General features: G+C 37.0%; 9 protein-coding genes across 14 annotated transcripts; 6 read left to right on the forward strand and 3 right to left on the reverse strand.

Moving 5' to 3' along the window:
* Nucleotides 1-15,344: 15,344 nt before the first annotated feature.
* On the reverse strand, nt 15,345-42,931 carry Sap30 (SIN3-associated polypeptide 30). Its single transcript, XM_081737724.1, has 4 exons — nt 42,427-42,931; nt 32,951-33,171; nt 25,482-25,697; nt 15,345-22,731 (listed from the first exon to the last, which is right to left on the reverse strand). The coding sequence occupies exons 2-4, from the start codon at nt 33,119-33,121 to the stop codon at nt 22,603-22,605; spliced, it is 516 nt and encodes a 171-aa protein (XP_081593850.1). The 5' UTR covers nt 33,122-33,171; nt 42,427-42,931; the 3' UTR covers nt 15,345-22,602.
* A 23,667-nt stretch (nt 42,932-66,598) lies between these two features.
* Nucleotides 66,599-94,557, forward strand: LOC145669537 (high mobility group protein B2-like). Its single transcript, XM_081737723.1, has 5 exons — nt 66,599-66,957; nt 78,017-78,184; nt 85,141-85,298; nt 88,189-88,363; nt 92,872-94,557. The coding sequence occupies exons 1-5, from the start codon at nt 66,676-66,678 to the stop codon at nt 93,025-93,027; spliced, it is 939 nt and encodes a 312-aa protein (XP_081593849.1). The 5' UTR covers nt 66,599-66,675; the 3' UTR covers nt 93,028-94,557.
* A 24,006-nt stretch (nt 94,558-118,563) lies between these two features.
* On the forward strand, nt 118,564-181,803 carry LOC145669539 (N-acetylglucosamine-6-phosphate deacetylase). The gene is made up of 8 exons (XM_081737725.1): nt 118,564-119,054; nt 126,374-126,513; nt 150,484-150,618; nt 155,864-155,993; nt 164,224-164,312; nt 167,579-167,723; nt 170,235-170,411; nt 172,849-181,803. Exons 1-8 carry the CDS (start codon nt 118,841-118,843, stop codon nt 173,058-173,060), a joined length of 1,242 nt encoding a protein of 413 aa, XP_081593851.1. The 5' UTR covers nt 118,564-118,840; the 3' UTR covers nt 173,061-181,803.
* Nucleotides 181,804-188,466: 6,663 nt separating this feature from the next.
* On the forward strand, nt 188,467-694,332 carry LOC145669542 (uncharacterized). Of its 5 annotated transcripts, XM_081737727.1 has the most exons (22): nt 188,467-188,846; nt 193,136-193,338; nt 244,690-244,816; nt 248,974-249,141; nt 252,917-253,155; nt 270,488-270,665; nt 277,616-277,776; nt 289,069-289,264; nt 297,279-298,312; nt 307,220-307,330; nt 313,683-313,862; nt 320,591-320,686; nt 327,078-327,307; nt 332,303-332,513; nt 335,764-335,879; nt 649,670-649,795; nt 654,538-654,691; nt 666,606-666,803; nt 674,463-674,639; nt 681,763-681,965; nt 687,041-687,430; nt 694,028-694,332. In XM_081737727.1, the coding sequence occupies exons 1-22, from the start codon at nt 188,843-188,845 to the stop codon at nt 694,110-694,112; spliced, it is 4,587 nt and encodes a 1,528-aa protein (XP_081593853.1). In that variant the 5' UTR covers nt 188,467-188,842; the 3' UTR covers nt 694,113-694,332. The 5 variants fall into 5 exon arrangements, with proteins under 5 accessions (XP_081593853.1, XP_081593854.1, XP_081593856.1 ...); XM_081737728.1 differs by lacking the exon at nt 687,041-687,430; XM_081737730.1 differs by lacking the exons at nt 289,069-289,264; nt 297,279-298,312 and having other exon boundaries at nt 188,469-188,846.
* LOC145670567 (uncharacterized) lies at nt 358,633-361,974 on the forward strand. Its single transcript, XM_081739370.1, has 2 exons — nt 358,633-361,745; nt 361,848-361,974. The coding sequence occupies exon 1, from the start codon at nt 358,713-358,715 to the stop codon at nt 361,458-361,460; it is 2,748 nt and encodes a 915-aa protein (XP_081595496.1). The 5' UTR covers nt 358,633-358,712; the 3' UTR covers nt 361,461-361,745; nt 361,848-361,974.
* LOC145669540 (uncharacterized) lies at nt 430,272-604,528 on the reverse strand. Its single transcript, XM_081737726.1, has 3 exons — nt 604,395-604,528; nt 529,393-529,493; nt 430,272-436,115 (listed from the first exon to the last, which is right to left on the reverse strand). Exon 3 carries the CDS (start codon nt 436,089-436,091, stop codon nt 434,550-434,552), a length of 1,542 nt encoding a protein of 513 aa, XP_081593852.1. The 5' UTR covers nt 436,092-436,115; nt 529,393-529,493; nt 604,395-604,528; the 3' UTR covers nt 430,272-434,549.
* Nucleotides 694,333-729,175: 34,843 nt separating the features above from the next.
* LOC145669543 (uncharacterized) lies at nt 729,176-775,539 on the reverse strand. Its single transcript, XM_081737732.1, has 8 exons — nt 775,277-775,539; nt 773,376-773,525; nt 768,305-768,440; nt 762,791-762,945; nt 756,038-758,882; nt 751,905-752,025; nt 739,745-739,824; nt 729,176-737,481 (listed from the first exon to the last, which is right to left on the reverse strand). Exons 1-8 carry the CDS (start codon nt 775,334-775,336, stop codon nt 737,414-737,416), a joined length of 3,615 nt encoding a protein of 1,204 aa, XP_081593858.1. The 5' UTR covers nt 775,337-775,539; the 3' UTR covers nt 729,176-737,413.
* Nucleotides 775,540-777,204: 1,665 nt separating this feature from the next.
* Nucleotides 777,205-1,064,092, forward strand: Etf-QO (electron transfer flavoprotein-ubiquinone oxidoreductase). 2 transcript variants are annotated; one of them, XM_081737734.1, is made up of 11 exons: nt 777,205-777,310; nt 781,928-782,035; nt 783,719-783,871; nt 788,753-788,911; nt 799,260-799,456; nt 818,894-819,106; nt 822,909-823,084; nt 825,495-825,706; nt 831,026-831,208; nt 833,616-833,837; nt 1,059,376-1,064,092. In XM_081737734.1, exons 1-11 carry the CDS (start codon nt 777,274-777,276, stop codon nt 1,059,537-1,059,539), a joined length of 1,824 nt encoding a protein of 607 aa, XP_081593860.1. In that variant the 5' UTR covers nt 777,205-777,273; the 3' UTR covers nt 1,059,540-1,064,092. The 2 variants fall into 2 exon arrangements, with proteins under 2 accessions (XP_081593860.1, XP_081593859.1); XM_081737733.1 differs by having other exon boundaries at nt 777,243-777,325.
* A 43,785-nt stretch (nt 1,064,093-1,107,877) lies between these two features.
* Nucleotides 1,107,878-1,120,942, forward strand: LOC145669741 (uncharacterized). The gene is made up of 3 exons (XM_081738073.1): nt 1,107,878-1,108,096; nt 1,109,499-1,109,729; nt 1,120,635-1,120,942. Exons 2-3 carry the CDS (start codon nt 1,109,648-1,109,650, stop codon nt 1,120,940-1,120,942), a joined length of 390 nt encoding a protein of 129 aa, XP_081594199.1. The 5' UTR covers nt 1,107,878-1,108,096; nt 1,109,499-1,109,647.
* Nucleotides 1,120,943-1,153,433: the final 32,491 nt, after the last annotated feature.

The raw sequence follows: 1,153,433 nt of genomic DNA on the forward strand, positions 1-1,153,433 counted from the left end.
TCGGATGAGTTTAACGCGTTTTAATAAAATTCCTTGTTTTTAGTAGTTCAAACCCAAATTTTCTAGACAATATTTTGAGAACCAAAAGCCCATACTTCGTAATATTAACCATGTGTACTAAACGTCTTAAAGGGTCCCGAGGATAACTACAAATTTAAGTCACGATTAAATTATTTCTGTCGATAATATGCGTTATATCGGCGGAAATCCTTTCGTCATTTAATGGTCAAACCTAATTGATGGTCAATAACTCGGGAATCAAAAGTTTGCTCATCATAATATTATTTTATTTTATTTGTCAAGATCTACCACCATGCCAATTTGGTAAAAATTGGATGAGTCATCTTTCGCGCTTTAATGAAATTTCTTGATTTCACTGATTCCAAATCTAACATTGATGGCTAATAACTCAGGAACAAAAAGTTTGTACACCATATTATTTTATACTGAGCTTCCATGCACACGAAGCTCTTCAATTACCAACTTTCGTCTAGATCGTTTGAGTTTAATCAAATGCGTCTTACTGAAATTTCTTGACATCCGTAAGTTAAAACTCAAATTTGATGAACAATAACTCTGGAACCGAAATTCCACACACCATAATATTTAACGTGCGTACTAAATACATCGCAGTCCATAGCCATACTAATTTTGGTCATGACTGGATGAGTTTCGTCAATAGTAGGCATCAGTGGCGTAGCACACTTTTGCGCCCCCCCCCCCCAAAGTATAGAGAAGGGGCCCTAGTTATAAAGCCGATAGAAGTAAAATTGAAGTTCTACTCCTTTAAATCTTTATTCATAGCAAGACTTCGGGGCCCCCTATACCTCGGGGCTCCCCCGCTCTGCGGGGGTTGCAGGGGCAGCTGCTACGCCACTGGTAGGCATTATACAACATCCTTTCATTAAATCCAAACCCAAGGTAGCACAGTGGTAGAATGCTTACCTCTCGTGCATGGGATGCCCGGCCAAGTAAGTTCGTGTCAGACAACATCGTGTCCATGGGTTTTCTCGGGGTACTCCTGTTTCCTCCCACGTTATCATTCCACCAATTCCGAAAACTTTTTTTTGAAAAACGAAAAATTATTGCAAAACGAAAATTTTTCGAAAAAACGAAAAATGAAATTTCCGAAAATCGTAAAACAGATTTTTAGAGAAAAAAAAATGAAATGAAATTTTGGAGTTTTACGTCCCACAGTTATGCCGGTTAGGCTAAAGGAGACGGTGATGACGAGAGATGAATGAAATGGTGGAATGAAGAAAGTGGGAGGAAACGGGAGAACCCCGAGAAAACCCACGCACACAGTGTTTGTCCACCACAAAGTTCACTTGGCGGGAGCAGGGTTTGAACCCGGAACCCCAAGCACCAGAGGTGAACGCTCTACCACTGAGCTACCACGGCTCCGATTTTTAGAGAAAGGCCATCCCTACACCATGACCGAGAAACGCACGACATATTCGGTCGAATGTGTAGACAACATTGTTACTTTTCATTCTATGAGTATCATGCATCACGAATTTGCTCCTAGGGGTCAGACAGTCGACAATGAATATTGCTAAAGTGTCCTTCAGCGTTTACGCACAAATATGCGGAAGATATGGCCGAGACAAGAATTGGGTCCTCCACTGAGACAGCGTACTGGATCATTGTGTATTCTCGATCACGGAATTTTTGTCCAAATTCCGAATTCCTGTGCTTCCGCACCCCCTTCCCCTCCATGACTGTTATATATCTCCTGCAGACTTGTTTTCTAAATTGAATTCTTTCCTGAATGTGACTAGATTTGATTCCGTTGAAGACATCCACGCAAACGTGAAGAATGTTCTTCAAATCCTTAAAAAAAAGAATTCCTACGAATGCTTCCAAAAATGGAGTCTGTGTGTTCAGCCAAGAGAGTACAACTTCAAAGGAGATTCATCATAATAGGCTATCAGATCTGCCATTTTAATATGAGTCAAATCTTAAAACTTTCCAAGCACGTAGATATAAGAGGGAGTATCGTATAGTAAAGTTTTCTCACCAGGAAGTTATTAAGATATGATTATGAAATTTTGTCGATGTTATGTTTGGCTCTTATGTCCATGATGTTAAGGAAATTAGCTCCTAATGATTGCTTTGTGTGTGTGTGTGCCAAAAATGACCAAAGTGCAAGATGGATAAGATTGAGGCAAGTACTGTGATACAGTACCGGCATCTGAAGGGATGTTGACGCTGTTCGAAGAGGATTTTTCTTCGGGCTTTTAGTAACAGGGACATTCCAAATGAAATCGACCAATTTCCAGGTCAAAGTTTGCTGACAAAATTGATTTTTTTATTTTATTTTATTTTTTTACCCAAGCTTGTACCACATTCAGGGAGTTGTAAACGGATATTCATTTATTTTTTTGGCCACGCAGATTTTTTGTAGTGGCCATTTTGTATACGCGCGTGTGCGTATTTTGCACTTTTCAGAGGATTTCGTTAAACGCTGTAACTTTTTAGGTTTTAAAGATAATGAGTTTAAACCAAAACCATCTGAAAGATAATGGAATGGACAACATTCTTTGTTCTGTGGACATTGAGACGTACTTTAGGACGTCGAGGGAAAAGCTCTGAACATTGATGTTGGAAACCTAAAAATGGCCGTTTTGGAATGTACATTTGGAAACGAAATAAATGAGACTCACCTTATTTTTTTTTTTTTTTTTGTCTACATAGAGACTAGATAATAGACAACGTCCCACTGGAGGATCCACGGGGGGGGGGGGCGACCGCCCCCTCTAAAAGGGCTTGTTTTTTACTTCCAGCATTTATCGTTGGGAAATAGAAATATGGTCTTTTCCTGACCGATCCAATCTGTGTGACAAGTCTGCAGTTTAATCAAAATGTGTGATACTTAATAGTACTTAATACAGACATATTTGAATTGTGAATATTTCAGTCCCTAGTTCCTTGAGGCGGTCACCATAAGCCCCAAAGGAACGAGAATAATTTATTCATTCGTTGGACGAACAGCTATAGCAAAGAGGGTACGACGGCTCACTTTTTGAACTAAAAAAATATATTTTAAAATGGTGTCCTAGAAAAAGGATATGGAAATGAAATTCGGATCCGAAAGTTCAATTACCTTTAACTTGAATAAAGAGAAATATAGAATCTTCATCGCTCCTTACCGAAAAGCGCTCTGAATCGGAGACTTTTCGGTTAATTGATTGATTGATATGTACTTACGTGGTTTGTCAAAAGCTACGGTTTACAGGACGAGAACCAAAGTTTAAGTTGGATCTGAACCACTGTAATGCGTTCGATGTTCACTCATCGGAAATCAAACAACAGAACCTCATGCATTAAAAATCAAAGGTTCGTTCGCTAGCTACTAGATCAACAAAGAAAGCCGTGACTTTTGGGGTTCAACACAAAAGTACGGGGGAGAACCTCCCTCCCCCCCCCAAAAAAACGGGAAATTCGTAACAACTTCTTTATTTCTTAATATTTTTACACCAAATTTTCATCATCTTCGGAGTATTGTCCATGGACCGCAACGCATTTCTGCAAATGATCCTTCCATTGTTCAAAACAGTTTTGAAAATCACTTATCGGGATCTTCTTTATGACAAGCGATTTTTGTTTTACCTCCTCCACAGTGGCAAAACGCTTTCCTTTCATGTCACGTTTGAGTCAGGGGAACAAAAAGAAATCACAGTGGGCTAGATCCGGTGAGTAGGAGGTGCACAATCGGTGTCACGCCGTTTTTGGTCAAAAACTGCTTTACGGAGAGGGCGGTGTGGACCGAAGCGTTGTCATGATGGAAGAACCATTCGCCTGTGCGCCAAAGATCTGCCCTTTTCTTCCGGATACTCTTCCTCAATCTTTTCAAAACCTCCAAGTAGAATGGTTGACAGTTTGACCCGGAAGAACAAACTCCGCGTGCACAACACCTCTGTTATCGAAGAAACAAATTAGCATTGTCTTGATGTGTGACTTCACTTGGCGAGCTTTCTTGGGACGAGGAGAGCCACTTGTCTTCCACTGGCTTGACTGCTGCTTTGATTCGGAGTCGTAGCCATAGCACCACGATTCATCACCAGTAATCACCTTGGTAAAAAAGTCGGGGTCCTCTTTGAGCTGATTTTGAAGTTCAACACATGCCTCAAGTCGACGCTCCAATTGCTCGTCTGTGAGAAAGCGAGGGACAAATTTGGCTGCAACCCTTCTCATGTGCAAATCTTCTGATAAAATCCTCTGAATTTAGCTCCACGATATTTCAGACATCTCAGAGTTGATCAATGGTTCGGAGACGGTCTTCACGAACAAGGGCATTGATTTTTTCGACGTTTTCGTCAGTTCTTGCCGTTGAGGGGCGTCCTGAACGGGGTTGGTCTTCAATTGACATTTCTCCATTTTTAAAACGTGCAAACCACTCGTATACTCTGGCTTTACTTAGAGCAGCATCCCCATAAACAGTCTTCAGCATTACAGTAATTTCTGCGCCGATTTCCCCAACAGGAAACAAAATTTCACAGCCGCCCGTTGCTCTCGATAATCTGCCATCACGTTTTCGCCGAACTGGAAAAAGTTGTTTTACTAAACAAACTCTCAAGAGCGAACCGATGCACTCACAGCGACACAACTTCGCACAGACGCAGATGGCGTGATCGTAACGGACAACTGGTACAACAATGGGTTCCCCCACTGCAGCACATTCCCGTTTTTTGGGTCCCCCCTCGTATTAGGAAGGGACCAGGAACACATTGTGACTTTTAATGGCATTTCATCTTTTCTTGGGAAATAACACAAGCTTGTTATTGTAATTCATATATAAAAGACGAAGTCCTGAGTGAATAACTGATCTTCGCTCAGGCCAAACCGCTTAAGCTAGAAACTTGAAATTCGCACAGTCGATAAAATTTGTGACGTAGGGTATCATTAAGAAAGGATTCATTGGAAATTCAAAGAAAGGAAGGGGCATGAAGGGGAAATTATTTTAATAAGATGGCCATCTCCCCAAATCTCTAAAGGTTAGAGACTTGAAATTTGATATTTGGACATTTGTTACATTGTGCGAGGTCGCATGCTGAGCAAATTTGGGGTCTGGTGGCGAAACCCCACCTAGACGAAGGCTAGTATAATTTTATTGTTGTTGTAAGCATAGCAATAATTATACTATGAAGAGCTTCTTCGTGGCTAAGTAGTTAGCGCATGCGCCTTTGGCGTGGGAGACCGGGGTTCTATTCCCGGTGGGAGCTCACGTGACTCGGATTCCACGTTAATCAGTAGGTCCCGTTTCATATAACCTCGCTGCTGAAAGGGACGTTAAACTCAAAATCAACTTAATAATATTATGTTTCTAAAAGCAGCATTTAAGAAGTTACCTAATAAAGGCAATTTCCAACCTCCTGTTCCTAATCTGGTCTAATGCTTTCTTTCTTTACATATTCAATTATACCACTGCAAAGCGGTGTATTCGGCCAAAATACCCTATTTGGTGCTCATGGTTCCGGTTTCGTTTCCCAGTCGGGGTACATTTGAACGAAAGAAATGGTTCGGATTCCACTATACTTAGTAAGTGCACGTCTCCTTTGGCCGTCATGTCATTACCGTGGAACGTTAAGCTCAAGCAACAAACCAAAATATCCTATACATGCACTTTTATACCAGTGTCCTATATTTGTCTTCTCGCTCTCTCCTGTTTAAGTGAAACATTCCTAACTGTACCAGCAATTGCATTCCTGATACATTCATCTTTAAGTGCATCAATTGAGTGCCGTTAGAAGCTTTTCTTGAGACATGAAAAATTCCATGAACACATAACGTCAAGGTTTATCGGTGACTCCTAACGACTCTAAATCCTGAGTTCTATACAAGTTATAGGAATGTTTTTTTTTTTTTTTAAACCTTTGATACATCAGAAGATTTTGGTACGATTTATGGACCGCAATCCGAACGCACATTTAAAAAAATGTCAACAATGTTGAGAAACTGAAGTCATGGTGAAATATTGAGTTTCGCAAGACGAAACGTAACGGAAATGCAACAACGTTTTGCCCTCAGGAGATGTTCTTCGCATAGCATCATAGATCAAAGATTATGACTCTCTCAGAGAGAGAGACTGAAAAAAATGAAATGGATAGGGGGTCGACAACCAGAGCATACTTTCGCATTCTATTGGATTGTGAAATCGATGGATTTAGGTTAAGCATCATGTTTTCTTGTGATCACTTTAGTGTAAAAAAGATTTCTCAGGTCAGCCATCCTGAAAGAGGTTTTCCTCATTCACACCAGGCAAATTCCGGGGTGGTACCTTACTTGTAGGTCCCAGGCAGCTTCCTTCCTTCCTTCTCCTTCCCCGGATTGTGTGCTCGCCGAGGGACGTCATTCCTCATACGTGACTGACTAAATGGCCTTAGATGCCGAAAGTTCAGAAATCTAATTTCTAATCCTAAGCCTAGTGACGGTCTAACATGGCCTTAGATGCCAAAAGCTCACAAATCTAATTTCTAATCCTAAGCCTAGTGACGGTCTAACATGACCTTAGATGCCGAAAGTCCAGAAATCTATTTTCTAATCCTAATCCTAGTGACGGTCTAACATGGTCTTAGATGCCGAAAGCCTAGAAATTAATTTCTAATCCTAAGCCTAGTGACGGGCTAACATGGCCTTAGATGCCGAAAGCTCAGAAATCTAATTTCTAATCCTAAGCCTAGTGACGGTCTAACATGGCCTTAGATGCCGAAAGCCTAGAAATCTAATTTCTAATCCTAAGCCTAGTGACGGGCTAAATGGCCATAGATGCTGAAAACCCAGAAATCAAAATCCTAAATACCCCCTACCCTACTCAGCCTGTTACATTGTCACCGATAAAATATTTTTTGCGTGGATTGCAACGTTGACATATTTCTAATTCAACCCGTTATATATTAATTTACGGTGGTTCTGTTAATGTTTGTGTTGAAGATGAGCAAAAAATTGAAGAACGTGACTCTAGTGTCATTTTTGGCGAAGTGACCAAGACTGGGGGAGGTAATACAAACACGTGAAAATCCAGTGATCAGAAATTCATACAATTCGAAGAATATTGACACATCAAAACAAGATGTATGTATGTCTTTCAATTCTTTCTAAATACATGCTTTACTTGTCATGCGTTGGCTAAAAAAATAGATTCTAATCAAATCGAAAAAAGTGAGCGCTTTATAGGCTTATACTACTGACCCTCCATGAACCCCTCCTCAAATATCAATATCAACAAAATACGAAGAAAGCTTGTCCCTTTTAGCACGATGCTATATGGGACGTGCATCTACAGTTTGAGGTGGAATCCGAATCACTGTAATGCGCTCAGAGAACAAACGATAATGCCACCAGTAAAAAGTGCCTACTATTGAATACATTTCTAATTGCTTTTTTTATGTATTAATTTGAGGACCCTGAATTCAACTATTTTAAATCATATCTGTTCATGGAGTCACGAGAGCCATTGCCTCAGAATTTGAATAAATAAATATAAATTTCCCAACTTGGAGGTAATTTTTCTCCTCGCCTCTGCACCAGTGTACTGTACAAGGTTTAAATGCAGTGATGATTAGTATTATGTATTAGAAATTGTATCAATTTCATTCTCCTGTACTTAATCTGTCCCCTTGAGTGAACAGGCCACAGGGGTGTAGCCAATGGGGGCCCATCGGGGCCAGGTTCCCCCCAAATGACCAGCTTTTAAAACATCATAGTAAAATTATCTCGCTTCATTCATTTAAAAGTAACAAAGTTTATTGACAATTAATAATTTATGGTAAAATAGTATGGAGAAATATTGTTTTTCCATACCGATCGAAAAATAGTATGGTATATCTTCCTTATACCGATCGAAAAATAGGATACTTTTTTGTGACAGCAGATTACACAATTTACTGCGATTTACATTTGACAGTTTGAAGACAAACATTTCAACAAGGTACTATAAATACAGCTATAAAACAAAGGTACTAAACTGATTTGTAAGTACAGTATATTTTTATATGCTTTAACAAGTGTTTTAAAAGACATAGAGGATGGAAAATTTTTGTGAGAAACAATGTTTTTATTCAATTTGGATTTCATTCGCTCTCTTTTATTTCTACTCAGTGTAATAAAATAATTGTTTTTTTTTTAGTCACGAATAATAAATAAATAAATATTTTTGTCAGGAAACCGTAAAGAAATTAAGTGAAATTTCAAAGAAAATCAATCTTGTGTAGATAGGTTCTGTATACAAGGTCTTAAATTTAAATATAAAGGTAACCAAGAGAAGTTTTGTTGCTTTTTCACCCACCACCTTCGAACATCGATATATCACCTAACCTGGATCAAAAATAGTCCCCATCAGCATCGACGACCTTCTGAAAACGTTCTGGAAGGCCAATTTAATCCATCGCGGTAGAACTTGGTGGGCCGTGAAACGAAGAAGGTATCAGGTGCATTTTGGACTTTTACTAGGTATTTGAACTGGCGTCCTCGAAGGTGATTGTCCAAAGAATGGAACAGGTGATAATCGAACGGTGCAATACCCGGGGAATATAGTGGTTGCAATATTCTTTCCCATCCAAGGCGAAAAATGGTGTCCTGAGTCATCCTAACCACGTGGGACTTAGCGTTGTCCCGTAAACTAGGACCCATTTGCTATTCAGAAGTGATGGCTCCAGAGTTTTGAGTTTTTCTTGAGCACAGCTCAACTGCTGACAGTACACGGTTGCATTGGTGTTCTGACCAGCTGGTAGCAGTTCCCGATGCATGATGCACCAAACACATAGAAGGGCCTTCTTCTGGTTCAGTGCTGGTTTCTGCTGTTTTGGAATCGCTTCATGGGATGCTAACCAATGATGACGGCGCCATGGAGCTTCGTATAGAACCCACTTTTTATCACATGTCAACACCCTGCCCAGAAATGGCTCCGAAATAGTAAATAAACAGGCGACTGCCGCGTTGCCTTCTGGCCCGGAGTCAAAATATGAGAGACCCATCGATCTAACTTGTAGTGCTTCCCAAGTTGATGGATGTGCTGCCAAATGGTTTCTCCATACACTGAATTGTAGTCCCAGTTCCTCTTTGTACATGTGTTGGTCTTCTGGCATGTGGTGTTTTCGGGTGTTTCGTCATCGTCCTTAAACTTGTTAAACCATCACTGCAATGTCCGCGTCGTCACGACACCCTCACCAAAGGCCTGGCATATCTTCTGTCCCGCTACAGCGGCGTTTAACCTCCATTTGAACTCGTTCAGCATACATGCTCTTATGACGCTCTGCGGATGTCCCATGTTCCCTCTGTCTTTACGCAAGTTCACGGTGTATCTGGATTGCCACAACCAGGTAGTATGTTGGATATACCCACACCAACAACTGATCTTCACCGTATCTCCACTCGCATTCAACTCACGGTGTGAGGCCCAATTGAACACATACCTCCACGAAAAGGGACAGAACTTTCTTGGTTACCTTTATAGTTATGCACAAAAGTATAGCGTTTGGTCTCGGACAGTAGTTCTTGATTAAGCATAATAAAAACTACCTTGAATATGATTTATGGAGAAAATAATAATAAGCTAAAATAGTGTTTTTAGTTTTCCAGAAGGAAACCAAAATTTTCCTTTCCTTCAGGCCTCAAAAACACTAACAGCAACACATTTTTTTTTTTTTTTTTTTTGGCTTTGTACATTGTAGCTGCCCCCCCCCCCCCCTACATAAACCTGCTGGCTACACCCCTGACAGGCCAGTTCTTTTAAGGGAAAAACCTAACATTATTATTTCAGGGGAAAGCCACAAAATTCATGTTCGGGCAATCACTACCACGGGGAATAATCACGGAGCCACTAAAACATCCTTGGACTTGTGTGAATATTATATTTTTTCTTTTCAATTTTCAATTTGCTGAATTAAATCCTGATATAAACACAAATGAAAACAATATTTACCCCTATATTTTGGCCCACTTAGAACACTGTGTACCATATACTATTAAACATCACTTTATAATTAATTATTGTGTTATTTTTTTTTAGCTACCAAGAAATATACATAGAAATATTATAAAGTCTTTCGTTATTTGTTGACATTTTGTATTATTCTTTATGTATGTGTACTTTTTTTAAAATCTATTTTTGCGTAGACCGAGCCTGTCTTTTTCCTTCAATAGTTGTCCCGCAGTTGTTATTCAAAATAATAATTACAGCAAATTGCACTACACTCTTTCGTTAACATGAATGCCATCGTCAATGCAGTATTTTCTTTTGTGCAAGTACTGTGCAAGACAGCGCATCTAATATATCGCGGTAAATTTGTGTGAAGTGAATGATGACACCGCCTCGCCTCCGAAACGAAAGTGCGTATTTAATTTAAATCTACAGAAAAAATACACTTTCATTTTTAAAAAAATTACAAATTCCGGTCCATCAAACCTCCCCTTCAGCCCAGGATTCATATGCGTCCCATTCTTGCAAATTTAAATTCTGGTCACCTTGAAGCCACGCTCATCCAGGAAGCGAACCGCCCCCTCCAAACGATCCTTCTGGATCCGCTAGTGCAACGTCCCAAGATTAAGATCTGAGAACCATACACTTGATTTTTTTTGGAAATTTTTAAACATTGCGAATTTTCGAAAATCGTGTATATTCACCATCAAATATCTCAGGAAGAACGCAAGTGAAAAATCCAAATTTGCACAAAATAGACTCTAGTTGTGCATTAACACGTGGTTAAAATTGCACCACTGAGACTTGAGTAGTTTCTGAGTTATAAGTTGTTGCAATGATGTGAAATTCGAAATTTTAACAGCTGAACAGATGTTCAGGTTCGACACTATCTTAGTCATACAATTTATCCATGTAATGTTTCATCGGAAGAAGTGTAGTGTAACAGCAAGAAATTCGAGATATGCTACTTGTAAGAGAATTAACAATACCAGATCATATCATAGATTTATACCTCTGACGCAAACACAAATCACATGTTATGAATTGTCACAACCAGATGAATTTATTTATTGCAGTGCTTCCAGAACACATGTTGCCATTTGCACCTAATGATACCGTAGTCTGTATTTACGACGAGAAATGGTAGTTTGGGAAAATTGAAGACGTCAGTCAGGACGATTTTCTTGTTCTCTTTTTCCATCCCCATGGCCCAAGAACATACCTACGAATGACAAGGTGTGGGTGCCAATCACTAAGGTTCTCCGGAAACTCTCACCCACATAATTCACAATTCCTACAGGTCGTATTTTCAATATCTGTGCCAAACCCTGTACACAAATTAGTCAACTGTTTACCTTACTGATGTCTTAACAGCAGCGTTATAGGCAGAAAAGAACTAACAGACGCGTTTCGTTTTTTGTACAAGATATGATTTATAAATTGTGCACATTTTACCAATTTAACATTACTGTCGTGTTGTTTTGACTTTTGCTATCATGGCGCTTCATGATATTAAGTCCCAGTAAAGAAAAAGCTTATAACTCAAACTACTCAAGTCTCAGTGATGCAATTTTACCCACTTGTTACTACAAAACAATCGTGTATTTTGTGCAAATTTCAGATTTTTCACTTGCGTCCTTCCTGAGATATTTGATGGTAAAAGTCAGGGCCGGCGCTAGCAGTTATGCCGCCCCCTTTAATCAGCAAACTTTATTTGGACAGAAGACGTTCAGGTATCACGAAAAAGTAACATGCCCCATTTAAAAACCTGTTCGAACTGGAAAAGTGTATTAAAAAAAAAAAAAAAAACTATTTCTCTCGAATGCTTACATAATATTTAAACAACTCTACACATGACACAATATTCAGTATGCTCGATTTCGCTGTATACTATCTGTCATGTACAGCAGCGCATACAGAAAATAAAAGAAGTATGCTTTAGTCACGACTAAGAATTTAAATTCTTCAGTTTATTTTATAACAAAAGGTGTTTCCAATAGAGTATGCTGCATGAAGATAATATAGTAAATCAGATATTAAGGCAAAACTAAGTGATTAGCCTAAACCTTATAATGTACTAGAACACAATAGACAGACATAAATTTAACACACCTTAATTGAAAGAAACTTTTCTTGTTTGTTATGAGTAAATTCCTTTTCATATTCGCGTAGTCCAATGTTGCAGCCAATTCATGTACTGTTGATATCATCGCTAGACTACTCAAGCGTGTTTCAGACATGAAAGAACGTGTGTAGTTTTTAATAAGCTTAAGTTTCAAAAAACTTCTTTCTCCACTTGCCACTGTTACCGGTAAGGTTAGCAAAATCATGAGTGCAACACTGGCATTGGGAGCAAAGTCATGTTTCTTAATTAATTTTAAAGTCTCTTTTGATGAATATTTAGGCTTAATTATAGCGGATAACTTCTTTCAGTTCATCTTTCAAATCACTGGGGTTAATATCTTTAGATTATTCGTGTGTTAAAATGCTGGCAACTTTAGTACACTTTTCAGACAAAAGTTCAGGTGGCATATCTTTAAGATTACTTACATCGTAAAGAAAATCGAAATACTCGCTGTTATGTTTAAGTTACTCAAACCTTTCTCTTAAAGCTAACAAAATCACGTCTAGAACTTTGTAATAAAAATCGATCTTGTATCTTGTTTGTGGATCTTCAATAGCTTCATCCTCTGCCTCGTACTGAAACTGTCTCTTTCGACTTCGAGCTTGCATTGTATTACCTATCCGTGGGTCATCCATATCTAATGCTGATGTCAACTCCATCGCATCAACTAAGATTGAAACTTTGCATCATTTCTTCTCATCTCAAAGTACTGAAATACTTTTTCAAGAAACCCGACTGCATCCAACACATGAGGATCAATGCTTTGGAAATTTGTTTACTATGTTTATGTGGAGTAAAAAGACATACGAGATAACGAGTGAGTAAAGGAAAGTAGCCACGCAGCTGGTTGGCTATACACTGCATCGTCGGTGACCATTCTATCTGTTCTATTGCCGTTACTTATTTGAAGTAAGGCATCAGAAACCTCCCATATTTGATATCTAAGTGGAGTCAGAGCATCAATTCGGCTCTCCCACCTTATGGTGCTTAATGGTTTTAAAGTGAGACTGCTAATATGTTCCTAAGTAGTCATAAACTTTTTTAACTATACAAGAAATGAAACTGTGTACTGAGATGCTCTGGCTGCGTCATTGAGACAAGATTTAGTAAACGACTGCCGCAACGAGCATAGAAGGCTCGGGAATTTATTTCTTAAATTCTCTTCTGAATACCTGAATGTTTGCCTTTCATATTGGAAGCATTATCGTATCATTGGCCCCTCATGTCTTCGATAGGAATGTTCATTTCCTTCAAGCTGTTTAATTATTACTTCTATGAGTCCTAGACTAGTGATGTCAGATACCGGTACGAAACCAAAAAAGTGTTCACAATTTTTTTACAATGCATTCTCCATTACTGTATGTAATTTGTTCAAAATGAACGATTGTCATTTGCTCAGTAAATTGGTTAACAACTCGCTGCTAGAACCTAAATATCTCTAGAAGCTGTAGTCCAGAACGGCCTGCCTCAAGTGGGAGTGTACCTTTTGAATACTTGAAGTAGAGCATTAGAACATTGCTGAATAGAAAAAAAGTATAAAAGAAACCTTGATAGTCCTATCCACCATAGCTGAAAATCTTATCTACGCTACTGCAAGGGAAATATTGAACGAGATACCTGTGGCTAGTAGTTTGATAATTGAAAATGAAGGAGAATGCCTACCGTGCATTGTTCCGAATTTCCTAAGTGAATATTGTCTCGAATGTGAGTGAAGTAAGTTCAATTACATTCACAGGTGAAAACAATTTTTTTTTCTCTATGTGGACCTATTACGAAGCATTATATTTTGATAGTACACTTTTCCTTTTCAAATTTTGCCGCCCTGGGCAATGGCACGGCTCGACCCCCCGGCGCCGGCCCTGGTGAAAATGCACGATTTTCGAAAATTCGCAATGTTTAAAAATTTCCAAAAAATCAAGTATATGGTTCTCAGACCTGAAACTTGTTCGGGACGTTGTCTATTATCTAGTTTCTATGTAGACAAAAAAATGAAGGTGTCGTTTATTTCGTTTCAAAATGTACATTCCAAAACGGCAATTTTCAGTTTTCCAACATCAATTTTCAGAGCTTTTTCCCCTGACGTTGTAAAGTACGTCTCAATGCCCACAGAACACAGAATGTTGTCCATTCCATTATCTTTCATATGGTTTTGGTTTGAACTCATTATCTTTAAAACCTAAAAAGTTACAGCGTTTAACGGAATCGTCTGAAAAGTTCAAAATACGATCAGGCGCCTATACAAAATGGCCGGTATGACAAAACCTTCGCGGCTAAAAAATAAATGAATACCCGTTTTCAACTCCCAGAATATGATAAAAACAGGTATTAAAAAAATATATCAAAAACTAAATTTTTGTCAACAACCATCATTGGTCGATTTCATTTGGATTGACCCAACCATTAATGAAACGTGGATATATCAGTATGATCCGGAAACCAAAACCATGAGCATGCAGTAGAAGCATGCCGATTCCCCCCTCCCAAAAGGCAAAGGTCCAAAAGTCATGCTGTCTATTCTTTTAGGAATCTTGTGGGGTAATCCTCACAGAGTACCTTGCAAAAGAACAAACCGTCACTGAGAAGTACTACAGGAATCTCCTGGACAAATTGCGCGATGCCCTCATAATGAAATGCTGCGGCATGCTCTTAAGAGGCGTTTTTCTCCTAGCTGACAATGCATGAGCTCATTCATCAGAAGTTGCTGTCGACAAAGCAAGGACGTGTGGCTTCCAGATATTGCAGCACCCGCCTTATTCTCCCGATCTTGTCGGGACATTAAACTCAAAATCAACTCAACTCTCCCGATCTTGCACCCAGTGACAGTTTTCCCAAATGAAGAATCCGTTGCGCGTTCGCAATTTTGACAACACAGATGACGTCATTCATGAGGTGGAAGAGTGCCTCAAAGCACAATGTGCAGACTTCTACAATGACGGTATTCGTAAAGGAATGCTAGGAGAAATATGTCAATCTGGTAGGTGACTACATATAGAGGGGCAAACAACTATAAACCACAACGATACCACCACCTATGTAATATTGTGCTATATATATCAAGAAAATGGGAGTTCAATTAATAATCTCTCGTGCCACTACGCTCTACTGCAGTACGTTTTTTTTTTTTTTTTTTGTTTTTTTTTGTTTTTTTTTGAAGATCGTGTATCACGGCACATAGCTCTGCGGATCATGCATTGAAGATCCTTGGGTTCTAGAAACTGCAATTTGTTGAATTTGTGACACAGTTTGGAAAATAGTCAAGAGATTTTTCTAATGCAAGGAATTTCATAAATAAAATTACTGTTATCACAAGTATCGCTTGTTCTTTATGGACGCAACACTACATACATCAATTTTTTTCAGGACATGAATATAGCAGAAACAAACATAACGTAACAAAACAATTATGCACTATATACATTACTGACAGAATATATATAACCCATCACCTTTTTGCAATTGATTTAGAAGGCAAAGTATTACAGTAAAATCTGTCAAGTTGACCATATATATCTGTGGAGCAATGTATACAATAATAAATTATTATGACACCATGAGTTGGTCACATTTCGTGGTGGAACCAAAACTAGCCAACTACGACAGATTTGACTGTATTAATCAACCGCAAAAATAAAGACATTAAATCAATCTACTTTTATAATTTGTAGTCACAGCATCATTCATACACGCTTAACAAAAAAATAATTATTTAAATTCTCTACACCTCAAGGTAACATCAGAAACTACGACAATCATTAGTTAATTCCGGAACGCAATTTAATTTTTTGTACTTAAATCTCTGAGACCATAAAATACTCTTCATTAAGAATATATCCTTCTCTCATTTTACCCTTTTAAATCAAGTCAACAAAATTTACATCGTTACCTTCATCACTGTACACTATTAACAACTTTTCATTATTAAAAAAAAAAATCTCTGTACAGAAAATTAACAAACATTTACAACCCCGAACAATCAGTCTCTATAAACGTATTTTAATTACGTTCACTTGGTAATTTGTATAGTTTCTGATACGCGTTAGCTTGAAGAGTATGGTCATACTGTAAATACATGTATCCCCACATCCGTCTTCCATTACTGAATTATACCGAAGAGATCAGTTTCTTTATTAGAACTGGGAAGTCTCAAAATCTGTTACTATTATGCATTAAAATTTAAGTGTATAGGTAAAAACTATACGTAATATTTAATAATTATGAAATACTGAATCGTAGTAATGACAACGAATTAAGAGACTACCAATTTCAATAACATGCGAAGAATTATTTATTTTAATGTATACACACACACTTCATGAACTATTTTGTGGGCTCACTGAATGAACAATTCAGACGAAAGGTATTGACAGTCCTGTCAGGAAATCAAATTAATGCGCGCACACGTATAATCTAACTCATTTTAACGAATCTCGTCTTACGTTCCAAGATTACTGCACATAAATTATTGAAAACCGAACAAGAAACAATCTATGTACAAGCATGATAACAATCCTGCTTCCCAAAAGGCATAGTACAGGAAACATTACTCTACGTGACAACCCGCTTGGAAAATTCGTCTCAAGTGCAAATGAATAGCTATTTCAACATAATTTGTACAAACACGTAAGCAACAGCTTGCAAATTATGCTTTAAAACCGTTTAGCCAAAATCGGATGGGTCGAAAAATGCCTACTTTTAGTTATAAACCGCCAAAAGTGTGAAACACCACGTTTATAAAAGCCCTGACTTAAATTATAGGACTCCTCACAAGAGGTTGAAGGAAATGCACACCAAAATATCAATGTTTCACAATCCCTCAGTACCGGGTAACTAAGTGTAGAAAGTAAGTTGGAGGTCATGAATACATATTTTAAGTAGTAATTTAGTATCCGTTGCATGAATAACGGAGAATTGGAAAAATGGATATTTAGATAGAGCACATAATAGTTGTGTAATCCCTCTAACCTCTTCTGCAAGGTCTCGTAATTTTCAAGGCAGAGCGTTTTAGAATTTAATATTTCGCATTTTCGCCGGTTTGTAACTCTAAAAGCAAGTATTTTCTTTCTTTCTTTCTTTCTTTTTTTTTTCTTTTTTTAAATTTCATTTGCTAAGGAATTACCTCATTTTTGGCAATGAGTTTATCAACACCCTGTACATATTCATTTTTCCACAGCTCTAATATACATTTCTTCACTTTCATCATAATGTTCATTCTAAGAAAAATAAGTTATTTACCCTATACATGTGTATGTGTATACATTTCTCTGGGTTAAAAAAAAAACAGAAAAAATAGCCGGAAGAAAGTGAATTGTACACAAATGATCAACCACAGTAAATCAATTAGGTTTTGCAACCTACTGTACCTTGCGAACGTACAGGCAGATAATTTCGATTGAATATAAACACAATATATTTAAAACTGTAACGCAGTAAATTTAAAACACCTGAGAAGTATACGTATTTACAAATTATCTTTGTACGTTCAGGTTTAAAATTTCTTACTTTATTTTTTTTTATTTAAACAAAAAGATCTGGATCCTAGCAACTAGAAGCCATATTAAGAAAATAAATGTATGCTGATTTACAGCAAACCTAGATAACAATTAAAGTGTAGTATATTGTAAATTCATTTCGTTAAACGAATTATTATTATTATTATTAAAAAAAAAAAATCGTGTCTTTCCTTTTAACTACATCTTTCCATAACGAAAAAAAAAAGTAGTGGACAGTTTCTGGTACACAGGAATTTGACATATATGCGAACCTAATTACTTAGTTTCACCAAGACTTCCAAATCAGGTGTACAGTTTGAATATTTAATATTATATATATATACGAGGGAGGTTCAATAATTTGTCCCCGGGCATATTTAAAATACTTGAGCTGGGATATTGTAACCTAATGCCTTAGATGCCTATATGCTAAATTTCAGAACCATAACTGCTATATTAATATTCTTTTTTGTCGTTTCAGGTGTGAGAGGTGGCACATAGCTTGAAAAATGGAGAAAACCGAACAACGAGCTGTCATCAAATACCTCCAGAAAAAGGAGTTAAGCCCAAAGGAGAATCATGAAGACATGATCAATGTGTTGGGTGATGAGGCTCCTTCCTACCAGGTGGTCAACAACTGGTGCCGCGACTTCCGTTGCGGCAGGGAAAGCTGTCAACAGGCCCCTGGTGCTGGACCTCCAACAACAGCATGCATCCCAGAAAACTGATGCTGTGCATAATACGATTATAGCAGACACACGAATCACGGTGCAACAGTTACCAGACATCACGAAAATCTCTGTAGGCTCAGTGAAAACCATTGTGCATGGTGTCAGACTTGGGACTCAGAAAGGTGTCAGCGCGATGGATAACCAAAATGTTATCTCGTGAAAATCTGAAAGACAGTGTTCGATGTTCAAGGGCTGGTCTGGAGGTTATGGGGGCAGACCTGAAACATTTCTGTGATAAATTTGTGACAGTGGATGAGGTCGTGGCTCCTCCATTATGATCCCGAGTGCAAACAACAGAGCATGGAGTGGGGGTATAGCAGTTCGCCTACCCCACGCAAGTTCAAGGTGCAAGCATCAGCACGCAAGGTTATGGCCACATTTTTTTGGGATGCGAAGGGTACGCTCCTTATTGACTACCTGGAGGTTGGACACACTATCACGGGGGCCTGTTATGCAGCCCTAATCCCTAAGTTACGCGAAGCAATTAAGGAAAAACGGCGCGGGATGTTGCAGTGAACAGTGCTGTTCCACCAAGATAATGCTCCAGCCCACAAAAGCCATCTTACTGGTGCCGCAATCCATGCCGCTGATTCTGATGTGTTGGAACATCCTCTCTACTAACCCGACCTTGCCCCTAGTGATTTTCATTTGTTCCCAAAGTTGAAGAAGCACCTCAAGGGGAAGAAGTTTCACTCAAACGCATCTGTTATTGAAGTTGTGGAGGAATGGTTCACGGCTCAGCAAAAGACTTTCTTTGAAGCTGGCATAGTGGCTTTACGGCATAGGTGAAAGCAGTGCATTACTATGAAAGATTTTTTGGAAAAATAATACTGCTTATAGGTCAGGAACAATAATTATTGAACCGCCCTCGTATATATATATATATATATATATATATATATATATATATATGCACTATTTACAAAAAGTTTCGAAATATGATTAACAAAGCAACCAGTAAAAGCTTTATGGTATCGCCGAAACATATAACCTGCTAATTGCTCTTACGAGTATATTGCATCGTTCACATCAGAAGGTATGATCATAAGCCTATGGCAGAAAATATGTGACTATAGCATTAATCTGCACTGTCTATATAAATTTTCAATCTATACGCGTGGTTCTGAGTTCGATCCCCGAAGAAAGCAGTAGCCTCGGATACAAACCTGAGTAATGTACCAATTTTACTACCGAAGTCCATCTGCATAGCTTGAATGAGGACCTAAAATCGTAGAAGTTATGTAGGATAAAATTGGTAGATGCAAACCTATATATTAAATTCAATTTACAGTGACAAACTGCAGTGGTACACGAAAAAAAAAAAAAAAAAAAAAGGCCTATACGCCTAGAGGATGAAGTCCTGAAGCCAGGACTATGGTCATACTGGAACTACAAGTCAATATTCAGCTTGCAAGAGTTATTCCGAATGATTCACAGTGAAGTTTGACCACACCAAGCGGTGCCCCCCCCCCCCCTCAAAATTTTTGGGACAATCCACTTGTAATTACCCAGTCTCTCCTCCCTAGGGGTGGTGGCAATTTGGCTGTGACAACACCAAAATATCTAGCCTTGTAACCATTTTGTAAATTCAATTTAGCGTTCTTATATCATTATGGTATAATGAAAATTCGACTGCGACATTACCAATGAAAAATTATGTACTTCGAAAAAAAAAAAAAAAAAAAAATGTCACATTAGCTGAAACTGCGCCCTTAAACCCGCCCGTACATACTCCCTACTAGTACTCTAATTCTGTTTTTATTCTCCTGTCTGTACACCAGTCGACGATCCGTCCGAACTTGAAAGTTCTGTCTCTGGTATTTTCAGTGTATCTGAACTTCAAAGAATTATGTAAGCACCTTCCATCCTGATTTTTATGTCTGCAACACCATCTGTTACTTAGCTAGCACTACTTAATATTTCGGACAACCATCGTATAATATTCCAAACTTTTTGTGAATCTTACAACAATTAATTTTACAAATAGCTGCCAAAAACAGATCTTTTCTTAAGATCGAGTTGCAAAGAACTCCAGAGCACTCCATTAAGGATTAAAATAAATAAATACAAAAAAAAACTAGAATATCTTTCCGAAAGAAAAGCAAATACAACCTTTTAACTATCTTTTCTTTAAATACCAATTTAATGCAAGAAAATATTTTATTGTAACTTTTCTATCTTTGTAATTAACTTTACACGTATTATTTTGTACCTTGCAATGCTTTCAGCATAATTTTCTATTCGTAGATTTTTGAATAGTTCTAAATCTTCGTTAATAATGCTATAGTTCGACGTTAGAATAATGTCATGATTATGCAAAGACTTGATATGTAAGAAAAATAGATCCTGAAAACAAATTTACAATCCTATATATATATGTACATACACACAAACTGATCAACATGACCAACAACACTACGAAAAACAAATCTTACACTAAAATAATACTAATACTTCCAATAAGTATATCAAAATTTTGTTAATTACGAAATTCTTACTCGTCAGCACAGACTACAATTGCTCTCATTCTTATTATTAAACAGTATGTGTTGAAGCAACCCCGGAACCAAGTGGCGTGTAATGAGGAACAAAGAAAAATCACAACTACGTAGTGTGTTCAAAAAGTATCGAACCCTTTTTTTTTTCGCGTAAACCAGTGAAGCGCGAGTGACTTTTTTCAGTGTAAATAGAGGGAACACCGATGCACAGTCCAGAATTTGTGCCAAAAGCTTGGCGATATCTCAAACGGAAACCAACCAGATTGGTATATTCAATTTTGAACGAGAATTTAGGCATGACGCGTTCCTGTGTGGCGTGAGACTCCCCACTCATCCAACATGGCTCCGTGTGACTTTTGGTTATTTTCCCAACCTGAAAATACCACTAGAAAGGTATCCGATTTGAGTCAAGAGAAGACAGGACAGCAGAATGCAACGACATGGTTGCTCACCATTCCAAAAACGGCGTTCTAGAATGTTTCCAACAATGGTAGGAGCGCTGGGAGAAGTATGTGCATTACCAAGGAGACGTGTTTCGATTTCCAAACCAATAAATTATTTTTACCAACCAAAGGTTCAATATTTTTTGAACACATCTTGAATATCTTTCGTCCTAACGTTTCCCGTTAAGTTGTATTCCTTACAGATGACAAATAACGAGTGTGGGTTACACTGCTATATTAAAATGTAAATATATCAAGCTACTTTTAACAACATTTGTTATATTAAATACCTTTAATATAGTCGAATATGTTTATTAGTTTCGAATACGTCATATTCAATCATGACAAAATGCTTCAATTATCTGAATCCTAGATTCTTCACAAATAACTCCATTAAATTAGCCTGAATTATTTTCCAGCTCACTTTAAATTTATTGCAGATCTATCGTATGTACTAATTTAACACTGCCGGCAAAGCAGACCATACTTTACCGACGCAACAGAGGAAAATTCCGAAAAATATCCCCAGAAGCTGCCACAAGTGTTTTTGTTATCGTATAAACTCAGATTTGCTAAGTCAGTGGAATTTTTCCTCAATTTCAGTGTATTTTTTAACACACAAAAAAAATGCAACTTTTATATTGCCTATGTTTGGAATTAGCAAATAAAGTATTCTTAAAGGCTTTATAGCTTGAGTAATAAATTTGATTTTATTATTATTTCCGTTTTTGATTTCCGGGATGTCTGCTTACAATCAGTTTCAGCCTATAATTGAATAAATATGGTATTATTGGCGTGTCTGTGCTTTTGAGTCCTAAATTCGTTTTCTCTAAGAGAACTTTTTTTTTAAAATAATAAATTATGCATAAATAATTATCTGCCGACATATATGGTTCTTCCAATATAAATAATTTATATTCATCAAGTATAAATAGTCAAATTTTGTTTGTAGTGATCAACCGCATTTTAAACGACAAAACGTTTCTTAAGTTGTCTATGGGAAAAAGATTCAAATCTCTTCGATAGAAACAGATTCACATGACAACGCTGAAACACGGTTACTTGCAATTAATCTGTGTGAAGAGGCTACAACAGAAGCACTTAAATCACCTATCGTGTGGTCGTAAGGCAGAAAGCTCAGATAGCTGGAAGACATCTACATGGCATAAATAATTCGATTAATAGATATGATCTTTTTTTTTAAGTTGAACTGAAGACGAATACTAGTCACTGGGGACACGACACATAACATGAATCCATTGGTTTCAGACTTAAAATATACAATCACATTCACACTTTACTTACACTGTTCTTGGTGTGGTGCAAATCGGCACTTTTTTTGTAAAATCTTCATTTCACTTTATACAGAATAAAATAAAAAAAATATATATCCGCAGCTACGACGTGTCCGTGTTGACGCCGTTTTTCTGATCTAATTTGTTACTGTTGGACTTGACCATGTAAATAAAAAACGTCAATGCTTCTTTCTCTACCACAGGGATGGTCTTGAAATGCTTCATTAATGTCTGCAAAAGAAATGAAAATGAAATGAAATCTTCGAGTTTTACGTCCCAAGGTTATGCCAGTTAGGCTAAAGGAGACGGTGATTAGTAATGATTGAAATGGTGGAATGAAGAAAGTGGGAGGAAACGGGAGAACCCAGAGGATACCCAAGCACACGGTGTTTGTCCACCACCAAGTTCACTTGGCGGGGGCTGGGATGCAAAAGAAATGGATGGATCTTTCCAAAGAGATTCTCACTTCGACAACAAAACATGCAAGTATGAAAAACAAAAAGCTTAATTTTACATATTCCTGTACGCACTCGTAATTAGTACACAAGACACTTTACAATATTAGTGTTCAACGAGGGGAAATAGTTGTCTAAAGATTATATATATATATATATATATATATATATAGACATTGACTGATCTCATTAACGAGAACAAAATGATATAAGAAATTTTCAACCACTTATTTGGCGAGCACGAATTCCCTGTAAATTGTGGCCTACAGAGATCAAATACCAGTTCTATTTATAACGAAAAAAAAAGCAGCAAACTTGGGGTTCTCCATCTGTTACGCACATACATGTATATAGTGCTTGCATAGGTAAAAAAAAAGTTTTGCATAACAAAATTTATTTTACAAAATATCCTCTCTTAAATAGCCGGGGAAGGCTAATGACTCCATACCTCTTAAATATTCGACTGATCTCGATCAAATTTTCAACATACATGAGGTTCATTTCACTTTGATGGTGCAAGTAACAGCCCGTTTGTCCTTGGTCAGTCAGCTTCTGAACACACCCATCTTTGATCGCTTGCTCACTGATGACGAAAAGTGGGTTTATCTTTGACACTCCAAAACGTACCAGACACCGGTTGTCGCCAGGTGACCCGTTTCTCACATCTGAAGATCACGTTTGCACCCACGAAAGGTTATGCTCTCTGTATGGTGAATTGTTGGCAAGTGGTGCATCACGAGCTGCTTCCACCTTGTCAGTCCATCACTACAGACCTCTACTCTCAATAGTTGCAAAGGGTGTATCGTGAATTGCGGCAGGAGACGCCACTGTTGAATCGCATGGGTGTGCTGTTCTTGCAGTACAACGCCAAGCCTAATGTCGCAAAGAGGACTCGAAAGACCTTTCAGCAAGTTGGCTCAGAGACACTGTGCCATGCACCACATTCACGGGAGCTTGCGGTAACAGATTTTCACCTGTCTCATTCCCTCAACAACAGCCTCCGGGGGAAATCCTTCGCAATTGAGGAAGACCTGCGGAACGTATTCACGGACTTCTTTGCAGCCAAGTTTTATCACCAGGGCATTGTCCAGTTGCAGGAACGTTGGCAAAAGGTGTTGGATACAGACAGAGAGTACTTCGAAACCTACAGGTATGTACCGTTCACTGTATCGCTCTTTGTTTATCCCTTTGGTTAAGCAAAAACATTTTGTGGTTACGTTATAAAAGGGATACATCCCACACTTATACCCTTTATGTTATGGGAGGAAACGGGAGTACCCGCTAAAACCCACGGCCACGATGTTATTCACCACAAACTATCTTGACTGGGAATCGAACCAAGGACTCTATATACCAGAGGTAGGCGCTCTACAACAGACCCACGTGTCCCACTAGACCCCAGTTCGAGGTAGGTACTAACTATATTTAAAAATTTATGTCAATTTGTTCAACCACAATGAGATTACAAACAAGATAACGTTCATTTATATTAGTATATCTATACTAATATATTTACAGGGTGTATCAAAAGTACGGGGCCCTATGCCAATTTTGTTGAGTCAAGACGAAAAATGGAAAGCTAAGGAAGGTATTGGAAGAAGACGATTTTCATTCTAAAATGAATTTTTTTTGAATCGCGCCATACATTTAGGCTCCACACTGTCAAAGCGCCTTATGTTAAATCAGGATGTCTACTAAAATTCCAAAACGAAATTTCATGACCTTTTCTTTATCAAGCCATAAAATTTCGGAACATTCAAAAACTAATAACAGTACCTATATTCTTTAGCACTTGTCTTTATCTTTTCTCTACTTTCAAAGCCTGTTCCCTGAAGTGATAAAAACTTGGTGTCCTTTCACAGTTGAATCAACTGGTTAAAAGCGTACGTGGTTTTCGCGATGCGATTCGTGCTGAAGAACAATCTCAAGAGAGAATTTGGGTGCGAATTGAACCTAATTTTCATGCATACGACAGAAACGCGCTTTTCTTGCGATTGGGTAGCGTCTAAAGCCGACCATAGATATGTTTGGCGGTGAATTTTAACGTTTTATAGAGCGAAATTTTCCACTCTACTTAAATTTGTACAGATTTAAATAAATAAATCGTGACTCGAAAGCTAAATTTCTTGACTTTCATGGCCGTTTTCTAATTTCGTGACCGATGGACAACCTGTAAATAGCACGCAAAAACCGCACGGAAAACGTTGGTGTGAGAACCAACCTACAACACTTTGAATCAGCTACCCAACAATGCTGTATCTATGTGGAAGGCTCAAGGGCACAGCCTGCTGACTTGGCAATGTTGGCTTTTTCTATTTAACATAATGCGCTTTATCAGTGTGGAGCCCAAACGGATAGTACGATTAGAAACATTCCACCATATTAGATTGGAAACTTACCTATTTTCAACAACTTTTCTTCTTTATGTACCTTTTGCTCATAACGAACTTTTGATACACCCGGTTTATAACAGTGAAACTGATAATCTGATTCTCTAAGAAAAGAATATTATTTAAATAAACTTACGTCGGCAAGCTGGGCCTTGTTCAGTCCAGGCCGTGTGGCCACTTTGTAGTGTCTCTTGTATCTCCGAAGTGTGTTAACCTGGAGCTGAAAGAGATCGACTTCTGGGAGATCAGTATCTGTCTCATTGGAATCATCTTCCGAGTCTTTGCGTCTTCGCTTCGTGCGAGCGGATTGAATCACTCCTTTATGGTAGTCACAGATATAAATATGTAAAGCCTGTAAGAAGTAACAATTAACATTAGTATTTGGCAGTACGCTCAGACTGTTACATAAATCAAAATTTCTTACATCATTCTGTAAGAACAGTTTCATATATATCAGGGTGGTCCGTATTTATATGGATTTTTTTTTTTTTTTTAATTATTCTTTTAGACGTAACCCCTAAAACTGTTTCATATCGGACGTAAGGTTTTGAATGCATTTACAGTATATAGTAAATCTGGAACACGCCCTTGTAATTTAGAAACGGCTGGAGAGAATTGAATCATATCTTGGATAGAAGTAATGGAGATACAACAGCACATCATTTTATGTAATACCACCATAGCAGCCATCTTGAAATGGATTTACGAAGAGGGTCATGTGACATCGGTTTGTGGTAGTTTACACCATAAACATAAAAATGACATTACTTTCACGATAAGTTTGATCATGTAAGAGTTATTACGTGTGGAAGGAGAAATGCTTCCATATAAAACTCTTATTTCTAGTTACGGACTGCGGATTTGAAAGAATTTTGAATGCCTTCCCAGGAAAAACTGCTAGAGAAATTTACATCATTGTTTCGCCACAGACTACAAACAAGATTACATAAAGATGATTCCTGTAACTACGTAAGAAACATATCTCACCCGTTGTCAAACAAATCCGCAGAAATGACAATTTCGAAAATTAGATGTTCTTAATTTTAAAAAATCGAGTAAGTTAAAAAACGATAAAAGTTTTAATTTTAAAACCCATCTACTGACTATTTTTATTTATAATATCCTAGTCATCTCAATGAAACATGTGACGCTGGTATCTGTGTCAAAGTAGACTTTTACAAGTTCCTTACTTAATCACAGATTCCCACTAAAACAACTTATGACGTCACTGAAGAAAGAAAGGAAGTATACAAGAACATCAACACACAGAAGCTGCATTTGGAGACTAATCAAGAGTATTTTCTCCAATGTAGATACAGAATGAACTCACCATTATCTTTATCATGGTGCTTTGATTCTGTTTGTACGTTGGAGAAAATATTTTCATTATTTTTAATTCGTCTATAAATACAATAACTTAGTACTTGTTGAAGTACTTAGCATTCTTTTGTTCAGTGACTTTCAGTAATGAAGATATTGAATAAATAACTTAATAATCCATACGCAAAATACATGGAAATTAACTCTATATTATACATTACTGCATATAAAATATGAATACTTCAACGCATTACAGGTAGGTTTAATTTAATTACAAAGATTGAATTCACAACTGAAAAAGTCTTGGATAAGTTCCCATATTGTTAACAAATAATAATCGATATTTCAAGCAAAATTATCGATTACCTTTTATCGGGATGTTTTATACCTTAAATTGTGATACATGTTTGGCTAATCATATACTAGTGTACGTACTGCACTTCAATGGCAAAGAACTAAATGAAAACTCTTCATAGAGAACGCCTTACATAGCCTTTCTAGAACAAACTAATTTATAAATTACTTTAAAAAGCACGGTGTAAGTCAATATTATTTAATAATCTCTATTGATAGGTTAACTTTACAAACTCCTTCAAATAATAAAAACCATGTCCATAAGTTCAGTAAAGTTAAAATATAAATAAAGAATATGAATTATTATTGACTTAAACAGCGCACTTTTAACTTATCTCTAAATTAAATGATACTAGAAGACTGTATACACTCTTTGCAAGAACATGACGGCCTTAGGGTGGGGATACAGAAAATTGACCTATTAGCCTTCTCCGCCCACTACATAGTAGTGAAACAAATACTTTCTCCGAAATCCGATGTTTCCAACTCCATGACAGCTCTCTGCAAGAATAGGAGGGTGTGAGTAAAAGGCTGATTGATCTCTGTAAGGAATGGAATGTCTTAAATGTTACTTTGTTATTTGACACTTTCAGCATAATATCTATCTACTTCTGTTAAGAAGGAGCGAACCATATGTCCAGGCAAGTTGGTCAATGTTTCTTCATTTCCCTCTTCTCTATATAGAAAGAAATAAACAAAAAAGGCAAGAAATACATTTATGACTGTGCATTATTATTATTATTATTACTATTATTAAGATGCATCTATTGAAAAAGAAAGAAAGCACAAGAGATTTTAATCTATATAAAAGTCTCTTCAATTCTAGCCGAATAATAATATCTGAAATGCAAGATGAAAACGGGACTAACTTTCTCATTTACATAACAGATAAGGCAACAAGAGATCAAAAATTTATGAATAATATATTTTAATTATATTTTACATTTTATTAAATTATTTCATTATTCTTAATTATTTTATTACATAATTACACTATATTTTAGATCGATTATTTTTATAAAATTCTCCAGCAGCACATAAGCCGTTGTAATTAATTTTCTTTGACTGATTTTTCCTCATGACACCGAAAGATATTGGTATATTATAGGGATGGGCAAAACCGGTTTCTATAAAAAACCGAAAAATCGACATTTCGGTTTTCTCCAAAACCGGATCGGTTTTCACCGAAACTGGTTTCGGTGAAAACTTTTCGAAAACACACAAAATTATTTCTGTGGAAATGGATTCGGTTTCCGGAGAACAACGAAACACCATTCTGGTCAGAAAAAGGAATAAATTTTCAAAAAAAAGGAAGCGGTTTTCAAGAAAACCGAAACCGGATCAGGTGAAAAACCGAACCGGTTTTGGAGAAAACCGAAAAACCGGTTTTTGTGCCCACCACTAGTATATTATTACTTCTTTCTCTTCGTTATTCGATAAAAATAGAAAAGATGCTTAGTGTTATGTATAGGCCACGGGGTATAGATCAAGTGTACCCAGGATCGAACATGGACAGTTAATAGCAAAACAGTTTCCTTCTTCTTCTAATATTATTATTATTACTATTGCTGTGAGGTATTTATTTAACCGATATCTAGGTATGGTTCTGAATGCATTTTAACATTACAATGAGAAATGAAAGAAAAAAAAAAAAAAAAAAAAAAAAAAAAAAAAAAAAAAAACGACTTGGACAAGTAAGAAGTAAAAGGTAGTATCTTACTATCCGTTTGATGGAAAAATGAAAATCGTGGAGAAAATTCTAATGTGAAATTTAGCATCAGGAAATATAGTTTTACTATTATAGTTATTTTGAATATGCTTTGTTTCGGATTGATTCCCGATCAAGCACACAGAATTTACACAGTTTTTAACCTACCTCTTTAGATAATTGGATTAAGAAACAGGGAACATTGGTTTAGCACAACAAAGAAGTAATGTGACGACCACACATGACAACTGCCTTCGTCAGTTCTTGGTGATACATAACATTAAATTATTATTTTTATTGTCGCTAATCATAAAATTATTTATTAACTGGTTGAAGAACCGGCGTTACGGGAAGGTAGATTTATGGAGAATATTTGAAATGTGTATCATATTTGAACAGTCTTTCCGCATTTAGAACAGGTATTTGAATTGAAATTAAACGAAAAAAGCTTAGGCGACCCAAGTGCAATTTTCAAAAATTGATTTTAAACTGTTTAGCAGCTTTTAAAATATTCTATTTTTGAACCCTTTCTCCCTAGAATAACCTTTAATGAAAATGGCACGAAAGAAATCCGACTGGAGTCAACTGCTACCTACAATACAAAATCCACTTGAAACAATCTATCCATTTTTCTTATAATGATTAGATAAATAACATGATTTTCTACAACAGGTAGTGTTTTTTTCTTTCTTTTTTGCAATTTCCTTAAATATGACTCCTGTGATGTTGGTGATACCTCTTAAACAAATATTCAATTAATAACCCTGATACACGAGGGTGCCATTAGTCACTTATGAAAAAGTTTATGTGGGTGATTTTCTTCGAACGAAATTTCCACAAAACATAACGTTTGTATTTCATGTTTAAGCAATAACTGCAGCATAATATGATATAATTTAAGAAATTGGAGCGAGAAAATTTAGTGGAGTGGCCTGTATCTTTTATTACATATTGAGAAAATAATATTTTTTTTTTCCTTTTAAGCGGAATTTCAGAAAATGATAGAGCAAGTGTTCCCTTACTTATAAAATGAGTTTATAAACTAAGTTTCATCTCCCTAAGGTGAATCACTAGATGTTCTCGCTGCTATGCTAAACGCTGCTTGAATAGTGCGGCGTTGCCAGATAGTGTCGAGTGTTTACTGATGCCAGATAAAGAACGTAATCCTGGAATTCTGCTTGGATACTTACTGGTGAAATTAATTTTCAACCTTATCGCAATTCACAGATAAGTTCCGCTTCTCGAACTGCAACGCTAGAATCCAGGAATTTTTGTATTGTGACAGTAAACGTAAAAATTTGGCAACAACGCATTACGGCGTTTTGCGCATTTTTTTTTCTCAAAATCTATTTTCTTTAAATGTAAATTAATATTTAAATAAAATGTGAAACATAACACGAATAACGGTCAAACAAATTACCTGTTTCGTAATAAGATCATTACTTTAAAATACTTTTCACATACAAATAAAGAATTCATAAAACTGAGCACTTCTAATAACATCTAATAGTAAGTGCCATCTTGTGTGCTCATTGTAAAACGAATCAAATATTTTCTTTTATTTGTTACCTTTCTCGATATCCAACGACCAATTAAATGAATCAGTGCCTTGTGTTGTAGCTGAAACATAACTCCATCTTACATACGGTGTATTTATAATATGTAACGTTTCATTGCGCAATAGTTAAGGGAACAAGCTAAAATATATACTGACTTCCAGGTGGTGATCCACGCTAACATGTCGTGAAATACTTATTTTTGACATACATTTTAAACCCTATTTGTCCACTTTAGCATATGCATTTTGATGACACAACAAGTGAGCATCGTTTCAGTGTAACTAAGACTTCTAAACTATGCGAATTCAAGAAGAACATGTTTTTGGGACACTAAATCAATTGCAGAAAGCCGTTTCTTGTTTTACTCATTCAAAAACAAATATTTTACACGTTGTTGGTGTTTTAAAATAAAAGTCGTGCACGAGTAAATGCTTTTTCCTTTTAGCGATTCTGCTAAACCGGAGATTCGGTTAACGGGACGGTAGTACAGTTTATTTAATATTCTTACTTTTATTAATTATTGAAACAAAGTTGAAACAAGCAAAATAAATAAATAATAGAATTCATTTCCCTTTTTGTTTAAAGTGGTATTTGTATTTTAAAACATACATTTAGGAATAAATTATAATTTATAAAATTTACATTAAATTAGAGTAAATATTACACAGAACAAACAATAAAATATAGTGTACTCTGAAATATTAAAATATTAGTGTGGTAGTGTACATGGATATCTTTTATTTCTATTTCAATTTATTTACTAGCATTAACGCAAAATGGTCTCCCATACCCATAGCAAGGGGGGGAAAAAGAAAGAAAAAAGTAACCTCTCAAACCCACACATCTAAGTCATAAATCAGACTGTATGCTAAGGATACAACTGTTCGAACAGTTCCGATTACCACCCACTAAGGCTTTCTTGATGATGAATGTATGTAAGGAGTTTTCTACAGTTTTAGATATTAATTTGATTACTGGAAGATACAGATTTTAATATTTGATTCTTTACCATTGAACTACAATAGTGTGTGGACAGCTGAATATCTATCACAATTTAAGCTATAAACTGTGTGGTTAGTCAAACATCTATATTATAAAATTGAAAGTGACTATGTGAAACCTCTTGAACCGCCCGACCGATCTCGAACAAATTTTCAATGTAGATGAGGTTCGGGACTGGGGTGATGTTTATCATTTCACTTTTACGGAGCTGCGTAGGGAAGGAGATGGAGGGGGAAATTTACAAAAATCAATAAATATAAAAATAAAAGTGACTATGTTCGTGAATTAATTACTTTTGAACCACCCGATGGATCTCAATCAAATTTTCAACATAAGTTCAAACCTGGGAAGTTTTTTTATAATTTCATTTTGACAGTAGACCTTGGAGGAGGGGAAATATATGAAAATAAATAAAACTTAATAACTCTTGAACCACCCGACTGATCTCGATCAAACTTTCAACATAGATAAGGTTCCGGCCTGGAATGTTTTCTTAATTTCACTTCTACAACGCAACGAAGGGGAGGGAAATATATGTAAAAAGAATTAAAAAAATGCGACCGTCTTCATGATTTCATCACACTTTAACCACAGGACCGATCTTAATCAAATTTTTAATATGAATGAAATTCGGACGGACCTAGGATGGTTTTTATTTCACTTGTGCGGTAGACCGTAGGGGAGGGGGAGGGGACATATATATAAAAATAAATAAAATTTAACTCTTGAACCACCCAACCGATCTCGATCAAATTTTCGACCTAGATTAAGTTCGAACATGAGATTATTTTTGTCATATCACTTTGACGATGTAACTTTAAGAAGGGGAAAGACATTTACAAATGATCGATATTAGTGTCGAATCTATAGTTTCTGAGATTGCTGAGATGAACAATGACACTTCCGATGCCGTGGCCCGCAACATGAGGAGGAGAGGGGATATATAAAATCATAGAAAATAACCAATATCAAGAAGCACTTTAGTAATAATAAAAAGTGACTGACTAACGAAACATACTACTATTCTTTCTTAATTTAACCCAGCGAAGAGGGTAATTCATGCCAGTCTATTATAATTTAAGCTGTAATCTGTGTGGTTAGTCGAATCATCTATCACAATTTAAGCTATAATCTGTGGCTAGTCAAACATTAACCACAATTTAAGTTATTAACTGTGTGGTTAGTCGAACATTATCACAAATGAAATAAACCATCCCGATAAAAGGTAATCGGTAATGTTGCCTGAAATATTAATCAGAATTTGAAGGGAAAATATTGACATCATAGGAACACATCCAGGTCAGTAATATTTTTATATTTGGTGTGTTCTTTACGTTCAATGACTAATCCGAACCATTCAGCATTCACTCAACACCAGTGTATATGATAACTACTGTAGGAACAAATAATTAACATTACTGGTCTGGCAAAAAACCAAATCTAGCTTTAGATGTTGGGTGTTTGCTTTTCCATTGAGATACCTGGAATACTAGTTATGTTCGTTGCTTCTGATTTCCTTCTGACTGACTATTACTTTGCATCGATAGTCTACCACTTTGTGGGAAAATGGATAATCGAAATTCGATCCCCCACCTGATAGCAAAAAAAACTATCTGTGTTTTTCCATTATACAAAATAACATAAAATATCCAATATGCTAACCGAATTATCGAGCTGCAATTTTAACCGCCTCTGCGTCACCGTCTTCTGGATCCGTTTACTGTAGGAAGCATTTCCTGCCGGACGCAAACACCTTTCGCCGTCGTCAATTAGGCAACAGATCTGGTCTGGTGGCCCCCGTGAATCCTCCTCTCCTGTGCTGAAACCATTCATTTTATTACCACTTTCAAAAATCCTGAATCGCCTTCCCTCCGAAATATAACCTGAAAAAAGAAAAAATTGAGATTCAAAATTTATATATATGCATACCACAAAGAATATCAGGAACTGAAACAATTTATCACTGATGCCTAGAGGCACAACTTTTTCGCAATGCGCGATAAAACGAAATGCGGAAGAATTAAGTAATTTTCAGTTTCTTGACGTTTTATGATATTTTATGTGTGCTTTCATTGGTTTCCGTTGCACGATAAAACGCGAAATTTAAAAAAACTAATAAGTTTTCACTACTTTCGAAACGCTAATTTCCGCTGACGGAACGGTAGAACGGTGCATTTTGAGTGATTCGTACACGGCTACAGGGAACATGTTGCGCGTTAGCTATCACCGTCACAGCTGGATGGGGAGTTCCAAAGTGATGATTGATAGAAGTTTGTTGTAAATGCATTTACATGTGTGTGGCTTCTAACAAGCAATGCCAATTGTGAGAATTTTTTTTCTTTCATTTTTTTTTCTTTTAGTATGGACTGGCGATAAGTGACAAACGTACAAAATAAAGGAATAAAATGTGGAAACACACAACATGCTTATGTTTAATTAATGCTTAAGTGTAACTTGTGCCTGTGTGTTTTCAGGAGACAGCAAAACTTTTCAACCCATAGGAAGGTTAGTTACTGATTTTCCCTCGGTTTGATTTAAATATATTATATATATATATATATATATATATATATATATATATATAAAATTTTCTATAACTGAAATCGACAATGCCAAGTGAAATATTCAGTGTACCGGTATTTTGTATTTAGGTAATTAATGGTTTATTTTTATAGTGATCTATGAATAAAAGAAACAATCGTAAAAATGTCAAGGAATTCTTTTCCACAAGAGCTACAAAATGCGAAACTATTTGGAAAATGCGACAAAACACGAAATATGAAAAACGAAACGCGAAATTTTCAAATTCTTAATGAGAAAACTCGTGCCCCTACTCATTTCTTAACCCCAAAGGGAACCCAGTTTCCAGCTAGAAGTGTTTATCTCATCCACCTTCCTTGATTCAACTAGAGTGGTACTTGGAAGTTACGAAAGTCTTCCACTTTTGTTATTTGAACACACCTATAATTATTTCAGAAACAAGAATATTGACTACTTCAAAACTTCTAAATAGAAAACCGTGAGATTGTACCAATGGAAAGGAAAAACTTTGCGGTGAAAGAGAAACTAGCATCTCTTTCTCCTCGTCCCTGTGTTTGGGTCAACTAATAGGTGATTTATTATTACTGTTTTACATTTCAACCTCTTCACATCTCCTAGGGGTGTCTGAATCCAGATTATTTGTAATCATAATTATGTGTGTACGTACTTAATTTCGGAAGCGGATGGCCGGTGTGTACGTAAGCTCGGAACTTTTTTCTTTCAAAGAGTTCCACATATATGCTGAAACATCCACACATTTATAAATATAATTTTGCTATTTTTTAACCACTTCCCTACGCTATATTCAATAGCGTCCTTCCAGACCTCATACATCTTAGTCTCTATCTGAGTACTGCATTTCAGGTAGATCGCTGAATACTTCTTACTGTAGTGAAGTGCAATTGTTACATCTGTTATTATATAAAAAAAATCCTTGCAGTCGAATCAAAAAATACCCTTTACTGACCGAACTACAATAAAAAACCGCCCAGTAAGAGACCCAAGGCGTGCTCCGCCCTTTCTTCTTCAGCCTTTAAATTAAAAATAGTTCCAATGCACAGCTTTGCAACTCGAAAGTATTTTTACTTTCTTCTGCTAAGTTTTATCTATTAATCTGAAAATGTTCTTTGAAGATTTAAGATTTGATTGAATTTACGGCTGAGTACACCTGTAGCACACCCTAATATTAAATCAAAGTATCACGAGAGTAGGATCTCACAAGCCGTAGTTTGTGTTAACATACTAACACAATATTTTACAGAATAATTTTCTTAGAAGTATGCACCCCACAGTGTAAGCTTTCCGACAGAAGAATGGTAACTATTAGTAATTTGCATTTTTATTATTATTATTTATGTACCGCGCATATGCCAAATTAGGGTAGTGGGCAGTTGTAATGCAATGTTATAAGACCGGAATAAATTTTAACGTACTTATTTTATATTATTGTTTATTTCAATTTCTTATTGCACGAATGTTTCCCTACTCCATTACCACCGAATTTAATTTCGGCACTTCAATACAATCAAACTTTGTATTTTCAGGAATCGTCATTGGTGATATAAAACTAATTATAGTATCTCTGTATAGATCCCCTAATGGAGACCCCTTTAAATTCTTAGACAAACTTGAAAATTTATTGAATTATCTTAGCAAGCCTAATTTTAATAACTATAAGATTATTATTGGGGGAGACCTTAATGCAGAGTTTGATGTAACAACTAATAAACAGACAGTCACTGAATTCAAAAATATTTTAAGACAATTTAACTTTTACTACGTAAATAGTAAGCCCACAAGAGGTACTGCATGCCTAGATAACATAATAACAAATATTAATAGAGCTTATGCTACTAGTACAGTTATAGACTTTGCCTTTTCCGATCATAATTTGGTTTTACTTAAGATAGATAAGAAGAATTTCGAAACTCTCAATATTGCAGATGTAAAATATGTTACCACTAGGCCATTAACTGAAGATAAACTGTTAAATTTTAAAACTGCCTTATCTTATGTAAATTGGGTCGATTACCTGGGCGGCTCTAGCAATGTTTATGGAAACACACTATCAGCCAATGAGGTTTTCAAACGTTTTCTTGATGTGTTCCTTCATATTTTCAACTCACAAATTCCAAAAAGGAAATGTAAAGTTATTACTAAAAACAATAAAAAGGGAAACAGAAACAACAAAATGAAATGGTATACTCCAAAATTAGCTAACATGAAATGTAAACTAATGATACTGTATAATCGATATAATAATGTAAAGTCTAAAACAAATAAAGATGCATATACAAGTGCTAAGAAGGAATACAAGCTTGCTATAATTACAGCTAAGAAAACACACATCATGAACAACATTGAAGCATCAAATAATAAATGTAAAGCCGCATGGAAAGTAATAAATTCTGTTGCAAACGAGAATAAGAAAGAAACAATTCCTATAACACCCGATGAATTAAATAATTTTTTTATTGAATCTGTTGACAGAACACGTAGCAATGTAGCATGTTCAACTACACTAGGGTCAAACACCACTATACCAAACCGTGTACAGCATACCAACTATAGATTTAGTTTTGTAAGTGTTACTCCTAATGAAATATATGATATAGTCAACAAAATGAAGTATTCTGAAAGTACTGACATATATGATTTGTCAAGTAATATAATTAAAAAAGTAATAGATCATATATTATTTCCACTCACTTTTTGTATCAATAAATGCTTAATTGAGGGATATTTTCCAAGTGTGCTCAAAGTAAGTAAAGTAGTTCCAATCCATAAAAAAGGTGATAAGAGTGATCCAAGTAGTTACCGGCCAATTTCTCTAGTCCCTATTTTCTCAAAAATAATAGAGGCAGCTATGTATTCTCAGCTAAGTAATTTTTTTAATGAGTATAACTTAATAAGTAAATCTCAATTTGGTTTTAGGGCAGGCCTATCAACAATTAACGCCATTGACGTGCTGGTGAGAGAGGTTACACAAGCTTTTGAAAATAGGTTCTTTGCTCATGCTACATTTTGTGACCTGAGCAAAGCTTTTGACTGCGTAGACCACAGTCTACTCTTGAATAAATTAACTAGTTACGGTATAAATGGCACTGAACTGACCTTAATTCAAACATATTTGGAAGACCGAAAGCAAGTTGTCTTTACAAACGGTATACAGTCTCAAATGAAAAGTCTAAAGTGTGGCGTTCCTCAAGGGTCGGTGCTTGGTCCACTGTTGTTTACCATAATGATCAATGATTTACCAAGTTGTGTACAAGCTCAATCAATATTATATGCTGATGACTCCACTTTTGTGAACATAAACCACGAAGTAGATAACCTTGTACATTTGGCAAATAGCGTTCTAACTGAAGCAAGTAAGTGGTTTGAAGCTAATTGTTTTCATCTCAATAGAAGTAAAACACAACACATGTTATTCAGCTTGAGAGAAGTTCCAAATATTGACATAACAAATAGTGTAAAATTTCTGGGTATTTATGTCGATAGTAGGTTATCATGGGAACCACATATTCAGTATATAGCTAGTAAACTATCTAGAGTTGTCTACCTTTTGAAAAGACTGAAACATTATGTGTCGGATGGTTACGTAAGAACTGCATATTTTGCATTCTTTCAAAGTATTGTCTCATACGGTATACTCTTTTGGGGAAATGCTTCACGTATCAATGATATCCTATTAATACAGAAAAAAGTAATTAGAATTATGACAAATTCACATCAAACAGCGCATTGTAAACCTTTATTTAGAAATTTGAGAATATTAACTGTGATAAATTTGTATATATATACAGCTATTTTGTTCGTGAAAAACAGACTACCTGAATTACAATGCAGATACAACTTGCATTCGTACAATACAAGGTACAATAAACTCATAGATGTACCATATAGGAGACTCAATAAGTCGAAGAACAACTATGATGTAATAGGCATAAAATTGTATAATGGGTTGCCAAGTGAATTATCTTCAAGTCCCATGAATGTGTTTAAGCATAAATTATATAATTGGCTAATAGAAAGACCGTTTTATTCATTAGATGAATACTTTACGCAAATTAAATGTGAAAGTTAACATTGTAATTTTGATGTATATTTTGACGTTGTCTATTGCCATAATTGGTTCAAGGACAATAAAATTATTATTATTATTATTATTATTACAATGTAAGATTTCGATATACCGTAGAGGTAAAAAAGCCTCCCCCACACGCAACCACGTCACACCGGGTATGTAGTAGTTCAAACCTTCGACAGTTAACTCACCCTTAATTTCGTAGCACACATTTTATTCAAAAGTTGACAACCGTACTAAAAACATTTATCGTTACTGATGTACACCCGTCTTAAGCGTAAAATATAAAGGTCACGCAATTTGTTTTGCTAGAGGAAATTTTAAGTTGCTAACTTCAATATTTCAATTATGTGAATTACAATTTACATATTGTCTTACGGAGATGCAGAAACCATGCGGTAAAAAATGTAAGATTCTTCCCTTAAGATCAACACCTCTGAGTACGGTGGCCTGCAGCCATTATTACATTGTTCATTATTATTACATTAAAAAATACAGGAAACAACCAATTTCAAACACACCAAATTCCTCTACAGATGTGAATCCGATGATACACAAAGAGAGAAAAGAAAAAATAATAATAAAAATTTATGACTGGACCAAGACTCAGGAAGCGGACTGGAAAAAATGAAGTGAAATCTAAGTTTTACGTCCCACGTTTATGCCGGTTAGGCTAAAGGAGACTGTGATGATGAGAGATGAGTGAAATGAAGAAAGTGGGAGGAAACGGGAGAACCCCGCGAAAACCCACGAGCACGATGTTTGTCCACCACAAAGTCCACACGGCGCGAACTGGGATTGAACCAGGCACCCCAAGCACCGGAGGTGCACGCTCTACCACTGAGCCACCGTTCCCCCCCCCCAGGAATCGGACTGAGTAGCGTAGTAGTAGTTAACGTATGGGGCACAGTACGCTGAAGATTCCAGTTGTACTCTTCTACTTACTCTTGGTGTATCATACGTTAGTAATTTGCATTATTATTATTATTTATATGCCGCGCATATGGCCTGCAGGATAAAAAGCTTTATCGATCAGTATAACATCCCACGATTATGTCCTTGGGCTAAGGGAGACATGATTAAAGCAAATGAATGCTGATCGAAGAATTGGTGGAATGAGAAAGAGGGAAAACAGCAGTACCCAGAGAAAATCCACACGATGTTGTCCACTACAAACTCACTTGTCCGGGGATCGAACCAGGGGCCCCACGCACAAGAGGTAACCGCTTAGCCAGTGAGCAACCCTCTCCCTCCTTCCCCCTGCAGGATAAAAGAAGACAGATGATTAATAAAAGTGAATTATGATGTAAACATTTGCGGAATGAGGAAGGAAACTAGAGAATGACGCGAAAAAATTTATATCAGTCACAAACTTATAACTAGCCAGCGACCGAACCAAAGGTGTCTCGCATCAGAGGTGAACGGTCTATCCCTGAAAGGAGATAAAATGAGCGATGCGAAAGCCCTATAGTACGAGGACTCATTATATATGAAGAACCCGCGAAATTTAAACCCTGGATCTGGTTCAGAACCTTCGTTAATAAGATGCAGTTCCTTTATATCCTTGGTATTGCAGAAGTACACAAAACAAAAACTCAACTAAACCTATATTACTGAGCGGACGTATCTCATGTTAGGTAACACTAGCCTTAGAAGGAACATGATAGCTTTGTGGTCCAGAGCTTACCTCTGGTGCAAGATGCCCTGGTTTGACCCCTGGGCACATGAGTATGTGGTGGTGAAGACTGATGATCGTGGGTTTTCCAGTTTACCCCCACATTCCTATTTAACAAATTAATTGATTCTTATTAATCAATCTTCTCTTTTAGCCTAAGTAACATAATAGTAGGACGTAAAATTAGAAATTTCACAATTACTCGTACTGCATCTGTTTTATTTGGAAAATGGCGTTCTGCGTTACTTGTTAGTTCGCTTTGGTAAAGTGTGTTATTTAGAGGTGCCATCAAGTACATCCAAAACTGAGAATATCAATGCTTATGTTAATTCTGATATAGATTACAAAAGGTAAACTTGAACGTAGTATTTTGGAACAATTATGAACCAAATCTCGGACATCACAATGCGTCCAATTCAAGTTTTGGCACCACCAGGAATAATTGTTGAAAAATTATAATTCTTGCTCAAATTTCCTTCTAATTGCTAATTAAAGGTTTGCGCTGGGCGACACGATATTACTCAGTTTAATATAGAAGGGGGCCACTAGAAAGAATTGTTGACAAAATACAATGCAAAAAAACAAACCAACCTGTGCTAGGTAACTGCTAAAAGTACGCATGATATCTCACAGAGGCAGGGCAGGGCGAAGCAAGTGTGCCCGCGCGACAGGGAGCGCGTGCATCAATGACTGGATATACGGTGAAGCAAGGATATTGAAAAAATTTGCTTTTGCAATGATACCAGGTTTAATAACACCTGTCACGGTTTCACACTAGTAATGCCTTATTTGGAAACCTAAAATACCGTGGTATTGCCTTGCACTCAATTATGTCTTCTGAAGAAATTTGTTCCTTATGCGAGGTATTCAATTCTACACGTCAATTCTGCAAAATGTGGTGTCAAACCTTGATCAGCACCGGACTTTGTGATTAACATATTGGAACAATAACATGGAGAGAGTGACTGGATGCCAAGAAGTGCTACACAGAATTTCTCAAGATTATTTTCAAATGTGACAGAAATCCTAAGTCTTGTGCATATTGTGTGTGTGTCACAATTTATGCCCTCTCCCTCTCTCTCTCCAAGGGATCGGCCTCAGATAACCATTCTGAACCATGAGTTAATCCAAATGATAAATTTATAATATTTCACAGCTACTCACCTACTAAGTCTAATTTATACGTCCCCGCAAGAAATGAACGCAAGACATGCACAACTTACGTTCGTCCGTATGAAGACACGTGATGCAATCGAAACCCTTTCCGTCAGGGAGCTGTAAAAATCAATTCGCGTTACTCCTCTGATCCCTTACCCCAAGGAAGAAATTCATAAACTTCCTGAACACAACTCACACTTGTCGAGATTTGTCATTATTATTGGAAATAAACATGTGTTGACAACAAATAAATGTTCGAAAAAAAAAAAAAAAAAAAAAAGCCACCACGCTGTAATAGCCCTACCATGAGTAACACCACGGATTAATGAACATTTAGGTGGACTACGGTAGTATGCAGATTAGGTGAACCATTGCAAGGAATACAATTCAAATTAGCCATACGTCACAAGTAAAATAAATTTAAGATATCCGAGGATTGAAGACTATCACCTCAAAGCTGACATTAAAAGTCATTCAAAACCTCACGATAGGAATAACCCTCCCGCGAATTTTCAAATTTTGTGAAATTTTTCTGACCCTGCCACAAAATTAGAGAAATGGCAATACAAAGTTCACTACGGTCACCTATCGCACATGAACTACCACATACCAAACTTTACTTAGAAATTTAAAAATAAATCTTGGATAATGTCAAAAATGCCGGCAAGCAATACACACGTCCGATCATTATACAATGTACGTGTTAAGCAAAAATTTATGGTAAAGTATTTCGCATATGTCTCTTTCTCCGTATCACCCAAGAAACATGTTAAATGCTTCATGTCTGGCGTACTTTTTATAGGATGATCATACGTTTCGGAACCAACGAAAGGTACGATATACTTTATTCATTGAACAAGCACCTACATGTTGCTTCACAGGAGCAATCACAGATGCAACACATTTTGTTGTAATTAACAACACATTCTTGTAAACAAAATATTTTCGATCGGGCGTTTCGTACATCGCCAGCGTAAACAAACTGCTAGTTTCGTACAACTGTGAGATCCCTTATGAGTCTGCTCTTTAAAATTACGCAACTGCAGAGAACGCCATGAAGGACACTGAAGTACGGAAACTGAACAAAGAATGTACGCTACGAAACTAATTTAACTATATCATTACGTACATCCAACCGTGACGTAACATGAATTTCACTTCAAGTTCAACCCTAAAAACAACTTCGGTAGGCGTGGAGAGAAATTTGTTTGTAATGTCACAGAACTTTCACTGTTTTTTTATACGATTTTACTGTTCCTCTCAAAGTATTCAAATCGATTCTACCAATAAAATATATAAATCCACACAAATTAGAGTAACAAAAGAATAATATTCAAATATTAATATTACGTTTACAGCAGATACGAATTATTATGTCCAAATATGTCTTTTCGTACTATATATTGAATGGGGCCCCGGCTTCAGATTGACAAAGAATAACTAATCTACCTAATAATGTAAATTTTCAAGCGTAAGTTAGTTCGTAACTACATGTGAGGAATATATGATAATACACAGAAACAGAACATTTACAAATAAATAAATATAGAAACAGTACGCAGAACATTAAAGTAACAGCTGAGGCGTCTTTCATTGCAGTACTTTTTTGTCATAACTAGAGATTTATGACATGTGTGACATACACTTTTCCTAGCCATGTCAAAATTGTCTGCTTACCTTAAATGCATCTACAGTCTCGTTGGATGAAACGATGAAAGATATATTTAAAGGACTTTCAGCAATTTAATTCAGTCAATCGTTTTGTCACGTCCCACTTCCATAACGCAGAGCTCCTGGCTGAAAGCTACATGGCGAGTGTTGTTGTCAGATGGTTGAGGAGGTCAATACATTGACACATGATTGGTCCATTTCAAAGCAACCGCACAAATACCACGCCTTTTATTTTCGCTACACAATACATATGTTTTTCATAATCATCCATGCGTACATTAGCATTATTATCAACTGTATTCAATCTTTTTAGTTTTAATGAAGTTTCAACACGATTTCCAATATTCATACGTGACGTCTCACGCCTATTTTTAACGAAACCAGTTCTCGTCTGCTTGAACGCCAAACGCACTTACTTCCCGCGCCAATACATTAGGGAATACTTGATTGGCTAGTTCTGCAATCGTGCACAGTTGGAATCTGCTCCTCCATTTGTTGAAATTGTGCGGCCTTTCTGAACTCAGCCAATCACAAAACGCAAAATTTCCCTATGTTACTTCTATGTACCGCATAAGTGGCGTGGGTCGCTAAACTCATAGCTGGGTATCCGTTTACAGTTGAGAAGGAATCAAGGTAAGAAGAATTTTTGTTTTTTCCTTTAGTAGATAATGTCAGAAGTTGAGCTATGAAAATTAAATAGTCCGAATTATATCACGCATGTCGATTAATTTTCTTTTGCTAATTCTTGTTTCATGAAAAAGAAACAAAATTTTTAGATTAGTTATCGTTGTGCTCGCTATATAACTGTCAAGGAAATGGCTGCCATAAGCAAAGCATTGGGAAGAAAACCGAAGTTATGAAATACTCAGTATCTCTGACACTACGTTATGCAGAGTAAAACTGGTACTAGAGTTGTTTTATATGCATTAAAATGGTTTAACTGTAATTTTTTGGTGTAGAAAGAGCTAAAAATAGCTGAGGTACAGCTACGTACGCTTTTCTCCCTTTGTTACAATGGAAGCTTATGGCAGCCAAGGCCGTGTATATGGACTCCATTGGCGTGCTTGAGATAGGGAGCTAACGTTGAAACCTATGGCCCATATAGCGGGCATACATTTGTAATACGGAGATTTTGCATGTATTAATATAATTTGTAGGAGATGATGATACTTCTATATATTAAAGGAAAATGGTTTATTGGTGAAAAAGAAGTAGTGTTTATGTCATGAACTTGAGAATTGCGTTTTCTTTGTCTGAAATTTTCGATGATATGTTTTTCTCATGAATCCCTACACGTCCAATGCTAGCCTTATGGACTAAACGGGATATACAATGGTATGTTAAGAGATTGAGTATGGCTCATGAAACTATACAAGATGATTTTAGGTGTGCAATATGTAGTTGAATATTGGCAAGAAATAGTTTTTTAGCAAAATGGCGATTCGTGTTGATCTATAAAATGGCGGGAAGGAGAAATGAAGGTCATACAAAGGATTTTACTTGAAAATGGCTACTAAATATTGTTAATTAAAGGGATTTGTGTTTTGATATAAAAAATTACATTATTATTAAAAATTAATAAAAATCGATTTATTTAATCGAAATTAATAATTTAAACTGCATTTTTGAAGTAATTAATGGTTTTAAATCTTAATTTAGAGTATTATAATTATTTTCAAGCTTTTTTTCTAAATATTTTTTTGTAATTTGTTGTGATTGTGGAGTTGTCTTCTGCATTGCATTTTTGTTGTATATTTTATGACCTGACTGCTGAATTACGATTCAAGTTAATTTGATAATTCGGTTAAATATCAATCTCGATTATTTCGTAATTATATATATAATATTATTAATTACGTATGATTTAATTATGAGAATTGCTGTATATTTTTCGTGATTACACAATGAGATGGGTGCTTGATTCATAGTAAAGGGGTCCTGGGCTCGATCGTAGAAGACTGATCCTCAAAAAACTTATTCTACTGTTCAGCTATGGATGGGTTTGTTGCTAATGTATAAGACTTTTTTTTTTTATTAAACATTCATTATTAGTATTTTTTTGACTTATAAAATTTATTGCTAGATTTACATTAACATAGAACGGGATAGAGTAGACAATGATTACCAGGGGGGCGATTGCCCCCCCCCCCAGAAGGGCAAGCTTTCTTATTTTTTATATATAAATAAAACCCATTCCAAAGTTTGGAGCCCTTAAAAGTAGCAGTATGAAACCCCACCGCCCCCTCCCCAGAAGTCTGTCCTGGATCCGTCCGTGATGATTACAACCATTCGAATTTATTTATTTATTGAAAGATGTACTATTGTATTCTTAAAATCAAACTTGAATATAACGGATTTTTTTTTTAAACTCAAGTTAACAAAATTGATTCATGTGGTATTTTTTTTAAATATTTATATTAGAAATTCATTTTGGTTTTCTTTATTTTATTTTATTTTTTTTATTTATTTATTTATTTTTTTTTTTTTTGAAATTTACATGTGCTCAGATTTGTCTTAATACGCTCTAAAAGTTTTTTTAAGTTATTACTTAACATGTTCGGTGGAACGATAATTTGTTAGGGCCTAAGCCAGTTAAAACTGTTATTTTTTTTATATATACTACCTTTTGAATGTGCTAATTATTTGATAGTGTCTGCTTCAGTGTTATTTTATTATGTAATGTAAAATTGTTTTATATAAATGTCTCATTCTTTTGGAAATTTAAATTGGGTATTGACATTCGTTCACTATTGGTGCTCGCATTACCGCGTCTTTCGGTTTTTCGTGTTGCTCATTTAATATTTCCCGCGTTTCGTATCGTCCAATCAGTGTTGTTAAAACCAGTGCGTGGGTAAGGGTGTTTCGTGCTTTTTAAATTTTGAATGTGTGTATTTTATATTTGATGCTTGCCGTGCTTTAGCACCTTCCCCTTTAAAGCGTTATAATTTTTTTTTTTAATTATTTTTTTCTTAGTTATTCATAGAACTGATGAATGGTTATCCGTTCATGTTAGTATGTAATGTAGGTACCCTTGTTGTGCTCGGTCAAGTATGTACGAACAGGCAACAACTGGACTATATCCAAAAGTATAGATTATTCAATATTCCTGGTTAAACAGTTCGGAAGTAAGTGTCCAGCGGAATTTGTTGCTTCGTAATTTTAAAAAAAATGTTTATTTTTCGTCCCACTTTTAATACGTTTAGGCTCAAGGGGTAAAATTGAGTCCGTGGAATGAGGATGGGGGAGGAAACGTGAGAGAATTCGTGTAGCCTGACATCGTACGAGAGACCTTCGCACCCGAGGTGAGCGCTTTTCAGTTTCCGTGCCTCACGCTCCGTAATAAGGTTGTGCTGGCCCCTATTGCTAAGTTTTTGTTAAGCCTAATTCCTTAAGCAGTTCAAGCCGCATGGTCCGTCTTGGAAGTTTGTTGACACACTGTTTGAATGCCGAGGCTGAACGACACTCATTTCTAACCACTGTTCGTGCTTTCGTATTTTCCCGCCGGGAATCGAACTCGAGTCCATGCATGCCAAAGGCGCACGCAGTTACCACCAGCAAGTAGAATATCGGGGTGGGCTGCCTTAATTTACCTAGTTCCTTCAGTTAATCTCTCGGATGGTGTCTTAAGTATGGGTCCTTATCCCTTAATTTCCTTTGACTTGTACCCGTTTAGCCCCACTTTGATGGCGACATTACGTTATTGTTTTAGGATAGAGGTCTACAAGGCAGTACCTCCGGTACGGGAGGTCCCTAGCTTGGCTTTTTTTTTTTTTTAACCCTCGTAACGTACCATGATTGTTTCTACTGTAAAGTGAAGATTAAGACTAAATGAAAAGAATGAATCCACATCCACGGGCTTTGTCCACCATGAACCCCAAATGGACCGAGCTGGGTTCAATCTGGGATCTTGAGAACCAGAGATGAGCGGTCACCACGTCCCTCATCCGTTTCCATTTCCATCCGCCAGTCGGTCTGACTTGATTGCGTCAATTTAAGTGCTATGTGAAAGTATATAAGTCGACGTGTAAATTCACTTTTCCCCGTGGGGGCAAGGTGGCTTAGTGGAAACATGTTTACCTCTAATTCGTGGGGACCCTGGTTCGATCTCCGGCAAAGTAAGTAAGTTTATGGTAAACATCATCGTACTCTTAAGTTTTTCCGTGGTACTCCCACTTTCTCATTCCACCAATTCTTCCATTATCATTCGCTTGCCATATTCACCCGACTCCCTTAGCCTAAGGATCATAATTGTGAGACGTTAAATTCAGATTTCATTTTTAGCCTATTGATAGGTAGTTTCGAATCCTATGATCACATCTACAACTGGATATTTCCTTTATCTCGCGTTCAGTATGATGCTGGTTAGGTTAGGTTTTATTTCCTAGCCGGATTTTTCGTATTGGAATTAGAATGACTTTTGAATGACACCGAAAACTCCTCCCGCTGGGCTAATAATTACCGGGCGTAGTGCGAGAGTATTGAAATTTGTATGTGTTATGATGGTTTGCATAGTATTTTCACCTAGGTCCACAGTCTCCATTGAAGCTCATTCCTGAAAAGAGAGGGGTGCTCGGTGGCTCAGTAGTAGAGCGTTCACCTCCTGTGCTTGGGATCCCTGGTTCGATCCCAGCTCGCGCCGTGTGGACTTTATGGTGGACAAACCGTGCTCGTGGATTTTCTCGTTCTCCCGTTTCCTCCCACTTATTTCATTCATGTATCATCGCAGTCTCCTTTAGTCTAACCGACATAACCGTGGGACGTAAAACTTTTTTTTTTCTGAAAATGAACGTTGAATTACGATGCAAGAAAGCTTTCCGGTGCAACGGCGCAAGTCAACCGGGCCTGTGTTTAAGGTACGATTCCAGCCTTCACGTAGAATGCCAAAGAAAAATCTTAACACGTAGTTGTGACTGAAGCGAGAGGTCGATCGGAATTTTATACGCTGTCGATATCTTTTTTTTTTTTCTGCAGAATAATTGTGAAGTAATAAGATTATGTGGAATTAAGAATACACTGTGAAGTATAGTTGAACAGAGAATATGAGAACTGAAAGCCTCTTATATCTGACGTAAGTTGGTTTTGTTATTGTATTCCATATCATTTTTTTTTTTTTCGCCCTTTGATGTTCAATAATTGTGCAAACTAAATGCAAGTTATGGCCTTCGCTCGGATGGGTGAATGACTCGCGGCTGCTTTTATGGATGGGTAACGGTTTGATTCTTGGAGGAGCTTGCGCAATGCAATAATTTCGCGTTGTTTATTCACTGCTCGGACATCGACCCGCTTCCGTGGGTTCTATTAATACAGACGAAATGGTCCAGTCATTTGGAGCGGCTCAGCGCCTTTGAATTCGGAGGGTCTATGTTCAATTCTGGAAGTGTAATATACTGGTTTGTTACTTGTACGTAAACAAATCTAATTGTTTATTGGAATATGCTGACTTTTTTACATAAATAATATAAGATAGTAAGGATACTAATTTTAGGAGAGGGTGAGAAACTGGCTGGTTGGTAAACCGCTCACCTCGAGGGCGAAGGGTTCGATCCTTCTATATAAGCTTGTGGAACATGATCCAACATACTGTCCGTTGGATTTCGCAGGGTTCTCGTGCTTCTTCGTACCTGTTTGATTTTAAGTGGCGGCTCTTAAGGGTAAAGTATAAATATTATCGCTACAAGGTGAAGGAAGAAACTGAGAAGTACCGGTACGAATTTCCTTGTATACACCTCTCTGAGTTTAAATGAAATTTTACTTCTCAAGTGTGGAGCGATAAAATTTATATTTTTCGAATGAGACTGCCACTGCATTTGCTTTAATCATCCGTCTGTTATCCCACAGGGCATAACGTGGGATATAAAAGCAAATTTTCAATTATTGTATATGTATAAATAAAATTTATTGCTTCACCGTAGCCTGGTGGCTATCGCGTGTGTTTTCTGAGTTTGGGGTTGTAGGGTTGGATACCGTATTGGGGTTGTAGTATAGGATGATTTAAACTTCAAAACGGCAACTGCGGGCGATCAAGTAGGCTATATTACATTACACTAAGTGTGAAATCCCCTCAGTTGCAAATAGATGGCACCACTTTTCCTTCTTTCCGGTGTAGTATTTTACGGAACAACGAAGCTGATAATTCAGTCGAATTAGAGAGCTTGCTGTTTTGAAAGTAACTCTACAGCTACTTTAATAAATCTCCAGGAGATTTATCCTTGCACCTTTTTAAAATTTTATAATTTGGCCAGTATTGAATACTTAATTTATATCGCAATAAAACCCATAAAAGTGGGGCCGTGGTTTCTCAACGGTAGAGCATTCACCTCTGGTGCATGGGGTCCCTGGTTCATAGTTCGCGCCAAGTGGGCTTTGTGGTGGACAAACGTGTTCGTGGGTTTTCTCGGGATTCTCCAGTTTCATCCCACTTTCATTCATCACCATTTCCTTTAGCCGGCAGAAGCGAGGAACGTAAAACTCAAAGGTTTCGTTTAATTTCAAATCCCTTAAAAATGAACACAATAAAATATTAATAATTCGTGAGAAACCGATGGAGTACCAAATTTTCAATTATAGATTGTCCCAAGAGCAGGGGGCGGGTAAGTTGGCTCTGTGGTAGGCACTTACCTGTGGTGTGTGGGCCCATGGTTCGATCCCTGTCCAAATAAATTTGTGGTGGACAACAACGTATCCGTGAGTTTTTTCGGGGTGCTTTTGTTTCCTCCCACATTCTAATCCCACCATTCCAACATTCGCTTGTCTTAGCCTATCGGATATAATCTTAAGGACGGTAATCTTGGAGATTTCATATTTCCAACGGGGGAGCTACGCAAATCCACTAAGAGAATTTTATACAATTCAAGGTACTGAATTAGTTATTTCAAATTTCTTAGTCCTTAAGTTTACAGTACTTTCGTACATAATGCACACAAAATAGGATTTATTTAGTTTTCTCTGCAAGAAGTTATAATATTATTTAACTATTTCTACCGCCAGTAATGTCAAACTACGTACTACCTCTTTGGCCAGTGTGGTCAAATTAAATGGCCCAGGTAGTTCCAAAGGCCGGGAGAATGGGGGGGGTGAGGGTTTCTCGGAACTATTACCTCATTTTCTTAGTTTGAGCTATTTTTATATCATGGCAAATTCATTAACCGCAATTGACAAATAACTGAAGAACATATTGTTGGGTTTTAACAATAATTATTTATTGGGTCCGGGGGCTACTCCCCATTGAGATTCCTAGGGTTAATGTCTGACTGTTGACGGTAGGGTCAAAAGCCATGTTCAGTGTTAGGTGTCCAGAAGACAATTTTATGCAAGAAAATGCTGGAGGGTGGTGACCAAAATTTTCATGCAAGTGTGAGCCGTGGATTTCGTTGTCATTTCTTTAATGTCTAGAAAATTTTCAAGATAATATGAAAGGGTTTACCAGAAGGACGGGTATTTTTATTTCGCGGAATTGTTTTGGAGCTTTTAAATTTAAAAGTTGGAGGAAAGGGATGTCGGGGTGCGCCTTAGGTCTTGCACCGGAGTGCTTTTGTTGTAGTGATGCGACATTTTCATAAACTTTCGACCGTGAAATTTAAATATTTGGCTGATAAAGTTGTATATTCGATTTAATGTGAGGGAGGAACGCTGATATCCATGCTTTTAGTGCACGTAGTCGTGATTCCTGTTGCGCAGATGTTTTCTGTGGGTGGACGGCACCGCGGGCTATTTGAATCTGGAGTTTTTGTGAACTGCAATCACTTACAATAATACCGGTATTAAAGAGGCCGTGGCAAGATATACAATGATGGCGTATGAGATACTTGGTGACCATAAAGTGAAAGGCTTAAATGTAATTTTCTCCATCATAAACTTTTATGGTTTGAGATTGAACCGGGAGGTTCGGCTCCTCGAAACAGAGCCGAGCACCGTGCAACTGTTCCGTGTTTCCCGATTCTTGATTAGATTTCAGTTGTAATCCCCGTAATAAGTGTAGACAACTCGCTCGCACTGAATATTGAACCGTTAATATTTCACAAAGAAAAAAATATTTGTCGTAACTGTTTATATATCTGAAACAAGGGCGTACGCAAGGGGTCAGTCGTAACACCTTTTATCCCAAATTAGGCAATTAACATATATTTTGGCTGTGATATGATGAACATTCCTCGTGAATGTTGCAAACAGTTGTTCTATTTATGGACTTGGTGATGGAACAATTTTATCTCAATTCCATTTGAGTGTAAAGTTTCAAATGTAAGCAGGTAGGTTATGTCTTATTAAAGGAAATTTGATGCCCCGGGGATGAAAAGCTGCTGATTTGGAGTAATACAGAGAATCATCTTAACATGTACCTGTATTTGCACTGTTCAATAAAGTAATATATGATGTGTCTTGGTTTTATTTATATAAAATTCCTCATATATGCTCTTTTATTCCATTGTATATTTTCGTTGCTGTCTATTCACAGGTACGGAGACTTGCCAGGTATGGTATAGGTAAATTTGTGTATGTTTAAAGCCCATACTCAGACAGGTAGGTGGTTGGGGGCACCAAGGGCCCTTACCCAAATTAACGATTTTTTGTGGAGATATAATTATCAGATTTTGTTTTTGTAATGTAAAGGTATTTTGTATTTTCGATATGTGCACTAGCTGAAAGCCCGTTCTTCATACGAGATGTTTGAAAGGTATTTGTAAATAACGTTGCTATACACGTATCTTTTTGTTCACATTTCGGGGAACTGTCGTGTCGGTGCATAAGGAATATTTCAAATTTGTAAGGTTTACACCAAATACTTCAGATCTTTCGAACAATAACGACCGGGGATACATTTCTTTCCTTTAGGAGTCACTTACTCTCAAATTCAAGTCTTACGTGCAACCTAGGGTAAAACAATATACATCTAGCTTCGTCTTATTTCGGAGATTGATGATGAATAGTTACTTATGACATGAAATTTCTACTGCGTTAATTTTTATGCCTTTATACTAAATGAATCGGATCGTGAAAGTTTATGAAAATCGTGGAATGAGCGTGTGGGGGGGAAACTCCAGAGCCCACCCACACGTCGTTCTCAGCGCTTGTGGCTGAAGGTCCTACAAGGGACCCCTCGTGTCAGGGATGAGCGATTCACCACCACCGTGCGCCCTAATATATGCACGATAGCAGTTTTAGTCTTGCTCCATACGAAAGCAGCAAAGTTTTAAGAATGCACTTATTCCAGTAAAGAACACGGGGTAAATGTTGGGATCGTAGTATGAAATAGGTCCCGCTTTTACCAGTGTTGCTTTCTTACGAGATCTTTGCATTTTGACCCGTTCATTTCTATGGACATTTAGGCTATTTGCAACTTTTGAAATATAATTTTAATGGCTTAATATTAGTTATTATTACTCGGATCTATTAGGTTCCCTTTGTGTTAAAGGGAAGAGTAAATTTCTCAAATCTTTGGGCTGAAAGAAAGCATGTCATGTTAATGTTCTTGGTGTTACACGCATTTTTCCAGAAAATCTAACCACTCTTATTGCATGAATTGATATTTCTTAATCCCTTTATATAAGCAGCCCTGTTTGTGCCAAATCTGCCTGCCAGTCGACATTTTTTAGTCCATTCTTCTATCGTCGTGCATTTATCGCCTTCCTTACATTGCATAGCATTGCAATGGAAGATAAAGAACACACATGATCGGCCATTGTTAGGGATGTTTGAAGTGAGACCTATAGCGAAGGGTATTCTCGAAACTAACCGTTGTCAGTGGAAGAGCCCTTACCTCTGATACGTGGGGTCCCTTGTTCCGTCCCCGGGAAAGTCAGTTTATGGCGGGCAACGTCGTATCCGTGGGTTTTCTCGGGAGACTTCTTTCCTTACGCATTTTCATTCCACAACTTCCATCACTCGCCTTTATCGTAAGTCTCCTTTAGTCTAAGGGGCATAATTATGGGGCGTGAACTGAAATAAATTAATCTGATCTTTGGAAAAAGAGTGGGGAAGGGTCGAGTGTTCACTTTTGGTACGAAAGGTCGCTGATCAGATTTTTAGACGTGTTGATGTATGGACGTCCTGAGAGATTTTCGTAAGGCCACGTTCTCCTTAATTCGGTCGCTCGTAGTGTGAGACATAAAACTAGAAATCTCATTCTCGTGTTTGGTCGTTTCCATGAACTTTTCCAATTTGTTCCTCACCACTTAGTTGAAGTGGAGCTTATATACAGGGTGGCGAGTTTATTTTGAAACTTTTTTTCTTTTTTGTCAGCTGGAGTTTCCCACCACACAAATAGACATACGAGTATGTTTGACATACCTAGCACCAGATTAAAAATGCAGGGCTCCCAACTGTCCTATTTTTTCCTATATTTTTCAGTGATTGAATTATTAAAAGTGCATGCCAAGAGCAGTTCTAGTGAAGATTTAAATTGCTACATATGAGCAATATGCTCAAATGTGTCTTAGCATAATTTTTCTGAGGGACAGTTACTAATCCTTACTATTTTTTAATGTGTTTTTTTTTTCCTATCCTCCCATGGCCACTTTTTCCCCATCTTTGTTTCCTATGTGCCCATTCTTCCCCAGTGAAGCTTAACTGAGGAACCTTGCCGTGTTCCAGTTTCTTAAAACGCAAGTTGTGTTAGCATTTTCTTTCAGCAGTGTGTACAGCAGTATTGGCTAGGCATTGAGATGTGTTGGTGTTCACCAACATATCCCAACGCCTTCTAATATTGCTGTACATAATACGGGTCCTGAAAATCCTTGAAATAGAAGTGTCGTGGAAACGCTTCGGAAAAGTTATGGAAAATAGACAAATGGTGAAAATCCTGGGAATGCCCTGAAATTTTGTTATATAACAGTTGTTAGGAGTGCATATATAATTTGCAGCGCTATGATGAATGAAATGCTATTGCGTTATTTATTTCAGAGAGAAATACTTTGATCAAAAAATTCAGTGTTTAATTAGATTCAAATTTTATTACAGAGAAATAAGTAATGAATCTTCTTTTTCCATTAGAAAGATATGAAGTAATGAAAAATAAAGTCCATATGTAAATAAAAGACCTAGGATAGTAGGAAGGTAGAGAAATTAATATTTTTGCATGCATTAATTAAATTTACGTTTTCAAAATTATATATAAATAACGGTATCTTAAAAGTGTTAAATGTCATGGTAATCCTATAAATAAGAATTAACTATTCTGAGGTAGTGCGAATATGTTCTGAATTCTAAAGATATTGGAGCTGCATTTTTTTTTATTTATTTATTTTGAATAACAATTAGTTGTCCATTGGGGTGAAGGGTGGCCTTTTCTTACAATACATTTATATTTTTTTTCTGTTCTTCAGAGCATAATATTCCATTGTATAAACCAAACAGTCCCATATTTTCTCAATGTCCTGCTGGGAGGCCTGAAAATGTTCCCTAACCAACATTGGTACGTTGCTACCTCAAGTTAACCACGCTTATTATTCAATGTTACACACTGATGATGCTACAGTGTCTCGTAAATAGAAAAGTAAAAACTTTTGCTCTCTTCTACAACTGTGATCAGATCGAGTAACGCAAATCCAGGATACTTATTATATGACTGGTTTCGAGGAAACAGGAACGAAGTTACATGAAGTTGAAAGTTGTGAGGATTTTATCTGGAAAACTATTCAAATAAGTACAGCATCCGCCCACTTAGGTTATTTTTAATAAACACATAGATTCTTCATTGTTTCATACAGCACGAGGCCATTGGCTAAAACGGAACAACGTATAGATGAAAAAAAAAGTGGTTCAGACGTAAAAATGTTAACTATGTTGTAATCATGTGCTACTCTAAAACAAGGAGCGCTTAACAATTGATAGCCTAGATGTCTCGTAAGTTAACAAATTTAAGGTTGGTTTAAAGGGACAAGTTTTGCCGATAGATGTCACTACATTCTTCGTATCTCTCTCGTGTATTTTTTACTTTTCACAAAAATTCACGATTTCTCTTATAAACTTCAACCTAGAGACTTCAAATTTTTATGGAAGGAACTTCATAACCTATCGAAGGCAATAATCCGTGCCGATTTTTTATTTAGAATTTTCTTCATTGTTGAAATGGATATCTAAGCCTTTAATAATATGACTATTTCAATAATGAACGAAATTCTAAATGAAAAATCGGCACGGATTGTTGTCTTCAATATGTTATGAAGTTTCTTCTGTAAAAATTTGAAGTCTCTAGGTCGAAATTTGTAAGAGAAATCTTGAATTTTCATGGAAGGTAAAAAATACACGAGATACGAAGACTAGTGACATCTACCGGCAAAGCTTGTCCCTTTACACCAACCTTAAAGAGGGAGTTATCCGCGAAGGGACACAAAAGTTAATCTGCGATAATAAGGATTCAGAATAAACTTCACCATTGATTGTATATAGCAGGGGCGGATTCAGGGAGGGAAATGCCCCCCTCCGGAAGTGGGAGCCCATCCCAAAGTTTGGAACTTGTAAAAATAGCTCTAAGTACCAGTATTACAACCAGGGTTGGCAAAAAACAGTTTTTATTTAAAAAACAAAAAAAAAACGGTTATTTAGTTTAAATTTTTAAATTTGCTCTATGTATTTATATTACATAGGCACAGAGGTAAGTTCGTTTCGCCTTGCTGTTATTATTCAACGACGAGGTTGTGCTGGAAGGGGTCTTGTAAGCTTAAAGCGGGATCCAAACAGCTTCCCGGCTTACATCCGAGAGAAATTGTCCTCCATTTAGACTCGAACCCGGGACAAATTGGCCACAAATGCACTGAGTCTCCCGACTCACTCACGAAGGACTCCTGATAAAAATACGTTGTACTGATCTTTACATACTTGTTAATGTAATTGTCAAGAGTTATTTCAGGACAAAAAGATAAGTAGTTGCACAAGTGAAACCATTTTATAGAATTACTGTACATATAAATCGGGAAACTCCCACATTAGCCATTGGGAAAATCCTGTTATTACTTTAAATGCAAAGCAAATCCTGTTATTGCTTTGAATGTAAAATCTAAGGGCAACATATCATAATCAGTACGCTAAAATTCCAATCCAAGCTAATGTTGGAAGCTACGTAGGCAGTCGATAAATTTTGACAATTTCTTATCAATACATTTAGGCAACCTTTGCTTCTTTATAAAGCAACAAACATTCATGCTAGCAAAAACGTACAATTTGGCTTCGGTTCGTATATTTAGGCTTAACATCTTTATGTAATACCGAGGTTATGAAGAAGTTTCGCTTTAAAGTGACATCCAAACCGCTACTTAGTTTACACGTGATGGTTCGACCGAGAATTGAACATAGGACACGTTGGTTAAAAGGCGAAAAGGAGATAAAACTAATGCAGATGGTTTGATATGTGGAAACGTCACCATGAAGTTCACACGATTTAAAGCATTTTTCGTTTTTTTTTTCTTTTTGGTTTAAACCAGTTAGTTTTTTGAAGAAAGAAATAAAAACAGTTGGTTTAAACCAGATAACCCTGATTACATCCCACCCCTCCCAGAAATCAGTCCTGGATCCGCCCGTGGTATATAGGTAAAGTAATTCGGCTGTGTGATGTCATTTATCAGGGGTAAGTTAAGTTCATTAAAGACATCAATTCCCGTCTGGGATAATCACGTGACTTGGGAATCCTAAATCTATGGCAAGAAACGTTTAAAACCGAGTCAGTGCCAGATAGGTTAGTAGGTACAGCCGTATTCTATGCATGTGAACGATGTTCAATGTTCGGTGAAATAAAAGTCGTGTAAAACATCGCAAGTCTAGTCTTGATAGAAACAATTTCAAATCTCTTGTTAACTTCGTATGTATACGAAATACATCTTACCAGCCGCTAAGGTACTTTTGCTGTGTTGCGTTATTACTGTTGTAGAAACCAGTTTCCTTAGCGTCCTTAATTGGATAATCCTGAATAATAAGTGTGGTATTGTAAGTTTAGCTTGTATTATTAAAACATGTAATAACCAGACATTCTGCCATTTGAGAGATAATAAAGAGAAACGGAAAAAAGTTCGATTTGGAGGTGGAATCACGTCATGAGTGATAACCTGTAGTCTGCTTACGACTATTTAACTAGTCTTATAGTAAATGTAAAGATGTTCATGTGTACCTGAGTTTGGTTCTTGGTGGGAGAGTAGTGAATACGGTGAACAGATTCTGACGAACAAGAAGTAGGACACAAGCATAATAGTATATGGTAGCTTAGTGCGTCGGCAATACGAATGTCCTTATTTCATTTAACGGTAACTTTAAAATAATCATTCATTTTCGATTAAAAAGAAAGTTAATAAACAAAAATATTGAAGGAATTCAACAGAACCCCAAATACGTTTATGAATGACAAATAAAAGATTGATAAAACGAAGTAAAAGAAGTCACTTTAATGGAAACAAAAATGCTGTTCATCTTAACGGTTATTTATCCATTACCTTGGGAAACTTTTTCCAAAAAATGTTCACAAATTATTTTCATTACTGTGTGACATCTGTTTACCAACTAAACATCAATACAGTGCTTGGTGACATATTTTTCGTTTGAATCTGAAACTGGTTTGTTGATAGTTCCCATTGCTGACAATCTTTTTAGGAGTATTGAAAAACAGTTTTATCATTCAGAAAAAGAGTACCTGTATTCGAAAATTTTGCAAATAAAGGATGAAATATTAAAGCATGGTAAATAAATTAAATCAGGATATTTCTAGAACATTTTTTTCAGAAAGGACATTTCGCGATTTTCTGGGCGTCTTTGCAACACTCAGGACATCTTTTTGAAAAACAGTGCTGTACCGCGAAAATCAGTACGTTTGGTCACCCTAGGATTGAAAGTTTGTGGTAGTTTTGTTTTCACCTTAAGACTGTATGTCCAAGTCTCAAATAGCCTCACTGCTGGACAGGAACAGTGCTTCAATTGTGAGGGAGATTAAATTGTAACGTTCTGTGCGCTCCTTTCATACGAGAGACCCAGGATCAATTTCTGGATGGTGATTCATGTGGTTTGTAATCTCACGCCAAAAATTTTCTCTACGCCTCTGTGATAAGAGGTCGATTTGGCTTCAGGATCCATCGTTTGGTTTGTATTCTGAAATTACTTTTTCGTATCGTAGAACTTTCGGTCGAACGAATCCTCTAGTGTAGGTGGACGCGCATATATGCTCTTTTGTAAAGTTCAAATCAAGATTGATATGTAGTATTGTGTTGTTTCGACAGATGTCACTAGTTGTACAATTGATAAGAAAACCATGTGATCCTCAGGAGAGCCTATCTGACGTTATCCGGATATGGACTATGACGAAGAGGTGGCGTTGAATTCCTTCCATATTCCCGAAGAGGTGGCGGGAGGGGGACGAAATGTGCAGATTAAAATGTAAAGGAAGGTAATAGTCATTATTGTTCTTCAGTTTAGTTAAATACTTATCGTGGGCACCCAGAGCACTTACATTCGTTTTCACCATTGTTTTGGTAACTGCCGCTCGCATCTTTGATGCAAGGCGTCTCGGGTTCGATTCCTAGTGGGAGAATATTGAAATTACAGTGGTTCAGATTCCACCTTATACTGTAGGTCCTTTTCTCTTGATGCTAAAATAGACCCTGAACTTAAACTATTGAGTTCTTGCTATAGGCGATGGTTGGCGTGCTCACTTTTTACTCGAGAGCCCCGAGTTTTAATCCCTCGTGCATACTAACCCGATTTGGGTCGCGTGATTTGGTGCTATAGGGGATGATAGTCAAATTCGACCATCACTGCTAGTCTGACATCTTTACAAATTAGTAAAAAAAAAAAAAAAAAAAAAGTACTATCCCATTTAGTTGTTTTACGTATATTTATGTATTCACTTAATGCTAAGTTCAGGGTTAGTTTCAATATTAAGGGATTTACATAACGGATAAAAAGCTAAGTTACAAGATTGCCTGAAGGCTCTGCGCCATGCTCTTCTTTACGACTTTCAATGGATACGTCAGACGTTGGATAACACTAAAATTTCAAATCTCAGCGAAATAGTAGCAGTGGCAAATATGTAGGGAAGGGGCGATCAGATATTTTTCTGTCTTGATATAGTCTTAACACAATGAATATAGTAATACAAGTAGATCCAAGTAAACTAGGATCCGCAGCATCTAGACATAATGCGAGTCTTAAATCATTAGTCCATATAATATTTCGCAGGTACTAACTGGCTCATTCTGTAATTATTTTTATTTTAACATCCCGCGTTAAAACAACCTAGTCTAAGAGACTGATGGTGAGATAGGTGGTAATGGTTGAATGATATGGGAGAACTGCCGAGCACGGTGTTCGTCCACCAAAGTTCATTTGGAATCGAACCAGAGGCCTCATGCACCCGAGGTAAGGGCTCTTAACACTGAGCCACCACAACTCCCCGTAAATACTTCAAGTTGCTGTATATTATTTAGTGTAGTTGGGACGAGGTTAGCGAAAAACTTTTAAAATACACGGGGCTTAACAGTTGTGTAGTTCGTCTACAATGACTTGGTTGATTGCAGTGGATCTTTTTCAACGCCGAGGTTGTGTGAAACAAGGGCTTAGTTTAACGTGGGATCCGAACCATGTGAGCTCCACTAGGGATTGAATGCTATTCTCCCGCGCCAAACTGACTTGATGTCTGGGGTTCTATAATTGGAATTTATAAACTAACTCAGTACTGCGTTGGTGTCTGTTGGACAACAGTTCGTGTAGTAGTCAGGTGTTTTGCACCGGCGATTTGTCGCAAGACTGTTATATTCGAGTAGTTTGAGTGATAGGTATGTATTTTATGGCGTATAAACAGTAGTATAAATAGGAAATCCAGGGTTTGAATAGTTTTTAACAGGTGTCTTGCCTGCGTATCGTGTGATCGATTCTCGCTTGCGTGGCTGAGACATAAGCCGTGAATTGCTTAAGAGCGATATGATTCATTCGAATTCTTGATACAGCACAATGCTTTTTGCTGAGAACCGTAGGTGTAGTGAATTACTAACATGTAGTAAATTACTAACATTTTCGCGAAATGTGATGGCTGTGTAACAATTCAAGTTGTTTTATGATCGTCGTTATTAGGGATCACGCAATTATACTATGTACGCCTGTCCGTTACTCCACATAACTTGAACGAAGGCGATTTTTTTTAATTGTCCGTACTTTTTGTAATGAATAACTAGTTACTATTTTGACAGTAGATATTTTCGTGCGGATAAGTTTTTCGAATTCTGTGATTTGTCCGCATTTTCTAAGCTCAATTGTATTGTCAATTCAATTTCGGACATTTTATATGTAAAGATGTTCGGTTATTCGTATTAAAGGAATTGTAAAGAAAAAAAAATACCGAAAAGTATGAATAAGTCAGGTTAACATGGTGCTTTATAATTGTTTTTGTTTCATTATATTTTAAAAACGGACGTGAAAGCAACAAATAGCTTACAGGTCACGAGTACGTTTATATGAGTTGGCCAGATTTAAGTGTCAGCATTTTTAGCTTTAAAATGTATTAACCTTACTCATGTAAGTTTCACATGATCTTTGCTGTCATTATGAGGTTTTTTTGTTTATGCGTGGACCTATTGTTGCTTTAAGAGTAATGTTGATCGTTATTCCTAATTTTGGATCTGTGATCAGAAGATTGTTCATTATGTATAAAATAATCTTTTAATTTTTAGCTGACTATCGAATGTTATACCTGAGTTTTCAGTTTTAACAGAAGAAAATTGTGGAAAGTAAAAAGAAAAAAACACAAATACGTCTTAGAAACATTGAACGAGTAGTTTTTCGCTGTATTTGAATCCCGAAATGTTGATATCCTGATTATATGTATAAAGCCCAGTAGTTTGAAAGGAGGCTGCCTTTTGCATTGTGACTCCTACCTCAAGAGCTAATAAAGGCGTTTCTCTAAGATATAAAGGGACGAATAATATGGTAACATTGTGACAAATCTGTGTATAGGTGAAATTGTACACAGTTTGGTTCTTATGCTACTCAAGGAATATTATTACGTGATCGAACGTGGACTCTATAGGAAATTTTCTGAGTGCAACACTGTGGTGGCAGTGAGGGGGGGGGGGGAATTCATCAAACTATAGAACCGCTAACAATTTTTTCTTCGGAAGACAGGAAAGGCAACTGCAGTGCGAACTAAACATATAATGTTGGTATAGTCCTTATGAAATGTGTGTAAAATTGTAGGTAGGATTGGAAGTGTAATATATATATATAAATTGAAAAGTAATTTCATATGAAAAATGTATCCCATTAATCGGACACTTGTGTTAGATGGTTACGGTAAATCTAAATGCAGTTATTATAAGAGCCATAAAAAATACTCCTTGGCGAAAATTGAGACCGGATTAGAGTAATATACTGAATTTAAGAGTTGCAGGTTTTTACCACAATCTTGAGAGTGTGTGTGTGTATGTATGTGTGAGTGATTTATAGCTCGGAAGGCACTTATTGGTCTTGGTACGCTCATGTCCAAAATTATTGTCGCATGTCCGTAAATGTGTTGTTGTAGGAATATAATTTGATAAATTCGCCCGGTATTTCTTACAATGGTAGTGTATGCATAATCGGCAAAGATTTGTATGTAGCAAATTTCATGTCATAACAACAAAACTTTCTTGGTCATTTTAAAATTTTGTTTTACTCGTAATTTTCGTATTTGTAATTATTTCCCTATAAAATTTACCACAAATATAAATTTCGAGATTATACTCATATCAATATGAAAAGTACCCTGCAAAATCATCAAATCCTTACAAGAAGACAGTTACAGATACGCGAGAATCATTTTGGACATGTGTACGTGAAACCAGTATAATGAGAAGGTAGAATAAAACATTCGGACAATATGTAACATGAGAGTTGGTGAACCGCATCGCCTCAGGGAGAGAGGGCAATGTAATTAGAAAATGACCCCCAAAATATGCTTATTTTATTCTGCGTGCGCATTGCATGATAAATGTATTATTGTTGATATATTGATCATTGGATAACGAAATTTATGTATGCCAGTCGATGATTGTGTGTGTGTGTGTGTGTGGAATGAATGCATTAATCAGTAATAAGCATTCTCTTGCATTGACATTCTTGCTCTCAAGTGACAGTAAATTGTGCAGTACAGATAGAACTAGCATAAAGCAGGGGCGGTCGAGCCGTGCCACCGCCAGGGCAAGTCTGATGGGTGGCAAAATTTGAAAAAAGAATACAAGGGTGCCAAGATTTAAAAAAACAAAGGGGCGGCAAGACTTCTAGCGCCGGCCCTGCATAAAGGCCCGTCCATGGAAGCTTTATGGTGTGTGGTCAATTCAGTATCCTGTAATCTTTACTTCCGCAGACTCCTTCATTCAAGTAGTAATCCACTTGCTTTGATTGTAGTTAATGCAAGAGAAAATGAGATCTCTCGTCGGTACTCATGTAACATTAGTGTTCAGATTTCGTAAAGAAACAAGGGTGAGGTAGGATAGTTGTAATTTCCAATCAAGACTGATCGAATTTGAATGTTTCATCTCTTAGTATGTATGGGGGCGCGGTGGCTCAGTGGTAGAGCGTTCACCTCCGGTGTTTGGAGTCCCTGGTTCGATCCCAGCTCCCGCCTTCTGGGCCTTGTGGTGAACAAACACCGTGCTCGTGGGTTTCTTCCGTTTCCTCCCACTTTCTTCATTCCACCCATTTCGTTCATTTCTCATAATCAGTCTCCTTTAGCCTAACCGGCATAACCATGGGACGTAAAACTGAAAGATTTCATTTCATTTTCTCTTAGTATGTTTGGCAGAACGTAAAGTTGGCGGAGACGAATTAACAGAAGCTTTCTTATGATGTTGCGCGTGCTTTTTTTTCTGTGTTGTGTGGGGCCGAGATATCTTTAGGATGCAAGCCCTACTCGAAGAACTCGTGTGGTTGCATGGATTGGGTCAAATAGTTTTGAGGATTTTGTTTACAAGGTTCATGCTGAGACTTTTCAATGGAACACTAATCTAGCAGGTGAGTATTATCTAATTACATGTACTAATATAAAGTAATTGTACTACGAGCATATGAAGCACAGTTCATAAATTTGGTTAGTTCCAAGTGCATAAGGTTACGTATTTTATGAATATGAAGGATGAAGTCACGAATGCTGGTGGGCGCGGAGTATAAAGGGTAGGGAGTAGTGTTGAAATTCGAGTACCAAAACTGGATTCTTCAAATATTCAAACAATTTTTGTTCGAATACTTCTAACCGCGTTAGCAGGGCATACCTGTGAGGGCTAGACTTAAGGATATTTTATAAAGATTAGTATGCCGACTGTTCATTATTTAAAACTGAGGATGAGGGGCATGTTTAGTGATTAATTGGTAGTGCTGCCCTCTGCTGCAGAGGATTGCTGATTCGTTCCCAGGACGTGGCAGATGAATTTTGTGGTGGATAAATAGTTTTTTTCCTCGGCATTATTTTTGTCAAAGTTGGGGGGCAATGCCCCCCATAGCTGTCATGTAATAATTTTGTCGCCCTTGCCGAGTATAATTGCACGGTATTACTTCAGTTGAGTAGTAACATTCTCTCTCTTAAGAGTCTTCATCCCGGCGAAACTAAAATACCGCTAATTTTACAGTAATTATGTGATATGTTCAAATAGATAAAAGATAATTGAAATATGGAACAAGAGCACCATAGACAATATTATTTTGCGTGAAGTACCGTTATCACAAGTCACCTACCTGGTGGCTTTCCGTTTTCAGCTGTTTAGAAACTCGAAAATAAATGCAGATTTTCAAAATGGCTCGAAATTGAAAGCAAATAACTTAGTCGTGATAACGGTATCTCATGTAAAATAATATTGTCTAGGGCGCTCTTGTTCCACGTTTCGATTATCTTTTTTATCTATTTGAAGATATCACATAATTACTGTAAAATTAGCGGTATTTTAATTTCGCCGGGATGATGACTCTTAATCACAAGTTCTTGGTTTGAGTCTCGTGATCGTTGATAGTGACATTTTCTGTTCTTACAGCAAAGAAAGTGATGGACGGTTACTGGAAAGCTATATCGTTTTTGTGGTTGAAATTCGGAGGTAGTTTCTCCAAAAGGGCCACAGTGACACAGTGGTAGAGCGTTCACCTCTGGTGTATGGGGTTCTTAGTACGATCCCAACTTGCGCTAAGTGTGCTTTGTGGTGGACAAACACCGTATGCGTGGGTTTTCTTGCAGTTTCCTCCCACTTCATTCCACCATTTCATTCTTTTCTCATCACCGTCTCCTTTAGCCTTGCTGGCATAACCGTGAAACTTGTTTCATTTCAAAGATTCCAGAAGAAATTTGTAATTTGATGTGTAATTAAATAAAATAATTGATATGGCTCCACTTGTATTCTTAATTATAGTCATTCTTTCTCACATTTGCTACTCCCGTATTCTACTATACTCTGTTGTTAACCCGTCTCCAAATTTATGTACACTCATGTCCAAAGTCATTGTCGCATATCTATAACTGTCTTCTTGTAAGAAAATAATTTGATAATGAATTTGCAGGGTACCTTTAATACTGATACTATGTGTATAATTGGGAAATGTATATTTGTGGTAAATTTCATAGGAAAAGAATTATAAATACGAATACTAGAATGAGTAAAACAAAATGTTGCTAAATGGACAGGAAAGTTCTATTTTCGTTTTATTCTTATTTACTGCTCTTTTGACATGAAATTTGCCACATACATGTCTTTGCCGAATATACACATACTAACATTGTAAGAAATACCGGGCGAAATCGTTATCGAATTCTATTCCTACAACAACATATTTATAGACATGCGACAGTAATTTTGGACGTAAGTGTACATGCATTGTACGATAGAAGTTCTTGGTCCTATTTTGAGGTTCCGTTTCCATATCTTGAGAATCTGGGAATTTAGTTCAGAATTGCATGAAAAGCACTAATCGTGATAATTGAAAGACATAACTAATTAAGTAGTTGAATATATTAAGCGCTCAGTTCTGTAATAACTTTTTCTTTGACCTTATATTTACACGTAGTTCGGTGAATTTATATCTTTAGGTGCCGTATTTACCGGTTAAGTGGATTTATAGAGCAGGTAGTAGTTTATTAGTGGAAAAGAATCTTCTAAAATGTCTCCTTTTAGAATATGAGAAATCGTTTTGGTTGGCATATGAATTTGTAGCTTTTTTTCGGTTTGCGAAGAAGATACTTAGGTTGATCAGTGTATAGAGCGCTATTGCTGGCCCGACTGTTGATCTACAGTGGGTATACGGCATATCTGCTCCCATCATAGTTCTGGATATTTGTAGATGCTTCTATATATTCAATTGCCTCACGATCCATCCACACCTTGAATTATGTGGCTACACCGGAAATCAACTCGGATCATATGCTATTTAGCTAAGTATGTATTTGGGACAGTTAATTTCTGAATAAGTATTACTTTGTGCGAGTATCTGTAGTCACTTACGTGCTGCACTTGGCTACATTCGATTTTCTGTAAATTTATTGGAGCGTGAAAGTGAAAAATCAATCATTATTTAAAAAAAGATACCGAGCAGTAGGCCTATCACCGAATAGTGCATGAAGACTGTGTATTTGTTGCACATAAGTTTTGTCTGGTGAGACTTTAAATAGTATTGTATTTTACTACCATTACAGGTAGTGCGATGCTTGATAGTCACTTGTCAATTTTTTTTTTAAACATTGCTGTCATTCTGAGTCGTAGTTTGTTGGCGGGATCAGTTGAAGGCATTGAAAATAAAACCATTCGCGGGCGTTTCGAAAGTTGCGTTAAAACACGTTCTTCTGTTGAAACGAACAAAGAAAATCCATATTTCCATTAAATATGGCGTCCATGTTTTCCGTTTGTTATTTAATTGTAATTGTTTCAAGTCGTTAATATTGCAGTATTAGTAATAAGGCAAGTTCCGTGTATTTTGAAACTTTTCTTTATTTGTGTACTTGTAAAAAGTTTTCTGTGCTAGTTGAGTAGTTTTAATCATTTTTCTTTCGTGTTAGCCATATGGCCTTGGGTGAACTCGACCAGATCATGATCAAAATGGCTCCGCGTCCTCACAATGAAAATCGTGTATTATTTCTTTAGCAAAGAATTGTTTTGTTTCGTAATAACTTAATGATTATTTTGTTTTGGTTATGGTTTAATGTAAGAAAAGTTATACATTTTCGAAGTTAGTGGTAAAAGGGATTTTATAATTAGTACAATACATATTTTTTTAAAACAAAAAGAAAAATATGTATTCTTTCTGGACGCCTAATTTTCCCCCCTCGCCCTTCTTCCTTTCTATATGTTGGTTCTGTTTGCAAGCTTGGCAAGCCCTGGTGTTAGCTTGAGTTTGCTCGGTTCGTGTCGGCCGGAAACCCCCAGGATAGTAAGCGCAAACTCAGGTCCCAGAACTCGAGGTCGCGCAGCTCTGCGTCTTATTGACCGAGCCGGGCATATGGAGTTCAACATGATTCGTCACGGTTCGGTTCTCCGTTCGTATCGGCCAAGGCAAAATGAAATGGTTTGCGGGTTTGAGAAAGCAAGGGATTTCGACAATCGTCGCGCGTTGCTGATTCCTGCCCGCTCCGCTGCGTGTTGAGGGCGCTGCACTCCACCACCAGCGTCTAAAACTGTGTTGCCAAGTTATTTTTCTTAAATCGTTTCTTTAAAATAAAATATGCTTGTATAGTCTTCGTTGATCGGACTTTTCATAATAACGTGAAAATCTCGAGTGATTCGGTTTATTTTTTTTCTGTCTTGTAACTGCTTCAGAACCCATTTTCCTAATTCTTTCCATATCTAGAAAGACAAGGAAAAGACTGTAATAAGGAAAGTTGCTACAAAGAGGGTGATTACATTTCTATACATCACACAGTTAGTTTATTCTGTATGTAAATATTCTGTTTATTACCTTTTAAGGTATTTGTTTTGTCCTTTTGTTTTTTTTTTCTTCATTACCTTCGTCAGTCTCAAGGAGTTCCTCGACTTCTTTTCTTCATAATAGCTACACACTGTAATTTCCCACGTTGTATTTCCATTATTTGTGTGTATATACATTATATATATATATAAATGAAATCGTGTTGTATTTTCTCGTTTCTACTGTGAAACAACTTGCGTGAACTGTGTGGCGGGAGGAGAGGAGAGAAAGTTCGTCGTTGCGCGCAGAAGGCGGCGACTTTTTCCTCCTTTGTGTGGAGAGGAGTGAGGGGAGAGGCGACGCGCAAGTGTGGCAACATCGCCTCGCGTCAGGCGCAGACGGAGCCCCTTCTTGGTCCGGAAAGTCTGCTATAAGGAAGCCATGTCGGACCACCGCTGGGGAACCCGGGAGGACGCAGTGTGGTGGCCGAACAACGACCAGAACCGTGAAGATGGACGATCTCAAGCTTTGTTCCAGTACAAGATGCCAAACTTTCAACAAAGTTCGTGTGCCGCCCCAGCGCCTTCGTGTATGCGTAGTTATGAAAACGAATATCGAGGTGTTGTTAGGCCTGATGGATCAGCGGCCGTTGCGGCGGCGGCGACAGGGTGGTGGTATCCAGGGATGCAGGGTGGCATGCAGAACGTCCCCGCCCCTGTTATGGTACGTACCTCTTACTTTTTATCTTTTGTGTTATAATGGAGCAGATGTCAACTTTTGCATCTGCTTGTGTATGGGGATGCCAGGATTTTTCTTTACGTTGTTGTAGTTGCATATGTAACTCTTGTTTTTCCCTCACGTAGATTGTCAAAGTTCGTATTTACTTTTTTTCTGCTTTATACAGTGTTACAAGTTTAGTTTAGGGCAGTATTTCGTAGAAAATCTTGAAATGTCGCGAAGGGATCAATTTCTGACACACTGGCGCTCATTCGTTGCTTCGCAATAAAAATGTTTTGTTTCTGAATCGATTTCTTTCTTCCCCCCCTCCATTCGTAGCTTTTACCCATGCTGCATTGGTATATGTCAGTGTTTTCAGTTTCTGGCAGACATTTTTTTTTTTAATAATGCATAAAGTTATTAATTTTGTTAATTAAAGGGAGACTGTTAAAAGAGTAAAGGATACACTTCTATATGTTAACGTACGTAGCATTCTCACGAAGAAATCTTTTGTTTGGTATTGTGCCTCAGGGCAGAAAAGCTTGATAGTTCAACCCGCGGGTAAAGGTGTGCTTGGATTCAGCTCGGTTTTGTTCGGTGAGAATCGTGTCTATTCGTCGTATGTGAAACGGAATTCAATATGATCATGAAATGGAAGAACGCTGGCGAGGGAGGGGAGAGAGCGGGGGGAAGTACATTCGGGGTAAAACAAAATGTCACCCAATATTTTTTCGTCGTAATTTCTATATTTTAATGTGTTTCTTTTTGCCAACACAACAGTAGAATGCACTGTGAACAGTGTTGTTACAGAAACTTCCGTAGCTTATTATTACTCCGGAGTGAGGATTTTTTTAAAATCTAAAATTATTAGGAATGCGGTCTTGCGAAAATGTTTCAAGCACTGAGAAATGGCTTATAGAAAATTGTGTTCACCAATTGATTTCTCGTATCTCGAAAGACCTAGACGCTTGTGTGTTTAATTTACAAAATTACTAGTTTCACCAGTACTAACTAGAGGATAATATTAATTCCTGCCATATTATGTATCTCAATTATAATTTTATACTTTTTAAGAACCATAGTACGTTAATTTTATTCCATAGATTTGGCTGACTGTTCGATAAACACAAGATGCACGTATCAACGCCATGAGCTTTCACTATGAAATCGTGACAATTACTTAATTCTCTCAAAAAAGCAAATACAAGGATAGGGGGTAAAGAGGGGTTGTATATAGATTCAGCAAATGTGTGGTCAGTACTGCAGGATGTGTTAACTACAGAGATATTATGATTGATATGCTAACATCTCGTAAATTTGAGAGGTGATACCACTAGGAAACCATCTAAAATGAGTAGTTTCTTAATTTTGCAGGTTATTTTTCATTGACATTGTGCATACCTAATTTACATACTTTCCGGTTTTCAAATGAAAATTGTGCGCAGTACATGAACGCTTGTTTTCCTTTCCAACGCTAGGGATCGATAGTGTAGTTCCCTTGACCACACTATGAAGGAAGGGAGAGAATATTGCGTGTTCCTGTGCATTGTTGCGTAGTTAATGTATGACACCCTGAGTTCGATTCCTGGAGTAGCGTAAGCTGTCAGATTGATACAGGAAGCCAGAGAACACTTATGGGATTATTTTGGGATACGAAGTTGTCCGCCTGGGAAGCGGGAAATACGTCTCGCGTCATAGGTTTTAGTGTAGATGTTCCCATTTGTAATTGAAGCAAAGGTTTGGTTAGTAGGTTAACAGTTCTTCACTAGTACTGAGTAATGTCGATAACTAGTTTTTACGTCATGTGTACTTATATGACCAGAAATGAAGGTTCTAGACTGGAACATTTAGGAAATTGAAAATATTAGATTGCAATTTGAAATCTGAGGCCCCCTTTTAACAGTGACATCACTCTTGTTTCTTAAAGTGTGATGCGGATCACACTCGGGGAGGGAACCTGCAGTCGAAAAGCACCCTGTTAGTCATATGCAAGCAAGATCATTGGTGTGATTGGGTGCTGTAACATTAAAATGTAATCTTAAGTTCTCTACACAGGAAGAAATGTTTGTCATGTACGGTTTCAGGTGGTCCAAATATGATTCACTAGTGAACGATGGTAAAAATTTAGTTATAAGAATGGGTTCCCGGCCGGGCTTCATGTGGTTTGGATTTCACTTCATGTCTCATATGGCCTCGCTCCAAAAGTTGTTCTGTAAGTTGCAAAAAATCCTTATATATGACCTACTTCGGGGTATTTTCCTATCATTGACAATATTGACGGTACCTGTATCCTAAGCTTTCAGTTTACGTGTAACAATTATTCAATATTTTCCTGCAGGATGTTAGATCTGCACGATATATATAAGGCTACCAACTTTTCAAACCTGCACGACCGTACATTCACAACATAAGTCCTCCAAATTCAATTTCTTTAGGGCCTTATTTCAGTTAAACACATCCATATGTGTTTCTAAACCTTAATGTTGATCAATATTTGTTAGAGAAACAAAATAAGTTTGGTTTGAAGCTCTTAATTAATTTCTGAACTTCTAATTTTTAGCACTTCTCAATATAGCAGGATTTAAATAAGACTATTTTTTATTTTATTTATTTTGCAAAATAACAATGATCGAATTGTTGCTTTTAACCAATAAAAGGAGACCAGTGTCATTAGTTCACCCATACATTTTGAATAGCAACTCGTACCTGAGTTGTTAAACCCGTACAGTTGGCAGCCATGGAAATGTATTGAACTTCTAATTTCAATGAATATTCAAATTTCGTCTGATAGAAAATCACAACGATAACCTACGTGTCTATTAAAACGCCCTTTCCGGAAGCTCTTTTGGTCCATAGGATCGTTTGGATTAGGTTTTTTGTGAAATCATACTCGCAAGATAAAAACTTCTTTATTATTGTAAATGTCTTACTCGAGTTTGCCAGAAGCGGTGGTATATATTTATATAAATCGTCTCTATTTGCAAGTTTAGTGAAATTCGATTCTGACTCGTATTATTCGGCAAACTTCCAGATCCATACAACAATCTGTAATGGCTTCTAAGGAGCCTTTGGTTTCCAGGCTCTGGATTCTACAGAAAGACTCATGCCGCAAAAACGCGTAGATTAAAGTGTTGTGATAAGCCAACCTGCCGCCTTATATTCCTGGTGTAAGAAAAAAAAATGCAAGTTGTGCTTTTACTGTCAAGTTTCAAAACATAAGAGCCGTATCCCAGAGCACTACGAATAGGGCAACGAATTACGGTGGTTGGTGGATCTTGTCCGATGTCATAGGTGGAAAGGTAAACAAGTGATCAAGACAATGTTAGTACTCTTATAATAAGTAGATTGGAGGAAAAGAGAGCTTTTGCAACTTTTTTTTTTTCTTTAAGCGAGAGTTGCTTATTGTTTCCTTAGATTTATGGTCTGTTGACAAGGGACAGCGGTGTGGATGGTCTGTAAATTTTCAGAAATCGAGGCTTCTAATACCGTTGAAGTTGTATTGGAGATGTTTTGTTTATCGAACGGTATTCAACGAAAGGACTTTTCATTTTGGTGTTTTTGTTTCTGGAGATACTCATCTTCTGTAGGAAGTATTCTGAACCTTCTAAATTTAGCATGAACGGTTCTCTACTTCATTCTTGAGCACACCTGCTGGTTTCTTCGTTTCTGTTGTGTACTCTTCAGCAATAACTCTAGTGAACCTGAACTTGTAATGTGGGATTTAAACTATATGGTTCCATCAGGAATTGTAGGCAGCTTCTTGTCCGAGAGACGTGAAATTTTACCAGTTCGTTATGGAAAATTCTGTATGCTGCAATTAACTTAATGATAGATCACATTGTGTTAGGCATATTTAGTCTCGAAATCCAGATAGTATTAGTGCAGGGTTTTGAAAAGTTATGATGCTGATAGAAGTAGCAAACTAATAATAAAATGGTATGGAATTAGCACTGTCCCGACTACATATCCTCCAAATTAGTGTGATTGTTCGTTTAGGACTTTAGGGCTTAGTTTCAGGTTCTACGTTTAGTTTTGAAGAGATGGTAACTTAACTCCTTTTTAATAAATAAGTTTGGTGTTTTTAAGACTTCTGATGGAGGAGTGTATGTTTTATTTTAGCGCTTCCCTTTTCTTTTGAAATTGTGCAAATGTCTTAGAGTATGAACGTAATTACAATTGGTAAGGGGAGTTATTTAGTTTAATATGGGATGTAATAAATTTTGATTTTCGGTAAATGTATTCGTCTGTTCAAATTAAGTCTTTATAATGCAAAGTGTTCTTGTTGCAGTAATGTCAGTTCATCGATAGGCGAGCATACATCCCGATTTTGTTAAGCCTTTTGCTTTTTTATTTTATTATTTATTTATTTTTATTTTATTTTACTTTTTATCGTCTCAACTTTTCCCACTAAAGTCGAGGTGCAGTAACATTCATTTCACTCTCCGAAAATATGGTAGCCTTAGCTATCTACCTTCGTGTTTACAAAAAAAAAAAAAAAATTCTTTTCGTCTTTCAGTTGACTTTTTAGAAAGGAAAATAGAAAATAGGATCTTGATCAAACTTGGTGGCCCATGTGAAACGTTTTCTTGTGGTTGATCATTGATTAGCAATTTATTTTTCATTAAAACTGAGTCATTTAAGGAACAAACCTGTTACAACGTTGAACACGAGATCGTTGCTTAAGGTTTAAGGAATTTGTATTAGTCAATAATTTGAGCAGATTTCCCAAGTTTCCAATGTACTTCGTGACAAGATTAACACTCATCAGATGAATTTCTCAACGTTTGTGTAAAGGCAAGTTGAGTTCGTAATCAGAAAATAGTCCGTTCACTTTGATATTCGTTTGAGAGCCTGTTTCTGAAGACTGAAATTGGTTACTGTCACCAATGGATAAATCAAAAAGAGTGCACGATTGTCCCAATGTTCACTTTTTCTTTGGATAGTTTGAATATTCATCGTGAGTTTCAGTTAATTAGTTGTTGCTTCTTCCATACGTATTAGAAACTAAGGATGTATTGCCATCATTATGCGTTGTCATAACGTTTGGTGACAAACCACGGAACTCAGCGTAGTAATAATTAAGGCGTGGACACGTTAACTAAAAGTATGAAGAGTTTCCAAACTATAGTTAAGATTTGTTACGTCTGTAAAGGACTTGTCCACAATTGTCGAGTTAACTTATTGAAATATATTTGTAAAAAGCCTTCATGCAGTAGCTAAGTTTGCTTTTAAATTCTTTAATTACCTGTTTTAACGACTGTAATCTGGAACTGAATGTATAATAATGTTAATACAATGTTTTATACAGGATTAAAGGGAAGGGACTTCGTTCCTTCCGCTTTCAAGTATACCTATGGCGTTCCTCCACTTTCTTTAATAAATAAAAAAAAAAAAAAAGTGGGCACGGGAATCGGCGACGTCATACGTCTCTCTACTTTTCCCCGTGATGTTATAAATAATTGCAGCATTTTTATTTTAACGTAGAATTAAACTTCTTGGTAATAAGGAATATTTTCTAGAGAATATTACAATAAATATTCTCTACGTATTCATCTTATCGGATGATTAATCTTACTTCAGAAGTTTTAATTAGTACTAAATGAATTTCTAGTTTTTCAAATAGTACACAGCTGGGTTAGGTCTCTGGATAATTTGGCTGGATAGGTCTCAATGTTATCAAAACTTGTTTTCCTGACATTTTGTGCGTCAAAGACATCCCGATAAAAGTTACTCTATAAAAGCAAGCATTGCTAGCGGCTGAGATAGTAGTAAATCTAAACGTATGGGTCTTCATAACATATTTGTTGGGAAAAGCTAGTGATAAAATGTTTAGTACAATGTTCATTGGTTTATTTTACCCTTCGCACGGGGACAATAGCTTAATGGAAAATATTTGAACCCCTTTCACCTTTTTAAGATGCTAATTTCGATGGAAGTTTGATTTTAAAATAATAAAAGTATCCTACTTTGTTTTTGGCATAATTTTAAACCCTTATATTTCTGATAAATTCCCCTTTAAGCCTGATGGTTAAATATGAATCCCTTGAAGCAAAATGGGGTTTCCAATTGTTCAGCAGTTTTCCTTGGATGTGATCACAGGTAGGAGATCTGCAATTAATATGGCGGAAAGGAAAATTACAGAAAATTATTTCCTTAAAAAGAAGAAATCAGATGTGTTCATTTACTCTTAATCAGGAGTTATACTTTCATTTTCCACTCAGGAGGCTCATAAGATCATTTTTCGGGTCAATTCATCCCCATCATTCATATTTTGATTAAAGTAATATGTAAACCAAATTCGAGATTGAAACTACATCCAAATGTTCATTTCGAGCTGTTTACCCATAAGATCACACGCAGGAGCATTTTATTTTTGATATATTAGTTAATCATTTTTAAAACTGGACTTTTCATTTTTCCCAAGCTAGTAAATTTCATATATTTTGTGAATTAAATCTGAAAGAAAACTTAAACACAGATGGAAGGACAATGTAAAGATCTAGCAGAATAGGAATATGAAATAAACTGGATGCGGTTAACTAAGGATAAGTCCATTGGAAGCTTTAGTGGTATTATACTCTCGGGCTTCAGACATTTTCTTCTTCACACACACACACACACACACGCACGCACATTGAGCAATGTATTACGCAATAATAAATATTTCCTAATAAGTGCAATTTTATAGCTGTAAAGTGTTCTTCCCATTTACTGTAAAGAATCCTACCAACTGTTATGCATTCAGTTTGTTTTACAAACGTTTTGATGGAATATTCGTAATTAACAGAAGATATACCAGTTTTGCAATACGTACGCGTCATAACTGTTGAGTCCCAAGGGATAGAAATTTATCAAGACCCAAAAAGGAGAAAATTGCGTTACTCAATGGTATCAAATTTGTATACATTTTAATAGAATTGAGGGGGAAGGGCGAAATTACGCAGAACTTGTATTTAACTATCTAGTAATTATTAGTTTTCTTGTCAGCCGAATTGTCCACTGGACTGAGAAATCTAAGAAGCAGTCAATTTTAAATTAGTTTTTTCCTACCTCATTATTCTTTTCAAGTTGTGGATTTATTACCTTTCATTTTTGGAATAGAGGAATAATTAAATTAACACTTCTGACCAGGGTATATACACATTTATTAAAATAACATTGTAACAGTTTCAACAACTTAATTATCTTAAGTTTTAATATATACTCTGGTCAGAAGTATTAATTATTCCTTTAGTGAATTGATAGTTACTTGGAATATGTTATCAATAAGAGTGCGCTTGAAATTTATCTATTTATATTATTGGTCTTTTGTGTTGAATTTTTGTTCACGTAACAGTTGACTAGTTTTGATTTTTGTAGGTCCTAGTCTAATTAGTATGTGAAGTAAGCTCTCGCCAATTTTAATGTCTTGAAATAACAATGAATGTAAAAATATTACCTCAAAATTAGTAGAAGAAATGGAATACCTTCAGAAGAAGTTAGTATTTGCGCTTCCTTTTGTATATGGAAAGGAAATTTGCATCAATTTTAGAAGTATGGATTGTTCGACGTTACTGTGGTCTCACTAGCTTTCTGTGAAGTAATATTCGTTCACCGTCGAACCACGGGAGATCGTTTCATAAATTTTGGTGTGGTTTTATCCATGTTCACAAGAGATATCTTAGAAGTAGTACGAATTTTTAATTTTCACTAGTTTTCTGGTAATCATGTTTGATTCTGGTCTTAAACGTTTTTGCCTCTATTTGGTATTTCTAGTGTGCGGTTCTTACGAGTATCTGAAGTTAACCTGTGAAAGTCACACGCAGTTTTACTACATTCATATTTCTTTGATCAAATAATTTATTGAATTGACCAATTAGAATGCAGGTTTTTCTGTCTTGAAATAAACATAAGCACTGTTTTTAAACGTGTCTGTAAAATTTTCAATGTATGGGTAATAAGTCAATTTTAACCTGCGGTGATAGCACTCGGAACGTCTAGTTTCAGTAATGTACACTCATGTCCAAAATGATTGTCGCATATCTATAACTGTCTTCTTGTAAGAATATAATTTAATAATGATTTTGCAGGATGCTTTTAATACTGATACTATGTGTATAATCGGGAAATGTATATTTGTGATAAATTTCATAGGAAAAAGATTATAAATACGAAAATTAGAATGAATGAAACAAAATGATCCCAAATGGAAAGGGAGTTTTATTTTCGTTTTATTCTTATTTACTGCTCTTTTGACATGAAATTTGCCACATACTAGTCTTTGCCTATTATACCAACAGAAGGGATACCGGGCAAATCCATTATCAAATTATATTCCTACGACATGTTTATAGATATGCGACAATAATTTTGGACATGAGTGTACGTAATTAGTAGAGACCGGATGTTAGGCAAAATGCCTATTCTTTAATATTAAAGATATAATCAAAAATAACGTTTCAAAGTTTATGTGGGGGGTTATAGTTTCAATTTAAGCCAATTTTATTTTGCCTATTTCGACCTTTACTGCCTAAATAATTGCTTTAGTGCCTAATGTTGCCTATTTATGCATTTTCTTCAAAATAAGCCTTCATTGGGAAAATATATAATTTATACAACATAAATAAAGACTCATATATACGTATAATAAGTGTTTGTAAATACAAACATGTGCTACGTTACAATGTACATACAGGGTGGGCTTCAAAAATGTGCATATACTTTGGGAGGTGATTAATTACATCAAAAGAGGACAAAAAGTCCTCTTGTATTTTGTCGGATTCTGTGTCGTGTAAAGTGACAGTGGTGCCAACTTGGAATCGAAAATCAAATCTTGACAATTGGAACGGAACAGATAGGTTTGCACATACGTTGAGAGGTGATTCGTGACATGAAAAGAAGACAAAAAGTCCTGTTGCATGTTGTCGAATTCCTCGTCGTGTACGAGTGACAGAGGTGCCAACTTGGAATCGAAAATCGTACATATACTTCGACAGATGATTCGTGACATGTAAAGAAGACAAAAAGTCCTCTTGAATGTCAGGAAAAATCTCCCGAAGTATGTGCACACTTTTATGTCTTGTTCCAATTGTCAGGATTCGATTTTCAATTTTAAGATGGCACAACTGTCACTCGTACACGACGCGGAATTCCACAACATGCAACAGAACTTTTTGCCTTCTTTTGATATGCATCATGCAACAGGTCTTCTTTTGATATCACGAATCACCTTCCGAAGTATGTGCAGATCTTTTAAGTTCACTCAGTATGTATGAATGCATAACAAGCTTCGTTTTAATATGTACAATAAAATAAGATATTAACAAACAGGTATGTTTCTATATTCTTTGAACATTATCTATAACTTGAACCTATTTTTTAATGGTATTGAGTATTTATCTTCATTATTTCACGTTACATTTTAGTGCCTATTTTACTGCCTATTTTCAAAATTTTTAGTGCCTATTTGCCTGCCTATTTTACAGGTTTTTAGTGCCTAAACATCCGGTCTCTAGTAATTAGTGTTTGATTCATTAAATGCTGTTTCTTCAGCTTCACTTAATCGTTATGTAAACTCAAGTGCGATTTTTGAAAGGTTGGGGATTATTTTCTTCTTGAGTCGTAGATATCAAGAATTGATGAAACAGTATGGTCATAGTTACTACTTAATAGCTTTTACTTAGGAAGGGTTGTAAAATCAGCTGAAAATTAATTCATCTTTTATATTGTTTCAATATCTAAAAATAAACTAGTTGGGAATGCTCGAAGAGCGTTGTCAGAACGAACTTACGAAGGATTAATCCGAACTTTTTGGCTAATATCTCGGGAATGGTAGGAGTGACGCGAAAAATTCCATCACTACTTTAGTAATTTTTGATGTTCTATCGAATGGAGGGTTCAAAATTGAATCAACAATATCGTTTCTGACTTACCTTTCCCGAGATGTAGCTCCTTAAATCTCCCGAAATCGGAACTTTTTGGGCCAATATCTCGAACAGTGAGACGCGAAAAATTCCATCAGTTTGTTTTTTTTTATTATTATTTATTTATTTATTCTCCGTTGAATGGGTGGGGGCTCAAAATTGAAAAATTCGCAAATACACAGAGAGAAAATACATATAGAGATTTTTATGGAAGTCTTCGGATATGTGCATGGAGAGTATTTGATAAGTTAACTTAGTTAACCCTTAACTATTCCGGTGGGAAGACCCAATGCCAAGTTATTCTCGTGTGTGCAGTGTGAGCGATTCCTTTGTTTGAAACAGTTTATGTATTTGCCCAGATTGTCCGAAGTAGTACTTTACGTATTTGTAAGATCCATCGTACGTTAATTGACACGTATGTAACTTGTATTCCGACAAAAATTAAACATTTGAATTGGCATGTGATTTTCTTGTGATGGGGTTTCACAGACCCTACCAGACTATTAGTGCAACTTTTTCTCACCGTGGTAGTTAAGGGTTAAATCCCTTTCCATTGTCAACAACGTGACCCGTTAAAAGTGAACGTAACCCAGAATTTTTGGTTGTTATAACGACAGTAACGTAAATTTTACATACTGATACAAAATCGTAGTTTTCGAATAGTAGATTTTTCTTTTCTTCAGACCAAGGGTTCTTCAGTGAATCTTTGGGGCATACAATGTACGCAGACCTGATTATATTCCGAAAGTTAACGTTGTATGCTTCCACAAGGATTGTAACTCAGTTGCGGCTGTTATGTAGTCCATCGTTGAAAATTCAAATTATTCACAAGCTAAAGGAAAAAAGTTTACTTCTTAATTACAGCTTTCTTCCCTTGGCGTCTAGATTTTTTCTTTTCTCAGGTCTCCCATTGGATAATATTTATTTTCAGAAAATTTGTAAATTTACTTAAAAAAGATAGTTCGGCTGGGTCCTGCATAGTTTGCAGACGTGGATTTTTGTTCTGGTTGTTCCCATTCAATCGAATTTGAATTCACCCCAGTCTTACAGCCAACAGTAATGAGCACTTGATACATTTAAAATAATCTTACGGTTTATTCAGTCTCAGAATACTTGCCATTAAATCCTGAAAAATGTATAATTTGTTTTTTGTTTCTTTGTAGCAAAATCGAGGAAGGATGCCCCGTGCTAAGGCAGATGCAAAGCCCAGAGGCCGGATGACGGCGTATGCCTTTTTTGTGCAAACGTGTCGAGAGGAGCACAAGAAAAAACACCCAGATGAAAATGTAGTTTTCGCAGAATTCTCAAAGAAATGTGCCGAAAGGTGGAAGGTAGGTTTCTGAAATTGTTTAAAATATAGTCCATTTTAATATTGAATTGTTTCATACAAAAGGGACCTTAAATCAGTTAGAATAGTGGCAAATTTCTTTTGTTGTAATTATTTTTATTATTATTATTATTGTTCCCATTGTCTTCTGACTTCAAAGTAGGTAACGTGGAGGAAGGTATACGGCATGCTGTATTCATTGCTGCTTTTGTATCGTTCACGTGGCAACATTGCTCGTTGTTCAGAAAACTGGTTTTGAGAGCTTTCTGTTGTACTGGTTGGCGGCTATCGTCCTCTCCCGGATCCATCACCCCCGCTGCTGCTGTTGCGCGCGCGTACTATTCCCCCTCTCTTTCCTATGGACGCTATGCGGGCAACTGGAACTGCCGCTTGGTTTTAAAAATCGATGTGAAAGTTGGCTGAGAGAAGCTTATGTTTGTTCAATTTTCGTGCGATGGATTCCCCTCTTTTTTTCTTTCTTGTTTCTTCAGTAATTATATTGCGAAACTATATTATCGCATTAGCGTTGTCTTTAGGGAATTACTGTATGGCGTTGATTCTTTTCAAGTTTCTGTTCAGAGGGACTTAAAGAAAGAAAAAAAAAAAAGCCGTTAACTTTCAGTTTAAAATATATTTAACAATCGTGCTTTCCTTTGTATTTCTGGAAAGCGATCCAGGTTGGGTGACCATGACAGGTTTCCGGTTAGCTACACCAGATGTTCCTTTCAGCTTGAAAATTGGCGTGTTTTTCTCCCCATTAACGTGGCTTAGAACTAGGTTCAGTCACTAATCATCTGCTGTTTAGCCTCTACAAAATGAAAAAAAAAAGTTGATTGTTCATTGCAGCTTTCATTTTAAATATGGTTTTGAACTTCCATTAAGAGCGTCGTTTGTAACATCATCCAGGACATTTTGTTTTTAATTTCGCATTGTAATTAAAATGCTTCGACTGGTTGCGATCAAATATTGCATAGCATGGGAACAACCAGTAGGTCAAAATCCCGGGCAGCAAGTGAAATACAAGTTGAATAAGGTTTCATAGAAGTCGATGCAGCTTAGCTACACCTAAGTATCATAGTCTAAACCTCCGAGTGCGGTTTTCAGGATTAGTTAGTGTTAACCTCAGTACTCAGCCCTGAAAAACTTGGAAGTATACCTTGAAACTATACATTGCAGAGTGCATTACTCCAAGCACGACTGACGCTAGTTGCCCAGAATACTTTCGACGTCCTTCGACTACCAGAAGACAATGCTGTGGGGAGAAAATGATGGGAATCAAACAACAAATTCTGTTTGTGCTTGATGAAATTCGTTCAAACGGTAATCTAGAAACAAAGGCAATGCGATTACGTTCCCTTTGTTTCGATAGCTCATACTCTATTAGTAGACAAATAATTTTTCTCCGTATCAGTTAAATACAAACTGAAAACTGTTCATTTAAAAAACGAAATCTGATGTAACTTATTTCTCAGCATTACACTTAATTACACGCACGAAAACGAAGGACTTGCATTAGAGATCGGGAAATTTCCGAATTGTTCTAGTCAAGTAATATGACGAATTTTACGATTATCATATATTGCAAAGATCCTTTAATCGCAAAATGTAGTAAGAGAGCAAATAGGCAACTGTAAATAAATTTTTTAAAAAGATCTCAATGTTTCAGTTCTTCGAAAAGATGGATTATTTATTTAAAAAAAAAAAAAAGTTTCTTCAATCATTGAGATAGTATCCCAGTATTTGCCTGTTTTTTCAGGAACATCTTCAGAACGGCTGGCCTAGAATTTAAATTCTAGTTGCAGTAGGGAATTTTACTCCTACTCCATATTATAGAATTACCAACGTTTTTGTTACTGTACAAAATTGCTACTTCTCTCTTTCTAGAAGTGAAATATAACCGAATGCCACTGGTCCTATCTCCCACGAAACGCGGGTGGGTCTTCACGGATTCCCTTTGTGCAATGCGAGTTCTATAATTTTTCTGTAAAAGAGAATTTGAATGCTTATGTAATGTTTTAAGTAGGAATGTAGGTTTAAATTTATTGCAAGGTTTACTGAAATCCAATTTGTCCATTAAAGCTATATACAAAGCTCCTTCTTATTCCTCACAACATCTGTACATGTCCCTTTACAGACACAAGTGAAAGACGTATTGATTAAAAAAAGGCCAAAGGGTATCAAAGGAAAGACTTTTTCGATTTTTTCTCAATATCTCGCACAGTTTGCAAGATTTGAGCCTACTTCCGATTGGAGTTTCTAATTCATGTATGACTAGTGTTTTCTTTCTTGCATGCAGTATATAGTAAGCACATACATTACATACGCAATTAATTATAATGTCGGTTATATATGGTGTTCATTGGGATAAACTCCCCCCCCCCCCAAAAAAAAAAAAGGTTCATAGACTGAAGAAATGGTTATTCTTCCTTTTCCATTATTTGCTCCTGAAACAAACGCCTGCCCTATATACAACAATGTGGTGTTGGAATGTATAATATGTAGGATGTCATGCTTTAGGTTTTTTTCCAACACTTCCAATGTACCCGTAAAAATTTAATAAATAAATAGTGGCCAATTTTTTTTTTTAAATAGTCAATTAGAACTGGACAATCTACATGAATTTTGCAATCGATCGGCGAAAAAGTCATCTTTCTAGAGCCTGTAGTTTCCGAGATCTCATTGTCGAAAGGATTGACCATAAACATATACAGTAAACTTCCACAACATATAGTTTAAAAGAACTCGGAAGATGGCAGCACAATTCACGTGTATTGATTTTAGAGAAGTCTTATTAAAATACAAAGGTTTTCAACAATAATTTTAAAACCTAAACTTTATGAAAACAATGTATTTAACTACTTTAAAGTACACATACTCAAAATGTGGTTTGTTTCTGTTAAACGTGAAATCACACATAACCGTAAAGCTTTGAAAGCCAAAGTTATAAGTTGGAGCTCAGTCGCCTTTATTCTATTGTTTCTCCAATTTTCTGATAATGCACTCTTTTGCTGTCCAGATTTCCCCTTAAAAAGAACTTGGGTTATTCTTCCACGATTTACACCAAAAAATTAAACTTGTAAACTTTTAGGCTTCGCTTACCTGAATTTTTATAGAACGATTTTGATTTACTTTTATAACATTATAACAATACTTTGTGGTAGGTGTGATTGTAAGAAATACAAACTTTCTACCGTTGGGTGGCAAATTTGCTAACCTTGTGCTGTCATAAAGCACTCTGGCCTCTATACTGATGTTTACTTGGTTCAAAATGTCAACGTTTTGTACCCATTGTCACGGTAAATGGCCCGTGTATATATCTGTAGTTTCAAGGCAGAAGTTAGTCACATTTTGCCGGAAATAACTTGGAAAGTATGGTCAGTTCTCATAGTTTGCTCTGTGTAGTTACGTTTTTTTATGTTTCCATAAAAGGAGTCTAATCATTTTATTTCAACATACTAGATTTGACAGCAGTGCGCAAAATGAGAAATGTCCAATTTTGAACAGTGATTTTCTAGAACTGACATCATCTGCCTTGGAAGCACAGATTATCCCGCTTCCCTGAGGTCGCGTTATTTTGTTTACGTTCCCTTCGTACAGTAATTGTTTGAACAATAATATGTAGTTTAGTTTTCCTTAGTTTTTGGTATAAATTTCTTCTACTCAAGGATTAAATCGGTAATCATTTTCATATTGAGATCAGGAGCAACTTGTGATAATTTAAAATAATTTCACTACTCCGGTGATTATTATCTTAATGGCTTCTTTCTATCAGACTGAACCAAAGGTTATACAAGCCTTCCTCGGCGTCTTGCAAGGTAATAGTAATAAACAAGGCTGAAATCGGTGCATAAGTATAGGGAGGAGGGAAGTTATCACTCCGCATTAATAGCATTGGTGTTAACCCTATCGTCCGCTGATACTTCATCGCTAACAGGAGAACCTTTTTCGATGAAGTGTCAAAATTTTAAACTTTCAAATTTTATTTTAGAAATAGTTGTACGAAAAGAATCTAGATGCAAGACAGATGTCGATATACATAAATATTTATATGAATATGGTGTTTGTAGAAACTTGAAAACAAGATAGCATTCTGTCGTGTTTTTGTTTGTATTAATTTATTCCATGGAGTTATTGTCCTCCAAAACTGAATCTATACTGTAGTAGGAATTTCTTTAGTATTGACCAATGTTGGGTCATCAGAGAAATTACATCGGTAAATTTAGTCAGCGTAAAGACTCTATTGTCGCCAATAGTCTGTATCGCCACCTTTACAATTGATTTTATGTGGAAGGAAAACATTCAAAATCAACCCTATTCGAGAGACAAATCTTTGAACTTTGTCCCAAGACAACTTGAATAGTATTCGAGAAGTATAGTAATCTTGTATATTTTATTATTGAAGGTTCTTCAGAAAGAAAGTTTCTTAATGAAATACTAAATATTAGTGAAGCAAGTTGAAGTGAACACTTCGACCACTAAATATATCAGACTTTATTTCTTAGACAACCTGCCTACCTAATTTTGTTCCGATTCCATCAGAAGCTGTCGAGAAGTTATTCCACATGCACACGCACCTGGAGTGAAATTCCCATATGGTTAGGCCGGGAGTTTAACATTCCGGATTATTCCAAGATTTTTTTTTTTTTTGGGGGGGGGGGGAATTCAGATAATAATCTCTTGAATTATGTTAAATATTGCTTCATGCCAATAGGGGAAACTTGTTTCTTTCTCCTGGTTATTAGAGTTCCCTAAGGAGAGCACACTTAACATAATGTGTTAATTCTTGTGTATCAAGATTCAGTACATTAAGTAAACTTAGCCTCCTTTACAAACTGCCACTGAATTGACAATTGATTTACCTTTCATTTGGCTAGGCAGTATGCTGAGATTGGTTTTGTCTGTGTAAGTTTTAAATCAGTCATACGAATGCAGATTCGATCCTCCGTTAGGATAATAAAATAAAAATACTATACTAGTTTCATCATTATATGGGCTTCGTAAATAGATATGTTCACTTGGTATGGTTATTTACGGAAACAAATTCTCTCACAGAATAGTAAATAGTGGTATTTATTATAGTTGCGTTGTGTTTTACAAAAATTCGAGATAGTTTATTTAATGCACTACGTAGATTAAATACTGTATAACTGTAGTGAATTAGTGCAGTTAATTATATTCCATTATTTGACACTAATTTAATGCAGTACTCTTCAGCATCAGTTTCGACTTGTTACGGGCGAAAATTTGTTCTTTACAAAGATATTGTAGCATTCTGTTCAGCGTAGAATTTACTGTATTTACAATCTAATGTTTTGTAATATCTCAAGACTTCAATTTGAATCCTATTAGTATTATTTCTTTCCTTGTTGAACGTTAAGTGTGTAAATCAAATGTTACATTTAGTAATAAAAAACTTGAATTGCTAGTGTATAGTACAGCAACTTCTACTAGAATGTTGTAAAATGTTAACCAGTCTTCATCGGATGCCAGTCTTCGATTTCATTCAGTACAAACTGTTTTTACAGTAACTGTGATGATCGCATGATTTTGGGATCTGGTTGACTGCGCATTCTTCCGTAGCGAATTACTATAAGGTTCAGGATTTTGTCATACCTTACACTTTCTGCCTTTTGAATGAAGGGTAGTTTACATCTGCGTCAGAACGGTTCACAATGTTGCTGATATAGTAATGCATGGAAGCATGTTAAACTTTTTGTAACGTGATCATTGCGTTAGTTACTACAGGTCTGAACATGTCTCCGTCGTAGCAAACTACAGAAAAATGTTGAACTAGAGATTATTCTATTCAGAAGAGCACTTGTACCTATCTTAACGTACAATGTGTTGTCAGAGTGCCACATTTAGAGGGGAAATTAAACGATTTTCTATAGTGCTCGTCGATAGTGGTACAACTGTGTAACAAATAGTGAACATAAATGTGAACTACAATTTTCTGAAATTTTTACGAAGCATTTATTCATTTCTCGAGCATCATTGGCGGAGTTTAGAATTCTCACAATTACAAGCATTTCCCCAACTCAATATAACACACAAGATGCAAGAAAACAACCACATGAGCCTAGAGCTTGTTTTTTGCAATGCTGTTTGACAACTACGCGCATACATACACACACACCGACAAACAGACCTTGAAAGTCAAAGGACGTACAAATTAGTCAAGTGATAACTTTCAAATGTTCCGGAGCTACTGTATCCGTGTTAAATTTCCGTAATATTAAGTGTTCCGGTCCGCCCTGGGACCATGAACACGAACACTCCTATCGCAAGCTGGGAAATATTATTGAGACAGTTTTCGGTCTTCTAATAAAACATCCGAATATTCAGAAAGTACTAACTTTTTCAAAACATTAAAGTCATCGTGTAACACAAGTTTGATCATACATATTAATGTACTGAACAAATGTCGGCATCTTTTATGTCGCATAGATACATATTTAAGTAAATTTTTGTGCACTACAGTTAGCGAAGTGGAAATCTGGTAATATTTGTAACCAGGTTTTTCCAAATTCATTATATACAAAACTTGTGTGTTTCGTGTAAAAATCGTCTAAAGCTCATTACAGGTAATAGTGTCTTCAGTTTTTGATTTGTCTAAAATTTAATTTCTATGGCTGTAGCTTCTGTCGAGCTATGAACAGAAAGAAGTAGGACTTTTCAGCATGATAACAGAGCACACATTATCGTAAACCTGAGACTTATTGTTCCTTTATGTAATGCAGGAGTACCCTGGCATTGTCTCAGTTCTGTGGTAAAATAGCAGCGTTAGAAAATTCTATGTTGTAGCCATTTGTTTTGATAGTTTATGATAATTGTTTTCTCCTAGTGAAGTAAGATCTTCGTTGTATGTAGGAATCTACGAATAAACTTACTTAAAAAAGAAATATTTTGATGATTTATTCTTCGAACTTGTAGTATAATGACTATTAATTTTCATTTTAGACCATGTCCGACAAAGAAAAGAAGAGATTTCATGAAATGGCAGAAAACGACAAGAAACGTTATGAATTAGAAATGCGAGATTACAATCCACCGAAAGGGGAGAAGCGAGGCAAGAAAAGGAAACACATGAAGGATCCCAATGCACCCAAGAGATCATTGTTAGTATTATTTTTCTATTTTCTCTTGTCATGTATGTATTTTGTAGACTAAAGGGCTTCTGTTATAAAATTTGCGCAAGGCTCTTCAGTTTTCCAAGCAATTTTTCACCCATAATTTCCTGGCCTGTAAGGAGCAAACCTGAAAAATGTATTCTTTTGATACTAGATTCTAAGTGATACTATTAATTGTCTGCGCGTTACGCACTCTAAGAAAAAGGTTTGAACAGTAGTAGAGTATTAATAAAATTTTTCTTTTCACAGATAAACTAACGAAATGTTTCTTCATACTTGTCATATTTACTGGAAAAATAGTTTGTATTGAATGAGCTACTTATCTAATCTCAATTTTAGGAAGAAAACTGACTTCGAGGTTTCTTCCTGACATTGACAAGTGCTTAGAGAGACAAATTGCATTTTTCCATAAATACGAGGTACAGCACGAAACAGTTCGAATCTTCGTCATAGTTAAGCAAAATATATTGTGTAAGGCAAAGGTGAATGTGATGGTTTGATTTTGTTTTAAATTTATTTGGTTTGAAAGTTAAGGTAATTTCACTGATAATTTTCTGCTGAACTGCTACATTTTAAAATTAAGCTATTAAAAATATCATTTCAAACTTCCTGGTAAGTAAACCTCCGGATCTTAATACAGTTGTTTTAAGGAAATACTTATACACGGAAAGAGTGGTTGTAATAATTTTCATTTTAAGGACTGTTTGTACTAGTGTGATTTCTTTTTAACATTTATATAGCTCTCATTTTGCAGTTGAAAATGAAATAGTCCGTCATAAATATAGCATAACTATGTAGTGCTTGGCAAGCATTACTGTCAATAACTTTTGACAGTAATTCTATGAATTAAATTTTCGATTTCTTGAGTTCCATTTTGAGTTTTTTGGATTCAGATTGTTTCTGCACTTTATCACGGCTTAGTTTCTTCCAGTGATGTTAAGTTTTAAGTAATAATCCACTTTTTGAAAGCAAGTCCGTATTATATGCGCAGTAGGGAGCTTCTCTAACCTTTGAGTATAATATGGGAAGGTTCTTTTATATACTAGTATGCCTGACCGGAAAGTGGTAAATGTAGTCCTGACTGGATTAGTAGCATATATGTAATACCAGTTGAGCAGCAATCAATAGAAACAACAAACTACAATCAGGGTGTCTACCAGTCACGAAATTTAGCTTTTGGGTCAGGATTTTTTTTTTTTAACTGTACAAATGTGAGTGCAGATTGGAAAATTTCGTTCTATAAAACGTCAAAATTCACCAGCAAAAATGTCTGTGGTCGGCTTTATACGCTACCAAATCGCAAGCAAAGTACATTTCTATCGCATGGACGAAAATTCGGCCTAATTCGCACCCAAATTTGCTCTTGAAAATGTTAGGTAATTTTATGATTTGGTGAAGGTCATGAAATTTCATTTTGGAATTTTAGTAGACACCCTGACAATTGACATACGTTGATCATTCTGAAAGTTCACGTTGTAGCCTTCATCTTATGTAGTACTAGATGGTTTTTGAAACCTCAGTAATCTTAATTTCGTATCTTCTGGGATTTCCAATTTGACGTAGCAAATGTTTCTGAAGGGACATGGAACAGATATTACTGAACATGCGCTTTTCAGATTTTTCCATACTCGTTGTGTAATAACTATTTCGACATCAGAAATACTTCGCATTCTGTTGCTTTCGAGTCAGGTGTCTCAGTTCACAATATTTGATATGTCATGTGTAAAAGGACTAACTCGTAAGTTAAAATCTTACATGTGGAATCAAGCTGTTTATAACGAGGAAGCTAATTCAGTGTGATGTTTTTTCAGGTCAAAAGTATCAGGATGTCGATCGGTCACGAAAATCCCGAACTTTAGCTTTTAGGTCACGATTTTTTTTATCTGTACAATTTTAAGTACTGACTTGAGAATTTTGTTCTGTAGAACAGTGGTATTCAACCAGGGGTACGTAATCCTGAAATGAACATATTTCCAATATTTATTGAATGGTCATAATTAAAATTTTGAGATTTCCCCTCTTTTTTTTTTTTTTTTTTTTTTTTTTTCGGATGTGCAGTTTTAACTCCTTATAAAGTCTTTTGGTTGCCACACTAATTAGTCTTTTTTTATTGGGTCTCTATTTTCCCCCCCTTTTTAATCAACAGAACATGTGTATTAAGGTTAATAAATGCATATCGATTTAATTTCTTTTAAACAGCTTCAGGGTTACACAATTGGATGGCGAACTGTGGCTAGGGGTACGCGAGAAAATAAGGTTGAATAGCATTCTGTAGAACGTCAAAATTCTTCACCAGAAATGCCTATGGTTGGCATTAGACACTACCAAATCACAAGCAAAGCACGCTTCTATCGCATGCATGAAAATTCGCTCTTGAGGATGTTACGAAATTTTATGTTTGGTAAAGAAACGTCACGAAATTTCAATTTGGAGTTTTAGTAGACACCCTGATAGTATGAGTATTGTCTTCTGAATGAAAGCAACGTTTGAATGTATATTCAAAATATCACTTAGTTCTTGAATAGCCTTATTGTCGTGTGCACAGCGTGTTTGAAGGCGAACCGGACATTGGCAATCTTTGCAAAGATAATATTTAATTCCTGTCTACGGAGATAAGAAAGTCGGAGTAGTGAGAAGACTAGAGTGGGTCATTCAAGCGCATTTTTTGTGGCATTAGTCAGCCATTCTCAATTATTTACATTGTTTACAAAGTTTATTGTTCACGTATACTCGGGGCGCTCCTGCAAAGGTCAACAAAGACCAGTGCTTCTTAAAATATTGGGCTCGTGGTCTCGATTCTCATTTGCAAATAAATCTGTAGGTCTTTTGTAAAAGAAATAAGAGTTCCCATAACCCAAACTATTTTTTCTCTCTCTAGGTCAGCGTTCTTCTGGTTCTGTAATGATGAAAGACCAAAAGTGAAAGCGGCTAATCCAGAATTTGGTGTTGGTGATATAGCGAAAGAACTAGGCAAACGGTGGTCAGATGCGGGCCCGGAAATCAAGTCAAAATACGAGGCAATGGCAGAAAAGGATAAAGCCAGATATGATAGAGTGAGTACTAGTAATTAGTTATTTTTAGGATTTTTTTTTTTTTCATTTACAGGTTTAAATACTAGAATATTCTCGATTTTGGAAGTTGACCTTTAGCGAAAAGATCCAAGGCTTAATTATTAACATGTAATTAAAAATGGTATCAGTGATGTGTACTACGGCAGGTATTGACTGTTATATCGTGTAGTTGTTAAATGGGTGAGATACCTAAAGTCTGAATTTATAGTACTGCAATGAAAATATTGGACACAGAAGGGCTGAAAGTATTCTTATGACTAAAGACCTTCAAATTGGAATGTACAAATCAATTTTCTGGTATGATTTTTCGTCTACGACTACATTACTAGAAAGTGAAGGCTACATTAGAAAATTAGTACAATAAGTAGATTATATTTTAAAATTTTACATTAAAAAAATAAATAAAAAATAGTTCTCGTATGCTAGAAATGAATTGCGAAGGATTGCTAGTACGTTTCAGTGGATTTATTCTGCATGTTGGTATAGATAGTGCTCAATTACGCTGTATTTTGTAATGTGACGAATATCATTAGTTACCATGTGTAGATCCGAGAATTTGTTACCGAGTGAACATTTATGTACGGACTATATTCATATGATCCATTTTACATGGAAGAACTTGTTTGGATTTTATTCATTGACATATTAATGATATTTCCATGAATTGTTTAAAGGAATAATACTACTGAGATTTACACTGACCTTTGAAGTTTGCTGCAAAATATGCCACGACTGAAGGAAGTTGTATTTCACGAAGGAGTTAGGAAACTTTGTAGACCACAAGAAATGCGAACATTTCAGTTATAAAAGGCTTACTTTGTTCAGAGTGCCGAGGTGTTAAAGGTATTGCCAGTGTATAAATCGTTTGGTATTAGTGGTTTCATGATTTTAAGTACATGTTTGCCTCTTAAATATTCAAAATAAGAAAGTAAGTTTATACCGTATTTGTACGACTATGAAGATGATTAAGGTCGATTAATATTATTATTTCAAACCATAAAGAGGGGACACGGCGACTCAATGCTAGAATGCTTACCTCTGGTACATGTGGTTTTCATGATGTAATTTTCTAATCCAAACCGTAAGTGTTAGTGTCCTTGGTAAGGGAAATTTATGGAAAGCAATACCAGATTTTCGAAGTGAATTTCTTCATTAGATAATAATATTTTGATGCAGTTCGTGTTGAGTGAGTTCATGTATGAAAGGCTGCACCTGGTATCTATAGTGGAAACCGGAATACCTGTCACGCTGGGTAGTTGATGTTACTGTCAACATTTTGCTTCACATTTGATAATTGGCTTCTATGGACAGAACTCGAGATTAGAACTTCCTTTTGGCATAGACTTATATGTTTAGTCTCCAGTTATTGGTATCCTAAGTCTGTGCTCTTTATACATTATACGTCTGAAAGATGACAGCAGTTTAAGACAACATGGGGATAGTTTCGTGAAACAAGTTACACGCGTCTTCTAATTTAAGCACTGAAATACAAACTAAAAACTTGAGAATAAATCAAAATTCTCTTTTAATGATCATCAGTAGGTCAAGGCTGGCAATGAATCCTATTAATCTCCAATTGTTCGATTCATCTTCTCACAAGAAACGCTTGATGCGATGACACTAACACAAACTGTCAAAGGCTTGGCTTTGGTTCTTCGGAGTCCATGTCAGATTCGTATTTTCAGTGAGTATAGTGACCCAGTGACTGACATGTGGAACATCTTGCTTTGTTAGTAAAGATGCAATGTAATAAAATGAAAATGGCATTGTATTGCCTAATGTATTTTGGTTATGTACGATTACATTTCTTTTAAAATCCTTCTTGTAATAGATTTGCTTGAACTGAATGTGCTCTTTCGCTTCCCTCTTTAACAATGGTGTCAGTATAGAATTAAGCATCCATGCGTTTAACGCACTACTAATTTAATTACAGTACTTTTGTCGTAGGAAAGCAGGATGAAATGCATATTGTGGTTATGTTTAAGGTTTATTTTAATGGGGGTACATTGTGAGAGGGTTTTATATATATATATATATATATAATTGATTTTATTTTATATTTTTGATAGAAGTGTTATGTAATAAGTACAAACATGTACAAGTTTTGCTTCAGTTCGAATTAAGTTTTTAGCATAACATAAGGTTGAACTAGTGACTTTCTGAATCATCCTACATACTTCAGGAAACTTGTTTTGATTAATTTGGAAGTGGTGAAGTAGCAGGACTGGTCTGAGATAGTTTTAAATTTTCCATATCTTACTTTTCCCACAGAGAATACTTATTTCAGCAGGAAATAAAGTATGGTTATTATTAGATTCTTTATCCAAATTTAATATTAGCAAATGTTGTTCTCTTCGAGATTTCGGCATATTTTGAGGGCGCGTGGTGTGTGTTACTACAAAGCTGCATCTCAATATGTGGATCACTTTACACGCTCTATGTTCGTCTGTTTGTGCTTAGCTGAAAGGTGATCCTCCTTTTGCGGCATATAACTGCACGAAATAGATCATTTGATTGGATTTGCTTTCGAAACCCTATAGTCATTATTAGGTGCTACTGTTTCAAATAATTTAGGACTTTTTATCTCCCTTTCAGCGTTGCGTATAAGAATAAGAGATAGGGTAGTGATTGTCTGTTAAATTCATAAAGATGGTACTTCTTTGAGGAATACTCGTTTGAGGGAAGCTTAAATAACTACGTGTTTTTCTTTTTCTTTCTTCCATTAAGTTCATAATTTTTGTCTATGAATTTTATTAAATTTTGCTTAACATTGTTGGCTTATAACATAGAAAGATTTAACTTGAAAGTATTTACCCGTTTGGTATATTTTGTTAATGATTTTAACAATCGTCTATAATGAGCCGTAGGAATTCTAAAAATATGTATTTTTAATTATTTTAGTAGGATTTTCGGGACACAGTGTACATTAGTGTTATGTAAGGTATTTAACATTATAATTGTTTAACGATAGTTGAATTCATAATGATGTGAATACAATATTTTATATCTACGCAGACCTCTACCCATACTCTTGATCGACTTTTCGGCTACCACGGGCTTACATTTCACAATGTAGGATCGTACTTTCAGAAATTATTACGCCATCTTGAGCAATGGTGCTCGATACCAGGTGTATTACTCGTAAAACCTATCAGATGCGCACTATAATTCGGGTTTACATTTAATTATTTCATGAGAATCGAAGTAGTTGCGCTTGTGTTAAACATGTTGTTATAAATCTGCGTCATATATACAGCGGAGTGTTTTTATTTCGTTGTCCTAATAGAACAGGGGGAAAATTATTCAAAATCATGCTTTTTTGGATGCCACCAATTAACATAATAAAACTACTCTACTTAAATATAATAATATACACTAAGCTTCAAGGCAGTACATAAGCATTTGTGTAATGCCATACTGAAAACAAACTGCATTTACTCCGCACATAGATTGTGCCAGGCATTTCATGGAAATCACACTTAAGGGCAATACCCTAAACAAGAGTACACGCATAATTCTGTTCTCACCTCAAGATGTTGATAATCTTATTTTGCTTTAATTCAGGGATGCAAATAAACAACCAAATTTTACTAGCCCACATTCCACAAGAGATTATCATAAGATTGAGTTTTTGTCACTCTTTCCTTCGGTTGCCTCTAGATAACTAAAAACCAGTTAAAACTGAATTCTTCTATTTGCAATCTATCGCACTAAATATCTTGTGCTGTGATTACTTCTAATTTACCCAAAGGACTTCAAAAGTTCAATGTACTCAGTTTTTATGATTGTTTTCAATAGAAATAAGTGTGTTGTTAAGTTTTCGAATTTCAAATTAGCGGGTCCGTTATCAGGGTGTCGACTGATGCTGGAAATACTTGAATTATACTGAAATGTAATTTTTATACTGGAAATACTGAAATTATGCTGGGATTTTGATCCACATACTGGAAAAAATCATGAAACTGGTAATTTGTCAACAATACTTTTTTGTAATTGTTTTAATAGTCGTACAAACAATTTTCTATGCATTGAGATTGTAAATTTTTCCAAAGGAAGAGTTGTATACATTTTGTAATCAGGCATTTAACCCAATTGGTTGAGTGAAGGGCTGTGAGAGGGGAATTGGGAGGCCTTTTAAAAATATTAAAAAATCTTTGTATTTCAAAAAGAATCAAGATTAACTAAATTTATTAAAAATTAAATATTCTTTTGATGGTAAAAGAATTACAAACCTGAAGTCAAGAGTGTGATTATTCCTAAAGGACTTTTAAAAAATCATTGTATTAGGTACAGGAATTTTGTTGATAGTTATACTGAGTATACTGGAATTTTGAAAATGAAACACAGTAGACACCCTGGTTATATATGTAAATTACTATTACACGACTTACTTTTTATTTTAATTTTATTCTTTGAGTGTAGTGTTAATGGTGCCTTTCACCTTCTGGAACGAGGAATTATTAACGAAATACTTTTTTGTTTCATTTCAGGAAATGACAGCATACAAAAAGAAACCGAAAGGTGTACAGGCGATGCCGATGCAGGCTCCCATAATGAAGAAACCGGAAAGCGACGAGGAGGAAGATGATGAAGAACAAGAAGACGGTGAAGAGGAAGATGAAGAGGACGCGGATGATGATGAATAAACTGTGGTGGTGATGAGAACGAGAGAGAGAGTAGTGTGAATGTTTTAAGTGTGTCTGTGAGCGTATGAGATTTTTTTTGTCATGCTGTGAAGAGAGCTGATAATATACACTGTTCATCCCATTCATGCCCATTGTACATAACTTGGGTTTTTTCACTTCGTACGTACTTACCAATGTTGGTTCCCAATGGCTCTATCTCCACATAGAGACAGCAGTTGTTTTTCCTTGCTCACCGTGAGCTATTGAAATATAGTTGCCCTGAATATAGGGGTGATCAGTGATCGTAAATGTTTTTTAACAAAGAAAAGTAAAAGAATCGACAAGCATTTTTTTGTCAGTTTGTAAAATATTATACATAATATATATATATAAATAATATATATACCGGTATCTTTCTTCTGCTGCTCAAAACTTTAAAATGCCAGTTTTCCGTGGATGTGTGCGAAGGGATTAGGTCATGGGTTCCATAAATGAAAATTTTTTCGTAAAAAAACAAAAAAGCAATTGCTGGCTACCACCAAAGCTCTCTTCATTTATATATATATCTATATATAAAATTAAGATAATACCTTCTTCTCCTGTCCAGTTAGTCCCGCCGGTACCCTTTCCCTCCCCCTCTTTTTTTATAGTGTTAAAAAGTCCCTTTTCCGGTCCATGGAAACAAAGAATAATTGCTGGATGTATGAATGTATTGTACCTGCGGCATGCTTTGGTGTTTGCCAGTATCTATTTCATGGTTCATTTTTTTAATTATTCATGTGTACTTCTCATTAGTAAGGTGTTTAAAAAAACAAATTCACTCGAGCCATTGCAGAGCAGGCGTTTTAAGTAAACAAAAATGTATATTTAATTGAAAAAAAAGTGATGCTGCCAGCGTATATAAATAATATTATTATTACAGTGCGAAATAATTGTAAGGTGTTCAAATGAACTGTACACCTTTTAAGAGACTTCGCTAATTGCACATTATTTAAGTCTACTGACGGCGTACCTGTTTGAACACAAAAGAAAACTATATGGACAGGATGTGTGTGTCGGTGACCAAATTTTCGTGCTGTTTCACTGTTATCTGGAGTTTTTTAGTTTAAAGAAAGTCTGGTGTTTTGAATTTTTTCAACATCTTAAATTGCTTTCTTTATGGTTTTTTGTTTTACATTCCTCAAATTTAAAACGTTAAAGAAATTGCAGGGGATTCGGATAATGTTCTTTAAAAAAAATAAATAAAAGGTTTACAAAATCCTCTACATAATTATATACATTGCTGTTTTGGGGAATAAGGTTTAAGAAATTTTTTTTTACAGTGGTAGCATATTTTACTACTGGTTTGAAGTCAGCCTGTTTTTAATTTAGAAAGGCACGATGTTGAGTGCCACTCTTACGAAGCACCATGTAAATTCATGACAGATGCTCTGTTATTTTTAGGACAATGAAACAAAATATTAGAAAAAGGCAGTGTTTGTTTTGTATCTCATAGGGTAAAAAAAAAACTAATAAAACTTTTCAAAAAGAAGTTTTTAGAAAGTGTGGAAATGCTCGTTTTTATTCTCTTGCATTCCTTCATTGCTTGGTTTTTAGTCTGGTGTTAAATATGAAATTTTACCTCATTTGACGACCGCTTTTCATACAAGGTGGTCTGTTTTCTGCTTTAAATATTACCGGTAAATATATATATATATATATATATATATATATATTGTTTGCCTGATAGTTAGCCTACCTTATATCGTCGCTGCGCCTCGAAGAACCGCTATGTGACGTTTTCGTCGAAAATGAGTTATGCCGTGCAAATAAACCTGCAAACTGTCAAGCAAGTGAATATTCAATTGCTTTAGCACAATTATGAAAACAATAATAGATTGAGATTAAATGCTTCAAGTTCTAATCACGTGCGTATTGATCATTATGTACTTATAAAGGCGCAAAAGATAAACCGACATGTGCTATATAAACACTAAAGTAGTAATATTGTTGAAGCAAGCTACTAAAATTCCAAAATGAAATTTCGTGACATTTTCTTTACCAAATCACACAATTTCCTAAGATTCTCAAGAGCGAATTTGGTGCAAATTGGGCCGAATTTTCACCCATGTGATAGAAACGTACTTTGCTAGCGATTTGGTACCGTCTAAAGCCGACCATAGACATTTTTAGTGGTGAATTTTGACGTTTAATAAAACAAAATTTTTCCAATCTGTACTTACATTTGTAGTAAAAAAAAAAAAAAAAAAAACCCAAAAGCTAAATTTCGTGACTTTCATGACCGATAGACACCCTGTACAACAGTATCCAGTGTAATGCGCGCAGAACCAATTTTATATTTTTCAAGTGCTTCCTTGTATTTGGCACAAGTTTTAAGTTTCAAATGTTTTTTGCTTCTGAAAAGTTGTGGTTTTAACACGCAGTTGTTCTTCGAGGCGCAGTGACGATCGGTTTCAACCAGTCCCTTTCCCTGGGTTGTCCTCAGGACACTATCTATTTACATGAGTGAGAGTCTTATCTCGAATGAATTCAGTATTTCAATTATGGGAAGATAGGTGAATTATAACCCTTCCCCCTCCTTGTCGCATGTGCTAGCACATTTTATCTTGAATGCTTGCCATGTATCGTTTCTCAATGATACATAGGATTATACAGTAAAATCTGTCTAGTTGGCCACTTGCTCATCTTGGCCTGGTTCGTCTTGAACCTCCATTTTACCATACGGCATTCGTTACTTATTACTCTGTAAGTTGGCCGTCTTGAAGCAATATTTATCTTATGGTGATAATTTACTTGCGTATCTTGGGCACGCAAAGTACTTTTATTATTTTTTGTTTCATATTCCCATATGAGAGGCGTTTGTGGCTGCAGACAAAGCAAGCGTAGATTCCCCACCATCCTGATAAAGTGGTGGTGAAGAAAGACGTGAATAAGAATTTTAAAAAGCACGTTCTGGAATTCAGGAAATGGTTGTACGTATTTACCATGTCATTTTGGTAAAACCATTAGCTATATCTGTTCCTTTCATAAGTGGGGTGTTTCAGTAATCCCGGAATATTCTCAACGCTATCCATCTCAATTGTCAGCTACTAGCATCTAACGGCGTTTTAAAACATAGCGGAGGTTTCGAAATATAAATTCCCGTGAGATTTTATCAAAACAATCTTTTGCTCCGAGATGTAGCTCATTAACAAGAGGTAGTTAACTACATTAGAATGTGCCAAAACCAATAAAAAATGTCTAGAATGAACCATCATGAATACATTTGTTAATACCAGATTGGTTGTTTTTCGAAAGGTATCTACAGAAATACAGGGTGGCCTTAAAGGACGTATACAGACAAGGGTGCTCGGCCCCCTCTACAGGAAATTATTTCAGATCGAAAACCCAATAATTTTTCTAAAATAGTTACCGCAAAATTTGAGACTACGTTTGAAATGTCGCTTATACTTGTCCTATACATACCAGCATTACTGAAATGACGATTCATTCATATAATGAATTCATTTGCTTTGGTTTGTCCTGAGCTTAAGGTATAAGAAAATAAATTAAGAATAGATTAAGTTAAGTCAATATTTGTATATAAAACAATAACTAAATGATAAAAAATGTCATGACCGATCAGTACGGAACTGTATACTTACTTTAGGGCCACTCTATATATTCATCTATACGAATATTAAACGTACTATATATTTTCGATTACTCTGTACATCATTTAGAAGTAACTGTGGTGCCATTGCTTATTGAACTTTTATTATCAAGTAATACTAGAAATCCTATTCTAAAAATACACCCCACTCATTTTCCGTAAATTGGCCACTTCGGTGGAACCGATGCTGGCCAACTTTGCTTTTGTCAGGTATTATGCAAGTTTAATAATAGAATATAAAAAAAATAAGTACGCTCGAGTCGAATGTTGCAGCTTTGGCTGTTATGAATTTGATTTTCGAATTACGACATCCGAGCAGAGGTAATACTTTAATATAAAGTTTCCAATTAATTAAAATAGAACTAGGTACAGAATATGTTTATATCACACTTGCATGTAAGATTCTATACTGACGACGGGCACAGTAAATAAAGTAGGTGTGTGTGTGTGTGTGTATTTACATACAGGGGTTCGGCAAAAAAATCGAAAAAGTTTGCAAAAGTGTGAAAATCATACCTAGTATGGTGTGGGGCCTCCTTTTGCATTCAAAACAGCTTGGATCCGACGTAGAATAGACGTATACAGCTCCTGAATCGTGGTGTGTGGAATTTTGTACAATCCGCGGCAAAAAACCTGCAACATGAGGATGTAAGTTTATTGCGAAACTACGCCTAACAGCACAGGGAATGAACTTAACTTCTAAGTGGAACGAATCACGCCAGGATAAACCTCGGCCTCCTCCCGTGCACACTTATTTTGGAGCAAAAGACTTCGTTATTTCACAATAAACTTATATGCTCATGTTGCAGGTTTTTTGCCGCGGATTGTACCATTGTTCCCTCAAAACATGCTCCAGTTCCTTAAGGGATGTTGGTAGAGGGTAATGAGACCGAACATGCCTTTCCAATTCAGACCACAATGGCTCAATGATGTTGAGATCTGGTGATTGTGGGACTCAGGGGAGGTGTGATAGCTCCTGGTCATGCTCCTCAAACCATGATTTCACCGTTTTTGCAGCGTGACAGGATGCCAAATCATCTTGGTTGATGCCATCACCTTCAGGGAATAATATTTGGGCCATTGGTAGAACCTGGTCCCCCAAAAAGGCCTCATACGCCTTAGCATTCATTATTCGATGCAGGACTATGATGGGACCTGGAGAAAACCACGATATCACTGCCCATACTGTAACAGAACCACCCCCATGCTTTGCAGTTGGAAGTAGACAGTCTGTTTCGTAGGCCTGCGACGGTGTTCTCCATACGGAAACACGACCGGTTGTTAAAAACAAGGTGGAAGTCTATTCATCGGACCACATTGCGTGTTTCTACTGCTCATGGGTCCACGCCTTGTGGTCCTTACTCCACTGGATACGCCTCTGCGCATTTACTGCTGTGACCAGGGGTCTGGCGATAGCGGCCTTGCCATGCATTTTCATTTTATGAAGTTCCCGTCGCACTGTTTTCGATGAAACCGGATTCTGTAGGCCGGAATTGAGTTCAGACGTACTTTTCATTGCAGTAGTCTTCTTTTTAACTGCTAGGGGGTGCGGTGGCTCACTGGTAGAGCGCTCACCTCCGGTGCTTGGGGTCCCTGGTTCGATCCCAGTTCGCGCCGTGTGAACTTTGTGGTGGACAAACACCGTGTTCGTGGCTTTTCCCGGGTTCTCCCACTTTCTTCATTCCACCATTTCATTCTTATCATCACAGCCTCCTTTAGCCTAACGGCATAAGCGTGGGACGTAAAACTTAAAGATTTCATTTCTTTTTAGCTGCTACAATCAGTTTTAGTGCCCTCCGGTCCCTATTTGACAGGATTGTCTTTCTACCACTGTTGTGCTATGCAGACGCTCGCTCATGAATTGTGTATGCCCTCGTGAGATTGGACACAGTGCCTTTCGGTACCCCCACCATGTTTGCCACTGAAGCTCCAACCAGACGGGTACCAACGATCACGCCTCTTTGGAAGTCTGTCAGGTCGCCCGTTTTACCGCACCACTTTCACACCATGACACTCACAAGTGAACTGGTTACTGCTGACGGAAGAGGAAGGTCCACATGACAAAACAAAAAAACGATCGGCAACCGCAACACATGTTGTACAATGGAGAGCCAAACTTACGTGTCCTGTATGAAGTGTCTTTAGATTATTTTGTCTATTCCCTGTATATTACAGTATGTCTACTGATACTGGAATTTTGTTTCATATACTGGAAAAAATCATGAAACTAGTAATTGTTTTAAGTCTTAGAAACAATTCTGTATCCATTGAGATTGTAAATTTTTTCCAAAGCAAGAGTTGTAAACATTGTCATTAGACATTTGAAGCAATGAAGTGGAGGACTGTGAGGGGAGTTGGGAGGCCCTTTAAAAATGTTTTATTTTTAAAAAAATCAAGGTTAACTAAATTTATTAAAATATCCCTTTGATGGTAAAAATAATTACAAACCTGATATCAAGAATATGATTATTCCTAAAGAACTTCAAAGAAAATCATTGTATTAAGTACAGGTTAGTTATACTGAATATACTGGAATTTTGAAAATGAAACTCAGTAGACACCCTGTATTAAGTCTATGATCGCATAAGCACATGTTGACAAATTTCTGTTTAATACGATTTCCGTAAAATGAAATGATTTTGCTATGATCTAAAGGGGGTTTCTCAATCTCAAGCTGCTATAGGCGATACGTACGGATTACGGTGGTAACATGATATAGTGATACACCAGTGGAAGGGATTTAAGTGTCTCTGTGTGATATTCATCTGCGCAACGATTGACGAGAAGAATTAAAGAGGTTGAATTAGTCTGCGTACAACTTACTGTGCAAAGCATAATAAATCTTTGTGTGTCTGTGACAATGCTGGGTTCGTTTTAATAGGCGTTAGACATAAATATGTATATCTTTGTGTTAATATAATTGAAACAGATTTGATTAACACTAATGAATTTGAGCAGCAAGAAAAGGAAGTGACTTCTGTTTGTCATTTCTAGATGATGCTAAATTGTGTGAAACTATAGCAGTACAGTTACTTGTATTTGCAAGTCTCGATCTTGAGAATTTGCATCAATGCAAAATGTGCTTTTAGTTTGCGATAATCTGTATACGTTTGTTACGGAATGACCCCAGGTCATTAGTGACTGGACGAAAACTAATAACCTGGTCTAGCGTAAAATACATGTTACTGAAATGTAAGCTTAGGACTCCAAATGAACTCTGCATGTTCGTTTTCCTTTTAATAATATGAGATAGATTTTACGTAAAATCCTCCAGTGATTAATTACCGTATACGTGCATTTCAGTGGACGGTTGAAAAAAAAAATCAGTGTTTAAAAGGTGAGGGAAGTGACTGCAATCTACTGTAAGTTGCAGTGATGAATCTGGTTTGGAGTGAATGGAAGATGTGCTCGTTGCCCCCTTTAAAACGCACGATTGTTGTGAATGTTACGTGACACACGGTTTTTAGTTGCCAGGGATAAGGTGTCATTATGTGCGGAAATAAGAAAGATCTGACTGATTGTTGCTTTTTTCTTCGTTTTGGAAAAACTTAACTAAAACAAACTTCAATGACATGGCTATCCAGTAATTTTCACATTTCAATTTAATACTGTTTTAACTGAATAATTTGACGAATCTTTGGTTAATGTCTTCGTGGTGATTTGCCAGTTGCTGAATTTCGTGGTTTCCTGAAGGAAAAGCTCTTGAACGATATGCACATTTTGCAATACAAAGTAAAAATCGTTAATAGCATTTAACCCTTGGAATACTAAAAGATTTGTCATCAAATTTGGTATTTAAAGTTGGTGGGCACAAAACATCGGGTCTAGGTCAAAACTCCCACACAAGAAATGTCAAAACGCCCACACGATCGGTCATAACTCCCACACAAATGGACAAATCTCCCACACTCAAGAAATGTCAAAGCGCCCACACAATCGGCCATAACTCCCACATGCAGAAATTGTCACAACTGCCACACAAATGGACAAAACCCCCACACTCTGAAATGATCATGATTACACGTCTTTGTTGCGGCTCTTTATGACGCCCACTTTAGTGTTTCTGTCATTAGAAAACAGTGCAAGAAGAATAGTTGCAACATCAGTTTAAGTGGAATAAAAGATGTTATTAAAAAGTACAAGGGCAAGACATGCAAACAGGATCATTTCAGAGTGTGGGAGATTTGTCCGATTGTGTGGGAGTTTTGTCCATTTATGTAGGGATTGTGACTGTTGCTATGTGTGGGAGTTATGACCGATTACCAGTGTGGGGGGGTTTTGGCTGTGGGAGTTATGACCGATTGTGTGGGAGTTTTGACTGAGGGGGTTATGGCCGTTCGTGTATTTGGGAGATTTGCCCGTTTGTGGGGGCGTTAAGACAAATTGCATTCAAATTATGCCAAATATTATAAATATACAGATACAATGAAAGGGCCCACATGAACTTTGGTGGGGCCCCCAGGATCGGCGCCCTTGTTAACAGGTGGGCACAAAATAAATAAAATTAGTCAAGTACTGCACTATTGTACTAATAAAGGACGGCGAATAATGTAGTTGTTACAATTCTGAAAGTATTTCTCAGCACATACATTAACGATGATGGACTTTATATCGGGATAATTATACAAAACTGAAAGCATGGTTATTAGAATTAGTGGTAGGCATAAAAAACTGTTTTTGAACATTTTCAAAAAACTGCTTTCGGTTTTTCCCCAAAACTGTTTCCGGCCTTTTCCAAAATTTGTTCTATTTCTGACCAGAAGAGTGTTTCTTTGTTCTCCAGAAGTCGAATCCGTTTCCACAGAAATAGTTTTATGTGTTTTCCAACGGTTTTGGAGAAAACCAAAATGTCGGTTTTTCTAGAAACTGGTTTTGCTCATCCCTAATTAGAATACATGGTAGAGGACTCAGCTAAGACACAAAACCAAGTGTTCTGTTTTGATTAGGCAAATCTGGAAATTTGACAACAAATGCGTATATCTGCAGCGAATGGTTGCCTTTTAATAACTGTCAATGGTTACCCAAAATGTGTTTGTTCCTGCTAGTAGCGTACAGACATATAGTTGGAAGTTTATGCAAGTTGCTCGTAAAAATGACATCGACCAACTTACCAATATAAGCAATTTGACAAGATCATTACAATTGCAATTATGTCTAGTTACTAACCCGTACTGTATATTCCCTTACCAGCCAGTAATGTTCTTTAATAATCGGATATTGGAAACACATTGCAAATTAATTTTGAAGCCACCTTTAAAGCGAATGATCCAGACATGAGGATGTCATACAATCCAACCAACACGGGATAAACTACCTATAATCAACAGCACTAACAAGTTTTCTTTCCATCACGAATTTAATATAATACACTGTTTTTCGATTATGGAGTGCTACGTTCAGTTGAAGATAATGTCAACTATATGACGAACACTCGTATCTCACTTTTTCAGTTATAAAGAAAGAAATAATAATTACATAGACAGGAAAGCGATTGAATATGTAGTAACTCGTCACCTATTTAAAATAATTATGTGAATACATGATCAGTTATTTATTACCAAGGATGTTATAAATAGAGGATCTGCCCATATGTATCTTCATCCTATTAAATCGATGAAGCCAAAAAACAACCGAGCATCGGCACGTCTGATTGGCTACTTTCGTTTCCGTCATGATTGTTGGCTCAAAACATTGCGATCCTATTGGGCGGAGTGGACAGAGAAGGGGTGGCGTAACTGTGACGTATGGCTTCAAGATTTTGTTGTAAGGGCAGATCCTGTATTTTATAAGATCCTTGGTTATTATATATTTAACTTCTTTCTCCTCTATGTAATTATATTTCTTTGAAAAGAGATTTTCAGATACGACCCTTCGTCAAATAGTTGACGAAACGAAGTACCATTTTGAAACCTTTCGAGTGTCATCTTAGGTGGTTGGTGGTGGTGGTTTTAGTTTGTGGCGCAGATGCTAGGCGTTCACCTATCGACTGATGACATAACTAAAGAGGTAAAGTTTGAAATTTTGTGACTTAAGCCCTGCCTCGTCGGGCAGTGGTAGCAAAGGTTTTAGTGTTTCTTGGTATGTCAAATACAAATGGCGTTTTAAAATTTTCTTATTTAGTAAAATTCTTGTATTCTGCATATTTCTGTTGCCTAAGCCGAGTTAGCTTCGATGAAATCCAGTGACTTTGCATCACCTTTAAGCAGTGACGAAATGATTTTATATATATATATATATATATATATATATATATAATATAGCGATACTCTCCAAATGTGTACAAAAATATAGCGTATATCTGCTTTTGTGCCACTATACTTTTCTTAATCATTATACAGTGATCTGGGTGGGTAAATGCAGGAAGCATCGCCTTTCTAATTCATGAACATAGTGGCAACAGCTTAAAAGTATGTATAATATAATCAGACTGGTAACCAGCCCAAAAATGTAGGGGGGGGGGGGCACGGTCCAATTATATTATAGTTCATAATCATATCAGTTCATTTGCAAGCATACCGTGAAAATTTTAGGGGGGCCCGGCCCCATAGTCCTCCCGTGAATACGGGCCTGACTATAACTTCTAAACAATAGGTTGGTCGATGAAGAAACGCTATTACAGTTGTGCCACTGAATTGATATAACACCTTGGAAGTCGGCGCTTACGAACGCATTTTCATTTAGTTAAAGATGGTTGGAGGCTTCAATACTCTTAACGTTAAATTTACATATTTAAAAATTGGAGATACAGTACGTAAATTCGAATTTTAACAATTTCTTTGAACTACTGCCAACCGTTACTTTTCATAAGAATTTAGTTTCAGGAAATCATTGATCACAAAGCATACTGGGAGTCAGCATATATCGACATAATATGTAAATTTAAAGTAAACTTAGGACCATAACAATGTTAGGACGGTATACGTTGTATACTCCCGTGTACATTAGTTACTAAACTAACCACTGGAGGCAAAATGGCGCCACTATCTGATTGCAATCACTAGTGCGCAGTCACCTATATTTGCGTCAATGTGTAACCGAGCTTATTAAATAACGATTCAAATAAGATTTCTAACTACAGGGCGGTCCAAACCGTTTAGGATTGGGATAGAAGGGAAAGTGATAAGAAACGAGGGAGAAAATATTTTAAGACATATGGCACCATCGGCCGCCGTCTTGAATTGGCGAGAACTTTTTAAAATGGGAACCCTATCGTGTAATAAATATTACTGAAATTTTTCCAGGAATCCAGTGGTGGAATGTTTTTGGCTCTACAACCAATCGTTGCAAAGTTTCAATCAATTTTCTGCACTTACCTGGAGATAAAAGTGCGGGCAATGTCTGACCCCACTGACACAATGTTACAGCAATTGTTAAACGTACCGTCACTTCTGAGCAATCGTTAAATGTATTCGGTGCTGCCAGTCATCCATTACCCTGCCCAGCATGTCTTCAGGGATGCCGGCACACGTGTCAATACTCCTGCGTTGAAGGTGGGTAATATTCCTGATCTTGGTAGCATACACAACGGGTTTCACGTTGCCTCAAGGAAAAAATCCAATGGCGTGAGGTCTGGAGAACGCGGTGGCCATTCCACAGGTCCTCCCGGGCCTATCCATCTTTGTGGGAATTGCTCATCGAGGTACAAGCACATAATCCGAAATCAGAGTGTCATCCTCTAATGCGACGGACGGCAGGATCTCCTCCTTAAGTATGTTACGATAGGTAATTTCAGTTAAATTGTCCTCTACGAAGAATGGCCTTACCATACGGGTACTCCATACATCACATCACACCATCACTTTGTCGGAGCCAACTACCCGAGAAACATCGTATCAGTGTGGTTTATTGTTGCACCAATATCGGCGATTTTGCTTGTTCACCTCGCCCAACACACACACAAAAGAAAAAGGCCTCCTCCGAGAACAGCATGTCATATGCTAATCGGGGATTCCGTCTGATTTGTTCCGCGCCCATTCACAGAATTCGACTCACTGGTCTGTATCATCGTCGGTTAGATTTTGGAATAGCTGTATCTTGCATGGGTGCCAGTTATGCACAGATACAATGGACGTAGGGGATATACCACTTTCTTGGGTTAGGTTACGGGTACTGCTGTCGAGAGTTTTCGTGAATGATGACAATACAGCAATGGATGTCGCTTCGTCCGTCGTTGTGTGAGGCCTGTCTGCTTCTGGTTTGTTTTCTACTGACCTGGTTTCCTTAAGTTTTGCTTTAACTTTCTACACTGCACTATATGAAATGGGCTCGCGTCGAAATCATCTGCGATTTGTCTGCTGCTGCGCTCTCCTAATATCAACAGGATCTCTATCTGCTCATCCCTTCTTAGTGCCATTCCGTGTTACTAATCGACTGATGAAATTTAAAAATCATAATTATTATACAATCTTTACGCTAACAGCCATAGAAAATATGCTTTCCGCTGCATAATTGATCCTTCAGAGACTAAAAGACTTTTACAATAAACTCTACATACGTTTGTGTATTGCAAATGTTCACTAATTTAAACAGATAGACGCAGGGTGAAGCTCCTAGATCAAATTTTTCACTTGGATATAGTTTACAATACTTTTAGGGTTAGAATCAAAATTTCATAATTTTTAAACAGTTATTTATTTCTTTTGGCATCGATGCTAAGGGAGACGACGATAATGATGAGATGAACGATAATGGTGAAATGAGTAAAGTGGGAAGAAACGGGAGAACACGAAAAAAACCTATGCACACAGTGTTTGTCCACCACAAAGTTCACTTAGTAAGAGGTAGGATCTAACCAGGGACATCAGCACCAGACATGAACGCCCTAACTTTGTGCCACTGTGACTTCAATATTTCCTCTTTTACCTAAATTAAATGATGCATTTTAAACTTTCATAATTCAGAGCAGCGATGAAGCGTGTAGTTTCTGCAGATACCTTGCTAAAAACTAAAACAAGAAATAGACTGGCAAAAAAGCATTGCGAACTACTACACACGAAGAAACTTCGTGATGGAAACAAATAGTCCCGCTGTTGACGTCCTCCAAGAAACTATATTCAAATTGCACTTGCTACTTGTTTCAATCACAAGTTCAATTAGGTAAAGGTAACAGTTGGCACGTAAGAAAGAGGAAGGAGAAAAGAAGGATCAAACAGGTAGCAGCTCCGATAAAATGAGTGCGAGAGAGATGTAATGGGAATAAATAAAATAATCCATCTGCCTGAATACGTTATTCAAAAACTTTCATTATTCTCTGACAATTAAGACGGGGTGTATGATTCAGAATAAAAGTGGGTACAGTGGATTTAAACACTGTTGAGTGATGCCGAAAGCCCAGAAATCTAATTCCTAATCCCATCCTAGTGACGGTCTAACATGGCCATAGATGCCGAAAGCCCAGAAATCTAATTCCTAATCCTAATCCAAGTGACGGGCTAACATGGCCATAGATGCCGAAAGCCCAAAAATCTAATTCCTAATCCTAATCTTAGTGACGGTCTAATATGGCTATAGATGCCGATAGCCCAGAAGTCTAATTCCTAATCCTAATCCAAATTTTGTTGCTGTTGGTAGCGGAATATACTACTGTGGAAGTGATTTGTAGAGTGACTTGTGATTCTCAGAAAATAGTAGCTCAATTTTTTTCTCTGCTATTTATGAGAAAATAAAAATAATATAATTAACGGAAGAATGTAAATACCTAGTGAGAAACAATTAAGTTCAGAAACGTTCCACATGAAGTGACTGGAAATTTTAAGTTTCTCTATTGTAATATCGTTACGTTCAAAAGAATATGATGCCACAAGACCTGATAGAAATACCATATTTCAGCAACTACCGTAAATGTACTCGTTTTTGTCAACAGTTTCAATTATCTTTTTCAATGTAAAAAAAAAAAAAAAAAAAAAACTGTCCTTTTTCACAAACTACTACTTGATAAATGTAGAAGATCGAAATTTACAAATAATTCACTCATTTTTTTTTTTTTTTTTTTTTTTTAAGGAATATACGAGTATATTTGGAGTACGTGACATACCGTAACTTTATTTTATGTTCATTTTTTTTATAATTTCAATAAATGGGATGAATGTACAGTGCATCTGTGGAGGATCGCTTACCTCTGATGTGTGGGGTCCACGGTTCGATACCCGGCCAAGTAAATTTGTGATGGATAACAATGTATCTGTGGGTTTTCTCAGGATATTTAGTTTTCCTCCGTCATTCTCATTTCACTAGTTTTTCCATTATCATTCTTTTGCCTTAATTGTGCGGTTCCCTTAGCGTACAAGGCATAATCGTAGGACGTACATTTTATTTCATTGCACAATAATATGGGAAATTTAAGAGCAAAAAAGGAGTTTCTGCCCCTCGAAATGACATTTTATAATGGCAGGTTGAATTACAGAGAGAGGGGGGGGGGGTTGGACACGGGGACAAAGAGATTCAAAGTTACTTCTTTGGAATCTGTTTCATAAGCACTCCAGCGAGATATTGTTCATTTCTCTCTGACAAGGGATGTCACTAGGATTGCCAACCTGAGGGTAAACCACAGTTCATCGAAAAGTATACGGGGTGACTACCGTAGGTACGACGCGACGTTCCGAATTTTTATTAATCTTGCTTCGCCTTTCATTTACATATATATATACGAGATATATGATTATTCCCAATATCTGGCGTAAATATGAGATTTTTTTTTTCTTGTGCATGGCAAATAGCAGTGTTGCCAACGTCCCACAAAATTAAAGTATATGATTTTCTTTTATAAGAAAATATACATTGAAAGAAAATATAACAAATTCAATACCTCCCATTCACCCCTCAGAAGCCCAATGGCCATATACGAGGTATCACTAGTTAGTATATTCATTTATCTTTATTGATATTAATCTTTATGCTTGTAGCTTCTTGTGGGGGGAGATTTCCCGCAAATGCTAAGGGAAGAGGGAACTAAAAACAACTAACTTTGACCCCTGCCTCTCTGCTACGGGATTCCCTATATAGATGAAATGCACATCGTTGGAATGTCTCGTTCTTTCTGAAGAGATTGATAACTGAATTATCTCTCTATGTTAATTAGGAGCTGAGCTACTGAGGTTTAAAGTGCTGATTCAGCCATTGAGTTGTTCATTCTGAAAAGGTTAAATTTGACAATGCTAGTGCATGATCATATTGAACTTTATATGTTGCAGCATATGTTGACTTAACCGAAGATCTGGCAAAACGTTTACAGCGCATTTAGAATGCCTGCGTTCCCTTCATATTTAATAAAAAATGCTTCGACCATATCTCCTATTGTTATCAGCAACTAGGATGGTGCAATCTAAACACCCGTCGCCGCATTCATTTCATTCTCTAACACTTTTATATAAAATAATTAATTGTAAAAAAAAAAAAAAATACTTATCTATCCTCTAAATTTAAATTTCTCAACGATACTCACCCACTAAATACCCGGTCTAAAGGAAATACAACACTCGCCGTTCAAACGCACAAATCTAATTTCTTTTCCAAATCTTTCACACTATTTGCCACCAAAGCTTGGAATGACACCCCTGAAAGCATCAGAAACTCTGGTTCAGTGTTGACTTTTAAACGCCGGCCTAAAGAATATCTTTCTAATGAAGGTCTTCAGTAAACAAAACAAAACAAGAAAAAAAAAAAAAGTACGACAGCATGGTAACGCAAGGAATAGTTTCATGTGTAACAGGCGATATATGCAACCCACTGCGCAGTAGTGTCTCGCTGGCTGTCTATACGAACGGCATTTGCATCTTTCTTGAGTAGAGATGCAAAAAAGCCGGCTTTCGGCTTTTTTGAATCGATGTTTTTTTTTCACATAAAAAGCTGGCTTTTTTGGAAAAAAACGAGAATTTTGGAAATTTTGGCTTTTTTCATTTTCATGATTTTTCTATCCAAATAGCTTTCTTATAGTATATTCTATAGTTAGATAAAAATTTCATGACCTAAATGCCATATTTCGCTCTGAAATTCACCATCAAGATGGATGGAGAACATGTTTTACGAATTTAAGATAACATGAAGAATGTAGTATTTGAGGGCAATTTTACAGGCTATTTAACTTTATTTTAACTTTTGAGTTATCGATATTTTTTCTTCTCTAGATCATTTTTGCTTGTCATCCGTGTTTCATTTCTAAGAGCTTAGTACTCTAGCTTCTAGCACAAAAGTTAAATTACATTTTTCTATATCCGACAAAGCGTACGTTTTTCAATATGTTCGTCAAACCGTACTTCCACATTTCTGTTATACTGTAGTAGTGCAATGACTTAGCAATAATTTTCCGGACACAACCTTGAATACCAATTTATACAAATAATCAGTAGCGGCTTTAGAAAAGTACTTTGGGAGAGTTTTCTCTGATTGTTTCGTTTTCTAAAAAGTCCTAATTTTATTTGGGAGGTGCTTGAAGTTTATGAGTACAGGCGTAACTTATATTTCGTTTCGTTTATATGTTTAGCAATAATCTTCCTTATACAACCTTGAAGATCATTTTATACTGAGAATCAGTGGCGAATTTAGAAAAGTATTTTGGGAGGGGAAAAGTATTTTTCTAAACATTCGTAATTTTTATTTGACAGGAACTTAAAGTTTATGAGTAAAGGCATAACTAATAGATATTTCGTTTGTTTTAGACATTCCGTAACTTTGAGGTACAGGCTTCAGTCCGAAAGACCGACCCCCTAACCGTCGCAAAACCGTCACTGCTGGTAATTAGTAACAATAACGATTTGAAAACAATAAGAAAGGAAGTCGGCCAACTCACAGTACACGCACTATTTCTATATTCACAGATGGAATGAAGAAAAGCTTTGTCAGAATGATCGAATGCTGGGTTGAATTCCGGACTTTCCGATAGAAGCGCAAAAGCTCACCACTCAGTCATGTTTGTTGTGCAGTTGTATTTAGCTTAGCTTAAATATATTCCGTAGTCCTTTTTTTTTTTTTTTTTTGAGGCGGGGGGAGGGTTCCGTAATGATATGTTGAATCCCTCTTGCTAAAAATTCAGAAAACTTGAGGATTGGGTAAACCGTGATGGTGGTTATAAAAAACTTAACTGTAGAATTTCAAGAATATGCATAATCAAAAGTTCTAGATGTGCAGCCTTTAAGTGTATCACATAAATCTCTTCTCTTATGTTTATTTTAATATTTTGTTTCAAAAAGAGGGTATGGAACATTTTGAAGTAAAAATACTACATACAATTTTGCTAGTTATTTGTATATTTTTTTTAAAAAAGAAGTGTTTACTTTTAGGGTTGGCTCGTTTACACCAGCTGTTTTTTTTTTTAATTGGTTTAAACCAAAAAATTAAAAAGTACGAAAAATGCGAATCGTGTGAACTTCATGGTGACGTTTTCACATATCAGACCATCTGCATTAGTTTTATTTCCTTTTCACATTTCAATCAAGGTGTCCCATGTTCAATTCTCGGTCGAACCACAACCCTTCTTTGTTGTACCACAACCCTCAGTCGAACTACAACAAAGTAGCGGTTCGGATGTCAGTTTAAGCAAAACTGTTCTCCTTGATAACTTCGGTATTACATAAGGATGTTAAGCCTAAACATACGAAACGAAACCAAATTATATGTTTCTGCATGCCTGAATGCCTGTTGTTTTATAAAGAAGCCAAGGTTGCTTAAATATATTGAGAGAAATTGGCAAAATTTATCGATTGCCTACGTAGCTTCCAACATCAACTTGGATTGGACTTTCAATATCTACATACTAAATTTGTAATTTAATACCTCAGTTTTAGCGTACTGATTATGATACGTTGACCTTTAAATTTCACGTGCAAAGCAATAACAGGATTTTCCCGTTATTGTTTTACATTTAAAGTAATGACGGGATTTTCCCGATGGCTAGGACTGGAGTTTCTCAATTTAAGAAATTTACTGACCGGACTTGTTTAAGCTTATGGGACCTCTTCCAGCATAACTCCGTTGTTGCATAATAACACCAAGGCGAAACAAACTTATTTCTGTGAATATGTAATATAAATACATAAAGCAAAATATCCAAGTCAAAAAAACCTGGTTTAAACAAACAAACAAAAAAAAAAACTGGTTTAAACTCCCCCCCCCAAAAAAAACGGGTTTTTAGCCATTTTCAAAAACAACCCTGTTTCTTGCCAACTCTGCTTACTTTTGTATATAGGAGGTTAAAAAAAAATTTATTATATACATTGGTTAATCCTTTGGAATTCATAATGTAAATATGTTGAAGTAAAATTGTTTGAAATATCTTTTCGAAATTCATGGTTTAATTTCGAGGTTTTATATTATTATCGGCATCAGCCACTAATTAAATGACTTTTTGTGTTATAGAGAAGCGAAACAAAGACTGCTTTATCAATTTAAAGCAGAATTTTGAAAAAAGCCCAAAATTTCCCAAGCAAAAAAGCGAAGCAGAAAAAAAACGAGTTTTTTTTTTTTAAAAAAGCCGTTTTTTTTTCCGAGCCCTTGCATCTCTATACCTGAGTGATATCCCATCTTCGTGTATTGAGATGAATCTGCATCTCTTTCGCATACTAGCGATGTATGAACCCAAAGCAAAAACACTTATTATTTATTTTCGTTTCTTCTTTCTTCCTGCTCATTGCTAACCTCTTCACTCATTTTCGTAACATTGTGACAATGTTGTATACGTGATGGGTCCATTTCCAGATGTTCTCCTTTCTTCGTATGAGTCTGTCCTTGCCTTGCGTCGACTATGGGTAGTATTTTGTACATTTAACTTTTCCGACATCTCTTCTCGTTCTCGCTATATTCCACATAATGTCATTTTGACCCCATTTTTATACCCCTATTTGACCCTTTCAATGCGCTTGTTGGCCGATATAAAAAAAATACGTGTCGCTTCTTTTTCGACGTTTTCTATGTCTGTGCAATCTTATCAAAATTGGTGTGTTACACCGAGGTACCCTGCCTTGTTAGTCTAGCCTTCGCCTCCGTTATAATCCATCTCCATTTCTTCCAGTCTTCCGCATTTGTTTTCCAGTTTCGTATTTCGACATCCTTCGTATCCCCCAATTTCATGTCCCACCATCTTTTCCTCGGTCTTCCCCTTCTCCTTGTACCCTCTATGTTGGCCAAGAAAATCTTCTTTACTACTGTTTCTTCTCCCATTCTGAAATATGCCCTACCCATTGTAAACGGGTAAGCTTTATATGCGTTATGTCTACATCATTGTATCTATCGCATAGTTCGTTGTTGTATCTGATTTGATATATGTTCTCATCTATTTTTACTACTCCATATATCTTCCTTAATATCTTCCGTTCAGAATTTCCTAGTAGTTGTATTTCTTCTTTCCTCATAGTCCAGCATTCAGATCCATATGTAACTATATATGTCTAATTAAGGTTTTGTATATTTTCGTTTTGGTGTTTATGGAGATTAAATTGGATCTTACAAGGAAACCGATTCAAGTGTGACACGAAATTATGGACAAATTTATGCTCAATCGAAACGTTTTGGTGAACAATGAATTCCATTAGAGAGAAAAACCCGCGATCTCAACCGTTCCGGAGATATAGAGGGGTAAAGAAAAAGCTGGTGTTCTGATGTTTTGTGAATTTCCGGCTATGTTGCTAGTGAATATGTTTGAAAATTGCATTTAAACGTTACGAAAGATGCACCAGAGCGAATAAAAGTACTGTTGAAAGTTGAGGTGAGTGACGTAGTTTTTACCCAGCACCGGAAAAAGTAGGTGCTATGAGGAATAACAAACGCCATTGACACGAAGAACAAAATTGTATGATATTCAGTTTCAGTTATCTCCCTGACGGGAGATTTATAAAGGAAGTCCCAGCCTTAGAGCCTTGTGGACTACTTCACTAATGTTGTTTTAAATTAAAATGGTTTGAAATAATATTATGTATTAAGGTGGCTCGTGCCAAAATGGCCGTATTTGCCTGTTTTAAATATAATTGTTTATCACACTGTTAATGTAATACGGAAGGATAAGCAGCACATGAATATATTAAAATTGAAAAACAGTGTATTAAGATTGTAATAAACAATAAAATTGTCCAAAAAAAAAAAATGAATTGTAAATAAAAATTGAAAGCAAAGCTCCCAATACTTAGAGTTTACAGCGCCATCCAATTGTATGATATTGTTTGGAAATATATGATGTCTTTAGTTCGTAGAAAATGAGAAAAGGTGATATGAAAATGTATTAATTATACTGCCAAAGGGACAGAGACGTTATTATTGGAACAAAAATATAAAATATTCTGTGCAGAAACCCTATAGAAAAACAAATCAAATAATATGAAACATAAACACATATTGTTGCAAACTTATTATTATTTTTTTCCATGGATCGTTCCGCTTTTCACCCTCGAGTATTACATAGTAAAGAGCACTTTTGAGCCACTTGTCGTTCCGATCGGTCAAGAATTGTAGAAGTAATAAATGTTTGGAAAATTCGGACGGCCACCTTTTTTTTAAAAAAAAAAAAAAAAAACATTTTTCATTCTATTTGACCTGACGATGATTTTATTCGATTCAGCGTACCAAGAAACCTATTCATAGACACCTTACACGCCTTATTTCAGACAACAATGGAACTCGGTTATTTTCACCTTTACACTCCAAAACATATTTCCCCTTAAAATTTTTATGGACTCTTCAACCTTCATGTGTATGGCGACGTATTGCTAAACTTCGTGGATGAAGGAATTATTCATTTTTAAAAGTCTCTTTTACTTGTACTATCGCTACACATTCAAAAGTTCGCAAAATATCGGAGCACCAGCCTTCCACTTACTCCTCTATATCTCCAAACGGTTGAGATCGAGGGTTTTTCCCTCTAATGGGTTTAATTGTACACAAAAACACTACGTTTGCGCATAAACTTGTTCACAATTTCGTGTCACACTTGAATCGGTTTCCTTGTTAATAAGGGAAGTAGTGAGAAGTAGACTCTGTTTACGGTTATGGCTCTTCTTTTAATTTCTGCATTCTGATCATTGTTTGACGTTGTTGTGGATCATAGGTAGGTATATTCGTTTACTATTTCCAATTTATATGGATCAATGCAAAGGTGTGTTCCGAGTCTTCTCTGGTGTAGTTTGTTTTTAGACACAACCAACAGTTTGTTTTTTCCCTCATTTATTTCCAGCCCTACCTGTTTCGATTCTCTCTCTAATTTCTGGAATACTTCCTTCACACTGCTTTTTATTCCTGCTCGCCGAACCGCTGCTTCTAGCCAGGGCCGTGCCGTGGGAGGGCGAGCGGGGCGACGGCCCCGGGCGCTGAAGTAAAGGGGGCGAAAAATTCGGGAGAAAAAGGAAAAAGATAGCAAAAATTGCTTGAAATATATGTATGGGGCGCCGTCGTATACTCTCGCCCCGGGCGCTGGTTTTCCACGGTACGGCCCTGCTTCTAGCATCAAATTGAATAATATTGGGGCCAGTCCATCTCCCTGTCTGACACCTTTCTGAATTGGGAACTGTCTCCATACATCGTTTCCTAGTTTTACTTGTGCCCTTGAATCTTTTGCTGTGATTTTACATAGTTGCACTAGTTTGTCCGGTATACCTAGTTAAGGCACCTCCCACATTTTCCCCGATGTACCTTATCGTAGGTTTTTTTGTAGTCTATGAATAGATGGTATGTGGTGATATTCTTTTCCCAGAATTTTTCAAGTGTCTGTCGGATTGTGAATAGTTGGTCCGTGGTTGATCGTCCTTTTCTAAAGCCGCCCTTTGCGTATGATGGTTGTCAGGACTTTGTACGATGCTGTGAGTGGTTCTCGTAATACAGCTGATCTCTTTTCTTAGGTATGTTGTTTATTAGTCCTGTTTTCCATTCCTCGGACAAATTATTTGGGTCATTCCATATCTTTTCAATAAGCATGTGCATTATGTTTTCTAATTCTTTACCTTCTTTATTTAAAGGAGTTCTGCGGCGATTGTGTCAACTCCAGGGGCTCTGTTATTTTTTAGCGTTTTGATTGCTTCTTTAACTTCTTGAGCTGTTGGGACTTCTATTGCTCTTGGTTGGTTTTGGGAGTCTGTGATTTCGTTATTATCCTTATTCATCTGTAACGTCTTTTGCTTTTCTTTCCCATTCTGAAAAACTCTCTCATAGTACTTGGCCTATTGGTTCAGTATCTTGTCTTTAGAATTAAGTAGATTGTCTTCTTCGTCCTTAATGGCCGTGCAGTATGGCTTGAACCTTCTTTTGTATTGTTTTACTTCTCTATAGAAGATTCTTGTCTGGCCTCAGTATTCTATATTTTCAATTTCTGATAAGCTGTTCTCAAAACTATGTTTCTCTTTCTCTCGGATTATCTTTTTTCACTTTCTTTCTTGCTTCGTTGCATGCTTCCTGCCTTTCCCTTGTTCTATGTGTAAATATGTTGTTCCTGGTGTAATTCTTTACTTTTTAAAAATTTCAACACTTCCAGCGTACCCCTAAAAAAAATGTAAGAAAGAAATAACGGCCGCGTTTTAAAAATATTTAATTAGAACTGGACAACCTACACAAAATTTGAAATCGACCAGCGAATATGGCACGTTTCTAGCACTTGTGGCCAGTGTTGAATTCAGACATTTTCACCCGGGGGGGAATGTCAACTCCTTGGGGGGGACGGTTGTTTTTCTGTATTTTTGCAAGAAAGCAGCAGCATATTTAACAATTCCATTCACATACACATCTTACCTAATATTGAGACTAATTGCTGATAAATATTCAATGTGAAATTATAATTAAAAAAAAAAAACAATCGTTTGATTTCATCTAAAGCATTAAATAAAGACTGGGAAAAATATTTTAGACTAAACTTTAACTGCTATTTACAGTAGCTATTTTTGTTATTATTTCCTATATTCAGTAGTTATTGTTTGTTACTAATGTAGAAGTTTTTAAAAAGATTTAAATTAACTCAAATATTTTTTGTCCTAAAACAAACACACACAGAAATATGTTAACAAAAAGTCATCATTCCTTCTCACACTTCTGATTCTAAATCAAGCATATTAGCCTTGGTTTCTTCACTGCATACACATCAATAGTTTAGTTTACGAAATCTTCAGTAGGATTAGTGCCGTGTCGTGGAAAATCAGTGCTTGGCGCGAGAGTATACGACGGCACCCCCATATATATGAGTGAGGTCGACAGACCAGCCGAAAAGGTGAGAAAATTTTTAAAAGAAAACCATGCTTTTCCTTGATTTTGAGCACTTTTCATTACTTTTTTTCTTTTACTTTATATAATATGTGCACATGTTTTTTATTCCTCTGTTTTTCTTTCCCTCTTTTCTTTTCTTTTTCCCTCCCGAATTTTGCACCCCTTACTTCGGCGCCCGGGGCCGTCGCCCCGCTTGCCCCTCCCCCACGACACGGCTCTGAGCAGGATCTTCAACAACTTCAATAGCAATCTTTCACTTATATACTACTATCATATTGATAAATTCTATATAAGTCTCTAATCCAGGAGGGATAACTGTTCCTCCCTGATCCCTCTAAATGACGTCCTCTGAATCTCTCCCTTTAACTTAATTATTTTTAATTAAAAAAAGGTGTGTTTAATTTAACAATCGTAAAACACATTTACGTCTGTTACTTCCGATGCGAGAAATGGAATTTAGGTGCCCTATTTCAAATAATGCAAGATCTGTACATTTTCAAGAAATGAAGTCTGCTGACATCAGAGATCATATAGAATGATCGAAAGATCTTCCCTATTTTTCCTTTCCTATCTCAATCTGTGCTAGTGCTACCTACTAATATATAATATAGGGCGAGAGTATAGTACCTACTAAGATACAAACCTTTCTTCAACAGTTGACAATTTTATGTTCTGCCAAACTCGGTCATAGCGTTAAGAAATACAAGTTTTATTGGCTATTTGGTATTTTATCTTAGATGTTACATGTTTAATATTTATATAGAATGGATCTGCGTCATTTATGTGTATATTGAGAGATTGGATTTCGTCTGTACGTGCACGGAAAGAAAGCAAATAATTATCAGAAGTAACTTCTACATTTTGTGACTGAAATTCTTTGAGTTTCTCCGGGGGGGGGGAATGATTCCCCCCCGGGCTACCCCCTGAATTCAACCCTGCTTGTGGCTTTCTAGATTTCATTGTCGAAAGGATTGGAATCAAACATATAAATTTTTCTTTGGAAACAAACATATAAACCTAGTATTTTAATATATAGACTAGCTGAATCTGCGCTGTCTACTCACCGTATCGTTCTGTTATGACCATGAATCTCCTTTCCACTGTGCATGTTTCCTTACTCATACAAGTAAAGGATAAGGGACTCATAAAGGAAGTGAATTGCCATGTATAGATGTTGAAGTGAGTTTGTAGCAAATTTGTAGAAGAAACACGATATCAAGTGGAAATATTTTTTCTAGTAAATCCATATCCGTCCAAATACGCCTCATTGCTTCTCTTGAGGCTATTGAAGTTGCTAGCATGCAAATTACCATTTAGATTTAAGCAAAGCGCCTGCAATGTCCGTCAACCCGCCATACGTAATTTCTCTACTGGTTGCCTAACACAGTAGTTTTCGGCCTGCAACAATGTTAAACTTATGGGCCCAAAATGGCCCCTAAAATGTTGTATAGAACAATAACGATACGGTTTTTGAAAATTTGGAAAACTGGACAATCTACACAAAATTTGGAATCGACCAGCGAACATGGCACGTTTCTAGCACTTGTGAGTTTCAAGATCTGATTATGAAAAGAATTGTGCAAACACATATAAATCTAGCATTTAAATATTCAGGGTGTTTCAAAACAACACTTACGATGTTAGGGAGGTAATTTCTGACACCAAGATAAGACATAAAGAATAGATCAACCTGGGTGCAAAATGCTTCCTTTCGGAGTTATAAGCTGCCATAAATATGAAAAAAAAAAAAAATGAAGTTTAAAGGTCCACAGCTCCAAGACTATGAGACCAACCACAGTCGTCAAGGCTTCACTTAGGAACTAGTATATGCCCTATCCAAATATTTATGTTTCAGAATCCTGTGGTATTTCTGCAACAATTTTTATACAGGTAGTTTGGTGAGTACCGGTATTTAAAATTATATGCCCGTAGCAAAACTCTTTCTATAAAAATTGTTGCGTGAGTGTCTTAGTCTTCTGAAACATGTATATTTGGATAGCGCACATATTAGGAGCTAGTGGACCTATGGACCTGAAAAATTCATTTTTTCATGTTTTTGGCAGAATATAACTTCGAAAGGAAGCATTTGTGCACCCAGGTTCTTCTATGGTTTTTGTCTTATCTTGGTGTCAGGAATCACCTCGCAAACGTTATTGGTGTTGTTTTGAAACACCCTGTATAGATAAATTAAGATCAAATCGTGGAGCAAGATAACATTTACTCCATCCCTTGCTGAAATTGTATCTGTTATTTAAATGAAAACTAATTCGCAATTATTCCCGGACTAGTCGCTGGATGAATTGGCATGGATAGTCAGTCGGAAACATTGATAAGCATTATTATTATTATTATTATTATTATTATTATTATTATTATTATTATTATTATTATTATTATTATTATTATTATTATTATTATTATTATTTCTTGTTTGTACGACGGGTGTTACGGTTAGAATAACATTACATAAAATTATTGCATGGATTTAAACACAGAAGAGCCTATTTACTTTCGTGACAAGTTTTAATACGCACGTGAAACATACAATACGTAATAACTTTGTACTTAAATAAAAGAGACCTTCCAACACCTAATTCGGATTCGCGAATAGATAATAAGTTTGTTAGGTACCGTACTTTAACTCCTTTCTATTTCTTTTTAATCATGTACTATTACTTTCTTTTTAATCATAGACAGAAATCAAATTCTTCTGTGCTCCAAAGATTATTAGCCATCTTGGCCTTGACACAATATCGCTGCCCACTAGGGGATGGAGGCGGGAACTATCGTCCAATAGCAGCTGATAGAGGATGATGTAAATATTTGCTCAAAATTTGAAAGAAGAGTTAAGGGGAAAGGTTCATGTTCGATAATCTTCCAAGTATTACGAAATTGTGCCCGTGATGTCATATTATGGTGTTTCGTTCGTGTATCACCATATAACCTTGCAAGATAGCTGTCGGCCTTGGTTTTCGATTTAATTGCATCTAGTAGTTGGTATTGCTATACGAATTCAAGATGCGCTTACAAGAACGGGAGTCAAAGTTATTGCAATTTAGAAATTGTCGACTTCTGCGTGAACATGATATAGTTGTAGATGATATTTGGGTTCGAAATGGAAAGATAGTAAACCCGGAAAAAGTGTTTTTCGACGAGAAGGAGTATGCCGATCAGTACATTGACTGTAATGGAGCATTGATATCGCCAGGGTTTATTGATCTTCAGATAAATGGTAAGACAATAAATGTGCGTATTATCGTAGGACTTATTATTTTAACAATTCTATGTCTGTGTTAATTGCTCTAAGTGTAAAATTTTGGTGTAAAGGAGACGGTTGCTGTGTCAAAGTATGGCAAAATACGAAGCAACTGTGAATACAGGTGGGTGCAGGTACAGAGTAGTCCGTCAAATAATTATGTGCTGATTTACTTTTGGCACACCACATTTTGAAAAGTTTACAGGTAAAGTTCAATAATTCACATGAAAATACATATTTATTTAAGAACAAATTTCTGAAGGCGATAGAATCAAGGGCTCCCATCAGGGGGGACAAGGTGGGGCGCTCGCCCCCTCCTAGAGGAAATTGTACTTCAGAATATCGAAAACCCAATAGAGTTTTTACATTAGTTACAGCAAAATTTGAAACTATTTTTGAAACGTCGCTTATACTTGCCCCTGGAAACCACTACATGGGCGCCCTTGGATAGAATTAAATACAAAGTAATACGGCTGTATTTTAGATTTACAACTGTATGGTTACTAGTGCAAAATCATGCAAGTCCTTTACAACGGGTAAAACGGGAAGGTTCTAGAACACAGGCCCCTCTGCATAGATTAGTAGCTAGGTTGGTTCCTTTCTGTACCAAAATTTACTCACATAGTATTGCCGAGCGAGCCTTAGCGAGTGAAGGCGGGTTAGAGCCCCGCAGGACACGTTGCTTTCTGTCTTTCTTACAGCTAAATGAGAAGGGGAACCTGTGTTCTAGAACCTTGCCGATAAAACAACTGAATGCATATGAAAGATGACTGTATTAAACATTACTTTCCACCTCCAGTGTATTTCTGCACAGTACAGAAACTATATTTTATGTTTACAAGTTGAGTGCTACTTGTATGAAACCATGAGAAGTGCTATTAAAACTCATTGCCAAAACTCACTTGTTTTCACAACCTTCCTTTACGCGTATACCCACCATCGTTCACGCGCCTGCTTCGAGCACACCAACGCCCTTGCGCGAGTTCACCTTCCTTGCCCTGCCCTTACTTTTAGCATAGCCGACATATACGTCAGACGTAAGATTCAAATATTTCATTTTGATTAAGTACGTATTATTCGTGTTTTTAGTAGACATCTACCACAGGTTAGTCTATGGTTTTTACGCCGTATTGATAGGTACCATAAATTGTAGAAGAATTGTAATTTTTCAGCAATTACTTCTGATGCCCACCTTGAATTTTATCTGTGCCAAATGATGAGATTTTTCCATATAAATCTCACACCATATAAACGACTGGCTAAAAAATAAAACAGCTTATGTTAGGTGGTCACTCAAGGCGAACGTTGGGGCAGTTCGTCTCAGTTATGCTATCTCAGTTAGGGCAGGAGCAAAGCAGAGGCATCGTGCAGGTTTGCGCCCGTAGGGTGCTGGCGGCGCAGCTACAGAGGGTATGTGCATAATTGAGTATAGTTGGATGACACCTTATAACGCATAACATAATGGAAAAGAAACGCACGTGAATAGGCTAGAGCACTTGTTATGGTTTTATACTAATAACTGTACTTGGAAACAAAATACACATTCCCTACGTTGTGCAGAAATACTTCGCGGGCGGAAATAATTGTCACATAGTCATCTTTCATGTACACTCACTCATTTTAACCATAGTGTTTTACTTGTAATGATTTGACACTAGCAACATAATACTTGTAAACATTGGTAAACTATGGTTTTCTACATTGTACAGAAATGCTCCGGCAGTAACTAGTAATATCCTAAACAGGGTTGGCTTTTTTTTTTGTTTGTTTGTTTGTTTAAACCTTTTTGCTCTATGTATTTATATCACATATTGACAGAAATAAGCTTGTTTCGCCTTGGTGTTAGTATGCAACAACCGGGTTATGCTGGAAGGGGTCACATAAGCTTAAAGGGGAATCCAAACCGCATCTCGGCTTCCATCCAAGAGAAATTGCCCTCCATTTGGACTCGAAACCGGGACTAATTGGCCACAAATGCGATACGTCTGTCGACTTACTCATGAAGGATTCCTGATAAAAATACGTTGGACTGATCTTTACATATTTGTTAATATAATCGTCAAAAGTCATTTCAGGACAAAAAGATAAACAATTGCACAAGTGGAAGCATTATACAGAATTACATATGGATAACTTCATAGTACTACAAAGTACAGAAGAATTAATTTAGTCCAAGTCACTTCACTACGACTTTTATTAGTCCAAGTTAAAGAAATATAACGACTTACTTTGCATATCAGTAAGAAAAATGAATAAAGATACGAATTATTTGAGTCCACTTTGGCTCTGACCCATTTATAGATAAATAGTTACGAAAGATTCTTGTGATTTCAATAATTGCCTCTCGTGGGGTTTGTATGACTCCCCTCCCAAAAAAGTACGGCATTTCGATTTATTTTATCAATAGTAAACATTATTAAAACGAAAGAATGTTTAGAATTTTCCTTAGGTTGCATAACAATAATAACAAACTATAAAAAGAAAATCACAAAAGAAACATAAAGTTACATTAAAAAGATTGCTTTTGTAATATAATCTCTTTGAGTAATGAATGGGGAATTTAGGTCTGAATATAGTACGAATAATATATGGGAGTGAAACGTGATAATCCACCAATGTGTGTTCATCAAGATTTTACGAATATTTACACTTTTACAAACATTTTTCGTTTTTTGGTTTAAACCAGCTTTTTTAACAGCTGGTTTAAACCACCTTGGTTTAAATCAGCCAACCCTGATCCTAAAGAATAATTCTCTTTCATATGCAGTCACTCGTTCTAACCATGAAATTATCATTTTCATAACGGACTATTCCGCACCAGTATCTACAGATCCTGGAGTTTCAGTGCAGTTGAACAATCTGGGAAGATTTACGGCTAAATTTTATGATGTTATAAGGGAAGACTAGTATATCAGAGCTTTTTTATGAAGTCGACATACTGTAACCAGAATCATGAAATAGAAACAGATAGATATTGTTTGAAGTCTTGTTAACATGTTCTTCACAAGGTATGCACATTCAATCATTTTTCATGCATTTCGACAAGCTGTTTTAAGTGTCGTCACAGCACATAACGTCTGCTCCTGTGCCTTTGGCTCCCTAACCATATGATACTTATCAATCTCCCCCTCCGCCGCGTTTGACCCCAGTACCGGTATGCACGAAGAGAGTCCTCTCATTTAAGAATAAGGATGGAAAGTCACCACTTTGACAAGAGTTTTAAACAGGATTGGCTGGTTTAAACCAGATGTTAAACTATGGTTTTCGAGCGAAATAGCTCAAGTGGTAGAGCGTTGGCTTCGCATTCGGGAGGTCGTGAGTTCGAATCCCGCTGCCGACCATCCTGACAGGTTTTCCAGGGTTTCCCTCAGTCCTACCAGGCAAATGCCGGGATGGTACCTACTAAACAGGCACTGGCCGATACCTTCCCAAATCCTTTCCATTGTTGGTCCGCGGTGGCTCAGTGGTAGAGCGTTCACCTCTGGTGCTTGGGGTCTCGGGTTCAAACCCTCCTCCCGCCAAGTGAACTTTGTGGTGGACAAACACCGTGTGCGTGGGTTTTTCGGGGTTCTCCCGTTTCTTCCCACTTTCTTCATTCCACCATTTCATTCATCTCTCATCATCACCGTCTCCTTTAGCCTAACCGGCATAACCGTGGGACGTAAAACTCAAAAATTTCATTTCATTTTCCTTTCCATTGTTATTGTTGTTGTTAGATATCCAGTGTAAAATGGTCTCTGAGCTTGATTGTTAAATAAATAAATAAAAGAAAAATAAATAAAATAAACCAACAAATAAAATTTTAAACCAAAATTGTCACAATTCGTGTGAAATAGCGCCGCATCTCAAATCATCTAGAGCAGTGACCTCCAAACCACTGATCTAGATTATGATCCTCTAGACATTAGAAACCCAGGAAACATGAATGCAATTGATTTATTGAAATCAAAACTATTTTCTGGATTTGCAATTATACGTATGAATGGTTCATTGCCAGAGTGAACTCAAATGATTTATATCTTTAAACACTTCTTTTATTAATATTGTATTAAGTCGCTGTATTTCTGACTCAGTGAACTAACTTGGACTAAGTTAGATCTTCTGTACTTCTGTCCAAGGGCGTCTCTGGCAGGGGGACGAGGGGGACGCGTCCCCCCAGTATTTTGAAGTACAAAATATTCAATATTTTATTCTAATTTAATTTATTTAGTAACGACAGAATAACATATAAATAATATTTATTTGAAATATAATATTCAGGCTGTGAGATGATTATAACAGAGTTTTTGTAATACCTTAGGGGGGGGGGTCCGTGAAGGTAAGCAGAAGGGTAACAAATGGAAACGAATGGAATCGGGTAATAAACAGGTTGGGCTAGAAAGCACCATTTAAATCACTTACTTTGATGTCCCCCCTCCAATTTTTACATTCCAGAGACACCAGTGCTTCTGTCTTTAGAATTGTGCAGCTATGTATCTTGATCTTTTGAATTGGCTCGTAAAATGTTTAAGCATGAAAGATCAGTATGATGTATCGGTATTTCTATCAAATGTTCTTTGTGGTTAAGGGCGGTAGACCCGTCGACTTTGTAATCAAGGGGTCCCGAATATAGATGGAGGACAATTCCTCTCTGATGTAAACTGAGTAGCGGTTTGGATCTCACCTTAAGCTCAAGCTTGCCAGAGTTTTCCGTTTACCAGTCTACTCTAGTTGAAGATTATATTTAACACAGTAAACGAAATTACTGACATGTTTAACATCTGAATGCAAAGATACGAAATAAAAATAGTTCATTTGGGATCTATTTAATTGATAAGTAGAGCTCCTTCGTGACCAAGCAGTTAACGTACGCGCCTTTGGCCTGGGAGACCCTGGTTCGATTCCCGGCGGGTGTTTATGTGGTTCGGATTCCTCGTTAATCAGTAGGTTCACGTCTCATAGCCTCGCTGCCGAACGGGACGTTAAACTCAACATCATTTCAACCCAACTTAATTGATAATAAGTATTAGGAGCCAGGGTTGGCTGGTTTAAACCAGCTGAGTTTTTCAAAAAAAACAACTGGTTTAAACCAAAAAACAAAAAAAAAAAAAAATGTTCGTAAAACTGTAAGTGTTTGTAAAATCTTGATGAACACACATTTGTGGGTTATCACGTTTCACTCCCGTATATTATTCGTATTATATTCAGACCTAAATTCCTCATTCATTACTCAAAAAGATTATACATACAAAAGCAACTTTTTTTTTTATAAGTTTATAAATGTTTATTTTGTGATTTTTTGTAGTTGTTATTATTGTTATGTAATTGCAATCGAAGAAAAATTCTAAATATTGTTTCGTTTCAATGTTTACTATTGATAAAATACATCGAAAATGCCGTACTTTTTTTTTTTTTTTGTGTGTGTGTGTGGGGGGGGTCATACAGACCCCACGAGAGGCATTTAGTGAAATACGTATCTTTGGTATCTATTTATGCATAAATGAGTCTGAGCCAAAGTGGATTCAAATAATTCGTATCTTTATTCACTTTTCTTATTGATATGCAGATTAAGTCGGTGTATTTCTTTAATTTGGACCAATAAAAGTCGTTGTTAACTAACTTGAACTAAATTAGTTCTTCTGTACTCCGTAGTACTTTGAAATTGTTCATATGTAATTCTGTGTAATGGTTTCACTTGTGCAACTGTTTATCTTTTTGTGCTTCTGAAATGACTCTTGACAGTTATATTAAGAAGCATGTAAAGATCAGTACAGCGTTTTTTTTTTTTTTTTTTTTTTTTTTTTTATCAGGATTCCTTCGTGAGTGAGTCGGTAGATGTATCGCACTTGTGGCCAATTAGTCCTGGTTCCGAGTTCAAATGGAGGACAATTTCTCTCGGATGTAACTCGAGAAGCGGTTTTTATTACCCTTTAAGCTTATGTGACCCCTTCCAGCATAACCCGATTGTTGCGTAATAACATAAAGGCGAAACAAACTTATTTCTGTCCATATATGATATGAATATATAGAGCAAATTATTTAAACCATAAAAACCTGGTTTAAACAAAAAAAATCCTGGTTTAAACAAAAAACCTGGTTTAAACCAAAAAAACCCGTTTTTTTTGTTTTTTTTTAAATAAAAACCATGGTTTTTGCCAACCCTGTTAGGAGCAAAATTTTCCACACTTTAATAGAAACGCATATATTTGACAGACGGTTTAAAATTCAACAATTCATATTACCTAACAGCAGTACGCATGAAGTTGAAAAATTGATATACTAGGCTTGGGCACGGTTCTAGCACACAGGTCTCCGTCCAAATCCACCATTCAGAGGCCAAGTTAGGTGAATTACAACAAAGTAAGCTATTTCAGACTATTAACTAATCAAAATACCGCTTGCATAAAATAATTCCTTCCAGTAATCTACATTATAAAATAACAGAGGGGGGCGGAGTCTTCTCCCGAAACGTATATGATTTTAGAATATATGTTAGTAGAAGAAATCCTGTCAGTGTAAGTGGAATTGTGACTAATAATTTCAAATAATTTATTTTGTCGTAATTGACCCATCTTTGCCCTAGAAACGAAAATAACCAAGAACATCAATAACGTGAGGTAATGCGAGATATTTGCGAACAAATGAACTTCAAAGAATAGCACACTGTATGTCAGAAAAAAAACATTTTCTAAACTTACAAAATCTACATACATATATAAACACAATTGGATCAGGAAATAGAACTATAAAATGAACATAGAACATACCAGGTATAAAGCATATATTGCAGTGGACCAATCCGTCGACACATTCACACAATACGATCACATACCATGCCAGCCGCCAACGAACAATTCAATATCGACTCCGAAGACGAAAACGAAATTGAACGGAATTTCGAATGGAATAAAAAGCAAACTAAGATAAAATTTATGACCGTAAAATCAAAGAAATAACAAGAAAAGATAATTTATCTAAAATTATATTTAATTAAAACATTATTATTACTTTATGTATAAAACAATACACCTACATATGACTGATATGGTTAAGTAAACAAACATGGTTCAAAAGTTGAAGTTGTTTTCTTAGTTTCGGTAATAATATATTTGAACGATAAAAAACTGAAAAAAAATAATAAGGAACGAAAAGGAACCAAAACAAAGTACATAAAATAGGCTTATATTTCATCAAGTTTTATAAAGACGGAGCTATGTTCTAGAACCTTCTCCTAGACTTGCAAGCAGAGATTTCTGTTGATTGCACTTCTTTATGATGTATAAATTATTTGGGGTATTATTATTATTATCTTACAGGTGCTTTTGGAGTTGATTTCTCATACGATGTAGATACGGTCGAAGAAGGCGTAAGCAAAGTTGCCAAAGGACTCTTGCAACATGGTGTTACAGCATTTTGCCCAACTGTTGTCACCTCACCACCACATGTCTACAAAAAGGTTAGTTACAAAAAAAAAAAAAAAAAAAAAAAAAAAAAAAAAAAAAAAAAAAAAAAAACGTAGCAACGTAGCTAGTAAGCATTGATCGTATGACTCACAAAGTTATTACAAAAGTGGCACAAGTTCAGCTGGATGGTGCATAAATTCGCTGTTATTTCTGGTTTTCTAGAGCAGAGTTTGCTACCCGCTTAACTGGAACTGCCCAGCAATACTGGATCAACAGTAAAATACTGTAACCGTACTGAAAACCCAACCTTGGACCTCACGTGCCAATAATCAGGGACGTACGCAAGGGTTATCCTGGTGGTCCAGATCATCCTCCCTCGCTGAAATCCCGACTTTTGTGTAAACGTAGTATAATGTTAGGGCTGGTTTTACAAATTTAAATATAATTTATTCTTATATTAAGTTTGTACCCCTCCTGAAACATTTTCCTGGGCATGTGCCTGGTAATCATCATCTTTACGGGTGCAAAAATTATGAGAAATATACAAGGATTGAATTTACCCATTATCCTCTCATGCTTCCGAGAGTAAATTTTACATGAGTACTACTGGTTTTGGATTTTTAAAAAATCCATAAGCATACACATTTACTAAAACTCTTATTCTATGTGCAACTGCAAAACTAAAAAATTGAAACCACTCCTCCTACATTCTGGTTATAGTTTATTTTGATTGGTCGCCAAGGCAATTATAATGAGCCTAACGGATTTAAATAATTTATAATAAAGTATTAAAGTTTTAATATGTTAAACGCAATGGACTTCCGAAATTAATTTATTTTCTTTTAGTTACATGACCGTGTCTAGAATGGAGGAATGAGGACGAGTTGTTTTCAATCAAAAAGAATGACATGAAATTACCTTTTCTAAGGTAACTTCATGCTATTGTTAGCTTGTAGTACCAGAAATTCGAAGTTAGCAGTAGTCTGGTATTTGGCCGATTCATATTCAATTATACCAAATAATTGAATATGAATCGGGACCCTTCTTGGTAAACTGAGAATTTATATGGATGTACTAATCATATTTCAGTAGTAAATTCCTAATAAAATAGTACTGTTAAAATTAATTTACCATATTCATTATTTCCTTCTGTAATGATAATGCACCACCTCGTGTTTTATTCATTAGGCTTTCGATGGTAACTCTGTTATATGTTGATATTTATGACGGTTTATTGTTATAACGATCGCAAGAGTGTAAATATATCTCAGGATTCAGTTACACACAGTGAATATGATCTTGCGTGGACTTCCAAGTTTAAAGTAATTGTGTTGAATATTCATATATTACTACAGTGAAACCTGTCAACTTGGCCACCTCTCTAAGTTGGCCACCTGCTTATCTTGGCCTAGTTCGTCTTGAACCTGCATTTTCCCATAAGACATTCGTTTCTTACTACTCTATAAGTTGGCCGCCTGTCTATCTTGGAAGTTGGCCACACTGAAGCAATGTTTACCCTATGATGATAATGATAAATTTACCTGCGTATCTTGGCCACGAAAAATACAGTTTTGTTATTTTTCTTAACTCTTCCGAATTCCCATATGAGAGGCAGATATTCTGTATTTTTGATGGACACAAAGAAGTATAGATTCGCACGATTTGTTCTTGGAGGTCAATGGCCAGAACACTACCCTCATAAAAGGGTGGTGAAGGAAGATGTGAATAAGAAAAAGCACGTACAGGAATTCAGGAAATGGTTGTACATATTTGTTTACCCTGTCTGTTTTGGTAAAACCATTAGCTATATCGGCTCCTTTCATCAGTGGGAAGCTTTAGTAATTCCGGAAAATTCTCAAGGTTAAAGCTCAATTGTCATTTATTGGCACCTGGCTGCATGTCAAAAGGTAGCGGAGGTTTTGAGATATGAATTCCCTCAAGATTTTCTCAAAACATCTTTTGCTCCGAGGGAAACACTTCTAGGTCATTAACAAGAGGTAGTTAACTACAATATTAGAATGTGCATATCTGACAAAAGGAATAAAGCAAATATGTCTAGAATGAACCACCATTCAGTAACAGCTGAAAAGAAGTCGTATTAATTGCATATGAATTTCTCAATTTATAACTTAGCTTTTCTTGTTTTCAATCTGAATAACTCAGTGTGCTATATCAATTTCAATAAACTGCGTACATACACTTCTATTTCACGGTTGTTTGTGTTATTGTGTTTCCAATCCGAATAATCCAATGTACCAGACTAGTTTTCAGGAAGAGAAAGGTATGCATATGTATTAGAGCGCCGATCCTGGAGGGACCGAGGGGGCCCGGGCCCCTCAAAGCTCATGTGGCCCCTATTTTATTTATGAGTTTACAATATTTGGTATGATTTGAGTGCAATTTGTCTTAAAATCTTCATATATATACCTTCTGCATCTGAATGCTCCCCCCCCCCCAAATTTACAGAAAAATCGGCGATCTTGCATACTATAGTAATATTTTCTAGTACTGTATATTTTTATGATTACTCTATATACATTTATAAGTAGTTGTCGTGCCACTGCTTATTAAAATTTTACAATCAAGTAATACTAGAAATCCTATTCTAAAAATACACAAATCACACTTATTTTCTGTAAGTTGGCCACTTTTCGATGGAACCGATGGTGGCCAACATAGACAGGTTTCACTGTAGTATCACACCGAAACTATCTTATTACATATTCTTAAATTATACTAAATACTAAAGTCAAAGGTCAGGTACTACCCACTACTAATACATGTTGAATCAAATAACTCAATTCCACTAAACATTTTAATATAAATGAAATATTCATTTGAAATATAGAAAGAGGTTGGAAGAAAGAAAGAACAAAAAAATATCTGTATAACAGAATATAATAAAGTTCAAAAGTAAGATTTAATTTTCTTCTCATTAAAACATATTTGACTAATGAGTTTCAAGAAAATGGTATTACATTTGAGATTAAGTATCTAACACATCGGTAACCAAATTACTAAAACATAAGTAACATTACTGTGCATACATATATTACACATTTTAGGAAGTTTCATAGCGTTCGAGTATGTGAAGTTTTAATAAGCATGTTCAGAAAACAAAATTTGTTTCTTAGCTCCACCAGTAGTGTGGCATTACGATCTTATACTATACGAAGAATGGTTGATAATAAAGCGTCCAATAGTGAACCACGTTCTTTGAGGTACTTGAAAGAGTTTTAAATTAGCGAAGTAACAAAATAATAATAATAATAAAATAATAAAAAAACAAAATCCTTGAAGATATTGTAATTAATTAGAACTTTGAGTCTCTTCGCTCACATCCAATTAAATCTTAAATAGTTCGATAAGAAAAAAATCTGTATTGAGTCCTATCTCGATTCGATTGTAGTTTAAAATTTCACTTAGAGTACACAGCACACTTTCATAAATATATATATATATATATATATATATATATATATATATCACTGCTTCTGATCAGCACTTCAACTGATCTGCTTAAAGGAACTGTATCGGTTTACTTATTTATACGTATCATAGCTAAAGAAAATTAGATTTCCACACAGAAATCATGTCTCATCCGGGAATAGCATATTTAGTCATTATGAGGAACTTTAAGTGGTCGATTGTAGTCTATGAATTGATAAACATTTCTAGAAAACTACATGGTGATGAGATTTTTTTTTTTTTTTAAATTGATGTTGCTTGTGGAGATATGTATTGATTAATTATAACTTCATGAACTAACATTTTAGTATTTCCACTTAACATAACAATTGCAAAGACTTCTTAGATTAAGATATATATATATATATTTTGGGACAGCTTCTTAACTTTGATTTCACTAAGTTGGAAAGATATAATTTGGTATTCCTGATGCTTGGTTTAGACTTTTACTATATTACTTTCCACCACTGATTTTGAAATCACTATTTCACTGAGAAATTGATGCATAACTATGTCTCTTCATCCAAATTTACAAATTTTTAGCAGTGTTGCATGTTAAGTATACACAAATATTGTACTGTAATTGTATTAAAATGAGCAAATATATATATAAACAAATTCAAACAAAATATGTTTAGCACCCCGAATGGCAATTCGAACAATCTACTGGTAGGTAGGAACTCGACGAAAATCATGTAGAATCGGAAAATACAAGGCTAACTTTACATTTCGTTACTTACTTCAAACATTTCGTAATGATTAGTTACATATGTTTCATCGTAACATTATAATTCCCTGTAATCATATAACATATCACAATTCAGTTTTACTTTTCAACCCTTTTCACACATTACGGTCCCCATTACATACGACATATTTATATAGAATGTTCTTCGGTGCTAGGAAGCTTTATGCTATTATACCTTACAACATGACTTTGGGTGAATAAAATTATTAAAACAAGGCTACTTCAAAAATAGGTAATGGACGAAAAAAAATAGTATTTGTAAGATCAATAATTTTCTTTAAATACATTCAAATGTATCAACATCTGTAACAAATAGGACGAGAGATAACAAAATCAGGAGGTATATTGTGATTCTTCCTATACAGAATGGGTATTTGCACTCAGCTCAACAAGGAAATACGATGTCAGTTAAGTTATGTCGCAAGAAACCGGAAAGAAAAAATTCACATGTCTGCCACTGTTTTACTTTAAAAATAATAAAATAAAATAATAATAATAATGATAAATAAAATAATGAAATATTGTTGTTTGTTTTCTTGTATGATGTTCCCTTTCCTTGAGATTACATGCTATGTTGAATGTATCACTGACTAGTGACACCGAACCTACTGGGCCCGTATGGGCTCGTCATCAGCAGTCACTGATACACTCACCAAGCCAATCATCTACGGAAAATAGAACTCAAATTTTGGCCCGAAATATATAGCTTCCAAACTCTGTTCCATCTCAACCCGCAGCCCGATATCCAGGCCTGCAGTTCATCATTCACATCCCATCCGGAAATAGGTTGTGAACCACGACTACAGACACAGGACACCGACCTCCGAGTGGAGCTGGCACTGAGCACAAAGAAGATCTTGATGTTGTTTGTGAAAGCCCTATCTGAATTTAAAAAAAAAAAAAAAAACCTCTTGAAACAGAATTTTGTAATAAATAAAAAAAGAATCCAAACTGAGATTTTGATAGAAATTGATAAAATGAGAAATTTCTACAGATTCGGTTGTTTTCAACTCGGTCACACTAAGGAAAGTCTCTTCCCTGAATTTCACAGCTATCTCATTTCCCCAGTAAACTTATTTCCGCACATATTGCTCTTATTTCTATCATGCTTCGCATGCATACCAAAACATCGACTACGTATTTCTACTATTTCTTAAAATTACAAGCTAGTTAGATTTCGTATTCAAAAAGAAAGATGCATTCACGGCTAGTAAGTTTTATTTTCTTTCAAAATATTCATGAATGTAACACAAAATATTCGTTAACAGGAAAATATTTACATTGAACTGACATACCCATCAAAATAAAATTTAATAAAATCGATTTCTATACTTTCAAAGCCAAAAACATTATTTACTTTTGTTTATATTCTTGAAATATTATATTCTTTGATATTCATTGAATATTCTTGCCTTCTAGAGCATTTTCATGGTATCGACACGCAAAACAAACAAAAGAATACAATAGTAAATACAAAACACTACCGAAAATAATAAATTCACTGCCTACAGATTGTGGTTAGCTTAATTTGCCTTTTGTTTACATATATTCCTTGGTGCTTACACTCTTCTGTGCATCGAGATCGTGGCCGGCGTAGAGGATTTACGCTCTTCGCGACCTCTTGTCAGCTCGGACCCACATGACAATCTAGCACAGGCAAGACATGCATATAATATATTCACACAACTTAAACCTAAAGCCCTAATCTAACTAAACTAACTTAACCTAAACAAGTATATATATTTAAAAAAAAAAATCACACATACATTTCCTAAAGCACCATACTTAACTTGCATTTATATTTTATTTTCGCTACCACACTTCTACCGAAGACGCAGTGGTTAGTTTTGCATTAGTGTCGTTCTGAATTAATTTCTTAAAAGAAGAAAATTATTTACTAGACATTATCAACATTGTAATTCTAACTTGATGGGTATCAGTTTTCTAAAATAGTACGTAGGTTTAACCTATTGATGAACGTTTTCGGTTATCGGTACGCAAGATGCATGTACCCTTGCACTAGACAAATAGCCGTGATACTGACACTTGTTTACATCTTCAACATTCATAATCATTCTACGTCAAACCAAAGAAAACACGCCAAAATGAATAAAGGTTGAATTTTGAGCAGAATTACCGAAATAAATAATTTCTAGATTTTGGGGAATCTAAAACATCTTTCATCACTGGGGAAAATGTGTGTGTGGTACACACATTTTCTTGAGATTACGACAATCGCTCTGCTGAGATTCTAGCTTTCTTTCCCCCCCATCGAATGAAAACACGATGTCACATTGCCTAAATCTACATGCGTGCGGCGTTGAGGGAAACTTTACGAATTTAGTGCTTCATATTACGAGTATTACACAAACACCAGAAAATATATTCACTCATGATAGTTTGCCAGAACAAGGAAAAATTTGAATCCAAATACCTGAGTTTCACTTTCACTGTTCCTTACTTACTTGACATCCTCTTCTTACACCAAGATTAAACGGATATGTTAAACAACAAAAAAGTCCTGATAACTTCCACCCGAGGTTCCTGGGAAACTCGTGATACGTGGTCTCAAAAATAGGTTTTTGGAAACTCCTTCAGCACCTTTCCAGAAAAGCCATCGAGCGTGGCTTGACTTCTTCTTCCTCGGGTCTGCACCACTACTCAATATTCTTTCTCTCTCTTCCACCGTCTCCTCTTTCTTCTCTTAGGTTCTCTGGTTGACCGAGAACGCAAAATTTGCTAAGGAGCTCATTCCATACCACTGGATAGCTACAGGCTAGTATCCGTTATGTTATGCGAAATTACTTCACAATTGTCTTATTTCCGGATTAACAATTTGTTGAAACACCAAATGTCGTACAGTTATCTCTTCCAATATTCGCCAAAACGAAGAATTTGACACAATTTTCACGTGATTACAAATTATTCCACTTTTTCGCAGACGCTAAACACTGCACGTCTGACTCTTGAAATGGCTGACGCCGTAATACAAAGAGTTACGAGAAGATGATCCCCAATTGGAAGATAATTATGACGTAATCATAGGATGATAGGCTTCTGAGTGAAGATCAAAGAGAACCGAAATCTCAGCCGCAGCTGTGATTGTGGATTAGCCAATCAGATAATTTTACTTCGAAACAAAGAGATGCACCAAGAAGAAATTATGGCTGACTTTATTAATTTGGAATTTTGAAGAAGATTTTACGAAATAAATTTTTAGCTTTCTTGTGAAGATTCCCTATGCCGAAATATGAATAGAAATGAACTGAAAACCATTGAAAAAGTCGAAATACACACTTATTTGTCTAAAATAATAATATATTCATGGATAAATGCGTAAAACATATAAAATATAATTAATAATCATGTAATCTTCATCCAACATATATTGAAAAATTTTGTTTTACAAAATTTACGCAAAATTCTCAACCTACGGTTTGCTCTACTATAAAATAAAAGTTTCTTTTAACATTCTAAATAAATTTTAAAATTTTCTACCAACATACAAGGTGCTCAAAGGCATCGGGCCATGTTACATTATGCTGAGCATAAGGTAACATCCTCCGGGAGCTTCGGAGAAAAAAAAAAAAACCTGAACTTATGAGTTCTTCTTAAGTTGTTTTTTTTTTTTTTTTTTTTTGTTACTACTAAATTACTAGAGACTATACAAGATAAAACATCTTCTTTTTTTTTTTCTTTCAATTCTAATTACAACTATACATTCTAATCAAGCTTAACCTAATCTTAACCTATAACTGGTTTTTTTTCTTTTTTTTTTTTTTCATCCTTCTAATAATTCCTTTCTCTTCTCTTCTGAACAGCGAAACAGTTTCAGATTGTCAAAACTCTGAACTCCTATATTTTCTCCCTTCAGAGTCTGCAATCTCGCTGAATTTCGAGATACAGATACCACTTGGTAAGGTCCGACGTATGTGTGCATAAATTTTGCAAACACCTTTTTGGGTATTGACGATATATGGTGAGTTTTCACCATCACCAAAGAACCTTCCGTGACGATGTCTTGCTGTTTCCGCAGCTTTCTTTCCTTCTTCGGTTCTGCTGCCGGAACAGAAACTACAAATTTCTTGTCTTCATTTACCTGCACCGTCTCTTTGGGCCAAATGAAGTTTTCCTTGAAGCTCTTGGATGCTGAATACGTTAAGAAACGCTCCGCTGGAGTACATCCGAGAGCATCACACCAAGAGTGATTGCACAAATCTTGGGCTGCTTTTAGAAAATTACTCCATTTGGACTGGTTGTCACTGCAATACAGGCGGAGAATGCGATGAAGGTCACGATGTCTGCGTTCGATAATGCCATGTGAAGCCGGATGGTATGGCGTGGTAAGTATATGTTTTATCCGGTGTTTTTGACAAAACTCCTTCCAGAAGCGCGACAAGAACTGCGGACCTTGGTCACTCACCAAATACTTCGGGTATGGTAGCTGATAATAATATCTCTTTTCAAGGACCGCCACAATCTCTCTTGTGTGTGCCGTCCGAAGAGGGAAGAAACACACAAAACGACTGTAGACGTCCAGGATGGACAAGATATATTTATATCCTTGGCTCTTAGGAAGAGGCCCGACCAGGTCGAGGCATTGCTTCTCAAAAGAAGAAGACGCCTCAACATGACAGGGCTCCTTTCTAATCACCCTGTAGGAGTATTTGGTTCGTGCACAAAGAAGGCACTCTTGGATATACTTTGTAAAAGTCTCACGCATACCTCTCCAATGAAACATGGCCTTAGCGAACGACAAACATCGCTTCACTCCAAAATGGCCTTTGTTGTGAATTGCCGAAACAATATTTTTCACTGAGCTGGAAGGAATGACCAGCAACCAAACAGAATTTTGAGAATTTCTGACATAAACTAAATTATTCTCCACACGTACCCGAGTATTGTTTTGACAACCCTTCCAAATGGTATGTAGTTTTCTACAATACGGATCTTTCCGCTGTTCTCGCTTCAGTTCCGTGACATTCAAGAAGTCCGTGTCCTCCGCGGTCAAGAAATTTACAAAATGATCCTCTTCTGCCTGAGGAATCTCTGGAGGATAGCGACTCAACAGGTCTGCGATTTCATTGTCCGTGCCTTTTATGTGAATGAACTGAAGATCAAAGCGTTGCAGTTTAAGCAGAAGACGAGTTGTTCGAGCATCTAGGTTCTTTAAACTGAAAGCATACGTGACTGCAGCATTGTCACAGTGGACCGTAGTCCGTCGACCCAATATGAAGTATGAAAATTTTTCGCAGAGGAAAAGAACTGCAGCTAATTCCAACTGGAACACTGACAACGAGGCCTCATGCGGTTTTATTCGCCGACTCGCATACGCAATAACCTCCGGATCATCCTGTCCCGGGGGATATTGCGCCACATAGCCGGCCAACGACTCCGCAGATGCATCGCTGTACAAATGAAAATCAAGATTGAAGTCCGGTTGAGCAAGTGCGGGAGGACTACTTAAAAGTTCTCTCAACTGATCGAATTTTTCCAGTAACTCCGGAGAGTATTCAATCTTTCGGTCCTTTTTCAGAAGATCATAAAATGGAGCTGTTAACCCCGCAAAGTCAGGAAAATGTCGCTTTCGCCATCCCACGAGACCAAGAAATCTTCGTAAAGCTTTCTTAGTTCGCGGCAGAGGAAAGTGACGGATGGCCTCGTTACTTTTGGGATTAATTTTGACTGAAGATCCTGAAATTATGTGGCCAAGAAAAGGAATTTGTGATTGAAGGAAATTACACTTTTGAAAATTGAGCGAAAGATTTGCCGAACGAAGAGTTTCGAAGACTTTTTCCAAATGCTGAAAGTGTTCGTCAATAGATGATGAAAAACAAAGGACGTCATCGAGGTACACAATAAGAAAGTTTTTGAAAGGTTCTAAGCCGAAAAAAGTATGCATGATTGATTGGAAAACTGCTGGAGATGACTTCAAACCCATGGTTAGACGTGTCATTTGATACTGACGACCTTTGTAAATGAAACTGACGTATTTGTAAGAGTCTGGATGGATCGGGACACTGTGATATGACTGCGTACAGTCCAATGAGGTGAAAATGGTTGCACCACTGACTCGTGCGATTAGATCAGAGATCGGTTCGACTTGAATCTTTGGTGCAATCACACGCTCATTGATACCACGCAAATCGACTACAGGCCTTAGCTCTCCAGACGCCTTACGCACAATATGTACCGGACATCTGTAAGGTGAAGGACCTTCTATGATGATTCCGAGTTTCAACCATTTGTCCAGCACTTGCTCGAATTCTTTCTGGAGGTGAACAGGTACAGGATACAACTTTCCTACCACGGGAACGTCGTCTGAAAGCTGTATTCTATACGGCTCAACCTTCACGACTCTGGGATTCTCTGTAAAAAGACAACGAAACCTGGTCAACAAGGAAAATAACCGATTCCTAGAATCCGAATCCAAATCAGTTCTCTGCGAAACAAAATTTTGAATATCTTCTTTCGAAATAGCTGGTTGGTACAAAGAGTCTTCCTCCTCATCTGATGATACTTCCGCAACTGTGACTCGACAACAATGCTGCTTTTCCATGTTGATGGAGATGGTCTGTCCCGAATCAGTCTCAAGAGAGACTTCTTTCGTCTTACAATTTAGAAGAACATTATAACGAATGAAAAAGGGGAAACCTAGAATGCAATCTGTTTTCAATTTGTGAATCACATATACCGGAACCTCGAAAACGTAATCTTGAATTGTGAAATTTAGAATCTGAAAACCCTTGACTTGAAAAGATTCGTCTCCTGCGAAACCTCGTAATGATATGTTGGATTTTGGACGAAGTTTAGCTGACGGATAAATCTCCTTGATCCTCCTCCAAACGTCTCCAGACAACAAATTCGTATCCGCTCCAGAATCCAGAATGCAAACTAGAATTAAACTTCCAACTGAACAACTTAACGTGGGCGAAGGATAAGTTAAAAGGATACCTTTTCCCGCACTGGAGTCACACTCCTTCTCGTCGATCACGAAACGAATCGAGAACAGAGGCGTGCCCAATTTTGTTTCCCGATTTTCGGAATCTGCCAAAACATTGAATTTCGAATTTAGAAGGTTAGTATCAAAATCGAACGAGGTTGGTACCAAATTGGAATTTTGACTACTCGCTAACCGATCTTGTTCTTTCTGGGGAGTTGAGGAATCCACATCGCAGTCCACACTCTCCCCTAATGAGGGCTGCGATATGCATTTCCCAAACTATTCCCGTTCGTTTCCGGTGGCTGAGCCATCGTCGGTACGAATGACGTGTATTGCGGAGGCCATCCAGTGGACATCGCCATGTTCACTCCTGGGGAAGAAGTGGACGTGGGAGCCGCCACTCCCCCTCCAGGAAGTAAATTCGGCGCGTATCCCGGATAGGCTTGCGCTCCTGCTGAGGTCATCGCGTTCGGCGCGCATGTCTGAGATGTACCCCGAGGATACCCATAACTCATCGCTGCTGGATAGTAGCGTTGGTTGTACCCATACGGAGCATTCCGATTTCCATTACTCTCTCTTACCCAATTCGGTCTTCCTTGATTGGGCCATGGTCTTCGAGACTGGAAGTTCCTTCTTCGACCCCGATTTCCGGAAAATCGGTCATCTCCTTTGCCATTGGAATTTCCTTCCTTCCTCTTGCTTTCGTCTTCCTCCGTCTGAGACGAAGTATCTTTGGTGGATTGTTTCCCTGACTTTTCTGTCTTTTTGACGACTTTCGCCTGACGCACCTGAAAGCGTCTAAACTTCTTGTCCGTGACCGGTTCACTAGGCTCTGGATGTCCCTCTATTTCAGCTATTTTCACCATAAGGTGTTGAATGTTCTTTGGCTCAACAGCTCTTAACAACCTGGCGTCACCAGCTGGTAAGCAATCCAAGACTATCTCTATCAGTTCACTTTCATCCGGGTGTTGAGCCACCGCATAATATTCTGCCACTATTTTCCACGCAAAGTCCGTTAATCGGCTGTACTTTGCTCGATCGTATTTCATTCCCTGAATGAACTTCTTTTGCAACCTTTCCATTCTCGCCGAAAAATAGTGTTCTCGGAACAGACGCACAAAATCCGCGTAACTATTTATGTCTTGACATACAGTCTGGAACCATGTCTTGGCCCCAGCTGTTAAGCAACAAGGTACCAAGGTTAGACGTTCGTGTTCAGACGCCGAAATTACCTTAAAAGTTTGTTCCAAATTTTCTAGAAATGTTCTAGCCAAACCGTATTCACCAGAAAATGTAGGTAAGTGATTTAATTCAGAGAGCCTTAAATTTAGAGTTCGCTTACCAATGCCTTCCTCGCTTCTACTGGGGTTCACGGGAGAATTGTGGCCAACCACGGGGCTCTTTGCACCCAATTGATTTTGACCGAAAATGGAATAGTGTTGGTAATTTTGTCCAGAAATTAAGTTGTCTGGCATTGATACCACCGCGTGACCACATATTCCCTCCTGAACTCCAGCACACGAAGGAGTCATGTCTGCTACACCACCAGAGGACACCACATGGTTCAACCGACAACTAGGATTGGAAAATCCTGACACCTGAGGCGAAACTAACAATGGATTCGACCTCCTGGACAACGCCTGACTACCTATTGTCTCAACACCAGACATATGTGACTTGTTTAAATTCAACGTACGTGAAGATAATTCAAAGGGAAAGACATTTGTGCCGTGAATGTTGGTCGGCTGACAGACAGAGACAGTCACCGTGGGAATAGTACGAGTCTCCCCAACTGAAGAGACCGGTACATCCACTTGGATGTCTGACTCGGTCCCGTCAGACTCGATTCCATCACCGACAACAAAGTCTCGCGCTCGCTTACGACCACACCGTTTATCTTTTCTTTGGTTTGTTTTTCCCTCTAACGTCTGAATCCTGGCTTCAAGTGCCTGACACGACCTTTGGGTACTGAGTTCGAGATGTGAGAACTCCTTTGTCAAGTCGTCACATCGTCGATTCTGCGCTTCAACCGATAACCGGAGACCTTCCTCAACGGCATCGACCCGCGCGTCTATTTTATTCTGATAATTCCCAACAGAGGTATATAAGTCGCGAACTTCCGACCTAACCGCCTCTACGTCTTCGTTCACATGGGCTACTTTTTCATTTATCGTTTGTAACAATTCAAATTTTACATTATCGAATTTCTCGTTCATATCCTGGAATTTACTATCGACCTTTTCGAACTTTTCATTCAGCGTTAATGTTAGAGTTTGACTGAAGCGTTCCATCATGGCCGCGAAGTCCGTTAGTTGCACATTTGAACCGGAAGCTACGTTTCCTCGACTTCCTTCCTCTTTATCAGAATTGTTCGGACTACCACGCGTTCCACGTTCGCCTTCATCACTATCAGTTTCCGAAGATTTCGGCAGTGGCAACACTGTCGCCTGTTTCGCCAGGCAGGGCTTACATAGCCACGGCTCACTACTTTTGTCTAACTCCTGTACTTGTTCCTCGGATAAACCATAACATTGGGCATGTACCCATCTAAAACAGCTGTCACAATAAACACTAAACCCAGCAATTTCGTCTGAACAGCATATATATTCACTCGGATGCCGAGATTCGTTACTTGATCTGCTACCCACAGACATTTCCACTTTCATTGAAGATTGTTTCCCACAACATCACGCACATATAGATTCAGAAGTGACCATGTTTCATTCAATGTAGCGATTGTCGTAATTATCCCCATTACAAATACTCTGCTGTGATTGTTTGCTTTCCTTAGCGCTCGCGTAGGATTGAAACAACAGAAATCCTGGCTGGGTCGCCATTTTTACTTTAAAAATAATAAAATAAAATAATAATAATAATGATAAATAAAATAATGAAATATTGTTGTTTGTTTTCTTGTATGATGTTCCCTTTCCTTGAGATTACATGCTATGTTGAATGTATCACTGACTAGTGACACCGAACCTACTGGGCCCGTATGGGCTCGTCATCAGCAGTCACTGATACACTCACCAAGCCAATCATCTACGGAAAATAGAACTCAAATTTTGGCCCGAAATATATAGCTTCCAAACTCTGTTCCATCTCAACCCGCAGCCCGATATCCAGGCCTGCAGTTCATCATTCACATCCCATCCGGAAATAGGTTGTGAACCACGACTACAGACACAGGACACCGACCTCCGAGTGGAGCTGGCACTGAGCACAAAGAAGATCTTGATGTTGTTTGTGAAAGCCCTATCTGAATTTAAAAAAAAAAAAAAAAACCTCTTGAAACAGAATTTTGTAATAAATAAAAAAAGAATCCAAACTGAGATTTTGATAGAAATTGATAAAATGAGAAATTTCTACAGATTCGGTTGTTTTCAACTCGGTCACACTAAGGAAAGTCTCTTCCCTGAATTTCACAGCTATCTCATTTCCCCAGTAAACTTATTTCCGCACATATTGCTCTTATTTCTATCATGCTTCGCATGCATACCAAAACATCGACTACGTATTTCTACTATTTCTTAAAATTACAAGCTAGTTAGATTTCGTATTCAAAAAGAAAGATGCATTCACGGCTAGTAAGTTTTATTTTCTTTCAAAATATTCATGAATGTAACACAAAATATTCGTTAACAGGAAAATATTTACATTGAACTGACATACCCATCAAAATAAAATTTAATAAAATCGATTTCTATACTTTCAAAGCCAAAAACATTATTTACTTTTGTTTATATTCTTGAAATATTATATTCTTTGATATTCATTGAATATTCTTGCCTTCTAGAGCATTTTCATGGTATCGACACGCAAAACAAACAAAAGAATACAATAGTAAATACAAAACACTACCGAAAATAATAAATTCACTGCCTACAGATTGTGGTTAGCTTAATTTGCCTTTTGTTTACATATATTCCTTGGTGCTTACACTCTTCTGTGCATCGAGATCGTGGCCGGCGTAGAGGATTTACGCTCTTCGCGACCTCTTGTCAGCTCGGACCCACATGACAATCTAGCACAGGCAAGACATGCATATAATATATTCACACAACTTAAACCTAAAGCCCTAATCTAACTAAACTAACTTAACCTAAACAAGTATATATATTTAAAAAAAAAAAATCACACATACATTTCCTAAAGCACCATACTTAACTTGCATTTATATTTTATTTTCGCTACCACACTTCTACCGAAGACGCAGTGGTTAGTTTTGCATTAGTGTCGTTCTGAATTAATTTCTTAAAAGAAGAAAATTATTTACTAGACATTATCAACATTGTAATTCTAACTTGATGGGTATCAGTTTTCTAAAATAGTACGTAGGTTTAACCTATTGATGAACGTTTTCGGTTATCGGTACGCAAGATGCATGTACCCTTGCACTAGACAAATAGCCGTGATACTGACACTTGTTTACATCTTCAACATTCATAATCATTCTACGTCAAACCAAAGAAAACACGCCAAAATGAATAAAGGTTGAATTTTGAGCAGAATTACCGAAATAAATAATTTCTAGATTTTGGGGAATCTAAAACATCTTTCATCACTGGGGAAAATGTGTGTGTGGTACACACATTTTCTTGAGATTACGACAATCGCTCTGCTGAGATTCTAGCTTTCTTTCCCCCCCATCGAATGAAAACACGATGTCACATTGCCTAAATCTACATGCGTGCGGCGTTGAGGGAAACTTTACGAATTTAGTGCTTCATATTACGAGTATTACACAAACACCAGAAAATATATTCACTCATGATAGTTTGCCAGAACAAGGAAAAATTTGAATCCAAATACCTGAGTTTCACTTTCACTGTTCCTTACTTACTTGACATCCTCTTCTTACACCAAGATTAAACGGATATGTTAAACAACAAAAAAGTCCTGATAACTTCCACCCGAGGTTCCTGGGAAACTCGTGATACGTGGTCTCAAAAATAGGTTTTTGGAAACTCCTTCAGCACCTTTCCAGAAAAGCCATCGAGCGTGGCTTGACTTCTTCTTCCTCGGGTCTGCACCACTACTCAATATTCTTTCTCTCTCTTCCACCGTCTCCTCTTTCTTCTCTTAGGTTCTCTGGTTGACCGAGAACGCAAAATTTGCTAAGGAGCTCATTCCATACCACTGGATAGCTACAGGCTAGTATCCGTTATGTTATGCGAAATTACTTCACAATTGTCTTATTTCCGGATTAACAATTTGTTGAAACACCAAATGTCGTACAGTTATCTCTTCCAATATTCGCCAAAACGAAGAATTTGACACAATTTTCACGTGATTACAAATTATTCCACTTTTTCGCAGACGCTAAACACTGCACGTCTGACTCTTGAAATGGCTGACGCCGTAATACAAAGAGTTACGAGAAGATGATCCCCAATTGGAAGATAATTATGACGTAATCATAGGATGATAGGCTTCTGAGTGAAGATCAAAGAGAACCGAAATCTCAGCCGCAGCTGTGATTGTGGATTAGCCAATCAGATAATTTTACTTCGAAACAAAGAGATGCACCAAGAAGAAATTATGGCTGACTTTATTAATTTGGAATTTTGAAGAAGATTTTACGAAATAAATTTTTAGCTTTCTTGTGAAGATTCCCTATGCCGAAATATGAATAGAAATGAACTGAAAACCATTGAAAAAGTCGAAATACACACTTATTTGTCTAAAATAATAATATATTCATGGATAAATGCGTAAAACATATAAAATATAATTAATAATCATGTAATCTTCATCCAACATATATTGAAAAGTTTTGTTTTACAAAATTTACGCAAAATTCTCAACCTACGGTTTGCTCTACTATAAAATAAAAGTTTCTTTTAACATTCTAAATAAATTTTAAAATTTTCTACCAACATACAAGGTGCTCAAAGGCATCGGGCCATGTTACATTATGCTGAGCATAAGGTAACAACTGAATAACCCAACTCGCCACAATCCAGAAATACGACCGAAGAAGGTAGCAGATAGGCCCGAAACGTAATCACTGAGTAGGCCTGTACACTACAAACCAACATACAAGCAGCTAGAAAGACGTTTACGACTACTACGAATTGACACTCAAATTTATATGTCGATATATTAACATGTTTGGAGAAAATGGAGGGGGTGATATTAAAATAAGGAGATAGGCAGAACAAGAAAGAGTAAGGATTCGAATGAAATTCAGGCAAAGTTAGTTAATTGAGAGTAAATTAAAACTGTGAGTCGTTCTTTTTTTTTTTTTTTTTTTTTTTTTTTTTTTTTAAATCTTTGCAACTGGTTTAAATGCCAAATATATTTTTTCTCCTATTCCAAAAATATTGCTAGCATAAATTTAGACAATTTCCCAGCTCGTAGTCCTCGTTAATCCTCAAAAGGTGCATAAGTTTTAGGGTATGAAGAAGAAGTAAGAAATGAACATTGTTAGTTTCCCACGCTAACAAAAACAAGCGTTTAAACATTCGCTGAATATCCAAACTACTTCATAAACTCCGAAAGAATACCTCCCCCAAATATCGGGCTGATTGAAATGTCCCGACATGACCGCTGGAATTGCTGTGTCCTAGCATGGAAAACCAAGAGAAAACGCCCTAGGCGCCACCCTTAGGTTCCCCGCGCCCTAGTCGCTGTAATCTGCCAGAAACGTCCATGTCGGTTACGGCCGATGTACATCAAAGGGGTGGTTTGCGTGCTTAATTTTGAAATATTAAAAAAAAAAAAAAAAAAAATCGTGCTAGTTTTTTAAATGTCCGTAGAAGACTTCAATCCAAGAAATTAACTAATAATAATAATAAATTCAAAATTCCGACATTTTGGGAAAGAAAAACTGCCAAAATCCCAAAATAAGCTCACAAAGACATGCTCGCCACAGACATGCGCCGCGTTTCTAGAACGTAAGAGGAAATATATGTAAAGGGAGCGGCGTGTTATTTTATGCTACTCTCTTTTGCTTGACTCGAGTTAAGCCTGACTCTAATCTTTCAATTTATTCATCATTCATATCCTTAAAATCTTTATAGTTAACCTTTCTTGTATGTTAGTAGTATCTCCTTTCCTGGTTCAGTTATTTCATCATTCATTCCTTTTGTAGTTTTTTATATTTAAGCTTGCTTGTATTTTAATGTTACCTCTTCTCCTGGACGAAGAGATTGACGTTTGTAACATCCTTAAGTTTATTCGCAGTTAGTTTCAGCTGCTTCTGGAAGAGCAAAAACTTTATCATATAAATAGCCATTGCCATCCACCTGGCATGGTGAAAAGCGCCAGGGGTTTGTGTGAACTTTTCTTCAGTCTGTTCGCCCAAGGAGGCAAATGAAACAACCAGAAATTCTGTGTAATCGTCACATGGATGTGCAGTAAAATTCAATTGCATTTTCCAGGAAACTCAATGCATGGGATTTCAGGTCTGCTATGTCTCCTGCTTCGAATAATCTTTCTTCCATAACAGGATCATCGTCGAGTGCAGAGCTCCAATAATCGTGGTCAAGAGAATACCATTGCTCCTTGAACCGAGCAAACAGGGAGATATTCGGCCCTGCCGAAGGACCGTATTCGTACATGAAGACGTTGGACAGAATGACTTCCAAACTGTGATGCCGGCAGGCTATCCAGAGGAGCTTGTTACCCAACATCTGCTGAATATTGATGCAAGTTCCCTGCATAAGGTCGATATTCGATTCTGCTGCGTCGGAGATAAATCACTTAGTCTGATCCTGCAAGCCACATTCTAGGATTGCCGAACAACTGACTTCGGCTTGAACTATACCTGTGCTGTTAGGGATCTGCAGCAGAACCAAGCAGAGGTTCAATGCCGTTTCCAGTTACTACAGGGACGGCACTAAGGGTGGGCGGGGGTGGGCGACCGCCCACCCATCCGCCCACCCCAACAGAAGTAGGATAATGAAGGTGACATCCTGTACTTCAAAAGCAATAGGTATTACTATTGATTGTAATGTAATAGGTTCTAGGACCCTGTTTAATTCTGCAATGAACAATTACTTTATTTACAAACATAATTCCAGATACAGCTGAATGCCAATTTACACTGGAATAAGCAGTCTTCACCCTAAAAGTGAACATTTCCTTTCATTTGAGAAAATTGAACCACTTGTACGTCATTATGGATGTGATGTCGATAGTGTAGAGTTGTGATGAGCGCAAGAGTCTTGGTCTTGCATGCATGCAAGACCAAGACCAAGACCAGGAATCCCGATGCAAGACCAAGACCAAGACCAAGGGGTGCAAGACCAAGATCAAAACCAAGACTATACCTGCAAGACCAAGACCAAGATCAAGACTCTTGCGTAAGAGTCTTGCACAAGTACCGGTACTACTTTATTTTTTTTATAGAATATAAAAAAGAAGGGGAAAATCATTACGTCTTCTACTTGAACTTCTTGGCTTCAGTAAAAATGCTGCTGGAGTGAATGTGTTTCCAGTAGTTTATGCAAGCCGTGTAAGTCGATCTGCCCCTGTAGCATGTATGTCGTTTTCTGGATTGGTTGTTCGCATTTTCTGTAGACATTACTCGTTTTCAAGCGACGCATGTGTCATATTGAGCCATGTGAGCTTTTTTGGTAGACAACACCGTGTGCATTGGGTTTTCTCGCGGTTTTTCTGTTTCCTCCTTTTTTCATTCCACCATTTCAGTTATTTCTCATCATCAGCTATTCTACCATTATTGGCAGGTTACTTGCTGCAACGGAGAAGCTTCGATGTACGATGGTCCTCAGGTAGTCTCTTCGTCTTGACGTAGCAATTTTCTGTTTTAATACCTTCCTTCAACTACAGTCTTCTTCGCTTTCTCCCTCTCTTTCCTTACACCATACCCTCTAGCACGTCCTTCATAATACAGTTCTTCCTCATCCAATATCCCAACCAGTTCCTCTTCCTCCTCTAAACAATATCTAAAATTCTTCTTTCCTTCCCCTACTGCTAATATTTCTAACACCTCATTCGATTTCCGTTCAACCCAGCTAATTCTCTCCTTTTTTCTACATGCCCACGTTTCGAAAGCCTGCAATTTTTTAATCGCTGTGGCGTAATGTCAATGTTTCTGCCCCATAGCATACATATTGGAATCAGTAAAACAAAATCTCGATATTTAAATGAAAGTTTGTTTAATACAAAGATTAGCTAATCGTGGTTGAAAAGAAAAAAATCCGACGCCTTTAGAGTGTAAAAATAATTTTGCAATTCATGGCATTTCAATAATCTGTCTTTCTTGATTTTCTTTCATGCGTCTCAGGGGTAGCGTCTCCAGTTTGGGAACTAGTGGAGTATTAGATTGTTAAAAATATAAAAAGATTACGAAACGTTGTAATTTATCTTATAAGTAGAGAAGCTTGGGGGCCCATTGAAAAAAAAGGTTATCGCCTATGTTGTACACTATCATCATACTTACACGAAGGTAAACTATATTACATTTAGAAACATACATTGTATTTTTGTTACTATTGGCGCATTGTAGAATTTATCCAGAGTAAAATTTACCTATGAAAAGCATACGCTTTCATAAAAGCAAGACTTGCAAGACTCTTGCAGCAAGACCAAGACCAAGACTGGGTGTGCAAGTCCAAGACCAAGACCAAGGGTTCCAGCGCAAGACCAAGACCAAGGCCAAGACTGGATGTGCAAGACCAAGACCAAGACCAAGACGACCCCGGTCTTGGTCTTGGTCTTGCATTTGCTCATCACTAGTGTAGAGGTGGAAATGAAACTTCTTCCGAAACTTTTGAAATGTTATGAGGAGGAAAAGCAATACAAAATTACCTCTGTTTCTCAGTTTACTGAAGTGATGGATCGTTTCAAAATTGCTTTTCATGAAATTCACAAATTAGCCGTAATTGCTGTCACCATTCCTCCATTAAAGTGCAGGTATAAAAGTTTGTTGTAAGCTTGTTCGTACCATGTGATCAGCCCTTCATAGTTTAAAATACATTGTTGTTTCTGTGGATCATGATGAAGTTTTGTTAATTGCTATTTACTTCTTTATCCAATTTATAATTGTTTTATTATTTTTTTCAACTTAAGTTTCAATTTCAAAGATTTCTGTGTAAGGTATGATCAAACAATTATGCTGTCGAATTTCCTTATTCTTTTAGTAACATAGGTCTTTGCTGTTGCATATACGTAGAGATCAAGTCAAAAAATCAAGTGTGCACAAATTAAGAATATACGAGAGAAAATATAAATGGTTTATATTTTTTGTCTCTTGCTTTTTTGTAATAAACCCTTCAAAGATGAACATGTTTGCAATGGCCTATTTTAGCCTTGTTTTACTTTACATACTTATTGTGTATTTTATGATATTAACGAAAGATGGAGTATATCTGTTAGTATGTGTTGTTTGAATCTTCTTTTATTTCTATGCATTCATGTGCATTCTTGGAGGGAGAGAAAATAAAGCTGTTTTGAACTTCATCGACTACACAGTACACACCGTTATTATTCTTTTAAAAAACTGGAAGTAGAGGCAGTGTGTCTGCCACGCGGAATTCGGTAGGTCGATCATATAGCCACGAACTCCCGCAGCCCATCCTAAGTCCTGCATCTCTTCAGACCCACCAGGCGAATGCCGGAATTGTACCTTCTGTAAGGCCAAGACAACTGTTTTCCACATCCTTGTCCCTCCCTTATTTCGGTCTGAGCTTTAGCTAACTAAAGAGTTTAAAGATTGAAAATTATTGTCCAAAAAATGTCTACATTGCCCAGTTCTTATTTTCATTGTCCGCCCACCCAGCAACTGGGTCCGCCTCTTTCCGCCCACCCCATCAAACGTTTCTGGCGCCGTCTTTGAGTTACTACCAAAGCAACCCTGTGAACATTGCTACAATGATGAGGATCAATTGTGGCAGCATCTTTGTATTTCATTAAAGTAGAAGCGGAAAAGCCAGAAGTATGGCAGTACCAGGCATTACAGACAAGGCATTCTTTCCTGTTTTCCTTCGGTGGCGTCGAATGGAACTTGTTGAGAGAGTCTTTCCTTCAATGTTTAGACCTATCGATTTAGCTACAGTTCTAATGGTTACCAGTGCTTTGCGGTCGGATATATTAAAGCGGTCTAGTAATGAAGTTATTTCTGGGATCAAAATGTATGAGGAGAATTGTAAACTTGTCAGTTAATCAATGGGTTTGAGATACCGCATTTCAGACAATAGAAAAACAAGAATATTGTTCAAATATAGACACTATTATATGATTATTGTATCCATGACCACATATTTCATGAAATATACATAATAATTTCAAAGATCTACTAAAGTAAACGTTTTGGGGAGTTTAATTATGCTTAATCCAGTTCATATTTCGCACACAAGTTCTCAGTACTATCAAATGGAAGTAAGACACAACGTGTCTCGTTATGTAGCTGAAACTTAAAAAAATTGATGATGATGAACCACCCTTATATAGACAAAAGTCAGAGGGTACTCATCTTCCTCCTGTGTGTACTATAGTTGAGTTCAAACATGTTAAAGGTGAAGTTTTCACTGCCAGCATTGTTAAAACATAGTTTTTAGTGGGAGTAGGGTGGATGGGAGTTAATTACATTGACGAAGATTAGATTTTATTGGGGATAAAATGAATGGGAATTGATTACATTAAAAAAAAAAAAGATTTTATAGGGTATAGGATAGATGGCAGTTAATTACATTGACAATTAAAAGATTTTAGTGGGGATAGAATGGGTGGAAGTTAATTATATTGACGAAGAAAAAGTTTTAGTGGGGATGTGATGAGTAAAATTTAAATTGATAAACAGTGTTTTAGTGGAGATATGATGGATGGGAATTAATTACATTGTTAGAAAAAGAATTTAGTAAGGATAGGATGGATGGAAATTACAGTGACAAAGGGAAGGTTTTAGTGGGAATAGAATAAATGGGAATTAATTATGCTGATGAAGAAATGGTTTTAGTAAGAATATGATTGATGGAAATTAATTACATTGATAGAAAAAGGTTTTAGTGGGTATAGAATGAATGGCAACTAATTATATTAATAGAGAAAAGATTTTAATGTGGATAAGGTGAATGGGAATTAAATACATTGATAAAGAAGACGTTTTATTGGAGATAGGATGGATGGGAATTGATTACATTGACAATGAAAAGATTTTTAGTGGAGATGGAATGGATGGGCATTAATTACACTAACAATGAAAATGGGCAGAGTGCCCAAATTCAGTTTTTGAAGTAATGTAAACTATCCTCAGAAAACACCTGTTGAGATCCTATTTAAGTTTCTTAATTAGACTGCTAATCTTCTTAACGCTGTAGCTGTGTAGACTTGAAACGATTTGTAACAAAAATATAAATATTGTGTGTTAATTTTGTGTTTTACTTGAGATATTGTTTATATTGTTCCATCTAGAAAGAAGACTAGCAGTTTTATTAAGAGACCTAAATAGGATCTCAACAGGTGTTTTCTGAGGATATTTACATTACTTCAAAAGCTGGATCTGAATAGGTTGCTGTCCTTGGATTTAATCACTTTTGGGTCTGAGTTTTCTTTGGGTAAAGTTCGTTCGTGCTTCACAAGAAAATGTTGCATTAATAACTGCAGCATAACATGATTCAATTTAAGTAATTACAGGGAGAAAATTTTTACAGTGGTTTATTCCTTTTATTAATTTATTGTCAGGGATGTTCATTGAACAGATAGGAGGGGGAAATTCGAAAAAAAGAAAACCCAAAAGGGCTAGCGATATTAGGCACCTAAGCGAGATCGATGTAGATTTATTTTGATAAGAGTCTAGAGTGTTAAACATATCTTTTCTGGAGAATTGATATTTTGCTATTGGGAAATGTTGTGTAATTAAGTCGTAGTTATTGTTGAACAATTTTATTTATGTTGTAGGTTCTGCCACGCATACGTAAGCAGGCGGGCAGCAAAGAAGGTGCTGCAGTGCTGGGAATCCACGTGGAAGGACCTTTTATAAATGTCAACAAGAAGGGAGCGCATCCTGCGCACTGCATCCAGCAACTGGATAAAGTACGGTACAGATAATGTTTTATAAGATTTGATGTCCTCATTCGTGTTTGCATGTTTGTTACATCGTGTGTGTCGTGCATGCGGATTGCATGGGATTTAGTGGAAGAGATGAGTACTGTCCCCTTCAATAAATTCGGTTATGACAAATAAAAAGAAATTTATTGTTTTTCTTTCATTTTATTGCCTCTATTTGTCTGTGAATTGGTGTATTCACTTTTTTTAATTCCTTTCTATTGAGTATTTTTTTATTTGTTCAGTTTCTGGTGCATGGTTGTCTAATGACTGCAGTATTTCGTCAATGTACGAGGCGTGGTCCTGTAATCCAGTATTCTCGGAGTGAGATGGTGTAGTACAGAACGGCCTATTCTGTGAGGGCTGATCTGGCATGTTGGTCTGTGCCAGAGATGGGGCCGCGGTGGCTCAGTAGTAGAGCGTTCAGCTCTGGTGCTTGGGGTTCCGGGTTCGATCCCAGTCCCGCCAAGTGAACTTTGTGGTGGACAAACACCGTGTGCGTGGGTTTTCTCGGGGTTCTCTCGTTTCCTCCCACTTCCTTCATTCCACCATTTCATTGATTACTCATCATCACGGTCTCCTTTAGCCTAATCGGCATAATCGTGGGACGTAAAACCCAAAGATTTCATTTCATTTTTTTCTGTGCCAGAGATGTCCAAACTATCAAATCCAGAACTCGCGTTGAACCGGCCTCGAACTCAATAATTGAGCGCGAGCCCAGTTGAGAAAAGTGAGGCCGAGCTCCAATGAAATAAACGAGCGAGAGGTCGATTGAGAACGGTGAGCCCGAGCGCGAGCCCTATTGAAAGAAGTGAGGCCGATTCCCAATGAAATAAGTAAGCATGAGTTCGATGGAGGAAAGAGAGCCCGAGTCCTGTTGAGATTAGTGAGTGCGAGTCCAATTGAGAGAAATGAGCGCGAGCCCAATTGAGAGAAGTGAGCCCAAGCCCTAATGAAATAAGAGCAATAGTTGATTGAGGAAAGTGAGCCCGAGAGCTAGTCCTATAGAGATTAGTAAACGCGAGTCCAATTGAGAGAAGTGAGCTCAAGCTCCAATGAAATAAGAGGGAGAGCTCGATTGAGGAAAGTGATTGAGCCCTATTGATATGTGAGCGCAAGTCCAATTAAGAGAAGAGAGCCCGAGCACGATTGAGATCATTGAGCCCGAGTGAGCCAATCTATGGTTCATGCACCCACCGGATTTAATCTCCGGACGTGGTTCGGAGCCCACATTAATAATAATTCGTGTTCTTCATATTTTTCGACAAAGTGGATACTTTCAAATATCTAGGATCAACATTATCAGTGTGTTGATGTGATGGACAAATCGCGTATGCGTGGGTTTTCTCGGAGATTTCCCATTTCCTTCTACTTTCTTCATTCCACTATTTCATTCATTTCTCATCATCACAGTCTTCTTTAACCTAGCCGGCATAATCGTGGGACGTAAAACTTAAAAGATTTCAGTTCATTTTTCAACAGTATTAGTTTAACTTCAGTAGCCCTCATGGACCAGGCAAACGAAGCAATATCCCGTTGATTCTGACAGATTATTTGGCCTCAAGAATTTACAAGCATTAAAAAAATGTAATTTTGTTTAAAAGTTCTCTAAAATGTCTGGCGGTACCAGACAAAATATCAGGTGTTCTTATTGCTTTATTTATTTATTATTGAAAGCTTTTAAGTTTTAATTTAATTATTTTTCAGTTTTATGTTATTTAATAAGTTTATTCACACTCTTTACGATATTCTTCACCATTTACTTTTAAATTTTCGTAAATAACGCAAAAACAATGAAGATAATCGTAAGTTTAGAAATTAAGTCATCTGATATCTTTGATTTAGTATTTAGTAGGAAATAACTGCTTGCTCTTGAAAACAGCCATTAGTACATTCATTTATTTATTTAAGGACTGAAATTATATCTTCAAAATAATAAGAATGATAAGTATTCAAGTACTTAATCTGATTACGTCATGAAAAACAAAAATAAAATAAAATAAACCTTATTGTTTTGACAGTTCTTGCTACTGCCTTTTTGAAAGGAATTGGTCGCACATGTACATCTTCTCCATCCATGTGAAGAAATTTTACACTGTTATGTACAAACTGGAATAAAATTAAATAATAATAATAATAATAATAATAATAATAATAATAAAAGAAAATTTCAAAAATTATTCTTTTCGTAGTGTGTTCCATATACGGGGTGTTTGTAAAAGAACTCCCCAGTTTTAAGTATAAATTTAGTTGGGAAATGAATGAAAACTTATATCATTGAATACATATCATGAAAATAATTCCTTCAAGTTTTGTTTAATGTTGGTAGACTTTAACGTGGGATCCATTTGTAGCCCTGCACACGTCGAGACGATATTTCACTTCTCGCCAGGTATTCATCAACATTTCAGGTGTAACTGTCTCAACCAATGACGGATAATTTTTGCTGTAGGTGGTTCACCACCATACTGACGTCTGAAATTACGTTGCACTGTTATAACTGACTCAGTTTTCACAAGCCAAATAACACACTGCGCTTTCTGTTGCGGAGCACACATTGTTGCTGAGTTGCTCTGCACTGCACGCCTGCCTGGACTCAACTGAGGAAACAGGAAAAAAACAGCACTGGTGCCGTCTCAAGATCAAGCAGACCTGCCAACTGCAGGGGAGCTAAACTTGGAGAGTTGATGAATCAAACACCACAAACTAGAATAGTGTATGTCACTTTGTACAGATTCTAGGACACATTAAAACTAGGGAGTTCTTTTTCAAACACACTGTATTTTCTTTATGGAGAACTACAAATGGCAGATTTCTTTCGTAATAAACACTTCATCTTTTGCGCAAACTTCTTATATCAGATAAACTGCAAATCATTGAACAAAGCAGCCTAACTGAACGTATTGGCATCATCAGACACTATCTTGAAGCTAATATGTTCAGCGATTTGTATTAAGTTATTTAAGATAGCAAAGCACGTATGAACTCGTTACTAATGAACTGGCAATGAGTTAGTGTCTCACTTGTTATCAAGTTAAGAAATTGATGGGATACTTGAAAAAATGAATATTTTTGAGGTTATTATATCTGTAATTGGAGCCAAGTTAAAAAAAATTCACTGATCAGAAATGGATTTTAATCGTAGAAAAAGTTGCGTTTATAGTAAGATCGGTTTTCATCTGTTTCTTATTTTGCTAGGTCCTCTGGGTTACCACGTAGAGTTTCTTCTGCAATTTGGCAGCAAGAAACAGAAGAAAAATAATGTTTTAGTTCCTAAACTGTGCTGTCAAGCGTTCATATATTTTACATATTAGAAAGTAATGCGTATTATTTAGTTTCTCCCCCAAATCTCTTGGTAGTGACTCTGGTTCACTTAGCACTTAGTAGTGATTATGGTTCGTTATTTGTAATTGTGATGAGTATGAACAGTATGGACGCATGACATAAAAACTACAGTTCATAAAACACGAACTAACCTGTGCTAGGTGATCACTGAGAAGCACGAATGCTATCTAATCGGGTCAGAGCAGGAGCGCAGCAGGAGTGCCCGAGCGCTAGCTAGGGGGTGCGTTCGTAGGGAGCAGGCGGTCAGCGATGATGGGTATACGCATAAACGAAGTCGTTTACGACTGCTCACTATAAGTTACAGTACCGGCTCCGGAGCCGTCGATGGATTTGGAGAAGATACCATCCGAAAGTAAAGATACTTTAAATGCCATCCGAAAGTAATTTTTTTGTTTCAAAGTGACTAATAACTTTGGAAAGAAAAGAAAAAGTGTCTTTACTTTATTCAAAACCCGGTCATAAATTATAATTAACTAGTAAATGGCAATGATGGATGAGTTAAATAATTCTTAAATCTAGCAAGGAACTTTTTTCACGCAATTTACTGCGTGTTGTCAACATTGATAAATTTTGCGAAATTTTTTGAAGTCCAGTGTTTTATTTATTTAGTTCGAAGTGTTTTATTTAATAACTGGTTAATAATTCATACGAATTCTTTCTTTAGCAATACAGCCAATCGTACTAGGATTTCGTTGAAATTAGAGGTCTTACTTAAAATATTTCTTGAAACCTTAAGGGAGACATAAATCTTCGTTTGGATTGGAATATGTTTTAACAAAGCAGTAGCACATTTGTATGACAGAGATAGAAATTCTGCATAGTATCTTATATGACTGACATTTACCTTCCATATATGATATTCTCTTTTGGCTGTTTTGACTGCTTTTCACATTAAAAAAAAAAAAAAAAAAAAAGTATGTTTACTGTGAAGTAAATTAACGTTTCAAAGAATTGTGCGAGGTGTGATCAAACAATACGGTGAATAATTTTATTAGAAACATAGTAATAAGCTTACATGGAATTTGATTTAATCTTCAAAGTACTGTCCTTGGCCAGCAATGCACTTATCCCAACGTTGAATTCATGACTGGAAGCATTTCTGGAAGGCTTCTTTTGGAAGGGCATTCAGCTGCTCTGTCGTGGCCCTCTCAATTTCAGGAATAGTGTCAAAATGTTTTCCTTTAAGTACGGTTTTAATTTTGGGGAAGAGCCAGAAATCGCATGGTGCTAAATCTGGTGTGTAAGACGGATGTGGATAAGCAGGAATATTTTTCGGCCAAAAACTTGTGGATCAAAAACAATGTGTGGCACGGTGGGTTTTCATGATGAAGGAAGAAGTCGTTTGCTCATTTAATCGGTGGTTAAAATGCTTTTCACGGACCCTTGCGAGATGTCCAGTTCTTCGGAAAGCTCTCATGTAGTCATTCGCCTGTTTGAACATCTTTTGTGCCACTTTTGCACGTTTTCACACTGATTTTGACATTTTGTGAGCTTCTTTGGCACTTCCTTGTAGTTTAAAACAAAACTTAAATGTTGATGCGCGACAGACACTCTTAACATGCTCACTGTTCTGCCTCTAGAAGCCAACTGACACGTCATAATTCATTCAAACTCGAAACTGACTATCCCAAACATTCAGCCTATCGGGCTTTCTTGTTGAAATGGATAAAACGATGATAGGTGGCGCTGTTCAACTACATTCACCGTACGTTTTGATCACACCTTGTATCAGTTTCTACCAACATAAACATAAGTAAATAAAATGACACTTTGCAACTGGTTACTCAGAAGAAGTTTTCTTTCTTTCTTTTTCTTTTTTTTTAATAAGATACATTAAAAGGAGGCAAAAATAAGAAAGAAAAAATGTATTCATATTCTTTTATTTCAGGAGTTTTCTACTTTGGAAGAAGTATATAGCAGTTTAGATAATGTATGTATCGTTACTTTAGCCCCTGAGCTGAAGGGTGCTCTGCCTGTTATCAAGGAACTGACTAGCAGAGGTATCACCGTGTCTGTAGGTAAGTGTTTATATGGGACTGAGCTAACAAATATATTCTTAATTTTTCTGTACACTACGACTTAAACCTGTCACGTATGAGGGATGAAATTTGTAGGCGAGCACACTATCCATGGAAGGAAGGTAGGAAGCGGTCTGGGACCAGGGCTGCCAACTTTTCAAACCTGTTCACACGTACATTCACAGCTTGAGGCCTCCAAATTCAGTTTCATTAAATTAGGACCTTATTTCAATTGAACACATCAATGTATGTCTTATATATATATATATATATATATATATATATATATATATATATATATATATATATATATATATATATATATATATATATATATATATATATATTTAACCATATAACAGAGGAGTAAGTAGGCCGGACGCAGGGAAGTGTTATGCTAGAAATAGCTACCGTGGCGCTAGATAATTCAGCACCGGAAAACAAAATTGCTGGTTGCATGGGAACTAGACAATTACTATCGGGCTTCGGGGTTAGACAAAGTTACCACTCTGTTCGTATCTTACTTTGTGATTCTGATCTCAGTAGAGCTGGCAAATAAGACTAATTTTTATTTTATTTATTTATTTTTCTAAATGATAACAAAAATGATCGAATTGTTGCTTTTAACCAATAAGAGAAAACAAGTGTCAGAATTATTAGTTCACCCGTACGTTTTGAATATCAACCTGTACATCCGTATCTGAGTTGTGAAACACGCACAATTCGGCTAAAACCCGTACAGTTGGCAACCGGGACCTGTGTGTCAGGCACCATCTCGGCATTTGCCTGGTGTAAATGAGGAAAAACCTCCCTCAGGATGACTGGCCTGAAAAAGTTGTCACACCTTTGCGATCGAGTGTCGTCACTTGAATTCGAACCGAGATCGTTAAACTATTGGTGATCACCTATGCTCAGTAGCTAAAAAGTTGTAGATGGAGAGTTATATATTAGGTTAGGTAAATAGTATTGAGCCTTGTAGGTGAAAATTAAGAATACTTTTAATGTTATTTGAAAATTTCATTATTAAACTACATATGCACCATTTTCTCCGAAAGGGCCGTGGTGGCTCAGTGGTAGAGCGTTCACCTTTGGTGTATGGGGTCCGTGGTTCGATCGCAGCTCGCGCCAAGTGAACTTAGTGGTAGACAAACATCGTGTGTGTAGTGAGGGTTTCTCGGAGTTTTCCCGCTTCTTCCCACTTTATTCATTCCACAATTCCGTTCATTTCTTATCACCGTCTCCTTTAACCTAGCCGGCATAAGCGTGGGACGTAAAACTAGAAGATTTCATTTCATTTTACAATTTTCTTCGATGAACATCTGAGATTTCTGGGGGGGGGGGGAAGGTGACACGTGTTATTCATAGGTCTCTTTTGAAACTAACTTAACACAATTCAGGGAGTTCAGCAGAGACCGTAACAAATGATAGTCTGACAGTGCCAGATCCGTCTACGGCATAGCGTGGGATCCAAACTACATGAGCTCCTGCCGGGAAACGAACAAGAGCCTCCCGCGCTGAAAGAGCACACGCTAAGTACATAGCCACGAGGGACCTATATGTGATACTTTCTTAAGAATGCTTGGAAATTTAAATTTATTATTTTCAGCACTCTTTATCATGTTTCTTAACTCTGATGTGTAATGTTTGTTTTTGTCATGCCAGTGTTGGATTCCCAGACTTGTCAGATTAAAAAAGCAGGACACACCATGAAGGTTTATAGCATAGTATAGTCATAGTTAGGGCTCCCGTATCTCTAGCCTAAAATACCGAGACAGGATTGAAAATATACAGGATATGCATAGCTCTTTTTCTTCATTAATTATACCTTTATATTTACTGAATGTGGGTAAACGCCTAATTTGAGCGTTTCGCCAATTCAGCAAATCTTGTTTGTGCTTCGTACTTTTGATGTGATCCACAATATCTGACTTGTCACCGTGATTGAAGCTAAATATTGATCTCCAAATGGTACTCTACATTTTTAGTTAATTCGATCGAACTTCCATACTTGGACACTCTGCTTTTATTTTGGGTGAAAACTTACACTTTCTCTTCGTGTGACGGTACACACTTTACTTCACGGTGAAGGCCACAGCAACATACAAGTTTTAAGTATGATTTCACAACAAGGCTTCACCCACCATTAACTGTAATCGACAGCTGTTAGTCGCGTACCTTAAAAAGACTGTGTTGCTCCGTAACGCTACAAACTGAGTAGATGATTTCTATCAGTTGAGTATCAATGACCTTTACTCTCTCTCTGTCTCTCTCTCTCTCTCTCTCTCTCTCTCTCTCTCTCTCTCTCTCTCACTCACACGAATTATACGAGGGATGATCGAAAACATAAAAAGTTTTATGTTATTCACTGTAACTTAACGAAAATGAAATGAAATCTTTGAGTTTTACGTCCCACGGTAATTCCGGTTAGGCTAAAGGAGACGGTAATGATGAGAAATGAATAAAATGGTGGAATGAAGAAAGTGTGAGGAAAAGGAGGGAACCCCGAGGAAACCCACGAGCACGGTGTTTGTCCACCACAAAGTCCACAGAGCGCGAGCTGGGATCGAACCAGGGACTCCAAGCACCGGAGATGAATGCTCTACCACTGAGTCACCGCGCCCTCTGTAACTTAACGAAAATTTATAGACATCTGTCTTGGTACAGATTTGAAGACTTCGGAGTTTGATCATCTATACCCGAGAAGTAGACATTAAAAATGGTGACTCTTCTGGAAAATTGGTCAGGAATAGAAATCAGGTCAGTGGAGCGGTTCCTGTGAGCCAAAAACACCACCTGCTGACATTCATAGACAGATTTTAGAAGTGTATAGGGAGAGCTAAATTCCAAAGCAACATATAGGGAAGTGGTGTCTTGTCTTTAAAGAAAGACGGATCAATATTGTTAATGACAAACTTGGACACAGCGGTAGACCCAGTACTTCAAGCACTGACGTTACGCTTGGAACGACTAGAGCACCCCTTCTACCACCCTGACATAACCCCGGTGACTTTCACCGTTTCTCAGTTTTAAAGCAGAAAATGCCTGGCCACCATTATCTGGCATGCGATTATGTCAAAACCGCTGCTTCACGGTGTCTACGAGAACTTGACGCAGATTTCTATGCAAATGGTAATGGTATAGAAAACTTTATTTGCTATTGTGATTAGCGGTTGAACATAAACTGTGATCTCATCGAGGACTGTTGTTGAGTACCCTTTATCATCAGGAGTGTTAATCTTCCAGCTATGTCCCACACATAAGCAGGGCCGTGCTGGGATACTAATGAGGGCGGTGGACAAGTCTACTAAAAGGGCGCCTATACAAAGGGAATATATATATATATATATATATATATATATATATATATATATATATATATATATATATATATATATATATATATAGAGAGAGAGAGAGAGAGAGAGAGAGAGAGAAAGAGACTTTGAAAGAAAGTATGGGTGTCATTTTATATCAAAATCATCACCAAATTTGTTTTAGTATTAACGTAAATAGAAATCCTCTTTACTACAGAAAAACTTTTTAGTTCCTGTAATAACATTTCTGTCAAATAAAAAGAAGCTAAATGTATCAGCAACTTAATATAGCACGCCTATGGACGCAGGAGGCTCATTGCCGCGTTTACAAAAGCTCTCCATTGATTTCTGTCCTTAGAAAACTGAACCCAGTTTCTATTTTATATTTCAATCTCTGCGAGAACCATTTTAATAGTGTCCTCCCATCTGCGCCTCGGTCTTCCAAACGGTCATTTTCCTATTTGGATTTCCAGTTACAACTTCGAAAGCGTTTCTAATTTCTTCCATTCTGGGTATATAAAATGACCATTTGAGCCTCCAGACTTGATGGCCCTAACAATGTTTGGTAAACGGTATAAAATTATGCAGTTCCTCCTTATGAAGTTTCCGCCTTTCCTCATTCCTGTTCATTTTGGAGTTCGAATATTGGTTTAAGAATCTTGTTTTCAAATACTTTCAGTCTGCAATTTTCCCTCAGTCAGTTACCATGTTTCGCAACCATACAACACAACAGGCATAATTATCGTTTTATACTTTGAGCTACAAATTCCTCAACAGAATTAGCGATAACAAAAGATTTTTAACTGAATAATAGCTCGAAATCCCTGCTTTCAGTTGACATCAAATTTTTTAGTGATTATGGTTTTGGTCTGTTAATAATGATCTTAGATATCTGAAAGTAGCCAGTTTGTCGAAAGAAAATATTATTTGGTATTTTAGCGGATCAATAAAATGCAGTATTAGGATCCCGACAAACTTCCATTTATTCAGTTTTCTCTGTATTTACTTTTAAGCCTATATCCCTGCAAGCGTTAATTAAGATTTTTGCATTCCTTTCTATTATTCTATCATTACTTATTAAATTTACATCATCAGCATACGCCATAACCTGGTAAATACAATTCAGCTCTAGGACCTGATTGCTGTCTTTGATTCTCCTTATCGTGTTCTCCAGAACAAAGTTAAGTAATAATGACGACAACGAATCTCCTTGTTTCAGGTCATTCTCAACGTGAAAGCTCGTGAACAAGAATTTCTCTACTCGAACCTTACTTTGGGATTCATTTAAACATATCTTTATTAATCTACCTTTTTCGGTATTGCAAATTCTGTAAGTATGTTGTACAATGTTTCCTCCTACTAGAGTCTAAAGTCAATAATTGATGTGACAGGATGTTGTATTCTCTCATTTAGTTTCAAGTATTAGTCAAATGGTAAATATCTGGTCGATAGTTGATCGATTTTACCTAAATCCGTTCTGATAATCTCCAATAATTTCATCTGCGTATGGAGTCAATTTTACTAATACAATGTTTAAGAGGATTTATTGGATGTTGACAGAAGAGAAATGTCTCGATAAGTATTAAATCTGTTTTGTTGCTTTTCTTCTGAACTGGAACAATGATTGATTCTCTTCAATCTTGTGGTAATTCCTCCTTGTTCCAGATAATGAGTTTGTGTATCTTGCTATACAATTTTTCTCCTCCAGCTAAAATTAAGTCAACCAGAATTTCGTCTACACCCGGAGATGTGTATTTATTATGTTTTAAAACAGCGATTTCTATTTCTGTCTGGTTAGGTTTGCTGCATGCATTTCACTTTCTCCACGCGCATTAGTTTTTGGCTATGTGTTAAGCAAATCGTCAAAGAAATCTTTCCATCTATTTAAGATGCTATCTGTATCTGTGAGAACTGTTCCTTTAGGTTTCTTTAATATATAAGCACGAAGTTGATAGCCTTTCTTAACATTGTTGATGCCATTGTTGATGCATTTATACATGTCCAGAATGTTTTTGTTTTCACTATTATCTTCAAGTTGATTAATTTTAACTTTCAAAAGTTGCGTTTCTTTGTTCTAGAAGTTTTAGAAGGTTTAGAAGTCACTGCCAGATGACAATGAAATTTTATGTAGTTATTTCGTTCGGATTTTGTAGCCAACGCAGTTTCTTCTGTTTTCTCTTCTCTGTTACTTTAGTACATTCCTGAACCATGAATGCGTGCTACGTATTTCTGCGTGCTCCAATATTTCTTTTGCTGAAATTTTAATGTTATCTCTAATTTCAACCAAGTATCGTGAACACTAGTGCACTCCGAACCTTCTAAAACCGAGAATCTATTCGACACTTCAATCTGGCTCCCCTCTCACCTGACTCTCCTCTATTTAAAAAAAAAATAAACCGCTTCGTTTTCAGATATTGAATATTTCCTTTATTCAACGATAGTCTCTCTCTTACTATCACAATCAACTCCTCTGAACGACCGAACATCAGTTGTGCTAGACTGTTCTTTTCTGTCTACTAAAACATGATCAGTTTGAATAAGTGTTTTTTCCATCTGATGAAGTCCAAATATATTTCTGAATGTCACGATGTTGGAATTTTGTAATCTTCACGATAAGGTTTCTGGATATTGCACAGTTCACGAGTCTAACGCCATTGCCACAACCTTCCTTATGCAAACATTTATTCCCTATAATCGGTTTGAAAATACCCTCTGGTCCTACCTTCGCATTGAAACCGCCTAACAGAATTTTCATATAGTATTGCAGGAGATAATCAAATTCCCGTTCTATTCTTTCGTAAAAACTGTATTTTATTAAACGCCATCCTTATTTTCTGTTGGGGCATGTGCATTTAAAATAATATTACACCACGACCCTTATGAGAAGTAAAAGAAAATATATAATTAACAAATTCAACCTATGTAATTGCTGATATTACGTATTCGTTTGTGAACGGAAAGCCCTGTTTCTAGTTTGTAATTTTTAATTTGTTCCCCGTAAAAGAACGTAAATTTCCCGACTTGACTCCTCCATTTCCTTCTCATCTAACGTCCTGATATCCCACTAGGTCCAACCTCTATTTCTAAACTCATTTTTTACAAATTTTAACGCGCCTGTCCTATAGAGACTTCTTACATTTTATGTTCCAAATCTCATGTCGATTTTACTTTGCGGAATTCGTGCCAAGTTATCAGTTCTGATCCAAGGACTCTGCGAACTTATCTGAACAATCCCTTTTTTACAGGATGAGGTTGTTAACCTCACACCAAATTCTCAAGCTGGATTATCGCCCCTTGTCTGTCCGCGACTGCTTACTCAGTATATTCGCAGCTAACCTTTATATCCCGGAGGCCTTCTCCTTGATCCACAACCTGAGGACGCGTCGTGCCGTGGTGACAGGAAGACAACATTTTACTGAAATTAATACAGCTATATTTCAGAAATACAACAGGTACTGATTATCCGAACACTGCTTTAAAACTCACAGGAACAATCAATATGCTCGCATATATGGATGCATATTAAGACTGTAAAAGCTTCGATGCCGTAAAAATCGTAAATTAGAGACTAGTGTCAGTATAGTATTACATAAATGCATCATACGTTTGACTATCCGAACTATTCTTGATATATCACATTGTTTCGTTTTATAGCTATATAACTTTATAATAGTTTTGTAAGTGATTATACTCTTTACCTGTTCTTGCCAATAGCAACTGTATGAATTTATAATACAAAACTGAAATACAGAGAATAAAATTTAAAAAAAAAAAAAAGGTGATATTTCGCAGGGCATCCTATGTAAAGGGCGCCTTGTATTCTTCACAGGTTCTGTACTACCAGTCAGTATTTGAATTTATTAAACAAAGCTGGTATACAGGATAACCAAAACCACTTACCTAAAATGTGATGTTTCATAGGGCGCCTTATGTAAAGGGCGCACTGTACCTTTCATGGGTTCTTCGCCAACAGTACTGTGTGTATTTATTGTACAGAACTGTGCTATACAGAAGAGTAAATAAAATCGTTCATCTTTGATGTGGTCTCGGAAAGGCGCCTAATGTAAAGGGCGTACTGCACCTTTCACGGGTTCTTTACCAATAAAACTGTAAGAATTTATTGCTAAAAACTTGTACCATTATTTATACTGTGATATTTCGGAGGGCGCACCGGGACACGGGTATACAGTACAAAAGGATAGATGTGTAAATCCGGGGCTGTCCCGGCTAAACCGGGACTTTTGCGATCCGTATACCAGTGTAAGTTATTGACAACTGCAGCAAGTGTGGTATACTTCAAAAGCTTCACTGAGTAAGAATAGCAGTTTTTGCAGTGTATTTTGCAAGATTTCTCTCTTTGTTCCTCAAAGAATTAAAGCTTTATTGAGATTGTATTGTTTGTACATATTCACTGTGTTGTTTAGAAATTAATCAAATCATTACATCATCGTAAACCTTAAAAAAACTTGATATGGCTTTTATTGTAGAAGAATATGATTGGATTGAATTCGATCTTATTTGTGAGAGCATTGTCAAAACAATAGAAAGGTGACTATAAAAAAACGTAGTAGTAAGGAAAGAATGAAAAAAGCACTGAGATGTGTTCTTGCATATTTGTCTCCACATATCTCCTTGCCTGCTCGGAGCATGAATGTGGATGCGACATTCTTTTTTGCTCCGAGACGGCGGTGAGGGTGTCAACAATGTTAAAACAATGAAATTGTGTTCGTATCTAAACTTAATTTAGCTTGTTCGTTCAGATGTGTAAAATTGTTAAGCATGCATTTCGGTGTTTATGTTATTATTCCTCACCTTTTATTGTTTTCGTAATGCTCTTAGAGCGCACTCACGACAAATATGTGGTTTTGATTTTTGAAAAATTTATTGCCATAAATGATTATGCTTTTTTGTTCTAGGGCATTCAATGGCTGACCTTCGTGAAGGGGAGTTAGCAGTGCAAAATGGAGCTTCATTCATTACTCATCTATTTAATGCGATGTTACCAGTAAGTTCAAAGTTTCTTTACTTTCAGATTGATTGTTAAGGTGATTTCTTGTGAAATTCGACATACTAGAAAGTGTAGAAAGCTGCCTAGAAACTATTTAAGATCCATGTGTTAAAATCAGAATGCACTTGTCGTGAAAATAGCGACATTTTGTTGGTATTATTTGGTTTTACAACCAGAAACTGAAACTTTGCTTGCTTGTATTGCTGTAGTTAAAAAATATTTAAATCTATGGAAAAACTGTACCTGACTTCCTTGATCTTATCATTACGTTATTACTTTATTTTTTTAAGAAGTTTGGTTTACCAAAATCCCTTTTTATATTTTACCCTGTTTATCCAGGTGTCCATTCAAATTCTTTACCCTGTCTTTGCATGTGTCCATCCAAACTCATTTATATATTTACCCTATCTGTCCATATGTCCGTTCAAACTCCTTTATATAATTACCCTGTCTGTCAATGTGTTCATCCAAACTCTTTTATATAATTACCTTGTCTGTCCATGTGTCCGTCCATTCTTCTTTATATATTTACCCTGTGTCCGTGTGTCCGTCCAAACTCCTTTATATATTTACCCTGTCTGTTCATGTGTCCGTCCAAACTCCTTTATATATTTACCCTGACTGTCCATGTATCTGTCCAAACTCCTTTATATATTTACCCTATCTGTCCATATGTCCGTTCAAACTCCTTTATATAATTACCCTGTCTGTCAATGTGTTCATCCAAACTCTTTTATATAATTACTTTGTCTGTCCATGTGTCCGTCCATTCTTCTTTATATATTTACCCTGTGTCCGTGTGTCCGTCCAAACTCCTTTATATATTTACTCTGTCTGTCCATGTGTTACGTCGAAGGTCCGTTAATATTTACCCTATCTGTCCAAACTCATTTATGTATTTACCCTGTTTGTCCATGTGTCCATCCACCCAGTGTCGTGAGAACGAGTGGGGAGTTACTTGAAAGATTAGTGAACTCCGGTCTAGAAAGCCAGCATCGACGGCCGAGGGGAGTTGATGTGTTGTGCACTCTCGTTACTACGATGGCATGAATGTCAGATGGTGGTTAGTAGGCCCTGGTCCCGGCTCCTAAAGTTTTTTGCGCCAGTTTTAGGCAGTATTTTCTCTGCTAAAAGACGTATGAAGCAAGAATGATTCCTGCCGGTTATGAGGATGTTATTAAAATAACGGGGGAGAGGGCTGAGCGTGTCTGTAAAAGGGATGGTTTTATTTTGTGATATCTAGATAATACATATATTTTTGTCGGAGCAATAAAATCTGTCCATATTAGAAAGGTTTCAGTGTAATGTTGAATTAAAAGTAAAAATCTATAAAAAGCATAATTCAATCCGTTGCGTTGTACAGATATAGAAGTTAGTCGCTAACACACAGTAAAGAAAATATTTGATTTAAAAGTAGACGTTCAAACAAATGAATGGAGAAAAGATTGACACCGAACATCATACGGATAATAAGATGAAAGAAACACTGCTCTCGGTGTGGATAGTATTTGGTTTAAAAATAGAACAAACTAGTGAACAGAAAAAAATTATACAATGCCGAACTTAATAACATTTGCTTGTCACCGAATGTCACATGGATGAAGACGATCGAATCATATTAGATGAGAAGAAACTACTCGCAAAGAAAAAAGACTGTTGGATATAGTAGTTAGTTGCTGGAGTAAAATATAGTATGGAGCAGGTACATGCTTTGCCATATGGAGATAGTATACCTAAGTATATTCTGTGGTGACATTTATGTTAATTGGAATAATTTGAGTGCGCGAATAGTGATTGTAGTGTCCACTGTGTGATTGATTTATTCTAATAATCGAAGTTTTAATATCAGTCACATTCTTTTATGTTGAAGTCAGTGTGTAAGTTCCCTGTAATTGAGTTGGAAAGAGAATATAGAGAGTTGTCAGATTTTTGAAGTGTAAGACTATCCGTTACATAACAACATAACAATAACATATGTCTATATTTTCATTTATTGTCGATAGTGTCTGAAGAAGGATATGTTAGATATTCGAAACCGTTACAAATTATAGAATGTAGTTAAAAATTATACTGGATGCAATTAGCTAAGGATAGAAGTCAGTGGAGAGCTTTTGTGAACGCGGCACTGAACCTCCGGGTTCCATAGGCCATAGAGTTAGTTAGTTAGTTAGTTAGTTAGTTAAAAATTATACTTAAGCACAAAGAAAAACGCAGGCGTACTACATTTTATATTGCAATATCCCTTCATAGTTACAAACAACACCACATGCTTCAGCAAAATGACCAGTACGCAGCCGATGAATGTCATATCCGAAGAAATACTGGGAGGACACGAAGAAATCCGAGAAGAACACGAAAAGTCACAAAGAGAACCCCTACAACCCCTCCAAAACTGGACGTCTAGAAGCAGAAGTCATCAGTCTCCAGCTGATCACATTCTCCCTTTCTCTCCAAGTTGCTCTGGGCGAGATATACTCCCTAACCTTACCTTACGCTACTACGGCCAAGAGGTTGCTTACCAATCTTCGCGCTGCACTGGGCAGAAGATACTATCCCACTTCTGTGCTGCTTCAAGCAAGAGATTCCTAATCAACAACCATCCGCGCTGCTCTGGGCAAGAACTCTAACTTAAAGGATTATTAGAGACATTACTTATGTGTAACTCAGCGTACAAAAACTGTATAGAAACATCTAATATAAATAAAATAAAGAGTTTGTTTGTCTTTGCGTCTGTGTGTGTGCGCGGCCTGGTGACCAGACGATTGGACCGAGAGTTACCAAATTTGGGTCACGGATACCTTGGTCCAGGCACCAGACCAAGACGAAGCGTTTTTTTTTTCAAAGTGGGGGGAGGATACCGAGACATGTAAGAATGATCCAAAATAACCGATATTAGTGTCAAATCCATAGTTTTCGCGGTCGCTGAGATCAATTGTGATACTTTAAATTCAGCTACAATTGAATGCGGGCCGAGTTCACCTGCGGGGAGAGGGGTTACCGAGACATGTAAAAATAATCCAATATGACCGATATTAATGTCAAATCCATAGTTTTCGCGGTCGCTGAGATGAATGGCGATACTCCCATAGGCGTTGATTTCCAAATACACCTCGCATGAGAAGAATGGGTATTTCAGCTAGTTTATAATAAATAGATGAGGGAAAACCTATGTACTGCTTCTCTACCATATATTACAGCATTGTAAATTTGTGTATTGCTAGAAAGTTCGTTTGTAAAATAACGTTTCTTTGTTTCAACTGCAGTTTCACCATCGAGATCCAGGATTAGTTGGTCTCCTAAGTAGTGACGCCATACCCCCTGGGAAAACCGTATACTTTGGTATCATTGCTGATGGCATCCATACTCATCCTGCTGCTCTCAGAATAGCACACCGAACTCATCCTGAAGGTATGTTTTTATAATTCGTTTCGTTGAATGTTCAGTTTTCGTGTTCGTTTAATGAAAGTCACTACGTAAATGAGAAGGTATTGTGCCGACGCTAACTTTAGTGTGAAAATCGAATCAGGCTTTCTTTAGTCCATAACCTGTGTGCTTTCCTTCCATGTATCAAATTCCTCCGTCTGAAAAAAAAAAAAAATAATAAAAAAAAATCTTTATTCATAAATATAAACCTGCTTTAAATCTAGATTGGGGCAACCTTGACAAAATGTGGCTACCTACCGTTGATGTATATTTTTTGGTTCTGACAACAGTGACGTAGCATAGACACCATACTCAACTCTCATACTCATATATTCAAACTCAACTCTTTCCTGTCACTGTTCTGTGCTCGTTCCTTTTAGTGCCCATTTTTTACGTTACTTTCATCTCATTTATATTTCTCTTACGAGGGTCACTACGAAAGTTTTGAGATACGCATTGTTGTGGCACAGTATTTGAATTCTAACAATTGCATTCGGTAGTGGTATCCAGAGCGAAGAAGCGAAGCAAATTTCAACTCGCTTGATTTGGTGGAGGCAATTCTCGACGCGTCTCTGACATTGTTACTGGTGATGAAACTTGGATCTATCAATTTGACCCTAAATAAACCCCCGTCTACAGTTTGGATCTTTCCAGACGAAAATACACCCACAAAAGTGAAGCGACCGCAAAGTGTGGAGAAGAAGATGGTCGCAACTTTCTTCTCCAAATCTGGCCATGTTGCAACTGTTCCACTTGAAGAACAAAGGACTGTTACTGCTTAGTGGTACACCACTGTTTGCCTAACAAAAGTATTCCAGAAGTTTCGGGAACGGCGTCCAAGAACTGGATTGCGTGGGATCCTGCTTAATCATGACAACGCGTCCGCACACACGACCAACATCACAATTCAGTTTTTAGAATCTACGGAGGTCAAACTTATGACTCATCCGCCGTATAGCCCTGACCTGGCCCCGTGTGATTTTTTTTCTGTTCCCCAGGATCAAAGATCGCATGCGTCGGAAGAGATTTTGCAGCCCTGAAGAAGCTGTAGTGGCTTACAAGAATGAACTTGAAGAAAAAGACTGGCAACACTGCTTCCAAAAGTGTGATGCAAAAAGTGTGTACAGTGTAATGGTGAATACTTTGAGAAAATGTAAGTGTTAAATTGATTTTAAGTATGTAAGTTATTTCACATCTCAAAACTTTCGTAGTGACCCTCGTATTCGTTTCTATCCTTGTTAGCTACTGCTGAAGAAGGAACTAGCTTGTTGTTTCGATACGCCTGGAGAATATTTAGTTTTCCCACGGGAGGATATATTGATAAGTAACCAATTTTTTGTTAATTGAAATTACCCTCTCATGAGTCTACATACAGAGTGGCCTAAAAGTAGGTATACAGACCTACATATATAAAATATAGAGGACTGTATACCTACTTTTGGGCCAGTCTTTTTTTTTTTTTTTTTTTTTTGAGAGGCGTATTTAAAAATTTATTTATTCATTTAAGAAAATAAAAATTAAATTTAGACAAGGGATGGTTAAGTAATGAATGGGAAGCAATAATTAGAAATTTCGCACAGCAATGACATAGCAACAAAAAGGCCACCATGAGCTGGCAACGTTTCACTAAATAACAAACGAGCAGATAAATCGACTCCGCCATATTGCAACTTGCATCATCACCATTTGACATGTGATCATTGAACTTGGCAAAGTGTGGTCCAGCATCGATCTTCTTTGGTAAGTCCGTTCCATTTTATTCCCTGGTGGTTTTATTTTTTTTTTTTCTTTCTATTCTTATCCTCCGTAACCAAGACTCAACGGGAGAGTCGAAAGCTCAGTACAGCTAATATTCTGGAATGACAGAAATCTGCAAGTAGAAGGACCTGTAAGCAGTTATTATTTGTAGATACTACTTAACTAATTGTTCTATTTTTTAAAAATATTCTTTGTTGCCAAAAATATTCACCATATTCATATATATATATATATATATATTAGTGATGGGCAAAACCGGTTTTTATAAAAACCGAAAACCGGTTTCTATAAAAACCGAAACCCGAAAAACCAACATTTCGATTTTCTCCAAAAACCGGTTCGGTTTTTCACCGAAACCGGTTTCGGTTTTCTCCAAAACCGGTTCGGTTTTCACCGAAACTGTTTTCGGAGAAAACTTTTCGAAAACACATAAAACTATTTCTGTGGAAATGGATTCGGTTTCCGGAGAACAACGAAACACCATTCTGGTCAGAAATAACAAATTTTGGAACAAAACCGGAATCGTTTTGAAGAAAACCGAAACCGGACCAGGTAAAAACCGAACCGGTTTTGAAGAAAACCGAAACCGGTTTTGAAGAAAACCGAAAAACCGGTTTTTGTGCCCACCACTAATATATATATATATATATATATATATATATATATATATATATATATATATATATAATAGAGAGAGAGCTCAGGGATGGCCCTTAAGAATGTAACTTGATTTTTCAGGTCTTGTTTTGGTGACAGATGCTATATCACCGATGGGTCTACAAGAAGGAACACATCATATAGGGCAGATGATGGTGGATATTAAGGAAAACGTAGCAATGATTTCTGGGACAAATACGCTTTGTGGCAGTATTGCTACGATGGATAGTTGTGTGCGGTTCTTTAAAGAAGCTACAGGTATGTGAAAGTATTTGTGAGGAAGGAGGGAGTATAAAGTTTGGAATTAATTTTAATAAGAAATCGTACGCCGCTGATTGGATCGCATGTTTCTCAGAGGCTGAATTGGGAGAATGAGTTAGGTTGACAAGTAAGAATTCTGGAGAGGCCTAATACACGAAGAAATAAATTAAAAAATAAAAAAGTAGATGATCCATATTATCTGTCTCTCTCTCACACCAACAGCAAGAAGTGTCTCACGGATTTTGCATAATTGAATTGATGTTAACTCTGTGTGTAATTTCAATCTAAATAGTTGCATATTATGATTTCATTAACATTTCCTTTTTTTCTCTCTGTGGTTTGGAGGTTTGTTTCTTTCGAAATTTCTCAAGACTTAGTTTATTTTATAATTTTGTTTGAAGTAATAAATTCTCAAATACACTTTTATAGATTTAAGCTAAGTACTGACGAGTCGAAGTTCTCCTACAGACAAAATGCCATTATTCCTGACATTAAGTCACTGGTAATCGTATATGATCTTAAGTTAGCTTTCATTCATATCGCACGTGACAAATCGGTTCGCACACTCACTCCGTGTCACTGGTTGCTTGGCGTTCTAGGTAAAAAGCTTCTACCCATCTTGCGTCAGTTCGATGTGGCAGAGCATTATTCCCTAACGTTTATACAAAGTCTTGTTGACACTAACTCGCATTTCTTCCTCCGGAGAATGGCCATTTTTATTTAGAATTGCTGTTTCACTCTGGTCATTTGAATTTTACACCACGGCTGACTCACAGCTGTTTTCCCAGCAGCCTTTGCTCACAGAGCCATCTATTGGCCAGAGGGTAAAGTACTGGTGTCAGGCTTCCTTCCATAGTCTGCATTTTCCTTCCATATTTGCATATTACTGTGTTGCTATGACCTATTTTGATTGTTTATCTTAATGAGAAAAGTTTTTGTGATATGTGCAATAATACATATCACAGGGCTGCTTGGGTTTTCTTTCATGATTCCTACCAACAAAATATTCATTATGAATGTTCTTTCGGCTGTACAGTGTGATGTTTACTCCATAGGATAGTAAGCCAAGTAGAGCAAACATTGCATTAGAGAGTCATTAATCGAATTTTTCACCCGAGCGTTAACGATGAAACAAGTCACCACAAATTAATAGCTTCTCACACCGCTAACTACGCATAGGCGAAAATTCAAATAACAACCTTAAACTTACGTATAGGACAAAATTTCAGCATCGTTTAACCGAAAAACAACTGATCACAACAATTGCTAACATTAACACGTATTTCGTATCATCAGGCGAGAATATCTGGGTCAGAGTAACGTCAATGATACCCATGAGTAAAGCTTATATTTGATATTAGTACTATACTCACATTGCTTCACAAGGAATGGATAATATTTTGACTATAAATAATGTGGATGTTTACTATTCACGAAAATATAAGTGGATATTCGCAATTCTACATTTTATATTAATTAATCGCCGCAGTGAGTGCGTAGTCCTCCTTCCAGTTGAGTGAGTTGGCGCCAAAAGATGGTTATGTCACGCAGTTTTCTCCTTGTTCCTGTTGTTCACGTTAGTCCCACCTACCAGTGACGTAAGCACAAGTAGAACTGTGATTGGCTGCAGTTGATTGCAAAGGCCACTGGCTGCTTCGTCTGCTCGTTGCTGCTATTCCGTTGCGAGAACGTACAACGATTATTTACAGTATTTGTTTAAAAGTAGCAGTCTTTCAAAATAAAAAGGGATTAGATTGTCTGAGCCGGGAACACCAAAAATAATGCACAAATAAGTTCATTACAACAGAACATGATTAATTCAGCCTTCCATTGTCGAAATATTGCAGGGTTACCATGACTTACTCCCCAACCCTCGTGTATATATCGTATAAGGATTCTCGAAAATTATGTGAAGAAAGGTAGACCACCAAGGAAGTGTGCTTTGAGTAAGGGATGTCCGTATATTCCACAGATGAAAGATGCTTTTTGCGCACTATGCGCTATGCGTATTGCATATCTTTAACAGTACGTAATAGCAGAGGCGGGCGATCGCCCCCCCCCCTCCTCCCCAGAAGAGGAAAATTTTCTTATCTTATATATATAAATAAAACCCATTCCATACTTTGGAGCCCTGCAGTATGACAACCCACCGTCCTTCCCTAGAAGTCGGTCTTGGATCCGCCCCTGCGTAATAGTCTGCAAGGTGGGTGGTGACTTTAAAATATACTACTACAGGATTGTTGCATGCCCAAAGTAATACGATGGCTTAGTAAATTAATGAGTACTTCTAGTGTAAACACGTGCAATATTGGCGTAGCCAGAGGAGATCCTTCTGAGCTTGATTATTGAAACTAAATGTTGGTAAATGTAAAGGCTTTTCTTTGCACTTTCCCGTCAAAAGTACGGACAGTACTTAATCATTTTTGTATTGTAGGTTGCTCTGTTGTTACTGCGTTGGAAGCTGCGACTCTTCATCCTGCCAAAGCCTTGGGAATTGAGAAGACAAAAGGCTCTCTTTGTTTTGGCGCAGACGCTGATTTTGTGTTTTTGGATGACAATTTAGAAGTGATTTCGACGTGGATTGCTGGCGAGTGTGTGTATCAAAATTCTTTGAAGCCAAAGCATCGGATTCATGTCCTAAAATAATTATTCTGTAATTCCATTTATTATAATCATATGTAATTTTCTTGTTGCTGTTATAGTCTTATATAATCTGTTTGTTGTTTAGTTTCAGTTATTATTTTTATTTTAATTTATAGTTGAACAGGTTTCTTAAAAGTTATGAACAAAAAGTGGTAAAAATTATAATTTATTTCGACTTTTACACTATACTATAGTGAAAGGTTTATTCTTTTAATAATAGAACCATAATATACAGGGTGTTTCGAAACAACACCGGCAACGTTTGGGAAGTGATTCCTGACACCAAGATAAGACAAAAAGTATAGACAAATCTGAGTGCAGAAATCTGTCATTTCGGAGTAATAGGCTGCCGAAAGCATAAAACAATTAAATTTAAAGGTCCATAGCTCCAATACTATGGAACCTACCGTAGTCGGGTCAAGATTTCACTTAGGAACTAATATGTGCGGTATCCAAAAATACATATTTCAGAATCCTGCGATACTCACGCAACAATTTTTATAAAAGGAGTTTTCCTACGGGCATATGGTTTGAAATACTCACCAACTCCCTTTATAAAAATTATTGCCGAAGTATCACAGGATTCTGAAACATGGATATTTGGATAGGGCACATATTAGTTCCTAAGTGAAGTCTTGACCCGACTGCGGTAGGTCGCGTAATATTGGATCTATGAGCCTTTAAAGTTCATTTTTTCATGTTCTCGACAGGCTATAATTTCGAATTGATGGATTTCTGCAGCCAGGTTGGTCTATACTTTTTGTCTTATCTTGGTGTCAAGTCATCTCCCAAACGTTGTCGGTGCTTTTTTTTGAAACACCCTGTATATATATACAGGGCGCAAAATTTCAAAGTCAGACGCACTCACCAATCCAAAAAAGATGGTCGCCAGTATCTCTCACGTACAAATTATGAGACCCCCCCCCTCCGGCCTTTGGTTTGATAAAGTAAGAGATTACATCATGGCATAAAATTTCAAAACCAGATCATTAAATTTAGGATAATCAATTTTGAATTGGACAATTATTTTCTCATTCAGTCACAATTATTTTCGTGCGAAACAGAAACTGCGCAGCCCTATGCGCTTACGCAGAAACCATTCCTACTGAATACTGGTCACCAGCTCTAAATTTCTAGTCGCCAATGGCCATCTGGCGACCGGGAAAACTTGTTGTTTGGATTGGAAGGAAATTGATTAAGGATTTAGTATTTTTCCTTTTTAAAACAATAATAAAATTCAGAAAGCGACACTGTAAAACTTAAAAATCCGCTTCATTTTCAATATTGTTTTGAAACTGTTCTGTTATTTATTTTACTATTAGTACTATTATGTAAAATAGAATGGTACATACATAGATTTTTAAAGTCCTGGAACAAAAGAAGGATTTTTTTTTCTTTTGCACTATATGTGAATTTACAAGGTATTGATCGTTACCATATTGTAATCTTACTAGTGTTGAGTGTATTTAGCTATTTTATTTGTGCAAGATTTTGCATGGAAGTTGTTTTAGGGCTAATTGTCTTTTGTATCTTACTTTCTCGCCACATGTTTAAGTTTTTTGTGTTGTAATAATTTATTACTTTCCAAGATTTCCAGAACCTCATAAGATATACAAAATCATTTTAAAAACAACTATTTGTACCATATAATAGTAACAAGCGATGTCAAATTTTAAACTAAAGCCTGTGACAAACATCTTGGCATTTCAGCTAAACGAATAAAACCCAAGCTCTGACGCGATGTTGCCGAATGCTAAGGGGTGTGGTTATGGCTAAGCAGACGAACTACAGCGCGATCAGGTGGCAAAGGATAGACTTGGATGTGTACAAAATAAACATGGCAATACCGCTGACCTTTCATTTGCTAGCAGCATTTAAAGGGAACTTGGAGCGCCGCCTTCAAATGCCAAGATGTTTGTCACGCCGTTTAATTTATTCCCTTGACAGATTTCGGTAACAATAGGGATAATGCTGTAAAACAGATAAAGTGTGGCTTAATTTTGCTAAAACTAACATTTTTTTTTAATACATACTCTGGGATTTTTTTATTGGATGTTACTTTACTGGAATGAATTCGATAGCGAGCCTGTTGTCATCGATTGCCAGATATTAATTGAAAAACGTAAGCTTCACAAAAATAATATATATATATATATATATATATATATATATATATATATATATATTGGATGTTCTAAAGAATGGCACCCACAGACAACAGAGCGTTGTTTTACAGTTCTAAATAAAGCAAAAATGATGTATAGTAATATACCCTTCGAGGCCTTCTTCAGCGCTATGGGAATTCGTCAAAAATTCATTATGTGAGAACATCGTAGAAACTTGTAAACATTAGCATCGCTCTACGAATCCATCAAACAGTTATATCGATTATTACGACAAAAGATGGTGCTAGTGTCAATATCATCGATTTTAACTGCTATCTGGAAAGAATTAATGTAACTGATTGATGGATTGGTAGATATACTCTATGGTTCTTTGTGACGTTGCCACATAGTTCAATGCGCGTCTCCAGATGAAGACTCAAAAAGTGTACAATTATATATGTTTTTACTTTGACTTGTAAAATGGTGCCCTGAAGTCAATGGGAGCCATTTTTAGAACACCTGATCAATTTGAAAGCCTTAAATGTCTGCAGGAACATGGGTTTAGAAATAAATGCAGAGAAAACTAAATACATGGAAGTTCGTCGGGATCGTAATATTGCAAATTTAATATGCGTTAAAATTTCAAATTCGACAAAGTGGATACTTTCAAATGTCTAGATAAATATTAACAGAGTAAAACCATATTCAAGAAGAAATTAAATGACGACTAAAAGCAGGAAATTCGTATTATTATTTAGTTTAAAATATTTTGTAGTCGCGAATTCTATCGAGGAATTTGAAGCTTAAAATGTACAAAATGGTAATTATACCTGTTGTACTGTATGCTTGCGAAACATGGTCACTTACTCTGAGGGAAGAACGTAGACCGAAAGTATTTATGAACAAAATCCTGAGACGAATATTCGGACCCAAGAGGAACGGGAATGGGGAATGACGGAACTTCATAACGAGAAACTACGTAATTTATACCGTTTACCAAACATTGTTAGGGGTCATCAAATCTAGGAGACTCATGTGGGCAAGCCATTTAGCCAGAAAGGAAGAAAGTAGGAACGCTTCCAAAGTTTTAACTGGAAATTAAATCGTAAAACGACCATTAGAAAGACCTAGGCGCAGATGGGAGGACAATATTAAGATGGATGTTGCAGAAATTAAAATACAAAGGAAACTAGATCCAGTTGGCTAAGGATAGAAGTCAATGGAGAGCTTTTGTGAACATGGCATTGAGTCTCCCCTTTTCCATAGGCCATAGAGTTAGTTTTTTTGAATTTGAAATTGTTTGTAAATGGTTGCCTACTATCGTTTTCTTTATGCATAATTATGTTCGGATTATTGATATTAGCATTTCTTGGAAAAGAACTAAGTTAAAGAATATATAATAATTTTTGTGAAAATTAGATTCCTCAGTTAGTGTCTTGTAATTTTTGTGAAAATTAGATTCTTCAGTTAGTGTCTTGAAGTCGATGGTAACATTGATTGTTTTCCGAAATTATTCCAGAAACTATCCAATAAGAATTTCCAGGGATCATAAAAAAAAAGATTGATGGTTGTTAATCTTAATAAGAAGGGTTCTTAAGCTATAAAGAAGACACATCAGACTATGACCACATGTATTTCCGTCCTACATCACGAATAATTGAATTTCACTTCGTTCGCTTCAATTCTTAGTTAAGTAGTACACGATAAAATGCGTTTCATGTTTGTCAGGTTTTATCGATAGAAATCGCTTTGTTATCACTAAAAAGAGTGGCAAAGTTTGAAGAAGAAAATATAGAAATCAGAAGTCTGAAATATGGGGGAAAAAATATTAAATGTGGAGCAAAAACAGGAAAATACATTTTCGTCCTATTTTTCGAATAGTAAAGGTTACTTCGCATGCTTCAATAATTATATGCTTTAATTTACATTTTGTGCCATTTATATATTTTGCTTTTGAATGTATTATTAATACTTCCTCTAAAGTAATTACTGTAACTTAACGAAGTGCCATATATGCAGCTGCGGAATAAGAAAGAAAGAAAAATAAGAACAAAAATCTGCGACGTAGTGAAGAATGAATGATTTAATGTTGAAAATAACTGTTTACGTAAGGCGGGGGAGGAATGTTGTGTCCTACTTCTTTTACTGCGATACTACATATATACGTAATGCAATATGTACGTTGCACATAATCGTTTATGAATATTGTATGATGTGATACTGACTCACCTTTCTTTAGCATGGTAATATAAATTTTATTATGTAAGGCCATATTTGTAATAAAACTGGCAAATGAAAACTTTTATTTGTTTGTAAGCGGTAGTGTCACTATTCTGTATTCTTTCTGTTATCACTATTCTATTTCTGTATTCTTTCGCAGTTCTACCTTTGTTAATTAGCTTCTTGAAGGTTTTTTTTTTTTTTCTCCATGATCGGAATTTTAGTGTTCTATGTGACTCAGTCAATTGAGAACGAATTATTTCATACAACCAGAGCACACGGTAACTATATCGCACAATATTAGCACCGTAATTGGAATTTAGTTTCCTTTCGCTGTAAGTGTTCGTTGTTGGAAAATAGAATTTTGTAAATATCCAAATGTGCGTGTTAATACAAAATTATAAAGAAATTGTTACAAGAAATTCCAAATGAATAAATAGCAACTTGAGAATAAGTGTATTATCAATGTATTAAGAGCGCGATCATGTTTCATTGTTTGTGTGTGTTAGTTCATTTTCACTTTTTATCTTAAAATCTTAACAGTGCTTAAATTCGTAGGTAGAACACAAACTGGCTGTGTCTAGTGTAGTATATAGAAAAGGGATCAAGAAGCAGAAGTGGGGGGGGGGGACATAGTAAGCGACTTCTGCTGATTTAGCGTGGTTCAGGTTGGAGAGGCAGGATCGAAAATGAAGTGGTGGTGGTATGTGATTTTCAATGAATTATATTCAATGTTCGTGTGCAGGTAACAAGCATCAGTTTCCACATATTCCAAATCTTCGTCCAATTCTTCCTGGTTGTTAGATATTTTTTCATGGATTCGGGAAGTACTAGGTAACAAATTTTCTACTTGGTGCAACTCCCCCCCCCCCCCCCGAGCGTCTTTTCGTTGAGTAACATATTGGGCGACAAAGGGTAACAAGTCACATGAAAGGTTAAAAGCATATGCAGATGATCGCGTTCATCTCAATACTAGGAACAGTTAGTGCTTTTTAGAATCAAGAAAACAAACCAGTACCTTCTTTCTTGATGTGTCATCCTATTTGTTCCCCATCTGTACAGAATTTAAGGGTCTCTTGTGATGTTACATGCTCAAATGTAAATTCCTACGATACAAGTAGGTACGAATTCGGGGATGAAACAAAGTAGTTTACATGGATTCTTAGTATATATAATATTCTACAACTTCTTATCTTTTAATCGTTTTCAAAGAGATACATTCACCGTTGAACATAAAAACGATCATTCAAATTTCAATGGGTGGCCGCAATGTAAACTGTATGTCTGCATACCTTCAAATCAGATATCAAGACGTCACCAAATGTTCCTGTAATACTTGGTATAGGAAGCTGTGAGTTATTTACCGGTACTTTGTATGGAGCACTTAAGGTTGGAATTAAGGAAACGAACTGGAGAATGGTTGAATTTCGAAAACATCTGCATAACTTATTTAAAGGTTTGTTCCAGCACGTCGTGCTGAGTACATCTATAAAAGCTTTAAAAAAAAATAAAAATAAAAATAATAATAAAAAAAAAAAATCCAGTGAAGTTCTGTTCTGTGATGGCTTGAAAATAGTATGGTTACTCAGCGATTCATTGACATGTGTTCCTATCTTCTGTTGTATATTCAAGGCGTTTGGAAGAATAGGAAAGTTTCCACCTTTTTGACAGTAGGTAGGTTGTCAGTTTGTCAGGTATGTAGGAAGAATATACAATGCTTATTCCTAAACGTACATTTTTAAAGCACTTGGTTCAGAAAGATAATTTTCTCTTACTGAATTTCAGACTGACGCTTTCCATTTCTTTACAATACTTTATCAGATGTGGTAAACAATATGATCCAAAAGTTAGTTAAATCAGAAGCTTTTAGTTCTTAGAGAAAAATGAAATGAAGTTTTTGTTTTACGTTCCACGATTATGCCGGTTAGGCTAAAGGAGACGTGATGGTGAGAAATAAGTGAAATGAAGAAAGTGGGAGGAAACTGGAGAACTCCAAGAAAAGCCACTAGAACGGTGTTTGTCCACCACAAAGTAGCAACAGTGCGAGCTGGGATCGAACCAGGGACCCCAAGCACCGGAGGAGAGCGCTCTACCACCGAGCCACCGCACCCCGTTTTTAGTTCTTCGAGTTTCTGTATACGAATTAATGTGGAAAATTAAGAATATCATCTTTGTGTGAAAAAACGTTAACATTGTTTTTTGCTAAAATTAGTGCCTTTAAGAAATGTTAATCAATAACAGATTTGGACATTTTGGATTTTTGCCGAAATTGCAGAAAAGATCTATAGAAATTTGTTCTTCAACTTTTCATTAAATTATAAATTGACTAGAGCTCCTTCTTGTTGCGATCTTAATGTTTCTGCAAGATCTGATGTTGGAATGAATCACATGAAGTCTCTTTTAGTTGAAATAGTTGAAAATAATTGGTTAGATGGCAATAGGGCAGAAAGAGTTTTGAGACAGTTCAGTGAGTTTTATTCGAATTCAAATTGTAGTGAGTCAGTATTCTAGAAACTTGTCAGCATTTGGATGACTTTCGGTTAAATACTTCTGTAATTTAAATATTTCAGATTGCAATTATTTAAGAGATGTTAAAATTATCTTGATTTCTCTAATGAAAATTCAAATCTAGAGAGTTTTCAATCAATGCAGAATGTGTAGCAAATTATTTAAATGAACGTAGTTTAGTGGCACCCAGACTTGTGTATGATATAGTAGCTTCTGATGACTTTGAGAAGCTATCCGTAAGGAAATCCATGATTCATTATGCACGAAATGTTCGTATTCGTTTTGTAGAAACAACAACACAAGAGCATGGTAAAAATAAGCTAAATACAGGAAGATAAAGATTATTCTGAATGAGTTTGAAGCTAAGAAGACTAAAATAGTGAAAGATATGTCTAATATTGATGAGGAAATATAGCGTTTAAAAAGGTGAAATGAAATACATAATACTATTGATTATTATTATTATTATTATTATTATTATTATTATTATTATTATTATTATTTATTTTTTTAAGAAAGATATGTCGTTAATATAGAACAGCCAGTTTTATTTACATACATCTATGCTTGTTCGGACTTTTTTCTTTCTTTACATATGTCTTGAAATTTTCATCATATGACTAACATTACAGATTAAAAGTTTCAGGAAAGATTTTTAATTTCTTGCTTTGTAAAGAAATTTTTATTAGGTAACGTTTTCTGTAATTTCATAATAAAATATGTTATATTTGTTTCTATGCAATTCATTGTGAATTGATGAGGGGAAAAAATATATTTTGTATGTATCATTGTTGCTGGCTTTTCCATGAATATGGAAAAGTGTATGTGGCTAATTACATATCAGAGAAAATTTCAAAAAAAAAAAATCCTGGAAAACCGGGAAAAGTCAGGAAATTCTTTCCCATAATTTTTTTTTTCTCTGTTCTGAGTAAGTCTAATTTAGGTAAATCGTTAAGGAAGTATCAAAGAAAGAAAAAAGAGCGATATGAAATAACATAAAATAGCTCATTAATGTACGCAGTGGCGGCTTTAGCGAAAAATTTTGAAAGATATATAAATACTAAAAGATACAATAAAGAGTGAATATATTTTCCACAATTTATATTAATGGTAGATAATCATTTAACAAATAGCACCAAAGTCTACGGTAAAAGTAATTTCCTACTGGCATTAATCAATCAAATGTGTGTATGTATCCATAAGAGAGGGAGCATGCCTACCCAAAATTAAAATCCTAAAGCCGCCTCTGAATGTATGTTTATATATTTTAATAATATAGCCATATTGGTTTAATTGTTCTAATAACATATTCAGGTTCTATAAACTTGATTAATCCAAAAGTGTACAAAAAGGGGGTAAACATTTTTTTTATCTATCTACTTTGAGCGTACTCGTACCTCTAGATAATTTTGAACGCTGTTTCTAGTACTACAAATGAATCAACTATTATTCGTACAGTCTTGTTTAAAAAAATCTTAACCACCTCTTTGTAAAAGGCTGTATTTTGGAACCGGACGTAGAAAATGTAAATAGTTTGTCTTCAAACAGAAATCTCATTTGGCCTTAAAAAAAAAAAAAAAAAAAAAAAAAAAAATCCAAATTTGGGTTGGAGTACAGAGGTTTTGAAAGAGGCAGATGGCCAGGTTTTTAACTTTTTCTTAACAAGACTGTACAATGCTTTATTTGAGTGATAATTACCAATACCAATGTTTGTGCATTTAAAGTTTGCGAAGAATATGTTCCATAAAAATAAAGAATGTTGAAAAATTTACCAGTGTGATAGCTTTAAAATGTAAGTGCCATTTGTTTGATATAGGCCTACAGCTCATTATTGTCTTAATTGCAATGTACCATACAAATTGTATTTTGTTGTAAGAAATAAAATAAAGCTTCCAATTGCAGAATATTATGAATGTGGTTCTTAAGTGACGATCGACAGTATAGAAATTAAGTTATTTCTAGAATTCTTTTCCAGTATTACTTTCTTATTCCGGGTAAAATTGTGCTGAGAACAAGAAAGCCTGGTGTGTCAATAACTGAAAATTTCAGGTATTGGGAATCGTTCTCAAGGTTCGTTTTGTAATATTTATTATTACTGCCTATTATAGGAGTTTATTTGAGTTATAACAGGCTTACAAAAATTAATACTATATCTAGCAATAAACAATAAAAGAAGAAAAATAAGATATAAGAATCTACTAAATCACATACGGCCAAAATATAGAAGATACATTAGTAGTCTATTGTAATGTTTTTATGAGCACAGAACAGTGAGAGACTTCTAAAGTAATTACTTCAGTCTCCTCTGACAACTTCCTCGGTAATACACAAGAAACCTTGCTACAAGAGGCAGATGGCAACAGTAGTTTGACTTCTCTTCGGGTCACGCAAGAGGTTGATCGCCATTCCCTTCCTCTCCCTATCGGTATATAAATATTAATAATAAGAAACAATGTAGTTGGCATATTCTTAAGTACTATGGTAAATATACCGACAGTAGATCATGTATTTGAGCATTAATTTTTCTTTTTAAATAAAGGGTTTAAAATATTAAAATTACTGTAATAAAATGTAAAATATAGGCTAGGACAAAGGCGGCGCCAAAAAGTCACTTTGTCCGGGTAAATTTTGCCTTGGTCCGCCTCCGGAAACATGGAAATACATGTGCGGCTATGCAGTGATGCTAATGGTAACTATTTCGTGTCTCGTCACGCTTCTCGTAAATGTTCGTAATAAATTTCATTACATCATGACTAATAATCTAATATTTATAATCGACCAATCGGAGAGCGAGTGAAATGACCTTGTGGCTACAAACACGTTAAAAAAATAAGATCTAAGGAACTAATCCGATAATTATTTGAATCGTAAACTTTACATATCAAGAGTCTTAAAAACTTAATCACAATTATATTTGTTACTGCATTTCAATAGAATAATAGGCCAGAAAAAAAATGCCAAAATTCGAAAACATTCCAAGCTGGATTTTTGTGATCTTTATTTTGATATCCTCACCACATCCTGAAAAGTATCTTTGATTTGAACCGCAAGTTTTGTTTGTTTGTTTTTAATAGCATGTTCTAGTTTTTTTTTCAACTATCTCCAAAATAGTTGTGAGGAAAATTGTAGTTTACAAAATTCACACGCATGCAAAAATTCTTACTGTTTTTCGTACAATCAGTCGTATCAAAGATATAGATTGAATTATATCGGAACAGAAATAGTGTTTTTTATAACGAGATTGCAAAATATCTTAAAAAAAATAAATAAAAAAAGCATCAGACGAAAAAAAAATGTTCGAAATAAAATTAATATTTTGGAAGAAATTCACCTATAATAAAATTGTCCGTCCCCGCCCCCTGGTACTTGGATGGGGGCAACTTTGAAAACTAAACGGAGACTGCCTACTGTATGCTCCAGATTTGGATTTTACGAGCGAAAATGCAAAATTTGTTCAAAACATTTTTCTAGATTCGTGCTAAATTTTTTAACAACCGTTTCTATATATATACTAGCATTTGGCTAGCTGGGGGCCCGCCCCCAGAACCCCGAGTTTGCTCGGCCTACGGCCTCCCATTTCGTATCAATTAGCCTTTGCATCAACAGTGAATTTCGTGAACTTGCTCTTCATATTTCCTGAATTTGCCCATCCAGGAGCTTCGCCTTCGCACACACTGTCTTTGCTCGGCCTACGGCCTCGCACCTCTTGAGCCCACAATTCTATCGTTTCTTTCTTTTCCTATTTCAACTATCTAAAAGATAAGATTTTGTATCCCAAGAAAAAGTCCATTTAAATAGCATGGGAATTTTTCATCCCCCTTTAGACCCCTAAAAAATTAAAAATATTCACTTTTGGCAATTTTCCTGTTGGTACGAGTTCAAACTTGGATCAAACGCCACTGCAGCGGGGCGGAAGATACCTCAGGCCTTTCGTGAGGATGTCGTGATTACGCAGACAGTGCAAGGGTGGTTTAGCAAGTTTAAGAACGGTGACGAAACACTCACGAAAGACGCACCACACGTGCCGGAAGACCAACACATGTACAAAATGAGGATCTTCAGGTAGCAATTGAACCGAACAGACATGTGAGGAACTGGTGCTAACATTCAATGTTAGTCGAGAAACCATTCGCCAGCACCTCCATCAATTTGGGAAGCACTACAAGTTGGGTCTTTGTGTCCCAGATGATTTGTCTCCGGGCCAGAAGGCTACGCGTGCAGACACCTGTGATTCTTTGCTGTCTCGTCTGAGGAAGGAGCCATTTCTCAACAGGATGTTGACATGTGATGAGAAGTGGGTCCTGTACGAAGCTCCACGACGTCGTCATCATTGGTTAAAATCCCATGAACCGGTTCCAAAACAGCTGAAATCAGCAATGCAGCAGAAAGTCCTCCTGTGTGTTTCGTGGACTGCTCACGATATCGTGCATCGGAAACAGCTACCACAAGGTCAGAGAAGAACATCAATGCAACTGTCTACTGTCAGCAGTTGAGCCGTGTTCAAGAAAAACTCAAAACCTTGGAGTCAACGCTTCTCAATTGCTAAGGGGTTCCCACGTTACGGGACAACGCTATGCCCCACATAGCTAGAATGAGCCAAGACACCATCCTACGCCTTGGATGGGAAACACTATTGCATCCGTCCTACTGTCCGGACACTGTACCGTCCGGTTATCACCTGTTCCTTTCCTTACACACTCACTTCAGAGGACTCCAGTTCAACTACGTAGTAGAGGTGCTAAATGCACTTGATACCTTCTTCGCTTCATGGCAAACCAAGTTCTACCGCGAAGGAATCCATGCCCATTCCCAACGTTGGCAGAAGGTCATTGATACTGACGGGTACTATTTTTGATCTTCCAGGTACGTCTTAAGTGACATATCGATTCTCTAAGTGATAGGTCAAAAAGCGACAGAACTTTCTTCGTTACTTTTATACATATTACATAAAACTACTGTATAAGTTCTAGTATCTCGAGTTCGGGAAGTCGGAATGTCAAAATTCGTTCAGATTATTGCTCATTTTGGTCCAGTTTACAAAATATATAAAAATCAAATGGGGTCCTTTTTGCTTCCTGGTCACTTTATGTTCGAATATCTCGAGTTCTAAAATTCAGAATGTCAAAATTCCTTCAGATTCTTGTTCCTCGTGGTTTAGTTTACAAAATATATAAAAATCAGTTGGGGTCTAGTTTGCTTCAGTGTTCACTTCATGTTCGAATATCTCGAGTTCCGAAATTCGGAATGTCAAAATTCCTTCAGATACGTGTTGCTTGTGGTCTAGTTTACAAAATATATAAAAAACCAGGTGGGGTCCAGTTTGCTTCCATGGTCAATTTATGTTTGAATATCTCGAGTTCCGGCATTCGAAATGTTAAAATTCCTTCAGATTCGTGTTCCTTGTGGTCTAATTTACAACATATATGAAAATCAGGTGGGGTCCAGTTTGCTTCCCTGCAGCCTAAAAGTACATTGGAAGTATCATCAAAGAAATAACTAAAAAAAAAAAAAAAAAAAAAAAGCTAAGGATTGCAGGTCAGTATTTGTAACACAGAAGTTCACATCAATACTGACGGTTTAGAACCCCTCACTTTTCTGATTTTAAAATATGGCAACCCTAATTTAGCTGTGACTTGTACAACCATCGAACTATTCCTTTCGCACTGTGCTGCACATATTACCATAATAGTCTTGGAGCAAATAAAAAAAGTTAAAACACACATATAAATCAATATATTTGTCTCGATCGATAGATGCTTTCACAATTGTTAAAAGGTGTAATTAAAAACAGCAAACATTGTTTCTGCTTTGAAAAGGACAATCCCTTATAAAACCGCAAACACGGTTTTGGGCGGCTTTCGCTTTCGAAAAGAGCTCTTGCGGTTTCAGTTTTGAAAACCGCATTTGCGGTTTCGGTTTTCAGAAAACCGGTTTTCTCAAAAACCGAAAACCGCAAATGTCTCAAAAATTCAACAGCACTAGTCTGAAAGTAAGCCTTGGACGAAGAAGTTAAATCCAGGAAAAGGCTTCAGTTCTTAAAATCAGCTTGAAGAAATATACGGGGTGTGTTCAAAAAGTATAGAACCTTTGGTTGGCAAAGATACATTTATTGATTTGGAAACGCGGAACACTAATCCCTTCAAAGTAGTCTCCTTAGTAAAGCACATACTTCTCCCAGCGCTCAAGCCATTGTTGGAAACACTTCTGGAAAGGTAAGCAGTTTTAGGAATGGTGAGCAACTGTGCTGTTGCATTCCACATGATGCTTTCCTTTGACTCAAATCTGGCCGCTTTTAGTGGCATTTTCAGCTTGGGAAATAACCAAATATCACACAGAGCCATATTGGATGAATAGGGAGCCTGACAACGCACAGGAATGTTAAGTTTGGCGATGAAAGCCTGAATCAAATTTCTTGAACACTCTCCTCATGCCCAAATTCTCGTTCAAAATTGAATGTACCAATCCTACTCGGGGATAACCAGGGGGCGATCGACCCCTCCAGAAGAGGAAACTTTCTTATTTTATATATATAAATAAAACCCATCCCAAAGTTCGGAGCCCTTAAAAGTAGCAGTATGACAACTCACTTCCTCCCCCCCCCCAGAAGTCGGTCCTGGATCCGCCCCTGATCCTACTGAATGGTTTCCGTTTGGGTATTGTCAAGATTTTGGTAAAATATGATGCAATATCACTGCTCAAGTTTTCCTGCCATTTCACAAAAAACAAATTCTACGACTCACTGACAGTGACTTACACTTTCTGGGGCCGGGGACGGGAAAGGATTCGCGACTGTGCACGAGTGTTCCCTCTACATCTGCATTGAAGAAAGTCTGACACGCTGCATTCGTTTAGGCGGGAAAAATAAATGTCGATACTTTTTCAACATATCTCGTATATACGAGTATATATAAAATGAAAGGAAACTTATTTCTGTAATTTCCTACATTAGTCAGGTTTTCCCTTACATCCTTCTATAATTGTCCACTAAATAATCTAGCTCTTTCTTCCAGCACCCTCTCGGGGGAAGAGAACGCCCACGTTCACAACAACTGATATAAATAACGACGGGACGCTGACCCTATCAATTCCCGGACTAGCTTATATGGACGATATTTGCTAAACTTGGACTTAGATATCATCGAGACTGTCACCAAATAGCTTAGCGACTCCGAAGATTATGGATTCGGCACTAATTCAGATCATTTTGAACATTTTGTTTTTCACTCTTCATCTCCGTGCAAGAGAACTGAACTTCTTGAACGACATCGTAAGTGTTTATTCACCTCAGCGATCCAGAAAATTATGGATTCGGCACAATTTTTAGTTGTTCTCGATTGTTTTTACGTTACACACTTCCCGCTCCCTTCGGTGCTAGGGGTGTTTTACCCACTCAGATTTTTTTTTTCAGATTGTAAATCGTAGTGTGTGTACTGTACACTAGTTTTTAAAAATGAGTTTGCAAACTGAGTTTCATCTTCCTGACATGAGAAGTTCGAGAAATACTCTATTTTTGGCATAAATCTTAAACCACCTCTTAACTTTTGAGTCCCCTCTTCTCACACTTAGGATACGCATCAGCAATTGAAATAGCCTACGGTCTCTTTGATGAAGTTTGTTAGAAGTTTCTCAGAAATATGTATACCGGACAAACAAACATTAATTTTATATGTAAGATAAATCTTCTCTTTCCCTTTGAGTATCCGACCTCTTTCGTGGATAAGCGGTTAGCGTACGCGCCTATGGCGTGGGAGACCAGGGTTCGATTCCCGGCGGGAGCTCATGTGGTTCGGATTCCACGTTAATCAGTAGCTTCCGTCTCATGTAGCTTCGCTGCTGAAGGGGACGTTAAACCCAAAATCAACTCAAATCACTTCCCTTTGAGTTTCCCTCCTGTCTCCTTAGCAACACAGAATTGAAAATGAAATCTTGAGTTTTACGTCCCACGATTATGCCGGTTAGGCTAAAGGAAACGGTGATGATTAGAAATGAATGAAATGGTGGAAAGAAGAAAGTGGGAGGAAACGGGGAACCACGAGGAAACCCACGCACACGGTGTTTGTCCACCACAAGGTTCACTTGGCGGGGGCTGGGATCGAACCCAGGACCCAAAGCACCAGAGGTGAACACTTTACCACTGAGCCACCGCGGCCCCGCCAACACTGAATTCTACCGATTACTTTAGGACCCATACTCCATATAGGTCTTCGCAAAATTGGTTCATCGCAATGTGACGCAACGTAAAAAATACAGTAGAAGTTGTAAATACTATCTATATCGATTATTGCAAGCTATAATCAGGGGTAAAAGTGGATCTGGAAAGGTAGGGGTCGCATGATGTCACGCCGTCCCCTGTGCCTATCTTTGTCCATTGTAATTTTTTAGAAAGTGGGAGGACACTACAGATATATTCTGGAAGCGGGAGGACGAAGTTCCCCCGCGTTCCCCTGCACTTTTACTCCTGGTTATAATGTCAATTGCCTTGCGTTGATGCAAACATCTTCAGATTAGTTAGTTGAACAATATTTTCATTACAATAAATTTAACTGGCAACATTGTACAACTTGAATAATGAATATCGTTAGTCGTATTTTTTCAAAACACCTGCGATGGCGGCGTTGTGATTTAAAGTTGTTTACATACGCAGAAGTGTTAGAAGTCCAATTTTTAAATAGTTTTTTACAAGTATTTTATTTTGTCCACACCAAATTCGTGTAATCAATATCTTATTTATATGTTGTATGTGTTGTTTTTATGTGTAACAGCCGACAAGTAAATACAAAATGATGTTAAATGAAACAGATTGGTGTTTGACAGCTAAAGACTTCATATTATGTGATGGACTGTTAATTATCAGTGCTTTAATATGTGCCTTATGAACCGTTTTCTTCTACGTTATATTCTTTCTTGTTAAAATACTTTGCAGCTGGTTCAGTAAATCTTGGGAGAACGACAATGGGTAAGTGAGAATAAATAAATGATTGGATCAATTCTAATGTAACACACGTAATTCCATAGAGTAAACTAATCTATTTAGTGTTGGCAGTGCTTACATCGTATTTTCTTTATGACAAATACTTCCCCCGCCCCACACACTTTTCATTCTGCCTTCATGATCATTACCACCGTCTCCGTTGGGCATTAGATTTTTTTTTTTTTTTTGATGTCCTGGGAAGCTTGTAAGAGATTATTTGGGTGCAGTGCAGTGCAATCCCATTTTAAGGACACACAGATTTAGAAAATTTACGCAAAGACTGTGACATCCCTAATAATGTTAAAAACCGTTGTGCAGGTGTAGTTTTGGCGCACCACTAGAAATAATTGTTGAAAGATTCTAATTCTTTCACTAATTTACTTCTTATTATGTCCTAAAAGATTTGCGCTTTGCGACAGGAAAATATTTCACTTGGCATAGATAAAATTCAAGTGACTACCAGAGATAATTATTGAAAAATTACAATACTTTTTCGATTTGCGTATAAATACGGTTTCCGGATGTACAAAATAAGAACTACAGTGCAGAAGCACAAACCAACCTGTGCTAGGTAGCCACTAAAAAGCACGAATGCTATCTAACCGAGTCAGTGTAGGGCGAAGCTGGTGGTCCCGCGCGGGGTTGCGTCCAGAGGGAGCAGGCGCGTCAACGATTGTGGTTACACGCGTAAGCGAGGACAGTGAGAAAGAAGTGGGTTTTGTCACATGCGAGTTTCAATAGGACTTGTCATGGCTTTACACTAGCAACGTTCCACTTGTAAACATAAAATAGAGCTTCTGTATGCTGTGCAGAAATACATCGCCAGAGAAAAATAACATCTAATTGAGTCATCTTTCATATGCACTCACTTATTTTATCCACCGTATAGCACTTGTAATAACCCGTAATAATAGCACCCGTAATAATAGCACTTGTAATAGCCGTAGTAACCCTGTACTTGTAAACCTGAAATACAGTTGTATTAGTTTGTATAAAAGTTTGTCGCTTGCAGAAATATGTTCCTTATGAATATATTATTTCATACAAAGTATTAAATTTCACCTTCAGTTCTTTCAAGATGTAGTGCGCCAAATCTGCACCAGCAGCAAAACCGTAGTACAAAGTGTATGTTTGTCACCGTGCAAGTTTACTTTTGGCGCACCACTCGAAATAATTGTTGGAAAAATATAATTCTTTCACTAATTTCCCTCTTCTTATCCCCTAAAAGATTTGCGCTGGACGACAAGAAAGTATTTCACTTGGCATGGATGAAATTCAAGGGGTCATCAGAGGTAATTGTTAGAAAATTACAATTCCTTTACCATTTGCATATATATACAGCGTCCGAATGTATGGCATAAAAACTGCAGAGCAAAAAACACAAACCAACCTGTGCTGGGTTTCCACTAGAAAGCACGAATGTCATCTAATTGAATCAGGGGAAGGCAAAGCTTGGGTAATTAAGGGATAGGGAGAGGGTCCTTCCAAAGGGAGCAGGCGCCTCAGCGAAGGTGAGTATACGCGGATTGCGGGGGTAGTGATAACAGGTTTTGGCAATGATACAAGTTGCAATGACACTTCTCATTTTATCGTACTACGAGCGTGCTACTTGTATGCAGCTTCCTGTACACTGGAGGAATATACCGCCGGAGGAAAATAGTATCTTTCATATGCAGCACTCATTTTTCCCGTCGTAAAACACTTGCAATGATTTTACACTAGTAACCTTACACTTGTACACCTAAAATACAGGTGTGTTACTTTGTGTTTAATTCTGTCGCTCGTCTTTTCATGTAAAGTATTGAATATTATCTCTAAATCTTTCAAAAAGTGGTGTGCCAAAATTAAACGAGCACCCAATATTATATAGACTCTTATACACCAATTATACTCAGTTGAAAGAATTAATAACTTTAACAGACTGAAATTAAATATTAGGCTATGAAAAAATAATTAATTCAGTTAAAGATTAATCTCGAAAAAAAGAAGCAGTTACATTTAAAATAATTTTTTAAAAAAATAATCAACTAAAATAAAAATAATGACAATTTTTAGTACTAAGCAATGTTAATTGTCTCGATTTGTTGACGTTAATGTATAATTTAATAGATAAAGCTAAAGACGTTTGGAAAATTAATTGATTATTATGAAAAGTTACTATTTTAAATCCAAAACTAATAGTTGATAAAAATGAAATTAAAATGACAGAAAATTGAAAAACAAATTATCAGGTAACACTAGAAGGACGGGATTGGCCAAATAGGCCCATTACTAATTTTCTAGTAGATTTAAATTGTATTTTTCACGCAATTTCCTTCTCTTGTTTTGATTATATGCATTATTGTTTGGTAAACTTTTTTTTTTTTTTAATTATTATGTTTCGAATGGATCAGACATTCATAATACGCGGTACTTTTGCCACTGCGTAAGGGCATCACCTGAGGAGAAACACAGTAAGACGGATTTCCATTTTTTTTATTTGTAAGAAAAGATATTTTCGCCCTTTCCAAAAAGTGAGTACACAGACAATGTTGACATGTAAATATTCCCAACAAATATAATAGCCTTAGTGTGATATGACCAATACAACGGTTGATTTTATACTTGGCGTCCCATTCAGAATCAAGGCTATTTGAGACGTGAAGCTGTAGGTTAACGTGGAGTTCAAATTGCATGAGCTTCGACTGGAAATCGAACCTAGGTTTCCCCTCGCCAAAGGCGTATATGCTAACTATATAGTCACACGTGAATTAATGGCGTGAAATTATCACCTTCACGTTCATAACTGATCACATAGTGCGTTTTCTGCTCTATTTTTTGTCAAGAGGCAGCTTTCGCGGCACCTATTCACCACGGCAAACCTAGATCCGTAGGTATTTATAGCCTACACTCGCTATTGTGACTTCATAGCAGATTCTGCGAGTGTGTTACACTTGTTCTGTCGAATCAGTTGAACATGATTGCGATGTACACTCATGTCCAAAATTATTGTCGCATGTCTATAAATATGTTGTTGTAGGAATATAATTTGATAATGAATTCGCCCGGTATTTCTTATAATGTTAGTATCTGTATAACCGGCAAAGACATGTATGTGGAAATTTTCATGTCAAAAGAGCAGTAAATAAGAACAATAGAACGAAAATAAAACTTTCTTGTCCATTTAGCAACATTTTGTTTTGCTCATTCTAATTTTCGTATTTATAATTCTTTTCCTATGAAATTTACCACAAATATACATTTCCTGAGTATACATATAGTATCAGTATTAAAATTACCCTGCAAAATCATTATCAAATTATAGTCTTACAAGAAGACAGTTATAGAAATGAGACAATCATTTTGGACATGAGTGTAGTTCATTCGTTGCAGTACATCGTCTTTCATTTCGTTTATTGTTAACCAAGGCGAGGTTCACTTCGGTGGGTTTTTTCGTTTTTTGAACCAGGACGAACAGCCCAACGTCTTATCGTATTGATATATATGCAGTCCTCCCCATAAACAATGCTAATTCTTGATGCATTTCAATAGGAAACATACCTTCTGCTTTGAGAATGTCGATCGCCACATGTTGTTTCTGCTACACCGACGCTCCGCTATGTTTCATGGTATAGCTTTTCGACCCAGTGGTGACCAGTTTAGAAGATGTAATTAATGCAGTGCAGTGATACTCGCAATCAAATATTTGCTTACATCCTAGAAAACAAATAGAAGGCATTATCTTACAGCATAATTACGTATGATTATCATCTATTCTAAGCTATTAACATGAGTAATGCTTTCGATATTAGTTCATAGTACTTGCATAGTTTGGAGTGCTGTTTCCAGTTTTAAATTTTGCTTTTTATGTTAAAGTCTTTCTATTTGATCTGTGCCCCTTCTGGCTCTGCAGTCGATGTGTGCTTTCCCGTACCTCCCTCAAAAGAGGAGGGAGAAGTTGTTGCGGCCAAGATCTTTCAATTGTTAGATGCGGAAGCGTTGCCAAAATGAATTATTTCACGGACTTCGCTGTCCTCTATCTTGTTAGCCATTCTAAGTAGCCTACGATCTTCACTCGTCAAGACCAAACGATTGAATGACAAATTGGCGACACAGATGAGGTCATTCACTTCTTTTCCGTAAGCAAAGGGGGGATTTCCTCCGTCAGAGGGTGGCGGGAGTGGGGCCGAAGTGTAGTTCGCATACTTTTCGAGGGCATAGATGAGATAGACAGGCTCTGGGTATATTGAAAAGAGAAAGAGAATGATTAGTAATAATGTTTTTTCTTGTTTCAGATACAATGGGAATGGTAGAAGTGGGAGATGTTACTTCTGTGGAAAAACGCTTTATGGCTCTTCGACGCCAGTTGGATGAATTAGGTTATCGTCAGCCTTTAGTAATTGATTCCTTACCGTTAGTAGAGAGACTTGTGTCGGATCTTCTTCAGACAACTGAGAGTTTGAAGAACTATAAGGATCTTTCGAAGAAACATTTAGAGGTAAGATAATACCTATGTTCATATTTACTGTTCTCTTCATCTTGTTTTTAATTCCAGTATGTTCCTTTCCCAACCCATCTTTCTGCTCTTTCATACTTTCAGCCTGGGTCTCAATGGTTAAGAATAGAGGTAATAAACGTGGCTAACGAGAGTAAAGAGAATCATGCGAAACATACATGTATGGGATATGTACAGCCACCACTAAAGTCATTGTTACCCATTAAGATGTTAAGGGTATTAACTACATCGAAATTAAACTACTGCTAATTTTAGACTTTTTCTGTAATATCTTCAGAACAAATAAAAATATTCGAAAAGAAGAAACGGAGTGAAGTGGACAATACGATTTTGCATGTGATACCTCATCTATTTGCTTTCGATTTGGAACTGTACATAAATTTAGCATTTTTTGCGGGTTCTGTAAATAGCGGCATACAAAAAGACAGATAGGTGAATTGTGGTAAAGTTATCACATGCAAAACCGTATTGTCTAGTTCACTACGTTTCTGCTTTTCGAATATTTTTATTTGTTGTGAAGATATTACAGAAAAACTCTAAAATTAGCAGTAGTTTAATTTCGCTGTACTGAAGACCCTCAACGGGTTGACTCCACTAACGAAGTCGGTCGAAATAATCGCTCTAAATCTATATTAAAAAGAAAACTTGAACATCCGCTTCAGTTCAAAAAAGCTATCGTGCGGAGTGAGGGACGGATGATGTACTAACACAATCTAATGAGTACCACTGACTGTTCCTAAAACATGTCAAGAGCGCGAGAGACCTAGGTCTTGCCGGTAGGAGATAATACTAGTTGGATCCCGTTAAGCCGTTGGTCTGCTATCTCGATGCAGTCTAAGTAGTCTCGATGCTGAAACGGACGCGAAACTGCAGCCGGGGAACCGTGTTTCGTAATGTTAGAATAGAGTGTTATGTATCGCAACTTAAATTATAATAGACAATGTTATTAAAATATAGAGAAGATGTTGATGCTTAATTAGATGTTTTGTTTCAAGGAATATTTTCCTTACATATAAGTACTGTTCCTGGAGAGAGAAATTATTCAGAAGATACCAAAATAGATATACTAAATTCAGCAGGTTATTGGAATCTCGGTAGTTATTGAAATCCTCCTATTTACACTTGTAATTGCAAATGCTTACATTGAAATAACATAAGATACAAAATTGAATTTAGAAATGGAATAATTTAAGCCTATCAAGGAGGAGACCACTATGCATCATGAACTTCTTGTGTAATACCCGTTCCACATAACTGATAAATAAAGGTTTAAGTTACAGTGCAAGACATGAGGAAATTAGTACCATGTTAACCATAATGACAACTCCGTGTTTCTTGAAATAAAGAACTCGAGCTAGTCTTGATCCCGTATGACTTTGTTTACATTTTTGTCAGTTTATATATTTACTAGTTTCGTCCTTTCACGTATATGTTTATATAATTTTATTTCTATATTTTTGACGTTTTCACTTTCATATCCTGTCTTTCACTTCCTTGAAAGTGAGTTTGTTTATTTTCCTATCATCCAAGCCTGTTGCTTTATTTTTACATACTCTAAAAAAGTTTAGTATATATATTTTTAATATTACATTACAATTCAACTAAACTCACCGAGACAGAGCTGCACTAAATTGTTTTGTGTAATGGAATGTGCCAACATTAATTATCAGAGGTGTTTTGCACTGCTTGCTCCGTGCTCCGGTAAGTTTGTTCCTCTTTATTCCTTGTTTTTTTTTTTCCATGTTATTATTGTAATTATTACTATTACCTCGTATTTCAAGCATGATGAGCAAGGTTCTGAGGGAGAGCCGAAAGCTAGATAGTATTTACATTTTTCTCCACTTACGTTGCATTCCAATATGAATTTTTATTTCGCAAGCCAACAGCTTCCTTGCAATATTGTATTATGTAACATGCAGTGTCGGAGATTTTGAGGTGCAACGTGCTCACACCACGCCATCTATCGACAAATATATTTCTCCGCTTTGATTAGATACAACGCTGCTGTAGTCGAAGTCTCCTTTTCACTTGATCAATCCTTATAGTTTAGATCAGGGCTATACGGGGAATAAAGGAGAGTCTCATTTCTAATTGATTGAGCTTTGTGGCTGTGATCGTAGACATTCAGATGAACTTATCGTGAAGTACGATAGGTCCTTTTCTGTTCACTAATGATGTTTCCGGCTCATGATTCATTATAGTATGACTGTATTGTGATGGTGGATTAAATGTAGTAGGAAACTGTAGCGGACGACACTTCACATAGAGGGAGATATGGCATCTTCGTAGGCAGTTCTTTGGCATCAACCCACAGTGGTGACAGCCTGGAGTCATCATATGAAATACTCTTTTCTCATATGTTACTGTAGGTTGAAAAATGGCTTTGAGACATTTCGGCAGTAGAGCCTTCAGACGATTACTGACTGCCTTAAGGTTGGTTTAAAGGGACAAGTTTTGCCGATAGATGTCACTACAGTCTTCGTATCTCCCTCATGTATTTTTTACCTTTCACGAAAATTCACGATTTCTCTTACAAATTTCAACCTTGAGACTTCAAATTTTTAGAGAAGGAACTTCGTAACCTATCGAAGGCACCAGTCCGTGCCGATTTTTTATTTAGAATTTCCTTCATTGTTGAAATGGATATCCAAACCGTTAACAATATAACTGTTTCAACAATGAAGGAAATTCTAAATAAAAAAAATCAGCACGGACTGTTGTCTTTGATAAGGTATGAAGTTCCTTCTCTAAAAATTTGAAGTCTCTAGGTTGAAATTTGTAGGAGAAATCGTAAATTTTCGTGCAAGGTAAAAAATACATGAGAGAGATACGAAGACTGTAGTGACATCTATTTGCAAAACTTGTCTCTCTACACCAACCTTAATGCAGAGTGAGATGTATATTTCAGTCACATAAAGTTCGTTACACAAGGGATACTTTAAAACTTGGTTCTGTCTTACTCCTTAGTAAGGAGATCAGGTGTGTGATATCGAGTTAAAATCTTGTGGACCCGCGTAGTATAATGCTCTCGGCTTTCATGTGAGCGGTCACGGGTTCGATTCCCGATGCAAACACTCGATCGAAAAAGTGTGAAAGCTTTTACAGGCTAGCCATCCTGAGTAAGGTTTTCTTTCCTTTTCCTCGTTCACACCAGGCAAATGCCGGGATGGTACCATACGTAATGGTTCCAGGCCCCTTCCTTCCTTCCCCAATCCTTTCTTCCTCCCCAATTCCCCGGCAGTGTGATCGCTGACTGACGTCATCCTTCATACGTGACGGGCTAATATGACCATACCCATACATGCTTAAAAATATTGTCAAAAAGCTCCTGTAAGCTAATCATAAATAGTGTAACAAGAAGGTTCTAGGTACCGAAAGGTGTTTTGTAGAATACTGTAATTTCGGACTACTGTTTGCAACTAGTGCAAGGTATGTTTTGTGGAAAAGGTGTGGTTAGTGTTAAATTGACAGAGAGTACAGAAAAAGAAATGGATAATTCTTTCAATGAAAATTCTATATCAAGAAAATATCAACATCGAAACAAAAACATGATTCAAGTTCCAGAGTTTTTAGTTATTACCCCTCAAGTAAATAATATACTGAATGTATTTGAAAATAAAATCCTAAGGCGAATATTCGAACCAAAGACGGACGGGAATGTGGAATGGCGGAAACTTCATAACGAGGAACTGCATAATTTATACGGTTTACTTAACGTTGTTAGGGTCATTAGATTTTTTATAGGTGGGTAGATTATGTAGCCAGTACGGAAGAAAATAAGAACGTTTTCAAAATCTTAACTGAAATCCCAATAGGAAAATGACCATTCGGGAGACCTAGATGCATATGGGAGACAATACTATGATGGATCTCGTAGAAATAGGAATACAAAGTAGAAACTGGATCTAGAAATCAATGGAGAGCTTTTGTGAATGTGGCATTGAACTTTCGGATCCCATAGGCCGTAGAGTTAGGTAGTCAAAACGAATCTTATATTTAGTAGTTGCATTCCAGACGGTTTATACTCGTGTCGTGAATATAGAAAAGTCATTGTTATTTCAAATATTTTCTCATAGATAAAGACATGGTTAGGGGTGGGGAGTTATGAGTTTCTAAATAAGAACATATGTGTCGGCGTGTAAGATGCACTTTTTTTTCTTCGAGAATAAATCCGAAAATGGAATATATTCGAGGTCTATCCAGACGAATGTTTTAAATACAGTATAATGGAACGTAATATTTGTAAAATTTGCGTAGATTTATCTCCTTTAAAAAAAGTTCCGTCAATTGTGCATCGTTCGCAGAGCGTATTTTACTACTGGAACGCCCTTTATTGGAGTAGCCTGGAGATCTCGTAACGATTTTTTTTTAAAAAAAATTCTTCCGTGGATTGGAAACAATGACCTTTCAAGGTGAATTTCAGTTTAGGGAATAGAAAGAACTCTGGAGGTGCTAAATCACATGAGTAGGGTGGATGGGGTCTTATTGTTCTTCATCAAAAACTCCCTAATGAGCGCTGAATGGCTAGGAGTATTGTCGTAGTGCAGCATCTATTTTCCGTTTTTTTGAAGTTTCCAGTCTCTTCCTCCTCACTGCGTCCCTCAACAGCCTCATGATTTCTAAAGAATACTTTTCGTTGATGTTTTCATCATGTGGGACATATTCATAATGTACAACGCCACAAAAATCAAAGGAAACAATAAGTATCACCTTGATGTTTCAGTGACTTTAATTTTTTTTTTTTGGGGGGGGGGTGCGTAGGCAAATATTTTCCTACCGTTTGGAATGACTGCATTTATTTAATATCATAGTTATACAGGTATGCGCGGATACAACAGCATCCGCATCATCTCTATCCGCACCCACAACATCTCGATTCGCATCCGCAGATAGCTGAATACGCGGGAGAATTAGAAACTAAGATTATAAGGCCGATATTTCTGGAGTTTCGTCTGTTATAGAGGAATGAAGAGTGTGCAGTAATTTTAATACATGGGGTTAGTAACTATGCTGAGTTTCTGCCATCCACCACGTACAGCACTAGTCTCGTCAGTATGTCGCAGAATGGTGCCGAAAGTTTCTTTCACGGCAACGCGCGCCCTCATACAGCTCAGAAGACCGGAGCAGTTTCGCTGGAACATTATCGACCATCATCCCTACAGCCCGGACCTCGCTCCAAGCAACTTTCACCTGTTCCTGCATTTGAAGGAGCACCTAGGAGGCCGTTGCTTCGCTTCAGACGAGGAGATGAATCACTTCGTGACAACAGGGCTGAACACGCAAGGACAGATTTTTTATCAGGAGCGAGTCTTCAAACTCATCCCACGATATGGCAAGTACATTAACCGATATGGATACTGTGGTGAAACATAACCTAATGTATGCACTTTCTGTCGGCTGTATTGGTTGTATGAAAATAATATAGGCCTATATACAGATGGTGATCAGAAAAATGGAAACACCTGAACGAAATTGCAACTTACCAGATTAATAAGGTGTCGGGCCACCTTTCGCCTTCAGAACAGCCTTGATGCGAAGTGGGATGGAGGCATAGAGGTCGTGAATGGTAGCAAGTGGAATTTTACACCATTCCTCGTGCAGGGCATCGGCCAGTTCTGTGAAAGAGGATGGAGGTGGAAATCGTCGCCGGAGTCGTGTTTCCAAGACGGACCACAGATGTTCAATTATGTTGAGATCTGGGGATTGGGCGGGCCAGGGGAGGTGTTGAACTTGATCCCGATGTTCCTCAAACCACGCTGCAACAACGCCAGCTGTGTGAATGGGTGCATTATCATCCTTGAAGATGGCGTCATTGTCCGGGAACAACATCCGGACCATAGGATGCAAGTGGTCTCCTAAAATTGCGACATAATCGTTGGCAGTGATTCGTCCGCTAAGTGTGACCACATGACGCAATGACAATCATGATATAGCGGCCCACGCATCACCGAGCCGTCGCCATGTTTCACAGTTGGACGGAGACACTGCAGATCATAAGCTTCTTTGGGCGTTCTCCACACATAAACATGGCCCGTGGTTGGGAATAGGGTGAAGGATGACTCTTCCGACCATATCACACGTTTCCAGTCCTCAACGGTCCAAGTTGCATGGTCGCGGCACCATTTGCGGCGTGCGAAAGCGTTATGGTCCCTAATGAGCGGTTTGGCCCGTGCAACACGACCCCGTAAGTTTATGTCATGTAATTCGCGGCGGACTGTGATTGTCGAAACAGGGTGGGGGAGGTGCTGATTGAGTTCCTCCGTCACTTGCTCCGCAGTGGCACGACGGTTCCGCGTGACAATGCGCTTTAATACCCGGCGTGACCTGTCACTCTTGATTTTCTTCCGCCCACTGTTCCGCTTCCCCGATGTGGTTTTCCCGTGTGTTGTGTAGGCCGTCATCACCTTCGACACTGTCCCACGCGACACACCTAACGCAGTAGCCACTGCCGTCACACTCACTCCACATAACCGCGCACCAACAATTTGCCCTCTTTGAAAATCTGAGAGGTCTCCCATTTTACACTACCTCCGTCTGCTGCAGCCACTGGACACTGCTGTTCCACTGCGCTTGACGTAGTATGGAGACCGATCTAACACACCACCACCAGCGGTCAGGCGCTGCGGGCGCCACACCACTGCCAACCCATAAATCTGACGTGTTGCCAACTACAGGTGTTTCCATTTTTCTGATCACCATCTGTACGTTTCGTGCAAGCTTTACTTTATGATCACCCCCCTCGTAACAAGTATATAAAAGTTATTTGTTCTATAATAACTACATTTTGAAAAATTGTTACTACTATAACAAGTGTAAATATCTCCTTTATAATTGCGTGAAATATCAACAAAATTAAAGCCAAACATTTAATATTGTCTTCTTCTATATTACGTCTACTACACTAATCAAAATATAATAAAATCCATATAAACAGAATTAAGAAATTAATAGAAAACACACCTACTTACTTAAGATCCCCTCAAATACAGATTTACTCACAATACATAAAGGTGTCTGATCAAAACGCAAAACTAGGATGGAGTTAGAAAAAAAAAATCCTGTCCAGGAAAAGTAAATAAGAAGCCATCTTAGATAAACTACCATAAAATGAGATTATCAATTCAAATTTACTATAGGGTGTAAGAGTGGAGAAAAACAAGATAATTAACGTAACTCAGTTTTGTTCTGGCGGTTATTTGTCCCGAAAAAGGCAACCACAATTTCTTATATGCAGTGGTGCCCACCCCCCCTTATGTCAATGACGCACCCCCCCAATTGTCTATCCGTAGGTGTTCTTCCATGAAAAAAATCTTCTTTTCGATTAATTTTACCCCCCCTCATCAAACATATTTATATAGATTTTAACCCCCCCCAAATATTTCAATGACGCAGTTTGCGTCATAGCCCCCCCTTGTGGGCACCCCTGTTATATGATATCAGTAATTAAAAGTGTTAAGGAGTTAACCTCTACCAGGTACCAAGGGCCTCTTCTGAGGGCGGATGAGCGAGTAGATGTCAGGGTACCTTCCTGTCCTTAGGAGGGGAAACGCCTAAAAAGCAAATGAACCATAAGGTTCTCAACGGTTTTGAGATGTGGAAACGAAATAGAAATATAGTAGACTGCCGAGTATCTGGCTCACGACTACCTGGCTTCCGTAGTATCCGGCCTAGTTTTCTTTTACCGTGATTAAATGAGGAAGGCAAGGCGTTGCATTGGCAACATTGCTAAGGCATTGGAAGTGTGCGTCTGCCACGATCCTCCTACGTGTCGTGCACAAAATGCAAGTTGTGACAGGAAAAGAGCAGCGTTCTGCTCCTTGTTCATTGTTTCGTCAGTGTGTAACGGACTTCAATACAGTATGTTTTCCGCTGCTCCTGATTATAATTTTACAGTACGTACAGTACTGTATTCGTAAATTGCTTTTGAGGTATGCTTAATGTTTTTTTTTTTTTTTAAAGTACTACAATGAAGCTTTGAAAATGGGTGATAAACGAAAAAAAGTTGTAATGACTATGGAGGAAACTATTCATAGAACGCCGGCATATCTGAGATTTTTGTTATCTGGCCTGCCCTTCCGCCAAATTAGATCGGATACTCGGGAGTCTGCTGTACTATATTTTTTTCCTCCAGGAAGGACGAAGGAGGAGAATAAACACAATTATGGTTCTTTTTCAGGTAAAATACTCTGGAGATAAAGTCCCCTTTTCGGATCTCTTGTGGGGATACTCCGGAAAAAAAAAAGTATCAAAGGAGAAACTAATAATAGCTTCCACTTCAGCATACGAACCTGGGACATACGAACTTTACGACGTGCGGATGAATTTGAAAATCTAAAAGTGGAAATGGTCGAAAATATGTAAAGAAAGGTTTGGTTTTCAAGAAAGGTGAAATACTGTCGAGTATTTTGTTCAGCTGGCGTTAAATTCGAGAACGGTGTCGCAATAGCAATGAGAACAAAATAGCAAAAGTCGTAACCAAAATGGAATGCTGTAGTGACAACTTGATGTCTCTAAAGCTAAGTGCAAATCCAGTAGATATCGTGATAATTCAAGAATATATGCCAACAGTCGATCTTAATGACAATGAAGTAGAAGAGAAAGAAATACATTATGAAATTTGTAACATATTGCATCAGGAAAGAAGAGGTAAACTTAACGTCATAGTAATATGAGACCTCAATAGGTTGGAAGGAGAAGGAGCTGTAAGTAAGATAGTGGGGTCATTTGAACTAGGCAGAAGAAACGCACGAGGCTAGATGCTTGTCGACTTTCGTAGGCAACATGATATTTTGGTGATGAATACGTGGCTTTAAAAAAAAAAAAAAAAAGAGAGAGAGAGAGAGAGAGAGAGAGAAAAGAAAAGAAAACCTTTGCTGCATACGAGGAAAAGTTCAGGAGACAAGAAATGCTGCCAATCGATTACATTCTAGTCAGGCAACGTTTCAGGAATACTATACGGGATGTTAAGACACTACTAGGCAAAAGCAGCCTGTACATAGCCAGAACCGAGGAAGAACTAAAGGAAATGAACAGAATAGTTAACACTGGAAGACAATATGGGATGGAAATTAACATCGAAAAGTCGAAAGCCATGAGAATATCCCGTGGAGTTGAGTTGATTTTGAGTTTAACGTCCCTTTGAGCAGCGGGGTTATATGAGACGTGGATCTATTGAATAACGTGGAATTCGAACCACATGAGTTCCCGCTGGGAATCGAACCAACATGCCCTTACAAATCAGAGTAAAACCAAGAGAGCTTGAAGAGATCAATCATTTGAGATAATTGCTGCCATGCTATAACTTTGAGCTTCGCCTTAGATGTAGACATGTCGGAAGGTTTGATTCTTGTAGATTCACTAGTTCAAACGCTGTCGAAGCTAAGGTCTGGAGAATATGACTTTCAACGAACAACATTTGAACAAATTTATCAAGAACGTTTGGAGATATGCAAAGAAAATGGTCTTGAAATTCCAGAGCTGGAAACAGATAGGCTGTAGAGGTTCCTCGTGGAAACGAACTAGACATTTACCATCGAAGTATTACAAATTCATTTTGGATGAATCTCTTCCTTCATTGGAAGCAGAAAACGAATTTTCTGAAGATAATAAATTTATACCGACGGCCGGGTGCACAATGTTCGCTTAACTCCTGGTTGAGCGAGTGGGGGGCGCGGTGGCTCAGTGGTAGAGCGTTCACCTCTGGTGCTTGGGGTCCCGGGTTCGATCCCAGCCCCCGCCAAGTGAACCTTGTGGTGGACAAACACCGTGCTCGTGGGTTTTCTCGGGGTTCTCCCGTTTCCTCCCACTTTCTTCATTCCACCATTTCACTCATCTCTCATCATCACCGTCTCCTTTAGCCTAACCGGCATAACCGTGGGACGTAAAACTCAAAGATTTCATTTTCCTGGTTGAGCGAAGCCCAACTTATTCGGAACGGCAGATTCAAGCCGTAGTCTGTTGCGCAATCAGTTTTCAAGTGTGGCTTTGTTAAGTAGGAGTTTCGATGGACCTGGCAATATTTCAACGAATCTTTTGGCGTTTCGATTTTCTTTTTTCAGCGTTTGTGTCCTATGATTGATTCAGGGAATGGTCTCTGGTGTTCGTATGCGGTGGAAGTGAATTGTTCGCAAGAGATCTTGCATGAGTATGGATACTGAAAGTATGAAAGGAACTGCAAACTTTTCTCAGTCTGAAGTACGAGGGCAGACCCAAAAGAAACCGGATTGAAAGAGCGCTGCCGTTCCTAGGCGTAGTAGAAGGTTCTCCTGTTAGGTGGGTCTAGTAGAGACCTTCCCAGATCAGTTGGCCAAGCGGCGTCTGCGTAGGTGGTTAACGTTTGATCGTATTATTGTTTTTCTCAACTGTTCTCGTTTGGCGCCTGCGAAATCGTTATGGCAGATTCAAAGGAACAAGGATTGTGTTTGCTTCCTACTTGGAAAATCGGAAATGAAAACTTACCAAATGCTTCAACAGGCTTTCAAGAAAGATACTATGAACCACACACAATTATTTGAGTGGTTTGGGCGCTTTAAGTGTGGTGAGATGAGTGTTGAAGATCATGCTCGTTCTGGGTGCTCTTCATCATTTCGAAACGACGAAAGCATCGAACAAATCTGCCCCAAAATCAGCGAGGATAGTCGTTTCATGATTGATGATATTTCAAAACAGGCAGGAGAGAGTTGGAGCTCGTGCCAGCGTGAGGTTTTGCAAATGAGACATGTTGCCGCTAGTCACACAGGATCAAATCATTCGTTTGAATTTGAGCCAGGACTTGAAAAATCAGATTGAAAGTGTTCCAAACTTATTGACCAACATGATGACATTTTCCGAGAATTAAGTAAAATCTAAGAGGAAAATGTTTTGATGGTGTAGAGGCTGTAAAAAGAACTTCGCAGAGCGCATTGGACGATATAAAAGTTGCAGAGTTTCAGAGGTGCTTTAAACAGTGGGAAAGAAGATGGGAGAAGTGAATCGCATTTAATAGAGGGTACTTTGAAAGAGACTGAAAGAATTTTGTAAAAAATGTAATAAATTATAATAATTATTTCTTTTAGAACGAAAGTCCGGTTTCTTTTGGGTTCTCCCTTGTAGAACTGCTATCGGCCGGTTGCACAATGTTCGCTTAACTCCTGGTGTCTAATCGTATATTTCTTTCTTTCAAAACCATCAATAGTATAAGTAAGGTGGCATCCCTAATCCTACCCAGCATTCAAGCAGAATTTTCTAAACAACGAAGCATCGAATGCGCAAGAAAATCCCGCTTAAGAAGTTGAGCGGTAGTTCATCTGCCGCCTAGATTTAAGCGTTTTTTTTTAAAGCTCCGCTTTGCATAAAGCCACATTGTGTAACGTAAAATTTACCGTAAGCTGAGCTTAAGCTCTTAAGCCGACATTATGCAACCGGCCGTAAGATAATTTTTTTCTGCCTACTATTGATAAGGCAATCACTGAGATGGAAAACTACTTTGGGTCATGTACCAAAATCATTAGATCAATCACCGCTGTACATCCAAAAAGTGAAAAGTTTCTAAATTACAATATTGTCGAGCCAATGGCCCAGCATTATGGAAATGATCTGGAAACACTCAAATGTGAAGTCAAAATCCTCCCAAACACAATTAAGTTGTACGAAGACAAGAAGAAAACCAAAATTAACTCCTTGGTGAATTACGTTATCTTCTTTGTGTCCACAAAAACTCATTCCTAGAAACCTACAAGTTAGGTATCATTTCTGTAACTATACCAGGTTCTTCTGCTACATGTTAAAGGTTATTCTCATATTTGGAGATGACCCCCTCAAAATTTTCTTGGGCTCTTCATTGACCCCTGATTTTTTTTTTTTTTTAAGCTAAGCTACTGGTAATGAGCAGACCCGGATTGGTCTATCGCCCTGCGGGTGGGTACACATTATCAAAAATAACTCGCACTGCGCTCCCAGCCAGCTCTCAAAATGCTGTAACCCTTTTGCACGAGAATATGATTTTGGGAATTAGTGAAACAGTCATGCATGTAGAGTCAGCCTTGGGCAATTTGTCCAATGACATTACTTGCTGCCCTCTTTCTATATATATATATATATATATATATATAAAACTTAAAAGTCACAATTTTAAGTATGCTATTCCATCATGAACAGCGAAGGGGAGAGAAAAGGCACCCGCACTCAGAAAGGCCTAAGCACTACAAATACAATCTCGTTGTGTCTGTTTTTTTTTTCTTTAAATAATAAACTAGTATGTTAGTGAAAGATAAAGCAAACTCGTACCTAGTAGAGAAAAGATGGTAATCCTTTTTATAGAATTCAATATCAAGGTTCAATCTCAATATATCAGTTTGCAATTCCAGTGGAACTAGCTCTTTTGTATTTATTTCTTGATTTTCCTTCTACATCTGTTAAAAAAAAAAAAAAAAAAAAAAACTTCACCTTTAATGATAAGGAACTTGTTTGTAACAAAGGCAAGACTAGTTTTCTTATCAAAAGTGATAACTAAATGGAACAGGTGTTCGCTACTGTTCGAGAATTCAGTTCTTGTATTTGACAACAATCAAGCAATTCGTGCTGGGATTTGTTTGATAAACTAGTGCGACCTAAACATGATTTATGAATGTAGTATTCAAATAGAAGGACAGCTTAGTAAATTTAATTATAATCATCATGAAGCCTCTTTTCAACAAGAAGTATTTATTTTAAATAATATAGTTATGACAGATTTTGCCGCCCCATACAAATGCATGTGTTGCACATATGGTAGAGCCGGCCCTGCATAAGGTTGATAATGAGAAAATTGATAATATGTATTGAAAATAGGGTTTCGTAAGGATTTGCTTTAAAAATCAATGTACGTTGATTTCTATTCCCGCAATGAGGAAACAGTAGTTTCGCGATCACTGCTCTAGACTGAAAAAGGTATTCTTAATACGGTATTTTGTCGTATAACATGCTCATGCTAATGTCTTTACACTTCCAGGTACTTTGGAACTAAAGATATGAGAATGCGTGCAGCTCTACCTGACACTTTTCAACGGAAGAGAAAGGATTTAAAAATACATATTTGGAACCCAGTACTTTTTTCTTCCCTTAATAATTGGCTGTTCATTTTTTCCCAATAAAGTTTTCTCAGTACGTGTGATGAACTGACAGATTAATTGATCGCCGGAACGTAATTAACGAACCGTGGGAGTACAAAGGACTTCTTTGTATTCCAGAGTTAGGAATATGACAAATGATACGTCAACAGTTAATTAACTCACGAAAGTTACATAATATGCTTATATAGCCTACAACAACAGAGAAAAGGTGCATTTTAACTGAAACTCCTCTAGTAACCTTAGCAACTGTAACACAGAGTTTGTATTTCGATAGTTCGATTATTTGTGGATAACAGTGGCATAGCGAGAATGTGACAAACAGGGCAGTTGCCCGCGTCCTTAAATGCAGGCTGAATGATGAAGAACGTATTGAATTATATCTATATGAGGGTCGGTCAATAAGTTTTTGTCCTCACTATGAAGAGGTTGAGGGAGAAGGGCCTAATGCAGATATATGATTAGTCTTTCTCTACATAATCATTGAACAAAGTAACATATTTTTGCGATCGGTCTTTCAGCTTTCACAATCCCTCTTTGTAGAAAGTGTCATATTGGCTGGAAAACAAGCGCTGCACTGCAGCAATGACCGCTGCATCTAAAGAAAAACATCCTTTAAGAGACTGTTTCAGTTTTGGAAACAAGAAGAAATCTGATGGCGCGAGGTCAGGTGAATGTGGAGGATGGAAGTAATTGGTATCCTAGGCATTGGATAAAATTTGTGGTTTCCTGGGCATTGTGGGCGAGAGTATTGTCAACTAACAGGCGAACACCTTTGGTGAGGGTGCTACATCGCTTTTCCTTTAGGGTATCGCGGTTTTCTTCAGCAGACCTCTGTAACATGTTCCAATCACCCTATGCCCATAAGTTAGATAATCTGTAAGATTAACGCACTTGCAATCCCAGAAATCTGAAAGCATAACATTCTTAGCAGAAGGCTGCACACGGGCTTTTTTTAGGAAGTGGGGAGCTGCTATGTTTCCACTGTTTACTTATCACTTCCGTCTCTGGGTCAAAGCGAGATACCCAACAACCATCCATTGTCACGAGACGATCGAAAAATTCGTTATCATTGAATACACAGAGAGCCAACACTTCCGATGCACAATCAGCGCATTGCTGTTCTTGAAAAGGAGTGAGTAACCTTGGAACTCACCGTGCGGACATTTTGGATAGGTGCAAGTAATCATGCAAGATAGTGGATACTGAGCCATGGGAAATCTTCAACTCATTGACAATAGTATTTATGGTTAGGAATTGCGCTAAATCTGTTGAATAGAGCGAATGTGGACAGACGGGAATATTTTTGGACCAAAAACTCGCGGATCGAAAGCAATGTGTTGCACGCTGCGTTTTCGTGATGGAGGAGGATATCATTTGCCCATTTATTTGGTCGTTAAAATGCTCTTCACGAATCCGTACGAAATGTTTAGTTTTTTTGGAAAGTTCTTGCATAGCCATTCGCTTGTTTGAACGAATCATTTGTTCCACTTTGCACGTTTTCATTTGTTTTTGACGTCGGAAGACGTCCCGATCGTAACTTGTTTTCTACCAACTTCTTACCACTGTTGAATCACTCATACCACTTGTAAACAGTCTTCAATGCCGCCGCTTCATCGCCATACACTGATTTTAACATTTTGCGAGCTTCTTTGCCACTTTTTTTGCAGCTTAAAACAAAACGTAATGTTGACGCGCGACAGACACTCTTAACACGCTCTCACTGTACTGCCTCTAGAAACCGACAGGTCATAATTCATTCAAACTCGAAACTGACTATCCCAAAGGGTCAGGCTATCGGACTTACTTATTAAAATGGGTAAAACGTCGATAGGAGGCGCTGTGCAACTACATTCACCTTATATATACGAGGTATGTTCAAAAAGTATCGAACCTTATTTTTTTCCCGTGTAAACCAAAGAAGCAAGGGAGACCTTTTTCAGTATTAGAAGTAGAGGGGATACTTATGCGCAGTCGTGATTTTTTTCTTGCACGCAGAAGGCTTCAGTCACTGGCAATCGGCCAACGAGTGAAGACGTGTAGTGAGCCGGTGTTGGATTTCAGTTTTTTGTAAAAATGACAGGAAAGCTTGAGTAGCGACAGTGCATCAAATTTCGCCCAAAGCTTGGCGATTTCGAAACGAAAACCATTCAATCGAACCGGTACTTTCAATTTTGAACGATAATTTGCTCATGAGGAGAGTGTCTGCGAAATTTGAGTTACGATTAGACATCATGCGGAATGCGACGGAACGGTTGCTCTCTATTCCGTAAACTGCGTTCCAGAAGTGTCTCGAACAATGGCTCGAGCGCTGGGAGAAGTGTGTGCATTACCAAGGAGATTACTTTGAATGCGATTAGTGTTTCGGATTTCCAAATCAATAAATGTATTTTTGTCAACCAAAGGTTCGATAATTTTTGAACACACCTCGTTTATGTGTGTATGTGGTACTTTATTTCTTTTTAACTACTGGCCAGATCTGAACGAAAATTGGTTGGCAAGTTGGCCCATTGTCTAAGGAATAAGGATTGGTATATTTGATGCCTGAGCTCAACAAGGAACAGGCTTGGCAACAGAGACTGTTTTCTACAGCTTTACGTGCTGGGAGCTTCAGGGTTCGGTTCAGCGATGTTTTTCAAGTTATTGGAAACTTTTCGAAATTTCCGCGTAACTTAAGACTGTATTGATATATCACCCAGTTCTCGTGATATAATGTAGAAGCGAATAGCATCTTTGATAGTGGTAAATTGAGATGCTTGAAATATCAGTTACCAGTGGCGTATTTACGATTTTGTTTCGGGGGGGGGAGGAGGCTTTGCTAACTTTCGGGGAAGGGGCTTTGCCTGAAAATGTGAAAATTCTGCAAGATAATTCATATACTTTACTATAGTAAGTAAGATTTCGGGGGTCTTAAGCCCGGAAGCCCCCCTAAATACGCCACTGCCAGTTACTATGCGAGAAAGCCTTAAGAATAAAAAAAGAAGTATATATTATCTATCTATATAAATAATGGTATCTATATAATTATCTGTGTTTGTGACTTAATAATTCGAACTACGAGACCAATCTTGATCAAACGGGCCGCGGTGGCTCAGTGGTAGAGTGTTCACCTCTGGTTCTTTGGGTCCCGGATTCTATCCCAGCCCCCGCCAAGTGAACTTTGTGGTGGACAAACACCGTGTGCGTGGATTTTCTCGGGGTTCTCCTGTTCCCTCCCACTTTCTTCATTCCACCATTTCATTCATTACTCATCACCGTCTCCTTTTGCCTAACCGGCATAACCGTGGGACGTAAAACAAAGATTTCATTTCATTTTTCAATCTTGATCATATTTTCAACACTTTTCTGAGTTTCGAGCCTGGGATGATTTTGTCATTTCAGTATGACGGTGCAACATAGGGAAGGGGGAGGAGGGAGATATTTAAATATGATCGAAAATTACCGATATTAGTGCCGAATCCAAACTTTTCTAGGTCGCTGAAATGAACAGTGACACTTTCGATGCCGTTTAAATCTAAATTTAGCTTCGCAACTTGGGAGGGGGGGATATATAAAAATGTTCAAAATTGACCGATATTAGTGTCGAATTCATAGTTTTCGGGGTCGCTGAGATGAACAGTGATATTTCCGATGCCGTTTAAGTCCAAATTCATCCCTTATCAAGGGAGCCGATCCTGGGTAGCCGAGGGGGCCCCGGCACCCCAAAGTTCATGTGGCCCCCTTATTGTATTTAAGAATGTACAATATTTGGCATAATTTAAATGCAATTTATCGTAAAATCCTCATATATACCTTCTGCATCTGAATGGGCCCTCCAAATTGACAGAGAAATCGGCGCCCTTGGCCCCCATTAATACTTTATGACCAAAATGAAACTTATTCTTCCCGTGCGAAAAACGGGTATTCTACTAGTTTGTAATAAAGCGTAACTGAAAAAAGTGATTTCTTAAATATGTGCTGACATGTAAGAAAACATTTTTCATTTCACGAAATTAATTTTCCTCACACAACAGACTCGCCTGATTTGTAAAAGTGCTGTATGGACATTGCTAATAATAGCTTTTGTTATGTGAATGAACATCAGTAGTTTCTAGGGGAAATCGATAGGATATATGGACGTATGACAGAGAAGGCTTAACTGACGACAGACAATCGATATTGGTAAATTGGTTCTTTGGTTTTATTGTACGTTACTTGACGTACATAGAAAAAAAAAAGTTTATGGAAACTTAAGCTTTTAAGACGACCCAAAATTAGAAATTCAAATCGATAGTTAGGTGAAGAAAGTATATGTTGGAGCAGGAACCGTGGCACATCCAATAGGCGGCGCGCCGGAGTCGTTTTGCTTTTATTGACTGTGTACTTAAACCGTGTTCGTGGTGGATCAACAGTTTCTAAGCTGACAAGACAAGAGTAGAAAGAAACTTTAGATGTTGATTGTTGTTGTCAGTGGGTAAGATGAAAGCAACACGCAGAAAGTTTGTGACACGGACGGAGTGTTGTGTTTGTACGGAATCAAGAATGGTAAGCACTTTTTTATGTAATATAATACAGTAAAAGCATGTTTTTAATTTTAAAGAGACAAATTCTTAATATTTAAACTAATAATAATAACTAGCTGAACCTGCGCTCTCTACACAGCGCATCATTCGCATATGAGCATAGATCTCCTTCTCATTCCTCACATCTGTACATTTCCCTTTACAGACACAAGTGAAAGATGTCTTGATTTAAAAAAAAAAAAAAGCCAAGGGGTATCATAAAGAATAGACTTTTTCCGATAATTTTTCCTCAATATCTCGCACCGTTTGCAAGATTTGAGCCTACTTCCGTTGGAGATTCTAATTTATGTATGACCAGTATTTTCTTTCTTCTTGCATGCAGTATGTAATAAGCAAATACATTACATACACAATTAATTATAATGTCAGTTATATATGGTATTTATTGGGCAAAACACTCAAAAAATAAAAGTTCCTCTTAGACTGGAGAAATGGTTATCCTTCCTTTTCCATTATTATTATTTGGCCATGAAACAAACGCCTGAGACATGTGCAAACTATATATACAACAATGTGGTGTTGGAATGTATAATGCGTAGGATGTGATGCTTTAGTTTTTTTTTAAATTTCAACACTTCCAATGTGCCCGTAAAAATGTAATAAATAGTGGCCATGTTTTTTTAAAATATTCAATTAGAACTGAACAATCTACACGAAATTTGCAATCGATCATTGAAAACATCATCTTTCTAGAGCCTGTAGTTTCCGAGATCTCATTGTCGAAAGGATTGACCACAAACATATAAAGTCCTCAACATATAGTTTAAAAACTCCAGAGATGGCAGCACAATTCATTTGCATTTATTTCGGAGAAGGCTTATTAAAATGCAAAGGATTTCAACAATAATTTAAAAGGATAAACTTTGTGAAAAAGATTTTTTTCAGTACTTTATTTAAAATACACATTTTTAAAAATATTTGTCTTTGTTATAAACGTGAAATCACAAATAACCGTAAATCAAAGCTTTGAAAGCTAAAGTTATAGGTTGGAGCTCAGTCGCTCTTAATTGCAATTGTAGCATTTTAATAGATAATAATAATAATATAATAATAATAATAATAATAGTGAATATGAAATCTTTGAGTTTAACATCCCACGATTGTGCCCTTTAGGCTAAGGGAAACCGTGATTAAAGCAAGTCAATGATTATGGAGGAAGAATTAGTGGAATTAGAAAGTGGGAGGAAACGGGAGTACCCCGAGAAAACCCAGGGCCATTGTCCATCAAAGACTTACTTTTCGGGGATCGAACCAGATACCTCACGTACAAGAGTTAAACGCTCTACTACTGAGTCACCGAGCTCCCAGTAGTAGTAATATTAATATTATTAATTACTAGCTACATATACCCATTCTTCGCATGGGGGCTGTATTTGGATGTTAACGCCTGTGGGAGTATCACCATTCATTTCAACTACAGCGAAAACTATGGATTTGACACTAATACCGGTCATTTTGGGCTATTTTTACATGTCCGCTTTGATTTACGGTTATTTGTGATTTCACGTTTATAACAAAGACAAATATTTTTAAAAATGTGTATTTTAAATAAAGTACTGAAAAAAATCTTTTTCACAAAGTTTATCCTTTTAAATTATTGTTGAAATTCTTTGCATTTTTACATGTCTCGCTATCTCCTGACCCCCGGCCCGCATACAATGGTAGCTGAATTTGCAAGTCATCGCTAATGGAAGTGTTACAATTGTTCTCAGCGACCGCGAAAACTATGAATTCGACATTAATATCGGTCATTTTCTACTACTTTTACATGTTCCGGTAAACGTCCCCTGAGACCCCCTGGTTCGAATTAAAAAAAAAAAAAACGCTTCGCCTTGGTCTGGAGTCTGTTCCAAGGTACCCGTGACCAAAATTTGGTAACTCTCAGCCCAGACCCCAGGCCGGTGTCGGTAAATGTCCCCCCTAGGGCTCCTGGTTCGAAATTAAAAAAAGAAACGTTTCGTCTTGATCTGGGGCCTGGACCAAGGTACCCGTGACCAAATTTTGGTAACTCCTGGTCTACTCGTCTGGTCCCCAGGCCGCGCACAGACAGACAGACAAACACACAAACTATTTTATTTATATTATATTAGATAGATAATAATAATAATTTTGAAAATGAAATCTTTCGTTTAACGTCTCACAATTATACCCTTTAGGCTAAGGTAGACGATTACTAAATCAAGTGAATGATTATGGAATTGGTGAAATGAGAATGTAGAAGAAACAGTATTACTCCGGGAACACCCACGAGCACGATGTTGTTCACCACAAATTTACTTTTCCAGAATCGAACTAGAGACCCCACGCACCAGATGTAAACGCTCTACCACTGAGCCACCGTTCCCCCAATAGTAGTAGTAGTACACGACAATGGCTAGTGATAGATCGCTCATCTCTAGTGTAAGTGGTCCCTTGTTCAATTTCGCCAAGTGTGCTTTGTAGTGTACAAACACCGCGTGCATGGTGTTAGTATACTTCTTCGCTTTCTTTCCCGCGGGGGCTCAGTGGTAGAGCGTTCACCTCCGGAGCTTGGGGTCCCTGGTTCGATCCCAGCTTGCGCCGTGTGAACTTTGTGGTGGACAAACACCGTGCTCATGGGCTTTCTCCTGGTTCTCCCGTTTTCTTCTGCTTTCTTCATTCCACCATTTTATTCATTTCTCATCATCACCGTTTCCTTTAGCCTAACCGGCATATGCGTGGGACGTAAAACTGAAAGATTTCATTTTTTTTCTTTCCCGCTTTCTTCATGCAACTATTTCGAGTTCATTACCGTCATCACTATCTTTCTTAGCTTAGAAGCATAATTGTAGGATATTAAACAAGTAATAATAATACTTTTCTGATATGATTTAAAATATATTTAAAATATTATATTATAAGAGTAAAGTCATTGGGCGGTCTTCGTAACAATGAGGGCCAAAATTTTCTGGGCATAAATCAAATGGTTCGCGGCAATCCAGCGACTTTAAACTGTGGTTCGCGGACCCGTGTAGTTGTTGAGCGTATAGTCAGGGCTCCGCAAGTCAGACTAAATTTTATTTAGCTTCATTATAAAAACAGAAGTATAATAATCATGGCCTGCAATCCTCTAATCTTTCATTACAATCAAATGGAAGTGGCAACACTTCAACGTCATGTGGGGCGCTGTGGTTTAGCGGTAGAGCGCTCACCTGGGATGCGTGGGGTCCTTGGTTCGTTCCTAACTCCCTCCAAGTAGGCTACATGATGGACAAACTCCGTATGCGTGGTTTACTTGAGGGTCTTTCGTTTCCTCCCACTTTCGTCATTCCACCGTTATAACCGATCTCATCATCGCCGTCTTCCTTAGTGTATAAACGTAGTACGTTAAACTAAAAGAAAAAACTTCACAGTCATGTAAAATATACATACATACGTTGTAAGCAATAAATAGAAGTAATCGAATTCGTTCCGTCGGGTATTGGTTGTCTCAAGTCTACGTCTCAGAGCAATGTTCATGTTCCAAGTACTGTGATTGATGCATGATACAGTGAAACCTCTCCAAAGCGGACAGCCATGGGAAATCAAAAAGTGTCCGCTATAGAGAGGTGTCCGTCTTAAAGAGGTTTCAATATTGACTTACGTAAATTAGTAAACAAGGTAATATAAATTAGAAAAAATATTTTTGCATACATCATGTATTTACGAATACTACCAAAATGTTACTCTACCTGCATTATCCTCCGCCATCCAATACTCTATGTTTGAAGCATAACATGGAAATGAGATGTTATAATTTTCTGCACTTTACATTTATCACTACTTACTACGTTTTCAGTATGTCGCTTTAATTTGTGGGTTAATTGTAGCCCAGCATACCTGCGTGCAAAAAATACCAAACTTGTCTTCTGCTTGGTTAGAGATTCCATTAGACAGCCAGGGGACAGTAGAATTAGAGTTGTTCCGATAATCGAGAAATCGATAACAATTCGATAAAATTTCAAAACCGTTTCATCGATAAAGAATTTTAATTCTATCGAATTATCTCACTTTCGAGACTCCCGAAATGTTTGAGACTCGAAATGTAATAAACATTAGACAACTTCGAGACACTCGAACTGTTGGAGAGTCTCGAATTGTTTGAAAGCAGCAAATACAGAAATATTTCAATATGATCGCATTTGTCGAGTCGCTTGAATATTTTGAAAAGTTCGGGATTATCGGAGTGTTCGGAAGAAACAATGCATTCGAGGTTATCATAGTTGTATATAATATGTATTACATATATGCAGGGTGTTCATATTATAACTTCTCTCCTTAGCAATGAAGTGAAGGAAAAGTTTTCCCCCCATAGATCTGTACAAGGCTTAAGCAGTCTGTCAGAAGAGAGAAAGAGGAAGAGAAAACATGCATCACCCGAATGGAATTGGAATCCAAGACAACATTAGTCTACTAATAGCCACTTTGCCGATTGCGCCAATAACGGGGCAGGCAAAAAAATAATTTTCCATATGATTTCGACAAATACAACTTTGCAATAACTTATCAGATGAAAAAAGTTGTTTGACTAGTTTGGCTGCAAGAAGGAATCATTGGAGAGGTGAAGGAACCGAACTGTTAATCACTACTTTTGATACCCGAAACTTCGATAATACTCGAAATGTCGATAATACCCGAAACTTCGATAATACTCGAACGATTTCGAGTAACCGATAACAACTCGATAAATTTTCTCTCCCGAAGTTCGATAGGTCCTCAGCCTTATCGAACACCCCTAAGTAGAGTAACGTGTCATCACAAACGGCGGGAAACTGTCAATCACTTTTGTCTAAAACAGATTGGGTGGGAATGGAATGCAAGCAAGGGACATGAGATTGTTGTTAAACAGAGACGTTTCATATGGGTTGCTCAGTATTTTTAATAGACAGTTGAGGAGCCAAAATGTTATCACAATGCTTCCTTTGGTGACACATATATGAACTACTAAAACTGCATTTTTAGTGTGCTTTTCGACTTGTTTCTAGAGAAAGTGACCGTAATACGGAGGTAAATAAAAGACAGAAAAGACTGTCCGTGTTCGTACTAGAGAGTGTCCGCTTTAGAGAGGTTTGCCAATATGTTTTTTTCTATTACAATATTTGGGGATTACAAAATACGTCCGTTACGGGAGGTGTCCGTTAGTAGAAGTTTCACTGTATAAGATTATGAATGCATGTAAATTTTTCAGATCTACTAGGGGTAGTCAGAAAACACTGACAAGGGAACATCTTATATTGATGGTATCATTGCCCAATGAAACAATGCGCAATCGATAGAGGAGTGAAGAAAAGTGAGAAATTCAAAGTTTTACTGCCCGGCATCCAGAAACACAGGAAAGAGGGATCTAGAATCATGTGAAGATTGCAGTGCAAAAGATACGCTGACACAGAAAGAACTTCAAAATGATTAAAGTAATCAAAATGACATTTACACAATAGTATAGTAAGCAAACATTGTACCCACAGACATGTTCAATAACATCATATGTAATACATTGTTGCCAACTGAGCACAAAATGAAGTTTTGTTAAATATCACGGAACACAAATTATAACATCTAGCAAATCTAACTGTGAGTAGAACCATACCTGTGAAGTTTTGATGTACAGTGTTGCCAACGTTTGAAGATAGGCCTATATAAATTCCTATATGAAGTTTTGTGTGTTGTGTTTGATACTATTTGATTTTCCACTTGGGCAAAACTGCTTCGACACTGTGCTTCGTCTCTTATTTTTGTACTTCAGTGATTATATTCTTGTTTCTGGTCGGATATTTTGGTTTTAACTAGTTCGAATCGTGTACTGTATGTACTCTTCTACATCCGAGATTCATATAGGAATTCATATAGGCTTGTCTTCAAACGTTGACAACACTGTACATTAGGGTGGAGTGAAAAATTGAAGTTTGCACATCGGTATTCTAATAGTGCGGGATTGTTGCTCCTTAATAAGTATTTTAAAAATCAATATTTGTTTTTGTTGAAATCTAATATCTTTGGGTGCCACCAGCATGGTTAACCCTTTCCTTCCGCAAAATTTTCTGAATTTTAGGTTGGCGAGCAAAGAGGAATGGTTGATATCCTGCGAAATAATTGTCTTATAAACTTGAACTAAAAACAATTTAAATGGAGAGTATGTGTTTTTATTCTGCCAAAGCATTTTACAATACGAAGACTGAAAATATTTCAAATATTCGTTGAAAGTGAAAAAAATTCACTACATTTTCTAAACTGGAATTTCAACAAAGCCAAAAACTAGTTATAGTGCATATAATCAGTTTACTCTGACATAATGAAATGACTGAATATTGTAAAGTTCCACATGTCTTCATATCATGCTATAACCATGTGTGTACTACACGTATTGACAGTAAACAAATAGAACGCAGACGACAGTACCGAAGAGGAGTCGCCCACAATCGCCAGCAGTCGGCAGGACGGAGATCACCGAAGGTAGCCGACACTTTAGGATAAAAGACAGGAGCATGCCTCAACAAACATCAATCTATCCAGGTTGATCGAACCACCTAAAGCCCTAAGGCGCCCGGTCATTGAGTTCCCTTTCTCTCTCACGACGCGCGGTCACCGAGAGAAACACCCAATCACACAAAACTTATCCCATCTCACGACGCCTGGCCATTGGGTTCCTTTCACTTTCTTACCTAAAATTATTAGAGGAACTACTTATTGTAATATATTTTTGTACTCAGAAGATCTTTTATAATAAAAGGTGATGGGAAAGTCCAAATTCCCGTGTACAATAATTGCTCCAGCTTACATAAACTGAGAGAATTTTACCATATTTTCAAAAGAAAGATGTTATAAAGCTTCGAGCTGTAGGATGTGATGGGACTGCTACAAATGGCAGAAAGGATGGAATAATACGACGTTTAGAAGAGTCTGTTGAAAGACCTTTGCAATGGTTGGTTTGATTGCTGTACGTAAATGAGCTCCCTTTAAGACATTTGCTAGAATCAGTTGATGGTAAGACAACAGGCTCTCATGCATTTTCTGGACAGATTGGAAGATAATTATCAAATTGTGAAAACCAACCAGTTGTGAAATATGATGTAATTGAGTCATCTTTCAGATTTCGAGAATTATAATGATCTCAGTGCGGATCAGAAGTATTTGTATGAGATTTGCAGGGCTTTTTCAAATGGACATTTTCCTGATTTTTTGGCAAAACGCTATCTAGCCACGCCAGGTGGTTTACTACAGCAAAGATAATTCTTCGATTGTGTGTAGCTACATCAAACCCTTCAGAAGTATTAAAGTGCTCTCTCAGTATGTTGTTAAAGTGTATGCGCCAGTCTGGTTCAGCATAAAACAGAAACCTTTTTGCACAGATGGATCAAGACATTTCTTCAAAATGATTCAGTTATCGCGCTTCCTTCCTGAAAAGTATAAGGCTGTCATTGATCCTGTACTTCAAAGAAATGGATACTTTGCACATCCTGAAAACATTCTCCTCTCTATGATGATAGATCATCCTCTCTATGATGATAGATCAGAAGAAAAATACCAGAGAACTGGACTTACGACGAGGCCTTAAGGCAAAAACCTCGCAAATACCTGGAATCAGAAATTACGACATTCCATTACCCAATTTGGAAGCTGAAGACTACACAGAACTGATAAACTGGACAGATTTGGCTATAATTTTCCTTCCACTTATTATGGATCTCACTGCGGCGGATATTTATAGTCATTCAAGGTGATACTACAAATATTGATATTCCGAATCTTCCATGCAATACCCAAGGTGTAGAACGATGTGTAAAATTGGTGACAGAAGTATCGACTTCTGTTTGTGGTGTAAGTGCACGATATGAATACATAAGGGCAAGACTCGAGTCCAGAAGCCGTATGCATGTCTTCAATACAAAGCCAGAGTTTCCTACAGTGTAATGTATGTTGCCATGTATCTCCACATATTATTTTGATATGAAGTTTTCCTAACTCATTTTCAAGAATAGAAAGTAATGTGTTTTGTCATGTTTTCACATATTATTTGTATATTAAGATTTCCTAGGTTATTTTCAAACTGAAATCAGAAATATTCATGTCATTACAGGACTTTTCTTATATTTGTAATTAATCTAGAAATTGTGTGTAGATGTCTATTGCAACATACACTACACACAAACCTAAGTCATATGCTTGTACTGAGTGATGTATTTTTGTCATTTTTTTTTTTTTTTTTTTTTTTTTTTTTTTTTTTTTTTACATATCATATTATAAAGCTTTCTTAGTTATATTCAAACATCAACTGATTTTCAAACTAAGATAAGAAACAAAAAAGTTGATGTTATGAAACTTCTCTAATATTTGTAATAATTATAAAGATGCTGTATTCGAATATAGCATATATGTAAGATACTTTAGTTTCATTTTTCCATTCAAGTATAATGTAAAAATGTAAGTACGTTACAACTAACTTTTCGAGCCCTCTATATCTATAGCACTAAAAGGAACTGACTCAGCGGAGTGAGGTTCTGTGATACAACACTGTTGTATAACAACTTTTCCGTGTATATATATATATATATATATATATATATATATATATATATATATATATATATATATATATATATATATATATATATAAAATGCCTCATTTCACAATACTGTTAAGAATACATATTTCAGCCAAACTTCAAGTCCGTATAGCACCCTAAGGAAATGACTCAGGAGACTAATATTTCTGTGGCACAGTACTCTAATGATAAGGCAACTTTTCCGCTCTATTAGAAAAATTAATACAGAAAAAAATAATTTTGTCCCTTTTACCAATACGGTTAAAAATATTGGATTCCAGTCACACTTCAAGTCCCGTGTGGCACCCAAAGGAATTAATTAACGAGACTAATATTTTTGTGACACAGTACTCTAATGGTAAGGCAACTTTTCCGCTCTATTAGAAAAAATAATACCCCCAAAATATTTTTGACGACTAATTCCTCCACCCTACTGTACATCAAGATTTCACAGGTATGGTTCTACTCACAGGTAGATTTGCTAGATGTTATAATTTGTGTTCCATGCCTTTTAACAAAACTTCATTTTGTGCTCCGGAGGCAACACTGCATTACATATGATGTTATTGAGCATGTTTATGCGTACAACGTTTTGTAAATGTCATTTTGATTACTTTAATCATTTTGAAGTTCTTTCTGTGTCAGTGTATATTTTGCATTGCTATCTCGACATGATTCTAGATCCTTTCCTCTGTATCTCCTGTGTTTCTGGGTGTCGGCCCGCAAAACTTTGGATTTCTCACTTTCCCTCACTCCGCTATCGATTGCGCATGCTTTGATTGGGCAATGCTACTATCGATATAAGGTGTTCCCTTGTGAGATTTTTTAAAGTCATGGAATACACTAGACTGGGTCCAGAATAGTGTGATCTTTTTCAAAGTAACTCCATTAAGTTGAGTACACTTCGCACAATGCGGCTACCAGCCCTGAAACACGTGCTGGAAACCAGTAGCGTAGCCAGGATGTGTGTTTGGGGGGGGGGGGGGAATGCTGTTATAGGTACATATAGAAAAATTACAAACAAAAATATATAAACATAAAAATATATAAAAAATTACAAACATCAAAGTGCCAAAGTACATTGTCTGACCTCTTGGGGGGGGGGGTCCCGGCTCCTCTGGGCCCCCTTCCCTTCGCCACTGCTGGAAACCGTCATTTGACGTTACCTTCAAAGCAGCCTTAGTTTTCTTCAAGACGACCTCTGAGGAAACAAAACGGTCCCCTCTTGTCTCCTTTTTTAGGCAGGGGAAGAGAAAAAAAAGTCTCAGGGAGCTGAGTGGGAAAGCGCCAACCAGAAGGATACAGTTCCTTCTTACCGTTTTCCATGGATGTGTTTAGCAAGAACGTCTAAAGCAGACTTGTAATACTCGCCACGAACTGTCGTTTGTGAATGAACTTCATCTTAGTACACCATTCCACGGCAATCGAAAAACGAAACGATCATCACTTTTCCTGCCGACCGAACTATTTCTATTTTTTTGGCGTCGGAGAATCAAGTGATTTCAATTGATTTCAATACTAAGTTAGTCTGTTTGCTTTCTAAGTCGTAGTAGCGAAGCCAAGTCTTATCACCTGTAATGCCAAAAATCAATTAGGTTTCTCAAGAATATATTCCATCTACACTCAAGAATATGTTCCATCTGTACTAAAACCGAAACAATCTAACTCTATGACCAATGGAACCCAGAGGTTCAATGCCTCGTTCACTAAAGCTCTCCACTGACTTCTGCCCTTAGCCATCTGGATCCAGTTTCTACTTTGTATTCCTATTTCTGCGAGATCCATCTTAATATTGTCCTCCCATCTGCGCCGAGGTCTTCGTAATGGTCGTTTCCCGATTGGTCTTTCCGTTAAAACCTTGAAAGCGTTCCTACTTTCTACAGGACCTGGTCACCTGAGCCTCCTAGATTTGATGACTCTAACAGAGTTTGTTAAACCGTATTAATTATGTAGTTCCCCGTTATGAAGATTCCGACATTGTCCATTCCCGTTCCTCTTAGGTCCGAATATTCGTCTCAGGACCTTATTCTCAAATACTTTCAGTCTACGTTCTTTCCTCAGAGTAGGCGACCATTTTTCTCAACCATACAGAATAACAGATATGAGTTTCGTTTTATATATTTTAGGCTTCAAATTCCTGGACGAAATGCGCAACGACAAGAGATGTACTGAATAATAACACGAAAGTGATATAAATCTACTAGCACTTAAGGTTTCAATATTAATTGGGAAAATATCACGGCATTCAAACTAGTGCTGTTGAATTTTTGTGACATTTGCGGTTTTCAGTTTTTGAGAAAACCGGTTTTCTGAAACCCGAAAACCGCAAACACGATTTTCAAAACCTCGAACCGCAAATGCGGTTTTGAAAACCGACATCTCGGTTTTATGAAATTTCACTTTTTTCAAATACCAATTTCGGCAGCACTAATTCAAACCTAACTTCTTCACGTGGTGTAGATGTGACATTGTTACTTGCTTTGCTACGAAATAAGAATTTTCGTGTAACGTTAGAGGTCGATTACACATTAGAAGTGAGGAGACAAGGGATTGAAAGCCCTGACACGTGTGGAATTTGTCAAACGGATCAAAAGCTATCTTTGTTGTTGTTGTTGTTTGATCATTTTGTATTCAGTTGATAAATTTCTTTTTTATATTTCCGCCTTTTTAAGAAATTAATCTTCTGTCGTTTAGTTCTATCAGAGGATTTCTTTCTATCAGGAATATAATACAAAGAAATGGTTTTCAAAGACACATTTAATTTATTTGATTGTTTTTTTTTTAAATAATATTTTTCATACGTATGTAAGCGTGTTCTAAATCTTACATCCATTGTGAAAAGTTAAAGGATATTTATCTTATTCAGTTTTCTTCAAATAATAATAATAATAATAATAATAATAATAATAATAATAATAATAATAATTCGTGTTACAATTTGGTTCAAAATCTCTTGTTGTCGCGAATTCTGCCGAGGAATTCAAAGCTTAAAATACCGGTATATAAAATGATAATCATGTCTGTTGTTCTGTATGGTTGCGAAAGATGGCCACTTACTCTGAGGGAAGAACATAGAGTGAAAGTATTTGAAAACAAGATCCTGAGACGAATATTCGGACCTAAGAGGAACGGAACGGGGAATGGCGGAATCTTCAAAACGAGGAACTACATAATTTATATTGTTTACCAAACATTGTTAGGGTCATCAAATCTAGGAGGCTCAGGTGGGCAGGTCCTGTAGCTAGAATGGAAGTAAATAGTAACGTTTTTAAAGTTTTAACTGGAAGTACAATCGGAAAACGACCATTAGGAAGACCTAGGCGCAGATGGGAAGACAATATTAAGATGGATCTCGCAGAAATAGGAATATAAAGTAGAAACTGGATCCAGTTGGCTAAGAATAGAAGTCAGTGGAGAGCTTTTGTGAACGCGGCTTTGAACCTCCGGGTTCCATAGGACATAGAGTTAGTTTAGTTTAGTTTTAATAGTAATAATTTTGTTTTACAGAACACATATCTATCCATATAAAATGAAATCAACGTTTATGTTGCAATATCACGATTAAACGGCTAAATCGATTAAAATGAATCTTTTGGGGCCGCGGTGGCTCAGTGGTAGAGCGTTCACCTCTGGTGCTTGGGGTCCCGGGTACGATCCCAGCCTACGCCAAGTGGACTTTGTGGTGGACAAACACCGTGTGCGTGGGTTTCCTCGGGGTTCTCCCGTTTCCTCCCACTTTCTTCATTCCACCATTTCATTCATTACTCATCATCACCGTCTCCTTTAGCCTAATCGGCATAACCGTGGGACGTAAAACTCAAAGATTTCATTTCATTTCAAAATGAATCTTGAAACATGATTGGCACTTGCTTCGAGGTGGGTTTTATCATTTCATTTTGATAAAAATGTTCATTTTAACGGGAGATAAGAGGGTGTTAAAATTGGGAAATATAGAATATTGAAACATGAATCTTGAAACATGATCTTGAACATAGATAGAATCTTGAATCTTGAAACATGATCTTGAAAATTGGCAAATATAGAATATTGAAACATGATCTTGAAACATGATGAATCTTGAAACATGATTGGCACCTGGTTCGAGGTGGGTTTTATCATTTCATTTTGATAAAAATGTGCATCTTAACGGGAGATTAGAGGGTGTTAAAATTGGCAAATATAGAATATTGAAACATGAATCTTGAAACATGATCTTGAACATAGATAGAATCTTGAATCTTGAAACATGATCTTGAAACATGATCTTGAAAATTGGCAAATATAGAATATTGAAACATGATCTTGAAACATGATGAATCTTGAAACATGATTGGCACCTGGTTCGAGGTGGGTTTTATCATTTCATTTTGATAAAAATGTGCATCTTAACGGGAGATTAGAGGGTGTTAAAATTGGCAAATATAGAATATTGAAACATGAATCTTGAAACATGATCTTGAACATAGATAGAATCTTGAATCTCGAAACATGATCTTGAAACATGATCTTGAAAATTGGCAAATATAGAATATTGAAACATGATCTTGAAACATGATGAATCTTGAAACATGATTGGCACCTGGTTCGAGGTGGGTTTTATCATTTTATTTTGATAAAAATGTTCATTTTAACGGGAGATAAGAGGGTGTTAAAATTGGCAAATATAGAATATTGAAACATGAATCTTGAAACATGATCTTGAACATAGATAGAATCTTGAATCTTGAAACATGATCTTGAAACATGAATCTTGAAACACGATCTTGAAAATTGGCAAATATAGAATATTGAAACATGATCTTGAAACATGATGAATCTTGAAACATGATTGGCACCTGGTTCGAGGTGGGTTTTATCATTTCATTTTGATAAAAATGTGTATCTTAACGGGAGATTAGAGGGTGTAAAAATTGGCAAATATAGAAATGAAAAATGAAATGAAATCTTTAAGTTTAACGTCCCACGATTATGCCGGTTAGGCTAAAGGAGACGGTGATAATGAGAGATGAGTGAAATGGTGGAATGAAGAAAGTGGGAGGAAACGGGAGAACCCCGAGAAAACCCACGAGCACGGTGTTTGTCCACCATAAAGTTCACTTGGCGGGGGCTGGGATCGAACCCGGGACCCCAAGCACCAGAGGTGAACGCTCTACCACTGAGCCACCGCGCCCCCTTGGCAAATATAGAATATTAAAACATGAATCTTGAAACATGATCTTGAACATAGATAGAATCTTGAATCTTGAAACATCATCTTGAAAATTGGCAAATATAGAATATTAAAACATGATCTTGAAACATGATGAATCTTGAAACATGATTGGCACCTGGTACGAGGTGGGTTTTATCATTTCATTTTGATAAAAATGTGTATCTTAACGGGAGATTAGAGGGTGTAAAAATTGGCAAGTATAGAATATTAAAACATGAATCTTGAAAGATGATCTTGAACATAGATAGAATCTTGAAACATGATCTTGAAAATTGGCAAAAATAGAATATTGAAACATGAATCTTGAAACATGATTTTGAACATAGATAGAATCTTGAAACATGAATCTTGAAACATGATCTTGAAAATCGGCAAATATAGAATACTAAAACATGAATCTTGAAACATGATCTTGAACATAGATAGAATCTTGAATCTTGAAACATGATCTTGAAAATTGGCAAATATAGAATACTGAAACATGATCTTGAAACATGATGAATCTTGAAACATGATTGGCACCTGGTTCGAGGTGGGTTTTATAATTTCATTTTGATAAAAATGTGCATCTTAACGGGAGATTAGAGGGTGTTAAAATTGGCAAATATAGAATATTGAAACATGAATCTTGAAACATGATCTTGAACATAGATAGAATCTTGAATCTTGAAACATGATCTTGAAAATTGGCAAATATAGAATATTGAAACATGATCTTGAAACATGATTGGCACCTGGTTCGAGGTGGGTTTTATCATTTCATTTTGATAAAAATGTGCATCTTAACGGGAGATTAAAGGGTGTTAAAATTGGCAAATATAGAATATTGAAACATGAATCTTGAAACATGATCTTGAACATAGATAGAATCTTGAATCTCGAAACATGATCTTGAAACATGATCTTGAAAATTGGCAAATATAGAATATTGAAACATGATCTTGAAACATGATGAATCTTGAAACATGATTGGCACCTGGTTCGAGGTGGGTTTTATCATTTCATTTTGATAAAAATGTTCATTTTAACGGGAGATAAGAGGGTGTTAAAATTGGCAAATATAGAATATTAAAACATGAATCTTGAAACATGATCTTGAAAATTGGCAAATATAGAATACTGAAACATGATCTTGAAACATGATTGGCACCTGGTTCGAGGTGGGTTTTATCATTTCATTTTGATAAAAATGTGTATCTTAACGGGAGATTAGAGGGTGTTAAAATTGGCAAATATAGAATATTACAACATGAATCTTGAAACATGATCTTGAACATAGATAGAATCTTGAAACATGATCTTGAAAATTGGCAAATATAGAATATTGAAACATGAATCTTGAAACATGATCTTGAACATAGATAGAATCTTGAAACATGATCTTGAAAATTGGCAAATATAGAATATTAAAACATGAATCTTGAAACATGATCTTGAAAATTGGCAAATATAGAATACTGAAACATGGTCTTGAAAATTGGCAAATATAGAATATTGAAACATGATCTTGAAACATGATTGGCACCTGCTTCGAGGTGGGTTTTATCATTTCATTTTGATAAAAATGTTCATTTTAACGGGAGATAAGAGGGTGTTAAAATTGGCAAATATAGAATATGAAAACATGAATCTTGAAACATGATCTTGAACATAGATAGAATCTTGAAACATGATCTTGAAAATTGGCAAATATAGAATATTGAAACATGAATCTTGAAACATGATCTTGAACATAGATAGAATCTTGAAACATGAATCTTGAAACATGATCTTGAAAATGGGCAAATATAGAATATTGAAACATGATCTTGAAACATGATAAATCTTGAAAATGAATCTTGAAACATGATTGGTACCTGGTTCGAGGTGGGTTTTTATCATTTCATTTTGATAAAAATGTGCATCTTAACGGGAGATTAGAGGGTGTTAAAATTGGCAAATATAGAATATTGAAACATGAATCTTGAAACATGATCTTGAACATAGATAGAATCTTGAATCTCGAAACATGATCTTGAAACATGATCTTGAAAATTGGCAAATATAGAATATTGAAACATGATCTTGAAACATGATGAATCTTGAAACATGATTGGCACCTGCTTCGAGGTGGGTTTTATCATTTCATTTTGATAAAAATGTTCATTTTAACGGGAGATAAGAGGGTGTTAAAATTGGCAAATATAGAATATTGAAACATGAATCTTGAAACATGATCTTGAACATAGATAGAATCTTGAATCTTGATCTTGAAACATGAATCTTGAAACACGATCTTGAAAATTGGCAAATATAGAATATTGAAACATGATCTTGAAACATGATGAATCTTGAAACATGATTGGCACCTGGTTCGAGGTGGGTTTTATCATTTCATTTTGATAAAAATGTGTATCTTAACGGGAGATTAGAGGGTGTAAAAATTGGCAAATATAGAATATTAAAACATGAATCTTGAAACATGATCTTGAACATAGATAGAATCTTGAATCTTGAAACATGATCTTGAAAATTGGCAAATATAGAATATTAAAACATGATCTTGAAACATGATGAATCTTGAAACATGATTGGCACCTGGTACGAGGTGGGTTTTATCATTTCATTTTGATAAAAATGTGTATCTTAACGGGAGATTAGAGGGTGTTAAAATTGGCAAGTATAGAATATTAAAACATGAATCTTGAAAGATGATCTTGAACATAGATAGAATCTTAAAACATGATCTTGAAAATTGGCAAAAATAGAATATTGAAACATGAATCTTGAAACATGATCTTGAACATAGATAGAATCTTGAAACATGAATCTTGAAACATGATCTTGAAAATTGGCAAATATAGAATACTAAAACATGAATCTTGAAACATGATCTTGAACATAGATAGAATCTTGAATCTTGAAACATGATCTTGAAACATGATCTTGAAAATTGGCAAATATAGAATACTGAAACATGATCTTGAAACATGATGAATCTTGAAACATGATTGGCACCTGGTTCGAGGTGGGTTTTATCATTTCATTTTGATAAAAATGTGCATCTTAACGGGAGATTAGAGGGTGTTAAAATTGGCAAATATAGAATATTGAAACATGAATCTTGAAACATGATCTTGAACATAGATAGAATCTTGAATCTTGAAACATGATCTTGAAAATTGGCAAATATAGAATATTGAAACATGATCTTGAAACATGATGAATCTTGAAACATGATTGGCACCTGGTTCGAGGTGGGTTTTATCATTTCATTTTGATAAAAATGTGCATCTTAACGGGAGATTAAAGGGTGTTAAAATTGGCAAATATAGAATATTGAAACATGAATCTTGAAACATGATCTTGAACATAGATAGAATCTTGAATCTCGAAACATGATCTTGAAACATGATCTTGAAAATTGGCAAATATAGAATATTGAAACATGATCTTGAAACATGATGAATCTTGAAACATGATTGGCACCTGGTTCGAGGTGGGTTTTATCATTTCATTTTGATAAAAATGTTCATTTTAACGGGAGATAAGAGGGTGTTAAAATTGGCAAATATAGAATATTAAAACATGAATCTTGAAACATGATCTTGAAAATTGGCAAATATAGAATACTGAAACATGATCTTGAAACATGATTGGCACCTGGTTCGAGGTGGGTTTTATCATTTCATTTTGATAAAAATGTGTATCTTAACGGGAGATTAGAGGGTGTTAAAATTGGCAAGTATAGAATATTAAAACATGAATCTTGAAAGATGATCTTGAACATAGATAGAATCTTGAAACATGATCTTGAAAATTGGCAAATATAGAATATTGAAACATGATCTTGAACATAGATAGAATCTTGAAACATGATCTTGAAAATTGGCAAATATAGAATATTAAAACATGAATCTTGAAACATGATCTTGAAAATTGGCAAATATAGAATACTGAAACATGATCTTGAAAATTGGCAAATATAGAATATTGAAACATGATCTTGAAACATGATTGGCACCTGCTTCGAGGTGGGTTTTATCATTTCATTTTGATAAAAATGTTCATTTTAACGGGAGATAAGAGGGTGTTAAAATTGGCAAATATAGAATATTAAAACATGAATCTTGAAACATGATCTTGAACATAGATAGAATCTTGAAACATGATCTTGAAAATTGGCAAATATAGAATATTGAAACATGAATCTTGAAACATGATCTTGAACATAGATAGAATCTTGAAACATGAATCTTGAAACATGATCTTGAAAATTGACAAATATAGAATATTGAAACATGATCTTGAAACATGATTAATCTTGAAAATGAATCTTGAAACATGATTGGTACCTGGTTCGAGGTGGGTTTTTATCATTTCATTTTGATAAAAATGTGCATCATAACGGGAGATTAGAGGGTGTTAAAATTGGCAAATATAGAATATCTTACAATCCCATCAAATTAGGGAGTTGAAACTCCAGGATGTAAATGCACCATCAAAAAGAAGTGAACATCTATTTGAGTATTTTAAAAAATTCAACTTCTAAAGGGCGAAGGGGAAAAGGGGCAATCTATAATATCCAGTGGCGTATTCTGGTTTGATGACTTGCGCTACCACTAATCTTTATAACACTTTCCCTTTTTATTATTATTATTATTATTATTATTATTATTATTATTATTATTATTATTATTATTATTATTATTATTGGAGTTTAGTTTCCACGTTAATATACAGTCTTCAAAATAAGGAAGAAAGCCTTACAACACACTTTCCTTGTTTCAAGTAGATAAATATGATTTTCTCTTTACTAGCAAGACATGTCATCTTATTAGTATTACAGAAAAACGACCTTACATTTCTACCTTCATTTGTTCCATGAAATATCCGTACATTTTGCTTTGGATAGGTGTTAGCCCTACTCATCAGAGTAAATGGAAGCTGTGCGAGTAATAAAGAACGCTGAAATAGGCGATTAGCCAACGCAGGAGCCTCAGTCTGTAAGAGCCTTGGCAATGAAAGGCAAACAAAGAAACAAATATTTATAACTGGTATGCTAACTATCGCAAAACACTATAAAACAAAATTCTTGTTATCTTGACGCAAACCGCTACAGAATGAGGCTCAAGGTGTGTCGGAGACAGTTTCCAGAGACCCTCCAAAATACCTTGTCATTACTCGTAAAATTTCCCTTTACTCTTCATTAACATCCAAGATACCCATGTCTAGAGTAAACTGCTGTTACCTGGCAGCCCGTTCGTACTCTGTGGATGGAGGTGGAGCGAAGGGGAATGCGCTGATACGATTCTTGCTGCAGTAGCTAGAGGGTGGTTTCTGCTGCATTGACATACCAAAAATCTCTAAGTTCGCAGGACACACTGCTTGCAAAGATGTTACTGAATCTTTCTAAATACATACAGTTGTCAGAAACTTGTATTATTGAAAGAAGATGCTAAAGTATAAAGCTATCAATATAATTTAGGTTATATTATAATAACTGTTGGAAGATGAGTTGGGCACAAAGTGTTCATAAATACGTTACTTGCCGTTACCAAGGAAAATGAGCAGTAGCATGTGTAAATAGATTGAGATATGAGATAGCTTGATGTTATATGGATTATAATTAGGATGATCAGAAAGATTATAAAGATATGAAGAAAGAATGTGTCAGATTATGATTTAAGATAAGTATGTGTGTTCATAAAAGAGTATATGTATAATAGAATAATAGGTGATATAGGAAAAGATTAAGAATAAAGAGATATATGAAGATATTGTGTTTGCATGAGTAACAGGAGTTCTGGCTTGGTAGTGGGCACGCACTTTGTGGAATACGATTTTCAATCTAGCTAAGTGGACAGAGATCAAGTTTAAACAATCCAAAAATCTTTTTAAAGTTATTCTCTAACATTGGCGCAGTCGTTTTTGAAAGAATCTACGTGATAAAATGTCGTCATTACCTAGTTTTCCACCTTTCAACAGTGAAACAGATAAGCTACAATCATACTTGGAAAGATTTGAGCATTTGTGTGTTGCTGTACAAATCCCAGAAGAAAGAAAAGTGTCAACTTTATTTACAGTAATTGGTTCTGAGACATACGAACAGATATGCAATATATGTTGGCCAGCTTCACCGGCTGAAAAATCATATGAGGAAATCAAATCTGCGATGAAATCATATTATGCATCCAATGTCAATATTATTTCCGAGAGGTATCAGTTTCACTCAATGAAGCAGAAACAATACCAATCAATCTCAAGCTTTGTCTTGGATCTTAAAAGACAGTCTTCTTATTGTGGTTATACTTGTTGCTTAGATGAAAATCTTCGCGATCAGTTTGTTTTCGGTGTTGCAGATGAGGCAATTAGACGCAAGCTATTAAACACGAAGGAATTGACCTTCCAAAAAGCAACAGAAATAGCCTTGACAATGGAAAGCACGGAACATCAGTTGCGACTATACAAATCTAGTACTGAGGGTGTTTTAAATACGGTGCGTAGTGCAAGGAAGCACTTTTCTAAACGGAATGACAAACAGTTATCTAGTTCTAGCTCCATATCACCGGCATCGTCACCAAAGTCACCTTTTCGATGTAATTATTGCAAGTTGCAACATAGAAAAGGAGCATGTCCTGCTTGGGGCAAGCAATGCTTAAAATGTGGTCGTAAAAATCATTTTGCGTTGGCATGTCAATATGATACGTTTCAACCGCAGGAAAATACCATCACTACATCGGAACAGGAAGATCTCCTAACAATGAAAAACCAACTGCAGTTAGATCATATATTTGGTGAAACTGAACCGGAACCGTCTCGCTCGGAGGAGGAGTCACAGTATGGCATGGCAGATATAATATTTTTCGATCAAGATGAACAAGATGATAATAAGCGCAAGAGAAAAGGGAGAGAAGTGACTAAAGAGTCAAATGAGGAAATGCAGCAATCCTTTATGTCGGTTCATCAGGAAGAAAAACTGAGTAATTACCAGTCATTGGGCTTTGTGGAGAGTAATACTGGAAGCACTTCCAAGCGATTAAAGCAAGTTTGGGCCAAGTGGAGATTTAATCGAAAGGGATCACGAGAACGAAGCAAGGATAATGATGGAAGTAAGTTGAAGTTTGATTCGAGTGAAGCGGCAAGGAACACCCTGGATCAATGGCAAGAGAATGATGACCTTATCGTACGGCTGATGGAGAAGCAGCAGAGAATGCAGGAACAAATAGATTTCTTGATGGCCAAATGGTACGAGAGGCAAAGAAGCAGAATATCTGAGAGATGGCATGGAAACGAAACATCGTCATCAGATACTTAGATTGGGTGTGAAGTATTGCAAAGTTTTGTTTATGTTAGAAAGTCCGAATTTTGTAAAGGGGGGAGAATGTTGGAAGATGAGTTGGGCACAAAGTGTTCATAAATACGTTACTTGCCGTTACCAAGGAAAATGATCAGTAGCATGTGTAAATAGATTGAGATATGAGATAGCTTGATGTTATATGGATTATAATTAGGATGATCAGAAAGATTATAAAGATATGAAGAAAGAATGTGTCAGATTATGATTTAAGATAAGTATGTGTGTTCATAAAAGAGTATATGTATAATAGAATAATAGGTGATATAGGAAAAGATTAAGAATAAAGAGATATATGAAGATATTGTGTTTGCATGAGTAACAGGAGTTCTGGCTTGGTAGTGGGCACGCACTTTGTGGAATACGATTTTCAATCTAGCTAAGTGGACAGAGATCAAGTTTAAACAATCCAAAAATCTTTTTAAAGTTATTCTCTAACAATAACTTTGTATTGTAATATTCTAGGGCTACCGCCGGTAGGCCCGGTAGCCCACAAAATACGCCAATGATAATATCAATGTCGACTCGCGACCCAGCCAGATGGGTGTGAAACACTCATTAATTTTGATCCAATCTTCTCTCTCATACATACACACTCACACTGGCCTCAATACTTTTACAAAGTGTGGCTAAAGATCGGCATTAGAAATTTTTAACTTTTTTTTTTTATTATTATTGTGTTAAATTATGGTGAGCTTGTAATACACAATTTACAATCATAGAAGTATCTTCAAAGTGATCTTCGTAAAAATTAGAATTGATTAGTATCGTTGGAAATTGTGTATTAAGATCTTGAGTTCTGGCTTGAGTTTAGGAAATAAGTAATAGTTTGACGGAGCTAGATCTAGGGAATAAGGAGGATGATTTAAACATTGAAATCCTAGATCATGCAGTGTCAGTTGTGCTGCAGTACACGATGGGCAGGGTCAATGTTCTGAGCAGCATTATTTTAACTCCAAGCATTTCCCTTCTGTGAAACAGTATTAAAAAATATTCAAGGGTAAAATTACTATATTACAAAACAAATTGCAGTGCCAGTGTACAATTTGAGACCATATATTTTTAAAATTTAAAGAAAAAAATATACTATTTTAATAAAGCATTGTGTAAGTAATCATAATATGTAGAGATTCAGATGCGTGATTACGTAGAAATACATGAATACATACACATTCCTCTGTAAAGAAAAAAAAGGTGAAATGAAAAGACAGTGTGTTAACTCAAGACGTGATATAATAGATGTATCCGAGAGATAAGCAGGCAGTATGTTAACTCATGAAGCGCAACGAGAAAAGTGTAATGAAATATATTCTGCACAAATCTGTTTTACCTATTTCCTGTCGTATTTGCTTTTGTTTACATGCATTGTGTACATTGTACAGTGACTAGCAAAATTATTCGGACACTATAGTGTTTGAACAAAAAATGGGATTTATTTCAAAGAAAAAGCAAATGTAAAAAATATGCTATCATTTTCTCTGACATCCAACAAACATAAACAATTTTACACTTCGAAAATAAAATAACGTTCAATGTAAAGTAGTGAGATCAAAACAAACACAATACGAATTCGGGTGTTGCAAAATTATTCGGACACCTGACCAGAAATCACACTTATCGAGAAAAAAATATAAAACTCAACATCTAATAATCAGTCCTTTCTGCTTAAGAACTGCATGTAGTCTATTTGACATACCATTCACAAGTTTGCGAGTGTATGCAACAATAATCTTGACCCATTCTTGACGAAGCACGTCCTTAAGATGCGCCTTCGAGGTTATGCATATTTTTCGAACTTGTTTCTCTAGTTTATCACACATTTCAAACTTGTTTGTCTAGTTTATAACACATGTCGAACTTGTTTCTCTAGTTTATCCCACAAATGTTCAGTGGGGTTCATATCTGGAAACTGGAGAGGGGGATGGAATGTCTTTGGGCAATTGTACAGTAACCACAGATTTACAATATGAGCTGTGTTTCGGGTAGAATTTGAATGTATCTAATATCCCCATTTTTCTGCCTTCTTCTTTAAATTATCTTTGAGAATTTGTAGGTAGAAGTGTTTGTTCATTGACTGTTCAATGAACACCAACTCATCTACTCCAGACGCTGACATGCAGCCCTATACCATTACACTCCCTCCTTTGTATTTTACTGACGGCTGCAAATTTTGTTCCTCCAGCTCGGTATTGTTTCTTCTCCACACCATTACCTTCCCATCAGAACAGAAGATATTGAACTTAATTTCATCAGAAAAAAATCACGTAATTCCATCAGTTGGCACCCATATACTGGTATTATTTCGCAAAACTAGTCTTTTCTTCCTTTTTGTTTTGTTGATATGAGGCGTTCTGCATGCTACGCGGCCATGAAAACTAGTTCTTCTCAGGACTCTTCTAATTGTATCGGGACTCACGTCGATCCCCATTTATTCTCCAACCTCGGCAGCGATTTTTGAAGCTGATTGATTCTCTTTTACTGATCCTTTCGTTGATCCTTTACTTTCCGGACTATTGCGGATTCCCGTCTCTCCGAAAATGTCTTTGGACGTCCCGTGTTAGAGAGGAAATCAACTCTATCTTCAACCTTGTATCGCTTGATAGTATCACATACTGTACTTTTTTCATTTGCTATATCTCTGCAATTTTTCTCAGCTTTTTTTCTTTTTCATAATGAAAAATTACTAATTGCCGCTTTTCAAATGTCTTGTTCTTTCCCCTTTGACCCATTCTTCGTGTTGACAACGAATTGTTGTGTCTTGCTGCCACGATAACGACTGCAGTACTTAACACAACCCTCAACACTAGCGTCTTCTCTCATAGTGCTCACATTATCTCACAGATGTCGTACTGTCCGAATAATTTTGCTGGGGAAAATTTGGGTATGGTTTTCATTGCGATTAATTATATCCGTAGTGTTGACAGCAACTACACGCTTCATTGTGTTTTTCAGGTATGCGTATATAGCTCCTTTTTCTTATGTATTGTTGTGTACAAAATATGTTTTCATTTCGGAGCCATAGCCCGTTATATGTATTTCATTAGATCTGTCCGAATAATTCTGCTAGTCACTGTATGTAGAAATTCTGCAGAAATGTCAGTCAAGAAAGCATAATAAAAAACACCTTCGCGTTCGCCGCGAGTTCTTCGGCGGACGATAGCGAGCAAGGAGCACCATCTACGGCGTTTACCCCTCAGCATTACCTACGGCGTTTTTCACCCAACATCACCTATTTCCACCTGGTGCTTTGGTGCAAGATATGCTGACCGTGCTGTCGCATGTTCTTGAGGTCGAAATACCAATTTTCTTGTAAGAGTACCGAGTACAGGTAAAGTGATTTCGTGGGCAGTCGTAAAGAAAATAACAGTTATTGAAAGAATTGTGACTTTTGCTCAATTATTTCTGTATTTTATACCCATAAGGAACTGTATCTTGAGGTACGTTTTAAAGGATATGGTGGCAGGAAAGAGGGAGGGGGCGAAGAAGACAATTAATGGGCAATATCAAAACAGAAAAATCGAACGTGAAGACGAGTGGAAGATCGTGGAGCATGGAAGCTTCTTAGTTGCGGCAAGTGACCTGTCAATAATGCCAGAATAGGGCCTACCTATAATGATTATACGCATAAGGTTATGCCCTCCTAAAGTTAATCTGCACTCAGGAATACAGTTCTCATAAACAATTGTTAAAGGTACTAAGAATTACATCAAGAAGAAAGTGTGCAGTTTTACTATACGGTTCCACACAAATTCATTAAAAAAAAAAAAGTTTCTTTCTCTCTGGTTTCATTTATTGTACCTAGAGCAATCATTTTCGAGGTGTGTTCTTGCATTCTCCGGTGCAGGTTCACTTTAACAGGTCTTCTGCAAAAGAGCAAACAGCGTGTAGTTTTACTATACAGATCCGTAGTATAAGTAGTAGTAGTAGTAGGAGGAGGAGGTGTAGTAGTAATAAGAGTAGAAGTAGTAGGTGTAGTAGTACTACAAGTAGTAATAGTAGGAGTAGGAGGTAGTAGTAAGAGTAGGAGTAGGTGTAGTAGTAAGAGTAGGAGTAGTAGTAATAGGAGTAAGTAGTAGTAGGAGTAGGAATGGGTAGTAGTTGTAGTAGGAGTAGTAAGAGTAGAAGTAGGAGGTAGTAGTAAGAGTAAGAGTAGTTATAATAGGAATAGTAGTAGGAGTAAGTAGTAGGAGGAGTAGGAACGGGTAGTTAGTAGTAGTAGGAATGGGTTAGAAGCCCCGCAGGGGTTGGTTGGGTTCTGTTCTCGACATGAAATGCGGAAATTACTGAGTTGCCAAAATTTTATCGCAACTTATGGAGGATTACGTGCATTTCAGGTTCGACTTTAATTTCTAGATTTCCACGTAAATAAGCATCTCAGAAGTAAGTTCACACCATATTTCCATTACTTATAGGGCTACACTACTCTATTAAAATATAATTGGAAATTTCTTCTGAAAATTTTATAAATCTATGGATCCGTATAGTAAAACTGCACCGAAGAAAGAAAGAAATATGTAATTAATTTATGTATGATTCCAGATTGTAATTTTGCACCCAAATTAGGTACAACAGTGATATAATTAGATGACTGGGATCTATATCTGCACCTAAAGATATAAAACCTCATTTGAGATTAAGAAAGAAGAAAAGACGAACAAATAAATGAAAATCAATATTTTAAGTCTTCATGGGGTTATGGTTCTTCCATACATTTGGGGTTATTTTTTTATGAGTTTTAGTTTTATAACTTTATTTTGGTAAGCTTGCCATTAATACACAATACATTAATTTTTTCAGAATCACTGAAAAAATTAAAGTAGTTTTATTTACTATATTGTCATTAATTTCTTGTTAATATTGTCTAAATCATACTGATATTCATTATGGAATTAATGTTCGGGAAGAAATCCATTTTAATGGATTGATTGTATCATTATATGACCAACAAATAGTTCAGATTTTGAATACCTGAGCAAAAAGAAACACTTTTTAACGAATTCACCTCTCGTCAGTGTTGCCACAGTGTTAACTCTGGAGCGGGCTGAAAAATAGTACCAAATTGGAACAAAAAGGGCTGAATTCATTATTTTATACCAGTGTAACACATGGCTCTATAACACGAAACTAAAAGAGGTGAACTTCTAGAACACTCCTACCCCCCTCTTCCAAGAATACAAATCAAGAAACTACTCATTTTAAAAATTACTTTTCAAAGACATCCAAAAAATAGGGCCCCGAAAAACCGTGGAAGTAAATGAAGCTTTTCTCACATGTAGGAAATATAACAGAGGCCGCAAATTAAAAGGGAAAACGCAGTGACGGATCTACCTAGGTAGAAGGTAAAAACGGGGACCAGGCAGAACCCAGGCTATGATAAGTAGTTATATCATGAGCTTACTATAATTTTTCACAAATATATGTAATTGCTTAAATTATTTTTGTCGTCTATAAAAGTGCCGGCTAGATCCGCCACTGGGAAAACGGTTATCATCTTCAGTATGTATTGTAAGAAAATCAAACGCGTCTTTATTTCAAAGTGAAATAAACCAAAACAGCATTCTGGCCATATATGAAAATATATATATATATATATATATATATATATATATATATATATATATATATATATATATATATATATATATATATATATAAAACGAGGAACAAATCAATCATCTCTGAGTTCGTGTGTAAACAGTACGTTAATATAAAATAATAAAATATAATTATTCACCTTATTCTCGCTTATTTGAAGACCGAAGGAGGATAATAGACTGTAAGGAGAATATAAGGTAAGTAAACTGACATTTGTAGAAAATGTAAAACCGGTCTAGGGTCCTAGAACCTTCCCTGAAAGACATCACAACACATTATAATAATTTTAAGTCACAATGGTATGAGTAACGTGAGATGTAGGTAAAAGTTTTATTGACACTTTTGAAAATGTGACAAATTGACAAGTATATGTTAAATGGTGCTGAATCGAGTAGAATTGTACCAACTTTTTCACAAAAAGGGCTGAAAATGCCAGCGTGGTACCAACGGGCTGATTAATGACAAAAAGGGCTGAATTTGGTACAATTATACCAAGTGTGGCAACACTGCTTCTCGTTGTACAGGCAATGTTGCCAATTTGGGGGAAAGTCAGTAAATCTATGGGATTCGACTTCAGGATAACGACAAATATATATATATATATATATATATATATATATATATATATATATATATATATATATATATATATACACACGAGGCGCATCCAGAAAGTAAGTTTCCCACGCGTCCCATAGCTAGGAAACCTATTTTGCCCGAAACGACTGTGTGTACGTGAGAGAGTAAAGTCCTAACATGGCGCATGCGCCAGCAGAACTTCCTTAATTCTCTCAGTAGTGTCGTAGCAGTGATTGAAGATTGGCGTTCCTATTCCAGCTCCCGCCGCGTGTGAAGTGCGAGCATTGATAAAGTTTTTGAATGCACAGGGCATAGCACCAATTGAAATCCATCGTCAGCTGTATCGTTGCAAAAATGTCAATGCTGAGCCTGTGAGCCTTGCTTTGTGCTCTAGGGTCAGTTGCTTCAACACAAAACTTCTTGATCAACAGGCACTCCGTGACAGTAGTGTGCCATATAGAGCGGAAAATCTGCAGGAACTGCTTGCTCATTCCGTTAGGTCCATGGACCTGGCACAGCTGACGATGGATTTCGATTGCATTCCATGAAAAATTTTTAGCGACTTTTCAGCCAAAAATTTGAGTCATTTCAACTCTCATTTAGCGACTTTTTGTTTCAACTTGTTGGCAACACTATACAGGTAGGTACAGTGGCAGCGATTGGACGTTAAAAGTGGGGGGGGGAAGACATGAATATTTGTATATCAGTGTTCGTTTCCCTGGTTGTTTCTAACACTTTGTTTAACGAAAGGTTGTATATGTATAACTAATAGGATACTTTATTTTTCAGTTAAAATACCATATATCGTAGGTCATATTTTATTAAGTAAATTGACAAGCGTAATACAAGTAGGTACTAGCCCTTTGTACTCTTAAACAACGAAGGTGTAAGAAAAGATGTGATTCTTTGCTCATGAACATCTTAAAATTCTGAAAGATTGTGTGATTAGATTATTTAATAACAAATTTGCAAAACAAATAAATAGAAAGGATAATATCAATCATAATGAATAATGAGGTTTGTTTTGGAAAAGTTATCTTGAAAAAGGCGATCAATGAACAACTTATATTTTAAATTCCACACATGCTATTAAATGTATGTAATTACTTTTAGAAAGATAGTAAATACTACAAGCATATGCTACGACATTTAAATAAATACTTTTGCAGCCTCCCGAAACATGTTCTTTGCCATTAGGTACAGTTTTCATTTTCTTGGAACACATTAAAACACAACAATATTTAGAATCACTCCACACTCCAGTTACACAAAACAATCCTAAAACCTAGAATTATGTCGAATTCATTAAATTTCATTGTGTATACACTCGTACACCCTTAAACACACCACTTCACTAGTACACTGCAAAACAGTGAAAAAGATGGTTGTTTCAGGGGCGGATCCAGAACGGACTTCTAAGTGGGGGCGGTGGGTTGTAATACTGCTACTTAGAGCTAGTTTTAAGAGCTCCAAACTCTGGGATGAGTTTTATTTATATATAAAATAAGAATGTTTCCTCTTCTAAAGGGGGCAATCGCCCCCCCTGAATCCACCCCTGCTTATTAGTTTCTTCTTAATCAATATTCCTTACTATTAGAAAGAAGAAAAGACATTTGAGGAACTGTCGATTTTTGTGTAATTAAAGAATAACTTGTGAAAGACTTTTTTTTTCGAAATGCTCTCAATTAGTTTCAAAGCGGCTGACTAAACATATCGAGCGCTTGTAAGAAGAAATAAAAGTACGCTGGAATTGTTGTGCTCCAATAGGTTAATTTCTGGACCATTTTCCGGGCCAATAAAACGATATTCCTGTAGCTTTCTTTACTCCACGGGAAGACAATTAATGCGTACTTACGCAACAGCAAATATATGCCACCATTTTTTTTTGTATGAACCAGTAATACATACAAAAACTTTACATTTCCAAATAAAACTATATACATGAATGGATCACTTCAAAAAAGTGGGGGGACTGCCCCCTTTGCCTCCCCTAATTGCCGCCCATGGGTAGGTAGTCATTAACTCATGTCTGATTTATTACCCCCAGACTTATAACCGGTTGTATAGATTAGACTATAGCGCGTCCCACCCTTAGATTGCAGTACAGGAGTAAATGGCAATGCTTTTCCTTATGCCCATTGTTGCCAAACTTAGCCTTAATTTTAGAAATAGTTTATTTTACTAGGTATGAATAAATTATTGTAGAACATTGTATTCTCTATCAAATAATCTGTTTTTCTCACATCGAGAAGAATTTTCAAGTATTGAAATAAATTGAAAGAATGAAATCTTGCTAATGGCAAATTCTAACGTCACGTTAAATATATCACGTCATAAGTTCAGAACTCTAAGAGATACAACGTTGAAACTTATACAGCTATTAACACCATATTTGGTGCCAATGTTGGAAAAGTTTGCATTCAAAAATACTTTTTGAATTTTAAAATAAAAAATAAAATGTAAGAGAAAGTGCATATACTATTCCAATGCAATATCTAAAAAGTTGACTAGTGAGAAACTTTTTTATTTTTCAGATTAGATGGGGGTGCAAAGCGAGAAAAATATTGAGAAAAGATTGAAATTATTTTTAAAACAATTCGCAGGTCAATATCTTTCTTCATTTAGATTTTATGACTTTTAGTGTTAAGCATCAACTTTCCAAAGCGCGCGCATCTGACCAGAAGAAAAGCAGTGATAAATCTCGCCGATGCTATTTTCCTTATAATGTTTGTTTTAAAGTTACTGATGTAGAGTATTGTGCTATACCGATGAGTGTTTACTGTTGATGCTATGCGAGCACGAATCTACTGCTTAACGGAAGCATATTCACAAAATCGAATCCTGGACCTCACCTACGATAAACATTGCGTCAACTCCACTCAATCTTACTTCCACTACTTACTTCGCTTGTTTCCCTTGAGTTGCACGCATGCAAGCACACACACACACACACACATATATATATATATATATATATATATATATATATATATATATATATATATATACATACACACACATACATACATACATACATACATACATACATATTATAGACAAATATCTATTAATAATAAATCTCCTCATTCCTGGCGATAAAAAGTTATTAGTTTTGTAATTGATTCATTTATGGTTCGCATGTAGTCCTTAATGCTGTTTCAGATGCTGACAATTTTGACAATAAAAGTTGGTTTCCTTTGCAATTCCACTTCTCTTATTTACTTTGAATACACAGATGAAAATGACAAAAGCGTTCATAACAAATAACTTTATGAGCTCACAAAGCAGAATGAAAGGCCTCTTTATCCCCCCCCCCCCATGCTTCTTTAGGAAGCAGAGTTTGATAATTCTGTTTGGTTTTGTTTCCTCGCCCAATGATTTGTATCTTGTTGGCTGTCACTATACGTGATTTAGTCACAACTTGCGCGTTTGTTTAGAACAGATATAATGGAGTTTATTTTCATTCTTCCTCTGTTTCCAGACTGATATTGTGTGTCTGAGGTGTCAGAAGTGAGTATAGAAACTAGGGAGGTTCAGTTCCCATTTCACCATTGCATTTGTCATCATCATCATCATCATCATATTTAATTGGCAGACCACTTGCTGCAGCTCAGAAACTTCCATGATCCACGGTCTTCGGTTAACTTTTTCGTCTTCACGCATGATTTTTATATTTTGATATCGTCCAGTAATTGTAGTCTCTTCGTCCCCTCCCTCTTTTCCCTGCCACCATATCCTCTAGCACGTCCTTCATGATACAGTCTTAAACATCGGAAGTGGGGAGAAGCCGCCTTCACAATATACTTTATGATGTAACTTGTTTGACAAACGGAATTGGATTAGCGAATATTTTGCGTACACAGACGAATGAGCGTTCTCGTACGTCACATTTTCTCGTCACTTATCATTATCACCGTACTCCAGTTTTCACTCTTATCCAACTTCAGTATCAGTATCAGTATCCAACTTCAGTAGGAGTATCTTACCCATTGCTATTCCTTAGTTTGCCGCACAATCGGTGCAGGAAATTTGTGTTTAGAACTGTTTAGCCTGCCATTTATTTCAATCATATATTTTCTATTCGTTTCATATGTTCTCTCGATTTCGTATTGCTTTCATCAAAATTTCATTGCAACGATTTATAAACCATCATTAAAAAAAAATCTAACAATTTTTAGACTGTTATTTCGTACCCTCCAATTCGCCGTTCTAAATGAATTTGCGCGATTGGAATGACAAAAGAATTGAAAATATATGAATTTAAGAAGGATTTATTTCAGACTTATCACTCTTTCTTTCTTGTTCTTTCTTCGAAAGAAAACATACGGCGGAAGAAATATGGCAACAGCGCGCTCCATTTACTCTGTACTGCAATCTAAGAGTGGGACGCTCTATAGGTGCTTATATACTATAGACTGAAACCTCTTTATTTTTAATTTTGCTCTTGTGCTATTTGTTTTTCTTGTTTACGTCTTGATACGAAAAACATTTTATAGTCTGTAAATGTGATTTAAAAATGTAAAATTAGTACTAATTTATGTGACTCACGTACATTCTAAGTTCTAATCATGTGCTGACATTATCGCTCATATAATGTTTTTATTTGATTTAAATTTAGCGTCTCATTGAATAGCGAGGCTTTATGAGACGCGGATTTACAGCTTAATGTGGAATACGAACTAGATGAGCTTTCTCCGGGAATCGAACTCGGGTCTTCCGCACCTATCTCTGTAGTCCATGGCGGCCTCGGGGGAAAGGTATTGTAGGTTATCGATCATCACTGGCACTGACAACTTCTTGGTCCCATCTCCCATATTTCGCTTACATAGCCATGCTTTTGGAGGGACGATCTCTGGAGGAGTAATCGGATTTCTTCGTAGCTTTTCGTGTCCTCAGCTTCTTCCTGAAAGGTGTAGTTTCCTCCTGTCGTCTGCACTGTTTGTTTGTTTATAAAAACACGTATTTATAGTGAAAACATGTGGCTTATAGTATGTGAGGATGTGTGGATCATTACAATACAAAAAAAATAATAATAATAATAATAATAAAATAAAATAAAATAAAAAATAAATAAATAAAAATAAATGAAATCTTTGAGTTTTACGTCCCACGGCTATGCCGGTTAGGCTAAAGGAGACGGTGATAATGAGTAATGAATGAAATGGTGGAATGAAGAAAGTGGGAGGAAACGGGAGTACTCCGAGAAAACCCACGCACACGCATTACAATACAGTAAAGGGTATCCCACAAAGAACTCAACCTTTGAAATCCCCGCCATTTCTGTTCTAGTAAGTTGGCAGCACTGAACGTTACACCATTTTCATGTGTTGTTTTTGTAATTCATACACAGCAAAAAATGAGGTATTGAAACAACACAAAATGACTTCCAATTGAGCGTGTTACTTGTGTGTCAATTCAACACCAAGACATTGCCTTCAGAGCATATCAAAAATAACTCGTGACTGGTTGTGAGTATTTGCATCGTTTTTTACTGTTTGGTATAAGTAAAGCTTTGCGAAATACATTTCGCATTTATGGTAAGTGACTAATAACATTCTATATTTTCTGTAACCGGTGACAAAAATATTGTTGTAATCCTGTGAATCATCTGACAACAGTTACACAGATAGCAGTGCTTCCATTTATTTTCTTAATTTGTTATTATTGTGTCTTAGCACGTATGAACAGAAGATGGCAGAACTGTTGCTTATGTAAGTGTTGTCAGACGATTCACATGTTTACAATATTATTGTGATCGATAACAGGAAACAGAACATTATTCGTTACTTGGCACAAGTGCCAAATATATTTCGCAAAGCTTTGCTGATATTAAACGGTAAATACCAATGCAAATTCTCTCAGGTAGTAACGAGTTATTTCTGATATGCTCAGAAGGCGATGTGCTTGATGCTGAATTAACACACAAGTAACACGCTAAAGTGGTAGTCATTTTGTGTTGTTCCAACACCTCATTTTTTTACAGTGTAATCACGGAGCATCAGAATAGCACATAATCGTCATCTGTTTTCTGTACGGCTAAGAATGTACGCGCGTCACGACAGTGTGTTAGTGTAGTGAAAACATTACAAGTGTGATGAATGTGAGAGACGGTTCATAAATTCCGCGGAATGTTTGGTCAGCGTCATCATAGTCAATTTACTCGGTGCGTTATGTTGACTAAGTATTCCACGGGGTTTGCGGAGTCTCTGCAAAATATTCATTACATTTGTAATCATGTAACGTTCAATGCTGCCAACTTACTAGAACAGGAATGGCGGGCGTTTTAAAAGTTGTATTCTTTATGAGACACCGTTTACCTTTCCTTAAGAAATGGTCTACATTTTCAAGATGGTGCCTTAGTCTCATAATTTGATTTTATTACTCTGAAGTTAGTTTTGTAACAATTTTATTTCTCTTTCTCTTCCAGGAACGTTCTACTTTAGATACTTGTTTAGAGCCGTACAAACAGGATAATGCTAGGCTGGTCAAGGAATGTAACGAGTTACATCTTAAGTTGCTTAAGAAAAGGGAAGAATTGGATGAAACACGTAAAGGTATAGCTGTTAACTCATTAATGTTCTTTAAAATCTATTGGATTGGATAGTTCTAGAAATAGTCTCGGACCTCATTTGAGTAAGAGATTTAATATAATATTAAGCTAGAGAGACACACACACATGAAGTATTGTAATATTCGGTAGACTAACGGAAAAAACAAGTTTTTCCCTTACCTTTTTTATTATAAAGATTTATATACAGTTTACACACTAGATTACATATAAGTAAGTCTCTAAAAAGTCCTGTCTTCTATAATTGGATCTCCTGCCCATAACAGCTGTGTCTAAAGGATACCTCTTTCCCGTTGCAGCTCGGAGATAGCTGAGGATACCTCTTTCTCGTTGCAGCTCGAAGATAGCTGAGGATACCTCTTTCCCGTTGCAGCTCGGAGATAGCTGAGGATACCTCTTGCCCGTTGCAGCTCGGAGAGAGCTCAGGATACCTCTTGCCCGTTGCAGCTCGGAGATAGCTCAGGATACCTCTTGCCCGTTGCAGCTCAGAGATTGCTGAGGATACCTCTTTCCCGTTGCAGCTCGGAGATAGCTCAGGATACCCCTTGCACCTCGGAGATAGCTGAGAATACCTCTTGCCCGTTGCAGCTCAGAGATTGCTAAGATACCTCTTTCCTGTTGCAGCTCGGAGATAGCTGAGGATACCTCTTTCCCGTTACAGCTCGGAGATGACTGAGGATACCTCTTGCCCGTTGCATCTTAGAGGGGGGGTTAGAGGAGTCTCTCCCACCCGTTGCAGCTCGGAGATGGCTGAGGAAACACCTTCCCCATTGCAACTGACAGAAGGGTTAGAGGAGTCTCTCTCGCCCGTTGCAGCTTGGAGAGATAGATAGGATATGGCCAGTTAACAACTTTAATGTTTTCTGCCTCGAAGTGTCCGTTTATATAGCCAAGCTTTGGAAGTGAACCCTGCGGAGGGATCCTCTTGGCATCTCTTCGTGTTCCATCAATGTAACGATATCCATCGAGTGCGTGGAGCTGCTTTTGCCGAAGCATGTAGGTTTATTTACTAATATCGGATACTTCCAGTATGAGGGAATATAGCAGTATGTTTAGAAATTCAGTGACTAAACTCCGGGAAGTAATTCCCTATATCAAACGAGAGAAAAAAGTAATAATGAACATACGTTCAGAAAGGCCTTCTTTTGGAGTTACAAGTCGCCGAAAATGCAAAACATCACGTATTAAAACGCCGTGGTTCGAAACAGTGGAACCTATTGTAAGCGATTCAAGAAATCATACAGGAACGAGTATGTGCTCTATCTAAATATGCATGTTTTAGAATCCTCCGGCAACAGCGAAACAAATGGTCAAGTGATACTTAAAAGTGAATACCCGTGCTCTCTCTCTCTCTCTCTCTCTCTCTTTTTTTTTTTTTTTTTTTTTTTTGAATTCGTATCGCCGTTACCGGAGGATTATAAATTATGGCTATTTAGATAAAACGCATACTAGTTTTTTTGTGTAGTTCTTAAACGGCTTGCAACAGGTCCCATAGCCAGAGCGTTTTGAAACGTGATATGTTGCATGTTTATTTGAACTATTTTCTTTTATATTAGGAATCACCGTCCGAGGTTTGGTCATCGAATCTAAACACCCTGTATATTGTGTTTGTCCCTTTACGTAAGTACGACGGAGGTACAGTTCAAAATGATACTTAAAGAAAATTCATTCACATGTATGGTATATAAAACTTTCCGATCTCTAAAGCTGTATTGCCCAACGGGCAGGGGTGCGCCCACGGGGGTTTACCGGGTCCGGACCACCCCCAAAACTTCTTAACTCAACTTATAATTACACTTTCTCATTAAACTGTACTTCTCTAACAGGGATATACTTGATATCGCATAAAATTTGATTTTACATTTCATCTGTATCTTTTATAAAAACAATCTAGTTCTATATATTTTTTTTCTAAAAATATAGGTGGAAGTATTTTACAATTACGTATTTCGGATGCAGAATAATACCCGCTTAATACGACATAGCTTGTGGTATTGGACCCCTCACCCACAAATCTTCGACCTCTCCCAATAAAAAATTCTGGGTGCACGCCTGCCAATGGCTGGACTTTCATTGGTGAGCGGATTGGATACATGTCAGTGAAAATAGGCTTAGTTATGTAAAGTCTGTTTTGAGCAATTTTACAGACGTTGTCGCGTTACTAGACGCGACAAAGTGATATTAGCACGCATGTGTATGGTGGGATACTCTCATCTTATACATTTCTATTTACTGATTTACTGCGTGACGACATTAACCGTTCATATGGTAAGACTATCATTCCGCTGAGTATTCGGTACATTCTTGTAGAATGTCGGGGATACTCAAATCTGCCTATATCTTAAAGGTATAATCAGTCTCTGTTCTTTCAGAATAATATTTTAAGCGTGCAGGCTTACTTTTGACACACCACTCGAAATAATTGTTGAAAAATTATATAATTCTTTCACTAATTACTTTCATATTGTCTCTTTAAATGATTTACGCTGGGCGAATGATAATATCACTGGGCATAGATAAAATTTAACGGGGCTATCAGAAGTAATTGCTGAAAACTTAGTTATTTTAAGATTTGTGTATAAATATGGCGTCCGGATGTATGGCATATAAACTATAGTGTAGAAAACACAAGCCAACCTGTGCTACTGAAAAGCACGAATGCTGTCGAACCGAGTCAGAGCAGAACGAACTGGGGGGGGGGGGGGGGGCGAGCCATAGCGAGGTGGTGTGGCAGAAGGGAGCAGGTGCATCAGCGATGGTGTGTATACACGTAAGCGAGGGTAGTAAAAACAAGTAGGTTTTGGCAATGATACAAGTAGGAATAGTATCTGTCATGGTTTCGTACTAGGAGCGCTCCACTTGTAAACATAAAATACACTGTGCAGAAATATACCGCTGGTGGAAAATAATATCTAATATGGTCATCTTTCATATGCACTCATTTATTTTATCCGTCGTAAAGCACTTGTAATGATTTTACACTAGTAACCATTTACTTGTAAACCTGAAATACTGGTGTATTACTTTATATTTAATTCTATGGCCAACAGAAATTTGTTCTTTATAAATATGTCTTTTAATCCAAAGTATTGAATTTTACTTGTAAATCTTCCAAAATGCGGTGCGCCAAATGTAAATCAGCACCACATCGTTACATGCTACATTCATTTTTGAGACCCGCTCTTTCATGTATGACCAAAAGTGCTCAGTAGGATTGAGGTTTGGAGATTAAGGAGATATTTTCAGTTGTTGAGAAACAGTCCATATTATCCACTGTCTGTATGCCAGCAAAAACACAATTTGGTGGTATATCCGTCTTCTCAGCACTGTGTTTTACATTCTGTTTCAAAATTGTTATATGAATCGTCCAGTTCTAAAACGGCTCTTGTCCATTTACAGAAAATCCCAGAAGTCTTAGAAAAAATGTAGAATCTGCAGGTTTTGTATAACTGTGAATACTTCAGTGTGTTCATGTGAATATTTCCAGTTCTACAAAACACATCGATCCTGCAGTTTTTCAGTCTTCTGGGATTTTTTGTAAATGGACAAGAGCCGTTTTAGAACTGGACAACTCATATAAACTTTAGTCAAAAAGTACGGTAAGTACATGGGTTAATACAACTTTTTTTTTTTTTTAAAAAAAGAGTAAATACTTTGTATATCTGCTAAGTTCATAAGCATAACATAGCTTTGTGTAAATATTGTGAGTTGACGTTAATGATACATAATTTCAAATCCCATAGTGGAATTATATCTAAATTTACTTATAGGTGGTATTTCTTCGTTTCGTATTTAGTGATGTGAAGGGCGCCTCGTAATTTCGAAATTATTTATTTTTAAAAGATAGATCAAAGTGAGTGACACTGGCGTATTTTGGAAGAGTTATGGATAATTTGATGACCGTCTTAGGCATAATTCGGGGGACTGGAAATTGTCCTAAGATTTGGGACAAGTGGGAATCCTAACAACAACAACGATTATTATTATTATTATTATTATTATTATTGTCATTGTCGCCGTAAATCTTACGGTACCACATATCCCTGAAATTATCACTAATAAAGTTTATTGGTAGTGAACTTGAAAGTGCTTTAATGTTGAAATGTTGTTATTACTTTATTGTTATTATTATTTCACTTGTAGATTTCAGAAATCGCATTCGGAAGCTTGAAAGTGATAACTCAGACCTTAAATTTTTAGTGACCCAGTACAGTGCTAGAATTCGAGAACTCCAAAAAGAATCTTCGGAAAAATCTCAAAAGCTTCTTCAGTTGTATGACAAGGATTTGCAGCAAGGGCCTAGTGCGAAAGGTAAATTCTTTAATTTCTTTTTGTCGAGGATGAAGAATTAATATTTGTTTTAGTAATATAGTGTATTTTAAAATGCCTTACTATTGCAATTCATACAAAGTAAATGTTAATTTATGTGTACTTTTTTCAGTGTTTATTGTGTAGTAATATCTATCCATAGGCTAAAAGAGAATAATGCTTTTCACTATATGTATTAATGCCGTTAAAATTCGAATACCTCATTATTCGAATATCCGAATAGCGAATACTTCAGATATTTATTATTCGGGCATTCGAACAAAATTCATTATTCGAACAGGTATTCCAATAACGAATAATTATTCGAACAGTTGTGCAGATAAGAATAATTATTGGAATGATTGTTTAGATAACGAATAATTATTGGAATGATTGTTCAGATAACGAATAATTATTGAAATAATTGTTCAGATAACGAATAATTATTGGAATGATTGTTCAGATAACGAATAATTATTGAAATGATTGTTCGAATAACGAATAATTATTGGAATGATCGTTCAGATAGCGAATAATTATTGGAATGATTGTTCAGATAACGAATTATTATTGGAATGATTGTTCAGATAACGAATAATTATTGGAATGATTGTTCTGATAACGAGTAATTATTGGAATGATCGTTCAGATAGCGAATAATTATTGGAATGATTGTTTAGATAACGAATTATTGAAATGATTGTTTGATAAGGAATAATTATTGGAATAATTGTTCAAATAGTGAATTATTATTGGAATGATTGTTCAGATAGCGAGTAATTATTGGAATGATCGTTCAGATGACGAATAATTATTGGAATGATAGTTCAGATAACGAATAATTAATGGAATGATTGTTCAGATAACGAGTAATTATTGGAATGATCGTTCAGATGACGAATAATTGTTGGAATGATAGTTCAGATAACGAATAATTAATGGAATGATTGTTCTGATAACGAGTAATTATTGGAATGATCGTTCAGATGACGAATAATTATTGGAATAATAGTTCAGATAACGAATAATTAATGGAATGATTGTTCTGATAACGAGTAATTATTGGAATGATCGTTCAGATGACGAATAATTATTGGAATGATAGTTCAGATAACGAATAATTAATGGAATGATTGTTCTGATAACGAGTAATTATTGGAATGATCGTTCAGATGACGAATAATTATTGGAATGATAGTTCAGATAACGAATAATTAATGGAATGATTGTTCTGATAACGAGTAATTATTGGAATGATCGTTCAGATGACGAATAATTATTGGAATGATAGTTCTGATAACGAGTAATTATTGGAATGATTGTTCAGATAACGAGTAATTATTGGAATGATCGTTCAGATAACGAATAATTATTGGAATGATTGTTCATATAACGAGTAATTATTGGAATGATTGTTCTGATAACGAGTAATTATTGGAATGATCGTTCAGATAACGAATAATTATTGGAATGATTGTTCAGATAACGAATAATTATTGGAATGATATTAAAAACAATTATTCGGATATTCGAATAAAAAATGAAAAAAGTGTGAATAATTAATCGAACAAGTTTAACAGCATTAATATGTATCATTATGTTTACGAAGATGAGTATTGTTTAAATATCTCTCCAATTGCAACGCAACTATCTAAAATACTGCAATGAAACTATTATTAAAATAATGGGAAAATGTAATTCAACATGGTAATGTTTTATATCGCTATTCATTTAATGCTAGTGTACACCACAGACATTTGGTGAACCGTTGTAGTTCATTTAATTGATTATTATTAATTCGTTTATGAAGTGCTCGGTAGCATGCTTCATGTCGAAGTATAACAAGAAGAGTTCTCTTGCTATGTTCACAAGTATTATCACTTCATTATTTTTCTTCTGTCTCTAAATGTTTAGTAACTTGTTTGTAATTGTAAGCCTAGTGTTCGTAGTAGTTCCTATGTTTAATGTAATTAATAAAGCTAGAATGTGTGTTACCTACGGAATAATTCCTCGCCCTATCCCTTTAACCATTTGCAGTTCTTGGACCAAAAAAGCACTACTATCTTTTAACGAAAGTGTTCATATCTGCGATGTGAATGGTAGGATAGAGTGAGTTACACTTTCGGGTGAGCGTAACATTTATATCAGGCCTTTACCGATAGTATATGAATCATGTAACAAAACCATACAAATTTGATTTTCTCTGAAAGACCAAGAAGGATTGTGATTTTAAATAGACAAATTTGTAACGTACAATTCGGATTTTTTGTAAGAATATATACGAGGTATATATCTATTTGAATCAATCAGGTGAATTAGCACTTTTACTGGAAGAAAAAAATTTAGGATTTTGTTTGAAAAAACATCTGTTACCAGCAGAACTATTCATGTGTATAAAAGATTAATAAATGCAACAACTATAGATGGAATTAGGAATTGTCTGCTGGGGGGCAATCCTTTTGGTCAGATTTCTTGGCAGATGTTGGTAGGTGGCCATCTTGTAGGTGACATTTTTATTTTTTGTCAAAACATTGGGGGAACATTTCTCCCCCTCCCCCCATAGCTCCGCCCATGACAACAATAGAAATAAAGCTGAATACCATCATTGTGAGTAGGAGGGTCGTGAAAATTGAATGATAATTTAGAATGTTGTTTTCTAGCAAATTTTACATAACACTTGTTTTTTTACATGAACTGTTTCAGCAATTTTAATTCTCGAATTTAAAGTTGAAACAATGTTCTAGTTGTTGTTTATTGGAATTGCAAAGTTGCAGCGGTTGTTTAGTAGTATTTACACTGAAAACAAACCGTAGATCTCCTTTGAAACGTCAGCATTTATATATAACAAATCGAGGAGAGAACTAAAAGTCTTCAATTCTTACATTATAGATTATGAAATGTTTTAGGTTGTTCGATATGAATTCTTGTAGGATACACAAAAGCTTAGTGGTGGCATGTTTATTGATTGTTATACCGTGCGAACTCATCCGGTGGCAATTGACTATTTCCACAATGTTACAGTGTTAAAAAGAGCAAGGGTTGCTAATGTGCTGCTGTCAACTGGTGTTTTGTTGCTGCGTGACAGTGGATGCCTTCATTCTGATGCTCGAACTCAAGAGTTAAATCAGATCTTTTGGATGGGAGGCACAGACCATCCACCGCACAGCCCGGACCTTGCGCCGAGCGATTATCATCTGTTCCTTTTCCTAAAGTAGTTTCTTGCCGGTCGTCAGTTTCACGCCGATGAAGAAGTGAAAACAGCGGTTGAAGATTGGTTTCGATCACAGACGGGTGATTTGGTACGACGTGGGCATACAAAAACTTGTCGAACGCTATGATAAATGTTTAAATAAACATGATAACTATGTAGAAAATAGTTTAATGGGTACAGAGGAAATAATCGAAAATGTATGACACTGTCTTAACTAGTTTTGTTTCTAGTGGTAGCTATGTAGGAAAGTAGCAGAGGGTTTATACGTAAGATTTGTATATAATAAAGGTTCCATATTCATGTCTGGTTCTTCCCCATTCTTTGTCGGAGGTTGAAATAAGAATAGTTCTCGTGTAAATGGGCAAAGAGGACCGTGGTAAAGAGTGCTGTTTCCTTAAAATAATCCTCAGGCTATAATACACACAGCAACCCAACTTCCTTCCGCATTATCCTTTGATCCTATTTCCCGTTCCTTGTCGTTCTGTTTATTCAGACAAGAAGCTGAGTAGTTACTGGTGGTGGGAGTACGGAGCTTTTCTTTTAGATCCTGATCCAAATCCATTACAGGTGGAATAAAGAAATCTCATCCTGTACGAAGAAGAAAGTTCGAGATCTCTCATAATCTTTGTCCCAACACAGTTCGGCAGAAAGAATATCGTGAAGTGAAGCCCCAACCAAGTGATCCGTGCCTTGCCAACCTGCTCCGTTCTACTGAAGACAAACTGTCCTCGTACAAGAATGAAATTGATTCTTTACGAGAAGACGCCAAAAACAAAGACGATGTGATAGCTACTCTCAGGAAACAAGTAAGTCTGAGCTTTCTCTTGAAAGGAGGAGGAACAATTCTTTATGTTGGCGTGCTGTGTACATCCTCTTAATTACCTGTGTTGTTTGTTTATGTAAATAAAGTAATCGCTGTATTTTAAATACTATTTTTAAAATTTTGGTACGGATCTACTTTGTTCATTGTGGCGTTAAGAGTTCTCGTGAAGGGTTTCCAGCCACCTTTTTTAGTAGATAGGTTACTCACATGAAGTTCGAATCACTTTATGAGAACATTTTGCTTTTCACGTACAAGGGTTTTAAAATTAAAAAATGCACAATTGATCTCTTTATAGTGTACACGAGAGAAGGAATGAGTAGAAACTCAGTTTAAAATTGTACAGCTTTCAGTTATCTTTCTTGTTTTTCTGTTAGTCAAGAAGACCCATCTTGTTCTATATGTTTGTACACCTTGTCTCAAAAAGGTTGAGCGCATTCTTTATTGGTGTTTTGAGGCAAAAATTTTCTAAGTCCAGCTTCGGGTATCTTCGGGAAAAAGTAAGCCAGGTTCGAACCTCCAAGCCAGCCTTTGCAATCGGGAAAAAGTTTGCAGATGTGTTTTTCTTCTTTTAAATATAATAAGACTTGTTACCAAGTGTTTAAAAAAGCAACATTGATTGAAATACTTAATGATAAAATATTTCGAAACATTTTATTAATGTGAGCACATGCTTGTTTGTCATTTAGCTTTCTATACGTAATGGAGCATTTAAATACGTTAAAGAATCTTTCCATATGTAAAAGAATGCTCAAAGTTAAGAAATAGAACATAATTATCGCCTGAGTACTAAAATAAAAGTCAAAGTAGAACAGAAACAGCGTTTGTAATGGATATGAATGTCATAATTATCTTGAGATCCGTTATACATCGCTAGAAGCTTAGTTTTAGAAGTCCTTGTGTTAGCTCATTGGTAAGCTGTCGGATTTCAAATCATAAGGTTGTGAGTTCGAATCACATCTGGGTCAGTACTTTTTTTAAAATTATATTTTCCGCAATGCATGAAAAATTATATAAAATAATTACATTAAAATACATAAGTTGTTTATATATAACATAATAATTGCAGAACATAGTAATTATTATGTTTAAAATATAACATCTGAGATAATTTTCACAGTAGGTCGGTATTATATATGAGGATGTAAATACAAGTTAAGAAACTCGTTCAATAGCAATAAATAAATCATGTAGTGTATTTATTTGCAGCTATTTGTCATATAGAGAGTAATTCTCAACATTCATAATATAGAATGTCATTTATGTTCTTGAAAAGTTATTCGATGCATAAACAGAGGGTATAAACAGAGAATCCAAAGACGGAATGCTCGCAAAAAAATTCATGAACCCCAAAGGTCACGTGAGCAGACTGGAATTGTCCTTATGAAGCATGCCACAGCAGAAAGTCTTTACATAGATTTTCAATTCAATTCCTGATATATGCTTTTGCAATGTGGAAGTGGGGATGCCTTGAGTCGCCCTCTCTCGCTCGCTCGCTCGCTCACTCTCTATTTATACAGAATATAAAAGTGGATTTATGTGTGTGTTTCAACATAATTCTGATACATCCAGAGCAATTTTAACTATATTTCTTACAGTCTGGAAAAAGAGTACTGTCGGGATACATATCAAAAATGCTAGAAACGGGTCGATATTATTATTGAATCCATAGTTTCGTGGTCGCTTAGGTGAATAGCTCTACTTTCAATTCAAGTCCAATTAAGCTCCCATTAGCACCCAGGGTGGTTACGTAGCGACATAAAGATATGAAATCAACCGATATTAGAATCGAATCATAAGTTTTCAGCGCCACTAAGAGTGCAGCATTTCCCATTAGTCCACATTAGTCCCATTGCCTAGAGGGCAACATATTTGCAGAGTGCAAATTTTAAAACTTGAATAATATTTTAATTTTTTTCCGTATGAAAAAGTTAAAAATCATGAGCAAATATACTATTTCACGAACAATCCTCTTTTACTATTCTAATATGTTTAATAATAGCGTAAGAAATGTAATAGTAATTCAGAACATGTTTCACAGTTGTTATTTTTTCTTACATAGTTGTAGCTGTAGCATGTAGTGAGTGGAATTTAACTGTAATAAATTCACTAATTAACCATATTCGAATTAAGTTTTATTTTTAAGTTCGGAATGAAGAGGCGGAGAAATATGGAGTTATTGGGGGCACTGAGCTTTTCTACATTTTACTTTCAAGATCTCCATTTTTCTTTTGTCATTTGTTCCTAATAAAAAAAGTTCAGTCACTTTTGGATTGTCATAGGATAGTATGAGTTGGATTTTGGGATGCAGCCTGTGAGATTCTAGAGGAGCTAACTGCTTGAAAAAATATTTTTGAATCATCTGTAACATATGAAATAAGGATATGTATCATAAAAAATTGAAAGTAATTATGTCTGCGTAATCATCACGGTCAAATTGCAAAGTCAAATGAATTGACGTTTGGTATATAATCAGGCTCCAATCCCAACTGGGAAGTTATCATACGCGTGTCACTTTCATTATAATACATATCCTTAGGGGGAGTAGAAGTCCGAATTTTTGCGAAAAATTTAGTATCTCACAAGCCGTTCAACTGAGAGCTGAAATTCAGCATATAACTCTTTATTAAAAATAAAAAGAATATGCCCTGGCATTTTTTAAAGTTGTCTTTTATGAGCGGGGGACGGGGGTGCATTTTCTATATATTGGAAATTGGTAGTGGGTTGATTTGTAAAAATAATCGAAAACGATTGATATTAGTTGAGAAAAAAATTGAGTAATGCAAACTAAAGTTCTTTTTGAATTTTCTACCCACTGCTTTCTATTTATAATTGCTGAAGCTGGTGTTTAATATATGCTTAATTATATAGAAAATTAGTTTCTCTCTCGCTCTCTCTCTCTCTCTCTTTTTTTTTTTTTTTCTACGTTGGTCTACTTTTCCTTGACTCGAAACTTTTAAATTTCACCCTATTTTCTACTGAAATGTGTCTGTAAGGTAACAAAGAAATAATTACATATGATAAATTTAAATTCATTTTAATTCGGAAGATGAGAAACACTTTGCCATTATATATCGTAAAGGTCAGACCCACCAGTATTGTAACAAAGAGGTGCTTGAGCCAATGACGGTAGAAATTCAAACTCCGATAAGTGATAATTTCACAGTCTTGTTTTATTACAAGTTTAATCTCTTTAGTCAATGGAGAGGAGGACGTGGGTCATTGGTCAGAGTTGATGTCGATGGGTTTTGGTGGGTCGGAGTTGGTCGCAATGGTTCAGAGTGGTTCATAGTTGGTGGTGGGTTAGAGTGGATCACGATGGTTGATGGGTCAGAGTGGGCGAATGGGTCATTTGGGTGGTGGGTCATAGTGGGTCATGGTGGGTCGTGGATCAAATTTTCATTGACCCACACCATCTCTGGTTAAAATTGTACTAAAGATAAGAGGCACCGAAGATGCATGTCGGCTATTATGCTCAAATTTTGCGCATGGATAGTACTCCACCAGAAAGCAATAAATCTGAAACGGTTCACGGTATGACCTCCTAGAACTCGAGATGTAGGGGTTTGTCTGATTGGCTAAATTAAGACGTCAATGATTTATCCTTCAACAACCAAGCTTTTTATGATCGTTTCCGTGGGGAAGTCAGAAGAACACGTGCCTAGTAATCGTAATATTGATAGTTCGCGTCCACCCCGGGGTATTTTTTTTTTCACCTAAATATAAACAAATCACACATATAGGCATTTTAACATATTTTGGGAGAGTAATTTTGTGGTTCGTTGGCGTTTCATCGCGTCTCTGCCGCTGGTAGTAAAGTTTTCAAAATGGAACTTGGGCCATCACGGATCGTCGCTGCGGGGCCACCAATTTCTGGCGAGAGGTTAATAGTTGACCATCTGTAGTCCACCGACGCTTACAGCTTAGGGTAATGAACGATGTCCTTGCCTTGTAGACTGCATGACTACCGACATTATTATTATTATTATTATTATTATTATTATTATTATTATTATTATTATTATTATTATTATTATTATTATTATTATTATTATTATTATTATTTGTAGTAACAGTAGTATAATTGATGATAGAATAATTATTGTCTATGTATTGTCTAGGTAGGACTACACACAGGATTTGGCTCGTTTTGGTTCGACTTGACTCTAATCCGAGTCGAGTAGGAAGATATTTTTCGCGCCGAGTCCAAGAGTAGACCTCAAAGATGTCTGTTTCGAGTCGAGTCGAGTTTCAAAGAAAAGTCGTTCGTGCCCATCCCTACTAATGAGAGCTTAATCGGAGTTAAGCGAAATTGAAAGTCTCACTATTTATCTAAGCGACCCCGAAAACTATGAATCTAATATCGATCATTTTCTAGCAACCTTTTATATGTATCCCCCTCTCATTCGCCATAGGTAACCCGACAGCACTCTTTTTGAAACTATAAGAAATGTGGTTAAAATTACTCTAGGCCAGTGGTTCTCAATCTGATTCCTATCACGATCCCCTTTTATCACACGCTCTTGCCAGCGACCCTTTTATAATTTGCTTTATAATAAGCTTGTGTGGGATTTTTAACATACCTATTTCTATAATAGTAGAATCCATTTTTTTTTTGTTTATAGTGAACAGTGCCATGGAAAATCATTGCCCGGGACGAGAGTATAGTACGATGTCACCGTATATATGAGTGACGTCGACAGACTAGCTACGAAGCGCCACCATGGTTGGCACGAAGCTCAATAACATTTTCAAAATAAACCCCACCTTTCCTTAATTTTGAGCACATTTTATTACGTTTTTCCTTCTATTTTACACATGTGCACATGCACTTTCCTAACTTGAGTAACACACTTCCTCCGAAATGTGTGGCCCCTCTTTTCGGCGCCCGGCACTGACAGTGGATACAGTAACTGTAATATCTATATTCCCAACGACGAAGGTGCTGGTTCAAGATGGATGTTAAACTCCTTCATTGAAGAGGCCATTAACGTATCCGATCTAAGCCCACAACTTCTTGACCAAATAATAGAATGATCATGCGACAAGTCTTTGCAACTGGTTTTCTGTAACGAAGACTTGGACAAGTTCTGCCTGATGAGGAGAGAAGAATATCCTGGTCTGGTGATTGCTGCTTTAAAAGTAATAATTCCATTTGCTATATCGTACTTGTGCGAAAGTGTTTTTTTTATGGTAATCATTAAAACAAAGATAAGAAATCGCTTATCACTTGAAAATAGCTTGATAATATTCGTCATGAAGATTGAACCGGGCATACTGCACTAGTGAAATTACACCATGCTTAGGTATCTCATTAGGTTTTAATTTTAATTGTATTTCAATGTGCAGGTTTTGTTTCATGTGTGTTTTTCTAGTATTTCTATATACAGTTCTCATTAGTTTTATATCATACCTCTTTGATTTAAATTCATTTTTAAACAACTCTACTAACTAACTAACTCTATGGCCTATGGAACCCGGAGGTTCAATGCCGCGTTCACAAAATCTCTACACTGACTTCTATCCTTAGCCAATTGGATCCAGTTTCTACTTTGTATTCTTATCTCAGCGAGATCCATCTTAATATTGTCCTCCCATCTGCCCCTAGGTCTTCCTAATGGTCGTTTTCCGTTTGGTCTTCCAGTCAAGACTTTCAAAGCGTTTCTACTTTCTTCCATTCTAGCTACCTGACCTGCCCACCTAAGCCTCCTAGACTTGACGACCCTAACAATGTTGGGTAACCGTATAAATTATTTAGTTCCTCGTTATGAAGTTTCCGCCATTCCCCATTCCCGTTCCTCTTGGGTCCGAATATTCGTCTAAGGATCTTGTTCTCAAATACTTTCAGTCTATGTTCTTCCCTCAGAGTAAGCGACCATGTTTCGCAACCATACAGAACAACAGGCATGATTATCGTTTTGTATATTTTAAGCTTCAAATTCCTCGACAGAATTCGCGACGACAAGAGACTTTGAACCGAATAGTAACACGAATTCTACACCCTTTGAAAATGTTCAGTAGACTTATTTTTTATTGTTCTTTACAGTGTGTATAAAAAATAAGAGTATGCCTATCAGAACAAAATTAAAAATAATATTTAAAAATAATTTCTGGTATTATATTCTAACTATATTTATCTCTCCCGCCTATCTTCGCGATCCCCTAGGGGCCGCGACTCCCAGGTTGAGAAACCCTGCTCTAGGCATACATGAGTTATGATGGAACATACATACATACACTTTTATATGTATAAATGCAGATAAGAGAGAGTTGAGAGAGAGCGATTAAGGAATTACCGCTCTCAATCTCTTCACTTTACTTTTGCGATTCGTGAATTTCTTACGTGACAGTTTGGGGCTAGCTAGTTTTTTTGTCTTGAACCACGATCCGATTTTCGATATGCTCTACCTAAATGCTGTAATGCGAATATTGAGAAGTTATCTGCGATGAAAGTAGCTGCAAATAAATATATTACATAACTTATTTATAGCTATTACACGATTTTTTAAATTTGTATTCAATATTCACACATAACACACCGACGTTCTGTGAATACCTCAGATGTTATATTTTAAAGATAAGAATTACTTATGTCGTGAAATGATATGAATATATATATTCAACTGATATATACAACTGATGATATGAATATATATATTCAGTATATATATTCAACTGATGAACTGTAATGTAACTATTTTACATAATTTTCATGCGTTGAGGAAAGTAGAATATCATAAAGGAATCTCACTTGAACGGGTATCGAACTCACGATTTAAACGCTCGGTGGTGTACCACTGAGCTAACATGACCGCTTTTCGGAAGCTGCTTCTGAAATATAACTGAGCTCATACGTAAATGCTCTTTTCCGTATGGAAATCACAATGACGAAACGAGAGTGTGAATACATAGTCTCGAAATATTGTATCCAGTGGCGTAGCAGCTGCCCCCGCAACCCCCGCAATGCGGGGGGGGGGGCCCGAAGTCTTGCGATGAATAAAGTTTTAAAGAAGTAGAACTTCCACCTTACTTGTGTCGGCTTTACAAGTGGGGCCCCTTCTCTATTCTTTGCGGGGGGGGGGGGGCGCAAAAGTGTGCTACGCCACTGATTGTATCATTAAGTATTTCAATCAATATTACTTTTTCTACACTTAATCCCATTTCAACATGTCTTATTATATTTAACAGAAGGAAAAACATATCTGTACATCTTTTCCCGATTACTAAGGTTGGCTTTGGAGGTTCGAACCAGCAGCTTTAGTTTACTGTTTTCCGAAGACACCCGAAGTTGGACTTCGAAAGTGCTCGTCTCAAAACAGCTATAATCATATCGCTCAATCTGTTTGGTATATGTTTTTATACGTGTAAAGTCAGTATAACAATTCATTCTTTAAACAGCTTTTCGTATGTATTAATATTCCTTTATAAAAACTGTTTTTATTATTATTATTACGGCGCACCATTTTCAGATTTCTTTCGCGAGTCGTTGACCAAGTCGTTCGCCACCAGCGTTGCCAGACTCACAGCTCGGAATTATTCCAAAACCTGATCGAACTTATGCTAGATTCGGTCAAATTATGCTAGATCCTCATAATTACTAATTCAGGAGTTTTAAAAAAAAACAAAGTTGAGATACGATAACGTAACTTAAAATACACAGAGAGCAAGAATGCATGGATAGAACTCAATACTTCACGCACCAAAATTTTAACTCAACTAAATTACTGCAGTCGTTGCCAAACTCAATGGCGTATATATCGTATAAATGAATGCAAAGTTTTTGTTTACATATTTTGAAAGAAAATTACTTCGCAGCATAAGCGGAGTTGGGAATCGTCTGCTGGGGGAGGGGGCAGATTTTTGGTCGGTCTCGGAGCTGTCATTTCAGGAATAAATATGATCATGAAGTCAGAAGTAAAGATGATGAAGTTGTCAAAAAGTTGGGGGGAGATTGGCCCCCATAGCTCCGCCCATGCCTCGGAGTTAAAGGATTAGAAAACCCTGAGTGGAGCCACACACACACACACACAAAAAAAGCCCAAAGCCGTTCCGAACTTACTTAGGAAAATAAGACTGCCTGTATGGTTTACCGAGTGTATGAATCAATGGAAGAGGATACATTTCTGCCGTTCTTTTTCTTCCCACGACCAACTTCTCCAGGTTTTACGGCTTTTTGATAACTTGCTGAAATTGTGCTAGATTTGGGCAGGATGCTGAAAGCAAGATGCTAGGTTCTAGAGACATGCAAATTATGCTAGATCTAGCATCATTATGCTAGATCTGGCAACGCTGTTCCCCACAATAGGCGTGTCGTGCAAGTAACCAATCACACGTCAGGTACTAGCTTTTACCTATTGCTTTCTTCTCACAGCTCAGAACATTGGTAACTATGGATAGACGTACAGCAGTAATTACTTTATGGGAGTTGGAAGGTTATTCTGCAACTGCAGCTAGCAGGCGAGTAGGTGTCCCGGCTTCTACAGGAAGGCAATGGATTCGGAAATATGGTGCTACAGGTCAGACTGGTAATTTACGATCTCCTGGTCGTCCGCATGTGTCAACCGAAACCCAAGATGCGAGATTAGTAAACGAAGCCCGGTTAGACCCACTAAGGACGTCTAGACAGCTAAGGGAAGCTTCTCTCTTTCCTGGTAGTAAGCATACAGCTCTGCGAAGGCTTCGTCATGCTGGGTTACGTGGCCGTGTTGCTGCCGTGAAGGAAAAACTCTCAGATGACCACAAAATTTACCTTCTCGCGTTTGCACAGGCGAATGTGGGTCTCAATTGGGAAAACGTAGTTTTCTCAGATGAATCCATATTCACAACATCAAAGGAAGGACGCCGTTTTGTGTATCGTCCGAGAGGCACCCAATATGACCATGGATATGTGGCTGCTTGCAATCGCAGTGGCCATGTATCTATTTTATGTTGGGGTTGGATTTCCAGACGCGGAGCAGGACAGCTTCATAGAATTGAAGGACATCTGGACAATGCTCAGTACTTAGACATTATGAGTAATATCATGGTGCCATCTGTACGAGTACTTCAGCCTGATGGTGTAATTCAGTTCCAGCAATACCAGTCGCCAATACATAATTCCCGTGTGGTTCAGGAATGGTTCGCAGGGCACCCTGAGATTGATTTAATCGACTGGCCGCCTCGTGGAGCAGACCTCAATCTCATGGAAAATATGTGGGCAGAAGTGAAGCGTACTCTAAGGGAAAGTTGGCCTGAGGCAGATCCACCAAGAACTCAGGATGACCTGTGGCATCTTGTTTCCGAAGCATGGCTGGAGGTAGGGGAAGGAGATAGATTTGTCACCCATGTAATAGATTCCATGCCCAGAAGAATGGAGCGTGTAATAAATTCAGAAGGGTCTTGGACACAATATTAATGTCCCCGCCTTAACTCCCGAAAACCAGCCCTTTTCAGGGCTACCTAAACGCTTCTGAAAATATTTCTAGAAGTAAACCACTCCTTGTATCCGATTTCTGTGCAATCCTACTAACAAAAGAATGATAATTAGCTGTAGGCTTTGAACTCAAGACCTCTTCAGTGGTAAGTCCGTACTCTACCAGTGAGCTAACATGAACACGCAAACCTAACCTGAAGAAACACGACTTTAAATTTCTGGTATTCGATGACAATGATACTCATATACTTTGCTGTTGTTGTATTCAACTTGGGATATCCCGCAACACACACACATACATAAACAAAGCGAAAGAGAGAGAGAGAGAGAGAGAGAGAGATGAATACACAAAAGCATATTCAACGTATTCGAATGAGACTCTAAGTAACGACATTCCGTTCTAAAGAGAATTTGTGTTTCTTCCCGTGACGTTAAGGGGATCGGGAAAAGTTATGTGTCTTGAAGCAGGATACGACTTTGGATACTCTGTTTATACACTTTCTATATCCGTAGGAATATACTGTATTTCACGAATATAAATCACATACTGTAATGAGAATATTGAGAAGTTAAATCTGTATGACAAATAGCTGCAAATAAATACACTACATAACTTATTTATTGCTATTAAACGATTTTCCTAACTTGTATTTAACATTCTCATATATAATAACGACCTACTGTGAAAATTATCTCAGATGTTATATTTTAAACATAATAATTACTATGTTCTGCAATTATTATGTTATATATAAACAACTTATGTATTTTAATGTAATTATTTTATATAATTTTTCATGCATTGCGGAAAATATAATTTTAAAAAAAGTACTGACCCAGATGTGATTCGAACTCACAACCTTATGATTTGAAATCCGACAGCTTACCAATGAGCTAACACAAGGACTTCTAAAACTAAGCTTCTAGCGATGTATAACGGATCTCAAGATAATTATGACATTCATATCCATTACAAACGCTGTTTCTGTTCTACTTTGACTTTTATTTTAGTACTCAGGCGATAATTATGTTCTATTTCTTAACTTTGAGCATTCTTTTACATATGGAAAGATTCTTTAACGTATTTAAATGCTCCATTACGTATAGAAAGCTAAATGACAAACAAGCATGTGCTCACATTAATAAAATGTTTCGAAATATTTTATCATTAAGTATTTCAATCAATGTTGCTTTTTTAAACACTTGGTAACAAGTCTTATTATATTTAAAAGAAGAAAAACACATCTGCAAACTTTTTCCCGATTGCAAAGGCTGGCTTGGAGGTTCGAACCTGGCTTACTTTTTCCCGAAGATACCCGAAGCTGGACTTAGAAAATTTTTGCCTCAAAACACCAATAAAGAATGCGCTCAACCTTTTTGAGACAAGGTGTACCTTATAACCTTTATTCTGAACTTTAACTTAATATACAGGGTGTTTCAAAACTCCTCTGACAGAGTAATTCTGTTATTATCAGAGTTGCAACAAAATGCACGAGGGGAAACCGTCTCCAAATATGATGTTTTGAATGTAAAGTGAAGTTTTTTTTTTTTTTAATTTGACAAACCGTTTGGGCTGTACACTCTTTACGCGCCCAATGTTAAATGAAAATGCAACGTTGCCATTTACCTGGAACCACAACATAAGTAAATGAAGTTCCTTACTTTTACGCTAACGTGTCGATGGCCAGCCCCCATTTCAAACAATAACTCCATTCATTTATGTTGTGGGTCCAGGTAAATAGCAACGTTGCATTTTCATTTAACATTGGGCACATAAAGAGTATACAGCGCAAACGGCCATCCGTTTTTTTTAAAAAAATCCTTCGCTTTAGATTGAAAACATCATATTTGGAGACGATTTCCCCCTCTTATGTTTTGTTGTAACTCTGATAGTAACAGAGTTACTCTATGTCAGGGGACTTTTCTTCCACATGACTGATACTGAATATTATACGCTTTCTCATCTTAAACCGTTTTTCAGAATCATAAAATCGTAATCTTATCTTTTACCAAAAATCTAAACAAATATTTGTATCACCCTTGACAAAATTACAAGATATGATCAAAAAGTAAGGTGACTAGTTGCACAGTGCCATCTAGCGATGTTGTATCAATTTCAAGCCAGATAGTATCTACAAAATGCTATTAAATATAAAGTGAGCCAGATAGTGTCTACAAAATACTATTAAATATAAAGTGAGCCAGATAGTATCTACAAAATACTATTAAATAAGAAAATGAGCCAGATAGTATCTATAAAATTCTATTAAATAAGAAAGTGAGCCACGTAGTATCTACAAAATGGTATTAAATAGGAAGGTGAACGAGATAGTATTTATAAAATGCTGTTAAATAAGAAAATGAACCAGATAGTATATATAAAATGCTATTAAATAAGAAAGTGATCCGGGTAGTATCTACAAAATACTATTAAATAAGAGTGAGCCAGGTAGTATCTACAAAATGCTATTAAATAATAAAGTGAACCAGATAGTATCTACAAAATGCTATTAAATAAACTAATAAAAGACTCCAAACCCTTTCTTATAGACTAGATATTTTGGTGCACAGTATGACGTCGTAATTGTTGGGATCACACTATATTGTAATGTTCCGCATATAGATTTGTTTACTAACAACCAACACGTGCTTATATTTATAAACAACAACAATGTATGTTTCTACTGCGAACTATTACAGAGGCAAACGACAGGAACACCAGCAATATTATTAGTCATGTGACGAAGAAGGACCAGCAGCGCCACATCTAACCTAAGCCTTTAGCTTGCAATGGAGCTCTAAGGCCTCCTTTCCCGCTTAGCTTGCAGTGGAGCATTGATAGATTCCTAGTCACAGAACCATCCACTTGCAGTGAAATTTCGTGGTAATCCTTGCCCGATTAGCTCTCAGTGGAGCTCTTTCGGGACTCAAAACCCTCTCTGCTCGCAGTGGAGCATTGAGTCCTACCCTTCTTATCTTGCTTTGTGAAGAACCCTTCCCCAGGCCATTATACTGTTCGAAACAAAAAAAAATGTAATAAAATTAGTAATGGGAGAAAACAATTCCAGAGCATAATTGCACAACCTTTGCGCTACCTATGCCGAACTTTACAATATTCTACACTATATGAAGAGTCTTGAAAATAATGTTACTTCCTATAATAGCATTTTATAGATACTATCTTCCTTATTTTTTACATTTTTTATTCTGCCATTTATTTTTTCTGACTTTGTCGTTTCGTTATTCATTAAAACTCAAAAAGTGGGAATGCGCTTAGGTTTGAGCCTTAAAGTAAAATTTCATATCGTCTAGTTCTTAGCAGTGTTGTATCACTATTTCTGTTGTCTTTAAATATAGGAAACCCGAGAGCGGTTTTCTTTTTTTAGATAAGGGAAGATCACAAACTAAGGTTACATGGCCGATATTTCTGGAGTTTCGTCTGTTACAGAGAAATGAGGAGTGTGCGCTAATTTTAATACTTCGAGTTGGCAACTGTGTAGAGTTTCAGCTACCTACGGCGCTATATAGCAGGGCCAACAAGAGATGATCTTTGACGTTTCTTACCACGTGCGGAAGGACAATGCAGCTCCTACTTTGGTACTAGTGTTACCAACCACGGTCACTCTGTCTTACACAATTAATTAAATTGTCACTATAGATACACCGAAAAAAAGCCTTGATGCGTGAGTAGTGGCAACGTTACTGCGAGCTGTCAGATACCTTCTCTTGCTGGCTCCTCTACAGTTGTAGGTAAACAAATGGCGACTTGTTTGGAAATATGATCTCGCGAAAAAGTCCGCTCAGTATCCGATTTCTGTTGCAGAAACATGTAACCGCGGCTGAAATTCACCGGCAGCTGATAAGAGGTAGAGACTGTAATGTCTCGTCAGCATATCATAGAATGGTGTCAAAAGTTTGCGGCTGGTAGAGAGAGAACGTCACTGACGAGGAGCGCAGTGAGCGACCCATCAACAAATTTGAACATAGATCCCACCCTTTCTACAGCCGGAACCTCGCTCCAAGCAACTTTCACCTCTTCCCGCACTTGAAGAAGCACCTAGGGGGCCGTTGCATTGCTTCGCTTCAGACGAGGAAGTGAAACACTTCATGACAAGGGTCTGAGCATGCAACAACAGGGTTTTTACCAGGAGAGAATCTTCAAACTCATCCCACGATTCAACAAGTGCCTCAACCAATATGAAGAATATGTCAAAAAATAACAATGTATGTATTGTGTGTTGGCTGTATTGGTTGTATGAAATAATATATACACACCTTTCCGTGTAACGTGGGTTCCTGTCACCACGGCATGGCGCGTCCTCAGGTTGCGGATCGAGGAGAAGGTCTCTAGATATAGAGGTTAGCTGCGAATATACTGAATAAGCAGTCGCGGACAGACGACTAGGAGTGGTCCTCCAGCTTGGGGGTTTGGGTAAGGCTAACACCCTCATCCTGTAAAAAAAGGTACTTGTTCAGAAACATTCACAAAAGCCTCGGACAAGGACTGATAACTTGGCACGACATCAGCAAAAGAAAATGGACATGAGATTTGGAACATGGAATATTAGAAGTCTTTATAGGGCAGGCGCGTTAAAATCTGTAACGAGTGAGTTAGAGAAATACAGGATGGACTTAGTAGGAGTTCAGGAAGTTAGGTGGGAAGGAAATGGATCTGAGAATTCTGGAAATTTTACGTTCTTTTACGGGGAAGGAAATAAAAATCACCAGTTAGGAACAGGGTTTTTCGCTCACAAACGAATATTACCAGCAATTAAACGGGTTGAATTTGTTACTGACAGATTTTCTTTTATTACTCTTAAGGGACGGTGGTGTGATATTATTGTTTTAAATGTACATGCTCCAACCGAAGATAAGGGTGACGATATAAAAGATAGTTTTTACGAAGAAGTGGAACGGATATTTGACCAACTCCCGCGATACCATATGAAGATTCTATTAGGGGATTTCAATGCGAAGGTAGGACGAGAGGATATTTTCAAACCGATTATAGGGAACGAAAGTTTGCATAAGGAAAGTAATGACAACGGTGTTAGACTCGTGAACTTTGCAACATCCCAAAACCTAATCGTGAAGAGTACAAAATTCCCACATCGCGACGTTCATAAATACACTTGGACATCACCAGACGGAAAAACACATAATCAAATTGATCACGTTTTAGTAGATAGAAGAAGACAATCTAGCATAATTGACGTCCGGTCGTTTAGAGGGGCTGATTGTGACACTGATCACTACCTGGTAGCAGCTATAATACGGGAGAGATTATCGTCGAATAAATGTAATACTCAATGTCCGAAAACGGAGAGATTTAATTTAAAGAAATTAGAAGAGAGCCAGGTAAGAGAGGAATACCAGATTGAAGTTTCGAAAAGATTCTCGGTTTTAGAAGACTCGGAGTGCACTAGTGTTGAGGATACTTGGATTGAAATTAGAGATAGCATTAAAAGTTCAGCAATAGAAAAATTGGGACACGCGGAAATACGTAGGAACAAACCATGGTTCGACCAAGAATGCATTAAACTAGTAGAGAAGAGAAAACAGGCAAAATTACGGTGGCTACAAAATCCGAATGAAATAACTACACAAAATTTCGCAGATATCCGGCGGGAAACTTCCAAAACTTTTAGAGCAAAGAAACGGGATTTTTTGAAAGCTAAAATTAATGAACTTGAAGATAATAGTAAAAATAAAATTATTCGGGACATGTATAAGGGGATCAGCGAATTTAAGAAAGGCTATCAACCTCGTGCTTATATATTAAAGAAATCTGACGGAACAGTTCTCACTGATACGGATAGCCTCTTAAATAGATGGAAAGATTTCTTTCACGATTTGCTGAACACGCAGCCAAAAACTAATGTGCGTGGAGAAAAGGAGATACACACCGCAGAACCGTATATTCCAGAACCCAATCGAATAGAAGTGGAAGCCGCGATAAAGAAATTAAAGAAACACAAATCTCCGGGTGTAGATGAAATTCCGGCTGAGTTAATTTTAGCTGGAGGCGAAAAATTGTGGAACAAGATACACAAACTCATTCTCCTTATCTGGAACAAGGAAGAATTGCCACAAGAGTGGAAAGAGTCAATCATTGTTCCAATTCACAAGAAAGGCGACAAAACTGACTGTAATAATTATCGAGGCATTTCTCTTCTGTCAACATCCTATAAAATCCTTTCAAATATTCTGTTAGCAAGATTGACCCCATACGCAGATGAAATTATTGGAAATTATCAGTGCGGATTTAGACGAAATCGATCAACTATCGACCAAATATTTGCCATTCGCCAAATACTCGAAAAGAAGTGGGAATACAATACCCCGGTACATCAACTATTTATTGATTTTAGAAAGGCTTACGACTCGGTTAGGAGAGAAACATTATACAACGTTCTTACAGAGCTTGGAATACCGAGAAAGCTAATTAGATTAATTAAGATATGTTTAAGTGAATCCCAAAGTAAAGTCCGGGTAGGAAAATTTTTGTCCGCGAGCTTCCACGTCGAAAATGGCCTGAAACAAGGAGATGCGTTGTCGCCATTATTATTTAACTTTGTGCTGGAATACGCCATAAGGAAAATCAAAGATAGCAACCAGGGCCTAGAGTTGAACGGCATTCACCAGGTTATGGCATATGCTGATGATGTAAATTTAATAGGGGATGATATGAGAACAGTAGAAATAAATGCCGAGATATTATTAAACGCTTGCAGGGACATGGGTTTAGAAGTAAATGCAGAGAAAACTAAATACATGGAAGTGCGTCGGGACCGTAATACGGCAAATTGTGGAGGCGTTAAAATATTAAATAATACTTTTGATAAAGTGGATACTTTCAAATATTTAGGATCAATATTAACAGACGAAAATCATATTCACGAAGAAATTAAATGTCGACTAAAAGCAGGGAATTCATGTTACTATTCGGTTCAAAATCTCTTGTCGTCGCGAGTTCTGTCGAGGAATTTGAAGCTTAAAATATATAAAACGATAATCATGCCTGTTGTTCTGTATGGTTGCGAAACATGGTCGCTTACTCTGAGGGAAGAACATAGACTGAAAGTATTTGAGAACAGGATCCTGAGAAGAATATTCGGACCCAAGAGGAACGAGAATTGGGAATGGCGGAAACTTCATAACGAGGAACTACATAGTTTATACGGTTTACCCAACATTGTTAGGGTCGTCAAGTCTAGGAGGCTTAGGTGGGCAGGTCATGTAGCTAGAATGGAAGTAAGTAGAAACGCTTTCAAAGTCTTGACTGGTAGACCCATAGGAAAACGACCATTAGGAAGACCTAGGCGCAGATGGGAGGATAATATTAAGATGGATCTCGCAGAGATAGGAATACAAAGTAGAAACTGGATCCAATTAGCTAAGGATAGAAGTCAGTGGAGAGCTTTTGTGAACGCGGCACTGAACCTCCGGGTTCCATAGGCCATAGAGTTAGTTAGTTAGTTAGTTACACCTTTCACTGCAGGCTTTGTAATCTTACTTTCTGATCAGCCCTCGTATTTCACCAAATTTTTAACTTAAGAGGCCTCATCTCTGCGAAATTAAAATACCGCTAATTTTACAGTAATTATGTGATATCTTCAAATAGATAAAAGATAATCAAAATGTAAAACAAGAGCGTTCTAGATAATAACATTTTACATGATATACCGTTATCACGACTCATTTATCTGCTTTCGATTTCGAGCCATTTTGAAAATCGGTATTTATTTTCGCGTTTCTAAACGGCAGGCTTAGTAATCTTACTTTCTGATCATTCCTCGTATGTATATGTTTTTTTTTTTTTTTTTAATTTGAAACAACGGCAATATTTTGACAAGCTATTGGCATTCCTTATGTTCAGTGTACTTTGTATTCTTTCTGTTTACAGGTTGAAGCAAGAGAAAGAGAAATCGAGCGATTGGATAAATTATTGGAAGGAGGTCGACCAACAACTGCTATTCATAGAGAATACGGTGTCAAGGAGATGGAACGACAAATTGCTGAACTGAATTCTAAACTACAGAACTTAGAAATAACCAGACGGGACCTCGAGGTACAGCTTAAAGGTGAATTCAATCTACTGTTCTTTCTACATCCAGTTTATAAAAATATTGTTTTAGTTCTTAGAAAAAATGAGTTCTCGAGCCGCCTGAAGGATTCCACAGTTGTAAGTTATTAGTCGGTATATCGAATATAAAGAACTCGATAGGTTTATATAATTTTATTGTGTAACTCTAGCCAGGTCCGTATTTGTATATTATGTGCCCCTGTGCTCTAAATAAATTGCCGCCTCCCGCACAAAATTTGCTCCGCTCTTCCGAAAACGACCAATATTAAAGTTGAATTCATAGTTTTTGGGGTCGCTGAGATGAATAGTGAGTTTAATCCAGTTCAACTTCAAGGTCATAGTCCACTTCCCAGGGAGGGAGCGAGATTTTAAAAGTAATCGAAAACGATAGATGTAATGTTAAATTCATAATTTTCGAGGTCGCTGAGTTTAACAGTATCAGTTTTCATGATGTTCAAGTTCATCCTCACCCCCGGGGTGGGGGTGGGACAGGAAAATGAAATGAAATCTTTAAGTTTTACGTCCCACGATTATGCCGGTTAGGCTAAAGGAGACGGTGATGATGAGAGATGAGTGAAAATGGTGGAATGAAGAAAGTGGGAGGAAACGGGAGAACCCCGGAAAAACCCACGCACACAGTGTTTGTCCACCACAAAGTTCACTTGGCGGGAGCAGGGTTGTGAGGGTGGAAGAGGATGACTTTTTAAAAATAATCACATATGCTAGCTAATTAGTAATTGTTGTAATTAGAGCGAATTAAACACATTAACATATTTTCTCGTGCTTGCGCGGGACTCTGCAGGTTGCTACTTTTAAATATTACTTTATTGTGAATCTTTTATAAAAATCGAAAATTTTGCCACCCCCTAAATTCTGCCGCCCTGTGCTCGAGCACAGAATAGTACTTACCTAAATACGGGCCTCCCTACAGTCAATTATATTAATTATATTGTTCGTCCTTACTGTTCGACACTATATATACATATATATATATATATATATATATATATATATATATATATATATATATATATATATATATATATATCGGGTGTTCTAAAAATGGCGCCCAAGGACCACAGAGTACTATTCTACGGGCCAAAATAAAGCGAAAATGTTATATGGTATTATGCTCTCCGGGGCCTCCTTCAGTCACTATGAGCAATGTGGCAACGTCGCAGATTACTCTTACTGGAATCATTTGCATTACTCTTCGAATACATAATGTAGTTAAATCGATTGCTACACTAATATGCTACTATCTATCTATATCGACTCTAGTTGTCATCTGGAAAGAATCGATGTAACTATTTGGTAGATTGGTAGATTACTCTATTGTTCTTTATTTGAGACGTTGCCACATAGTGCAAGTCGTGTCTCCAGATGAGTTCCCGAAAGGTATACAAATATATATTGAAAATCGCATAGTACGTTGAAGTTGCTGGACGATCATTGGATGGTTGATTTGACACACAATTTCCGTGTGATACTGGACGCGGAGCAGTAACTTTTTCAGAATCTCATCAAGGGGGAAGGGGAAGGGGTTTCAAGCTAGCAATTGATATCATTTCAAGTGTTTGTGTACATTTGTTAATGAGATAAGCATTATTTTGTATTGAACCGCGCTGGCTCAGTGGAGAGCGTTCACCTTTGGTGCGTGAGGTCCTTGGCTCGATCCCAGCTTGCGCCAAGTGCTCTTTATTGTGGACAAAGAGCATATCAGTGGGTTTTCTCAGTGGTTCTCCCTTTTCCTGCCACTTTCTTTATTCCACCATTTCATTCATTATCATCATTATCGTTTCCTTTAGCCCGCACTGCATACGTAAAACTGAAAGATTTAATTCTTTACCATTTGGTTATTATTGCATAACATTTTACTCAAGGGGAGGGAGGTTAAAATCCGGAACTCTCATTGCGTACGTCACTTGACGTTCAATCAGCCCCAAGCTCAATATAAGCATGAATTCATGTGAACAGGAACTTTTATAATTGGATAGCGAGGCAGCAAACAGGTTCGAGCGGGGAAGTATAAAAATGAATCGTTCATACATCTTTAATTTCGAAATACAGCTAACAGATTAAAATTACCTGAAAAGACAACAAGCAGTGGAATTTGACAATATAGAAACTCTTTACCAGTAACAGGGCTCATAGCGAGTCACTTTTTTAACTAAAAGTTACATTTTTTCAAGTTGGTCACTAAAAGTTACTTTTTTTTTTTTTCAAATTTGTCACTAAAAGTTACTTTTTGGGAGGTAAAGTAACTTTTTCGTGTGATTTATGTTTTGCATTGGTAATTTTCTAAGAAAAATATTATAAAAATAAATGGAAAAAGGCACAAACTTGTAACTTATTACTCTTCGGAAAGCTGCAGTACTTGCTGCCACATGTGAAACAGTCTGCTTTATTCTCACTTCAGCTTTTATTCTTTCAAAAGCACAGTTGGTTGTTGGTGGATGCTTAATCTCTCAAGGTGGAGTTGAGAACCCTTCTGTGTCTATTCTTTCTTCTATTATAATAGTCTTTAAGTTTTCTCTCGTAATAGTTAACGCTCCACTTAACGTTGTGTGTGTGGTTCATCGTGTTCGTCTTTGTGTTATGCTTCTTGTATGTTCTTTTTATGAGTAGGTGATGAATTTGAATATTTCATGGTTTTGAGAACTCTCAATGCTAAGTTAAATATAATATCTGGGATGAAGAAATTCGGAAATAGACCAAAACTGGTTCCACTCACTCAGAAACTTCTTACATCTGCTAAGTCTGCTTACCGTAACTACAAAGCATACTTAGAAAACCTAAGAAAGTAGGAAGCTCGAAAAGAAGAAGTAAAGAAGAAAAGATGAAACAAAACAACAAACAGAGAGAGAGGTGATGGAGAAATTGACAGAAAAAGGGGGGCATGATGAGATTTTGGTCACTTTTCAACTATTTACAAGAGACTAGACCACTATGAGCCTTGCACTAAGCACGTTTTTTTTTTGGGGGGGGGACTTGCATCCCGGGACAGGAATGCTTCAGTTAGTTTCTTTGGGAGGATCAAATTGTAATTGAGAGACATAATCCCCCTCATCCCCGCTGGAAATTCGCACTGTAAATGCAACCAACTAATCAGTGATATTCAGAGAGTGGAACAATGCAAAATTAGAGTGGCTTACACATAAATATGATTAAATATAACAAACAAATATTTAGAGAGGGATGTGATATAGCAATAACGAGCTTGTATTCACAAAGTTCGCTGCTACTTAATTCAGGCAGCTTCCCAACTGTTTTCAGAATATTTGGTCAGTATCGAAATTATGTATCCTAACCAGGAATCGCATGTGAGACCACACTCATCAAAGACAAGCGCTAACCATACAAATCCTATAAAACGGTTATGTCGATACATCCGTCTGTTTGTCTGTCGATAGGTGTCAAGTGCAAGAGAAACCGATTTCTGATGTAAAGTCAACGTCAACGTCCCAAGAATATGTTCCGTCTCCGTCCCTATCTCCCCTTATTACATCCGGAAGTGTCAAAAATCCACTGCTACTTCTGTTTGAGTATTGATAGCCGTGGAGCGAAAACGGTCGAAGTGTGAAAAAACGGTTTCCTGGCTGTTGTATTCTTGTCTAGCATCATCTATTCTAAACTGTGCATAGAATAAAGACAGCACAAACCACTTCTGTTTTCTTTTAGAATAACCACATACTTTTATTATCCTCAAGACTTAGGGACAGCTAACTCGCTCCATATCTGTGTACTGTATCAACCTATCGTGCAACGCTACACGTTACGAGGGGTTGCTGAAAAGTTCCTGGCTTTGCCAAGAGAAACATGTGTCAAAGATCCGAGATTACATATTTATACAACTATTCCCCATTAAGATTAATGCACTTTTGACAGCGTTGTTGAAGCTTTTCTAGCCCATTAAAAAAATGATTATTCCTCAAACCAGCTCTCAGCAGTCTGTGTGACGTTAGAAATGTCCTCAAAACGGTGACCCTTGGGGTGTCTTTTTCAGGTTGGGAAATAGAAGATAGAAGGGATCAGGTTTGGGGAGTAAGGTTGGTGGTGGACCAATTGCAATTCCAAGGTGGCTAATTTGGCATCAACAGTGTTGGACTTGTGTACGGGTGCATTGTCGTGCAACATCATGATCCCTTTTGTGAGCTTCCCACGGCTCTTAATCGCCTTTGTCAGCTGGACTAGAAGATTAGCATAATACTCTTTGGTGATAGAGACATCATTCGGTAGGTAGTCCATTATAATTCCATGTTTGTCCCAGAAAACGGATGCCAGGACTATTTTTTATCGATTTCTGGGTACGAAACTTTTTGGGGGTGGGGGCAGCCATTATGGCGCCATTCCTTTCACTGTTCCTTGGTTTGAGAATCATAAATATGGAGCCAGGTTTCATCCTCTGTCACTAGTCTAGCCAAAAAGTCATTTGTCTTTTCAAAATGGACCAAGATGGCTTGGGATGCTTCAACACGTTCCTTCTTTTGATCCGTACTCAAAAGTTTCGGCACCCATTTCGTTGAAAGCTTGGGCATGTTTAGGATTGTTATGATAATACAACCAACTCGCTCCCTGGAGATGTCCTGTATCTGGGCAAATTTCTTGGCGGATATTCGGCAGTCCTCAAGAATCAGCGCATGAACAGCATTGCATGTTTGTTTGTCTGTTGAGGTTGACGGCCGTTCGCTTCGGGGCTCATCTTCCACCATGAATTGCAAACCTTAAAATGTGACATCCAAATTTTTACACAGATGTTTGAAGAATATTTCTCCCCTAGTGTTTAGCACATCTCCATGTAAATTTCCTTTCCAGACTTTCCCTGGAGCCATAAGAACTTCACAACGGTCTTCAGCTCCGATGACGCGAAACATCCTCGTGCTTCTTCCATCTCACCTTCTGCCTGCAATGACAGATGTTGTACAATTAGGATTCAGTTGATTTTAACACAGTTATATATCAAGATAGGAGGCTTTTATATGTCAGTAATGTTATTTAACTACTTCAATTTAAAGGAAACAAAGCCAGGAACGTTTCAGCCCTCCCTCATATAAACACTTCAAATTCACACTGTCTAGAGTCTCAGGGGGCGCGGTGGCTCAGTGGTAGAGTGTTCACCTCCGTTGCTTGGGGTCCCTAGTTCGATCCCAGCTCGCGCCGTGTAGACTTTGTGGTGGACAAACACCGTGCTCGTGGGTTTTCTCGGGGTTCTCCCGTTTCCTCCCACTTTCTTCATTCCACCATTTCATTCATTTCTCATCATCACCGTCTCCTTTAGCCTAACCGGCATAAACGTGAGACGTAAAACTCAAAGATTTCATTTTTGTCTAGAGTTTCGTACAATATTTAAACAATTAAATTTGTTACAATCTATAGAACTCAAACTAAAGTACACAGATTTCTGCCTTATTTCTTAAGGCTGGGTACAACATTTGAAGGCTTGAGTGCTTTCTGTCCCATACCTACACTGGCATGGATTCATCTGTGAAGAATATCCTTCGTCCTTATCACACGAGTGAAACTGGAAGTGGTCGAAATCAATTCAGCTTCCGATATCAGTGTTGACTGCCATAGAAAAAAAAAGAAAGAAAAAAGTCGGTAATGGAATATTAGGAACTTTTCTGGATAAGGAGCTCCTTCGTGGCTAAGCTATTAGCGTACGCGCCTTTGGCGTGGGAGACTCGGGTTCGATTCCCGGCGGGAGCTCATGTGGTTCGGATTCCACGTTAATCAGTAGGTCCACGTCTCATATAGCTTCACTGCTGAACGGGACGTTAAACTCAAAATCAACTCAACAGTTCTGGATATAAATTCAGTGCCCTAAAAATATGTTCAATCTTGGATATGATTCCTACATTGTAACCGGAAGTAAGAGGAATTAAAAGGAATTAATTACTTTCAGTTTAACGTCCCATGATTATGCCCTTTAGGCTAAAGGAGACGATGATTAAGGTAAGTGAATGATGATGGAAGAATTGGCGGAATGAGAATGTGGCAGAAAACGGAAGTACTCCGAAAAAACCCACGAACATGATGATGTTCACCACAAATTTACTTGGCGGAGGGTCAAACCAAGGATCCTACGCATCAAAGATAAGCGCTCTACCACCACTAAGCCAACCGTGCCCCCTACTTCCAGTTTAAATATTTATTCTTATAGAGCAAAAACAGTGGAGCCATTGTAGCTCAGTGGTAGAGCTGCGTTTTCTGGTGCGTGAGGTCTCTAGTTTGATCCCCGCTCATGTCAAATAAGCTTCGCGGAAGACAAACACCTTGTGCATGAGGTTTCCTCGGGGTAGTTCAGTGGTAGAGCTGCGTTTTCTGGTGCGTGAAGTCTCTAATTCGATCCCCTCTCCTGTCAAGTAAGCTTTGTGGCAGACAAACACCTTGTGCATAAGGTTTTCTAGGGGTGGTTCTGTTTCGTCTCAGTTTCTTCATTCCGTCTATCATACCCACAATCTGTCTTAGCCTTGGAGCATAGTCGCGGGATATGAAACTAAATTAAACTAAGAAAGTAGTAGATTGCGAGAGTCTGTTCTTGCTATATAAATTTAATGCAAAAGACTAGATTCAATTTCGACTCTAATTTCTTAGGGGGGCGCAGTGACTCAGTGATAGAGCGTTCACCTCCGGTGCTTGGGGTCCATGGTTCGATCCCAGCTCGCGCCGTGTGGATTTTGTGGTGGACAAACACCGTGCTCGTGGGTTTTCTCGGAGTTCTTCCGTTTCTTCCTACGTTCTTCATTCCACCATTTCACTCATTTCTCATAATCACCGTCTCCTTTAGCCTAACTGGCATAACCGTGGGACGTAAAACTTAAAGATTTCATTTTTTCTAATTTCTTAGGTCTGGAAATCTATCGTACTTTTATCATGTAAAAACAAATTCACTTGCATATTATTTGTATTATTTCTTAATTCCAATCTTGAATTTCTGTTTTGTTGTAGAGGCTGTGGCTGTCCAACATGAAGCAATGACAAGAGCTGTACGGCTTGCTGATCGAAATCAAGAATTAGAGGCAGCTTTACGAGACCGGGGCAAAATGGGTGGCGCTGGAGAACCTGACTATAATGAAGCTCTCAAACAAAGCAAGGAGCAACTGGCCAATGTAAGTTGAATTTTTATTTTCATATTTTTTTTTTTTTTTTTCTTATCCCAATGCCCTCGAAATCTGCCACTGATGGTGATTTCGAGTAAAAGTTGATAGCGGCTGAGGTACTGATGCTGAATCATTCGAACAAAAAACAGGTAGGGAAAGGTACTCACGTTGAGAAAGAGGGGTATCATGATGCCGCAAAGACCTGCTGTATCGGCTTTAACTTATTTCGGCACTCAAATACTTGGCCCTAATACATACTTTAATATATATTGTAAGGATTTCCACATTACAACAAAAGCACATGTCAACACAATATGTGCTATTAATTATAAACAGCGTAACAAACAAAAAGAAGACACGAAAGACACCAAGGAACGAAAAAAAACCCTCACAAAAGGACCCGAAGAGGACAAATCAGAGCTCGACCACCGAGGGACCCGGCATCAATCAACCAACTAATAAACTAATCAACACCTGCCCTAAGATCGCATTAAACTAGGGATACACCTATCCTTACCCAAGGTCGCATTAAACTAAAAATCCTTACTACAACCAAGCCTCGCGAAGCTGCCTTGGACTGAAAAAGCTATCCTTCAAAACTCACCAAAACCAGCAGGTGCCTTAAAAACTGCCTTGAGAGAAGGGGCATCTATTTTCTCTCATCTGGTCAGTAACAAAATAAACACTATTTTACTCTTTATAATCAAAAACATTTATATTTAACAAATTTTATAATAAGTTAATAAAAAAAAAACTAACACAAACCGTTATTTAGCTTCTACCTATAAAACATTACAATATACAGGCTGTTTGAAAACAACTCCGACAACGTTTGGGAGGTGATTCCTGACACCAAGATAAGACAAAAAGTATAGACCAACCTGGGTGCACAAAAATGCTTCCTTTCGGAGTTATCGGCTGCCGAAAAAATGAAAAATTGAATTTTAAAGTTATATGCCCTTAGCCAAACTCCCTCAGCAAAAATTTCTACGTGAGTACTTTAGGATTCTGAAACAAGAATTTTTGAATAGTGCACATGTTAGTTCCTAAGTGAAGTCTTGACCAGTGATGTGCCGTAAACTATAATTTTACGTCTACGCGATTGTCTACTGTAATCTATACGTAATCTACATTACACCTTTTCCCGTGTAGACTATGTAGACAACCACTATCAAATGTAAGGAACAATTTTGTTGCACGTTTGTTCATATTTCCTCATTCATTTGTTTCACTTCGGTGCAGCGAGCATTTTTGCCGACCCCAAACGTTTCAGCATTCTTGCCAATTTGATGTCGAGAACAGAACCCAAACAACCCCTGCGGGGCTTCTAACCCGTTCCTACTACTACTACAACTACTACATTAGCTGTGGATCTATATAGTACAAGGGCAACGTACTACTACTACATTTGCTGTGGATCTATATAGTACAAAGGCAAACTTATTTTAATGAAAGAAGTTTAATGAAAATTTTTAAAAAATGATCATTAAATCACTCTTTGAATATTATTTTTAATCTTATTTTAACGAAAGAAGTGTTATAAAAATTTTTAAAAGTAGTAAAAAAAAAAAACTGTCCGTAGGTAGGATTTGAACCCACGCCAAGAACATTATCTTTACTAGCATGCTGCGCTAGCCCACTCGGCTACCAGAGCCGACACCATTTACCGTTTACTTTGTGCTATATGTATATCATGTCTTGTGATATTGTATCTGTATCGACCAATCAGACCAGAGGATATCTGAAACGTTTGGGATCCGCAAATATGCGTGCAGCGAAAGATTAGGGAAACGAGTGACACATAAAAAGTAGAGGGAATTATCTAATCTGTATGTTTATTCTGCTCTGCACATACCACTTCCTTAGATTTTCTACTTCAAGCACTGCTTTTATAATGAAATTTACAAAACTAATTCTCACCTGTGAGCTTTCAGTCTTGAATATGCTGAATTTGCCAATTTTTTCTTGCATATTTTACAAAATGCATAATATTTGTAATTTTCCTTCATCAAGACGAAACTAAGTATTCGAAAGTTACTATTCGCTGGTCTAGGCATTTTATTTTGTACGCAATTTCGCAAGGTAACGACAAAATAAAGCTCCTTTATTGTCCACGATGCCATATTAAATTACGTGTTGTTGACATATTCTACATAGTCTACGTTGTTTACATTGTCTACACATAGTTGACACGTAAACGTAAACTATCGTTTTCTATGCGTAGACGCACATCTCTGGTCTTGACACGACTACGATAGGTCCCATAGTTTTGGGGCTATGGACCTTTGAAGTTCAATTTTTCATGTTTTCGGCAGTCTATAACTCCGAAAGGAAGCATTTGTGCACCCAGGTTGGTCTGTACTTTTCGTCTTATCTTGGTGTCAGGAATCACCTTCCAAACGTTGTCGGTGTTGTTTTGAAACACCCTGTATATGTTAAGTAGTTGATGTGAAAAATAAGTAATCTATTTCCATGAGAACAACTTGCGGAGAGCGACACCTGTCAAACCAGGTTTTGCAGAGCAACAAAACTTTATGCACGTGTGTATCAGTATCTGAGTTGTTGTGTATCAAAGTGAAAAAAAAAATGCTTTGGGGAAGAATACGTCGTAGTTCTTTTCCGTACAAACTTTAGCATTCCTCATGTGGTTGAACAATGTCAGAACAATAAGTTTGTGGTAGGACGAGCAACTGCTAGTGTTATAATTAAACGTTACACACAACAGCCTCTTCTATCAGTCACATTACTAACGAAATCGCATCCAAAGGTGGCATCAGTGAAATCCACAAGACCTGTGCTGAAGAATATCCGGGATATGATGGCCTGTAAGAATCCCTTACCCAGCGTGTTGTGGCCAAATGATTAATGTGGCTTAGGCAACGATTCATTAACACAGCGTGTTATGGCCAAACGATTACAAGTGGCCCAGGCAACAATCCATTAACACAGCATGTTATGGCCAAACGATTACATATGTCCCAGGCAACAGTCTATTATCACAGCTTGTTGTGGTCAAACGATTACATGTGTCCCAGGCAAAAATCCATTGTCACAGCGTGTTATGGCCAGACGATTAGATATGGTCCAGGCAACAGTCTATTTTCACTGCCTGTTATGGCCAAACGATTACATGTGTCCCAGGTAACAATCCATTGCCACGGCGTGTTATGGCCAAACGATTATGTATGGCACAGGCGGCAATCCATTACCACAACTTGTTATGGCCAAACGATTACATGTGATCCAGGTAACAATCCATTAATACAACGTGATATTGTCAAACGATTACATGTGGCCCAGGCAACAATCCATTAAAACAGCGTGTTATGGACAAACGATTACATGTGATCCAGGCAACAATCCATTAATACAACGTGATATGGTCAAACGATTACATGTGGCCCAGACAACAATCCATTACCACAGCGTGTTATGGCCAAACTATTACATGTGGCCAAAGGAACAATCCATTTTGGCAGTGTGTTATAGCCAAACAATTACATATGGCCCAGGCAACATCCATTACCACAGTGGTTATGGCCAAACGATTACATGTGTTCCGGCAAAAATCCATTCATACAACGTGTTATGGTCAAACGATTACATGTGGCCCAGCTAACAATCCATTTCGACAGCGTGTTAGGCCAAACGACTACATGTGGCCCAGGCAACAATCTATTACCACAACATGTTATGGCCAAACGATTACATGTTGTCCGGCAAAAATCCATTAATAAAACGTGTTATGGTCAAACTATTACATGTGGCCCAGGCAACAATCCATTATCACATGTTTTGGCCAAATAATTACATACGACCCAGACAACAATCCATTACAGCGTGTTATGGCCAAATGATTACATGTGACGCTGTCAAGAATGAATTGTGCAATTCATCACACACTGATATTGCAAACTACTCGCAAGTACAGCTTTAACACCACGACTTATCGCGGAGCGAAAGAGCAAGGACAGAAGGTCGTGCGAGCGCCACCTAGCTATGTATGCATTCTGATTGTTATTGGCGAAGCTGTCAATGTATGGGCGCTGGACGGATTCCAAGTTCGATTTCCGAGCTTGGATATTTTGTAGATATCTTTTGCCATCCACAGTAATCATAATACGCTCAAGAATTGATTTGATTTGATTTTGAGTTTAAATTCGCTTTCAGTAGCGAGCTATATGAAACGTGAACCTACAGCTTAACGTAGGATCGAACCACATAAACTCCCACCGGAAATCGAACCAGGGTCTTCCACGCCAAAAATGTGTACACCAATCGTTTAGCCACGAGAAACTCAGAAATGTTAACCATCATTTGATTTAACGTGTAATTGTAATTCCTGAAAATACTTTATAGTTTTTATCTTTTGACTCTCCTTTAGGCTAGAGCTTTGTTCACGGAGGATAAAAACAGAAGAAAAAACACCGGGAAAGATAAAAAGGAACAATGCTTTTATTGCTTTTTTTTTTTCCTGTTTTTATCCTGCATGAACAAGGCTCTAGGCTAGGAAGCACAAATTATGTAATACGAGGGTGATTCAGAAAGTAATGCCTCCAAGCTTGGCCAATAGTACTGAAAACATTCTGAACTGTTTATTATTAATGTACTGATGTTTGAGCTATACAATGTCTCTTGATTCACCTTGCTATCTCTTCTCGTTCCAGAGTAATGAAGCAATCCATGGCATTCAGTGGTGACGCCCGATTAAAATGGCGGGCTGTCATTTTATTTCTGACTGCGGACGGTTTGCGCTCAGGAACATTCGTCGCCGGCGACGAGTAGTGGATACACCATTAAGATCCAGAAACGAAGCGTCAGTTGATGGAGTATCGCCACACATTCTCTTCTCCGTTCCCCATCTGCTGGCAAAGTGTTGTTGACATTGTGCCTCATCTGCCTATTGTCGGGATTTGGCTCCCTTCGACTTTTGGCTCTTCCCCAAACTTAAGGATCACCTTAAGAGCCAACGCTACAGTTGTGACGCGGAGGTGGAAACAGCAGTTCGGCAATGGTGTCGCCAACAGCTACGACAATTCTTCATCGACGGCATGAAAAACCTTGTTTCGCGTTGACACAAGTGTATTGCCCGTAATGGAGACTATGTTGAAAAACAATGCCACCATTGAAGGGTAAGGGAAAAAAAGAAGGAATGTCACAAAATTGCATTTTCGAGAAAACGGCGTTTTAATATTGCAAACTGCGTACAAAATGAATAGGGTTAGTTAAATCTTTTGCCCTTTTTAGATGGACATTACTACATCGATGCATGCATAGTGTATACAGTCAAATAGCATCAAGAGTCATCAACAGATAGGACAAAGCACACACATGAACATTCCTTGTTTTTTGCCCTTACCCTTCATTTGTAACTGACATTGCAAGCTTTCCACTGATACCTGTATCGGTGCTAACATAAATAAAGGTATCGCCTTGGAGGCATTATTTTCTGAATCACCCTCGTATTATTTTACTCTTTACAATTTTTTCTTACAGGTTAAAATGTTTCAGTTTTCTTCGCTTCACTTCGCGTAATTTCTTTTCAGTATTTTTTAACTTATAAAAAACTGAGTCAATAAATAGAAATCTTATTGACTGATGGAATGTGTGTAATGCATGCTTAATTGAGTCAAAAGAAAACAAGGCAGCGATTTCACGTTTGTCTAACTAAACATAATGTGGAGGACACAAAAGTTTTACGACTTGCAGTGTCAACAACAATACAAAGAAACGGTTTTGAGACCTATTTTATTAGAATGAGAAAACCAAAACTTAATGCTGAAAATGGGAACCTGTATCAGGAATGGGATAACGTCATTACAAAGTTCAAGAAAAATTAAATATTATATATTTGTACATACTTTCTTTATTTCTCTGAGATTATTATTATTATTATTATTATTATTATTATTATTATTATTATTATTATTATTATTATTATTATTTATTTATTTATTTATTTATTTATTTATTTACAAGATCTCGTCGTAAATATACAGTTTTTATAAAGTAATTTTTTAATATAGGCATATTGCTTCGTAATTTCAGTACACCATAATTTTTTATACTCCGAAATTTCTGTTTACGTATTTTGTATAATTATGTGTGACTCCATAATCACGGACTACTACTAGTTTGATAACTATGAACTGCAATCGAAATCCATATAATGAGAAGACGGAAAGCTGTAAGATTATTGGAAAAAATAGTAATCTTCTGCATAGACCTGGAATAATAATAATAATAATAATAATAATAATAATAAAACAATAGGTAAAGTATGTGGGAGTGCACTCTACACAACATATCAATTTAGAGGAAACCTATTGTTTGGATTATTCTTTACATATAGAGGGAAATCCTGCACGCTAAAAATACGGTACTTAAGAGCCTGACATACTAAAAATAATACATAATTTACCATTTTTCTTTTGCTTGTTTATTCATCAGTGAAAGGAGATTTAAGGGAAATTGGTTTTCTGGCAACACTGTAATTTCTATGGATTGTAACACTGAACATTCTTCAGATTCATATTTTCTGTTGTAGAATAGCATTATCTATGATTGTGGTAACTTGCATTTCATTATCTCCTTTCACTGATGAATAATCAAGCAAAAGAAAATGGTAAATTTCGTATTATTTTTAGTAAGGCAGGCTCTTAATACATAAATTTGAAATGTCCACTGATACTAAAACAATAAACATGTGAAGATCTCAATGTACAACATATATTAAGCCTCATTAATCTTCAGTAATGGTGCATGGGGTCCTTGGTTCGATCCTCGGCCTAGTAAGTTTGTGGTGGACAACATCGTGTCCGTGGGTTTTCTCGAGGTATTCTCGTTTCCTCCCGCATTCTCATTTCACCGGACCCAGAGTATGGATTCGGTGTATTTTGTTACACAGGATCCAAATTTCGAAACCCCAGAAAGATCCAGCGTGTCAACTTTTTGTTATGGACGAAAAACTTTCGCGATTTTGGATAGAGAAGATACATGTAACACATACATAATGTCCCCTTCAGAGAAGAATACCAGTGCGGGGTGAGGAAGCGGGGAACAGAGGGTGTAATTGTTGCCCTCTGTAAACTTCTGCGATGGTTTATTACTCTCCAAAGGCAAACATTTCTTCAAGGTTGCCAGGAATATGGCTAATGCCATGTTTGTGTGGAAATCCAAAGAAACGTTCCCTTCTGATCATTTGGAGGGAGGAGATGCCGTAAATCGAACTTCAGTGACACCTGCTACATTGCTAGCCAGCAGTTAAAGAATAGAGAAATTCCGCTTTGTCTTTAAAATAAAGAGAAAAAAAAGCACACATGGCTTTCCTCAATTTTAAAGAAATTAGCTTATCGAGGTTAAACATGTAAATAGAAACTGAAGAGTGAAAAGTGTAGACTATTAAGGATTAGCTAGTTCATATAAAGGATTCAGTTTATTGTGTTAATTGAAAGTAGGTCTATTTTTTAGCTTTGTTAAATTATGTAATTACGTCATTATATTCTAACCATTTAATATTTATTCCATCACTTGCATCTTTTCTGTTTCCTTGAATTGTGATTTCTAGAAGGAAATTTAGATACAAGACTGGCCACCCTGTAAAAATTCTTCGCAGCCGGGAGTGCGTGGAGAAACTCAGCTGGAAGGGTCGCTAATACCGAATTCCGTAGCCTTGCAATTTTCTCAGATGCGAATTATACATACATGCATACATAAAGCGGATCTCAGAGTATGTTTTCGATGTATTTTGTTACACACAATTCAAATTTCAAAACCTCAGGACGATTAACTGTGTCAGTTTCTTTTATGGACAAAAAATCTGATCGATTTTGGATATGGAGGACACGCGTTTTTCGCCCATAAAACAAAGTTTGGATTCTGTGTAACAAAATATTTAAACCCATATCGTGGAGTCCGCTGCATAGAACTTTTTTTTTCCCTTGTATAGCTGTGTTACATGTATGCTCTCTATTTAAAATCGCTCAATTTTTCGCCCATAAAAAAAAAAAAAAAAAGGCACGGTCAATTACCCTGAGGTTTTGAAATTTTGATTCTATGTAACAAAATACGTCGAATCCATACCATGGGGTCTGCTGCACAGAACTTTTGCTTTTTTTTTTTTTTCTGTTACATGTATCGTTCCTATTCAAAATCCCTCAAGTTTTTCGCCTATATAGAAAAAAATGGCACAGTCAATCGCCCTGGGGTTTCAAAATTTTGATTCTATTTGGTCTAGGAATTAATTCGTGCGGTTTTTAATAAAAATTGAAGATTTATTTCAAAAACAAAGTAAATGAATACGTTAACAAAAATATTGTCCATCGCTAGCCACTACTTTCTCCCATCTTTCAGGCAATTTACGGATTCCGTGTCGAAAGAATTCCTCATCTTTTGACGCAATCTAATCAAAGATCCATTTTTCGATATTTTCTGAAGAAGTGAACCGCTGTCCAATCAAATCGTTATTCATGCAATCGATCAAGTAGTAGTCAGACGGAGCAGTGTCTGGTGAATATCGCGGATGGAGTAACACTTTCCATCCGACATTTTCCAAATAGGTTTTGACCGGTTTTGCGACATGTGGTCGAGCGTTATCATCTTGATAAATAAGTTTATTATGCCTGTTATTCCATTCTGGTCGTTTTCAGGCCAGAGCTTGCTTCAAACGCATTAATTGTTGTCGATAGCGGTGTCCATTAATAGTTTCACCAAGTTTCAGAAGTTCATAGTACACCACACGTTTCAAATCCCACCATATATACAGCATAACCTTTGCACAATGAATATCTCGTTTCGGTTGTGAAGGACCTGGTTCACCTTGCTTCACCCAGGCCTTTTTTCGTTTAGGATTCTCGTAATGAATCCACTTCTCATCACCAGTTACAATTCGATGCAAAAATCCCTTCCTTTTCTGTCTTTGAAGCAGCAATTCGCAAACGGTTTTTCTTCTTTCAACGTCTTTCTTTTCAATTCATGTGAAACCCAATAAGACATCTTTTGAATCATTCCTATGGCTTTGAGACGTTTGGAAACTGTTGTTTTCTCAATTCCAAATGCTTCTGCAAGTTCGTCCTGCGTTTGACACGAATCCTGATCAAGCAATGCTCTCAATTCTTCATCTTCAAATTCTTTTGGCTGTCCAAATTGCTTTTGGTCTTCCAAGCTGAAATCACCACCTTTAAACCGTGCAAACCACTTCTGACACGTTCGCTCAGCTAGAGCATGGTCACCAAACACTTCCACTAAAATATGATGACTTGCGGTAGCACTTTTCTTCATGTTAAAGCAATGAAGAATAACTCCCCGCAAAAACACTTTATCAGGCACAAAATGCGCCATTTTCAGTTGAAGAAAAAATGTTGTTGTTTCCGCTTCAAGCAACTGACATATACTAAACAAGATGCTCAATGACAGTAGTTTTCAACGCATGTTTGGATCAACGAAACTATGGGACAATAAGCTAGTTACGCCATCTTTTGTAAAACCGCACGAATTAATTCCTAGACCAAATATGTAACAAAATACGTCGAATCCATACCATGGGGTCTGCTGCACAGAACTTTTGCTTTTTTTTTCTGTTACATGTATCGTTCCTATTCAAAATTGCTCAAGTTTTTCGCCCATATAGAAAAAAATGGCACGGTCAATCGCCCTGGGGTTTCAAAATTTTGATTCTATTTAACAAAATACGTCGAATCCATACCATGGGGTCTGCTGCACAGAAATTTTGCTTTGTTTTCTGTTACATGTATCGTTCCTATTCAAAATTGCTCAAGTTTTTCGCCCATATAGAAAAAAATTGGCACGGTCAATCGCCCTGGGGTTTCAAAATTTTGATTCTATTTAACAAAATACGTCGAATCCATACCATGGGGTCTGCTGCACAGAAATTTTGCTTTGTTTTCTGTTATATGTATCGTTCCTATTCAAAATCGCTCAAGTTTTTCGACTATAACAAAAAATTGGTACCATCGATCGATTTCGAAATTTCGAAATTTTGATTCTATGTAACAAAATACATCGAATCCATACCCTGGGATCCAGTGCACAGAACTTCTATTTTGTGTGTGTGTGTGTGTGTGGAGGGGGGCTGTGTTATTCCATCATCATTCTCTTGCCTTAATCATCTGTGTTCCTTAGCCTAAAGGGCATAGTCGTGGGCGATAACCTGAAAGATTTGAGTTACAATCCTTGTTAAAGGTTACTCATGTATGAAACAGAAATATTGGAAAGTTTATTCTGCATTAAGGAATAATATTAGGGCGTACTTTAGTTGTATTAACACAAATCTACTTTTATACAAATTGCCCATGTACACTACAGAAGTTTGTATTTTTGAATGAAGCACTTTGTGAATAAATCTCAGTGCTAGTCGAGGTCCCTTTCTTCGAAATTTAACGTTGAGTGCTTTGTTCTTATGTAATATGGTTCGAATGCATTTATTTCTACTGATGACGTTTCCTTAATAACTGAAACTTGCTTTGGTTATACCTAGATTTTTTGATAAACCAGGAACTGCGAAATCCTGAACTTCTGCGTCTTGTTATATCTAGATGTTTTGATAAGCCAGGAACTGCGAAATCCTGAACTTCTGCGTCTGGTTATATCTAGATGTTTTGATAAGCCAGGAACTGCGAAATCTTGAACTTTTGTATCTGGTTACACCTAGCTGTTTTGATAAGCCAGGAACCGCGAAATCCTGAACTTCTGCGTCTTGTTATATCTAGATGTTTTGATAAGCCAGGAACTGCGAAATCTTGAAATTGTGTATCTGGTTACACCTAGCTGTTTTGATAAGCCAGGAACCGCGAAATCCTGAACTTCTGCGTCTGGTTATATCTAGATGTTTTGATAAGCCAGGAACTGCGAAATCCTGAACTCTGCGACTTGTTATATCTAGATGTTTTGATAAGCCAGGAACTACGAAATCCTGAACTTCTGCGTCTGGTTATATCTAGATGTTTTGATAAGCCAGGAACTGCGAAATCCTGAACTTTTGTATCTGTTTACACCTAGCTGTTTTGATAAGCCAGGAACCGTGAAATCCTAAACTTTTGCATCTGGTTATACCTACATTTTTTGATAAGCTAGGAACCGTGAAATCCTGAACTTTTGCGTCTTTTACATATTATTTTATTCTAGTTCCTGTGTTCTTTTTAGTCATCTCAATATTGGAACTATTGCATTGACAAATAATCTGATAGACGCCAGCATTTGTTAATTTAATTAATAAAACAATTAGAATAATTATGTAATGTCCGTATGCTTAGTAATTATACCCTTTTTTCATTGTAAATTTAGGAAATGTTGGGTATTGACAGTTACAAACTTGATGGCAAAGAGGTACATTTAACTTGCCTGTTGCAGAAAATGAAAGAATTTGTATCTGCATCGAAAGAAGCTAAAGTGCATGAAAGTAAACTCAAAATAATACTCGATGCCCAATCAGAAAAACAGAAAATGTTGGAAGATAGAATTAGTCGGCTGACGGCTAATGGTATGGCTGTTTCGTGATACATATAATACTAGAAAATAGCAGTATTATGTTAAGCTGGAGGAAGTTGTAGTGTAAATTCGTTATGCTGTGTACTGAATACATCATTACAGATAATCAGTGCCGTGCCTTGGGGGAAAGGGACGATCAGTGGTAGAGTGTTCACCTCTGGTGCATGGGGTCTCGGATTCAAACCCTGCTCCCGCCAAATGAACTTTGTGGTGGACAAACACCATGTGTGTGGGTTTCCTCGGGGTTCTCCCGTTTCCTCCCACTTTCTTCATTCCATCATTTCATTCGTTTCTCATCATCATCGTCTCCTTTAACCTAGCCGGCATAACCGTGAGACGTAAAACTCAAAGCTTTCATTTCATTTTTTCTTAATTATAAATTAGTAATATAAACATTTAACTTAATGTAACTTATACACATAACAAGGAATATATCGCTATTGACAACTATAATTAGTTATTTTTTCAGTCAAGAAAATTGCCTCCGCGCTTGTTTAGTGGCTAGCTTATTATATCTTTGGTGCACGGGTACCGGGGCTTGATTATTCGTTAGAGAACATTGAAATTTCAACCCGTTACGTTGGTTTGGATTCCACTTTAAATTGTCTCATATAGCCGTGGTGCTGAAGAGAGGTGTTAAAATTTACACAAATAATGACGATTCATCACGAAATTTGTGAATTTAATTTTATTTACACTGATTTAAAGTTAAGTAAACTATATGTTTTGTACCGTGTAGCTCAAGGAAATCTCTCTCAAAATTCGTCAATTACTGTCCGTAAATAAATATCACTGCTAGGAAACTTATCACTGTAATAATTAAACGTAAATTGTTGTTCATATCTTTTTCATTGTAGCGTCATAAGCAATTGTTAGTAAACATAATGATTTTTATTGAAAATCAGTTTATGATTGGAAATAAGTTGAAGATAGTTACAATATGGTAAATAATCCAAGAATATTGTCAGTGCCTTAATATTTGATATTACGTAAAAGTTATAACAACTATAAACAACATTCAAGTGCTCTAGTCTGTTCTGCAAGTTTTGTAGCATATCTATGTTATTTATGTTTATGTTTATGTGTAGAAAGACTAAACCTTATGACGACATTAAATAACACTTATTGCATATGTGTGTAAGTTCTTAATTAGTTCAACGAAATAATCTTTTGTCCTATGTTTATTGGTGAACTCTACTCTGAGAAAGTACAACAGTAGTCTAGTTATTAAGACTACATTTACATTTAGTGAAACCAGTATGGAACATTTGTCTGCTGAAAGCTGGCTTTTTCGTCGGACGTTTGGCAACAACGTGCTACTGACTCATAGGTTGACGCCAGCCTCCAGTTCGGCTGATGTGGGCTATAGCCTATTCCTGCTAGATTTCTACGAATACTCCATTATCAACTACGAGATATTTCCATTTATTGTATATCATTTTTGTCCTTACCTTACCTTACAATCCAACTCTACAGACTTTTTTGGACTTTGCTTCATTCAACACTTGCCATCATTCTTCTTTGTGACTTCCTTTTCTTTCCAGTCATTCTTTATTATTCGCCAATTCTTCACCACAAATTCTTTACTAATACGTTAAGCATTATGTTGGGTTACTTGTTTTAGAAGTAGACATATATCTTTTTTTATTCGAAATATATAATATATATATATATATATATATATATATATATATATATATATATATTATATTTATATATATACAGGGTGTTTGAAAAAGAACTCCCTAGTTTTAAGTATAAATTTAATTGGGAAATGAATGAAAACTTACATCAATGAGTACATATCATAAAAGAGAATTCCTTCAAGTTTTTTTTAATGTTGGTAGATTTCAACGTGGGATCCATTTGTGGCCCTGAACACTTCAAGACGATATTCCACTTCTCGCCACATATTCACCAACATTTCAAGTGTAACTGCCCCAACCGCCGCGACGATTCTTTCCCGTAAATGACGATTAACTGTTCTACTGACATGAAATGTAGCCTCGTCAGAAAAGAGAATCTTTTTTTTTCTTTCTTTCTTTTTTTCTTTTCTTTTTTTTTTTTTTTTAATTGACATCATCATCAATTCTGTGTAGAAAGTCAGCAGCAAACTCATACCTTTCGATTTTATTAGTAGGTTTAATTTCGTGTAACAATTGCGATTTGTAGGCGCGCAACCTAAGTCTTTACGTTCAACATCATACTTAGTACCTTTAGGCACTCCTAATTGTAGACTACGTCTGGCCAATGACTTCTTCGCGCTCCGAACACAAGAAACACGGATCTGTTCAACAACATCTTCAGAAGTTCTTGGGCTACCTGGTGATTTTGCTTTTAAAACACTACCGGTTTCCTTGAAAGACTTTAGCCAATGACGAATAGTTTTTGCTGTAGGTAGTTCACCACCATACTGACGTCTAAAATTACGTTGCACTGTTATAACTGACTCAGTTTTCACAAGCCAAATAACACATTGCGCTTTCTGTTGCGGAGCACACATTGTTGCTGAGTTGCTCTGCACTCCACGCCTGTCTGGACTCAACTAAGGAAACAGGAGAAAAACAGCACTGGTGCCGTCTCAAGGTCAAGCAGGCCTGCTAACTGCAGGGGAGCTGAACTTGGAGAGTTGATGAATCAAACACCACAAACTAGAATAGTGTATGTCACTTTGTACAGATTCTAGGTCACATTGAAACTAGGGAGTTCATTTTCAAACACACTGTATATATATATATATCTGAATAACCTTATAAGTTATTGGGATAGTTAAATTGCTTGGACAATTCTTGTTATACCATCTTCGAAAATAATTCCTCACTGCTATTGTGACTAGATAAGATATTTGTTGATGTCATTAATTAACATTTGTTACAATAGATATTGTCAAAGGTAATGAGCACCCTGGACAAAAAATTAGGAAGTGCGTCCTTTATTGGTCAATAAGGTCTTAAGTCACCATGGGCGCAGATTACAGCTTTGATTTTCTGTGGCATGTTGTCAGTATCGGAGAGGATGCCGTTCAACTTCAGTTTGACCCAGTCCGGAACAATTGATCCCGCAGAGCGGCCAATGTCGAAGTGATGTCTCCTCTTCACGGCCTATTTCAACATGTTCCAAATTTTCTCGATGTTGAGATCAGGCGAATTCGCAAGCCATGTGAGAAGTGGGGTGTCCACCTTATATTCATCTAACCATTCCCGCACAACCCTGGCTCGATGAACGGTACAGTTGTTTTCTTGATACTGGGACTCTGGGATGTGACCATCTCGCAGAAACTGGAAAAATGGCAACACCTCATTATTCAGAATGGACACGTAATCCACAGCCTTCAATGCAGTTGGGCACCTCTATCAAGGGACCCCACACCAGCACTCAAAATACACTGCCATTACATGACACTACCACTCCCATCCTGTACAGCCCTTTTGCACACCTTCAGCTTTGTAGGCTTCTCCGGCCCGCCGCAACATCCTGGAGCGCCCTCAATAGAATAGAGACAGAACCGGGATTCGTCTGACCAGAGGGTATGTTGCCATTGGTCTCTAGACCAGTGACGGTGTTCCCTCGCGTGGACAGGCGATTTTTCTTTTGTATGTTAGCCTGGAATGTACACTGGCAACACGACCGAATGTGCCTACACCATGCAGTTCTCATCGCAGGGTTCACTGAGAGACTTGACGATTGGATCCTGCATTGTTCTCCTGCAACAGTTTCTATCGGGTTTGGAACCGTTTAGAAGTCACTAAAATCCTCAGACGGCTATGGTTGCGTTTGGACATGTTGGATTTCCTGTCACTGTTGCTCCGAGAGGATTGGTTTCTGCCAGACTTCCTCTGCCGTGCATAAACAGTACTGACTGTAGATTCGGATACGCCAACGAACTCACTACCTCCCGCAAGGTATGTCCGTTTTCATGGAGGAAGACAGTGGCTTCCTTTTGCCACTCGGTCACAGCCCTTCTTCGGCTCATGGTTCAGCCAGTAATTAAATTCTAACATTTTATTATTCATAATTTGTACATTATTTACACAATTGGCCGAATTTATAAGAGTTATGTCGTCACATATAGAACACAGCTATTGGGCGGAAAACTTGGTAAATCATTTATATATACAAGAAGAAAAAAGAAAAGGGTCCAATATACTTCTTTGTGGAACTCCACATGTTACATCCATAAAAAGGACTTCCTAGTAGGCGCAATCATTTTTTTTTTAGGAAAAAAATAGTTGATCATCATATTTAATCTAGGATATAATAAATTGACATTTAATAAATCACTTATTATAACTATTATGATTATAACATTTATGTAAATATAAATTTAGTTCAAATTTAATTTATATTTAGTAAATCAGGCATGTTGATATAGTACATTTCTCTGTGTAGTACCAGCATCTTTAAAGCGATCGGACCCAGACGATTATGAGACAATTCTCCTACATATTCCAGAAACGTATTTGTTTCCCTCGGACTGACGGGTGAAGTGCTTTATACAAAATAGATAAACTATATTATTCATGTCGCCGCAATAATTTTCAACTGTCGTCGTAGAATAAATGAGATTTCATGTGAAACCCACATAATCAATAATTTTCTTAAAACATTTATTAGGATCATACAGTCAAACTTACAAGCTTATGTTGGTAGTACGTCCGTTCGTCCGTTAATGCACACGATAACTCTTGAACGGAAGCTAATTTTTGAATTACATTTTCTGCAATAGATAGCTAGAGCGATTATCTCGATAATTTTTTTTTAATGAAATCAGTTCGTTAACACCTTAATGGGTAAGGGTGGCTTTAACTGTGGTTGTCTATAACCCATATTCCATAAATGTAATTTATTTATTTATTTATTTATTTATTTATTTGGTAGATAGCCAGAGCGATTATTCTGATCGAATTCGTTAATGGAGTCAGTTTGTTAACGTTTTACCGAATAACCGTGAATATCTATATCCCATATATGTAAGTTTTAACAGATAACCATGTCTATCTCTATCCTATACATGTAAATTTTAACGGATAACCGTGACTATCCATATCCCATACGTGCAAGTTTTAACGGATAACCGTGGATATCTATATCCCATACATGCAAGTTTTAACGGATAACCGTGATTATCTGCAAGGTAACCAAGAAAGTTCTGTCTCATTTTCACTCACCACTTTCAAACATCGACATGTCACCTAAGACGTATCTAGAAGATCAAAAGTAGTCCACATCAGCGTCGACAACCTTCTGCCAACGTTCTGGAAAGCCATGGATTCCATCACGTTAGAACTTGATGGGTCGTTAAGCGAAGAAGGTATCAAGTGCATTTTGCACCTCTACTAGGGATTAAAACTGGCGTCCTCTAAGGTAATTGTCCAAGGAATGGAACAAGTAATAATCATAGAGTGCGATGTCCGGGATGTATGGCGGATGCAATAATGTTTCCCATCCAAGGCGTAGAATGGTGTCCCGGGTCATCCTAGCCACGTGGGGCTTAGCGTTGTCCTGTAACAGGAGGACCCCATTGCGATTCAAAAGTGCTGGCTCCAGAGTTTTGAGTTTTTCTTGAACTCGGTTCAACTGCTGACAGTACACAGTTGCATTGATGCTGTGACCAACTAGTAGTAGTTCCCGATGCACAATGCTGCGAGCAGTTCACCAAACACACAGGAGGATCTTCTTCTGGTGGTGCAGTGCTGGTTTCGGCTGTTTTGGAACCGGTCCATGGGATGCTAACCAATGATGACGGCGCCGTGGAGCTTCGTATAGGACCCACTTCTTATCATATGTTAACACCGTGTCCAGAAATGGCTCCTTCCTTAGACGAGACAGCAAAGAAACACAGGTATCTGCTCGCTTTGCCTTTTGAGCCGGAGTCAAATCATGTGGAACCCATCGACCCAACTTGTAGTGCTTACCAAGTTGATGGAGGTGCTGCCGAATGATTTCTCCACTCACAGTGAATTGTGGCCCCAGTTCCTCATTTGTCTGGCCACTGTTCACCTCAATTGCTGCCTGAAGATCTTCATTTTGTATGTGTTGGTCTTCCGGTACATGATGCGTCTTCGAATGTTTCGTCACCGTCTTTAACCTTGATAAACTACCACTGCACTGACCACGTAGTCATGCCACCATCACCAAAGGCCTGGCATATCTTCCGCCTCGCTGCAACGGCGTTTGACCCCAGTTTGAACTCATACAGCATACACGCTCTTTGAGGCTCTGTGGAGGACCCATGTTCACTCTGTCCTTACGCAAGTTCACGGTGTAACCGAACTACCACAACCAGATAGTATGTTGGATATACCAACACCAACAACTGACCTTCGCCTTATCTCCATTCGCATTCAACTTACGGTGTGAGGGCCAATTGAACACAGACCTCTACAAAAGCGACAGAACTTTCTTGGTTATCTTTATATACCCCATATACGTAGGTTTTAACGGATGACCATGTCTATCTATATCCCATACATGTAAGTTTTAACGGATAACCATGACTATCTATATCTCATACATGTAAGTTTTTAACGGATAACCGTGACTATATCACATGCACGTAATTTTAACGGATAACTGTGACTATCTATATCCCGTACACGTAAGTTTTAACGGATAACCGTGACTATTTATATCCCATATATATATTTTTAATGAATAACCGTGACTATCTATATCCCATGCACATAAAATTTAACGGATATCCGTGACTATCTATACCCCATACATGTAAGTTTCGCGTGATCCTCTTTTCTGTCGTTACCAGAGTTTATTTAATTAATAAAAATATTTTGTTTGTCATTTTTAAGCTTGTTTTTTAACCTAAATTTTTGTGAAGAACAAAATTCAATTAAAACCTATCGTAATTTACCTTGATTAACACAGTTTTGGATAGTACTGGAGGTTATTGGAATCAGTTAACCCTGTTATGCAGAGTATTCTTGTATACTCAGATTATGAAGTCATCAGTAACTTACAATTATGAATGATACATAAAATCAGAGAGCAACTCAAACAGTTTTGTACGCACGCATGCGGATGCATTGTTTCCTCTATCCGTCGTTAGTAAGCGCTAGTAGCAAAGATGGCGACTAGTGAGCAAAAAGCTTTCTTGTGTTTTACATTTTACAAAGACTAAATCTGTAGTTACAGTGCAACCGTTTGTGTGGAGAATTTTAAGGAGACGCTTACAACTACGTCCTTATCATTTGCAGTTGCTAAAACCTAGAAACTACGGTTTACGTGCCAACTTTGCAAAGGAAATATTGCAAAATGACGATGAAGATTTTCTGAATCATGTCGTCTTCAGTGATTAATCGACATTTCAGCTAAAAAAATGAAATCTTTAAGTTTTACGTCCCACGGGTATGCCGATTAGGCTAAAGGAGACGATGATGATGAGAAATGAATAAAATGGTGGAATGAAGAGAGTGGGCGGAAACGGGAGAACCCCGAGAAAACCCCCGAGCACGGTGTTTGTCCACCACAAAGTCCACACGGCGCGAGCTGGGATCGAACCAGGGACCCCGACATTTCAGCTAAGTAGCGATGTGAACATGTTCGCATCTGGGAGTCAGCAAATCTCTACGAAATGATACGGTTGCAACGAGACTCCCCTAAATTGAATGTATTTTGTGCCATATCCAGACGGAAAGGTTATGGACATTTCTTGCCTATCTACTCGGTGTGTGTCGTGTGACAAATGTTGCTCACATTAAACACTTGTAGCAAAAACTGATTGAATTGTTCTTTCATTTCGAGTACCGTATTATTTATAATTGTACGTTAAATGTAATAAATACTTTAAAACTGGGATATTCATTGCAAAACTCCTATATATATATAGGCGAATTGCCTTATTTATAATTGGTACATATGACCGCTTTAAACAGGTCGGTATTTCTGAGATTAAGTTTAAGTTTTGGTCATACATATTTTTTTACTTTCAATACCTATTTATATCAGTATTAGGAATTCGTATAAAGAAAAAAAAACGTTTTGTTTTACAGAGCGTGATTTGTTGTTGGAAATAGAGCGCTTAAGTAAAAAAGCAAAAGATAAGAGTTCAGAGCGTCCAACAGTCAAGTCCAGGAAGAACAGTGCTCCAAAAGTCCCTTGCTCGCCCGCTGAGAGTTCGTCTGTTTTGTTGATACAAAGAACGAGAAGATTTTCACGACCTGCTGGAACTTCCGATGTAATGGAAAAGCGTTTGAAAGGACCTCGTACACGAAACAGGTCACCAACGAATATTCGACGTCCGGTTGCGCGTAAGAGGAAGACGCCAAATGGTGGGGCAAAAACTGGTAAAACAGACACAAAGGTAAATTTGCAGCCTGTGACAGAAGTGAATTCTGTTGTAGGCACTGGACAAAGTTCTGAGTTAAATGTTACGTCCCCACCGCAAAAGGAAACCCCATCTCATCAGTTAAAACGACCGCTTGTACCAGGAAAAAAAGGGAAGAAAGTTGTGTATAATGTGGATACTTCTAATGTGTTTCCCCCGTCTTCTGGTCCTGATAGTAAAGTTTCCCCACTGTACATCCATAATAATACAGGACCAGAAGAATCTTCCGAATTTGAAGGAAATTTTTTCCCAACGAATGGTCGCCAAAGTACACAACCTCGTGCTTCATCTGGGACTGGAAACAATAACTCACGAAGACCGAGTGCTCGTTTGTCTTCTAGAGGTGAAGCACGTACGTCACCAAGACAAAGCTATAAGAGTACAGTTCAGCATAATTCTTTATGTTCCAACCATTTGCCGTCTCCAAGACAGAGCCTTAGAAGAAGTCCGCGATCGTCTCGAGCTGGAAGTGACGGTCGACGTAGATCGTCTAGTGGCAGTCCTCCAAGTCCAAAGCTATATTTTTCGCCGTCTCAAAGATTAAGGTCAAGCTTGAAAGTAGAGCCTTTACAAAGAGTTTCAGGGTTCTCGAGGGAAGTATTACAATCCAACCGACAAAGGAGATGCGTCTGTGGCGATGAAGATAATTGTTTATGCCGAAAAGGATTTGTGATTTCTAAGTGTGGATCTCAATTTCAGGTATGACATATATATATATATATATATATATATATATATATATATATATATATATATATATATATATATATATATATATATATATATATATATATAGGGTGTTCTAAAATGGCGACCACGAACAACAGAGCACTATTCTTCAATTCAAAACAAAGCGAAACTCCTATATAATGGCATACCCTCTAGGGTCTCCTTTATCCTATAGGATCAGCCACTATAGGGGATCAAAATTTCACTATGTAGCAACGTCGCAGATTAACTTCAAAACAACACCGACAACGTTTGGGAGGTGATTCCTGACACCAAGATAAGACAAAAAGTATAGATCAACCTGGGTGCATAAATGCTTCCTTTCGGAGTTATAGCCTGCCGAAAACATGAAAAAATGAACTTTAAAGATCCATAGTTCTAATACTATGGGACCTACCGTAGTCGGGTCAAGACTTCACTTAGGAACTGGTATGTACCCCATCCAAATATCCAAGTTTTAGAATTCTGTAGTACTTCTACAACATTTTTTATAGAGGTAGTTGGTGAGTACTTCAGATTATATGCCCATAGCAAAACTCCCTATAAAAGTTGTTGTATGAGTACCTTAGGATTCTGAAACATGTATGTTTGGATGGTGCACATGTTAATTCCTAAGTGAAATCTTGACCCGACTACGGTAGATTCCATAGTTTTGGAGCTATGGACGTTTAAAATTCATTTTCTCATGTTTTCGGCAGCCTGTAACTCCAAAACGAAGGATTTGTGAATCCAAGTTGGTCTATGCTTTTCGTCTTATCTTGGTGTCAGGAATCACTTCCCAAACGTTGTCGGTGTTGTTTTGAAACACTATATATATATATATATATATATATATATATATATATATATATATATATCGCTTTATTTTAACTTGTACAATAGTGTTTTGTAGTCCCTGGGCGCCATATATATATAGATAGATATAGATATATAGATAGATAAGTATAAAGTATGCGTAGAAAGTATCTGAGCTTACAGTACAAATATAAAAGTGCCAATGCGGGAACAATAATACCCGTGGGCTCTAAGATTGGGCTTTTGCCACCTTTCACTTTTATTCTAATCATCCTTTCATCTCTTCGGACTTTTTATTTTTTAATTTATTATTATTATTATTATTATTATTATTATTATTATTATTATTATTATTATTATTATTATTATTATTATTATTATCATTATTATTATTATCATTATTATTATTATTATATCTTCATGAGATTTAGTACAGCATTTTTCTAAAATGTTCTTCGTTCAATGCGATTTCCTTACTGTCTTGAATGTAATGCATACGATTTCAGTGCGATTCAAAACCGCTCTTAGTACAACGTCTCTCTTACCAATGCTAATAGTAATTACGTAATGAAACTGGCTAACACTCACGTCTTTGATACAAGTGGTCCTGGATTTAGTTTCCCGTAGGAGAACATTGACATTCTGATGAACGCATTACGATGTTTCAGTTGTAAATAGTAGATCTTGTCTCAGAGTATCGGAGTTGAATAGGAACGTTAAAAGGATCCAATTTTAAGCAGATCTCGTCTCAGAATGTCGGTGTTAAAGTGGATCCAATTTTAAGGAATATATATCGTCTTGGTATTTTAAAAGATCGTTAAAGGATCCAATTTTAAGCAGTAGATCTTGTCTCAGAGTATCGGTGTTAAAAAGGAACATTAAAAGGATCCACTTTTAAGCAGTAAATCTCGTCTCAAGAGTATCAGTGCTGAAAAAAAACGTTAAATTGAATTAACCAATTTGTGTTTGTTGACGGTTGTTTATTCCGTGTACTTACTTACTTTTTTTTTTTTTTTTTTTTTTGAATCTTTTAGTTTATTTGTTCGTCCTTGGTAATTCTGGTCACTTTGCAGTGAAAATTTGGGATTTAGGTATTCAGATCCTACTGGAAGTCGGTGAGGATTACGGGTAAATTATAAATACAACCACTGGTCTACAGGATATGAGCGTTAGCATGTCATAAAGTCAAAGTCAAACATATAGTCATATGTCTAATTCACTGTGGGTATTAATATATATATATATATATATATATATATATATATATATATATATATATATACGAGGAGCAGTCTAAAAAATTCTCGACATTTTATTGTAGCTCTTTATTACTTTAATATAAATACACATTTACTTAATCGCAGTGTTCGAAGTGTAAAAAAAGCAGAGACGATATGTTTTATTACGATTTTGACTCGACATACCGGCTATCTAAATGTTGAAATACAGTGAAGGTATGTTGCCTAAAAAATTGCATTTTTATTTACATAATGACTGAAAACCATTGGAGAGCTCTCTAGTAACGGGCGAGGGGACATTGAAAGACTGAATTCCCGCTAACAATTTTCTGAAAAAAAAAAAGTTAAAAGAGTGTCCTTGTAATGCTCCACCATTTGGTGTACGTATTACAATCCTGCACCGTCATAAATATGTTAATGTTTTGTTCATTGTTCGTTTAATTTTAAAAGTATTTGTTTTGTTATTAGTTATAATAAGTGAGATTAATGTCAATCCATACTATGTGACATTATAACGAGAACTTGAAATTTGGTCCGAATCAATTATAATCAAGTAAAGATAAAGAAGAAGAATATTGTTTGTGACTTCGATATAAGAAAAAGTATGGAATTACTATAAAGTTTAAGTTTTAAAACAAATTATTTGACAACTCACCAAGTGGAACAATAATCTCAGGGATTTCTAAGCATTTTATTTAAAAGGCGAAGTTAAGTATAAATTTTATTGATTAATTTCCTGATTTGGAAGATTTAGGTTTCTGCAGAAATGTTTTCAAAAACCATGAATTTGTAAACGTTAGGCTTAGGAGCTCTGCCCCTTTTCTTCAAAACTCCAGGGACAATGCTAATTATTAAAAATTCATAGAAATATTGTAATTTCATATTATAATCAAAATCAACAGTTAAAACAGATTCTGGAAATAATTCAATCATCTATAGTTGGTAAATTTGCATCTTATTGGCCTGCCGAAGCAAAAGTCGATTTATCATGCGTAGAATCGTTGAGAGTACCAATACAGAAATAATAAAGAATACATGCACGTTATTATGAACGTTTTACTAATAGCTTAATTCATCATTGCCACTAGGAATTCAGTATTGAAATACCAGCTTACGACATTTTGCACCTAAAAGGAAAATAATACTGTATTAATACAATAATATAGGTGATAAGTCATTGCATTTCTACGTAATTGAATAGTATAAGATAATTATTGATATAAAGAAGTTAATACTAATAATATAAAGAAATAAAGTATAATTAAAGTTAATACAATGTGTAATAATAAGTATGAATTTCGAAACTGGCGATGCGACTTATCTTCCTAAGTGTACTAAAAGTGCAATTGATTCTTAATGCAAAGACGATATCTGGTACACTAATGTGATACGTGCTGTGGTAAAGCAAACATAGTGGCTTCTGAAGTTTGATAATATTGCATGTATAAATATTATTGAAATGGATACTTACCTTCTGTGATTCCTACGTTCTGTTAATACGGTTGGTAAAAGGGAACATGTTCATTATAATCTAGTCTTTTTATTCCTGAAAGAAACGTCATTTGCTTAATAAAATTTCGCATTTTCATTGATATTCCAGGTGCTACTACTGTTGATGTATTTGAACAGTAAATAGAACTTTATATTTAAAGGGTCTCAATTATTTAAATTCAAGTAGCATTATAATCTAGTTAATATATTCAATGTTGAAGTATCAGATGATATGATGATCAGGGGCGGACTGGCAACCATAGGGCCCACCCTGCTAAACTGAAATGAGGGCCCACTGTATAAAAATGTAAAAAATGTACTTGGCATTCTTCATATGTATTACATATAGAAGTCCATCTTCGAACCCATAAACAGTATCCCACAAGTTTTCCAACGGAATAAGGGCTTGTAGCCTATTCAGTGCCGGCGGAGAATGAACAACAGATTTTTTAAAATTACAAACTAGTTAACTTTGATATGATTTTACCTATGTCTGCTGGAAATCCGAAAAAATAAAGACTGGTGTTTCAGAAAATGCCATCATATTAAGAAAAAAAAGCAGTAGAGGAGATATAGACATTTGGGAAACGTTAATTCATTTTGAGGCAATTTTTATTGCGTTTTCATGTAAAATAACATATCTGAAACTTTTTTTCTTTAAAAAAATAACCAAACCTGCAACCACCCTACTTAACGTAAATCCGTATTTTGTCATAGCTGATCTGGGGATTCCCTCCCCCTTGATAACGTAAAAAATACCACTTACTTCAGTCGGGAGTCTGCTCGTGAATGTGCCGCAATCTCTTTCTGTACCTGTCTTTTTGGCGAGAAGAAAATGTTGTAACCCACATACACAAACTCGTCTAAATATTGCTGTATAATCTCGAGGAAGTACGCCCTGCTCTTAGCAGACAACTCCCCCCCTCCCCCCCCCCCGAAGCATGTCAGCTGAGACAACAGACATGGCGTCAGTGTTGGAAACTTGAAAAAGCTGTAACTTTGTGGCCTCAATGCAACACAAAGAATGCGATTGGAGGTAAATTTGCGATAGATTTCGAAACGCAAGATTTTCCTTGACATAAGTAAGTCATAATATATCTTCATGTCGCAGAAAGATTAGATATCGTCTATCGTCTAGTGGATTCTTCCCATTCCTCGGCTGGCTCCAACTTCTCTTTTCATATGAATACCTACTTTGCACATCACAAATAATTTTTACATTTTACTACACTTTTATTTTAAATTAACTTTAAATAGCTAAAGGGAAGTTAACATTTACACGATATACACACTGATTTGACTGACAGCATAAGTGTTCAGCACTTTTAGAAGTTACACCAACGCTTATTGAGCCCAGTGCCGGCAGCTAGTGCTCTCAAACGGGTCAGGTCAGGCTTCATCGGGTCAGGGCTCGAGTCGAACCTCCTTGGATCACAGGTCGGGTCAGAGCTGCTCTAGCCACGGGTCGGCTCGGGTCAACTTTCTTATGCGTCGTTTCGGCTAAAACCTATTCGGGTCATGAGTCGGGTCGGGTTGACGTTCAACTCTACCCGACCCTCTCGACCCGACGATTTAGCCGAAACGGCGCATAAGAAAGTTGACCCGAACCGACCCGTGGCTAGATCAGCCCTGACCCTAGCGTAGGTGACCTGACCCGACCCGTGTCTCAAGCAGGCTTGACTTGACCCCTGACCCATGAAAGCCTGATCTGACCCGTTTGAAAGCACTACGCGGCAGCAAACTGTTCAGTTAATTTCTTGTTTGCCTGTTGAAGTTGTGTAATTTCAAGTAAAAATAGCCATAAAAGATAAGCTATAATTGACTGAAATCATCCAAAGACGTGGTGAATACATTATAATTTATAAACACCTTAGACAGAAAAAACAAACAAAAAAAAAAAATATATACCTGTCAACTGTCCTGGAGTACTCGAATGAGTCACATCACGCTCATTAGTTTCTTGGGGCTTCACAGATTCAAATAGCCTACGTTGCTTTGGGTCAGATGCAGCTTTTTGTAAATCACATCTTCGTTTGTGTTCTCGCTTTTTAGCACCACTTTTATATTTTTTCTTTACAGTAACCTTACAATCACTCCTACCATCCATACTGACACAACCACATCTGTCTTCCACGACAAACGACACGTAACTGGTGTTCCAATAATTGACTTGCTGCTGTCGGATTTGCTCTTCGATGTAATATACAAATAATACACGAGCCGAGGGCAGCAACTTCATAGTAATTATTTGAGGTTTGTATAAAACAATCGTTGATAGTGGCGACTAATTTCTTTTCGCTTTACCGCACTAAAAAAATAAAACAACGAAGCCTGATCCGACTTCTTTCTTCGAAGTTTGGTCTGAGGATAATGCAGTTCAAAAGAGTTCCGGCTCCACCTCCACTTTCCATAATAATATCTACGAAACTATTGTTTCTTTAAAACATCGCCACTCGCCGCTTTGTAAAAGGACCGGAGTAGGCAATGGTATCCAAATCCAATAACAGCCTGAAATCTACCTAGGTACTGTGTTTCTTATATTTAAAAAAAGTATTAGTTAACGTGCTCGTTTTTAACAGCTGCTGTATCACAAACACCGCAATGTTTTAGGGCCTGATTGTCTCATAGACGGAACCTTTTCAAGTCGATAAACGTGAAGAAGAATAAGGTCTGTTCATGAAAGTTTAACTTTACGTCTTTTTTTTATGCAAAACGCAAGTTTGCGGGAGTTACCCTGCCATGTTTTTGATGCTGGTAGGTTTAATTGAGCACATCTTTTTAAAATATTTGGAGAGGGCCCACCTGTTTGGGGGGCCCACCCTGCATTTGCAGGGTAGCAGGGTGGGCCAGTCCGCCCCTGATGATGATGTTCATTCGCTCGTACACACGTACAGTGCATTCATGTATTGGAATAATTCCATCCATTACGTCACGGTAATACTCAATTAACCGACCGGGCGTTGTGATTATGTGGTTTCCATCATGCCAGCCTATTATTCAACGGACTTGAAATGCGTTATCTGTTTTGAGGACATACCTCAATGGCGACCATAGGCCTACAGTTCCACGACGCCTGTCATGTCGCCCGTCGCGGGACTGTACCAAAACGAATTTGTTGCGCACTAAGAAAAAAAAAAAAAGAAACCTGTAAGCGCAAGGAGTGTTACATCCTCTAATGGTGTATTATAGAGAATTATACACGAAAGTGTTCTAAAATTGAGTTTTTATATCAACAATTCCCTGCAGGTAAACTCCCAGACCCCACTCGACTGAGGGGTATTTGAAACCCTCGGAAGATCCGCCCCGGACAGCAGACGACCCCATTTATATGCATTAAGGCAAGAAGATATCCGCATACATGAGAAATATTTCAGTATGGCACATCAAGATATAAACTAGATTAACTTCTTTGGAGATACCTCATCTTAAAAAAACAAAAGGTAGAAAAAATATAACAAAAATGTCGGTGTTGTCAACTTAGAAATTATTTCTACATAAGAAATAACATCTTTTTACTTCAAAAGCTGTTCGTCAATTGTATAAAAATAGATTTATTAAAGATATTTAGCATCTACTCTTCAGTGACAGTATGCTTGATCACTGAAAAAACAGAAGTGATATGGCATACCACCGCATACCATCTCACTTCGATCACTGCTTAATCGCCTTCAAAGTTGGCCCCTTGAGAACAGACACACACACACACACACTTGTTTCAGCGATCTTGCGATTAGTGTAAACACCAGCGAAAGGCCTCTTTTGGTATCTTCCGAAGTTCAGCCGTCGCGTTCTTTTGATTTCTTCTATGTTGGCGTTGCATTCTTCTAATTTCTTCTACGTTGGCGTCGCGTTCTTTTGATTTCTTCTATGTTGGCGTTGCATTCTTCTAATTTCTTCTACGTTGGCGTCGCGTTCTTTTGATTTCTTCTATGTTGGCGTCGCGTTTTTTAAATTTCTTCTACGTTGGCGTTGCGTTCTTTTGATTTCTTCTACGTTGGCGTCGCGTTCTTTTGATTTCTTCTATGTTGGCGTCGCGTTTTTTTAAATTTCTTCTACGTTGGCGTTGCGTTCTTTTAATTTCTACGTTGGCGTAGAGTTCTTTTGATTTCTTCTACGTTGGCATCGCGTTCTTTTGATTTCTTCTACGTTGGCGTCGCGTTCTTTTGATTTCTTCTACGTTGACGTAATGGTAAAGGCTAAACATCCGATGGTGCTAAACTGTTTTCAAGCTCATCAGACTCTCTCAATCAGATTTTTCCCTAATTTGCCCATGAACTTGATGTTTACACGTTGCTCGTTCTGTGAAATTGCGCCGACTGATTACCACACACTCCTCTGTTTAGCTACACTACTCGTACACTGCCTATTAAGACATGTTCAAACTTGTTAAATTCAGAATTAGGCAACCTAAGGACTGCACTAAACAAGATTTTTTCTACGTTGGCGACGCGTTCTTTTGATTTCTTCTACGTTGGCGTCGCATTCTTTTGATTTCTTCTACGTTGGCGTCGCGTTCTTTTGATTTCTTCTACGTTGGCGTAATGGAAAAGTCCAAACATCCGATGGTGCTAAACTGTTTTTAAGCTCATCAGACTCTCTCAATCAGATTTTTCCTAATTTGCCCATGAACTTGATGTTTACACGTTGCTCGTTCTGTGAAATTGCGCCGACTGATTACCACACACTCCTCTGTTTAGCTACACTACTCGTACACTGCCTGTTAAGACATGTTCAAACTTGTTAAATTCAAAATTAGGCAACCTAAGGACTGTACAGTACAAGGTTCATTATAATTGTATCACAAATACCTAAAGTACAACATTCCGGAAACTTTTTGACTGCACCTAGTATATATGATATAACGTGTCAGAAAACAAGTCTTAAGGAAATAATTGCTAATAGACCCAGTTGAATATATATATATATATATATATATATATATATATATATATATATATATATATATATAAACTCTTACCTACATTATTCAGAAAGATTAGTTTCATTGCTAAAGTTATTTCATATTATACAGAGATTTATTTTTGTGATAAATTCAAAAATTAAAAGTAGAGTAATATAACATTATATTTATGTTTAATTAGTGTAATCTTTTTCATTCTTCTTATCATGTAATGACAAATTCGTCAACATGCATTTTCTTAAACATTGTTTTCTTTGATGAGAATATTTCACAAATTTATAAACTTAATCAGCCACACTGAAGAAAGGGGGCGAGTATGCCTTGAAACTGTTTGTGAAATTAACCTTTTGACTATCTTAAAAAATAGATTGCTTTTTGCATTTCAAATGCAACATAGATCTGATTCACTAATACTTTTATTTTTTTTTCCAGCAAAATGGATGTATTACATCAGGCATACAGCTATATCCTGAACGATCCTCTAGGTTTCCTATCCTGAAAACCGATCCTTATTTTCCAAGCAGTACACCTAAACTTGATCCAGTAAGTGAATGAGCAAATAGTAGCGGGAAGTTTGTAATGATTATCTTAACGATGTGGAGTACCTACGCCATCCTTTTTTTTTTTCTTTCTTTCTTTGTTAGCTCAGTGATTTGTATAGGAAACTATTTTTCCGTTATCTTGAAGTTGAATTTCAATTATATGATTTTTACCTACTCTCCAAGTTTAGTTACGAGGCGATATCCAAAAGTTCATGCAAATCTACTCTAGAGAATTCTGATACCATGATGTATTAATTCTTCTGTACGCTGTCACCGTGCCTAGCGAAACATTTTGACCAGTGGTTTATTCACCTTCCGTAAGCTTGTTTTGTAAAAATCTGCAGTTTGGCTTTGAAACCACAGTTCAACCTCAAAAATGACGTCATGTCTATCAAAATGGCGTCCTCAGAGTGGACGCTTCCATTCTGAGAAGAGAAAGAAATCACTTTTTGCTAGGTCCGATGAGTGTGTGTCTGCAATGGTCATGTGTTCAGTTTGGAATTTCCGTTTCCACTTGGATACCATCTCAGAGGATGAACTTTCGTCTCCATAGACTTTTTTCATCTTGTCGAGGATCTGCTCTGCTTTGATTTTCCCTGAAGATGGAGGAATTTAATGACGCTCCATGCCTCAAATTTGTCAATCATCGCACCTTTAGTGATTTACCTTAAAAAAAAAAAAAAAAAAAATCTAACGAGTCCAGAATTTGCATGGTTAACATACAAGGATCTAACTATAAACTGCATATCCGAGTGGGTTCGAAGTCTATCACCTTCTAAGTGATTGCACGAACTTTTTGATACACCGTCGTAAATTTTTCGTTTTTAAAGTGAATTTGCTTCTACAATTAAACCTTTTTTAACGAACACCTCTCAATAGCGATATCTCCATAATAAACGGACAAGACTTTTTTGTCCCGTCTAAAATATATGTATTATTATGGAAAAGAACCCTCTTCTCTATAAACACTCCCAGATACAGATAGGGACAGCCTTTTTTTACTATCCCCCTCCCCCCTTCATCGTTTTAGCAAATTGTTCATTATGCTCCCAGTTCGTACTATTTAGCACAGAAAATACTTCCTGCAATTTTAAAGAAAACAATCTTCAGTTAGTCCCTTCGACTGATCTAGCAGTTAAAATCAAAGTTCGAGTAGAAACTATTGCCCACAGGATTACACAGCACATAATTATTGCAACCTGAAAGATGTAAACAAAGTCCAGGAGGTGATTCGTGACATCAAAAGAAAACAGAAAGTCCTCTTGCATACTGTCAAATTTCGCCTTGTGTAAGTGTGATAGGGGTGTCAACTTGGAATCGAAAATCGAATTGTGACAATTGGGACGGAACAAAAAGATGTGCACATATTTCGTGAGGTGATTCGTAACATTAATAGAAGACAAAGAGTCCTCTTGCATGTTGTTGAATTCCGCGTCGTGTACGCTGTGCACATCTTTCTGTTTCACTCCAAATGTCAGGATTCGATTTTCGATTCCAAGTTTGCACCCCTGTCACTCTTACACGACGCGGAATTTGACAATATGTAAGATGACTTTTTATCTTTTTTTGATGTTATGAATCACTTCCCAGAGTTTGTGCACTCCTTCGAAGTTCACCTTATATATATATATATATATATATATATATATATATATATATATATATATATTATCTGTTCGGCCGTACTTCATTTTTCTTTTCATTTGTATCTGGCAACACTGTATTGATTATAATTTTTAGTGCCAGCGTGAAGTGTGCGACTGTATAACGACCTATTTTGTAGCTGCTTGTGCAAAGCAAATTGTGTATTTACTGAAGTGTTTATAAATAGAATAAATAAATAGAAAACTTCCATATTATGCATTTTAAACTTGGTGTTTAAAATAATACAGTTCACGAATGGTTCTAACAGATCAGAATGTATTCTTTTTGTGAGAACTTGTGGCGCAGTACTTTTAGTTCGTATTGCTTTGTCATCGTGTTGTAATAATTCGTACTTGTTCAGAATTATAACACAATGGAGGAACTCGTAGGTAAGGAAATTGTCTTCAAACCTGAAGCAACAAAATTGATAAACAATGTGAATGAAAAATGAAATGAAATCTTTGAGTTTTACGTCCCAAGGTTATGCCGGTTAGGCTAAAGGAGACCGTGATGATGAGTAATGACTGAAATGGTGGAATGAAGAAAGTGGGAGGAAACAGGAGAACCCCGAGAAAACCCCCCCCACACGATGTTTGTCCACCACAAAGTTCACTTGGCAGCGGCTGGGATCGAACCCGGGACCCCTAGCACCAGAAACAATGTGAATGAAAATAAAGTATCAAACTGTATATTGATCGTGCTACACAGAGCTTATTACAAAGTTCATCTTTGTAGGTGTGAAAGTGAGTTTGCTAGGTATGTCTCAGAATTTAATAAAGTGCAAAATAAGTTAGATGATCCCTTAGGAATTTTATACAATATGTATTCACCTAATACTAAACAGGAAAATACATCTAATAAATATTGCACAGATGTAAAGTGGCCAGACTTACAACTTCCTACGTTTTCTGTTCGGAATAATCGGTTAGTGAATGCTCAAAAAGTTGCAATATTTAAAGGCAGCTATACCAGGGGAACTTGCTGTATTTTTGAAGTCCATTTCCATATCTTACAATAATTATAAAGTAGCATGGAAGTTACTTAAATCCAGATATGAAGATGTGAGAAAAGCTCGCAAATCATATTTTGAGCAAGTTGATTTCCCATCCAGCTTTTAAGAATGAGTTATCAGGTAAATTGCAAAGATTGGTCGACAATAGTGTTCAGTGTGTGTGTGTGTGAACTTAAATCCTTAGATTGTGTCGTATTATGTGTAAAAATAACCATTAGCTAAATACGATCTGAGGAACTATAATTGATTTAATGAGCTATTCGCGGTTTCACCTTGTTTTGCTTGCACTGAGACATGCATGGGCTAATCTTTGAGACAAGCATATACAGTTGATAAGGCAGACATTTGAAAGATGCGTCGCCGGTATGGAGACCGTGCAATCAGTCCAAAGTTATTCAGAGTCACCAGGGTTTCGAACGGACTTAGATTTTCGAAAAGTTTCGAACGGATTTTTTTTTTTATTTCACTCAGACCGTTTCAGTGTTCTCGAACACTTTTTTTTTTCGGTTTCATCTAACATATACTATACAGAAAACATAGCTAAGGTTCCTCCCTTGTATTAGAACTTTTCTGTGAGGAAAGCACTCTTCAAACTATAATGAAATTTGCTCCTTTGAAGAACTTATTGCGCAACTAATAAGTAATATCACGAAGGAGATGTTCCGAAAGTGCCCAATTTTCCCATTTGCGTTGCGCGCATGCAATTTAGTGTGGGAAGAGGTCGTGGCTAAAGACCTTTACATATAAATAATGGTTGCCATAGCTCAGCGGAACATGGTCAAAAATGGATCAACAATACAATGGGAATGCCCATAAGGCGCGCATGTTTTTGACATATTTTTCAATGTCGCCCAAAAGAGGGTGCGCGCTCCGTTGAGATTTTATGGAAGTGACACTATACATTGAGCTCTACAAGCACTGTGAATTTCATCGCACTCGAGCCTGCGGAACAGGGAAATAAATTGGGTCAAAGTCAGAGGACGTAGAGCTCTGACTGGCTTGATTTGAGGCAAACACCTTACCTTGTTCGTGCACATATATATTCAAGGCATAGTAATTGATTAAAGTACTGCACTTTCGTTTTATACGATCCTGCTCGGGAAGAGGACGATGACATTATACGATATTTTTGTCATTGTGCAAATAGAGCACGGACAGTTGGATGTTGTTATTTGGTACTTAGGAATGGGCAAAGAACTTACACTAAGTCAGAAGACATCGGTATTCTTTGATGATTTATTTTATTCACAAGAAGACAAATCTAGTTTCTTGAGCGATAACGATGAACCATTTCAGTCAGAGGATGAGGAAATCGACAATTGAACCCTTTTTGCATGCTTATGTCTAACGCATTGCATTGTACATAATAACCACCTCAACTGCCTGAGCGGTACTGGGAGTAAGGGAAGCCTTGTAGTTCAGTTCAGGTAACACATCAATCATTTTATACCTTTCAATAGCACATGTTACGCTAGTGCAATGATCATTTTTTTTTTTTCGAACATCTCTGTTCTTTTTATATGGTGCACAATGTGCAAAATCCTAACTTCCATTCAATTCCACTTTTTTCATCTATATCAACTCCACTCAGGGGAAATACAACACGTGGTTACGGCATTCGCTTCGGAGAGGTTTGCCTCATATGAAGCCAGTCTGAGCATCGGAGATGGTACGTCCCCTGACTTTGACCCGATTTATTTCCCTGTTGCGCAGGCTTGACTGCGATGAAACTCATAATGCTTGTAGAGTTCAATGTGTAGTCTCACTTCGATAAAACCTCAACGGAGCGCGCCCCCTCTTTTGAGCGATATTCAAAAAATATGTGAAAAACATGCGCGCCTTATGGGCATTTCCATTGTATTGTTGACCCATTTTTGACCATGTTCCCGCTGAGCTATGGCAACCATTATTTATATGTGAAGGTCTTGGGCAACGACCTCTTCCCACACCAAATTGTATGCGCACGATACAAACGGGAAAATTGGGCACTTACTTTTATATGTCACTGAAGAAAAGTCACTGAACACTGTGAATCTATATGAGTGAATTATAAAAATTCGTGATGCAGTGGTGCAAAATTCATGATTCTTGTTCGTATTTCTAATTCAGTCGCAGTATGCTGCAAGTGGTGCTTTCTTCCGGCAAAGTTCCCATTTTATTCAAATAGAGGGGTGCTAGCTACCACAGTTAAGAGCTGACTTGTTATCACTCCTTATCCTAATTACAGTGAATAGTTACAGTAACGAAGATATACTTCATTCAAAAGTTATATATATATGTGTTAAATGGAAGTTTACTCACCTGAAATTACCAGGCAAGGATTTGGTTACAGGGTTTCAATTTGGCACCCATCCCGCTCAATGCACTTATGGAGTCTGCTCATTGTTGATTGTATGGTCATTTGGGCAGGGATAGCAGCGATGACCTGAGTGCTTGGTCGCCTAGGTGACACAGTTGTGGTTGTTCACACGACCGCTGATGTGAAATGTTGCTTCGTCAGAAAACATAAACAAAATGTCCGGCTCCATGCGCATCATTTGCAAGATAATTTGTGCAGCATTCACACGTGCTTGCTTGTCTGCGTTTTGTGAGATGGTGCACAATCTGTAAGTGGTATGCCTTCATTCCAAAATCACAGCGTAAAATTCTAACCACTGATCTTTGAGAAATGTCAGTCTCTAGAGAAAGTTTGCACGAGGACTTGTTAAGCTGGCTACAATCGCTCTCTGGACGAGGATGATATTCTCTTCAGTTCGGACAGATCTCTTTCTACCTGTTTCCCTTGCAGTCGTCTTGAACGGACCCCGTCCTTACAAACTTCTCGTAGATCCTACCAATTGTCAGACACGAAGGTGCATGCCGTCCGATCTCGGCTATGAATTTTTCTTGTATATTCTGGTGACTGGAAAACCGCCATCCAGGCAGCTATTTTCCTTCGTTTCTCAATGGAATATTGGCACTCCATGTTTAATCTGCAAAACAAAAACAAAAGGAACACACATTTAATGTTAAGATATTTTTGCTTATACATATATATACAGGGTGGTAGATAACTCCACCGACACTTTGGAAGGCGATTCCTTATACGAAATGAAAGAAAAAAGTTCTAATAAACATGGGTCGAAAAATGCCTCCTTTCAGAGTTATGATGCATTGAAAATTCGAAAAATCATTTTTCAAAACTCCCTAACTTAGAAACTATAGGACCTATCCGAAGCGGTTTAAGGAATTACACAGGAACTAGTATGTTCTCTATCTAAATATCCATGTTTTACCATCTTCCGTTATCGGTGAAAGGAACTGTGAAAAGGAAGTTGAAGTATAGGGATACTCCTTTAAGTACTAATGGTGCGTTCGTTTTGCTGGTATCGGTGAATTCTGAAACATGGATATTTAGATAGAGCGTATACCAGTTTGTCGATGGAGTTACCTACCACCCTGTGTATATATATATAAGCTCCTGTTTATATAGACAGAGAGAGAGAGAGGAGAAAATCAGGAGTTTTACTTGTTATTAATATTCGAAGAGTAATATGTTGTTATGGATATATGTGGATCTTTCTTTAAAAATGAATAAAATGGCCACAGTTTATAATAATAATAATAATAATAATAATAATAATAATAATAATAATAATAATAATAATAATAATAATAAATACAATATTGATTACAATTATTACTACTTTTGTTACAGAGCAAGTATGCAATGAATGACTTACGTCGTAAGCTGAATGACAAGGAGCAGGAATTGATGAAGCTTCAAAAAGTGAATAAAGGCTTGCTGAATGAAAGAGAAACATTACGGAATAGGCTACAGAACTTCCTGGAGAAAGATACAGTACTCGCTGACACACCAGCGAGTTTGTCTATGCAGGTAACGTTAATATTATGAAATAACTATGGAACTTTATCGAATCGTTAACAGAAATTTATCATTAATATGAGTCCACGAATCCATGTAAAAAAAAAAAAAAAAAAAAAAAAAAAAAGTCCCGTACGAGTAAAAGCCTGACATACTAAAACTAATACAAAATTTACCATTTTTTCTTTTGCTTGTTTTTCCTAAGTGAAAGGAAATAATGAAATGCAACTTACCACAATCATAGATAATGTTATTCTACAAAGAACATATGAACTTTAAGAATTTTCATTGTTACCATCCATAGAAATTACAGTGTTGCCACAACATTTTCCCCAAAATCTGAGTTAAGACAGCGACTAGAGGAACGAACTCAACTGCACTTGATTATGTATCATGTTGTCTTGGAATTGCATGAACTATTTTTTAAATAATAGTTGAATTTAGTTTGTAATAAACAAAATAGTTTTAACATAGAGTTATTAAAATTAAATAATAGTGTTATTTAAAAAGTAGTTCACAGGATACCAAAACAACATGATACGTAATCAAGTGCAGTTGAGTTCGTTCCTCTAGTCGCTGTCTTAACTTAGATTTTGGAGGAATTATTATTATGGGAACACTGTAATATCTATGGATGACAATACTGAAGATTCTTCTTGTTCATATTTTCTATTGCAAAATAACATTATCTGCGATTGTGGTAAGTTGCATTTCATTATCTCCTTTCACTTGCGAATAAATAAGTAAAAGAAAAATGGTAAATTTTGTATCATTTTTAATGTGTCAGGTTCTTAATTGATACGTACCGACAATGACTGCAAGTATTCATTGAAACATGTACCAATAAATTAATAAATACGAGTGTTTAATGAGTTCAAGGTTACATTCAATAATATGTTTCATTAATTAATATGCATCCTGCCTGTTCATTCAATAATACCCTATTATTTTGTAACATTGGGTCATTGCCTGTCTTGCACAGTTATACAAAGTGATTCATGTAAAACCAATACATTTCCTCATTTACCAATTCATTAAGGAGTGCATGGCAGTGGCTAGTTTAGTTTTAAATTAAACGTTAGTCCTGTGAGTTTGATCACGTGTCAAGAGATGGCGCGTGCGCTCATTGGATGTGGCAGTTGTTCTCGCCAGTTGTGTTAGATGTTGTGAAGATGTAGTACACACTGAAGCAACTGGTCTTCCTTGTGATGAATGGGCATTTTCTTTCGGACTTAATAAGTTTTAATTGAATGACTCCATTGAGTAGGATTTGCCTTCAATATAGCATGTACTAAAAATTTCTGCGTAATATTTTCTACTTACAGAAAAAAAATAGTCAAGTACGTTGCAGAAAATGGCTGTCTACGTCACGAAGAAAAAAGCGACTTATTATTGGGTGGTTCGTGGGATTGTTTAAAGTTTAGCGATCCGTTTTAGCACTGAGGCTATATGACATGTGAACCTACAGCTTAACGCACGATGCGAACTACAGGAGCCCACCAACGATCAAACCTTGGTCTGACTTGTTAATGTGACGTCACAGGTTATGTTTACATTTTTACAGGGATCTGCTGATCGTATAAACAACATTATGTATAGATTTAAAGTGCAGTTTTTTCCATAAAATATGAAGAAATCTAGTCCATTTGTGAAATAAAATTTTTGGAGTAAATACTGTACTACATATAAAAAGCGTATATTAATTATAATAAGGCCTTATTTTTCTAATTGTATTTTATAAGTCATTCATACGTTCTGTCGTTGGAAGTATTTCTAGATATCAAGAGCATTGTTTTGTTATTTTATTAGACTAGAAAAAATAGTGCTCAGGTCATTGTATTACTTCAAATTATAAGGAAATAAATTGTATTTGTGTGCATGCAAATAAACGAATGTGTTTGTTAATAGTTAAGAATATATATGAACCGAAGCCAGATGAAAACTTAGGATGGCACTGTGGCTTATTGGTAGAGACTCATCTTTGGTGTGACGAATTCCTGGTTCGATCCCAGGTTATGTGAGGTGGTGGACAACATCATGTACGAGGTGCTATCCGGAATTTTCGGGACTGGTGCTGCCATCTGGAAAGTAGTAATAATAGAGTTTTGCACCGTTAGGTGACAAGACTAACATATCTGATGAGTGAGAGTGCACAGTTTCATGTAGCTGGGTTGATGTGTTGACTTTCCACAGTGCTTTTCATGATACTCTGTGTGTGACGATTTTACGATGGATCCGAGAATAGAACAGCGCGTGTGTATCAAATTCTGTGCGAATCTCGGGAAAAGTGCTACGGAGACCTTTGCAATGATTCAACAAGTGTTAGGGAAACACAGCATGAGCCGTACGCGTGTGTTTGAGTGGCATGCTCGGTTCAGGGTCGGCCGTACAGACATCGAAGACGATGTCCACACTGGAAGACCCGTTAGCCGCACAACGCCAGACATTGTTGCCAAACTTCAACAACTAGTTCGTGAGGATCGACGTCGAACCATTCACGACCTTGCTGATGAAGTGGGAATTGGTTACGGGACATGCCAACGAATTTTGACTGTTGCATTGGGCATGCATCGTGTCGGCCGGCCCTGAACCGAGATTGCCACTCAAACACACGCGTACGGCTCACGCTGTGTTCCCCAAACACTTGTTGAATCATTGCAAAGGTCTCCGTAGCACTTTTCCCGAGATTTGTACCGAATTTGATACACACGCGCTGTTCTATTCTCGGATCCATCGTAAAATCGCCACACACAGAGTATCATGAAAAGCACTGTGGAAAGTCAACACATGAATTCAGCTGCATGAAACTGTGCACTCTCACTCATCAGATATGCTAGTCTTGCCACAAATCGGTGCAAAGCTCTACTACTACTACTTTCCAGATGGCAGCACCAGTCCTGAAAATTCTGGATAGCACCTCGTACGTGGTTTTTCCTGGGGTTCTCCCTCCCCTCATTCGTATTCCACCAGTTCTTCCATAATTATTCGCTTTCATTTAATCACCCGCTTCCTGTAACCTACTGGACATAACCGTAGGATGTAAAAGGATCACGGTTAACACAATGTAAAGCGCTCCCCTGTGGTGCTTCGGGTATCTGTTCGAGTCCACCTCGGGCCAACTGGACTTTGGGGTGGACAAACATCGTGACAATTGGTTTTCTCGGGATATGTCGTTTCCTCCCACTTTCTTCGTTCCACTTTATCATTATCACCGTCATCTTCAGCTTTGAAACATAATCGTGGGACGTCAAACTAGAAATTTTATTTTAGATGAAAAGTTGGAATAGTGATGATTGTAGAAGTTGTTACTTTATGCACGATGTAAATAGTTGTTCGTTCGTGTATGTGGGGAGCATACAAGTTTTTATGGTAGTGTCCTTCATTGACGCATGTGTTTAGAATTTTTTTGACCAAGGCTGTATGAGATGTGGACCTATAGTTTAAGGTGAAACCCGAACCACTGAAATGCGTTCAATTCCCTGCCACCGAGAATCTAACCCCGAGCCACGTGCATGAAAAGCGTGCGCCCTAGCTGTTAGACTACCAGAGAGAGCTGAAAGTTAGAATAATATTAAAAAAAAAAAAAAAAAAAAAACTTAACATCGCACGATTATGCTTTTAAGGCTAAGGGAGACGGATGATTAAGTCAAGTGAATGATAAGTATTTGAGAATAAAATCCTGAGACGAATATTCGGACCCAACAAGAAAGGAAATGGGGAATGGCGGAAACTTTATAACGAGGAATTGCATAATGTATACCGTTTACCCTACATTGGTAGGGTCATCCATTCTAGGAGGTTCAGGTGGGCAGGTCATGTAGCCAGAATGGAAGAAAGTAGGAACGTTTTGAAAGCTTTAACTGGAAATCCAATCGGAAAACGACCATTAGGAAGACCTAGATGCAGATGGGAGGGCAATATTAAAATGGATCTTGCAGAAATAGGAATACAAAGTAGAACCTGGATCCACTTGGCTAAGGACAGAAGTCAATGGAGAGCTATTATGAACACAGCATTGAGCCTCCGGGCTTCATAGGCCATAGAGTAAGCTAGTTAGAATCAGTGGCGTAACAATGGCTTTTGGCGCCTCTAGGCAAAATTCCCAGTGGCGCCCCCTCATCCATCGAATAGGGCACCCATGCATAATCATCTATAACTTATGCACACTTGCAGAAGTGGCCATGAACCGAAAATTATCAGTGGGAGGGTATTGATCGTTTTTTTTTCTTTTTATATCGTTGTGGTATATCTTTTAAAAGTGCGAAGGAAGGTTAACGGAGACGTCAGCATCGAGGCTATATGTCAATCTTTTGAAAGTAAACTGGACTGGGTGCAATGTTCACTACATGCATTCTAAGATTGCAATCAGAACTTTAAAAGATCAGCGAATTGTTACTCTTCAATAACGTTCAGATTAGAGCCAAAGTAAGTCAGTATCTTCCTCATCCATTTAACATTACATCTTAGTCAGTATCAGGAGAGGACAAAGGTAAAATTTTCACCCGGCCAAAGTAATCTTTTTGACGACCTCCCCCCACAGCTAGTCCTAGCCTATATTTTACATTTTATTACAGTGATATCAGAAAATAGTTCGAAAATTTAATTTGGGGGTGCTCATTTGAGCGCCCCCTGACGTTGGTGCCCCGACTAGTTACCCAGTTTACCCGACCCTTAGTGCTTGTGCTTGGTCTGTGTAGCCGCAGTACGTGGTAATTGTACTGTGCCTCATAATCATGGCTAGACTTTGTAACTCGTTTTAATTCAAATCTTATAGGACATATAATCTGTCATTATTGTTGAAAGCCTGTTGTGCAGGGGAATTTTAATTAAAGTTAGTAAGCTAATAAGTTAGTGTAATATTGGACAGATATCCTATTCATAAGGAGGATTAACTTCTTAATCATACAATGTTGTAACCTCGACGAGTTTACAGTAATGCCAAGAATTTGATACGCAAATGTAATAAACTGGGAGCGAAGTGAGCAGGGATTTTTATTCTTGCCATGTTCGAAAATGAAGACCGCGAAAACTTGGGACTTCATTTCTATAATTTACTTCTCTTTTATTAAAAAACTTGGGGCGCCTCCTAATATACCGAAACGCTCTGCGCCCGTAGGCAATGTCTACCCTGCCTACCCTACTGCTACGCCACTGGTTAGAATGATGATGGAAGAATTCGTGGAATGAGACTGTAGGAGTAAACGGGAGTGCCCTGAGAAAACGAAAGTACCCGGGAAGACAGTGTCCATCATAAAGAATAGTATTTGGTAGTAGGGGTTCAGTACTGGAGCGAATAATGGATGGAAAATCATTTGATTTTTTGAAGTATGATGGGGGAATGAAGAGAAAAGAAACCTCTAGTTTTATGTTCTACGATTATGCTCTGTAGGCTAGAGGAGGCTTATGTAAACGGATAATTATAAAATATATTATGTAATGCGGGAGGCAATGGGATAACCATCGGACACGATGTTGTCCACCGCAAACTCCCATGGGCTAGGGTCGAACCAAGGACATCTCGCACAAGGGGTGAACCCTTTACCACCAATACACCGTATGGTGGGAGAACCTGGATATGAGGTTAGAAATAGTAATCGAGAAGTAATGTAGATGCGTTTGGCAGAGCTACCAGTACTGCAAACAGCGTGTCTTTGTGGGTTGCTCTATTAATTAAGATACAAAGGTAGGAGCAGGGGCACCATTTAGGGCTCTGCTTCGCCTAAAGAATTGTATACATTTTAATTAATTTATTTATTGAACATATTCCCAGATACAGCATAATCTTGCCATTTTACACAGGGAAATGTTAACAACAATAACACCAGTATGAACAAGGAGTGCAAAAGTAATTATTATTTGCCAACACGTTTAATTACTCTTTCAGACGCCGTGTAGCTCGAAAAATGGTCATATCAGTTGTTAGACAATTATAATAATTCTGTATTCTGAGAAAAAGAGACCTCTGTACAATTGCCAACCTGAGGCGGACAAGATGGAATAGATGGGTATTCCAGGTTTTGCGGAAAGGGACACGTAAGGATAGTTCTTGAAGTAGGGTTTCCGATCTTAAGTTCCCATTAACTATCTTATGAAGAAATTTCAGGTTATTTCTGCGTACTCCCGGCGTCTGGATTTTAAGATACCGCAAGAGTTCTTCCTTAGGTAATATTCGAAATGTGGGAACACGAAAGCGTACTCTAGCAATAAAGAAATTAAGAATAAAATCAAGTTTAGACAGAGATGTGTAGGTGCGGCTATGGCCCATATAGGAGAGCAGTATTCGATCTTGGGCGCTATTAATGTTTTATAGAATGTTGTTAATGATGTCACAGTGCGTAGTTCAGCAAATCGGTAAAGAAGCCCCAACATACGCATCGATTTCTTAACTATTGAGGAGATGTGGTCAGAGAATGTGAGTTTCGATTCAAAGATGACGCCAAGATCATTATGACTAGCAGAATGTGTTGTAGGGGAACCGTTAATATGGTATTCGGAGGAAACTGGAGTAATCTATAAGATAATAGTAATATACCTACGAAAAACCAGAAAATCTGACATCTAGGGTTCACTCCCCCACACCCACCCCCCAGCAAAATCTAAAACGACGCTGCTGGCTAGAAGATAGAATTAGTAGCTTTTGGAGTAAGATGCAATAATTAATGGAGAAAAGTGGAATGTAATATACCGGTAATTTATTTTCGAAGCTTCCGTTGTGATCTTAAAACTTTGATTTTTCTCAGGCAGTAATAAGACGTGTGGAGAAGGAGAGAGACGATGCCAAAGCGGACAATGATAGACTGGAAGCTGAATGCAGTGCGCTTCGTGATAGGTTGAAGGTAAGTTTTAATCTAGTGTATTACTTTGTAGAATAATATTCAAAATAATGGAACATCTATTCTTTCTTAAAGTTTCCTCTGTATTCACAGATAGTACGGAATTTTCTTCGTGGACGCTCTAAGGTGTATACTTAAATAAACACATTGTGAAGATAAATCCGTTGATAAGGGCAACTAACTTCCAATGTTTCGTAATTTTTACACTTATTTTTCAATCCACTGCTGGATGAAAGACTCTCCAATTCTTCTCCACAACCATCTGTCTTAGACAATTCTTTTCCACGTTACTCCGCAGTGGTTCTTGATTTTGTCACATCATCTTGCATGGTGACGTTTCCTATGTCGTTTTTTTCAAATATTAATATATACAAAATTCTCTACATATGTAATGTGCGTTCTCACTTGGAATATGGTACGATAATTTGGAACAATGAAGCCAAATATTTTGTAAATACTGTTGAGTCTGTTCAGAATGACTTCCTAGCCTGGTTGCGATGGAGGTTCAAAGATGTCAAAGATGTGAGTTTGTCTAGTGTATCCAAAGAACTGCATCTTTTGTCTTTAGCTGATATGCGATATATTTTCGATCTTACTTGTTTTCGTAATATTCTTCATGGAGATTACCTCATTAATGGTTTTGTTTCCATAAGAACTCCTTACTGTAATACTAGAAATGTTGTTCTTTTTGTTTCTAATGCTTCTACTCGGAAAGCATGTATTTATAAAACTATTGATCTTCCAAATAAATTCTATTCTATTCTAGACATTTTCCTAACTATATTTGTTAGGATACAGAGTGAAACAGTGGCTGACTGAACTGAGACTCGAACCTGGGATCTCCGGCATACCATGCCGATGCGTTAACCACTACGCCACCCAGTCCAATTCCCAGAACAGCCACTCACTCTGTCACTCTCGAGGTCGGTGCTCATTACTAAGTCACTACCTGAATGGATAACAAGAAAATTATATAAAATGTCATGAGCCGGCAGTACGGGACTGTATACCTACTTTTAGGCCACTCTATATTGAGCACCTATGACGGTTGTGATTTCATATATAGGTAGATATTAATAAAAGAGGAAACAACCGATTTTTTCCGGCCCAGTCAGACACTTTTTCATTCTTTGTACGTTATTGAATTCACATCTATAGAGGCTTTGGTGTGTTAAAAAATCGCTTGTTTCCTCTTTCATTAATATCTATACATTTGTTGAAGTTCATTTAAAATTTATTTAGTTACTACAGGATATTTTAATGTTACTTATGTAATTTAGCGTGCTGCCATTTGAGAATTTTTTCTTTGTAAAGGTTCTTAATTTTGTTTTATTTTGTTTATTTATTTTTTGTATGATCGGATACTGTATGATCTCATTTCATCTTAGTTAATATGAGTTTTATTTATGATATGTCATATTTTATCTTAGAATGTAATCATTTCTCAATTTCTTGTATGTTGATTTTTATGATTTCTACTGTACGTGCAGCTTATGTATTGCAAGTATATTTTGCCTGCTGTCAGATGTATATATTCTGTGATATCGTTGTATGGGTTGGTTGCATGTGTCATGTACACTCATGTCCAAAATTATTGTCGCATATCTATAAATTTGTTGTTGTAGTAATATAATTTGATAACGAATTCGCCCGGTATTTCTTACAATGTTAGTATGTATATAATCGGCAAAGACATGTATGTCGCAAATTTCATGTCAAGAAAGCAATAAATAATAACAATGAAACGAAAATAAAACTTTCTTGTCCATTTAGCAACATTTTGTTTTACTCATTCTAATTATTGTATTTGTAATTCTTTTCCTATGAAATTTATCACAAATATACACTTCCCGATTATACACATAGTATCAGTCTTAAAAGTAGCCTGCAAAATCATTATCAAATTATATTCTTACAAGAAGACAGTTATAGATATGCGACAATCATTTTGGACATGAGTGTACCTACTGCCCGGGCGCACCTGTGGCTGTGTATGCTATTTGCTGCCTAATAAATAAATAAACATTATTAAGAGAGGCATTCAACTCAATCCGGGATTTATGAAAAAAGTAGAAAACATACAATGAGTAGAAACTGCATTTATTTTTCCATATAACTCCCTGGTACATTATAAATTTATCTCAGTGTTTAACTAATGCCTGGAAGGCTTCGGCAGAAAGATTATTCTGTACGTCTGAACCATTCCAAAACAGCCTACAATAAACTTTATTTCGCCATCACTATAGAAATGTTGACCGCAGAGGAATCCTTTTAGAAGTCCAAATAGATGGAAATCACGTGTCTGTCTTTCAGTTCAGTACAGACCTCAACTCTTCTTTGGCGATCAAAATCGGAAAGCTGTTTTAGAGTCCGGTCTATACACACTTTTCGGAACATCAAATAGTCATGAATTACTGTATTTACTGTTCCTAACGAAAAATTACACACCTTTGCAATTTCACGACAGGTTATGCGATGATTTTCAATTGTAAGATGTTCCAAGCAATGATCCCCCACGACCAGGATTATCAGTGACAGACTTAGACCATATTGGAAGCGCTTGTACCATTCAAATGTCTTACTGTTGCTCAGTGTTTTTCCACCATATTGTGACTGAAGTCTTCTGCAAATTCAAATTGGTTTGATGCCTTCTTTCACTAAAAACTTCATCACCACACGCTGTTCCGTGTGGACGTTCAGATTGTTCTCCGCCATCTTGAATAATGGTCTCTGCACTGGCGCGCAAAATGAATACCGCATACTAGTAACAGGACACAGTTGCCAGTACCTACTGTATACACTACCTGCACTCTGGAATTCGATTTTAAACCTGTAAAAAAAGAATCTTATTAAGTTGGACGCTCCTTGTATTATTTTGATAACGGAAGTAGTGGAAATTGATTAACTTCACAAATTATATATATATATACAGGGCCGGATTTGTGCACCCCCCTTCGTTGTAAATATACACTATCTAAAAGGAGAAGCTAGGAGTGAAAAAATAGCAACACTTTCCGAAACTTTCTGCCATTAATTTTCCGCTTGGCGCTTAAGAGAAAGCAGAGCTTTGCAAAAGCAATATGTTAAGTCAATTTTCTTAACGTTGAAGGAAAAGGATTCACCAAGCAAAACAGTATAGCATTTCTCAAATAGGGAAAAAAAAAAAAAAAAAAAAACAGAAGCCAGGAGGAGAGAAGAACATTTTTTCCTGCATATTACTTGCGACCCTCTTTAAAATACTACCTCCCCCCTCCTATGTATCAACGTTGTTAGGGATGATCAATATCGTTGCATGTCACTTTGAAGAGTTTCAGTGTGATAGATTATTTTGGCAGTTATTGGTGCACCCCCCTCAGAAAATCCTGTATCTGGTCCTATATATATATATATATATATATATATATAATCACCTTCAAAATAGGTTCCTTTAAACACACACGCTTGTTCCACCGCTTGTGCCATTGCTGAAAATAACGCTGTTAAGTCCTGTTGTGGTATGTTCCAAAGTTCAGTCGTTGTCTTGGTTTGGATGTCTTCTACGGTGGCAAAACGGCTACCCTCGAGGTCCTTTTTGGTCCCGGGGAAGAGCCAGAAATCCACTGGTGCTAAATCCAATGAGTAGGAAGGCTGGTAGAGGAGGGGAATATTCTTTTCAACGAGCCGTTTTGTCACCGTAGAAGACATCCAAACCAACACTACGGCTGAACTTCGGAACATACCAAAACAGGACTTCCAGCGTTATTTCCAGCAATGGCTGGAGCGGTGGAACAAGCATGTGTTTTTTCAAAGAGCCTATTTTGAAGGCAATTAAGTGAATATGTATCTATTAGGGTGGGTCGAAAAAAGCGTTTTCTTTCAAATCGAATTCTAATAGTGCGGAAAAGTTGGACCATCTATCGAAACGTGTAAGTGTAATTGTTTTTTGAAATCGCGTAATATCTTCAGTTCGCGCATCCAGGTTAAAGTTTTACCAAATTGTCAAAAATCGTACTTTTTAAAGAACACCCTGTATAGAAGACAGGTTGCTTCTGATAGTTGTAATAGAGCGCTAATTCTCAAGTAGGCATGTAACAATACACAGAAGAAAAGAAAATCAACATCGGATAATATCTTCAGTTCTTGCTCTAAGGTCAAAATCTCATGAAATTGTAAAAAATCGTACTTTTTTGGAACACCCTGTATAAAATAGTTTATGTTGTTATAGCCCTAATAGGGCTGTGATTTTCTTCAAGCATGTAGCAACAGGCACACAAAAAAAGAAATCGAATACATTCTTCACGAAAAATAGAAATTCCACAGTGTTTCATATTCCCATTTGTAAAATGTATATTTTTTTCTTCAGAAATCAGTTCATTGGCCATATAACGCCTAGAACTGGATCTGCAAAGGATATATCTGAGAGTATACTTTCTTATTTAAGTGCCAAAGACGTGGACATAAATGATCTTGTTGCTATCGGCTGTGATGGGACAGTGGTTAATACTGGATGGAAAAGTGGGATTATTCATAATATTGAGGTCAAACTTGGAAGACCACTCTAGTGGTTCATTTGTTTATTACATTTTAATGAGTTACCTTTTAGACATCTTTTCGAGTGCGTAGATGGTGACACTTCAGGCCCAAATCATTTTCTGGAACTATCTTCAAACAATTGAAACACTGTGAGCAGCTTCCTGTTGTTGGTTATGAGAATATTCAGACCGAAGATATCTCCGTAAAAGAAAATGACCTGAGCAAATACCAAAAATATTTTCTTGATATTGTTAGAGATATAAACAGCAGCGAGTGTCCAAGTGATCTTGCAGTAAAGGATCCTGGCCCATTCGACAAGAAGATCCTTCATTTGAGCTGAAGACATTAGCGACTTACATTGTAAAAACATATGCACCAACTTGATTTGTATTAAACTAAAATCCGTCTGTAAAAGATGGTGCAAAACATGTGTTTAAATTGATTCAGACATCACGATATCTACCGGAAAGTTCACTAGAAATTACCAATCCTGTAATACAGCGAATTTTTTTTTTTTTTTTTTTTTTTCACCCTGAAAACCTTATTTTGGACATGGCGATGGATGAACGGAAACACACAAGAGAATTAGCTTTTAGAAGATTGTGGAAATCGAGGAATCAACCACCATCAGATAAAAGTGTAAGAAATTTTTACCACCTGATCTCAATTTTGAAGCAAGTGACTATACCGAATTGATAGATTGGTCAAAGTGTAAACTTTCATCACCACCAATAATGGCCCATGTAACAACAGTATTTTGTCGTTTCTAAACACAAAAGAACTACCAGAGTTTGACTACCTAAAATTTCCATGTCACACACAGTCCGTAGAAAGATGTGTTAAACTTGTAACAGAGGCTGCTACAAAAGTGTGTGGCTCCCTAAACAGAGATGTTTTATTCGGACCACACTTTTGTCACGCTCTATAATGCCAGATTTTAATAAGAAGTCTGATTTTAAAGTTATACCCGAAATACAAAAGAAATAAACTTGAAACTTCTACAATGGTAGGGTGGTTGGGAAGGGTGTGGGTGAAAAGCAGCCACCTCCTCGTGGTGAGTTCTGGGTCATTTCTAAGATCAGAAATAAGCGAAGAGCTGCACGATCAGATCGGAAACATAGAAAGTGATTCCTTTCGTAAAATCTTCGATTTTTAAGTTCCAATACACGAACTGAAGATACTATCCAATTTCTATTTTCTTTTTTCTGAATATTCCCACATGGTTGGAAAAAATATAACCGCCATATTAAAACTATAACAACATTAATTATTTTCTACAGGGTGTTCCAAAAAAGTGCGATTTTTTACAATTTCACGAGGTTTTGACCTTAGAGCAAGAACTGAAGATATTATCCGATGTTGATTTTCTTTTCTTCTGTGTATTGTTACATGCCTACTTGAAAATTAGCGCTCTATTACAACTATCAGAAGCAACCTGTCTTCTATATAGGGTGTTCCAAAAAAAGTATAATTTTTGACAATTTGGTAAAACTTTAACCTGGATGCGCAAACTGAAGATATTACGCGATTTCAAAAAAAAAAAAAAAAAAAAATAATAATAATAATAATAAAATAAATAAATAAATAAAAATTGATAGATGGTCCAACTTTTCCGCACTATTAGAATTCGATTTGAAAGAAATCGGTTTTTTCGACCCACCCTAGTATCTATACTGTGGTAATAAATAGTTAAAACGAAATTCCGGAAACATTTTGACTGCTCCTCGTATATTCCCACATTTTCATATTACTCGTTGCGAAACCTGACAGAGAAGCATACTGACGTCTTAATTAATGTATAATTACCAATCACTGTTAAGTGTTAAGTAAATTCCTAACATTTCAGTGATGTTTTCTTTATTTTAATTTTAATTTATTTCAGTTAGCTACAGAAACCCAGATTTCTGAGCATAGTCGTTTCGAAGGCCAGTTGAAACAGCTCGAAGATAACTGTAGTTATTTGGAAGTGGAACGTAGAAAACTTGTCAGCGAGCAGGCCAAGTATAAAGCGACTATCAGCAATTTGGAGGACCAATTAGAAAATCTTCAAAGCCGTACGCAGCGATTACAGAACGAATTAAGCGAGCAAAGAACAATCTATAATCAACTTCAGTAAGTTTCTTTTTATATATACTTTGTTTTATCTTCGTAGCTTTCTCTTTGTTGAGTTGAGTTGATTTTGAGTTTAAAGTCTTGTTCAGCAGCGAGGCTGTATGAGACGTGGACCTACTGATTAACGTGGAATACGAACCATATGAGCTTCCACCGGTAATCGAACCTGGGTCTCCCACGCCAAAGGCGCGTACGCTAACCACTTAGCCACAAAGGAGCTCTCTCTTTGTTGAATAATAGAAATCACACCTGTAGTGAATCAACCTACATTCAATTTGATAATGACACAAACAAGGGTGTATAATTATCTTTTATACAAATTCTTAACTTTTCCTATTGTTTGACATTTTACAGCTGAAAGGGATCCTAAACTTAAATCCAACTTACTAAATATATTTTACAAATCTTTGTTGCTTTGTAATTGTATTTTAATTAAGATTTTTCGTTTCTTAACGGGCCCACATCATTTATATATATATATATATATATATATATATATATATATATATATATATATATATATATATATATATATATATATATATATATTCGTTCAAAAGAAATCCTTGCAGAATATATCGAATTCACAACCATTTGGAGTTCCGATTCCATTAGTTCACAGTAGCTTTTCTTTCTGATATCAGTAGATCACGATCAATCGAAAATAGCGAGATGGTGTAGATGGTGCTGACAGACGAAGGTTAACTAACTAACTAACCCATAGGTTCAATACCGCGTTCACAAAAGCTCTTCACTGACTTCTATCCTTAGCCAATTTAATCCAGTTTCTACTTTGTATTCCAGTCTCTACAAGATACATCTTAATATTATCCTCCCATCTGCGCCTAGGTCTTCCTAATGTTCGTTTTCCGATTGGTCTTCCACTCAAGACTTTGAAAGCGTTTCTACTTTCTTCCATTCTGACTACATGACCTGCCCACCTAAGCCTCTTAGACTTGACGACCCTAACAATGTTGGGTAAACCGTATAAATTATGTAGTTCCTCGTTATGAAGTTTCCACCATTCCCCATTCCCGTTCCTCTTGGGTCCGAATATTTGTCTCAGGATCTTGTTCTCAAATACTTACAAACAGAAGGTCATGATGCTGAAAACTGCGAGGTAGTCTAGATGGTGTTGACAGATGAAGGTTAAGATGCTAAAACTAAGTTGTTGTTATACATAAAGTTAGGGTGCCGATCAGATAGGAGATTAAAAAAGCAACGTTTTACATTCTATATTTGAATACTAAGATACATGGTTGGGTTGGGTTGTTAACAGTGTGTGTGGCAACCCAAGTGGTAAGATCTGGTAATCCTAGTTTCATTGTAATAGACAACGTGGCCACCGTACATACTGAATTTTTAAGTTTACAAACAAAATCGTTTTTCTATATGCTCTGAAAAAACTACACATGAAAATTTACATTCGTTCATGTAATTTTGTTCAGCTTAATGAGATATATCAAAATTATATTCCCATCTTTGGACAATTCTTTGTCCGTTAAACACTAATTATACGAAGTTAGCCTAAATGGTTCATCGGGTTTCAAAGCACTGTTTATTTACAAGTATATGACATACAAAGATGGGTGATATATGAAAAAAAATATATACACTCACCGAGTTTCTGGTACATTCTACAAATGTTCAATGTGTGCGCCATTGGCCATCCGGGACACATCGAAATGGTAATCTAGTTCCGTCCATACGTTCAGTGGCATGGTTCTGTCAACGTCCGTGGCAGAAGCAGTGATGCCTTCCTGGAGTTCTTGTAGCGTTGTTAGCATTGGGGATATATACACTTTGTCCTTAATCTAACCCCATAGGAAGAAATCACATGGCATGAGATTTGGCGAATCTGGGGGGCACAAAGCTCTGTCTCATGCGCTTCACAATTTCCTCTGAGACACGCAGTCGCCCCGTGGTTTTTCCTTTTCACAGACAACCAGTATCACGAAACTGGTGAAACCAGCTCTGATGACCAGGTGCAGGTTTTCCGTATTTGCGTACGAGTGCACGCTGAACGCTCGTAAACGACGAACGATTCGCATATCCTAACACACAAAAACTCTTCTCTTGCATTGCGGCCATCTTGTAGAATGCCGTCACAAGTATGTCATCTAGCGTGCACGTGAGCCACGAGGCGGGCTTTTTAAACGTGGTGAGTGTATCTGTCTTTTCGTGTATCTCCTGTCTTTGCATGTCATATACTTGTAAATAAATAGTGCTTTGAAACCCGATGAATCATTTAGGCTAACCCTGTTTATATAATTATATTTTAAAAACTGATATATATTTTATTTTCTTTTGTTAATACCTATATAAACTTAAGGAAATTTTGATTAATAGTATTTTTAAAATATATGAGGGTAATCCTAAAAGTAACGTTTTTTTTTAAGACATACAAAGACACATTTATTTTCAATAGTGTGTATATCACTTTAAAGCTTGTACATTTATTTTTTTTTTTTTTCTACATAATCACCATTTCGGCCGATGCATTTTTGTAGGCACTATGGCAGTTTCTGTATGTTAATGTCATGCCAGCTCGCCGCCATGTGTTCAAGGAAGCTTTAAACCTCTCATTTTTCACTTTGCCATTGTTGCTGAAGCGCGCTCCGGCCAAATGTCATTTCAACTTAGGAAACAGGTGCTAGTCACTGGTTTACTCAACCTTCGCAACTATCTTGTCGGTCTCCCGCTCCTTTCTTCGTCGTGAATTTCAGTGCGACCAGCTACAAACTCATTACACCACTTGCCAACGTTTTATCATCATTACTGCGGATGGCAAAACAAACAATCGTAACAACCAAGTTCGGGAATCGAAGTTCGAATCCATCCAGCACTGTGCGTCGACAGCTTCGCTAAGGGCAACCAGAATGCATATAAAACTATCCGCACACAAATGCTGTTTCAACGCAAATTGTGATGCGATCCAAACAAAACGAAGTTGTGTTTCAACCTCATCACAAACAACCACAATATTAAGAGTTATATTAAAAGCAATAAGGGTCATTCCACGTCAATTCAACCAGGGGCTCCAGCTCATAGCCTCAGTTTTGGCTGAAATTTAGTACACTAATGCTACCATGTCTGGAACACCCATATACAAACTATTAGGTTCCCCTGATTATGAGTTCCAGAATTGTAGTGTACGAAAGAAGGTGGTGCGACCCGGAAAATGCAACGTGCATTTGGAGATCAATCTTCAGAGCCAACTTCAGGGCTTAACTTCGGAACTATTCCTCACAGTCGAATGAAATTTTTACCACCTAGAAACTTCCACGTAGGGAACACACTTAATGTATCAAAACACCAACAACATGTCTCTGAGGGAAAATAAAAAATGTCAAAATGTGGTGAAAAAAATGTGTTAAAAGATACGTATTGTAGGTCCCCACCATGCCAAATATAATTCTCTCAGGAAGGGGATAATAGTTTTTCTAGTAAGCCTGATGTGGGCTTAACACACACATAACACATCATGTCCACATCTTTCATACATACTGAGTTACATACAGATGAAAATACAAAAAATTGGAAAATCAACGCCCACTTCCGGACCACCCTGTAGTTGATGATAAATTTAAACGAACAATTTGTAAGGCATTAGAGCATAATGTGATCTCAAAAAATTGAAAAACCCTGAATTGACGTGGAATGAGCCGTAACTTCAGCATTTTGATTTCACTGTGAAGAACACAATATAAAATGTAGTGTGGGCAGGCTATGTAGATAACGAGCACCAAGAAAAAATCCTTAATTAAATACACATACGGATTAATTACTGTATTTTCTCTATTTACTAAGCAAATTTTCACATACTTACATTATGTTACATGGAAGTTAAAAAATAGTAGAAGAAAAAGTATTCACTGTTCAATAATTGACTACAGTTCTACGCAAGTTTTACTATTTCGCGGCTATCGTCTGCAATGACGTGTCGCTTTTCCCTCTTTTCCGACTAAGCATCGCCCATGGGTCTAGAACCCAGGCGTAAAAAGTAATTTCGAAACTCTCATTTCATTCAAATTTTTTATTCATTTCGTCTGCACATGCACTCTCATTGGCTGGAACATTACGTGATGTATAAGCAGAATCTATGAGAGTATGTTATCCCTCCTGTTCCTACTGATGAGGTTCAAACGTGAATAAAGAGTCCATTGTAACGTAAAATAAAAGAAAATGCAAAGGTAAAACTAAATAACTTCTTTAAGTCTATTGCACAAAATAAATTAACGTTCTAAAAATAGTGTTTGACATCCGTTCACGACTCGCCATACATTTTCCATCAATTAACGATGAATTTCAATCGGTTTCACATCTTTTGCGTTGAAACAACGAATAACTGCGCGAACTTCACACTTGGTAGCAGCGCCAAGCGGGAGCTCCATTACAAACAGCTGCTGTGTTAAGACTGAGCGTCCCAATGAGGTGCTCGCAGGCTTGTGTGTGTGTGTGGGGGGGGAACAACAAATACAATAGTGTTGCCAACATCCGCATTAACAGTTTTCTTGCGTCCCCAGCGCTTTGGAGACCTTACTTCTGGGATTACCCTCGTAAGCAGGCTATACTAGTATAATGGTACAATCCGCGGCAAAAAACCTGCAACATGAGCATATAAGTTTATTGTGAAATGACGAAGTCTTTTGCTTCAAAATAAGTGTGCACGGGAGGAAGCCGATGTTTATCCTGGCGAGATTCGTTCCACTTAGACGTTATGTTCATTCCCTGTGCTGTTATGCGTAGTTTCACAATAAACTTACATCCTCATGTTGCAGGTTTTTTGCCGCAGATTGTACATGCTTAAAAAAAAAAATGTTTTTGAAGAGAACGAGAATAGAACTATCCGCAGACCATTCTGACTAATAAAACTGGTGTATCTGCACTTGAAGAATGTTTACAAAACGCTGACCTAGCGTAATAAATATAATGCTAAATATCTATACAATTATTATCTAATTAATGCAAGTGTTGTCTTTGCGTCTTTTTTAGAGTGTTACATAATGAGACTGATCGTGCCTTAGCTGAATCTAATGGAAAACTTGTCCAACTTTCTGGCCAATTGGAACACGCACAAAATAGGATTCGAGATTTAGAGAGAGATCGTTCGGATCTTGAGGACAGTTTGAAAGCTGGCAGCAAAGAACTAACCAAGTTAAAGGGCAGTTTAAGACAAATTGATCAGACCAAAGATTCTCTGTTGGTAAGTAATTGGTCAAGGGTTATTTTTACTTATATGAAACCAATGATTCCTGAAAATACCGTGCAATTTTAATGTTCGATTTTCTCCTGGAGTCTTGTTCACGAAGAATATAAAGAAGGGGAAAAGTCATGAAAACATAAAGGAAATACAACGGAACGGGGTAAAGGAGTGCCACCATTTCATTTGTGACTAGCAACAATCAACACGGCATTTTTCGCACTGCTCTACTTTGTTTATTTTTATATCCTTTATATTTTTTTTATCACTCCCTCCTCTGTTTTTATCCATTGTAAACAAGACTTCAGGGGAGAATTGAAAGCTTAAAATTGCTAGGTATTTTCAGAAATCAGAATGTCAGGTAATAAAATGAGTGTTAGAATTCTTGAGTGTGTTACTATATTGTCTGAATATCAAGGCTTTGTTACTGTATTTATCCTTCTCTGCTTACCCCATATTTAACAAGAGAGACGAAACTGCCGCTTTAAATGTGTGGTTTATACCCGTAAAGGAAATATCCACATTGTCAGGGCCGGATTTAAAACAGTACATGGATATCCCCGTACAGGATGCGAACTGGGCAATATGCGTAAATCACAAGATATTTGTGCTTATTTTCAATGGATTTCTGTTCAGTGTTACGTTATTGTTCACAACAGTGAAATTTATCGAAATATACAGGGTGGTCCGGAAGTGGGCGTACCTTCTCTTTAGTTTCAAGAGTATAGTGTTAATTATGGTAGAATGTCTGTACACAGTTACCTTGAAGTCTTAAGAGTCATAAACATCGGTATGGTCACCATCCATGTCGTAACACAGCTGAATTTGCGCCAAGTTGTTGCAGAAGTCACGAGAGTGAAGGCGTGTTCCACAGCTGCTCGTAATTCCTGCGTTGTGAGATATCTAGTGTTTCTTACTTGTTGTTTTATGAAACCCCAGAGAACATTATCTGGTGTCGTCAGATCGGGACTTCTTGGAGGCCAGGCAAAGGGAACTGGTGGAGATGCACAACCTCTTCCAATTCAGTGGCCAGGAAACGTCTAATTTCAGGTAATAGCGCACGTGAATCGCGAAGTGCGCTGGTGCTCCATCCTGCTGTATCACAACAGTGTCTTTGATACAATTTTCTTTCAGTTGAGGCACCAACCACTCATTAAGCATCTTCAGGTAAGAAAACCATCAGAAAGCACAAATTAGAAATACGCAAACTTCCGGACCACCCAGTAGTTCATAAATTTAAGCGAACAATTTGTAATGCATTACAGCATATTGTGATAAAAAGAAAAAAGATCCTGTATGATAACCACATCACCAAGTAAGATCAGATTGCTACTGAAGTATATATTAATCAAGTATTTCATTATGACACTAAATGAACGAAAGCATACAGTATGGTTAATGAGATATGAACAACCAATCGTCCGTATCATCATCATAGGCATTAGCAGGTCACTTGCCGCAACTGAGAAATTTCCAGCCTCCACGGTCTTCAGCTAACCTCTTCGCCTTCATGTATGATTTTTTCTGTTTTGATAGCGTCCATCAATTGTAGCCTTCGGCCCTTCCCTGTCTTTACTGCTACCATTCCCTCTATCACGTCGTTCATGATACAGTTCCTTCTTAGTCAATGGCCTCACCAGTTTCTCTTCTTCTTTCAATAATATCTAAAGTTGTTCTCTTCTCCCCGCTATTTGTAACACACTCATTCGTTTTCTTGACCCAGCTAATTCTCTTCATTGTTTTTCACCCACATTTCGAAAGCTTTTCAGTTGTTTTTCATTTTTGCGTAATGTCCATGTTTCTGCCCCTACAGTACAACACTCCACACGAAGTATTTTATGAGTCCTTTCCTCAACTCTGTATTCAAGGTCCCACAAAATAGACTTTCTTCCTCCTAAAGATTTCTTTCGCCATTCCTTTCCTTGCTTTTCTTTCACGTTCGCACTTCATACCATCACTAATAATAATAATATCACCCAAATATCGAAAACTAGTCATCTTTTCTATTTTCTCCCCTCCTACTTCTATATTTGACACCGACTGCTTCGTCCCAATCTCCATGGCTTTGCTCTTTTAACATTTATTTTCAGTCCATATTGTTCACAAATCTTCTGTAATTTTTCTAACATTTTATTATTTTTTTTTCAGCTTCCACAACAAGTGCATATCATCTGCAAACCGTATACACCTAATCATTGTACTTCCTACTGAAATGCCGTCTTCATTATGTAGGCTCACTATCTCATCTAGATAAATAACAAATAATGTTGGCGAGAAACAGCACCCCTATCGAACGCCCCTTCTAATTACACTCTTCTCTCTAATTTCCTCCCCCTATTCTAATAGTTACTTGTTGGTTCATATATAAGTTTCGTGTGAATCTTCGATCTTTCTATTTCAATCCAACCTTCTTTAGAACTTCCAACAATAAGTCCCTTTTTCCACAAACCTTTCAGTGATTACCCTTAATAATTTAGTTGCATCTCTTGTGCCCTTACCTCTCCTGAACCTGAACTGTTCCTCCTAAACTTTTTCAGTTGTTCTTCCATGTGATCGTCTTCAGGAAATCTTAAGGAATATAGACCAAAATGATGATTAATTCCTAAACTTTAATTTTTGATCAACGGTAATATTGTCCAAATATAAGATATATATAAATCGGTGCATGACATGAAGATGAACAGAATGACGTGTTTGGGGAAGGAGGAGTAAATTATCATGCGTAGTTTTCGAGAAATACGAATTTTTGTGGCGTTAGAAAGTATGTAGTTTCTTTCCAATCTGATGCAGTTGATAATTTGTATTCTGATGGAACAGATTATTTATTTATATACTGTATATAAAAAATTACTATCAGTTCTTTTTCTTTCCAATATTCCTTAAGAAGTGTGATAAGTAGCCAGTGCCCTTTTTGTATGGAGACCCGATTCGAATTTTCTAACTACATAAACCGTATATGTGTCAGCACCTATCGGTCTACATACATTCATCTGCTGCTTGAAGGCCAAGGCCAGTGACGTTACCTTGACAATCAAACCTACAACTTCATACAGAGATCTCAAAATCCACCAACTGGATTTTTTTTTCGGACAATTAAATAAAATCGCGCAACAGGCCCTAAAGGTAGAGTTAGTTATTATAACTCGTTGTTGTCATTATTTACCTTTGTTGATCTTGAGAAATTTAAACTTATATGTTATAGATTATAAACCTTTTCGATTGTTCTACATAAGATTTTTTTTTCTATTCTTAGGAAAATGTAGACTCTAAAACAGAGAGGATTGCTACGCTTGAGACCAAGTTACACGAAAAGGATAAGATGATCCACACGCTACAAACGAATGTTGACGATTTGAAGAAGAAGTTAAGGTAAGTGAATATTTTGAATCCCCCCCCCCCCCCGAAAATGTTCATTGTTGCGAAACGTAGTTGGCAGGATCTTTATATGTTGTGACACTAAATCACAAGAAGTACAAAATGACGAAAGTCAGATTGTTTTATTGATAAAACACTATGTAAGAGTAAAATGGGGTAGCAAATTAAATTACTAGACGTTGTTGGCTTTATACAATTGTAAAGCAATCCGAGTCCAAGTGAGAATATTAACGACATCTTTTTCCTGTTGAAGTACTTGTTGGTTCATTTCCCCTCTATTTATCATGTATAATTCAACCGTCAAAAGTGTTTTATAATATTGTAAAGTTGTATTTGTGTAGGAGTAGATAGAGCATTAGTAGATCAAATTACAGTCCAGAATCGTTTCCCACTACCGTGTTTTTATTATAGAATGCTCTATGAACAGTATTTTACAGAAATACCACTATAATGTAAATTCTCTAATATAAGGTAGAGAAAGGTGACTCAAGGCCCGAGCAGCCTAAAGCAGAATCTCCACAGAGCTCCAAGCAAGCTAGGTGGAGTGGATTAGGAACCCCCAATGCTCCGAAGCAAGCTAAGCGACTGCGGTTAGGAATGCCGACAGAGCTTCGAAGCAAGCTAATCGGGAAGAAGCAAAGCCTAGAAGCTAAATAGAGACTTTCGGTTAGGTACCTCTTGAAACTTCAGAGCAAGATAAAGGAGGAGTGACCAATTGAAACTGGTAGTTGTCGAAATCCTGTCGGTTATATAAGCGCTCCAGGTGAGGCGGTGGTGCTGCTGTTCCCTCGTCGTCATGTAACTGGTGGTGTGGCTGTTGTCTCCGTCGTCTGCAGCGCGTATTTTTTTCACGCGCTACTCTAGCCAACTGTTACCAATTTGTCATTCAGTCATTTGGTCTTGTCGAGTGAAGATCGTAGGTTACTTAGAATAGCTAACAAGACAGTGCACAGTGAAGTCTGTTAGTTTGGCAACCCTGCCCACATCCAACTATTGAAGGATTTCGGCCAAAGCAACTTGTCCCTCCTCTTTCGAGGGAGGTACGGGAAAATATACATCGACAGCAGCGCTAGCAGGGGGCACAGTTGAAATAGAAAGGCTCTACTATATAATCTTTCAGGCAACATTTATTAATCTGTTTACGAGGGAGGACCCAAAAGAAACAGGACTTTCATTCTAAAAAAAATAATTTATTACATTTTTTACAAAATTCTTTCAGTCTCCTACAAAGTACTCTCCATTAAATGCGATTCATTTCTCCCATCTTCTTTCCCACTGTTTGAAGCATTTCTGGAACTCTGGAACTTTTATATCGTCCAATGTGCTCTGCGAAGTTCTTTTTACAGCCACTACACCATTAAAACATTTTCCTTTTAGATTTTGTTTAATTCTCGGAAAATGTCATCATGTTGGTCAAAAAGTTTGGATCACTTTCAATTTGATTTTTTTCAAGTCCTGGCTCAAATTCAGACGAATGAATCGATCCTGTGTAAGCAGGCAAGAAACAAACTTAGCGGCAACATGTCTCATTTGCAAAACCTCACGCTGGCACGAGCTCCAACTCACTCCTGCCTCTTTCGAAATATCATCGATCTTCGCAGTTTGCGGCAGATTTGTTCGATGTTTTCGTCGTTTTGAAATGATGAAGAGCACCCAGAACGAGCATGATCTTAACACTCATCTTACCATACTTAAAGCGCCCAAACCACTCAAAAAATTGTGTGCGGTTCATAGTATCCTTCTTGAAAGCCTGTTGAAGCATTTGGTAAGTTTTCGTTTCCGATTGTCCAAGTAGGAAGCACAGAGACTCCTTGTTCCTTTGAATCTGCCATAACGATTTCGCAGGCGGCAAACGAGAACAGTTGAGAAAAACAATAATACGATCAAACGTTAACCTCCTACGCAGACGCCGCTTGGCCAACTGCTCTGGGAAGGTCTCTACTAGACCCACCTAGCAGGAGAACTCTCTACTACGCCTAGGAACGGCAGCGCTCTTTCAGTCCGGTTTCTTTTGGGTCCTCCCTCGTATTTAAACTGTTATTGCACATGATTAGAAACATATACTGTAACGCACATTATTTCGATGTACCGAACCTCTAACAAAGTAAACTGAATGAAGTTTGACATAATCTAAAGATTACATACCAAACATTATCACTGTATTTTTCATTCAAATGAAATCTTTAAGTTTAACGTCCCACGAATATGCCCTTTAGGCTAACGGAGGCAGATGATTAAAGCAAGTGAATGATGATGGAATAATTAGTGGAATGAAAATATGGGAGAAAACGGGAGTACCCCGAGAAAACCCACAGACACGATATTGTCCACCACAAACTTCCTTTGCCAGGGATCGAACCAGGGTTCGCATGCGCCAGAGGTAAGCTGTCTACCACTGAGCCACCATGCTCTCCTCTATTGAAATATTAATTCTAATAGTATTATTTCCATCGACCAACGATATACCTGGAACCAGTAGCGTACACAGGAATTTATTTCGGGGGGTGTCCAAACTTAATATGAGAGTATTTTCTATTAAAATTCCTAAAAATGTCCTTGAAATTAGGCTAAATTTACACAAAAGTCAAAATTTCGGGAGGGGCTCCGGACCCCCAGGACCCACCCCCTGCATACGTCTCTGCCTGGAACAGTTACTTGTATTACAGTTCACAATGCAACACCGTACCGCTAAATCTCAACGTCGCTGTGTCGTTCCACGTGTAGGAAAATAATTTTATGTGGCTCAAACTGCCAAGAGTGACAAAGAAGACATTGTCTATGATTTCTAGGTAATTGTTTGTGTCCTATTAAAAAAGAAAAAAGTGTGATTCAGTATTTGGCGAGATTATCCTTTATTGGTTGATACATGTGAAATACACCGTCCGACAATTAAGTAATGAGACCGATTTTATTGTGACCAAACAAACAAAGATAATGCAATAATACCTGTTTATTATTCAAAGTACATCCATTCTGCGTCAATGCAGCGAGTAGCACAATCACACAACAAGTACAACGATCTCTACAACTCAGTTTGGGGTATGTTTCATAATGGCGTTGTCAGAGCTGCTTGGATGGCTTCAACGTTGTCAGAAAGTCGCCCTTTTAATGGTAACTTCAGTTTAGGGGACAGAAAATAGTCTCAGGGGGGATATATCTGACAGTAGAGGGAGTGCTGCAGCACTCAAAACTTTTTTTCCCAAGTATTTCTGAACAAGTACTGCACGGTGAGCAGGTGCATTGTCATGGATAAGGAACCGGCCACCTGGAGTTGAGTATTCAGGCCGACTAAGACGAATTTTCTTCATGAAACGCTCCAAAACACTTAAATAAAACTGGGCATTTACTGTGTGACCTTCTGGTACACGTTCGCGGACCTTTGCAATAAGTTCTTCGTTACGAACAGACATTGGACGACCCAACCAAAGTTCATCTTCAATCGATTCCACACCACGTTTAAAACGTTCACATCATCTAAAGATCTGTGCACGAGACATACACGTATCCCCCACACACTCTCTGCATCAAATCAAGAGTCTCTGTGGCACTTTTATCGTTGAACACAGAATTTGATATTCGCTCTATGCTCCATACTGCTAGCGTGACGACGGCCTCTCAGTGACTGCTGGTAATTGCGTCGTATTTCCCGTCATGCTTCGAGTGCAATAATGCAGTGTTGCCAGATTTTAGAGGAGGGATTAGTGTTTAGAACGCACATATTGGTTTACGGATTGCATTCACTGTTTCGTCATAATAAAATCAGTCTTATTACTTCATTGTAGGACGGTGCATGATGTTGCTATTGCATCCGACTGGGTTTAACCATCCCATGCGAACACTTCTGCCATGCACAACTTTATCAGGACTAGTTTGCATTATTATTTAGACATCATCATCTTCATTTCGCAGTACAGTTCGCTTTGCTAGATTACAGTAGACTGTTGTAGCGCTACATTTTTATTTTATCAGGTTTTTCTATTTTATTTTTTTCTCATTCCTTCTAAATACCCACAGTTCTTTGATGGATTGTTGTCACAAATTTCTTAAAAGTGATGAAAGTTACTTAACCGAACCAGGTTGGAAGATAACTGGGGATAAAAGTGAAAAATCTGTTGTCAATGGCGAATAATCACTTAGACCAGTGGTTGGTCGTAAGACTATACGTTAATAACTTGCATCTTGTTCGTTGTAATTCAACGCCGTTTAATGATCTTTTATGTGCTGTATTTATAGTTATCATGTGTTCTTGCAAGAATTGCAGCAACTCAACGATATGTTGTAATAGCCTGAGTGAATGTGAATTTACTCTTGTGTTGTTAAGTTTGTATTATTCAGTGGATAAGAGTAATTTTTTTTTGTAAGTAAGCTTATTGATTTAGCTTACTAATAATATGATAACGAAGCGTAATAAGTTCTTTGTTAATTTTATGGCATATATGCTTTTATGCCGTAATCATATGCCATATACAGGGTGTACAGAAGTATTGACTCGCCTTTACAGTGATCCGTACATTTTTATTATAAACAAGAATAGCATGAAACAAAATTGTAGATGCAGAGGAATGATATAAAAATGAAGTGCTTTGCAGTAACCAGGGCCGTGCCGTGGAAAATCAGCGCCCGGGGCGAGAGTATACGACGGCGCCCCCATACATATATTCCAAGTATTTTTTCCTTTCTTTTGCCCCTTTTTCTCCCGATTTTTTTCGCCTCCTTGCTTCGGCGCCCGGGGCCGTCACTCCGCTCGCCCCTCCCCCCCACGGCACGGCCCTGGCAGTAACTAATACTTATTCTCCATTTGGAGTTTCACCTGGCAGCCACTAACACCGATGCGTGTCTGCATCCGAAGACGCACATTTTTGCACGCATTTTGGCACATCTGAACGGGAATGTTGTTGAATTCCTCGGTGATTCGTGCCGTCAATTCCCCAACACTGTTTATGGGTCTTGCATATACCTTGTTATTGTCTTCTGCTGTAGCACGAGATCACCGTATACAGCTCCTTCATTCGTCGCTGGACTTCCGTGACGCTGTGTGTCTCAGAAAATAGGTGAACGCATTGGACACGTTTCTCAAGCGTCAGGCGAGACGCCATCTTGTAGTGACCACAACACAAACAAAACAAGAAACAAACAAACAACGTCAATCATACAGCATAACCTACCACACCTAATAACAGTTAGTCAGTACTTCTGGGACCCCCGGTATATATCGTTAATATGCTTGTTTTCCATTATCAGGGTCCGGAATCAAATTCAGAAGTCACTCTTATCTGACGGCAGTTCCATTTTCATAATCAGCATTGTTATAGAACGGGAAATTCATTTTATTTTATTATAAAATTTATAAATTTATAAAATTTATTTTATTTTATTCGGAAAAGGTACGAAATTGATTTTGGCTGGAAGGACAATTGGTATTGATGTGTCAAATCGGTATTTTTTTCTGCGGAATGTAAGAATTTGATTTTTTGTAAGAACCAGGGAATTAGTTGGAGATGTAAACAAATTTTAAAAAAAAACCGCTCGCATATATAAAACTCAAATTCCAGTGTTTAACTGAAAATTGTAAGCATAAAAGAAAAAAAAAAAAGTGTTCTAAATTAATTCCCAGCTGAACTTACTGAATGATGGATGAAGTTAGTCATATGATAGAACATGGAATTCCTATACGATGTCCGATGTCATTTTTATAAATCGCTGAATTTATATATATTTTTTTACGTTAGGAGTGGAACAATAAATAAGCAAGCAGTATTAATTTCGAATATCGTGCACTCTTGTAATAAAAACACATACGTTTCTTCCTGATCCCTAAAGTCAGAACGAAAGTCATAGTATAGAGGAAGTAATATGATCAGTCAGGCGAGGACAGTGCCTCTTATTTGCTTCTCTGTGACCATGGGGTAGGCGAATAAGAACGAAAAGCTTTGAAATATTTAGACTGAGAACTTTCCAGTACAAGTAATTCTTTGCTGCAAAGAAAGTATTTTTACCTTATTACTATTTAATCTATTCATTCTTATATTAGTAATTTAATAATACTAATATTTTGTAAACGCAAAGTTATCTTCGATTTAATCAACATTTATTTCGTAACTGATATTGATGTATTTTATTTATTTCTTCAACTCATTATTTCTTTTATTGTTTTTTCTTTTTTCTTGTTTTTTACAATGAAAAATGACGCATTGTACTTTTATATATGCTGAATCATTTCGATCTTTTTTTAAGTCTATGTAAACATCTTTTGTTTGTATTGTGTGTATGTTAAATCACGATTGTAATATAATTTTTTGTAACTTATCTATGTTAAATTAGGCTTGTTACATTATTTCTGTATTTTTTCAAAGAGTTTATAATTTTTTTACTTCTGTTTTTTTTAAGTTTTTGAATATTATTTTTTATAAAGTTTTATCTGTTTATTGGAGAAATATTTATTTTTTATTGCATTCAATTAAATAACTCACTTCAAATAAAATATAACTTTATTTTTGTATATATTTTGATACGTGTCGGTTTTGTTGAACGTTAAAAAAAAATCTGCATGTTCATTATATTTAGTATATTTGTTGAGGGATTTTGTGCTAAAAGATCTCTCATGTTCTACTCTATTCCAAGAACGTTCCGTCACATACAGAAGAAGACATGATTTAAAAGTGAAATAAGTATACTATTCATGACACAAGCTGGTTTAAATTGCTTCCAGTGTTTAATTCATTATGTTTATTTAGGGTTCATAGCGAGTCACTTTTTTTTTTATAACTAAAAGTTACTTTTTTCAAGTTGGTCACTAAAAGCTACTTTTTTTTTTCAAATTTGTCACTAAAAATTACTTTTTTGGGAGGTAAAGTGACCTTTTCGTGTGTTTTATGTTTTTAATTGGCAATTTTCTAAGAAAAATATTATAAAAATAAATGGAAAAAGGCAGAAACTTGTTACTGATTGCTCTTCTGAAAGCTTCAGTACTTGCTGCCACATGTGAAACAGTCAGCTTTATTATCACTTCAGCTTTATTCTCACTTCAGCTTTTATTCTTTCTAAAGCACAGTGGATGATTGGTGGATGATTAAGCTCTCAAGGTGGGGTTGAGAACCCTTCTGTGTCTATTTTTTCTTCTATCATAATAGTCTTTTAGTTTTCTCTAGTAATAGTTAACGCTCCGCTCAACGTTGTGTGTGTGTGTTTGTGTGGTTCATCATGTTCGTCTTGTGTTATGCTTCTTGTATGTTCTTCGTACGAGTAGGTGATGAATTTGAATATTTCATGGCTTTGAGAACTCTCAGTGCTAAGTTAAATATAATGTCTGGGATGAAGAAATTCGGAAATAGGCCAGAACTGGTTCCACTTACTCAGAAGCTTCTTACATCATCTAAGTCTGCTTACCGTAACTACAAAGCATACTTAGAAAACCTAAGAAAGGAGGAAGCTCAAAAAGAAGAACTAAAGAAGAAAAGATGAAACAAAACAACAAACAAAGAGAGGGGTGATGGAGAAATTGACTAAGAAAAAAGGGGCATGATGAGTTTTTGGTCACTTTTTCGTGTGCTTTTGGTCACTTTTCAACTATTTACAAGAGACCAGACCACTATGAGCCCTGTTTATCGAATTTATATCTTTCTTTGAAGTTATATAAATTTTCTGAAACTAGGGTTTTTTTTTAATTTTTTTTTTTTATTTCTGTGAACTTGCTTGAGTCTATTTGATCTCAGAAAAAATAGATGATATCGTGATGTTGCTCATAAGGTCAAACTTCAACTTGACCCTCATTTCGGAAATGCTGCAAACCTAAAAATGAGTGGGATTCAAGGATCATGAGGTGACCTGAAGTTGAGAATATCGGAACTGCTGCATGGTTGAGTGAGGTTCAGAGGTCATCAGTTGGTGTAAACATGAGAATGTTAGATATGTTGCGGGAGGAACATATATTGGTTTGATTTTAGCTTTTGCATCTTTTTCAGCAACGAGGCTATATGAGACATGCACCTACAGCTTAAACAGGGTGTCTATCGTTCACGAAAGTCACGAAATGAGAAAACGATCATGAAAGTCAAGAAAAAGTCACGAAATTTAGCTTTTGGGTCACGATTTTTTTTATCTGTACAAATATACGTACAGATTGGAAAATTTTGTTCTACAAAACATCAAAATTCACCGCCAAAGATGTCTATGGTCGGCTTTAGACGCTACAAAATCGCTACCAAATCGCATGCATAAAAATTCGGCCTAATTCGCATCTCTTGAGAATGTTCCGAAATTTTATGGTTTGATAAAGAAAAGGTCACGAAAAAGTCACGAAATTTCATTTTGGAATTTTAGTAGACACCCTGTTACATTTAGTCCAATCTAATTCTCACCCTTTTTAACCAAATTTTGTTTTCAAAATTAGAGAGTACATTATAATCTATAGTACGTTAGGTTCGACTATTAAGATTATATAATATATAAAGAAAAGTAACGAACCCCTTGATCCTTTTTCTAAAACAAAGTGTTTTCTCGTTGCAACTCAAAACGAATAGACCGCTTGTCATTGTTGAAGATAAATTTGCATTAAATAAATGTTGCATATGTGCAGTGAATTCGTCAGCAAATACTTTTCTAAAAATGAAGCGTAGTTTTTATCGTTCCAAGATTATGATCTTTAGGCTAAAAAAAAGACGGATGATTAATGAGAATGAATTATTATAAAATAATTTTGGGAATAAGAATGTGGGAGGAAACGGGAGAACCCCGAGAAAACCCACGAACACGATGTGTCCTCCTCACTCACATACCCTCGCACCAGAGGTATACGGTCTACCAGGGTGTCTATCGGTCACGAAAAAGTCACGAAATCAGAAAATGGTCATGAAAGTCACGAAAAAGTCACGAAATTTAGCTTTTGGGTCACGATTTTTTAAACTGTTCAAATGTAAGTACAGATTGTAAAATTTTGTTCTATGAAACGTCAAAGTTAACCACCAAAAATGTCTATGATCAGCTTTAGACGCTACCAAATCGCAATCAAAGTACGTTTCTATCGCATGGATGAAAATTCGGCCTAATTCGCACCCAAATTCGCTCTTGAAAATATTAGGAAATTTTATGATTTGGTAAAGAAAAGGTCACGAAAAAGTCACGAAATTTCATTTTGGGATTTTAGTAGTCGCCCTGTCTACGACTGAGCTAACGTGTCCCCAATACTTTTTTCAAGTTCCATGATGTTGACAATATATAATTTATTTTTATATCCCTCAAAAGCAACCTGATCACACTTTCCAAAAACTAAGACAACTTCCTCGGCAGTTAGTATCAGTATAGGTGTCCTTATCGTTTCATAAAAAAAGAAAATTAATAAAACAAAATAAATAAATAAATAAATAAAAATATTAAAAGTGTTGACAGTTTAAACTGGAAGTAGAGGTTGTGGGTGCGACTTTGTGCTGGCGAATCGTGCATTCCGCTCTTTTCTTTCGCATCAATTCCTCGTATACAAGTAAAATTTGAACGTAGGGCATCACTGAAAACACATTTTCTTTTCTGTTTTCTCACTACGCCCATAATAAAATAAATAAAAGAATATCAAGTATAGAATTACAAAGCTCGCGATAACACCAACACTACCTAACATGGAAGCAGTATTGAGAAAAAGGGGCCTTCAGAAAATAGTAAGTGACTTACAAAATCTACCTAAAATTGGCAAAACCCTTCTAAATTTATTGCTAACAGAATTTAACAATAAAATGTAAATGAAATGAAGTATTTGTTTAATGTCCCACGATTATATCCTTTAGGCTAAGGGAGACGGATGATTAAGGCAAGTGAATGATGATGGAAGAACTGGCGGAATGAGAAAGTGGGAGGAAACGGGAGTACCCTGAGAGAACCCCCGGACACAATGTTGTCCACCACAAACTTACTTGGCCGGAAATCGAACTAGAAACCCCATGCACCAGAGGTAAGCGCTTTACCACTTAAGCCACCGTGCCCTCCCCCCTTTAACAATAAAATAAGCAAAATATTTTTTAGGTTTACTGTATACGTTAAACGTATTGTAATATTCTTCCTGTTATTTTGCAATAAAGTACTTTCGTACTTCAAATATTTACAGTACACTTTGTTTCATCATTGACGAGATGTTATATATCTCTTGAATTCCTTCCTTCTTCCTCAATTTCTGCGGTTATATGTTTGCTTTATATAGGTGGCACTGTTGATGCAGGATAAGACTAGAAATACATTTACATTGAACATACAAAATTCTCGTCCATAAATTATTTACAAACAGGCATTTCCAGAATCAGGATTTGTTTAGACCATGCTAAGAGCTTAAGAGCTAAATATGACAGATTGTGGTGATATATATAGGGTGTTTCAAAACAACACCGACAACGTTTGGAATGTGATTCCTTACCAAAATAAGACAAAAAGTAGAGACCAACCTGGGTGCACATATGCTTCCTTTCGACATTACAGGCTGACGAAAACTTGAAAAAATGAACTTTGAAGGTCCATAGCTCGAAAACTATGGGACGTATCGTAGTCGGGTCAAGACTTCACTTAGGAACTAGTATGTGCGCTATCCAAAAATGTATGTTTTAGAATCCTAAGGTACTTCTGCAACAAGTTTTATAGAGGTAGTTTGGCTACGGGCATATAATTTGAAGTACTCATCAACTACTTCTATAAAAATTGTTTCGGAAGTGCTGCAGGATTCTGAAACATGGATATTTGGATAGGGAACATACTAGTTCCTAAGTGGTCTTGACCCGATTACAGTAGGTCCCATAGTATTGGAGCTATGGATCTTTAAAGTTCATTTTTTCAAGTCTTCGGCAGCCTATAACTCCGAAAGGAAGCATTTATGCACCCAGGTTGGTCTATACTTTTTGTCTTATCTTGGTGTCAGGAATCACCTCCCAAACGTTGTCGGTGTTGTTTTGAAACGCCTATATATATATATATATATATATATATATATATATATATATATATATATATATATATATATATATATATATATATATATATATATATATATATATATATATATATATATATATAATATGTGTGTGTGTTATTGCATATATTACATATATATTAGCGGCAGTTGAATACCTTTTCCAATCAGAATTCTAAAATTATCAATATTTATTTTAATAAAATATGTTTCGCTATATATATCAAATAGCAAAATATATTTTATTACAATAAATATTGATAATTTTAGAACTTTGATGAGAGAAGGTATTCAACTGCCGCTAACCAGAAATGGCTAGAACAGCGTTTCTCAACCGCTGTATCTCGAGATTTTTAATGTCCTCTAATATCTCATTAGTTTTAACTTTGATGTCTTCTCATATTTTTGATGGTAATATTTCTTTATCATATTCCTCCTTAAAAGTCATTAAGTTTCTTTTATGTTAATATGTTTCTATTCAAGAGTCTTACGTAATTTGCTTCTGAGATTTGTATCTCGTAGTCGTTCCATAATTTTGTTTTTTAAAAAATGTATTGTATGTATTTTTATGTGATTGCTTTTTTGCATCTAGGAAAAATAATTACATGCAGTGTTGTCGCGAAAGTTTAAAATGAACTTAAATGCGCCCCAGAGGAAAAAAGGTTGAGAAACGCTGGGCTAGAAGTTGACAATTTTGAAAGGAGATTTGTCCAAAACTATTGGACTCGTACCTAATTTTGTTTAGCCAGTACTTCATTTTTACTGGCTAAACACCATGTAAAAATTGCTAGGTTTTATAGCTAAATTGGTAATACTGCGGGAAGATACACGGGAAAACTGTATACCAAAAACGAAACTAAAATTAATCTAGTTTCATATTGCTACCGATAGAAAGCGCTAGTATTATTACTAGCACTATCTATAGAAGCTTAATACTAAAAACAAATTTAAACATTAAAGTTTTCAAGCAAAGTAACCGTTAGAAAAAAAAAAAGTGCTCCGAAAAATGTCCTCGGGACACTTGTAATCCAGGCTCTGTCCATAAGAGCTGTAGAAAAGTCGGGGATGACAGCAGATCTCTTCAGAACCTGTTAGAAGGTGATCAAGTAATGAAAAAAATCGAAGGTAACACTTCCGCAACCGGGGCCTTCATTGTGAAATTCAATATTCAAAATGGCGCCCGCGCGCAAGTACCAAATTATATTTGAACTGAAATATCTTCTCACAGAAACAAGTTAGAAACTTTGTTTTTGTACCAAATTAAAGATAATTGATAACAGAAGTAAGAAAACTGGATATATTGTTTACATGTTGCCATCATATTTAAAAATAACGGTTTTTTGGGCCAAAAATTAGTTTTTCTCGTTTCTCTTTTTTCATTTCATGACAAATAACTATGAAGTTATTAAAAATATGAAAACACAGTTCAAACTAATTAAAGGAGCATAATCTTAGCTTTCTATCGTTACCAATATCTTTAGTAGATCTTGAAAAGTGACGGAGCTCTTTAAGTTTAAGTGGAGCAGGGTTTAGCGTTTTTTGAACTGTTTAATAAGTTACCGGAAAAACACTCACTACGCGCAAAACTTTCAAAGCTATTACTTTTCAGCAAATTAAAATAGTCCATTCATTTATCGATAACTTAAGGTAATAGGTTGTGTGTCGTAGGAAGTGAAATAATAACGCTATTGCATTTGTGAAATATTATTATTAACATGTTTGTTCATATAATATGTAGCTAATGTAATTATTATATTGTTTTATTTTACAGACTTTGATGTCATGAAAATTTACTTTAATTTGATGATAATGTCATGTGTGCTTGTGAGAGCTAGTAATATTTAACAAAGGTTTTCTACAGTTTCAAAATTTTTACCAATATATGACTAGCTCTGGTGTAGAGAATATTTACATATTTCTTTTCAGAGCATAATGGAAAATTACTGACATCCAACATGAAACACTCATGTAATTTTTGGAATAATTGAAGAAGCAGTGACAGATATAACAGGAGTATCACCATTTTCAAGCAGTAATTCACTCAGATACATTTCAAAGACGATAAACTTTGCTTTTGTGCAGAGGTAGTCTTTTAAGACATCTTGAATTTCAATTTTGTTTTCCGAGAAAGACCAAAATCTCTCCATTTGCTCCGGTAGGAATATGTACATGACAGATTAGTTAGTAGTATATGTGAGACGGTTACCCTTTGCTGTCTTTCCACATTTTTGACCGAGGTGATTAGATAGTCACATAAAATCCCTGCGGATGCGTGTTTAAACATTGCTGCAGCTCCTAAAGAATACATCAAACAGACCAGCAAATCAGCTAAACATTTCACTCGAGTTTTACGAAGTTGGTTCATAACAGCAGTAATAATTGCTGTATTCATTGATGAATGTCCTTCGAAAACGTACTCAGACGGTCCCAACAACTTTTGCTAAGTAGACAAAGTAGACTACTTTATTTGCTTGACGAAACAGTGGAAGTTTTCGTCTGCGAATGGTCTTCGACAACGGAGTCGTTTTGTACAAAAATCGCTCGTTTCGGAATGCTACATAAGCTTCATGGCTACGTGAAAGGTAATTCAGGATTTCTTCTGCATTAGAATCTGGTACAACTTAATGCGACATGAAATGGTACAACTTCACAGGACTGTGAACTTTGTACGGGATTTCACTGCGCTCCATAAAATTCTACCATTCTGTTAACAGAGTTACGAACTTCATCAAGTACATTACTAAGGAACTCATGGCCTGTTTGTGATATACCAAGAATCTGACTGAAGATTTGGCATGTCGAAAGAACTTCGTGGTAGGACAGTTCCCACTCCGTAATATAATTTTTTCTGCGCGTCTGACCCATAATTCCTTCCGATGATTTCTTAGATCTATTTATAATCTGTTCAAGTACCATATCAGCACCAACTGCGCTAAATACATTGTTCGTTCTTCTGACTACGAAGTGACCCTTCATGAACTGAGCATTTATTTCCTAGTGTTGAGACTCCAAATTTCTAGTTTGTTCAGGATAGAGGGACGCGCACCAAAGGAAATTAATTCGATTGAATGCCATGAATACCAGAAGCACTGCTGTACAATATAAAGATGCAGCGGCCAGTATTCTTCTTGGTCAGCTGTTATTATTCTTTTCAGCAGAAATAAAAGATCTAAAAACTGTTCAAGGCAGTGGCACTGCTCTTGAGATTGAGCTGAATTTCTCTGAAAAGTTCTGCAAAGCTTCGATATTTCATCTGAATTACTGACCAACTCTGTGAAATGATAAGAGAACGTTAAGCTTGTCTTTCTATCATAATAGTCATAGTGTCAACGAACTGCTGGATGACAGACGTATAATATTCACCTTCTTCTTCCAGGAAAACCTTCCCTTTAGCATAAACACATCTGCAATCATAAACACACCTCTCACTGCCCTAACGTAGATAGTTCCCTTTAGAATATTCTCGGTTACTTTGGACCCAAAAATTTTCTATGAAAAGAAGCTCCAAACCACTACCAGAAATGTACTTTGCTGTTCAGACAAGAAGGTCATGCGGAATGATCCTAGCATGAGGACAATGTTTGAAAATTCATTGCTCCTAAGTTGAATTTCGGCAGTAATGTGATACATCCTTTCGTCACATACTACAGACATTGAAGATTGGTTTAAGTGTATAAGTAGTCTCTGGAAGTTTTTTTTTTTTTTTTTTTTTTCATTGCTGTGTATACACTATTATATTCCGTTACTGAATATGGCAGTACTGGAAAAAAGCCAACTTGTTTCTTGGAAACATCTGAATCCGTTATTATCGCATTCACAGTACCCCGCGTTAGAATGGATTCTTTAGTTTCTAGCTCGTATGCAGCATGCATTATGTCTTGAGTAAACTCCTTCTGACGCAGATTATCGATGTCCAAATCATACAGTTCGGGAGAAATTGTCAGCGTGTTTTGAATCGATATAGGTTGTACATTCCTTTCTTATTTCTTCAATTGCTGAGATTGAAGCAAGGATCGAAGATGACTGGAGGTCTTGCTAATATCGACTTCGACAATTTCGGTTTCGATTTGACTTTTGTTGGAACTTCCTGGAAAAGCACCATGACTATATCGTGGCTATCACGGATTCCTGACAGAGTAGCCTCTTCACGGTCGAAATTGTCGATAGCTCCTACTGTGAAACTGTCACTCTGAAAGTGGCTTGAAAAGAACAAGGTGGAGGAACAGGTCTTTAGTGTATATTGTGCAAGGTTGCTTCGTGCCTGCATGATATCTTTATAGTCAACTGACACACCTAATTTATTCATAGTTGAGATCAGTTGTCTGATTTTGCATTTCTCATGAATTGTATGTGCCACCACCAAATGCATGGGGGTTGCTTTCCTACTACGATATATATATTGTAGAATAAAGTCTGGAAGATTGACTTCAATAGATTCTGAAAATTTAGATTTTGTTCGTCGGAAAATTCTTCAAGATCATTTTCACGGTCTTCGTCAGTGATATGTAGATCTTTGCTTGTGTCCCAGATATGAGGTTCAGCTTGACCACTTGTAGCACTTCTGCTAGGAAATCCAGAAGAGGTTGATTAATTCCAGTTGTTGGCCAGGACTTACGAAGTTGCTGACTGTCCCCAAATTTTCCTTCAATACCGAAATTTGTGTGAAGGAGAGCCGTTAGTACTTATTTCGCTGCACTCGTAAGTACGTTAATCGATCTCAATTTGTCAGCTACTTCTTCGGAACTAAATAATGAGTTGAAACCTAGAATCGGTTTATTTCTTTTCGAAGGCTTCGAAAACCTTACTTTTTCTCCAAAGTTTAACTTCGTTGTTATTAAAAGTCAGTTCACTGTTTCCATTAATGAAGTCTCGAATTTCCGACAATGTCAATCCACACCCTCATCCAATAGTTTCTCGATAATTGGCACCACTTTATTAAGCACTGCACTTTTATTAGTTTTCTTAGACTCGGTAGTTGTGCTATCTGATTTCTGTGAATATTTATTGAACTTCAGAAGATAGTGCTCAAGACAGGCCTTATGATAATAGAGATCTGCCCCGAAAACAGGTAATCCATCCTCTAAGTCACAAGTTCCCGTAAATCCGCCATCTTTAAAGAACAAGTTTGCGGATAAAAATGTAGTTGCACTATTTGATTCACATATTCTGTACTTTTGTTTAATTCCGTTGTGTTTCTCTTTCCCACATACTACCCATAAAACATTTCTTGCTTTCTTGTTTGAAGATGGCGATTGTCAAACTGGAATATCTACTCTCATTTTTTCTTTGTCATTGGCTCAGATTGAGATTTTATTGAACGTTGATCCAGCTCCTCAGTGTCACTACGTTCTCTTTCTTCCGTAACAACACATTCTTGTTTGAATATAACGTATAGAATGCGTCCTTAACAATGATACACATAAGTAGTAGTCCCCGACGTATATCTAGTCGAGTCAGCAAAAATTCCTCGATTCTGATTGGCTGAGAGAGGTCACGTGACGTTAGGCCCCGCCCACGCGGGAAATTCAAATTTTCAGGTCACGTGGTATGACGTCATGAGTCACCCCGCGGGGAAATCCCTCACTAATTTGTTCCCTTTTACGGGTAAGATGAGTGTTTATGATTGGTTGATAGCTGTCACGTGATTTTACACCCTACGATATTTGAAATTCGTTCCCTTTTACGGGTAAGATGAGTGTTTATGATTGGCTGACAGAGGTCACGTGATCTTAGGCCCTGGGATTTTTAAAATTCGTTCCCTTTTATGGGTAAGATGAGTGGTTTGGTACCTTGAATTTGATTGGTTGATAGCGGTCACATGATCTTAGACCCTGGGTTTTGAAATTTGGGTATCCTCTTTGATGAGTGCTTTGGTACCTCGATTCTGATTGGCCGACAGAGGTTACATGATCTTAGACCCGCCACACGGTGAACAGGTCACATGGTATGACGTCATGTTTTACCCTTGCGAGGAAATCCATCACTAATTCGTTTCCTTTTACGTGTAAGATAAGTGCTTTGGTACCTTGATTCTGATTGGATGATAGAGATCACGTGATTTTAGGTCCAAGGATTTTTGAAATTAGGGTGTCCTTTCTGATGTATACTTTGGTACCTCGATTCTGATTGGTCGACAGAGGTCACATGATCTTAGACCCGCCACACGGTGAACAGATTACATGGGAAAACCCCTCACTTATTTGTTTTATTTTATGTGTAAGATGCGTGTTTTGGTACCGCGATGTTGATTGGTGGATAGAAGTCACATGATCTTAGCCCCCACCCCCAATGCTAGACATTCAGAGTGCTATGACGGCGATCCATCCTAGACCGGGATTTTTTTTTTTAATGGTTATGCGTAAAGTTCCCATGAAGGGTTCAACCTCCTCCTTAAATAACCCTTTTTTGGTATCATGATATTGTACTGAAGTTTACATTAAATATTATCGTTCTCTTTGGCAGATAAGATGATTCTTACCTTGATGGAGATCCTGTCCTTGAATTAGTAGCCTATGTCTCTGGAAGTAACAATGGTGAAAGAGGGTTGTCGCTTGTAGATTTCTTATAACACATTGTTGTGAGTTTAAGCGATTTTTTAAACGCTCAGTAAGCGCTTCAATTATGGAAACAGTGTTGCCAGATTTTTTTTTTTTTTTTACCGAAACTGCTCCGATTCTTTTCGAAACGGTTCCGCAGAGTGCAAGAAATTTTAAACTAAAAATTTTTTCGAACTAAAAAAAATTGTAACTAAATTTTCAAACAAAAAATTTTCGAACTAAAAATTTTGAAACAAAAAAGTTTCAAACAAAAAATTTTCGAACCCAAAAAAAATTTCGAACTAAAAAAATTGAAACAAAATTTTGTAGAACTAAAACATTTTTTAAAACAAAAGTTTCGAACTAAAGATGTAAATCACATCTAAAAATTTTCAAATCAAACTTTTTATCGAACTAAACTTTTAAAATTTTCGAACTAGAAATTTAAACCAAGTTTTAGAAAAATCCTAAGAAATGTTTCTCCAGGAATCGAACTCAGGTCTTTCAAACCAAAGATGTGTATGCTAACCGCTTAAATGAATTCGGTTTTAATCGATCTTGGTGGGTTTCGAACCATGGTCCTTGAAAAGGATACACATATACTTTAAGAAAATAAATCTGACAGTGTAACGCTTCTCAAATCAAACTTTTTATCGAACTAAACTTTTAAAATTTTCGAACTAGAAATTTAAACCAAGTTTTAGAAAAATCCTAAGAAATGTTTCTCCAGGAATCGAACTCAGGTCTTTCAAGCCAAAGATGTGTATGCTAACCGCTTAAATGAATTCGGTTTTAATCGATCTTGGTGGGTTTCGAACCATGGTCCTTGAAAAGGATACACATATACTTTAAGAAAATAAATCTGACAGTGTAACGCTTCTCAAATCAAACTTTTTATCGAACTAAACTTTTAAAATTTTCGAACTAGAAATTTAAACCAAGTTTTAGAAAAATCCTAAGAAATGTTTCTCCAGGAATCGAACTCAGGTCTTTCAAACCAAAGATGTGTATGCTAACCGCTTAAATGAATTCGGTTTTAATCGATCTTGGTGGGTTTCGAACCATGGTCCTTGAAAAGGATACACATATACTTTAAGAAAATAAATCTGACAGTGTAACGCTTCTCAAATCAAACTTTTTATCGAACTAAACTTTTAAAATTTTCGAACTAGAAATTTAAACCAAGTTTTAGAAAAATCCTAAGAAATGTTTCTCCAGGAATCGAACTCAGGTCTTTCAAACCAAAGATGTGTATCCTAACCGCTTAAATGAATTCGGATTTAATCATGCTTGGTGGGTTTCGAACCATGGTCCTTGAAAAGGATACACATAAACTTTAAGAAAATAAATCTGACAGTGTAACGCTTCTCAAATCAAACTTTTTATCGAACTAAACTTTTAAAATTTTCGAACTAGAAATTGAAACCAAGTTTAGAAAAATCCTAAGAAATGTTTCTCCAGGAATCGAACTCAGGTCTTTCAAACCAAAGATGTGTATCCTAACCGCTTAGCTATGAATGAATTCGGATTTAATTATGCTTGGTGGGTTTCGAACCATGGTCCTTGAAAAGGATACACATACACTTTAAGAAAATAAATCTGACAGTGTAACGCTTCCGTTCGTGGATTAAAATAAAATGCTGATAGACTTCTTTGTGTGACGACATAGAAGCACATATGATTGAAAAAATGCAAACGTCAGCGGATCGCATTACTTTTTGTTTTACTACGAACGTGTCAGCATGATTCATGGAAAAAAAGCAAACATTGACATTCTCGTATGGAATATGAGGAAAATGAAATGTCGTCACAGTTACGACAAGTAGTGACATGATCCTGGCAGAAGGGAATTGGCATCGGAATTGCGATACTAGATGTTGTAACTATTGAGAAACGTGAATGACGTCACGATCGATTGTTACACATCGTTTTGGTTCGTGATTCATGACAAAAGCAGCGAGCGTTTTGATTGGTTCGTTGTGATGTCATTTTATAAATTTCCTCGTTTCTGATTGGCTGACGGTGACCGTTTTCACAACGACCTAAATAAAAATCTAAATTTCATTTTTCAAATCCTACATCGCTCTCAACTGTGAAGTGAAGAAGATCTGCTTTTTTAGAAGTGTCTTCATTTAAGCTTTACTGCACCGACTTTGTGTTCATTGAATTTGAGGTAAGTTCAGTGAGATTTTATTTTTCACACAAGATTCGAAAATCATTTTTATTTTATATTTGTGGGGGTGGATCACTCATACACTGTTTTACTTTTAGTACGAAATATTTAGACTATGAAGAAATTAGTGGAATGGGAAAGTGGGAGTACGAATCAGGAACCTCCACACATTAGAAGTAAGCACGATAATGATATGGTTTAGCGTCCCTTCAGCGAGCACCCGTCGGGAATTGAACCATGGCCAGAAAAATGTGTGCGCTTAGTTTTGAAAAGAATGCATTACAGAATATTAAAAACTATGTCTGAGAATAATATGGTTCGATTCCCTTTAAAAGCATTAGCGGCCCCTTCAACTTAACGTGATATTCGAGCAACCGCCCGGGATTGAACCAAGGCCAGAGGCGTGTACGTCAACCATTTAGCTTAGTTTTGAAAAGAATGTATGATAACGCATGAGAATATTAAATTTCAGAAAAGACTTGACAGCGATCCGATGTGGAAAGCAAACCCACCGAGGATTGAACCAGGACCTTCCACGTTAGAAGCATGTACGCTAACCGCTTAAGTAAAAAAGAGAGCATGAATATTTGGTTAAAAGATTTACGCTATACAGATTTTGTTTTGACAATTACGTATGTATAACGTTAATGGTTGGTGAATCTCTTCAACTTGCAAACGCATCATTTAAAGGTCGTTGTGAGTAGAAAAAATGCTTACGCGTACTTTGTCACATCTCAGTACTGTTGAAACATTCATTCATACATTCTTTTTTTTATCACTATAGAATGGTAGGTCAGTTACATGCTGATGTAATGCTCTCGAGTTTGACAGCAATAAAACACACATTTCAGTAACATAATTATTTTTTAAAAAACTTTGATTTTTAGTACACGTGCTTTCATAATGAGATTCTGAACGTCACCGCCAGGAACCAAACTCAGGACCTTTACATGAATTGCTTAGTTAAGAATTTATCATGAATGTTATGATTTCCTGGGCTAAGCGGTTAGCATACGTACCTTTGGCGTGGGAGACCAGGGTTCGATTCCCGGCGGGGAGCTCATGTGGTTCGGATTCCACGTTAATCAGTAGGTCCACGTCTCATATAGCCTCGCTACTGAAAGGGACGCTAAACTAAAAAATCAAAAAATCAACTCAAATTCACGCTGCTCAATTCCTTTTTTCCCATTACATATTTGTTTTACCGTACCTGTTTGTTTGTTTTCATTTTTTAATCATGGTCCAATCGGGTTTTACTGTTCGCAATGAAATCACTCGTCATTATAGACGATTTATGTACGTTTATGTATTATGAGGTGTGCACGTCAACCATTTAGCTTAGTTTTGAAAAGAATATATGATAACGCGTGAGAATATTAAATTACAGAAAAGGCTTGACATGCCCCGACGTGGAAAGCAAACCCACCGAGGCTTGAACCAGGACCTTCCACGTCCGAACCATGTACGCTAACCGCTTAGTCACAATAATAATAAAAAAAATACGCTATACAGATTTTGTTTCGACAATTACGTATGTGTATCGTTAATGTTCGATGAGTCTCTTCAACTTGCAAACGCATCATTTAAAGGTCGTTGTGAGTAGAAAAAATGCTTACGCGTACTTTATCACATCTCAGCACTGATGAAACATTCATTCATGCATTCTTTTTATCACTATAGAATGGTAGGTCAGTTACATGCTGATGTAATGCTCTCGAGTTTGACAGCAATAAAACACTCATTTCAGTAACATAATTATTTAAAAAAAAAACTTTGATTTCTAGTACACGTGCTTTCATAATGAGATTCTGAACGTCACCGACAGGGAATCAAACTCAGGACCTTTACATGAATTGCTTAGTTAAGAATTTATCATGAACGTTATGATTTCCTGTTTATCAGGTGATTAAGATTTTTCTTTCTTCTTTTCTTTTGTAGTAAATTCACGCTGCATAATTCCTTTTTTCCCCACATTACATATTTGTTTTACCGTACCTGTTTGTTTGTTTTCTCCTTTTATTAACATGGCCGAATCGGGTTTTACTGTTCGCAATGAAATCACTCGCCATTATAGACGATTTAACATTGAAGGTAGAATGCTCGAAATTCAATTCAACGCACCACCCGTAGGAACCGATATCATACAGTATGTACACAACAGTTTCCAAGCAATGCTGGACCATTTGTTAGCCAATGTCGACGATGAGGCGATGGTTGGTTTATCAGTAATATCGCCACGGAATACGAATAAACCGTTTTGGGTGAGTTTTCGCCAAGCACGAAACTTGACACTGGAAACGATGTGGGCCTCATTCGAAAGAGTGTTACAAAGTAACAATGCGTTTCTCCTGCACGAGCCATTCACCGTGCATTTTCATCGTGTCGATATTCCACGTGGCTATGGCGGTTTGCGGCAAGGAGTACTTCAAAATGAAGAATTATTACGTTGCAAGCGAGGGATTGTACGTGTAAAAAATCAAGATTCAAGGTGCCTGGCGTACGCCCTTGTTATTGCTATTGGCCTGAAAAAATACAAGAATGTAGATATGAAACGACATAAGCAGTATCAATATCAAACAAAATGTATTGTGGACCAAGAAGTGGATGCGTTATGTTCAAATGCAGGAGTGAATTTGGATCATGGTGCCAGTGTAAATGAAATTCGACAATTCCAGGCATACCTCAAAGAATATAAAATTACAGTGTATACCAGTTTCACAGGCCATGACATCATGTACGAGGGGCCCAACGACGAAAATCGCACTCCCATAAATTTAATTTGTTTGGCTGGCCATTTTGACATCATCCAATCCTTAACTGCTTGTTTTGCAACCAATTTCTACTGTGAGGCGTGCCATAAAAAGTATAGTAAACGCAATGAACATGTGAAAAATTGTCCTGTAACGTGCTCCAAATGTCTACAGAGACCCCTATGCGACAAGAACCAAACGCTGATATTATGCAAAGACTGCAATCGTCAATTTTACGGCGAACAATGTTTTAACAATCATCGTAATATTGTATATCATCAAGGGGAACCTGTATGCAAAATGGTGAAGCAATGTACTAGATGTTACAGAGTTTATTCTTTTGTGCATACAGGACAACGACATCATGATTGTAATGAGATCTTTTGCAATGTTTGTAAGAAGATTGTTCCGGGATCACATCAATGTTTTATGCTTCCCGATCGACAATGCTTGAAACCTGGTGTTCCTTCACTCATGCACGCAAAGAAAGCCTTGTTGATATTCTATGATATAGAATCTATGCAGGACACGAATATTGGCGATAATACGTATGTACACATTCCAAATTTATTGGTTGCACAACAAGTATGTTATGCATGTGTTGAAAACAATAATATCCAGCAGTCTTGCAGTACGTGTGGTCAGCGCCAGCATATTTTCCAAGGAGAGGATCCAGTTTATAATTTTCTCCAGTACTTGCGGGAACGGCGTCCCAATATAAATAGGATTTTCTGTGTCGCGCACAATGCTAAGGGATACGATGGACATTTTATTTTAAAGGCTATGGTAGAACAATGTCAATGGAGACCTGACGTCATATTAAATGGGACCAAGATACTGAGTTTAACCTTGAATAATCTGACGTTCATTGACTCGTTGAACTTCCTACCTATGGCATTAAGTAAATTGTCAAAAGCGTTCAATTTACCCGCAACCAAAGGCTACTTCCCGCATTTCTTCAACACCAAGGAGAATCAATCGTATATTGGACCACTTCCAGAAACGAAGTATTATGGTGCAGATGAAATGGCCGTCGAAGACAGGAACAAGTTCATGCAGTGGTACAACGATCATCGTAATGACACGTTTGATTTCCAGAAAGAAATTCTCAAGTATTGTATTCAAGATGTCAATGTACTGCGACAAGCATGCGTTTCGTTTATGACGTCATTTGAAACAGAAACCAAAGTGAATCCCTTCTTGGAGACGATCACGATTGCCAGTGCTTCCAATTTAGTATTCCGCCGGAATTTCCTTAAACCCAACACCATAGGAATTCTACCGGCACATGGCTATCGATGGAGAAGTACCCAATCGATCGCTGCAATGCAATGGCTGGCCTACATTGAAAAAACCGAAGAAAAACAAATCTTACATGCGGCCCGACAAAAAGAAGTGTTTATTGCGGGATTCCATGTTGATGGTTACTACCAAGATCCTGAGACGTTAGAGGAGCACGTCTACGAGCATGCCGGCTGCTTTTACCACGGGTGTAAAGTATGTTTTACTACAGGCCGTAATCAGCCCATCTACAGCAATCCAGAAGACACCATGGAATTCCGTTATGAACGAACACAACGCAAAAATGCAAGACTGCGTGAATTGGGGTACATTGTACATGAAATGTGGGAGTGCGAATTTAATCAGTTCTTAAAACAAAATCCTGCAATGGCGACGTATCTGAAGAATCACCCGTACATGAACCGCAGACCATTAAATCCAAGAGATAGCTTTTTTGGAGGAAGGACCAATTGCGTGAAATTGTACCACCAAGTCGACGAAAAAGCGGGGGAAGTAATAAAATATTTCGATATTGTCTCGCTTTATCCTTATGTAAATAAGTGTGCTAAATACCCTGTAGGCCATCCACGAATTTATCTACAGGGTGATGAAAATATACCACCAATAAATAAAGTCAATGGTCTAATCAAAATGACGATATTACCAAGTCGCCATCTTTATCATGGTCTCCTGCCTTACCGATGTAACAAGAAACTACTCTTTCCACTGTGTGCTGCGTGTGCCGAAGAAATGAACCCAGACCCTACAGCAACGTGTACGCACAACGATCAGGAGCGATGCCTCACTGGAACATGGGTATCATATGAAATCCAGAAAGCAATAGAATTGGGATATCAACCAGTGGAAATTTTTGAAATTTGGGATTATGACATTGAACAATATGATCCCATCACGAAAACAGGTGGCTTGTTCACGGAATATATCAATACATTTTTAAAATCAAAAATGGAAGCGTCTGGCTGGCCCAGTTCCTGTGTGACCGAAGAAGACAAATCAAAATTCATACAAACCGTCCTGGAGCGTGAAGGTATTGCATTGGATCCGTCCAAAATTGAAAATAATCCTACACGAAGAAGTTTATCTAAGCTTTGTCTTAATGCTCTTTGGGGAAAACTTTCGGAAAGATCAAACTTTAGCCAGACCACAATTATTGATCGGCCGGAAGAATTTTATGAAAAACTCACTTCCCCCGACATTAAACTCCATCAAATTGTACCCATCAATGATACGATGTTGTATGCGTTCTGGGAGTACAATGAACATGTGCCTGTTCAAAACCGAAACACCAATGTCGTGTTAGGTGCATTTACAACATGTCAGGCACGTCTGGAACTGTACAAGTACCTGGAAATGTTGCAGGAACGTGTTTTATATTTCGACACGGATTCTGTAATATTTACGGAGAAGCCCGGGGAGCCAACCATTGAACCTTCAACGTACTTGGGATGCTTATCGGACGAGATGGAGTCTTACGGACCACGAGCATACATCAAGACATTTGTCAGTGGAGGACCAAAAAATTACAGCCTAGAAATATACAATCCGGATACCAACGTCACCAGTTACATATGCAAAATTAGAGGATTTACATTAAATTACAATGCAGGACAACAATTAAATTTCAATACGCTAAAAGAAATGATTACAAATCAATGCCGTGGACAAGTCACCATCACTATCCCCCATAAGATATGCAGGACCAAAGACCATACCATCGTCACACGCAAAGAAGAAAAAATGTACAGTATCCAGTACACAAAACGTCGATTTAAAGAATTCAATTCTTATGATACGGTTCCGTACGGGTACGTTAAAAAACAGAAGATGGAACTGGAAAAAGAAGATGAAGAAGAAAAAACTGTAAATACCCAATAAGGCCGCCATTTCTTTTTTTCCTTTTCCTTTTTTCCACTCCTTAACCACAAAGCAGCAACACCAAGAAGAAAATGAAGTACCCACAAGAGTTCATAAACCATCAACACAACCATCAGTGGAAGAAATGTAGTCATCTCGTACCGAAGGAGGAACCTTGACCATAAAGGAGCAACACCAAGAAAAATGCAGTACCCAGAAGAGTTCATAAACATCCATCGGTGAAAAAAATGCAGTGATCCTGTACCCGAGGAGGAAGATGAACCTAAACAGATCCATCATTTACGAGTAAGTTTTATTTCTCTCTTATCAATATTGACTCATTTTTATTGTTTCAGAAAAAAAAGAAATTCTTAAATTAATCCGTCGTTTCTTCTTTTTTCTTTACAGGATACGGCTACAAGATTCGAAGATGATGACGCGTCCAATATATTCATTAACTAGATCCTGTATTTATTATGTTAATAAACATGTATAGGAAGACCACATACCTTTCGTTAAATACAACAAGTTGAAAAAAAAATATGTTTTATTATTTCTTGAAACCCTAAACACTTGTTTTCAAATCATGGTAATCTTGAAAATTTAAGGTGAAAAATATATTCAAGATTTGGTTTACACGATTTTGTTCGAAAAAATAATTAAAGAATTTTTTTAGTGTCCAAAATTTGATTTTTAATTTAGTTCGAAAAATTTTTAATTTGAAAATTTTCAAATGTGGTTTACATCTTTAGTTCGAAACTTGTTTTTAAAATTGGTTCGAAATTTTTTTAAAATTTTTAGTTCGAAAAATTTTGATTTTAAAATTTAGTTCGAAAGTTTTCAGTTTAAAATATTTTTCGAAAAATTTTTAATTTTTTTAGTTCGATTTTTTTTGGGTTCGAAAATTTTTAAATTCCTTTTAGTTCGAAAATTTTTTGATTTGAAAATTTAGTTCGAAAGTTTTTAGTTTAAATTTTTTAGTTCGAATTTTTTTGAAATTTTTGTTTCAAATTTTTTAGTTCGAAAATTTTTTGTTTGAAAATTTTTGTTTAAAATTTTTTTTAGTTACAAAAATTTTTTTAGTTCGAAAAATTTTTTAGTTTAAAATTTCTTGTACTCTGCGGAACCGTTTCGAAAAGAATCGGAGCAGTTTAGGTAGAAAAAAATCTGGCAACACTGTTTCCATTAATGAAGCGCTTACTGAGCGTTTAAAAAATCGCTTAAACTCACAACAATGTGTTATAAGAAATCTACAAGCGACACCTCTCTTTCACCATTGTTACTTCCAGAGACATAGGCTACTAATTCAAGGACATGATCTCCACCAAGGTAAAAAAGCTGGTAATCATCTTATCTGTCAAAGAGAACGATAATATTTAATGTAAACTTCAGTACAATATCATGATACCAAAAAAGGGTTATTTAAGGAGGAGGTTGAACCCTTCATGGGAACTTTAAGGATAACCATAAAAGGGAACAAAATTCTAAAATCCAGGATCACCGACATATCGCTCTATATTTCACTCATGGGGTGTGTGGCGGATCTAAGATCACGTGACCTCTGTCGGCCAATCAGCATCGAGGTACCAAAGGACTCATCTTACCCATAAAAAGGGAACGAATTTTAAAAATCCCAGGGCTTAAGATCACGTGACCTCTAGCATCGTGGTACCAAAGAATTCATCTTACCCGTAAAAGGGAACGAATTTTCAAATATCGCAGGGTCTAAGATCATGTGACATTTGTCAACCAATCAGAATCACACATCTTACCCGTAAAAGGGAACAAATTTCAAAAATCCCGGTCATAAAAGAGAATGAGGGATTTCCCCGCAGGGTGACTCATGACGTCATACCACGTGACCTGAAAATTTGAATTTCCCGCGTGGGCGGGGCCTAACGTCACGTGACCTCTCTCAGCCAATCAGAATCGAGGAATTTTTGCTGACTCGACTAGATATACGTCGGGGACTACTACTACATATTCTGCACCTCGCTGAAGATCCTTAAGTCTATTCAGAACAATATCCTTGCGAATTTCAGCCGCAGCTATAACATTTTCTCTCCCTTTTATTAGTTTTATTAGACTCGGTAGTTGTGCTATCTGATTTCTGTGAATATTTATTGAACTTCAGAAGATAGTGCTCAAGACAGGCCTTATGATAATAGAGATCTGCCCCGAAAACAGGTAATCCATCCTCTAAGTCACAAGTTCCCGTAAATCCGCTATCTTTAAAGAACAAGTTTGCGGATAAAAATGTAGTTGCACTATTTGATTCACATATTCTGTACTTTTGTTTAATTCCGTTGTGTTTCTCTTTCCCACATACTACCCATAAAACATTTCTTGCTTTCTTGTTTGAAGATGGCGATTGTCGAACTGGAATATCTACTCTCATTTTTTCTTTGTCATTGGCTCAGATTGAGATTTTATTGAACGTTGATCCAGCTCCTCAGTGTCACTACGTTCTCTTTCTTCCGTAACAACACATTCTTGTTTGAATATAACGTATAGAATGCGTCCTTAACAATGATACACATATTCTGCACCTCGCTGAAGATCCTTAAGTCTATTCAGAACAATATCCTTGCGAATTTCAGCCGCAGCTATAACATTTCCTCTCCCTCGGAAAGACGACATTGTTTTACCTGAAGATTTGTCACGATTCTGGCAAATGATTCAAGCATTTACGTCTAATACGGATGCAGAGGAAGAGATGTCTCGGGATAGGGAGATGCCAAAAAGGTTTTCTATAGTCATTGTCTAGGATATTGGTGTCAACTATGGATTTTTATTATTCCATTGTCCACATTAGAGTCTGCAACATTAGCTACATATTATATGAACAAACATGTTAATAATAATATTTGACAAATGAAATAACATTATTATTTCATTTCTTACGACACATCAGCCTATTACCTGTAAGTTATCGATAAATGAATAGACTATTTTAATTTGTTGAAAAGTAATAGCTTTGAAAGTTTTGCGCGTAGTGAGTGTTTTTCCGGTAATTTATTAAACAGCTCAAAAAACGCTAAACCCTGCTCCACTTAAATTTAAATAGCTCCGTCACTTTTTAAGATCTACTAAAGATATTGGTAACGATGGAAAGCTAAGATTATGCTCCTTTAATTAGTTTGAATTGTGTTTTCATATTTTTAATAACTTCATAGTTTTTTGTCATGAAATGAAAAAAGAGAAACGAGAAAAACTAATTTTTGGCCTAAAAAAGCGCTATTTTTAAATATGGTGGCAACATGTAAACAATATATCCAGTTTTCGTACTTCTGTTATCAATTATCTTTAATTTGGTACAAAAACGAAGTTTCTAACTTGTTTCTGTGAGAAGATATTTCAGTTCAAATATAATTTGGTACTTGCGCGCGGGCGCCATTTTGAATATTGAATTTCACAATGAAGGCCCCGGTTGCGGAAGTGTTACCTTCGACTTTTTTCATTACTTGATCACCCTCTAACAGGTTCTGAAGAGATCTGCTGTCATCCCCGAATTTTCTACAGCTCTTATGGACAGAGCCTAGACTACTGGACAGCTAGCGAAAAATTGGGAGTGTCACGGTAAATCCGGGCTGACTGATCAGTCTGCTCAAAAGAGTTCACCTAATTTTCTGTATCCTTATTTATTCCTATAGTTATAACTTCTATTCCTTCTCCCAAAATAATCCTTTCTCCTCTTTGATTCTTTTCTTTTGTTTAGAGGCTCCGAAGCTGGATTATCCAGATCTTCACGTGGTGAAGCGGGGAAAGAAAATGAGTGAGTAAATTATTAGCAGTTTGACTCATGATAAGTATTTACACTAAAGAAAAGTAACCGTATACTGGACTTTAAAAAAGAAGAGCTTTGGACGGCTATAAGGATGGTGGAAGCCGATTAAAAGATTTTTTCCCCTCTAAATCTAACGAAAAATGATAGTGTCACGTATTAGAGAAAAGTTACTTACGCAATCACGAAAAAACAGGGAAATCGGTACCAGAATTTCAGAGCGAACTCGGAAGTGGGCTCATTCAAGCAAATTTACTTGAGTTCATCTACGTAGTTTATTCACATTACTGTAATTTTACAAGTACAGTTATGTTATAAATAAATAAATGAAAATTATATGTACTGTAACAGTCAGAATATGACTTTGGATATAAGAAAAACAATCATTGAAATAAAAATTGAATTAATTAAATGATTGCCAATTGGAATGACAGTGAATTTGAATCATTGTACTTATTCTTGGATATAAGAAAAAATAATTGAATTGCGTGATTGTCAATTGGAAAAAAAATTTGGTTCATTGTACTTATTTTTGGATATAAGAAAAAAATCATTGAAAGAAACATTGAATTATATGATTGCCAATTGGATAACAACAAATGTGGATCAAAAATCATTGAAAGAAACATTGAATTAAATGATTGTCAATTGGAGTAACAATAAATTTGAATGATTGTATTTATTTTTGGATATAAAAGAAATCATTGAAAGGAAAGTTGAATTACATGATTGCCAATTAGATAACAACGAATTTGGGTCAAAGATCATTGAAAGAAATATTGAATTAATTGAATGATTGCCAATAATTGGAATAACAATAAATTTGGATCATTGTACTTGTTTTTGAATATAACAAATCATTAAAAAAAACAGTGGATTGCTTAATTAGATGATTGCCAATTGGAATAAATTTGAATCATTGCAGTTATTTTTGGATATAAGAAAAAACATTGAAAAAAAATTGAATTATATGATTGCCAATTAGATAACAACGAATATGGATCAAAAATCATTGAAAGAAACATTGAATTAAATGACTGCCAATTGGAGTAAAAATAAATTTGAATGATTGTACTTATTTTTGGATATAAGAAAAAAATCATTGAAAGAAACATTGAATTATATGATTGCCAATTGGATAACAACAAATTTGGATCAAAAATCATTGAAAGAAACATTGAATTAATTAAATGATAATCAATTGAATAATCATAAATCTGGATCATTGTACCAATTTTTGGACATAAGAAAAATCATTGAAAGATATATTTAATCTGTTAAATGGTTGCCAATTGGAATAACAATGAATGTACCTAGGTACATAGGAAAAGAGCTCATCGAAAAAAAACTTGCAATACATTATTCCTTCTAATTCCTATCCTTGCTCCTAGTAACTACCTTAATATAATCTCACCTTTTCTAAACCAAATATCATATTTCCTACTTGATATTTTTCCTTGTAGACGAAGGCCTGGAAGTAGTGGTGGATTGTTTAATGTTGGTCAGCCTATTGTAGCTATGGCGAATGCGTGAGTACTATACTGTTACTTGCAGTGTTTTGTAATTTAGTATAGTTCTAAATTATGTATGTATGTAGTTAATATGAAACAACACTAGTTCCATGAAAGCAATTACCATAAAACAGTCACAGCATTGTCATAATAATATGCTCAGATTTATTATTAGCATATAGTATTTTTAAACAGATCACAAATACATGTTACACGTTCTACACACGTATGTAGTTTGATAGGAACTGTTATTCCTTGTATAGCTAATCACCAGTAGCGTACTCAGGAATTTATTTCGGGGGTTCAAACTCAATATGAGTGTATTTTATATTAAAATTCCTAAAATTACCCTTAAAATTAGGCTAAATTTATACAAAAGTAAAAATTTCTGGGGGTCTGGACCCTCAGGACCCACCCCCTGCGTACGTCCCTGCTAACCACAGATAAACAAATCAACATAAACTTGTCTCACGCTTTCTTGAATATTTTCCACCCACATACAAGTTACTGGTGTTAAGTAATAACTTGAAGTAAACTAAACTAAATACCATCCAAACAATAATATGAAAAATGTTCCAAGTTCCTGCAATAAAATTGTTAGACATTAAAAGTTCGTCTTTCGTCTACGAAACGAAGTGTAGAGTTAACCATGGTTAGAGTAATTTTGCGCACGGGTAATACGAGAAAGTTCCTACCCTCTCATCATGATAGAGCTGTAATACTAATATAAAAATTTACAGCAATAATAGGTTGACATCTCGCTAATGTGTGTACTAATTTTTGTCTTTATAAATCCTGTTGAATTGATGTCACAGCTAGAAAACTAGGCGGCGGCAGCATGTTGGACAAAATTGAATACCGAGCTATGATTAAGTTCCTCAGCCTTTAAGGAAATTCGGCACAATCGATACGTGATGAGGTGAGAGCTGTATTGAGTCAGGAGTACCCATTTTATGATAGTGAAACAGTGGAAGAGAGAATTTAAATACAGTTACACAAATCTGAAGGATGATCCAAGAGAAGGTCGTCCCTCAGCGCCTACGGTCCGATTCGTGGTGGCTAAAGTTGAGAAGCTAGTACTTGTAAAGTTCATTCAACGAACCTTCTGATCCTGATGTAAACATTGCAGAATTGTATTACTCCGCCAGTCATCCGATGATTGGCTATCGGTCAGCGCTTCTTTCGAGAAGCACGTGCTGGTACCCTGTCGATGTTTTACTTATTCCCCGCATGTGGCCATATTGTTAACTGTAATTCGCGCTAAAGTTGGGTCAAAACCACTTTCAATGCATGCGTATTCTCTTTAATTGCATTAATTCAATTTAGTTCTTAGATAAAGTGTTGTTTCTGTTGTCTAATTCTAAGGAATTCTGGTAATGAGTCTTATAAGCAAGGACTATTTTCTTCTGCCGCATGGGTGTTCTAAGGCTCTCTAACCAATAAAATCAAACAATCACCACGTGTATTTGTTTACATGAGGTACTGAACGTTCCTTGAATAAACTTTAGGTATACGTGTGACTATTAATTGTCTAGCAAAGGAAGTGAACATCAATAGGGGATCCGTTTACACCATATTAGATGGCATTGTGTATATGAGCAAGGTGGGGTTCTCTGGTTGTTTAGCATCTTTTCAAAAACAATAACGTGTACAAGGTGCAGAAAGCATTTTGTAACTGTGTTTTTGGTAAATGTATCTGTGACTGTGGATGAATGCTTATGCTTTTGTGTTTTCATTTGACTCTAAACTTAAAGAAATGAGAAAAACCTGAAAACATACCTAGTCTCCTACCCCTAAAAGGCTAAAATGCAGCATTCATCCAGCAAAGTCGTGATGTTCTTGTTTGATATTATAAAGAGTTTTTGGGTTCCCTGTCATACGGCTAGGACAGTCTGAACATGTTTTGTGGAGAGTGACCAAGAACTTTCCATATCTCCTTGGTTCCACAATTCCCGGATCTCAACATTATCGAGCAGTGCCGTGCTGTGGAAAGTCAGCGCCCGGGGCGAGAATATGCGACGGCGCCTCCGTACATATCAAAGAAGTCGACAGTCCAGCCACCATGGTTGGCGCCAAGCGTAAGAAAATTTTCAAAAATAAACCCTGATTTTCCTTGATTTTGAGCACTTTTTATTACTTTTTTCCTTCCATTTTAGACTTCCTATATATGTGCACATGCATTTTCCTAACATGAGTAACATTATAGGACGACTTCATAAAGCAGGAACAGGGTTTAAATAAATACTATTAATAGTAATATTCCAAGTACTTTCTCCTCTCTCTTTTTCTATCTTTCTTTCCTTCTTTTCTTTTTTCCTTCCGAATTTTGCGTCCCCTTACTTCGGCGCCCGGGGCCGTCGCGCCGCTCGCTCCCTCCCACGGCATGGCATTGTTATCGATCCATTGTGGTTTGATCTAGAAAACTGTGTACGGTCACATTTTCATCTACCATCTACGAAGAAACTGGAGTGTGTTTTGTAGGAATAATAGTACAATATCATACAAATCAGGCATCATCACATGTATTAGTCCATTTCTTGTCGGGTCGTGTCGAGTCCTTTGAGAGATGTTTGCCTGAAAACGAGTCAACTAACGTAAGTTTTTCGTTAACGCCCTTTCACAAAAGAACGTAGATCCTACTTCGTTATAATAGGAAAGAAAGAAAAATAAATTTCATAGCTTCGTTCCTGCAAAGCGAGCAACTTGCAAGAAGCACGTTCTTTCTGAACATTGATTATTACGAAGTGAGTTGTGAAAATAAAAGAAAACAGGAGGTATTAATTTTCTTAGTCTTTCTAACACCTTAGTGAAATTGATTCACACGAATAGAATCAACTTATTTTATAACTTCATTGCTGTTAACTTTGCTCGAAGCAGCGCCAGAAGGTGTCTAGCTTAGAACGGATGTTTTTCATTCCCTCATCTCTCGATATTATACGTCTGAAGAGAACGGTTAATTAATGACTTAATAGATGTTAGGGTTGCCAACTCTGTAAAATAATATTACCGGCAATCCCCTCAACATTCCCTATGATATAGGCCTAAATGTAAAGTATCTCTTTTCGGACCCATGCATGGAAAGGAAATGTACTATCGTGGATAAAAGTTCATTAGCACCTGTATTCAGCAAATCCTTAGTACAGGAGGTGGCTGATAAGCTTAATAGATACATTGTGCTGAAAATGAGATTCTGGAGTCCGTATTGATCATTTTATTGTACTTACCAGCAACCAAGGGCGCCGATTTCTCTGTAAATTTGGGGGGGGGGGGGCATTCAGATGCAGAAGGTATATATATGAGGATTTTAAGACAAATTGCATTCAAATTATGTCAAATGTTGTATATTCATAAATACAATAGGGGGCCCACATGAGCTTTGGGGGCCCGGGCCCCCCAGGATCGGCGCCCTTGCCAGTAACTGCCATTTCTTTAAAATTGTCGAAACAAATGAACAAAAGTATGTTAATCCTTACGTGACAATTTTGGAATTACAAAATGAAATTTACTCTTTAAACTTAATACTGCAACTACAGGAAATTTGCTTTAAGAAGACCTAAGGAAGGAAGCTAGAAGTTTAAAGAAATTTGACATATGCAGCAGCCAGGGATGTGAAACTAAACAATGCAATGAACTTTGTACTAACAAAATGCGTAACAGTTATTTGCCAACAATTTAAATTTATCGCTATATTTATGCCGCACAATTCTGACAAATTATACACTTCTGTCTCTGTTGTTGACAACGTTACACAAGAAATTCTTAATTGTTATCAAATTTCTTATGTTAACCCACCGTATAGAACGTGCCGCGGAGCCACACACCGCATATACTCCGCGGATAGAGGAATTTTAGTTTTCTTAGAACTGTTAAAGGACTTTGTGCTGCAAAATATACGTGGGCAATTGTCAAAAACATTGCAAAGAAAATACTAAATAATTTAATATCGGTTCAAAACAAAATCCACATTAAAATAAGATTAATAAATATTGCGGAGTGAGACTCCGCGCGCGTGCCTTGATGTTACAATTGACCACGAGGGCTATGGAGGGTTAAATAAATGAAAAAAATGGCATAGATTTAGGAAAAAAAAATATATTGCTTAATGTATAATACAAGGGAAATTTTTAGTTTGGTTTGATTTAGTTTAACGCCCACGGTTATGCCTTCTAGGCTAAAGGGAGACGTGGACCTACTAATTATAGTGGAATCCGAACCAATTTGGTCGTCCAACTAAACCCCCTACCGGGAATCAAACCCGGGACCACGCGAACCGAAATCAAGCGTGCTAGCCACTAGACCAAGCGGGAGTTCTAAGGGAAATTTATATTTGTACAGGCACTGTTGAATTTCGATGTTCAATGTTTTATTCTGTATTACAAATTTCAAAGTACCGGTCACAAAGAGGCTGGTAGGAAATTTGTAGCGGTGACCGACCTTAATTAAAATAACAGCAATATTTCCGGCCAGGTCGGTGAAGTGCTGGCCAGTTGGCAACTCTTAATACAAATATATTCATGTTCATTTGTTTCAACGCAGACTAGTATTTGCAGTTGATTTTAGGGGATTGGTTTATTATGAATTTGTTTTAATTGCAGGGTTTGTTCTTGATATTCCTTTTATTTTCTCTTTTTTTCTTCTATGGTTTCTCACAGATGTAAAAGGAAAGCTAACAAGGAAATGCTTCCATTTGTTTGTTTGTTTTCTTGCTCTTCACATTGTAGAAGTAAGATTGTATATTAAGAAGCAATTCAGAAAGAAGTACACTTAATTTCTCAGCAATTAGTTACAATTAGGTTTGATGCAACGTTAATAATAGCTTTACAGCTAATGTCTATGCACGTGTGTAGGAAGTTATTCTTACAATGCTAAAACTCTTTGTATACGTATTCAAGAGAGCTACATTTTCATGCACGGGCAAAGACGTCTAACCCTTACGAGGGAATATCGTTAAGTTTTAATTATCATCCCCTCTCTATGTAGTCACCACCCAGATTTACACATTTCTCGCAGCGTTCCTTTACTTTACCAATACCGCCCTTATAGAAGTCTGCACATTGTGCTTTAAACCACTTATTTACCTTGTGAATGACGTCATCTGTGTTGTCAAAATGGCGACCGCGCAACGGATTCTTCATTTGGGGAAACAAGAAAAAGTCACTGGGTGCGAGGTCGGAAGAATAAGGCGGATACAACAGTACCTGGAAGTCACACGCCCTTGCTTTGTCGACAGCAGCTTGAAATGAATGAGCTGGTGCTTTCGAAAAAGGTGTTAGCAAACGAGGAACCCAGGATGTGAAGTTCGTCATGGATAATTTTCCTCACACTACCATAAACCAGTCCCATTCATAATCGTTTGAATGGTTACACGTCTGTCTTCGAGGATTAAACATTCCACTTTCTTCATAGTGGCCTCATCGTCCTTCAGGGATAACCTTCGAGGGTCGTCTATGAGGGACAGATGACCAGTTTAGAATTTCCTTTTCCATTTTACAATGGTGTCATAAAATGGACAATCATCGCCATACACAGCTTTCGTCTCGTCATGAATTTGTCTGGCATTATTACCCTTCAAATATAGGAACTTTATCACACTGCGAGTCTCAATCTTATCCATCTTGCACTTTGGTCACTTTTGACACACCCTGCAAAAAAAAAAAAAAAAAAAAAAGCATGAGAAGCTAATTTCCTTAACATCATGCACATAAAAATCAAACATAACACACAAAATTTCATAATCATATTTTAATAACTTTCTGGTAATAATTAAAACTTTACGATATCCCCTCGTATTTTCGTTCGCTTGTTTTGAAAAAGGTACCGTGAGAGGCACTAAAATGTATAGGTTGTTATCAAAATAATGGAAATACTTTAAGAAAATGCAATGTAGTATTGGGCTAAAATTGTAATTAAAATTATTACTGTCTTACGTTATTGTATAGACAGGGCAGCTCAAGTACTACCTCCAAAAGAGATAAACGAAACAATCTGGATCAAAACTGTTTTACTTTATTCTGTAACTGTTACATACCAGATTTCATAAAGGGATCTGTAACTACTCAGGTGATTGCTTTCCACGCCTGCTCGCAATCATGCAATGGTTATATAAATCTCGACGCTGCTTCCTCAGTCTATTTCTATATTAAAAGTGTACAAAGTCAGGCTTGTATAAAAATGTTCAGTGAGAACTAAGCTACGTCGCACAGTGGTCGGACACTTGGGAAAAGCGGACAAAAATAGTTTATTACGAAGCAGTGGAAGTTGACGGGCGTCTGCCTATCGTTCTATACGTATTTGTCCTTTATAAATCGATTGCAACCACTGCGAAAGTGATTCGAAGAACCTCTGCTGCGATACGTGCAGTTATGTATACAGGGTGGTCCAAAAGTGTGGAATCCTCTCGCATGAATGTCAAATACTGCAAAATATAACCAAATGAACAATGTAGGGGAGTAATAATGGTGAAGGGAAATTGGGAAGGATACAGAACAATGAAAGCCGCCATTTTGAAATCCACCATCGTGAATCATATATACAGTTTATAAATTGAAAACATAACATTTTGACGCCTTACGTGAATTGGACATCGCTAGCCAGTACGAAGTTATGACAGATGTTAATATGCATCCAAGAAGCGGTTACAGGTTCAATGTGCTTTCCCTCTAATTGTACGTGCAGCTAATAAAAAGACGGTGTAAAACAAATGTGTGTTTGGCCTTAGGATACAAAATTAAAGTTCGCGGTTTTGCACTCGCACCATCTTCGAAGAAACACTAATACTTACTGGAATGTAATTTAGTTAAGGATTACGTTGTTTCGGTAAAATTAAAAGATTCAGTATAGAATCTTCTTATATACTACTGCACTGACGTGTAATATACTGCAGCTCCACATGACTCGTAGTTTATCACTGCAATATGTATGATGCTTTCACCACAACTTTAATTTTGGAACGAAGGACAATCCAAATTACGTACAAGACAATATGCCTTTTCCCTTTGTAAAGCTCAGATAGCAGATCTCGATCGCGATCACAACAACATTACTCATCACGCATTTCCATTTAGATAAACCTTATTTTGCAGATAAGCAAGGATAAGCTTAGACTGCAGAGCTACTAACATCAGCGTATATGTAACTTTTCGGTAACACTAACAAAGCTATCATATACATGATATGATGATGGATAACAAATAAAACTTTTTACTTAACACATAGTATTTGAGTCTACCACTGAACTACCATGCCCCCCCCCCCACGTTCTGTTGAAACCGAGTGTGGAAATTGCTTTCTGGTTTCAAGTTTGATGGAAATACTTTCTCCTAAAACATTGACGTGAACTTACATAAATTTGTGTGGTATTTAGTTGGTTGAATGGCTCTCCGGAAATCCAAACTTGAACCCTGTGAGTCTTCTTGGTGGATTCACTTGGAGCCCATGCTGTACATTAGAAATGGAGTGGTCTACCACAACGTATTTCACATGACACAATGCCATGCTGCAGCTGATCGGTCTACTTTGAAGACTGAAACCGTTGAAACATCTAGTCCGTTGTTTCTCGATATACGGATCCCAGTTGTCCACGTGCATTAAGTGCATCTTCAAAGTGTGTCCTTCGACCTTGGTACGCTTTTAAGCGTGTGACCCCTGTTTCCCAGGGAGTGGGATACTACCACTGTGCGACCAGACCGAAGTCCTGAGTAACTACCAGTTATCCTACTGTTCAAGGCGGTCCTGCTAGCGAGTCAGGTCCTTTCATGCTCTGCAGGCATGTCGGAGCGTTAAGGCAAGAGCAAACCCACCTTCCGCAAGTGCAGGTAGTTGCTACCGCAACCCACTACCAGGCAGAACACAACCCCAGGCGGGACTTGATCATTCCCGGCCCTTCCTACTTCTATCGTTGAATGGCAATCGCCTTCCGTGTAGGGGTACCGCAAAATGTTGAGATACTCCCGTATCTCATCCCAGATCCAATGGTACGTGTTAAGTCACCATTTGAGTTTGATGCCATTCCATATCTCCGAGAGATCCCTTTTATTCACTGGCATCTGCACCTTTTGCCCAGTCACCATCAGGTCCTCCTCGAGGCAATAGGCTGACATGTACTTCCTGGTAGAATCATACATGCAATACGGGACTTCCTCTAACTAAGGTAGAGCTACACAGTATATTACTAGAGCCAATGTAGATCTCTGTTAACAGTCGTGTTCATTTGGGAATGGTAACTTCCCCTGGCAGGCTCATCCAATGTTAAGGGCCACCACATTTTCCCTCGGTAGAGATGTTCAAGCAATACGGAGCTTCCTTTAAATTACGATAGAAGTACACCGTGCATTACCTGATCCAGTAGTTGAAGTAGACTGCGTCCCTTTAAAGACAATGGCCATTTGTGACCGGCGGCTTCTCTGATAGGTCGTGGATTGTGCATCCAGTAAACACTAAAAACCTTGGGACGAAGAATTGTTTCCACTACCTCTCTTACTCATGAAGTACTAGAGTGCGTTAGGATTCAAGTATTCCATTCCGGACCCAAGAGTGCGCACTAAACGGTCATTGAGGGCTGTACGTCATCATTCTTTTGGTAGAGGGTGGACCAACCCTCTGGGTACAAAACTACCCCTTCTTATCTCCCGGACCCAGGGGCCCGACCTAGTTGCCCGTTTCGTGTGGTTTTGCGTAAAGAACTCAATTTTCGCCCATGGAAACTCATGGGGGCAGGAATTCAAGAGGTTATTGCCAACACCCCAATTGATTTCCCTCAGGAAAGTATCAATTGTATACCTGGCCGTTTGAGGAAGCTGATTAACAACACAGGTGCTTATTTTGAGATTCTTTTCTTTCCTTATCTAACAAAGGACATGTACACTCATGTCCAAAATGATTGTCGCATATCTATAACTGTCTTCTTGTAAGAATATAATTTGATAATATGATTTTGCAGGGTACTTTTAATACTGATGCTATGTATATAATCGGGAAATGTATATTTGTGGTAAATTTCATAGGAAAAGAATTATAAATACGAAAATTAGAATGAGTAAAACAAAATGTTGCTAAATGTACAAGAAAGTTTTATTTTCGTTTTATTGTTCTTATTTACTGCTCTTTTGACACGAAATTTGCCACATACATGTCTTTACCGATTATACACATACTAACATTATAAGAAATACCGGGCGAATTCGTTATCAAATTATATTCCTACAATAACATTTTTATAGATATGCGACAATAATTTTGGACATGAGTCTACATTTTTTTTTAATAAATAAAAATCAACATTACAGAATTTATAACAGTTTTTAATACCCAGTTACTTTTCACTTATCCTGTACATTGTGTATGTTGTCTGTGGACTTTTTTCTCTCTCCTTAAAGTGTAACACGTGTAAGTATTGTAGAATTGCATAGATAATTGTTTACATAATACGAACTTGGTAATATTCAACGAACTTAAAAAGGTTCGTTACTGAATTCTCTATTTCTGTCTGTGTGTGTGTGTTATTTGCGAAGTTTTCAATTTTGAGCCCTCTATTCGATAGAGCTTCAAAAACTATCTCTAAGAAGTGAGGAATTTATCGCGTTACTCTTACCGTTCCCGAAATGTTAGCCAAAAAAGTCCAGATTTTTTGAGAGATTTAAGAAACTATATCTCGGGTACTGTAAGTCATAAAGAGATGATATTGGTGTTGATCAATACCTAACAGGATGATGAACTTGTTGGTACCAAATAGTAACCGGTAGCCACTGGCCAACTGGCCACCGTTTCCCAGATATTGGCCAAAAAATATCTATCCATATGATTTCGGGATATTTAAGGAATCATATCTCGGGAACCGTAGGTAATAGAAATGACATTTTGCGAATTTTTCGATTTTGAGCATGTGTCCGTAAAACAACATATTGTAGAACGTTTTAACAGAACTCTTAAAAAACATGTTGGAAAAAATTAGCACTCAAGGATAGATGGATAGATATATTACAATATATGGATAGATATATCACAAGAATTGTTTAATGAGTATAATAATAAAGTACATAGAACAGTTGGTATATGAAATGAAATCTTTAAGTTGTACGTCCCACGATTATGCCGGCTAGGCTAAAGGAGACGGTGATGATGAGTAGTTAGGGGTGGTTACTTCTGGCGCATTTCCACCCTCTTAATATTTTTGACCAGCGCAGAAGGAACCAGCTAATTATACAAAGCTACAGAGCGCAAAGTATTCCCCTAACTACAATGTTAAAGTGAGATTGAATATGCTTTTATGGCATTTAAAATCATAAAAACTTATATCTAAAACTTACAACTTATAGAGCTATCTTTGATTGAAAAAATGGTTTTTGTTTGATCGAAATCGGTTCAGAAATAGCTGAATTATAAGAAGATAAAGTTTAGTATGTCGCATAGGCTTTTATGACATTTAAAATCATAAATAAATTTTCAAAGTAAAAAGCAGCAAAACCTGTGCACAGGTGGACCTGAGAGGACTTACGCCTTTCTCTTATTTGTTTGTTTGGTTTGCTTTTGGCTGCCTCTCAGGCTCCTTTTTCTGTTTGTTTCTCTTTCTGCTGCTTCTGCTGCTGCTGCTTCTGCTGTGCCTCCGTTTCTCTTTCTGCTGCTGCTTCTCTTGTGCCTTCGTTTTCTTTTCCCGATAGTCTCCATTCACGTCAACTCACTCTGATTTGCTTGGCTTATAGATGAGAGAGTGAAAATCCTTCTTCTGGCTTGGAGGCGACTCGAACCTGCGACGTCCACGCCGATAACTACTTACAGCTGGCCAGACTGCAAGCGAGCGAGCTCGGCTAACACTACGCTCAAGAAATCAAGTGAAAATTAGTCCTTATATATGAACAAATACTTCTACAAGCAACGCCATCTATTAGCAAAGTGATAAACTACATGATATACAGCACTATCTACTGAGTAACTGAGTAACTTCTTAGAATGTCCACCTAGCTAGCTAAAGCATCAATGTTCAAAAAAAGAAAAAAAATGTCAGTGTTGCCAACTCACTTGCCCAATATTATAGTGTTTACCCAAAATATTTTTAATAGGGTAGTCTTACGTCCCCATAGTTATAATGTGCTAACTCATCAAATAAAAAAGTTGGCAAATTTCTGACAAAAAATTATGAGTTGGTATACACTGCAAAAAATAAAATTCATAAATTTGAAAAATAAAAAATACTAGCATAATCTACATAAAATTCTAAGACTTTTTTAAAGAATAACATTTTTCTGAAAACTCAAAAATAAACCCGTAAAAAATTCCCGAAATTTTGATTTTTTCTAAAATTCTCTGTAACTTCACCGAATATTAACCGATTTTCAAAATTCAAACGACATTCGACAGAGAAATAAATTTGCCATCTTTTGAATGTATTGTGGGTTGCATACCTCTAAGGATACTATTCCAAATTTGTTATATCTCCGTTGTTTATTAACCGATTTTCAAAATTCAAACGGCAATCAATAGACAAATAAATTTCCTATCTATCGCATGTCTTATAAATTGCATAACTCTGAGGATATAATTACAAAAAACTCAAATAAATCTCTTATTTATGTATGGATATTTAAAATTCGAATGACATTCAAAAGTACTGCTTCTCCTTATGCATTGTGTATATCCAAAGATCTCAGTTTTATGGCTTTATTACCATAAAACACTTAGAACATACTTAAAATTACAAGTTCGGATATTGATAATGGAATCTTCTGTTAATCTCGTTCTCTATAGGAAACAATGACTTCTTAAACTCTGTCCACTGATCGTAATTCAAGCTGAATAGACAACCGTTAATATCAAAAACAACTTGAACTTCGGTTTGCACATTTTTCACAATTACATTGAAATTGTTAGTCAGTATAAACTTCTTTTGAGGATCCATTCTAATCACACCATTTTTTGGTTCTGACAACATATTTTTGTTCATTTTCATTCATTTTTGGATTTACATACAGAACTCAACAGTTGGATAGTTTTCTTTTAGACCAGTGTATTTGATTTTTATTCCATCTTTAACGATCTCATCAATCATTTTATCTGTTAAGTGTTTTGTAAATCTAGGTGGAAGAAATATCTTAAACTCTTCACATTCAACTAAAATGCTCTTCCCAAACTTAGTTTTAATCTTTTCTATTTTCACAATCTTATATTCTGTATTTAATTCTAATCTCTTAATCCAATAACTTGTTTTTGCTCAAGACTTCCAAGCTTGTTTAAAAGTTCAATGTGACTCGCCATCGTATTTATTATATAGAAAATCAAAAATATTTAATCATTTTCGTCAATTTCGTTTGATGGAAAAACTTCCATAAAACAATCGTTAATGAAAACAGTTTGAGGGTATCTTTTCGATACCCTTATGCCCGTTGATATTTTGCTAACTAACTAAAACTCTTCTACTACTTTCTCATTCTTAGGATCATATGTAAAGTTCTTTCGCCCAATTAAAATCGCATAACAAATAGTATTAGCAGCCACAACTTCAGCAAAGTCTACAACAATCTTAATGTTTGTTCTTTCATTTACTGATACATTCTTCCTCTTACTACAATTAATCACATACATTGGTCTGTTGTCTATAAACTCTTTAGGGTCATAGTACATTTCAGTGTTGCCACACGTTATTCTCTTAAACGCAGTATAATCTTCGTACATCTTAAAGTAATCCTTGTTAGCAATATTTAAGTTTCTTGATTCTTTTGGAAATACCTCATTCCTCCCATTCTTAAGATAGATATTCTTCACCTTACAATGATCAAACTTACTTGCATCTGCTGTTTGTTTGCCACATCTATCAGTTTGGAACATTACAACTACGAAATCAGGCATATCAAATTGTCTAGAATTAAATTGAGTAGTAACATCAAACTCCAAGAAAGAACCTACAACAGTCTTCTGAACACATTGATAAGTATGGAATGAAAACATGATTTTGGGTTCTTTAAGAATATTCAATTTTAACTTGTTTTCGTAATTAGACTCATATTCAACAATAGGCATTCTTATCTCCATACTTTTTATTGTTATTTTTCCATCGTGAGGAGCTGCTCCCGATCCAGTCCATTTGTACAAGACATCGTTATTGTTGTTAGCTTTTGTAAATGTTATTCTCAATCCGCCTTTCCACATAACCTCTTTATAATCACTTAAGAAGCCTGGAATTAATCTCAATGGATACAAAACACTAAAGTTCTTTCTTAGACCAAGTTTATCATCTGTTTCAAATCCTGCTTGTTTTAAATATTCAACTTCTGGCTTGGAAATCTTTAATGTTCCGACAGCTGTAGATGTAATTCCAGGTAGCTCGATTTTATCTATAACAACTCCATGCTTTCTAACCTCAATTTGAGAAAAGAAGAATGGGAAGAAGTTATCTACAAGTTTTATAGTATCGTTTGCACCAAATGTTCCTCCAGCTGATGCACCAACAACTTCAAAAGTCATATGACAATCTGCTTTGTGTGGGTGTATAAAACCATCCCCCACGTTGAAATCGAACTCAATATCTTTGTTAGCTTCATTCAAATTATTAAATGTTCTTGTGTTAGCTTTAAAACTCTGTAACTCATAACTCTCAATATCCATTTATTATAAAGAAAATCTTGAAACAGCGCTTTATGGTAAACACCATCAAGCTATATAAATATTAGCATTGTCGTAAAGTCGACCGAGGAAAAATTTTCTGAAACTTATAACCCCCATCCCAACTTAACCTTAGCATTCATAGCAGTACCAACCCCAAAAGCAGCTAATCGTTCACCAATTGGCGCATCACTACTAAATGCTCTTTTCCATGCTTTAGTTTCCAGTTCCTTATCTGCAATATGTCTCGACTCTGTATCTTTATTGTCTCTGTAGTATATATCGTGTTCTTTACAGGCCTCATCTAATGGGTTAATACCTTCATCACCTCTTTCTAACCTTTCTTGAAGCTTCGTAAAAGGCCCACAAAATCTGAAGCCAGGTATATGTAACTCTGGTATCCCCTTCATGTTTAAGATCTTATTCATTAGTCCTTTTCCAAGCTTCTCATCATTCCAGAATCGTGGTGGTAACGTATTTAAGATCTTAATCAAATAACCTATACCTTTTGGATCATTAGGAATAAACTGTGAAAGCTTATTATTAATCATACTCACTATACCTACTTTCTCATTGTAAAAGTTGATTACCAGCCCTTTCTTCTCCATCTATAACTATTAACCGATCAATTAACTTTCTCACATCATCCATCCATACATATTCTTTAGGTATCTCTGTATATTGTTTAATTCCTTCACCACTCCTTTTAGGCGTCGTGTTCTTTTTAGGAGTTGGGGGTAAAGTTGGTTTAATATAATTATCCCAAATAGGCTTGATAATATTAATGTACTTTGAACCTCTACTAGATGCTACCTTTTTATCTCGATTATATTTTTGGAAGGCGGCATCTGAGTCTATTATTATTTCCTTGTACTGTTCAAAATCATCATCATCATAATCTTCAATGGTTTTATTAGTATTCGTCGTTAACAATTCCCATAGACCTTCTGTTCCTTTATAAGTTTTACCATTAATTATCAAATCATCACCATTCACTTTAACTTCCAAATTTCCTATCTTATTTATTATTTTTCCATCTTCTTCTACAGTTCTTATTCCAAACACAGTATCATTTCTTTTACTATAATATTTCGTTGCAATCTTACCAAATGACTGTGCTGTTGTTAAAGGTTCTACTCCTTCCACTTTGTCTTTAATTTGTTTTCTCATTTGTTTTATTTCTCCCGTTATAGGTGTATCACTACTGCTTGGAGAACTATCATAAGGTATCTTTTTAGGTGTTTCTAGTAGACTAGGATCTATTGAAGCCGTCTTATGTACAACTGGAACAAGTTCAGTTATTAGATTTTTATTTTGTTCTGCTACTTCTTTGATCTCACTTCCCAAGTTTTGAATAGCATCAATTACAGGCTGTTCTTGTGTCTTAAATTTATCGTATATACCTGCTCTTTCTTTCTTCCAAGATTTGAAGCCCTTTATCAAGAACTCCTTCAGCTTAATATTCTTATCAATTTCTTTCTCATCCATTTATTGTATAGCAAACGAACAAACGTCAATGAACGTCAAAGAACGTCAATAAACGTCAAAGAACGTCAAACGTTAAAACGTAAAACGTCAATAAACATCAAACGTTTAAGAAGTGTTTTATCTTGTTCCTATACTTACCATTGTTTACCTTCCTTGTCATATCAATTACTATGAAACCATAATCTTCTTGCCAACATTTTGAACATATCTCTTTAAATTTATCATAAGACATATCTCCCCCAACAAACTCATTATACACATGTTTAAGATTAGTATCATCTTGTCTGAATATGCATAGGAAGTTGACGTTATCTCTTATAAGCTGTTTAGGTACTTTTGAATATGTTTGTGCAAGATAGAAACAGTCTAAATGTCTATGCCTACCTCTTGTAAAGTAATTTCTAACAGTATCTTGATTCTCCAAAATGTAATCGTCAAACACAACAACAGAGTATTTTTCACATTCATCAATAGGTACAATAGAATCATTACCGCTTAAGAACGTTGCTATTTGCTTCTTAAACTTTAGTTCTGCCTTTTCAAATCGATCTTTTAACTGCTCATACTTTGGCTGATTCATGCTTTTAGAATATATGTAGAAGTAATTATTGTTTAACCAACCTGGCTGTAATAAGAAGTTAAATAGCAAAAACGTTTTACCAGACGCCGACGGACCCACGATAAGACAACGAACATCATCAGGTATAAGCTCTCCATTTCTTTTCTTAGCTGTTGTTTCTTTTATCATCTCTTTTACATCCCAATTAATAGTTTTCTTACTCATTTATTATAGAGAAAATCAGGGGGCCACCAGCACTGGCCCCCTTTCAAACAGTTTGAGGATGAACTGTAGGGTGAGCGTTTTGCTCACCCTTTAAGAACATTTTGGACCTCCGAATACAGCGGGGCAAATCTTATGATCTTATATCTTTAAGTTGTTCTCTAATCTTAAGCAACGTATCTTTTATATATTCACCATCCATTTCACCATTCAATGTTATTATCATCTCTAACTGTTCTTTAAATGAGTTAATACAAGTGACAATGGTTTTATATTCGTCTTTTCTTTTGCTTATGTTTAACTTCGAAGACAAACCTGTTATTATAGCACTTCCAGTTGCAAGAGATGTTGTTAATATTGAGTAAATTGTTACAGGTATAAAAATATTAATAAACCCAGTTGTTGCAGAAAGAATAACCGACAACGTGATCAAAGTGTAGTATGCATATTTAACAATTCGTAGTTTTCTCTTTTTCTTCTTTAAACTGCATTCTAACTTTCGAATGACATCTTCTATTAACTTGATTACTTTCTCTCTTGGAATATCTCTAGGTAAATCAAACTCATTCATTTATTATATAATAAATGGCTAAGGTATTTAAGCTAACGAGTGATACTTCTGTTTTAAAGAAGAAACTCCATTACGAATTAGACAACAAGAGCAACTATTTAAGTATAGGACTAGTTGGGTTTTACAGTACATATCTAACTCCAAACATAACAACAGAAAAAAACAGTTTCTCATATGGTGATAGACAAGTTTTTATACCAGAAGGGCAATACAGCTTAAACAGTCTTAATGAATATTTAAAATCTCAATCCATCAACATAACATTATCAGAAGATCATTTAAGAAATAGAGTCAAAATTGAAACTGATAGTAATGATGTTACAATTGGGAGTATAGGCACTGTCCTCGGGTTTAATGTTTTTGAAGTTTTAGAAAAGAACAAAACACATATTGGAAGTAAGTTGCCAAAGTTTCATCCGTTTGATACTATAAATGTTCACTGTAATATAGCAGATGGCATGTTTGTTAAAGATACAGAATACACACATAGAGAAACAGGAATTATAGCATCATTCAAAACAGATGCTGAGTTCAAACATAGTATTATTTACGAGCCCACTTATCCATTATTTTTCCCTATATCCAAAGACAAGGTTGACAATTTTGAGATAAGGATAACAGATGAGAATGATTCCTTAATTGATTTTGGTGGAGCTACAACAACTGTACTTTTACAAACCAAGATTTTCTCTTAGATAAATAGGAAGATGTGTTCTATTAAAGGTTGTATGTTTAGTGTTCCTTATAACGAGCTAAAGGATCTAAATATTGATCATGTATTAACAAAGAAACAACTTAACGATAAAGCTAAGAAAATTAAAGAAGGTAAAGGAATGGATTTAACTTTAACTACTGCACAAATGAAAAAGATTAAGAAAGAGCATATTGGCGGTTTTATCTTTACAATTCCAGCCATTCTAGCAGCTTTAGGAGCAGTTGGCTCATTAGCAGGTGGTGCAGCAGCGATTACTAAAACTGTACTGGATGCTAAGAAGAATAAACAAGAACTTGAAGAACAAAAGAGACACAATATGGCCATGGAAGAAAAGCAGGGGGCAGGTAAACCAAAGAAGTCAAAAAACTAAAACCATTGACCAACTTCGATATAGAGAGGTTGGCTAAAGAACTAAAGATAAAACGATTTAGAGGTGTATTTATGAGTGATGAACTTCCACAAAAACCCCATGTACATGAGTGTGGCGTAGTTAACCTTGATAAATCAGAAAACATTGGTACTCATTGGATATGCTATTGGAAAGATAACAACATAAAGTACGTGTTCGATTCTTATGGTGGTGTTCCTCCTAAACAACTGGTACAATATCTTGGTACCGAAAACTTCTTTTACAATGACGAACGAATACAAGACTTTAACTCAGTTACATGTGGTCATCTTTGTGTTAAGGTTTTAAATCTTTTAAATCAAGGGTATTCTTTTAGCGACGTTATGTATATGATTAAAAATGAATAAGTGCTTTTATGGTTTGTATCCATAAAAGTTTTGTTTTGAGATAAATATGGAAGCTATACACAATAGATTTTTAGATTATTTTGAGAAGCATGAGGATGAACTAGATCCACTAGTTAGTTATAATTTTTATCAGTATTTTGAGCAAGTTAGTGAGATAGACTTAAAAGATAAAAACAACGTATATAATGTTATTCATCTATGGAAAATGCTAATACCAAAATTTTTGTACACGGAAGAAGAGTTGGAAAAGTTACGTTCAATAATTACGTTAAAGGACTTGTTGTCGAATTATAGCTCTAGACCATTAGAGTGCAGTAATTGTGGTAGTAAGTCATTAACAAAAGGTATGAGTAGTTACATTTGTGGCGATTGTTCTGTAGAGAGTGGCTGGGTTTACAGTACTTGTGAAGAAACGAAAGCTGCTTGCATACGAAAACCATGGTATGATACTATAAAAAGATTTAAGTTACAGTTATCTCGTTTGCAAGGTTTACAGGATAGAATTTTTCCCGAAGAGGTGTTCAAGGTGTTAAATGATGAATTTGGAGATATGCCAAAACATTTAATATCAACAAAAGATGTTCTAGAAGTACTAAAGAAAAACAAATACACAAAATATTATGATGATGTCTATTTAATACACTATCACCTTACCGATCAAAAACCATTAAAATTACAACATATGGAAGAAACACTTATAAACGACTTCGAAAACTTACACGAGGTCTTTAGGGAGCTGTATCCGGAAAGAGCATTGTTTATTAACCTAAAATGCGTATTGTACCATCTGTTGAAAAAGCATGATGTTCATGTTGATATTGATTTTAAACACTCGCCTAGACAAATAGAGATGTTAGAGAAATGTTTTGAAAAACTAGGATGGGCATTTTCTATATAATAAATGAGAATGGATATATTTGGTAATGTTAAAGATAGAAAAGGTGATGTTGATATTAGTGAGGAAAAATTAAAATTGTTGGAGAATTTAAATGATATTGTTAGCGTAAGTCAACTTAGGTCAATAGAAGCCCAATTAGAGAACGATAGAAAACGATTTGAAGATGCATTAGAAACGTTACAAGACACATACATCAAGAAAGAAGATTTTCAAAAGGTTAAGATGGATACTACTAAATTGATTATGCAGAAAGAAACCATACCTCTATTATGTCGATTGAGAGCTAAAAACGTTAAGGAGCCAATCTTTAGAATATTTAATCTCTCTAATGGTTACAAATTTCTCTATAATGGGAAAATAATGCACATGGAGTTAAGTTTGGATAAATACTTTCTAGAGATATATTTGGGTGATACTTTGATTGAAAATTTACCTTTTAACTTTAACAAGAGTGATATAATTACAATTAAACCAACTAAAAATTCAGCTATGGAAGAAGGGCAATTATTGTTTGTTGTAATGTACATAGAAGATTTCCTAAGGACGTTTGCTATATAATAAATATGGATATCTTTGGTAATGTTAAAATGACATCAGAGTTAGATAATACAGTTGTGAGAAAAGATATTGCTATGTTGAAAGAAGAGCTTAACTTTATCAAACGGAGTCATGTTATAGAGCTTCATAGTCGATTGATATCAGAAAATGTTGAAACTCCGTTCTTTTTAATACATAATCTATCTATCACATACAAATTTCTTTATAAAGGTAGGATAATGCATATGGAGTCATCTTACAATACGTATTATATAGATATCTATTTAAATGGTTCTCTAGTTGAAAGTTTTCCCCAACACTTTAATACAAATGATAATCTAGCAGTTAGGCCATCCAAAGGTTCTGATCTGAAACATGGCAAATTACTATTGCTTCTTATGCATGTAGAAAGAGAAGACGAAGATAGTGATGATGATGGTGAGAATGTTGATAGCATAATATTAAACAGCGATAGTTATTGATTTTCTATATAATAAACAGGATGTATTGTGTTAAGTGCAAGAAATCGACAGATACGAAGAAAGATACTATTAGAATTGAACAAACAAAGAATGGAAGATATCTAAAGAAAGGTATTTGTTCTGTATGTGGTGTTACTAAAACCCAATTCGTTAAAAAGCCTGATTGACTAGAAGAAGGTAAAGGTGTTAGAGAAGACATTATAGAAGAAATTCACAAACCATCTAGAAAAAACTTTGAGAGATTAAGTGTGGTTATAAAAGGTATCGATGATCTTTGGCAAGCTGATCTTGTAGAAATGGATAGCGGAGTATTAAAAGGTGTTTCCAAAATCAATAAAGGTTATAAGTATTTGCTAACGATTATAGATGTGTTCTCGAAATATGCGTTTGCTGTTCCTGTTAAAGATAAGAGTGGTAAGAATGTTACAGAAGCATTCGAATCCATATTAAGAACGAGAAAACCTAGTAACTTACAAACAGATCAAGGTAAAGAGTTTTACAATAAAGAGTTTAAGAAGTTAATGGAGGAAAATCAGATTAATCATTACTCAACCTATAGTGGTAAGAAAGCTTCTGTGGTTGAAAGATTCAATAGAACGCTTAAGCAGAACATGTGGAAAAGGTTCACAACACAAGGGAACTACAAATGGATAGAGATATTACCAACACTAGTTAAAGAGTATAATCATCAAATTCATAGAACAATTGGTTTAAAACCTATAGAAGTTAACAAGAAGAATGAGCGAACAATATTGGAGAAAGTGTATCAAAAAGAATATAAACGTGTTAAGCCCAAATACAAGTTAGGTGATCATGTTCGTATAAGTAAGTCGAAAGGGTTATTTGAGAAAGGATATACACCTAATTGGTCAACAGAAGTATTTGTTATCAGTGAAGTTATTCCATCTAATCCGCCTACATATAGAATTAAAGATTTAGAAGAAGAGGATGTGCAAGGTAGATTTTACGAACCAGAACTATTAAAGACGAGGCATAAAGATGAATACTTGGTAGAAAAGGTGTTGAGAAAGAAAGGTGATAAAGTATATGTTAAATGGCTAGGGTTTGATGATTCGCATAATAGTTGGATAGATAAGAGTAATGTTGTTGTGTAAATATAAATGTTTGTCTTTTATGGTTATTATGCCATAAAAGGGTAGTTTGAACGAAATAAGGGTATCGAATACCCTCATAGCATATATTTCCAGGGTCTCTTACATAAATCAAAGCCGGTGCGGGATATCTGGCGCCGGCTAGCTGGTAACGAAAATGAAGTTAAAAATCAACATTTTCTATATAATAAATATGAGTACTATGGATAGTTCTAGTTTAAACGATATTTGCTACGAACAGATTAAAGACAATTATTGGTATGGTATCTTCGGTGATTTCAAGTTGATTATAGATAAGAGTACAGGATACTTTAACGCTACTAAGCTGTGTCAGAGTGGTGGTAAGAGGTTTGATCATTGGTTAGAAAACAAACACTCTAAGGAGCTTATTGAGTATTACAACAAACTTCGAAGTTCCCGGGGTTCTGGGGACTTCAGAAACTCATTTTACACAATAAAACTAGCTGGTAACGAAATAAACAATCTAGTCTCAGGAACGTATATGTATAAAAAGATATTTCTCGCTATTGCTTTATGGGTATCACAAGACTTCTATGACAAGTGCTATGATATTATCCAAGACTATTTCGTTTCTAATTTTAAACAGATTCAAGAAGATCAAGAAGAGTTGCAAATAAGAGTAGAAGAGATAGAACAACAAATGAACGATTTAAGAATAGAAAACACAAAACTTAGAGATATAGCAGCAGAACACACAGAAGACCCAGGGAAAGTACACAAGTTAATTATCGTTAAAAAGAACCTCACAGCTGGTCAGCTTCAAGACATAGTAGACAAGTACGACATAGACAAACATGATCAGGTTAGGCGTTACGAGTCATACAAATATTGGGTTGGAAGGGTTCAGCAGCAAAACATCAAAGCAAGACTCCAATGTCTCAAAAAAAAGTACCCAAGAATGTCAGTGCTATCAGAAACCAAAGATCCAAACTCGGTCAACCTCCTAAACAAAGTCAAAGAAAAATACAGCTGTGTTGTTTCGTATGGTTGCCATGTGGATATTGAAGAAGAAGACGACGAGTTTGTTGTTGATTTGTTTTTGAGTATAAGAGATTCCTAAAGGTAAGGGGTATGAGTTTTGGACACCCCTATCAGAAGAAGAATTGATTAACAGTATAGATTGCTTGTATGATAGGTTACGACTTTTATGGTTTAATCCATCAAAGTACAATTTCAAGCGTTAAACAAACCATCTGTTATAACATCGAATGCTAAATTCAACATACTACCTAAATCAGGATTATTATGATATTTTCTTATTATGGCTCTCCAATCTACGTAATGTCTAAATATATATATAAAATCTACAGAGAGGTCTTGATAAGTTGAAATGTTATACCAATGAACTCTGTCTTTGAACTCTGCAATAAATTCTTCTGTTAAATTTTGAGACATTGAAATCATTTCCCAATCTACTTTGTCAGCGTAATCTCTTATAAGGTTTTCTGATAATTGACGAGTTCCAGATATGTACCACCAATTAACTCTGTCTGCATGTTCTCGTATAAAGGCTTCAGAGAGTTCGTTTTTGTAAGATATAGCATCAAAATCAACTTTATCTATAAACTCATTAATAAATTCTTCAGATAGCTTTTGATGATACGATACTTCTTTCCAATCAACTCTATCTACAAATTCTCTTATAAAGTCTTCTGATAAGTCTTGGCTTCCTGAAATAATCTCCCAATCAACTTTATCAGTGAATTCTCTTATAAACTCTTCCGATAACTCTTTCCATAAACATATTTCACTCAAATTAACTTTCGACAGATATTTGCGTATGAAATCTTCTGTAATGTGATCATAGTTATATTCCTCCTCATAATCATCATAGCCTATAGATAACCATTGTTCATCAGTCAGTGAATCTAACATCTCTTCGGACAAGTTCATAACGTTTGCATAGAGAATGTTTTGTGTAAGAAATGAGTTGTTTTCTTTAGTGGCCTTCTTGAACAAATGATCTAACATACCTATTGAGATGCTAAAATTTATTTTGTCTTTGTCATTATAACTACCAATATCTAAATATTTACATACACAATCAAATACAGGTTTGTAAGACAATATTTCCTTAGCACTAGTCATGTTTGTTTTTATTCTTAGATTTTTTAAATTGATTCATTTTTGCTGGTTTTCTATATAACAAATATGGAAGCGCATTTTGATTTATTACATGATAGACTTGAACTAATTCATCATGATCTTAAACTCTTAGCAACACTACTAGAGAAGCAAATACTGTTAAAGGAGAAAGAGTTATTAGTAATGCAACGAAAAACATCTGATTTGAGTAGTGATGATGAATATAAATATGGTAGTGATGATTATGATGATGATGATGATGATGAGTAAGCTTACAAAAATGATTCAGTTTTAAATGTGTATATGTGACTTTGATGGGTTAATCCCATGAAAGCCGTGTTCTAATACAACGCTTAATATGTAGACAATGGCAGGGGTGTACAATGTTAAGCGTTGTACTAGGACAAATGAAAATGAACTGAAATAACCCGGTGAAGATAAAAATTGAAGAGTAGAAAGATTTTCTATATAATAAATAAGATGAATAATTATAATAGATTTACTGTAGTAGAGTTAAGGCGACAATGTAAAGAGAGGGGAATCAGAAGATATTCCCGATTAAGAAAAGCAGAACTGATAGACCTTCTTAAACAACATGATGATGAACAAAGCAGGAGACAGATTAGAAATATATTCCCATTTAAACAAGAAGTAATTGAAGAACCAAGAATCAAAGTTGAATCACAACCAATCGATGTAAAACGGCAGAACATTGCATTAAAATCAAGATTAGAAACATGGAGATTTACAACAGATTACAAACCACAAGATCCACTTGAACAATATATTACTGCAACATCTAAAGCTATATCAAACAGATTACAAATTAGCTTAAGTAAACATAGTTCATTGAAAGCTAATCTTTATATAAGTTGTACATATAAGAAAGGTGAAGAAACTGAAAACTTCTATTTTAACACTGAAAACCAGGAAATATATCGATCAAGTAATCTAAAGGAAGAAATAACTAAGATGAAACAAAGATTAAGAACAAGAATGGATGAGTTCCAAGCTAGAGGTTCTGGCTGGGCTCTTATAAACATTAACTTTTTACAACTAGCAATCGTCAAATATACACCATATAGAGGATCAACATACATAGAATTACCTAAACAAATTCAAAACAAAAAGGCAGTAATTAATGTAAAGAATGAAGATGAAAAATGTTTCTTATATTCAATTTGTTCTGCACTATACCCAGTTAATAAAGATCCACAACGACCTTCCAAGTACAAGCAAGCTGTCAAATACTTAACGGAAAAATTAAAAAATATTCATTTCCCTGTAAAACTAAGCGATATTCCAAGAGCTGAAAAATTACTTAATATTTCTATAAATGTTTATGCATATGATAAAGACTATTCAATCTATATACTACATCACACACAAAACAAGCAAGAAAATCATGTCAATTTATTATATGTAAAAGAACAAAATGAAGACCAAGTTAAAACACACTATTGTTGGATTAAGGATTTAAGCAGACTAGTATGTACACAATTAACTAAAAAGAGAGCTCGAAAATATTTATGTGACAGATGTTTGTTATACTTTTACTCACAAAACGCTTTAAATAAACATGAGCAAGATTGTTCGTTAAATGAGCCAGTAAAAATAATAATGCCTGAAGAAGGTAAATGCGTTGAATTTAAAAACTACCAATACATAATGAAAATGCCATTTGTGATTTATGCTGATTTTGAATGTTTGTTACATAAAGTTATGGGTTGTGAAGAATGTTATCCAGATAGTGAGCCATATACCAAAAAATATCAACAACATAAACCATCTGGATTTTGTTATTATGTAGTAAAGAGTGATGGAAGTAAAACCAATCTTGTTGTGTATAGAGGTAAAGATGCAGCTAAGAAGTTCATAAGACTGTTAACAAAAGAAGCCAAACACATATCGAACATATACAAACAAAATAACGAATTACCATTAACAAAAAGTCAGAGAAAAGAGTTCAACCAATCCGAATCCTATTCTTACTGTAAAGTAAAATATACACCAGAAAACCACAAAGTTAAACATCATGATCATATAACAGGAGAGTTTGTAGCACCTCTATGTAATAACTGCAATTTAAAAGTTAAAGTACCAAAGTTTGTACCAGTGATCATACATAACTTGACAGGATATGACTCTCACCTGTTTATAAAAGAGCTTGGATGTAATAAAGAAGAAATAGATCTAATACCCAATAACGAGGAAAGATACATATCATTCAGTAAAAAGGTTGGAGCTATTAAATTGAAATTTGTAGATTCATTTAGATTTATGGCTTGCAGTTTAGACAAATTGTCATCGAACTTGAAACCTGAGCAAATGATACATACCCAACACTTTTATCCTAATCAAGAACAGTTTCAACTTGTGATAAGAAAAGGTGTTTACCCATATGATTATGTTAACAATTGGGATAGGTTTAAAGAAAGAAAATTACCACCAAAAGAAGCATTCTACAACAAGCTTAACAACACACATATAAGCGATGAGGATTATAAGCATGCAAAGAAAGTGTGGGGAACATTTGACATTAAAAATCTCGGACAATACCATGATTTATATTTGAAAACAGATGTATTATTGTTAGCAGATGTGTTTGAGAACTTTAGAGAAACATGTCTTAAAGCTTATGATCTTGATCCAGCTTGGTATATGACAGCACCAGGTTTAGCTTGGGATGCTATGTTAAAGATGACAAATATAAAATTAGAGCTGTTATGGGATTATGATATGGTATTAATGGTAGAGAAAGGTATAAGAGGTGGGATTAGCCAATGTTCAAAAAGATATGTGAAAGCAAACAATAAGTATATGGAAGATTACGATAAGGATAAAGAAGATTCTTACTTAATGTATCTAGACGCCAATAACTTGTATGGGTGGGCAATGAGTCAATATTTACCGTATAAGGGATTTAGATGGTTAAGCGAGGATGAGATTGAAGAAATAGATTTCACAAATATACCTGATGATTCTGATACTGGTTACATATTAGAAGTTGATCTTGAATATCCTAAAAAATTGCATGACTATCACAAAGACTACCCATTAGCACCTCAAAACATATGTCCACCTGGTTCAAAACAATCAAAACTCTTAACAACCCTATATGACAAAGAAAAATATGTAATTCACTATCGAAACCTAAAACAATGTCTTTCACTTGGATTAAAACTTAACAAGATACATCGAGTAATAGAGTTCGAACAATCAGATTGGTTAAAGAAATATATTGATTTAAACACGCAGATGAGAACTAGAGCAACAAATGACTTTGAAAAAGACTTTTATAAGCTCATGAACAATTCAGTTTTTGGAAAGACTATGGAAAATATTAGAAAAAGAGTTAATATCAAACTTGTAAGTGATGAGAAAAAATACGAGAAGCTTGTAGCAAAACCGAATTATAAGAGTACCACAGTTTTTACGGAAAATTTAGTAGCAGTTCACATGAACAAGGTTAAAGTGCAATTTAACAAACCGATTTATGTTGGTATGTCAATTCTAGATTTGTCAAAATATTTAATGTACGACTTCCATTATAATGTGATGAAGCCAAAATACCAAGACAAAATAGAAGTATGTTATACAGATACTGATAGCTATATATACCATATTCAAACAGAAGATGTGTACGAGGACATGAAAAATTACATTGATTACTTCGACACGAGTGATTACCCTAAAGATAATAAATATAAGATACCACAAATCAATAAGAAAATACTTGGTAAGATGAAGGATGAGATTAAAGGCACAATCATAGAAGAGTTTGTAGGTTTAAGAAGTAAGATGTACAGTATAAAAGCACCTCAAATAGATTTAACAGATAAAGACTTTAAAGGTAAGTTCGATAAAGAAAAGTGTTGTAAGAAGGCTAAAGGTGTTAAGAAGAGTGTTGTGTATAAAGAACTTTCATTTAACGAATATAAGGACTGTTTGATTAGCCAAAAAGAATATTATAAGAAGATGAACTTGATTAGAAGTTATAAGCACGATTTGTACAGTATAGAAGTAAATAAGTTAGCTTTAAGTTGTGTAGATGATAAGAGATGTGTTTTAAAGGATGGGATCAATACCCTACCATGGGGACATTATAAGTTAGAAGAGTTGTAGTTTTAGATTTAAGTTTTTAGATGTAAGTTTAGATGTAAGTTTTTATGATTTTAAATGTCATAAAAGCATATTCAGTCTCACTTGGGGTATCCTTCTGTGTTAAAGTTCAATGGTCAGTGGCGGCTTCATAATTTTTGGTAGTTAGGAGTGGGAGGGGGAAATGCGCCAGAAGTAACCACCCCTAACTACTATGATGAGAAATGAATAAAGAAAATGGGAGGAAACGGGAGAACCCCGAGAAAACCCATGCACATTGTGTTTGTCTACCACAAAGTCCACTTGGCGCAAACTGGGATCGAATCAGGGACCCAGCGCATCAGAGGTGAACACTCTACCACTGAGCCACCGCGGTCCAAAGAACAATTGAAGGATAAGGGAAAAAAAGAAGGAATGTCACAAAAATGCATTTTCGAGAAAACGGCGTTTTAATATTGAAAGCGGCGTAAAAAAAAAGAATAGAATTAGTCATATCTTTTGCCTTGTTTACATGGACATTTCTACATCTACGCATACATGGCATATACAGTCAAATAGTACCAAGAGTCACCAACAAATAGGACAAAGCTCCCGATAAAGCATACACATGGACATTCCTTGTTTTTTCCCTTACCCTTCAATTGGTATAAAGTCTGTAGAAGTTATAAGAAAAGATAATTCTTTTAAAATTTGTTCTGGCAATGCTCTTGGAACATTCTCAGCTCGTTCTCTTTGCCACTGAAAATCAGCATTGAAGTCATAATCGTGCTGATCTGTCTGTTTTATCTAACAATACTTGATAATTGAGTACACACCGGACAGTAATACCGGTTAGTCTCGTAGTCTTATCCGGCTTTTGTGTCATAAGTGATTGCATAACCGGTCAAGAAATGTTTAATCGTGATTTTCATTTAAAGAAAAAAATCAATGACCTCGAAGGTCGAAGTGTTTTCTTCAGACCACCTGTTAAAGTGAGAAAAGAAAGAAAGAAAAAAAAGCAATATTTCTGAAGGTAACCCTGAGGGGAAACTTTCTTGAACGTGAAAGTTAAATATTGGAGAAGGCAATTGCTTGAGCATAATGGGAGGATCCTCATCAGTAGCTGTGCTTGTAGTATATAATTTTAGTTTTTTTCTCCATGTTTTTTTCTGACTGTTGGAAGAAGCGGCATTCGTGAATTATGTTAGAAATGCCGTTAATATACACAAAAGTGTGTATAAATCACGATTCCAAGCGGAAATTCCTTTGTCCATAAGGTTATTTTTGTTGGTGGATACTTAAGGAATAATAGTTTCATCCAGTATTTTATTGAATTGTTTCTGGTCTATTTTGATGTATGAATATAGTTTTCCAATGTTGTTTAACAATCAGTGTCATCACAAGTAATTAAAACATCTTAGCCTGTAGCTGTTTGAAGTAACTCTTTGAATGGCTATGATTATGTTAGGTACAGTACGTGGGTGATTTATAATCACAAGAATTCAACACATACTTATACGTGGGTGATTTATACCAACACATACTTATACCAATGGATACTGTATGTTTCTGGGATCTGTCGTGGGTATATGGTTATCACACGCGCTTTTTCGATTCGTGTGGTTTGGATCCCATATTAAACTGTTCACATGACAAATAGTCTCGGTGTTGAAAGGAACGGTAACCTTTTAGAAACGGGCCGTAGCATATAAACACACAACTGATCGTTCCGTTGATTACGGATGTGGTGTATAAACATTTAGGCAGAGAGGACAGTTGTGGTTTATAAGCTTTAATTTGTCAAATATAGTAATGGAACGGGTCCAAGAAGTTCGTCACCTGTGACCCGGAAAAGGACAGACCTATGACCTTGAGATGACGAAACATCATCATCTTATTTAAGATTTGTCACACTGGTAATCAATTAAATGAATGTTTATTGATTACCATCTGATGATTAATGAATGTTTATTGATGAATGAAAGGTCCATAGTTCCACTACTGTAGGACATATCGTAATCAGGTCAAGACATCACTGAGGAACTATAGATGTACCACATTGACTTGACACCTAATCTTCCGTTCCGAGCGCTGCTATCGGCTGAAGGAATTCCAATCCGTTTCGCTGAGGCTCTCTCGCTTAGCAACAGCTGAACCACAATCAATTAAATAGAGCTGAACGAGCTCTATAAGTGAATATCATTTAACTAACTGTAAAATTCTGCAGTAAATGCTGCAGAGCTGATGATATTGTGTCTGCTTTTGTGTCACCGAGTCTGGGTCCCCGGGCCAAACCGGTTCTGAAAAGCAACTGATCCAGTGACCCATTCAATCACTGGTCAAATAAACCATTCAATACTCAATCCAATATGCTTGGGTGGGTTTAGTGCGTCCATTATTTTTGAGCCGTCCATAAAGGGTTTAACTCCATGCCAGAGAGAAGATTCTAGCCCATTTTGTTTAACGTAAGTAAAGGGCCAGAAAAAAAGAAAGAAAACGGAGCGAGCAATCGATTCAGTTTGACTACCGTTGAAAGGACTATAGGAAAAAACTGAAAATTAAACGACTGGCAAGAAGAAATGGATTTGGTATTAGAGGTAGGGATACTACATATACAGAAACTGAGTAAATATTTGACTTAATTACAGTTATTTACTTGAGCACGTCATGTAATATTCCTCTAATTTAACCCTTTATTTGTCACTGTTGCTCTCACAAGCAACGTTGCATTCTGTTGCGTTATCCGCACGAATTATACTGTATCTTCAATGATAATTTAATTGGCATTATTGCTTTCATACAATACTAGCTGAACCTGCGCTCTCTACACAGCGCATCATTCGCATATGAGCATAAATCGCCTTCTCATTCCTCACACATCTGTACATGTCCCTTTACAGACACAAGTGAAAGACGTATTGATTAAAAAATAAAAAAAAAGCCAAGGTGTATCATAAAGGGGAGACTTTTTTCGATTTTTTTTTTCAATATCTCGCACCGTTTGCAAGATTTGAGCCTACTTCTGGTTGGAGTTTCTAATTCATGTATGTCCAGTGTTTTCTTTCTTTTTGCATGCAGTATGTAATAATCAAATACATTACATACACAGTTCATTATAATGTCAGTTATATATGGTGTTCATTGGGCAAAACACTCCAAAAATAAAGGTTCATGTTAGACTGGGGAAATAGTTATCCTATCCTTCTTTTCCATTATTATTTGGCCATGAAACAAACGCCTGAGACATGTACAACCCCTATATACAACAGTGTAGTGTTGGAATGTATAATGCGTAGGATGTGCTTTAGTTTTTTTTTTAAATTTCAACACTTCCAATGTACCCGTAAAAATATAATAAAGAAATAGTGGCCATGTTTTTTTTTTTTTTAAAAAAAAATATTCGATTAGAACTGGAGAATCTACACGAAATTTGCAATCGATCAGTGAAAACGTCATCTTTCTAGAGCCTTTAGTTTCCGAGATCTCATTGTCGAAAGGATTGACCACAAACATATAAACGTTCACAACATATAGTTTAAAAGAACTCGGATAATGGCAGCACAATTCACATGCATTGATTTTAGAGAAGGCTTGTTAAAATATAAAGGCTTTGAACAATAATTTTAAAACATAAACTTTATGAAAATGATGTATTTAACTAATTTATTTAAAGTACACATACTCAAAATGTTATGTTTGTCTCTGTTCAACGTGAAATCACACATAACCGTAAATGAAAGATTTGAAAGCCAAAGTTATAGGTTGGAGCTCAGCCGCTTTTAATTGCTATTGTAGCATTTTAATAGATAGATTCATATACATGATTTGGGGGTCGCTTGTTTAGATGTTTCTAATCTGCGTCAACAGCGGACAGACAAACTTAATATTGTAGAAGCTTTATCTCCTACATTCCGTGAAAGTTTTTTTTTTTTATTTGTGGTTTCTTGCTCTGTAGGAAGATATTTCAACGAAACTGCTGCTAATTGCTAAAATTATTCTTATGATATTTGACCATATTAGGGTAATGTTGCTCAGTAACAACACATAAGACCTATTTTATGGCAATATTGCTTTGAAATAAACATCCTGTGTTTTGTTACCAAAAGTACAAAAAACACTTTAAAAATTCCGAAATTATGATCAGGAAGACATGGTTCAACGATAAAAGCAAACTAAATATTTTAATGGTAATGCTATCAATGCTTGCCAATTAGAGGGTTAAACACTTTGATTTCGTGTAGTGTTAGGAGTACAGGGTATTTCAAAAATTTGCCACAATATATTCCTCACATCAAAATAAGAATAAGGTTCATATGGACCTGTAATCGGAAATGTATATTTTCGTAGTTATAAAGTGTCGAAAACGTGAAAAAAAAAATGAACTTAAAAGGTCCATAGTTCCACTACTGTAGGACATATCGTAATCAGGTCAAGACATCACTGAGGAACTATAAATGTACCACATTGACTTGACACCTAATCTTCTGTTCCGAGCGCTGCTATTGGCTGAAGGAATTCCAATCCGTTTCGCTGAGGCTCTCTCGCTTAGCAACAGCTGAACCCTTATTGGCTCAACGCGTGGGTGTATCGAGGATGAGCTTTAGTTTGCATTTTTGCCACGGCTCAAGACATTTTGGCAGCACTTTAGTATGCGAACTATCCAAATATTCATCTGTCAGAAACTCCGGTACTTGCACAATTGTTTTTTGAGAGGCTGTTTGGGAGTACTTGATCACTTTCCACCTACCTCTCTAAAAATTGGTGTGCAAGTACTGGAGCAGTCTTAAATATGGATATTTGAACAGTTTACATAGCAGTTCCTCAGTGATGTCTTGACTGGACTAGGAAATGAAATGAAATCTTATCTTTAAGTTTTAACGTCCCACGGTTATGCCGGTTAGGCTAAAGGAGGCGGTGATAATGAGAAATGAGTGAAATGGTGGAATGAAGAAAGTGGGAGGAAACGGGAGAACCCCGAGAAAACCCACGAGCACGGTGTTTGTCCATCACAAAGTTCACACGGTGCGAGCTGGGATCGAACCAGGAACCCAAGCACCGGAGGTGAACGCTCTACCACTGAACCACCGCCCCCCTTGACTGGACTAGGATAGGTCCTTATTAGTGGAGCTACCTGTATGAACTTTTAAAGTTCATTTGTTTCACGTTTTCGGCACCTTATAACTCCAAAACCATCCACTTATGAGCACAGGTCCATATTTTTTTTTAAATTTTGATGTAAGAAATTGTTCCCAAAATATTGTGACTTTTTTGTAACACCCTGTATATTTAATCTGAATTAATATTGAAAGAATTAGGAATTAACATTTAAACCGGTAAGTTGTAGCGGTTTTTACTATTTGCAATTAAGTATTAGAAGAATTAAAGCTCACATGTCAGAAGGAATATAATGTCTTATGATCCTGAATTCGTGTCAAAAATCGTTTGTCGCCTCCTATTATAGTTTTCGCTCTGTGAAAGCCAGGCGCGTACTCAGAAGTGTTTGCTGCGAGGGGTCCAAAGTATTTTGGGGGAGGCGTCAAGTACGTCTATGTAATATTAAACCTATCTTGTTCTGTACCCGAAAAGACGATTAGAAAAAATGATAGAACTATAGATATACCACATTGACTTGATCCTTAGTCTTCCGTTGCAAGCGCTGCTATCGGTTGAAGGAATTCCACTCGCTTTCTCTCGCTTAGCAACAGCTGAACCCTTATTGGCTCAACGCGTGGGTGTGTGAGTGTGTGAGCTTTAGTTCGCATTTTTGTCACGGCTCAAGACATTTTGGCAGCACAATAGATGATTTTTATAAGAAAAGGAAAATTATAGATGAGGCATACAATCAAAATTAATCATTTCTCTGTTAAACAAGTATAGTTCTGTTAAGATTTGTACAAATGTTAGTTGAGTGGCGATTTTTTCTGGGGGGGGGGGTGCTTCCTTGGTGGAAATCAATATTGAAACCGGATGTGGTAGTAGATTTGTATCATTTTCGGTTGCAGTAGACAAATAAAGTAGGAGAGCTCCTTCATATTTAAGCGGTTAGCATACGCGCCTTTGAAGTGGGAGATCCGGGTTCGATTCCCGGCGAAAGAGCATGTTACGATTCCACGTTAAGCACATGACGGGATAGACGGGAACAACCTTTCCGGGACGGCAACAACCGTTCGATAGACGGGAACAACTGTTCTATAAGAGACCCAGTACTTATTCATACCAGAGATGGCCATTTTCCACTGGGCTCGCTCGGGCTCGCGCTCACCTGTCTCAACTGGGCTCGCACTCACTCGCGCTCGCGCTCACTTCCCTCAACTGAGCTTGCACTCACTCGAGCTTATCTCACTGGACTGGGCTTGCACTCACTCGGGCTCGCGCTTGCCAGTCTCAACTGGACTCGCGATCACTTCTGTTAACTGGGCTCGCACTCACTTCTCTCGACTGGGTTCGCGCTCACTGGGGCTCGCGCTCACTAATCTCACGCGGGCTCGCGCTCACTTATTTCATTTGGGCTCGGGCTCGCGCTCATTTATTGAGCCCGTGCCCGGTTGAGCGTAAGTGCCGAGCTCACGAGCGTCGGACTCGCGAATTTGGATACCTATGATGCATACCACTGTTTGCAAGTTTAAACGAGTAAGTTTTGGTTCACAGTGTGAAAGGTAGACTTCCAAAGTATACAATACCGAAACAGCAAGTATACATCTATTATATTCTGACTGTAATACGGAATAGTTTGAGATCAAAGATAGAACCATTTCGTTCGACGCTGAATCCATACCAAAAAGTCAATACTCGTTATCTATTACTGTTTTTTGTTGTATGCAGATGAATGTTGAAACTGCAAGTAGTACTGTAGTAAGTTTATATCACTTCCGGTTTTTAGTAGAGATTGGCCTACAGTTGAAGATAGTATCTTTCGTTTAGAGACTGAATCGATTCGAAAGAAACTGCTTATCGCTGTCTATTAACTGTATTTGCTCTACGTACGGCGACCAATGTTGACAGCAGAAATTACTAATTTCTACCTGTTCCGACTTGAATAGAAGGTTAATCAAGGGAATGAAACCTATTCTTGCAACACTAAATCGATTCCAAAAGACAGCTTTCCAGCTATCTCTTACTTACTGGTTTTACTCTGTAGCGTCAACGTTGGAACAGGAAATTATTAAATTCTACCACTTCCGGTTTGAGTAAATGATGAACGGAGTAGATTCAATCTGTTGTTGGGAGGCTGTATTGATAAAAAAAAGTTCTGCCGTGATCTCTTACCATTTTTGCCCCATAATAACCAATAATGGAACCGAAAATAGTACATTCCTACTACTTCCGGTTTTAGTAAAAAGATGCAGGTAAAGATCCTCTGTTTTGTTCAGTGCTGAATCGATTAGCAAACAAGATTTTGCTATCTTGCCGGTGTTGTTCCATGGCGATGAACGTTGAAACCATACTGGCGTTCCGTGGTTAAATTCTACCACTTAGTATTTGAATATATGATTAATGGAGTAGATTGAACCTATTGTTGGGAGGCTGTAATAATCCCCTCCCCCCAAAAAATTATCATCTCTCACCATTTTTGTTCCATGAGGACCAGTAATAAAATAGGAAATAGTAAAAATCTGCCATTTCCGGTTTTAGTAAAGATATGCGGGTGAAGATGATATATTTTATTCAGACACAATCTTTTTTTTTTTTTTTTAATTAAGAAATGCTATCTTGCGGTTTTTGTTCGATGGCGATCGACGTTGATATCGAAAACTGGGTCATTTCTGCCACTTCCGGATGTTCAATTCTGGACGTTGAATTGGTTCCAAGAAACTGCTTCTCGCAATCTGTTACCCGTTTTTGCTATGATACCTTCGACAAACAAACAGACATAACCGTTCTGTAAGAGCTGTTCTTCCATGCTTATACATAACAGTAGCATAGTATAAAAATAAAGAAGTCAGTTTAGAACCTTATTGCCAAGGTGACCAGAACTTTTACTTTCAAAAACAGGACGCATACGAATCTGCGACGGGGGGGGGCTTCCACATTGCATTTTGGGACTCAGCAGTGTTTTCAATTTACAAAATACACAAGTAAGAATGATAACACAGCGTTTCTAACTTAAGTACTACCCAAAACTACTTTTAACTACTTCAACACTCAGAATCCCCACTCAATTCCCACTTGAACCACAGAACACTCAATTCTCATTTGAACATTCAGAAGTTCTAGGCACGGCTGAACCTTCCCAATGAGTGTTGGTACGGTAGAGTGTAGAATTAGCATTGACCATTTATATTTTCAATAATAATTACGGGGCACCTGGGTCATGTTTGCTTAAAAACGGGACATTTAGGCGTCCCGTTTGAGAATCAGAAAAAAACGGGACAATGGTTGAAAATGAGGGACTGTCCTGGCTAAAACGGGATGTCTGGTCACCTTGCTTATTGCAATTAAAATCTTCTAATAAGAACTCCATACGTGGTATGAAATATGCTTGTTGGATAGAGAGACCTGTTTCCATCTATAATAAGCATGTGTTCGTGATACAACGTGTAGGAAGACAAATCCATTTGAATGTAAGTAAAAGACAAACTTGGAGGAGGTCAAGTGTCTCTTTTATTAGAGACAAGAACTCTTCACGATTTTGCGAGGGAAGACAACAATAACAACAAAGAATTAAAGTGAAAGCGACGACGAAAAGAAAAGGGAAAGTTAATACGTAAATACAACAATATAGAGGAAACCTGTTCTCGTGATCTTTTACATGGATCTGTTGACCCAGCTAATGTGTCGCAATGTTTATTTCTTCCATTATTTGTGTTCCTTGTCATCTGGCATGATCGATTTGACTTCTTGCCTTGTCGTTGGCTAAATCCTCGAGAGAAGAAATTCTTATTATGTAGAAAACTACAAGGGTTTGGTTCAACAATAGTAACAGCCATTAGGCCTAGTTCTTAGTCCACGTTCGCATCAGCTTCCTGATTTAAGTTTCTCATTATGTAACCTCAGTGGCGTATTTAGAATTTTATTTCGGGGGAGGCTATGCACAGCACGGGGAACCAGGAGAGCAATTGCCCATGAGTTTCAGAATTAAATATACAGGGTGTCTCAAAAGTCACCTGACAGGGTAACTGTTATTATCAGAGGGGAGCGCGGTGGCTCAGTGGTAGAGCGTTCACCTCCGGTGCTTGGAGTCCCGGTTTCGATCCCAGCTCGCGCCGTGTGGACTTTGTGGTGGGCAAACACCGTGCTCGTGGGTTTTCTCGGGGTTCTCCCGTTTCCTCCCACTTTCTTCATTTCACCATTTCACTCATCTCTCATCATCACCGTCTCCTTTAACCTAATCGGCGTAACCGTGGGACGTAAAACTTAAAGATGTTTTCTGTTATTATCAGAGTTACAATGTACCAGGTGTGTTAGTTGAAATTTGCCGGTTTTTTCGAGACAGAAAACACTGAATATTCAGGGAATCTCACAATTTCTTTATTCAAAATAATGACCATTGGATTCTACACACTTTGCCCATCTTTTAGGCAAATTATGGATACCATCCCAAAAAACTTTTTCTCTTTCGAGCCAAACCATTCGGCGAGCCATTTTTCGACGTCTTCAAAATTAGCGAAGCGCTGCTCTGCAAGTGAATGTCCCACCATGCGAAAAGGTGATAGTCCGACGGGGCGAGGTCTGGAGAGTACGGCGGGTGCGGTAATATTTCCCAATTAAGTGTTTTTAATGTGTCCTGCACCAGTTTAGCGGTATGAGACAGCGCGTTGTCATGTTGCATGATAACCTTGCCATGTGTTCGGGCCTATTCCGGCCGTTTTTCGATCAACGTATGATTCAAATCAATAATTTGTTGTCTGTAGCGATCTGTATTCACTGTTTCACCAGGTCTTAATAACTCGTAGTACACCACACCACATTGGTCCAACCAAACACAGAGCATTGTCTTACTGCCAAAGCGATTTGGCCTTGCCGTCGATGGGCCGGCTTCACCAGGTGCAAGCCATGATTCTTTTCGCTTCGGGTTCTCAAAATAAATTTATTTTTCGTCCTCAGTGACAATTCGATGCAAAAATGATTTCCTTTCGAACCGTTGAAGCAGGATTTAACACACGGTTTTTCGCTTTTCCATTTGTCTATCCGTCAGTTGGTGTGGCACCCATTTTCCATACTTCTGGATCTTTCTCATGGCTTTTAAACGTTGGGAAATTGCTCCTCGAGTCACATTTAGTGTTTGTACTAATGTTGCTTGCGATTGGGTTGGGTCTTCATCTAATAACGCCTGCAATCGCTCGTCTTTGAACTTTTTCGCTGCACCGGGATGTTCCTTGTCTGTCAAATCGAAATCTCCACTTTTAAATTGACGAAACCATGTCTCGCATGTTCTAATCACTGGAGCATGTTCACCGTAGGTTTCTACCAGCAACCGATGAGCTTCAGCTGCTTTTTTCTTTTGATGAAATAAGAACAGCAATGCATGCCGCAAATGCGATTTACTTGGAACGAAACTCGCCATAGTCACTGAGGTAAACAACTTTGACGCTATTGTGTTGGCCGAATGTGACTTGTGTATTTTTGAAGGTTAATGTTTACAGAAACAAATGACGTACATGCCGCATCATAGAAATGTATACATATTGCTAGAGACATCTAACGGTAAAACCGGCAAACCTCAACTAACACACCTGGTACAAACCAAATTCCGTTAATAATAATAATAATTTCATCAATAAACATCGAAATCGGAACATTTTTAAGTCTCGACAGAGCTACGTCAGGACGCAGGACATTTTTTTTCAAAAATCAGGTGTCCAGAGCAGGCGCGCATCCAGATCTTTTTGTTGGGGGTGTCCAATATTACAAGCCACTATGTCTATGTAGTATTGAACGGGTATTATTCTGTACCCGAAAAGACGATAGATAATTAGTTGTAAAATTCTTGCACCTATATTTTCAGGAAAAGAATGATAGAATTGGAGCGTTTTTATAAGAGAAAGAGTACAGATACAGTTTAAGTTCAAATGTTCATGCTACGTTCATGCTATATCAATCGTTTCTCTGTTAAATAAGTATAGTTTTATTGAAAAAGTGTACAAATGTATGTTAAGAAGTTTTTTGGGGGGGAGGGGGAGTTCGGACTCAATGGACCCTCTGTGGAAGTTTTTTGGGGGGTTCAGACTCAATGGACCCTCTGTGGAAGTTTTTTGGGGGGAGTTCGGACTCAATGGACCCTCTGAAAGTTTTTTGGGGGGGAGTTCGGACTCAATGGACCCTCTGTGGAAGTTTTTTGGGGGTTCAGACTCAATGGACCCTCTGGGGAAGTTTTTTTTGGGGGGGCTCAGACTCAATGGACCCTCTGTGGAAGTTTTTTTGGGGGAAGTTCGGACTCAATGGACCCTTTGTGGAAGTTTTTTTGGGGGTTCAGACTCAACGGACCCTCTGTGGAAGTTTTTGGGGTGAGTTCGGACTCAATGGACCCTCTGTGGAAGTTTTTTTGGGGGGTTCAGACTCAATGGACCCTCTGTGGAAGTTTTTTTGGGGGGAGTTCGGACTCAAGGGACCCTCTGTGGAATTTTTTTGGGGCGGTTCACTCAATGGACCCTCTGTGGAAGTTTTTTTTGGGGGGTTCAGACTCAATGGACCCTCTGTGGAAGTTTTTTTGGGGGGCTCAGACTCAATGGACCCTCTGTGGAAGTTTTTTTTGGGGGGTTCAGACTCAATGGACCCTCTGTGGGTGCGCCCCTGGTCCAAAGAAAATCAAAACAGGTAGTAACCCTATTTCTCAACCTCAAAGGAAAGAATTTACACAAGCCTTTGGTACACTTGCTCCTGAATACGATTCCCGGTAGCAGAGGCTTGACATTTTAACGCATTCCATCTCAAGCTGTAGGTTTATATCTCATAGAACCATTGTGCTGGATAGGGATGCGCACGAGTCGAGACAGGATTTTCCTGACAAAATTTGAGTCGAGACATGGCTCTTCCAATAGAGAGAGAGAGATACATTTTTCGAGTCGAGACATCACTTTTACAGCACATTTTCGAGACGAGACAGCCACAAATCTTGTCTCGTGCGCATTCCTAGTGCTGGAAACGAACGCTTCACACCAATACAACCTAGGGGGCACGGCGGCACAGTGGTAGAGCGCATGCTTCTGGTGTAAACCCTATGGGATCCCTAGTTCGATCCCCAACTAAGTAAGTTTGTGGTAAACAGCATCGTGTCTGTGGATTTTCTCGGGGTTCTCCCGTTTCCTCCCTCACTCTTATTCCACCTATTCTTCCATCATCATTTATTTGCCCTAACGATCTTCTTCTTTAGCCCGCAAGAGCATAATCGTGGCACGTCAAACTGAAATATTTCATTTCATTTCATTTTCAAACTTCTTTCATAATAAACTTCTTTCATTTTCGGTTTTTGCTTTCTGAAAACCGAAAACCGCAAATGCGGTTTTCAAAAGCGAAACCGCAAAAGCGATTTTCAAAACCGAAACCGCAAATGAGGCTTTCAAAACCGAAACCGCAAATGAGGCTCTCAAAACCGAAACCGCAAATGAGGCTCTCAAAACCGAAACCGCAAAAGCGGTTTTCAAAACCGAAACCGCAAAAGCGGTTTTCAAAACCGACATTTCGGTTTTATAAAATTTCACTTTTTTCAAAAACCGATTTCGACAGCACTAGTAGGTAGCAGTCTCCAGGGTAGAAAGCCTAAATCAATAGCATATAGAGACGGTGTGCTGACCACATATCATCAACCTTGTCGAGATTATTTTTAGTAAAATGGTGAAGGCTATACTTTACATAATCCTTAACATTCATACTAATTCCATCAAGATAAAACTTAGGTTCGTTGTACTAATTTATTCCTTTTTGTGTGTAAAGTGAAACTACTCTGTTGTTACGCTAAATGATGAATAGCGAAAGACTTTTTTGAAACTGGTGTGCTTGTAACAAAATAAAAAAAAAAAAGAGTTTGTGAGTTGCATTGAACATAAATTTTACTGCAAGAGATGCAGCTTAAGTGGCGTCTGTACAAGTATAAATTACGTTTTTGCATTCATCAGCCACTGAAAGGAATTTGGGCTCTGTATTAAATAGTAAAGAAATATCTACGTTTATTATGAACATTAAGTACTCTGACAGCAGACAATTAGTAAAGAAGTATTAAAAACTGGTTGCTACATATTTTCGTCTGGAGTAATTGTCTGCTTATTGTTTCGTTGCTTCGTAAGTTAGCACTGATTTCGTGCTTATGAAGTCTCAAGAAGACATGCCGTAATAAATAACAGGAACTTCATTTCTTCGTTGTGTGAACGAGTTCGCATTAGTGACAGAAGAAAAGTACTTGTTGATTAATGGTCTGCTTGATAGTGCTTTTGCAGTAAATACGTTTGCATCGTTGTTATAGTCAGGATACTATAGAATAACGTTAAGATTTAAGCAATATCATCATTTTGTTCAAATTTGACAACTTTTGCAGACCCTTGTGAAACTCATTGTGTATTTCACTTTCTTGTTGTCAATGTACTAATTTGTGACATCTCCATTTACTTCCCCATGGTAGATCCATGCATTTACAAAAAATCCTTTACGAAAAATTCACTTTCTTATTGTGAGTGTATTCATTTGTGACATCTCCATTTACTTCTCCATGGTAGATCCATGCATTTACAAAAAAATCCTTTACGAAAAATTCACTTTCTTATTGTCAGTGTATTCGTTTGTGACATCTCCATTTACTTCTCCATGGTCGATCCATGTATTTACAAAAATCCTTTACGAAAAATTCACTTTCTTATTGTCAGTGTACTCATTTGTGACATCTCGATTTACTTCCCCATGGTAGATCCATGCATTTACAAAAAATCCTTTACAAAAAATTCACTTTCTTATTGTGAGTGTATTCATTTGTGACATCTCCATTTACTTCTCCATGGTAGATCCTATGCATTTACAAAAAAAAATCCTTTACGAAAAATTCACTTTCTTATTGTCAGTGTACTCATTTGTGACATCTCGATTTACTTCTCCATGGTAGATCCATATATTTACAAAAAATCCTTTACGAAAAATTAACTTTCTTATTGTCAGTGTACTCATTTGTGACATCTCGATTTACTTCCCCATGGTAGATCCATGCATTTACAAAAAATCCTTTACGAAAAATTCACTTTCTTATTGTGAGTGTATTCATTTGTGACATCTCCATTTACTTCTCCATGGTAGATCCATGCATTTACAAAAAAATCCTTTACGAAAAATTAACTTTCTTATTGTCAGTGTACTCATTTGTGACATCTCGATTTACTTCTCCATGGTAGATCCATGCATTTACAAAAAATCCTGTACGAAAAATTCACTTTCTTATAGTCAGTGTACTCATTTGTGACATCTCGATTTACTTCTCCATGGTAGATCCATGCATTTACAAAAAATCCTTTACGAAAAATTAACTTTCTTATTGTCAGTGTACTCATTTGTGACATCTCGATTTACTTCTCCATGGTAGATCCATGCATTTACAAAAAATCCTGTACGAAAAATTCACTTTCTTATAGTCAGTGTACTCATTTGTGACATCTCGATTTACTTCTCCATGGTAGATCCATGCATTTACAAAAAATCCTTTACGAAAAATTCACTTTCTTATTGTCAGTGTACTCATTTGTGATATCTCGATTTACTTCTCCATGGTAGATCCATGCATTTACAAACAATCCTTTACGAAAAATTCACTTTCTTATTGTCAGTGTACTCATTTGTGACATCTCGATTTACTTCTCCATGGTAGATCCATGCATTTACAAAAAATCCTTTACGAAAAATTCACTTTCTTATTGTCAGTGTACTCATTTGTGATATCTCGATTTACTTCTCCATGGTAGATCCATGCATTTACAAACAATCCTTTACGAAAAGTTCCATTTCAGCATAAGTTACAAAATTTCTATTTCGGCGTGATAGACCCATGCTTTTATTAACATCTCCATTTCGTTATGATATACCCATGCTTGCGTATACAAACATTTCCATTTAGGCATGATAGACAAATACATTTATAATAAGTTCCATTTCAAAATGACAGACCCCATGCATTTACATACATTTCCATTTCATCATGATAGACTCATGCGTTTATAAACATTACCATTGCAGCATGATAGACCTTTGCGTTTACAAACATCTATTTCGACATGATAATATGTTTACAGACATTTCCATTTTGGCATGATAGACCCATGCATTTACAATTTAAAAAAATCAATGTCAGCATGACAAACCCTATGCGTTTGCGTTTATAGACAATTCTATTTCGCCATGAGAGGGGCATGGTTACTCAGTGGTAGAGCGCTTACCTCTGGTGTGTGGGGTCCCTGGTTCGATTCTCCAAATATGTTTGTGGTGGACATCATTGTGTTCGTGGGTTTTGTCAGAGTACTCTCGTTTCCTCCCACATTCTCATTCCATGAATTCTATCATTCTTTTACCTTAATCATCATTCATTAGCATAATAGGCATAATCGTGGGACATTAAAAATTGACAGATTTAATTTCGTCATGATAGACCCATTTGTTTACATTTCCATTTCGGCATAATAGACCCATTTGTTTACAACATTTCCATTTCGGCATAATAGACCCATTTGTTTACATTTCCATTTCGGCATAATAGACCCATTTGTTTACAACATTTCCGTTCCGACATAATAGACCCATTTGTTTACAACATTTCCATGTCGGCATAATAGACCCATTTGTTTACAACATTTTCATTTCGGCATAATAAACCCATTTGTTTACATTTCCATTTCGGCATGATATACCCATTTGTTTACAACATTTCCATTTCGGCATAATAGATTCATTTGTTTACAACATTTCCATTTCGTCATAATAGACCCATTTGTTTACAACATTTCCGTTTAGGCATAGTAGACCCATTTGTTTACAACATTTCCATTTCGGCATAATAGACCCATTTGTTTACATTTCCATTTAGGCATAACATATCAATTTGTTTACAATTCCATTTCGGCATAATACACCCATTTGTTTACAACATTTTAATTTCTGCATAATACACCCAATTTTTTTTTTTTTTTTTTACAACATTTCTATTTCGGCATGATAGTCCCATACAATTGTGAATGCAAGTTCAGAGACAGGTTACAGAATTGAGTTAAGTATGTTCATTGTACAAACGAGGGGCTAACTTAAATGATAATAGTGTAAAAGTATTTGAATCATACTACATGTATAGATAACTATGATGGTATCGTATCTAAGACAGATTTCCTGCAAGAAGTTAGAGGGAGCGAGAAATGTTTGAAAACTATTATTTAAAAAAACGTTTGTTCAAAATCCTCCTTTTTTTAAAAAAATGAAAATATGGTAACGCTATTCTACCCAGATCCTTTCCTGTTTTTAGTTCAGTAACACCCATTTGTTCATAAGTTTATATATATATATATATATATAACATAAAATTCCGGATGCAGTATTGCTCTCTTTTCGTTCATGAGGGCGACATTATATGACCGACCATGTTATCCAAAAATGTGGTTGTGACATGAGAAAAAACTGGTCGAGTGAACTCTTTATTCCTTTTTCCGCTGTAAAAGAAAAGAAGATTTGTAGAGGAGAACTATGCAAATTGTTTCTTGTGAAGGGAAAAAAAAATCATGTCTGCGTGTTTACTGATTAGGAACCTTGGTCAAGTTAACTCCTATTCATACATCCTGTGAAATGCCCGTTTTACGACAGTGTCAATTGGTCATTCTGAAGCGTAAACTTGAATTAAAAAAAGAAATAAACGAGACAAGTGTGTATTTTTATCCTGTTACGTTTAACACATAGGTGCTGTTTCCGAATAAAGCATTTGTCAATATGGTGAAGACAAGTGAGTGGTTTCCATTTAAGAAATTGCAAGGCTGCAGTTAATACGTGACAATTAGGCATTTAACTGCGCGAAATTACATATCGGTAACACAATTCGCAAGAAGATGCGCTTTAAAACAGTATATGCAAAGCAAATATATATTCGCTATTGGCGCCGACTTCCATTTTTTTTTTTAAATTGCGTGCTCACGCTTCGTTGCTTACGTAGTTATTTCGTAAATACTGACAGAGGTTTGGAAATGAAACACAGTGTTGACGATATATTAATATTCTTTTTTCAAGATGATACCTGGAAGTGTGAAGCATGAAGAACACCAGTGAGTTTTCAAAATGTACGAACAGTATCGATGGGGAGGTGGTGAGCTGTGTTCACCAGGGCCGCTTCAGGGAGCCCATATTAGGGTGTCTTTTCTTGCAGGTTATTGATTGAAGCATTGACCACAATTTGTAGTCGAGCGGGTTCAGATCCGGGCTGCTAGAGGGCCAGTCTGATGTGAAGATGAAATCTAGGACTTTGGTCCGTAGCCATTCTTGTGTTCTCCTCTTGCGTGAGGAGAATCCTATTGAAAGGTCTACTGTTGGTTGGGGAATATGGTCGTACTGAGTCGTTTTGCTGTGGTTTGGTACACGGTAGCCGTTGTTTTCACTCCTTGTTCACAAAAATAGAGCCGTGTTGTTCCGTTGAAGCTTATACCTCACCACACTATGGCTAATGCTGGGTGATGGGACCTCTGCATCCTGGAAACACGTTTAGCAGCTTGCACTCACTATGATGCGTACATACGGTCCGTTAGAGCATTAAAAATTCCTAATCGGAAAACAGAATTGTTCTGTGACCATTTCCTGCGTAATGCTTGAGGATAGGTTTGGCTTTCACCACTCTTTGCTGGTGTAACGCATCAGTTAGGAACTGACCTGTACGTTATTGGTAGACTCTGAGTCCCAGGTCCTGATTGAGCACTTGTTATATAGTTGATCTCGAAATGGACATCTCTCGTGTCATCACTTATTGAGTTCTGACGGGATTTTGCCGAATACGTGCAGATACGGCTTTAACTGCCTGTGGTGTCCTCACTGTGCGCGGACTGACATCATTCACAGGCTGCCGACCATTCACACACTCTGTTTCGATGTGCCAGTTCTAAGGTATTCGGTGTATCATGTACATACATTTTAGGTTAAATGTTCTCCGTTAATAAACAAAGCCTTTTGGGGAGAGGCTTAAAAGATCACTTTATTTTTCAAGAAGTATAGTTTTACCAAAAACTGTCCGCGTGTCCGTCCAGGAGACACAAAATCTCATAAACTATGTGATGGATCACTATCAAATTTTGACCAGGATGTTGAGGGTCAAAAGTTAGAATTCGACTTCATGGATAGAGATGATCCATCCACCACCCTACTTTTCGAAGGTCTTGTTTGATACTATCTTCTAGACGGACCTTACTTTTCGAAGGTCTTGTTTGATACTATCTTCTAGACGGACCTTACTTTTCGAAGGTCTTGTTTGATGCTATCTTCTAGACGGACCCCTTACTTTTCGAAGGTCTTGTTTGATACTATCTTCTAGACGAACCTTACTTTTCGAAGGTCTTGTTTGATACTATCTTCTAGACGGACCTTACTTTTCGAAGGTCTTGTTTGATACTATCTTCTAGACGGACCTTACTTTTCGAAGGTCTTTTTTGATACTATCTTCTAGACGCACCATACTTTCCGCAGGTCTAGTTTCATATTATGTTCCTCATCATCTTCTAGTACTACCCAACGTTTTTCCAATTAGTTTTTGTATACTAGGAATGGGGAAAACAGTTTTTTTTTTTTTTGTAAAAACCGGGAACTTTTTTCTAGAAATACCGAAAATCAACATTTCGGTTTTGATAAGAGCCGGTTTGGTTTCATTTACTTTAACCTCCCATGGTTATGCTTGCTAGGGTAGAGAAGACGTGGACCTACTGATTGTAGTGGAAAAATAAAATCATTGAGTTTAACGTCCCACGGTTATGCCGGTTAGGCTAAAGGAGACGGTGATAATGAGAAATGAGTGAAATGGTGGAATGAAAAAAGTGGGAGGAAACGGGAGAACCCCGAGGAAACCCACACACATGGTGTTTGTCCACCACAAAGTCCACACGGCGCGAGCTGGGATCGAACCAGGGACCCCAAGCACCGGAGGTGAACGCTCTACCACTGAGCCACCGCGCCCCCTTACTGATTGTAGTAGAATCCGAACTACTTCAGTCGTTCAACTGTATTCCCACCGGGAATCGAATCCGGAACCACGCGAACCGAAGTCAAGCGTGCTAGCCACTAGACCAAGTGGGGATTTAAGAGCCGATTTGGTTTGTCATCAAAACCGTTTCCCGTTTTCTCCAAAAGAGTTTCAGGCTTTCACTGAAACCTGTGAGATTTTCGCCGAAACCAACATCTGATCTTGTTATTGTACTGCAGTGTTGGGTAAGTTACTTGTAAAAATATAACGCGTTACAAGTTACTTTACTTTCCCTTAAAATGTAACGCATTACTTACCCCCAAAAAGTAACTGTTACTTTTAGGTCCGAAACTTTAAAAATGTGAAAAAAATTATGACTTCAATTTTCCGTACTACTATTACTACCGCTATTATTATTATTATTATTATTATTATTATTATTATTATTATTATTATTATTATTATTATTATTATTGTTGTTGCACGTTCTGAATCGCTTTATGTAAATGCAAGGACAAATTTTTACTTGATATATGAACATTTTCATGTAAAGTAACATTGATAAAATGCCATACTGCGTTACTCGTAGGGATGGACACGAGCAAGTTCGAGCGAGTTTTCTTGGACACTCGATTCGACTAGAAACAGACATCTTTGAGCTCAACCCGAGCACTGGACTTTAAAAATTTCCTCCAACTCGACTCGAGTCAAATCCGATGTGTAGTTTCGAGTACATTTTTCAAGTATATTACATAGACAGTATAATTATTATCAATGACACTACTACTACTACAACTTTTATTATTATTATTATTATTAATTATAACAACACTGTATATAAAAAGAAAGATAGGCGGTTTGTATTTGAATACTAAAAAACTAGTTGATTGCCAACCTCGGTAGTCGTGAAGTCTAGGAGTCAAGGACATTGTTCACGAGCTTCTGAATTTAGGTTGAGGGTCTAGGTTGAGTATTCGGGCTCGAGCAAAACACGGTTAAAAGTTAGAGGGTACTGGCCAAATATCTTCAAAACTGCTCGGCCCGGGTTTAGAATTGTCAATGACTCGAGCAGCTCGACTCACAGCTCATTCACTATCGATCCAAACCGAGAAGTGAGCCGAGCCAACAGCTCACCCAACCGACTCGGCTAGAGCTCTCGGCTTAGTTGAGCCGAACCGAGCAAATGGCTCATCCCTACCAAGCCAGAGGGCGCGGTGGCTCAGTGGTAGAGCGTTCACCTCTGGTGTTGGGGTTCCGGGTTCGATCCCAGCTCCCGCCAAGTGAACTTTGTGGTAGACAAAACCGTGCTCGTGGGTTTTCTCGGGGTTCTCCCGTTTCCTCCCACTTTCTTCATTGAACCATTTCATTCATTACTCATCATCACCGTCTCCTTTAGCCTAACCGGCATAACCGTGGGACGTAAAACTAAAGATTTCATTTCATTTCATTTTCCCTACCAAGCCAGCTCCATGCGCGATGGTTCACCCCAAGTGAGCCGGCTCGAGCCATCTTCTCAGTTGAGCCAAGCCGAGCTGAGCTTGTTACAAAAAATCTCTTGTGGTCTCGTTATCGAGACGAGACGAGATGCGAGCCGTGTCCCCTCTCGTGAGCAACACTAAAAGTATTCCATGGCTTTCGTTTTCCAGTGTAATCGGGCCATGAAAACGAAGGAGCAATTTATCAAACTCGACTGGACTCGAAACTCGACGCGAAAAACTGAATCGGCTCGGAACTCGAGTCGAGGATATTACCCTTGACTTGACTCGAAACTCGACTTGAATTCGAGTCGAATCGAATTTTAGCTTGACTCGTGTTCATCCCTATGCGTTAGAAAAAATGGTTGCTTATTATTATTCTGCTAAACTAATTATATAATAATAACAATGTTGTTATGTAAAATTAAAAATAAAGAATATAGAGAAACATTACACTACTCTATAATCAACGGGACTCTAGGATAAGCAAACTGATCTGAAATAACTCCAATATTACATACCATCAGCAAACTATTTTCTAGTAATAAACCAGGCCTGCTCATCAAAACACAGTTTATTCATATTAACCCCTTACTGTAAATCGTTAATTATGGCACCCTAGTTATTGATAAATATTTTCTGCTGGGGCACTTTAGACACTTTACTTGTAAATTCTGTCCACCATCATCCTCAGCTCTTAAGAAAAAAGTATTTTTTCAAATGTTCGAACGGTAAAATATTTTCGTTTTTCATCTTTATAAAAACAACACCAATCAAAGTAAAATAGACTAGCGGTATCATTGCACTCCTAGTTCACTCACTAAATGTATTGATTTGGAGCTGTCAAAATGTACGACAAAATTTTCCAGGTGCTTGCAATCAGTACACGTGATTTCCCTAAGGCTGTCCTCATCTTCAAAAAACAGCAAGTGGCACTACGAACTTATCTGTTTCTGTGTGTGTCTGTGACTCTCAGTCACTGACATACGTAGTTCATGCTCGATTGTTTCATTCTGAGAAATTCACTTACAGGAAAGAAACATTTGTTTCAAAAAAAAAAATATATATATATATACATATATTGTAGTTACTCATCCGAAATGTAACGCGAAAAAAGTAACGCAAACTAGGTAAATTACTTAAAAATTTGTAACGCGTTACCGTTACAGTTACTTTGGAAAAAATGTAACGCGTTACTAGGAAACGTTACTTAAAAAGTAACGCGTTACAAGTAACGCGTTACTTGCGTTACGTTACTTCCCAACACTGTTGTACTGGTACACATTTCCAAACAACTTGAGGATTAAGGAAACAGTTTTGGTAGAAAACTGAACCAGTTTTAAAACCGAAACCAGTTTTGATAGGAAAGAAAAGTTTGGCTTTGTGAGAGTTTCGTTCTTTTTCTAAAAACCGAAAATCGGGCCTTATGCCCACCACTACTCGATATACCTGCACGAGTTTGTCAAACTAGCGAATGTTCCGCCTATCTTAGTCATCTTAAACTAACAAGTCTTGTAATATCCTCCGATAACACATATGTGTTATACTTACGGGGAGGGGGAGCGGTGGTTCACTGGTAGAGCGCTTACCTCTTGTGCGTAGGATTCCAGGTTCGATCTCCGAAAGGTAAATTTATGGTGGACAGCATCGTGTCCGTGGGTTTTCTCTGGTTACTCCCGTTTCCTTCCACTTTTCATTTCACGCATTCTTGTATCATCATTCATTTGCTTTACTTATGATATCGCTTAGCCGAAAGAGCATAATCGTGCAACGTTACACTGAAATATTTCATAATGTACTATATATATTATCGATATGGAAATCTGGATAACATAAGTTTTACACTGTTTATATAAGTAACGTGTATCATGAACAAGATAGCGCCATCTGTCGCTGACCTTGCTTTAAGTTCACCGTTTATATCTGTTAGCTTCCAGTAGGAAAGGAAGTAATCATTGGGAAAAAAAAAAAAAACAACAACTTATTTTACACGTGCAACAAAAGTAATTGAATTTTGTTGTGTTTTGGCTGGGAAATCGTTGCTATTAAGGCGAAAGCATAATTACGTTTTCTTTTGAGAAATAATTGTGTAAGATTTTCCCGTTGTTTGAAATAAGTCCAGCGGCAGAACATGACATTTTAACCACAGTGGTATGAGTTCATTTCTAAGCATACACAGTGACTCAGATGATTTGTTCATTTGATAAATGTTCGGCTTATTTCTGTTCAAGGTTGTCTTAGTCTCCTCTTGCGAAACGTGGAAATACACTTACTCATCCAAGGTGTCTTTGGATCACAGGATGGTTGATAGCATGGTAGATCCTGGAATGAAGGGTGACAAGATCACAGGATGGTTGATAGCATGGTAGATCCTGTAATGAAGGGTGACAAATCACAGGATGGTTGATAACATGGTAGATTCTGGAATGAAAGGTGACAAGTTCACTCTCTGGTCATGTAATTCTAGAGCCTTTTTCTATTTCAACTGTGCCCCTTATGGCGTTGCTGTTGATGTGTATTTTCCCTTACCTCCCTCTAAAGAGGAGAGACAAGTTTGCTGTGGCCGAGATCCTTCAGTAGTTCGATGCAAACAGGTTTCTTTCCTTAAAGCAAAGAAAAGGTTTCTTCCATAGGAAAGTGACGGAGGTGGGGCTGAAGTGTGTTTTTCATATTTTCCGGGGGCACACTTGAAAGGTTCTAGTAAGTTTACGGAGATTTAATGGTTAGAGCGCTCATATCTGGAGTGTGGGATCCCTAGTTCGATTCCAGCTCACGTCAAATGAGCTTGGTGGTGGACAAACACCGTGTGCTTGAGTTTTCTCGAGGTTCTTATGTTTCTGTCCACTTTCTTTATTTTATCACTTCATTCATTCTCATCACCACTGTTTCCCTTGGTCTCGATGCATAATCGCGAAACGTTAAACTAAAAGTTTCATGGGGGCACAGTGGCTCAGTGGTAGAGTGTTCACCTCTGGTGCGTAGGGTCCCTGGTTCGATCCCAGCTTGCGCTAGGTGAGCTTTGTGGTGAACAAACACCGTGTTCGTGGGTTTCCTCGGGGTTCTCACGTTTCCTTCCATTTTATTCATTCCACCATTGCATTCATTTCTTATTACCGCCTCCCTTAATCTAGCCGGCATAATAGTGGGACGTAAAACTGAAATATTTAAATTTAATTTAATTTAGAAATTTCATTTCATGTACCTAATAAGCATGCCCTTCCGTTTTTCAGGGTTTTTCTATTTCCTCTTAGACCACTGAACGGTTAACATACTCATCTTTCTTGCAAATGACTCGTATTCTATCGCAATATGTCTTCTTCTTGTTCACCTCAACCATAGGTTGGTGGGCAACATGGAAATTTTAATACTTTTCTCTCGATTAGGAGAACTGTTTCACACTTTGATAAGGTATCTTCTTCGTAACTTCATCTAGAATTTCTATCCTTAGTCTTCCTCTTCCTGGTTTTCCTTCTGCCTTTCCCTCTATCAACACGGTAATCCAGTCGGAGTGTCGAATAAGGTGGCCAAGCATGCTGTTTCTTCTTTTTCCTATTATCTTCATGATTTGTCGTCCTTCATTAGCTTCCTTTAGTACGTCTTCATTCCTTTTCCTTTCGGTCCATGATATGCGCAGCATCTGCGCCAATACCACATTTCAGCTTGGATATTTCAGCTTTTCTCAATGTCCACATCTCTGATCGGTAAAGCGCCACGTTCCATACCAGGGTCTTAATAAATCGTTTTCGAACGTCCAACGACACACTTCTTGATGTTAGCAGTCCTCTTTTCCTATTGAATGCTTGTTTAGCCAGCGCTATTCTGGAACTTACGTTCTTTTTCACTTCGTCTGTCTGAGGATATTAAACTTCCTAAGTAGGAGAACGTCTTAATGTCTTCAATGAGTACATGAAAATGAAATCTTTCAGTTTTACGTCCCACAGATATACAATGTAAGTGAAAAAGATCAATAATTAATGAAAATAATTGAATGTTACTAGCTGAACCTGCGCTCTCTACAAAGCGCATCATTCAGATATGAGCATGAATCTCCTTGTCATTTCTCAAAACATACGTGCATGTCCCTTTACAGGCACAAGTGAAAGACGTCTTTTTATATATATATATATATATATATATATATATATATATATATATATATATATATATATAGTGGCGGATCCAGGATATGATCAAGGGAGGGGCTAAACCATAATTTGTCGTTTTATCCAGTGTAAAGCAGAACTGAAACCCATTTTATCCAGTGTAAACCTGAGCGTCAAGGGTTGACTATAGCCCCTTAGCCACCCTTGGATCCGCCCTTGTGTATATATTCGCAAAGAGTACCATAAAGAGGAGTTTTTTCGATTTTTTCAATATCTCGCACCTTTTACAAGATTGAGCCTACTTTCGGTTGGACTTTCTAATTCATGTATGATCAGTGTTTTCTTTCTTCTTGCATGTAGTATGTAATAAGCAAATACATTACATATACAATTAACTATAATGTCAGTGATATATGGTGTTCATTGGACAAAACACTCCAAACAATAAAGATTCATCTTAACCGGGAGAAATGGTTATCCTTCGTTTTTCATTATCATTTGGCCATAAAACAAACACCTGAGAGATATAAAACCCTAGTATACAACTGTATTGTGTTGGAATATATAACTCATAGGATATGATGATTTTTTTTTTAATTCAACACTTCCAGTGCACCCCTAAAAAAGTAATAAAGACATAATGACCATGTTCTCTAAATATTTAATTAGAACTGGACAATCTATAGAAAATTTGGAATCGACCAGTGAAAACAGCACGTTTCTAGCTCTTGTGGTTTTCGAGGTCTCATTGTCGAAATGATTGGAGATAACATATAAATTTTTCTTTAGAGACAAACATACAAACCTAGCATTTTAATGTAGCCTACTAGCTTAACCTGCGCTCTTTACACAGCGCATCATTCGCATATGAGCATAAATATCCTTCTCATTCCTCACAACATCTGTACATGTCCCTTTATAGACACAAGTGAAAGAAGTCTTGAAAAAAATCGGCAAGGCGTATCATAAAGGGGAGATTTTTTTCGATTATTTTTTTTTTCTCAATATCTCGCACCGTTTGCAAGATTTGATCCTACTTCCGGTTGGAGTTTCTAATTTATGCATGACCAGTGTTTTCTTTCTTCTTGCATGCAGTATGTAATAAGCAAATACATTACATACACAATTAATTATAATGACACTTATATATGGTGTTCATTGGTCAAAACACTCCAAAAATAAAGATTCATCTTACTGATTAGACTGGAGAAATGGTTATCCTTTCCTTTTCATTATTATTTGGCCATGAAACAAACGCCTGAGACATATGCAACATCTATATACAACAATGTGGTGTGTTGGAATGTATAATGTGTAGGATGTGATGCTTTAGTTTTTTTTTTTAATTTCAACACTTCCAATGTACCCGTAAAAATGTAATAAAGAATTAGTGTCCATGTTTTTTTTTTTTTTTTAAATATTCAATTAGAACTGGACAATCTACACGAAATTTGCAATCGATCAGTGAAAACGTCATCTTTCTAGAGCCTGTAGTTTCCGAGATCTCATTGTCGAAAGGATTGGCCACAAACATATAAACGCAGTTTAAAAGAGCTCCAAAGATGGCAGCACAATTCATTTGCATCTATTTCGGAGAAGGCTTATTAAAGGCAAAGGCATTTGAACAATAATTTAAAAGGATAAAAATTTTCTGAAAAATATTTCTTTAGGTAATTTATTTAAAGTACACTCTTTTAAAAATATTTGTTTTTGTTATAAACGTGAAATCACAAATAACCGTAAATCAAAGGTTTGAAAGCTAAAGTTATAGGTTAGAGCTCGGTCGCTCTTAATTGGTACTGTAGCATTTTAATAGATAGATAGATAGATAGATTAGTATTGCCCACGAGACGTGAAGTATCTTTGCAAATTCAAGACGAGACACATATCAATTCTCGTTTCGAGACAAGACAGACATTTCACAAGTCTAATGGGTATGATAAAGTAATTGAACGTATACAGTGAAGAACATTTATTTAAAGGTGATCAAGTCATTTCACAATATTTAGTGATTTAAATGATTTTTTTTTTTTAGTTTTTTAGTTTTCGAAAATGCCCCACCGATAAAGGAGACAGTGATGATGAACTTTGAGATTTGTTCCCAAATACAGTACGAAGTCGAAAATCCGAACTAATAGGGATCACAGGTAGTTCGGATTTTCAAATTATTCGGATTTTCGAAAATGACCAAGAAAATGACATTTAGGCTTACATATACTGTACGGTATGCTCTTTTATCGATACAGTGGTTATACAGTACATACAGTAACTACAATACCGTACGTAAGGCTACTTACATTTAATGTTTCTGAAGAACCTGCTCGTACACTGTATTACACTGTTCTTGTAACTCACCACTTAAAACTTAACTTTTATAGCCCTAAGGGGAAAATAAAAATAAACATATGTCTGACAAACAATTACATATGAATGAGCTTGTTTGGAAACACTTACTTCATACAACGTGGACCGACAACCCTATTGTTTGTTTGTCGCTAGTGCTAAGACAAAATGTAAAAAAAGCTTCTAGGGATCGCGTTCGGATTTTTGACATTCTGATTATCGATGTCCTACTGTATCTGAATATTGTCAAATGATTCTGCTGGTCAGTATATTAAAGGAAATATAATTCATGTGAAATATCAACGAAAATCCCATTTGTTTCTTTCCTTTCTGTTCATGTTTCTTTCTTCTCGTACCTGCGAAGTTTTATTTTATTTTTTCAAGTATGATCGTTATTACTAATCCTTCATTTCTTTTTAATGATCTTTCGTACTGTTTTAGCCATGATAAATGGTTCTATTGGTATCCTATGCATATAATTTTAATCATGTAAAATTTATGTACAGTCCAATTACATCTTGCACAGTCCAATTACATCTGGCACAAAAATTTCCTTAATTTTCTCATACGTATCTACTTGATTTGACTTTTATCTGATGTTGGGTTTAGCGCCCCTTTCAGCAGTAAGGCTATATGAAACGCGAACGTACAGCTTAATATGTAATTTCAACCACATTAGCTCCCGCCGGGAATCGAACCCGGATCTCCCACATTAAAGGTGCGTACCCTAACCGCTTAGCCTCGAGGGAGCTCACATACGCATTCACAACTGTGACGAAATGAGTGATTCACAGTGAAAAACCATGCACAACTCACACTGGCAAGTTGGTTGCATTTCGGTAATGTCAGTGAATACGATTTTAGGAAAGAAGATTATTTAAAATTTGAGTAACCGTTGGGAATTAATTTTGGAAAGTTAAGAAAATCAAATAAATTATCATTCGTAAAAGTGACCTTTAAATGAAGTGGGTAGTCGCTTGACCAACCAGAATTAGTATTTTCCTCTTTTGGTTAATCGAAAACCAGCCTTTGTTGACACATTTAACAACACATTTCCTCTACGGTGTCTTCTAGCAATTATTGAGTATGATATCATTAGTAATAAACCGTGTCAAATTCTACTAATTACAAAACAAAACCAAATCACTTAGTGTGACAGGCCTTTGTGGGCCTGAGGTGCTTCAACACCATCTGTTAGCGACCGGCTGAACTACGTCAAGCATAGCAACTTACACGTTGTCAGCGTCCCTTCCAGAAGAGGAAACTTTTTATATTTTATATATAAATAAAACCCATCCTCGAGTTTGACACTCTAAGAAGTAACTCTAAGTACCAGTATTACAATCCATCGCCCCCCCCAGAAATCCGTCCTGGATCCGCCCCTGGTCAGCGCGCTGCGTCGCTCTATCTCTATCATGCATATCAGGAGCTTTCTAGGCCTAGTGACCGTAATGTTTTTTATTCAATGACTCCCCAGTATGCCTCACGACATTTGAGGGCGCTAAAGAAGTGGAAAGAACCAGCCGGGAATTGAACCCGGGACTACGCGGACGTGAGTCCAACGCTGTAGCTACTAGCCGCTAGCCAATTTGTCCAAACCTTTTGCAAAAAAAAAAAAAAAAAATCAAGGCTCTGGCTATTTAGCACTGTCCTTACATTCCGCTTTACTTCTTCATCTCACCGTTGACAGGAAGACTGGACTCTTCTTCAGAGAAACGCAATTCGACAAAAACGACCTGTTCTCTTCTTCTTGATGATAACATGCACTCTCACTCAGCACCTAAACAAGACATAACATTGAAGAAATAGAGTGGAAATCAAGGATGTTATAAAATAGAGGATCTGCCCATACAACAAAATCGTGAAGCCATACGTCACAGCTTCGCCACACCTACTCTGCCCACTCCGCACCAATAAGATCGCAATGTTTCGAGCCAACAATCTGGCGGAAATGAGAGTAGCCAATCAAACGTGCCAGCTCAGACGATGCTCGGTTGTTTACTGACTTCATTAAGTTCATATGATAAAGATACGTATGGGCAGATCCTCTGTTTTATAACATCCTTAATGGAAACAGTTGCCCCACTCTCTACACAACCTCAATTTAGCGCCGAGGTACTTCCGTCTTTTTCCGTTGTTCAAGTCTGTATTGAAAGGTGAACGTTTCGAAATAGACGAAAAGGAGAAGTGGGATATGAAGAAAGTGCTCCAGAGCCCTGATTTTTTGCAAAAAGTTTGGAAAAATTGGTGCAACGGTGAGAAAAATGCTTGAATCTTAATGAGGATTGTGTGGAGAGGTGAAGAAGGACCCACCAACACATGTATGAATAGTTACAAATGTATCTTAAAAAAATAAATATTTTTACAGCTTAGGGAGATTTAGGTATTGAACGACTCAAGTAATATTGTAGAACGTTCATCCGCTATTCTTCGTAATTTTTTCTCAGTTATCCAACATTAAATTTTGTTTCAGATTCCGAAATAAGAACCATATACTAGAGACCTGCACGAGCCGGGCTTGGGCGTGCCGACTCTGTTATTTCTTTGGGCGGGCCGACACTGATTTCTCTTCAGGTCGGGCCGGGCTGGGGCCGATTAATTTTTTGACTTTCATTAAACCATAATTAGAATAAAGGCAAACGTTAACGTGAAAAATGTTACAAAATGAAACTTTTAAAATTTATCGGGCCCGGGCCGGGCTTGGGCCAAGCATTTTAAAAAACTTATCGGGCCGGGCCGGGAACGGGCCGAAAATCTTCAAAACTTTTCGGGCCCGGGCTGGGTCGGGCCTAGGTACATTCGGGCTGGATTGGGCTCGGGCCAAAAAAATTCGGCCAGTGCAGATCTCTACCATACACCTGCAAATCATATACATTGGATGCTTCTGCCTTTTACGAAGATATTGTTTGTTCTGTGTAGACCTTACTTCATTGTTTCTTGTAGATATATATTAAGTAACGTCGTCGTATGAGGCAACATTCGTGTGGAAAACCCCTTTCCTCGCAAAATAATCGGCAACATAGCATCAAGATTGAAAATGTGCTGTTTACATGCGTTCAATCAATTAGATAAAGTAGCAGTTTTAAAGATTTGTTTTTTTCTTTCACGTTTCGTGTGAGACAAACTTGTTTCCTAAAATGAGTAACTGTTATTATCGTGGGGTCCATCAAACAATGTATTTATCAGTTCGCTTGTGCGGTCCCACATCCAAATAATACACTACAAAAATTACTAGACGCTTCTTGTTTAACTTGTATAACCAGATTTCTTCATTGTTTAGTTTGGTTTAGTTTGGAGTTGGACCTCAACACGCCTGGAGGGTCTTCCGTTGAGAGAAGTGTTTTTTTCTCTCTCTCTCTCTGTTGTTTGTAGCAGATGGACAACAATCATTGGCTTTTTATTAGGCTGAACAGCTTGTATTAACAGGCAAGAGGAAATTCAAAACGACATTTAGAAATAAAAAAGTCTAATTTATGATTCTGAATAGGCGTAGAATATCTTACTAGCTTGCAGACATATTGATATTCCCGAATCGTTCTTTTCATCAGAATTCTCCAATACTTGTATGCGAAGCTATAAGGATACACACGAGACAAGAGATGGCGCTGTCTCGCCTCAAAAAATGTGTAATTTTATTGAAAGAGGTCTATCTTCTCTCGAAAAATGTATCCCTATTGAAAGAACTCTGTCTTGTCTCGAAAAAAAAAAATGTTTCTATTGAAAGAGTTCTGTCTGGTCGATAAATATATCGGTTTCCTTTCAAAGATCTCTGTCCGTTTTTGTGCGTTTTCTCGGGATTCTTCCGTTCCCTCCCAGGCCGGTAGCCAGCCCAAGATTGTAGGGGGGGGGGGCGAAAGAAGTTAGGGGGCCCGATCCAACCATATTATAGTTCATCACTATATTATAGTTAATTTGCAACGCTACCGTGAAAAGTTTAGGGGACAAGCAAAAATTTAGGGGGGCGGCACCCCTAGACCCCCTTGGATACGGGCCTGTTCCCTCCCACTTTCTTCATTCCAGCATTTCATTTATTTCTCGTCATCACCGTTTTCTTTAGCCTCGCAGGCATAACCATGTGACGTAAAACTCAAAGATTTCCCTTTTTCAAAAAGCTGTACGTCGTTTCGAAAAATTTATATTTTTGTATTGTAAGCGTTCAGTCTCTCAAAAAGTGTATTTGTTCCTATTAGAAGAGCTCTGTCTCGTCTCGAAGAATGTGTTTCTATTGAAATAGCTCAGTCTTGCCTCGTAAAATATATAAGTTTCTATTGAAAGAACTCTGTCTCGTTTCAATATATATATATATATATATATATATATATATATATATATATATATATATGTTCTAATATAAGTGTTCAGTTGGTGTCGAAAAATGTATCTGTTAGAGAAACTCAGTTTCATCTCAAAAAATATACATGTTTCTTTTTGAAAGAGCTCTGCGTCAGCTCGACAGGTGTATGTGTTTCATTGTAGGCTGTGGTCTTGTTTCGCAAAATGATGTTTCTTATTATTAGGTATTGGAAGACAGGGACGGCGCTAAGGGTGGGCGGGGGTGGGCAACCGCCCACCCGATGGATGGCCTCGCCCACCCATCCGCCCACCCCAACAGAACAGGGGTGTCATTATGGGGGGACAGGAGGGGGCAATTGCCCCCCGGAAGATTTTGAGGAATACATATACTTTATCGATTGTCTACTAATATACTAGTGCAAACTGTGAAAGTCTTATGTTTTTGGTGTTCTTGCCCCCTCAAGCGAAGTCTGAAATGACACCCCTGCAACAGAAGTAGAATAATGAAGGTGACCAATGCCGGATTTAGGTTTGATGGGGCCCTAAGCTATTGAAGATAATGGAGCCAATTTATTTCTAGCATTCTTTTTCAACGACAAAATTTCGCCTTTTCTGTTTGAATATATGCTATATGGTAATTTATGGACCTAATACGTATCTATTAAGTAAATACGTTTTCGTGTATATTTCGTTAACTTACTGTTTTGAATACATTACAGAAAAACTGTAAAATTTGTAAAATTAGCGGTAGTTTAATTTGGTACCAATAAAGTCCCTTGCCGATCTTTTTGCACCAACTATGATCAACGCTCCACGCCATCTTCTACAATATGTGGAGACCGCAGCATTTCTCATTTCAAGTTGTTTCTATTCAGTTGGGTAAAGTTTGAAACGTTTCCAGGGATCCGTGTAAGTAAATACAGTCTAAATATCATCCAGGGTTGGTAATTACTGCCTGAAGCTCAGCTAACCGTGTGAGCTTTTTCCAGGTCAGGTTACTGGAGTAACTCAAAATGGAATGCAACCCTCGAAGATTACACAAGGTGTAATACGACACAAATTCGCTGGAACCACTGGCGAACTTAGAAGGTTAAAATTGGAGAAGGGGCAACTAAAACCCAGATTATGATAGATATATCGTGAGTTTACTCTAAACTTTCAAAAATATGTAAGTAATGGCTTCAATTATTTTTGTCATTCAAAAAACTGGATGCTTGGACCTCTCCGGCCTCTGGCTAGATACGTCTCTGGCTGAAAATCATAAAAACATCGTTAAAAAACCTAACTGTTGCACTAAAATTATTATAAGACCTATAAATGTAGGTAGCATCTTTTTACTGCGACGTGAAAAGATGTTGGTACCTTGCCTTGCTATGTAGTAACCAGTGGCGTATTTAGGGGGGGTAGCCCCGAAATCACTTAGTATAGTAAAGTAAATGAAATATCTTGCAAAATGTTCACATTTCCAGGCAAAGCCCCCCCCCCCCGAAAGTTAGCAAAGCCCCTCCCGAAACAAAATCGTAAATACGCCACTGGTAGTAACTAGTGCCGATAACCTAATGGATTCAGCCTGTTGCATACTAACTTACACAAGGTAAATTCGGGCTGTTCTGAACGTAACAATACATAAAATACTGTTAATATATACAAACGAACGACTCATATGCCTAGAACGAATGGATGAAATCACTACGATTCGTGCTCCTATTCTTTCCTTTAGTCAGGGGCGGATGCATTCTGAATGTTTAGGGGGGGCAGTCGTTAGAAGTCAATAGGTTTTATTTTACGTTTATAATACAAAGGTGAAAATTCTTAGGATAGGTTTTATTTTTAAAATAAACACATATTCAATTCTGGGGGGGCGATCGCCCCCTGGATCCGCCCCTGCCTTTAGTCATCCATTATTGCACTCTATAGATCACTATATGAGCTCCTCCGTGGCTAAGCGGTTAGCGTACGCACCTTTGGCGTGGGAGACCCGGGTTCGATTCCCGGTGGGAGCTCATGTGGTTCGGATTCTACGTTAATCAGTAGGTCCCGTCTCATGTAGCCTCGCTGCTGAAAGGGACGTTAAACTCAAAATCAACTCAACTCTATAGATCACTATGAAAATCAGTGCCAAGTTCTGAAAGTTATGAAAATACTTCTGCAAACTATTTTTCATACTTACGTACAGCGAAATAAAATAGCTATAATTTCGCGATGTAAAGATTATTGCCGCTTAGGGCTGTAATTCCTTTATATTTTACTATTATTTCGCGAGCTTGTCGTTTCATGCCTTCTTCTTAAGCACCCACTGTTACCAGACTCAATTTCTTGTCGAATTCCAAATAGTACAAGAAAGGGTAGCACTTGAGTTCTATCCGCATACAAGATACTGTATCACTTATGCTGTGAAGTCTTATTAAAGTAGCTAAGTGTAATGGCTGGAAAACAGGGTCCCGATTACAAATGGCGCTCTGAAACAAAATCCCCATTACAAGCGGAGCTGGGAAACGAGGGTTCCATTACAAGCGGGGCTGGGCAACAGAAACCCCATTGCAGGCGGGTTGGAAAACAGGGCCCTATTATTTGCTTCATGAGAGCTTAATACATAACAGTACAGAACACCGTTGTTGTATGTGCGTTTTATCTTATTTGCTTTTTCTTATTATTTGGAAATGACATTACAGCCACTTTTTCTTTAAAATTAGCCTGTTTAGTTTATACGCAAATCCGGCACTGAAAGTGACATCCTGTACTTCACAAACAATAGGTATTACTTTCGATTGTAATGTAATAGGCTCTATGACTCTGTTTAACTCTGCAATGGACAATGATTTTAAGACAGATACTTGTAGTAATATAATGATGCCAAAAGTCGTGATTAATGAATTGAAGTTTAACACACACGCACAATCGTGCTATTGAAACGCCAGTGTTTGTATGTGCTGCACTGAAAAAAAAAGTGCTTTTTAAAAAGCCAACTAAATAATGGTCAGAGCTGGCCAGTATTATCTATTATCTCATTTTGAGAAAGAGAGGGAGGAGAGTAGTGCTTTGTATCAAGGGCGCCGATCCTGGGGGCCCAAGGGGGCCCGGGCTCCCCCAAAGCCCATGTGCGCCCCCGCATTTTATTTATGAATATACAATATTTGGCATAATGTGAATTCAATTTGTCTTAAAATCCTCATGCGTGCCTTCTGCATCTGAATGCCCCCCCCCCCCAAATTTACAGAGAAATCGGCGCCCTTGCTTTGTGTTGGCGCGATAGCTTCTTATAAGAGGGTTCCAACTTGCAATTGTTTACAGCAATGTGCCACATGTCTTACCCGTGTGGCATTAAACAGATTTGTAAAAACCCTTATTATAGCATTGTTGAGTTGATCTCTGTTGCGTTCAGAAGTCTTGGCGGTCGGTGCTTGTTCAGCTAATATGTCAAAAAAATTTAGCGATTTCTTCTCAGGCTCGGTGTCTTTTTCGTGTTCAAAGAAGCGCGATTTTCAATCCGTTGATGTTAGTGATAATCCTTCTTCTTCAATGGGGAAAAAGACAAAAAATACAAATACATGTGACAACCAGGATTCGTAATTTGAAGTGTTCGATTTCGAGGAAAGTGAAAATGAACTAGATGTTGGAGAGAGCGAAGACGACAGCATTGCTTCTGAAGTACTCATTTATATTTTTTGTCTCTTGCTTTCTTGTAATAAATACTTCGAAGATAAAAATGTTTGCAGCAGCCTATTTTATCCTTGTTTTACTTTACCTACTTATTGTGTATTTTATGTTATTAACGAAAAGTAGAGTATTATCTGTTAGTCTGCGTTGTTTGAACCTTCTTTTATTTCTATGCATTCATGTGCATTCTCGGAGGGAGAGGAGGTAAAGCAGTCTTCAACTTCTTCGACTACACAGAACACACCGTTATTATTGTTTAAAAAGCTGAAAGTAGAGGCACTAACTCCCGCAGCCCATCCTAAGTCCTGCATTTCTTCAGTCTTACCAGGTGAATGCTGGAATAGCACCTTCTATAAGACCAACACAGCTGTTTTCCACATCCTTGTTTCTCCCCTATTTCGGTCTGAGCCTTAGCTAACTAAAGAACATAAAAATTGAAATTTAATTATTGTCAAAAAATGTCTACATTGCCCAGTTCTCATTTTCGTTGTCCGCCCACCCAGCAACTAGGTCCGCCTCTTTCCGCCCACCCCATCAAGCGTTCCTGGCGCCGTCCCTGTTGGAAGAGCTCTGTCTCGCCTCGTAACATTTATCAGTTTCTATTAAAATAGCTCTGTCTCGTCTCAAAATACGTGTTTCTATTGAAATAGCTGTCTTGTCTCGAAAAATGTACGTTTCTATTTAAGAGTTTAATCTCGACTCGAAAACGTATTAGTTTCTATTCAAGGAGCTCTGTCTCGTCTCAAAGAACGTATTTTTGTATTCTAAGCGTCCAGTCTCGTCTCCAAAAATATATCAGACTGTCCTGCCGATTCTGCAGAAACAGCTCCAAAGCCGTCCTCACAACACCTCACGATTCCGTTTCTAATCGACCGTAAGCAATCGTAGCAACCATCTAACAGATAGCTTTCTTGTTGATTAATTGATTGATTGATTGATTTTTAGTTTAACGCTCCTACCATCTAACAGATAGCTTTCTTGTTGATTGATTGATTGATTGATTGATTGATTTTTAGTTTAACGCTCCTTTCAGCAGCGAGGCTATATGAGACGAGACCCAGAAGCGCGCGCGCTAACCGCTTAGCCACGAAGGAGCTCGATAGTTTTCTTGTGTTTAAGTGTTCAAGGAAAATATAATATAGTTTACTTGAAATACCTATCGCAGTAGCAATTTTACGACCCTTTACCTTTCTCTCATCCATTTTCATATAATGGATTTTGTCCATGTTTCCTGGAGTGGTGTCCTCAATAGGTTGTACAGCACTTTCCGCGTCACTTGTGTTCATATGACCATTTTACAAATTTTGCAACCACTTTTACACTGTTCTAATCTTCAGTGCAGATTGGTTGTCGAATCTCTCTTTGGTTTCTTTAGGCGATTTGCCTTTCAAAAAATAATATTATCACAGGAAATTTCCTTTCACCCATTGTCTTGGAAATCACACACTTCATTCACTTCAAATGTACGCCATGCACACAACACTAGACCAATTTGACTGTAACTCCAAACTCTTAGTAGTACTATGCACCAGTGCTGCAGTCTATCTAAGTTTGCATTTATTAAACTGCTCTCGTATTACTCATTGTCATTATCAAAATTTCAGTGTCAGCTCTTGAGGGCAGTCATATCGCTTAAAGTTTTATTGCCACATGCTAAGAAAATTGGTACACTCTTCATCACTACAAACTGTATACAACAATTATTTCAAGTTACCTTCCCTCAAGAGCCGCCTCTGAAGAATACATAAATCATGAAGATGGAGGAACTAAATTTATTATACTATTGTGCTGCCAAAATGTCTTGAGCCGTGGCAAAAATGAGAACTAAAGCTCACACCCTCACCCACCCACGCGTTGAGCCAATAAGGATTCAGCTGTTGCTAAGCGAGAGAAAGCGAGTGGAATTCCTTCAGCCGATAGCAGCGCTTGCAACGAAAGACTAGGGATCAAGTCAATGTGGTATATTTTTAAGAAAAAAATCACATTAAAATGACTTTCTTTGGGTATTATATTGTACTTTGTAATATATGCTGTACATTGTTCGGACACAAAATAAATAAATACAACTAGGAGATAGAAAAGCTTCAGAAATAGTAGAATTAAAAAAGGCATAAAGTTTGAACGCGTTGGTAACTTCTAAAAGATATCTACCAGGTTGTTCGAGTCATGAGGTCACATCTCTTCTGTTGCGATAAATTGTTATGCATTTTTTCAAAGTAATAAAATAAAAATCTGAAACCTTGAGCATCGGAGATTTAAAAGTTTTATACTATTCAAGTACCGCATCTGACGGGCGAACGCTAAATAGGGGGATGGAGGGTAAATTCTTAGTATATAAACGTTATTATGAAATGAACTGTTTTTCTTAACAGCCCGATTTACAATTTTTCTTTTGCTTGTTTTTCATAAGTGAAAGGAGATAATGATATGCAACTTACCACAATCATAGATAAGGTTATTCTACAACAGAAAATATGAAGCTAAAGAATTTTCAGTGTTGCCATCCATAGAAATTACAGTGTTTCCATAATAATTTCTCTAAAATCTAAATTAAGGCAGCAACTAGAGGAACGAACTCAACTTCATTTGATTATATCATGTTGTTTTGGTTTTCTCTGAACTACTTTTTAAATAATAGTTGTATTTAGTTTGTAATAAACAAAATAGTTTTAACATACAGTTATTAAAACTAAATAATAATGTTATTTAAAAAAATAGTTCACAGCAAACCAAAACAACTCAATACGTAACCAAGTGCAGTTGAGATCGTTCCTCTAGTAGCTAACTGCCTTAACTTAGATTTTAGGGAAATTGTTATTCTGACAACACTGTAATTTCTATGGATAGTAACACTGAAAATTCTTTAGGTTCATATTTTTTGTTGTAGAATAACATTATCTATGATTGTGATAAGCTGCATTTCATTATCTCCTTTCACTTATGAATAAACAAGCAAAAGAAAAATGGTATATTTTGTATTATTTTTAGTAAGGCAGGCTCTTAAAGAGCTATGTGCACTAGATCAGGGGTTCTCAACCTTTTTTGACTGACGACACACTTTGTCCAGGACATCGTGACGCATTTGTTTGATGTTTTTATTATAAATCTAGACCACGGTTGTAAAAGATAACAACCCACATATCACAAAGATTTTAGTTCAATGAATGAACAAGGCGACAAGCTTCTTCTCCATCTGTTCAAGGTGAAACATTTTTTATTTTCATATATAGATGGCAGGGAAGGGCACGGTGACATGCCACTCTGGCGAATTTTACGCACGTATATGATGAGAACGTGTAGTTCATTCATAGAACAAAAATTTTTCCTGATACGTAGGTTATCACCTTCTACACCCGAGGTCTAGAATGATAATAATATCTATTATAATAGTGAAACCAATTAGTTTTTATAATGAATTTATATAACTCTGAGCATTATTGTCACCGCTAGGGATGTTGACCGGTACAGTCTGTCTCGATTTTAACTAATTATTATTAAATTCTTCATGATCGTTAAATTGTAAAATTTCGTGACACTCTAGGGGACTAGTTGACACACCAGTGTATCGCGTCACAACGGTTGAGAACCACTGCGCTAGATACAAAAAAGTTTCAAATACCTTGAAAAAATATAATTGGACGCGATTTTAACAGCTTAATAAAACTGAAAATTAATTACAAAATTGATAGTAATTCCATCAATTGAATATATAGTACATATAGAGCCGCAGTAGTTCAGTTGTAGTGTGTTCCCTTCTGGTGCAAGTGGTCCCTGGTTCGTGTCCTGATGCCAAGTGAACTTTGTGGTAGACAAATAGCGTGCGCGTGGGTTTTCTCGGGGTTCTCCCTTTTCGTCATTCCACCGTTATCACCCATTTTATCATTATATCTTTTAGTCTCGGTGCATAATCGTGGGACGTTAAACGAAAAAAAGAAGTATAGTATGTCTGCTTGCAGTACATCGGGAACTTTCACGAAACGAAAGAAAAAGTAGAAAATCTGGAGCAGCCAGATTAGCACAGTAAATAAAAACGTGCTTCCGACAACATACGAGGGACGGTCAAAAAGTTCCAGAAATATTGTTTTAGTTTTGGCATTTGCAATGCAGTCACAATGAATATTGTACAGTACAGTTCTTAGATTGTCTAATTATGAAATTGACAAGTGTGAACAGATCATAACAGGCAGTGTACGAGTAGTAGAGTAACTGAACGCAAGAGTGTGTAGTGATCAGTAGGCGCAATTTCACAGATCGAGCAACGTGCAAACATCAAGTTCATGTGCAAATTGGGGAAAATCTGATTGAGAGAGTCTGATGGGCTAAAAAACAGTTTAGCACCATCGGATATTTGGCCTTTTCCATTACGCCAACGTAGAAAAAATCAAAGAACGCGACGCCAAAGTAGAAGAAATCAAAAGAACGCGACGCCAACGTAGAAGAAATCAAAAGAAAGCGACGCCAACGTAGAAGAAATCAAAAGAACGCGATGTCAACGTAGAAGAAATCAAAAGAACGCGACGCCAACGTAGAAGAAATCAAAAGAACGCGACGCCAACGTAGAAGAAATCAAAAGAACGCGACACCAACGTAGAAGAAATCAAAAGAACGCGACACCAACGTAGAAGAAATCAAAAGAACGCGACGCCAACGTACAAGAAATCAAAAGTACGCGACGCCAACGTAGAAGGAATCAAAGAAACGCGACGCTAACGTAGAAGAGACGTGACGGCTGAACTTCGGAAGATATCAAAAAAAGGCCTTTCGTCGGTGTTTCCACCACTCGCAGAAGCGATGGAACAAGTATGTGTATGTGTTCCGATGTCAACTTTGAAAATGATTAAGTAAATGTGTACTTATAATGTGATAATAACGAGCTATAACAGAATTGCGGGAACTTTTTGACTGCTTCACGTATTTGAATTTCTGAAAACAAAAGAAAATTACTAAATTAATTCCTCTTTAAGCAATGCAAGGAATCGTTGTCCAATCAATAAGCACAGAAACTTCATGATAATAAAGGAGTCAGAATATTAAAATAATAATAATAATAATAATAATAATAATAATAATAATAATAAAAATAAAATTTCAAACAAATGTGTTGCGATGTCCTGAACGTTCAGTAAAATATGCCGTCATTCAGAAAAGGTTGGGAATCACTGTGCTAGGCTAAGGGAGACGAATGAATTAAGCAAACGAATGATGATGAAATAGTTGGTGGGATGAAAATGTAGGAGAAAACGGGTACCAATAGAAATCCCACGGACACACGATATTGTCCACCACAAATTTCCTAGGCCAGGGATCGAACCAGGGACCGTGCACATTAAAGGTAAATGCTTTACCATGAGCCACTGAGCCCCCACAAACTCGTTAGAGAAAGAAACGTGTTCGTATGAAAAATGTAAAACAAATGGGCGGCCCATGCTGTGGTGATATAGCAATAAAATTGTTTGGAATCATAGATTCACTACGTGGAAATGTGCAGCTCTGCCAACACTGCAAGTTATGCAGTTTTACCGTTTGGGTACCATTTGCAGTGCGCACAACAACCTAAAATTCCTTGCAAGTCTTTTGAAATATTTCTGACCTATATTATGACAACAGAACAGATGTGACACACGACTTCATTAACCCACATCTACTACTAATTTCGAATCACATTATCAGCTTGAGAGTATCATTACATTATTATAATACATGGCAGTGGGATCTTTTCATTCAGCATATCAGCCTGTTGCTGCCGATAAAAGTCTTTGCTGAGCAAGCTCCGCTAAGAATTGCACTAGCGTCACTGAGGGAGGCAAACATGTCCTCATAACTGGTTCAAATTTAAACCCAGGTTTACAGTCACACTTCACACTGTCTTTATCAGGTACCAGCCACTCATTCCAGGTACAAGGACCACGCGTGTACAGGTGGTAGCACTTATCTCGCCACTCGACAAGTCCAGTACTTCTGTCACATGCGCACTCGGCTCTAGCCTTATGTTTATCGTAAACGAAAACCCTGTCCCCACTGCATGGACCACGGGTTCCTAGTTCATAACAGCGTCCTGTGGCCCTCCAGTAGTGATGGGCAAAGTCTGGACTACATCCACAGCGACCACGATATGACACTCCACGATATGCCTCGTACACTACTAGTTCACCCAGTGGACAAGGACCTTGGGTGGCAACACGATGACACGGAGGATCTTCATCAGGAAAATATAGATGGCTTCGTCGACAAGGGTTACGTGTGCATTGTGCAGGGGCAGATTCTGATTTACTCAGATTAGACGTTAAAAAGTAACCTGGTGGGCAGGGACCACGGGTGTAGAGTCTGTAACAAGCACCGTCCTCTGGCCACAATGCATGCTCTGGTTTACAACGACACTGTGCTATTCTTTTGATTGGGTCATAGACGAACCAGTGACCTGGTTGACAAGGATCGTCGGTGCCTAATGGAAAACAGAGACCAGTAGCTGAATGATAATTAGGCAGTCGTTTGTGACAGGTACATTGACTTTTATTGGTTTTGGAGTTTGGGAGAAAAAGCGCTCCCTTCTCACAAGGACCACGAGTAAAATGTTCGTAGCAAGAACGTGTTGTTGGCCAATAGTACCTCCCCAACTCTTTTCCCTCATCACATGCACATCGTGCTTCTCCGCTTACCGGATCTGAGGTCAAGAGGTCGCCTTTCGGACAAGGACCTCGCGTAAGTCGTAAGTAACAACGACCGTCTCGCGGCCAAAATACATGATCAAAGGGACACTCTTCAATTTCTCTGCATGTTCCCCAGGGGCCACGACTTATCGCAGGGAGGGGAAAGAGCACTTCAAAGCTGCGTCCTTTGTCTTCGCGAGTTTTGTTTTTTGTTTCTTCCACAGCACCAGAACCTTCTTCTTTCACTTCCTCTTCTTCTTCTTTTAAGTTGCTTCTTCGTATCCTGTTTCGTACTGGCACTGGAGCAAAGTAATTACTGGAAGGACAGGGCCCACGAGAGAACAGGGGGTAACACTTTCCATCCCTAGCCCACTGCGCCGCTCCTGGAGGACACCGACAAAGGGGACCTGCAGATCCTCGGTTGAATGCCAGCTCCATGGTATCTGGACAGGGGCCCCTCTCAAATATTCTGTAGCATAATCCATCAGCTGGCCAATGGAGTAGTTGCCAACTTCTGGATGCGCAGGGATTCCTTACGGGATCAGCCCATGGTGGAGGGATCACTGCTGGATTGGCTGTCACCATCAACAGAAATTTTGCCAGTAGCCATTGCCGAAGCCACATCACGCTCCTCGCTTCTACAAGGAGCTGAAACAAAATAAGAAATGATAATACGTATTAGTGAAGATTATATGCAACAAAGAAATCGATCTCAAAATTAATTTAGGTAAGAATAAACACATAATGACAAATTGATATCGTGCTCATAAATACAATGGCAAAGAAAGATTATTCATTTCAGGCCATGTGAATTTATGGTGGACAGCTTCGTGTGTGATTTTTTTTTTTTTTTTTTTTTTTAGAAGAAAGTGTTCTCCTCCCCTTCACCACTTCCATTACACCAGCTTATTTGTTAACAAATCTCAGATATAGTTTGCATTCCAAAGCCACATACTGGAAAAAATGAAATGAAATCTTTGAGTTTTACGTCCCACGACTATACTGGGTGGGCTAAAGGAGATGGTAATGATGAGAAATGAATGAAATTGGGGAATGAAGAAAGTGGGAGGAGACGGTAGAATCCCGAAAAATCCACGCACACGGTGTTTGTCCACCATAAAATTCACTTGGGGCAAGCTGGAATCGAACCAGGGACCCCATGCACCAGAGGTGAACGCTCTACCAATTAGTCACTGCGGCCCCAGTCACATACTGGAATAAAAAAAAAAACAGTAGAGTTAAAAACGGCCTGTTTTAAAGGTATAATCCTGATATTCATCCGGTAAAACTTAGGAAAAATTTCTCTGGATATCAGGTTACAGGATTCGAGCCCGAAATCTCACGATTGCAAAATAAGAACATTAACCACAAGCTCTCCCATGCTCAGAGATGACCATTTTGCATAGGGCTTGCGATTACTAATTTCAATGGGATTGTCTTTTACTTATCTCAATGGTTCTTCCGCTCTCGCAATAATCTCAGTGGGGTTTGCATTCAGTAATCTCAATGGGGGTTTGTGTTCAGTAATGCCAATGAAATTTGCACTAACTTGAATGGGGTTTATGCTCACTTATCTCAATGGGCCTTGCGTTCACTAATTTGAATGGGCTAAACTCATATTGACACTCGTTCGAGTACGAGTACGGGCTCCGTATCTTCAATTAAAAATTGCGCTAGTTCGATCTCGCGGTCATTAACTTCATTGGAGCTCACATTCACTAAGGACTAAGGCTTTCTGTCATTACGTACCCCGGACTCGCTATTCATTTATGTAGCTCACACGGTCTTGCTCATTTATTGACTCGAGTCCGATTGTGCGGTGGCTCAGTGGTAGTGTGTTCACATCTGATGCATTGAATCTTTGGTTCGATCCCAGTTTGCGCCAAGTGAGCTTTGTAGTGGACAAATACCGTGTGGGTATGTTTTCTCGGGGTTCTGCCGTTTCCTCCCACTTTATTCATTCCACCATTTAATTCATTTCTCATCATCACCGGCTCCTTTAGCCTAGCCAGTATAACGGTGGGACGTAGAACTTAATGGTTCCACTTCAATTTTCGAGTCCGATTAACACAAAGAGTTGGGTTGGGTCATTTGTGCTATGCAATAAAAAGAAATGATTTTTTATTTTATTGTCCCCGATCGTTCCCTTTAGGCTAAAGAAGGCAGATAATTAATGAAGGTGATGCTGATAACAGTGAAATAATTAGTGGAATGATAATGTAGGAGAAAACGGGAGAACCACGAGAAAACCCACGTAGACGATGTTTGTTCAGCACAGAGTTTACTTGGCGTGGGCTGGAATCGAACCAATAATCCCACACACCAGAGGCGAGCGCTCTGCCACTGAACCACTGTGGTCCAAAAAGATGAAAGGTGTGTGTCACTGTCATGGGTTATAATAATTATAATTGAATTGGCTTGGTGCATAGAGTAATTGAGTCCATTTCATCTTCTGTGTCGTTTTACTTTCGGTTTTTCCTAAACCACTAAGTTAGGTTATATCAATTACTAAAGCTAACATGCAATAAATGACATCATTGAATCATTAAAAAACACATTCACCAACACTTTCCATTGAATGAAAATTGTTTCCGCTTAATAAAAAAAGATAACATAGATTTTTTATTACCATCTCCATTCCAAATGCAACAGTTGCGTGTGAATGATACAATAAAATGCAAAGTAAGAGATATCTTCAAACTTTTTCCAGCTTGTTCAGTGTGAAAAAAAAGTCATCTTTATTGTATATTGTAAAAGTTATGAAGTACATGTACGGTAATTATACATACAAAACTAATATATCATCTTAATTGCAGTTTGTTTCAACTCATTTTTGCACGAATTGTAGTTCCAGTTAATGTTAAACAAATTACAAGGACCGTTAGTTTGTGTTGCTATTCTCGAGAGATTTGGGATTCAATTACTGATAATGGTCTAGTAAATTGGGATTAATTATATGAGTGAAATGTAGTGCATTAGCCGTTTATATTCAGCATGGCTTCCCAATTTGTTTGCTTAAAAATTTGTTTCTGGTTTTCTTTAAAGTTAGTCTGTGCGCCTAAGGGTCTCCATTACGCTTTACGCTATATCTTTTAGCTGTTTGTTAACGCCTTGAACATAATAATGATAAATAATACCTCTAAAAACTACGACTTTACAAAATGCAATCAAAGGAAATTTTTTTATGTGGGAAATTGAAGAAATGGGACTGAGATTCAAAGAATCGGTCGCTATTTAATATTCTATCCATCGAACATGCAGCCCTAAACCTTAAGAAGCACCCTAATGTCTTTTTATGTAGTCTGTCCCATTTCTTTATTTTATAGTCAGTAATGCCCAATGCTTTTAACTAGGGATGGCCAAAATTTTCCGGAATCCGGATTCCGGAAATTTTGTTTTCCGGAATCGGAAAATTTACTTTCCGGATTTCGGAAAAAATCCGGATTTCGGAAAAAATCCGGATTTCGGAAAAAATCCGGATTTCGGAAAAATTCCGGAATTTGGAAAAAATCCGGAATTCGGAAAAATTCCGGAATTCAGAAAAATTCCGGATTTCGGAAAAAATCCGGAATTCAGTAAAATTCCGGAATTCAGAAAAAATCCGGAATTCGGAAAAATTCCGGATTTCGGAAAAATTCCGACATTCGGAAAAAATCCGGAATTTAGAAAAAATTGGAATTTTTCCGAGATCCGGAATTTTTCCGATTTTACTTTCCGGATTCCGGAAAGTAAAAATTCTGGAATTATCCATCCTTAGCTAATAGCTGTTAAAAGAGAAACACAATAATGAATAGGCTATATATACTGTATTAATTTCTTGTAGTTGGATATGTCTTTATCATTTACGTAGACAATTGCTACTGCAGTTATTTACTACTTTATGAGAAAGGTCTTATTTTCACACACAAAAAAGTCGCCGGTATGTCTCAAACATTATCGCGTTCTCACCTGCAGCTGCTCCAAAGCACTGCAAACTACTTTTTAACCAGGCGAAAGGCAGTGAAGGAAAATAAATCTCAACAAATATTCTAATAACATTCGCTTATTGTCAACATACCTACAGTGAGCGCAGAAAGTGTTCGTACACCGTGCATACTTTATATTGAAAACCGCTAGCATGAGAACGGGAGGTGGAATATATATATATAACCAGAATTAAGACTACACATTCATACATTTTATTTCTATATACAAGAGAAAGGCCAAACAAACCAATCACTGTTTTGTTCAGAAGAAAAGTGAGAATTCCTTTTTTGTAAACGCAAAAAGTCACCGTACACTTATGCTTGAATTAATGCTTATAAAGTATATTACGTTATTTAATATTTTGTGGGATTACCCTGTACGTTAATGATTGTCTGTAGTCTTCGTGGCATTGATTTCACCTGTAGTAGTTCGTAGTTCTGTAGCTTGGGACTGATTATGTCCCATTCTTCTTGAATAGCTTTTCTTAGGCCTTTTTTAGTAGACAAGCTGTGCCTTCTGATTCTTGTCTCCAGAACAGATCATAGATGTTCTATGGGGTTCATGTCTGGGGATTGGGGAGGTGTGCGAAGCTGTTTCAAGGTATTATAGAGTCAGGGGCGGATCCAGAGGGGGGCGATCGCCCCCCCCCCCACAAGAGGAAGCTCTTATTTTATATATAAATAAACCCATCCATAACAAGTTTGGAGCTCTTAAAAGTAGCAGTATTACCGCCGACCGCCCCCCCCCCCAGAAGTCCGTCCTGGATCCGCCCCTGGCAAACCTTGCAGACAGGCCTCGTTCAACAGTACAAACAATAATTGCGATGTATAATGTTTCTATCACTGTGCGAAACCATAAAAAATAATAATAATAAAAAAATAATAATAATAAAAAGAACTGGAAGACCAAGGGTGTTGAGTGAACAAGTTAAACGTTACATTATTAGGGAAAGAAAAAAGGTTCCAAAAAGTAGTGTTGTGCAATTGGCAACGGATCTGGAAACACGCGGTGTTAAAGTATCAGCCAGTACAGTGCGGAATATTTGCAGGGTATCATGGTCGGATAGCCAGGAAAATGTTCTGGGTGAACAAGACAAATCGTATAAAGAGACTAAAGTTTGAAAAAGAGTATAAAGATAAGGGATCAGGCTTCTTTCTGGAATAGGGTCATATTTTCGGACGAAAGTAAATTTAATTTTATCGAGTCCAATGGGAGGCGTATGGTATGGCGCAAGGTGAATACAGAGATGAATCCTCAAAATCTCGTCCCTAAAGTAAGACACGGAGGAGGGTCCGTGCTCGTCTGGGGTTGTATGAGTGCCTCAGGAGTGGGTCGTCTCCACCTTATCGATGGAGTGATGATCCACAAAGTGTATATTAACATATTAAAGGAATATCTCCATACTAGTGCGCAGAAGATGGTTCTTGAAAACAATTTATTGTTCAGCAAGACAACGACTCCAAACATACAGCGGAAAATACTCGATTGTGGCTACTCTATACAGGGGCGGATCCAGGACGGACTTCTGGGGAAGGGGCGGTCGGCAGTAATACTGCTACTTTTAAGAGCTCCAAACCTGTTATGGATGGGTTTATTTATATATAAAATAAGAAAGTTTCCTCTTGTGGGGGGGGGGAGCGGTGGCCCCGATCGCCCCCCTCTGGATCTGCCCCTGAGGTTTGCTATCTTTCTCAAAGACTTACCCTTCTTATGCACTTTAATAATTACTTTTCTTGTCTCCTCATTTGTTTCTGTTCGGTTGCTTCCCATTTCGACAGCCCACCGTGCAGTTTTTTCACTCCTATTCACAACTAAACTCATTCTGTTACTCGTCATGCTATACAGAGGTGTATACTCAGGTGAATACTAGTGAACCCCAGTTGTGGTATCTTTGTTTCGTATTCGTACGTCAGGTGTACGATCACTTTTTGCGTCTACTCTATACATTTTCTACGGAATTTATTTATGGGGCGTTTACACTTAGTCGATTTGCGTTCGATTCAGTTGAATTGACGTCACTTTCAACTTAATCGACCGTGTAAACGGGACTTCAACTTAATCGCTTGTTGATCGAAGGCGACTAATCGACTGACAACTGAATTGAAAGACGTTCTATTTTCTGTGGTTGAAATAATTGAACACATCCATCGATCTGATTCGGCCTAGTTGCTTCGATTTAGTGGCAAATACAGCGAGTCGATTTACTCGTGCGACTAAATCGACCAAGTGTAAACGCCCCATTACTTTCTGACCATTAAACTTGTCTTTGTGGTTCTTTATTGATATATTCATAAAGCTTAGTTTTCATTATTCATATTGTGTGTGTTATTACACTTCTTAAATTTTCTGTTTCTTTTTCGCAGGCATTCTCGTTTCAATAGCATAGGTGTACGAACACTTTCTGCGCTCACTGTATGTACAGTAAATACAAATTTATAATTTTTGACTTTACGAAGTATACAATGTAATTGTTCAATAATTAACATAAGCAGGCATTCATTAATTTATATTAATATAATAATTAACAAAACTAATAAGCGGGTGATTGAGTTGAGTTGAGTTGATTTTGAGTTTAACGTCCCTTTTCAGCATCGAGGCTATATGAGACGTGGACCTACTGATTAACGTGGAATCCGAACCACATGAGCTCCCGCCGGGAATCGAACCCGGGTCTCCCACGCCAAAGGTAGCGGGTGATTGATGACTCAGTGGTAGAGTTTTCATCTATGGTATTCTAACCCAGGACATGTGGGTTTTCGATGGCTAATTTTGTGTTCGAAAATTTTCCCGGTGGTACTCTTGGTTCCCTTTCTTATATTTGTTCCATCATCACTCATTAACGAATTTAGTTTATCAAAACTCTATAGCCATATATTCATTCTGTCCGTCAGTGAAACAAACAGTCTCAAGAACTATCTGATGGATTACCAATCAATTTTGGCCATGATGTACAGAGTCAATAGTTAAGAATCGAGTTCCCTGATGAATGTAATATTCAAACCGGAAGCGGTACAAATCAACCATTTCCGGTTTTAACGTTAATCATTATATAGTAAATATGGTAATAGATAGCGAGAAGCGGTTTCCAGTAATCGACATATATAACATTCATGTAGATAGAATGTTACCCAGTTTGTGCATCTGCTGAAAATAATGAGCTTAGGTATTTAGAGAGCATTTTCCGCTTTAGAAAATGTGTGCTTGGTAAAGAATGTAGAGAATTATCTCAGTCAGGCACGTAGCTAGAATATGGTAATAGGAAGTGGGGGGGGGGTCTGTCACGAAATACTGTGGTTATTTATCAGGGGCTCAATCATTCTAAACTATTTTACTGGCAACATATATTGGTTCGTTTAGCCAAGATTTCTAATGGGGGCATGATATGAAATACTGTGGTTACACACCAGAGGCTCGATCAATCTAAATATTTTACTGACAACATACCCATATTGATTGGTTAGGACAATAAAATGAGGATATATTAGTAAGTATTTTAATAAGAAGCTATGAAGAAATCTCGAGTAAAAGAATATAAAAAAAGTATTGAAAAAGATATCGTCTTCCGAGGTCATTCGAACGGTGTCGAGAATTTTGCGTCTGGGAAATTTGCGCCCTACCTCAAGAACAGGGAAAATTGCGCCTGCGATGTACCTCCACCGGGAAGTTTGAGCCCTGCGAAATAAAAGAACCTACTGGAGCTTACGCATTTCCTCGGAGGGGCTGCCATTACAGCATAAACAATCCTCCCCCCACAACCATGCCATTTGTGATTTATTTTCATTGTGGCTATATAAGGGGAGAATAAACTTCAATATAAGCCAAAAGAACACAACGGATCAACGCAATCACTGCTTCTTCCAGAGATGATTTTGGGGGAACACTGGCCTCCCCAGAGCTCTCAGAGTGCCCCCTCGGAGGAGACCAAAATAATACGTCTATAATATAATAATAAATAGAATAGTACCAGCAGTGACCCCCCTCCGGAATACTAAATGTGCCCCCCGGAACATTTTTCCTGAAAGAACGACTGAACGCAATTGTGTGTTTGAAGTGTAATTCCAGCAAGTAAACACACTGTACATAGTTTTCTTGATAATATTACTGAACTGATTTTACATTCACTTTACATTTTCTTTTCTATATTTTGTGTCCTGAAAAGCCAAACAACTCGCAAGGATTGTGAACAGAGATATCTGGGTAGAGCCAAACAGCCTTTTGTAGATTAAATTATACTCTTTGATTATATTAATAAATAATTATATATCAGTTATTTATACTTTTATTGTAAATTTTGTAGTATAATGAAAAATTGTATTTGTATGGATTGCCCTTTAGTGAACTAAAATTGTATTTTTTTCATTTGTTCGGAATATTATAACGGATGGAGTAACTCACTGAGACGATGAGAGGCAAGCCTAGTTCAAGTGCGAGTGGAAGTTACTTTACACAATACAATAATAAGTTGAATTGTAGGGCGCTAACATCCCAGTGCAAATATATAGCCGGCGCATTTTCCCCTCTTTTTGGGGTAGGGCGCAAACATCCCAGTGCAAATATATTGCGAGCGCATTTTTTCCTATTTTTGTGGTAGGGCGCAAATTTCCCGGGTGCAAAATTCTCGCATTCAAGGAAAATATAATGTCCGTGAAGTTGACAAGTCACTTATGTCAGACTCCAATTTTGACTTTAAACGTCGCTAGTGCTATGTTAGTGTTCGATAGTGACGCAAATCGTTAGTACTCCACAGATAACGTGTGCTTTTTAAATAATGGATATGTCTTCTAACTGCATGCCAACACGCCCAGAGGTTAACCGTTAGAGCAAGTAAGTGCTCATTAGTGCCATTAACATTAGCGTTAATGTCTCCATCGTACGGCCCTTTGAGTAATAATAACACCACGTTTTTTGCTAGTCTCAATGCGTCCCTATATTCTCGCGAACATTCTGACGTGCCCAAGTTAGTTACTTTTTTGGGGGGGATTATTGTTTATCTGTTATTGTTTATTGTTTATTGCTAGTCTGCAGAGTAGTCCTTACATTAATATGCCATTGTCCTTGATAATCATTGCGTATTTACAAGCAATTTGTTATTACTGTTAGAAGATATCAAAAAAACAACAGATAAAATCGACTACTTAACGGTTCATATTTTTCTTTTACAATACATAAATGATTAATAATAATAATAATAACAAGACTATTCCAGCATAAAAGTTATCAATTGCATCACACTGGCAACAAGCGACGCATATTTTAACTTCATAAAAAATCGTTTCTCACGATTTTCTGGAAAACTACGTATGATAACATCTTCATTATGTCAAGTTGTTTATCTCAGTGTGATATATGTCTTACCTCTGAACAATATCACAGTAAAACAAAAATTAAATATTAGGAGTACATCGTACTTTTGGACTACATCTCATTAACCATGGGAAGATTGAGTAGTGTATACTTTAGGATGTAAGTTTCAGCTTAACTTGCATCATACATTCTTAGGATTACAAAAAGGAAATTTGTTCGTTTGCATTTGAACAAAATTCTTAGGATTACAAAAAGAAAAAATATTTTTTCCGAAATCCGGATTTTTTCCGAAATCCGGATATTTTCCGAAATCCGGATTTTTTCCGAATTCCGGATTTTTTCCGAATTCCCGATTTTTTCCGAAATCCGGATTTTTTCCGAATTCCGGAATTTTCCGATTTTACTTTCCGGATTCCGGAAAGTAAAAATTCCGGAATTGGCCATCCCTACTTTTAACCTTAGTCCCACTTTTCATTTTATAGTCAGTAGTGCCCAATGCTTTTAGTTTTAGTCCTATTTCTTCATTTGGTAGTCAATAGCACCCAATGTTTTTAATCTTACTCTCATTTCTTCTTTTATAGTCAATAGTACCCAATACTTTTAATCTTAGTCCGATATCTTCATTTTATGTTCAATAGCGCCCAATGCTTTTAGTCTTAGTTCCATTTCTTCATTTTATATTCAATAGTGCCCAATGTTTTTTGTCTTAACCTCATTTCTTCATTTTATTGTAAATAGTACCCAATGTTTTCAGTCTTACTTCCATTTATTCATACTATAGTCAATTGTGCCCAATACTATTAGTTTTAATCCCATTTCTTCATTTTATATTCAATAGCGCCCAATGCTTTTAGTCCTACTCTCATTTCTTCATTTCATCCTCCTCCAAACTCTTTTTTAGTGTATTTTATAAAAGTTTATATATATATACTAGCTGAACCTGCGCTCTCTACACAGCGCATCATTCCAATATGAGCATAAATATCCTTCTCATTTCTCATATCTGTACATGTCCCTTTACAGACATAAGTGAAAGAAGTCTAGAAAAAAAATCGACAAGGCGTATCATAAAGGGGAGATTTTATCGATTTTTTTTTTCAATATCTCGCACCGATTGCAAGATTTGAGCCTGCTTCCGGTTGGAGATTCTAATTCATGCATGATCAATGTTTACTTTCTTCTTGCATGCAGTATGCAATAAGCAAATACATTACATATACAATTAATTATAATGGCAGTTATATATGGTGTTCATTGGACAAAACACTCCAAAAATAAAGATTCATCTTACTGCTTAGACTGAAGAAATGGTTATCGTTCCTTTTTCATTATTTGGCTATGAAACAAACGCCTGAGACATATGCAACCCCTATATACAACAATATGATGTTGGAATGTATAACACGTAGGATATGATGCTTTAGTTTTTTTTAAATTCCAATGCTTCCAGTGTACCCTAAAAAATGTAATAAAGAAATAATGACCATGTTTTTTAATATTCAATTAGAACTGGACAATCTACGCAAAATTTCCAATCGATCAGTGAAAACGTCATCTTTCTAGAGCCTGTAGTTTCCGAGATCTCGTTGTCGAAAGTATTGACCACAAACATATAAACGTCCACAATATATAGTTTAAAAGAACTCTGAAGATGGAAGCACAGTTCACGTGCATTGATTTTAGAGAAGGCTTATTAAAATACAAAGGCTTTGAACAATAATTTTAAAACATAAACTTTTTGAAAATGATGTATTTAACTAATTTATTTAAAGTACACATACTCAAAATGTTATGTTTGTCTCTGTTAAACGTGAAATCACACATAACCGTAAATGAAAGATTTTAAATCCAAAGTTATAGGTTGGAGCTCGGGCGCTTTTAATTGCTATTGTAGCATTTTAATAATATATATAACAATATTTATCTTTTAGTTTTTATTCAGTATCCTGCAATTCTTACTCCTAACTTAACTTAAAAACACTTCACGATTTCAATGTGAGAGCGTGCATATTTTATTTCCTAAGAACATTTTACAAAACTTAATTTAAACTTTTATGTTAAGAGCCTGGCATACTAAAAATAATACAAAAGTTACCTTTTTCTTTTGCTTGTTTGTCATAAGTGAAAGGAAATTATGAAATGACACTTGACCACAGTCATAGACAATGTTGTGCCAGAATAACATTTGCCCCAAAATCTAAGTTAAAGCAGCGACCGGAGGAACGAACTCAAGTGCATTTGATTACGTATAGTTTTGTTTTGGTATTCTGTGAGCTACTTTTTAAATAATATTATTATTTAATTTTAATAACTGTATGTTAAAACTATTTTGTTTATTATATACTAAATACAACTATTATTTAAAAAGTAGTTCATAGGATACCAAAACAACATGATGCGTAATCAAATGCAATTGAAAAAAATGAAATCCTTGAGTTTTACGTCCCACGGTTATGCCGGTTAGGCTAAAGGAGACGGTGATTATGAGAAATGAATGAAATGGTGGAATGAAGAAAGTGGGAGGAAACGGGAGAACCCCGAGAAAACCCACGCACACGGTGTTTGTCCACCACAAAGTTCACTTGGCGGGAGCAGGGTTTGAACCCGGAACCCCATATACCAGAGGTAAACGCTCTACCACTGAGCCACCGCGGCCCCTAAATGCAATTGAGCTCGTTCCTCTAGTCGCTACCTTAAATTAGTTTTGGGAGAAATGTTATTCTGGCAACACTGTAATTTCTATGGATGACAGTACTTAAAATTCTTCTTGTTCATATTTTCTGTTGTAGCATAACATTATCTATGATTGTAGTAAGTTGCATTTCATTATCTCCTTTCACTTATGAAAAACAAGCAAAAGAAAAATGGTAAATTTTGTATTATTTTTAGTATGTCAGGCTCTTAAGGACGCGACATAAAGATGTTAAACCAGTCTTCAAACACTCGACCATCAATTGAAAGAATACTTAATTAACAAACGTTAACTACGCATTTACACAGTCTGAATACATTTTGGTAAAATGATTAGTTATAGTGAAAAGTATATGAAAATATTTTATTGTCACAGGGTTTACATGCTTGTGCAAAATATGAGCGTTCTACTTAGTGTAGAAGTGCGTGAAGTTGAAGTTGCAAAGTTTGAAAGTAACAAACAAACAAAAGTAAACTAGAATAAAATATTGTAATAAAATAGGATATCAAAAATTTAGATATAGTGAAACTGAAACCAGATAAGATTGTTCAGTGGTGTACGCGATGAAGGTTTCCGTGTTTTAATTCTCCCTTGAGCAAGATATTATGGGCAAATAATAATAATAATAATAATAATAATAATAATAAAAAAACAGTAACACATCAGATAGCGTTGTAAGTTACTTTTCTAGTCCCTCATCGAATTCGGCAGTGTGAAATGAGTTTCTTATTGACTTTATGTCGATGTAATTGTTCTCTCGAATGCTTTTGCGATGTGTGCATTGATTTCGAATATACACGGGCTCTAAAACGGACCATTCTGTCGACTAGCAGTTTAACCCTCTAGAGACGGTTGTCAGTTTTCAGGAAAAGAAAAGACCTAAAAGCCATCGAAGCTTATGATTGGGTATTGATTGACTTATTTGGGCAAACCACACCCGTCGTCTCCGTCGAGGTGTGTTTATATACCACAGCCGTGTTATTATTCAGTTCAAAATCTTTTGTCGTCGCGAATTCTGTCGAGGAATCTGAAGCTTAAAATATATAAAACGATAATCATGTCTGTTCTGTATGGTTGCGAAACATGGCCGCTTACTTTGAGGGAAGAATGTAGACTGAAAGTATTTAAGAACAAGATCCTGAGACGAATTTCTGATCCAAGAGGAACAACAATGAAGAATGGCGGAAACTTCATAACGAGGAACTACATAATTTATATCGTTTACCAGGGTCATCAAATCTAGAAGGTTTAGTAGGCAGGTCATGAAAAAAGTATTAACGCTTTGAAAGTTTTAACTGGAAATCCGATCGAAAAACGACCATTAGGAAGACCTAGGCGCAGATGGGAGGACAATATTAAGATGGATCTCGCAGAAATAGGAATACAAAGTAGAAATTGGATCCAGTTGGCTAAGGATAAAAATCAATGGGGAGCTTTTGTGAACGCGGTATTGAACCTGCGGGTTTCAAAGACCATAGAGTTAGTTGATAGTTATACTTAATACGAGCGTAATGTTGTAGATTTTATTAGATTTTTTAAAGTAGTAATAAATGGCCTAATTTCCGAACTTTTTATACTGTTTACCATTCATGAGTTATTTTAAAATATTACTCCTACTGCTAATAGTATTATGAATTCATAATATGCATAAAGAGTGTAAAAATAAGAAAAGTTTTTTTATGCGTACATTTGCATCAGAGATACGTACTTTTCCAAGCATACGATTCGTAAACTTGGTATCTTGGTAAATTGGTATATTGATCTTTTAGTTTTTATTCAGTATCCTGCAATTCTTACTCCTATTGTCCTTAACTTAACAACACTTCAAGATTTCAATGTGAGAGCTTATATATTTTATTTTGTAAGAACATTTTACAAAACTTAATTCAAATCTTTGGAAGAAAAGGAATTGATTACCATCTGTCTTTCTCGATGACGCTGAGACTATTAAAAATCGATGCAAAAGAAGAAAAATAGCTTCAGATACTTTTGGCTAAGGTATTATTTTGTGTTTCCTTTCCAAACGAGTATAAAACAGAGGCAGGCATTCTTGCTTTGCAGTCGAGAGTTCTGAGATTCGAATCTGTTGGGCGACAATCCTAAGAGGTTTATCCTCAGTTCTATGAAGTAAATACGGATATCGTATATTTTAACATAGACCGTAGTCGGCTTCTGTTTTTTCCCCTCTCTAGTTGTTGACTGTTAATAAAGAGTTAGGTTTAATTATCATTGCACAGACGATATTTCTAAGTTCTTAAAATAAATAATATCGTATCTTATAATCCTTCGTTTCTCATATACGAATACAAAGTTACTAATTCTATGAGCCTATTAATCGTGTTATTTTCTTCTCTCAACCAATGAAGTCATTATAGTGTCTTCGAGCTAGTAATAATATTTCACTGATGGTGAGTCATTGGTGTAGGTAGTTCTGCTTTTTAGAGAATGACTCATTTATGTTTCGTGATATTTCATTTGAATCGTGACTAAAATATTATTTTAGGTAGGGCTTAACCTTCCACTTCTATGTACAGAGTTATTTCTTGTGTACTTTATATACACAGAATACAAGTGTTAAATTTATACATGAAGCACTGTATAATACTATTTATATAAGTATACATGTGCTTCACATAGTGCAATGCAGTATAATTAAAAATTGTTAAGTATGAATATGAGCCCACATGATGCTGTTATTTCGTATAAAGGTCATATAAAGTATAATTTATGTATAAATATACGTTATATCAAAAGATGCTTTATATAATTTGTTTATAAACATACATGTTTAATGGTATTAATTGTCAGGTGTCACGTGCTCTTTTTGATTACGTATCATACCAAATTCCCTTCATCTTTTAATAATGTTTGTATATAAGACTCCTGTTCATATGTACGTATGCCTCTTTTATTCTTGTTAATATATAAATATTCACCTTAGTGCTATTGATACATGTGTTCGTCTTAGTGTATTAATATGTGTATTCATTTTAGTTATGGCGATTCATGTGTGCATCTTTCAATAATGATATATAAGTACGCATCTTTTAGTGATGTTGATACACAAGCGTGTATCTTTTAGTGCTGTTGTTGATACAGAACTTTGCATCTTTTAGTACTGTTGATACCCAAATGTACATCTTTTAGTGCTGTTGATACATAAGTGTGCATCTTTAAGTGCTATTGATATACAAGTTTGCATCTTTTAGTGCTGTTGATACACAAGTGTGCATCTTTAAGTGCTATTGATATACAAGTGTGCATCTTTTAGTGCTCTTGATACACAAGTGTGCATCTTTTAGCGCTGTTGATAAACAAGTGTGCATCTTTTAAGTCCTCTTGATACACAAGTGTGCATCTTTCAGTGCTCTTGATAAACAAGTGTGCATCTTTTAGTGCTGTTAATACACAAGTGTGCATCGTTTAGTAGTGTCGATATAGAAGTGTGCATTTCTTCGTACTGTTAACAAGTGTGAATTTAGTGCTGTTGATATATAAATTGACATATTTTAGTGTTGGTTATATATAAGTGGACATCTTTTATTCGTGTTAATATAGGCCCTATAAATAGGCATGTTTTAGTGCTGTTGTTATATGGCTTCTACTTTTAGTGCTGTTGATATATTCCTGCTACTGTTAGTGTTGTCGATATATAAATGTGTTGCTTTGAAGGTTTTACATTCTTCTTTCGTTTTTACTCATTTGTCATCCAGTCAAACCAAGAGTTCATGTTGCAAAAGAAATGACACTATGAGTATTATAATACGAACGGCAATTCAAGGTGTGGGGCATATGAACTTGTTTTCCTCTGTTAATTGTACTTTTGCCATTACGTTCTATGATGGGTAATTAGTGCATTGGTCGTAAAATTCCCTTGGGACTCACATGATGTTAGTTTTCAAGACTAATTACTATTAAAGAAGAAAGGATTTTTAAACTTTTATACCGCACTAATATTATTACTTTTTTTTTATTTCGTGCAATTATTAGTATATTATCTTCACCGCAAAAACTCGTTATGCTTTGACCTGTTTCTGACCTTTTCGGCAACCAGTACAATTTAGAGGTCTGTTTTTTAGCAAGAGTGTTTTAGTCTGAAGAGTAGTTACGGTTTAGCATAGTCCACTCGCGGCATAATTAAAGCATTTATACATATAGTAGGTATTTATTCTTCATTAGTTAAGTCCAGTAAGCAGTTGTTTTCAACCGTTTGATATTTACGAACCAGAAAAAAAGCAAACCACCAAATTCACTTGTGATAAATGTTCTGGTTTGTATATTTTGAAAGAAAAAGACATGAAGACACCCCATGTACATATATATAAGCAAATATATACTTCCTTACATCCTAGTTTTTTTACCTAGCGTACTTTTCATAATATTTATGAGTGAAATACTAAGGAAATGTAAAAATAAACAACCAAGAACAAAAATTGGGAATTGGAATTTACAACTAATCTCCATACAGTTCCTCGTCTTTGCCCACGATATAGTTTTGATAGCTGAAACCAGAGTGGAAAAAATCATGATTAAAAAATTTTTTTTGTTAATTTTTAAATTTAATTAAAATAATCGCCAGAAGAATGCACATGGGTATATGTCCCACCAGTTCTGAAGTAAAATCTTGGCTTTTTACTCAGTATTTTCATTTCCGCACTTAGCACTGAATTTATAGTCAGTCTACAACTAAGGGACTTATTATTATTATTTTTTTTAATTCTCTTCTTGTTTTTAGGTTGGAAAGTAATTCTGCGTGTGAACGGTTAATATAAGAAAACTCATATTAGTTTTTTTTTTTTTTTTTTAGTAACTATCAAGAATTTCTTATAATAATACATCTATAAAAGTTATTAGCATTTATATAATATTTATCTTATTAACAGGTTGACTGCCAAGATGATTTGAGGGTACTGCTCCCAGGAGGCCATAAATTTCTTCTTATCTTTGGCTCAATTATGAATAGTTATGTCACATTTTTGTCGCGATATTTTGCTTCTCCCGAAAATGTACCAATGGGAGCCGAGGACCATATGTCATGCTCATGGTCTCACAGTAATTTGTGACAATAAGCATCATATATGATGCTCAAAAACCTGAATAGGTTAGTAATTTGTGATATCAAGCATGAGCATCATATATGGTGCTCATGGCAGTCAACCTGTTAAATTGTGTATTATATATACCTGTTTTGAGATTCTCAACTAGAATGTGTAATAACACAATTCACTTCGATTTTGTTTTTTCTGTATTTTTCGGATTAATGTTCTATCTAAGAGCACTACAAGGAGAAATCTTAAAGACCATTTGTAGTCTACGGCCATAGATGGCCATTTTGTACTGGGATCACTCGGGCTCGCGCTCACTTTTTTCACTCACTCGCGATCACAATCACTTCTGCCAACTGGGCTCGCATTCACTCGGACTCGCGCTCACTTCTCTCGACTAGGTTCGCAATCACTCAGGCTCATTTCTGTCAGTTGGACTTGCACTTACTCGCACTTGGACTCAGTTCCCGCAATTGGGCTCGCGAGCGTCGGACTTGCGAGTTTGGATACCTATGGTCTGTGGACTATAGCTTGTGTAAGCTGCACTAGGGTTACAAATACTTTTTTTTTTTTTTTAATGTTGTTTGGGTTGGTCCTACTTTTAACTAGATATCTCCGTTCTTTCATTAAGCATTTCTTGTAATAAATAATAATAAAAAAACCGGTAATGTTGATATTTACATAAGAAAATACAAAATTTATGATCGTGAGAATATTGTGGCTTCTTATTGCACATTCCTTTTTTGTGACATCTACTTATTTTGCTTCATAATCAAGTAATTATAATCATTACGCGTTCAATGATGTAGAACAATTATTTACAGTTTGCAGTCACAAAGTATCTATACAAGAAGTATCGTAAAAGAAATTTAATAATAATAATAAGTTTCCGTTCTGTCATAATTCAGTAAAGAGAAAGTTGACAGATAAATACAAATTATTCTCCAATAAATGCAAAAAGAGCTTTGAACTGTAACACATTATAAGTTCCTGCTAATCATGCGTACATTTCTAATGCAGTAAGTGTCACTGATATTATTAGTGCAGTTTTTGTTCAACTAATTACTGGAAGGAAGTAACTAGAAAAACAAGGAGTAGGCCTTTATTTATTTATTACATATTATGACTTTAGTGATACTATTATCTGTGTGGGAACTGGGTCTAATGAGGAGATTGATACTCCCTAATGCCTATAAACACTATCTAAGCGATCATTAGAGTAAAGATTCTTTTGTTTTGTATGGTTCAACGCCTTGGGAAATCGCTTTGTACGAAAAAACATCAGGAGATGAAGGGAGGAGAAGGTGTCGGTTATGTAATGTAACGGTACAGTGCATTAGTATCACAGGAGATTCTTCAATCGCTGTTTCATAATTTCTTATTGTGTGTTACTTTTTATACGGGATTTTTTTTTAGTTCGTTCATCAAAGTAGCAATTTCCTATTCGCCTGCTCATTAGTCGGGTAAATAGTTTTTATATCTGCTGTAAAAAAAAAAAAAAAAAAAAAGGAAATATATAATATTGTCTTCTTGATAGAATTATGCATAATGTATTATTGTTCAACATTACCGAGGGTGTGAGATTCATCCTTTATAGATATACAGTATGTGGTTCATGGGAACTACATGTCTATCATGTCATCTTCAACAGGTTTTGCTTCTTTGAAAAACGAACCGATTTGGTGAAGCTAATTTGCAAGTAGAACAGCGTCTGCCCAAAAAGTATCGGGACTGCATTCAAGAAGGAATATATATATATATATATATATATATATATATATATATATATATATATATATATATATATATATATATATATATATAGTGGCTTAAAATTCTTGAAAATAAGATAATTTTTCGTCAATATATCGAGGCAGCAATTCTGCCGCGTTTGGTTCGCTCTTCGCTTCCTGGAATTCCACAACCGGAACATCCTTTAGGATTGTGTCGAAGCTACTTGTACTCTTTCTATCATTCCATAATGATGTCCTTTCAGGCTCCGTTTTATCGAAAAGAAGAGAAAGTAGCCGAGCGGGGCTAGGTCTGAACTGTATGGAGGGTGATACAGCATTTCCAGAATTGTGCTTCGCCAGAAACTCGTTACCGGATATCTTATTGTTCAAAATATTCGGATCGAGCTCAGCGTGTTTAAGTCGTCGCTGCGCTTCGAAGAATCGCTGTGTGTTAAAACCACAACTTTTCAGGAGAAGCAAAAAACATTCCGAACTCGTAAAATTTTGCCAAATGTACACGGAAACACTTGAAAACTTTAATAAAATTGGTTATGCGTTTATTATGCACTGGACATGGTTGTAACTTGCTTCAACAATATTATATTACTATTTCTGTGTTTACTTAGTACCTTTTGCTCCTTTATAAGCACATAGAGGATTTGTAAACTTTAATCAATATGTTCGTGATGAGAATCTTAAGCCATAATTTCAATCTGTAATTTTTCATTGTTGTGGCGAAACAATTGAATATTAACTTACCACATTATAAGGGACGCTGCCCGACAGCTTTCAGTTTAATTTGCACGATATAACTCATGAAAAACTTCGACAAAAATGTCACATAGCGGTCCTTCCAAACGCAACGACAAAGTGCTAATTTTGATTAAAAATGCACTTCAAGTAGTTCACCAGTTTTCCCCTGAGACTGATAATCGCGAATTTATTTTTATTTATTCAGAAAAAAAAAAAAAGAAATTGCCGACCTTCGCTCGTTAAAAGCGGAATAAGAAACGCTGTGGCACATACCCCCTTGTTTTGAATAAGGATTTTATATATCAAGTTTCATATGCCTATGTCTAACATGTTTCTAATCTTAAGCGATTTCGAGGTATGACCATCTTATTATAACAATTGCAATCTCCACCCTTTTTGTATCCCGCGTTTTTTTCTTTTCTTCAGCGACTGGAATCTTTCGAAATGTGGATGTGGAGAAGAATGTAGAGCATTAGCTGGGTCGAGCGGAAAACGAGAGAAAGGGTGTTAGAAATGTTGGGGGAGAAAAGCAGGCCCGTATCCACGGGGGATCTAGGGGGCCGCTCCTCCTTAAATTTTTACTGTCCCCCTAAAATTGTCATGTTAGACTTGCAAATGAACTATAATATGGTTGGACACTGCCCCCTCCCCCCTACATTTTTAGGGCTGGCTACCGGCCGGGAGAAAAGGACAATTTTAGATATTATTAAGAAGAGGAAGAGAAACTGGTTGAGACATTGGCTAAGAAGGAACTGTATCATGAGGGACGTGCTAGAGGGTGTGGTAACACAAAAGAGAGAGAGGGGCGAAGGACACTACAATTTATGGACGATATGTAAACAGAAAAATCGTACGTGAAGGCGAAGAGGTTAGCGGAAGGCCATGGAGAATGGAAGCTTCTCAGTTGCGGCAAGCGACTTGCAAGCAATGGCAGAATACCCCTGATGGTGGTAATGATGGTTTTCTTCTAGCGGAAATATCGAAAAGACGGTGAAACACGTGTTTGATTGTTTTAAATGCGAAGTCCATATACCAAATTTCATGTTTCTACCCTTCACACATATGAACGTTTTACTATAATAATTGTTACGTCTATTTCTCCTTTCTCTGTCGAATTTTCAAAAATCGTTCCTTAGTGTTCTTACGTCACAAATCAAGCTTAAGCTGTATGGCTTGGTCGTTGATCAGTCACAGTCAGTCAGTCACTCAACTCAGGACATCTTTATGAAGCTCTGGAGGACGGTTGATCAATTTGCATTGTTAGGGATTTCTGAACTTTCGACATCTATAATCATGTTAACCCGTCACGTATGAGGGATGATTATCCTCGCCGATCACACTATCCGGGGAAAGGAAAGGGAGAAGGGATTGGAGAAAGAAGGAAACGGCCTGGAACCTATATGTTAAGAATAATGCTGTCAAAATCGGTTTTTGAAACAACCGAAAACCGCAAATGTCACAAAAATTCGACAGCACTAGTCAGGAACCATCCCGGTATTTGCCTGGTGTGAATGAGGAAGACCTCACTCAGGATCAGGCCGGTAGCCAGCCCAAAAATGCAGGGGGGGGGGCGATCGAACCGTGTTATATTTCACCACCATATTATAGTTCATTTGCATGCCTAGCGTGAAAATTTTAGGGGGACCGGCCCCCCTAGACTTCCCTTGGATACGGGCCTGCTCAGGATGGCTGGCTTGAAAAAACTGTTTTACACTTTTTCGACCGAGTGTCCCCAACGGAAATTAAAGCCGAAACCGCTCGCACTATTTGTTGATTGATTGAAAGTACCGGTACGCCTGAAAGAAATACTGTAGTGTATACCAATAATGTTCTTTTAAAACATGCTATCTGTGAAAGGCGTATTTCTTCCTTGGTTGGAGATCATACGTCCATGTGGAAGCGAAAGTTTAAGTTACCAGTTGGAGAAGATACATATTTCACGAGTCATTGTTGTCACATGAGGGGAGAAACTCTTATATATATATATATATATATATAAGGATTTGCAAATTCATTCTGATTTTGTTATTCAAATCTTTTAATTAATTTACCTCTTTTCTATTATACGAAGTCATTGCACGACACTTGACTTCTGCCAGGATACAAAAGATTCTTTTGTGTGTTCTGGATAAGAAATTTTTACACTTTCTCTCATCACGTTTAAGACTTTTATAACCGTGATTATGCAGTGGTTTGTTCTTTTTTTTTTTATATATGATATGATTACTTTTTAAAAGAAGTGCTTAGTGAAATTTATTATTAAGTCTAATGGGCAAATGCGCTTTGTGACCAATTCGTGCTCAAACTATTAGCTTCTCGCACTTCTCATTGCATTAAGGAATTCTGTTTACCAGCTGTCTAGAATTGTGTAACATAATAGGCGTTTCTCGGTTGACGGTTCATTCCCTCAAGTTTTTCTTATACATTTGTGAAAATGAGATGAAATCTTTGTTTTACGTCCTACGATTATGCCGGCTAGGCTTTAAAAAAAAAGAGGGCGATGATGAGAAAGGAATGAAATAGTGGAATGAAGAAAGTGGGAGGAAACGGGAGAACCCCAAGAAAACCCACGCTCCCGGCGTTTGTCCACCACAAACTCACTTGGCGCGAGCTGGGATTGCACTCAGGACCCCATGAACCAGAGGTGAACGCTCTACCACTGAGCTACCGTATCCCTTTATACATTTGTGAATTATATCGCTACGTTAATGGTATTTGACATCAGCGCCATCTTAGTTTTAGCCTTTTTTTTTAGTTTAACGTTCCACGATTATGTTCCGATGCTAAGGTTAATGGTGATAGTGTTGCCCTCGATACGAGAAATTTCTCTTCTCGTCGTGGAAAACAACCAAGAGTCGAGACAAGAAATTCTTTTTTTTCTTTCTTTCTTTCTTTAAGTTCGAAACGATACTATGAATATGACAATACTCGTCTCGTTTTCAAAATGAAACAAGAAATTTCTCTTTCGTGGGCACGTCAGCGAAAAGTGCCAGCCATAACTTTTCCGCAGGCTTGTCTAAACACATTAGGCGTAGGGATGGGCAAGAGCAAGTTTTGTTTTAAACTCGACTCGATTCGAAACAGACATCTTTGAGTTAACTCGAGAACTCGACTCGAATTCGAGTCGAGTTTCGAGTGGAGTCGAGCCAAATCCTCTGTGTAGTTTCCAGTATTCTCTTCAAGTATCCTACATAGACAACATAATTGTTATCAATGATACTACTATTACTACAAAAAGTCCAACTGCGCGAAATTTCAAGCTTCTAACTATGTTGATTTTTAATATATTCACGAGGTAAAGAAAGTTTTTTTTTTGTACTAATCTGAGTTGAGTTGATGTTGAGTTTAACGTCCCTTTTCAGCAGCAAGGCTATATGAGACGTTTGTACTAACTTGAAATGGCGGATTTCGCCTAACAAAGATTTTGTCTATATTTGTGAAAAAGGTATCGATATTCATCTCCAGTTAAAGGATATTTTGGAGGATAATATCCTCGCTTACTGTATTTATGCGGGAATTTACATAGGAGGGAGGGAGTCAAGTTAAGTTTTGCCGAATTAGTCCCAGAAGCGACAGTCCTATTAGCGACAGGAACTGTTATCTGTCCTATGAGCGACCGATTCATTTACATTGAGATGATGAAAGATGATATGATCCCCTCTCGTGAAATATGTTTGCCTCTGGCGTTATCAGCGCCCGAACAACCTTGCTAAGAAAAATGTACGTGCCAGTAATACAGTTCATCAAATATATTTTCCCTCTACAGTGAGTACAAATAAAACTTATTTTAATTTTGAGTTAAATTTGACATAAAACATATCAAATAACTTAGCGAGACAACAGGGACATTTCCATGAAAAGTATATTCCTATGTAATTGTTGAAAATCCAGTTGTAATATCCCCTTTCTTCAAAAGCTCTGATTTCTGTACTTAATTTGATTCAAATCTAATTACTCACTAAGCACAACAATATATTTTATTTTGAAAAACTTAAACGTGTATCAGTTTCATCAACTATCTACTTTTTAGACTTCCTAAGACTATGAATAAAATTTTAAAAAAATGTCAATGATAAAAGATAGCCTTTGAGATCCCTTACATCTGATTGGCTATTCTCAACCAATCCCACCAATTACAATACAGTTCACTCTAAACAATCCAAAAGGTAAACAAACTCTTTAAAATACCTTCCTCCCTATTGTAAGCTACTAAAACGTAAACTAATTGCTTAATTTGCCTTTCTTCCTTGTTTTGACTTATACATAAAAGCTTGTATAGCAATCTGAAATAATCCCTTATAACTAGACGAACTGTTAAGTCCTGCGAGAGATTTATAACTTCTGTAATAATTTCTTCAAATACACCGTGTTTTCAGATTTCTTTGATATCCTCAAGTGGTGAACACTCTCTTTCCATGGGAAGGCAGGGATCACCCCCCTGGCTCACGGAAATGTATACCTAATATAGCAAACCACGTATATTAAATACCAGATATACCAGACATGGTACAGCAACCATGATGATGACCCTCCCTAGAAAATTTTCTTCGGGCGCCCCTACCTCTTTCTGATTTATTTCTTATGCCATAAACATATTCAATCTAAACTTATGCTCCGCATCATTTTAACATGAAATTTTAAATTATATTAGAATCATAGACAAAAGCGTAGCTACTCTAACTATTTAGTTAGTTTTCCCCTTGATATAGTCAGTGTATTCATAGAAATTAATTCAAAAAATTAATATAAGGAAAAGCGTATAAAATATTGTTAGTGTAATGAGAGTAGTCTCTCTTATTAAATTCAGGTAGAGCGAAATTTTTCATAGTATATTTTGTTAGATTCTAAATCGCATTAGCATGAAACAAGTTAAAGAAGAGAGAACCTTATCTTCTTCCATTATCTTAGTGTGAACGAATCGGTGACTCATAGAGCAGTTAACAGATCGAATCGGTCGCTCATAGGACAGTTCCTGTCGCTAATAGGAATGTCGCAAGTGGGACGACACCAGTTTTGCCAAGGTCCGGAACTTCAAAAAGCATTCCTGTGAAGGATATCTGTAACCTTACAGGATTCTCACCTTGCGTCATTTAAAAAGATTTTGAGAGATCATTTAAAAAAAATCATCAAAGTCGTTTCACGTTAAATCCCTCGACAGCTGGATGAAAAGTAGATGCTCTCCCGGATAGAAAGAAGGCTTTGTATAGGATTATAACATCGAAATGTTCATTGCGAGGCAGACATTTTCAGACCAAAAGTACCCTCGGAAGTGGCATTTTCCAGTGTCTAAAACATAGCTGATAGAAAGAGTTCTCGGACGCTTGTAATAATAAGATGCAAAGATTCCAATAGTATGTGGAGGTGGACGGAGATTACGGAGAAAGTGACGTAGAAATTTCACCCAAATGTTGAACATGAGCGGAGTTATATGTAAACGGCACGTACTTTTGGTGTAATTACCTCGTATAGCGCAGTGTAAAAAGTTTTTATCCAAATTTTCCTGTTTCTTTCCTACCATTATGGCACTTTCTGTATGGTATCAAAGCATTTATATTTTATTATCACATACAAGTAGATAAATCTGTTATCGTACCCATATTTAGACACCAGACTTAAAATTGTATTTGTGTTTGATTTCGAGCTATATACAACGATAGAGCAATGGACACAAAACAACATAAGAGAGAACGGTCCTAAAATAATTGCATTATTTAAAAGAGATGCTGAAGCACTTGTTTCCCGTCTAACAACAAAAGATTTCCGCGGAAAAACGTGAGAAAGTTAATTTCTTTCTTTAGAATTGACTTTTGATTTCGTGTATCATCAAAATAACTGCATTTCGCTGGCAGGTTGTAAATTTCGTGAAACTCAGCTGTAATATTCCATGTCATTTAACTATGTGCTTACAGCTGAATAACGTTATAAATCACACTTTGTATCCTAACATTAGATATGGAATTTGCCCTGTTCTAGCGTGGCTGATAATTGTCTCATTTAAGATTATCATTGTTATTATTGGTGAATGAAACGTTACAGGAATATCATTCGACATCTTACTTCCGGATTTTTACAAGGAATTTGCATTCAGAGGTTCAGTATGTGTTGCTGTTTCCTGCTGTGTTTCTTAATTGTGTTACAGATAATGTTGCTCAGGAGACGTCACGAAAACTAAGGTTATCTTGTCTCGTAAATTGTGTAGAAGTTTTGCTTTGTCTTGATTCCCGAAGAAATCAGTCTGTCTCGTCTCGATTCTCGAAACGTTTTTCCTCGTCTCGTCTGGTGATTTTTTAAAATTTCTTTTTGTAAATTTATGTATAAAATTTATGCCTTAAATTTTTCTTAATTTCATCTAGAAGTTATCGGGGTCCTTCGTCACGAGAGGTTTGAACTATATTTATTATTGGAGTATATTGTATAATTACTTGCGTATAGAGACTAGGGATGGGCAAAACCTTTTTTTATAAAACCGAAAACCGGTCTCTATAAAAACCGAAACCCAAAAAACCGACATATCGGTTTTCTCCAAAAGTGGTTCGGTTTTCACCGAAACTGGTTTCGGTGAAAACTTTTCGAAAACACATAAAGCTATTTCTGTGGAAATGGATTCGGTTTCCGGAGAACAACGAAACACCATTCTGGTCAGAAATAGAACAAATTTTGAAAAAAAAAACGGAATAGGTTTAGAAGAAAACCGAAACCGGATCAGGTGAAAAACCGAACCGGTTTCGGAGAAAACTGATAACCGGTTTCGGAGAAAACTGAACCGATTTTGAAGAAAACCGAAACCGGTTTCGGTGAAAACCGAAAACCGAAAAACCGGTTTTGTGCCCACCACTAATAGAGACCGGATGTTTGGGCATTAAAAACTTGGAAAATAGGCACTTCAAATTTAAAGAAATAGGCACTAAAATGTAACTCGAAATAATGAAGATAAATACCCAATACAATTAAAAAATAAATTTAAGTCACGGATAACATTCAAAGAATATAGAAACATACCTGTTTGTTAATATTTTCTTTTACTATATATAAACGAAGCTTGACTTGTATTCTATGTATATTTGGTAAACACTTTCTCTACAGCACTTTATCACTACACATAACAGTCCAAATTTTATTCACTTTATCACTACACACAGAAGTCCAGTTTTATACCACTTTATCAGCATACTTAGTAGTCTAAAGTTTACGACATTTTATCACTACAAACAGCACTTACATTTCTCGGAAGAGACAGAACCATTTCTTGAAATACTAAATTATATATATTTTCCCTAATAAAGTCTTATTTTGAAGAAAATGCATAGAATAGGCAATATTAGGCACTAAAAGCAATTATTTAGGCAGGAACGTGCGAAATAGGTAAAATAGGCAAAATAAAATTGGCTTAAATTGAAACTATTAAAACGTTATTTTTGATCATATCTTTAATATTAAAGAATAGGCATTTAGCCTAACATTCGGGCTCTACTTGTATACCTTTAAACGTTGATAAATCTTCTTCATTATGTTCGTACGATCACTTTCTAATGTATAGTGTTTTATATTATGAATCATATTACACTAAAACGGGTTTGAAGTAGTATTGGTCACGCAGGCGCGTACCCAGAAATTTTTGTTGGGAGCGGTGCAAAGCGTGCGAGGAGAGAAAATGAAATCTTTGAGTTTTACGTCCCACGGTTATGCCGGTTAGGCTAAAGGAGACGGTGATGATGAGTAATGAATGAAATGGTGGAATGAAGAAAGTGGGAGGAAACGGGAGAATCCCGAGAAAACCCACGCACACGGTGTTTGTCCACCACAACGGTCACTTGGCGGGGCTGGGATCGAACCCGGGACCCCAAGCACCAGAGGTGAACGCTCCACCACTGAGTCACCGTGGCCCCCGTGGGAGGAGAAAATACGATACTATAAGTATTTGCTAAGTATTGTCACCTACATTCTTGAAAAAAATTAGATTGTTTTTAGTACTATATATAAAAAGGGAAAGTAGAAATGAAGTGGAAGATCAACATTTTAGGCTTCGAAGTTACAGCTACCATTTCATTGCTAAATGAGTATAGTTTTATAAAGAAAGTGTACTAATATATCGTCGCATGAGAACCAGGCCCATATCCAGGGGGGTCGAGCCCCTCTAAATTTTTGATGGCCCCCCTTAACTTTTCACGGTAGGCTTGCAAATGAACTATAATATGGTGATGAACTATAATATTTTGGATCGAGCCCTCCCTAACTTCAGCCAGGCCCCTCCTACATTTTTGGGCTGGCTACCGGCCTGATGACAACCAGAGGAACGTAACTGCAAAAATGCGGTTTTTGTTTTCTTCATGTTTAGACACAATTTTGAAAGCCCCACTTGGTGTAAATGGAACGTAACGCCATCTGTTCTGCTTGTCGATCATCTATGTAGCTCAATTACCATATTATTAAAAAAAAAAAAAACTCATCTTTCTCAAAAAATAGTATTTTTGTCTTCTCGTCTGTAAACCTACAAAAATGGAGTTAGGTTCCTCTGGTTTTTCGTGCGACGATATATCGAGTTCTGAAGTTTTAAGGTGTTCGGAATCAGTGAGTCCCCGCGTAGGTGCGCCCCTGTGGCCGCGAGACTTGTGAAATTTGTTGTCTCGTCTCGAATTTGAAAATGTACTTCCCTTCTCGTGGGCAGCACCATTCGTGTTCAGAGCTCCAACGTGTGTCCTGTCGTGTTTCTTAAATTGTGTCACAGCACATTTTTTTTTTCTGAAGGTAAGATAAACGGAAAAAAAGTTTCATAATGATCATACAACAGGCAGCTACGCAATGCGTAATAGAAAAGGGAGGAGAGCGGTTCGAATTACTGTGGAATTTCAAATTAGTGAATTCCAAAATATTAACCCATTAGTGCCCGGAAACATTTTTAAAAACATATTGCTGTAATATGCTAATATAATATATGTTTCATGGGGCCGCGGTGGCTCAGTGGTAGAGCATTCACCCCTGGTGTTTGGGGCTCCGGGTTTGATCCCAGCCCCCGCCAAGTGAACTTTGTGGTGGACAAACACCGTGTGCGTGGGTTTTCTCGGGGTTCTTCCGTTTTCTCCCACTTTCTTCATTCCACCATTTCATTCATTACACATCATCACCGTCTCCTTTAGCCTAACCGGCATAAGCGTGGGACGTAAAACTCAAAGATTTCATTTCATTTCATAATATATGTTTCACGTAGTACAAATACACTACAAAATCGTGATTTTATTGCAATTACTTAACCGTGACACCATCATGGGCTGCCCACAAATGTGGTCAATGAGCACCAATAGGTAAATGTTTACCCGCCAACAAATGTGGGCAATGAGCTCTTGGGGTTGTGGATTTCGTGTACGTTCTTCCGTATCCTCTTGTACTTATTCATAGCAGAATGGCTAACGCGTATGCTTCCTATGTACGTAGTTCCTGGTTCGATTTCCAATGCGGATATTTTCTTTGGATAGTAGAGTAGATCTAATTTTGAACAGTAGGTCGGTCCGGTCTTACACAACTTCGGTGTCAAAAAAAAAAGTTAAATTCAACCTTAGTTCTAACAGAGTGAAGGAACCAGGTCACTGATCTTTCTTGCTCCAATTTCTTAAATTGGAAATCATGTTATGTTGCGGTCAGTGGCGTATTTAAGAGGAAGCTTCTGGGCTTAAGTCCCCCCCTGAAAGTTTATTTACTGTATTAAAGTAAATGAAATATCTTACAGAATTTTCACCTTTCCAGGAATAAGGTTAGCAAAGCCCCTTCCCCCCGAAACAAAATCGTAAATACGCCACTGGTTGCGGTTATTACCAAAACATTTATTTATGAATAGAAATAAAATTATGTTTAAGCTTTGTTCGAAGAAAACTCGACTCATAAAGTAAACTATCCTTTGTGAGTTTGTTCATGTGAAATGACTCCAACCCGTATTGTAAGGTTTTGATGAGAGATTTATTTGTTAAATATGAACAAAATTGTCTGAGTCGTTTATGAGAAAATCGTCCGGAAAAGCTCAGCTACAAAATTAAACTATCTCTTGTGTATTTGTTCTGAACTAATAATCTATAGCATATTATCAGGTTATGAATGAAACATTAATGGAATATGAGCAAACATCTGAATCGTTTTTGAGAAATCGTCTGAGAAAACTAAGTCCAGAGTAAACTACCTTTTATGGATTTTTCAGGACAAATGAAATAAAATGAAATCTATAAGTTTTACGTCCCACAGTTTTGCGGACTAGGCTAAAGGAGGCAGTGATGATGAGAAATGAATGAAGTGCTGGAATGAAGGTGGAAGGAAACAGGAGATGCCCGAGAAAACCCACGCACGCGGTGTTTGTCCACCACAAAGCTCACTTGACGCGAGCTGGGATCGAACCGAGGACCCCATGCACCAAAGGTGAACATTGTACCACTGAGCCACCGCGGCTCTTCAGGACAAATGAGTTATGAACCGAAGATTAAAAGTTATAAATTAGATTATTAATCGAATATTTATTTATGAAATAGGAACAAAATCACCAGCCTCGTTTTTGACAAAAAGGCCAAGAAAGAACTAATCCCCAAAAGTAAACTATCCCTTCTGGATTTTTCTAGAAAAAAAAAAAAAAAAACGAATTGTACCATATTGTAGGGTTGCTAATTAAACATTGATTTATGAAATAAGAAATAATCGTTAAGCCGTTTTTGAGGTAATCTTATTGTTTTATTTTCATCCTTCAGCAAACCACTTATATTTTGGAGTAGGAAACAATTCAAAAAAACTCTTCGAGAAAATCTTAACTTCAACATTTAGTCTCAATACGTTGAATGGTATAGCCTCTAGGGGAGTGAATGAACATACATACAACGAGACAAACGGACAGACAGAAACCAAAAATCCGTTTATCGGCATGTGGGCACCATAAAATGTGTAAATCCTTTAAACCGTCGAATTATATAGAACCAGGAAATCTCTGCTATCACCGCTCGAAAGTTTACAAAAAAAAAAAAAAAATAATCTACAGCTCTACTATAGATTCCATAAATAATAAATAAATAAATATCTTGGTGGCGTTCCGTCATGCCTGTTATTACCCCCACAATGTTAATTTCTATCCCCTCTAAGAAATGGGGCTGTGTACGGGCCTACCAGACAATAATAAGACTAGTTATGGGTCAAGAGAGTTCTAGAAGGCAGAAGTGAGTGATCGACAGTAAAATTACTTTTGAGGTTGTAGAGCAATTCTTGACTGTGGAACGAATGTAGCAAGAGTACATGTGCACAGGCCTGTAGCCAGCCCAAAAATGTAGGGGGAGGGGGCGATGCAACCATATTATAGTTCATCACCATATTATAATTCATTTGCCAATCTACCGCGAAAATTTTAGGGGGACCCGGCCCCCCTAGACTCCCCTGGATACGGGCCTGCATGTGCAAAGTATGTCTCTTGCAGATATTTTCTTATTCTTGATCTTGCACTCCTAGGTCTTGGTTTAGATGTAGACTGAAAGCATGAAATTCGTATTATTATTCACTTCAAAATCTCTTGTCCTCGCGAAATCTATCCAGGAATGTGAAGCTTAAAATATTAAAAATGATAATCATACCTGTTGTTTTGTATGGTTGCGAAACATGATCGCTTGCTGTGAGGGAAGAACGTAAACTGAAAGTATTTGAGAACAAGATCCTGAGACGAATATTCGGTCCCAAGAGGAACTTGAATGGGGAATGACCGAAACGTCATAACGAGGAACTACATAATTTATACCGTTTTCCAAACATTGTTAAGATAATCAGTTCTAGGAGGCTCAGGTGGGCAGGTCATGTAGCCAGAATGGAAGAAAGTAGGAACGCTTTCGAAGCCTTAACTGGAAGGCCAATCGGAAAACAACCATTCGAAACACCTAATCGCTGATGGGAGGACAATATGAAGATGGATCTCGTAGAAATAGGAACACAAAGAAGAAGCTGGATCCAGTTAGCTAAGGATAGAAATCAGTGGAGAACTTGTGTAAACCCGCATTGAACCTTCGGGTTCCATTGGCCATAGAATTAGTAGTAGTTAGGTCTTGATTTTGCATTGAGGTCCTTAGTCTTGGGCTTGGTCTCGGTCTTGTATGCAAGACCAAGACCAAAACTCTTGGTTGCTGACTAGTAGAAGTGAGTGAATCTTGTTCTATTTAAGTGAACCTTCTTATTCCATCTAAATAAATTTGGTTTGGAATGTGGCTTATTCCATGTAGTTTGGAATGTGGCAACTGTGAACTTTAGAGCGTTTAGTTAGTTTTGTATGAACACTAAAACTCTTAGTGACACTTACCATGGATGGTGTCCTGGTGCTGGTAATGTGACGCGCACAACTAATGAATAATCCTGGCTTGCACTTGACTAAATTCTATAAAACAGCAGCAATATAGAAGACCGAAAGGAAATGCTGAAGCTTATCGCAGTTCTCATCCTTGCAGCTGAAACCAGTGAACTGAAGTGAGATCGTTGAAAACAGCGAAGGATAATATTGTTTTAAAAAAAATAACAAAACTTGGCGAACACATTAATTTCCCACTCCTCTCAACTGACTTCTTTTCATAAGAGCACATTTCTTTGTTTGTTTCATGCGATTATTTAATGGGAAAAAAAGAAGCTCTTTTGCCCGAAATGAACTTAAAAGTAAAGTTCGAAGATTTTTCTTTGACATATGTTATCGCCTTATACAATAGTGCAGCATGCATTGTTTTATGGAGTTGCAAGATAGAGTTGCATTCAGGAAATGCGACAAACAATATTTTTTTTTTTTAAAAAAAAAAGAGTTCATATAATTCTTTTGTGATAAATGGGGTTACTGGAATATTGGTTTGAGTCTCCCATGTTCACTTGTTTAACACCAAGCTTCATCAAAAGAAAACTGGATTCTATTATGAATGAAACAGTCATGAAGAGTTGTAGGAGGAAGTTCTCTGTACATGGATGGGATTTTTGTCATGTAAGGTCAGGACTAACTTTGAGAAGGAGCCACGTATAGTATAAAGCAAAGGTTTGATATCCACAATGATAACAAGAGATCAAAGGGGGGAGAACAATGCAAGAACAACCGTTGATAGTTTGCTTGCTTGCTTCTCTTGTTTCATTTTCCATGATATATATTTCGTTTTCGTGTGGCGTTTTATCTGATAAAATTCACTTTAAAGAATTTCCCCCCGCCTTTTTCTTTCCAAGGCAGAGGAGAATGCCGTAAATAATAAGATTCACTTATTTCATGCGAAAATTTCCATTTTCTTGTGTATGATTGCCGTAGATCTAGAAAGTTACCGATAAATTGCACGTATTCTGGAACTTACGATTTTTTTTTTTTTTTTGATCAAAAGATCCAATAGGCTATATTTCAGGCAAAACTTATCTTGTAGGCCTTCTGTTTGAAGAACCATATATAACGTAACTGAACTCAACCTATCACATAACTCAGTATGGTGTGCTTATTTCGGGGGGGGGGATACGAAAACTACATTTAGAGGCCGTTCAAAAATTTTGTGACCCCTGATCCAAAAATGCATTTAAAAAAATCAATATATTACAATATTTTTTTATCTTGTACACCTTAAGAAGTACATACAGTGTAGCCAAACTCAAAGTATCACTTAACTCAGTATGATATGCTTATTACCCAGAAAATATGAAAAATCGATTTAGGGGCCGTTCAAAAATGTGACCCTGATCAAAAAAATAATTATTTGCCAAGATGGCAATCTTTTGATGCATTTGTTTTTTTTTTCAACATTTCTAAAATTCGTGTTTTTTTTCTTTATCTTCCCTTCAGTCAACCTACCTTTCTTCACTCTATTACGTGTAGAAGTAAGATTGATAGGTTTACCTTTACTTCTGCTAAGGAACTGGCTACTTGACGCGATTAGAAGAGTGATTGAATTATCTTCCATGATAAGAAAGAAACTGGTTTCTTGTCAACTTGACGCGATTAGAAGAGTGATTGGATTATCTTCCATGATAAGAAACTGGTTTCTTGCCAACTTGACGCGATTAGAAGAGTGATTGAATTATCTTCCATGATAAGAAACTGGTTTGTTGCCAACTTGACGCGATTAGAAGAGTGATTGAATTATCTTCCATGATAAGAAAGTGGTTTCTTGCCAACTTGACGCGATTAGAAGAGTGATTGAATTATCTTCCATGATAAGAAACTGGTTTCTTGCCAACTTGACGCGATTAGAAGAGTGATTGAATTATCTTCCATGATAAGAAACTGGTTTGTTGCCAACTTGACGCGATTAGAAGGAATACGCGACAAAACGTACTAGCGACAAAACGTACCACCGACAAAACGTACCATTTACCCTGAGGGATGCTTGTGAAGGGTTTTCTAAAAACACTTTAAATAATGACAAGCGACAAAACGTACCACTTGACTGGAGGGCTACTTGCGAAGAGTCTTCCAATCAGCCATCAAATAATGACAGGCGACAAAACGTACCACTTGATAGGACAGCATATAAGTATATATATATCGGCCAAAATAAGGTTAAAAGTTGAACAGATTGGTGGTGAGAAAAGTACCGATGCAAGACCAAGACTACGACTAAGGCTAAGACTAAGACCATGCCTGCAAGATTCTCGCAACACCAAGACCATACATGCAAGATTCTCGCCAGACCAGCAAGAATCTTGCATATGCAATATTTGAATATTTGCTGATTTCCATCACACTTTATCCAGTCTTTGAACCAGGAACGGATAGGTATTATTAGAGGGGCGCGGGCGCTTTCTCCCACAAGGGCCACCAGCATCTCAATGTCACAAATCAAGTTGCACAGTTTTCTTTCTACAGTAAGTCAATAGTATTAACAATTGACAATTAAAACCTGATATTCTTTCATCAGTATATTATTCTGAATTGTTCAAAATATTATATGAAGTTCAAGGAGAACGTATACTAGATTTAAAAAAAAAAATAGCAGATGTTTTAGTGTACTAGTTTTTGATGCTACTGTATCTATCACTTTTGCATTCGAAATATTTTTTAATAAATTTTTTCAATAGACATCAACATAAATGTTTTCAAATGTTCCTGAGACACGGTACTCGTTAGCCTATTTTTAATGTATTTCATTTTATTTAAGTTTTGAAAAATTTATTTTACATGTTACCTGAGTTACGGGCGAAGTCAATAAAAATTTGTATGCTGGAAACCTGGATAAGTATTACTGCAAAATTTACAATTCTGCAAAATTAAAAAGCAGCACATTGAACAATTTTGCAACACGTTTTGCATTCGCTTTCCTTGTAAACAAATGTATTTTCTCTTAATTCTGAATCAGGACAGTCATTTTTTCTCGGTTATGCTCGTCATCAAGACTGACTTTCAAGGATATCCACGTCCTTCAAAAGTCCAAGAGAATACATTTATAATATCCTTCGAAACTTCTTTACTGAAGTTTTTCAGAAAATATGTAAGTTCATCGAAAGGCACGTCTGGAAGTTCTGTTCCTTGGTTGAAGTGTCTAGGGTCCAAATAATCCATAAAGTACATTGCTTCTTGAATCTTGAAGAAATACTCGAAACTACCATGTCCAATATTGTGTTGAATGCTTCGATGCAGTACCTGGTCATTGGATAGAAGCAGCTTCATATTCATATTCACAGGAAAATCTTTGTCCATCTCTGAAGGCGAATTGTCGACAGGTCAATAGGAAAAAAAAAAGAAAAAGAAATCACGTTCTAAGTCTTCAAATTTGTTATTGGCCCATTCTGCAAAGCTTAATGCTGCATTCTTAACGGATTCAAAATCATCTCTCTACTCTTTCACTTGGAACAGAGTAGTCTGCACCATCCGATAAGACTACACTAGCAGCACCCTCTATTTGGAGATAGTTTGGCAGAGAGGTCGTCACTTGAAATATTTTAAGGAACATTTGTGCTGTCCGAGTTGTTTTGAACTTGAGAAGATCTTTTATATATCCTTTCGCTTTACACCTAGCTTTTGGTTTGATATTTTCTGTAGAAGCAATTTTCTTAATTATTATGGTCAACTCTATATACAAAGCACTTTCTGGGTTCGAAAAATGACCAAACGTTTGCTGAAAAACAGTGTGTTTTCTACCATCTTGTTTCCGCAATAACTGTAAGACGCCTTTGTTAACATTTGATTTTCCAAATGTCCATTCGCTGATAAGACTCACGCATAAATATCGTACAGTCATTCAGCAGAACAATGACACAGAATCAATGCAATTTTTTGTCAGATCACATATGACATGATTGAGTATATGAGCGTAACACCACACGTGTAACTGAGTTTCTTAGTGGTTAAGCGGTTAGCGTATGCGCCTTTGCGTGGGAGACCTAGGTTCGATTCCGGCCGGGAGCTCATGTGCTTCGGATTTCCCGTAAATCAGTATGTCCCGTCTCATATAGCCTCGCTGCTAAAAGGGCCGTTAAACTCAAAATAAACTGAATCACAGTGTAACTGATCATAGGTGAATTGAAAAAATCCGAATATTGTCCTTGCATGTTATTTGAGCCATCGGTTGAATTTTCAATACATTTCTTAATATCAAGGTTCAACTTCTGCAGAATTTCCAGCAGTAAACCGCAAGGACACTGGCCTGTGGTAGATATGCATTTTACAATGACAACAATACTTTGTTTAACAACCATTTTAACAACATACCGTAAAACAACAGAGCACTGGCCTGAAACTACTATATCTTGAGTAGTGTCTAATAGAACAGAAAATATTGAAGCTTGAGAGACTTCTTTCGAAATATCTCCTCTGATAAGTGTGCTGATAGTATTGAAAACAAAATTCACCGTGTTTAGTAAAAGTTATGCGACCACTATCCAGGCACGTAGCCAGGATTTCGTAATAGGGGGGGTTCGAGACATGAAGTACTGTGGTTATCACACCAGAGTTCGATTATTCTATACTATTTTACTGGTAACATATATTGATTCGTTTAGTCAGGATTTCGTAATGAGGGGGAAGGGAGTTTGACATGAACTATTTTTGTTATCACATCAGGGGCTTGATCGATTTAAACTATTTTACTAGCAACCAGTGGCGTATTTACGATTTTGTTTCGGGAGGGGCTTTGCTAACTTTCGGGGGGGGGGCTTTGCCTGAAAATGTGAAAATTCTACAAGATATTCCATATACTTTACTATAGTAAGTAAGATTTCGGGGGGGGGGGCTTAAGCCCGGAAGCCACCCCCCTAAATACGCCACTGCTAGCAACATATATGTTTGTTAAGACTTTAAAATTAGGATATGTTAGTAAGTATTTTAGTAACAAACTATGAAGAAATCTCGAATAAAAGAATATTTTAAAAAAGATTTGAAATGAAAATGAAATGAAATCTTTAAGTTTTACGTCCCACGATTATGCCGGTTAGGCTAAAGGAGACGGTGATGATGAGAGATGAGTGAAAAGGTGGAATGAAGAAAGTGGGAGGAAACGGAAAAACCCCGAGAAAACCCACCAGCACGGTGTTTGTCCACCACAAAGTCCACACGGCGCGAGCTAGTATCGAACCAGGGAACCCAAGCACCGGAGGTGAACTCTCTACCACTGAACCACTGTGCCCAAAAAAAGAGAGATTTAGAAAAAGATTTTACAATATCTACGTTCCTTCTGTTCATCCAAATACAACAATTTTCCTTTCATTATGACCTCAACTTTTATAAAAACTACTTATTCAATAATGTTTTGTAAAATATTTTACAATATCTGCATTTCTTTCTTTGTTGAATTAAATGTTAACAGAACTTGCTTCCTACATTTTTTTTCATTATTCCGCCAACTACTGTCTGTTCCAAATGACAACTTAAAGGATCAGTGGAAAACTGTTTCCGAAATAACATGTTTGATACTGCTGAGAAGCGATGATGAAAAATTATTTTTATTTTTAGCTTTTTTTTATTATTAACGCTGATTCTTCCTATTTCTTGTTTCTTTTTGTTTCATCCTTCCTTAATTTTTTTCTGGTCTTGAAGGGGGGGTCCGGACCCCCCGGACCCACCCCTTGGCTACGTGCCTGCACTATCCTACTTACTTCCTCGTATATGACTCTTCTCGGTGACCTTATCTAAATTACTTTTAAGCGGAAGATCAAATTTGCTTAAGAAAGGAATAATACCTAAAAAGTTTCCATGATCTATAGCTGTGTCTTTCAGTTTATAGGCTGCTACATTTCCTCTGTAAATGAGCCCTCTTTTACCAATGAGTTTCTGCACTTTGACAACTCGATACATTACCTGTCTGTTCTTCTCAACCTTATACTGCCGTTTTTTTACCTGTTCATGAGGAAGTAGTTTCTTAACATTATGTTCTCTTTTGTTAGATATGTAAGCACCCACATTGGTCTAATGTATTTTGGAAAACTCGTGTTCTCTTACTCGCTGATAAACGTGTTTAATGTTACGTTTGTCACGTACAGAACCTTTAAGAGAAGTTTGTTCGATCTGGAGAATACCACTGTTCAACAACGAAAATGTAAATTGAACAAAATCAGCTAATTCTTATTGATTTTGTGGTGCTGATCACGAATTTGAAAGTTATTTTCGAATATTAGCTCTACTTTTCGTTTTACAGGCATGTCTAATAATAACGCTTTAAAAATAAATATATTCGCTTCGTTTGGGGTAAAATGTTACACTGATCCGGCAACACTGGAGAAACTATATGAACGCTTGGTTTCATTGTGTTCCTTATCTCAGTAGTGTTCTGCTATTGTTAGAAAAGACAGGTTTAGTGCAGTTATCAGCGTTTTGGGTTTGACGTTTGTGTAGTGCAGGACATAAAAATACAACTATAAGTACGCAAAAATACTGGTATTTCGAATGTATATTTTTAAATAGTTGTCGGAACTATTTCAAGTGACATTTTGAGGATTTCAATAAACAAAAATGCCGCGAAATTGTGTAAACACTGCGGATAGCTTCTGCTACGTGTGTGGGGAAGTGACATTTTCCTCACAAAAGCAGACTATAACACCACTAATAAGAAAAGCCTATCAATATTACTTTGGTTGTAAAATTGGAGACCAAGATAAATCTTGGGCACCCCACATTGTGTGTAACACTCGTGCCAGCAAACTAAGAAATTGGATTAATGGGAAGGGGCGCTCAATGCCTTTTGCAGTGCCCATGATTTGGAGGGAGCCAAGTGACCACATCAGAGACTGTTATTTTTGTATGGTTCCTTCCGTCAAGAAGGGAATTTCCACGAAGAAGAAGCGGGCCTTGATCTATCCTAACATTCCTTCTGCAATGCGCCCTGTTCCACATGGAGAAGGACTACCTGTTCCTGACCCACCTAAAGAATACGATCTTTTTTCTGATGATGATCAAGGAGTTGAAGCTCCTGAATCAAGTACTTCGAAGGACCCTACGTTTGTTGTAGAAGAACCTCCATGTGAACCACATAGACTTAGTCAAGAGGAACTAAGTGATCTAATCAGAGACTTGGACCTCTCGAAAAGCAAAGCCGAAATTTTAGCGTCACGCTTAAAGCAATGGAATTTATTGCAGGAAAAAGTAAATATTTCAGTGTATCGGAGTAGGGAGAAGATGTTCACTTCATTTTTTACTATGGAAGACACACTTGTGGCATGTACAGATGTAAATGGTCTCATGAGGTCACTTAAAATTAATTACGGACCTACGGAGTGGAGGCTCTTTATAGATTCGTCCAAGGTGAGTTTAAAGGCAGCGCTTTTACATATTGGAAATGAACTTCCTTCAATTCCTGTAGGTTACGCAGTTCATATGAAGGAATCTTATGAAAACTTGAAACGTTTACTTCAAGCCATTAAATATTACGATTTTCAGTGGCTCATTTGTGGTGATCTTAAAGTAATAGCACTGTTGCTAGGTATGCAGTTAGGGTATACAAAGTATTGTTGCTTTATATGTGAATGGGACAGTAGAGATCATAGATCTCATTACCTCAAAAGTGATTGGAGTACCAGAGAAACTCTTCAGCCGGGAGTGAAAAATGTGCAGCATGAACCACTGGTAGATCGTAACCGAATTTTGCTTCCCCCTCTACTTATTAAATTAGGTCTTATGAAAAGTTTTGTTAAGAGCATGAACCAAGAGGATGAGGCCTATAAGTACCTAAGAGGACAATTCCCTCGATTAAGTGATGCCAAAGATAAAGAGGGTGTTTTCATAGGGCCACAGATTAGGCAACTATTCAAAGATCACAAGTTCGACGAAATTCTCCAAGGTGAGGAGAAAGCTGCGTGGGAAAGCTTGAAGAGTGTTTGTTCACAGTTCTTGGGAAGACACCGAGCAACAAATTACAAACAACTGGTAGCAAAGTTGTTATTGTGCTACGAAAATCTTGGTTGCAATATGTTTCTGAAACTCCGCTTTCTTCATTCACATCTAGACTTCTTTCCCGAAGATTGTGGAGCAGTAAGTGACGAACATGGTGAGCGTTTCCATCAAGATATTGCAGCCATGGAGAAGAGATATGAGGGAAAGTGGAGTTCTAACATATTGGCCGACTACTGTTGGACTATTGCAAGGGATGCTCCAGATGTAACCTACAAAAGGCGAGCCAAGCGAAGACGCTCAAAATAAAATAAACATAATCCTGTACAAGGGATCACTTGAAACTTTTGTCTACATTGCAGTGTAGTTCTTGCACAAAAAAGGTATTTGTACATATTTTTCATGTTTTGATGTTAATACTGATTTTTATTACGGAATTGTTAATGTTTAACTTGACCACTGTTACTTTATTTTCTGTACCGCTGTGAAACTGGTATTTGCGCAATTTTGAAAAAGGAAGTACAAAGGTATAGAAAGCTATAGGTTAGGGTACTTCTTAACTTCCCAGCTTATCACATCACAGTGAAATAGATAAAAAAAAAAGTGAAATGTAGGTTTTTACAAGGATTTTGCTTAAATGTTCTATAAATATTAATACATTTGTATATATACAGCTACTGTTGTACAAGGGCGTTTTTTTCACAACCTGAGCTAAGAAAATTCTTCTATTATCATTTCCTTTCATATTATGCTTAAATGAATGTGTAAAATTGCAATTTCAAAGAATTTGCATACTTTCGATCAAAATTTGTTGAACATTGTAATCTGTGAACACGCTGCAAAAAAAAAAAAGCTTGAAGTGGTACGTTTTGTCGCGGATTAAATATCCGAAATGTTTTAATTAGTCCAAGACAGGTTGTAATTTATATAAGTGGTACGTTTTGTCGTGGAATAAATATCAGAAATGCTTTAATTAATCCATGACAGGTTGTCATTTATGACAGGTCGTCAAAAGTGGTACGTTTTGTCGCAAAAATTCAAGTGGTACGTTTTGTCGGGACACCGATTAGAAGAGTGATTGAATTATCTTCCATGATAAGAAACTGGTTTCTCGCCAACTTGACGCGATTAGAAGAGTGATTGAATTATCTTCCATGATAAGAAACTGGTTTCTTGCCAACTTGACGCGATTAGAAGAGTGATTGAATTATCTTCCATGGTAAGAAACTGGTTTCTTGTCAACTTGACGCGATTAGAAGAGTAATTGAATTATCTTCCATGATAAGAAACTAGTTTCTTGGCACTATTAGAAGTAAGAGTTAGTGGATTGTCTCCCCTTTTGAAGGAGCTAGCTGGATGCCTTTAGAAGTAAAAATGTGAGGATCTCCTGTATTAAGAATCTTACTTTGCGCTATTTAAGTAACAGTAATAGAATTATCTTCCCTGCCTTCTTGACGCCTTTAGAAATAAGATTGGTAGGAACTTCACCCTTTGACGCTTTTACAAGTAAGATTGATAAGATTATTTTTCCTTTACGAAAGTAAATAATAATAAACATATCACCAGTGCTAACTGTTCCTGTAAATATATAACGATTACTTCGTTCATTTTTCTAATATTTTAGATTAAACTTATCTAAAATGAGTAATTTTACAAAATTAAAATCAAGAGATTAGGGTTGAAAACTTATCTGGTTCGGCTTCGCCCGACCTGGGTATATGTTTCTTATAGCCTTGATGCAGAAATTGGACGCTAAACTTTAAGAAACCTTATATTTTCAACGGTTCCTGGGTGTTTTTTTTTTTAAAGAGCTTTGATTTTTTTTTTTTTTTTTGTGTGTGTGTGTGTGAATATGCCTGAATGTAGTAACCATTTTCTTCCGGTCTCGCCGTCACGTGAATACCAATCCCAGCTCATTCAATCCTCAATATTAATATTAGGGGGGGTCAGTATCTCCTTCTTTAAGGTTAAGTGGCACCGGAATGTTTTTCTTTGTAACAAGCAGCATGTTAAAGGATGGATCAAATACGAGATTGAAAAAAAAAATGGGAATTGCAGAATGGTTGACTGACTGTTGACTCCTTCACACGCTAGCACGTTTTATTGCAATGCTTTTTTTTTTTCCCTGCCGTTCGGTGTGCGATGGGACATTGAACTTCTCCAAGCATCACTTTTCAATATAAGGGACAACCAACGAACCTTTCGGAAGATTGCACTTTACAGCATAAAGATTTCGACATCCCTGTTAAAAAGAAACATTTTTTTGCAGCAAGTGGTTAATGAAACTGTGTCTTCGTTTAAGCAACAACAATACCTCGAAATATGAAATAGCAGAACAAGTTTGTGATTTTTGTTTTTTGTCAGTTTTTTTTTAAGCGTCTTTACCTAATTCTTCTTCATTCCAACCTTTTCTATCTTTTGTTTGTGGGAGATACGGTGTTTCAGCGATGATAATTACCAGACGTTTTCTTTTCCTCGGACATGTCTGTGAATATCTGGGCCGAAAAAATGATCTGAACGAGTTATTTTTTTTAAAGGAAAATAGAGAATGTACTCTTTTGGTAGGGTTATCAAATGACAGATTTTGGTAAAAAAAATTTTATATATATATATATATATATATATATATATATATATATATATACAATAAACAACTTTTGAAAAATCAGCAAAAGGCAGAAAGTAATAAAAGGCCTAAAACGCAATAATAATAATAATAATAATAATAATAATAATAATAATAATAATATTTGGTCTAGGAATTAATTCGTGCGGTTGGTACGCACACATTGAAGCTGTAGTACAAACACAAAATACATAAATACCTTAAGAAAAATATTGTCCATCGCTAGCCACCACTTTCGCCCATCTGTCAGGCAATGTACGGATTCCGTGACGAAAGAAGTCCTCATCCTTGGAAGCGATCCAGTCAGAGACCCATGTTTCGATATCTTCTGAAGAAGTAAACCGCTGTCCAATCAAATCGTTGTTCATGCAATCGAACAAGTAGTAGTCCGAAGGAGCAACGTCTGGTGAATACGGCGGGTGGGGTAAAACTTCCCATCCGACATTTTCTAAATAGGTTTTGCGACATATGGGCGAGCGTTATCATGTTGAACAATAAGTTTATCATGTCTGTTCTCCCATTCTGGTCGTGTTCTGGCCAGAGCTTGCTTCAAACGCATTAATTGTCGTCGATAACGTTCTCCATTCATAGTTTCACCCGGTTGCAGCAGCTCATAGTACACCGCACCTTTCATATCCCACCATATGCACAGCATAACCTTTGCACAGTGAATATCTCGTTTTGGTTGTGATGGACCTGGTTCACCTGGTTTCACCCAGGCCTTTTTTCGTTTAGGGTTCTCGTAATGGATCCACTTCTCATCACCCGTAATAATTCGATGCAGAAACCCCTTTCTGCTCTGTCGTTGAAGCAGCAATTCGCAAATGGTTTTTCATCTTTCAACGTCTCTGTCTTTCAATTCATGTGGAACCCAATGCGACATCTTTTGAATCATTCCCATGGCTTTCAAGCGTTTGGAGACTGTTGTTTGATCAACGCCTAATGCTGCTGCAAGTTGTTCCTGCGTTTGACACGAATCCTGCTCGAGCAATGCTGTCAATTCTTCGTCTTGAAATTTTTTTGGCTGTCCAGCTCGCTCTTGGTCTGCCAAGCCGAAATCACCACTTCTAAACCGTGCAAACCACTTCTGACACGTTCGCTCAGCTAGAGCATGGTCACCATACACTTCCACCAAAATACGATGACTTTCAGTCGCACTTTTGTGCATGTTAAAGTAATGCAGCAGGACACCCCGCAAAAACACTTTATCAGGCACAAATTGCGCCATGTTCACTTAACTACAAACTGGTGTTGTTGACGCTTTAATCCACTGCCCTATACTACGAACGATACGCGATGACAGGGGTTTGCAACACATGTGTGGATACACGGAACTGTGGGACGCTCCGTTCGTTGCGCCATCTCTTGTCCACCCGCACGAATTAATTCCTAGACCAAATATATCAGTATTTTAAAAGTTATCAAACCTAATCAATTTAATGCTTCATAAAATTAACATCCAGATAATTTTGTATTAGACATATTGGCTTTGCACGAAGCGGTCGGTGTCAAATATAGAAGTAGGACGGAAGAAAATAGAACAGGTGTCTAATTTTCGATACCTGGGTAGTATTATTAGTAATGATATGAAGTGTGAACGTGAAATAAAAGCAAGAATAGGAATGGTGAAAGAAGCATTTAGGAGGAAGAAAATACTATTTTATGGGACCTTGAATAAAGAGTTAAGAAAAAGACTCATTAAATGCTTCGTGTGGAGTGTTATACTGTGCGAGTCAGAAACATGGACATTGCGAAAAAAAAAATGGAAGGTTTCGGAATGGTGGTATGGAGACGAATAGAGAGAATTAGCTGGGTCGAGCGGAAAACGAATGAGAGGGTGTTAGAAATGGTGGAGGAGAAAAGAACAACTTAAGATATTTGTCACAAGAGGAAGAAAAAATTGTTCGGATATTGGATAAGAAGGAACTGTATCATGAGGGACGTGCTAAAAGGTGTGGTGGTAGAAAGAGGGAGATGCGAAGGAGACCACAGTGAATGAACGACATCAGAATAGAAAAAAAAATCATACATGAAGACTAAGAGACGGCGTGGAAGCGGAAGATCGTGGAGCATGGAATCTTCTCAGTGGCAGCAAGTGACCTGCCAATAATGGCAGAATACCTATGCTATTGCTGCTGATGACATGAGAAGGATAAGGCTTTTGAAAGTTTAAATAACAGAATTTCCGAAAACTGTGGACACGTATCCCATTATTTTTAATATACCGAATTTAGTCTTTCTAACTCGTAGGAGTTCTGAGATACTCTATTTTCGCCCTAAGTTTTGAACCCCCGTCCATTTTAGAGGACACATTTTAGTCAAAGTGAGTGATAAATACCTTGTGTACGAACGTTCCAAAATTCTTGAACTGATTCATCGGTGTACATTTGTATAGCTGACAAGTATGCATTCAACTTTATGTATCAGATTATTACGAATCTTGAACAGATTTTCCTAAAACCCACCTGGGCTATTTTAGGTCCAATAAACAGGACATGCTCGAGTAATAGAGGATTATTTCAATATATCGATCAAGTTTCGATATTTTATTTTTATCGATTTTCGTTATCCAGTTCAGAGTATCGCATCGCCTTAGTAATGTTCGCGTTAAAAATAAATAAATAAATAAAATTGTAAGAAAAGAAACACTGACCAAAGCTTAAAACCCATTGTATTTTAAATTATAATAAGTAATGGAATTAATTGGGATAAGACGGAAGTATTGGAGATGAAGAAGAGAATGATAATAAGGAAGTGGAAAGAAGCAGATTGGATAAAGAAGGTAGGAAGAGATAAACTGATGAACTGGACAGGAGGCCTACCTAATAATGAATTATGGCAAGGAAGTTTGGATAGCGTAGACAACAAGAAAATAAAAAAAAAAGGTCCTTATAAGAACCAAAAATGGTGGAACGTGATTAGTTGGAAAGTGAACAAGGAGACTTACGGGATTGGCTGAAGGCCTCAGCAAATAAAATAAAAATTTATAACACTGACTATATATATATATATATATATATATATATATATATATATATATATATGTGTGTGTGTGTGTGTGTGTGTGTGTGTGTGTGTGTCTGTGTCTGTGTGTGTCTGTTAAAAGAATTTAAAATTTGCCATAACAATACTACATATATGTTTGTTTTTCATTTATGTTTGATAGTGTCTGAAGAAGGATATGTTAGATAGCCGAAACCGTTACTTATTATAATTTAAAATACAGTGGGTTTTAAGCTTTGGTCAGTGTTTCTTTTGTTAAAATAATCAATTCAAAGCCATGAATAGTCTTGCTAAATAAAATTGATTTTCATAGCAGAATTGTAGTACTGTTATTTATGTAGTAACGTTTACTGATATTTCCTGAATATTTTTTGTTCTGAGATTGTTATACATTAAGCGTCAGTTTGGCTTTAGAGTTACATACTGAGTTTTTTTTGCGATTTTTTTTTACGACTTCTCATTTCCCCAGTCGAGTGTCATTGCGCATGTTAATTATCGGATAATTCTTCATAATGGTGTGATATTTATTTTTATTTTCTCTTTCTGTCTTACCACGGCATGACATGTAGATTTATGGTCATGTCACTTTCGTGTGCAGTCTGGCGTGTACAGAGAGACAGAGAAAGAAAAAGATAGTATGACGTGTTGTGGTTGGTGAACACCACCGTTTGGCGGGCGCACTTGTACAGTACACTGACACTGACATTGCTAGTGACAACTGACATTGTTTCGGCTTCTTACTGACATTGTACGATACGAATGGGAAGTCTGTCTCTTGCCTTACAAGTACTACACGATGTGTACTCCGTTAACCATAAAACATGGATTTTATAATAATAAAAATACATATATTGTTGCACTTCTTGGTTATTCTCCGTGTTTTATAACAAGGAAGTATGTTTTTCTTATTTGTTCAACAACGATATGGTTGTTTTAATAGTTTTCACTAGTAATTAGTGCAATTACCTTTTGTGCACTTCGTTCCTGGTTCAGTTCCCAGCCAGAGTGTGTAGATCGCGGTGTTAGTTCGATATTTTGAAGCTATAGGCAGGGGTGCCGATTTCTCTGTAAGTTTTGGGGGGGCCCATTCAGATGCAGAAAGCATATATGAAGGGTAAGGGGAAAAAATAAGGAATGTCCATGTGCGTGCTTTATCGGGCGCCTTGTCCTATCTGTTGGTGACTCTTGGCACTATTTGACTGTTTATGCCATGCATGCGTAGATGTAGTAATGTCCATGTAAAAAGGGGCGAAAGATTTAATATCCCTCTTCTTTTTACGCGGTTTTCAATATTAAAACGCCGTTTTCTCGAAAATGCAGTTTTGTGACGTTCTTTCTTTCTCTTGCCTTTCATATGAGGATTTTAAGACAAATTGCATTCAAATTATGCCAAATATTGTAAATTTATAAATACAATGAAGGCCCCACATGAGCTTTTGGAAGGGCCGGTCCCCCTTGGCCCTCCAGGATTGGCGCCCGTGGCTTTAGGGACGCTACTTAAGTCAAGAGATTATGAGTTCGGATCTAAGATGGCTTTAATAATAATAATAACTTTATTTTAAGTACTATGAACAGCTCATAGGCAAAAATACAGCACTATGTTAAAACTATTATATAATAATTTTAAACAGACCAGACAATTTACAGTTTAGAATAACTATTAGAGCGGTTTAAGGTCTTTGTCAGGGATAGGTGCTGACTGCCACAGCCAATTATTGGTGCTGACTGCCACGACTGTCGCTGATTGCAAATATGTAGGTGCTGACTGCCACGACGGCGTGCTGACTGCCACGAGCCTAGGAGAAACTGTATTTCGAAAGAGAGGAATTAATCCCTCATACTAAATTTATGATTATTAATTAATTTAGTAGGGATTAATCTAGTAATCATCACAGCAAATCTTTGTCGCATCCTATAAGTTACAAAGTTGCTCACTAAGTGGAACGACATACACTTGGATGTTTATAAAGGGATTGTCTTTTCTGTTATATGTACAATTTGCACATTTCATTGTTTATATTAATTGTTTTATTGTATTATTTAATGGATATGATGGTCTGAAGCCAGCTGAGAAGGGAAGTTTGGGAGAAGCACTCGCCTGCAGAGAAATAAGCATGTCATTTGAAGGACCAATTCATGCTGATTACAACAGATAATAAAACTCCTGTACGTTGAAAACTGTTCGGGATATTCAGCTTGGAAATTTATATGAAAAAAATGAATGGATGCACGTTTCAATGCGTTAAGTATTCTCACCCATGGCGAAGCCTGATGGTTTGAACTTGCTATTGCTTGATCACTGGGGTCCATTCACAGACAAATTGTCCATTACAAGTTGCATGACGGATGGCAAAGACCTAATGGTTGAGAAGATACCAAAGAATTGCACACGATTTGTGCAACCATTTGATGTGTTTTGATTCCGATCAATCAAAGATTATGACAGGAGATTTGTACATAGTATGAATCTTCTTCATCTGGATGCTATAATGTACCAACGAAACAATCAAATAAAGTTCGTGTCCATACGAATCACTTTCGATCACCGCGATACATTGGATTGTTTCAGTTTGCGTTTTGCAAGGCAGGTTACGAACAAATTATAGGCCTATAACTTTTGAATCACTTGTCGAATTTGCTTTTTGCTTTGGTTCTGCGAACAGTTCTCTTGACGGATGCAACACAATTGCACATATAAAATGTTCATGGTGCAAGGGAGTATTTTGCCTACGTCATTTCTTCATAAAACAGAAGAACAACAGTGATCAATTTTCATCTCTAACCTATGATTATTGTGAACAATGTAATGACTAATTGTATCTAACAAACCCGTTAGTATTGCGAAACACTTTTTTTCTGTTACTTCCGATAGCTTTCAATTCGTATGTCAATGTTCGTTACTAATTATGTTGTACTTAACGCGTATAAATGCGTATATTCTCATTTTCTCATATAAACTTCCTACTTAACGCGTATAAATGCGTATATTCTCATTTTCTCATATAAACTTCCAAGTTGAATATCTCGAACCGTTCTCAACCGTACAGGAATTTTATTAGCTTGTTATAATCAGCATGAATTGGGACTTCAAAAGGCATGCTTAGTTTCTCTGCAGGCAAGTGCTTTCTCCTGAACTTCCCTTGTGAGGTACAGCCAGCAGTGCTTTTTTGATGGAACTTTCAAGAGCTGCTCGAAACAATTTGCGCAGCTGTACACAGATCATGCTGAAATAGGGAGTTCAAGTGAGAACACATAAATCGTACCAATTTTGTACGCACCGCTCCCTGACAAAACTGAAAGTACACTCATGTCCAAAATTATTGTCGCATATCTATAACTGTCTTCTTGTAAGAATATAATTTGATAATTTTGCAGAGTACTTTTAATACTTATATTATGTGTATAATCAGGAAATTTATATTTGTGATAAATTTCATAGGAAAAGAATTATAAATACGAAAATCATAATGAGTAAAATAAAATGGAACTAAATGGACAAGAAAATTTTATTTTCGTTTTATTGTTCTTATTTACTGCTCTTTTGACATGAAATTTACCACATACTTGTCTTTGCCGATTATACACATACTAACATTATAAGAAATACCGGGCGAATTCGTTATCAAATTATATTACTAGAACAACATATTTATAATCATGTGTCAATAATTTTGGACATGAGTGTACATACAGAGACCTGTTTACCTTTGTTAGGTGTTGGTCTGAACAACATGATCCTAAGGATCATCTAGTTTCTTTCATGCTTCTTGGCGTCCGGTAATATTACGTCTAGCAACTTTCTCTCAGGCTCGTGGCAGTCAGCACGCCATCGTGGCAGTCAGCACCTTGCTATTGGCAATCAGCGCCAGTCGTGGCAATCAGCACCAATAATTGGCTGTGGCAGTCAGCACCCACGGTTAATATATTCAAATTATAAGGTTCAAACTGATATATAAAACAAAAATTAAAAAAAAAAACAGTCAATTTCATAATATTAAATGAACTATGCAAATTAAAGTATTATTTAACCAGGGCCGTGCCGTGGAAAATCAGCGCCCGGGGCGAGAGTATACGACGGCGCCCCCATACATATTCCAAGCAGTTTTTCCTTTTTTCTTCCGAATTTTTCGCCCCATTACTTCGGCGCCCGGGGTCGTCACCCCGCTCGCCCCCCCACGGCACGGCCCTGTATTTAACTACCATTTAAAAGAATGAAACAACCTTACTACCAACATGCAAAAATCTTAGTCACTTATTGTCATACGTATTTCAACATAAACGACTGGTTCTATGAATAAAAGATTATAACATTAAAATGCACTTAAAATACACAACAAAATAAAGATAAGCAGCTAGAACTCTTGTCATAAAGATGAAACAGTTTAATTTTTATAAGAAAAGCTCTGATATTTATCCTAACATATGTTCATTTTAAATTGTTAGACATTGCCATCCTTCTTAGCATTTCACGTTTTGAATTTAATGCAGGGTCGTGCCGTGGAAAATCAGCGCCTAGGGCGAGAGTATACGACGGCGCCCCCATACATGTATTCCAAGCAATTTTGCCATCTTTTTTCCTTTTTTCTCCCGAATATTTCGCCCCCTTACTTCGGCGTCCGGGGCCGTCGCCCCGCTAGCCCTCCCCCCGCCCATGGCACGGCCCTGATTTAATGCAACCAATGTCGATCGATTCCTAACACTATAAGTTGGCACTCTTATTCCTATATTTTCTAAGCAATATTCGCTACTATATTTGTTATCCAACACCATTTGAATAAATAATTTATCAATAACTTTCCTCCTTTCCAATAGGGCTTGAAGTTCCCAAAATGTTAGCCAATATCCATACTCATGTGTATAATAATGCTTTTTTCATTTTATAACATAGTAGCCTTATAAAGCATTTCCGTACAGCTTCGATTTTGTTAACGAGTGTATTGGATAGACTGTTCCAGACAACTGAACTTTGGATCTAACAAGTGTCTTATATAGGTACACATAAGAACTACCATTTACAAAATCAGGCCATTGATAAAATATAAAATCTATTGTTTTTCTTGTTGATTGTAGCGGTTAGCGTACGCACCTTTGGCGTGGGAGGCCCGGGTTCGATTCCCGGCGGGAGCTCATGTGGTTCGGATTCCACGTTAATCAGTAGGTCCACGTCTTATATAGCTTCGCTGCTGAAAAGGGACATTAAACTCAAAATCAACTCAACTCTTGTTGATTGTATTATGTCATTTATGTGATCAACAAATTTTAATTGTCTCTCATACAAAATACCGAGATATTTAATTTGTTCAACTTTGTCTATCGTTACGATAATAATAATAATAATAATAATAATAATAATAATATTAATAATAATAATAATAATAATAATAATAATAATAATAATAATAATAATAATAATAATAATAATAATGGCATTAGGAACTAATGCGGAACCTGCGCATCACTCAGATGCTTCTGCAAAGTTGAGCATTGACAACGCTGATAAGCAGGGCCCGGATCTTGTTGACGGTATCGGGTCAGATGCTCAAGTGTGTTTTGCCCAACCATTAAAATCTGCGACATTTGCTCAAGTGTCTTATCTTGCTATTGATCATGAACTGGAAATCCATGACAGGCGCAAAAATCTTGGCTAATGGACAACACGGGGCGTTGAGATTTTCATATATGATAAAATATACGCAGGGTTGCCACAAGTTAGATAAAATTTTACTATGATTTTTTATTAATAAAATTGAATGTTTTTCATGAATCATTTATGTTATAGAAAATCTGAATATTCCTGAAGTATGTGCATTCGCTTGTAATTTAGGACTCAGTCCTAGCAGTTATTACATTTTCAGTGTCATATTTTCCATATTGCAAAGACAAAACACTATCTGAGCAATTCAAAATACTAACTGGATTTCTTTCATTGTTTAAAAGACTTAAGAAAAAAAAAGAATAATTAATTACAGACGATATTATATTTAAAACGAACTGTCCTTTTACACCATATGTACGAATTCTTCATCACATTAATTTCTTAGGTTACGTACAGTATAATTCAAATGAGCTGTATTGAAGGAAATTATATTAAATTTCCTATTGTTTGAAACAAAATGTTTTATGCGTAGAATATAATAAAGATTAAGAATAGTGTTAGCCAAGACGAGATTTAAGTCTGTTTCGTCTTGAAAAGGAGATGTGAAACTGTTGTCTTTAAAAACGTGTTTATTGGAAGAGTTCGGTGTCATCTCGAAAATTCTCCCTCGACATTATGTTGGGTAACACTAATACCATTATCTATATAGTACTATTATATAAAAGAGTGGAAGTGATTCGCTCATCATCGCCTAGACCATACTTCTTTAGGTAAAAATAAACGTGAAATTTGGACTGAATATCCCTTGGGTGTACTCCACTTGCCACAAAGAAATGAAAGAAGGTGCTTATGGTATTGCGAACACACAATATTCGATGCTGCGTTGTCATGTTTGGATTTGTTTTACAAATTTTATATTTTTTCTGTTACATAGAGAGGCCAATATCAAGAAATATAATGGACGTTTATTATAACACGATTAATTGCCATATTTTGATTTTTGAAAAATATGGGAAGATGTTTTTTTATGAAAAGGTAAATAGCAAAAAATATATACATAATATTATTATATAGTAAATTTTATATCCACGATCTGTCTTTAATTGACATAGACCCAATTTTAGTTCGCACACACACACACACACACACACACACACACACACACACACACATATATATATATATATATATATATATATATATATATATATATATATATATATATATATAAGAAGAAAAAGTGAGTATCACCGGCTACTACCACAGTATAAGTACAGCTAAATTTGTAACTTCCGTCAAGGGAAAGATTTAAGTTGTTTGTGTACTAGTTTAAAAACAATTTAAAACAGAATTCTTGAATTTCATTTATGCACAATTATCCTTGCTGTTTACTTTGAAAATTATTACCTTATGTTAATAGAGAATAGTAATTTACTTTTTAAGTATATGCTGAAAATATGAAAGTATAAAGACATGACACGTAATATGTTGACCTATCTCCAAATTCTGTTTTCTTCTTCAGAGCGAAATAAATTAACTAATATTGTTGAAAGTGATAATGCAATATTTCTTTCGAGAGTGGAACATGATGATTTTGAAAAAAAAAAATCACTATTGCCAAAAACTGTTTGACACAATGGAGTATCATCGCATCATATTTTGTGCATTTGAGGTTTGTTATTTATGTCATGATCGCACATAGAGCCTTGTTTGTGTGTTCCCAGCCTACGGCCTATTCCTTTTATCACAGAGGCAAGAGATAAGAAAGGATTTTTTTGGAGCATGTATTTCAAGGAAATTAAATAGGTTTTTAAAGTGTTTTTTTTTTTTTTTAAATTAAGTATCTCACACATTCATAAAATTAGAAAGATGAAACTCAGCATACTCTTCTTTAAAATAAGGGAATACGTATTTCAACACTTTCAAAAATGACACTTCTAAGGGAGACATTTCTATAATATTCGAAATTCTCTTTCTTTCTTCAGAGACTGTCGAATGTGAAGATTTTCTTAAGTTGGAGGGGTGGAATTCGATACATTAAAAATTAGATAACATGTGTTTCAAGAGCAGAAAGGTCATATTTATTATATTCAAATTTCCCTTTATTTATACATAAAGTGCCGAGTGTGACAATTTTAATTTCCGGTTTTATATTTATTACACCTTATATTCCTGTGAGGAGAACGTGAACTTCTGCTACTGTATGTATAATCAGAATATGATAAAATATGTATTTAATAACTAGCCTTTGGTTATCTGTGGATTTCGCCCAGAAACCGCCGTGTTTTCTCGGCCTACGGCCTCACATCTCACACCTGCAGGTATACCGGTACCGAATTACAGTTCAAAATACAGTTATCCTGAAAACTGTAGAATGCCCACTTCTAAGACGAATGGTTCCTAAAAGGAAATTGTTGATCTCATTATAATCTATCACGTGTTCAAAAAATGAAATTAAATTTAAATAAACAATTATTATGGTACTTATTTTAGGGGATGAGACAGCTGTAAGTTCTCCATCCTTTTATACCTATACATGGGAATGATAAGAATAATTGTACATAAAGAGGTTTTAAGAATTCACAGAAGCTTATTTCTTTATTTTCAAAGTATCAGATGCAGCAGAAATCATTATTTCATTATGTAAGCTTAACATGTAAACTGAAAATTTGTTAGAAAGGGGGCCAAGAAATTAGCATCTAGAAACTATATTGAAAGTACCCCTGTCATTCACCTACTAAACCCCTGTCCAACCATTGAAAAAACTGTGCTGGATGCAGGGGCGGATACAGGATGGAGTCCTGGAGGGGGCACATAGACTCCAAGGGGGGCGGTCAGAGTTGATGGAGGTGAAATATTCGTCTAATGATGGATGACCTAACAAGGATGTACACACGGAAAAGAAAGTATTCTTCAGTTGACAAATTTTCTTTTTCCCAATAACTCGGGAACAAATGAATTAATCTGGATCTTTTTGTCGTTATCCTTAGAATAGTTATAATTTGATAACTTGCCAAAAACGGTACTCTAATAGATTACTTTATTCTTGAGTTATTGGGAAAAGAAATTTTGTCAAGTGAAGAATACTTTCTTTCATGACTGTACGGATTCGGGATTTGAACTCGGATCTTACGATTAGTAAGTGCAGCGTAAACTATGTACCATATTCTATTTTAATGTTGTCTTTTCTTCTTAATTAAGATTGAAGGAGCTTTTGATAGAACTACTAGTAAGAATTATGTGTAGTACGTAGGATAATACAAAAGGTTTGGCCAACGAACCTAACTTTAAATTAAAATTGAACATCTTTTTCGAAACAATAATAATAATAATAATAATAATAATAATAATAATAATAATAATAATAATAATAATAATAATAATAATAATAATAATAATCTGATTTATTCAGCATCTATTTGAAAACTTGGTCCTAACGGCGTCAAACCTCTGGTTCGTGCGGTCCCTCGTTCGATTCCAGTCCGAGTAAAGTAGGCTTTGTTGTAAACACCGTGTCCGTGAGTTTTCTCGGATCCTACTGTTTTCTCCAACTTCCTTTACTCCAGCATTGTGATCCGTCTCATCCTTGTATCCTTTAGCCTCGGTGTGTAATCATGAGATATCAGGCTAAAAAATAAAATAATGACGTCAATAGAAACTCGATGCTTAATCAATATAACTTCTTGTTTTCGCTTCGTTTTGAACTCGATGTAATTTAGTAATTACTTTAAGGTTGTCATTTCTTTTTAAAGAAAAGTTTAGTGAATTTATTGTAAAACAGGCATTTTATATTGTAAAGTCTTAGTTTATGCTTCTTTTTCAGTTCAATCAGTTCAACTATGCTTAGTTTACCATATTTCTAAAAACAACACAATTTTATCTGACACCCTGCAATCCTGTTTATCGGAGACATTTCATAATAGCCTGCAGCGAAAGCACCCATCCCCTTTCTGGTATTCGCTAAGAATGCAGCAGGTGTCCCTTCTGTTTCGGTTGATGATCATCAGATTAAGAAAAAAGATAACCACTGTAGGAAATGACTCTGATTTAGAGACTTGAGGAAATAGACACTTGGGCAAATGACCCTATTTCCTTGTTGACAAGTCAACTTTTTTCTGTTACGCATAGGACAAGGCAAGTTCAAATAAAAACGTTATCCATCAACTCTAGGTTCTAAAAATACAGTTTTTTAGGTTCAACTTTTGGTCACTTTTTGCTGTTTTGAAATTTCAGGTCATTTTTTAATATTTTAAGGTAACTTTTAGGTCATTTATGGTCTTTTCTTTTTTTCTACATAAGGAAATCTTTAAATGAACATGGTTTACGGGTGTGGAAAAGACGAAGTTGAATAATCTCTTTTCTTACCCCCTGACTATTGGAGTGGAAAAACTGCATTGTTAACAAATGAAAACTAAACTGTAGCTGGTTAACGAAAGGTGGGGGTTGGTAGGTGGCCAAACAGATAGTTTTGGGTTATTGACCACAAAGAATGTGATCACGTGAATACTAAAAATGCATTAGAAGGTTTTTATCTATTATTTTCATGTAATCTAAACTTGCTAAGTTTTATTGTTTAAGAGTGCTTCCTAGTTTCAACTCGGGAGTGAATTGACGCTTTCAACACTTACAATGCCGTACAATGGATTGATCAATAGGAATAAATTATCAATGGACTGCAACTAAGTGAAACAATACTTTTTGAATATGAGTGAGAAATGTTAATTAAAAATCCAATGGATATTAAAAACTGTCAATATTTAATGAAATAAAAGTTTGAGAAAACGTAAGTTTTAAGGTCACTTTTTAAAAAAATTTAGGTCAACAAGATCCGGGCCCTGCTGATAAGGGTGTAGAAGCAGTGTATAATTACTCATAAGGCGATAAATAAGGTTTTCCTGTTTCGATTCTTAAAGAATTCTGTCTCGTCTCGATTATATAAAAAAAAGCTTGTCTCGTCTCTTTTTGTAAATTTGTGCACAAAATTTGTGCTCTGTTCTTTTTTCTTAATTTTATTTAGAAGTTATCAAAATATTTCTGTATCACGAGAGGTACACGAAGGGTGTGATATAACAATATTTAAATCATATTTATTATTGGAATATACAGGGTGGCCCAAAAGTAGGTATACACCCCCTGCATTGATTCTAGTTTATGGGTTTATTTGCTTCGGCTCTTCCGAGCTTAAGATGTAAGTAAAACAGGTTAAAAACAAATAATAAAGAAACTAAGTCTACCTGATCTATAACAATAAAATGCAATGAGCTGATCAGCACGGTGCTGTATATACCTACTTTTGGGCCACCCTGTATTATGTAATGATTTGTGTATCTTCAAACTTTGATTTTTTAAAAAATCTTCATTACGTTCGCAGAACCACTTCATCAATTTACAGTCTTCATACTATGAATTCAGTAAACTTTACAGTTAATGCAAATTTGTATTTGTTTGGTATATGCATTCCTTAAAATATTTCCAGAAACATCATTGCAGTATATACTTGTTTTATTTCGTGTTCATTGTGCTCATATTACAGTGTTTCATCTAAGAATTGCAGGATGACTCATAGCGTGGAAATTCCAGGTTTGATCCGCGAGGCATGTCATGGTATTCAAGTTTTTTTTTTTTTTTTTCACTAACTAAAACGTCGATTCGTACTTTTACCATTAACCGGATCGGAGGCAATTTTCTTTGTAATGGATATCAATAACGGCGTGTCTTTTCTTTAACTGCCACGAGTAACACGATAAATAGTGTTTATTTCAATGTTTTAAGATCAGCATTGGAGTAAATGAGAGAGGATCAATTGCTAACTTGTGCAAGTAATTTCAGAGGAAGAATGAGCTGTTTTCAGGTACAAACAGGCGTCAACATTACCGATGTTTACATCCGTGGCTTGGAGGGATTTTGTGTACACCACTTATGTTACTGACAAACACAGCTTGCCGTTATGATTCAAGTTGCAATCTTTTGGTACTGAAAAATTCGAAGTTATTACATTTCTTAGACCACGTTTCTACTTTACATTAATCTTGTAGCTGTCATAAAAAAAGACCTTGGTACCCGATCTTTCTATCTACTGTTTAGATTTTACAACTTTTTGTAAGCAAGAAAGGTATCACCACCCATGCAGCACTGCAGTCTAGTGGACAAACAATTAACCTCCTCATTATAAATGTGTGTTTTAGCGCACTCCCCCTCCCTGTCCAAAAGAATCCGTTGTTTCGGAAGCGGCGAAACTGGTTTTTCCTTTATGTCAGCGGGAGGGCGATAGCAGGTAGCAAGCAAGACGTCCCAGAAAGTTGGACACTGTTCGACTCCTTGCAAGATGGAAAAAATGTTTTATGACCCTTTCAAGACTATATGGTAGGGTTTCAAGATTTTTTTTTCTATGACAGCTCTTTAAACTCCATGACACGATGACCTGAATAGCGATTTTATGTTGCGGATAATGATAAATATTAGATTGGTGCGAATGAAATATCCTCATTGACGTCTGGTGGGAAGTCCAACTCAGCAACACAACACAAAGATGAACTAAGGTAACGTGTCTGATGTCACAAATTCTGTGTACATCCAGCAAATGGGCTGGGGGTATCCAGATAATCAGGAGGGAGTGGAATGTTGAACAGGGTCGTATAAAAGTGTACCAATACAGTCAGGAGACAGTGCGTTGTTGAACAGGATCGCATAAAAGTACCAAGACAGTCAGTAGCCAATGTGTTGTTGAACGGGGTCATATGAAAGTACTGTATACAAAGACAGTCACGATACAGTGCGTTGTTGAACAGGGTCGTATGAATGTGTACCAATACGGCCGGGAGACAGTGCGTTGTTGAACAGGGTCGTGTGTAAGTGCACAAAGACAGTCAGGAGACAGTGTATTGTTGAACAGGGTCGTATGAAAGTGTACCAAGACAGTCAGGAGACAGTACGTTGTTGAACAGGGTGATATGAAAGTGTACCCAGCCAAACAGGAGATAGTACGTTGTTGAACAGGGTCGTATGAAAGTGTACCAAGACAGTCAGGAGACAGTGTGTTGTTGAACAGGGTGATATGAAAGTGTATCCAGCCAGTCAGAAGACAGTACGTTGTTGAACAGGGTCGTATAAAAGTGTACCAAGTCAGTCAGGAGACAGTGTGTTGTTGAAAACGGTCGTGTAAAAGTGCATCAACCAAGAACACACAGTTGTGAGTGAGTTTTCTTTAACGATTCAAACCAAAACGTTCTGCAGAGCAAGATGCGGCGGCTAACCTCAACTGTGGTTTTGGGCCAGGAGTGGCGAGTGGGTACCATCCGCCGTTGGTTTGTAAAATTTCGTGCCAGTGACAACACTGTGATTGAAAACTGAGGTCCACGGCTGCCGACCAATGGCATGTTCTGATGAATTCCTCAGGAACAATGGAAACGGACCCCAGAAAAATATTTGTACAATTGCAGATGACTTAGGGATACACCCGTCATTGTGCTTCAGCGGCTTCGTACAATTCTTAAGCTGTAAAAGTTGGACTCAACGGTGCGAAAGAGGATGTTTACGCACAAAACAGAAAATCTTTGATGAATTGAAGGAACGAATTTGGCATAGTTCCTGCAAAAGTACCGATGGAGTATCTGCAGAAATCAGTCGCAGACATCCCCAACCGTTTACGAAAACTGGTGGATAATGGGCATGTTTATGTGGAATTTTAGCGACACATAACAATTCTACCATTGTAAGAAATGAAATGTATATATATATATATATATATATATATATATATATATATATATATTGCATGAAAATTGGTTAAGTATTAAAAGGGCTTGAAACATTTGTCAATAGGGAGTTAATTTCCGCTCACCCTGAATATTGTGCTTTACAGGCCATACATTACTTACATAGAACAGGATGTCTATCGATCATGAAAGTCATGAAAAGTCAGGAAATCAGAAAATGGTCATGAAAGTCAAGAAAAGGAAAAGTCACGAAATTTAGCTTTTGGGTCACGATTTTTTTTATCTGTACAAATATAAGTACACACTGGAAAATTTTATTCTATAAAACGTCAAAATTTACCACCAAAAATGTCTATGGTCGGCTTTAGACACTACCAAGTCACAAGCTTCTATCGAAAATCCGGTCTAATTCGCATCCAAATTCGCAGTTGAGAATGTTACGAAATTTTATGGTTTGGTAAAGAAAAGGTCACGAAAAAGTGACGAAATTTCATCTTTGAATTTTAGTAGACACCCTGTAGAAGCATGCATTCACAATGCTCAGTAACTTCACGGATATTCTGTATTATAACTTAAAATTTCAAGGATAAGATGGGAAGAGCTAATTAAGTATTAACGGTGAGATGTTGTCCTACATGGCAAAATGGAGTCTTGGTTTTGTCGGGAAAGACCCAGCTTCGATGCCCAGTGGAAATACGTGCGGTTTCAGTTCCATATTAAACTGTAGTCCATATAATCCGGTGCAAAAATAAAATGTTAAACTCTAAACAAACAAAATAAGGGAAATTTCGATGTCCAAAACTGTACAGACGATCTTTTCGTGTATCTCTGAATGATCGTGTCAAATTTGTTGCGGATAGCAACGCTGATTGTGTATGAAAAGAGTCCCTATCAAGTTATGATCGCTGTTTTTAGATTTGAGACCAAACTGGTTGCAAGTCTTGTAATAAGATCTTGATAATGTATTGTGGAATTGGGAGTAATTTCCATTACGAACAAAGAAAGAAATTATGCATAATAATTGATTGCTTTTATTGCATTATTACAGATGCATGTTCTAAATAACTGTAAGAAGTTGTTTTCTTCCGTGTATCTGCCGGTGTGTGTTACCAAGTATGCTTTTAATGTATGAGGTAATACGATAGTATAGCAGAATTTTATACCATCTACAACCGTTTGTAATTGAACACGTGTAAAGATGTTTTTCTGTTGGGTGTAATAGATATTTATTTATTTATTTACAAAGTTTCATACAGCACTAAGCTAATTAGCTGAATCGGTACAGCATAAAAAGGAAAATAATAGAATAATTTTAGAAATGATCAAAAGATTGCGATCTTGGCCAATAATTAGTTTTGGATCAGCAGCCATAAACCTTTTTAACAGCTTCTAAATCTAGTTTTCGTATTTTCTACGAAGTAAGCACATCATAGTGCGTTAAGTGATAGTTTGGGTGTGGCTACAACTGTATGTAGTTCTGCAGATATAAGGCGTACAAGAAAATTTTTGATTTAAATATATTGGATCTTGGATCAGGAGCCACAAATTTTTTCAGTGGCCCCTAAATCGAGTTTTGGTGTTTTCTATGGAATAAGCACATCAACTAACTAACTAACTCTATGGCTTATGGAACCCGGAGGTTCAATGCCGCGTTCACAAAAGCTCTCCACTGACTTCTATCCTTAGCTAACTGCACCCAGTTTCTACTTTGTATTCCAATCTCTGCGAGATCCACCTTAATATTGTCCTCCCATCTGCGCCTAGGTCTTCCTAATGGTTGTTTTCCGATTGGTCTTCCAGTCAACACTTTGAAAGCGTTTCTACTTTCTTCCATTCTAGCTACATTACCTGCCCATCTAAGCCTCCTAGACTTGACGACCCTAACAATGTTGGGTAAACCATATAAATTATGTAGTTCCTCGTTATGAAGTTTCCGCCGTTCTCCATTCCCGTTCCTCTTGGGTCCGAATATTCGTCTCAGGATCTTGTTCTCAAATACTTTCAGTCTGTGCTTTTCCTTCAGAGTAAGTGACCATGTTTCGCAGCCATACAAAACAACAGGCATGATTATCGTCGTTTTGTATATTTTAAGCTTCAAATTCCTTGACAGAATTCGCGACGACAAGAAATTTTGAACCGAATAGTAACACGAATTCCCTGCTTTTAGTCGACATTTAATTTCTTCGTGGATATGATTTTCCTCTGTTAATATTGATCCTAGATATTTGAAACTATCCACATCATACTGAGTTAAGTAATAGTTAGGGTTTGGCTACACTGCATGTAGTTCTGCAGATAGAAAGCGTACAAGAAAATTTTTGATTGAAATATAGTGAATCAGGGGCCACAAACTTTTTGAACCGCCCCTAAATCTAGTTTTCGTATTTTCTACGAAATAAGCACATCATACTGAGTTAAATGATAGTTTGGGTTCGGCTACATTACATATAGTTCTCCAGATATATTGTCCACAAGAAAATTTTTGATTGGCATATATTGGATCTTTTGACCCCCCTTCCCAAAAAAAAGCTCGTCGCTCAATATACAAGGTTTTCATCAACTGAGTTGTAAAGTTTCTCTCAGAGATAAAAACGTTACATCCTGTTGACAATGTATTCTAATCATGCGCTAGTCTGTAAAACAAAGAGTGCTCTAGAATTGATAACCTAGGTGTCTCATAAGTTAGGAAATTAAAAGAACGAGTTCGCCTGCGAGGAACATCAAAGGTAATCTGCGATAGTAAAACTTCAGAATCAATTTTGCTGTTGGTGATCTTTCTGTACATAGATAAAGTAAATCAGCTCCGCGGCGTCGTTTGTCAAGGGAACATAAGTTCATTAACAGGGGGTCTATCGGTCACGAATGTCACGAAAAAGTCACGAAATCAGAAAACGGTCATGAAAATCACGAAAAAGTCACGAAATTTAGCTTTTGGGTCATGATTTTTTTTAAACTGTGCAAATGTAAGTACAGATTGGAAAATTTTGTTTTATAAAACATCAACGTTCAACACCAAAAATGTGTATGGTCGGCTTTAGGCGCTACCAAATCGCAAGCAAAGTATGTTTTAATCGCATAGATGAAAACTCGGCCTAATTCGCACCCAAATTCGCTCTTGAAAATATTAGGAAATTTTATGATTTGGTAAAGAAAAGGTCACGAAAAAGTCACGAAATTTCATTTTGGAATTTTAGTAGACATCCTGATTAAAGACATTAGTTCTTGTTTCGAGTTATGACGGGTTACTCCGGAATTCTAAATCTAATTATGGCAAGAAAGACGTTTAATGCTGTACAGAGTCAATGCTGGCTAGATTAGTAGGCACTGCCATGTTCCATACAGGTGAACAATATTCAATACTCGGATAAATAAAAGCATTATGAAACATCGTAAGGGCAGAGAGACTTTGTATTTCAGGAAATCTAAAGAGTAGATCAAATAATTTCATAGCTCTGGATGAGATCCAACTGATATAATCCGCAAAGAAGAGTTTAATATGAATAAATGTCGTATTCTAAGTCTTATATGTGTGCAGTTTGTTTTTCGTACAACTTCATACTTATGAAAAAAAAAAAAAAAAAAACCATGGAGAAGTATTGAACTCCCATCAATCAAGATGAACTATGATTTCGTAGTTTCAATACTTCGTGAAGTAATTTGATACGTAGCCATGCAATGAATACGTAATAAGTTGCAAGTAATGAATAATAATTGCAAAGAGAGTATGAGAAAGTATGACTTAAAGAAAATGATAGATGGTCTATGTGCATGAACAAGACTTTTTAAAAAGAATGTCTACAAGTAGTGAACCCGCCTCCATTTTTCGAGCATAGGAAGCGGTAGGTGTTAGATTATAGTAGTGCTATTCAACCGGGGATACGCGAAGATGTTTCTGGGGGGTACGTAATGCTGCTTCTGGGAACTGCTGGAAATGTCTGTTGACAGTTCACTGCAAATGAAATTCGATAACTTGTTAATGTGTGACTTTTGGATTTATGCTCGAAAAGAGTAAAATTAAATTAGTGACGGTGTTATTTCACAACTTCTTCCATTTCCATCAATATATTTGTGTGAACAGGGTTTCTGTGCATTAACATCAATAAAAACGAAGCATGAATTGCTTGAATCCAGAATCAGCTCTGATTCTTGCACTCTCGAAGATTCGACCAAGAATCGAGGAGTTGACGTCCCGGAAACAAGCTCAGTCATGTTATTAATTTCCAAAGTTACTTTCAATTTTGGAATTTTTACATTATCCTCAGTGTACGAATTATCAGGGAGGATGAGGGGAAAATCCTTCTCAGTAGAACTGGATGTCTCCTATATGTTTTGAAAATTCCTATGTTAATTTCTTTGGATGTGCACTTTTTCTCCCTGTAAATAGTCTTTTGATTGGCATACTGATTGTCCTTTTGTTGGGTCTGTATTTGCACCTTTTTTAATCAAGAAAACATGTGTACTAAGTTTAATAAGTTCATTTCGATTTAGTTTCTTTTAAACAGCTTCAGGGGTACACAATTGGATGGCAAATGGTGTCTAGGGGTACACAATTGGATGGCGAACTGTGTCTAGGGGTACACAATTGGATGGCGAACTGTGTCTAGAGGTACACAATTGGATGGCGAACTGTGTCTAGGGGTACACAATTGGATGGCGAACTGTGTCTAGGGGTACACAATTGGATGGCGAACTGTGTCTAGGGGTACACAATTGGATGGCGAACTGTGTCTAGGGGTACACAATTGGATGGCGAACTGTGTCTAGGGGTACACAATTGGATGGCGAACTGTGTCTAGGGGTACACAATTGGATGGCGAACTGTGTCTAGGGGTACACAATTGGATGGCGAACTGTGTCTAGGGGTACACAATTGGATGGCGAACTGTGTCTAGGGGTACACAATTGGATGGCGAACTGTGTCTAGGGGTACACAATTGGATGGCGAACTTTGTCTAGGGGTACACAATTGGATGGCGAACTGTGTCTAGGGGTACACAATTGGATGGCGAACTGTGTCTAGGGGTACACAATTGGATGGCGAACTGTGTCTAGGGGTACACAATTGGATGGCGAACTGTGTCTAGGGGTACACAATTGGATGGCGAACTGTGTCTAGGGGTACACAATTGGATGGCGAACTGTGTCTAGGGGTACACAATTGGATGGCGAACTTTGTCTAGGGGTACACAATTGGATGGCGAACTGTGTCTAGGGATACGCGAAAAAAAAAGTTTGAATTGCACTGGTTTATAGTACTTCGAGTGAGTGAGAGCACGGTGGCTCAGTAGTGGACCACTACCTGTGGTGTGTAAGGTCCCTGAGTCCATCCCCAGCCAAGTAACCTTGTGGTGGACATCGTGTCCGTTGGTGTTTTTCGGAGTACTCCCCTCTCCTTCCATTTTCTCATCCCACCAATTCTTCAATCATGCACTTGGTTAGTCTAAAAAGGCATAAACGTGGGACGTTAAACTGAAAGATTTCATCTTTTATTTCGAGTGAGTGAGTGAGATTTAAATTTAACGTCCCTTTCCACGACCTACAGCTTAACGTGAGATCCGAATCACTTGAGCTTCCGCCGGAAATTGAACCCGAGTCTGTCACGCCAAAGCTGCGTACGCTATCCTAGAGAACTGCACGGGCCGAATTTTTCGGCCCGAGCCCAATCCAGCCCAAATGTACCTAGACCCGGCCCAGTCCGGGCCCGAAAAGTTTTGGAGATTTTTGGCCCGAACCCGGCCCGGCCCGGCCCGATAAGGTTTTTGTAAATTCTTGGCCCAAGCCCGGCCCGGGCCCGGGCCCGATAAAGTTTAAAAGTTTCATTTTGTAACATTTTTCAGGGGGCACACTTCTTCAACGTTTGCCTTTATTCTAATTATCGTTTAACGAAAGTCAATAATTATTAAAGAATTGCAATGAATCGGCCCAAGCCCGGCCCGGCCCGGCCCAAAGAAATAACAGAGTCAGCCCGCGGGCCGGGCCGGGCCTCTACACTATCCACATAGCCAATAAGAAGCTCACCTGCTATTTCCAGAATAAAGAAGGTAACGATTAGTGGAGAATAGTGGCAGAAGTGAAAGGCTGTGTGCGGTCACTGGTTCGATCCGAGCTCGCACCAAGTGGGCTTTGTGTTGGGCAAACACTGTGTGTGTGAGAGTTTTCTCGGGGTTCTCCCGTTTCCTTTCACTTTCTTTATTCTCCCATTTCATTTATTATTACCATTACCGTTTTCCCTAGCCTCGGAGCATAAACATGGAACATTTAACTAAAAAAAAAAAAAGAAAAAGTGAATGGCACCACGTCAATCATTCGAGAATAAGGAGGGGGTAATTGTTAGTTGATAAAAAATAATGTGAACATTGAGTGGTATTCTCAAGACATAACCACACAAGACCATGAGTATAAAATAGACTCTCAAGACAGTAAAGAGAATCACGAGACCGGATTCGTGTATGAAATATAGATAGTAATTGATTCCATTAACAACCTCGGCAGGATAATCATACTAGCTATCTATTGGAAAAAGAAAAAGAAACGTATTTAAAGGATTCGCTTAAATGTATACGATATAGAAAGCCACCGTTAAAATCGCCGATAATCATTAAGATCTTAACGGAGTTTATCATTAACAAACTTGCTCGAGGTAATCACTAGGAATGCGCACGAGTCGAGTCGAGTCGAGATTTAAATTTGTCTCGACTCGTCTCGAGAAAATGTTGTCTCGACTTGAAAATATTTCTGTCTCGGCTTGACTCGAATTCGAGAGTATTATGACTACGTACCTAATTGTCAGTATGTCCATCTTCGGCACGAATAACAACGGCGACGCGTCTTGAGATGGACACAATGATCCTTGGTAGGTTGCTGGAGAGAGTTGGCACCAAATATGCACACACAAGTCACGTAATTTCCGTAAATTCCGGGGAGGGGTGGATACGCTCTGACGTCACGTTCAATCACATCCCAGATGTTCTATTGGGTTCAGATCCGGCAAGTTGGGAGGCCAACACATCACTTAGAACTCGTCCCTGTGTTCCTCGAACCACTTCATCACACTCCTGACCTTAGTGTTACAGCTAGTGATTTCAAGGCCTGAAATAACCGGAAAATTTTGGTTTCCGTCCGGAAAACTAAAACCACTTGTTTTCTCATAGCATTTTTCTTTCTTTTTCGGCATGGATTACTGAAAAACCGCTGTTGCCAAACAACAGAAGTTTTTCAGTGTCAAAGGGATTTGATACATCTCTGTTTTAAAGGCAACTTCAGTGGTCAGGTTTCCGTCACGACATTAATTATTAGTTTTAATTAACTGAATTTAGCTGACAATTAAATCTTGATCTTAAAAGATTAACTATTAAGTTCATGCGTTCTGTGCCTTACTAAAGTAATAAATGCTGGAATTGGTTTCAAGGCTGTTTCTGAGTGAATACTTTCTTCAGAATAATATTGAAAATTATAGAAATATTTTCGAGACATTTGAGTCAAGTCGAAATTTTTACGAGCAGTCTCGACTTGAATTTTCGAGTCGAGAAATAAGTTTGTCTCGGCTCGTCTCAAATTTTACAAAGTGTCTCGAGTCGAATTCGAGACATGTCTCGACTCGTGCGCATCCCTACTAATCATTCTAGCTTCTATTGCAAAAAAAAAAAAAAAAAAAAAAAAAAGCTTTCGTTGAAGAGTTATCGTTGGGAGTAACGGGCGGACAGACGTACTAACAGCAAGCCCTACTCAGTAATCAGTGGCAGATATAGCCCGGGGCCGGAAGGGCTTAGGACCCCATGTTTTGAGTGACAAATTAATTAAAGTTATTATTTATATATTTTTTGAAACTTTATAGTAAACTCATGATAAACCTACCACAATCTGGGTTTTGGCTGCCCCTCTCCTTTAGTTTTTATCTTCTTGATCCACCGCTGTCCGTGATCGTCATAAAAAGCGAACATTTTAATGAGAAAAATACACATGAGTGAAATTATTCGGTATGACTTTGAATGATAGTTTAATTTACTGAGCAATTACATGGGCGTGTGCAGTATGCATTACATACTGCACACTTAAACTAACAAATAAGGGAAATAAAAATGAAAAATATGATCTGTGGCACGAATATATCTTTTCCTGACAGCCCGAGGGACTCAACAAATAATCAAGCCATTAACTATAGCAAACCAACGATCAGACACTTCCGTCATGAACAGAGTAATCTTCAGCAGCACAACAGCTTATCACTGGTCTCAACAAACGATATTACATGCGCCAGGATTTGTTTTGAATTTGTAATGGGGAGATGATGAGAAACGGGTACTATATGTGACAATGCACGTGTATGTATTGAAAGGTTTCTGGAACACTTCGTCACTTCCGTTCTAACTGGTTTCAGAAGAAAACTGAATTATACAAAAAAAGCAAAAATCAATTCATTCAAAATGGTTCTTGTCATCGTTTTATATTGAAGTTATGCTGACTCAATATTTATAAAAGTATAAATGCATAGAGCAAGAACTGTTATATTCAATATAATAGTCAATGCTTTTTCTTTTTTCTTTCTTTTCTTTTCTTTTCTTTTTTCTTTTTCTTTTTTTTTTTTTTTTTACATAGCTTTTATTGATTTCAGCCTGTACAACTTCAATTAAATCTTAAACCGTCGTCCAGAAAACTAAGTAGCATATTTCATCTCCACATTGTATGTACAGTCCGAAGCAAGAAAAACCTGCAACATGAACATGTAAGTTTATTGTGAAACAACGAAGTCTTTTGTTCTAAAAAAAATAAATGTGCAGGGGAGGACGCCGAGGTTTCTTCTGGCATGATTCGTGCCACTTAGACGTTATGTTGAATCCCTGCGCTCTTAGGCGTAGTTTCACAATAAACTTACATGCTCATGTTGCAGGTTTTTTGCTGCGGAATGTACAATATAGGAAAGGGAACAGGTCAAAATTCCCACAGCCAAAACCCCCACACTCAAGAAATGTCAAAACGCCCACACAAACGGTCATAACCCCCACACAAATGGACAAATCTCCCAAACACACAAACGGTCATAACTCCCACAGCCAAAACCCCCACACTGGTAATCGGTCATAACCTCCAACGGTCATAACTCCCACACATAGCAACGGTCACAATCCCCACATAAATGGACAAAACCCCCACACAAATGGACAAAACTCCCACACCCTGAAATGATCCAGGTTGCATGTCTTGCCCTTGTACTTTTTATGTTGCAACTATTCTTCTTGCACTGTTTACTAATGACAGAAACACTAAAGTGGGCGTCATAAAGGGCCGCAACAAAGACGTGCAATCACGATCATTTCAGAGTGTAGGGGGATTTATCCGATTGTGTGGGGGTTTTGTCCATTTGTGTGGCAGTTCTGACAATTTCAGCATGTGGGAGTTTTGACCATTTGTGTGGGAGTTTTGTCCATTTATGTGGGGATTATGACCGTTGCTATGTGTGGCTGTTTTGTCCATTTGTGCGGGAGTTATGACCGATTGTGTGGGCGTTTTGACATTTCTTGAGTGTGGGAGTTTTGGCTGTGGGGGTTTTGACCGTTCGTGCGTTTGGGAGATTTGTCCATTTGTGTGGGAGTTATGACCGATCGTGTGGGCGTTTTGACATTTCTTGAGCTGTGGGGGTTTTGACCTAGACCCATAGGAAACAGAGTAATCACTTTTGGCACAAGTTGTCCCGGCTTCGATCCCAGATCATGTAAGTTTGCGATGGATAACATTATGTCCATAGATTTTCTCCGAGTTATCCCATTTTCTCTTGAAATTCTCATTACACCAATTTTTCGATAAACGTTTTATTTTCATTCGTCATCCGTGTCGTTACGAAAATTTTGTGTCTTATCTCATAGACAATTCGAGTCGAGGTATTGGAGGCACGGTGGCTCAGTGGTAGAGCGCTTACCACCTCTGGTTTGTGGGATCCTGCCTTGGTTCGATCCCCGGCCAAGTAAATTTGTGGTGGACAACATGACGTCCGTGGGCTTTCTCGGGGTACTCCCGTTTCCTCCCATTGTTTCATTCCACCAAGGAATTAAACTTCTGAGCTATTGGCATATGTGGCCATGTTAGCCCGTCACGTATGGTGGGATACGTCCCTCGGCGATCACACTGTCCGAAGAAAGGGAACGAAGGAAGCGTACTGGGACTTATATGTTAGGTACCATCCCGGTATTTGTCTGGTGTGAATGAGGGAAACCTAAGAAGACCTCACTCAGGGTGGCTGGCCCGAAAACGGTTTTACACTTTTTTGACCGCGTGTCCGCACCGGAAATCGAACTCACGATCACTTGCACCAAAGACCAGAGCGTTGGCGACTACACTATATGGGACCAATCGAGGTATGGAAGTACGAAGACTTACCTCCACAGCAGCAGTCCATTTGTTTTGTTACTTTACTGAATAGTCTACACTGCTGTCTCTACTAGTGTTGTTAAATTTATTCGAATATTTTTTTTTCCTTTGTTATTCGAATTCTAATAGCGCCAGTCTAGCGGTCAAGGAAATTTGAATGATGAGGGAAAATGCCAAGGAATTTCATTATGCGTCGGGACAAATGTTTACCCAGAACTTTAACAGTAGGAATTTTTTTTTTTTTTTATTAACAGATCCTATCATCCAGTGCCCTTTTATCTTCTAGACCACGATTACTCGAACCGTGGTATGTCTGCCACTTGCGGTACATAATCCGCTGCTTGTGGTAAATAAGACTTACGGTGATATTAGTAATTAATATGCTTTGCTGGTTCGCCGATGGAAAAAGTTGAGAACCCCCTAATCCTAGACATCCTGGAAAAGTGTTGGTTAGATCATAGGGATCAAGTTCTTTAAAATTATGGTTTGAATATTGTTTCTGTTTGATTTTTGCAGTCTATTGTGAGTGGTGGTGTGACTTTACTGCTATGCCTAAAGTCTTGTCTATGCCCAAAGACCACTATACACACACACAGACAGCAGATTATTATTATTATTATTATTATTATTATTATTATTATTATTATTATTATTATTATTATTATTATTATTATTATTAAAATATGAGTACTGTTCTCTTAACTTATAGCACGTTATGTGGTGGTTGTTAGGTCTACTTCAGGTTCGGGTTTTTATTCATCAAGAAATCAACTACATTTCTTAAACGTACGTACAAGTTGTGTATACAGTTTTTGTACTTAAACCGCGGAAGAACATTGTAATTGCAGTGCACTCTATTATAGGTTTTAAAATACAAAATGTTAATTTACTTTCTTGATTAACATTATATACAACATTTGTTTTTATGTGTTAATGATTATCATTAGTGACCACAATATCAAAATTAATTTTCTGAAACTTCCATTTTGACAGTCGAAGGCTAGTGCCGGAAAATTCTATGAAGTTAATTACAGCTTGTTATGCGATGTTTTCTGTTAGTTAAATACTTATTTAAGCAACAATTCAAGATGAATAAAACAAATGTATTGGTACGTATAGTGGGATAACGTGTGCTTTTTGTAGTACAACATTTACGCCAGTCAGCGTATTGTGACATGTTAATTAAGTTGGTGCCTTGCTTTTAAAGAGCAATTAATTTTCTTATAGTTCAGTCTTTGTATCCTTTGTATTGTACTTAATTGTCAGATGTGAGACAGCGATAGTTGTATACAGTAACCATTTCTTGTATTCCAGTAAGAATCTTTTTAAAACAAGTTTTCGTTCTTTTCTTTTTTTTAACGTTTTGTGAGTACATTAATTCTTGTAATGCAGATTGCAATACAGATTTAATAACTTGTTATGAGTAATTCATTTATACATATACTAGCAGAATACCCGTTCTTCGCACGGGGAGAATGAGTTTCATTTTGGGTATAAATGGGTGAATTTGGATTTAAACGGCATTGGAAGTGTCATTGTTCGTCTTAGTGACCCCGAAAACTATGGATTCGACACTAATATCGGTCATTTTCGATCATTTTTAGACATTTCCCTCCACAGGCGTGCGCAACGTGGGTGCCATGGGTGCCTTGGCACCCCCATCAGACAAACTTTTTTTTATGTAGAATTATTACATACTGAGAAGAGAATGATTTACATTCTGCTTTAGAAAAACACATTTAATTTCCGCGTGCCAAATATGACATGTTAATTTTATAATAGTTAACAGTACAATTATTTTTTGTGAATTAAGAAAGATAAACAGTGTGCGCGCTATGTTCGTAAGGTGTAACGATTGAATGTCAGATACCATTGAATGCCAGAAGAAGAGGCGTTTACAAAATAATTACATGTAAATTATTTCCCGTCTGCATGTGTGCTGTGCGTCGCCGACGCAGCATCGGGTGCAATGACGCTATCTTTTCTTAGGGGCAAAAAAGGGGGGGGGGGGCGGACGACATTCCATATGGTGGTACTTTAGATGTGGCACCCACACTCCCAATGTTCTAAGCACGCTAATGTCTCCCTCTTTCCCTCTCTAAGTTGCACAGTCAGTATGGAATTATAGAAACTATCAGAGACCCGAACCTAATCTATGTTCAAAATTTGATTAATATCGATCGGATGGTTCAAGAGTTATTAAATAACAAACATAGTCACTTTCCCTGTATATAGATTGATTTTTATGTATCTCCCCATCTTCCCGTCCCCTAAGTTCTATCGTGAAAGTGAATAGATAAAAAAAAAAAAAAAAAAAAAATCCCAGGTCTGAACCTCATCTATGTTGAAAATTTGATTGAGATTGGTCGGGTGGCTCAAGAGATATGAAGTCACGTACATAGTCATTTTAATTTATAACATGCTAGCTGAAATGTTCGTTCTTCGCACGGGAAGAATAAGTGTATGGGAAATATTTCAAAGATATATTTGAACTCCCTTTTCAGCTTCTTAGTATACGTATGTTAACGGAAATGAAATGAAAAATCCCAACTCGACTCAAGTGCTAATTAGTATTGCCCACGAGACAAAATTTTGAAGCAGTCTCGTCTCGAAAAATGTACGTGTTTCTATTGCAAGATCTGTCTCGTGTCGAACCTGGTCACGATAATTGTCTCGTTTCGTCTGCTAACAACACTACGGGTTAACAGTGTTCAAAAATTCATTTCAAAGGATGTAATCGTTATTCTTTGCGAAATAAATTGAAACCCTCTTCCTCCTTCGATACGAATATGAATTTCGATCAAATTGTAATTACTAAAAAAGTCAAACCCAGTGCTAACAATGTTCAAAAATTCATTTTAAACGGTTCTATCTCACACTCATATTTTAAACGGTTCTATCTCACACACATGTTTTAAACGGTTCTATCAGTTCTTCGTTTCCACCAATTTGTGAATACGAAGTTCGAAATTAAAATATATATATAAATTGCCTCTTTCCGTTAAAAACGGAATTTTGGACAACACTGAGACCAGTGTAAACTTATTTTTAATTAGTTTATATTCTAATTTTCATCTTTACTTGAGAAGCTTGGGAGGTACTCTATTTTTGGCCGAAAATTTAGCCACCTTTCTCATCCTTAGTACACTGTACATTTGAATTTCATTGACATGATGAAAATTCACTTTGTGGTAGGTACTAACTTGCTCTAAAATTCATCTCAAACGGTTCTGCCGTTTCCCTGTGATGGGATCACAAATAATACAACTTTCATTTTTATATCGTCCCTGTACTTCAGGACACATGTTGCTAACGTTACTCGTGTCAGCATTATGCGATTTTCGTGGAAAAGTAATCCATTATTCCTGATATCCCCCATATTCTCCGCACTTTGCATTGTTAGAGAACGATCCGCGGGATCGACGAGGTGACCCATAAACCGGATAACTTTTTCGATCGATATTCCGCTCGAATAGTCCCATGATCCTTCCGAGCGTTGGTGAGACGTTATTGTTGCTGATGGGGGAGTATTTATGATGTTTCAGGTAATGTCACTAGTTCGTAGGGTCAGAAATGGACTTCGGTACGCGACTTGGGTATCTAGAGAAAGCAACTAGACTTCGATTCTGTCAAACTGAAAGTTTCAGAAAATTCATTTTGATATTATGGTCAGTAATGACAGTCATTAACACACAAAAGCAAATGTTCTATATAATGTTAATCAGTAAAGTAAATTAACATTCTGTATTTTAAAACCTATAATAAAGTGCACTGCAATTACAGTGTTCTTGTGCGGTAAGTACAAAAACTGCATATTAGATGGATCAGGGGTAAAAGTGCGGAGGAACGCGGTTGGATGCCGTCCACCCACTTCCAGAAAATATCTGTGGCGTCCCCTCACTTTCTAAAAAAATACAATGGGTAAAGATAGGCACGGGAGACGGCGTGACGTCATGCATCCCCCTACCTTTTCAGATCCACTTTTACCTTTGAGATGAATAAGAAATACAGTGCTTTCTTAGTGATAATTTATTGTAGATACCCACAGGAAATTGGTACCATTAAGAAGGGTAGAATACGACAAGAGAACGAAACGATCTAGATGTCATCCGATAGAGCTCTGTATGGCCTACCCAGAGCCAAAGGTGTCAGAACTCATGAGGTCGGCGCTCGCAACTTTGAAACTCAGGATCACCCGACCTCAACATCACGAAGCGAGCGTGATGTCGAGGTGATATAAGTATGAGGTCGTGATTTTGAGTTTGAAGTGTGAGGTCGAGTGAGCGTGATGTTGAAATGATGTGATCGTGAGGTTCAATAAGTGTGATGTCAAAATTGTATTGTAATTGTAAAGTTGAGTGGATGTAATGTCAGACTAGTGAGTTTAAGTCAAAGTGGGTACCTTTACTCAGAAGTACTTTCTGTTTTACTCCGTTCGTTTCCATTCCAAAGTGATATTACATCTTCTGATTTGTTTTAGTTTCTATATTTGTTCTAAACTTGTAAAGGATTTTTAGCAATACCAATTACTGGGCGATATATCGGAAAAGCTGTGTCATTTTTTGATGCATAAAACAAACCAAAAACAGTTGTATATATGCTAGGAAAAATTAAATGAAATCTTTAAGATTTTGGTCCCACGATTATGCCGAGTAGGCTAAAGGAGATGGTGATGATTTGGAAATGAATGAAAATGGTGGAATGAAGAAAGTGGGAGGAAACGGTAGAACCCCGAGAAAGCCCACGCACGCAGTGTTTGCCACCACAAAACTTACCTGGAGCATCTGGGATCGAACCAAGGACCCCATGCACCAGAGGTGAGAGCTCTGCCACTGAGCCACCGCGGCCCCGGATATAAATAAGAATTTAGCATTATTGATAGACACTATTATTTCTGGCAATAAGTGAAAAGTGAATCAATGTTGATCATAAATGACACACTAGGTCTGAAAAATAATAAAATCCCTATTTGAGTTAGGGCTCCATTTTTGTACTGTCTACTACATTAATGTAATTTTAATAAAGGACTAATTTTATCATTAGTTATCAAAAGTAAAAATAATCAGGCGTTTTCAGTATTAATATTCCTGAATAAAGTTGTTAACTTAATAATTTGTGTACCTTTTTTTTTTTTTTTTTTTTTAATCTTTCGTGCTTAGTTTTACAGACTTAAGGTTGATTGTGCATTACATTTTGACCTATGTTTGCATTTCGGTAGTCCGGAGACAGATCTGTTTCAGATGTTTAAACTTAATACTAATTGAAAATAACAGATGCAAATATTTTAAACTTTAATGACAAGAATGGTTCGTACTAATGCAGTGCGTGTGTTTCTGATAATACAAGTACTAATTGTCATATTGCAAATATAATGAAGAACAACGGAAATGCGTGCTTGAGGCGAAGTAATTAAGCTGCAGCCTGAATTGTTTGATGGTTGAGAATATACATTTTGATGATTATCGTCTAATTTGAATAATGTTTCCAGCGTGTAATCAAATATGCAATTACTTGCATGTTAGGAAGACCAAACGGATTACATTTATCAATGTCAGTCAAACATCATCGCGGAATGCAATCTCGTAGTTATCGTCTTAGGTCATGTTTTCAGTTTGTAATATTTAGAGCGAAGGTTTCCTAACTATCCTTACATGACAGTCGTATCTATACGTTGTAGATCGCTTATATTTTAGATTAAAAAAAAAAAAAAACTGTTTATAGGCGTAACGTGAGGGGGCAAGGCGGACAGGATCATCCCTAAAACAGCTCTGAACCCCTCGACTTTTTAAATACAGGCTGGTCCATAATTTTATATATATAGTGTTTCAAAGACTGCGGTAAGGAAACTAGTAACATATTTTGAACCTAAAATTGAGCATGAACACATTACTCTCGTACATGACTCCATCAATGCATCATTCAAATCGATATATTTTTGGAGACGAAGAGCAACGTTGTCACAAGCTGCTTGTGACACTGGTATCCTGTGGAACTCTTCTATGATAGCTTCCCGTAGTTCAGCCAAATTGCGTATGCGATTTGATACATTTTGTCCTTTAAAACACCCCATAAGAAAAAGTCAATTGGTTCAGATTGGGAGATTGAGCTGGCCACTCCACAGACCCACATCGACCGGTCCAACGGTTCGAAAATGTTTCGTTCAGCCAGTCTCGGACTGGTATGACATGGACGGTACTAAGTCCAGTGACCCTTATTCCCACTCTCAGGCTACGCATTGTTGCCATATCGAACTTTTTTGTCCAGAATTAGAAATCATATACATAATTATGGTGCACCATATATTATTATTACTGAATGACAATAGTGTGTTTATCGAAGTTTACGCAAAAACGTTTTCTGTTGACTCTCTTTTTGTATATCTAATACAGACTCTACTTTGTCCCCTCCCTAGCCGCCTTTCTTTTGTTTTCTGTATATTTCTTTGAAACCTGGATGTCATAAATTTGCTGTTACATTGTAATAGTGATAGGTGTGGAGTCTCAAATCTCGACATGAAACTTAATATAGGGAACAGAGATGGAGTGGGTCAGTGGGTCGTGAATCAAGATTTGTGAGTAGATTGTGGGTCAACAGGACGTGCGTAATCCAATGCGACCCACTTTGACACACTACGACCCACCGATTTCCTCTGCTCAGTGCATTGTAGACAGTATCTTCTGAGCACTGGTGAATTTGTCTACGTTTTACTTTCAAGGCCTCCATTTTTTTTTTTTTTTTTGCTTTTTCATTTTTTTCTATTTACTTACCTGGAATGAGTATATCTAAGTAAAAAAAATCAGACTTTTGGATATTGATATTTGTAATTGTAATAATAACAATAGGGCTTATTACTTGGCTTTCGAAGTACAGTCGAATTTTACAATTTTTACTCCTTTATATTATCTTGATATGAGACACTTATTTCATCCCATTTTCCACAGAAACATATCTGTAATTCAACAAGAATATAATTAAATTGAACTTCATTGTAATATGGCCCATAACAAACACTTCATCATATTTTATATCGTAAAGGTAAGATCCACCGATATTGTAACAGAGCGGTGCTTGAGCGATTGACCGTAATAATTCAAACTTCGATTACTAATAATTTCACAGTATTGTTATATTACAAGTCTAAACTCTTTAGTCAGTAGCGAGGAGGGCGTGGATCACGAGTCAGAGTGGGTCGTGGTGGGTCATGGTGGAGCATGAGTCACTGTAGGTAGTAGGTCAGTGGATCGTGGGTCAAGTTTTCATTGCTGATAGGGAAGAAGCGACTGTCGTTAAGGTGACAGAGTGCAAAGGCAATGACGGACTTTTCTGGACAAAACAAGAGAGGAGACAAACCTCTTCGAATACGAGGGTAAGTCAACTGAAAACTATAAAAGTAGAAATAAAAATCAGCATATGGCGCCAGTGAGCTGTAAGTTGGCATGCTTGTTTACGATAGTATGCCGGATGTCTCCTAGGTGGCAGCAGCCGGCAGATGCACAAACACCGGCGCAACAACAGTTCCAAAATGGCAGCCCCACTAGCCACATGCACCAGCGAGAAGCAGCGTTCTGTGATTCGGTTTTTGCGAAGTGAAGGTGTGAAACCGATTGACATTTTTAGGCGAATGAAGGTTCAGTATGGAGATGCGTGTTTGTCACAGCCACAAATCTATGAATGGTGCCGGAAATTTGCAAATGGTGTTACGTCTGTGGCCGATGCTCCACGCCCCGGCCAGGCTCGGCGCGTAGTGACTCCAGAGACCGTTGCAGCCGTTGAAGCCATCGTTTTGGAAAACCGCCGTGTGACAGTAGACGAAATTGCAGCATGTGTACACATGAGTCATGGATGAAGAGGTACGCAACGCGGTGCACGAGTGGTTGCGCCGTCGCCCAAAAGACTTTTTTTTCTGCAGGTATTCAGGCTCTTCCGAAGCGCTGGCGGACTTGCATTGAACGAGGAGGGGACTATGTTGAAAAGTGATTTACTTCTGTACCCTGTGTGACCAATTTTAAAAAAAATAATTATGGTTTTCATTTGACTCCCCCTCGTACAAACACCAGGTACACTTTTTGACACAAGGCAGTAGTTTCCTGATGAGAGAGCCTTAAATCCCTTCAAGTGAGCAACACTCCACAATATACAAGTACCTAACAACGAGAGTGTTGTTTGTTTCTAAAGGTTTAGCGTGCCTTTTTCAGCACCGAGACTATATCAAACTTGGATCTGTATATAGTGTATAACTGATATTTTTGAGCTCCCTCGTGACAAAACGCTTAGCGTACTTGTCTTTCGATTCTCGGCGGGTGCTCATATTGGTCGGATCCCACTTTAAGCTGTAGGTCCACGTCTCATATTAACTTCGATGCCGAAAGGGACAATAAACTCAAAATCAAATCAAATGACCGGTATTTTAATGTTTATTAGAAACTATCAAATAAAAATTAAAATATTGATAGCAAGATATCGAAAGAAAATTTACTTTAAAACTTTCGTTCCTGATACCGAATTTAAATAGAATACATTATACATTTCTTCATTTTAATTTGAGGGCCGGATAAAACAAATTCGCGGGCCATCAGTAAGCCATCACTGTTCAGCCAAATTAGCTGACTCCTGTTGTGTTTGACCTTTTCATTAGTTTTGTAATTTTTCGTTAATTAGCTGACAATATCGTTTCGGGACAGAATATGTCTTCATATTTGTGTTTCGTAATTTCAAAAAGAAAAATCCACTTTTAAAAGTGTACTTTAAAAAAAAAATCCAGTAGTAAGTAGTGTAAAGAAAGCAGAAAAAGCATGGAAATCGTGTAAAATTAACATACTTTACGAGACCGGATGTACTTAATAAAGATGTTACTCGTTCTTAAAAAGATCCAAGCGGAGAAACTTGAGGTGTTACATCATATAGGTTAGTGAGGCTTCTGTCTGCATTATTGAAGACGAATAAGCCAAGCAAAGGAAAGAAAAGCAGCCATGGTTAACGTAATCTCTGTAATTGTTTGTTAATGCATTTCCTTTCATGGTGTATACTTTGAATTCTTTATCTGTTGGGTCTTAATCGTTATATCACGATTACCAAACGCTAATTTCAGTCGAGGTTCGTTGCGTTTTTGTAAAAAAGAACAATTACTCTCACTTAATGTGTTTGGGTTTCTCATTAGAACACATTCGGTAAGATCCGCGAAGTTTTCTTGAATGCTTTGCTGTAGTTATTGTGTTGCGAAAAGACTTTTCTTTTAACACTTGCGTTTTGTTTTTACGCAGACCGATTCGTTCTTGCTTCCCTTTATTCCTATTTCGCCTAAAGCCCTCCAGGAAAGTAGAACACCGCAGTTTCAAAACTGTTGCAGAATTTTGTATGTATGTACACTCATATTCAAGATGATTGTCACATATCTATAACTGTCTTCTTGTAAGAATATAATTTGATAATGATTTTGCAGGGTACTTTTAATACTGATACTATGTGTATAATCTGAATTGTATGTGTGGTAAATTTCATAGGAAAAGAACTAAAATATAAATACGAAAATTAGAATGAGTAAAACAAAATGTTGCTAAATGGACAAGAACGTTTTATTTTCGTTCTATTATTCTTATTTACTGTTCTTTTGGCATGAAATTTCCCACATACATATCTTTTCCGATTATACACATACTAACATGCCTAAGAAATGGCGGGCGAATTCGTTATCAAATTATATTTATAGACATGCCACAGTCATTTTGGGCAAGAGTGTACAATAAGGTTCGAGGATTTATTTTCTTCTTTTTGACTTCCAAATACTCTTGCAGTATATTTATGATTTCTTCTTTGAGTTTAGCTAATTGTCCCTAATGTCGTGAAAATCAAATTTTGTGGTACATAATTGTAATACAGGATTTGCTTAAATGACTCATCGGGTTTCAAAGCATCGTTTATTTACAAGTATACGACCAGGGCCGGCTCTATCATAAGGGCAATACGTGCATTTGCAGAGGGCGGCAAAATCTGACATAACTACAGTATACAGGGTGGTCCAAAAGTAGGTATACACGCATGCCTTGATCAAGTATAACATACTAGTTTATGGGTTTGTTTGCTTCGGCTGTTGGGAGCTTAAGATATAAGTAAAAAGACATTAAGAACAAATAATACAGAAATTAAGTCTACCTGATGGACAACAATAAGAAATGATATAAAAAGCAATGAGTTGATCAGTACAGGACTGTATACCTACTATTGGGCAACCCTGTATTATGTAAAAAAATATTTCTTGTTGTAAACAGTTGTTAGAAACAGGCTTCATGATGATGATAGTTATATTTACTAAGTTGACCTTCTAGTTGAATACTACATTCATAAATCATGTTTAGGTCGCATTAGGTTAAGATCACACGGACAATGCTAAAGTAAATGGTCAGTCAAATCCCAGTATGAATTGCTTGGTTGTTATTAAATACAAGAAGTCAATTCTGGAATAGTAGCGAACACCTGTTCCACTTAATTGTCATAGTTTTGATATGAAAACTAGTCTTTTCTTTATCACAAACAAATTCCTTATCATTAAAGGTAGAAACAAGTTTTTTTTTTTTTCTGTTTGAAATGGGGGACTGGCCATCGACATGTTAGCGTAAAAGATAGTAACTTGATTCACTTATGTTATGGGTCTAGGTAAATGGCAACGTTGCATTTTTATTTAACATTGGGCGCGTAAAGAGTGTATAGCCCAAACGGCTCATCCGATTTAAAAAAATTCTTCACTTTAGATTGAAAACATCATAGTTGGAAACGGTTTCCCCTCTTATATTTTATTGTAACTCTGATCATAACAGTTTCAATCTCCGGCGAGAGCTCATGTGGTTCGGATTCCACGTTAATCAGTTGATCCTCTCTCATATAGCTTCGCTGCTGAAAGGGGCGTTAAACTCAAAATCAACTTTGATAATAACAGAGTTACCATATGTCGGGATTTTTGAGTTGAGTTGATTTTGAGCTTTAACGTCCCGTTCAGCAGCGAGGCTATATGAGACGAGGATCTACTGATTAAAGTGGAATCCGGACCACATGAGCTCCTGCCGGGAATCGAACCCGGGTCTGTCGGGATTTTTGAGACACCCTATATATATATATATATATATATATATATATATATATATATATATATATATATATATATATATATATATATATATATATATATATATATATATACAGGGTGGTAAGAAACAATTTGAACAAACTTCGAGAGCTGATTCCTGACACCGAAACAAACAAAAAATTCCTCTGGAACTTTGGTCAGTTAGGGATAGTTTCGTCGATATAAGGTGCCGAAAGCGTGATTACGTACCAGGTTATAACGGATCCCTATGTTCCTTTGGGGAATCCCTCACACACATCTTGCAGATGTTTGAAACATACCTTTTTCAATCGAGTAGGTATGACTTCGAGTGTCATGTTCTAAACCGCACTCTCTACTGTCGTTGTTTTAGAATTACAGCCCTCTGAAGTTCATTTTCCCACACTTTCGGCACCTTATATCGCCGTAACTATTCTTCACTGACCAAAGTTCCAGAGGACATTTTTTGCTTGTTTCGGTGTCAGAAATTAGCTCCCGAAGTTTGTTCTATAATTTCTTACCACCCTGTATATATATATATAAGGGAACAGTACATACAAATTTCGTAATGAAACATTCGGAAAGAAAGCAACACATTTTTATATATAGAAGTTCGCAAATTTATGATGAGATCGAGGAATGGAATTCTAAAAGTGATGACTGTGTCTTGTGAAATAATACGATTTATTCGTATCCTATCAGAAACATCTTACTGTCAGATATAAATTAATTTATTACAGACTTTCGTTGCTTCCCATAAATTACTTATTTTAAAATGATTTTTCTCAGGAGAAAATACATGCCAAGTCATTATTTCTACTAATTATGCTCTGGTAGATTGAACATTAATTTTTATTTCATTTATACTTTCATGGATGTCGTCGTTCCTGGAAGATTTGACGTGTGAATGAAAGTTTTTTTTTTTTTTTGTATAAATCTGCCGAAGTGCATAAAATCCTCTTTGCTTCAATAAAATAATGTGTCCGTGCACTATAGGAGGAGAGAGTGCGTTGTGCCTTTTAAGTTGGTTCTTGAATTTTCAGTGCGTTATCCTTGAGCGATTTGAACCCGAATAACGGAGATAATTCTAAAATCTGAAAGAAAAGTGAAATGACATCTTTTAAAAAATGAAATGAAATCTTTAAGTTTAAGGTCCCACAGTTGTGCCGGTTAGGCTAAAGGAGACGGTGATAATGAGGGATGAGTGAAATGGTGGAATGAAGAAAGTGGGAGGAAACGGGAGAACCCCGAGAAAACCCACGAGCACGGTGTTTGTCCACCACAAAGTGCACACGGCGCGAGTTGGTATCGAACCAAGGACGCCAAGCACTGGAGGTGAACGCTCTACCACTGAGCCTCCGCACCCCCTGAAATCTTTTAAGTTTTACGTCCCACGTTTATGCCGGTTAGGCTAAAGGAGACGGTGATGGGAGATGAATGAAATGGTGGAATGAAGAAAGTGGGAGGAAACGGGAGAACCCCGGGAAAACTTACAAGCACGGTATTTGTCCACCACAAAGTTGACACGGCGCGAGTTGGTATCGAACCAAGGACCCCAAGCACTGGAGGTGAACGCTCTAACACTGAGCCACCGCGCCCCCTAAAATCTGAAAGAAATCGTACTACATGTGCCATGATTTTTAAAAAAAACGAAAGTTAAGGTTGAGCTTTAATGTGAGACATTGTATTGCCTATGAAACGGAAAATAAGTCTTTTTTTAAGTCTAGTTTTGTAAATTTTTGTACAGAATTTATGTGCTGAATTTCTTTCCTAATTTCGTAGAGAAATCAATAGAATCATTCCGCGTTGCAAGAGATCCACAAAGGCTGTAATATAACAATATTTAAACCATATTTATAATTTGAGTATAGTACTTAATGCCTTGTGTGTCTTTAAATGTTGATAAACGCTCTCAGTTGTGTTCGTACAAACACGTTATCAATTTAGTTTTTATACTGTGAATTATGGTAACACTAAAATAGTGTTTTTGAGAATTAAGATGATGGTGAACTAATTTTGCCCTCAACTCGTGAAATTTTTCGTCTCGTCTCAAAATCGAGTTGTAATGTTTCTCATGTCGTCTCGAGTTTAAAAATTTACTTTTTGTCTCGTTTTCAAGACGAGAAAGTGGCACGGTTAATTTAACTTCTGTCTCCAGCCATCCCTGCTGGTCTAGTGGCTTGGGCGTGCGTCTTTGGAGCACCTGGTCGTGGTTCGATTCCTGGGGGATAAGCCTTGAAATTTGAACGCATTATGTGGTTCGGATTCCACCTTAAACGATAGGCCCACTTCTCATATAGCATCGATGTTCAAAAGGAAGGCAAAACTCTGAGTTCCCAACCTTCAATTTCATCAATAATCAACAGTGACAATTGCTAAACCTCGAAGAAACCACACTGTGTTCCATGAAACTCGGACTTCTTTTAAAGCCTGAACTGGTATCGTGGTTCTGTTCATTTACTTCTCTTGAAGACGACGTAGTGTGATAGAAACGTGCTACATCTACTGTGACGCTTGTTGTCTTTGAGACGACGGGATGTGATAGGAACGTGGTGTGAGGCGACGTAGAATGATGAGAAGTATTATACTGTGAGGCTTAATGATGCATCATGATCGATGTACCCATCAGCGTTACCGAATTCAAGCTCCGGTTGCAGTAGTTCTTAGTCCACGTAGACTCTTAGCTAGGAGGATGCCATTGGGGCCCATACGTGTCAGCTTCCCCAGCGACAACTTCAGACCCCTGAAACTTTTAAAATGAAAATATGTCAGTTAATGTCCGTCGATTATGTCCTTTATGCTAAGGAAGAAGTAATTAAGCAAGTAAATGATGTTCGAATGGGAGTGGAAGAAACGGGAGTACCCCGAGAAAACCCACCGTTATAATGTTGTCCATCACAAACTTATTTGGCCGGAGATCGAACCAGGGGCCTCCGTACACCAGAAGTAAGCACTCTTATCATTGGGTCACTATGCCTCCACTGAAACTTCCAGGTTTTCGTTGATATGCATATATAAATGTAACATAAACGCAAGTTAGCCTTTCTCCAATAGATCTCGGTTCCTTGTCTTATGTTAGTGCTCTGGTTAATATTGACTACTGTGTTTCATGACCTCGGTAGTCACAGAAACAAACGAAACCTGGATAGTCAGGGTGCAAAACACACAAACTATGTTTTTAAACCTGAGGTACGATGGATTAAAAGGATACAGACGTACTTACAGTTGAATGTTTGTCCTATAGACACATATCCATTCGTACGAGTTGAACTGGCATGGTCCGTTTCAATTAAGTGGATCCCCTTTTATATATTTTTAAAAATAGATTTATTTTCATTCGTGGCTAAATGGCGTTGTGCGCATGAAAATTGGTTTGATCTCAAGTGGGATACTTGTCCCGAATTTAAAAAGCGGGAAAATAATGTTGACTATGAAATAAAAAAAAAATCTTCCCTCGGCATGAAGACGAGATGAGAGCCGAGAGAATCACATTTTGAATTCGAGACGAGATGAGAAATGGCAATTCTATTCTTGTTATCGAGTTGAGAGAAGCGACGAGAAATTTCGAGAGTCTCGTAAGAAACACTAGTTCACCCACGTCTCAGATGTCCAATACTGTCATAGTATGGCCTATTACATGATTCCTAGTATAGAAACTGTAAATTGATATAGTAGCTGTACCAATACAATGAAGAGTATTTTCAGCGTTTAAAGATTCGAAAGTAATTAAACAATACAGTATATTTCAATAATTAATATGGTTTAAATATTGTTGTATGACACCACTGGTGGACCTCTCGGGGCGCAGATGGATTCTAATACAGTGGAACCTGGATAATTCGAACTTCTGTAATTCGAAAACTTCTTTATTTCGAATTTTCCTCTTGGTCCCTAGAATTTTATATACAAACAATGCTTTAAAAAAATCATGGTTAATTCGAATTATAATCTGGATAATTCGAAGTTTTGCCTTGTAAATCTAAAAGGAAGTCAAGTCATCGGGTCGGATTTTCCAATAAACGGATGAAGATACGTACTGTAGCAGGCTTTCCGAACATTGAAAAATGTTGATTTTTTGAGTCTTATGACAGTTATTTGTCTATTAATACAGTAATATTCTTTTCTGTTTTTTTTTTTTTATTTTTTCAATGTTCATGCATAATACAGTGCTAGTGTATGTACGTACGTATTACAGTACAGTATTTTACTTCATATTGTATTAACTTATGTTTTTTCTAGTTTTACAATGAGTGTATGGTACTTAAAACACTTATTATTAGCTCCAATAATGGTCTTTATGTTAAAACCTGAAGTTTGATTGTTTATTTCAACCATTTACAAAAACTTTTCTAATTCGAATTTTTCTACTGGTCCCTTGAGGTTCGAATTATCCAGATTCCACTGTACCATCTAGATGAAGTTAAGAAAAAAAATAGGCCATAAATTTTGTATGATATGTAAATTTACAAATAACACGAGAAATATTTCGAAACGAGACGAGACGGTAGTCCCTTTTCTCTCGTCTCGTCTGGTCTCGTGGTTAATACTACGAGCAGTGTTTCGGATTCTGTCGCATGTAGCCTTGGTGGTGAATTTGATGTTAAACTTAAAATCAGTCGAATTAACTTTGAGGAAGTGTGGTCTTATCTTCTTCCTTCCTAAATATGAGCAGTGCTCTACAGATCAAAACCTCACCGGCCGCCACTTATTTTTAAGTAGTACCATCTGAAATTGTTAATGAGATGGAGAAACCAGACGTGAGCCTGTGTTTAAATGAGTACTTGTAACGGCCTGTAGAATTAAATGGGGAATTTATTATAGAGCTATAGGTGTCACATGTTCTCGCTTTGTGTATAATTATAACGCTGGAGGAGGGAAAGTGGCACGTTCGCTAATTAGTAGGTGGCCGTGTCGGAATTTATAATGCAACAACTTGCATTTATGTGCACCGTACAGGACGTGTTAAGATCACGTATTCAATTTCTAATGCCTGTAATTTATTCCGTCCTGTTGATTTAAAAGAAATGTTAAAAATGCAGTTTAATAAAGGTACTTGGCTCATATATTAAAGATATCTTTCGCACTTAAGTTATAATTCATGATAAACATTTTTAAAAACTGAGTTCATTAAAAAAAAATGAAAGAACAGCACGCGACTCTGTCTCGTTTCGTGAATTTTGTAGAAGTCTCGTCTCGATTCGCGGATAGCTTTTCTCGTCTCGTCGCGAAAATTTTCTCGGTAGGGATGCGCACGAGACAAGATTTGAGGCTGTCTCGTCTCGAAAATGTGCTGTAAAAGTGATGTCTCGACTCGAAAAACGTATATTTTTCTATTGGAAGAGGTGTGTCTCGACTCGAATTTTCTCAGGAAAATTCTGTCTCGACTCGACTCGTGCGCATCCCTATTTCTCGGCTCATTTTGTAAATTCATAGACAAAGTTTATTTCCTGATTTAAAAAAAAAATCATATGAAAATAATCAGAATCCTTCCGCGTCACAAGTAGCCTATGGGGAATAAGATATAACAACATTTAAACCATATTTATAATTGGAATAAATTCTGTAATAAGTTGCGTATCTTTAAACGTTGATAAATGCTCTTCATTGTGTTCGGACAATCAAGTTATCAATTTATCGTTTTTATATTATGAATCATATAACAATGTTTGAGATAATAAGACTGTGTGAACTGATGCAGTCCACAAGACTTAAAAAAAATGTATCGTCTCAATTTTTTAAAATCACTTTTTGTGTCATGTGCAACACTAATTACAAACGAGATATTGTCAAATCGTTAATAGGTAGGGTTGCCAACTGGCCGGATTTTCACCAGCATGGCCGGAAACATTACTGTTATTTTGATTAAAGCCGGTGCCCGGTACAAACTTCTTACCAGCCCTTTTATGACCTTTTTTTTTCTTTTTTTCAAATTCGTATCTAGTTCGAAGCAATTTCATCTAGTTCCAAATATAGATTTAAAAAAGTAACTTTCATTTTGTAAATCCAAAACCGTCACCTTTCAGCACCTATCACCGATTAATATGTTTTGTTCATTTGTTTCAATAATTTTAAAGAGATAACAAGGATTGTATCAGGAAAAACTTAAAAATTTACTTGTAAGGAATTTTATATATTTATTGAGAGTGAAAAAGGACTTCTTAAAACACTTTCTTGTAGTTGAAGTATAAATTTAGAGAATAAATTTCATTTTCCAAATCTAAAATTGCCACGTAAAGATTAATATACTTTTGTTCATCTGTTTCGATAATTTTAAAGCAATAGCAGTTACTGGTAAATACAATAAAATGATCAATGTCCATTTCAGTTTCTCATTTATAGCACAATGTATAGCGAATGCACTTAGGATATTCAGAATACAAGTGTTAATGGACGTTTTTTCACGATAGTACATTTCCTTCCCATGAATGGGTCCGAACAGAGATACTTCACACTTACACCTACCCTATATCGTAGGGAATTTTGAGGGGGTGCCGGTTTTCTTACTTTCCAGACTTGGCAACCCTATTAATAGGTCAATTTTCATAATCACAACTATAAGGTTTTGTTACTGCTAATGGATTCGAAAATGTTTTGGTTCATGTTCCGGAATTTAGTAAAATACCAGTGTAATTAAGTGTGCTTCTGGAAGAGAACCGAAGCAGTTTCCACGTATCGATTCTTTCACGGAATCGAAACAGGAATTTGGCGTGTCCTAGTAGAAGAACCGAAATTCATTCGGGTGCGATTAGGTTGGTTCTGGTAACAAAACCGAAAATCATATTTTTTTGGAGTGGAGTGCTTGGAGAAGAGAACCAAGATAATTTTTGACATTATTTTGCAAGCATCGTTCCCTCCAGATCCTTTCAAACTGGAAACGATTATGAGCGATTATAAATGATAACTGAAGGAAAACACCTATAGCGGTTTTGTTGCAAAACAAATTTGTAATTTTGCTTTCATTTTGATGTCGGTTTTGATTCTAAAACGAGAACCGAGTTTATCAGAAAATCAATTCGGATACCGCCGAGGAACCAATTTTCGCTGGGTGTCATGACTCGTATCACGTCGCAATAATTCTGTCTCGTCACGTTTTCTGGTGAATTCTAATCGCAACGAATTAATTATAAAAATCGCACTAATTTTGCGAGAAAATAGTATTTCACTTTAGAAAGTAACACTTTTTTCCTATATTTTATAAGTAATTTGGAGGCTCAGTGGTAGAACTCTCTCCCACCCCTGGTGCGAGAAGTGCATAGTTTGATCCCAGGACAGATGAGTTTGTAGTAAACAATATTGTCGGTAGGTTTTCTCGGAGTTCTTCCGTTTCCTTCCCACTCTCTCATTCTACCAATTCTTTCATAACCCATTAACTTACATTAGTCATCCATATCCATTAGCCTAAAAAAACATATCCGTGGAACGTTGAATTAGGGATTTCATTTCATTTCGAGAGCTGTGGGAATATAACGAAAAACGGCTTGAATGTGTAAAATATTCCATAGTTTACAAATCCACATTTCCACATTTTGAAATTTATATATAAATATGTATATGTTAGGTAATTTATTTAATACAAGGTCAAAAGGGGGGAGTGGTTATTCAGTAGTGGAGCTCACTTCCGATGCATCGGGTCCTCGGTCGGTTTCAGCTTTCACCAAATTGGTTTTGTGGTAGACAAACACCGTGTGCGTTGGTTTTCTCTGGGTTATCCCGTTTCCTCAGCCATTCAGCCATTTTGTTCCTTATTATAATCAGTGTCTCCCTTTAGTCTCGAAGCATAATTATGGGACGTTAAACTTTTTTTTTAAGTAGGAGAAGAACATTTAAAATGTAAAAGAAGTTGTAAATAAGTGAGATTTTTTCGGGTGTGGGTGCCTCGGGGCTCAATACCCATTGGATTTTTCTTTCTTTCTTAATCCAACACTGCGAAACACATTTGCAATAGAAAAACAAAAATTTCAATGTTAGACTTTTGTTCAATACAAAGTTGAGGTGATCGTGGTTTAAAAAAAATAAATAAATAAAAATAAAAAAATAAATAAGTAAGTACGTAAATATAACACAAAATTCTCACGCTTTTCATTTCATTACAGTAGGCTATGCTCCCCTGATGGTTGTTCATGCCAATCAGAACCCCTCCCCCTTAATTTGAAAACCGGTGGTCTGTTGGATATGTTAAAAATAAACAAAATACGAAACTCGAGATGTGATTTATCTTAAAAGTACCGAAACGTAGGCACCCATTAATTAAAAAAAAAAAAAAAAAATGGGCGTCTGTGGTCTCGAGGAGGAAGGGTGAACCTTAAGAATTATATATATATATATATATATATATATATATATATATATATATATATATATATATATATATATTTACGAATCTTGAATATTAATAATGACTGGTTGTTCTCCGTAGGCCTTTGGCTCGTCAGCAAATTGCCTGTATTACCTGACCAGCGAATGAGTGCGGACGGCCGGTTTTGGAACTAAAATGCAAGCAGCAGTGTTTCTAACTGGATTACTTGTAATCAGTCTATCACATTTTTTTTTTTTTTGTCCTGTTCGTAATAAACCACTTCACGCATATGCTCAAGTCAGGGGCAGATTCACGTGGGAGGGGCGATCAGGGCGATTGCCCCCCAGAATAGCATATTGTTTTATTTTAAAAATAAAACCTACGAATTTTCACCTTTGTATTATAAATGTAAAATGAAACCTAAAATAGGTAGGTCTTACTTTTTTTTTTTTTTTGTTTTACGTTGCAGAAGTCAAATAATAATTTGCAAGAAATTACTTACATTGGTGTTGTTGCTCACAAAAATGTCCACCTTCGAAATCGCAGGTGGCCATTTCTATTCTAGAAATTGCAGACAATAGCTACTTCTCCTTTTCTAAAGTTGTTTTACTTTTTTTTCTTTTTTTGCAATGCACTCTTACCTTGATTTGACTTCGAACGACCACCCCCCAAACATTCAGCCTATATCCGCCCTTGGCTCAAGTTAAGACAAACAGTTTCAAATGTTATTGAAGTTATTTGCAGAACATCTTAAGTAACGAGCAAAAAACATCAAGAACAAAAAATATAACTCCATATTAACTAGCGAGAGCAGCGTTTCACAGGTTGCTCCTGATTTATAATGACATCGAATAAAACGTAATCAATTTTTATACAATCTTTTTAATACATAGTAGTAGCTCACTGAATTGTCAATTGTGCTATGTTGTTCTTAAATTGGTAATTGCCAGTCATATATCACTATTCACAATACATCTGCATTACTGCAGGAATGGTTCACTACAATCACATAACTTACGGCGTTCTTTATTAAGCGGAAAGAGATTAGGCTATGCATAAAATCTAAACTGCAACTTTTAAAAACTGTTGGATACACTGCAGAGTAAAACTCCCCGCTCCCCTCTCTCACCGTGCTTGCCAAGAAACTGATGTAAACACAACAGCAGCGCCATCCTCCCAAAACCGCACAGCTATCCTGGTTAGGTAATACATGCTAGCGACAACTCTTGGCGTCATTGGAGACAGCGCAGCTAGTAACAATTGTTAGTCTCATTGTGAAGTATTAAGAGCATGACTGACAATACTGAAACGACTGGATTTTATAGTAAGGAATTATATTTTATTTGGTTGTTAAAGAACCTTCTGTCCTTTCTTTATATAAAAAAATTTTAGAAAATGAGTTACAGAATATTTACAAAATGCTGTTTAGAGACCTTTTCTTACAGGTCAGAAACCTGGATTGCCAGTTTGCATCATTCTCAGGAAGTCGAAAGTTTATACTACACGAGAGGTAGTGAAAATAACCTAAAGTACATTTAATAGCATACTTCAAATATTGTCTACTTTTTTTTCTTTCCTTTCTTAAAAAAAAGTTTTAATTGTCTTTAAGATATCTACAGAAATTCAAATAAGTAAGTGGGAATGTAGAAAGACCCTTAGCAACACTTTTCGGTAGATGTTACATGAGACACGGTATTGTATAACCTACTGTGTATCATACATGTAATTGAATCACGTGATCTTAAATTCGAGTGATACGCACACAGGACTTCAGAAAGAGTTCCTTGCTGGATATATGAGTAGCATACGTACATTGGGCACAGGAGACCTGGGTTCGATTCCCAATGGGAACTCATGTAGTTACGACCCGACATTAAACTGCAGGTCTCCATCTCATATTAATTTGGATGTTAAATTACAGTCAATCAAAACAGAACTTTCGGTGTTGACCAAGGGCGCCGATCCTGGGCGGTCGGGGGGCCCAGGTCCCCAAAGCTCATGTGGGCCCCCTATTGTATTTATGAACATACAATATTTGGCATAATTTGAATGCAATTAAAATCCTCATATATATATACCTTCTGCATCTGGATGCCCCCCCCCCCCAAATTTACAGAGAAATCGGCGCCCTCGGTGTTGACACAGTACTACTACTAGGATTCCTAACCATCTGGTACTGTACCGGACGTTAAATATCCGGTAATTTTTTCTCTTACTAGTGCTGTTCTCTTGAAACGTGACGGGAATTATGTTCAAATTATTTTGGACTGATGAAAGAAATCGTTTTTTGATGAACATGGTTAAAGCAGAGCTTATATAATTCTCTTTGATATCGACCTGTCGTGCGGGAAATTTGCTGAAGAGTTGAAGACAGGAAAATTTATTGAACTGATCAAAACTGCTAAAGGTCAACAAAAGTACATCTGTACTGCTTCATCCTCAGCTACATCTTCCAATTAAAGAATGCATCCAGATCTAGTAAAAAAAACTACGTAGGCATTATGAGACATTACCAGCCCCAGCAATGCTGGTAAGACTTAGTTTTCAAGTATATTTAGTGCATGCCATAATTTTATTGACAATTATATTTGTTTTTCTGTTTCAAATACGATATATTATTGGTGATAGACTACAAAAGTCACATGTGCCGACAGCCAAAACTGGAATAACTAAGTTTAATAAATGGTTCAAAAGTAACTGAAGTTATTAAATTCGAACTCCGAAGTGCTCAATTTTATGTGAAATAACCACTTTCAAGTTGTTCACATTTTTGACGAGTGATAGTGCCACAATCTTAAGAGGATAGTACTCCAGGAGGGTATCTGATATTTACATTTTCAAAAGTTGGCAACCCTTAGTGCAACCCAATTAAGGAGGTACACTCAAGTCCAAAATGATTGTCGCATATCTGTCTTCTTGTAAGAATATAATTCGACAATGACTTTGCAGTGTATTTTTAATACTGATACTGTGTGTAATAATCGGGAAATGTATATTTGTGGTAAATTTCATAGGAAAAGAATTATTAATATGAAAATTAGAATGAGTAAAACAAAATGTTGCTAAACGGACAAGAAAGTTTTTATTTTCGTTTTATTGTTCTTATTTACTGCTCTTTTAACATGAAATTTGCGACATACATGTCTTTGCCTATTATACACATGCTAATATTATAAGAAATACCTGGAGAATTCGTTATTAAATTATATCCCTACAACAACATATTTATAGACATGCGACAATAATTTTGGACATGAGTGTACTTGTACAGAAAGGTAGCGAACTCGGGTCTAAACTGCCAGTAACAGCAAAAACCGATGTACCAGCTCAGGGGCGTCATTTCAGAGCGCCTGAGGAGAGGAGGCAAGAGCACCACAGACATACGACTTTCATGTTTTGTACTAGTATATTAGTAGACAATCGATTAAAGTATATGTATTCCTCAAAATCTTGGGGGGGGGGAACAATTTCCCCCTCCTGCCCCCTAACGCCCCTGTACCAACTACATATCACAAGGCTTACAAGCTAAGTCAGTCAGCGTCCTTTGAGGAGTAACACAGTGGAACTCATTTTCTCATTAGAGTTGTAATTTGGTCTTCTACTCAAGCGAAATCAAAGAAACAACCCGACCTCTGGGAATATTTTGAAGTGTACATAACATGCTTTAGTTTATGTGCGTTTAGCCTTGACTATGCCATTAACAATGTCAATTTAATGATATGTAGTCCAAAAGATGTAGGTGGGTTGGCATATTGTTCGGTGGGATACACTCTCTACGCAAAACGTAATTATAAGCTCCGCAATTGACGTATCCGTTAGACTTTTATATTTTTACTATATAAAAAAAAATATATATATACATTTTCTTTCTCTTGTTTCGAGGTCAGAGTGGATAATAACAAGCGACAACGTTAGAAAATTATGAACGTTTAGGATAAGCTAATGATCTTAGCAGTTATTGTTTGAAGTTCTGTGAATTTATGTACACATGTAGGTGGAATTACCGTTGAAATGTTCTCCACGTGTTAATTTCGACTAAATCTTTAGCGTTCTCACCTTTTAGAGCAGGAGATCCAAGTTCAGTTTCCAGTGAAACTATATACGTTTCGGATCCCACATCATACATTAAACACATGTAAAATTGGCTTAGCCAACAAAATTAAGGTTGGTTTAAAGGGACAAGTTTTGCCGATAGATGGCACTACAGTCTTCGTATCTCTTCCACGTATTTTTTATCTTTCACGAAAATTCACTATTTCTCTTACAAATTTCAACTTACAGACTTCAAATTTTTAGAAAAAGAACTTCATAATCTATCGAAGGCAATAATCCGAGCCGATTTTTTTTATTTAGAATTTTCCTCATTGTTGAAATGACTTGATTGTTCAAATGGATGTCCAAATCTTTAACAATGAAACTGTTTCAACAATGAAGAAAATTCTAAATAAAAAATCGGCACGAATTGTTCTCTTTAATAGGTTATGAAGTTCCTTCTCTAAAAATTTGAAGTCTCTAGGTTGAAATTTATAAAAAAAAATGTAAATTTTCGTGAAAGGTAAAAAAATACATGGGAGAGATAGGAAGACTGTAGTGACATCTATCGGAAAACTTGTCCCTTTACACTAACCTTAAGACAAAACTTGTTTGTCGGCCCAGCAAAAATATAGGGGTTTTGGAAACTGTCAATTTCCTGTATAACATTAAATTAAATTATATCTTTCAGTTTTACGTCCAACGGTTATGCCGTCTAGGCTAAAGGAGACGGCGATGATGTGAAATGAAGGAAATGGTGGAATGAGGAAAGAGGGACGAAACGGGAGAACCCCGAGGAATACGGTGTTTGTCTACCACAAATTCCACTTGGCGCAAGCTGAGATCGAACCAGGGACCCCACGCACCAGAAGTGAACGCTCTACCACTGAGCCACCGAACTCTCTTTAAATTAAACTAGTTCCTGATATCTATTTACAAAATGGAGTGGCCCCGCTTAGCGTAGTCACTAATGCTCTCGCCTTCGGTGCGAGCAGTCCCGGGTTTGATTCCCGGTAAGGGCACTCCGCCAAAAAAGTGTGAAAAGCTTTTCCAGGTTAGTCACCCTGAATAAGCTTTTTCTCATTCACATCAAGCAAATGCCGGGATGGTACCTAATATATAGGTCCAAGGCCGCTTCCTTCCTTCTCTTTCCTCGGATAATGTGCTCACCGTTGAACGTCATCCGTGTCGTGTCTCGACATCTCTGATAGTACCTAGCAACAGTGGAAGCTGCTGTATACTTTAATCTTGAAAAAAAAAAAAAACTGGATTTTCATCTCTGTTATTTACTCCTTGTATTTTGAGTCGATTTCTTGTATCTGTTGCGTGTCAGACGTAATAAATATTCAGTTTGGTATCTGGAGTGAAAGTCGGAAGTCCTATCGTTACGTGTCTACTTAATAGCTATAGCAAGATTAACAGCTGAAGATAAAGATCATACCTTCGATTGTTGATTCGAAAGAGGCCACTTTTCGTCATCCTTCTATCCTCTCTGATCATTGGGAGAAAATATCTTTCTCTTCGCTCTCTGGTGACTCACGACTGAAACAAAAAAATAATATGTTGTATTATTTTCTGACATTCGTTTTCGTGGTAAATATAGATATAGGAACCAATATTTTTCCCTATTATTATTATTATTATTATTATTATTATTATTATTATTAGTAGTAGTAGTAGTAGTAGTAGTAGTAGTAGTAGTAGTAGTAGTAGTAGTAGTAGTAGTAGTAGTAGTAGTAGTAGTAGTAGTAGTAGTAGTAGTAGTAGTAGTAGTAGTAGTAGTAGTAGTAGTAGTAGTAGTAGTAGTAGTAGTAGTAGTAGTAGTAGTAGTAGTAGTAGTAGTAGTAGTAGTAGTAGTAGTAGTAGTAGTAGTAGTAGTAGTAGTAGTAGTAGTAGTAGTAGTAGTAGTAGTAGTAGTAGTAGTAGTAGTAGAAGAAGAAGAAGAAGAATTAGAATTTCTAAAACGGAAAATTAAGGAGCATGATGGCTCAGTGGTACAGCGTTCACCTCTGATGCGTAGAGTCCGTGGTTTGATCCCAGCTGTCGCCAAATCGGCTTTGTGACGGACTCCCGTTTTTTTCCTGCTTTATTCATTCCACCATTTCATTCATTTTTCTTTATCACCGTCTCCTTTAGCCTAGCCGGCATAAGCATGGGACATAAACAAAGATTTCATTTCATTTTTCGTAAAGTCATTGCTTTAAATAAATAAGTGTAGTTGAATTGTATTCTGCATTTTAGCGCATTATTATTATTATTATGAGTTTCAAGGTCTACCTTCAAAGTCTATCATTAGATCCTAATGAAATTTATTTGAAACTACTGAGAAACATATTATCTTTCAACAACAACAACAACAACAACAACAACAATAATAATAATAATAATAATAATAATAATAATAATAATAATAATAATAATAATATGTACACGTTATGGATATATATATATATATATATATATATATATATATATATATATATATATATATATATATATATATATATATATATATATATATATATATCGTACATATGAAGTCGTTAATATACAGTAAAACCACGATTATCCGCGACTGCTCAATTAGTTTTCATAAGTAGTCGCTGCGGACTGATACACGGCATGCAAACAAGTACTGTTTCTTCTAAAACAGAAGTAAAATGCTTTGTAACAATCAAGATTTCCAACAATAGTACACGTTTCGAAGTGCAGCTCTACTCTGATAAGCAGAAGCCGATTGTTCTAAGGTACGAAAAACAGGAATCGGAAAAAGTGATTTGCGTACATTCATTGTTCACTGCAGAGTGAGAGTCTGCGGGCGACCTCTGGAGGGTTAATTAAAAACCTTTTTTAAAAAAATTCCGATCCAACAACCGGGAAAATACAATAGGCCCTACAGTGCAAAGGTCGAAAATTACTGACAGGTTTATTATGCATAGGGTTGCCATATGTCCGTATTTTGTACGGACTCTTTGTATTTTTGGGCCTGTCCGTGTCCGTATCGTACAAAGCATGAAAAAGAAAAATGTCCGTATTTGACAGGTTTTGGAGCTGCTCGACAATTTCCGAGTCGGGAATCGCTAAAATCTCGGACGAAAAGAATTGTGTCTTTATCATATAACTTATACTTTAGTTACTATTAATAAAGTAGGCTATGTTTTTTTTTTAAAAAAGTCTCTCATTTTCCAATTCCAAGATTCTTTCGGTTAGATTTAATATGCGTAATTTAATGGCGTGATTTATTATGTTTGTGTTAATGAAAAAAAATATAAAATATGTTACTTTCCAATAATTTTAAGTATTACAGTAAACAATTGTGTGATAACCGAAAAAGTTGATTTTTAGGTAAGAAATTTGAAAATATTTGTTTTGTGTTTGGGCACTGTATCTTTGATAGGTCGTCATTTTAAGGTCTGTCCGTATTGTGGATCAAAAAAATATTGCAACCCTAATTATGCATCGTAATCCTATAGGCCGTCTTGGAATTTGTGTTTTAGTGACATGCTCTTGCTTTTTTGTTTTGGTCATGGCTTTCACATGCTCTGATCACTGACCTTGACAACCCGAGCAATACAAACAATAAAGCATAGTTTTTCTGCTGATATATTGTACTTTTTTTTTGTTGTTACCACCTCATTTTTAGTATTTTTTTTCGGGTTATCCGCGATTTTCGCTGGTGCTTTTGCCACCCGATTCTGCGGAAAATCGGTGTTTTACTGTATAAACAAATTGAATTGAAAACAACCTTTATTTTTAAGTCAGTTTAAAAAGTGTGCCTGGTGCCCTTTTTTTTATTCCTACTTAGCGTAAAATTAGCCCTGATTAAAAGAACGAAAATAGCATGTAAATTTTTTTGTTTTCATATCAATATACGATGAATTTCGGGCGCACGGTGGCTCAGTGGTAGAGCGTTCACTTCTGGTGTGTAGGATTTCTGGTTCGATCTCAGCTCGCGCCAGGTGGGCTTTGTTAGTGGACAAACACCGTGTTCGTGTGTTTTCTCGAGGTTCTCTCGTTTCCTCCCACTTTCTTTATTCATTTCTCATCATCACCGTCTCCTTTAGCCGAGCAGTCATAATCGTAGGATGTAAAAGTCAAAGATTTCATTTCATTTCATTTGAAGATGAATGTCATGGATTGAATGAAATCTTTGTAGTTCACATCACCATTACGTAACATAAAAGCATATAGAACCGTTTATAACATGTTCATTACAAACCCACATATACACCCCCTTTCCAGACACACATACGTGTAAAAGTACATGGCATTGTTTTCATTTTGACACGAGATACGATGAAAAGAACGGAAGAGAGGCCTATGATTACTGGCTCAATCCTTGTGGCCTTCACTTAACACCAGTTTTAGCTTAAATTTAACGTTGTTACGTCCTGAGCGAATCTTTTTCCCAGTGTATAACGGTGCGTATGGATATGTGTATAATGTTTGCCAAACCCTAGTTTCCATGTCATATGTAATTAGACATGTTAAATGTCCATGTATTCGGGCAAAAATGAATCTTCATTGTTTTTCCTACGCACGCGAATAAAAAAAACACAAGGAAAAAAAAACTAATAACGCCATTTTTCAATGCTTGCTTCAGGTTCACTTCCTTTTGGGATTCTTATCACGATAGAATGTGTGTTAGCAGTCACTCTACCCACAACCATTTTTCACCTCTTCAACCAGTTTTCGTGTACAAAAATGATGGCTAATTATAGTCATAAAAAGTTTTTTTGTAAATTGTGATAGGTAATGTTTTTCGCACCGCACCGCACCGCACAGCGTTGTGTCCAAGAAGTTGTTGTATTATTTCTTGTGGACTTTGATTTATGCAAGACAACTAAGCAGTTTACATGGTGCGGAACAAATAGTTTTTAATTTTTTTTTAAAGCCAATACTTATTATAACCACTCCATGTCTCTGTTTATAAAGTAAGTCCTTAGTGAGTGAATAAGTGCGTGACTGGCTGATCAACGATGACCAGGCCAGCCCACTTAAGATAAAAACTTGAAATTATGATATTCCATAGGATTTATGAGGTAAGATAACATAAGGGAGGACTTTTGGAAATTTCGCAAGGAAGAGGGATAGGGGTGGCAGTTATTACAGTTAAATGCCCATTTCTCCGAATCTGTAAACGAAAAAAAAATGAAATCTTTAAGTTTTACGTCTCACGTTTATGCCGACTATGCTAACGGAGACGGTGATGATGAGAAATGAAGTAAGTGGTGAAATGAAGAAACTGTGAGAAACGGAAGAACCCTGAGAAAACCGCCCACACGGTGTTTGTCCACCACAAAGTTCACTTGGCGCAAGCTGGAATCGAACCAAGGACCCCATCCACCAGAGGTGAACGCTCTAGTACTGAGCCACCACGGCCTCCAAAGGCTAAAACACGAGGTGTGAGGGTCTGGGGGCGAAGTCCCCGGCTAGCCGAAGGCTAGTTGGTAATGCATCAAATTCACCGTTTCATTATTTCCTTTCTTATGCTTTAGATTAATGTTTAATATGTTTCATGTATTTCTGTTCTAAGTAGGATATATGTACCTAGGGTGTTTCAAAACAACACTGACAACGTTTGGGAGGTGATTCCTCACACCAAAATAAGACAAAAAGTATAGACCAACTTGGGTGCACAAATGCTTCCTTTCGGAGTTATAGGCTGCCGAAAACATTTTTTAAAAAAAATCAACTTTAAATGTCCGTAGCTCCAAAACTATGGGACCTACCATAGTCGGATCAAGACCTCACTTTGGAACTAATATGTGTCCTATCCAAAAATCCATGTTTCAGAATCCTAAGGTACTCACGGAACAATTTTTATAGAGGGAGTTTGGCTACGGGCATACAATTTGAAGTATTCACCAACTACCTTTATAAAAATTGTTGAGGAAATGCCGCAGTATTCTGAAACATGGATAGTTGGATAGGGCACATATTATTTCCTAAGTAAAGTCTTGACTCGACTGCGGTAGGTCCCATAGTTTTGGAGCTATAGACCTTTAAAGTTCATTTTTTCATATTTTCGGCAGCCTATAACTCCGAAAGAAAGCATTTGTGCATCCAGGTTGGTATGTACTTTTCGTCTTAACTTGGTGTCAGGAATCACCTCCTAAACGTTGTTGGTGTTGTTTTGAAACACCCTGCATATATAAATACGCGGCTCCGGTTCGAATAAACTAGAAAAGAAAATCCAATCTTCCCATGCAATACAATGCAATGACACATCCAAACTAGCTTCTCCTACAATCTACAGGTACACTCTGGAAATTAAACTACCTATATACTGTTCTGTAGTTCGATGCCGACCCATTCCACCTGACCATTCGATGTCACCGAAAGTGGCGCTTAGCATTATGTGCCCCGAGCCGCTCAGATATATAATGTTTAGAAATTCAGTGACTAAACCTTGGGGAATGAGAGAGAAACTCTCCTCAGTAAAGAACGAAAAGTATAACTGGGGTTATGTGTTTATGTGGGTGTGTATTGCAAAATACAGGGTGGCCCAAAAGTAGGTATACAGTACCGTACTTCATTTTTCATCATTTGTTATTGTTATCCATAAGGTAGACTTAGTTTCTTTATTATTTGTTCCTAATGTGTTTTTATTTACATCTTAAGCTCGGAAGAGCCGAAGTAAATGAACCCATAAACTAGAATTTTATACTTGATCAATGCAGGGGTGTATACCTTGGTACAGTATGCTCCACGTGTATTAATTTTCTCCCAAAGTACGTATGAGACATTGCGTATAGTAAGGGTGAACTTAACAGTCTTCTTTCCTGAAAATATACTCTGAACAGTTAAAATATGTCTGACCTCCATGAACTCACCGGGAATCGAAGGCAGGTCGTCAACACCAAAGGCGCGTATGCTAATCATATAGACGAAGGGATCTCAATAGATTCCATCTTGCATAACTAGATAAAATGTTTGTTGGATTCTAGACAGCAAGGTAGGCACCTAAAAATAGGCGCATTAAGATCCTATGATAGATATTAAACAAGAATGTTAGAAATGATCCAAAAAAATGCATCAAAAGATTGCGATCTCGGCCAAGAATTTTAGGAATGATCCAAAAAATGCATCAAAAGATTGCGATCTCAGCCAAGAATTTTAGGAATGATAAAAAAATGCATCAAAAGATTGCGATCTCAGCCAAGAATTTTATGAATGATCAAAAAAAATGCATCAAAAGTTTGCGATCCTGGCCAAGAATTTTAGGAATGATCCAAAAAATGCATCAAAAGATTGCGATCTCGGCCAAGAATTTTAGGAATGATCCAAAAATGCATCAAAAGATTGCGTTCTCGGCCAAGAATTTTAGGAATGATCCAAAAATGCATCAAAAGATTGCGATCTCGGCCAAGAATTTTAGGAATGATCCAAAAAAAATGCATCAAAAGATTGCGATATTGACCGATAATTAGCTTTCGGTTGTTACAAAATTTTTGGACAGCCCCTAAATCGAGTTTTTTTTTTTTTTTTTTTTTTTAACGGAATAAGCACACCATACTGAATTAGGTGGTAGTTTGGGTTTAGCTATACTGTATGTATTTCTCGAGATATAAGGCGTACAAGAAAATTTTTGATTAAAATATATTGGATCTTTTGATGCATTTTTGGATCAGGGGCCATGGAATTTCTGAACGGTCCCTAAATCGAGTTTTCGTATTTCTCTTCCGGAATAAGTAATGTCCAAAATAATTGTCGCATGTCTATAAATATATTTTTGTAGGAATATAATTTGATAACGAATTCGCCCGGTATTTCTTACAATGTTAGTATGTGTATAATCGGCAAAGACATGTATGTGCCAAATTTCATGTCAAAAGAGCAGTAAATAAGAACAATAAAACGAAAATAAAACTTTCTTCTCCATTTAGCAACATTTTGTTTTACTCATTCTAATTTTCGTGTTTATACTGTAATTCTCTTCCTATGAAATTTACCACAAATATATATTTCCCGATTATACACATAATATCAGTATTAAAAGTACCCTGCAAAATCATTATCAAATTATATTCTTATAAGAAGACAGTTATAGATATGCGACAAACATTTTGGGCATGAGTGTACATCATACTGAGTTAAGTGGTAGTTTGGGTTTGGCTAAATTTTTGACTGAAATAATTATAATGGATCTTTTGATCCAAAAAGATAAAAAATAATAAGCTGAGATAATTGGTACTGTTTTTCTGTACACCTGAAATTCTTGTCTATACAGCATGTTATGTACGATAGATTTTTGGGTTTTAGCCAAATTTTAGCCCTCGATCACTGTACTGAAGAGGCTTTTTATGTTTGAAAGCTAGTAGCAGTAAATACAGTTTACTTCAAAAGTTTCCGTTGTTGTGTGTGACACCTTGCTTTGGATCGTAATCCTGTCGAATGGATGGTTAACTTTTTCAATCGGTTGCGGTTCTCTTTTGCACTTGCACTGCATGTTAACGACTTTCCTCCATTGCCCAGAGGCCTTGTATGTAATTTCCCGTAAAGTTTATTACCATTTGAAATGTACTTGCAAATGTACGTGCGTTTGTTGTACAGTAATAAACTGGGAAATTTGCAGGAGAGTAGACATATATTTTCTCGCTTCTGATTTTCATGTCGACCTGTAACAATCAATTTATGTCTAAAGATAGAGTGTGTTTATATACACAGCCAGTGACTGTTTTAGAGCTGATTTATCTGAGAGAGTTTTTTTTTTTTTTTTTTTTTTTTTTTAGTTAGAACCGTAAACCCCTTTCGTAAATTTAGCACAGGGTTTAGTTATTTTTTTCTAGATGTGAACGGCTGGAGGACAAAGGATACAGTTAGAACCATTTGATTCTATAATCCAGTCATTTTTAGTGCCTGGTGTATGATGTAGGAGCCTTTACAATAGGAGAAACGTCAGAGAGAAACAGATGGAGCAAAGAAGAGAAGACAGAGAGTGTGTTGGCACTTGGCAGTGGACAAAATTAAGTGAAATATTTCAGTTCACGATTAAGCTTCTTTAGGCTAAGGGAGACGATTATTTAGGGAAGTGAATGTTGATGTAAGAATTGGTGGAATGAGACAGTGGGAGGAAACGGAAGTACGCCGAGAAAACCCACAAACACAATGTTGTCCAGCACAAACTTACTTGGTTAGGTATCGAATCAGGAACCCCACGCACAAAGGATAAGTGCTCCAAAGCTGAGCCATCGTGTCCCCATGGTAGTGGACAAATAGTCGTAAATCCATCGGCAAAACCATCGATGTTCTTGTTTGCGTGCCACCATTGACTTTATCAACGCAATGTTTCTTGTCTTCACCTTGTTCTATCCGTTTAGTTTACAGAGAATGGGAGCAGAAACCTGTTAAGTCACAAAGCATCCAGTTTGGAAATGACTATTGTAGCCTCTATCATTGTACTCAAAAGGACTATACAAGCAAGCATAACATTACGAATATTTACACGTTGCTATTCACACCTGTTTTCTTGTGCTATGACTCAGGGAGAACTCTCAAGCACAGCTGGTGGACTGGTTCCATGAAAACGATAGTGATACAGATGGTCGTCGTTATTTCGATGTGTTATCCTTAAGTATTTTCCCCTCATCTATTTTCCCCAACCACATTGTTACTTTGGTTATATTTTGAAGCGTTTACCACTTACTAGGGTTTTTCCACATTTTTGGACTACCTTGTAGAGTAAAAACGTTAAGAGAAAGTAAGAAACGGTTTTCTGCTATCAGTTAAGCATTCCAAGAATGTATTTTTTCTGCACTGTAATCTCTCTACTGAAACCGGAAGTGGTTGTACCGAAAGTGGAAGAAATCTACTACCATTTCCGGTTTCAATATTGAGAAAATATGTATCACGTCAAACCAAACTCCTTTGCGTGGTGTACACGTGACACTGCTACTAGTTTTTTTTTCTAATAGACTTTTAAAAAAGCACAGAATAGCTCTATCTTCTTCCTAAGAGCCTCTTTTGCCCTTCTTCTCTCACTTTGGTATTCAATATTAAACACAAAAGCTTACATTAAAAATACGAAGATGTTGCATGCTCATTATATCATACTCTTTCCCAGCGTGATCTTAATTGCTATTTAGAACACATAAAGTTGTGTGATATACGTAATACTGCCTTATTATGTGTAGAAATAAAGCTATATACTTGTTAATAGCCTGTGAACAAGCAGTTTTAATTTCAACGATAACTTTATCAGTTTTTGTCTCGGTATTCACGATATTATATCACATAAGTAGTAAAATTTTTATCTGGCAGAGTTGCAGCGTGTACTCTGCCAGTTTCATACTGCGAATGAATTAAAGAGAGAGCAAAATACTTATCAAGATACATATAATATCACGGAATAATATTACCATATAGGTAAGTATTATAGTAAAGAATACTACAGGAAAAAACATGAGTTTGAAACATGGAAAAATACATAAAACGAATCTTAAAATGAAATTTAATTTAATTCTTATTATTCTGTATCCATGTTTTTCTTATCTCTTGGTTTATGATCGCTACGTCTTTTCAAAATGCGGGAAGTGGTGGTTCACCTCTGACGCGAAGAATCCCCGGTTCGATTCCAGCTCCCGCCAAGTGTGGACTTTATGATACCAAAGGCATAGTATTATCTATTAGACCAGAGGAGTATACATATACATACATACATACATATATATATATATATATATATATATATATATATATATATATATATATATATATATATATATATATATATATATATATATATATATATATCATGTATGTTCAAAAAGTACTGAATCTTTGGTTGGCAAAATTACATTTTTTGATTTGGAAAATCGAAATACTAGTCTCCTTGGTAAGCACACACTTCTCGCAGCGCTCCCGCCATTGTTGGACACACTTCTGAAACGCACTTTTTGGAATGGTGAGCAGCCATGCCGTCCCATTCCGCATGATGTCTTCTCTTAACTCAAATCGGGTCCCTTTTAGTGAAATTTTTAGTTTAGAAAATAACCAGAAGTCACACGGAGCCATGTCGGATGAGTAGGGAGCCTGACGACACACAGGAATGTTGTGTTTGGCGATGAAAGTTTGAATCAAATTTTGCGGACACCCTCCTCATGCCCAAATTCTCGTTCAAAATGCAATGTACCGATCCGATTGAATGTTTCCGCTTGGATATCGCCAAGCTTTTGGCAAAAATTTGATGCAATATCGCTGCTCAAGTTTTTCTGTCATTTTACAAAAAACTGAAATCCCACGGCCGCACATTGCACGTCTTCATTCGTTGGCCGACTACCAACGACTGACGCGTTCTGCAGGCGGGAAAAAAAATTCATGACTGCACATGAGTGTCTCCTCTACATCTACACTGAAGGAAGTCTCCCTCGCTTCATTGGTGTACGCCTGTAAAAATAAGGTTCGATACTTTTTGAACATACCTCGTATATACGAAATGAAAGGAAAAAAAAGTTCTAATAAACATGGGCCGAAAAATGCCTCCTTTTAGAGTTATGATCCATTGAAAATTCAATATATATATATATATATATATATATATATATATATATATATATATATATATATATATATATATATATATATATATTTCAAAACTCCCTAACTTAGAAACTATAGGACCTATACCAAGCGGTTTAAGGAATTAGAGAGGAACTAGATATCTAAATATCCAATCTCTATCTAAATATCCATGTTTTACCATCTTCCGTTATCGGTGAAAGGAACTGTGAAAAGGAAATTGAAGTATAGGAATACTCCTTTTTAGTACTAATGGTGCGTTCGTTTCGCTGGTATCGGTGAATTCTGAAACATGGATATTTAGATAGAGCGTATATCAGTTCCTGTGTAATTCCTTAAACCGCTTGGGATATGCCCTATAGTTTCTAAGTTAGGGAGTTTTGAAAAATGATTTTTCGAATTTTCAATGGATCATAACTCTGAAAGGAGGCATTTTTTCGGCCCATGTTTATTAGAACTTTTTTTTTCTTTCATTTCGTATAAGGAATCGCCTCCCAAAGTTTGTCGGTGGAGTTACCTACCACCCTGTATATATATGTATAGAGAGAGAGAGAGAGAGAGAGAGAGAGAGAGAGAGAGAGAGAGAGAAAGAGAGGTATGTATATATAATGTGTGTGTGTGTTTTATATATATATATATATATATATATATATATATATATTGGAAAATGGGGCTATATTCTCTATATGTATCGTGCAAAAGTAATTTCAGTGTTTTAAGTTAAAACAAGTGAAGAAATCTTCATGGTTTAGATTAAAGTTGTTAATAATTGTTCCAATTGCATTGAATTACATTCTAATATACCATTGCGTGCTCCCAACGTCTGGAATTAGATTGAATATGAAGGCATGAATCACATTCTGTGGAGAATAATGTTCTTACAATAACACGAATTAAAAGTTCCATACACTGCCATACTCGTATTTTGAATTACCATATAGATACTCACAGAACTGCACGTACATCTTTGTATCGTAGTGTTATATAATCATGATTTTGCACTCAACTTCATGACAATTGATAATATCTGTTACGATTAAGAAATATGGTACTTGACTAGTATCAACTTTCTGTAGGTTTTACTTATCCCTAAAGATACTTTTCCATTCCAGCATATGTATTCCCAGATCTAAGCTATCTCTAATTCAAATTATAAGTAACTATATCAAGAAATAAATTATAATATTTATTAATTACTAGCGTCAATTACCCGTTTCGATAGGTTAAATTAAGAAAAAAAATAGTAATATGTTTCGTTAGTCAGTCACTTCTTACTATTACTACAGCGCGCTCTGAAATCGGTCATTTACGATTATTTTTGTATTTCTCTCCGCTCCTCTTCCCCCCATGTTGTGTGGCTGAATTTAGATTTAAACGACATCAGAAGTGTCACTGTTCATCACAGCGACCGCGAAAACTATAGATTCGACGCTAACATAGGTCATTTTCAATGATTATATATATATATATATATATATATATATATATATATATATATATATATATATAGATAGATATATATAGATATATATACATACCCGTTCGCCTTCCCGTGTTGCGCGGCACGGCATCGGAAGTGTCACTTGTCATCTCAGTGACCCCGAAAACCGTAGATTCGACAATGATGATGATCATTTTCGATCAATTTTATATATCTTCTTATTCCCTCTCCCCTAACTTGCGGTGCTGAATTTGGATTTAAACAGGATCGGAAGTGTCACTGTTCAAATCAGCGACCCCGAAAACTATGGATTCGACACTAATATTCGTCATATTCGATCATTTTTATGTCTCCCCCTCCTCTCCCCCAAACTGTTAGGCTATTTTGGATTTAAACAACATCGGAAATGTGTCTGTTCATCTCAGTGACCCCGAAAACTATAAATTCTAGACACTAATACCGGTCATTTTCGATCATTTTTAAATGTCTCTCTTCCTCTATCTCTCCTAAGTTGCACCGTCAAAGTAAAATTACAAAAACATCCCAGGCCCGAACCCTGCCTATGTTGAAAATTTGATCGAGATCGGTCCGGTGGTTCAGGAGTTGTGAAATTTTATTTATTGTTATATATTTCTTCAATATGGTAGCAATAGTTTGTGTGTGTGTCTGTTCAAAGTAGCATAATTTACACGCATTGTTAACTGGGTGTAAAAAAAATTGAAAAAAGTAAGAGGTAGAAGCAAAAAGTAAATTAATAAAATATATGTGATTGGCGCTTCCTTTAATATGTAGCTCATCACGTAATCTTATCAGGTAACTTCTGCCATAGGAATTGGACACTCAACGAACTAGGGAAAATTTGATAAGTAAAGAGAAGATTTTGTGACAGTCGTGGGAAATTTTGTTGAAATTCTCGTCCAACAACACTATAACTTCGCGTAATATTCTCCGTATAGTGCGAGAGATGGCATTGGCAACATTTGATGGATGAGGGTTGACGACTGGAACACATCCGCGCGTTTTATTGGTTGCTGAAATTGGTAGATCTAGGTCAAGCTTCACAACTCTTTGCAACAACTATAGTCCACTAAACTTAACAAGGGGAATACAATGTTTTAATGGCTCTGATAGGACATCGTTGGATGATTGTGGTAGTTATTTCTATTTGTTTATTAAATTTCAGTGTCCTGTCATTTTTAGCACCGAGGCCATATGAAACGTGGACCTTTATTTTAAGGTCGAAGAATGCTTTTATTCTTTTCCCACCGGGAATGGAACTCGGGAACCCGTGCATAGAGATAAAAAGCAAATGGAAATTTTATTATTATTATTATTATTATTATTATTATTATTATTATTATTATTATTATTATTATTATTATTATTATTATTATTAATTTTTACTTTTTATGATTTTCTTAGTCAAGGAACATCTTTATTTTCCAGCACTGGGCTTTAGAATTGAAAAAGTTATCTTTACAACGTTCATTACTTGTGAGTCTTGTGTTCAGTTTGGGGCTGGCTACCTTTATTCGTCTCAAAAGTAGCATGTCATTAGCGGCCAACAACTGTAAGTTATGCAATCCACATATCACGAAGACCATATTGGCTGCCTAACCACTTAATACAGTTGTTGCAAGCTATAAATCGTGTCATTGTGTCGTACGGCTTGCCTAAATTCAAATTGAGAGACAAAAAGTAAAAATATTGAGCCGGCCCACAAGCGCTCATGGTCATACTTTTTCGCGTAAAGATATTGAGCCAAGCGCTCATGTGCAGACTCGTTTGCATAAAGATATTAGTCACGCTTACGAGCGCTCATGGTAACACTTGTTCGCGTAAAGGTACTGAGCCGAGCTCATAAGCGCTTATGCTTATCTTGTTCACGTAAAGGTATTGAGCGGGGCTCATGAGTGGTCATGCTCATACTTCTTCACGTAAAGGTATTGAGCCGGGTTCACGATTTTTGATATTGCGAAATGGGGACAGTACATTGGTAAGCGCTTGCATGGGAGCTTTGGGGTAAGACTAATGACGATGATAATGCAGCGTCCATCCAGCTTCGTAACGCCAATTGCAAAAACTAGTCGAGTGAAACAAGTAGCAGAATCTGGTCGAAAATCAGGAACAGCGGCAGAGAGATTCGTAATGTGTTGATCACATATCCCTACTAAGAAAAAGTGTTGGCTAGTCAGATTAAAAACCCTTTCGGAAAGAATAACTCTGGTGTAAGGTGGTTTACCACATTATCGTGTTTTCCGTCATATATTCGTTGATATGTATTTATGTCCTCTGTTAGCAGCAAGGTTATATAGGCAGGATCTGAACCATTAGCTCTCCTCGGTGGTTTAGTGCTAGCACGCTCGTCTTTGGAGGGCAGAATCCCGCGTTTGATTCTTTATTGAACAAGCTTGAAATTTGTATCCATTACGATCGTACAGATTCCACTTCTCTTGCTGACGAGGACGCTAAATTTCAATCAAACCAAAACTAAACGGCGTGACAAACATCTTGGCATTTGAAGGCGGCGCTCCAAGTTCCCTTTAAATGCTGCTAGCAAATGAGAGGCCAGCGGTATTTCCACGTTTATTTTGTACACATCCGCGTCTATCCCCTGTGACCTGATCGCGCTGTAGTTTGTCAGCTTAACCATAGCCACACCCCTTTACCACTTGACAACGTCGCGCCAGAGCTTGCGTTTTATTCGTTTAGCTGAAATGCCAAGATGTTCGTCACAGGCTTTAGTCTATTGGGCGTTCAATGCCCTCCCACCAAGAGTGGAACCCAAGAGTCTCGTGAAAAAAAAAAAAAAAAACGCTAGCTATACGCGGAGAACCTTCAAGATTTTGTATCAGGTAATTAGATCTACCATCTAAAAATCAAGCCATTGTGATCGGATTGTATGTAGAAAACACGAGACATCGAAATCTTGATATTATCAAGTTTTTCCCTCTGCATTTATGAAGATTCTCTTCAATCAGAAAGTCGCATGAAAGCTACGAGAAAGGAATAGCAGTTTGTATTTTGTGTGTGTGTGTGTGTTTTTGAGACATGGGATTATCTTTAGAGGCTTGACTTTTTTTTTCTTTCTTTAATCTAGCGAAGATTTTCTTTGGAAAGTGAAAGTCCGTTTAAGAGCTGTGCAGCGAGATGAAAGGACCTCAGAAAACTTTCACAATTACATAAATTAACGGAATATTATATTTGTAATTAATAAATAATTCTAGACACATGTGTTAAGATTATTCATATTAAAGAAGATTCTTTCTTTAAAGGGAAAGATTTACGGCTTAAAAAATCTTCCTAATGTAAAACAAGAGGAAGTCTGTAAAATGTCTGTTCACGCGTGTCTTTTTGTGTTTGTGTGTGTGTGTTGGAACAGTTGCGTGAGAAAACAAGTTGTGTGTCGTTTAACTTGGTTTTCATTACTGTCAATCTCGCGTGGAGTGAGCGGTAAACTATTATTGCATTTAAATCTTCTTCTAAAATCATTGCGCGTGTGTGCGTTTGAAGTTTTTTTCTTTCTTTCTTTTATGTGTATACCTAGCGTCTTGTCCCGCCCGCCCTTTTCTCCGCTCCTTGATCGTCTCTTGTTTACGGAACTTGAAAAGAAAGACAAGCAAAATGGCAGTTGTTTTGATATGCTTTACTTTCATTTCAATGAATATCTAAACGTGCAATGACGAATGTCTTGTTTCACCGTCCCTCTTTTCTACTTTCCCCCGTTATTTCCCAGCTGAAATCTCATTTGGTTACCTGTTTTCAATGACCATGCCTTTTTTTCTTATTATTGTTGTTCGGGCAGACTTTAAATTACATAAAAATGCATTTTTGTGGTATCCAATGAACGGGACAAGCGCTATGATGTCGGAATACTTATGACTGTCCATTTGAAACGAGAGTCTTCCAGTAGATTTATTTCACAAATATATTATCTACTTGTGACCACCTTGTACTTGTTCTTCAAGTTCGCTTAGAATATTCTGTTTTGAAGGTATCTGTCAGTTTGCCATGGCTTCTGTTTGTACATTCTCCGTTTTTATGGAAGACAGCTTTAAGAACGTTCCTGAGTGGAATTCACACCACCATCTTTATTTATTTATTTATTTATTTGCCAAAGTTCCAAATACAGCAAGGCAGCCATTTTACACTGAAACTATATAACATAGAATATAAAATTAATAATAACAAGTGTAAACAAAAAGCTATATAAAAGTCCATAAGTGTAGCAATAACAAATTGAAATAAAACTAAGGTTCTATAAGTGTAGCAATAATTTCCCGTCGGAATACATTCTCAGATTTAAAAATATCCACGTCAGAAGCAATGGAGTTAAATTCAGAAGCCAGTCTATGGAACAAAGAACGCTGAATAATTGATAATCGAGGCGTGTTGCAATGAAGTAGTTCACTATTTCTAGTTCTTCTTGCAGGTACCCGAATATTAAATTTAGAGATTAGTTCTTCAGTTCTAAGTTTCCCATTTAATTTAGAATTCTATGAAAAAACATCATATCAAATAGCATGTGACCAGGGGCGTCATTTAGGAGGGGCAGGAGGGGGCAATTGGCCCCCTCCCAAGAGTTTGAAGAATGCATATACTTTAATCGATTGTCTAATAATATACTACTACAAAACGTGAAAATCTTATGTCGGAAGTGCTCTTCCCCCCCCCCAAGCGAAGTCTGAAATGACGCCCCTGCATGCGACGAGATGAAGGTGTACGGATGCCAGGTAAACAGTCAACAATTCAGGTTTACTTAAACAGTGTACAGAAGGTATTCATTTCCTGACAATGGCAAGAAAGAAATTTAAAACTGAGTCAATGCGAGAGAGATTCGATACTCTTTAACATTTTTCAAACCAACTGGAAAACAAAGTGAAATAATAATTCAAAGCAATCTAACTACTATGATCAGGTAGTAACAATATCAAAATTTGACTATCGTCTGCGGAAAACTGAAGAAAAATTAAGAAAGAAAAAAAAAACTATGATCGTTTAGAAATGGTTATATTTTGCGCCTATATTAAGTGATTGATTTGTATTTACTCCTTTAGTAGCAACGATGTTACATAGGACAATGCAGTTAGCTACTAGAACTATACTAATGAGGAACAGCGTTGCCAGCCCAAGGTCCAAAATATCAGTATCATGCGTTCGAAAATTTTAGTAGATATAGTAAAACCTGTCACACCCTCCCACTTCCCACTAGATGTACTAATGGGATCTTACCCTCACAGCACTCTTTTCTAGACTGAGAAATATTGAGTACCGTGATCGGTTAAAATTGCTGCAGGCGTTCTATTGTAATGCTGGTACATTCATTCACCCATACATACATTTATACCTAGGTACATAGATATACCGGTAGATTGTTATAAAAGAAAATTGTTTATCAGAATTAATCTTGTTTAATCCATGTTAAAATTTAGGTTAAGCACTTGAAGTGTACATCAGTGACAAGCAGCATTTCGCTGTTTTTTTTTTTTTTTTTTTATAAGTATATTCAATACTTTGGAATGAATGTACGTAGTTGTATCCATTCTGCGCGTTCACTTAAGGTCTATTCATGACCCAGGACTTGTTTCCTGTTATATTACAATGCCACGACCTATTCAGCAACATACAGCATCTTTTATTTTGACAAAACAATCTTAAGTTTTTGTTTTTGTATCCTTATTGAACACCAAGGTTATGATGAACAAAAAGCTACTATTAGCATAGATCTTGAACCACGACAGGTACACAAACCATTGTGCAACTTCAGTCCTCACACTACAATCCGTTCCCCACCACGATATTTTGCTTCCAAAACAACTGGATTACGTCATGGTCGCAGAAGAATAAAATTCCGGTCGCAACGTTACGCCATCCTTCTTACTCACCAAATTTGTCTCACACAGACCAATTTTACACAACTCATGAGATCCAATGCGCTATAAAGTTGAAAACGTGTACCAACTGTTTGACTTTAAAACTTGCTTTTATTGCCATACTTACTCAAGATGTTTCGTTTAGGCTGTTTGTTGATACGGAGAGCGTGAAGAAGGACTGAGAATTCGGTTCGAGAATCTTGTTCACAGGGACGTCCCACGGTTATGTTCCACGGTTATAGCGGCTGGGCTAAAGGAGACGGTGATGATAAGAAATGAATCCAATGGTGGAGTGAAGAAAGTGGGAGGAAACGGGAGAACCCCGAGAAACCCCTGCACACGGTGTTTGTTCACCACAAAGCTCACTTGGCAGGATCTGGAATCAAACCAAGGGTCCAATGCATCAGAAGTTAACTTTCTGCCACTGAGTTACCGCGGTTCTCGGAAAGGGGAAAAGCGATATACGTACAAGTACAGTCGCCAATAAACACAGACACTTTAATACATATGTGCACATAATATATGGTATATCATAATATATATATCATATATATATACAGTATATCATATAAAACAATTATTTACGAATTTGAATATATTCTTATTAACTGCAACAAATATTTTTGTACTAAAGTAATATAGTATTTAATATAAATAAATATATTAAGTACTATAGTATATAAGTAAATTATTATCTCTTGACGTGCATGTTGAAAAACTGAACATTCTTCAAAAATGCCCTTTACTACGGGCGGCCATGCGTGTCCATATTGAAATCCTAATTGTACTAATTGTTCAGTAGAAGCAATTGGAAATTGATTGATTTTATTATTATTTTTTTTTAAATAGCAACGCATGGTAACATACAATTAGTCAAGAGCCATAATGTGTCTTTAACCGATAGAAAATTAGATTATATTGACATTTGGTTGTGATTTGTCAGCGGATCGACATGTTGCCTGCCTACGCAAGAAGCGACGATCCATCCATCAATACGTTTTTATCATACTTACACATCTAGATCACGTACGCTGCTGAAGTGTTAATATAATTGAGAGCTCTCTCTCTATATATAATACATAATACGTTTGTGATAGATAGATATTGCTTGTAAGCTGTTCCTGTGAGACAGAAAGCCTTCTTTATGATTTTTGGTTTCTTATACAAGAATGACAATTAAGTATTCGCAAGAGAAGATTGAAATTTATTTTCTATGAGAAGGTGTGGTTAGTGTCTCTTTCTGATTGCTTAATTTGTGAAGTAATCTATTCAGGTTCATTTTCATCAGCTGATTTTTTTTTTTTTTTTTTCAAAGGCAACTAACAGATCGTGTTCATGAACCGTGACGAAACGTTGCAGCATCGTTAAAGAGATGTCAGGCATTACGGAGTCACAGAATTGAGAACTTAACTCAGAGAGCTTGGCTTTTTCTCCTAACGTTATTGTTCTGATGTTGTTTTTGGTTGCAGTTGGAAAGTTATTTCCAGAGGAGAACTTTCCCTGTATCCTTTTTCTTTCTTTTTCTTTCTTTCTTCATCAAAAAATAATTTTATTCGACTTGATGATCACTGAATTGCTTTGTATGTATACGCCAAGATTATTTCTTCTGTGAAATTACCAAGATTTCATTTTCATTTCTTAAAAATGTTATTCTCATTTTTTTTAAAGAGTGAAACTTAGATTTCTCAGTGTTTCAAATATGTAAAGATTTTGTTTTATTTTCAGCTTAACGTTTCTTTCAGCAACGAAGCTTTTTGAGACGTGGACCTACACTTAAGTAGAATTCGAACCACATGAGCTCTGGCCAGGAATCAAATCCTGGTCTCCCACGACAAAGTCGTGCACGCTATCCGCTTAGCCACGAGAAAGCTCTCAAATATTTAAGGAAAGATACGTAGGATGGAATACTGATTTCTGTTGTCTACTTTTAACATTAATTACATAGTAATTTGAACAAAATGGAAACTTTTTTGGTTCTTGCAGTCTATCTCGCGTTAACTTCATCTTTTTCACCTTTAACAATTGTCGTTTCTAGTTCCGTCAAGTAATCATAAACGCCTTCTTGTCCCTCATTATCCTACCCTTCTGCAATACGTTTTATTACATCTACTATAGAATCAAATAAGCATTCCATAAGCGTGGGACGTAAAATTGAAATATTCAATCTCATTTTTAATGTTAAATCCACTGCAAACTATATTTACATTATTTTACTGTTAAGAGTTAAGTAAATACCGCTAATTTTACAGTAATTATGTGATATCTTCAAATACATAAAAGATAATCGAAATATGGAACAAGAGCGCCCTAGACAATATTATTTTACATGAGAAACCGTTATCACGACTCACTTATCTGCTTTCGATTTTGAGCCATTTTGAAAATCGGCATTTATTTTCGCGTTTCTAAACAGCTGAAAACGGAAAGCCACTAGGTGACTTGTGGTAACGGTACCTCACGCAAAATAATATTGTCTAGGGCGCTCTTGTTCCATATTTCAATTATCTTTTATCTATTTGAAGATATCACATAATTAATGTAAAATTAGCGGTATTTTAATTTCGCCGGGATGAAGACTCTTAATAGAACAGACTTGAGTAATGCAGAAAAGGTGAATGTTTGTGGTATACTACTACTATTAGAACAAACTAGATCAATGCGAAGAGGTCAGTGTTTGACCTCGTGCCCTCAACTTTGCAGCGCCATTTCATAACCAGTGGATACTTTTGTCATCCGTCATAAAAATTGGCGTCAAGTCTTTTTTTTCTTTCTTTCTTTGCAAAATATTTGTGTATGCTTCCTTCTCGAGCTGTGTGACAATGCCATCATTGTCATTTGTAAACAATAAGAGGTAGATTGGAGTTTTTACCTGTTGACGTCTTATTATGACATTTAGGCTTCCTTCAGTGAAAATGACACGCAAAGAACGACAGGTAACAATGTGACCAACTTAATCGAGCAAAAGTTCAAGTAGACTATGTTCAAGAAATCAAAGTCAAGTGCTGGGAATTTTTTTAGTGCTATTCGAATGATATATCACTAAAATCTACTTCGTAAATTTGACGCTTTTGCTATCTTAGACAGAGCATTAGCTGTTTAATTTATTTTTATCATGCATATCGTAGACAATTTCTTGTCATTAAATTTATTTTTGGATCAAAAGATCCAATATATTTCAATGAAATATTTTCTTGTACGCCTTATATCTGGAGAACTACATATTGTAAGCCAAACTCAAACTATCATTTAACTCAGTATAATGTGCTTATTCCGTAGAAAATACGAAAACTCTATTAAGGGGCCGTTCATAAATTTTGTAGCCCTTGATCCGAAAACTAATTATTGTCCAAGATCGCAATCTTTTGATGATCGCAAAATTTTGATCCATTTTTTTTTTTATCATTCCTAAAATTCTTGTTGTCTTGCATACCACAGACAATTTAATATAGTTTTAATTTATTTTTGTGCTGCGTACTGTAGAAATCTTGCTTGAGTATTTTCGTCCTGCGTACCACAGAATCTCTCGTGTGTATTTTAGTTTTGCGTACTATAGAAATCTCTCCTGCGTACCATACAAATTTGATTTGTGCATTTTTATTCTGTGTACCATAAAAATCTCTGTTGTGTATTTTTCGAGCTCCTTCGTGGCTAAGCGGTTGGCGTCGGTACCTTTGGTGTGGGAGACTCGGATTCGATTCCCGGCGGGAACTCATGTGGTTCAGATCCCATGTTAAGCTGTACGTCCACGTCTCATATAGCCTCGCGGGGCCGCGGTGGCTCAGTGGTAGAGCGTTCACCTCTGGTGCGTGGGGTCTCTGGTTCGCACCCAGCTCGCGCCAAGTGAACTTTGTGGTAAACAAACACCGTCTGCGTGAATTTTCTAGGGGTTCTCTCGTTTCCTCCCACTTTCTTCATTCCACCATTTCATTCATTTCTCATAATCACCGTCTCCTTTAGCCTAGCCGGCATAAACGTGGGACGTAAAACTCAAAGATTTCATATGGCCTCGCTATTAAAGGGTTGCTAAACTCAAATAAAATCAGATCAGATATTATATCTTTCGTCCTGCGTATCATAGAACCTTTGTTGTCTATTTTTGTCCTGTATACCAGCCTTAATTGTTCCGTTCGTCCTACTGTATACCATAATTTAATTTAAATTTGTCATAATTGATGTATGGTTGTGAAACATGTTCACTTACTCTGAGGAAAGAACGTAGAATGAAAGTATTTGAGAACAAGATCCTGAGACGAATATTCGGACCCAAGTGGAACGGAAATGGGGAATGGCGGAAACTTCATAACGAGGAACTACATAATTTATACGTTTACCAAACATTATGAGGGTAATTAAGTCTAGGAGGCTCAGGTGGGCGGGTCATGTAGCCAAAATGGAAGAAAGTTGGAACGCTTTCAGTCTTAATTGGAAGTCCAATCGGAAAATAACCATTAGGAAGACTTAGGCGCAGGTGGGTGGACAATATTAAGATGGATCTCGCAGAAATATGAATACAAAGTGGAAACTGGATCCAGTTGATTAAAGATAGAAGTCAGTGGAGAGCTTTATGAACGCGGCATTGAACGTGCGGGTTCCATAGGCCGTAGAGTGAGTGAGTTAGTTAAATGATGAATAGCAATCCCTTTGTATAATATAAAATACATTTTCTGCTGCCACTTAGAGGCAATTGGAATGCACTTGATTGAAGAAGTAGCACATTCTGGTATAGAAGGCCAGAAACAAGGGTGATAAGGTACTGGATACTTATCACTGAGATAAACATGATCTCCCTCCTGGCGAAACTGTTAGCGTTTTCGCCTTTAGAACGAGAGGTTTGGATTCAATTCCTAGTAGAAGCTCATGTACAGGGTGACCCAAAAGTAGGTATACATCCCTGCATTGATCAATTATAATATTTTAGTTTATGGATTTATTTGCTTTGGCTCTTCCGAGCTTAAGGTATAAGAAAAAAGTCATTAAGAACAAATAATAAAGAAACTAAATCTACCTGATGGATAACAATAAGAAATGATAGCTGATCAGTACGGTACTGCATACCTATTTTTGGACCACCCTGTATATATAACACATCCTAGTCCACGTGTATAGTTTTGGTTTCGGAAAGAAACGTTGAAGTTGAGAAAAACGAATCCAGTTTAATTGTGCATAATTAGACCATCGTCCCTACGTAAACTGTACTGCCAGGAAGTTGAGTTTAATTTTAGTTTTTGTGCGAGAGTATTTCTCTTGGAACAGGGACTCAATTTTAAGAACTTTATTTAAAACGAAAGATTAAATTCAGAAGTTGTTTATGGCAAAGTTAATCGTGTGAACCACCATTTAACAACCGCTATATAAATGTCAACTCTCGCCCACATGTAGGCTGTATTTCTTTGAGAATTCATTACTTTTGTAAACGGTGGTGTATATCATCAAGGGAAATGCATGCAGTGTTATTGAATTTAATTGAAACGTAACGGAACGTGGAAGGAAAGATGTGAATTTCTTGCATGTGTGACAGCTGGAAATGAAGAAAAGAAGAAAGTGCTATAATATTAAAATATTTATTTAATAATTCACATATATCCAGATGTAGTGAACGTAGTTGGCAAAGTGGCCCTCTACTTAGAGGACAACCCGGGTTCGATCAGAGCTGGAGGCGAGATTTATTTTTTTGTGCTACCCCCTCCAAGTGTAACTCAAGAATTTATTCACTTACGATTAAGTGAGTACATGGAGAAATATGAGGGAAACGATTACCTGAACGCAGCGCTGTACTGGCCAGGCGGGAAACCAGGAAATTTCCCGGTGGGCCCTGGACGGTAAAATTATTAATGGGCCCTGCGCCTCGTATCGTAAGTAGCGGTACATGCACAAAAAGGCACACGCCACGCACTCCTTGCATATGGGAGTAACGGAACGGAGGACGATTACCGGCAATACAATCAGTTAATCCCAGACCAGCGTTGCAGCCCATGATATTGCGAAACCAGCCTTTCACATTTTTCGTAATCAAGCCCTTGAAAGATTTCTGATTTCCCACTCTGCTTTATAATTTTTGCTAATATTGAAGTATTCAGCTAAATTGAATTCCAAAATGATGCCATAACTTAAAACTAAATAATAATTTACACCTTACAGCATTATAATTATCTTTCGTATACAAAATATACAGGACCGGATTATAACCATTGGAGGACCTGGAGCGGGAAAATACAAGGGGGTCCATCATAAACTTTTATGATGGTCTCTCTCTCAACATGTTCAAAAAGTCCATAAATTATATAGGAGTGATTCATGTAATGTTTTTTTAAACGTTGATGGTGAAAATCTTTTCAGCAATTTTTAAAATTTTGGGTCCCCCTGGTCACGGAGTCTTGGAGCAAAAAAGTATCTTCCTGGTGGGCCCACTGGGTTGCAGTACGATCCTGCTACTTGTAACCAGTGTTCCTTACAAGTATACTTCAGGGACAGCTTTGCTCCCTGGAGTTAGCCAACTACCCCTCCCCCTTCAGGAGATAAATTGCAATTACGTTCGTTTTCATTCGTGCTTTAGCAAATAGTGTCCCAGTGCAACCCTCAACGTTATAATTTTGCCTTCGTCCCTCTGCCCAAACAAAATTTTCTGGAAGAAAGCCTGATAATCTCTTCTGTGTTCGAAATCATGGAAGTGAGCCTTACCGTTAACAGCTCTTAAACTACATTGGCCTGACTCGGCTTCTCACACGGACCGAGACGTAGACACATACTTTTGTCTATCAGATGGACGGACACGCAGATAGAGATGTTTTTCTTCCGGACGGATGGGCACGTGGACAGAGATTGCTTTGTCTCCTGGACGGGTGGAATGCGGATAGACATAATTTTGTATCCAGGACAGATGGATCCGCGGACGGACATGCTTTTTGTGCCGGACGGACGGACAAGCGGACATACATAATTTTTCTCCCGCATGATTGGACACATGGACAGAAATTTTGTCTCCAGGACGGACAGACATGTTTTTGTCTTTCGTCAAACGGACATGCGGACAGACATGATTTTGTCTCTCGGGCGAGCGGACATGCAGACAGACATGTTTTTTTTTGTCCCGGACGAGCGGACAGATATGATTTTGTATCTCGGATGGACGGACACGTGGACAGACATTGTTTTATTTCCAGGATGGATTGACATGCTTTTGTCTCCCGGGCGAACGGACACGCGGACATGGTTTTGTCTCTCGGGCAAGCGGACATGCAGACAGACATGTTTTTTGTGCCGGACGAGCGGACAGATATGATTTTGTATCTCAGATGGACGGACACGTGGACAGACATTGTTTTATCTCCAGGATAGATGGACATGCTTTTGTCTCCCGGGCGGACGGAGACGTGGACATGGTTTTGTCTTTCGGGCGGATAGACATGCAGACAGATGTTTTTTTGTCTCTGTTCGACGGACACGCGGACAGGAACAAACACGCAGACAGACATGGTTTTATCTCCCGGTTGGACGGACACGTAGACAGCGTAGACAGACATGGTTTTGTCTCCTAGACAGAGGGTCACGTGAACAGACATGGTTTTGCCTCCCGGATGGAGGGATACACGGACTGACATGATAAATATATAAAGGAGTTTTGGTAAACTAAATTCCTGAAAAACTGGCAGTACGTGTACACAAAACGCTGTTTTTCTAGTTACCTGGTGCATATTTGTCTCAGTGAAGCGCGTGTATGTTACGCAGTGTTCGAAATTGTATTAATAACTGTAGTGTGCCAAACTGGTAAATCACGTATATTCCAAAAGATATGTCTTCATGTAAATGTAAGTATTTTCGTGGAATATATTTGCAAGTTTATTACATCCACTTCCTTGAAAATAACTGACAGTAATGGTTTCTGACCGTAGGAGTACTTGATGATAATCATTATTTTTCTTGCATGTTGCAAAACGTACGCGAAAATATTTCTTTTTGTGTGACATATTCTTCAGTAAAATGAAATATTAAATCATTGTGAAGCTACTGTTAAATGTAAGCATATTTTGCATAATACAAGCCATCTTTGAAATTGCAAAATGGCCTCCATTGGATCATTTAGGACAAATATAATGTATCGTAGGGTTACAAATAGAAGTCTGCACGGATATGGAATATCGTATCCGCAGCATATCTATGCACATCCACAGATAATGAAATAGCAAATATATACAACTTGTGTGTTCTATAACAATTATTATTTCAAAAATAATTTCTAACGTAATCATTATAAATATTTTCTGTATAGTTTTGTGGTTATACGAGTATAAGGTCCATTCAATAAATAAAAAGTTGTATAAAAAATACAAAACTTTCACAAAGTTTGTGTTTCTTTTGTTATCTTTTTGGTGGTGTCCTAGAACTATTATCAGATAGGCCTGGCTGGCACGCCTGCCTCGCAAACGGGATGCTGGCAGTGTTCGTAGTTTGAGGGAAATATCCCTCATCGAGGGAAATTTCGTAGATAAATTTAACAAAAAGGGAAAAGGGGATTTTTTTCGATAAACTTGTGAAAATCCAGGGAAATTTTTGCACTGACTGACTGTTTAATATAAATGCTTAAAATTGTCTTTGTTCTTCAGAAGTAAACCAATGCAATAGCAATAGATTGTTGTTGAGTTGAGTTTAACGTATCGTTCAGCTGCGAGGCTACATGAGACGTGGACCTTCCGATTAACATAGAATCTGAACATGACCTCCCGCTGGGAATCGAACCTGGGTCTCCCACGCTCACCGCGTAAGCACGGAGATGCGCAGCAATAGATTATGTGTGTGTTTGTCTCTTCAGAGTAACACAATTTGTACCCATTGCTGGTACGATGTATTTGTATCTTTTTGTAAAAGAAATGGAGGAAACAATAAAAAATAGAAATGAAAGCAAATGAATGAAACAAATTTGGTTGTCAATTCCTTTAATACAGTTAATCTTATGACATTACTTCTGCCTTAGGAATTCGGCACTCAACAAACCAAGGGAAATTTGATAAGAAAAGGGAAAATTTTGAGTCTCTTGAGGGAAATTTTCTTAAGGTGGATCACCACCCGGAAGTCTACATATTTTAGCTCATTCCCTTAACTACTGCGCAATGAAATGTTACATATTATAAACATTGTACTATAAGATAGAGTTATGTTTCAGCTACAACATAAGACACTGATTCATTTAATTGTGTCTTCTGATATCGAAAAAGGTAACAAGTAAAAGAAAATATTTAATTCCTTTTACAATAAGCACACAAGATGGCACTTGTTGTTAGATCGTACTAGAAGTGCTCAGTTTTATGAAATGTTTATTTGTATTTACAAAGTATTTTAAAGTAACGACCTTATTACGAAATAGAAATATTGTCTGACCATTTTTCGTGTTATGTTTCAAATTTAATTTAAATATTAATTTACATTTAAAAAAATAGATTTTGAGAAGAAACTTGCGCAGAACGCCATAATGCGTTGTTGCCAAATTTGTACGTTTACTGCATACGTACAAATTTGTACGTTTAAGAACATTCCTGTATCCTAGCGTTGTGGTTCGAGAAGTGGAACTTAGCTGTGAATTGCGGTAAGGGACGAAAATTAATTTCTCGATTAAGTATCCCAGCAGAAATTCATGATTACTCCCTTTATTATCTGACATTAATAAAAATTGTGCACGATCTGGCAACGCTGTACTATTTAACATAGCACCGAAAACATCTAGTGATCCACCTTAAGGAAACCTACAAACACTGGATGCTGGGAGTCAGTGAAACAAAATGGCGGCACTCTTGCAGTTTTGTATCAACGTGGAGCAGCGGAGCGCTGTTAGATTTCTGTTAGCTAAAGGGTTGAAGCAAATCGAAATTTATTGTCGGATGGCAGTGCAATATGGTGAAGGTAATACGAAACATCAATAATAGTGTTGCTTAGGAAACGAGACAAAAAATAAGGTTTTCTCGTCTCGTCTCGCAAATTTTGTAAAAAAAAAAAAAAAAAAAAAGTCCGTCTCGATAATCGAACAGTTCTGAAAATCTTTTGTAAATCTCTGTACTTTCACATCTTTTGTAAATTTCTGTACAAAATTTATACTATGATTTTTTTTTTTAAATTTCATTTAGAAGTTATCAGAAACCTTCCACGTTATAATAGGTCCAAGAAGAGTGTGTGATATATTAACATTTAAACCAAGTTAATTGTTGGTGTGTATTGTGTAATGTGGGGTAGTATTATTAGTGATGATGTGAACTGTGAACGTGAAATAAAAGCAAGAATTGGAATGGTGAAAAAAAGCCTTTAGAAGGAGGAAAATATTATTCTGCGGGACCTTGAATAAAGCGTTGAGAAAATGACTCATAAAATGCCTCGTGTGAAGTATTGCACTATATAGGTCAGAAACAAGGACATTACGCAAAAGCGATGAAAAACTGACTGAAAACTTTCGAAATGTAGGTGTGGAGAAGAATGGAAAGAATTAGCCTGGGTCGAGCGGAAAACGAACGAGAGGGTGTTCGAAATGGTGAGGGAGAAAATAACAATTTTAGATACTATTAAGAAGAGGAAGAGAAACTGGTTGGAACATTGGCTAAGAAAGAACTGTATCATGAGGGATGTGCTAGAGGGTATGGTGGCAGAAAAGAGAGGGAGGGGGAGAAGGAGACTACAATTAACGGATGATATCAAAACAGAAAAATCGTACGTGAAGATGAAGACGTTAGCGGAAGACCGTGGAGCATGGAAGCTTTTCAGTTGCAGCAAATGACCTGCCAATAATGGTGGAATACCTATGATGACTGTCTCATCACTTGCATATTTTTGAACGTTGATAAACTCTCATTTTATTCTCACAATCACTTTATTATTTTATACTATGCATTCAGGAAGGATTGAGATGACCTCTAGATGAAAATAATGGGGGGAAAAATCGGGTCATAAATGTTGTACCTTAATTTACAAAGCGAGGGAGGAAACCTTACTTCTCGTCTCGTCTCGTTTCGTCTCATGGGCAGTACTAGCTACTATGAAGATCAGTGGCGCATCCATGGAGGAGGTCCACCAGGTCCGGGCCCACTTCCCATAAAAAAGTTTGTAACTCGAGTAACATTTGTGAACTTGTAGTAACATTTGTAACTAAAGATTTGATTTTCGCCTCAATTGTATTTTTTCTTATAAAAATAATCTAGTGGCATCATTAAAAATATAAAAATATAGGTGGCCAGGGCCGGATTTAGGGGGAGCAACGGTGCATGTGCACCCCCCTCCTTCTTCGTTGTTAAGTATATCTGAAATCAGAAGCAAGCAGTAAAAATGAGTAATGCTTTCCGAAATTTCTGCTGTCATGTTACCGTTTGGAGCTTAAAAGAAAACGTAATTTTGCAAAAGTAATAATAGTTTCCCTAGCAGCAAGAAAGTTTCGGCCAGTTGGCGCGTGCTTGGCTTTTGGCTTTCTACGCTTGCACTTGAAACGCATGCTTTCACACAATCTGCCTTTTGTTGTACTTGCAAGTGATTCTTGAGACCCTTCGCAGAGCGTCGTAGCATCACTGGCCGTTCATTGGCTATTGATTTGACGACTTGTAAAACGCTTGTGTCAACCTTGAATGGAACACTGAATGCAAGGTTGCTCCCATGTAACTTCGCAACTGGAATCCAGCTTGAGGCATGCTTGCACGTTTTCCAATCAAACTGAGTGCAAGCTTGGCCGACTTGCGATTCAAGTTTACTGCAAGTGGTTTGCAAGTTGTCTGTGCTACTAGGGTTAAGTCGATTTTCTGTAGGTTGCAGGAAATAGATTCAACAAGCAAAACAATTACGTATATCATTTCTGAAGTCAAGTAGGGAAGAAAACAGAAACCAGGATGAGAGAAGATCCCGAGACCAGACACTGAGCATTTCCAGGACAATTCCTCACTTACCGACAGATGCCTAAAGCCTTTTAAAAACTTCAAATGTAATTGAGATGTGCTGGTAGTTATTGGTGCATCCCCGGTCAGAAAATCCTGGATCCGGCCCTGTAGCTGGCAGTAATTAGCAATTACTTATCGTCTTTTCGAGTACACAATAAGACAGATTCAATATTAAATAGACGTATTGAACCCTCCTCCCAGCAATCATTCCTGGGAGATGGAGATGTATCTATTTCCTCATACTAAATACACGACTTCCACTAATGACTCTGTGAAAAATAAAGAAAGGCCAAAATTAAGCGATTTCTTCCTCTCTCCCACCTCTCTCTCTCTCTCTCTCTCTCTCTCTCTCTCTCTCTCTCTCTCTGTGTGTTGAGGAATGATACATTTTCGCTATTAAAAGAGGCAAAAGGCTTAACAAAAAAACCGTAGTGTTCACAAGAAATTGGAATCCATTGTGAAAACCCGTGTGCGTGCTACACGAAACCTCTGAAATTATTCACGCATCCATTGAAAGGTGGGCAAATGTGTGACCTGAGCGTATTACGTTTGATAGAAACATTATTATGACGTTCATAAGAGTACGTGCATACTACTAAAATAATATCAAACGCTTTCCTCGCAAAAAACCGCTCTGGGAAAATAAAACCCTTTTTTTCTAGTTGAATAAAATGTGGAAAATCTCATTTCTATATATAGTTATATGTAATTACCCACTGTTCTCAAACGGTTTTGAAGGAAACAGGAGCGACTGATGTTCTTCTGTTTAGGTACCGTTACCCTTCGCGGTTTGAAAATTATACAGTGAGAACAACCTAATATTTCTGTTATGATGTTCAAATTTTGAAATAATTGATTTACAATCTTGTGCAGCTGAACGTAATTGCAGTGACATTATGCACTATTAGCTTGAAGGTGCAGGTGATAGTAGTTGGTAGAAGTGATACACTGTAGATTTTCATTCATTTTTGTCCATAAACGCACGAGTCTTCACCATTTCTGTACCTCACCTTGTTTTTACGGTAGACTGCTGACAACTATTTTGCGGTAACTTGGTTGATATACTCCAATATAATACGACGGACGTCTACGACAGAGTGTTCCACCCCAAGACAAATTCTGGACCTACATTTCTTAATTTTTTTAAGTGCTTCATGCTCTCACCGGGAATTGAAGTCTCATACACTAAAGGCACATGTACTATTCACTAGACTAACAAAAATGGTGTGAGTGGTCAAATATCCATCTCCAATGCGAAGGGCCATAGGTTCGATACCAGTTCATGGGAATATGTGGTGTACAATATCGTCTCTATGGATTTCGGCTTTCTCAGACCTCCAAGTTCATTTCACGAATTCACTTCATCTTTCTTTTTTTTTTTTTTTTTTTTTTTTTTTTTGTATACGTCAAAGTCATACCGCAGGATGTTAATTTAAACATTCTTTCTATCTCATCCCATATATTTTCTTTATAATGTGTTTTCTCGTTAATGATTTTCATTATAATTCATTCACCAGATTATAATTCATTTCATTCACCAGATTTTGCTTCATTTGTGGACTGATTCATTGAGTTAATTTTTTATTCGATTATTTAAAGGTTTGTAACATCGAAAATGAACCCATCACCAAATTTAGCACACTGACAGTGGTCACTCAGAGATTAGTTTGAACGCAATTCCCCAATCTTGCCATTCTTTCCTTCAAACTTTACCATTGTTCCTCTCAAAATTACCATTCTTCCCCCAAATTTTCCATTCTGCCTCCCAAAATTGTCATTCTTTCTCAAATTTACCATTTTCTTCCCAAAATTATCATTACTTTCTTAAATTTACCATTTCCCCCCAAATTTACCGTTCTTCCCCCAAAATTATTATTCTTTCTGCCAAATTTACCATTCTACCCCGAAAATTACCATTTATCCCAAAATTATAATTCTTCCCAAAAATTTACCATTCTTCCAAATTTTTTACTACTCTTCCTCCCAAAATGATCATTCTTCCCCCAAATTTACCGTTCTTCCTCCTAAACTTACCATTCTTACCCCAGGTTTACCATTTTGCCTCCCAAAATTATCACTCTTCTCCAAATTTACCATTCTTCCCCTCAAAATTATCGTTCTTCCTCCCAAATTTACCATTCTTTAGTTTGGTTGTACAACTTTCAATGAAAAATTATATTTCTAAATAATTTTATGGGCTCAACGCGCCTGAGGCCACGTATGATCTTTCTGTTTTTATATCATCCATTAATAGTAGTTTCCTTCGGCCCCTCCCTCTCTTTCCCGCCACCATACCCTCTAGGACGTCCCTCATGATACAATTTCTTCTTAGGCAATGTCCCAACCAGTTTCTCTTCCTCTTCTTAACAATATCTAAAATTGTTATTTTCTCCCTCACCATTTCTAACACTTTCTCATTCGTTTTCCGCTCGACCCAACTAATTCTTTCCATTCTTCTCCACACCCACATTTCGAAGGCTTCCAGTCGTTTTTCATCACTTTTATGTAATGTCCACGTTTCCGCTCCATACAGTACAACACTCCACACGAAGCATTTTATAAGTCTTTTTCTCAATTCTATTCAAGGTCCCACAAAACAAACTTTTCTTCCTCCTAAAGGCTTCTTTCGCCATTCCTATTCTTGCTTTTATTTCACGTTCGCACTTCATGTCATACTACCCAGATATCGAAAACTATTCACTTGTTCTATTTTCTCCTCCCCCACTTTTATATTTGACACGGACCGCTTCGTTACAGTCACCATGGCTTTTGTCTTTCTAACATTTATTTTCATCCCATATTCTTCAAAGCCCTTTATCATTTTTTTAAAACATTTTATTGATTTTCTTTTCAGATTCTGCAACAAGCGCCATATCGTCTGCAAATCTTATACATCGAATCATTCTACGTCCTTATCGAATAAAATATCAAAATATATTGAATACCAAAATTTCAAATAGTGTCGTGTATCAAAATAGCGGAAAATATCGAGTATCAAAATATCGAAAAGTTTTGAAATATGCATATCGATGAGTAATATTTTTAATACCGATATTTAAAAATATCGATCGAAATATGGCAGCTTTCAGTAATGACAAAAATGAAATTAAATCCGTTAGTTTTACGTCCCACAGTTATACCGGCTAGGATAAACGATGAGAAATGAAGGAAATTGTGTGATGAAGAAAATGGGAGGAAACGGAAGAACCCCGAGAAACACGCACACGATGCTTGTCCATTACAAAGTTGATTTCGCGCGAGCTGGGATCGAACCAAGGACCCCATACCAGAAATGGACGTTCTATCACTAAGCCACCGCGGCCACAGTAATGAAAAATAGCCATAATGATGGTAGTGAGTAAAGTTTGGTCTTTTGGATATGTTTTCATGAAATAAAACTAATGGCAAAGGTTTACCACGATAAGGAATTTTATTTTAAGAAGGAGTGTTCAGTAATGTACTGAAAGAGTTAAAAACAACTCTTTCAATCAATGTATTTGTAAGGGTAATTTTTGTGTCGGCATTTTACTTTTATTAGGACCAATAAATTTGTAGTCGTGCATTGATGTAGGCGACAGAACATATATGGAAGGTTGTTTTTAAGAGTAAATATTATACCGTTCAAATGCAATAACAAATCTACCTGTGAATGAACACAAGGTTTGTAAATAAATCGAACAAAAAGTATCATAGAAATATTTCGTACGGGAGGATGAAAGAGGAACCGCTTAGTATATTGGAACATACATATAAATATTGATAATTTTCCCATTGACTAAAAAGAACCTTGAGTTGATTTTGCATAGACCGAAGTTCATTTATCAACATGCGTGTTTTGGCGTGAATTTTAATTTTATTTCGTTGTGAATTCTACAAAAGGAATAACCACAAATGTCACGTTCGTTTATTTATTTGATAACTTGGAACGACTTTTTTTTTCTTTCTATTTGACCTGTATGTGACGATTTAAAACCTGGAAGACACCTGTGAAAAATATGTCTTCAATATTAGACTTCCAAATTATGTTATAAGTAAGAATGGGAAGTTATATAGAACGTCTATCTCTGTTCGTTCGTCAATCGAAAGGTATCAGAAAAAAAACTGTAAGATATAAAGAAGTGTTTTATGAAGTGCATTCAGTGTCCAATGTATAGGTTCTCTACTGTATGTCGCTTCCATTAACACTTTTAAATTTTTGATCTTTTAAAAGTAAATTATAGACTTTCAGTCAAACAGCTACAGTATCATCCCTATTTATCCTAGGATCAAGGTTCGTACCTCATTCTCTTTAGAATAGAACAGCCTTTTCAAATGGTACCATTCACAATTCTTCGTCATGTATCTGAGGCCGGAAAATCGCGGAAAACGGATTTTTGTTAAAAACTATCTTTTTTTTTTAACTTTTTGCCCCTCTAGACCACCCTGTATTAACGCAGAGATCTGAAACAAATCTGAAAAATACTAAGGAGTGCGCTGAATGTGTGCGGGAAATTTCAGTGTTCTAGGTGCAAAAGTAAGCCCGCCAATCAGTGATAAAAATAGGCCTAACAAAAAATATTTTTCGATTTATGACGTCATCGTCCCCTATGTCTCGACGCACAAAGGCGTGAAACCATGTGTTCTCCAATGACTCCAGGCTATAAAAAGAAGAAGAAGAAGAAGTTAAAAACTTTATTGGTATTTTTTAAATTGAATAATGAAATAACTAGCCTATCGTGTAAAATCTATAAGGGTCAATGCTCTATTCAAGCCGGAAGTGGTAAAACAAAATCAGCGATTTCCGATTTCAAAGTTGATAATAATCGAGTGAAAATTGCTATAGTTTGTTTTAAATATTGATTCAGTATCCGGAGAATAAATTCCATCTCCACTGTCATTTTCCTAGTAAAACCGGAAGTGGCATTCATTTACTACTATTTCCGGTTTCAGGTAATTTCCATAGAGTAAAAGCAGTAAGAGAGAGCAAGAAATTGCTTTTGTATTGTATTTAGTGTGTTAAGAATAAGTTTATTCTAGATTTTAATCTCTCTATTCGAACCGGAAGTGAAAAAATGCGATTTCCGGTTTTATTACTGGTTGCCTTAATGAGAAAACGGTAACTATTCTATCAGGCCTTTGTACTAAAACACAATAACACACTGAGCAAGGTTATGTGATAATATGTTTTTATATATTCCTCACAGCCTTACTCTGTGTGTTATTGTGTTTTAGAAAACGATAATAGATGACGAGAAGAATTTTTTATATGGATTCTATACCGCAAGAACATGTTCCATCTTCAACTTTATTCCTGTATGCATGAGTCCAAATAACTTCGCGTGTTTAATCCGTATCATCACTGGCGTGTACTTAATTTTCTTCGTCTCCGCCTCTTCCCATGTTTATGTGGGGTCGGCGTTCCTACTTTAATTCTTTCCATTATTCTCCTCTATCCTGGACGTTCCCTAATCTCTGTCCCTTCTCTCTCAAAAAAATTTTGATATCTTATTCTTCCATCTCATCTTGGGTCTTCCCCTTTTCCGTTTACTTGGTGCTTACAGCTTTCCCGTTCTCTTTCCAGCATAGTCATATTTTCTTCTTTTTGCATATCCTAGACATCTCAGCCTACATTTTTGAACCTTGTTACTCAAGGGTCCCACCTTCACCGTGCTACTTATATAGTATAAAGGTAACCAAGAAAGTTCTGTCGATTTTTCACCCACCACCTTCGAACATCGATATGTCACCTAACACGTACTTGGAAGATCAAAAATAGTCCCCATCAGCATCGACGACCTTCTCCCAACGTTTTGGAACGCTATGGATTCCATCGTGCTAGACGTGGTGGAACGTGAAGCGAAGAAGGTATCAAGTGCATTTTGCACCTCTACTAGGGATTTGAACTGGCGTCCTCTGAGATGATTGTCCAAGGAATGAAACAGGTGATAACCAGAAGGTGCAATGTCCGGGGAGTATGGCGGATGCAATAGTTTCCCATCCAAGGCGTAGAATGGTGTCCCAGGTCATCCTAGTCACGTGGGCCTAGCGTTATCCTGTAGCAGCAGGACCCCTTTGTGATTCAGAAATGCTGGCTCCAGAGTTTTGAGGTTTTCTTGAACACGGCTCAACTGGTGACAGTACACAGTTGCATTGTTGCTCTGACCAGCTGACAGCAGTTCCCGATGCGCGATTCCGCGAGCAGTACACCAAACACACAGGACGACCTTCTAATGCAGTGCTGGTTTCTGCTATTTTGGAACCAGTTCATGGGATGCTGACCAATAATGACGTCGCCACGGAGCTTCGTACAGGACCCACTTCTCATCACATGTCAACATCCTGTCCAGAAATGGCTCCTTCCTCAGACGAGACAGCAAAGAAACACAGGTGTCTGCTCACGTTGCCTTCTGGCCCGGAGTCAAATCATGTAAGACCCATCGACCCAACTCGTAGTGCATCTCAAGTTGATGGAGGTGCTGCCGAATGGTTTCTCCACTCACAGTGAATTGTAGTCCCAGTTTCACACATGTCTAGCCACTGTTCACCTCAATTGCTGCCTGAAGATCTTCATTTTATACATGTGTTGGTCTTCCGACAGGTGGTGCGTTTTCGAGTGTTTCGTTACCGTCCTTAAACTTGTTAAACTACTGCTGCACTGTCCGCGTATTCATTACACCCTCCCCAAAGGCGCGGGATATCTTCCGCCCCGCCGCAGCGGCGTTGGACCCCAGTTTAAACTCATACAGTATAAACGCCCTTATGACGCTTTGTGGAGGTTATGTTCACTCTGTCCTTACGCACGTTCACGGTGTTACTGAACTGCCACAACTAGGTAGTATGTTGGATAAATCCATACGAACAACTGACCTTCGCCTTATCTTCATTCACATTCACCTCACGGTATGAGAGTCAATTGAGCTCAGACCTCCACAAAAAGCGACAGAACTTTTTTGTTTACCTTTATAGTTCTTTATTCTATCCCTCCTCGTCGCAGCACATACTCATCTTCACATTCTCATCAGTGCCGTTTCGATAATCATTTCCTGAGCCCTTATGATTCGCCTGGTTTCACTACTGTACATCATTGCCTACCTTAATACCGTTTTACATATACATGGCCTTTTAACCTACCACTTACTTTCTTTCATCCTTCTGCAGTTTAACCAGCCGATTTGCATTCTGTGTTAAATTTCTGTATTTAATACAATTTCCTGGTCGAGATACGATCCAAAATTATTACATTTCGAGGTACTTAGTAGTGTCCTTGTGGCCATAGGAAACTCCCGTCTTCTATTTCAGTGTCATGTAGAATATTCTGTCTTTGTCCTGCTTATCCTCGTGTATCTCTGTTCCAAACTTTATCCATTCTTCCAATTTCATTTCTGCCTTACCTTTGGGTGTTTTGCATTCTACGCCATCGTCTGCAAACCGCATACCCCATAGAGCTCTTATATTTTACCTTTTGAGAAGGACCTCCATATGGTTTTCATCGACCTATAGAAAATATATGATAGAGTGCCACGGAATCTTATTTCGTGGGCACTGAAGAAAAGGTATGTTCTGAACACATACATCTGTATACTTCAAGACATGTATGAATTAGGTAGGACAGGATTGGGGAGCTCGTGTGGAATAACAGAATAATTTACAATTAAAGTGGGACATCATCAGGAATTTAGCCTTATCCCATACCTTTTTTAGCTGTGATGGACAAGTTTACAAAAGATATCCAAGTGTTATCATCTTGAAATATACTATTTGCGGACAACATCGTGGTAGTGAGTGAGACCAAGGCAGCACAGCAAGAGAAATTAGATACCTAGAGAGGAGCGTTGGAGAGCAAACGGCTTAGAATTAGTAAAATCAAGAATGTTATACATTGTCCAGTCGGCAAAAATGTAATCGAAAACACAAGAATACGACTGGATGAAGAAGAGGTGATAATGACGAAAAAATTCAAGTATTTGGTATCAAAACTGCAGGAAAATGCAGGAAAGAAGATGTATCAGCAGTTGGACAAAATGGAGGGGACCTGCAGGAGTATTGTCTGACTGTAGAGTATCGATATGTTTTAAAGGAAACGTATATCAAACAGTAGTGAGCCCTGCCATAATATACGGAGGGGAATGTTGGACGACGAAGAAGTGAGAGAAGAACAGAAGTTGCATGTTGCAGAGATGAAAGTGCTGCGGTGGATGTGTGGAGTGACACGGAAGGACAAAAATTAAGAATGAAGTGATACGGAGAACAGTGAAATTGAGACTGGCAGTAGAAAAGTCACAAGAAAGTATATTGAAATGGTTTGGGCATGTAAGAAGATCATCTTCGGAATACGTAACTCACCTAATGGACACTACAGAACTGAATGTGAAACAAGTGCGAGCCGGCCAAAGAAGAAGTGGGTATGGTACAGAAGTGGGTATGGTACAGTGAAGAATGATATGGTACAGTGTGGTTTCACAGTGGATATTAGGGATGGCCACAAAGATCCGGTTCCACGAGGAACCGGTTCTCGGAGATTCGGTTTTCAGAACCGGTTCTGGAACCGGTTTCGGACCTGGATCCGAAAATCCGGTTCCAGAACTGGATCTTGGGAACCGGTTCCAGAACCGGATCCGAAGAACCGGTTCCGGAACTGGATCCGAAGAACCGGTTCCAGACTTGGATCCGAAGAACCGGTTCCAGACTTGGATCCGAAAAAACGGTTCCAGACTTGGATCCGAAAAAACGGTTCCAGACCTGGATCCGAAAAACCGGTTCCGGAACAGGATCTCCTAGAACCGGATCCGTTCAGACCCGAAAACCGGTTCCACCAGAAACCGGTTCTGGCCATCCCTAGTGGATATGACATAAGATAGAAACAAGTGGAGAACAGTGATCCGAAAAGCCGACCCCAGCTAACTGCGGAAAAAGGCTTAGAAGAACAAGAAGATTCCAAATCCAAAACACCAAAACTTTTCGAATAAGTTATTCAAATAATTAAAGTACTAATTAGCGCGTTTATATTGGAGTACCAGATAATTCATTTTGTGGCACCCTGCTTTTGAGAAAAATAAACCCTATTAAAGACAGTCTAGAAGACTACAGGATTCCGTGTATGAGATATGGATATGCCACTTTTATGCTTGAAGATATGAACGGATTGAGACCATTACTTGCATTAAAGAAAGTTACCTGTTCTGTCTAAAGTTTTTGTTGTAGGTAAACAATATTTCTTTACTACTGTGCGGGTTACATAGAAGCAAGGAATGTTACGGATTTTATGAGATATATAGATAGCCACTTTTCTACATACCCTTTTATTATAGGCAACCAACATACCTTTGCTACTGTGCAGGTTGCATAGAAGTTAAGGGATTCTATAAATTTTAAATATGATTTGGATAGCCACTTTCCTGCATATCCTTTTACTATAGGCAACCAACATTCCCTTGCGGCGGTGCAGGTTACATAGAAAGCCAGGGGATGTTAAGATGTTAAAAAGCATATGGATAGCCACCGTTTATGACACCTTTGTCCGTGAAGATGTTAACGGATTGTCTCCATTAACAAACTCGGCCGAAATAATCGCCCTAGCTATCTATTGCAATGAACAGAATTCGAAAATTTGCTTTCGTTCAAGAATTATCGTTTGGAGTATCAACCATATGAAGGTACTAGCATATCCTAGAAAAAGGCCCTATCCGGTTTGTCATAAGGACCAGATTATGTCACGTGATCAGGTCAATAGTCACGTTGCGTGCTAAATCGAGTCTGGAGATACCAATTCCAGATGCGAGATATTTCAAGCACGTAACCTCCCCATGGGGCGCCCTGGATAGTTCAAAGAAGATACATGTACTTTATTATTGATTTTACTCAAATAAATACTCAAATGACATGTTCTATCCATATTTACCTTAGGTGCTATACATCGTTTTTAACCTCTTCATTACGTCTTTGCAATAGGCATTCAATTAGCCATCTCATTGTCATAGTTTTTGAGGTATGTGGACGAATTCATTTTTTTAAAATGGTTTTCCATTGACTTTAATGTTCATGTTTCGTGAGTTTTTTATTATGTTCCATCCATTTTAGCCCAATTTCTTTTTTGAATGTAGAATCTACATAGTCTCTTTTACATCTCCCTCTTTTGGTTTTTGAGATAAATGGAGGAATTATTTGTTTTTCATTGATTTTCCATTGACATTAATGTTAAATGTTTCGTGCTTTTTCTGACTATGTTCCATCCATTTTAAAACAATTTGCTTTTGAAATATAGACTCTACATAGCCTCTTCTACATTTGAGCTGAATTTCAACCATCTTCCTCAACATCATTACAACCGGATAGGCCAATCACAAAACAAATTTTCACAGTTTGGGATGAGGTGGTTTGGATAATTTTTTTTCAACGTACAGAACTTGATGTTTAGTCAGATCTCACCAACCAGGATAAGAAGAATACTTGAGATTTTGTTAGCTGAAAACTTTCCATCTTCATTGTACTTCTAATTGTAGATCATAATCTCTAAGTAAACAGACGCTTCTTCTACGCTAAAGTGGAGTGTTATCAACTTGTCATTTTTATAACACTTATAATTTCTTTAAAACATTTGTATATGATGTGTGTAAAGTAAGTTAGTAAATTCCAACATGCAAACACATCGCATCGAAAGAGAAAGCATGGCTGCGGAAAGTGTTTTATGTATACACACACACTTTTAAAAGTGCATTTAACGACGCTACTGTGCTTAGTCACTATGGTATTAGCGTATTCTGTGCACATGCAAACAAGTTTCTTATTCTTGAATACGCGTTTTTGTTCTTCATTTACCGTTTGTATATTTGTGTGTGTATATGTAAAAGAAATACACCTGTCTTGGCGATTAATTGCCCTGCAATTCTTCAGCGAATGGCAAATCAACCGCCTGAAAAGAATTAATGAACTTAACGTAAGGTATTAAACGTCACGACATTGAAATACTTGTGTGGCTTTCATAGTAAGATCTCTTATTTAGATATTAAAATGTTTATGTGTGCTTTGTAGACGCCTATTTTGTAATATAAGAAAGGAATTCTGTCTTTTTCTGGTGATTCTAAATAGTTATTTTTGAATGATGATATAAAGAGTTGATTTAGAGACAAAAGGTCGTGTAATAAATTTTAAATTTTACGGGATTGTTTTTGTGTTACCGGTACGTCTTACAGATTATATTCTGTAATTTTATATCCTGATACTTCACATAGTCATCTAAATGGCTAATATAATCTGTATATATGACACAAAAGCAAAAGGGGACACGGTATTTCAGTGCCGTGAAGCTTACCTCTAGTGCAAGGGTCCTTGGTTCGATCACGAATATGTGAGTTTGTAGTGTGCCATTGCATTTTCTCGGAGTTCTTCCGTTTCTCCCTACATGCTTACTTCCCCAGTTCTTTCATAATCATTCACAGTAATTAATTATCCGTCTTTAGTCTAGAGGGCATAACCATTGAAGTTAATAAATAAAATCAGTTGCTTATTTCAAAAAGTCTCTTGTTCACTTTACAAAACTGTCTAGATTTTTTTTTTACCATCTTAATTTCTGCTCCTGAAAATAAACAAAATATGTTTTCCAAAATGTAAATTAAATACCCGAACACATTAAATGAGATAAATTGGCCGAAATTAGGTATTAACAAATCATAAATAATGAGAAAAGTGCATTCTTTTAAAAAAAATGGACAAGAGACTTTTTTTTTTTTTTAACTGAGGGACTCAAATAATAAGTTTGAGACGCAACAATCTCTCTATTGTTCGGGATTAAAATCAATCAGTAGCAGAGAATTGATTCATACGTATATTGATTCATTCCCAAAATAGCTCCAATATCGAATGGCATAATTACTCGAACAACAAAACAGCTGTGCAAATTCGAATAACGATCAATTGTTCAAATAGTTATTTAAATAACAAGCAACTGTGCGAGTAATTATTGGAATAAATAAAAGACTGCAGGAATATTTATTCTAATAATGATTGATGGTTCAGATATTTATTAGAATAACGAACAATGTGCCTATGATTGTAGGAATAATGGTCAAATGTGCGAATAATCCTTGAAGTAATGATTAACGAACAACTGTGCGCATGCTTAATCGAATAACGATCGTTGGTGCGAATAATAGTTCGAATAACTAACAGTTGTGCAAATATTCTGAATAACGTTGAATTACACAAATAATAATTCCAATAAATAACAACAGTGATAATTATTCGAATAACGGTTAATTATGTTAATAATTACTTGAATAAGTGATAACTGTGCGAATAATTGTTCGAATAATGATCAATTATTCAAGTAATTGTTTGAATAAAGAGCAACTGTGCGAATAATTTATTGTACGAATAACAATCAAGTGTGTGAATACTTAATCGAATAACGATCGATTGTTCCAATAATGGTTTGAATAACAAAGAGTTGTGCAAATCTATTGAATAACGCGAATAATTTGAACAGCACTTGTCTATACCAGAAATTATCTTTTGTTTTAGTATGATAGAACTGTTACATGATTGACCTAGCTTCTACATTGTTTGCTATTTACTTTATACATTAAAAAAAGTTTAAAAAAAATCAAGGACGAGAAATATTAAGAGAGAGAGAATGTAAGCGAGGTCATACTTTTTTGTTTAGAGTGAATTAGACTTTCTTTGTAGCTTCCCACCATAAATTATAATAATGTGACGTTTGAATGTGCAATGATCTGTATCTAAGGACAGGACAGTAAAAGGTAAATAAAAGTGTATTTTGTTTCCAGTAGAATGAATGTATCATCGAAACCTTTCGTTTTCACTTGCTTTATTTTAGCTCTCCTTCTGATCGTTGTGTCTTAATGAAATCAAAATTAAATCTTTCAGTTTAACCAGGCCTGTATTTATATATTGTGCGCCCCTGTGCTCTAAATAATTCCCCACCCCCACCTCCACCGCTCTGAAAACGACCAATATTAGAGTTGAATTCATAGTTTTTGGGGTCGCTGAGATGAGTAGTGACGGTTTTAATCTAATTCAACTTCAAGGTCATATTCCACTCCGAAAGGAGGGGGCGAGATTTTAAAAGTAATCGAAAACGACAGACATTACTGTTGAATTAATAGTTTTTGAGCATTCTGAATTTAACGGTATCAGTTTTCATTATGATCAAGTTCATCCTCACCCCTTGGAGTGGGGTGGGAGAGGACGACATTTTAAAAATAATCAGATAAGCTAGCTAATTAGTAACTACTGTAATTAAAGCGAATTAAACGCATTTACATATTTTTTCGCGCTTGCGCTGGACTCTGTGGGTTGCTAGTTTTAAATATTACTTTATTGCGAATCTTTAAAAAAAAATCTAAAATTTTACCGCCCCCTAAATTCTGCCGCCTTGTGTTAGAGCACAGAATAACACTTACCTAAATACGGGCCTGAGTTTAACGCCCTTTAAGCTAAGAGAAATGGCTGATTAAGGCAAGTGAATAATGATGGAAAAATTGGTGGAATGAGAATGTGGGATGAAACGGGGATATCCCTAGAAAAAGCAACGGACACGATGTTGTGTACCATAAACTTACCAGGGATCAAACCAGGGACACCACGGATCAGAAGTAAGTATTCTACCACTGAGCTACCGTGTCTCCAAAGACGCTTATGAATAGATTTCAAATCTATGGTATTCTATGCTTAAGAGTCTTCATCCCGGCGAAATTAAAATACCGCTAATTTTACAGTAATTATGTGATATCTTCAAATAGATAAAAGATAATTGAAATATGGAACAAGAGCGCCCTAGACAATATTATTTTGCGTGAGGTACCGTTATCACAAGTCACCTAGTGGCTTTACATTTTCAGCTGTTTAGAAACGCGAAAATAAATGCCGATTTTCAAAATGGCTCGAAATCGAAAGCAGATAAGTGAGTTGTGATAACGGTTTGTCATGTAAAGTAATATTGTCTAGGGCGCTCTTGTTCCACATTTCAATTATCTTTTATCTATTTGAAGATATCACAAAATCACTGTAAAATTAGCGGTATTTTAATTTCGCCGGGATGAAGACTCTTAAGTATGGGAAATCTTTTATAACTCCTATGTCTGTCTATCTGTTGACAGGTATCAAAGTAGAAACAGTAATGACAAATGTTTTTTTTATTTGGATTCTGTGCGCCAAGAATAAATTCCGTCCCCGGAAACTCTGCTCAAAACGGAAGTTGTGGAAATTACCATTTCGGTTCTAACATTGATCGTGGCTACAACATACGCGCGTATCGCTGTACTAAAACAGGAAGTAATAGAAATATGGCATCACTTACGGCTTTAATATTGTTAACCATAATGAAAAATTCGGTAATAGGTAGCGAGATTAACTTTTTTCGATAGGTATTCAGAATAAACCTGCAACCAGACATTTTTGTTGTGTGTCAGAGGTCCACAGTCGAAAGACTGTAGAAAGTCTAAACCTGGTGGACTAGTCGCGAGTGCGCAGACAATCACAGCTATATTATTTGAAAGAGTTACGAAGTTTTAGGGAGTCCAGACCTGGTGGAAACCTCATGGATGTATCTCTGATTCAGAACCTTAAAAATAGATTCCATCTCGCTTCCCAAGGATATCCAGCCATTCCGACCAGAACAGGACAGATTGCAACTGCCTGGGTTCAAATCTACTTTTTGTCCATTCTTTCCGTGTATATCCTGCCATTGCGACCAGGGCAGGACAGATAGCAACTGTCTGGGTCTAGCTCGAGCTTCCTGAGATTTCGAGTTCGGGCGAGTTAGGGTTGTAGATAAATAATGTTCATCGCATTTTGATATTTTGTATTTAATTTTCCCATTTTTTTTTAAAGTGTAAAATTTAAATAAACTATAAAGTAAAGGGTGCCCCATAAAAAACGCAACTTTTGAAATGTCCGTTATTTCTGTTCTAGTAAGTTGGCAATAGTGAACGTCAGACGATTTTTTTCATTTGTTGTGTTTGTGGTGAGTGGTCACGGAGCGCCGAATAGCGCATGTTCGGCATGTGTTTTCTGTACGGGTAGGAGTGCTTCATGACATTTGTAATAAGTTTTCCTTGTGACAGCACACTTGTTCCGTCCTAAAGCGCTCGATTCTTACCCGTACAGATAACAGATGACGATCATGCGCTATTCGGCGCTGTATGACTATCACAAACACAACAGACGCAAATCGCGTTAACGCGCAGGGCTGCCAAGTTAATAGAACAGAAATGGCAGACATTTCAAAAGTTGTGTTCTTTACGGGGCCACCCTGTACAGTTTTTCATTTCGCAAAACATTGATTCAAGATAAATTTGCCATCTTTCCAAAGCGAAATGTAGGGACAATAAATATATCGAGCTATTGAAAGGGGGGGGGGATATGTACCAACGGTACTTTTGTCGTAATAATGTATTATAAGTGTTCGTAATGAATAGCGAATCATATTTATCTAATTAATAAACGGTAAGTGAGACAAATCACAAAAATTAAACTGATCTTGTGGATGATTGAATCACGGCAAAGTAGGAATGCGCATGAGACGAGACAGTCTCAAATCTTGTCTGAGTCGACAGCCAGCTCTTGCAATAGAGAAATATATTTTTCGAGACGAGACATCACTCTTACAGCACATTTTCGAGACGAGACATCCTCAAATCTTATCTGAGTCGAGAGCCATCTCTTGCAATAGAGAAATATATTTTTCGAGACGAGATATCCTCAAGTCTTGTCTGATTCGAGAGCCAGCTCTTACAATAGAGAAATACATTTTTCGAGACGAGACATCACTTTTACAGCACATTTTCGAGACGAGACATCCTCAAATCTTGTCTGATTCGAGAGCCAGCTCTTACAATAGAGAAATACATTTTTCGAGACGAGACATCACTTTTACAGCACATTTTCGAGACGAGACATCCTCAAATCTTGTCTGATTCGAGAGCCAGCTCTTACAATAGAGAAATATATTTTTCGAGACGAGACATAACTTTTACGGGAGCAGGAAAATTCGGTGTAGGAAATTTCGGTGTAGGAAAATTCGGTGTAAGAAAACTCGGTGTAGGAAAATTCGGTGTACAGAAAATTCGGTGTACGGAAAACTCGGTGTGGGGAATGTTCGGTGTAAAGAAAGATTCGTTGTAGTAGACAGTAGTATTTATTAAAAACTTAACTTTGAGCATAAATGAGCGTATTAGTTTTAAGTTCAAACTTTGTGTAGAACGTACTTTTACTGTCTGCTATACCAAATTTTGAAAAATTGTGATCGTGAAATAATTTGAATTCTAGATTTCGACGGATTTTAGCATTTCATGGCCCTTACATGACGAGAAATTTGTTTATTGATGTCCGTTTGTGTGATTTAGCGAAGCGATCATCGATACCAATCGACATTTCATTTAAAACTTAAGTTTTTATGCTGTTTTGGAGGATGTCTCCTAAAATTTTATATTTCAAAAAAAAAAAAAAAAAAAGTAGGTTACTAGACGGGTAAAGTTGAAAATTGTAGATTTTTCAAAAATGTTCTGACAATTTTATGTATATTTTATAAATAAATATTTAAATTTAACTTCTTCAAAAACGACATAGTTTATTTATGTTACTCAAAGGTGTAAAAATAAATGCCTCAACTAAAGTATCTACGCCTGATTGGAGGAGAAGTCAATAAGGAGTCAATAAGGTTGCAGTACTTGTTTACCTTAACTTAAGGCAAACAAACTAAAGTGTCTGATTGGAGGAGAATTAAACTATTTGTACAAATATTATATGATAAAACCATCCTGCTTTATATTGCCCTTTCCACTAAGACTTTTTTGATCAATATATTTTTGCATCTTACATATGTATATGCAGAGTGATACTCCCGGATTCATTGGGCTCTAGAATTTCCAACTAAAGTCCGGTTTTCATGCGGTTTGTTGCAAATTATCAAGGGAGAATGGGAGGTTTATGGGACTATGTTTACTGGTTTAAATTCATCCGGGGTAATATCGAGCAGGCCGCAAGAAAAACAGCAAATATTCGCCATTGTACGTTACAGTTCGAATGAGATATTGGATATTTGAAGCGAAATTGAAGAATACAAATTAAGTGTTAGTGAGAATACAAATTAAGTGTTAGTGAAATGAAATGAAATCTTTAAGTTTTATGTCCAACAACATCCGCCAGCGGTGTCCGATGCTTCCCTGCCTTACTCAGAAGAGATCCTGTTTCCTGCAATTTATTCACTAGCGACCATATTATGTTCCTGTTTGGGGCAGAACGTGGGGCAAAGTTGCGTGTAGCTGCCCTTTGCGTAGCAACAACAGATCCCGGCCTCTAAAATCTTTTTAACGATAAAATCACGTTACTCCAAAGAGTACATTATTGTAACTGCATCCTGATCATATTGGTACAGTAGCACAGCATAATTCTCAATACGAAGGAACAGTTTCCTGTTTCTTATTGACCGTCGCGAGGTTACCATCTAACGAAGAAACTCAGATCCCCATACCGCACCTCACCTAATTCCAATTCGGTACAGTGGCGAATATTTGCTGCTTTTCTAGAGGCGCGGCCTATATTACCCCAAATGAATGTAAACCAGTAAGCATAGTTCCATAAATCTTCCAACGTTCCTTGATCATTTGCCACAAACCGCATGAAAATCGGACTTCAGTTAGAAAATCTAGACCCCCAAATGAAATCCGTGCGTTTTAAAAGAATCACCTTGTATATGTTCTATGATGTACTATATAGGAAAGGTGTTTTTAGTTGTTCCTATAACTATTCTCTGAACTTATAGTTGTAATTGTTTTATTTCTGACAAAAAGTGTCAGCTTCATTGTGTGATGAAAAGTAGTTTATAGTAATACCCCGCAAAAGACATGCAAGAGGTATTGGACTCAAGGCAGAAAAATAAATTTGCTTTTCTTGAAATAGGTAATAACATTTTATTCGTTACATTATATGGTTTTCGTTTTCACAATATGAAATGTCGTAAATTATTGTAAGTAGTAATATTCAATATGTATTACACCGAATCTACCGTACACCAAAATTTCCCCACACCGAGTTTTCCGTACACCGAATTTTCTGTACACCGAATTTTCCTACACCGAGTTTTCTTACACCGAATTTTCTTACACCGAATTTTCCTACACCGAATTTTCCTAGACCCAACTTTTACAGCACATTTTCGAGACGAGACATCCTCAAATCTTGTCTTATGCACATCCCTATGGGAAAGCGGCTGAACTGTCTGAAATGAATTTTGAAACATAGTGATTATCATATACTTGAAATGAAATGTTTATAATGCCAATCTGATTAAAATACGCATCCTAAGGGAAGAACGGGGCGCATAATTTATGCAAAAAAAGAAATCATTTCATGAGCCTATCAAGTTAGAAAGATGAAATTCAGCACATAACGAGTCCAGAATTTGCATGATTAACATACAAGGAGGTAAGTATAAAATGCATGTCCCAGAGGGTTCGTAGTTCCGTTACCTTCTAGGTAATTGCAGGAACATTTTGTACCTCCCTCGTAAGAGTCTAAATTGATTTCTTCAGCAGTGATTCTACGTGAAGAAAAATGTACTGCTGCTTGCTTGTTAGATAGTTTGCGATCTAAACTTTCTTTTCTCTCTTGTTACGTACCCGCCAGGAAGAACGAACGATTTTTTTTTATTCTTAAATGTTAAAAATATTTTAAAATAGTAAAATAACTAACAACAAACCAAAAGCAGTAGGCAACTGAATAAAACCTGACCCCACATGCTAACACTCAACCTTTAAATAAATAACCATTAAAGTGGTTTTTAATTGCTAAACAAAAGGTAAAAACAAAGATAAACTTCCAAATAGAAAAGCTGGGTAGGAGCAGCAGGGTCATCTCTCTTTTTCATCGCCGCTCTTCTCATCTGGTCACTTCACTCCAAAGCAATCAAAAATCAAACCTTTTCTGGAGCATGGAACTGGAGACAATAGTGTAAATCATTTTCCCTTTTCTCCAATCTCTGAGCTGTGGATTGAGTAGCTAAATCGGTATCCTGTGAGGGGATCATACTTGTGTCCACTATACTATTTGTTAATTTTCCCCCCTGCGTAGCGTAGTCGCTAACGCTCTCGCCTTCGGTGCGAGCGGTCCCGGGTTCGATTTTTCAGGCCAGTCACCCTGAATGAGGTTTTCTGGGTTTCCCTCATTCACACCAGGAAAATGCCGGGGTGGTACCTAATTTATAGGTCCCAGGCCGCTTCCTTCCTTGCCCCATCCTTTCTTCCTTCCCTTTCCCCGGATTGTGTGCTCGCCGAGGGACGTCATCCCTCAAAACGTGAAGGGCTAAATGGCCTTAGGTGCCGAAAGCCCTAAATCCTAAATCCTATTTGTTAATTTTGTAACTGCAACCACCAATAAATCAAATTTCATTTAAATTAAATTTATTATTCAACAACTATATATAAAGTCAATCCAATTTTCAAAGATCGAAACACTCTGTTGAGAGGGTACGTGATGTAGGTTTCACGTTGAGTTATCACTGTATGTCTAATACAAACTTAGAGTATGAGAAGGGGCGTTCTACTTCAATTAATAAAGAAACATCCTCATCCTTCAAGAATATAAACAAAATAGTTTTCGGGGTAGTAAATACATGCTGTAATACGTTTTTATTATTATAATTTAATATTGCATTATTAGATATGCATTGCATGTAAGTATATGTTGAAATTACTTCCGCTTCGTTTCATAATAATAATAAAATGATAGTAAAGCTGTTTATAACTTATTGTTTCATACGAAGAAAAACAAGAATTTGTTTCAAAAACTTGTTTTATTTGTGTAAATGTACTGAAACTAAGGCAGTATAATATCTTTATTTATTTATGTTGCTGCTGTACGATTTATTAACAAAACAATATAACTCTGTACCAGGCTATGCACTCTATAACAGTGGTCGCCAAACTTACGAAGCTTCTAAGCCACCGTATCATTTGTAAATACTACTATGAGCTACCAATTGAGCTCCCTCGTGGCTAAGTGGTTATCGTACGCGTCTTTGGCGTAGGAAACCCGAGTTCGATTCCCGGTGGGAGCTCATGTGGTTCGGATTCCAAGTTAATCAGTAGGTCCCGTCTCATATAGCCTTGCTGCTGAAAAGGACGTTGAACTCAAAATCAACTCAACTGTGAGCTACCAACCAAAAGAACTTTCAGCTTAAAAAATCTTACATTTGTTTATTGTCTGTAAACTTACATCTCTAGTAAATATGAAATCGAACAATCCAAGTTAGCACACGTCTAATATACACACGAAAAGCGCGCTCGTATACAATCAACTGTGAGATGAGGCTGGCAATGAAGTTTCGCGGGAGAAGCAAACAGTTGTTGTCGTCAGCGCCCCCTTTCGTTGATTGATTGATTGATTTTTAGTTTAGCGTCCCTTTCAGCAGCGAGGCTATATGAGACGTGGACCTACTGATTAACGTGGAATCCGAACCACATGAGCTCCCGCCGGGAATCGAACCCGGGTCTCCCACGCCAAAGGCGCGTACGCTAACCGCTTAGCCACGGAGGAGCTCACCCCCTTTCGTTAGCGTCAGTTCAGTGTAGCAATCGAGGTTAGCCAATTGGAGCGTTAACGTGATCTACCGAAAATGTCCTCGCGATCGACGGTTTGGCGATCACTGCTCTATAAATATTTTTATTGTTGTTATTGTTGTTCGTTAGTGTTGAACGTCCCTTTTCACACCTAGGACACATACAAGGGTGCCGTTGTTGTGGTTTCCAAGGAGGGACAAGTATAAGCGACGTCTCAAATATAGTTTCAAATTTTGCTGTAACTAATGTAAAAATCCTATTGGGTTTTCAATATTCCCAAGTACAATTTCCTCTTAGGGGGTCGAGCGCCCCACCTTGCCCTCCTGATGGGCGCCCTTGGACACATACTGTTTAATACGGGATCCAAACCATATGGACTACCATCAAGAGTGAAACCGGGATTTCTGGGACGAAAGACAAAGTGTTGCCCATTTAGTCTAAAGGGAGCAAACTCATAACATCTCACATTTTATACCCAAAAGCAAGGGTAAAAGTGAGAGGGAACGCGGGGGAAGCCGTCCCCCACTTCCAAGAGATATGTACCTATGGCGTCCCCCAGTTCCTAAAAAAATTACAATGGACATAGGTAGACAGGGAGACGTCGTGATGTTATGACGTTACCTACCGTCCCCTTACCTTTTCAGATCCTCTTTTACCCCTACCCAAAACCTCATTCTTTTGAACAAGTAGTAGTGCAATGTGTGTTGGAGTTTGGTTTCGATAGTGTGATGTTATATTATTGAAACCGGAAGTTGTAGTAGATTTCTACCAGTTTCAGTAGAGAGATTAGAGTGAAGATAGAATGCATTCTTCGAATTGGTCACAAAAAACAGTTTCTCGCTATGTTACCGTTTTTATTTTATAGCGATCAACGTTAACACCGGAAGTGATTTATGTCTGCCACTTTTGCTGTGGATTGATCCACTGTGTATCAATCCGTTAACATCTTAACGGGTAACACCATCCGTTATCCCACATAATAACTCTTGAACGAAAGCGAAATTGTAAATTCAGTTTTTTCATTAAGAAGGTAGAGCTATTATCTCGATTGAGTTCCTTAATAAAGTCAATCCGTTAACGTCTTAACGGGTAACGCCATCCGTTATTCCATATGATAACTTTTAAACGAAAGCAACTTTTTCAAATTTTGGTTTTTGCACTAGATATCTGGAGCAATTATCTCGGCCAGGTTCGTTAATGGTATCAATCCGTTAACTTTTTAACAGATAACGTGGCCCGTTACTCCATATGACAAATTTCGAACGAAAGCGAATTTTTCAATTTCTGGTTTTAGCACTAGATAGCTAGAGCAATAATCTTGACCGACTTCATTAATGGTATCAATCCGTTAACATCTTAACGGCTGACGCTGACTTTAACGTGGCTATCCATATCCCATAAGATTACATGGATAGCGTGATCCTATTTATTGTCTTCAGCAGAGCTTATTTATAATAGGTCAAATGTTACGGTCAATAAAGAGCGTTTCTACTTCAGAAGTGTTTGAACTCACGAAGAAGATGATTGGAAAAATGAAATCACTTGTACTAATATGACATTGGATTCCTTCTCTGATTGTACACCCAACGTTGTTAAATTAGGAACATGGCATCCCTGCTGTTTTAATACGTTGTGGTTATCACATAAAATAGTATAAACGCAATAGAAATTAACAGTTAATGGTAAATTTCGACGCGCATCATATTACGGGAAAGAAGTTTTACATTGGCGGAGAATGAAAGTTACCAATAACAAAGGCGCCGCTTGAAAAGAATAAAGCTCTTTAATAGTCCAGACGAAACGGGTTTACGAGGTTCCATTTGGCCATTAGTTTGGTAATAACACGGTGACTCTTACGACAAATGCGTTTTTCGCAATGTCCTTGAGAAAGAAATGTTCAATTGTACTCTAATGATGCTATTACACTTCTATATTGAATACTCGAGTACTTAACGCCCTCTGTCTTGACGTGTGAGAAATGTTTCAGGAGATGACGTCGACTTTTCGGAAGCGATAATAAAAGCTTATGAGGAAAAAAAAATAGCTTCTGTTGAAGAGATTCTTCTAGTGCTACACCAGTAAGTTCAGAATAATCCCTTCTGGGCAATGAATTCATAAGAGTTAGAAGCATTTTGAGGAAACTTAATTAAAAAGGAGTTTAATCTGTTATGCAAGAGTATTTTCATAGTTACGAGGTATGATCAAAAAATATGGTGAATAATTTTATTAGAAACAGAGTAATAACCTTACAAGGAATTTGATTTAATATATTTCAAAGTACTGTCCTTGGCTAAGAATGTATTTATTCCAACATTGAATTCATGACTGGATTTTTTTTTTTTTTTTTGAAGGTCGTTTAGCTGCTCTGTTGCGACCGTCTCATATCAGGAATGATGACAGAACGTTTCCCTTTAAGAGTCTTCATCCCGGCGCAATTAAAATACCGCTAATTTTACAGTAATTATGTGATATCTTCAAATAGATAAAAAGATAATTGAAATATGGAACAAGAGCGCCCTAGACAATATTATTTTGCGTGAGGTATCGTTATCACTAGTCACCTAGTGGCTTTCCGTTTTCAGCTGTTTAGAAACGCGAAAATAAATGCCGATTTTCAAAATGGCTCGAAATCGAAAGCAGATAACTTAGTCGTGATAACGGTCGGTATCTCATGTAAAATAATATTGTCTAGGGCGCTCTTGTTCCACATTTCGATTATCTTTTTATCTATTTGAAGATATCACATAATTACTGTAAAATTAGCGGTATTTTAATTTCGCCGGGATGAGGCCTCTTAACCATGGTTTTAATATTTGGGAAGAGCCGGAAGTCGCGTGGTGCTATGTTTGGAGAGCACAGCGAATGTGGACAGACTAGAGACCTGCACGGACCTGGGCTTGGGCGGGCCGACACTGATTTCTTTTCAGGTCGGGCCGAGCTGGGACCGATTAATTGCAATAATTATTGTCTTTCATTAAACGATAATTAGAATAAAGACAAACGTTGAAGAAGTGTGCCCGTGAAAAATGTTAGAAAATAAAATTTTTAAAATTTATTGGACCCGGGTCGGGCTTGGGCCAAGAATTTTAAAAACTTATCGGGCCGGGCCGGGCTCGGGCCGAAAATCTTCTAAACTTTTCGGGCCCGGGCTGGGCCGGGCCTAGGCACATTCGGGCTGGATTGGGCTCGGGCCGAAAAATTCGGCCCGTGCAGGTCTCTAGGACAGACAAAAACTTGTAGATCAAACGCAAGATGTGGCACGGCGCGTTTTCGTGGTGAAGAAGGAAGCCATTTGGCCATTTAATCGGCGGTTCAATGCTTCTCGTGGACCCATACGAAATGTTCTTCGGAAAGCTCTCGATGTTTGAACAAATCATTTTGCCACTTTTTGGACTTTTTCCATCTGTTTCTGACGTCGAAGGACGTCTCGATCGTTGATCGTTTTCAACCGATTCCTTGCCTCTTCTGAATTGTTCATACTACTTGTAAACAATCTTCAATGCTACCGCTTGATCGCCATACAATGGTTTTGACATTTCGTAAGCTTCTTGAGCACTTTTTTGCAGCATAGACACTCTTAACACGATCTCACTCTTCTGCCTCTGGAGGCCAACTATGTCACAACTCGTTCAAACTCGACTCTGAGTGTACCAAAGGTTGAGGCTACGGGGCTTACTAGTTGAAATGGGTACAACATCGATAGATGGCACTGTGTAACTACATTCACCGTATTTTTTGATCACATCATGTAACTCAAGGATGTTATAAAATCGAGGATCTGCCCATACAAGAAAATCGTGAAGCCATACGTCACAGCTTCGCCACACCTACTCTGCCCACTCCGCGCCACTAAGATAGCGATGTTTCGAGCGTACAATCATGGCGGAAAGGAGAATAGCCAATCACACGATGCTCGGTTTTTTTTTTTTTTTTTGGCTTCATTGAGTTCATATGATGAAGATACGTATGGGCAGATCCTCTATTTTATAACATCCTTGATGTAACTCGTACGATTCGATACCAATGGTCGATCAAAGGTGTTTTTAGTTACCTGATGTATGGTCAGATAATGGGCTTTCGTCATCGTTAATACTGATTTGCCGTCCCTTCCCGCTGGTCTAGTGATTAGCGTGTCCATTTTCTGCACAGGGTTCCGGGTTATATTCTCAGTGATAGAATCAAAGCTTAAAGGCATTATTGTTATTCAAATTCCACCTTAAGCTGTAGGTCAGTGTCTTGTATAGCCTAGGTACTAAACTCCAACCCAACCTACCAGCTTGTTGCTTGCCAGTGTTGAGATCCCTTATCCTGTTAATCAAGTATCGTCACAATACCCTAGCTTGGTGAACACAAAATCTTCCAGTTTATCATCCCACAATTATGTCCTTTAAGCTAAGGGAAACTGATAATTAAGGCAAATAAATGATTATGGAAGAATTAGTGGAATGAGAGTGTGGGAGGAAACGGGAGTAGCCTAGCTTGAGAAACCCACGGACACGATGTTGTCCATCACAAACTTAATTGAACTGGGATCGAACCAAAGACACCAAGCACCAGAGGTAAGCACCCTGCCACTGATCCACCGTGCTCCCTGCTGAACACTTTAAAATTGTCCCCTCACTGGGAATCAAATCTGAGAAAACCTATAACTTATTTGACTGTATACGGAAATTGTATAACATGTTAGAAATATTTATTTCTAATAAAAAAACGGTTTCGAACTCGAGAAAATCAGTTCCGAATGCGGAACCGAAAGTAATGTTCTGAGAAAATATGTTCTCGTTCTGGAACTAAACAGATATTTAAATGCAAACGACATTACAGCCAAAAAAGAAATAAGTTTCGCAACAAAACCGCTGCAAGTGGTTCCCTTAACGGGATGATCTACCTTTTCTCGGCACAAAAATTTTTATATTGGACCTTATGGGGAGAACATGGCTACCGAATTTCCTCAGTTTCTAAGGAACTAGGTATCTCTAATGGGAAAGAAAAATTTTGCAGCATTCTACAGAAGTTTATTAACGGGTTGAAATACTTAAATTGTATATTTGTCTGCTAGTTTAGCAGAAATAAATTATTAAAAAATAAATAAATTAGTTTCTTTTTATACAAATTATAATATGTCTAACTTTGGAACCAATTATGGTAGAAAGATCAACTTTTTTTTGTTTTATTCCTTGAGAAGAAACGACTCTAATAGTTTCAATCACAACCATATCTGATACGCCAATTAAAAAATAGTATTTTAATATAAGTATTAAAGTCCACCTGTCAAGAAGTTTGACGAGGGTAAGGCATCCGCGCCCACCCTTTTCTTTTGTTTTCGTCCCGAGAGATATGAAGGGACCGTTTTCACAGCAGGTGTCAATGCGAATGTAAACATCCTGTCCTCACGTTCAATAGCCCAAGTTCGGCCACTTTCTCTCTCTTTTTTTTCTCTCTCTCTCTTTCGAGGAGGTGTTTCTACCCTGTAAGAAAATTATAGATATGTAGAGAAAATGGTGATCAATTATTTCTGATAGCCAGATGATAGATAAGCATTCTAAAATGCCTTCGAATTCAAAAAATGTATCGACCATAACTTTACCATCTGGTTATTTTCAGGAGGCAAAAGTTATTATTATTATTATTATTATTATTATTATTATTATTATTATTATTATTATTATTATTATTATTATTATTATTATTATTATTATTATTATTATTATTATCTCAAGAACAGCAACAGGATAATATTCCAAAAAGATGTCTCAAAAGTATCAAAGTTCTGAACAATTTTTACAGCTGTAGTGGAGAAATGAAGTTATTTAGGACATTTATTATTTCGTTTATTTCTAACGACAACTAAAATGTTTATGTACATTGTGCAAAATTATTTTAACTTGCAAAAGAATCTTTTGTAATGAAATTTAACGAGTTAGTTCTTGTGTGATCTGATGAGACTTCAATTGCTCGCTCCCCTGTATCACTTCGTTTGACATTTCAAAGAAAATATTTTTCATTACTGTTTGTTTTTATGTCATCTCAGGAAATATTTCTAGTTCTGCCTCAGAAAATATGTTGTATGTAAAGAAAGGATGAATATTTTCGAGAGTACATTAGTAAATCAAAGAGTTAAAAAAAAAATTGGCACAGGGCAACAAGAGACAGCTTTCCTTGAAAAATTGAAACGGCTGTCGTTTGTACTTTTTTCTGGATCATGCTGGCGTTCACATTGAAGTAAGGCAATTTTGAACCAAATTTGGTTTCATTTCTGACTTTTTGTGTGTGTGTGTGTGTGTCATACGTATTGGGACAGTTTTGAATGAAGAGTGCGGGACACATTTTAAGCAAGTTTAAATTGGTTAAATCGGTGTCTATAAGATGAACTGAATCAAAATTAGCGAACGGAATGCTATTTGGTCTATTTATTGAGATTTGAGGGTCCTTCAGACCGAGTCCAGAACATTAACTTCAGGCAGTTTCCGGGCAAACCAAACTAAAAATCGAATTCTAATAATTCAGACTTGATAGCATATTGTTTTCAACCACATTGAGTGATATATATTAGCAATTAGTTCTCTACCGTAAAAAGTAGCTCTCTGAAGCGGACCACCATAATTATCCTTTGGCTCATATTATTGTTTGTTCAAACCTTCCCTACCCTTGTTTAAATCTACCTCCCAAGGGAGTATATTTGAACGATATCCCTTATGGGCTTACGTCTCATCGAAAATTTGAAAAAGTTCTCCATTCTCTGGTCACATTGGTATATCATATTCAGCACATTGTTGCACTTGTATAAGAAAATTTACTGAGTGTGAAGGAGAAAATAAGAATTTCGGGAAATTTATTGTTCAAATGCCCTCCGCCCTCTACTCTAAATGTATTACTTATGGTATGTGGCCATAGGGTAGCTAGAAGTTATGCCATTCAACTTACATAAGGACCACTATAGTTGCATGCCTCCCAGGCTTGATAAACTAAAATAAACATTGATTATGGACTAACACTCTTTTAGCTCGTTCACAAGAAAAAATCATATTTGATAGATGGGGGCGTGAGTGCACAAGGAATTCAAATCCCACATTTTTATTTTTTTGATACAAGTGTCATGAAAAAGCATTGAAATATGTCCCTTTTTAATACGAAGATAGTGCAAACTCTCTGCCGGTGGTTAACCCAGCCGGTGATGTAGGGGAAAAGCGGCCGCCTGCTACGCCGCACTGAGTAGGTTGAGTGTGGGTTCAAATCCCGCTTATGCCTATCATCCTGGCTGAGGTTTTCCTCAATTTCACCAGGCGAATGCCGGGGCGGTACCTTCTCTAAAACGGTCAGGACCACGACCACTTCCTTTTCAAAGGGCCGATGTGACCTCGAAATTGGAGGCCCGACCCCTTCCTAGTGTCCTTCTCGTTCACAAATAAATAAGAAGTAAATAAATTGAATCCCTTGTACACTGAAGGCCCCATGTTAACATTTATCAAACATCTGATTTTCAACTCTTTAGGATAAATCGAGACTAACTGACAGTGCGTAGTCTTAGCGGGGTAAGCGCGGAAAACGAAAAAGTCAAAGAAAACAGGGCTTTGCTCCCTTGTCCCCATATAACAATGCACAGTATGGACACCGTTCCAAATGGGTCTTATAGGAGTTATCATGGCAACATTTTTGTATAAGACAATTGGTGTGTGTCGTCTGCATGGTTGTCTGGGGACAAAAAAGGGCAAACATGTTTTTCAATAAATAAATAAATAAATAAATAAAAGAAAACGTGCAGTTTTCAATTCCCATATCCTCGTCCTAAGAAGGCGCTTAGCGCAACGAGCCTAAACTTTAAATGCTTTGAAAGTTTGTTCTTTTTTGCGTATCCTGCTTCTTGTTTCAATTCCCTAGGACAGTGATGATTTCAGGGGTGATTCTGGGGGGGGGGGGGAATTCTCCCAAGAGCTACGAAATTCACCCTCGGGTGCTTGAGGTCTTCGCAGAAATTTCTGTGGAGCACGCAATTTTTAGTCGCTTTCCCCCTGTGCGTGGTGCCTCCGGAGGAAATGATCTGAAATAAACACTGCTATAGGATAATTGGAGATTGGCTTACACGACGGCGAAGTAAGCACGAGAAACCAGAAATATCACAAAAAACAGGGCTTTTGCTCCGCTGTTCCCCGGTGAAATTGCACGGTTTACACACAATACATGTTGGATCTAACAGGGCTATTTAGAGAACGTCTTATAGAGCATTTGGTGTGCAGTGTTGTCTGCGGACAAGGAGGCAAAACCGTGTTTTTCATTAAAAAATGGAGTATTTTAAATTTCCCTCGCCCCCTCAGGAGACGCTTCTTCAATGAGACCATATGATGCCTCTTTTTCCCATTCTCTAGGCTCTAGGCCAATTAGGACTGACAGGCATTTGAATAAGTCCATTACTTGGTTGCCTAGTAATTAGCCATCATATTGGCTGCCATATTGGATTTAGACAATGTTCTCTAGTGTTACGATGTAAAATATGTCTTGTCGTGATGAAAGCTACCAGAAAAAGTAGGTTTCGTTTACTCCTAAGAAAGTACGCTACATCCTAAAGTAATGCGTGCATATACGCATTTGTAACTTTGTACAGTTAATCGTTAGACAACAGTGTTGCCAGGTTGTAAGGTTTCTAAGTCGCAATAAACAATGCCATATTTAAATTCATCGGCCTCAGAAACCTATAGTTTGACACCAAAATTATCTTTCTAAGTGCCTTGGTTCACGATCTCTCTCTTTATATATATATATATATATATATATATATATATATATATAGGGAGAGAGAGAGAGAGAGAGAGAGAGATTTGCGTAGGGCGGCGGCCATATTGGAAAATGACGGCTACCAGGAAAACACCTCAAATTTGAAATATATTCCCAAGACATTATTTTAAAAAGAACTTAGGGGACATTTTTTTACGGACACCTATATATGGGGGCCAGGACTTTACATTGTCAGAATCCTGTGGGGGAACCCCTCTGCTATATACTGTTCTTCCCGCGCACTCTAGAATGCATCTTGATGAACTTCAGAGGTAACGGGAAAAAGAGGATACTTCACACCACATCGTCCAGTCTCTTAGTATGGAACCATTGAGGGAGACCAACTCTATAAAGCTAACAGTATTTGGCAGCTGACAGGTAATCTCAGAAACTGGTCGAGAACCTGTTTCATTCAGACATCCATCCCCTTCCCCCTCCATTTCACCAACCCCCGCCCTTTCCGCGGCCAAGCTTAGAGTGGGGCGTGACTTACCCTCGTCAAACTTTGACAGGTGGACTTTAATACTTATATTAAAATACTATTTTTTAATTGGCGTATCAGAAATGGTTGTGATTAAAACTATTAGAGTAGTTTCTTCTCAAGGAATAAAACAAAAAAAAAGTTGGTCTTTCTACCATAATTGGTTCCAAAGTTAGACATATTATAATTTGTATAAAAAGAAACTAATTTATTTATTTTTTAATAATTTATTTCTGCTAAACTAGCAGACAAATATACAATTTAAGTATTTCAACCCGTTAATAAACTTCTGTAGAATGCTGCAAAATTTTTCTTTCCCATTAGAGATACCTAGTTCCTTAGAAACTGAGGAAATTCGGTAGCCATGTTCTCCCCATAAGGTCCAATATAAAAATTTTTGTTCCGAGAAAAGGTAGATCATCCCGTTAAGTTAACATTTTTTATGGCTCACCATCGTCTGCAGCTTGTAGGTAATGATTTTGAGTTGTTGATGATCCCAGATGATTATGCCAAAATGTATTTCGATTCTCTTGTCGAAACACCGATTTTCGGTACTGGTGGGCACAGTAACCGGTTTTCAAAACACCTAATAATGCTTTCGGTAGTGGTGGGTACAAAAACCGGTTTTCAAAAACTCATAAAACTAACCGGTTTTCTCTTTTTTTCTTTTCCGTTAACTTGTTTGGAAATGAATACCACTGTACAACAAGAAGAAAGGATATCGGCTGCGACAAAAATCACACTGCTTTCAATAGAAACCCAAAACTATTGGACAAAAGTGAAACCGAATTCGGGGCAAAGTTGATCCGGTTTTTGAAGAGTAGTGAAACCAGTTTCGGTGCAAAACCGAACCAGTTTTGCGTGAAACCGAAGTGTACCGAAATTGCTTTGGTACTGAAACGGTTTTCCGCTTTTATAGAAACCGGTTTCCGGATTTTTACAAAAAGCTGTTTTGCTTATCCATCGTTTTCGGTTTTTGTGAACAGAACCTGCTTCTTTTTCCGAAGTACATCGAATCTAAAAAGTTTGTTTAATTTCCGGGACACTTTCTGTTCCGTCACCGTTAATAACCCTAATTGAAACTGTACTTTCATAATCAGAAACTTTGGGGCCTCAGAGGCTCAGTGGTAGAGCCTTCACGTCTGGTTCTTGGGGTCGTTGGTTCGATCCCAGCTCACACGAAGTGAACTTTGTGGTAAACAAACACCGTGTGCGTGGGTTTTTCGGGGTTCTCCCGTTTCCTTCCACTTCCTTCATTTCACCATTTCATTCATCATAATCACTGTCTCCTTTAGCTTAGCAGGCATAAACGTGGGACGTAAACCTGATAAAGATTTAATTTAATTTCATTTTCATAATCAGAAACAACTCTCAGTTGTTTCAAGTAGTTAATGAAGAGTACCTATTATTTTGTAGTAATGAGAAAGTATTTTAAAATTCCTTTATTTTTAGCCAAATATTTATAATCCTTTGTGTGTTGCTTTCTATTTACAGTATACAAATCCTGAGCTACGTGAAACAGTGTGAGAAAGTATTAACAGTTCGCACTTTTTTGTATATTATATATTTTATGTTATGTGATGTGTGAACGGGAAAGAAATGTATGAATAATAATAATAAAAAAAGCATTTGAAGAGGAAAGTTGAAAGGAATATTTTGTGCTTCTTCTCCCACACGTTGCATTTTGTAACAGACTACTAATAAGTGAATGAATAATCACTCATCTGTGCACAGTGGAGCAAGTGAATGGGAAATTACTTAGCACCGTAATCGTAACAGTACAAAAAGCGATAGTAGATATTTTTTTATGTATACATTAAAATACTCATAGTTTTTTTTTAATGAACTTGAAGGTTTAGAATAATAGAAACAAAATGTTGCAGACTATCGTATTCGGTGCTGCTTGTGAGAAGCTTTAGGATTTAGATTTCTGGGCTTTCGGCATCTAAGGCCGTGTTAACCCGTCACTTTCGAGGGATGACGTCGCTTGGCGAGCACACTATCCGGGGAAAGGGAAGCAACCTGGGACCTATACGTTACGTACCACCCCGGCATTTGCCTGGTGTGGATGAGGAAGACCCGGGAAAACCTCATTCAGAGGTGGCTGGCTTGAAAAGTCGTTTTAAACTTTTTCGACCGAGTGCCCCTACCGGAAATCGAACCCGGGACCGCTCGCATCGAAGGCGAGAGCGTGAGGGACTACGCTTTGCGGGGTCACTTGCTTGTGACAAGAGTTTTGCATATATTTCTACTATATTATGTATTGAATTATATTTCACGGTTTCTTTGTGGCCTACCCAAAGATGTTTTCGTCTTGTCTTAATTACAATTTGTGTCTGTCATGTAAGTCCCTCGCCCATATGGGTGTTGGTATGGTTAATTCCGAAGAGGGCGATTTATTGCCGATAAAAACCGCCTACCCCCAGGAATGAAGTTTAATAGTTCAAAAAAAAAAAAAAAACGAAATCTTTCAGTTAAACGTCCATTGTTATGCTCGTTAAGCTAAGGGAGACGGATAGGGATGCGCACGAGACAAGTCGAGACAGGATTTTCCTGAGAAAATTCGAGTCGAGACACGTCTCTTCCAATAGAGAAATATACATTTTTCAAGTTGAGACATCACTTTTACAGCACATTTTCGAGACGAGACAGCCACAAATCTTGTCTCGTGCGCATCCCTAGAGACGGATGATTAAGGCAAGTAAATGATGACAGAATAATTGGTGGAATGAGAAAGTGGGAGGAAATGGGAGTATTCCGAAAAAAACACCATGGACACTATGTTCTCCACCACAAACTTGCTTCGCCGGTGATCGAACCAGGGACCTCACACACTAAAGATAAGCGCTCTACTACTGAGCCATTGTGCATCCGTGGAGAGGAAAAAAAAGGGGCATTGTACCATCCCGACATTTCCTGGTATGAATGAGGAAAATCCAGGAAATACCTCCAGGATGGCTGGTCTCTTGGAAAGGCTTTTACACTTTTCCGACCGAGGGTCATCACCAGGAATCGATCCCAGAACTACTCATAACAAAAGCAAAAACGTTAACTACTACGCCACACGAGCCCACCAAAACGTTATTAAATCAATTATTAGTTGTATGCTTGAGCTCTCATACGATACATAAATCTGAGCTTGATACAATTGTGGCCTTAGTGTCTGTCTCCACAAATTTCTAATCTATAAGGAAGTCGATCTAAAAACGGTTATTAATTGCATTCACAGTGTTTTGAAAATTATAAAACGATGGTTGAGAACCCGGGAGCACGCCTCTTTCGGATAAGGGGGCGTGAAAAGCGAGCAATGGGGCGCAAACTACTTACAGAAATAAAACTGCGAAATTTTGAATAAAGCACGCACATGTAAATGATCTTTTCCAATTCAGCTTTACCAAACTTCACAGCTACATGTATGATATTTAGTCTTTATTATGGGAAGAAATGGAGCGTGAAGTATGCAGGATTTACAAAAGTGGTGCCAGTAAACAAGGTTGGGGACCCTTTGCTTTATATAGGGGTTACATTCTAAGGTTTTGATACTATTTGGTAATCTTAAAAAGGCAACACTGTTAAAAATTATTCTAATATTCGTTCCTCGACTTAATTACTCGAACAATTGTAGACTGTAGGCGGCGCGGTGGCTCAGTGGTAGAGCGTTCACCTCCGGTGCTAGGGGTCCCTAGTTCGATCCCAGCTCGCGCCGTGTGGACTTTGTGGTGAACAAAGACCGTGCTCGTGGGTTTTCTCGGGGTTCTCCCGTTTCCTCTCACTTTCTTCATTCCACCATTTCACTCATTTCTCATAATCACTGTCTCCTTTAGCCTGACCGGCATAACCGTGGGACGTAAAACTCGAAGATTTCATTTCATTTTTTCAATTGTAGACTGAAAATGAAATCCGGGCTAGGTGCCAAAAATAGAAAAGTTTGGTGTAATGTCAAAGTGTGGGCTATATACGTAACACTGCTCAGTTAAAATCGAACTGTCTAGTATTCACTGTGGAAGTAGTTCACATAATCGTCAGAAGAATGCGTGTGGCCCTATGTCCCATCAGTTCTGAAGTAAAATCTGGGCTTTTTACTCAACGTTTTCATTTTGTCACTTAGCACGGATCTTATAGTGAGTCTACAATTCTGTAATTTTCGAACAATCATCGAATAATTGTTCATTATCCGATAATTGATCGAATTCGGTGTTTGTTATCCGAATAAATGTCTGAAATTAGTATTTATCATCCGAGTAATTTTCCGAATTTCTTAATTGTTAGCCGAATAATTGTTTTAATTATTATTTGTTACCAGAATAATTTTGTGAATTACCGTATTTACTCAGATATACACTCCCTCCTCAAAATTTAATGTGTATTTTGAGAATCCATTTAATGTGGGAATATAAGCACCTCTGTACGACTCCAGAGATAGAGTTAGGTAGTACCTCTGTCTCACTCTTCATATTTACAATACCTAATTGAGTGAGAAAACAAATTTCCTGTAATTGTTCGGTAGTAATACAATAATTAATTTTTATAATAGTGTAGCATATAGCTCATTGCATAACCAACGGAAAATACAGGGTGACCCAAAAGTTGATTTATTTGCTTCGGTTCTTCCGAACTTAAGATGTGAGCAAAAACACATTAAGAACAAATAATAATGAAAATAAGTCTACCTGATGGACAACAATAAGAAATGACATAAAATGCAATGAACTGATCAGTACGGTGCTGTATACCTACTTTTGGGTCACTCTGTACATGTCTAATTATTTATAATGAGAAGTCTATATACCAAATCTCATGTCTCTATACTTCCAAGATTTGGAAATATGGGCATCCTCTTCATTATATGTGAAGGAAGTCCTCAGCGAGTGACTGATCAACGCCTAGGCTAAACCGCTTAAGCTAGAAAATGGAAATTTTGACAGTGAATAGGATTTTCGACGTAAGGTACCTATAAGGAAAGGTATTTTTGAATTCGATGGGGAAGGAAAGGAAAATGGAGTGGCAGTTATTATAGTAAAATGTCTATATTTCCGACTTTCTAAAGGGTACAGACTAGTGCTGTTGAATTTTTGTGACATTTGCGGTTTTCGGTTTTTGAGAAAACCGGTTTTCTGAAAACCGAAAACCGCAAATGCGGTTTTCAAAACCGAAACCGCAAATGCGGTTTTCAAAACCGAAACCGCAAAAACGGTTTTCAAAACCGAAACCGCAAAAACGGTTTTCAAAACCGAAACCGCAAAAGCGGTTTTCAAAACCGAAACCGCAAATGCGGTTTTCAAAACCGAAACCGCAAAAGCGGTTTTCAAAACCGAAACCGCAAAAGCGGTTTTCAAAACCGAAACCGCAAATGCGGTTTTTAAAACCGAAACCAATGTTTTTAATTACACCTTTTAACAATTGTGAAAGCATCTATCGATCGAGACAATTGTATTGATTTATGTTTGTGTTTCAACTTTTTTTTATTTGCTCCCGTTTCCTCCCACTTTCTTACGGTTTAGAACTCCGTAAGTACTGATGTAAACTTGTGTGTTACAAATACTGACCTGGGATCATTTGCACTTTTTTTTTTTTAGTTACTTCTTTGATGACACTTCCAAGGTACTTTTCGGTTGCAGGGAAGCAAACTGGACCCCACCTGATTTTTATATATTTTGTAAAGTAGAGCACGAGGAACACGAATCTTAAGGAATTTTGACATTCCGACTTCACGAACTCGAGATACTAGAACTTATACAGTAGTTTTACATAGTATGTATAAAATTAACGAAGAAAGTTCTGTCGCTTTTTGACCTATCACCTTAGAACATCGATATGTCACCTAAGACCAGGGGTGTAGCCAGCAGGTTTCTGTAGGAGGGGCCCGTCGTTTTTGAAGGGGGGCAGCTACAATCTTTAAAAAATGTGTTACAGCTAGTGTTTTTGAAGCCTGAAAAAAACTGGAAAATTTTGGTTTCCTTCCGGAAAACTAAAAACACTGTTTTAGCTTATTATTATTATTATTATTATTATTATTATTATTATTATTATTATTATTATTAATAATAATAATAATAATAATAATAATAATAATAATAATAATAATAATAGTAATTTCATAAATTATATTACAGATAGTTTGTATTATGTTTAACCAAGAAGTACTGCCCCCGACCAACATTATACCTTTGTGCATAACTATTTCACTACACAGAACCGATCTATATAGGTAAACAAGAAAGTTCTATCGCTTTCTCACTCACCACCTCCGGACATTCATATGTCACCTAACACGTATCTGGAAGATCAAGAATAGATCGACAACCTTCTGCAAACGTTCTGGAAGGCCATTTATTCCATCGCGGTAGAGGTTGGTATTCCGTGAAGTGAAGAAGTTATCAAGTGCATTTTGCACCTCTACTTGGGATTTGAGCTGGCATCCTTTAAAGTGATTGTCCAAGGAAGGGAACAGATGATAATCGGACGGTGCAATGTCCAGGGAGTATGGCGGATGCAATAGTGTTTCCTATCCAAGGCGTAAAATGGTGTCCCGGGTCATCCTAGCCACGAGGGGCTTAGCGTTGTCCTGTAACATAAGGACCCCATTGGGAGTTTTGAGTTTCTCTTGAACACGGCTCAACTGCTGACAGTACACAGTTGGATTGATGCGATGACCAGCTGGTAGCAGTTCCCGATGCACGATGCCACGAGCAGTTCATCAACACACAGGAGGACTTTCTTCTGGTGTAGTACTGGTTTCGGCTGTCTTGGAACCGTTCATGGGATGCTAACCAATTATGACGGCGCCGTGGAACTTCGTACAGGACCCATTTCTCATCACATGACAACACCTTGTCCAGAAATGGCTCCTTCCTCAGACGAGACAGCAAAGAAACACAGGTGTCTGCTTGCGTTGCCTTTTGACCCGGAATCAAGTTATGTGGGACCCATCGACTCAATTTCTAGTGTTTCCTCAGTTGAAGGTGCTGCTGAATGGTTTCGCCACTCACACTGAATTGTCCCCATGCCGTAAGCGTCGGTGGACCACAAATGGGCAATTAGCGACATCACGCCAAACATTGGCGGAGCCGCGACGATCCCCGGTGGCCCCTCTACCGTTTTGAAAATTATGCCACCAGCGGCAGAGATGCGACAAAACGCCAATGAACCACAAAATTACTCCCCCAAAATGTTAAATCGGCTATATGTGTGATTTAGTTACATTAAGGTGAGTCTAAAAAACACTTTTAAAAAGTACCAAAAAATTACCCCGAAGGGGACTCAAACCACCAACCTTATGATTACTAGGCAAGTGTTCTTCCTACTTCGCTACGATGGCGATGAAGGAAACGTTGCTTGTAAAGGGATAAATCGTTAAGATCTTTTTAATTTGGTCAATCACAGTGCTCCTTTAACCGTGTATATTCGACGATAACTGTTTGGAATTAGATAAAATGTGTTCGCCATGTAATTTTGTAACAAAATGACGCGTGTCTATTTACTTTATTTCATAGTTCTCGCATACTCACTTTCTAATGATCGACGACAGTTGTCATCTAAATTCATACAATTATCGCACTTATCTCAAGATTTTTCACGTCATGATGTTGAGGCAGAGGTTATTCTTGACCCTCGGAGCTCACTTTAGGAACAATTCGTCAGCAAAAAAACCGCATGCACATGACTGGCGACAGTTCGTGTTGGTCCCTTCACGATTCTCCGCGAAGAATCTGAGAAGTGCGGACCAAGACGAAGTTCTCGCTGGTCGCTGCTATGCGGTGGTACTTCAACACCCCGACGCGAGATTATTGTTTCGACTCGACGAAACCCGGCCGCCAGTTAGGGCCAACTATCATAGACCTACGCAAAGAGCGACAGAACTTTCTTGGTTACTTTTATACATAAGACTGATTTTCTTTGAAATTGCACTTAATTTACTTTAAGATTTTCTGAAAAAATGTTTATTTATTATTCGTGACTAAAAAGATATAATTATTTTAACAGCTATATCTCACTTCCTGTTTTACACGAAATAGCATTTTAAAAAGCGAATGAAATCCAAACTGAAAAACTGAATAAAAACGTTGCTTTTCACAAAATTTTCCATCTGATAAAAAGTTTTCTTGAAACACTAATTACAGCATATAAATAATATAATGTACTTACGATTTAGTATAGTACCATTGTTTTATGATAGAATTTATAGTGGGGGGCGCGGTGGCTCAGTGGTAGAGCGTTCACCTCCGGTGCTTGGGGTCCCTGGTTCGATCCCAGCTCGCGCCGTGTGGACTTTGTGGTGGACAAACAACCGTGCTCATGGGTTTTCTCGGGGTTCCGTTTCCTTCCACTTTCTTCATTCCACCATTTCATTCATTTCTCATAATCACCGTCTCCTTTGGCCTAACCGGCATAGGCGTGGGACGTTAAACTCAAAGATTTCATTTCATTTCATAGAATTTATAGTACCTTGTCAAAACGTTTGTCTTCAAACTGTCAAATACAAATCGCCGTTAATTGTGTAATCTACTGCCACAAAAAGTATACCATACTATTTACGGATCGCTATAAGGAAGAAATGCCATACTATTTTGTGATCGGTATGGTAAAATACTATTTTTCCATACTATTTTACCGTAAATTATTAATTATATGTAAACTTTGTTATTTTTAAATGACTGAAGCGAAGTAATCTCACGATGATGTTTTAACATCTGGTCATTAGGGGGGCCAGGAAATCATTTGGGGAGCCTGGCCCCGTGGCTACACCCCTGCCTAAGACGTACCTGGAAGATCAAAAATAGTACCCATCAGTATCAACGGACCTTCTGAAAACGTTCGGGATGGGCATTTATTCCTTCGCGGTAGAACTTGGTTTGCCGTGAAGGAAAGAAGGTATCAAGTGCATTTTGCACCTTTACTACGGAGTTGGACTTTAGTTCTCTAATGTGAGTATCCAAGAAATGGTTCAGGGATAATTGGACGGTGCATTGTCCAGGGAGTATGGCGGTTGCAATAGTGTTTCCCATTTAAGGCGTAGGATGGTGTCCCGGGTCACTCTAATCATATGGGGCTTAGCGTTGTCCCGTAACGGTAGAACCCCTTAGCGATTGAGAAGTGCTGGCTCCAGGGTTTTGAGTTTTTCTTGAACATGGCTCAGCTGCTGTCAGTAGACAGTTGCATTAATGTTCTGCTCTGACCAGCCGGTTGCAGTTCCCGATTTTTCTCCAATCCCAAAAAGCGGGTGGTTTTTCGTGATTAAGATAGCGAGGGACGAATATAGAACCTGACAATCGGGTGGTACCTGCAAAAATCGGGTAATATGACAACACTAAGCTAAATAGAAAATAAGGTATATCCCTATTTAAGATCACTACACCTGCAACCCATGAAATCCAATTTGAAATCTCATCCACTCAGACTGAAAATGAAATGAAATCTTTAAGTTTTACGTCCCACGGTTATGCCGGTTAGGCTAAAGGAGACGGTGATGATGAAAGATGAGTGAAATGGTGGAATGAAGAAAGTGGGAGGAAACGGGAGAACCCCGAGAAAACCCACGAGCACGGTGTTTGTCCACCACAAAGTCCACACGGCGCGAGCTGGGATCGAACCAGGGACCCCAAGCACCGGAGGTGAACGCTCTACCACTGAGCCACCGTGCCCCCCTACCACTTAGACTGAGATCTTTTATATTATCATTACTCTTTCACTTTGTTTCTAAATAGTACTGCCACTCTTTCTTTTGTTAACAAAAAAACACCACCTCCCTTTCTTAAAAAAAAGAAAAGAAAAAAATTTAGATCGCAATACACAATTTTATTGTTGATTTGTTGCCACTCCGATAAATGTGAATGTTGTGGTTTTGCATGTGTTGACTGGTTTCTTATCGCAAGTCCCAGACACCTGCAATAGTTTATACGTGAAGGGAACACAGATTATATTTTATTCTATATCTTTTTACTTCCCAATAACGATAGCCGTGCCTCTTTGTGAGAAACTGCAACTTTTTTTTTTATTATTCTGCCAATTGTAAAAGAATACTAAACAAGAATTTCCCTACACGTTAAGACATTTTATGAAAAAATATCTTCTTTCACCTCTGCAAATTTTGAGCATTTTTTCCCTACGCTAAAGGAGACGGTGGAAATTTCCCTCCATCTGGCAACTGTGAGCCGAAGATGGGAAAGATTCTTTGCTGTTTCCTCGTCGTTACTTGATAATAGTGCTCTCGAATTTTTGTGACTTCTGCAGTTTTCGGTTTTTGAGAAAATCGGTTTTCAAAACCGAAACCGCAGATGCGGTTTTCAAAACCGAAACCGCAAAAGCGGTTTTCAAAACCGAAACCGCAAAAGCGGTTTTCAAAACCGAAACCGCAAAAGCGGTTTTCAAAACCGAAACCGCAAATGCGGTTTTCAAAACCGAAACCGCAAAAGCGGTTTTCAAAACCGAAACCGCAAAAGCGGTTTTCAAAACCGAAACCGCAAAAGCGGTTTTCAAAACCGAAACCGCAAATGCGGTTTTGAAAACCGAAACCGCAAATGCGGTTTTCAAAACCGACATTTCGGTTTTATGAAATTTCACTTTTTTCAAAAACCGGTTTTCGGTTTTTTCAAAAACCGATTTCGACAGCACTAGTACAGACCTAAAATTCAATTATATCGAGTTCCCATTTTAAATAATTAGACATGTGTTTCATCACCGTTTATATATATATATATATATCCTCTAGTAGGGAAGAAAAAGATGCGGGAAGAAAAAAAAGGTGGGTTTACAATTGTTATAACAGGATATCTTGAAATCCTTTAAAGTTTACGACATTAAATTTGCTGTTTAGACTTTTCACTTAAAATTAATTAAATACGTGTTTCAGTGCTTTCAGATATTTTCCCTGCAAGGAAATTATAAAGGCAGGTAGAAGGGCCAAATGTTAAAATAAGATTTTCTTATCTCGAAAACCATTAATCTTAGAGATTGAATTTCGGTATTTACACATTTCAAGGACTGAAATAACAGATACGGGGTTTGGATCGAAGTCCCCAACTAGTCGAAGGCTACTCTAATAATAATAATAATAATAATAATAATAATAATAATAATAATAATAATAATAATAATAATAATAATAATAATAATAATAATAATAAATGTGACTAGACAGAACTTCACATAGAAAGGTGTCGCGTAGAACCAATAAATTTTGTACACAGGCCAGATTTTTACCGGATTTAATTGCGTACGAAGCCGTTTTTCGATTTTTGCCTCGGGGGCGATTTACCGGAGGTAAAAATGTATCCACATTTTTGGAGCTTTTCTCAGAACGCCTAACATGTATGCAACCAACATGACTTCCGAATTTGCGGGCTTACCTAACAACATAGGATATATGCCCGGTTCTTGTTCCTTTTTTTTCATCCAGGTTCTGAATTAAAACCGTGCAACGGCGGTTGCTTACAGCTATTTAATAATAAATTATATTAAAATTTAATAAAGTTTAGAATTAATTTTTGATATAGCTACGTATAATTTGAATTAAGGGTAGCTTAAATCTGATGGTGTACTCTTGAATAGAGAAGTATTTTCAGAGGTACACAGAAGAAACTTTCAATAGCACTGGTCTATCCACACATGGAAAAATCAGACGAATGTAGAGTGATAATCCGTAGCCCGTAGTCAGCAGATAAGAACAAAAAATAAAGCCACAGTGGTTCACTGCTAGAATGCGCTCACCCTCTAGTACGTGAGGTCTCTGGTTTGATGACAGCTCGCACCAAGTGGACATTGTGGTGGTCCCGAGTTCTTGCGTGAGTTCTCGTGTTTCTTTCCCCTTTATTCATTCCACTATTTCGTTCATTACCATCACATCACCATCTTCACCTCGGAGCATAATTGTGGGCCATTAGAACAAAGGTATTAAACGCGTGACAAACATCTTGGCATTTGAAGGCGGCGCTCCAAATTCCCTTTAAATGCTGCTAGCAAATGAGAGGCCAGCGGTATTGCCACGTTTATTTTGTACACATCCACGTCTATCATGTGTCACCTGATCGCGCTATAGTTTGTCTTCATAGCGATAGCAACACCCCTTTACCACTTGGCAACGTCGCGCTAGAGCTTGCGTTTTATTCGTGTAGCTGAAATGCCAAGATGTTTGTCACAGGCTTTAGATTTCACACAGTATGTAGAAAGTGTGATGGAGAAAAAATGTCTGCTGGACCTTATATTTACAGAGTATAAATAGTAATACCTCGAAGTACTGGGAAGGACAGGTGTCCTCTCGCCGTTTCCTTGCATTTGTCATTCAGCTTCGTAGTAAATACTATAAAAGAAATACCGATATATCAAGATGTCTCAAACAGGCATACAAATGAAGCAGGAGCTTCATTTCAGGCTTGACTTGAAGAGACAAGATTCTTCACCGACATGAAATGAAATTAAATCTTTAAGTATTAAAGTATATCCCACGGTTATACCGTTTAGGTTAAAGGAAATGGTGATGATGATGAGATTGAAATGGTGGGAGGAAACGGAAGTACCCCGAAAAAATCCATGCACACACTGTTTGTCCACCACAAAGCTTACTTAGCCGGAGCTGGGATTGAACCAAGGTCCTCACGCAACGTAGGCGAACGCTCTACCATTGAACAACTGCGGCCCCTTTACCTTTATAAATAGAACTCCATGTCTTTCATTACCGTGTTACTTTTTTTCTTATTATTGTTTTGAGGGAGAGGTTGATGATCCTGTTGACCTAAATGGTTGAATGAAAATGTGATAGCAATCCCACGCATATGGTGTTTGCTCACCACAAAGCCCACTTGGTTCATGTTGGGATTGAACCAAGAATCTCACGCACCAAAGGTGAGCGGCCTACCCTAAGCCACCGCTTCCCCTAGACAAATTAATATATATTAATCACTCTAGAACCATGGTGGCTATGTTAGACCCCATAAACTGAAGCATTGAAATCCTAGATAGATTGCTACAAAAATCATTTTTAATAAAAGGCATTTTAACTTTAATCAAATTTAATTTAATTCCTTTATGAATTACTGTATATTTTTTTTCCCTTACTACTCCCATCCATGTTTTGCTGTGGCGGATCTAGAAGATAAAAATTGGAGGGGGGGGCTGCCAAAACCCAGACTATGGTAAGGTATATCATGAGTTTACTATAAATTTTCGAAAAATTTATAAATAATGGCTTAATTTATTTTTGTCACTCAAAGAACTGGGGGGCTAGCCCTCTAGTCCCGGGCTAGGTCATACAGTGTTGCTCTGGCAAGTTTCCTCCTCCCTATATGGTTAACGTACTCATCTTTGGCGCGGGAGAGCAGGGTTGGATACACAGTTGAAGCTCATATGATTCGAATCCCACGTTAAGCTTTAGACAGAGCCGCCCTAGGAAATTTGCCGCCCCTTACAGTGACATCATTTGCCGCCCCTTTTCCAGAAAGAACAAATCTAAAAGCTACAATTTTAAGTATGCTATCCCGTCATAAACAACGAAGGAGAAAGGAAGTGCACTCGCATTCAGAAAGGCCTAAACACTACAAATACAATCTCATTCTGTCTGTTCTTTCCCTTTAAATAATAATCTATTATGTTAGTGAAAGATGTAACAAACCTGCAGAGGGAAAATGGTAATACTTTTTATATAATTCAATATCGAGCTTCAGTTTCAATATATCAGTTTGCAATAGCCAGTGCAACAAGCTCTTTTTTTGTTTTTTCTTGATTTTTCTTCTACATTTGTTATTTTTTTAAACTTGTTTCTACCTTCAATGATGAGGAACTTGTTTCTGACAAAGACATGCGTAATTTTTATATCAAAACTGTGACAACTAAGTACTCCTAAATGGAACAGATGTTTGCAACTGTTCGAGAATTGAGTTCCTGTATTTGATAACAATCAAGCAATTTATGCTGGGATTTGTTTGACTGTTTTCTTTAGCACTGTCCATGTGACCCTAAACTAATGCGGCCTAAACATGGTTTACAAATGTAATATTCACATAGAAGGTCAGCTTAGTAAATGTAACTACCACCATCATGAAGTCTGTTTCCAACAAAAAATATAAATTTTAAATAATATGACAGATTTTTGCCGCCCTTTGAAACTTGTCGCCCCGTACAAATGCGCATGTTGCATATACGATAGAGCCGACCCTGGTTGTAGATTCACGTCTCATATGCAGGCCCGTATTTATATATTGTGCGCCCCTGTGCTCTAAATAATTTGCCGCACTCGCACAAAACCTTCTTTCACCCTCCCCCAGAAAACGACCAATATCAGAGTTGAATTCATAGCTTTTGGGGTTGCTGCGATGAATAGTGACAGTTCTAATCCAATTCAACTTCAAGGTCATACTCCGCTCCCCAGGGATGGGGCGAGATTTTAAAAGTAATCGAAAACGACAAATATTAGTATTGAATTCATAGTTTTCGAGGTCGCTGAGTTTAACGGTATCGGTTTTCATGATGTTCAAGTTCATCCTCACACCTTTTTGGTGGGGTTGGGAGAGGATGACTTTTTAAAATTAACCAGATAAGTTAGCCAATTAGTAACTACTGGAACTAGAGCGAATTAAGCACATTAACGTATTTTCTCGCACTTGCGTGGGACTCTGAGGGTTGCTAGTTTTCCATGTTACTTTATTGTGATTTTTTTAAAAAATCCTGAGGGCAGCGATGGGTCAGAGGTAGAGCGTTCAACTCTGGTGCATAGGGTGCTTGGTTCCATCTCAGCTGGTGCCACGTGATATTTGTAGTGGACAAACACCATGTACGTGAGTTTTTTCGGGGTTCTTCCGTTTCATCCCACTTTCTTCATTTTCATTATCACCGTCTCCTTTAGCCTCTCCGGCATAATCGTGGGACGTAAAACTCAAAGATTTCATTTAATTTCATTTTTTAAAAAATCCAAAATTTTGCTGCCCCTTAAATTCTGCCGCCCTGTGCTCGAGCACAGATTAGCACTTACCTAAATACGGGCCAGCTCATGGCTTCAGAGCTGTACGAGACGCTCGCTAAATTCCCCAACCGACCAATCAATTCTCGTAGCATAGTGGCTAAAGTCCACGAGGTCCCAGGTTCGAGTCTCCGGGAGAGCATCACACGCACTACAACGATTCAGATCCTACTTTAAAGGTCAGGTTATTACAAATGATTTAACCAATTAATCAATATTTACTTTAATCTCGAAAGGTAGCGCAATTTAATCTTGGGCGCAGGGCATATGTGTATGTCCCAAATCATGTGGTAAATAATTGTCATTTACCGAGGAATAATTTTTATTAATTATATCCTTATATACCAGCGCCGTAACTTAGATTTTTTCTGGGGGGAGCAAACATTAATATTTGAGCCACCTAGAAAAGGTTGTTTTAGGCCCTCCCGCAAAGTTTGAAAATAAGCCCCTTCTTTCAATTTTTCTCTTACTTCTTGTGGGCCCTGCCGCACTCTTCTGGGCCCGTTTCATACATGCCAAATTAATTAACGGTACAATATTGGCAAATCTCAAAGCCATGCGAATAAATATTATTTTTAGGGCTCTTAATAGTAGAGATTTTTTTACTGAAATGGTCCCACGACTCATTTTTGTTTTATTTACCTTTTGTGTGCTGTTTTGTTTATATAATATAGTGAACCTGTTTGATGCTTTATTTATAATTGCATGTTCGTATAGTATATGGAGTAAGAAAATTTTGTCTTAAAGTGGATCCCCCTCGAATAGCGGGAAACTTCCCTGGGGGGGAGGGACAGTTGCTCCCTTCTCCCCCACAAGTTACGGTCCTGTTATATACCAAAATCTTCATTAGTCAGTTGAAAGTAGAGAAAGTTCACCAGTGGAAAGGGTATGTCGTCTATATGTGTATTAACAATGTAAAAAGTAAAAATGAAAGATATTGCATGCTGCTGTGGAATAACTCACCTACGTTACGGTAGCCCATGAGCCTTGTCACACTGTTTCTCTCTTTCGTAATGTGTATAACTTTCACTCTGCGCACTTTGAACGTCTAGCCATGACGAGGGCTGGCTTAGCACTGAAACCTCTGTACTGCTTGGCTCGGCAGCAGGTGATGGCGAGAAGAAACTGGGAGGAAAGCGCTCGTTGTGGGATGAGATTCGACCTTTTTTCTGTTTTTCTTATTCTTTCGATTCTCTCAAGGACGTACGGCGGTGGTTCCTTCTAATTTCTTTTCTTTATGTTCTGATTGAATCATATCGATCAGATCATCCATTGTGAAGGCTGTCATTTCTGGATTTAGGGCAAAGCAGAGGTAATATTAACTTACAAATATGTAGCTACAGCCTTGAAAAAAAAAAAAAAAAAGCAACCCAACCTAAGCTCACCCCATTATTTTGTTTTCAACGAACTTTAAAAAGTTCCTTACTGAATTCTCTATGCCTCTCTCTGTGTATGTGTCTTACTTGCGATTTTTTCAATTTTGAGTCTTCCATTCGACAGAGCATCAAAAACTATCTGGAAGAAGTGATGAAATTTTTCGCGTGACTCTTACTGTTCCCGAGATATAGGCCAAAAATTATTGGGATATTTAAGGAGCGAACTAAATCTCGGGAACTGTAAGTCATAGAAAGATGATACTGGTGTTGATCAATACCTAAGAGGGTGGTTAACATTTTGGTACCCAATAGTAACTGGTGTCCATGGCCAACTGGCCACCGTTCCCCAGATTTTGGCCACAAAAGTCCGATTTCGTCAGATTTAAAGAGCAATATCTCGGGAACCGAAAATCATAGAGAGATGATACTTTGCGAACTTTTCAATTTTGAGCTCTCCATTTTAAGCATGTGTCTTCGTAAAACAACATATCGTAGAACGTTTTAACGGAACTCTTAAACTAAATATGTGTAGAAAATTTATTACCCAAAGAAATTATAAATGGATAGATACAAGGGCGCCCATGTTGTGGTTTCCAAGGAGGGAAAAGTATAAGCAACGTTTCAAATATAGTTTCAAATTTTGCTGTAACTAATGTAAAAATTCTATTAGGTTTTCGATATTCTCAAGTACAATTTCCTCTTAGGGGGGGGGGGGCGAACGCCCCACCTTGGCCCCCCTGATGGGCGCCCTTGGATAGATATACAAAAATTGTTTAATGAGCTTAATAATAAAGTACATAGAACAATTGATATAAAGTCTGTAGAAGTTAATAAGAAAAATTAATTATTTTTTAAAGTTCGTTCTGGTAACGCTCCTGAAGCATTTTCAACTGTTTTTATTTTTATTTTAGGGAATATATTTAAGAAAATGAAAAGTGTAAAATATACCGAAAGTGCACCAGAGAATATTTATAAAATGCTTTTAAATAAATTAAATATTTCGGAATCTTTTGTTATAGACCAGAAATTTGGGTGCGCCGTTTGTGACGTCAGAATTGTTTCACACCCAGATTTACTGTATACACTATACGAAAGATCTTGAAGACAATTATTAGTTCGTATAATATCGTCTTGCATACTATTCGACGATATTCGAAATGAGACAGTCCGGGTTCGATTCCCTCCGCGAGCTCATATGGTTCGGATTCCACGTTAATCAGTAAGTCCCATCTGATATAGCCTCGCTGCTAAATGGGACGTTAAAATCAACTCAACTTGAAATGAGACAGAGCTCTTGCAATTGAAACATTATTTTTCGAAAAAAAAAAAAGCACAGCTTTCCCAATGGGAACATACAGTTTTGAGACGAGACAGAGGTTTTCCAGTAGAAGTTATATATCCAGACAAGACAGCTTTCCAAACAGAACTATATACATTTTTCGAGACGAGACAGAGCCCTTCCAACAAGGGTAACAATTTCTCTGTAAATTTGGAGTGGGGGGGCATTCAGATGCAGAAGATATGTATGTGAAGATTTCAAGACAAATTGCACTCAAATTATGCCAAAATTGTATATTCAAAAATACAATAACGGGGCCCACATGAGCTTCGGAGGCCCGGGCCCCTTTGCCCCTCAGGATCGGCGCCCTTGTCTTCCAGCAGAAACATACATTTCTCGAAGCGAGACAGAGGTTTCCTAATAGAAATGTATATTTTTGCGACGAGACAAAAGTCGTCCGATAGAAACACATTTTTGAGACGAGACAGAACTTTTTAAATGGAAACAATATTTTTCGAGACTAGACAGCTCTTTGACTAGAAATATATATTTTTCGATACGAGACAAAACTCTTCCAATAGAAGCTATATTTTTCGAGACTAGGCAACTCTTCCAATAGAAATTATCTATTTTTTTTTTTCAGAAGATCATTTTCATGACATGTTCGAGACAGCTTCAACTATTGTCTCGAGCACGTCTCTATTTGTAAAGCTTCTATGTATCAGCTAAGCGGTCTGGCTTCGAATTGATTCCCAATGATATTGGGGTAGTTTTCCATTTTAGGTTCTGTTACGGCTCAGAGAGTCTTCGAATCTTCTGTAAAATGGGTATCTTAGGAAATTTGGTAACGACGGCGGCAGAAGCATAGAGCTTATTACTTCACGTCCTGTATGTGCCGAAATCTAGAAACTGTGGACTCTACCTCCACTCAGCCCTTGGGCCTCCTATGGTCTGTTCCGATTGGGGCATCCTTTAAGTTAAAAAAAAAAAAAAAAAAAAAAGAACACCGAGAGAAAAAAGAAAAAAGCCGTGATTGTAAAAAAAAAAAAAATTGAATTCGAGGTTTCAGACTTATTTATGTGCTTCATGGTCTCTATATGGCAAAAAAAAAATATATTAATGTCTGTCTGTCTCTATTCATTCGTCTCGATGTGAACATGTACACTTGCCTAGAAGCTATACGGTTCAACGTATCCGCACCAAATTTTAACCTTAAGTTTTTCATTATACTCTCTAGGTACCCCTTCCTATAAAAATAAGGATAGTTTACTGAGGAGGTAAAAATAAAAATTTTCAATTTTCTCGAAATATTTCTTATTTATATTAAATAGTACATCAATATTTCATTAAACACTGTACAAGGTGTTTCAAAACAACACGGACAACGTTTGGGAGGTGATTCCTGATACCAAGATAAGACAAAAAGTATAGACCAACCTGGGTGCACAAATGCTTCCTTTCAAAGTTTTAGGCTGCCGAAAACATGAAAAAATGAACTTTAAAGGTCTATAGCTCCAAAATTATGGGGCCTACTGTAGTTGGGTCAAGACTTCACTTAGGAACTAGTATGAGCCCTATCTAAATATACAAGTTTCACAGTCCTGCGGTACTTTTTATAGATGTAGTTGGTGAGTACTTCAAATTATATGCCCGTAGCCAAACTCTCTCTATAAAAAAATTGTTGCGTGAGCACCTTAGGATTCTGAAACATGGATTTTTGGATAGCGCACACGCACACGTGAAGTCTTGACCCGACTACGGTAGGTCTCGTAGTTTTGGAGCTATGGACATTTAAAGTTGTTTTTCATGTTTTCGGAAGCTTATATCTCCGAAAGGAAGCATTTGTGCATCCAGGTTTGTCTATATATATATATATATATATATATATATATATATATATATATATATATATATATATATATGTCTTATCTTGGTCACCTCCGAAACGTTGTCGGTGTTGTTTTGAAACACCCTGTACTGTGCTGTAAGTCACGTGTCGGGAAAAATCTCTGAGTATTAGTTTAATCTTGAGGTTGGATTGGTTTTGGACAATATAGACAATTCAGGCACTTTTGTTCATATTTCGTAAATAAATATTTCTTTAATAACTCTATACTGGTTGGTGAATTTGTACTTTTTTTTTACAAGAATATCCACAATTTGTAGTTTACTTTTGAACGTGAATTTCTTTTCACACGAGGGAGCCATGGTGGCTCAGTGGTAGAGCGTTCACTTCTGGTGCATAGGTTGCCTGGTTCGAACTCAGCTCGTGCCAAGTGGACTTCGTGGTGGACAAACACCGTGTGCGTTGGTTTTCACGGGGTTTTCCCGTTTCCTTGCACTTCATTCATTCCACCATCACATTCATTTCTCATGATCACAGTCTCCTTTAGCCTAGCCGGCATAAACTTGGGACGTAAAACTCAAAGATTTCACTTTCTTTTGACACAATTTTGTGGAAAACGAGCGAAGCGATTTTATTCATTTTCCATAAATAAATATTTCATTAATAATTCTATAATGATGCGTAAGTCACTTCCATTATAAAATCCAGAAAAGTTAGCTTAGTCTTTGGAAGAGAAAGGGCGAATCCTGAAATCGTGGTGTTGGGAAATCAAACAGAAAGATTTGCGGGTACATTAAGATAGCATGGGCGAATCTTTGTTTATCTTGAAACTGTGAGAATACTAAGGGCCAGGGTGCGAATTGGCGGGGGGGATGCCAGGGATTTCCCCCCCTGACAAAAATCTTTCCCACCCTGGAGAAGAAAAATTTTATCCCTGGCAGGGATAACTTTTTCCCCCTCTGGAGTATTTTTAAATGGACATAAAGATAAGATAGAAAAAGGGAACAATTCTTACTTTGCGTAGCTAACCTAAATATTACTTGAGTGAAAATTTATGAATTTATGAGATCTCACATCTCAACTGTTTTGTACTTGTTAGTATATATATATATATATATATATATATGTGTGTGTGTGTGTGTGTGTGTGTTAAAGGACTGGGTGCGCATATGGGTGAAATTCATCCCCCCCTGGGAAAATTTTTCAATTCGCACACTGCAAGGGCGAACCAGGGTAAAACGCAGTATCTATGTGTTGTCCAGACCTGTCTGATAAATTGGAAAAAAATCGATTTTTCAAGTTCGCCTTTTCTCTTCCAAGGTCCTGATATGCCATAAGTCATTTCTTATTTAAAAGATCCACACAAAGGTGTAGTTTACTTTTGGTGGCGTTTTTTCCTGACAAAGTTTTCCGAAAACCCCTTATAATTTTGTTCGTATTTCTTAAGAAAATGTGTTTTTAAGAATTGCAAAATAACATGATTTAGTTTGAAGAATTCGAGCGGGAAATTTTTGCTGCAATATCCCGTACTTTTGATTTCCGTCCGCAGCCGTTATTAGTTCTTCCTATTGCCTTTCTATTATCGTAACGACACCTGGGTGACAATTATATTATTTGAAGTCTGTACCTAGCTGTTCAAACGGTCATTCTTTATCTGAGTTATTTCTGCCTGTTTCCTTCTGATTGACGCAAATATTTTATGGCTGTTCATTTTTTTACCTCCCGTACTCCGCTACAATTCTGCGTAAAAGTTTTTACTTTTTTTTCTTTCTTTCTTATGATTTAGCATTTCTTTAATTTTCTGTCCAAAGTGTTCAGGTTCCGTAATTACTATGTGAGTTCAAAGTAAGAAATAGGCTTAATAATCTTACAAAAACCACACTTACAAGAAAATGGTTGCCGAAAGTTGATTACGGAAGGCATCATCTTCGTTAAAATTCTTGGGAATTGCCACAGTAATTGATATTTTTTAAGGGTTTCTGTTTCTTCTGAATAGACTGATGAAATAATAATCAATGCGGTTAACCCAAAAGTTTTAAGTTATTTTCTGCGTATTTTGACTGGGATGGGATTGCGAACCGTTGTACGTATATAAAAAAGGATTCTATATTCTCAATTGCTTTAATTTTCTCCCCAATATTACTTTACAATGTAAGTATTACCTTTCCCACGATATTAAAACTGTGGTTTTGATGTGTGCGAATATTCATCATCCTTATAAAGTATATATAATTTAACAACTACTTTCGTTCGAATTTCAACATTATTCCGGGTTCATTTGCACGAACAGTTCTTTCTGCACTATACTAAAAGACCATTGGAGCCGCGGTGGCTCAGTGGCAGAGCGTCCACCTCTGGTGCATGGTTCGATCCCGGATCTCGCCAAACGAGCTTTGTAGTGGACAAACACCGTGTACGTGGGTTTTCTCGGGATTCTCCCATTTCCTCCCACTTTCTTCATTTCACCATTTGATTCATTTCTCATCATCACCGTCTCCTTTAGCGTATCCTGCATAACTGGGACGTAAAACTTAGAGATTTCAAAGATTTTAAAGGACCACTCTTATAAATGAAAGCGAATTTACTATTTAAAAATGCTGTTTCTTCGCACTGGATGGGTAAATTTATGGAAAATATTTAAATATCTTCTCCTTGATAGGGATTTCAATAAAAGTGTGGTGACAAAAGTCCATAATCTCGCCCTCCATACTGATGGGGGCTAAATTTACACATAAACAGTATTGGGAGTGGCACTTACGTAGCTCAACGACCCCGACAACTATGAATTGGACTCAATACCACTCGTTTCCGATTACTTTTACGTCATCCTCTGTCTGTCCCCCTATCCCTCACACATATGCTGGTACGGGATGAATTTAGGCTTAAGCGGCATCGGGTTTGTCATTATTCATCTCAGCGCACCCGAAAATTATGGATTGGAAACTATAAAGGTAACGAAGAAAGTTCTGTCGCTTTTTGTGGAGGTCTGTACTCAATTGACCCTTACACCGTAAGTTGAATGCAAATGGAGATAAGGTGAAGGTCCGGTGTTTTTTCTAGGTATAACCAACATACTACCTACTTGTGGCAGTTCAGTTACACTCTGAATTTGCGTAAGGACAGAGGGAACATGGAACCTCCACAGACCGTCATGGGACAGTAGAATTTCTCAACCTTTTCCAGTACCATAGAGCAGGGCTTCTCAACCTTTTTCAGTACAGTAGAGCAGAACATGTAAAAGTTTTACAATGCTATAGAGCAGGACTTCTGAACTTTCCACTAGTTTACCAGCAAATCATATTAATGATTAATACCACCGTAAGTTTACATACCACCAACAGCAGTTCGCGTACCACAAGTTGAGAAAACATTATCCTAGAGCTAGTTAGTCATACTTCCAAAATTAGGGAATTCTTAATGAGGTTTCAACAGACCAGACCAAAGTATTTTAAAAAGATTCAGACCAAAGTATTTTAAAAAGCGAGAGTGATTTTGAAAGAGAACATTGCAGGTGCAATTTACATGTCAATTTTTATAATGACGTGATTGAGCGAATGAATTAGCAGCACGCAAATAGTAAACAACTCTTATTGGAGTCGATAATTGTAGAAACAGATTAGCAACTCATAAAGGTTTAGTGTTTATTTTTGTTCGTGGTTCAATTAAATTCTTGCCGTTATAAACATTTTCAGTCATTAAATTGTTTTAACAACTGATTCTACGTGATAATCGATTTTATTACCGTGTAAAACTGAATCCAGTATCTTCATTTCAATGAAAAAAAAATGAAGGAAAGTAATTACTTAGCTGTTCTGGCAGAATATCAAAATGTAATTAATAGCTTCGACAAGATTTACTCACATGCTTCTTGTCGTAGAAACGATATGATGAGAATTTTTAAAAATGTATATTCATTCTTACACATAATATTCTTGTGTTGCCAGATTTTTCACAAAGAAGAAAATGAAGATTTTACTAATTTTAGGGAAAGAAAAAAGATTTCACGATTTTTAGGAAAAGGAAAACGACGATTTTACGATTTTTAGTGAAAGAAAAAGAAAGATTATACGATTTTTAGAGAAAGAAAAAGGAAGATTTTAGATTTTTAGAGAAAGAAAAATTAAGATTTTACAATCTTTAGAGAAAGAAAAATTAAGATTTTACGATTGTTAGAGAAAAAAAGGAAGATTATGCGATTTTTAAGGGAAGAAAAAGAAAGATTTTTTAAATGACTTTTAGGGAAAGAAAAATGAAGATTTTACGATTTTTAGAGAAAGAAAAGAAAAAAATCGATTTTTAAGGAAGGAAATAGAAGGGTTTTACGATTTTTAGGGAAAAAAGTAGGAAGAATTTACGATATTTAGGAAAAAAGGGAAGTTTTACAATTTTTAGGGAAAAAGATAAAGATATGTGATTTTTTTTTAAATGTACATATAACAAACGCATATGTAGTTTCAAATTGCAACCTGGAATAATTTTAATTGAAAATTGCGACAATTTCATTATAAATAATTGCAACACACAAAACACAAAAATGTATATTACAATACTTGTTAAGGGCTCATGTGGTTCGGATCTCACATTAAGCTGTAGATTCTCGTTTCATACAGCCTCGGTGCTGAAAGGGATCGTAAACTTGAATCCAACCAATCAAGTATATTACATAAATTTTTGTTGCCTTTTAATTGTATTTTAATTAAGACTGTAATCTCTTTAAAGGTTAATTTACACATAGTGTGCCGTCCCCACGCCATTCCCCTGCCATGCTCTGTCTATGCCGTGCCATGTCGCTACTGCTTTCTATACCATTTTCCGTGGTTCTGGTCAACTTCGTGTCGCTTCGTGTGCTCGGAAGAAAGCAGAAGGATTACAGTCGAGAGTCACGACCGAGCTGGTTTCTCTTAAAGGCGGCCTGTCGGGGCACGGTCTGGAAGTCGCACAAACACGGCACTTCATGTGCGAATTAAAAAAGACAACCCAACAAATTTTCAATGTCAAAGTCTGAAATGAAACTTCGTGGACACGGCATTTCATGTGCGAATTAAAAAAGACAACCCAACAAATTTCCAATGTCAAGATCTGAAAAGAAACTTCGTGGACACGGCACGAATAAGGCACAGTATGGGAATGGCACAGACACGGCACTTCATGTGTGAATTTAAAAAAAAGACAACCCAATTAATTTTCATTGTCAAAGTCTGAAAAGATACTTTGTGGACACGGCACCCTATGTGTAAATTAACCTTGCGAGTCCCATATCTTTTTTGTACTTTTTTTTTTTTTAAATCATGGATGATAGCCTATATTGAAATTCAGAACCACTTAAAGTTCTGTTTTTATTAGTTCACAGCAGCTTCTGTTCCTGGCATCAGTATATCATGATCAATTGAAAGTGAGATATCACGAGGAATTCGAATTGGAATTAGAAACCATTGTTCCAATTGTGTCCAACAATATCCTTCGAGTGTGATTCTAGGATTTCGGCAGCTTTCAAACACTTCTTAGGAGCTGCTAGTTAGCCATGGCCCATATGTTGAGAACCGCTCTGTCCTAATAATAAATGGGAAACGTTTCAGTCATTATGCGTCACGCTAAGCCTATTAATCAAAGTTACGCTAATAGATGTCGCTTGCACTATGACGTCAGTAGCGGATCTAGTCCGGGACGGGAAGCGTAGACTTTTCTTTCTTTTTTCTTTTTTTTTTTTTTTGCGTGACAAAAATATTTTAAGCTATTATTTATATATTTTTGAAAGTGTGTAGTAAACTCATGATTTACCTATCATAGGCTGGATTCTAGCTGCCCCCCTTCCAGTTTTCACCTTCTAGATCCGCCACTGTATGACATGATTATATATTGAAGTTAAGAGTCTTCATCCCGGCGAAATTAAAATACCGCTAATTTTACAGTAATTATGTGATATCTTCAAATAGATAAAAGATAATTGAAATATGGAACAAGAGCGCCCTAGACAATATTATTTTGCATGAGGTACCGTTATCACAAGTCACCTAGTGGCTTTCCGTTTTCAGCTGTTTAGAAACGCGAAAATAAATGCCGATTTTCAAAATGGCTGGAAATCGAAAGCAGATAAGTGAGTCGTGATAACGGTATCTCATTTAAAATAATATTGTCTAGGGCGTTCTTGTTCCACATTTCGATTATCTTTTATCTATTTGAAGATATCACATAATTACTGTAAAATTAGCGGTATTTTAACTTCGCCGGGATGAAGACTCTTAAGGTTTATTTCTGGTGGTTGGCGGCCAAACTAAAAAAAAATGCTAAATGCTAAACAATTAGATTTTTTTTTTAAATAATAATAATAACTTACAGTGTAGAGCGAGCCAAAGGCTCAGGGAACAAGAATCAAAAACATTAAAACAAGATAATATCAAAATAAGTGTGATACAAAAATCCTTGCAAGCAATACAGTAATTCTTTGATACTTCATGTATTACACTAATTAATCTTTCTGTTAAGTGTCACCAACTGTATAGTGTCTGTGAAGAATATGTCAAGGACAATCCTTTCCCTCCTCCCCTCCCCTTAAACTATAATGTAAATTTAAAACAATAGTGCACACCGAATCATCATGAATCTTATTTCAATTGGAAGCCATTAGCGGTGCATCCACCATGCGAGTACATTGTTCGCAGTAGGTCAGTATCCATTAAATGAAACTTAAACGTTTTTTAAAACAATAGACACGTTTCCGTAAAAAAAAAAAAATGTTTTCATTTAAACAAATACATTTTCAAAAGCTTTGAACGTGCAGGAGATCAAGGTCCATAGCATGACACTCTTGTAAGCATGGAAGAACGGGACTAGAGAAGTACACGGCATGTAACATGTCTTTAACTGTAATTTACTATAGGAGTGGAATACTCCAAGACACTGAGTGCCCCGTCGTGGCAAAGTTGGTAACATGGATGCTTGCTATGAATATGGTCTTCAGTTCGATTGTCTCAGTAAAAAAAAAAAAAAAGAAAAGAAAAGAAAAGAAAAAGAAAAAAAGAAAGAAAAAAGAAAGCACATTAAACTACAATAACTCATTCTGTTAAATATTATATACTAATCAAATGTTTAACTACTAGTATATTCTAGGGATGGCCACAAAGATCCGGTTCCGCGAGGAACCGGTTCCGCGAGGAACCGGTTTTCGGAGATCCGGTTTTCAGAACCGGTTCCAGACCTGGATCCGAAAACCCGGTTCCAGAACTGGATCCGAAGAACCGGTTCCAGACCTGGATCCGAAAAACCGGTTCCACCAGGAGCCGGTTCTGGCCATCCCTAGTATATTCTAAATTTATCTTCCACTGTGTTGAGACCTTGAGACTCATAACGTTGATAAAAAGACTCACAAAATGCTTCGTATGAATTATTGTACTGTATGGAGCAGAAACATGGGCATTACGCAAAAGTGATTAAAAAACACGTGGAAGCTTTCGAAATGTGGATGTGGAGAAGAATGGAGAGGGAATTAGCTGGGTCGAGCGGAAAACGAATGAAAGGGTGTTAGAAATGGTGGGGAAGAAAAGAACAATTTTAGATGTCATTAAGAAGAGGAAGAGAAACTGGTTGGGACATTGGCTAAGAAGGAACTGTATCATGAGGGACGTGCTAGAGGGTATGGTGGGAGAAAAAAGAGAGAGAGGGAAATGAAATTAAATCTTTGAGTTTTACGTCCTACGGTTATGCCGGTTAGGCTAAAGGAGACGGCGATAATGAGAGATGAATGAAATGGTGGAATGAAGAAAGTGGGATGAGACGGGAGAACCCCGAGGAAACCCACGCATACGGTGTATGTCCACGACAAAGTTCACTTGGCGGGAGCAGAGTTTGAACCTGAGACCCCATGCACCAGAGGTGAATGCGAAGGAGACTACAAATAATGGACGATATAAAAATAAAAATCGTACGTGAAGACGAAAATGTTAGCGGAAGACCATGCAGCATGGAAGCGTCTCAGTTGCACTAAGTGACCTGCCAATAATGGCAAAATACCTATGATGATGATATGATAATGATGTGTGAAATGTATAGTTAGAAAATTATTTGATGTACCTTTCATTAATACTAATTCAGTATCTACAGAATTCATCCCGTCTTGTGCAAGCCTGACATGGAGATAGATCTTCACTTGGTTAGTGCGCATGTGAAATATTGATCTCGCCACATGAAATATTGGTTTCGTCAACTTATTACGCGTGTGAAATATTTATCTCGTCAACTTATTACACATGTGAAGTATTGATCTCGCCAAGTTAGTACGCATTGATCTCGCAATGTGAAATATTGACCTGAAGTCTGCGTGTGAAATATTTTTGTATGGAGATTTAAAGTTTCCGACGTTTGAACTATCAAAGTTGGGGCTTGGACTTCATCAAATTATATCAAATATTAAGGAGAAAATACATTGAACAAGCTTGTTAAACGTTAATATAAAGTCGTTAAACGTTAAATGATTCAGTATATACTTACAATTAAAGATTTGATTATGGTTGTATTTTTCCGCAGTTGGAGAACTCATTACGCTTCAGTACTATCCTTCTTTCGGAAATTTTTGAAAATTAATAATAATCCTGATAAATTTCATAAGTTGATTCCTAGTGCTGGTAGTTACCTCGGATACAAACTTGGGTTCAGGTCCCATTTTAAGAGGTAACCTTCAGGGTTGAAAAGGGACCTAAATACAAGGTCTGTCCAAAAAATGTTGGGTCTACATTAACGGAAGAAAAAGTATTGCAGATATATGTACAAGCGAGTTAAAATTCTTCACATAAACATCCCTTTGCGTCAGTACACCATTACTATCGTTTCTATCACACTTGGTATACGCCTTGGAAATCTACAGCCGGAATATCCTGCAGGTAATGTATCGAGACTACTTGCATTCTTTCCACGGCCCCATAGTGGTATTCTTTCAGGCTCCATTTCATCCGAGGGAAGAGAAGGTAGTCGGGCGAATCAAGTTCTGGATAGTATCGAGGCTCAATCAGCTGTTACGTTGTGCCTAACCAGAAACTCACTACCGGTTATCCTTATGTAAAGAAGTAGGCTCAAACTTCACATTTTCCAACACTTTGTGATAAATCGTCCGATGTCTGGAACCATCTGTTGTCTGGAACCAATTTGGAATACATTTCCCTTACTACAAATGCTATGGCACCTTGTTTCCTGACAGGGGGCGCGGTAGCTCAGCGGTAGAGCGTTCACCTCCGGTGCTTGGGGTTCCTGGTTCGATCCCAGCACGCGCCGTGTGGATTTTGTGGTGAGCTAACACCGTGTTCGTGGGTTTCCTCGAGGTTCTCCCGTTTCCTCCCACTTTCTTCATTCCACCATTTCACTCATTTCTAATAATCACCGTCTCCTTTAGCCTAACCGGTATAACAGTGGGACGTCAAACTCAAAAGATTTAATTTAATTTTTGTTTCCTGACATCACTACTGTAATGATTCTGTCTTTAGGACACCCCACAGCAGAGGTAAGCGCTCTACCAGTGAGCCACCGTATCCCCAATGAAGAAAGTGAGAGGAAACGACAGAACCCACACACGGTCAACCATAAAGCAACGAGCTAGGATCGAAGAGAGATCCCACGCCACAGAATTATTGAAAAGAGAGCTTCGTCATGGCTATATGGTCAGCGTCCGGGCTTTCAACTCCTGGTGGGAGTTCATGTGGCCTGCATCCCAACCGGTAGATCTACGCCTTATATGGCCTTGGTTTTTAGATTAACATTAAATTCCATCCTAAGCAGTCTTTCTTGAAAGGCCCCGAATATATATCTTCCCCGTCGGTTGAGATTTTAAAGGAAACCTGTACTAAACACTAGTTGTATGCACAGTAAACACACGAATACCTAACGGGTAAATGATTTTAACTCCAAGCCAAGTGAGAAGTAAATGGATATTAGGTGCATAATGTATGTTGTCATCGCATCTGACGCAAAAGTCATGTCATCGCTTCGCAAGGAAGAAGAGAAAGTGTATGATCACTTCAAGGCCTCTTACGTGAGAGAGGGAAAAGTGTGGAAAGAAGGGAGAGGGAAACGAATGGAACTTTCTCCTGAAAAAAGAAAAAGAAAGAAAGAAATGGTTCCTCATACAGGCAAACAATTTTCTTATTAGTTTGTGTTTTTGTTCACCTGTAAGTGCATAATGTTGTAGACTAATTTTGTAGATTTTCTTATTAAGAGGCCTAATTTTACAGTAATTATGTGATATCTTCAAATAGATAAACGATAATCGAAATGTGGAACAAGAGCGCACTAAACAATATTATTTTGCATGAGGTACCGTTATCACAAGTCACCTAGTAGCTTTCCGTTTGCAGCCATTTATAAAGGCCGAAAATAAATGCCGATTTTCTAAATGACTGGAAATCGAAAGCAGATAAGTGAATCGTGATAACGATATCTCATGCAAAATAATATTCTTTAGTGCGCTCTTGTTCCACGTTTCGATTATCTTTGATCTATTTGAAGATATCAGATACTTAATGTAAAATTGGAGGTATTTTAATTTCGCCGTGATGGGGTCTTTTAAGGAGTTTGGTTTACTTGAACGCCTTATATGTTTGTTAATTTACCCTATTTGTCCGTGTATGTGTATGTCCTAGGGATGCACACTAGACAAGATTTGTGACTCTCTCGTCTCGAAAAGTGATGTCTCGACTCGAAAAATGTATATTTCTGTATTGGAAGAGCCGTGTCTCGACTCGAATTTTTATGGAAAATCCTGTCTCGACTCGTCTCGTGCGCATCCCTAGTCCGCCTGACCGGGAGACAAAAAGTCTTAAAAACTATTTTGGTGAATCACCATCAATTTTGGCCAAGGTGTTAAGAGTCTAAAGTTCAGAATCAAACTTATTGATAGAGGTTATTTTCAAACAGGAAGTGATACAAATCGATCATTTCCACTTTTAACTTGATCACTGTAAAACAGAAACGATAATTGATAACGAGACTAGTTTCCTGCGATCAATTAAGCTTGCAAAAGATACACTCAATCTTTAAGTTTCCATTGAAACCGGAAGTGACAACTGAATCGTTTCCAGTTTTAACTTTGATCATAATAGAACGGAAAGATAATATAACGAGCAGCGGTTTCTAGCAATTGGTTAAGCTTGCCAAGGGTATATTTTATCTTATTCTTTAAGTTTCTATTAAAATCGGAAGTGATACAACTCGATCATTTCCAGTTTTAACCTTGATTACTATGGTGCAGAAACGATAATTCATAACGAGAAGCGCATTTCTACGATCGATTAAGCTTGCCAAGGATACATTTAATCTTAATTTTTAAATTTCCATTAAAACCGGAAGTGACACATCGATCGTTTCCACTTTTAACGTTGATCACTATAAAACGGAAACGGTAACGAGACCGCGGTTTCCTGCGATCGATTAAGCTTGCAAAAGATACATTTAATCTTAATCTTTAAGTTTCCATTAAAATCGGAAGTGATACAAATCGATCATTTCCACTTTTATCTTGATCACTATAAAACAGAAACGATAATTGATAACGAGATGAGTTTCCTGCGATCAATTAAGCTTGCAAAAGATACACTCAATCTTAAAGTTTCCATTGAAACCGGAAGTGATACAACTCAATCATATCCACTTTTAACTTTGATCACAATAGAGCGGAAACGATAATATAACGAGGAACGGTTTCTAGCAATTGGTTAAGCTTGCCAGAGATATATTTTATCTTATTCTTGAAGTTTTTATTAAAATCGGAAGTGATAGAACTCGATTATTTCCAGTTTTAACCTTGATTACTATGGAGCAGAAACGATAATTCATAAAGAGAAGCTCATTTCTGCGATCGATTAAGCTTGCCAAGATTACATTTAATCTTAATTTTTAAGTTTCCATTAAAACTGGAAATAATACAACTCGATAATTTCCAGTTTTAAATTCGATCACTATAGAACAGAAACGATAATTGATAATGAGAAACGGTTTCCTGCGATCAATTGAGCTTGCCAAGGATATATTTAATCTTAATCTCTAAGTTTCCATTAAAACCGGAAGTGATACAAATCGATTATTTCCAGTTTTAACTTGATCACTGTTAAACAGAAACGATAATTGATAACGAGACCGCGGTTTCCTGCGATCGATTAAGTTTGTAAAAGATACATTTAATCTTAATCTTTAAGTTTCTATTAAAACCGGAAGTGATACAAATAGATCGTTTCCACTTTTAACGTTGATCACTATAAAACAGAAACATAATTGATAACGAGACGGGTTTCCTGCGATCGATTAAGCTTGCAAAAGATACACTTAATCTTAAAGTTTCCATTGAAACCGGAAATCTTAAAGTTTCTACTAAAACCGGAAGTGATACAAATCGATCATTTCCTCTTCTAACGTTGATCACTATAAAACAGAAACGATTATTGATAACGAGACGGGCTTCCTGCGTTCGATTAAGCTTGCAAAATATACACTTAATCTTACAGTTTCCATTGAAACCAGAAATCTTAATCTTTAAGTTTCCATTAAAACCGGAAGTGATAGAAATCCACTACACCTTCCCGTTTTCAATATTGATTTATATAGAGCAAAAATGATGAGATAACGATAAGCAGATTTTTTGGGAAATAGTTTTAGCGCTCTAACGATAGGAGCCGCCATCTCTGTTATCCCTCTATTCATATCGAATGTGACAGAATTAAGAGTCTTCATCCCGGCGAAATTAAAATACCGCTAATTTTACAGTAATTATGTGATATCTTCAAATAGATAAAAGATAATTTAAATATGGAACAAGAGCGCTCTAGACAATATTATTTTGCGTGAGGTACCGTTATCACAAGTCACCTAGTGGCTTTATGTTTTCAGCTTTTTAGAAACGCGAAAATAAATGCCGATTTTCAAAATGGCTCGAAATCGAAAGCAGATAAGTGAGTCGTGATAACGGTATCTCATGTAAAATGATATTGTCTAGGGCGCTCTTGTTCCACATTTCGATTATCTTTTATCTATTTGAAGATATCACATAATTACTGTAAAATTAGCGGTATTTTAATTTCGCCGGGATGAAGACTCTTAAACTACCTCCGGTTCTAACATTGATCACTTTAGAGTGAAAATGAAAATAGATAAGTTTTTTTTTTTTTGGCAAGCAATTAAGCGTCCCAAGAACATATTTCATCTCCATTCTAATGTCTCTACTCAAACTGGAAGCAGGCCCATATCCAAGGGGGGCCTAGGGGGCCACCCCCCTAAATTTTTACTGCCCCCCTCAAAATTTTCACGGTAGGCTTGCAAATGAACTATAATGTGGTGATGAAATATAATATGGTTGGATCGGGCCCCCCTAACTTGTACCGGACTCCGCCCCTAAATTTTTGGGCTGGCTACCGGCCTGACTGTAAGTAGTCGAAATTACTACTTCCGGTTTAAATATTAATTGAGAAAATATCAATCTATCCAAACCAAACACCTTGATGCGATGTACACGTGACACGCCTACTTTTTTTTTTAATTGCATAGGTTATATCGTTCTTCTGTGTGGTGAAGTGGTTACGCATACCTGTGTGCTTGTTCCTGGTTCGATTCCAGAAATACCCAAATTTTGATGTTGATTCAGCATCATGAGACATTGAGGAGCCAGTTTGAATTTAAGAGATAGCAAAATCCACAAATAACGGCGATTGGAATAGAACTTGCGATATTTCAAAATATCGATCAGTGGATGAATTTTTTTAAAAAAATTACTGTTAGATTTATAGAAAAATATCGTTTTGTCTGATATGTCTTTTGAAGGAAGTGGTCCTATATTGGCGGAGATTAACACATATTAGAAATGTGAAATGAAATGAAATCTTCCAGTTTAACGTTCTACGTTTATGCCTTTAGGCTAAAGGAGACGATTATGTCAAGTGAATAATGGAAGAAATAGTGGAATGAGGATGTTGGAGGAAACTAAAGCACTCGAAAAAACCCACAATACGATGTTGTCCACCACAACAGATTACAAATAATAAGCGTTTGGTTTGTTCAGATGTTAACTATTGTTTAAACTAGAATAAGCAGCATATTGACTTATCGACATATTGATCAAATTTCAATATTTTGTTGATATCAATTTCAGTTTTCCAAATCTGGATACCATACAGCCCTAGATCGGAGGCGATGAATCTGACCACGTATAGGCCTATTACCAAGTAGGAAACAGCGCTTTGTGCTCTTCAGTTTCTTGGAATTTTAGTAAGCAATAGCAGATTGCCCGTTCCTCGCACGGGGAGAATACGTTTTATTTCGGACATAAAGGACAATAGAGGATAATTTTGTATTTAAACGGGATAGGAATTGTCCCTGTTCATCCCCGCGACCCTGAAAACGGTAGATTCGCCACTGATATCGGTCATTTTTGATCCCCGATATATATATCTCCCTTCTCTCCCCCTCCCCCAAGTTCTGAGTCTGAATTTAGATTTAAACAGGATCAGAAGTGTCATTGTTCAACCCAGCGACCCCGAAAACTACAGATTCGACACTAATATCGGTCTTTTCGATCATTTTCAAATACTTCTCTACTCCCATCTCTTATGTTGCATTGTCAAAATCTACCTCATCTATATTGAAAATTTGATAGAGATCGGTCGGGTAATTCAAGAGTTAGGAAGTCACATAGTCACTTTTATTTTTATATATTAGGTTAGGAATAATTTTATTTCAATTATTGTAATAGTTAAAGAGGAAAAGGGCTCTTTTATATTAAAATAAGTAGTTTTTTAAAGTTTCTTTAAAGTTGCTCTATTTCTTCATGAAGTGACTGGTAGAGAACGTGTTACTTCTAGTGTTACGCGCGAGACAGGACGATAGCCAGCCCAAAAATGTAGAGGAGGGGGGGCGGTAGAACTTACGGGACCGATCCAACCATATTATAGTTCATTTGCAAGCCTACCGTGAAAAGTTTAAGGGGGCCTGACCCTCCTAGAACCCCTGTGGATACGGGCCTGCCGCGAGAGAAGAAATTTCACGAGTCTGGGGAGCAACACTAATTCACACAGGGGCGGATCCAGGGGAGGGCGATCGGGGCAATCGCCCCCCCCCCAGAAGAGGAAACTTTCTTTATATATATATAAAACCAATCCCAGAGTTTGAAGCTCTATAAAAAGTAGCTCTAAGTAACAGTATCACAACCACCGTCCCCCCCCCCCAGAAGTCGGTCCTGGATCCGCCCCTGAATTCACATAAGTGTTAGAGATTTCAAACGTTGTTTTAGTGTTGTATGATTCATAGTATAGAAACTAGGAATAGATAAAGTGATTGTTCGAACACAACGAAGAGTATTTTTCAACGTTGTAAACATAGTCAAGTCATTATACAATGTACTACAATAATACTCGTAAATATGATTTTAATGTTTAATATATCATATGCTGCGTCACTTCTTTTGCTGTGCAAAGATTTTGATAACTTCTAGATGAATTGTTTTTCTTTAAAAAAAATATATATTTAGGATATAAATATAGGAACTCAAAAGCTAACTATGTAGTTTTAAAAGTTTAGTAACTCTACGGCCTATGCAACTCGGAGGCTAAATGTCGCATTCAGTTCAGTTCTGGTTTCTATCCTTAGCCAACTGAATCTAGTTTATGCTTTGTGTTGCTATCAGAGCCGTAGCTAGAGACTTGAGCGCCCGGGGCGAAGTAGAATTCGACGCCCCCTTAAGTTTTTTTTTTTTAAACACGTATAAGAGAAGCAGCTTTTGTCGTTACGTTACGCTGAATGTTTATTAACATGCTTGATCAGACAATCACAACACCAAAAGTGATGATTATACAAATAAGAGTTGTTTTCAAGAGGATTATTTTGGGCTTTTTGTTAAACTTGACAAAACTATCTTTGGTTGTATACAAATCCACTTGGAGAACAGTTTGGAAACTTACAACTATTTATAACATTTCGTATTATCGATAAGAAATGAAATTTCAATACATTAGAAACTCTGCGCTTTTAAAATGTTCGAAATTCATTGGGTTGAGTTCTGACCGATTAAGCCCCTGTTCTACAACTGCTTGAAGTTCGAAAATGTTATTGTTCCCCTTGTTTACCTTCATTTTTAATAAACAGCAGCTTGCTTGTGTCTCTTCACTGCTCTCATTTTCATACCTTCATTCTCACCGTCGTGATTAATCCGATTGGGTAGAAAATGGAATTAATTAATTGCACTCATTACCATCAGAACGCCGAACCCATATTTCAGACCTTGATCATTTTTGATTTTTAAAACGCTCCTGTATCCACTATAAGTCATTACGCGGCCCTTCTGTATCACATCGTCATTAACAAATCATATATAATAGTTTTCTCTAAGTAAGAGTAAAATTTGTTGTAACTCTTATTGAAATGTTTGAGGTGCGAGCGCAGCGAGCAAGAAAATTTTTAACAAATTATTTCTGTGCAAACTGACAACAATATTTATTTAATAGGGCGTCAATACTTTCTCGGGGCGATCAGTCGTTTACCCATTTCCAACACTTTTCCTTTCTTCTTACTCATTCGGTGCCCTCTTGCTATCAACGCCCTTTGCCACCGCTCGGCTCTGTTTGCTATATCTGTGAAATCTATCTTAATATTATCTTCCCCTCTACGCCTAGGTCTTCCTAATAGTCGCTTCCTGAATGCTTAGTTTTAAAAGCAACCACAATTAATCGTTTTGTAGTAACTTTTGTTGTAATGTGAGTCAAGGTGGTTTATTCATTCATTCCTTACAATTTGTAATAATAGTAGTAAAATAGCGATAGTCAGTGATTACAGGAGTGTAATAAAAAAAAAAAAAATCTGCGCATGCACTTTTGTTCATGATATGTTTTACTCAAGGACATCGGCTGCTACAATCGTTTGTAGTACAAGGTTGTAAATTAAGTGTGTAAAATACCTGTTACTTTCGTAGTGTGTGAAGATTGATAATCGGCTAAAAGTGCAAACGTTATACAGAAGATTCTTTGGTTCAATCTAAACAGAAATCTGGTATTCCTTATTTATTATTTTTATTTAGTACACTACAGTTACTTTTTTCAAGGTGGAGGTCCAATGTATCAGTTACAACTATTTCTCTGATTCTCGAAAACCGGTTTCTATAAAAACCGAAACCCAAAAAACCGACATTTCGGTTTTCTCCAAAACCGGTTCGGTTTTTCACCGAAACCGTTTTCGGTGAAAACTTTTCGAAAACACATAAAACTATTTCTGTGGAAATGGATTCGGTTTCCGGAGAACAACGAAACACCATTCTGGTCAGAAATAGAACAAATTTTCAAAAAAAAAAAAAAAACGGAATCGGTTTTGAAGAAAACCGAAACCGGACCAGGTAAAAAACCGAACCGGTTTTGAAGAAAACCGATAACCGGTTTCGGTGAAAAACCGAACCGGGTTTGAAGAAAACCGAAACCGGTTTAGGTGAAAAACCGGTTTTTGTGGCCAACACTAGTTACAACCAGTGTTCCTTCCAGACGTTTTTTTGGGGAGCAGTGCCCCCCCGAGCTCTGAAAGTGCCCCCTGGAGGAGACGAAAATAATACTTTATAATAAAAAAATAAATAATATACCAGCAGTGCCCCCCCCCCGGAATACTAACTGTACCCCCCGGAACACTTTTCTGAAAGAACGTCTGGTTACAAGGAGTAAGATGATAATTATTTTAACTCTTAAATTAAACTCAGAATGTGTAAATATTTATTAACGCCGAAATTTGAAATGGGAACCCTCACCTTAGTCAGCGCTCTGTTCATTAATATAAACATTTTGTAATATCCCGGACGTGATTCTATTTACAACCAATCAACGTGTGCTTTTATTTATAAACAACGTAGCATTTGTCCTACTGCAAACTACTACAGAGACAGACGACAGGAACAGCAGCGCCCCCATTGGAGGTCATGAGATGAAGGAAGAGTACAAGCGCCACCGCTACAATCGAGCAGCTATAACACCAAGAGAAACACCGCTTCGAATATTAGTTTATGGCTGGTGGTCATCTTGGTTTTCTCCTAACTTGCTCCATTCTCTTTGCTTGCCTGGAGTTCTAAACAAATCCTAACCCAATCCAAGCCTTCTAGCTTGCCTGGAGCTCTAAAAAATCCTAACCCAATCCAAGTCTTCTAGCTTGCCTGGAGCCCTAAAAAAATCCTAACCGAATTCAAGCCTTCTAGCTTGCCTGGAGTTCTAAAAAAATCCTAACCCAAGCCAAGCCTTCTAGCTTGCCCGGAGCTCTAAAAAAAATCCTAACCCAATCCAAGCCTTCTAGCTTGCCCGGAGCTCTAAAAAAATCCTAACCCAATCCAAGACTTCTAGCTTGCCTGGAGTTCTAAAAGAAATCCTAATCCAAGCCAAGCCTTCTAGCTTGCCTGGAGTTCTAAAAAAAATCCTAATCCAAGCAAAGCCTTCTAGCTTGCCTGGAGCTCTAAAAAAATCCCAACCCAATCCAAGCCTTCTAGCTTGCCTGAAGTTCTAAAAAAATCCTAACCCAATCCAAGCCTTCTAGCTTGCCTGAAGTTCTAAAAAAAATCCTAACCCAATCCAAGCCTTCTAGCTTGCCTGAAGTTCTAAAAAAAATCCTAACCCAATCCAAGCCTTCTAGCTTGTCTGAAGTTCTAAACAAATCCTAACCCAATCCAAGCCTTCTAGCTTGCCTGAAGTTCTTAAAAAAATCCTAACCCAATCCAAGCCTTCTAGCTTGCCTGAAGCTCTAAAAAAATCCTAACCCAATCCAAGCCTTCTAGCTTGCCTGGAGCTCTAAAAAAATCCTAACCCAATCCAAGCCTTCTAGCTTGTCTGAAGTTCTAAAAAAATCCTAACCCAATCCAAGCCTTCTAGCTTGCCTGAAGTTCTAAAAAAAATCCTAACCCAATCCAAGCCTTCTAGCTTGCCTGGAGCTCTAAAAAAATCCTAACCCAATCCAAGCCTTCTAGCTTGCCTGGAGCTCTAAAAAAAATCCTAATCCAATCCAAGCCTTCTAGCTTGCCTGGAGCTCTAAAAAAATCCTAACCCAATCCAAGCCTTCTAGCTTGCCTGGAGCTCTAAAAAAAATCCTAATCCAATCCAGGCCTTCTAGCTTGCCTGGAGCTCTAAAAAATCCTAACCCAATCCAAGCCTTCTAGCTTGCCTGAAGTTCTAAAAAAATCCTAATCCAATCCAAGCCTTCTAGCTTGCCTGGAGCTCTAAAAAAAATCCTAACCCAATCCAAGCCTTCTAGCTTGCCTGAAGTTCTAAAAAAATCCTAACCCAATCCAAGCCTTCTAGCTTGCCTGAAGTTCTAAAAAAAATCCTAACCCAATCCAAGCCTTCTAGCTTGCCTGAGGCTCTAAAAAAATCCTAACCCAATCCAAGCCTTCTAGCTTGCTTGAAGTTCTAAAAAAATCCTAACCCAATCCAAGCCTTCTAGCTTGCCTGAAGTTTTAAAAAAATCCTAACCCAATCCAAGCCTTCTAGCTTGCCTGAAGTTCTAAAAAAATCCTAACCCAATGCAAATCTTCTAGCTTGCCTGGAGCTCTGAGACCTAAATTCACCCACCTATTTTGCCTAGAACTGTTTGAAACTTGTAACCGCAACTACGTGGAGTTCTGTGGTTTTCTCAGCTCTCTGTACTTGCTTTGAGCATTAAAATTTCTAATCCATCTCATTTAGTTTGCGTGGATCCTTCCCTAGGCTGTATGGGCCTTGGGACACTTATTATCCCAGTTATCAAAGAATTTTATGCTTTTATAAAAAGAATATCTATACTATTTTATATCTGGAAACTTTTATAATAAAACTAGTAGTAAAAGAAACCAATTCCCGTATGTGATTGATCTACCTTCTACCGTCTTAGTAGAAAAATATAAGCAATTTAATGGTGTTTGAGTCACATTTTGTGGCTTCCATATAATGAAAAAAAAAACTCTGATAAAGACAGAAAATAGGATCACGCAACCACAAACGCTAATGAACTGTTTACATTAATAAAATATAGATATCATCATAGGCAGCCAACAATGCTTTGCTGCTGCACAAGTTGCATAACAAGTAGGGAATCTCATGGATTTTAAACGTTTTAAAGTGACCGTTGTCCTTGAAGATGTCAATGACTTGACTCCATTAACGAAGTAGGCCGAGATAATTGCTCTAGCCACTATTGCAAGAAAACATGTTATCGTAGAAAGTAACGGATGTACGGACGGACGTACTAATACGACAATTTCAAGAGGCTCACTTAGCCTGATACTAATAATTTCAGTATATTTAGACAGGAAATGTCGTGGGTCAATGAAAAGTTGACCCACGACCTACCGTGACCCACTTTGACTCACGACCCACCATAAGCCACTCCGGATTGTGTCTCGAATGTACAGGTTATGTCTTGTTTGCCAAGTAGTAAGTCCTATTGCTATTATTACAATTACAAATATCAATATCCAAAAGTGCCTGAAGTGCTTTTTCCGCTTATGTTATACTCATCTCAGGTAAGTAAATAGAAACAAATAAAAAAAAAGGAAGAAAAATGGATGCTTTCAAAGTAAAACGTAAACAAATTCATCAGTGTTCAGAAGATGTTGTCTACAATGCAGTGAACAGAGTGGGTCACGGTGGGTGATAAATCGCAGTGGGTCACATCCTGTTGACCCACGACCCATTGACCTACTCACAAATTTTGAAACACGACCCACTAACCTACTCCATCTCTGATTTAGACCAATCCTGAGTTTAATTTATTTGTTTAATAATAATTAACCCTTAACGAGTTTTCGTTACCATTTGGCTACACATTTTTTTATCTTGCCTATTGTATTTGAAGAGTATTATTTTCACGTATTGTTCGTTATGGTTATTTGTGTACATACCGGTACTCTCCGCGATGGCAGAATAGTTTACAAAATAAAAAAAATAATCGCACGGGGCCAGATCTGGTGAATAGGTAGGGTCGGACAACACAGTTCCCTTTTTCGGACAAGAAGTCTTGCACAGTTACAGCTGGAGCAGGCACTACGGAACATCAGCCCGATACCCCACAGAAAGCATTTTATGATTCTTTTCTCAACTCTTTATTCAATGTCCCAACCCCAATGGCAGAACTTTCTTTGTCTTTCTGCGATTAGCTTTTGTAAGTCAAAACTTTTCTGCAGGAATTCTTCAATAGTTTTCTGCAGGAATTCTGCAAAAGAAACACCTGTGATTTTTAAAAATACGCTTTACGTGACGTAAAAAACAGTTCAAACTATATTTATGCGAGTCGTCCGTGCATTCCACATAGCAGGCATGTTTTTACACTTTTCTCTTGGCTGTATATTTTTTCCTCTGGCAATTTTCTCTGCACAGGCGCGGCAAATTTTCTGCGATCACATCGCAGTTCGCGGCATGTTCTGCTATGGGGGTCCCAACTAAATATAGTATAGAATAGTCATTTGCAAGCAGTGTTCCCTATGACCAGGTCTGTAGTTACGGGAGTTGTGACGGGTGCGTATACCATCCTGTGACCAACTTCTGCTACCATGAAACTTGCAGTTTTTTTTTATTATTAGTATGTATATATGTATATGAATGTAAGGTGAACTGTTCTCCAGAAATTATCTCGGTTTCCTCCTGTCTTTAGTGTTCTGTACACGGGCCTGCTTGAGCTGGGATAAAGTTAGAACATTAAAACTAAAATATATGCTTTATGGAGAAGTTTATTATTTATATCTTTCAAAACGGCAATAACAAATATTTTTTCGTTATTTAATAGACAGACAGCTGAAATTCTACACCGAGTGTTTCTTTATAATCACCCTCGTAGGTAAACGGTTAGCGTATGCGCCTTGTGACGTGGGAGACCCGGCTTTGATTCCCGGCGGGAACTCATGTGGTTCGGATCCCACGTTAACCTGTAGGTCCACGTCTCATATAGCCTCGCTGGTAAAAGGGTCATTCAACTCAAAATCACAATCACTCACAAAGTAATTTGACATTAGCTATAAACAGATTGCTATTGTTTTATAGATATGCCATAGGGTTTTAAATTATACAATTAGTATACCAAAAACTAAATAAATAAATAAAATAAAATAAACATTGAAAAACGTTGATTTAGAGAGGGTAACTCTGTTTTCACTTCTTTTCAGTTGCCATTTCTCAAGTATCTTGTAATGTGCTAGGTTCAGGTTCAGTTTAGTGGTGCATTAGAGAAACACTTAACGATATTAATATAAACAGCATATGTATGTTAAATGAAGATTCTGTCGTCTTCGACAGTTTGTCCTTGTGCTATAATTAACCTTTTCTTTTTAGGAAGTAAAAGCTATGTCTTTCTTTGAAAAAAATAAATCGGCAAATGGTTACTTTTAACATGGTTCCAAATTTAACAAGCAGAGTCATTTCGATGATGCAAGTGCAATTATACTGACAAACTGAATAACTCGGTGTCATTTGAGAGGTGCATCGTTGTAATTACGTTATTTTGTAGGTATTTCATTCTCTGTAGTTTATATTGCTTTAAAAAAAACACTAAATAAGTAATTCTCTGTAATGCTAAAGTTTTTTGTCTTTTGTAACTAAAAGGTGGTCTTTAAAAATATGGTCGTCTTATGTTTTTTTATCTACAGAATCTTAAAACCAGAAAAGAAAATTGTACGTCTGTTCACAAAACTAAAGTTCAGGAAGCGGATATAAACATAACATAACAACAACATGACTTTCTTACATGGAGTTCAAGGTTTGGAATTCGTGTGTTACTTTCATAAACATTTCAAATTGGTGAAGTCTTGTTGTAAAAATCCATTGTATATGGCATAAACTGTAGGAAGAAAACAAATTCCAAGTCTAAAAATCAGTTGCTTCGTTGTGAGATAATATCTGGAAATTTTTCAGAGTAACAGAGACCACCGGGCGAAGAACTCTGGTATTATTTCTTTTTTCTCTCTCTGTTTTTTTTTTTCTTTCTTTTAAATTAACGAAATCGTCTAATTAATAATAAAATATGAAGAAGGTGAATAAATATACAATCTACGATGTAATTGAAATAAGAGTAAAATTGAGAGTATATACAGGGCTACTCAGGGGCGGATCCAGGACGGACTTCTGGGGGGGCGGTGGGTTGTAATACTGCTACTTAGAGCTACTTTTAAGAGCGTCAAAAATAAACTAGGCATATATATTTTATTTATATATAAAATAAAAAAGTTTCCTCTTCTGGGGAGGGGCGATCGCCCCGATCGCTTCCCCTGGGGCTACTATAAATGTTGCAGGGGACCTGCGATGTATCAGTGGTAGAGCGTTCACCTATGGTGCATGAGGTCCTTGGTTCGATCCCAGCTCGCACCAAGTGAGCTTTGTGGTAGACATACACTTTGTGCGTGGGTTTTCTCGGGTTCTTCCGTTTCCTCCTACTTCTTCATTCCACCATTTCCTTCATTGCTCATCATCACCGCCTCCTTTAGCCTAGCTGGCATAACCGTGGGACGTAAAACTTAAAGAATTCAATTCAAAAGATTTATAAATATTGCATTTGTTATCAAAACGCCTTATTTTCAAAAGTATTGCATGTACGAACGTAAGAGATATATGAAAATAACCACAAACTTACCAACGTTTTCTGCACCCTCTACAAATGTTTTATATGTGCTCCTTTGGCCACACGACACACGCCCAGACAATAGTCGACCTCGTTCCACATATTTTGTATCGTCGTCCTGTCAATGGTCTGCACTGCAACATTCGACTAATGATTGTGGTAGTTGGGGGGGAGGGGGTACGTGAGGATACAAAGTTGATTATTTTGCTGTTATTTTCATATATCTCTCTCATGTTTGTACGTGTGTAATAGTTTTGAAAATATAGCTTTTTTATTAATTAATCATTTATAGTAGCCCTGTATACAGTAGGTGAAAATGTAATATAAACACACAGAAGAAAATGAGATAAAACAATGTATTAGCGTGGACTGCTAGTAGAAAATTGTGCCTGCGATTTAGAGGTCTGCACGGGCCGGAATTTTTAGCCCGGGCCCGGCCCGACCCGTGAATTTACAATGTGACGCTCGACCTGAGTCCGAAATATGTTTTAGCATTTAGGCCCGCGCCCGGCTCGAGCTCGTGTGATAATCAAATAAGCCCGAATTACAGAAACTTAATGATTAACGCAAAATTGTATTTTTATTTACAGCAATTAGAGGTTTAGTTTTGCAGCTGTAGTTTAAAAGTTCTCCAGAAAGAACGGTGCAATATACCTAGGTATATCGTTGTACAGTATTTACAAAGTTAGGCCCGAAAAGGCCCGAGAAATAGGGTTGTATATTTTAAAAAAAATCACGGCCCGAGCCCGAAGTGATATATGTTTTGTAGGCCCCGAGCCCGTGCAGACCTCTACTGCGATTATCTACAAAGCCGCGCTGTGTTGTGTGGACACAACAGCAAGCGATTACTGGGTGTAGAAAATTCGAGCTCGTAGCAGTAGGTGGTGGTGTATCAGAGAAATAGTTGATCTTTTAAGTCTGCTCACGAGACAGAACTTTGCAATCGACTGACGAGTAGGGATGCGCACGAGACAAGATTTGTGGCTGTCTCGTCTCGAAAATGTGATGTAAAAGTGATGTCTCGACTCGAAAAATGTATATTTCTCTATTGGAAGAATTTTGTCAGGAAAATCCTGTCTCGACTCGTCTCGTGCGCATCCCTACTGACAAGACGACCTCAGTTCTCGTCTCTTGAGTATGTCTCGTGACTAAGTGTTTTCCACACCATACTGTGTTTCAAATAATTGTAAATATTGGGGAAATGCCAGGACGGCGTAAGGTCTTGCAGCTAACGGGCGTATCATTTGCCTACGAGAAACTATATGAACGTTCTGCAGCATTGCGAACACGTTTCGATGTGCTTCAATGTTGACACTGAAGAAGGTGCAAGTTTACACACATGTCAACCCCGCTTCAGACTACAGCGGCGTAGAGATGTACCCTTGAACACCCGCATGAGACGAGCTGCCATTGCATATTGCACAACCTCATCGCAGATTAGGGCAATGTCGCAACCCCGAGAAGTAAGCTAGGTTCATCTGCAACAATTTCCGTTTACTATACGCATAAGTATTATCCGGGTGCTGCTCACTAAACATTCCTTCACACCTCGCCATCTTGCAAACTGCCTCCGATTATGTTGCGATAGCAGCATTTGATGGACGAATGACACGTTCTGATGTTCAGTAACAGAGCTACTTCTGTCTCGACGCAAGTGATGTTCGTTTGCAGGTGTGGCACGTACCTAATGACCGGTATTTCTCGCGCTGTATACGACAATGACATATTAGCAGTGCCAGGCATGATGTGTGTGTGGGTACATTCATTTTAGTTTGGGCACTGAAACAACCAATCGCCTATTTTTCTGGATGATTTGAAATACTTTTATGATGGATCGTTCATGCTAATAAGCAGTAAACCATTAATGCTGTGTTCCCCCTTTGATGATCTCAAATTTTTCTTTACTTGCTCATAAAAATCACGACTACTTGCAGGCAAAAGTTAAGAAAAAGCAGGCGTCATACTCGTACTTCCACGTTTTTCGAGCGCCTGACGTTTTTCGAGGGTGTTATCGAATTATACCAACAAACTTAGAGCATTGATTCCTTACACCGACATAAGAAAAAGTACATGCAAGTATGTGCGGAAAGGTACATAATTTTGGAGCCAGGGCCGTCCACAAATGTGAAAAAATCGCGCATCACGCGTTATTCCGAGCAGAACAGGAACTGCAGAACTCTTCCGACGACTCTTAACACTTTGACCTGCTGCCGACACAGTCCGTGCTCACTGTTGTTAAGGCTTACATTTGCGTACTTTGTCATTAAATCGTGTGCATCTGGGAATTCTGTTGTCTGAGAATTATGTCTTTAGGAAATCCCTTGCGCTTCCATTATACAGGGTGGCCCAAATTATCTATATGATGTTTGACTGACTAGTATTTCTAATTCTGGACAAAAAGATTAGATATGGCAACACTGTGTAGCCTGAAAGTGGAGATAACGATCACTGAACTTAGAAGATGAAGATCCGCCGTTTATGCTATACCAGTGCAAGAGTGACTGAACAAAACATTCCCAAACCGCTGGATCTGTGGAGTGGCCAGCTCGGTCTCTCGATTTGTTACCATCTGTGCTTTTATTATAAGGTGTTTTAAAGGACAAAGTGTATCAACATCACATACGCAATTTGGCTGAACTACGGAAAGCTATCATAGAAGAGTTCCACAGGATACCAGTGTCACAAGCAGCTTGTGACAACGTTGCTCTTCGTCTCCAAAAATATATCGATTTGAATGATGCATGGGTGGAACACGCCATGGAGAACAGATTAAAATTCTTGGAAGGAAAGGTATGAGAGTTATATGTTTATGTCCAAATTATGTTTCTAGTTCCTTTATCGTAGTCTGAAACATCATATACAATACTTATGTGCACACTGTACATCGCTGAAATGTGCATTTTTGGATGGTGTATATGTGAATTTTCTTACACCGATATGGACTGTCACTCCACGATTCTTTGCGTTCGAAATAACGCGTATTGCAGTTTATTTATTTATTCATTTATTCACGGTTCTAGCCGGCCCTAGCTCTGTAACTGTACACTTTCCTCTGTAACTGTGACATAAAATAAAAGAGTACTTCCGGTTGACGTGGAAAGGCGAAATTTAGCATGTTTTCTTATTTTGGAAATTCCTTTTACAGTTTGTCGGTATAGTTGACTTACACTCTGTATATTGATTCAGCATCCTGAGAATAGGTTCACCTCTCCCTTTATCTGCTGTTGAAACCGGAATTGATAAATAAATCTATCCCTTTTGTTACAATAGTAGGAGAGCCGGCTCTACAGTATGTGCAACACTTGTATTTGCACGGTGTGGCAAGTTTCGAGGAGCGGCGAAATCTGTCTTAACAATATTATTTAAAATAAATAGCTATTTCTTGTTGGAAACTGACTTCATGATGATGGTAATTAAATTTATTAAGCTGACCTTCTGTGTGAATACCACATTCATAAATCATGTTTAGGTCGCAATAGTTTAAGGTCATATGGACAATGCTAAAGCAAATGGTCAAACAAATCCCAGGATGAATTGCTTGATTGTTGTTAAATACAACAACTCAATTCTCGAACAGTAGCGAACACCTTTTGATATGAAAACTAGTCTTTTTTATATCACAAACAAGTTCCTTATCATTGAAGGTGAAAACAATTAAAAAATAACAAATGTAGAAGGGAAATCAAGAAATAAAAGAGCTAGTTGCAATGGTATTGCAAGCTGATATATTGAGATTGAAGCTCGATATTGAATTCTATAAAAAGGATTAGCATCTTTCTTTTGCAGGTGTGCGTGCTTTATCTTTTACTAACATAATAGATTATTATTTAAAGAAAAAACGGACTCAACGAGATTGTATTTGTAGTGTTTAGGTCTTTCTGAGTGTGAGAGCTCTTTCCCTCCCTTTCGTTGTTTATGATGGGGTAGCATATTTAAAATTGTCTCTTCATCCCTGCGAAATTAAAATACCGCTAATTTTACAGTAATTATGTGATATCTTCAAATTGATAAAAGATAATCGAAATGTGGAACAAGAGCGCCCGAGATAATATTATTTTACATGAGAAACCATTATCACGACTCACTTATCTGCTTTCGATTTCGAGCCATTTTGAAAATCGGCATTTATTTTCGCGTTTCTAAACAGCTGAAAACGGAAAGCCACTAGGTGATTTGTGATAACGGTACCTCACGCAAAATAATATTGTCTAGGGCGCTCTTGTTCCATATTTCAATTATCTTTTATCTATTTGAATATATCACATAATTACTGTAAAATTAGCGGTATTTTAATTTCGCCGGGATGAAGACTCTTAAGGTTTGTTCTTTCTGAAGAAAGGGCGGGAGACAAATGATATCATTGCACGAGGAGGCAAATGGTTTGAATATTAGACCCCTGTATTTATCAAGTCTACGTAATTTCAGAATGTGAAACGCAGATCGCTTGATTTTATTGTTTTATCGTTTTTTTCTCTCAAATGAGGCTCTTTTTTTAATACTTGAAACTTATTTGATATCTTTGATTTCATAAATTAGAAAAAAAATGCACTAATGCATTGGAGACGGGCGTGAGAATAACTGGTATCATCCAAGAATATCTCCACGGTCTACTGACTCAATGCTTGTACAGGAATCATTCATTACAGTTCTTCCCCCTCTTTTTTTATAATAATAATAATAAAAAAAACTGATTACGCGAACCGTGTCATCATATCACAGGTATTGCTATCCTTAGATTGAAACTGGAAGCAATAAAATAAAAGAAGAAAATATAGAGAAATAGTTTATTATGAAAACCTTTGAGAAACTTTCTCATCGTTTTTGACTTTTTATTTTTGTAAAAATTTCTTTCTGCCTGAGGCTTTAACGATAAAAAAAAATAAAACGAACTAGCAATTAAAAAACAACACAACAGAAAAAATCTTGGACGTAAAAACTCTTCTTGATATATATATTGTTATACATTGTGTTTTTTCCGTAACTGCTGCATCTGGTTCTGTCGTTAACATGGTTGAACCAAGGTTAGAAGTGGGAAAAAAAGTGAATCTTTTTCTGTAATCTTGTGTCTGTCGATTGTTCAATCTTCAATAGAAGGCAGTTTCTTGAAATCCTTAATAATACGTTAGAGTCATCAATCTTCTTATCCAGTTGCCCTGTGGAAAAAGTGGCAAAATATGGGAGATTTTTCAGAAAGATTGTATTGGTGACATTTTTTTTTTAAGAGTTCTTGGTAAAGACGCAGTGGCGTACGCAAGGAGAGTTCTAGTTTTTAAGAGCCTGCCTTACTAAAAATAAATTTACCATTTTCTTTTGCTTTGATTATTCATCAGTGAAAGGAGATAATGAAATGCAAGTTACCACAGTCATAGATAATGTTATTCTATAACAGAAAATATGAAGCTGAAGAATGTTCAGTGTTGCCATCCATAGAAATTACAGTGTTGCCAAAAAAACAATTTCCCTAAAATCTAAGTTAAGACAGCGAGTAGATGAATGAACTCAACTGCATTTGATTACGTATCATGTTGTTTTGGTTTCTTGTGAACTACTTTTTAATTAACATTATTATTTAGTTTTAATAACTTTATGTTCAAACTATTTTGTTTATTACAAACTAAATACAACTATTATTTAAAAGGTAGTTCACAGGAAACCAAAACAATATGATACGTAACCAAATGCAGTTGAGTCTGTTCCTCTAGCCGCTGCCTTAACTTAGATTTTAGGGAAATTGTTTTCTGGCAACACTGTAATTTATATGGATGGCAACACTGAACATTCTTCAGGTTCATATTTTATGTTATTGAATAGCGTTATCTATGATTTTGGTGACTTGCATTTCATTATCTCCTTTCACTGATGAATAAACAAGCAAAAGGAAAATGGTAAATTTTGCATTATTTTTTAGTAAGGCAGGCTCTTAATGCCTTTTCTTGAACAAGATATCATGCAAAAATTAAACATGACGATATTCAGAAATGTGTACAAATACCTGAAATGATATGAATTTGGGAGCGTCCCCTTGTTGAGGTATTCTTCGTACGCTAGTGGTACACAGATGGAGGGAGTGCCAGTCAAAAAAAGAGGTCTTTATTATTTTGTTACGCATCTCTACTAGGGATCCGCAACTTTTTTTTATAGAGGTGAATACTTCAAATTATATACCCGTAGCCAAACTCCCTCTATAAAAATTGTTCCGTAACTTAGGATTCTGAAACTTGGATATTTGGGTAGGACACATATTAGTTCCTGAGTGAAATCTTGAGCCGACTACGGTAGGTTCCCTAGTTATGGTCCTTTAAACTTCATTTTCTCATGTTTTCAGCAGCCTATAACTCCGAAAGGAAGCATTTGTGCACCCAGGTTGGTCTATACTTTTTGTCTTATCTTGGTGTCAGGAATCATCTCCCAAACGTTGTTTTGAAACCGGCATATATATATAAACGCACGGATCCAAGGGGAGAGCTAACCCCTCCCCCTTGGCGCCCAGGTATACACTGTATAAAATGGACTTTAATCCTACTTTCTTTACACTATATGGAGCGGCAAACTATGGTTTAGTCCCTCCCTTGATTATATCCTGGATCCGCGGCTGTAATATATATATATATATATATATATATATATATATATATATATATATATATATATATATATATATATATATATATATATATATATATATATATATATAGTGGCGGATCCAGGATATGATCAAGGGAGGGGCTAAACCATAATATGGCCGGACCCAAAATTTTCTGACGAGGATGTACCAATAACTGCCAATAGATTTGAATTCAATTTGTATTTTGTTAAATGTGTTTAGACATCCATGGAGTGAATGAGGAATTATCCAGGAAATGCTGAATATCTTCTCTCGGGAATCGAACCTACGACTTTCCGCATGCGAAGCCAACGCTTTATCAACTGAGCCACGGCCGCTTTCTATTGATATAATTTTTCAGTATATCATTAACTTGGTGCTATAGATCAGGAATTTCTTTAATCATCGATATTTAGAATGTGATGGATACAGTACTTATATCGTGCAGAATCCTCATACAAGTGCTATTTTCACTGCCAGCTTCTCATTTTAGGTAAAGGAGACGGCGATAATGAGATGGATGCTAATGGTGGAATGAAGGAAGTGGGAGGAAAGGGAAAACCCCGTGAAAACATATGCACACAGTGTTTGTCCACATGAAAACACACCTGGGATCGAACCACGGACCCTGCACACCAGAAGTGAGCGTTCTTACTACTGAATACATGTTCAAAAATAAATAAGGCAGGATTATTTGTAGAGACTCAAAATGGGGAAAATTTGTAAACAAAAATAGTCGTACATAGAGAAACTTTTTTTTTTCAGTGTTTTAACAACTTCATCTGATTTATAAAAGTTGTTTTTAATTCAGTAAATGTTTGTATTCTTTTCTTTTCTTTTCTTTGTTTATCATATCTGTACTTTTAATGTTAAGAATAGCCTGTCATCGTGCAGACAGTGGTTATGTACAGAATGACTTATTGCCAGCTCAGGGAAGGTGAAAGTGAAGTCTGTTAGAGAAGACCTTGAAATTCCAACCGAGCGTCCACGGCTTCTGGGTCAATAGGACTATTTGAGGGTTATAAAGGTTTGTGATTCGTGAGCTTCACAGCAACAACATCACTAGAAAGTAATGTAGATGATGATAATGAATATCAAAGCACAATAAGTTTTCTTTTCTTAAAAAAGGCTTCCAAACTATGAAACTGTGCTATGCATAAATAATGGAAGTCTTGGATAGAAGGGTTGCTGCCCCTCCGCCAGTCTGTCTGTTAGGAATCAGATCAAAAACAAGACGAACTCTACCAGGAGGGCACGGTGGCTTTGTGGTAAAGCGCTTATCTCTGCTGCGTAGGGTCTTTCGTCAATCCCCGACGAAAAAGTTTGTGATGGACAACTTCGTGTCCGTATTTTTGTTTGGGGGCACGCACCCCCCTTTTCTTTCAATCTTGTTCCACCGATTCTTCCATTATCATTAATCATCCGTACCCATTTGATTTCATTTTGATTCTGATTTCCGTTTTTCTCCTTCCAACCGAGTGAATTCTGGGATGGTTCTTGTAAATATGTATTGCTTGCGTGCAACTGGTGCTGTCAGTGCTTGCGAATGTCTTGCGTGCAATTGGTGCTATCAGTGCTTGCGACACAAATGGCCATTTTGAAATCAGGGCTCTCTCTATATCGCGTTGGTTCAGTTTCACTGTTCTCAATGGGTGACCGTACGGGGAAGGGAAGCTTGCAGTAAGTACGCCAGAAATTTTTACTTGGGGGGGTGTTCAAAATAAAAAGGGGGTGCTCTCAGAATAGTAATATACATTTTTAAACAAACTCAAATAAAACAGTATATTTTGTTACGCAACTATTGCAATACTACTACTACTACTTATAATAATAATAATAATAATAATAATAATAATAATAATAATAATAATAATAATTATTATTATTATTATTATTATTATTATTATTATTATTATTATTATTATTATTATATCAGCTCTTCGTAGTGGTAGGTTCAATAAAGTAAGTTCACACATTTGAGCATTTATTATTATTATTATTGAGCTCAGTAATACACTGAAACCTCTCAAAACGAACATCAGTGGAACCGATTATTTGTCCGTAAATGAGAGATGTCCATAAAAGGAAAGGTTCTCTCTCATAACACTACACCACACATATTTATGGCATGGAAGAATAAGAAATTTTGTCCTCTTATGAAGGTGTCCACTATTAAGAGATGGCCGTTAAGAGAAGTTTTACTGTATTAGGAATTAACTTCCACTATTTTAGCCAGTAATTACATTTGAATTGATTACATACGAATTATTGTAATTATTTTGCAAAATTCTTCTATTATTTCAATTTATTCACCCCCAGCAAGTTTTAGTGGGTGATTTTTTCCAAAATATTAATTGGAAAAAATTCCCTTGTCCCATGCTGAAATCACATTCGTTTAGTAATTAATACTGTACATAGTTCCAATTTCATTACTTTAATATTCTATCCCTGTTGTTAACGTTAATTGTTGTAATATTATTTGATCTCTTTATCTCCGTTCCTGCCCCTTCTTGGCTACGTTATTGGCTCTGAATATCTTTTATAAGAAAATTATTCATTGAAGTTGTTTTCCAGAAATCCAGTTTTTTAATTTACAAATATTTTGTATCTTTCTGTTTTGTGTTTTTTAATGTACCTTAATTTTAATAGTCCCAGGGCTCATAGTGGTCTGTTCTCTTGTAAATAGTTGTAAAGTTACCAAAAATGACCCAAAGCACACGAAAAAGTGACCAAAATCTCATCATGCCCCTTTTTTCTTTGTCAATTTATCCACCTCTCTCTTTGTTTGTTGTTTTGTTTCTTCTTTACTTCTTTCTGAGCTTCCTCCTTTCTTAGGTTTTCTAAGTATGCTTTGTAGTTACGGTAAGCAGACGTAAAAAGCTTCTGAGTAAGTGGAACCAGTTCTGGCCTATTTCCGAATTTCTACATCCTAGACATTACATTAAGTTAGCATTAAGAGTTCTCAAAAACGTGAAATATTCAAATTCATCACCTACTCCTAAGAAGAACACACAAGAAGCATAACACAAGACGAACATGATGAACCACACAAACACACACACACACACACACAACATTCAGCGGAGCGTTAACTATTACGAGAGAAAACTAAAATATTATTATGATAGAAGAAAGAATAGACACAGAAGGGTTCTCAACCCCACCTTGAGAGCTTAAGCATCTACCAACCGTCCACTGTGCTTTAGAAAGTATAAAAGCTGAAGTGAGAATAAAGCTGACTGTTTCACATGTGGCAGCAAGTACTGAAGCTTTCAGAAGAGTAATGAGTAACAAGTTTCTGCCTTTTTCCATTTGTTTTTATACTTTTCTTAGAAAACTGTCAATCCAAAACATAAATAACACGAAAAAAAAAGTGACTCGCTATGAGCCCTGTTCCGCTCAATAAATTTACATGAATAAAAATATACTTTACAAAAAAGCTAGCGCCAAATGCATTCCCGCATAACACTAGACTCAGTCTAAAAAATAAATAATTCTTACTTCGATTGATCTCTTCATTTCTTAAAACGTTTTGACTACTCCCTTCTAACGTCCGTCCGTTGATACACCACTCGCAGAACAGGCTCGAAACTAGCCACAGAGCTTTGAGGGGCCATGAATATGTTAGAGGGGGCCAATTCATTACAAATTCTCTTACAAATATCTAAATTTTGCATTTTTTATTAAGGTCTGGAGGGGACATGAAAAATTTACGGAGGGCCAGGCGCTCCCTAGCCCCCCTCTGGTTGCGAGCCTGTTGCAGAGTAGCAGTTACCAACTGAATCTGGTATAGACTAATTACTACATTGTCACATTTTTTCTTTATTGAGGAGGAGGTAGGTTAATGACCGCTCAAGACGTTGCCAATTTCAGTCATCTGCATCTGTCCATCAATCTCTTTTCTCGGAAACGACCGCCGAGCCCAGGAGGGTAGGTATGAGCGGTCTGTTTTGTCAATTGTTTCGATCGAAACACTGCCCGAAACAATGAGGTCATGTGGTTCTCGAAGTCGTACATGAAAACGAGGTCGCTTCGTATTTTGAAGTGAAATAAAGAAATAAGAGTAGAGCCTTCTTTCCTCAACGCTAAACCTTTTTTAACGTGATGTAATAAATAACCTATATGATACCAATTGGTACAATTGGATTTGGGGAAGTATTCCTTTTCCATCAATGGGTGTGTGTAAAGAAATTTGGAGGAGTGTTAGGGGGTGTAGATTACTCCCTGGAAGCTTGGCCCTTTTTTTCAAATGGACGAGTAACATGTGCCATTTGATCCGGGAGTGTACTATATGTAATACCTGAGCACAGTGTTGAATATGTGTAAGGGGACTGAGCTAGTATTTAGCTCCCTCCCCTCCTCCTTTATATTCCCAGTACTCGGTTGGACTCTGGCAAGTTAGGGTCATACAGTGGGATTCGGTTCCTTGCAGTGCCTTCGGATGCTACAATGGGAGAGGTGAGCTTGCCTTACAGTTCGGGCGCCGACATAGCAGGTGCCAGGAGACTTGCACTCGGTAGGGAAGTTCCTTCCATCAGTAGCAGGAATGGAGATGAAAATAGAGGATTAAGGAGATGGTCATTAATAGCTATAATATTGATTGGACTACGTCCGAAAACACAAGCCCGAGGGGGTAGGAGCACAAGCAAACTTTCGTGGATAACCGACGAGGAAGGCGCGCTCACTAAGGGCTTGGGCTGGGACTATAGTCCAGAAGGGTATAACGTCGTTGGCTTCCCGCGCTTGGATCTGCTTGTCTCTGGGGGTGTGGTAAAAGGGTAACCAATCACCACCAACCGTCTACTTTGCTCAGTGAGCCACGTGTAACCAAGCTAGCCACTCCCCATAAACGTCACTACAACTTTTCGCGGGAAGCCAACGACGTTATACCTTCCGTACTATAGTACTAATACGGGCTCGCGAGTTCGGACATCTCAGCAGTGTTGCGAGTGTAGCCATTTTATGGCTAAATCTAGCTATTTTAACATGCTGTATAACCAATGTAAGAGACACTGTAGCCTAGTGGTTAGAGCGTTGGATTCAATTTTCGGGCGCTTCCCAATTTGCGACGTCCACCCAGCGTCGTGATACAAACTGGGAAGTCACGTGAATAAAAGATGTGACTCCCGCCACTAGGCCTAAAAAAATCTTCTGATACGCCTGTTAGGGCAACGCAGCGTGCTGTCGTCGCTAGACTGGACGTAGTTCAGCTATTGGTTAACAGATGGCGTTGGAGCAGCTCAGGCTCACAAAAAGGTCTATTACGCGAAGTGGTTTGGTTTGGTATAGGCAGTAGTTATAATTTTGGTCAATTTTACACTCGTAATTGCTTATTTCTAGCCATTTTTATTTCTCGGTAATTAAAAGTTTTGTAAACCAAACAGTCTTTAATGTTCAAATAAATTGTAAATGTGCATTAGATAATTACAAAACACACATACGCACACATTGAGGATTTTAACTCTCATTCCCGCTAAAATTACTCAATAACAATTTGAAAATTGGCAAATGGCAAGCCTGAACCCATTTCTTAAATTTAATTAGGTTTCCGAGGGGATTGAAATATTGTTGTTCAGAGTAGTATTAATAAGATTTTTAAAAAATGATGAGGACCAGTGACGCCGATTTGGAGTTCGAAACTGTTGATTACTAGATCAGTTTATTCAGTGGCGTAACTAAAGGCTTGGGGGTCTCCTCGCAAACAGCATGGAGTGGGGCGCCTTCTCTACGTCCCACTTCATGATTTGGGGCCCCCTGATGACTTGAGCCCCCCGCAATGCAGGGTCTGCGGGGCCCTTATTTACGCCCCTGAGTTTATTATACAGGGTGTCCCAGGAGGAAGGGGCAATTTTCGGAAAAGGGTAGTATGCATGGTAGGAAAATAGTGATTCTAAACAAAGAAAGAAAGTCGTATGAACTTAAGTTCTAATCTCAACGGTTTGAGAGCTACAGGTTGTGAAACGTTTTTAGCTTCATGCTACGTATTATTCACCCTGTAATTATTCTACAGAGATGGGATGTAGTCAGGCCGGTAGCCAGTCCAAAAATGTAAGGGGGGCCCGCTGAAGTTAGGGGGGGCCGAACCAACCATATTATAGTTCATTTGCAAGCCTACCGTGAAAATTTTAGAGGGGCCCGCAAAAATTTAGGGGGAGCCCCCCTAGACCCCCTCTGGATACAGGCCTGGATGTAGTGGATTTGAAAGGTGATAGAATGACCTTTCAACGGTATGCAATATGTGGCAGTGGTGTCTTTGTAAAGGGGGTTATTGAAGGAAAGTTAAGATTATGTAAGGGAATTGGATGGCAACAGTGATTCCCAAATTTCCCTCAATAACTTTCTTTCCAAAGAAGCTGCTGTCACATGTTACATACCGTTGGAAAGACTATTCCAGCACCTTTCAAATCCACTATGCATCATCTCTGTAGAATAAATACAGGGTGAATAATAATCAACAGAAAGTCAAAAATCGTTCACAACCTGTAGTTCTCAAACCGTTGAGGTTAGGACCTATGTTCACATGAACTTTTTTTTTTTACGTAGAAACACCCATACTACCATTTTCCGAAGTATTGCCCCTTCCTCCTGGGACACCCTGTATATTATTCCTGTTATTACTAGGGTCAGTCCATTTCAAATCATCCAGCTAAAATATCAAATGAAACCCATAGTCTCAGAATGGCATGAAGATTTTTCTGTTTACTCTACTTGCCATCCTTACTGATCACACCAAATTTTAATTTGATATCTTATATACTTTTTTAGTTAATTTTTTTTTAGTTTGGTAAAATATACGTTTTTGTTGTTGCCGAGGGTTAAAGAGATTACGACATTGATATACTAAAAAGATCATAACTTTGTTAATTCTCGTCATATCACAATGATTTTTTCACTAAAATGATCACATTAAGATACAGAATAAGGTAAAAATACATTCAGCTACTTGTACTTGAATTTTTGTAGTACATATTACCTCAAACCTGGATATTACGATTTTTTAAAAGAAAAAACATAAAATTTTAAAATACAGTAAAAACTTAAAGGCACTACATAAACCAAAGTATTTTATATGTATTTATAAGCCTAAAGGCATGAGCTAATGTGTTCTGAAAGAAAAACTGTGGGTTTTTAACTGCAAATATTTTTAAACCATTTATCTTTAGAGTACGGCCAGGTATTTCAAGAAAATCGCAGACCTTCACGTTGGCAGCCCTGGCGTTGTCCCTAATTGTCACAGGGACATGAACCATATCTCGTTACAAAGCTTATGGAACACAGATTCCAACAAGTTAACTTCTGTGCACCCTTGTTTCCAACCCACAGAAGAAGAAGAAGAAAAGCTTTTTTCAAAAAAAAAATTGTCGGACTCTGGCAACACTGTTCATTGTCATACAAAGGAAAAAAATTCTCGCATACACACCAGACATTGGGTGGAATCATATAAAAAATAAAGGGCCTAGGTGCACTGGCGTCTCTGGTATGTAAAATTTGGGGGGTGGGGGGGACATCAAAGAAGTTGATTTAAATGGTACTTCCTAGTCCAATCTGTTTATTATCTTCGATTCTATTTTTATCCTTCTGCTTACCTTCACGAATCCCCTGAGATATATCAAGAACTCTGTTATAATCATTTCGCAGCCTGAATATTATATTCCAAATAAAAAAAATTATTATTTATATGTTATTCTATCGTTAGTAAATAAATGAATTAGAATAAAATATTGAATATTTTGTACTTCAAAATATTGGGGGGGACGTGTCCCCCTCGTCCCCCCGCCAGAGACGCCCATGCCTAGGTGCAATAGCTTGCGAGATAAAAATTTGAAACCTCGTATATACTATGGTCAACCTGTATATATTTTACGATGGAACTGTGGTCTACCCTCAGGTTGGCAACCCTGGCGACTTCCCTAATTGTCACAGAGACGCGAATGATACCTCGTTGCAAAGCTTACGGAACACTGGTTCCAATGAGGTAACTTTTGTGGGACTTTGGCAACACTGTTCTTTGTCATAAAAGAAAAATCACTTTCTCCTACGGATTCGGCATGGGGAGGGACAGTCTAGATTCATTAGGAGCCGAGCAACAGAGGTTTGAAGTACTGGCGCTAAGAGAAAGGGATGAGCCAGGCATCTTCTAAGGGTTAAACTGGTGCATATTTTACTTTCTGAAAAACTCATTGAATGATTTACATGTAAGGCGTAATGAAATTATGACATTTTAATCAAGCTGAAGATGTTAAATTATTTAAGCTGCAGTAAATTTATCAATGTTCTAGAACTAATACAACTGCGCATAAGCTTTTACAGTAAACTTTAAAATCAAATAACCAATATAATTTTATTATTTTTACTCATAAGCGCTTTCGATAACTGTCTTAGTTTTTAATAAATTAAAAATATATTTAATGTATTTAGAAAGTAATATTGTTTCACAAAGTATTTCAGAAATCAAAACAGTTCGTTGGAATCTTATATCAGTTTAGGTAGCAATTTCGTTCGGTATCTTGAGGAGTGCGAATCCAACAGCCCTCAGGTTCATGAAAAAGAGTTGAGTTGAGTTGATTTCAGTTTAGCGTCCCTTTCAGCAGCGAGGCTATATGAGACGTGGACCTACTGATTAACGTGGAATCTGAACCACATGAGTTCATGAAAAAGACTTTGGATTAAAAGCTACATGGTGTTTTTTTGCCACCAGCCATGGGAAGTCTCCTTGTGACGGTATAGGTGGCACTGTCAAGCGCATCGTGACAAAAGCAAGTCTCCAACGTGGTCCTGGCAGTGCTATTGATAATTCCGAATTTTTTATTATTATTATTATTTTTATTTTTTTTTTTATTTTATTTTTGAAAATATAAAGTTCACAATGATTAGAAAAGAAACATTGATAGAGGCACGAAAAAACTTAGAAGGGCGTTTCACTCAAGCCAGGACAGTACCTGGAACACGTAGTCTTCATCACTTTGAGTCCAAACCTGAAGACTCCACTGGAACAAATCGAGTAAGTTTAGATGACAACTTTTGCACAATATTCAACTTTTCTGGAGAAAATCATTCGGTGAAAATGCTTGTTGTGGGTGTGCACAATTACATTGCATGCCTTTATGATGACCGAGGGTATTTTGGATTAGTTTTGTCAAAACATGAAGATAAAGGAGACGTTAAAATTAAATTTATGCATCCCCATGGGCCTGCTCCATCTTTTCACTGGCCCCCAAAAGAAGATGTTTGCTGGATTCTTATGAGTAACATAATTTCATGTGTAACCCCCCCTCCCAGTCACAAAAGCATCCGGAAGAATGTATTATTTTTCCGAAAAGGAAATAGGTTCAATCAATCTTCAGTGCAACAAGATGTTGAAACAAATGCAAGCTCAGAAATAAAATGTTGCTAGTGTTTTATTTAAACATTTTCTGTAATTCCACTTCAGGACCTCTATGGTGTAAATAGTAAATGAACCACTTCAGGACTTTAAGATGACTTGGTAAATTCTTTTTTCGTTCACCGATTATATTCAATATGTTGTATGTGATGAATATGTATAATTCATTAAACTCATAGTGAATAGCTATTTTCTTCTTCTTTTGTGGGTTGGGAACCAGGAGGGGGGGGGGGCACAAAAGTTACCTCATTGGAACCAGTGTTCCTTAAGCTTTGCAACGAGGTATCATTCGCGTCTCTGTGACAATTAGGGAAGTCGCCAGGGTTGCCAACCTGAGGGTAGACCACAGTTCCTTCGTAAAATATATACAGGTTGACCATAGTATATACGAGGTTTCGAATTTTTATCTCGCAAGCTATTGCACCTAGGCCCTTTATTTTTTATATGATTCCACCCAATGTGTGATGTGTATGCGAGAATTTTTTTCCTGCGTATGAGAATGAACAGTGTTGCCAGAGTCCGACAAAATATTTTTTTGAAAAAAGCAATTTTTCTTCTTCTTCTTCTTCTGTGGGTTGGAAACAAGGGGGCACAGAAGTTAACTTGTTGGAATCTGTGTTCCATAAGCTTTGTAACGAGATATGGTTCATGTCCCTGTGACAATTAGGGACAACGCCAGGGCTGCCAACGTGAAGGTCTGCGATTTTCTTGAAATACCTGGCCGTACTCTAAAAATAAATGGTTTAAAAATATTTGCAGTTAAAAACCCACAGTTTTTCTTTCAGAACACATTAGCTCATGCCTTTAGGCTTATAAATACATATAAAATACTTTGGTTTATGTAGTGCCTTTAAGTTTTTACTGTATTTTAAAATTTTATGTTTTTTTCTTTTAAAAAATCGTAATATCCAGGTTTGAGGTAATATGTACTACAAAAATTCAAGTACAAGTAGCTGAATGTATTTTTACCTTATTCTGTATCTTATTGTGATCATTTTAGTGAAAAAAATCATTGTGATATGATGAGAATTAACAAAGTTATGATCTTTTTAGTATATCAATGTCGTAATCTCTTTAACCCTCGGCAACAACAAAAACGTATATTTTACCAAACTAAAAAAAATTTAACTAAAAAAGTATATAAGATATCAAATTAAAATTTGATGTGATCAATAAGGATGGCAAGTAGAGTAAACAGAAAAATCCTCATGCCATTCTGAGACTATGGGTTTCATGACCTGGATGAATTGACATGGACTGACCCACTAGTATTATACTTATATCTACAATTGTCACACGCATAACGACTATACGATAATTTTAAAGACGAAATTCGATAATTCTGTTAGCTGAATTTGGCAACTCTGGTAATGTACCTTATGGATCTTACTTGTATCACTTTCTCTTACATGACATGGTGTAACGGCCAACCGTGATTTCGGATTTAGGGTGGCCCAAAAATAGGTATACAGTCCCATACCGATAAATTCATTGTTTTTTTTTTTTTTTTTTTTTTTTTAAATATATAATTTCTTATTCTTACCCATCAGGTATACTTAATGTCTTTATTATTTGTTGTTGTCAAGTCTTTTTACGTATATCTTTAGCTCGGAACTGCCGAAGCAAATAAACCTATAAGCTAGAATGCTATACTTGATCAATGCAGGGGTGTATACCTACTTTTGGGCCAACCTGTATATATATATATATAGTGGCGGATCCAGGATATGATTAAGGGAGGGGCTAAACCATAGTTTGCCGCTTTATCCAGTGTAAAGCAGGATTGAAGCCCATTTTATCCAGTGTATAATTGAGCGTCAAGGAGAGGGGGCTATAGCCCCCCTTGGATCCGCGTCTGTATATATTCAATAAGTAATTTTGACGCGTTATATAGGAAGTATTTCTGGCTAAGGCAGTGTTGTGCTAGATCAAAAGTATACCCAATATTACGGAAGAATTGGAAACAGAGGAAAGAATTCAAGGGATCTTTAGTATGCCCGGTCAGTGATGCGAGCGAAGTATTCTAAAACTATTTTAAATGTAAATTAAGTGTAGTAAAAGTGTTTTGATTTCAGGAAGTCAGGAACAATACAGTTACGTTCAGTAAAATTATGAAATATTATTAGCTCGTAAATGATAGAGCACTATAACGTTAATAGTGTATGAATGTTTTTATTTTTCTTTTTTACTTCCAGCGTGTCCCTGGACGAGACTTTGAGACGAGAACAAGAAGAACGCAAGTTTGAACGAGAAGCGGACAAATTACGAAAGGAATTGGACAAAACTGTTCAAGAGAAAAACGCTGCCATTTGGGAAAATAGGTATTATTTATTTTTATTATGTGTTGAATTACATATTGACCTTACATTTATGATTTTATACAAATACGTATTAAATCCACCCACAACATAGGTCAATGAAGTTACTGTTTGAAATGGGGGCTGCCATCGAGATGTTACGTAACTTACGTTGCCATCGAGAGGGGCGTAAAAGACAGTAACTTAATTCACTTATATTGTGGGTCCATGTTAATGGGAACGTTGCATTTTCATTTAACATTGGGCGCATGTAGAATATAAGACCAAACGGCTCGTCCGATTTAAAAACAAAAAATCCTTCACTTGAGATTGAAAACATCATATTTGGAAACGGTTTGCCCTCTTACATTTTGTTGTAACTCTGATAATAAATGAGTTTCCTTATGTCAGGGGACTTTTGAGACACCCTGTATACTGACAAGGGAATACATGACTTATAAAATATATAGCTACTTGAAGGTTTCGATACTGAATTAGTACCTTCATCAGACACATGTGTGTTGTGATACCGGATCTCAAATCTAACACAAACAATTTGTGTCGTGTAAAGATACTGATACAGTATCGAAACCTTTACTTATCTTTTTAGTTCCTTTTTTTTAACTGGCATATTAGAGGAGAAAATTTTCAATTTCATACATATATACAGGGTGGACCATTTATCTTGAAACACTCGTGTATAGTTTATTTATTCAATAGATGTGCAGTTTGTATATAAAGGATGCCATCTTCTACGTGTGGTGGCTAGTGAAAAACACCCCCGATAACTAAATGGCCAACCAGAACCCTCATTTCCAGCATTTAATAGCCTCTTGTCAAGTCCACGTGGACACTTAGTTGCCACAATTCCAAACGCTGTCCTTTCAGTCATTGATTAGAAGATTACTGTTCAGCATATACAAGGTGTTTCAAAACAACATTGACAACGTTTGGGAGATGATTCCTCACACTAAGATAAGACGAAAAGTATAGACCAACCTTGGAGTACAAATGCTTCCTTTCAGACTTATAGGCTGCCGAAAGCATGAAAAAATGAACTTTAAAGGTCCATAGCTGCAATACTATAGGACCTACCGTAGTCGGGTCAAGATTTCACTTAGGAACTACTATGTGCCCTATCCAAATATCCATGCTTCAGAATCGTGGGGTTCTTCCGCAACAGTTTTTATGGTGAGTACTTCGAATTATGTAGTGTAGCCAAACTCCCTCTATAAAAATTGTTGTGTGAGTATCACAGGATTCTGAAACACGTGTTTTTGGATAGCGCAGATACTAGTTCCTACGTAAAGTCTTGACCCGATTACGGTAGGTCCCATAGTATTGGAGCTATGGACATTTAAACTTCATTCTTCTTCTTCTTTTTTTTTAATGTTTTCGGCAGCCTATAACTCCAAAAGGAAGCATTTGTGCACCCACGTAAGTCTATACTTTTTGTCTTATCTTAGTGTCAGGAATCACCTCCCACACGTTGTCGGTGTTGTTTTAAAACGCCCTGTATAGTTTTCTTACATATAATACTCGATTGCAATGAAATGTGGGGGCCTGACATCTGTTTCACATTAGCGATAGTATTGGGGGAAAGAGAGAGAGACAGATACATTGGGTGTTGAGATATTGCAACCCCGCAAATGCGGTCAAAAGAAGGTTGGGGGAGGAAGGGATACTGTTGTCAAATCCAGCACAGAAAGTTCAAACAATTTGACATACTGCATATCTATTGAGGAAATGAACCATGACTTTTAAACTAATAGACAATGTCGATGAAAATTTGTAAGATGGAAATATCGACAAGGGGACATTGTTTGACATATTCTTCAATACCACAGGAACAACTGTGATGCGAACTTATCATAAAGTTTTATTGTCTTAAAATGATACTACGTCAGGTTAATGCATATTTCATATTCACACCTTAAAACGAAAACTCACAATACCGGGCACCACATTTAGTAGTCAGTGTTACTAACTAAGGACCTGCAGTATGACACTCATGAAAGATACAAATTTTAGAGACCTGTACAAAAGTAATAAGGCAACTAGTGATCGGGTCATTCAAACTTTAATATTGCGCAGGTGCGATAGCTTGGAGTGGGTTACGGGCAGGGGCGGATCCAGGACGGACTTCTGGGGGGGTTGTGATACTACCACTTAAAGCTACTTTTAAGAGTTCCAAACTCTGGGAATGGTTTTGTTATATATATATATATATATATATATATATATATATATATATATATATATATATATATATATATATATATACAAGAAAAAGTTTCTTCTTCTGGGGGGAATCGCCCCCCCCCCCGCATTCGCCCCTAGTTGCGGGTGGGAGATTGGAAGAAAATAGGATGCTATTTGGGATGAGAATGGGTATAATGTGCGTTCGCCTTTGGGACAGTTCAAAGAAGGCAGAATGTCGTATGAGAACAAACCAAGAAATCTCGGTCTTACCCGAGCCGGTCTAACGATTTGATCGAAGGAGTGAAAAAAGTTGTTTTGGAGGATTCCCGAATGAGTGTGGAACACATCGCCTCCCAACTTGGTATTTACATGGGATCTGTGCACACTGTTGTAAGACCGGCTTGTGTGAGGCCGAGATTGCCTTGGTTTGTTGTCACACAACGTTCTGCCTTCTTTGAACTGTCGCACTCACGAACACACATTAGACACATCCATGACAGCATCCCCACATGTCTCACTGAACTGGCGATGAATTTCGAGCGGTGTCACACCACGCAAATAGAGAAAACGAATTATTATTCGCTGTTCTACGTCGCCATGTTACGAGTATCGTAAGTATCAAAAACAGTCATCACTCTCACTGCTGGCACCTGGCACTGTAGTTCTTTGTCCCGTATGGTGTTGCCATCTTTGTCACGCATTGACAACGAATGATCGCGTATTTTAAAACAAACACCACGTTTCTATCTGTTACCAGTCTGAGAAAGAATTGGGAGGTGTTGTAACTTGAAAGCACCTCGTATAATATACAAATAATATTAAATTCTCCATGCAATTAAGCGCACGTTACAAACTTTATGCCCCGTTTCCTCACAACTTCGGTAAATGGACTTGATTCCCTTGTACTCTCAGTGCTCTCAAATGACTCCCATATCATCTGAAGAATAAAATAAGTAGTAAGAAAAATGTTTGGCCTATATTTTTTTAAAAAATAATTTAATTATTTTGAGGAAATAAAGTCCAATATAGGCAAAAAAAGACGAAGTTTTCATTCGTTAATTCGTTTAAATGTAATGTTTTAACATACATTAAATAGGGAAAAGGGAAGAAGCTCAAAAGAATACGAGGGGGTTAGATAAGTTTCTGGCCTCGGATGGAAACATGACGCCAGATACATAGTGATAGTATTTTATTCAACGTAGTTGCCTTGTAGGTTGACACACGTGATGCAACGGTCCTGAAGCAATTCTACACCATAATAATAAAACATGGTTTGTTTTGTGCTGCAAACTATTCCTCATCAGTTGCTATAACGCCATTAGTGTCCCTAAATTCAGTTCCGTTCAGGTGCATCTTAAGTTTTGGGAAAAGATATTCGTCTGAGGGGCCCAGATCTGGAGAATAGAGGGGATGTGGGAAATAACACTCACTGAATAACAGCGCAACGCACTCTGTGCACAGCCTCGTCTTGTCCGATTCTGATCAGCTGTAAGAAATTTGGGCACTCATTTTGCCGACAATTTTTTCATACCAAGTTCTTCATGCACGATGTAATGCACACGCTCCACACTGATTCTAGGGTCTCTGCAATACGTGACAGACCAGTTCCCTTGTCTGCTGGGGGGAGGGCGATCGGGGCAATCACCCCCCCCTCCAGAAGAGGAAACTTTCTTATTTTTTATATATAAATAAAACCAATCCCAGAGTTCGGACCTCTTAAAAGTAGCAGTATTCCAACCCACCTACCCTTCCTCAAAAGTCCGTCCTGGATCCGCCCCTGATGCACAGTTGCACATGATTCACAGTTTCCGCGGTCACCACTGGTGCGGGTCTTCCACACCTCTCCTCAACTTCGGTGCTTCTTCTGCCCATCCTGAACTGTGCTACCCACGATTTTACTGAGCTGTATGGACAGTCATTGACCATTTTCTGTGTCAATTCATCAAAAATTTTCTTCACTTTCATATTCTTTGAGAAGAAGTATTTGATGACTACTCTCTTCTGACATTTTGTAAAGTCACAATGTGCTCCGCCATGGTTACTTCAAACCTGCACCAAAAAAGAAGTATTTGAAACACATTTACGATTTTTTGCAAAACGTCCTCCAAAATATCAGGGGGTATAGAAGCAAAACCTGCTAAATCCAGTGTTGAGTTTTGTCACGAGACGAAACAAAAGTGACTCCCTTATGTTTCAGAGTTGTTGAACAACTGTTTTTCTTTAGTGGTAGATTTCACTCATCTGCATTAAGTAGTGAAGAAAAACAATTGTTCAACAATTCTGAAACGTAAGAGAGTCACGTTTGTTTCGTTTCCTGACAAAATTGAAAAATGGTTTTTTAAGCAGGTTTTGCTTCTATATCCCTGATATAGTTACATAACATACTATAAGTATTTTGAAATATGAGTTTATTTACTAGGTTTGTCTAGAAACTTATTTAACATCCCTCAAATCACAATTGTAAACGTTTCGTTATACTGGCGTGCATTACAGCGACATTTTACTGTATTCTAGAGAAGCTGTGATAATTTCTGTCTTCCATTTTGTATTTTGTTCCTTTCCAGCCGCCTTCAAGATGACTTGGCTGCATCCCATAATGAGTGTCGCTCAGCACGTAGGGAGCTGGAGAAAGCGAGAGAAGATGTGGAGGACCTGAAACGTCAACTAAAAGGCTACGTCAGTGAAGTCAGTAAAGCCGAAACTCTGCTCTCAGACAAGGTAAACCAAACAATAATGAAGATATAGCATTAAAAATTTCAGCTCAGGGAAGAGAATGAAATAAAACAAATAACATTTTCCAAGGAAATTACATATTCAATTTGGTATATTTCAAGCAAACCTCAATGTTCAGTTTTTAAAGAGAGAGGAATACACAAGTCAAAGTTACACTAATGCTGCATAATAGAAACGAGGGAAGTTTTTTACGATACGTGCTTTTGTTTAAATTACAATGGTTCAACCGTGTCTTCAAATTTTGGAAGCTTTATTCAACTCATTTCTTGGCGTCATACAAAGACGAAATGTTACACAGTGACGTAAATCGGATGACTCAGTTTCTCCATTGTTACTTTTATATACACAGTCGTATCATAAATTCTGTTACAAACTTCAGACTAGGGATGGCCATTTCCGGAAAAAGAGTTTTCCGGTTTCCAGAAATCACATTTTCCGTCTTCCATTTTCCGGAATTTTTTTTGTTTCCGTTTTTTGGAAATTTTTCCGTCTTCCGCTTTTCCGGAAAATCTTCCGTTTCCGTTTTTCCGAAAAAAATTCGTCCGCTTTTCCGGAAAATTTTCCGTTTCCGTTTTTCCGGAATATTTTTCGTCTTCCGTTTTTCCGAAAAATTTTCGTTTCCGTATTTTCGGTAAATTTTTCGTCTTCCGCTTTTCCGGAAAATTTTCCGTCCCGTTTTTCCGGAAAGTTTTCCGTCATCCGTTTTCAATTTTCCGGTTTCCGGAAAAAATATTTTTCATTTTCCGTTTTTCCGGAAAATGTGGCCATCCCTAGTTCAGACACATCCCTAGTTCATTTAACACTGCTTCAAGAGATAACTTTGTAATGTTTTAACAAACAATAACCACTATTATTGTGTGTGTTGCTGTGATAGCGGAAAGGTAAAGTTTGCTGCCAGTCAAATGGAGAGGGGTGCTTTCGAGAATCGTGTAACAGTAATCGCGCTGCACAAAGTTGTCAAATCATAATCGGACATCTTCAAAACCCTGAAAAAAAATTGAAGATCAGCAGGATGTTCGTGCATCGGACCATAAAGAGATACTGTGATATAGGGACAATTGAGGACCGCCCTAGGAAGGGTAGACTCGCAGCGTAAGGAGCTAAAAGCTCATAAAAGCAGTGGTGGCGCGGATTCGACGAAATCCTGTGAGGAAACAAACAGTAAACGTTCCGAAAATTTCTGTGTCGTGTGTGCTTAGAAGTGACTTAGGTCTCAGAGCTTATCGGAGAAAAACTGGTCATTTCCTCACTCCCCAATCTAAGGTCCAGAGGGAGCAAAAATCGAAACGTTCCTTCAGCGTTACGCAAATGGTGGCCACAGGAGGATTGTTTTCACGGACGAAAAAAATTCTTCACGATTGAAGAGACTTTACAATCGACAAAACGACAGTGTTTACGCCTCAACATCCCAGGAAACTCGTGAGCACACGCCGCGGATCCTCAGAGACCATCACCCCGCTCCAGTTGGACCTCTGAGGATCCGTGGGTATCGTACGATGACACAACTAACCTTCATTTCTGTGAAAGTGGTGTAAAAGCGTTTCCTAGAGTGTACAAAACGACAGTATTGGAGCCACTTGTGAAGCTGTTGAGCCGTACCATGTTCGAAAATGAGCCATGGAGCTTTCAACAGGATTCGGCACCGGTCCAAAAAGCAAATAACACGCATGAGGGGTTTCAGAAGAATGTGTCTGATTTCATCACCTCATTAGATTGACCCTCCAGTAGCCCCGACCTGAACTCATTGGTCAACAAGTTGCAGTCTCTTTTGGAGAGTATCGTCTGCAGGAAGAGGCATCGAAATATTAAGAGTCTTAAGCGTTCTATTATAAAAGCAGTGGCGGATTTTCCCCTCGAGACGGTGCGTGCCGCGATCGATGACTGGCCCCAAGGATTTCAGGCCTGTGTGAAGGAAAGGGCCGGCCATTTTGAACAGTGATAGGTGCCCTGTATTTGCAAGATCGGTGCTTCTGTAACGACCAAGTAATAATACATTTGCTTAAAAACTGTGCCTGTAGTCTGGTGTTTACTTTCTAACAGAATTTATGATACGACTAGGTATTTGCTTAATTAATTAAATTATTAATATTGCTCTCTACTAAGTATACAGGGTGCGCAATGAAAAAGTGCAGGTATTTTGGGAGATGCTAGGGGACCATAATAAGCCAAAACATTTATAAGAGCATAAACTATATATGCGCGGTGTGGGCGGTATCATTCCCCGTGGTTATCGAGATAAGGGAGGTACCTTTTCAGCACCTGAAAGCTGCTGACTTTCAGTTAATTGCGTATAGCACACCATGTAGTTGTTGTAAAGACGAAAATTATATATCATTCGAAAAGTAATGAAGGAAGCTTTCCGATGGCGTACAGATTATTACAAGTATGCTTAAAGAAGGAAAGTAACATAGGGAAAGCTTTAAACTATGTCTCTATATTTTTTTTTTATTTGTTTTAGAATTATCTCCTGTTATTAACTGGAAACATTATCACTAGAGCAACAGAAGAACTGGGTGGATACCACACTCTATGCTGAGGATGTTCTTAAAGATTCACGTTGTTGTCCTGTCAAAGGCATTTGACAAAATTGATCACAATATTATGCTAAATAAATTGTCTCAATATGGCATACGTGGCGTAGCAAACCACTGGTTTTCATCCTACCTAACAAATAGATGCCAAACTGTTCAAATTACAAAAGTTGAATCAAATCGATCCCGCACTTTCTTCTCAAAACTAACAAAAATTACCAGAGGTGTCCCTCAGGGCTCTATTTTGGGCCCTACTCTATTCATAGTTTACATAAAGATGTGATAAAAACTTTACACCCCACAAAATGCATCTTATATGCTGATGATATAAATATAGTTATTACTGAAGAAGACCCAAATTCAGTATTGGTAAAGGCAGAAAAGGTTATAAGCAAAATAGTTACTTGGTTGAATGCAAATAACCTTCTCCTAAATACAGATAAAACAGTCGCAATAAACTTTCGTTTTCCAGGAAATAATCCATCCTTCCCTTCGCTAAACATTAATGGAAAAGAAATTGAGTATTCTAATGCAACAAAATTACTTGGTGTTTACATCGATGATGATTTGTCTTGGCAAACCCATGTTAAAACATTAAATAAAAAATTAACTACTTTATGTTTTGCGTTCTTTAGGTTACGTGATACAGTTTCACGAAATAATTTATTATCGATATACTATGCAAAAGTTCAGTCACTCCTCAGTTTTGGAATTATTTTTTGGGGATCAGCCGCATGCAGTCAGGAAACATTTCGGATACAAAAGAAAATACTACGAATAATATTCAAACTAAATAAAGGAACATCCTGTAAACAAATATTTAGATCACAAAAAAATTTAACCCTTCCAAGCGTATACATATATAAATCTATACACTTCGTGAAACAAAACAAACAGATGTTTATACAAACAAGAGAGATTTATGCATACAACACGCGGCAATTAAACGACATTTACGTAGTACAACAAAATTACTCGAAATACCATTAAAATGTTTATTTAAATTGTACGAGACTATAATATATTACCATTACATTATAAAGAGGTAAATTTTAATACCCAAAACAAAATTCGTACTCTGTTCTTTCTAAAGCATATTATTCAGTTCAGGAATTTGCAAATGATAACGATGTATGAATATGATGTAATGATGTAACAAATTTAACATGTGATGTTTGTTTATAATTGTGTACTGTACAAATGGTGTAATAAGTTGTAATTATAATTTGCATTTATATACATATGGCAACTGTAGAACGTATAAGAGATACTCTCAATACTCAATATTGTAAGTCAAAACAGGTAAAATAAATAAATAAATAAATAAAATGTTATAATAATATTCATCCTCATCATAGATATTCTACCATTATTGGCAGGCTATTCGGAATTAACTGAAACTCAGCAGCAAGTTTCAGTGGCTGAAAAGATACTCCCCTTCTTCTATCTCGGAAACCAATGGGAGTAGGCCATATGTTGGCGTATAAACTGTTGGCTGAATATGAGCTCTCTTAACACCTCTCAAAGTATCTGCACTTCTTTACCGGACACCCTGTATATCCTGTTCCATTATACAACCGAAAATACTCTAGAGGTGGCATGTAACATAACATCTAGGAGATCCTTGTAAATTACGTTTCAGGTTTTGAAGGCAAAATAGATTTCAAGAACTGATCGATTGTGAAAATACAACAAAAGGAGGAAAAAATATAATCAATTATTTTACGAAATGCACAAGAAACGAGACCCGTTTATGAGTGAAACGAAGAAATGGATATAAGACTATAAAAGCATTGGTCGCGATTGATTATAATCGATTATATCGTACACTTTAATAGTGCTTGTCCCGTTACTTCAATTTAACCCTCAACAAAATTCTACAACGACAGAAAATGTATTTGAGTATGACTAAAATGTAAATAGTAAAATCAAATTTAAAATATTTTTTAAAACATACTTTCTTTATTCAAAACTAACTAACAAATTGTACTAAAAAGTTTTAAAATATTAATCCGATTTTCATAAAAATTACTTTTGAAAAAAATACGCATATTTGTACATAACTAGAAAGAAAAGCATAGGGAGTGCTCTTATATATACTAATCACTTTTTAAATTCTTGAATTATTGTGTAATATTATATGTAAATATATCGGATGGCGCACGAAAAGCCAGCCCGCCACAGACAGGCAGCCTGGGCATTATCATTATTATTATAGCGTTTTTTTTTTCCTTCCTGTTGCGACAACGTTTGTGTAGTGTGTTCACAGTTTTCAGTAACAAACCTTCGCGCTTTATGTATGCTTTTGTATATGCTCGTGGCGTGCCGACCCGGTTTTTCGTGCGCCACCCGATACAATAAGTAGCATACACAGGGTGTTTCAAAACAACACCGACAACGTTTGGGAGGTGATTCCTGACACCAAGATAAGACAAAAAGTATAGATCAATCTGGGTGCACAAACGCTTTCTTTCGGAGTTATAGGCTGCCAAAAACATGAAAAAAGGAACTTTAAAGATCTATAGCTCCTGAACTATGAGACCTATCGTAGTCGGGTCAAGACTTCATTTAGGAACTAATATGTGCCCTATCCAAACATTCATCTTTCATAACCATAGAGTACTCACGGAAAAATTTTTATGGAGGGAATTTGGCTACGGGCATATAAGTTGAAGTACTCACGAACTACCTCTATAAAAATTGTTGCGGAAGTACCGCAGGATTCTAAAACATGCATATTTGAATAGGGGGCATACTAGTTCCTAAGTGGTCTTGGCCCGACTACGGTAGGTACCATAGTTTTGGAGCTATGAACCTTTAAAGTTCATTTTTTCATGTTTTTGGCAGCCTATAACTCGGAAAGGAAGCATTTGTGCACCCAGGTTGGTCTATACTTTTTGTCTTATCTTGGTGTCAGGAATCACCTCCCAAACGTCGGTGTTGTTTTGAAACACCCTGTATATATATATATATATATCCCTACGTGTTTTCACGGACAATGTTTTTCATCTCTTTATCTTTCTGCGTTCTATTTGTCTTCGTCTTCACTATTGAATGCAAGTGAATAACACAAACACAAACTATTACAGGGTTCCTATTAGTCAAGGAAATCAGGAAGTCAGGGAAAACTTAAGAAAAATGGTGTAGGTCAGGGAAAAAGAGTGGAAATCAGGAAAATTTTATAAAATATACTTTTTCTGACTAATTGTACACCAATTTCAGCTTAGCCAACCATTAATGATCACAGTATGGGACGTTGCTCAGATTTTTATGGGTGGTGAGTGGAATGTACGTATGAACAATTGATTATTATTTGTCTCTGTAGAATAGATGTTCTCATATATAAATATTCACCATTATTTATTCCTTATTTGTATGTCAACATTATCCGACACTCGTCAAGAAAGTCAGGGAATTTCCTGCCAAAGATCAGGGAAGGTCAGGGAGAAGTAAGGGAAATAGATTTCTCCAGATCAGTAGGAACCCTGTATTAAGCTCCCCTATTCCTCCTAAGAATATGTAATTCCTGAAACTTAATTTTATTTTCAGCCTAGGATGCAAGGAGAATATTTACATAATATTTTAAGGTTCTAAGTTTCGAAGATCTGGTGATCGAAAAAAAAAAAAAAAAAATTAGCCTCCATCTCCCCTTAGGATATGCAATTACAAAAACCTCGCACCTTTTTTGCAGCCTAGAGTGTTGAATATGGATTGGTAAAATAGAATTTTGAAGTAGCATGTGACGATTGGCGTTTAGTCCACAGTCCTTTTATATTTTTGTTACGAAATCCTAATATACATGGCGATGGAAATGGATTCTGTTAAGAATTATAGTTCTTGCAATGTAGATTCTGTGTATGTCTTCTTTTTTTAACATCAGGCTATATGAAATGTGGATTCAGAAATTAACGTGGGATTCGAATTATATGTAATTACACTAGCAATAAGGTTTTAAAATTAAGATCATTAAAGATGATCATGCACTCTTTATAATCGAAATGAAAGACTCCACCGTAGCCATGGGGCTAATGCGATCATTTTTACTGTGCGTTCACGTGTGTGGAAGTTCAGCTCCTCGAAAAGAAACTCGATAGTATTTTGTATTCCACTTTAATAGTACAAGGATTAATCAAAAAGTAAGGTGAAATTGCCTGTCAAACCCATAGTATTGTGTGTAGCTAATTAATTCTTTTCCATGTTACAGGTAATCTGGTAATAGAAGTGTGACGGATTGTACAACATTCTATGTCCACCCGTCTGGTGCTGAGAGCAACTCAAAGATGGCGCAACGACTGGAACATTACGCCAAGGAGGAAGTGCGCAGTGTCATTCGTTTTTTCTGGGCCAAGGGAACAAAACCATGTGACATTCATCGAGAATTGGTGCAGGTCTACGGAGATAGTGTTATGTCGCTGAAACAAGTGTTCGTGTGGTGTAATGCATTTGCAAGTGGTAGGAGTACTGTCACAGATGATGGCAGAAGTGGCAGACCATCAACGTCCATCACCGACACGAATGTGGCTGTCGTCGGTGCCATGTTTCGTGACGACAGAATAGTGCGGTTGCAGGACATCGCCAATGAATTGAATATCTCTTATGGTTCCGTAAGCGGTATCATCCATGATCAACTGGGCTCCTTGGAGTAATGTTCCAGTCGTTGCGCCATCTTTGAGTTGCTCTCAGCACCATACGGGTGGACATAGAATGTTGTACAAGCGGTCACACTTCTATTACCAGATTACCTGTAACATGGAAAAGAATTCATTAGCTACACACAATACTATGGGTTTGACAGGCAATTTCACCTTACTTTTTGATTTATCCTTGTACTTATAAATTCCGTTGTACATAACCTTTGCACAATCAAACATCATATAAAATGAGAAGGCGCAGCCAATAGTCGAAGTGAGACGGTATGCGGTGATATACCATATCGCCTCTTGTTTTTTCAGTGATCAAGACATACTGTCACTGGGTGCTAAATACCTTTAATAAATCCATTTTTATACACCGTAATTGACGAATAGCTTTGCATGTCGAAGATTTGATTTCTTATGTAGAAATAACTTCTAAGTTGACAACACGGACATTTTTGTTATATTTTTCCTAACTTTTGTTTTCAAAAATGAGGTGTCTTCAAAGAAGTTCATCTAGTTTATATTTTTGATGTCCCATATTGAATTATTTCTTTCTTTTCTATGTGTATGTCTTCTTGCTTCAATGCATATAAATGGCGTGTTTTTGAGCGTGGCCAGATTTAAGGGTTGTCTTCTGTGGAGACGGGTCTTCCAGGAGTTGGAAATACTCCTCAGTCGAGTAGAAGGTCCAGGAGTTTCTTCGCAGTAAATTGTTAATAAAAAACACGGGTTTTGAGGATTTTCATGTATAATTCTCTATAAAACATCAGGGAATATTTTTTTAAATTTTATCTTTATTTTTATTTTTATTTTTATTTTTATTTATTTATTTTTTTTTTCAAAAAGTGGTTGCCGGGGAATCAAGGTGTTTCCATGTCCCCTCCCTGTAACTAAAGAGAAGCTCTCCAATGATTTTCAGTCAATATGTAAATAGAAATTTAATCTTTTAGGCAACATACCCTCACTATATTTCAACATTTAGATAGCCGGTATGTCGAGTTAAAATCGTAATAAAACATACCACCTCTGCTTTTTTCCCACTTCAAACACTGGGCGTAGCTATGATTAAACAATCAAAATGCGTCATGAATTTTAGTTTGTTTGTTGGTTGGAGGCGGAGGGCATTCTTGGCTTCATTGCTCTCCAGGAAACCAATGATAGGGAAATGAATTCATGCTTCAATGTGTCAAAATGGTCACGTTATTGCATTTTATATGGGAGACTAAAATTCGAATTCTGATAAGATTTCCGTATGGTTCGAATATCACATTAAGCTTTTCGAAATTAGTGTCTTTTTTTAAGGTAAGAACGGTCTTGTTTTCAAACAATCAAAATCAAATTTTGTCTTGCATTTGATTAAGTTGAATTATATACTTATTAATTGATAATTTAATTTAAGGACATGTGTTGCAAAGTCATCGTTTCTTTCCTGAAATAAACCAAGAAGATTCTTCTTCTAAAAAATACATTGGACGAGTATTTTTCTCACGAATAAGTTTCAGGTAATAAATATGTTTGTGTGTCTGTGGTCCCTCGTCGACCTAACGTAATGTGTGTGGTGTGTTTGTTGAGGGCAATTAGGAGGATTAGATGAAATGGAGTAGCTCTGTGTTAAATGATTTTCAGTTTTTGTTTTCTCGTGTTCAGGATTAAATAGTTGTGGTTTTATTATTGAAATTGTTTAATAATGTACATATGTGTTCCGTTTTGAAAACTTACTGCTAATTTCGGCAACTTACATCTTGCCGTCTTCATTGGGGTATGTGGAAGGGTTAAACAGTGTCTTTTGGTTAAATATGGCTTAAATAAGGGAATATTTACTTTACCCGTCGTCAGAACAAGTAGCACTGCCACAGTGTATACTCCGTCAAGAAGTTTGGTTTGGTAGACTCCCTAACAAGTTAAACTTTACTAAGCCCTAGGGTTAAATATAGCGTTGTACCGCAATATTTGAAAATATAAAATACTTAAGTTTTTAGGAGTAGTTCTATTTTAGCATTGTATCTCACGGGTAGATTAGTATTTTGTATCCTGATCATTATACTAACCTGCTAATCTCAGCAGCTCTCCAGTTAGCCTATGAAGCACGTATGATATCGAACTATTTTTTAATTGTTCATATGGGATCAACTAGATGTATCACGTTCGTTAACGAACTTGATTCTTAATTTTTGACCTTCCTACATTCTGATTGAAATTGATGGTGATTCATCAGATAGTTCTTAAGATTGTCTCCCGGACGGACACACAGACAGGTACGAGTTTTTGGATAAATAGAACTCCTTTAAAATATAGCCATTAAGGTAATTCTTTGATAGTATTCTCCACAACTACGAAGTGAGAATATGGGAGGATACCTTTATAATCACTTAGAAATGAGCGGGTAAAGGTTTTCATTGGATCCAGGAGGCGGAGGTAGTGCATACGTGGTTCCTCAGCACGAAATCTGAGTTAGGTAGGGTCGGGAATTATCAGGATCCCGATCTAAGTTAGTCTCTGCCGAACTGTGGTCAAATCGTAGGATTCGAGAACTTGGGAGTCTTGTCTCCAAGTAGAAGGTGAGTTGCCTTACAACGATCGGGCACTAACAATGTAGATGCTGGAAGATACTACTCGCTAGAGGAGTCCCTTTAATCAGCAGATATAACTGGTAAACACTCAGGTGTCCTAGGGATCTGATAGAAGACTGAGGTTGGTCGAGCTTGGTGGGATAAACCAATTACCTTCTTGAGAGTTCTGAATATTGCTTGGACAATTGGAAGGAAGAAACATTTACCGTCAAATCCTTGCAAACACGGACTTGCCATTAATTGTCTTTCAAGGTACGCTCCAGCGAGTGACGTAGATTCAGATATTATATTCCATTGTAAATTTGAAATTGAAATGAAATCCCACTTTTACTTCCCACGATTATGCCGCCTTGGCTACAGGAGAGATCATGAGAAATGAATACAATGGTGGAATGAAAAAAGTGGGAGAAAACGGGAGAACCCGAGAAAACCTACGAACACGGTGTTTGTCCACCATAAAACCCACTTAGCGCGAGCTGGATCGAACCAGGGACCCCACGCAGGGGCGTCATTTAGGGGGCCAGGGAGGGGCAATTGCCTGAGTTTGAGATTTATATAGATTTTATCAAAAGAATAGTAGTAAATCAGTGAAAAACGAGAACTTTGACTTAAATCAAGGGGTCGTGCCCCCCCAAGCAAAATCTGAAATGACGCTCCTGACCCCACGCACTAGAGCTGAACGTTCTACTACGGAGCCATCGCTCCCCCATTGTAAATTTGAATTTTATTGAATGGAAAAAGTTTTTTTTTTTTTAATAGCGTAAATAAAGTACATTTAAAGTGGCCATTTTATCACAAACATTATTACATAATATATATCAACTATATATCTTACATCATAAAACTGTGTGTCACGGAAAAAAAAGAAACATAATTAAGCGCTAAGTAGAATTTTAAGAAATATGAATAAGAATATGTAATAATAAAAGTACATATAAAACTACATAAGATCTTTAATGAAAACTAAAAACTAAATACTAAAATATATCCACTTTTCATATAGTCTCAATTAGAAAGGGCGTTGAATTCTTAAAACAACAATGATTTTATAGTAGTATGTGTCAGTATGGTCGTGATAGATCGTAGTCGTTATTTTAAATGGATATCTGTCCTGAAAAGTTAGCTATGTTTGGAAAGTCGTAATATATCGAACGCACGCATGATACTTCATTCACTCGTTTTGTCTCATAAAATGTAATGTTTCCACTATTTTTCTCGATAAGAATGGGTCATGCGTCTGTAGTTCAATTTGTAGTAGGTGTAAAGTTTTCTTGTGTGTCTTTGTGAAATTTTTGTGATATCAGTAGTTTTCGGAGGGTAGAATTTGTAACCAGTATATGATATTGATATAATAGTTGTTGTAAATAGAATAATTAGTAGTGGGTACTTGGTTTCAATATATGGATTTCTTGAAACTTTTTATCTAATTATTTCATCATTATTCTGAGAAAATTATAGAGAAACACGTACTTTAACAAACCTGTGCTTAATGGACAACTTTGCCGATCTGTATTTTTCATACTACTTCCATATAATTAAACCTGGTAAATATTAAAGGTGAAATCCTTTCTGATTTCGAATAATGAAAAATATTTTGTGTATTCACAATACAGTATATATATAAATTTTATATCTTCAATTGGTTTCAAGGCAATAAAACTAAAGACTGAAGAACATCTGAAAGTGAACATTGGAATGTCATTAAATATTTTGCCTAAATATTTTATGGATTTATTTTTATATCCTTCTATTAAAGTTTATTTTTTCTGGAATCAGCTACATACCATTATGAATTTCTTGAATATAATGTGGCCCTCTCATACGACTTTATCAAGTTACTGATGAAAACTTGTTTTTAATTCATTCAATATGCCTTGAACTTTTCAATAACTTCTTGTTCTGCATTAGCTGTTAACCGCGGTTGAAAATTTGAAATTGATTCCCTGCCTTGTTTTCTACAATTTATACGAAGATGAGATAAATCATATCTTTAAATATGGATTGTGCTTTCTGTTTTTATGAGAGGACTCCATTGATAGTTCAAGATGATCCTTAATTCTCAGTGATATAACTCTACATTAATTTCATTGTTAGATTTTGTAGTTCCAAATTATCACCGTACTTGTTTTCAAATATACGTACATTTTGTTAATTGTTACAGGACCGAGAGAGGGAGGAACTTCTTCATGAATTGTTAAACATCAGTGAAGAGGCAGGCCATTTAGGAAAACACAACCAAACTCTACAATCAGCTTCTGAAGAGATGAGGCAAGAACTTCAACGAGCAAACAATCGCATTGCTGATTTACAAATAGAAATGGACAGTAAGAAAGCTCTTATCAGCGGATTAGAGAGACAGGTAAAGTATCAGCTGAAATTTTTTGATCTTTTTCTTAGCTAACTAATATTCTGTCACAAAGACATTTTTTATGCATATTTCTGTTCTGGTATATACAGTGATCAGGACTGGCCCTAGGCATTTTTGCCGCCCACTCTTTCTCCAGAAAGAACAAATCTTCAAAGCCACAATTTTAAGTATGATATCTTATCATGAACAACGAAGAGAGGGGAAACTGCATTCGCACTCAGAAAGGCCTACACATTACAAATAAATCTCGTTGTGCCTGTTTTTCTCTTTAAATAAAAATCTATTACGTTACTGAAAGATGAAGTAAACACACCTGCAGAGGGAAGATAGTAATACTTTTTAGAGAATTCAATATTAAGCTTCTATCTCAATATATCAGTTTGCAATTCCAGTGCAACTAACTCTTTTACGTTTATTTCTTGATTTTTCTTACACATCTGTTAAATTTAAAAAAAAAAAAAGACCTTGTTTCCACCTTTAATGATAAGGAACATGTTTGTTACAAAAACAAGACTAGTTTTTGTATCAAAAATGTGATAACTAACTAAATGGAACAGGCGTGTGTTACTGTTCGAGAATTGAGTTCTTGTATTTGACAACAACCAAGCAATTCATTCTGGAATTTGTTTGATCATTTGCTTTAGTACTGTCCATTTGACCTTAAACTAAGCGACTTAAATATGATTTACTGTATGAATGTAATATTCAAATAAAAGGTCAGTTTAGTAAATTTAAGTACCATCATCATAAAGTCTGTTTCTAACAAGAAATATTTATTTTAAATAATATAGTTATGACAGATTTTGCCGCCTCTCGAAATTTGCCATCGCGTACAAATGCATGTCTTGCACATATGGTAGAGCCGGTTCAGCCGTGACAGTGATATCATTCAGCTGGTTCGCATGAAATTTGTTAAAATTCTCTCTCCACCTCTAGATCCAATACTTTCGAAAAGAAAGAAAGTGTAGTACTATTTTTTGAGAATTAGTATATAATTTTTTCTTTCCAGCTTTTAAAAAGAATTAAAAACATGCTACAGTTGGGGCATGACTTTTTTTTTTTTTTTTTTTTTTTTTTTACAAAAAATTTTAAAGCGTCTCAGCAATGAAAATGTGATTCTGCCGATGCACAAATGCAGTTTTGCTTTTGTAACACGTGTTTAGAATCCTGTCAAAAAAACAGATTTTGCGTTTTGCTGACGCAAACCGATATGAAATGCGGCTCCTGATGTTTTCACACTCACACAGATGACACTATTATGTTTCAATGGCCAAAAGAAATATTATTTTAGTTGGTAGGAAATTTTTCAATTGGGAAAATTGGGGGAAATACATGGCTTCGAAAGGCAGATTTGCTGTTGCGAAACTTTCAGTACTGTGTTAGAGTTATGTCTTATCATATACGAACAGTTTCTGCCAATAAAGGGTCAATATAAAAAGCGTGCTGCATAGTTTAATCCTAGTCACTGTTATAGCACCATTGTGATCATAATCATAATAATTCAATATGTCTAAGGACACAAACGGTCAGTAACCACAAATGTGCTGAAGGAATGCAAAAAATATGACAAATTGAGTACAATGGCAAAAGTAATAAAACGTAAATAATACAAATAATGATAAATTGATTATAGGGTCAAAAATAGTACAAATCAAATAATACAAATAATGATAAATTGATTAGAATGCCCAAAGTAATACAAATCAAGTGATACAAATAATGATATATTGATTACAATGGCAAAAGTAATACAAATCAAATAATACAAATAATGATAAATTGATTACAATGGCAAAAGTAATACAAATCAAATAATACAAATAATGATAAATTGATTACAATGGCAAAAGTAATACAAATCAAATAATACAAATAATGATAAATTGATTACAATGGCAAAAGTAATACAAATCAAATAATACAAATAATGATAAATTGATTACAACGGCAAAAGTATTGTAAATCAAATAATACAAATAATGATAAATTGATTACAATGGCAAAAGTAATACAAATCAAATAATACAAATAATGATAAATTGATTACAATGGCAAAAGTAATACAAATCAAATAATACAAATAATGATAAATTAATTACAATGGCAAAATACAAATTAAATAATACAAATAATGATGAGTTGATTACAATGACCAAGATAATACAAATCAAGTGATACAAATAATGATAAATTGATTACAATGGCAAAAGTAATACAAATCAAGTGCTACAAATAATGATAAATTGATTACAATGGCAAAAGTAATACAAATAATGAAAAATTGATTACAATAACCAAGGTAATACAAATCAGATAAAATGACCAAGTAAAGTAAAAAAGAAAGATACGAGCGTACAATAATCACTAATAGTGATGAACAATGAAAATAGATTTGAAAGAAGAAGAAAATAGTAAAAAAATAAACAAAACATGCTAGTAACAAAGAACATAGTGTAAAGTAGTATAGTAAAAAAAATATAAAAATCTTGTCAATATAATAATAATAATAATAATAATAATAATAATAATAAACAAATAAATACAAATAAAGAAGAAAGCCTAAAATACAAAAGTTGTCAATGCATCGAAGAATATATAAACCACGACAAATAATATGTTGAAAAGGCAATTATTATTATTATTATTATTATTATTATTATTATTATTATTATTATTATTATTATTATTATTATTATTATTATTATTATTATTATTATTGCTCGGATTTCTATCGTAGTGATATTTTTTATTATCCTGTCATATTTTTACATGTATAATTAAATATAAACATTTCTGACTTCAGTGAGCATGAAAATATATAAAACGATATAAAAGCATACTTTTGTCATAATTTAGGCGAGTTTCACTTGTAGACTGAAATACTGTGATGTCACATCCGTCTCGTTTCCATGGTGATCGTAGTTTTATTTTCTAAACAACATGGCCTAAGAACCTAAGTATAAAGCGAAAACAGTGATGTGTTAACTTCCGGATTGCAAACATTAGAGTAAAAGAAATATTTATATATGTTCAAAAATTATTCTAATGAATCAAACTACGAAAACATATAAAAAGCAAGCAATTACGTAAATAATATGTTAAAATAGGTCAAGTGTTGAAAGTGAAATGTTTCCTCTGATATCGTAGATTTTATGATTTGTACACTTGGAGGTTACGTTAAGCGTCAAAATACAGTGTATATTTAACTTAGTTATTATCGGATATTAAATTTAAATAATTCTGGGAAAATTTTATTTAGTACTGCTGGGAAACTTTTATTTAGTACTATCAGTATCACACATTACATTCAAAACGTGTAGGTCTACAGAAACAGTGTTTAAAACTAATGCTGAAACACTCATAATTGGATGTTTTCTTGTTATACTGTCAGTATATATTTTTAAGATAAGTAGGAAATATAAGGAAAGATCCGATGCATGTCAACCGATCAGAAATTGATCCAGAGTGAAAATTCTCAGAACGCATATTGTTACAGGCTTGCTTTTTTGTTTCTGTGTTTTGATTGATTGATTGTTTCTTTATTTTGTAGCCACTGTAATTATGCACTCATATTTTAAAGGGTGGGTGTAAAATATCTAAATGCACCAATATAATTAAAAGTATTTTCAAAATAGACAATTATTTTTCCTTGTAGACAAATCGTCTATTTGTTCCATTTTCATTGTGACGACAGCTCATCAGGTTGTACCTTAGAGCTTTTACATTGTGTATAGTTGCATTTGTTCATTGTGCATTACGTGGTAATGGCACTGGCATTACTTATGCAATTTCTATCTTATCAGATTGCCTAGAGATGTGACCTCTGCACAAAAAGTTCCTTATATGTTACTTCGTTAATTAGATTTCACTCGTAAATTTTTTAAATATAGTGGACCCATATTCTTAATCTGTATATTTTCCTGTCAACTATACTTTTTCCGCAAAATGTTCTAAAATTATTATTAACTGTGTGTTCTTATTAACAGTATACTTCGTAGCATTCCTATCGCTTCATACATTTGTTTAGAAAAAAAACATGGCGATCACCATAGTAACGAAGAGGAAATAACGACATCACTATTTCAGTCTTGCCACTATTTGCAACGAAAAACTAACCATTCGGCTTTTCTGTTTTTTGAGTTTAGCAATGTGCTGTGATCGACACTTCAAAACTTAAAGATATTTTGTTCGGTAGAAAATAACTTGGTAAACTTCTAATTTGCTGCTCTTAGGATTTGTTGTTAAGTAATTATTTTGTTTTCGTGAGTCGCTCTGTCATATTATGTCATATTTTCCCATTCTTAGTACATGAATGCATTGATTTTTTTTAGATCAAAGAAATCCGAGTTCTAATAATATATATAAATGCTTAGTAACATAATCATATAGTAATAATATTAGTACTAAGCAGGGTTGGCTGGTTTAAACCAAGGTGGTTTAAACCATGATTTAAACCAAGGTTTAAACCAGCTGGTTTTTTCAAAAAAACCAACTGGTTTAAACCAAAAAACAAAAAATGTTCGTAAAAGTGTAAGTGTTTGTAAAATCTTGATGAACACACATTTGTGGGTTATCACGTTTCACTCCCGTATATTATTCGTATTATATTCAGACCTATATTCTCCATTCATTACTCAAAAAGATTATACTACAAAAGCAACTTTTTTTTATAAGTTTATAAATGTTTATTTTGTGATTTTTTGTAGTTATTATTGTTATGTAATTGCAATCGAAGAAAAATTCTAAATATTGTTTCGTTTCAATGTTTACTATTGATAAAATACATCGAAAATGCCGTACTTTGTGTGTGTGTGTGGGGGGGGGGGAAGGGTCATACAGACCTCACGAGAGGCCTTTAGTGAAATAAGTATCTTTGGTATCTATTTATGTATAAATGAGTCTGAGCAAAAGTGGACTCAAATAATTCGTATCTTTATTCTCTTTTCTTATTGATATGCCGATTAAGTCGGTGTATTTCTTTAATTTGAACCAACAAAAGTCGTTGTTAACTAACTTGAACTAAATTAGTTCTTCTGTACTCCGTAGTACTTTGAAATTGTTCATGTAATTCTGTGTAATGGTTTCACTTGTGCAACTGTTTATCTTTTTGTCCTTCTGAAATGACTCTTGACAGTTATATTAAGAAGCATGTAAAGATCAGTACAACGATTTCTATCAGGATTCCTTCGTGAGTGAGTCGGCAGACGTATCGCATTTGTGGCCAATTAGTCCTGGTTCTGAGTTCAAATGGAGGACAATTTCTCTCGGATGTAACTCAAGAAGCGGTTTTTATTCCGCTTTAAGCTTATGTGACCACTTCCAGCATAACTCGGTTGTCGCATAATAACATCAAGGCGAAACAAACTTATTTCTGTCCATATATGATATGAATATATAGAGCAAATTATTTAAACCATAAAAACCTGGTTTAAACCAAAAAAACCTGGTTTAAACCAAAAAAACCGGTTTATTTGGTTTTTTAAATAAAAACCATGGTTTTTGCCAACCCTGGTACTAAGTCAAGTTACTATACTAACCATATGACCAAAGGGGGCACGGTGGCTTAGTGGTAGAGCGTTTATACTTCTGGTGCGTGGGGTTCCCTGCTTCAATCCCCGGCCAAGTAAGTTTGTGTGGACAACGTCGTACCCGTGTGTTTTCTGCGGGTACTCCCGTTTCCTCCCACTTTCTCATTCTACTAATTATTCTGTTATCATTAACTTGCTCTAAGCAACGTCTCCTTTAGCCTAAAGGGCATGATTGTGGGACGTTAAACTCAAAGATTTCATTTTATTTTATTTAATCATAGAACCGGTTGTTATATAATTTGAATGACAGCATTGAGTATAGATATAACTGCAAAAGTTTCTGCATACTTTTCTTTACTTATAGATGCAGTAAGGTAGATATTAATTAAACGAATAGAATTTCTTACCTTTAGAACCCGGTTCAACGAGTTATTATTAAATCATTTCAACATAATCTGATGGCTTAAGTAATTAATAATCTAGTTACACACCAGACTCCTAGGATAGTCCATATACAATTAGAATCCATTACAGTTAGAAGAAACTAAAATCCACTACAATTAGAAGAAATTAAAAACCATTACAATTACAAAAAAATAAATAAATAAATAAAATCCACTACATTTAGAAGAAATTAAAATCCAGCATAATTAGAAGAAATTCCACTGACTTGGCAACACTGAGTCTACACGATGTGGTGGCTTTGGGGGAAATTTTTCGGAACATTTTCTCATTGCGTAGATAAAGGGTGTCATCTCCTGTACCGGCTGTGTTCATGATACAGATTGTAAACCGAGGGAAATTTTCTGAACTAAGAAAAAATGTCATCATACAGTTGGGTAAATATGTTAACCTTATAGAGTAAAGAGTAGCCAGTTTATTTCTTCTTGAGATTTAAAAGCTGCATACAGGGTGTTTCAAACTGTGTCAATATTTTAGGAAATAAAAAAAAAAAAAGTTCTTATCAACCTGTGCTCAAAAGTGGGTAGTTTCAGAGTTACAGGGTGCCGAAAACATGAGACAACTGAACTTGTTTAAGAATTCTCCAGTACTTGCACACCAATTTTTACAGAGGTAGGTGGAGAGTAATCAGGTACTTCCAAACAGCTTGTCTAAAATAATTGTGCAAGTACCGGAGGTTCTGAAAGATGAATATTTGGAAGTTCACGTACTGCTTCCTCAGTGATTATCTTGACCTGACTACGATCGGTCCTATACTAGTGGAACTATGGACCTGTAAGGTTCATTTTTTCACGTTTTCGGCACCCTATAACTAAGAAACTATGCACTTCCGACCACAGATCTATATAAACATTTTTTTTTTCTTATATTGATGTGAGGAATATATTTCCAAAATATTGTGATAGATTTTTGTAACACCCTGTATAAAATCATAAAAGAACTTTCTGTCAGAAAAATAATTGACGTGTTACAAAGCAAATAAATTGACCCTGTATCCAGACATTTTAAAAACGCCTCGATATTCGTATGTAGCATGTTTGACTGAGAAGAAAAAGAAGGAGGGATATTAGAATAAATTTTAGTGTAAGAAAAATCTAACTTTATGTAAACTTCTTCTGGATTTCCGAGTTAACTCATCATCTGAAGAGATAATAAAATAAGTTCTAATGTTATCAAAATCTAAAGTTCTAGATTTCCGAGTTAACTCATCATCTGAAGAGATAATAAAATAAGTTCTAATGTTATCAAAATCTAAAGTTCTAGATTTCCGAGTTAACTCATCATCTGAAGAGATAATAAGTGTTAATGTAATCAAAATCTAACTTTATATAAAGTTCTTCTAGATTTCCGAGTTAACTCATCATTTGAAGAGATAATAAGTGTTAACGTAATCAAAATCTAACTTTATATAAACTTCTTTTAGATTTCTGAGTTAACTCATCATCTGAAGAGATAATAAGTGTTAATGTAATCAAAATCTAACTTTATATAAAGTTCTTCTAGATTTCCGAGTTAACTCATCATCTGAAGAGATAATAAAATAAGTTCTAATGTTATCAAAATCTAAAGTTCTAGATTTCCGAATTAACTCATCATGTGAAGAGATAATAAAAAAAAGTTTTAATGTAAGAAAATCTAACTTTAGATAAACTTCTTCTAGATTTCCGAGTTAACTCATCAAGTGTCATCACTAGAGGTACAACTAAAAGACCAAAGTGAACAAAGACGAAGATTGCAGAATGAATTGTCAGCAGCGCAAACATTGTGTATGCAACTAGATAAAGAAAAGGACAAATTACTACAGGAAGTGGCAGATTTTGAAACTAAGAGGAAGCAAGTAAGTAGAATTTTACCATTCAAACACTTACAATACACCCAGAAAAAAAGTTTAATATAAAATTTCCAGATGTTCTGATGTCCGACGAAACCCGTTCGAGATATGTTTCTTGATGTTATTTTATATATATATATATATATATATATATATATATATATTAACGTACGAGAGCTGATCAATAACATAATTACTTGTACTAATCCTCCAAATGTTGATGGTCTTTTTCAAAATAGTACCCATTATATGCAATACACTTGTCCCAACGATTTTGCCAGTCATCAAAGACATACTGGAAGCCATTTTTGGACAGATCCTTCAAAATCGCCTCCGTGACACGTGACGTATGCAGTTTGTCTGTGAGTAGCCTATGAGCGGAACCAATGAAATGTCCATTGTTTGCTCTAGTTCTCTTACCGTGATTCGACGATCTTCTCTCACTATCACAGCATCGGTGTTGACGTTAACGTCCGTCAGAGCGATTACTCTAGCGCCGGGTCCACCTTCCATTGAAGTTGATTGTCTCCCATCTTTAAACATTTTGAACCATCTTCGTGCTGTGCTATAAGGAAGAACAGACTCTTCAATACGCCTCCTGTAACATCGCATATGCTTCAGCTGCTGTTTTCTTCAAGCGAAAACAGAATTTGAATACACTGTACTGTTTTTCGCGTGTCACTTCCATGTTGCCTTATGCGAAACTGAAACTACGTGTACTTGAACGATTGCCAAGGTCACATTCCTGACGTCATGGCCTTCAAACTTGTCGAACTGTTCGTCACTTCTCCCACCACACAGACGTGTTTCGTTTTCTGTCCCTTGTTGTTCTAGCCACCTCATAAACACTGATGATCGGTCTTTATTGATCAACCTACGTATAACTACGTTATAATACTTATAAAAGTAAAGTACTGATACGTAGCGAAGTGTTATCTCATTAACCTTACGTACACCAAGGAGTTACGCGTAACACCGCACACCAAAGGAGGGTTAAAATACGTTCACCACATAAATCGTTATTTTCTGTCCCAGAACATGTAATTTTTCTTCTTTCTTTTGTAGTAAATATAAACTAAGACAACTGAATGTACAAAATAGAGAAGAATATAACATTTTCTGGGACAGAAAATAATGATTTTAACACTCCCTTGATATGCGGTGTTATGTGTAACCCCTTGGTATACGTAGGGTTTTCACTTTTAATATCATCACTTTGAAACCAGCAGGTTTATTTCCGTTTGTGTGTACGACGCTTTGCGTCAGCCGTACACGTAGTGACACCTAGTGTCAGAATCTTTAACTCTAACTGGAAATAATGTTATGCGCATTATGATAACACATTACACAGAGGAAGTTACTTTCAGTCCATCACGAAAACTTTTTTTTTTTTAATTTTGGGTTATTTTATAGAGGTTAAAAATATTGAATAGCAGAAAATAAAATTCAGATTATTTGTGACACAAAACCTGACTTATGACATGATACTAAAGAAATATCTATAAATATTCTTATCCTAATAAAAGTGTGGACAGTTTTTAACCTACTTTGGTGTACATAAGGTTAATAAACAAAAATGCTTTCTTGCAGTGAATTTTCTCCTTGCATGTATTTGCTTTATTTAACTACAGTTTTGGAATTGTTTCTTAAATAAAATATCCGGGATGACTTGAGTTGTCTTAACTACACAGTGCAGCAATTAGGAAACCTGATTTTTTTCTTTCTTCTGCAAAGTTGCTTTTGGCACGGAAATTTTTCATAATGGTGAATCTTGCATGTCACCTTAGGAACGCGTACAAAAAATTCTATCTCGTCCGGCTGGCAGTATAGAACATGATACAGCTAAACTAGTATTATGATACCTCGTCACCGTTTTAACAATGAAACTGAATGAACATAAAGTTGTGTGCGTGCTTAGAGAAAATTTCAAGAGATACATTCGAGTTAATAAGAAAAAAAGTTTATGGGGACAATTGCCTTCCATGTTCCTATGGGGACAATTGCCTTCCATGTTCCCGTGTCTTGCAATGGCATGAGTGTTGACAGAGAGTCTGTGAAAGATAACGAGCGCAGAGGTCTATCAGAACAACTGAAATGATTACAAAATACGAAATATTTATTTATTTTATTTTATTTATGACTTCTTTTACGTGGCGAAGTTAAGGCTCTGCAGCCTTCTCCGAGCACTTAACCACGTGCATACATTAGATATATTAAAAAAAAAAAAAAACAATATATAGAAAATATTAACAATTACAAAAGAAGAGTATTGAACCACATAAAAAAATATACTACTTAAGTAAAAAACAAAAATTGAAAAATAATATACAATAGAGGAAACAAAAATAACATGGAGAAACCTAAAATTGCATATTGCATATAGCGGTACTAGAAGTATGAACATATAAGATGTACAAATTAACATAGGTTACCTATTGGTTGTGTGTTCATATGTGGGTTATTAATAATCTGGTAAAACGAAGATGCCTCATGTGCTACCAGTATCCTTATCTTTACTTAAGAGAAGGGAATTTACAGATTTTTTAAATTTGGCAACTGTGGAAACGTTGTGTATTAATTGAGGTAAACTGTTCCAGAAGCGCGTAGTACTTACTGTGAAGGATTTTGAGTATGAATCAAATTGTGACTGGGTATGAAGAGCAAGAAATTATCTTGTGATCTTGTGCTTCTAGTATGAAAGTCTGATAAATATAAAAATCTACGGGCTAGATACGATGGTTCTGACGTAGTAAGTATTTTGTACAATAGGGTAAGATTATGTAAATTTCTTCTTCCAACTAACGTCAGCCATGACAGTTTTTTATAAAAAGATGTGAGATGTTCCCTGTAAGTTATATTGAAAATAAATCTAACGCATGCATTTTGCACTCTTTGCAAGCGCTTTGATTGATTTTCTGTTAGATCAGAATAGACTGAGTCGCAATAGTCAAGATGTGGTAACACCAGTACCTTGACAAGTTTGATCTTCAAAGATATTGGTAAAAATTTTCTTAGTCGATTTAACGTATGTAGGGCACCAAATGCTCTCTTACAAACTCCATTTATTTGATCTGACCAGGAGAGATTTTGATTTATTATGACTCCCAAATTTTTGACAGTTGTAGAGAATGGAATAACAGTATTGGACAATTTTATATTTGGGAGCTGGTGGATATTAATAGAAGAAAGAATTCTTGGGGAGCCAATTAAAATGCACTGCGATTTTGTTGCATTTAATTTTAATCCATGAGCCGTAGACCAGTCGCTGATTTTGTTTAACTCAGTATTTATTTTCTCAATCGCATTATTAATATCTTGTTGGGGAAAAGAAGCATATAACTGAAAATCATCAGCGTAAATATGGTATTTACAATATGTGAGAATTTTAGGGAGATAATTAATGTAAAGGGCAAAGAGAAGGGGACCTAGTACGCTACCCTGCGGCACTCCACTGTCGATACAATGCCATGTCGATATGTGATCCTGATTGATCACTACTCTTTGTTTACGTTCGTGAAGGTAAGAATGAAACCATTTAACCACTGATTCAGAAAAATTAAACAATAATGATAATTTCTGAAGTAGTATGTCAAAATCAATTGTTTGAAATGCCTTACTATAGTCAAGAAGAGTAAGGAGCGTCAGTTTTCTGTTATCAATAGCCCATCTTATATCCTCCGTTACGTTTACTAGTGCAGTGCATGTGCTATGATTTCTTCGAAAACCAGATTGAAATGTATCCAATAAATTATTTGTTGTTAAGTATTCCCGAATTTGATCATTTACAATATATTCAAAAACTTTTGAAAGCACGGGAAGGACACTGATAGGACGATAGTCTGCAATATTATCAGCGTTGTTCTTTTTTGGAAGTGGGCGGACCTTAGCGAGTTTCCATACTGTGGGAAAAGTACCTGTGGCAAGAGAGTAATTAAAAATGTCAGTGATAGGATTAAGTACATGCGGTAGGATTTTCCTGATCATGGTTATTGAAATATCATCTGTACCAGTGGCTTTAGATTTAATTCTTTGGATCGCTTTTAATACATGTGCAGGCTGTACGTGAGAAAACGAGAACAGAGAGTTAATTTCCGAAGCTACAATACTATTCATTGTTTGCAGTTTCATGGAGGCTGGTATCATATGGCTTTGACAGAAAAATTGTTCAATTCGTCTGGCGTATAGTTAACTGCGTTCTTGACTATGTTTCTCCCAACACCTAATACTTTTAGCCGTTTCCAAAGAACTGCTCCATTATTTTCGAATTCAAGTATTTCATAGTCAAAGCGCCGTTTTGCCTTCCTTACTTCTTGAGTGCAACGGTTTCTTAATATCCTATAGTTTTCGAATTTTGTATTGGAATTTATTGTGCTATCACTGGAAGGATCACTATTTTTAACATGTCTCCTGTATGCTCTATAAGCTTTATCTCTCCGCGCCATTAACGAACGTAATTCATCGGTTAACCAGGGTGATGGGGGTCGCGAAACTCGTTTCTTAACTACAGGGGCGTGTCTATCATACAAATTTATTATTAAAGAGAATTTAGAGTATTTACCTGCTCGTCAACTGTAGGGAGGCAGTTTATTGAGTGCCACGGCAAGTAGGCAGCGTCGATGTTCAGATCTACTTCATTCATGTACCGAAAGTCTCTATATGATGTGAATTTAGCTTTATATTGCGGAACTCGAAGTTTATAGGATATATATAGCATATCATGGTACGAGATGCCCGGTGTGTGGATTTGACCGTGGCTAATTACATGTTCTTCCTTGGATACCAGTATCACATCTATCCATGATGCTGAGTTCCTTATGTGATGGGTTGGACCAAGAGGACAGATAGCAAGGTTAAGGCCCGAGATCGTATCCCGATATTGCAAGACTTCGTCTTTCGTTGTTAAAAGATCCCAATTTGTATCACCCATTATTATGGAATGCTGGTAATTGGGTAAATGTTTTGCAATATCGTCAACAAAGTTTATGAAAGATGTACGGGGGGGACGATACACAACACTCAAAAGCAATGTCTGGTGACCTACAGTGACTTCGAATATAATATATTCTGAACTACTGTTATATACACCAGCTGACTGAGACAGAAGTTTGACCTGGAAGTTGTCTCGTAAGTATATTGCCACACCCCCGCCGCGTTTACCCTGTCTATTGTTTGTAAAGAGATGGAAACCTGATAAATGAACGAGGTTGTTTGAGAGGGAATCCTTTATCCAAGACTCAGAAATAAGTACTGCATGCACATGTTTAAAAGAGGATACAATGCTTTCAATTTCCACGAAATTTGAAAGAAGGCTTTGCGCGTTGAAATGAATAGCGTTGAAGTTCCCTTCGGCAAAATCTGGTTTCTGGTCATGGGAGGTAGTTTCCAAAGGGGAGGGAGGAAGGTCATTGTCACTTTCTATGAGGGTGGAAGTGTCAAGCCCACTGAAACAGTTAGAAATCAAGGTTGCCATATTTAAATCTGCGAATGTGTCATTCATTGTTCTATGCTGAGAAGATAATCAGATGCAATGCCATGCAATATACTTGAAATGTTTACAAGAATCCCTTCTCTATACACACGTACAAAAAAATCGGTAGTTCTACTTACCAGAATATTCATCAAAAACAAAAACAAGACGAAACACCGACATAACAGCAAAATAATAGCATGAACACACACATAGAGAACAAAACGTATCCTGCCGAATATTCAAAATATCATTTTGAATTACCGTAATGCAAGTCTCAGGGTAATATCAGACCTTTGGAGGGAAGGGGGAAGTAAATATGAAATGAAATGAAATCTTTGTTTTACGTCCCACGTTTATGCCGGCTTAAGGAGACGGTGATGATGAGAAATGAAGGAAGTGGGAGGAAACGGGAGAACCCGAGAAATCCCACGCATATGGTGTTTGTTCACCACAAAGTTCACTTAGCGTGAGCTGGGATCGAACCTAAGACCCCATGCACTAGAAGTGAACACTCTATCACAGCCACCGCGGCCCCCTGTGTGTGTGTGTGTAAATAGAAGACTATTCGCCAAATAATAACGGAACATTTAAAGAAATGAAAACTGGGTGGTCGTTTGTTACCTCATTCGCAGCACACAACACAGTGTGACTGTTCATGAGTCCCTCCCCCACCAAAAAAGTTTGTGCTGCTTGACCCCATGCACTAGAAGTGAACACACTATCACAGAACCACCGCGGCCCCCTGTGTATGTGTGTGTGTGTATATATATAGAAGACCATTTGCCAAATAATAACGGAGCATTTAAAGAAATGAAAACTGGGTGCTCGTTTGTTGCATCATTCGCAACACACAACCCAGTGTGACTGTTCATGAGCTTTTACCCCCCACCCTCCACCACCACCATCAAAAATGTTTGTGCTGCTTACTTCCTAGACCTGTTCCACTGTGATTGCTGTCTTTTCCCCAAATTAATAGCTTTTAATAAAAGTAAAATGTTGTTTTTTTTAATATGCATAACGATATTTCCAGCATCCAGAAAACAGTGACGAGAATTTTGAACACCATTACAATCCTGGACGTCCAGAAATCATTCATTCCATGTCTTACTGGATTGTGCAAAGCTGAGTATTGATAAATGAGGTTCCTACGGAGATAAATTGATTCAATTTCCTAATTGTATCTCGTTTTCTAATTGACGCACTGTGTAGGTGTGAAATAGGGATGTTTTACTTTTTTTTTTTTTTTTTTTTTTTTTTTTTTTTTTTTTTTAAGGGCGTAGTTCACAGTGCAATTAAACAAGAAAACATGAAGTTGAGTTCAGTCGTGCTTGTATGGTTAGAATATACGAGTGTCCGATATATAAAAACCACGCGTAGCCTTAAAGGATATCAAATTGAGTACTTGAACCTTCTCCCTTTTGATGAAATTCTGCTTACGCAGTCTCGTAGTGGATTTTAATTAAAGTGGTACCCGCTTGAAAAAAAGTTTAAGTTTTGATCACTCAGTGGATATAATACTATCTAAATAATAGCTTGGGAGTCTCGAGGTTGAGGAAAGTAGTTGACTGCTTGCAATTTCGCATTTATTTTTGTTCTTCAAGTTAAATGACAACTAATCCTTGGTATTTTTATATTTGATTGCATTTATGTTTGTTATAGGTGAGCAGTGATCATGGCCGTCTAAAGGATCGAATCGAAGAGCTGGAGAAGCAGTTGGATGAAGAAAAGTCCAAAGTTCATTCTCTGGAAGAAATGGTGCAAGAAAACCACACTGACGCTATGAACGAAAAGAAAGCGAACAAAGATCTACAAGTGACTATACAATCCTTGAATGAAAAATTGAGAGATCTAGAAAAGTCTCTGTAAGTACCAGGGGTGCCCACAAGGGGGGGCTATGACGCAAACTGCGTCATTGAAATATTTGGGGGGGTTAAAAATCTATATAAATATGTTTGATGGGGGGGTAAAATTAATCGAAAAGAAGATTTTTTCATGGAAGAACACCTACGGATAGACAGTTGGGGGGGGGGTGCGTCATGGACATAAGGGGGGGTGGGCACCACTGGTAAGTACAAATACTTATATATAGATTGGTTCCTATATATAAGAACAAACCTTTTGAGAAACGTAAAATAAAATAAAAGCTTTCTAATAAACACTGATCGAGAAGATGGTCTTGTGTAACATTGTGTAACAGTAGTTATAATTCATTTATTTCATACACGTGAGCCTGTTTAATTCTTAGTAAATGGACAGAATTTTTCACTTTTTTATCCAACATCGTGAGATAATTGGGAAGCAGGAAACTCCGATCTAGATTGATGAGTAGGAAGCTCCAATCTGGATTGGAGAGTGAGGAACTCCGGTCTAGATTGAGAAGTGGGAAAGTCCAGTCTGGATTGGAGAGTGAAAAACTCTGGTCTAGATTGGGAAGTGGGAAAGTCCAGTTTGGATTGACGAGTGAGGAACTCCGGTCTAGATTGAGAAGTGGGAAAGTCCAGTCTGGATTGGAGAGTGAGGAACTCCGGTCTAGATTGGGAAGTGGGAAAGTCCAGTCTGGATTGGAGAGTGAGGATCTCCGGTCTAGATTGGGAAGTGGGAAAGTCCAGTCTGGATTGGAGAGTGAGGAACTCCGGTCTAGATTGGGAAGTGGGAAAGTCCAGTCTGGATTGGAGAGTGAGGATCTCCGGTCTAGATTGAGAAGTGGGAAACTCCAATCTGGATTGGAGAGTGAGGAACTCCGGTCTAGATTGGGAAGTGGGAAAGTCTGGTCTGGATTGGGAAGTGGGAAAGTCGGATCTAAATTGGGTTTGAGGAACTCCGGTTCAGTTTGGGGAGTAGGAAGCTCCGGTCTAGAAACTGCGATCTAGAAAGCCAAAAATAACGGCGATGTAAGTCGACGTGGACACCATTTACCAACAAACCGTCTGATGAGCCATAGCTTTCCATAGAATGTTCTATCAGGGCTAGTTTAGTTATGGGGTGAGAAATGCGTCCTTTCAATCATAAATTTCCAAAAGCATGAACAATTAAATCCTTCGTAAGATGGATGTCAGGAAAATTTTCATTCACAAGAAAGATTAACATAAAGTTTTGAATTTCTCCGAAATGTTGTAACAAACTAGAATACAATGTTTTCGCAGTTTAGAATTATCTTTAGCAGGAACGCACCCACGGGGGAGTCCAGCGGATCCGGACTCCCCAAAACTTCCTATCTCAACATACATTTGTACACTTTCTCAATAAGAATACACTTCTTTAACGGAAATGATTGATGTAGTGTTAAAATTTGATCTTAAATTTCATCTGTACTCTTTCTCTTTATATATATGTAAAAAACAATCTAGTTCTATCATTTTTCTGTGAAAATATAATTTGGAAGTACTTGACGGTTACTTATAGTCTTTTTGTATGCAAAATAAAATCCGTTGAATGCTACATAGCTGTAGTGGCTTGTAATATTGGACTCCCCGTCCCCAAAGCTTGGATCCCTCCAAACAAAAAAATCTTTGCGCGCGTTTGATCTTCAGCAATCGTCATTTACTTTAGATGTGACTCGTAGATGAACAAAATCTTGCTGAAAACTTTTCTGTAGTTGATAGTAGTCAAGAGGTTTAAAGCATTAAGCTAGCAACTGCAAGACTTGACTGTCGTGAGTTCGAATCCTAATCAGATATTTGATATAAGAATTGAAGCTTTCTTGGCGGCGAATATAGAGATATTCTCGGGATATTAGCCAGGTGAAGTCTGACGATAGAGCCGACGTTTCAAGAACTGACATCGTTCTCATCTTCAGGGCGATTATGCTGAGATCAGTTCGTGTTGTACTACATATAGGAGAGGTAAGAAGGGGGTATTCACTTCACACTTCAAATTTTATCATTTCATATGTGAGGATATAAAGTCATAGCTTTCAAAAGCTGAGAGTTGCAGTTATTTAAAACGTGGCAGCATAGCGTTATTTAATCGTTACATAGAATCACTAACTTACCTGGGTAATTTTCCAAATAAACAAAGAATTGAAACTTCCGAATAGCTGTGGCATATCAAAGTACTTTCCTTCGTGGTCTATGCAATTTTGATTTGCAACTTCTCGCCGGTTCGCTTTAACAGCCTCTTTTGTTCTGTCAAATCATCTCTCTCTCTCTCTCTCTCTCTCGTACATTTTCTTTCACTCTTGGAAATAAAAAGAAATTACATGGTACTAGGTCTGGAGTTTAGAAAAGATGAGGAACAATTGGATATGTGACTTCTCCAGAAATTCGATTGTCTGCAACGCAGTGTGTGTGCAGGAACAATGCGGAAAATTTCGGAGACCCGTCATTTGTCGCCACGCATAGATTTTTAAGAAACTTCTGGCATGCAAACTGTCACATACTAATAGACATTATCTTGTCAATATGCCCTTCAGAGGCCACATGTCTGCGTTTCTGGAAGAAAGTGGCTACCATTCTTCAGCCACAAATAGGAACTGTCGATTTGTATGTGATTCATCTTTGGACAATTGTTTTTACCTTTTAAACGTTGATAATATTGTAAAATTTGCGTTCTTATGTACATTTCGCTCAGCTATTTTCTGCGAGCGTCAGTACAGGAACGAATTTTTGGGTAAAATCTTGAGCTTTCTCTTTTCCTGTGTGTTAGTGCTTGTTCTTCTATATACACAGGTAAACGACGTGCATGAGAGAAAAAGGAATCTTAAGATTTAAGTCTGCTATACAGCTATAACTTTTACTATTAAAAATAATTACGGTACTCTTTATTTACGGACACGGGTACATGCACACAAACCTCAAAAGTAATTTTTATCCCCATGGTACTAAATAATATTCTTCAAGTACTTCTAACAAGCCCACTTGCATACTCCAACTTCATTCTTGCTCCCACTAACTCCTTGACTCATGCCAAAGCCGGACATCCTCGTGCCCATCACAGCAGTCTCACACTCTTCACAGACTATTTGCTATACCACATTCTCCACAGATTATTCACTATTTAATTCTTTCACATTCTTCACAGATTATTCACTATTACACTCTTCCACATTCTTCACATATTATTGACTATTGACTATTACAAAGTCCAACAATTTCATTCCTTTCGTAATGATAAACACAAGGAAACAAATAAAACGGCATGCAATGGAAAATCATATAGAAACAATTATTTATAAGTAAGAAGTTTCGCACTCATTGCAGATCAAATGTTCATGTAAGAAGCACTTTCGGAAGTTACTATTTCCATCCTCAACTTAACAGTTCAAAAACGAAGGGAATTTAAAAATGGACAAGAAACATGGATGGCTAAAAAAAAATCAGGCTAAAAGAAATGAAAAAAATATGAACTAAATCACTTCTACAACTTACAAAGAGTGAAAAAGTGATTTGACTGAAACGAGACTCGAACCCGGGATCTCGGGCATACCGTACCGATGCATTAACCACTACCACACCCAGTCCGCTTTCCAGAACAGCCATACACACTCCTACTCCTGAAGTCGGTGCTCTCTACTCAGATCACACGGGGGCCGCGGTGGCTCAGTAGTAGAGCGTTCACTTATGGTGCTTGGGGTCCCTAGTTCGATCCCAGCCCAAACCAAGTGAACTTTGTGGTGGACAAACGCCGTGTGCGTGGATTTTCTCGGGGTTCTCCCGTTTCCTCTCACTTTCTTCATTCCACCATTTCATTCATTACTCATCATCACCGTCTCCTTTAGCCTAACCGGCATAATCGTGGGACGTAAAACTCAAAGATTTCACTTCATTTCAGATCATGGCTTGTACCACAGCTTAGCTGCTGTGCTTGGACAATCCAATGTCCATATATTGAGAACACCTTTGGGCGGTTGTGATTTCATATATTAGTGACAGGAGAAAACAACCAGTTTAAACTTAACTATTTCAGTCTTTGTAAGTTGAATTCGCACTACAGGGGATCGTGGTGTGTAAATAAGTTTAAATCGGTTGTTTCCTCCTTTCATTAATATATGAATCACTTCTAGTTTAGTGAGTTGTGGATAAACATATGTACAACTTTCTTCTGGCGAGAAGTGGTTTACTCCATATATTTTTTAAAATTTCTTTTAACCTGAATTGTTTTTACCCATCCATGTTTCTTTCCCATTTTTAAATTTTCTTTTTTTCGAACTGCTAAGCTGAGGATCGAAATAGTAATTTCCGAAAGTATTTCTTAGATGAACATTTGGTCTGCGGTGAGTACAATGTATTTTTTATTTGAAGGGTACAAGGGAAAAACACGCTAAATCCAAATTGCATGATTTTGAGATATTTGTCCCTTCAGACAGTTAAAGATGGCATCTTACCACTAGTATAACAACACCGCGAAAGTAAAAGCTTGATCCCATTTTGTAAACGCTTAAAGAAATATCATATAAGGAATATTTTCCATAAGTAGAAGCTTTGCTTTGTATATACTTAAACACAAACAAACTATTTGCTGAGCAAAACAATATATTCACATAAAAAACTACATACGTGTTACAGTTTCGCCAACTAACATTTTGGCTTCATCAGACACTATCTCTGAGATAGTGTCTGATGAAGCCAAAATGTTAGTTGGCGAAACTGTAACACGTATGTAGTTTTTTATGTGAATATATTGTTTTGCACAGCAAATAGTTTGTTTGTGTTTAAACATATAAGGAAGAACCCGCTTAGTCCATGCTTTAAAACCGCTCTCCTGAAAAATTTACGAAAGTGATTTAGCGTGTTTTTCTCCTCTACCCTTCATTTATAATTGTTTCTAAATATAACCACCGCTCGTAATACGTAGTGATATATAAAAAAAAGCAAATACATAGATGAGTGAGATGCAATCTGTAACACTTTATATGTACGTAAATTAAAACGTTGTCAATAGTGTATACTGTTCCGTTGTAACAATTATATATTTTCTGAATGTTTTATTTTGTTTCAAGGTCAGAAGAAAAATTAGAATCAGCTCGTTTACAAGCCTTGACATCGCAGTACGCTCGTCAGATAGAAGATCTGCAAAGGAAATTGACGAACGAAAGATTTGTGAGAGCCAAGGAATCCGTAGCTGGAAAATCCTCTTCCCCGTCTCCAGTTCCTGTTCATTATACATCCAGTGTTAGAAGTGAGATGGAGAGACCGTCGTTGTCGGAGGAAGGGAGAAGTAGAAGCAGAAGCCGAAGTCCTGAGAGGCCAAAACCGTTGGAAAGATCCCGTACTTTTACTCGGGATGATTCTAAAACTCCTGAGAATTTCGGACAACAAAGAGTAGGCTCAAGGGATTCCGTGAGAGAGGCACCAAGCAGGCAGAGATCCATTTCCCCTGATGACGAAAGGTACGTCCTCAATTCAGAACCCGGTGTTGGACACACTCATGTGTCCAGGCGTGATTGGCAACTGGTTAGACAGGGAGGCTCTATACCTGGCGATTCAATGATCCCTTACACGTCGGAAAAATCAGATTCTAATGCGAGATGCGTCGCTGGTCAACATATATGCTCAAAATCCTGCAAAGGTTGTCATGGTACGGGCGTGAACTGTACATGCAAGCATTATATGAATCGATACATGCGAAGGTCGAGTAGAGAAAGAAGTCCCTCCACTGGTTCAGGTAAAGAGTCTTTTGCGTATTCACATTTGCCAACAGGAAGCCAAAAGTTTCAGGTATATACTGAAGAACAACAAGGTGTTGAGTCTGCACTATCACCTCTCAATTTCACGGATGAAAGTTATCAGCGAGGATCTCATATCCGCGGACAAGGCTCGATTTCGTCAGAAAAAAGTGTGCATTGGCCATTCCCATCTGATATTGAGACTAGTACTCCACAAAGATCAAATATGCCAGACAACGAGAATTCAATGCATTCTCAGAGACACAGTTGTGCTTCGTCTCAAAGATGCTCGAGGAATCCTAATGCTCCCGACGGTTCAGGTTCATTTGACGCATCCAACCAATTGCGAGAATCAATCAGATCTAATTTATCACATGCATCAGCCCTTGCTGCCAAAGGTTTCGCACGGGGAAGTGATTATGGTTCCGTTCTTCGAAGACATTGTTCTCCTAAATGTCACACTTCTAGTAAAGATCGAGAAGCGGCTGAGAACGCGTCGGCGCAATTTGTAGAGAATGGGATGTCACAGTCACCGAGGCGCTGTATGCGTTCACAGTCAGCGCCACGATACACCTGCAACCATATGACTCGTCGTCCTGTAAATAATGATAATCAAAACTCTGCATTTGTACAATATTCAGTCACTGCTCCTACTAATAAAGACATGTGTCCAGCTGCTATTCAGAAACCTCGCTGGAACCCAAATATAAGTCGTCCACAGCGTTCAATCCTACCACGTTCAATTGATACTCAAAATGGTATGCATTCTGGGAAGTCTTGTTGGAGTGAGAACGTACCTGAAGTCCAATTTCAAAGTGTTTTTCCCAGTGGCAGGTCAGTGCTGTAACAGAGAGTAGGCTAGAGTCATAACGTCGCTTTCAACGAGTGAATACGTTTGTTAAGCTGAGTAGGCTAAAGCTTAATTGCACTACAAGAACGACATCTGAGAGTAGATAGTTGAACTATAATAGTTTTTTCTCTTTTCTCCCAATACAGAAAATATATATCTGTTAAATACATTATTACACTAGGATGTATCTACGGCGCTATTGCGGCAGTAGAGTAAAAGATGCGGCTCTTCAAAAACTTAAAAGTAGTGCTGGCTTGCCGTAGTTTGGAGCATTATATTCGAATTTAGTGTAATACTAGACACAGTATGTAATGACGTATCATTTAAATTTAGCTAGAAGGACATTAATACCTTTTAGATTTCTCAGTAGCGAGCATTGCAGCTATAAAACTTCGATGCTTATATAATTGTGGAGTTAAGAATATTTATTGAGAGTACATTTGACCTATGTACTACATTACTAGTATTCTAAACTGTTCATTTTCCTTTTGAGCGCTCTCTCTGATTGGAATTTAGCGTGCCGTACAACACCAAAGATGTTTGAGGCTTGGACCTACAGCTAAACGTGGGATCCGAAGCACATGAGCTTTTACCGACAATCGAACCCGGGTCTTACGCCCCGAAGGCACATATGCTAACCACGTAACCACGAGGGAGTTTTTGAGCTCTTGTAGCTAAATACGAGGCGCATCCAGAAAGTAACTTTTCCACCGTCTCAATAACTAGGAAGCCGTATGTGGCGCGAAGCGACTGCGTACACGTGAGAGAGTAAGGTCCTGGCATGACGCACGCGCCAGCGGAACTTTTCTACTCCTCTCAGTAGCGTCATGACAGTGGTTGAAGATGGGCGTTCCTATTCCAGCTCCCGCCGCATATGAAGTGCGAGCAGTGATAGTTTTTGAATGCACAGGGCATTTTGCTGATTGAAATCCATCGTCAGCTGTGCCAGGTCTATGGACCTAACATCATGAGCAAGCAGATGATGCGTTGCTGGTGTAGACAGTTTGCAGCAGGACGCTAAAGTGTGCATGATGAGTTTTGTAAGCAACCCACGTTTCATCCCCTGTAATGATCCGGTCTAGAAACTCTTCTCCCTCATCGTGGTATCGTTGCAAAATGTCAATGCAGACCTCATGCGCCTGGCTTTGTGTTCTGGAGTCAGTTGCTTCGGCACCCATTTGGCACACAACTTCTTGAACAACAGGCGCGACGGGAGCTGGAATAGCAACGTCCGTCTTCAACCACTGCCACAACGCTACTGAGAGCACTAGGAAAGTTCCGATGGCGCATGCGCTATGCTAAAACCTTACTCTCTCACGTGCACGCAGTTGCTTCGCGCAACATACGGTTTCCTAGCTATTGGGACGCGTGGGAGTGTTACAATCTGGATGCGCCTTGTAATTAAGATGGGAGCCCGGATTCAATTTCTGGCAAGAACTCGTTGTAGATTGGATCCCACGTTAACCTGTAGGTCCGTGTCTCACTTAACCTCGGCGCTGAAAGGGAACGTTAAACTAAAAATAAACCAACCAAACGTTATCTTTTTTACTTTTTCTATAGAATATTTCCTTCATTTCATAAAACAAATTAAATTAGTTCCTATCAAAAGCTCTTTCTCTGATGTTTCATCAGACAAGAGGGGTGGAAGTAAAAACAGAAATAAAAGAAATATAATTTCGTATTGGTTTTACAAACACGTGATGGTGTGAGTAGGTTAAAAGTGAAATTTAGTAAAACAATTCAAACTACTTTTGAGGTGAAGTTGTTTGGCTAGAGAGCGAGGAAATAATAAGTCAAGATAAAAAGTAGTATCTTATAGGAGACAAAGGCTTAAAAAACAAAAATAAATAAATTAGTAAAGAAGTTAATAACTGTGTTAATTGTTTTTAGTGAAAACTGAAGACCAAGAAGGACACGCGCGAAATCTTCGATCCTTCCATTCTCACCTTTTCCTGTGGTGCGTCCCTGGTATATACATAATTCTTACGTACACACAGTCAATCACATTTAAGTATGTCAGTGACAGTTTTAGTTTTTCTCTAAACTTTGAATATTTTTTCATTCTCTTTTAAACATTTGTTGAGGTTTTCATCCGCATTTTGTGTAAACAGTCACTGCACTGTGACGCGTTATTAAATTTCGAGCTACAATAGCAGTGTGCTTTTCTCTGCCAAAATCAGAGATGACCGTTCTCCAATGGAAGCTTACTCGTCGTCACTAACAAATATGGTTCCCGCTCACTGCTCTCATTGACTCCCATGTCATCAGATCCATACTCGCTTCAGTTTATTATTGTCCCAGATATTCGTATACTCGCTTCAGTTTTTTATTGTACCAGATATTCGTATACTCGCTTCAGTTTTTTATTGTCCCAGATATTCGTATACTCGCTTCAGTTTTTTATTGTCCCAGATATTCGTATACTCGCTTCAGTTTTTTATTGTCCCAGATATTCGTATACTCGCTTCAGTTTATTATTGTCCCAGATATTCGTATACTCGCTTCAGTTTATTATTGTCCCAGATATTCGTATACTCGCTTCAGTTTATTATTGTCCCAGATATTCGTATATTCGCTTCAGTTTTTTATTGTCCCAGATATTCGTATACTCGCCTAAGTTTATCATTGTCCCAGATATTCGTATACTAGCTTCAGTTTATTATTGTCCCAGATATTCGTATACTCGCTTCAGTTTATTATTGTCCCAGATATTCGTATACTCGCTTCAGTTTATTATTGTCCCAGATATTTGTATACTCGCTTCAGTTTTTTATTGTCCCAGATATTTGTATACTCGCTTCAGTTTTTTATTGTCCCAGATATTCGTATACTCGCTTCAGTTTATTATTGTCCCAGATATTCGTATACTCGCTTCAGTTTATTATTGTCCCAGATATTCGTATACTCGCTTCAGTTTATTATTGTCCCAGATATTCGTATACTCGCTTCAGTTTATTATTGTCCCAGATATTCGTATACTCGCTTCAGTTTATTATCCTAGATTTGTATACTCGCTTCAGTTCAGGCTCGCTATATTCAATGGGGTCACGGCCACTAAGGGTTCGGGCTCATTTATTTAAACTCGAGGTCGATTGAGTCTGAAAACCAGGCTCGCGACTTTGTATATCTCTGGCTGAAATACTATCAGTTGCAACGCCACAAACGCGGTTTACAAAGAGCATTTATTTATTTATTTATTTATTTAATCTCTCATCTATAACAGAGGTGTTGCTCCTTTTACAATAGGTATTACAATATATAAGGATGAAATTAAAATTGCATAATACATACAAAATGATACGTATCTATAATAATAATAATAATAATAATAATAATAATAATAATAATAATAATAATAATAATAATAATAATAATAATAATAATAATGCAAACTAAAATGCACAGCAAGGAAATCTGGAAAATGAAAATGAGGAAAAAATAAAAAGGGAAACGTAATATTATATAGTATATATACATAGTTAGCAAATCAATTAGAAAACATAGTTAGCAGAAAAATCAAAGATAGCAACCAGGGCCTAGAGTTGAACGGTATTCACCAGGTTATGGCATATGCTGATGATGTAAATTTAATAGGGGCTGATAGGAGAACAATAGAAAGAAATGCTGAGATCTTATTAAACGCTTGCAGGGACATGGGTTTAGAAGTAAATGCAGAGAAAACTAAATATATGGAAGTGCGTCGGGACCGTAATACGGCAAATTATGGATGCGTTAAAATATTAAATAATACTTTTGATAAAGTGGATAGTTTCAAATATCTAGGATCAGTGTTAACATACGAAAATCATATTCACGAAGGAATTAAATGTCGACTGAAAGCAGGGAATTTGTGTTACTATTCGGTTCAAAATCTCTTGTCGTCCGCGAATTCTGTCGAGGAATTTGAAGCTTAAAATATACAAAACGATAATCATGCCTGTTGTTCTGTATGGTTGCGAAACATTGTCGCTTACTCTGAGGAAAGAACATAGACTGAAAGTATTTGAGAACAAGATCCTGAGACGAATATTCGGACCCAAGAGAAACGGGAATGGGGAATAGCGGAAACTTCATAACGAGGAACTACATAATTTATACGATTTATCCAACGTTGTTAGGGTCGTCAAGTCTAGAAGGCTTAGATGGGCAGGTCATGTAGCTAGGATGGAAGAAAGTAGAAACGCTTTCAACATCTTGACTGTAAGACCAATCGGAAAACGACCATTATGAAGACCTAGGCGCAGATGAGAGGACAATATTAAGATGGATCTCGCAGAGAGAGGAATACAAAGTAGAAACTGAATGCACTTAGCTAAGGATAGAAGTCAGTGGAGAGCTTTTGTGAAGGCGGCATTGAACGCGGCCGGGTTCTATAGGCCATAGAGTTAGTTATATATACATAGTTAGTACGTATATCAGTAGATAAGAGAATAAAATACAAAATTGTGAGAAGTTCTTTTTCGTGCTGATTACTTATCTTTATAAAGACATTTTTTTATTTGAGATATGAATTACATAGAAACATAGACATAACATAGTAAAATCAGTACTTGAATTATCTTTATTTAAAATATTATATTGTCTTGTAATTCTCACGAGTGGTGAGTTTTGATGTAATATTGTATTAACTTTTTTACAATAGAATGTTTATCTCGTTCTAAATTATTATTATTATTGATATTAGAGTATAATTGCTGTAAAAGCTCTTGGTTATTAAATACTGTATGCTATTAACTAATTTATACAGGTGTTTCAAAAGCACACCGATAACGTTTGGGAGGTGATTCCTGACACCAAGATAAGACGGAAAATATAGACCAACTTGGATGCACAAATACTTCCTTTCGGAATTATAGGCTACCGAAAACATGAAAAATGAACTTTAAAGGTTCATAGCTCCAAAAGTATGGGACCTACCGTAGTCGGGTCAGGACTTCACTTAGGAAGTACTATGTTCCCTATCCAAATATATAAGTTTCAGAATCCTGTGGTATTTCCGCAACAATATGTATAGAGGTAGTAGGAGAGTACTTCAAATTATATGCCCGTAACCAAACTCGCTCTATAAAACTTGCTTCGTGAGTACGTTAGGATTCTGAAACATATATTTTTGAATAGCGCACATATTAATTTCTACGACACTTAACCCGAGTACGGTAGGTCCCGTAGTTTTTGGGGCAATAGATCTTTAAAATTAATTTTTTCGGCAGCAGCCTGTAACTCCGAAAGGAAGCATTTGTGCACCCCGATTGGTCTATACTTTTTGTCTTATCTTGGTTTCAGGAATCATCTCCCAGACGTTGTCGGTATTGTTTTGAAACACCCTGTATATGCAATATTTTCTTTATATGAGGATTTCTTATATTTCTTAAGGTATAGATATAGGAAAAACTTATTCTGTGTTCTATGATCTATATTTTTTTTCGTAGTTCTATACAATTTTAAAATATTTTTTTCTCTTTCTTTTCCAGCTCTTTAACTTTAAGACTGCACGAGGGCAGTGGTTCCTGCTCTCCCACTTCTTCTCCACCATTACGTTCTTCGTCACCAAGATAATGCTTTAAAAAAAAGAAAGAAAAAAAGGAAAAGGAAAATAATATAATTATGTTTATCTTGTTTTTAGATGTATAAAAAGAACTATTGTAATATTTTAGATATTTTTTTGTGCTTTTAAATGTATGTCGAGGAGCTTGTTACAGACCATTTGTGATATAATTTTATAATGAAGAAATGAAATTATGTTTTGTACAGGCATGTAATAAAAAAATGCATTTTAGTAGTTTGTTTTTCTTTTGTTTCTTACATAAGAAGTCTGTTAAATAGTGTAGGAATATATAGGCGAATATATAGGAATAGGCTATTTTATTTTATTTTGTTTTGTTTTATTATTATTATTATTATTATTATTATTATTATTATTATTATTATTATTATTATTATTGATGATGATGATGATGGTGGTGGTGGTGGTGGTGGTGGTGGTGGTGGTGGTGGTGGTGGTGGTGGTGGTGGTGGTGGTGGTGGTGGTGGTGGTGGTGGTGGTGGTGGTGGTGGTGGTGGTGATGATGATGATGATGATGATGATGATGATGATGATGATGATGATGATGATGATGATGATGATGATGATGATGATGATGATGATGATGATGATGATGATGATGATGATGATGATGATGATGATGATGATGATGATGATGATGATGATGATGATGATGATGATGATGATGATGATGATGATGATGATGATGATGATGATGATGATGATGATGATGATGATGATGATGATGATGATGATGATGATGATGATGATGATGATGATGATGATGTTGTTGTTGTTGTTGTTGTTGTTGTTGTTGTTGTTGTTAATAATAATAATAATAACGTATGTAAGCAGAAATTACACACTTATTAATCAACTCAAAAAGTTCTTTCTACCTTATTACAAATGTTCAATATGCGATCTACGAATTACACGACACACATCTAGTCTTTAATCAAGTTCCTTCCAAACTCTTTGTAGCATGCCAGGGCCGACATCGGCCACAGATGCAGTGATGCGCTCACACAATTCAACCAACGTTATAACAAGTGGCGGCACAAATATCCTAAATTTTCCACAGAAATGCCATTTAACTTGCACAGCGGACTTAGTTGCGTGAAAATCAAGCACACACAAGGCTTTGTAGCCTGTAGAAGTAATATTGCTCATTTCAACTAAACTGCCTCCTGGTGGACGTGCAAGAGAGAAAGAGGAAAAAAAAAGTTTTTTGAGATTATATTCAAGAAAAAAAAACATATTGGCAAGAAAAGCTTGTTACTGTTCGAATAATAAATTAATGAATTCGGGAACATCATTATGACTCACCCGGTATATATACAGGATGGTCCAAAAGTAGGTATACATTCACGTACTGATTAACTCATTGCTTTTTATATCATTTTTTATTGTTACTCATCAGGTAGACTTAGTTTCTTTATCATTTGATCTTAATGTTTTTTTTTTTTTTAACTTATATCTTAAGTTCGGAACAGCCGAAGCAAATAAACGTATAAGCTAGAATGTTACACTTAATCAATGCAGGGGTGCATACCTATTTTTGGGCCACCCTGTATATATGAGTCGTCTAGTTCCAAAATGATTCTTGTCCATTTACAGAAAATCCCACAAAACTTAGAAAAAATGTAGCTGCGTATTTTGTAGAACTGGGAATACTTTAGAGTGTGTATGTGAAAAACTTGAAATCCTCAAATATTTCCACTTCTGTAAAGGCAATCAAGAAAGTTCTGTTTCTTTTCGTGGATGTCTGTATTCAATTGGCTCTCACACCGTAAGTTGAATGCGAATGGAGTTCAGGTGAAGGTCTGTTGTTGATGTGGGTATATCCAACGTATCATATTACCTGCTTGTGGCAGTTCAGTTACACCGGGAACTTGCGTAAGGACAGAGTGAATATAGGAGCTCTACATAGCGACATTAGGGCGTGTATGCTCTACGAGTTCAAACTGGGGTCAAACGCCGTCGCAGCGGGGCGGAAGATGAGGATGTCGTGAATGTTAGGTATGTTTATTTTTGGTACCTTCAGGGAAACAAAGTATTACTTTAATTAACTTTCCTATCTTACTAATAATTTCTAATGAAAAAGCGTTCACCGGGATATACATCTTCATCAGACTTTACGTCTAAGTTCTGTGGAAGTTGTTTGCATAGACATGCTAAAGAAAAATGTCCTGCTGTTGGAAAAAGGTGTTTTAAATGTTTACACTACTTTGTTAATGCCTGTGTTGTGCAGTCTAAAGAAGGAGAAATTAAAGAACTCCAATTTAATGATTCTGATGCTGCTGATGTTCAAGTTGTTCACAGCAATGTAAAGTTAACACAGGACGATGTAAAAAGTACCGCAATATTAGAACGAAATAATGTACAAGATTTGTTTCAAGTGTTACCTTTGGATACGTTACATTATCAACATCCTAATACTGATGATATGCTGTCTACAGGAGTTGTTGAGATTTATACAGAGTTCATTTCAAATTAAACCGGTAACCTCTGCTCGATTATCTAGTAATTAAGATGCAGATAGAGTTATTAAAATGGAGGAGTACACAAAAAGAAAAACATTTACTAGACACAATTCTAAACAGAAAGACCATAAAATGAAATTGAAAGCAAACAAAAGTTATTATAATCTTATAGCTGATCAGGTAAAGGAACCTTTGATCGATTCCAAGCAAAATAGTGATAGTATTATTCTCAGATCGGAAGAAGAAGAAAGTGATAGCAGGAGAAAAAGAAGTGTGTACAGGGAACACTACTAAAAATAAACAAGTAAAAGCATCAGGAATTTAAGTTAATGGAAGACCAGATCTTAGGTTTGAAGGAGGAGGTTTTCCAATATGTGTTCAAAGAACTAGTATCTTGGATGAATAAGAGAATAATCATAATGGAGCAACAGTTAAAGGGCACAAAGAAGAGACATGAATTCAGAAGAAAGAAGAGATAAAAGGATTTTTTTGGAAGCCCCGGGAGGTTGTTAGGAGTAGGAAATATAGGTGTTTATAGGAATAGGTTATAAACGTTGAGAAAATAATAAAGCACTACCCAAAAAAGCAGAAAAGAGATGTTTATGTTGCTAGAGACACTTTTAGGTCGTTGATTTGTAAAATGGAGTAAAGTTAGGTTTGATTCAAGAACGGATCTATTGATATTCAAGTTTGATAGTTAAGAAATGTTGTTAATTTTAAAGTATGATGGTAAGGGAGAATTTTAAGTGCCGTAATTGCGGGCTACTTGGACCCTTAAGGGGCTACTTGGACCCATACCAAAAACTCGTTTAAAGTCCCATATACAATGCAATAATGAGTGAGTTCAGAGTTAGATCCGTTAGATGGGATCATAATGCAGACGTACACACATTGAAACTAGTTCTGTGGTAGGCTACGATTGAGCAGCATTGGTGAGAAAGGTCGTTGACGAAAAGAGTGTATTTATTGACCGCCAAACTTTTATGTGTGGACGCTATTTGCAAGGAAGTGGAACCAATGCTAAGTAAACACATAAGTAGTTATATAGGCTAATGAAGCTGACATGATAAACTTTGTCATATACAATAAGATGTGTGCGTAATTGCATTATTTATGAAGTGTGTACATATGACCTGGAAAACATGGACATTTTCTCCCACCACATCTTTTGTTATCTTTATCCCACTCCATCCTTTGTTATCTTTATCAATGAAAAATAAAGGTCTGTTGTCACGTGTCACACAAGTAAGGACTTTTCATTGTTTTCTTAAGGATACCGGTACAAAATGGTACATCAATATAAAAGATTGCCTGCAGGTCGAAAATATGCTGATTTTTCATAACAGCTTGAAGAATGTTTACCAGCAATTCAGTCGGGGAAAATGTCGCAAAAAGAAACAGAAGCTCACTTCAAGATAAGTCGTTCCACCATAGAAAGAAGATTAAAGAACAGTTCAAGGCAGAAACCGGACCATCTGAAAGTGTTCACTGAAGAAGAAGAATTAGCCTTCGCTAGTCATCTTAATAAAGTTTGTGATTTCGGATTCCTCGTTAATTAACTTGATTTCAGATTTATTGTGAAGTCCTATTTAGCCATGCATGGGAGAACTGTCATTGCTTTCTAAGACAATCTTCCCCGAAAAGATTTGGTTAAATTATTTTAGAAACTGCACCTCCAGTCAACGACTAGATTCGCTGCTAATATAGATATGGCTCGTGCAGCTGTAGAAGAAAACGTAATCAGCTATTACAGTCATTATATTTGATAGTACCTCTTAACATGTTCTCTTTGTGGTTTGCAGTAAATAAAAAGTGTTGTTCTTGGAACACCTACGTCCTACTTAGTCTCAAAGCAGATTTCAATGGTTTTCTGTAGGAAAATATGGGGTGGGTTCAAGTAGCCCGAACACGAGTATTACTTGGACCCATTTTTTTTTTTACAATAATCGCCTGTGCTTTGTTTTCAATATATGTAACTAAAACTGTACTCGATATGTACAATAAAGCCTGTAGTTCAACTTAATATGGGTTATGACAATAACTTTCGAGTTTTCGTGGATGAAAACAGGCCGAAAGAACGAATATATTGCAAAATTGGGTCCAAGTAGCCCGCATCTACGGTATATCAGTTGAGAAATAATAAAAGAGTAACAGAAATTTATAGGTATGTTGGATCAGTTGTTAGTAACTTACGTGTTAGAATTTTTGAAGATCAACCTAAAATAGTATTGAAAGTGAACACAATCTAACCTAACAGATTTAGGGAATAGAACTTAAACCAACAGGTTGAATTAAACCTGGAAATTTTATACCAACAGTGACTACGCTGACAGTGCAGTGGTGGTTTAACAAGTTTAAAGACGGTGACGAAACACTCGAAGACACACCACGTGCCGGAAGACCAACACGTGTACAAAATTAAGATCTTCATGCAGTAATTGAGATGAACAGTGGTAAGACATGGAAGGAACTGGGATTACAATTCACTGTGAGTGGAGAAAGCATTCGGCAGCACCTCCACCAACTTGGGAAGCACTACAAGTTGGGTCGATGGGTCCCACATGATTTGACTCTGGGCCTGAAGGCAACGCGAGCAGACACCTGTGTTTCTTTGCTCTCTTGTCTGAGGAAGGAGCCATTTCTGGACAGAGTGTTGACATGTGATGAGAAGTGGGTCCTGTATGAAGCTTCACGGCACAGTCATCATTGGTTAGCATCCCAAGAACCGGTTTCAAAACAGCCGAAACCAGCACTGCACCAGAAGAAGGTCCTCCTGTGTGATTGATAGAATGCTCGCTGCATCGTGCATCGGGAACTGCTACCAACTGGTCAGAGCATGCAACTGTATACTGTCAGCAGTTCAGGCATGTTCAAGAAAAACTCAAAACTCTGGAACCAGCACTTCCGAATCGCAAAGGGACCCTCCTGTTACAGGACAACGCTAAGCTCCACGTGGCTAGGATGACCCCGAACACTATTCTGTGCTTTGGATGGGAAACACCATTGAATCCGCCATACTCCTCGGATATTGCACCGTCCGATTATCACCTGTTCCATTCCTTGGACAATCACCTTAGAGGACGCCAGTTCAGATCGCTAGTAGAGGTGCAAAATTTACTTCATACCTTCTTCGCTTCACGACCTACTAAGTTCTAGCGCGATGGAATCTATGGCATTACAGAACGTTGGCAGCAAGTCGTCGATGCTGATGGGGACTGTTTTTGATCTTATAGGTATGTCTTAGGTGACATATTGATGTTCGAAGGTGATGGGTGAAAAAGCGACAGAATTTCCTTGGTTACCTTTATATAAAACGCATCAATCCTACAGTTTTTCTGGGATTTTCTGTAAATGGAGAAGACCGTATTTACCGGCGTATCCAATTTTGAGAAAAAATATATTTTCAAGGCATATTATAGTTTTTCTTTCTTTAAATGTAAAGATATATTTTATTGAGAGATATGGAGTTACCAATGTTTACCTAAAATGCAGAATCTCACACGCGTCTAAGAATGTCTATAGCGCATGCCTGTCTAGAGAAAAGCACTCATATTGTGAAACGTTGAGTAGAGTTATTGTATCCAAACTACATTTACTGAGTATCTGAGCTGTGCGCAAGTAGAATTCTGTTGTACACCGTAAAGAAGTAAGGAAGACATTGAACAACCGAGAATCGGTAAAACTTAACAACAACAACAACAACAAAAAACTATCAAAATTTCTGTATCGGCGTGTAGGATGCACGCTTTTTCTTTTTTGGACTTATTCTGAAAGGGAGAAAAGTGCTTCTTATATGGTGGCAAATGTAATATTTTGTCAGTGATGTGAAAACTTGAACGAATTTGAGGTGTAAAATTCAGAAGGTTGCAGAACCGGCTGGATTAAGGCTCTGCACTAGAAAGGAGGTTCTTTTTTAACATTGATTGTATAGTCCTTTGCAAAATTATGTACCCAATCCAAGTACTATAACTTTGCGTTCCAAACAAGAGGAAGAAGTGGCTAATTTGCATATGAATTTTGCCTACGCAAAAATACCGGAAAATGGTAAGATGTTCTTAATGCAAGAATTTTTAGAATAATCGAAAAAAATGGATCAAACGATTGCGATCTTGGTCTTTGAATCAAGGGCCACAAAATTTATGAAATGCCACTAAATCGAGTTTTTGTATTTTTTTTTTTTTTACAGAATAAGCACATCATACTGAGTTAAGTGATGGTTTCGCTTTGGCTACACTGTAGTTCTCCAGATATAAGGCGTAGACGAAAATATTTGATTGAATGAAATATACTGGATTTTCTGGATCAGGGACCACAAAAATTTTTGAACGGCCCTTAAATCGAGTTTTCGTATTTTCTGCAGAATAAGGACATCATACTGAGTTAAGTGATAGTTTGGGTTTGACTACACTATATGTAATTCTCCAGAATATAAAGCCTACAAGAAAACTTTTGCCTGAAAATTCTTTTGATCCAAATAAAAATAATTTCGTAAAAAATATAATCGTATTGTAATTGTAACGTAGCCCTGTACACTTGAAAGAAACTTATTTCATGTCACACAGGACTGTACCATCTGTATCACTCTCTCGTTACCAGATTGTGTCGCTGCTTCCTTTCGTCAAGGTCCGTCGTACATAGCAAATAGCTAGTGTAAGGTGACGAGACGTACTGATTTTCGCAATTCAATACTGTTTTTCACAGAGCTGCCCTGCGTGTTGCAAAGATGCCAAGAAAACCGAGAAATCTTGTTCTTTTTTTAAAATGTCCTGCGAAATGTCTTGAGAATTATTACCAATATTTTTAAGGTTTCATTCTTTGTTCATAACATTTTGAAATACAAACACTCATTTGCTTAATGATGAACTGCTGTGTTTTTTTAACACTCCTGAAAAGATTAGGGAAGTAGAACAATCAAAAAATATTGTTTTGCAATATATTGTTTTTACTGAGAAGACTTGTTGACATGTCGGTAAAGTATAACAAAGATTTCTATTTCAAATTACAACAGTGATGCTAACCAAGTCAGTAGAAGTTCCCTTGAGCAGGTTGAAATTTTCCCTCATTTCTTAAAATAATCCCATGCTCCAAAAAATCGATAAGAAAAAACTGTTTAGCCCTACAAGAAGTTTCACTGTACGTTCATAAAAATAAACCACTTCTATCATTCATCAAAGCATTTTGAGTTGTGTTAAATTCCTTCAATACTTGTGTTCGCTTTAAAAAAAATGAATGATTAACTTTAGGTTAAGGTTAAAGGAAATAAGGACATGCATACTGCCGACGCAGTAAATTATTATATTTGTGTCCTACTTTTCTCTTGTCAGAATCTGGTCACCCTAAGCTAGTGATGATGCGTCATGTAATGATTCCATGATTGACACCTAATATTTGTTATTGTTCACTATGCTTCCACGACATATTCAAATCGATCTAATTATCCTTGCTGTAACTACCAGGAGAAGGTGCAATAAAGACTGGAATTTAAATCTTAAAAAGGAGCTTTAAATTAGTAAGTTTTCCATTATGTATAATATTCTAGTTCTACTGGAATCATTAGATAATTCCCAGCTTTATATAATACCCATCATCTCTACCAGTGGCGGATCCAAGAGAGACTATAGCTCCCCCTTGACGCTCAGGTATACACTGGATAAAATGGGCTTCAGTCCTGCTTTACACTGGATAAAACGGCAAACTATGGTTTAGCCCCTCCCTTGATTATATCCTGGATCCGCCACTGATCTCTACCATCTAGCTGTACTGGAAATTGGAGGGTGGGCTCTAAAATTAGCTTTCACAAAGTGCTAAGCTCAGAGAATGTGGGATGGTGCTCAACATTGCAAGAGAGTTCAATCTAGGATCAGACTAGTACAGCAATCAAATAAACGAGGTTCGGTTTGCAATTCATGAGAGACGTCAAATCATTAATAGAAAAGCGTCAAGAGACGCAAATAACAATGTAAAGGAAGAGTCCTACTCTACCTTAGCTGTGATAGAATATAGAATCGTTTTATAAGGCGAGACAATTCTACCACGGTGTCAATGGTAATCACGTGTTAATTGGTGTCCAATCTCACAGGGGCTCGAATCTGGGCTTTTAGGATAAGCGTCGTGACTTCTCTTTCCTTCACTGGAACATAAAGAAGTTAGGCTTTTTCAGGATAAAAGATGGTGGGGATTCCTTGGCAGTATGACACCTCTTTGTGCAGTTGATGGTAAGGCTATAGCTGGCCTCAAGTATTCGATGAAGGAACTTCTGGAATCCGCTTCGTGTTGCACCCCTGATCCTCTATCGTATTTGTGTCTAGAGCAGTGGTTCTCAACCTTTTGTGACTGACCACACAATGTACTGAACGTCTAGAACATCGTGACACAATTATTATTATAAATAATATATATATATATATATATATATATATATATATATATATATATATATATATATATATATATATATATATATATATATATATATATATATATAATATTATAATAGAGAAACCAATTAGTGCAGTAAATGAAGCTCAAATTTTAATGAAGAAAGGAACAATTAGTAACAAGCTGAAAATTGGTACAGATATTGGGAATGATGTTCTAAACAACATAAAAAAAAGTCCTCTGAAATCCCGCGTGACCTTCGCCGCCATATTGGAAAATGGCCGCTGGAAGTGTCAAATGAACAATACCCAGATAAAAATAGCAATATCTTCGCTATGGTTGAACATAAAGAGATAAACTTAGTGTCATTTTATAGAATACAGATAACATAAACTTAGTGTCATTTTATAGAACACAGATATCATAATATTATTATAGAGAAACAATTTTTCATAAAACGCATACTTTTAGAAATATTTAGCTCTGAATTCTAAAATTCCGAAAACTACCGTCAAACTGATTTAAATTTTTATTGAACTTAGGAAGTAATTATTATAAATTAAAATTTGACATAGATGTTGGTAAATAATTATTTAAATTATTTACTAAAATCCCACAACTTCTTCGTTCGTCATATTGGAAAATGTCCAAATGTCCGAAGTAATGGAAAGATAATACTTTTTTAAAGTGAAATACAGAATCTGGACCGGGCTAAATATTTGAGAAATTCTAAATGCAGTCAATCTGAAGTCAATTGCGATCAATATTGGTGGGATGAAAGAAACATTATGACGTGTTTACGGTTGTAGTCCGTTATCTTGGTGGCCACCATCTTGGAATCAACTTATTTATTTTAAATGTGTGTGGTGTGCATAGTCGTGTGCATGGGCGGCGATTGGAGGGGCAAAGGGGGACAGTTGCCCCCTCACTTTTTTGAAGTAACCCATTCATGTATATAATTTTATTTGAAAATGAAAAGTTTTTGTATGTATTACTGTTTCATAGAAAAAATGGTGCCATATAATATTTGCCGTTGCGTGAGTAGGTATTGGTTGTCTTCCTGTGAAGTTAAGAAAGCTACAGGAATTGCGTTTTAATCGCCACGGAAAATAACCCAAAAATTAACCTATTGGAGCACAACAATTCCTTATTCTTTCAATTCAGAGGTATAGAAGCAAAACCTGATAAATGAATTTTCCAATTTTGTCGGGAAATCAAGAACAAGTGACGCCCTTTTGCTTCAAAACTGTTGCACAATTTTTGGTTTAGTGGTCACTACTTAATACAAATGAGTGAAATGAACCACTAAACAAAAAAAAAAAAGTTGTTCAACAATCCTGAAAACATGAGGGTGTCACTTTTTCTTCGTTCCCAGACAAAATTCAAAAATAGACTTTGCAAGTTTTGCTTCTATACCCCCTTCTTACAAGAGCGCGATATGTTATTCAGCCGTTTTGAAACTAATTGAGAGAACATTTCGCAAAAAAAAAAAAATAAAATAAAATAAAATAAAATAAAATAAAATAAAATAAAAAAAAATAAAATAAAATAAAATAAAATAAAATAAAAAAAATGCACAAGGTATTTTTTAATTGCACAAAAATTGACAGTTCCTAAAATATATTTTCTTCTTTCTAAAGTAAGGAATATTGATTAAAAAGAGAGTAATAAGAAACAACTTCCACCTTTTCCATTGTTTTGTAGTGTAATATACGAGTGAAGTAGTGTGTTTAGGGACTGGAGTGTGGAGTGATTCTAAGTATTGTGTTTTGACGTGTTCCAAGAAAGTGAAAACTGCACCTAATGGCTACAAACATGTTTCGGGAAGTTGTAAAAGCAAATATTGCTTTAAATGTCATAGCATATGCTTGTAGTTTTTACTGTCTTTCATTTTCTGAGAGTAATAATATACATTTAATAGCATGTGAGGGAATTAAAAATTAAGTTGTTCATTAATCCCCAGTTTCAATATAACTTCTACAAAACCAGACTCGTTTTTCATTACTATGTTTAATATTATTCTTTCTGTTTATTTGTTCTGCAAATTTGTTATTAAATAATCTGATGGCACAATTTTCCAGACATAATTTTAAGATATTCATGAGCAAGGAATCAAATCTCTTCTTACACTTTCGTTATTTAAGAGTACAAAGGGCTAGTACCTACTTGCGTTGCTCTTGTCAATTTACTTAATAAAATATGAAATACAATGTACGGTATTTTAAACGAAAAAGATAGTATCCTGTTAGTTATACAAACCTTTCGTCAAAAAAAGTGTTAGAAAGAATCGGGGAAACTAAGATTGATATACAAATATTCAGATCATGTCCTGCTCCCTCCCCCCCACTTTCAACGTCCAATCTTATTCGATTTCTGTGGGCGAAACATGTAACCGCGGCTGTAATTCACCGGCAGCAGGTAGAGATTTAAGGAGAGACTGTAATTTCTCGTCAGCATTCGCACAGTAGTGTTGAAAGTTTGCGTCTGGTAGAGAAAACGTCACCGACGAGGAGCGCTGTTGAAGTATTTTCACTGGATCGCCACCAGGGGCGTCATTTAGGGGGGGCAGGGAGGGGCATTTGCCCCCCCCCTGAGTTTGATATATATATATATATATATATATATATATATATATAGCTTTTATCAATAGAATAGTAGTAAATCAGTGAAAAACGCAAAATTTTACTTATATGAAGGGGTCTTGCCCCCCCAAGCAAAATCTGAAATGACGCTCCTAATCACCACCCTCTCTACAGCCCGGACCTCGGTCCAAGCGACTTTCACCGGTTCCCACATTTGAAGGAACACCTAGAAGGCCGTCACTTTACTTCAGACGAGGAGTTGAAACAATTCGTGACAACGTGGCTGAACACGCAAAGAAATGATTGTTTTTGTACCAGGAGGGAATTTTCAAACTCATCCCACGATGCGACAAGTGCCTCAACCGATACGGAGACTATGTCAAAAAATAACCTAATGTATGTACTTCCTGTTCGCTGTATTGGTTGTATGAAATAATGTATACATATTTCACTGCAGGTTTTGTAAGCTTACTTTCTGATCACTCTTCGTATCTTTATTCATAACGGAGTTGGTCTATGGCCCTGAACTTTTGATACACCCGGTATTCAGGCTAATACGGTAATTATACTATTGATATTGACTTGACACCTAGTCTTCCGTCCCGAGCGCTGCTATCGGCTGAAGGAATTCCACTCCCTTTGGCTAAGGCTGTCTCGCTTAGCAACAGCTGAACCCTTATTGGCTCAACCGTGGGTGGGTCGAGGGTGTGAGCTTTAGTTCGCATATTTGCCACGGCTCAAGACATTTTGGCAGCACTATAGTGCTGCTATCTAAAGTCAGAAGATCGTATCTACTGAAAGACTGGTTTTGAGAGAATCGCGATTTTGTTCAGCCAAAAGCCACGGACTTAACGGAGAAGACAGGGTTTATATCTATGATAAAGTCGCCATATCTTATAGATATGGTTTTCAATGTTTATCAGTTAATGGATGAATATATATGCTGACCGTCAAGGTGAATAATACATCCCCTTTAGATTTCAATCTAAATTTTAAATATATATGTATGACAATATAATTTGCCTCGTGTAGGGATGCGCACGAGTCGAGACATGTCTCGAATCTCGACTCGACTCGACTCGCATTCGAGTCGAGACACACTTTGTAAAATTCGAGACGAGTCGAGACAAACGTATTTCTCGACTCGAATTTTCGAGTCGAGTCGAGACAGCTGGTAAAAATCTCGACTCGACTCGAATGTCTCGAAAATTTTTATATAATTTTTAATATTATTTTAAAGAAAGTGCTCGCTCAGAAACACTCGGCACGAGAATTTCGGAAACTGCAGGACTTGTCAGGTGTTCGAGGAGTGCTCTGGTGATTGTCTTCAGCAAGTGGCGAAAGCAAAGGGAAAAGACGTCCAAATGTCGAGGGGTTGGGTGCCCCCACCTCATTACAGATGTCGAACGTCGTAGGCTGGGCAGACTGGTAAAACAGAACAGGCGGCGAACTGCGTCGGAACTAAGATCAGACTTTAATACTGGACAAAGTACAAGTCTGTCTGAACAAGTGTCAAATTTCCGGAAATTTTGAACCTCTTATTCAAGAAAAAACTTTTTTTTTTCGATTTTCCGGAAAATTTGAAAAAAATAAATATGTTTGTATTAGGTTAATTTTACTAGTAATGATATCTCTTTTTTTTCAAACACGCGAAAAACGTAAGTTCAAAAATTTCAATATTGCGAATATTAAAAAATAGCACTCGAAAATAAAACTATTCCAATTATTATCTATATACTAAAATACTAGATTTACGCGTATATGTTTCTCCTCACAGAAAAGTTTATATATTTGAATCCAATCATTTCAACAATGAGATCTCGAACCCACAAGTGCTAGAAACGTGCCGTTTTCAATTCGTCGATTCCAAATTTTATGTAAATTGTCCAGTTCTAATTGAATATTTTAATAAAAGAAACATGGCCATTAGTTCTTTATTACATTTATAGGGGTACACAAGAAGTACTATGGGGGCTCAGTGGTAGGGCGTTCACCTCCGGTGCTTGGAGTCCCTGGTTCGATCCCAGATCGCGCCGTGTGGACTTTGTGGTGGACAAACACCATGCTCGTGGGTTCTCTCGGGGTTCTCCCGTTTCCTCCTACTTTCTTCATTCCACCATTTCATTCATTTCTCATCATCACCGTCTCCTTTAGCCTAACCGGCATAAACGTGGAACGTAAAACTAAAGATTTCATTTCACTAGAAGTACTGAAATTTTTGAAAAAGTAAAGCATCATACCCTACGAGTTATATATTCCAACATCACATAGTTGTATATAGGGGTTGTATATCTGTCAGGCGTTTGTTTCATGGCCAAATGATAATGAAAACGAAGGATAACCATTTCTCCAGCCTAAGATTAATCTTCATTGTTTGGAGAGTTTTTTTTAAGCAATAAACACTGTATATCACTGACATAATTATTTGTGTGTGTAATTTATTTACTTATTAAATAATGCACGCAAATGCATGCATACACGATATGGGCAATCAGTAAATGGATACTTGAATATTTGAATTCAATTATATATACAAGCCTGCTACGCGTCTTTTGTTTTGGCTGGCCACGGGTGCAGTCCAAACTGCTCTTTGGGATGAGCTTCTTACCGGATGTGTAGCCTACCGAAGGACCACATAGATGTTATCGAAACTATTGTGCTATTGTTTCTTTGTATGCTTTGGCAGAAAGTTCTGTAGATATCGAAGTCCGCCAGTGAAGCCATATCTAGCATCTTGGTGCTAGATCTAGCATAATTCACTCCCATTTAGCATCTAGCATCTTGGCTTTAGCAGCTTGGCAAAATCTCATTCTTTGCTCTGGAGAACAGAAAAAGAACGAAAATTTAGATGGCTCACTGACCGTTGGGAATTATCCCTTACTTGAAGCGATGGTTGGAGTAATAAAACCAGTTAGTATTTCCGCTGTTGTATTGTTGAATTCACAGAAATGTTCAAAAATAAGCAAAACGTGACTCTGTACAAGATGTTTACTTACCAATAGTTTTATTATTGTCAACTGAACCCTGAGTATGAGGTTATCTGGGATGTTTCTGTCCCTTCTCACTTTACAACTTGAGAGGGGGGGGTATGACCGCTAAAAGAAATGCTTCAGTGCTGCGTCGGAAGCGGCATGTTTTGTATATATTTCTTAAAATGTTATCCATTCATAAAGTATAAATTCCCCCTTCCTCCCCTGATTCTCTTTCCAATACAGAGAACCGACTCTTTAAATGAAGAAAGAACCCTGAACCCTCCCAAAATGCAAAAATGAATTATGCGTACAAATAACAAATCTGTGGATGAATCAAATAATGCAGATACATGAGATGATGACGAAGATAACAGTGCTTGATGCAGCGCAGTCCACCACATGTAAATAGATTTGAAGTGTTCATATTTGTGTATGTGTATGTGTGTATGTGCTTGTTTCTGAGTATTTATATGCGCGTGTGTCTTGTAATTGTTATATTAATATCCACTGGATTAAGTGAAAGTATAAAATGGTTTTGCTGACACATCAGTATTGTTGCCTTGCCTGTTTGTCAAAAGTTCGAGAGGTGCACACATAACCGTCTTGTGTCATGAGCCATGTGAACAAGGTTTTACGTGCCCCAACACCAGTATGTGCCCCATTTTTGTAGTGTATCTTAAAGCATTCCTTTTTGTATGATATATATGAGTAAAACACAAGCTTATTCATACACTATCTTAAGGTCTTGTGTGATATTTCAGCTGAACCCCTAATTTTTTGAGCATTATATACAGTATATATATACATGATCGATACAATGCATACTCGCTGAGATGAACAGAAGATGCCGTTTAAATCCACAAATTCAGCCCCATTAGTACTCTAAGGAGGATGGTGACATGTAAAGAAAATTGAAAATTAGCTATATTAATATCAAATTCATAGTTTTGGGGCTCCACAAGTTCATTGGTGACAGTTTTGGTGCCCTTTGTGTTCGAAATGAAACGTATTCTCCCCGTGCGAAGAACGGATATTCTGCTAGTCTGTAATAATAATTAACGGAAGTTTCACTTAATATATTTTTCGCTGCTCAAATTTACTCACTTGTGCGGTATATGTGTGTAAAGTAGAATTAAAACCTGCTGCTTTTAGTATTTTTTCGTTAGCAAAATACATTGTATATACAGTAGGACGTCGATAATCCTAACGTCAAAAATCCGAACGCGGTTCCTAAAAGGTTTTGACATTTTGTCTTAACGCTAGCGATAAACAAACAATAGCGTGTCCATCGACGTTATGTGAAGTCAGTGGTTTTACAAAAGTTTATTTATATGTAATTGTTTGTCATGTATTTTTATTTTTATTTTTTCTTAGGCCTATAAGTTTTAAGTGTGACTTACAAGAACAGTGTTATTTAGAGTACAAGCAAGTTCTTAAGAAACATTAAATGTAAGTAGCCTTACGTACGGTATTGCAATTACTGTATGTACTGAATAACCACTGTATCGATAGAAGAACATATCATACAGTATATGTAAGCCTAAATGGCATTTTCTTGATCATTTTCGAAAATCCAAATACCTGTGGTCCCGCTTAGTTTGGATTTTCGACTTCCCACTGTATATTTTGCAGACATGTTACAGCAAGTAAGATTACTAGCATCAGGCCAACAAATAGTTTTTAAACTATATTTTCCTATTTTTGCCGATATTTCCGAACAAATGATTTTTTCTAATGGTTTCAAAATTTCCGGAATTTTACACAGAACAATGAAGATATCTCTATGAAATATATGTTTGATTTAACATGTTAACTAAAATGATTCTGTGATTAACAAAAATGATGATTCTGATAATACACAAATTTTCCGTTTATCCCCAGCTCGGGAAAACAGTAAAAAAACAGTTTTTTTTAAACCCAAAATTTCCGTTTTTTTTTTACAGGCTTTCACAACACTAATTTGAACACACAGTGCACCGAACACTCCTAACGATGGCGAATGTTAACACCACGACATCGGCAACCATAACTGAAATGAACACGTGACCATCGCCACTAGACCTTGGCACAATGGCAGAGCGTTGCATTGTCTGATGAATCCCGATATCTTCTTCACCATGATGATGTGAGGGTGCGAATCCGTCGTTTTCAAAGGGAACAGCTCCTTGACATCTGTACTGTGGGACGGAGAAAAACTGGCTGCGGCTTAATTATTATCTGGGGAACATTCAGGTGAGCATCCATGTGTCTAGTGGAGCTCGAGCAAGGCACCATGACGACCGAGACGTCGCACGCTGCTTGCAGACTACGTACACCCCTTAATGACGGCCATGTTTCCCATCGGTAGTGGCATTTTTTGACAAGATAATGCACCATGTCACAAGACCAGGAGTGTGATGGAGTGGTTCGAGGAACACAGGTGCGAGTTCCAAGTGATGTGCTGGCCCCCAAACTCTCCGGATCTGTTCCCAATCGATCACATCTGGGATGTGATTGAACGTGACGTGAGGGCGCATCACCCCCTCCCCGGAATTTACGGGAATTAGATGACTTGTGTGTGCATATGTGGTGCTAACTCTCTCCAGCGACCCACCGAGGAACATTGCGACCATGCCAAGACGCGTTGATTTGTTATTCGTGCCAAAAGGTGGACATACTAACAATTAGGTAGGTAGTCATAACGATTTGGCTGATGTGTGTGTATATTTTAACTTGTATATTTTGTCTCGACTCGAATTTCGAGACGTCTCGACTCGAATTCGAGTCGAGTCGAGACAGAGACTGTCGAGTCGAGACAGCAACATATTTTCGAGTCGAGACAACATTTTCTCGAGACGAGTCGAGACAGGCTTAAATCTCGACTCGACTCGACTCGTGCGCATCCGTGTCAACAGCTCAATTTCTGCGAAATCTGCAGATACGATCCTTGTTTCATTTGGCTTTGGCAGAGTGGCACCGTACACTGTAGAAGCAAGCGAAATATTTTATTTAAAGTTAGAGGTTTTCAACACTATTCTATTACGTTAGATTGAAGATCGTAAGCATTGCAGTGAGAAAGTTTCGCTTGACACTTTAAAGCTACAGTAGACTTGCACACTGTGCAAAACCAATGCTGAAACTGGTCGTAGTAGATCTATAACTTCCAATTGTGAGAATGGAATAAGGTCAGAGCTGCACTTTGTTCTTGGGACGCTGAAGCCATATCAAAAAGCCATTTCTTGCTATGTCTTACAGTTTTGGTATACGAAGAGTAATATTCAAACCGGAAGTGGTAGTAACTTCTAAAACTTCCGGTTGCACCAGACAGGAATAAAGTCTGTTCACTGCTTTGAGAAACATATTATTATTATTATTATTATTATTATTATTATTATTATTATTATTATTATTATTATTATAGTATTCTTCATCAACTGTGATTGTTTTTCAAGTTTGAAATTTCCGCCATATTGCTTGCGGTGCACCGTCATACGTACGGCCATCTTTGCCAGCGATACTTTTCCACAGAAGCTGTTTTTAAATTTAACGGCAAATTTTTAAAATTCAACCAATGGAAAATAAAAAAGAAAAATAAATAAATAAAAAAATACTTCGTAACACTTGTTATTTGTAGACCCTATTTGTTTGTTTTTTTCATAGAAACTGATTTGAAAACAGTAGTACGACCGTTGATGGGAAGTTCGGAAGTGTCAACATCGTTTTAGTGTGGTGCTGCAAAGAGAAAGGGGGATAAGTGGAAATTTTACCCTTCACACCACACACTCGTCTTTTTTTTCGCCACAAGACTGCGGGACCAGATACCAGCAAATGCTAGCACCTTTTATTCCTTTGTGGTGTTGTCAGTCCTACACCACTGCTAATATTTACACTAGGTAGTAGTACTCCAAAGGAAGCAGAACATCGAAAGATAGTGAGAAGTCAACTGTTTTTTTAAGCCTTCTAGTAACGGTCACGCTTAAGGTAAGTTGTTTTAGTTTCTGGCGCATATCAAATAGGTCATAACAAAATCTGACGTGTTAAAGATCTTTTTATGTAATTGGAGGACTAATAGATCAGATTAAACAAAAAATTGTAGGTTCTTGAAAGTTAAACCAAGTTTTCAGGGGGATGTCAATTATTGGTCATAGGTTACCTGCAATGACCAGTAATTGACACCCCTCCCCAACTACTGGTGATTCGCCTAAGCTCAATAAATATCAGTAGAAATTTCTATACCGTGTATTTCAGTGAAGTTAAGTTGATTGGTAAAGTTAAAAACATTGGGCCTTATGCAGATTCGTTTTGAGGTCTGATTAAAGTCATACTACGGGTTTGACTAACGGATGGTTATCAAAATTGTATTCAGAGTCTCTGATTTGGACGTAGTACTTGACGAAGTTAATCACATATGACTAATTAATCTAAAGCAGAGGCTAATCTTATACCCACGGATTAGCGTGCGACACATTTCGTATTTCATGTGTTTTCATTTTTAGGCTAGTTTTAGACGGAAGCATTTATCGTAGCAAAAATCGTATCATCGATATCCTACCATGTAAAGCAGCAAATGCTATAGCATTTCCCATGCCATGACATATCCTATGGCATTTCTTGTCGATAGAATCTGCTCTATTTCGTAGCATTTTCGCCAGCATTTCTGGTCCGATTGCAGCGCCGTCGTGTGTTAAAAAAGCGAAAGACTTTGTGCCAAATATCCATGCTCTTTGTTTTGTGTGGGAAATTGAATTGTAGTAAAGAAAAATGAGTTGGATTAGGGATGCTTTTTGCCCACATACTTCTTTGTGATTTTCGTTCTTTAATATGACCAGCGAGAACTATTGTTACAATTACTATAACTTTAGCTGCCTCACGCTTAATTTCGGAGCCATAATTGCGCTCTTCTCCAGTGATTTGTTTGCTACGTCACGACAGATGCTTATCAAAATGCTACAGTTTAAAAGCAGCATATACTTTTGATGTCATAGATTATATGAAATTTGTGGCAGCACATTTGCTACGAGAAATGCTACAATAAATGCTTCCGTCTAAAACTAACCTTACAGACTATTGATGCGCTGATCTACTTTTCCGTAGTTGCCACATTTATTTTTCTCACCCGATGCATTGGGGTTATATAAGTTAGTCATACACAAATCAACTTTTTAGTTGTACTCAAAGTAGACTCTGAATACCAAAAAGTGCATCTTCCTTAGTAAAGACTTAGTATGCTACTAACTAGACTGTGACTAACACTCGATTTACGAATTCTCTCTGAATACCGCCCATTATTTCTTATAAAATTCCAGTAGTTGACAGGGGCTGTCAATTACTAGATCAAGGAGTGTCAATCACACCTTTGTGATTAACAGAGAATCGACCATGCTTTTTGTTTTTTTTTTCTTGAAGTATCTCCTTGGTACGGGGTTAAGTGGATATAGGCCTTTTCTCCTTATTTGTCTGTCTTTTTAAGCGTTTAGTGTGACTTTAAACAAACGTCCCCCTTGATCTACAATACTCTTACTTGGCACGTTGCCAGGGTATAATCTACAATAGCCGATTAGTTAAAAAAAAAAAGCAATAGCATATATTTATGGACACTGTGAATGTTTTACACTGATGAAACTAAGGAAAGTTTCTACTTTGTTTCTTTACAAGCGAAATCACATCTATGGAACAAAGTGAAACCACATCTAATAGGTCTAACGTCAACTCAGAGTAGATTTTCAGGTAGTGATAGACCAGAAGAAAATGAGAAAACAGAAGTGGCCCAAGTGTTAAAGATACCGTCCGTGCCATCAAATTTATGCCTTCAGATTCCATCAGGTGATCAAAACACCAACTCTTCTGTGGAATCACCCTTGAAAAATGCGTTGTTCTGGCCTGAAAGATCGCCTGTAGTACGACAGCAGAAAAACCGCAAAAGCACCGTCAGTTGTGACATCAGACATCTGAAAGAGATATTATCAAAAGAAACACGAACAAAAACTTGCAAAGCAAAGAGGTATAGAAGAAAGGAAATTGATCCGGGAGCAGAAAACAGAAATTTGAAGAGGCAAAAGCACGAAATCACAAAAATTTCTAAAGAGCAAGAAAGTAATAAGTAAATCTGAAAGTGAACAAAGTACGTCGTCTGAAGAATCAGGCATTAAGTTGCAAGATTCTTCTGATGAAAATCTGGGAATGGACAGTGACACTATCAACGTAAGACTGAAAAAGGGAAATACTATGCTATTTATTATGATGAACAGTTTTATATCGGTTGCATTACTGCTATTGATAAGGACAGGGTTCATGTCAAATTTGTTAGATTACGGAAAAGACATTTGTGTGGCTTAAAGTCGCAGATATTGATAAGGTGGACATAAAATTCATATTTCACGAACCGATTACTCTAATTGGCAATGGTCCCTTCATTGTGTACAATGTAGTTATAAGCACGATCAAAATCTTATACCGACAGATGAATATGCTATGAATATTTGTATTATTTTAGTATTAACACCCATTGTATGCAAAAATAATACTGTAAAAACTGTTATAAATCAGTTTTGTAAGCTGGTAGAAAATCATATAGTTCATTCCTAGTAAGATATTGAAATATCAATTACTGCGTCACGATATGTCAATTACTGGTGATTCTCTTAAATCTTCATAGGATCAATTTCTGGTACACTCCGCATCAAAAAAATTGAGACAGGTAACGCCGTCCAGTTAGGCCACCCAATATACACCTTATCAGATAATCTGTCAGGTAAAGAGGCCCACTCTCTCTCTCTCTCCTCCTTTCTTCTCTCCCATACTAAAATTAGCTAACAACATGATCGCAATTCTAATTTCAAACTACACATGTATTAGTTTCAATAAAATTAAATAATAAAACCGAAACGACACAAGATTCATAAGTTGATCTAGGGATAAACTGAAACACACACAATGAAAAATTGAAACCAATGGATGTCTATTACACAGAGATTCAGAAGTGAGGCAGAGAGAGAGAGAGAGAGAGAGAAGGGGGAAAGAGAGAGAGAAGGAAACGAAAAGGGAGAACGTAGAAAGGTGGAATTCAGATGTAATAAGAAAAGAACTTAACATTATAAAGTTCCTTTTCCAGAAATCCAACAGTAATATAGAAATAACGTTTGTTTCTATATATTTTTTTCAGAACTATTCGAATATATAGGGATGCTTTAAACATTCATTAAGTCACTTTCATAAAGGATAGCATACTCATTTTCCAGTAGAACTGTAGATCTTCGAGACACACGCGCTTTGCTTCCGTGTGGTTCGATTGCAAGTTCGTTAGTGTTCGTTGAACGAACTGATCCAAAATACATTCTAATAAACCCAGTAGATAGCGTAGGTCTATCCTCCATTTCAGACTACTAATGCAAACTGCACAAGAAAACAACAAAAAGAAAAGAAAGAAAGAGAATATTGAATGAATGCCATATTACTGCTAAATTTCTATCAGAAATATCCTATATTAAAAGTCCAAATTGTATCGTAATGAAAAGTTACAAATGTTTAAAAGGAAAATTGGATGTTCCTTATACATGTAGCATGCTTCAGATTTCAACATGAATAGGATGGAAACAAATTTTGTGTGAATTAGTATAAATAAAATTTTGTTTTCAAATAACAAAAGAGGTTACCATTTCCTAGTCTTTTCCGAAGATTTATCTGTTCCGAACATCCAGCATCAATTTCCTTCCCTGCGGATATAACGTAATTCGCACAGATAGAATGAAGACTAGAGCTCAAACGGGTCATTGTGTCAGTCGAATGATGTTGGTTAGGTAATAGACCACCACTATGTCGATTCGAACCCGTAGTGACCCGGTAATTCGACAGAGTCGGTAACCCAGAGAATAAAAAGAGAATTTACTTATTCCCTTGCGTTTAAACAGTATTTCTGTCAGAGATGACCAGGACTGGAGATGTGATCCCCATAGCACGAAAAGCACGACGCCGAAGTTCGCAGTTAATTAGATTTTCTTGCTCCGTTTTAACTTTGGAACACACACGCACATGAAGTGCGTGTGTGTGTGAGATGGGGAGAAGTAAAAGATACAAAGACAGGATAATGAAACGTCAAGAGAGAGAGACAGAGAGAGAGAGGGGAGATGAATATAAATATGAAACATACTTATCATTACAGTGTATGACATAGAATGCATACATGGTTTACTCGAATTATCGCCAGTGTTGCCTTGTAAGTTCTCCAACAGAAGATGAATCTCTGATTGCAGCCATTATTTTATGAGAAAAATCATACTACATGATGGGGAATCGAACCGACATTTTCCATTTGGAAGTCTAGCACTTTATCACTACACCACCGATTGCTTTACCGAAACTTCATTTAGCAAATGGTGTAGGGTTTCTGAGAACGATAACACGTTAAGTGTATACTGCACATCAATGATGTGTTTGGAATGCCCTGGTAATTCCCTTGCCCTTTCCCAACCAACATTCGTAAATCGTCTCTATCATGATACAGGTGTTTGCTTTCAAATTCTTACGTATTGCTTGTCCGGTATGATAAGTCGACTCTTTTTTCACATTCACTTTATAAAAAATAGACTTCGGCGTGAACAGGATTTGAACCTATGATAGATAGCTGTATTTTCCATAAGGCCATTACGTTACTCCTACACTATCATGACACCTGAAATTACAACCCAAATATTACTTACTTTAGCCATGATCTTTGGAACGAACCGCTTCCTGTAAGGTTATTTGCACCAAATTGTACAACGAAAATTCATTTATTCGACGGCCTAGAGAGAAATTAGTGCCCACTAATAAAAGAAAAACTACAGAAAACATTTTGCAGTAATTTCGCCGTGCAGGTTCAAAAGTACGCGAATAATAATAATAATAATAATAATAATAATAATAACCTGTATTATAAAATTGAAAGTAACTATGTTCGTGCCTCTTAATCTCTTGAAAACCAGACCGATCTCAATCAAACTTTCAACATAGATAAGGGTCAGATCTGGGAAGACTTTTATAGTTTGTTTGACGGTGCAAGGTAGGGGCCGGAGAGAGGGTTACACATGTAAAACTGAAAATAAAAGTAACTGTCTTTGTGATTTCATCAATCTTGAACCACCCGACCGATTTCAATCAAATTTTCAACCTAGATGAAGATCGAACCTGAGATGGTTTCTGTCATATCGCTTTGACGATGTAACTTAAGAGATGGGGAGGAGGAGCGACATTTAAAAAAAGAAAAATGACCGGTATTAGTGGCGAATCTACAATATTTTGAGTCGCTGAGATTAACAGTGACACATCTGATGCTGTTTAAATCCAAATTCAGCCCCGCAACATGGAGGAGCAGGAGACATGTAAAAATGATCTAAATAACCAATATGTTTCAAATTCATAGTTTTCCGGCTCGCTGAGATGAACAATGACACTGCAGATGCCGTGCCCCACAACATAGGATGGGTAGGGGATATAAAAAAACTCGTCGAAAATGACCGATATCAAAGAGCGGTTTAGTAATAGTAAAAACTGACTGAGTAACGGAACATATTATTTTTTTCTCAATTTAACCCAGCGAAGAGGGTAATTGATGCTAATAATAATATTAATAATAATAATTGACAACTATACTGTGAATGTGAACATTTATATTATTATTGTTATTTGCGTACTTTTGAACTTACACGGCGAAATTACTGCAAAGTATGTTTTATTTCTGTAATTTTTCCTGGATTGTTTTTCCTTTATTAGTGGGTACTAATTTCTCTCTAGGCCATTGAGTAAATGAATTTCATTGTACAATTTGGTGCAAATAACCTTACAGGAAGCCGGTTCGTTCCAAAGATCGTGGCTAAAGTAATATTTGGATTGTAAATTCAGGTGTCATGATAGTGTAGGAGTAACGTAATGGCCTTATGGAAAATACAGCTATCTATCATAGGTTCAAATCCTGTTCACGCCGAAGTCTATTTTTTATAAAGTGAATGTGAAAAAAGAGTCGACTTATCATACCGGACAAGCAATACGTAAGAATTTGAAAGCAAACACCTGTATCATGATAGAGACGATTTACGAATGTTGGTTGGGAAAGGGCAAGGGAATTACCAGGGCATTCCAAACACATCATTGATGTGCAGTATACACTTAACGTGTTATCGTTCTCAGAAACCCTACACCATTTGCTAAATGTAGTTTCGGTAAAGCAATCGGTGGTGTAGTGATAAAGTGCTAGACTTCCAAATGGAAAATGTCGGTTCGATTCCCCATCATGTAGTATGATTTTTCTCATAAAATAATGGCTGCAAACAGATTCATCTTCTGTTGGAGAACTTACAAGGCAACACTGGCGATAATTCGAGTTAACAGGGTATGCGTTCTGTCATACCGTGTAATGATAAGTATGTTTCATATTTATATTTATCTCCCCTCTCTCTCTTTCTTGACGTTTCCCTTTTCTGTTTTTGTATCTTTCACTTCTACCTGTGCGAATTACGTTATATCCGCAAGAGGATAAATCGATACTGGATGTTTGGAACAGATAAATCTTCGGAAAAGACTAGAAAATGATAAATTCTTTTATTATTTGAAAACAAAATTTTATTTATACTAATTCGACACAAAATTTGTTTCCATCCTATAATTCAACGTGTTTTATTCACGTTGAAATTTGAAACATGCTACATCTATAAGGAACATCCAATTTTCCTTTTAAACATTTGTAACTTTTCATTACGATACAATTTGGACTTTTAATATAGGATTTTTGATAGAAATTTAGCAGTAAAATAGCACTCATCCAATTTTCTTTCTCTCTCTCTCTCTCTCTTTTTTTTTTTTTGTTCAGTTTGCATTAGTAGTCTGAGATGGAGGATATGACCAACGCTACGTACTGGGTTTATTAGAATGTATTTTGGATCAGTACGTCCAATGAACACTAAAGAATTTGCAATCGGATCACGCGGAAACAAAGCATGTATGTTAAACGTTTGACATTATTCTAGATGTGTCTCGAAGATTTAGAGTTCTAATGGAAAATGAGTATGCTATCCTTTATGAAAGTGACTCAATGAATGTTTAAAGCACCCTCTATATATTCGAATAGTTCTGAAAAACTATGTAAAAACAAACGTTATTTCTATATTATTGTTGGATTTCTGGAAACGAAATTTTATAATGTTAAGTTCTTTTGTTACTACATTTCAATTCCACATTTTTTATCTGTTCTTCCCTTTCTTTTCTCCACTTCTCCCTCTCTCTCTCTCTCTCTGCCTCATTTCTGAATCTGTGTAATAGAGATCCATTGGTTTCAATTTTTCATTGTGTGTGTTTTAGTTTCCTCCTACGTCAACTTATGAATTTGGTTTCGTTATTTCATTTTATCGATACTAATACATGCGTAGTTTGAAATTATAATTGCACTCATGTTGTTAGCTAAATTTAGTATGGGAGAGAAGAAAGGAGGAGAGGGGGTTTCTTTACCAGACACGATTATGGGATAAGAAAGTGTATTGAAAGACCTAGCTGCTGGGCGTTAGCTGTCGCAATTTTTTTTATGCGGAGTATACAATAAACAACTTTTCGCGTATACATACAGAGGGTTGATTAATTCGTGTGTCAATTTCATTTGTTCACTGTGCAAAAGTGGTAGGAGGTAAAGCCGTGCAATTTGGTGTAACTTTAGACGAAGGACATAAGTTTTGTTTCGTTATAGAAGCATGTCACTTGTACTAAAGATTGAAGATATATAGGGTCAAAGCTCAAATTTCGATTTTTTTCCTTATGGAACTGCAATGGTAAATTCTGAAAGAGCATGAAGAAGTGATAACAAAGAAAAAGCTGTATGGTGTGACTCTACGTTGCAAGCTGACAAAATATGCGTCAATCAAGTGTCAAGGTCAGAGGTTACAGTCAGATCAAGGTCACAGGCCACCTTGAGAACCCATTTGAATACATTGAAAACAACGCAATGTTCGTATCAAATCATGTTAAACATCAAAATGTATGTAGTTAATAGTAGTATGTTAATAGTAGTATGAGGTCAACTGCTGTTTTCCCAGCAACAATTTGATTTTTGTTGTTGATCTTTGACCTTTTGTTTGCCTGTGATCTTTGACCTCATACTACTATTAAGTGTTCCTTGCTTGTTCCACTGCTTCATTTTGATGTTTAACATGATGTGATACGGACATTGCGTTGTCTTCAGTGTATTCAAATGGGTTCGCAAGGTGACATCTGACCTTGTTCTGACCGTGACCTCTGACCTTGACACTTGATTGACGCATATTTTGTGGGCTTGCGACGTAGAATAATACCATACAGCTTTTTCTTTGTTATCACTTCGATTTACGTTTTTTTCATGCTCTTTCAGAATTTACCATTGCAGTCCCATAAAGAAAAAAAAATCGAAATTTGAACTTTGACCCTATATCTCTTCAATCTTTAGTACAAGTGACATGCTTCTATGGCGAAACAAAACTTATGTCCTTCGTCTAAAGTTACACCAAATTGCACGGCTTTACCTCCTACCACTTTTGCACAGTGAACAAATGAAATTGACACACGAATTAATCAACCCTCTGTATATATATATATATATATATATATATATATATATATATATATATATATATATATATATATATATATATATATTAAATAATCAGTCTATAATTTTTCTGATGTGTATGGATAAAGAATATCTTTGTACCTATAGGAGAGGTAAGTCAGGGTCATTTGAAGGGTGAAGAAGAACGCAATTTGTCAAATACTGCTTTTATACTGTCAATTATTGGGACAATACCCTACACACATCCAAAAATATGTTACACTCTTTCCTATTACTAACTTCTCAATTTTCCCTAATTTTTCTGCCCCGTCAATTTGGGCAACTGCCATTCTTTTACTGCTGGAACTCCTTCCCCGAATTTTTAAATTTGTACATTCCCAATTTTTACCATTTGTATCTTTCTTGACCTCGACATTAATTATATCCATTTTTTTTAAATCAATTATACAAATTAACAATTCAGCAATTCAACATTATGGTTGACCACTAAATGCAAATGGCGGCGTTTCGCTTTTTGTGATATTCTTACAATTTTTCAAGTACATAATTAAATTTTCTTAAATTCTTAGCACATTGGGACATAATGTCTGGTGTAACAAAACACAAATGTGTATCTACGGCACAATGCACCGCAAGAAGTAGCGAACACCACATATATACGAGGGTAAGTCAAAATGTTCCCAAATTCTGTTGTAGCTCTTTGTTACTACAATATAAGCAGACATTTACTTAATCGCCTTCAAAGTTGGTACCCTTCTGAACCCCCCTTCCCCTCACACACATTTGTTTTACCGCTCCTGTGATTGGTGGAAACACCGAGAAAAGTCCTCTTCTGTTATCTTCCAAAGTTTAGGCGTCGCAATGGCTCTGATCTCGTCTGCGTTGACGAAACGGAAAAGACCCATTTTTAGCTTTGGGAAGAGTAAACATCCGATCGTACTAAACTATTTTTGGGGATATCAATGTATCAAAGCAAATTTTCCTCAATTTGTAATGAATTTGATGCTTGCGTGTTGCTCGATTTGTGAAATTGCATCGAAACTGATCACTACACATTCCTTTGTTTAGCTACATTACTCGTACACTCCTGTTATGACGTGTTAATAATTGTCAAATTCGTAATTAGTCAAGCTAAGGACTATACCGCACAAGATTCATTGTGATTGCAACATCTCGGGAACTTTTTGGCTGCTCTTCGTATATTGCAGGAAATGACGTCACCATTGTCTGCTTGATTAAGTCAGCAGGAGCCATGATGGATAATATTTTGCTCAAGACGAGAACAACACGTGAGCAAAATAGGGGAAAGAAACAACAATCAGAATGTACAATTTTTAATACAATATATGATTACAAATTCTCTTTACAGGAATATATTGTATTTGTTCTGAATGACAAAATATCCAAGAAAAAAAAATCACCATTACACTAACACATTTTTTCTTAGTTCAATTGTCCATAATCTATGGAACTGCAAGCCTTAAGAAATATGTTAAACATAGTTGTACAGTATTAAATGCTTGTTCCATGCACTCCTGGCGAGACATAAAACCAAAGAAAAAACTGCAAAAATAACCGACTCAAATATAGTGTGTTTTGAGATGTATTCAACAAAGTTTGGAAACGAAATTAAATCTCATATGAGTGCTGAGAACAAACACACAGTCTAGTTTGCATACTTAACGTCACTAACAAACAAGTAGGGACAGTCCAGTAATATTAGGGTGGTCACGTCTTTTACATATGGAAGCCCAGAGTGAAACGATAAATTCAAAATGATTATGGATATCACATACTCAAGAATTGAGTATGACTTCATTGCATTATTAAGTACATGAGACCACCATTAACATGTACAGATAGTAACAAAAGTTCTTTCTGTCTGGTAAAATTTATTTGGGGAATAACGGTGGTATCGCTCGAACGTACAGAAAATTATTCTTTTCAGAAGTTATTTACGAAACTAATTTCCACAAACGGAAAGAACTTTTGTCGATGAGTGTACAAGTCAATACATGTGCACACTCTTCCAATAACTTATACTGGAAAGAAATCATATTTTCGATGGAAACATTATCTTAGGACAATCTGAGAAAAATCATATACAAAGCCTGCTACATATGATCATTTGCTATATCTAAGATTTCTTATGAAAAAAATAATCTGAGGTGACATGTTCGATGAAACACTTATATCCAACTATTCGATGTGTGACGTAGGAGCGCATGTTTACAATCAGAAAAAAGCACGGGGAAGGGAATACAGAACTTGGCAGTGTACGCGTAATCACTGATACACGAATGCCTACAAGACCATTGACCACAATATTGATAATGTTCTCTGCTTATCTCCACTCATTCCTTTTTCTCTTTTACCTACCAGCTCCTTTCCGTCTCAGTGTGATTTAATGAGAATAGGAACCGTTAATTGTTGTGTCACAGAACATTCTCGTGAAAATGACTTATCTATAGATCAAATGTTGAAGATAAAGATAGTTACTTCATATTTCTTCACTTGATTGTTTACAGACTCCCTTGTTTATCTCTGCAACGTACCAAAGTAAATCTTATGAAATTTTGATGCAGAGGAATTACGTCCATTAGTATGCATTCCAAACTCTTAAGTCCCTTGAAATCGATTTCACGAAAATGCCGTGGAAACTTGTATACTTCACTGAGTTTAAACACAGAGAAAAATCTTCACAAGGTGAAAATAAGCATGCTAATAATTGAATTGTACATCAATAGGCATGGAAGTGGTGACAGTGAATACTTTAATCCAAAAGTGATTATGAAGAAATTAATGTTTCTCTTTCCTTTGAATCTGTAATTCATAGAAATGCATTACATCAAAGTGTATAAAACAACAAAACTGCATACTGCTCGGCATCGTACATTTTCAATCTTTACCTCGATGGAATGTTTGATACAATATATAAGGGAAAATACAATGGTTTCTTTTCGCTCGAGACCGAGAACGTAGCGCACTATCAGACAACGCTGTACGAGTTGGTTTAAGGAGCAGGCTCCTTGAGGTTAACAAAAAATTAAAAACTGAAATGGAAGGTCTTCCGGAAAGTAATATCATTATATATTTTAAAGCAACTGTACGTTGCACCGCGCTCTATCCACCGGGGATTGATGGTAGTGTAAGTCAACTACCGAGGGAGCGCTTGCTAAGTTGTTTCCGAACTTTCGAAGGTGAAGGACGGGCGGTTTCGTAAACCTGTTGTTTCGTCTCATGTACAAGTCGCGATCGAATTTTGTGTAAAACTCGACAAGTCTGCAGCGGAAACTCCCAATGGTTCAACAGGCCTTCGGGAATGAGTGTTTACCACAAAGGCAAGTCTACAGATGGCACAAGGCGTTTTTAGAAGGCCGTGGAGAGGTTGAAGAAGCCAGCGCTGGACGCCCGTCAATCTCTTCAAACGACGAAAATGTGACTTATGTGAAAGAACTTTTGCAAACACAACATCGAATGAGCGTTCGTTTAATGGCTGACATGTTAAATATTCCAAAAACTATCGTACACAAGAGTGTGACAAAGGATTTGCATATTAGAAGTGTCCGCGAAACTTGTCCCAAGAATGTTGACACCGAAGACCAAAAATATCGCCGAGTGGAAATTTGTCAAGACGTTTTGGAAATGTTCGAAAATGATCTTCACTTTTTGGACAATGTTACCACGGGGATAAAACGTGGATTTTCCAGTACGACCCAGAAACAAAGAGGCAAAGTGAAAAGTGGCACATTTCGGCGTCCCATCGCTGCAACAAGACTTGAATGATCAAATCAGAGATCAAGACCAAGTTCATTGTGTTTTTCGACATCAAAGGAATCGTAAGTTTGTACCTCTCGGGACAACCGTTACCTCTAAATTTTACGTCGACACGTCAGACCAGACATCAATGGCTATGTGAAACTTCAACATGACAACGCGCCACCCCTCACTGTCTTCATCGTGACCAGATACCTGGCCAAATCGCAGCGGCGATTGGAAACCAAACACTGCCCCAGCCATCCTACAATCCCGACTTGGATCTCCCAGACTTCTCTTTGTTAATCGCTTTTAAATGTACTTCCTGAACAGGTCTTCCAGGATGCCTTCGCAGATTGTAAATCACGTTGACAAAGATGTACCGACGCAGGATTATTTGAAAAAATCTTGACGTACTCGTAGAATTGGTGACATTACTTACACAGACCTTGTACATAAAATGTCTTACGTAATTAAAGGTAATGAATTAATAAATATTAACCTTTTTTCAACAGAAAGCTGTTTCGATTTTAATATTTTTTCTTTATTATTCAATTGAAATAATCACTTAAGAATTATAAATGGATGATGTGATAATACTGATTGCTGACAACTCAACAATGAGATGCATGCATTTGAAAAATTCTGAAAATAAGATCCCGAGTATACTCGAACTGGCAATCGCACCAATATTATCTTAGGAACTTGTGAAAATAAGCAAGAAAAGATATGAGAGTTATCAAAATAAACACAGAACAATACTGAAATACCAATTAATGCACTTGGACAATTGTTTGTAAATGGTTAGCCCCAGCCAGACGAAAACAAACTGGAATATTGAATGGATGGGACTACAGTTACATGTACCGGAAAGACAAATGAACAACTTCAACAGCACTATCTGGCGGGAAACGAATATAATTGTACTCTTAAAACATGTATGGATAAACAGAAACTACCACGAATATACTCGGGATTTTATATTTTCAATAAAATTAAATATCTGAGTATTTTCGGGTTTGGGAGTTAAGATGTTAATAGTTTTTCATTTTTCTATTCTATTGGCAGTTAATTTATACACTGAACAATGCCTGCACTGAAATTATATTCAGAATTAATACACATAATGCAACTGTATTTGGCAGAAGAGTAACATTTGAATTATTGAGAAACTTATATCTCTCACTGACACTACGTGCTTCGATCAGGAACTGTGAATATATCTTTTATCGCTCTACTATGTGTTAAGTGCAGCATGTGTTGATAATTATGGATAGCTCCTCTCGGCTAATAGCGAGAAAATAAATTTGATTTTCATTCAATTTTAATTATAAAGAATTTCAAATACTGTACATAAATAATAATATTTTATTTAAAATTATTATACAGGGTAAGACAAAAAGATGAGTTAGGTTGATTTTGAGTTTAATGTTCTGCTCAGCAGCGAGACTATATGAGACGTGGACCTACTGATTAACGTGAGATCAGAACCACAGGAGCTCCCGCCAGGAATCGAACCCGGATCTTCCACGCCAAAGGCGCGTACGCTAACCGCTTAGCCATGAAGGACCTCTAAGGCAAAAAGATGTTAACATTAAACGGCTATTCTTTTTGTTTTGCAGATTAAACCATGGCGTGCCGATAATCCACTGAGGAACGAAGGAAAATATCAGCTTGGAAGGAGGTTTTTCAGTCCTCAAGTATGGTACAAGAAAAAAATCACGGCGTGGACCGGACGGGATGCACCTTCGCGCTCGACAATTGGTAGGATCTACGAGAAATTAGTGGGGACGGGGTCCGTTCAAGACGATTGCAAGGGAAACAGTGGTAGAAAGAGATCTGTCCGAATTGAAGAAAATACCATACTTGTCCAGGGAGCGATTGTAGTCAACCCAATCAAGTCCTCGCGCAGACTTTTTCTAGAGACTATCATTTCTCAAAGGTCAGTGGTTAGAATTTTGCACCGTGATTTAGGAATGAAGCCATACAGCGCCCCTACCCATTACAGCCACATAGTTCGGGGTTACTTCAACGACACGTTGGATTGGTAGAGGTGGTCCTCTCCCATGGCCAGCACGTTCCCCCGACCTGACGCCATGTGATTTTTAGTTGTGGGGCATGGTCAAGGATCGTGTGTATACCAGCAAACCTAGCAACTTGGACGTCCTGAAGCACCGCATCACCCAGGTCATTGCTGCTATCCCTGCCCAAATGGCCCAGAGGATCATACAATCAACCATGGACAGATTCTATAAGGGCATTGAGCGGGATGGGTGCCAAATTGAAACCCTGTAACCAAATCCTTGCCTTGTAATTTCTAAACCCCCATTTAATTTAACATCTTTTTGCCTCACCCTGTATATTCTAGTTGCAGTTCCAAGGTGGAATATTATCTAAAAATGTTATTAGTTAAGGAAAACAGGCATGATAAACCCCTTTCACAGACGGTTAATTTCGCACTCGCGATTTTGGACTTTTTGAAGTTTCTCCCATATGAAATTTTCTGAATACATTATTTAGGACCTCAGGAACACATTGTGATCAAATAGGAACCGACAAACCGGGAGCCCTTTTATCCACATACCTACCGATAAACCCTACTTACTTTATTGTACTACCTACCTGCTTACGGAAACAAACTGGGCTGGCGGTCAACTAGTGCATCTCTTACCGATGGTTTTGCGCCGCGCTCTCGGCTTCAAGCGGAAAGAAAACGCTGTGTCAGATCATGTCAAAACGGCATTATGCAATGTTTTATGTAAAGTTATTTATGGTGTTCTAAAATGAATTTTGCCTACAAATTTTATTGTTAGGATTAACTACAGGATTAGCATTATTGATCCAGTTCGGTTGGCACTGTCAGCTGGTTGAAACAAATGGATGGGCTATAATCAAAGATTATGAATACAATCCATTATTATTATTATTATTATTATTATTATTATTATTATTTGTGTAATCTGTATCTGATGCGACAGAAGATAATATATATTACAAATAAAATTGGAATATAGTTTCCAACTTTACAAAAGACAAATAATTGAAGAATTAACGCATTGAAACGTCTATTACCAATGAGAAAAAAAAAAAAAAAAACAGTTTTCAGTTTTTAAAAATTTATCTTCGCTTCGTTATGTAACTCTCCACTACCGTTTCTCAGTCATCCAATTTGAGAAGCTAATTCAAATCTTTACCTACAGATGTCACTTGGATCTAATAAATCAGTATTGCCAGCTAATAGTATAATTGCAAGTACTTTGATATTTTGCAATCCAATCGGAGATTGATTTCAAACCAAAGACAAAAATGGAATGTATTGCGTATGTGCATTACTTATAAGGTATTTCTAAGAGATGTCGCCACTAGTCCTATATCGCATCGGGGCATAATGTTACTAACTTCATGCCAAAACAACAACACATTACGTTAGCGTCTGGAGTCTGCATTTGTACATAGAAATTTAATCTCTCTTTCGTTCCTTGTGATTTTTTTTTTCTTTTTTTTGTTTTGTTTTAAGTGAGTCACCTGAATAACAAAGTCACTTTTGACAAATCAATGGACGAAACAAATGAAAAATGGCGCTTTACTTTCGGTAGCCATGTTAGGGCATAATTGGACATTAACATAATTTGTCTGCTTCATCCTTCTTCACAGGTCAAATCTAGTAGAATGGCCTTTCAGTGGCGGTTCTTTAGAGGAGTCGCATCGGTAAAATTTAAATTTTATCTTTTATCTTTACAAGCTGTAAGTTAGTTAGTTTCATAAAGCTGTACAAAAATTAGTATAGAGCTCCCTCGTGACTAAGACGTTAGCGTACACGCCATTGGCATGGGAGACCCGGGCTCCATTTCCGGTTGAAGCTAATGTTCGGATCCCACGTTAAGTTGTAGATCCATGTCTCATACAGCCTCACTGCTGAAAACAGCGCTAAACTCTCATCAAATCAAAGAATCAGTACATTGATAAATTTTTTTCCCTTACATAAAAATAGGACTTTCCAAGCCACTATGGTAATACATATTAATTCCATTTATGCTGGCTATAACTGTTAACAGCGCTACCAAAAGTGGCTGTAGAAAATGAAGGAAGCGAATTGTTATCCATACAGATGTTAACTGTTAATTTCACTCTTCAATTCGCCACAGATATTAAATTTGATATCTTTAAGGTAGAAACGGAGTAAAGGTGTATGGTTTTGAAGATTACGAATCTCTCACACACACACACAAAAAGCCCAACACAATTTAGCGAGTATTATTTTAAAATAAATATGTTAATTCTTTGTTACTATACTCAACACAAGACAAAATACTAATTGTTTGATTCATCCATTTTGAAGTACAATCGCGTAAAAAGAAAGAAAAATACTTTTAGAAACTCAGTACAGAGTGTTTACCAAATTCAAAAATTAATTTTCATTACATTTTCTTTTGGTCTGTGTATATATACATATTGGAGACTTAACCCAATAACGACCCTTTTTTTTCTGATTGTCTAACTTATATACAAACTTAAAAACTGGCTATCTGCTAAGCATTCAATCTACTTAATTTTTATTGACACTAATCTATTTGGAAAATAATGACTATTACTCGTTCTTTTACTAAAATAACTGATCTCTTACTCAACTACACTTAACATTTGGAGCTAAATTCACTCCACTGGTCTTCTATACGGATGATAAATATCCCGTATTTTTATCCATAAATACAAATGCAGTGTATATCGACTATTTTGAGCCTTTCTTGCAAACCCGTGTAGAAATATGCTACGTGGAATGCGTGTGGACAACTTTGAGCACCTTTTTTTTTTCTTTCTTTTTAATTATAACTGAAAGAAATCTAACCTAAGTTACACTTGGTTCCATAGTTCAGCTGCCCCATTTACGAAAGTGATTACATAGAAGCAGTGTATTTATATGGTTACAGTCATGCATTCCAATTTGGAGATGCACAACATACAGGTTTAAACTGCATTTGTTCAAGCACAAGATTACCAATGGCACATAGGTATCATTTAACATTTTATACAGGGTGATTCGCTAAGGTATGTCCAAATTTCAATAAGGAACTCCTCTCACTACAGGCAACAAAGAAAATCCAATTATTACATATATTTTATATAGCAACGTTACTGAGATATACAGGGTGATCCAGAAAACACGGCACACGCAATAGGGTATGAAAGTAGCTCGAAACATTTATCAGCATATCGTATTTTTAAAGGGTGTCCGGAAAGGCGCGCAACCCAAACTTTGGAGCACCAGAATTTTCGAACCATAAAGTAAATGAAATGAAAGTGCCACTCGTCAAACCCCCATACAATGGTTTAGATCTCAAAAATGTCTACACAGACTAGGCTTTGCACAGGTAGTAATGTCTTTTCAATTTGTACTTACGGTTCAAAAGTTATGATGCTCAAAGTTCGGGTTGCGCGACTTTTCGGACATTCTGTAGCTAACGAGGGCAAGTGGAATGACGACAACGCCCATTAAGAGCAACATTTAATTACTGCAACCTTGGAAATGACATATGCGTATCGGAAGGGGGCAGAAACAAGGTCCCACAACGTTATTATGCCCACACTGGGCACAACGTTAGTAGAAGTGGTATTTAAAATGACCACCAACTGCGCAATAACCATTATGTCCTGGACGATGGGCGTCCTGTTATCTAGTGAGCATATTATTGAACACACTGCATATCTCAGGACGGTACGATGTGACGTATATACAGAATTTTCATACAGATTTTCTTGTTGCCTGCTCTTACAAGATTCGCCTGTCTAAGTTTGAAACCACCCTGTATATACATAAAATAAGCACACAATTAAGAACAAATAAACCTTATTTTTATACGGAGCAATATTTACATACTCTTTACAATCTATTAATATAACTGAGATAGATATACTTATATAACAATCATAATATGTGAAAATAATTAACATCAGGCGGAAAGTTTCACCAAAGTACTGACCATCAGAAATTTCTAGTAAATGACCAACTGCGTGTACAAATATTAGATTCGGACTAAACATGTACCAACATAGAAGAAGCACTTCTTAAATACAATTTGAAGCATTCACACCGCATATTCTTTCTTAGATACTCAATATTTTCTTTTATTATTATTATTTTGATACGTTTCAAGTATCTAACAGTTAAACTATGACAAGTACAACAAACAATGTTGAAAAATTGTATAAAGCATACAAGAAAAAAAATATAATCACAAATCACCAACAATAATATATATATAACAATAACAATAAATTTTATGCACAATCTTGTTTTAAGAAAGCTCTGTTCTCACAGAATCATGTAATAGAAATTCTCCACAACAGGGGCTCACTACTTAATTTTCATCCAATTTTAGTTGACACAAATTGAGAAAACCAAATAAATAAAGTTAAGTTTTATCAACAAAATTTATTTTACAGCACACGTACTATCTTGTTACTCGAGATACAATGTATCTGCATTCAAAGAAAATGTACTTCAAGTTTTTTTTTCTTTCTTGGGCATTATGTAAATCATGAGACTGAAGCTTTTGTAAATAGAGTTACAACAGAATACATCTATACAAAAACATAATTTCTTCAAACAAATGCGTCGTAAACGTAATGCTTTCAAGAATCATTTCAAACGCTAACCCGAATTCATCTATTATACGTCGGCTGATCAATAAAGACGGATCAAGTGTTTATTATTTGAATAGAACAGCAAGGTACAGAAAATGAAACAGATCTGTGTAATGGGAGAAGTGACGAGGATCGAACAAATTTGAAGGCCATGACGTAAGGAATGTGACCTTGGCAGTCGTTCAAGCACACGTAGTTTCAGTTTCGCACAAGGCAACATGGAAGTGACACGCGAAGAACAGTACAAAAATTCTATTGGCTATCGTTCCGTGTATACCCCATCTTCCATATAGCCCTGATTTAGCCCTTTGTGATTTCTTTATTTTTCTAACTTTGAAGAAACACCTCCAGGGATGGCATTTCGCATCTTCAGGGACAATAGTGGTGAAAGCTGCGGTGATTTTGGAAGGATTTGTCCAAAAATGGCATCCAGCATGTCTGATGACTGGCAAAAACGCTGGGACAAGTGCATTGCATGTAATGGGGACTATTTTGAAAAAAGACCGCCAATATTTGGAGAATTAGTACAGATAATTACGTTTTATTCATTTATGATCAGCCCTCGTAATATTTCATCCTTAACACGATCTGATTAGGACAAGCGTCTAACTCCAATAAAGAAAATCTTACGTTGCACCCAGTGAACTGGAGATTAATTTAAACCGTTTTGGTATTAGCTGATACCTTTTTCAGACTTATGTGGACTGATAAAATGTGTGATATGTGTGTAGGTTCTTGCTTTTTGAGAGGGTCATTCAGAAAGTAATGCCTACAAGCTCACTACTTGGCCAATAGTACTGCAAATATTCTGAACTGGTTGTCATTAATGCCTTGATGTTTGAGCTATAGAATGTCATTTGTTTCACCTTCCTATCTCTTCTTGTTCCAGAGTAATGGAACAATCCATGGCATTCAGTAGTGATGGAACAGCGGGTTGTCATTGAACTTCTAACTGAGGAAGGTTGTGTGCACAGAAACATTCACCACTGGTGACGAGTCGTGCACACACCATTACGACCCGGAAACGAAGTGTCAGTCGATGGAGTATCGTCACACGTCCTCTCCTCCGCCAAAAAATTCAAACTTGTCCCATCTGCTGGCAAAGTGTTGTTGACATTCTGCTTCATCCTGCTTATAGTCCGGATCTTGCGCCCGGCGACTTTTTGACTTTTCCCCAAACTTAAAGCCCAACGCTACAGTTGTGACGCAGAGGTGGTAGCAGCAGTTCGGCACCCACCACAATTCTTCGCCGACGGCAAAGAAAAAACTTGTTTCGCGTTGGCATAGTAATGAGTACTATGTTGAAAAATGATGCTACTATTTGTAGCTGACATTGTAAGCTTTCCACTAATACCTGTATCGGTGCTGCAATCTGTCAAACACAAATAAAGGTTTTCTGATTCACCCTCGTAGTACGAAGATTGTTATATATTCTTCCAGTTTTTCCTTCTTGAATTCACTTTCTATCTACTGACGAGCAATTGATGAATTTAAATACATAAAATCAAACCTAACTCTAAAAAGGCTATTTCCAAGTCAACTATAACAAAAATACCCAGTATCTGTGTAACGGATATTTTCAAGGATCCAAGTCCAACACAGTTATGAGATCTGAAGATTTCATTTACTTCTCACTCTTTGAAGGGTTCTAATAGAAGGTAGGAATCCACACACACATCACCGATTCAATCAGCAGATATCATTGACAAAGATACAGTGAATACTGAAACAATTAATCTTCATTCACTAAAAGCAAGATAAGATTTTATTTTAATAATTCAATATGCATCCTAAACCATCTATGGACAAGGATTGCTACTCACTGTTAGTTATGTTTTTAACCTAATATCAAGATTTTTTGAAAGACAGCACAATCGCACGCTATGTTGTTATCTCTTTCTTGATTTTTTCAGGTCACGATTTACAAATTTCTAGGTCTATATATAATGATTCTATAAGCAACTATGTTTTTCGTGACCACCGGGTTCCTCATTTACTGTGCATGTTCAAGTATAGAGTGAGTGTGTAGCTGCAGACGTTTTGCTAAACAAACTATCTTATTTTGTACAAATATCCCGTGCTAAACAGCCGGGTGAGGCAAACAGAGAAATGAATTCTGAGAAGTGAAAATCTGTACTTAACTTTCTTGAATTTTCAGAACGGTCGGAACTCTAATAAAAAATACTGGAAGCTGAACTGCCGCCGTTCATCTGGGTTCTACGTAGTAACGTCAAAGCCTTAAATATTCAAAAGTCTGAAATATTTGGCATTTTTATTAGCTAGCTTAGCAACTGTCTAGAAGCAGTTTAAAGGAACAATATTTCTGTTACTAAAATAGTGTTCAGGAATGTGTTCAAGGATGTGCTCTTTGGAACTCGTTCAGCTTTTCATTTTTGGATCGATTTAGCGTTCTAAGAAAACGTACCATCTTTTCTTTTAATTATTTAAACCGGAAGTGGCAGAAATCAACCGCTTCCGGCTTTAATGTTGATCACTATAAAGACTGTCATAGATACTAACAAACGATTTTTTAAAATCTTGAAATTAAGCGTTCCAAGAAAATAGTCCATCTCCTATCTACCACGTCTGGTTTCTATATTAACTGAGAAAATGTCACAAACCAAACTCCTAGCTGTGGTGTACACTTGATACTACTACCTTCATAAATAACCATCAACCATAAGGTTTCAAGTATTACTGTTTTACAAGCGGTGGCAATAATTACATACGCGCCATTCAGGAAAAAAATGTATAATGATTTAGTGTTTTGACTCACAGATGGATAATCTGTCGACGCTTATTTATTTAAGGTCTAGATAATGGTATTAGGAAGAAAATTTCTTTACCAATAGCCATTATTTCTATTAGGAAGATAATTTGTCGTAAAAAATCTTCGACCAACGTAGATTTCTCAAAGCGCATTGGTCATGACAACTTCATTACTAATTCTTGCCTAGAAACTGGTTTTTACTTGGATGTTTCAGATGAGTGTTGGACTTCAGATGAGGCTTGGACTAGTCGTTAGCCTACACCCGCTAGGCAAACGAAACCATTGAACGCGAGCTTGTATTTTCTAATTCATATTCTAAAGAAACGAACGTCAACGAAAAAGTTGCTTTGTTTTGCAGTTTGCAAAGTAAAAATATAAATTATTGGAAGATATATCAAGATATCGAGGAAAAAAAAAACATTTTATAACAGACATTCTTGTGTCAATACACTACCACCTCACATATTTTATATCAAAATTACAATACTTTTGCATATTTTTATATTAATTGCTGCAGTTGGACACTTGTAAAACTTCATGTCCAATTGGTTCGGAGAGAATCTCAGAAAGAGGAGGACCATCTTTTGTCTCTAGCACTGGCGAAATCTTTTGATGAAATATCAACATACCTTTTATGTGTCATTTTCGCGGGAATTCGCACCTTAGCGAGGCAGACGTATTTCAACTCGGGTACCTACACAGTAGATAAGCAAGTTGGGGATGGAAAGAGGGTATTCCTATCTCTCCAATCGCCCAGGGAATAACTTGACCACTAATGTCAATTCATCTAACCAGAGCAAACTATTTTCTAGGAGGTAAAGAGCATTGTGGCATAATCAGCGTCACTCACCGTAAAATACTAGTCTGTAATAGCAATCAACGCTTACACCAGTCGGCTTAACTTAGGCAAGCAAATGTGGTTTTCCAAGTGCCCAACACGTAAATACTCTGAAAATACGCAAAATTCTATGATATTGATGTGTGACATGTGAACTTAATAGTGTATTTTATACAAAAATAATAAGTGTTATAAAATGGCATTCCTTTGTATATATATTTCTACACTTTTCCTGTGATTACCTGCTTCACCACAATTACTTACAAACAAGCAGACATTTACGCTCTTTCTGCTCTAATAACCTGATTAATTGAATAAACATTACAATCACACTAATCCCATATACGCGATAACACGTTTTGACACACTCCACATACAGATTCCTTACATCAAAATAAGAAAGAAAGAAAAAAAAGTTCATACGGATCTGTGTTCAAAAGTGGATGGTTTTGGAGTTATAAGGTGCCGAAAACGTTAAACAAGGGAACTTTAAAAGTTCATAGCTCGACTACTATGAGACCTAACGTAGTCGGGCCAAGTCATCACTAAGGAACTGGAATGTGAAGTATCTAAATATCCATGTTTAAAAATGCTCCAGTACTTGCACACTATTTTCAGAGAGGTAGATGAAGAATGATCAAGTACTCCCAAACAGCCTCTCTAAAAATGATTGCGCAAGTACTGGAGGTTCTGAAAGATGGTTATTTATAGAGTTCACATACAAGTTCATCGTTATGTCTTAAGCCAACTACGATCGGCCCTATAGTACTGGAACTATGGACCTTTAAAGTTCATTATTTTCACGTTTTCGGCACCCTATAACTAAAAAAAACTATGCACTTTCGACCACAGATCCATACCAACTTTTTTTTCTTATTTTGATGTCAGGAATTTATTCGCAAACTATTGTGACAATTTTTTTTAACACCCTGTATAGGTAGCATTTCACAAACTATAAACGTCTTATATTCTTAGTCTTTTAAAGATTTTTCTTACAAATCGATACATCATAATAACACTATGCGAAAAGCTTGCAAACGAAAGGTACATTATTTTTTTTTTTAAAAAAAACACGACTTTACAAAGTAGACCAAAACTAAAATACTGGAAGTGCTTGCAGTTTATAGTATCAAATTCATTTTAAGTTAATAAAATATGTAAATTTTCTGTACACACAATGGATTTTTTTTTTTTTTAACTAGCAGGAAAACGAAAAACCACCGACGTAAAATTACTGTCGGCAAACCAATTATTTTTTTTTCTGCTTAACGAGAACAAAACAAAATTGTTACATGTTCACATTTCAACAAAATTAACAGTTCATATCCACACACTCATAAAATTAAGGATTTACATAATTAGAAAAGAAAATTACATACATATATATATATGTAGTTATAAAGCAATAAAAACAATAGTAATAATAATAATAATAATAAAAAGTACTTGTAAGAACCACGTCTTTTAGACGACTTAATTTGGCCCTAAGAAAAGAAGCACAGGGTGTCTCGAAAGTCCCCTGACATAGGGTAACTCTTATTATCAGAGTTACAACAAAATGTAAGAGGGGAAACCGTCTCCAAATATGTTTTCAATCTAAAATCAAGGATTTTTTTTTTTAATCGGACGAGTGATTTTGGCTGTACACTCTTTAACGCGCCCAATGTTAAATGAAAATACAACGTTGCCATTTACCGGAGATGGATGAATTTTGTAAGAGTATGGTGAATGGAGGCATGTTTGAAAAAGGACTGTCCATCGACAAGTTAGTGTACAAGACAGTAACTTCATTCACTTATATTGTGGGTCCAAATAAGTGGCAACGTTGCATTTTCAATTAACCTTGGGCGCATAAAGAGCGTACAGCCCAAACGGCTCGTTCGATTTAAAAAATTCGTTCACTAGATTGAAAACATAATATTTGGAGACGGTTTTCCCTCTTACATTTTGTTGTAACTCTGATAGTAACAGAGTTACCCTATGACAGGGGACTTTTGAGACACCCTGGATGTATGTATGTATGTAGGAATACATAGACTTATAACTAAAGATATGCTTAATGAAAGAACATACGCACGACCACCTCAGCTGGAAAAACTATTTTTTCTTTTAAAAAAAAATCCACTTTCGGCCCTCATTGATTCTTTGTTATGCTATGCTCCTTATTTATCTAGAGATATCTACCTATTTTACAGGTCAAACAAACTGGCAACAACCTAGTAAGTGTTATTTTTTTAAAATATACATTTCTTTCCTTTTTTGTTACAAAACATACAAAATATGTACACATTAACATACACACACTCACGCACGTAATTTGTATGCATCTTAAGCAATACCTGAGGACCATTCATTATCTCTTCTTCTTTTTCAATTTCTGGAGTTGTTCTCTCCTAATATCTTCGAGATCTTCTAAGATACCTGAAAAAACAAACAATACATAAATAAATAAATAAATAAATAATGTACGAGGTGTGATCAAAAAGTAAACTAAATAATTTTATTAGAAACAAAGTAATAAGTTTACATGGAATTTGATTTAATCTCCTTCAAAATCTACGACTGCACTCCTCATCGGTGAAGTTTTCTCTACCAGTCGCAAAATTTCGACACCATTCTGTGACATGCGGACGAGACATTACAGTCTCTCCATAAACCTGTACCAGCTGTCGATGAATTTTAGCTGCGGTTCCATGTTTCACCCCTTAGAAACCGAATAACTGAGCGGTCTCTTTCGGGAGACAGTTTTCGAAACGAACCGCCGTTTGTGTTTACATACAACTAATGTCGTAGGTGGCGGGTGGCTGAAACTCTACACAGTTGCTAACTCCATGTATTACAATTACTGCACACTCCTCATTCCCTTATAATAGACGAAACTCCAGAAATACCGGCCTTGTAACCTTAATTTTTGATCCTCCCTCGTAGTTAAAAAAGGCTCGAGGTAAAAATGTTCTGCTGTAACTACTTATTGACATCAACGACACTGATATTACTAACACTTTTGGTCACAGGATTAGGGCATTTTTAACGAGACATGCTGTAATTCTAATCCCAAGATAGTTGTGACGTAAAGCCAAAAATAATGAATCGTTTTACGTTGAAGTACAAACGGATGAAATCCCACCTTATTATTATATTACCCAAGGCTAGTTTATATATTTACTAGTGAATTTTTACTGAAAAGTGATTAAATTATTAAACAAAATTATCTGATGGAATTACCTTAATTTTCTGGATAGTGGACTGACACAATAGAAATCTTACAGTGTTAAAACTATGAAGTACTATTTTTTTCGCAATGCTGGGGACCCCTTATCTTTTACAGGACAAGAAAACACTATAGGATGGCAAATTAGAGTTTTTCTCAGCTAGCAGGAAAGAGCTTGCGTCCAAGACCTCCGAGCGAGGGTTGAAATATCTAGGAAAACGAACTAAAAATATCAGTTTAACGTTCCACGATTATTTATTTATTTATTTAACAATCACCAGATACAGCTCAGAGGCCATTTTATACTGGATATCTAACAACATTAACAATGGAAAGGATTTGGGAAGGTATCGGCCAGGGCCTATTTAGTAGGTCCCATCCCGGCATTTGCCTGGTAGGACTGAGGGAAACAATGGAAAACCCGTCAGGATGGTCGGCAGCGGGAATCGAACCCACGACCTCCCGAATGCGAAGCCAACGCTCTACCACTTGAGCTACTTCGCTCGGTAAGGTATGTCTGTTAGGCTAAGTGAAAACAATGCTTAAAGCAAGTGAATAACGATGTAAGAATTGGTGGAATGAGAAAGTGGAAGGAAGTGGGAGTACCCCGAGAAAATCCACGGACACGATGCTGTCCACCGCAAACTTGCTTGGGCGGGGATCGAACCAGTGACCCCACGTACCAGAACAAAGTGCCCCTTCACCCCTTAAGGAATATAAAGGTATGTGCGTCCTAGAATAAATCTGTACCTGAGAGCATGAACTGCGTAAGTCCAATTTTGGAGTTAAAACCAGTTTTGTTTATCTTTCGGAGGTTTGCAACGAATGATTGGTTGTGTTTTGTTCTATACGAGCTGATGTATTCAATGTACACTCATGTCCAAAATTATTGTCGCATGTCTATAAATGTGTTGTAGGAATATAATTTGATAACGAATTCGCCCGGTATTTCTTATAACGTTAGAATGTGTGTATAATCGGCAAAGACATGTATGTGGCAAATTTCATGTCAAGAGAGTAGTAAATAAGAACAATGAAACGAAAATAAAACTTCCTTGTCCAGTTAGCAACATTTTGTTTTACTCATTCTAATTTTCGTATTTATAATTCCTTACCTATAAAATTTACCACAAATATACATTTCCTGATTATACACATAGTATCAGTGTTAAAAGTACTCTGCAAAATCATTACCAAATTATATCCTTACAAGAAGACAATTATATATATGCGACAATATATATGAGTGTACATATATTGAATTTGAGTGTACATATATATTTAGTGCTTAAGTAAGTATTTTTGTTGTTTTTTGAAAAACAAGGATTTGTGACTTACGCACTTCATGCTCTCAGGTACAGAAATTGTGTTGTTATTTATGGGTACACTGCCACTATTTTCTTTCCACTTTGAATGTAGTCTTAAAAAACGACACATGTAATGTATATTTGATTATTATTTGAGTGTATTTACCTGCTTTCGTACTAATAAATTCCTCCTTTAATTGCCTGGAGAACGATGACTCTTCACATTCTTCATCGAAGTCCCTGTATCTGTAAAACAAAATAATAATATTAATAAACTACTTACTCCACATCGGTTTAAGGAAATAATACTTGCAAATACTTGACTTACGTTAACTGCAATTATTTCTTTATGAAATTTGCTGAGCATTTCCATTGAAGAGAAAACTTTACTGTTTACTATAAGCTACCGCTTTGTTCATTTAAGCAGTGAATATTACTGATGAGAAACTCCACAACATCTATACTGTAAACACGGTGCTTATTAAATTTGTGTTATCAATTTTCAAGTTTCTTCCAAGATTTTTCATGTACTTATTTCCATGTAACGTGGGTTCCTGTCACCACGGCATGGCGCGTCCTCAGACTGCGGATCGAGGAGGCGTTTTCTAGCAACTTCTAGCCTCAAGGCGAAAAATATTGAATATGTAGCCGCGGACAGACGACAAGGCTGGTCCTCCAGCTAGGATTTTGGCATGAGTTTAACAGCCTCATTCTGTAAAAAAGATACTTGTTCAGAAACATTCACAGAAGCCTCGGACCAGGACTGATAACTTGTCACGACCTCAGCAAAGTAAAATGGGAGTGAGATTTGGAACAGGGAATAACAAGTCTGTATGGGGAAGAGGCATTAAAATCTGTAACGAGTGAGTTAGAAAGATAGAGGATGACCTGATACGAGTTTAGGAAGTTAAATGGGAAGGAAACGAAGCCGTGCAAACCTGATTTTTTTTTTTAATGGGGAAGGAAATAAAAATCAACTAGGAACACGGTTTTTCGTTCACAAACGAATATTATCAGCAATTGAATGTGTTGAATTTGTTAATGGTAGACTTTTTTTTTTTTTTTTTTTTTTTTAATCACTCTTAAGGGTTGCTGGTACGATATTATTTAGGTATTTAGGATTTAGATTTCTGAGCTTTCGGCATCTGTGGCCATGTTAGCCCGTCACGTTTAAGGGATTACGTCCCTCGGCGAGCATAATATCCGGGAAAAGGTAAGGAAGGAAGCGGCCTGGGACCTATATGTCAGATATCACCCCGGCATTTTTTTTTTTTTTTTTTTTTTTGTTGAATGAAGAAACCCCAGGAAAACCTTATTTAGGATGGCTGGCGTGAAAAGCTTTTACACTTTTTCGACCGAGAGTCGAACCCCGGACCTCTCGCACCGGAGACGAGAGCGTTAGCGATCACGCTACGCGCGATATTATGATATTATTGTTCTAAATGTACGTGCCCTAGAAGATCAGAACAAACATATAAAGGATAGTTTTTACGAAAAAGTAGAACATATATTTGACCAACTCCCGCGATATCAAAAGAAAATTCTATTAGAGGATTTCAATGCGACGGTAGGACGAAAAAACTATCAAATTGATTAAAAGAAACGAAAGTCTACATAAGGAAAGTAATGACAACGGTGTTAGATTGTGAACTCTGTACCATCCAAAAACCTTATCGTGAAGAGTACAAAATCCCCACATCGCGACATTCACAAATATACTTGGATATCTCCAGATGCAAAAACACACAATCAAATTGATCACATTTTAGTAGGTAGAAGACAGTCTAGCATAACTAATATTCGATCATTTAGAAAAGCTGACTGACATTGACCACTACCTAGTAGCAGCGATAATGTGAGATAAACAAAAAAAAGGCAATATTTAGCATCTGAAAACGGAGAGGTTTAATTTAAAGAAATTAGAGGAGGGACAAGGCGAGAGGGGAATACCAGATTCAAGTGTCGGTTTTAGTAGTAATTGCCTTAATAGTAATAATTGAAGATAATAGTAAAAACAAAAACACTTGGAGTATATATAAGGACATCAATGAATTTAAGAAAGGTTATCAAGTTCGCGCTTATATAATAAAGGAAGCGGACAGAACAGTTCTCACGGATGGAAATATTCCTTTGATAATTTGCTTAACACGCAGCCAAAAAATAATGTTCGTGAAGAAAGTGAGTTGCATACAAAAGAACCGTATATTCTAGAGCCTAGCTGAATTAATTTTAACTAGGGGGAAAATTTTGTGAAATGATATACACAAACTAACTCTCCTCGCCTGGTACAAGGAGGAATTGTCACAAGAGCGGAAAGAATCAATCATTGTTTTAATTCACAAGAAAGGTGACAAAATTGATTGTAATAGTTCTCGAAGGATTTCTCTTTTGTCAACATTTTATAAAATCCATTCACACATTCTGTGAACAAGATTGGCTCCATATGCAGGTAAAATTATTGGAGATTATCAATGAAGATTTAGGCGAATCGATCAACTACCGACCACATATTTACAATTCGTCAAACACTCGAAAAGAAATGAAAAACACAATACCCTAGAACATCAATTTTTCTTTGTTTTTAGAAAGACCGACTCTGTTACGAGGGAAACCTTGTACAACATTCTTACGGAATTTGGTACACCGAAAAAGCTACTTCAGATTAAGATGTGTTTAAATAAATCACAAGGTCTTAGTGGGAAAATACTTGTTCACGAGTTTTCAGGTCGAGAATGGCCTGAAACAAGAAGATGCGTTGTCTCCATTATTATTCAATTTTGTTCTGGAATACGCTACAAGGAAAATCAAAGATAACAACCAGGACCTAGAGCTAAATGGCTCTCACTAGGTTATGGTTTATGCTGATGATATAAATCTGATAGGGGATGATGTGAGGACAATAGAAATGCAGAAGTTTTTCTAAACGCATGCAGGCACATAGGTTTAGAAGTTAATACAGACAAAACTAAATACATGGAAATTCGCCGTGAACATTATACTACAAATGATGAATACATTACAGTATTAAATAATACTTTCGACAAAGTGAAGTTAAATAATACTTTCAAATATCTAGGATCAATATTAACAGAAAAATATGTTCATGAAGAAAATTAAATGAAATCTTTCAATTTTACGTCTCACGGTTATACCGACTAGGTCAAACGAGACAGTGATGATGAGGAATAAATTAAATAATGGCGGAATGAAGAAAGTGGGGAGGAAACGGAAGAACCAAAGAAAAACCGCGCACACAACATTTATCCACCACAAAGCTTACTTGGCACGAGCTGGGATCGAACGAAGGACCCCATGCACTTATCGTCCACGATTATGCCGGATAGGATAAAGGAGATGGTGGTAATGAGAAATGAATGTAATGGTGAAATGAATAAAGTGAGAGGAAACGGGAGAGTCCCGAGAAAACCCACGAACATTTACGAAGAAATTCAATGTGAACTATTCGTTTTATTATTCAGTCCAAACTCTTTTGTCTTCGCGAATTCTGTTGAAGAATTTAAAGTTTGAAGTATTTAAAACGATAATTATGTTTGTTGTGCTGTATGGTTACAAAATATTGGTGGTCATTTTGAGGGAAGAACGTAAACAGAAAGTACTTGAGAATAAAATCGTGAGACGAATATTCGGACCTAAGGGGGACGAGAATGGGAAATCGCTGAAACTTCGTAACGAAGAACTGGATATTTTATACATACTATAATCCACACAATCACATGAGTTTGTGACATATTCTGATGGGTTTGTGACATATTTTCACCATAACTTCATTTTTCCAACATTCAAATTGGCTATGCTGCTCTGGCCAATCTAATATATAACAATGAAACTGATCTTTTATGTGATTAACTCACGGAAAAAAAAGGCTAAACCGTTTGAAATAAATTCACCAACATCGAACTGGAACTTTATTATGTTACTTTGGTTATAATATATATCTCCTATGAGGGGTATGAGGGTAAAATCAAATTTATGCGAAAAAAAAAATTGTATCTCACGACCTTGTCAAGTTAGAAGATGAAACTCAGTACATAAACTATTTATTAAAAATAAATGGAAACAAGGCCAGATCCAGGATTCTCTGAAGGAGGAAGGTGCACAAATAACAACCAGTAATTTGAATTAAATTTGAGTTTTTTAAATGCCTTTAGGCATGTATGATGTGAATGAGGAATTCCTATGAAAATACTAAGTGTCTCCTCTCGATGAATTCTTCTCTCTCAACCTTCAAAAAATTGACTTAAACTATTGATTTTGCAAAACTCACTGCTAGTTTCTCACTTTAGTTAGTGTATATTTGTAACGAAGGGGGGGGGGGGGTGCACGTGCATCACCCCTAAATCCGGCCCTGAATGGAAATCTGTTCAGTCCTTCCTGAAAATTTCCTTTTTTAGCCCAGTCAATAAAGGTTTTTGCAAGGAAAAAATTTGGGTAAAGCTGATTTTCTCCCAAGTGATAGACCACTATGAGAGGAACATTTTCCCAAAAGTCCCCGCCCCTCCCCCTGGAGCTTCTCCCCCCACGCCCCCTCAAAGTTAAAAAATGGGCGTTTTAGAAAAAAGGCCATATCTTCAAAACTAATGGACATATTGACATGCTTCTTTTTTTCTCGTAATCTGTGAAATGTGCTCTACAATTTCGTATTCCTTAAAGTTTTTCATAAACCTAATGGTTTCTTGACAATGTTAACCTAAAGAGTAAAAAATGAAAAAAATCGCCCGCGCCATTTTTTTTTCCTCTTATATTTCCTTAGTGAGTTGTGATATGGAAAAATGTTTCAAATAAATCTTAAAGAGCATAAAATTATCTTTCCAACGGTGTATATATTGTGGGGGTTACTCTTAAAATTAGCCATGTAGCGAGGTAAGTTTGAAGACGAGCGGGCTCAATTTTTTGCCTCAAATATCAGTCACTATGTTTCATTTCAAAAAAAGACAAAGCTTTTTGTTTTTCAAATAATAAACCACTGCATTGTTAGAAAAGCATTTTTGTTTAGTCCTGCCTCCCCTGTGAAGCTTTAACCCTTACTCAATCCCCATTACCATTTCAAATTTAAAAATAAGCGTTTCTGACAAAAGCTATTATCTCCAAAACTATTCAACACACTGATAATTTTCACATTCTGTTTTATTCTTAAAAAGTGATAAAATTATTTTATTTTATTTTCTATTTTTTTTATAAATCTAATAATTTCCAGATAAACAAATAAACTATAAAAATTTGAAATATTTTGTTTGCTCTTCCTTTCCCTATTTTTTGCCTTGGATCTCCTCAGTCAATTAGCGTATGAAAATATATCTATAACATTTTTTATTATGTTTACAACTTAATTTTGAACATGTCCGCTATGCTTACTGCAGTATTTTCAACTTAATATTCCGTAGCTATACAGTATACTATTTAATTTTCGGATGATGATTCTACAAGTTCTTCCTCGGAATAGAAATGTGAATTTAGGCAAGACAGCCCATACAGTGCTCACACATTGCAGAGCAATTTATTTTAGTTATTTTGCATTTACAGTATTGCCTACATCCTTGCTTACACGAACATGATATTATGTACAGAAGCTCGTCTGGTGCAAATGGCTTGGATGTGGGAATAGGTTTCAATGTCTTTTTGGAGCGTCCGTTTTCTTTAATTAATTCTATCCTCCAACCCCATTCTGTGTCAGGAAGTTTATTTCCTAACCTTTTCTGTACTTGCAAAAATACTCTGAGCGAATGTTCATTACACGCTTCAGAAGTTGGAGGTATTTTGGCCAGGTCAAAGTTGGATCTTAGTGAACTTTTCTTTGTGAAAGACAAAAATCTGTGGTATCGGGTTTCATTCAAATTTGAGTATTTTCCCAAATCATACAAAGCCAAAACTAATTTTTCACCTGTAGATAATATTTCTCCTTTAGATTTTGAAATATCTATAAAAAAAAAAAAAAAAAAAAAAAAAAAAAAAAAAAAAAAAAAAAAAAAAACCACTCTGGCCCAGTTTTGAAATTCCGGTGATTTGAGCATATCTATTACTTTTAATTTGCCCATACCATAAAAACACGATGTCGTGTCACATCCTGTAAACGCATGACAGAACAAAAGTAGTTGCCGGCAATCTCCAAACTTTTCAATCAATGTTTCAATCCTGAAGTACCGTGTGTTCGGAGTCACACCACCTTTCTCTTTACAGAAGTAAACAGAAGCACTTTCTTTCTCAGGAGACAAAGCAGTAAGTAAGACTACCAGGTCAGTATCAGATCCTACAACAATAACTTTTGAAGCAGTTTTCAACTGTTGAATGGCCTTCATTACAATGTCAACATCTGCGTCTTCCTCTGCTGTAATTACAGTCAATCCCCGTTTCACGAGTTCAGACCCCAGAGCCAACGATAATCTCTTCTTATTGTTTCTATTACCTAAGAACTCGTCTTTTCCCGTGGCACAGACTGTGTTTTGACAAAAAAATATGTCTTGTGAAGATTTTTTCGCCGCTCTCCTGTTTTGTTCTTCATTTTTCGTGGTAGGCTCACTAGGGTAACCATCAAAAACAACGATAGATTTTTGACCATATTTATTAAGAACATGTGTACAATAGTTCTCTAAGACAGCTCCAAAGGTACACTTTTTTGGCCATGGCAGATGGTGAAGAAGAAACCCTCCGTCTACAATATATGTTGCATCCTTTACATCTAGGATGCAACTTTCATCCTTTCAAAAACTTTCATCAAGGATGATTTTGTACCTTTTCGAAGAGAAACTTCGTCAAACAGAGCTGGTGGGCGTACTGCCAATTCATATTCGAAATATGTCTTTAATTTGCTGGCGCTATCACAGGCACACAATATCCGATTAAAAAGCTGTTGAGAATTGATATTGACCTCTTTGGACTCTTGCTGACTTCTGTGCTGCCTGTGTCTTCACCTTTTCTGTGCAGTTTGAGTTCTTGGAAATTTTTACCTTTAATTTTGTTCATGGTAGACAAACCGATATCGTATGCTTGATCACAGTTTATTGAATAATCATAAACAAACCCAGTGGCTAAAGAGACCAGTTCACCAGACAACTTTGTAAAAGGATTGTGTTCTTGTAACCAAGCTGTAAACTTCTGTAAGTCTGACAAGACTTTCTTCTTTCTGGATTCTCGTAGTTACACGTGCTGTTCGCTAAACTGCCTTGCTGTTCCGAAAAAATCTTCTACAGCCTCATGAACTCTGAGAAAGAATGGTGTTCCAAGTACGCATTTTGAAAGAGTATTGTCAGTAATGCCACGGCCATGTGTCAGTCCTCCAACAGATTTCATGGGTCGCATCAAATCTTGTTCTATGCACATATCAGACCACGTTCCTGACCAGCACTTGCCTTTCCGCCTAATAGTGAAGAATCCTTTCTCCTTAAAAAGAACTAGTTCTTAATTTGTGAGTTTTGATTCAAGTTTGCACATCTCTTGTGCATACAAGTGGGCGGATTTAGCATAGGGGAGATGTCCGGCAGCATGAAAATATGGGAGCATTTGAATTGTTGTATTCATATGTAAATCCCAGTTTCCTGATCTTTCTGCAAAGGTAAACAGCATTATAAGGTCAATGCACGTAAGGAGATTAACCCACAGCTTAATTGTTCTGCTTAAAGTTCTAATTTCCTGCAAGAAATCGTTAAATTTGCTCAAACCTTCTTAAACAGCTGGTTCTTCTAGAACATCTTGTTCATTAAAACTCTTTTCAAGAAGATCTTTAGAAATATTTTCCAAATATGCAAGAGAGCCATTTATTTCAGGAAAACTGCTCTTCATCACTTTAACAATCGCACAAGCAGTAAGGCTATATGCTCGGACAGCTCTTGCGTACGCGTGACCATTCAAATGTGGTTCACAGTCAGTTTACCGTAAACTGTAGCCCATAGGTCTTCCAAACCACTCCCCTCCATTATCTTTCCAATAGCACCCATAAAAGACATTAATAGACGGAATCCTCCTAACCTCAGAATAATTTTTGACACTTCACTGTTGGGATTTGCTGACGCTACAATTTCAGCCGCCTTTGAAAACAATGGTTGATCGAACGTAACAATACAGGCACGGCGTTGCTTCTGACATTGTTCTGCAGCATAACTGAGAGCAGAGAAAATTGTTGATGGATTGCTAGGATCCATGTTTATAAAGGGAATTCTCAATATATATGTATCCTCACAATCTTCTCTTCTACTCATTACGGAGGTCATGAATCTATTCCACCCAGGCTGCATATCTGCGCCTGCAATCCACAAAACATTCATTGGAAATATGGGGTGTACCGTTCGACATTCAATTCCTCTGGTAACTTTCAAGTCATTAAAATCTTCCACAAAAATATTGGAGAGCCCACTACGGTGACTTTTTTTGGCATACGAAAGAATACGAATGGTTTCAGGATTAAATGTTCCCAACGGAGTTCGCTTCACCTCCACTTCTGTTTTAACACATTTACTTAGTGTTATGCATTTTATCCCTCCATGATATTTGAGGCGAAAATTTGAGCCCGCTCGTCTTCAAACTTACCTCGCTACATGGCTAATTTTAAGAGTAACCCCCACAATATATACACCGTTGGAAAGATAATTTTATGCTCTTTAAGATTTATTTGAAACATTTTTCCATATCACAACTCACTAAGGAAATATAAGAGGAAAAACAAAATGGCGCGGGCGATTTTTTTCATTTTTTACTCTTTAGGTTAACATTGCCAAGAAACCATTAGGTTTATGAAAAACTTTAAGGAATACGAAATTGTAGAGCACATTTCACAGATTACGAGAAAAAAAGAAGCATGTCAATATGTCCATTAGTTTTGAAGATATGGCTTTTTTACTAAAACGCCCATTTTTTAACTTTGAGGGGGCGTGGGGGGAGAAGCTCCAGGGGGAGGGGCGGGGACTTTTGGGAAAATGTTCCTCTCATAGTGGTCTATCACTTGAGAGAAAATCAGCTTTACCCAAATTTTTTCCGAACTTTGATGTTTTTTGACCTTCATTGACTGGGCTATTTAGGGTAGTAAGGAGAGAAAGGATTTTCGGTTTTTCACCAGATTGAAAGCAACATTGTCCGTTGTTTGTGGCAATACGGGAAAACGGCCAAACAGTTTGAAATGAGATTTTTGAACATAGTAACCACTCTGAACTCGGTTTTTGTCATATCAGTTTCATTAAACGGAGTATTCTAAGGGTGTGAGGGCGAGGGGGAAGAGAAAGGAAGAGTTGAAAATTTATGCGAGTTGAAAAATGTAGCATATCACGAGCACGTTAAGCCAGGAAGATGAAACCTGGTATAAAACTTCTCATTACAGTTAAGTGGACACGTATCCCAACGTTTTTCAGAATTAATTTTAAGGGTGAGGGGGGGTGGGGGTTATTACTATTTTTTGCAATATCGATATGGATGTGAAACCGACTGACCTGTTTGAAATAAAATTTAGAACGTGGGTAGTACCACCTCAAGATGGGATTTAATCATTGTACCTTAATTAATGAGCGTATCTTAAGAAGGGTAGTATAACGATATCGTTATAACTCTTTGAAGAACCCTCATATACGGAAGAGGATTTCTTAGAATTAGTGCGCACCAAGACAACATTCTTAGAATTGTAATGCTGCGAAGTTTCTCGCTCACAACTTTCTATGTGTGTGTGTGTGTGCGGCTGCCCACCTACCTCTCTCTTCGTATGGCCATATATGAACGAAGAATTCAACTCAGCTTAATTTCCTTCTCCCTACCTTCGGAAGCTGAATTGCAGGGCTAAAAGGTAGCAGCGGACTATATGCAAAAATGTGCATATTTTGTATTACTGACCAATTATTAATATTATCATCTGTTTAAATGTGGTTAATGTGCTTTCAATAATCTAATATGTGTATTTAATTATCTCTTATTAGTGAAGAAGTTACCTAAAAACTAAATGTTTTGTGGGAACTATCTTTCATTCCCATAATGTATCCATGCGCCTTCATTGCGAGAGAAGTGGATAGCAATGACTGGACGCGGAGAGTGAAAAATGGACCACGAAAGAGAATACGGTTTTCTCCACTCCAGTTTTCTTCATCTAATAATTATTTTAAAATGAAAACTCTCAACATAACTCTTCGTTACTAATTCTGCAACTGAGATAATAATTAAGAAGATGATTTTAAATGTTAAAATACATCAGTTTCACTTATTTACAAAATCTACAAAATGATGTAATGGAGTAGCCAGTGTTAGCAAGAATGGAACCAGCATGCAAGAGGAGTGAACCTTCAAATAAACAGTGCTAAAAATCCTCATCTTCAGTGAACAGTGTTCATGCTTACGTTTTCAATTATTCGACTTTCGTTGCCGTAAATACGTGCCCGAAAATATCGATATTCGGTCGTCGCATAATACGGGGCCACATTATTACAATTTGAAAATTATTTTAGTGCTTGTAAAATATGAAGTGCCACAATAATTAAATAGTTTGAAATATACGTATCAAATATATGTTTTGTGTGTGTTAATTGATATGCAAGTGACGTAAAAGTGTGCATGCTATATAATAATATTTTGTGTTAGAGCATAAATATAGTGCATGTATTTGTTTTATTATGATTACAATTTCAGCAGTGCAACAGGTTGGTATTGTTATTCGTGGAGTACATGGAAAAGAAATACATGTCGCACCCAACGTTCCCCGAACACTGACCGTACACTGAGTAACCATGAATGGAACAATCAGCTGATCCAGCTGAGGTGGAAGCAGGAGTAATCACGAACACGATATATATCAAATGTCCATGGTTCTAATCCTGAGTTTCATCAGTTTTGTTCTCAATTGGTTAATGTATACTTGTGGGTTGGTATCACTTAGTCCAAGAGTCTGTTTCCTTTCATGAATCAGTACAAGGACGTTCAGGGATCAAACCCGATACCATTAAATCTGTTCATACAAACAGTAGCCCACAGGAAACGAACCCAAATACTCTCTTATAGTAGTAAAGTTCAATATATATATGTTTAAAATCAGAAGATCTGCATCTTTGACGCACACACACACACACATATATATATATATTGTTGAGGAAGTAACGTTAAATGGTTTTATTTTTAAATTTTTAATAATTGGATTAAATAAAGATAAAATAAATGAGAGAAAATTAAAAGGCAAAATTAAAAGATAAAATTAAAGTCAAGAAATTACAACAACGCAGAATTAGGTTAAGAAAATAGATTTCAAAATTATGTTATCCAAGTATTGTTTTCGTTATGTCAGTTGTAAATACAGACATGTAAATGTGCAATGTTTTGATTACAAAGAATAATAAAAAAAGTAATGCAGTGTCAGGAATATTGTGACAGTCGTTGTAATGTTTTTGTTATTATTTGTCAATTGTTAACATCGATACAAATTTTAGGATGTGACAAAATTGTCAGATTACGGAGATAGATGTCTGGAGATTTTGTCTATTTGATGATCATTGCAGAAATGTGAACTTCGGCAATGACATAGCAAACACGTGGAGCAACGTGAAGCAAGGTGGCAGTTTGGAAATTGACAGGTTGGAAATAAATACTCTACCAAGATGAGATGGTGAGGATTCGTTGATCATTCGTTGAGGTTTCGTGGAGCATTCGACGGAGAGAGCATTCGTTGATCAGTCGATGGAGAAGAGACTCTCAGTTCATTCATTTTTAAGTTTGACAATTCAACGAGATTTACTTTGAGAATATTTACTAGCTATGGCGAACTAGTCTACAATATAAGTTCTACAACCAGTTTACGTTTGAGCATCTTGGTAGCAGTATCTCCAGTGGTTGGAGTTAGCTCTGCTGCACCTTAGCTTCCTCAGAATCAACATCAACATCAACCCTGAAGGTATGTGTTTGCTATTCACTTATCGTCATCAAATAGAGAAAATAGTCAGACTCCGTAGGTTGTGATCTGGTAACGTTTGTTCATTCTCTACACAACACAATACACTTTAATACCACAATTTTTATTGAAAATACAATGACTATTAACGAAACTTGGAATGTGTTTTCTTTCTTAGTAGTAACTGAATTTTCCCGGACATTATAGAAAATGTTCGGAGGACAATCTCCCTGCGTCTTCGAGCTACGCACTTGCTATTAAAGGCAACACAGGGGGGTTGACAATATATATCAAAGATGCAGTATCTTCTGATTTTAATCATCACACTTTCACTGAAATGCGTATCCTAAAATGAGAATGGGGTTCAAATATTTCCTACACATCTATTCTTTCCGTGCGAAGAACGTGCACTGGTAGCTAGTCGAAGTAATAATAATAATAATAATAATAATGTATCGAAACTTACCTTGATTTATCGTAACCAAATATTTCTTTAATATATTTAGAGTAATCTTCTGTTTCCTCTGGTCCATCATCAATAAAATCATCCAACTCTGAATCATATTCGTCATCACTTTCAATACGACCTACAGAAAAAAAAAAAATCATAGTGTTAACGAAACAGCTGTGAAAGAGCTCTTATTATCTAAACCCAGAAAGACACTACCATCTGTCTTACAAAATAATCCTCCAATACACAAAAAATAAACACAATGTACTACTTTACAAACTTGCTTCTCGATTTACTATTTATGGATTCTGGATAATAAAAAGTTTCGATATGACAATACTGTGCAGACTCAGAGTGGGGAAACGGTCACTGGACTTAGAACCGTTACTATATGCCAGCCAGGAGACTAGCGGAACGAAACATTCTCGAACCGCTGGATCGCTCGACATGGGTCTGGGAGTAGCAAAGATCGATCTCCCAGTTTGACACTACCTGACTTTTTCTTATGGGGTGTTTTAAAGGACAAAGTGTATCAATATCATATACGCAATTTGGCCGAACTACGGGAAGCTATCACAGAAGAGTTCCACAGGATACCAGTACGGGTCTGTCAAACTGCTTGTAACAACGTTGCGCTTCGTCTCCAGGCAGGTATCGATTTGGAGGGTGTACTCATGAACTGTGGCATGGAGAACTGAGATTAAAATTCTTGTAAGGTAAGGTGTGAGTGTAATGTGTTTATGTTCAAGTTTTGTTGCTAGTTTCTTTACCGTAGTTTTTGAAACATTAATATACATAATTATGGGTCACCCTGTATATTATATACAATACTTACATACACATTACTGTTACGAACAATATTTGAAAACCTCGAAGTAATTCTAAGCCTAAGCCCTGAAGATAAGTGTCCCGGTGAGCGAAATGTCAGTTATAAAACACATGAAAAGAATATTATTTAGGTGAGTTAGTAATTATTATTATAATATGTTCCATACCCTCAATAACCATTTAGTAATTATCATAATAATGTGTTCCATACGCTCAATAACCAATTATACGAAGACCGTCCAGAAAGTAGAGAACGATTGTGCATCGCGCGCGGCGTCGACCCCCCCCACCACTGCAATCGCGTGCGCGACAATTAGCTCTCCTTCCTTGACCTCAGTGTAAGCCGAGTTTCAATGCTGTGTGGCCACGCTAGTTGCTTTTGCATCGATTCAAAATGGCGGCGTCAATCGTAGATCCGTCAAATGTGAAGTACGGAGTGTTCCTTGTTTTCTGAACGCGCAAAAGTTGAGTCTATTAATATTTATAGGCAAATAAATACTGTCTATGGTGATAATGCAATGAATGAGTGAGCAGCGAGGAAATGCTGCATTATGTTTAATCAAGGAAGGACAAGCCTGCATGATGATCAGAATGGGAGGCTGTCACTTGTTACGGAAGAACTGAAAGAAAAAGTTGAAAACATACAGAAAAACCGACGAGGATGTTACACGAATCTTTTCCACAAATTTCACGATCGCTCCTACATGAAGTAGTGATTGTACACCTTGGTCACTCAAGCAAGCAGTAACAGCCTGGTCAAATCTTTGGCAGGAGATGAGTATGACACAGGCAATGATAAGCTGGTCTCGTGTTATAACAAGTGTCTTGACAATTATGGCGAATACATGGAAAAGTGGAGTAAGATCCTGTGGCTTTGTAAATAGTTTGATGATGATATCTTTTGTTTTTATTTAACCATTCCAAAACGTTCTTTACTTTACTTTCTGGACGACCCTCGTACTTCCTACATAACTTTTCCAGTATCGGTCCGAACTACCGGAATTGTGTATGTTTATTTTTCTGGTGTTTCCATTCTTCTGTTCAAATCACACCTTCAACAGTCATATGTGACTCAGAAGTAGGTATACACACTTGCATTGATCAAGTATAATATTCTAGTTTATTGGTTTATTTACTTCTGCTTTTCCGAGCTTAAGATTTAAGTAAAAATACATTAAGAACAAATAAAGAAATTAAGTCTGTAACGCCTCACTTTCATGGGTTACGTTTGTTTATCGGTATGAATATGAAATATGTTGTACTATTATTATTATTATTATTATTATTATTATTATTGTTTGGGTCGCCATGTTGCTTCACAACAACAATTCCTTAATAATTTGTTTTTAAAATAATCCTTCAACTACGTAATATAGGAGCAGAACGCTTCTAACGCATCTCACACATATCAGGTATCCAGATTCTTGTACAGTTGGTGCAGATAAAGTAAACATATTATACTAATATGATATCTCAGCAGTTTCAAACGTAAAATATCAAGCAAAATAATTATTAATTAAAGAAATAGATAAAGATTTTAATATTTCAGGAGAGCAAATTTTATAACAACTTGTATATATTCTATTTTAGGCGAGATGATACCATCAGTAGTTTCAGCGGCGAATCTACAACAACATATCTAAAACATTCATATCTTCATATGTATATTTAGCTCATTGTAGAAACAAATTACTAAATTATAACAGAACACAACAGAGTGCAATTGTCAACAAATCGGGTACTTTTTCATTCTTCATAATCCTCATAAAACAATTATCGTAGACAATACATAAATTTATTTTATACATTATCTTTTATCATTTATTTATAGTCGTACTAATTATAATTTTCCCCTGTTGATGATACGACTCTGATATACGATATTCTGTCGAAACTCTTACTATTCTAACATTTGCTTTACGAATATTTAATTATCAGATTGCTGCTACAAATAAGCCTAACTAGAGAAACAAGTTTTCAGTTTTGGTACTTTAATGCTTCTGATATTTTATTTTATTTAAATAATAGAGGTATCGAACTAAATTTGCTTGATGTAGTCTTATAAATTGTGGACTTAACTTGGGTAACTTAAATTTTAGGCATACAGCTTAGGGACATATAGGGATTAGGGACAAAAGCTACTTAGAACGACATTTCTATTAATCGCAGCTACTCAATTTATATTAAAACCTTATTCTTTCGTAACACAATTCACTAAAATTAGGTCTAGTACTTTCCTATATTTAACTGCAGATTATCTAGTCTTGACATAACAAATACATTTTTTAGATTGATAGTGTCACAATTTACTTTTCATTCCGAACTAACAAGTTTTCGTTCTTTTTCTTCAAGACTTCAGTACTTAGAAACTAGAGAATGGCATTCACGGAGATAACAAAGCTTCTGTACAAAGCACCTAGTACTAACTTACAACTTGCAAACATTCTGTAACTGTACCAAATAGTAAATAATGTAATAGTAATAATAAAATGGAACATTATAACACATAGCACATAGACTGGTATAATTGGTTGCTCAAATTCAACAATAACAATATTTCATAACACTTTAAATAGGTTAATATAAAGAATAAGGACACAGACAAGACCACATAATTTCTGTAATGGATCAAAGTGGTCTATTACAAGTATACCTGATGGATAACAATAAGAAATAATATAAAATGCAATGAGCTGATCAGTACGGTACTGTATATCTAATTTTGGGCCATTCTGTATAATAACAAAGTGAGAAATGAATTATGTCTACTGACTTTTGTTGCTCTTATATTCTGCAATCTTGTAAAATAATGTGGAAAACAACACATCTTTCCCCTCTCAACACCCAATTACATTACATAAACACAACAGCAGCGACTCTCTAAAGCAAACGCAATAACTCAACAGATACGTAGTATTTCAGTAGGATCCTATATCTACTGGTATTAATGTTCGGCCGCATTTCATTATTCTTTTGTTTTGTATTTGGCAACACTGGGATGATTGATAGTGCTTTATAAGTGTCAATGTGGCGTGTGTGACTGCATAGTGTGTAGTTGCTTATGCATAGCAATTATTGTATTTAGTTGTACAATATACTATTTAGTTGTACAATATACTATTTATTATATTGTAAACACACAACTAAATACAATAATTGCTATGCATAAGCAACTACACACTATGCAGTCACACACGCCACATTGACACTTATAAAGCACTATCAATCATCCCAGTGTTGCCAAATACAAAACAAAAGAATAATGAAATGCGGCCGAACAATTAAGTACAAATAAAATAGTATTTATATGCAAAACTTACGTTTGTTGGGCCTGGCCTTGTTAGGTGGCGGTCTTCTACGGACATCTGGCGGAGGAAATTGACGAGGTTTCATATCTTTTGGTGGAAATTGTCTTGGTCGCACATCTTTCGGAGGAAATTCTCGAGGTTTTACATCTTTCGGAGGAAATTCTCTTGGCTTCCCATCTTTTGGAGGCATTGGTTTCGGTTTTAGATCTTTGGGAGGGAATTCTTTACGTGGTTCCTTTGAATTTAACACCCGATTTTTGTCCAAAGCCTTTGAGCTCTCTGGTTGCTTCACAGATTTTGAGGGACCTTCTGAAGGTCTGTTGGGTTTATTTGATGAATCTTGATACTTAGCCATTTTTGCAGGCGGTTCTTTTGTGTCCCTATCAGGCGGTCTCTGTGGTTTTAACGATTTTTCTGGTATTCGGCTATTATTACTTTTGTTAACTGAAGAACCGTCCCTATTCTTCTCGCCTTTGAAGAGATCAGGTCGTTTCTCGGGGTTATTTTTGCTGCTTGAAGGCATGTCTTTCTTGGTAACAGGACCCCCTTTATCAACCTTAGGTGGAAGACGTTCTCTCTCCTTATCTCTATTCACAAATTTATCACTTGATGCATTTTTACTGGGAACAGGTTTTCTGACCTCCTTGCAACTCAACTCCGGTTTGGAACTTTTAACCCTAACATCTCGATCTTCATTATCGCTATCCCTACTTTTACTGAACTTGGAGGATGTCTCCGGTCGAACTTTTGAGTTCTTTTCGCGGGATACAAAATCCTCGTCACTAGAGCGATTTTTATTCAGTTTCGCTGATGGCACTTTAAATTTATTTGACTCACTATCACTATCACAACGGGATTTCACACTTGAGTTATTTTTATTATAACCACGATTATCTTCATTATCACTATCACTTTGTTGGTCCCTGGAAGATCTAGATGAGAAAAGTTTTCGACACCTATAGTCTTTTTCTAGTTCTCTCTCTTCTTCTAAATCATCATCTTTATTAGTCCTATAAAATTTAGACGACTGGGCACTAGATTTCACACTTTTACTTCGATATTCGTCCGGTTCATCATCATAGTTCTTCCGGTTTCTCGGCGGTGACTCGTCATCACGACGTTTTGGCGGTATTTTGAAATTATTTCGATTCACATTTCTATCCCTATAATCATAATCATCATCATCATCATATTCTTTACGATTTCTTGCCGGTGGCGGGGAGCTATCTTCACGGCGTTTCGGCGGCACTTTCGAGCGGTTTACATTTCTGTCCCTATCATCATAATCATCTTCATATTCTCTACGATTTCTTGACGGTGCTGGAGAGCTTTCCTCACGACGTTTTGGCGGCATTTTCGAGCGGTTCACGTTTCTGTCTCTATCATCATAATCATCTTCATCGGCATATTCTTTACGATTCCTTGACGGTGGTGAATTCTCCTCACGACGTTTTGGCGGCATTTTGGAGCGGTTCACGTTTCTGTCCCTATCATCATAATCATCTTCATATTCTCTGCGATTTCTTGGCGGTGGTGGAGAGCTTTCCTCACGGCGTTTCGGCGGCACCTTGGAGCGGTTCACGTTTCTGTCCCTATCATCATAATCATCTTCATCGGCATATTCTTTACGATTTCTTGACGGAGGTGAATTTTCCTCACGGCGTTTTGGCGGCATTTTGGAGCGGTTCACGTTTCTGTCCCTATCATCATAATCATCTTCATATTCTCTGCGATTTCTTGGCGGTGGTGGAGTGCTTTCCTCACGGCGTTTTGGCGGGATTTTGAAATTATTACGGTTTACATTTCTATTCCTATAACCATCGTCTTCATCTTCTTCATCCGCATATTCTCTACGATTTCTTGGCGGCGAAGAGTCTTCCTCACGGCGTTTTGGTGGCATTTTGGACCGGTTCACGTTCCTATCTCTATAATCATCTTCATCGTCGTATTCTTTGCGATTCCTTGGTGGTGGTGGAGAGCTTTCCTCACGACGTTTAGGCGGAGCTTTAGAGTTATTTCGGTTCACGTTTCTATCCCTATAATCATCATCATCGGCGTATTCTCTACGGTTTCTCGCGGGCGATGAAGGACTTTCTTCCCGGCGTTTTGACGGAATTTTAAAATTATTTCGGTTCACGTTCCTATCCCTTCCATCATCTTCTTCATCGTCATAGTCCCTTCGATATCTCGGTGGTGACTCGTCGTTACGTTGTTTCTGTGGAATCTTAAAACCACCTTTATTCGTATTTCTATCTCTGTCATCGCGCTCTTGCCTACTTGGAGCTTCCTGATTGGGCTTTCGAAAACTTTTCTCTTCTCGATCCCTCCCAGACACTGAGGAATCTCTCTCTCTTTGCGGCTGAGGACGAGAATCAGCACCACTACCACTCCCAGGCGGCCTTTTTCCTGCTCTCGCCGCTTTCATTGCTTCTATACGACGGCGTTCTCTTTCCTGGCGACCATCTCTCTCCCGCAGAAATTCTTCTCTTTGTTTCTTGGTCATTAAACGCAGTGGCTCTTCCTCTTTTGACGTTCGCTCCGCAGAAACTGGCTGAAACTGTTTTTCCTGGGCCATTCGCAGAAGCTCAAAATAATCCATTGGAGGTGGTGCTGCGCTGGATTTCTTTGCAGGTTTTTTCTTCTCTCTGTCCTTTTCTTTATCCGATCGGCCGTCTTTCTTCGATGAACGAGAGTCCTCTTCATCTTCCTCCTGATCCAGCTCTCGTCTATCTGGCATATATTCCTTCGTTTGATCACCGTCATCTTCGTCCTTCTTTGGATCTTTTGATTTTCTCTTTCGATGTCTACCCAAAGATTCCTCTTCCTCCTGTTTTATTAAAGCCATTCGAACGCGATCCTGAAATAAACAAAAGAAAATCTGTGATCAATTGTTTCATTACTCGTTATATATAGTTTAGACCAGTGATCGCCGAACCGTCGATCGCGAGCTACTAGTAGCTCGCGGAGACATTTTCAGTAGATCGCGTTAACGTTCCGGCTGGATAACCTTGATTCCTCTATAAACAAACGTAAGATTAAAAAAAATAGTAGTTCTTTTGGTTGGTAGCTCACAGCAGGATTTAAAAACGGATTTAGGATTTAGATTTCTGGGTTTTCGGCATCTATGACTATGTTAACCCGTCACTAGGATTAGGATTAGGATTTAGATTTTTGGGTTTTCGTCATCTATGGCCATGGTAACCCGTCACGTTTGAGGGATGACGTCCTTCGGCGAGCACACGATCCGAGGAAAGTGAAGGAAGGAAGCGCCCTGGAACCTATATGTAAGGTGCCACCCCAGCATTTGCCTGGTATGAATGACGAAAACCCAGAAAAAAAAAAACTCAATCAGGATGACTGGTCTGAAAAAGCTATTTACACTTTTTAGACCGAATGTTCCCACCGGAAATCGATTTAGAAACGGAACGGTAGGTCAGAACTTTAATAAGTTTGGCGACTACTGATTTAGACAAATAATATGACATACAGTATAATTCCGATTTTACGTTCCTGCATTTAATGAAAGATTAACTTGACTCCGAAAAAGAACGAACGCTATACACATACATAATCCATTTAAATCCGCATTTAAGGAAAACCATAAATTTGCGGCAATTAATGAACGAAAGACACATCATTAGAGCTTTTCTATTTCAAGTGTGCCCTCAGAAAATATGAGAAGCACTTCCGACCAACCTACCCCACCCTATTACGGAGGGAACCCTCCCTTTGCTTAGGGGAGAAAACTGAATGACCTCGGCTGTGTTACCAATCTGTCATTCTGTCGTTTGTTTTTGACGAGTAAAGATCGTAGTCTACCTAGAATGGCTGACAAGACAATTTACAGCGAAGTCCGTAAAATAATTCATTATGGTAACGCTTCCGCATCCAACAATTGAAAGATCTCGGCTGCAGCAACTTGTCCCTTCTCTTTCGAGGGAGACACGGGAAAACAAACATCGACTGGAGCGGCATACTTGAATTAGGAAGGCTCAAGTAATGCAAAAAGTATTCATGTATATACGTAAGGGGGTGCCTCATTACGAACCGATCAAGTCTTGCACTAGAATCGATACGTCCACTTGTATATGTGTATTTCGATAAATCATCGTAGGATTTATGTTCCTAGGATTCTCTACATGCAGTGGCAAAGATATTCATGTTTGTACTATTCTTCTGAGCTCAAAAATGTTGATGTTACCAAATCAATCTCCAGGTGTTTGTTTTTATTTTGATGTTTGATCATATCTGCTCTGGGTTTCAGTATGGAGTTTTTCAGGTTTGGGAAAGTAAAAACTCTGATACTGTACATATTTTTAAGAATAGTACGTTAGATTTAGTGGCTTGCCATTTAATAAAGGATCTGAGGTAAGGTTTTACTTACGTTTATTAAATATGCTAATTTTGTGTTCGTTTTAAATGAACAATCCTTAAAAAATGCCAACAAAAATCATTCAGATTTACTGTTTAAAAAACATACAAAGCTTGTTCAAATAGTAAAATTTCAAACCATACGTTTTAGTAAAACTCATTTTATATGATGAGCACTTCTTTTACATCGAACTCCTATTCAGTGAAAACTCTCAAAATAAATAACTAAATAATCTTTTAAAAAAATCAAAAGCAATTCGTTAAATAAAGGTCATGTTATAGTTAATAACTTGCATAAAGACGAAACCGTTGCCAACACTGCATGTAGGAAATATTCTGAGAAAGTAAGTAGGGTAGAAGGGAAAAACTGGGCAGAAAACTTTTTTAAAATTTACATTTTGCATTTCAGTATATTTTTATGGAATTTAATTACACCTAAATTTTGGGTGGGTAGGTATTTATCATAAGAAAAGCTCAGATGAATTTTGAGATGGTGTAACAATGACAAAAGAAACCAAAAACTGATTTGATTGAGAAGTAATATATTTGAAACCGAGTTTAAGGTCTGTGTGTGTTTTGGTTTGAGTCACAATAAATCGCGCATCTGTTAATGTGTCTTGAAACTGATTTTTGACTGCTGCTTAAATCATCATATGGATGCTGCCGTGAAGAGCAGCAATCTTGAATCCTCACTGTGAGGCAGTTAAAATTTTGTTAAACTTTGTACCTCCCAATTACCCTCAGAGGGTAACTGGGCGCATGATGCGGGGGTAAATGGGTGGAATGTCTTAAGTGAACATTTTTTGCTTAGAATTCATTTAAATCTTGTGCTCCCTTTGTCTTTCGTGGTGTACACTTTTGCTTCATAGTGCATTGTGCTTATTAAGCTCTTGTATTCAACTTAGGCCTCCAGTGGCCGTTGTGTATGCCAATAGCGCTAATGCTGTAAATAGGACCTGTTTATCAATCCAGAGTTCAAACATATGTTCTATTGTAATAGTTTATAGTTATTTAGCGTTATTCTTATTACCTTCTTCTATGTTTGTTTGAAAAACAGGGCCTGTCATATATTTTTTTTGTTTATTTTTTTTTTTATCCCATTTTCGGCCAAAGTTTTGATCGCTTATAGTTTTCTTTCGTATGTGATACATTTTGGATTAAGTTCACAGGGCAATATACTATGCGATAAACAATAACTGGAAGGCTTGAAAAAGCATCCAAATATCTCTGAGATTTAGAACTAAGTTACTCCTTATTTTGCATAAATAAAGGTATAATATTTTTCTAGGCCACATAAAATTATTAGTTTTTAAGTGGAATACAAGTAATATACAGCAAATGAAAACTTTAGTTTTCTTCATTTACACCCAATCACCTTCACGGGTTCATGTGCAACGGCAATGGTTTTAATCATTTTGCACCAACAACTAAATCAGACTAACAACTAAAAAATGTTGCAAGCATCAAAAATAAAGGTGCTGAAAGCTTACCACTACCACAGTAGGTGCAGAAGAACCTGCAACATACAATCACTTGTCACAACTAGATAAACACCTATAACGTGTGAGGAAAAAAAGGTTGAAAAGAACATACCTTCCAATTTCCCCCTTCTACCCTACAAGATAAAGATTTTACAGATAGTGCTCGTATTTTGTGTCTATGTAGTGAGATAATAATAAGACAGTATTGTGCAAAAAAGACTCACGATTATGCACCAAGGCTAAGGGAGACATTGATGATAAAATGAATCAAACGGTGGAATGAAGAAAGTGAGAGAAAACGAGAGAACCCTGAGTAAACCCCCACACACGATCTTTGTCTAGCACAAAGCTCACTTGGCGCGAGCTGGGATCGAATCAGGTGCACCAGAGGTGAACCTTCTACCACTGAGTAACAGTGGCCCCCCGACAGTAATTTTTTCCTCTTTTTTCTTGCATCAAAAAATTCCACTCGGCTTGAATCGGTATCGTTAACACACCAGGTGAAGTAGACGATAACCTTTATCGATGCAACCGCCCGAACCTGACACAAGTTAAGTTCCTGCCATCGTCTAGACTCAGTGTTGGCAAGTCAGTGAATTTTAATTTTTACCAAGAAAGAAATGTAAATTTTATACTGTTCATTTTTGGATTTAGCAGATATTTTCAGTATTCACAGTATGAAACACTTCTTTACACAAAAACATATTAATCTAACAAAATTAAGCGTCTCTTTAGGGTTGAGGAAATAAATTTATTCATTATGCTTTGTAGCTTAATAGAAAAACTTAGGTTTATTATTATTTTGTTTTTAATTTCTGGTGGGTCGACTTATGATCAAATAAATACGGTATTCACAAATACACTTTATCTTAATATAAGACACACACATACACACATATTAGAAAAACAATACCTTTGTGCTTTTCAGATCTTTCACAGTCTTCACAATTTTAGTATATTTGGGTTCCTCAGGCGGCATATTGTTGTACTTTTCCATCATCTTTTCGTAGAATGCTGAGGCTTCCTGAGAAACGTATCCGTAGTCATCCTCATCTGGTTGGTAACTTCCTGAAAAACGAAAACGGAATAAATCACTTCCATTGCTTACGTTGTAACATAAAAATTTCAGATTTTGGTTATCACACAGAAAAATCGATACTTTAGTATAGGCAGCGATTTTCTTTCCTTTCTTTTTTTTTTATTTCCAGTTTTGGCACATTATATAAAATTTATGACAAACTTAAAACTTCTTTTTTCACGTGTAATGGTAAGTTACTTTGTATTTTTGATCATAAAGATACATTACAGTACGATACTGCAATTACCTATTAAATAACAAAAAACAGTTATTGTTACAGTTTTGAAATATATAAGTAATAAATTTTCCAATAAAATGTAACTTTCGCTCGGCGCAGCGTTTGAACATGGCTGCCACAGTATAAAAAACTCCAATTTACTGTTTTATTCATTATATATAGTGATAATTATACATTAAAAATAGAGAAAATTAAGGGAATGATGCATTACAAAAACAGTTGAGAATACTCCAAGAGCATTCTCAGAACGAACTTAAAAAGAATTAATTTTTCTTAGTAACTTCTACAGGCTCTATAAAAATTGTACTATGTACACTCATGTCCAAAATTACTGTCGCATATCTATAACTGTCTTCTTGTAAGAATATAATTTGATAATGACTTTGCAGGGTACTTTTTAATACTGATACTATGTGTATAATCGGGAAATGTATATCTGTGGTAAATTTCATAGGAAAAGAATTATAAATACGAAAATTAGAACGAGTAAAACAAAATGTTGCTAAATGAACAAGAAAGTTTTATTTTCGTTTTATTGTTCTTATTTACTGCTCTTTTGACATGAAATTTGCCACATACATGTCTTTGCCGATTATACACATACTAACATTGTAAGAAATACCGGGCGAATTCGTTATCAAATTATATTCCTACAACAACATATTTATAGACATGCGACAATAATTTTGGACATGAGTGTACTTTATAAACAATTCTTGTAATATATATATATCCATTTATAATTTCCTTGCGTATCAGATTTTTTCCACATGTTTTGTTTCACAGTTCTGTTAAAACGTTCTACGATATGTTGTTTTACGAAGACACATGCTCAAAATGGAGGGCTCAAAATTAAAAAATTCGCAAAATATCTCTCTATGACTTACGGTTCCCGAGATATGACTCCTAAAATTTCCCGAAATCGGAACTTTTTTGACCAATATCTTGGGAAAGGTAAGAGTAATGCGAAAAATTCCATCACTTTCTTAGATAGTTTTTGATGCTCTATTGAATGGAGGACTCAAAATCGAAAAATTTGCAAATAACAGACATGAGAGAGAGAGAGAGAGAGAGAGAGAGAGAGAGAGAGAGAGAGAGAGAGAGACATCAGTAACGAACTTTTTAAATTCGTTGAAGATAGCTAAAATGGACTGTGGGGAGAAATAGTGTAGATAAATCAATATTTCCATATCTTCACATTTCTGTACGTTCACAAAAGCAATCAATATTTCTATACCAAATCTTCTCTTGTGTCAAATTTAAATATTAAGAGTGAAAGTATGAGATTGAGCGGGAATCAAGTATGTTCATTAAAATTCTCCCTAGTACTTTCCCACACATACGAAAGCACACGCTTTATACCCTTGAGACCGGTGTGTTCGTGGCATTAGAAGAAATTGCATTCTGAGGGATTTATAGATGATAGATACTGTTTATCTAAAGAACAAAATGAGAAGAAAGGTTTCAATTTTAATTGATATAACGATATTAAAAAGAAAAAGTTCTCTTAACGTTATTACGTTAAAAGAGCTCTAAGAGTGAGAGCAGGGGAGAATCACTGTGCATGGCAACTTCAAAATTTATACAGGGTTCCAATGGATCTGGGTATATATATTTCTCTGAGTTTCCCTGACCTTTGGCAGGAAATTCCCCGACTTTCATGACAGGTGTCGGATGACGTTGACATATAAATAAGGAATAAATAACGGTGAATATCCATATATGAGAACATTTATTCTATAGAGACAAATAGTAATCAATTGCTCATATGTATATTCTACTTTTGACCTGACCTGACCTAACCTAACCAACGTGCCATACTGTGATCATTAATACCTACCCACAAACGTCTGACAAGCAATCAATCTTAAGATATTATACTTCTTATATATTTATTTAATAAAAATGACAAGGCTCTTTTAAAAGATCCATATTCAGTTTCAATAAAGTTTTGTTACTTATCCAATACTCCAATTATCATATTACTTACGAACATCTGACACTGAAACATAAGAGACATCTTACATTCATTAACAGTGACAAGACTACATCAAAATATCTACATTTTGTTTCAATTAAGACCTGTGACTTACACTCTTCTTGTTTTTATTAAATAAAAGGAACTAACCATACAATTTTTCATTCAGGCCACCATTTTGTCATCACTGCTATGGAGGGAATTAATGAACCCATGTTTCATCACAGACCACGACAGTCTCTCCATTCTTTTCACATCGGTACAGACTGCGTTACTGCTACTAAATATTTCTTTGTATTCAGACCTCAAAAGGCAAACCCACTCAGCACTCACTGTGCTAAATTTAAGATAAATCATTCACATTATTGTTCCTATACTCTCGACAATTATTTGCAGTTCTCCAACAATTCATCTAACAGTATTCTCTGACCTTTTCTTAAATAAGTGCTTCATATCTACTCGTCTTTACTGGTAACGTTACGGTGCTTCATTTTCAAGGCTACTCCGACCTTCTCTCAAATATGCATCAATCATATATTCAAGACTAACACTCACTCACCTCGAGACAGCTTTTCAAGTCTCTATAAATCTTTAATTGGATCAACACCTTCATCTGTCACAAAAAATAATTCGCTGCTCACCACTACTGTGTACCCCTTGCTCCTACATAATGATTGCAACTGATTTAAAAAATTAAAAAATAGTGTTACGTAGCGAGTCCATCACATGAGGTTCCTATGTCATCTTTTTCGAGATACGGAATCGTCCAAAGAAAGGATGATCTTTAATAATTTGTTTTAAAAAGTAAAGAAATATTGTAAAAATTACCGAGGAGGCTTGAGATTGTAAGATATAGAATTGTTATTATCAGGGTGGAAAAAATCATTTTTTTTAAAAAAAAATAATTTTTGTTGATTTTTTAAATTTAAATCGATTTTTTTGATTTAAATCAAATCTTTCTCCTCGTATAATACAAGTCGCGAACTGAAGAAAAAACATTAGGAATTAGTATTAAATGTTAATTATGCCATTTAAGTGAAAGTATTGGAGTTGAATTTTGAATTAATCCCCAATCGTTAACCTATTTCAATCCCAAACATTGTTTCTTCAGCACTAAGGACATTTATCAACATGACACTTTTCTTTTCACGAAAGTTACTGATATTTCGGAGGGGCATATTAAAAAAAAATCGGAACTAGCTAGCGGCACGAAATACATATAAAGTACATAAATTTCGCCTAAAATTAAGTAGCTAACTCTATGGCCTATGGAACCCAGAGCTCCAATGCCACGTTTACAAAAGCTCTCCATTGACTTCTATCCTTAGCCAATTGGATCCAGTCTCTACTTTGTATTTCCATTTCTGCGAGATGCATCTTAACATTGTCCTCCCATCTGCGCCTAGGTCTTCCTAATGATCTTTTTGCGATTGGTTTTCCAGTTAAGACTTTGGAGGCGTTCCTACTCTCTTTCATCTTGGCTACATGACCTGCCCAGCTAAGTCTCCTAGATTTGATGACCTTGACAATGTTTGGTAAACCGTATAAATTATGTAGTTCCTCGTTATGAAGTTCCCGCCATTCCCCATTCCCGTTCCTCTTGGGTCCGAATATTCGACTCAGGATCTTGTTCTCAAATATTTTCAGTCTATGCTCTTCCCTCATTGTAAGCGACCATGTTTCGCAACCATACAGAGCAACAGGCATGATTATTATTTTATATATTTTAAGCTTCAAATTTCTCGACAAAAGATTTTGAACTGATTAATAACAAGAATTTCCTGCTTTTAGTCGACATTTAAGTTCTTCGTGAATATGGTTTAGATCTGTTAATATTGATCCTAGATATCTGAAAGCATCCACTTTCTAAAAAGTATTATTCGATATTTTAACGCATCCAAAATTTGCCGTATTATGATTCCGAAGAACTTCTATGTATTTAGTACATAAATTTCTAAATGCGCTCCTATTATCTGGAAACAAACAAATAGACGTGGACACAAGAGAATTTTTGCCTTAAATGTCCATGGTGATTTCCCCGTTGGAATAGTTAACGATTTAAAAACCGTATATTACGAAGAGAAGAAAGCAGGATTCACCCGTTACCCGTTCAAAACGGGACTTTCCCTAATCATCCTTTGCATGATACTCGTTTTTATACTGTGCTTACATACATTTAAGTCTCAGTGTATTATGATTATTATCTTCCATAATCAAAATAACAGAAACGGGATTTTACTTATTTTCACTTTAAATTAATTTATTGCGGATTTTGATTTAAATCAGACTGATTTAAGTCAATCCACCCTTGTTATTATGAAAGGAGTATGGCATTATTCTTAGAGATAATGAAAAAGTTCAAAATCTTAGTCCTTTTAACGAAATTGTTATTGGAGTTTTTTCTGTTTTTTTAATTGAGTGAGAGAACTGGCAACATTGCTTTCAGTCTACGTGGTGGAGTCCGTCTCTAGCCACGACGATTTGATAAATCAAGAGAACGAAAAACGATCAAAATTAAAATAATAAGCTCAATTATCCCGGGTTCTACCCCAAAATCCCACCGCAGTCCCTTCTGCGGGAAGGAGGGTTCTCGGCAGGATTATTTTAATTTTGTTTAATTGGCATTCGTTTACTTGGGCTCCTGGCGGATGCGGGCTTTAGAGTTATTAGCGTTAAACATTGTGTATGTATTCCATGAGCCATGTCTACCAGCACAACTTTATAAGAGCAAATTATTTATTATTTATTAAACACATTCCCAGATACAGCATAATTTTGCCATTTTACACAGGGAAATGTTAACAAGCAGGAAAAGAAAAAAAGAAAAAGGACAAAAACAATAAAAATAAATAACAATAATATCAACAAAGAGTCCACAAGTAATATTATTTGGCCAGTATGCGTTCTATTGCTCTTTCAAACAAATCACGAAACTTTCTGCTCATTCTAATACCTAAAGCAATTAACTATTATTACTAATTGCCTTAATTCTTTATTTTTATTTGTTGCAGAATATACAACAGCAATTTCGAATATGTAAGAAATTGTTTATTTTTCTTACGGAATTTTAGCACCAATTTACAATTACTTCTATTTATTAACTGAACAATTTCAGAAGAAAGCATATACTTACCTTGTATTGTGACAGCTGTGTTAACATTATCCCTTGCATCATCTATTGCAGCTTTATTGGCGGCTTTTGTCCGATGTAACATAGCCTGCACTCTCCTGTTAGCCTTTTTATCTTTCGCGCGAAGAGCAAGCAATTCCTGAAAGAAATGAAAATGAAATGAAATATTACCGTTTTATGTCCCACGATTATGCCAAAGGTGACAGTGATGATGAGAAATGAATGCAATGGTGGAATGAATAGTGGGAGGAAATGAGAGAACCTCGAGAAAACCCACCAATACGGTGTCTGTCCACCACCCCGATGGCAGAACTTTCTTTCTTTGTCTTTCTGCGATGAGCGTTTGTAAGTGAAATTTTTTTTGTGCAGAAAAAACACTTGTGATTGTTAAAAATACGCTTTTACGCGAGGCGTAATAAACAGTTCAAACTATATGCGAGTCGTCCATGGATTTAAGACATCTACACATAATAGGCATCTTTTTACACTTTTCTGTTGGCTATATTATTTTTTCTCTCGCAATTTTTCTGCAATCACATCGTAGATCGCGGCATGTTTTGCTATGGGATCCACCATAAGGCCCATTTGGCGCGAGCTGGAATTGAATCAGGAACCTCGCACACCAGAGGTGAACACTCTACCACTGAGTAATTCCTGAAAAATATATTTGAATTAGTCTTACCCCCTCTACCTCCCCTCTAAGTCCCATATCACCAGCGTTCCTTTGTATACACCGGTGTTTGTCCGCACGTTAAATCCGAGCGACGTATATGTATGTTCTTCCTTTTACTTGTTCAAGTGGTGCTGAGTAGCGGTGATCTTGAAAGTCAGCAGGCTGCCCATAGACTTCTAGGCAGGGCTGGCGAAAAGCATGTTTTTTTGTTGTTTTTTTTTTCCGAAAAAATCTGCTTTTTTGGTTTAAACCCGTACTTTTTGGTTTAAACAATTTTTTTTTTCTTTATATGATTTGATCTATGTATTTATATTACATATGGACAGAAATAAGTTTGTTTCGCCTTGGTGTTATTATTCAACAAAGGGATTATGCTGGAAGGAGTCGCATAAGCTTAAAGCGGAGTCCAAACTGCTTCTCGAGCTCGGCTTATATCCGAGAGAAATTGTTCTCTATTTGGACTCGACACCGGGACTAATTGACCACAAATACGATGAGTCTGCCGACTCATGAAGCACTCCTGATAAAAAAAAACGTTGTACTGATCTTTACATACTTGTAATATAATCGTCAAGTCATTTCAGAAGGGCAAAAAGATAAACAGTTGCACAAGTGAAACTATTATATATAAATCGGGAAACTCCCACCTTAGTCATTGGAAAAATCCCGTTATTGCTTTGCTTGTAAAATTTTAAGGAAACATCATAATCAGTACGTTAAAACTAAGGGATTAAACTACAAATTTTGTATGTAGATATCATTCAATAAAATTAAAACGAAGTCCAGTCCAGGCTAATATTGGAAGCTACGTAGGTAGTCGATAAATTTTGCCAATTTCTATCAACATATTTAGGATTTCTTTATAAAATAACAGACATTCATTGAAGCAGAAATATGCAATTAGGTGTTTCGTATGTTTAGGCTTAACATCCTTATGTAATACAAAGGTTTTCAAGGAGAAAGCTTTCGCTTAATGTGACACCCAAACCGCTACTTGGTGTACACTTGAAAGAAAGGGTTGGTTCGGCCAAGAATTAAACATGGCACGTCTTGACTAAAAGGTAATAAAATTATGCAGATGGTTTGATATGTGCAAAAGTCACCATTCACACGATTTAAAGCATTTTTCGTTCTTTTGAATATATATATATATGATACAATTCAAGAGATGAAACAACGAAGATTGTCTTTGTAAAACTGACTAAGCTTCTTTTCATCAGCATCTTCCTTCATCTTTGTGGCACTGTCAAGCATTACTTGTGCTACATCGGCTCCAAGATCTTTGTTCTTAATGGCCTCTCTCAACCGTTTACTTGGTTCCTTTCAGCAACCTATCAGATGTTTGTCTCCTCTTTCCTTCTTCATCCCTTAGACGTTTTAAAGTACATTCTTTTTCTTCAGTTGTTCTTTTCTCAACTAAAAGTATATTTTTCTCTTTTTCTTCAGCTGCCCGTTATTTTTCCTTTGCTTCTGTTGCTTGTTGTTGTTCCTTCAATTTTCTCTACTGCTTGCATAATTTTCTACACCTCTTTGTAAGCAATATGTGCTAGATCTAAAAGCTCTTTATATATACGAGATGTGTCTTTCCATCATATATCTCATGTAGAGTTCCCTTAATGTAAGAGCTCTCTTAAACGAAATCTTTGTTTAACCTCCCAAAGAGCCTAAAATACTACTTGTTTAAAAAATACTGACTTTTACTGATTTTACTGACCAGTTTGCACCCCTATATACATGGGCGGCGATTAGGGGGGCAGTTGCCCCCCCACTTTTTGAAGTAACCCATTAATGTATATAGTTTCATTTGGAAATGTGAAGTTTTTGTATGTATTACTGGTTCATAGAAAAAAATGGTGCCATATAATATTCGCCATTGCGTGAGTACGTGATGGTTGTCCTTCCGTGGAGTTAAGAAAGCTGCAGAAATTGCGTTTATTTGCCACCATCTCAAATAACCCAAAAGTCAACCTATTGGAACACAACAATTCCAGCATACTTTCACTACTTACAAGGATTCAATATATTAATCAGCCGCTTTGAATTTTAAGATGTTTATGAGCAAGCAATCAAATCTCTGTTTAAGGGTACAAAGGGCTAGTACCTACTTGCGTTGGCCTTGTCAATTTACTTAATAAAATATGAAATACGATATACGGTATTTTAACCAGAAAATATCGTATCCTATTAGTTATACAACCTTCCGTCAAGTCTTGCCCCCCCACTTTTAACGTCCATTTGCCGCCACTGCCTATATATATATATATATATATATATATATATATATATATTCTTCCTTAACCTTCTACTCAAACCGCAAGTTGATCAACCATTTCCGGTTTTAACATCGATCACTACAGAACAAAAGCAGTAATAGCGAAAAGTAAGGAAGTTTTTGAAATGGATCCAGCGTCCCAAAGATGAAACCCATCTCCACAATTATTCCTGAAATAAAACCGGAAGTTGTAGAAATACATTACCACTTCCGGTCTCAATATTGACTTCTCTAGAGCAAAAATGGATAGGGGAAATGAACAATGATGTTTCGATTCCAATATTAGGTTTTGTCTTCAACCTTATCGTTTTATCGGGGGCATGGTAGCTCAGTGCTATAGCGCTGCTGTGCTGGTTCCCTGGTTCAACGTTAAACTGGAAAGATTTACTTATCGGTCTATCAAACTGGAAGTAGCAGAAATTTTAGGCGATTTCCAGTTTCAACAGTAATAGGCACAAAGAAAAGAAAACGGCAACAGATAGCGAGAATATGCTGTATCTTTGCACTTATCTTTCTGGAAAAAGCGTACGCAGGGTGTCTACTCAAATTCCAAAATGAAATTTCGTGATTTTTTCGTGACCTTTTCTTAACCAAACCATAAAATTTCCAAACATTTTGAAGAGTGAATTTAAGTGCAAAGTAGCCCGAAATTTCATGCATGCGATAGAAGAATGCTTTGCTTGCGATTTAGTAGCGTCTAAAGCCGAGTATAGACATTTTTGGTGGTGAATTTTGACGTTTTAAAGAATACAATTTTCCAGTCTGTGCTTATATTTGTACAGATAAAAAAAATTCGTGACCCAAAAGCTAAATTTCTTGACTTTCATGACCATTTTCTGATTTCGTGACCGACAGACACCCTGGTACGCTGTAAAAAATCTGATACAGCGAACCTTAATAAATAGCAGGCTTTCCAATACTAATAAAAAAAAAAAAAGGAGGTTTCGTGAAGCTGTGAAAAGGGAACACTTCAATTATCCAATAGGCAGCAATTAAAACAAATCACATGGAAATTACACAAATTGTTATATGAACATACATTCTACTCTAAATATAACTAAATGGGTAATTATCTCGTTGCAAAATTTTATACGAGTTTCTTAGTGTTTTCGTACGTAGCTCAGCAGTACTACGCAACGATCATAAGTAAAGTGTAAAAAGGATCTGCATTAGAAAATCAGTGTTTGTAAGTATACGTCTCCAAGATGTGAACAATTACATCACTTTCAAGATCCTATCATTTCTAAGTTAGAGTTGGCTTGTTAAGTATCTAAACACACAATTGCACACAGAACTTAGTGCATGTAAGAAAATATATACAACAGTAAAAGTATCAGTTACACTTTCATCTTCTGCAGTATATTGTTTGTATACAGCGCTACTGTATATTGTTTGGTATAATTATCTTTAGACAATGAGCAGGAAAGGACGAAACACAGAAGAGTCTCCCTTCAACTACCCTACTGTGGAGACAAAAGGCCCTCCAATCACCTACACCTTATTTCCTTATATTATTTTCACAAGTGGAAGTAGGAACGCCACAAAAATTTAGGAGGTTTCGTTAAAATATAGGAGCATTGGAAAGCCTGAAATAGCGAGAAATTGTTTATTTATATGGATTGATCGTCTCAAGAACAGGTTCCAAATCTGTACTTATCCTTCTGTTGCAATTGGAAGTGGTAGATCAGGGATGCAAATAAGCAACAAAATTTTACTAGCCGAAGAAAAAAGCTGCTAGCCCACATTCCACATTAGAAACCATTTACTTACTTCGATATGATATTAACTACTCGCCCGCACCGATGAACTACTCGTCCCTGGCGAGTGGTTATTTGCATCCCTATTGAATATCGAGAGCTTGTACATTTACCACAGTATCACAATGTGAAACGCGTCTGCTTTTTTCTGCTGACTGTACGCACAGAATTGTTTGACTAATAATGGCATTTCTAATATTCTTCGCCAAATCAAAATCGAATCCAGAACTTTTGTTAGCAAGACTTTAATTATTTTCGCTTGGGAAAGAAATATAGCGCCTTACATAAGTATGCAAATTCCCTAAAATTCGATGCTCTTGCTTTTATTTATTTGTTTTTTATTTTTTGCTTTATGTTAGAATTTTTTCTTACCTCTTTCTTCTTCACAGCTTCTTCCTGTTTCTTCTTTTCTTCCTCTTCCTTTTTAGCCAGAAACTTTTGAACGTTGACTGACAGAGAGGCTTTGTTCTTTTGTTCCTTCTTTGGAGGAGCAAAGCTTGAACGGTAGCATCGTATTGGCTCCTACGAAATCAAAGAGGACATGCGTTAACCATCGAAGAAAAATGAAACAATTTTGCAATTACAGTTGAATACATAGAGAAACCGTGAACATTATGAGTTGTACAAACAATATCAGTTTAAGGAAAAGCTGATTATATGTATAAGTACTATCCTTATTGGAAGTGGAAAAAGTAAGGTCCGTAATTATATTTGAGATTCATAATTGTTGAATAATATATTGCCCAAGAGGAAGAATACGAGACAAGCCTATTGTTGAGAAATTATAATACTTACATTGTTTTTTTTTTCTTAGTATCCTCCAAAACAAATGCGCAGGCGACATGACAAAATACCTCACAATAATAGATGAAATTTAAAGGGCCACCACACGTAATTACAATTCTTTCACGATTTGCGTATATATTTAACGTTCAGACATATGCTAAAAAAAAAGGTGCAAAAGGCACAAACCAACTTGTGCTAGGTAGTCACTACAAAGCATATATGTGATCAGGCCAGGGTAAGACTGAGCGGCCTGCGCGACAGCACTTCCCAATGGAGCAGTCGCGCCAGCGATAATGGATAGACTATTCGCGTAAGCAAACGTTGTAAAAAGATGTGGTTTTTCGCAATCATACTTGTTGATATAGCACTGTAATGATTTCACACTACTAACGCTACGCTTGCGAACATAGAATACAACTTTGGAAACTGTGCAGAAATACTTCGCTGGCGGAAAATGACAAAATACACTCATCTTTCATATGCATTCATTTATCTCAACTGTCGTAAAGCACTTGTGTTGTGTTGATTTTACGTACACTACACTTCTAAATATAAAATATAGCTGTATTACTTATTAATTATGCTGCCTGTAGAAATATGTTCATGAACATGTTTTTGCATGCAGAATATTGGCTTTACCTGCAAATCTTGCTAAATATGGTGGGCCTAAACTTGATCAGCACCTATATATAACGTACATTTGTATCATTTCGTGGCAATCAGTTAGTAAATTTGCGTACAAAAACTATTTGCAAGCATAATATGGCCAAGATTGTATGATTTTAAGCATGTAGTAGTCAATAAAGGAGTCATGATGAGGTTAATTTCTGTCAATATAGTATGTTAAGTCATGATCCATAATGACAAAACTGTCCGACACGTTAAAATACTTAGTAACACGATAGCCAGTATTCCCACCATCCTTGTTCACGCACATACCCATCATCGTTGACCTGTCTCCTATGGACGAGGGCCCACCAGTTTCGCCCTACCCTGGCGTGGGTTTGACTTTTTTTTTTGTCTTCCTGGCACAGCTAGGTTAGTGTTTTTTGCACTGTCAATTTATGATACGTTATGCTCTCCTAAAATAAAACTACATCAAGCAATGCAATTACGTGCATTAAAACAAGATAACTAAATGATACTAGTGCACAATTTCGGAAAGATATAAGTCCGTAATTCCTGTGGATACCTTAAATAGAAAGCACATGTTTATTACCTGCTTATAACTTTTAGAAGTCTATACAGAAGTAATTATGTGGACTGATATCACATAACGGGAGTTCTTCAGAAACTTTATTTTTAACAGTATTTACGATGACCTACATTACTTTATTTTATGTATAATCATATGTTGAATCCTACATAAAATGAACGCAGGACTTAAAAAAACGACTTTAATATGTAGGGATATTTTCAATTCAGATCGAATTTCACATGATGAGTTTATGCTGGAAATTTCCATACGCTTGATATGTTGATCTTACCTCAGCTTTCTTTTGCTTGTCATTCTTGTATGCTTCGTATAAAAGGCTACCAAAATCCATATTTACAAGAAAGTAAAATAAATATTATAACTGTAAGTACAAGCGTCCTGTCATTTGGACAAAAATAATTCTTTCTTTGGTCAAAAAATTTTGTCCACGACAGCACACAGGTTGCAACAGCAGCAACATAACCTTCCTTTTTCTTTTTGGGGCGCAGAAGCAGAACAATATAGGATCCGTTTTATGGCCCACTTCTTCTTTTTCTAATGAGTGTTGCCAGCTATGTAAAGCCAGTGCTACTAATTTCGAAATGTAGTAGTAATGTTGAGTTAATGTAAAAACCGAATATGTATCATTTAACACGCATTTGTCTTGTCATTTAATAGTATACATTATCTTCAAATAAAATTTTCACGTTTTATTCATATTAATATTTCTGATTTTAGAAAAGTAGTAAGTGAAAATTTCTTTTCGTTTCATGCTAACAAAAATTCTGGCACACTACATTCTCTAAATTCCTTACAGTTACTGAAATAAGGATTCCCACTAGTTTTTTTTTTTTTTTTTTACGTTGACTGCAGGAACCTATGGCATGGGCCAATTATGTTTCTTATTATTATTATTATTATTATTATTATTATTATTATTATTATTATTATTATTATTATTATTATTATTATTATTATTATTATTATTATTATTATTATTATTATTATTATTATTAATTCGGAGGATATTTCTTCCTTTGATATCTCCTAACATTTGAGGAAATATTTTAAGGCACATTTTATATCAATATTTAATTAGTATTTTAATGGAAATCCTCGCAATGTAAAACAAAAGAGGGATTTTGCCTTTCGCTTCCGTTGATGCTAAAACCTGCTCAGTGTGACCACCCAGCAAAAATATCTTGTACTAAACTATGCAGAAGAAAGTACTAGATCTAGGGAAAAAATATTAAAATTTTATCTGCTCCTCTTTCACCATATTTATGACATTTAACAATATTAATATCTTATTAGGATTCCGGCAGCTACCCTCCACTGTGGGTGGGGGAGTGACTCCAACATTCTTAAAAGGACACTAACTTTAAATAAATGAAATGAAATCTTTGAGTTTTACGTCCCACGATTATGCCGATTACGCTAAAGGAGACGGTGATGATGAGTAATGAATGAAATGGTGGAATAAAGAAAGTGGGAGGAAACGGGAGAACCCCGAGAAAATCCACGAACACGGAGTTTGTCCACCACAAAGTTCACTTGGCGGGGGCTGGGATCGAACCCGGGACCCCAAGCACCAAAGGTGAACGCTCTACCACTGAGCCACCGTGGCCTCCAACACAAACTTTAAATTTTTACAGTCAAAATTCGATATAAACCATGCAAACTACCTACACCCTCGCAATTTTGACTTTACACTCCCCAACTAAGAATTCTGGCGGAATCCCTACTTAACTCTCTTATTAGAACTCACTGTAAAACCACTAAAGTAACACATGTATGACAAATATAGAGGATGTAGGAGGAAAACAAGAAATATTAAATGGGCTTATTGAGAAAGTCGAGTTTTAATTCCTTAATAGCCTACTGTTTAAACGGATCACCAAATATCTAATATTGTTTACTGTGGTCACTTATTTGTTATAGGAGGCGACCGGACGACAGGTATGTCCCACTTCTGATCTTGTAAAGACCACTGTTGAAAAATAACAGTCAGGAGAAGTTACCAGAAAAGTGAAATTTATGTACATTGCCAAAGTTTCATGAGATTCCTTTCTCTCATATGTATTTATGAGAAAATAAAGGGAGAAGAAAGATACTAGATTATTGGATTTAGTTGGTGAACGTACTAAAACACTAAAATAATATAAAAGGTACTAGATTTAGTATGAAAGTACTAGCAGTGGACACACTGAACCTGCTGTTTCAGAAATATGTCCTTGCACTGTGGTTCCATTTCCGCACCTGGCAATACTGTGAGTGTGATCATTAAAAATGGCGGCGGCCGTGGGACTTCGACAGTCGAGAAACTGTAAGGGCATAAATTGTAAGAAGTCAGAATGAATTTGCACATAATGCTTCCATTAATGAATATGTTAATACTGTACAGATAAATATTGTATGTACAAACTTCTATGCCATTAAAAGAACGGGAACTTCTAGTTGCCATTTATAATAATATAGTTCAAAAAATGCAAAGTTAACAGAGGGTCAAGGAGTCATATTTTAGTTTTCTTTTATTGTGATTTAGTTCTCCGAAGCATAATGTTTTAATGCTTTAACACTAAAAGCCATCTTTCACATGATACTTCTCAAATCTACAATGGTAGTTCCAAATGGCAGTGTTATGTAATCTGCCTTGTACTGTACATAATATCGAAGAGCAAGGTAGAGTACAGGGTACATATAGAAGGCAAAAAGTAGCAATATTAAACAAAATCTATGACCTTCGTGCTTCAGAGTAGACCCAGAATTTTTAGACTTAGAAACTTAATTCTGTCATTTATCAGGAAATTCACTATTTCTGCCTTAGAATGTGTTTCTCTAAGAATTTCTTGGTTTACATTCACTTTAAGAGATCATTACCGTTTTGCGTGTAAATAATGCGTTCGGAAATATATCATTAAATCTACGGTGTAAAAGCTACAAACCAACCTGTGCTAGGTGATCACTATAAGCAAGAATGCTGTCTAACCGAGTCATGGTAGGAGTGTTGAAGGGGGTCCAAGTAACAGCTTTCTACGGGGGATGCATCCGAAGAAAGCAGGTGCATCAGTGATGATGGGTATGCGCGTTAACGAGTATGTCGCTAAAAGCACTGTGTTACGTTATGTTCCTCTCTTAACACGTAAGCGTTCATAAAGCTATGGACAACTGACTCATTTGTAGTAAAGGACTTGAAAAAGTATTTTGATAAATAAAGTTCTATGTACTATTTTCTTTTTTCTTTTCTTTTCTTTTTTTCTTTTTTACACTATGAACATAATGTTCACATTTGAATATTTAACCGTTCCTCCATCTTTCTATTTCCAATGTCTTTCTACATTTGCCACACTTTCTGTTCAATTTCAATAATTCATGCTTATCACGAAACATAATAACTTCGTCTTTGCCAATATACGTTCTTATAAAACTCTAATGTCAGTGTCACATGGAACTGCCATCTTGTTTGAATACGGGAAACTAATTTCCTCATTACACCCTAATGTCTAATGTGAGCATACCTCCACTCAAAATGGAATCAACAACACGCAGCTTCTGACGTTTCAAAATTCCACATTAAAACAGGTTGACTGCCATGGGGGTAAAGTGGTTTCCTTAGCTTGGGGTCACGCCGCGAAATTTTAAAATTGCCACTATTTCTGTGATTTTTGTTTACTTCTATATCTGCAACTTTCTGAGGTCAAACGAATATTTCAATCCATATTATTAAGTACGAGGTGAGGTATTGATAAAGACCTCAAGGCCTGAAGCAGTTGTAGTGAAACCTGAAAACAGGTCTCATGGCCTAACTAACTAACTAACTAACTCTATGGCCTATGGAACCCGGAGGTTCAGTGCCGCGTTCACAAAAGCTCTCCACTGACTTCTATCCTTAGCTAATTGCATCCAGTTTCTACTTTGTATTCCTATCTCTGCGAGATCCATCTTAATATTATCCTCCCATCTGCGCCTAGGTCTTCCTAATGGTCGTTTTCCTATGGGTCTACCAGTCAAGACTTTGAAAGCGTTTCTACTTTCTTCCATTCTAGCTACATGACCTGCCCACCTAAGCCTCCTAGACTTGACGACTCTAACAATGTTGGGTGAACCGTATAAACTATGTAGTTCCTCGTTATGAAGCTTCCGCCATTCCCCATTCTCGTTCCTCTTGGGTCCGAATATTCTTCTCAGGATCCTGTTCTCTAATACTTTCAGTCTATGTTCTTCCCTCAGAGTAAGCGACCATGTTTCGCAACCATACAGAACAACAGGCATGATTATCGTTTTATATATTTTAACCTTCAAATTCCTCGACAGAATTCGCGACGACAAAAGATTTTGAACCGAATAGTAACACGAATTCCCTGCTTTTAGTCGACATTTAATTTCTTCGTGAATATGATTTTCGTCTGTTAATATTGATCCTACACAAAATGGCCTACACAAAATATGTATGTGAGATCAGAATTCGTGTCTCATGGCAGTCAACCTGTTAAACTTTTTTAGTTACCGTAGAGTGAGCTTCATGAAAAATAGCCAATTTACCATTTCTTTCCAGTAAAGTTTACATATTTTTCACATTTCTGGCCCAAATCTGCGGCATTTAACCCAAATCTTTTTACCGAATGCGGTGCAGATTACATTTAGGTCTATCAGTAGCAAATTATTACATCCTGTCGCTTAGATAGAATTCTTTTAGCCTTGAAAATTGTATTTAGTAACTACATAGCTGGTGAAGGTTTGGCTTAGGAGAATACACCTTTCCTGGTTCAACTAAACTGTCTATCATAAGATTTCCAGTTTTTAAAATGTTGGTTGCATAAGAGAATTTGTTTGCCAGCGAAGGTAGGCTAACAGCACAAAAGAAATTAGGACACCGATGATATTGGGGTGAGTGCTGTGTACAGTCAATTTAAAACGCACTAGTTTAACCTTTTATTGTGTTTTGCTAGTACTGTACTTGCTTTCGAACCTTTTTTTTAAAATGTACCGAACCTATTGAACTTGATTTCACGTGATTTCCAACAACCACATTAAAGGATCTATCTCTTCGTTTCTTGTAAGGTCGGTAGGTAATACGTTCGTTACAGCTATCACATTTCGGACGGTTTGTCAATACTGATTGGACGTTGGAAGGTTAATTATAGTTCCGAATAGAGAGAAGTACCTAGGTAAAATATTTCCATCGTCGACAGCATACAAATGTTTTTGTTATGGACTAGTTTAGGACATAATGCCTGGTGATTGGTGTTCTCTGAAGTTCTTTGCTATTAAGGTTAGTGTAGAGGGACAAGTTTTGCCGATACATGTCATATAGTCTTCGTATCTCTCCCATATGTTTTTTACCTTTCACAAAAATTTACAATTTCTCTTACAAATTTCAACCTAGAGACTTCAAATTTTTAGAGAAGGAACTTCATAACCTATTAAAGGGAACAATCCGTGCCGATTTTTTATTTAGAATTTTCTGCATTGTTGAAACAGTTCCATTGTTAAAGGTTTTGATATCCTTTCAACAATCAAACCATTTCAACAATGAAGAAATATCTGAATAAAGAATCGGCACGGATTATTGCCTTCGATAGATTATGAAGTTCCTTTTCTAAAAATTTGAAGTATGTAGGTTGATATTTGTAAGAGAAATCGTAAATTTTCGTGAAAGATAACAAATACATGGGAGAGATACGAAGACTGTACTGCTATCTATCGGCAAAACTTGTTCCTTTAAAGCAACCTTAAATGCACAGGGCTTGAAAAATCTTACTTGCAAGTACTAGCCAGCCAAAAATCTACTAGCCAAACCATTTTGCAGTCACGGTGTTTATAAACAAAAATCACTTTGCGATACAGTAAACGTATCAATACATTTTTATTTTGTTTATTGGCATGTCTCTTACAAATAAAGAGTGACATCTATTTATTACTGAATTTCTTGTGGATATGTGTAGCTGTATGGCGGAGTTTACTCGCCACTGGCGAGCAGGCGAGTGGATTTTTCAAGCCCTGCGTATGCATAATTTATATTAGTCTTTCATTCTTATAGAACACATATTTCCTCTAAATTTTCTAAATATTGGTACATCGTATTACTCATAAGTCTTTCAATAATAATAATAATAATAATAATAATAATAATAATAATAATAATAATAATAATAATAATAATAATAATAATAATAATAATAGTAGTAGTAGTAGTGTTCCAGTTCCCTATGTATCGATTCATTGAATGAAATGACCATATTAAAGCTTGCCCCACTGTAGAAATAAATATAAAGATTTCGATAAAAATTTAAGTCCGTAATATCAATTTCACTTCGATTCAATGAATCTTTCTCTATTTCATGGTTCAACACAACAGATAATGGTAAAATATGGAAACATAATCTTATAAAATGGGTAATTTGTTTCGTATTCTTTAGTGCCCTATGAAATTCATAGCTAGCAAAATATTCATGCTAAAGTTTGTGGCTTCTGAAGTAAAGAGGTTATGAATGTTAGAAACTACATGTTTCGAAAGTAAAGACATTTAATTTTTATAAGAATAATAAATAAACTCAATTAGCTGACAGTTAAAAAGAACTTACCTATAAGTATCTTATAATAATGTAGACAGCGACAAAATGTTTCAACAGAGTACCGTCGCCTTCGTCAGTGTAACTTCAAAAGAAAAGTTTTAAGTGGGTGAATACGTCAAATTATGAAACTACCTTCAGTTCGCAGCTAATGGAAAGCTACGTACGTAAAGAATAAATGTGTTCACACTTATAACTGAGAAGGTATTATACACTACTTAGGCCTATAGATGAATTCTGTAATCTGTAAATATTCGAACCTCTGCGTACGGCACTCCCATCAATCAACCCTAGTAATAAATGCATATATAAGGTGTCTTAATTCGTCATTTATTTATTTATTTATTTATTTATTTATTTTATGATTGCAGTTCCAGAAGTATTAAAAATTGTTAAAAGATGCTACGCCGACAAATCTTTTCCAAAAATCACGACTCACTATACAATCGTGCCACGAGAAACAGATCCACGATGGAAAGGTAGGTATTCTTTTATAGAAATAACTCGTTGTGTCTATCTTTGAATGCACTAAGGCTAGAAATATAAACATCAAGTAGGCATTATTTTCTAAACTTTACAAACATAAAATGTTAATTATGTGTTCAAGTTAACATACATACTGGGATAGGTAGACAAAACTACAAGTATAGATAACTATATAGGAGGATAGTGGTTAGAACGTTCAACTGCTTAAAAGGGTATTTTGCAAGAGACATGTGACAGCTGTGAGTGCACTTTGGAAAGTTGTGAAAGATGAATGGAAAAAATCAGGGTGTGCAAAAACCATGGTTTTTATTGAAAAAACCAAAAAACAGTTTTTTTTGTTTAAACCCGGTTTTTTTGGTTTAAACCAGGTTTTTTTGGTTTAAATAATTTGTCCTATATTTATATCACACATGGACAAAAATAAGCTTGTTTCGCCTTGGTGTTAGTATGCAACAACCGGGTTATGCTGGAAGGGGTCACATAAGCTTAAAGCGGAATCCAAACCGCTTCTCGGCTTACATCCAAGAGAAATTGTCCTCCATTTCAACTCGAAACCGGGACTAATTGGCCACAAATGCGATACGTCTGCCGACTCATTCACGAAGGACTCCTGATAAAAATACGTTGACTGATCTTCACATATTTGTTAATATAATTGTCAAGAGTCATTAGGACAGAAGGACAAAAAGATCAATTGCACAAGTGGAACTATTATACAGAATTACATATGGACAATTTCAAAGTAATACAGAGTACAGAAAAACTAATTTAGTCCAAGTCAGTTCACTACGACTTTCATTAGTCCAAGTTAAAGAAATATAGCGACTTACTTTGCATATCAGTAAAGAAAGTGAATAAAGATACGAATTATTTGAGCCCACTTTGGCTCTGACCGATTTATAAATAAATGGCTACCAAAGATTCTTATTTCAATAATTGCCTCTCGTGGGGTTTATATGACCCCCGTCCCCAAAAAAGTACGGCATTTCGATGTATTTTATCAATAGTAAACATTATTAAAACGAAGGAATGTTTAGAATTTTCCTTTGGTTGCATAACAATAATAACAAACTATATTTAAAAAATCACAAAAGAAACATCCAGAAAGTTACATAAAAAAAGTTGCTTTTGTAATATAATCTTTTTGAGTAAAGAGTGGGGAATTTAAGTCTGAATTTAGTACGAATAATATATGGGAATGAAACGTGATAACCCACAAATGTATGTAAATCAAGATTTTACGAATAGTTACACTTTTACGAACATTTTTCGTTTTTTGGTTTAAACCATTTTTTTTTTTTTAAAAAAAACAGCTAGTTTAAACCAAGATTTAAACCACCTTGGTTTAAACAAGCCAACCCTGGAAAAAATATCCGTCTCTCGTAGTTGTCCAATGAAAACTACGTTGCTAGGCCATCGTTCGGAACCATGAGAGACACATCGAGCACTACTGCATCTAGCGCTATTAATTTTCGTAACTACTTGGTAAGTACAGTTTGGTCTCATATACGCGGAATAGCCTCTGTATGCTTTTATAAAATTAGTTGCATCTAGATTCTTAGATAACTAAAATCATGTTGAGTATCATCCTTACATGTCTAAAGTGTTGTTATGCTTTTTATGTTTTGAGGTTGCTTTACACATCACATATACGTATATTCTTTATTTATTTCCAGATGTGAATATGGAGCGGTTTGTAGATGAGACAGATGTAGTTATCGTTGGAGGCGGTCCAGCTGGAATGTCGGCAGCTATTCGATTAAAACAACTGGCACAACAACAAGGGAAGGAGATTCGAGTATGTCTTGTGGAGAAAGCTGCTGAAATTGGTTAGTTTTACTGTTTATTGTTAGCTACGCTAGACTGTATAGCAGTAGTAGACCTGTTACGGATTCGTGTAGCAAATATACGATAGTAGTAGGGTTGGGTGCCCCATACTGAGGTATTATTACGGGATTCGCACTGATCTTGAAAGTTGGGGAAAGTCATGGAAAAGTAAGGAGAACTAAAGTGGGATCAGGAAAGTCCGTGAAATGCTTTAAAATATGCCAACAGTCCTTGAAATTTCTATATGTAACAAAAGAGTCAGGGAAAATACAATTAGATTTCACAAAAGTATTCATAGTGTTCCTATTACTCAAATAATGTTAACAATCATTACAGCAGCTCACAGAAGATGTGAAGAATACCCAAAGAATTAATGCAAACCACTGAAAAAATAAGATAGGTTTGTTGGTTGTAGGTATTCAAAGAGAGAGAGGCCAAATTATAATATATGTTTACTTGTTTATGCTTATGGGTATATTCAGATCGTCAAGATATTACGTTAATGGATACATATTGTTTGGTACTAGTGTTTTGTTGCATTCCAAATACCGAAAGTTTTATTCATAATAAGTATTTACAGCAATAAAGTAAGCTTATACTGTATTTACTTGTAAAAGAAATAAAAAGAAGATCGTTGGATGGCTATGGGAATTGTGAGAATTTTTTTTTTAAACTTCACCAGAAATATTATTGTTGCGGGTCAGGGAAAATTTACTTACGTAGTCATGGAAATTCAGGGAGAGTCAGATAAAATTTACTTACTTAGTCATGGAAGTTCAGAGAGTGGGAAAATTTACTTACTTAGTCATGGAAATTCAGGAAGAGTGGAAAAATTTACTTACTTAGTCATGGAAATTCAGGGAGAGTCAGGGAAAATTTACTTACTTAGTCATGGAAATTCAGGAAGAGTGGAAAAATTTACTTACTTAGTCTTGGAAATTCAGAGAAAGCCAGGGAATATTGACCTACTTAGTTATGGAAATTCAGGGAGAGTCAGGAAAAATTTACTTACTTAGACATGGAATTTCAGGAAGAGTGAGAAATTTACTTACTTAGTCGTGGAAATTCAGTGAGAGTCAGGAAAAATTTGCTTACGTAGTCATGGAAATTCAGGGAGAGCCAGGGAAACTTTACTTACTTAGTCATGGAAATTCAGGGAGAGTCAGGGAAAATTTACCTACTTAGTTATGGACATTGAAGGAAATCGATGTCATAATTTCAGTGTGAATTAATAATTATGAAGCTAAGTAAGATTGAATTGCTGTCTCGGGTATGCAATACCGAAGTTGTTATCATTAAATTTGATCTTCAATTCACAGTTATTTAGCAATATGTATTTCCCACAAATACAATGTGAAGCAAATTCACTTCAAAGCACACTCCTTAATAGCGAAATAAGTTATTCAAAATTAGTAGTAACATATTAACCCATTTTACATACTGTTTCTTCTGACGACATTTTATTAGATATCGTGCTCCCGTACTATAGGTAGATTTCATGGCTTCTGTCGTGGTCAGCGATGACCTTAATAAGAAGCTATGAAAATCTTATCAGTGGGCAATATCATTTAAGACGACAAATGTTGAAATATCCAAAAGTTCAAATAGCAAACGTTTATAATTTTTCTTGTTTTAAAGAAATAAATCTGCTAGTTTTCTAGAGGACTTAAATCAAACAATAGCTAATGGATTAATTTTTAAAAGTAACCTGTATACACAGTATATGTGGGGTGTTTCAGACAAAACATCCAGTGTGTATAAACCACAAACAGTTGGAGATAAAAGTATGAAACGAAAAGTGAGATGGGAAAATGTCTGAGGGGGATCGAATGGAACCCTCTACTTGCCCGACATGACTCCTTATCATGAGTCCTGACATATGCGAACATTTTGAATAGCAAGATATAATTGTTTATATGGTAGAGCGTTCACTTCTGGTGCATGGGGTCCTTGGTTCGATCTCAGCTCGCGCTAAATGAGCTTTTGTGGTATACAAACACCGTGTTCGTGGGTTTTCTCGTGGTTCTCTCGTTTCCTCCTCCCACTTTCTTCATTCCATCATTTCATTCATTTTTCACCATCACCGTCTTATTTAGCCTAACTGATATTACCATGGAACGTAAAGCTTAAATATTTCACTTTATTTCATTTTTTTTTTTTACATCATTGGGAACATCACGGGAAACAAAACTACTTTTGTAAGAAAAAGTATTTAGTGTGGGGGACCGTTTCCGAAATGACCACTATTAGTGTTAGTTCTCGCACATTCAGATAAAATGTCATATACAACTGACTGAAAAAAAAAATATATATATATATATGACTAAAAAGGAAGATATTTCTTGTTTACGTTGTACACATATGCCATTTGGACTAAAGGAGACGGATGATTAGTGGAAGCGAATAACAGTTTAAAAAAAAAAAAAACATATATATATATATATATATATATATATATATATATATATATATATATGAAAGAATGATAATGTGGGAGAAAACAGGAGAATCCCGAGAAAACCTGCATACACAGAGTTGTCCACCACACATTCATTTGGCCTCGGATCGAACCATGGACCACTAGCACCAGAGGGGAGAGCTCTTCCATTGAGCCACCGTGCCTTCTACAAACAACTAGTGATAATAAAAAATGAAATGAAATCTTTAAGTTTCACGTCCCACAATTATGCCGGCTGGACTAAAGGAGACGGTGATGATGAGAAATGAATGAAATGTTGGAATGAAGAAAGTGGGAGTAAACGGGAGAACCCTGAGAAAACCCACGCACACGGTGTTTGTCCACCACAAAGGTAATTTAGCGTGAGCTGGGATCGAACCCAGGACCCCATACACCAGAGGTTGACGCTCTACCACTCAAGTCACCACGGCCAAGGGCGCCGATCCTGGGGGGGAACTCATGTGGGGCCCCCCTATTGTATTCATGAATATACAATAATGGCGTAATTTGAATGCAATTTGTCTTAAAATCCTCATGTATATACCTTCTGCATCTGAGTGCCCCCCCCCCAAATTTATAGAGAAATCGGTGCCCTTGACCGCGACCCCTACTAGGAATAATAAGATAAAACAACAAGTGATGCAGAAAACATGTCAGAAGTTGCATCAATGGAGTGTTCTCCTCATTCCATAGGGCCCGTTTATCACGGAGCCCCGCAGGAGCATCTTATACTTTTAAATGTAAGATATGTAAAGGTAAGATACGTTGTTGAAAGGATCATGGGAAATCAAATCACTTTTGTAGGAAAAAGTTTTTCGTTTATAGAAGCTGTTTACAAAATAGCGATCATTTCGTTGTGAATTCTTGCGTTGTCAGATAAAACTGATAGTTATTATATATATAATGTAACAATGAAAGATCATACGTTACAACTTGATATGACTTAATTGAAGAGTACAGTGTGACGTAGTCGGTAAATAATGTCTACAAACCGGGTTGACTGGCCGAACATCGTCCTCGTGGGTTTTCTCAGGGTACTTCCGAGTCCTCCTCCTTTTTCATTCCACCAATTCTTCTATCCTCATTCACTTGCATTAATCATCGTCTTCCTTAGCCTAAAGGAAATAATCGTGGGACATTAAACTTTAAGATTTCATTTCACTTTTCATTTTTGTTCACACGTTACTATTTAATTCCATGTTATTTTTGAGATTTCTTAGATGCGTAAAACTATTAAAACGTACTTAACACACACACACACACATACATACATACATATATATATATATATATATATATATATATATATATATATATATATATATATATATATACAGGATGGTAAGAAACTATTTGAACAAATTTCCGGAGCTGATTCCCGACACCGAAACCAGCAAAAAAGTCCTGTGGAATTTTGGTCAGTGAGGGATAGTTTGATTAATATAAGGTGCCGAAAGCGTGGTAGAGTGAACTTGAGGGGACTGTAATTCAAAAATAACGCAAGGTAGAGAGTGCGGTTTAGAATATGACACTCGAAGTGATACCTCCTCGATTGAAAAATATGTTTCAAACCTCCTCAAGATGTATGCGAGGAATTTCCCAAATTAACGTAGGAATTACTTACCAGGCTATAGGGAATATCTACGTTCCTTTGAGGAATCCCTTGTATATGGTTGTTGTTCTCTTTTACCAGTGAGGCTATATGAGACGTGAATCTATAGCTTAATGTGTGATCCGAACCGGTACTCCAGTGCGGTTAGGACATTGGCTTATATATATATATATATATATATATATATATATATATATATATATATATATATATATGCAGTGGCGGATCCAGGATATGATTATGGGAGGGGCTAAACCATAGTTTGCCGCTTTATCCAGTGTAAAACAGGATTGAAGTCCATTTTATCCAGTGTATACCTGAGGGTCAAGGGGGGTATAGCCCTATAGCCCCTCCTTTTATCCGCCCTTATGTATATATATATAAGCTAATTTGGTGTAACTAAGTCAATAAAATTCACATAAAGTTTTTCGTTATTAACAGTTTTAACACAAACATATTTCTTTTTAAGATACACGTAACAGCTCATCACTTTTAACACTGTTAAGTTAGTTACATCAAATTATCTTCTAGGGTATAAACATATTTATATACTTTAGAGTACATAAATTTACATATCTAAGGGTTCTCAAAAGTAACATGGAATAAATATGAACATGTGGAGAAAGTAACAACCTCCACTGTTAATTACGTTAAGCCCAAATAGTTTTCGGATATTACAGAAGTTACGTACACCTAACTTTAAGGACTATGGAAATGAGTTTAATTTCCATTTTTTCAATTTAATTCTATTGATGATGAAGCTTGAAGAAACTTTATATATATATAACAATAATATGTGTTTTTCTTTAACAGGAGGCCATATATTATCAGGAGCATGCATAGAAACAAGAACGCTGAACGAGCTAATACCAGATTGGAAGGAAAAAGGAGCTCCTCTGAATACACCTGTGAATGCAGACAAATTCGCATTGTTGACTGAAAAATCTAGAATTTCTATTCCTATTCTGCCAGGTAATTTAAATCTAATCAGTGTTGGATCTTAAATTCCTCCTCTATCCTCTTCTTTCGGAGAATGCTTCTCAGGATCCTAAGAAAAATGTTTTCAGGATCCTATATGAGACAAGTCATGGTACGTTAAAACGAAGAAATTCAAAATTAGATCGTAAATAACAAAATGTGAGGTTGCGCCACTGAATCTAGTGTTTGTACGAAGTGTGTAAAAAAAAATGAATTGTCAAATATTTTAGCGAGTGCTTGTAAACTACGTAATGACAGTTGCGATGCAAAATGGAGTCGCGTAAGCATAAGAGATATCTGTTCATAATCCAGCAGCCTCATTTCAGATTTCGTTTGAGCAGGGGCAAAATTCTTCACCGACATAAACGTTTCACGTTTCCGTATTAGTATACTTGTATACCAATTATTAGCCCTTTTAATTTATGGCTTTTAGTGAAGCGGCTACAGCATCATCCCTATTTATCCTAGGATCATGGTTTGTACCTCATTCTCTTCAGAATAAAACAGTCTTTCAAACAGTACCATTCACATTTCCCTATCATGTCCCTGAGGCAGGAAAGTTTGAGAGAAATCGGGAATTTTCATTTTTTTTTTTTTTTTTTTAATTTTGAGCTCCACTGGACCCTCCTGTGTTAAGGCACAGATCTCAAAATCAACTGAAAAATACTAAAGGGTGTACTAAATGTGTGTACAAAATTTCATGCTTCTATCTTGAATAGTAAGGGGGGAAAATGTTTACCAGTGGGTCCCACAATGCCCCAGATTACCACAAAAGACCCGGAACTCAGGTAAAAAGAGGTCCTGAGAGACCACTTTATCCTAGGGCCATGCTTTTACCTCATTCTCTTCGCAATAGAATAGCCTTCACAATAGGAGACGGTACCATTCACATGTCTTCATCATATATTTCAGGCGGGAAAATTCCGAAAAAAGGGATTTTTAAAAAAAAAAAAATCTTTTTGCCCCTCTAAACTCCTTCTGTTTTAATGCAGAGATCTGTAAACTCTGAAAAATACTTAGGAGTGCACTGAATGTTTGTGCAAAATTTCAATCTTCTAGGTGCAAAAGTAAACCGGCCAAAATGTAATAAAAATAGGCCTAACATTTTTTTTTTCTAAGTTATGATGTCATCAATCCATATGTCTCGACGCAGAAAGGCTTGAAACCATACGTAATGTGAAATACAATGCCTTTATGCTTCTAAAACAAAACAGAAAAACGAACTAAAAAGCTTTATTGGTACTTTTTAAATCGAATAATGAAAACACTACTTTCGTACCTAAAAATAGATGCTATAACTTAAAATGGTTAGAAAATATGTATTTTTTAAACTCAGTGGGAAAGATAGCTGGCTTCTCCAAATGATGACCCTATCTCAATTTGTCAAAGTAATTCGAAATTTTGTAGATATTTGACTTGAAGAAGTTTTGACTCTGTAAAGCGAGACTTTCTGCGTTTCCCCTACCCCTTAAGTCGTCCTAAGTTTAATTAGAGATAGTACACATGAACATATTTTAAGAATGAGAAATACTTACTTGTAAAAATGTATTTTTCTTTGCCAAATTGCGAAATTTTTCGGATTCTAGAATCTGGACAAGGTTGCATTAACTGTTGAGCAAAGTGCTTAGGGCATTAAGGAAAGGGAGCACCACAGTAATTTTGCATAGCTAAATTTACCATAGTTTATGGGTCATATAATGTAATGCTGCAAATGGTGCAGCTTAGCCAAAATCTGCAAATGGGACCCAAGAGTAAACGAAAAAAAAAAAAAAAAAACGTATAGATATGAGAGGGAGTTCGAAATAAGTTTCCCCAGGCGACTGTAGACAGAGGTGGGGGTGCAAGACCAAGATAGCATGTGGCATTCAAGATCAAACATACCTTTATTTTTCCACATAAGTACCACGTACATTGAGACATTTGTCATACCGGTCTATAAGTTTCAAAAACCCATGCAGGAAAAATTCAGGGCTCTGCATACGGAAGAAGCCTCGAACAGCTTCTGTGACTTCGGCATTGCTTCCAAAGCGTCTTCTTCAAAGCCGGAAACAGATGGGAGTCACTGGGTGCGATATCAGAACTGTATGACGGATGGGCAAGGCTCTCACACCGAAGAGTTGCACTATGATTTTGCGTTGCCGTTGTTGATTGTTGTCTCGCATTGTCATCCAACAATAGAATACCAGATGTGAGTAGGCCAGGCCGTTTGTTCCAAATCGCTTCCTTCAGTTTCGACATGCACAACTGCTCGAACTTCCTTCTTTAATCATTACGTCAACACACGCCTTCTTTCCATAGTTATCAGATTCAGATTGAGAGACTGTCTTCGCTTTGTGCAGGCGCTACGACGGCGCCATCTGCAGGATCGCGGGCGAACGGTATCCACGTATAACTGTGTATGTTGCGCGTGCAACCGCTGTCTTGTTTTCCCCATTGGTGTTATATTTCCTGGGGAAAACTAGAGGAGAAGCTTATTTTCGGACTCCCCTCGTATATACAGTGCAATAATAAAAAGAGCACTCAGGGAGTGCAAACCTTTTCCAAGGGTCACCAATCGAAGGGGGGAATATGCTCCTTTCCTCTTATAAAGGCTAAATAAAAGCAGGGGAAATTGTATGGAGTCTATGAAATTTGTATACTTTTTGTACAACATCAGTGGAAAATACACACAAACACCCACACACTACATGAAAAATATAATCTCCTTGGCGAAAGTGAAAATAATAATAGTAATGATAGAGGTAATGATTGATAATAGTAATGGTAAAAACAATGGTTGATAATGGTAATGATAGAGGTAATGATTGATAATAGTAACGGTAGAGGTAATGATTGCTAATAGTAATGACAGAGGTAATGATTGATAATAGTAATGATAATGATTGATAATAGTAACGGTAGAGGTAATGATAATAATAATGGTAGAGGTAATGATTGATAATAGTAATGATAGAAGGTAATGATTGATATTATTAATGATAATGATTGGTAATAGTAATGGTAGAGGTAAGATTGGTAATAGTAATGATAGAGATAATGGTTCATAATAGTAGTGATAGAGGTAATGATTGCTGTAATTTGATAGATAATAGTAATAATAGAGGTAATGATTGAAAAAATAATGATAGATGTAATGATTGACAATAGTAATGATAGAGATAATGATCGACAATGTTAATAATAGAGGTAATGATTGATAATAGTAATGGTAGAGGTAATGATTGTTAATAGTAATAATAGCTGTAATGGTTGACATAGAAATGATAGAAATAATGATTGACAATGCTAATAATATTGGTAATGATTGATAATAGTAATGGTAGATGTAATGATTGATAATAGTAATGATAGCGGTAATGGTTGACATAGTAATGATAGAAATAATGATTGACAATGTTAATGATAGAGGTAATGATTGATAATAGTAATGGTAGAGGTAAATTGATAATAGTAATAATAGAGGTAATGACTGACAATAGTAATGATAGATATAATGATTGACAATGATATAATAGAGGTAACGATTGGTAATAGCATATAACGAACTTACCAAAAGGTAGTCGTCAACCTGGTTCGATTGATGATATCAAGAACTTGAGTGGTAGTAACTGTTTTCATGTAAAAAAATATCTCTAGTAATTATATATCATATTATTCTCACCTTCTATATCAGAATTATAAAGTTGATGAACGGTTTTAAATGGTTTATTCGTTGATACACTTTTAATGTACTTTTTCTTTACACTGTCGTACACACATACATACGATTAGGTATCCATAAACAATTACCTAGCAACGAACTATAGCAACGAACTATATAATAATCTCTATATCTTACCGATATTAAAAACCTTCTTCTTTTGTTATTATTAAATTGACATTCTATAAGGTATAGTGCTTATGTATGAGCACTTTCTACCCAAGGTACAGGTAATTATTAACCTATCCAATATTTCGTTATATAAAATGTCGCCCGACGATGGGACTGAAGATAAAAGTCATAAACGAACTTGGCTTTTATCTTCAAGAATCACTGGTCCGTTTACAATAGTGATCTTACATTACATATGTCCTTTACATTTTGATTGCCCCTCGTATATCTTCATTACATTTCATATATATATATATATATATATTTATAACAAATCTTTCATTTCATTATTACTTATATTTTATTACATTAATTATATTCATTTCATTATCATTTATTACATTATTACATTTTATTATTAAACGTCGTCGCTTATTATATAATTTTTGAAGGGTACGAAGTCAAAATCGTAAGAATCAATTACGTTTTAATACATGTGTCATCGTGATTCAGGGCGCATTATATATTAATTATTTTAGATGATATTTCAAAATAAACATTGGATTTATAAGACATCAGAATAATGAAGAATCTTATTCAAGACATTCATTGAATAATTAGTTTAAAAGAATGAATCTTATACTTAACATAATCTTTGACGATTAAGTTTCCAACACAAGTCAATCTAATATAAATAATCTTTGCTTTTAATCAATTATGAACCGAATTATAATTCCTCATATTGTCTGTATACCGAAGTTATAAGAATTGTTTTCATTATTGATATTAACACATAAACTTAAAAATAAAAATTCACAAGAATATATAACTGATATGAGTTTAACCCTAACTTCATTAACTAGAGTCAGTTTAAATTGGTATTAGCATAGGATTCTAATAAGGTACATTGTACGGCACAATCTTGATTAGGTTCCACTATATGTTGTACATGTATTGCATCATGATTCTGATTTTGATACGAAGTGCCATCTCTTGAACAGCGATTAGGTCTATCCACATAATTTGTCATATTCCTGGGATTTCGCCATATCTTTCGATTGTTTTTATGTCTACTTCGATTGGGTGATTTGACATAATTATTGTTGTGATTGGTTAGGTTAGGTTGATTTCCTACATAGCTTTGTCTATTTTGCTCGTTTGGATTGCTAGAATTTACTCGGCTTCGGTTGTATTCCATATCGTTCATACTACGGATATCTAGATTCCTAACAGGTACAAAATGATCTGAATTATTCTTATTTTTACTCACACCTGCTTGTGGATTCAAAGCATAGTATTGAGTTTCATAACATTGAACGAGCATTAACAAATGATTGAAACTCATACATTGTGTAGAAAATAAGATCTGTTGTAACTTAAATGGGAGCAAATTTCGAATGGATGCTATTATTCTAGATTCTGACTGCAATGGATTAACAACTTTTAATTCGTTGTAGGTATTTACAACAAACTCGACAACAGATTTGTGTAAACGGGGATTGAAATGTTGATTTCTAATCGTGGCATCTCTATTTGCAAGCAAAAAATCATTTTCATAATTCGCGATCAATGCTGCCTTGAATTCCTCATATGTATTGATGTGATCACGTATTGCCTTAAACCATAAGGAACATGGTGGGAGTAATAAATGAGGGATTAGCTTCATATATTGTGATCTATCTATACACATTATATTGCATTCGTCTTGAAACTTTTCCAGGAAAGAAGTAGCATTCTCATTACATTTACCACTGAATTTACTCATGGCCCGTATTTCACTCATCTTAACGCTTAACTTTACCTTCCTTTTATCATTCCGTGTACTTCTTGGGTGACAATTCCTATCCATAACATGATGTGTTGTTGCACCGTCTCTTATCCGCCCATCTGTACTTTTCGGATGTATTTCTTCCAAAATAATGTCTTCATCAGAAGTGGGTGGAGGCGAGGTCATCTCTTGTGAATGGGAAAACTCTAAACGATCACTAACCGTATTATTGTGGTGTGCGTTGTCGTTGACCTGTAGCTTCCTCATTTCCTCCTGTAGAGTAGCTATCAGTTGCGTATTTGCGCGTATGTTGTTTGAATTATTGGTGACCTGAACCTTCTGCTGACGAACAGAAGATTCCCTTACTTCTAAATCCTTCTTTACACCACTGATTTCTTGTATAATGTGGTCGTGATTATCCTGACAATCCTCAGATATTCTTTTTAACTTTCCCTCGAACTGCGAGGTGATGTCGTCCATCGCCTGGATAATTGATTGTTTCGTTTCATCTGACTTCTGTTCCATTCGTTTACTTAATTCTTCATATCGCTTGTTGGATTCTTCAGACTTCTGTTCTAACGTCTGCTTCAATTCGTTGGACATATGAATCAAATTTTGTTCCAATCGCTTCATGGCTTCAGAATCGTCTTTACGACATTGTTCTTGCCGCTGTAAGGCTAACAAGATTCGGTCTTCCAGTGTCATTCCTGTTGCTACACTATGTTCACCGTTGTCACTATCATTGGGTTCATTCTCCATAGCGTTACCGTTCATTTTTCTTATTATTATTCTACCACTTCTCAGTCTTGTGAAATTTATATTCATTAACTTTATCACAAAAGTAAATTCACCCTTACTTTGCTTCGGGTAGTGAATTTACAAGATGGTCCCGGGTTCCGGCAAACCAAAATTTTTATAACGAACTTACCAAAAGGTAGTCGTCAACCTGGTTCGATTGATGATATCAAGAACTTGAGTGGTAGTAACTGTTTTCATGTAAAAAAATATCTCTAGTAATTATATATCATATTATTCTCACCTTCTATATCAGAATTATAAAGTTGATGAACGGTTTTAAATGGTTTATTCGTTGATACACTTTTAATGTACTTTTTCTTTACACTGTCGTACACACATACATACGATTAGGTATCCATAAACAATTACCTAGCAACGAACTATATAATAATCTCTATATCTTACCGATATTAAAAACCTTCTTCTTTTGTTATTATTAAATTGACATTCTATAAGGTATAGTGCTTATGTATGAGCACTTTCTACCCAAGGTACAGGTAATTATTAACCTATCCAATATTTCGTTATAAGCAATGAATGAAGGTTTGATCGTAGACTTTTCAATTAAAAAAAAAGAAACATAAGATAAAACTTTTTAGATATAAATAAATTGTAAGTATAGCAAAATTAAAAGAATAAAAACATTATTTTCCCTTTTGCTGTGAGTTTGGTTTAATTTCTATAATTAAAATTCTAAGGTTTATTATTGTTTATATTTTGAGTTTTATATACAGGGTGCTTCAAAACAACACTGACAACGTTTGGGAGGTGATTCCTGACGCCAATATAAGACAAAAAGTATAGATCAACCTGGGTGCAGAAACGCTTCCTTTCGGAGTTATAGGCTGCCGAAAATGTGAAAAAATGAACTTTAAAGGTCCATAGCTTCAATACTATGAGACCTACCATAGTCGGGTCAAAACTTTATTTAGGAACTAGTATGTGTGCTCTATCCAAATATCCATGTTTCAGAATCCTGCGGTACTTCCGCAACAATTTTTATAGAGTGGTTGGTGAGTACTTCAAATTATATGTCTGTAGTCAAACAGCCTCTATAAAAATTGTTGCGTGAGTACCTTAGGATTCTGAAACATGTATTTTTGAATAGCTCAAATATTAATTCTTAAGTGAAGTCTTGAGCCGGGTACGGTAGGTCTCATAGATTGGAGCTATGGAGTTTTTAAAGTTCTTTCCTTTTCCATGTTTTCGGCAGCCTATAACTCCGAAAGGAAATATTTGTGCACCCAGATTGGTCTATAATTTTTGTCTTATCTTAGTGTCAGGATTCATTTTCCAAACGTTGTCGGCGTTGTTTTGAAACACCCTGTACCTATGGTAACACCAAAATCCTTCAAATGTCCAGGGCTTCCGAGGGTCTTATTAATCCAGCCCTGCTTCTGGACAATTGAAGCTCCGAGCACTTCCATCTGCTTTCGTTGCGTTAATAACTAAAGCTTTTGACCACTATAGAAGAATTTAGGAATGTTGTAAAAGTGTAGAGACACTACTTTTGTCTCTATGTCAACATTGCGTTGCTCACAGTTTCAATGACTTTTACCTGATACATTGGTCAGAGTATTTAGATAAATGATGTAGGAAATTTTAGGCGATACAGAAGGTAAAATAATAAGAAATGAAAGTTATTCCTACGTTATGGCCTTACTGTTCTGTACAATTTGTGCTTATAAATTATTATTATAAAAGAAGTTGTATGATCGCTTTCTTTTCTCAGTTTTTATCACAGTATTGTCAAAACATAACTGACAAATAAGTGATATCGTTAGTAGTAACCGGCCAGGCGTCGATAGACTGGCAACATATTGTACTTGGGAATTATTAATAATAACATAATAGTGTTAACATAACCAGCAGGAACCGGAATGGGAAATGGCGGAAACTTCATAACGAGGAACTACATAATTTATACCGTTTACGAAATATTATTAGGGTTATCAAGTCTAGGAGGATCAGGTGGACAGGTCAATTGTTCAGAATGGAAGAAAGCAGGAACGCTTTCATAGTTTTAACTGGAAATCCAATCGGAAAATGTCCATTAAGAAGACCTAGGCACAGATGGGAGGACAATATTAAGATGGATCTCACAGAAATAGGAATACAAACCAGAAACTGGGTCCAGTTGGCTATGGATAGAAGTTAGTGAAGAGTTCTTCTGAACGCGGCATTAAACCTCCGGTTCCATAAGCCATAGAATTAGTTAGTTTAGTTTTATTTGCTGTTTCATTTGCTCCATTGAAAAATAAGTTAAGATCAAGCACTTAAGCCTCACGTATATAAGAACTAAACATACTCCTTACTCTATACATTCAAATTAAATTGATTCTGATATTTCCAGAATCGTTAAAGGATGCTTAATAGAAAAAAGTACCTTTGTTGTGTCTATAATTTATTTTACATCACGTTTGAATCTTTGATGGAAAGTCACGATTCGACCTAATTTGATTTCAATGTAATGAATGGACCAATTTTTTATACTTATATAGAAAAGCCTCAGCGCAATGTTGACATAATGTGTTTCATGTACTTTGTTCATATACGAGGGACAGTCGAAAAATTCCCGGAATTCTGTTGTAGCTCTTTATTACCACAATATAAATACACATTTACTTAATCGCCTTTAAAGTTGGCTCCTTGAGAATACACACACACACACACACACACACACACTTGTTTCAGCGATCTTGCAATTGGTGTAAACACCGGCGAAAGGCCTCTTTTGGTATCTTCCGAAGTTCAGCCGTCGCGTTTCTTCTACGTTGGCGTCGCGTTCATTTGATTTCTTCTACGTTGGCGTCACGTTCATTTGATTTCTTCTACGTTGGCATCGCGTTCTTTTAATTTCTTCTATGTTGGCGTCGCGTTCTTTTAATTTCTTCTACGTTGGCGTCGCGTTCTTTTGATTTCTTCTACGTTGGCATCGCGTTCTTTTGATTTCTTCTACGTTGGCATCGCGTTCTTTTGATTTCTTCTATGTTAACGTCGCGTTCTTTTGATTTCTTCTACGTTGGCGTCGCGTTCTTTTGATTTCTTCTACGTTGGCGTCGCGTTCTTTTGATTTCTTCTACGTTGGCGTTGCGTTCTTTTGATTTCTTCTACGTTGGCGTCGCGTTCTTTTGATTTCTTCTACATTGGCGTAATGGAAAAGGCCAAACATCCGATGGTGCTAAACTGTTTTCAAGCCCATCAAACTCTCTCAGTCAGATTTTTCCCTAATTTGCACATCAACTTGATGTTTACGCGTTGCTCGATCTGTGAAATTGCGCCGACTGATTACCACACACTTTTCTGTTTAGCAACACTACTCGTACACTGTCTATTAAGACATGTTCAAACTTGTTAAATTCAGAATTAGGCAACCTAGGGACTGTATTGCTCAAGATTCATTGTGATTGTATCTCAAATACCAGAACTACAGCAACATTCCGGGAAGTTTTTGACTGCACCTCGTATATCATTATTCATAGTGTTATTTCCATTGTTTTAACTATTTGTTCCTTTCGATTAACGTTTAAAGATTTGAAATAGCCACTCAATAAACTTGCGTTTTCTCCTTTGGGTTTTGAAATGTGATAATCTTGTTTAACTCCAAAAGAGACAAAACCACGTTCAAAATACCATGAAGTAAAGATGAACTAAATGGCGTAGCAGCTGCCCCCGCAACTCCCGCAGTGCGGGGGGGCCCCCGATGTATAGGGGCCCCGAAGTCTTGCGATGAATAAAGTTTTAAAGAAGTAGAACTTCCACCTTACTTGTGTCGGCTTTACAAGTGGGGCCCCTTCTCTATACTTTGCCTATACTTTGCGGGGGGGCCCGCAAAAGTGTGCTACGCCACTGACTAAATATTAATGTAAGGTCACGTTGTTAGGCTGTATAAAATCCAATCTGTGACTTCTAATATTTATCCTTATGAATGAATTTTAATTTAGTAATTTTCTTTCTGTTAACAGGAATGCCAATGTATAATCACGGGAATTACATAGTACGACTAGGACATCTTGTAAAGTGGCTAGGTTTACAAGCTGAGGAGCTAGGTGTAGAAATTTATCCCGGCTATAGTGGTGCTGAAATTTTATATCACCCAGATGGCAGTGTTAAAGGTGTGGCCACAAATGATGTAGGGATTGCAAAAGATGGCTCACCAAAAGTAAGTTGTCTTGTAACTTATATACGATAAATAACCATTTTTTTTTTTTTTTTTTTGGTATTGCATCAATTTTTTAACAGCTGTGAATTCAGTGCTAATGTAAAGAGTGAAACATTCTCTTATTCTTTGTATATTTTAGGTGTGATATTATTGTTGAATATCTGTATGACAACCTGGAAAGTGATACGAAATCTTTAGTTTAATGTCTGACGGGAGTAAATATCGATCTGCTTCAAGTTTAATGCGTGAAAAAAATATAAGATCGTTTAAATATTGTCCATAATGGTAACAGTTTAAAATATACATTTTGATCTTGTAAAATTCTCCCTGTAAACGGGTAGGTAGAGCTTAATAGAGTAAAATTATATGTCCGGAATCTTTTCCTACTACCGATTTTATTATAAAATCTAGTATAAATAGTATTCTACAAGAATAGTACAACCATGTAATTTCTTTAATGCAAGATAGAGGAAGGTGACCCAAGGACCGAGCAGCCTAGAGCAGGATCCCTACAGAGCTCAGCAGCAAAGTTAGATTAAATGGATTAGGAATCCCCAAAGCTCCGAAGCAAGCATAGAGGTGGTTTGAAATTATATGTCCGGAATCTTTTCCCACTACCGCTTTTATTATAAAATCCAGTATAAACAGTATTCTATAAGAATAGTACAACCATGTAATTTCTTTAATGCAAGATAGAGAAAGGTGACCCAAGGACCGAGCAGCCTAGAGCAGGATCCCTACAGAGCTCAGCAGCAAGTTAGATTAAATGGATTAGGAATCCCCAAAGCTCCAAAGCAAGCATAGAGGTGGTTTGAAATTATATGTCCGGAATCTTTTCCCACTGGATAAGCTTGCATATGTGCATTATTTTTATTCATATTAGTTTCATTTTTTGTATATAGTTTAATGGTTTTAGTGAATTCCTTGTGATTCTTTTAGTGATTTTTCTGGTGAGTTTTAGTGAGTTGTGTTTGCATTGGCTGGCAACAGTGCCTTCAGTGTGCTATTCAAGGTGTGTCTGTGCATTCGACAACGTATTGTGAAGTGCAACTAGGCAAACATATTCATTCATAGTTTCAGAAAGGCATATTTATTCATAGGCTTTAGAGAAACTCATGTTCATTAATATACAAGATTTACATGTTCTTAACAGTGTTTTAGAATGTTACTCAGTTTATGTGTGATCGAAGACAAAGTATGATGGTTAGCAAGCAACATGTGGTTTAGCTAGCAGCAAGCAACGATTACTGCAGAAAGATGTTAAGATAAGTAATTCATTGTACTAATATTTAAGTATTATATCAGTATATTAACATATGAACAAAGCATGTTATATTTATTGTATTAACACATGTACCTTTAAATAAGAATTGAAGCAAGTAACATCTCAAATATTCGTCAAGTCTTATTTCTCGTTCCTTCATGATATCTGGGTGAATCAGTAATATGGGTTTAATCATACAGTTCATTAGCTTTGGATGTGATATGTGTGATTTGTAAATAAAATACATAAACATATCACCCCTTCACACATCATCATTTTTTTGGTCCTCCGTCCACCGGATGTCAGAACGAGAAACGTGACTGCATTCTTCGTTCTCGTGTGTGTTTGTGTGCGTGCTGCTGTCATAAGCAGGACAGAACTGTTCATATCAGTACAGTGGTGTGTGTGCATTCAACCCAGCTGAATTCAAGGTTACACGTTTGTAGGTCACTCAGAAGTAAAAAAAAGAAAAATATATTGTCAGCGGTTTGAGTAGTTAAAAAAAAAAGACTGAAACAATGGCAGAAGTGCAGTTGGGTCAATTAATTAAGAAACGTGCTTCGGTCAAAGGTCAGGCAACAAGAATACAGACATTTCTTCAAAAACTACAGAATGAAAATAAACCTAGCATACAAGAAGCAAGAACAAGGCTAGTTGCACTTGAAGGGGTTTTTATTAAGTTTGATGAGATACAGTCAGAAATAGAGCTCTTGGATGAGACGGGTGAACAAGAAACGCACAGAATTACATTCGAGGAACTGTATTATGATTCAAAGGTTAAGTTACAAGAATTTATTGATAGTTTTGAACAAAAAACGGATTCAGGGACAGCAAATAACAAAGCTACAAATTCTAGCAATTCAGTACAGTTGCCTAAAATTTCTTTGCCCATATTTTCCGGGAAATACGAGGAGTGGTCGCCCTTTAAGGACATTTTCATTTCCCTTATTCACAATAATGAATCATTAAGTACAATTTGCAAATTTCAATATTTGCGCACATCACTCAAGGGAGAAGCGTTTACATTAATAGCAAATCTGCCAACGATAGAAGTAAATTACGAAATCGCATGGAAGCTTCTTGTTGAACGCTACGAAAACAAACGGTTGATAGCTTCGACATATGTACGAGGGTTGCTCAATATCAAGCCAGTAACGAAAGAAAACGCTAAAGACATTAGACAATTTGTAAATACTGCTCGCAGTAATTTTCAAGCCCTTGAAGCATTGAATTTGGACAAACCTTTGCATGACGTACTACTAACACAGCATTTAGTAGAAAAACTTGATTCGGCAAGCAAAAGGGAATGGGAAACTGAGCAAAGTAGTGACTCCTTTCCATCGTTATCGGAATTATTTTCATTTTTAGAAGGTCGTTGTCAAATGTTAGAAAACATTCGTCCTACTCAATCTGAAAGTACTTATGACAACAAAAGTGTAGATTCCAAAGCAAAAAGAAAGAATAACAGTCAAGTGAATGCGTTTGTTACTGTGCTTCCAAATGCATGTAATATTTGCCGTAGTAAAGAAACGCATGCTGTTTTTCGTTGCCCAGAATTTCTGAGTGCCAACATTAATCAAAGAAAGGAGCTCGTGAAGCAAAATAAACTATGTTTTAATTGCTTAGGTAATAAACATCAAGTAAAGGCATGCAAATCAAGTACATGTAAGAAATGTAATTTTAAGCATAATACACTGTTGCATGAAGATACTACTCAGGAGGCTACTAACAAAGACAGTTCAAGCAAAACAAATAACAATACTACTAACGTACCTAAAGTTAAGGAACAGAATCAGGTTCAAGTTCAACCACAGGACTCTTATTGCTCATTTAAGATTAATTATGGTCAGCAAGTCTTATTAGCAACAGCGTTAGTTAACGTAACAGACACTAAAGGTCGTTTTCAACAATGCAGAGTGTTATTAGATGCAGCGTCTCAATCGAATTTTGTAAGCGAAGCTTTAGTTCATAGATTAGGTCTCAAGAAAACGAAAAATCGTGTTCCCATTAGAGGTATCAATTCTGTAACCTCCGAAGCTCAGTACAGTGTTAAAGTTCATATTTATTCAAGAACATGTGATTTTAATGCAGTGGTCGATTGTTTAGTATTGCCAAACATTACAGGTTGCATACCTTCTAAGGATATTGATTACAGTAATTGGAACTTGCCAAAAGATATCTGTTTAGCCGATCCAAATTTTAATCGCTCGTCGTCAGTGGACATGCTTATAGGTGCGGGGTTATTCTACAGTCTCCTCGAGCCAGGCCAGAAGACTAGAAAAGGAAATTATCCAGTTTTGCAGGAAACGAAGCTAGGATACGTTGTCGTCGGAAATATGCCTTCAATACCCGAAGAAGCCAACCAGTCGGTAATTTCATGTTTTGCTCAGATGGAGACAGACTTGAATACACAATTGAGAAAATTCTGGGAACTCGAAGATCTTCAGACTAAGATTTACACGCCGGAAGAAGAAAATTGTGAGAAGCATTTTTTAAAGAATACAACCAGAAATGGAGATGGAAGATTTATTGTCAAATTACCAAAGAAGGAAGAGAATGCAGCTTTAGGAGAGTCTTACAACATGGCACTACAAAGATTTAAGCAGCTTGAAAGAAGATTGCTACAAAATCCTGAGTTTCATGAACAATATGCCGCCTTCATGGATGAGTATTTAAGTTTGGGTCACATGCGAAAGGTTACAGAAGAAGACGTGAACAGCAGCAGCAGTTGTTATCTTCCACATCATCCTGTATTCAAGATGGACAGTACAACAACTAAATTAAGAGTGGTTTTTGATGCAAGTGCAAAAACGTCTAATGGCAAATCATTGAATGACATTCTTCAAGTTGGGCCAATTGTTCAAGATGACTTGTACTCCATTATTTTAAGGTTTCGGTTGTATCCAGTTGCATTTACAGCAGACTTAGAGAAAATGTACCGCCAAATATTAATTCATGATGAGGACAAGTGTTTACAACGCATCCTTTGGAGAAATTCAGTAGAAGAACCGACCCAGTCGTATGAGTTACAAACAGTGACGTACGGGACTTCGTCAGCATCCTTCTTGGCAACAAGATGTCTGAAGCAAATAGCGGAGGAAAATTCCAAGGAATTTCCAGAAGCAGCAGAAGTAATAAAACACAATTTCTACATTGATGATGTGTTAAAATCAGTACCAAACGTGTCAAAGGCCTTAGAACTACAGAAGGATCTTATTAATATTTTAAGCAGAGCAGGTTTCAAGCTTTGTAAATGGAGTTCTAACAAAGAAGAAGTACTTCAAGGAGTTCCTGAAGACTTCAGGGAAAAACAACAGCCAATCATACTTGGTCAGCAAGACGGTGTTAAGACTTTAGGAATAGCATGGATTCCATTAACAGACAAACTTATAATTTCGAACAAAATTTGTAAACACGGAACTGCAGTAGAAAGTAATGTTGCAATGACAAAAAGACAAGTCGTCAGTATACTGTCATCTATCTTCGATCCATTAGGTCTAATCGCTCCAATTGTCATCAAATACAAGAATTTCTTACAGAAGTTGTGGAAGACAGGGATGGATTGGAATGACCCATTAGACACAGTCCTACAAGTTGAGTGGAATCAATTAATGTCTTGGTTACCTGCGATGGCGAAGATACAAATTACAAGAAACGTAATGTCTTCGGAGAACGTTAAGGAAATTCAATTACATGGTTTTTGCGATGCAAGTGAAGAAAATTTTGGAGCAGTAGTGTACATCAGGGCTACAGACGAACAAGGAAACATTGAAGTCAATTTACTTTGTTCAAAGTCGAAGGTTGCACCATTGAAGAAGCAAACCTTGCCTAGATTGGAATTATGTGGAGCACTGTTACTTTCGAAGCTAATAGACAAAACACTATCCATATTGAATATAGAGGTCAGTGGTATACACCTGTGGACAGACTCGACGATAGTTTTGTCATGGATCAAATCACCTCCCAATCGTTGGAAGACATTTGTATCCAACAGGGTGGCTCAAATTCAGAGAATCACATCAATCAATCAATGGCACCACGTGCCTAGTAAAGAAAATGCGGCAGACATAGTTAGTCGAGGAGCGGATCCCAATACTCTTATTCAGTCTCGAGAATGGTGGCATGGTCCAGAGTTTCTTCACACAGCAGAATGGCCATGTCAAGAACAAAATGAGCCGGCTAATATTCCAGAAGAGAAGAAAGTCATGATAAGTTTGGTGGCAGTTTATGAAACAAGCTTTATGAAAAGGTATTCATCGTTAAACAAAATGTTGAGAGTAGTAGCATATTGTTTGCGATTCAAACATAATTGTCTTTCCAAGAAATTAGAAAGAAAAACCGATAGTCTTGACGCTTCGGAACTTCGTTTAGCGTTACACAGATGTATCAAGATAGTACAACATACTACCTATCATCAAGAAATATTGAACTTGCAGCAACAAATGGAAGTTTCAACAAAGAGCCCAATCAAGGATCTTTTTCCATTTCTGGACACGGAAGGAATGCTAAGAGTAGGAGGAAGATTGGAACATTCAAACTTGGAGTACGACAACAAGCACCAATTCATCCTACCTGCAGGTCATCATTTCACCCACCTGATAGTCAAAGAAGAACGTAAAAGGTTGCTTCATGCAGGACCACAGCTTCTTATTGCATCTTTGCGTACCAGATATTGGATTCCAAGAGCTAAGAAGATGGTCAAGGCAATAGTACACAATTGTTTGGTTTGTTTCAAGTGGAGATCAACAAGTTCATCACAGTTAATGGGACACTTACCCAAGGAGAGAGTAAATGAAGCAAGACCATTTGTACACGTGGGAGTGGACTACGCAGGATTCTTTAATGTCAAGCCCACGATTCGCAGCAAAATTCAAATGAAAGTCTATGCAGCGTTGTTCATCTGTTTAGCCACTAGAGCAGTTCACATAGAAATAGTTTCAGACTTAAGTTCTCAAGCCTTCATCGCAGCATTGAAGAGATTTATTGCTAGGCGAGGAAAATGCTTATCTATCTGTAGCGACAATGGTTCAAACTTTGTTGGCGCCAATCGAGAATTGCAACAATTTTTTGAATCCAAGACTAACAGAAAGGACATCCTGGAATACTCAGCTCAAGAAGGTTTAGAATGGAAATTCATTCCTGCCAGATCTCCTCACATGGGGTCATGGGAAAGTTCAATAAAATCCATGAAGTACCACCTACGGCGTGTAGCAGGAACAGCAAGTCTGACATACGAAGAGTTGAACACGTTACTTATTCAAATTGAAGCCATTCTAAATTCAAGACCATTGACAGCCATTTCCAACGATCCTACAGATCCAATGTATCTCAGTCCAGGACATTTTTTAATGGGAGCTACACTTCTCAGCCTTCCGGAACCAGATCTACTAGACGTGCCTATCAACAGACTAGGAAGATGGCAACGGATTCAACAAATGAAGCAGCATATTTGGAAACGTTGGTCCAGAGATTACCTCAACCAGTTACAACAAAGAAGAAAATGGAAGTCAGCTCAACCTAATTTACAACCGGGCATGGTCGTATTGTTAAAAGAAGACAATGTTCCTCCTCAAGTGTGGAAGTTAGGTGTGATTGAAGAAGTTCATCCGGGCAGTGATAATTTAGTGCGAGTGGCAACTGTGAAGTGTAAAAGTGGCATTTTTCGGCGCAGTGTTGCTAAATTAATTCCTTTGCCCCTAGAGCGTTAATTGATTGTGTTCAATCAAGGAGGGGGAGGATGGATAAGCTTGCATATGTGCATTATTTTTATTCATATTAGTTTCATTTTTTGTATATAGTTTAATGGTTTTAGTGAATTCCTTGTGATTCTTTTAGTGATTTTTCTGGTGAGTTTTAGTGAGTTGTGTTTGCATTGGCTGGCAACAGTGCCTTCAGTGTGCTATTCAAGGTGTGTCTGTGCATTCGACAACGTATTGTGAAGTGCAACTAGGCAAACATATTCATTCATAGTTTCAGAAAGGCATATTTATTCATAGGCTTTAGAGAAACTCATGTTCATTAATATACAAGATTTACATGTTCTTAACAGTGTTTTAGAATGTTACTCAGTTTATGTGTGATCGAAGACAAAGTATGATGGTTAGCAAGCAACATGTGGTTTAGCTAGCAGCAAGCAACGATTACTGCAGAAAGATGTTAAGATAAGTAATTCATTGTACTAATATTTAAGTATTATATCAGTATATTAACATATGAACAAAGCATGTTATATTTATTGTATTAACACATGTACCTTTAAATAAGAATTGAAGCAAGTAACATCTCAAATATTCGTCAAGTCTTATTTCTCGTTCCTTCATGATATCTGGGTGAATCAGTAATATGGGTTTAATCATACAGTTCATTAGCTTTGGATGTGATATGTGTGATTTGTAAATAAAATACATAAACATATCACCCCTTCATACATCATCACCCACTACCGCTTTTATTATAAAATCTAGTATAAACAGTATTCTACAAGAATAGTACAAACCATGTAATTTCTTTAATGCAAGATAGAGAAAGGTGACCCAAGGACCGAGCAGCCTAGAGCAGGATCCCTACAGAGCTCAGCAGCAAGTTAGATGAAATGAATTAGGAATCCCCAAAGCTCCGAAGCAAGCATAGAGGTGGTTTGAAATTATATGTCCGGAATCTTTTCCCACTACCGCTTTTATTATAAAATCCAGTATAAACAGTATTCTACAAGAATAGTACAACCATGTAATTTCTTTAATGCAAGATAGAGAAAGGTGACTCAAGGACCGAGCAGCCTGGAGCAGGATCCCTACAGAGCTCAGCAGCAAGTTAGATTAAATGGATTAGGAATCCCCAAAGCTCCGAAGCAAGCATAGAGAGGGTTTGAAATTATATGTCCGGAATCTTTTCCCACTACCGCTTTTATTATAAAATCTAGTATAAACAGTATTCTACAAGAATAGTACAAACCAGGTAATTTCTTTAATGCAAGATAGAGAAAGGTGACCCAAGGACCGAGCAGCCTAGAGCAGGATCCCTACAGAGCTCAGCAGCAAGTTAGATTAAATGGATTAGGAATCCCCAAAGCTCCGAAGCAAGCATAGAGGTGGTTTGAAATCTAGTATAAATAGTATTCTACAAGAATAGTACATCTATATATTCTTTAATGCAAGATAGAGAAAGGTGACCCAAGGACCGAGCAGCCTAGAGCAGGATTCCTACAGAGCTCAGCAGCAAGTTAGATGAAATGGATTAGGAATCCCCAAAGCTCCGAAGCAAGCATAGAGGTGGTTTGAAATCTAGTATAAGTAGTATTCTACAAGAATAGTACAACCATGTAATTTCTTTAATGCAAGATAGAGAAAGGTGACCCAAGGACCGAGCAGCCTAGAGCAGGATCCCTACAGAGCTCAGCAGCAAGTTAGATTAAATGGATTAGGAATCCCCAAAGCTCCGAAGCAAGCATAGAGGTGGTTTGAAATTATATGTCCGGAATCTTTTCCCACTACCGCTTTTATTATAAAATCCAGTATAAACAGTATTCTACAAGAATAGTACAAACCATGTAATTTCTTTAATGCAAGATAGAGGAAGGTGACCCAAGGACCGAGCAGCCTAGAGCAGGATCCCTACAGAGCTCAGCAGCAAGTTAGATTAAATGGATTAGGAATCCCCAAAGCTCCGAAGCAAGCATAGAGGTGGTTTGAAATTATATGTCCGGAATCTTTTCCCACTACCGCTTTTATTATAAAATCCAGTATAAACAGTATTCTATAAGAATAGTACAACCATGTAATTTCTTTAATGCAAGATAGAGAAAGGTGACTCAAGGACCGAGCAGCCTAGAGCAGGATCCCTACAGAGCTCAGCAGTAAGTTAGATGAAATGGATTAGGAATCCCCAAAGCTCCGAAGCAAGCATAGAGGTGGTTTGAAATCTAGTATAAGTAGTAGTCTACAAGAATAGTACAACCATGTAATTTCTTTAATGCAAGATAGAGAAAGGTGACCCAAGGACCGAGCAGCCTAGAGCAGGATCCCTACAGGGCTCAGCAGCAAGTTAGATTAAATGGATTAGGAATCCCCAAAGCTCCGAAGCAAGCATAGAGGTGGTTTGAAATTATATGTCCGGAATCTTTTCCCACTACCGCTTTTATTATAAAATCTAGTATAAACAGTATTCTACAAGAATAGTACAACCATGTAATTTCTTTAATGCAAGATAGAGAAAGGTGACCCAAGGACCGAGCAGCCTAGAGCAGGATCCCTACAGAGCTCAGCAGCAAGTTAGATGAAATGAATTAGGAATCCCCAAAGCTCCGAAGCAAGCATAGAGAGGGTTTGAAATTATATGTCCGGAATCTTTTCCCACTACCGCTTTTATTATAAAATCCAGTATAAACAGTATTCTACAAGAATAGTACAACCATGTAATTTCTTTAATGCAAGATAGAGGAAGGTGACCCAAGGACCGAGCAGCCTAGAGCAGGATCCCTACAGAGCTCAACAGCAAGTTAGATGAAATGGATTAGGAATCCCCAAAGCTCCGAAGCAAGCATAGAGGTGGTTTGAAATTATATGTCCGGAATCTTTTCCCACTACCGCTTTTATTATAAAATCCAGTATAAACAGTATTCTACAAGAATAGTACAAACCATGTAATTTCTTTAATGCAAGATAGAGGAAGGTGACCCAAGGACCGAGCAGCCTAGAGCAGGATCCCTACAGAGCTCAGCAGCAAGTTAGATTAAATGGATTAGGAATCCCCAAAGCTCCGAAGCAAGCATAGAGGTGGTTTGAAATTATATGTCCGGAATCTTTTCCCACTACCGCTTTTATTATAAAATCCAGTATAAACAGTATTCTATAAGAATAGTACAACCATGTAATTTCTTTAATGCAAGATAGAGAAAGGTGACTCAAGGACCGAGCAGCCTAGAGCAGGATCCCTACTGAGCTCAGCAGTAAGTTAGATGAAATGGATTAGGAATCCCCAAAGCTCCGAAGCAAGCATAGAGGTGGTTTGAAATCTAGTATAAGTAGTAGTCTACAAGAATAGTACAACCATGTAATTTCTTTAATGCAAGATAGAGAAAGGTGACCCAAGGACCGAGCAGCCTAGAGCAGGATCCCTACAGAGCTCAGCAGCAAGTTAGATTAAATGGATTAGGAATCCCCAAAGCTCCGAAGCAAGCATAGAGGTGGTTTGAAATTATATGTCCGGAATCTTTTCCCACTACCGCTTTTATTATAAAATCTAGTATAAACAGTATTCTACAAGAAAAGTACAACCATGTAATTTCTTTAATGCAAGATAGAGAAAGGTGACCCAAGGACCGAGCAGCCTAGAGCAGGATCCCTACAGAGCTCAGCAGCAAGTTAGATGAAATGAATTAGGAATCCTCAAAGCTCCGAAGCAAGCATAGAGAGGGTTTGAAATTATATGTCCGGAATCTTTTCCCACTACCGCTTTTATTATAAAATCCAGTATAAACAGTATTCTACAAGAATAGTATAACCATGTAATTTCTTTAATGCAAGATAGAGAAAGGTGACCCAAGGACCGAGCAGCCTAGAGCAGGATCCCTACAGAGCTCAGCAGCAAGTTAGATTAAATGGTTTAGGAATCCCCAAAGCTCCGAAGCAAGCATAGAGGTTTTTTGAAATTATATGTCCGGAATCTTTTCCCACTACCGCTTTTATTATAAAATCCAGTATAAACAGTATTCTACAAGAATAGTACAAACCATGTAATTTCTTTAATGCAAGATAGAGGAAGGTGATCCAAGGACCGAGCAGCCTAGAGCAGGATCCCTACAGAGCTCAGCAGCAAGTTAGATTAAATGGATTAGGAATCCCCAAAGCTCCGAAGCAAGCATAGAGGTGGTTTGAAATTATATGTCCGGAATCTTTTCCCACTACCGCTTTTATTATAAAATCTAGTGTAAACAGTATTCTACAAGAATAGTACAAACCATGTAATTTCTTTAATGCAAGATAGAGAAAGGTGACCCAAGGACCGAGCAGCCTAGAGCAGGATCCCTACAGAGCTCAGCAGCAAGTTAGATTAAATGGATTAGGAATCCCCAAAGCTCCGAAGCAAGCATAGAGGTGGTTTGAAATTATATGTCCGGAATCTTTTCCCACTACCGCTTTTATTATAAAATCCAGTATAAACAGTATTCTACAAGAATAGTACAAACCATGTAATTTCTTTAATGCAAGATAGAGGAAGGTGACCCAAGGACCGAGCAGCCTAGAGCAGGATCCCTACAGAGCTCAGCAGCAAGTTAGATTAAATGGATTAGGAATCCCCAAAGCTCCGAAGCAAGCATAGAGGTGGTTTGAAATTATATGTCCGGAATCTTTTCCCACTACCGCTTTTATTATAAAATCTAGTGTAAACAGTATTCTACAAGAATAGTACAAACCATGTAATTTCTTTAATGCAAGATAGAGAAAGGTGACCCAAGGACCGAGCAGCCTAGAGCAGGATCCCTACAGAGCTCAGCAGCAAGTTAGATTAAATGGATTAGGAATCCCCAAAGCTCCGAAGCAAGCATAGAGGTGGTTTGAAATCTAGTATAAGTAGTAGTCTACAAGAATAGTACAACCATGTAATTTCTTTAATGCAAGATAGAGAAAGGTGACCCAAGGACCGAGCAGCCTAGAGCAGGATCCCTACAGAGCTCAGCAGCAAGTTAGATGAAATGGATTAGGAATCCCCAAAGCTCCGAAGCAAGCATAGAAGTGGTTTGAAATCTAGTATAAGTAGTATTCTACAAGAATAGTACAACCATGTAATTCTTTAATGCAAGATAGAGAAAGGTGACCCAAGGACCGAGCAGCCTAGAACAGGATCCCTACAGAGCTCAGCAGCAAGTTAGATGAAATGGATTAGGAATCCCCAAAGCTCCGAAGCAAGCATAGAGGTGGTTTGAAATCTAGTATAAGTAGTAGTCTACAAGAATAGTACAACCATGTAATTTCTTTAATGCAAGATAGAGAAAGGTGACCCAAGGACCGAGCAGCCTAGAGCAGGATCCCTACAGAGCTCAGCAGCAAGTTAGATGAAATGAATTAGGAATCCCCAAAGCTCCGAAGCAAGCATAGAGGTGGTTTGAAATTATATGTCCGGAATCTTTTCCCACTACCGCTTTTATTATAAAATCCAGTATAAACAGTATTCTATAAGAATAGTACAACCATGTAATTTCTTTAATGCAAGATAGAGAAAGGTGACCCAAGGACCGAGCAGCCTAGAACAGGATCCCTACAGAGCTCAGCAGCAAGTTAGATGAAATGAATTAGGAATCCCCAAAGCTCCGAAGCAAGCATAGAGGTGGTTTGAAATCTAGTATAAATAGTATTCTACAAGAATAGTACATCTATATATTCTTTAATGCAAGATAGAGAAAGGTGACCCAAGGACCGAGCAGCCTAGAGCAGGATTCCTACAGAGCTCAGCAGCAAGTTAGATGAAATGGATTAGGAATCCCCAAAGCTCCGAAGCAAGCATAGAGGTGGTTTGAAATCTAGTATAAGTAGTATTCTACAAGAATAGTACAACCATGTAATTTCTTTAATGCAAGATAGAGAAAGGTGACCCAAGGACCGAGCAGCCTAGAGCAGGATCCCTACAGAGCTCAGCAGCAAGTTAGATTAAATGGATTAGGAATCCCCAAAGCTCCGAAGCAAGCATAGATGTGGTTTGAAATTATATATCCGGAATCTTTTCCCACTACCGCTTTTATTATAAAATCCAGTATAAACATTATTCTACAAGAATAGTACAAACCATGTAATTTCTTTAATGCAAGATAGAGAAAGGTGACCCAAGGACCGAGCAGCCTAGAGCAGGATCCCTACAGAGCTCAGCAGCAAGTTAGATTAAATGGATTAGGAATCCCCAAAGCTCCGAAGCAAGTATAGAGGTGGTTTGAAATTATATGTCCGGAATCTTTTCCCACTACCGCTTTTATTATAAAATCCAGTATAAACAGTATTCTACAAGAATAGTACAAACCATGTAATTTCTTTAATGCAAGATAGAGAAAGGTGACTCAAGGACCGAGCAGCCTAGAGCAGGATCCCTACAGAGCTCAGCAGCAAGTTAGATGAAATGGATTAGGAATCCCCAAAGCTCCGAAGCAAGCATAGAGGTGGTTTGAAATTCACATAAATCCGAAACAAGTTAAGTGACTGAGGTTGGGAATCCCGACAGATCTTCGCAGCAAGCTAAGCGGAAGGAAAGGAAAAGCCTAGAGTTCGAAAGCAAACTAGACAGTTGGGGTTGGGTATCACCTAGAGCTCCGAGCAAGCTAAAGGAAGGGTGACCAATCGCAGACTGATAACTGTCCATGGAATCCTCTCCGTTATATAGGCGCTCCAAGAGGCGGTGGCGCTGCTGCTCCCTTGTTGCGGGAGGAAAGGAAAAGCCTAGAGTTAGGAAGCAAACAAGAGAATTTGGGTTGGGTATCTCCTAGAGCTCCAAGCAAGCTAAAGGAGGGGTGACCAATCGCAGACTGATAACTGTCCATGGAATCCTCTCCGTTATATAGGCGCTCCAAGAGGCGGTGGCGCTGCTGCTCCCTTGTTGCGGGAGGAAAGGAAAAGCCTAGAGTTCGGAAGCAAACTAGAGAATTTGGGTTGGGTATCTCCTAGAGCTCCAAGCAAGCTAAAGGAGGGGTGACCAATCGCAGACTGATAACTGTCCATGGAATCCTCTCCGTTATATAGGCGCTCCAAGAGGCGGTGGCGCTGCTGCTCCCTTGTTGCGGGAGGAAAGGAAAAGCCTAGAGTTCGGAAGCAAACTAGAGAATTTGGGTTGGGTACCAAATAGAGCTCCAAGCAAGCTAAAGGAGGGGTGACCAATCGCAGACTGATAACTGTCCATGGAATCCCCTCCGTTATATAGGCGCTCCAAGAGGCGGTGGCGCTGCTGCTCCCTTGTTGCGGGAGGAAAGGAAAAGCCTAGAGTTCGGAAGCAAACTAGAGAATTTGGGTTGGGTATCTCCTAGAGCTCCAAGCAAGCTAAAGGAGGGGTGACCAATCGCAGACTGATAACTGTCCATGGAATCCCCTCCGTTATATAGGCGCTCCAAGAGGCGGTGGCGCTGCTGCTCCCTTGTTGCGGGAGGAAAGGAAAAGCCTAGAGTTCGGAAGCAAACTAGAGAATTTGGGTTGGGTATCTCCTAAAGCTCCAAGCAAGCTAAAGGAGGGGTGACCAATCGCAGACTGATAACTGTCCATGGAGTCCTCTCCGTTATATAGGCGCTCCAAGAGGCGGTGGCGCTGCTTCTCCCTTGTTGCGGGAGGAAAGGAAAAGCCTAGAGTTCGGAAGCAAACTAGAGAATTTGGGTTGGGTACCAAATAGAGCTCCAAGCAAGCTAAAGGAGGGGTGACCAATCGCAGACTGATAACTGTCCATGGAATCCTCTCCGTTATATAGGCGCTCCAAGAGGCGGTGGCGCTGCTGCTCCCTTGTTGCGGGAGGAAAGGAAAAGCCTAGAGTTCGGAAGCAAACTAGAGAATTTGGGTTGGGTATCACCTAGAGCTCCGAGCAAGCTAAAGGAAGGGTGACCAATCGCAGACTGATAACTGTCCATGGAATTTTCTCCGTTATATAGGCGCTCCAAGAGGCGGTGGCGTTGCTGCTCCCTTGTTGCGGGAGGAAAGGAAAAGCCTAGAGTTCGGAAGCAAACTAGAGAATTTGGGTTGGGTATCTCGTAGAGCTCCAAGCAAGCTAAAGGAGGGGTGACCAATCGCAGACTGATAACTGTCCATGGAGTCCTCTCCGTTATATAGGCGCTCCAAGAGGCGGTGGCGCTGCTGCTCCCTTGTTGCGGGAGGAAAGGAAAAGCCTAGAGTTCGGAAGCAAACTAGAGAATTTGGGTTGGGTATCTCCTAGAGCTCCAAGCAAGCTAAAGGAGGGATGACCAATCGCAGACTGATAACTGTCCATGGAATCATCTCCGGTATATAGGCGCTCCATGAGGCGGTGGCGCTGCTGCTCCCTTGTTGCGGGAGGAAAGGAAAAGCCTAGAGTTCGGAAGCAAACTAGAGAATTTGGGTTGGGTACCAAATAGAGCTCCAAGCAAGCTAAAGGAGGGGTGACCAATCGCAGACTGATAACTGTCCATGGAATCCTCTCCGTTATATAGGCGCTCCAAGAGGCGGTGGCGCTGCTTCTCCCTTGTTGCGGGAGGAAAGGAAAAGCCTAGAGTTCGGAAGCAAACTAGAGAATTTGGGTTGGGTATCTCCTAGAGCTCCAAGCAAGCTAAAGGAGGGATGACCAATCGCAGACTGATAACTGTCCATGGAATCATCTCCGGTATATAGGCGCTCCATGAGGCGGTGGCGCTGCTGCTCCCTTGTTGCGGGAGGAAAGGAAAAGCCTAGAGTTCGGAAGCAAACTAGAGAATTTGGGTTGGGTATCTCCTAGAGCTCCAAGCAAGCTAAAGGAGGGATGACCAATCGCAGACTGATAACTGTCCATGGAATCATCTTCGGTATATAGGCGCTCCATGAGGCGGTGGCGCTGCTGCTCCCTTGTTGCGGGAGGAAAGGAAAAGCCTAGAGTTCGGAAGCAAACTAGAGAATTTCTGTTGGGTATCTCCTAGAGCTCCAAGCAAGCTAAAGGAGGGATGACCAATCGCAGACTGATAACTGTCCATGGAATCATCTCCGGTATATAGGCGCTCCATGAGGCGGTGGCGCTGCTGCTCCCTTGTTGCGGGAGGAAAGGAAAAGCCTAGAGTTCGGAAGCAAACTAGAGAATTTGGGTTGGGTATCTCCTAGAGCTCCAAGCAAGCTAAAGGAGGGATGACCAATCGCAGACTGATAACTGTCCATGGAATCATCTCCGGTATATAGGCGCTCCATGAGGCGGTGGCGCTGCTGCTCCCTTGTTGCGGGAGGAAAGGAAAAGCCTAGAGTTCGGAAGCAAACTAGAGAATTTGGGTTGGGTATCTCCTAGAGCTCCAAACAAGCTAAAGGAGGGGTGACCAATCGCAGACTGATAACTGTCCATGGAATCATCTCCGGTATATAGGCGCTCCATGAGGCGGTGGCGCTGCTGCTCCCTTGTTGCGGGAGGAAAGGAAAAGCCTAGAGTTCGGAAGCAAACTAGAGAATTTGGGTTGGGTATCTCCTAGAGCTCCAAGCAAGCTAAAGGAGGGATGACCAATCGCAGACTGATAACTGTCCATGGAATCATCTCCGGTATATAGGCGCTCCATGAGGCGGTGGCGCTGCTTCTCCCTTGTTGCGGGAGGAAAGGAAAAGCCTAGAGTTCGGAAGCAAACTAGAGAATTTGGGTTGGGTATCTCCTAGAGCTCCAAGCAAGCTAAAGGAGGGATGACCAATCGCAGACTGATAACTGTCCATGGAATCATCTCCGGTATATAGGCGCTCCATGAGGCGGTGGCGCTGCTGCTCCCTTGTTGCGGGAGGAAAGGAAAAGCCTAGAGTTCGGAAGCAAACTAGAGAATTTGGGTTGGGTATCTCCTAGAGCTCCAAGCAAGCTAAAGGAGGGATGACCAATCGCAGACTGATAACTGTCCATGGAATCATCTCCGGTATATAGGCGCTCCATGAGGCGGTGGCGCTGCTGCTCCCTTGTTGCGGGAGGAAAGGAAAAGCCTAGAGTTCGGAAGCAAACTAGAGAATTTGGGTTGGGTATCTCCTAGAGCTCCAAGCAAGCTAAAGGAGGGATGACCAATCGCAGACTGATAACTGTCCATGGAATCATCTCCGGTATATAGGCGCTCCATGAGGCGGTGGCGCTGCTGCTCGCTTGTCGTTTTGTGATTGTAGGTGTCGCTGATATGTCGTCTGCAATATGTAGTATTTCAACGTAAGGCGTAGTAGTCCAACGTAAAGTGCACGTCGTTGTTGTTTATAAATAGGAGCACGTACAGAATGTTTTGTAATCACATGTTGGGCGTTTATAAACACAAACACGTGGTACATTACAACATTGAACTTATTAATAAGTTATTCATATTGATAATTGTTAACGTAATTGTGGTGGAACCTTCTTTAAATCAATAATTTATAACGTATAGATAGTAAACCAAAATTTCAGTGAGTATTCACATACGATTTATTTCAAGTTATTTTGTTTTATTAAACACGGGAGAATAATAGAATGCAATTCATGTTGCGTATGATTATTCTACAACAGCTTGTCAAATCATAAGCGCCTCCACAATGTAAAAGTTCTTCCCTTTGAAGGGTAAGTAGAGCCAGCTTGAGTACCGGTAAATCAAGAGTCCGGAATCGACCCTCAATACCGGTTTATTATAAAATCCTTTAATATATTGCATCAATATTTACAGAAATACTACAGTACATCTTCTCTATTGCGAGGTAGAAAAATGTAGTCCAATACCTTGGAGCCTTGATGCAGGATCTTTACGGAGCTCCAGGCAAGCTAGGTAGAGTGGTGTAAGAAACCCCAATGCTCCGAAGCAAGTAGTGAGGGGGTTAAGAGTCACAGAGTCCCGAAGCAGGCTAAGCAACAGGTTGGGATCCCGGCAGAGCTCCGAGCAAGCCTAGAATTCCGCAGCTAACTAGAGACTTTGAAGTTGGGTTTCTCCTATAGCTCCATGCAAGCTAGAAGAGGGGGAGACTAATCGCAGACTGGTGACTATCCGTTGAAAGGCACTCCCGGTGGCGGTGGCGCTGCTGCTCCTTTGTCGGTGATAGTGCTGGTCCGTCGTCTGTTTCTTGTAATAATCCAACGTGAGGTTTAGTACTCCATTCTAAAATACATGTGATTGTTGTTTACAAACAGAAGCACGTTTGTTTAGAAACACAAGCACGTGGTACATTACACGACACTGTGTATTCATAGTGTCTGATGAAGCCAAGTAGATAGTTGGCGAAACTGTTAACACGCTAATAATTTTTACAATAAACGTACTGTTTTGCTGAACGAGTAGTTTAATCAAATTTAAGTCTATTAAAAGCAAACTTGTACAAGTGAAATATATTGTATCCTAGTCAATTTTTCTTTTTGTATATATATATATATATATATATATATATATATTAACAGTAGAAAGGTTATTTTCTACGTATCTCATTCCTCACATGTCACCTTCTTGTTTTGCAGTCTAATTATTAACATTACAGTGATAATCATAACCTGCATTATAACAAAAAAACGTGCATTAACCTGCATCATTCACACCGAAAAGCATAACTATATTAAACTGGAGATTGAACACTCCAAACTATGCGTACTGTACTCACTGGAATCAAATCCACAATCAAACACATAAACGGTATGCGCATTAGCTATTAAGCTATACGAAGCACAACTAGCCATGCTACTCCCAACACTTTCAATATAAATTGACGTGAGCTTTTCACTTCCACAGGGTGTCTATCGGTCACGAAAGTCATGAAAATGTCATGAAAGTCAAGAAAAAGTCACGAAATTTAGCTTTTGGGTTACGATTTTTTTTTTTTTAACCATTACAATATGAGTACAGACTGGAAGATTTTGTTCTATAAAACGTTAAAATTCACCACCAAAAATGTCTATGATCGGCTTTAGACGCTACCAAATCGCAAGCAAAGCACGCTTCTATCATATGCATGAAAATCCGGCCTAATTCGCACCCAAATTCGCTCGTGAGAATGTTATAAAATTTCGTGGTATGGTAAAGAAAAGGTCACGAAATTTCATTTTGGAATTTTAATAGTCACCCTGTTCCATAAAAGTAACGCATACACGAACTTCCTGTTTCTATAAAAAGACTAATAGTTTGGGTACGCCTTTACCGAGCGAAGTAGCTCAAGTGGTAGAGCGTTGGTTCGGGAGGTCGTGGGTTCGAATCCCGCTGCCGACCATCCTGACTGAGGTTTTCCAGGGTTTCCCTCAGTCCTACCAGGCAAATGCCGGGATGGTACCTACTAAACAGGCCCTGGTCGATACCTTCCCAAATCCTTTCCATTGTTATTGTTGTTGTTGGATATCCAGTGTAAAATGGCCTCGGAGGCTGTATCTGGTGATTGTTAAATAAATAAATAAATAAATACGTGTTTGACGCTATCTAGTATTTCCTGTATGTTTGGGAAATTTATTAGAAAATTTTATACTTGTGTACATGTTTGGTTTGGTAATTTGAAATGTGTTTTGTTTTCTCGTGTGAAACATTGATAAGTTTCGTGTTTTTACAGGATAACTTCGAACGAGGGATGGAGTTGCACGCGAAGTGCACGATATTCGCCGAAGGATGCCACGGCCACCTAGCCAAGCAGTTGTATCAGAAGTTTAATCTACGAGAGAAATGCGAGCCACAGACGTACGGAATTGGTCTCAAAGAACTCTGGGAAATAGAACCCTCAAAACATAAACCTGGCACCGTGGAGCACACAGTTGGATGGCCTTTGGTATAATATTTGATTCTTTTTATTTCATTTTATTTATTTGTTTATTTTTAGCCTTTCAAACTATAGTATACATAAGTGTCGGAAATCTTATAGAACGTCTTTGACCGTCCGTCCATCGACAGTATCAGAGCAAAAATTGTAAGAGATATCGAGATGCGAATTTTTGCCATCGATTCAGCGTCCCAAAAATAGGTTCCATCTTCTCCGTTAACTCTCTATTCAAACCGGAAATGCTTCAAATTACTCATTTCCGGTTTCAACGTTTATCGCCAATAGAACGAAAACGGTAAGATGTAGCGAGAAGCGCTTTGTTTTTTTTTCAAACAATTCAGCATCTCAAGGCAACGTAGCTGGACTATTCCCCAACACACTATCAAAACCGGAAGTGGTTTACATTTAGTATTTTGGGTTCAATACTGATTTGGAGAAAACAAACATGGTAAGAGGTATCGAGGTGTTGTTTTCTTGCAATCAATTCATTGTCCCAATAATAGGAGCAGTAGGTTCTATCTTTTTCATTAACACTCTATTTAGATCGGAAGTGCTTCAAATTACTCATTTCTGATTTCAGCACTTATCGCAATGGAACAAAAGTGGTAATAGATAAGTGCAAGTGGTTTTCTGCAATTGATACAGGGTTCAAGAGAGCATATCATCACAGCCCACAACAACTACAAAACTGGAAGTAGTGTTGACATTTACTGCTAGTTCCGGTTTCGATACTGAATTTTACAGAGCAAAAACGGCAAGAAAGATCGAGATGCATATTTTTTTTTTTTTTTTTTTTTTTTTTTTTTTTTTTTTTGCTGTCGATTCAACCTTTCAAGAGTATATTCTACAACATTCTTACAAAACCGGAAGTGGTTAACATTTATTACTACTTCCGGTTTCAATATTGATGTCCCAGCGTTCCTTAGTGTGACGTGAGAATCCACTGTCTCAAAGGACAATACGAAAGGCAATGCAGCGTTCTACCTTGACTAAATTGCATAATTGCGCAAGATCTATATTTGGTAAAAAACATAAAGTTTAAATTCATATAATCCGTTCGTCACATATGAAGAGGAAGATGAACAGACGAAAGCTGTATAGTATGTACGATTGTCGTCTCGCAGGAAACATATGGGAACTTGTAGTGACTCTGGACAAAGCATGGGTGTATCTGTTGGAATGTGATAAAAAGAGGGACATCTTGGATTGTCCCTGTGATTTCAGAGGTTTAGACTGGGTACGGGAATGTACAGAAAGTTTTCCACGCTGCTTTATGGTTGTTTGGTGGTTACTGTATTAGTAGGAAACTTACGCTACGCGGACTAGACAAAAAGACTAAAATCAATGCAAATTATTACAAGATGAGCGTTTTGATTAGCTCCTTTATCGTCATGATATCACATACCTGTACGATTACAACATATCTCGCGTTGTTATTCAGTAGGGCGCCTAGCCAATGATGACGTACACAGAGCAGGTGGCACATGGAACAGGTGAAATCCGCTGATTCATCCTATATAGATTTTTGTGGGCTCCCGTTGTTGAAATGAGCATTCAGCCGTCGACTGCCGCACATACCCAACGGACTTTGAAAAGCATATCAAACCGTGTTTAAGCACAGTCTCTTTGAGTGCAAACTGAAACGCAGGCCGAGGCCCCGCGTAGCGTAGTCGTTCGTTAACGCTTTGGCCTTTGGTGCGAGCGGTACCGGATTCTATTCCTGGTGGGGACACTCGGTCGAAAAAGTGTAAAAAGCTTTCTCAGGCCAGCCATCCTGAATGAGGTTTTCCTGGGTTTTCCGTATTCACACCAGGCAAGTGCCGGGGTGGTACCTAACATATAGGCCCCAGGCCACTTCTTTCCTCCCCTTTTCCCGGATAGTGTGATCGCCGAGGAACGTCATCTCTCATACGAGACGGGCTAAATGACGCCATAGCTACCGAAAGCCCAGAAATCTAAATCCTAAATCGTGAAACGCAGGTCGATAGCTAATAGACAGGACTTGAACAATGAGCTGAATCGCTGGTTTTCCTGGCATTAAGCAAATGAGAGTGATGAATTCGTTATCATCAATTTGAAACGACCTTTTGTGTATATATTATTGAGGATAATACTATATGGATGTAGAGGTTATTTGCACAGAGTTGCAACACATTAATAATGAGAGGGCTATGCAAAAATAGAAAATAAAAGGAAACGAATCTAATGCTATTCGAAAATAGGAGTTAAGTATATTCTGTGATGACACTAGACTACTCGTAAAAATTAAAAGAATCTACCCATCCATGTCTGATTTTAAGTTACAACAGGGGCGTCATTTAGGGAGGCAAGAGGGGCAATTGCCCCTTCCCCCTCCTAACCTTTACACACACATACACACCTGTTAGAAAGATAACATATGGAGAAACATGGTTGTAACTGAATAGAGATGGATGTTAATTGTTAATTTTTTTGTTCTTTAAATGACTGATTTTAAGATATTGCAAAAAAAATTATCAATAATATATAACTACTATTGAAGTATTTAAAATATAGGCATACACTTCTGTGCTTTTCCATTTGTGCTCCACAATATGAAACGTAGGTGATATAATATACTTTAATGAATTTATAGCTAACACACGGATATAAACTTTGAAATGCTTTGAAAATGCACAGCGCCAAAAGATCATAGCGATTTTTAAGATGAACGAGATTAAGATGAACGATTTTTTTCATTTTTCAACAAATATTAAAAAAAAGAGAGGAAGTTTACAGTCACATGAATGGTGTAAGTGTTTTCTTTATATATTTACTGTATCTAAATATTAGGTTAGATAATGCACAGAGTATATATAAAGGTTATAGGCACAAACGATCTAACCATTGTAGTATGTTCAATGTTTCCCTATTGGGGATCTAACCGGAACCTTGGCACCGCTAAGGCACACATTAGACCAGCGTTTCCCAACCTTTTTCAACTTGCGGCACACTATAGGTGTAACTTGAATTCTCGCGGCACACACATATAGATATTATTATTATTATTATTATTATTTGTAAATATGAAATATAGTGGTATTTTTTTCTTTGATTACTGATCTCACAGAGAGGAAAGCTCGATTACTGATTTCCGCCCGTGGTAAATCATTATGCTTATTTTTTTTCATTCTAATTTAAAAATAGAAAACAACTGCAATGAGATATGGGACCAAGGCTTTTAAAAATACACTTTTTCTTGAAAACTGTATCCAACATCTCACTAAGAAGAAAGATCACTAAATAACGAATGAACAAACTCATCTCTTTTACTTTTAAAACACAAATATAGGTAATTTGTATGCATGTTTGATTTGTCGAAAGGACTGAATGTATTTTAAAATTTCAAGTTACGAAACAGTCTGCAACAATAAAGAAGCAATAATGGTCATAACAATGATAACAAATACTATTTTCAACATTAAAAATGCACAGAAAAGTAACAGTGTGAAACTCAAAATTGTAGATACATAGTAGAGGTTCACGTTAATGTTAAATACAAATATACATTTTCCCCTATGTCTTGCAATTTAACTGCTATAGAATTAATAATTTGTTTCGATTTCCTCGCGGCACACCAGCGGCCCGTTCACGGCACACCGGTTGGGAAACGCTGCATTAGACTAATGGAGATGTACATGTATTTATCCCCCTTCTCTCTCTCGCTATATATATATATCTATGAAGGATCCGGCCCCCTTCAAGCAAAACCTGAAATGAATTGTATTAGCATTTAACTTTACTGTCAGATTCTTACATTTCTCTATGTGATAATTCATTATTATTTTTTCAGGACCGTCACACGTATGGAGGCTCCTTTTTGTATCATTTGAATGAACCGACACCGTTAGTAGCTGTAGGATTTGTAGTTGGATTGGATTATGCAAATCCTTACGTTAGTCCGTATTTAGAATTCCAAAGATTCAAACATCATCCGTCCGTGAAAGGAGTGTTCGAAGGAGGGAAAAGGTATGAATTTTAAACTTTTTACATTTTTTAAATTTTAACTCATACCATATATATATCAGCGTTTTATTTAAGCGGTACCGCATCGCAGTTTGCTAAACAAAATCCTAGAAATGCGATGCAAACGAAAAATTGTATCGCAAAATGCGATGCATCTATAATCATAATTTATTACCGAAGTGGGCTATTTTTACAACAGAAAACAGTTTATCATCTTTCCTTTAAGACAGAATGGTTCTCTTTTGATCTTACATATAGTTAAAGCTCAGTGAGTAGTCTTCTTGGAAACTCAACGTTTATCTTTAGGTGTCTTCTTGTCTCTCAAGAACACAATCTACTACTGACTACAAGCCACATTGGAAACAGACCCTAAAATTAATGACAGAGACCATAATATCTTCTTCGACATTTTGCTCTATATGTAAAGAAAGCGGCTCAATCGACTCTTCAAATCCAAGACTCCAGCTTACCTTCCAGAAACTAGATTACTAGCTCAAATACGGGACCTCAGCAGTACTCTTCTGAGATCTATTTTTTATATCTGTTTCATAGTATTGGCTAGAAATATATATCTGTTTTGGTATACCTACTTATTTTACATTTGAAGTTACGGGGAAAAAATAGTGTTCGATTTAAAACGTTTAAAATATGGGTAAAAAATTGGATCCAAGTAGAAGTTGGCTACAATTTGAAACTGGACTTTGTGTGAAGTAAGATATTTTGTTTTATCGTAAAAAGTGAAGTTGATTTCGTAGTGCGTAATTTCAATTACCCATTTCTTCAAGTCATTACGGATTCGAAACTTAATTCTTTTTAAAAAATGACACATTTAAAAACAGCTAGTAGCTTAAACAATCTGTAGAATATCAAAGTTAAAATTTTTTAAAATTATAATTGCTGCTACTTTTTCCTTCCTTTGCTTTTCATTATCATATTTGTTTGTGATACATAGAAAATGTTTACTATTTCACTGTATGAAATAATAATAATAATAATAATAATAATAATAATAATAATAATAATAATAATAATAATAATAATAATAATATTTTCCTTGGCTGCCGTGAGTACGATACAAAACTTTTAATTTGCGATCAAATTTAAACTTATTTCGCATTTTGATACGCAAAAAAAAAAAAAAAAAAAAAAAAAAAAACTGATATATATTTATCTGACGTTGGAATCCAAATATAAAGCAGTTCTGTTGAAATGTATAATACTGTATTGCAGTTGCTTAACAAGAATTTCAAGTAATTAATTGGTAAGTTAAAAAGTGTGTAATCTTTAAGTTAAATGATTATTGCAGGAATCTTACAAGAGCTTTTTTCAACGATTCACACAGTTCTATAAACTTAATTCTACATTTCATTTATCGGTACAAAAGAGGTAGTACAAATTAGCAATTGAAAAAAAAAAAAAAAAAAAAAAAAAAAGTTGAAAAGAGAACTTGCACAAGTACAGGGGATTTGCATTCCAAGCGTTTTAACCTCATTAATCCCAATTGTTCAATTGGGCTCAAACAATTAGTGCCAGATGGTTTTCAGAGGAGACAAGAATTACATATGAATTACTCTGAGCCACAGATAAGAATACAAAGAGACAAGCATCTTTCTATAAACGTTTTTGTTCGTCTGCACGGCGAAAGAACCAATCAACGTTCGATTTCGTCGTAAGTAGGTAAGGCCTCCAATCGAACTTCGTACAGACGTCATGGGTTGTAACGTTAAGCAACATATGTTTATCTGCTTCGCTTACAATGGTTTACTTACCTGTGAGAGATAGATTCTGTGCGGAAAGATCATTTTGAAAATTAACCCTAGTTCATACGTGTCTCCTGCACATTACGCTATCATACTTGTTAGTATTTTAAATAAAAAGCAATCATGTATTCATTTCAGTTTCTTGGACTATGAATTTCCTGCCTATTTTCAAGTTTGTGCAATAGGGGCATGGTGGCTCAGTTGTGGAGCGCTTACCTGTGATATTACAGAAAAACTCTAAAATTAACGGTAGTTTAATTTCGCTGTAGTGAAGACCTTTAATGAAGGGAATTTAACACGTCTTTCGCCCTATATTAAAGGGATTGTGAAATATTTCCGTTTAAGACAAGTTTCTGTTCAATAAAGGTTCCGTTGAAGGCCGGATTTACTGTATATTCATCAAAAGGAGGAAACAACCGGATTTTTTACACTCTAAATCCTTTGTACAAAAAGTGAAAAAGTGGATGGCTGGACCGAGATTCGAAGCTGGGATCTTCAGTCTAATCATCCACTTTTTTTTTCACTCTTTGCATATCATTAAAATTTGCACCTACAAAAAAAGGATTTAGTGTGTAAAAAATCCGTTTTTTTCCTCCTTTCATGAATATACATATATAATAGTAATTATATGTTGTGTAAATGTATATTTCTAGGATTGCATACGGAGCACGAGCTTTAAATGAAGGCGGCTTCCAGTCGGTACCTAAGCTAACCTTTCCTGGAGGCTGTGTGATTGGTTGTGATGCTGGTTTCCTTAATGTCCCTAAGATTAAAGGAGTTCATTTGGCAATGAAAAGTGGTATGTTGGCAGCTGAAGGTGTTTTCGACGCCATTACGAATGAAAACACACAGTCTGCAACAGCGGGTAAGTTTTTAGCTACGACCAGTCTTATCTATTTTCTATGCTATAATATAAAAGTGATTTACTCATCAATGGCTAGGCCAAGCTACTAATTTGGACTAGAAACTCATTTTGTCACGAAACCAAGAGATAATTTTTTTTTTTATTTTTGAAATAACTATCCTAAGTGGGGGAAAGGAGGTTGTTTCCAAGGTTTTTTTTTTTTTTTTTTTTTTTTCGAGAACAGAGTTATCATGAATTCTTTAAGTTAAAGAGATGAAACTCGGTATATGAACTTCTCATTGAAAATAACTGAACACCTATTTCAGTATTTTTGAAAATTCCATTATTAAGGGAGGGGGGGGGACAATTTCTGTAATATTAAAATTTCCGGCTATTCAGAAAATGCCCTGTATGAATGTGAAATTCGGTTTGTAAACACTCAATTAAAAACTACGAAATACCTGTTCCAGAGTTTTCAAAAATTTCATTTGTAAAGAGAATACGTATTCTACAAATGTAAGCATAAGTGAGTCATATAGCCTATTTTTTTCTTATACCCTTTCTTAATATCTTTCGTACGTATCACTATGATACTTAATATGTAAATCTGAATCTTTATGTGTCTTGATTTTGCTTTTTCTACAAATATACAAGTACAATCCAATTAAATCCTGAAATCACAATGTATATGCTGTTTGCACAGACAATCTCTGTTAAGGGTATATACAGGGTTGTAGTGACAAATTCATCTATGCTGGAGCGCTTGGTGGGACATAAGATAACTAAAAACAAAGTTTTTTAAGTATAAACACAAAACTGAAATCAAATTATGATTGGATATTAATGATTATTTATAAATAAATAAACACTTTAAACGTAACTTTGAACACTTCTGATGTAAATTAAAGTCCATTTTTAAATTTTTTTACTTCGTTTTACCTGAAATAAAAAAAGCATTGTTTCCTGACTTTGTCTCAGAGCGTCGCTCTTCTCTCAAAAGCTACAACTCTGGGTATATGTGAGATTTTGTAACACTTTGTGCCCAACTCAACACTCTTCTCCCCCCCCCTTTTTTTTTTTAGCAAGATTTAGTAAAAGCAATAACCATATTCAAACTAATAATTAAAAATCTTTAATTTCCCTCTGTTTTTAAGTTTCCTTACTGGAGTCCTGCTATGACAACCTACATGGTTCAATCGAAGTCCATCGCTCAAAAGCCAAAATTTTTATCCCTTTTGTTTTCTGCAAAAAGGCCAATAGATATATACATCGAATTAGTTGTCAGAGAAAGTGAAAAGAATACCATACAATATTTAAGAAAGTGCATCAAAAGCGCCTTCGCTAAATGCTTCGTCAGATAGGGATGAGAAGAAATAGAAGGAAAACAGAATAGAAATTAAACAAAAGTAAAAGTAGCCCTAAAGCGTCCAAGTGGACGTCATGTGTGATAGTAATTTTACTGTTTTCTGATAAGTAATTCATTTTTCATGTTCGCTTTCATACATATATATATATATATATATATGATCTGAAATTGTGAAATTGTAGTACTGCATGGGCACATCTCATGTATTGGCATTACATACTGGGCATGACAACCTCCACTTTTGCAGGCATACTTGTGATCAGGCAACGAAACGGTTTTGGCGTCCCATTCTTGGCGGAGAACAGCAATGAGGGTATTATCGATGTGGGTCTTTGCAGTGTGGCGCGAAATCCGCGTTCCAAAACCTCATAAATACGCACTTGGATTCAAATGAGAACGTTGAACAGACTAGTTCATTACCGGTATGTTGGTGGCGTGAAACCACTCCTTCACAGACGGTGCAGTATGAGCTGGTGGTCGGTCTATCATGTTGATACACACAATGCTCATTCCGGAACTAGTTTTCGATGGTAAGCTATTAGAATGTTCTCCCGTGACGTTGACACGTAGAACAAGAATTACAAGCCTTTTCTACGAAGTGCAGGACCACGCTGTAATGCACATCTTCCAAATTTCACTGTGTGCGCTGCACAGGCCGGTAAATGCCGTTCACCAGCATTCTCTAAACCCACACTCTTCCATAGGAACGTCACATGATATAGCATGATTTGTCACTGCAAAGAACGTCTTTTCGATTTTTCGAAGTCTAGTGTTGTCATTCCGGATACCACCTGAGGGGGAGCGTATCATTTCTTGGTGTGATAGGTGGCATACGAACAACTGCTCAGCCAGTGTTGCCGGATCTGAAGATTAATAAGTAGCGAGGTTGTGGTTCAAAAGTAGCGGATTTGAACTATTTGTACCCCAAACATAAACATGTCAGATATCAGATGTCTGGGTTGGCAATGGCCGGGCGGCGACCGCAAATTGGAACTGTTGGTAGTGGTGTTAAGGTAAACTACATACTACCTCAGCTGGACTAGAACTGCACTATTCAATGAACTGCATGTGGGCAGACAGTGATAGCTGATATTATAAAATGGGCGACTTTCCTGATTTTCAAGGAGACATGTTTGCTTATTTTATTTCGAAGATTTATTGTAACTATACTTACGTATTATGTTAATATGGACAATACAGTAACACAATTATATTTGCTATATTTATATTGGACCCAAGCATTAACTGAGACAGCAACACGGTCAGTGATGATACTACAACAGCGCAGATTTAACAATCTAGTGTTGTCAGATCTGAGATTAAAAAGTGCTAAAACAAGAATCTGAACTAGTATCGAACATCTTAGTTTACTAAAACTATAAATCATTGTGAATAGAATACTCAACAAACAAAACTTTTATTGTATTGTATACAACTAATTCGTAATTTTCATACATTAAAAAAAAAAAAAAAAAAAAAAAAATAGCTTTTTTTAAGAATTATAACCTGCACATAATTAAAAGTAGCCCAGAAAGTAGCGTGTCGCCCAATTTAAAATTTTGGTAGCGAGGGCACCTACAAAATCACTCATTCCGCTACTTATAGCCCAATCTACCAACACTGTGCTCAGCTATGAAAATCAAGTCTTCGCATCTCGCGTTAAGCAATCATAGTACTAAGAGTAGAACCTTATGTGTTATATCATTTATCGTTAACAGTGGCGATGAATGATTACTAGTTTCTGAGGATTGACTCTCTTCAACGATCGACAGTCATTGAGGTCAAAATATAAGGTCGCTTTCGGGTTAAGAATATTTAGGATTAAAATCTCTCGCACCGACTTGTTACATCTGTTGAACACAATCGCGTAACCTTTCTGGCAGGATCTCATGTAGTTCGGTTCCCGTATTAAGATATAGATTCACGTCTTATATAGCCTCGCTGCTGAAATAGATGTAAAACTCAAATCCAATCCAATCTAGTCTCCTAACCATGTTGGAAGATCATGAGTTCTACAGAACTGCCCATTATGTTCTCTCGCACTATCTTGTTACGACTGCGGACGTATTTCGCGTGATCCACGCGATAGGTAACGTTACTATGTCTAGTGTCTACAACACCACCAACAGACCTCGGGTAGTGTCCGAATATTTGTGATCTCATTGAATTCATTTTTAAATAAAATATATTGTAATCAGTTGACTACTATTCAGGCAATAATTACACTCTGGTCTTGAAGAATTTTTTAATAAATAATTGTTTTCACGTTAAAAAAAATTAAGTTCACCGCCTACAACTTCAAGACAAAACTCATAACTCACTTCGCGCTTCTAAGCTGCCACTATTCTATTTGCCGTAAATTTATCATTACAAAGGCGCTTTCGTATGTTAGTATTCTTAGTTGTAAAAACCATACTGTCTGGTTTCAGTTTTCAGTTTGATGAAAGTTGATTGTTGAGTAGAGAAAATGATTTCGAAGCATTTGAAAAGTCAAGAAAAATAAGAAAAATGTATTCACAAGTTTAAAAGTAGAATATTATTCAAGTTGTGGTACCTTATAGTTACTTTAACCTTTCCCGGGCTTAAGTCGGATCTCGTCCGACATTTTGGCTTTCCTGTTCCGCTCCGACATCGGAAGATGTCCGACACATATTCTTACGCGTTTGTCACCCGCTTTGCTGTTGCAGCGTGTCCAATTCTATCCAACAGATAGCGTAGGTAGTACTGTTTGTTGTTTCTCGGCAGGCCGTTTGTTTTGATGTACAACAATTTATCGGGATTGTATTCGCGAGTTCGTAGATGTAAAAAATAAATAAGGAAATAAATAAGGTACGTAACTAACAGTGATATTACAACTCGGATATGGTAAAATTATAAACAAAAATCTTTAACTACGAGGCACGCCCAAAAAGTAAGTGTACTAAAGCCCTCGTGGGCAGAGGGAATTTGTTATTGCTATGTTGGTCACACTGCCTTGTAGTTTAGTTCCTACCCTTCCTAGTGAGCCCTATCACACGGCAAAACTGTGGCCACAGTAACATCTCCCGTGAAAGATGTCGATAAAATTGCCGCCAAGTGCGAGATTCACAGCGTTATCCGTTATATCGTTGTGAAGGGAAAATCTTCATCTGAAGTCTTTAAGGAGATCAAATAAGTTTATAGCGAGGAAATTAAGAATCATACCAGTGTGTTTAAATGGTGTCGTGAGTTTAAAAACAGTCGTAGTGATGTGCATGATGAGCAAAGGAGTTAAAAGACATTCTCTTGACTTGGCACCTTCAGACTATCATCTGTTCACCTTCCTGAAGATGCACATGGGTGGGGAAAAAAGTTTCAACTGACTAGGAAGTGAAGATGGAGGTGAAGAATTGGGCAAAAGACTTCTTTGACCAAGGCATAAAAAAAAAAAAAAAAAAAAAAAAAAATCCTCGCCTCAGTAATGTATCGAGAGGGATGCCGACCACATTGAAAAATAGTTCACATAGATACTGTAAGCATGTAGAAGTTTTGTTTTAAATAAATTTTTTGAAACCTACAAAAATCTAGTATACTTATTTTCTGTACGTGCTTCGTATTTTGTGCAAACTAAAGTTGAGGTGAGTTGAGTTGAATTGATTTTGAATTTAACGTTCCGTTCAGCAGCGAGGCTATATGAGACGTGGATCTACTGATTAACGTGGAATCCGAACCACATGAGCTCCCGCCGGGAATCGAACCCGGGTCTCCCACGCCAAAGGCGCGTACGCTAACCGCTTAGCCACGGGGGAGCTCTTGTGCAAACCAAAATATACAATTACAATAAAAAGATACGTCCATATTTATATTTTATTTTTCTTTCTTTTGAAACTCTAGGGCAATGACAGCTAACCACCAACCTTTTTCCTGTCCAACATAAATTAAAGCTGGGAATGTAGGTGGCAGGAAAATTTGGTTAGAAGAACTTATTTATTTATGATTTATTTTTTATTTTGCAGGTATTGAGCCTAAGACTTATGAAGAAAAACTGAAGCAAAGTTGGCTATGGTCTGAATTGAAGAGTGTGCGTAACGTAAGACCTTCATTTCACACTAGTTTAGGACTTTATGGCGGACTCATGTACACGGGTATTTTCTACTTACTTGGAAGAGGAAAGGAACCATGGACATTGAGTCATGGAGGTACTTTTTATTTCTTTGTTTTTTATAATACATAAAATTTTAAAGATGATGTATTTATGTGAGGTTTGGATAGTGTAGTTTAAATATATTCATATAACCCGAAAACTACTGAGCTAATTTCAGTGTTATTTGCTTGTTTCTTAAAATCTTCACCAAGAACCAAACTGCAGTCTCAGAGCGGTTACAGAGTGTTATGATTAGATTTATTAAAATTACCAATACCTGGGGTTACCATTCTCCCGTCTTATATAGAAGCTTCTATATTTGGCTCTATTGTTAAGGAATTTATCAAAACTCCTTTACATCTTTACCCTGTATGTCTATATCTTCTTCCAAACTCCTTTATAGATTTACTCTGTCGTCCATTTGTCCGTCCAAACTCTTTTATATTTTTACCCTGTCTGTCCATGTGTCCATCCAAACTCCTTTATATATTTACCCTATCTGTCATTGTGTCCTTCCAAACTCATATATTTACCTTATCTGTTTATGTGTTCTTCCAAACTCCTTTATATACTTACCCTGTATGTTTGTGTCACTCAAATCCCCTGTATATATTTACCGTTTGTCCAAGTATCCGTCCATACTCCTTTATATATTTACCCTGTATGTCCACGTGTCCGTCCAAACTCCTTTATATATTTACCCTGTGTCCATATGTCCGTCCAAACTCCTTTATATATTTACCCTATATGCCCATGTGTTCGTCCAAACTCCTTTATATATTTACCCTCTCTGTCTATGTGTCCGTCCAAACTCCTTTATATATTTAGCTCTGTCAAATGTGTCCGTCCAAACTCCTTTATATATTTACCCTGCCTGTCCATATGTCCGCCCAAACTCCTTTATACATATACTCTGTCTGTCAATGTGTCCGTCCATACTCCTTTATATATTTACCGTGTCTGTCATCTGTCTGTCCAAAACTCTGCAGTATCACCAGATTATCAGGACCATTCCAACATAAAATTGTATTTATTTTTTTCAAACGGCACTAATGTCAAATTATTACGTATTTCTAATGTACGTGTTAAATATAAACATACAATACATTTAGTATTCTGCATTAGAAACACTTGTGGTCCGTGCATTTCAGAAATGTCCCAGTTTCCTAGACTTCTGCAACAGTTATTAGGCGTCGAGTTTTTAAATTCTAAAACATCCAAAAAGGATTTTAAAAAGTGCATTTTAGGATTTTATAAATTTTCAAAGTTGTTGTTTAGTATTTTATGTTTACATTACAGAATAGGATATTTTAGTACATTTGATTATATTTTAACACTTTGTTAGTTATTATACATTTCAACACTTGTCTTTTAATACTATTTCTGTAAAGTTTAATCTATTCTTGTACGGAATAAAAATATTAACAAAATATCCATTAGTAGCTGGAATTCTTACTGATAGTTGAAATCTTGTACAGCATAAACATAGCCTATATAGAACTACAATGAATTCCCAGTCCCTCACCCACCACAAATTACAAAGAACTACAATGAACACCCACCCACCACAAATTACAAAGAACTACAATGATTTCTCATCCACCACAAATTACAAAGAACTACAATGAACTCTCACCCACCATAAATTACAAAGAACTGCAATGCATCCTCACCCACCACAAATTACAAAGAACTACAATGAACCCCCACCCAGCACAAATTACAAAGAAGTACAATGAACCCCACCCACCACAAATTACAAAGAACTACAATGAACCTCCACCAATCAGAAATTACAAAGAACTACAATGAACCCCCACCCACCACAAATTACAAAGAACTGCAGTGAGCCCCACCCGTCACAAATTACAAAGAAACATACCGCGTAGAGGAAGCCTGGTTATTGTATTGTTGAAAACCAGTTGACAATGAAACGCTTCGATTGATATTTCGTGCGTTAAAAAAATTAAAAGTCCATATTAAAAGTTAAAAATAACTATAAAAGGCAATAACTATTCAAGAGTCTTACATAGTTTGCTTGTAAGATTTGTATCTCATAGTCGTTCCGTAACAAAAAAAAAAAAAAAAAAAAAAAGTATTGTATGTATTTGTATATATTTGCTTTTTTCATCTAGGAAAAAAATCACATACAGAGGTGTTGCGAAAGTTTCAAACGAACTTTTGTGTCTCAAAGGAAAAACAACGTTGAGAAACGCTGTTCTAGCCAGTCCTTAATACGTTTCCGTTGCTAGGTTAATAACAAATTTCTGTACTTCCGGGAACCAAACTCGGCAAAGACACAGCCATTAATATTATCTACTATTTACAGTAGCACTAGATATGTTTTAAAATTATATAAAAAAATGTAAGATTCATAAACAAACATTCGTTCATAAAATTCTAACATTCAGTAAACTAACAATCGTTCTTAACTGTGATTAAAATAACTTTTTTTTTTCCAGGACCTGATTACAAAAGACTAAAGCCAGCATCTCAATGTAAACCTATAACTTACCCAAAGCCTGATGGCGTTATCAGCTTCGATCTTCTTACCTCTGTGGCCCTCACTGGTACAAACCACGAAGAGAATCAGCCACCTCATTTGACGCTCAAAGACGACACAGTACCTGTTAAGCAGAACCTAGGAGTGTATGATGGACCAGAGGGAAGATTTTGTCCTGCCGGTAAGTACTGGAAATTATTATTTATCTTCTCAATTATGATTACTTCTTGTTTCTGTTGTACAGCAGATAGTCGTCGATAATTACGGTCCTTATAAAGAAAATTCTGCAGCAGAGTCTATGTTAACTTTTTCCCCCAAACTTATAATTAGAGATAAGATATTTAGGTGCGCACTTTTTTCTTTTAGAACAAAAGCGGGCCCTGTGAAAGTATCCAAGTGCTAAATTTTAGTTCCAATAATATTGTGTCCAGTTGGGAATAGAGAAAATTTTCAACCATTTTCCCCATAGAGTTACTAAACTACCCACTAGAGGCACAATTTAGCGCTGCAAACGCGTTGCGCTTTCAACCGCACTAGTGTATGGCGAAAGCGCGCTAGTATAGCATTGTATGCTATGAGTGTCGTTTGTTTGCAGGAAGAAAATCTTTATTCTTGGGTGGCTTATCGCTGTACAGTGGCGTATTTTATGGGCTACCGGGCCTACCGCCGATACCCGTAGAATATTACAAAATAAAGTTATTATAATAAAAACTAATTTATATTGATAATTTTATACTTTAGTATCTTCCTTCAGTGATAATAAGTTTCCGAGAACTGTGTGTATTTAGAAACATCCACTGGATTCTTTGCACGGAGTTTGTCTCGCTTCTATTCCGTAAGAGATCTTCGATTTGACAGCGCAGCAGAAACCACTTCTCTGTTACTTACTGCAACAAGAATCGTGTACTTATCAGCGTATTCTCCTTTGCTCCACCTCCAATCACGACCTACGAACGGGCTACCAGGTAGCACCAGTTGCCTATAGAGTAATCGGTTCCTTGGGCATGCGCAGGGTGGAGAGAAGTTATACGAGTAGTGACAGCCCATTTTGGGGCTCGCTGGGAATTGTCTCGGACATCTTGAGCCTCGTTCCTTAGCGGGTTTACGTCAACGCAATGTAAATTTTGTTTTATAGTGTTTGCGATAGTTGGCATAGCTGTTATAAATACTTATTTCATTATTTTCGTTTCGTTGCGAAGGCTCCTTCGTTGGTTAATCTTCTATTTCAACATTCTTTATTACCCGCTCAACTTCCATTTACTCTGGCGAGTAGAGTTGCCAGCTATCCCGAGCAAAATGTAGGGACAATTCATCCAACAAATGAAGGTAGAAATGCACGAACGTCTTTCCGTAACACTAATAAGATTAGTGAAGAACAAATCATACTTATCTACCTGATAAAAGGAAAGTGTTTTAAGTTTTTCTCTTATTTTGAAGACTGTATGTTAACGTGGAAACTAAACCACAATAATAATAATAATAATAATAATAATAATTATATATATATATATATATATATATATATACAGTAGGGCATTGCATTAAAGTATGGGAAAATTGAAAGTTTAAAAATTGTATGGTGCCCCCCTCCTATGTTGTTTCAACTGGCAAAATCTGAATGCATACCAAATTTTAGGTCATTTCGTGATGTTTTGACCCCCGCCCAACAACGATTAACTATTTACTTAACTTATACATATATCCTTATGAACTTTAAATATCTTGAAATTATAGATTTTCATTTTTTCTTTAGATTCCATTTTCAAATGAAAAGATTTTTACGATAGGAGGATTTTTGCTAAAATTTTCATAATTTTGTTTTTGCAATGATACTTTTAGTGATTGATTTTAAAATATTGTCTTTCTACATAAATTAAAAATACAGCATTTTACTTGTATTGTATAAGACTTGTTTTTATACACAGAAGGCCAACTACATATAGAAACAACTTTTGTAACAGAGTACTACATAATACACAGAATCACATCAAATGACTTGGTTTAATGTTTTGTGGAGGAGAATGTCAATTTCTTCAATTTCGCTTTTCGAAAATTAGGGATTTGTTTGTGTTGATATTCGACCACGTGCAATAAAAACATTTTTGTGTTTCATCATTGGTAACACTTGTTGAGAAGTCTTGGATTAGTTTCACAGCCCGTTCCGACAGATCATTCACCACTTCGATATACCGCACATATATCTCAGCTTCTTGCTAATCGGGAACATTGTGCCACTCACTAACAGGTTTTCCTAGCCAGTCGGCGTCAATTCCCATGCTGTGAAACAAAAACCAGGATTTAGGTCCAATAAGGAATGATAGCTTTGAGCTTTGTCTAAGAATAGGAAAAATAATAGGAAAAAAAGTGGCGAACAGTGTGGGGGTATCGAAAGGCACTGTGTCCAATGTCACGAGGGCATACACAATTCATAGGCAAACGACGTCTGCAAAACATAACAATGGTCGAAAGACAATCCTGTCATATAGGGAGCGGAGGGCATTAAAACGGATTGTAGCAGCTAAAAAGAAGACCACTGCAATGAGAGTTGCGTCTGAACTCAATTCCGGCCTACAGAACCCGGTTTGATCGAAAACAGTGCGACGGAACTTCATAAAATGAAAATTCATGGCAGGGCCGCTATCGCCAAATCCCTGGTCACAGCAGTAAATGCGAAGAGGCGTATCCAGTGGTGCAAGGACCACAAGGCGTGGACTCATGAGCAGTGGAAACACGTAATGTGGTCCGATGAATCGACCTTCACCTTGTTTCCAACAACCGGTCGTGCTTCCGTATGGAGAACACCATCGCAGGCCTATGATACAGACTGTCTGTTCCCAAATATAAAGCATGGGGGTGGTTCTGTTACAGTATGGGCAGTGATATCGTGGTTTTCCGCAGGTCCCATCATAACCCTGCATGGAATGATGAATGCTAAGGCGTATGAGGCCATTTTGGGGGACCAGGTTCAACCCATGACCCAAATATTGTTCCCTGATGATGATGGCATCTACCAAGATGATTAGGCACCCGGTCACGCTGCAGAAACGGTGAAATTATTTTTTGAGAAGCATGACCAGGAGCTATCACACCTCCACTGGGTCCCACAATCACCAGATCTGATCATAATTGAGCTATTGTGGTCTGAGTTAGAAAGGCGTGTCCGGTCTCATTACCCTCTACCAGCATCGCTTACGGAACGGGAGCATGTTTTGGAGGAACAATGGTACAAAATTCCACACACCATGATTCAGGAGCTGTATACGTCCATTCCACGAATATATATATATATATATATATATATATATATATATATATATATATATATATATATATATATATATATATATTGAAAGAGAGAGAGAGATTTGTGGTTTTTTGATATTGTGTACTAATATTGTTTGGTACTGAAGAGCAAACTTTTTTTTAAAAATCCAAACACTACTGTAAAACTTCGAACACATTTTCTGATGTTAAAACAAGTTGCAGTGTCACGTGTACACGACGTAAAGGAGTTTGGCTTGTATGGCATGATATTTTCTCAATATCACGCCGCCGGTTTTAATAAATTAAAGTGGGGATGGAATAAATTCTTTGAATGCTTAATTGATTGTAGAAAATCGCTTTTCCCTATTGATTGCCATTTTTACTGTATAGCAATCAACGTTAAAACCAGAAGTGGGCGATTTCTACCACTTCCGGTTTGAATAGAGGGTTATGGAGGAAAAGATGGTACCTATTCTTACAACGCTTAATCGATTTAAAGAAACCGCTTCTTGCTGTGTCTTTGCTCTGTAAGATCAAGATTGAAACCGGAAGTGGATTTCTATCACTTCCGGTTTCAGTAGATAGTGAAGAATGGAGGTCGAAGTATACCGTTGTAACGGTTAATCGATTGCAGAAAACAGCTTCTCGCCATTTATTACCGTTTTTACTCTGTAGCGGTTAACATTGAAGTTAGAAATGACGGATTGGTACCACTTCCGGTTTGAATATCAACTTCATCTTCGAACTTGATTTCTAATTTTTGACCCTCTGCCTCTCTACATTGTGGCAGAAATTGACAGACACATGGACAGAGGAAATATATAAAGGAGTTTGGTGAACCAAACTCCTTCAAGTGCAGCCGCCCCTGACATAAGGTAGATGTAAAGAGGAAAAGAGTCTACTGTGATCTTTTTATGCTATGTCTGGTTGTGGATCTCGTCCTAATTACTTTTTATCAGGAAGCAAGGGTCAATGGGCTGGAACTTGGCGTTTATTCTGCATGAGGACAGTTCATTATCTCAATCTTTATTGCCATAGTCTTCCTCCGCGGTGCACTTTGGTTTTGCAGGTAGACTTGCATCTCTCAGTAGCATCTGGTTTGCTTCTTCTTGTAGCAAATGTTCGACTGTCTACTAACAGTCTTCTGACCCAATTCTCCAGAATATTTATATAAAGCGAAATGCTGGTGTAATCCATAAGTTATGTCATGGAAGACCCGGAACTTCCTTGTAGTTCTGTTGACACACAGCAGGTTCAGACACGTGCGAGGCTCTCAAGAAGTCATTACGTAAGATGACGTAATTTGGAAAGAAGGAAGATTCTGTCGCTTTCATTACATGAATAAATGTGAACAAAACAAACAATTTTTTAGAGCTTCTGTCTGTCTCATAGCTAAGTAAATAGTTGCGTATATTTAAGCTTTGAAGATTTCCTTCTGTCGAGAAAATAAAGTACAATTTCCATAAATTCTTTTACAGTAGTTAACTCATCGGCATGATCAACTGGATTAATTCGAACCCCGACCCAGTCGCACATTTTCAGTGTATTGTTCAGCTGCAATTCATTCATGCAGGGGTGCCCACAAAAGGGGGCTATGACGCAAACTGCGTCATTGAAATATTTAGGGGGGTTAAAAACCTATATAAACATGTTTGAGGGGGTGTAAAAATTAATCGAAAAGATTTTTTTTTCATGGAAGAACACCTACGGATAGAGAATTGAGGGGGATGCGTCATGGATATGAGGAGGGGTGGGCACCACCGCATTCATGTAATAATTAGTGGTGGGCACAAAAACCGGTTTTTCGGTTTTAGGAAAACCGAAACCGGTTTTCTTCAAAACCGGTTACGTTTTTTCCAAAATTGGTTCTATTTCTGACCAGAATAGTTTTTCGTTGTTCTGGAAACCGATTCCGTTTCCACAGAAATAGTTCTGTGTGTTTTCCAAAAGTTTTCACCGAAACCGGTTTTGGAGAAATCCGAAACCAGTTTCGGTGAAAAAACCGAACCGGTTTTTGGAGAAACCAAAATGTCGGTTTTCGGATTTCGTTTTTTTGAAACCGATTTCCGGTTTTTATAAAAACAGATTTTGCCCATCCCTAATAATAATATTTTATTAATGAGTGGAAACGACCATATACGTTGAAATGCGCCTGTTACTTTTAAACTAGTAGATTTTTAAATGAAAATTTTGAACGATGAAAATACAGGTTGTTTCAAAATAAATGTCAGGATTTAAGGCTTATCACAATTATATATAATACATCAAATGAAAGAGCTACTCAAACAGTATTGTACGCACGCATGCGGATGGACTGTTTCCTCTGTCTGTCGTTAGAAAGTGCTAATAGCAAAGATGGTGACTAGTTCCTGCATAACGACGAAGATTTTCTGCATCGTGTCGCTTTCAGTGAATGAATCGACATTTCCCCTAAGTGGCGATGTGAACACTCATAATGTTCGCATCTGAGGGCCAGCAAATCCCCACGAAGGGGTACAGTTGTAAATGAGACTTCCCTAAATTGAATATGTTTTGTGTCATATTGCGGCGGAAAGTTTATGGGCCTTGTTTCACATGACCGCCACGTTTATCAGATCTGACGCCATGCGATTTTTACCTTTTTAGAGTCATAAAGAATCGTGTGTATGTTAGGCCTGTATCCAGGGGGGTTCTAGGGGGGCCGGGCCCCCCTAAATTTTTACTGGCCCGCTCTAAAATTTTCACAGTAGGCTTGCAAATGAACTATAATATGGTGATGAACTATAATATTTTTTGATCGTGCCCCCCTAACTTTTACCGCCCCCCCCTACATTTTCGGGCTGGCTACGGGCATGGTGTATGTGTCTCCGCTACCAGCTGACCTACCCGACTTAAGAAAGAGGATTGAAGAAATTATTAGAGCAATTACTTCAAATATGATACGTTATTTTGAGTAGTACAGAAATTGATTCCGTTATATTGAGCCAAATTCAATGTGTAACTGTACCCCGCATATGCGCAACCATCGCCATGAGATTGTCATAAACCAAGCAACGATATTTTGTTAGTCACGTAGTACAGCAGTGTAGTCGAGCTAATTTGATGATGCCGAAACTGAAATATTCTGGGAGGGGTTTATTGTGGCCCTTTTCGACACTAAGGTCACGGGCACGCTAGGAATGGGCACGGGCAAGTTCGAGCGAGTTTTCTTTGAAACTCGGCTCGACTCGAAACAGACATCTTTGAATTCGACTTGAGAACTCGGCTCGAAAAATTTGCTCCAACTCGACTCGAAATTCGATTTGAGTCGAGCCAATTCGAGCCAAACCCTGTGTGTACTTCCAAGTACTTTCTTCAAGTATCCTACATAGACAATAAAATTATCAATGATACTATTATTACTACTACTAAAACTTTATTATTATTATTATTATTATTATTATTATTATTATTATTATTATTATTATTATTATTATTATTATTATTATTTCAGGATAATAATCATCATCTGAAATTGAATATACAGGGAAACCATCAAAAGCCTGTATGAAAACTTCGGATGATTAGACAGCGTCGCATTCTGTTTCTACTGTTCTTGTGGACAACATTTGTCCATGAGTTTTCTCGGGGTACTCCCGTTTCCTCCCACATATTCATTCAACCAGTTCTCCCATCATCATCATCATTATTCACTTGCCTTAAGGGGTCTAATGACTGCAAAATTAAAATACCGCTAATTTTACAGTAATATCTTCAAATAGATAAAAGATAATCGAAATGTGGAACAAGAGCGCCCTAGACTGTAATATTTTGCATGAGGTACCGTTATCACGAATCACCTAGTAAGCTTTCCGTTTGCTGTCATTTAGAAACGCGAAAATAAAAGCCGATTTTCTAAATGGCTGGAAATCGCAAGCAGGTAAGTGAGTCGTGATAATGGTATCTCATGTAAAATAATATTGTCTAGTGAGCTCTTGTTCCACTTTTCGATTATCTTTTATCTATTTGAAGATATCACATAATTACTGTAAAATTAGCGGTATTTTAATTTGGCTGTGATGGGGCCTCTTACTTAGCCATCTCCCGTAGCCTAGCGGGCATAATAACTGAAATATTTCATTTCATTTTTCACTACTGTTCTTACTCTTTGAGTATTTGTAATCACCTACAATGCAAACTAGGAATGAAATGAATTTAATTTTTAGCGTCAAAGGGAACGCAACTTTTGGTGCTATAAATTCTGTTTCATTTTTCCTAGTGATATCAGTATAGTACAGCAACGTGGAAAGCATAAAACTCTGTAAATCTCAGGAGGTGACGATTGGTGTTTTCTCTTTTACACATGCAAGCATACATAACATTTCTCATTGGAAGGAAAAACGTGCTGCAAACGCGACATAAAAAGCTATACGAAATTAAGGAAGCAGGGGAAAACGTAATAAAGGTTCGTGTTAAAAGTAATACAGTCCTCATAGAACACACAGAGTAATATACCTGAGCAGTTTTTTCCCGCTCTCTTCCTTCTTTTGTTAGAGTTATGAAACAGGTTGTAAAAAAAAAAAAAAAAAAAAAAAAAGTTTAGATTTTTGGTCAACGCTTTCCGGTTCTCGTATGACGACAATCTCCAGCGTGTAATAACATTTTCCGCGTACATCAGTTTCCCTTGGGAGTGCTTCCATCTGTTGAGCTCCGAATGTAACTAACATTAACAGCAACGCTGGGAGGGAGAAAGACTTGGTTTTAATAAGGGTGCCCCGGCTGAGATGTTATTTGTCATGTCAAGACTCTGTAACAAGATTTGAATTTTCTGTACCAAAGTCTCCTTTTGCAGTGTTATTTAAGCAAACAAGAGATTAAGCGTGAGAATAATGGCGAAAGGGGTGGTGTAATAATAATAATAATGTTGAAAGAAGCCATCTTCTAGTGTTTCTCGTCTTGCCTTGCTTTTGTTTTTGTCTTAAAATACGATACCTGCGCGTCGCGTCGCGTCGCTTGCTTTGAATTGCTGTGATTTTCATGCTGTGGGGCTTCCCGGTTTGAAGGGTTCTGTTTAAACAATGTTTTGCAAGTGGAGTTCTCTTAAGACACTACATTTAACGTGTAGAGATATCTCCTTTTCTCCACTTACTCGTATTTTTTAGAGAGAGAAAACATATTTGTCTCTAGGCGTTAACATCTTGCCACTATGATAGTGTTTACAATCAGGATTCTGTTTCGTGTTGTATCCAGTTTCCTTTGTCTGATTCACATTTGCGTGTATTTATTTATTTTTAAGAAACTCCATTGTTTAACACTATTCAGCGGGATTCACTAGTAGGGCATCCTCTCTGGTGCTAGAAGCTCCTAGTTCGATCCTGAGGGGCACGGTGGCTCAGTGTTAGCGCGCTTACCTCTGGTGCATGTGATCCTTGGCAGTGCCGTGCCGTGGAAAATCAGCGCCCGGGGCGTAAGTATACGAAGGCCCCCCGCCATACATTTGAGTGAGGTCGACAAACCAACCGCGAAGCGCAACCATGGTTGACGCGAAGCGTAAGAAAATTTACAAAAATAAACCCTGCTTTTCTTTGATTTTGAGCACTTATTAGTTTCTTCCTTCCATTTTATATAATGTGCATTTTCCTAACATGAGTATAGGACCACTTCCTAAAGCTGGAAGAGAATTTAAGTGCATACTAGTTTGTACTGATATGTTGACAAAACTAGTTTTCCTCCCGAACTTTGCGCCCCTTACTTCGGCGCCCGGGTCCGCCGCCCCCTCACGGTACGGCACTGGTTCTTGGTTCGAACCCCAGCTGAGTAAGTTGGTGTTTTAAATTCTTTTAGGGAACTCCCTTTTTCTCCTTCATTCTCATTCCACCATCTCTTCCATCATCATTCGCTTGCCTTCGTCTCCCTTAGCCGAAATAGCATAATCGTGAGACGTTAAACTGGAAGACTTGAAAGATAGTTCGATCCCAAATCTTGTGAATTAGTGGTGGACAACATAGTGTACGTGGATATTCAATAGGTTGTCCCGTTTCCTTCTGTTCAAACCCTGATCCCGCCAAGTGAACTTTGCGGTGGACAAGCACCGTGTGCGTGGATTTCCTCAGGGTTCTCCCGTTTCCTCCCACTTTTTTCATTCCACCATTTCATTCATTTCTCATCATCACCGTATCCTTTAGCCTAGCTGGCATAATCGTGGGACATAAAACTCAAAATTTCATTTCATTTTCCGTTTTCCTTCGATATTATCATTCCATCAATAACAAGTAGCATGTACGCACTGTAGGATCGGATTTTAGCTTAGCGTCCCTTTCGTCGGTGAGACTAGATGAAACGTGAACTTATAACTTAACGCGGAATGCGAACCACATGAACTCCCTCCGGGAATCGAACCCAGGTATCCCGTGCCGAAGACGCGTACGCCGACTATATAATCACTGTCACGAGTATATATATGTGTGTTACTATTAGAATAGGGTGACCAATGTCCCATTTTTAACGGAATTGTTCCTTTTTGCAGAAAGTCATCCCATATTACGAAAAAAAAAAAAAATGAAACGGAACACAAAATGACCATTAAAAAATGTAAAATTCCCAAATAGCAGAGACAGACAGACAGACAGACAGACACACACACACACACACACAGACAGACAGACATAGAGAATTCAGTAAAGAAGTTAGTTAAAAATACAGAGAAATGTCCATTAAAATAATAAAATTACTATCACACAAGGGAAAATATCTATAAAATATGTAACTGTAATAGTGTGTGGTGGATGATGAAGTGCCTATGTTGTTTGCTGCTTCCGAGAATGCATTAACTCAGAACAAACTTAAAGGAGAAATAAATTAAGATTGGTTGTTTTGCCATTTACAGAGCCCTTTTTTTTCTGTTACATCGTGTGGTTCTCTGAAAGTGCCTTGGAAAGTCTCTTTCCTCCATCTTTAGCTGCCTCATGATCGATTAATTCTTCTATCCCTTTTAGGATTTCCACTTTTTGAGGTAAATTTTAAGCTTTCAGTCAAAGAGCTACTGTTTCCTTACTATTAATCGTAAAATTAAGGTTCATACCCTGATTTTTTTTTTTTTTTCAGAATAGAGCATTCTTTCCAACGGTAACACTCGCTTGTCCTTATTACACACCAGAAACGGGAAAATCGGGGTAAACCGGAAGTTTCTTTTTAAAATTTTTGTTTTCAAAATTTTTGCGCCCCTCTTGCCCGGGCTTGGGTTCACGTAGTGATCTGAAATGAAAAATACATAGTTATGTTCACAATGCATGTGCAAAATTTCAATCTTCTACCTTGAAAGCAAAGGACGAAAGCGTCATTACTATTAAGCCTATGGTCATGGTTCAAAGGCCATTTTCTTCAGTATAACGCGCTCTTTCCAACGATACCACTCATATGTCCGTATCATACACCTGAACCGGGAAATCGAAAATTTTTCTTTAAAAAAAAAAAAATCACCCCTCGGAATATTTGCGCCCCTCGGACCCGGGTTCACGTAGGGATCTCAAAAAAATTGAGAAATACTAAATTGCCAGAGGTGCACACAATCAGTATTTAAAATTTCAATATGCTATTTTGAAAACTAAGGGCGTGAAAAATTTTTGAAATTTGCTTTAAGAGAAAGAAAAAAAAAAAAAAAGAACAATGTCACGGCTCTCCGGCATAGGCGTGCGCAACGTGGGTGCCATGGGTGCCTTGGCACCCCCATTAGACAAACTTTTTTTTTTTATGTATTTGGTCTAGGAATTAATTCGTGCGAGTGGACAAGAGATGGCGCAACGAACGGAGCGTCCCACAGTTCCGTGTATCCACACATGTGTTGCAAACCCCTGTCATCGCGTATCGTTCGTAGTATAGGGCAGTGGATTAAAGCGTCAACAACACCAGTTTGTAGTTAAGTGAACATGGCGCAATTTGTGCCTGATAAAGTGTTTTTGCGGGGTGTCCTGCTGCATTACTTTAACATGCAGAAAAGTGCGACTGAAAGTCATCGTATTTTGGTGGAAGTGTATGGTGACCATGCTCTAGCTGAGCGAACGTGTCAGAAGTGGTTTGCACGGTTTAGAAGTGGTGATTTCGGCTTGGCAGACCAAGAGCGAGCTGGACAGCCAAAAAAATTTCAAGACGAAGAATTGACAGCATTGCTCGAGCAGGATTCGTGTCAAACGCAGGAACAACTTGCAGCAGCATTAGGCGTTGATCAAACAACAGTCTCCAAACGCTTGAAAGCCATGGGAATGATTCAAAAGACGTCACATTGGGTTCCACATGAATTGAAAGACAGAGACGTTGAAAGACGAAAAACCATTTGCGAATTGCTGCTTCAACGACAGAGCAGAAAGGGGTTTCTGCATCGAATTATTACGGGTGATGAGAAGTGGATCCATTACGAGAACCCTAAACGAAAAAAGGCCTGGGTGAAACCAGGTGAACCAGGTCCATCACAACCAAAACGAGATATTCACTGTGCAAAGGTTATGCTGTTATTATGCTGTTATGGTGGGATATGAAAGGTGTGGTGTACTATGAGCTGCTGCATCCGGGTGAAACTATGAATGGAGAACGTTATCGACGACAATTAATGCGTTTGAAGCAAGCTCTGGCCAGAACACGACCAGAATGGGAGAACAGACATGATAAACTTATTGTTCAACATGATAACGCTCGCCCACATGTCGCAAAACCGGTCAAAACCTATTTAGAAAATGTCGGATGGGAAGTTTTACCCCACCCGCCGTATTCACCAGACGTTGCTCCTTCGGACTACTACTTGTTCGATTGCATGAACAACGATTTGATTGGACAGCGGTTTACTTCTTCAGAAGATATCGAAACATGGGTCTCTGACTGGATCGCTTCCAAGGATGAGGACTTCTTTCGCCACGGAATCCGTACATTGCCTGACAGATGGGCGAAAGTGGTGGCTAGCGATGGACAGTATTTTTCTTAAGGTATTTATGTATTTTGTGTTTGTACTACAGCTTCAATGTGTGCGTACCAACCGCACGAATTAATTCCTAGACCAAATAGAATTATTACAAACTGAGAAGAGATTACGTGTAAATTATTTCCCGTCTGCATGTGTGCCGTGCATCGCCGACGCAGCGTCGGGTGCAATGACGCTATCTTTTCTTAGGAGTAAGGGGAAGGGGGGAGACGACACTCCATATGGTGGTACTTTAGATCTGGCACCCACATTCTCAATGTCCTGCGCACGCTAGTGCTCTCCGGCCCCACTTGGCGCCGCCAAGTTGACCATCCGTTTCCAAAAACGCATCTCGGGTGTTCTTTGGTCCGTGCTTGACTTGACCAATAATAATAATAATAATAATAATAATAATAATAATAATAATAATAATAATAATAATAATAATAATAATAATAATAATATCTGCTTAAATGTCTGTTATAGGACCTAAATAAGCGGTCAAAGACAACACCACAAAAGTTACCATAAATCATAAAAGGGTATGGCGTCATCGTGTGACCAATATGCGCCCAATCTTCAATATCAGTGCTTGTATCTTCATGATACTAGAATGTTTGCCGTATTGCATTTATCCAATGATAAAATTGAATTTATTGAAGAGAAGTTTAACATAAGGGCGTTTTGGTTTAAGCGGATGGTGGTAAAAATTTCAACTTTGATATTTGACTGTGAACGAAGTTTCGAATTTCAAAAAAATTGTTCGAAAAATGTAGATAAAAGATAATCGAAACGTAGAACAAGAGCGCCCTAGACAATATTATTTTACATGAGATACCGTTATCACGACTCACTTATCTGATTTCGATTTCCAGCCATTTTTCGGCATTTATTTTCGCGTTTCTAAATGGCTGCAAACGGAAAGCTTACTAGGTGATTTGTGATAACGGTATCTCATTTAAAATAATATTGTCTAGCGCGGTCTTGTTCCACATTTCGATTATCTTTTATCTATTTGAAGATATCACATAATTACTGTAAAATTAGCAGTATTTTAGTTTCGCAGTGACTAGGCCTCTTAGACTACAAGGCTTAACTGTGCAAATTTTCAAGATTCTAGAGGATAGAACAGACGACAAATGGAAGATACATAAAGAAAGATGTGGTATTACACATATGTGAAGAAGAAGGATTGAGTAGTGGAAAAACACTGGGGAATTGAAATGTCCTCTATATGTTAATCCTGAAAATGCACGCTTATTTTTGGTACATAGGATAAACACTAGGGAATTTAGGTGTTCTGTATATATTAACTCTCCAATTTTTTTTTTTTTTACTTCGGATCCGTTTTTTTTTTACATTTCTTTTATATATTTTCAAATAAAATAGTAGAATACGTGAAACACTTTAAAATGAATAAGAAATGAAACAATATAATACGGAAACTAAAGTGGTGTAGGGTTCGCCGATAAACAGTTTTTTTTCCCTCTGACAAACGTAGTTATTGGGGGCTTCGGTGGGTCAGTAGTTGTAGAGCAGTCTCCTCTGGTGCCACGTGTATGGGGCTCCTGGTTCAATCCCAGCCCGCACGAAGTGAACGTCGCATGGTGGACAAACATCGTGTGCGTGGGTTTTCTCGGGATTCTCCCACTTTATTCATTCTACCATTTTATTAATTTCTCGTCCTCACGTTGGTGCATAAACGTGGGACGTACAACACAAAGATTTCATTTCATTTCATTTCAAACGCAATTATTAAGGTCAAACATTTTATTCTTGTAATATGTTAGGGAAAATATCATAGCCGATTATCGGAAAAGGAAGTCTGAAAAAAAAAGAGCACAATGTTGTTCAACAATGTCTTTGCGAAAATATATAAAAACTGGAGAAGAAAATGTATGTACGCATACGTACTAACACATTACGTAAATCTAAAACAAATTTTTTTTCCATCTCACATATACTGCTAAGTCATGTTTAGCAGAAAAATCGAACAGTATGACCTCTAGGTAAGTGTAAGCCTACATGTGTGCATCGGGGACACACAGACATCTAAAAATTCCGTTTTATGCGTTGTTGGATGGCATTTGTGGGCTTCCTTTACGCTAAAATGTACCGCCACTCCATTAATTCTCTAATTCGAAATAGCGTGTTGAAATGTTCAGGTTTTCCATCATTTTGGACACAGCTCTGAAGCGATGCACTTTTATCCCGCAGGTCCTTTTTCTCTTATTTTGATGTGAGGAATCATCTTTTTTAAGTTTGTCGACGTAGTTCATTGACACCCTGTATATCAGTTATTTCCAACTGGCCGATATCTGACGTAGGAGTGTGGTATTACATTCCCAGGGCGGTACAGGGTGGCCCAAAAGTAGGTATACACTCCTGCATTGATCAAGTACAACATTCTAGTTTATGGGTTTATTTACTTTGGCTCATCTGAGCTTAAGATGTAAGGAAAAACACATTAAGAACAAATAATAAAGAAACTAAGTCTACTTGATGGATAACAATAAAATGCAATGAGCTGATCAGTACGGTACTGTATACCTACTTTTGGCCCACCCTGTAGGGAGAAATACAGTGAGGAAAGAAGGGAAGGGGTGCATCCAGTATGCACGAGGGGGAGGAGATAGGAAAAACAAGTGTTGTCAGTGTGCGCGATCAAGAGAAGAAAGGAAAAACTAGTTTCAGTATGCGTGAGGGGGAGGAGATAGGAAAACGATTGTTGTTAGTATGTACGAGGGAAGAGATAAGAAAAACATGTGTTGTCAGTATGCGCGAGGGTAGAAGGTAGGGAAACAAGTGTTGTCAGTATGCGCGAGAAAGAAGCGATAGGAAAAACGAGTGTTGTCAATATGCGCGAGAAGGAGGAGATAGGAAAACAAGTGTTGTCAGTATGTGCGAGGGGGAGGAGATAGGAAAAGCGAGTGTTGTCAGTATGCGTGAGGGAAAGGAGATACGAAAAACAAGTGCTGTCAGTATGCGCGAAGAGGAGAAAATAGGAAAAACAAGTGTCAATATGCACGCGATCGTGGATTCACAAGTAAGTATGCCAGAAAAACCATTGACTACGCTATCAGTGTTCTTATTTGCCTGTCAGCGCTCTTTTATCAACATTAACTTAACCTGCCGGGTTCTTCAACATTAAGTTAACCTTCAGAGTGGTTTACACTGTGGCGTCATAGAACATTCTGTTGAAAATGACTGATCTACCTAGGTATATATGAGGTGGTATCAAAAAGTTTCGGGATTAGTTCTGTAACACGCCAACAGATGGCAGTACAAGGCTGCACGCAGAAGCATAGGGAGCATCGACCTTCATAAGTCAGTGTGCCAAGAGACATTGTCTTGCATACATTGGGAACTGTGCAGCTGGTTTTATTTTGGCCACATGCGTTACCACGTGTACGAATTCATCATTGACAACAAGTTAGAACAACGAGTGAATGTAAAATTCTGTATGAAACCGGGGCCACAGAGAACTTAGCATGATTCGGCAAGTGTACGTTCAAAACTCGGACAGAGAGAATACGTTGAGGAAAAAGGGGAGGAAATGAGATAGGGAATAAAACAAGTGATCGATTTGTCATGAATCTACGACTAATGAATGTACCAAGCCATCGACTATGCATACCACCGTCCTCTATCAACGATAGATTTGCTTCCTTCTCCTTGCTCTCTGTGAGTAGTTTACTGGCAATCAGAGCAGAAAACTATGACGTCACACAGCATCCATTCGGGAATTACTGTGCAAAGGTATATCTTACGCCTAGTTAACGACTAAAAGAAGTTGTAAAAGACAACAATTTTCCAGCGTGTATCATCGTTACAACCATCTAAATTTTACCTATTGTTTTGTGTTAATTCACCTTTTATTTAATGCTACCAGAATACCCGTTTTTCACACGGGAAGAATACGTTTCATTTTAGACATAAAGGCCTGAATTTGGATTTAAACGGCATCGGAAGTGTCACTAATGGTCTCAGCGACCCCAAAAGCTATGGATTCGACACTAATGTTGGTCACTTTTCTCAGTTTATATATATATATATATATATATATATATATATATATATATATATATATATATATATATATATCCTCCCTTAAGTTGCACATTAAAGTGAAATGATAAAAAGTATCCTAGGCACAAACGTCATCTATGTGGCAAATTTGATCGAAATCGGTCAGATCCCTTCTCCTCCTCCTCTACGTTCTACCGTCACAGTGAAATGATAAAAGCTATCCCATGCTCGAACCTCATCTGTGTTGAAAATTTGAACGAGATCAGTTGGGTGCAAGAGGTACAAAGTCACGAGAATTATGACTTAGATTCGAACAAGAATTTAGAGCGCATTCGAAGATTTAATAGTGCAATTAGTTGCGTTTCTAACAAGAGGAAGACTGCAGCACTAAATATCTTGCTTTATTTAAATAAAATTGTAATTGTAGTGCTTCCTACCAGGAGACAGGAATTTCATTCAGATTTTCTGTTTTCTTCCAGGAATGAGCACCTGTCCTTTCATATTTAAAACAACCCTTTATTTTATTTTGGAAACCAACTCACAGAACATTTATAAAGGAAACCTTGTCGTCCTCATTATTATGTCATACGAATGCTGGCAAAGAGTTGGTCTTTTCTTCCGCCCAGCCAGTGACGACAGGTGGTTCAGATTGGACTATGCAAATTTTCCCTAAAGATAAGACCTTGTGGTCGAAAATCTGACAGTCAAGAACCGCAACCGTGTGTTAAAAAAAGAACAATGGGAACTCTTCTTCTTCTTTTTTAAAAAAATAAAACCCCAATGGGATTGCTGCTTGAACTCGAAGACAAAAACAGCTTACCCTCACAGCTGTGAGAAGACAAGAATATTCGCGTTACAATTTGTGTGATGACATGGTTGTGTCGGACGAATTCTCCCTTAAAACGAGGCGCAAGCGGCCACAGAAACATGGACCTCGTAATCATGACCCTCTTTTTACTCCCTCCGCCTCATCACCACCCCATGGCTCTATAACAGAAGGTTTCGCTCGCTAAATCAGCCCGAGAGAGAAAGCAGGGGAATAGACTAGAAAATGCTAGTCTCATTACCACACCGCAACGCCAGGAAAACTCGTATACGTCTGATGAGTACGAGTAAAATATATATCAAAAGTTTTTTTTTTTTAATACACACAGCCAAAGTAAAAAATCGCGTTATTGCTGCAGCTAAGAGAATTGCGCTACACTTCCGCCTTTACACACAGACTCTCAACAATGTTGCCACTACATTCCGAATTAACACAAGAAATTTCTTTAAGTTTTGGAAGTGAATACCGGTTTCATTTAGAAACCTATTTACCGAGGCAAAAAAATAAGGAATAGACCGTGACTTCATGTATTTTATGATAATGTAGAATGTAAATCACAAGAGATGCAACTTCAAAGTGTGAGTACTCATTTAAATTCATGTAGCTTGTCACAATATCGAATAAGAACACATTGAAAATTATATACCTTTCGGATCCTCATCTGGATAAGCGAATTGTACTGTGTAGCAACGTCACAGATAAAGAACAATACAGAAGACCTACCAGTCTATCAAGTAGTTACATCGATTCTTTCCAGATGGACGTTAAAGTCGATATAGGCCTACTTGACACTAGCACAACAATCGATGAAATTGCTTGATGGATTCGTAGACTAATACTAATAATTCCAAGTTAATTTGCGACGTTGGGAAATTTTGATTTCGTATAGCGGCTGAAAGAGACCCTGGAGGGTATGCCATTATATAGGATTTTTTATTTATTTTGACCTAAAGAATAGCGCATTTTTAGACCATCCTATATATATATATATATATATATATATATATATATATATATATATATATATATTACTGAAAAAATGGATCGTGAATATCGTGCCCCGTGGAGTGGATGACATAGTAATCCGGACGGAACCATGATTCAGTCTGATCAGGTTCAGATCTGTGACCCAAGCTGACCCGGACAGATCTGGTCATTAGGGGAGTAAGTATGAGACTGCTAGAGTAAATCTAACACACGCAATTCTTTTTTCTCCCTTTCTTTCTGTCTTCGCACGAAATATATAATTTTTTGTATATTTTGTGCATTCTTTAGAGTCAAAATATTGCACTGAAAGATAACTACAGATTTAAACACGATTCTGCCCTCTTTCTGTCTTCTCAACAAATATAATTTTCTTTCTATATTGTTCGTCCTTGCAGGTCAAAATATTGCACTGAGAGATATCTACAAGATTTAAACACAGTTCTCTCCTCTCTCTTTCTGTCTTTTCACCGAAAATATTTTCTTTCTATATTGTTCTGTATATACTTGCGGGTCAAAATATTGTACTGAAAGATAACTACAAGATTTAGCCACTTACAAACGCGTCAGAATCAGATAAGCTTTATGTTTTTTTTTTTTTTTGCCAAGAGGCGTCAAAGTTTAATCGAGTGAACCTGTAAAACTTGTTGTTTAGAATATAAAAGATCATTGAGTGTTTTGTTATATCTTTTTGTATAGTCTGTTCAGATAGCATTGTATTATTATTCAGTATGGGAAGACGAATAAACGTGGAATTATATCTGAGATAGTCAAGACGTAATACCTTGCTTAAGAAATGTTACATCGGGAATCAAACAAATAAATGTTTGATCTCGAGTATTGAATATCATTATTGAACTATAAAATTCTGCAGTAATCCTGCCACGGTCGCCAAATGTGTTCGAGTCACCGGGTTAGAAGCAAAACCCAGATCCGGATATATATGACGTGAAATGGAGTCATAGAGGTCGTGAATGGTAGTTAGTGGAATATTACACCACTACACGTGCACTGCGTCGCTCAGTTCCGTGAGAGAGAATATGACGGCGAAAATTTGCGCCGAATTCGTGTTTCAAAAACAGACCACATATGTTAAATGAGATTTAGGGCCGAGCTTTGGGCCGGCCAGAGAAACAGTTCAGATTCATCACGACGTTCCTGAAAGAACATGAGGTGAATTTTACTACATTTTTAGCCCCTTGTTATTTATTAATTGCAACTCCAAACAACAGAGTTATTTCGTATCAAATTTCATTAAAATCGAGGAAGTTTTGCAAGTTATCATGAGACAGACGGACACACACAAATGTCAGTCGAGTCGAATAGTAAAAAGCTTTCGCTACGCTCGCTTCTACAAAAAACAAAATGAAATCTTTCAGTTTAACGTCCCATGATTATACCCTTTAGGCTAAGGGGGACGATAATTAAGGCAAGTAAATGATGATGGAAGAATTGATGGAATGAGAATGTGGGAGGAAACGGGCGTACCCCGCGAATACCCATGAACATGATGATTACCAGAAAGTTACTTAGCCGGGTATCGAACCAAGGATCCCACGCACCTGAGGTAAGCGCTCTATTACTGAACCACCCACTTACTTCTACAGTGCTTGGCACTACCCATATGTTGAAAACCAAGCAATCAAGTCGCGAGTGCTCGTTTGAAATTTCTCGGAACATCCGTTGAGAAACGCTGCTCTACACTTGCTAGCGATTTTACTATCATTTAGAAGAAAGTTGTTGGCAACACTGAATGCTACGTTAAAAAAAAAAGCGACTGTGCTACACTTCCTTGTTCACACACAGAGAGACACAAACAGTCTACTCTCTGGAAATTTTCCAAGGTTTCTCTCTCTCTCTCTCTCTCTCTCTCTCTCTCTTTCTCTTTTTTCAGGTTGTCTGTTCCACAGGGCTCTCTCACTTGAGTTCACTATGGACAACGCGTGCTTGAATTGAATTTGTTTAGAAACAGGTCCGTGTTTTCACCCGAGCTTTTATATTTACTCTTTCATACGCAACAATCCAGTAATTAGCTTATATGCTCTATTCTATGCTTTGTCCTTCTCTTTTACCTTTATACAACGCACTTTCCTTTCCCTGTTTATGTTATTGAAATAAGATGAAAAGTGCACAGAGGAGAAATTGTAACAAGGAAGCCATTTAAAACACCTAGGAAACAAGAGTCTTAACTAAAACCACTTTTTTTTTTTTTCCTTTTTGGGCTCAAATTTCTATTCTTCTTTTCCTCCTCCTTTTCTAGAGTTGTGTGTGGTGCAAAACGAGATGGGCAAGTGGGTGAATTTAAGAAGTTAACACAATGCGGAACTTTTCAATACAGGGTGTTCTAAAAGTTCTGCATCTATAAGGTTCTTAAAAATTGATGAATTAAGTAAGACGTGCACTCATTATCATTTATCAGCTTCTTCAGGTAAATTTAAAGCGGGGTTCGTGTATCAAAACTAATCTTATATATTACTAGCAGTTCTTCGCACGGGGAGAATACGTTTCATTTTGGATATAAAAGGCTGAATTTGGATATAACGGCATCGGAAGTGTCACTGTTCATCTCAGCTACCACGAAAACTACGGATTCGACACCAATATTGGTCGTTTTTCATTGTTTTTATGCGTCACCTCTCTTCGCAAGCTTCACTGGTGCTAGGGGTGTCTTACCCCCACAATAATTGTTTCCAGATTGTTAAGTCATGTGTACTAAGTTTGAGAAATTGCTCCAGGTATTCAAAGTTATGCTGGAACATACATAGGTACATTTATGCGTATATAATACAGGGTGGAGCAGAGAAAGCTCTTGTTTTTTTAAACCGCTAGTACTCGGCGACGAGTAGGAGTATTGGTTTTAAGCGACCGTTGACAGACAGCTCAGATAGTGCAGTTTCAGTGAGTATGGAGTGTGAGCGATCGAACAGTTCTTTAGAAACAATGATTCTATAGTCACGGTTCAACTGTTTTTTCCGTCAAAAGTTTAATGTCGTACGTCGAGGTACAGTCCCAAATCGAAACATTATACTCCGATAGGTTGCATCGTTCAGAAATACTGGATCTGTGATGGAAAATAAACCGCCTGGTCTTCCCCGTTCAGTTCGAACTCCGGAAAACGTAGACAGAGTGAAAAGGTAATTCTTGCTAGTCCGAAACAGTCCACTAAGCTTAGGCTGTATCGCTGGGTATGTCATGTCGTTCGTTTTATCGCATCTTACATGATGATCTCAGATTTTCTTCTCATCACAGATCCAGTACTTCTGAACGTTGCAATCCATCGGAGAATAGTGTTTCGATCTAAGACTGTATCTCGACGTTCGACATTTAAGATTTTGACGGGAAAGACGTTGAACCGTAACCACAGAATCATTGTTTCTAAAGAACTTCTCGAACACACGATGCTCTACGCTCCAACGCTCCATAGCGACTGAAACTGCATTGTTTGAGCTGTCTACCAACGGTCGCTCAAACTCAATACCCCTACTCGTCGCCGAACTGTTTAAAAAACGCGTTTCCTTTGCTCCACCCTGTATATATATGAAATACTTATATGTTCTACCACTACCTAAAACAAAAGAATCGAAAAATGATGGGACGCATTTCTGTTCATTTTTCAGTGAGGAATTTATATACCGAGTTTCATGTTTCTAGGGTGAAAGGTTTGTGAGACTAAATTTTTCGCATAAATTATTATCCCCGCTCCTCCTTTAGGATGTAGACTCTACATTTTAATCAACATAACATGGTAAAATTTCAATTCTAAGTGGTTGATAACAATATTAAAAAATCATTGCAATCAGTGAAGTCTTTTTCCTTGAGTCGATGACAAACAAAAAATCATTTCAATCGGTTTAGCCGTTTTCCTTGAGTCGATCACAAACAAAAATCATTTCAATCGGTTTAACCGATTTTCGTAAGTCGATGACAAAAAAAAAAAGGAAAAAATGATTTCAATCGATTTAGCTGCTTTTCTTGAGTCGATGACAAACAAAAAACATTTTAAACGGTTTAGCCTATTTTCTTAAGTCAATGACAAAAAAAAAAAAAAAAAAAAAAAAAAAAAAAAAAAATCGTTTTAGCAGTTTTCCTTCACTCGATGACAAACAAGATCAGTTTCACTTTTATAAAGTTTGCCTTGCCCTTCTACTACAAATTTACAAACCCAGCAAGGTTGTATAACATTTCAGGTTAACGTGACACAAATTGGCAGTTTTGCTTTATACAGGGTGTTTTAAAACAACACCGACAACGTTTAGAAGGTGATTCCTGACACTAAGATAAGACAAAATGTATAGATCATCCTGGGTACACAAATCCTTCCTTCCGGAGTTATAGGCTGACGAAAAGAAAATTAAAAAAAAAAAAATTGAACTTTAAAGGTCCATAGCTCCAAAACTATTGGATCTACCGTAGACAGATCAAGACTTCACTTAGGAACTAATATGTACCCTATCCAAAAATACATATTTCAGAATCCTAAGGTACTCACGAAGCAATTTTTGTAGAGGAAGTTTGGCTAAGGGCATATAATTTGAAGTACTCTCCAACGCCCTCTAAATTGTTGTGGAAGTACCGCAGGATTCTGAACATGGATATTTTGTTAGGGCACATACTAGTTCCTAAGTAAAGTCTTTACCCGACTACGGTAGATCCTATTGTTTTGGAGCTACGTACCTTTAAAGTTCATTTTTTTAAATTTTGTTTTCGTCAGCCTATAACTCCGAAAGGAAGTATTTCTGCACCCACGATGCTCTATACTTTTTGTCTTATTTTGATGTCAATCACCTTCCAAACGTTGTCGGTATTGTTTTGAAACACCCTGTATAACTAGGATACCGGCTAATTGTTGAAGCAGTTCTTAGACTTTAGAAGGTTGCGAATCACTTCTGTAAACTATTATGATTGCACAGTGTCTTCTTAATCTTCGTTGTTTAACTGGTAAAAGTGCTGACTTGACAGAAATTTTCGTTCTAAACCGCATACTTGGCACGCGCTGCTGGGTTGTGATGAAGAATACTTGAATTCAGAATGGTTCACCACTGTCTAGACACGTTATTTATCATCAGCTTCTGTTCCCAGTGCAAGAAGGTAATGAACCAGCTGCTTAATTACAGGTTGAATGAATTGGAGCGCAATTCTCTCTTCTGCAAGCACAAATTAACACGGTACGTAATTCAAATAAAGGTAATAGATATTGTCTTCTACACTGCACTGGTGGTCCTAACAAGAGCCGGTATTTAATAATTAACTCTGTAGCTGAAGACAAGAATGAGGGTTCATCACCGCAGAACAAAAGTTGGATCTTGTTCCCGACTATTTCTGTGCAGTCAGATTTGCTGCGGCTCACGTTCCGTAAGGACCTGCACTTTCCCACTGCCTTCTACCCGAAAATCAATTCTCTTCAAGTTTTTAAAACTGTATAAGTGTTAAAATTACTCGAATATTAGAATTATTTGCGATTATATTAGACACTTGTATTACTTTTTGGTATTGATTAATAGCCCTTAAAAAGTTTATCGTATATTTTTATATGATAGGGTAGTATCTTCATTATTCGATTAAAAAGGTACTAATAAAGCTTTTTACTTCGTTTTTTTTCAAGCGTGGAGGCATTGTTGAGCACGTTACGTATTTTTTTTTCGTGCCTTTCTGCGTCGAGAGATGGAGTGTGATGATGTAATATCGTCAAACGAATTATTTGTTCGGCTTTTTTTAAAAATTATTTTTTTTGGCTGGCGTTACGTACTTCTGCACCTAGAAGATTGAAATTTTGCACACACATTCAGTGCATTCCTTAGTATTTTTCAGATTTATTTCAGATCTCGGCGTTAACACAGGGAGAAGGGGGTCCAGAAGGGTAAAAAGGTAGAAAAAAGGCAGATACATGATGGCGACTTATGAATGGTACTGTTTGAAAGGCTGTTCTTTCGGAGAGAATGAGGTACAAAATATGACCTCAGGATATCTCAGGAAATTTTTATATTACATCCGAGTCTTTTGGGGTCATCTGGGGTATTGTGGGGGTGTTCTTAGCTCATTGGTAAATATTTTTTTTCCGCCCTTACTATTCAAGATATAAGCTTGAAATTTTGTACACACATTTCGTATTCCCCTTAGTATTTTTCAGTTGATTTTGAGGTCTGTACGTTAACGCAGAGGGGGCCCAGAGGGAACTAAACTTAAAGAAAGGAGATTTTTTACAAAAAAATCCTATTTTCCCCTCAAAATTTCCCGCCTCAGGGACAGGGAAATGTGAATGATACTGTTTGAAAGGCTGTTCTATTCTGAAGAGGATGATGTACGAACCATGATTTTAGGGTAAATAGGGATGATGCTGTAGCTACTTGCCTGAAAGACTATAATTACGTAGAAAAAGAAAAAGCTAAAATTTAAAAGGGATAGAGGTCAGTAGTAGAATTTGCAACACTGTTTATTGCAATTTGTATGGAACGTTTGAAGTGACTGTGGCTTTCGTTTGCACCTACATATAACATTACAGCGATAGTATTTGATAGTTATAATTACAATAATTTTAAGCAGTGTTGCAAACCTTACATATGTTCATCACATCTCCGGAACGGTTTGAAGTATCAAATTACTTTAAATGGCATTATGATATTTTTGTCTGTTGGAAGGTATCTAACTCCTTAGATATAATACTAATCGCTACTACTTATTGCCATACGAGTCATAACGAAACAACGAGTGTTAGGGTGTGGAGTAAAGAAGATGCAGTGAAACCTCCCTTAACGGACACCTCTCAATAAAGGACCCTTCTATAATACGGACAGACTTTTTGTCCTGGCATAAACATATGTTCTCTTACGGAACAAAATCTTCCCTTTTACGGACGCGGACAGTCCTTCCCTCCCAAACATTTCAATAACCTCTTCAAAACGGACAGAAATTATTCTCGGTTCTGCGATACACAAACACATGTTTCTTCTGCAACCGTACTAAGGATTCTCAGTAGACACTTGCGAATTAGTTTTATTACCCTTGTAGAAGAAAAAAAGCATGTATTTTTCTCTAAACAAAAAAGTTTAGCCGGTTAGTTGGTTCCTAACGCATCTTTTGAGAAGGTTCTGAGAATTTGAAATAAATGGAAAATGCTTACAGTGCGATGATATGTACTAAAGAAAATTACTATACACGCATTATCTTTTGCAGTATACGAATATATTAACACATCCCCCAGCAATAATATCATTTAACAGAAATGAATTTCTCTTTCATCCCTCCCAGTAACTCAAATACGTACTAAATAGAATATTTTCATATTGAATTTTACGTATTTACGCTCATACATAATGTACTTTGTGTATATTACTGCATACAATTACCATTGTGAGAAATTATATTTCTGTAACCTCTCTGTAACGGACACCTCTCAGCAACGGACAAAAATTCATGTCCCATTGGTGTTCATTATTCAGAGGTTTCACTGTATTTGTTCTGTGATCTGATATGAATGGGCATATAGCCTTGCTCCTATTGACCAGTGTTCGTTTGTTCTGTGATGTGATATGAATGGGCATATAGCCTTGCTCCTATTGACCAGTGTTCGTATGTTCTGTGATGTGATATGAATGGGCATATAGCCTTGCTCCTATTGACCAGTGTTCGTTTGTTCTGTGATGTGATATGAATGGGTATATGGCCTTGCTCCTATTGACCAGTGTTCGTTTGTTCTGTGATGTGATATGAATGGGCATATGGCGTTGCTCCTATTGACCAGTGTTCGTTTGTTTTGTGATCTGATATGAATGGGCATATGGCCTTGCTCCTATTGACCAGTGTTCGTTTGTTCTGTGATGTGATATGAATGGGCATATAGCCTTGCTCCTATTGACCAGTGTTCGTTTGTTCTGTGATCTGATATGAATGGGTATATGGCCTTGCTCCTATTGACCAGTGTTCGTTTCTTCTGTGATGTGCTATGAATGGGCATATGGCCTTGCTCCTATTGACCAGTGTTCGTATGTTCTGTGATCTGATATGAATGGGTATATGGCCTTGCTCCTATTGACCAGTGTTCGTTTGTTCTGTGATCTGATATGAATGGGCATATGGCCTTGATCCTATTGACCAGTGTTCGTTTGTTCTATGATCTGATATGAATGGGTATATGGCCTTGCTCCTATTGACCAGTGTTCGTTTGTTCTGTGATGTGATATGAATGGGCATATAGCCTTGCTCCTATTGACCAGTGTTCGTTTGTTCTGTGATGTGATATGAATGGGCATATAGCCTTGCTCCTATTGACCCGTGTTCGTTTGTTCTGTGATGTGATATGAATGGGCATATAGCCTTGCTCCTATTGACCAGTGTTCGTTTGTTCTGTGATCTGATATGAATGGGCATATGGCCTTGCTCCTATTGACCAGTGTTCGTTTGTTCTATGATCTGATATGAATGGGTATATGGCCTTGCTCCTATTGACCAGTGTTCGTTTGTTCTGTGATGTGATATGAATGGGCATATGGCCTTGCTCCTATTGACCAGTGTTCGTATGTTCTGTGATCTGATATGAATGGGTATATGGCCTTGCTCCTATTGACCAGTGTTCGTTTGTTCTGTGATCTGATATGAATGGGCATATGGCCTTGATCCTATTGACCAGTGTTCGTTTGTTCTATGATCTGATATGAATGGGTATATGGCCTTGCTCCTATTGACCAGTGTTCGTTTGTTCTGTGATGTGATATGAATGGGCATATAGCCTTGCTCCTATTGACCAGTGTTCGTTTGTTCTGTGATGTGATATGAATGGGCATATAGCCTTGCTCCTATTGACCCGTGTTCGTTTGTTCTGTGATCTGATATGAATGGGTATATGGCCTTGCTCCTATTGACCAGTGTTCGTTTGTTCTGTGATGTGATATGAATGGGCATATAGCCTTGCTCCTATTGACCAGTGTTCGTTTGTTCTGTGATCTGATATGAATGGGCATATGGCCTTGCTCCTATTGACCAGTGTTCGTTTGTTCTATGATCTGATATGAATGGGTATATGGCCTTGCTCCTATTGACCAGTGTTCGTTTGTTCTGTGATCTGATATGAATGGGCATATGGCCTTGCTCCTATTGACCAGTGTTCGTTTGTTCTGTGATCTGATATGAATGGGCATATAGCCTTTCTCCCAGTGGCGGCGGTTGGACGTTAAAAGTGAGGGGGCAAGACATGATCTGAATATTTGTATATAAATGTTAGTTTTCCTGGTTGTTTCTAACATATTGTTTGACAAAAGGTTGTATAACTAATAGGATACTATATTTTCAGTTAAAATACCGTATATCGTATATAATAGTTTATTAAGTAAATTGAGAAGAACAACGCAAGTAGATACTAGCCCTTTGTATTCTAAAACAACGAAAGTGTAAGAAGAGATTTGATTCCTTGCTCATGAACATCTTAAAATTCTGTCTGGAAAATTGTGTGATCAGATTATTTAATAAATTTGTGAAACAAATAAATAGAAAGGATAATATTAATCATAGTAATGAATAATGATGCTTGTTTTGCAAAAGTTATATTGAAACTGAGGATTAATGAAGAACTTAATATTTAATTCCACACATGCTATTAAATGTATGTTATTACTCTTAGAAAATGAAAGGCAGTAAATACTACAAGCATATGCTACGACATTTAAAGAAATATTTGCTTTTGCAACTTCTTGAAATATGTTCGTTGCTATTAGGTGCAGTTTTCACTTTCTTGGAACACATCAAAACACAATAATACTTAGAATCAATCCACACTTCAGTTATACAAAATAAACTTAAAACCTAGAATTATGTTCAATTTACTAAATTTTATTGTATACACACTCGTACATCCTTAAACACAACACTTCACTCGTATATTACACTACAAAACAATGGAAAAGGTAGAAGTTGTTTCTTATCACGCTCTTTTTAATCGATATTCCTTACTTTAGAAAGAAGAAAAGACATTTTAGGAACTGTCAATTTTTGTGCAATAAAAGAATAACTTGGGAAATAGGCTCTACTTTCTTGCATAATGTTCTTTCGATTAGCTTCAAAGCGGCTCACTAACATATTGAGCCCTTGTAAGAAGAAATGAAAGTATGCTGAAATTGTGCTCCAATAGGTTATTTTTTGGGGTTATTTTCTGTGGCGATTAAAACGCAATTACTGTAGCTTTCTTTACTCCACGGGAAAACAACCAATACGTATTCACGCAACAGCAAATATTATATGGCAGCATTTTTTCCTATTAATCAGTAACACATACAAAATCGTTACATTTCCAAATGAAACTATATACATTAATTGGTTACTTCTAAAAAGTGCGGGGGCAACTGCCCCCCTTTGCCCCCCCTAATCGCCGCCCATGCTTTCTCCTATTGACCAGTGTTCTTAAGTTTCCTTAACAAAATTTCCCTCGACTAACACAAATTTTCCCGTTTTCTTATCAAATTTCCCCTAGTTTGTAAATTGTTCAATTCCTGTTGAGAGAAGTTACGTGATAAGATTTAGCTATATTAAAGGAAGTGCCAACCATATTGTTTTTTTCGTTTGGTTTTTGCTTCTAATTTTTGCTTTTTGCTTCACTTACTTTTAACAAGAGACATGGCGGATCAGTGGTAGAGTGTTCACCTCTGGTACGTGGGGTCCCTGGTTCGATCCCAGCATGTGCAAAGTCGGTTTCATGGTAGACAAACAGTATTCGTGGTTTTTCCAGGCTTCTTCCGTTTCCTCCCACTTTATTCATTCCACCATTGCATTCATTTCTCATCGTCACTGTCTCCTTTAGCCTAGCCGGCATAACCGGGATATTTGGCCGTAAAACTTAAAAGATATTTACTTGTAACAAAAAACAAAACACACATACACCCGTATACAAAATGCATATATACACATACACATGTAAATAATCGGTGCAAATTATGCTGCTTTGAACGCACACACACACACAAACAATATTGCTATTGTGTTGGTTTATTTCTGAAGAACAAAGAAAAATTTAAGCATTTATATTGGTCAATCAGCGAAAAAAATCCCTTAATTTTTCTCTTATCAAAAAATTTCCTTTTTCTCGTTTTGCTAAATTTCCCTAGATTAGGGAAATTTCCCAGAAACTACTTACACTGATATTGACATCCCAGGGAGCTGGTAACGTATTTACAAATTTCTCACTGCGTAACTCATACTAATCACGCATCGCGTATGCGCGATAGCCCACACTAACATTGAATTATGTGGTAAATGTAGAGGAAAGACGAAAAAAAAAAAAAAAACGCATTGCTACTTTTATGTCAATTACTCGTACTTTCTCAAAAAAGGAAAACTTTTTCTTAAACGATCCACGTATATACAAATACACACAGGGGCGGATCCAGGACGGATTTCTGGGGGAGGGGCGGTGGGTTTTAATACTGCTACTTAGAGCTACTTTTAAAAGTTCCAAACTCTGGGATAGGTTTTATTTATATATAAAATAAGAAAGTTTCCTCTTCTGGGGGAGGGGAACTGATCCGCCCCTGAATCCCCCCTGGATCCGCCCTTGAATACACAAAAACCAAGTTTGTCCTAAGAGGATATGAGATTAAGTGCTTTAACTCCTCCCTTTGATGAAATTCTGCGGACGCATATAAGAACTATGCGTATCCGTCTGTCTTGTCATTAGATACCAGAGGAAAAAGGGTACAGATAACGAGATATGTTCGTTTTTAAATATGAATTATGCCTCTATTCAAGCCGGAAGTGGTACACATCTACAATTTCCGGTTTCAACACTGACTGCCACAGAGCTAAAACGGTGATACATAGCGAGGTGCGTTATTTTAAAGGAACTTGTTTTACGAAAACTTGCTTATGTATTTACTCTGTGCGCGTGTCGATTTATCCTTGTGCGAGACGGAAATTTCCAATATGTACTTGATAGAACTCCATCAGTTTTGGGTGTGATGTAGAGAGCCGGAAGTTTGGATTTAAGTTCGTTGATGGAGGTGATCCTTCCACCGGAAGTGCTATAAATGTGTAATTTCCGGTTTCATTATTGACTGCCATAGGGTAAAAAACGGTAGTAGATAGCGAAAAGCGGTTCCCTCCAATCGATTAACAGTCCCAAGTATACACTTCATTTTTATCCTTAACTTTTTACTGAAACCGGAACTGAACAGTGGTAGAAATCCACTGCAACTTCCGGTTTCAGTATTGATCTTTATACAGCAAAGAACGATAAGAGAGCGAGAATTTTTTTGAACCGATTTAGTGTTCTTAAGGATAGGTACCATTTTCTGTATTAACCGTCTGTTTAGACCGGAAGTAGCAGAAATCAAGCACTTTCGGTTTTAACGTTGATCGCTATAGAGTAAAAACTGTCTTCATTCTAATCTTTTCTAAAATTAGAAGTGGTATAAATCTTCTACCATTTCCGGTTTCAATATTGAGAAAATATCACCCTGTATAAACCAAATTCATCCAGGTGGTGTACAGTGACAGTATCTCAAGTATAGGATCATCCTACGTCTTATTGTTCTATTGAAACCGAAAAAGGGTAGAAATCTACTACATTTGCGGTTTTATTACTGATATTTATAGAGCAGAATATGTAAGAAAAGGCGAAAAATTGCTTTTGGATATAGATTCAGGGTTACCACCTGTTTAACGGAATGCGTTATCATCGTGCAGTGTTGCCACGTTTACCAATTCCTGTTCTGCAGAAGTGTCGTAGTGGCTAAATGTCGACGAATAATTCACCTCAATTACTTCCTGTTTTGCAGAATTCGTTATCAGTGTGAAGCGTTGCCAAGCTTACCGATTCCTTCTGCAGAAGTATCGTAGCGGTTAAATGTCGACGAGTAATTCACCTCAATTACTTCCTGTTTTGTAGAATTCGTTATCAGTGTGTAGCGTTGCCAAGTTTACTGATTCCTGTTCTGCAGAACTGTCGTAGCGGTTAAATGTCGACGAGTAATTCACCTCAATTACTTCCTGTTTTGCAGAATTCGTTATCAGTGTGTAGCGTTGCCAAATTTACCGATTTCTGTTCTGCAGAAGTATCGTAGCGGTTAAATGTCGACGAGTAATTCACCTCGATTACTTCCTGTTTTGCAGAATCCCATGAAGAACGTTGGTAGTACCTCAATATTGGAAATATTTTGACCAAAGGAAAATGAAAGAACAACATAAATCTAAGAAACAGGTGCAGCTTTTAATAGAGCCTTGTCACACATGTTTAATCTCGATATACTGTAACGAGAACAACAACAACAGCACACACACACACACACACACACACACACACACATATATATATATATATATATATATATATATATATATATATATATATATATATATATGGGAAGGCGTTGTACCTGTGAACACTTTGAGTTTTCGAAATTTTGGTGCTAATATTCAGCACTTTTTCCCCAATTTTTGTCGTACATTTGATGTGTCATCTCTTTGCTATCAGATAGGATGATTTTTAAACATGTTACATAATTACAATAGCTTTTATAAGATAAAATAAGAACAAATTCGTTTTGTTCACAGGTACATTCTGGTCGTGTACCTTTAAACAGTGATAATTATAACGTTTCTGCGGCAATAATATAAAAAGAAACCACAAATATTAACAGTTAAAAATTGCAATAAAAGGTTTAGCTATAAAAAGCTCCCCAGAATTAAAGTTTTATCAATTAAAAATTGAAGAGAAGTTCTAACAAAAACTTGTGAACAATAAAGTTGAGCATATACAACTCTTAACATTATGTTATATAATAAGCAAATATATAGAAACTACTTAAAATTATAATGAATAACTTTATATCCTAACCTAACCTATATAAAATATATCAATTGTTTTAACTACTTACATTGTGTAGCTTTAAACAGTATTATTTATCGTTCAAAGGTACACGATGCATTAATGTTCATAGGTATAAGAGAGTCACCATTACGAAAAAAATTTCTCCACTAGCTTAAATATTGAACAGAAGTTAAAACTAAAAATATTACTGTATTCACCAAGGATTCTACCCCAAGTTTGGACAAATAAATATCACAAGTTGCGAAAACCGAAAAGCACAAAACTCAAAAGGTAACTACAAAAAAAATCTTCGTTTTGGGGGTGAAAAAATTAAAAGGAGCATTACTCGACACAACACTCAGCAAACAACAGCCAAACGCGTTTGTAGTGCTTTTTTTTTTCATTTAATCTTTCAAATGAATTTTAATCACTGCACCTAGATAGCTCTGAATTCGAGAAAAGGCCAGGCGTTCAAAGGTACATTGTTTCAAAGGTACAACGCCTTCCCCTATATATATAATAATAATTTGCATTGAACAATAATGTCATTAACGTTAATAAATGTAGATAGGGATGCGCACGAGACGAGTCGAGACAGAATTTTCCTGACAAAATTCGAGTCGAGACACAGCTCTTCCAATAGACAAATATACATTTTTCGAGTCGAGACATCACTTTTACAGCACATTTTCGAGACGAGATAGTCTCAAATCTTGTCTCGTGTGCATCCCTAAATGTAGAGACAGACTTGACTCTGAATATCGCCATCTCAATAGATTATATTTTCAATTGTCCAAGTGAATGTAATTCGATACTGCAGTAAAGTACGGAATAAGGCCTACCTCACCAGACCTAAACTTGCTCTTAAGGGTCTTCACTACAGTGAAATTAAACTACCGCTAATTTTAGAGTTTTTCTGTACTATCTTCAAAACAAATAAAATATTCGAAAAGCAGAAACGTAGTGAACTAGACAATACGATTTTGCATGTGACACCGTTATAACAACTCACCTATCTGCTTTCGATTTGCAACTGTAGATAGATTTCGCATTTTTTTGCGGGTTCTGTAAATAGCGGCAAAAGCAGAAAAAGGTGAATTGTGTAAGGGTATCACAAGCAAAATCGTAATGTCTAGTTCATTACGTTTCTGCTTTTCGAATATTTTTATTTGTTTTGAATATATTACAGAAAAACTCTAAAATTAGCGGTAGTTTAATTTCGCTGTAGTGAAGACCCTTAAGGGCCCAAATACGACTGTCTAAATATCTCCACAATCTTCTCCGCAAAATTAAATTGCCTGCTCCCAGCAGCCACATTGGTAATAGTTATATCAAAATTAATTTAAGTAGATAGATGCGTTGGTTACTGCTTCTTATATGCGTTGGTTACTGCTGTTTTAACGTGCTGCTGAACGGGACGTTAAAATCAAAATCAACTCAATTCAACGTTTGGCTAACCAACGGAGAGTAAAAACAGCTTTCTGATTGTCTCCGTCACAACCGGCAGAACCGAATAGTACCAAAAATAACATCATTTTGCGAAATTCCACTTCCCTCTCTGTTAATTCCTTTTCACTTTACGATGTGCTGGTATTCCAGCCATCTTTACTTTCTCAATAATTTATGAATTAATGCGTTTGTTACTTGCAATTTGTATATGTGATTACGGCGAAATCAATTTCTCAACATGTAATACAAAAATCGGCATGCTGCCGGTGCAGTACAGATTTTCCACCAACCTATGTGAAGAATAAAATTTATCATTTTGCAAAACAGGAACACACGCAGTGGATTACTTTTCTGTTCTTAGAAACATGTCAACGCTGGGCTTGAAAAAACAGTTTTGAACACCTTTCTGCGAAACAGAAACACACGAGATTCAACATGAGCTGCTTCGTGGCTAAGCAGTTAGCGGGAGACCCGGGTTTGATTCCCGGCGGGAGCTCAAATGGTTCAGATTCCACGTTAATCAGTAGGTCCACGTCTCATATAGCCTCGCTGCTGAAAGGAACGTTAAACTCAAAATCAACTCAACGAGACTCAACATCATTATTGCAACCGGAACAAGTATTTCTCGTTTTAATTTTTAACTTACATAGATTGGAAGTCTATCGTATAATACTAGTTAAATACTTCTCAGATAAATGTTTCTTCAAAGACACAAACCTGAAAAGAATAGTGTTGCTACCAGACGAGACATTTGAAGTGTCTCGCCTCGTAAACGAAACGAGACAAGAACCCTTCGGGAAGAGTACACAGTATTGCCACAAGACGAGACAGAACTCTTCGAGACGAGACGAGACAGAGATAAGACATGCTTTGCATGAGACGAGACAGTCTAAAGTCTCGTCTCGTCTCGTGGCAACACCAGATAAGAAAAAAGGAAGAAAAAATGTAACTTTAATCCTCATGTGAATAATAATTCAGGGATGATTTTTTTTTCCTTTTTGTAACACGACAAGACTGAAGAAAGCATTATTATCATACAATTTTTGCGCTAAATGTTGACCCCTGATATTCAAATCCTTTTTTTTTCTTTCTTTCATGTACGTTCTTTTTTTCCCCTGTGTGTTAGATAGTGTACATAGCGAATCCAAATTTCCCAAGAGAAGATGAACACAGCAGTCGCTACGTAACGTGCTATCATAAACTGCAAACTGCACTATGCTTTTAGGAATATTACCCTGAGAACATAACTGGAGGGAGGGAAAAAAGACGAGTTTGGTTGGTTAGACCATTGCCGAGAGCTTTATCTTTTGCGCTGAAAATTGTTTCCTTTGAAAGAAAGACTTTCCCCCAAAAAATATATTAGAAAAAGAAAAAAACTGCTAAAGACCAGCCCTGAAAAGCAGCCTGCAATGAAAGAACTAAAGGTAACACGCTATTACTGAGGTTTCACATGTGTGTGTGTTTTCCTTTCTATGGGTCTACTTTGATGACCCCCCAAGTTCTCGTGTAGCGAACACTAATGGCATATTTAAAAGAATAAAAAAAAAGTTCTCTGATAAAAAAAAAAATACTACGTATACCAACGCGGGAGAGCCAATTTATTATATGTCCTTATTACAGATTCTTTGATGAAAGCCAAATTAAAAAACCTACCTTTTTCCTAGAAAAAGAGTTTGTTTTAAAATGCAAATTAACACAAAAGGAGAAAGAATGGATTTTTTTGGTTCTCCTAATAACTTTGTCAATTTAAAAAGTGTGACCCCAAACAGTGGGAAGCAATATTAATGAGTGTATGGTTAAACATTGTACCTGCTAGATCTCATGAAATTTAGAATAACATACAATTGCGAATGCTATGTGATATAAAGGTAACCAAGAAAGTTCTGTTGCATTTTCACCCACCACCTTCGAACATCTAAGACGTACTTAGAAGGTCAAAAATAGTCCCCATCAGCATCGACGAAATTCTCCTAATGTTCTGTAAGATCATGGATTCTATAACGGTAGAACTTAGTAGGCCGTGAAGCAAAGAAGGTATCAAATGTATTTAGCACCTCTACTAGGGATTTGAACTGACATCCTCGAAGGTGATTCTCCAAGGAATGGAACAGGTGATAATCGGACGGTGCAATGTCCGGGGAGAATATCGGATGCAATATTGTTTTCCATCCAAGGCGTAGAATGGTGTCCCGGGTCATCCTAGCCACATGAGGCTTAGCGTTGTTCCGTAACAGGAGGACCCCTTTGCGATTCAGAAGTACTGGCTCCATAGTTTTGAGTTTTTTCTTGAATCCGGCTCAACTGCTGACAATACACAGTTGCATTCATGCCTTGACCAGCTGGTAGCAGTTCCGAATGCACGATGCCGCGAGCTGTCTACCACACACACAGGAGGTCTTCTGGTGCAGTGCTGGTTTCTTCTGCTTTGGAACCGGTTCATGGGATTCTAACCAATGATGACGGCGCCGCACAGTGGGACCAAAGCACTGAATTCTTCACAAAAAGTAGGAATGCGCAATATGAAACAGAAAATTGTAAGAAACCAATTAATTCGGTGTGTGCAGTGGCTACAATAATGTATTCAATGTGTAGAACAGCGTTTCCCAACCTTTTTCAACTTGCGGCACACTACGGGTGTAACTTGAATTCTCGCGGCACACTCATAGATATTATTATTTGTAAATATAAAATACCGAGGTATTTTTTTTTTTCTGTGATTAATGATTTTTCTCACAGAGAAGAAAGCTCGATCACTGGTTTTACTGGTGGTTAATCATTATGCTTACTTTTCATTCTAATTTAAAAATAGAAAACAATTCAATGAAATATTGGACTCAGGTTTGCAACACTACGCTTTCTTTTTCGAAACCTGTATCCAAGCTTTCACTAAGAAGATAGATCACTAAATAACGAACGGACAAACAAATCTCTTTTACTCTTAAAACACAAATGTAGGTAATTTGTATGCATGTTTGCTTTGTCGAAAGTATTGAATGATATTTTAAAATTTCAGGTTACGAAATAGTCTGCAACAATAAAGGAGCAACAATGGTTATAACAATGATAACAAATACTTTTTTCAACATTAAAATTGTCCACAAGAGTAACATGGTATGAAACTTAAAATTGTAGATTCATAGTAGAGGTTCATAGTAATGTGAAATACAAATATACATTTTCCCTTATGTCTTCCAATTTGATTGCCATAGAATTAATAATTTTGTTTCGATTTTCCCGTGGCACACCAGGGGCCCATTCACGGCACACCAGTGTGCCGCGGCACACCGGTTGGGAAACGCTGGTGTAGAAGAAAGATATGGACATAAAATAAATTTACAACCAAAAAAAAAAAAAAAAACAGTTTTTAGGTGGCACGCACCAATATGCACTATATGAACGTGTTTTTGAAAGTGTAAAAGAAGATCCGTGGTCTGAAATGTTCATGTTATTTTGACGTTATTTCATCAAAAGTGTAGAGTTTTACACCACAAAAGGAAATATTCCTTATATTCGCGCCTAAATTATATAACACATTATATGACTGGCATAAACACGCGCGTGCTTTGATTTGGCAATTTACAATTGGCTTACATTCTTGCACATGAGAGGAAAAAGTGTAATTATACAGTTCACAATTGAAGAATAATAAAATTAAAGAAAAGTTCTTGCTTCTCAAAATTATTTCAAAGTTGTGGAGGATTCGTTGTGACAGTAAAAATGCAAGGGCGCTTTAATACATAAAAATTATCTCATCACAAGTTCTCGATATGAATATTAAATATATTATGATTTACACGCATCGGTAACCTGTTCAGGTTGTTTCATATATTGCATGTTGCAATACGTGGGCTCATTTCAGGGCTTTGATTGGACCAGTCTAAGCTGGAGCGAGCGGAGGCTCATTACAGTTGATTCCAATGACACTTCTGTGCACGCATCACAAAAAACAAAACACTAAATTGATTAACACCATTTTTAATATGGTGCTACCTTATGGTCCGTAGATCGTTAGCAAACATTGGCGTTTTAAAATGTCGCCACCATTAATCAAATATGGTGGACTAGAGTTTAGTTCTATTGGTGAATGCCGGGATCAAGATGTGACCTGGAGGCGAAGCCGCCAACGAGTTCTGGGAGCAAAATTCCGCAAATCGACTTATATTCAACTTTGTCAGTACGTCATGGGGATCACACGTCTAATAACCTAACACTTGCTCTCACATTCATCCCAACTCAATTCAAAAGCAGCACTATATCCAGAATGCGTTTTTCCTAAAACATTTTCATGTGCTATATTTCCCAAAAGTGCAAATATGTGCAGGTTTTCTTTTTGCATACAGTAAAAACAATGTTTTCGCTACAACATATTAAAAAATCACAGACATATTATGCCATATTTTCTACTAAAATGCTGTCCATCGTTTAACCATAGTTTATATGCTTTCAGTATCACAGCATTTTCCAAATATGATATTAAGTAGTACTACTATACATCACATCAACATTCTAAATATACAAAACGATACATACGTGTAGGTCGTGTCACCATGTTTCCCAACCACTAAATATATATACGCAATGTATGGATAGTCGCATTCAAAGTCAACTTCCTATCTTCTGTCACTAAGCAGCACCTCTCCGACTTCGGCGGATAACCAAGTTTACACGTGCCATGAGCTCATGTAAGCTGCTATCACTTCCTTTCCTGTACAATATCTTATGTGTACACTATTAAGATTTCATTATAACAAATTATATCGAGTCAATCTTTTACTTCATTTTTCGAGTTTTTGCTAAGAATTGCCTGGTTTGGTACCACCGTGCGCCGCGCCGTGGAGCTTCGTACAGGACCCACTTCTCATCACATGTCAACACCCTGTTTAGATATGGCTCCTTCCTCAGACGAGACAACAAAGAAACATGCATTGCCTTCTGGCCCGGAGTCAAATCATGTGGCACTCATCGACCCAACTTGTAGTGCTTCTCAAGTTGATGGAAGTGCTGCCGAATAGTTTCTTCACTCACACTAAATTGTAGTTCCAGTTCCTCATATATTTGGCCACTGTTCGCCTTAATTGCTGCCTGAAAATCTTCATTTAGTACATGTGTTGGTCTTCCGGCACGTGGTGCGTCTTCGAGTGTTTTGTCACCGTCCTTGTTAAACCACCGCTGCACTGTTCCTGTAATCACAACACCTTTACCAAAGGCCCGGCATATCTTCCGCCCTGCTGCACCGGCGTTTGACCCCAGTTTGAATTCGTACAGTGTACGCTCCCTTATGACGCTCTGTGAAGATCCCATGTTCACTCTGTCCTTAACGCAAGTTCACGGTGTAACTGAAGTGGCACAACCAGGTAGTATGTTGGATATATCCACATCAACAACTGACCTTCGCCTTATTTCCATTCACATTCAACTCACGGTGTGAGGGCCAATTGAACACGGACCTCCACAAAAAGCAACAGAACTTCCTTGGTTATCTTTATATATTTATTGAACACAAAGGAGAGGTACTGGAGGTATTCGATCTGGAGCTTGAATGCCAGATCGAATAAGTCTACAGGTTATGGAAACTATAGTATGTCATTAATATTGTAACTTCTGGGTGAAAGAAAACTTGAACATGAGATTAAACTTATTGTTCTATGTTCAATGAGCATAAATAAGAAATCCAATAAGTGTGAATGTTAGATCGGATAAGCCTGAAGAATATGAGACGAGATGTATCCTCATCTATCTCCGAGCTGCAACGGGCAGCAGATAGCCATCCTATCTCCGAGCTGCAACGGGCAGGAGATAGCCATCACATCTCCGAGCTGCACTGGGCAGGAGATAACCATCATATATCTAAACTGCAATGGGCAAGATGTATTTTTACCCATCTTTAAGCTGCAACGGGCAAGAGGTCCAATTATGTATATATATAACTTGTAGAGACTTACTTGTTTGTAATCTTGTGTACAAACTATATAAATGTCTTGTGTAATAAATAAAAAGTGAGGGAAAACCTATATACCGTTACCCTAACAAATATTACAATATACATATACTTATTTGAGTTAATCTGCTGCTATTTGAAAAACCACCAAAGTAATTAAAACTTACGGGGTAAGGAGTGTATATCTAACCTTTCAACAACGGAAGACATTCTTTGTTTTTAGCTGATAGCACTGTGCAACAAATTTAAACTTTTTCCCTCTCCTTTAAATGAAATTATGTGATTTTAACTAAATTACAGGTGCTGAATTCATTGGTGAAAACCAAAATGTTCCATCATGTCACGTTTCTGTTGGGCAGACCACAAGACACTGTACGAAATTTATATATTTACTATCGAAAGTAGGCTAGGAAAGCGTATTATACTAATATTAAGTTTTTTTTTATTTACCTTTTAAAATACTTTCTTTGGTCGCTTATGCTTCTAGACATCTTTTGGAATCTTTCTGATGATAGACCAGCAATAGTCAGCAAGCATACTTTCAGTCCATTTTCTAGTGTAACGGTTTTCAAATGTGACAAGTCCTGATGAAACCGCTCTCCGTGTTCATCAGTTATTGCGCCAAAGTTTTGAAGGGAAAAGTCAAGATATGAGTACAAAAAGTGTAATTCCAATGCCATGTTACATCCGGTGAGTTGAAAACTGCGCATTATGTCACTAACAATAGCTCCATAATCTTGAACTTTTACATTTCTAGCAAAACCTCAATAAGGTTGGGAATTTCTCCTTATGGTACGTGAAAGCAATACCTTCTCTATCTAGTGATTTAAATATTTTCATCAGCCCAAGCTTGGTATGTAATAGTGGCAGAAATACATCTTGAGGGTTCACAATTGGTTTATGAGACATGTTCATGATGCCAGGAATGAAATCTTGTCTTTAAGGCTAGTATACATAGAAAACAACAATACTTTGTGTATCCTTGTTGCATTCCTGTAAGAATACCAGTAACTTACAATTCCTTACCCACACGTGCCATTTAATTTTTTTACATTCAATGAAGTCCAATATCGCATTTATAACTTCATACATCTCGTTTGTATGAGCCGCATATGCTACAGGAACATGAATATGTGAACATTTCGAATATGGAGAATCACTGCTTTCAACTTCAGACTTAGTTTCGAGCTGTTAATAAACAAACTGCACTCGGTGGTATTATGTTTGTGTCCCAAAGACTGAAATAAGCCATCTACATCTTTGCAATAAACAGTGCCTCATTTTCAAGAAAATTGTTCTTAAAATGACTTTGTCGCTTCCTAAACAAACTTATTTTAACACTTCAATGTAAGAGATTCCAACCTTAAAGCCTGGAGCTCAACAATTCCGCTTTGTCTTTTACGAAGATTTAAGTCTGGTACAAAATCGTTAAGCTCTTCTTATGTGATTAAATAAAGTGACGTAGACTGGGGTGTGGATGACTGAAAGTCTACATCTTCGCTGCTGCTTGAAAAGTCTGAGGTATCTTCTTCTGAATGAATAGTGTAATGTTCTGGAGCCTCAGGTACTGGAAGATCTTTACTGTGGGAAACTTGTCGAATATCGGACTTTTAAGTTAGGGTCTTGAATCTGAAGTTTAGATTTAAAGGAAAAATCATTTACATCTTTCAAGCAAACGTAACAGTCAGTTACATTATCTATTTGTTCTCACCAAATCATAGGAACAGGAAATTTCATAGAACTACATATTCCTTGTGGCCAGTTTCTTAAATTCCTGGAACATGTACTGCAATATGTGTGTGGGGCCCAAGGCTTATTCTAGTCTCCAACCCTACAGCCAAAATAAATCTCATAAGCCTTTTTAAAAAAAGGTGTAAGGCTACTTTATAAGTTTTAAAGATAAGTTCACACACATAACAAAGTGAGTCAGGATTATTTTTACACTCCACTGCACGGGATATTGCACTCCACTGCACGTAGCTAAATTCAGCACTTTCTTGAAACCTAGATGCACAGCACTTACTACCACGAAAAGACACAACCAGGCAGATCCGACCACTCCTAAAGAAACACCATCTCGGCAAATAATAACAAGATCGAACCAGAACTTACTAAAATGCTAGAACATATGACATCAGTTAGGCAACACAAATCTGAACTCGCTTACCATTAAATGTTAATGAATTGCTACCTGAAATGAATACAAAGACTGAGGAGAAATACGAGAAACTACTGTTCCCTGTTATAACGCAGAAAAAGACTTACGCAGTAGGAGAAAATTGGGGGGATGAGGAGAACTCCTCTTTAAACAGCGTGCTCCTCCTGTAACGAAGAAAAATTGTTTCTTGGATTATGTTTAAATGAGCATATATTGTAAGGTATATTACATAGGCAACAATTTTTCTCTTAAACACATTTCTACCCTGCCCGCTGGTCTAAAGGTAGCACGCGCGCCTTCGGTGCGAGGGGTCTCGGGTTCGATTCCCGGTAGAACATTGACAGTAGCTTGGATTCCGCCTTAAACTGTAGGCCACATCGAATATAGACTCGCTGCCAAAACCTTACGCTAAATTTTAATAACCAAACCAAACAATAATATTTCATCTCCACCCGTAAAAATCTGGTATTTCACAGTACAAAATTTCAAACATTCACATTTCATTTTTTCACAAAATTGGTATGTGATACATAAAAAGTAATTACAGATTTGAGTTTCTCATGCAAAAATACATAAGAAAAACATATTTTCATGTAAAGGACAGATTTCCTGTTGCACAGTGTAATCATTGCTCTGTGTTAGTTATGCTAGAGACAACCCGTGAGATCCTATAAGTGTCTGTGTGTAGATGTCACTGAATGTCAAAGGTTAACAAGATGTTGTGGCTGGCTATCCTGTATTAGTTCCCCCTCCTTCACGTTTCATACACTTCGCTGACCTGTGTCTAACACAAGTGACGAACACTTGATAAATTCAATTGAAGGTGTTGTCATAAAAGGCTCAATATCACCTCCATATGGAGAGAGAGAGAGCCTGAATAGCTGATTAGTAGATGCTTTTACCAAAGGAAAGGGAGTTTATCTAAAATGAAGTTTGGTTGCGGGAAAGTTCCTCGTGTCAACTTCAATACTTTTCTTTTTCCGTATATTGTTCGATAGCGCATCCACCTAATTGTACATGTGGTTCAGTCTACCAGCTGCGTCTCCTAGACATGTTTTGTTGGGATGGTTTCCCACACGCTGTTGCCAGGAATACTAATAAATAGAAGTTCGTGTTTGGTACGGCAAAATATTAGGTTCTCTTCTGGATAGTTTGGAAGTTTCTAAAGACCACAGGTTCCTCCAACAATAAAGTGTTCTTTCCCTCTTTCTGCTCTACATTACACACACACACACACATTATATATATACGAGGGTAAGTCAAAAGTTATCCGCAATTTTGACATAACTCTTCTTACAGTGTTCGTACTGCCCTCTGCCCTCTTTCTCTTCTTACATTGTTCATACTGCCCTCTGCCCTCTTTCTCTTACATTGTTCATACTGCTCTCTTTCTCTTCTTACATTGTTCATACTGCCCTCTGCCCTCTTTCTCTTCTTACATTGTTCATACTGCCCTCTTTCTCTTCTTACATTGTTCGTACTGCCCTCTGCCCTATTTCTCTTCTTACATTGTTCATACTGCCCTCTGCCCTATTTCTCTTCTTACATTGTTCATACTGTCCTCTGCCCTCTTTCTCTTCTTACATTGTTCATACTGCCCTCTTTCTCTTCTTACATTGTTCATACTGCCCTCTGCCCTATATCTCTTCTTACATTGTGCATACTGACCTTTTTCTCTTCTTACATGGTTCATACTGCCCTCTGCCCTCTTTCTCTTCTTACATGGTTCATACTGCCCTCTGCCCTCTTTCTCTTCTTACATTGTGCATACTGCCCTCTGCCTCTTCTTACATTGTTCATACTGCCCTCTGCCCTCTTTATTTTATCGTTATGCTGTTTATTTAAGTGATTTCTGTATTACACCATTTGTAATAAGAACAATTTTATAATAAAATTCGGTAGTGAGAAAAAACGTTTGCATGTAAAATTTGTTCTGTGTGTCCTCTACATATTCCTGCATAAGCAGAACTTTTAAATATAGAATTATAACAATTGTAACACCATCCCTTTTTCTTCCCTTCTAGGGTAAATATTTTTTAAAACGCTGAAAACACATCTAATTATTTTAAGTGAGAAGTTCAACTACCGAATCTCGTGTCTCTAACGTTAAGAGATTTCGAGATACGTGCATCTTATTAGAATAATTGAAATTCCCATTCCTTTTTACTTCTCACCCCATTCATTCTCCTCTAGATCAAATATCAAAAACGCTGAAAGACGTGTTTAATTCTTTTAAATGAGAAGTTCATATACCAAATGTCATGTCTCTAACCTACCCGTTCTCGCATACCCTGTGGTATATGACACATGCTGAATTTACTCTTATTTCTGCAACTGTTTTTTATCGCTGTTTGATGCGCACACAAATATATTCTGTAAGTTCTTTTGGATTAAAAGATCCAATATATTTCAGGCAAAAATTTTCTTGTAGGCCTTATATCTGGAGAACTACATATAGTGTGACCAAACTCAAACTATCACTTAATTCAGTATGATGTGTTTATTCCATAGAAAATATGAAAACTCGATTTAGGAGCCGTTCAAAAATTTTGTGACTCCTGATCCAAAAACTAATTTTTGGTCGTCAAAAGTTTTCTTGTAGGCCTTAGATCTGGAGAACTACATATAGTGTAGCCAATCCCAAAGTATCACTTAACTCAGTATGATGTGCTTATTCCGTAGAATATACAAAAACTTGATTTAGGGGCCGTTCAAAAATGTTGTGGGCCATGATCCAAAAACTAATTATTGGTCAAGATCGCAATCTTTTGATACATTCTTGGTTGTCCTAAAATTCTTGTTTATATACAGGGTTCCTACTGGTCATGGAAGTCAGGGAAAACTCGGGAAAAATGGTCCAAGTCAGGGAAACTCAGGGAAAAAGACTGGAAATCAGGGAAATAGAGGTATATTTTATAAAATATATTTTTTCTAACATTAATTGTACACCAATTTCAGCTTCCAACCATTAGTGATCATAGTATGGGACATTGCTCAGATTTTTATGGGTGGTAACTGAAATGTACATATGAGCAATTGATTATTTGTCTCTATAAAATAAATGCTCTCATATACAAATATTCACCGTTATTAACTTCTTATTTATATGTCAACTTCGTCCGACACCTGTCATGAAAGTCAGGGAATTTCCAGCCAAAGGTCAGGGAAGGTTAAGGAAAAGTCAGGGAAATAGATTTCTCCAGATCAGTAAGAACCCTGATATATATTTTGTGAGTTGCATGCTAGATTAATGCTTACCTCACTACTACGGAAAGGTAGTCGTTAATGCCTCGTGTAATATCTATGACACCAAATTAATTTGCCGTAAATTAAGTCAGATTTGAAAATTTCGGATTTTGAATGATTTTTGATAATCTTGTCTCTAACCATAAGAGACTCCGAGATAAGGGCATCTTATAAAAAATATAATTCTCGCCTTTTTTCTTTCTTACGCATTTTCTTCCCCTCTAGGTTTAATATCAGAAAACGGCTGGAATACCTGTCTAATTATTTTAAGTGAGAAGTCCATATACCAAATGTCATGTCTTTGACCTTCACAGTTACGAGATACGGACATTTTAAGATACTAATTGCCACCCTTCTTTCCCCATTTTCTTGTCGAATTTTCAAAAAAAATCCTTCCTTAGTGGCATCTTACATCAGAAATCCTATACTCAGTTAAAATTTCAAGTGTTTAGTTTTAGCTATTTGGCCTGGACGCAGGGGTAAAAGTGGATCTGAAAAGGTAGGGGAACGCATGACGTTACGCCGTCCTACGTGCCTATCTTTGCCCATTGTAATTTTTTTTTAGGAAGTGGGAGACGTCATAATTTTTTTTGGAAGTGGGGTAATGACGTGCCCTGCGTTCCTCCTTACTTTTACCCCTGCCTGGACGTTGATCAACGAGTCTGTTACTCATTCACTCATAGAGCTTCCCTTATACAGAGAGATTACCGCTCCCAAACCCCTCAAATTTGCTTGGCCCACGACGTCGCCCTTTTTTTATACCTAATATTTCTAATCTTAAAAGTTTTCGAGATACGGTCATCTTATTATAACAATTGTAACCCCCATTCTTTTTCCTTCGCTTCTAAGGAAAAGATCAAGAACATCTGAAACACGTCTTTAATCAATATGTCTTCGTTGTTAAAAATTCCGAAATATGACTATGTTATTTTAACATTTGCAACCTCACCTTTTTTCTTATTTTCTACGGGAAAGAAAAAAAAATCACTGAAACACGTCTTTAATTATTTTAAATTAAAAGCCTAAATGCCAATTCCATGTCTTTAATCTTAACGGATTTTGAGATATGACCATCTTGGTTTAACAATTCTAAACCCATTTTCTCTCTATCCACCTATTTCTTCCTTTCTAGGAGAAATATTTTTTAAAAAGTATACAGAAACACGTCTTTAATTATTTTAAATGAAATATCTAATTACCAAATATCATGTTTCTAATCGTCACGAATTTTGAGATATGGCTGTCCGAGTATAACAATTGTAACCTCGCTCTTTTTCTTTCCGCCTTTTTTCTTCTTTTCTGGGGTAAATATTAAAAAAAAAATTGTGAAACATGTGCCTAATCATTTTAAATGAGAAGTCTAAATGCCGGATTTCATGTCTTTAACTTTAAGAGATTACGAGATATGAACATCTTATTAAAATGTAATTCTCTTCTTCTTCTCACCCCATTTTCTTCCCTTCTAGGTCAAATATTAAAAAAAAAAAAAAAAAAAAAAAAAAAAACGCTGAAAACCGTGTCTAATTATTTTGAATGACAAGTCCATATACCAAATTTCATGTCTCTACCATTCAGAGATTCCGAGATGAGAACATTTAAAGATAATAATTACCACCCCTCTTTTATCCCATTCCCCGTTAAATCTTTCGTTAGTGGAACCTTACGTTACAAATCCTATGCCCTACCCAAATTCCAAGTTTCCAGTTTAAGCGGTTTGGCCTCAGCGTTGATTAATCAGTCAGCCAGACAGATTATATATATATATATATATATATATATATATATATATATATATATATATATATATATAGAGAGAGAGAGAGAGAGAGAGAGAGAGAGAGATTAGATATTTCTTTAATTGTGTGATACACTGTTTATAGCCGTATTTGTGTTGCCAAATTGAAACTAATCAGGGCCTCAAGTAGTATGAGGGCCAGCTGATCGCATTTTTTGCCCACTGGATTTCGGCGCCCAGGCCAATGATCAAGGGGTGGACCACCCCTCTATATTTTGGCAGGGGTACCTTGGCCCACTTCGTAAATTTTGGCAGTGGTACGTAGGATCACCCCCTTCAGTTTTGGAAATTTCTAAATTTAAAAATTAAGTATGGTAGTACAGGACCAAGTGTGTACGTCTGTGTTTTAAGGGGTCCACCTCGTTCCTTTTGATGGGTAAAAAAATTGTCAAAATTTCAAATTTCGGAGGATTTACACCCAGTTTATCCCCTTTGATAAGGTCTTATTACCTTATATGGTTATATGGGCACGCACAAGGGTTCATTCTCTTTCATAACACATATATTCTCTTTCGGAGGGGAACAAGGCTCACCCCTTAAAATTTTGAAATTATCGAATTTAAAAATTTGGTATAGTAGTATAGGACCGTAATAGATGCCACTATAATTTTGAATGATCCATCTCGTTCCCTTTCATGGGTAAAAAAAAATGCCAAAAGATCAAATTTCGGAAGTTATTTACCCCAATTATACCCTTTGATGAAGTATCATTACCTTATATGCTTATATGAGTGTGTACAGGGATATATTCTCTGTTATAAGACATGGGTATATTGATACATCCCTTCAAAAATTTAGGAGGGGTACTTAGGGCCACCCCTTTAATTTGGAAATGATCAAAAACAATAATTGATAAATATTCTTTGGGACCCAAATATACCTTTGCTCTTGATTATCCCCGCTTATAGGTTAAAAAAATACCAAAATATAAACGTAAACAATACGTTGCACCACGTGGAAGGTGTTCGATTCATGTGTTATTGACCTTGGTGAGGTTTAACACGTTATATGAATATATGTACAGGGATTCTTTTCCTTTAATGCTTCCTTTTCAGATTTTGTTATGGTACATAGGACCACTCTTTAAACTTGGGAGCTGCCAAATGGTACGTTTCTAGACCTCAGGTAGTTCTGCTTATTTCGTTCTAAGGGTAAACAATTGCCAAAAATTCACAATAGAAGATTATTGACATGATTTAACTTCTTAGATATGACCTAATTACAACATATGATTATACAGGGTATTTCAAAACAACACCGACAACGTTTGGGAAGTGATTTCTGACATGAAGATAAGGCAAAAAGTATAGACCAACCTGGGTGCACAAATGCTTCCTTTCGGAGTTATAGGCTGCCGAAAAAATAAACTTTAAAGGTCCATAGCTCCAATACTATGAGATCTAGCGGAGTCCGGTCAATACTTTATTTAGGAACTAGTATGTGGCCTATCCAAATATTCGTGTGTCAGAATAATGCGGTACTTTCGCAACAATTTTTATCGAAGTAGTTGGTGAGTACTTCAGATTATATGCCCGTAGCCAAACTGCCTTCATAAAAATTGTTCCGTAAGTACCTTAGGATTCTGAAACATTTATTTTTGTATAGAACACATATTAGTTCCTAAGTAAAGTCTTGACCCGGTTGCGGTAGGTCCCATAGTTTTGGAGCTATGGATCTTTGAACTTCATTTTTTCATGTTTTCGGCAGCCTATAACTCCGAAAGGAAGCATTTGTGCACCCAGGTTGGTCTATACTTTTTGTATTATCTTTCTGTCCGGAATCACCTCCCAAATGTTATCGGTGTTGTTTTGAAATACCCTGTATAATTAAGTATATAGTTAATTCTGAGGTTGGCATATACATACATACATACATACATACATATATATATATATATATATATATATATATATATATATATATATATAAAGCCAAAATACGGACAAGCCTTAAAATGACGCCCATCAAAGATACGGTGCCCAAACATTGGATAAATATATGTGAAATTTCTTACTTAAAAATCACCTTTTTTGGTTATCAAACAATTGCTTACTATAATACTTAAAACACTATTCGAAACTTACATGTTTTATATTTTTTCATTAACACAAACATAATAAATTATGCTATTAAATTACGTATATTAAATTTAACCTAAAGAACCCTGGAATGGGAAAAATTAGCAACTGTTTAAAAACATAACCTACTTTATTAATAGTAACTAAAATATAAGTGACATGATGAAAACACAATTCTTTTCGCCCGAAAGTTTAGCATCCCAATTCCCAACTCGGAAATTTTCGGACAGCTCCAAGAATTGTCAAATACGGACATTTTCCTATTTCATGATTTGTACGATACGGACGCGGACACGGGTCCAAAAATACAAACAGTCCGTACAAAATACAGACATATAGCAACCCTAGTTAATTCTAAGACTTACGTATTAATACGAGGGTCATTACGAAAGTTTTGAGATACGCATTGTTGTGGCACAGTATTTGAATTCCAACAATTGCGTTCGGTAGTGGTATCCAGAGCGAAGAAGCGAAGCAAGTTTCAACTCGCCTCGCTTAACGGCGTGGCCGTATCGCCTTCACTTGTTTGTTGATGTGAGCAGTATTCAGCTGTCTAGAGTGAAGCTCGAAAGGGAACATTTTCGGGCAATGATCCTTTACGATTTCAAAACTGGTTTGAACGAGACACAAAACCTTGACCCTTTACAGGGGGCATTTGGGGACTTGCTCCTTCCCGTGCTACAATTTTTCGGTGGTTTGGTGAATTCAGAAGAGGCCGGACATCGCTTAAAGATGAAAAGAGAGCTGGACGTCCGGCAACAGCTGTGTCAGATGAAAACATTGCCACCGTGGAACAGATGATTCGAGAAAATCCTCGAACAACTTTCAAGGACATTGAATCTACAGTGAACATTGGATCGCCAGCAGTAACAAAAATTCTTCATGATCATCTTCGGCTCAGGAAGGTTTCATCTCTTTGGGTGCCTCACACTTTGACTAAACAGCAGAAGCGCATGTGTGTAGAATGGTGTGAAGAAATGCTTGCAAGATTTGATGGAGGCAATTCTTGACGCGTCTCTGACATTGTTACTGGTGATGAGACTTGGATCTATCAATTTGACCCTGAAAATAAACGCCAGTCTACAGTTTGGATCTTTCCAGACGAAAATCCACCCACGAAAGTGAAGCGACCGCGAAGTGTGGGGAAGAAGATGGTCGCAACTTTCTTCTCCAAATGTGGCCATGTTGCAACTGTTCCACTTTAAGAACAAAGGACTGTTACTGCTCAGTGGTACACCACTGTTTGCCTAACAAAAGTGTTCCAGAAGCTTCGGGAACGGCGTCCAAGAACTGGATTGCGTGGGATCCTGCTTCATCATGACAACGCGTCCGCACACACGGCCAACATCACAATTCAGTTTTTAGAATCTAGAGGTCAAACATATGACTCATTCGCCGTATAGCCCTGACCTGGCCCCGTGTTTTTTTTTCTGTTCCCCAGGATCAAAGATCGCATGCGTGGGAAGAGATTTTGCAGCCCTGAAGAAGCTGTAGTGGCTTACGAAAATGAACTTTCAATACTTGAAGAAAAAGACTGGCAACACTGCTTCCAAAAGTGGTTTTCCAGGATGCAAAAATGTGTACAGTGTATTAAGTGTTAAATTGATTTTAAGTATGTAAGTTATTTCACATCTCAAAACTTTCGTAGTGACCCTCGTACACTTTTCTTTAAAATTTTTAGGAGAGGTACCTCCTTCAAATTTGGGAATTGTGATAAACTAAATTTGGTAAACATTCTAGTATGAGGCGCTAAGTTCGAATGTTGTGCTTAACGTTCAATAAGACATATTGTAAACATAATCAAAATTGTGTATGATGACGTAACATCTTAACAAGTTGAAACTTAGCAACAACTCATAGTCATAGTCTAATGTTTTAGAACTTGGATACTGATAGGCAACGATTGATATGAAACAATACTTTGAAGTTTAATCACAACTCATAGTGTAAGATTATTGGTGGAAAATTATCTTTAGTGAAATCTGATTGGTTGATTTCTACCTCGAGCTTTAATTTATGGGCTTAAAATCTAATAGGTAGAGACTAAATGTTTAGGGATTAAAAATCTGGAAAATAGGCAGGCAGTCACTTAAAATTTTAAAAAAAGGCACTAAAATGTAACTCGAAATAATGAACATAAATACTCAATACAATTTAAAAAAAAATAGTGATAGATAATGTTCAAAGAATATAGAAACATACCTATTTGTTAATATCTTCTTTTACTGTATGTATAAAAACGAAGCTTGACATGTATTTGATGTATATTTTGGTAAATACATTCTATACAGCAGTTTATCACTACACATAACAGTCCAGATTTTATACACTTTATCAGTACATACAGTAGTGCAGTTTTACAACACATTATCATATATATATAGCAGTCCAAGGATTTACAACATCTTATCACTACAAATGGCACTTATAATTTGTCAGAAGAGGCAGAATCCTTTCTTAAAATACTAAATTATACGAATATTTTCCCAATAAAGTCGTATTTTGAAGAAAATGCATAGAATAGGCAACATTAATAGGCACTAAAGCAATTATTTAGGCAGGAAGGGGCGAAATAGGCAAAATAGGCCAAATAAAATTGACTTAAATTGAAACTATAACCCGTCCCATATAAACTTTGAAATGTTATTTTTGATCATATCTTTAATATTAAAGAATAGGCATTTTGGCTAACATCCGGTCTGTACTAATACGTAACCTTAACAATTTCACACTTGAAATCTTGGAATTGTAGTTATGACCCATAGTCTAAGGTCAAAGAATTAACACGTAATACCCGGTAAATCGATTGATATGCAACAACACTTTGAACCTTAGTCACAACTCACTGTCTTAAGGTGGTGCATACTACTACGTACTCACGGATCCCGTGTCCGGATCCACTTTGTACTCAACATTCATTTCTATACTTTCTCAATAAAATTGTACTTGTTATGAAATGATTGATGTTGCATGAGAATTTGATTTTACACTTCATCTGTACTCTTTATCTTATAAAAACAATCTCGTTCTATCTTTTTTGAAAATATAGGTGGAAGTATTTTACAATTACGTATCATCTTTTCGGGTGTAGAATAATACCCGTTCAATACTATATAGATGTAGTGGCTTCAGGGGGCGTAATTTAGGGGGATAGGAGCAAGGTGACCAGACGTTCCGTTTTAGCCGGGACAGTCCCTTTTTTCCAACCGTTGTCCCGTTTTTTCTGATTCTCGAACGGGACGCCTAAATGTCCCGTTTTTAAGTAAAAATGACCTAGGGTGTCCCGTAATTATTATTCAAAATATAAATCGTCAATGCAAATTCTCCCTTCCGTACCAACACTCGTTGCCAAGGTTTAGCCGTGTCTAGAACTTCTGAATTTTCAAATGGGAATTGAGTGTTCGTGGTTCAAGTGAGAATTGAGTGGGAATTGTGAGTGTTCAACTAGTTAAAAGAATCGTTGAGTAGAACTTGCAATCGGGAACCATTATTTGTTGTGTGGTACACGCAAAATTATTAATAGTGTGTTATCACTCTTACTTGTGTATTTTGTAAATTGAGAACACTGCTGAGTACCAAAATGCAATCTGGAAGTCAGATATCCCCCCCAGTAGCCGATTCGTATGCGTCCCGTTTTCGCAAGTGAAAATTCTGGTCACCTTGGACACGAGGGGGCAATTGCATTCTCCCCCAAGAGTTTGAGGAATACATATACTTTAATCGATTGTCTACTAATATACTAGTACAAAACGTGAAAGTCTTATGTCAGTGGTGCTCTTGCTCCCCTCAAGTGAAGTCTGAAATGACGCCCCTGAGTGTCTTGAAGTATTGAATACCTCCACAAGGCTTAGATCTCTCCTAACAAAAATTTCTGTGTACGCGCCTAAAGCTAGTCTGTAGAAATAAGTGTAATGTCGGCGTGTTCATTTTTTTTTCGAAAAGTAGATAGATAATTAATGAAAAGAAAAATCAACAATTGTTTCTAATGGTATTCATAATCGGCATTGTTATTTTAACACAAAACTATTTGCCTTATTGTATTTTGTTATTTTGCTTTTATTAAATGTTATTGTTACACATTCCAGTGTAAATTGTCCTCTTGCTGTTTCTGGAATTTTGGCGGTAACTAGATAAATAAATGAAACGATGGGATAGAAGAGAGCAGGGGGAGAGAAATGCAGTTGTTTGGCTGGGGTGATACCAATATGGCGGTGGATTCGGTGGCGTGACAGCGCAGCATTCGCTCAAGTTCAAGGTCAGGCGAGGTCGATGCTCTCACGCATTGGAGCTCGCTGCCTGGTCTTGACCCAACTTGCTCGGCTGCTTGCTAGTGCCGCCGTGTGCAAATATTGAACGGGGAATTCATGGCGGGGGGAACTTTTTTTTCTTTTATGATTATTCCCCTCGACTTGGCACGATTCCAGCAACTGCGCACAAGTCTACTTTCGTATAAGTACTCAAGGAAAGCGTTTGAATAGTTTAGCTGTTGGAGCCACAAGATAGATATGTATGCATCGTAGAAAAACGTTTTTCCTCACGTTTTCATCCAGATAGTTGAAAACCAACAAGGGTTGGACGAAATTGGAAACTGTCGAGAGGTTGCTCCAGCTAAAATATGATGAATATTCGTTGGACCGGTCACGTCGTTAGGGCTTTATGTTTGTGGTTTAACTTTGTAAAATCCCCGACAAACTTTTGCTTTCCCCTTTTTTTTCCCTCTTATTTTTATTTTTTGTTTTCAGAAGACAAAGTTTCTTTTCGTAGAAGTTTTGTTCAAGGAAAGGATGGGGTTATTCACTCGCTTCATGATGTCTTATTTCAACCGTTTCGTATCTTTTACTTCCGCAAATTTAATTAAGGCTTGTGTGATAGCGTCTTAACTCATTTTATCTTAGTCTCCGGGCTCTGAAAAGATGTTAAGTAAATTCGAACTCAGAACCCTTTTCTCTGCAGTCATTTTTATTGTTGGAAGAAATTGATTATCGACGTCACTGAACAGTTAGTTCTTCGCAGGCTCGTAGTAGCAACTACGAGTCCTTTTACAAGAAATACAATTCTTGTATTACTAGTATATAACTTGTAAATAAGTTTTTTTTTTTTTTTTAAGAAACTAGTGGAGATTTTATATTTCAAGTGTGCCCCTTCTGGCGCTGCTGTCGATGTGTGTTTTTCCGTACCTCCCTGGAAAGAGGAGGGGCAAATTGCTGCGGCTGAGGTCTTTCAATTGTTGGATGCAGAAGCGTTGCCGCAATGAATTATTGCACGGACTTCGCTGTGCTCTGTCTTGTTAGCCATTCTAAGTGGCCTACGATCCTCACTCGTCAAGACCAAACGACTGAATGACAAATTGGCAACACAACTGAGGTCATTCACTTCTTTTCCCTAAGCAAAGGGAGGGTTTCCTCCATTAGAGGGCGGCTTCGCTGTGCTCTGTCTTATTAGCCATTCTAAGTAGCCTATGATCTTCACTCGTCAAGATCAAACGACAGAATGACAAATTGGCAACACAGCTGAGGTCATTCACTTCTTTTCCCTAAGCAAAGGGAGGGTTTCCTCCATTAGAGGGCGGCTTCGCTGTGGTCTGTCTTATTAGCCATTCTAAGTAGCCTATGATCTTCACTCGTCAAGATCAAACGACAGAATGACAAATTGGCAACACAGCTGAGGTCATTCACTTCTTTTCCCTAAGCAAAGGGAGGGTTTCCTCCATTAGAGGGCGGCTTCGCTGTGGTCTGTCTTATTAGCCATTCTAAGTAGCCTATGATCTTCACTCGTCAAGACCAAACGACTGAATGACTAATTGGCAACGCAGCTGAGGTCATTCACTTCTTTTCCCTAAGCAAAGGGAGGGTTTCCTCCATTAGAGGGCGGCTTCGCTGTGGTCTGTCTTATTAGCCATTCTAAGTAGCCTATGATCTTCACTCGTTAAGATCAAACGACAGAATGACAAATTGGCAACACAGCTGAGGTCATTCACTTCTTTTCCCTAAGCAAAGGGAGGGTTTCATATGTCAGAGGATGGCGGGGGTGGGGTCGAATTATGTTTCGCATGTTTTCCGAAGGCACACCTGAAGTAGATATGCTCTAGTTGTTCCCTCCAATGGGGGCGCGGTGGCTCAGTGGTAAAGCGTTCACCTACGGTGCTTGGGGTTCCTGGTTCGATCCCAGCTCGCTCCGTGTGGACCTTTTGGAGGACAAACACCGTGCTCGCGGGTTTTCTCGGGGTTCTCCCGTTTCCTCCCACTTTCTTCATTCCACCATTTCATTCATTCCTCATCATCACCGTCTCCTTTAGCCTAACCGGCATAACTGTGGGACTTAAAACTAAAGATTTCATTTCATTTTTTTGTTCCCTTCAAGCAGTGTCGTAGGTTTCCTTAAAAGAATTTCCCTCGTCTGGCACAAAATGTTCCCGTTTCTTATCAAATTTTCCCCTAGTTTGTTGAGTGTCCAATTTCTGTGATAGAAGTTACGTGATAACATCAATTTAGCTGTATTAAAGAAAGTGTACGTTAACGGAAGACCGTAGAGCATGGAAGCTTTTCAGCTGCGGTAATTGACCTGCCAATAATGGCAGAATATGGTTATGATGAAAGGAAGTGTCAACCACATTTATTTTGTTTTCTATTTTTTGCTTTTCCGTCAGTTTTCTTCTTAATAAAAATACACACAAATACATCCAACCAACGATGGGTGCAAATTATGCTACTTTGAATACATATACACACACTAATGCTTTTGTATTTGGTTTACTTCTGAAGAACAAGAAAAGATTTAAGGATTTATACTGGTCAGTCATTCAGCGTGAGAATTTCCCTGACTTTTCACATTTTATCGAAAAATCCCTTTTCCCCCATTTAACTACAAAATTTCCCTAGATTAGGGAAATTTCATTCAAACTACGATCGCTGCTCGTCTGCAAATTCCGTGCACACTATAGTGGAGCCAGCAAGAGAAGGTCTCTGACAGCTCGCAGTGACGTTGCCACTGCTCACGTGTCAGGGCTTTTTTCGGTGCATTTAATTAATGGTGTAAGACATAGTGACCGTTGTTGGTAACACTAGTAGGAAAGTAGGGACTGCATTGTCCCTCTGCATATGATAAGAAACTTCGGAGATCATCTCTTGTTGGTCCTGCTATAGCGATATCTTTTGATATCAAGTAGTAAACAGCACAACTAGCGACAACTATTAGCCTTACTGTGAACTAGTGTAAATAAGCATAAACGACAGACCAATGCGTTCAGTAATAATTTTAGGTATTCTCCGGGGGAGATTTCAATACACTGGGACTGTACTGCTCTCAAACGGGTCGGGTTGTCCGGTCGGGTAGTCGGGTCAGGCTACTCGGGTCGGATTCTCGGGTCAAGTCAGTCGGATCAGCTCGGGTCGGGTCAATCGGGTCGGTTTGTCGGGTCGGGTCAGTCAATTCGGGTCGGTCTTCAACCCGATCCGACCCGACCCGTTGAGAGCACTAACTGGAAGTGAAAAGTAGTATTACTAAAATATTGGAAATTCAGATTGAGTAGAAATGAAATCTTTGAGTTTAACGCCCCACGATTATGCTTGTTAGGCTTAAGGGAGACGATGCTTAAAACAAGTGAATGATGATGGAAGAATTGATGGAATGGGAAAGTGGGAGAAATCGGTAGTACCCCGAGAAAACCCACGGATACGATGTTGTCCACCACTAACATACTTTGCCGGGAATCGAACCAGGCACCTCATACACCACAGGTAAGTGCTCTACTACTAAGATAAATTGTTAATTTGAACCACTTCCGGATTGAATAGACGGTTAAGAGTCTTCATCCCGGCGAAATTAAAATACAGCTAATTTTACAGTAATTATGTGATATCTTCAAATAGATAAAAGATAATCGAAATGTGGAACAAGAGCGCCCTAGACAATATTATTTTACATGAGAAACCGTTATCACGACTCACTTATCTGCTTTTGATTTCGAGCCATTTTAATAATCGGCATTTATTTTCGCGTTTCTAAACAGCTGAAAACGGAAAGCCACTAGGTGACTTGTGATAACGGTACCTCATGCAAAATAATATTGTCTAGGGCGCTCTTGTTCCATATTTCAATTATCTTTTTATCTATTTGAAGATATCACATAATTACTGTAAAATTAGCGGTATTTTAATTTCGCCGGGATGAAGACTCTTAAGGAAAGACAGAGAACCTAATCTTGGAAAGCTGAATCGATTGAAAAAAAAAAAAAAGCATTTCGATGTCTCTTACCGTATTTGCGCTACGGAATTCAATATTAAAACCGGAAGTAGTAAATTTCAACCACTTCTGGTTTTGGTAGAGGTTGCGCGTTGTAATGGTATGTTCTCTTGAGACCCTGAATCGTTTGCACTTGATACTTGTCGCTATGTAATACCATTTTTGTTCTAAGACGATAAATATTGTAAGCGGATATGGTTAATTTGAACCACTTCCGGTTTGAATAGAGGGCTAACGGAGGAGATAGAACCTTTTCTTAGGACGCTGAATGAATTTTTGAAAAACTGCATCTCGTGCATAAATTTACAAAATGAGACGAGAAGTATTTTGTGAGAATCGAAACAGACGAGACTTGTACAGAATGTCCGAGACGAGCAAACCTTATATTTGTCTCGTCTCAATTCGTCTCGTAAGCAACATTCGACGTGATATATTATTGCTCCTATTCTCAGTAAAACACACGGAAAGAACAAGGAGTAGACAGGAAAAAACTTGGCATTATAAAAGGACAGTAGTAGCAGGGAAAGAATAGTATCGATGGTTTTGTAGATCCACATCTCCTGGACGCATGACAAGTTTTACACTTCCAACACGTGTTTATTCCATTTCCCTATCTGTTTTTGTCCTTTCTTTTGCTCTGTCTATTTCTCTTTGTCTTTTCTCCGATCATAAAAGCAAATTTCTACGTCATTAGAACAGCAAGTTGGAAACGACTGATCTATATTGATCATATGTTGTCCTTTTTTTTATGACATGAAAGAAACATGTGTAAAGGCATTAAGAAAGAAGATCGTTTGACAAATTGTTGTGGGTAACCGTGAGCTTCGTACTTGACGGATGACTGTGGCTTCTACAAGTGAACACGCATGCAAGCAAAAGAGACAGAGAAAGAGAGAGATATGCAAGCAAGAGAGAGAGATAGAGAGAAAGAATGCGTGTGTGCTTCCCGTGTCATTAGTTACAATGGAAAAACAAAAACAACACCTGAAGCTTCAACACGACAGCCGATAAGTGGTTCAATGTGCAATTATGTTGTTGTTGTTTTCAATATATTGACATGGGGATCGTGTAAGACATAATTATCACCCATATTAATCGTATTTTTAATGGCCAAAATCGAACAGATACTTTTTTTTTTTTTTTTTAACAGGGATGAATGATGCCATATTTGTTTAATTATTGTATACGTGGTATTCCTGATCCTGATTCTTCATCGATCTCTGCCTCTTGGCTGTATAATCAGCATGCCACGCGAGGGGTCTTTCTATTTAATATATTCTTGCTCTTAGATGTAAACGAAAGTGGTATTCTTGTTTCGCCTACAGTCCTGCTGGTAATTGATATCATTATCTAATTTTAGATGTGAACGCGAGATGAATTTTTGATTGGCCTATTTTTGTTTCACCTACAATCCTGTGGGTAATTTATGTCATTATCTAATCTTAGATGTGAACGAGAGAGGAATTCCTGATTGGCTTATTCTTCTTTCACCTTCAACCCTGTGGGTAATTTATATCAATATCTAATCTTAGTTGTAAACGCGAGAGTAATTCCTGATTGGCCTATTCTTGTTTCACCTTCAATCCTGTGGGTAATTTATGTCATTACCTAATCTTAGATGTGAACGCAGATGAATTCCTGATTGGCCTGTTCTTGTTTCACCTACAACCCTGTAGGTAATTTATATCATTATCTAATCTTAGATGTGAACGATAGAGGAATTTTTTATTTTCCTATTCCTGATTCACCTACAACTCTGTGGATAATTTATATCAGTACCTCATTTTAAATGTGAGCGAAAGAGGAATTCGTTTTCTCTATTCCTGTTTCACCCCAACTCTGCAGGTAATTTATATCATTATCTCGATCTTCTTCTTATTACGTATTCTGCCTTTCGGCAGTCCTGGGGCTAATGATTTTTTTTTTCAATTTTAGATTTGGGTCTGGAAATGTTTTTTCTACGTTTCTCGATCAGCTTTCTCTTTTTAACTCCCAATATTTTCTTCTATTTTTTCAAATCATCGATCGGTTATGTTCTTCTTCCTATTCCTCACTTTCCTTCCACCGTTCCTTATATATAGGGAAAGGGTGGCGGTGCCTGCAAGGATGCCGCCATCTTGTTTCACTGATTCTCAGTATCCCGTTTAGGAGGCAGGCGTACCAGGGCCCTCTGATAATAGTTCTAGGACACTTACCAAAAATAACAAAGAAGCACAGATTTTGTTGAATTTTTAATACAAAATTTCCCGTTTTTTATTGAATAGACCTTGTATATATGAATATATTTTTCCTGTTTCGTATCATATATGGAATATACTATTGATATAACAAATAATATGTATATTAATAATACATTCTATGTAAATGACACTTCGATCGTTTCCTTGTTGTGAATGACGTCACAGGTATTAGTCCCGAGTGTGAGACAGGAAGTTCATTATATCCCTCTGCATCGCTCTTAATGATGAACATTTTAAGTACTTCTTCATTGATTGACGTCACATGCTATTATTAAGTGCTTGAGTATTTATTCCTTGGATATTAAAAGTAAAGAAAGGAAAAAAAAAACTTCGTTGCTAACATAAACTGCTATAAAAACGGCCGGATGTCTATTTTATGTGAAGAGTCCTTTATCAAAATATTACCATTGAAGTACGCAGTCTATAAAGAGTGTAATTGTTGAAGAATGTTGTTTTCCCATTGACGTCATACGGGATTTAATATATTGACGGAGCGTTTCCATTATATTTCCAAAGAGTAAAATATCAACCTAGTTTTTATCTAAATAAATCTTTATGCAATCAGAGGTTAGCGTGCATAATTGTGGTGTGTGTGATGGTAATTATTAAGCTTCCAGATTAAGCTATGCACATTGTGAGAAGTTTTTGATGAAAAGAATGCGGCTATGCCCATCTGTTTCACAGGTGTCACAGCCAAACGGTTTGAGAAAGCGAAGTATAGTCTTCTGAAATGAAATCGAATATTTCAGTTTTACGTCCCACGTGTATGCCGGCTAGGCTAAAGGAGACGATGATGATGAGAAATGAATGCAATTGTGGAATGAATAAAGTGGGAAGAAACGGAAGAATTTCGAGAAAACCCCTGAACACGGTGTTTGTCTACCACAAAGCTCACTTATTACGTCTCTCAATTATGTCGTATACACTAAAGGATACGGTAATGAATAAAATGGTGGAATGAGGAATGTGAGAGGAAAAGGGGAGAACCCCGAGAAAACCTACGTACACGGTGTTTGTCCACCACAACTCCACTTCGCGCACCAGAGCTGAATGCTCTGCCACCAAAGCCCCGCATAGTTTTCTGGTAATGATTCTATGGTAATGGTAATGATCTGGTAATAGGGTTCAAGAATAGGTTCCATTGTTTACTTTATCATTGTATTGAAACCGGAAGTGGCTTCAATGTTGATCACCATAGAACGGAAACGGAACAAATAGTGAAAAATGCTTTATTGATATGGATTCAATGACTCTAGAACATATTGCGTCTCTGCCATTATATCTGTTCTGAAACCAGTGGTCCCGTGTAGCGTAGTCGCTAACGCTCTAGTCTTTGGTGCGAGCGGTCCCGGGTTCGATTCCCGGTAGGAACACTCGGTCGAGAAAGTGTAAAAGTTTTACAGGTAGCCATCGGGAGTGAGGTTTTTCTGGGTTTTCCTCATTTACACCAGTCAAATGCCGGGATGGTACCTAACACAGGTCGCTCCCTTCCTTCCCTTTCCTCGGATAGTTTGATCGCCGAGGGTTGTCATCCCTCATACATGACGGTCTAACATGGACATAGATGCCGAAAGCCCAGAAATCTAATTCCTAATCCTAATCCTAGTGACGGTCTAACATGGCCATGGATGCCGAAAGACCAGAAATCTAATTCCTAATTCTAATCCTAGTGACGGGCTAACATGGCTGTAGATGCCGAAAGCCCAGAAATCTAATTCCTAATCCTAATCCTAGTGACGGGCTAACATGGCTGTAGATGCCGAAAGCCCAGAAATCTAATTCCTAATCCTAATCCTAGTGACGAGCTAACATGGCCTTAGATGCCGAAAGCCAAGAAATCTAATTTCTAATCCTAATCCTAGTGGCGGGCTAACATGGCCTTAGATGCCGAAAGCCCAGAAATCTAATTTCTAATCCTAATCCTAGTGACGGGCTAACATGGCCGTAGATGCCGAAAGCCCAGAAATCTAATTCGTAATCCTAATCCTAGTGACGAGCTAACATGGCCATAGATGCCGAAAGCCCAGAAATCTGATTTCTAATCCTAATCCTAGTGACGGGCTAACATGGCCTTAGATGCCGAAAGCCCAGAAATATAATTTCTAATCCTAATCCTAGTGACGGGCTAACATGGCCATAGATGCCGAAAGCCCAGAAATCTAATTCCGAGCCGAAAGCCCAGAAATCTAATTCCGAATCCTAATCCTAGTGACGGACTAACATGGCCATGGATGCCGAAAGCCCAGAAATCTAATTCCTAATCCTAATCCTAGTGAGGGGCTAACATGGCCGTTGATGCCGAAAGCCCAGAAATCTAATTCCTAATGCAGCGCCGTAACTTATATTTTTTTTCTGGGGGATAAGCAATAATATTTGAGCCCCTAGAAAAAGTTGTTTTGAGTCCATCTACAGAATTCGAAAATAGGTCCCTTCTTTCGATTTTTCTCTTACTCTTTGTGGGCCCCCGGCGCCTGTAGGCTCTCCCGCACGCTCATTCCATACATGGCACATTAATTAGGGGACAATATTGACAAATCTCAAAGTCATACGAATAAATATTATTTCTAGGGCCCCTAGTAGTAGACATCTTTTTACTGAAATGGGCTCCGGCTCATTTTTATTTTATTTACCTTTTGTGTGCTGTTTTGTTTATGTAATGTAGTGAACCTGTTTGATGCTTCATTTATAATTTCATGTTCGTATCGTATATGGAGTAAGAAAATTTTGTCTCCCTCTCGAATGACAGGGAGCTTCTCTGGGGGGCAGTTGCCCCTGCCTCCCCACAAGATACGGCCCTGTGCTAATACTAATCCTAAGAGACCACCGCTTATCGTTGTCTCTAACCGTTTTCGCTCTAGTATCCGTCAACAGTCAGACAGACGGACATAGCCGTACTATAAGAGTTCTCATACTTTCACATAGTTTGGGAGTCAAAAGAAATCAATTTGAGTAACCATATTTCCAGGAAAAGAGAAACTAAAAATTCCAGAACCAGGTTATTTATAATTCAGAGAGAATGAAGATGTGAAAGTAATTAGGCTCATTTACGTTGAACGTGTTTGAATGTCTTCCTAATCATTATGACATCTTTTGTCGGAATGTGACACCAGTTAGCAACGAGCCTCGTTCATAATTAATAGAGAAGCCAATAGCAATGCGGCGATGAATTATTAATCGTTTAACCCAGATGATTAAACACTATAATACTTAGAAGCATCCTAGGTCGAAGTGACGTGCCAGTTCACCAAAATAGCTTAGTATGATATTATCTCTGTCGTTATGCACTACAATACAGGGTGGCCAGTGTAGGATATGGGAATAGGGCACAAAGTGTTTAAAAATAAAACACAGACCGTTATGGTAGTTAAGTAATTTAGCATGTGAAAATGGAGTTCCGCGGTGAGTGTGAAAGCATAAACATCGCCTACAGAGATCTGCCGAAGAGGAAGTGGTTAAAGTGGAAAATTATCATCGTTCACCATTTACACACTTTATACATACTCATGAAAACATTTACATACATTCACAATTACTCTACACGTACTCATTTCATTTATTTTTCACTTTATCCAACATTTTCACCCTGAACATCTGGCTAACTGGCCCTCTTCTTCCCGCTGGAACTCCTCGATTTTGAATATTTTCACACCTGATTATTGACTATACATCTTTTACCTGGATTCGACTAATTGTTCTTTCTATACTTTAATTTACATAACTAACAATTTATATTTAAATACATACTTCTTACTATATACAACAGGTAATACGACTAGAAAGCCGACCCAAAAAAAAAAAATGCAAATGGCGACTTCCGCCATTTGTAAAATTCGTTACAAACAGTACAAGTAATCCAATTTATCCACATTTTTAGCATACTAGGCTTAAAGCTGATGCTCCTTTAAATAACACCGATAACGGTGAAGAAGACAAGAAAAGACAAAACATGTGAAAATAGTTAGATTATGATGGAAGTTAAAATATGATAGGAGTCAGATTATAACTGTAGTGATTATGAGATATAGTTTATGAAGAGATAGATAGATAGATTATGAGATTGATGTGTAACAAGATGAGTGTACTTGTGGAGTATCATTGAGATAGATAGATGCAGACCCGTTTCCAGGGGGGTCTAGGGGGGCCGGGCACCCCTAAATTTTTGCTGCTCCCCTAAAATTTTCACGGTAGGCTTGCAAATGAACTATAATATGATGATGAATTATAATATGGTAGGATCGGGCCCCCCTAACTTCAGCCGCCCCCCCTACATTTGTGGACTGGCTACCAACCTGGATAGATGTATTATAGAAGGCACAGATTAAGAGTAAAGATATAGAAGAATTTAAGTGTGTATCTTTTAGAGATTTTACTTAACGTTAACATGTGTAGATTAGTGGTAGAGCGCGGTGGCTCAGTGGTAGAGCGTTCACCTCTGGTGCTTGGGGTCCCGGGTTCGATCCCAGCCCCCGCCAAGTGAACTTTGTGGTGGACAAACACCGTGTGCGTGGGTTTTCTCGGGGTTCTCCAGTTTCCTCCCACTTTCTTCATTCCACCATTTCATTCATTACTCATCATCACCGTCTCCTTTAGCCTAACCGGCATAATCGTGGGACGTAAAACTCAAAGATTTCATTTCATTTTTTCACAAACTTACTTGACCGGGGCTCGAACCAGGGATCTCACGCATCAGAAGTAAGCGCTCTACTCGTATCCTTAACCCACCGTCCCTCCCTAGTTATTGGTTATGAAATCTAAGATTATCAGGTGTACCACTTAGCAATACTTGCTGTGTTTTATTCATACAAAATCAACACAATGGAAACTGAAGTCAAACTGATGGCTTTCTTCTCTTCAAATTAGTGCTCAATTATACTAAGCCACATGATATTCCTTCATTAAAGGGAAAAAAGTAATTTATTTGAATGTATTCACAGCAAAAGTGCCTACATTAAATTAACTTCTTCTTACCAACTTAAGAAACAGGTGTGGATGCCTAGTAGTTAAATTATCCGTTCTTTATTACCCGCTCTCTGTTTCTAATGCATATGTATATTGTGGTAAAATAGCAGGCAATATAATGTTACTGCTACAATACGCTAGGAGCGAGAAATTTCTGCATTTGCTCTCTGCCTGCCGAGACTGGTGGTTTTTTGCATAAATTTCAAAGTTTTGTCAACTTAACAACTATACAGGTGATCTATTTTCTTTTGTGGCGAACAGTAGATTTCGCTAGACAAGTTTGTAACTTCTAACTTCAAGTTTGGTCTTACTATAAAGGAAATAATGAATGAATGAAAAATTAACTAAGAATTTGATGAGAAGTTATCGGATGATAAGCAAAAATAAAAAAAATAAATAAAAATAATATGCTTCAGTAGTTCAACAGTCATCAACAAACATAAGGGATATCAGTATGATGTTTGAGAGAGAGCCATACTGTATCTTTTGGATCATTGTTAGTAATACAAGGTGTCTCCCAAAAGCAACGAAATATATATATATATATATATATATATATATATATATATATATATATATATATATATATATATATATATATATATACTAGCAGCGTTCACCCCGCTTCGCTGCGGTCACCCCGGAACGCAATAAACTTTGTTACTTAGATAATTTTTACTTTTTCGCTTTCAAGTGATATGATAAAAACCATAGAAGATTGCAGTAAATCTTAACATTATATCGCCTGTCATTTATGTTAACCCGCCCCGCTTCGCTGCGGTCATCCCGGTGCTGGCATATTGTAAAAGTGTCTGTAAAAATAAGCAAATCAATTAAAAAATTTTAAACAGAAGATTCAAGCTATTTTCCGCTGTATATCGCCTGTCATTTATGTTAACCCGCCGAGTGACACGGTCATGCGGGTTGCATATAAATACGTTTATTTTTACCTATGATGAACTAATAACAAAGGATTTGTACGTTATGGACACTTGAATGGTCAATTATCTCAAGACACTGGTAATTAAAAATTAAAGTGATATGATAAAAACCATCTAGGGTCCAAATCCTAATAACCCCCCAAAAATGAAAGAAATTGGTTCAGCCGTATTAGCGTGATGAGCGGACAAAATTTTGTACGTTCTCTTTTATATATATATATATATATATATATATATATATATATATATATATATATATATATATATATATATATATATATATATATATATCGTTGCTTACTGCGTCGTTAAAATATATATATATTTTAAATGGTTTATTAACAAGATCTGTACAAAGGATTATATTCTTCAAAGTACTGTCCATTAGAATGTACAAATTTTTTCGACCGACCGTCCCATCTCCGGTATGCTCTCTCGAAGGCCTCGACGGGAATTTCCTCTAAAGCTATTGTCACATCCGCTTGAATAGTCCCAATGCTGTCAAAACGGCGTCCTTTGAGTGCTTTCTTGATCTTGGGGAACAAAAAGAAGTTGACTGGAGCGAGGTCGGGACTATAGGGTGGCTATGGCAGCGGTAGGTTGCGTTATGCTTCGCCAGGAAGTCACAGACGCGAAGAGACGTGTGGTTGGGTGCATTGTCGTGATGTAGCAGCCAGATACCAGCGATATTTTGTCGCACGAAGATGACCCTTTTCCGCAATCTTTTCAGAATACCCACGTAGTAGCGGTAACGTCTGTCCTTGAGGTACAAACTTTATGAACCACACTCATTGCTTCTGAGCAGATTGACTTATAGGGTGCGCTGCAAACATGAGGGTTCTGCCCCCCTAATTCAACGCGCCCGAACGTGCTGCGACCTGTCAAGGCGCGGCAAGAAATATATATTTCATACCTTTTGGGACACATCTGCTAATTTATAAGAACAGGGAAAAGTTTTGTATGGCCACATCTTTAGCCCAAGTGTGACATTCTTAAATGTTGTTCACTATAGATGATATGTTAATTATTACTCGTTATGCATGCTGAAACATAAATGTGATTTTGAAAACATGTTCGACAAACAATGGAGTATCTTTTCAGATAATTTCGTCTGTCTCAACAACAGCGTTTCCACGTCAGAACTGAAACAGATTAAAAAGAGGGAAATTTGGAAGGGATTTTTTTTTTAATAAATTTTCTCCGTTACTTGCCTGTCATAGAGAATACTCTAACGCACTGCATATCCACCGAAAACCCATTTCGTCCCATTTTATTGTAGTATAATTATAAGCAGTAGAAATAAATGCAGAGATCTTATTAAACGCTTGCAGGGACATGGGTTTAGAAGTAAATGCAGAGAAAACTAAATACATGGAAGTGCGTCGGGATCGTAATACGGCAAATTGTGGAGGCGTTAAAATATTAAATAATGGTTTTGATAAAGTGGATACTTTCAAATATTTAGGATCAATATTAACAGACGAAAATCATATTCACAAAGAAATTAAATGTCGACTAAAAGCAGGGAATTCGTGTTACTATTCGGTTCAAAATCTCTTGTCGTCGCGAATTCTGTCGAGGAATTTGAAGCTTAAAATATATAAAACGATAATCATGCCTGTTGTTCTGTATGGTTGCGAAACATGGTCGCTTACTCTGAGGGAAGAACATAGACTGAAAGTATTTGAGAACAGGATCCTGAGAAGAATATTCGGACCCAAGAGGAACGAGAATGGGGAATGGCGGAAGCTTCATAACGAGGAACTACATAGTTTATACGGTTTACCCAACATTGTTAGGGTCGTTAAGTCTAGGAGGCTTAGGTGGGCAGGTCATGTAGCTAGAATGGAAGAAAGTAGAAACGCTTTCAAAGTCTTGACTGGTAGACCCATAGGAAAACGACCATTAGGAAGACCTAGGCGCAGATGGGAGGACAATATTAAGATGGATCTCGCAGAGATAGGAATACAAAATAGAAACTGGATGCAATTAGCTAAGGATAGAAGTCGGTGGAGAGCTTTTGTGAACGCGGCACTGAACCTCCGGGTTCCATAGGCCATAGAGTTAGTTAGTTAGTTATAATTATAAGCAACGCCACATGAAAAAGTTTGGCTTGTATGACGTGTTTTCTCGATATTGAATCCCAAGTCGGTTTTAGTAGAAAGAGTAGAGTGGATACAAAATATGTTGTTGGGACGGTTAATTGATTGCTGAAAACCGCCTCTTGCTATCTATTACCGCTATACTCTATAATGATCAACATTTGGTCGGAACGCGCTTCAGCAATGATGACGAGGTAAAAGATGAGAGCTTCAACGCTTCCTCAAACACATGGCGACGAGCTGGTATGGCATTGGCATACAAAAGCTGCCAGAAAATCTACAAAAAAAAAAAAAAAAAAAACAAAAAAAAAAAACGCATGGACCGAAATGGTCATTATGTACAAAAATATATAAATGTAGAAGATTTAAAACGATAAAAACATTATTTCAAATAACCATTTCTTTATATTTCTTTTTAAAAAAATTGAAATCTTACTTTTAGGACTATCCTTGTACTTGAAATCATATATAATTTAAGTAATATAAGTTTATAAAGAAGTGGAACATAGCTTCTATTGTCAGGCTACTTAGCCATCAAATGTCGTTCACATCCGGTCAGTAGTTACTGAGAAATAAAGTACCACATACAGTACTGTACCTGACCGGCACGCCCATCAAATATAAGATGTTTATTCTTAGGTAATGGGCTACTTGCCCAGTAATTTTGATTTGGATCCGACCAGTAGTTACTAAGAAATTAAGTACCACATACAAGGTGAGCCGAGCCAAGCTTGTCCCTGGCTGATGGGCTACTTGCTGATGGGATGGGATGGCAATAATATAGCGATCTTTATTGCTTAGACGATGGGCTACTTGCTCACCAAATTTTGTTAGAATTTGGCCAGTAGTTACCAGAAATAAGGTATCAATACCGTGTCGAACAATGCCTTTTATTGGCCAAGTTCGGCCATCAATTGTAACCGTCTTTTTTCCTTAGGCGATGACCTACTTGCCTAAATTTTGATTTAAATTAGCCAGTAGTGACCGAGAAATGAAGTGGCATATACGAGGAAGGATCAGGAACTAATGTTACAAGGCCCGTATTTCTGGAGTTTCGTCTCTTATGGGGGGAATGAAGAATGTGCGGTAATTGTAATACATGGAGTTGGCAACTGTGCAGAGTTTCAGCCACCCGATACCTAGGGCGCTAGCTGTAAGTAAACACAAATGGCAACTCGTTTGGAAAACTGGTTCTCGCGAAGAAGTCCGCTCAGTTATTCGATTTCTGTGGACGAAACCGGCTGAAATTAACCGGCAGCTGGTAGAGGTTTCAAGAGAGTCTGTAATGTCTCACCAGTAGGTCGCAGAATGGTGTCGAAAGTTGGCGGCTGATAGAGAAAATGTCACCAACGAGGAGCGCAGTGACTGATCTAGCACGTTATCAACATATTTGAACACAGCTTGCATCGAGGAACTGATTCAGAACAGCAGGAGCATCACGTTACGGTATCTGATGGCAGAATTGGGAATATCATTCGGAAGCACCTAGGAGGCCATCGCTTCCCTTCAACGTGACTGAACATGCAAGGAAAGGATTTTTATTAAGAGTAAATCTTCAAAACGCATCCCACGATGCGACAAGTGCTTCAACCGATCTGGGGATTATGTCGAAAAATGTATGTACTATCTGTTGGCTGTATTGGTTGTATGAAATAATATATACACGTTTCACTGCAGGGTTGTAACCTTACTTTCTGATCACTCCTCGTAGCTGGAGTGAAAATACAAGCTTCCCTATGTTTACGTCGCTAGCGAATAGTGCAAATTCATTTTGAAAAAGAAAGAGGGATTTAAATAGATTAGAAGGAATCAGTAAAATTAAACAACTAAAATTCTAGCTCATTTCAAGGAAAACTAAAAAAAAAATCCTCATGTAACTGAAAAAATGAAATGAAATCATTAAGTTTTACCTCCCATGGTTATGCCGGTTAGGCTAAAGGAGACTGTGATGATGAGTAATGAATGAAATGGTGGAATGAAGAAAGTGGGAGAAAACGGGAGAACCCCGAGAAAACCCTCGCACACCACAAAATTCACTTGGCGGAGGCTGGGATCGAGCCCGGGACTCCAAGCACCAGAGATGAACGCTCTACCACTGAGCCACCGCGGCCCCCTCATGTAACTGAGTAGGTTAAAAGATAAAAATGGCGCAGGTATTCGACATCGTTAACGATCACTTGGTGTTCAAAATTTCTGAGTTTTTTTTAAAAAAAAAAAAACGCGTGCAATGCATTGGCAGAAGAACAATTCCCTATAAGTTCAGCTATTGTTTAGTAATCGAGACTGTAATTTAATTATTTCATTACGGAAGATGGACACTATTAATTAACGTACTCGGTTTGGAACTAGTGCTTCAAACTGTGGATTGTTCCGAGAACTTTCAAAATATCTCTCATAGCATTTGTATGCTATAGTTAATCGTATTTATCCATGATTTTTTTTTTTTTTTTTTTTTTTTGTCACTTTGTTGCATGCAGCTTTAGATTTTGCGTGCTTATTTCCCCAAGTGCGTGTTGTGGTTTTGTGACAAAGAGTGTTAATCTCGAAGGCCGATTATGACGTTTAGAGTTTTGCAATGCATGTTTATTAAAATAATCATTCAATTTTACATGCTAAGTAGTTTATCTCATCTTTTGGTTGAATGATGCTTGTTTAGCTTTTAATTTCATTAAATATGAAATTTAAAAAAAGTGATAATTTCGTTGCTATGACAATTACGTATTCTCCGTTTCATGACATTTCAAGGACAGTCAGAAGATTATTTTGTTATGTGTAATAATTTGATTTTCGTAATAAATGCGGAAATTTCACAAGTATACGTTTCCCAATTGCGGAAAAACAGTACTTTATTTTATTTATTTACAGGGTGAGTCATGTCTCCAATGATGATATCTTGTATGGAAACTTACTACTTGGAATATGAAAAATAAACATTAGTCATCTTGCATGTAGACTTACTACCTGGAAAATAAAAAATAAACATTAATCATCTTGTATGGAGACTTATGACTCACCCTATATTTATTTATTTAGTTATTTGAAAAAAAAAAAAAAACAAATCCTTTGTTATAATTGTTTCAAGAAACTTTCAAACCGCAGATTTGATGACTCATGATTTGTGAACCAAAAGCCTGCACGCAGAACCGTAATGTGCAGGGGCAGCTTTAGGATTTTAATTTTGGATAGACACGCTCCCTCGCTTATGGAAATGAAAATGAAATGAAATCTTTCAGTTTTACATCCACGGCTATGCCGGTTAGGCTAAAGGAGACGGTGATGATAGGAAATGAATGAAATGGTGAAAGTGGATGGAAACGAGAGAACCCCGAGAAAATCCACGACCACGGTATTTGTCCACGCGGCGTGAGCTGGGATCGAAGCAGGGACCCCAAGCATCGGAGGTGAACGCTATACCACTGAGCCACCGCGCCCCCTCGCTTATGGTTACCTATACACACACACATATGATTGATTAATGACAGTAGGAAATTACAGTTACAGTAGTGGTTGATGCTATTTGCTAAATAATTATCTACCATTAATATAAATAGTGGAAAATAGGCCTATATTTACTCTTTATTGTACCTTTTAGTGTTTTTATATTTTCCAAAATTTTTGGGTAGGCCAGTGCCTACCCGGACTACCCGCTACAGCCGCCACTAGTAATGTGGAACTTTTCCTGGAGGAAAAAATGAAATGAAATATTTCAGTTTAACATCCCACAATTATGCCCCTTAGGCTAAGGGAGACAGATGATTAAGGCAAGTCAATGATGATGCAAGAATTGGTGGAATGAGAATCTAGGAGGAAATGGAAATACCCCGACAGAACCCACAGACGCGTTATTGATTTTCCTAGAGGAGCAAGCATTAATATTTGCCCATCTCCCCAGAAAAATATTAAGTTGGGTCCGTTATTAAAATATGGGCTAGAAATCACACACAAACAAATTCACCAACTTCACTTACGGTCTGTGTGACCATGTGAACACCCAAACAATAGTCCATTCTTCCATCCCAATGCTTTCTGGGCTTTGCCCATCTTGACACACTTTTGCTGTGCTGGACACTGTTTTTCTCAATGGACGTCATTGCTCTGGTCACACTTAACAATGCCAGTCCTCTCCAACCCTTCTACTTGTAGGACATCACAGCACCTGAACCATGGTAACGTTGTAACCACCCGGGTGTCAAGTCGCTGTTCGGGCGGACATTTACTTATAACCAGTTCATTGTTCGGGTCGCTGTTCGTGGTTCGTTGTCCTACCAATACGTATTCTCCTGAGACCTGAACTTACCTGGATAGGACGATGAAGGACCCCTCCAAGAAGGGGTTACAAATTGTTTTTAAATCGCTTGTCGGTGTCAATGATGAGGCGAGCATTAGGCGCCGAGAGGTTCGGATGTCTCGTCTCGAAAACCTCATGGACGATCAGACGGTCATTCAGACCATAACGCACACAAACATCATTCACACAAACAACGAAAACGCACTGGATTAAATAACACTATACTTATTTATTAGAATGCTATTGTGTAAAAAAAATAATAACGAAGAGAAATAAACACAACACTTAACACACAATACGTATAATAATTTTCATCACTAAAATCACACTTTGCCCTTTTAATGCACTGTAGCCCTTTATATATATATGAGATTGTCTGAAATTTCACTATAAATGCTTCTCTCACACCATTGACGCACTTGGGGGATTAGCACTGGGGGAAAAGTTGCCGGGATAATCCCACGTAGAAATCCAGTTGCTGCGCCGAAAAATCCTGAAGCGTTAAGATGAGTCTTCAGTAAACTAAAAAAGAAAATCTCCAAAGTAGAATACTAATGTTGGAGGGCGTGTTTGTAACTGACAGGTACGCACAAGGTATTTGAACCTGGGACTTCACTAGTTGGGGCTAGCCGTAAGAAAACGTCCTTCACCGGCTAATAGCTTGTGCCCCTTAACACAAAGTCAGACTTAATTCCCGACGTAACGTGCGTGGTGGCTGCACACAATTCCGGAGTCAAACTCCCCGAGCTCAAAAGTTTAAGATACGAGCTGCAATGGTTGACTGAAGAATGTTGGCAGTTCATTCTAAAATTCACTCAGTTAACTCACCTGTATGCACATACAAACAGAATACGAAAAATAATTTTAGTCTACTGGCCACGACGCACGAGACATTGCGATAACTCGGGAGTGTGAAAGTACAGAGAAGGAACTGCAAAAGCAATGTGACTGGCGTCACTCTGGTCACTTGAAAATCTGGTCAGGTAGTATCTCCATAAATGATTAAAGAAAGCACTTAATTCAGTTTCAAATAACTGCAGAATATACCATACTGTGCATAATAATAAGTCAGGGAGAAACACTGAAAAGGTTCGTAGCTCACTGAAATGTTCACACATTCTACGTACGAATTTAGGACCTCAATACAAGAAGAAAGTGTATTGCATCTTTGATCGGCAACGCCTAATTATGGAGATGGGAGCTATTTAAGATAATTAGATGTATTAGTCGTAGGGATGGGTACACTGAATAAAATAACTGACATACTTCTCATACGTGTTCAGGACCTTAATTCAAGAGAACGGTTTATCTGCGACTTGGTCGGAAACACCTAATTTCGAGATGCCAATTTAAGGTAATTAGTGGCATTAATCGTTGAGTGGCTACACTGAATAAAACAACCGACAACTCGCATATATGTACACTCATGTCCAAAATGATTGTCGCATATCTATAACAGTCTTCTTGTAAGAATATAATATGATAATGATTTTGCAGGGTACTTTTAATACTGATACTATGTGTATAATCGGGAAATGTATATTTGTGGTAAATTTTATAGGAAAAGAATTATAAATACGAAAATTAGAATGAGTAAAACAAAATGTTGCTAAATAGACAAGAAAGTTTTATTTTCGTTTTATTGTTCTTACTTACTGGTCTTTTGACATAAAATTTCTCACATACATGTCTTTGCCGATTATACACATACTAACATTATAAGAAATACCGGGCGAATTCGTTATCAAACATCCGCTATCGTTATATTCCTACAACAACATATTTATATACATGCGACAATAATTTTCGACATGAGTGTACATGAACCACAAGAAGAAATTTATGTGCGACTTTGGTTGAAAACGCTTAATTACGAAGATGGGGCCAATTTAAGGTCACCACCCTATAAAATCAATTTCACTAATTATCTTAAGTATGCCCCGTATTCATAACTAGGTGTTTCCGACGAATGTCACAGATAATTATTTTCTTATGCTCATACCCTGATCACATATGACAAGTTTTTCGGTTTATTCCCGGAACACTTTGTGGGTAAAAATTTTTGTTGTAAGATAGTCGATTACTTTTTTTTTTTTTTTTTTAACTAAAACGACTTATTTAGACATTAATTTAGCCAAGCGTAAGTAGTATTCTCCGCAATTAGAATTAAAACGATAAGTCAAGCGACCAAGAGGCAATGCATTTTATTCTATCCCCTCGGTGCCTCATTTGAAGAGGGCTAAGTGGGGATCATTTGGGGGTCAATTACCCCTCTCCTGTGTTTGAAAAACATATTTTAATAAATTGTATACTAATATACGAGGGGAAAATCAAAAAGTAAAGGGACTTAAAAAAAACTCGTATTCTCATGACAGAAAACTGAAACATAGGACTACATTATTTTTCAACATAATCTCCCTGCACTTTAACGTACTGATTCTGTCTAAAAAAAAGTTTTTCGATTGCACCTGTAACCAATTTTGCGTCGCATCAATGACTAGCTGATGGTGGACGTTTAAATTTCTTAACGTCCGGTGATGATGGATGTTTCCAAATCATGCTCTCAGCCTTACTTTCCAGTTTGTGATGATGTACCCAAGTTTCATCTACAATAACGATTTGCTGTGAAAATCCATCTCCCTCGCGACGATAACGAGCCAAATGTTTACCTTCGTGACTTATGCTTCACGATAAACAGCTGTCACCATACTGCGCTTGCATTCGACGAATAATTTCCACAGGTTTAACACTTTCCACGAACAAAAAGCGAATCACTGCCCTCATTTCCTCCTTGGTACAGATTGACAATGGAGCTGCCATGTTTAACGGTCTGCTGAACCTCCAACGACTACCGCGGGAATAAGAGAGGACTAGCTCAGGAGAGTAATGCTCCCGGAAGTAGGAACGAAAAACACAGTTCTGATTGTTTGGCGTTATCCATTTCTTGCCACGTTGCATTCAAATAGCAGAAATCAAACGATTGTTGTTGTCGGTTTTCGTGGCCGAGTGGGTTAGCATTTTATGTTAGTAACGAGAAACTCTTTTGGCGTGAGTTCAAACCCGGTCCGAGATTTTTTTTTTTACATTTTTATAACACTTTTTAAATTAAAATATGAAAATAATACTCAAAAAGTGATTTATTTACTTTTGTGCAGATAAGTAGTAGTAGGAACGGGTTAGAAGCCCCGCAGGGCTCGTTTTGTTCCCCTTGTACTCCATGATATAAATTTTGTGACTAACTTAAAATAACTGGCTAGGATAGCGCGTAAAACAGCTGGCTAGAGTAGCGCGCGAAAAAACGTACTTCCGTGAGCATTACTCTCCCGAGCGGGCCGTGAATAAGAGTGACACGTTGCACAGAAGTGTTGCAGACGACACTAATTCAGCGCTGGATACTAGCAGTGTTACCAAACCCTAGTGCGAGAAATTGCAAGTCCATTTACTTTCTGACTTCTCCTCGTACTAAGAAAAAAGTGCAACTCATGTTGGTGGATAATCTTGCCCCCCCATGTGCAAAATCTAAAATGGCGCTTCTGTTCTCTCTGCAAGCATAAAACCCGAAATCCCATGTAATAAGAGCACACACTCTTCCCACTGAAGTAAGGTAAGGAGGGGGCGATTTATTTATGGAAACACACACACACACAAGTGTATAACACATTGTCGATATTTGTCCTTGCGGTTTATTAGATTGAAACAAACATGATTATATACTTTACCTTCAAATTATAAACCAAAATCAACATAAATTAGCACTTCGCATTGTGATTACAAAATAGAACGTTACACAAAGCAATGCACATAACCAACAAATAAAATCCTTCCAGTTATGGGATTTGCATGCGTTTATTGCATTATGTAGGTAGATAAATAGAAGGGTGTTGATTGACAACTTTTTGTGTGTATTTCTAAGCTGAACTAACGCCTGATGATGTTATTTATCATGAACACAGAAGGGGGAAAAACGGTTGTTATATTTATCTATTGAAATCTTGTTTTATTCCTACAATTCACAACATTAATTAAAATGGCTTCGCAAATAGAATGTCACCAAACGAAAAGGTCAAAACTACATATAAATGTATTAATACAATTTGAGGTTGTGGACGAATCAGTTCTATTTATTCAGTTCTTGTTTATGATGAAACCTTGCAATACTGTGTTAGGAGTTATCATGTAATTAAAAAAAAAAAAAAAAAAAAAAAAAGAATTTTGAGCAGAGACCGTTGTGGTTTCATGCTGTTGGTCAGTATGTAAGGAGGGTGAAGGCATGTGAGATTAAATCTTTTTTTTTTTCATTGTTGAGAAGTTGAAACTAGCAATTTCATAGAGCGTTCATGGGCACACTACGACCCACGGCCCAGATGCAACTCCCTGAAATTTCTATCTGCCCAGCGAAAATATTCTTGTTCTAAGAATGAAAAGAAATAAAATCTTTCAGTTTTACGTCCCACGATTATGCCAGCTAGGCTAAAGGAGACGATGATGATTTAGAAATGAATGAAATGGTGGAATGAAGAAAGTGGGAGGAAACGGGAGAATTCCGAGAAAACTCACGCATACGGTGTTCGTCCACCAGAAAGTTCACTTGATGCGAGCTGGGAACGAACCAAGAACCCCATACACCAGAGGTGAACGCTCTACCACTGAGCCATCGCGGCCCCCAGAAATGAAATGTAATCTTTCAGTTGGTAATATTCCACAATTATGTCCTTTAGGCTAAGGGAGACGATGATTGGGGCAAGTGAATGATGACGATTAAGAGGAGGTGGTGGAATGAGAATGTGGGAGGAAACGGGAGTACCCTGAAAAACCTACGGACACAATGTTGTTTACCACAAAATTACTTATCCGGGGATCGAACCAGAGACACTACGTACCAGAGATAATCGTTCTACCACTGAGCCAGCGTTGCCCTCTACGAATGTAGATAAGAATAGGGCTACTACGAGAGAGTTTCATTAGAAACATATTGAGATATGAATATTTAACTTAATTTCTGAGAATCAGCGCATCCCAGTTCGAACCAGATTATTAGGAGCACTTAGTATTACAAGAGTTTTGTAAAATGTACCGTTGTTTTCTTTCTTTTATAAGTTACATTGACCCGCCAGAAGTTTTTCTTTTTAATTGACCCTCTGCTAAAAAAAAAAAAAAAAAAAAAAAAGTTGCCTACAACTGATGTAGACAACCATGGTTTTTCAACCTTGTGTACGCGTACCACTGATAGTACGCACGGTTTCTGTGAAGTTGTGCAAATATATTCTCTTGCTTGAGACAGAAAGTGTGACCTAGTGGAAGACCCAGCCTAAAAACTTTCTTGGCATTCCCTTTCTGGTGAAAACAAATATTGCTCTGTAATATTTTCTTTTTCTTTCTTTCTTTCTTTCTTTCTTTTTTTTTTTCGAAACCGTCAGAGCGGATCGTTCCTGTGCTGAATTTCATGAAATACACTGGAGCTTGCTCACAAGCATCCAGAAATATTAAAAATTCATGCTGTCCTCGTGTTGTATGACAAAGTACGCGAAAATATCGCTCAAACTAGATGTTGCAGAGTTTCCATGAGATGCAGTATGAAACCTTTCCTTCTATACTGTATTCACGTGACGTCTGTCCCACTGACTAGCAGCTCCTCCGGCATTTATAGGACTTCTTGGGACGAAAGACATTTGCATTTCTTGGGACGAAATACCTTTGCACTTGTTCAGAAGAAAGATCTTTCCACTTCTTAGGAGAAAGGATCTTTTCACGTGCTGGGAGGAACGACCTTTGTACTTGTTGAGAGGAAAAGTGTTTCCTCCTTTGCACTTTTCGGGAGTAAAGAACTTTGCACTTCTTGGGAGGAAATACCTTTACACTTCTTGGGAGGAAAGACCTTTGTACTTGTTGAAAGACCTTTGCACTTCTTAGGAGAAAATATCTTTTTACTTGTTGGGAGGAACGACCTTTGTACTTGTTGAGAGGAAAGACCTTCTCATTTCTTGGTAGTAAAGAACTTTTGCACTTCTTGGGAGTAAAGAACTTTTGCACTTCTTGGGAGTAAAGAACTTTGCACTTCTTGGAAGGAAAGACTTTTGCATTTCTTGGGAGGAAAGGCCTTTGCACTTGTTAAGAGGAAAGACCTTTGCACTTCTTAGGAGGAACGATCTTTTCACTTGTTGGGAGGAACGATCTTTGCAAAAGACCTTTGTACTTCTTGAGAGTAAAGACCTTTGTACTTCTTGAGAGTAAAGACCTTTGGAATTCTTGAGAGTAAAGACCTTTGCACTTCGTGAGAGGAAAGACCTTTGCCTTTCTTTAGAGGAAAGACCTTTGCCTTTTTTTTTTTTTTTTTTTGGAGGAAAGACTTTAGCCCTTCTTCAAACTAAAGACCTTTGCATTTCTTGGGAGGAAAGTTCTTTGCTGAAGGGTTTTGTAGAGTAATACAGCTGGTGTTATTGGTGATATAGTGATTAGGGATGTTATCAAAACCAGTTTTTGAAACTGGTTTAATAAATAACTGATCGATTATTTTCTGTTCCGACATAAACATAATATAAAAATATTAATTTTGAAATGTCTGCTAAAAGTATTGAGGCACTTACGTAGAACTGAATTAACGAACTTCGTTATCTGAAATTAGAATAAAATTAGAGATAATATATTTTCTTATTTTGTTATTTCTATTAAAATCAAATCTTCCTAAATGCTTCTACCTTATTGGTTACACCTACCACTGATATAAAATACTGTACCATTTCTCCGAAATTAATTCTTGAAAACATCTAATCAAAAGTATAAATTATTTTCGTAAATCTTATACATAGAATTCTTTCTACGATTTTTTAAAATTGCATTACTCCGTGCTCTAGTTGCTTTAATGTGATATGCTTCTACTAGGTAGATAGAATTATTTCCTATTCTTTGACGGTATTTCAGTTTAAAATACAGTATTTATTATCAAATAGTTATCAAAGTCATTTAGTAAACAACTTTGCTAGCTATTTAGCATGCATACAATTAAACAATGAAGGTAACCAAGAAAGTTCTGTCGCATTTTGTAGAGGTCTGCGTTCCTTTGGCCCTCACGCCGTGAGTTGAATGCCAATGGAGATAAGGCGAAGGTCAGTTGTTGGTGCCCAACATACAGCCTGGTTGTAGCAATTCAGTTACACCGTGAACTTGTGGAAGGACAGAGTGAGCATAGGACCTCCACAGAGCGTCATAAGGCTGTGTATGCTCTACGAGTTCAAACTGGATTCAAACGCCACTGCATCGGGTCGGAAGATACGCCAGGCCTTTGGTGAGAGTGTGGTGATTACACGCACAGCACGTAGTGCAGTGGTGGTTTAACACGTTTAAGGACAGTGACGAAATACTTGAAGACGCACCACGTGCCGGAAGACCAATACATGTACAAAATGAAGATCTTCAGACAGCAACTGAGGCGAACAGTGGCCAGACATGTAAGGATCTGATATTTCAATTCAGTGTGAGTGGAGAAATCATTCGGGAGCACTTTCATCAACTTGGGAAGCACTACAAGTTGAGTCGATGAATTCCACATGATTTGACTCCGGGCCAGAAGGCAACGCGAGCAAACACCTGTGTTTCTTTGCTGTCTCGTCTGATGAAGGAGCCATTTCTGGACAGAGTGTTGACATGTGATGAGAAGTGAGTCCTGTACGAAGCTCCACGGCGCCGTCATCATTAGTTAGCATCTCGTAAACCGGTTTCAAAACAGCTGAAAACAGCACTGCACCAGAAGAAGGTCTTCCTGTGTATTTGGTGGACTGTTTGCGGCATCGTGTATCGGGAATTGCTACCAGCTGGTCAGAGCATCAATGCAACTGTATAGTGTCAGCAGGTGAGTCGTGTTCAAGAAAAAATCAAAACTCTGGAGCCAGCACTTCTGAATCGCAAAGAGGTCCTCTTTTACAGGACAACGCTAAGTATCACGTGACTAGGATGATCCGGGATACCATTCTCCGCCTTGGATGCGAAACAATATTTCATTCGTCACACTCCCCGGATATTGCACCGTCCGATCATCACCTATTTCATTCCTTGGACAATCACCTTAGAGGACGCAAGTTCAAATCCTTAGTAGAGGTGCAAAATGAATTTGATACCTTCTTCGCTTCACGGCCCACTAAGTTCTATCGCGATGGAATGCATGACCTTCCAGAACGTTGACAGAAGGTGGTCGATGCTAATGGTGACTATGTTTGATTTTCCAGTTACGTCTTAAGTGACATATTGATGTTCTAAGGTGGTGGGTGAAAAAGCGACATAACTTTCTTGGTTATCTCTATATTAATATAATTATCGTTCTTTGTTATTAATTGTGTTTGTTTTGTTTCTTTCTAGGTAAGTGCTTCTTATATTAATAATATGTATCTTATACTCGACCAGACGCTAACGTGAGTATTTGTTGTTATTTATTACTTAATTTATATTTATTAATTAGTTTTACAATTTTAAATTTGTTACGATACTTGCAATTTAGTTAGTACTATAACAAATCCTAACATAAGTGGTAGAGTGAAGATAAATTGTATCTTGGAAATCTTCCAGAGTTGTTATAGTCGAATTTATTTCACTGAATCTTGTGAAATTTTGTTAACGGTGTGCGTATATACTTATATATTTAGAAATGAAAGAGACTATGTTTGTGTCTTAATAACTCTTGAACCATCCGACCGGTCTCGATCAAATTTCCAACGTAGATTAGGTTCAGGCCTGGGATGATATTCATCATTTTCACTTTTGTGGTTCAACTTAGGGGAGAGGGAGATATTTATAAATGATCGAAAATGACCGATATTAGTGTGGAATCCACAGTTTTTGGGGTCACTGAGATGAACAGTGACGCTTCTGATACGATTTAAATCCGAATTCAGCCTTGCAACTTGGGTTGAATGGGGAGATATATATAAAATTTGATCGACAATGACCGATATCAAAAACACTTCAGTAAAAATAAAATGTGGGTGACTAACGGAATGTATTACTAATTTTTTTCTTGTTTTAACTTAGCAAAGCAGGTAATTGAGGCTAGCTAGTAATTTGTTAAATTCAAATGATTTTCTGTTCGATTTCTAATTAATTTGACCATATTATTTTCGACTTTGAGTACAGTACAATGTTAGTAGGAAGAACAATATTTTCGAAAATTTAAGTTTTCGAATTCTTTGCATGGGAGAATATAAGATCTATTTTTTTCCTACTTCTATTTTTGTAGAGTGTGTATGCACAGTTATGTCCAAAATTATTGTCGCACCTTATCATCCACTTCAATAGTCAGATACCCTGGAATATTCGATGAATATATTCCTGCATCAATGTATTTTTGAACATTTTTCCTGTACAATTTTCGGCTTGTGAAACATAACTTTCCAATGACTGACAAAACACTAAATTATTTAAACACTAATGTAAGTTGATGGTTATAGCCGTAAAGAAATGATTTCCATTCGCTGCTACCTTGTTTTAAGCGCTATGAGATTTATTTTCTTATAAATATACCGTTTGTGCCAAATCACGTGAATATCATAAAATCCTAAAGTTCTAGCTTCAAACATTCTTAATACACTGGATGGATAAATGGTTGGAGTTTTTGATAATAATTCTTATCATTCTTATCGAACCGACTCGAATCATTCTTAAATCCAATTGGTGACATGGTGGTTTCTTGGTATAGCGCTTATCTCTTATACGTGGGGGGTCCGTGGTTTGATCCCTGTCCAAGTAAGTTTGGGGTGAACAACATCGTATTCGTGGATTTTCTCGGAGTACTCGTGTTTCCTTCCACATCATCATTCCACCAAATACTTCTGTCATCATTCACTGGTCATAATCATCCGTTTCTTTCTTTTAGCCTAAAGGGTATAATCGTGGGACGTTGAGATTTCATTTCGTTTCGTTTGAATCTAATTAAACAGATACTAAAAACTTCATAAAATGAAAATAAAATCATTATTATACAGTGTTGTCTTAAACATATCATAATCATTCTTAAATCTTTTGGCCGCGTCATTATTCAAAATATGGAATAGGAATTGATTTTGCATTTATATTTCAAAATGTTTCTGGTATATGCTGCTGCATTGTATGTATCAGGAATTTCGATAATTACTTTTGTTGAGTAGATTGAATCCTACAGAAAACGTATTCTAGCAGTACTGTGGAGGCCGCGGTGGCCCAGTGGTAGAGCGTTCACCTCTGGTATATGGGGTCCTGGGTTCGATCCCAGCTCGCGCCTAGTAAATTTTGTGGTAGCCAAACACCGTGTCTGTGAGTTTTCTCGGGGTTCTCCCGTTTCCTCTCACTTTCTTTATTTCACCCTTTCATTCATTTCTCATCCTCAACGTCTACTTTATCCTAGCCAGCAACGGCGCCGATCCGCCCCCTCCAAAGCTCATGTGGGCCCCCATGTATTTTTATTAATATATATTTTTATATGTATTTTTTATTGTTATATCTATTGTTACATGTATTTTTTTTATGAATTGGCCCCCCAAAGTTACAGGGAAATCGACACCGCTTAATCGTGGGACGTAAAACTTAAAAGATTTCATTTCATTTTTTTTCTAGGAGTATTGTATAATTCGATAATACATGTTTGACTGTTACAACCACAGTAGCAGCATTTGTTTGCGTCAGATGGGCAAGCGATAGCTCAGGTGACGGATTGAAACCTTCGTCACTTATAAATAGGATTATGTACAGTTTTTTTATCCATAGTTAAATTTCAAATCTTGAATTTCATGTGTAATTATTTCACCGTGTTTTTTTTTTTTTTCAATGGATTTACTGATGTGTTATTTTCAGTTCAGAGTCTTTTGTCGTCTCGAATCTTGTCGAGGAATTTGGAGCTTAAAACATATAAAACGATAATAATACCTGTTGTCCTGTATGACTACAAAACGTGGTCACATCCTCTGAAAGTATTTGAAAATAAATCTTGAGACGAATATTCAGACCCAAGAGCAATGGGGATGGCGGAAACTTCGTAACTTCATTTATACCATTTACCAAAAGTTGTTAGGGCCATCAAGTTAAGGAGGCTCAGATGGACAAGTCAGAATTAAAGAAAGTAGGAACGCTTTCAAAGTCTTAACTGGAAGGCCAATCAAAAAACGACCATAAGGAAGACCTAGGCGCAGATGGGAGGACAATATTTAGATGGATCTCGCAGAAAGAGGAATACCAAGTAGAAACTGGATCCAGTTGGAAAAGTGTAACACGCTTTTTCAGGCCAGCCACCCTGAATGAGGTTTTCCTGGGTTTTCCTTATTCACTCCAGGCAAATGTCGGGGTGGTACCTAACTTATAGGTCCCAGGCTGCTTCCTTCCTTCCCCAATCATTTCTTTCTTCCCTTTCCCCGGATTGTATGCTCACCGAGGTACGTCATCCCTCAAATCGTGAAGGGCTAAATGGCCTTAGATGTCGAAAGTCCAGAAATACTAATCCTGGATCCAGTTGCCTAAGGATAGAAGTCAATGGAGAGCGTTTGTGAATGCGGCTTTGAACCTCCGGGTTCCATAGGCCATGGAGTTACTTAGTTAGTTACTGATTGAAATATCGTTGAATTAAATTATACGTTTATAATCCAATAAATAATTCTATCATGTTAGTAAGTACGAAAGTATTAATATTTTTGACCTGGAATCGGCCACACGACGTAATAAAATGTTTTGAAAACTGTAGAATGCACATGGAATCGCGTTGTTAATTTGTTCTTGGAACAAGATGATCAGATAGAGATAATGATGTAAATTGCTAGCATAGGCGAAATAGAAATTAGGCAAACCAGGTGATATTTAATGTTCAGCTTCAGCACCGAATTTATATAAGACTAGGATCTACTGCTTAACATAGAACCCATACTACATGAGCTCCCATCGGGATTTGAACTCCCCCCCACACACACACACATGCAGAAGGCGAGATCATTTTCTTTTGGCCAGAAGTCATCCTCCCTACTCTAGTGGCTAAAGCGTAGGTTTTTCGGTGCAAAAGTGAAAATGAAGAATCAGACTGTGGTATATTTGGTGCAGTTCCTTCCATATAGCCTAATCATAGTGCTTTCTCCCCAGCATAATTGACAACTGAGTTGCTTGGCTTTATGCTTAGTGTTCACGGCTTTGAGGAGGGAGGGAGGGTCGGGCTTGATTTCCATGAGATCATGTTAAGTTGTAGACCCAGGTCTCACATAGCCTCGAATGCTTTAAGGCACCCTAAACTAATCAAAATTGACAACTAAAGCTTAAATGTAAAAAAAAAAAAAAAAAAAAAAAAAAAAAAAAAAAAGTCAATCACGTTTTTCTAGAAATGGTTTGTTATTTATGTTTCATACCAAGGCAACGTTTCATGCAACGTAAAGACCAAGGCATATCGATTAAAATTTTATTTTAACTCCCAGGCACTTCAAAGTTCTGTAGCTAGTCAGACGTAATATACAGTATTTTTTTTTTTCTGACTGGAAGATGTGATCCGAACGTGCTTATTCTGGAAGCTCCGCAACCCAGATGTATTTCGAGGTATTGTTGGTTGCGTCACTTACAGGGGTTAAACGAATTCCAAAATTAGTGTTTTTCAGTCATTCTTACGGCGTACCGTATCCAAGACAACACTCCATTTTTTTAAAGCAAAGAATTACAAGAAAAAAAACATCTACTGCACATACAGGGTGTATTTTCAGAACTTACTGTAAAGCAACACTAAAAATCAAATTAGATACAGACCTCATTGCCTTCTTTACTGGAAGAGAACACTAAATCTCTAAACGTTCAAGGTTAAAGAGATAGGCGAGAAAGAGGGTAAAGTTAAAGCTTAATGGAAGCCTCTGAATTTGTTCAGTAAAGAAATACTTCACTGTGTATGTTACAACAGCAAGACGACCTCATATGTTTGGACACCAAATTGCTGTTAAAAAAAAAAAAAACTCTGTTTCAGAAATATACACGACAGTTCCCACATTTCAGACAATTTTTTTTAGACTTTTTTGTGAAGCACCTACAATGTTTCCGTCTTTATTTCGTAAATATACGTACGGTGCATTAAGGATATAGTAAAATACATAGTACAGTGTTGGGCCAATGGAACCGAGCGGGTCGGCGGATAATAATGAAATTTAAAATGTATTATTTTAAAAAAAAAACTCTATGTACAACATGAAGAGTGTATCTGGTCATCGAGATATACCTGAATCGAAATTTGAGGGGAAGGGACGGGAGAATTTCGAATTTCCAGCCAACAGCGTAAATAAGGATAATTTACTGAAAGATGAAATTCAAGTTTTTGTTGATTTGAGTTTAGCGTCCCTTTCAGCAGCGAGGCTATATAAGACATGGACATACTGATTAACAGTGAATCCGAACCACATGAGCTCCCGCCGGGAATTGAACTCGGGTCTACCACCCGCCAAAGACCCGTACACTGACCGCTTAGTCACTAGGGAGTTCTAAGGCAAAATTCTAAAGTTGCTGTTTTCTCCAACACGGTTCTAAATATTTTATTAACAACCCTACAATATAATTAAATGGTATGGTGGCAAGGAAGAGAGGGAGGGGACGGAGACTACAATTAATGGATGATATCAAAATGGTACGAGAAAACGAAGAGGTTGGAGGAAGACCGTGGAGCATGGAAGCTTCCCAGTTGGGGCAAGTGACTTCCAATACTGGAAGAATACCTATGATGATGATGACAATATAACAGTTTTTGTCATAAATTTCAGAAAAGATGTTTTACTAGAATGAATGTAGACTGAATGAAATGAACATTAAAATTTAGTTTTATGACCCACGTTTACACTCTTTAGTGTAAAGGAGACGGATAGTTAATGGAAGTTAATGGCCCTGAAATAATTGGTGGAATGAAAATGTGGAATAACCCTAAGGAAACCCACACTAAAAATTTTACAGTCACATCTACAGACCGATTACCGTCAATTCTGGCTGCTAACTGATTACTCTTAAGATTTACGGTATTACTGTAAAATTTATGGTTTTGGGCCATTAAAAGGCCGTGTTTATGCCCTATTACCGTAACTTTAACACTAATACCGTAAATTTTAGGGTAATCGGTTGGCAGCCAGAAATTGACGGTAATCGGTTAGTAAATATGACCGTAATTGTTTACAGTGCACTAACCTGATGATATCTACCGCACAAACTCGCATGGACGGAGATCGAAGCAGGGATCCACGTCACATCAGCGGTAAGCGCTTCACCTCTGAGTCACCCTGCATCCTCATTCGGTTGTGTTTTGTTCTGTTTCTCAAAAAATGGTTCTGAAATTATTTTCTTGGGGTATTTCGTTAACAGTCTTCATCCCGGCGAAATTAAAATACCGCTAATTTTACAGTAATTGTGTGATATCTTCAAATAGATAAAAGATAATTGAAATATGGAACAAGAGCGCCCTAGACAATATTATTTTGCGTGAGGTACCGTTACCACAAGTCACCTAGTGGCTTTCCGTTTTCAGCTGTTTAGAAACGCGAAAATAAATGCCGATTTTCAAAATGGCTCGAAATCGAAAGCAGATAAGTGAGTCGTGATAACGGTATATCATGTAAAATAATATTGTCTAGGGCGCTCTTGTTCCACATTTCCATTATCTTTTATCTATTTGAAGATATCACATAATTACTGTAAAATTAGCGGTATTTTAATTTCGCCGGGATGAAGACTCTTAATAAAAATTGGTATTTCTGATTGGTATAAGTATAAAGTATAAAAATTGGTATAAAGTATTTCTGAAAAAGCAAAGAGTAGTTTGGTCCCTGGTTCGATCCCAGCTCACGCCAAGTGTACTTTGTGATGGACAAACACTGTATGCGTGGGTCGTCTCGGAGTTCTCCCGTTTCTGCCCACTTTTTTTTTCATTCCACCATTTCATTCGTTTCTCATCATCACCGTCTCCTTTAGCGTTTGTGTCCTCAAGCAAAGTTTTCTGGAAATGTCTATTATAATTATTTCGTAAGTAAATATTTCATTAGTAACTCCCCATTATTACATGATTTATGATTTAATTTGAGAATTGGAATTGCTAGCGAGAAAGTTTAATGTGATGACTCGTATCTTTTATTTAATTATTATCGTTGTGATGGGTGTGTGCTGAAAAGTAGGCAAGCGAAAAAGAAAAGATCGGTTGTTAAATAGCTCTTGCTCTCTCATTTCCGGAAATATAACGAGAGCATTAAATATCTTGGAAGTGCTCAGTAACGCGTGTTTTCTCGTTAATACACGTAGATCGAATATCAGTCCGATCACGTGCTTCCAGCTCGTCTAATTCTGTTTACTACGTAATTGTGTCAATACAGGGGGGTTATCAAAGCATTAGAGCAAGTAGTTACATTGGTAGTTGCCATTGTTTACGACGTAAGCTTTCAATTAATTGACGAAACTGTAATTCCGCTTTAAGTATCGTTGCATGTTAAAGTGAAACCTCGGTGCTAATAGCTGTACATTTCCGATGGATATATTGACTTATACATCTCGTATGGTTCTGGATATGCACATACAGTATTTCTGGCTTACATACTCTTCTATAATTAATCATCGTTTATATGCTTAATATGAATTCTGCGAAAAAAAAAATATTCAATGATAAGGCATATGGTAATTCACAGAACTTGTTCAGCTGAACAAAAAGATACAGACTTGTATAGATCGTCATGCGTAGATTTTGATAAACAAATTCTTTTGTAAATTTAGAAGTTGATAGGGTATAGTAATCTTGGCTCCTATTACTGGTAAAAATCCTGTCCTTGTGTGTTCAAGCACGTTGTCACGAAGTGTTTCTCCTTCTCCTCTGAAGCGAAGCGACAGTCTCCTAGCTGCTCCTTCAAGTGCGGAACAGGTGAAAGTCTCTTGGAGCGAGATCTGGGCTGTACGGATGGTGGCTCAGTGGTAGAGCGCTTACCTTTGTTGCGTTTGGACCCTTGGTTCTATCCCCGGTCAAGTAAGTTTGTGGTGAACATCGAGTCCGTGGGGTTTCTCGGGGTACTCCCTTTTTCTCCTCATTTCTCTCTTTTCCATCGTCATTTACTTGCTTTAATCATCGTCTCCTTTAGCTGATTTGATTTGATTTTATCGTCCCTTTCAGCAGCGAGGCTATATGAGATGTGGACCTACTTCGTAACATGGAATCCGAACCCCATGAGCTCCCGCCGGGAATCGAACTCATGTCTCCTACGCCAAAGATGCGTACGCTAACCATTTAGCCACGAAGGAGCTATCGTCTTCCTTAGTCAAGGATTATACCACTGAACTATTGTAAGTTTCCTGTGTGTAGGAAGGTTGGGAATCAGTACTTCATACCATCCGTAGACATACAGTAGTTAATGGTTGAAATAGGTCGCTGTGAACTAAATCAGAACATAGCATAAGCTTCAATACACTGTGTAGAAAGATTACACAAGATGACAGTGATTTAGCTCATGAGTGTGATTGATTTCTGCTACAGAGATAATTGAAGAATTGAGAGGCGGATCCAGGATGGACTTCTGGGAGGGCGGTGAGTTGTAATACTGCTACTTAGAGCTACTTTTAAGAGCTCCAAAGTCTGGGATGGGCTTTATTTATATATAAAATAAGAAAGTTTCCACTTCTGGGGTTGATGATCGCCCCCTTCCCCCGGGGTCCGCCCCTAGAAGAATTGATTTCTGCTAGAAAGAAATGAAAGAGGGGACAAACAAAGAAGGAGGGCACGAAATCAACTTACGGTTTATTGTCGATTTGTCGTCTTCTTTTCTTCTCCTGCTTTTGCCTCTAGCCCTCTACAAATAGACTATAACATAGCCGTGCATGGTTAGTCTCCAGAGGAACACATTTCCAGTCCGACTGAAATTTCATTACTTCTGCATTGTCACACTCATTTCTTACAGGAGATAGCATGTTACGTACATGACGTTGCAATTATCTTATAGCAGTTGTTTGAAGAGTGCAATTATTACTTAAAAAAAAAAAAAAAAAAAAAAAACTTTCCAAATCAGAAAGGATAGGCGTTTAGAACAGTGTTGCCAGCATTATTATTTTTCAGCTTAATATCAATAAATTTTACTTTCGAATTCCGTCGCATAATTTTGCAGATGGACAAAGATAAGCGCGCAGTGACAATCAGGACAACCTGTTTTCTCTAAATCAGCGTTTCACAACTGTAGTCCGCGGAGCACAATGTGGTTGTCAATTGGTTAGTACTTAGCGTTTTTTTTTCTTAGCACCGACAGTATATGAGACGGAGACGTATTTTAAAGTGGAATCCGTACTAGCATAATGGGTTCAAATTTCGAAGTTCTCCCACAGGGAAACGATTTTAGCATCCCGTGCGTCAAAGGCTTTTTTTTTTTTTTTTTTTTTTTTTTTTTTTTTTTTTTTACAATTAACTTATCGTCTTTTCGGGTACAGAATAATATCCGTTTATACTACATAAACGTAGTGTTTTGTGCTATTGGAGGAGTCGTGGTGGCTCAGTGGTAGAGCGTTCACCTTTAGTGTATGAGGTCCATGGGTCGATCCCAGCTCGCGCCAAGTGAATTTTGTGGTGGATAAACCGTGTGCGTGGGTTTTCTCGGGGTTCTCCCGTTTCCTCCCACTTTCTTCATTCCACCATTTCATTACTTTCTCATCATCACTGTCTCCTTTAGCCTAGCCGACATAACCGTGGGAAGTAAGACTTAAGGATGGTTTAAAGGGACAAGTTTTGACGATAGATGTCATCACAGTCTTCGTCTCTCTCTCTCATGCATTTTTTACTTTCCACGAAAATACACGATTTCTCTTACAGATTTCAACCTAGAGACCCCAAATTTTTAGAGAAGGAACTTCATAACCTATCGAAGGCAACAATCCGTGCCGATTTTTTATTTAGCATTTTCTTCATTGTTGAAATGGCTTTATTGTTGAAATGGACATTCACACCTTTAACAATATAACTGTTTCAAGAATGAAGAAAATTCTAAATAAAAAATCGACACGGATTGTTGCCTTCAATAGGTTATGAAGTTCCTTCTCTAAAAATTTGGGGTCTCTAGGTTGAAATCTGTAAGAGAAATCGTGAATTTTCGTGGAAGGTAAAAAATACATGAGAGAGATGCGAAGACTGTGATGACATCTATCGGCAAAACTTGTCCCTTTACATTATCCTTAAAGATTTTATTTTATTTTGTAGTATTGGACTCTATCTTAAGCTTGGAACCTCTCAACAAAAATTTGTAGATTCGCGCTTGCGAAGAACTCCTTGATGTTATACCCGAAATGCCAACTACAGAACATTTTTGGTTGCTTACTGCAGTAGAGTATCTGATAGAGAACATTTAATTAATTAACTTTACAGTAAGTTTACATTAAGCTGCAGTGTAATTATGTGAAAATATTGTTGTATCATCGTGTTTACGTGCTCGAAAATAGAGTTGGAAGATTTCAATCTAAACAAACGATCAAGCAAGCAGCTAAGTCTTTAAGGATTTATAGTAATTTATGTTACCATAGCGTAGTGTTGTCTATGACTGCTTATTTAGGTCCTATAACAGGCATTTAAGCATCCTTGTGTAGTGGTCAAGTCAAGAATGGACCAAAGAACACTCCAGATGCGTTTTGGAACCGAATGGTCAACTAGGCAGCGCCAAATGAGGGTGGAGGGTTGTAACTTTGTTTTGTGTTTCTCTTTAAGGCAATTTTCAATTTTTTTCAATTTTTCTCTCTTAAGGCAAATTTCAATTTTTGTCAATTTTTTCTCTTAAGGCAAATTTCAATTTTTTTCAAAGACGCACACAATTCGTATGCAAAATTTCAATTTCAATAGTTTTCAAGATATCAGATTGAAATTTTGCATACGAATTGTGTGCATCTTTGAATATTTCTCAGTTTTTATGAGATCCCCACGTGAACGCGGGCCCGGAGGCGCAGATATTCCGAGGGGGTAATTTTTTCAGAAAAATTTGCGATTTTTCCTGAATTTCCCGTTTCATGTGTATGACACGGGCATGGTAGTGGTACTTTTGGAAAGAATGCTTTATTCTGAAAAAGAGAAAAAAGGAATTAACCATGATCCTACGATAAATTGTAAGGAAACAGTAACACCTTTCCTGAAAAAGTGGAAATCCTTAAAGGGCTGATGGAATTATTTAATAAAGACGTTCAGAGTCAATGTGCTGACAATATAACACACTGAGTTCATTTTACAGACACGAAAGACCATTCGCATTATTGTTATTGTAAAACATGAAAACAGCGATGACTTATTGGAATAAATATCTTCATCTTTCGTTGATTTTTATTTTGAAAATATTATTGTCGTTTATGTAATGCTATTGTCTTGTAGAAGCAGGTAATAACAGAAGATCTCGGCAGGAGGATTCTGTGTTGCTTTATTATGTAACAGAGTCTCTTATTTCATTGTATAAGAAAGTAGCTGACACCTTTTGATACAATAGCAGATTTAAGGAGAAAACTGGAACATCAGGAAGTGTAGAAGAATGCTCATTTCTGTCCGATTTCATTTTTTTTTTTTCAAAATCACCAGATAAAATCAAGCAAAACTCTTGAACTTCTGTCGGGAATTAGATAATAACAAGTGAGCTTCGTTTCACATTGAGAAAATACAGTAGACTTCCAAACTATGGGAATTCAAATACTCAAACTTGAACAGGGTGTCTATCGGTCACGAAAGTCACGAATGTCACGAAAAAGTCACGAAATCAGAAAACGGTCATGAAAGTCACGAAAAAGTCACGAAATTTAACTTTTGGGTCACGATTTTTTTTAAACTGTACAAATGTAAGTACAAATTGGAAAAATTTTGTTCTATAAAACGCCAAAATTCACCACCAAAAATGTCTGTGGTCGGCTTTAGACGATACCAAATCGCAAGCAAAGTACGTTTCTATCGCATGGATGAAAATTCGGCCTAATTCGCACTCAAATTCGTTCTTGGGAATGTTAGGAAATTGTTTATGATTTGGTAAAGAAAGGTCACGAAAAAGTCACGAAATTCCAGTTTGGAATTTTAGTAGACACCCTGTTGAAGTAGTACATTTAATACTACTGGTTACAATATATTAATAAGGCCAAAGATAGGACCTATTCCTCGGACACTAAATCCAGATCAAAAAAGTAATTACTTCCTATGCTTTACTCTTTTTTTGTTCTAGGACGGTAAAGGTTGAAACCAGAAAACGTTAATTTGAACCAGTTCAGTAGATAGTTAACGGAGGAGATGCAACCAGGGCTGGATCCAGGATTTTCTGAGGGGGGGGAGGGTGCATCAAGTAACTGCCAGTACATTTGAATTAAATTTGAGGTTTTTAAATGCCTTTAGGCATCTGTAGTATAAATGAGCAATTGTCCTGGTCTGCTCTCGATGAATCCTTTTCCTTCAACCTTCAGCAAATTGACTGATACTATTGAGTTTGCAAAACACACTGCTAACTTCTCACTTTAGGTAGTGTATATTTACAACGAAGGGGGGTGCACGTGCACCTTTGCACCCCCTCCCTAAATCCGGCCCTGGATGCAACCTACTCTTGGAAAGCGGAATCGATTGCAAAAAAAAAAAAAAAGTATCTTTATGGAAATCAATATGAAACCGGAAATGGTAGAAAATTTCAACTACTTTCAGTTTTCGTAGAATGTTTTGGGTTGTGATGGTAGGTATTCTTTAGACCCTGAATCGATTGCAGAAAGCCGTTTGTCGCTATCTATTTACCATTTTTGTTCTATGATAATAAATTTTAAAAACCAGAAATTGCTAATTTGAACCACTTCCGGCTTGAATTTATGGTTAAAAAAGAAGATGAAACATACTCTTGGGAAGCTGAATCGATTGCAGAAAAATGTATCTCGATATCACCTATCCTATTTGCTTTGTAGAAATCGGTATTGAAGCCAGAAGTAATGTTAAGTTTCAACTACTTCCGGTTTTGGTAGAGTGTTCAGGATAGTTTTGGTTTCTTTGCCTTGAAACGCTGAATCGTTCAAAAAGAAAAACGGTTCTCGCTGTCTGTTACCGTTTTGTTGTATGGCGACAAACGTTGAAACCGAAAATGACTAAATTGAACCACTTCCAATTTGAGAAGAAACTTTACGGACGATATGGAACGTGTTCTTTGGACTTTGAATCGATTGCAAAAGAAAGAGTTTTCCTGTTTGGGACACTAAAATGTCGGTCCTGCCCACGTCGTAGCTCCCGCTAGACAGCAACTTTTCGCGAACAAAGGCTTCCAATGCTTAACTGGCCGACGACTCATGGTAGACTAAGTGGCAGACATTTGTAATGTAGACGACATGGCAACTAGTGCCACCATGCGTTTCAGTTTGGCAGTGTTGCCATTTTCAAGTGTCCTATTTAGGTGGCTCACCCTGTATACAGATACACTGAGAAAAAAAAGGACTAGGATTACCGTGTGGATACACCAGGTGCGCTTCTTAAGTAATGTAATTTCATGTATAAAAATACAGCAGGTGGGAACACCATGCCAAGTCTGGAGTTCGGCGTCGAACTAGACTCGCTGTGATTGGATAATTTTATTCACATGACTGATTTCGTGTTAAAAACTATTGCTCTCGTAAGGTAGGGAGTCACAGATTTAGAAAGAACCAAGAGGGGACAGTCGTAGGAAGGTGGTAACAACATTATATAAGTAAGTTACCACCGCCGGAATGGGTATGGTGTTAATTCTAGATTTGAAATGGTGGTCCCACAATACAAAATTTTCGCTGGACGGTGGTGTAGATCGTACTACGGATGAAACAACATTACTTAATGTGGTGACGCGCGTAACCTGGTAAAAACAGCATTTACATGCCGACTGGATTATGCATTTTTCTCCGTGTACGCATTTTAAGGTATTCAATTATAGTGGGAAGTTGATAGTTTTTTTTTTTTTTTTAAGAAATTTGATAGGAAAAGAGTATGAATGTTGATTTATGGATTGATTGATTGATTACCTGTATTTACCTGTCTTTTGTCAGCAACGAGGCTATATGAGACAAGTCTTACAGTTTAAAATGTGAGCTAACTCACTTTAATGCGTTCTAAGCTGTTCCACAAGGAATTAAACCTGGCTCCCTTGCACCAAGGTACACTCATGTCCGAAATGGTTGTCGCATATCTATAACTGTCTTCTTGTAAGAATATAATTTGATAATGATTTTGCAGGCTACTTTTAATTCTGATACTATGTGTATAATTGAGAAATGTATATTTGTGATAAATTTCATAGGAAAAGAATTATAAATACGAAAATTAGAATGAGTAAAACAAAATGTTGCTACATGGACAAGAAAGTTTTATTTTCGTTTTATTGTTCTTATTTACTGTTCTTTTGACATGAAATTTGCCAGATACATGTCTTTGCCGATTATACACATACTAACATTGCAAAAAAATACCGGGCGAATTCGTTATCAAATTATTATTCCTACAACAACATATTTATAGACATGCGACAATAATTTTGGACATGAGTGTATCTATTAGACCGACGAAGAGACATTGTGAATATTGGTATTTGATTTCCAGTTTTGCGTCCCTTTCAGCCGCAAGGATATATGAGACGTTGTGGTGTACAGCTTTATGTGGAATCCGAAGTACATGAGCTCCCACCGGGAATCGAACGCAACTCTTCCACGCCAAAGTCGCGTACACTAACCACTTAGTTACGAAGGAGCTCAATATTGGTATTGTGGCGTTGATGTTGTGGTGTGGATACGGTGAATATTGGTATTGGTGGGTAACAACAAAAGTCTCACGGTACGTGCCGAACAGTGAAATTTTAAAATAGAATACTGTTAAGTGATAAGAATGTTTTGGTCGAGAGAGGAATAAATATTGGAAGTTAATGAGACAATCTTTTTCTAAGCCTGAGTCACTTTTGATGAATATCTCCAGCACAACGCCAGGCACATGCATGCGCATATTCCTCCGTCAAAGTAACGAACCATTACAAGCAAAAGCAAGTGTTCCTGTAGCACATCCCTCTTTCTCTCTCGAATAGCGAAGCTGCAATTAGAACAGCGTCAGAAATCCAATCAACGAACGCGGTAAATAAAGGAGCTTTTTTTATAATAAAGAAAAAGAGTAATAATGTAGCTTCATTTTTATTTCGTTCAAGTTTTGACGATGACGTTAATTCCACTAAAGAACAAAATTGGATTATTTAGTTTTTATGTTTTCCTTTTTTTTTTTTTTTTTACATAAAAAGTTTTTGTAAGCAACTAGAATACACGCATGAAATAGATGTTCGAAGTTTTCACTGTAGTGACAAGTAAATCCAATATCATACCATATTTATAAAGATTGGAATCGATAATAATTTATTTTATGTGCTGACAATAGCTAAAATACAGCTAAAAGACAGCACTTTGTCTTGAAATGAAATGAAATGCAATCTTTAAGTTAGACTAAAGGAGACGGCGATGATGAGAAATGAATGAAATAGTGGAATGAAGACCCGGGAAAACCCACGTACACAGTGTTTGTCCACCACAAAATTCACTTGGCACGAGCTGGTATGAGTACCACATTAATTTAGCACTATAGTGTAGTACAAGTGATAAATTAGATTACATCTATAACATAAATTATTAATAATTAAAGCACTGACAGTGTAGTCTTATGTCAATTACCAAAAACAATGAGGTGTTAAAAATTAAAAGTGAAAATAAAAACTAAGTTATATTAAAAATTCTAAAATAAAGTCATATTTTAGGATATGCATTCATTATAGCTTGTTAAAATCCTAGAAATTAAAATATGTTTCTTATTATGTGGTTGTAGTAAAATGTTTACTCTTGTGCCATATGTTGGAACTTTAAAATCCACATTAAAAAAAAAATATATATATATATAGTCCGAGGTACATTGGTTGTCAAGTATCTTTTTTACATATACAGGGTCCATCAATTTTCTCCTGTCAGCCAGTCGTTCCAATTTAAAGTATGTTATCCAATATTCATACGTGCTAGAGTAATAGTTCCTCTCGATTTTCTTGGGGACCGCGGTGGCTTAGTGGTAGAACGTTCACCTCTGGTGCTTGGGGTCCCGGGTTCAATCCCAGCCCCCGCCAAGTTAACTTTGTGGTGGACAAACACCGTGTGCGTGGGTTTTCTCGGGGTTCCCCCGTTTCCTCCCACTTTCTTCATTCCACCATTTCATTTATCACCCATCATCACCGTCCCCTTTAGCCTAACCGGCATAACTGTGGGACGTAAAACTCAAAGATTTCATCATTTCATTTTCATTTCTCGAAAACAACGCATAAAAATAAACTCTGAAGCATCTCATTTTATTCAGCGTGATGAGATCTATCAGGTTGACATTTGCTTTATATTTCGAAACTGTTATACGCATAGAGATTAAAATTTAAGAATTCATCACAATGTTGATGTGAACCTCATTAACTCTTTCGCTGCGAAAAATCGACTTTAGTCGATCTGAGAATTTTCGCCTTTCGCTCTGGAAATCGACTTTAGTCCACGTCTATTTTTGTTTATACTTCGCTGCGATAGTCGATTTCAGCCGCTCATTGTATACGGAACACGTGATAGTGATAATGCGTTGCACTGTGCTGCCAACTGGCGGCGATTTCTTGAACTCTGCAAGTTAAGCTCAAATGAATACGAAAGCTTTGGGTCATTCTGTTGTGGTATGTTTGCGGGCTTGAGGTATGCGAATAGAGGTCTGCACGGGCTTGAATTTTTAGCCCGAGCCCGGCCCGGTCCGTAAACTTACAATGTGACGCCCGACCCGAGTCCGAAATATGTTTTACCCTTCAGGCCCGAGCCCGACCCGAGCCTGTGTGATAATCAAATGAGCCCGAATTACAGAGACTTGATAATTAACGCAAAATTGTATTTTTATTTACAGCAATTAGAGGTTTAATTTTGCAGTTGTGTTTAAAAGTTCTCCAGAAAGAACAGTCCCATAAATATCATTGGCCAGTATATTTATAAAGTTAAGCCCGAAAAGGCCCGAGAAATATGGCTGTATATTTAAAAATTCACGGCCCGAGCCCGGCCCGGGCCCGGGCCCGAAGTGATATATGCTTTGTTGGCCCGATCCCATGCAGACCTCTATTAGCTAAGTACAGCAGGAAACAATACCGGACAACAGTAAAACAATCAGCGAAAGTCGGGTAGCTGCATAGCCATTTAACACTAGTGACTCACAGTATTCTATAATTTTGAATTTTGTTTATTTCAAACATTCACAACATGTTATTTTGCTGTATATGTATGTATACAGAGTGTCTCAAAAGTCCCCTGATATAGGGTACCTGTTATTATTAGAGTTACAGCGAAATGTAAGAGGGGAAATCAGCTCCAAAGATGATGTTTACAATCAAGAGCGCCGATTTCTCGGTAAATTTGGGGGGCATTCAGATGCTGAAGGTATATATATATATATATATATATATATATATATATATATATATATATATATATATATATATATATGAGGATTTTATGACAAATTGCATTCAAATTATGCCAAATATTGTATATTCATAAATACAATAGGGAGCCCAAATGAGCTTTGGGGGTCCCGGGCTCCCCGGCCCCCAGGATCGGCGCCCTTGTTTACAATCTAAAGTGAAGGATTTTTTTTTTTTAAATCGGACGTGCCGTTTGAGATGTACACTCTTTATGCGCCCAATGTTAAATGAAAATGCAACGTTGCTATTTACCCGGACCCACAACATAAGTAAATGAAATTACTGTCTTTTACGCTAACGTGCCGATAGCCAACCCCCATTTCAAACATCCCTTCATTCATCATACTTTTACAAAATTTATCCACCTCCTGGTAAATGGTAACATTGCATTTAACATTGGGCACATAAAGAGCACAGCCCAAACGGATCGTCCGATTTGAAAGAAAATTCTTCACTTTAGTTTGAATACATCATATTTGGAGACAGTTTCCCCTCTTACATTTCATTGTAACTCTGGTGAAAACAGAGTTACCTTCTGTCAGGAGACTTTCGAGACAGCCTGTATATGTCATGCGTTATTTATTGGAAAATACAATGATTGAATTTTACATGTTCAGCCGTTTATACAATTATTTATGTATTTCTAATAGATATTTTGGTGTGTTTAAACCATATTTCACGGAAATATGAAAATTTAATTTTTTTGGCTGCTTAATTGTCCCTTTTCTAGGAACTACCCAAAAATTTAATTCCGCAGCGAAAGGGTTAATCATGCTATTTCTTGCCGTTTTGCTAATATCATGATGAATAATTTTATTGTGCTGTATACTTCAGTATGTTTGACCATAATGGGTGGTTTCTTTATCGTAAAGCATAATTTCTTTTTAGGTGTACTAAAATTGTTTTTTTTTTTTCTCGAAAACTACGCATGAAAGTAAGCACTAAACTATATAATACTTTTAAGCTCGATTAAATCTGTCGATTAGTGCGTATATGCCTCATATTTGGACATTTTTCTTTCGTTAAACACTAATAACATTGTAACAATTTTAATTGAGTTAATTAATTTGTTTGCAGCATAAAGCTTTAATTATTTTTTCTTTGTGACAAGTCGTGGTAAGTGGGAAATGGTCATTTAGCTAAGCGTGGTTTTCTTTGTTTAAGATAGATTTACATTAAGTAACTTAGCAGACGTCTGTGGGAGAGTTACGCGAAGGGTAGTTAGACCACGCGATGATAAATAGTGGGTATAAATCATTCCAGCTTTGAGGACGGTTTTTCTTTGCGTTGTACGCTCTAACTAACGAAGATACGAACCACTAGCGTCCTGTACAGTGTACTTGCTTCCATAAGCAAATTGTACTCTGTGTGATTAATGTGCATCTTGTAAATTATGCGACACATTTTATTCGAAATTTAGTACGTATATCAGTTAATTTATATATTCTTGAAATGAAATTAATTTATTCTACAATATTGTTACTGCTAAAAGTCAGTCTCGGGTTTATATTTATTATTTTTTTAAAAGGAGTTTCGTCTATCAAAATTCCTTTATATACAAGGGTAAGTCAGAAGTCTTGTAATATTTCCACAACCCAAACAGCAGTTGCATATACAGGGTGGTAGGTAACTCCACCGACAAACTTTGGGAGGCGATTCCTTATACGAAATGAAAGAAAAAAAGTTCTAATAAACATGGGCCGAAAAACGTCTCCTTTGAGAGTTATGATCCATTGAAAATTCGAAAAATCATTTTTCAAAACTCCCTAACTTAGAAAATATAGGACCTATTCCAAGCGGTTTAAGGAATTACACAGGAACTAGTATGTTCTCTATCTAAATATCCATGTTTTACCATCCTCCGTTATCAGTAAAAGGAAATGTAAAAAGGAAGTTGAAGTATAATTATACTCCTTTAAGTACTAGTAATGCGTTCGTTTCGCTGGTGACTTCTGAAACATCAATATTTAGATAGAGCGTATACCAGTTCCTGTGTAAATCCTTAAACCGCTTGGAATAGGTCCTATAGTTGCTAAGTTAGGGATTTTGAAAAATGATTTTTCGAATTTTCAATGGAGTATAACTCTGAAAGGAGGCATTTTTCGGCCCATGTTTATTAGAACTGTTTTCTTTCATTTGGTATAAGGAATCTCCTCCCAAAGTTTGTCGGTGGAGTTACCTACTACCCTGTATATGCTGTAATGGTATAAAGTCAAACTTGTCCAACAGGTAGTGTGGCAACCGGACTAGGCCACCATTCCCTCAGCATTTTCAGTTGCTTATTGGCAGCGATGATGAATGTTCAACAGGTGCGTACCCAGCAATTTTTGTTAGGAGGGGTCCAAATCTTTCGGCGGAGAGCACTACGTCTGTGTAGTATCGAACTCCGAAAAGACGATAAGTAATTGTAAAATACTTCCACTTATATTTTAAGAAAACTATGATAGAACTAGATTTTTTTTATATAAGAGAAGGAGTACAGATGAAGCGTACGATCAATTTTTCATGTTACATCAATCATTTCCCTCTTAAAGAAGTATAATTTTATTGAGAATGTGTGCAAATGTAGGTTGAACTAAGAAATTTTGAATGGGGACCTGGACCTGGTCAACCCCTGATGGGTGTGCCCGTGGTGCTCAAGAATGTCTGACAAACTGTTACTGTGTGAGTTCGAACTCAAGCATAATTATGCGGCAACAACCCAAAGACATACGAAAGGAAAAGGTGCAATAGAACAGGCAGAGTCTATTTCTGTTTCCTGTATCAAATTGCTATTTGTCACTGTCAGCCTTAGACATGTACCATCTAAGACATACTGAAAGCTCAGCGTCAGATTGGAATAGCAGCTTATCAAATAGTCAGTTTTATTTTTTAAGACTCATATCTTGTATAACAGTGAAAATCAATATTAGCTCTCTTAAAGCTCCTAAATGTGTTGGGTGTACAGTGCTCTGAATATAAAGATTTATTAACCTAAAACCGCGCTACGCACTGACTATAATCCAATGTTAATTACGTTTAACAAAAAAAAATGATATATACGAGGAAGGATTAGAAACTAAGGTTACAAAACCCGATATTTCTGAAGTTTCGTCTGTTATAGACGGAATGAGAAGTGTGCAATAATTTTAATACATGGAGTTGGCAACTGCAGACGCTAGTTGTAGGTAAACGCAAATGGCGACTCCTTGTGGCCTCACGTAGCGCAGTCGCTAACGCTCTCGCCTTCGGTACGACCGGTCCCGAGTTCGATTCCCAGTGGGGGCACTCGGTCGAAAAAGTATAAAAAGCTTTTTAGGCCAGGCACCCTGAATGAAGTTTTCCTGGGTTTACTCCATTCATACCAGATAAATGCCGGGGTGGTACCTTACTTATAGGTCCTACTTCCTTCCTTCCCTTTACCGGATAGTGTGCTCGTCGAGAAAGGTAATCACTTATACGTGACAGCCTAAATGACCTTAGATGCCGAAAGCCCAGAAATCTTAGTCCTAAAATCAAATGGCGACTTGTTCGGAGAACTGGTCTCGCGAAGAAGTCCGCTCAGTTATTTGATTTCTGTGGACGAAACACGTAACTGTGGTTGAAATTCACCGGCAGCTGGTAGAGGTTTATGCAGAGACTGTGATGTTTCGTCAGCATGTCGCAGAATGGTGTCAAGAGTTTGTGGCTGGTAGACGAAACATCACCGACAAGGAGCGCAGTGACCGACGCAGCAAGGCATCAACAAATCTGAACACTGCTCGTGTGTAGGAACTGGTTTAGGATAACAGGAGGATCACGTTACGGCATCTGATGGCAGAATAATTGAGAATGTTCTTCGGAAGCATTCGTCACATTGTGCACGATATTCTGCAGTACCGAAAAGTTTGTGCCCGATGATGAACAAGCAAGGACAGAATTTTTACCAGGAGGAAATTTTCAAACTCATCCCACAATGCAACAAGTGCATCAACCGATATGGAGACTATGTCGAAAAATAATTATAATGTATGTAGTGACTGTTGGTTGTAATGGTTATATGAAATAATACAGGGTGGGGTAAATAAAAGTGACCCGGACGAGTGGATACGATTGGACTTGAATGTGTGCATGAAACCACACCACATGAGTAAAATTTCTTTAGTTTTTGTATCTCTGATCCGCATTGGAACGAGGATAGCACGAGTAAAATTTCTTTAGTTTTTGTACGAATCTCTGATCCGCATTGGAATGAGGATAGCACGAGTAAAATTTCTTTAGTTTTTGAACGAATCTCTGATCCGCATTGGAACGAGGATAACATGAGTAAAATTTCTTTAGTTTTTGAACAAATCTGATCCGCATTGGAACGAGGATAACATGAGTAAAATTTCTTTAGTTTTTGAACAAATCTCTGATCCGCATTGGAACGAGGATAACATGAGTAAAATTTCTTTAGTTTTTGAACGAATCTCTGATCCGCATTGGAACGAGGATAACACGAGTAAAATTTCTTTAGTTTTTGAACGAATCTCTGATCCGCATTGGAACGAGGATAACATGAGTAAAATTTCTTTAGTTTTTGAACGAATCTCTGATCCGCATTGGAACGTGGATAACATGAGTAAAATTTCTTTAGTTTTTGAACGAATCTCTGATCCGCATTGGAACGAGGATAACATGAGTAAAATTTCTTTAGTTTTTGAACGAATCTCTGATCCGCATTGGAACGTGGATAACATGAGTAAAATTTCTTTAATTTTTGAACGAATCTCTGATCCGCATTGGAACGAGGATAACATGAGTAAAATTTCTTTAATTTTGGAACGAATCTCTGATCCGCATTGGAACGAGGATAACACGAGTAAAATTTCTTTAGGTTTTTGTACGTGTCTGTGATCCGCATTGGAACGAGGATAACATGAGTAAAATTTCTCTACTTTTTGAACGAATCTCTGATCCGCATTGGAACGAGGATAACATGAGTAAAATTTCTTTAGTTTTTGAACGAATCTCTTTCCGCATTGGAACGAAGATAGCATGAGTAAAATTTCTTTAGTTTTTGAACGAATCTCTGATCCGCATTGGAACGAGGATAACACGAGTAAAATTTCTTTAGTTTTTGAACGAATCTCTGATCCGCATTGGAACGAGGATAACATGAGTAAAATTTCTTTAGTTTTTGAACGAATCTCTGATCCGCATTGGAACGAAGATAACATGAGTAAAATTTCTTTAATTTTTGAACAAATCTCTAATCCGCATTGGAACGAGGATAACATGAATAAAATTTCTTTAATTTTTGAACAAATCTCTGATCCGCATTGGAACGAGGATAACATGAGTAAAATTTCTTTAGTTTTCGAACAAATCTCTGATCCGCATTGGAACGAGGATAACATGAGTAAAATTTCTTTAGTTTTTGAACGAATCTCTGATCCGCATTGGAACGAGGATAACACGAGTAAAATTTCTTTAGTTTTTGAACGAATCTCTGATCCGCATTGGAACGAGGATAACACGAGTAAAATTTCTCTAGTTTTTGAACGAATCTCTGATCCGCATTGGAACGAGGATAACATGAGTAAAATTTCTTTAGTTTTTGAACGAATCTCTGATCCACATTGGAACGAGGATAACATGAGTAAAATTTCTTTAGTTTTTGAACGAATCTCTGATCCGCATTGGAACGAGGATAACACGAGTAAAATTTCTTTAGTTTTTGAACGAATCTCTGATCCGCATTGGAACGAGGATAACATGAATAAAATTTCTTTAGTTTTTGAACGAATCTCTGATCCGCATTGGAACGAGGATAACATGAGTAAAATTTCTTTAATTTTTGAACAAATCTCTGATCCGCATTGGAACGAGGATAACATGAGTAAAATTTCTTTAATTTTTGAACGAATCTCTGATCCGCATTGGAACGAGGATAACACGAGTAAAATTTCTTTAGTTTTTGAACGAATCTCTGATCCGCATTGGAACGAGGATAACACGAGTAAAATTTCTTTAGTTTTTGAACGAATCTCTGATCCGCATTGGAACGAGGATAACACGAGTAAAATTTCTTTAGTTTTTGAACGAATCTCTGATCCGCATTGGAACGAGGATAACACGAGTAAAATTTCTCTAGTTTTTGAACGAATCTCTGATCCGCATTGGAACGAGGATAACATGAGTAAAAGTTCTTTAGTTTTTGAACGAATCTCTGATCCGCATTGGAACGAGGATAACATGAGTAAAATTTCTTTAGTTTTTGAACGAATCTCTGACCCGCATTGGAACGAGGATAAAATGAGTAAAATTTCTTTAATTTTTGAACGAATCTCTGATCCGCATTGGAACGAGGATAACACGAGTAAAATTTCTTTAGTTTTTGAACGAATCTCTGATCCGCATTGGAACGAGGATAACATGAGTAAAATTTCTTTAATTTTTGAACGAATCTCTGATCCGCATTGGAACGAGGATAACACGAGTAAAATTTCTTTAGTTTTTGAACGAATCTCTGATCCGCATTGGAACGAGGATAACATGAGTAAAATTTCTTTAGTTTTTGAACGAATCTCTGATCCGCATTGGAACGAGGATAACACGAGTAAAATTTCTTTAGTTTTTGAACGAATCTCTGATCCGCATTGGAACGAGGATAACATGAATAAAATTTCTTTAGTTTTTGAACGAATCTCTGATCCGCATTGGAACGAGGATAACATGAGTAAAATTTCTTTAATTTTTGAACAAATCTCTGATCCGCATTGGAACGAGGATAACACGAGTAAAATTTCTTTAGTTTTTGAACGAATCTCTGATCCGCATTGGAACGAGGATAACACGAGTAAAATTTCTCTAGTTTTTGAACGAATCTCTGATCCGCATTGGAACGAGGATAACATGAGTAAAAGTTCTTTAGTTTTTGAACGAATCTCTGATCCGCATTGGAACGAGGATAACATGAGTAAAATTTCTTTAGTTTTTGAACGAATCTCTGACCCGCATTGGAACGAGGATAAAATGAGTAAAATTTCTTTAATTTTTGAACGAATCTCTGATCCGCATTGGAACGAGGATAACACGAGTAAAATTTCTTTAGTTTTTGAACGAATCTCTGATCCGCATTGGAACGAGGATAACATGAGTAAAATTTCTTTAATTTTTGAACGAATCTCTGATCCGCATTGGAACGAGGATAACACGAGTAAAATTTCTTTAGTTTTTGAACGAATCTCTGATCCGCATTGGAACGAGGATAACACGAGTAAAATTTCTTTAGTTTTTGAACGAATCTCTGATCCGCATTGGAACGAGGATAACACGAGTAAAATTTCTTTAGTTTTTGAACGAATCTCTGATCCGCATTGGAACGAGGATAACATGAGTAAAATTTCTTTAATTTTTGAACAAATCTCTGATCCGCATTGGAACGAGGATAACATGAGTAAAATTTCTTTAATTTTTGAACGAATCTCTGATCCGCATTGGAACGAGGATAACATGAGTAAAATTTCTTTAGTTTTTGAACGAATCTCTGATCCGCATTGGAACGAGGATAACACGAGTAAAATTTCTTTAGTTTTTGAACGAATCTCTGATCCGCATTGGAACGAGGATAACATGAGTAAAATTTCTTTAGTTTTTGAACGAATCTCTGATCCGCATTGGAACGAGGATAACATGAGTAAAATTTCTTTAATTTTTGAACGAATCTCTGATCCGCATTGGAACGAGGATAACATGAGTAAAATTTCTTTAGTTTTTGAACAAATCTCTGATCCGCATTGGAACGAGGATAACATGAGTAAAATTTCTTTAGTTTTTGAACGAATCTCTGATCCGCATTGGAACGAGGATAACACGAGTAAAATTTCTTTAATTTTTGAACAAATCTCTGATCCGCATTGGAACGAGGATAACATGAGTAAAATATCTTTAGTTTTTGAACGAATCTCTGATCCGCATTGGAACGAGGATAAAATAAGTAAAATTTCTTTAATTTTTGAACGAATCTCTGATCCGCATTGGAACGAGGATAACACGAGTAAAATTTCTTTAGTTTTTGAACGAATCTCTCATCCGCATTGGAACGAGGACAACACGAGTAAAATTTCTTTAATTTTTGAACGAATCTCTGATCCGCATTGGAACGAGGATAACACGAGTAAAATTTCTCTAGTTTTTGAACGAATCTCTGGTCCGCATTGGAACGAGGATAACATGAGTAAAATTTCTTTAGTTTTTGAACGAATCTCTGATCCGCATTGGAACGAGGATAACATGAGTAAAATTTCTTTAATTTTTGAACGAATCTCTGATCCGCATTGGAACGAGGATAACATAAGTAAAATTTCTCTACTTTTTGTACGAATCTCGGATCCGCATTGGAACGAGGATAACATGAGTAAAATTTCTTTAGTTTTTGAACGAATCTCTGATCCGCATTGGAACGAAGATAGCACGAGTAAAATTTCTCTAGTTTTTGAACGAATCTCTGATCCGCATTGGAACGAGGATAACATGAGTAAAATTTCTTTAGTTTTTGTACATATCTCTGATCCGCATTGGAACGAGGATAACACGAGTAAAATTTCTTTAGTTTTTGAACGAATCTCTGATCCGCATTGGAACCAGGATAACATGAGTAAAATTTCTTTAGTTTTTGAACGAATCTCTGATCCGCATTGGAACGAAGATAGCATGAGTAAAATTTCTTTAGTTTTTGAACGAATCTCTGATCCGCATTGGAACGAAGATAGCATGAGTAAAATTTCTTTAGTTTTTGAACGAATCTCTGATCCGCATTGGAACGAGGATAACACGAGTAAAATTTCTTTAGTTTTTGAACGAATCTCTGATCCGCATTGGAATGAGGATAGCACGAGTAAAATTTATCTAGTTTTTGAAAGAACCTCTGATCCGCATTGGAACGAGGATAACACGAGTAAAATTTCTTTAGTTTTTGAACAAATCTCTGATCCGCATTGGAACGAGGATAACATGAGTAAAATTTCTTTAGTTTTTGAACAAATCTCTGATCCGCATTAGAACGAGGATAACATGAGTAAAATTTCTTTAGTTTTTGAACGAATCTCTGATCCGCATTGGAACGAGGATAACATGAGTAAAATTTCTTTAATTTTTGAACAAATCTCTGATCCGCATTGGAACGAGGATAACATGAGTAAAATTTCTCTAGTTTTTGAACAAATCTCTGATCCGCATTGGAACGAGGATAACATGAGTAAAATTTCTCTAGTTTTTGAACAAATCTCTGATCCGCATTGGAACGAGGATAACATGAGTAAAATTTCTTTAGTTTTTGAACGAATCTCTGATCCGCATTGCAACGAGGATAACATGAGTAAAATTTCTTTAATTTTTGAACAAATCTCTGATCCGCATTGGAACGAGGATAACATGAGTAAAATTTCTTTAATTTTTGAACGAATCTCTGATCCACATTGGAACGAAGATAACATGAGTAAAATTTCTTTAGTTTTTGAACGAATCTCTGATCCGCATTGGAACGAAAATAGCACGAGTAAAATTTCTTTAGGTTTTTGTACGTGTCTGTGATCCGCATTGGAACGAGGATAGCACGAGTAAAATTTCTTTAGTTTTTGAACGAATCTCTGATCCGCATTGGAACGAAGATAGCACGAGTAAAATTTCTTTAGGTTTCTGTACGTGTCTGTGATCCGCATTGGAACGAGGATAACACGAGTAAAATTTCTTTAATTTTTGAACAAATCTCTGATCCGCATTGGAACGAGGATAACATGAGTAAAATTTCTCTAGTTTTTGAACGAATCTCTGATCCGCATTGGAACGAAGATAACATGAGTAAAATTTCTTTAGTTTTTGAACGAATCTCTGATCCGCATTGGAACGAAGATAGCACGAGTAAAATTTCTTTAGGTTTTTGTACGTGTCTGTGATCCGCATTGGAACGAGGATAGCACGAGTAAAATTTCTTTAGTTTTTGAACGAATCTCTGATCCGCATTGGAACGAGGATAACACGAGTAAAATTTCTTTAGTTTTTGTACATATCTCTGATCCGCATTGGAAGAGTGAAATTTCAAGGCTGCACCGGGGATTGAACGGAGACCACCTAATTCGTTGTTAGTTGCCTTACCGACGAGGCCACCACTACTTAAAATCGCCATAATACTTAAGGAACAAAGAGACGTAAACCTTTTATCCATCCTGTTGTGTAGAACATTTCCTTGGTAAGTTTCGTGATTGGATCCTTCGTTTTGCTAGAACGCGTATGGACGAGAGGTATCACATGGTGAATATAGAAGGGGTTTTAATGTAGGCTTCGTTTATACGGTTGTTAATGCCGATCTGATTAGCGAGTAAATCCTGTTAAACAATATTGTCGTAGATGTTGTGCGTATAATAACGGTAGCAATGTTTTACGGCCCCTTAGAGACAAGAGAATGCTATTGCGTTGGAGGTGGAGTAATGGGTAGTAAATACCGTGGGATCAATACACAAAGCATGTTGAAACTGGAGCTGCTAGTTTTTCGGTAGGATGCTTATAACGGGTTATTTTCTGTCTTGGAGCTGAGAATATTAAAAGTGTGTTTTTAAAAATTTTCCTTTTACGAGTCTTCATTTAAAAAGAAAATAAAAATCTTTTATTATTTTTAAATATGTGTAAGGACCAGCCTGGTTTTACCGCCATTGCAAACATCTCCCGGCACTTCAAAAGAAATAAGATATAAATAAGCTTAGTTGGAAAATATTTTCTAGTCGATTAAGCCCAGGCTATAATATTGAATGATTGAAATTAAATATAACATATGACTAACTAAGACAGACCAGTAACATAAATCAGTGCTGCTTGGAACTGGGACGCACCTCTTAAAGGGCGCAAAGATGTCTCCTGTAAAACTATTGCAGAATTCATTTCTTTAGTAGAGCGTTATCACATTAGCTGGAAGAAATCCGGGTTCAGTTTCAAGTGTCAACATATATGGTGTGTTAATACTGTCAACATGAAGACAAACAATTGTGATGTGTGAGCCACAAATAATTCCTTTATAGTCTTTTTCTAAAAATGGAATTTAGGAAATACTCACTAAGACTTAAATTCACTTTTATTTTAGAAATCCTGTTAAAAGATTATTAGAAACAGGAAAAAATGAAAAAAGATTTAATTAAAACCACAGAAAAGATGACCGACCTGCGCTACACTTACCCTGCGAACAGGAAAGTTGCAGTGATTTACCGGCGGTACACGTAATTGCAAATAAAAAACTTGAAGTGGCCTACTGAGGATACTCAAACAAGAAATTTATAGAGACCCATTGGCGATAGCAAAACAGGAAGGGTATAGTAATCTCCCACTGATAGAATAGCCTCAGAATAGGAACGCTGTAATGTTTTATCGATGATAAACGTGGCGTCAAAACAAGAAAGTTGAAGTAGTCCACAGCACGTAGCGTCAAAATAGATAGGCACAGTAACCTACCAGTGATAGGAATAGCCTCAGAATAGGAAAGTTGTAATGTTTTATCGATGATAAACATGGCATCAAAACAAGAAAGTTGTAGCATTGGCATCAAAACAAGAAAGTTGTAGCATTTTATCGATGATAAACGTGGCGTCAAAACAAGAAAGTTACTGTTACTCACCAGTGGTACTTGTGGCGACAAAACAGAAAAGTTACTGTTACTCACCAGTGGTACTTGTGGCGACAAAACAGAAAAGTTACTGTTACTCACCAGTGGTACTCATGGTGACAAAACAGAAAAGTTATTGTTACTCACCAGTGGTACTCGTAGCGACAAAACAGAACAGTTACTGTTACCCACCAGTGGTACTCGTGGCGACAAAACAGAAAAGTTACTGTTACTCACCAGTGGTACTTGTGGCGACAAAACAGAAAAGTTACTGTTACTCACCAGTGGTACTTGTGGCGACAAAACAGAAAAGTTACTGTTACTCACCAGTGGTACTTGTGGCGACAAAACAGAAAAGTTACTGTTACCCACCAGTGGTACTCGTGGCGACAAAACAGAAAAGTTACTGTTACTCACCAGTGGTACTCGTGGCGACAAAACAGAAAAGTTACTGTTACCCACCAGTGGTACTCGTGTCAACAAAAGAGGAAAGTTACATTGACCCACCAGTGATACTCGTGTCTACAAAAGAGGAAAGTTACAATTTCCCACCACTGGTACAGCGGGGGACACTTCTATATGGTACAGCCATATGGAGATTTACGGCTCAGGTGTACCATTTAGAAGTGTCCCCCGCTGTACATGTGACTTAAAATCAGGGAAGTTAAGGGTGCCCATTGTTATGTCACGAAACTCTATGAAGAACACTAACATTGATCACCGATGTGTCAAGTTATTATCGACGTGATAATATGGAATAGCGTGTCATGTAGTTTTGATGACGTTGTAATCAACGTGATAATATAGAATAGCGTGTCATATAGTTTTGATACTGAAATAACCTACAAAGTTCTTCCCCTGGTGGGTAGTGATCCCAACCAACACGTATTGTGTGTTGCCTATGAATCAGGCATTTTTCCCCTTCAGTACACGTTATTTTACAAGATCTGAAAATATTAATTCAAAAATGTCTAAAGATTAGGCTTTAAAAGTTAAAGATAATTTTACATTATTATATCTCACTAGCAGCGTTCACCCCGCTTCGCTGCGGTCACCCCGGAACGCAATAAACTTTGTTACTTAGATAATTTTTACTTTTTCGCTTTCAAGTGATATGATAAAAACCATAGAAGATTGCAGTAAATGTTAACATTATATCGCCTGTCATTTATGTTAACCCGCCCCGCTTCGCTGCGGTCACCCCGGAACGCAATAAACTTTGTTACTTAGATAATTTTTACTTTTTCGCTTTCAAGTGATATGATAAAAACCATAGTAGATTGCACTAATGTTAACATTATATCGCCTGTCATTTATGTTAACCCGCCGAGTGACACGGTCATGCGGGTTGCATATAAATACGTTTATTTTTACCTATGATGAACTAACAAAGGATTTGTACGTTATGGACACTTGAATGGTCAATTATCTCAAGACACTGGTAATTAAAAATTAAAGTGATATGATAAAAACCATCTAGGGTCCAAATCCTAATAACCCCCCAAAAATGAAAGAAATTGGTTCAGCCGTATTAGCGTGATGAGGGAACAAAGGATTTGTACGTTCTCTTTTATATATAAGATAGCACTGCCATCTTCCTAATGTCAGAATGACAAGCTTGATGGATCGTATTTTAGTATGAGATTCACTTTAATGGTAGGCAGTTTTGAGTTTGTTATTGTTGGCCATCATTGAAGCATCTTTTTAGCGCCGTAAAACTAGTTTCTTTCCATTTTCTCAAAAATTATGCATGAGGATTTACTCTCACTGATGTCATTTTGTTCAGGTTCTGAAATATCGATTTATATATGTCTCACTTTGGACAGCTTTTTTCTATAAGCTAAAGTAGGAGAATGGACGATATCTATATCTATATATCATATATATATATATATATATATATATATATATATATATATCAATACAGCTCATCCGTGGCTAAGCGATTAGCGTACGCGCCTTTGGCGTGGGAGGCCTGGGTTTGATTCCCGACGGGAGCTCATGTTGTTCGGATTCCACGTCAATCAGTAGGTCCATGTCTCATATAGCCTCGCTGCTGAAAAGGGACGTTAAACTATATATATATATATATATATATATATATATATATATATATATATATATATATATCCAGTATGGCGCTAAATTCGTTGTACAAAAGCAGAGAAGTGATTCCTGGGAGTAAAACAAAAAAGTTCCTATAAACATAGGGCGAAAACCCCATCGTTTACGTGTTATAGGCTGCCGAAATCATGAAAAAATGAATTCTAAAGGTCCATAGCTCCAAAACTATGGAATCTACTGTAAAAATACATGTTTTAGAATCCTAAGGTACTCACGCAACAATTTTTATGGAGGTAGTTGGAGAGTACTGTATATCATAGGCCCGTAGTCAAACTCCCTCTATAAGAATTGTTGTGAAAGCACCTCAGGATTCTGAAACACGCATTTTTAGATAGAGCACATACTAGTTCCTAAGTGAAGTCTTGCCCCGACCAAGGTAGGTCTCATAGTTTTGGAGCTATGAACCTTTAATTTTTTTTTTTTTTTTTTTTTTTTTTTTTTTGTGATTTCGGCAGCCTATAACACATAAACGATGGGGTTTACTCCCTATGTTTATTGTAACTTTTTTGTTTGTTTTACTCTCAGAAATTACTTCCCTACTTTTGTACAAAGAATTTAGCGCCATACTGTATATGATTATGAGTAATTTTTGTTGTCATTTCAATGTGTGTCTTTTCAATTTTTATTTTATAAATACTTGACATTATCATATTACTCCTGATGTTTGCATGGTCAAATGGGAAGCAAGGTATGATTAGCCTTAACTTCGCCATGTAAAGTAAGACTTTTATTTATTTATTTTTTTCATTCGCTCAGCCGCGTAATTCTCAGCTGGTGCCTTGAGCATTCAAAACCGGCGAGATATCATCATTGCAATTGTTTCTTTATTTTTTTTAAATTTTCGTATTCTTTGTTAAGTAAATTGAAAAAGAGATGGGGTAAAGGAAAAGGAAGGGTATTTCACGGACAACACACACCAGGGATTGACAAACAAAAACAAAACAGAAAACCAACCAAACAAAAAAAAAACAAAACAACTAATACTTAACGATGTCTTAACTCTAGTTTTAGGGTGTTACTATGTACTATATTGTATTATGTGTGTTTTGTATTTTGTTATTCTGTGTGTGTTTATGTGGTTTTACCTTTGGTCATCTTCTTTTCTTTTGTCTTCGTTTTTCACTCTGTATGACTGTTAGGTTTCTCTCCGTTTATCTCCCCTGTGTGTTTTTCTATTTGTTGTTTCACCTCGTTCACTTTATTGCTTCATTCACTTGGTTATTCGCCTGTAGTCACTAACCATAACACTTATTTACTAACACTGTCACTTATTCACTAGCACTAGCACTTCTTCATGTTTCTCTCCTGTGTATTATTCCTATCCCATATTTCATTTCGTCCACTTGGTTTTTATCTATGATTTAAATCTCAAACACTCCACTTACTCCATGCATCATTAATTTCCTGTAATCTTACTAGGGTTTGTTCCTTGATTGTTTTATGGTGATCCTGATGGTTTGGGTTCGGGGCCCACTCGAAGCACTTAGTGTGGACCCCAGTCCGTTGTACCCCATTCCATCATTACCAGCCCTTCATGCAGCGGATACTGGAACAATCCTTCTACGAAGGACCCCTACTAATTCGAGCATTCACTTCTCTCATGGTGCAGAGTCGCTTTTGTGCTGATAGCGACTCTAGTAAAGTAAGACAAAATAAACAAATAAATAAATTAGAACAATCGTACATCAAATCGAAGAGGTTAACGGGAAACGTAGAGCATGGAAACTTGTCAGTTGCGCCAAATGACCTGCCAATAATGGCAGAATACTCCGATGATGATGATAATGATGATTATCAAATTACAATTCGTTGATCATTTTTTTTTAAATTGTGATTGTCCAGAATTTTGTAATTCGGAAGAAAGAAGGGTAGTGGTAACTTGGTGATTTACTGGTTTGTTAGTTTCGCGTCGTCGTCGTCGTTTTTTTAAAGCGTCATAGCAAGATTAGACGTAGGTCTACAGCTTAACGTTGAATTATCTTAGACTCGAACCCTGGTCTCTCGACTTAAAAACGTGTGTACGCTAATCATATCGTTACGAGGATAGAAGTACATAGTCGAATAACACTCCATCCCATGATCAGGGCTGGATTAACCCATTTCGAGGCCCGGTGCTAGGAAAAATATATGGTCCCTGCTGACTTCACCTAATATATTTCTGTGAAAGTGTAGTAGGGAAGTTTAGGGAATTTTTTGGTCATATTTAATTTTATGATGATGATTATGTCATGATTCTTTTTAGATAGCTTCTTGAGATTTTCATCAGAGTGGAGGACCCTGTTCACCTAAAAGCTCGGGGCTATAGCCTCCCTGAGCCCCCTTAATCCGGCCCTGGGGGGTGTTTTCCGTTAAAGGTAATTCGAAGATACTTTGGAAAGGGAGGGCTCCAGGTTGAAAATTACTGGTTTATATTAGGGATGGCCACAAAGTTCCGGTTCGGCGGAACCGGTCCCGAGAGGAACCGGTTCCAAACCTGGATCCGAAAACCCGGTTCCAGAACCGGATCTCAGGAACCGGTTCCAGACCTGGATCCGAAAGCCCCCAAAGACCCGTAAAGGAGGCACTAAGTTCACCTTCAAAAATAATGCAAAGAAGACCATGCGCTTGTGCCTTCCCCGCCCAGACCCGCTTGTGCGCCCAGAAAAAAAATTTTGGTCCACCAGTGGGTGTTTAGCCAAATGAGTTGGCCAGTTTGCCTGTTTAGCTAATGAGTTTCCCAGTTATCCAGTTTATTTAGCCAAATGAGACAAGCTGCCGCCGCCTGGGCGCCTGCCTGTCGCTTCCACCATTTCATCTAGCATACTGTTCACAGCTTGCCAGCAGCTCGGGTTTAGCGTAGGGATGGTCACAAAGTTTCGGTTCCAGCGGAACCGGTTCCAGACCTGGATCCGAAGAACCGGTTCCAGACCTGGATCCGAAAAACCTGTTCCGGAACCGGATCTTCTAGAACTGGTTCTGGCCATCCCTAGTTTATATTTGTACTTGTATCTATTCCTATATTCTGTTTCACTTCGTGCTTTTCACCCAGAAAAGAAGAAAAAAGAAAACATGAAATAATCTTTCATTTGGGATTTTATGGAGAAACCGCTATCCTCGGAAATATTCTCGATTGAAGGTTCTGTGTTTACATTTGATATGAAAAATATATGAAAACGCGAAATGAGAATCTTCCTCGATATGCAGTGAAGTGAGGAAACTATATGGAAAATGTCAGTTGTGTATATGCAGAGCAGCATAGTTGAAAGAGATTAGCTTGAAACGATTCTGATACTCCGCCTATTTTTATTTTTTTATTATTCAATGTTATACGTATTGAGAGAGAGAGTGAAATACGACAGTTAGCGAGCTAGGCGGAAAGCGTAATAAAATCATGTTTCGTGCTGAGGACATTGATGCAATTTCAATGTTATTAGCGATTTCAAATGATTGAAATTGTCGGTTTTAATCTGCTTCATGTAATAACCTTGTAAATGAAACATGCACGGAAGAGAGTAAAGTTATAGCGTAGCGGTGAAATGTATTTTATTTTCTGTTTCTCTTCTCCCTCCTCTATATATATATATATATATATATATATATATATATATATATATATATATATATATATATATATATATATATATATATATAATATCTTGTTGCCAAACGAATTTTAAATCCACGATGACGTTAATCAGGCTTCATCATCAAAACTCGGCGAGGGGTATCAAATTAAAGAGGAAATTCAACTTTTAAATAAGTATCCCTTCCTTCTTTCCTTCTTTTTTTTTTTTTCTCATTTTATGCTCTCGCATGAAGGTACTTTTATGGTGAAATTATTTCCGACTCGACGTGATGTAATAGATAACAGTGTCATTTCTTATCGTAATGGTAATAGTAATAGTGACAGTGTGTCGGCAAATGCTTTCGATTACCGTAAGTTTTCTTTAGTTCTACTCAAGGAGAACGTTGGCTCAACGGTGGAGTGCTCATCTCTAGTGCGAGTGGTTCTTGGTTTGATCTCAGGCTGGGTTTATACTAATACAATATCCTGTATTTGTATTTTCTGTTCACTCCACTGTATTTCTTGTAGGTTTTTCCTGTTTCCTCCACTGTTAGGTTTTCCTGTTTCCTCCACTGTTAGGTTTTTCCTGTTCCCTCCACTGTATTTTCTGTGTTTTTCCTGTTTCCTCTACTGTTAGGTTTTTCCTGTTCTCTCCATTGTATTTTCTGTAGGTTCTCATTCCACTGTATTTCTTGTAGGTTTTTCCTGTTCCCTCCACTGTATTGTCTGTAGGTTTTTCTTGTTCATTCCACTGTATTTCTTGTAGGTTTTTCCTGTTCACTCCACTGTATTTCTTGTAGGTTTTTCCTGTTCCCTCCATTGTAATTTCTGTAGGTTTCTCCTGCTCCCTCCACGAGCTCACTCCACTGTATTTTCTGTAGTTTTTTCCTGCTCCCTCCACGAGCTCACTCCACTGTATTTTCTGTAGGTTTTTCCTGTTCCCTTCACTGTATTTTCTTTAGGTTTTTCCTGTTCCCTTCACTGTATTTTCTGTAGGTTTTTCCAGTTCCCTCCACCGTATTTTCTGTAGGTTTTTCCTGTTCACTTCACTGTATTGTCTGTAGGTTTTTCTTGTTCACTCCACTGTATTTTCTGTGTTTTTCCTGTTTCCTCTACTGTTAGGTTTTTCCTGTTCTCTCCATTGTATTTTCTGTAGGTTCTCATTCCACTGTATTTCTTGTAGGTTTTTCCTGTTCCCTCCACTGTATTGTCTGTATGTTTTTCTTGTTCATTGCACTGTATTTCTTGTAGGTTTTTCCTGTTCACTCCACTGTATTTCTTGTAGGTTTTTCCTGTTCCCTCCATTGTAATTTCTGTAGGTTTCTCCTGCTCCCTCCACGAGCTCACTCCACTGTATTTTCTGTAGGTTTTTCCTGCTCCCTCCACGAGCTCACTCCACTGTATTTTCTGTAGGTTTTTCCTGTTCCCTTCACTGTATTTTCTGTAGGTTTTTCCAGTTCCCTCCACCGTATTTTCTGTAGGTTTTTCCTGTTCACTCCACTGTATTGTCTGTAGATTTTTCTTGTTCACTCCACTGTATTTTCTGTAGGTTTTTCCTGTTCCCTTCACTGTATTTTCTGTAGGTTTTTCCTGTTCCCTTCACTGTATTTTCTGTAGGTTTTTCCAGTTCCGTCCTCCGTATTTTCTGTAGTTTTTTCTGTTCTCTCCACTGTATTGTCTGTAGGTTTTTCTTGTTCACTCCACTGTATTGTCTGTAGGTTTTTCCTGTTCCCTTCACTGTATTTTCTGTAGGTTTTTCCTGTTCCCTTCACTGTATTTTCTGTAGGTTTTTCCAGTTCCCTCCACCGTATTTTCTGTAGTTTTTCCTGTTCCCTCCACGAGCTTAGTCCACTGTTATTGCTTCAGTATTAATATGCGAAGGTGGTATTAATGAAAAGTGTATTTGATTTTTATGACTCTTCTACTTGCGTTCATCATCTGTCTTTAGAATAGGGCTCCCTGATTCGAAAATGGAATGCAATGAAATGAGATCTTTACGTCCCACGTTATGCCGGCTAGGCTAAAGGAGACGGTGATGAGAAATGAAGAAAGTGGGAGAAAACGGGAAAACCCACGCACACGGTGCTTGTCCACCACAAAGCTCATTTGGCGCGAGCTGGAATCGAACCAAAGACCATATGCAGCAGAAGTGAACGCTCTATACCACTGAGCAACCGCTGTTCCACGGTTGAATCCCAGGCTATCAAAGTTGGTGGTGGACAACACCATGTCCATGTTTTCCTTTTTTTCATATTCCTGTTACTAACTAACAAACTTAATGGAAGTCCAATGCCGCGTTCGCAAAAGCTCTTCCTTAACTTCTGTCCTTAACCAACTGGATCCAGTTTCTAGTTTGTAATCCTATTTCTGTGAGATTTATCTTAGTGTTTTCCGCTTATCAGCGCCTTGGTCTTCCTAGTGGTCGTTTTCCGATTGGATTTCCGGTAAAAGAAAATGAAAGCGCTCCTACTTTCTTCCATTCAAGCTACATGACCTGTCCACTTGAGCCTGTTAGTCTCGGTTCAGACGTGCAGAAAAGTCTGTTGCGGGCCCGCAACAGAAAACTCTGTTGCGGACCCGCGCGAGCCAAAAATACATTGGTTCTTATCATTCATGCCACACGTGCAGACTTTCCCGCACGACTCTGCTGCGGGCCCGCAGCGGGCGAAAATTGAGTTGCGGGGACTGCTGGCTCGCAGCGAGTCCGCACAGATGTTGCGGGTCGGAAAACTATTGCTGGCAATGAGGCAAGCCACACGTGCAGACTTTCCCGCGCCCGCAGAAATGGAAAGCGAAGAACTGAATGAAGAACTATTCATTAACGAAATACAAAAATATCACGAGATATGGAATTTAAAGTGTGAAATGTATAGAGATAGAAATAAAAAACGGGATGCATGGAATAAGGTGTGTGAAACCTTATGTGAGAAATTAAATAAAAAAAAAGAAGAGGAAAAAAAACAGCATTGGTATGCATTATTATTACTTTTCAATGTAAAAATCTATTATTCATGTAGTGTTTACATTTGATTTTCGTTTAGCGTACCTTTCCAGCAGAGAGGCTGTGAATACTTTTTTGTGATAACAATAGACAACAAATACGCTTGGAGAAAAAGCCTTTGTTGTTAATGCAGTTTCTTTGATGAGATTTCTTGTCACTCACTCCGGAATGAACCGACTATTTATAACGTACGTTGCATTATACTTTAGGTCGAGGCAAGGGTGCCCATCAGGGGGGCAAGGTGGGGGTTCGCCCCCCCCCTAAGAGGAAATTGTACTTGGGAATATCGAAATCCCAATAGAATTTTTACATTAGTTGCAGCAAAAAATGAAACTATATTTGAAAAGTCGCTTATATTTGCCCCCCCCCTCCCTTGAAAACCACAACATGGATGCTCTTGGGTCGAGGTCACGTATTATATAGCTTCTGTGCTCAAAAGGGACGCTGAAGTCCAAAACAACTACCAACATAATAGCAGCACAGAAAAGAAAGAAAAAACATCGTTTTTCGGCTGACAATTGTCTTTATTTGTTAATGTACTAATTTTTTTTTTTAAAAAATAGAGTTAACACGAAAATTGTTGAACATCAGGGTACTCATGTGATTAAAAAATAAAAAAACATGCTCGAGATGTAACAGAAATATTTTTGTTTCTCGTGCAATTGATAATATTGTGCACGTCGTTGCTATTCTAGAGATAACAACTGAATGTTTTCTTACATAAAGAACAACTTAAACAAAGTTATCTTGCCATAGAACTCTACCTATGTCGCTTACAAAATAATCAGCCCATCTGTTTCTGCTTCCGTTTGCTGCGTTGCCTCCTTTTGGTGTGCTACACGTATTGGGGATTTTCTCAAAACCTTCTATCGTTAAATGCCACAATTATAAAAATGTTTCCTTTTTCTCACCTTAGAAATGGATTATTCGGAAACACTAAATCCATTATTTTTATTTAAGAGTTTACGTTAAGAATTTCACATCTCCAATCTAAGCGAGTCCAATATATAACGGGAAATGTCACTACTATAGGAATGAAATGAAATCCTTGAGTTTTACGTCGCACGATTATACCGAGTAGGCTAAAGGAAATAATGATGATGATGATAAATGAATGAAATGGTGGAACCTGTGCTCCATTATTTTTAATATGAGTTTACATGCCGAATTTTACATCTCTAACTGAAGCAAATCCTCACATTTGGTAATTTGTAAATAAATAAAGGGAAATTTTATTATTATTGAAACGCCCCCTCTTGAGCGGGATATTCTGGAAGTCTAAAAAAATGTCTAATTTTTAATTTAAAGCCACCATGTCAAAAAATCGAAATTAATCACGCGATTGTTAAACTACGCCAGTGGCCGCTAATAACGTCTGAAATTGTCTATGAATAGGTCCCCGAATGTTTAACTTTCTGTGCTCTTACAAACGATAATTAGTTAACATAATTAACTTACTTTAATGTACAGCCAGAGTTCCTCCGTGGCTAAGCGGTTAGTGTACCCGCCTTTGGCGTGGGAGGCGCGGGTTCGATTCTCGCCGGGAGCTCATGTGGTTCGGATTCCACGTTAATCAGTAGGTCCATGTCTCATATAGCCCCGCTGCTGAACGTGACGTTAAACTCAAAATCAACTCATTAATGTAACAGCCAACATTTCAATTGGTGGTATCGCAAGTCTCATGAAAGTATCTTCTGCTTTAATTTTATCACTTATTTTCGATAAGAGTTCTTTCATGAAATGAAGTGATGCTCATGCGAAAATTATTAAAGGTCTTTTCTTCGTCATTGCGCAAATCAATAAACATGGAAGAAAATTCACCTTTAAGCAGTCGTGAGCTTACGTACGGATGAACCCAGTATCGTCTCTGTTTCTTCCTTAGGATTTTACTGGCTAAGCATACAAAAACAGCGTTTTCTTTTTTCAATTTCCATCTTCATTCAACTGCAGCTGAAAATAAAATGAGCTGTTTTCTATGTTTATGTGAAGTGGTTGGGCTGAGATGCCCGCACGAGTCTGCTGCGGGCCCGCAGCAGACTTTTCTGCACGTCTGAACTGGTTGATCTTTGACGCCCGCACGAGTCTGCTGCGAGTCTGTTGCGGGCCCGCAACAGACTTTTCTGCACGTCTGAACCGAGCCTTAGAGTTGATGAGGGGCCGGGGTGGCTCAGTGATAAGCGTTCACCTCTGGTGCTTGTAGTCCCGGGTTCGCTCCCAGCCCCCGCCAAGTGTACTTTGTGGTGGACAAACACCGTGTGCGTGGGTTTTCTCGGAGTTCTTCCGTTTTCTCTCACTTTCTTCATTCCACCATTTCATTCATTACTCATCATCACCGTCTCCTTTAGCCTAACCGGCATATCCGTGGGATGTAAAACTCAAAGATTTCATTTCATTTTTTGTTAGAGTTGATGACCCTAACAATGTTTGGTAAACGGTATAAATTATGCAGTTTCTCGTTATGAAGTTTCTGCCATTTCCCATTTCTGTCCCTCTTAGATTCGAACATTCGTCTCAGGATCTTGTTCTCAAATACTTTCAGTCTACGTTTTTCCTTCACAGTAAGCCACCATATTTCACAATCATACCACAACAGGCATTATTATTGTTTTATATATTTTAAGCTTCAAATTCCTCGACAGAATTCGCGACAAGAGATTTTGAACTGAATAATAACACGAATCCCCTGCTTTCAGTCGACATTTGATTGTTTCGTGAATATGGTTTTGGTCTGTTAATATTGATCATAGGTATCTGAAAGTATTCTCTTTGTCGAAAGTATTATCTGATATTTCGACGCTTCCGTAATTTGCAGTATTCCAACACTCGACGAATTTCCATGTATTTAGTTTTCTCTGCAGTTACCTATATTCATATTACACCAATTGTATCATAATAGTTCACTTCCGTTAATCATGTGTCTCCTCTAAGATAAGAGTGGGACGTAAAACTAGAAATGTTGTTCCATTTAATTTCATTTAGATTTGGGTCCAGGTTGCCAGGTTGTTGAGAGCTTACCTCTGGTATGAGAGGTCCCGGATTCGATCTCAGGTCATCTGAGTTTATGGTCGACTCATCCAAGAGTTTTTTTCTAAGTTTCTTCCTTCCACATTCTCATTGCAGTATCCCGATCTCGACGATCAACAGTCAGTTTCGTTAATCGTCCGTAGCGTGTGCCCTAACGCTCTAGCCTTTGGTGCGAGCGGTCCTGAGTTCGATTCCGGTGGGGACAATCGGTCGCAAAAGTGTAAAAGCTTTTTCAGACCATTTTTCTGGGATTTTCCCATTCACACTAGGCAAATGCCGGGATGTTAATTAACATAGAAGTTCACGATCGCTTCCTTCCTTCTCTTTCCCTGGATAGTGTGATCGTCGAGGGACGTTATCTCTCATACGTGACGGGCTAACATAGCCATAGATACCGAAGTTCCCCAGTCATCGTTAATCTTCCGTCTCTTCTGGCCTAAGTAAAATAATTGTGGACGTTAAATATTTCATTTCTTTATCAATGCTACTACGACTATTACTACTACTACCGCCACCGTGGTGGCTCAGTGGTAGAGCGTTCCCATGTGGTGTATGGGGTCCTTGGTTCGATCCTGGCTCGCGTCAAGTGAACTTTGTGGTGGACAAATACCTTGTGCGTGGATTCTCCGGTTTCCTTCCACTTCATTCCACCATTTCTTTCGTTTCTCATCATCAGCGTCTGCTTTAGCGTAGTCGGCGTAAGTGTGGGACGTAAAACTTAAAGATTTCATTTCATTTTTACTACTACTACTACTATACTACGACGACGACAAATCTGAAAAGCTGTACTATTCTAACAAGGTTTTTGTGTCATTATTGAATTGCAATTAGCAAGTAGAGTTTTTTGCTTTTGGGGCGAGACGTTACTGGCAGTACTCTATGCTATATGAGTTTGTGGTAGTCCCTGAGTCTTCTCGAGGTTCTCTCGTTTTCTCCAGTATTTTTGCTGTACCAAAATACGAGGCGTGTTTTTTAAGTAAGGTCCGTTTTGTTGTAGACACTAGTAGTTCGCGCGCATACCGCAACGAGCGTGTGCGTCGTGTACCGGCATGCCTCGGAAACAACTGTGCTCAGTTTGAGCTCTGTGGCTGACCTCTACGGTTGTGTTCTGTGCTTTCACAATGTTTAAGACTATCAAGTCGCCCGCCGCATGCGAGGTTCGCTCAGTGATACGGCTTTTGTCAGCAAGTAACCTGTCTGCTGCAGAAATTCATCGACAGGTTTGCGAAGTGTACGGTGATACTGTTATGCGTGCAAGCAAAGTGCGTAAGTGGGTACGAGAATTCAAAAATGGCCGTGACAACGTCCATGATGATGACCGCTCCGGTCGCCCTTCTTCGATTACAGACGATTTGGTGGCTTCAGTTCAAACGAGGGTTCGTGAAAACAGGCGCTTCACAATAACAGGTCTCTCAAACGAATTTCCTGACGTGACGAGTTCAGTGCTTTACAAAATTGTTTCTGAGCACCTAAAGTTTAGGAAACTGTGCTACCGTTGGGTCCCGAAACGATGTGAAAACGGCAGTGAACTCTTGGTTATCGAAGCAGGCGGCAAGTTTTTATGAAGGGGGTATTTTGAAATTGGTTGAGAGGTATGATAAGTGTTTGAACGAATATGGCAACTATGTCGAAAAATAAAGTATGTACTTTCTGAAAATACATCTACATTTTTGAAATAACCTTTCGTTGTGTACTTATGTTCAAACGGACCTTACTTAAAAAACACGCCTCGTATAACCTAATTATTCATTTTTATTAATTATCCATCTTCTTTAGCCTAAAGAGCATAAACGCGAGACATTAAATGTCTCATTTATTTATTTATTTATTTATTTTTCGTTAGCCTACAGGGCTTAATTCTTGGACATTAAAAAAAGATTAATTTAGTATCACTTTTTGAGTCGCACCCAACAGAGTACCTGTATAAAAAGTCACCTATGGTAACGTAAACTATTTCAGTAACCAAATGTTTGACGATAGCTTCCAAATCCAGCACGCGGTGTAGATAATAAAACACAATTTATAATCAATACTGTTTTAATTTCATTTTCTGAAATGAAAATTAAATGAAATCTTTAAGTTTTACGTCCCACGTTTATGCCGGTTAGGCTAAAGGAGACGGTGAGGATGAGAAATTATTGAAATGGTGGAATGGAGAAAGTGGAAGGAAACGGGAGAACCCCGAGAAAACCCACGAGCACGATGTATGTCCAGCACAAAATCCACACGGGGCGAGCTGGGATCGAACCAGGGACCCCAAGCACCGGAGGTGAACGCTCTACCACTGAGCCATCGCACCCTTTTTCATCTTCTGAGAAGTGCATGGTTTGAAGATAGATTTCCAACGGAAGCAAAGTTTTTATTACCGTACCTAACATAATCGTCGAACATAAGATAGTAAAGAAAAAGGGCATTGTAATTATTATCTTCGTGATATAGAATATATCCTTTTGTTTTTCTTGGACACAAACATGTATCTCTCTGCCTTTCTTGGGGACATAGTATATGTCCCTTTGTTGACTGGCCACATAGTATGTATGGTTTTGTGTTTCATGGCCACATAGCATGTATCCCTTTGTGTTTGCTGCCCAAATAGCATTTATCCGTTTGTGTTTGCTGTCCAAATATCATTTATCAGTTAGTGTTTCTCATTCAAATAGCATTTATCCCTTCGTATTTTCTGGTCATACAGCAGGTCTGGTCTATTCTTTTGTGTTTCTTGGCTTGAAGCGAACGTGCCACTTAAACACCTCGTACGACTCTTTGCTGTAAACTTGCTTCATCAAGCGCAGTGTCTCGGTAGCAGATTTGCCGATTTCGTATAAAATTTTACGTTCACTCTTTGTGGAAGCTTTCTCTTCATGTTGGAATCCCAAAAGTGATAACATCCGTTGTCACAATAGCACGACCTAGCGAATGATACATACAATACAATGTCTTTTGGGACACTAACCTATGAAGGTCCTTGTGATTGTGAGTGTGGCCATGTGTTATCGTCTGTTGCGTGCTACGGTATTAGTCTCAAAATTTTGTGACACTACCACGTATTTACTTTGTCCGTGTGTCTCTACGTCCGGGGGACACTAAATCTCAAGAAATAGTGGATGGATGACCATAAATTTTGTCAGAATGTAGAGGGTAAACAATTGTACCGTGTTATGCAAAAGTGAACTAAGCGACAAACTTTGAAAATCCACGTAAATGCGACGATTGGTTCCTGATAAGCATTAGAACGTTTTGCACAATCGAAAAGAGAGGAAAACCAACACCTTTCCAGAAAAAGAAACATAATTTCACTTTTGATTACGGCTACATTAATGCTGGACATCAACCTTTAAACGTACTTTTCTTAAAAGTATAAAAGTGGCGCTTAGTTCGTTTTCGCAGGACACGGTACAATTAGGAATCGATTTCACTGATGAGATGTGAATAATATTTTTCTGACCAGAATATAGCCTATACTTCTTTATTCAAATTAAATTAATTCGTAACAGTTTCTATAACGTAACGTTATCGTCTTCAGACGTTACGTTATGAAAACTGTTACAAATTAATTTAATTTGAATAAAGAAGTACATACTGTGGTCAGAAAAAAAACATTAATTATTTAAGTAATAATTCCAGAGTCAACATGGAAGGAGTTACAAGACGCATCCAAAAAGTAAGTTTCCCACGCGTCCCATAGATAGGAAATGGTATGTTGCGTGAAGCAACTACGTGTACGTGAGAGAGTAAGGTCCTAGCATTGCACATGCACTAGCGAAACTTCCCCAGTGCTCTCAGTAGCGTCATCGCAGTGGTGGAACATGGACGTTTCTATTCCAGCTCCCGCCGCGTGTGAAACTGCTCGCACTTCACACGCGGCGGGAGCTGGAATAGGAACACCAATCTTCAATAACAGCCACGACGCTACTGAGAGAATTAGGGAAGTTCTGCTGGCACATGCGCCATGTTAAGGCCTTACTCTCTCACATACACGGAGTCGCTTCGCGCAACATACGGTTTCTTAGCTATAGGACGCGTGGGAAACTTACTTTCTGGATGCGCTTCGTACATGGAGGTGTTATCTAAACCGGAAGCAATGTAAATCAGCCATTACAGGTTTTAATGTTGATCACCATAGAGCAGAAACGGTAATAGATAGCGGGAAGCGGTTTCCTGTAATCAGTTGAGCGTCCCAGAAGTATATTTCATTTGTATCTGTGACTCTCTAAGTCCAGAAGTGACTGAAATCCACTGCAACTTCTGGTTTCAGGATCAATCGACCTACTTAGAGCAAAGACGATAAGACATAGCGAGAAGCCAATTTTTGGATTCTAAAAGTAGGTTCCACTTCTCGTAACTTTCCATTCAAACAGAAAGTCTCAGAAATCAATCACAGTAGGTTTTTAACATTGGTCAACATAAGGTAATTACTGTATAGATAGACAGAAACACCTTTCTGTAATGAATTAATCGTTCCAATAGCCAGAAACAGGTTTCTGCAATAAATTAACCGTTCCAATAGCCAGAAACAGATTTCTGCAATGAATTAACCGTCCCAATAACCAGAAACAGGTTTCTGTAATGAATTAATCGTTCCAATAGCCAGAAACAGATTTCTGCAATGAATTAACCGTCCCAATAGCCAGAAACAGGTTTCTGCAATAAATTAACCGTTCCAATATCCAGAAACAGGTTTCTGCAATGAATTAACCGTTCCAATAGCCAGAAACAGATTTCTGCAATGCATTAACCGTTCCAATATCCAGAAACAGGTTTCTGTAATGAATTAACCGTTCCAATAACCAGAAACAGATTTCTGCAATGAATTAACCGTTCGAATAGTCACAAACAGGTTTCTGCAATGAATTAACCGTTCCAGAAACCAGAAGCAGTTTTAAAAAACAATGAATTAATCGTTCCAATAGCCAGAAATAGATTTCTGCAATGAATTAACCGTTCCAATAGCCAGAAACAGGTTTCTGCAATAAATTAACCGTTCCAATAGCCAGAAACAGATTTTTGCAATGAATTAACAGTTCCAATAGCCAGAAACAGATTTCTGCAATGTATTAACCGTTCCAATAGCCAGAAACAGGTTACTGTAATGAATTAACCGTTCCAATAGCCAGAAACAGATTTCTGCAATGAATTAACCGTTTCAATAGCCAGAAACAGGTTTCTGCAATGAATTAACCGTTCCAATAGCCAGAAACAGATTTCTGCAATGAATTAACCGTTCCAATAGCCAGAAACAGGTTTCCGCAATGAATTAACCGTTCCAATAGCCAGAAACAGATTTCTGCAATGAATTAACCGTTCCAATAGCCAGAAACAGGTTTCTGCAATGAATTAACCGTTCCAATAGCCAGAAACAGATTTATGCAATAAATTAACCGTTCCAGGAACCAGAAGCAGTTTTAAAAAAAAAAACAATGAATTAATCGTTCCAATATCCAGAAACAGGTTTCTGTAATAAATCAACCGTTCGGATAGCCAGAAACAGATTCTGCAATGAATTAACCGTTCCAATAGCCAGAAACAGGTTTCTGCAATGAATTAACAGTTCCAATAGCCAGAAACAGATTTCTGCAATGAATTAACCGTTCCAATAGCCAGAAACAGGTTTCCGCAATGAATTAACCGTTCCAATAGCCAGAAACAGATTTCTGCAATAAATTAACCGTTCGAACAGCCAGAAACAGGTTTCTGCAATGAATTAACCGTTCCAATAGCCAGAAACAGATTTCTGCAATGAATTAACCGTTCGAATAGCCAGAAACAGGTTTCTGCAATGAATTAACCGTTCCAATAGCCAGAAACAGATTTCTGCAATGAATTAACCGTTCCAGGAACCAGAAGCAGTTTTAAAAAACAATGAATTAACCGTTCCAATAGCCAGAAACAGGTTTCTGCAATGAATTAACCGTCCCAATAGCCAGAAACAGATTTCTGCAATGAATTAACCGTTCTAATAGCCAGAAACAGGTTTCTGCAATGAATTAACCGTTCTAATACCCAGAAACAGGTTTCTGTAATGAATTAACCGTTCCAATAGCCAGAAACAGATTTCTGCAATGAATTAACCGTTCCAATAGCCAGAAACAGATTTCTGCAATGAATTAACCGTTCCAATAGCCAGAAACAGGTTTTTGCAATGAATTAACCGTTCCAATAGCCAGAAACAGATTTCTGCAATAAATTAACCGTTCCAGGAACCAGAAGCAGTTTAAAAAAACAATGAATTAACCGTTCCAATAGCCAGAAACAGGTCTCTGCAATGAATTAACCGTCCCAATAGCCAGAAACAGATTTCTGCAATGAATTAACCGTTCCAATAGCCAGAAACAGGTTTCTGCAATGAATTAACCGTTCCAATATCCAGAAACAGGTTTCTGTAATGAATTAACCGTTCCAATAGCCAGAAACAGATTTCTGCAATGAATTAACCGTTCCAATAGCCAGAAACAGGTTTCTGCAATGAATTAACCGTTCCAATAGCCAGAAACAGATTTCTGCAATAAATTAACCGTTCCAGGAACCAGAAGCAGTTTTAAAAAAACAATGAATTAACCGTTCCAATAGCCAGAAACAGGTTTCTGCAATGAATTAACCGTCCCAATAGCCAGAAACAGATTTCTGCAATGAATTAACCGTTCCAATAGCCAGAAACAGGTTTCTGCAATGAATTAACCGTTCCAATATCCAGAAACAGGTTTCTGTAATGAATTAACCGTTCCAATAGCCAGAAACAGATTTCTGCAATGAATTAACCGTTCCAATAGCCAGAAACAGGTTTCTGCAATGAATTAACCGTTCCAATAGCCAGAAACAGATTTCTGCAATGAATTAACCGTTCCAGGAACCAGAAGCAGTTAAAAAAAAAAAACAATAAATTGACCGTTCCAATAGGCAGAAACGGGTTTGTGTAATGATATTGTGCAGTTTATTAAAAAGAAGAAAAAACTAGTTAAATTAAAAATACAGTTTAACATTTTGGGATCGTATGTTACCTTGGAACTTGTTTTCTCTTTACTACAACTTTATTTTTTCCAACTAATGAAATATTTACCAAATAAAAATAAAAAAAGAATAAGAAGGGACGAAACATGGCTTCCCGGTGGGGAATCGAACTCCGGTCTCCCGCGTGACAGGTGGGGATACTAACCGCTGTACTCCATATCTACTCTAATCCCTAGGTGGTAGAAATCTACTTTCACTTTCGGTTTGAATATTGAAATGAAATATTTCACTTTAACGTCCTAGGATTATGCCCTATAGGCAAGGGTGTCGTTCCGGGGGGGCTCCCCCAAAGCACATCTGCCCCCCTGTATTTTTATGAATATGTATTTTTATATGTATTTTTCTTGTTATATGTATTTTTTATGAATGCCGGCGCTCTTGCCTATAAGCTACGGGAGACAATGGTTACGTCAAGTGAATGATGATGGAAGAATTTGCGAAATGAGAATGTGTGGGAGGAAACGGGAGTATCCGGAGAAAAACCCTCAGATATGATGTCCATCACAAAATTACTTGGCCGAGTATCGAACAAGGCACTCCACACATCAGAGATAAGCGCTCTGCCACTAAGCCACCGTGTCCCCCTGCCCGACTTCATTATAAATTGAGATAATATCAAGTTATACAAACCAAATTCCTTTACATTGTGGATGCGGTGGTACGTGATACCGCTACTTCTTAAAAATTAATTTCAAAGTTACTACAATTTCTTGAATATTCAACCACAATAAAATATCTGTACTTTTAAGAGCTCCCATTAATCTGTAATGAATATTTCTCTCAATCTTTGGTTTTCAATAACTTTTTATGTATACTATATCTTAATCATATTTCGGAGGAAACATTCTGTGATAGATGCATTGTTTGGGTTAAATTAATTTACGTAATGTTGTACATCAAACGGACTAATAACATTTTAAGAATGATGTCTTTTGTGTAAGGAAATGTTAAGCAATGAAAACGAAGCTCATAAAAAATTGTTTGTTTCGTCGACTGAAATATTTAAGTATTATTTTCTATTATTTGATGAAATGGCTGTAGATTTTATAAGCGCTGGATATCCCTCATTACAACAGGAAAGAAAAATATTTCTCTATACTGCTTTTCTTTCTACTTTTGGTGTCAGGGTTTCCAAACCATCAATTTCTAATCTTCATGGCAAATTAAAATACTCTTATAGTGCTGTAACATAGAAAAAAAATGTTGGAGCTTATACAGGGCAACACGAAATAATGGGCCCGATTTCAGAAATTTATTCTGGGAAATCTAATACACATATATTATTGTGAGACACGTGCTAAGAAAGGTAAATAAAGAGCCGGAGTCCCAGTCCTGTCTACGTCGTGTTATGACTGAGTTAGCACATGCATTACCGAACAAAAGATACATACAATCAGTGATAATTTTAGGGGTGGCGCGGGGAAATTTCCCTCCGGAGCTCTGAAATCCCCCCGGAAGAAATCGTTTAAAAACATCACTGCATATAATCCACCCATTTCAGAGTGACACGAAACTTCTTGGTCGATATTGTAAATTGTGTGAACCAGTCATAATATTCCGGATTATTCAAGTACGAGGATGATTCAAAAAGTAATGCTTCCAAAGGTGATACCTTTATTTGTGTTTGGTAGATAACACCGATACAGGCATCAGTGGAAAGCTTGCAATGTCAGCTACAAATTGCAGCATCAATTTTCAGCATAGTCCCCATTACGGGCAACACACTTGGCGCCAAAGCGAAACAAGGTTTTTCGTGCTGTCGGCGAAGAATTGTGGCGACACCATTGCCGAACTGCGGCTCCCACCTCCGCGTCACAACTGTAGCGTTGGTTCTTAAGGTGAACCTTAAGTTTGGGAAGAGCCAAAAGTCTCAGGGCGCAAGATCCAGACCATAGGCAGGATGATGCAGAATGAGACAACACTTTGCCAGCATATTGGACAACTTTGATTTTTTTTTTTTGGCGGAAGAGAGGACGTGTGGCGGTATTCCATTGACTGACGCTTCGTTTCCAGGTCGTAATGGTGTATCCACGACCATCGCCGCTGTTGAATGTTCATGGGTGCACAACTTCCACAGTCAAAATTCAATGACAGCCCGTTGTTTCAATCGGACGTTACCATACAATTGGATGTCATGGATTGCTCCATTACTCTGGAACGAGAAAAGATAGGAAGATGAAACAAGTGACATTCTATAGCTTAAACATAAGCACATCAATGATAAACAGTTCAGAATGTTTGCAATACTATTGACCAAGTAATGGGTTTGGAGGCATTAATTTCCGAATCACCCTCGTACATTCTTCGAATAAAGCTAATTCGTGAATTGTGTTTAACTGTGCGCAATGATAAAGTAAATTTCCATTGCTGATTTTTATATTTCTGTAGTGTGGAACTTGTATCACAAACAGGGTCCGTGGTGGTTCAGCGGTAGAGCGTTCACCTTTGGTACATGGGGTCTTTGGTTCGATCCCAGCTCACGCCAGTGTGAGCTTTGTGGTAGACGTACACCATGTTTATGAGTTTTTCGGGGTTCTGTCGCTTCCTCCCACTTTATTTCATCATTTCATACATTTCTCATCATCACCGTCTTCTTTTAGCGTAGCCGGCATAATCGTGGAACGTAAACCTTAAAGATTTCATTTCATTTTTTTTGTATCAGAAACCCTGCATTTAAGGAAAACAATGTTCCTTCTTAGCATTTGAAAGGCTAAGGATTCTCTCTGATACAACAGACCATATCTACCGCGCCGTTGAAGTTCCCGACAATGGATGCAGCCATATTCTTCCGCGCTCCTGAAAAATCAACCAAATCCTCAAAAATATTCGTAGATGTTTGATAATTCTCATAGATGTGGCAACACTTGAAGTGATTGCATCGTTTCCTGATCTTCCGAAAGTGAATGGACCTCTTCTGCTATCATCAGACGTGTCACTAAACTCGCTCGAGAAAAGGAAGAAGAACAATTTTTAGCGGTGGTGCTTCAATTTCAATATGCAAAGCTCCAATGGAAATTCTTCTCAACTTTGGCATTAAATTTTAAACTATCGTTCCTAAGTACTCGCCGATCTCATCAAAATTCTCCGGTTCTTTTTTTTATTATTATTATTATTTATTTTCTTTGGTTATCAGAAGAAATGGCGACAAGCAATATTACCCCAAACACAACACGAAACAGTAAACCTCGGGTCGTTAAGGAGATGATTTTATGTCATTCGCGTATCGAAAGTGTCTTCAAGAGTTGTTTTGGCTCAAATAAAAATATGTATGAGAAATATTTCAAACGACTGGTTTCTTTTTCGCCTTCTTTTTTTTTTTCAATGAAATATTGATTTTATCAGCGACACCAACATAAATATATATTTCTTGTAAAAATCAGACACATGTGGGCATGTACACACTTTTATTCTATGTATTTCGCATTGATTGTATATTGAAAATGTGTTTATTGATCGTGAAAGTTAGTTTGCATATAAAATTCTGTCCAGAACTGTTAAGGCAAACGCAATATATATTTTGTAAAAATGGGTTTCTATTTTTTTTTATATATATACCCATGATAGTATCCAGCCTGGTAATAAACTATTTCCAACTTTAGGGCAGAACAAATGTACAGGGTGATCCAAAAATCTAGAGCAGATGCTGTAACTAGATGGCGGATGCGTAACTCAACCGGACAAATGCGGAATTGTCGTTATGGATGGAGACAAACATTTTTGGCTACATAACCTAATTGGTCACCATCTTAGAATTTTTTTTTTTTTTTTTACAGCAAGGTTCGCATGATATATATAAATTTTCTCTAGCAAAAGCTCAGACAAAAGACCAGACACTTGTTACATAATCTGTTCCAAAGTTTTGGAACATACTGTATTTTACGAAGATGATCTTCAAACGATCAGTAATTATGTAGTATCTTTTTAGCAGTCAGGTATGATCATTGTGAATGGTAGTTTAATATTACAACATTTTTTGGTACTTCAGCTGAATAAGCCAATCCAGTGTCGTGCTGTAGGAAAAGTTACAAGTAGCAAATAGAAATATTGCATAACATAAAGTTGAGTCGTACTGTAGAAAAAGTTACAAGTAGCAAATAGAAATATTGTGTAACATCAAAGTTTAGTCGTGCTGTAGAAAAAGTTACAAGTAGCAAATATAAATATTGTGTAACATTAAAATTGAGTCGTGCTGTAGGAAAAGTTACAAGTAGCAAATAGAAATATTGTGTAACATCAAAGTTTAGTCGTGCTGTAAGAAAAGTTACAAGTAGCAAATAGAAATATTATATAACATTAAAATTGAGCCGTGCCGTAGAAAAAGTTACAAGTAGCAAATAGAAATATTGGGTAACATTAAAATTGAGTCGTGCTGTAGAAAATGTTACAAGTGGTAAATAGAAATATTGTGTAGCATTAAAGTTGAGTCGTGCTGTAGGAAATGTTACAAGTGGTAAATACAAATATTGTGTAACATTAAAGTTGAGTTCATTTTATAATTAGTGGCCCTGCGTTGCATCGTCGCTAATGCTTTTGCCTTTGGTGCGAGCAATCCCGGGGTCGATTGCCGGTAAAAACACTTGGTCGACAGATTGTAAAGGGGCTGTCCACATATTACGTACTGTGCCAAAGGGGTTCGGCCTTGCGATATGAAGTGCGACAAGGGGGGTAGGAGGGCGTTTACGTTTTCGTTACGTATCGCACTTTATGCTATTATTTTTCTTCTCAGGTTTATATGCAATCTTTTAAACAAATAATTTCATTCAGTTCTTTTTTTTATAAATAAATAAATATTTCTATTGTTTTTGGACATTGAGAACATATAGTCTATATAAATTGAATCATGCAGAAGGGATTCGAAGACGCTACTAGACACCAGCATGACCGGTGACGAACCCTGCGTATATTACAATACAATAAAACTCCACCCCGTTTTGTGGCTATCGCAGCCTCGCATTTACGGCACACGCTTTTCTGGAGTTAGTTGTTAGCGATCGTAACCACTACTTGAAAATGTACTCGTCTTTACATTCGTATCGCCATTTCTAAAAATATTATTCAAAACTTTTGATTTGAATCATTACCCACTCTATTCTTTTAAGCGGTTTTGCATATGAAACAGAAGAAACTTTTTTCGTGAAGTAATATTTACCGCGAGGGAAGGATCCACGATTTGCAAAGCAAAATAAGATATTAAAAGCCTAATTCATCTCGTACTGATCTTTAAAAATTATTTTTGGATTTGAATATTTGTACAGAAGTCGAGTTTATTCGCATTCGCGGACTGATTTAGAACAAGAATATTTTAAAAAGGGGTAAACTGAAGTCCAAAGTCCAAAGACGATGCTCGAAAACTTATTCACAAACGAGATGTTCCCTGCTTCTTCACTTGTGTGTCTACGAACAAGAGAACTTGTTTTCATCGTCGACACTGGTGAACTTCAAATACACGAATCATCCTAAATCCCGGGAAAAAAGGTCGGTTTTTAAGATCTTGTTTCACTTGCATCTTCCGGCAAGATTTCCCCCTTCCAATCATCAATGTCCTAAAAAGATGGGTGCGATCTTCTTTGGAAAACGAAAGCATGTAATTTCGAAGAATTAAAACTGGTTAATTAAACAAACCCTATGGGGTTAAAATATTATTACGGTACTACCATTTTTTAATACTTTGATTTGTTGGCGAAAGAACACTACAAATATATTTAGAATACAAGCATTTTGTAGTAAAACGTTCTACTATTAAAAATAACTCCCAAAATAAGCAAAATTGGCGAAAAACAAAAATCAAAAAGTTGTTACGTAACGAAGGGGGAGGGTTCGGCCTTGCGACAAGGGGGAGGGAGGGGGTAAAAATTGGACAAAAATAGCGTTACGTAATATGTGGACGACCCCAAAAATGTTTTCACAGCCATTCTGAGTGCAGGTTTCCTCATTCTCACCAGGCAAATGCCGGTATAGCACCTAACATATGGTCCCGAGCCACTCCATCCTCATTCCTGTCCCAGGGCCGCGGTGGTTCAGTGGTAGGGTGTTCACCTCTGGTGCATGGGGTCCTTGGTTCGATCCATCTTGCATCAAGTGAGCTTTGTGACGGATAAACACCGTGTGCGTAGGTTTTCTCCAGGTTCTCTCGTTTCCTCCTACTTTATTCGTTCCACCATTTCCTTCATTTCTCATCATCACCGTCTCCTTTAGCCTAGCCGGCATAAACGTTGGACGCAAAACAAATATTTCATTTCCTGTCTTTTCCTCCAATTCCCTGGGTAATGTGATCGTTGAGGGATATCATCCAACATATGCGACGGATATAGATGCCTGTAGATGCCGAAAATCCAGAAGTCTAATTTCTAATCCTAATCATCTTAAAATTGAAAAAAAAAAAAAATTACGCGTTGAATTCATATATTAGCGTAATAGACTGTAGGCGGAAACAAAATATCATGTTTTACATGGTTCGTTTTCCGGACCAGTTCGGAACTGAAAACACTATTTAGAAGCGACCTTTCAATAAGGTAGTTGATATTTAAAACATAATATCAAATATCATTTCCGAGAACTTTTTTTTTTTTGTGACATGCAATTTGGCGTTGTTATGTCTTTAATACAATTTTTCCTCGTTGGATCTGTTTACCAGGAAAATCCTTTTACGTGTTGTGTAATCATTTTCCGTGTATAACGGACGACAGATAGTGGATTATGAGCTAACTCATCGAGTAATTAAGGTAATCCATCTATTAATTATGCTTCCATACATATCAATATTTGTTTCCTTTTAAAAATTAATTTAAAAAAAATGAATTGTAAATTCCAAATCGATAAATTGTGTGGAATCATAATTTTTGAAAATTACTTTAAAAAAACTACAAAATACAGACGCTTAGGTTTTTTTTTTTTTAAAAAAAACATACATTCGAGTCAGATAACAAACTAACATTTCCGAGTCACGTCCATAAACCCATGTTTTTCTATGTATATAAGCTCATTACTTGGTATTCTTATAAACTCTTCATTGTCTGTGACGACATGTAATGGATAAATTGACAGAAAAATATCCTAGTTATCCCGTTTCCTCTATATAACCAACTGCTTTTGTTAATCCGATCTCAGAATTTTTCCTCGTTATAAAAATAAATCAAATTTCACTCTCAGAAAATTAATTTCCGTTATAATGCTCCATTTTGAGAATTTCGAGGCAATCGTTCAGTGACTCGAAATTCAAAATACTGTATAAGGTTAAAAATTCTAAAAGAATTGAATCAAAAGCTTTCTAAAATGTGAAGAAAATGTTCGTTTGTAGGGTAATTATCTCATTATCTAATAGAAATATGACGAACATCGACAGGTAGTGAACACTAAACTGAAACACTTAGTAGAAAGCCATAATTTGTGTTTAATAAGATATTGAGGCGGCCAGTACGGCAGCAACACGACTTGGGTAGGGTTGATAGAGGTCCCTCACCGTTTACAGAGGGATTTTCAGCCATTCCTCTTGAAGCGCAGAATAGTAGTAAGTTCAGCACGTGCACGTGGTGGAGGAAAACGTTTCTGTTCTCGATCCTCTAACAAACACCCATACAGGCTCAAATAATGTTGAAATCCTGCGATTGAGCAGGCCATGGCAGATGTTCAACCCTTATTGTCGTGCTTATAGAATCATTCTGTGACAAGTATAGCTGTGTGAATGGGGCAGTTATCATCTTGGAACACTGCATTACCGTCCGGAAATATGTTCGAACCAAGGGTGAAAATGGTGTTGTAGTCCTTGGCAGTGACACGACTCTCTAGAACAATTAGAGAGTCCAAATTCTGGCACGACATTGAACCCCAAACAATCATGAATCCGCCTTGTTTCACTGTTGGTACCAAACTATCTGGGTTATATGCATCAGATGGACTTCTTCTGATGAACACTCTTCCTGTTGTTTGGAAAACAGTGTACCTGGACTCATCCGAGAATATGACACGTTTTAGGTCATCCAACGTCCAAGTTTTCTGTTCCTGGCATCACTGAATCCGCTTTTCGGCATTTGTACTGCTCATGAAAGGCTTCGGTATCGCAACACTACCATGGATGTTAGCCTTATGAAGGAATCGACGGACTGTTTTCATGCACACAGGTTCTGTGAGGTGTGTGTTCACTTCTGCGGTGATTGTAGATGGGGTGGTTTTCCGTTTTCGTGCAACAATCCTCGTCAAAATCCTGACGTACCTATCAGACAACTTCCGTTTTCCCCCGCAGTTGCTCCTCCTAGATGTGGTTCGTCCTTCCTGTTCATATGCACTAGAGACCTGCAAGGGCCGAATTTTTCGACCCGAGCCCAATCCAGCCCGAATGTACCTAGGCCCGACCCAGCCCGGGCCCGAGACGTTTTGGAGATTTTCGGCCCGAGCCCGGCCCGGCCCGATAAGTTTTTAAAATTCTTGGCCCAAGCCAGGCCCGGGCCCGAAAAATTTTTAGTCTCATTTTGTAACATTTTTCACGGGCACACTTCTTCAACGTTTCCCTTCATTCTAATTATTGTTTAACGAAAGTCAATAATTATTAAAGAATTGCAATTAATCGGCCCTAGCCCGGCCCGACTTGAAGAGAAAAATCAGTGTCCTCCCGCTCAAGCCCGACCCGGCCCAAAGAAATAACAGAGTCGGCCCGCCCAAGCCCGGTCCGCGGGCCGATCCGGGCTTCGGGCCTTGGGCTGAGCCCAGCCCGTACAGGTCTCTAATATGCACGAGTCACCCTGGATACTGTAGCTCATGAGACGTCACAGAGTGTTGCAGTTTTGGGCACAGATACACCTGCTAGATACACCTCCTCTACGATCTGCCCTCTTTTGAAATCGGATATGTCCCACATTATACCGCTCTACACGCACGATTTGCCGTTCAGTGACGTATCTATTCTACTTGAGTGACTACCAAGGATCCGCGAATGTGACTTATTGTCCAAAAGAACGATATAAACTACGAGATGGTTCTGGTGAGTCCCATGAACATCCTGTACTATTTACGCATGTGTATCAGTTTCAGTGTCCACTACTTACAGGTGTCTGTTGAAATATTTTGTTGAAAATATTTACTTTTTCTTTATCAATAAAAATAAGTGAATTTCGTTTCATATTCTGAAACTACGATAAGCCTTCCAAATTATACTTATTCAATACTGGAACCGGAATAGTCATTTTATCAACACTTCCGGGTTGAATAGAGGGATTCGTACTGTTTTATTGCACGGATATCAAGTAGATTTCTACCACTTTCAGCTTTAGTAGATAACAGCAGAGTACCCGTTCTTTGCACGGGGAGAATACGTTTCATTTTGGACATAAAGGGATAAATTTGGATATACACGGCTTCGGAGGTGTCACGGTTCATCTCAGCGATCGCAAAAACTATGGATTCGACACTGATATCGGTCATTTTCGATCATATTCAAATATCCCCCCCCCCCTGAGTTGTACCGTCAAAGCGAAATGATAAAAACCATCCCAGGCCCAAACTTCATGTATGTAGGAATTTAATCGAGATCGGTTGGGTTCATTTTTATATATATAGATACAAGAACGGAGATGGAGTCTAATGTTAGAGTACTGAAACGACTCCACGAAACCTCTTATCGTTTTTGCTTTCTTGATTATTAACGTTGAAACCAGAATTGGTTTATTTCTACTACTTCCGGCGGTCCGAATAGGAGATAGAACATATCTTGGGGACGCCGACTCAATTAGTGAATTATTCATTGCAGCTTTGGGAAATTCAAGATTACTAATAAAACTTCAACTGACCAAAGCAGTATATCAGGGATGCAAATAACCACTCGCCCGGAGCGAGTGGTTCATCGGTGCGGGCGAGTATTTAATATAATACCGAAGGTAAGTAAATGATTTCTGTTGTGTGATGTGGGCTAGTTGTCTTTTTCTTGGGCGATTAAAATTTTGTTCCTTATTTGCATCCCTGTAGTGTATATATATATATATATATATATATATATATATATATATATATATATATATATATATATATATATATATATATTTGGTCTAGGAATTAATTCGTGCGGGTGGACAAGAGATGGCGCAACGAACGGAGCGTCCCACAGTTCCGTGTATCCACACATGTGTTGGAAACCCCTGTCATCGCGTATCGTTCGTAGTATAGGGCAGTGGATTAAAGCGTCAACAACACCAATTTGTAGTTAAGTGAACATGGCGCAATTTGTGCCTGATAAAGTGTTTTTGCGGGGTGTCCTGCTGCATTACTTTAACATGCAGAAAAGTGCGACTGAAAGTCATCGTATTTTGGTGGAAGTGTATGGTGACCATGCTCTAGCTGAGCGAACGTGTCAGAAGTGGTTTGCACGGTTTAGAAGTGGTGATTTCGGCTTGGCAGACCAAGAGCGAGCTGGGCAGCCAAAAAAATTTCAAGACGAAGAATTGACAGCATTGCTCGAGCAGGATTCGTGTCAAACGCAGGAACAACTTGCAGCAGCATTAGGCGTTGATCAAACAACAGTCTCCAAACGCTTGAAAGCCATGGGAATGATTCAAAAGATGTCACATTGGGTTCCACATGAATTGAAAGACAGAGACGTTGAAAGACGAAAAACCATTTGCGAATTGCTGCTTCAACGACAGAGCAGAAAGGGGTTTCTGCATCGAATTATTACGGGTGATGAGAAGTGGATCCATTACGAGAACCCTAAACGAAAAAAGGCCTGGGTGAAACCAGGTGAACCAGGTCCATCACAACCAAAACGAGATATTCACTGTGCAAAGGTTATGCTGTGCATATGGTGGGATATGAAAGGTGTGGTGTACTATGAGCTGCTGCAACCGGGTGAAACTATGAATGGAGAACGTTATCGACGACAATTAATGCGTTTGAAGCAAGCTCTGGCCAGAACACGACCAGAATGGGAGAACAGACATGATAAACTTATTGTTCAACATGATAACGCTCGCCCACATGTCGCAAAACCGGTCAAAACCTATTTAGAAAATGTCGGATGGGAAGTTTTACCCCACCCGCCGTATTCACCAGACGTTGCTCCTTCGGACTACTACTTGTTCGATTGCATGAACAACGATTTGATTGGACAGTGGTTTACTTCTTCAGAAGATATCGAAACATGGGTCTCTGACTGGATCGCTTCCAAGGATGAGGACTTCTTTCGCCACGGAATCCGTACATTGCCTGACAGATGGGCGAAAGTGGTGGCTAGCGATGGACAATATTTTTCTTAAGGTATTTATGTATTTTGTGTTTGTACTACAGCTTCAATGTGTGCGTACCAACCGCACGAATTAATTCCTAGACCAAATATAATCTTAAAAAATATATATACTGCTTTGGTCAGTTGAAGTTTTATTAGGAAATCTTGAATCAATTAAAGAAATACTTCCTGCTATCTCTAACTTTTTTGTCTGATACTTGTCGACAAATGGTTGAACGGACATGGCCATTCTGTAAAACTTGCAATACTTCTGCGTAGCATAGTTTGAGAATCAATCTATTTTAATAGTAACTAAACATTGTCTGCTGTAGTTCTCTGCGAAATATTCCAAGAACAGGCTGGTGCAGTAGCCCGAATATAAACTGTTAAAGTTAGATGCTTTTAAGGTTAATTCGCAAAATGTCGTATTAGTTTACGTATTTCCTGGTTTAGCGTCTCTGGAAACTTGTATTTTAAAGTTCTATTACCCCCCATCGTTCTCCATTTCAGAGAGAATAAAAATGTTTTGTAATTGCACGTCGAGTATGGAGTTATCATCTGAGACTTTGTGGAGTATATGGTCTTCTGCATTTCTATTTTCCGTGTGAGCTAAGGCTATTATTAACAGAGCCCTTCAGATTAGATTGGTTTTCGGAGCTTCAGACTCGTTTCTGCGTGGGAAGCATTGATCCGTGAAATTTGATGCAGTCATGTAAAGGAAAGCGTCACTTTGTGATCTTATTATGTTTTTTTTTCTGTCTCTTTTACTTCTCCAATCTCTCTCTCTCTCTCTCTTTCTCTGAAACGTCATCCCAGATGAATTGTTGGAGATTAAGGGGATGAGACACATCTCGACACGAACACGTGTCCGCGGAGATTTAATTCGAGAGAAGAAAAACGAGATAGGGACAAGGTGCACCTGTACAGCCAGTGTAGCCAGCTGTAACCTCGTGAGATGAATTGAACTGTGTTGGGCAACGCAGATGGACAGCTCCAGAAGTACAGGGTGAGTGGAAAGGAATAGATTGGCGTTGCTGGGCTAAACTAAATTAGTCGCTTCAAGAAGGAAATCTTTTCCCAGAAACAAAAGGATGGGCGTAGGTAAACATTGAGCGACTGCTATCTATTGCGAGAAAACAGAATTTAATAGTTGTCTTGAATTAAAGAGTTATTGTGTGGAGTAACGGACGAACATTACATTTTTATAAGCTCTACTGGCGTGGACCTAATAATAAATAGCAAATATCTCTGTTTGTGCGTCATGCTAATTCTAATAATTGTCACCCTAATACGTTACCCAACCTGCGCTACCAGTTGCCTGCCTGATGCTGATAGATGTCGCGATCGTGCAATTCCGTGTATCGAATATTTTTAATTGCATTTTGCAGTAAGGAAAGTTATATATCCTTTCATTATCGACAACCAACATCTTTTTGCTGCTGTGCAGGTTGCGAAAAAGTTAGGGAATTCTATAGATTTTAAACGTGATATGAATAGCCGCTTTCCTATATATCCTTTTATCGTAGGCAACCAACATTTCTTTGCTACTGTGCAGGTTGCATAGAAGCTAGGAAATTCTATAGATTTTAAACGTGATATGAATAGCCGCTTTCCTACATATCCTTTTATCATAGGCAACCAACATGTCTTTGCTACTGTGCAAGTTGCATAGAAGCCAGGAAATTGTATAGATTTAAAACGTAATATGAATAGCAGCTTTCCTACATATCCTTTTATCATAGGCAACCAACATTTCTTTGCTACTGTGCAGGTTGCATATAAGCTAGGAAATTCTATAGATTTTAAACGTGATATGAATAGCCGCTTTCCTACATATCCTTTTATCATAGGTAACGAACATTTCTTTGCTACTGTGCAGGTTGCATAGAAGCTAGGAAATTTTATAGATTTAAAACGTGATATGAATAGCCGCTTTCCTACATATCCTTTTATCATAGGTAACGAACATTTCTTTGCTATTGTGCAGGTTGCATAGAAGCTACAGAATGATATATTGTAAACGGCATATGAGTAAGCACGGTTACTCGTTAAGATACTAACGAATTGATTCCATTGAAGTCGGCCGAGAAAATAGTTCTAGCTCTCTGTTTCAAAAAATAAATAAATAAATAAAAGCATTGATATTGAATTTTGCTATTTTGCAGTTGGTGTATTTTTGACTATGAGCTGTTCGCCTGCAAACAAAATGGTTATAATTGTTGCAGCACTCACTTTATGATAACTGAGCAAAAAGAACTAGATACGAAACATTTAGAATGACTTCTTCAAGGCTTCGAACCCAGGATCCAATCTGCTTTCATTATCTCTGAATCATCATTCTGCTCTTACTCTTATAAAATAGAGTACCAAATGAAGTTCTTTTATTTTTTTCATGTTTTAGGGATGTAATTAATTTGACATAACGGTAAGAATGATTTAAAAATTAGAATGCGTGTGTGTTATGTGTATGAATGGTCGCCAATGGTGGCGAACAATGAATGTGTAAAGTGGGTCCAATATTGTGTGTATGGAGTAGAGCGGTTACGTCATCGCTTCCTTTCTTCTTTTGTCTACACATGTACAGTATTAAGTGTAGAGGAGATTATATGTGAGTGCTTTGCAGAACTATGAACACGGCTAATCTTGTTATTACGCCAGAAGAGTCGTGCAACCATGCGTATACACTTGCTTCGTAGCAACTATCCTATTTCTTTTTTTATTAAAAAAAAATGGGAGACTTCCTACGGCTACAACTAGACCCCCTTCGTTTAATGAATTCTGTGTTCTTTCTTTGCACTGTCAGTTTATATTCTGTGTTCCTTCCTCTTGTAATATGATTGATTACCTTGATGCGTGGCTGTGATGGGGCTTGAAGTCGTGCTTTTGATATGCAAATTTTTGGCCCGTGTGGTCCAGGGGGATGGTGTTCACGGTGATGTCATCTCCCACACACATACTTTTCTCTCTTACTCTCTCAAGGGACCGAGATCCAATCTCTTCTTCTCTTTTTTTCCTTTTTCCTCGATCTGCTCAATCTGACACGTTCATCCCATCCTCCTTCCCGTCTATCTATATATATACGGTTCTTTTTCTTTCTTTCCCTTATGTGGGGCCCTAACAGTTCCAGTCTGGAGAGCTGTTCACACACAATAAGCTAAGTGCTCAATAGGCCTCACTTTCTTTCTTTCTTTCTTTCTTTCTTTCTTTCTTTCTTTTTCTTTTTTTTTTTTTTGCTCTTCATTTCGTTTCCTGTCTGTTTTCCAAGCTAGAATTTCCTTTTGTTCACCTTTCTAACAGAGTAGACACTTTTTTCCATTTGTTTTTTTTACAAATAACACCCATGGTCTTTGTATAAAGGTCTACACGGGCCGGCCCGTGAATTTATAATATGAGGCCCGACACTAGCTCATGTGATAATCAGATGAGCCCAAAATAAGCCCAAACTACAGAAATTTAATAATTAACGCAAAATTGTATTTCTGTTTACAATGATTAGAAGTTTCAGTTTGCATTTTAAAAGCTTACATGATTCACAGAGAATAACGAAATTTTAAAGGTTATCCTTTACACACACTAACTACTATATGAATTTTCTAAAGAAAATGGTCATTTACAAAAATACCATTTTCCTTAGCCTCGATGCGTAATTCTGGGACGTTAAAACAAATATTTCATTCATTTACATACGTAAATTCTCATGAAAAGGAAACATGAACACTTCCAGTGCAAATTTCTTATGCCAATGAATGTGTACTGGACTCACTCAAATAGTCCTCAAAGCAATTATTGCTGTGAAGAAAAAGAATGAAATCAACACTCTGCTGCTCAAACTCTCACTATTAGATAAGCTAAGCATATTTATTTCTGTTACTTTTAATTTTTCTCTCCACTACACAGTTAGCTTTACTCTCAGTTGCACAATGATCAGATTTTTAGTGTGGATGTCTCAAGTTACGAATTTAGATGTGTTTTAAAGGTTCTCCAGAAAGAATGATCCGATAAATATCGTTGTACAGTAGGTGTATTTACAAAGCTAAGCCTGAAAAAATATGGTTGTATATTTAAAAATTTAGAGCCCGAAGCGATCTATGCTTTCTTGGCTCGAGCCCGTACAGACCTCTATTTTTGTAGAGTTTTGTTATCTATATTACGTATGTTATTAGATCCAATAAGAATGGAATATACGTTGTGGAATTAGATAGAATCTTTACCTGAGTGTTTTGTTCAAAGCGAAGTTCTAGCTCACTTGCCTACTAGAACTAGACAGGGCCACTAGACAAATAGAGCGTCGTTGTATCAGTTCCTTTTTCCCTGTAGCATAAGAAGCTAAATAAACAGCTGAAATTTAGGAGCCCGCAATTAAAGAATAGTTTGAGGAATAGAATTAGGCTTGGTATGCACACAAAACTGAATAATTATGACTTCATTAGACAGGTATTAACTTTCGCACGTCAATTAATAATTTTCAATAGATGCTATTCTATATTTTAGGAACCGAATACTTGATGGAGACAAAATCGTTTAGTGAAAACTGTTGAGTGTTACTTAAAGTAGAGGAATATATTGAGGGATAGCCTGAATAAATATTTGTGGCTTCAATACACATCTATTAATGTTCCTTCAATACAAAGCACTTTGTTCCTTCAATAGAGTTTGGACACACACATGGAAAAATAAGGTAAATATATAAAAGAGCTTGGACGGAACATGGACACACAGGGTAATATATAAAGGAGTTTGGACGGACACATGAACAGACAGGGTAATATATAAAGGAGTTTGGACGGACATATGGACAAACAGGGTAAATATATAAAAGAGTTTGGACGAACACATGTACAGACAGGTAAATACATAAAGGACTTTAGACGGTAACAGGCAGGTTAATTATATAAAGAAGTTTGGTCTGAAACTTGGGCAGACACGGTAAATATATAATAGAGTTTGAATGGAAACATGAACATACGAAGTAAATTTATAGCCTATGCAGTTTGGACAGACATATGGAGAAACAAGGTAAATATATAAAGGAATTTGAACGGACACATGGCAAACAGGGTAAATAATGAAAGAGCTTGGATGGACACATGAACAGACAGGGTAAATACATAAAGGACTTTAGACGGGGACAGGCAGGTTAATTATATAAAGAAGTTTGGTCTGAAACTTCGGCAGACACGGTAAATATATAATAGAGTTTGAATGGAAACATGGACATACGAAGTAAATTTATAGCCTAAGCAGTTTGGACAGACATATGGAGAAACAAGGTAAATATATAAAGGAATTTGAACGGACACATGGCAAACAGGGTAAATATATGAAAGAGCTTGGATGGACACATGAACAGACAGGGTAAATACATAAAGGACTTTAGACGGTAACAGGCAGGGTAATTATTTAAAGAAGTTTAGACTGACACTTGGAGTTTGTATAAACACATGGTGGACAGGGTAAATATATAAAAGAGTTTGGACGGATAGGGTAAATATACAAGGTCTGTATGATAAGTAATGAGACTCGCCGCGCCGCGGCGCGCGTGTCGCTGGAGCGGGTTTGTCGGTGATGGAGGATGTAGGGGGGGGGGGTCCGAGCAAAGCAACGCACCGCGCGTCAGTTGGCTCCGAGCCTTAGTGGAGCGCGGACAAGCCTTGGACAAAGCCCTTGTGAACATTCTTGTCACGGCGGAAAATCAACAAACATGGAGGGTTCCATCGAACAGCGTTATGCGATCAAATTTTGCGTTCGCCTGGGGAAAACGGCTACTCAGACGCTTTCTCTCATCACGGAGGCCTACAAAGAGGAAGCCCTATCCAAAGCCCAGGTGTTTCGTTGGCACAGTGCGTTCCGGAACGGCCGGGAAAGCGTTGAGGATCTGGAGAGGGCTGGACGCCCGACAACAGTGACTACGGACGAAACTGTGGCAAAAGTGAGGGATCTCCTGAACTCAGACCGTCGATTATCGTTGAGATTGATTGCTGATGAACTCGATATGAACCACACAACAGTGCACAAGATTGTGACGGAACAATTGGGAATGAGAAAAATCTGTGCGAAACTGGTGCCGCGAGTGTTGACTGACGAACAAAAGCAACGACGTGTTGATTGTTGTCAGGAACTGTTGAACCTCATGAACAGTGACCCTAACTTTGAAGATGACGTCATAACAGGTGACGAGTCGTGGGTGTTCCAGTACGACCCTGAAACAAAACGTCAAAGCGCGGAGTGGCACACTCCTGCGTCCCCGCGCCCCAAGAAGGCCAGAATGTCGAAGTCAAAGGTGAAAACAATGTTGATTGTTTTTTTTGACAATGTGGGGGTGGTCCACAAGGAGTTTGTACCCCAAGGACAAGCCGTCAACGCCGCCTTCTACAAACAAGTCCTTGAGAGACTGCACAGGAGCGTCAAGCGGAAAAGACCGGCGATCGCTAGCCGGTGGAAGTTGCATCACGACAATGCCCCTGCCCACACCGCCTTCTTAGTGACCTCCTTTTTGACCCGGATTGGGGTGGAAGTCCTTCCACAACCACCCTACAGCCCAGATGTGAGCCCGGCCGACTTCTTCCTCTTCCCGAAGCTGAAGCCACGCTTGAAAGGAACCCGTTTTGCAGACGTCACAGCCATCCAAGCAGCCGTGACCACATTTCTAAAGGACATGCCGGCTGCTGACTTCCAGGGGGCGTTTGCAGCGTGGAAACATCGATTGCAGAAGTGCATCGACGCAAGAGGAGAGTACTTCGAAAGCTTTTAAGTCCCTGTACAGATCAGATCAATAAAACAATGTTTCCAGACCTGGTCTCATTACTTATCATACAAACCCTGTATAAAATAATTTGCATGGACACTTTGTGGACAGGGTAAATATATAAAAGAATTTGGACGTACAGGGTAAATATATAAAAAAGCTTTTATGGACACATGGTGGACAGGGTAAATATATAAAAGAGTTCGGATGGACAGGGTAAATATATAAAAGAGTTTGGGTAAACAGGGTAAATATACAGGGTGTTAATACAGGTTGAACTATACTGACAAACTTTAAGAAGTGATTTCTCAAATCAAAATAAGAGAAAAAGTTCATATGGACCTATAGCGAAAAGTGAATTGTTTCAGGGTTAGGGCTGTCGAAAATCGCGAAAAAGCCAAATTTCAAGAAGCCCTATTTCGAATTCGAGAGACAGTGGATGGTGCTCCTTATCAGCGTAAAGGAAGCCAGGCGTACACAATTGAAAAGCGCATTTTTCACAATTGTCAATAGGTGTAATGATTATTCCCTACAAGGTGTAATTCTCAGATATGTTTTTAATAGAATTTTCAGATATACCCTGATTTCAAGAAGAGTCCAAAGTAGGCAGAGGGTAAACCTTGACAACAATGGACATTCAATGCTTCAGAGGGAAGGTAGAAGTGTTAGGAACCGCCAGCTCCATGTTTCTTTGTGTTCAAAATAACCTGTGATGATATGTATTTCGTCACGGTATATTTAATGTTTTCTTCACTTATAAGCGTGAAAGAAAACATCATACCATGCGTTTTCCCGACTACGAGAGACCTTGCAGCTAACGATCCTTAACACTTTCGACATCACGCTAAAGAATTCCGTGTTCATTGCTATCAATACTTATCGTTTGCCTACTTTGGGCCAATCATAAAGTCAGAACATATCTCAAAATTCGTTGATGGCATGTCTGGGAATTTCACCTACAGGGAATAATCAGTACACCCAATTAACATAAGTGAAATATGTATTTTTGGATTGCGTATGCGTGACTTCCTTTACGCTGAAATTTGTTTTTTTCGCGATTTTGGACAGCCCTAGCTCTGAAACTATGCACTTTTCGCCATAGGTCCATGTGAACTTTTTCTCTTATTTTGATATGAGGAATTACCTCTTAAAGTTTGTCGGTATAGTTCATTAACACTCTGTATAAAAGAATTTGTATGGACACATGGTGGAGAGGGTAAATATACAAAACAGTTCGGACGGACAGGGTAAATGTATAAAAGATTTGTATGGACACATGGTTTGACAGGGTAAATATATAAAGAGGTTTTGATTGGTAAAACAAACTCCTTAAAAGACGAGGTAGAGGAAAACTTGCTGTGTACAAAAGCAAGGTATTTCTGTTTTCTTTAAGGCCCCCCAATCGTAACTCTACTTAGGATTGAAATCGCTCAAGAATGAGAAGATGAATTTGACTCCTACACTGATAAAAATAATTTCTTAAATTTGAGAAACCCCTTCTTCTCTGTGCACCGAGACAATATTTTCTTAGAAATGAGAATAGGCAACTCTTATTTCTAATGAAAGTAACAGTACAGTATATTTTCTTGTTCCTGCAGACGGTGTTTGTTCACCACAAAGTTCACTTGTCGCGAGCAGGGATCGAACCAGGGACCCCATGTACCAGAGGTGAACGCTGTACCACTGAGCCACCGCAGCCTCCCTGAATATTTGAGGTTAACAAACAAACGCTTATACCTTGTTCTAAGAATTTCTAGAAACAAAGTTAGTTAAACTAAAATTCACTGTTTCTGGGTATTACTGGGTAAAATTTACTGTTATGTCTAGTTATAACAAACGATTCTCCGAACTGAAAATATTTTAACAACCGATTCTAGGAAGCGGGTGAATAGCACCACTAGCAATTGTGTTTTAGCTTTGAAACACGGGTGGGGTGAACTAACGTTTCTCACGAGATTCGAGAAATTTCTCTTCTCGTACGAAACGAATATGTATCTAGTCTCGCCTCGAATTAAAAATAAATTATCCGTCTCGTTTTCGAGACGAGAATCGAGACATGACCAGAAATTTTTCGTCTTGTGAGTAACACTGTTTAAAGCCGGATGAGCGACAATAAGAAAACACAGATCGATTTTGTATTGTACTTAACCCTGTTAAACAGACCGCTTGTAGTAATGAATGGAAGTCGCCGTTGGTGAATATTGGAAAAAGAGGTTCTGTTCTTTAGTAGGAGGTAACAAAACATCTTCTTTAAAGCCTCCTTTTTATCTGCCCCTCAGCTACGCTCCTCCCCTCACAAGATCTTCCATGGGACCTATACTAAGCATAGCCCGTTAAGTAGTATACGTGTCAGGATTTTTAATGCTTCCATCGTTCCGGTCTTTCTTGTCTAAAACTTGCCACTTATCACTTAAGAAGGATTCTTCCCTGAACGTAGCTAAATTTAATGAAGAAATTTGGAAACCAAAACTCGTAAAATCCTCTTTCTCTCTCTTTCTCTCTCTCTCTCTCTCTCTCTCGCTTTCTTTCTTTCTTTCTCTTCCACACACTCTCTGCTTCTTTTCTTTATTAGAACAGATTGAAAGCGAGGATTTAATGGCAAGATTGCATTTTGTTTGTAGAAGAATTAAAACAAAAGAAAATAAACCATCCTTATTAACCTTTAAAAGTGCAGGTAATATTCCTTTCAGGAAAGTATTTGTGATGTTTCTGAGGCATTGCTAACGTTTAACAGCTACAATAATGTTTTGACAGTCCAATACAGGGTCCACTGACTTCCTCGGGAGAAGTGCACTAGTGAGGATGAACACATCTTTTCCATAATTAAAAGAAGTGTGTTTCTCAGTGATCGGAATATGTGTATTAATGTTAGAATACAAAGAGCAATACATGCAGATGTCCCACGTAACAGATGTACGTCACGTTTTTCACATATGCGTATACGAGGGTGAGTCAATTAGTAACTGCAATATTTCTCTGTTTCAGATTGGCTCTACGGCATTGTGTGGTAACCAGACGCTAGATGTCATTGCCTCGCCTATGGTAGGTTTCAACGTTATCACATTAAAAAGTTTGCTTTGCGCTGTTAAGAAGTGAAGATGAGTGTGAACCAAAGAAGAACAGCGTTCTTGTCATTTTTTGTGTGTGTCTGAAGGTGTACTCGGAGCGGAAATTCATATAAGAGTTTCAACACAATACGGGAACAATGTGTTGCCACAACAAAGTGTTTCCCAGTTGATTGAAGAGCTCAAAACTGGTTGAACGAGCGTAAAGGATGAGAAAAGAGTAGGGCGTCCAGCTGCAGCAACAATGATGACATTATTGAACGAGTCCGTGGCTTGATTGACGAGTGACTGTTAATGAAGTAGCAAGATTAGTCATAGTTCTGCATATGATGTGATGTATAACAGGTTCAACTTTCACAAGTTCTGTGCGAGGTGGGTTCAAAAAATCTCGATGAAGAGCACAAGCGAAACCGTGTGAGAATCTGTCAGCATCTACTGAACCGTTATCCTGACGAAGATGAAGCTTTCTTAGGCGAATCATCACTGGAGATGAAACGTGAATTCATCACGTTGAACCAGATAGCAAACACCAGAGCTTGGAATGGAAGCACCCAGAATCTCCCGTCAAGAAGAAATTCAAAAGGGAAAGTGATGCTTACAGTGTTTTGGGACTCACAAGAACCAATCCTGGAACATTACTTGGAAAAGAGGTTAACAATAAACAGTAAAAGATACAGTAATATGCTGGTAAGCAAGTTGAAGCCTGCAATTCGTACTAAACGCATAGATCAATTGTCAGAAGGCACTCTTGTGTTGCATGACAATGCATGTCCACATACCGCCTCCCACGCCGTTCAAGTTCTTCAGGCGCTGCATTTCGAGGTGTTGGAACATCCTGCAGAGTCTCGATCTCACTCTGCCGGATTACCATATGTTTGGTCCATATAAAGTTGCTCTCAGAGGACGTCGATTCAGCTCCGATCAACAGGTGAAGGAAGCGATGTATTCATGCCTTGCTACGCAACCATAAACCTGTTTTTCGGAGGGTATCGGAAAGCTTGTGCAGCAGTGGGCCAGGTGCATTGAAATGCACGGTACGTTGAAAAAATATATGAATAAAAACATTGTACTCTTGTGATAATAAATGATAAAAATAGATTGTAGTTACTTATTAACTTACCCTCGCACAGTTGGACATCGATAACTCGAACTCTGTGATAACTCGAAAATTTTCACGTTCCCTTGAACTCTTCATAAACACTCAATATTAAAATAACCTGTGTACATTGAATGTTTAAAACTTACAACCTTGGTAACTCGAACTTTGTATCTACGAAGCTCGACGAGTCGAAGTTTACCTCTATAAGTCGAATTTCTATTGATGTGATCTCGATAACTCCAAGCTATAGTTCTATGCTTTTGATGGAACTGATAGTGCTTCGATTAGATGAAAATTCAATTGAACTAGAATCAGGGCCGGATCTACGAAATATTGCGCCCGGGGCAAAGACGTATATCTGCCCCCTTTCCTCCCAATTTTGTATCGAAATGGCGCCCCCTACATACTCTCAATCAGCTGCGCCCCGGGGCAAATGCCCCGAATTGACCCCTCCCCCCCTAGATCCGGCCCTGACTAGAATTAAGGTATATACTGTATATTCTGGCCGGCCACTTATCGGTTTATCTGCAATTTCTGCTTCTGCGTTTCTAAACTTCTTCACCCAATGCAGCACATTGATGATGTCTGTTACAGGGTTCCCAATAAACAATTCCATGTATACACAGGAGTGCATATTTGACATATTGTCAGGGTGAAAAGACGTTATTGGAAAGATATGATTCCTTTAAAACTGAACATTGCCTAAGACGTAGGACAAACAATAAAGCCTAACTTGTGGGAAAACTTTTTTCTTATTTCTTTTTTTCTTTTTTTCTTTTTCTTTCTTTCTTTCTTTTTTTTTAGCAATTCAGTTAACCTGAAAATTCGGTTTTACGGGATTGTAGTGTACGCAGGGGTAAAAGTGGATCTGAAAAGGTAGGGAGACGCATGACGTCACGCAGTCCCCTGTGCCTACCTTTGCCCATTGTAACTTTTTAGGAAATGGTAGGACGCCATAGGATATTTCTGGAAGTGGAGAACTGCGTCCCCCTGCTTTTCCCCACACTTTTACTCCTGATTGTACGTAAATATATAAGGGACGAAGAAGTGTAGTGAAGATACTTAAAGTATATATATGTACTAATATGTGCGTTGAGGGAAGCGTAGTGCTAAATTTGTGCAGGGGATTAGCTACTTAAACAGACATATTACCAAAATAGCGTGCGGGAAGTGTAGTGAAGTTACTTAAAATGCACATGCATATTGCGTTGAGAAAAGCATAGATGATTCACTTAGGTGTGATGGGTGAATCGTGGTGATGATACTTAAAATCCGTACAGCCATTTTACCAACATATACGTTTATTTCAATCAGTATTTGTTATGAAAGCGTAGATAAACATATTCTATTATCATTAAAGAAAATTGTGCTCTATTCATTCCGGGGCTGTTTAAAAAAACGAAGAAAAAGAGGAAGAGATTATGAAGTGAGATGGTTTCTATTTGCTGATGACTGTAACTATTGTCAGAAGTTGCACGTGCATAGCACAGTCAACTGTTTTTTGTTTTTTGTTTTTTTTTTAACAAGAAGATAGAAAAAGCTGTTTAGTGAGTTTTGATATTTCAGAATTGATTGAATCTTTCTGTTTTGTTCAAATTCCTTGTCATGAGACTATTATGTTTATATGTTAACCACACGCGTACGCATTCGGAAGGCGCTAGCAGCAGTCACTTTTTCCCTTTTATTTTTTTTCTCGCTTTTTTTTAAACCTCATTGTACATGTTTACGTTCCACATCAATAAATCTTTTGTGCCGTCATATGTGGTGCCAGTATGGAAGGGAAAAATTCCTGGTGTTTTTAGCTCGTATGTCATTTTGTTTTAGCCAAGCAGTAAACGTTTTGTTTCAAGCTTTGTGCACTCATAGCACTAAACTCTGAAAAATACATTTTATTTCGTTTCTGTATTCACTTTTACAAATTTCTTTAAAAGAGATAACACTGTTTAATTTAATATTTATAGCCATGAAGAAATTAAATGTCGACTAAAAGCAGGAACTTTGTATTGTTATTCAGTTCAAAATCTTTTGTATTCGCGAATTCTGTCGAGGAATTTGAAGCTCAAAATATGTAAAACGATATTCATGCCTGTTGTACTGTGTAATTGCGAAATATGATCGGTTAATCTGAGGAAAGAATGCAAACCAAGTATATGAGAATGAGATCCTGAGACGAATATTCTGACTCAAGAGGCACGGGAATGGGGAATGACCGATACTTCATAATGAGCAACTGCATAATTTACAAAACACTGTTATGGTCATCAAACTTAGAAGGCTGAGGTGGACAGGTCATATACCCAGAATGGAAGAAAGTAGAAACGCTTTCAAAATTTTAACTCTAAATCAAATCGGAAAACGACCATTAGGAAGACCAAGGCGTAGATGGGAGAATAATATTAATTGTCTTCACTACAGCGAAATTAAACTACCGCTAATTTTAGAGGGTTTTTTTGTAACCTCCAAAACAAATAAAAATATTCAAAAAGCAGAAACGTAGTGAACTCGACAATACGACCTTTACCACAATTCACCTATCTGCTTTTGGTATGCCGTTATTCACAGAACCCGCAAAAATTGCTAAATCTATCTAAAGTTGCAAATCAAAAGCAGATAGATGAATTATGATTACGGTATCGCATGCAAAATCGTATTGTCTAGTTCACTACGTTTCTGCTTTTCGAATATTTTTGTTTTCAAGATATTACTGAAAAACTCTAAAATTAGCGGTAGTTTAATTTCGCTGTAGTGAAGACCCTTAAGATGGATCTCACAGAAATAGGAATCAAAGCAGAAACTGAATCTAGTTGGCAAAGGAACCAAGTTCAAAAATGTTGAACTCCAACAAAGAAAGAAAGCACCTAACATGCACGGTTATCGAAACATCTGTAAAATATCTTTCAGTTCTGTTGATTCCAAAGGAACCCCTTAGCAAACCCGTTTTGTTTATTTGTAGCTTTTGTTTTATTTTTGATCGAAAAGCGTGTGTGTTTTCTTTAACTACATCGAAGTTTTCTCCATTTGCTAACGTATTGTTTTGTTTTGAAAATAACGTTACATTAGGTAACAACGTAGAAGGTTAACATTGCAAACAGCAAACAGTGAGATTTGTTGGGAATACTTTACTGTTCGGACTCTCCTTCCATCGAATGCACTGTTGCCAAACTTCCTGTTTTAAGTGACTTAGAAAAGTTCAGGCACGCAAATATTTTGGAGAGGTGTACATGCTTTAGGGGATGATATTACATAATAATCCGGGCTATAGTGATTGCATACAGATAACTGAAATATTTCTGTAGTTGCGGACAGAAATTATTAACAGGCAAGAAAGGAATCACTTTAGGGGGCCGCGGTGGCTCAGTGGTAGAGCGTTCACTTCTGATGCTTGGGGTCCCGGGTTCGATCCCAGCCCCCGCCAAATGAACTTTGTGGTGGACAAACACCGTGTGCGTGGGTTGTTTTCTCGGGGTTCTCCCGTTTCCTCCCACTTTTTTCATTCCACCATTTCATTCATTACTCATCATCACCGTCTCCTTTAGCCTAACCGGCATAACCGTTGGACGTAACACTCAAAAGATTTTAATTTCATTTTCAAGTAATCACTTTAGATTCAAGATAACGTATTACAGGAGCTGAAAAACTTTCCGCAATATAAAGAAACAAAATTTGTCAGAGAAGCCCAGCAAGTCTAGAATAGGATTCTGAATTGTCTTGAAAAAAAGATATGACTGTAGTGAAGATTCAGTTTTCAAGTTGACTTCTCAGTAAAATTTTGAAAAGTCCTTTAATATGGAGATTGAAACTTGTCGACTATTTTAAAATAAGTCTTGTAAAAACTCTGTCCCATATAGGATGTAGGTAGAACAAGGTAATAAAATGAGTGTCCGGAATCGACTCCCACTGCCGACTTTTATTATGAAGTTTCACTAAATAACAGTATTTTACAGAAATACTACAAAGATATTCTTCTCTATACTTGTGAGGTTAGAGACAGGTAGTCCTTGACCGAGAGGCCGCAGACAGGATCTCCACAAAGCCCCGTAGCAGGCTAGGCAGAGTGGCGAAGGATTCCCCAAAGCTCCGTAGCAAGCAGTGAGGAGGTTAGTGGTCACAGAGGCGCGTAGCAGGCTAAGTAACTGGATGTAGGATTCCCAACAGAACCCCGAAGTAGGCTAAGCCAGGAGAAAGGAAAAGCCAAGAGTGCCGTAGCAGACTAGAGGCTTGGGGTTAGGTTACTCCTAATGTTCCGAAGCACACAGTAGGAGGGACACCAGAGAACTGGTACTGGTCTGAAACAGAAACAGGAAGGTTAAAAATAAGGACGCCACTCAGGAAAGCCCGCATCCTGACAGAGAGTAAGGCTTCAACCACCTATCTACATGCCTCTCCTCACATGCAATTAGTACACTAAAGCATCTGTCGGGTGTAGGTGTGATTTGATTTGACTTTGTGTTCAACAGCAGGACTATATGAGACGTGGACCTACAGTTTAACGTGAGATCCGAACCACCTGAGCTCCCACCAAGAATAGAACCCGAGTCTCCCAAGCCAAAAAACACGTATGCTAACCGCTTAGCCACGAGGGAGCTCGGAATAATGAATGAAACAGACTGAAGGTGGAAATAGTGAAAGCTAAACTATTTGAGCGTTTTAACTACCATATGACATGTGCTGAATTTGCTAAATTTCTCAGATCTGACAGTGGGAAGGAACTTACTAAAGCTGTGAAGTCAGAAAATAAATAAAACTGTAAACTGTTGTAGCAATCAAATTAGCAGCTTGCAGCAAGAAAAGAAATATAACTTTAAATTGCAGTAGCTAATGAACTAGCGGCTTACAACAAGAAAAGAAATATACGAGGGCTATCCAGAAAGTAGATTACGTTTTCGTCTGTGTCCGCTAGGGGCGGGGCTAGCGCGGCCATCTTGGGGTCAGAGCGTTGCGCAGCTCAGTCGGCATCTAGCCGTGCTAGTGAGAGGTTCGTTCTGTGCTCCGTTAAGATACTGTGACGGTTTGAAATGTCTGCGTTAATTGAAAATCCCGCGAGCTGCGAGGTGCGTGCAGTAATAAGGTTTCTGACAGCAAAAAACTGTAAACCGATAGAAATCTATCGGCAGCTGTGTGAAGTGTATGGGGACAACATTATCACTGAAGGTGGAGTGCGACAGTGGGTCATAAGATTTAAAAATGGCCGAACCAATGTTCACGACGAAGATCGAAGTGGGAGACCCAGCAAAGTGACTGCCGAACTTGTCGAAAAAGTCGATGTTAAAGTCCGTGAAAATCGAAAGTTCACAATAACGGAACTTTCTTTGAGTTTTCCACAAATTTCGCGAAGTTTGTTGCACGAAATCATCAGCGAAAAGCTTGGTTACCACAAGTTTTGTGCAAGATGGATTCCAAAAATCTTGACAGAGGACCACAAAAATCAGCGAATGGCTGCAGCGTTGCACTTTTTGGACGCCTACAATAAGGATGGTGACTCTTTACTCGATCGCATCGTTACTGGTGACGAAACATGGGTGAAACACGTGAACTGTGAAACGAAATTGCAATCAATGCAGTGGGGGCACACAGGTTCTCCCCAAAAACCCAAGAAATGCATGCAAACAATGTCGGCAAGGAAGATGATGGCGACTGTTTTTTGGGACAGAAAAGGTGTGATTTTGGTGGACTTCCTGGAAAGAGGCACTACAATAAACGCTCAAAGGTATTGCCAAACTCTGCAAAACCTCAGAAGAGCAATTCAAAACAAGCGCAGAGGAATGTTGAGCTCTAAGATCTTGTTGATTCACGACAACGCCCGGCCTCACATGGCAAATGTCACGCGTGAAGTTCTTGAATCTTTTCAGTGGGAGTTGTTTCCTCATCCGCCGTACAGTCCCGACCTGGCACCGAGCGACTTCCACCTATTCCCAGCAATGAAGAAGTGGCTGGCTATGCAGCGTTTTGATGACGACGAACAGCTGCAAGAAGAGGTAACGAAGTGGTTGAAGTCGCAGGCGGCCGAATTTTTCGACGAAGGAATTTCCAAGCTCGTACATCGCTACGATAAATGCCTTAATTTGAATGTTGACTATGTCGAAAAGTAGTATTTGTGTGTGGCTTTCATCTGTATATAATAAAATTTGTTTCCTATACTTTGTTGATTTTTTATTCCAAAACGTAATCTACTTTCTGGATAGCCCTCGTAACTTCAAAGTGTAGTAGAAAACGAATTAGCGACTTTACAGCAAACAAACTAACGGCTTATAGAAAAAAAGAAACGAAAAGAAAGAAAAAGGAATATAATTGCAAACTTCAATAGCAAACATAGTGGCTTTCAGCAAAAAAAGAAATATTTCTTCAAATTGCAGTAGCTAATAAACTAGCGGCTTACAACAAGAAAAGGAATATAACTTCGAATTTTAGTAGCAAACGAATTAGCGACTTTACAGCAAACAAACTAGTGGCTTACAGAAAAAAAGAAACGAAAAGAAAGAAAAAGAAATATAATTTCAAACTTCAATAGCAAACATAGTGACTCAGCAAAAAAAGAAATATTTCTTCAAATTGCAGTAGCTAATAAACTAGCGGCTTACAACAAGAAAAGGAATATAACTTCGAATTTTAGTAGCAAACGAATTAGCGACTTTACAGCAAACAAACTAGTGGCTTACAGAAAAAAAGAAACGAAAAGAAAGAAAAAGAAATATAATTTCAAACTTCAATAGCAAACATAGTGGCTTTCAGCAAGAAAAGAAATATTTCTTCAAATTGCAGTAGCTAATAAACTAGAGGCTTACAACAAGAAAAGGAATATAACTTCGAATTTTAGTAGCAAACGAATTAGCGACTTTACAGCAAACAAACTAGTGGCTTACAGAAAAAAAGAAACGAAAAGAAAGAAAAAGAAATATAATTTCAAACTTCAATAGCAAACATAGTGGCTTTCAGCAAAAAAAGAAATATTTCTTCAAATTGCAGTAGCTAATAAACTAGAGGCTTACAACAAGAAAAGGAATATAACTTCGAATTTTAGTAGCAAACGAATTAGCGACTTTACAGCAAACAAACTAGTGGCTTACAGAAAAAAAGAAACGAAAAGAAAGAAAAAGAAATATAATTTCAAACTTCAATAGCAAACATAGTGGCTTTCAGCAAGAAAAGAAATATTTCTTCAAATTGCAGTAGCTAATAAACTAGAGGCTTACAACAAGAAAAGGAATATAACTTCGAATTTTAGTAGCAAACGAATTAGCGACTTTACAGCAAACAAACTAGTGGCTTACAGAAAAAAAGAAACGAAAAGAAAGAAAAAGAAATATAATTTCAAACTTCAATAGCAAACATAGTGGCTTTCAGCAAGAAAAGAAATATTTCTTCAAATTGCAGTAGCTAATAAACTAGAGGCTTACAACAAGAAAAGGAATATAACTTCGAATTTTAGTAGCAAACGAATTAGCGACTTTGCAGCAAACAAACTAGTGGCTTACAGAAAAAAAGAAACGAAAAGAAAGAAAAAGAAATATAATTTCAAACTTCAATAGCAAACATAGTGGCTTTCAGCAAAAAAAGAAATATTTCTTCAAATTGCAGTAGCTAATAAACTAGAGGCTTACAACAAGAAAAGGAATATAACTTCGAATTTTAGTAGCAAACGAATTAGCGACTTTGCAGCAAGAAAATAAATATAACATCAAACTCCAGTAGCAAACAAACTAATGGCTTGCAGCAGTGACTGCATTCGCTTTATGAACGGTGAGTTTTGTGTGAAATAAATGCTTACTGCCTATAGTAAATATCATGTATGTATTGTATGTGTAATGTGTTGCGAATAATAATAGAATCGTAAATTGTAGAAATAACGTAAGTGACATTTTTAGAGAATCCATTTTATTAACGAGTCTGGAAGGTTGGATATAAAATATAACAAAAGGGTCTTTCCTCGTAAGATAGTGAAATCGGCCCTTGATCCAAATGGGGTCGCTATTGGCCAAAAAGGTTACCCTTGACCTAAAACTGCCTCAAAAAAAAGTTTTGACCCCGTACCCCCTCCCATTACCGAATTATCGTATCATACATGCTCAAGATTGAATATTTTTTAATTTTGGTTGGGGGTGGTCTAAAAATTTTGAAAGTTTCACAAATTGTAGATAGTATCTAGATGCAAATGTGCAATATTTTCAAAACTATCGATGCGCATTTTCTTTATTTTTTGCGTGTTGAAAATTTCAAAAAAAAAAAAAGAAAAAAAAAGTAGAAAAAATTGAGGGGGACACGTTCCTGATTTTCTGGAAATGGTTGTACGTATATATTTGTTTACCCAGTCAGTTTAGTTAACACCATTAGCTATATCGGCTCCTTTCATCAGTGGATAGCTTTTGTAATTCCTTGAAATTCTCAAGGTTAAAGCTAACCATCTCTATTGTCAACTATTGGCACATGACGGCTTGTCATGTGATTCGGATTCCACGTTAATCAGTAAGTCCACGTCTCATATAGCCTCGCTGTTGAACGGGACGTTGAATTCAAAATCAATCAATTCAGTGTACCAGGCTAGTTTTCAGATTAAACATACTGTGGTAATTTTTTTCTAGTACTATATGTTGTTATTATTACTCTATATAGATTATTTAAAAGTAGATGTCGTATCATTGCTTATTAAAATTTTACAATCAAGTAATACTAGAAATCCTATTCTAAAAATACACCAATCACACTTATTTTCTGTAAGTTGGTCACCTGTTTAAGTCGGTCACTTTTCAATAGAACCGATAGTGGCTAATGTAGACAGGTTTCACTGTATTTAATAATAATAACACTTTTAGAAGTGTTTGGTTTTGGCCCAGTTAAAGGTGTAACTCTAGTCATTCCGGGTCACCGGGTCGGGTGAATGATGATTCTTATTGCCTTTGGATATTTCGGATCATGAACTTTATGACTCACTCCTTCACTGTTATACGCTGCTGGTAAAAGCAATGGCCGCAAACTCATTTTTCTAGTATCTATTAACTTATATTAAGGCAGTGCATTACGTCAGAAAACATTTCATTTATCTATATAAAAATGGAAGTGACTATGTTTGTGATTTAATAACTCTTAAACCACCCGACCGATCTCGATCAATTTTTCAACATAGATGAGGTTCACTTTGACAGTGCAACGTAAGGGAGGGGGAAGATATTTAAAAATGATCGAAAATGACTGATATTAATGTCAAATCCATAGTTTCTGGGGTCGCTGAGATGAACAGTGACACTTTCGATGCTGTTTAAATCCAAATCTCGCCCAGCAACACCAATATTAGTACCCAATCCATAGTTTTCGGAGTTGCTGAGATAAACAATGACTCTTCCGATCCGTTTAAATCCAAATTCAGCCACGCAAATTGGGGAGGGACATATATATATAAAGGAGTTGTGCAATTGAAAGTTTTTATTTGAACCCAACGAAGCGGGTAAACAGCGCTAGATCAATATAAAATCACCTTTAAATTACTCAATATTAGTCGTATGAGTCAATCCGTTCTGTGATCAAGCATGTGGCGCTCGACCATCTTCAAAAACAATATTTTTTTAAAATGAATTTTTATCCTATATAAAAGTACTTCAAAACCACAAATAATTATTTTTTTTACATCGCATGGCGACGCAGCGGCTGGCGCCATTTTGCGTTTTCTCAGTTTCAGGCGTTTACGTTGTTTTGAATATCTTAGCATGTATTTGTCCTAGAAAATTGAAAATTGCTGGACGTATCCAATTTGTGCAGAGCTAAAACTTTGATCTCTTAACATTTTTTCCTAAAACCACTTGAAAGGGGTGAAATCAGGGCCTACAGTAGCAACATTTTTGGACATTGAAGACATGTTTGGGAAGAGGAAGCAACTGACGTAGAGGTCTGAATTCGTGTGTGCATGTTGTCCGGAATCATGAGTTTATACTAAAAAATTTGTACAGCGGTAGCTGCTCCCAAAGGCTCGTAAAGTTGGGGAATTATGCCAATTTGGTATATTTCAGTGTCCAATATCTCCAATGGGCCTGGATAAAAAAAATGTGAAATTTTGGGAATAATTAGTCTTTTAGTATACCATAACACACAACGAAGCGCGTTTTTTGTTTTTGAGCAGAAAGGAGTCAAAGTATTAAGGAATGACGCCATCCTCTAGGAGGTGTTTTGTTCACGAATTCAACTGAAAATTTGTTCTTGTGAAGTAAAATAAAGTAGGATGAATGGCTAGTCCAGTCAAGGTTCTCAAGCACGTTTCTTTCCTCTAGTTGTGACCCACTGTTTTATCACACCCACAGCAGCACTAGTGAAGAATGCTGCTATCAGCAGAAGGCGAGAAAAGTCAAAATGCACACTTGACATAAAGTCCGTAAGTACTCATTGCTCTTGCTGCTTGCTATACCAATGATATTCAATCATGTTTATTCTTGTTTTAACTGTCAACTCATGCAGAAGACTGTTGTCCTTTCGTCTGATCTACATTCTGCAGTCAGTGTTTACAGCGAGTGAGTGTTCAAACTGTTGCTACTATAGGACCTGATTTCACCCCTTTCAAGTGGTTTTAGGAAAAAAATGTTAAGAGATCAAAGTTTTAGTTCTGCACAAGTTTGATAAGTCCATCAATTTTCAATTTGCTAGGACAAATACATGCTGAGATATTCAAAACAACGTAAACGCCTGACACCGAGAAAACACAAAATGGCAGCAGCCCCTTTGTCGCCATACGATGTTGTAAAAAAATAATAAATTGTGCTTTTGAAGTACCCTGATATAGGATAAAGATTTCTGATTTTTTTTTTTTTTTTTTTTTTTTTAAAGGCCGAGCGGCAATTTTCCTTTTTTCGTCGATCACTTAGCATGGATTGACCCGTATACTTTACCGAGAAACCTAACCACATCATAATTATAATCTCTCTCTCACTTATGTAATTATCCATTAATAATCGCCCAATTGCATTATAGTATTACATTGTATATTGTTGATCTGATTCCAGGTGCGTTATTTCCACCGTGTATTGGGTTTAATATATTTTAATAGGATCATATCGAGTTACGTATACCGTATCGTGTTTCACAGAGAAAGCAAAAAACATACATTCGTTATGTAATCAAGTGAAAGCTATGATGTGATCGAATTACTTTCGTTGAATAAATCTATAAATATCGCAATTAAAAAATATGCAATTAGAAATAACTAAAATTATGTAATCGTAATTACGTACAGTGTGTTAAAATACTAAGTAGGTCAAAGAGAAAAAAGTGAATGTTGATAATTTTGGAAAATATGGGAAATGAAACTCTCATCAAGATAGAACCGTGATTTTAAACCTAATTCGTATCACGATCCCCATTTTATCACATCTTGTTGCCAGCGACCCCCTTATAATTTCTGATTTGTAATAAGCTTGTGTGATACTTTTAATATACCTATTGTGGAGATTTCACAATACCCATATATTTTTATAATAGTAGAATCTAAGGGCGCCCATCAGGGAGGGCAAGGTGGGACTTTCCCCCCCCCTAGAGGAAATTGTACTTCAGAATATGGAAAATCAAATAGAATTTTTACATTAGTTACAGCAAAATCTGAAACTATTTTTGAAACGTCGCTTATACTTGCCCCCTCTGGAAACCACAACATGGGCGCCCTTGGTAGAATCCATTTCTTGTATATAGTGGATATAGTAACTTTCCTAAAAGAGAATGGATTGAAACTAAATTTGGTCAGTTCATTCATATTACAAATATCGAATCCGATCTATCGTACCTTTTCAAAATGGAAGCCGTTTGAAAATTTTAAAACTTCATAACTCCCTTAACTTTGGATCATATGATAAAAAAAAAAAGATTTCTAATTTTGATTTTAAAACTTGGACGATTGTTAAAAAAAAAAAGTTATTGAGTATTTGAAATGACTTGATAATGTGCACCATGAAGATTAAACCGGACATTACCGCACTACTGAAATCTCACCATGCTCAGGTATCTCATTAGCTTTCAGTGCAACCATATTGAAATACAATTATTGTATTTCAATATGCATGGTTTGTTGCGTTTGTATTTTGGTGGTATTTCAATATGCAGTTCTCATTAGTTTCGTATCGTGCCTCTTTCATTTAAATTGTTTTTTAAACAACTCTACACTTGTTGAAAATGTTTAGTAGACCTAATTTTTGTTGTTCTTAACAGTATGTATAAAAATACAAATATGCTTATTAGAATAAAATTCAAAATAATATTTAAAAAATATTTTCGGGGTATTAGATTCAAATTATATTTCTCTCTTCCGCTTATCTTCACGACCACCAGGTTGAGAACCCTAAGATAGGGGAATGTAGTAAGAGGAACTGAAAAAAATTTACCTCCGGTAAATGCCGTTCTGCATGTTTTTTATTATAAAGGGTGTCGCGTAAAGAACGCAACTTTTGAAATGTCCGCCATTTCTGTTCTAAGTTGGCAGCACTGAATGTTACACGATTTTCATCTGTTGCCTTTGTGGTACGACCCGCTCGGAAGAGTATCCTAGCCTGCTGTTTTAAGTTGGTCACAAAATTTATATCATGGGGGTCAAGGTAGAACAAAACGATCCCTATATCATGGAGTACAAGGGGAACAAAACGAGCCTTGCGGGGCTTCTAACCCGTTCCTACTGCTACTTATTTGCACAAAAGTAAGTAAATCACTTTTTTGAGTATTATTTTCATATTATTTTAATATAAAAAGTGTTATAAAAATGTAAACAAAAACTCCTAGGGCCGGGTTTGAACTCACGCCAAAAGAGATATCCGCTACTAGCATATATCGCTAACCCACTCGGCCACGAAGACCGACAACAGCAATTGTTTGATTTCTGTTATTTGAATGCAATGTGGCAAGAAATGGATAACGCCAACCAATCAGAACTGTGTTTTTCGTTCCTACTTCCGGGAACATTACTCTTCTCTGAGCTAGTCCTTTTGTGGTTGCTAGTCACGGAACGTCGAATAGTGCACGATCGTCACCTGTTCCCTGTACGAGTAGGAATAGAGTATTTCAAGACGGAACAACATTTTGTCATAGAGAAAACCTTATTACAAATGTGATAAAATGTTGTGCAGAAACTGTTCACAAACTCCGTAGAATGTTTGGTCAACGTAATGTACCGTACTGTGACGTATTATTATGTATCTTCAGTGTATGTTTACGTTAAAATCTTTTATTCAAAGAACCAATCTTTTACGTTGAAATAAGTGACCAAGATGCATGCCGGATATGCAGTTTTAAGCAAGGTTGACTCATTGATTTAAATGGTAGTTGAATGAAACTTTAATTTGCTTAGTTCTGTTACTGGTATAAAGTATAATGAAAGGGACAATTTGTTTTATTTTATTCTCGTTTTACAAATCAGTTTGAACCTTCTATTTTGAATGTATTGACCTTCTGACAACGGTCTTAACCTACTCTAGTGTTCTTTCTATATTTTTTTTTCAGTAAGGACACTCGGTCAAAAAAGTGTAAAAAGCTTTTTCAGGCCAGCCATCCTGAAGGAGGTTTTCCTCATTTACACCAGGCAAATGCCGGGGTGGTACATAATTTATAGGTCCCAAGCCGCTTCCTTCCTTCCCTTTCCCTGGATAGTGTGCTCGCCCAGGGACGTCATCCCTCATAAGTGACGGGCTAACATGGCCATAGATAGATGTCAAAAGCCCAGAAATCTAATTCCTAATCCTAAGCCTAGTGACGGTCTAACATGGCCTTAGATGCCGAAAGTCCAGAAATCTAATTTCTAATCCTAAGCCTAGTGACGGTCTAACATGGCCTTAGATGACGAAAGTCCAGAAATCTAATTTCTAATCCTAAGCCTAGTGACGGTCTAACATGGCCTTAGATGACGAAAGTCCAGAAATCTAATTTCTAATCCTAAGCCTAGTGACGGTCTAACATGGCCTTAGATGACGAAAGTCCATAAATCTAATTTCTAATCCTAAGCCTAGTGACGGTCTAACATGGCCTTAGATGCCGAAAGCTCAGAAATCTAATTTCTAATCCTAAACCTAGTGACGGTCTAACATGGCCTTAGATGCCGAAAGTCCAGAAATCTAATTTCTAATCCTAAGCCTAGTGACGATCTAACATGGCCTTAGATGCCGAAAGCTCAGAAATCTAAATTCTAAACATCTATACTTTAAATTTTCTGTTTCTTTTTTAACATAGCTGGGGGGTTACTACTATGGCGTGAAACGCGAGACTTCCAAGGGGGCCCAAGTTACCTAATAGGTCGAACCAACATGCTTTTTAGTTTTGTATTGGTCAGCAATGTTCTTCCACCGTCCCCTTTTTTCGGCTATATCTGAAGAAAGAAGCAATTAAGACATCATTTAGATGTCTTAAAAAAAAAGTTGAGTGTGAGAAAAGTGGATGTTCAGACATCATTTCGATGCAAACGATTCAAAAAGATCAAACGATATTTTGATGAGTTGTGTGAAGATAGTCGTCTCAGGTGACAGTGAATCAAACTTTAAAATTAGCATCTATATTAAACTATTTGACATACTAAATTCATAGTTTTACATTTATACGTGATACAGTATTTAAATTTCCCTTTTTGTTTCCTACCAATATAATTCATCTCACTGATGATGAAATTCTAAGAAGGGCACAGATACTTTAAACAACTTACAGTTGTGATATTGGCTCTTCGTTTCCGATTGAAGTAATTTGCTTTATGAAACAGTTGAAATTTGAAATAAGTGTTTAGGATTCTGTATTTGACTTAACAAGGTTTTTAATTGTGAAATATAAGTCATTGGCGTCTAGCTTTTCAGAAATTATTTCCGCGTATTTGTTGTTTTTGATGCTAGCTGTCTCTGTCAGTTTTGCGGAGAGGTCGTTCTCAAAATTGAAATGAATAATAATAATAATAATAATAATAATAATAATAATAATAATAATAATAATAATAATAATAATAATAATAATAATAATAACTATGTGAGAAGCATAATGGATAAAATAGATTAAGCAATCTAGCACTGCTCTCAATAAATGCGAATGCAGCTGAAAAAATGGATGTACGGGAATTAGTAAAGGATTTTGCTGACAGGAAAGCAAGAAGGAAACCATTCAATTATTTCCTGCTACTTTTCATGAAGTCTGACGTCACTGACTGCAAAAAGTGCATCGTCCATCTTCCATTCTGAAGCTTATTGAATAAATTATATGCATAACTTAGTGGTTTCCATTTATGAATATTTATGCCTAGTAGTTACATAGATTTAACTCATTACTCACAGATACAGGGAAGCATGGTTATTGTTACCTATCATTCCACATTAAAATGTTGTTAAAGCGGGGTCCCTGATTATTCTCTTGCGGGGGGGGGGCATAAAACGTAGTTACGCCACTGTAACATAGTGCTGTATTTTTGTATATGAAGTGTTCATAGTACTTAAAGTAAAGTTAATAATAATTTTCATTAAGTAAAGCATGTGTTTTCCCTGAAGATAAATAATTAGTCGTTCGAGAAACCAAAGATAGCGTTGAATTGTTTCATCAAGGATAATATATCATACAACTTCCGTGAAACTCTGTTCAAACAACTTCGAATGATAACTCCTTTCGGAAAGATATTTTGCTTCTTTAGTGTTGCTTGGGGAAGAAGCTGCCTCGTCTGGTATGTGAACAGTAAATCTTGGAATTCCACACCTACGTGGTGCGTGCTTCCCGGAAGCAAACTTGTGATCGATCACTTGAAAACAAAATTACACGTAGGTGGGTTGGAAGACAAATTGCAGAGGGCAAGGAATTTCCCTGGTGATTGCTAAAACAGTAAAACCATTTGAGGTCACAGAATTAGTTTTCTTTGTTGTTATTGTTTATTCTTTGCGAAACATTTTTTTTAAAAGTCTATTTTTGTTTTTTTTTTTAAAGAACGAACACAAGCTTGTTTTGCTCCTTGGTTGGTCTAACGGCTTTCGCGCGTGCCTTCCAGGTTCGATTCTCGGTGGATATCATCGAACACACCACACTTACCTACCTATCAACGTCACTATGTAACTTAATAAGTCCTGGACCACCAGACCGATCTCTATCAAATTTGCCACCTAAATAGTTTTGGCCCTGAGATGGTTCTCATTATTTCACTTGGACGTTCCAACTTAGGGTAAGGGGAGGGATATATATAATGATAGAAAATGACCGATGTGAGTGTCGAATCCATAGCTTTTGGAGACGCTGAGACGAACAGTGGCACTTCAAATGCTGTTTAAATCCAAATCCAGCTCTTTATGTCCAAAATGAAACGTAATCTTCCCGTGCGAAGTACGGGTATTCAGCTTGGCCTTACTAATGTAGGAAATAATACATGTCTGTCGTCAGATTTTCGCATACAGAGGAAACATTTAGAGCTATCAGACTTTGCATATAAGTCCATTGTTCATTAGATCTAATCGCGTACGAAGCCATTTTTCTATTTTTGAATCGAGTGGAATTTGGGGTGTATATACAAAAAATTACAGAACCACATTACCCTGTGATATGCAACCCACCTGGTTTTGGTGTTGTCCAGGTTGCATACATTCCAGATATTTGCTTTGCATTAACCTTATTCTTCGTGTGCGAAGAACAGTATTGTCAGTTGTCTCGTGTTGCTCATCATATATTCATGCATCTCGTTACTTACAAAGATTTTGCATAAATGTTACTCTTTTCGTACGAAGAAGGTATTTTAGCTAGTAAGGGTATACATTTTCTCTCGCACTCCCTATAATATACATTGCAAAGATAAGGGGCACATCGTTTCATCTATTACTTGAATATTCAATATCTTAAATGTGATTGAATCATATTAAATATTGCCACTTCTTACAAAATACATTGGGAAAATAAGATACACATGATTCCTTCTATTAGTTGGATATTCATATCTTTAATTTGATTGAATAATACTAAATATTGTAACTCCCTATAAAATACATTGGAAAGATAAGGGGCACATGCTTCCACATAGTACTTGAATATTCATATCTTGAAATTGATTGAATCATATTGAATATTGTCACTCCTTGTAAAATACATTGGAAATATAAGGAACACATGGTTCCGTTTATTGGTTGAATATTAATTTCTTGAATTTGATTGAATAATACTAAATATTGTAATTCCCTATAAAATACATTGGAAAGATAAGGGGCACATGCTTCCACATATTACTTGAATATTCATATCTTGAAATTGATTGAATCATATTGAATATTGTCACTCCTTGTAAAATACATTGGAAATATAAGGAACACATGGTTCCATTTATTGGTTGAATATTCATTTCTTGAATTTGATTGAATAATACTAAATATTGTAATTCCCTATAAAATACATTGGAAAGATAAAGGGCATATGTTTCCACACATTACTTGAATATTCGTATCTTGAAATTGATTGAATCATATTGAATATTGTCACTCCTTGTAAAATACATTGGAAATATAAGGAACACATGGTTCCATTTATTGGTTGAATATTCATGTCTTGAATTTGATTGAATAATACTAAATATTGTAATTCCCTATAAAATACATTGGAAAGATAAAGGGCATATGTTTCCACACATTACTTGAATATTCATATCTTGAAATTGATTGAATCATATTGAATATTGTCACTCCTTGTAAAATACATTGGAAATATAAGGAACACATGGTTCCATTTATTGGTTGAATATTCATATCTTGAATTTGATTGAATAATACTAAATATTGTAACTCCCTATAAAATACATTGGAAAGATAAGGGGCACATGTTTCCACATAGTACTTGAATATTCATATCTTGAAATTGATTGAATCATATTGAATATTGTCACTCCTTGTAAAATACATTGGAAATATAAGGAACACATGGTTCCATGGTTGAATATTCATTTCTTGAATTTGATTGGATAATACTAAATATTGTAATTCCCTATAAAATACATTGGAAAGATAAAGGGCATATGTTTCCACACATTACTTGAATATTCGTATCTTGAAATTGATTGAATCATATTGAATATTGTCACTCCTTGTAAAATACATTGGAAATATAAGGAACACATGGTTCCATTTATTGGTTGAATATTCATTTCTTGAATTTGATTGAATAATACTAAATATTGTAATTCCCTATAAAATACATTGGAAAGATAAAGGGCATATGTTTCCACACATTACTTGAATATTCATATCTTGAAATTGATTGAATCATATTGAATATTGTCACTCCTTGTAAAATACATTGGAAATATAAGGAACACATGGTTCCATGGTTGAATATTCATTTCTTGAATTTGATTGAATAATACTAAATATTGTAATTCCCTATAAAATACATTGGAAAGATAAAGGGCATATGTTTCCACACATTACTTGAATATTCGTATCTTGAAATTGATTGAATCATATTGAATATTGTCACTCCTTGTAAAATACATTGGAAATATAAGGAACACATGGTTCCATTTATTGGTTGAATGTTCATGTCTTGAATTTGATTGAATAATACTAAATATTGTAATTCCGTATAAAATACATTGGAAAGATAAAGGGCATATGTTTCCACACATTACTTGAATATTCATATCTTGAAATTGATTGAATCATATTGAATATTATCACTCCTTGTAAAATACATTGGAAATATAAGGAACACATGGTTCCATTTATTGGTTGAATATTCATATCTTGAATTTGATTGAATAATACTAAATATTGTAACTCCCTATAAAATACATTGGAAAGATAAGGGGCACATGTTTCCACATAGTACTTGAATATTCATATCTTGAAATTGATTGAATCATATTGAATATTGTCACTCCTTGTAAAATACATTGGAAATATAAGGAACACATGGTTCCATGGTTGAATATTCATTTCTTGAATTTGATTGAATAATACTAAATATTGTAATTCCCTATAAAATACATTGGAAAGATAAAGGGCATATGTTTCCACACATTACTTGAATATTCGTATCTTGAAATTGATTGAATCATATTGAATATTGTCACTCCTTGTAAAATACATTGGAAATATAAGGAACACATGGTTCCATTTATTGGTTGAATATTCATTTCTTGAATTTGATTGAATAATACTAAATATTGTAATTCCCTATAAAATACATTGGAAAGATAAAGGGCATATGTTTCCACACATTACTTGAATATTCATATCTTGAAATTGATTGAATCATATTGAATATTGTCACTCCTTGTAAAATACATTGGAAATATAAGGAACACATGGTTCCATGGTTGAATATTCATTTCTTGAATTTGATTGAATAATACTAAATATTGTAATTCCCTATAAAATACATTGGAAAGATAAAGGGCATATGTTTCCACACATTACTTGAATATTCGTATCTTGAAATTGATTGAATCATATTGAATATTGTCACTCCTTGTAAAATACATTGGAAATATAAGGAACACATGGTTCCATTTATTGGTTGAATATTCATTTCTTGAATTTGATTGAATAATACTAAATATTGTAACTCCCTATAAAATACATTGGAAAGATAAGGGACACATGCTTCCACACATTACTTGAATATTCATATCTTGAAATTGATTGAATCATATTGAATATGGTCACTCATTGTAAAATACATTGGAAATATAAGGAACACATGGTTCCATGGTTGAATATTCATTTCTTGAATTTGATTGGATAATACTAAATATTGCAATTCCCTATAAAATACATTGGAAAGATAAAGGGCATATGTTTCCACACATTACTTGAATATTCATATCTTGAAATTGATTGAATCATATTGAATATTGTCACTCCTTGTAAAATACATTGGGAATATAAGGAACACATGGTTCCATTTATTGGTTGAATATTCATTTCTTGAATTTGATTGAATAATACTAAATATTGTAATTCCCTATAAAATACATTGGAAAGATAAAGGGCATATGTTTCCACACATTACTTGAATATTCATATCTTGAAATTGATTGAATCATATTGAATATTGTCACTCCTTGTAAAATACATTGGAAATATAAGGGACACATGGTTCCATTTATTGGTTGAATATTCATTTCTTGAATTTGATTGAATAATACTAAATATTGTAACTCTCTATAAAATACATTGGAAAGATAAGGGGCACATGTTTCCACATATTACTTGAATATTTATATCTTGAAATTGATTGAATCATATTGAATATTGTCACTCCGTGCAAAATACATTGGAAATATAAGGAACACATGGTTCCATTTATTGGTTGAATATTCATTTCTTGAATTTGATTGAATAATACTAAATATTGTCACTCCTTGCAAAAAAAAAAAAAAAAAAAAAAAAGTAAAACTAAGAGCACTTGATTCCATCTGTTGGTTGGATATTCATATCTTGAGTTCTATTGAATCATATTGAATGTTGTCACTCCCTACAAAATGCAATGGATAGGTAAGGATCATACTGTTCCATTTATTCTTCATAGTTTACGAAAACGAAATCTTTTTTTTGACACCCTAAGATTTTGCCCTACAGATGAAGGAACACGGATAACTAATGCAAATGGACGGATAATATGAGAGAAAACCTACTGAGATCGTGGTATCCATCAGCAACCAACATCGCCTGTTATTGTCCCTGTAAAGCAGATAGTCTTGTGTAATTTGTATATGACCTTTCAGCACTCATATCTTTTCTGTAGAGAAACAGTTTACAGTAGTCTTCGCTTCGTCTCTGAGACTTCCAGACAAAGGACTGAAAGACATGTGCAAGCTACGGAACGGATTTGTCACTAAATCCTGAATTGTAGGTACTCTGCCCTACAGTGTGTGTGTGCGGGTTGCATAGTGAGTGGTAGCTCTAGGGACAGAAACATTTAAATTTTTATTCATATATTTTTTCCCCTTTTTTCTCGTACTTCAAGGACATTTACTGTGTGATGAATACTTTATGACGACGCTGAATTTGTGGAATACCTTTTATGGTTGTTGCTATGACAACTAAACAACTACATTTCCATCCATATCCTTGCTATTTCCACTGGTGTGTCTCTCTGTGTGTGTGTGTGTGCATTATTGACGTCTAAAAAATAAAACATACAATACAAGAAAGAAACTAAAAGATATGAAAACAGATTTCACTTTGTCTTTTGGTAGGAAATATTTCAATACAAAAAAAGAGCCTGAATTTTGTATTGGTATCCTAGGAGCTTTGGCGTCCATTACGCAGAGAGAAATAAACATCACTAGGGAAAATGCAAACAATAGTTGTTGTAGTTTATAGACTTCCCCTTGACGCTATTACAGGAATTGGTCGTTTTTCAGATTGCAACCCTCTGTTGGTGTTGTTGTTTTTGGAATCCGTACAACCTGCTCGCCGTCTTACGGGAAAAAGGGATGTTGGTCGCCATGGTAACCGCAGAAAGAACCCCTCTGTTATACGAAAGTTTTTAAGAGGTTTCCCCCCTCCCCCCAAAAAAACCTTCCTTCCTCGTAGATAGGTAAGAAGATAGGAAACGAAAAATGAAACAAAAGAAGAACGGATTTTTTTTCTTAACGGAAGAGAGACACTATACGTTTGAGCAAACAATCAGCTGTAAGAGAGGGGAGAGGAAGTAAAGTATCGTATAAGGAAACTCTGGTTTGCCATTTCTAGTATTACAACATAATATAATGATTGTCTGATGTTTCAGTTGAACAATCGCAGTAGTGATAGACGGGCATTTTGTCGTTAAATTTATCGATTTTCGACCTTTTAAGAATAGGTCTACTCCTTTTCGATGTTTAGGTGGCATTATTAGTAGAGAAATATGGGTGTGGAGAAGAATGGAGAGCATTAGCTGGGTCAAGCAGGAAACGAAAGAGAGGGTGTTAGAAGTGGTCAGCGATAAAAGAAAATTTTGGATATTACTAAGAAGAGGAAGAGAACTGATTGTGACATTGGCTAAGAAGGAATTTATCGTGAAAGACGTGCTAGATAATATGGTGGCAGTAAAGAGAGGGAGGGGGGGAAGGGGACTACAATTGGTAGACGATATCAAAACAGAAAAAATCTTACGTGAAGATGAAGAGATTAGCGGAAGACCGTGGAGCATAGAAGCTTCCCAGTTGCAGCAAGTGATCTGCTAATAATGACAGAATACCTATGGTGATGATGATGATTAGTGGAGACATCTATTTTAGCAACTGTTTTTCAGCACAAAAGGGGGCACGGTGGTAGAGCGCTTATCTCTGGTGCGCGAGGACCCTGGTTCGATCTAGTAAGTTTGCTGGACAACATCGGTCCGTTGGCGTGGGAGACCCGGGTTCGATTCCCGGCGGGAGCTCATGTGGTTCGGATTTCACGTTAATCAGAAGGTCCACGTCTCATATAGCCTCGCTGCTGAAAGGGACGCTAAACTAAAATCAACTTAACATCGGTCCGTGGGTTTTCTCGGGGTAATCCCGTTTCCTTCTACATTCTCATCCCACCATTTCTACCATAATCATTCACTACCTTTAATCATCATCTCCCTTAGCCTAGCGAGCATAACCATAGGGCGTTAAATTGAAAGATTTCGTATAGTGGAGAAATTCGGAATGCCGAACAATCATAACTTTATAATTAACACAAGCAGCTTTTTAAAACTAGTTTAGAATCCTAAGCTGTCACGTGTAAGTAAACAAGCTTCATCAAGTATCTAGAAATGTATTCGCGGAAGGGACTGATTGTGTGAGAGAGAAGTTATTCTATTCAATCTCTTTTATTGACCTCTTCTGGCTGCCGGGTTCATAAACCTCACGGGTTTCATAAACAGTGTAGCAAACGATAGCAAAATTCTCGAACCATAATAGTTATTATTGATAACGGAGCTTTCCCAATAGAAACAAATATACTCATATATTTCGAGACGAGCAAACACTTTTATTACATTTTTTCGAGACAAGACAACTCCATATCTAGTCTCCTGGTTATCATAAGTCATTGGACACCGCCGTATGTTGTTGGTTTTGTAGTAAGTGCTAGGTCTCAAAGATCACAAAGAATAGGAAGAGTTGCTCAATTAAAGCCAATGAGTCCGTTCGATGCATAAGGGGCTTTTCAGTAGATGACGCTGTCGATGAAAGGTTGCACCCTAAACCCTCGTTTGCTTATTGTGCATCCCTTGATACTCATAGCTTGTATTATGTATGCATTTTGTGTGATCATGCATCGGTACGGTTGCATTGTATACATCTGTACAGAAACACGTGCACAAATGATCTCATCACACACACATACGAGTATATACACATGCAAACTATGCGTGAGTCAGTGTTTCTAGAATAGAGTTGAATAAATCACTCTTGCTAGTAAGATTACCTCGAATCAGTCAATGCCAAACATGTAGATAATAAGTCTGTTGTAAATTTTGAGCACATTAAATCTATATCAGAAAACCTTTAATCGTTTTTTTTTCGTACCGGTATTCTTGTATGGGGCATTATGTTAAATTAACAAAATCACACCGTTCCTGTAAGGACTCGAAAGTGATTTTTCTGCTGCTGAGTTAGTTTTTGAACGGAAGCTTTTCATAGTGGGGAATCTTGCGTGGGGCCTTGAGAACAGTTGCAGAAATTTCCAGCTCGGCTAGCCGGCAATGTATTGTGTGAAGCGGCATACCTCGCCACTATTTCAACAATGGAGCAAAGAATGAATATCAGATCTGTTCACGCTTAAGGAAAGCTCCAACCCAAATATTTAAAATTTTGAAAAATAGTTTATGGGAATAATTACCTTTCTCATTGCCGTGCTTTTAAAGACATTACAAGTTCAGTTATAAAAGGGAGTCTGGGGAATGCAGGGATGGAAAAAGAACCGGTTCTGACCCGCTTTTGAACCGGTTCAGTCACCAAGAACCCATGCTAAAGATAAGAACCTCTCCGGAGCGTTTTCACAATAACCGGTTCATTTTCCATCCCTGGTGGAATGTAACGAGGTTGGGTTGCAGTTGTTATTTAATAAGTTGGCCATATCTTGGAATCCATTAAGATCAGAAACGTGTTAGGAACAGGAAATATGGTATATAAACGCCTTTTTCAAAAACAAGTAACCGTATGCCAAAGGGTTTTTCAAAAATTCCGTTTTTATCGAAAGAGGGCGCGATTTGTATTTTTTTAAATATATAAATATGACTTTGAGATTGTCTCTCTTATCCTGACGGGAAAACGCGTGAACCATTTCAAAGAAATTTTTGAACATAGCACTTGGACCGAACATAAGTTCTGATACTTTCACTTTGTTTGAAATATCTATTCTAAGGGGGGTAATTTAAATTCTTCGCTAAGAATAATCATATAAATGTATTTTTGTCATGCGAGGACCTGAAGTAAAGGCTGAAATATCGGGTACGAGGCCGTAGACCGAGCAATGTGGAAGTCTGGGGGAGCGAAGACCCCAGCTGGTCCAAGGCTATTACATCTATACAGACTATTAAACTGTGTAAAATCAGTAACTTGTATACCTGTGCGAGATTCTCAATGTGTGTGATATACAATTCATTTTTTTGTGTGTGTGTGATTTCTTTTTAGACTAATGTTGAATTTAAACGGACCACATGGTCAGATATCGAGGAGCACTTGTGGTCCACAGATCAACGTTTGGGAAACACTGTAAAAGAAAGAAAAAATGAAATGAAATCGATCAGTTTAACGTTCCATGATTATGCCCTTTAGGCCAAGGGATGAGATGGTTAAAGCAAATGAGTGATGATGGAAGAATTGGTGGAATGAGAAAGTGGGCGGAAACGGGAGAACCCCGAAAAAAACCCCACGGATACGATGTTGTCCACCATAAACTTACTTGGTTGCGGATTGAACCAGGGACCCCTTGAACTAGAGGTAAGTGCTATACTACTGACCCACCGTACCCCTGACACTGTAATAAAGGAATAAGAAGAGACATGGGATGTATTTCTAGGACATTGGATTCGTATTTAAGAGTCTTCATCCCGGCGAAATTAAAATACCGCTAAATTTACAGTAATTATGTGATATCTTCAATTAGATAAAAGATAATCGCAATGTGGAACAAGAGCGCCCTAGACAATATTATTTTACATGAGAAACCGTTATCACGACTCACTTATCTGCTTTTGATTTCGAGCTATTTCGAAAATCGGCATTTATTTTCGCCTTTCTAAACAGCTGAAAACGGAAAGCCACTAGGTAACTTGTGATAACGGTACCTCACGCAAAATAATATTGTCTAGGGCGCTCTTGTTCCATATTTCAATTATCTTTTATCTATTTGAAGATATCACATAATTACTGTAAAATTAGCGGTATTTTAATTTCGCCGGGATAAAGACTCATAATCAAAACCTCTCTCTCTGTCGCTTCCCGTTTTTGCCATTATTAGGGATATGCTCGAGACGAGTCGAGACAAGATTTTCCTGACAAAATTCGGGTCGAAACACGGCTCTTCCAATAGAAAAATATACAATTTTCGAGTCGAGACATCACTTTTACAGCATATTTTCGAGACGAGACAGCCGCAAATCTTGTATCGTGCGTATCCCTAACCATTATACATTCTGACAGAAAGACAGGCGAACAGAGATATACTCGTATATATCTAATTTTTTTTTTTTTTTTTTTTTTTTTTTTTTTGTATATAAGTCTTTCTTTATTTATGCTCACGGGTCAGTTTGACCCATGTCGTGCACTTTAGGGTTTAAGTTACTCTGTATGTGAAATACTGTTAAGGCTTTAATAAACGGAGGAGATAAAAGCAGCTGTTTCTGTGGAAAATGACCCAACGAAAGTGATTATGCGCTGTTGCGAGCAAAAACCCTGGCGATCACCTGTCAATGCTGTTTTCAATCATTTATTCATTAATACGGTTTAGCAAGCAATTCGGAGCTACGACCATAATCCAAAAGTGCGATTAACGAATTTAATTACGATGATTTATGCTTGGGAAAGTTTTATAGTTCATAAAACTGAAAGAGAACCTACAAATGTGTATACACTTAAATTATTTAAACCGCGTTTGAAATTATTTATTAATTTATGCATACAAAATAGCATGTGTTCATTAAGATAGCTACTTCATTTGCTAGGTTATGTATTAGTGGATGATAACAATTAATTGTAGAAGTGTTTTATGGCTATTAGATAAACTTTTTTTAAAAAAAAGATATGAGGGCTGTGGTATCTGTTTCCTCGTGTTCCTTTTGTCTCTGGTTATATATGGCCACGGGGCGAAATCTGATCGATAAGGGAGAGAATATATATATTTTTCACGTTGTTGCGATGCAAAAGTAAATGACTGTGGTTTCTGTGATTTGTATGACCTATTATTGAATCATGGTTATTCTGTGAAATTACTGTTAGAACTTATCTGCGATTCGGCAAACTAGCCATGAATTTGTTATTGATCAATATTCTCCGTAGTTACAGCTTTACTAGAAACATTCAAAACTTTTAGACGTTTTCTAAATTCGTATTTATTCGCTCTGTAATTCTTACTACGGACCGTTTTCACTTAAACGCAATTTCAGTGATGATATACAGATTGTTACAAAAAGTAGAGGAAAGAACTGAAAAATAATGAAACTAGCATTCAAATGATACTAGCAATCTGTCATTCGGCTTTGTTGTGAGAGCTCTTTTTTTTTTTTTTTTTTTTTGACTGTATTGTGCGAGATTCAAAATGACTGACCTGAAAGAGCAAAGAATCTACCTGAAATTTCGTTTCAAGCTGGAGAAAACTGCTTCTGAAGTAGGGATGCACACGAGACAAGATTTGTGGCTGCCTCGTCTCGAAAATGTGCTGTAAAAGTGATGTCTCGACTCGAAAAATGTATATTTTTCTATTGGAAGAGCCGTGTCTCGACTCCAATTTTGCCAGGAAAATCCTGTCTCGACTCGTCTGGTGCGCATCCCTATTCTGAAGCTTTTGACGAACAAGCTTTTAAACAAACTAAGAATACTTGAGTGACTTAAGTGTTTCAACGATGGATGGGAATCTATGTAGCATGGCAGATATTCAGGTCGACCATGAGATAATCGGGGTCCATCTCAATCAGTCCATCATGTTCGTAATATAGTTGGATTGTCAGTACTACGGACATACGAACACATTCTAGCGGATGAATAGCAGCGAGTTTTGTTCCTCATTTTCTGAATGGCGATCAACAAGACCAACGAGTTCAGTTCAAATAAAACAAGATATTCACTGTTCCCCTCTCATCCACCGACTTAGTCACATGCGATTTCTACCTTTCGCTTTAAAATAAAACTTCAGTTTAATGGGTGACATATTAACTCTGTTGGAAAGATCAAAACGGAATAGCAACAGTTCTTGAAAAAGCTAGAGCCAGCGGACTTCTAGAAGTTCTTCCGACAACGGAAAAGTGAAAATATGTAAAAACCAATCCAAGGGTAGTGTCTCGCACATATTAGTACCGAATATATCAAAGTTATTACGGTATGCTTAGGAGGGTATTTCCAAAAGTTTCCGGACTGACCCAAAAATATAGTGCCATCTATGGGAGAAATAATGTACCATGTTCAACTGTCTAGCTGCATCAGTTCGTTGGTGACAGTCATTTGAATTTGTCGCTGTGCATTGAGCTCGCCTACTGCATGACAATACTCCAGTCCACATGACTGTTGTTGCCAAGTCTGCAGTGAAAGGCTGTGTGTGGCTTCGGGTACGATCTCAATGTAAAATGACTAATTCAAATGCCACCTCCAACGAACTGACGCAGCTAAACAGTTCAAACTGATGTCTTATTTCTTCCATAGATGACACTATATCGTAATATCCTGCACGTGGTTTATATTTGTAAGCATCAACATGTGCTTTTTATTTATAAATAAACCCATGGGCTCTTCTACGATAAGCTACTACATGAAGCAGACGACAGGCATAATCGTCACCATTTGCTTATGTAATAGAAGAACACCAACGCCGCTTTTGGTTAGAAGAAAGTATAAATCTCCACGTATCGGCACAATCGACATAACTTTCGACTGGGCAATTCCGCTCTCTTAGCTTGCCTGAAGTTTCGAGAGATCTAGCCTAACCTTCTTCGCTTTCCTGGAGCTCTCAGGCATCCTGCCCACCCAGCTTGCCTGAAACTTTGTGGGAACTTATCTTCTCTCTTAGCTTGTGTGGATCTATGAGAAAATCCTAACTGTAACCACTTAGCTTGCGTGGAGCTTTATAGTTTTCCTACCCGCTTAGCATGCCTGGAGTTCTGCGGGACACCAACCTCTGTTTGTTTGTCTGGAGCATTGAGAATTCCTAAACCACTTAGCTTGTCTGGAGCTCTGAGAGATTCCTAACCGCAACCACTTAGCTTGTTTGAAGCTTCATGATTTTCCTTCCCACCTAGCTTGCTTGGAGCTTTGCGTGACTGCAACCTCGCTTTGCTTGCCTGGAGTTTTTCGGTGATCTTTCATTTGGTTGCCTGAGCCTTGAGACCACCCACTACTTTTATAATAAAATATTATGGGAAAAATCGATTCACGTGTGTCAATTGCTCTGCCTTCTACTTTACCAATTTAAATTTAAAATATGCTGTGAACGACTTATTACTAGTGGTGTAATATTTGATTGTCAGGCCAAAGCTTTTAGAAATACCCTCACATATAAATATAAACATGTATATATTTGTAATATAAATAAATATATATATTTCGGAATTGAACACTTTCTTTTATATATTACAGTTGGCTTAAGATTAATATTTAATAATTCCGCAGTAAAGTCCAGAAATCACACAATACAGTGCGCATCTCCGTGGTATGTTGTTTGATATTGCAAAAACGAAACTAACACATACTTGGAATGTTCTATAATTATTAGTCCCCCCCCCCCATGAGGGTATCTTATTGATTTTTTTATTCAATGTTTGTTCTTTGGATGACGTCATCTTTCAGGTAGTTTGTCGGAAAAAGTTTGGAGCCAGAGTTATTTCTTAAAAGAAAAAAAAAGAAAAGAAAATTTTAATATTCGTAAAAAGTTAGTTTCCTTTAGCTTTGAGAACTAACTGTTGGGTTTTCCAGTATGGATCGCTCATTCAAGAGAGAAGTTGTTCAAGGAAACAACTAATCCTTATCCTGGTCAGAAACTATTGAGAAACTGGTCGTAAAGCTTGTTTACTCTCTTTTATTCTGGCCGCAAAAGAAACTTCTCCAAAGTTCCTCTTTCTGAATAATATTTGAGTCGTTAAAAAAGAAAAAAGAAAACTTTCCCTCACGAAGACTGTAGGTTTTTTTTTAAAATTTTATTTTTAGATTTCCAAACTATGCTGTGCATAAGTATCGGAAACAGCTTTGACCGTTCGTATGTTTGTTGACATGTATCAGAACAAGACCGCTGTTTTCTTGCTACGAATTCAGTGTCTCAAAAAATAGGTTTCATCTATTTCTTTTACCATGTATTCAAACATCTTAACCATCTATTTGTTTCTACTGTTTATTTTGGTTTCTGGTGAAAGGGGATTGGCTGTAGTAGCCTATAGTAGCCAGTCAGAAATCAAGAATTTTTTTTCGCTTTCTTTTATATTAAACATGTCATTACCTGTGCAGTGTTGCTAGATTGGGCTACAAATAGCGGATTCGGCAACGTTTTAACTGCCAAAATATAAAATTGGGCGACAACGCTACTTTTGGGCTACTTTTAAAGCCTGTGACAAACATTTTGGCATTTCAGCTAAACGAATAAAACGCAAGCTCTGAAGCGACGTTGCCGAGTGAGAAAGGGGTGTGGCTATGACTTGGCTAAGCAGCCGAACTACAGCGCAATCAGGTGGCAGGGGACGAATGTATACAAAATAAACGCGGCAATACCGCAGCCCTCTCATTTGCTAGCAGCATTTAAAGGGAACTTGGAGCGCCGCCTTCAAATGCCAAGATGTTTGTCATGCCCAGAGGTGACCACTTTGATCTAACCTCACTCAACCTCACACTCACAAACTCATTTCGACCTCACGCTCACTCAACCTCATGCTCACCTCACCGGTCTGACCTCACGCTCACCTCACCGGTCTGACTTCATGCTCACAAACTCATATCGTCCTCAGGCTCACTCAATCTCACGCTCACAAACTCATTTCGACCTCACGCTCACTTCGTGAGGTTGAGGTCGAGTGAGCGTGAGTTTCGAACTCGTGAGCGCCGATTTCGTGAGTTTGGGCACAGCTCTTCCCGCTAGCCTATTGGCTAGCACGCGCACATTTGGTGCACAGGTTCGTGGGTAGGACTTGCGATATTTCGATGTATCGATCGATAGTTTGAAATGTCGGGATTTTTTTGATAGTTTTCGATGTTTTCTTGTTTTCAATATCAAGGTATACCGATACCATTTTCTCAACATAACGAAAACTATTAATAGAACACGACCTAGACTTTCAATACTTCAAAGTTCTCTGTTCCATAGAATTGCTATCTAATACAACCAAATATGACATACACACGTCGATTTATCAGGATCATCCAAGTGGGATTTACAATATTGTAATATTAGTTCGTACGCCTGTACGACTTCTGCTTCACACGCGAACTACTAAATGCAAGTGAATTATTGAATTCCGTCTCCTGGGATCAATAGCTAAAATAATTATTTCGAAAAGTTCGTCAATGAAGATGATTTACCCATGGGTAAAGGTAGAAATTAGCCATTTTCGATTTAACATTCATTACTATAGAGCAAAGACAGTAACATATAGCGAGACATGGTTTCTTGCAATTGATCTAGCGTCCCAAGAAGACCTTTCATCTCCATCTTTAACAATGTACTAAAATCGGAAGTAATATAAATTTACTACAACTTCCAGTCTCAGTATTGATCTACATAGATCAAAAAATATATATAAAAAAAGATAGTGAGTTTTTTTTAAAGAATCGATTTAGTTTTCTAAGAAAAGTTCTCACATTCACTCTTACCCTTCTATTCAAACTGAAAATGGCAGAAATCAACCATGTCCGGTTCTAACGTTGATCACTATAATGTAAAAACTGTAATAGAGATAAGCGTTTTTTTTTTTCAATTAATTAAACATCCCAAGAATACCTTTAATTTCCATCCTTATCTTTCCACCGAAATCGCAAATGATAGAAGTACATTACAACTTGCGGATTCAATACTTATTGCAAAAAAGCTAAGAACTAGCGAGAAGTAGGTTTGGAATCTGGTTAGGCATCTAAGAATAATTGCCATCTCTCGTAACCCTTCATTCTAAATGAAATCTTTGAGTTTAAAGTCCCATGGTTACGCCGGTTAGGCCAAAGGAGACGGTTATGATGAAATAATGGATGTTATAGTGGGAGCAAACGGGAGAACCCCGAGAAAACCCACGCACACGATGTTTGTCCACCACGTAGCGGGGGCTGGGATCGAACCCGGGACCCTACGCACCAGAGGTGAACACTCTAGCACTGAGCCACCGCGGACAACCCTTTTGTGATGAATAACTTTTATTACAACCCATTGTAAATAGACCTGGAACAACGCGATTTTGTGTAGCGCGGATGTATTTTGGAACAAATTGATCGCATTACGGAACGTATTCCTATAGTGTGTGATGTGTTCTGAGTTTAGCGTTCTTTTTCAGCAGCGAGGCTACATGAGACCTTAATTTACTGCGTAACGTAGGATCCGAACCATATGAGTTCCCGCCGTGAATCAAATCCGGATCTCCCGTTCTAGAGGCGCTTACTCTATCCACATAACCACAGGAAGCTTGCCTAGTATTGTTGCTTGCATGATTATGCGGTGTATGACGTAGTTTTTACCTTTAATTATTGTTTTTAAAGGGTAAGCACTTCATTTAACTATGTTGCTGTAGTAATATTACTCGTGAAACTTGGGTCAGAGAGGGTAGGAATTGAGTTGGTCTGGAAATCCGTTCGATGATTTGCCAACACTGCACACTGTAGTAGAGCAAAATAAAAAAAATCCTACGCTACCTACCCCAAACGAATAGCAAAGCAACCACCCTGGCTGAAGTTTTCCCGGGGAAGTTCGATCAATAAAGTAAGGGATGCTGACTGCCGCTTGCTTGCGGGGGGATTGGAGGGGAGAGGGTAAAAATTGCGTCGTAGTATTATTCGTCGGTCTAGTAGCAGAATAGAATAAGAGGCGACTGCTTTGGCGACGAGTGCTTGGGGTGTGAAGGACAAAGGAACAATACTTTTGTGCACCCCTCTTCTTATCCTGTGTTCTTTTGTACAGGGTTACGAATGATAATCTTCCGCAAATATGGCAGAGAATTCTCGTGCTTTCTTCACTGCTCTTTGTTACGTTGCAAAGTCGTAAAAATGTATTATTATTATTATTTAAAGATTTAAATATACATACATACATATAATAGTAGAAATAAAGCCAGTATCTCCTTTTTATTAATATTATTGTTATTTTATCTCCCTCTTTCCTCTTGCCCTACGTAATATTTTCCGTATTCTTCTTTGTCACTGTCCGTTCGCATTTGAAAGTCAAATTGTTGAGGCTTTACTGTTTGCATAAGGCCTTTCTTTTCTCCACGACAGGAAGAACAAAAGTACTCTTAGTTTAAACATACAGCGTTTTTTCTCTTTTCATATATACACTTTTTTTAAAGTTTTCTCATATATTTGAACATTTTTTTTAAGGAAAGCTTATTTTAGTGTAATGTATAAACAAAAAGTGTCATTAAAATTTTCTCTCTTCTCGATTTCTACACACAAACGCATTGTGCAAGGGATAATGCTTATTGAGTAAGTTCTTACTGCACATGTAAATGTGCATCTAGAGTTAAAAATTTCTTTCTTATTAGTTTCTACACATAAACGCATTGTGTAAGACGTAATGGTTATTGGAACAAGTTCTTACTATACATATAAATGTGCATCTAGAGTTAAATTTTTCTTTCTTCTTTTCTACACATAAATACATTGTGCAAGGCATAATGCTTATTGGAACAAGTTCTTACTACACATGTAAATGTGCATCTAGAGTTAAATTTTTATTCTTTTCTACACATAAACGCATTGTGTAAGACGTAATGGTTATTGGAATAAGTTCTTACTATACATATAAATGTGCATCTTGAGTTCAATTTTTCTTTCTTCTTTTCTACACATAAATACATTGTGCAAGGCATAATGGTAATTGGAACAAGTTCTTACTACACATATAAATGTGAAACTAGAGTTCAAACATATAAATCTGGGTCTAGAGCAAAAACTTTTCTTTCTTCTTAGTTTTAACACACAAATGCATTTTACAAGGCGTAATGCTTATTTTTACAAGTTCTTATTACAAATATAAATATAGATTTCGAGTTAAAACTTCTCTCTTGTTTTAATTTCTACACACAAACGCATTGTGCAGGTCGTAATGCTTGTTGGAACAAGTTTACACTAACACTTGTGAATGCATATCTAGAGTTAAAAGATTTGCGCAAACCGGAAATTTTGGCGATTGTTTTGCCAGGAAGGAAGTGCCTTATTGTATGGAAGCAGTGGTAATCTACAAAGGTTCTAAGTCAAGACTGCACGCTGAATGTAGTAACAGTTCAACACCTTCAAAGTTACGGATTTTTTCTTGAGTGACACGAGATCTATGACAGGGTAAATTATCCTTCTTCACCAACAGATCTTGTCGGTTGATTTAGTGTGGGTATTTTATTGTGAAATAGCTTGATAATTTTGTTACAGTTGTTCACAATACAGCTCAGCGTTCACAACACGACCAGCAATGAGGAACAGGTTTCTAAGATCTTTTTCACCTCAACCATAGGTTGGTGGGCAGCATGTAAATTTTAAAACTTTTCTCTCCTTTGGGAGAGTGTTTTATTCTTTGATAAGAGCTTTTCTTTGTAACTGCATCTAGATATTCTATCCTTGGTCTTCCTCTTCCTGGTTTTCCTTCTGCTGCCTTTCCCTCTATCAACACTGTGATCCAGTCGGAGGGGCGAATAAGATGACCAAGCATGCTGTTTCTTCTTTTTCCTATTATCTTCATGATCTGTCAACCTTCATTAGCTTGCTTTAATACGTCTTCTTTTTTTCCCCTTTCGGTCCATGATATGCTCAGTATTCTGCGCCAACACCACATTCAAATGTTTCCAGCTTGGATATTTCAGCTTTACTCAATGTCCACATCTCTGATCCGTAAAGCGCCACGCTCCATACCAAGGTCTTAATACATCATTTTCGAACGTCCAACGACACATTTCTCGATGTTAGCAGTGCTCTTTTCCTATTGAATGCTTGTTTAGCCTGCGCTATTCTGGAACCTACGTGTTCTTCACTTCGTCCGTCCGAGGATATTAGACTTCCTAAATAGGGGAACGTCTTAATGTCTTCTATTTTCTGTCTCTCTAGACATACGTTTGCCCCTTTAGTAGCCTCAAAGTATTGACTAGTCCTTTAAAATTGCATCCAGTGCCCTGAATTTCTTATGGAAATTGAAGCCAGTTGCAAAACAGGGGCGTCATTTCAGACTTCACTTGAGGGGGGCAAAAGCACCACCGACATGAGACTTTTATGTTTTGTACTAGTATATTAATAGACAATCGATTAAAGTATATGTATTCCTCAAACTTTGGGGGGGGGGCAATTGCCCCCTCCTGTCCCTCCTAAATGACGCCCCTGTTGCAAAAATCAACATTATTGAGTGATATCCTATAAATCAGAGCTGTCCAAATGGCGGCCCGCCAAACCATTTTCTGCGGCCCACAAAGCTCTCACGATTTACGATTGTTATTACTGATAATATTTTCATTTATATTTATTCATTCTTTTTATGTTTGCACTTTTCTTTCTAAATAAGGCATTCATTTAGCGCTTCTGTCTGTACAACAAAAAGGCGCGGGAATCCACAGCAACACTACAGTCGGTAATGTAACTACAGGCAAAATATCGTTGCTGAAAGGGACGATTTCTTCAATAACCAATACATCTGGTCTAGCTTTAAAAAGGAACCCAGTCTTCCTCGAACTCTGCCTAGAAGCCATAAGGCGCAAGAAATACACCACTTCCTGTCACAAACACAATAATAATAATAGTAATAATAATAATAATAATAATAATAATAATAATAATAATAATAATAATAATAATAATAATAATAATAATAGTTGCGGCCCTCCACCTTACTAGTAAAGAAGGCTATGGCCCTTAGGCTCATTATAATTGGACAGAACTGCTATAAATCAATCGACGGCGGTTTCGATTCTTGGGTTTTCTCGGGGGTTCCTTTCACCTTTTTATTGCACTAATTCTTTCATAATTAATTCAATTTCGTCAATTATCCGTCTCCTTGTTAAACCGCGTATTCGTGAGACGATAAATTAAGTGTGTCATTTCATATTCATTTTTACTGGTCGTCATATCACGCAAATAGGTTATTCGTTAATGTATCCCCAGATTAAAAAAAAAAAAAAAAGTCACACGAAATTGAGCTAGCTGACCTAGGAGATAAATACCTATGTAGAATATGTCCTGGGGTTCGTTGCGACCAAACCAAATGGCGAGGGAGAATTTTGTAAATGAAATGCCACTCACCAGTAGCGATCCATAAATTGTTGCAAACTGCAAAGCTCCGATGCATATCTAGATAGGAAGGTGCGTGCTTTAATGAAAAGCAACGGGCCATAGATCTTCTACTCGAGAAATGACATAGAAAACATTCACTTTAGATGAGTCACTAAGACAGAGTTGCCAGATTTTTCTGAGAGGAATAAAGATGATTTTTAAGGAACAAAGATAATTCCTTTTATTATTTAATTAAAAATATTTTCTCGTCGAGGATTCTGAAGCTTAAAATATATAAAACGATAATCATGTCTATTGTGTTATATAGTTGCGAAACATGATCGCTTATTCTCAGAGAAGAATGCCGACTGGAAGTATTTAAGAATAAAAATCGTGAGACAGATATTCGGACCCAAGAGAAACGAGAATGGAGTCTAGGAATTTTAGGTAGGCAGGTCATGTAATCAGAATGGAAGAAAGTAGGAACGCTTTCAAAATGTTAACGGGAAATCCAACCGGAAAGTACCATTAGGAAGACCTAAATGTAGATGGCAGAACAATATTAAAATGGATCTCGCAGAAATAGGAATACAAAGTAGAAACTGGATCCAGTTGGCTAAAGACAGAAGTCAGTGGAGAGCTTTTGTGAACGCGGCATTGAATCTCCGGGTCCCATAGGCCATAGAGTTAGTTAAGGAATAAAGGTAAGATATGTGACATTCAGAATTTACACAACAAATACAATATATGATTTCACATAGTAGCGGGGAATAGTTTTAATTAGAAACTGCGTCAGTTTCATTAAACTGATGAAATACAAGAACTATATTACGATTCCCGGTATGAATTCACGTGGTTCGAATTCCACCTTAAGTTGCAGGCCCTCGTCTCATATAGTCTTGGTGCTAAAAGTGACGCTAAAATCCAATCCTTCCAACCAACCAAGTATATTACAAAATATTTGTACTTTAATTTTATTTTAGTTAAGACTTTGCATCTCTTAAAATAGTCCCACATCCTTTTTTATACGTTCAAAATTCTTCACAGGAGATATCGAAGTTCAGAACCACTTGGAGTTCTGCTTTTATTAGTTCACAGTAGTTCTGTCCCTGACATTAGTATATTCTGCTTTTATTAGTTCATAGTAGCTTCTGTCCCTGACATTAGTATATTCTGCTTTTATTAGTTCACAGTAGTTCTGTTCCTGACATCAGTATATTCCGTTTTTATCAGTGCACAGTAGTTTCTGCTCCTGGCATCAATGTATCACAGTCGATGGAAACCCTGATATACTTAAGACTGTGCTGAAAAAAAGGAACTTCCTCATGACAAAGCGGTTAGCGTACGCGCCCTTATCGTGGGAGACCCGGATTAGATTCCCGGCAGGTCTCATGCGGTTCCGATTCCACGTTAAGCTTGCGGTTCATGCCTCATATAACTTCGCTGCCAGGGACGCACCCACGGAAGAGTCCCCCAGGTCCGAACCCACTCCCCAAATTTCCTAACTCAACATACACTGAGTGCTCACTGAATTGCGACCACCCTCCACATAAGGAAGCGTAGCCAGCAGCCGAGCTGATTTCATGACCATTGTGACTGGTAGTGTTGCAGAAAAAGAACATACTCGAGGCTATATGTTGGCAGACAGCACAGTGTAATAGTGGGAAGTGGGCAGGATTTATCCACATTTTAATAGGGAGTGATTAAGGGTACCCGAGCAATAGGTGCGTCAGTAACCCAGACAGCAATACTTGTCAAAGACACCTTCCTATATAGTGAAGGTGTACAAGGAGTGGGAAGAAAATGGGGTAACGGACTACAGTGGCGTACAGAAGTTCGAAACATGGGGTGAGCGTCATGTCAAACAGCCCATGACAGCCAAACGAACCATCTGTGTCCGGGAATTATGTGACCAATACAATGGTGGATGCGTAATACCCATATTCCACGCAACTATACGACGTACATTGGCACGCGGGAAGTTCCACAGCAGACGACCCACTCCTTATGACTTGTCACCGCCGACTTCGAGGTGACGCACAGGGACACACTAATTGGGCGATGGATAATTAGGAAAGGGTGTTGAGTAGTGTTGAATTCAGACTTTTGTACATGGAAGGAGGACAATAAAAATTTAAGGGTTGCCTGAAAAGAACACTTCCAGATTTGGTCCAGCGAGGCCATTCTAACAAAAAAAATTCCACAGAATTTTCCTTAGTCCCACCAGGCGAATGCCGGAATACATAAAAAGTACAAAAGACAGAAAACTTTCTTTAAAAAATGGCGTGGACAACCCTCACATTACACCTTCATGTGAAAGACACTATTTTTCGACTTTTTGCCTTTGCTCCTTGCTCCCAACAAGGCAAGGGGGGGATTCCAGATGGTTGAATATGTCACTATGTACTAAACAAATATTTGCTGCGGTTAGCTAACCCGCTTTGTACTAGATTGCAATAGAGCAGCAGGAATCTGTCGCAACAAAACTAGCTACTTGTTATCGTCTGGTCGGTTACAATAACCAACATATTGCCATTTTTTTCCTAACTAACGTTGTAAAGCGTTTGTGTGTCTTGTACCTAATTTCCAAGTTTTTCAAAGTTTTTATTTAACTTCGACTTTATACGAAAACTAGGTTTGTTAATTAGAACAATTAGGTTGGGCAAAAGAAGAAACTAATTTTCTTTAAAAAAGAAAAATCTTTACTTTTAAGACTTGTATTTCCGAAAAAAAAATTAAACAGAAGAAAGGAAATATTTCAATGCATGCGTATAGATATTCTGGGGGGGGGGGGGCTCAGCTCTCTCTTGAACATACCTGAATTCAACACTGGTGTTGGAGTACTGTAGAGTGATGCCTTTCTTCTCATTAGAATGTTGAGGTTCTGTGGAATTTGTGGGAACACATTGTAAAATACCTGCATAGTGAAGTACCCGTAATACTCTTTTATATTTTGTTTTTGATGCAGGGGTGCCCACAAGGGGGGGGCTATGACGCAAAGTGCGTCATTGAAATATTTGGGGGGGGGTAAAAATCTGTATAAATATGTTTGAGGGAGTGTAAAAATTAATCAAAAAGAAGATTTTTTCATGGAAGAACACCTACGGGTAGACAATTGGGGGGGAGTGCGTCATGGACATAAGGGGGGGGGGCACCACTGTTTGATGTATAAAGCAGCAGGTTTTGACAAATACGTGAACATTATACCAATGGTTTGAAGCTTAACACAAGCCCTTGCAACTAGACTAAAGTTGTACATTTAATATACTTTCATTACAATTAAATAATGAAGACATGACTATAGAAGTTTATAGCGCCTCGCAATTGATCTTTTCCCTTTTAATTGCAGTACTCCCACAACCGTAACAGAAAATCTCCATGTTATAATGTTATGCCCTGTCTTCATTGAAAAAGTTTCAACCATCACTATAAGAAACCAACAAAAAACAGCAGATTCACGTGCATTGTTTATTTCTTTAGTTCCATCTTTAAAAAGAATGGTTTCTGATGAAACAAAAATGCTATAAAGTGAGCAAAGCCAGTTTTTTTTTTTTTTTTTTTTTCGTTTAAGAAGAACCAAAGAATGATGATGAGTTCTCTCACAAGGAGGCGGCACATGGAGTTCCTCTTGAGCTTACAGAAAGAAAAATAAGGAAAGTTGATCAGGGTGTCTGTTGGTCACGAAAGTCAAGAAAGTCATGAAAAAGTCACGAAATCAGAAAACGGCCATGAAAGTCAAGAAAAAGTCACGAAATTTAGCTTTTGGGTCACAATTTTTTTTTTTATCTGTACAAATATAAGTGCCAACCGGAAAATTTTGTTCTATAAAACGTCAAAATTCACCACCAAAAATGTCTATGGTCGGCTTTAGACGCTGTCAAATCGCAACCAAAGTATGCTTCTGTCGCATGTATGAATTGGCTTAATTCGCACCCAAAATTCGTACTTTAGAATGTTACGAAATTTTATGGTTTGGTAGAGTAAAGGTCACGAAATTTCATTTTGAAATTTTAATAGACACCCTGTTGATAATCTCTGGGCAAACGTAATAATTCAACATCATGCAAATTACTGAACTACCTCACATTTTCAAGGGTCATTCAATAAAAAAAGACGGATTTTTTAAAAGAATCTATTACGAGAACGGGATACATTATTTATTTCTAACGAAATCCCCCTCAAGTTCTATGCAATTATGCTAGCGCTGAACAAGCTTCTCAATACCACGTGCAAAGAATTCCTGGGCAAGTGTGCATAACCAGTTCTGCACTGCTGCCGTCTCTCATTTCTGATGTCAGATGTTTTGAAACCCACCTCGCAAACATTTTCTTGAACATCAGTACGTCATGAAACAGTATGGTGGACTGATCCGACACTAATATTCATCTTTGCTGCAATATCATGCACTGTAGCCCACTCGTACACGTTTGTTCGACTTAAAACAACTTTAATCATATTGCACTGCCATTTGACAGTGAATTACGATTGGTTTCAACCCTTTAGCTAACATAAATCTAATCACATTCCGCAGCTCCACGTTGATGCAAAGCAACAAGGATGCCGCCATCTTGTTTCACTGATTCCCAGCATCCCGTTCGCGAGGCAGGCGTGCCAGGTTCATCTGACAATAGTTCTAGGACACCACCAAAAAATAACAAAGAAGCACAAACTTTGTTGATGTTTTGTATTTTTTTAAATAGAACTTTTCCTGTTATTTATTTACTGGAACTTGTATTAAAGGAAGAAAAAGAGTTCAGATATGTAAGCATATGTAGAAAGAATGTATACTAGTAATCCCACTTACTCCTACTTTTTTTACCAAAAAATGCGAGATTTTTCGTAATTAAAAGTCACTTGAATCTCTGCGATAAGCTCATTCGAAATCTAATTAATTATTAGTTTGAAAGACAGCGTATATCATAAATTATTATAGATATCAGGCTTTCATTTGGATCACTATGTAATCTATGTTGAGTATAACCTACCATTTGTAGTAAGACTTGTTGGAACTCTTACTCTGTCGTATCTAAACTGAGAGTTATCCACGTAAAATACAGCGCTGAAGATTGAATCTGCATAAATCAGGCCAAGTCGCAAAAGACAGACGAACAGCAAAGTGTTTCTCAGAAAGTATAAAATTAAGAGCTTCTCCTGCCCCCTCCCCCTCCCAAGAGGATTTGCATTTCAATAAAAGCTTGAAGAATGACACTTGGCAAATGGATGAGCAGCAAGAAAAGTCACCAAGCAAAACTGTAGATGAAAAACCATTCGCGATGAATAATTCATTTTGGCGTGGGACTTTTAAAAATTTCATCCTCCGTGGCCCTGAGCTACCTATTGCTCCGACGACGGCACCTGTTGAAGACGTTTTGCTATTAAATCGTAACATTCACCGAATGCCAATTTTGAGAGCGCTGTCCTCGTCGCTTTTCCTACGAAAAAGACAGTTCAGCTGAAAATTGGTATCACAAGGGTCTTTTATGCAGCGTTCAACTCGAAGACATTTCTTCTAAGGATTTTCCACTGTAAATATGAAGAAGGCAAGAACTTGCGTTTGTTGAAAAAACGCCTTCTTTACTCCTCACCCCCCCCCCTCGCCGCCACTGCTTCTGTCGTGAGAAAAGGAAATATACTAGCTTGAAATTCAAGACATGTAAACGATGTAGTACTACTAGTAATAGTATCGTTTATTCACAAAAGAAAACATCGAAAGCGACCTCGTAAATTATTAATCATTTAGAGAAAAGTTACGGCAAATCATTGACATATTTAAGGGAACATAGTGAATGAAGAATTAGAATTGTATATTGACTACACCGCGATCTTTAGTATTATTTTTGAATTTTATTTTGTTTGGTTGTTTTGATGTTTGGAGTCCTTTCATCAGCGCCAAGACTGTATGAGACTTACAAGGGAACATCTTATATTGATAGTAGCATTGCCCAATGAAACAATGCGCAATCGATAGAGGAGTGAAGAAAAATGAGAAATCCAAAGTTTTACGGGCCAACACCCAGAAATTTTAAGACATAATTTGTCATAGGAAATAGACATTCAACAAAAATAGGGAAAATTTGATAAAAAAGAGAAAATTTTGTCAGTCAAGGAAAATTTTCTTAAGGATGCCTACGAACACTGGCTCGCCAACCCGTGGGAAAAAATCCCATATTGTGGGATTTTTAATAATGAGTTCTCGATATTGGATAAGGGGAATTTTCGTAAAAATTTACAGGTTTTATGGGAGGAGTTTTTAAAATATATGTGTTCCATTGGCGCCAACAAAATTGTCTATGAGCGAATAGAGAAATAAGTCCTCAATAAATGTTAAATTAGTGTTAATTGTCAAATGTTGTTAGTATAAAATGTAAAAGCTAAACCACATGGCGTAACGGCCCATTTGTAAGCCTAAGCCTACTCCAGCGCCATCTGGTAGCAATCGGTTGAACTACGCCCAGCCTAGAGGCGAGTAGGGATGGCCAGAACCGGTTCCTGGTAGAACCGGTTTTCGGGTATGAACGGATTCGGTTCCGGAACCGGTTTTTCGGATCCAGTACAGGAATCAGTTTTTCGGATACAAGTCTGGAACCGGTTCTTCTACTTCTACAATACTTTTTATAGAGGTAGTTGATGAGTACTCCAAATTATATGCCCGTAGCCAAACTGCCTCTCAAAAAATTGTTGCGTGAGTACCGCAGGATTCTGAAACATGGATTTTTGGATAGTGTACATATTAGTTCCTAAGTGTAGTCTTGGCCCGATTACGGTAGGTCCCATATTTTTGAAGCTATGGACTTTTAAAGTTCTTTTCTTTTTCATGTTTTCGGCAGCCTATAACTCCGAAAGGAAGCATTTGTGCACCCAGGTTGGTCTATATATTTTTTGCCTTGGTGTCAGGAATCACTTCCGAGACGTTGTCGGTGTTGTTTTGAAACACCCTGTATAAACTAATAGTACAAATAACTCAGGAAGCGCTGTTACTCAGCAGTATAAGTCGTTTATTGTTCATGTAAGAGGTCATTGGTCTATCCCAAGTTATTGTAAGTTTGAGATGTGCTTTTGCTTTATAAGGATTGTCTATATCCTCTGTGTGCAAATAATATACACTATCCCCATTTTTGTTCCTAAGTCAAATGATAGACGAGGGGCTTTATCTCGTAATATCAATTACGTTCTAAGCGGATATATTATTGGTTGTATAATAGTATATGAAGTATTTTTATCCCAAGTCTTTTTTCCAGAGATTGTGAGATAATCCTAATAAGAGAACCCTCTTTCTAGAAGCAACGAAGGGAATTGTAGTGAATTTTCCTCGTTGCCCCGTTATTTTTGGTCATAGAATTTGTGTGAATGACTTTTTTCTTTCTCTCTCTCTCTCTTTCTGAATCGAGACACTAGTTCTTTTCTTTCTTTCTTTCCCTCCCCTTTCCAATCCTCGTTCCAAACCAAAACCTCTTGTCTACTCGCCATGAGTCCTAAATTCCGGCTGATGAGTTTCCCACGACAAGCGATGTTAAGTCATCGTTGTCATAGCAACGTATGTAAGTGTTTTCACGGGGTCACAAGTGTGTGAACATGAGCGGAATGGGAGAGAATTACCGCCTCGAGGAAGGGGCTGGTATGGACACGAAGGATGTAAGAAAACGAGGTGGGTAGAGAGAGTTAGAGAACGTTTTTTTTTAACGGAAAATGAGATATGGAGAGAGGGAAAGAAAGAAAAAGGTAACAAAGTATAAATAGAGGTGGTTTTTCTTCGTCTCGCACTTTCGTGCTGTGATTCTGTGAAAAAAGACAAACTCTATCAACTTTATCTATCTATCTATCTATCTATCTATCTATCTATCTATATATATATATATATATATATATATATATATATATATATATATATATATACAGTGGCGGATCCAAGGGGGGGCTATAGGGGCTATAGCCCCCCCCCTTGACGCTCAGGTATACACTGGATAAAATGGACTTCAATCCTGGTTTACACTGGATAAAACGGTAAAATATGGTTTAGCCCCTCCCTTGATCATATCTTGGATCCGCCCCTGTATATATATATATATATATATATATATATATATATATAGTAGGGGCATTCTCTCTTTTGAAATTACAACTTTTTAAAAAGAAATACTTAAATTTTCGTAAAACAAAAAGCATTTTGTTCCTTACAATTGTACTTAGTACGCACTGCTAAAATTCCACATAAGCACCTCCTTATCCTCCAGTTTCTGTAAACGGTTGGAGATGCTTGCGACAAACTTCTGCAGATACTCCAGTGGTACGTTTCCAAGAACTTGACGAATTCGCTCCTCCAATTCATCAAGAGTTTTTCGTTTTGTGTGATAAATTTCTTCTTTGGCCCTTTCCCAGAGAAAAAATGCGCAGGATGTTAGGTCAGGACTTCTTCTGACCAGTCAAGAAGGGGACCACAACGTCCCAACCAGCGTCCTGGAAAATGAATGTCGAGTCGCACACGGACAGGACGTGCGAAATGAGGCAGGCCTCATCTTGCATAAAGGTTAAGTGGTTGTAATTGGCCCACGTGGATACGATACTGTGAACATTATCTTCAAACATACCAAGGTACCGTTCTGCATTCATTGTCCCAAATGACCTGTGAACCCATAACTTTCATAGATGTCATGCCGCATTACACTGTGATTGTAATCGATGTTGGCTTTTTCAACAACCACCCTCGGATCTTCTTCTACCCTATTGTAACAATTGTGCCGGTTAACAACCCCCCGGCAACATGAAACACGGCTTCATCTGACCACATGGTATTACCGAAGAGATTGAACCAGTCTTTATACCAAGTATGAATCATCTCCCCATACGCCAACCGCTGATCACAATCTTTGTAGTAATGTGGTTTCTATGGACGAGATTGTGTGTCGGATAAAGCCACTTTCGTGAGATGACTGTCTTTGTGATTTCTGAGGACTTCAAGTGAACAGTTCCTGAACCACTTGCACATTTTCCTCCATCCTGGATGTTGGAAGGCGATTGCGTCTCCTAATATCTGCTACATAATCTGTGTCCATTAGTTTCGAATGGCAATTCCTTATGGTCTTTGCATCTACAGAGGCATGAGGTCCTTTCACACCATCATCTCTATGTTTGTACCACGGACTGCCATAATTCTTACCGGGATGGCAGCAAAGCCCGCTCACGCAAGGTTAGACGCCGCATCATGGTCCGGTACTGATACTTGCAGTGACATAAATGAAATATCATGTAATAAATTTTACTATTGTTAAGTCACAAAATTCTTTTGATTTCTTGAAAATTGATTAAATATTTTAAAAACATGAATAATTTTCAATTAGCGGATTGTCCTCATCCACCATCTATCTATCTATCTATCTATCTATCTATCTATCTATATATATATATATATATATATATATATATATATATATATATATATATATATATATATATATATATATATATATATAAGGTGTTAATGAACTATACCGACAAACTGTAAGAGGTGATTTCTCACAACAAAACAAAAGTTCATATGGACCTATGGCGCAAAGTGCATAGTTTCAGAGATAGGGCTATCCAAAATCGCGTAAAAGCCAAATTTCAAGAGGTTCTATTTCGAATTCGAAAGACTGTGGATGGCGGTCCTTCTCAGCGTAAAGGAAGTCACGCATACTCAACCCAAAAATGCATATTTCATTAATGTTCAGTGGGTGTATATGTTATTCCCTGGAGGGTGAAATTCCCAGATATGCCATCAACCGAATTTTGAGATATACTCTGATTTTATGATTGGTCTAAAGCAGGCAAACGATAAGCCTTGATAGCAGTGAACACGGAATCCTTTGGCGCGATGTTGGAAGTGTTAAGGATAGTCAGCAGCACGGTCTCTCGTACTCGGGAAAACGCATCATGCGATGTTTTCTTTCACGCTTATAAGTGAAGAAAACGTGAAATATACAGTGACGAAATACATAACATCACACGTTATTCCGAACACAAACAAACATGGAGCTACTGTTCTTAACACTTCTGCCTTCCCTCCGAAACATTGGATGTCCATTGTTGTCAAGGTTTACCTCCTGCCTACTTTGGACCCTTCTTGAAATCAGGGTATATCTGAAAACTCTATATATATTATTTTTCTACTTTTTTTGTCTAGCCATTTAAAATGGTTCCATATCAAATCAAAGTCACCTATGAGTAAAATTAGCTCAATTGAATTATTAAATGGTGCCCCAAGCGACCTAAGGTTTTGAATACATTTACAGAGTACAATATGAGGCAAAGGTAACTTTGTATGTTTGGAGCAGCTAGAGGCAATGATACCATATCTTGGGTAGCGGTACTGTAGGTAAAACTACATCTGTTGCTGACTGTGTAGTACCATTATTGCGGCCACCTTGAAGTTTGACATCTTGGATTCAGATGCGAATTTTTTAACAGGAAAAGGGTTACATGACATATAGTTTCGGGGTAGTTCTTCACCACAATTCAACCTCTTTTTTTTTGCCTTTAAATCAGTTAATAGTTATTCACCTTCATCATAACTGTTTATTAACTTACACTTGGCTTTTCAATCTTAAAAGTTAACCTTAGCCTCCTGTTGTATATCTGCTATAAATGCATTAAAAACTTGAGGTCCCCTGTAGCACAATTGAATATTCAGTTAAACTTTTTTGTGTTAAGCTTTAGTCTCATATTGAAACATTTTAAGCGACAAAGCTAGAAAAGAAACTCAGAAGTCGAAAAATAAGGACCCTAATATAAATGACAGAAAAATTGCTAATGCACATAGCAGCCAACATTACCAAAACCAGTACTCAACAACACTTCTCCATTCAGGGTACAACACTTACGTATTTCCACCCAAACATTTTCTTCATGTGTCGATTTGTATACTCGTAATCTGAGAACGCATCCCACAAATACGAACGGCTTTTACATTCTAAAATAACTTTTCTATGTCTAACTCTTCCATGCCTACTTCAATTCAGCACCAACTCTTAAGGTGGATCACTAGGTGTTCTCGGTGCTATGCTAAACATTGCTTGAATAATGCGGCGTTGCCAGATAGTGTTGAGTGTTTACCGATGCCAGATAATAAAGGAAGTAATCATGGAAATCTGCTTGGATACGTACTAGAGAAATTAGTTTTCGATCCTTATCGCAATTCACAGCTAAGTTCCACTTCTCGAACTGCAACGCTAGAATCCAATAATTTTCTTATTGTAACTACTACAGTAAACGTACAAATTTGGCAACGACGCATTATGGCGTTCTGCGCAAGTTCCTTTTCAAAATCTATTTCCTTAAATATGGATTAATATTCAAATAAAATGTGAAACATAACACGAAAAACGGTTAAACAATATACCTGTTTCATAATGAGATTGTTATTTTAAAATATTTTACACATACAAATAAACATTTCATAAAACTGAGCACTTCTAGTAAGATTTAACAGCAACTGACATCTTGTGTGCTAATTGTAAAACGAATCAAATATTTTCTTTTATTTTACCTTTTTCGATATTACAATACACAACCAAATAAATCAGTGTCTTATGTTGTAGCTGAAACGTAACTCTATCTTATAGTTCAATATTTGTAATATGTAACGTTTCATTGCACAGTAGTTAAGGGAATGAGCTAAAATATGTACTGACTTCCGGGTGGTGATCCATCTTAATTAATGTGAACAATCCTGACACTCCATACTTCACGAAGCAGTTTCCTTGAGTGTTCCTTAGTGATAAAGTTCTTGCTATAAATGTACGTCGAATATATCCCATTGATAAATTACCAATAGTTGTGCAGCTGCCGGCTAGATTATAAATGTAAAAAGTTTTGATTCTAGTTGGTCTACTGAGTGTGAGCGTTCACTGATAAGAATCAACGCGAGGCTTTTCTTTGATAATCTCTGTAAAATGTGTTTTTACCAAGGATGTTATAAAATAGAGGATCTGCCCATACGTATCTTCATCATGTGAACTCAGGGAAGCCAAAAAACAACTCAGCATCGTCTGAGCCGGAACGTCTGATTGGCTACTCTCGTCTCCGCCATGATTGTTGGCTCGAAATATTGCGATCTTAGTGGCGTGGAGTGGGCAGAGTAGGTGTGGCGAAGCTGTGACGTATGGCTTCACGATTTTGTTGTATGGGCAGATCCTCTTGGTTTGTACAGTGATGCTTATCAACGCGACAGGAGCGCTCTAAGCGATCAGAAACTTACAACTGGAGATACAGGAAGGAGCCATATGGTGTATTTACGAGTGACAAAACCACCTCTTCAGTTGTCCGTATTTAATACAAAGCCAGAGAACATCCTTCACTAACGTGACTGTCGCAGTGGGTAAATAAGGCCTTACCGTGTTTGCTCTTATACCTGTCGACAGACAGAAGGATGAACGTAGTCATTCTGTAAAACTTCTTATAGTTGTGCACAGCACACTGGAAGTTTTATAAAAAGTGTGATGAAGTTGTATATATCGGGTGTAGTGAAAATCCGGGGCCATAGGCCAACCCTGTTAATAGTAGAGACACGAGAAAGTGGAAAGGGAATAAAGTTGGTGAAAATAAGTGCCTTCGAAACAAATTACGAGCCATGCAATGAAGCTCTGGGAAAGAGTGATAGAAGCAAGATTGAGAGAAGAGACCGAAATTATAGACATCCTTTAGTTTCATGCCAGGGCGATGGACAACGGGTGCAATATTTGCACTTAGGATCCTAATTGAAAAAGTACAGAGAATACCAGAAGGACCTTCATTTGGTTTTCATCAATCTAGAAAAAGTGGCACGGGATCTTATTTGGTGGGCACTGAAGAAATGTGTTCCGAACATATACATCTGTATAATTCAAGATATGCATAATGGATGTAGGACAGGAGTGAAGAGCTCGTGTGGAATAACAGAAGAGTTCATAGTTAAAGTGGGACTTCATCACCTATCTAGTCCTAGCCCATACCTTTTTCCAATTGTGATAAACGAACTCACAAAAGATATCCAAGAGTTAGCGCCTTGGAATATGCTATTTGCGAATGACATCGTGGTGGTAAGACGAAGGCAGCTCTGTAAGAGAAATTAGATGTCTGGGGAGGAGCATTGGAGAGTAAAGGGCTTAGAATTACTAAAACCAAGACAGAATATTTACGTTGTCCTTTCAGGAAAAATTTAACCGAGAATACAAGAATGCTATTGGACGAAGAACAGGTAGTAATGACGAGGAAATTCAAGTACTTGGGATCAATACTGCAGGAAAAAAAATGCAAGAATAGAGGAAGATGTAGACAGAAGAATTATCTGCGGTTGGACAAAATAAAGAGAAGCGGCAAGAGTATTTTGTGACCGTAGGGTAACTAATACGCCTTAGAGGAAAAGCTTTAAAAATAGTAGTGAGAACTTTCATGTTATACGGAGCGGGATGTTGGACCACGAAGAAGTGAGAAGAACAGAAGTTGCTTGTTGAGGAGACGAGGATGCTGCGGTGAATATATGGAGTGATGCGGAAGGATAAAATTGAGATTCAAGTGATCCGGAAACAGTAAAACTGCAAGGTAGTGGAAGATGATAATTTGGACATGTAAGAAGAATACCTTTGGAATACATAGGTCACCGAGTAGATGCCACAGAACTGCGTAGGAAACGAGCCCGACGCCAGCCAAGGAAGAAGTGGGTGATTGTTTTAAGAACAATATGGTGCAATGTGTTGTCACAATGGGCATAACACAAGATAGAAACAAGTGGGGGACAGCGATCCGAAAAGCCAACCCCAGCTAACTGGGAGAAAGGCTTAGAAGAAGAAGCTTAAATTTGTAACATCCCATTCAACCATTTGAGCTCTACACTGGCAATGTGCCTTAAAGGGTTGTCAGGTTAGAAGAACTTGTAGCTGTCATTAAAAAAAAAAAAAGTCTTCAAACCCTATCATATTTCACCGTGTACACATAGTCTTGAAAGGGTCATAAAACATTTTTTTTCCATCTTGCAAGCAGTTGAACGATGCGCAACTTTCTGGGATGTCTTGCTTGCTACCTGCTATCGCCCTCCCGCTGACATAAAAGAAAAGCCAGTTTCGCTGCTTCTGAAACAACGGATTCTTTTAGACAGGGAGGGGAAGTGCGCCAAAATACAAGTTTTTAATGAGGAGGTTCACTGTTTGTCCACTAGAGTGCAGTGCTGCATGTGTGGAGAAACCTTTCTTGCTTTCAAGAAGTTGTAATATGTAAAGAGTAAATAGAAAGATCGGGTTGGAAGTTTTTTTTAAATTTTTTTATGACAGCTACAAGATTCATTTAACGTAGCAATGTGGCTTTACGTTAATTAAAAAAGCAACGTTGCCTCTTCAGCCCTTTGGTGCTTACCATACCAATAGTACAACATTGTTGAGAAATGAATTTCCCTCACACGACAATATGCACGTTCTTGTGTTATTTTGCGTGTCTTTATGTTCCACAACGAATAGCCTGCTGAACTGGCAATGTTGCCTTTTCATTTAACATACGGTGCCTTACCATTGCGGAGACCAAGTGACTAATTTGGAAAACTTCCACCATTTCGGATTGGAAACTACGATGGGTGAGCGGAAAAGGGTTACAAAGCCTATATTATAGCTTATCGGTGAAACACGGCTGGAAGATGAACACACCTAATGATAAAGAGCGCTCAACACTAGACTGGTACTGTATGTAATCACAATTTTTGTGTAGCAAAAGTTTTCCATACCATTTGCATAGATATCCGTGCCAAGTTCTCGTAGCCAACGTGAAGTAGCGGTTTTGACATAATCAAATGCCAGATAATGGAGACCAGTCATTTTTTGCTGTAGAATAGGGAAAATATGAAGGTCACTGGTGGGATATACAAGGAGGGCTCTAGTCGTTCCAAGCGTAAATATCAGCGTCTGAAGTACTGGATCTACCGCTGTGTCCAAGAGTAATTACTAACAATATTGGTCCGTTTTTCTTTGGAGGCAATACACCACTTCCTTACATATTGCTTTGAAGTTTAGCTCTCCCAATAGATCTCTACAATCTGACTATGAATGTCAGCAGATGTAGTGTTTTTGACCCTCAGGAACCGCATTACTACTCTTAACCAATTTTCCAGACGAGTCATCCTTTTTAATGTCCGGTTTACATAATCAGAATCCGAAGTCTTGCATCAAAGCAGACATGTTGTTAATCTATAAATAAATTTTCGTTACGTTACAGTGAATAACAAAAGTTTTATGCTTTGTACCTTTCGATCATCCCTCGTATCTATTTCCAGCAGCTTCCCTCTCGATTCTTTTCGTATCTTTACATATCCCTGACTTTTGATACACCCTGTATATCCTCACCTCTCCATTTTTTCCCTGTCTTTTTAAAAACCATCTGTTGACATTACTATGTTATTTTCATGCTATATAGACTAGTGCTCTGTGCCTCTTGATTCCTGGGCATTGTACGATTTATATTTTTGTACGTGTCCGCGTGGTTGCAAATACAAATAAAATTATCAACATAAAAGAAGTACTAGCGCAGGCTGTGAATTTTCGTTTTGTGTGTGTGCAAAAAAAGGGGCGAATTCACTCTGTACGGAATATGACACTATATAAGGCCAGCTGACCTCTGTATATGTTGACATTTTCTGATAATGACAGTCACAAAATATAACCAGCTCTTGTTTTGTTACCTGGTGGATCTCATATTGGAAGGAGGAAAAAAGAAAGGAAATATTTGTTTTGTTTTTCCCTGTTTATTTTTGCTGCTTTGACTGTGTTGTTTATTTGTCGAGTGTAGAGTTGTATATTGCCATCTATTTTGTTACTCGTTGTTGAGTGGAATTGTTCGTTTCCCGCCATATATCCTGTTTTCCATGTCGATTAGTGTGATTTATAGGCGTTATGTGTGCGGTACACAGAATTCAGGATCGTAGATTGTTATCAAGCAGAGAAGCATTAAGGGCTAAACTTTTCATTTATTCATAACGAAAGCCGATTGCGAAGGTTCTTCACTCTCTCTCTCTCTCTCTCTCTCTCTCTCTCTTTCTCCAGTGTAGGGTACGATATCACACGTGTTAAATACAGGGTGTTTCGGAATTCTTCCCGGTGAAATTAAAATACCGCTAATTTTACAGTAATTATGTGATATCTTCAAATAGATAAAAGATAATTGAAATATGGAACAAGAGCGCCCTAGACAATATTATTTTACATGATATACCGTTATCACGACTCACTTATCTACTTTCGATTTTGAGCCTTTTTAAAAATCGGCATTTATTTTCGCGTTTCTAAACAGCTGACAACGGAAAGCCGCTAGATGACTTGTGATAACGGTACCTCACGCAAAATAGTATTGTCTAGGCCGCCCTTGTTCCATATTTCAATTATCTTTTATCTATTTGAAGATATCACATAATTACTGTAAAATTAGCGGTATTTTAATTTCGCCAGGATGAAAACTCTTAAGGAGTTTAGTTTATGAGAACTCCTTAATGTATATCGCTGGCGTCAATTACACGCTTCGCTGGGTTAAAGTAATAATAATAATAATAATAATAATAATAATAATAATAATAATAATAAAAATAAAAATAAAAATAGTAATATGTTCCGTTAGTCAGTCACTTTTTACCATTACTGAAACGCTGATATCAGTCATTTTCGATCATTTTTACATATATTTGTCCCTTCCACAAGTTGCGGAGCTCAATTTGGATTTTAACAACATCGGAAGTGTTACTGTACGTATCAGCGACCTGGAAAACTATGGATTTTCTTACTAATATCGGTCATTTTCGATCATATATCTATATTTATATGTTTCTGTCTGTCTGTCTGTCTCTCTCTCTCTCTCTCTCTCTCTCTCTCTCTATATATATATATATATATATATATATATATATATATATATATATATATATAGTAGAGCGTCGATTATCCGAAGTAATTGGGGGACATGGGTGTTCGGAAAACTGGTTTTTTCTGATAATCGAACTGTACATGTTTATTTGCCATGCGCGGAGCGGCACGCCTCAACTCTAAGCTGGCGCAGCTGTTGCTGTGAACAGATTTGATACTGCCGCTACTTCTACAGCCAGTGCCAAACCGACAGAAGTGTGCTGATTGTTGAAACACAGCGACTGGCGGCTTGGCCGGTCAGCAGCGCCTTATGAAGGCCCCATTAGAAGCAATGTTCTGCCAGCGGTGGCTCAGTGCGGCGACTACTGTGGAAAACTTGGTTTGGGAGTGAGGGGGATGATGGACGGTAGGGTGGGAGAGTAACAGGTGCGAGCGAGTACACAGTTCGGTTAAGCGGTCGTTCGGTTGACCGACGTTCGGATAATCGACGCTCTACTGTATATATATGTATGTATGTATGTATGTATGTATGTATGTATGTATGTATATCCCCTCCCCCAAGTTGTGGGGCTGAATTTGGTTTTAAAGTGCATCGGAAATGTCACTGTTCATCTTAGCGACCCGGAAAACTATGGATTCGACACTAATATCGGTCATTTTTGATCATATATATATACATATGTATATCCTCTCTCCCCTTCCCCTAAATTGCATCATCAAAGTGAAATGATAGATAAAAACGATCCCAAGTCCGAACCTAATCTATGTTGAAAATTTGATGAGATCGGTCGGATGGTTCACGAGGTACAAAGTCACAAACGTAGTGACTTTCATTTATATAGCCTACTAGCAGCGTTCACCCCGCTTCGCTGCGGTCACCCCGGAACGCAATAAACGTTGTTACTTAGATAATTTTTACTTTTTCGCTTTCAAGTGATATGATAAAAACCATAGAAGATTGCATTAAATGTTAACATTATATCGCCTGTCATTTATGTTAACCCGCCCCGCTTCGCTGCGGTCACCCCGGAACGCAATAAACTTTGTTACTTAGATAATTTTTACTTTTTCGCTTTCAAGTGATTGCAGTAAATGTTAACATTATAGCGCCTGTCATTTATGTTAACCCGCCGAGTGACACGGTCATGCGGGTTGCATATAAATACGTTTATTTTTACCTATGATGATCTAACAAAGGATTTGTACGTTATGGACACTTGAATGGTCAATTATCTCAAGACACTGGTAATTAAAAATTAAAGTGATATGATAAAAACCATCTAGGGTCCAAATCCTAATAACCCCCCAAAAATAAAAGAAATTGGTTCAGCCGTATTAGCGTGATGAGGGAACAAAGGATTTGTACGTTCTCTTTTATATATAAGATATATGGTTAGTCTGTATGTCCATCGGAAGACGAAAAATCTCAGGAACTACCTGCCGGGTGAAAATATCGGAATACAGGTAGGGGACAGCATCCTGTTAGTTACAACGCTACAAGTTTTTTTTTTTTTTATTTCAGAAAGAAGCTTTCATTGGACAGGTACTTCCTATTAAATTGTGGGCATCTTTCCTTAAAAGTTTGCGTCAACGCAACGCAAAATCTACGCTTAAGTTTGCAATAATGCCGTAAAGTTTTGCTTATGTATTTGTAGGTAGAGCATAGGTAGAGCTAAATTATACTCAGGAATGGTTTTCTTCCCACTAGGAAGTTTTATTACAGAATCCTCTTTCATATATATATAATGTATAATGTATATATGTTCAAAAAATAAAAAATAACAGCTCAACTAAAAATCCAAGTACGTATTACAATTATTAAATGTAATTACTTTCATTCATCTATGAAAGTGTGCCTTTTATTTCAACACGAAATAAGGAGAAAACCTTCCTGGGGGATTTCTCGGTACTGGGAATCTGTCATAATATAACGAACATAATGAGAAAACCAACTAGAGTAATCTGTATCACTTGTTTTCTATAGAAAAATAAAACGGAACACTGACACAAAGTCATACTCGTACTTAAATGAAAATCAATTATTGTGAACACTGTGAAGACTATAAAATACATATTTCCTCTGCTGCTATTCGATGGATCAAGATGACATTTTCAGTTTAACTTGAACATAAAATAGGACACACAAATACATTTTATTGTTCACCTAGTTTGCAGTGTTGCCACATAATAACTAAAAGAATCGCGAGAATGGACATTTTTAAGGGAAATTTTCTTAAATATCCTTCAATTAGTTTTTCCTTGTACATAGAAATGTCCCTTCATTACGTAAACTGAAAGCTTACAATCTTACAAGTCGATCGAGGTATATCTTGTTCCATTGTTGCACTAACGGTCTGATCTACCGTCATTTAAAGAAATCTCATCGATGTGTGTAAATATACACGGGTGCTAAAGGGTTAAGGGCAACAGAACCCAGGTGTTGCACTTATATGTTGACCAACAACTATTTTTTGATTCTAAGGACCTTAAGGAACATTTCTAATGTAGTGGCAAAAGTTCCCTAGGGGGGAGTTATCACCCCCTTTGGTCCTTAATCTAATATATTGTAATGTACCACGTGCTTGTGTTTACCAACACTCTACATGTGCTTTTGTTTACAGACATTCTACATATGTTCCTATTTATAAACAACAACCAAATGCACCTTACTATGGAAACGACGGAAACAACAGTGACACCACCAGTCCCATGACGACGAGGGAATAGCAGCGCCATCATCTCACCTTGAGTACCTATATAACCGACAGGATTCCGTGGACAGCTATCAGTCTCAGCAGGTCAATCCTTCCTTTAGCTTTCCCGGAGTTACCTAATCCAAAGCGTCTAGTTTGCTTCGAACTCTAGGCTTTTCTTCCTCCCGCTTAGCTTGCTCGGAGCTCTGTGACTCTTAATCCTCTCTTTGCTTGCTTCGGAGCATTGGGGATTCCTAATCCACTCGACTTAGCTTGTTTCGGAGCACTATGGAGATCCTGTCCTAGACTACTCGGACCTTGTTCGCCTTTCTCTACCTAATTTATATCAAAGAAATTGCATCATTTTAGTATTTCTGTAAAATACTGTTTATAGAGGATTTTTAAATAATAAAAGCCGTTAGTGGGAGACTATTCCGAACTATAATTTACTCCACCAAGCTCTAGCTACCCCTACACAGGGAGAACTTTACATATGTATAGTAGTATATGGGTAGGATTGCCATATGTCCGTATTTTTGGGTTCGTGTCAGTATCGTACAAAGCATGAAATAAGAAAATGTCCGTATTTCACAGTTTTTGGAGCTGCCCGAAAAATTTCCTTGTCGGGAATCGATAATATCTCGGGCGAAAAGAACTGTGTTTTTATGATATATACGGTAATTTATATTTTAGTTATTATTAATAAAGTAGGTTATGTTTTTAGAAAGTATCTTATTTTTCCATTCCAGTTTTCTTTTGGTTAGATTTAATATACCTAATTTAATTGCATGATTTATTATATTTGTGTCAATGAAAAAAATATAAAACATGTTAGTTTCCAATAATGTTTTAAGTATTACAGTAAACAATTGTGTGATAACCGAAAAAGGTGATATTTAGGTAAAAAAAAATCAAAATATTTATTCTGATTTAGGCACCGTATCTTTGATGAGTAGCCATTTTAAGGCTTGTCCGTATTTTGGACCAAAAAAATATGGCAACCCTATATATGGTGCTAAGTACAAATTGACATTCCATGTGTTCGTTCGTTTTCCTTTCATTGTTGTTGATCATAATTTAAATATGGCATACATTTTTTTTCTTAGTAAATACAGTGCGATTAGAAATCGCTCAAGTTGACACTTTTGAAAAGGAACAAAGTTTTCTGAATATGCCCTCCCTCAATGCTAACCAGGGGCGGATCCAGGGGGGGGCGATCGCCCCCCCAGAAGACGGAACTTTCTTATTTTATATATATAAATAAAACCCATCCCAAAGTTTGGAGCCCTTAAAACTAGCAGTATGACAACCCATCGCCCCCCCCCCAGAAGTCGGTCCTGGATCCGCCCCTGATGCTAACCACTGGTAAGACAATCAGTCGGAGCTCGCACGCTTGCAAGTTGACTTTAAGGTTAGTATAAAGGGACACGTTTTGCCGATAGATGTCACTACAGTCTTCTTATCTCTCCCATGTTTTTTTTTTTATCTTTCACGAAAATTTACAATTTTCTTTATAAATTTAAACCTAGAGACTTCAAATTTTTAGAGAAAAAACTTCATAACCTATTAAAGGGAACAATCCATGTCGATTTTTTATTTAGAATTTTCTCCATTGTTGAAACAGTTTCATTCTTAAAGATTTGGATATCCATTTGAACAATCAAGCCATTTCAACAATGAAGAAAATTCTAAATAAAAAATCGGCACTGATTATTCCCTTCGATAGATTATGAAGTTCCTTTTCTAAAAATTTGAAGTCTGTAAGTTGAAATTTGTAAGAGAAATCGTGAATTTTCCTGAAAGATACATGGGAGAGATACGAAGACTGTAGTGCCATCTATCGGCAAAACTTGTCCCTTTAAGCCAACCTTAAAATCCTAACTATCCGAATAATTTTGTGATTCACTGTATATGAATACGCCTGGGATATTTCGATCGCTTTGAAATAAAAGCTATGCTTTTTACATGACGATTGGAGATAACTGGTGCAGAAGACACAACTCGAGACGTTTGTCCTCCTTTCTTGTGTCCTATGTAATAGAAATTCCACTGCTGAATGGTTTTTTGTAAAGTGTCTGCAAGTGCTCCAAAGGATTTTTCCTTCTTTCCTTTTGTCACTCAGACATGATAAATGAAGTTGCATATGGACATATTTAAAGCTGTCACTTAGCATTTGCTTGTTTTTTTTTTTTCTAACAGTAGTGTTGTCAAGTAAACTGCATGAGAGAAACAGAAACGAAAAAAAAAATGTAACATTACGACATGCTTCTTTTCTTGTTAGAATGAGGACGAAAATTATTCATGAGGTTGTACCCGAAAAGAATGGTAGTGCAAAAATGTTTAGGACTTTTTGACATACAACTCGGTTTTTCACCGAATGTTAAAGATCTACCATTTTCAAGAAGTTTCTGGAAATATACGAGGGTCACTCAATTAAGTTTCAGGACTTTTGTTTTACCTTTTTTTTTTTACCACAATATAGGTACACATTAACTTAATCGCTTTCAAAATAGGCTCCTTGAGAACACATTCACTTAATCGCTTTCAAAATAGGCTCCTTGAGAACACATTCACTTAATCGCCTTCAAAATAGGCTCCTTGAGAACACATTCACTTAATCGCCTTTAAAATAGGCTCCTTGAGAACACATTCACTTAATCGCCTTCAAAATAGGCTCCTTGAGAACACATTCACTTAATCGCCTTCAAAACAGGCTCCTTGAGAACACATTCACTTAATCGCCTTCAAAATAGGCTCCTTGAGAACATATTCACTTAATCGCCCTCAAAATAGGCTCCTTGAGAACACATGCACGTAATCGCCTTCAAAATAGGCTCCTTGAGAACACATTCACTTAATCGCCTTCAAAATAGGCTCTTTGAGAACACACACATTTGTTTCACCGTTCCTGCCATTGCTGGAAACAACGTTGAAAGTCCTGTTTTGGTATGTTCCGAAATTCAACCGTCGCGTTGGTTTAGATGTCTTGTACGGTGGCAAAACGTCCCGCAGAAACGAATATTTCCCTCCTCAACCAACCTCTTTACTCACCGGATTTATCACCAGCTGATTTCTGGCTCTTCCCCAAGATCCAAAAAGGTATCAAAGGTAACCGTTTTGTCATCGTAGATATATATACACTGGCGGATTCAGGATATGATCAAGGAACGGCCTAAATCATAGTTTGCAGCTTTATCAGGATTGAAGTCCATTTTATCCAGTGTATCCCTGAGGGTCAAGAAGGGGGCTATAGCCTCTCTTGGATCCGCCCTTATATATATATATATATATATATATATATATATATATAAACTTCTTTTCTGGGTCGGGGAATAAAAATTAACGAACTCATGTTATCAAATGGTGCGTGTGGAGTACGCCGTGTATTTGAGGAGGCGTACGCGAAGAATTTTTTGTTGTTAAGTGTCCAAAGTTTGTCGGGGTCGGGGGTTCAGTACTACAAAATACTACGTTGATGTAGTATTGAACCGGTGTTATTTTAAACCCAAAAAGACGATAAATAATTTTTAAGTGTTGCGACCTACAGTATATTCTCAGGAAAAATTACAGAACTAAATTATTTTTAAAAGAAAAGAATGAGTTGAGATGAAGTGATCAATTGTTTAGGCTAGATTAACCATTTCTTTGCTGAACATCATCATCACCATCATTATTGGTATTCTGCCATTATTGGCAGGTCACTTGCCGCAACTGAGAAGCTTCCATGCTCCACAGTCTTCTGCTAACCTCTTCGTCTCCTGTTTTGATATCGTCTACCAATTGTAATCTCCTTCTCTTTACTGCCACCATATTCTCTAGCACGTATTTGACGATATTGTTCCTTCTTAGTCAATGTCACAACCAATTTCTCTTCCTTTTCTTAGTAATATCTAAAATTGATCTTTTGTTTCCGACCATTTCTAACACTCTTTCATTCGTTTTCCGCTCGACCCAGCTAATTCTCTCCGTTCTTCTCCACATACACATATCGAGAGCTTCCAGTCGTTTGTCATCATTTTTGTGTAATGTCCTTGTTTTTGACTCATACAATACAATACTCCCCACGAAGCATATTATGAGTCTTTCTCAACACTATTCAGGGTTCCACAAAATAGTATTTTCTTCTTTCTAGAGGCTTCTTTCGTTATTCCTATCCTTGCTTTTATTTCACGTTCACATTTCATATCGTCGCTAATAATACTGCCTAGGTATCGAAAACTAGTCACTTGTTCTATTTTCTTCCCTTCTATATTTGACATTGATCCCTTTGTTCCAATCAATGACTTTCTGTTTTTAACAATTATTTTCATCCCATATTCTTCACAACCCTTCCTCAAGTTTTCTAGCATCTTGTTAATTTTGTCTCCAGTTTCTGTAACAAGCGCCATATCATCAGCAAGCCGTATACACCTAATCATTCCAACTTCTACTGAAATGCCATCGTCATTATTAGAGCAACCCATATTATGCTTTATTTTTTTGTTTAATTATGCTTAGTTTTTTTTTTTTCAAATTATGCTTTATTGTTAATTTCAATCATTGTTTTACATTAATCATGTATAATGTATAATATTTACTATATATTAAATATTCTAAATATCTTGATCTATTTATTAATATTTTATGCAACCAGTTTCTTTCATATTTAATGAACTTTCTACCTAATGCACTGTAAAGAGATATCTGTTCGAGTCAGTTTTCCTTATCACTTGTGTGCACCTTAGAGGTGCGCATATACAGAAAGGGAAATTAAAAGATCCCGCCAAAAAGTACAGAAAGTGCTCAAGTTCAAGAGGTACACATAACAATACAGTGTGGAGTTCTTGTATACTATTCATTTTTGGCGGAAAGTCTTATTCTTTTACTTTTTTTTCTCCACATCAAAGAATTACACCGAAAAGAAGTTTTACAGGAGTAAAAATAAGCTTTCCATTGTTGCATTGTTATGTTCTCAATGATTTTGCGTTGTAAATATTGGTTTTAAAAAATATTAATACAGTATGTTAAACTTGCAGTTAAGCAGAATTTTTTCAAGAATTGTGCTATATATATTTTAAGTTGTGCTTTATTTTCTAAAATTATGCTTTATTATGCTTTTAAAATTAGTTTCTTCTGAACCCTTAGACAACCACAACCATGTTTGAAAGTACCAACCATATGTGTAAATTGCTATTATGCTTTTTATGCTTTTGGGTTGCTCTAGTAATTATGTAGGTTGTTAAACAAGTATCCCTGTATTAGAAAAGTCCACAAATATATGTCAAATTACGAAGTTTTTTTTTGGGGGGGGGGAGATCCAGACCCGGTGCTCCACTTGCGTAGGCGCGCCCTTGCTCTTATGTCAATTTACACAAGAATCGCTAAGAATCAACAATTACGTTGGGACATGAAGTGAAAGAATGTCGACCAGAGATATTGTTACCCACGAGGCGTGAAGTAAGGTTTGTCTCGTTTTCGGAAATTTTGTAAGAAGTTCCGTTACGTTACGATTCTCAAATCATTATTTCTACTCTGTTCTCGATTCGAAAAACTTCGCTCGCCTCGTCTCGTCTCGAGATTTTTTCATCTAAACATTCCCGTAATATAACTGGTGTGGTACGGTACGTAGTTTGAGTACATTTTTAAAACAGTCAGCCTGTGTCAGTTGCAAACGTCACTCATAATTCTGCTGTCCCGAGAGACACATCACTAAAATCAGAACGTTCGTCCATAATAAATGTATATATGCATATTCCGTTCCTAATCTACAGCTTAGTTAAATGCCTATAATTTTGTGAAATTGTGTGTGTGTGTGTATAGAATAGACGTTACTTCTCCTTACGGCACCAGTATACAATATTTCCACTCCCTTTTTCCAATAATTAATTTTGCTGAAGCGTAGGCAATTTTATAGGTCGCGCGGAACACATGAACTGAATAAATATGTTTTCTTTATTATTTGAACTGCGTTGTACCGTGTTCCAAAATCTGCAAATTATTCGTTGATGTTCTCTGGTTCTCTCTCGCGCGCAAAGGGAACCAAATGGAAGCTCTATAAATGTGTGTCAGTGTTGCCAACGCATAAGCACGTTTCCCCACCAGATCAAAGACTTTAAAACGTGGCCTCACATAGTGTTGAGCGGTCCGGTGGAGCCACTGTCAAAAAAAGTGTATAAACTTTTTCAGGCCAGCCATCTTAAGTAAGGTTTTCCGAGGGTTCTCTCATTGACACGGCAAATGCCGGGATGTTGCCTATCATATAGATCCCAGACCGTTTCCTTCCTTCCCTTTCCTTAGATAGTGTGATCACCGGACTTACTCCCTCATACGTGACGGGCTAACATGCCTATAGGTGCCGAAAGCCCAGAAATCTAATTCCTAATCCTAATCCTACTGACGGTCTAACATGGCCATAGATGCCGAAAGCCCAGAAATCTAATTCCTAATCATAATCCTAGTGACGGTCTAACATGGCCATAGATGCCGAAAGCCCAGAAATCTAATTTCTAATCCTAATCCTAGTGACGGTCTAACATGGCCATAGATGCCGAAAGCCCAGAAATTAATTCCTAATCATAATCCTAGTGACGGTCGGTCTAACATGGCCATAGATGCCGAAAGCCCAGAAATCTAATTCCTAATCCTAATCCTAATGACGGTCTAACATGGCCATAGATGCCGAAAGCCCAGAAATTAATTCCTAATCATAATCCTAGTGACGGTCGGTCTAACATGGCCATAGATGCCGAAAGCCCAGAAATCTAATTTCTAACCCTAATCCTAGTGACGGTCTAACATGTCTTTAGATGCCGAAAGCCCAGAAATCTAATTCCTAATCATAATCTTAGTGACGGTCTAACATGGCCATAGATGCCGAAAGCCCAGAAATCTAATTCCTAATCCTAATCCTCAAAGACTTAAAAGCACTACAATAACACTAAAATGTCTTAAAAGCCGCTAGAAACATTGGCATATGTAAGTTTTTTGCTGGTGAACTCCTATTTCTGCAGAGACCACAGTTTCAACCTCACGTCCAAAAGTGTTCTAGGGATGCCAACAGTATTCCACGGGACCTGATCTCCTTCTGGTTATGACGACTTAGACTACAAGTGTCAGCAGATATAAATTGAAAAACGAAAAGACAAAAATTCTTATACGGAGTGAATTCTGATTCTTTGAAATTTTAATTATACAAGGGGTGTCACAAAGTTCGTGCAATTATCAAGAAGAAATCCACTCTGGAAAACTCTGATATCATGATGACTGGTCCTTCTCAACATGGTCACCGTGCCTATCGACGCATTTTTGCCTGCAGTTCTTCACCTTCCGTAAGCCCGTTTTGTAAAAGTCTGCAGTTTGACTTTGAAACCACAGTTCAGTCTCAAAAATGGCATCATCCCTACTGTCAAAATGGCGTACTCTAAGTGGAGGCTTCATTTCTAGAAAGAAAAAGACGTCACTTGGTGCTACTGCTTTCATTATAAATTCATGATGAATTGTCTCCCAACAGCATCACCCCTTTTGTGAGCAATCCACACGTATCTTCTCCAGTTCCTCCCGTAACCTAGTTAGGAGATGGGAATAATAGGTACTAGTAATAGATTGCTCTGTGGTAATAATCTGTCATGACAAACCCCTTCACAGTCCCAGAGAACAGAAAGAATCAACTTGGCAGCAGACTTCTACACTGTACCTTTTTAGGAGTGGGGGGGAGAAGGGGTGTTTCTACTGTTTGCTCATTTCTTATGTTTCTGGGTCATAAAAATAAGCCCAACTTAGTTCCATTGTCACTAGTCTGACTAAAGTCCTGTTCATCTACCTCACAGCGATGCAGCATTTCTTTCAATGTCCTCTCTTATTTCTCTTCTGGAAATGTATGAGCAGTCGTGGCATCCATCGTGCTGACACTCTTTGGAGATGCAGCTGGTTGTGAATGGTATTCCTGGCAGACCCATAACTCATACCTATTGCACTTTAACACTTTCAATGGCTACTGTATCCTCCGGTCTTCTATTATGATGATCTCAACTTTCATCAGTGAAAGATGGTCTTCCAGAACAACAGACGTCCATGGCGGTCGTATGTCCAGTCTTGAATTGTCACTTCCACTTGTATACCATTTCTTCGTGGATCTGCTTTGCTGATTTCCCCTGAAAATGGAGGAACTTAATGACAGTCCGTGCATCAAGGCGGTCAATCATCGCACCTTCAGTGAACGAAAAGAAAGAGTTGTTGTAACGAGTCCAGAATTTGCATGGTTAAGAGTCTTCATCCCGGCGAAATTAAAATACCTCTAATTTTATAGTAATTATGTGATATCTTCAAATAGATAAAAGATAATCGAAATGTGGAACAAGAGCGCCCTAGACAATATTATTTTACATGAGAAACCGTTATCACGACTCACTTATCTACTTTCGATTTCGAGCCATTTTGAAAATCGGCATTTATTTTCGCGTTTCTAAACGGCTGAAAACGGAAAGCCACTAGGTGACTTGTGGTAACGGTACCTCATGAAAAATAATAATGTCTAGGGCGCCCCTGTTCCATATTTCAATTATCTTTTATCTATTTGAAGATATCACATAATTACTGTAAAATTAGCGGTATTTTAATTTCGCCGGGATGAAGACTCTTAACGTACAAGGACCTAAATATAAAATGCTTGTTCGAGCGGAATCGTAGTTCGTCACATTCTAGGTGCGTGGCGTTCACGAAGAGAATTCTTGAGGATTAAGAAGAAGTAGAAGTAGCTCGGGGCTAAATGTAATGAGTGGTTTGGGTATGACAGAAATTCAATACCATTGCCGGCCAAGAATGAGGCCACAACATTAGCATGATGTATCTGTGCAGTGTCCATGTGGAGGATAATATTGCCATTTGCCGTTTGTGATCGTTTCTCAGTCAATTTTGGGGAAAACTCTGTGTCCAAAAGTGTACGAAAATACTCGTCCGTAATTGTATGACCTTTCGGAAGACGGTTGGACAATATCACTCTTTGGGAATCCCAGAAGATAGCGTGCACAATCTTCTCATTGGATGCTACCTAACGATATTTTTTGGGGGAGGTGATAATCTATGTGTTTCCTCTGCATCGATTGCTTTTTTGTTTGTGGATTGAATGATGGAATTCCTGATTCATACATTGTCGCAACACTTTCCAAGAAAGTGTGTCCCTCTCTTCTGAAGCGTATCAAAATTGCAACAGTTGATCGAATCCTTGCCTCTTTTTGATCGTCATTAAGCATTCCTGGACCTGAACAAGAAGAAACTTTCCTTAGTCCCAGTTCATTTCTAATTATTCATTCTACTGTTCCCATTGCTAGACCCAGTATGTCACAAATCTTCTAGATGGTGACACGCCCATGTTCCATAATGAAAATTTTAACTCGAGCCATGTTAGCGTCAGTTGATGCAGTTTTTGGACGTCCAGACCTCCGCACGTCTTTCACACTCGTTCACTGTGCTTTGAACTTATGCACCCACTTTGTAAGAGTTTTCTGCAAGAGCACCAGGAGCGTCCGAAATAAATTTTCTAGGGAGGGGCCCATCTCCATGGTTGCTATATTACGTATACATTTTCGTGAGCCACAGGGGGCCCGGGCCCTACGCTGATCTCCCCTTCGGACGCTCATGAAGAGCACTATCGCCACACGCATCCTCCAATTGATGATGAATATCGGTTGTACTACGTCCATCTGCAGTGAGAAATTTCACAATTACCCGTCTGTCTTTCCAACTGAAAAATCGATACCCTTGAGTAATATCAGAAACACGTCTTACTCATTGAGGCACTAACACTCAACTGCTGCCATCTAGTAAACAAAACCTGTACTACTGCTTAGAGACGAAGGATGGAGGTATCCTACGCCACAGTTGCTTTTCTGAAATGACAACAATTGTGGACTTTTTGTGTGCCCCTCATATTTGTAGTTCTTTTAATACCAATTAGAGGATGCTGCTGTCTATGGGATACTTTCATCATTAGCATAATCGGTATAACAGGTCATTTTTCCTGTGATCCCATGGGCACACACAAGTTTAAAAGTAATTCCATTTTATTCAACATCCTCAAATTGGTGTCAAAAGCGCATGTATGAATTTATTCACTCTTGGGCACTTTTTACTGGCGTCATGACAGGCCCGTATCCACGGGGGGGGGCAAGAGGGGGCCGGGCCCCCCTAAATTTTGGCTGGCCCCCATAAAATTTCACGGTAGGCTTGTAAGTGAACTATAATATGATGCTGAAGTATAATATGATTGGGTCGGCCCCCCCCCTAATTTCTACCGGCCCCCCCTAAATTTTGGGGCTGGCTACGGGCCTGCGTCATGATCGTTACTTCTTGTTATACAAAAACGTTAAATGAAGAGTATGCATAAAACGGTTTTTTTTTTTTGGGGGGGGGGTAAGCTCTCTATTGTGTTAAAATGTAGTACATCAGGGCAAAGAGCGACAAACATCTTTCGACCTATGGGCAATAAAACATTAAATCCGGCCCTGCCAAATTTAGTGAGAAAACCACTAAATTGGCAACAGTGCTGTGCGTTATTTTGTGTGTTGCATTCTGATGTGTATTCTGTACCCTTTCTCTCTCTCTCTCGCTGTCTCTTTAGCCTGGAAGCTGGGGACAAATTCGTGGTGACGCTGGAAATGGAGAGAGCGAGAGCGCTGGAGGGTGCTTTGGTAAATAATAAAGCGTTGTTCGTCGTGTTAATTCATTGATTGGCACTTTGGGATCGGGTTTCTGCTAACAATGGGCCTTGTGCATTATGCAAAAACAATTCCTCTTCCACTCTTGTAGTTGACATTGCTCCAAATACGTACTAATGTACATGTTGACAGTGAAGCGACATGTCGAAGCAACTTTGTTAGTTTGTCTTCATATTTTGCATATAAATTTCTCTCTTGTGTCCTGTTGATTTTTAAACTGCTTTTTTGTTGTTGTTGTTATCACGCAACTGTTCTCCGTAATTGTATTGACGACTTGTTTCTGCCGGCTTAACGCCGCAGAAACCATCCAATCATTAGATAAGTAATTAGCAGTTGGCCACCATTATGATGTAACAGCATGTTTTTACTCTCAATTAATACCAATCCTTATTATAAAGAGGTAAAGTCTTAATCTGTGAAAAACGCTAATTCCTAATTGTTATTAGACGTCGCTTCGCTACGTTCAGTGCATTTCTACCTTTATTTGAAAATGAATAATGCTAATACTGAACATGAATGTGCGTTACTGTTTATTATTAAGGCAGTCATTATCTTAATAGGTATTCTGGCATTACTAGCAGGTTACTTGCTGCATCTGTGAAGCTTCCATCCTCCATTGTCTTCAGCTAACCTCTTTGTCTTCATGTACGACTTCTTTGTTCTAATACCATTCATCACCTGTAGCATCCTTCGCCCTCTCCCTCTCTTTCCTGCCTCCATACCTTTTAACACGTCCCTCATGATACAGCTCCTTCTCAGCCAGTGCCCCAATCAGTTTCTTTCTTTCTTTTCAAGTACATCTAAAGTTGTCCTTTTCTTCCCACCATTTAGAACTCTTTCTCATTCACTTTCCGCTCGACCTAGCTAATTCTCCGCTCTTCTTCATACCCACATTTCGAAAGATTCCAGTATTTTTCATAACTTTTCTGCAATGTCCATGTTTCTGCCCCATACAGTACAATATTCCACACAAATCATTTTATGAGTCTTTTTCACAATTCTTTATTTGACACAGAATAGACTTCTTTTCCCCCTAAATGCTTCTTTCGCCATTCCTATCCTTGCTTTTATTTCATGTTCACACTTCATATCTTTACTAATAATATTACCGAGGTATCGAAAACTAGTCACGGGTTCTATTTTCTCCCCCTCCTACTTGTATATTTGACACCGACCATTTCGTTCGTCACCCTGGCTTTTGTCTTTTTAACATTCATTTTCATCCCCATTCTTGACAACCCTTTCTCCAGCTTTCTAACGTATTGATCTTTTCAGATTCCGTAACGAACGCCATATTATCTACACACCGTATACACCTATCATTTTATCCCCTTCCGAAATATCGTCTTCATTATGCATTTTTTTACTATCTCTTCTAATTAGGAATTAAACAATGTTGGCGAAAGAGAATTACCCTGTCGAATCCCTTTCCACTTACACTCTCCTGTGTCATTTCTTCCCCTATTCTGACTCTACTTGTTGGATCACAAATAGTTTCTTATGAGTCTTCGATCTTTCCATTGCAATCTAACTTTCTTTAGAACTCTAAAGGCTGTATGTCAATGAAAATAAATCTTTTAGTTTAAAACCCCACGGAAGAGTGGATTTTTTCCTGTTCGCTTGTGATCAGGTGTGATACCCAACGGGCACAAAGTCTTTTGTAATCTAAATACTGTATTAATGTTAGAATACTGCCCACAGATAACCCACTCGCTTCAACAAGCTGTCATGTGGTTGCATATTTCTCAATCTGGTCTATGTTAACGTCGTTCAATGCAGTTGATGGTCTGCCATATATCGTGTTGGTCCAGTAGGCATATTTGCGAATCCCAAACGTTTCAGGTATCCTCCGATCTTATTGGCCGATACAGATAGAACATCAAGAGTCACGACATAGATATAGCAGAAAGTAAACGCCAAATCTGTCGGTCCTCATAGCCGAGCGTGCTAGTGAACATGCTAGGAATGAAAATCGTTTTCGACGTGGGTTCAAGCCCGGCCTAAGGATTTTTTCATTTTTAAAAATTTTCATAACACTTTCTTCATTAAAATAAGATTTAAAATAATACTCAAAAAGTTATTTACCGGTTATTTTTTTTATTTTCATTAAAATAAGCGTGCAGTTTTAATATACGAATCCATAGTAAAAGTAGTAGTAGTAGTAGTAATGGTAGTAGTAGTAGTAGGAACGGGATAGAAGCCCCTCAGAGGTTGGTTGGGTTCTGTTCTCGATATCAAATGGGGAAATTAAAGGCTTGCCCAAATTTTTTCGTACACTTTACAATGACCAACTTAAAACAGCTGCCTAGGGTACCGCGCGAATACTGAAACGTTTGGGATCGGCAAAAATGCGTCCAGCAGACTAATATCACCACTGTGGAACCTTTGTACCCATTACTGGATATTGCTGCGATCCAATGCCTCATCTCCATATACACGATGTAATTTGTGTCGAATGGATGTGACTGAGTAATGCCTGTCTTGTAGAGGAATTCTATGGTCGATCGTTGGCAAGTGCGGCTGTCTACTACCTTCTCCATTATGGACATATCTGTAAATAGAGGAAGGAAATTTACTACACAATTTCAGCATAAAGGACACAAGTACATGCATAACAGAATTGTGCTCCTAGTGCTAGTAGTAATAAAAAAAAGTTATGCCCATTGCACAAAACTTCTTAAACGCCTTTTGTACACTTACTTATACAGGGTGTTTCAAAACAACACCGACAACGTTTGGGAGATGATTCCTGACACCAAGATAAGACAAAAAGTACAGACCAACTTGGATGCAGAAATCCGTCATTTCGGAGTTAGAGGCTGCCGATAACATGAAGAAGAAAAAAGAACTTTAAAGGTTCGTAGTTCCAATACTTGGGACCTACCATAGGCAGGTCAAAACTTTATTTAGGAACTAGTATGTACCCTATCCAAATATTCATCTTTCAGAATCTGTGATGCTACTGAAACAATTTTGATAGACGCAGTTGGTACTTCAAATTACATGCCCGTAGCCAAACTCCCTCTATAAAAATTGCATCGTGAGTGCCTTAGAATTCTGAAACATGTACTTTTTTTTGTATAGTTTTCATATTAGTTCGTAAGTGAAGTCTTTACCTGACTACAGTAGATCACATAGTTTTGGAGCTATGACCCTTTAAAGTTCATTTTCTCATGTTTTCGGCAGCCTATAACTCCGAAAGGAAGCATTTGTTGACCAGGTTGAAGCATTTGTATAAATTTTTGTCTTATCTTGGTGTCAGGAATCCCCTCCCAAACGTTGTCGGTGTTGTTTTGAAACACCCTGTATATAAAATATGTGTCTGTCTGTGTGGACTGAATTTCATATAGAAAAGAGCCACCTAAAGCCACTAATATTTGATACACAGAGAGATCTTTAATAGATCAAGTCGTGTAAGAAGCTGATTTTTCGATTTTCGGCTTTGGGGGAGGGATCAAGGAGATCGAAAATTCTGAATGTATATTTATTTCTAACAAGGGAAGGTCCCTCAAGTTGTCGCTCAAATCTGATTCCCACATATCACATCTGATAGAGCAATATGAGAAATGAAAATGAGCAAAATTTAAGGTGCTATGGACCAGAAGGATAAGAACTACGTGGCTTCAAAGTTTGAATTAGTGCTGTCGAAATCGGTTTTTGAAAAAAGTAAAATTTCATAAAACCGAAATGTCGGTTTTGAAAACCGCTTTTGCGGTTTCGGGTTTGAAAACCGCTTTTGCGGTTTCGGTTTTGAAAACCGCATTTGCGGTTTCGGTTTTGAAAACCGCATTTGCGGTTTCGGTTTTGTAAACCGCTTTTCGGTTTTCATAAAACCGGTTTTCTCAAAAACCGAAAACCGCAAATGTTACAAAAATTCAACAGCACTAGTTTGAATATCTAAAATAATAATAATAATAATAATAATAATAATAATAATAATAAATGGAATTGTATCTATTTAAAATAAAGTCTTGAAAACCGTTTAAACAATCGAATCAAAAGGTGCACAATATAATGAAAACAAAATGCCGTATCGAAAACCACAAATAGTGTTGCTATAGATGAAGCAGTATTGCCAACTCAGCATAAAAGTATTTTGTTTTAAATAGTACCATATACAAATGTGCACAGATTTAAAATGCATTACTAAACATAACACTGAAGTGTAGTGGTACAGTATTGAACACTGTTGGAGCTACGTGTGCTGAAAATGTACAATGGAGAAATCTAATATTTGGTACGAAAGGGTAATAAAGGAATGCACTAGAAAAACAGTGAGTGATTTGCAATACAGTTCCATAGGCCCGATGAATTTAGCAGAGAACTTGCGGGATCAAAAGTTACACGCAAGGAAAGGAAACCCGTGTTTTCTAATTCTGTAAACTGCTTTTCCAGATGTTCTTATCCAGATTTGTAGAATAGCTTTATGTCTTTATAATGTGTCATATTCTTTTACTTTCTCTCGGTTACATATGATTATGTTACTGTACATTGTAATATTACTATATTCACATTGGAAATATAATTATTTTATTACTACCTCATTTCGTTTTTAATCGCTCAAATCGGATAGCTGTGTGGTCTAGAAGGCTAAGTCACCGACATGTTAGTGATCGCAGGTTCCAATCCCTCCTCGGACATGGCGGTTTTTGTTGTACTTTTCACCTTGTATTTTATTGTTATCTTTCGTCTTTCATGATGGTTCGGATCCCACTTTACGCTGTAAGTCCAGTCCTATATAGCTTCGGTGCTGACACAGGACGTAAAAATGGCAGAACTCAATTTCATTTCTCAAATGTATCAATCTTTTGTGACACTGCTGACATTTTGCTATGTTACACGATCAGTGTTATTTTGCATTTGAATTAAATTCATAATATGAGACCCAGAGCCAGATTTCATTATTACCCTTTTTGCCATACATCGGACTTCTCTGTTGTACATTTTCAGCACACGTAGCTCCAACAGTGTTCTCCATTATATCACTACATTCACTGTTTAGTGATAATATCGCATTTTAAATCTGTACATATTTGTATATGGTGCTATTTCAAATAAAATACTTTTATACTGAGTTGGCAACATTGCCTTATCTATGGCAACACTGTGGTTTTCGTTATTCTCATTATTTGTGCACCTTTTGTTTTGATTGTTTTAACAGTTCTCAAGATGTTTACTTAAAATGTATATATTTTCCTGATATAAGTTTTTGGATATTCAAATGTTGAAGGTCCGTAGCTCCTATCATTCTAGTCCATAGGACATTAAATTTTGCTCATTTTCACTTCTCACGATGGTCTATCAAATGTGCTATGTGGCCATCAGATTTGAGCGACAACTTGTGGGACCTTACTTTGTAAGACGCCTTGACACTATGCAACGCACGCCACTTCTTTGTTTAGCGGGCTTACTTAACAGCAGAGGATAAATACTCCGGCAAGGAAATAAAGCAGGGATGCAAATAAGCAACAAAATTTTAGTCAACCAAGAAAAAAGCTACTAACCTACATCCCACAATAGAAATCATTTATTTACCTTCGGTATGATATTAAATACTCGCCCGCACCGATGAACCACTCGCCCCGGGCGAGTGGTTATTTGCATTCCTGGAACAAGGATATTATTTTTCTCCAAGTTGTGAATTAAGACCGGGGAACGACTGGTGTTTACTCTTTTTATCCAGGGTCTGAATTCTTATCTGGCGATGACGGGTACTTACAGTTGGTATATAATAAAGTGAATTTTAATTATTACTGTTTTAAAAGAATGCGTATACTGGTAAAACTAAAAGGAACGTAGTCATAAATTTGCTTTAGAATAAAACAAGAGTAGAGTGATCATAGAATATTTTGACTAATAAAAATCGTCTTCACTTGAAAAAGTTTGAGAATCATTGTACTCAGTGTTTCTTCCAGACCTGTTTTTTTGGGGGACACTGTCCGCTCCGGAGCTCTAAGAGTGCCTCCCGGAGCAGACCAAAATAATACGTCTATAATATGATTATAAATAGAATAGTATCAAAAATGCCCCCCCCCACCCGAAATACAAAGTGTGCGCCCCCGGAACATTGTTTCTGAAAGAAACACTGGTTGTACTAATGAAAAACGTTAAACTCCACTTATATTGGTAGAGAATCTTGCCCTCCCCTCCTAGGATTGTCATGTAGAGAATCATGCCTCCACGTTCCTAGGATTGCCAACTAACCGGTAGTTTAGGGCTGACCGCTACTTTTTTTTTTTTTTTTTTTTTTTTTGTCAGGCTCAGCTATATGCACTTAAACTTGCCTCTAGTGAAATTGAACGGGACTTACAAAAATTTCCGTTAGAGATAGGTTTCCGCTTAATGAAAGTAGACTATATTTCTTTAAAAGGTTTAAAACAATGTAAAATGCATACAATAGACACACTGAGATAAAAATTAAAATGTTGTACGCACCTTACGTACCATATTCAGTTACAATGTTTATTTCTGCTACAAATTAATGCACGCAAAACTTACAATGAATAGAAAAAATATTGTACACACGTGCTAAAGGGAGTTTTCTGTACACATTTGCTGCTGAGCTGCTCGACTTTCTACAAAGACTAAAGCGCGAGAAACCATACGAATTATATAGTCATTTCGCCACGAGACAAATTTTTTGCAATACCTTTAAACTTTTGACAGCATCTTGATAAGTCTTCAGCCTACACTTTTCTTCGAACTCTTTATGTCTTTAGAAACACAAATGAAATGACATCTTTCAGTTTAACGTTTCATGATTATGCTAGTTAGACTAAAGGGGACAGGTGGTTAAGGCATGTGAATGATGATGGATGAAATGGTGGAATGAGAAAGTGGGAGGAAACGGGAATACTCTGAGAAAACCCTTGGACACGATGTTTTCCACCACAAACGTACTTTGCTTGAGATCGAACCAGTGGTCCCACACATTAGAGGGAAGCGCTCTACCACACAGCCAACGTGTACCCTTTCTGTTTTTTAGACCATAGGAAACTAGTTACTGGCATTTGAAAATAACACTATGATAATTGCATTTCGTTCAGTCGCCCAGTATCTAATGTCCCTTTCACATTATCAGGCGATTTGCCGGATTCGGTTCCGGCAAATTGCCGGACGAGGTAAAAAGACATTGCAAGCAATGAAGCTCTTCACATATGTGCGGCGGTCGCCGGACATTCATCCGGCGAGCAAAAACAGCCGGATCTCCCTGCTAGAATCCGGCGCGGCAAATCGCCGTGTATAGCCAAGCGGGACATTACAAGCAATGAAGCTCTTCTCATATACGCGGCAAACTACCGGATGGGTGTTGGGGGAGGAAGCAAGTGTTGCCAGGAAAGAGCAGAAAGTGGCTGCTATAATATGGGAGCGTGTGGTTTTGTGTGTGTGTGGAGTGTGTTTGTGTATGTGGTTATGTTCTAGCCCAGTACATCTGGAGTAATTAACCAAACCTGGACATACAATATATGGGGAAAGATGACATGTAAAATTAATTGAAACCGACCAATACTACAGAAGTGTCGAAATCAATATAAATTATTATTTTTCTATGTAATAGAAGAATGGGAGATGTCCGGGTAGCACTGGACAAATGAGCTTCTATAAATTTGTGGTGAGCCAAAATTTAAATATACACTATCAAATATTTCAGTCTTTTGCTATATATTTATGTACTATTTTGCTACGCAAAGCAAGAGAGAATTCATGATGTGATATTTGATAAATATACCGTACTTTATATATTTTATAATTATCTGGCTGTAATTTTTTGAATAGTCCTCTGAATTCAGGGACTAGAGCAGTGCTTTAAAGAGACTTGGGTCAATAGTCAGAACGCTTAAAACAAAAGAATAAACCCGAAATATAATAATAATAATAATAATAATAGTCTAATATAAATAAAATAAAGAGTTTATGTGTCTATCTGTCTGTCTTTGTGCGGCCTGGGGACCACACGAGTGTACCGAAAGTTACCAAAATTTGGTCACGGGTACCTTGGTCCAGGCTCCAGATCATGCGATGCGTTTTTTTTTTTTTTTTTTAAATTCCAACCAGGAGGTCTCTGGGGGACGTTTACCAGGATATGTAAAAATAGTAGAAAATTACCGATATTAGTGTCAAATCCATAGTTTTCGCGGTCGCTGAAATCAATGGTAACACTACCATTAACGATGATTTCAGCCACCATTTGTATGCGGGCCGGGGGTCACCAGAGGGGGGGGGGGAGGAATTTCGAGACATGTAAAAATAATCAAAAATGACCGATATTAATCTCAAATCTATAGCTTTCGGGGTCACTGAGCTCAATGGTGAAACTCAAGATAGCGTTTACTTTCACATTTAGTCCCCATCAGCTAAAGAACTTAGGCCAGAAGATCACCGAGACATGTAAAAATAATCCACAATGACCGATATTAGTGTGAAATTCACAGTTTTCGCGGTCTCTGAGATAAATGATGATACTTTCATTAGCAATGATTTTCAAATTCAGCCACCATTGTATGCGGGCCGGGAATCACCGGGGTGGAGAATTGCGAGACATGTAAAAATAATCGAAAATGTCCGATATTAGTGTCAAATCAATAGTTTTCTCTGTCGCTGAGATGAATGGTGATACTCCCAAGGCGTTGACTTCCAAATACAGCTCCCGTCGACTGTGAGCCAGAGGCGTTGTTGTTTCAAAATTGGAACCAGAGGATCACAGAGGCGTTTACTTTCTATGTAAAGGTAGTAGAAAATGACAGATGTTAGTGTCACATTCATAGTTTTTCGGTATCGGCTGAAGGCTAGAGGAGATTTTTTCACAATTCGAACCAGGGAGGGGTCTCAGGGGGCGTTTACCGGGACATAAAAGTAGTAGAATATGACCAATGTTTGTGTCGAATTCATATTTATCGAGGTCGCTCATATGTATATTGATACTCCCGATAGTGTTTACGTTCAAATTCAGCCCCCATCGGCCTTCCCAATGAAAACACGTACGTTGTTAGATATATATTCACACAAAATGCATCTAATTTTAGAAATGTTTCTTAATTCTTCTCCCATTGTTCAGTTTGTTTACATTGATATTTTATCTGACCGTGCGAAGAACGACCATAATAGCTAGTAATAATAATAATACTTACAGACCAGTCTTGGGGTCAGTGGCTGAATGTTGGCTTGAGATTATCGGATAGATCTCAACGGTTGACTATCCCGAGAGGACTTTAGCCTGGTTTTCTCAGTCACAACAGTTGAATACCGGAACGGTATTTTAAATATCCAGAACCGGGCCGCTATTTTGCCCAAGTTTATCAATTGTGGAAACAGCATAGAAAAATCTCTTCCAAAGTACCGCTTCTGTAATAAAAACTGCACATCTTTTCTGTATGTGGCATGTTCTCTCATTTCGGTAACAAACAGGCCCGTATCCACGGAGGGCTAGGGGGCCAGGCCCCCTAAACTTTGGCTGGCCCCCTAAAAGTTTCACGGTAGGCTTGCAAATGAACTATAATATGGTGATGAAGTATACTATGATTGGGTCGGCTCCCCCCCTAACCTCCACCGGGGCCCCTCTAAATTTTTGGACTGGCTACGGGCCTGGTAACAAAGAGAATAAAATGCATATTATTTTGCATTTGTCCACGTTAACAAAACTAATGAATGACAATAGTTGATGATAGACATACGAAAGTAATTAAAGAATTTTCCTTCATCTTCCCTTAATTGTGGAAAAAGTATAGAAAAATCTCCTTCAAGATACCGCTTCTCTAAAAAAGGGTGAACCCATATGTGTCTCTGACTTTTTTTTCTGCCTGTGTCTTAACAAGGCGAGTAGAAAACACATTTTGCGTCTGTCCATTACAACCACCATAACACAACAACAGTCACAGAGTTTTCTTTCTTCAGTTGCACAGCAACCCTGCTCGCATATTTTTCATCCACGGCAAAACGCCGGATAATATGAAAGGGGCCGAAACCGGATCTGGCAAACAGCCGGAAACGGATCCGGCAAATCGCCGGATAATGTGAAAGAGGCCTAAGGCTTTACATGCTGGGAATAGTCTTTGTAGACTAAAGGGGAAATGTGTAAGGTAACAAAAAGCGGAATCCTTTTCATAGATAACATAGTGTATACAGGTATATTTAAGCTCTCACGGAATGTCTAGAAATTTTCTAAACGCTGCATTTCGGAAATTAACATTTTGCTTTAAGGCAGGGACGCAAATAAGCAACAAAATTCTACTAGCCCACATCCCACAATAGCAATCATTTAGTTATCTTTGGTATTATATTAAATACTCGCCCGCACCGATGAACTACTCGCGCCGGGCGAGTAGGCGAGTGGTTATTTGCATCCCTGCTTTAAGGGCTTATTTTGATTCCAGTTGTCTGCATGACACGATTTCCGTTGAGTAAGTGGAATTTAACATGTTTTTCACCAGTATATTTATAGCACCGTGATACATTTCTGTTTAAAAGAAGGTTGCGTTTAATGAAAAGTCCAATAAAGACAATTTTTTTTACTGTATTTCAACGTTCAAAATCGTTTTGAAGATTCGAAGCAAATGCTGGTAATTTTATTTTTCAGAGTTGGCAACTCCACCCATAAACCAAACAAAACCTGAAATTGCACTATTGATGTGATGTGCAACAGTGGCAGACCTAGCCCAGGGTTGGGGGGACCTAGGTCTCCCAGTTTTTTGAGTGACAAAAATAATTTAACCTATTATTTATATATTTTTGAAATTTATAGTAAATTCATGATATACCTGTCATAGTATGAGTTCTGGCTGCCCCCTCCCCCTGTTTTTACCTTCTAGATCCGCCACTGCCTGGTGATAGTAAGAACTAATTTAAATATAAGAAAAAATAACTGTAATAATAATAATAATAATAATAATCATTAAATATGTCAAACGAAATAGCGTCAGTAGTAACAATAACTTTGTATTTTTATTTTTGTCTTTTCAGGTGTTTATGAATTCGTGCCTTTGGAAGACGGTGATGGAAAACGTCTTCAAATCAACGCTCAAAACTGTATCCATTGCAAAACGTGCGACATCAAAGATCCAAGCCAGAATATTAACTGGGTAACACCAGAAGGTGGCGGCGGCCCAGCTTACAACGGAATGTAAATGATGAGGCATAAAGCTTTGTGTTACATTAACACGCAACGCATCAATGCAAACATTTTTTTTTGTTTTTAGTAGGATGGGTATATGGTTGATCAAGTGACATTATGTGTAACTGTTACTGGTTTGTATTCTTTGTTATTATGTTGTTTTGTACGAATAATATATATACTTTGTTTATAAATATATATTGTTGGCTACATAATTATTATTATATAGTTAGGGAGATTGTGATTGCGTATGTGATCCCAGGTGCTTTTGGTATACTTCAAGTTTCACCTTGTCAAGAACTGTTTTGAGACATTGATGATCATTTTAATTGTAATGGTACCAAATTGTCATCTAAATTCTTAATGTTGGATATACGAAAGGACATCGTAAGATACCAATTCTGTTTATTTGTTTTCATGTTTTCTAAAATCATATTGTAATCGATAAAATAAAGAAATATACTACTCGATAGTTATCGATTCAGAAATCAGAACGCCTGGTTGCCGAATTTACAAAAACAGTGATCTTATGCTCCCGCCAATTTTGTTTTCCGTCTAATAAAAATGATAGAATATTCCCGCCAAATTTGTTTTCCGTCTGTAATAAGAATGATAGAATATTCCCGCCAAATTTGTTTTCCGTCTAATAAAAATGATAGAATACTCCCGCCAATTTTGTTTTCTGATTGTAATAAAAATGACAGATTGCTCTTGCAATTTTTTCGATTGTAATAAACAACGATGGATTTTTCTACTAATTTTAATTTCAGATTGTGAAAAATCGTGATAAGATGCTCCTGTCATTTGTTTTCGATTGTACTGTAGTAATTCTTATAGTATGATGCCACCAACTTTGTTTTCCTGATATAATAATAACGATAGGATGCTCCTGCCATTTTTCTGATTGTAGTAACTATTATAGAATACTCCCGTCATTTTCCGATGAAAAATCGTGATAAGATGCTCCTGTCATTTGTTTTCGATTGTACTGTAGTAATTCTTATAGTATGATGCCACCAACTTTGTTTTCCTAATATAATAATAACGATAGGATGCTCCTGCCATTTTTCTGATTGTAGTAACTATTATAGGATACTCCCGTCATTTTCCGATTGTAATAACAATGGTAGGATGCTCCTGCTGTTTTTCCAATTGTAGTAACGTATTGTAGATGCTCGCTCCAACTTTGTTTTCCGACTGTAATAACAATGATTGGATGCTTCTGCCAACTTTGTTTTCCAGTTGTAATAATAACGATAGGATACTCCCGCCATTTTCCGATTGTAATAATAATGATAGGATGCTCCAGACAATTTTGCTTGCCTATTGTAATAATAATAATAATAATAATATGATTTTACCGCCAATTTTATTTTCCGATTATAATAACAATGGTAGATGCTCCATTTTTCAGTATTCCGTCGTCAATTTTTGTTTTATGATTGTAATAATGATAAAATGTTTCCGCCAATTTTGTTTTCTAATTGCAAGAACAATGATAAACTGCTTCTGTGAACTTTGTTTTTCGAAAAAAAGTCTAATTTTAATTCGCACGAAGTAAAAGAAACATAAACAGTGTTCAGTTTATTCGTTGTCTCAAATGTGACCAACATTAGCGTTCACTTAGATCTGATAAAAGAAAATTACTGAGGCTTTTATCAAGAAATTGAAAATTTCTCGAGCTAGAGGTAGCTCTAATTGAAACTTTTGGACTATTCAGTAATTTTGCGGATTTCCTCCAATGTCCGCCCAATGAAAAGCTTGTTGCTAGTCGAGGCACACAATGCATTTTTCAAGACAGATTCAAACAATAGATAGTAGATCTCCTGCTCTTTGAGTAATAGAAGAGGAGATAGAGAGTATTGCATACAAATTACTCAAATACAGTAAACTACCGGCTGTCCGGGCTAATGTTACAAAAGGGCTGGCCGTATAACAAAAAAAAAAAAACAAAAAAAAAAACAGATAGACTGGAATTCTGTAATTACTCATTTCTTACCACAGTCATATAATTAAAAAGTTTTTTTTTTTTTTTTTTGTACCAAAACCCGCTCTTATTCATATTTTCTGACCTCTTAGTACAGGCCGATACTTTATAAATGTCTGTTATTTACTGTATTGTACGCTTTAAAAACTTATTACAGAGAAAGTAAATTCAAATATAGAAGTATTGTATGCATTTTAAAATAAATTTTATAATGTCCAACTTAATTGCAGGAAGCACAAATGATGTTCGCTATTTAAAAAAGTGCATTAACATAAAACATAGGCCTACTTCTTAAGTAAATGATTAAAATTTGTAAATGATTTTTACTATTTATTGATAACTGATTAAACACATGTGAAAATGTAGCCCTAAAAGTCTCAAAATTTAGCTTTTAACAAATGTGAATATGTAGCCCTAAAAGTCTCAAAACAGCTTTTAACAAATGTGAAAATGTAGACTTAAAAGACTCAAAACTTAAGATTCAAAACTTGGCTTTCAACAAGTGGAAAAGTGTAGTTCTAAAAGACACAAAACTTAGCTTTTGACAAATGTGCAAATGTAGTCCTAAAAGACTCAAAATTTAGCTTTTAACACATTTTAAAATGTAATCCTAAAAGCCTCAAAACTTAGTTCTAACAAATGTGAATATGTAGCCCCAAAAGTCTCAAAACAGCTTTTAACAAATGTGAAAATGTAGACTTAAAAGACTCAAAACTTAAGATTCAAAACTTGGCTTTCAACAAGTGGAAAAGTGTAGTTCTAAAAGACTCAAAACTTACGCTTTTGACAAATGTGCAAATGTAGTCCTAAAAGACTCAAAATTTAGCTTTTAACAAATCTTAAAATGTAATCCTAAAAGCCTCAAAACTTAGCTTTTAACAAATGTGAAAATGTAGCCCTAAAAGTCTGAAAACGGCTTTTAACAAATGTGAAAATATAACCCTAAAAGATTCAAAACAGCTTTTAACAAATGTGAAAATTTAGCCCTAAAAGACTCAAAACTTAGCTTTTATCAAATGTAAAAATGTAATCCTAAAAGCCTCAAAACTTAGCTTTTAACAAATGTGAAAATGTAGCCCTAAAAGTCTGAAAACGGCTTTTAACAAATGTGAAAATATAACCCTAAAAGATTCAAAACAGCTTTTAACAAATGTGAAAATTTAGCCCTAAAAGACTCAAAACTTAGCTTTTATCAAATGTAAAAATGTAATCCTAAAAGTCTCAAAACTTAGCTTTTAACAAATGTGAAAATGTAGCCCTACAAGATTCAAAACTTGGCTATTAACAGATGTGAAAATGTAGCTCTAAAAGACTCAAAACTTAGCTTTTAGGTAATGCTTTTCCTTGGCAAAGTCTCGTTTTAATGAAGGCGTTACAAATCAAGTACATTGTTCAAAAAACTTATTCCTCATTTCATTACGGACTTACGTTCTTTCGTTTTTCCCTTTTTGAACTAGCCGGATAGTTCGAATCTACTATATCTCCGAAACTAGATTTAACACAGGGCTTACGATTGAATCTAAACATTTTGCAGGCGTCTACCAGATCAGATCTGACAGGAGGCCTGGAGCTGCACCTACAAAGAGTTGACCAATCACGTTGATATAGAGGTTTAGTATTTTCGAGAACTGCAAACATTGTGGATATTCCACATTAAGTTTACTTGTAATGTGGATATTCCATATTAAGTTTACTTGTAATGGAGGTCTTAAGTTGTATCCATTTTTTCTGGAATTTTCCAGGATAGAGTAATTCTAAGCTTTGAGTTTAATCGAAACCTCTAACAAATTGCCTGAAGGTACAGTCAGCGACAGAATTTTTTTTTCCGTTTGGTAAAATGTATTTTGGGAATAACGGTGGAACGTACACCATTTTCACCGAGTTTCAAGGCTGGAATGTTCAGAAAATTACAATTTTTAATTTATCGAAAACCGTGCTCAAATTGTCCTTCCATTCGGAAGTTACTTACGAAACTATATTCATGAAACAAAAAGAACTTTTGCCTCTGACTGTACATAATGCTAGACCAAAAAGCGTAGATTTTACCCAAACACTAAGATTTCCAGAACAAAAAAATAAAATAAAATAAAATTTCATGGCGTTTCACGAACTAGAAATAGTTAAATGTTCCGAATAATTAATGATCTTTCGAAAGGCTGTTAAAACTTTTGAGATACGTCCAGAAATGATGGCCATAATTTAGAGACTCACACTAGATGTTCTCCACGGCAGTTGTTGCTTATTAAATTCAGATATAAGGAATTCTTGGATAAACAAAAATGGTTGGACAAACATAGTAAGTATCTCGGTCCGTATTTTTTGTTGATATACTGTATCTGATATTTTTATATTTCAAATCATTGTGTATTAACTACGGGTGCAAATGCGGTGAGTGTAAGGTTTGTTAAGTTTATATTTCCTTTATTTGTCTATTTTATTGTGAATAGTCGTGATATTTAAATGAAATATTGATAATTATACACTGTGTATTCCTTGCTAGATTTTTATACAATATTATAAAATATGATATGGTTCTCGATGATAGATAGGAATAAATAATGATTTCTATCATATATTAATTGTCTGTATTTTATTATTTCCTGAAATCCTGATGTAGAAAGGAACATGGTCTGTTTTTTTGTATAGTTTTACTTCATATCTTCAGTTTTCAATGATAAGCCTTGATTTCCATGCGAATTCCATGTGTTAACCCCCTATTAATGTAATTATAATATTAACGTATGCCAACTTATTAAACCGAAATCCGGGCGTCGACATACACAATTTATATCCACACATAGCTCATAAAATAATAACCATATTAACATGGGGGCAATTTAAAGTGCATTCTCATAACAAACTTAACCATTTAATTTTATGTAGAGCGGTAAATGTGTTAAGATGGATAGTTATGATTGCATAAATAAATATATATATATCAGATCAGATAATTACCCAAACTGGTGCTGTGGCCTTACGTCAAAATCGATAACAATTGTCATATTGAATTTAGAAGTTAGGTTATGAGTTAAATGAATTCGGTAACGAAGTTGAATAATAGAAGTGTGTTATCAATTTGTAACCAGCATGTACTCACCCAGATTTTGATCAGTGAAGATTTGAGAGGTTGATCCTTCTTGTGTGATGGTCACCTGAAAACTCTCTCGAGTTCACTACTCTTTTTGTCCACCTACCTTTTCTTCCTAGTTTTTGGTAGCGTCATTTCTTCCGCTTACATTAACATTTTCAGAATTACCTCAGAACTTGAAGTAGGAAGTGTTTGTTATTGCCTTGACACATTGCTACATAACATAAGTTATATTTCCTATTAAAAGAATGTCTTATCTAGCCATAGTTTTGAATTGTTACGAGACTTCCTTAATTTCTTTACACGTGTGAACGACCTAACAGCACCAAATTGGGAATTGAGTTTTATTTGCATTTAAAATATGAAAGTTTACAAAATATTAATGTCAAAATTAATAAAATATTATTTGACTTTTACCAAATCGCTTCAGTCAAATTACAATATCGTAAAATTCATCTAATTTGTAATTTGCAAAAATACAAAAAAGCAAAAATAAACAAGAACAAGTAAAAAGGAAATATTCCGAAAAAAAAACGCAATTATTCCAAATTAATTGTCATTACATTTCATTGCTTAAAAATTACTTTTCTTGCTTCATACAATCGGCCTTCAACATTAGCCAGGAAACAAACATGCAGGCAAAGCAGAAAATATAAAAAATAACGAAACTGCAAACCTAAGGTTAAAATGCATCAAAAAGAGCTTTCCCATCGCTAAAAAATCAATTTGTCATTATACTAAAATATAAACACTTCCCATTTTAAAAAACGCCATACAAAGTTACAAATAAAACTAACAACATATAACAATCTTTTTACCTCAAAAACCCATCGCCGCAACAGCTCTGTGCCCGCGCTCGTTCTTCTTGTTTTGTATATTATCAAAAATAAAATTAAAATTCAAATAAAACACCTAACATATAAAAAAAACTAACTAGGACTAATATTTTGAGATTGTTGGTACCATCAAAAGGTGCCTTCGTGGCCTTTTAAAAAGAGGGAAGTTTCACCAAAACACGTCGCTCTCCCCCCCCCCCAAAAGTAAGAAACTGCACTCGTTAACCAGCTACGATGCCGGAGCCCCAGTCTCTCATTGGTCATCGCCTAAAACTGTTCAATCAATTTCGATACCCAATTAGTGATGAGCAAATGCAAGACCAAGACCAAGACCCGGCTGGTCTTGGTCTTGGTCTTGTACTACCATGAGCAAAATAAATGACGCGTCTCTTTATTTTGAAGTTTTTTGAAAATATCTCCGTTTTCTTTATATGTTCGAAATTTCGGAAGGTTTCCCCAGCAGGACAGGTTAATAACAAACCCGTTTTTAATATTTGTGTTAGATATTAGCTTAAAATAAAGAAATTAGAAGCAAAAAACATTAAATCGACAGAAATCTCGAGAATTACCAACTCTGCTAAAGTGGGAAATTTTCAAGAACGCGAGGGAATTCTGCAGTTCAACACGAAGCAGCGACATCTATGTCATTGAGAGGAGCGTGGATTAGATCTACAAACGAAAATTTTAACGAAATATTTCTAGTATGTCTTATTATATGCATTATCAGCGAACTCCAAATATATGAATCTATGCTAAGTATTAACGTATAGATAGTGCAAATAGTGGAAATTACCTATGGAAAAAGACGAATTGTTAGCCCAATCGTAATGAAAAATCGTCTTTACTGTAGAGCAGGTTCAGCTTACGTAAGAGAGCAAATAGCTCAGTTATGTAAAGCAACGAGTTTGTATACCGAAGGTAGACGGTTCGAATCCCGTGGAAGTACTGTTGTCATTTTTATCACTAAGGTTATTTTATTTATTTTTTATTTGGGAAAGAATCAAATTGTAACATATGTGTAAAACTCATGACGATACCAAAAAAAAAAAAAAGAAGAGAGAAAATATCGTCGCATTTGCATTAGTGTGTCTAATTTTTGTTTGCAAACAGATTCGTAATTATTTCCCCTGTGCTCACTGATGCATAACGAATGTTTTCCAGTAAATGTTAATTCTAATTTGGAGAATTTTATAGTTTCACAATGTTTCTCACTACATAGTCTTCTATCTACGTGTTTGGATATTTTGATAACAGATTTCCCTATTAAATGTTTAATTTTCTCTATAAATATTTGTCTTAAATTGAAATTGTTTTGAATTTACTACATAAGCAAAGTTGCCCGAAGGAGGGGAGCTCAAGTAATAGATATTCTACGTAAAAGCAACCTATTGTAGAATGATGATGCTTCTTACCTTCAGCACATAATCTTAACGTTAGAGAGTCAGAGAGAGAAAAATCCTGGTTTTTCCTCCTCTATGACCACCCATCTTAAACCTCTACATATCATTGTTCGTCTCACATAATTTCGGCTCTCCAAAGACATCCATATTTATTATTATTATTATTATTATTATTATTATTATTATTATTATTATTATTATTATTATTATTAATGAATATGCCTACATAATCAAATACATTTGATATCGCGATGTCACAATTTGATTTTTCCTCACATAAAAAAGATAAAAACAATAGTAATAAAAACCCTTACTCGTACTGGGCTCCTAACTAACTAACAACCTAATTCTTACAGACTAGTTGCTCTGACCAACTGAAGTTCGATTTCTTACGCGAAAGAAGTCTGTTATATTAAGAGGCATGCTTTTCATTATCAAAACTGTTCGAAGTAATACGAACATGGCTTAAGAACAGAGACGAAACTGAATTACCACTCGATTGACCTTGAGGGCAAATCACCAAAGCGTAGCTATAAAAGTTCAGCATGCATTTCTCTGGAGTTGTGTTCAGTATTCCTATCTGCCAGTCATGCTTGTTCGTAGGAGTAATATGTTACAAACCTAACCTTTCGATAGAGCACAATGACAGAGAATCAAAATTAATGAATTCTTGCCCTTGTGAACTTGGGATACCACCATGTGCAATAAAACTGTCGCGTCTTCTGAAGTGATATTTTATCGAAAATAACTCGTTTTCCTTTATATATCCGAAGTTTTTGAGGGTTTCAAAATGAGGAAACGTTACTGACAAACAAGGACGCATTTAGGGGTGGGTCCAGGTGGTCCGGACTCCCCTCTGAAATCCCAACTTCTCTGTAAATTTAGCCTAAATTTAAGGATTATCTTTTAAATTTTATTATAATTTATCCTAATATTGAAGTCGGACTTCTCCCGAAATAAATTACTGCATACGTGCCTGCTGACAATTTTCAATATATTCCTTAAATAAGTAAAATAACTAAATTAGGAGCAAAAAGCTTCAACACGGGCTAACTTTTCTCCACTGCCAATATTGTTAGAAGGGATATTAATAGCAAAAACTGCTAGGCAATGCTGAACCTTGGAACTTCACTCCGAACAGCAAGCTTATTATTGAGAACTACATATGAAACATTTTATCAAAACTTATCTAGCTTTTACCTGGCATGAAATTATTATATACACCAAAATTCACTCCTAAAATGTGTATCTAAACATTGCTCTACGTATCTAGAAGCAATGAAAATTATTTATCGAAATATGTGAGCAGGGAATTCTAACAGCCAGCCATTTTATTTAAATCGTAGTAAACCCTGTAACCGGGCGTTAACGTGAAGACAAAGCTTGGTCCATTGGTAATAGTCTGGAGGATCGGTCATATGATCGTGCACTTTTTGATACAAGTATGAAATTTACAGTACACAATAATTGATGTGTAAACAACAATATTGGGGGTGGAGCCAATCGAAATTGGCGCTCTTGTCATAATGGCGGCCATATTGAAAAACTAATCTCGTAAAGGTGTTTTTTCTTGAAAATAGCTTATATTTTTCTCTTTATGTGCAAGTGACAATATTATTTTAATTACTATTGACCAAATAATGAACAATTTACACATTTGTATATTTTAGTTTGTTATTTAGTTTATTTAGTTTGCTATTTTTCAACATGGCGCCCAATGTGACCAGATTTAATATAATGCCATAACTATAGAGTGATGGGTATCAAAATATATGTTCTTGAGGCCACTAATTGCAAATATACGCTTAGAAATACTATCAGACGGTCTGTTCTTGATTTAAGAGATGGAATTCATAGCTCTATTAAGTATTTTAAGTTTATCTTTCTAACTTTACACGTCAAGCTTGTGGAAATTGAAGTTTGAATATAGGATTTCTGCAACTGTACAATAAAACATATCACATAGCAACAAAATTGAAAATTTTACTTCATGTTAAAACATGAAGGAGAGTAAAATTGGAATTTACAGTGTTTCTTCGTGTACATATATACAGCGTTCACATCCTTCACATCTACAAAGAGCTATACATGGTAAGTCAGCTTTGAAACAGCTACACTTTTTAGATCACACTTTGGAACAATTACATTTCAATGTCTCTCTTGAAGACTCACTGACCAGTGGAGTTGTTATCCAACGAGGTATCGATCTTCCTTCCTCGGTTTGTGTCCATCCGTAAATATTCGGAGATGGAAGCTCAGGTTCTTTTTCAAGTGATCTTCCCCAAATCTGTCCTTCTTGATAAGCTGTTCGAAGTAAATGCTGTAGCAAAGCATTTTGAGTTGGTGGTATAAGCTCAAGCTCACGATTCTTTCGTGTAAACATCTTTTGCCTTACTACATTTATGTCATTATCTATGCTGAAATGGTCATATAGCGATACAACAAATTTTTCAACAATTGGAAACACTGTCTTCACGGTTTCTACATCTGGAACGCTTGATAATACTTGAAATGCCGACGTAACCTCATCATAAGCTTTCCAGGCTGTCCAAGCTAATATTTTACCTTTACCCGCAAATTTAGATGTAGTGTCACTTCCCGTCAAAACATGAAAAGCAAGTATTGCAGAGCTTTTCTCACTTCCCAGTGCCTTTTATATTGCTGTAGCATTGATTTAACGCATATGTTTTCCTGATCCATGCAATACCCACAAACAATCACATTCCAACTTAGCTGCTTGGTTGACTGCCAACACAACCCATTCTGAGCCAACCGTACAAACTTGTATATTTCGATACCCTTCTATTATACCATCTGCTGCATGTAAAATATCCTTGCGTCTGCTGCATGTTGAGAACATGGTACTATTTGACTTAAATCCGCAGGTTGTTAACTAACGGCTCTGTTTCCTTGAGTGACGACAACTTTTCCTAGATATTCTGCTAAACTTACAAAGTTTGCCAATAAAAGAAATAATTTTGTTTTGTTTTCATCAACTTGAAGAAAGTCTTTCCAGTTTTTAGGCACCTTTTTATCCGCTTTAACTTTTCTTCGAATGCCTGTTCCTCTCTTCTCACGAACACAACTCTTCAAGCTATCTGGTTTATAGGTATCAAACACTACGTCAACACGTTTCACTTGTCCTTTAAATCGATTTCTAATCATGTTTATGGACTTTTCGGCATAATCAGCAAACGAATCTGTAGCTTCGTGTGTCAGAAAGTGCACAATCAAGAATAATCATTTCAACATCAGGTCCAGCTTGATGAGGTTCATCACTATCTTCTTCACTGCAAGAAATAAGTTTTTCCAGGCAGGGTACTATGTCTGATTTACCTCCATACCAAATGCTCCATTGCACTCTGCCAGTGACGGAGGAAATGATTGATGCTCATGACTGAAAAATTGATAAAGGTCGCCATCTCGAACTTGACATCCTTTCATTTCTTTCATTTCTTTTTTAGAAGCATGATATGATGCCCATGCGCAATCTAAAGTCAGATGTGAATCTTCTTTTTCGGTAGTACGGTAAACGTGTTCACACCATCATTTTCAGCATTTCCAATTTCTAATGGTGCTATCATCTCAATTTTAGGTGGAGAGTGTTTCATCTTTGGGGAAAATATAGGCTTGACTAGATGTAACTCTCTGGGAGTTTCATCAACTTTTTTCATTTGTGCACTGCACGCTCTTCAACTTGTTCTTCATCCAAATGTTCAATATCTAGATGCTGAAACAGTGATATTCCCGTTCCATTAAATGAAGTAGTAGATGAAGGATTATGATCGATATTATCAATTGCAGCTGAAGTAAAAACATTTTTCTTCAAATGCAAGGGAGCTACTGCCTCTACTTTCATGAAATGAATTATAGCAGAATTACCCAATTCCGCTGAGAGGCAGAGAATTCTGTCATAAGATACACTAAGTCCTAATTCAAACAACACATCAACTATTTGTTTTGATCTTGTATATGAGTGAATCATACATCCAACGAAAAGGGGTAGCGGCGTTTCACTATTTGGAGAATGGACTAAATGCTGTAAAACTTTTCTACGTTTTTTAAAACAATTAAAGGATAAAAGCTGTGAAAGAGAGAGACAAACTTGAGACATATAATCCGCTTCGTTTCCAATGTTAGGACCATATAATATCATTCCAATAAGAGTTAACAATGTTGTTGGTACACTGCTTTGTTGGCACTTATCCTCAAATGACCCTTTAAATTGAAACTAGGGATGTTTAAAAATATCTCGTCTTACTATGTTTGCAGCATCAGATAAAACAATGGCATCTAACTCAGAATCATGAGAACAGGCTTTCTTGAGGCTCTCTCCTATATCACTGTTTCTCACAAGCAAAACTTCTCGACCAGCGCCAGGGGTTCAAGTTCTGGAAAATGACTAAGTATTTTCTCTTTTAGCCGCGTTGAATGCACTGTACTTGGGTCACCACTCAGTTGCTCAATTCTCTGACAATAGAGTTTCTTGAGATGGCTCAACTGCAGCACAGGGGAAATTTCAGTCATCAAGAATACTTCCAATGTACACTAAAAGTTCTTCTAATGCGTTTTTTTCATATGTATGAGCGTATTCTTCTTCTGATCTTAATTTTAAATCTCTTTCACGATTATATAGGGCCACAAGACATTTTGCATGATACACTGCATCTTGAACAAACACATCACCAGCACTTAGCTTTGCAATTAATTTGTGGTCTTGAAGAGTAAAAGCACATGATCTCACACGATTATCCATTTTGTGTTCGTGATTTTCGAAATGACTGTGATTTTTCATCCACTGGTTCGTCACAAAAGAGGCACAATGTACACCCGCCTTAACTGACTGAAAGTGAGTCCTTTGATCTGGGGGGACACGGTGGCTCAGTGGTAGAGCGTTCACCTCTGGTGCTTGGGGTCCCGGGTTCGATCCCAGCCCCCGCCAAGTGAACTTTGTGGTGGACAAACACCGTGTGCGTGGGTTTTCTCGGGGTTCTCCCGTTTCCTCCCACTTTAATTCCACCATCTCATTCATTACTCATTATCACCGTCTCCTTTAGCCTAACCGGCATAACCGTGGGACGTAAAACTCAAAGATTTCATTTTTTTTCCTTTGATCTGGTATTTTTCTCACTTGATGCAGATACGTCTGACTTATATTGACTTCCACTTTTCTTCTTCTTTTTTCTTTCAATTGCCCTGTTCAATTTAGTTTTATTGAATTTCAAAGAGTAGCTTTCATGATATTTTTGCCTTTTTATTCATAAATGTTTGCTTAATACCTTGTCCTTCATCCAGCCTTCTTATTTTAAACCCAGAATGTAGTGACTCTATTTCTTCAAATTTTACTAAATTTTCCGCTATAGTTGAATAACCAGCAGCTTCATTTGATGATTTGCCAGCAAAATTACCAGGGCAGGTTAGCCTCTCCTTTGTTACTTCTTGGCAAAAAAAGACAAAGATCCCAGTTTGTGATTTCATCACGTGGTTTGGAAACCTCAGTATTGTCTATTAGTTTGAAATTTCGTTTCATTTTAGCTGCAGTTCAGTTCTGAAATAAATCGAAAACAAAATTTGAGTTACATTGAAAGACGAAAGAAATAGCAGGCAAAATAACTGTAAAACAACTAATAAAAATACATAAATAAATCAAAATTAAACATTTAAGTTCACCACGCCAAGTGTCAAGAGCACAAAAGTGAAAAATGGATTATAATTTAAAAATTAAAATGCAGTAACATGTTAAACAATACAATTAAATGTTATTTTATTATGTACTGAGCGGCCATTTTTAATATGGCGGCCATCTCGACGAAATCACGTGATATTTTTTGGCTCCACCCCTAGAATTGTTTCTTATGTTGTCTATAAACCGTGTGTAAAATTTGACGCTTGTATCATAAATTGCACGATTCTTTGAGATTTTGTTACGGATCCTCCAGACTATAAAGTGTTGGAAGAATATAAACTCAATGTTCGTAGGTTCGAATCTATCCACTCACCATAACATTTTGTTCTTATGTGTAACGATGAAATAAGAAAGAAAAAATGTATAACCGTTAAGACAAAACTTCAACCAAGTCTGAAGAGAACAATACTAAAATAGTAATACAATGACGTCAACCAAAAATTATTTCATGTACCGTTTGGACGAAATTATAGCTGTTAACAATTGCAGAAATAAAAACAGGCTGTAATGCAGTCTAGACTTCTGAATGCGTTTACTTCCTGAAAACTTCCGTCTCGTCATTGGTATGCCGTTAATCATTGTAAAACCTTTCAATTGGAAGTGAAATGACACAAACTAAAACAGTTTTAAATCAATAAATGTCTATGTGTAAAAGTAGGTGTCTTTTATCTGTAGTTCTGAGTTCCTTTTACTTTGAAGTGACAAATGAGAGAAGAAAGTATGGTGTTCGAAAAAAAAATCAAATTTGAGATTTAAACGAATTTACACGTATTATAGCCCCTAACACCGAAAAAGTTATTTTTCGATACATGTCCATCAGTTCGTCCGTCCGTTCGCTACACTTTTCTGTGCACTCGCCTAGAAGCCATACCGTTCAACTTATCTGCACCAAATTTTAGTTTAAGATTTTCATAGTATTTCCTATAGTTTTTTTTTTTTCATTTCCCTCCTACTCCCAAAACAAGGGTAGTTTCCTGTACGATGAAAATAAAAAAAAGATATTTTCTCATAACTGGCTCTAACGATCTTGTTTTCTTTCTTTTTTTATAAATCAATATTTAATTAGCAAACCTATTTTGTGGTATAAGGCATTTATCTGAGAAAAATCTACAAGGGGTAGTTTATACTAAGGGGGCGAGTTTTTTCTCAGTGATTTTCTCAAAATGGACTCAAATGTTTTCGTTCATATTTCATAAATAAAGATTTCATTAATAACTTATCAATATGGCATAACTCGTTTGTCCTAAAAAAAATGCGAGGGGTAGTTTATTCTTGGTGGAGTGTTGTCTGGGCGATTTTCTCAAAAACGACTCAAAAGAGTTTATTCATATTTCAAAAATAAATATTTCGTTAATAACCGAACAATATGGCAAAACTCGTTTGTCCTGAAAAAATATGCGAGGGGTAGTTTACTCTTGGGGGTGTTTTTCCTCCACGGTTTTCTCAAAAATGAGTCAAGCAATTTTGTTCGTACTCAGAAATAAATATTTCATTAAAAACCTAGTAATATGGAATAACTCGCTTACCCTGAAAGAATCCTCAAGAGATAGTTTATTCGGGGAGTTATTTTTCCCTCACGATTTTCTCAAAAATTACTCGGACAATTTTATTGATAATTCATAAATAAGTATTTCATTAATAACCCTATATTTTAGTATAAGTCATTTCTATGAAAAACAATTACAACGGATAGTTTATTTTGGGGGTCAAGGTTTTTTCCCCGACAATTTTCTCGAACGACAGGCGATTTTGTTCAAATTTCGCAAATAAATATTTCATTAATAACCAAAAGTATATCTTAACTCATTGTTCGAAACAATTCACAAGAGGTAGGTTACTCCTGACGTGTTCTTTTTGAACGACTTTCCCAAAGTGACTCATTTGATTTTTTTATATTTCATAAACAATGATTGCATTAATTGGTCTATTATATGTCTAATGAAAATGTGCTCAAAGTGTGAGTTAGTTTTGTAGTATGGATTTTCTTCAATCGAAGTTTTTTATTCGATAATCTGACATTCGATGTATTTGAATAATACGATAATTTTATTCGTATTATCCAAATACACACTTCAGTAACAACTGCGGCCTAACACAGTTAAGAAATTGAATTGAAAAAGTTTAGTGCGGTGGCCCTGTAATTGAATATTTTTTGAGAAACTCCCTAGCTTTTTGTGGTAAACTCAGGCTTTTCTTTTTCGAGCGACAAAAGAGAGAAGAAAATATAGTGATTGTGAAAATAATATCAAATTCAGATTTCAACGGATTTACATGTTTCATGGCGTCTACATACCGAAAATGTGACTTTTCGACACCCGTCCTTCCGGTCCGTCCGTTCGGCACACTTTTATATGCACTCGCCTAGAGGCAATACCGTTCAACTTATCTACACCAAATTTTAAACTTAGGGTTTACTTAGTATTCTTACAGGAGCTTTTCCATTTTTTCCTACCACCTAAAATAAGTGTGGTTTACAAACAGCCGAAAATCGAAAAACGCTATTTTCTCAAAAATGGTTTTAACAATTTTGTTTATTTTTCATTAATCAATATTTAATTAACAACCCTATATTGCAGTATCAGATATTTCTCTTAGAAAAATTTACGAGGGGTAGTTTATTCTTGGAGGTGACTTTTTCTCGACGATTTTCTCAGAAAAGACCCTGGCGAATTTTGTACACACTTCATAAATAAATATTTGACCTTACAACATGGTATAAGTCAATTGACCTGAAAAATATATGAGTAGTAGTTTATTCTTGGACTTGAATTTATTCCCAGTGAGTTTCTCAAACACGACCAGTTGGCAACCCTGTATCTCGACAACGAAGCTGAATTCGAAAACTGCAAGAGGACCATTTGTCTCCTTTTGATGTCTCGAATCACCTCCCGAAGTTTGTGGACATCTTTCAGGTTCACCCTTAATGAAGCTTCTTTTCGAAAAGTTAACTATTAACTTTAGGCATTGTTTATCTTTTTTAAATCACAAATGTCGTTATTAATTTTAAGGCAGAGAACTACTTCTGAGAGAATAGATCTTGAAAAATAATTTTAAAACTTAGACTTTTGTTTTCGAGACATTCCAGACAAGACGAGACATTTTACAAGCTATCTCGTGTCCAAAACATTTGCCTCGTATTATCTTGGATGTCACAAAGCGCGTCTTGTCTCTTTCTCGAGACATGTCTTATCTCGTGCGCATTCGTTAACACTTGGGAAGGATTATCTTTCTACGCAAAGCATTGTTTTTATAATGGTTGCATATTTATGATAATTGCTGTCCACATAAATTACAGTCCTTTCAGTTGAATTAATTATTATTATTATTATTATTATTATTGAAATTGCAATATCTAGTTTAACGTTGGACGATTATGCACCTACGCTAAGGGAGAATGATGATGAATGAAATGGTGAAATGAAGAAAGTGGGAGGAAAATGGAAAATCTCAAGAAAACACATACCCATGCACACGGTATTTGTCCACCTCAAATTGCACTTGGCACGAAGTGGAATCGAGCCACGGACCCCCTGCACAAAAGGTCCCTGCAATGCTTTATTATTATTATTATTATTATTATTATTATTATTATTATTATTATTATTATTATTATTGTTATTATTATTATTATTAATAATAATAATAATAATAATAATAATATTAATTGAAGCGAGCTTAACGAGTTTCAACCGTACGACTCAACCAACGTTTGGGTGCCTGTTCGTTCGTCTGCTCCTCTCATAAAAGACATTTCATTTTAATGAAACTAGTAAGTGCCTTCTTTTAGCTCTGCGAAGTAACTATTGCTTGGAATATGAATCTGCAAAACATAAGAGGTAAAATTAACCAAATGGTGCAAGTTTCCACTTATATATACAAAACAATTTTGCAATATCAACTACGTGAATCTTCTCCCATAAAGAAGCCGAAACCCCTACACCGAAGAGCCCTCCGAGATTTGATCATTGTCCACACGGACTGAAATTGTCATTTGAAGCCAAGACTTTAATATGAAGCCAATAATTTCTTTAAAATAGACGGAAAATTCGGAAGTTATAAGCATTTTCATATTTTTGCCTTTTCCCATAAGGGAGCCGTAGCCCCCTATACTGAAGACCCCCCCGGAGATTTGATCATTGTCCACTCGGACTGAATTTGTCATTTGGAACCAAAACTTTAATATGAAGCCAAAAATTAAACTTTTACATCAATTTAAACTGACTGGGTTCCGGTTCCCCCCACTATTGTTTAGTTTAGTTAAGTGGTAATTTGTGACAGCTTCACATCATCAAAAGAATGTTTCACTTCCCCTCCCCTTCCCCAGGAGTTCGTGCTGGATCCACCACTGGAATCAATAGACACTCTTCCTATTCTTTTTGTCACCCTTGATTGTGTAGGGGCTCCCTCGTACAAATAAAGAAGCGGTAATATTACAATCAAGGGGCGCTATATATTAGGTATTTTTTTAGTTACCTACCCCTAACCGCACAGGGCCATCTTTCGTAGAATAAAAAATATTACGTGATATTCCAATCATGAAAGGGGAGAGGATGCTGTAAATATATTTCTTATTCATTTTGTCTGTCCTGTCTGTTGGAAGGCTACTGAAATGAGAGGGGCAAAATAAAAAGTCGTACCCCTCCTACATGGTTGCTCAAATAAGTACTAAAGAAAGCATTTTAAACTAAGATATTTAAGATTTAAACTAGGAAACTAAGATATCCTACATTATGTAAGGATGGCATATTCAGGATTATTATTATTATTATTATTATTATTATTATTATTATTATTATTATTATTATTATTTGAATGTTTTTGGAGCACCGAAATTTTGTGAGACGAACAATGATATGTAGAGGTTTAAGATGGGTGGTCATAGAGGAGGAAAAACCAGGATTTTTCTCTGTCTGACTCTCTAACGTAAAGATTATGTGCTGAAGGTAAGAAGCATCATCATTTTACAATAGGTTGCTTTTACGTAGAATATCAATTACTTGAGTTCTCCTCCTTCGGTCTACTTACCTTATGTAGTAAATTCAAAACAATTTCAATTCAATACAAATACATTGTAAAACTTTTCCGTAATTAAACATCTAGGGAAAATTAAACATTTAATAGGGAAATCTGTTATCAAAATATCCAAACACGTAGATAGAAGACTATCTAGTGAGAAATATTGTGAAACTTTATAAAATTCTCCAAATTAGAATTAACATTTACTGGGAAACATTCGTTATGCGCCAGCGAGCATATGGTGAGCAGTGAGCACAGGGGAAATAATTACGAAACTGTTTGCAAACAAAATTAGGGACGCTAATGCAAGTGCGACAACAGCATTTTTTCTTTTTTTGGTATCGTCATGAGTTTTACACATACGTTACAATTTGATTCTTTCCCAAATAAAAAAATAAAAAAAAATAACCGTAGTGTAGTGATAAAAATGATAACGGCAATTCCACGGGATCGAACCCGCTACCTTCAGCATACAGACTCGTTGTTTTAACTAACTGAGCTATTTGTTTCTTTACGTGAACTGAGCCTGTTCCGGTAAAGACGATATTTCATTACGATCGTCCTACTAATTCGTCCTTTTCCATAGATAATTTCCACTATTTGCTCTATCTTTATGTTAGTACTTAGCATATATTCATATATTTGGAGTTTGCAGATAATGCATATAATAAGACATACTAGAAATATTCGTTAAAAGTTTAGTTTGTAGATTTAATCCACATTTCTCTCAATGACATAGATGTCGCTGCTTCGTGTTGAAATGCAAAATTCCCTCGTGTTCTTGAAAATTTCCCACTTTAGCAGAGTTGGTAATTCTCGAGATTTCTGTCGATTTAATGTTTTTTGCTTCTAATTTCTTTATTTTAAGCTAATATCTAACACAAATATTAAAAACGGGTTTGTTATTAACCTGTCCTGCTGGGGAAACTTTCCGAAATTTCGAACATATAAAGAAAACGGAGATATTTTCAAAAAACTTCAAAATAAAGAGACGCGTCATTTATTTTGCTCATGGTAGTACATCCAGTCTTGGTCTTGGTCTTGCACTGGAATCCTTGGTCTTGGTCTTGGGCTTGCTGCAAGAGTCTTGCAAGTCTTGCTTTTAAGAAATCTTATGCTTTTCATAGGTAAATTTTACTGTGGATAAATTCTACAATGCGCCAATAGTAACGGAAATACAATGTATGTTTCTAAATATAATATAGCTAGTTTGCCTTCATGTATGATGATAGTGTACAACATAGGCGATAACCTTTATTTTTTTAATGGGGCCCCACGCTTCATCACTTTTAAGATAAATTACAACCTTTCGTAATCTTTTTATATATATTTTAACATTCAATACTCCACTGGTTCCCAAAAATTGGGGAGGCCACCCCTAAGACCCATGAAAGAAAATCAAGACGGCACGGATTACTGAAATAGCATGAATTGCTAAATTATTTTTACACTCGAAAGGCGTCAGATAATTTTTATTTTCAACCAAGGTTAGCTAATCTTTGTATTGAACAAACTTCCAATTAAATATTGAGATTTTGTTTTACTGATTCCAATATGTCATCTATGATGCAGAAACATGGATATTACGCAAAAGCGATTAAAAATATATTGGAGGCTTTCGAAAAAAGGAGAGAATTAGCTGGGTTGAACGGAAAGCGAATGAGAAGGTGTTAGAAATAGTAACAGTAGAAGAGAAAAGAAGAATTTTAGATGTAATTAAGAGGAGGAAAAGGAACTAGTTGGGACATTGGTTGAGGAGGAATTTTATTATGAGGGACATGTTAGAGGGTATGATGGAATGAAAGAGAGGGAGAGGGAAAAGGAGACTGTAGTTAAAGGAAAGTATTAAAACAGAAAATTGCTACGTCAAGACGAAGAAAATAGCTGAGAACCACCGTACATCGAAGCTTCTGAGTTGCAAGTGACCTGCCAATAATGACAGAATAGCTATGATGATGATATGTTAGCAATATTGGCCAAAAAAGAGAGAGTAAAATTAAAATAATAATAATTATAATCAAACCTCTTACTATTTTAGAATAATTTGAGTGAAAACTGAAAACGACTCAACTGTCCATGTCTTTTGTGTAAACTCAATTTATATAAATACTTTTGACCTATATTAGAAATACAAAAACACAGCATCAAACTCCAAGTTATTTGAAATAACGGTACAAAATCACTCTCACATGTGAATATGGATTATTTATTGTTGTATAATGTTATGTCGCTCAATCCTCGTGTGCCATATACCTGAGAAGGCTAAAAGTTATATTGATAAACAATTAAGTACTTATTCAATGTATAAGCACCCGCCGATGAAATCAAACTTTCGGTCACATACACAATTTTTTCTCAATGTCATGAAAATGTTATTTTGATATTAATTTTTTTTTAGCACACATTAAAATTCTCTAACGGATGCTTGATCCTTGGAGCCAAGGCCATACCCATGCAGTCGGCACCTATGGTGTACGGAATTACCGATGTTCAATACTATATTTCTCTTTAGTTTTAGAAGAAGAACACCGCTAATATGTTTTGAAATTATATAATATCTAGTTTAACGTCCCACGGTAATGCACTGAGGCTAAGGAAGACGGTAATGATGAGAAATGAATGAAATGATAGAATGAAGAAAGTAGGAGAAAATCCCAAGAAAACCTACACACACGGTGTCTATCCACCAAAGAAGCTCACATAGTGCCAACTGGGATCGAACTAGGGACTCCAGCACAAGAGGTGAACGCTCTACCACTCAGCTGTGCTTGTGCAAGATTCTTGCGCAAGAGTCTTGGTCTTGGTCTTGGTCTTGGTCTTGGTCTTGGTCTTGCATGCAAGACTCTTGCAAAAACTGCAAGACCAAGACTCTTGCGTTCATCACTATAACCCAATAAATTAAAAAACTTTTCATGCTGCTTTATAAACTAACCAAGTGCCCGCCAAACAACTTCTTCCAACTGTGTTATTAATAAAGTGTTTGTATGAGTATTTGTGTCAATTACAACAAACTGAAATGGAGGAACTTATATCCGTAAATACAGGGTTTTCATAAAGTCTGGACGGATTTAATTCGCTTATAATTTACATAAAAATGCTCATTTTGAAATCAAATAAAGTGCAAACGGTAGCAGAAGGATTAAATTTTTACCTGTAATCTGCACCAGCTCAGTTCATTCACCGCCACACCTCCAACTGGGCGCCATTCGCGTAGGCGGCGCTGGAATCCACTTACAGCGTTCCGCCGTGTTTGATTCGAAATGCCAGCCACAGACGCCCTGATTTTGTCCTTTAAGTTCTCCAAACCACTTGGCTTCTTTGCATAAACTTCCGCTTTCACATGACCCCAAAGCCAGAAGTCGCAGGGGGTAAGATCGGGCCACCGCGGCCAATCCATCGGTTAGGGAATTTCTCGTCAAGGAACTGTCTCACCTTGATTGCATAGTGAGGGGGTGCCCCGTCCTGTTGGAACACGATGTCGTTCTGGATTCCACGTGCCTCCAGTTCCGGAATGAGGTATTTCTGCAACATATCCAGGTACGAATCTCCATTCACGGTCTCCTCTTCAAAAAAGAACGGTCCAATCAGATGATCATAGGACACAGCGCACCAAACGTTCACTTTAGGGCTATCTCTCTCATGTGTCTCAATTCCTTTGGGTTGTGTTGCCAACTAAAAATTTAATCCTTCCGCTACCGTTTGCACTTTATTTGATTTCATTATGAGCATTTTTATGAAAATTATAAGCAAATTAAATCCGTCCAGACTTTATGAAAACCCTGTAGTAATCATTTATTAACACATCTAAATCTGTTGCAGTTTGTTTTACAACTGCCTACCAATTCTGCTCTCCCGCCTGAATGTTTGTTTTTAGGCTAAGTGTTCTCTTCAGTCCGACACTTACCAAAATTTTCCCAAATACTAAATTTCAAATTAAACTAATTTTAAAAATAAAGGTACTCGCATTGGGCCTCACACACTACCTTTGCTATTAATAGATGTTTCCTTTTACTTACATTTCCTCCACGAAATTTGTATACCTTTTATTTACCTAAATAAATTCCCTAATAGCATAAGTATGGAAATACGTTCTAAATTTGTAGGTATTAAAACCTCATCTGGAAAAGAGTGTTTAGTGTATGTTGTGCCTCTCAGCCCAGGTACGCCTCAGTAGCACATGAATAGAACGATATGGTATGTATCAAAATACCATTTTTCCTTATTCTTCTACATGTTTTGAAGTTTCATCGGTAGATATAACCACTATGATTCCACGCTACTTCCAATTGTCTCATAGACAGCAATCAAATTTGAAAACTCCACATTGAAATAACTAACACTTATATTTGGTCATAATTGCATTCGTGCAAGAATAAATGTTCGCACTTTGGGGGAAGCCACGTGACTTTCTGATTGTATGGTAGAACCGAACCTAATTAAATTGTACCTGGAAATTCACTATAGAAGGAAATAATATTTTGGGAACAGACGCATTCCCATAAGCAGTTCGACAATAAACGAAACACGTGAAACAAAGAGCTATCATGAATGTGCGCTTATTACGTATATTACATTTGAATGGCGGGGGAACCGATGGCTCAGTGGTAGAGCGTTCTCCTCTGGTGCATGGGGCTCTGGGTTCTTGGCCACGCGCCAAGTGAACTTTGTGCTGGGCAAACAACGTGTGCGTGGGTTTTATCGGGGTTCTCCCCTTTCCTCCCACTTTCTTCATTCTACCATCTCATTCATTTATCCTCGCCGTCTCCTTTAGCCTAGACGGCACAAGCGTGGGGCATAAAACTTAAAAAGATTTCAAATCATTTCATGTATTAAAGGCCTACTTTCACGAAAAATAAAATTTTCATTTATACTTTTATTTCTTGGTTGATATTCGTGAAACACTGCTGAAGCCCGGATTATTAGTAGGTATGCTACTCATATATATTGTATGAGGCTCCTTTAGTCTATCCGACATAATCGTGGGACGTAAAATTTAAAGATTTCATTTCATTTCATTTTTACATTTGAACGGTGAGTTGCAGCTTTAATACTACTGTACTATGTCATATTGTACCTATGTTTGGATGCCATACACTCAAGATGCGCTAATTACTGTATAATTTCTATTACAGGTTTTAACTTCTAACGTTATACAGTTGAACTTCCATTAGTTAAATGTTGATATCTCGAATTTTCAATATCTTAAATTAATTTAGCTTCACTGGTGAAAAAAAAGTAAACATCAGTATCTTTAAACGCCAAGATTCTGTTTTTCGATATTTTTGCTGCCCCAAAGTGAACCCGTAGCGAGCTCGATTTCATACGAGGGCAGAAAGAATATTGACAAAGACATCAGGGAACACTACAATGCAATTTATTTATTTATAATGGTACCTGTAACAGAACTGTAAGTCCTTTTATAAACGATATACTATAGTGACATGTATTGTACGGTATACAAACCCAAGACTCCAAAGATTCATTAACATGCGGATGTTGAAAACAATATACAGTGCTATGTAATTTAATTCCTTTATATATTTTGTGTATTATGTAAGACATTTAGTGCATTGTAGCAAGAAACATATCATTTTAAGCAGAAACAAGTAAATGCTACTGTATTTAACTTAATTTGGTATTAAAAATTGCAATGATTTCATACCTACTTTTAATTTGAAAATTCTCTGTTTTATAAAAGTAACCAAGAAAGTTCTGTCGCTTTTTCATCCACCACTTTTGAACATCGATATGTAATCTAAAACGTATCTGGAAGATCAAAAATAGTCCCCATCAGCATCGACCACCTTCTGCCAACGTTCTGGAAGACCATGGATTCGATCGCAGTAGAACTTAATGGGCCGTGAAGATCAAGTGCATTTTGCACCTCTACTAGGGATTTGAACTATCGTCCTTTATGTAATTGTCCTAGGAATGGAACAGGTGATAATCGGACAGCGAAATATCCGGGGAGTATGGCGTATGCAATAGTGTTTCCCATCCAAGGCGTAAAATGGTGTTTTGGGTCATCCTAGTCACGTGGGGCTTGACGTTGTCCTGTAACAGGAGGGTACAACGAAATGTGAGCATTTCGTTGTATCATTTTCTTGTAATGCATTTCGTGGTATCATTTTCTTGTAATAAGCTTGTAATTTTTCTTGGGCGATACTTGATTTTTATATGCACTAGCCTACTATAAAGAAGAAGAAGAGGATAAAATATTTTTTGTAATATAGATAATGGAATGTTTTGGTATGCATGACGACGAATTTACTTGTTGATTATTCTGATAAAGACGTAAGTTATACTGTTTTAAGTTGTTCCACGTTAAATATTTGAAATATTTGGAATAAACAACATATTGCGTGAAAAAGTAAGTGAATTATTTGATTTGTTCTTAATGGCTCAATAACATTTTAAGGATCAGGGAGAAGGGTCCCCTTGCGATACAGAAGTGCTGGTTCCAGAGCTTAAAGTTTTTCTTGAACACGGCTCAACTGCTGAAAGTACATAGTTGCATTGATGCTCTGACCAGCTGGTAGCAGTTGCCGATGCACGATGTCGCGAGCAGTCCAGCTAACATACAGGAGGATCTTCTTCTGGTGCAGTGCCGGTTTCGTTTGTTTTCGAACCTGTTCATGGTATGCTAACCAATGATGAGGGCGCCGTGGAGCTTCGTACAGGACACCCACTTCTCATCGCATGTTATCACCCTGTTCAGAAATGGCTCCTTCCTCAGACGAGACAGCAAAGAAACACATGTGTCTACTCGCGTTGCCTTCTGGCCCGGGATCAAATCATGTTGGACCCATCGACTCAACTTGTAGTGCTTCTGAAGTTGATGGAGGTGCTGCCGAATGGTTTCTCTACTCACACTGAATTGTAGTCCCGGTTCCTCACACATCTGGCTACTATTCGTCTCAATTGCTGTCTGAAGATCTTCATTTTTTACATGTGTTGATCTTCCGGTACGTAGTGCGTCTTCGAGTGTTTCATCACCGTCTTTAAACTTATTAAACCACCGTTGGACTGTTCGCGTAGACACGACTCCCTCACCAAAGGCCTGGCGTATCTTCTGCCGCACTGCAGCATCGTTTGACCCCAGTTTGAACTCGTACAGCAAGACGCCCTTATGACGCTCTGTGTAGGTCCCATGTTCACTCTGTCCTTACGTAAGTTAACAATGTAACTGAACTGCCACAACCACGTAGTATGTTGGATATACCCACACCAACAACTGACCTTCACCGTATCTTCGTTCGCATTCAACTCACGGCGTGAGAACCAATGGAACACACCTCCACAAAAATCGATAGAACTGTCCTTGTTATCTTTATAGAGGGAGCACAAAATAATTTAGGATGGAAAGTGGCTGCTCAAGCCCCTACTTGGCTGCGGGTATACTCGAAAACTTCATGTCATAGACGTCAAGCGTATCGTATTATTTTTTAGAAATGTTGTTCTAGGCAATAATAATAGGTAAATAATACAACTATAAGCAAATCTGTAGAATTGCCACAAATATGCCCTTACTAGTGAAATTAGCCCTTACTACTGATGAATTCAAGCTATTTTTATTATTTGTGTGAAGAAGACTGGGAGTGTAAATTAGCTAGAACACGTTCCACTATTGATGTGAATTTACTTCCATATGAAATTCACGAGGAAGCAGTTGAATTGAAGAGCGATTCAAGTAACAAAGAAATGTTTCAGTCAACATGTTTAGAACAATTTTGGGTTCGTTTACTGCTCGTTCACTCAAGAGTAGCGTAAGAACCCTTAAAAGTTCCTGTTCAGTTCTCTACCTGGGTACAACTTCTCTGAATCATGAATTTCGACGTTGGCCACAATAAACTCAAAGTATCGCAACCGTTTGGAAGTGGAGAAGAATCTCAGGTTGTGCTTTGTCGAACTTACCACTGAATATCAAGGAACTTGGGAAGAAAAAGCAAGGTCAACCATCAGGCTGGGTTTTTCCTTTGCCCTTATTTGATAAGTTTTTGAATTCCATCTCATACACTGAAATAACATTTTGTACTCATCTTTTATAATTATTTAGTTTTTAATCAAGTAGAATTCTTGAATAGGATTAAGAAATACAAAAGTGTCAAACATTTAGTGTTTTGAAGTTTGCGAAAGCTAAAGTTTAAATATTTATTACAAGTTGTATTTTATTCATAATTTCACATTTTATTTTTGCCAAAGCTTGCCTCCCCCTTGCTCGCTCTTCACGTCCTGCAGGTTGAAATCCACAGCTTTAGGTGAACACAGCTTATTATTATTATTATTATTATTATTATTATTATTATTATTATTATTATTATTATTATTATTATTATTATTATTTGCAACATCGGCGACATAATTTCATGCCCTCCAATAAATCTTTCTTAACATTGTGTTTTGGCCACTAGAAAATGAACGTCCACAGTGAGTGTCCTTCATTGTTGGAGATAGCCGAATGTTGCTAAGAGAGCGAAGTCTGATGAGTAGGGAGCATGAAACACCACTTCAAAATAGTTCTTACAAAGAACACCATGAGTTAGAAGTGTCTGTTGAGCAGGAGCATTGTCTTGTTGGGAAAACTCATGAGCAATCTTCTTGGAGCGTTTTGTTTGCAGTGCTTGTAGGTATCGCTGTTCCCACGCTTGCATACTTTTCATACTTCTGTAATACTTCCCATACTTCTTAACATTTGTATAACACTACCCATTTTTCATACTTCCCATACTTGTATAATACTTCCCATACGTGTATAATACTTCCCACATTTGCATACTCACCTACTTGTATAATTCTTCCCATACTTGCATACTTCCCATGCTTGTATAATACTTCGCATACTTGTACAATACTTCCTATACTTGCATACTTCCCATACTTGTATATTACTTCCTGCATGTGTATAATATTTCCCATACTTGCATACTTCCCATGCTTGTATATTTCATATACTTATACAATACTTCCCTTAAATGCTTACTTACCATACTTCCATAATACTTCCCATACTTGTACAATACTTTCCTTAAATGTATACTTACCATACTTCCATAATACTTCCCATACTTATATATCACTTCTCATACTTGCATATTTCCCATACTTGTATAATACTTCCTGCATTTGTATAATACTTCCCATACTTGCATACTTCCCATGCTTGTATAATACTTCATATACTTGTACAATACTTCCCATACTTGTACAATACTTCCCTTAAATGCATACTTACCATACTTCCATAATACTTCCCATACTTGTATAACAGTTCTCATACTTGCATACTTCCCATACCTGTATAATATTTCCTATACTTGTATAATACTTCCCATACTTGTATAATACTTCCCATACTTGCATGGCAGCGTTTGAAGTCTAGAATGCAAGTGAGAACATTTATTTATATATTAAATTTTTAAATGTTTCCGCGTTGGACTACCATGTTTGTATTCCATAATCGGATTTTGATAAAGTGTACATTTTGTATATATTTTTTTCTGTGTCTATTTTTTAAAATGAATATTTGAATCAGCGTTTGACGTCTCGTAGCGTAATATGAGATTTAAAAGAGAGAGAATTTTAAGAATTTTCGATGACATTTCTCTTAATAAGGATATCGATAAATACAGTTAGGTTGACTGGTTCGAGATGTAACTTGCAAATAAATCCAGTTAACTCTTTCTTTTTAATTTTCTTTTTTTCTAAAAAGAGAGAAAAAGATTGAGACATGTACTAATGCTGAGATTTAGCTAGAAACTTGGACGTCCACCTGCAAATCATGTTTTAGGTAAAAGCTGTAAGCTCAGAGTTGAAATTGGATTTTGATGAAGTTTGTGTGCAACCTCCTCCCACCACAAGTTCCCAGATTTCATCAGCCTCTCTCTCTCTCTCTCTCTCTCTCTCTCTCGGTTTCTCCCCTTTTCTCGCAGTCACTCATCTCAACTCTTCACATATCGAAGGTGGCAGAAACCCCAGCGCCAAAAACAGCAGCTCCTGCAATCACAGTCTCTGTGATGCAATTACAGCAGTGAGCGATGGCAGGGCAGGGTTAGTTTGGATCAGCAACGAACAGGCGTCACTTCCTATTGAAGATTCGCCTACGCGCCAGCTCCCGGGAGCTTTGCATAAGAGTGAGAAACAACCAGAAGGAGAGATATAGACCGAGGTAGAATCAGTTGAGCTTGACATTGCTTTCACACTAGCCATTTTACGTTCCAATAGATTACTTTTAATTTACTAATCTATACTTTTCCGAATGTCTTATTTGTATATAATTTGGAAATCATCATCAAAAATTGACCACCAATATTGGGCAAATCGCTATCGACTAACAACCTCTTCAAATACAAAAGACAAAGTAAGTTCCAGGAATAATATGGTTTCCAGGAATAGTATTTCCAGCTATAACACATATGCAACACATACGTATATTAATCAACTCGTTCTGATTAAAGAAAGCAATCGGTACCGGAATTGGTCACTTCCGGTACACAGTATCTAATACAGTTTCTGGGAGTGCGGTATTTCCAGCGATTGCACACATGCAATATATATATCAATCAACTCGTCTTGATGGAAGAAAGCAATCTGTACCGGAATTGGCTATTTCCAGTATATAGTATCTAATAGAATTTTCGAGGGTAGGATATTTGCAGCCATTGCATACAAACAACGTATAAACTCTGCGTGATGAAAAAAAAAAACAATCGGTACAGGAATTGATCAGTTCCGGTACACGGTATGTTATACAGTTTCCGGGGATAGGGTATTTCCAGTGCTTGCACACATGCAATGTATATATCAGTCAACTCGTCTTGATGAAAGAAAGCAATCGGTATTGGAATTGGTCATTTCCGGTCAATCACTTCCGGTACATGATACCTAATACAGCTCCCAGGGTAAGGAATTGAAAGCGATTGCGCACATGTAACACACACACGGTGGATCCAGGATATGATCAAGGGAGGGACTAAACCATAGTTTGCCGCTTTATTCAGTGTAAAGCAGAATTGGAGCCCATTTTATCCAGTGTATACCTGAGCGTCAAGGGGGCTATATCCCCTATAGCCCCCTTGGATCCGCGCCTGTATATATACTGTATATATATATATATATATATATATATATATATATATATATATATATATATATATATATATATATCAACTCGTATCAACTGGATGTATATCAACTCGTCTTGATGAAAGAAAGCAGTCTGTACCGGAATTGATCAGTTCCGTTCAACCACCTTCAGTACACGCTATCTAATACAGTTTTCGGGTGTATGATATTTCTCCAGTACTATTAGCGTTTAACAAACATATAACAAAAGATAATCCAAAGATACACGCCAATTGATAAATCTCGTTCAGTTGAACAAAATAATTTTGGTGAGTGTAAATTCTTATGAGTAGTTTTTGAAGAAATGAAAAAACCGATGTTTCTAAACCAGAAAATTGAGCAGTACGATACTAACGCCATCTTTTGAGATAAAACTGATATTGAACTATAACCCCATCAACTTCATCATTATGACCAGCAGTAAGAGTGAGGGGGAACGCGAGGGGACGCCGTTGCCCCACTTCCAGAAGATATCTAAGGCGTACCCCCACTTTCTAAAACATTACAATGGGCAAACATAGGCACGGGGGACGGGGTAACGGTATTCCTACCTTTTCAGATCGACTTTTGCTCCTGATTATGACACCTGCGAAACGATAATGATTAGCCCAAAATTATGACTATCCCTTTGTAACGCCTCGCTATTACCAGCGTTACAGGACTTCTTTCATTTCCGTTCTCTGTTTAATAATTTAATAGTTTTAACCCCTTCAGTGCGTAATTTTCAGATACGAAACGCTGTAAAAAGTGTAAGTTTTTTGTCATTATCACTAAAAGCGCCATTATCACTTTCCTCCGCTCCCAAACCTGTTGACTCTAAATCTGTTTCAAAATCCCTTACATCATAATCACTAATTAATAACTCTTCCTCAATGTCAGCATCGTTGAAATATTGTTTTGAAGCCATTACTGTGCTGTCTGCTCTAAAAAAAAAACAAAGAATGAAAACTGTATTTGACGAAGCACAAACTATTTTATTTAAATTTATTTCTTTTTCCTCTTCTTTTAATTAAGCAACAATTGAAACCAGCTGAGTGCAAACTCGCTAAATATTGTCGACCCCAGTAGCACGCCGACGTGGGACCCATATTTGTGCGACATCGGCCAATGTCGGCGTCGTGGATCTAAACTGGCCCACAATAACCCACCAAGTTCCCATATGGGTCCCACATGGGAAGTTGGTGGGCTTGCCGAGGTTGATTTACTGATATGGGTCCCACGTGGGAACTTGGTGGGCTTGCCGATGTTGATTTACCGATATAGGTCCCACGTGGGATATAAATAGGCTTGCCCACCAAAAAGAAAAAAGCTTGGAAACATTTCCTTTTTACAATGAATAAATTTGAAACACATGAAATTAACATTTTGATGGTTCTGTGGCAATTATTTGAAAAAGTAATTTTTCGATTCGGCCTCGATCTATGTCGAATCGATGTGGATCGGAGTACGCAGATTGTTTGTCAACTTGTTACCTTATGCTCAGCATAACGTAACATGGCCCGGTGCTTTTGAGCACCTTGTATATTGGCAGGGAAATTTTAAAATTTATTTAGAATGTAAGAGAAACTTTTTATTTTATAGTAGGAAAACCGTAGGTCGAAGATTTTGCGTAATTTTTGTAAAATAAATCGTTTCAATGGATATTATATGAAGATTACATGATTATTAATTATATTTTGTATATTTTACGCATTTATCCAAGTATATATCATTATTTTAGACAAATAAGTGTATATTCCAGCTTTTTCAATGGTTTTCAGTTCATTTCTATTCATATTTCGGCATAGGGAATCTTCTCAAGAAAGCTAAAAATTTTATTTCGTAAAATCTTCTTCAAAATTCCAAATTAAGAAAGTCAGCCATAATTTCTTCTTGGTGCATCTCTTTGTTTCGATGTAAATTATTTGATTGGATAATCCTCAATCACAGCTGCGGCTGAGATTTCGGTTTTCTTTGATCTTCACACAGAAGCCTATCATCCGATAGTTACGTCACGATTATCTTCCAATTAGGGATCATCTTCATGTAATTCTTTGTCTTACGGCGTCAGCCATTTCAGGAGACAGACGTGCAGTGTTCAGCGTCTGCAGAAATTGTGGAATAATTTGTGATTACGTTAAACTGTGATAAATTCTTCGTTTTGGCGAATATTAGAAATTGTCAGCAGAGATAAACGTGCTGTGTTTGGTGTTTTCAACAAAATTATTAATCCAGTAATATTCCAATTGTGAAGTGATTTCGTATTTCATAAGGGATACTAGCATGGTAGATGTCTGGTGTTACGGAATGAGCTCCTTGGCAAATTTTACGTTCTCGGTCAGCCAGAGAACATAGGAGAAGCCAGAGGAGACGGTGACGGAGAGGAAACATTGAGTCGTTGTGCAGGCATCGAGGAAGAAGAAGTCAAGCGACGCTCGATGGGTTTTTCCGGATAGGTGCTGCAGGAGTTGATATCCTAAACTGTTTTGAGACCACAATTTAAGAGTTTCCCAGAAAACTCAAGTGGAGAAGGCGTCAGGAAATTTTTTTTATTATATCAGTTCAGTCTATGTTTAAGAAGCAGATTCAAGTAAGTAAGAACCAGTGAAAGTGAAACTCACTCCAGGTATTTGGCATCTTTAACATTTCCTTGTCTCGAGAACGGATATGTGTGATTATATTTTCTGGTGTATGTGTAAAATCCATAACATGAAGTGTTAAGTGCGTTAAGTTTCCCTCAACGCCGCACACATGCAGATTCGGGCAATGTGACGTCGTGATTTCATTCGATGGGGGGGGGGGAGAAGAAAGCTAGAATCTCAGTACAGAGCGATTGTCGTAACCTCAAGAAAATGTGTGTACCACACACACATTTTCCCCCAGTGAAGAAAAGATGTTTTAGATTCCCCAAAAATCTTGAAAGTATTCATTTACGGTAACACTGCTCGAAATTAAGTTTTATTTATTTTGGCATGTTTCTTTGGTTTTGAAACAAAATGATTCTAAACGTTGATTTTTGTAAATAAGTGTCAGATTCACGGCTACTGTTAAGTGCAAGGGTACATGCATTTTGCGTACCGGTAACTGAAAACTTTCGGCAATAGGCTAAACCTTCGTAATATTTTAAATCTGATACCCATCAAGTTTAGAAATTGCAGTTTTTTTTAATAATTACTAGTAAATACCTTTTTCTTCTTTTTTTTAAGAAACTCAATATATTCAGAGCGACACGAATGCAAGTAACCACTGCGTCTTCGGTATGAATGTGGTAGCGAAACAAAAACAAAATATAAATGCAAAATAAGGATGGTGCTTTATGAAATATATGTGTGATTTTTTTTATATATATATATATATGCTTGTTTAGGTTAAGTTAGTATAGTTAGAATAGGGATTTAGATTAAGTATGTCAATATGTAAGTGAATGTTTACCTGTGCTAGATTGTTTAGTGGGTCCGAGCTGTAAGAGAGGTCGCGAAGAGCGTAAATCCTCTATGCCGGCCACAATCTCTATGCACAGAGAAGTTTAAGCACCAAAGAATATATAAACAAAAGTGAAAGTAGCTAACCACAACAGTAGGCAGTGAAGTATTATTTTCAGTAGTGTATTGTATTTCTATTGTGTCCTTTTATTTGTTTTGCGTGTCGATTCAATGTAAATGTTCTGAAAGGCAAGAATATTAAATGAATATTAAAGAATATGAATATTTTGGGAATATGAGCAAAAGTAAAGAATGTTTTGGCTCTGAAAGATATTGAAATCGATCATATTTCTTAGATGGGTATGTCAGTTTAATGTAAAAATTTTCCTGTTATCGAATATTTTGCCCAACACTACATTCATGAATATTTTAAAGAATAAAACTTACTAGCCGTGAAAACATCTTTCTTTTCGAATACAAAATCTAATTATCTTGTAATTTTAAGAAGTAGTAGAAATATGGAGTTGATGTTTTTGGTATGCATGCGAAGCATGATCAAAACAAAGAGCAGTATGTACAGAATAAGTTTACTGGGGAAATGAAATAGCTGTGAAATTCAGGGAAGAGACTTTCCTTAGTGTGACCGAGTTGAAAACAACCGAATCTGTAGAAAATTTCTCATTTTATCAGTTTCTATCAAAATCTTAGTTTGGACTTTTTTTTTTAATTACAAAATTCTGTTTCCAGATATTTTTTTTTTAAATTCAGATAGGGCTTTTACAGACAACATTAAGATCTTCATTGTGCTCATTGCCAGTTCCACTCGTAGGTCGATGTCCTGTGTCTGTAGTCGTGGTTCACAACCTATTTTCGGATGGGATGTGGATGATGAACTGCAGGCCTGGATATCGGACTGTGAGTCGAGATGGAAGAGAGTTTGGAAGCTTTATATTTCGGGCCAGATTTGAGTTCTATTTTCCGTAGATGATTGGCTTGGTGAGTGTATCAGTGACTGTTGATGACGAGCCCATACGGGCCCAGTAGGTTCGGTGTCACTAGTCAGTGATACATTCAACATAGCATGTAATCTCAAGGAAAGGGAACATCATACAAAACACAAATAGACAATTAATTCATTCAATTCATTTTATTTTATTTATTTATTTACTTACTTTTTTTTTAAAGTAAAAATGGCGACCCATTAGCCAGGATTTCTGTTGTTTCAATCCTACGCGAGCGCTAAGGAAAACAAACAATCACAGCAGAGTATTTGTAATGGGGATCATTATGACAATCGCTGCATTGAATGAATCATGGTCACTTCTGGATCTGTATGTGCGTGATGTTGTGGGAAACAAACTTAATGAAAGTGAGAATGTCTGTGGGTAGCAGATCGAGTAACGAATCTCGTCATCCGAGCGAATATATATGCTGTAGTGACGAAATTGCAGGGTTCAGCGTTTATTGTGACAGTTGTTTTAGATGGGTACATGCCCAATGTTATGGTTTGTCAGAGGAACAAGTGCAGGAGTTAGACAAGAGTAGTGAGCCGTGGTTATGTAAGCCTTGCCTGGCGAAACAGGTGACAGTGTTGCCACTTCCGAAATCATCGGAAACCGAGAGTGAGGAAGGTGAACGTGTAACGCGGGGTAGCCCGAACAATTCTGACAAGGAGGAAGGAAGTCGAGGAAACGTAGCTTCCGGTTCAAATGTGCAATTAACGGACTTTGCAGCCATGATGGAACGATTTAGTCAAACTTTAACTTTGACGTTAAATGAAAAATTTGAAAAGGTGGACAATAAATTTCAGGCGATGAGTAATCAGGTTGATAGTAAATTCCAGGATATTCATAGTAACTTTCAGGCAGTGAATCAGAAATTGGACAATGTCAAATTTGAATTGTTGCAAACGATTAATGAGAAAGTGGCTCGTGTAAACGAAGACGTAGAGGCTGTTAGGTCGGAAGTTCGCGATTTATATACCTCTGTTGGGAACTATCAGAATAAAATAGACGCGCGGATAGATGCCGTTGAGGAAGGTCTCCGGTTATCGGTTGAGGCGCAGAATCGACGATGTGATGACTTGACTAAGGAGTTCTCACATCTCGAACTAAGTACCCAAAGGTCGTGTCAGGCACTTGAAGCCAGGATTCAGACGTTGGAGGAGAAACAAAACCAAAGAAAAGATAAACGGTGTGGACGTAAACGAGCGCGAGACTTTGTTGTCGGCGATGGAATCGAGTCTGACGGGACCGAGTCAGACATCCAAGTGGAGGTACCGGTCTCTTCAGTTGGGGAGACTCGTACTATTCCCACGGTGACTGTCTCTGTCTGTCAGCCGACCAATATTCACGGCACAAATGTCCTTCCTTTTGAATTATCCCCACGTACGTTGAACTTAAACAAGTCACATACATCCTGTGTTGAGACAATAGGTTATCAGGCGTCGTCCAGGAGGTCGAATCCATTGTTAGTTCCACCTCAGGTGTCAGGATCTTCCAATACTAGTTGTCGTTTGAACCATGTGGTGTCCTCTAGTAATGCAGCAGACATGACTCCTTCGTGTGCTGGAGTTCAGGAGGGAATGTGTGGTCACGCGGTGGTATCAATGCCAGACAACTTAACTTCTGGACAAAATTACCAACACTATTCTATTTTTGGTCAAAATCACTCGGGTGCAAAGAGCCCCGTCGTTGGCCACAATTCTCCCGTGAACCCCAGTAAAAGCGAGGAAGGCTTTGGTAAGCGAACTCTAAATTTAAGACTTTCTGAATTAAATCACTTACCTACATTTTCTGGTGAATATGGTATGGCGAGATCATTTTTAGAAAATTTGGAACAAACTTTTAAGGTAATTTCGGCATCAGAACACGAACGTCTAACCTTGGTACCTTGTTGCTTAACAGCTGGGGCCAAGACGTGGTTTCAGACTGTATGTCAAGACATTAATAGTTATGCGGATTTTGTGCGTCTGTTCCGGGAACACTATTTTTCGGCAAGGATGGAAAGGTTGCAAAAGAAGTTCATTCAGGGAATGAAGTATGATCGAGCGAAGTACAACCGATTGACGGACTTTGCATGGAAAATTGTAGCGGAATATTATGCGGTAGCACAACACCCGGATGAAACCGAACTTATTGAGATAGTCTTGGATTGTTTACCAGCTGGTGATGCCAAGTTGTTGAGGGCTGTTGAGCCGAAAAACATTCAGCACCTTATGGTCAAAATAGCCGAGATAGAGGGACATCCAGAGCCTAGTGAACCGGTCACGGACAAGAAGTTTAGACGCTTTCAGGTGCGTCAGGCGAAAGTCGTCAAAAAGACCGAAAAGTCAGGAAAACAACCCACCAAAGATACTTCGTCTCAGACGGAGGAAGACGAAGGCAAGAGGAAGGAAGGAAATTCCAATGGCAAAGGAGATGACCGATTTTCCGGAAGCAGGGGTCGAAGAAGGAACTTTCAGTCTCGAAGACCTTGGCCCAATCAAGGAAGACCGAATTGGGTAAGAGATGGTAATGGAAATCGGAATGCTCCGTATGGGTACAACCAACGCTACTATCCAGCAGCGATGAGTTACGGGTATCCGCGGGGTACATCTCAGACATGCACGCCAAACGCGATGACCTCAGCAGGAGCGCAAGCCTATCCGGGATACGCGTCGAATTTACTTCCTGGAGGGGGAGTGGCGGCTCCCACGTCCACTTCTTCCCCAGGAGTGAACATGGCGATGTCCACTGGATGGCCTCCACAATATACGACATTCGTACCTACGATGGCTCAGCCGCCGGAAACGAACGGGAATAGTTTGGGAAATGCATACCGCAGCCCTCATTAGGGGAGAGTGTGGACTGCGATGTGGATTCCTCAACTCCCCAGAAAGAACAGGATCGGTTAGCGGGTAGTCAAAATTCCAATTTGGTAACAACCTCGTTCGATTTTGATACCAACCTTCCAAATTCAAAATTCAATGTTTTGGCAGATTCCGAAAATCGGGAAACAAAATTGGGCACGCCTCTGTTCTCGATTCGTTTCGTGATCGACGAGAAGGAGTGTGACTCCAGTGCGGAAAAGGGTATTCTTTTAACTTATCCTTCGCCTACGTTAAGTTGTTCAGTTGGAAGTTTAACTTTAGTTTGCATTCTGGATTCTGGAGCGGATACGAATTTGTTGTCTGGAGACGTTTGGAGGAGGATCAAGGAGATTTATCCGTCAGCTAAACTTCGCCCAAAATCCAACGTATCATTACGAGGTTTCGCAGGAGACGAATCTTTTCAAGTCAAGGGTTTTCAGATTCTAAATTTTACGATTCAAGGTTACGTTTTCGAGGTTCCAGTATATGTGGTTCAGAAATTAAAAACAGATTGTATTCTAGGTTTCCCCTTTTTCATTCGGTATCATGTTCTTCTAAATTGCAAATCGAAAGAAGTCTCTCTTGAGACTGATTCTGGACAGACCATCTCCATCAACATGGAACAGCAGCATTGTTGTCGAGTCACAGTTGCGGAAGTATCATCAGATAACGAGGAAGACTCTTTATACCAACCAGCTATTTCGAAAGAAGACATTCAAAATTTTGTTTCTCAGAGAACTGATTTAGATTCGGATTCTAGGAATCGTTTATTTTCGTTGTTAATCAGGTTTCGTTGTCTTTTTACAGAGAATCCCAGAGTCGTGAAGGTTGAGCCGTATAGAATACAGCTTTCAGACGACGTTCCCGTGGTAGGAAAGTTGTATCCTGTACCTGTTCACCTTCAGAAGGAATTCGAGCAAGTGCTGGACAAATGGTTGAAACTTGGAATCATCATAGAAGGTCCTTCACCTTACAGATGCCCTGTACATATTGTGCGTAAGGCGTCTGGAGAGCTAAGGCCTGTGGTTGATTTGCGTGGTATCAATGAGCGTGTGATTGCACCAAAGATTCAAGTCGAACCGATCTCCGATCTAATCGCGCGAGTCAGTGGTGCAACCATTTTCACCTCGTTGGACTGTACGCAGTCATATCACAGTGTCCCGATCCATCCAGACTCTTACAAATATGTCAGTTTCATTTACAAAGGTCGTCAATATCAAATGACACGTCTAACCATGGGTTTGAAATCATCTCCAGCAGTTTTCCAATCAATCATGCATACTTTTTTCGGCTTAGAACCTTTCAAAAACTTTCTCATTGTATACCTTGATGACGTCCTTTGTTTTTCATCATCTATTGACGAACATTTTCAGCATTTGGAAAAGGTCTTTGAAACTCTTCGTTCGGCAAATCTTTCGCTCAATTTTCAAAAGTGTAATTTTCTTCAAGTACAAATTCCTTTTCTTGGCCACATTATTTCAGGATCATCAGTCAAAATTAATCCAAAAAGTAACGAGGCTATCCGTCACTTTCCTCTGCCGCGGACTAAGAAAGCTTTACGAAGATTTCTTGGTCTCGTGGGATGGCGAAAGCGACATTTCCCTGACTTTGCGGGGTTAACAGCTCCATTTTATGATCTTCTGAAAAAGGACCGAAAGATTGAATACTCTCCGGAGTTACTGGAAAAATTTGATCAGTTGAGAGAACTTTTAAGTAGTCCTCCCGCACTTGCGCAACCGGACTTCAATCTTGATTTTCATTTGTACAGCGATGCATCTGCGGAGTCGTTGGCCGGCTATGTGGCGCAATATCCCCCGGGACAGGATGATCCGGAGGTTATTGCGTATGCGAGTCGGCGGATAAAACCGCACGAGGCCTCGTTGTCAGTGTTCCAGTTGGAATTAGCTGCAGTTCTCTTCCTCTGCGAAAAATTTTCATACTTCATATTAGGTCGACGGACTACGGTCCATTGTGACAATGCAGCAGTCACATATGCTTTCAGTTTAAAGAATCTAGATGCTCGAACTACTCGTCTTCTGCTTAAGCTGCAACGCTTTGATCTTCAGTTCATTCACATCAAAGGCACGGACAATGAAATCGCAGACCTATTGAGTCGCTATCCTCCAGAGATTCCTCAGGCAGAAGAGGATCATTTTGTAAATTTCTTGACCGCGGAAGACACTGACTTCTTGAATGTCACGGAACTGAGGCGAGAACAGCGGAAAGATCCGTATTGTAGAAAATTACATACCATTTGGAAGGGTTGTCAAAACAATACTAGGGTACGTGTGGAAAATAATTTAGTTTATGTTCGAAATTCTCAAAATTCTGTTTGGTTGCTGGTCATTCCTTCCAGCTCAGTGGAAAATATTGTTTCGGCAATCCACAGTAAAGGCCATTTTGGAGTGAAGCGATGTTTGTCGTTCGCTAAGGCCATGTTCCATTGGAGAGGTATGCGTGAGACTTTTACAAAGTATATTCAAGAGTGCCTTTTTTGTGCACGAACCAAGTACTCCTACAGGGTGATTAGAAAGGAGCCCTGTCATGTTGAGGCGTCTTCTTCCTTTGAGAAGCAATGCCTCGACCTGGTCGGGCCTCTTCCTAAGAGCCAGGGATATAAATATATCTTGTCCATCTTGGACGTCTACAGTCGTTTTGTGTGTTTCTTCCCTCTTCGGACGGCACACACAAGAGAGATTGTGGCGGTCCTGGAAAAGAGATATTATTATCAACTACCATACCCGAAGTATTTGGTGAGTGACCAAGGTCCGCAGTTCTTATCGGGCGTCTGGAAAGAGTTTTGTCAAAAACACCGGATAAAACATATACTTACCACGCCATACCATCCGGCTTCTCATGGCATTATCGAACGCAGACATCGTGACCTTCATCGCATTCTCCGCCTGTATTGCAGTGACAACCAGTCCAAATGGAGTAATTTTCTAAAAGCCGCCCAAGATTTGTGCAATCACTCTTGGTGTGATGCTCTCGGATGTACTCCAGCGGAGCGTTTCTTATCGTATTCAGCATCCAAGAGCTTCAAAGAAAACTTCATTTGGCCCAAAGAGACGGTGCAAGTAAAGGAAGACAAGAAATTTGTAGTTTCTATTCCGGCAGCAGAACCGAAGAAAGAGAGAAAGCTGCGGAAACAACAAGACATCGTCACAGAAGGTTCTTTGGTGATGGTGAAGACTCACCATGTGTCGTCGATACCAAAAAGGGTATTCGCTAAGTTTATGCATACCTACGTCGGACCTTACAAAGTGGTATCTCTAACTCGAAATTCAGCGAGATTGCAAACTCTGAAGGGAGAAAACATAGGAGTTCAGAGTTTTGACAATCTGAAATTGTTTCGCTGTTCCGAAGAGAAAAGAAAGGAATTATTAGAAGGATGAAAAAAAAGGAGAAAAGCTTAGTTTATAGGTTAAGGTTAGGTTAGGATTGATTAGAATGTATAGTTGTAATTAGAATTGAAAGAAAACAACTTAAGAAGAACTCATAAGTTCAGATTTTTTTTTCTCCGAAGCTCCCGGAGGATGTTACCTTATGCTCAGCATAACGTAACATGGCCCGGTGCTTTTGAGCACCTTGTATATTGGCAGGGAAATTTTAAAATTTATTTAGAATGTAAGAGAAACTTTTTATTTTATAGTAGGAAAACCGTAGGTCGAAGATTTTGCGTAATTTTTGTAAAATAAATCGTTTCAATGGATATTATATGAAGATTACATCATTATTAATTATATTTTGTATATTTTACGCATTTATCCAAGTATATATCATTATTTTAGACAAATAAGTGTATATTCCAGCTTTTTCAATGGTTTTCAGTTCATTTCTATTCATATTTCGGCATAGGGAATCTTCTCAAGAAAGCTAAAAATTTTATTTCGTAAAATCTTCTTCAAAATTCCAAATTAAGAAAGTCAGCCATAATTTCTTCTTGGTGCATCTCTTTGTTTCGATGTAAATTATTTGATTGGATAATCCTCAATCACAGCTGCGGCTGAGATTTCGGTTTTCTTTGATCTTCACACAGAAACCTATCATCCGATAGTTACGTCACGATTATCTTCCAATTAGGGATCATCTTCATGTAATTCTTTGTCTTACGGCGTCAGCCATTTCAGGAGACAGACGTGCAGTGTTCAGCGTCTGCAGAAATTGTGGAATAATTTGTGATTACGTTAAACTGTGATAAATTCTTCGTTTTGGCGAATATTAGAAATTGTCAGCAGAGATAAACGTGCTGTGTTTGGTGTTTTCAACAAAATTATTAATCCAGTAATATTCCAATTGTGAAGTGATTTCGTATTTCATAAGGGATACTAGCATGGTAGATGTCTGGTGTTACGGAATGAGCTCCTTGGCAAATTTTACGTTCTCGGTCAGCCAGAGAACATAGGAGAAGCCAGAGGAGACGGTGACGGAGAGGAAACATTGAGTCGTTGTGCAGGCATCGAGGAAGAAGAAGTCAAGCGACGCTCGATGGGTTTTTCCGGATAGGTGCTGCAGGAGTTGATATCCTAAACTGTTTTGAGACCACAATTTAAGAGTTTCCCAGAAAACTCAAGTGGAGAAGGCGTCAGGAAATTTTTTTTATTATATCAGTTCAGTCTATGTTTAAGAAGCAGATTCAAGTAAGTAAGAACCAGTGAAAGTGAAACTCACTCCAGGTATTTGGCATCTTTAACATTTCCTTGTCTCGAGAACGGATATGTGTGATTATATTTTCTGGTGTATGTGTAAAATCCATAACATGAAGTGTTAAGTGCGTTAAGTTTCCCTCAACGCCGCACACATGCAGATTCGGGCAATGTGACGTCGTGATTTCATTCGATGGGGGGGGGAGAAGAAAGCTAGAATCTCAGTACAGAGCGATTGTCGTAACCTCAAGAAAATGTGTGTACCACACACACATTTTCCCCCAGTGAAGAAAAGATGTTTTAGATTCCCCAAAAATCTTGAAAGTATTCATTTACGGTAACACTGCTCGAAATTAAGTTTTATTTATTTTGGCATGTTTCTTTGGTTTTGAAACAAAATGATTCTAAACGTTGATTTTTGTAAATAAGTGTCAGATTCACGGCTACTGTTAAGTGCAAGGGTACATGCATTTTGCGTACCGGTAACTGAAAACTTTCGGCAATAGGCTAAACCTTCGTAATATTTTAAATCTGATACCCATCAAGTTTAGAAATTGCAGTTTTTTTTAATAATTACTAGTAAATACCTTTTTCTTCCTTTTTTTAAGAAACTCAATATATTCAGAGCGACACGAATGCAAGTAACCACTGCGTCTTCGGTATGAATGTGGTAGCGAAACAAAAACAAAATATAAATGCAAAATAAGGATGGTGCTTTATGAAATATATGTGTGATTTTTTTTTATATATATATATATATGCTTGTTTAGGTTAAGTTAGTATAGTTAGAATAGGGATTTAGATTAAGTATGTCAATATGTAAGTGAATGTTTACCTGTCCTAGATTGTTTAGTGGGTCCGAGCTGTAAGAGAGGTCGCGAAGAGCGTAAATCCTCTATGCCGGCCACAATCTCTATGCACAGAGAAGTTTAAGCACCAAAGAATATATAAACAAAAGTGAAAGTAGCTAACCACAACAGTAGGCAGTGAAGTATTATTTTCAGTAGTGTATTGTATTTCTATTGTGTCCTTTTATTTGTTTTGCGTGTCGATTCAATGTAAATGTTCTGAAAGGCAAGAATATTAAATGAATATTAAAGAATATGAATATTTTGGGAATATGAGCAAAAGTAAAGAATGTTTTGGCTCTGAAAGATATTGAAATCGATCATATTTCTTAGATGGGTATGTCAGTTTAATGTAAAAATTTTCCTGTTATCGAATATTTTGTCCAACACTACATTCATGAATATTTTAAAGAATAAAACTTACTAGCCGTGAAAACATCTTTCTTTTCGAATACAAAATCTAATTATCTTGTAATTTTAAGAAGTAGTAGAAATATGGAGTTGATGTTTTTGGTATGCATGCGAAGCATGATCAAAACAAAGAGCAGTATGTACAGAATAAGTTTACTGGGGAAATGAAATAGCTGTGAAATTCAGGGAAGAGACTTTCCTTAGTGTGACCGAGTTGAAAACAACCGAATCTGTAGAAAATTTCTCATTTTATCAGTTTCTATCAAAATCTTAGTTTGGACTTTTTTTTTAATTACAAAATTCTGTTTCCAGATATTTTTTTTTTTAAATTCAGATAGGGCTTTTACAGACAACATTAAGATCTTCATTGTGCTCATTGCCAGTTCCACTCGTAGGTCGATGTCCTGTGTCTGTAGTCGTGGTTCACAACCTATTTTCGGATGGGATGTGGATGATGAACTGCAGGCCTGGATATCGGACTGAGTCGAGATGGAAGAGAGTTTGGAAGCTTTATATTTCGGGCCAGATTTGAGTTCTATTTTCCGTAGATGATTGGCTTGGTGAGTGTATCAGTGACTGTTGATGACGAGCCCATACGGGCCCAGTAGGTTCGGTGTCACTAGTCAGTGATACATTCAACATAGCATGTAATCTCAAGGAAAGGGAACATCGTACAAAACACAACAATTCATATTACAACATTTATTTTATTTTATTTATTTATTTATTTACATTTTTTTTTGGTAAAGTTAAAAACTGTTCACAGTTTTAAAACCATAACACCGTATGGCGCCACAAGCGGTGCGAAGCGAGGGAAAACCAGGAAATATATTTATGACTGTTGTTTTTTGTGGTTTTACCATCAATTCGTATTTATTATTGAAGGTGAGTATTAAAATTATTTTTCTTCCATTAATAGAATGCATATTTTATCTTTGATTTGCATGAACGATGTCGACTATAGATTAAGAGATCCACATAAACTGTTCCAAATAAATTTTGGCTAGTTTATAGTCCGCGCTCGATGCAAGAAATCTGATACTGGTTTTGTTGTTACAGGTGCAAACATGTGTAGGTATCACTATACTTAGTCGTGAATAATTTTGATTTATGGTCTTCAGGCATAGGAGGCTCAGGCCGAGACGGCCAAATATTGGAACGATTTATTTACTACTTAAAAAAATGCGTTAAAAAGTACTTTAAATTGAGAGATTATGACAAATGGAGGTACTATCGAGTTATTCACTACCGAATTGGCACATTCTTGCATAGTTTCAGGTTAGGTTAAGATCAGCAAGATTTTACTTTTTATAAAACAGTGGTAGATGCACACGCATCACAACTGATTTGTGTTAAGTACAAGGGACACAGTGTTGATAAATATAACTTGTAACTCTATTTTAAGTAAGTTAATTTACTATTTTGCTCCTTGTACTTAATAAACTTTAGGTGAGCGCATACTTTCGCTGTTCTGCGCAACGTAGGATCTTGAACCCAGCTGTTGGTGTAGGGGAAGAGCATCCGCCTGTCACGCAGCACTTGGGTAGTTCGAGCGTGGGTTGGAATCCCGCGCAGGCCTGACTGAGGCTTTCCTCCGCCCCACAATGCGAATGCCGGGATAGTACGTTCTCTTGAAAGGCCAGGGCCACTTCCTGTCCAAATCCTAGTTTTACCTGAAGGATCGATCCCTTCTTTTTGTCCTTCCCATGAGTAAATAAATAATCAAAATAAGGTCTTGCCGGTTAGGTCATATTAGGTTAATTTATGTCTGCCACTACGTTGGTTTGCCTGTAACCGCCATTTGAAAACTAGAATTGGCGATGAAAATACAGATTCACACGTAGGTTACTTAGCCTGTGATTGTCACTCAGAAACTAGATTTGCCTAAAAACTAGCTAGGTTGGTTAGATCTCTTCTGAAATAACTTACAGGCTGATGTGCCAACCATGAAACAAGTTAAGGAAACAGTACAGTGAAGTATTCTGATGTAGACCTATCTTTATTTCCATGTAACATTTGCTATCTTATTTTTTCACGGAATTATGTTTCTGTTCATAAAGATATTATGTTTTTATGTAGCTGCACACAAGTACAAATATCTATCGTACTATAAATTGGGGTAACTGGAAGTTCTGGGTAGTGACGTGTAAAACTTGGAAAAGTCATTGAATTTGATCTTGGCAAATAAGTGAGAACCTTGCCCTGGGAAAACTTGTTTGAATAGTGGACCATGGTAATTGAGTGTGAGTGAATTCAAGTTAACGTTTTGAACGAGTTGTTGAGCTTCCAAGGACGGGACCTACAGTTTTACGTGGGATACAAATAACGTTTATCCCCACAGGAATCTAACCTGGAATCATGGATTATAAGGTAGCAAGTGTTACCACTTATCTACGGGGAACAACCCCTGGGATCAAGCCCAGAACCTCCTGAATGCTACCCACGCTCTACCACTGAGTCAAAAAAAAAAAACTGGTTTAAACCAAAAAACGAAAAATGTCCGAAAAAGTGTAAGTGTTCGTAAAATCTTGATGAAAACACGTTTGTGGGTTATCACGTTTCACTACCGTATATTATTCGTATTATATTCAGACCTAAATTCCCCATTCATTACTCAAAGAGATTAAACTACAAAAGCAGCTTTTTTATATAAATTTATGAATGTTTCTTTTGTGATTTTGTATAGTTTGTTATTATTGTTATCCAATTGCAATCAAAGAAAAATTCTAAATATTGTTTCGTTTTAATAATGTTTACTATTGGTAAAGTACATCGAAGTGCCGTACTTTTTTTTGGGGGGGGGAGAGGGTCATAAAAAACACCAGAGGCATTTATTGAAATCAGAAGTATCTATTTATGTATAAATGGAAGTGGATTCAAATAATTCGTATGTATTCACTTTTCTTACTGATATGCAAATTAAGTCGTTATATTTCTTTAACTTGGACTAATAAAAGTCGTAGTGAACTAATTTGGACTAAATTAGTTCTTGTGTACACTGCAGTATTTTGAAATTGTTCATATGTAATTCTGTAGATTGGCTTCACTTGTGCAACGGTTTATTTTTTTTATTTTTATTTTATTTTATTTTATTTTATTTTATTTTATTTTATTTTATTTTGTCCTTTTGAAATGGCTCTTGACAATTATATTAACAAGTATGTAAAGATCAGTACAATGTATTTTTATCGGGAGTCCTTCTTGAGTGCGTCGGCAGACGTATCGCCAATTTAATCCTGGTTTCGAGTTCAAATAGAGTACAATTTCTCTCGGATGTAAGCCGAGAAGCGGTTTGGATTTCGCTTTAAGCTTATGTAACCCCATTGTTGTAATATAACACGAAGTCGAAACAAACTTATTTCTGTCCATATGTGATATAAATACATAGAGCAAATTATTTAAACCAAAAAAACCAGGTTTAAACAAAAAAAAAAAAACGGGTTTAAACCAAAAATCCTGGTTTATTGTTTTTTTTCAATAAAAACCATGGTTTTTGCCAACCCTGTTCAGTGGTTACCGCAAACCATTTATACACCATGTACAGTAGCAAACATATTCCAGATATTGTATGCGAGAAACAGTAGGCTCTATAAATACATTGTTAAGGTCGAAACACAGTTAATATAGTGTATAAGGGTTAGATACTAGAGATGCTATATTTTTTATGCGAATAGAAAGCGGGGCAAGTTTGGTCATAACAATTTTAGACGTTCGATGTCGTTGAATTAAAATTTACTTCATTGCCTAAGAAGGGAAGATAAGGAGTAGAGTGGATATATCACATGGATAAAAACGGAGCCTAATGACAAAAATGGTCCAAAATAAGGAAAATAGGAAATGTACTCACGAATAGACAATCAGATTATCTTAAATAATAAGCATCCTCGACGTTATGATTGGAAAATGCACATAGATGAAACAGTAGAGAAGAAAAACAAATTGGTAACTTTTTTTTTCTACTGTTTCATCTATGCATTTTCCGTCCACAACGCTGCGGATGTTTAAGCGAAAGCTACGAAGATAATCTGATTGTGTCTATTCGTGAGTTCACTTCCAGGTCATACCGCAAATTAGCTTTGAATAAACCGTATAGCGGAGGACCATGTGTTTAGGGGTTGTGGGTGAAGAATATAGAGCAGTGAGTTATAGTGGGTTCATGATTGGTATCTCTGTTTATAAGGACAGTTTTGTTCAAGTCACTACAGGGAAAATAGGCAAAGTTACTAATATTATTTAGACAAATAGCTCGAATGATCACCCATCCATTTGGTTGATATATTTGGATGTTCCGATAGAAGGTGACTATTATTCCTTCCCATGCAGTTCGCAGTTGGTATTTGTTTATGTGTGGCAAACTGTCGAATAAGATATCCCGTGCTTCCTTTACCTCTGAGACATCAAAATGTATTGTGTTTGGAAAAGAAATACCCTGCAGTGTTTTCTCATTCAGTGTTGAGTTTTTTTTATAGCATATCTGTAGACAGAATCAACATGACCTCAGGAAGAAAAAATTGTTGCGTAGCAGCTTTCACTGACGAGGACGGAGCATTAGAAGTTATACCTAGTAAATGGCTTAAAAACGAAAATGAATGCCTTTGGCCTAAAACATCATCCGTTAGGCGTATTCAAAATTTTATCAGGGACTGTAAGGAGCCATCTGCTGATTGGACAGTTGTGAACATTAAAATCTATGGACAATCCAGTGAGTACTATTTGTATTTTCTTTTCATCTGTCTCGTTGTGTTTTTGAGTATTTATACCTCAATTTTTAGTCAAAATGTAATATTATTTCACTATTTTCTGCATTGAAATGCAAGATCTATCATGCGGAGCAGCCGTGATTCAGTTGGTAGCGCGTTATCTTAGTATTTGGTAGGTCGCAGATTTCAGCCCGGTAGCTGGCCATCCTGACTAGACACCATGTCCGCATTCTGGAAAATCAGGGAAACAAGAAATAAACATAAATGCCAGGGAAATTGCAAGAGGTTGTTTCGGATTACGTTTGTTCCTGTTTTATTCATTTATAACGGTTACTAACGGTGAACTCACTGTTCGACGCTCCAGCGTTACAGGTCGAAATTTGTGAGGATATTTTTGTCAAAACAAGGAAAAGTTTAAGGGTTTAATTCCATTGTAATTTGTATACTTGTAACTACAGTTCGAGAAGCTTAGTTGGTAAATAAAACTCATAAAGTAAGCTTGTTTAAATTCATAGCTTCCTGTCACCAGTTGTTTCGTGACAAATATGCTTAAAAAATGTCTTCCATTTTAATACATTGCTGGAATACAGTCTTATTGAAGAAAAAAGAAAAAATGGTGTCCTCTTTACATTACAAGTTGGTATGAGTTGATATATATTTGTATGACCTAAAATGAACTTTTTATGTTAGGACCTTATATACTAAATTAGCTTTTAGAATCCATGACGTTTCTTATAGAATTCTTAAAGTGCTTTTGAAATAACATTAAATAAAGTAAATAGTATATGGAAGAAAATAAAGAAGTCAGGGAAAAGTAGCAACTCCAGTCAGGGAAATAAGAAGGATTTTTTCTTTGTGTGTGTGTGTGTGTGTTTGTGTTAACTATGCTAGAGTTTTTTCCGGGATCTTATACTCAGTCAAATCAGGTAAATGCTGAATATAGTACCTTAAAGACAAGGCCTGGATAACTCTCCAAATCCAGCCTTGCACTATCTTATCGTGAGCAGGAAATGTCAAAGGTACGTTAAATAAAGTTAAAAAATAAATAAATAAAATAAAAATGCTAGTATTCTTAGGCCTTCTATTCTTAGTTCTGTTACAGGCTTACTTACTCTCGAATTTCAGTCGTGAATAACTTTACATAAACAAGAGTATTTAGTTCGTAAACAGATTTGTTTTATTTGGGATATTCTAATATTTAATGTTTTACAGTTAGCAAAGAAATCACAACTGAGGGTAGATCCATAACCATGTTGCTTTCTTATCGTGTATGGTTTTCACGCCGCGTGTATGGTTTTCGCAGCTACTTTCCCTTATCAGTAACTGTAGAATATATGTATATTTTAACATTTCAGATTCATTTCAAAAAGCTACAGCAAAGGCTGACAAAGCTTTACTGACTTCAAACGTTAGTAGTGATTCTTCTGACGAAGAAATTTATTCAAGAAGATGTCGCAGAAAGCCACAAAGATATTTGTCTGAAGAGGACAGTGATGACTTATATCTAGGAACTAAGAGAAGACCATATGAAACTTTTAACGAATGTAATGTTCCAAGTCCCCCAGCACCTATTCGGAAAGGTAATTATGCTAAATATATTTTATATTCATAATTTCGTTCAAGAACATTGCTTGTCTCCTCATATATATCTCTCTTGATAGTAATTTCAACGCAAATTAAAAGTTTAGCTCGTAACTGATTTGTTACATAGGACTATGTATTGAATCGCGTTTTAATATATATATATATATATATATATATATATATATATATATATATATATATATATATATATATATTAAATGTGTGAAAGTAAAAATTATCAAGATTTCGTGGGCGATTCTTTGTTGCCAGGGAGTTGACCTTCTTTCGCAGTGTTTGTTTCAGAAAAAAAAGTTCCGGGGGTTACTCTTAGTATTCGGAGGGGCTGAAATCATATATTTCCCCTCTGCTGGTTCTATTCCAGTACGTTTTAACCATTTCGTCCGGGGGGGGCAAAAAACAGGCCTGAAAGAAACACTGTTCTTTCGTATTACTATGCCAGTGCAGACGTTACTTAAATGTGAAACTATATACTATTTTGGAGAAAGTTTATTGCTACTTCGTCTGAAAAACATTCAAAAGTATGGCTGGCTGAAATAGTAGACAGATAGAAGTAACCTACAATGTTTTATGAATCTGTTGGAAACAATTTATTCGTTAGATGTGCAGAGTAGTTGTTGTAATATATACAACAAGCTTGGAGTGAGAAAACCTAACAACTAAAAATAAGATGTCTAGTTTGTTTATTTTTATAAACAAGTTTTTCAATTTGGAGTCCAAAATTGGCTACTTGCTATGTTCAAGCAAGTCTTACGTAACAAATCATTCAGACTCAGATCTAGTCTCAAGTAATTTATTTCTATGAAAAGGCTTGCTAGTTTTTTTTCTTCTTTTTTTTTTTTAACGAGGTTGTTAATACTTTCGCCTTTTATCGGTTAAATGCTATCTTCTCATGATGGTTAACTACAGAAAAACCGGGCTCGCAATGCAAATTGTGTCGTTAAATTTGTTTTATTATGAGTATTCATCAATAAATAAATAAATGAAAAAATAACGTACACATTAAATATTCATTTAATTATGATAGGGAGTCTATTTAGGACAAGATCAAACAAGCAGATAAACAGCGTTAGTATCTTTTAACGTTGTGAGTTAATGTAATCAGTGTACGATTTCTGCGATTTCCGGAGAGGGGGATAAATTCGTCAATAGCTCAAAAAAGTGGGTTTTATTTCCACCATATCCAAGGTTGAGAGGTATTTCGAGAAACAGAGAGGAGGAAGTTCCAGCCATTCCCCTACAGATAGAATACTGGATGTAGGTGTAATCATTGTAACATTTTAAACATGCTTTTAAAACCATAAGTTGTCACCTGCTGATTGTATACTTAACAGTCTAGTAAAAACTGGATGTTTGTATAATTTCATTACTTGCTTTCAGAGTCGCTTGGAGTATCTATAGGAGGAACTGCGGAGGTAAACGTATCATCTATGGTGCACAATTCAAACTGAGGTTGCTCGTCTGCATCACATCGTAAAAGTCCAAAGGGACCTTCACCATCCCACTCCCAAATCCAAACTCCATGCAGAATGTCAGCGTCATCAGTTGCCACTACTTCATGTGCAGATACAGACAGTACCTTCACATCAGCTCGTTTAGGAATTGGCAGTAGTAAGTATCCAAAGATTAAACTGTATTGCTAAGCTTAGTTACGTGTGTCGTCATTATTAAATAACCAAACAAAATGAAGACTATATTGCTTCTTTAGAGACATTTTGAACCCTGCTAGCTCGAAAGTGTGGCAGCACGTAGTCAATGCATCGATTTTCTCCGACCACTTAGTGTGGCCGCCTTGACCTAGTAGTCTCCGAGATTATCACCAATTTTTGTTAATGAAAAACGAAATTATGGTAAAACTCATGCTTGGAAATTGAAATTGTTATGTTCCAAGCCGTGCGAAGGAAGGGGGGGGGAGTCCGGCCCTTCTCTTCCTCATGGTGGACAAACACCGTGTGCGTGGGTTTTCTCGGGGTTCTCCCGTTTCCTCCCACTTTCTTCATTCCACCGTTTTATTCATTACTCATCATCACCGTCTCCTTTAGCCTAACCGGCATAACCGTGGGACGTAAAACTCAAAGATTTCATTTCATTTTTCCTTTTCTTCCTCAAAAATAGATTTTTGTCTAACTAATATAAATTTCGTACTAATTACATTTTAAAACATATATATCATACTAAGATTTACTTTTTACAGTGAAACCTTTAGTGTTCAAGATCTCCTCCGAAAGTATTTCTAGATCCGGCGTTCCTTTCGTAATGGAAGTACTTCTTGGCTTTAAAATTCAGAACATATAATCTGTAATTCTAGTTTTATCACATTTTGTTTTGCAGCGCATCCTGTTGGAATGGTTGCTTTGGAACTATTCTGTTCCATATTAGAGGAAGCTTGTGGGCAAGCGTATGTTAGGAGCGATTAAACTACCAACCTTTTGAATGCTAAACCGACGGGCTGACGATATAAAGTTTGTACCATGAAACCAGTGGTGCCAACCCCACCTTATGTCCATGACGCACCCCCCCAATTGTCTATCCGTAGGTGTTCTTCCATGAAAAAATCTTCTTTTCGATTAATTTTACCCCCCCCCATCAAACATATTTATATGGATTTTTAACCCCCCACAATATTTCAATGACGCAGTTTGCGTCATAGCCCCCCCTTGTGGGCACCCCTGATGAAACAGAAAAATTTATATATTTGTACAAAACAGCGTCTTGTTAGTCATTTGTTTTTTCTTACTGCCTGTGCGCAGGTAGCAGACAAAATTGTTAAGTCGACACACCGATACGCCCTCTTGTGGCGCTTCTGGTTTCTTCTCTTGCTTACCAACACACACTCAAGTTTTTATTGTTGCTCTGGCTGAGATTCGAAGGAACCCAAATTAGGCAAATTCCGTTCAGGTGTCATAATTGTCACACCACAGAGACGCTATCAACGTTCTTTGAATGTTAAGCATTCCTCGCACCCCATTTGAAACCGTTACTCTGCTAGTATCGATATTTAGACATTGTTCCATATACGGAGGTTCTGCAGAGAAACATTGGAGCATATCATTCTTATACTACATTAATTTGAAAGTTGAAATATCAAATGTAACTGCATTCTCTCGCAACACGAGTTTTTGCAGTAACCTTTTTCAGCAGAACTTCCGTATACGGTAGAATGCCTAGGGGCACGAGCAGGCTATTTTATTCCATTAAGACACTTGAAATGATCTACCGACATATAAAATTGATCCGAATGTGGTGTAATAGTAGTAATGGCGTTACTTTGCCTCACTTTGGACTTTGACCCCGACCTTTGTGACGTCATAGGTCAAAGGTCAATGACCTTGGCCCGGGGTCAATGACCTAGGGGTACCTAGGACCACCCCCTCTAAATTTTGGGAGGGGTACCTTGGCCCACCCCCTAAATTTTGGCAGGGGTGCCTAGGACCACCCCCCTTAAATTTTGGAAATTGCCAAATTTAAAAATTGGGTATGGTAGCCTAGGACCACAGTATGTACCTCTATCAGTATTGGGTGTCTATGTCGTTCCCTTTCATGGGTAAAAAAATGCCAAAAATTCAAATTTCGGGGGTTTTTGACCTAATTTATCCCCTTTGATGAGGTGTTATTACCCTATATGGTTATATGGGCGTATACAGGGGTCCATTACCTTTCATAAAACATGGGTATATTAATGCACCCCTTGAAAAATTTGGGAGGGGTACGTTGGCCCACCCCTTAAATTTTGGAAATTGACCAATTTCAACATTGGGTATTATAGTACCGGACCCTAATATGTATCATGATAAATTTGGGTGGTCCACCTCGTTCCCTTCTAGGGGTACAAAATTGCCAAAACTATAAACGTAAGCAATACGTTATACCACGTGTTTGGTTTTTGACCTAATTTATCCCCTTTGATGAGGTGTTATTACCCTATATAGTTATATGGGCGTATACAGGGGTCCATTACCTTTTATAAGACATGGGTATATTAATGCACCCCTTGAAAAATTTGGGAAGGGTACCTTGGCCCACCCCTTAAATTTTGGAAATTGACCAATTTCAACATTGGGTATTATAGTACAGGCCCCTAATATGTATTATAATAAATTTGGGTGGTCCACCTCATTTCCTTCTAGGGGTACAAAATTGCCAAAAATATAAACGTAAGCAATACGTTATACCACGTGTTTGGTTTTTGGCTCAATTTATCCCCTTTGATGAGGTGTTATTACCTTATATGGTTATATGGTCATGTATAGGGGTCCATTCCCTTTCATAAGATATGGGTATATTTGTGCACCCCTTGAAAAATTTGGGAGGGGAACCTTGGCCCACCCCTTAAATTTTGGAAATTGACCAATTTAAACATTTGGTATTATAGTACTGCACCCTAACATGTATTATGATAAATTTGGGTGGTCCACCTTGTTCCCTTCTAGGGGTACAAATTTGCCAAAATATAAACGTAAGCAATACGTTGTACCACGTGTTTGGTATTTTGGCCTAATTTATTTCCTTGGATGAAGTCCTATTACCTTATATGGTTATGTATAGGGGTCTATTCCCTATCATAAGACATAGGTACATTTGTGCACCCCGGGAGGGGTACCTTGGCCCACCCCTTAAATTTTGGAAATTGATCATTTTATATATTTGGTATTATAGTACTGGACCCTAACATGTATTATGATAAATTTGGGTGGTCCACCTCGTTTCCTTCTAGGGGTACAAAATTGCCAAAATATAAACGTAAGCAATACGTAGTACCACGTGTTTGGTTTTTTTGTCGATTTTATTTCCTTTGATGAGGTGTTATTATCCTATATAGTTATATGGTCATATATAGGAGTCCATTACCTTTCATAAGATATGGGTATGTTTGTACACTCCTTTAAAAATTTGGGAGGGGTACTTTGGCCCACCCCTTAAATTTTGGAAATTGTCCAATTTAAACATTTGGTATTATAGTACTGGACCCTAACATGTATTATGATAAATTTGGGTGGTCCACCTCGTTCCCTTTTAGGGGTACAAAATTGCCAAAATATAAACGTGAGCATTACGTTGTACCACGTGTTTGGTTTTTGACCTAATTTATTCCTTTGGATGAGGTCCTATTACCTTATATGGTAATGTATAGGTGTTCATTCCCTATCATAAGACATAGGTACATTGATGCACCCCGGGAGGGGATTCGGTATCATAGTACATGACTCAACATGTATTATGATAAATTTGTGTGGTCCACATCGTTCTCTTTTAGGGGTACAAAATTGCTAAAATATAAACATAAGCAATATGTTGTACCATGTGTTTGGTTTTTGGCCCAATTTCTCCCCTTTGAGGAGGTTCTATTACCTTATATGGTCATGTATATAGGTTCATTTTCCTATCATAAGATATGGGTACATTGATGCATCCTTTAAAAATTTGGGAGGGGTATCTTGGCTCATCCACTCGGTTTTAGAAATTGTTTAATATAAGCATTTGGTATCATAGTACAGGTCTCCAATATGTACCACTATAAATTTGGATGGTCCACATCGTTCCCTTTTCATAGGTAAAGAACTACCAAAAATCAAATTTCGGAGGTTATTGACCCCTATTTAACACGTTATATGGTTTATTACCTCTATATGTTTATGTTCTCTTTTAAATTTGGGAATTATCAAATAACATAATTTGGTAAACGTTTTCTAGGACCCATTGGTATTCCTCTTATGGCCAAATATTCAAAATTTAAAGGTTATTGACCGGCTTTATTATTGAATAAGTACAGGATTTATTACTTTTTCATAAGACACAGGTGTATTTGTGTACCAATCTTAAATTTTGGAAGGGGTACATTTCTTATTGTCGTATCAATAATTGGTAATTGTTCATTGGGTAAATCATTATGATCACGTGATCAGTTATTGACCTATGATGGGATTAGGAGTCCAGGACATTGGTACATTGAAACTTTGTAGGATAATTTGATAATGCGTCATTGGTTTTGATTATTCCCGCCAAATGTAAACGTAAGCAAGACGTTGTACCACGTGATTGTCCTTGATGAGGTAGTGTACAGGGATTCATTTCCTTTGTTGTGGTACTTCTTAAGTTTGAGTACACACACACACACTTTTAGAAAACAGTTGGTTCTACTCAGGTAAACAATTGACGGACATTATTGACCTTATTGAACATATAATGATATGATTAACTCTAAGACTTAGGTATATCAAGAGAAGTATTCTTTAAATTTGGGAATGGTGATAAACAGAATTTTAACATAAGGTGTGAAATTTGAAACAATACATTGAACTTTAGTCACAGCTCATAGTCTAAGATCATTGGTGGTGATTGATTTGAAATCTGATAGCTAACCTTATTGAATCTTATGACTCATAGACGAAAGGCAATACATGCTACAACACTGACAAAGTTATTGTTAATGCAATTTGATTGGATGATCACTATCTTTCCTGCAATCTGATTGGTTGATCACTATCTTTCGTGCAATCTGATAGGTTGATGAGTTTTAAATCTTTTTCTGCATTCAGTTTTGTTCTAACATTTAAAAAATTTGAAACTTTGGTTTGACATTTTTTCGTTTCCAAATTTTTTGTTTAAAATTTTTTGTTTCGAAATTTTTGTTTGAAAATTTTGTTTCAAAATTTTGTTTGAAATTTTTGTTTAAAAATTTTTTCGTTTGAAATTTTTGTTTGAAAAAAATTTTGTTCGAAAATTTTGTTTAAAATTTTTTGTTTAAAAATTTTTCGTTTCCAAATTTTTTGTTTGAATTTTTTTGTTTCAAAATTTTGTTTGAAATTTTTTTCGCTTCAAAATTTTGTTTGAATTTTTTTCGTTTGAAATTTTTTGTTTGAATTTTTTTTCGTTTCAAAATTTTGTTTCAAAGATTTTTGTTTGAAATTTTTGTTTCAAAGTTTGAGTTGACATTTTTAAAAGTTTGTGCACTTATTAGTAAAGAACTGGAACTGTTTAGAACAAAAACCTTTGACAACATTGTGGTGCAATAGTACACGTCAGAACCTGGGGTTGTACTTGAAATGAAAAAACACAATTCATTGAAATGGATCATTTTATTACACTCCACATACATCCATACCAGATAGTGGTTCTGGATATTGTCGATACAATGTATTTTGAACTTCTTGCACTAGTTTGTCTTTAGCATATAATTTTAATTCCAGTTGAAGTCTTTTAAGGTCTATTGCGATATCAATTGGTGGAAACTCAATGTCCATTTGATCACAAATAAACTGTTTATCAATACAGGTATGCACCCACGAACGATGTTGACAACCATCACAATATCTAGATACATGTTGTACAATATGCATAACACATTTTTCAAAATAGTACTTTTTCAGGAATATACTAGTTTTGTTGCACACTTCCACTGCATGTTTCACACACTGAAATACGCTGATGAATTTGTTCCATTCAGTTTGTGTTAGATACACCATGTTGCGAGGGACATGGAATGTACTCTTTTTACGTAACAGCACCATCTTCTCTTCGAGGACTGTACGCAGCACCACTTCATGATTTGAGCCTAATGATTTGACTATGGTCACATTTAGCTCATCATGAAAATAATCGTTCATTTGGTCGATTCGTGAACATAATATTTGCCATTCTTCACAGGTCAGTTGTACACCAAATTGTTCTGCTTTGCCCAATCGAATCACAGGTTCAAATGTTCTAGCACTGATACCAATCATCACATGTTTTGTTTGAAATATATTTATTGGATAATAGCTTGCGAAGATGAACTGTTTATCGTTAGAAGTACACATCTTTCCTCCTGAAAAGCACTTGCTCAAATGATTTCGTGGGATGACACTGTATTTGCTGGTTTATAGTTATTGCTGACGTCATTGGTAAGGAATGTGCTGACGTTTGAATTCATGATTTCATCACAGTTGCTGACGTCATGCCGACCAACCAAATTCATACAACTACAGCTGACGTCATTGGAATGTGCTGATTCATGATTTCATCACAATGGCTGACGAATCTGGCTGTGTACTAAATTCAAGTTGATGACTTCGACCCAAGAATCCTTTGTAACATAAAGATACAGATCCAGTATTTAAGAAACGCAGCAGTTCTTCTTGTTTTGATGCTTCCATGGGTAAATATCTTGCTGGTAAAATTATATTCTTATCATTTTCAAGCTTCACTACGATTCTTAATCCAAACTTTGTAGGGATCATTTGGCTAGCTAAGATTCTATAAGGTACATTCTGTTGTAAATCAGTAATCTTGGTAAATGATTTCATCACATCACGTGTGTTTAGAAACTGCAGACAAGTAGCCATGATGATGTTATCATGAATACTAACTCGAACGATACTTATATATGATGCAAAACTGATGACGTTGCATTATCATGTTCTGACGTGTACTATTGCACCACATGTTGCCAGAGGTTTTTGTTCTAAACAGTTCCAGTTCTTTACTAATGAGTGCACAAACTTAAAAATTTAGAACAAAAAATCTTTGAAACAAAATTTTGAAACGAAAAAAATTCAAACAAAAAATTTCAAACGAAAAAATTTTGAAACAAAAAATTTCAAACAAAAAATTTGGAAACGAAAAATTTCAAACAAAAAATTTTAAACAAAATTTTCGAACAAAAATTTTCAAACAAAAAATTTCAAACGAAAAAAATTGGAAACGAAAAATTTCAAACGAAAATTTTAAACAAAATTTTCAAGCAAAAAAATTTCAAACTAAAAATTTTACGTTTCACGGTTAACCGTCAAACTTTATCCGGTTTTTAACTATTCGATTAACAAATAAACGGTTTTGATCATATTTATCAGTGAGTGCAAAATGTTGAACGAAACCAAGATTTTTAAATGTTAAACAAAACTTAAAACTGAATACAGCAAAGATTTGAAAATCATCAACCAATCAGATTGCACGAAAGATAGTGATCAACCAATCAGATTGCACGACAGATAGTGATCAACCAATCAAATTGCATTAACAATAACTTTGCCAGTGTTGTAGCATGTATTGCCTTTCGTCTATGAGTCATAAGATTCAATAAGGTTAGCTATCAGATTTCAAATCAATCACCACCAATGATCTTAGACTATGAGCTGTGACTAAAGTTCAATGTATTGTTTCAAATTTCGCACCTTATGTTAAAATTCTGTTTATCACCATTCCCAAATTTAAAGAATACTTCTCTTGATATACCTAAGTCTTAGAGTTAATCATATCATTATATGTTCAATAATGTCAATAATGTCCGTCAATTGTTTACCTGAGTAGAACCAACTGTTTTCTAAAAGTGTGTGTGTGTGTACTCAAACTTAAGAAGTACCACAACAAAGGAAATGAATCCCTGTACACTACCTCATCAAGGACAATCACGTGGTACAACGTCTTGCTTACGTTTATATTTGGCGGGAATAATCAAAACCAATGACGCATTATCAAATTATCCTACAAAGTTTCAATGTACCAATGTCCTGAACTCCTAATCCCATCATAGGTCAATAACCGATCACGTGATCATAATGATTTAACCAATGAATGAGATACTATCCAATTACCAATTATTGATACGACAATAAGAAATGTACCCCTTCCAAAATTTAAGATTGGTACACAAATACACCTGTGTCTTATGAAAAAGTAATAAATCCTGTACTTATTCAATAATAAAGCCGGTCAATAACCTTTAAATTTTGAATATTTGGCCAGAAGAGGAACATCAACATCTACAATGGGCCCTAAAAAACGTTTACCGAATTTTGTTATTTGATAATTCCCAAATTTAAAAGGGAACATAAAAATATAAAGGTAATAAACCATATAACGTGTTAAATAGGGGTCAATAACCTCCGAAATTTGATTTTTGGTAGTTCTTTACCTATGAAAAGGGAACGATGTGGACCATCCAAATTTATAGTGGTACATATTGGAGACCTGTACTATGATACCAAATGCTTATATTAAACAATTTCTAAAACCGAGTGGATGAGCCAAGATACCCCTCCCAAATTTTTAAAGGATGCATCAATGTACCCATATCTTATGATAGGAAAATGAACCTATATACATGACCATATAAGGTAATAGAACCTCCTCAAAGGGGAGAAATTGGGCCAAAAACCAAACACATGGTACAACATATTGCTTATGTTTATATTTTAGCAATTTTGTACCCCTAAAAGAGAACGATGTGGACCACACAAATTTATCATAATACATGTTGAGTCATGTACTATGATACCGAATCCCCTCCCGGGGTGCATCAATGTACCTATGTCTTATGATAGGGAATGAACACCTATACATTACCATATAAGGTAATAGGATCTCATCCAAAGGAATAAATTAGTTCAAAAACCAAACACGTGGTACAACGTAATGCTCACGTTTATATTTTGGCAATTTTGTACCCCTAAAAGGGAACGAGGTGGACCACCCAAATTTATCATAATACATGTTAGGGTCCAGTACTATAATACCAAATGTTTAAATTGGACAATTTCCAAAATTTAAGGGGTGGGCCAAAGTACCCCTCCCAAATTTTTAAAGGAGTGTACAAACATACCCATATCTTATGAAAGGTAATGGACTCCTATATATGACCATATAACTATATAGGATAATAACACCTCATCAAAGGAAATAAAATCGACAAAAAAACCAAACACGTGGTACTACGTATTGCTTACGTTTATATTTTGGCAATTTTGTACCCCTAGAAGGAAACGAGGTGGACCACCCAAATTTATCATAATACATGTTAGGGTCCAGTACTATAATACCAAATATATAAAATGATCAATTTCCAAAATTTAAGGGGTGGGCCAAGGTACCCCTCCCGGGGTGCACAAATGTACCTATGTCTTATGATAGGGAATAGACCCCTATACATAACCATATAAGGTAATAGGACTTCATCCAAGGAAATAAATTAGGCCAAAATACCAAACACGTGGTACAACGTATTGCTTACGTTTATATTTTGGCAAATTTGTACCCCTAGAAGGGAACAAGGTGGACCACCCAAATTTATCATAATACATGTTAGGGTGCAGTACTATAATACCAAATGTTTAAATTGGTCAATTTCTAAAATTTAAGGGGTGGGCCAAGGTTCCTCTCCCAAATTTTTCAAGGGGTGCACAAATATACCCATATCTTATGAAAGGGAATGGACCCCTATACATGACCATATAACCATATAAGGTAATAACACCTCATCAAAGGGGATAAATTGAGCCAAAAACCAAACACGTGGTATAACGTATTGCTTACGTTTATATTTTTGGCAATTTTGTACCCCTAGAAGGAAATGAGGTGGACCACCCAAATTTATTATAATACATATTAGGGGCCTGTACTATAATACCCAATGTTGAAATTGGTCAATTTCCAAAATTTAAGGGGTGGGCCAAGGTACCCTTCCCAAATTTTTCAAGGGGTGCATTAATATACCCATGTCTTATAAAAGGTAATGGACCCCTGTATACGCCCATATAACTATATAGGGTAATAACACCTCATCAAAGGGGATAAATTAGGTCAAAAACCAAACACGTGGTATAACGTATTGCTTACGTTTATAGTTTTGGCAATTTTGTACCCCTAGAAGGGAACGAGGTGGACCACCCAAATTTATCATGATACATATTAGGGTCCGGTACTATAATACCCAATGTTGAAATTGGTCAATTTCCAAAATTTAAGGGGTGGGCCAACGTACCCCTCCCAAATTTTTCAAGGGGTGCATTAATATACCCATGTTTTATGAAAGGTAATGGACCCCTGTATACGCCCATATAACCATATAGGGTAATAACACCTCATCAAAGGGGATAAATTAGGTCAAAAACCCCCGAAATTTGAATTTTTGGCATTTTTTTACCCATGAAAGGGAACGACATAGACACCCAATACTGATAGAGGTACATACTGTGGTCCTAGGCTACCATACCCAATTTTTAAATTTGGCAATTTCCAAAATTTAAGGGGGGTGGTCCTAGGCACCCCTGCCAAAATTTAGGGGGTGGGCCAAGGTACCCCTCCCAAAATTTAGAGGGGGTGGTCCTAGGTACCCCTAGGTCATTGACCCCGGGCCAAGGTCATTGACCTTTGACCTATGACGTCACAAAGGTCGGGGTCAAAGTCCAAAGTGAGGCAAAGTAACGCCATTACTACTGTAATGATTAGGAAAGCCCTCAAACAGCAATTAGTAGTTTTCTTGCAATAGACTTAAAAAAAATAAAATAAAAATAAAACTGCTTATGCATTAATTATGAAGCTTTTATCAATATGTGATTTAAAATTCATCCCGTATGTTGCTGTGGGTATCGACTTCAGGGTCAATATGAGCTATGTGCCGGTCAGAACCTAGATGACTTTTGTTCATGGTAGTTGCGGCACATACGATCTTAAGGTAGAATAAAAAATATTTCAAACAATGTGTAGCATTGCCTTCTTGGTCTTGTATTAATTTAGTTTTTGTTCTTTCTTTTGATATTTCAGCCGTTGAAAAAATATTCCAGTTACTGCAGAGAATCCAGCTAGAAATGAAACATCTCAAATGTAAAGTTGATGAAATGGAAGCCAAACTACATGAGCTGCACCAAGTTCCCTGTAGTGGTAAAGAAGCTTTGCAATCTATAGAAAATGCAAACCTGCTAGCTGACAAGCTCCCTTTACGCAGTTTGTCTGTGGTTCACAATTTAGAAGAATATTTAAAAGACAGAGAGATGGCTTCAAAATTGGTGAGTGGTATTCTTAAGTTCGTATTGACACGAAGTATTTGTAAATATACTTCAGGAATTGTTTGAAAAAGAAAACTTTTATTCTTTAAAAATAGATCTCGTGTGGCCAGATGCTTTTTCGGATGTACAGGTTGTTAAATTAATACGTACCAAACAATGTAGAGGTGGGTACCTGACATGGAAACAAGAAAATGCTTTGTGACATGTGCATACCGATCAATAGGTTGGGAGATGTAGGCCGTCGAAAGCGTGGGAAAATAAATTTCAGAAGCCTAAAATTCAAACACTGTCCAACCAACGTAGAGAGTGCAGCTTCATATCTCATAAAGGAAGTCGTTGGTGTTCTATTGCAAAAATGCATGTTTCAAAATTCAGCAATGCATACAAAATTAATTTTACAAGGTGATGGTAAGCCGACAATGACTTACACTTCGGCTTTTCGGTGCCCTTGAAGAGTCCTTTCGCACGCAATGCACATTCTTTTAACATACATTTTTATATAGAACAGGTATGACTTCTTTTATGAGATATGTCATGAGCCTATAATATATTGCTGCGTACATGTACACTCATGTCCAAAATAATTGTCGCATATCTATAACTGTCTTCTTGTAAGAATATAATTTGATAATGATTTTGCAGGGTACTTTTAATACTATGTGTATAATCGGAAAACGTATATTTGAGGTAAATTTCACAGGAAAAAAATTACAAATACGAAAATTAGAATGAGTAAAACAAAATGTTGCTAAATGGACAAGAAAGTTTTATTTTCGTTTTATTGTTCTTATTTAATGCTCTTTTGACATGAAGTTTGCCACATATTGTGCACGAGGGATAGCATGAGCTATGACCTTGAAATCCGCCACCAACACACTTGAAAGGATCAGGCAATCGTAATAGTGTTGCTAACTGCCACAGCGGTGAACTAGAATTTGTCGATTTGAAGCATTTCTGGGAAGGGATAACAAAGACACTTTGAATCAATCTGTAGCCTGCATTTCTCATCTTCATTTAGAAAAATCTGAACAATAAAGTAGCATATTTATTTAATAAGATGTAAAAGTGCACTCGGTCCGTTAGTTTCCTTACTCGTTTATTTTTTTTTTTTAATACATGATGATCGTAAAGGAAGCTAAAATAACTAAAAATGATATCACATAACACCACCTATATTTGCAATCCATTCATTCTGGGGACCACGACTCATGTCCTAGCCTTAGGGAAATCGTAGCTACAGACCTGTCAACTCCTTCCCCTCTCATACAGGGAAGTTTGTCATTTTCTCTGGTAAAACAAAGCGGTCCTATTGGTACCCTCCCTCCCGGGGTGGTTATTTATGACATAGATGGGGGGCGTCTTAAGAGACACATGCAGAAGCCGAACTGGACACAGTGTTCTTGTGTTCAGTGAAGAGTGGTTCTTTGTGCATAGTTCTGTGTTATTTTAGTCTGTGTTGTGTGCTGGTTTGTTCCTTTTTTTAAAAAAGTCATAATGGAGGGTAAGAAGAGCGGAAAACTCGGAGGTTCAAAAGTAATTCACAGCCAAAGCAGAGAGATTTTGGTTAATGTGTATGATTTTATGAAGAGAGAGGCTGACAGTGGAAATCCAATTAATGTAAAACAAGTGCAAAAGCGAGTATCTGAAGCTACCGGTGTTTCAGTAAGTACACTAAAACGTGTTTTGAGTGAGCGGGAAAAAAACAAAATCACGGGAACGAGCTTTTCTACTCCGAATAAAAAGCGTGCACAACGAAAAACAAAAATCTCAGTGGATGATTTTGACAAATGCGTTATTCGTCGAACAATTAATGAATTTCATATTGTTCACGGTCAACGACCTTCTGTAAAATTACTGTTGCGAGTACTTCGAGAAAAGATTAATTTTAATGGAAGCACTTGGTCTTTACGGAAAATAATCCGTTCCTTAGGATTTAGATGGATTAAGGCTGAAAACAATAGACGACTACTTATTGAAAAAGATGAATTTCGGTCAAAGAGGTTGGCTTATTTGCGAGCTATAGATCATTACAGAACGCAGAACCGCCCCATAATTTACATGGATGAGACGTACTTGCATTCATCGCACACAAAACAACACGCGTGGAGCGATAAGAAGAATACAGGTTTACTCACACCAATTTCTAAAGGACAACGCGTAATAATCATGCATGCTGGCGGAGAAAACGGTTTCATTCCAGACGCGTTAGTCATGTTCAAATCTGGAACGAAATCTGGCGATTATCACGACGACATGAATTATGAAAACTATGAAAAGTGGTTGAAGTCACGGCTAATTCCTAACTTGCCAAGTAATTCAGTTCTTGTGATAGACAATGCACCATATCACAATGTCTGTTTAGATCCTTCACCGACATCATCATCTCGTAAAGCTGTAATGATCGATTGGCTTGTAAGACACAATATTCCTTTCAGAGAAAATATGTACAAACCAGAACTTTATAATTTAATCAAAGCCAATAAAGCTCGTTTTCGGGTATTTAAAGTAGATTCGCTCCTTGCTGAATATGGACATACAGTTCTTCGTTTGCCCCCGTATCATCCTGATCTAAACCCGATAGAGTTGATTTGGGCTGCAGTCAAAGAATATGTAGCAGCAAGAAATACCACTTTTTCCATTGTCGATGCGATGAAACTCGCCGAAGAGAAATTTACAATGATAACAGCGGAAGAGTGGAAGGCTAGGTGTGATAAAGTACGAAGATGTGAACAAGCATATTTGCAAATGGAACCTCAGTTAGACGTTCTTACTGAAAACGTTACAATAAACTTAGCCGAGGACAGTGACAGTAATAGTGACTCTTCTGAAGAAAGTGACGACGAGACGGAAGACGATGATGATGAGATGGATTGTATGGACGGTATTGAGCCTTTATAAATACCTGAAGCTACAGGTAAGCCTATCATAATATATATAAGTTGCGTTAAGTAGTTATTAACCATTGTTGTTACTTATGTTGGAGGTTAGTATCGGCATGGGTTAGAAACACTACCAAAAATTCTTCCCTCTCTCTCCACTCTTCCCTCGCAGCGATTAGCGTTCTTCCTACCTCCCGCTTCTCATAGCTCATGCTATCTCTCGCGTACAGTACACGTCTTTGCCGATTATACACATACTAGCATTATAAGAAATACCGGGCGAATTCGTTATCAAATTATATTCCTACAACAACATTTATACACATGCGACAATAATTTTGGACATGAGTGTACATCAGCCAAACTGAATTGGAGATGACGTATTTTTTTATTTTTATGTATTTTATTTATTTTTTAATCCAAAGCTGATTGTGACGTATTCTTAATAATACAGTTTCAAATCAAATAAAATCGAATCAACTATTTCTCTAGCGGTAGCAGTTTGGACTGTGAATTCTTAGGACTTATAATTTAGGTGTCCATATTGGATCTTAAATACTACTACTACTACCAATAATAATGCAATCCAATACTAGTTCGAAAATCTTGCTTTCACTGTATAGCACCTGCGTGTTTCAACAACAAAATCATAAGGTAGGATGGTTTACGGTTTCCTCGTGTCGTAGACATGTCTACAGTTATGCCTTGTTTGGCAATACCGGTACCATCTTCTACAACCTTTCCAACCATCCGCGGGTTCTCATAAATATTAAGTGTTTAAGGGCAACTTCCACAGGTGTACATGGATTCTCCAAGCCTTCGCTTTGCAAATAATTGAGAAGTCCCTTCACTTTTCGGGAATTCGGGAAGTCCTGGATACTTTCTTTGAAGTTCTCTAGCACCCATCTCCACCTTGGTAAGTGGAATCAGTGACTATGATGATGTCACGGTTTTGCAGGAAGCGAACTTGTAAGACAAACGGGCAATACGATCTCAGCAATTCTCGATCTCAGCATGTCGACGTACGACATGGTTATACAATGATTTAAATCAGCCTGTTCTTGTGCATTTGATTACGATTAGGGATCGAACGACACTGACAGAAGAATTATTAAGTTTGATTTAGTTCAGTGAAACTTCTATATAGCGGACACAAATAGGGAATATAACTGTCCTATTATTGGGAAATGTCCGCTATTAAAAAAAAAAATCTACAGTATAAACTTAACGTACTACTCGTATAAGCAACATAATGTAGGCAAAATGTCTTTCTGTTTAATAATGAGCTAATACAGTGTTTTTTTTTTCCCTATGGTATTATGTTCGGACAAAATACTCTTTCTCTTCGAAATTAACAACTTGCAGCAAGGCAAATAAACAAAGATTAAATAAACTTTTGCTGAAAATGGATACTAAACTAAATGCATGTTGAAAACAAATAAATGGAGACATTTGCGTTCAATTATCACATCCAACAATGCGCGGTACATTAACGATCCTGCCTATTATTGCTTGAAATTCAAGAAAATAACAAAGTTTTATTTCAGGCTGTCCGTTAGTTGGAAGTTCTACATAGACGCTGGGGAATAGTTTTCAGTATCCGCGTCCGTTATTGAGAATGTTAGCTATTCAGAAGTAATTTTCACACTGCCAGGAAATTGAAAACTGTCCGTTATTTTGAGATGTCCGTTAGAAGTTTTACTGTAAATATAATTTCTATGCGTCGTACAAAAGTCTAATGAAGTCGAAACAACACATTTATCCTTCGATTTTTGTCGTGCGACGAATATGGAATGGTTTAAACAGGTAGTAAAGTGACCTCACTTCAAGATATGTGCACTAGATTCACGCCACGATGTAGTTCGGGGCCCCTAATAATTTTAGGTCCTAGCATTCTGCCGTTCACGGATGAGACTGAGGAGAAGCCGCATTCGCGATGTTGTCGCTGATTCGCCTGTGCAGGATCTGAGTTCCTAAAGAATTTTGTTATATATATATAATAGAGTCTAATTTCATCTTTCGGATGTATGGCGTTTTTTAGTATATATTTTTAGGAATCTTGGAGGGGGATTACTACCAGTGAAATCCTTTGTTTAGGTGCCATTCTCGCATTATCCTAGTAAAAGTGAAGCTTGCGGTAATATCTCCCAAACAATACCAGAGTTCCGAGGACAAGTTCCTCTTCGGATCGAATCGAATTCCTTAACAATATGTAGTAAGGGAACTGGAAGTGTTATTGTTCGTTGTGATCATTTTTACTACAGGAATATGAAAATAATTTTGAATCACCATCAGAGTAAAAGGTCATTCTAGAGGACAAAACATAATTCAATAATACGTTAGATACTCTCCTTTCATATGGATCCGTATCTGCTATGTTATACGCGTTCCTTGTCATATTCATTCATCAGTTTCTATTACTGCAGTTCGTGTTTGGAGATTTTTTTTCTGTCATATATCGAGGTTTCAGAGACCAATATGTGTTAATCTAGAAAAATGAAACTAAGAAAATTAGAGTTTTTGGCATTTGTAGACATTTTAGGGCATTAGTAACGCTGTTATTCGCAGATAAATAAAATAATTGTTTTCCTTGTTTATGCCTCTGAAAGAAGCTGTAATTTTCTGTCAATCGCACCGTGCAAGTGAATTTTCAATTTTTGACTTGAAACGAGTGGATATTCTGTTCCACATATCGTTTTCCACTCCCTACTTCCTCTGTTTGACACCGAACGACAATGTCCTGTTAGATTAGCCTTTCGAGCACGTAATAATGCGCTCATGCGTACAATGGATGTTTTTTGTGCAATGTATAAAAGGTTTCTTTGTATTTTAGGAGAAAGTCATATTTTCGTTCGAATTTTATTTATGTAACTTCAAAATTAATCTGTTATTTCTCAATGATGACATTTGCTATTTAAATGTGTAGTCCCTTCTGGTGATACAGTATTATTGCATTTAGTTTTTACCATTTTTTCTTCTTCAGTAGCAGTACAACTCCGATTTCCTGATATACAAACTAGCGACATTGTCCAACGGATTGGGAAAGTCTTAAGTGGTTCGCGAGATTGGGATGGCTACAGATGTAATCGGAGAAGAGAACAGGCTCAAGACTTAGGGGAAGATGCACAGTCGTTCCGCGGGGAACGCGCAAGAGTCCAAGGACCACTTGAATTCACCTTGCAGAGTCGCCCCGAAGGGAAAGCCGTGGGGTGATCGGTCCCGCGGCTAGTTGTGGTCAACCCTCACCAGCGTGTACGATATAAACAAACTTATATGAACAAAATGTCTTATTGTAAATAAAATAGTAGACAATAATATGTTAAAGTACAAGAGAATTATAAACTTCATGAAAGTAACCGTTATTAATAGTTTTTTTTTTTTTTATTTATCACAGTAACTTTCAGTTCGCTAATTTGCAGAAATATTTCCTACTGATACATTTTTATAAGTTTTATGTTGTATTTTACTGCAAAGAACCTATCCAAACTAAAACTTTATAGTGGCATGCATATTTTACTGAATATAATGAGTTTTCCGAACTTCCGTGCTGTCTGTGTAAGTGTAAGGGATGAGCCCACAGTACAGACCAGTGTGAGAATTAACGGATATTTTACAGTGGGATAAAAAAAAAAAACTTTTGAGAAGTTAAAATTTATGGAAAACTAATAATTTACAGAAGAAAAGAACTTCCTAAATTTTCTCTAAATTATTTCAGGTTAAGTAGAAAGATAAATATTATCTGCATAGTTTCTTTAATTAGATATATTTGTTTCCCTAGTCGGGATGTGTAGCGGAAAAATTCGATGTTTGAAATAAATTTATTTACAGTGGCTTTTGTTGACGTAGAGTGTATATGATTTTTACGTGTTTAATTTTATTATACATATGATATATTGACATAAGGGTCAGGAAAATGACCACTTATCAGTGAACCCTTTTTTGAATAAACTAAATAGTTTCCACACGTTGCGGAACAAGAGCTGGTTCCTTCTTCAGTGGAAGGAAACAATGATGTATATGAAGAGTACGCGTTAAGAACAGTGAAGGTCACATTTTGAATATGCTCAAAAAATATTTTCTCCACACCAAAAGATACAAAATGGTTGGTGAAAACAGGTCGTAGTCCACTCGTGAATGTACACGTGAGCGAATTACGACGTGTTTTCACCATCTTAATTATACATTTTGGTGCTGAGAAAGAATTTTCTGAGCATTTTAAAACGTGCCCTTCATAGTCCTTCCTGCGAACTCTCCATATGGAATGAAACAAAATGGTAAAGACAGTGTCAACGTTTGGTAACTATTAAGTTGATGCAAGAGAAGATTCACTCATTTTTCTATGTTGTTTCTATAATAATAATAATTTAACATCTGTCACGATATTGACGTGTATTATTATTTTATGTCAATGAGAAATATGTAAAGAATTATATACTTTTAAAAAAAATGTTTCTGACAATTGATTACAGAGAAAAACACGTAATAAAAATGCATAATTAATAATTAATTATGCAGTAATTAATTATCTAATTTTGTATAAAATCACTTTTAATCATACATATAGTCAATGTAATTGTGTTATCTCAAAATGGCAAATGTCCCCTTAACGATAATAAGTTACGTGTTTAAAAGTATTTATTTCCATTCGTTATGTTGGAAACAGCAAAACAATTGTACAATAAATACCTCTATGCAATGAGTGAAGTTCACGATTAAAAAAAAAAAAAGTTAGGGAATATATTTTGTGTAAATTTTATTTTAATTATTTTTAAAAAATAAAAATGTGAATACTTCAATCTGAAAATGTTTTTATTATATACTGTTTTGTTTAGTCTAAATACTGCATCTCTGAAACACGCTAAATGTCCGACCGCCCTCTTGGATCCGCCATAGATAGAAGTGCGGCAAAACTACTTGCACCAGTGACATTTTGAAAAAATGTCAGATGTATCCGATGTCATTTTCTCCTATTTTCATCAGAAAAACATAACTTGAATCCAAAATGGTGGACAAGCATGTAGCGTGCGCCAGAGATGCAGTACATGGCCCTATTCAAATCTGATATGGTGACATATCCATCTGGTGTTAAATCTGTAAAAATTATATGGTCACATCTGGTTTACCGATGTGGGTGGGATCTCCCACCCAGATCTTCCCCATATCCACATTGTCATTTTAGCTTCCATGGTTAACCGATGTAGCTCTATATGGGTCCAACTCAGATCTACAACATGCCCTACAAAAGAACATATCCGCACTCAGGTTTGAATAAAACTTTCATATTTAATCATTTAGTGTGAAAAGAAATAGGCTGAGCTCGTACGTTTCGCAATTGTGTATAGAAGCTGGACGATCAGAAATGTCGCCTATTCTATGTTCCTTGAGAAAAGTACTGGGCGATTCAAATACATTTGAATAGCTCCGTTCTTTTTACAAGGAACATATAGAGCTACATCGGTTAACCATGGGAGCTAGAACGACGATGTGGGTATGGAGGAGATCTGAGTGGTTCAACATAGATTCCACATCGGTCAACCAGGGAGCTAGAACGACGATGTGGGTATAGGGAAGGTCTAGATGGGCCGACATGGATCCCACATAGATCCACATCGATCAACTATGGGAGCTAGAACGAAGATATGGGTTCAGGGAAGATCTGGGTGGTTCAACATAGATCCCACATAGGTCAACTAGGGAGCTCGAACGACGATGTGGGTATGGGGCAGATCTAGATGGGCCGACATTGATCCCACATAGGCCGGTATTGTTCAACCAGGGACCAAGATCGATTATGTTGATATAAGGCAGATCTAGATGGGGCTACATGGATTAATGTGGGGCCAACATTGATCTGGAAGAATCCACATGGGACCCACATAGATCAACATCAACGCCGATGTTGATCGACATAGATTTGCCGATATTGGCCAATGTCGAAAAAATGTTTGCAATTCTGCATCGATCGTCATCGACAGCGACATCGATCCCACCAAAAATTCCCATGTTGATCGACATCGGCCCATCAACTGTGCTACTGGGGGAGATAACAGTACTCATACTATGGGCAAGTATATTCGCAATACAAAATAGCCAAAGCAAAATGAAAGCGTATGTATATATACGCCATCCGCACAGCAGGTGCGTTTTGAAGACACGAGTTAACTCGCCACCCACACTGAAGGGGTTAAACGCTTTCATTTGCTTTATTATCAGCGATTTAGTAAATAAATCTCCTGGTAAGATGGATTCCTTAGAAGTTACATCTCTTCTCAATCTCGCATGAGTATTCCCAAATACAACATGAAATTCCAGGATACATATTGTCTTTCCACTCGGTAAGAACACTAGTTTATTAATCATATTCTCATTAAATAGTGGACATAATCTCTTTTTTTTTTTTTAACATACTGAAAGATCTAATAACAAGAATAGTATATACTTAATATTTTTCTTTCATTTTCTCTTTATATTTCCACACATAGATTACAGACCAATATTTCATTGATCAAAATTGTGTTTTTTAAAGTATCTTCACTTAACAGTTAAGACAGAGATAAGACAGGCATTTCAAAGAACGCCTGAGGTGACATTGCTTTGCTCTTTCGTCCTACGGAATAAGCAGTTGTTTGCAACTACACCTAACAAATCCACGCTTGTCATTTTTTTTTCAAATAATAAGTTACTGAAAATAATGAAACATGATAACAATAAATAAAGCAATATGAAATCTTATTCTGATCTTTATACACATCCTCGCATTCATTCATTCATTCATTTAGTGGGGTATTTCATTTGTGGTTTAATTGGTGTCAGTAAAGATGGTTGAAACTAGATATTTTAAAGTGACCAGAATTTTAACTTGCACAAACGGCACGCATATGAATTGGGCAGTCCATCAACCTCTGATTCTCAAATTTCATTTGGCACCAGCAACGTTTTTCAGTTACAAAATACACAAGTAACGCATTAAAAAGTTTGAAGTACTCAAGAGCATTTAAAAGTTCCAGGCATGGACTACAATGAAAAGAAAAGGAATGTTTTAATTTAATGTTCCATAGTTATATCCTTTAGGCAAGATGAGACTGATAATAAGTGATTGTAAAATTAACTCTTGCTGTATTCTTCGGGTAATCGAACACTGTAACCAGAGATAGGTACTCTCACTCATTTTTGCCCTCAAGAGGGCCGCCCTCACTCTCACTCACCCTCATTTTGGTAGATGAGGGTGAGGGTAGCTGAGGGTAAGTGTGAGGGCGTTTATTGAGGGTAGGTTGGCTGAGGGTGAGTGCCAGGGAGTCAATTGAGGGTGATTGAGTCGATTGAGTGTAAGGGTGCGTGGGGGTTAGCAAAAATGCCCATTTCTGACTGGTGTACCAAACTGGCATGCGCTTAACCAGTATATCAGTGCAGGGGGCTGCGTGGTCTAATCATTCCCAATGAGTATTATTACGACAAATAACTGTATACTCAATCATTTTGTGGCCCCACGTAGCGTAGTCGCTAACACTCTCGCCTTCGGTGCGAGCAGTCCCGGGTTCAATTCTCGGTTGGGGGCATTCGGTCGAAAAAGTGTAAAAAGGTTTTTCAGGCCAGCCATCATGAATGAGGTTTTCCTGGGTTTCCCTTATTTTCATACCAGACAAATGTCGGGATGGTACTTAACTTAATGGTCCCAGACCGCTTCCTTCCTTCCCTTTCCCCGGATAGTGTGCTCACCGAGGGACTTCTCTCATACGTGACGGGCCAAATGACCTTAGATGCCGAAAGCCCAGAAATCGAAATCCTAAATCCTCAATCATTTTAACGAGAGACTGCTCTCATGATTTACATTTTAAATAACACTTACAGGACACTATGTTCATTTTTGCTTAATACGGAACATGTAGCTGCCTCGTTTGAGAATAACAAACCAGGGCAACAGATAAAATGATTTTCTAAATGTCTAGACTTGCAACATGGGGATGATTCCCCCCTCTTACTCCCTTATATTTGATAAATTCTTGCAACATCAAACTTTGAGCAATCGGATAAATTATACGAGAGTTATGTTGTAACAGGCAGGCAGACTGAGCAAGACAAATTTTGGTTTAAAAAATGGTAGATACTTGCTACTTTCGTTTCAATTACGGACATATTTAGTTTAGAATGTAAGTTATTTCTATATTTTATTAATGGAAAAATCTGGAACACCCTTACTTTTGATCTAGAATCATATTTGTAGCCTTATATTATTGTCTTAGAATAAACTTTAAAAAAATCTAACAATAAAACCATATCTAAAATGCTAATAGTACATTAAAACAACTATTCCTTCGACGAGTAGAAAACAAAATAATATCTAATGAAGATTCGAACATAGATCAGTTGATTGATAGATACAGAACGTTATCCACTATACCACTCACCTTCTGCAGTTTGGTATATACTTTAAACATCCAAGTGATTTTTATGTTTTTGTTGTGTGAAACTTACCATTAACAGTTTTTCTATTTTGCGTGTTTGTTACACTATTTGTTGCATCTATTGTTTAAGCTGCATTTGCAAATGTAATATATTTTGTTATTTTTACCAGGATCCATATCTTTAAATATTTTAATAAGATCAATTACATTATTAAATTAACTGACTTTGCTCTATCTTTCATTGCTTCAAAGAGCACAATCACGGGCGGCAGTCCTACCGGGCACATGCCCCCCTCCCTGCAATATTTGTAAAATGGTTTTTGTCCTCCCCAATATTTCAAGAACCGTAAGTCAACTATGACCCCAAAAAAGGCTCAATGATATAGCAGGTTTCTACATTCACAAAACAATATTAGAAAAGTGGACATGAAAAAAAGTAGCAGAAAAGTTTGTTTCCAATTGAATCGGTGAGTAGAAAAAGGACATTCCAAAAATAAAGGATAACATTTCACGATAACAATTTCTCTATAACTAAATATCCAATCCCGTTACGTTTTTGGAATTTTGGGAAATGATAGGTCTTAACATACGCTACAAATCTCCCATACAAATATTTTTACGTAAGCAATGGTATTTCCGGTAAGCAGTTTTACTTTTCGTTTTTCAAAAGTAACGTGTTAAAGAATATTCTCCTTTTTGTACTCACTGATTCAATTGTTAAAAGCGCAGTCAGTTTTTGGCCCTGTGAAGGTACAGTAAACTGTAAAATAACAAACGGTTTTTGTTTAGATAGCGAGCAGCAAAGCGAGGTTAGTTTAGCTGTAAAAAAAAAATCTACTATTTTTTTTTTAAGTATACATTGTTGAGCAGTGGCGGCGATTGGACGATAAAAGTGGGGGGGCAAGATATGATCTGAATATGTTTATATCAATGTTAGTGTTCCTGGTTGTTTCTAACACTTTGTTTGACGAAAGGTAGTATAACTAATAGGATACTATCTTTTTCAGTTAAAATACCGTATATCGTGTTTCATATTTAATTAAGTAAATTGACAAGAGCAATGCACATAGGTACTAACCCTTGATTCCTTGCTCATGAACATCTTAAAATTCTGTCTGGAAAATTGTGTGATCAGATTATTTACTAACATATTTGTAAAACAAATAAATAGTAAGGATATTATTAATCATACTAATGAATAATGAGGCTTGTTTTGTAGAAGTTGTATTGAAACTGGGGATTAATGAACAACTTACGCTTTTAATTCCACACTTGCCATTAAATGTGTTATTACTCTTAAAAAATAAAAGACAGTAAATACTACAAACATATGCTACGACGCAATTGTAATATTAGTTCCTTTGAATTGCAATTATAACGCAATTCCTGTAGCTATCTTAACTCCACGGGAAGACAAATAACCAATACACAGTTACGCAAGGACAAATATTATATGGTACCATTTTTTTTCTATGAACCAGTAATATATGCAAAAACTTTACATTTCCAAATAAAATTATATACATTAACCATTTTAAATTAAGTCTTTTTAAAGGTAAATTATTGAATTTCAGTCAATCAGCTACAGCATCAGCCCTATTTATCCTAGGATCATGGTTAGTACCTCATTCTCTTCAGAATAGAACAACTTTTCATACGGTTCCATTTACGTTTTCCTATCATGTACCCAAGGCGGGAAATTTTGAGGGAAATCTGGATTTTTCTGATTTTTTTAAACTTTGATCCCCTCTGACCCCCTTTGTCAACCCACAGATCTCAAAATCAACTGAAAAATGCGAAGGGGTATACCAAATGTGTATTAAAAATTTCAAGCTTCTATCTTGAAAAGTAAGTGCGGGAAAATGTTTACCAATGAGCTAAGAACATTCCCACAATGCCCCAGATGACCCGGATGTAATATAAAATTTTCCTGAGACATCCTTATTTATCCTATGATCATTGTTCGTACATCATTCCCTTCAGAATAGAACATACTTTCAAACGGTACCACTCACATGTCTCCACCATGTACTTGAGGTGGTAAAATCATGAATAAATGGATTTGTTTGAAAAATATTCCTTCTTTGTACTTTTTTGCCACTCTGTACCCCCCTGTTTTAACGCAGAGATCTGAAAAATACAAGGGGTGTACTAAATGTGTGTGCAAAATTTCAGTCTTCTAGGTGCAAATGTAAGCCCGCCAAAAATATCTCTACAATACTCCAGATTCCCGTATAAAAAAGGATCTCAGGTAAAAATTCCCTGAGACATCCCTATTTATATTAGGATTATGGTTCGTACATCATTCATTTTAGAACAGAACGCCCTTTCAAACGGTAGAGGAACTGTACCAAACCCGGGCCCGGGTCCATAAAGCGGGCCCCCTCAATTGCTGCTCCGGGTATTGGCGTAGAATGCTAGAAATAAGCTGAATTGTAGTTTAACGTTACTGTTGCATGCAGCGCTAGTTCCTGTGTTGATAAGTTAATCCTTTGTTCTGCAATGAACATCTGACGAGTTTTCATGCAGTGGAAAGTTTTGAAGCTCCGACGAGCAAGCATTGTTTTCCATAGTTAGTAAAGAGGTAAGTGAGCCAACTATTTATTTATTTAATCTTAATGGTAAGAGGTATGTTCTATGTAATTAGCTAGTAATTTAGACGTAGGATTGACAAATTATTTGCAGCGAAAGTAAAAACATGTATGGTCGTAAAGTGGGCCCCCTGGTCAATCCTAAAGCGAGCCCCTACTATGTTGTGCAGAAGTAAAAGATATGTTTCATACCAAATTCTCATAATTCGTGCAATTTATCTACAATTTTCAAGAGGACCAAAATGCCCAAAACAAAGCTGAAACTAATAACACAATATCGTGGTCGAGGGCATGGCAGTGTTAAGTCATTATCAAGATCCTATGATCCAGGAAAGTAAAAAAACAGCTGAAGGTGAAAGGAAGAGCCAAGGAAGACGATTCTGATTGTGGCTCAATCTCTGATATAAGGAAGCATCAACAATATTCTCAACTTTAAACGTTCCACCTGGGAAAACATCGTCCACGGATGACGATGCCACATGCATGTTCTGCACTGAAAATTTTTCGAGTGATACAAGAGTTGAACTGTGGGTCCATTGTGTCATGTGCTCTTAGTGGGCCCATGTAGATTGTGAGGAGACTGGCAAAGTCATTTATATTTGTGACTTTTGCCAGTATTAGCAATCTTAACTTTGTGAAACATTTCATTTATCACGTTTAATTTGGAAGTTTTGGTTCTGAAGTTTGAGGATTTTTTTTAATGCCAAATAAGTAGGTTGGAGAAAGAGAGATGTTTAGATTTCTTATTTCTACCAGTAGAATATTGAATATTTCAGTTTTGAAAGTTTCAGTCTTCAAGTTTAGTCTATATGAAAGATTGTTCTGGAGTTTAAAAAAGAAAAAAAAGACATTTTGATTTGCTATTTCCGCCAGTAAAATGTGGAATATTTAAGTTTAGATATTTTCAGTTTATAAGTTTAATCTATTTGAAAGGTTGTGCTGGAGTTAAGAAAAATATTTTCAGATTGCATTTTGGCCGCTAGAATGTGGAATATTTAAGTTTTAAGTTCAATTTTAATGTGTTCTTTACTTTTCGGAATTTGTTTCAATTTCTTCCAATAAAGTCTTTTAAACATTCATATTTCATTTTATTTCAATCCCCAGTGTTTAGGATGTTGTTTTTAGCTTAAATACGTAACTCATTTAAAGTAATACAGGTTTTCGCTTTGGGTAATTTATCTAAATTTAAAGGGGCCCGGTTTTGGGACAGTTTTTTCGAATGTCGAAAATGCAGTCCATATGAAAATCCATTTTTTCTCAACCCATTTTTTCCTTGATTGTGATGGGAAGAAACAAGCAAAACAATTACATATCATATTATTTTCAGCCTGAATAGCATTTTTTTCTGATTGACACTTTCTTAGATATATGGAAAAAACAAAATGGGGGCCCACTTTTGGTACAGTTCCTCTACCATTCACATGTCTCCATCATGTATCCGAGGAGGGAAGATCGCTAAAAAAGGAATCTTTGTTAAAAAGATATCCTTTTTATTTTTAACCTTTTTGCCCCTCTGGACCCCCCCCCCCCTGTTTTATCGCAGAGATCTGAAAAGAATCTGGAAAATATTAAGGGGTGCACTGAATGTGTGTGCAAAATTTCAAACTTCTAGGTGCAAAAGTAAGCCCTGCAAAAAGTAATAAAAAGTCATAACAAAAGATATTCTTAGTTATGACGTCATCACACTCTACGTCTCGACGCAGAAAGGCGTGAAAGCATATGTAACGTGTTCTACAATGCCTCCAGGCTTGAGAAAAAAACAGAAGTAAAAAGCTTTTTTGGTAGTTTTTTAAATCTAATAATGAAGATTCGAGCCAATCACCGAAAAATATATGATATAATTTAAAAGAGTTAAGTGGTCACTTCAAAAAAGTGGGGGGGCAACTGCCCCCTCTTGCCCCCCCTAATCGCCGCCCATGTTGTTGAGTCTCATTTACATTAGTTTCAAGCTTGTAAGCCTAAAATCAGTTTTTCAAAACTTTATTGTTACTGAGTATCCAACTCATACTACCCTTCATTATAATTTTATTTTTGACATACGCTTGGTATCATTTAACTAAAATTGTAAAACAAGGTGGAATTTTATTGTTTGAATAAGCAAACAATCTGTAAAGTATATATGTTTTTCAGTACCACAAAAAAAAAAAAAAAAAAAAAAAAAAAAAACTAGACTATGAAAGGTAAAAATACAACAAATAAATTTAAGTTTTTGTTTGTTTTTTAAGTAAAAAAATGCTTTAAAATGCAATGTACTAAGATTGTTTTTTTAAATTTCCCTGGTAGGACTCCCGGAGCCCCTCTTTCCGGGGGGGGGGGGGTATTCCATTCACTCTAGTCTTCCGGGTGGTCTGTCCCCCCCAAAGTTTGTGTGTTGCTAATACTAATGCGCACAAGATATCCCACGAAAAACATGCATTTTCTTTTGTGTCAGATAATACATAAGGTTCACGTTTCTTTGATGACACTTCACAACTTAAGAAGATTTTGTATAATTAATGTATGAGCATGTGAAGAGGTGTAAGAATCCACTTCAAATTGTATTTCGAAGAAAGTGTCAGTGTAATTTGAAGTGCTGCTACAGATATATCCTTGTGTTGACTACGTACAAGTTTCTCACTTTTGAGACTTTGTCAGAAAAGTTTTCTTCGCTACGTGCTTCATTTACGCCACTGATGTAATCTGATTAATACTTGTTTTAATCTCAATGTAGAACTAAGCTTCGGTTTCCTCTTATAGTACTATTATACACGATGCTATCGAAACCTAACTTTGTGGACTTTAATCTCATCAGAACTGTTTGTTTTGCTTGTTTCTCTCCTAAGTTAATTAATTGCTTTATACGTCCAATTCTGTGAATTGTTAATTATATTCTTTGCTTATATTCAGCACAGTTTCCCTTTCAAAGATTATACACGTGTCTTCTTGAGTTAAATTGTTATTTTTATTCCTTTTTTTTTTAGTCTGGACGAAAAGAAGTATGATTTCTTTCTTTTGCCTCGTATAATTAGTTATACAAAGTACTAATTTGTGAAACCCGTACGAGTTTTCTTTGAATCAAATCATTTCCAAATTACTCTGAGAAAAAAAAACAGCGTAGCGTACGTAAAAACGTAGGTTACATGCGTAAATCCTGTAGTTTTTGGACAACGTACAACCCTATGTTAGATCCTGAAGGAAATGTATAACTGAAAACGTATACTTTATACGCACTTTCCGTATAAATGTTCCGAATAAGCGTACTTTTCATACGAAAGAAAGAATTGTGTAAAGGCGGTCAGGATCTCACATACAGATGGACGTATGTAGCATATAGCTGAGGTATGTAAAAAAAAAAAAAACTTTTGCCGGATAGGCGTGAGCTGAGATCGAACCAAGAACAGCTGACGTATGTAACACACACACATATACGTATATAATATACGGAAGATTGTTAGATGTCAGACATCCCTCTGAGGCATGATGTAACATTTAAGCCGGAAAGGGGCAGTAGGTATGTAGCATATAAATAACGTATGCTCCGTATAGATTCCGGTAGTAAACATATGGATTCCGCATATTTGTGCAAGTTACTGCTGTCAGGATAACGGATTTTTCTCAGTGTAAATACTCGTTAAAATTTTTACAAAATGAAATATATTTTCACTCTTGTCTTCTTGATGATACGGTGTCACATTATTAAACTTAAAAAAAAAAAAAAAAAAGATACGCCCACCTATGTATATTCAATGTATATCCAATATTACGTTTAGGATTAATGTTGTAATTCGAATAATACTCCTGTACAAAAATGAAATGTCTTTTTAGACTCTTACATGCGCCTATTCACAATACCGTAATTTCTCACATTGAACAGAAATTGCCAACAAGAAATAGATTGATTTTAATTTGATTTGATTTTAACGTCCCTTTCAGCAACGGGGCTATAGGAGTCGTGGACGTACAGCTTAACATGGGATCCGAATCATATAAACTCCCGCCAGGAATCGAACTAGATTCCTCCACGTCAAAACACGTACCTAATCGCTCAGCCATGAGGGAGCTCCCAACATGTTTCTTACTTTGGCGAAATATTTATAATGTACTATTTCTCTTACAGGCGATAGGAGAGAAAATGGTTGTCAATAAAAGAAGGAAGGTGTTTTATGTTGGACTTTCACGTCTGCCAGTCTGTTGTCATTGTACAACATAATTTTAGATAGAAATTTGGTGAAGATGCATCAAGTGGGCACAATGTCCGGTAATACTATTCTGATTTTAAAGAAATGGGTGCATCTGTAAACGGAAGTCAACTGGCCATCCACCAGTCAGCGAAGTAACTGGAACTAAGCATTTCACAACTAGCTGTGTGAAAGATATACAGAAACGTTTGCGGTTCCATCCTTACTGTCTTCAATGTTTGCAGGCCCTGAAACCGGATGACAAAGTTTAGAGACAGTCTTTCTGCGAGGACATGCAAATCAAAATGAAAAGTGATGGTTTCACGGAATTATTTGTGTTCAATGATTAAGCTATCTGTTACTTGTCAGACAAAGTACACAATCATAATGTTAGGGGCTGGGGTCTGAAAAGATCTAAGTGGTATGTTAAGCTTGCACACGACTCCACCAAGGTAAATATTTTCTGTGCAACTAGGCATGGAGAGGTGTATGACCTTTCTTTTTCCAAGATGACACGATCACTGAGACTTCGTGCATCTAGTCCGGCTTCATTTTATCAACATGATGAAGCACTATTCCATTTCTACTTACAAGGAAACATCTTATATTGTTAGTAGCATTTCGCGCTCAAAGAGTGCGCAATCGATAGAGGACTGAAAAAAAGGGAGAAATCCAAATTTATACATGCGGACACCCAAAAACACAGGAGATACAGAGAAAAGAAGGAGTAAAGACATTGACATAGAAATACCTGCACAAGGCGTAAAGTGATCAAAAGGAGACTTGCACAACAGTATCGTAAGCAAACATTGTACCCACAGACGTGCTCAATAACGTCAGAGGTAATGCAGTGTTGCCAACTGAGCACAAAATAAACTTTTGTTCAATGGCACAGGGCACAAATGATAACATATATAAAATCTAATTATAATAAGTAACATATCTGTGAATTCCAGATGGACAGTGTTGCCAACTTGCGAAGATAGTCCTGTATGAAGTCCAAAGGTATATCATCGCAGATGTAGAAGAGTACATACAGTACACGAGTCTAACTAGTAAAACTCTTTGAGCGCGAAATGCTACTATCAATATAAGGTGTTCCCTTGTTAGTTGTCAGACATGAACTAAATAGGCGGCTACTAAATAGATGGATTATTCGTGCTGGTACAGATGATAGTGAACGTTTGCGTTGGACTCCACGTTCTCGCGACCTTATGCCTTGTGACTTTTCCCGAGGGGGAGGGGGATTGTCAAAGAACACGTGTATCGGCTACCTTTATCTACTCTTATCCACCGTAAACGCTATCTTTTATCATAACTGGTTCCCGAACTGGGGAGCTCTCTTTGATAGGCGTGAAAAACCATCAAGGGAGCACTATTGAAATAAACTGACATGAGTATGTACAAAGACGTGGCAACACCACATCTCTCTCATTTGCTAACAACGTTTAAAGGAAAATCGGAGCGCCATCTTGAAACGCCATAAACAGTGTCCCTTAGCGTAACTGACTAGTGGCTCCCAAACAGGGGAATTCTCTCTGACAGGTGTGAAAGACCATCAAAGGACCACAGGTTATTAAAATAAACCCACATAAATGCATAAAAAGACGTGACAACACCGGAGTCCGCTCATTTGCTAATAGCATTTAAAGGGAACTCTGAGCAGCGCGCCAGCTACAAATGCTGTCCCTTTGCATAATAGAAGTTCTCCCCACCTGTAAAATGTTTAAGAATTGTGAAGTTAACTCAGAACTTTAAATTATTATTTGCACTTTCATGCCCCCCCCCAAAAAAAATGTTTTGCGTAATTATACAAGCATACGATGAATGGGTGTCTCTATTGCAAACCCCTGTGTATATATCTGACAAAACGCGGAGAATATAATATCTTCGAAAGGCAGGTGCTTTAACAAAGTTACGTTTTAAAACAGTTAATTAAACTTCAAAAAATGAAAACAATGGACAGCAGAATATTTTTTTAAAAAAAGAAAGAAGCCATAATAAAAAAAAAACACAATTTAATTGGTTTTCCACACACTCAACAGGCAGCCTATTATTGTCAATGGGAATAATCCACTCGGAGATTAAAATAAGCTAAAAGAAAATCGAACAAGCTGTCAATTCCAGAGGATATTTGGTAAGCGAATTTCTCGGAAAGTGCAGAATTTATTTATTTATTTTCTTTTTATTTCCTCTTTGGCCTTGTTTTATCTGTGTAAAACAAGAACAAAATTCAATCTATAACCATATAGGACAAAATAAATCGATTAGGCCACTTAACCGCATTCAGCAACAACATCAGTATGTATGTATGGTTGTCTGTGAGAACAGAGAATTTAATTACCCGGAAGTAATCACAAGGCCATTGAACGCTTTGATTGTTGGGAAATCGCCTATGATGTGGTGTTTACATGAGAAAGACTGATATTATAATGGAGAGATTATTCTACGAATATAATGGATAATGAATTTATGGTTGTTATATACCCGCAATCTTCTTCAATCTCTCTCTCTGTCTCTCTGTGTATATAATTCAAGTAGTACTGCACAGATAAGTAGTAACTACTTACGAAATTAATTGGGCTGTATTCTATTTTGATTTAAGCCTCCAGTCACATTAACTTCCAGAACTGAATGCATTTTATGATTTCTTTCCTGCGGTGTCATTTAGGGAAGGCAGGGCGTAGCGGAGCTATAGACCCGGGCCTCCATTAGGACTATCAACCGTCCGGTATTTTACCGGACAGTTCGGTTTTTGATCTTCTTGTCCGATGTCCGGTACGGCCTCAAAACGACGTTAAATGCCCGGTAATTTTTCTTCGTACTTGTCCTATTCTCTGTTCTATTCAGATTTTTTTTTTAAATTCCGTGGAAAGTAGATTTAGTTCAACCTGGATTCTAAAATGAACGACATTTGTCAACCGGCTGATAACCACCATAGCGCAATTCGAATTTGTTGTTCTGTCGCAGTGATATTATCGCTTCCAAGGTAGCAGTGTTGCCAATTTGGCCTGTTTTTTGGCTAGATCTAGCATATTTGGACAGGCATTTACTCCTAAAAGTTAACAAGACTGCTAAAGGTCAACGAAAGTAATTTTCAAGAGCGCAGCTAACACTGTTTCATCCTTAGTTACATCTTCCAATTAAATAATACATCCAAATTCAGTAAAAGTATAGAGTCATTATGAAACATTATCAACCCCAGCGAAGCTGGTGAGACTTATTATTCAAGTATATTTTGTGCATGCCACAATTATATTGCCAATTATATTTGCTTTTCTGTTTTAAATACGATTACTATTGATGGTAGACTTCAAAAATTACAACCGACCAAACCAAAATTGGAATAGAAAAGTAAGTTTAGTAAATGCTTCAAAAGTTATTAAATTCGAACTCAGAATTGCTCAATTTTATGTGAAGTAACCACTTTCAGCTTGTTTACATTTTTGACGAGCGATAATATCACAATCTTAAGAGGCTCTATCACTGCGAAATTAAAATACCGCTAATTTTACAGTAATTACGTGATATCTTCAAATAGATGAAAAGATAATTGAAAAGTGGAACAAGACCTCCCTAGACAATGTTATTTTGCATGAGTTGCCGTTATCACGAGTCACCTAGTAGCTTTCCGTTTGCAGTTATTTAGGAACGCGAAAATAAATGCCGATTTTACTAAATTGTTGGAAATCGAAAGCAGATAAGTGAGTCGTGATAACGGTATCTCACGTAATATAATATTGTCTAGGGAGGTCTTGTTCCACTTTTTGATTATCTTTAATCTATTGGAAGATATCACACAATTGCTGTAAAATTAGCGGTATTTTAATTTCGCAGTGATAGGGCCTCTTAAGAGTATTACATACTCAGGAGGGTCTCCAGTATTTCCGTTTTCATAGGTTGGCGACTCTAGCCCCCACTCTGATCAAAATCTCAATTGGCTCTCTGGAAAGAATCATATAACATACAATAATTATCATAAGACAAAATATGACCCCAAAAAAATGAAACCTATTTCTTAGTTTGTTACATCCACCGTCTTAATTGGGAAAGTCCCATTAAGTATAGTATCCTCTAATGTATGGCATAGTTGACATTAGAACTACGTGTATTTCCGTAACTTTTCTACAGTACTTTCACAGAAATGTATTTGGTGAAGCAGAGGCGTATTTAGGGGGGTGACTTCCGGGCTTAATCCCCCCCCCCCGAAATCTTACTTACTATAGTGAAGTATATGAAATATCTTGCAGAATTTTCACATTTTCAGGCAAAGCCACCCCCGAAACAAAATCGTAAATACGCCACTGGGTGAAGTCAGCAAGGGCCGCATAGTTTTTCTAACCCCGGGCCTCCAGATGGGTTAATTCGTCCCTGGGGGAAGGCAAAGGGAAAAGTCTCCTGAGTTTGAGAAATATACATATAGGGTGTTTCAAAACAACACCGACAACATTTGGAAGGTGATTCCTGACACAAAGATAACACAAAAATTATACAAATGCTTCAACCTGGGTGTACAAATGCTTCCTTTCGGATTTATAGGCTGCCGAAAACATGAAAAAAATATGAACTTTAAAGGTCCATAGCTTCAAAAATATGAGACCTACCGTAGTTGGGTCAAGACTACACTTAGGAACTAGTTAGTACCCTATCCAAATAACCATATTTCAGAGTCCTACGGTTCTTCCGCAACAATTTTGATAGAGGTTGTTAGTGAGTACTTCAAATTATATGCCCGTAGCCAATCCCCTCTATAAAAATTGTTACGTGAGTACCTTAGGATTCTGAAACATGTATTTTTGGATAGGGCATATTACAGGTAGTTCCTAAGTGAAGTCTTGACCCGGCTACGGTAAGTCCCATAGTTTTAGAGCTATGGACTTTTGAAATTCTTTTTTCTTCATGTTTTCGGCAGCCTATAACTCCGAAAGGAAGCATTTGTGCACCCACATTGGTTTATACTTTTTGTCTTAACTTGGTGCCAGGAATTACCTCCCAAACGTTGTCGGTGTTGTTTTGAAACGCCTTGTATATATTTTTAATCAATTGTATACAATTATAAATTGTTGTGTAGAACCTTGCCGCATTCCACCTAAGCAAAATCTTAAATGACATTGTTTCTTCTTTATTTTCATAATCTATTGTCACATTTAAGTTATGTGAGGCGTGGACTAAAACTGTAATCTAAAATTCCCAACCATTTGAATCTTGATTGAAAATCGAACCTTGGTCCGTCGTACCATGTTGGAAACTTTGTTTTAGCCATGAAACTTGGTTAATGGTTAAGTTTAGATTCCGTTTTGAGCATCAAGGCTATATGAAACTTGACCCACAGTTGAAAGTGAAACTAAACCATATATTCCATTCAGTCAATGGCGTACTCAAGGGGATTAGAGATTTAAACCCTCTTACGGATTAATATATAGACCTATACACAAAAATCACCCTTGTTCTAAAAGGATATGAAATTTAGTTCCCCTTTGACGGTAACAGATAGCGAGAAGGTATTTTTTTTTAATATGGTTTCAGCGTCCGAAGAACAGGTTCCATCTACGACCTTATCCTTCTATTGCAAACCGAAAGTTACAGATCTACTACTTCCGGATTCCGTATTGAATTCACATCGTTCGGGAGTCTGACATAGTTTCACAATGTGAAAGGGAATTCACTTGTCAGTCTTCTTTGTTTTAATGAAACGCACGTGCACAACTCGCCACTGAAATTTTCTCCTCATATGTGACCCAAGATTTTTTTTATTTTTTTTATTTTACCACTTGCCTTATTAACCCGAGTATACTCGGAATTCTGTTATGTATAATATATTATTAACCCGAGTGTACTCGTAGGATCTGTAACAAAAGTTTGCATTTTTCTGGAAACCCGAGTATACTTGCTGCAGAGTTAACTCGGGATAATAATGTTAAGGTTTTTGTTAAAGGATTTATGATGTCATAGCACCGTCAATTATATATTTTGTTTCAACCGTTGTTAGTGGCATCAAGTGTACATTCCAAAAATGAAATAAAAAATGTGTAAAATAGGTAAAAATCTTTGTAACTAAAATATGTAAGGCAAGTGGTTAAACAAAGCCTTAAATAATTTTAGAATAGTTTACGAGATGTTTGAAGCTGTGGTTTGATAAGATGAAAGTTCATCTGTTCTAGTGATGTAAAAAAAAAAATGTCCAAGAGAAATATTTTCTGTTTTGTATTCCTAAAAGATTCTTTTTTGACTCTATCCTCTGCGACATCAATATCAATCTATTTGAAATAAAAAAAAAAAAAGATGCCCAAGTATGAGTCCACTCGAGAAACTACGATGAATCAGCTTGGAAATCAGGGGGATTTTCTGCCAAGTTGTCATCGCGCGCCGTGGCTGCTCCTCTCAACGAAAGGGGATTTTTCATCTCCGATTCCCAGCTCACGTGCGCGTCATATAAAAGCCCTACACAACGATCCCTCTCCTCCTGCCCTCAAGTCCTTTAGTATCTTCGTTTTTCTTTTTTTATTATTATTGGAAAGAGGGATCTGGCAAAGAGACAGAAAAGACCTCTTAGAAGAGTTGGAGGGAAGGAAAATATGACAAATGAATAACGCTTCTTTCCTCTTCAGAAGGGGATGCTGTACGGTTACTATACTCTCGTAAATGATTCAGGTGATTTTCTTCTTTTTTTGCCGTCACAGTTCAGTGATGTCTGAATCGAAAACTTCTATAGTACGTGCTCACGTAATTTGCTCATTTTTTTTAAAAAAAAAGAACGTATCTATTTTGCCAACTGAAAATTCGGTATCAAATTTGATATCAAACCCAGGACCAAGAGTGCTGATCTTAGACTCACAGCATAGCATTTCACAGCACAGCATAGCATAGCACTTAGTCTAAATGAAATTCAGTATTCACTCTAACGTTCCGTAAATATACTAAGTCATTAATAGTAATTAAGCTCAACTTGAAAATGTTTTAGTAATTTGGAAATATGAAAATTTATATTTTTCGAAAACTTACGTAGCCTATTTAGCTATTTCAAAGAGTTTAGTTTATATAAAACTCTTTCATATATTTACCTTTTCTGTCTATGTGTCTGTCCAAATTCCTTTATATATTTACCCTGTCTGTCCATGCGTCCGTCCAAACTCCTTTATATATTTACTCTGTCTGTCCATGTGCCTGTGCACATGTTTGTTTATGTGTCTGTCCAAACTACTTTATATATTTACTCTGACTGTCCATGTGTCCGTCCAAACTCCTTTATATATTTACCTTGTCTGTTCATGTGTCCGTCCAAGTATATATATTTACCCTGTCTGTCGATGTGTCCGTCCAAACTTCTTTATATATTTACTCTGTCTGCCCATGTGTCTGTCCAAACTCCTTTATATATTTACTCTGACTGTCCATGTGTCCGTCCAAACTCCTTTATATATTTACCTTGTCTGTTCATGTGTCCGTCCAAGTATATATATTTACCCTGTCTGTCGATGTGTCCGTCCAAACTTCTTTATATATTTACTCTGTCTGCCCATGTGTCTGTCCAAACTCCTTTATATATTTACCCTGTCTGTCCATGTGCCTGTGCATATGTTTGTTTATGTGTCTGTCCAAACTACTTTATATATTTACTCTGACTGTCCATGTGTCCGTCCAAATTCCTTTACATATTTACCTTGTCTGTCCATGTGTCCATACAAACTCTTTTATATATTTACCCTGTCTGCCCATGTGTCCGTCAAAGTCTGTTTACATTTTTCTGTATTTGTATGTGTCTGAACTTTTTGCTTGATAAATGTAAATGCTTAAGTATTTTTTTTTTTTTTACTTTCAAATATGTATTCATTTTATACTAAAGTTTGGAGGGAGGGAGTAATGGAAGGTGAGTGGAACAGCTAACATTCAAATTTCAGTTTTCACGTTTTGTACCGTGTGACACTGCTACTTTTTCGTGAACTCGTTATTTTAGACTTTCGAACTACGTTATCCCTAATTATGGTCAACTTTTATGAAATATCTTTGACACATTGTCGACAGGTGTCATAGAGCAAATGCCGTGAAAGATACCAAGGAACGGTTCTAAGATATGGATTGTATGTCTCAAGAATAGGTTGTACAGTACCTGCTCCTTCATTGCCTTATTTCAACCAGAATGTGGTTGAATTGTGCTATTTCCTGTTTTAGTATTAATCGAAACAGAACAAGAACAATTAAAGATTACGTGAAATAGCGTTTAAATATAAATCTTTGAGTTTCGGGTCCCACAATTATGCCTTGTTAGGCTAAGAGAGACGATGATTAAGGTAATTGAATTATGATGGATAAATTGGTTGTGGAATGGGAATGTGGGAGGAAATGGGAGTATACTGAGAAAACCCACGGACACGATGTCCATCACAAACTTACTTGGCTGGAGATCGAACCAAGGACCCCACACACAAGATGTAAGAGCTCTAAAACTAAGTCACCGTGGCCCCTCCCAGGCTCTTAAATATTGCAATCCCCCTCGTATTTATAAAAGCCTCCAAGTGCTTCTCCACAAGGATCACAAACAACCGACAGATTCCGTCTCCGAAGAACTACGAGAAGAACACGAAGAGTCACGAAGAGGACCCCTACTACCCCTCCACAGGCTCAGCCTACAAATTCGGCTATAAAAGAGCAAGTCAAGAGCCAGAAGACATCAGTTCCAGCTGATCAATTCCAATTTTTCTCTCCAAGCTGCTCTGCGTGGGAAAGACTCCCTAATCTTACTAATCTCCGCGCTGCACTGGGAAGGAGATACTAACTCACCTCTGAGTTGCTACGGGCAAGAGGTTCCTATCCGTCTAAGCACTGCTCTGGACAGGAGACTCCTAACCATAAAGACGTCCGTTCTGCTCTGAGTATGAGGTCCAAACCATAGAGAAAGGATTAAAAACCCACGGACACAGCGTTGTCCACCACAAACTTAGTTGGACGGGGATCAAACCTTGTACCCTACACATCAGAGGTAAGCGCTCTACCAGTGAGTCACTGTGTCTCCCAGCTAAAATCTGCTTCATTGTTACATGTATAGTACGTAAATAAATAGTCTGTTCCAGTAGTGGCACCAAACGGTATATTTGTACTTTTTTAAGCACCATTGTAGAGACCTTTACAGTGAGTTAGTATCATTGTCAATTACATTTACATAACCTTCCTTTTTTTTTTTTTTTTTGCTTAATCCAGTATGTGTGCATGTGCGAGCAAAGTGAGCATCGTGAAAATAATTAGGCTAAGTCACCCGCAATTGTGAAACAAATTTAATATCAAAAATACTAAATGTTTTCAAGTTTTTGTGTGTGGTTAGTATAAATGTGGCTTGGATCTAAAGGGGCCAACATCACTTTTAGGCAAAAAAAAATTAGATGTTCGTCAATTTTAACGTCTGTAAATTGATGTTTTCTTTTTAAAGAGGAACAAATGTCAACACGAAATAATTTGGAGTATATGCCATTCATATTAACATTTGCCTATCTTGCACAACAAAATATCCATTTATAGGTGTTAAAATTGACGAACATTTCGTTTTTTTTTTTGGCAAAAAATGAAATTGGTCTTTTTAGATCCAAGCCTCAGAATTAACATCATAATTACAGATTATGATCACTATGACACAAACTAGTTTTTTTTTTTTTAAATTATAATTGTTAGAGAACAAACAAGATGCCATCTCATTAACTGTGGATGTTATTGTATGCCCATGAAAAAAAACATCACGTCTCATCTCGTCGAAAATGAGACGAGAAATACATTTTTTAAAAAATAAATCAAGACGAGATTAGATAAACATTATAATTTATCCTCAGACATTTATGTTTGTTTATCTCGATATGATCGACCTATTTATATAAATGTCTTGTTTTTTTAACAATGTTTATAGCTGAACAAAATTTATTAATATTAATTAATACAGCAAAACCTGTCTTCAACGGACTTTCTATTAAACGGAAACTTGTGTTAAACGGAAATATTTCACGGTCCCAAGCATTTACTAGCGAAAATCGTGTTAAATTCCCTTTATTAAACGGAAACTTGTGTTAAACGGAAATATTTCATGATCCCAAGCATTTATTAGCGAAAATCGTGTTAAATTCCCTTTATTAAACGGAAACTTGTGTTAAACGGAAATATTTCATGGTCCCAAGCATTTACTAGCGAAAATGGTATTTAATTCCTATCATTAAACGGAAATTGTATTACCCAGACAACAGAAATCAAAATAAGCCTCTGAATGGAAAGATTTCAAGTTTCAGAGTGGAGCATTTAGAAAGTTTTTAAACATATTATGAAAAGTTAGATATATTTTTAGGAAAACAGACTATGATATGCGACCCGAAGCAGACACGGTGGATATACATGCTTTAGTTGAGAATTATACAGAAAGTCTGAAAAGGGAAGAGCAAGAAGAGAAATAAGACATTGAGATGGAAGAAGAGTGTAGGCTAAAGAATTATCAGGATTCTGTCAAAAAATTTAAAGGAACAACATTTGCTTTACGTCGAAATGACACTAATATGCTTAGTGTGATTTCTCAGGCGAGAAGCTTTGTGGAAAATTGAGCAGACAAGCAGCGATGAGTACAGAAAACCTACCTTGACTATTGGACAAATTAAGTTAACGTGTATACAGTACTTTTTTTTCTGTTCATTGTAAGTTTTCCATGCATTAATTCGTAGTAGAAATAAATACTGTAAAGTGACTAAGATACGTACAGCATCTTATTTTATCTCAGTATGTCCATTATATGCTTTTTTTTTTTTTGCATAGGTCTACTTTCCTTAATCGGAAATCTATCTTTAACGGAAATTTTTGCGAGTCGCGTTCGATTCCGCTAAAGACAGGTTTTACTGTATTAATGTTAGGGTCTATGTCATTAACCACACGGTGGATTCTCGTCTTGTTAGTATTCACAATGAACATATGAGGAGGCTATACTTTACTTTCTATTTTATCTTACCAGGTGGCGTGATTATCGCACATCATCAATTTTTAGCTTTATAAATGAAATATTTTTACTCGATTTTGTCGAAAACTACAAATGAGGTTTTACATTCACCCATATTACATCTTGTTCAACTTAGTGAGGTCTATCAAGTAAAAATGAAATGAAATCTTTGAGTTTTACGTCCCACTGTTATACCGGTTAGGCTAAAGGAGACGGTGATGATGAGTAATAAATGAAATGGTGGAATGAAGAAAGTGGGAGGAAACGGGAGAACCCCGAGAAACCCCACGCACACGGTGTTTGTCCACCACAAAGTTCACTTGGCGGGGACCGGGATCGAACCTGGGACCCCTAGCACCATAGGTGAACGCTCTACCACTGAGCCACCGTGGCCCCGATCTATCAAGCGGTATCACATTTGAACATCTCTTTTGTTTCATTTAACATTAATAATATTGCAAACTATCTCCCCTATTTATTATACAAGGTGTCCGATAAGTCCATTTACATAGGCCATCTCGGTGCAATGTTATTGGAAAGTATGTGATTTCAATGTAAAATGTTTGAATTTTCGTAATTGGACCAACCGTTTGGGCTCTACATTGGTATAGCGCCCAATAGTAAAGAAAAATGCAATGTTGCGACGTCGTTGTTCGACAATGAAGATAGGTGCGTGTGGTTTGAAGTATCCTGAACCAAGGAAAATAGAAGGGACGGCCACTTGAAGGATATGAAGAAGGATCACACGCAACGTCAATCCAAGGCAGTGGCGTCACCATCAGAATGGGAGGGTGCAGGTATGAAAAATAAATTGAATTGAATTTATTCAGTTCAAACTGGTATTAGTTGCTTAGTGATGTAACTAGATGACCCACAAGAGGACAAGTGAATCAAATTAGAAAGGGCCTAAATGCCAAAATTTAAAAACCAGAGAAAAGTCTATAAACATGAGTTATCGCATTACAAATTAAACGGGTATTGCGATCATGTAAGTGCTTTAAAACAAAAGCAACAACTTTTAAACTATAAACTCCATTCAAATGTATTCTGCGTGATACTAAGACAAATTTGAACGATACAATTCAATTCTACTTATTGTGCGGCACTTATATCTCCTCTCATTATTCAATTGTTGCCTCGCCTGGAAACATAAGCACCAGTTTCCAGTCCAGTTCAAACCAGACAGATTAATTATCTTGTACCCATCCGCTGGTATAGGGGGTAGCGCGCCTGCCTGCCACACGTCATTTGGGTAGGTCGAACTTGGCACTAAACCTGCTCCGACGGGCCATACTGAATAAAAATTTCTCATGTATTTTTTTCCTCACTCTCTCCCGTGTGCATGCTGGGATGGTCCCTTGTCTCAGGTCAGAACAGCTTCCTTTTCCAGTCCTAGACTCACCTAAAGGGTCGATGTGACCTTGTAGTAGAGGCCCGATTTCTCCTTGTGTCTCTCGGCCGGTGAGCATCATTATTCATTTGCAGCCTCGTCTCAGCTCGTAATCTTGTTGTCTCGTCTCATTTCGTTGAATGATCGTCTAGTGTTGTGTATGCGTTTTCGAAACGATACGAAACAAAGATTGTTCTGGCCTTGTGAGCAATACTACTTGTCATTGCAAAGTATCCTGCGTTATCGGCGAAATGAACGCGCTATTAGTACTTAAAGGAGTATCCCTATACCTCAACTTCCTTTTTACAGTTCGTTTCGCCGATAACGGACCACGGTAGAACATAGATATTTAGATAGAGCGCATACTAGTTCCTTTGTAATTCCTTAAACCGCTTGGGATTGGTCCTGTAGTTTCTAAGGCAGAGCGTTTCGAAACGTGAATTTTCGAATTTTCGGCGGGTCATAAATCTAAAAGGAGACTTTTTCGTCCCATGTTTATTAGAACTTTTTTTCTTTCATTTCATATAAGGAATCACCTCCCAAAGTTTGTCGGTGGAGTTACCTACCACCCTGTATATGAAATGAAGAAAATTTTTCCCTGGCAAGAAAGATAAGTCGGGAAAATTATTTAACGACAGGTGAAAATTTCCCTCATCCCCCGTTGATTTGAACCTTCTTTATATCACACCGGTTCAGAATTACCATAGCCAAAGAAGCATTCAACAAGAAAAGATCGCTCTTAACTAGCAGCCTTAATGTTGGACTAAGGAAGAAATTGGTCAAGTGCTATATATGAAGTATAGGTCTTTATAGTTCAGAGACTTGGACACTACGGAAGTTAGAGAAGAAATATTTAGAGAGTTTCGAAGCTGGAGGAGGAAGATAGATGTGGTGTTGGAAAAAGATGAAGAAGATAGCATGGACAGAGAGAGCGAGTAACAAATAAAGATGCTTTAAAATGGATAGGAAAGAAAAGGACACTTCTATCCACCATCCTTACCAGAAAGGTCAATTGGATTGCATACTTCTTGCGAAGAAATTGTATTCTTCATACCACCACAGAAGGAAAGATGGAAGGAAAGGGAGAAGTAGGAAGAAGAAGAACAGAAGTGATCGATGATTTCAGAAATAGAAGAAAATATTGGAAGTTAAAAAAGGAAGCTGAAAAATCGAGAAACATGGAAGAAACATTTCGAGGTGCCAACTGAAGATTAAGGACTAAAAAACCTTCATTAGTCCTAGAACCTGCCAAAAGGCATAATAATAATAATAATAATAATAATAATAATAATAATAATAATAATAATAATAATAATAATAATAATAATAATAATAATAATAATAATAATAATATCATACCCTTTACGAATTTCCCGTGACGTGGAAGAATTATGATAACTTCTAGAAGAAATGAAGAACAAAATCAAGGCATAAATTTTGTATATAATTTACAAGACGAGACTTCAGAAAATCATCGAGAATCAAGACGAGACGAGATTTATACAAAAGTTACGAGATCAGACGGGATTTCTCGTCTCGTCTTCTCTCGTTGGCAACATTGTGTATACATATTTGATATTTTGTATCGTGCAGACCTCTTGCTTTATAATTAAAGCTACGATGTTTTAAAGGAACACAAAAATACCAGTTAATTTCACTAATGAACCGGAACAACGTATGTCACTGCTCCGGAACGTTCTAAAACTGCTCCATAATGGTATTACTCAACCCAACCATTTGTGCTATGCTTAGCTACGGGATATCCTATCCTATCATCTCCTCTCGATGTGCTCTCACCAAAGCGAGGTTGAAAGAAGAAAGGGGAAGAAGAAGAGGAGAGAATTTGGTATTTTGCGGCTGCAGGCAAATTCTTTGTCATGGAAATCACTGAGATACGTCATCTGTTCGATCATCGACGCGTGCCTGGCGTCCAATCCCACCAAAACTGGTTAGCTGGAAGGCAATGGAGAGAATAAAAAAGAAGGATTGGGTGGGTGGGAGCATTTTGCAAATTAAGCGCGTGACCTGCACCATAACAAAAGCTACAGAACCAAACGAATTGTATTCATACAGTCGATTCGACCGTTTTTCCACGACGAGATGTCAATGCGTACTTTTGTCCTCTGGAAATGAGCAGCTGGAATCAAAACCCTTTCTTTTTCTTTCTGCCTTATCAGAGCATAC

Source organism: Thermobia domestica, chromosome 14, assembly GCF_964235325.1.
Source record: "Thermobia domestica chromosome 14, izTheDome1.hap1.1, whole genome shotgun sequence".
In the NCBI taxonomy this organism is placed as follows: Eukaryota; Metazoa; Arthropoda; class Insecta; order Zygentoma; family Lepismatidae; genus Thermobia; species Thermobia domestica.

Coding starts and splice junctions, on each gene's coding strand:
- LOC145669540 (XM_081737726.1), bottom strand. CDS start 436,091: ATGTGGCTTCGGCAATGGCTACTGGCAAAATTTCTGTTGATGGTGACA.
- LOC145670567 (XM_081739370.1), top strand. CDS start 358,713: ATGCTTCCCGATCGACAATGCTTGAAACCTGGTGTTCCTTCACTCATG.
- LOC145669539 (XM_081737725.1), top strand. CDS start 118,841: ATGCGCTTACAAGAACGGGAGTCAAAGTTATTGCAATTTAGAAATTGT. Junction 150,619..155,863: donor GCATCCAGCAACTGGATAAA/GTACGGTACAGA, acceptor CTTTTATTTCAG/GAGTTTTCTACTTTGGAAGA. Junction 164,313..167,578: donor TATTTAATGCGATGTTACCA/GTAAGTTCAAAG, acceptor TTTCAACTGCAG/TTTCACCATCGAGATCCAGG.
- Sap30 (XM_081737724.1), bottom strand. CDS start 33,121: ATGAATGGTTTCAGCACAGGAGAGGAGGATTCACGGGGGCCACCAGAC. Junction 25,698..32,950: donor AATTGCAGCTCGATAATTCG/GTTAGCATATTG, acceptor TACTTCTTACAG/GCTTTACATATTTATATCTG. Junction 22,732..25,481: donor ACAAGGCCCAGCTTGCCGAC/GTAAGTTTATTT, acceptor TTTCTTTTGCAG/ACATTAATGAAGCATTTCAA.
- LOC145669537 (XM_081737723.1), top strand. CDS start 66,676: ATGTCGGACCACCGCTGGGGAACCCGGGAGGACGCAGTGTGGTGGCCG. Junction 66,958..78,016: donor ACGTCCCCGCCCCTGTTATG/GTACGTACCTCT, acceptor GTTTCTTTGTAG/CAAAATCGAGGAAGGATGCC. Junction 88,364..92,871: donor ATAAAGCCAGATATGATAGA/GTGAGTACTAGT, acceptor GTTTCATTTCAG/GAAATGACAGCATACAAAAA.
- LOC145669543 (XM_081737732.1), bottom strand. CDS start 775,336: ATGGATTTTGGTAGCCTTTTATACGAAGCATACAAGAATGACAAGCAA. Junction 768,441..773,375: donor AAGCTGTGAAGAAGAAAGAG/GTAAGAAAAAAT, acceptor CATTTCTTTCAG/GAATTGCTTGCTCTTCGCGC. Junction 758,883..762,790: donor AAGATCTGAAAAGCACAAAG/GTATTGTTTTTC, acceptor TGTTTATTTCAG/GATCGCGTTCGAATGGCTTT.
- Etf-QO (XM_081737733.1), top strand. CDS start 777,274: ATGGCGGCGGCCGTGGGACTTCGACAGTCGAGAAACTGTAAGGGCATA. Junction 831,209..833,615: donor ATGGACATTGAGTCATGGAG/GTACTTTTTATT, acceptor TTTTTTTTCCAG/GACCTGATTACAAAAGACTA. Junction 833,838..1,059,375: donor GGGAAGATTTTGTCCTGCCG/GTAAGTACTGGA, acceptor TTGTCTTTTCAG/GTGTTTATGAATTCGTGCCT.
- LOC145669741 (XM_081738073.1), top strand. CDS start 1,109,648: ATGTCAGCGTCATCAGTTGCCACTACTTCATGTGCAGATACAGACAGT. Junction 1,109,730..1,120,634: donor TCGTTTAGGAATTGGCAGTA/GTAAGTATCCAA, acceptor TTGATATTTCAG/CCGTTGAAAAAATATTCCAG.
- LOC145669542 (XM_081737727.1), top strand. Junction 335,880..649,669: donor GATTTGAAGAAGAAGTTAAG/GTAAGTGAATAT, acceptor TTTTACTTCCAG/CGTGTCCCTGGACGAGACTT. Junction 666,804..674,462: donor TCAGCGGATTAGAGAGACAG/GTAAAGTATCAG, acceptor AACTTCTTCTAG/ATTTCCGAGTTAACTCATCA.